Source organism: Diabrotica undecimpunctata, chromosome 10 (assembly GCF_040954645.1).
Source record: "Diabrotica undecimpunctata isolate CICGRU chromosome 10, icDiaUnde3, whole genome shotgun sequence".
Taxonomy (NCBI): domain Eukaryota; kingdom Metazoa; phylum Arthropoda; class Insecta; order Coleoptera; family Chrysomelidae; genus Diabrotica; species Diabrotica undecimpunctata.
In genome coordinates this window covers 7221403-8374835 of record NC_092812.1, presented here as the reverse complement: position 1 = coordinate 8374835, position 1153433 = coordinate 7221403, and the positions used below count along the sequence as shown (strand labels likewise).

Here is a 1153433-nt window from a genome sequence, read left to right as displayed (position 1 = left end):
AGGAAACTGATGACAAAAAACACATCAACTGTCGATGGGATCTTATAGACCCCGGGATTCGAGTAATTATCAAAAACAGTAAATTTGTAAGAGCGGAAAATCGGGTAACTGAGAAATACCTATACAGACAGACATAAGATAGCCTCAGTCCAATTATTCTGTTCAATTTGGTGTGAATAAGGTCATAAAATAAGTTCAAACAGCAAGAACGCGTTACAGAATGGGAAACAAAGACATTAAAATATGCTGCTATTGTGACGACGTATTACTTATAACGGAGGAAGAAGATAACCCACAAGATTGTTGCTATACCTATTGAGATAGCCACTCACGACTAACTTAGCAAGTTATTAACTTCAAACGTCTAGGAGATAACATTACCAGTAGCAGAAACCTCAAGGAGGAAGTCAAAGCGCAGACTAACCGAGCAGCAATCATATCTGGATACCTACGTATCTACGTGTTATTATCTAGAGAAAGAAACTCATGAGCATGGGTAGTAAAATAGGAACACATAAGACTTTCGTAAGACCAGTAATGACCTATGCAATCGAGACCAGAGCGAAAAAAGCTGCAATCAAGAAGCTCCTAGGACAACTGAAATGATATCGCTTAGATCCATTGCTGGTTACACTCTTAAGGGCCGAAAAAGGAATGAGTTTATTAGGAAACAATGTGGCGTCCAGGATAGGATATCGTAAGATGGACTAGGAAGAGACGCAGGGAGTGGAGAGACCACAGCAGTAGAATGGACGCTAAGAGACTGGAAAAAATTGTAAGATTTAAAAAACCCGATACATCGAGACCACCTGGGAGACTTTCAAAACGATAATAGGAGAGCTGGACATCGGAGTCCCAAGACATAGCCGACGGAGCTGAAGAATGAATAGGACTTAGCCCTAAATTAAGAAGAAGAAGAAGAGGATAAGTTTTACAAGGTAATAATTGCATTTTAAAACCAAATAGTAGGAAGTTTCGATCCTCAGATTCTGTCCTGTATCTATGACACTTCCCAATCCCAATATTTTTCTTTTTTAAGGTACGCCTATGCCTTTGAAATTAATAGAATCAATTAAATGGGAGAAGTTTAAAGTTAGATGGTATAAAATCAAAATAGTTTGGCATCAAGTATTAAATACGATGCATAATTTACTCTATTGACTGGAAACCGTGATTATTTCACAAAGTTCAGCACGGGCAATGTTTACTGGACTTATACTTCGTATGTGGGTCAATCAGAAGAAGCTTAAACTTATCCAAGTTTCGGTGTAGAACCAAAGAAACTATTATCAAGTAGAGAGTTTATGGATTAACTTGTCAAATTATTTTCCGAACAGAAAAGGATTGAGTAGCATTCGAGATTTTGGAGAGAAAAACCAATAAAATAAATATATACATCCAAAGTTATACAAGTTGTTTGCACAGTAGTTATAGTTATTAAAAATCCAAATCCTTCATAAAAATACGAAGTTTTCAAAAGTTAAGTTATCCTATTTTATCAGTGTTATGTTAATGTTACTGATACCCACAGAAATCTAATTTAATATAAAAAACTATAAAAATGTGTCGTCTTGGAAGAGTAAAAAACTTAAAATTATTAAAAACTTATTAAAAACTCAGAATAGAGGTGTAGAGTATAAATCAACACGGTTTTTCAAAATAGTTTAATTGTGTATAAGCTTTTATGTCTAACTTATTTTGTATTTCGCATTGAAATATTTATATATATATATATATATATATATATATATATATATATATATATATATATATATATATATATATATATATATATATATATATATATATATATATATATATATATATATATTGTAAAGACTACGACCGTCAATTTATAATTCTAAAGTATTCAACTAGTGAATTCAGAGGTTTAATCGGTCATTCAGGTTGGCAAATAAAAAAAGAAGTCAACTACTTCATAAGTTTATTGAAGACGTTTCGCTTTATATTTCTAAAGCTTCATCAGTTCTCTAAAATATAACAAATGACATTGAGTTTATAAGAAATACAGATATACTTAGTTCATAACTTACAACTCAATATGTAGTATGTTATCGATGTTATCATATCTACTGTACACTTTACTCCTTATTTGAAACTAACTTAAAACGCTCCTTTATTGAAATGTGTGAGATCCTCAAGAACTCATCGGCAATAAACAAAAGAACCGACATCGACAATTTGAGCCAGGTTTACCACTCTCTCATCTTACGAAATAAATGATACCAATTATTCTTCAGTTAAAAGTTGGCGTATTTTTTGTTCAAAATAATAACAAAAGTATCCCCTATTTCCAAGTTTCATTAAAACATAAATTAAAAATAATATATCAAATATTTCCGCCATATAAATTCCACCTGTCCAACTAATTATGCAATGTCCCCTGTAGAAGTTCATAATTGTCTCAAACCTTGGAATTTGGTGACACATGGCCCTTAAAAAAATTTTTCGGTATCGCGTCAAGTTGTTTGCTAGATTGCAATAAATCAGAACTTTGTTGGTCTTCAGCGGAGAACCATCTAAATGAAGCCAAATGTTCGTTTAAAATTTTTTAAATATTCATATCTACGAACATGAACATTATTTTCTGCAAAGTTTGTGTGTTTTTTGTTTTTGTTTTTTGTTTTTTCTTTTTTGGTTAAGTTAGTTTCAAATAAGGAGTAAAGTGTAAGTAGATATGATAACATCGATAACATACTACATATTGAGTTGTAAGTTATGAACTATATCTGTATTTCTTATAAACTCAATGTCATTTGTTATATTTTAGAGAACTGATGAAGCTTTAGAAATATAAAGCGAAACGTCTTCAATAAACTTATGAAGTAGTTGACTTCTTTTTTTATTTGCCAACCTGAATGACCGATTAAACCTCTGAATTCACTAGTTGAATACTTTAGAAATATATATATATATATATATATATATATATATATATATATATATATATATATATATATATATAATATATATATATATATATATATATATATATATATACTAAGTGACATAGAAATCCGAACACCCAGTTTAAATGATTTTATTTCAATAATATTTGGTGTAATTTATTTATCTTACTGAAAAAACAAGTGATAAAGTTTTTAGCCTTATCAGTTGGAGATTCCGGTTTGTATACCTTTTGATTTTAAATTCACTAACAATCTAAAAATGAATATTTCAGCCGCAGTAAAGATCCAAATTTGGCGGATTGTGGTTCTTGACATTCTTTACGATTGGTTACGATGCCTAGAGTACGGAGACCTGTACGATTTCGTCAACTTAGTGAGTTTGATAGGGGCCGTATAATGGGACTTCGGAAAGCTGGACTTTCTTTTCGGGAAGTTGCAGTTAGAGTGCAAAGAAGTATAGACACCGTGGTTAGGTGTTGTCAGGCATGGCTTCAAGAAGGCCGTACGCAAAGAGCAAGGGGCACTGGACGCCGCCGTAGAACAACAGACCGTGAAGATCGCCGCCTAAGATTATTGGCCTTAAGAGACCGTTTCTCCACTGCCAGCTCCATTGCAAATGAATGGTTTGCAGAACACGGAAGACCTATTGGCATGCGAAGTGTTTACCGACGAATGAGAAGTTTTGGCCTGTTTTCATACCGACCACACTGGGTCCTCCCTTTAACTCCAGAACACCGCCGTAATCGCCTTCAGTGGTGCAGAGAACGGTCACTCTGGAATCAGGAATGGAACAGTATTGTCTTTAGTGACGAGTCTCGATTTTGTTTAGGCATGCACGATGGTCGAGCGAGGGTTAGAAGGCGAAGTGGTGAAAGGAGGAATCCACAGTTTTTTGGTAAGATAGTTTCGAAACAAATTCAGATTTCTGCTTTAATCTGGAGCCTTCTAAAAATTGCAAGACATGACCAGACGATGATAAAGATGTTAAAGAAGACATGGGGAATCTAAAATTTGCATTCCACGACATGTCTATTCATCTAGGCAGAAATCCTAACGAATTTGTTTCTCGTACTCATACAGAGTAGATCCGAAGAAAATGAAAAAGACAGAAAAGATTTTATTTCACGTTCAAAGCGTCTATGTATCTATTGATACGTATTTCGCTTTAATAAAGCTCATCAGAATAGTTATTCATAGCCGTTCTTAACGTGAAAAATAAAATTCTCTGTCTTATTAGAAGTAACAATAACATGACTTCGTTATGGACGCAATAGCGACATCTGATAGAAAAATCGGTAAGATAGTTTCGAAACAAATTCAGATTTCTGCTTTAATCTGGAGCCTTCTAAAAATTGCAAGACATGACCAGACGATGATAAAGATGTTAAAGAAGACATGGGGAATCTAAAATTTGCATTCCACGACATGTCTATTCATCTAGGCAGAAATCCTAACGAATTTGTTTCTCGTACTCATACAGAGTAGATCCGAAGAAAATGAAAAAGACAGAAAAGATTTTATTTCACGTTCAAAGCGTCTATGTATCTATTGATACGTATTTCGCTTTAATAAAGCTCATCAGAATAGTTATTCATAGCCGTTCTTAACGTGAAAAATAAAATTCTCTGTCTTATTAGAAGTAACAATAACATGACTTCGTTATGGACGCAATAGCGACATCTGATAGAAAAATCGGTAAGATAGTTTCGAAACAAATTCAGATTTCTGCTTTAATCTGGAGCCTTCTAAAAATTGCAAGACATGACCAGACGATGATAAAGATGTTAAAGAAGACATGGGGAATCTAAAATTTGCATTCCACGACATGTCTATTCATCTAGGCAGAAATCCTAACGAATTTGTTTCTCGTACTCATACAGAGTAGATCCGAAGAAAATGAAAAAGACAGAAAAGATTTTATTTCACGTTCAAAGCGTCTATGTATCTATTGATACGTATTTCGCTTTAATAAAGCTCATCAGAATAGTTATTCATAACCGTTCTTAACGTGAAAAATAAAATTCTCTGTCTTATTAGAAGTAACAATAACATGACTTCGTTATGGACGCAATAGCGACATCTGATAGAAAAATCGGTAAGATAGTTTCGAAACAAATTCAGATTTCTGCTTTAATCTGGAGCCTTCTAAAAATTGCAAGACATGACCAGACGATGATAAAGATGTTAAAGAAGACATGGGGAATCTAAAATTTGCATTCCACGACATGTCTATTCATCTAGGCAGAAATCCTAACGAATTTGTTTCTCGTACTCATACAGAGTAGATCCGAAGAAAATGAAAAAGACAGAAAAGATTTTATTTCACGTTCAAAGCGTCTATGTATCTATTGATACGTATTTCGCTTTAATAAAGCTCATCAGAATAGTTATTCATAGCCGTTCTTAACGTGAAAAATAAAATTCTCTGTCTTATTAGAAGTAACAATAACATGACTTCGTTATGGACGCAATAGCGACATCTGATAGAAAAATCGGTAAGATAGTTTCGAAACAAATTCAGATTTCTGCTTTAATCTGGAGCCTTCTAAAAATTGCAAGACATGACCAGACGATGATAAAGATGTTAAAGAAGACATGGGGAATCTAAAATTTGCATTCCACGACATGTCTATTCATCTAGGCAGAAATCCTAACGAATTTGTTTCTCGTACTCATACAGAGTAGATCCGAAGAAAATGAAAAAGACAGAAAAGATTTTATTTCACGTTCAAAGCGTCTATGTATCTATTGATACGTATTTCGCTTTAATAAAGCTCATCAGAATAGTTATTCATAGCCGTTCTTAACGTGAAAAATAAAATTCTCTGTCTTATTAGAAGTAACAATAACATGACTTCGTTATGGACGCAATAGCGACATCTGATAGAAAAATCGGTAAGATAGTTTCGAAACAAATTCAGATTTCTGCTTTAATCTGGAGCCTTCTAAAAATTGCAAGACATGACCAGACGATGATAAAGATGTTAAAGAAGACATGGGGAATCTAAAATTTGCATTCCACGACATGTCTATTCATCTAGGCAGAAATCCTAACGAATTTGTTTCTCGTACTCATACAGAGTAGATCCGAAGAAAATGAAAAAGACAGAAAAGATTTTATTTCACGTTCAAAGCGTCTATGTATCTATTGATACGTATTTCGCTTTAATAAAGCTCATCAGAATAGTTATTCATAGCCGTTCTTAACGTGAAAAATAAAATTCTCTGTCTTATTAGAAGTAACAATAACATGACTTCGTTATGGACGCAATAGCGACATCTGATAGAAAAATCGGTAAGATAGTTTCGAAACAAATTCAGATTTCTGCTTTAATCTGGAGCCTTCTAAAAATTGCAAGACATGACCAGACGATGATAAAGATGTTAAAGAAGACATGGGGAATCTAAAATTTGCATTCCACGACATGTCTATTCATCTAGGCAGAAATCCTAACGAATTTGTTTCTCGTACTCATACAGAGTAGATCCGAAGAAAATGAAAAAGACAGAAAAGATTTTATTTCACGTTCAAAGCGTCTATGTATCTATTGATACGTATTTCGCTTTAATAAAGCTCATCAGAATAGTTATTCATAGCCGTTCTTAACGTGAAAAATAAAATTCTCTGTCTTATTAGAAGTAACAATAACATGACTTCGTTATGGACGCAATAGCGACATCTGATAGAAAAATCGGTAAGATAGTTTCGAAACAAATTAAAGCAGAAATCTGAATTTGTTTCGAAACTATCTTACCGATTTTTCTATCAGATGTCGCTATTGCGTCCATAACGAAGTCATGTTATTGTTACTTCTAATAAGACAGAGAATTTTATTTTTCACGTTAAGAACGGCTATGAATAACTATTCTGATGAGCTTTATTAAAGCGAAATACGTATCAATAGATACATAGACGCTTTGAACGTGAAATAAAATCTTTTCTGTCTTTTTCATTTTCTTCGGATCTACTCTGTATGAGTACGAGAAACAAATTCGTTAGGATTTCTGCCTAGATGAATAGACATGTCGTGGAATGCAAATTTTAGATTCCCCATGTCTTCTTTAACATCTTTATCATCGTCTGGTCATGTCTTGCAATTTTTAGAAGGCTCCAGATTAAAGCAGAAATCTGAATTTGTTTCGAAACTATCTTACCGATTTTTCTATCAGATGTCGCTATTGCGTCCATAACGAAGTCATGTTATTGTTACTTCTAATAAGACAGAGAATTTTATTTTTCACGTTAAGAACGGCTATGAATAACTATTCTGATGAGCTTTATTAAAGCGAAATACGTATCAATAGATACATAGACGCTTTGAACGTGAAATAAAATCTTTTCTGTCTTTTTCATTTTCTTCGGATCTACTCTGTATGAGTACGAGAAACAAATTCGTTAGGATTTCTGCCTAGATGAATAGACATGTCGTGGAATGCAAATTTTAGATTCCCCATGTCTTCTTTAACATCTTTATCATCGTCTGGTCATGTCTTGCAATTTTTAGAAGGCTCCAGATTAAAGCAGAAATCTGAATTTGTTTCGAAACTATCTTACCGATTTTTCTATCAGATGTCGCTATTGCGTCCATAACGAAGTCATGTTATTGTTACTTCTAATAAGACAGAGAATTTTATTTTTCACGTTAAGAACGGCTATGAATAACTATTCTGATGAGCTTTATTAAAGCGAAATACGTATCAATAGATACATAGACGCTTTGAACGTGAAATAAAATCTTTTCTGTCTTTTTCATTTTCTTCGGATCTACTCTGTATGAGTACGAGAAACAAATTCGTTAGGATTTCTGCCTAGATGAATAGACATGTCGTGGAATGCAAATTTTAGATTCCCCATGTCTTCTTTAACATCTTTATCATCGTCTGGTCATGTCTTGCAATTTTTAGAAGGCTCCAGATTAAAGCAGAAATCTGAATTTGTTTCGAAACTATCTTACCGATTTTTCTATCAGATGTCGCTATTGCGTCCATAACGAAGTCATGTTATTGTTACTTCTAATAAGACAGAGAATTTTATTTTTCACGTTAAGAACGGCTATGAATAACTATTCTGATGAGCTTTATTAAAGCGAAATACGTATCAATAGATACATAGACGCTTTGAACGTGAAATAAAATCTTTTCTGTCTTTTTCATTTTCTTCGGATCTACTCTGTATGAGTACGAGAAACAAATTCGTTAGGATTTCTGTCTAGATGAATAGACATGTCGTGGAATGCAAATTTTAGATTCCCCATGTCTTCTTTAACATCTTTATCATCGTCTGGTCATGTCTTGCAATTTTTAGAAGGCTCCAGATTAAAGCAGAAATCTGAATTTGTTTCGAAACTATCTTACCGATTTTTCTATCAGATGTCGCTATTGCGTCCATAACGAAGTCATGTTATTGTTACTTCTAATAAGACAGAGAATTTTATTTTTCACGTTAAGAACGGCTATGAATAACTATTCTGATGAGCTTTATTAAAGCGAAATACGTATCAATAGATACATAGACGCTTTGAACGTGAAATAAAATCTTTTCTGTCTTTTTCATCCACAGTTTTTTGTTGAAAGACATGTTCACCACACTGTTGGAGTTATGGTTTGGGGTGCTATAGCTTATGGTTCCAGGTCACCTTTAATCTTCATCAGAGGTAACATGAACGCGCAGCGTTATATCCAAGAAGTTCTAGAACCCCACCTTTTACCCTATCTTGACACCCTGGCAAATCCAACTTTCCAACAAGATAATGCCCGACCACATGTTACAAGAGTCACAATAGATTTCTTTCAACATAATGATGTCACATTGTTAGCATGGCCACCAAGATCTGCCGACTTATCCCCAATTGAGCACGTGTGGGATATGATGGGTAGGAGATTGTTCAATTTGCAACGTCCTCCTCAGACTCTACAAGCACTTCGAGAGGAGTTGGTGGTTGCCTGGAATGAGATACCACAAGAGGACATTGGCCACCTGATCAGAAGCATGCCTAATTTTAATAATTTACTTATTATTATTATTCATTAAGTACTTATACAAAATTTTGTTAAAATAAAATCATTTAAACGGGGTGTTCGGATTTCTATGTCACTTAGTATATATATATATATATATATATATATATATATATATATATATATATATATATATATAGGTAATACTCCACTAAATGGAAGATCCCTGTCCCATGCTAGTTTTATGTAATAAATGGATAAGTTTTTTTGTATCAATAACATTACAACGATATATGCTTGGTACGTCACAGCGTCTTTAGTAATTTAATAATGGAATATCTAAATAAATGAACCTAAAACACCTGAAAACACAGTCCCCTGGTACGTACCTTGTCCTGAATTACAAATATTGTTATAAATATTTATTTTTTTTGTCGGTAATAACTGAATACAAAATATCTATATACATAAAAAATGATAAGCATCGTTAGACATCACCGATATGTTTTGAAATAGAATTTTAAGCAAAATATCATGTGCACAGTCCTGCTGTCTTCAAATTATTTAAACAGTCCCCTGTTAAAATTTGAAAACCGCGTTGAAGTCAAATTTTGTTTTGGTACGGTACATTTAGATCGTGAAACGGAACGGAATCGGTGTGAAGTTCGTTCAGTTCTGGAGCGTCTGCTGGTGAACCCAGCGTCTCAGCAATTAGTGAAAAATTGGTAAGCTTTTTTTTACCATTTTAAGAGTTTTATTAAAGACTGTTTGGGAATTTGGGAAAGTATGTGGTATTTATTTTCATATTTTACCTTCAATATTTTTCTTTTACTGTATTATAATGTGATCTAATTCAATGGCATATTCTAACTTATTTGCTTTAAAATATATTGTTTCCGGTTATTTCATAAAATCTCGTAAAGTTGTTAAACTGGCTATCTCATTTATTATGTTTTAAGTATGGATATTTTGACTTTATTTGAAAAGCGACCTACAATAGGGTTGATTTATGAGATGCACTTGTCCATAAACTACTTAACAGTTAGAGGGTTCTTTCTGACCATCCCAATCTCAAGTCTCAAGACGAGACACACACTTCGACTTCATCACCGAAACAGCGAACAATAAACACGGGACGTCCTTCCTTCTGTGCCTCGGATGGCGTCGTGACGCACCGCGACCAATTCTTCTGCTTACTATGAATACATCAATATTTCAAAAGGTGAGTCTATATTCTTTATAAGACAACAGTATGAGTTAAGACCAGTTAATTCTCGTAATTTATTCACAGTTATAGTTCCGATTTTTCGCTAATTTATTTACAGTCAAAATATTGCATTTTTTCTTCATTACTATTTCTTAATTCAGTTAGCCAGCGACCTCGTAAGTTTGATTTGTTTAAAATAATTGATTATCTAGTACTTACGTAGCCACACCTGTTTCTTTAATCTGATGTTTACATTATTTTGTTTTATTAAGTATTCATGCAAAAATAACCCGCCATTTTACAGCACAGGGACTGTTATTTTTACATGAAGACTTATAAAACAACATTATTTAAACATATCAGGTAGCAGAAACAACTGTGGATAAAATACTAGATAATCAATTATTTTAAACAAATTTTCGTTCGTCAAACTCTGAAAATAGTTTTCTCTAACAGCTGACACGCGAGGGTTCACCAGTAGACGCAGTAGTAGCACTAAATAAAATAGTGGTTGCCCGCTTAGTCTCACAACAGATTTCTGATGTCAGTTTTGACCAAATCAGAAGTTAGCAGATCGAGATTTATGTCTAAAAGGACGATTATTTTATTATTTTCCTATATTTGTACCGGTTTTTGAGATAAGTTAATTTAAATCTTGCTCCTGAAGTACAACTTGGACACTGATTTTTTTTGTAAGGCATCGTATACTAATATTAATAGTCCAGTTTAGACAAAAAAAAAGGCGTAACCTTGCATGGCGATGTATCCCAAATTTTATTATTCTAACATTTAATGAGAGAGTCAATATTAGTGTAAATTTAAAATTGCGAGTGAATCCCACCGTAGCGATAGCCGCCATCTTGAACTTAAAGGAAAACGGTTTTTGCTTAATATTTCCGCCATTTCCAACTTTTCGACAAAAAGGGTACGGACTGAAATTGTTGCAAATACAATTTTGCAAATTTTTTCGTGCGGTCGATATTTTTCACGTTAAGGGGGATATAGTGGAAGAGGGGGAAGCAAAATTATTGAATTATTCCAGTAATTAATAACTTTACCACATGAATGTATTTTTTTTTGTTTATTTACGATTACCATCTACATAAATGACCAATAAGCCATTTTAATTTATCCTAGTGATGTGCGTTTACCTGACAAAAATGCACCTATGGATAATTTAGAAGATGAAGATGAAAGTGCGGGGCCAAGTACTCAGAAAATGAAGAATTTGTGTGTAGCTGAGAAAAATATGGTGTTAGATGTATTTGATGGACTTTCTAAAAAAATGACCAAATATGAAGCTGTTAAGCAAATGGCGGTTTTAACAAAAATTTCTTGTGCGACAGTCTACCGTTTAATAAAGACAGGTTCGAAAAGTAGAACAACAAGAAAGGATTTGGGAAGCTCTAAAAAAATTCAACCTCACCTCTTGGAACCTATTAGTGAGACAATATATAATATGTATGCAGCTAAAGTTATGCCTAACCTAAACATTATCATGCCAAAATTAAAAAAAAAAACATATTGTTGATGATTGTTCCACAAAGACTTTGGGAAAATTTTTGACCAAAAATGGTTTTAAATATAAAACTGTCAATAAGAGACAAACCATAATGGAATGTAGTCGCCTAATAAAATGGAGGAATGAATATATCAAAAAAATTTCACAATACCGCAGTGAGTGTCGAGAAATTTATTATCTGGACGAGACTTGGTTTGATTCTCACGAAACGATAAATAAAGCCTGGACAAACGGTACAAGAAAATGCCAAATAGATGTACCCCATTCTAGAGGCAAGCGAATTTGCATATTACATTGCGGAGGACAACATGGATGGGTGAACGATGCGTTATTGTTGAGTTCCAAAAGTATTAAAGACAGTTCTCTAGACTCTAGACTACCACCAAGACATCGAAGGGACGCTTTTTGAATCGTGGTTTGAGAATACTGTTACGATAGATGATGACGTGTCATATGACTCAAAACTGTAAACATATTTATTACTAATATCCTTTCTCATTCAAGTACTTTCCAGATGATATACCTGATCTGTCAGAAATGTCTAGTCCTCTACGGTAAAAGACCTGTTTGGCTCCACGACGATCGGAGAAGTTCTGGAAGGTCAAATGCCCCTTCGAGAATAACTGTATTTTATATATAAACACGAAAGTTTTTGAAGAACAGTTAGTTTTTGAGTCCGAAAATATAACTGTACGCGATAAATAAATATTGTGAAATAAATTAGTAATAAAGACTTTAATAAATTTGCAAGTATTATAAATAGAACCTTTAATAATAAATAAAACCAATAAATTAGACTTATAATAATATAACAATACATTATTTGCAAATTTAAAAGAAAATAGCGTGATTGTTATGAACAATGCATAATATCACTGCAAATGAATTAAAAAATTCCAACCAAGCAGAGTAGGAAGGATGAAATTCAAGAATTTTTAATAGCCGAAGACCTATATTTTGAGGATCATTACACCAAAGATCAACTAATCCAGGTTCTTCATACAAAAGTCGTAACTAAAGAACATATTGTAGATAAATTAGCCACTAACAATGGACATACGGTTTTAAGATTACCTCCATATTACTGTGTGTTGAATACCATAGAATTGCTATGGGCTCAGTTACAAAACCATGTCCGGAGGAACAACACATCTCCAAAAGATGCACAAAGTGTTGTCGAACTAACAAAAACAGAGTTCAAAAATATCAGTGCTCAAAACTGGCAAAATGCAATACAACATGTAAAGAAGATTGAAAAAGATTACATGAAAAATATCCCAGCCTTGAAGAAAATTATTATTAATTTGGCTGAGAGTGATATAGAAAACGATAATAACGATGAGTTGGAATAACTGTTAACTCTAACTGGAAGATCCGAAATGAATGTGACTTTCCGATACTGTAGACAGTGACACTGAAGAGAGAACTGATAGGCGACAATCCGAAGACGGTAATATGGGCGGTCTATGCATCTGAAGATGAAGAATTAGCAGAACAGCTAAAAGTTGCATACAGAGAGGAAGGAATGCCATTGGAACTAGCGAAAAAATATAAAACGGAAACTGTAGTTGTGTTGCGTTTTAAAATTTTTTTTTAACTACGAAATATGTATATGTTATATTTATATATTAAAAATTTCTAAAGACGCCCCTGTCGGTGGAATATTTTCGTTTTTCTGTTTGAAAAGGAATTTTAAAACGATCGATATTTTATGGCGTTTTAAGTTCAACGTTCCTAGAAAAAATATTGCAAGTCATGTATTCTATTTTTCTAAAAAGTAATAAAGCTGAAAATATTTCAAGGTTGTTACGAACTGGTTCCGGAGACGCGAGGGGAATTTATTTTGGTTGAATTTGTAAAATCTAACGCATAAGAAGTCAAGCAAGAGATTTCAAACGAGAAGGACGTTTGGCGGATTTTGAATCCAAAGCCACTTCTTTGTGTGTAATGTCTTAAGACCGGTTAAGGTGATAATATTCTTTGCATAATGGCAGTTTAGAACAGAGTAATCATCATAAGATTTGAGCAGTACACCGGAACTGAAGAAATTTTGGAAAGTGATTATATAGGATGTCCCACCAGCTTTGTTGTCGTTTGCCTGCTTGATCCAACCCCATCTACGTCAGATCTTCATTCCTGAGTATTGGAAATGGTTTCCTTCTTATTGAGTCTTCTTGTCCAGTTGAGAGTTTTGTCCTTGCAGCTCCAATCCCAGAGATAGTAGCAAGTTTCTCAAAGTTAAGTGGCAAAGTTTGTGAAATTCAGGTAACTTTTTAAGCGATTAAATATTAAAGTAAAGACAGACATTTTTTATTACAATTTAAAAATTGTAATATTTAACAATTTTAATTTGCCTGATATAGAAAAGATATTCCATATATAAGGTTAAATTTTAAGATATTTTCATAAACAAGGATATCCTTAATTTTTAATAATCTAATTTGGCCATATTAATAAATAACCTAGGAAACATTTGTAAGTTTTTGTAGTATCTCCAACCCCTGGAGTTTGTAAACGGACACATGTAAGTTTTTTTATTCTGTATTTTGCAACTATTTATATAGTATATTTTTTGTGCAATCTGTATTTTTGATAACTGTTTATTTGAGACAAAAATAAACGTTTGATTTGTTTCTCTGGTCCATTTTTTTGTTTTTATTTAGAAAAGTCTCCTAACCCTTGTATGTATTCTTGATTTTGGGGAAGAAGAAATTTTCTTTCTTTTTCCAGCAGGAAGTTTTCTTCGAAGCGGCGTCCGAATTAAAATATCTAGAGGGAACCTTGTCTGCCATATCTTGTTTCATTTTGTCCAGGAGATTTACGTAAGTAACCCCTTGATTTCATTTTTTTTTGTAACTGCCCAAATCCGAACCCTTGTCGTTCACTTATCCACGACCCCAGCTCTCCAACAACCCCGTGAGTGCCGTTCGCACAAGTAACGATTGTTTTGCTTGCCCTATCTTCGCCCCCATAGTTTCTGTCCCCAATTTTCTACCCCCATAATCTTACCCTGAGGTAGGCAAATATAATTCGTTACAGTTGCAACAATGAAACGCAACGTCAACACAGAAAAAGCTAAATTAATATTGGAAGCATGTAACTTCACAACCACGCACGAAGTAATGTCCAAATTTTTATCGATCGACGCGACAGAAGATAGCATACAAGGAAGAGTGTTAAATTATAGGACAAATTACGAAGCTAAGAGAGGACCTCACCAGTATAGGAGAGGATATCACAACAAATATGACAAGGAGAGAAGACCTACCTTTGAACAACAGAACGAAGCCAAGAGAAAGCAATGAAACTATACACACAGAGGGTATAGACAATACAGCAACCAGGCATATAGAGGAAACCAGAGAGGAAGACGTAACAGGAATGTATGGCTACTAGAATTAGAAGATAGCCAAGGTAAACCGGAAAATCCGCAGTTGGGGTTTTGAATGATTAAGATAACAGAAATACACAGCTAGAAGTGGAATATTACATTTACAACTTCGACTTAAACTTAACAAATTTCGTAGAAATGAAAACAGGAATCCTAGGACAGACAAATACATTTATCATAGACACAGGAGCCGATATTTCTATACTCAAATGTTCACAAGATTTTATGCAGGAACATGTGAAACCAAACACAAAGGCGAAAATAAAAGGAGTAACTAAAGGAGAATTGCAAACAATGAGAGAAATCGAAACAACACTAGAAGTAAAAGAACGTCGGTTTGAACATATATTTTAATTAGTAGAATCTAACTTTCCCATTCCAACGGACGGAATCATTGGAAAAGACTTCATTTCAAATTTTCAATGCATATTGGACTACGCTAATCTGAAAATGCACATTAAAGACGACGGAGACTGTTATGTTAGTACGAACATTTTAGATAACATAGATAATGACACGATAATAATACCGCCTAGATGCGAAATTTACAGAATAATAAAAAAATTTTAAACACTAAAGAACGACAGAGTAGTGGAACAACAGGAGATACTACCTAGAATATTCATAGCGAGAGCAATCATTTCAAGCAATAATCCGTACATCAAAACGTTGAATACAATCTATGAAACGGTAAAGATAGAGACAAACACAATCAGAACACTATACATTAAATTATTTAGCATATATAGACTGATCAATGACAGTAAAGATAGGAAGAAGGAATTACGGGAATCACTTAAGTTAGATATCCCATAATACACACGCGATAAATTGGTATCTTTATGTGAGGAATACTCAGATATATTCGCCCTAAGGCACGACATGCTAACATGTAACAACTTCTACGAACAAAAACTGAGAGTGAAAGACCAAACCCCAGTATACATCAAGAATTATAGGACACCGCATCCACAAGCAGAAGAGTTAAACCGACAAGTACAGAAATTGAGAGACCAAGGAATTGTAGAACCATCTACATCAGAATACAATTATAGCCCTGTAGTGCTCCTACCGAAAAAGGCTATAGATGGAAATAAAGCATGGAGATTATGCATAGATTTTAGACAACTAAACAAGAAAATAGTCACAGACAAATTCTCATTACCAAAAATAGACTCAATACTAGACCAACTAGGGAGAGCAAAATGGTTTTCAGTTATAGACCTAATGTCAGATTTTCACCAAATACCATTAGAAAAATCATCGATCGAGGAAATACACATCGTTTAGCACGGAGAACGGAGCATTTCAATTCACTAGATTACCTTTTAGATTAAACGTAAGCCCGAATAGCTTGTCAAGAATGATGTCAATAGCTTTTTCAGGTTTAACCCCGGACAAAGAATTTCTTTACATGGACGATATAGTAGTAATAGAAATATCAGAAAAACATCATTTAGATAACCTAAAAAAGACATTTGAGACATGTCGGAAGTTTAACCTAAAACTTAACCCAGGAAAATGTCAATTTTTTAGAAGAGAAGTCACATATTTAGGACATGATCTTGCTCAGGAAGGAGTATCACCAGATAAAGCCAAATATGCAACTGTATATTGAAATATTTAATCATGATTATGAATGTATGAATCAATATTGAAAACTGTAGAAAGAAAAGGTTCTGCCGACGCTCAAGCCGTTTTGTAATAACGTTCGGTTACACGTTATGTGTCCATAAATTATATCGATGAAAAATTTAAAAGATAAAAACACATTATAATTTGAATAGTCATGAAACTCACCGGATCTTAATCCGATTGAGAATTTGTTTATGATTGTAAAAGTTAAACTTCGTAAAATCGGTTGCACAAAAAAGCCAAGGAAGAACATATTTCCTATTAAAACAATTTAAATGTTTTCTCTTTTTTCATCGTCTATAACTAATAAATTCAAATAATTACTTGTGTTCACCTTAATTTGCACCATCTTGTATATGAATTAAAGTAATAATCCTACATTTCTTTAAATTTCGTGATTTAAGTATATATATATATATATATATATATATATATATATATATATATATATATGTATATATATATATATATATGTATATATATATATATATATATATATATATATATATATATATATATATATATATTGAAATGATATAGAATATAGGAGAAAGAAAAATAGTGATTAAAAATAATTTATAAGTTATATACTAGAGAATTTTATAAAAATGATTTATATGAGGGTATTCTTAAGAAATTAGCATATAATAAGTGTAAAAAGTTTTTTCTTAATAATTATAATATTGTAAATATAGTTAAGTGAGCCATGTGTATAGGCAACCAGATATACATACTCTGAAAGTGACATTTTAAATAATAATTACGAATATAAGTGGGGTTATAATAATATGTTAAGGAAAAGACAGTTAAGATTTTATTTCACGTATAGGGAGCTTGCGCATCCGTTTATACGTATTTCAGCCCAATAGGCATCATCAGAACGGCTTTCGCAAGCGCTCTGAACGTGAAATAATTCTTCTCTGTCTTAGGAAGCAACTATAACATGGCTTCGTATAGACGCAATGTAGCGACATCTGATAATAAAATCGTAGACTAATTTTCGAAACCAAATTCAAGAATTCCGCTTTAATCTGTGCCTTCTAAGAATTGCAAGGCAAAAACAGACGTTGATAAAGGTGTTAAGAGAGACATGGGGAATCTAAAAATTGCATTCCACAACATATCTCTTCAACTAAGCAAAATTCTTAGCGAATTGGTTTCTAGTACTCGTACAGAGTATATCGAAATAACAAGGAAAAGACAGTTAAGATTTTATTTCACGTATAGGGAGCTTGCGCATCCGTTTATACGTATTTCAGCCCAATAGGCATCATCAGAACGGCTTTCGCAAGCGCTCTGAACGTGAAATAATTCTTCTCTGTCTTAGGAAGCAACTATAACATGGCTTCGTAGAGACGCAATGTAGCGACATCTGATAATAAAATCGTAGACTAATTTTCGAAACCAAATTCAAGAATTCCGCTTTAATCTGTGCCTTCTAAGAATTGCAAGGCAAAAACAGACGTTGATAAAGGTGTTAAGAGAGACATGGGGAATCTAAAAATTGCATTCCACAACATATCTCTTCAACTAAGCAAAATTCTTAGCGAATTGGTTTCTAGTACTCGTACAGAGTATATCGAAATAACAAGGAAAAGACAGTTAAGATTTTATTTCACGTATAGGGAGCTTGCGCATCCGTTTATACGTATTTCAGCCCAATAGGCATCATCAGAACGGCTTTCGCAAGCGCTCTGAACGTGAAATAATTCTTCTCTGTCTTAGGAAGCAACTATAACATGGCTTCGTATAGACGCAATGTAGCGACATCTGATAATAAAATCGTAGACTAATTTTCGAAACCAAATTCAAGAATTCCGCTTTAATCTGTGCCTTCTAAGAATTGCAAGGCAAAAACAGACGTTGATAAAGGTGTTAAGAGAGACATGGGGAATCTAAAAATTGCATTCCACAACATATCTCTTCAACTAAGCAAAATTCTTAGCGAATTGGTTTCTAGTACTCGTACAGAGTATATCGAAATAACAAGGAAAAGACAGTTAAGATTTTATTTCACGTATAGGGAGCTTGCGCATCCGTTTATACGTATTTCAGCCCAATAGGCATCATCAGAACGGCTTTCGCAAGCGCTCTGAACGTGAAATAATTCTTCTCTGTCTTAGGAAGCAACTATAACATGGCTTCGTATAGACGCAATGTAGCGACATCTGATAATAAAATCGTAGACTAATTTTCGAAACCAAATTCAAGAATTCCGCTTTAATCTGTGCCTTCTAAGAATTGCAAGGCAAAAACAGACGTTGATAAAGGTGTTAAGAGAGACATGGGGAATCTAAAAATTGCATTCCACAACATATCTCTTCAACTAAGCAAAATTCTTAGCGAATTGGTTTCTAGTACTCGTACAGAGTATATCGAAATAACAAGGAAAAGACAGTTAAGATTTTATTTCACGTATAGGGAGCTTGCGCATCCGTTTATACGTATTTCAGCCCAATAGGCATCATCAGAACGGCTTTCGCAAGCGCTCTGAACGTGAAATAATTCTTCTCTGTCTTAGGAAGCAACTATAACATGGCTTCGTATAGACGCAATGTAGCGACATCTGATAATAAAATCGTAGACTAATTTTCGAAACCAAATTCAAGAATTCCGCTTTAATCTGTGCCTTCTAAGAATTGCAAGGCAAAAACAGACCTTGATAAAGGTGTTAAGAGAGACATGGGGAATCTAAAAATTGCATTCCACAACATATCTCTTCAACTAAGCAAAATTCTTAGCGAATTGGTTTCTAGTACTCGTACAGAGTATATCGAAATAACAAGGAAAAGACAGTTAAGATTTTATTTCACGTATAGGGAGCTTGCGCATCCGTTTATACGTATTTCAGCCCAATTTGGTTTCGAAAATTAGTCTACGATTTTATTATCAGATGTCGCTACATTGCGTCTATACGAAGCCATGTTATAGTTGCTTCCTAAGACAGAGAAGAATTATTTCACGTTCAGAGCGCTTGCGAAAGCCGTTCTGATGATGCCTATTGGGCTGAAATACGTATAAACGGATGCGCAAGCTCCCTATACGTGAAATAAAATCTTAACTGTCTTTTCCTTGTTATTTCGATATACTCTGTACGAGTACTAGAAACCAATTCGCTAAGAATTTTGCTTAGTTGAAGAGATATGTTGTGGAATGCAATTTTTAGATTCCCCATGTCTCTCTTAACACCTTTATCAACGTCTGTTTTTGCCTTGCAATTCTTAGAAGGCACAGATTAAAGCGGAATTCTTGAATTTGGTTTCGAAAATTAGTCAATAATATGTTAGTTTAAAATGTTTAGTTTACATATAGTTACTGAATTTAAGTTTATATTCTGATCTGAAAAGCCTAAATGTCGATAAAATTCTCGATAGAAGAGTAAGGAATTCTCTAGATCACCGAAGATAACCTGTTTGCGAAATAGATTATTCCAGAAAATTCAGATATGTAGGAAATGGAACAAATCGGATATGATTTCTTGCCAGATGGTTCTGGAACATTGAAAGGGTATAAATACTCGGTGATTTGGATTCAAGATGGCCAGTCAGTTAGTAAGAAAGTTAGTTACAGTTATAAAGTCAGTCGGTTCTATTTTCAAGATAGTTCAAGATAGAATACAGTCAATCAGTTGGTGAAATGTTCAATATAGTGAGTTCAATGAAGATTAAGAAACAGAATAAAGAAAATATTATTGAAGATTAAAAATTATGTTATGTATAAATGGTGATTGGATAATGGAAGGAAGTATTAATTGAAAATTAAAATTATATAATATATTCGGTGATTGGATATTGGTATATTGAAAAGAAGAATAAATATAAATGCTGTTAAGAAGAAAAATATTTTAAATTGGTGGAAGCTGATAATTGGAAAAAGTAATTTCACAAAAACAAGGATAACCGAAGCTGAGAACGAAGACATTGAGTTGTGATTAAAATCTTTATTTTGGAGAACATTTTCATTTAGGCATTCAGTGAAAGAAAGGTACAAAATTTTGTTAATATAATTTAGTTAGTATCATAAGAATTTCAATTTTAAAGATAGTTTGTTTAAAATTTACATTATCTATATAATTTAATTAGTTTCATAAGAATTTTAATTTAAAGATAATAAACTATATATATTATTAAAAACACTCATTGCTCATCATTCACAAATTATACATCATAACAATATATATATTTATTTGATTTATTTGTGCATGTTTGTTATTAGCTCTTTTTTAATGCTTAATAATAGTCTTATATGTATCGTTCAATATGTTTTTCAGACTTACCCCAGAAATAAGATAGAAACAAACACTACTTTATGTAATAAAGTGCGATAACCTTTCACATCAATTTATAGAAAATCTGGCGATTGATTTAAAATAACTGGAGTGTACGTACAAAGTACGATCGATGTATAGTTAGGACATTAAAGATTGCTGTCTTGTTATGAGTGTAGAGTTAGTCATACGTTATAGCCAAAACACTTAATATTTAAAACCGTCTGCCACAGAAAACTTATTTCCAAGAACAGAAGACCAGAATAAACATTTTTAAGTCGTATGTTAAGCGTAAGTTATGAGTGCCTTATAGATCGAGCGATGAATAATTAAAACAGGAAATTAATTTGGTTAATGACAACAGCGCTAAAGAAAACTTACTACCGGGTGTAGCAAAAGGAGCGGAACGGTCGAATCTTTCGCAAAATGTACATCGCATCGAAATACATAAAAAAAGTATTCAATATTTTTGTTAATCAACATGACCCTCCAGCTCCACTTTTGAATTTTTATGGAAACTCAAATATAGGCAGATACTTAACGGTTGAACTACCAACCACTTTTTATCAGGAGTCTCTGATAAATTTACAATTTTCAATACATTAAAACCTCTTATCCCCTACACCAGATAACAAACCGCGACCACATGTTGTTATTCTCAAAATGATACAATTAAAACCACATCAAATATATTAAATATTTTGAATTTCAATGAAAAACGCACCCATACATTAGGCCAATAAGTTTGATTCTTACTCGACACAACTGTATAGACGGGTTTGACAGTTAAAATGTGTAGTATAAGTTATTACAAAAAGACGCTCATCTAGGGATTCATCAATTTTTTGGTGGAAATACTTTTAAATAAACAATCAAAACGTCAAACTCATTATGTTGCGCATAACTTAAAAACTTAAGTATTTAAAAGGTTTGAAGTTAACAAACAATTTTTTCAGAAAAAAAGATAAAAAAAATGAGATAATGTTAGATTAAAATTGGATAATAAACAAAAAGGTTATTGCAAAATGAACAACAAAATCGCTGTTTTCAAATACTGTAAATAACTTTTTTATTATTTATTAAATTTTGTTTAAATGTACCTAAACTTGAGGGTCTTATCGTGTTTGAATTGTGTGCGAAAGATAAGTGAGATCGGTTAAATACTTTTTGCGAAATTTAATTTGTTTATAGAATTTTTTGGAAAATGAGTTAATTTTTAACGCTGGTCCAGATAATTTGACTGAATGCTCAATAATCTGGCGCTTATTTTCTTCTTTGCCAGTTTTTCCTATTTTTATAGCTTGTTTTACTTCATCGGGCGTTATTGTAGGTTCATCTGGAGGTATTTTACCTAGTTTAAAATTAAATATGTTAATAGTAAGCACTCTGCCTGATGAGAAAGGAAGGAGAATTTGGGGATTTCTAAAACAATATTGAAAATATTCTACGTGGATTGATTTACAAATAAAGAAGTTTTACGAATACTTTCAAAATAACCAGAACGAAACAATGAAGGCCAGGTAATGAGAGGGAAAAATACCAAATTCTGCAAATTATCATGTAGAGACAGACTCTACGCAAACAGAAATGTAGGATTGTAAACTGTATATTCTTAAACTTTGTGTCGCTTCGCAGATCTTTCCATATTGGCACCTAAACGATTTTTTGTAAATATCCAAATATTTTTTTCGTTTTAATCCAAAAGGTGTAGAGTACTAGCCTATTATCCAGTAAATGAGCAGTGTCCAGTCAAATTGAAAAATACATGTATATAATAGATATTTTAATATTTTACATATTCTTTCATTAACAGGGGTGAAACATAATAATGTCAATCTCCCTATATAAAACCCTTCCTTAGTCTCATTGTCTTTCGACTCAGGTATATCACAGACTATGTTCTTTTTTGTTATTCATCCATGCCCTTCTCATCTAATCTCATTTCTTGATGAGCTGTGGTGTATACTTTGTACTTAAGTAATGCCTGGGCAATCCTTTACATTTAGTCTCGTTGCAGTATGGTTCTGATACTCAAAGTTACTAATTTTAATCTTAATCTCGAATCAATATTAGCTTTAATCGTTGTTTATGACGATATTTAGTGATAGTTCTAAATCTTGTCTTGCAGACATAATGCCTGTGGGAATCTTCATTGATTGCGTTTATTCAACCCATAAAATGTCCAATTATTTAGTCAGGCCATCAGATTTTACATATGCGACCTTACTAGAACGAACCTCTTTACATTTATACAGTATGATGCAAATGTATGGAATAAATTCATTATTTCAGAAACGACTTTTCAAAAAAATCCTTAAACACGTCAATTTTAATTTTTAAATGGCCATCAACGGCTATATATTATGTGTTAGACATTACGTCATCATTGTCGGCATAATGACGTAATCGACGATTTTTTTAAATACAAACCGAGGTCACGCGACAGCTCATTTGAAAGGTCTCCTTATCGCCTCTGCAACGATATAATCAATTGAATATTTATTTCTACAGGGTTAACCGAAACTGTTGGTTTATTAATACAATTAACTTAAAATAAATGTTTACTTAAATACAATTAAATTACAACAAATGTTCAAATTGACTATCTTCAGCAATAATACAATGTAAAAAACGGGCAACAAATTCTTTCCTAACATTTTCGATGGCTTCAAGTGTTATTTGTGCAATTTCCGTTCTGATGCGCTCCTTTAACTCTTCTACATTATTCGGTCGATTTTGATACCCTCTGCTCTTTAAATATCCCCACAAATAAAAGTCTAACGGAGTGAAATCTGGAGACCTTGGTGGACATTCGATAAGCCCCCTTCTACCTATCCACCTACCTGGGAAAACGTTATTAAGGTAATTTCGTACCTCAACGCCGTAGTGTGGGGGAGCCCCGTCATGTTGGTACCACAAATTATTTCTATTTGAAAATAGCTGATTCAGCTGTGGCAACAGATAATCCTGAAGAAATTCTAGATAACGAGAAGCAGTTAAGTTTTCCTAAAAAAAATATGGCCATACAATTTGATTGTTTATAATGCCGTCCCAAACATTCACCTTCTCGGAATATTGTGTCCTATACTCTTCCATCCAATGTGGATTTTCACTTGCCCAGTATCGATATGTCTGCCGATTTTCGTGACCGTTCAGCATAAAAGACGCTTCATCAGAAAAAAGAACCTTTTGTATGAAACCCTGATCTCTGTTACATTTTTCCATAATGGTTTCGCAGAATTTAATTCTTCTATCAAAGTCATCTTCTAATAGCTCCTGGACCAGATGTACTTTGTATGGATGCCAATTCTCTTTTTTTAGCACTCTTACAACAGTTGATTGGTGGGTGCCAGTGCGACCTACCTAGAACTGGTATAGGGATTGTCTTGAAACGCCAGTACAACGTCCAGTTTCTTGGCTTCGGATATTGATTTTTTACCACTTCTGGGAAGATATAACAGGGCTCGTTTCTCTAAATTTTTTTTCAATTTTACTCACTGTTGATTGAGTAATTGAGTAATTAAAAACCATATTTTGTTTTATTGCCAGTGGCGTTCCTTAGTGTATTTTAGTTCAGTGAATGAATATTTATTGTAATTCCATGTTACTTGACAAAGTTCATAATTTTAGTGAACCCTTTAGAAATAAATATTCAAGTGATTACATCGCTGCAATGACGATAAGGAGACCTTTCAAATTAGCTGTGGCGTGCCCTCGGTTTGTATTTAAAAAAATCGTCGATTACGTCATTACGCCGAAACTGATGACGTAATGTCCAACACATATATGTCAATTGATGATCATTCAAAAATTAAAATTGACGTGTTTTAAGATTTTTTTTAAAAGTCGTCTGTTTCTGAAATAATGAATTTATTCCATAAATTTTCATCATACTGTATGTAGATGGATAACATCTATTATTATTTCTAAAGCTGTAGTAGAGTACGATCTTATTACGCCTGTGAGTTCGTGTCCCGGTTCAATCTTAGAACACATGCTAGACCCTGCCGCTCAACATATATCGTTGGAGGAAGACGAATGACTTCGTAATCCAATCATAATGATCACTAACCTTCGACTCAACAAGAACCAATAAAAACCTATATTGTAGAATTCGAGAAAATCATATACGCTTATTAAAATCACCAACAAAAAATCGCAAAAACTTGACAACATAACTAATATCAATTGGGATCACGCTTGGCCCTAAGCTCAGCCCAACACTATGTCCTGCACTACAGAAACTTCTTTTTTCTTTCCATCACGCAAAACCTGGTGCACACTAATAGCCTCAGGACTCAACACGATACATGTAAAATCGAATAAATAAAAGTAGCTTCTAATAACTTCTGCTTTGCTGCACTAGTCGATAAATAAAGTAGAAATCCTATATAATATTAATATAAATTATATAATTGATATAAAAATAGTTTCTCTAAAGACCGTACAGTGCAAAATTTACAATGTTTATTAAATACTTAGTACATACTCACAAATCTCTATAACATGGAAGTGACTGACATACCTGTAACAAAAATATATGTATCAATAGAAGTTTAGTAGCATTTTAGTAGACGTTTTACATAAAAGCAAAGCATTAAAAAAATTAACTAACATGACGAGAGCTTCTGTGCATACTCTTCAAAAACACACTACAAATTAAAAACTAAATTATAAAATAATACATTTGTTAAAAAACTTATACAGAAGTACAACACTTCACATTTGTATTTAGGTATAAAACATATTATATGATCACATGTTTTATACCTAAAAACAAATGTGAAGTGTTTTACTTCTGTATAAGTTTTTTAAACGATGGTATACAGCCAACTACCGGGATTTTCCCCTTAAATTTTTTTAAATAAACTTGTTAATTTTGTACAGGCTTACCCATGTGAGAATGCTATTATAAAATTAACAGTATTACCTAACATTTTATTCTATTTCCTTTTCTTTTTCCTTATAATAAACTTATCACTGTGTTTTCCATGTCTGTTCTATTTTTTTACTATATACATTTTGGCTATTGTAACAGGGGGCAGAAGAAGAGAATTAATACCAAGAAATAGAAAACACAACAGCACCATTGCTTGACCTGCCTGTCTCTGCTCCTATGCTTATGCAACCTTCATCGCATACTTTTGCATAGCAGCTAGAGCTGTTCTGTTTACTCTCTCTTAGTATTTATTCAACAACCAACAGAGTTTATCTTACTAAATAAGGGAAAAACCAAACACAAAAAACATTTGATTTCATTTGAACTTAGAATAACCCCTCTAATCTGTGTTCTTTTTATGTGACTTTTATATAGCTGATGTTTCTGTCATTGATAGTAGTAACTATATATACCAATTAAATTCTCAATGTCTTCTCCTTTGTTCAAGGTGTTGTGTTTAGTTTTAATTACACACATTTCTAAAAAACTTTTGTTATGATTTATTTCCCTTGCCAATATTTGTACTTCTTAACAGAGTTCTCTAGTTCTTACAGAAATATTAACAAATACATACAACACAAATAATGATTACTATATAAAAGATTCATTAGTTCCAACTCCTTTATCAACAATTTCAAACTTTCACCAAATCATGTGTTGGGTGAGTTTCGATGTTATCATTGTGTACTAACTTGTCGTTTCAGAAAATCAGGAATACTATAGAAAAGCAATGGACAAACATATCGTATAATACCTTGACCTTTCCAATGTCATATTAATAACGATTAAATTTAGATTTACACATCATAAGCCAGGAAATATTATAGTTTGGATACCACTAATTAACCACATATTTTAAATAGTTTCTGGAGATAAGATGTGGTTTAGCTATATATAACTAGTATCATAGGCACCAGCAAGCATAGTTTGTGGTTTCAGAAATAAACTTTAATTTTTTGGAATTATTAGTTAACGATACAATTACAGCGGTTACAAAAATAAAAATATTTGACAAAATATTTAATTTCAATTGAAATAGACGAATGGGGAGATCAAAGGAAAATCGCCTACTCACTATCGCTTAGGGCTCGGGTCAAAATAACTTCCACCCACCTAACAACTGTCCACCTCAAAAATCCTATGTTAATTTATGTTTAATACATTAAAGGTCTATGATTTCAATCATAACTATGTAACATTTAACTACAGAAACTATAAACGAAAAAATATATGGTTTATAAAACATCGAACCATTGCAAATGGTATTAGCAACCAGTAAAGGTATTAAATATGAAGTTTTGCCAGAAAGCTTTTATCTACAACGTTATTATGTGTAAACTATTAGGTCTACATAAATTCTAAAAGCACCAAATTTAAGAGAAAGGCTTACTTTTTCAAATTAAATCATTTAATTAATAAAAAATTATTGTTACATGTTGTAGAATAGGTTTACAAAACTATTGTAATTTTATGCTTATAAACATTTAAAATAACTTAAACGCATCAATATATAGGAAGTGATTTTTTTTATTAGAAATATGAGCATTTTTACATGAATTTAAAAAAAATTCAATATCCTACGACACGCTTAGAATCCGAATTAGCATTTCTTTATTTCTCGATTTTACTATGTCAAAAACTGAATTCATATTTTCAAAATAAAAGTCACAATGTCAACGAAAATTTATCTTTTTTTTTATTTTAGGGTACCTCTAAAAATTCAATTAGTTAATTTATGGATTGTTTATTTAACCTAGTAATTTGTTTAAACAATTTAAAATAAATATTTATTTTGCAAAATTTTACTTTTCTCTTATTATTAATAGTACAAAAGGTTATGAAAAGATAGATACGTAACTTAAATATTTATGTATTATATTTATAGATAATTTATCTATTAGAAATAAATTTGAATTTGAAAATCAAATCTATGCGTGTTAATTTTCTTGAATTATGCTTATAATTTTACAATTACTTTTCTTGGCTAAAAAACATTACAAATGTATTTAAACAAATTAATTGTTATAATCTTTGTATTAATGCAAATAAGTATGCAAAGTTTCTAACAAATAATTTGTATAAAATATATTTGTAATGTTAAGATAAAGGAATTGTAAAAATAATAAGCTTAATTCAAGAAAAATTAACAAGTATCACTTTGATTTTCACATCAAAAATTAATTTTCGTACAATTTATTGTTAAAATATATTATTTATAACTATAATACATAAATGTTTAATTTGCTTATGATTTCATAATATTTTCTACTAATAATAATAAGAGAATAGTAAAATTTTGCAAAATATTAACAGCAATTAATTAGCAATAAAATATGCCACCAAGATGGGCCCTGTACCCCTTTTCCTTGCCGAGATATTCTATAGCCTATGACTATGCTAGCTTTACCGTAAAGTTAGCATACCCACTAATTCTCGGAATCCGCTACAATAATTTTTTTTCCGTAATAAATTGTAGTGTTGGTCTGAATTCGGCCTTATAAAATGGATATGCCAACTTTACAGTCTTATTTCAGTAGCCAATGAAATAGTAAAATCGTTTCGCTTTAAACCCTTTATCTTTGGCACATCCTGTACGGTTCATTTTTAAAGGGATCGTTTTTAATTTCTTTTTGTCCAAACTTAAACTTGTAATGTTTCCAATGTCTTTTTTAATTGCTCATTGTTTATAAACAAAGTCCCGTTGACTTTCTGAAAAAAAGGGGGTTTTAAGGGTCGTAGGACATTATATTTCTTTTTGGAATCCGTGTAAAAATGCCAATATAACGAATACAAAAAAAAATAACTTCCTATGTGTTATTACGTCTGAGTTATTTTAATTATTTTTAAATTTAAAATCACAGTTGCTAAGAAGTTGCCTACATAGAAAATACAATTTTGTCCTATGTGTAAGTGCAGGGTTATTCAAAACCATGTCGTAAGCCGGATTGATTACTAAATCCGTAGACCAAGTACTTTGCCAAAATGTCCAGACCGAGATTAAAAATTTTGAGAAAAACTACGTTTTTAAAACTAGCGGACAGTTAATCTCCAGATCTAGTCCGTCGATTTTAATAAACCTTGATGCATTTTGTTTATTTTTTCTCTATGATAGTTTACCACAATTTGACAAAAAAATAATAATAAAATTTGACTGAAAAAGATCCCTTTTTGAATCATTTGTTCAAATGTCCGCCATTTTGTTTTCTTTTTAATTTGCAATTTTTCTGGTAAACTATTCACGTCAGGGTACTTCATTTTTTAAAACCCTTCTCGAATTTCATATTTCATATTTGCCGTTCCAGAGATTAATTGTCCGCCACAGAGCAGTAATTCTTTGAACGAATATTTTTTGGCGCCACCATTAATATACAGGAAAAATGAAAAAAAAATTTGTTATCCTCAAAAGTTGTATAACAATATAATAAAAGTTTGATTGTCATATATAATACATAGACACAAAAAAAAATTGTTGAAAATGTGTATTTTTTTTGCATTCTACACGGTAATAGCACCTTAACAAGATGTTTCGTCGTACTCTGTTTAGTTATCTATTTGACAGTCTGGGAAATTTAAAAGCTCTTCAAAATGTTCTTTCCATCGCTATATTATCTCTTTGTTATCTGTTGATATGTTTCTTAAAAGAACTCTCTTGTCTTTGCTTGTACTTTTCTTCTAGTTATTTAATCTTGTTTTCGTATTAATTCCAAAACTAATACTTAAATTAAAAATAACTCGAAACATTAGAAACTAAAATCAAATTCTTACCGAATTAAATGTTCAAACAAACCACCACCCTGTGCTAACCAGCTCTTTTCTTCCGTCTTACGATATTTCTGGTTGCACGTTTTTTTCTTGGTAAATATATTCACATACATTGAGGTTATCTAAATAACCACTTCATTTTTATGTCCTTTCATATATTAATTTGCTTTCTACATTCATCGTCAAACCGTTGCTTGTTGTTTACTCTTTTTCTTTTTCCTAGAGTTTTCAAGGCAGCATTCTTGATGTTTGTCGTAAGTTTGCCCCAGATGTCGCCCACGCTGTCAGTGCTATCAGAAGTTTCCTAAGGCTATGAATCTATTCTCCAGTTCTACTTGGTACTGCCTTTCTATAACAGCATTTTTTTTATATTATTTTTAAGTATGGTTTTTCTTTCGGTAGTAATTGTGGGATACATTTTTTTAGCCCTTTTTTGCTATAACCGAATACTGCCCATGTCTGCATCCGCTCCACAATAGCTTCTTACTTCTAATATGCTACTTTTGTGCCTACTATTAATAAGGGAATGGTCAATTTGATTTTTCGCGGTTCCATCAGGTGACCCTCCTCCTTTAACTGGTCTTAGGACCAGCATTGTGTGACTCTAGAACCACTAAACCCTGGCGAAGTTGTGAATTACATATGTTTAAATCTTAATTAAAACGTTTCTCTGTCTGTGTGTTGTTAAACTATTATTTTATATGTATTTTACAATTACCATTGTTTTGCGACTAGCCCAGTCTAGTTTTACAAAAATCATCGATTTCACGGCAAAATTTTTAGCACATATCTGAAGCTTTTAAGACATAGGTGGGGGTTACTATATGACGAATAGATGAAAAAGTACTCGTATTTTTACCTTGCGTTTTTTTTAAACAATAATAATTTATGGTCACAATTTGATTTTTGTCTTAAATTAAAATTGATAAATAATTTACGGAGATATTTGCAAAAAAAGCAGTTTTTTGCACTAGTTTCTAAATTTAATTAATTTTATTCATTAACAAAATAAAATGTTATTAATACATTTGAACATCGAGGAATTACCGTCTTTTAAATTTGTGCGAAATTACCCCCGATCGGTCAAATAGTTTAAAAGTTATTTAATTTATTTATTTCTGAGAATAAATATTTAAACTATTGTAGAGATAGTGCAAGCACTCCTGGCCACGGCGCAGTAGACGAAATTTGGTTTAGTCCCCACTTACATGCGAAACGCATTGTACTATGCACTGTATAAAATTCCACTTATAATAGAATCTTTCTGCCTTTACGTGAATTTGACTCCGCCTTCGCGCAGCTCCATGGTCAGGAGTGTTTGAACTATCTTTACTTGCTCTATTAATGATGCTAGACACATTTAGCAAATTTCATAGGATTCTTTAAGACTTAAACTATCTCAGAAGTTAAATGCATATTGCGTTTTCATCGATTTATTTTATTTATTTATCGTATGGCAATTACAACACATTTAGAACAAAATTACAAACACTAGTAATATAGGTATATGACAAACTTTAAATAGTTACAAACAAACATAAAGTGTATTGATATAATCAAATGACTCTAAAGTTGCAAACAGGAAGTCTTCAGGGCTACAATTGTAGGATCTTGAGGGACACTCTTCAATAATGTGATTGATGGTTTGGTTCTCCCCACAGTCACATTGAGGAGACGGGTTCTTTCCCCATTTATGTAGCATGTATGCACATCTGCCATGTCTGGTTAGGATCCTATTTAGAGTGGACCATGTTTTGCGTGAAAGATCAAAACCTGGTGGATTGTGAATAATGCAGGGCATGTTGTTTTGCCATGCGTTCCATTCTTGGGACCATGCATTCGTGATGTTGAACTCCTCATGTATCAATCTTGCCGTTTTCATTGGTGGTTTTTTAGAACGGAAACGGGTATTTTGTGCATCCTCGGTATCTTGGTGGATCGGCAGGTTTATATTGTTCATGATCTTTTTGTATTCACGTGTAAGTGCGTCAACTCGTCGTAAATGTGGAGGTGGGATGTGATTTAATACTGGAAGCCATTGTGTGGGAGTTGCTTTAATTGTACCAGCTATCATCCTCATAGTGCTGTGCAGCTGAGTGTCGAACTTTTTTACGTGTGGACTGTATAGCCAAACTGGAGCACAATATTCAGCGGTCGCGAAAACAAGGGCTAAGGCAGTAGAGCGGAGAGTGGAAGCCGATGCTTTCCAGGTGGTACCGCAGAGCTTCTGTATAATGTTATTTCTTGTACTCAACTTTGGACAGTTTTTTTTAAATGCTCTTTAAATGATAGCGTTCTGTCTAGTGTTACGCCCAGGTACTTCGATGTTTTGTTGTGGGTAAGTATGGTATTTTCAAACCGTATGTTGAGTTCCTTTTCAGCAAGTTTATTGTTCAGGTGAAAGCAACTAACTTCTGCCTTCTGCCGTCAGAACTTCTTCAGACGTTTCTAGTGTTCTGTATCGTGTAGTGACGGCCCAGTCATCGGCGTATCCGAACTTTCTTGATTGTGTTTCCGGAATATCTGCTAGGTATAAGCTAAATAGTAGTGGAGAGAGCACTGACCCTGTGGTAGGCCATTCTTAAGTTTCTGTGATGGGCTGATATCTGTGCCCATCACTACTTGAAACATTCGGTCGTTGAGCATGCTATCTATTAGGCGTGCTATTGGTTTACAGGGGATTTTAAGTCTTCTTTGGAAACCCGCTTCGATGTAGGTGGTGAGTGACATTACCTGGTCCGCGCAGCTTCGTTCTGGTCGAAAACCCGCTTGTTCGACTGCGATCACCTGGAACAGTTCTGGACTGATTCTATTATATATAAGCCTCTCTAATAGTTTGTAGATGGCAGAGAGAAGCGCAATTGGTCTGTAGTTTTGCAGGTTGTCGGCGGGTTTGCCTGGCTTTAGTATGGCTATTATCTTAGAGCGCTTTAGATCTTGTGGAATATTTCCAGTTTCCATGATGTCTGTGAAAAATCGAGCCAGCCAAACTTTTGTATACTTGCTACAATTTATTAGGAATTCAGGGTGAATATTATCAAATTCTGGTGCTTTTGCTGGCTTAACGTCTTTAAGAGCGTCTGATATGTCTTCGCTGGTGAAGGGGAGGGAATGCTCCGTTTTCATCGAAATTATTTACAAAATAAACGGGATTTTCCGAGATTTTGGAATCATTAATAATATAAGTAAAAAACATACCCCTTTTTCAAACGTTTATTTTGTGGATAATTTTTTAAGTACTATTTGGTAATAATTAATCTTTGGAATACCATTTGTAATTTAATTTTCCCAAAAATGCTTGTTCAAATAAAGGCCTAACTGAACTTTACATTGACTATATACTACATCTACTATATCCGTAGAAATAAGGGATTCCATGGCCTTCTTAAATGTTTTTTTTGTTTTTTCGATGGCCACATATTAAAACCTTAGCAATAATTTTTATAGTAAATTTTACTTAAGAAACTGCCTTTTTTATTATCTCTAGTAAATACTGTGTACTATAAATTGCTTAACAATACGCTTTTATTCTCATAGAAGGAAAATGGTGGTTGTCGGTTGTACACACTTTTAAATCAACATTCATTTTTCAAGCTCGTTTAATAGGGAAGTTGTTAGTTTGACAGTTTCACTTAAAATGTATGAATACAAAAGACCACTTAACGTCCAAAGCCTGTCTGCTTGATTATTTGTATAGAAACGATAGAAATTCATTATAATCCCCATTTTTATTTCGCATAGGTTATTGTCAACGCTGCTTCAATCAATAATGTAATTTGTTTGCTCAAGTCTGCAATTAAATATTCATTTCCTACATTAAATACATTTATTACTTTTCAATTTCTGTTTTCAACTTTTCCATTATAAGAAATAAGGTAAATTATCGCTGTTTATTTTTTAAATACCAAAATTATTGAACCTCATATTTATTTTGTTATTTATATCCCGACTCGAAAACGAAGGTTATTCATGTTACTCTAACATTTTAGCTTGTTGTGCTCAATGATTCAGTTGTGGTGCATTTGCAGGTGCTGCAATAGCCCAGGAAAGTAAGCAAAAAAGTACGATGTTCAAGATTTACCCAGCCAAGTTTCTACGTAGTACAAACCTCTAGACAAATGGCTATACTTTTCTTGCAGTGAATTTATTTATTTATGGATCCCATTTCAAAAATGGGATATAGTTATAAAAGTATTAGTATTATAAAGTACATATTATAAGATTGAATATTTTGAAAAATACTGTTAGAGTGAGATAAAATTTATAATCTGGTAACAATTAACGCCAAGTAATAGTACATAAGTGTAGAAAAGGTAGCACGCAGCTCTCCTATACGATCCCGGTAGAGGACAGGTTGCTATATGGCTTAATGATCCTGCCTTATGACAGTAGCTGACGACCCTCCTTCCTATTATGAGAGAGTTAGGTCTATATACCCTTTCCTGTCTTCTCCTAAATTATTCCCACCTACATCCTTGAGCACTGGCCAACCAGCTCAGAAAGCGTGGCATTTTACACATGCTAAAACCTCTAAATTTAAGATGTCGAATATCAATACGAAATTACACCAGATGAGTAGAGTTGGATGCTCAGAATCTCACCAATTGCTCAAAAAATTACTCATCAATTCTTCATATCATCATCATAGTCATTAACATCTTAACAGATTTGTTGTGGTTCATCATTGAACTGCAGCGGTTCGGATAGTTTGTTTAATGATATTTTTCCACTGGTCATGGTTATCTGTTACATGTACTCGCATGAATAGTAGAATATGAAAAAGACTAAAGAGTTGAAACTTGTCTCTTCTTGTTTGTTATAGTAATGTGATGATCACGCCATACGTGTGACTGCTCTTGCTAGTTATATGCGTCTTCGAATTTCTGGTTACTTACAATATAAGAACTATGTAGACCTAAGAATGTGAGGCAAGGTATGACACTTTCAACACCCATAAGAAGGTTAAAGAAATGATTTCAGGAAATCGTAACAAACTAATCGGGATATTAACAAATGCAGATGGTACCACTATAACTGAAACGCAAGACAAATTACGTAGATGGAAAGAATACATTGAACACTTATTTTATGACCAAAAAGTAGAACAATTAGAAGTTGACGGAGAAATCACGGGACCAGAAATAATGAAAGAGGAAGTTATTTATGCCATAAAATACACAAAAGGTAGAAAAGCTCCAGAACCCGATAATATACCAATTGAACTATTGAAGATAATTGATGAAGATAATATTGATGTCTTGGTAGACCTTTTTAACTCCATATACAAGACGGGACACATACCCAAAGAATGGCTTCTCTCAACTTTTTAACGATTCCAAAAATCACAAATGCTAAAGATTGCAATGACTATTGGACAATTGCATTAATGAGCCATACATTGAAAACCTTCCTTAAAATCATACATAACAGAATCCACATGAAATTAGAACAAGAAATAAGTGATTCACAGATGGGTTTTAGAAACGGTCTAGAAACTAGAGGAGCATTATTCGGAGTCAATGTTCTGACAACGATGTCTGGATATGAATCTGGACATATATGCTTGCATCATAGATTTTAAAAAAGCTTTTGACAGAGTTCAACATGAAAAGCTTTTAAGTATTCTTAAGACCAAAAACATAGATAGTCGAGATCTACAAATTATATCGAATCTGTATCAAAATCAGAAAGCAAGAATAAGAGTCGAAGGAGAACTGACAGAGGAAGTAAGTATACTTAGAGGAGTTCGACAAGGGTGCATACTTTGACCACTCTTATTCAACGTCTACAGTGAAGTGATATTTTAAGAAGCTTTATTGGATATTTTGGTAGGTATTTTGGTCAACGGAAATAGCATTAATAATATTAGATATGCGGACGATACGGTCATATTTACAAGTGACATGGAAGATCTACAGCACATAATACAATGCATGTGAAAGGTACGGACTGCAAATGAATCTCAAGAAAACGAAATCAATGATATTCTCCAAAAAACCACAAAATGTAGATAACCTGTTCATCAATAATCATCATCATTCAATCTTCGCTTATCCACTGCTGGACATAGATCTCCCTCATAATTTTCCATCTATTTCGATCTTGTGCCTCTTGCATCCAATTCCTATGACAACGTTTTAGATCGTCAGTCCAACGTGTTGGTGGACGACCTCTACTTCGGTAGGCATCATCTCTTGGTCTCCATTCCAGTATCCGCTTTGTCCATCTATTGTCTGTCATTCGAGCCACGTGACCTGCCCAGTTCCATTTTAGTGTTGCTACTCTCTCTACTGCATCAGCCACTCCTGTTCTTTGTCGTAGCTGGCGATTTGGGATCTTGTCTCGTAGAATCATCAATAATACAACGATCGAAAGAGTAACAACATATAAATATTTAGGAACGTGGTTAACCAAAGATGGAGATCAAACAAAAGAAATCAGATCCAGAATATAAATGGCAAGAAACACGTTCATAAGATTGAAGAACTTACTTTGCAACCGTAACGTTATTATAGAGATCCGCATAAGAATGCTACGTTGTTACGTTTTTTCTACTTTACTATACGGCATGGAAGCGTAGACAATAAAACAGTCTGAAATCAAAAAATTAAACTCCTTGAGATGTGGTACAACAGGAGAATTCACAGAATATCGTGGACTGAAAAATAACTAATATAGAGGTGTTACAAAGAATAAAGAAAGAATGTGAAGTCATAAAAACTGTTGAAATTAGAAAGATTCAATATCTGGGTCATATAATGAGGGGCGAAAGTACGTATTACTCAGGTTAATTCTGCAAGGGAAGATACAAGGGAAGAGAAACCCAGGACGACGCAAAATATCCTGGCTAAGAAATTTGAGAGAGTGGTTCGGTGGCAGCTCATTAGAATTATTCAGAAGCGCAGCCAATAAAATTAAAATAGCGATGATGATTTCCAACCTCCGATAGGAGAAGGAACCTGAAGAAGAAGGAACTAAGAACACCTTGATAAATTAGAACAAGCGCTGTCAAATATCAAATGGGATATACTTGGTCTGTGTGAAACTCACTTACTGAGAGAAATATATACAATCTTAAAAACGGTTAACGGGCTATACCAGAAAAACTCCGTAGAAAATGATCAATACAGTGGGTGCAGCGTTCTTTATAAACAAAAGAGCTCCCTATAAAGTAATACGGTTCTGTGCAGTCTCTCTTTTAACAGCAGATATAGCTAACAGATGATATAAACTAAGGTACACTCGAAGAGTGGTGGGTTTTTCGGTCAAAGTGGAGAAATAAAAGACAAAGAAGGTGGCTACTTCATCTATTTATTGAAGACGTTTCGCTTTCTGTTTAGAAAGCATCATCAGTTCATCTAAAAAGAACAATGTGAAAAAACCAAACGTCCAAAGAGAAGTTAAAACATGTGTGTTAGCTCAAAAAGACATGTAGCAGTCAGTGATATTAAATTTGTAAAAAAGCTTCCGATAATGGAACATTCAGAGATAAAGTTGTATAAACAATTAATTAAAACTAGGTACAGTTTACAAATTAAAAAACTTAGCACAGCAAAAGAACATGTGATAATAAAACATGTATATAAAAAATTTGTTATAAAAAACATTAAAATTGATGTGTAAAGAACTAGAAAGATCATGAGATGCGCTTCCAACAATGTATTATCAGTAGACTTCGGCAAATATGCAAATAAAAATGTAGAAAATATGCGCATAAATATGCACGTGTTTACCCGAAAATATGCAAATATTTTACAAAATATGCATACAAATAAATAAAAAAATCGTAAAATAGTAACAATTTTATTTAAAAAAAAAGTGTACATAACTAAATATTTCCTACTATTCATTAAGATTTACATTTATTTTAAGTAACTACATCATTTTTAAGTATGAATAAACTTATTTAGAATTATGGTAACAATAAATGACCAAGTGGTGTTCAAAATTTTCTAACAAAAACTTGTGGCTTTTGTCTGAGTACATATATTTATATATGGAAAAACTTCGTTCAACATCAACTGATGTAACGGGAGCATTTTTCAAACTAACCAAAACATTTGGTTCTAAATTAATTGTTTCCGAAATATTTCCAGCTAGAACACTGACTACTTCAGAAAGAATATGGTAACCTTTATTTTTTTCCATAGTAGCTTCAAATTTTTTTAAAATATCTTTTCCAATATTACCTCTAACGTTCCGACAACATGACGCAAATTCTTTTATTAATGCTGTACTTTCGAACAATGACAGTTTTGGTGATTCTAACTGAGTAATTGTTTTTTGAACAAAACTAAAATTTGATTTTATAAATAAAAGTTCTTGTTGAAGCAAGTTACTCTGAAAAGTTTGTTTAGAATCCAAAAGAGATTGGGAACTTTCATCTGTTAACGTATCAATTATGTTCTTTATTTTAACAAAATGATCTGCATAAAAATTAGCTGCTTCTAACCATGTTCCCCATCTCGTTAAAATAGGTTGTGGTGGAAGAGGAATGTTAGGTAGCATTTCTTTATAAAGTTGAATTCTTATAGGAGATTTAAGAAATACTTTTTTGACACTGGATATCATGGTATTTACAAGAGGAAACTTTTTTCGTATTTCCTCTGCAACTCTGTTTAATCCATGCGCTACACAAGTAACATGTATTAAATCTGGGAAAAATATTTTTAAATTTTGTCCTGCTTTCACCATATAAGGAGCAGCATCCGATAAAATAAGCAGTAATTTATTAGAAGGAATAGTTGTCGGAAGAAAAAAAGTTGCTAATGTTTCTTGTATAAAACGCGAAATTGTTAAAGCATTTGTTTTCTCAAGTTGCTGGCATGAAATAAGATGAGATTTTGGTAAGGTATCTTCTTTAAGAACACCAATCAATAAATGAGCAATATACTTTCCTGAGGAATCAGTGGTTTCGTCTACAGATATGTAAAAATAATTATCTGCAATTTCTTCCTTAATATTAATTAACACCGACGAGTATAGCCCGTTCACATTATTTCTTCTTAGAGACCGATCACTTGGAACATTAAGTTTGCAATATTTTTTTAGAAACGAACTAAAATTTACATTTGCTAATTTTGAAAGCGGTATGTTTGCAGACACTAATGCGCGACACAAGTCTTCATTAAAAGTTTCTTGCTTATCTAATTTTTTTGAAGTAGATTGGAAACATTTAGCCATTGAAGTTTGATGTTTTCCTCCTATTTTTCCTTTTTTTGCAATGTGTGAAGCTGTTCTCACATGTTGGTCTATCTGAAATTTCTTCTCACATGCTATCTATAAATAAAAATAAAAACCTTTATTTTAACCCAACCTTTAAAATATAAAAATATACAAGGTGTTTTTGGTTAATCAAATAACTGGTTTGGAAAAAAAAACACTCGCTAAGTGTTTTAAATGCAGTATTAATCCACAAATTAGTTTTTGTTACTAACCATTAGTACATCATATAACTTATTTTAAAATTCAACAAAAGTTTTTTTTTTTGTTAATTCAATTACAATAAAAATAATTGTGTTTTAGAATAGCTGACTTCATAAAAAAAAGTAAAGGTGAAAAAATTTTCTAAATACACACCATTGTATTGTACCATGGACAATTTTTTCTCACTAAAGGAAGCTATTTTTCATTTAAAAACAACCTACGAGTACTAAATTTCAAGTAAATACGTTTATTGGTTTTAAAGTTATTGTTGTTATTAACTAAAAGAATTTAATTTTTTTTTTAATTTTAACACCCTGTATCTCGAAAAGTAAATAAGTTTGACCCCTCATTAACTATATCGTTTTGTTCAATTTTTCGAGAAGTATCTACAGTCAAACGTTGTAAGTGTCATTTGGAAACACCCTGTATGTATGAAATATTAGATATTTAATAGAAAATATTAGATACTTACAATTTTGCCACAGACTGAACAGTAGATTTTTCCCATATCCATAGACAGCTGTTTATAAGGTTTAATCCAAGTTGAAGCACTGGTTGTTTAAGGCATTATAAAATCACAATCTTCCTTTTTGTTACGCACAACGAGTGTTTACGCTTTGAATATCAAAACAAAAATGATTTACAAATCTGAGCATCAAATTAGAAATGTTTAGGTACCTAATTCAATAAACTGGGAGATTTTGGAAAATCCCTAAATTAGGAACAAAACTATTAGCCGTTTACCTGCTGTTAAGATACAATAAATTGTAGATAGATTTGGGGATTAGATCATAAAATGCAAATGAGCGAACCCTTAGCGATTATCCAATAACTGAATGCCTCAGTGACCGAGACTTTCTAAGAATGTTGAGGGCTACTTAAATTGATCTTCTTTGAAATTGTAAATGTTTTGTACCTGTAGAGATTACGTACTTAGATCATGTCTTGATTAAAATGACTACAAAATTTTATACAAGAATTGAAATAAATTGGTATGTTTAAAAATTTTCAAATACAGTATAAAAATCTGAACTTTTATGCACTTTATGCAAACTTTTATACAAATATGCCAAAATATGAAATATTTGCATAAAATATGCACAATATGCAAAATATGCAATATGCATATTTGCCGAAGTCTAATTATCAGTAAAATTTAAATTTGACTTTAGGTAACATTATTAATTAGTTGAGATTAAAATATAATATTTAAAAGTAAAATGAAGTTACCAGTCTTTAGCTTAACACCCACGCCCCACGCTAACAACGTGAAAAGACAATGGCCTTGAGGTCAAAAAGTGACAGAACAGCAAGGCAAAATACTCTAAGCTCTAATGAAGTAGAGCGGTACATTTAAAGATTATGGTAAATTTGGGTGACAACTTGTCATTATAAGTCAAAAAGCCAAAAAATGAAAGGAAAACGTGGTTAAAAACACCATCTTCCCCCCAGTGATTGGTTCAAAACTCAAAAACAAAGCAAGCAAGGTCAACCCAAAATATCATTTATTATATCTATGTTGTGACTGGTTAGCCAGCCAACAGGTGAAGATTGATTCAACTTCCACAGTCCAAGGTTCATAGCATTTGGAGCTGTGAATGAAAAAGATTCTATGAATCAGTTTCAATTAAAAGATTTTATTAAACAAGTCAGCCAACAAAAACAATTATTTAATTAATAAAACTGTAAGTTAATAAATCTAAGTTAATTAAAGAAAGAGAAAAAAAATTTTATTTTATTTATTTATATTATTAGATATGAAAAATATGATCACAAACACCTTATGGGACAATTCAAAGTAAATAACATATTGAGCCTAATTATGTAGAATTAATGCATGATAAATTTGGCTCAAGTTACTAATGTCGGTTCTCTTATTAAGAGTATTTGGGTGTTTTAGTATTGAACACATTTCCAAAAACTGTCTTTTGACGAGATTGCGTTCAGTGCTAAGAATTTTAACTTCATTAAAGTTCACTTTGTGCTTAAAGTTAATAGCATGCTGGGCAAGAGCACAAGTATGCTTAGATAAGTTGATGTCACTGCGGTGTGTCGTAAGACGCCCTTTCAGTAATCTCCCCGTCTGACCGATGTAACATGAGTCACACTCAGCACAAGGTATATGATAGATTACATTAACTTGTTCCAGAAGGGACAAAGGTGTTTTAGTTTTAGAAAACAAATTCCTGACAGTCTTAGCATTCTTAACTGCAATTTTAACAGGTACGTTATTCTGTTTGTACAGTTTAACGAGCTTCTCAGTAATTTGAGGAAAATAAGGTAAAGATGAATAATGGGTAGTTGGAGTCCCAAGTACAGTATTAGGCAGAACAGTGTTATTAATGGAGTTATTTGATATTATTCTAAGTTGGTCACCATTGGGTATGTCATTTAAAGAGGAACCATAGCTTTGTAAGAAAAGGTATTTATTGATAAGGGAGGATGGATAGGAATTCTCAATTAGAATTTTTTTAAGTAATTGAAGGGATTCCCTTCGATTAACCGGATATGTCAGTCTATTTAGCCTGCAGCTTAAAGCTTTAATTAAGTTTAATTTATATTTAAATGGATGACAAGAGTGGTAGTTGAGAAACCTATTAGAGGCCATTGGTTTCCTGTACCAACTTGTAGTTAAGGTGTTATCTCCCATTCTAATGACACGCATGTCCAAGAAGGGAATACTATTTGTGGTTGGAGTCCTCTAGTTTAACAGTAAACTGTAACAGATGATAGGTACATCGATATCACCGACGAAGAACTCAGCGGACAAGAAAGTAACATTTTACGAAGATCTGACAACAGCAAGAAAACAATGAAAGCGTACTTCGGAATAGTTTTAGGAGATTTTAGAGCAAAAATTGGAACTACAGGGGTGAAATGTACCGTTCGCGTCATAAAAAACTGGTACAACTCTTATAACCGAAAATCGTGCTTTTCAAGTTGTGTAAGTTGAGCTTTTCACATTGTGTCATTCTAATTTCGAAGGCAGCGTTGCCAGTTCAACGAAAATATTATATCAAACCAGCTAAAAGCAGGGCTGTCCGACAGGTCGCAGGTTTTAGTATATTAAAAACTAAAACAATATCGAGCATTCTTGATCAGTCAGTCACATTTATATTTAAACATTTATTTAAACATACATCTTAAAAAATTCTATTAATTTTGAAATTTTCCATTATCTCAGTACCCATACATTGATCCGTGATTTATTATAATTTATGAAAATATTTCAATTCAAAAATAATGATAGATAATAAATCTAGACATGACTTTAAATTATTATGCTTAATTTCAAAAGTGTGATTGGTTTCTCGTAAAGTGTAACACAAAACTGTATTGAATTGAGGAATACAACAGTAAATAAAACCCACTGGAAAAATTTAAAATTTAATTTAAAATTAATAAAAAATGAATAATTTTTGCAGTGAATAATTTTTGTGAAATGTGGAATTTAAATATGTATATGTTTTACAATTTGAAAAGTTAATATTTTGTCATAACTCCATTATTATTAATCACTTATTGTAATCTTCTGGGAACTAAGTTTATTAAATTTAGTAACAAATTTTCATCTTCGGCCAAGCTTTCCCAGGTTTCTTCAATGCTGGTCCATAAATAATTCCTGTTTTGGGGAACTACATTTAATTTTTGTATTTCGTTGATCATAAGTCCCTATTGGATTAATAACGTTCTCTATTGGATTAATATCTGGACTTTTAGAGGGCCATGAAAGAGCTCCAATGCTATTTTCCATAAGGTAATCCCGTACACGGTGGGCTGTGTGGATGGAACAGTTGTCATGCTGGAAAATTAGATTATTTTTGAAGAAAATTTTCCTAACCGTTGGCAACATCACATTATCTAATATATGTAAAAAGGTTTCATTGAATCGTCCTTCGCGGAACCGTCCGGACTTATCACTTGATAAAATATAGTTTTCGTTAAACCTATTTCGAGGCGGTATATAAACAATAATATAGCCATCATAATGAGACTGGAATATTTTTTCATCAGTAAAAATTACACGGTCCCAAAAATTGACTGGATCATTTAAAACGTAATTTAAAGCAAATAGGAGTCTACTTTGTTTATGTTCCTCGCTAAATTTATATTTTCGGGCGGCTGCACAATTTTTTAAATCTGTTCTTCTAATTCTCCTTAATGCTGTAGTTATAGAAGCATTAAAGTTTGTATTAACTTTTGCTTGCCTTGCCGTATGAAAGGGATACGCTCTTAAATAATTAGTTAATGTTTCATCTTGTTGGGCTGTAGTAATAACTGGTCACCCACTCCCTCTCCTTCTATCCAAAGTCTGCTCGTTTTCCCATTTTTTTTAATGTTGTGGATTATGGTTTTGCTTCTATTTAACTCTTTAGCCAGTTGTCGAATCGACCAACCATCTTCTATTTTTGAAATTATTCTCGTTTTATCAAACTGACTTAACTGTCGTGGCATCTTTAAAAATTCACTTTGACAAACTTGTCAAATCTGACTGATGGCAAGCAATATTTTTTATGTTTAATTTTTATGTTTAATCATTCGGATATGTTCAGGAAGTTTTCACGCACTGATAACATCTGTAGATATTAAACCATCATTTTTCGGTTATAAGAGGATTTTTTAAGACAGACGATGATATCTTACTCTGCTTAATTTTATTCTCGTTATCATTTATACACAGTAAATCATTTAATTTTGAAAAAAATATGGATCTCAATGGGTAGGTAAATGTTTTTTGTTTACATTTTATACATAATAATGTAAAAAAGTAATAGTCTATTTATAGATAAAAACGGATTACAATTAGGGTGTAGATTCAACCTCCATAAGGAACATTACAGTGAGATATTGGATTATAATGTAATACTGTCACGTTTTTAAAAGCATTTTTCGCCCGGATATTTTATAGTTTATAATCTACGAAGGATAAAGTATAATGTTCGTTTTTCACATTTATCGTTTATGTAATAAATAATAAATTAATTTAGGTAGTTTGCCTGTTAATAAACTTATTGACATAACATACAGTCAACAGTTTGTGTGTTGTAAGTAATTGAAGTATAAAATTACAGTAGATGCATTCCAGTGTTCCCTGTGCCAATACTCTAACTTTAAATATCGTTCAACATTTTGGAGATTAACTCAATCCTCTCTCTGGTTATTAAATTTATTAGATACGGTTTTTTGTTGTTAATAATAAAAATAATACCTATCTAAAAACTTTATACATTTGTGAACGTTATTTTTTACGTTTTACGTTTTATTTAAATTTACTGAAATTCCGTTATCTGTGATGGCAACACGGCAACACATTGTGTCCAGTCTGAACACAGGTATACATTGGGAAAAAAAAAGTGTTCCAGTTTTATATGACGGGAAGTGTACAACTATTTAAGCAATGAAAACTTATTTTGCCTAAATAATTTCTTTACAAAATCTTAACAACGTAGCGGGACATAGGCTCACAAAGAAAAGAAAATTAAAAACGGAATAAAATACATACTTGCCAAAAGTATTCAAATATAGACGGAGAGTAGAACGAAAAAACTTATCAAACAAGAACCACGGACTCAAAACCAATCCGAAAACTAAAAACAGACAGACTAGAAGACTAAGATTATTAGAGATCCAATAGATATATTTAAACTACTCCAACAAAGACGAGCCAGAACAGATCCAACTTCGGACAGCTCTAAAAGTGTAAACAAAAACGCGAAAAAGAAATTAGGAACGAACATACAAAATATACTAACAATCTAATAAAAAATACAATACGAAATATGTGCAATATGAAAGTACTGAACGCAAAAAACTCGCTAGACCAATAAAAATAATAGAAATAAAACACGAGAAAAATGTCCATGGAAAAATTCTCCACCAAATTATACTCGGTAAAAACACAACAGCAACAACAACGTACTAAACGAAATATAATTAACACCGGTGTTCCGTCTCCTTATATTTTAATTAATTTTATTATAGTAGGATCGTTTTAGCCTGTCGCATAAGTAATAAAAGTGTCTGTTCAGATTTGCCTCAGGTAGTCAGGCGGTTCTCAAATTAAAAATGTACGGTTTTCATAATTTGATTTTTTTAATAAAATAACTTTGTATTATGTTTTATAATAATTGAATATCATAATGTAAATTGATAAACATTGAGTATGAAATATACAGGGGCATTCACGCAACATGTTGGTTAAAATTTTTCAAAGTTCTGGTCGTCACTGGTTTTTGCAAACTTGGAATAATGGGTTATGCAAAGAATTCTTCATTTTTTAAATATTTGCATTCTTCTAGCACTTCCTGTTGTACTGGAAGTCGCCATTAAGTTTCTTATTTTAAATAGAAACTGTGCTTTTTGTTATTTTTTTTAGAATCTACGTAAAATTCTGGATCGATTTTTATTGGGATACCATTCTCGAAAAAATAGCCGTTTTTGAGATATTTAAAGTTTTTGAAAAATTTTTCATATTACACATGCAACTTCAAAAATTAATATTGTGGTTAATAGTTAATTTTTATGTGTAATTTTTGACGTCCCTTTAATAAATTTATTTTTTCTATAATATCTTGAATGGATTAAAATGTTAGTTTTAATACATGTCTGTAGAAGTTCGACAATTGTAATTGATATCTTTAAATCTTTATCTTTAAATGGCTATGAAATTTACCGTTAGGTAAGAATTATTTTGTTTGTTTGAGAATACAGTACATTTAACTAACTTACACCTCTAAACGCTTAATAGAATTCGCACAAAACCTTTCGTTGTAGTAAAAGGCGCTTTAAACTGCACTGGAGTTCTCCATAATCTTTGTAATTATTTACTTTGTTTAGAATGTTTTTGCCTGTATCATCAGTTAGTTAATTTGTATAAAATGAGGAGCAAAAATTCGAATGGAATGTTAAATATTATTGTTTATTTGGCTAATAATGAATGTATAAATATAATGGCTAACCTGCTGTACAATTATTTTGTAAATAACATAATAGTGAACTTCTTTAAATTTATGTCAACCCCAGTAAAACGACTTTGATACCTTTCACAAGGAGACGTAAATACAATTTACAGGCTCCAACTATGAATGGCATCACATTAGACTATTCCAAGGAAGTAAAATATCTGGGGGTAACCCTAGATCAAAAACTCACCTGGAATAGTCATATTGAAAAAATTTTATCCAGAGCTTTGGTGACAAGTTGGACCTGCCGCAAGACGTTTGGAAAAACTTGGGGCCTACAACCGAAAATGACTCTCTGGTCATATAAAACAATAATTAGGCCCATGGTCACATACGCATCATTCGTATGGTGGCCAAAAACACAACAAACAACAGCTAACGCCAAGCTTCAAAAAGTGCAGCGGCTAGCTTGTCTGGGAATCACAGGGGCAATGGCAACATGTCCCACTGCAGCTCTAGAGGCGATGCTGAACCTTCCTCCCTTGCAGTTCTGCATAAGGAGGGAGGCAGTAACTAGCGCCTTAAAACTGCGACAGACACAAATAATGAAACCTGGAGACCTAGTTGGCCACCTAAAAAGAAATTCCATTGGATTCTAAGGACATGCCGACAGATGCTATGCCAGTCAAATTCGACTTTGAAACACCCTTTGAAGTGGTCATAAAAAACCACCAAATGGGTGAAGAAATTGAACCAAAAGTGGAAGAAGGTTCACTCGTATGGTATACGGATGGATCTAAGATAGATGAAAGGGCAGGAGTGGCAGTTACTGGGCCCAATTTCAGGCTATCTAAATCTATTGGAAACGCCCCAACTATCTTTCAGGCAGAAATACATGCTATAGACATAAGTGCCCAAGAATGTCTCAACCGAGACACCCGTAGGGCAAAAGTCCTTATTTTATCACACAGCCAAGCCGCCTTAAAGGCTCTAAAGTCATTTACATGTGAGTCGAAGTTGGTTTGGGACTGTAAACAATCTCTCAAGAAGCTGGCGAAACGCAACAATGTAACTGTGATGTGGGTGCCAGGTCACAAGGGAATTGCAGGAAATGAGGAAGCTGACAGCCTCGCAAAAGAAGGAGCTAATACCCCATTCCAGGGTCCGGAACCCTTCTGTGGACTATCGAAAAGCCACATCAGAGAGGAACTCCGTACCTGGGAACTCAATCAACTAAGATCATATTGGTCTAACACACCAGGACAAAGGCAAGCAAAAAGGCTCATAAAAGTGTCGCCTACTGCAACAAACCGCCTTCTCGAAATGAGTAAAAAAGATATCAAAATGGTCACTGGCCTTCTCACTGGTCACTGCCCTCTGATATATCATCTCAAGAAGATGGGCAAATCAGATAGTGAGAACTGTCGTTTCTGTCATAATGAAAAAAAAAATGGCAAAACATATACTATGCAACTGCGTAGCACTGTTCTGCAAAAGACTAAAATTCCTAGGAGAGGTCAGTCTGGCGTCCTCTGACATAGGAAATAAGTCACCTAGGAAGCTTATCAACTTCATCAGAAGTATTGGCATTCTAGAGTTTAACTAGATTAAGGTATGCACAAAAGATCTCTATAGGTCGAAGTGCGGTGAGGCCGCATGGCCTTAACGACCTCACATAATCTAATCTAATCTAAATCTAATCTTTAAATTTATAAATCATCATCATAGTCACTAAATTCACTACCAATCATTATGTAAATCTATAATCACTGGATTAATTTCACTAATTTTATTTTCCCGGATCCACCACTCTTCTATTCATTTTTCACATTTATTTACAGTTTTGGCCCATATTTCTGGAGTTGCAGTTTTAAGAGCTTCTTGCCACATTTCCCTAACTGCATCGTTACTGTATCCACTGCATCCAACGTGAGTATCATAATACGTTTTATATATACCCCAGATGTGTTCGATGGGATTAAACTAGCAGTGATACGGCGGTAACCGTAATACTTGATGTCTATAACTTGATACAATTTGGTCAACTATATAAACTGTTGGTTTCTCATTACGTTTCAAAATTTCAAGTAACTCTGATTTGAAGGCGTATTCCGGAAAATTTATATTATTTTTAACTAACCTTTTTTTTTGCTCGGTACGTTCTACGACTGTTGTTTCTCCAAAATCTCCGAATGGTAAGGTGCATTATCTAAAACTATAACTCACGGTTCACTCAGACTAGATAAGAGTTTCTCCTCAAGCCATTTAACAAACATATCTGCATTTATGTTTTCATTGTCATCAGCAGATTTCGATTTTGAAGAAAAAATCAAATCTGCGTTTTCTATAAAGCCTTCTTTCCCTCCTGCATGAAGAATTATGTGTCTTTTGCCTTCGCTATCTGTGTGTTTTATTAATTTTTTGCTGTCGTCTTGCCAAATTATTTTAATTCCACCCTTTGCAAATATCTATGTCTCATCTAAGTATACGAATGTTGCATTTTCAGATTTAAGTCTAGTATATTCTCTCAAAAATTTAATTTTTTTGTGAACAACACTACTCCTTTCGCATAGAAGTAACCTATTATGTTCTTTTTTGAATTTAAATCCTAAATCTTTCCGATCGTTCTCCGATTTCCGAAGTGGAAATTGAAACGTCAATAAACGTATTTTAACCTTTAATTGTGGCTTATTCCCATTTAAATATTAATTGATATGTTGATTGTTTTCACGCACTCGATACAAAATATTGCGAATTTCAAATTTTTCTCCATCAGGTAAGTAAGTCAATGCTCCTAGAATGTTTACGAGTTGTTTTCTTGTCTTCGTGATACTCAGTCACAGTAAGATCTTCTTGAGAATCTCTGACAGTCCTTATTACAGTTTTTAGCTTACTTTCACTTATCCTGAGTGTGTCACAAACGCGTTGATTTATACATAATAATGACTTTAAAGGTCCACCATTGTCTCTTTCCATGGTAAAGTATTTCTGCATATTTGCAATTAATTCATCAATATCCAACTTACGACTAGGCATGATGGTCACTTACTACACGATTGAATTACAATATACTGAGTTTAGATCAATATGACAGAAACTTTCTAACTGTTGTGCTTGAGAGGTAAAATATATTATAACCGCTTACAAAGATATTATACACATTAAGCAAATTAGCCTAATGATCATTAGGAATGTCGATTGTAATTTAATTATGTTTGATAAAAAGTTTATACATGGTTGGAAACCGTACATAAACAAATTAAAATGTTTCCCACATTTATTTTATTTTTAGTACAAGTATTTTCATTTGAAAATAAAAAGTTAAATCATGAATGTGTTGCTTGTGTAAGTCCATTTCAAAAGGTAAAAGAAATAATAAATTAGACTTACTCACAATCAATTTAATTTAACTATCAGACGACCGGTTTCGCTTTCTACAATATGCAAACCTGAAGATGCTTTGCATATTGTAGAAAGCGAAACCGGTCGTCTGATAGTTAAATTAAATTGATTGTGAGTAAGTCTAATTTATTATTTCTTTTATCTTATAAAAAGTTAAATATATTTACCAAAACCCTAACTTTAACCCGTAATCGCAGATGTCTCAAAAACGGTACACTTTAACAGACATATGGTCAATCTAACCACCACTATCTAAATTGACAAAATGTTCTAGTTTATTCCGAAGTATTTCTTAACAAAAGTTAAAAGTGATATTTTAGTATTTTTTATATCTACTTTGAATATAAATTATCCTTAACACGGTAGTATTTGTTTCAGAAAAAAATTATTAAACAAGTAGGTGAGAGAAATTTATAGGAATAAGAATGCTATTTATCAAAAAAAAATGTAACAAAATATACAAAACTATGAGCAACGGGTAAATGGCACATATATTTATTTTATACCTAAAATTTACCAAATGACAACAACAACATCAGTCAAGAAATACAAGCACGGATTCTTAGCGGTAATAAGTGCTTTTATGCATACAAAGACTTAATGAAAAGTAAGTTACTGAATCGTGAGTGTAAGCTGAGAATCTACAAAACAGTAATTAGACCAGAGGTCACATATGTATGTGAAACGTGGACCCTCTCAACCACTGATGAAAATCAACTGAGAATATTTGAGTGCAAAATACTAAGGAAGATATTTGGACCAACCCAATGCAGCGATAGTTCGTGGAGAATTAAAATGAACCACGAGCTGGATGAACTAATGCAGAGCGCAGATATTGTCAGATTTGTAAAATCACAAAGACTAAACTGGCTTGGTCACCTAGAAAGAATGCCAGATAATCGAGCTGTAAAAGTAGTCCAGAGATGGAAGCCCCAAGGAAACAGAACAAGAGGAAGGCCCCGTAAAAGATGGATAGACGACGTAGAGAGGGATCTTAAAACCATGAACATCAGGCAGTGGCGAAGGAAAGTATCCGACAGGGCAGAATGGAAGAACATTGTTAAGCAGGCCAAGACTCACAAAGGGTTGTAGCGCCATTAGAAGAAGAAGAAGACCTAAAATTTAGCAAAGTGTTAAAGATTATGGAGAACACAGGTGCAGTTTACCGTACCTTTTACTACAACCATTCTACAACGAAAGGTTTTCTGCGAATTCGGATAATCGTTTAGAGGTGTAAGTTGGTTGAATGTACTGTAAGTTCCGGCACTTTTGTTGCTTGAGTTTGGAGAAGGACATTCCTGAAATAGGTGTGCTGCCTTGGGAAATTACCCAAATTGAAAAGGTAAAATTATAGATGCTAAGACTGAATTTTAATAACCCTTCTATCGATATTTTTTATCCATTTTTGTAAGTTATAACATGTTTGACTCATTATCAAGACAAACGTGAGCACGCACACATCGCTATAGCAAACAATAAACATTTTATTTAACTCTTGTATATCATTTTAAATTAATAAAGTAATATTATTTCCAATTATATCTCACGGCAAACTAGTCGTGGGTCACAACTGAACTAATATATATATATATATATATATATATATATATATATATATATATATATATATGTATATATATATATATATATATATATATATATATATATATATATATATCAATTCTGGTTTAATCAGATATACATAAAATATTTAAAAAATAAAAATAATAAATGTCCGGGAGAGGATAAAATAACTGTAAAATGTTGAAAATTGGTGGCAGAAAATCAGAACAGGTATTAAATATTTTATTTAATAAAGTAATCGACGAAGGAAAGTTTCCTACAATTTCGACATCGAGAATTACCGACCTGTATAAATTACTTATACACCCTGTAACCAAAATAATAACCAACCGCTTAACGAATAAGCTTGACTTGACTAAAAACTTATCGAAAACGACGGATTCAAAAAACATTTTATACTCTGAAAAGAAAATAGAAAGGGAATTGATTCATTGATCCAACGATTTATTGTTAAGAACCGATTTTAAAACTGGCAACTGTTGGTAAATTATACAATTCCAGCGACGTGGTTATTTCGTTATTTTTTTAGAATTAAATTAAGTATTTTATTAAAAATTAATTCTATCGTTATGTCTTGTGCCTTCGTTATTCTGTGAATTTCGTAATAACCCGATCTTGGCTTCTATTATGGGAATATAGGTACATAACTTCCTACGATTAAAAGCATTTACCGGAATCAATTTCTTAAATCCACACATATTGAAAAATTATTGACGTTATCTAAAATCCGTTATCGACAGGGAAATATGTTCTTCGACGGTGAAAATCTTATTACCATCAAAATCATAATTAATATTTAAATGTGAATAAGCCACAATTAAAGATTAAAGTAAGTTTATTGACGTTTCAATTTCCACTTCGGAAATCGTTCTCTAAATACAAACATTAGTGTCTGTATTTTCACTAATGTTTGTCTTTTGAGAACGATTTCCGAAGTGGAAATTGAAACGTCAATAAACTTACATTAACCTTTAATTGTGTCTTATTCCCATTTAAATATTAATTACTTTAAAATGTCACAAGAAAATAGCTTCACAACAATATCAAAATCATACTTGCCCTTACCAGGAAATCTGCTAAAAAAACTAGAAATAACGCCAAGGATAAACATGCTTGGAATATCACTAAGATAAATAAATATTAATAAGAATAAATATCACTAACATCAGAAACGCCTAGATAAGGCTTAGAACGAAGATCAGGGATATCGAGGAGAAAATAACAAAAATGAAATGATGCTGGTTGGCAGATATGGTAATAACAGGTGGACATGAATCTGTTTTATTCGCGCTTCTGACTGATTTGTTTGCCCCTTGAGAGACGCGCAACTCAGTCGCGGCTCTGGTCTAACTACCTTTTGTCATACGACCTAATAACAGGTGGACAAGGAGAATACTAGACTAAAGACAAAGGGAGACGACAAGAAGCATGGGAAGACCTAAAAATGGTAGATGATATAAAGCAGTGGCAGTCAAACAGTAGATTCGATTCGCGCAACATAGAGAAAGATGGAAGCAATTGGAAAAGACCTACATCCAGGAGTGGATGGAAAATGGTTGACGAATATAGATAGAAAATAGTGCGGCTCCGATAAATTGGTGGAGATATCAAGCTCCTGAAACTCATTAGCCTTGCTTAGATGCCCTGATATAAATGAAGAATAAGCATAATAGATTGTATACACTGAAACTTCAAAAGAGATCCATCTGCCTCGTTTGGCGACTAGGAGCTACAGAGTTAATTTTAGCTAACAATGCAGGGCAATCTATTTGAAACTTAATTAATTTATTTAAAATTAAGTCTCGCTACAAACGACGATTTTTTAGGGTGGGAATATGTAACATCCAGGGCCTGCGTAGCGCAAGCGGTAGGATGCTTGCCTCGCACGCCGGTGGTCCGGAGTTCGAATCCTACCGCCGGCAAGAACAACTAGACATTTTTAAAAATGTCTATAGGCCCCAGGTCGACTCAGCCTGAATAAAATGAGTACCTTGGGTAAAACCAGGGGTAATAATAGGCGGTTGAAGCGTAGCACTGGCCATGTTACCTTCCTTGTATACCGTAGGCCCTAGATATAGCAGACTACCCTGCTATACTCCCAAAGCCGCGAAGCGGTATAAAACGGGAGACTATTATTATATTTAACATCCAAGTAATATAATCGAACAAATAGGTTATTAATTATGTATTTTAGAAAGAAGTACTTCTTTTCTGTAAAGAAATACCTATTCTTATACCCCCGTGAAAAAAAGTGATGTGTCAAAAAAGAGAAGTCGCGTGTGTTCCTGTTTTTTGCTTCGTTTTTTGAATATATTTTTGTAAACAAAAAGATTTTTCAATTTAAAAGGTGACATTTCGATAGTAAATTTAATTTTGAACAACTGTTCTGTAAATATATATACACGAAAAGTGAATAGAATTCACCTAAATGCATCCTAGTGCTTAGGCTGCATACTCTGAGCATGTTAAAAAATCCTTTCTAGCGCTTTTGAAAAAGTTTCACAGATTTATAGATAATAATCATTTTAATATGCTCATGGAAATTCAGCTTTGGTTATGATTTTTAAAGCAAGTATATAAGTATCGATTTTGTATTCTTATAATAAATAAATAATTATACTTGTGACGCTTTGCTGTATTAAGAGTACTACTATTCTGTAATGAAACCCGCATACCAGCAGGTATAACCCTGCAGCCTGGGTTGTGTGTTTCCTCTGCCCCATCCTTCCCGTAATCGTACGTCCACCTAGAGAGGTACTTTAGGCCTCTAATAATTTTTAAATCTAAAAAATTTACGGATTGATTTTATTCTGTTTCTACTGCAAAATTCAATATGACTATGGAGTGAATAGTACGATAATAATTGGTCAAGTGTCCTGTTAGTTCGGATATTAATTCACTCCATAGTCATATTGAATTTACAATAGAAACAGAATAGAATCAATAGTACATGTAATTTAAAAAGTGTGTACCTAAAAAACTTATGTAAAAAATAAGTACTTATTTGCCGAGAACTAACAAGATCATAAGATCACACTTCCAACAGTATGATATTAATTTATTTTATTTTAACTTTAGGTAACATTATTAAAAAGATTAAGAGTTTATTATAGTAATATTATAAAATGTGTAATGAAGTTACCACAAAAGCTTCCAATGCTTACAGTAGACCATTACGAACGAACCATTAAATGAAAGAAAAAGATGTTTAAGAACACCATCCTCCATTCAAGGAATGGCTCGGAGAAAAAGAACAAAGAAATGAGGTCAATCACTACATATCATATAAGTGTCTAAGTTATAACTGGCTAGCCAGTCACAGGTGCAGATTTAATTCAACTTCCAACAGTCCAAGGTTCATAACAATGTGGAACTGAGAAATTAATGAGAATTCTATGAATCAAATTAATCTAAAAATTTTATTAAACTATTTCATAAAAATTATTTTATATATTTATATATATATATATATATATATATATATATATATACATATATATATATATATATATATATATATATATATATATATATATATATAAACTTGATAATGAATCAATAAAATATTAGTTGAATATCAATCTTTATTAAGTGAAGTAAATTAAGAAAATGTACAATTTATGTAAACAAACACCCTAGGAGACAATTTTAAAGTAAAAAACTGTTAAGCCTAATTCTGCAATATTAATGCATGATAGATTTGGCCCAAGTTACTAATGTCAGTTCTCTTATTCAGAGCGTTAGAGTGTTTAAGTATTGAACACATTTCCAAAAACTGATTCTAGATTGATTCTAAACTGATTTCTAAAAAGATTCTATGAATCAGTTTCAATTAAAAGATTTTATTAAACAAGTCAGCCAACAAAAACAATTACTTAATTAATAAAATTGTAAGTTAATAAATCTAAGTTAATTAAAGAAAGAGAAAAAAAAATTATTTTATTTATTTATATTATTAGATATGAAAAATATGATCACAAACACCTTATGGGACAATTCAAAGTAAATAACATATTGAGCCTAATTATGTAGAATTAATGCATGATAAATTTGACTCAAGTTACTAATGTCGGTTCTCTTATTAAGAGTATTTGGGTGTTTTAGTATTGAACACATTTCCAAAAACTCTCGTCTTTTGACGAGATTCCGTTCAGTGCCAAGAATCTTAACTTCATTAAAGTCAACCCTGTGATTAGTGTTGATAGCATGTTGAGCAAGAGCACATGTATGCTTGGATAAGTTAATATCACTACGGTGTGTCGTAAGACGCCCTCGCAGTGATCTCCCTGTCTGACCGATGTAGCACGAGTCACACTCAGCACATTTTAACAGGTATATTATTATGTTTGTACAGTTTAATAAGTTTTTCTTATTAAACTGTATTTTTTATTTTCTTAAACTTTAGGGAAATACGGTAAAGAGGGGGTAGTTGGAGTCACAAGTACAGTAGTAGGCAGAACAGTGTTATTCATTGTATTATTTGATATTATTCGTTAGTCACCACTGGGTATGTCATTAAATGAGGAACCATAGCTTTGTATATAAAGGTATTTGTTAATGAGGGAAGATGGGTAGGAATTCTCAATCATCAATCAACATGTTTCTGAGTAGTCGAAGGGATTCCCTTCGATTAACCGAGTGTGTAAGGTTTAATTTGTATTTAAAAGGATGACAAGAGTGGTAGTTGAGAAACCTATTAGAGGCCATTGGTTTCCTATACCAACTGGTGGTTAAGGTGTTGTCTCCCATTCTAATGACACGCATGTCTAAGAAGGGAATACTATTGGTGATGGGGTCCTCAAGTTCAACAGTGAACTGTAAGTGAGGATCAAACTTATTGAACAAAGACAAGGTGGCCGGTATCTTGTCTGGAGGTAAGGCTAGTAATAGGTCATCAACATACCGCTTAATAAAAGGGATTTGGAAATCTAAAAGACCCAAACGGTCAGATACTAAATCATTCAGTACAAAATTAACTAGGATGGGAGAGATTGAGGAACCCATAGGTGTCCCAAATATTTGTAGATAATATTTATCATCAAAAACCAAAAAGTTGGTGTCAAATACTAATTGCAGCAGTTCTGCAATTATATACTACTAATTCTACATTTATATATATATATATATATATATATATATATATATATATATATATATATATAATGTTTTACAGAATTACTAATAATAGGTGTTGAAATAAATGTATTTTTTTACGACAGACGATATGATTCATTGTCGTACTTATTTAATATCGTCTGCAGAAATTCCAATACGTATTATAACAGGGATATTTTGGTGACGAATATTCAGCTATGCGATATCGTCAGACAAATGTTAAATATTATGTTTATAAGGCAATTTATATGCCACAATTAATTCGACTATTTTATTTTCACTCCGGAAAACGTTCAAAAAAATTATTTTAAAAAATGTGCGAAAAATATAACCTAAAAGTTGTTTTTGGTTATATTTTTCATCAAGTTTTTGGTTATATTTGTCGCACATTTTTTAAAATACAATCTTTTTGAAAACGATATCTTGAGTGGAAATCGAAACTTCAAAATGTAATTTTCATTAAAATCAATAATTATTGTGGCTTGGCTTAATCCCATATAAACATAATAATTAACTAAGACGTGTCACAAGAAAACATTATCAGAAACTTTTGATCACAAAAATCTCTTCAAACACTGACTGAATATTTTACTACTATGTATAAAAGAAAGAACAAAATTTTCAGTTTTGTGTGATTTTTATGTACTTTGTGGATACTCATTTAATCATGAATATACTGACCCTTTTATATTGGAAGATTTGCTTAGAAATGATATATAATTGTTCATCACAGAATTTAATTCGATGAAAGATTCAATGAAAAAACGAATACTTTAGTTAGAAAAATAAAAAGGGAACACTGGCAGAGCTTCTCAAAACAGATGGAACACGACTCCTACGGAACACAAAAAGAAATATGGAGAATGCTCAGAGGACAAAAAAAAAAGAGATGAACGAACTAATAAAAACGAAACACATTCAGAAGGAAACATGGGCAGACTACTTTCGATCCCTATTTGCTAAAGCTGACGATAATGAGGTGATGACAAACGAAGAAATAAATATTGAGGAGGAAGAAATAAAGGAAGCATTAAGAAAATTAAAAAATAGAAAATCACCAGGAGAGGACAGAATACCGAACAAACTCCTAAAGTACGGAGGACCAGTCTGACCAAACAACTATTAAAACGAATCCAAAAAATAATAGAACAAAACAGAATTCCCCAAGAATGGAGGTCCAGCATCCTAATACCTCTCTTCAAAAAGGGATACAAATCGGACCCGAAAAATTACAGAGGAATTAATTTATTAAACACGACACTAAAATTAACAACCAAAGTGATGTGATAACAAATAAACTGAATGAAATTATAACACTAACAGAAGAACAGCAAGGTTTTAGGTCGGGAAGATCATGCACCGACGCTATATTTATAATGAGGCAAGTGCAAGAGAAATCATTAGAATACAACAAACCGACATATCTATGTTTCGTGGACCTTAAGAAAGTATTTGACCGGGTCAAATTAAAAGACGTTATCCACTTACTGTACGCAAGAGAGATACCTCTAGGAATAATCAAAACGATCGAAAATATCTACCAAAACAACACAATAAAAGTAAAATTAGAAGAAGGACTAACCGACCCTATTGAAGCTGGCAATGGGTTAAGATAGGGAGAGTCTCTGAGTCCGCTACTGTTCAATCTGATTATGGATGAAATAATAAAAAAAGTAAGAACTAAAAAGGATACCAAATGGGAGAAAAACAACTTAAAATAATCTGCTATGCAGACGACGCAATACTACTCCCTTAAAGTGAAGATGATTTACAACGTATGCTGCTAAGCTAAGCAATTTAATATAACCGCCACAAAATTTAACATGTTAATTTCTGGTTAATTACTGGTTATTAATTAATGGTTACAACAGCAAATTTACTAAAATGTAAATTGGAGTTGGAAGGTCAGATAATAGAACAAGTGATGAAGTTTAAATATCTAGGCATCACATTATCTAGGTACGGAAAGCTCGAAACTGAAGTGAAAGATCAAGAGAATAGAGCAAACAGAGCCGCAGGCCACCTGAATGAAACAATATGAAGAAATAAAAATATCGGGAAAAAAATGAAGGGCAGAATTTATAACACTTAGAAAAATTGATGGTAAGACCCAATGGGACAGAGCTAGAAGTACAGATATACGACGTAGATGCAAGGTGGATAACATCAAGAACTGGGTAAGAAATAGAAGAGTAGAATAGAACGATCATATAAGCCGAATGACAACAAATAGAGTAGTAAAGACGACAAGAGAAGGTTCCCCAATAGGAAGACGATCAGTAGGAAGACCACGAAAACGATGGAACGACAACTTACTGGAGGCACATTGAAAAACAGACAGTCATGTCTAGATAAAAAGAAGAAGAAAGATTCAATGTTATTAAAATACGATTATTCCATATCAGTGTCTTTCAATATTTTTGAAAATGCCACCCGTTTTTTAGTAAAAAAATCTGGTGGGCCCCTGGAACTGTCACAATGCAGCGAGCAGGAGTGTGCACTGCGCTTTAGAAATAAATTTTTGAGTTTATACCTGTTCCTTGAATATGTTTTAAATAACACGTGCGTACCAAGTAGAATGGCATACATATTTCATAAGTGTTCATGATTAGGACGTCCTAGGACGTTCGAGAACAGTATTCTTGCGATCTATGAATATACCTAAAATTCGTAATATGAGCAAATCGCGTAACACTAGTTGTTTACTTTTACAACTATTTAGTTTAGTTTGTAAAGCAAAATTATACCTGTTTTGGGCTTTGAAATTTAAGACTGATTGATAAACTTTACGTTGGCGTTCGCCGTTGACCTTGGCGCTGGCTATCATATACTGCATTTATAAACTTTCGGTTGGCGTTGGCGTTAAAGATCACATCTAAATTTCTAACCTTAATCAATTTTTGATTGGGTATTATTAGTTTTTGTTGAAAATTAATACAATGGAAAATGAAAATGCTCGGCCTTTGTTAGGTGCAGTGGCACTTATACACGATACTTTGTATTCGAGCAGCATACACAACGTCGATACAAACGGAGGCCCATTAACCGGAACAGAAAGACAAGAGGTAATTTTAATTATTATAAAAATATAAAAAAACTGGGATACATAGCAGTTTTTTAAATATACCAGGATGCAAGTTCCAGTATTTGAAAAATTAATGCAAATGGTAACACCAAAAATAAATGTAAACTATCGCTCTGATGGAATTTCTAATATATAGGGAATATAAATTAAATTATCTAAACTATTTTATTTTACAAATACGTGGAGACACAAACATAAACAAATAATTTAGTTTGATTTGTTTAACAAACCTTGTCACTTTTTCCTTATCGCTATTGGCTGCGATGACAAAGATAGTTTTTTTTTATGTTCTATGATCGTGACTACAACCACAGAAGGGTTGGTGTATTATGTGTTACAACGACCAACGGCAAAAGATAAAGTTGGTTCATCTTGACCGGAACCGAACGCCAACGCCAACGGCGAACGATATTTATAAATATGCATACGAGTTTCCCATTTGACCATGTTGTAACGCGAACGCCAACGCCAACGTAAAGTTAATAAATCAGCCCTTAACAAAGAACCACTTCTATCCTTTAAAACGTGGTTCGTAGAAAATAAAAAATGAGTACACAAATCAGCTTTATCCCCGAATATTATAGGGAAAAATCTAAAAATAATGTAATTTTTCGTTTTCTTTTTTGGAAAATAAAAATTTAATAGTTTAATCGCAATACTGTCAATTAGACTGTTGCCAATCAAAAAACAAACGATTTGTTTTGTAAATCCTTATCGATGCATTTTTCGCAGAGAAAAATCGAAAAATCCGCTAAAATTTACCGTTTTTTTTTTTAATTCATAACTTGTTCCCTTTAATTAGAAAGCTAACTCTCTGGATAATACTATTCTCTAACAACGACCCAGACAATAATACAGAGAAAAGAAGTTATGAAAAAGAATGAAAGAAATATTGAAATCAGAAATTGAGGCGGCATTTAAAAAGCTAAAATTCAGAAAAAGAGAAGATGGAATAACAACTGAAACATTTAAAGAAATGGGAGAATTAGGGACAGAAGTAATGCTTAGAATTAGCAATGAGATCTGGAATACCGGAAAGTGGCAAAATGACTGGGGTAGACTCACGTTTATTCTCGTATATAAAAAAAGGTTCACCGAAAGATTGCAGTAATTACCGTACAGTAGCATTGATATCACACGCGGGAAAAGTACTTCTAACCATCATCAATGCAAGACTAAAATCAATTCTCTTACCACAAATTCCCCAAGAACAATGCGGATTCGTCCCAGGTAGAGGAACAAAGGAACATATTCTTAATATTCGTCAAATTATCGAAAAATTTTAAGAGTTTAACATAGAAACATATTTATGCTTTGTTAACTATTCCAAGGCCTTCGATGTCATAATATGGGATAAAATGTGGCATATACTTAAGAGAAATGGGTACGCCAGAACATCTAATCTATTTATTACACAAACTATATGTAAATAATACTGCTAATGTAAGACTTAATAATGTGGTTTCGAAAAACTTTAAATTAAAATCTGGATTTCGACAGAGATGCATAATATCCCTTAGTCTATTCAATATATATAGTGAACATAATATGCGTTAAGCTTTTGAGGAATGACAAGTTGGAGCAACGATAGGAGAAAGAAAAATCAAAAACGTACGTACTTTACGCTGATGACACCGTTATATTGGCGTCATCACCAGAAGAACTGGAACAAATTATGAATAGGCTAGACACGGTGAGTACGGAATATAGTTTGAAAATAAATATGCAGAAAACCAAAGTGATGATCATCGATCGAATCAGAAACAACCAGGCAGAGATAAGAATCATGGCAGGTTACGAAGTGGTCAGGCAATTTAATTACTTATGCTCCGTTATTACTAACAGTGGAGGATGCGAAGACGAGATCCGTCGACGCATCACAATGGCCAGATCGACAACAGCCAAACTCACAAAAATTTGGAAGAACATTGATATTTCTTATCGTCACCTATGCTTCAGAAACTTGGACAATAAAAAAAGCCGATTCAAAGCGTATAATGGCATTTGAAATGTGGGTCTACCGTAGAATGTTGCGAATACCATGGACCGCCCATCGCACAAAAAACGAAATTCTAGTAGAACTTAACATAAAAACTAGACTCATTACAACTCTCAACCAGAATATACTGAGATATTTTGGACATATAACTAGAAGAAGAGAAGGCATGGAGCGAATGATAGTTGAACGTAACGTAACGTGTAAAAGATCCAGAGGAAGATCTCCAGTACAATGGTCGGACCAAATAAAGGAGATGACTGGTTACTCATTCTCCGAAGCAAAACAACACGCACAGGAGAGAGTAATTGGACAGAAATAGTCAAACAAATTACTTGACGCCACTACATCCTTACGAAGGAGAAAAGATTGGGGAGGAGTTATTGTGGTTCTAATGAAAGTACAAAATCAATTAAATGAATTGACACAACTGTGAAATTTTGAGTAAATGATATACTTTCCACGCTTTAGTTTCATCAAATAAAGATTTGATCAATTTCATCATCAATAATATTATCAGTGGCGCAGCATGTAATAAAATGTAAAAGAATACATAAAATAATATTATCTGTCTAAAGTTATGCATCTGTTTCAAAAAATGGAAAAAGAAACTGTGTTATGGAAATTTGGTCCGATAATCTTTTTTTGGTGCAAATAGCCTCACTCTGGTCTATATCTCAATAGTTATGACTCACTCTGTATAGTTGATCCTCATAGTCGATTTATTAAACTTGTTTAAACTTAAGAAATTCTATTCTTTTGTATATATTTGTCAATTTGCAATAGTTTTTTGTCGAAGCTATTAAAGAATCAATTTCCAAAACTCCACAGTAAATTATACTAAAAGAAAACTTTTTCTATTTAAAGTTTCTGCCCTTTTTTATAAGTATCTCTTCTAAACTTATATCTTGATGGTTTCCTAACAAAGGGTGCAATCTAACCGATGTGATGTTTGGAATACATGGCCTAAAAACATGGAAGTTGAACGTAGAACAGTTATTTCATTAAAATGTAACCCTACAAGATTCAACAATGTTCAGAATATATATTACGGGACATAGAAAACTCAACATCCATTATAAGTTATTATATTTTTAAAATAATATTAAAAATAATTAATAAGTTAACCCTACACTGCTCAATGTATCATATATGAAACATACCGAGAATTTACATGTATAACAAAGTGAAATAATATTAAGTCCAAACAGCACTATGTAACATATTCGATATATACCATCATCATCATCATCAATGGCGCGACAACTCTTCGTGAGTCTTTGACGCGTTTATTATTGCCTTCCATGTTTGTCGGTCCTGTGCCAGTAATTAGCATTGTCGCACTCCCATTTTCTCTATCTTCTTTGACTGCATCTTTCCACGTTTTTCTAGGCCGCCCTACAGACCTTCTTCCCTCTGGCCTTTCCCAGAACACATTATTTATAAGGCGATTGTCTTTACTGCGTATCACATGCCCTGCCCATCTATTCGATATATACCACTAAATATCTATTCGATATATACCACTCTATTATATATACACATTTTGTAACCTGACAATATCGTCTAATATTTTATAAAACGCGCGAATTAGTAAGTTATCACTTAACCGTCGTGTTGACGATAACGCTGAGTTTAAAATTTTTTTATAGGTGATTATTAATGAAAATTATATATATATATTCGGTTTTTTTATAACGTCTTACGACGTTGTCCGACTCCCAAACGCCACTGTATTCTGTCTTGAGTTAGGTCTTCGTCCAGATTTCGAGCGCTAATCGCTTTCCTAACTCCCAGGTTCCAGCTCTGTGGTGGTCTTCCTCGTTTCCTCTTCTCTGGGGGTTGCCACATCATCGTTTTTTTAGGCAATCTTTCGTCCCCCATTCGGCTCACATGCCCATACCATATGAGCTGTTTTCTCTCAATATCCTCAACTATAGTGCCCTCTATACCCATTTGTTGTTTTATCACTTCATTCCGTATTCTGTCGGTTCTTGATATTCTCATCGATCTTCTGATGGCATCCATTTCTGTGGCTTCAACCTTTTTCTTATATTTTTCGGTTATTCTCCATGTCTCAGCTCCATAAAGTAGGCTAGTTTTAACCATTGTCTCATAGATGTTCCATTTTCTTTTCTTTGATATTTCTTTACTCCATAGAACTCCGTTCAAACATGCTATAGCTCTTCGTGCTTGTACAATTCGATGTTCTATTTCTCGTTCGTCTTTTCCACTACGGTCGAAGATGACGCCCAGGTATTTATATTCGTTGCATGGATTTATTTTTTGATTGTCATCGATATCGAGTTGATCTGCTTCAGCTCCAATTTTGAGGTATTTTGTCTTTTCTAAATTGATATTTAATCCCCATTTCTGGTATTCTTCAATTAGTTTTCTAAGCATGTATTCCATGTCATCTTTGTCATTTGAGATCACCACCTGATCATCTGCAAACTGTAAAGTATATATGTAATCCTGATCGTTCAATTGTATACCCATTCCTTTGACTTTCCTTTTCCATTGTTTCAGAGCTGCAGAGATATAAATCTTAAATAGAGTCGGAGAGATACAACATCCTTGTCTGAGACCCTTAGTAACTGCAAATTTTTCAGCTAAGAGGTTTCCGAATTTCATTTGGGAGTTTGAACCATAATATAGATCTTTGAGAGCACTAACCAATGTTTGATGTGCCCAGGACTTCCCATAGTTTATTTAGCGGGACTGTGTCATATGCCTTCTCAAGATCTACAAAAGTCATATGTAACTCTCTATAATTTGTTTAAGACAGAAGATGTTATCTGTACATGAACGACCTGCTCTAAATCCTCCTTTTTCTTCGTCTTCAGACGATTGATAATCTTCCTCTATCAGGTCCCGTAGTATTCGACCGTATAGTCAACTCATTGAGCTTGTGACCGATATCCCTCTATAGTTTTTACAATTTCTGCTGTCACCTTTTTTATATATTGGGGTCATATATGCTGTTTTCCATTCATCTGGTCTTGGATGTCCATTAATATATTCCTTAAATATCACCGTGATCATTCTGTGTAATTTCTCTGAGCCATTCTTTATTAATTCCGTAATTACTCCCTCTGGTCCACTTGCTTTTCCATTCTCCATCCCTGCTATAGCTTTTTGAACTATGTTGATATCTATGGTAATATGCTCTCCCAGAATTTCGATTCTTGATGAATTCATATCTTCTTTAAATTCGTCTCTGTTCTCATTTAATAGATGTTTGTAATAATGTGTCCAATCCTCGGGATTTATGGGATTTAGAATCACTTTGTCGTTAGTCGGCTTCTTAACAGAGTTTATAAACTTCCACGCCTCAGTGCATTGTCGTCCTCCAATATAAGATTCTATCTCTCTGCACCTTCTATCCCATATCTCATTTTTGGAGGTCATAATTATCTTTCTAGTTTTCTATGAAGATTGATCTCTGAAGTCCAGAAAGACAGTCAATCTAAAGGATGAAAACCTTAAGACAAATTTCCTGGCCCTCCAGGTTGGGGGTTGGATCATTGAGCTAGCTCCTTAATATCTAGAAAAAAACTACTGCTAAAAAACCCAAACCAAGCCTCGGAAATATAGACGGATCTAAACAAAGACGAAAACGGCTACGAAAAAGGACCATGATGATAGGTACATGGAATGTACAAGGAATAAGGGGTAAAACTGAAGAGATCATCAAAGAAGTAAAACAACTTGGCCTCAACATAGCGACCCTCACTGAAACAAAGAAGAAGGGCGTTGGATCAGTAATGATAGGAGACTACATACACCTGTATAGCGGCGTACCAAAGGAAGAAAGAGCTAAGAGAGGAGTATCCGTAATTATTAACAAAAAGTTTAAAAGGAAAATTACCAACTGGACTGCAATAGATGAAAATATCCTGCAAGTAAATATGACCCTACACCATAAAAAAACAACAATACTAGCAATCTATGCCCCCTCAGAGGGTGAGAATGCAACCACAAAAGACGAATTCTTTGCAAAATTAAACGAAGTTATTAATAGAGTTGGAAATAACCGAGAAATATTTTTATTAGGCGATTGTAATGGAAGAACAGGAAACAAGCGCCACAACAATGTAATTGTACCTTATGGAAAAGACGTCGTAAATGATAACGGAGAAAGACTTATCAATCTATGTGAAAGTAATAGACTCAAAATAACTAACGGATATTACTGTCACAAAAACATACACAAATATACATGGTTTCAACCAACAAGGAATCTTAAGTCTATAATAGATTACGTTATAGTTAAACAAAATTCACAAATACTCATTAGAGATATTAGAGCTATGAGAGGAGCAGTATGCGGATCAGATCACCACATGGACAGGGCAAAAATTGTTTTCCCATATAGATTAAAGGACAGTGTCTCATCAAGCCAAGACGAACAACTTTTAGAAAGAATTGATCTTCCTCAATACAATCTGTCCAGTTTAATTCATGAGAGCACCCGCACACTATATAAGACTCGAATGGACTCCAAACTTGACGAAACACTAACAAATACCAAATGCATATATGAGAACATAATATCAAGTGTTCATCAAACAGCACAGGAGGTCTTAGGAATCAAACAAAATAAAATTAGTAACAAGCTTTGGTGGAATGAAGACGTCGAAAATGCGGTAACAGAAAAGAAAAGATTATAACATAAGTGGTTGAATACAAAAGATGACGCAGACAAAGACCGATACAATGAAATGAAGAAGAAAACTAGAAAACTAAAAAAAAAATTAATGAAAATTGAATGTGCAAATTTGCGTTTTCTGGTTATTATACATCCACAAGTCATCCAGTATTAGTTTTATTCAGCATCTACTATTATTTTTAAATGTATGGTAAAAAATTTGTTTGTATCATTTATGATACATAATGTAATTTGGGTATTATTTTAGATGTCTAGCTGGTATATGAAGAGGCCTTTATCAGATAAAGAATTGCAAGTTATAGTCGACAATTGGGATGATAGTGAAGATGAATGTGATGTAAGTGATATTGAAGACTTGAATAATGATGTAGATTTAGAGAATATAGACATATCAAACATTCCAGTGGTATTTGAAGATGAGCTGAGTGGGCAGAACTGATAGATACAGTAGAAAATGAGCGAGGACGACCATCTACAAGTTCTATTGAACAGGATATACAATTGAAGAAAAAGAAAGGGCCAACAAGCTGTATTCTTCCAAAAGATATTCGAACAGATGCTGTAGGACATTGGCCAATCTACACTAGCGATCGAACCCAATGCAAAAAGCCAAATTGTAAAAAATTAACCTATGTTAAATGTGACAAATGTGGTTTGCACTTATGTTTTAATAAGGCTTCAAACTGTTTCTTTCAATTTCATCAATAAAAATATTATACTATAAAGGTACTTAAGTATTTTATTTCCTATATATAATTTTGTCCAAATGCAGTTTGTATCAAAATTGATACATTACCGAAAATATTCTGAAATTAAAAAAAAAATAACTTTAAATTTTTTTAAGTATTTTTTCCGACTTCTTTATAAAATAGCTATACATATAATTTTTTCAGTCTAAAATTAAAATTTGGACATTGTAGGGTTAAAATATTTTGTACAATTATAGAGGATAGCAAACCAAACAAACGATTAAAATTTCAATTTAGTTGAAACAATTTACATAGGAAAATTAATTAATAATGTGTTAATGCAACTCGGTGGGCAACATATTCTTGGATGCGCCTAGGCTCGCTTCAGATTAGGTGGTCAATATCCTCCTAGGGTATCTCGTTCCTTGCGAAGTGCTCCCAAAATTTGAGGAGGATGGTCTAAATTAAGAAGTCTCCGATCCATCATGTCCCATACGCGTTTAATTACCTCTCACGAAGATTCGAGGTGCGGTGTGCCCAAAAAACTGTGATTTAGTTTTTCACCACGTCATCTTCTGACATTGGCTCATCCATCATGGATCACTAAACATAATCGAGATTCATCACTAAAGACAACCTCAGTCCATTCCTGGTCCCAAACCAATCGTTCTCTGCGTCATTTGAGACAAGTTCGTCGATGTTTATGGGTGTGAGGTAGCACCTCTTATCTCATTGATTTGCAATATACCTGGTAGTGCAGACGCGGTCTCTTAGAGCCATCAACGTTAAGAAAAGGTCTTGACGATCTGTTGTTGTTCTTCGGTGCCACCCTGTGCCATAGATCTTTGTGTTCGCCGTTGCCCAATAACACAATATCTCGACCTCTGTAAACCCTATTCGCAATTTCCCGAAAATCCGGCTACTCTTAGGCCAACTGTCCACCGTCTATCAAACTCGCTAAATTGATAAAAATTTGAAAAAGAAAACCAAGAACCACACACCGCTAAATTTTGAGCGGTACTAAACTTAATTAAAATTTTTAGCAATTGGCAAATTTAGAAAAAAAAATTATAATTAAAAAACTAAAATATATATTTTGTATTTTGTGGTAAATATATTTTGAGTGTAAGTTACATCAAATTTAAATACCTTTACATCAAATTGGTGTATGTATGGTATACATATGTACCTACAAGGTTCTCTAGACTGCATGGCAAACAGAATAATGCAATATTGTTTTCACCCATTTAACAACATTAAAAAATTTGTGAAAACCTTGAATTTTCCATGTCTGTCGGTCCCTCCGTTTGTCCGTGAATATAACTCCGTTATTATAATAGATAGAATGACAAATGAGGTGTCGAATGAGAGCTTATAACCCAAATATGGTATTAAAGGTGAGATATTTAGGCGATTAGGTCTTGAGTAACGCTTTTACATATTAATTTTATAGTTCTCCCATTGACCGGGGGTTTAACGGAACTACTTGAATTATACCCCATTTATACACTGCTTTCAATTTTGGTTTTTTAATTTTTAGTATTTTAATTTCATAGTTAGATTTCTACAGTATTGATAGTGCCTGGTAGACCCATTTATTGTAGTCAACCACCCACTGTCTAATAGATTGTAGTCTATTTCTTGCATTCATACTTTACGTCCACTTCAGTTGTTCTCAAACTAACACCCTAATTATTATAGACAGGTTCAAGTGTGAGATCTGGATTATGCAATCTAGTTAAAATATTCTATATGTCATGTTAAAATATTCTATATGTCATATTTTATCAGTTGATTTCCTGTAGTAGTGTCAGTTGGACCTTTGGTCAATGCTTAGTTACATAGAATTTTGAAATGTGCAGATCACATCTACATGATTGTGACTGCCCATCCAAGCTGTCATATGTCACATGTCACCTTAACATTACCGTTAATACCGGGAGCCATTATCTCTCCTGTTGCCGACCAGAATGTAGCTTCCACTATTTTTTTAAATAATTTTGAACTGTTTGTCCTTGTTTAGTGTAGTGTTATGTACAATTTTATGCTTAATTTTATGTTTATGACATTCTGCGATTGTTGGATAGCCCAATATTGACGAAGTAAGTCTAAAACGTTAATCACAAAAAAAAAACTTTTATCATACATTCACTTCGAGTTTTTATCGAAGTTAATCAATTTCTTCATTTAAAAAACGTTTCTTGGCTTATTTCAGATGCCCCTGAAGATGCTCTAGGAAGTGAAAGTACTTGGGCAAGATTTAATTAATAAAACTGTGCTCGATATCTGCCTTTATTTTATCAAAGTTCATTTATTCGAGCATTCAACCTTATATCAATTTATTGACTATGGCAGTCTTGGTTGATACTTACAGAAGACTATCCTGCAAGAGAATGATTATATTCTTGAACATTTGGTTCGTTAGGCAGTGTATTTCAACCTTATATCAATTTAATATTTTGTGGAGAAATATATTTTGAAAATTGTGTCTTAAAATAAATATAAACCAGCTGTAACAAGAAATACAATTTAAAATTGTCTCTTTTAATGTTTCTTAAACTTCAATATAAAAGGTTTAAGCCGATACCCATATTTAGAAATTCCCAACTTTCACACACATAAGTTTGTAAAAATACATAAGTTTGTGGAACCAACACACATTACCTAGTATTAAAGTGGTTTTTACTACTACTACTACTTGTCGGTTTATAACGTTCTCCGCCGTTTTTCGACTTCCAATCGCCACTTAGTCTGGTTGTTCCATAGGTCTTCTTCTATGGCCCTCTCTCTCAGTTCTTTATTTATTCCTTCGCTCCAACTTTTTCTCGGTCTACCTCGTTTTCTCTTTCCTTCTGGTTGTCGTTTTAATATTTCTTTTGATATTCGTTGTTCATCCATTCTTTGTATGTGTCTGAAGCAGATAAGTTGTTTTGTTGTTAGGTCATCTGTGATTGTTCGTTTGATTCCCAGTATTTCTCTAATGCGTTCGTTGGTAATCCTTTCTCTTCTAGATCTTCCTGCGGTTCTTCTCCAAAAATTCATTTCCGTCGCTTTCAGCGTTGCCAGTGTTCTTTCTTTCAGTGGCCATACCTCACAGCTGTATAAAGTGATACTTTTTGCTATAGTCTCATATATCCTCTTTTTATTTTCTTTGCTGATGGATTGGTCCCATAAAAGCTGTTTAACATTGTAATGGCTTTTCTCCCTGACGTATTTCTCTCTCTTATGGCTCTGTCTAATGTTCCATCTTGTGAAATAGTGATACCTAGATATTTGTAGTCACAGCAGTGCTTTATCGTGGCGTTCTAGACCCCATACATCGTAATCTCCAATTAATTTTCGTGCCATATAGTTTAAATCGTCATAATCTTGAGCCATTACTACTTGATCGTCTGCAAAGTTGAGCGTATATACCATAGTGTTGGTGAGCGGTATCCCGATTGTCCTGCATTTTTGTTTCCATCTTTTTAAAGCACTTTCGAGGTATATTTTAAATAAAGTGGGGGACAGACACCCTTGCTTTAGTCCTTTTGATGTTATAAATCCTGTTGTTATTTGTGTCCCTGGTTTTATTTTTATTATTGGTTGGTTGTATAGCACTTTGACGGCTTTTATTAATTTTATATTAATATTCGTGCTTTCCATTGATTGCCACAGCTTCTTCAGTGGAACGTTGTCGTAGGCTTTCCGAGGTCGACGAACAACATGAATCTCTTGATTCAGTGCCATTTTTTTTTCTATTGTCTGATCCGGTTACAGCTATTCCTCGGTAATTTTCACAATTATTTTTATCACCCTTTTTATTTATAGTACTGAGGTATGCTATCTTCAATTCCGTAGGGATTTCGCTTGTTAATGCATTCTTGAAATAGTTGTCGAAGATATTCGTACAATTTGTTCGTTCCGTACTTAAACAATTCTCCGGGTATATCCCCTGGTCCGGGTGCTTTGTTCCTCTTCAGCTGTTTACATAAATTTTTAATTTCCTCTGTTGTTAATCTTATTGGCGAGCCGACTATTGAAATTCTATCTTGGTTTTGATTTCTATGTATTTGAAATTCGACTCTATTCTCTACCAAAAGTTCTTTGAAATAATCTTCCCAGTCTTCAGGTTTTATGCTCTGTATTACTTCTTTATTATTTTCTTTTCTCAATTTTTTTTAGAAAGTTTCCAGCTTTCTGTGCTTCTGGTTCCTCCTAGATAAGTATTTATTCGTTGACAGTTTCTTTCCCAAGACTCCTTCTTCTTAGAGATTTTCCTTCGTATTTCTGCTTGTTTTTCTTTATATTTTATTTTGTCTTGTAATGATTTGGATCTTAAATATTTTTGGTATAGTTTTACGTTTTATTTTTTCCTCTATTTCGTTATCCCACCAGTATGGTTTGTTGACCTTGGGTTTTATGTAGTATCTGATTGCTTCAAATGCTGCTTCGTGTAAACAGTTTTTTTTATATGTTCATATAACTGTTCGATATACTTAGGGGAGGGAATTTGTAGCTTCTCATCCAATCTATTTTTGAATAAGTCTTGGGTACTTTCTTCATCTAGGCTTCTGATGTATCTTCGTTCATGTATCTTTTCTGTCTTGTTTATGTCTATATGTGTTTCTCTCTGTTGTCTTCGGATTGGGAAGTGCATTTTTGAACGTAATAAATAGTGATCGCTACCGCATGTTGCGCTTCTCTGAACTCTTACATCTTGTACTCTCAGTCGGGTTTTTTGTTTTGTTACAATATAATTGATTATTATTTTATATTTCATGTTTCCTGAATCCATGTATAGCTGTATATCAGTTTATGTGGAAAGTATCCATTTAAGATTCTGAGTTGATTCTGGTTGCATAAATCTATGAATCTTTCACCATTGTTGTTCGTGGCATTTTCTTACTATTTTATCCGCATCTTTTCTTCCTACTCTACTGTTAATATCCCCCATTGATATTATTTCCCGCGATTGACTGATTTTCGATATTTCTTCGTGAAGTTGTTCAAAAAATGCGTCTTTTACGTTAGCTAGTACGTCGTTATTTATTGCGTATACGCCCATAATTGTTAGCTTATATCCGTGAAGACACATGTTTACTTTAATTAATCTTTAACTTATGGCTTCCCAGGTTGTTATGAACTTTCTTAGTCTTCTGTGAATCATTAAAGAAATTCTCTGTTGAGCTCTACATTATTTTGGTACTCCACTATAGAAATGGTGATATTTTCCTAGATTTTCAGAGCCGGTTCTATTCTTTTTTGTTTCGGTAATGACTGCTGTATCTATTTTTAGTTCTGTTAATTCGTGTAAGACTTCATTGAATTTTTTTGATATACCTTGAACGTTCTATGTACCAAAAAATCGTGTCCTTTTTCGAAGCTTATGTCGTCTTTGTTGTGCTGTCCTATTCCGAGGCGTGAGGGGAGTTAGCCTAATGCCTTAATCCCCAACCTGGAGGATCAGGGGTTTGGGTTCAGAGTCTCCCTCTCCTAGACGGATTGCGGGATCTACCGCTAGCGGGTTCCGTCCACCCTTTTTATTTTATACGAACCCTAAAATCGGGAGTCGCCACTTCCGCCATACACACCGTACCGAAGATATTCTTCTCCGCCGTGGATACCGTTGTGGTCTTCATCCGTGACCCTGGACAAGGGACCTTAAGCAGGTACTAGTTTCCCGGGTCAGGAAACCCCTGGAATCTGCGGAGGGCATAGATTGATTTACTTTCCCTGGTAGGACTGTCCAAAGGCGTTCCTACCCGCTAAAGTCGTGGTAATGGTTTTTATTGTTTCATTATTTTTCAGACTTAGTTTTACTATTTTAAAATGATTAATTCAGAATAAAAAATAAAGAAAAAATTTTAGTTGCCATATTAACAAAAATACATGTAAAAATATCTGTGAAATATATTTAAAAAGGAGTCTTAAAAAAACTACTACTACTATTAGTGTAGAAAAGTATGCCAAATACACTTTTGTCTGCATCCAGTAATCCTAAATTTGCTAAAAAACTAAATGTTGGTGTTACGGATTGTACCGTTAGTTACGAACGAACAGTCGATTCGATGTTATGAAGTGTGGCCGTTACGAAATGACGGCGTAATAAATAATTGTCCGTTACAATTTGTGTAGTTATGAACTGTCGCATTACGAGATGTCATGGAACCAGTCTATCAACTATCATGTCTTTTATATATTTAACTGGTACTACTTTGATATGTCTAATACCATGACACATAATAAAACCTTACAATACTGAAAGGCAGCCATAAACGAGTTCCTTGTCAGTATTTAAGGTTGTGATATAGGCGACGGTAAATTAGTCATATTTTATATTTGCCCACATTACAGCTTATTGTCTATTTATTAAATGGTTATTAAAAAAAAGCGTATAACGTGCGCCTCCATCTGCCGACTGGTTTTGAATGTATTTTCCCTTCTTCTTATTGTGTAGACATGAATCTGTCTATTTTTCAATACGCGTCCAGTAAGTTGTCATTGTATCGTTAAGTTGTCATTCCATCGTTTTCGTGGTCTTACCACTTATGGTCTTCCCATTGGGGTACCGTCTCTAGCCGTCATTCCTACTCTATTTGTTATCATACGGGTTATATAATCGTTACATTCTACTCTTCTTGTTCTTACCAAGTCCTTGATGTTCTCCACTTTCTGCTGTTTCTAGCATTCTTTTTATTCTCTCTATGTCGGGTGGTGTTTCTACCGTGTATATAGTAGAGTCTAGTAGAGTTAATTTATTAGTTATTAGTAATTTAAAAAAACTTTTCACACAAGGCATTCCCACACTTGTAACATTTGGTACTGTCAACGCCACTTAAGTTGGCGAGGCGCACAAACCCAAAATTGAAGTCCGCTTAGGGTGGATTAGGTGGTTGTCATCAGTCTCCTCCCAGTAGTCAGGTGCGTAACACAAAAGTGAAGTGCGGCTCTTATTTTTCAGATTTCTTATTATTTGGGATAGTTAAGTGTGTTTGTGGCAGTTTCTTTAAATGATGGCGTTAGAAAGTAATAGAAAGACTAATTCTGTTATTATTGGACACTCTCGTGAGATCATATATAATGTGTTATTATTTCAAAAATTTTAAGCTTGAAGCAGATACCTTGAAAACTGTGAAAGAAACAACAGCTAAAGCAACAGGTAAGTTTGTACAATAAATTAATTTTAATTCGCTATCAAATGAACTGAAAATAATCGAGAGTTTTTAACTTTGCCTTTATATTTTATTAGTCATATCTGCCTAATTCATTCTCTTTTAGTTGTATAACGTACTTTCGTGGTTGTATCATATGTCATTCTTCTTTTTGATGTGCCGTGCTCGATTATCGAGCGTTGGCTATCAAATTGGCTATAGTAATTTTGTTGGCGGCAGCTCGGAAAAGGAATGCAGAGGATCTGTTAAACCATTCTCTTAGGTTTCTAAGCCATGACGTTCTTCTTCGACCTGTCCACTCTTCTTCCGTCTACCTTGCCTTGTATTATTAAGTGGAGTATATTATATCTCTCTGGGTGTCGCATAACATGACCAACATATTCAAGTTTGCAACGGCATAGCTTTTTAAATAAACATATTTGCAAAAATTTGTGAAATTATAATTATTGTATGTACATCGGTCTTACTCTCGATAATTGAAAGACATTTTTTAACATACTTAAATTATTACACCTATTAGCACATAAATATATTGTGTACTGTCTTATGGTATGGCAGTAAATATAGACTTTTTTATACTTACATACTAGATAAAATGAATCACTATAGTTACTTTTACAGGAATTTCCATCAGAACAATCGAAAGGATAACCAGAGAGGCAAAATGTTCTTTGAAAAATACCGACAGAGTCCAATTTGCCAGTCCAGTCAAAAAACGAAGAATAAGAAGATCAATCATAGATTTGCCGGAATACCAAACAAGAGACATTCGCAGAATAATCTACGATTTTTATAAAACAGACAAATGTCGGGTTACGGTAAAAAAATTAAAACAAAAAATTGATAACGATTTGGATATCACAATTTCACAGACATCTCTAAGGCGACTTCTACGCAAAATGCAATTGCGTTGGAGGAGAACCGAAAACAACCGAAAATTCCTTATAGAAAAAAGTGAAATACGAGCTGTGAGTATAAAATATCTCAGGCAAATCAAACATTTTCATACTAAAAATAGGCCAATTGTGTATGTTGACGAGACTTACTTACACAGCGGTCATACTTTTTCGAAGAACTGGACTGACGAATCAACAAAGGGTTTATTTTCTATAATTTCTAAAGGTCAGCGACTAATAATAGTGCATGCCGGTGGAGACATGGGATTCATTAAGGATGGATTATTAATCTTCAAGTCAGGTACAAAATCAGGGGATTTCCACTCTGAAATAAATGCACATAATTATGGAAAGTGGTTACAAAAACGTTTAATACCTAATGTTCAATTTTTTCACATGCGAAAAATCATGTCATTTTTTCGCTGTATTACTAGCTACCATTCTACCACAATTTTACAATTATTTCCCGTTCTCCAACCCTTCCTACTCACATTTTAACCCCACTCCATTAGAAATACAGACAGTTGTAAGATAGCAAAGAAAGTCTCGCTCTCTTGCCTGTTGTCTCTCGATGATAACGGACATTCTCTTTTGACTACTGACTGTTGCTAGAAACAGTCGTCCTCTCTTTCGTCTGCTGAGTCCCACTAGGCAGACGTATAATCTCTCTATCGCTACCTATCGCTTGGTACAGACTTACCAAGCTTTTTTTCCACTCTAATTATCTCTCTCGCTTATAGTTACGCGAAAAATACCGCAAGTACTATTTTAAATCGTGTACAGACGCAAATGTGCTCTACATCGTGATCTAAGTGTTAATACGCGAAACACTTGTTCAGAAACCGGTAACCGGACAGTTTCCCCGTATGAAGAACAACCGCGACTGAAGCCTCTAAATACCGCGAGTGTGTGTATGTGCAGCAGAAGAATTGGTAAGACTTTGTATAAACTTTTTATTTGCTATAATCTGTATAACCTTTTACCACATATCCTAATTTATTTGAACCAGCCCTATGTAATACAGTCCTCATCAACTGAAATTATATTCATAATTTCACATATGTACACCCTTTTTGTACACCTAATTTACCTAACTCGGTACTAGTTTTTGATAACGCATCTTATCATAGTATTCAGTTAGAGCGGGCGCCTACATCAAACTAAGAAAAAAAATTAAATGATAGAATGGTTAATACAGAAAAATATTCCATTTATACCTACCGCTTTAAAACCAGAATTATATGAAACCATTAAATATCATAAACCCCGTCATGTAAAATACAAGTTCGACGAAATTTTACGCGAGCATGGCCATATTCCTTTGCGTTTACCTCCGTACCATCCTGACCTAAACCCGATTGAACTTATATGGGCTACAGTCAAAAATAATGTAAGCCAGAAAAAGGTTACATTTAAATTAGCTGACGTACAAGAACTGGCTGAGGAAGAGTTCAATAAAATTGATGCAAATGAGTGGAGAAAATGATGTGACCATATCATTAAGAAGGAAGATAAATACATGGACAGCGAGATAGTGGTTGATAACGCCATGGAAATAGCTCCTATTATTATAAATATTAACAGCGAATCTTCCAGTACAGAGTTTTCTTTTGATGATAAAGATGAAGAAAATTAACCATTAGAAAATTATTTTCAGTTACTATTTTTCTACACTTGATACTCGTTTTAGTGTTATAATCAAACCAAAATATTAAAATTAAATAATTACTGTGTTATATTTATTTATACAATACCCTCCATTTAATATGAAAGACAATATCAACGTAGTTTTATTTGTTAATTAAATTCAGTCATAATTATTATTGTGTTTGTATGTTAAATTAAAGAGATATTATAAACCAGTGGCTTCCTATTTAAATTGACTAAAAAAATAATAACAATTTCATCTTTCTAATGATATATTAAAGCTGACGAAAAAATATTACTACTTTTGTAATTGTGTAATAATTCTTTGAACTATACCGTTACGCCACTGAAACTACTTATCAGAAAGAGTAAACCAATAGGAGAATCATGGGGCGTAAACATAATCTATTTCTCAGTGACGTTCTGCGTAATCCGTCGCCAAGTTAACTGGCGTTTGCTGTAGTTGTCATTCGTTTCTTTGCTGTAGAGCATAAACTACAGTAAGTCCGTTTTCCTTCCCCTTGGAGACCTCGGCGGTCTTCAACAACATGCGTTAAATTCAAAAGCATGGAAAGGCTTCCTTTGAAACTTCTTGATAAAGTTGGTACTGTTTGGAGTCTTATTTGTTGCCAAGGCTTCGTTAATTGTTCATGAAGTTTCAGCATAAAATTTAATCTTGATAATGGCTCCTGTTTGTTTTTAGTTGCATTGTGATGGTATAATCTTTCCAGAAAAATGCATAGTTGAAAGTAGAAGAACTGTCTGATTTTGCTTAGGTTTATAAGATAATAAAGTCATGTTTTCATGCAAGCAATTAAGGAGGTATTTCTCCTTTATTTTTCCAGAGTGGTCCGACCATTGTCAAATTGTAAGAGGAAGATAATAATTTATTCGCAAAAGGGATGCTGGAAAACCCGTTGTCCATTGTCACATTACGTCTACTTCCATGTAAAGGTCTCGTCAGGCTTGTGACAAAATGTTCTGCTAAAGGAATGCCGTTGGTTACAGTAGATTTACCCAGATACGGTGTTGCATTTATTACATATTTCGTAGCCACATCGCAAACCATAAGTATTTTTATGCCGTATTTACTAGATTTGTTTGGCATATACATGCGAAATGGACACCTCCCACGAAATCCTAGGAGTTGTTCGTCGATTGTCACATATAAACTAGCTTTATAATTTTTGTCACAGTTTTCAATAAACAAGTTCAAAATTTTAGATATTGGAGCAAAACTACTTTCTTTTTTACGTTCTTCTCTTGTCAAGAAGTTATCAAATCGTAAAGAATTGATAAAAAGTTAAACCTTTCTTTATTCATCGTTGCTTTACATCTATGGCCACAATAAGTGCTATCAAACAAAACGTCAGCTGAGAGGTGATTATTTTTTTAAGCCGCAGATAAAAATAACAAACTTAACAGTGCTTTCAGTTCAGGCAATGTCGTTTCTAAAACAGTAGCTTTTTTGTCTGGTACTTCTCTCGTAACTCTGCAATTTTTTCGTTTGTACATAGCAAAACTTCGTCCAGAATCTGATCTGTAAAAAATAAATTAAAAACATCTATAGGTTCTATAGCATCTTTAGATAAGTTGGTTGGACCTGGACGGATATAAACAATATTTCTAGATGAGACTTTACGACCTCCATCATTTATTGGTAAATTACTCCACTTATAACCGTTTTTACCTACTAAAGACTGTTTATCCCATATTATAACAGACAATTTTTGTTCAATATGGTTATCAGTATATGTTGATTCTGATGACAGCTGCAGCGTAATTTTAATTCTTTTGCGAGAGCATGTATTTCTTGCTTCTTTGCGAGTTTCTGCTGGATTATCTTCTCAGGTGTTAGTTAGTTTTGTGAAGACATTTTCTTAGTCCTGTGTAGGATCATAGTCTCTATCTTCAATACTATCGTCGCTGTCAAATGGATTTTCTAACTCCTCTAGATCATCTTCTGTATCACTTAAATCACAAGTTATTTTTATTTATAATTTCCTCCAATTCTTTCTCAGTAAGAGGACGCTTTAGATTAACATTTGATTTTGAAGACATCTTATTTATACGTTAATAATAACAACACGTCACAATTACGTACAAAACTTTTTACGCGGATACTAACCACACGTATCTTTTACGTACAGAGTGTTATAACTACTACGGTCAAAGCCTAACCCAAACTAAAATCAAAGTAAATATTCATTTGTTTTATTGGCCATGAAGTGAGGATAGCATAGCCCACGCAGATAAGCATTTGCCACGTTTAGTTTTCTTTCAGTAGCTGTCAGATTAAAATCGGTACGTAAAATTTACGTACGTTAGTACTCTAGGGTTAATGTGTCTGGCCATCTCGCACCCTCAAGCAGCATATCTAAGTTAAAATCACCAGCCAGAAAAATGATTTGTCCTTGTCAACTAAATCACAAAGTATTTGGTCTAATTTGTTTATTACTGTGAGTCTTCTGTTCGGTAGATGGATAGGATTACAATCTTCTTATTAATTCGCACCTCTGCAGCGGAACACTCAAACACCGTTCTTTCTGATAAACTAGAAATATCTTCCCGGGCTTTTGCAATAAATGTGTCTTTGATGTATACCGCACTGCCACCATGCTCCTGTGAACTACTTCTACAATATGAAGAGAACAGTTTAAAATTCCGAACATTGTAGAAACGCAGTTGTTGTTCTGTTTTTCAGTGCTCAGTTAAAGAAAGAGCAAAGCATTCATCATGATCTTCTAGGATAAAGTTAATGGCATCAATACTACTTGTTTTAATTGATGACCACATATATTCCCCAATCTGCAAAGCTCAACTTTAAGTCGAACATCACTCCAGAGCCTCTGATCTACCCAAACATTTCAGTTAGAAACGTGTACATATTTCCTGGAATACCTGAATTAATGATGAAGTCATTTAGTTCAGTAAAAGCAACAATATTTCAATCCAAAGAATTGTTTTAATTGATTGCGTATTTAAGTGGATTACTAGTAATTTCTTTTGGTGTGTGCCGTAGACTGTCTTTTGACACTGGGGTGCCTCTGTACATTCTGAAAATGGTTAAAGATTACATTAAATGAGGTATTTTTAGTTCTGGAACAGTAATTTTAAATGAACTTTTGTACTTATCTGTCCTGGTTTTCATTTTTTCGCAGATAACGTTTTCATCCAGTTTTCTTGCTTTTAGATAGTTAGGTATTTCCTGAGATTCCGTTTGTGGATCGAAATTTGACAGGAAAATCGCCATATGTTTTGTGGCCACACGCAGAATGCGTCTAGCATTCTCATTGGTTCCCTGGAGTGGATCTGGTCGTTCAATAAGTGTTGAACAAGTTGTTTTGTCAAAACCTCGTTTTGTTGGGTTTTCCATTTATCATTTTTATCTTCAATCAGCTGATGGTTGATATCTTTAACAGGCGTCACGGGTGCAATTGAACTGCTTGATATTCTTGGTTTAGGTGGCAGCTCAGACAAATCAACAGAACAAAGTGGCTGTTCTGTGACTGCGTCAACTAACCTTGTAGTCTCTTTCACAGCATTTTGTTCTTTTAAAATGGATGGATATTGTTATTCTTAGTTTTTGCAGCATTTTTTACCTCCATGGAATTTTTTGGTAACTTTTTCTCTATGCATTCTATTTTTTCCCAAAGCAGCTTATTACTTTCCTCTAGGATTTGATTTTTACTTCTTAACTTAGAAATTAGTTTATTTAGCATATGAATGATCATATTTTCCATGTCATCCCCACTATTTAAGGTTATAATCACAACAAATCAACGCGTTTCATCTAAAATTTGAAGTTTTCCGGTCCAATCCCGTGCCGTGCATGATTTATGGAACGGTTTTCCACACTTTACACATATTATTGTGCTTACTTTCTTAGTTTTGCAACAAGTAAACTTGGTTTTTTCGCTCTCGCTGTCGCGATCATCCTTATCGGACGGCATCTTTTTATTGGTGATCTTTTTATTGGTGCTGTTGAATATTGAATATTCAACAGAATAGAAACCGTAAACTCTTTAATAAAGATAAGTCACGTCACTGGTATATGGTAATTACTTATCTATCACTATCAATTTGTCCTAATTGCTTCAAGTTTTTGTTTGAAAGGTAAAAATTAAGCCATAAACCTCTCATTGCAGTTATTGCAATTTACAAACAAACAAATTGTTTTTTCAAAAAAGAAAGATGATCTTCATATCATCAGTTGGCGCTACAGCCCTTCGTGAGCCTTGGCCTGCTTCAAAACATTCTTTCATCCTTCCCTATCGAGTGTCTGTCTTCTACAGCCCCTCACTCCAATCTCCCTCAGATCTTCCTGTACATCGTCCAGATATCTGAGTTTAGATCGCCCCCTTCTTCTTCTTCCGACCGGCCTGTTTAGCATAGTTATTTTAGTGGGATCACTCTCATCCATCCGCATAACGTGGACCACCCACCTTAGGCGGTTTATTTTGATGGTCTTCACAATATCTGCATCACCAAAAAGTCTATAGAGTTCAAAGTTATATCGCCTTCTCCACAGACCCTGTTCGTTTACTCCGCCATATATGGTCCTCAATACTTTTCTTTCAAAGACTCGCAGTAACTCTTCATCTCGGGTCGTCATTGCCCATGTTTCCGATCCGTATGTGAGCACTGGGCGTATTATTGTTTTATAAAGTTTGCACTTTGTTGCTATTGACATACTTCTCGCTCTTTGTTGAGGGCCCAGGCCAAAATAACAGCGGTTAGCTACGCATATTCTTTTTTTTATCTCGTTGGATGTGTTATTTTTCTAGTCTACCAGTGATCCTAAGTAGCAGAATTCTTCTACCATTTCTATCGTTTCGTGTTGCACCTCTAAGTTATTTTGTTGAATTCTTGATATGGCCGGCATATACTTAGTTTTCTGAATGTTAATCAGAAGTCCGATGTTTTCTGCGGCATTCTTGCGCAGTCCTCTGTTGGTTTTAAATGGTTTTGAAACATCCCCTTGTACGCGCACTTTACATTCGACTTTCATCATTGTCATTTTAATTAATTCTACCAATCCTTTTGGTATTCCTAATTCGATCATCGCCGAATATAATTGGGACCTGTCAATAGTATCGTACGCTGCCTTAAAGTCTACGAAGATGTAATGGCAGTCTATGTCGTACTCCGTCGTTTTTTCTAATATTTGTCTGATGGATGATATGTGATCAATGGTAGATTTATTTTTCAAGAAGCCTCTTTGGTAGGATCCTATTATATTGTCAGTATACCGTGCCAGTCGTTCGTTAAGTATCAGGGACACAATTTTATATGCTGTATTAAGAAGGGAAATCCCTCTAAAGTTGGAACATTCAAGAACGTTTCCTTTTTTGTGTATGGGGCATATAATTCCAGTATTCCAATCTTCTGGTAACGCGCGTTCTTGCCATACCTGTATTAGTAGTTTGTGAAGGAGGGTTACAAATGTTTGACCGCCACATTTAAATATTTATGCGGGTAGGTTGCCTGCTCCGGGTGACTTGTTTCTGGCTAGAGACTGAATTGCTTTGTTTATTTCTTCCAAAGTTGGTAGTTCAGTATCCTCCTGTTCTATTTCTATATCATATCTACCTTCAGCTCTACTTTCTCCATATACCTTGTACTAATTATGCAAATCTTGATATAACTTTATAAATTAATTGTTAATATTTACTTTTAAAACAACAGTTTTTTGGGAGCAATTGCTAATGACATCCTTCGAGGTTGATTGATTTTCTTCTGTTTTGTAAATTTTGCCTTTTATTACTTTCCCGATATTTTTAATTTTCCCCACTGTTTTATTCAGACAATCTGCGGCTCTGTTTACTCTAGTAGATAGATAGTGTTCCTTCTGGAGCGGAAGTGACGTCACACTTCGATCGTCAACCGTACGTATCCTCATGGGTCAAGGCCGCGCCCCCCTCGTGACGTAGGAACGTGCCTAGGGTCTCGAGGCCACGCCCCTCGACCAATGGTGACGTAGGAACGTACCTCGTGTCTCTAGACCACGCCCCTCGGCCAATGGTGGCGTAGGAACGTCCCCCCATGTCTTGCTGACCAATGGTGGACGTCCTCGTGACGTCGGAACGTGTCGTCGACCAATGGCAGCATAGCAGCGTCAGTGGTGGGAATAGCAGGCCAATGGTGGCATAGTAACGCCCTCCTCGTGACGTCGGAACGTGTCGTCGACCAATGACAGCATAGCAGCGTCAGTGGTGGGAATAGCAGGCCAATGGTGGCATAGTAACGCCCTCCTCGTGACGTCGGAACGTGTCGTCGACCAATGACAGCATAGCAGCGTCAGTGGTGGGAATAGCAGGCCAATGGTGGCATAGGAACGTCCCCCAATGTCTTGCTGGCCAATGGAGGACGTCCTCGTGACGTCGGAACGTGTCGTCGACCAATGACAGCATAGCAGCGTCAGTGGTGGGAATAGCAGGCCAATGGTGGCATAGTAACGCCCTCCTCGTGACGTCGGAACGTGTCGTCGACCAATGACAGCATAGCAGCGTCAGTGGTGGGAATAGCAGGCCAATGGTGGCATAGGAACGTCCCCCAATGTCTTGCTGACCAATGGTGGACGTCCTCGTGACGTCGGAACGTGTCGTTGACCAATGGCAGCATAGCAGCGTCAGTGGTGGGAAGAGCAACACCCCCAGCGACCAATGACAGCTTAAAATTTGAATAAACAACATAAAAATGGCGGTATAGCGATGAGGGACCAATGGTGACATAGTAACGCCCTCCTCGTGACGTTAGAAGGTTTTCCTCGACCAATGATGCCACAGAAACGTGTCCTCGACCAATGGTGGACATCCTCGTGACGTTGGAGGCCAATGGTGTGCATCAACGGCCAATGAGAAAGACGTGCATCGACTAATGGTGGAGTCGTACCACAATATTAACGAAAAGAGGCCCCCAGTCCCCCCCATTCCCCCGAAAAGACGCCCCCATTCCCCCCGAAAAGACGCCCCCCCAATAATAACGAAGCTACACGTCAACGTAACCAATGAGAACGATGTTCAATCGCTGGTCGGTGACTGCGTTCTATGAATTGACAAAGAGAAGAAGACGAATGACAGACAAAGAGAGCAATTTTTTCTCGTATTTTTTTGTAATTAAAACCTACAACCATTAGCGTAAAACTTCTAAATTTTTTCAATTTATATTTTACGAGTTACCTCGTATATATTTTATCGATTACCATAATAACAAAAATTCGTTTATTTTTCAATTTATACTTTACATGATCAGTTGAAATCTTTATAAAATAGATCTTGCTACTGAGAATAATGACATCATCGGATACGCCGGCTATTAAAAATTTCTCACGCGATCACGATATATAGCCGGAAAACACGTGCACATTCCAATTCCATTATTTAATGTGAGATAAAATATATTCGCATGGAGGCAGGAAACAGGTGCACATTCCGATCTATTTAATAATTAAGCCCGGCATGTGATGCATAAATGAATAGTCTTACGAAATATTGCGCAACATAGTTTTAGCGTGGGAGAGGCAGGTGTGGAGAGGTAAGAAGATATAATTAAACGTGTTCATGTTCACAGCGTTATTTCGTAAAACGTAGTCATTACAACGTGAACAGTGTGGAAGTAAGAGCCAAAAGTGAAATGATGCTGCTTAATACTTTGTATAATTTTGAGCATTTAAAAGTATTAGTTGGATTAAGTTCAGCTCGATCATTTGGGCCGGGTGTTAAATTAAGCAGCGAGAATAATGAGATATCGTTCGGTATATGTGATTGGATCCAATTCATCGATGAACTTAATCGTAAATATAATCAGTTTTTCCTGATGCCTCTGCAATGCTATTGGGAAGATGAACCTCCAGAATGTTGTGAATTGTTAGCAATTGAAACTCAAGCGACAGATCAACTTAAATGGCTCAATGTTAAGAAACTTGCAGGTGTTACTTTGCAGATATTTGAAAAAGATGTTAAAAATCTTATTGAAGGAAATGAAAAGTTAATTTTACCACGCATTCGTTTTCTCGAAGGACTAAGATTTTTAGATTACTATTGTAATGCGTTAAAAATTGCTACTTCATTCAAAAACGATTTACAACCAATAGACATTTTATATTCATTTTGTGAGGCTTCTTGTGATACTAGTATTGTAAGTTTAGCATTAAGGGAATATTTGTATTATTATAAGGAAGATACAATTAGTGAATTAAATAACAGTATTTTTGAATAAAGGATTAAAACATTTATTTCTATTTATTATACCAGGGTAGTGGGGGTGATTAAGAATATTATTTATATTGGCTTTTGGAGCGAAATACATTTATTTCATCGATGACTTCCATACGGTGTAGATTAGAAGAGTTGTACGAAAAAATACAAGTTAAAAGCCGATATACAGTGGTACGAAGATAGAACTGCAATTGAAAAACGATTTGCAGAGTTTAATTTGTCAGAAAGAAAGTTACCAAAAACAACACAATACCCGTTAAAAAGAATTCAACCGACAAGATGCCTCCACTAACAACCTCATTCATCATCCTTACAGCTATTGTTAACAATGTCCTTTATACAAACGTTCCAAACAACGTTAAGAACCAGGCGATATGTTTTAATGATGAAAAAACTGATTGTAATCGACCGAACTGGACTCTAATGGATCATGAAGTGGTGAATTATGGACAGCTTCCATTATTTTTCAAAGCGATACCAAAATCAGGAGGAGCATTCTATAAGATCAAGCTAATATCCCCAAATAACACCGAAAGTGATTCATATTGGTACAAAACTAATAATGATGACATCGATCAATATGGTTTATCGATTATACTCTTAAGTATTATATTCGTAATAAATGCCTTTATAGCGATTAATATCATTAAAAAATTTCTTGTAAATCGTAAATGCGAATCATCTTGCATTAAAATAAATATGTAAAACTGTTAAAATAAAACTAAAATAAAACTTTTAATCTTTTATTTAAAAAAATCCAATTTATATAGGTAATATTTTGTTACACAACCATTGACGGAGGTGATCCACATTTATCGAGGAGCAGGAAAATAGTCCAGTAGCGTGGCAGTTGTATTCATGTGGAGCAAAGCCTCCAGTGGAGTATGGAGAATCATCAAACTTGCAAACATCAATAATTATGGGACAGACGTCAAGCATATAACATTTGTATCTTAAAAATTCTGCTTGTTGTTCTCCGCGAACGTAGATGTAGTCAGCTGCATACAACAACTTAGATTCCAGTATTTTATTTATTTTTGAATATTTAACATCTCCATTAGAATACCGAAGACCATGCACGTTTTTCTCCAAGTACACAGCAGTCTTCTTATCTTGATTACTTAATGTAGCAAACGGTTGTGGAGGTTTAAATATATAATGGCAATGTTTAAAGCCAATTTCAATGCTGAGTTCTTTGGGAACAAACCACCCATCTACGGCGAATCCTTGAATGTCAACTAATGCGATCCTCATGATGGCTGATAGTATACTGAATTGGATATGATTGAATAAGTCAAGTTAAATGATATTTTTGATAACTTCAGTTAGAGGAAAGTATTCGAGTAGACTATCGTGGACAATTAAACAGTACGCTCGAGTGCCTGCAGGAAAACCTTCATCTGCTTCGATTTCCAACTTAATATCAACGGTTCCCGATCTAAATGACGTATCATCCTGTTTGGAGCAGTCGAAAGTAAACAAAGCATATTTTTTAAAAGCATTATAATCCAAGATTGGATGTTTTGTTGACGAATGAGTATAACTGGGAAAGAATTGGGTATAGTTGTAGTGAGCTATAGCATAATCATTTTTCGCAAAATCCAATTGCATTCTCTCGTTAGGCCAATATTCACCATTAATAACCACTCGTACGCTGGACACCTTAATGTTATCGAATAACGTTGGATTGGCGTGAATGTCATCTCGTTTAGAAGTTTGAAAAGCTACAATGACATAGCGTGGACGTTCAACAGCTAAAGTTGTCTTTACACTCCATATCTCACGTCGGGATCCAGCCGTAAGTGAAGGTAGTTCATTAAGTTCCCATTTACGGAAAGGTATGGTTATCGGCGTATTATTCTTAATCGGAGTCATTAGGTCAATTTTCACATCGTCATTCGGAAAGACATGTTTGACCTTCAGTTCCATGCTGGTAACAGTTAAAGACACTGTTGTTGTTGTTGTGGCATTAGGTTCTTCCACTAAAATACTGTCTCTATCATTACGTGCTCGAACAAATCGAAACACTTGACGACCATAGGTTAATTTATTGTAATCGTTGAAAATGTTGAAAATATGTTTTATCGGAATCAGTAAACTAAAGCTGTCTCCCGATAAATGTGGATTATTGGGATAGTTCCATCCTGCAGTACTGAGATACTTGGAATCGTCAGGAGTGTAACACAACAAACTGCGAATAGTGCTAACTACACCAGGATCTCGAACTATTTCCATGTCGTGTGAACTTTGGATGTATGTACATGTATCAAACAAGAAGGCTCCAGCATTCGGTGCAAGAGAAACAGTTCCAGTACCCACTTTCTTTATACTTCCTTTAATTTCCAAAAGTGTTTCGTGTATGGCAAAAAATGCATCTGATTGATTGATGATAAACTCGACAACGTCGCTATTATTAAATGACTTGATGTAAGGTGTATATGTACGAAATTCTTCTTTTCTAATAGTATCGTCGAACTGAGGTTTCTGGTACAGATCTAAAATAGGTGGTTGAGGTTCCTGAACCTGTCGTCGAATGTATTGACGTTTTGACATCTTTTAGCTGTAATCCAATGGAAACTAGAAAGGCTTTATTGACAGCAGACACGTCACGTCGCTTGTAAGATTTGCGTGAGACTAATGGATATTGATGCGTAGAGCTTTGTTTTATAATTAAACCCATCTATATCGTTTCCTTAAAATCCAAATGAAGTGTACTTTTCTCTCCTCTAAAGTTGACTGGTCTTAAATCTTGATCGAGTACGCTAACGGTGATGTTGGCAATTTCACGTATGCTATTGCTTACTGGTATGTATATAGGATTATGAGGACGTTCGTCAATAGAGAAATCAGGATCAACACTTATCGGAAAATGTAGAACGGTGTGCGTAGGTCTGTCCTCGTAAAAGGCTCCTTCGGTAATGTTGCATTCAAAAAGTAGGCTCGATACTTTTATAATGTTTACAGGTTGGTCCGAAGAATGCATTTTTCCTGGCACCAATATTCTGCTTGGTGAGAAACCCAATATTTTGCCGAGACTGTCATCTTTCTCGAAAGTAACAGCATGATCTTGACTAAAGATTTCACACTTGAGCGTATTGTTGTTGGGTCTTAAGATGAACTCATTATCTCGAATCGAATTACATTTATCGATTAATGCGTTATAAATATACGTTTCGATATCGGTAATTTCATAAGATCCAGACGGAATATCGATGCTACACAACTTTTTTCGATCATTTTTCTCGTAGTAGTAAAACTTTTCGCCATCGATGTTTGGAATCGAATTAAATGTATGAAATCCCAACACTGCTACATAATACTGTCGGTTAGGGTCAAGCACAAGAGGTACTTGAGGAGTAAACGAAAACTCGTTGGAAGTACTTGTCAAGGTCAACAATCGAGACATGACTGATACATTTGAATAGGTGTATGAAATTAAATAGCAAAATATGTTAAAATTTCCTTTATTTTTCTTATACTGTTACAAATTTTTCTCATAATATGACACTTTACAAAATACACATCTACTTTCCATATACATGCCGCAAACATCACTTCCATTCATGTCTATCATAGTCTTTCTTGCAGGGTAAATAATCTTCTAGTGCGCGACGAATATCTTGAGGTAGTTCATACCAAACAACGCTCGTTATATTTTTCATAAAAATGCAAATGGCACTTCTCAATATATCGTTAGATGGTTCCATTGTAGAGAAACTTTAAACAAAGACGTCCACAGTTAATTTGGTTATAACTTTGATATTGGTCGTTATTGTAGAAAATTCTTCCACCGTTCAAGTAGGATACTAGTTCTCGCGGTGGTTTCAAGCAACCATATGAATCAAAGTACTCTATATCGTTGTTTATCTTTCTGTAAGCTACCCAATGTGTACCGGGGTTTGTGGAAATGTCGAGATTAATAATAGCACATTCATGTTTACGAGGGCTACGTGGTAAATTATCTCGCATGAACACGCCGCGGAAATTTGAAATTTTAAGTAGTTTAACAAATCTATTTAAATCCACATTGGTTAAAGGCCTATTAGGTAGCTTCAGCGGAAGTTTTTTGTTTTTTTTTAAATATAATCCAAAGCCACCTTTAGCGTTTTTTCGCAGGTATAATCCTTTGCCTAGATGTTCCATTGCATTGTTGTGACGTCTATCTTCTAGTTTCTTTTGAGCATTCTTTGAATCGATAACAGTTTTCGCTATCGCGCTTGCGCCCCCAGCGAGGCTTCCGAGAGCTGATAGGCCTGCAAAGATTGGGATTAAAGGTAAAATCCCACCAGATTTTGGTTCAAATGGAATAATTCTTGGAACACGTACATTTTTCTTCCCACCTACATTCTTAACGGCTGTTCTAGCTGCTGCAAGTGCAAGTAGAGCGGATTTACGCAGATTTGATGACGGAGGAGCACGTTTCAATGTTTTGATAATTGGCTGTAACACATGTCGCTTAAATGAACCAACACCTTTACCACGTTTCATACCCATACCCAGTTTTCGTTTAGCTTTCATTGCTGTAGTAGTTAACCAGGCAGCGGTTTTTTCACCCAAAGATGCGTCTTTTGCTTTAACTCGTTCCCACGCTTTATTTTCCAACACCCAATCTGCTTTATGTCGATCTTTCAATGAATTACTTTGGGAATATGCGAGATCGTGATCTCTCGCAGCTCGATCTAACGGATTTATCCCCGGATCTCCACGAGCTAGACGTTTCTGTAATTTAGTTCCAGGTCCTAGATATTGGTAACCAGGAGCATGCAATTCAAACGGTAGACTATTGATCAGAGAATTCAACACTCCTTCACCTTGAACGATCAACATTGAAATGAATCGCTTTTTGCAAAATGTCTTTATATAACCATGTGTACAAAATACATCTCAATCACAAGATGAAGGTCATTCAACAAGACAAGACACTAGCAGTGGAAAACTTGGATTTTGTCGACAACATGACAAGAACCAGCAAACATGGTGCATTGCTACCACATTCATTTCGTGCTATCATATGTGGTCCAAGCGGATGTGGAAAAACTAATGTTATGTTGGCATTACTTTTTGACCTGAATGGCGCTAAATTCAAAAATGTTTACGTTTATTCAAAGTCGTTGTTTCAGCCCAAGTATCAATTTTTGAAGGAAGTGTTGGAGTCTGTGAAAGAAGTAGGTTATTTTCCATTTAAAGATAATGATGATGTTATAAGCCCAAGTAAAGCTAAACCAAACTCAATATTCATATTTGATGACGTATCAACGGATCCACAACAAACAATACGTGAATATTACTGTATGGGTAGACATAAAGACATTGATTGTGCATACTTATGTCAATCATACAGTCGAGCAGGCAAACAACTTTTACGTGATAATGCGAATCTTATTGTATTGTTTAAGCAAGATGAGCTCAATTTGAAACACGTCTTTGATGACCACGTATCACCTGATATGACATTTGAGCAATTTAAACAATTTTGTTCCGAATGTTGGAAGGACAAATACGGTACATTCGTCATTGTTAAGGATTTCGATATTTCTAACGGACGATATCGTAAAGGTTTCGACAAGTTTATAAAACTGTAGGTATGATCGAAAAACACGCATTGTATAACAATATGTCAGACAAAGAGGTAGCTGCGCGCACGCGTAAAGTTGCCGAACTAGCTCGTGTCATTCGCAAAAAGTATTTGGCATTAAAGTTAGGTAAAACAGAACAAGATGAGTCGCTAAATAAACTCTTTAAGCCCATAGCTAAACCTCTAACAGATATTGCGCAATCGTCAAAAACGTTGCATCATGCTATTAATAACAAGCTTAGACACGTTAAAAAAGAAGAGGTGAAAACGGAGGAAGAGATAAAAAAAGAAGCCAGAGATGACGATGTATTTTCCGATGCAGTATCAATCGATCAAGTTAACGAACATGACATGTTTGATCCTAATAATGTTTCGAAAGAGGCTATTGATGAATATATCGAGCAATATCCTCCAATGAGCCATAAGTATATAAAAGAATTTTGGATGAAAGATAATAAAATTGATAAAAACTACGGACCTATTTACAATGATGAAATTGGCTGGATGTTGGGTAAACGACGAATAAACTTTAACACAAACAAAGGTAGTATACAAGTCATCAGTGATGGTAGTGGGGAAGGAGGATGGGTGCCGGGAACGCCAGGTCTATACCAACTAATTTTCTATGATAACCCTGAAGATTATAATGATACAGATTTAAAGCACTATAAAAGTTTATTAAATAGTACAGAAGTTCATCTGGATTCCAAAGGTCGTCTTAAAGGTGCAACTGGGAAAAAATATCATCATATTATCAAACCGCTATTTAAACCTACCGATGAAACAACAAAGAAATCGCCACCGAAAACTCGATCTACTGCATTAAAGAGACAACCTTTCGAAGGTCTTGTTCGTTTAGCAAAAACGACTCATTCATCATCGATGACAACGTCTCCTCGAACATCGTTATCTTCACCATCTAGCTCCAAAGGGTCAGGGCTCGTCGATAATTCTCATTTGATCTACAACGATAATCCTATTGAATATGTATATTGGGATGATCCAAACGAACTATGCGACAGACTCAAATTGCTGGTTGCTTCCCAAGAAGCAGGAAACACATCCCACAATAACGAAATTGTTGCCATTATCAACGAATTACGTGAAGCAGATATTATATATTAATGTTTGGATTATTGGAACATCATTTCCAACATGAGTGTTGACAAGTTTGGTCGTCATCATTACCGTTCTAATGAACAAGTTGTTAAAAAGCTACGTGAAGGCTTAAAGCAATCCATTTTGGATTTACAAAACCAGATACATGAAGTACATAAAGACATTACACGAGATCCTCCTGTAGCAGGTAATCATCTTTCCAATAAGAAATATGTAAATGACAGCATTGTTCGTGCGAAAACTTTTCTAAGAAAAGAGATTAATTTGATACAAAAAAATAGAATTCAAAAAGATACTCAACTCGAACAAAAAATCTCAAACTCCATTAGTAAAATAGAAGTTAATTTAAGTAAAAAAGTTAACGAGTTGTCTGATGAGAATAAAATGACTGCTTCGAAAATATCTGATTTATCAAAACAAATGCATGAATTTAAAAATGATCTTGATATATTTAAACAAGAAATGACGAAGAATATTACAGATGCCGCCAACCAAAATGCACAAATTATGATGAAAACGTTGGAAATAGAAAAAAAGATTAAAACGGCGGATCTTAATTCACATGATTTAGATGAGCGTCTTACAGCCGGTTTCCGAAAGGCTGATCATTATCAAAATTAGGTAATCTACTGTTAACAGTCGATTAAATGCATTTTGAGTTGCAGAAACATCGATCAAACTTCAATCACATAACACACATTAACTAATCTAACAAGCAAATAATCGATGATTAACAGCCTGTCAGAAGTATTTTGGGTTTCCGAAACGCTAATTATCGTTTTATCTATGTCAAACTTCTGTCATACTAGCTTGTCAGGTAATCTGAGATTTTTGGACGATTAATCTTATAATCTTTGGTTATGTACCAATGGTTGTAAGTAAATAAAATAAAATCTTTGGTTACGTTGTAAGATACATAAACCTAAGGTGTTTTATAAAAAGCTGTTGTTTAGAAAGAACCCAAAAATATTGTTACAAAGGTTCATTTTAAGAATTAAAGATGATACATGACAAATTGGTAAACATTAACGAACGACACAAAATTATTAGTTAGTTAGGTTATGTTTGTTGATTTTCAGAATGCAGATTACACATAAACAGGAATGATGGTAAAGTGAAACAGCAACATTACTTTCTTAATTTAGAGCAAGATAAAGAACAATTCGTATAGAAATAATAAACGATTACAATCGATTCTACTGTTTCCATGTAAAATCGTATGTCAAATAATCTATAATCGGTGATCACGTAATTTTACCATAATTTTCGTTTCGGAAACCTGTCGCTTGTTAACAATTGATCAAATTTGATACTTGATTACATGATTGGAGATTTGAATAACGTTTCGGAAACCGGCCGTTAATGTAATGGAAGATTACCTCTTACATAATAAAGCCAACGGAACAACGAATTAGCGTTAGTTCAAAGAATCGAATCGTTGGAAGCTAGACATGGCATTTACCGAGGAGAAGATACAACTAGTTAACGAGCTACACAAGCCTGCACGAAAAACTTATCCTCGTCGACGAACAATCATTAAAGGACTAGACGATTTGTGGCAAATGGACCTTGCTGAGATGAGACCTTATGCCAGTCAAAATAAATCTTACAAGCTCATTCTTGTTGTAATTGATTGTTTTTCAAAGTTTGTGTGGACTCGACCATTAAAGACGAAAACAGGGGAGGAAATTACTCGAACATTTTCGGATATTCTCGCTCATACTCGACGATGTCCGAAAAATTTACAAACAGACCAAGGCACAGAATTTTTCAATTCCAAGTTTCAAAATCTCATGAAAAAGCATAGTATTAATCACTATAATACCTTTAGTGTTAAAAAAGCAGCCATATGTGAACGAGTTATTCGAACATTGAAGGAAAAACTTTACAAGTATTTCAGTCTTAATGGAACTTACAAATGGATTGATATCTTGCCTCAAATTACAAAAGAGTACAACAACACGAAACACAGCAAAATTCGACTTAGACCTATTGATGTTAATAAATCTAACGAAAATGAAATTTTACGAAAATATTATACTCACTTGAAAATTGCCGGTCCAAGAAAATTGAAAGTTGGTGACGTGGTTCGCATTAGTAAAAATAAACACATTTTCGATAAGGGATATAAACCGAATTGGACAACAGAACTGTTTAAAATTACTGAAATTAAAATAACGAATCCCACAACATACTTGATTGAAGATATGACTGGAGCGCCTATCAAAGGAGCATTCTACGAAGAAGAATTACAGAAAACAAAAAATAAAGACATATATTTAGTAGAGAAAGTACTGCGCAGACGTGGAAATAAGATGTATGTTCAATGGTTGGGATTCGATAGTAGCCATAATAGTTGGATTAACGTTAAAGATATCATTTAGGATCTACTTTTACATACACCGCGTAGATATACACTAAATGAGTGGGGGGTGACAGAAAGTATAAATTTCATAAATGCTGCAAGCTCATGCCCAGTTGTTCCTGCCAGTTCATCAATATGAGTTCTCAAGATAGTGGTTATACTTCATCAGACGATATGGTGGTAGCTGCTGATTCACCATCAGATGATATCGATTATGATGCTGAATTAGATAGAGTTTTGACGAAATTCGAAGAAGCAGCCAACAATGAACCATATTATTTACTAGAAGCATCCTTTCCTCTTGACAACTGTATAATCAAAGTTGGCTTTTCTCCAGCTCGTCATTTCTCATCAGCCATTATTTTGTGTCAGCACAACAAGAATGCAAGAATTAGTTTAAACACGTTCGAGTGGGATGATATAATCGGAGTTTTTAAGCAGAAGATTAGCGATTTCTTTAACAGCACCTCTCAAGATGATTACAATCCTATCGAGTTTCAGTGTGGAGACTATTGTAAAATTAAACAAATAGTGTATGATTCAACCAAGTTCCTTGTTATTGAAAAGCATGGTCTGGAATACTATCTAGATGAAAGTGATGTCAACCAAATCCTAGAAGTAAACAGCAGTCTGGTGTGTCATCGTGTATCGTTATTGGATAATTTACACTTTCATGCTTATTATAGAAATGTTATCGATTTGATACAATCAAACTTTTGCAGCAGAAGCAGTTTATATGGACCACTTGAAGCTTTAACTGCGTTTTGCGAAATTTCCACAGACACTTTGTTAAGTAATGCTTTAAGAGAATATTTATATTATTATAAAATTAAAGTTGTAAATGATTTTATGTAATAATCAAAATAAATGCTATTTATGCAAACATGTCTTTTTTATTTTCACGTTGAATGTCTCACAACGCTGGAAAAGATAAGCTGAGACTTAAAATTACAGGAAAACAATGTATATTTTTTAGAGTTTTTATTTTCTACTTATAATAATTACAAATGTTGATTTTCACTAAATTACAATTATCATTCTACATATTCATTTAACAAATAGCCAGTCCATTTTCGTGTGGAGATTGATAAAGCTATAAAAAAATTGGTTATGTTTTCATTTATTAATTTTTGTTTTTACTCAATCATTGTGGTTTCATAATGACCCCAAGGTAAAGTGTCATGAGAATTTTGTTGCAAGTAACGTTTATCGTCATACGGACTTAATGCAATTTTTTCTTGTGTTATTGTAAAAAGATCATGGGCGTAGGAACGAAACGTTGATTGGGAAACACTTTTAGTTGTAAATTCGTTTAAACACTTAACATAATCATCGAAAGTAATGTCATTTTTTACCGTTGAATATTTTACACCCTTAGATTTTTTTGTGACGCCTAAATTATTTGCAAGTCTTTCAATATTTGCATCATCCATATTATTCTTGTATTTATCCCACAATGCATTTCGATCCTCATCCGTCGTACTAATCTTAAACGAATACATTTTAGATCTAAGTCCGACAAAATGAGTCATAATGCGACCGTTTGCCTCATCTTTCATCATTCCGAGAACTTTTTTGTTGACTTAAGGTATTCCATAAATATTATTCTCAGAATAGTCTGATGTATCGAATTTGGATAAATTTGCTTTAATAACATCTCTGTAAACGTCATCACATTTTAATTCATAGATAAAACTATCAGTGTCCCCATACATTAGCTTACAATTTTCAACTCCCATATATGGCAGCATAAAGTTATAATGAAAATCGTACATACACACTTTGGATATATCTAAAATTGACATGCCGATGTACAATGGTTTGTTGAAAATGAGCTCTGTTTTGTTAAGTTCGATTGCCATTAAATTTTCATTAAACACAGTTCTATTATGAAATCTTGGACTAGCAATCAAATTTTTCGCTCCATATCTTCCATCCCATTTTGATACAAGTTTTACAATGCGATGTTTCCTAATGTTTTCCATCGTTTTACCAAATATGGCGTTGTTGGCTAACTTGTACAAGTCTTTTTCAAATGCTGTAGTTGCTGCAGTTCGCAATTTTGTATTAAGATCGATATATGGCTTAAGCCAAGCGCTCTGTTTGAATTTCAACACTTTATGGATTTTTGTTAGTTTGAGTCCTGCATTCAGAGCTTGTTTTAGATTGCGATAATGCAAAGTATACTCTTTTTTATGGTACAAGGTGGTCATAAGTTTTGGAAGCTTACTTCTTGGTGGCACACGATGTTCGCAACAAAACGGTTAATCTCGATGTAAGTCATGCAAGTGTTCTGGGTATTCCAAATCCACTTGTAGTATGTATCCTGTATCTCCATCGTCAGGAATAGACAAGACATCAATATTGGTATCGACCCACTCGAAACCCCCATATGGTAAGAATTGAGACATTGCCCAACCATACAAATTGTTGACATCTAAATATAGCACATATTTACTAGGCTTTGATGGATCATAATTATGCATGTATTTGTTATTTGCCTCAGAATACCGATTACTTACTTGACTTATACCACCTCGGATAGCTTTCTCAATAAACATGATTTTATCGATATCATTCAGCAGTTCAAGTTTACATCCAGTATATTTAAGCATTGCATCCCAAGAAAATCCAGGCATGGTATAGTACCATGCAGGATCAAGACTGTATGTACTTCGACATTTTTGTCGAAAATTTTCAAAAATGCAAGTCAGTAACATAATATCAGTTTTCATGTACAACATACTATATTCCAAAATATTTTTAATACCGAATGACTGCCAAACATTCTGAGCATGATGATACATATTTTTGGAGATGTGTTCACCCGATAATGAGCTGTAAAATTTATCAATTGATGGTAGTTGCGTTTCATTCAATTTATTGAAAGACTCAATATATTCGTATGGGAATATGCCTTTTCGTTTCAATAATTCCATTTGTTCGGGAGTGGTATTTGGAAATTCGCTAGCTAAATATCTTAAATCCTCAGGTTGCAATGTGGCAGCCAACTTGTCCAATGATGAATTTAAAAATCTCAGTGAATCAACGAACCTCAACTTAATACTGACCTCAGAATCGTATATTGTAAATGAAATATACTTTTCCTTATTTATTGGTAGTAAGCTGATACTACCATTTTTCGCAAGATCTCTAATCATCATATGCGAATCGTAACCGCTAAGATTATGAAAAAAAATTGGGACAACGAAAAGTTTTTTGAAATTTAAGTTACACACTTGGTGTGCGAGTCCTCGAAAATCTCCGGTAAAATGGTCATGATCACGAACAATTACATCCTTATCTGAAAACGTTTTTTCGCAAATGTGACAATTAGATGCATTAAAACTGGGTGTGACATTCATAGGTACAATATCTTTAATTTTTCCTTGCACAAATGCCGCCAACAACGTCATTTCCTTGGCAAACCACTCCATGCAATCTTCACCTGCGTAACTTCGGTAAAACGACAGAGATTCATCGTAAGAGCATTTTACGTAATAACCTGCACTAAAGGCTTTATGCTGCTGATACTTAATTGTTTTGCATTTTAATGGACTGTTTTTAACTTTGTTCAACATTGACTCAAAATCGGCATAGACTACAAAAGGAGTTGTTTGTTTATAAATATGATTTTTAAATTCAACATTCTGATATGATGGAAAAGAAACTTTACATTCATTAATTTTCTCACAGTATTTTGCATGATCATTTAATCTGTCAAAACTACTAAAATAATTCAAACACCTATCACATAAAAATTTTTTATTACGGTTCTTACTTAACTGCCTGGACATAAGTCGAGACATATCTTTAATCATGCAATAATGATACTTAATTTCTACAGATTCATCGTGAGCCATAGGTGCTTCGTAGTCATTCAATTTTGGAAAATATTTATCTTGTACAATCAATAAATTTACATGTTTAGTTAATTTGGTTTTGCATAGCCTTACCGGCGTTGTTACGTAAAATGTTCTCTCTTTAGCAACATTCATTTCTAACCCGTACACGTTTACAGAAATATTATTTAACTTTTCAAATTTTGAAATACCCTTTATAGTCATAGGTGTCTCTAGCCCATCGATATTTAAGACAGTCGCATAATGTGGATATGAAGATGTACGATCTGAACTGCATTTAGCTGGATAAATCGCTGAAACTATGCTCCAAAAAAAGCATGCTTCATCATCGTTTTTGATATTAATACATGCGTGCTTCTTTTGGATTTGTTCTGGTAGTCTAATGAACGACGAAGCTCCATTTCCCACTTCATATTTATTTATATTGACTTCTAAAGAAACTATTTTTTTCAAAGCCCACCCTGATCCCGTTTCTTCAAATTCCGATAGCTTAGACATTAATTTATCGACTATGTTTGTGTGAAACCATAAAACCAAGTCCGTTCCTGCGTCTATGGCTTCGTTTTTGGTATTAAAATATTTAAATTGGTTAATATCACCTCCTTGATTTAATTTTCTAATAAATTCTCCACATAATGTCATATTACATTTTATCATATTTAATTTTTTTAAAATGTTTTTAATTCGAATTCTAAATAACTTAAAACAATCCCCGAAAAATTGCATTAAATCTTTGTGTCCTAGATTAATAATTATACCTGTTCTGATTCTACTCTTGAATGCGGAATTTACATCTTCCCATTTAACCCGACGATGTTTAGTAATTCCACCACCCACGCGAAGACCGAAATTTTGAATTTCCGATTTAATTGTCTTTAAATGCCCCGCGTTTGTCTGTAGTTGCCGTAATTTAGCTAATTCCAAGTCCCCACACCAAATCGCTTTAGTAAACAAAGTCAAATGCCTTTTAATGTGATTTAACCAAATATTCGCTTCTCGCGGTGTATAATTTCGAAACAAAACATCACGCGCTTTAATTAAATGTTGTACAATGTCACTACTAAGATCACCAATGTTACTCATGATTAAGTAAAAAGCAATAAATCAATAAATGAAAAACTCACCAATATTTTCTTAATCCTCTAATTTTCTATTATTTCAAACGAGGCGGCTGGCTGCACCTTTCCAGTGGCAACGTTTGCTCGGAACACCAAGCTGTACTTTCCCTCGCTGAAATGTCCCAAATGCGGCCTGTAGAGTTCAACCACCCTTTGCGGCAAGAACGTCACCTCCTTTTCTAATTCAATAAGGATGGATTCCCCAAATTTCGTATCGACTTCTCTTGCCGCAATTATCTTCTGGGGTACTCCTACGGGTAGGCTGTTCAGCTTTCTAATTGTTTTGATTTTCTTCTCTGTAAGCAGAGAGGATGCATTAATCTTTTTTAGGTCCATCTGCAACAATATGTATTTTCTTAATTTAACAGTAACATATCTTTGACTAGCAATTTCTTAATTTAACAGCGAAATATCTTTGACTAGCAATATTATTTTACAAAAATTCTATCTATTATAATATGTATATTTTTTAATTTGACAATGAAATAGTTTTAACTAACAAAACTTTCATAGAAACAAAAAATTACAAATACCGCACTATTTACAAACATTTTTTTTTAGAACAGAGAATATAACCAAGTAATTTGAATAAAATGTTTAAATCAGAAAAATTATTAAGAATTGGAAATTAGTAAAGATAATGATGAATTCTAAATGATATAAAAAAGGTTAAGTATTATAAAACTTACTTTTGTATATATAATTGCCGGCACTTCACAAACACAGAACTTCTCCGAACGGTACTTTGTATAATTGCTGACGCTGCACAAAACACACAACTTGTCTGAAGGATGATCAGAATTGAACTGATGATATGTAGAGCATCTGCTCTTTATCTAACTGCCTCTCCCACGCTAAAACTATGTTGCGCAATATTTCGTAAGACTATTCATTTATGCATCACATGCCGGGCTTAATTATTAAATAGAACGGAATGTGCACCTGTTTCCTGCCTCCATGCGAATATATTTTATCTCACATTAAATGGAATTGGAATGTGCACGTGTTTTCCGGCTATATATCGTGATCGCGTGAGAAATTTTTAATAGCCGGCGTATCCGATGATGTTATTATTCTCAGTAGCAAGATCTATTTTATAAAGATTTCAACTGATCATGTAAAGTATAAATTGAAAAATAAACGAATTTTTGTTATTATGGTAATCGATAAAATATATACGAGGTAACTCGTAAAATATAAATTGAAAAAATTTAGAAGTTTTACGCTAATGGTTGTAGGTTTTAATTACAAAAAAATACGAGGAAAAATTGCTCTCTTTGTCTGTCATTCGTCTTCTTCTCTTTGTCAATTCATAGAACGCAGTCACCGACCAGCGATTGAACATCGTTCTCATTGGTTACGTTGACGTGTAGCTTCGTTATTATTGGGGGGGGCGTCTTTTCGGGGGGAATGGGGGGACTGGGGGCGTCTTGTCGGGGGAATGGGGGGGACTGGGGGCGTCTTTTCGTTAATATTGTGGTACGACTCCACCATTAGTCGATGCACGTCTTTCTCATTGGCCGTTGATGCACACCATTGGCCTCCAACGTCACGAGGATGTCCACCATTGGTCGAGGACACGTTTCTGTGGCATCATTGGTCGAGCAAAACGTTCTAACGTCACGAGGAGGGCGTTACTATGTCACCATTGGTCCCTCATCGCTATACCGCCATTTCTATGTTGTTTATTCAAATTTTAAGCTGTCATTGGTCGCTGGGGGTGTTGCTATTCCCACCACTGACGCTGCTATGCTGCCATTGGTCAACGACACGTTCCGAGGTCACGAGGACGTCCACCATTGGTCAGCAAGACATTGGGGGACGTTCCTATGCCACCATTGGCCTGCTATTCCCACCACTGACGCTGCTATGCTGTCATTGGTCGACGACACGTTCCGACGTCACGAGGACGTCCTCCATTGGCCAGCAAGACATTGGGGGACGTTCCTATGCTACCATTGGCCTGCTATTCCCACCACTGACGCTGCTATGCTGTCATTGGTCGACGACACGTTCCGACGTCACGAGGAGGGCGTTACTATGCCACCATTGGCCTGCTATTCCCACCACTGACGCTGCTATGCTGTCATTGGTCGACGACACGTTCCGACGTCACGAGGAGGGCGTTACTATGCCACCATTGGCCTGCTATTCCCACCACTGACGCTGCTATGCTGTCATTGGTCGAAGACACGTTCCGACGTCACGAGGAGGGCGTTACTATGTCACCATTGGTCCCTCATCGCTATACCGCCATTTCTATGATGTTTATTCAAATTCTGAGCTGTCATTGGTCGCTGGGGGTGTTGCTATTCCCACCACTGACGCTGCTATGCTGCCATTGGTCGACGACACGTTCCGACGTCACGAGGACGTCCACCATTGCTCAGCAAGACATGGGGGACGTTCCTACGCCAACATTGGCCGAGGGGCGTGGTCTAGAGACACGAGGTACGTTCCTACGTCACCATTGGTCGAGGGGCGTGGCCTCGAGACCCTAGACACGTTCCTACGTCACGAGGGGGGCGTGGCCTTGACCCATGAGGATACGTACGGTTGACGATCGACGTGTGACGTCACTTCCGCTCCAGAAGGAACACTATCTATCTACTTACTCTATTCACTTGATCTTTCACTTCTGTTTCAAGCATAACTAGTATAGTGTGATGCCCAAATATTTAAACTTCACCACTTGTTCTTATCATGCATTTTGTCTATTTTGTGAAAATTGACATTTTAAATTTGCTGGCAGTTATATTAAATTGGTGCAACTTACGTTGTAAATCCTATTTACTTTAAGAGATTAGTATTATGTCGTCTACAACGTCTTTTCGCGAAATAATAAAAAGGACTCAGAATAAGTCTCAGAAACAAGACAGCAGAGTAGAGTAGCAGAGGGCGCCGAACCACGCTCTATCCTTATCCTCCAACGACAGTATTGCTTGTCAAATTTAACGTGATACTTGGCCGATTTGAAATTAGGCTCCACCCACGATGCGCATTCGACCACAACACCATTCGTCCTATTATTTCTTGGCACTTCGAAGTGCAAGGTACTTGCATAGTCTGCGACAAAGTTTTTTTTATTTTACTTATGTTTAAAGTTACTGTGTGTTAAAGAAATATCGTATTACAACAGATTTGACTTTTTAAATAATTATTGTTAAGTATTTTAAATTATAAATATGGATTTTCATTCAAAATTAGAAGGCAAAGTCTTGTTTGGACAAACGAGGGAGGTAATAGCAAATATAATTATTTTTATGCAGAGAGAAGCGATGCAAAATCCGCATGTTAAAGATTTTAAAAAAGTTCAAGAGCGTGTTTCCTTAACAACGTAAGTAAGTATAGCCACTATAAAACGGATCTCTCGTGAAATGAAAAATATAGAAGAAGGTGCTTCTACATCATTTTCGACGCCTAACAAAAGAATGAGATCTGCCCCAAAATCCAACTTAAGCGATTTTGACAAAGGTTTACTTCGGCGTAAAATAATTAATTATACTATAATATAATTATAAATTATTATGTCACGGAAAAACGAGTTCCTACATTGCGACATATAACAAAAAAAAATTAATGAAGACAATATTTATACAGGGTCGCATGAAACTTTGAGAAAAGTGATGAGAGATATGGGAGTTCGATGGAAGAAAGCGAAGAATAACAGGAAAATCCTAATGGAAAAACCCAATATACAAGTGCTCCGGAGGAAGTTTCTCAGAAATATTAAACAATATAGGAAAGAAAATCGGCCCATAATTTACATGGATGAAACTTATATTCATTCCTCTCATACCCATGACAGATACTGGGGAGACAATACCACCCAACGGGGCTGGTATTATTGTAAAGAAATAAACAACAGATTAAAATATTTATGACTTACTAAAATGCTAAAATGCCGAAGATCCGAAGAATAAAATTATATGACTATAAAATAAAATATTACGACAACTCTAGTATAAAAATTAAGTAATAAATGTTTCGTCGGTATGTTCCAGGTACACGATTAACTACTGTTCTTTTATTCTTATACAGTTTGCTATAATGCAAATGTAAAGCTTTCATCTCTGCCAATATTCCTCTTATAAAATTACAGAACGAGACATGTATAGAAGTGCAAAAAAACTGCCTCTTCAACATGATTGAATGGTCAATATTAATGAGTCAAATAAAATATAATTATTAGAAGAATTTTTTTACCAAGTAACAAAAACAAAATATTTTGTATGTGGAGAAAAATTTCCGAAGGAAAAATTGAAACGTCAAAATAACATACAATATAGACATATCATAGAAGTTCCATTAATAAATAAGGTCACTCTCTGTAAACTTGTAGTATGGAGTGTACCAACCAGGCAAAGAGACCGAGCGCATTATGTATCTCTTTTCCTCCGAATGCGTTCTCACTTAATTTTCTACGCAAGTGGACAAATGTGTCAAGTATCACCTTAAATTTGACAAGCTGTACCTCGAGACTCTGTAGGGTAGGTAAAAGTTCTGATGAGTTAGATGTTAGACAATATCCGGAACAAATCGAGTGCTATAAATTTTGCATGAAATTAAACTTACCAGTTAATAATAAAGATGGACATACCTGCAACAAAAATAAAAATAAATACCTCTTCTATATTACACGAATACTCAAATAATGTTTTAAACGATTATAACTAAATATTTAAACAGAATATAAAAAACTACTCCGCAGAATGAAAGCATTATATCTCTAATAATTATAACCACAATTAAATAAAAAAAGATTATACATAAACAAAGTTATAAATTTTTTGTTATGCCTTTTGTTTCATATATCCCCCCAATATTTACATTTTTTTTTTCATTTTTAATTGAAACATTTTGTTTTTCGTTGTTTTCTTTAAAGAAGTTTTGAAAGGGTCTTTGTTCCGCCCATACTTCTAGATCCCTGAGAGGACAAATAGCGGATATAAAATTATCCTAAATATCTTCTCGTCATCCTCTGTCAAACAAAAAGTTTAATGTACAAGTTTTCAAAGCGCTTGAATAATAATAATGAGGTCCGTACATAAAAGGGAGTAATATTATGATTCATAAAATGGTTAATTCTTGCCTTTTTGTAGTCCTTAATTTTACCAGTAAAAACGATACGACTAGAAAATAATGCGAAACAAAATAAGCTAAAATTCGTTATTATCAAATATGTTGGGTATTTCAAAAATAAAGGGAAACTGGAGCCTGGTATAGGGTGTATAGACTGTCTAGTAATGTTCCCTAGGTATTAAACGAAGTACAAAGATAACAAGTACAATGAAATACCGCTAATCCTCCCAAACGTAGTTGGAATAAGTTTTAATCAATAAATAACTGAGCACATATATGTAATATACTTTTATTAAATAATATTTAGCAGAATATTCCTATCATAAGAAATAATAATAAATACACATATCCAAAATATCTAAAGGCCGTATGACACTATGCATTTTTTTGTATCATTTCTCATATCGTTTCTGATATAACCAAAAAATGGATAGTGTCATACAAGCGTATAGTTCTTATATCAGAAACGATACAAGAATGTGTGTCCGCTGCAGTTTCTTGTACAAGAAATGCGCCAATTTGTGCGAAAAAACGTAAAACTTCGTTAGACCAAGCAGACATCAGAGAAAAGTGCCCACCAACAATAATCAAGATTAGAACAGCAGTAGCCAAATTGAAAAACAATAAATCACAGGGATTGGATCAAATAGCTTCGGAACTACTGAAAGTAGGAGGAGATGTATTACTAAAAACAATACATAACCGCTTTAAAAGTTCGTGATTAATTTGAAGATTATTTTATATCTGCAAATAAGAGAGTAGAATTTCAAGGGCATGCCATTCAAACACATAATTTGTAAAAAAAACAAATAAATTATTACATACAACCAAATTATTTAATATTTCTGTTTTCCATTACAGCCTGTTGAACATCTTCAAAAATTGTGGTTTCCAATTTAGTTTTAAAGTTTTAATATTGGGACATTTTATTTCTTTCATTTTTGAACTACAGTATTTAAAAAAATAATCAGTAGCATCTGGCTTGGGGTCCTCAGGTACTGCAGTTCTATTTTTATGTGTCAAAATTTCGACCAATCATGTGCCGAATCACATACAATTTCCGGTAAAAGAACTTGAATAGTGTCATCCAGAGCACAAATGTACGTGCAAGAAACGATAGAAGAAAACATAAATAACTTTCTATATCAGAAATGATACAACAAAATGCATAGTGTCATATGGCCTCAAGGAACATCATTATTATTCCACTTATTTCAATACAAACTTAACTTTTTTGTTACTTAATACATACCATTCGACTTGAAAACTTCTCGACAAATCAAGGTATGTCATGTAAATTAATAATATGTCAATTACACTGCTTTATTATAGTTAGAGTGCCCGTCAGCAAAAAGTTTATGATAGATAAAACTCTCTCCAAACTTTGGGTATCGCTTCATTAGGCCGAGTCTGACACGATTTCCCTTTGCGACTTTTTTTGGTTCTGGGGCATTTTTCCTCTAATTTTCACCCGTCATTCAGGAAAATCGGAAAACAACTTCCGTCAGACAATATATTATAAAAAAAACTCAAAAATAGAATTGCCTGATGATAAATATAAAAATTATAAGAAAATCACAAAAATAAAATTCATCATCATAAGTGGCTCGACAATCCGTTGTGGATCTTGGCCTGCTCACAAAGAAGTCGCCACTCCTGTCGATTCCTGGCAACTTCCCTCCATCTTCTAACCCCTAGAATCTGTAGGTCTTCTTCCACATCATCAATCCATCTCATTCGTGGTCGTCATCTGCTTCTTGTGCCCTCTGGTTTTGAAAATCTCGTCGTGTTTAATCTCTTCGCGTATTCGTGATCTGACATCCTAGCAATATGTCCAGCCCATCTAAGTCTCTGTACTTTAACGAATTTCACAATATCCGGATCGGTGTATAACTGATACAGTTCAAAGTTGTATCTTCGACGCCATAGCCCATTTTCATTTACGGCCCCAAAAATCTTTCTAAGAATGAATGGCTCATATTTGTCGTTAGACAATTTTATTTTTCTTTCTTAGAAAAATAAAATTGTCTGACGACAAATATGAGCCATTCAATGCGTCTGACGACTCGAACATGTCGGAAAAACTACTTTGACGAAATTCATAGATAACTAGCTTTTTTTAGGAAACTTTCATTAACAGCTTTACTTTTAACAGCATTAACTTTTCATATTGTCTAACGGATATTGTTTTCCGATTTGCCTGCCTTACGGGTGAAAATTTTCGGAAAAATTTGAGGAAAAATGCCCCAAAATAAAAAAAAGTCGCAAAGCGAAATGATATCAGACTCGGCCTAATGAAGCGATACCCAAAGTTTGGGGAGAGTATTGTTACGATAAATTCTGACCCTAAACTGTAAATATTATGACTAACTCTTTTTTTTGTTGTAGTTATTCGAGAGTGCGACGATCTCTCATCGAAGACCGGAGACTGGTTTTTCTGGTCCCGTTTGGAAGTATCGAGTCGTGGAAATGACTCATCATAGGTCTTTCGGCAAAACAGCAGTCTATGTTCGATGTGTTTCGAGAAACAGCTGTTTTCATTCTCGAATAACGGGACTTTATATTTATAGAGGATTTTTCATTGAAGGAGTCAGTTAATTTTGAAGACCCGCGGCCGAGATTTTAATTGTTACGCTCGCCTTTAAATAAATTATGTATTTTTAGTGATAAATAAATTAATATAAGTTATCGTGCTTTTTAATAAATTAAAATAAGAACCTTTTAATAAAGACATTATAAATTGAATAAAGACAACAGTTAAATAAATATCATTTGAATGGTATCGGAAGTGAAATCAAAGTAAATTAGACTTATAGTAATCAATCATAACGTGTTGTTCCGAAGAGAATAAAATAAATTGTGAAAATGACTACGATTTATGAGCTGACAGTGACCAACTTAAGAAGACATCTTGAAGACAGAGAATTAGCTTCTACCGGAAAAAAGGCTGAGTTAGTCCAACGACTAAAGAACGCTTTGCTAGAAGAAGGACTAGATCCAGAGACTTATATATTTGAAGATGCTGTCCTCTCGTCGATTTCGAAAGTTTCTGGAGATGTAGCCAAAGTTTCTGGTGATGTAGCCAAAGTTTCCGGTGATATCGCATCATTAGAGAACAAAGTTTCTGGCGATATTTCGAAAGTTTCCGGCGACATCGCTTCTTTAGAAAGCAAAGTTTCTAACGAGATTTCTTCTCTGGAAAGCAAAGTTTCTGCTAACATCTCTAAAGTCACTTCTGAGATATCTGCTCTTGACGATAGAGTGTCTTCGTTAAAGAACCAAGTTGCTGCCGATATGTTGGCCTTCGAAGAAAAGATATGGAAAGAGATGGAAAGGAAGATGGAGGAAACAGGGACAGCAGAGAGAGGAAACAACCCGATTACAATAGAGACAAAAGAAGACGAGACGAAATGTAAGTTGGAAATACGGCCGAAATTTGAAGGAAGTGGAGGTTCTGTCCATGTGAAAGTCCCAACTTTCGACGGAAAATCGTCATGGAACAACTACATGAAACAGTTCGAATCAGCTGCAAGAGCGAATGGATGGTCTGAAAAAGAAAAGGCTGTAAACCTGACTATCGCTCTTCGAGGAGATGCCTTAGATGTGCTGCAGACCATAGCCGTAGAGGAGACGGATGATTTCGAACAACTGAAGAAGAGGTTAAATATGCGATATGGTCACGAACATTTCGAGCATGTATATCAGTCACAGCTTAAAAATCGAAGACAAAAGAAAGATGAGGCTCTTCAAGAATATGAGGTAGATATTGCCAGATTAGTACGATATGCTTATCCAACAGCTCCCGAAGACATGATGGAAAAGTTGGCCGTTCAAACGTTTATTGATGGTCTTCGTGATCATGAAATGCAGAGAACACTACGATTAGCTCGTCACAAGACGCTGGTTGATGTCTTATCCGCCGCCCTCGAATATGAGTCAGCTACGCAGGCCTCTGGCGGTTACAGTAAAGTTAGGACTGTAAAAGAGGAAGGAGATGAAGATAAACTTGACCAGCTCGTTAATATGATAAAAAGCATGACATACAAGAAAACGAAGACCATCAGATGCTGGAATTGTGGCGAAATAGGACACGTACGAAGTTCCTATAAGCACCCTAGGTACGACGCAAATCAAGAAACTCACCATCAGGAAAACTAGAACGAGTCAGCCTTAGGGGGGCAGCTTCGACCCAGAACTTTTCCAAAGCCCCTCTCATACTAATAGCTTCTTTGAAATGTCGTGAAGATAGTGTATATGTAGATGGAGAAATAAATGGTAAAAAACATACGTTGTTGGTGGATACAGGAGCGACCAGAACCATTATACGCCCAACAGTTATAAACAGCCGTAAGAAACTGTTACCAACGAGGTTGCGAATTCGGACCGCTACAGGTGAAAATGCCAACATTCATGGAGAAATCCAGGTACAATTGGGAATTGGAGCAGAAAAGTTTGTCCATACTGTTATAGTTGCTGATATCGAAGAGGATGTTATATTAGGAATGGACGTAATGAATATGCATGGATTCCAATTGGATTTTAAGAATAAGGTAATCAAAGTTGGCAACGAGGAGGTATTTCTCCATCCACATAATGACAACACTGTGCAAGCAGCCATTAAAGAAGATACAGTCGTGCCTGCGAGAAGCGAAACGATCATAATAGCGCGGCTACAGGGAATTGTGGACGAAGGGAGACCTGTTATGATGGAGCCTTGGAACCACGACGATGAGGTTGGCCGTGGAATCATAATTGGAAAGGAATTAGTGACTTCGGCTAAAGAAATTCCTGTGAGACTTATCAATGTCAACGACTACCCAGTGACCATAAAGAAAGAGACCAAAGTAGGAACTTGTGTACCTGTGACATCCATAATCCGTCAGGCGACAACATCTGATAATTCCAACGACAAATTCGACCAAATGGTTGCAGTTGCAGGACAGTCTCTGAATCAGATTGAGAAAAGGAAATTAAGGGAATTTCTTCGGCAGTATCGTGATATTTTCGTACCGAAAGGAGGAAAGACGGGAAGAACTACCGTTGTTAAGCATAAAATTGATACTGGTAATGCTAAGCCAATTCGTCAAACAGCTCGACGATTACCACAGGCGAAAAGAGAGGAAGCTGAAACGATTGTTCAGGAAATGAAGAAAGACGGGGTGATAGAACCTTCTACGAGCCCATGGGTCTCTCCGGTGGTCCTGGTTAAGAAGAAAGACGGAACGACGAGGTTCTGTGTGGATTACCGTTTGCTGAACAACGTTACCAAGAAAGATAGTTATCCTCTGCCTCGGATCGATGACACATTGGACACATTGGCTGGAAGTAAATTGTTTTCTACTTTGGATTTGAAGTCTGGATACTGGCAGGTAGAAATGGACCCAGTAGATAAAGAAAAGACAGCCTTCACTACAGGATCTGGATTGTGGCAATTCAACGTTATGCCATTTGGACTGTGTAATGCTCCTGCGACATTTGAGAGGCTTATGGAAAATGTGTTGAGAGGGTTATCTTGGAAAACATGCCTGGTTTATTTAGATGACATAATCGTCTTGGGGGAGACATTCGAAGATCATTTGAGGAATTTAGAAAACGTTTTTAATCGACTTAAAGCTGCCCAATTGATGCTAAACCCCAAGAAGTGCCAGCTATTTCAAGGTAAAGTCAATTATCTGGGTCATATAGTCAGTAAAGAAGGAGTGGCCGTGGATAAGGGAAAAATCGATTCTATTAAGGAATGGCCAAAACCAACTGACAAACATCAAGTGAGAAGTTTTCTTGGACTATGTACTTACTACCGGAGGTTTATTAAGAAGTTTGCAGATATCGCTAAGCCATTAACGCGACTTACAGAGGAAGCAAGAGAATACCGCTGGGATACAGACTGCCAAAATGCCTTTGAGACCTTAAAAAAACATCTAATAACAGCACCAATTTTAGGGTATCCACTGCCAGAAGGAGAGTTCATCTTAGATACAGATGCCAGTAATGTGGGAATTGGAGGAGTGCTGTCTCAGATTCAAGGAGGACAGGAACGAGTCCTCGGATATTTTAGTAAAGTTCTTTCAAAACCTGAGCGGAATTATTGCGTCACGAGAAGAGAACTTCTAGCAGTAGTTAAATCAGTAGAGCACTTCTATCAATACCTCTATGGCAGAAAGTTTCTAATCCGAACCGACCATGCCGCCCTTAAGTGGTTGATGCAGTTTAAGAATCCAGAGGGTCAGATAGCCAGGTGGATCGAACGACCCCAAGAATACGATTTTAAGATTGAGCACCGGGCCGGAGTAAGCCACAGAAACGCTGATTCTCTTTCCAGAAGGCCATGCCCAGCAGAGTGTTCCCACTGCAACAAAACGGAATCCAAGGAAGCAGCAGTGCTAAGAACGACGATTGTCAACGACGACTGGACGCCTACTAAGATAAGGGAAGAACCAGAGAGAGATCCAGTTATACAGAAAATCCGAAAATGGAAAGTAGAAAACTGTCGACCACCTTGGCAGGAAATATCAAACCTATGCTCAGTAGTTAAGACGTATTGGGCCCAGTGGGACTCATTTATCATCGAAGATGGCTTGCTCAAACGAGTCCTGGAAAATGATGACGGTTCAGAGAAGAGAAGACAGTTGGTGATCCCAAAAAGCAGAATAGCCGAAGTACTTCGTCAGTTACACGACAGTCCATCAGGAGGGCATTTTGGTGTAAAGAAAACCCTTCAGCGAATTCGGGAACGGTTTTATTGGATGAACAGTTCCGACGACGTAAAAGACTGGTGTAAGAAATGTACGATTTGGAGTGCCTTTGGAGATCCATAGTGACCAAGGCAGGAACTTCGAAAGTGATCTATTCCAAGGAATATGTAATAGACTAGGCATGAAGAAAACAAGAACTACCGCGTATCATCCGCAATCGGATGGTATGGTAGAACGAATGAATAGGACAGTTGGCAAGTATTTGACAAAGATGGTGTCCGATCATCAGCGAGACTGGGACCAATACCTTCCGTTCTTCACAATGGCCTACAGATCTGCTGTTAACGAATCAACGGGCCAGACACCAGCCAGAGTCCTATTCGGACGCGAAATGCGACTACTTTGTGATCTAGAGTTTGGGTGTCGACCTGGAGAAGATGTAGCAGGTGAAGATTATGTGATCGAATTACGAAGAAGAATGGACAATGTACATGAGTTGGTCCGTTCCCACCTTCAGATCGCTAGCGACCGAATAAAGAAACGGTACGATACACAAGCCGAAAAGGGTTGCTTTAAGAAGAACGACAAAGTCTGGCTGTATAATTCCAAGAAGCGAAAAGGTTGTTCTCCCAAATTGCAGCAGTTTTGGGAAGGTCCATACCTCATCTAAGAGAAAATCAACGATGTTATCTACCGAATAAGCAAGATTCCGAGGGGAAAGCCGATGATAGTACACCATAACCGGCTGGCGTCTTTCGAAGGTGACCACGACGTAGATGAAGAAGTGGAAGTAAACCAAGTCCAAGATGTGTCTGACTTCACGTTTGAGGAATTCATGGGTGCCTATGGAGGTACCGGTAAAGCAAGACATGGTGTTACCACTGAAGAAAAGCAAGATCTACTCGCGCTCCCCGATGACTACTTGCTGGCCCTTACCATCCCGGCCAGTATCAAAGACGCACCAGGGTTGGCATCCGTCTTTCGAAGGAAGATTATTGCAATCCGCATAGTCACTGGTGCGGAGAGAAAACCGTCCCTTGTCATTTTTATATGACTCGAAGTTGTAAAAGAGGGTCCAGTTGCCGATACCAGCATACCGTTCCGGTTCCAGTCCCGACAAGGTTCCAGGAGGAACCATCTTTTAAGAGGGGGGCAATGTTACGATAAATTCTGACCCTAAACTGTAAATATTATGACTAACTCTTTTTTTGTTGTAGTTATTCGAGAGTGCGACGATCTCTCATCGAGTACCGCAGACTGGTTTTTCTGGTCCCGTTTGGAAGTATCGAGTCGTGGAAATGACTCATCATAGGTCTTTCGGCAAAACAGCAGTCTATGTTCGATGTGTTTCGAGAAACAGCTGTTTTCATTCTCGAATAACGGGACTTTATATTTATAGAGGATTTTTCATTGAAGGAGTCAGTTAATTCTGAAGACCCGCGGCTGCGATTTTAATTGTTACGCTCGCCTTTAAATAAATTATGTATTTTTAGTGATAAATAAATTAATATAAGTTATCGTGCTTTTTAATAAATTAAAATAAGAACCTTTTAATAAAGACATTATAAATTGAATAAAGACAACAGTTAAATAAATATCATTTCAGTATCATCAACTTTTTGCCGACGACACTCTAATTATTAAGGCAACAGTGACACCACGTCAAATTCGTACGATAAATTTCTTCAAATTGTAAAGAAATTATGCTTCAAATTTTAAAGATACTCAGTATCTACTTTAAAATTTTACTAAAACAAGATTATTAAACCCAATGATAGTCATGAAGCGTTGGTATTTAAGACATGTTTAAATAGAAGTGGTGTGAATATGATTCAGGCTGATCTTTCACAAGTTGATGTTGCACGTCATGGTGACGTGTCTCGGAAAGTGATTTCGTGATTGTGGCGTCGAGATGAACAATTTGGTTATGTCGCTGAAAGACATGGAGGTCGTCAACGTGCAACTACTACTCGACAGGATCGGTTTGTGGTAGGATTAGCTCGTCGAAAGTCTATCTGAGTGTTTTTTACCAATATTCTTGACTATTTTCTCCGGGATTTGCTTTGAAGTGGATTTCCATTTCTTTTGATGATTCCTTATTAGCCACTTCTAAACCTTGTTTCTTGCAACATCTTTGGTGATGCGGTACCGATCTGAACCTGCAAAGGTTTCTTTCATTCCCATGCACCCCTTCTCTCCATGCTCGTTCATTCCCATGCACCCCTTCATGATCCGGTATCCATATTAAAGACACTGTGCTAGGTTACTGAGAAGATCTTTGTAGTTCCCCAACAGTTTTCATTTTGTGTGGTTTCTTTACGGCCAGAATAACCGCTTGGCTATCTGTATAAATGTTGATTCTCTTTGATTCGGGGTTTTCACTTAGGATTTCATTAATGCAGGCCATCAAAGCAAAAACTTCAGCCTGGAATACATTTTTATATTGACCTAGGCTGTAAGATTTGTTATAATTACATGTTTGCCCAAAGACTACTGATCCAGTAGCATGGAAATTTTTGGATCATCAGTGACCCATATTAATTTCCCATTAATGTTTGAGACTTTTTTTTCTCTAGACGACATAAAACCAATCTTCACTGAAGGAATAATCACAATTATTGTGTTTATCTCCTAAGTGAAGATTAGTTTCGTTGTCATCATATTTGAGTTCATCTGAAAGATAGATTGGAAATTAAGTACACTCCCTGTAGTATCCCGGTAACGCCGAAATATATAAATCCAGGGGGAAGACCAGTGATGGCCTCTAAAGATGCAGTTCATGTACTATTCAAGGCTCTTGTCATATTTAAAAGCGCTTGACTTTGTAGGGTGGTGAGTGAGGTTACACAAGAATCAAAAGCCGTTTTCTCCACCAAATTACTGAACCATACGTAAACTGTCGGTTGTATCAGTGGTGTGTAGAACCAACACTACTTTGGACTATTGCGGTTTCATGCCCCAGGTTTTACCTACAACTAGTCTGCAGTTCCAGCGGAGTCGCTTAGCCCCGTTGGTTATGTTGTCAATATTAGTATTCTTTCTAGTTCCCCCTAAATTTTTCATCCCATTAAGTCCAATAAGTTTCCTCTTATTAATAAAAACTACTAGTTTACTTTTGGAAGGGCTGGCAGATAGGTTCTCTTTCAGACACCAATTATCTAGGAAAAAAAGGGCATATTGCATCTTGCATCAATACACCCCCTTGAGGGCACCACTTAGTTTTCCTCAGGATTATAGCACCTTCATACGTATCTGTGGATATTATTTTGTTCTGAAGCATATGAATGATCCACTTGCATGTTTTGTTGTTAATTTTCTTGATAGAGGTATTATCAAATTCACCTTCGATGAAGATTAAGATGCACTCATATGACGGTACTGGCCTTTTTCAAGTTTTCTTGTATACTTGGCATTTAGTCTTTCTTGATGTCTAATCAGTTGCTTAATTAAACCATTATAGCTTTTATTGACGATGCATATTGGTTTTCTCAATTTCTCACCAACATTATTATCAAAGCTGGGGATCCTAATTAGTTAAGTTTTTTGAACTTTAAATGTTCCTCTTGTTCAGTCATATGTATTGTATTAATCATATTAATGTAATTTCATATAAGTATAACTTTTATCTTCTTTAAATATAAATATTTTAAAATAAAGTATGTCAAACATATTACAATATCCTGAAAAATGTGTTTTGTTTCATAACTACTATGAACTATAAGTTCACATACGAGGCTATTGCAAAAGTCCACACACGTGTTGTTTTTAATTTCATGGATTTATTATAAATAAGGGATATATGTTGCGTATTATTTTTCGACTGCTTGTCGAGAACAACTAACAAAAAGCATTGAATTTACACAACTCTTCTATGTTCTTTTTCTTCAAGGGCCATGTCACAGCGAACCTTGGCAATTATTATCGCAATATGTACTTTGCCAACAGCTTTTCTAAAGAAAGTCGTTGCGCAGACTCCATACCATTGCCTAAAATTCTTTAGCCAGGAAGTACACCTAAGTACTGGAGCTCATTTTTAATAAATGCTTAATTAAAGGCCAAACGATTCCAGACGATTGGAATTTGGCCCACATTAGCCCAATTTATAAAAAGGGAGACAGAAAAGAATGCGGAAATTATAGAGGCATTAGCGTAAATAGCTCGCTGGGAAGGTTATATGGTCGTATATTGAAACGAAGAATAGAAGAGGAGTATAAAGAAATTGAAGAACAAAGCGGCTTCAGAGCAGGAAGATCGTGCGTGGACAACACATTTACCCTTCAACAAGTAATTGAAAAACGAACAGCTCGAAACCTCCCTACGCATCTGATATTTATAGATCTGGAGAAGGCTTATGATACAGTTCCTTTAAAATTCTTATTTAGTGTCTTAACGAAAACGGACCTTAGTAAAACATATCTAAAAGCAATACTGAACATCTATAAATGTCCTCAAAGCAGTGTAAAAACAGGAAATACTTTCTCAAGGGTATTTAAAGTAACGAAAGGCTTGAGACAAGGATGTTGTCTTTCCCCCACCCTATTCAACATATATATCCAAGAAGCACTGCACCAGTGGAGACAAAAATGTGCGGGAATGGGGTTGAAGCTTAACAACCATTATCTGACAACGATGTTCTTTGCAGATGATCAAGTACTAATTGCAAGCTGTGAAGAAGATGCAGATTATATGCTTAGAAAGCTCAAAGATGAATACGAAAAATGGGGGATGATTATGAATATGTCTAAAACAGAATATATGCGAATAGGCAGTGAAGACGAAGACCCGGATTTGGAAATTAGACAAATGAAAAGGTGCTACGAATACAAATATTTGGGAAGTATTATCTGCAGTAAAGGAACAACGGAACGAGATATAGACTATAGAGTGCAACAAGGCAGAAGAGTGTTCAAATTCTGAATTCGATACTTTGGTCCAACAAAGCTACTATGAGAACTAAAATGACTATCTACAAAGTAATTGTAGAGCCCATTCTTACATATGGAGCAGAATGTTGGCAAATGACAGTAAAAGGAAAGAAAAAAGTTGACACGGTTGAAATGAACTACCTGAGAAGAGCTTGCCGTATATCAAGAGTAGAACGTATACCTAATTTTGAAATTAGAAGAAAAACAGATAGAGTACATACAACTTCTAAAAGAATAGAAACTAGACAGTTAATATGGTATGGACACGTACAGAGGATGGACGACAACAGATGGCCAAAAAGAGCTATGGAATACAATCCAAGTAATAGAAGTAAACGAGGAAGACGAGCCATTGATGAAGACACCTGGAGAGATAGAAAAAGATGGCGATCGAAATGCGGGAAGCGGCAGAAGCTGTAGGATCCCCGCTTATATATATATATATATATATATATATATATATATATATATATATATATATATATATATATATATATATATATATATATATATAATAACACTCCATATTTCTTATTCAATCTTAGAAGGACTTCTTAGTTACACACCATGTCTATCCATGATATTCTGAGCATCCTCAAGGCCAGACCACATCTCAAAGGCTAACAGTTTTTTTACAAATGGCGCTAGTAAGAGTCCAAGCTTCCACGCCATAATACAAAATGCTCCATACATAAAACTGCAGCACCCGAGTTCGTAGCGTCGTGCTGAAATCGCGATTTTAGAAAACTGGCTTTATTTTGATACATGATGCCCTGGCCTATTCGATTATTGCTCTAACCTCAACCAAGAAACTCCTAATCGTTAGGATTTGTAATTGTTTATTTTCTATCGTTTTACTTACATGCATGTATTTTGTTTTAGTTTTTTTGGTTTTCATATCACTGTATTGTGCAGCTCTTTCTACCTGATTAAATATCTTTATCATTTCTCTTCTTGTCCTGCAAGTAGTATTTTTTATATAATTTTGAAATAGTTGGTAACAAAGAGCTAGGTCTATAAGAGGTAACTTTGTGTGGCGGTTTGCCAGGTTCTAGAATCATAGTAATTTCTGCTGGTTTTCACATCATAAGAACATATTTTAACCTAAATGTAACACTAAATAGACGTGTAAGTTTAACTATTACTGTTCGTTTGAGACATTTTTTGCCATTGTTTTTTGTTTGAGACAGTACTGACATAATGAATAGACAATACTGTTCTCAGCTGTCAGCATTTTGGATGACTCATTTTTGATTCGTTGTATCTCTCGTTTTAATTGTTGGCTAGCGTTGCCAATCAGTTCTTTTATTGTTTAGTCCGAGAGGACTTTCTTTTTAAATTATCATATCATTCAACGTCAGAATAATGGGTGGATGATCTGAACTCATATCTCATGCATCTTCAATTTGTAGGTAATTCATAGAAATATTTTTTCTAGTTATAAAAAAGTCTTAAGTCTGGTATTTTATTAGGATCAGTTGGCCAATATGTTGGCTTCCCTTTGGATATAGTTTCACATTTTAATTATTTACACGCATTTAGCAATTCTCTTCCTTTAGTTGTTGTAAGTCGAGAGCCCTAGTGGATGTCCTTTAAGTTGAAATCACCTCCATTGATAAATCTCTGTCCTTGACTACTTCGAATGTCTACACACTGATTTTTCTTTAAAGCATATTTTGTGAAGGGGTGAATAATATGGTATGTTGCCCTAAATTTAATTTATGATTCATTAGTAAAGTGGTTCTCAGATATTAAGCATATATCCACTTTTTCTATGCTTAGAATTACTTGCAATTCATGTTGAATTCTAGGATTTTAAATTGCTTAGCCATTTCTCTGCTTTTGGATGACTCATTTGCCACCATATTCCAATTCATTGAGTCACTCATCCATCTTATTCAGTTTATCCGAGATAAGGTCCAGGGTTTGTTCAGTGGATTTTTGACTACTTAATTAAACCTAAACCTATGACCTCCCTTTGGTTTACTGAAGACTCTTGTACAAGGGCAATAACAAACGTCCTCTCAAGCGCTACCAGGAGGTTGCCTTGTAGTATTGAAGACGGAAGTGATCTGAACTACCCTCAGGCCTATCTTTCTTGGCTTGCAGATCTCTAAAGGTTAACCTATCAAGTCCCTAGTAAGCTTTGTAGTTCTTCTCATTCAGATTTTTGCAGTATTCTTCATCTATAGAAAAGGCAAGGAGCTGCCCCCTCCCCTACTCTATTTTTCTGCTTAACAGAGACCAGTTCTATGTTCTCAGCATCGGATTTAAATGCTGAAGGCGTAGCCTAATCATCTATTTATCTATGGATTTCGGCTCAGGGATAAAGACCAGGACCCTGGGTCTCACCGGGAGGTCCTTAAATTCAAACACTGTCAAACTGGCCCCCTCATAGCAGCCAAGAGTTCCAAGCACTTCAATCGTCTTCCTAAGAAAGTTCTTTGTGACCTCATTTGAGCAGGTCAAGGATAGCACTTCTGGGTTAAATGACAATCTTTAAAATTAAGGAACGCCGCCGCTACCTGAAGGACCACCATATAAAGTACTTTCAGCAGTTTGCTTTATACCAAGTCTGCCTATTCTTGACTTTATGTATAATCAGCTCTTGATGCACTTCGCCGCTTCGCTGTAGCTCACCCCTTTCGAGATGATTTTACGCTTCTTGGCTTCGTTCTTGTCACGTTTAGGAGTCAGAGCTGGATCTTTTATCCCCAACGATCCTGCTCTCCTCTTGCTTCTTAGGCACATCTTTCTTCTGAGGATGGCCATTCTTCCCCATACGAGTGCTATAAACATACTCCAGACCCCCAAAGAAACTGAAATTATTTTATTTTGTTTACCTAGCCATACTACTCAAGCCCTTCAACCACTGGATCGCAGTTTCTTTAAACCTTTTGAAATTTTTTATACAGCCGAAACAAGAAATTGGATAATATCACACTTGGAACGTAAAATGAACCAATTAGTTCCAGAAAAACTTATTGGAAATACGTGGTCTCGAGCAACATAGGCTTCAAATGCAATTTCAGGGTTTAGAGCTTGTGCTTTACCATTTTATTCCTTCTATAATTCCAGATAGCTTTTTTGCAATATCTGATGTTTCTCTGAGTAATCTAAGATTTTCAGAACGAGAACCAAATCATCAAAATAAGGTTATAGAACAGAACGTAGATGTACACAATGATACAATAGAGCTGGACAAAGATTTATTGAATGAATCCACTCTGGTTGTTGATGGGGATACATGTGACATGGTTCCCTGTAATATCGAAGTTGGTAATGAAATGAAAATCATACTTGAGGATGAACCAGGCCCTTCCCATGCACTGGTAACAGATCTATCAGATAAAATATTTTCTAATTTAAGCCCATCAATACTTTCATAACAGCGTCAATATTCATGAACCGGGAAAAATGTGCACCGATACCAATCATTCCGGTACCATTTTATAAGAGGGCAAAACAATCAGCTGCAAATTTGAACACAAATGAAAATATCGAAACAAGGGAAGCTAAGGTAAGTAAAGCTACAGTCGGAATATCATGCAAAAATAAACATCGATCAGCTGTGCCAACTAAAAATTTAAGACTCACAGGACGTAAGACTGGATACAATGAATTATGTGCAAGAAATGGCTACATGAAAATTGTACTATGTATGGCGATTATTGCAATCAATTAATGAGGACGAATAAAAAACTAAATAAAAAAAAACATCGACTGAACTGAAGAAATAACTTTTTTAAGATTAATTCATAATAGCAAATGAGAATTAATACTAGAGTGTAATGTGCCATTAGTAATTAGAAATAAAACTGATTGATTATAAATACATTTTGATTTATCCCTAAGGCAACTATCCCCATAGTGCTAATAGCTCGGTGCATCTAACCAATATAATAGGCATTTATACTCACAACTAGTACTTTTTTATTTGACATATTTTTTTAATATAAACAATAACTACACTTAATTACTCTGAATAATATAGTAACATAAAAAATATTGAATCGTTTGAGATATGTTAGTTTCGTAAAAATATCGTAGAGGGTTATAATAATCAATGAAGAGGACTTCAGAGATTCAACAAAAAGTGTGAGGTGTTGAGAGATATTGACAAAAATAAAAAAAATCAGTATTTATCCTCAGAAGGGGGAAACTCAGTACTGATAAAGCCGAAATAAAAAGTGAAAGTAGTGTGCACTGAAGAAAAATATCCTGCGTACAAAACTTGCGTGAACATAAAAAATATTGAATCGTTTGAGATATGTTAGTTTCGTAAAAATATCGTAGAGGGTTATAATAATCAATGAAGAGGACTTCAGAGATTCAACAAAAAGTGTGAGGTGTTGAGAGATATTGACAAAAATAAAAAAAATCAGTATTTATCCTCAGAAGGGGGAAACTCAGTACTGATAAAGCCGAAATAAAAAGTGAAAGTAGTGTACACTGAAGAAAAATATCCTGCGTACAAAACTTGCGTGAATGGTGGAGCTGTAGTGTAAATGATCTTTTTAGAACAGTAGTTAATAAAGGGCACTAGTTAAATAAGACTACCTATTATGATATCCAATCCGATAATTGTGGCTTCAGAAGAAGGTTTTAAAATGTAATCCATGTAAGTTTCTTATATATATATATATATATATATATATATATATATATATATATATATATATATATATATATATATGTAATATAAATAGAAACCTTTTTAATTCCGTGTAATTTAATAAAATATAAATAAATATCATTTGGTAGTCAATTTAATTATTATATAATCTAAATAATATGTCTAAAACAAAAACAATAATTGTATTTATATAAAATTATTTTAAAACGAGAATTATTATAAAAATTTAAACAGATGATTTAATGTTGTTATTAATCGGATGATATCTATGAGTTGTATTAAATTTTAACAATCGTTACGAATCTAATCTTTTAGCAACAAGACTTTCTTTTAACTTTTCAGGTAATGTCTTCATTTTGTTAGTTATTTTTCATGAAGTTTTTAATTTAAACCTGCTTAAAGTAAATTATGATGACTAGAAACGAATTGATCGAGAGTAGTCAATCGCTATTTTACACCTGTGGAAACCACTTATGAAATAAAATTGTTTGTGTCCTTATTATAGAAAATAATAAAAAACTCCTGGACACGTTAACTTTTTAAACATAAATTTCAATGTACAGGGTGATCCACGCAAGTCTGGCATAGTCCATAATCCTTATTTTTAATGAAACACCCTGTATATTTTTATATTTTTAAAAGATTCTTAACAACCTGATTTTAACGATCATGTAGGGTCTATAATGAATAATACAAGTTGAAATTTTGAAATTAATAATTTATCACGTGTTATGGTATTATTTTAAATTAGCTAAATACAGACAATACACTTTTACTCTAAGTGTCAGTATATTGGGGAAAATTTATGTTTAGTAACCGTGTTAACATTTTCTGTCATGAATAGGTAAAAACTGTCTAGATAGTCTGCTAATTAAACTAAATCGGTAAATAATGCGGATTGTTATCAATCAGTTGTTGGTGTGTTGAGATTTTTCATTAAAATAATAAATTCCTAATTAAAAGCTAATTTCTTGCAGAAATAAAAATAAAATATTTAACTGAGACCCACCGAATTGAGATTTTAATGATAATCGGTTACGGGGAGAAATGTAGAAGTCAAGTTGAAGTAGCAAACTTATTTAATTAGAGGTATCCTCTGTTGCATAATATTTCACAAGGTACTGTGTCTAGATGAGGTAAAAGTGAATATTTTGTTAAGTGTCGCAGAGAATCCAACGTCAAGTTCACCTCAAATTGCACGTCAAAATAATATGAGTCACACAACTGTCATAAGGTGTCTCCATGAAGAAAAACTTCATCCATGTAGATTGACTTTTGTGCAGGAGCTAATAGAAGACGATCCAGATCGTAGAATGGATTTCTGCGAAAGAATGATGGATAAAATAATTAACACAAATGAAATAGCTCTTGGCTCAATTCTTTTTTCTGATGAATCAACATTTACATTGAACGGAGAGGTAAACCGTTAAAACTGTAGATATTGGTCAGCGGAGAATCCTCATTGGATGCGTGAGACACACACTCAGTATCCTCAAAAGTTGAATGTTTGGGCAGGTATTATAGGAGATCATATTATTGGTCCTATATTTGTAGATGGTAATTTGACAGCGGAAAAATATTTAAGCATGCTAACAGACGATGTTCTTCCCAAGTTGGCTAACTTATATCCCAATCCAATAGATCCGACCCTACCGCATGAAACTATCTGGTTCCACCAGGACAGTGCAACACCCCGTTATGCTTTAATGGTGAGAAATTACTTGAATGAAATTTTCTTCAATAAATGGATTGGACGAAGGGGTACTATTGAGTGGCCAGCTAGGTCGCCAGATCTTAAGCCTTTGGATTTTTTTCTGTGGGGTTATCTCAAGAACAAAGTATATGCAACACAACCAACTAGCATTGAAGACCTCAAAGCAAGGATAACTACAGAAATACGGAATATTTCGCATAATAGTTCACATAATATAAAATTTTGTACCAAAGGCTTAGAATGAAAATTACATTCAGTAAATGATCAGGCAGTCAACCAGCGCGCAGCGGAGCGTTGTATACCACTGCAATCATTTGTGGTCCAAAATAATACGTATAATTGGTATGATCCTGAAAAATCAAATCGAGTTCACTGCATTAACATAATATTATTGTATGGAACTAAAATTTCTAGACTAATTAAAATTAACAGCTAAAGTTAAATGTTACATATGATAAACTAGCAAAATGATATAGATGGTATATATGAATAATACCAAAACGGCATTGAAACTACAAACTCACAAATAGGTTTGTTACTTTTATTAAACACGAACACTCTAGTCAAAAATGGACAGTTATACAGAGCTAAAGGAGGCCCTAGACTATCAAGCGGCTTGATCAAATGCTTGAGTAAATTGATTGTATTAAGCGTGATTGATAGTGTAGAAACCCGTTTGACGCTTGAAGCAAGCATTGACGGTAATTGAAGAAAGTTTGAATGACTCAAGCGAATGGTCAAGCAGCTTGATAGTCTAGGGCCTAGGGCAATTTTCATCAAGCATTTCGTCAGTCACTCGGTAGAAGTCATGGCGTCAATTCGCCAAACCGTGCTTCCCGAAACCTCAGAGCGGGAGTTCATTAGTTTGTTAACTGATTTATATCGCGATTGTTCGGAGTTATGGAAAGTGAAGAGCAAAGATTACTTTAAAATAAACAGAAAAAATGAGGTGCTTGTGAGTGAAAAAATTAATGTTCTCAGAAGAAACTTCAACAAGGAGTTCAAGACCATCGAGGGTAAAAAAGTGTCAGGGACGTCTACAGATGACATCCCTGAACCTTCGCTTTGGTATTACAATGACATATGTTTCATAAAAGACCAGTTGGAAATAGCACAGACCAAAACTTCTAAGGTAAGAATTTTATTTCACTTTTACAGTATTCTTAATTATTTTATATTACAAGTAATGTTATTACTTATTCATCTACGTTACACAAGGCACTTGTTTTGCCATGGAACAGACCCAGACGTGTTGAAAAATTCGCAGAACTCATCCCTTATTTTTTTCGCTTCCACTGTAGAATTGCCTTTGATTCTTTGAAGTTGTGCCATCTCTTGAATATCTTTCCTCCATGACCCAGGTTCCACAGCTCCAGTCAAGAAATCGTATCTGTCAATATCCTGTGGTTGCAAATACTTGGCTCTGTTTTTTGAGCACAGGTAGTTGTGCAAATGGCAACATGCCATTACGATTTTTCTAGCTTTCTGTGATTCAAATTTGATGGTATTTTGAACAATTTTGAATCTCTTTGTTAATATACCAAATACATTTTCAACTACTCTTCTGGCACGGGGGAGTCTATAGTTGAAAATCCTTTTCTCGTTCGTCAAAGCAGCTCTGTTGTAGGGCTTCATGAATTCAGGGAGAAGTTGGAAAGCTTCATCCCCAATGAAGACGTACGGGAATTTTTTATTAGGAGTGTCCGGTAACTCTCGAGGATCAGGCATGTTAAGCTGGTTCTCAGATAACTTGCGTCAAAATAATGTGTTCTTCAGCACACCACCATATGACACTCGGCCATTTGCTCCCACATGGACCATCAGAAAATTATAATTTGCGTCAACAACACCCATAAGCACAATGCTGAAAAAACGTTTGTAATTATAATAGTAGGATCCAAAATGGGAAGGTTTTTGGATCGATACGTGTTTGCCCTCAGCTCTCCCCACGCCGCTAGGGAAATTCCATTGTTCTTCGAATTCCTGTGCAACCCGTTTCCATCCATCCTGCGTTTTTAGAGCCTAAATCAGAAACAAAAAACGAAACTAGCATTAGTTAAAATTGCATAAATAGGTATTTACTTATTAAATTGTTGTTGTGCTGTTCGTTCACAGTATTTTACTTTTTATTACAGCAACCGATTCCTGATGAAGACTCGCAATCACAACTCGACTTGGAAAGTGTTGGGTCCCCTTCTGACGTACTTACACTCCCCGACTTCCAAACAAGCGATCCCTGCAACACGGGCAAAAAAAGGTTTAGATTTTCTATAGGATTTTCAGTTGGTTGGGCTTCAACTTCTTCCTGATAATATTTAGCAAATATAAATACATATAAAATACACTCGCGATCATAAAATCCGAGTCACCTTGAAAATCACCGATATTTCATGTTTAACGAGCTTTATCGTAAATAATAATAACACAAATACAAACTAATGCATGTTTCTGAGAATTGTTGCGGTTTCTTTGTAACAAAGAATTCCAATAGTGCCGATTTCGCGGTAAAGTGCACACTTCCCAAAATGAACGCTACCTGTAACTCCGCTTGTTTTAAATGTCTCGTTTGTACTTCGACTTTCTGTTCAAATGCAACGGACAAGCGTTTATTATTGCCACCATTAGTGTCTATTAGTGCCATTATTAGTGTTTATTTTTTGACAAAAAAGCCTTTGACTATTTGAAACGGCACAAATTGTTGCACTTGTGGAAGACGGTCACACTCAACGGCAAGTCGCAAGAACTGTTGACGTAAGCCTTTCTACGGTTCAACGAGTGCTTCAACGCTTTCAGGAGGCAAGTTTGCTAACCAGGCGACCTGGCTCTGGACGAAGAAGAACGACCAAGGCACTAGATGACCGTTTCCTTGTGTTTCAGGCTTTACGAAACCGGACCTCAACTGCGGTTATGCATCAAAATCGTCTAGAGGAAGTACGAAATCGCAATTTTAGTGTTGCAACAGTCAGAAGAGGACTATCTTCTCGGGTAATGGCTAGAGGACCGCCACTTTGCCGGGTGCCTCGAGTTGCACGACTAGCTTTTGCTCGACAATTGGGGAATTAACGATTGTAGCAAAGTGTTATTCTCAGATGAATCCCGTTTCTGCCTAACTGGATCCGATGGACGTGTAAGAGTTTGGAGGAGAACCCGTGAACGATTTTCACAAGCTTGCATTGCTCCAAGAATGCCACTTGGTGGAGGCTCGGTCATGGCTTGGGGAGGTATATCTTCCGACTTCCACACAGAATTACCCTTCATCGAAAATGGGTCCCTAACTGCACGAAGGTACATTACGGAGATTCCGGAAGAACATGTTATGCCCAACATGGCAGGGCTTGGAGAAAACGCCGTTTTTATGCAGGACAACGTGCGACCGCACGTTGCCAGGATCAGTATGTAATACTTGGACGAAGTTGGAATTACGACGGTACCCTGGCCAGCTAGGTCTCCGGACCTGAATCCCATCGAACATTTCTGGGACGATTTGAAAAAACGTATTCAAACCCATACACCTCCTTCTAACAACGCACAGGAGCTTAAGGATCTGTTAGTGAGAGAGTGGAATAACATACCACAACATGTAATCCGGAGAAAAATTGAGAGTATGCCCCGTCGTCTGCAAGAGGTTATTAGAGCAAGGGGAGGCAATACACGATATTGGTCATTGAAATTTCACTGATTTTGTACCACGTTCTGTATTTTCCATTTTTTTTTCGTATGTCTGTTTTAGCAACAATTTGATTTGTTTTCTGTTTTTTTCAATAAAACAATAAAAAACCATTTTTTTTCTTTCAAAACAAAACATTGATGACAAATAAAAAATACATTAGACAAAAAAAAGGTAATTACTGCACCAGAGGCAAAAATATTTAAGAAACTTGAAATTTTCAAGATGTAGTGTATATTAGGATCGCGAGTGTATATTAGGTTAGATATAATGTAGTTATAATATTTTTTGTCCAAGTTCCACAAACTGAAAACGACTGGATTGTTATAGCAAAGAATTTCGAAAAAGGAATTTTCCTCATTGTCTTGGCAGCCTAAATAGAAAACATATCGATATAATTCATCCAGCCAACAGTGAATCTTTTTTTTTAATTACAGGCGCAGACACAGTTTAGTTCTACTTGCCATAGCAGATGCAAATTATAAATTTATTTTATTCGATTTCGGTACAAATGGCAGATTGCCAGATGGGGATCCTTCAGAATACAGAATTTTTTAGAAGACTTCAGGGGAACCCGAAGAAAAAGAAAAACACGTAAAATCTTAATTACTGTAAATTCATGCAAGAATTAATTTTATAAAAAATTATTTTATTATGAATAGACCTTATATATACAAGATACGAGACAACGTCTATAGAGGCAACGATATTTAAGACTATTACCCCTAGTGTATACACTGTGTAGCCAAGCTCCTTGATAGTACGGGCCAGTTTTTAAAATTCTAAATTTTTCGTGACCCGCAAATAAATACGTAGGTACTATGCAAGAATTAATTTTATAAAAAATTATTTTATTATGAATAGACCTTATATATACAAGATACGAGACAACGTCTATAGAGGCAACGATATTTAAGACTATTACTCCTAGTGTATACACTGTGTAGCCAAGCTCCTTGATAGTACGGGCCAGTTTTTAAAATTCTAAATTTTTCGTGACCCGCAAATAAATACGTAGGTACTAAAGTATGCAAAAAAGATATTAATTTTTTTTTAGAAGTTATATCTTGTTACTTATTGAAGACAAATAAGTAAATAAAAGTACAAAATATATGTACTAAATATAAATAGTAAAAATTAAACAGACTTATTTTATTTCTTTTGATAATTATTTAAAATTTGGTGAATAATTGGTGACAGCACTTCTCAGTAATTCTTTCAGATACTGGTTAGTTAATACTGATCGGTGTTTGGATTTCACGAATTTTAAAGTGGAATAAAATTTAAAACATAATGACGGTATTAGATTTTTATTTCGATGCAGGACAACGGCAAGCCGCTTATACGTATTTCAACCTCTTTAGGTCTCATCAGAACGACATATGCTGGGGACAGGGATTCCTAGTGTTATTATTAGATGGCGTTGTAACGTCTGTAAATTATTTCAATAATTATTATCCTACGACGAGATAGATTTTGTTTCGATTCAGAGCAACAGCATATGTCGTTCTGATGAGACCTAAAGAGGTTGAAATACGTATAAGCGGCTTGCCGTTGCACTGCATCGAAATAAAAATCTAATACCGTCATTATGTTTCAGTTATTTACTCTGTTTGGAGTACCAGAAACTGAATTTACTACGAATGTTGACCATGATGAACGGCATCTGGAATGCATATTTAGATTCCCTTGCCGACTAATTCATCAATCTATGTGCTTTGCAAGGTTTAGAAAGCACAGTGGTAAAGATTTGAATTCAGTTTCGTCAAGTAGGAAATCGTAGGATTCCTAGTGTTGGACTAAAATTATTCACAAAGTACGTTGCTCCGTATATGGAAATAATTCGACGGGCTTTTTTAGTTCAGAATACTTCAATTCTGGTACAAATTTAGAAATTGACGTAGAGATTGATCTTCTTGCATCTCTAATAATTCTAATTCTCCAGATGTATTTCGGTCACAATTATATTGGGAATGTGTAATTGCCCTTGAATGATGTCAATTTCAAATGGATTCCGAAAAAAATCAAGAGACAATTTAAAATATTTTAAGTCTTGAAATGTATTTTGGAATTCCGTCGATACTCCTTCTTGGTTTTTTTATATACTCATTGAGCTTTACTTGTTTAACATTGGAACAATTTTTTTTAACTCCAAGAAAATGACAAAATATTTTATTTTCAATGTCCTTTGAAAAAGATATAATTTAGTTTGAAAACTAAATATACACTATAAGAGGTCAGATATTTTACCTGTCCCATGCAATTGTAAATTTAGTGTTTGTAAATGTTTCATGACATCGGTCAAAAACATTAAGTATTGTAACCATTCGTCATCGTTTAATTCTGAATAGGTTATTTCCCTTTCTTTTCGAAATGCAATTATCGGATCAAACAAATCTAAAAATCGATTTAATACGTTGTAGCTAGATATCCATCTAAATATGCAAAAGAAATTAATGTCATTTCTGTGTTCTTCGTCCTTTGATTCCGCAAGGAAATTTTTGAGATGTCGATGATTTTTTTGCATTGGTGTGAATGTAATTTATAATGTGTAACACTGTTCTCATAACATAACGATATTTTAAATATTTTATAACGAGATGTTCTCGGTGAATTATGCAATGAATTGATATACATTTGACAATCATCCCTTAAAAACCCAATAAGACCGACTTTTTTACCCGGACATTGCCGGAGCTTTATCAGTTGCAATGCTTACAAGTTCATTAAGAGGAACATTAAGTTTTCATTATGGAGCCTAATGCATTTTTAATATCGGCACCGCGGATTGACCTTTAAAGTGCCACTAAATCTAATAATTCTTCTTTAACAACGAAGTCAGGTAAGACAAAACGTATGAAAACTGTCGGAAAGTTGCCGATGAAGATTACTAAAAGAAAAAAAATTGGAAGATCTGTGATATCTGTTGATTCGTTAAGCGGCTAAGCTGAATATAATACAGTTCTTCAAATCATTTTTTAAATTATCTTCAAGATATTTATTAATTGCAGTTATGCGTCGTTCGGTTGAGGGAATGGTTTGAATGCAATAGTGCAGAACTATTTAGAGCGACACTCAACAGGGTCGGCATAGCGATGATGATTTCCAACTTTCGATATAAGATGGATCTTGAAGAAGAAGAAGTCGTTCGTTTGTGTCTTGAGATGAGGATTTTATTCCAAAATTTTAAGTACATCTTCCATACTCTCCCTCCCTATACGAGAAATATTCCAGGTAATAACAAAAATGGCTTCAGCCACATTATTAGCTTGATTGCCAAGGATCATAAAAATTGACTGTAGTTTATTTAAATTTGATTTTAAAGAAGCAAGTTTATCCGATTTTAATTTTGAATTTGGCGGATACCGATTAGAAAACTGAGGATGATTGGTTTCATAATGTCGACAGGTAAATTGCTAGCTTTATAATCTTTGACCGTATAATTACAAATAACACATACTGCTTTTCCGTTAATGTCAATAAAAAAAGAAAATTCTTCTCCCACTAATTATTAAAATTTCTATTTTCTTTCGTCAAATTTTCAAAGGCACAGGAAATACATAAAGAAATTTAGAAAATACAAGAAATTACAAGATATTATATTATCTTTTATCAAATAAAAAAAAACATCTTCAACACCCTTCAATTTACCAAATAGTTTATCTATTAACATTTAGTTAATAAAAATTAATAAAATTAATTTTTTTACAAATATATTTTTTTATATCTTAATTTATTTTTCTTTTTAAGAGGGTATCCTTATTTTATTAATCTTTTATTTTTTGTGAAAATTAGAACTTCAAATAAGAATAAATTTGTGTGCAATTAAAATAATACCAACACGTGTTCTTCTTCTTCAAGTGCCCTCCCCGCTACGGAGTCTGGCAATCATCATTGCTATTCGTATCTTTGAAGCTGTTGCTCTAAATAATTATTTAGATGTGCACTGGAACCAGTCTCTTAAATTGCGCAGCCAAGATATACGTCGTCTCCCCACGCTTCGTTTGCCCTGAATCTTTCCTTGGATAATTAACTGGAGCAATCGGTACTTTTTCCCTCTCATCACATGACCAAAATATTCCAACTTTCTTCTCTTGATGGTGATTAACAGCTCCCCTTCTTTTTTCATTCTTCGAAGAACTTCACTATTTGTTACTTTGTCTGTCCAAGGTATTTTCAAAATTCTTCTGTATATCCACATTTCGAAGGCCTCTAGTTTATCAATATTGTTCTTGTTTAAAGTCCAAGTCTCTACTCCGTACAGCAGTATCGAGAAGATGTAGCATCTAACCAATCTCATTTTCAGGTTTAAGTTAATGTCATGACTCCCCAGAATGTCCTTCATATTACCAAAAGCAGCTCGAGCCTTTCCAATTCTAGTTTTTATTTCTTCTGTGATGTCATTGTTGTTATTAACGCTTGTTCCCAAATATTTATATTTGTGCACCCGTTCGATTTCGTTATTGTGAATGTACAGGTTTGCATTCAATCTTTGTTCTTGTGAAATAATTATGCATTTCGTCTTCTTGACGTTCATTGTTAACCCTTTCTCTTCACTAGCTGTGACTACCTTGTTTAAAATGGCTTGCAGGTCTTCTACTGTCTCCGCCATTAAAACCGTATCATCTGCGTATCTAATATTATTAATTGGTTGGCCGTTAACTTTTATCCCAATCTCTTCTTCCTCCAATGCTTTCTTCATAATTTCTTCCGAATAGAGATTAAATAGCATTGGTGACAGCACACATCCTTGTCTAACTCCTTTTTTAATTTGAATTTCATTTGTTGTGCTATTTTCGATGAGTGCGACTGCTTTCTGATTATAATACAGAGTAGATATTATTCTTATATCGCGAGTGTCTAACTGTTTAGCTTCCAAGATCTCTAAAAGTTGGTCATGCTTGACGTTATCAAACGCCTTGTTGTAATCAATGAAACAAGCAAATACATCTTGATTCACATCCAAACACCTCTGTGTCAAGATGTTAAAGGCAAATAATGCTTCGCGAGTTCCATATCCCTCCCGGAATCCAAACTGACTTTCTCCGATATCTTCTTCCAATTTTCTGTAAATTATATTGTGAATTATTTTGAGGAATATTTTTAAGGTGTGGCTCATCAGACTGATCGTGCGATGATCACTGCACTGCTTAGCATTTGCCTTCTTGGGAAGAGGGACAAACGTTGATCTTAGCCATTCTTCAGGAATTATACTGTTTTCATAAATCTTGTTAAATAAATCTACTAACAAGTGGATTCGATCTTCGTCTATCAACTTAAGTATATCCGCTGGTAGCTCGTCTGGTCCTGGAGCTTTGCTATTCTTTGAAGACTTCACCGTTTGCATTACTTCTTCTTTGCTTATTTCTGGACCTGTCTCCTCTGGAAAATTATCACAAGGAGGCTGCCTTTGATCGTCAAACAGTTCTTCTATGTATGTCTGCCAATGTTTTAGTTTCTCCTCTGTTTCCATTAGCATGTTCCCTTGTTGGTCTATAAGTACTGTCTGCTTCCTGTTTCTATTGTTGATCATTTCTTAACTTTCTTGTGAAGATAGAACAAATCATATTTGGCCTGTTTATGTTCGTTCGCGCAGTTTTTTGTGTGTCATATTATTTCTTTGGACGGAAATGGAATTTGTTACAACGTCGCTCTTAGTCTTTTAAATTTGTTGTCAGTAATTACATGGACCGATAATTTTTTTAAAATATAAGTAATGACATAAAAATGAAAATGAACTATAGAGCGTTCTACGTTAAGAAAATAACATTGCGGAAATAGGGCCATGTATTTCTTATGAGCGATAAAAGCGCGGCGATGCCACGACGAACACAAGCACGATTCAGAGTTGTATTATTTGTATTTTCTTTTCCACAGACATGAATTAAAATTAATGTTTTTTAACGAAATTGACCAGAAGTTCCCATTCGAAACAAGAGATGAAAAGTAGGAAAAATGATTTTAATTAAATAAATAGTATTTACAAAAGATAATTTTATTTTATATTATTTGAATTATATTAACGACAGTTTATTTGTTTTTCGGTGAGAATACCATATGCCATGAATCATGGAAATCAGTAGAAAATAGTGCTTAGCTAAATCATGCATTTTGTCGGCTATTAAAGATAGGCAATTAAACGGACCGCTTTGTGCAGCGCGGTTGTCCAGCTATCCGTTGGAATGCATATATCTAATTACTAATTGCAACTTAAAATAATACGGTGTGCGTATGTCAGCCATTTTATGTCGTTCTCTGACTACATAATGATAATAAGACTTTGTGGTTCTTTAGTATTTATTCTGACTTTACAGTTAAATATTACCTAAGTGAAAATAGAAATTCAAAAATTAAGCCAAGGGAATATCTTGCACATCAGTGCAAAACAAATTGTTTTAAATGTATTTAATTATCATCTAAATTTAAGAAGTGGTGAAAGTGTTATGAACTCTGAACATTAAATATTTTAAGATCTAAAACTTTTATTTGAATCATTTTTCTCTAAAATGTATAAGAAAATTTTATAGACACAAAATGACTTTTTCACTTTTTATGATTGTTAAAAAAACAAAGCAGATTAGCTGTATGTCTTCACGGATTTGTCATCAGCTACCCCTCATACAACTTTTAGAACCTTCAAAATACCTGTATAAGATTTTTTCACCTTTTTTTATTTTTTGTTTCTTTACTGGTCTATATAGGAAATATAGGTTACTGGTATGCCCAAGAAATAGCAGACTACCTTGTTATTCTTGTTGCTCCAGGACTGTTAAAAATGAAACTATTATTATTACATATTAAATACGGCTCTGATTAGGATATGAAATACGAGATTAATTTAAATGATTGAATTTGTAATCTAATTAGTTCCCTATCAAAAACTAGATACCAGAGAATACATAATTATGTACATCATTAAAATTTAAATTTACAATTTCACACGTTGAAGTATTAATTATTGTATAGAATAATAATAATATTAAATATTTTCTATGCACAAATGTGAATTAAAACCAGGAACTAAAAATAGCTACCCGACCAGATTAAAACTAACATGTGTTATCCTCTTCTTCTTCGGGTAAAATCTTATTTGCCAAGGTTGGTTATCATCATGGATATTTTAACTAGAAATAGCCGATCTGAGTTGACCAGATCTGCATCCAAATTTCTAAACTATACGTCTTCTCTCGATACATCTTTTGTTACATTGATAGATTTTTTCTTTGATAGTTGTTTCTACTTCTTATTCTCATTCTTGTTAGCACCTCCCTATTAGTAACTCTGTCAACCCATGATATTGATGAACTGTCTCTCGCCATCTTTACTACTCTATTTGTTGTCATTCTGCTTTTATGATAGTTCCATTCTACTTTTCTCTTTCTTACCCAGTCCTTCATGTTCTCCACTTTGCATCTCCGATAATTTTATTTTAAAGGATTGACAACACTAGATGAAGATGGAGAAGTTAGGAGCAAACATGATGAAGGTATGTATAACATAGACAACATGTTAAAACAAGAAATAAACCACAGAAATTAAATAGATCCAGTTATGTTAGTATTAATGAAGAAGAAGTAAGAAATGTAGAACAGAGCACAAGTCAAGTAGAAGGTAGAGTAAGTAGAAATGTAAAGCCACTAAAATAGCTAGCAGATTATGAAACTCATATCGCTCTATATAAGAACAAGCACGAGCAGGCGTAAGTATACTTGTCCATAAACATTTAAAGACAACATAAATAACTGCCGTAATATCTCCGAAAGAATAATACATATGAACATCACAATGGACTACCAAAAATTAAATGCCAGATCTATCTATAGCTCCGAGGACTGCAAACCTAAGGAGGAACGAGAGGAATTCTACGAACAATTGCAAACCATACTGGATGAAATACCTTATGAAGAATCCTTAATTCTTATGAGTGACTTTAATGCACGAATCGGAAATGCAATAGTTCCAGGAGTAAAACAAACATTTAATGAAAACCACGTCAATGGCTAATCTCTGTGTTTTTAACGAACTGAGAATCAATAATACATTTTTCGACCATAAGCTCCAGTATAAATATACATTTGAAAACTTCAGGGGGCACAAATCTATGATTGATTTTATGGTCACGAATAGAAAAATCCAACCAAAGCAGATTATAGATATCCGAACTTTAAACTCAGCAGACGCAGGGAGTGAACACAAACTAGTACTAGCAAAAATAAGAATGAAAATAACACCAAAACATTTTCTACAGAAAATCACCAAGGAAAAATTCAATGTAGAATCACTGTGGAACTACTCTACAAGAGAAATGTACCAAAGGAGGCTAGCACAGAAGATACAGCTAAAACAAATAGACGACATTGAAGACATAAACGCGAGCTGGGAGAAAATTCAAAACAACATTGAAGAAGAAGCAATAGAAGCTCTAAGAAAACGCAAAGTCATACTGAACAAAAGAAACAACAACAATACACCATGGTTCAGAAAAGAAATAAAAGAGAAATTTAAAGAGAAACAAGAGGCCTACACGAAGTAGAAAATACAGAACAAGAACAAAAAATGAAAACTGGGAACAGTTTACAAAAAGGATGGAAAGCGACTTCTACGGTACACAAAAACAAATATGGAGATTCATAAGAAACCAACGAAAAGAAATGGCAGAATTGAAGGAATACAATAACATACCAGAAAACGAATGGGAAAGATACCTTACGGAACTGTTTAAAGGAAAGGGAATAATAATCAACACAATAACGTACCTGAATTAAAACACGAAATAGAAATCAGTTTTCGGGAAGTAGAGATAGCCATAAATTCACTCAAAAATAGAAAGTCACCTGGACCAGACGGAATAACCAACGAGCTTCTAAAACACGGAGAAAGTATAACCATAGAGATGACAAAACTTATACAAAAACTAATATTGCACTGTAAGATACCAGACGCATGGAGAAACAGCATAATGATACCAATGTTCAAAAAAGGAGATAAAGAAGATCCCAACAATTATAGAGGTATAAATGTCATGAGCACCGCACTTAAACTTACCACAAAAGTACTAACCAACAAAATCAATAAAGTAACAACTTTATCAGATGAACAACAATGATTCAGATCCGGACGATCCTGCGTAGACGCCATATTTGTACTAAGACAAGTCACAGAAAAGGCCATTGAGTACAATAAACCAGCATATCTTATGTTTTATAGAACTGGCAACGGCTTTCGATCGCATCCAAGTCGAAGACGTCTTATACCTACTGTATAAAAGAAACATACCAATCAATAGTATACAAACCATCGAAAATATCTACTTCCATAATCGAATACAGGCAAAGGTAAATGGAAAACTAACACAGTGTATACCAGTACAAAGCTGAGTCAGACAGGGTGATTCGTTAAGCCCACTTCTCTTTAATATAATAATGGACGAAATAATACAAGCAATAGTAAAGGTGATGGATTCATTTAAAAGCAGTATTGAGATGATTAATTTAAAAAGAGTATTGAGATGTTTAAAAATCTGAAAATGTGGGTTTGGAATATTGTAGTAACAATTAAACAGTAAATAGTAAGTGTTGTAGATTCTGATTGGGGAAGTGACCGAATTGATCGAAAATCAGTTACTGGGTAAATAATAAAATTATTCCGAAATGTAGTGACATGGGTAACTAATAAACAAAACTGTGTAACTTTGTCAACAACGGAAGCTGAACTAGTAGCTTTATGAGCTTGTGTTACAGAAAATTTATTTATAAGAAAATTATTAGTTGATTTAAATATTGATGTGAACCAAATAATAATTTTTGAAGATAACCAAGGGTGTTTAGCACTGGTTAAGTATCGGGGAAATAACAAGAGAGTGAAGCATATTGATTTAAAAGTATCGATTTGTTTGAATGAATTTGTTCTACTGAGTATGTAGAAAAGGGAATTTTAGATTTAAGGTACAGTGGAACCTCGATTATCCGTCTCTCTATTAACCGTCACCTCTGTTAACCGTCAGGGTTCATAGGTACATAAGTTATATTGACAACATAAGTAAAAATATAGTCATCAATTCATTTTGTTTAAGCATTGCGATAAGCCAAACGAAATTCGTTGAAATGTACACGTGAAGTTATGCCACCACCGCATTTTTTTATGTAAATAATTATTGTTCTTATTTAGGGCTCTGGATTAAATTTTAATTTAAATAGGTAATGATAAATGATACAGTGCTTTTAGAGTTTCATTTTTAGAATCGCAAGCCGAAAATAAAAACGCAGAGCACAGTAATTATTACAGTTCTTATCTGTGTGTCAACATAATTCAGTTTGATTCAAATTCGAACATTGATTGTGTCACTTAGTCGTATTGAGCAACAAGTATGATGTTCCGAGAACAACAATCAATGATTTGCTGAAAAGTATGTTTCGCAAATGGAATCATTGGATGGCCGGATGAAACATAGGCAATGAAAAAAAGCAACAAATGAATCACTTGACACGGCACAACACAACACTCTGTATTTGTGGTTCGTTCAAAAAAGAAGCGAAGGTGTTTCTTTGTCTGGACGAATTGTTACCGAAAAAGCGTTGTTTTTCAACATGAAATTGAATGGCGATCCTTCATTCAAAGGAAGCAGCGGTTGGAAAAGTTCAAAAATCGCCACGGTATACGGGAACTTAAAATTGAAGTTGAAAACATGGGCGCCGCAAGTATTGAACTGTGGATGCAAAGTACTGTGGATGCTTGGGCTGATGTTTCGGAAGTAACGCTAAAAAGAGCGTGGAATAAATTATGGCCTGAATCAACTTAAGATGAAAACGCCCCCGTGACAACCGAGCGTGATGCGGTAACAAATGAAGTTATGGCTGAATCAACTGTTTTGTTTTCGTTGCCTGAAGATGACATAAACGAATGGTTAATTTGTGATGAGGGCGCAAACGGCTATCGATTGCTGACAGATAATGAAATCGTTGAAATGGCAACAGAGGCGGACGAAACTGATTCAGAAGCTGACAAAGACTTTGATGGTGGCGACGTTGGTGATGCTATTGCAACTCACAAAGAATTGCGTAAAGAAGCTAGAGAAGCTGCATCGCACATACAACAATTCATTAAGTGATATTGGAAAGAAGAAGCAAATAAGGTAGATTTGCTAGATGTAGAAGACGTTGTAAAATGTGAAGTAACAATAAAACAAACAAAGATTTCGGAATATTTTAAATCACTTATATTGTCAAATAAAACATACAAATTAAATTTGAGAGTTATACTCTAAATTTTTTTTAATGTTCTGTTAACCGTCTTTTCGATTATCCGTCATACCCTTGGTCCGGTGCCCTGACGGATAATCGAGGTTCCACTGTATATCAATTCTAAAGAATGAGCTTATGGACTTACAAAAGGCTTATCTGTAATGGGTTTTTCTATATCTAAGAATTTTCTATGCTTGAAAGTTTTTTAACGAAGGAGGGTGCTGTAAATCGTTAAAAACCTCCTTGTTGCTTCCTGTTCTTTTTCCTTTACAAAAAAAGGAAGAAGAAAATGACAGATGATAGTTGTTGTGGTAAGATGAGTTTAAAATATGTAAATGTATTTTCTGTAATTCTAAATAATCCAATAAAATAAACTGACATTAAGAGAGGAGCTGGTTTTATTGAATATTCAAATTGATAATAAAAGAACATAAAATATTTTATTGGGTAGGTTATGTTCTGACAGTGGTTAAACATACGAAGAATGTGTTAACGTAAGTCAAGAATGAACCATAAAAAAAGATCTCTCTCGCTTAAAAGATGTTAAGATTTTTAGTAACTTTTTTGAGAACAAATCAAGCTCTTAAAAGTCACTCTTTTGTTTTTAAATGAAGCATAATATATAGTACTAAATTTAACTCATTTGATGTTTGCTATGAGTATATGTATTTAAAAATAACTCAACTGGTATAGATATTTTGTTAATAATTAATTTTTTGTGGCGTGCTTAAACTGCTCCAAATTGAAATATATTTTTACATCTCCAATAACAGTTAACGATTCCTTTCGCATTTCAGCTTTCATAAAAATCAGGTCATATCTTCTCAGCATGTATCACATAATTATTTTACGTCGTTACGATGTTGATAGCAAACATTGCATCCCATCTCCATACATTTTCATTAGAAAAGTTTTCTTGTAAAAAAATTAATGTTATGCTTCAGGAACTCGCGATTAAAGAAAGTACATGTCCTCTTCAAGCAAAACGTTTTACATCTTTAAGTACGTTTTATTATCTAATAAAATCATTCTACCGTTTATCATCTTTTATGACGGGAAATCCTCGGAAAATTGTACATTTCAGTTAATCTCATACATTTTATATACAAAACTGACGTGGTTTGATACTCTTTTTCCGTTTTTGGTACAATGATTCAGTTTTGTTCCCTACGATTTCGGTAAAACTCACTATTTTTGACCAACACAATCTGAATCAGAATCATAGACTAGGTCAATAGGAAAACGTCGAGCTATACTTCGCATTTGCAGTTACATTTTTATAGCCCGTCAATTTAATTATTTTAGAAAATACGATGAAATCAAACAGTAAAAACTCATGACTCTGTTGTTGTTTCAACAAAATTTAAAACCGGTGTGGCGAATGAGAAACACAATTTATTTGTAAAAGATAGAAACATGCTCTACAAAAATGATACCTTTCAATCATGTAATTTGCATTATAATGGTAAAGTTTTAATGTAGTAGACACTGTTGTACCTTGATCATGGTGTATACTGTATCCAGAAATTTAGTGTCTCATTATAAAAGTTATTTTAATAACAGCTGTAAAACTGAATAATCCCCTGTAAATACTCTATTGTTGTATAATTATCACAGCTATCCAAGCTGACAGGACCGGCATATAGCCAAGTCAACTGTAGGTTAGTACATATAATCAGATCAAATATCATTCAAGCGTAATGTCAAAAAACTCTTTTTATAAACATACAAATTTCCCATAATTATTGTATTCTTTTATTAATCATTATTTTAAGTCTCAGCGAAATAAAAGCGTCCAAAATTATGAAGATCTCAATTTAGTCAAATTGACTGGACCGGCCGTGGAAATTAATAAGTTTTGGGAAAACGGGTAATATCCCAAACAGCACATTAGAACTGACAAACCCGTATATACAGTTATAATGAGTAAACGTTTAACTTAATTGACCTACTAACAAATTACTTGGAATTTATATAACTTTCTACCTGTTATGTATCGTTAATTTTTTTTTAATTTGAAGAAAGTTGTACGATGACAAACTAACACTTAAAAGTCTGCTTTCGACGGAATTGGTTGTAAAGTCGTTTGAGTGTTCAGTTTGTGCAAAAAATTAGTTGAGTATTGTTATAAAAGTGTTTATTTTTTTAGAGTGTGTACACTTGCCGGTGAATCCACGTAGTCAAATTTACCTTTATTGTATGAAACAATGTGGCGTCCCTGGAGTCCAGAGGATAATAGGGCAATTTCGTCAGTTAATCAACCGGAAACAAATCGACATGCAGGTGATCTCATTAAGTATTAGAACCTGAATACCGCCAACGAATACATTTATCTACTGATGCAAAATAAATTATTGCTAATGTTTTTCAAATTCTTGTCGAAAAAAACATGGACAGTAACGAAGCCTTACATGAAACGGCAACTTTGACTAAAAAACCATTATCCACAGTCAGAAAAATTGTAAGTAATCCTATTATACCAAGAATAATAAGAAGGGATAACAGTATTTCTCAGAAGCTCGATCCTGCAGATGAAGATCTTATTCGTCGCAAAGTGTATGCCTTGTATGAAGAACAAATTGTACCCACACTAGATATATTAGTTGACAGGCTTCACGTCGACAACACTGAAATTAAGTGCGGTAGAACAACTGTTTGGAAGTGTTTGCAACGTATAGGATTTAAATACAAAAAAGTAGATAAAAGAGAGGTACTTATGGAATCCAATCGTTTACGGATATAGCGAATGGAATATTTAAACAAAATTAAACAGTATCGTCGAGAGAATCGACCTATTATTTATTTAGATGAAACGTGGTTTGATACTCACGATACGCCATCTAAAGGTTGGGTAGATAATAGTCAACCTTGTTCAACAAAAGCGCCTTCTAATAGAGGAAAAAGAATAACAATATTCCATGCTGGATCAGTCGATGGACGGGTTCCAAATGCCTTATCTCTATCAGCTAAAAACATCAGTGATTCATGTCTCGATTACCATGACAACACAACTTCAGATATATTTGAAGACTGGTTCAAAAATAAGTTAATACCCAACATACCCCCTAATAGTGTTGTAGTTATGGGCAATGCGACATATCATAGCAGGCAATTAAATAAAATTCCCAGTTCAAGCGATACGAAAATAACAATACAGAATTACTTGTATGACAAAGATATTTATTTTCACATGGATAATACTAAGAAGGATTTATTGGACATTTTAAAAAGTTTCGAATTGAAAAAAGAATACTTTTGTGATAATTATGCCGAAAATATGGGTCATACGATTTTAAGACTTCCACCATATTACTGTGTATTTAACCCAATCGAACATATGTGGCATCAACTTAAGTCAAGAGTTCGAAGAAATAATACTTCGCCACATTTAAATGCATCTGTCCTGCATTTAATTGAAAAGGAAGTACTCAAAATTGATGCGAATAGTTGGAAAAATGCAGTCTCACATATCATGAAAGCTGAGAATTCTTATTTTCCTACATATATACAGTGATAGTGACACAGATTTAACATAATATCTATGCGATGTAATATTATACTCGTTTTTGTGTGTGTGTGTGTGTGTGTGTGTGTGTGTGTGTGTGTGTGTGTGTGTGTGTGTGTGTGTGTGTGTGTGTGTGTGTGTGTGTGTGTGTGTGTGTGTGTGTGTGTGTGTGTGTGTGTGTGTGTGTGTGTGTGTGTGTGTGTGTGTGTGTGTGTGTGTGTGTGTGTGTGTGTGTGTGTGTGTGTGTGTGTGTGTGTGTGTGTGTGTGTGTGTGTGTGTGTGTGTGTGTGTGTGTGTGTGTGTGTGTGTGTGTGTGTGTGTGTGTGTGTGTGTGTGTGTGTGTGTGTGTGTGTGTGTGTGTGTGTGTGTGTGTGTGTGTGTGTGTGTGTGTGTGTGTGTGTGTGTGTGTGTGTGTGTGTGTGTGTGTGTGTGTGTGTGTGTGTGTGTGTGTGTGTGTGTGTGTGTGTGTGTGTGTGTGTGTGTGTGTGTGTGTGTGTGTGTGTGTGTGTGTGTGTGTGTGTGTGTGTGTGTGTGTGTGTGTGTGTGTGTGTGTGTGTGTGTGTGTGTGTGTGTGTGTGTGTGTGTGTGTGTGTGTGTGTGTGTGTGTGTGTGTGTGTGTGTGTGTGTGTGTGTGTGTGTGTGTGTGTGTGTGTGTGTGTGTGTGTGTGTGTGTGTGTGTGTGTGTGTGTGTGTGTGTGTGTGTGTGTGTGTGTGTGTGTGTGTGTGTGTGTGTGTGTGTGTGTGTGTGTGTGTGTGTGTGTGTGTGTGTGTGTGTGTGTGTGTGTGTGTGTGTGTGTGTGTGTGTGTGTGTGTGTGTGTGTGTGTGTGTGTGTGTGTGTGTGTGTGTGTGTGTGTGTGTGTGTGTGTGTGTGTGTGTGTGTGTGTGTGTGTGTGTGTGTGTGTGTGTGTGTGTGTGTGTGTGTGTGTGTGTGTGTGTGTGTGTGTGTGTGTGTGTGTGTGTGTGTGTGTGTGTGTGTGTGTGTGTGTGTGTGTGTGTGTGTGTGTGTGTGTGTGTGTGTGTGTGTGTGTGTGTGTGTGTGTGTGTGTGTGTGTGTGTGTGTGTGTGTGTGTGTGTGTGTGTGTGTGTGTGTGTGTGTGTGTGTGTGTGTGTGTGTGTGTGTGTGTGTGTGTGTGTGTGTGTGTGTGTGTGTGTGTGTGTGTGTGTGTGTGTGTGTGTGTGTGTGTGTGTGTGTGTGTGTGTGTGTGTGTGTGTGTGTGTGTGTGTGTGTGTGTGTGTGTGTGTGTGTGTGTGTGTGTGTGTGTGTGTGTGTGTGTGTGTGTGTGTGTGTGTGTGTGTGTGTGTGTGTGTGTGTGTGTGTGTGTGTGTGTGTGTGTGTGTGTGTGTGTGTGTGTGTGTGTGTGTGTGTGTGTGTGTGTGTGTGTGTGTGTGTGTGTGTGTGTGTGTGTGTGTGTGTGTGTTTTGTGTTTTATTGGCACTGGTTTTCACAACCAACTGGTCAGTCAATTTCATAATGATTTTTTTTAGACTATAACTTATCACTAACTCAGGGGAGTAATGTGTAGTATCTGTGTTAAGTAAATGTCTTGTTACTTTAGTAAAGTCGACGTCATTGTCTTTACAAAGAGACGCTAATTGTATCCGAACGTCTGCGGTCCCTCAGGTGAGTACCGATTTACTCGTTTTAAAAGGTTCATATTTATTCATGTTGACTTGTTATGTTTAATTTTTCCGTTTCATGTCTGAAAAAGTTGGCAAAAAATGATAAATTTCTTTATTAATAATATCACGAAAAAAAATTATTCTTCATTAAAGGTTGTGCATCACATAAAATTATTAATCAATAATCTTATAAAATATTAAGTGGTAAATAGGGAAAATCATAATTATTAATTAATACTGAAGAAGAAAGTGATTTTAAATTTAGATATACAAGAAAATGTTATTTTAAAATGTTTGTAGGTATTAAAAATTATGTCCAAGTTTAGATTCATGGCCTTCTCTAATAATTAAATAATACATTTAAAGTAAAAAGTAAGTAAAAAAATACTTTTGCATTTGTTGATTTTGTATATTGAATAAGTTATCAGTTTATGTATTTTTTCCCTTAGTTTCTTTCCCTTCTAGATATTTATTTAAATTAAATATGTAATGTAAATGACAAATAAAATATAAAATTCGTTAAGCCGGCCCTTTTTACTATTTACCTGAAGAGGCAAATCTCTTTATGGCGTCGACTTTATCAGCGGGATACTTTTAAATTCTGCGTAAGTCAGTTCGTATAATTGTGAATGAAGTTTACCTTGGATCACTCATTATTTTCTTGATAAGTGCTGCTACCTATGTGACAGAACTGTACTATGATAGAGTTTTACTTAATTGAGTTCAACCACACGGGAGATTTTGTGTTAACATGCTATTGTTTTCAAGTAAAATTCAAATTTAATTTTTTACGTTAAAAAGTAGTTTTGGTTTCATTTATTATTTTTTACAATCTGACGTTTGAATTTTGTGTTGCAAATCACATTCAGTATTTTTTGGTGAGTAATTCTTCTTGTGAGTAAACCAGCTAACTTTGTGAGTAATTTATACTGACATATTTCAGTTTTAAACATAACCTCTCATGTTGAGCAGGTTAAGTTTAGAAAATGACACTAACGTGTACCTTGGACCAAAACATCATTTATATCATTGATCAGAAGTACATCATGTTAGTATTATTTTGTTTATTGTTACAGGTCAATATGCCACGAAGCAAAAGTGAAAAAAAAAACAGAAATCCTATTCATCCCGAGTCAATGGAAAAAGCAGACGATGCTTCTAGACCTTCAGAGAATTTCTATTAAGCTCAAGAGCTCTTTTGGCTTTGTTGGATTTACCTCCTTCACATCTTATTGTAGAGCACGAAACTATGGACAGCCTATCGTTTTAACTTTTGTGGATACTGGTTGGGAATGACTGGTCGGAATGGCCATTGAGACAATTGGAGACAGGCCCACAATCTTAAGTAGTTTTTTTATTGTTAAATTTTTGGTTATCGGTTTCAAGGCTTACAATATAAGCCCCATCATCAGGCCACAGTATCTTTGTTCTAACAAAACCTATAAGTTAGATAGGGAACGTTTCTTTAGATATTCAGGACAGGTATGAATAAGGCTTCGCCAAATAAGTACCCGCGGATCAACGGAGAACATGACACAGGTCAGCAGCTGTGTCATTAGTGGCCCGTGGGTGAGGAATGCAATTCCTGACAGGTGCGGTACCACAAAGTCGCAGGCGAAAATCAAATACTGATTGAACCGGCTGTGATACTGCGAACACTCACCAACCCGTCCGGCAAGCGTGGTGTTTTAATGCCAAAACACATCATGTTGAAGTTGAAACAAAATGGGACGATACCGCAGGTGGGTAGAGCTAGCAGCTCAGAATCCCACACCGGAAAACCGGTCAGACTCACGGATTCTGGGGGAGGCACAACCTCAAAACGCGCCAAAATAGATACGAACAAACAAAAACAGTTACTACTAGCCACATACAACATCCAATCTATGACTAAAGATGAAAAGGTCTACGAATTAGAAGAACTATCAAAGATAAAGAGGGATATTGTAGGACTGTCAGAAGTGAAAAGAAGAGGAGAACAATGCATGCATCTAAACTCTGGAAATCGCTTATATTATACAGGAAAAATAGACGAAATATATGGTGGAGTAGGATTTCTTGTCAAAAAGTATCTCACACGATACATTTCTACATATAAAAGCGTTTCTGATAGAGTAGCTTATATTATAATAGATCTAAAATAATAAAACCAAGATCAAGATTATACAAGTGTATGCTCCCACAACAACACATCAGGAAGATGTAGTTAAAATGTTCTACGAAGATTTGATAACAGCATTAGAAGAAAATGATACAAAGTATACCATCATTATCGGAGATTTCAACGCAAAATTAGGTAAGAAAGAAGAAAATACTAAATCCAAAATAAGGATGTATGGTTATGGCACACGAAATGAAAGAGGAGAAAAATTATATAACTTCTTAGTACAACAAAATTTATATGCCATAAATACATACTTCAAGAAACCAGCAAACCGAAAATAGACGTGGATATCTCCCGATAAAAAGATGAAAAACGAGATCGATTACTTCTTGTGTGGGAACATAGACATTTTTAAAGATATAACTGCTCTCAATCGATTCATAACTGGCAGCGATCGTGGCCTTTTAATAGCAAGGATTCATATTAAATAGACGACGACCAGTAGAAACAGGCCATATAATTATTGTAATCAAATAGATCAAACTAAAATACGACAGAAGGGAAATGAGTACAGAGAAGTCTTAAGAAAAGAATTTTTACAACATTATCAACAAGAATACTCCGACATATTAATAAAGAAATGCAACGAAAGCTCTTGAAAGCAGGACTGACTGTTGCAAAGAAAACGAAAAATAAAGAAGACAGAATAAGTGATGGAACAAAACGGTTGATGGAAAAGAGACGCACATTTCAAAGCGAAGGAAAGCGAAACACCAATGGTTTCAAAGAATTGAATAAACAAATAAAGAAGGGAGTAAAGGAAGATATAAGGATCTATAATGAAAACAAGGTAGAAAAAATAATAAAAAAGAACCGAGGCCTGAAACGCTTAAGATCAAACTTAGGAAAGCCTATAATAATCTCATTGAAGGATAAAGGTTGACAAGAAATAAGAGAAAAGAACGAAATCCTAAAAGTTACTCAAACATTTAACCGTGATCTATATTCCTCAAACAAGAACCCAGATAACACTGCAAAGGAATATCTTAAGAGAAAGATAACGAATGTCAACTTAGAAATACTCCCTAACATAGAATCCTTCAAAATAAAACAAGCTATGGCACAACTAAAGAACAATAAGGCTCCGGGCCCAGGTGGAATACTTGTAGAAATGTTGAAGAAGCAAAGTGAAATTATTCTCGAAGAATTGAAATTTTTTTTTAACGAACGCCTTCACAGAGGAGAAGTCCCAGATGATTGGAATGAAAGTTTGGCAATACTTCTCATCAAAAAGGGAGACAGGGAGATCTGAAGAACTATAGGCCAATCTCCCTGCTGTCCCAAATGTAGAATCTGTTTATGAGAGTAATAACTAACAGGTTAACGTCGAAGCTCGATAGCTATCAACCGGTAGAGCAGGCAAGATTCCGAAAGGGTTACAGTACAGAACGCTAATAGAGAAAGCCAATGAATATCACTTGAACTTATACATTGGCTTCGTTGATTATGAAAAGGCATTCGGCTCCATAGAACTTTGGACAATGGAGAGAGCTATGAATAACTGCAGGATAGACTCCCAATACAGAATGCTCATACACAATATTTACAAGAAAGCTACAATGAAAATACAAATATGTAGATACGAAAACCAAAGCTACACCAATTAACAGGGTAGATAAAGAAATAAATGTTAATGGAAGAAAACTGAGTCATTTGAGATACGCTGATGACATTATAATATTCGCTACGAGTTTCGAAGAACTACAGACCATGATGACGCAACTATTTCAAGCTTCGGAAAAAGTAGGTCTTAAGATGAACTTGGAAAAAAAAAACAAAAATAATGGCAAATACACCGAACATTAGAGAAATAACGTTGAACGACATAAATTTAGAAACAGTAAGCGAATACATCTACCCGGGACAGATAATAAAAGTTAACAAAGAAAATCAAACTGCCGAAATTACGAGAAGAATAAGGTTAGCATGGGCAGGATTTGGAAAACTGAGTTGGATCTTGAAAAGCCTTAAAATAGAACAATATTTGAAAATCAGAATTTACGATCAGTGTATTGTTACGATAAATATCCTGGCCTAAAAATAACTGTAAAATATATGATGACTAATTCTAATATGTTTTAGATTTTACGAGAGGCTTCTATGTACCTGAACGACCTTCTAGAATAAGGTCGAACCGATGCGAGGGAAATCCAGTTTGCCTTTACCGTTTCGCCGTCGTCTACTCAAGAGGGTTTTAGACTTTTCGAGTCTAACGGTACTGAGTATATAACAGGACATTTTATTTGGAAGAAGTCAGTTAATAAAGAAGATTCGCGCCCGCGATAAATGTTACGTTCGCTTTTTAATAAATTATGTATCTTTAGTGATAAATAAATTAATATCAGTTATTGTGCTTTTTAATAAATTTAGATAAGAACCTTTTGATAAAGACATTATAAATTAAAGACATAACAATTAATAAATTCACAACAAGTGGTGTAAGAAGTGAGATCGAACATAAATTAGACTTATAATAATAATACAAGTGAATATAAAATAAATTGTGAAAATGGCTACGATTTATGAGCTCACAGTTACGGATTTAAGAAGGCATCTTGAAGATAGGGAATTAGCTTCTACCGGGAAAAAGGCTGATTTAGTCCAACGACTAAAGAACGCTTTAAAAGAAGAAGGTTTGGATCCGGAAACTTATATATTTGAAGACAAGCAGGATGCTGTCCTCTCGTCGATTTCGAAAGTTTCTGGTGATGTAGCCAAAGTTTCTGGTGACATCGCATCACTGGAGAACAAAGTTTCCTGCGACATCGCATCATTGGAGAACAAAGTATCCGGCGACATCGCCTCATTAGAAAACAAAGTTTCTAACGAGATTTCTTCTCTGGAAAGTAAAGTTTCTGCTAACATCTCTAAAGTCACTTCTGAGATGTCTGCCCTCGACGATAGAATGTCTTCGTTAAAAGACCAAGTTGCGGCCGATATGTTGGCCTTCGAAGAAAAGATATGGAAAGAGATGGAAAGGAAGATGGAGGAAACAGGGACAGCAGAGAGAGGTAACAATCCGATTACAGTGGAGATAAAAGAAGACGAGACGAAATGTAAGTTGGAGACACGGCCGAAATTTGAAGGAAGTGGAGGTTCTATTCATGTTAAAGTCCCAACTTTCGACGGAAAATCATCATGGAACAACTACATGAAACAGTTCGAATCAGCCGCAAGAGCGAATGGATGGTCTGAAAAAGAAAAGGCTGTAAACCTGACTATCGCTCTTCGAGGAGATGCCTTAGATGTGCTTCAGACCATAGCCGTAGAGGAGACCGATGATTTCGAACAACTGAAGAAGAGGTTAAATATGCGATATGACCACGAACATTTGGAGCATGTATATCAGTCACAGCTTAAAAATCGTAGACAGAAGAAAGATGAGGCTCTTCAAGAATATGAGGTAGATATTGCCAGATTAGTACGATATGCTTATCCAACAGCTCCCGAAGACATGATGAAAAAATTGGCCGTTCAAACGTTTATTGATGGTCTTCGTGATCATGAAATGCAGAGAACACTGCGATTAGCTCGTCACAAAACGCTGGTTGATGTCTTATCCGCCGCCCTCGAATACGAGTCAGCTACGCAGGCCTCTGGCGGGTACAGTAAAGTTAGAACTGTAAAAGAGGAAGGAGATGAAGATAAACTTGACCAGCTCGTTAATATGATAAAAAGCATGACATACAAGAAAACGAAGACCATCAGATGCTGGAATTGTGGCGAAATAGGACACGTACGAAGCTCCTGTAAGCACCCTAGGTACGACGCAAATCAAGAAACTCACCATCAGGAAAACTAGAACGGGTCAGCCTTAGGGGGGGCAGCTTCGACCCAGAACTTTTCCAAAGACCCTCTCATACTAATAGCTTCTTTGAAATGTCGTGAAGATAGTGTATATGTAGATGGAGACATAAATGGTAAAAAGCATACGTTGTTGGTGGATACCGGAGCGACCAGAACCATTATACGCCCGACAGTTATAAACAGCCGAAAGAAACTGTTACCAACGAGGTTGCGACTTCGGACCGCTACAGGTGAAAATGCTAACATTCATGGAGAAATCAAGGTACAATTGGGAATTGGAGCAGAAAAGTTCGTCCATACTGTTATAGTTGCTGACATCGAAGAGGATGTTATATTAGGAATGGACGTAATGAATATGCATGGATTCCAATTGGATTTTAAGAATAAGGTAATCAAAGTTGGCAACGAGGAGGTATTTCTCCATCCACATAATGACAACACTGTGCAAGCAGCCATTACAGAAGATACAGTCGTGCCTGCGAGAAACGAAACGATCATAGTAGCGCGGCTACAGGGATTTGTGGACGAAGGGAGACCTGTTATGATGGAGCCTTGGAACCACGACGATGAGGTTGGCCGTGGAATCATAATTGGAAAGGAATTGGTGACTTCGGCTAAGGAAATTCCTGTGAGACTTATCAATGTCAACGACTACCCAGTGACCATAAAGAAAGAGACAAAAGTAGGAACTTGTGTACCTGTGACATCCATAATCCGTCAGGCAACAACATCTGATAATTCCAACGACAAATTCGACCAAATGGTTGCAGTTGCAGGACAGTCTCTAAATCAGATGGAGAAAAGGAAATTAAGAGAATTTCTTCGGCAGTATCGTGATATTTTCGTACCGAAAGGAGGAAAGACGGGAAGAACTACCGTTGTTAAGCATAAAATTGATACTGGTAATGCTAAGCCAATTCGTCAAACAGCTCGACGATTACCACAGGCGAAAAGAGAGGAAGCTGAAACGATTGTTCAGGAAATGAAGAAAGACGGGGTGATAGAACCTTCTACGAGCCCATGGGTCTCTCCGGTGGTCCTGATTAAGAAGAAAGACGGAACGACGAGGTTCTGTGTGGATTACCGTTTGCTGAACAACGTTACCAAGAAAGATAGTTATCCTCTGCCTCGGATCGATGACACATTGGACACATTGGCTGGAAGTAAATTGTTTTCTACTTTAGATTTGAAGTCTGGATACTGGCAGGTAGAAATGGACCCAGTCGATAAAGAAAAGACAGCCTTCACCACAGGATCTGGATTGTGGCAATTCAACGTTATGCCATTTGGACTTTGTAATGCTCCTGCGACATTTGAGAGGCTTATGGAAAATGCGTTGAGAGGGTTATCTTGGAAAACATGCCTGGTTTATTTAGACGACATAATCGTCTTGGGGGAGACATTCGAAGATCATTTGAGGAATTTAGAAAACGTTTTTAATCGACTTAAAGCTGCCCAATTGATGCTAAACCCCAAGAAGTGCCAGCTATTTCAAGGTAAAGTCAATTATCTGGGTCATATAGTCAGTAAAGAAGGAGTGGCCGTGGATAAGGGAAAAATCGATTCCATTAAGGAATGGCCAAAACCAACTGACAAACATCAAGTGAGAAGTTTTCTTGGACTATGTACTTACTACCGGAGGTTTATTAAGAAGTTTGCAGATATCGCTAAGCCATTAACGCGACTTACAGAGGAAGCAAGAGAATACCGCTGGGATATAGACTGCCAAAATGCCTTTGAAACGTTGAAAAAGCATTTAATAACAGCACCAATTTTGGGGTATCCACTGCCAGAAGGAGAGTTCATCTTAGATACGGATGCAAGTAATGTGGGAATTGGAGGAGTGCTGTCTCAGATTCAAGGAGGACAGGAACGAGTACTCGGATATTTTAGTAAAGTTCTTTCAAAACCAGAGCGGAATTATTGCGTCACGAGAAGAGAACTTCTAGCAGTAGTTAAATCAGTAGAGCACTTCTATCAATACATCTATGGCAGAAAGTTTCTAATCCGAACCGACCATGCCGCCCTTAAGTGGTTGACGCAGTTTAAGAATCCAGAGGGTCAGATAGCCAGGTGGATCGAACGACTCCAAGAATACGATTTTAAGATTGAGCACCGGGCCGGAGTTAATAACAAAAGACATAACAAAAGACACTGCCCGTGACCAACCTACCTACCGAGATGTATGGGAAGCCTTACTTCAATTGAGAGAGCACGTACTAGAGTCCGACGTGCAAAAGTTAGACATGCCAAAGTTGGAGTGCCGCCAATTAGATTGGAGGGTTATCCGAAATATGGTGGAGGAGATCTTCAAAGACACCGAAGTCGAAGTGTTAGTCTGTTGCAATCCGCATAGTTACTGGTGCGGAGAGAAAACCGTCCCTTGTCATTTTTATACAACTGGAAGTTGTAAAAGAGGGTCCAGTTGCCGATACCAGTATACAGTTCCGGTTCCAGTCCCGACAAGGTTCCAGGAGGAGCCATCTTTTAAGAGGGGGGCAATGTTACGATAAATATCCTGGCCTAAAAATAACTGTAAAATATATGATGACTAATTCTAATATGATTTAGATTTTACGAGAGGCTTCTATGTACCTGAACGACCTTCCAGAATAAGGTCGAACCGATGCGAGGGAAATCCAGTTTGCCTTTACCGTTTCGCCGTCGTCTACTCAAGAGGGTTTTAGACTTTTCGAGTCTAACGGTACTGAGTATATAACAGGACATTTTATTTGGAAGAAGTCAGTTAATAAAGAAGATTCGCGCCCGCGATAAATGTTACGTTCGCTTTTTAATAAATTATGTATCTTTAGTGATAAATAAATTAATATCAGTTATTGTGCTTTTTAATAAATTTAGATAAGAACTTTTTGATAAAGACATTATAAATTAAAGACATAACAATTAATAAATTCACAACAGTATCCTCCCTATACTCACGTATGGTTCACAGACGTAGACACTCACCAAGTCTAATATGGATAAAATAGTAAAAGCACAAAGAGCGATGGAAAGATCAATGCTCGGGGTGAGACTTATAGACAAAAAAAAACAAACAAATGGATTAGAAGCAAAACCAAAGTAAAAGACGTAGGAGAACATGCTGCCAAATTAAAATGGAGCTTCGCAGGACACAATGCCTGACTAAAGGATAAAAGATGCAACCACGAAATACAACAATGGAGACCATGGTTAGGAAAGAGAAGCAGAGGAAAACCACAAATGAGATATGCTGATGACATTAAGAAGATCGGAGGACACAACTGGAAACAAGTGGCCAAAATAGAAAACACTGGATTGATTTGGGGGAGGCCAATGTCCAAAGTTGGATAACTTAAGGCTGAAGAAGAAGAAGAAGTCTCTATAAATATAATATTTCACTAGCTGTTATGATTCATTCGTAAATACAGTTTCATAGTTAATTTTAGAAAATCCAGAAATAGCATTGAATTTTTAAAAAAATTACTTAAAGGGGGGGGGGTCATGAGTTGTAATTACGACGTCGACATGAGGGAGGGTCTCGACTGTAAACGACGCTTTACGACGAAGGGAGGAGAATATTAAAAAGTCAACATTTTAACGTAGGCTATGGATGTTACCTTATCCTTGATTAAATTGTCGACAGGCAGTGCAAGTTTCAGCCACAGTAATACGCCCAGAATCATAAGGAGATGACTCCTCCCTGTCAACTGGTTGGATTATGGGCTGACCAAGAACCATTTCCATGGAGCTGCGTATAGAGGGTTTTGCAACCACTTTTAAAATGTTAATAAGACTTTATACAGCAGGAACACATAAATGCTTAACTGCATAAATGTTCAGCTTTGCAAGATTTTCATGAATTTCCGTCGCCTATTAGTCGATCTAAACCTTGGGTTGTGCTCCATATATAATATTATAACAAAGCAGCATCTACCATATTGTAAAAAATGCTAATGGCGAACGATTTGTTCTGCGTTTACTGTATACTCGATAACTGTTTTATCGTAGTAGCATTTGATATTGATTTGTTTTGCAATGTCCGTTTGCCCTACTTCTTCTCTCATATGCATTAATGACAACATGATTAATTTTTTTTGGCACATATGAACATACAGTTTCTTCTTTTGTAAATGAAAAATTATTTGAATGTATATTTGAATGTTTTCTTGTTCCTCGCATTTCACACTAACGTCAAATTCAATGACTTCAACTTATGAGCCAGTAGTAAAGAAATTGTCTGTTGTCACATTTTTTCCAGAAGGAAATTTTTTTCACATTTTTTCCATTTATAGGAAACAACTAACTATAAAACTGTACGCTCACCAACGTTCACTTTACAGTCATCGTCTGGTGGTTTCCCAGTGTAAACTTGTAGACCTTGTAAAGTATAAAAATTGGAAAAGACGCAAGCCCAAAAAGTTTTTATACCATATTTTGCAGGTTTCGAATGTATGCTCTATGTAAACTTTGTGTGCTCTAAAAGGAAACAATTGTTCTTCAACTTTTATACAATCATATGGCTAATTTTTTCCAAGTTTCTGCTTAGCTTTGTCCAAAACTCACGAATTGGAACTAGTTTATTTTTGTACTTTTGAATTAGTCTAGTATTGTAATTTTCAGTTTCTTTTTTGCCTTCTCGATTATATTCTCTTAGAATTATGTCATATATTTCATTAGACATGATATCTAAACTCATTACAAATTAATATTTTGCACTGTGTTAATTTTGTAAGTACCCGGGTACCTACTGCATCATTATAAGGTGGTTGTTTCAGTCACGTAATAATTAATAACCAAATTTAAAAAGACGTCACTTTTGTTATTGTTGTGATAGCGTGAGAAAACTATGTACCTATTATATCAAAAAACGCTCTAGGGTTGGAAATATCTAGATGCTAAAACCTTTAAAATGAAACTTCTTGAGTTAGAATTCCTCCACCAACAAATTTCAGCAGAAAAAGACCTTTCTCAAAAATTTTGATAAATTTTCTTAATAATGATTAAAGTCATACGAAACTTTTGTCACATTTCAGTTTTTATCCGTTTAACGAGTAAAATATACAGTTTGATGTTATTTTCTTTGCATGATTTCTTGCTCAGACTATCAAGAATTTTTGTAAACACAAACAAAATTGGTGTTTGGTGCGGAGTGAAATAAAAATGGGTCAAACAGAGAACAAAATTTACAATTCATAAAGAAAACAATATGACAATCATTCTGCTATTCAGGGTATACAATTTAATATCCTATAATCGATATTTAGTAAAATCTGATTCTGTAATTAGCATCTCAATTGCACTCGTATTAGTCATTATTACGTGATCCAGACATGTTAACTCAAATCAAAACAGTTTCTTGTTCCACTCAGTTTCTTAGAATATATATTTTGATTGTGCTATGGGCAACTGAGTTCTATGAACTGTGCATATGATGTTTGATATATACCAGAAGCATAAAACAGAATCTGATCATAAAACATATCCTTTTAGACGAATACTTAATGTGTTTATGAGTCATGTCTTGAGATGAATCTTAACAATTGTGTCAGAAGTTTATAAACAATATTTATAAGGTTCGAAGGAATAACGAGTTATTCGTAAGGAAAAAACAGAGAATCGTATGTATTAAATTTAGGGAAGCTGATATAGACACATCTCGAGTACAGATCTATTTTATAGATTTTAAAAACTGAAACGTCTATGAAACGTAGTGGAATCCTATTCAATAAATATTTAAAATAAAACTTTAAAACCAAGGAAAGGAGTAAAACCAATGTAAAACCTAACTTTCATATATTTAAAACATGTATTGAAAAAATTTCGAAGAAGGCGATCCATTTTCCATTATGTGGCCATGCGTAGCTCGGGTGTGCCCTATTCTTGAGAATTAGGACTTCGTCTTTTTTAGATAATTTTGTTTCTGGTTGTGTCCATTAAATTTGCCATTTAATGAAGACGAACTTTTTGAGACAGTTTTTAACATATTTCTAAAGTTTCACATCTATTTGGGGTCATTGAATCCGTGAGTGCCACTTTTGCTGCTTGATGATAGTCTCGTGGCTAATACCGGCAATGTGGATTGAGTGGCGTGAGAATTATATAATTCTGCGATATATATGTTGCATGTGGAGGACAGCACAGATCTTGCAATGCTGGTTTGTGCAGTGGTAACTGAACAGCTAACACCGTTGTCTTTGAAGGCATCCGTAGATAAAACGTTTTCGAACTTCTTTGAGTGAACCAACTTACGAAAGTTAATATTGTATTTATATGGGTATATACTACAGTACTGATTGTAATGATTGTAATTTACTCAAAATATGACCATTTGCCTACAAGATCGGGGCCAAGTAAGTCAACTGTCAAATTGGTTGCACAAAGCGCCGATTGATTAACATTTACAGATTAACAATTTCTTAATCTATAAAATTTTTTTAAAACGATTTCCGTATTGGAAATCGTGTCAAAAATAAATTAAATTGCAATTTTCATTACAATCAATTGTGGTTTAATCCCATATAAATAAAATATTTCCCATATAAACAACAGTTTCAGAACTTATTTAAACAACCGGTATGGGCCTAGGGTTACTTAAGATTTTAGGAAATTATACACTACAAGAAATTGGAACATACAAACAATGCAATCCAATTTCTACGACAAGGCCTGGACAAGATCATTCCCAAAGGCTTGAAGCTAATATCATCTTATTGAAGTAGAAGATTGGAAAAAATTCTACATAGAGTCACTTTAGTCATAATAAGAGAGAGAATATTATGATATCACCGGTTTAATTTGTCTTTAATAGAACAGGAAATATCAATAGGATACACAACAGGATACATAATTTTAAATTTTTATTTGAATAGAACAATATACAGCATACATATACAGTGTAGGTAAAAGTTTATGGCCGGTATAGTAGAATTTAACAGGATATCTAATACAGATATAAAATCATATTTTCAGCGAATAGACAAAGATAACAATCATATTTCCCCCTTGTCTCCTCTCCACATTCCTCATGCACGCCCATTAGTGAACGCCAGACGATTATTTCCGGTCCAGCTTATACGTAAGAAACAGCGGCAGGGTTGTATTATTACATATTTGAATTAATACATTGAATTGATTCAAAAAATTGGCGATCAGTGAGCGGTTATATTGCCATTAAAAACTGGATGATTATATTAAAAATGAAACACTAATTGGCACAAATCCTGGTACAAAATTTCTTAAATCCACGAGAAATTTACAGATTCGCATTTTTACTTGACGAAATTGTAACGTAATTTCCAATAAAACAAGATAATTTTGGCAACATCGCCATTCATCCGTTTTTTGCAATGGGAAACTGCATACAAGACAGGTCGAACGCTATGCTTTGTATTTCTTTTTGAAGGCAACCGCGTAAGTGTGAAGATAAAAATTTGATATACCGACATATAGCCGATATGTTTATACAACAGAAGAACGGATACAAATAATAAAATGGTACTTTGGGGGCAATTCAGTACAAGAAAATATTAATTTATTTATTATGGCTTTTGAAAATAGGCCAATATATATAGAAAAAGCTGTATTGGCCATTATTCATCAATTTGAAGAGTTTGGCTGTACTAATGGCAGCGGTAAAAAATGCTGCCCATCAGATCAACCTAGCGAAAAGAAAATTTCTCAATAACGAGAAATTGGAGAAATTCAAGTTTGTACATTGGATGAAGCGACGCCGTGTTCAAGTAAACAATTTGCCGATGAAGTTGATTTGAATGCAAAAACAGTGAGGAATATTTTGAAAAGAAACAACTACCATTGTTATAAAGTGCAGACAACTCTAGAAATATTTCCTGATAATCAATTTAAACGGATGAAATTTTGTGAAATTATGATGGAGAGATACTATGCAAATAATAATTTTTTGAAAAATATTTTGTTTACAGATCAATCCTCCTCCACAATTCACAAGCAACATAATCCATTAATTGTACGTTATTGGTCTTAGGAGAATAAGCATTTGAGTGTGTCTGTGCGTAGGCAGTATCCACACAAGTTGAATGTTTGGACTGGAATTTTGGGAGACCATATTATTGGTCCTTTTTTTCATTGAACGCAGTCAAATATCTCCAATTACTGCAAAAACAAATTATTCCTACACTTCAACGTCTTCAAATTAACTTCAACAAAATTTGGTTTCAACAAGACGGCTGTCCTCCACATAACGTAAAAGCCGTTAGGGACTATTTAGCGTTAATTTTTGCTGAACGTATCATTAGTACAGACGATACAATAAAATGGCCCCCTCGGTCACCCAACTTAGCTCCTCTAGATTTTTATTTTTCGAGGATGCTAAAAACGAAATTGTACAGGCATGAGCGAGCCACCAACTTGGAGGAACTGAAGAAAAAGATAATCCAACTTAGCCAAAACATATCGGCAGATGAACTCAACGCCATGAGAAATGCGTTGTATAATAGATTTGGTTACTGTTCGTTACAATTTGGTGGTCTGTTTGAACATTTAATTACCTAAGAATTTTATTTGGTTTAGAATTTCTAATTGTTTGGAATTATTTTTAATTTAAACAGTAGTGTTATTTTTTATTTGATTTCATTTTTACAGAACTAATTTTTCACACTTAAATAAATTTATAAGTGTTATAAATGTAGAACCTTTGATAATAAATAAAGACAATAAATTAGATTTAATAAAAATATTACAATATTAAAAAGGGAATAATCAAATGGCTATATAATAGAGCCCAAAACGCGTGCTCCAACGAAAATGCATTTCAGGAAGTCTAAAATCAAACCTAACAACACAAAAGAGATATCAATGCAAACATGGCTGGGACAATGACGACAGAGTACAATGGAAAAATGCATTAATAGTCATGAAAGAAAGAGAGCAAAAAGAGGAAAATCAAAAAAGCCGCTCTTATTTTGCTTAAATGAAGAAAAAGGTGTAGCAAACTCATCAACAGAATAGTTACCAATAGTGAAAGACGAAATCAGCAATAAGAATATACCAAGATTAATGAGTTAGTAGAATGTCAGAGACATGTCATCTACAATTAACTACATAAGCACAGAAAGATCGTAATTTGATATTAATCTGAGGGTACCACATCACTCTCAGAATTTTACTCAAAATATGGCTGTTTACCTATAAAATCAAGACCAAGTAAGTAACAGTCAAATTGCCAACTGATTAAAATTTACAGGTTAACATAACGTCTTAATTTCTTAATTTATAATTTCGATCAGGTAGCACTCCTCTACCTTCCGGCAGATGATATGCTTGTACAGGGCTTGGTTACCCTGCCTTATGCAAGCTGCTGACGTGCCTCGTTCCAATCATGAGGGAGTCCTTATACCCTTTCCTGTCTTTTCCCAAACTATCCCATGTACTCCCATACATCCCATCTCATCTGGTGGGTGCTCTTGGGCTCTTGGGTGCAGCCCTAAATCCCCCCAAACGTTTGAGTACGTTCAAATCAAATGAATTTTGTGGCATAATTAGTTTAACACATTATTTTTAAAACTTTTTTGCCTCTTATCACTTTTTCGAAAAACTAGTTTTTTCCTAGTTGGCCATAAAATTACAATTAGTTTCTACGGATACAATAATTACAAACAGTTCCGTCTATAATAGTCAATAATTTGAAGCTGTTATTTATTGTGTGAATAAGATTAATATTAAACATTTTGATATTACAATGGCCTACACATTTCATGAAATGACAGATAAGCATTTAACTTTGGGTAAGTTGGATCATTGGATTAAATTATGATTTCAATAAACTATCGGGAATATCGTAGGTGAATGTCAAGGAAATAGTGCAGCACCTGCAAGGCGTTATGCAGTAAAATACCCCAATTGAAATACACCCGATAGACGATTATTTCTGACCATTGTTCGTCGTTTACGGGAAACGGGTACATTCCAACCGCAAGTTGCTGGCAATAGTGGTCGTCCAATAATGGATGCAACTAATGAAGACATTTTAGAAATCAAAGAAAGAAATCCCTGGAAACAAGTACAAGGGTAATAGCTGCTCAACTAAATGTTCCTCCGTAAGGGTTTGGAGGCGTTTGAGGGATCAGCTGCTTAAACCCTATCACTTAACAACGGTTCAAGAGTTATTGGTTGAAGATTATCCTAAAAGGACTGGATTTTGCGATTGGTTGTTAATGATTAACACTCGAAATGTTAATTTTCCAAACCATCATAACGAGCAGATTTGGGCCGACGAAAATCCTCACACTAAAAAAACGACTCATCACCAAAGGACTTTCAAAGTTAATGTTTGGGCAGGAATTGTGGATAACAATCTAATAGGCGCAGTATTTCTCCCCAACAATTTAAATGGTGATAATTATTTGCAGTTTTTGGCAAACGATTTACAAGAGTATTTGGAAGAAGTGAATATTGCAATAAGGCAAAATATGTGTTTTCTACAAGATGGCGCTCCACCGTATTACAGTAATGAAGTCCGGGAATACCTGTGCAGACAGTATCCTGGTCGGTGGATTGGAAGGGGTCGTGACGAACCTATTTCTTGGCTACCCAAAAGTCCAGGTATTAACCCCAGGGACTTTTGCTTTTGGGGGTTTATGAAAGAGAAAGTGTATTCTGTAACAATAGAGGACGAACAACAATTGAGGGTTAGAATAATTGAAGCTGCAAATCAATTTCGTCAGAAAAATATGATTTTTCAGCTCATTTCAGTGTTAAACTAATGATGCCACAAAATTTATTTGATTTGAACGTACTCAAAAGTTTGGGGGGATTTAGGGCTGCACACCCTCTTAAAATTTTTCTGTGCGGTTAGATTTTATTGTTTCTTTTGTATGAAACATGCTTTCAGAACAAGAAAGTAACGTGTCCATTTTTATTACAAAATGTCAAGTAGTTTAGGAGATAATGCAAAAAAACAATTTTTATTATGTAACTTCAAAGGGCTGTAACTTTTTTTGTGTACTCTTTTGTACTAAGGTAAGTTGGATTCAATCAATTTATTTTTGTCCCCGGAATGCGTGATTTAATTTATGACATACCTTTTTGAAACACCTTGTATAATTAACATATTACAAGAAAAGTAATTGTAAAAATAATAAGGATAATTCAAGGAAAATTAACACTTATAGATTTGAGTTTTAAATAAAAAATTAGTTTTTTTGTAAAATTTACTTTTAAAAGATATTATTTATAACTATAATAAATACATAAATATTTAAGTGACCTCACTTTTTATAACCTTTATGTAGTACTAAGAGAAAAGTAAAATTTTGCAAAATAAATATTTATTTTAAATTGTATACACAAATTACTTGGTTCAATAAACAATTCACAAATTAACTAATTGTACTTTTATAATCTCTGCAACGAGGTACCCCAAATTAAAACAAAACATCAATTTTCGTTGATTAGAACCAGAGACATCGCGACTTTTATTTTAAATTTATAAATTCAGTTTTTAAAACATGAAAATAGATAAATAAAAAAAAGAACTCGGGTTTCAAGGGTTGTAGGACATTAAATTTGTTTTTCAAATTCGTGTAAAAATGTCGAAATTCCGAATAAAAAAAATTAACTTCCGATATATTGATGCGTCTAAATTATTTTACATGTTTATTAGCTGAAAATCACAGTTCTTTTGTAATCCTATTTAACAATACTTAACACAAATTGTTTAATCAATAAATGATTTAATTTGATAAAATAAGCCTTTCTCTTCAATTTGGTGCTTTTAGAATTTATGTAGACTTAATAGTTTACGTATAATAAGGTTGTAGATAAAAACTTTCTGAGATAAACAATTTCAATTTTGTAATTACTGTTAAGTGAAACTTCTTAAAATTTTTAAAGCTGAATACATTTGGTATTATCCCTATTATCACGCGAAATTAAAGTGTATTGTATATTTTTAGAAAAGTCATTAACAATTTTCAGGAAAACGACTTTTGAAGCTATTTTTGCAATAACTAAACAACAAATTAACAAAAATAACTTTACAAATACTGATTTTAATGGATTTTCTACACTTTTTCAGTAAAATTGTGTCAATTTTTTATATAATTTTCCGGTTTTCATCTTAAGTATTTAAAATGAAATAGGGACCTTACATATTTTTTGCACCGGCAAAAATAGTTTAGCCCATGTCTGAAGTTTAGCAAACTCTAAGAGCAATGAAGAATAGAAAGAGTCCTGGTCATTACGTGTGCTTGCATAAGTTCTCAAAATATTTGATCCCACGCATCTCTCAAAATTCCAACTGACTGGTTAAATGAATATTTGTAACAATTCCGAAAAAGGTATATCTCAAAGATTGTAGCGACTATTGACTTAATTATAAGTCTTATAAGCGATGCTCTTTGAAAGTTGTCTTCGATTCATACATGCTCGCGTATACTTAAAATGTGAAGAAAATAGCTGAGAAACAAAATTTGAAACAAAGTGTTGTGATCAACGCCAAGATGGTTTTGTATGTTTTGTGGATTCTCAGAAAACCTTCAATAACGTTAAACACAATATCCTACTAAGTATACTAAGGAATATACGCCAAAGACATCGGAATCATAAAAGAACTATATTTGAAGCAAGCTATAGAAATAAAAATCAATCGAGATCTACCATCCATAGATAACTTCAATGTATGTCTAGGAGTACATCACAGCTGCACATTGTCATTAGTACTTATTAACATACACATGAAATAGATATTCCATCTGACCTAGGAAGGAGAGAGTAGAGAAATTAAAATTAACGAATTAACAGTTTTAGAGGATTTTCTGCACATATTAGATAGGATTGACGCCATGGGTCAACATTTTGGACTGCCACAGTTTGAAGCCACAAGGCATAAAAAAGCTTTCATAGGTTAAAATGTTTCCACATATTGGGCAATACATCTGCGGTGTTCTGGGGTAGTGGTTATTCTACATGTTTCGTTCAGGGCAGTGGTCACTTTTTGGGCGTGTTTAGACCTAATCCATTATAGCAGACATATCCTTTAACAGATACGCAGGATTTGGCTATTGACTTTATTATAATTTGTTGTAAGTTTTTGTTAAATTCGTTATTTGTTTCCATGTGTCAAACCTCTGCATTTATTTTATAGTTTTTGCCCCTAGACCATTTATCATATTTTCAATAATCGTGGTCGGATTTCCTGTGATATTTAAGAATTAAAATGTAATTTATTTTGTATTAATGCTTGAAGTTTATGGGACATAAACCAATAAACAGTTCTTTTGGTAAGGTCAGCGCTTAAATAATTTCTATTCTACTAAAGACGTTAACGTTTAAGTTCCACTCTTAGTTACAACTCAAGCACTCTAACATTACGGATCTAGAACTAGAGAAGGAAGTGTTTGCAAAATAAAGTTTTAAACCTTCCCCTGAATAATTATAAATATCGGTTTTTCATACCTTTTCCATCCATTTGCGACATATTCTTGTTTACTCAATTGATCCGTGATATCCTTAGGACTGTTCTTTATATCCATCATTCAATGGCTTCAAGTGGTAAGGCATCTTCTGAAGATCTTTTTTCACCTTCGTTGACAGGTTTTTAAGACCTCCTGGAGATGATTTTTGTCGCTTTACGTTTTCACGATTTTCATCACGTATAAGGTTAAGCATAATTATTTGTACGCTTATAATCGCACGTTTAATTGGAATGAATCCTGAAACACTTTTCATTTTTAACACAACAAAAAGAATTTCACAGACGTTTGTTATTTACAGTAGCACGAATTAGAACGGTTTCTCAACGAAGAAACAATCTAAGCTGTTTTTAGAAAACTTAACAGAGTGATAATGAGATAATTACGGAGCACAGACAAGATGGAAACGAGAAATTAAAAATTTCTTACAACTACCATTCTTGTTACCATTAGTTTTATCTATCAAGAGCAAACTACCTTGAAAACCCCACCCACCTAGGTATTTTTGTAAATAAAGTCCCTGTTTTCACAGTATAATTTCAAATAATGACTTATATTTTCCCATTTGTCGATTTTAATCTTCTAATCCTGCAACTTTCACACCAAATGAGAATAATAGCAAGTTTATTGTTGTTCTGTTGATTTGTCTGAGCTGCCACCTAAACCAAGAATATCAAGCAGTTCAATTGCACCTGTGACTCCTGTTAAAGATATCAACCGTCAGCTGATTGACGATGAAAATGATAAATGGGAAACCCAAAAAAAAAGAGGTTTTTACAAAACAACTCGTCCAACACTTATTGAACGACCAGATCCACTCCAGGGAATCAATGAGAATGGCTGGAAGTATCAGAAGTATCAGTACCAAAAACGGAAGCTCAGGAAATACTTAACTATCTAAAAGAATGAAAACTGGATGAAAACGTTATCTGCGAAAAAATGAAAACCAGGACAGATAAGTACAAAAGTTCATTTAACATTACTGTTCCAGAACTAAAAATACCTCAGTTAATGCAGCAAGAATTATGGCCCAACGGTGTAATTTTTAAACATTTTCACAATGTACAGAGGCACCCCAGTGTCAAAAGACAGTCTACGGCACACACCAAAAGAAATTATCAGTAATCCACCTAAATACGCAATCAATTAAAACAAGTATTATTGCCATTAATTTTACCCTAGAAGATCATGATGAATGCTTTGCTCGTTGTTTAACTGAGCACTGGAAAACAGAAGAACAACTGCGAGACTACAATGTGCGGAATTTTAAACTGATCTCTTCATATTGTAGAAGCAGTTCACAGGAGCATGGTAGCAGTGCGGTATACGTTTATATCAAAGATACGTTTATTGCAAAAGCACGGGATGATATTTCTAGTTTATCTGAAAGAACGGTGTTTGAGTGTTCCGCTGCAGAGGTGCGAATTAATAAGAAGAAGATTGTAATCCTATCCATCTACCTAATAGAAGACCCACAAGTTTTTATAAACAAATTAGACCAAATACTTTGTGGTTTAGTTGACAAGGACTCCATCATTTTTCTGGCTGGTGATTTTAACTTAGATAGGCTGCTTAGATAGTGCGAGGTGGCCTGACATATTAAAAATGTTTTTAAGCTTCTTTGATATTCTTCCATCAAAGACTATACACGCATATAAGGTAACAAAAAATTCTGTATAGATAATATTTTTACAAATCTTGACATATTTGATTCTCTTGTATTCAATCCTCATACATCTGATCATACTGCTCAAAAGGTAAAATTTGAATTGAATAAATTTAAGTCAAATATAATAAAAAAACGAATATTTAGCAAGGAGAATAGACGTTTTTTTTAATACATGTTAGGTAATGTAGACTGGGTATCTGTTTTTGAGACATTAGAGGTAGATAATCAGTAGGATGCTTTTATGATGTATAGTTCAGAAAATTGTTATACAATGTTTTCCACTCAAAGAGACAAATACAGCAAATAAAAAAAATCACAAAAGTGCTTTATAGATGATGATATAAAACATTGTAAATCTAGGCTTGATGTTTTGTTTACACTGTCTACTAATAATGTTGATTATAAGATATTTACAGGAGAGAAAAACGCAAATACAATTCTTTACTCACTCAATCTCGAAAAAACAGAAGGGTAATTCCAAAAATCAAGGTAATTTCTGTTTGGAGGGTGACCCTCAGGTGCTCTCTAACGAAATTAATCAATTTATGGCAAATGCAGCGCCAGAAGCTGTAAAGAAAATAAAGCATGTAAAAAATTTTCAAATTAATATCGAACAAAATAATCATTGCATGTTTTTAACTCCCGTTTCACAGAAAGAAATAAGTCACATAATAAATAACTTAAAAAACAAGCATAGCTCTGGTTATGATGAAATATCAACCAACAAATAGTTCACAGCATGGTTTTTTTCGCAGGGAGATCTGTTGAGACAGCTATCTATGATTTTATATCAAAAATTTTAAAAAAACTAGAGGCAAAGATGAAAACACTAGGTAGCCTAGTACACTAGGTACACTTTCGATAGCCTAGATCATGTTCTTTTATTATTATTACATCTTTATGGAATACAGAGACCGGCATTAAAATGGATAAAATCATTTCTCACAGACAGGTCGCAAAAGGTATGCCTGGAGAAAAGGGGATGTAAGGTTTACTCTGAACCAATATATTTAAAATTAGGCATAGCACAGTTTCTGTGCTATGCCTAATTTTCTCTTTTTGGTCTATATAAACGAACTTCCAAATGCGTTGGTTAGTAGTTCTTCGAACCTTATAAATTTTGCTGATGACTCAAATGTGCTTTTCTGGGAAAAAACATTAGAAACACTCCTCCCAGTGGCAGAGCAAATTCTAAGCAAGGCTAAACAGTGGTTCAGTGGAAATCGGTTGTTGCTTAAACCAGCCAGTCACGAGAACAGTTTCCAGATACAATCAATTTTCTATTACAAAACACGGAACCTGCTAGATCAGTTAAATTTCTTGGTCTTCATATTGACCAGAATCTGAATTGGGGGAACAAATACAAAATACAACAAAAAAACTGAATATAGCCTGCTACTCACTAAGAGTGTTAAGGAGCTATCTAGACCAGGGGATTTTACTACCAGTATATTATGCAAACTTTTATTCTGTTATGCGATATGGAGTAATCTTCTGGGGTGCTGCAGTAGATAGCTCAACTGTCTTTATAGCCCAAAAAAAGGCAGTCCGGGTGATCTTAGGACTAAAGGCGGGAGAATCCTGTAGAGGCCGATTCAAATCACTCAATATATTCACTTTCTCAGCCATCTATATATTTGAATGTATTATGTTTCTTTTTAAAAATTTTATTTTGTTTTATCATCTGCTTTCCAATCATAAATATAATACAAGAAGCCTTAATTTGAATTTGTCACTTCACAGATTGTCTATAGCAGAGAGAAGTCCTTTGTATGTGTGTGTTAAATTTTATAATTGTCTACCATCTGACATTCAACAGGAAACACACTACAGAGCTTTTAAAAGAAAGGTTTTTTAACACCTAGTTAACATTGAGCCCTATACTGTGGCGGAGTGCTTGGCATATCCTTCTCCCTGATCAGCATATTTAATTTGTAATGTTAATATATTTTAATGTGTGATGTCAATATATATATATATATATATATATATATATATATATATATATATATATATATTAATCTGTGATTAATAATGTAACGTTATTTGCTCAATTATATTTAAAAATTTATGCAAATAAAAATTGACTCTACTTTACTCTACTCTATTATTCCTTATTCCTCGAATAGCTGTCAGTTATTTTACAAAAATGTAATTTAAAAAAAAATAATTATTTCGGGTACTGTCAAGTGATTTATGTTTAGTTTGGTTTAGCATTTCAGCATGAATACACTTATGCCTGAACAATGCTTCCAATTTGTGCAAATTTATTTTGAAAATCATGGTTCTGTTCGAAATACGTATCGCGCTCTACGTTCATTTTATGGTCAACATAATCGTCCATCAGAGCAATTAATTCGATTAACCATGGAACGTTTTTGCACCACGGTTACTTTAAATGATAAGACACATCCACATAGACATCGTACGTCGTACAGTGCGAACAGAAGAAGTTGTTGCTGATGTAGAGCGTAGCACCAACCACAGCATCGCCATCGTTTACATCAGTTGGATATGTCTCCATCCACTTTATGGAAGATTTTGAGGAAAGATCTTGGTTTGCGTGCTTACAAAATCCAACTCGTGCAAGAATTGAAGGTACACGATCACCTACCAAGGCGTAGATTCTGTGAATGGGCCCAAAACGAGATTGCCATTGATCCTGATTTTCATAAGCGAATTTTGTTTAGCAATGAAGTTTACTTTTCGTGGAATGGCTATGTCAACAAACAAAACTGATAATCCGCAAGTGTATGTTAAGACACCATCACAACCAGAAAAACTGGCTGTTTGGTGTGCTTTGTGGGTTGGTGGAATCATTGGTCCGTACTTCTTAAAAAATGATGTGGCCAGAACGTTACAGTCAATGGTGACCGCTATAGAGCCATGATTACTAACTTCTTTATTCTTCAATTGAACAAACATATTGTGCAGGAGCTCTGGTTTCAACAAGACGGCCAACATGTCACACAGCTTGGGCCACAATTGATTTATTGAAAGAAACGTTTGGTAACCGCATAGTTTTACGTTTCGGACCCGTGAATTGGCCTCCAAGATCGTGCGATTTAACACTGCCAGACTATTTTCTGAAACGATTGGCCACTTGGAGAAGAACATTCACCGCGTTATTGCCGATATACGGCCACAAATATTGGAAAAAGTAATAGAAAATTGGAACTCTAGATGAGACCACGTCAGAGCCAGCCGTGGCAGTCATATGCCAGAAATCATATTTAAATTATAATGCCAAAAGATTATCTTTTAAATAAAATCAATTTCATATTAATTTAAAAAATCATCTTTGTTTTATTCCATTTCAAAATTCTATACCTCTAAAAAACACCCATTACAATGAAATAACCAGTTTACTAGTTACTTCTTTAGTTATAGTCCATATTACTCTCAAAAAATTGATATAATATGCTGTAAGACTATAAACAACTTAAGAAATGGTCACTTTACAGTGATTTACTCTCTATCTCTCTCTTTGTCTCATACACACAATATGAAAAAGTTTAGAAATTTCGAAATCTAAAAATCCATTCCTCAATCTTAAAAACAATGTACCACTGTAACAAAACTTATGACATAAACATCCTTTAAACAAACAAAAAAATTATTGCTGTAGCCGTTTACGAGGTATGTTAGATTTACGGTAAGGTTAGCATAGCCATATCTCGGCAATGAATAAGGCTATAGAGCCAATCTTGGCGGCATTTGCGGCCGATTGCTGTTGATTGGTATATTAATCAATCGCCAAAAACTACCTCATCAACCCCTAGCTCAAAACACACCACCGGAAAAACCAAGATATCGGCCAAAAAGCGAACCGCAAGGAATTGATTGCTAATTTATTGCCGAAGTTTTACGCCAAGAAACAATTTATAGCTGCAACAGTTTCCGAGAAACAATGATTATGCTAACTTTACGGTAAAGCTAGCATAGCCATAGCTATATCTCGGCAATGAATAAGGCTGCAGAGCAATAAATTTTTTCGTTCCGTTTACCATAAAAACAACAACTTTATATTATAGTAATTAGTAATTAGGGTTTGCTAACCTATATGAAAACACTAATATATGACACCATGTTTTTAGAAAACAACAATATAATAAATAATGCATATTTGGAAAAATTAAACTTTAGTTGCTGTAGCTGTCTGATACGTTATTGTCAAGCTAAAATTGCTCATTTTTCCACTTACCATCCCAATACAAATATATCAGAACTCATTAGTTAGAGTCACTATAAAATAAAATAAACACAGAACGGTCTTCGAACAAATTATTTCAGATACTGAAAACAATTGCAAGTTCCTGGAAAAATCACAAACTTTTTGAAACAGTTTTATTAAAATTATTTTACCAAGTAAATCATTCAATAATTTGAAGCACTCACTGTACAATGTACGTCTGTTTGGTAAATATTACTGATTGCAGCAGCAAGCAATTTGGAAGCAAAATTTTAACTACACTTTTCCACTATCGCAGGACGAATGATCAGCTATTAACTGCCACCGGTTGCACTCTGCGTTTCTAGTTTTATTACCATCAGAGATCACGATTGCCGGTCTGCGCACGGTAAAGTGCGCGACTTTTCCCGCTTTTCAAAAGCACGCTGATTGTTGCACATATTATTGAGGTGGTCTCTATAAAATTATAGCTCTAATCATTGGCCTGGATAGTGGACTTGCCACTTAATTGGTCAGGATCAGCAATTACTTTTTTCATAAAATTTTAAAAAATATACTTTTTTAGGAATGAAATAGTTATTAACTTAAAACCAAAGTTTTTCAAAATTTGGCACATATGAAAACGACAATTCTCAAACACGATTCCACATTCCAATCTATTAATTACAACCGGTTAATATACGGCACTTCCAGTTAGTATTTTGGTCAGTAAGAATTCATTAATTCCCGATAATTCTGATTACTTTATATTATATATATATATATATATATATATATATATATATATATATATATATATATATATATATATATTTCTAAAGTATTCAACTAGTGAATTCAGAGGTTTAATCGGTCATTCAGGTTGGCAAATAAAAAAAGAAGTCAACTACTTCATAAGTTTATTGAAGACGTTGTTTCGCTTTATATTTATAAAGCTTCATCAGTTCTCTAAAATATAACAAATGACATTGAGTTTATAAGGAATACAGATGTTTATAGTTCATAACTTACAACTCAATATGTAGTATGTTATCGATGTTATCATATCTACTGTACACTTTACTCCTTATTTAAAACTAACTTAACCAAAAAAGAAAAAACAAAAAACAAAAACAAAAAACACACAAACTTTGCAGAAAATAATGTTCATATTCGTAGATATGAATATTTAAAAAATTTTTAAACGAACATTTGGCTTCATTTAGATGGTTCTCCACTGAAGACCAACAAAGTTCTGATTTATTGCAATTTAAGCAAACAACTTGACGCGATACCGAAAATTTTTTTAAGGGCCATTTTTTGAGACAATTATGAACTTCTACAGGGGACATTGCATAATTAGTTGGACAGGTGGAATTTGTATGGCGGAAATATTTGATATATTATTTTTAATTTATGTTTTAATGAAACTTGGAAATAGGGGATAATTTTGTTATTATTTTGAACGGAAAATACGCCAACTTTTAACTGAAGAATAATTGGTATCATTTATTTCGTAAGATGAGAGAGTGGTAAACCTGGCTCAAATTGTCGATGTCGGTTCTTTTGTTTATTGCCGATGAGTTCTTGAGGATCTCACACATTTCAATAAAGGAGCGTTTCTGATGGTTGTTTTGTTTCGCCAGTATTTTGGTATTTGTGAAATCAATGTGATGTTTAGTGGAAATGGCGTGTTGTGCAAGGGCACAAGAGGGTTTGGAAAGTCTGATGTCGCTTTTGTGTGAAGTTATACGCCCTAGAAGAGATCGACTAGTCTGGCCAATGTAGCAGGAGTTGCATTCTGAACAAGGTATCTGATAGACAACATTAGTGTGCTCTAACGAGCTTAGTGGAGTTTTAGACTTGGAGAATAACTTTCCAATGGTTTTAGTATTTTTTAGGGATATTTTGACGGGTAAGTTTTTGAATAGTTTAGTAAGCTTGTTCGTAATCTGTGGGAAATAGGGAAGAGAAGCATATTTTGTGGCTGGTTTTGGGGTTAACGGGGAAATGTTCGTCTGTATGCTATTGGATATGGAGGCTAGTATTGCACCGTTGGGTGCTTCCGAAATAGAATGACCGTAGCTTTTAGAGAAGAGATATCTGTTGATGATGGATATGGGGTAAGAGTTATCAATGAGAATAGATTTGAGTCAATCCAAAGATTCCCTCTTGTACCGCGTATGGGTCAACGTATGTACTCTAAAGCTAAGAGCTTGTACAAGGTTATGTTTGTATCTTATTGGGTGTGTAGAGTGGTAATTTAAGAACCGGTTGCTCGCCATGTCTTTCCTGTACCACGTAGTGCCCAATGTGTTACTATGTGTGCGTATGATTCGCATATCCAAAAACGGTATGCTGTTATCAACCTCCAATTCACAAGTAAATTGCAGGTGAGGATCAACGCTATTGAAGACTGATAAGGTGCTTAAAATCTTATCAGGTGGTGTTGCTAGGATCAAGTCGTCGACATAACGCTTTACAAAGGGAACCTGGAAATCTAACTTACTGATACTCTCATTGATAAGGTCATCGAGTACGAAATTAACTAGAATGGGGGAAATGGACGATCCCATGGGAGTTCCAAAGATTTGGCGATAATATTTGTCATTAAATATTAGATAATTGGTGTCAAACGTCAGTTTTAATAATTCCGAGAATATTTCCCATGATACTGGACTGTGTGGTTGGATTGCATTCCAATGGTTCCGGAGTGACGTGACGACGCTGGAGATTGGGAGGTTAGAAAACAGTGATACTACGTCGAAGCTTACTAAGACATATTCTCTTGGTAACTGATAATTATTGATGAATTCACTGAACTGGAAAGAGTCTACTATGTTAAAATCGTTCTTATAGTTGTATGCTTGTGAAAGAATGTCCGTTAGGAATTGGGCTACATTAATGTTAGGAGCGTTTATTGACGATAGTATAGGACGCATACTCAGTTGGGGCTTATGGATTTTAGGAAGACAATATATATATATATATATATATATATATATATATATATATATATATATTTGGAAGTTTTTTATCAAAACCAACAACATTTAACGCGGAGTCAAACCCTGAATACCATTGATATATATAATATATATATATATATATATATATATATATATATATATATATATATATATATATATATATATATGAAAATTACTGAGTTCTCGGGAAGAACCGCGTTGAGAATTTAAAACTCGACGTTTCGGCACCCATTTTGGAGCCATTATCAAGAGGGATACGGTTCGGTTCGAGTTCGGGGTCTCAATCTGCCTACTCCCCTCACTCGAGACGTACCAGTATCGTGTTCTATATTGCAAGAACTGTCTCTCGGCACTGAGGTCTCAATCTGCCTACTCCCCAGTGTCGAGTGACAACCGGTCTTACCCTGTGTGGCTGCTTTTATACTCGCTGTATGCGCGGGAACGGTATGCGCTGACGTGGTCTGAACTGACGTGGACTGAGCGGTGTGGGCGGGAGGTCGCTGAAGAAGGGGTCGCCATGTTGCCGGCAATCGTTTCGCGTCATCGCGCGTGTTCAAGCTGTGAGGCCGTTTTTCGATTTCGATAGCTTCACGAATGATTCTCGCTTTTAATGAGCGGATGGGAGCGATGGTTTTTGCTTTTTTGAAATCTATTTTGTGGCCTGTCTGAATATGATGTTGGGCTAGGGCTGAAGTGGTATCGCTAATATATATATATATATATATATATATATATATATATATATATATATATATATATACATATCTTCTATCTCTGGACATAGGCCTCTTCCATTTGCTTCCATTGATTTTACTCTTGGCAATTCTCATCCACTGCTTGTCCGCGACTTGTTTGATATTATCTGCCCACCTCTTCTGTGGTCTGCCTACTCCTCGCCTGTTCTCTCTTGGTCTCCAGTTTGTTAATCTCTGTGTCCATTTTTCGGGATTATCTCGGGCAACATGTCCGACCCAATGTCACTTGAGCCTTGCTATACGTTCTGCGACATCAGTAATCTTTGTTCTTACACGAATGTCGGTATTTCGAATCCTGTCTCTCAAACTATTCCCTAGCATGGCCCTCTCCATCGCTCCATTGGGTTGTACTGAGCTGCTCTAAGGTTTTCTTTGTAAAGGCCATGGTCTCCAGTCCATATGTAGTTACAGGCAAGATACTTTTGTCATAAACTCTACGTTTTAGACACATTGGTATCATCAACTAGACTCAATTGTTCCATGTTGTTGCCTGAATCCAAACTGATAATCCGGTATCAACTTTTAAATATCTTAGAGTATACTTTCAAATATCTTAGAGATAATGGGAAATTTTTATTTTTTTTTATTTTTATTTTATTTATCCGCATCAACCACTGGGGTTATTGGCGGTAGGTTTATGATACAAATAGAGAAAATAAGGTACATTTTAAAAGTCATGCCTTACAACAATTTATTATAGAGTTTACAGTAATTTAAAAAAGACAGAACTTCATTGAATTTTGTAACCAGTGCTTCTTTCAGGCAAGATTTTTTGAAGATACGTCTGGTTTGATGCTTTTAAGATTTGTGTTTGTTTGATTACACATTTCTTGCCAGATTTTTTTTACATGAGTCTTGAATAAAGTTTTAGTATCTGCTATTGGTATACCTGTTGTAGTCGGAATGTTCACATTGTTTATTGCTTCAAACGCTGTTTTGTCTGATAGCTCATTACCAGTTATTCCTACATGTGATGGGACCCACATAAATGATATAGTTTTCCCAGAAAATTGGAGCTGTTGCGTCTTTAATTAGGAATAGATTGATGTGTATAGGATAAACATGTTTAATGGCCTGTAAAAAACTTAATGAATCTGATATTAGTATTTGTTTTTCATTTGTGGTTTTACAATGATTTAGTGCGTCAAGCATTGCTTGGAACTCTGCGGTATAGATACTACAGCCGTCAGTTAATCTAGTGGCAGAAATTACGTTTTCTGATACAGTAACAGCTGCTACTCCGTTGCAATCTATGGAGGCATCAGTGAAGATCAATTTGTAAGTGGAATATTTGAGTAAATTTGCATGATACTGAAGCCTGACCTCAGCAGAAATGTGTGAATGCTTATCATGATTAAATAAGGAGAGGTCTACTATTGGTAAAGAAACTGTCCAGGGAGGTGTCTGGTATATTTTTATGGGTGCCAAGGTGATTTGATTGATATAATACGGTAGTATTTTAACTCGTTCGTAAAATGGTACTGTCTTGGTGGTGTAATTTGTGTATTATTCTAGTGATTCTTCCGATACTAAACTTGCGAGAAAGGTATGATCCTTTGTGCTTAGAATTTTTGAAGCGTAGCATAGTGATATATATTGTCTTCTGAGGTATAGTGGCATTTCTCCTGCTAGCACTTGAAGGCTTCTTATTGGAGTAGTTCTAAAGGCTCCAAAGATTAGTCGTAGAGATGCGGTTTGAATAACATCCAGTTTTTTTAGTTGATTTTTATTTGCTGTTTCATAACAAATGCATCCGTAGTCGAGTTTGCTTCTTATTAATGTCTGATATAAATTTAGAAGAATTTTAGTATCTGAATCCCATCTATGACTGGATAAAATTCGTAGTAAGTTTATTCTTTGTTGACAGGATTTGATCAAATTGTTGATATGTGAAGTCCATGTGAGTTGTGAGTCAAAATATTACACCCAAAAATTTGATTTCGCGAACTTGTTTCAGAGAATGACCATTTAGATACAAGTTTCAAGTTGTATTCTGCTCTTCTTTTGTCAAACATTATTACTTTAGTCTTCTCAGTTAAAAAAGTTAAACCAGTCTCTAAAGACCACATTTCTAAGCTGTTTAATGTTCTCTGTAAATTTTGCGTAGCTAATTCTATATTTTTACTTCTAACATATATTACTAGATCATCAGCAAAAAGATCAGCTTTTACGGGAAGCTTTATGTGGTTTGTTATATTATTTATTGCGACTAAGAATAATAGTGGACTTCAGGCCGATCCTTGAGGAATTTCATTATGGAGTGATTTCGATGTTGACATGAATCCATTCGTTTTTACTTGTATGGACCTGTTTTGAAGAATGTTTTTGGTGAAAGCGAGAAAGTTACCATATATTTTCCAGTTTTTCATAATTTTGAGGATATAATGCGTCCTTGTTGTGTCGAAAGCTTTTTTGATGTCGAAAAATATTGCGATCACTTTTTGTTGATTTGTAAATGCTTTATGAATTTCGGATTCTAGTGCAACAATGTTATCAGCTGTCGATCTGTCTGAACGGTATCCGCTTTGTATTGGAGTAAAAAGTTTTTTCTTTTCCAAGTGCCATTTCAGTCTTTTACTCAATATTCTCTCCATTGCTTTGCAAATGTTACTGGTGAGAGATATTGGACGATAGGAGGATGGTAAGTTTTTTGGCTTATTCATTTTTAAAAAAGGAATTATAATTGCTTGACGCCATATTGAAGGAAACGTTTTATTTGTGTAATTATTGTTAAAGATGTCTAACTAAAATTTTCTTTACTGTTTCAGGTAGTTTCTCAATAAATATTTTTGGAATATCATCAGGTCCTGAAGAAGTTCTTTTAGCATTGACCAGGCTTTCGTTTAACTCGTCTAGTGTAATCGGTATATTGAGAGGGCATAAAATATCTTCTATTTTGATTTGTGACAATTCGGTTTTTTCTTTGTGTTTTAAGAATGTGAAGTTGTAAGTTAGATCTTTATTTGGTTTCAGTATTAGAATAATTTGTGCCATTTTCCAATAAAACGAAAAATAGTACTAACACTAACTTTAGTATAGCGATAAATATGTACATAACCAACCAAAATCCTTCAGGTAAATTTTTGCATATTTTTCCAGCGTTTTTAATCTTGAGATTTTCAATTAAATCTTTAATTTCTTTTATTTTGATATTTTCTATAGGAGGTAACATTTGGAAAGGTGGATCTAAGTTTTCGTGAATAAATTCTTCTTGGATTGAGTCAGTTCTGGAGTGAGGTTGAAAAACTTGACTGAGATGATTAGCAACTGGTGGTTTATCGTTATCGGCCTTGGCCTAATCACCATCTTCCTTGCTAATCGAACCATCATGCTTAATCTGATGTTTAAGTATTTTACAGAGTTTCCAAATAGAGTAATTTGCGTCATCATTTGTGTAGTTCAACGGCCTCTCAAGCCATAGTGAGGAGATTAAGGCATTTATAAGATTTTTTTTTCATATTTTTTGAGGTGGGTGGGAAATCTTCGTAAGATACCAGGTCTTATGTCTGATATGTGGGATTCCCTCACCGCCGCTGAGATGGCTTTTCGAGCCCACCACATGTGACACGCTCAACCGCCATCTCAGCCGGGGCGAGAACCTACCCACTAAAACCCCTCCGCCCTCTCAACCACGCTTATGATCCGCGAGTGCAGTCCGGGATTCGCCCTGGTGGCGGCATATCTTCAGTACTACATCCACCTCACGTCTCGTTAAATATCGCTTCACCGCTGGACTTAACACAACAAACTTTTTTTTGTGACTACAACAGTCTTTCTTCAGTTTCCTTGGACTGGAACGTCTGTCTAACGAATGCATGGGTTCTTGCCCACGTGTCTTCATCCTCACACATCCTCGCAATCATATCACTCACGGAATTGAAACGAACATCATTCCTTCTCTCCAGTTCTAATCTATCTCTACTCCATCTTACACATTCCAACAGTGTATGTGACACTGTGTCGACCAAACCGCAGTAAGGGCATCTGTTTGTAGCCGCTTTCTTGAACCTGAAGAAGTATGAGCGGAAACACCCATGGCCCGTGAGAACCTGCGACAGGATATATATATATATATATATATATATATATATATATATATATATATATATATATATATATATATATATATATATGTATATATATATATTGATTTATAAGATTAAATAATCTTGATATCTTGATATCGTAATGGTCTCTAAAGCTCATATGACTAACAGGAGCCATTTTAGTATGCTAAATTTCTGCAAATATGTCATATTTGTAGTAAATCATTAGAAGTATCATAAAACATCATGAAATAAATAAAGTTGATCATTAAATTTTGACAGCATCGTTATGAGAAGGTTGAACATTTTATCCAAGTTCTTGGACCATTAATTCTAACTTGTTACTTGTTTCTGATTTAGTTTTTCATGTGTAGTATTTGTATAATAAATTCCTCAAAAAGGAAAGAAAATAAAGCTTAAAGATGGTTAACAATTGGGGATAGCACAGAAATGATTGACCTCCCCCCCCCCCCAGTGTTGAGATGTTAATAAGTAATATATGTAGATAATTCAGAATGCAATATAAGTTTAAATAAAACATTTGTTGAAAATAATGGTAAATCGGAGACCACTAATCAAAATGATACAAAAAAGATAAAAACCTTAGCATTATTTTTAAGAAATGGGACTTTGTTAATAAATTTGTTTCAAATATGGAGGTAAAAAATTTATGGATATGAACTTTTTATTCCAGCTAAAAGTAATTTGTAAGGGTGTAGTAAACAATGTTGATGCGAGTATTTCTAATGTTGAGTAAATTATTTTTTCGGGTATATCCTCAGTAAATATAAAGGTTTTGGAGGTAAGAAGATTAATAAAAAAGTCAAAATATGAAATCAAGTAAATACATAAATACGAAGACAGTTGCGTTTACCTTTTGAGGAAAAGAAATTCCAAGTGAGGTTCCTATATATAGAATTCCCTTTAGGGTAAAACCATATATGATTCCGGTGGTTCTATACTATCATTGTTTTCGTTTCGGTCATAAAAAAATCAATATAGAGGGGATGAAAAACGTAAAATGTCAACAGTAATTTTCTAGAGGGGATGAAAAACGTAAAATGTCAACAGTAATTTTCATGTAAGTACGTCGAAAGTGTCCGGAATATGATACGTTATGTCTTTAGATAATCTCTCTTATTACGTCTATATGGAAGTCACAGGTACACAGGTTCCTACTTTTGTATCTTTCTTGATGGTCACTGGGTAATCGTTGACATTCATAAGTCTTACAAGAATTTCTTTAGCAGAAGTATCCAATTCGTTTCCAATTATGATTCCTCGGCCAACCTCCTCGTCATGGTTGCAATGTTCCAACGTAACATGCGTTCTTCCAAAATTTCCTGCAACTTCGCTATAAGTTTGTTTCACACCTCGCAGGATCAACTATATCTTCTTTAATCGCGGCTTGCACAATGCTGTCATCATGTGGACGAAGAGATACCTCCTCGTTACCAACTTCGTTACAAATTCAATTGGAATTTATGCTACAAATTTATTACGTCCATTTCTAATATAACGTGCTCTTTGATGTCAGCAACTATGACAGTATGGACGAACTGGAATTTTTCATGGATATTGGCATTTTCACCTGTGGCTGTCCGCAGTCGCAACCTGGTTGGTAAAAGTTTCTTCTAGCTGTTTATAACTGTCGGGTGTATAATGATTCTGGTCACTCCAGTATCGAACAACAATGTATACACTATCTTAACGACATTTTAAAGAAGCTATTAGTATGTGAGGATATTTGAAAAAGTTCTGGGTTCCGAAGCTGCCACCCTAAAGGCGACATGACCTAGTTTTCCTACTGGTGAGTTTCTTGATTTGTTTTATACCTAGGGTACTTACATGAACTTCGAACGTGTCCCTTTTCCTCACAATTTCAGAACCTTATGGTCTTAGTTTCCTTGTATGTAATGATCTTTATAATATTAACAATCTGGTCAAGTTTTCTTCTTCTTTTACAGTCATAACTTTACTGTACCCGGCAGAGGCCTGCGTAGCTGATTCGTATTCTAGGGCGGCGAACAAAACATCGACCAGCGTCTTGTGACGAGCTATTTGCAGTGTTCTCTGCATTTCATTATCACGAAGACCATCAATAAATTTTTGAATAGCCAACTTTTCCATCATGTCTTCGGGAGCTGTTGGATAAGCCATCGTACTAACGTAGCAATATCTACCTCTTATTCTTAAAGAGCCTCATGCCGCTTTTGTTTTCGATTTTTAAACTGCGACTGGTAAACATGCTCCTAATGGTCGTGACCATATCGCATGTTTAGTATTTTGTTAACTTGCTCGAAATAATATGTTACGGCTATGGTCTAAAGCAAATCTAAGGCATCTCCTCTAAGAACGATAGTTTAGGTTTACAGTCTTTTCTATTTCAAACCATTCATTCGCTCTTGCAGCTGTTCATTAATTTTCCGTCGAAAGTTGGGACTTTAACACGAACAGAGCTTCCACTCAAACTTTGTTTTCTACAGATGTGCTATCACCAGAAACTTTGTTGTCCAACGATGAGAAACTTTGGGAATCGACGAGATGACGGGAGCATGCTTGTCCTCAATCACGTAAGTTTCCGGATCGAAACCTTCTTCTTGCAGGGCGTTCTTCAAACGTTAGACAAAATCGGCCTTTTTCCAAACAGAATTCAATGTTCTATCTTCCAATTTTTAAAAATTTTTGGAAAATTTATTTAAAATTTTCCAATTCTAACACCAAATATAACGTGATTTTACGTAATTTTATTTAGTTTTTATTATTTAATTTAACATTTTTTTCTAACACTATTTTCATTTATTTACACATAATTAATTTATTTATTACAAGTTTATATCACCCACCAACAGAGCGTGGTTATATCAGACTTATATCAAAATTCTCTATTTAAATACTACGGTCCCGTCTCGAGGTCTCGAGTCTCGAGTTTACCAGAAATTTCCAAGATCTTGTTTGTAGAACTTTTCGCGGAAGCCCCGGTAGCTGAGAAGTTTTGAGAAAAAGACGTAAAAGTAGGGAATGAGAGTCATTTTCCATAATGCAGATGATGACCAAACGCAAGGAAGACATTGAAAAAACCAAAATTGCAAATATTAGATGAGGCGTTTTGGGTTTGGTTTAACCAAGAAAGGAGAAAAGGGACACATTGTCAGGGCCGCTTATTCAGGAGAAAACAATCGCTTTCCATGCAAAAATAGGTGAGCAGAGTTCTTCAGTTGATACGTGTACTGCCTCAGAGGGGTGGCTACAACGGTGAAAAAGTCGACAGTTTTCTATTTCGGGTGAAAAACTTTCATCTGAGATTGGTGGGGTAAACGCGTTCATAGATAAGTTTAAACAATTTATCTTGGGAAATAATTTGCTTCCTCAGTAAGTTTATAACATGGACTAAACCGGCCTAAATTATAAAATGCTCCCTAATAAAACATTGACAACAAGAAAAGAACACATTTCGGGATCGAAAGAACGACTAACGATTGCTTTGTGTAGCAATGCAAGTGGAGATCACAAACTTCCCTTGTTTGTAATCGAGAAATAAAAAAAACCGAGAGTATTTAAAAATCTTAATACGATTTACTACAAAAGCCAGAAATCAGCCTAGATGGACTGTCGTCATTTTAAAGAGTGGTTCTAAAATAAATTCGTTCCGACTGTTTGTCAATTTTTAAAATCAAAAAACCTGCCGTTCTTACCGCCGAACGTGGCTCCACTAATTCGACCTATGGATCAAGGAGTAATTAAATGCATTAAAAAATATATCGGAGGAAATTCGTTGGATTCATTTTGGAATAAGAGGATACCGATCTGATACAGGCAATAAAAAAATTACGATCAAATATGTAATTTATACAGTAGCTGAAACACTGAAAAAATCGTGGCGCAAACTTTGGTCAACCATCATGAAACTGAGGACGACGTATTCTAAGACCTTACAACATTGGAAATTGCCAAGAACTTTTAAATTACAGATCCAGGGATAAAAACCATTGACGTTGAAGAATGGCTGGCAAATATTGACGAAAATTACCCTGATTGTGAGGAATTAAATGAAGAGGAAATAATATCTGTCGCTTCCACATCAGAACAAAATGTAGAAAATTAGGAGAAACCTGCAGAAAATCCAAAAATCACTCATGCTTCTGCAAAGGAAGCCTTCGAGGCCGCTTTAAGATACGTCGAAGTTCATGAAGATTGCATATCTAGAGATATTTTGTTGCTTAAAGGATGGCTTGATAAAGCAGCGAGAGTACGAGAAACCGGGTTACGGCAAAAAAAACCCAGTTTTTTAGAGATTAGTTTCTTTTTTATATACAATATGTAGTCATTTTTTTGAATGTTAATTACACTTTTTAATTTAGTAAAGACGATTTTTAGATATCTCCGTTTAATCCGTCCTTTTAGTCGTTTCCCAAGAGATAGGGCTGAAATTTTCAGACTCTTTGGGTATATATTTGATTCTTCTATTTGTTTCTACATATTTTATTATGTAATTTGATAAGCAATTCAGCTTGTAAAAGTTTATAGTCTGACCCGCAATCAGCTGTTGGTTTTGTCTTTATATTCACCACTGAACTGTTCCATCGTACGCTGAGAAGTGTATAATCTATTTGATTTTTGTATTTTTTCCTTGGTGAAGTTGAACTTGATAATCGTCGCGAGTGTTGTTTAAACATTGTGTTTATGATACTAAGTTCACTGTCGATGCCAAACTGTAGTAGTATTTCTCCTCTCTCATTAATTTCGCCTATTCCAAACCTACCAAATGTCCCTTTTAGCTGATTTTCTGAGGTTGCTTTACCTATTTTTGCATTCCAGTCGGCAAATACACTAGGTGCAAAATTAACCGGACACTCAGGTTTTTTTGTTTTTTTGTTGGTGTTTAGATCAAAACTTGTTAAATTTGTTTGAATTGTATTTTATGCCTTATTAGCTAATCCAAAAAATAATAGAACAAAACAGAATTCCTCAAGAATGGAGATCAAGCATCCTAATCAAGCAATCCTCTCTTCAAAAAGGGAGACAAATCGGACCCGGAAAATTACAAAGGAATTAATTTATTAAACACAACACTAAAATTAACAACCAAAGTGATAACAAATAAATTGAATCAAATTATAACACTAGCAGAAGAACAACAAGGTTTTAGGTCGGGAAGATCATGCACCGACGCTATATTTATAATGAGGCAAGTGCAAGAGAAATCATTAGAATACAACAAATCGGCATATCTACGTTTCGTGGACCTTACAAAGGCATTTGACCGGCTCAAATTAAAAGACGTTATCCACTTACTGTATACAAGAGAGATACCTCTAGGAATAATCAAAACGATCGAAAATATCTACCAAAACAACACAATAAAAGTAAAAGTAGAAGAAGAACTAACCGACCCTATTGAAGCTGGCAATGGGATAAGATAGGAGGATTCACCTCTATTGTTCAACCTGATTGCTGCAGCAATTTAATATAACCGCCAGAAAGTTTAACATGTTAATTTCCCCAAAAAAGACAAAATGCATGGTTACAACAGCAAATTTACTAAGATGTAAATTGGAGCTGGAAGGTCATATAATAGAACAAGTGAAATAAAAATATCGGGAAAGAAACGAAAGGCAGAATTTACAAAACAGTCATCAGATCAATAATCACATACGCGGCAGAAACAAGACCTGACACAGGGAGGACAAAAAGGATGTTAGAAACAGCAGAGATGAAAAATTGATGGTAAGACACTATGGGACAGAGCTAGAAGTACAGATATACGACGTAGATGCAAGGTGGAGAACAGCAAGAACTGGGTAAGAAATAGAAGAGTAGAATGGGACGATCGTATAAGTCGAATGACAATAAATAGAGTAGTAAAGACGGCAAGAGACGGTTCCCCAATAGGAACACGATCAGTAGGAAGACCACGAAAACGATAGAACGACAACTTACTGGAGCCACATTGAAAAACAGACAGAGTCATGACTATAAAAAGAAGAAGAAGAAGAAGAAGAGGCCTTATTAGCGATAACGTTTTTTCTTGTTTGAACCTATTTAGATGTTTTGTGCGAACAACATTTTTACCCATACGTTTTGTTTTTAATGTGAAATTGAAAGTTTATTGTGATACTGTACCTGATTATAAGTTCGGCTGTAGGTTTTTGTATTGTCTTCTGTTTAAAACTTGCATTAAAAAAAATTATGACACCAGAAGAAGTAGCACAAGCTGTTGTTTTACAGGGTGATGCATTCGTTACATCGCAAATGCTTTAGGAAAATCTCTAAAATTACAGTGTTTGATGCAATACAAAGATTTCGAGAAACAAAACAATACACCAGGAGGCCAGGTCAAGGTAGACGAAGAACCAGAAGTCAAGTTGACGATCGCTTTCTTAAGTTAAAAGCGTTACGCGATGGTACATTATCTTATTTGTTTAACGATTAAATCATGCCCATACAAACACAGTTTCCGTTTATACCGTTCGAAGACGCTTAAATGAATATGGATTAAGGTCCAGAATACCTGTCACGGGACCTCTATTAACAGCAGATCATCGGAGGCAAAGTTTACACTTCGCTCACGAACATCTTAATTGGGTTGTTGACGATTGGAGTGCAGTGCTTTTCACGGATGAATCAAGATTAAAAGATACTCATCAGATGGGCGGCCTATTATATGGAGAACAGCTGGTGAACGTTATCAGCAATGTTGTTTTACTCCGAGAGTTCAATTTAGTGGAGGTGTAATAATGGTGTGGGCAGGCATTTCCCTAGAGTCTCATACAGAGCTTGTTACAATTCAAGGGGGCAATTTGAACGCTCAACGGTATATTCAGCAATGTTTGGAAGATCATGTAGTGCCATTTGCCCCATTTGTTGGAGAAAACTTTCGTCTGATGCAAGATAATGCTCGTCCGCACATTGCAAGAATAACACGGGATTACTTGGATGAAGTTAGGATTCGTTTATTACCATGGTCCCCAAGGAGTGCAGACTTAAATCCAATATAGCATGCATAGAATGTTCTGGGGCGACGCATTCGACGTAACCATGGTGAGTTTGAAACCATGAATGATTTGGAGCAATCAGTTCGTGACGAATGGGAGCTCACGCAGACTTTGCTGCCTTAATCCGAAGTATGTCTGATCGAATGAGAGCCGTAATTAGGGCTCGTGAAGGAAATACACTCTACTAAATATCGTTTTCCATAAACAATGTTTATATTTAAAAAAAAAATAATTTTTGTTTCTTTGCAGATTTTCAATTTTTTTAATTGTTTATTGTTTTTTCTGTATAACATTCTTGAGTTGTAATAAATTTGACTTTTAAATTTTGTTTATTATTAAATACTCAATTGGGAAGATCTTAAACATTTTTTAAACGCCAATTTTTAGGAAGAATCTGAGTGTCCGGTTAATTTTGCACCCCAGTGTATTATGACTGGTTGCTGCCTGGGAATATTATAATTACTAGTAGTTAATAAAAAGTTATAAACACAATTTTATAATAGAAAAACAAAAAATAATAATTTGAGCGCTACTAGGTTAATCATTATCAATGGTATCTTCTTTTTGTAATAATTTGATGGTAATTAAATTGTTTCACGCATCTTTTTAATTTTAATTATACAGTGATCAGTTTAAACATCTCAACTTCCAATTGAAAAAGTACACCTATTTTATAATTTAAAATCTGCGCTACAACCGAATCAACAATACTCTTCTTATATTTTCCGATTCAGAGAGAATTTTATATTAGGGCTTCCTCTGCTTTCCAAATTATATGAACGCGAATGACAAAACTGTTTTATTTTTATTTGAGCGGTATCAATAGCCATAGAGATTTCTATTACAAATATCTTTTAACGAAACATATAGTAACTAGGTAACGTAGTCGTAACGAAAAATATATGTGGACAAAATTTTTAAGGCCGTGGAATTATGAATCTCAAACTGGTTTGCAATGGTTTGAGAACTTATTGTACGATTTTCAACTACTGCTGTTAATACATTGATTTTGTTTTGATTTTCTAAATTTCTTGATACCTCAGCAATATTGTTTGTACATGTACAATTAGGAGTAACCATCCCAGCATTTTCAGGTCAATCAGAGAAAATAATGTTATTAATCGAATGACATTTATGACTTTTATTAAATTTTGACAATCTTTACGAAACGAATCTTTGACAGACATTCTTTTAATTTTTTACTTTAATTTACATTTATTTAATGTATATATTTTGTTAGTTATTTTCATGCAGCTTTTAATTTAAGACTGCTTAGAGTAAATATATGACGACTAGAAACGAATTGATGAAGAGTAGTGAATCGATGTCAGGAACCGCTATTCTATGACGCTACCCCTGACGACGCCATCTTAGTGCGCTAGTTCCGTGACGCTCGCCTCAGCATTTTACTGTAGAGAGAAAAGAGTAAAAAAAGTATAGAAGATTGCCTACTGTTAATTCCTGTTAAAAAAAACTGCAAACAGCTTATGTAAATTAAAAATGGATTTAAAAACTCACCAGTTATAAAAGCGTAGAACATACCTGTAAAAAAAAATTCAAACAATAAAAAATGGTATTTTAAAGTCATCAAAAAAAAAAAGAATTGTTTATTATTGCATCAACTAATTACGCAGGAAGTTTCTTAGTGTGTAGGTAGGTAGTCCTTTGTAACAGATAATATCTAAGGTCTTATATGAACGTAAAAGCTCGGTAATGGCCAAAGTGATTACTCTTGAATCTAAACTTGCAAAATAAGATTTCTCAGAATAGGGAAAGGCTCTCGGGAAACCTGTAGACCCCAGAGAAGAACGTGTCCCCAAGTGACGAATAGTGGAATGCCCGACTCGATTTACCGGTGGGTAGGAGGGAAATACCAACTAGGTAATCGACCAAATGATTGCCGGTAATCCGGACTTTCACACCCACGGCTTTTAGGTGGATGAGTTAGTAAGTCGAAGGGCTCTCTTTTTTTAAAAAAAGAAGTTTTTAACGAGAATTTTATTTTAAAATTGTATACTTTATTAAACTAACAAATATATTTTAAATTACATTTTTTGATAGCTATACAGGGTGGGATCTCTGGGAACTGGATTATTGAAAAACTATGGTTAGTAAAATTTCGATAGGTAATAAATTTCGTGTGTTATATCCTATATCCAAGTTCAATTGTTTTTTTAATTATTGATATTTGAAAAGTGGCAATTTCCAAATTTTGGGCACTTGTGACATCAAAATGTTTTGACTTAGTGCAAAACGATTTACACATTCCTATTCCAACTTTTCATAACCTATACGAAAAGGTTTACAAGGGGAAAATTTTTGTGCAATACCCGAAAAGCTCGTACTCTGGACTGATAAATTTAAGATATTCATTTATACTAATGTCGCCCTCTACATCTAAGATGTCAGATTTGCTTTCGCTACCCTCCACCGCGTCTATAATCAATTGGTCTACGTTATCTTGCAGGCTGTACGCGGTCCACATCTCAGTTCCCGTTTTCTCAACGACATGAGTGACATAATTGCGAAAATTTTGGTTTGTTGCGCGTGCCAAAGTGTCGTCGATAAACTGGCGCACCTTTTCGTTTTTAAAAATGGTATTATGGGTAGCTACATATCACATAACTTGGTTGCACACCATGTCTGGTCGCCTACAGGACCGTACAAAGAGCTTTACGACGGAGTTCTATTACATTATATTATAATGCAAATTATAAAAAACGTAGGATTTAATTCGCAATGATACGGAGGAGGCCTTAAAATAGAAACATTATGTTGTTTAATATAATTCATCAAGATTATACCTACTGTATTGATCTTTAAAAGCACGCGCTGCTTCTAATACCTGTGATTACAAATAGCACTCCTCGAAAAAAAAATATATCTCTTCCCATTATCCATTCCTTGATTGCAGTTTTATTACAGAAATTCTCAGGGACTCTCTGTCTACGGGAGTGCTACGATTCATTGTTCATTAGAATGACATTTCTGAGACCATTATTTGGTAAATTTGGCATTAACGTCTCTTTAAACCACGAGTCAAAATATGCGCCATCCATTTCATCGTGCTAGTCTCCATCATTTGTGTGTGCCAGGAAATAAACCTCCTGAAAAACCTGCACGCAATAAGACATATTGTGGACCTCGTTTGGTAAATGCTTTTAAACCAGTACTTAAAAATTTGAGGAAAGCATCGCGACTGCTTTGTATAGCGGTAATGCACCATTCGTAATAACAGATTGGCGAACAGTAACCCACAATTCGTGAAAATATAAATAATGTTGCAATCATCCCTTCGCAAACGTCGTATAGTTCTCAAATAATTATGGCAAACAAATCCGATTTCTTTCAGAAGCCTGTATAAAGTAAAAATAGTATGGCGGCAAATTTTTCATAAAAAATTCACAATGAACTATTCTCCGTAGAGAACTTCTTATAACCTCGTCATATGTGGATTCTGTAGAATTGGTTTGACTCAATTGGTTTTTAGGTTTTTTGTTGGCGATTTTAAGGTTCCACTTTGTTCTTTTTCTGTTACGATATTGAAATTGCTTCTCTCGCTAACACCAGTTATCAACGAAGTACACCGTACAGCAGCATTCACATTCAGTTGTTCCGTATTTTGAAAAAAAAATTATTCACTACTACTCGTTTAGTGTATTCAATGATTCACCGGGTTTACATTTATGAGACTCCATGCTCTCTGCTCAAAGTCGGACTAAATACTGAAGTACCCACTTATATAATGAATTTTTTGACATCACTACATTTTGTACATATTTTCACAATTTTTGTCTGTGTTTATTCTTCATAAGAAAAGCATTGCCCTATCTTAGCCACCCTGCGTGAATTTGACTATAGTAAAACTATCATGCTTATGGCTTCAAAAGTAAAACACGATACGGCTCATGGATGTAGAAATACAAGATCCTGCAGGGAAGGAACATCAACTAGGCATACATAAATTAGGCCACGGGACCCAGGCCGTAATCAAGCGAAACCCTGTACAAAAAAACGACAACATAATGAAAAACAAGAAAACTATTAACCTCTGTACCTGGAACCTAAAGACCATGTATGAAGCAGGCTAAATCTGCAACGGCAATAAAGAAATGAACAGGCTCAGCATAGACATTATGGGCATTAGCCAAATTCGCTGGATGAACGCCGGTAAATGTATAATTAACGACCATCAAGTATATTACTCCGGCAACACACAAGGAGTACACATACATGGCATGGGAATTATTATGAGTAAACACATAAACAAGCATGTCACTATTTTAGCCCCAATATCCGACAGAATGCTACTAATCCAAATCGATTTAGTTCCAATAAAAACTAACATCATTCAAGGATACGCACACACGGCAAATAAAACGGACGAAGAAATAGAAGCGTTCTATTATGACTTAATTAACAGTGTGCGAAAAATAAAAAGAAACAAAATAACATTAGCCATAGGCGACTTTAATGCAAAAATTGGACAAATACGCGATAGAGACATAATCGGACCGTGGGATCTAGCAGAGAGAAATGAACACGGATACTGACTGAGCACCTTTGCAACTAAAGAGGAACTAAAAATTACCAACACCTACTTTAGATTACCACAGAGAAGACTGATCGAAGATTATCTGAAAAACAATATACCTGGATTAGAAACAAGCGATGCAGAAGAAGAGTTAAATAAACTAACAGATATCGGTAAAGAAATACTAGAGCAATACCAGCACCAAAGAGGAACAGAGAAGAAAAAAGCTTGAGTAAACAAGAGTATAGTAAAGATGATGAATTGAGCAAGAGAAGTCAAAAGACAGGAAATGTAAGATATCAGCAAATTGACAAAGAATGTACAGAAATCGAGACACTGCAAGCCAAAAATATCGGCAAATTTAATCGACGCTTCAGGGGAATCTATACTTCATTCAATATTAAGATAAACTCGAGACACGTGATCAATATGTGTGCTTCATTAATTATCAAAAGGTGTTCGATAGAATTAACCACGACGAGCTAATGAACATACTGGAATCAATTGGATTAGATAGTAAGGGCCTATGAATAATCAACAGTATACATTAAGAAGAATTTGCAATAATCAGATTGGGAGATCAATTGACAGAAGCAATAGCAATAAAGAGAGAAGTCGGACAGGAATGCGTAATTTCTCCAATACTCTATAACATATATGCAAACCACATAATAAACCTGGCACTAGCAGATCTAGACGAAGAAATACTGTTAAACGACTAAACAACATACGTTACGCAGAGGAACCGTCATCTTCGCAGATAGTCCAGAAGAACTGCAGTCACTTATAAGAATAGCAGAGAAAAGTGGAAGATTTGGTAGATTTTATTATTAAAAAGACTAAGTATATGGTCATCAGTAAATAGAAAATTACACCTGGATAACTGTTAGTCAACCAACACCCAATAGAACGGGTCACCAATTAAGGCTATCTGAGCAGAAATTTGAATAATCGATGGAAACACTCGACGGAGATAAAAGTAAGAATGGATAAGGCAAGGTATTCACCAAAATTTACTAGTCACGACCTACAACTCCCAAAAAAAAGGTGCGCTTGCTGAAATGTTATTTTTTCTCCGTTGTTCTGTACGGAGTAGGATCTTGGATTTTATCCGAGGCATCCATGAAGCGTCTTGAAGGATGTGAAATACTTTTTAGGATAGCACTGATGATGTAATATTAATTCCGAAAACGTTCTGTGATGTAGCGCGATAGGGTTATTATTAGTATACCTTTTACAAAAGAATTTTTTAAATAAAATTTTTATTTAAAAATAGTTCCACTAAAAAATTATGAATCCTTAGATGGGAGTATTTTTGTACTATGTCATATTACACATTTCAAGTGCCAAATCCGTCTATACAGTTGTGATGAAAAAGGCTTATTTTTTACTAACTTAATTGGTCTAAGAGGCAAGAAATGCCTAATCACCGTAATGATAAGGCAGAATAAGATATTTGATTGCTAGCCTAGGATACTGCATATGATTGTTTCATGATAATTTCTGAGTATTAGGCTCATTTATTCCAGTCGCAAGAACAGAGGTTTGCTATAGTTAGTAAATAATAATAATTCCACCAGCATTAAAATGATTTTAAATGCTAAAATATTTACCGTTTTTTCCTTTTAAACAGTGTGTACTTTCAAAACGCAAAATTTGCATTTCTTTAGCACGTTACATTTATCCGATGGTACAGTTCATTTTATCGAAACTAAAAATCTCGAAGCGCATTTTCATTCACCTAAAATTATAATTGAATCCATTAATTTTCAACCTGGCCGTATAGTATATACACCTATTGTTTCTTAATTGGATTTTGTTGGTCGTTTGTTATAAATCCTTCATATTTTAGTCCTTCAAAATGAATTACGGATAACGATAGACCATGAAAAACAAAACTTCGATGTTGAAGGGTCATATTTGCGTTCAAAAAATTTGGTAATTGTTTTCTATTAAACCCTGATCTGTGTATCTTGTTTAAGTTAACTATTTCGACTCACAATTTTTTGTTTCCATAGATAAAAATTATTTTTTGTAATACTACATCGGTAAAATCTGATAACATCCTCGAATTTTTTTTTTCAAAATTTGTCCACTAGTATAAGTATTATGAAAAAAATAATGTCTACAATTGTGGACATAAGTAGCCAATGAAATGCATTATGGTATTTATTAAAAAATGAAACTACCATAAAAATTTAAATAAAATGTAAATTAAGTAATTCACTTTCCTCTATACACTCCATTAATGCTATATCCACCAACCATCCTATCGTCCAAGATATTCATGACACATATCAGCTTCTTATAAACCAAAACACTCTGATAGTCACTCTGATATGGGTACCATCCCATGTTGGTATTAGTGGTAACGAAAAAGCTGATTGCCTTGCCAAAAAAGCCGCATCATCCACGGACACCATTATTAATATACAAATTTGCAACGATCTCAAAACTAGACTGAAAAAGCTTAATCTATCCACCTGGCAGATTCACTGGAATAAAGTTACTTCAGCGATGCATGAAATTAAACCCTCAGTGAACCTACTTACCTATCCCAGTTTATCACGAAAAAATATGGCAATCACACGGAGATTGCCTATAGGACATACCCGTTTAACTCATGGCTACCTGATGACATTATCTCCACAACCAAAATGTTAGCACTGCAATACGACTCTCCGAATCAGACATATACTTATCGAATGCCCTTTTTATTCCAAAATACGCCAACAGCTCGATATCAGTACTATCTTCAAAGGGGTCCTAAAGAGCACAGACCAAATCAACAAGGTTACCAAATTCCTTGAGAAAAGTCACCTGCTCAACAAAATATAAATGTTATGTTACATGTTTGTATTATTTTCTCTTTATGTTAAATGTAAACTACATTATTTTGTAATTTATATGATATTAATATTAATGACCATAGATTATGGTCATTAAAAAGTTATTAACAAATACATAAAAAATTTATTTTCTGCTTAAACTTGCAATAACTTTTTTGTTAATGTAATTTGTAACTTTGTACAATTTATCGTATAAATTATTTTTTATTTGTTGATCGGTGTCTTCGGTGAGTGCAAAAATATAAAGTTTATATTGTGTAACTATAAGAAAATAAATTAAAGAAACGGTTAAATTAAGATAGTCCTGTAGTTAATAAGTAACTATAGTTGTCTTATATTTAATAATTTTTCTAGAACCACGACTAGAATTTGTTTATCTCAGTTCAAAACGAAACTAATACGTGAAGAGAAAATAAATCTAAATTATCTGCGAATACCAGGTAAATACTTTATAAGCAAATACTGTTCTCAATCCTGAATTGTGAATACATTTGCAGATTTATAGTTGAAAGGAACAATAACCAACTTTTTTCGAAAAAAAGATTATAAAACATATTTTTAGGTATTATTACTCGCCAAGTAAATTACTTTTATTATTGGCAAATGAATTTCTCGATGAATGTTCCACTAAAGATAGTAACCGAATATAAATATAATATTCAGGCGTATTATTTCGATATCAAAACGGCATTGGTAATTCAAGGTATTTAAGATGTATAAAATGTGTTAATAAAGTTTTTTACTATTAGTATCGCTGTTATCGCATGACCTAATATCAGAGGAGACGTTGCTAGAGATGTGGAACGAAAAAAACAGATTGAAGAGCCTCGACATTCACAAATCTCACTGGACATCTGCTGCGGGAGGGATGGGGTAAGGAAAACACACAAACCAGACTACAGGGTTATACCTGGCATACAGACGCGTCGAGAACTGTTGTAATTGCAAGGGTCGGTTGTAGGAATCTACAGTACAATTCAACCATTTCTATTCCACTGGGAGAATATAGCTCCGTATTACAGGAAGAGATTTATGCAATATTGTATTGTGCGAAATTAACATACGGACTTTCGAACTTAAGCAGATCAATATTCTTCTTCTTAGGGTGCCTGTCCGTTCCGAACGTTGGCGATCATTCTGGCTATGATGACTTTGGTAGTTGCTATACGAAATAGCTGTGTTGAAGACTTTTTATGCTATGCTCCCAGGTTAGCAAGCCAGGATATTCTTCTTCGTCCTGGGGCCCTTTTTCCTTCAATTTTACTTTGCAAAATGCATTGAAGTAGCTCGTATCTGCCTTGATTTCTTATTATATGTCCCAAGTACTGCAGCTTACGGCCCTTCACGATGTTGACCAAATCCGCAGTTGTGTTTATCCTCCGAAGTACTTCTTCATTGGTGACTTTATCTGTCCATGGTATCTTCAGGATCCTTCTGTATAACCATAGCCCAAAAGCCTGAAGTTTTGATAGAGTTTCCGCCTTCAATGTCCACGTTTCTACTCCGTACAAAAGCACTGAGTACTCATAACATTTAAGATCAATATAACCAGAGATAATCAACCTGCTATGGAGGCTTTGAAGATAGACTCTAGGCTAGTTTGGGAACAAAAATCACCGCCCAACACAGACAAAAACCCTGGATCCGTACCCAGCATAAATCTCACTAGAAAAGAATACATGTATATTGAACGGGCGTGTGCTAATACGGCTAAAGTACAGCAGAAAACAAACAGGAATCAACTCAGATAACAGAGTTTTTTACTGGATATGAGCCAGTCAAGGGACACCTGCATACAATACGGGTTCAGACTCCAGACTGCAGCAGAGAACCTGAAACAGTCAACACTATGTTACATGACTACAAGGCACTACACAGCGGCAAGCACTTTTTGGAGACTCCCAAGTGATTCCAACAACATATCCACTAGGTTTCCAGAATTTTAGAATTGGTATCATGAATAAATGAAAGATGTACAATAAGCCAATTAGCTGCAGTACGACCGTTTTAAAAAGACGGCTTCCGAAGAAAAAAAAAACAAAGAACTATCAATACCTAGAATGCTGGGATAGACAGCAATAATACAAGTACTTTTACAGAAAACACCGAGATACTTGAAGTATCTCGGCAATTTGATCCGGAGCTAAAACATTAAGCTCAAGAACAAGATGGTGTTGACACCAGCAAAGTAAACATACTAAAGAAAGTTGTTACTAACCCGATTGCGTCTACAAGAAGCACCAGATGACTAAATTACAGAAAGAGTAAGCCTGTAATTTCCTCTTTAAAAAATAGTGCAGGTAGAAGTTACAAAACTGCTCTAATAGGGATTAACAGGCGTTGTGACGTCCCATGGACCGCTGCACTTGAGTTTGTGGTTAGTACGTCCTCTACTATTTTTCATTTAGATTTGCGCTTCCCAGTACCTTTAAGTCTGTTATCAACCTTAGGGTGGCCGCACACAGAAAGAGCAAAACTGTTTTAGTCAAAATCGTTTTTGACTAAACGAGTCTGATGCTGATGTTTCCATATAAATGAAATGAGCTGACGCACACTGATTAGTCGTGTGTCTAAAGCATGTTTAGGCTCATTTAGTTTCAGTCAGTCTGTTTGATGTCGATTACCGGATCGTCGTTTTGTGTCGAAACATTTCAATGTACGCAGGCGCAACGTGTTTTTGGAATTACTTTCTTGAAACCGCTCGAGTAGTCAACAAGAAGCACATGTGGAAACAGCGATATTTTGCTTGTGTATATTGTGTGTATCATGGAAGTGGACGCAGAAAAATTAATTGTACTGATTGAGGCCAGATTCTTTTCTCATTTATAGGATGCACCCAAAATTGTATTTTATTTTGCGTTTTTTCGTCCTGTAGGAGGAACCACTGCCAAAAAACTAGTGCAATTTCGTCGTTATCTGTCGACATCTTTAATAAAACTGATTGCAGTATGGTTTGTGTAAACATTTTGTTTCTCTTGAAAACAAAATGTTTCTTGTGGAAACAAAAACGTTTTCGTTTCAAACAAAAACGTTTTTGACTAAAACAGTTTTGCTCTTTCTGTGTGCGGCCACCCTTAGTGTGTAGTGATTCTGTTGCGTATAGTTTTCGAGTTACGCTGTGCTTGCGGTCCCCTGGACGTCACGACGGTGGGTATGTTACAAACTACAATTATATCGGATTTTCAATAAAATAATTTTTTTTATTTCTCGTAGTCAAAAACGTCAATGTATCCTGTTTCAAAACGAGTCCGATACGATGATTCTAATTTTGAAAAGAAAGTAATGGAAATATTTGATTCGGTTGACTCTGATGTGGAATTGTCTGATCAGGAGGATGCTGATTATATACTCAGTGACCGCGAAACCGAGTCAGAGGAATCTGCTGACAAAGAACCAATTGAAGTGGATATGATTCAAACTTCTGAAGAATCATCTTCTGATACTGAAAATGTTGAAGGCAGAAAAGAACCAAAATACTTTTATCGTCGAAAAGATTCAAATATTGGTAACTGCACCTAACAAAAGCTCATAATCTCATAAAAATACCAACTTCCACTTTTTTGCACTTTAGTAGCAACAAAAGTAGAGCCTATTGCTGCCTGGAAATCTATTTACTGCAGATATGACACAATAGCTTAAAAATGTCATATCGAAGTATTCAAATCCCTCAAGAACGGACCTCCCCAATGTCACAGTTGAAGAAATCAATTGCTAGGTTTACTGATTTATAAAGTTGTGTTTGATGTAACCTCCATGTTTAGAACAGATGGAACAGGACGAGATATTTTTTTAGACACTGTTTTTCTGCAAAAAGATTTTCCGCTCTTATCAACTGTTTAAGATTCGATGATCCAGTTGTTTGACAAGAACGGAAAAAATCTCGAATGTCAATCGGTCGTATCCTAGGGAAGAAAAATGTGCTATATGATGAAACTAATTCTGGTTCATCCGACAAACTAACACGAGAAAATCGAAAAACTTGCTCCATATGTCCACCAAAAAGAAGAGGAAAACTGCATACTTGTGTGTTCTTGCACAAGATTTGTATGTTTAGAGTGTTTTAGAGAATTTTTCCTAAAATGTGCGGAAAGTGAAGTGCAAAATGACTTGTAAATTACCTGTGCACGTCTTTTACTTTATTTAGTTGTTTTCTCATAAGTAGCATTTTTATGTTCATTTCTCATTCAATAGTCAGACATATGTATGAATTTCGACTAATTTTTCTTATTATTATTGATTTACATCAAGTAATCTCTACTTGTGTTTTTTTCATGACAACATTTTCAGAAAATATATTTTAACAAAAATTTTCAAAACAATTTTTTCTCCTAAAAATTTTTTGTATACAATGGTTAATTATATTTAACACGCGCAGCCAGCAGCAGATCAAAGCGTGCCCCGAACGCATCAACTAGTCCAATCTTGGCACAGGATTGGCTACTCGATTTGGGAATTTCAAATCCTCAAAGAAAGGCCTTAGAATTTGTCATAAAAGCCAGCGAACTCGCACGTCATTGTTTTAATAATGTAGTTTCCTTATCGTCGAGCCAAAATAAACGGTGGTTTCTAAAATTCATGTCTTCACTAGTATATTTTTCCTATTTACTAATAAGCAGTACAGTAGAGCAAACCCTAAAGCCGACGCAAATAATGTACTGCTCACTGGAAAAAAGAGCAAACTGAGGAAAAAGCTCTAGAGACTAGTAGAGGCTGCAGAAAAATATATCATCATCATTAATATCATCGCCAATACTTTGCGTCAACTGTTAGGCATAAGCCTATGCCTTGAACCGTTCTTAACGAGTTCTTAGTCCTCTATTCTATTTAGCAGTTCGTGGTATCCATTTCAACAGCTTGGCGATATGGCCTGCCCACTTTCATGTCAGCGTCGCTATGCGTCTTATGATATCAGGATCTCCAGCCCGTAGATGTCGTTCCTGGTTTCGTTTTCTCTCTCTCTCTCTCTCTCTCTCTCTCTCTCTCTCTCTCTAATAGTTATCCTTAACATTGACCTTGCCATCGGCCTTTGTGCCGTCATTTTGTTAGGCATGTGCGTAAAAGTTTCTGCTCTATATACAGGGTGTCCAGAAACTCTCCTGACAAACGAGGACCAGAGATTCCTCAGATAATTTTAGACAATTTAACCCAATTCACCTAGCCCGAAAATGCTTCCTAAGAGAGCTACAGCTGTTTGAAGATGGCGCCTTGTAATTAGTTTCAATACCTTCAGAACGCTTCTAGTTAGAAAAACGAAAACTTGTATGATTATTTTTCATCTAGAGTTGAGTCGATTCCATTAATTGCGAATTTCTAGTACCAGCCATAGGCGACCGTTTTGGGTAGGTCAACAGTTATTTTAACGCATAACTTTTTTTTTACTTTTAAGCATTTGTAATAGTAGATTATTAATTTTTCAGTTATTCTAGTACTAAAAGGTACTTACCTTAAATCGGTAGGATACACCGTTTTCTAGAAAAATCGATTTGAAAATTTTTCGTTTTTACGCCATGAAAGTTAAATTGCGAGGTACCTTAATTAATGTTATAAATTATCTTTTGTTTTAATGAATGTGGCATACAATTCGTAAAAAAAGTTTGAGAACAGAAGTAAAAAATCAAATTAAAACAAAATTGTATTTAAAGGGTTTTAAAAACAAACTATTCATTACGATGGAACGAAACTAATACAAAAGAACAAGTATCAAAAGTAGATAGTTACAAAAGATGCTTGATATTGATGACCATTAGTCCCAATGCATAAATTTTCCCTTTTGCTTAGACGCCGAATTCTTAGCTAAATGCACGATTTTGTATCGGAATGAAATAAACAAATGCTTATATAATATATACCCAAACACAATACTCCGACTAGGATTACTATATTAGGATAACCCATTTAAACGACTAGGCAATTCCACAGGTCCAAGTAGATAATCGTTAACTACCCCTATCCAAAAGTTTATGCTGATGCTTAAATTCTTGAACAACGTGGGGATTGTCACCAACGTACAAATAATATTGTGCATTATGCACTTTAAAAATTCCATTTTTGGTGAATGTAGCTTTGTCGCAAAACAAAATGTATCGGAATAAAATCTAACAAATTCTTCACGAGCAGGAAAATCTGCTTGTAGCAGTGCTCGTACCTTTGTAGAATGAAAAGGATATAAATTTTCGTTGTGAAAGATATTTCCTACGGAAGATTTTGAAATTGTGTGATACATGGTGGACAGCGAGTCACCTATAGTGCGTTGGCGAATTATCTTAAGGCCAGACGTCTGTCTTTTGCGGCATGCAAAAGATCACCATTGTGTTCCAGTTCTTTATGTTCCGTAGCCACGACATTTGTTTGCGACCTACTCCTCTCTTGCCTTCAATCTTTCCCTGGATGATTAGTTGAGGAATTGCGTATTTTTTTCCTCTCAGAATATGGCCGAGGTATCCAATTTTTCGTACCTTGATCAAGTTAATAATCTAATATCACAAATGCTTAAAAGGTAAAGACAAAAAAGTTATGAGTTAAAATAACCGTTGACCTACCCAAAACGGACGCCTATGATCGGTACTAAAAATTCACAATTGGTGAAATGGATTCAACTCTGAAGATAAATAATCGTACCAGTTTTCGTTTTTCCAAATAGAAGCGTTCTAGAGATATTTAAAAAAAAACTAATTACAAGGTGCATTGTTCAAAGAGCTCTAACTCCCTTAGGAAGCATTTTCGGACTAGATGAATTGCATTAAATCGTCTTAAAATTATCTGAGAAATCTCCGGTGTTCGTTTATCAGGAAAGTTTCTGGATACCTTGTATAAAAACCACAAGCATGCACTGATCGAATACCGTCCTCGTCAAACAGATGGGGATATCATCCTTAAACAGTTCCCTTAAGGCTCTATATGTGGCTCAAACCAGATTTATTCTTTTTGTCATCTCTCAATCTTGGTCGCATCTGTCGATTCTGATATTCATCGATCGATTCAGAACATAATTATGTTTACACAGTGGAAGCGTGATAAAAACCAACAACCAACAAAAGCTAGTAATAGAATGGAGAGACGGGAGAATGTTGAAAGTAGAACGAGTAAGTGTGCTTATCACGGAGAATGTGAAGAAACCAAAGATAGAGATGAAAGGATATTGATAGGGAATATTAAAGCAGGACTGTTAGAAAATTTAATGAGATCTAAACAGCTATCACGGAAGGCAAAAGTGTATATTTACAAGACGATATAAAAATAACAGTTTTTTACGAGTGGAGCATTGGTAATGACACAGGTACACTAACAAAAACTGGAAATTTGGGAGACAAAGATTTTAAGAGGCACATTTGGAGGGTAAATAGGAAAAAATAATTAAGAATTAAACTTTCTATTTACACTGCCAACCATTTAACAGGTAGTCAAAGATACGTGGCTATGATTATTGTGGTATCGAGAAGGAATGAGTGAGCAAAGGGTACTGAAATAAATGATGAAAACGGAATGCAAATAATGCAGGAAAAGGATAATCAAAGTAATTATGAATGTCCCTTCACCAACCTTATAAGTATTTTTTAAGAAACACAATAAACGTAAACAAAATCCTAGAATTACAATATTGCTTACTAGTTAACAAGTCTTTCGAATGTCTGTGTACACTATTGTCCATCCAGCGATCACTATCACGCAGTTGCCGGTTCCTGGTGGCCGGAGAGTCTTTTTAGAAACTATATAGATATGTCTTTATGCGCACGAAACACTATACACTTACCAGTTATATATTTACACCATTGACAACGCTGGCAAATTATTATCAAAAGTGGATTTGACTAGTAAATAATTTTATATGTTAGAATGGATTTATTCGATCAAATACTCCATTACGTTCTTTGTCAAAATAACCGTTTTGTTGTTGTACTTTTCTTTCAGTTAAAAAGAAACCAATACAACTAGTTTCAATGAAAAGGAAAACCTAAATTTTTCTCATTCTGTTTTCGATATACATTCCCATAATAATAGTGTGTCACTAAATCTGGACTTTTCTATAGGTGTCCATTCTGGTCAACACTTTTAAAAGCAAACGCTCCGTCCGGAGAGACGTTTTTATATGTATATCCTAAGTTGTACGGCTATTATTGATTTTCGGTATAATTACAATTTGAATGACTATTGTTGATTTTCAGATAAACCAATTTAAAATAGTATACACAAAAGTAAGTAAACTATAAGTTTTTAATCCAAATTGCAATAAGACGCCATTTTAATTCCATAACATGTTCAGATTTGGATCACAACACAATAACGGGGTATATTGTTACGATAAATATCATGGCCTAAAATAACTGTAAATATATTATGACTAGTTCTGTTTTTGTTGTAGAAATTTCGGCGAAGGATCTAGACCCAAATTATGATGAATCATCCGACTAGAGGTTTCCAGGTAGGCCGAATGAGACCGGTCTGAGCTTCTGGTTACTTCGATGGGAGATCGCCGCCGTTCTCGAATAACAGGATTTCATATATAATAACGGAACTTTAATTGAAGAGGGTCAGTTAATGAAGAAGATTCGCGCCCGCGATTTAAATGTTACGTTCGTCTATATAAATTATGTATTATTAGTTAAATAAATTGTTATAAATTATCGTGCTTTTTAATAAATTAAAATAAGAACATTAAATTAGAATTAACAACAATATAATGACCAAAATATAGTACATGTCAAAACTAAAAGAAAACTGAGGAGTATAGTTTATATATTATTCAGCAGTTTAACTGGTTTTCATTTTAAATATCTTTTACATACATATCAACGGTCGGCAATTTTTAACATTCGTAAACTATTCTAAGATAAAACGAAACCCAGAAAGTTTTCCAAGAAAAATTAAACGGAAATGAGCTCTTCCAAACAAAAAATTATATCAAAGTTAATTTCCGTTGTCAACTCTTCACTGGTTGGTAAGTCGATAAAGATTAAGAAAATTTTATAATCGTATTTTAATTTCAAAAATACAGAAAACACTGTAGGGCCAAATTCGATAAAAAATTGTTTTTAGTAAAAGATAGGAAGTTCAAAAAAGACGAATCGAATAAACTATTTTCGTAATAGTAAAGCATCCTTCAATTGCATTGCATCATCTTGCAATTGTGATTTTACGTTTTATCCCTTTATTATTTTGATTTTTCTGTATCTAGCTACTCTTTTGTTTCATCTAGTATATTTAACTTTCTTGTTCCATGACCTATTGTCCTTTATTTATAATTATCAGCAAAAAATGTCTTACCGAGGAATAAGATTTGAAAAATATATGTCCAAGAAGCTTGAATTATACGTCTTTATGGATCTAACTCCTCACTCATTTCTTTTGCACCAAACGATTAGGAATGTTCGGTGATTTTCGTGGAATGAAAGGTCATCTTCTGTTGGCGCTGGGCCGGCAGGGCAGCTGATTTGTTTTGACTTGTTAGTGGCTATCATTACTGCGTGGCGTGAAAAATGAGTAAAAACGAGTCAGATCCGTTTAGCGCTAGTGAGTCAGACTATGAACCTACAAGCTCTGATGAAAGTTGTTTTAATAGTGATGTCACAGGACCTTCAGCTAGGAGGAAGCATCCAAAGAAGAAACGTACCTCTAAAAAAAAACAACACATTGATCCTGTTGTCAAGATTGAGCCCACGAAAGAGCCCCCAGTTGTTCCTGTAACCAAAAATAGAAAAAGTGCCAACTCCACTCTCTGGAAAAGAAATATAAAAAAAGCTATTGCAGAAGAGAAAATGTATACGAACTGGAAAGGAAGTCAGAAGGGACCGAGATTAACTGGATCGAACTGAAACTGCAGGTACAAATGTTTACAGAATGTGGACGAAGAAACAAAAATAGTTGTCTTACAAAAGTTTAACAAAATAGGCGATATAGATTTGCAAAATACCTATTTGGGAGGGTTGATTTAAACTACTACTATTCAAAGAACTCGAAAAAAGTCTAATGAAAGGCAAGACCGCACTTGTTGCCACAAATACTTTATAAAGCTGGGTAAGCTATCCAAACGAGTTTGTAGACATGCTTTTGGTTCAATCCACGGCGTATCAAGGAAACGTGTACATCTCATCTCAATCCATAAAAAACACAATAGAACTAGTTAATAAAATACATTTTCAATTGCCTAACAACTCCAGATTAATTTCATTTGACGTAAAAAATCTTTTTCCTAGTATCCCTCCTACAGAAACTTTTTTTCCAGTAAAAAACCTTTTAGACCAAAATAGTACAAATCCAATGATTGCATCTGAAATTTTACATCTTCTTGAAGATTGTATCAACCAGAACTACTTTGAATTTAATAATCAAATATATACAAATAACAGTGCAGGACTTATAATGGGCAATCCTCTAAGCCCATTCCTATCAGATATTTTTATGGATCATCTAGAGACAAAGATTTCAAAACATCCCATATTCGAACAGTTTTTATATTGGTGGAGATACGTAAACGACGTACTAGTATGTTTCACAGGAACTAACAGGCAACTCGACCAATTTTTATCGTATATTAATTCACTTCATAATCATAATGAATTTACAATAGAAACAGAATAAAATCAATCCATAAATTTTTTTGATTTAAAAATTATCAGACTTAAAAACAAACATGACTTCTCCATATTTCATAAACCTACCCATACTGACACGACTATACACAATTCATCATCACATCCCACATAACATAAACTGGCAGCCTATCATAGTATGTTACATAGATTAACAGAAATTCCGATGTCAAAATACAATTTTGAGACAGAATTAAATATCATTAAGCAAATAGCAGTAAACAATGGATACAATGAACAAACAGTTAATAAAATGTTAAATCAAAAACTACACAAGAAAGCCCTGAAATTATTATTTCCACCACCAGAGAAAAAACCCAGTACCTTCTGCTTGATTACATATACAGGCAAAATATCAACAAAAATAGCCAAACACATAAAAAAGAAAGGAATAACACCAGCATTCAGAACAAATAACAACCTAGGCAAATATATTAAAAATAACAAGAGCCAAAATAAAAAACACTTACACAGTGGTGTGTACAAACTTAAATGTGGCGACTGTCCAAAAACTTACATCGGTCAAACTGTTAGAAATTTTAATAAACGAATAGCAAAACATAAAAGGTCTTTCAATAATAGAAAAACAGATTCTACATATGCACTTCACCTTCTAGATCATAATCATTCTTTTAATGACGAATTTAAAATTCTTTACATTCAAAATAAAGGCCTTAAGTTATCTTTGTTAGAATCTGTGGAAATCAACAAATTAAAAAAAACACAGATATAATTCTGAATGACCAACTTGAGACAAACAGACAAACGCACGCCAAAAATAGATCACTTGAGAAAGGCAATCAGCCGAAACAGCTGTAGTGATAATAGTTGCTGGAAATAGAGAAGGTGGTAATATGGACGCCGTCATTATATTATTAGTGCCGACCAGCTTACTGTCAGAAAGGGCATTGAAACTACTTTTCGGAATTTCATTGCAGGAAGGACTTCACTTGCTCACTTATCTTGTCGCCACTCCGAACTCTGTTACGAAATCAACTGGCCCATCGTTAGCAAGAGCTAAGGATTTTCCTGAGAACCAGTGAATGCATTTTATGGTTTGGTTGAATAAAAAACACAATTTTCCAGCAAAACGTATATGGAGCATCGATAAAACGGAGTTTAGTGTTGTCCAAACAAAAATTACGTTAACGTTACGTCTAACGTTAGTCCAAAGGTAAATGAAGATCAACCAAACTTTTATATCTCAGAAAAACATCCATTCACTTCAAAACAAATTAAAAAAGATGTTACTGTACTGTAGACTAGCGTGAAGATTCATATTAGGATTTCTGTATTTTTAAAATTTAAATAATAAATTTTCCCCACGTTGTCACCCCACGTGGGGCCAATGTGTAACGATAAGACTACCAAAGAGAATTGAAATAATATTATAAAATAATACCTCAATCAACCATGGGAGCTTATCGTTTATGCTTCGCCTAGCTCAGGGTCTCAAGTGTAAATCCGTCTTGTCTTAAACTATGAACTAAACAATTAAAATTCAGTTGGTGACAAATAAAACAATGAATTAACTAATCATATTTATTTAGCACAAAACAAAATAATGATACTTAGTTTGCACAAGCAAACAATGCCTATAGCTTTACCATAAAATGAAATGATACTTATGGCATCGATGGGTTGCTTGCTTCTGTATAGGATGTTGTTGCCTACAGATTATGTGGGTAGGTCTTAGGTGTTTGCCATTTGAGTGGTCTTGAAGACAGCTGCAGTCTTAGTTGGTTGGTTTTATATGTGGTTAATCCATCGTTTTATTTAATAAATTATTCCATAAACCCAAAGAGATTTCTGCAGACCATAAAATGAAGCTTATTTCATATTGCCTTCTTTAATAAATTTCAGCTACACACAAAAAAATAATCTAGTCTTATAAAGAATGAATTCGAGACCTTTTTTGAATTGGGGAGATAGGAAATAGGATCTTGTTGTGGCAAAATAGCTGATGTTATATTTTTACTCACATTAACGAAGTATTCATTTGGATTTTCAAGGTTTGGAAGAGAAAATGTTTGAGCTGTGTTAGTTTTATTTCGAAGATCGTTTATTATGGACCAAGTTTCCCTTGCAACATTTTTAGAGCTTCCCAGAGGATTCTGATAGTACATTTTTAGCTGTTTTAATAAGTTTTAGTAAGGTTCCTCTGTACTTGGAGATATATTCAGTGACAATGACATACATTGGTACTAAATTTTTTGATGTACAGTAGTGAACGCATATTCTTGGTTGATATGCGGATACCTTTGGTAGTCCAGGGTTTGTGATGTTTTGACTTAATTGTAATTAAAGGAAAAATTAAAGGAAATGCCTTATTGAAAATACAGACAAGCTTATCTAAAAAATCACTGACATATAGTCCACGTCCACAGAGGGAAAGTGCCACCCAGAAGTCAAGCACAAACTTTGGAATTTACGAAAGTTCTGAGCGGAAAAAATCCTACCTAAACGTTGGATGTAATGTAAAGTGACCAACAAGGAAAACTATTTTCTTATGAGCCGCCAATGATCGAATTCAAAACTTCCTAGAATTCATAGTAGCATCGGATGACTAATTTCATTTAATATTTGCCAGACTTATAAGCAATTGTGACAAAAAGTTTATAAAGCTTATAAGCAAGCTGTTTTACGTCTCACTGAACCAATTTTTAATACAAATCGTAATATTCCTGTTGACAGCTGGTAGTCTTCAAAAGAAATAATCGATATTTTGAGAAAAAAAAAACATTAATGTATGTGGGTAGCATAAAAACAAAAATAAGAGCGAAATACCGCCGCCTGTCTAACCTAATAAAAAAAGAGCCAAAGGATCCACACTTTATGGATTTAGGAAAGAATGATTTGCTACATTGGAAAAATTGGCAAAGCTATCGTTCTAGTTTCTTCAATGCATCACCAAAAATGCATTGATTTCCCATTCATTCCATTGACAACCAAAACATAGATGGATTGTTTGGACGGAAAATCTAAAAGCAGTTTAAGTCGTAGAACTCAAAGATCGCCCTTTAGTAAACTTTTTTCATCTTCTGGACATATCCATAATAAATTCGTACATCGTACACTAATGTTACAAAGATAATTTAAGAAATAAAAGAAAAAAGATTAGTGCAGGATCACATGAAAGGCCGTTGTTAATTAAAAATATTCCACGTGAGACACAGCTGACTATTAGACCATTGCCTGACACATCAGAAGAAGAAGCAAAAGTTCCCAATACAGACAGAAATGAAAAATTTGCTACTTATGTTCAAAACCGTTAAAAATTGATCCATCCATATACTGGACATAAGTATGCAACATGCAATTATAATTTTACTTGGACATTTTCTTAATGTTTTTCTATATTACCAATATGAAATTAAACATTTTTCGAAATATAGTAGTTTTTGGACTTTCTAAAGCGGTTACATTTTTTCTTATTTTCTGCAACATAATTCATTAACATCAGTTACTTACTTTTTTGGTTTATGCTTTCACAAAGTGTTTAGTTTACATCTTATTATAAAAACGTTTATAATAATTATTTTAGTTAAAACATTTTAGTTCCTTTACATTTGCCATTTTCTAATTTGTAAAAAGATAAGACTGTCAGTCTGGATTAGGTTTACCATTGGACCATTTACGTTACACATTCGTGGTAGACTCGTTAAGGGTTAAATGAAGAGGCAAAAGTATGTTAGAAAATTTTTGTAATAAGCCCAAATAATCAATTTCAGTGACACTGCCTTTGCAGAAAAATGCATGTCCTTGGTTCAGGACATTCGACCTTGTTCTACTTTACTTAATCAGTAGACCCATTTGTACCTTTCGGTGTTGGGCCGTTTACAATACAATTCATTAAATTACAATATTTGACAGTCTTCTGAGGTGTCCTAGCTCTTAACGAACTTTCTCCATTCCTTCCTATTGGATGCCATCTGTGTTGCTTCCTGCCAAGTCTTACCCTTACTCTGCAGTATCTGCGAGATGTCACTGTTCCATTCTTTAATGGGTCTTCCTCTTCTGTTCTTCCCTATTGGTTTGGCGTCCCACACTCTTTTTACTTGTCTATTATTGTCCATCCGGGTTAGATCTCCGAATCATGCCAATTTTTTCTCTTTGATTGACTAGAGTATCGGTTTGATTTTGAGTCTTTCTCTTATTTCTTCATTTCTGATTCTATCAGTTCTTTTAACTCCTATCGTTCTTCTGAGGTATTTCATCTCTGCTGCCTGAAATCTGCTCTGATGTCTTTTGTTTAATATCCAATTTTCTGCTCCATATGTCACTGTAGGTCTATATATTGTTTTGTATATTGTCATCTTGGTCTTTGTTGATATTTCTTTGTTATTAAGGAATCCTCTATTTAGTGCTTGGTATAGTTTTCCTGTGTTTTCCATTCTGTTGTTAAGATCATCCTCGATGTCTCCTTTGTTGTTGATTACTGTTCCTAAGTATTTGTATGAATTTGTCTGTGTTATGTTTTGTTGGTCTATCATTACTTCTATTTGATCTTCCGTCCCTTGTTTCCTTGATATTTTCATTATTTGTGTCTTCTCTTTGTTTACGTTTAAGTTGTATTTGCTTGCTTCTAGGTTCCATTTCTCTAAGTTGAATTTCAGTTTTTCTGCAGTTTCCGCAATTAATACTATGTCGTCTGCAAATATACACATCTCAGCATTTATCATTTGCATTCTATTCCAACCGATGCAGTATTTCTTGAATGTTTTCTTACATTCTTTCACTATCTCATCTATTACATTTATGAATAGTACTGGGCTGAGACTTCCCCCTTGTCTAACTCCTTGGGTTGTTTCAAATGGTTCTGACTGTATATTTAACATTCTTACTGTATTTGTTGTTTTCATGTATATACTCTTTGTTGCTTCTATCAGTTCTTCACTTACTTGTTTCTTCTTTAGGCTTTCCCATATATCTTTTCTTTTGACCGAGTCGAATGCTTTTTCCATGTCTATAAAGCTCAGATGTATTTCTTTATTTTTCTTTAATTCTTTTTCTATTACTTGTTGCATGGTGAATATATGGTCTTGTGTGTTGTGTCCTTTCCTGAATCCACTTTGTACATCCTCTAATTTATGTTCTATTTCTTTTCTAATTTTCCTTTCTATTATGGTTTCGTATACTTTTGCTGCTACACATAGTAGTGATATACCTCTATAGTTCCTACAGTCTCTTGTGTTTCCTTTCTTGTATATAGGTATAATTACTGCATTTGTCCATTCTCTGGGTATTACTTTTCTCTTCCATATTAGGTTATATATGTATAACAATTTTTCTTTTGCTTTTACTCCTATATATTTCATCATTTCTGGTGCTACTTCATCGCTTCCTGGTGCTTTTCCAATCTTTATCTTTCTTATTGCTTCTTCCAGTTCTTCTTTTTCTATAGTTTCTGGATTTTCCGTGTTTCTCATGGATACTCTCCTGTTGTGTTCCTTCTCCATTGTAATCGCTTGATTTCCATTCAGTATCAGCTGAAAATGTTCCCTCCATCTTTCCATTATTGTCTTATCGTCGTTTATTATTGTTCCTTCCTTGTTCATTATTTGTTTCAGTTTCGTTTCTTTGTGGCTTCTTAGGTTTTTCAGTGTTCTGTAAAATAATTTTACGTTTTCTGCGCTGTTTTCTTCCATTTTTTCCCCGAATTTTCCCAACTTTTCTTTTTCTCTTTCTTAACTATCTCTTTAACTTTTGTTCTTTGTCTCTTATAATTTTCATATTTTTGTTGTGTTTTGTCTTGGATGTATTCTTTCCATAATTTCTTCTTTTCTTTTATTTCTCTTTTCACTTCATCGTTCCACCAAGATGTTCGTTTCCCTTTGTTGTTATTTCTTGTGGTTCCACATATTGATTTAGCTGTTTTTATCATCGCATTTTTAAATTTTCCCCATTCTTCTTCTATTGTTTCTGTTATTTCATGTTCATTGTCCATCTCTTTCTCTAGTCCTTCTGAGTATCTTATTCTCGTTGTTTCTTCCCTTAGTTTATAAATTTTTATTATTTCTTTGTGTTTTCTGTTTATGTTCTCATTTCTTTTTATTTCTTTTCTTTTGCTTTTGAATGTGGTTTCTAGTAGATAGTGGTCACTACCAATTTCATAACTCCTTTTTACCCTTACGTCTCTTATCCAGTTCTTCTCTGTTTTTTGCACTATAGTATAGTATATAATTGATTGTTCGTCTCTTGATTTGACTTCTCTTGTGATCTTGTGTATCCTTTTATGTTGGAAGTGTGTGTTCATAATCACCAGGTTATTGTCTAGACAGAATTCGAGTAGTAATTTTCCATTTTTGTTTAGTTTGTCCTCCCCATAAGGTCCGATGACATTGTTCCATTTTTCTGTTTCTTTCCCCACTCTGCTGTTCATGTCTCCTGTGATCACAATTGTCTCTGTACAATCATTTATCACTTCTTGTAATTTGTCCCAGAATTCATTCTTTTCGTTTTTTGTTGCGTCTTCATCTGGTCCATAACATATCATTAGGTTTGTATTGGTTTCCTCTGTATCCATATCTATGTCTACTCTTAGTATACGTTCGTTGTAATGTATCCAATTTTTTATTTTGTTGATACTCTCCTTCTTTATCATGCACGCTACTCCTGCCTGAGCTCTCTTCGTTTCTTCCACTCCACTGTATATTAGTAACATTCCGTTTTCTAATATCGACCTTGTTCTAAATACATTTTAAACAAATTTGGGGTTTCAACTCACTTGCTTCGTATTTTAATGTGAGCAAAGCAAAATTATATGAATTTTGAACTCGTTATTAGATTAACGGTTATACTTTTTCTCGAATGCCTTTCAAAAGTTTCGTTTGTGGAACTGCGTCCTTCTTTAAACCGATATATACCGCATGCAATAATAGATCATAGGCCATTTTTTTCAGTTATTTGTTTTACATAGTAAATGTGGTTGATCTACCGGCTCGAATTGAATTGAACACTTTTCTCTTTATATTAATTGGTATATTTTCATTTAAAACGTCCTAATATTATTTATTATCGACAGTTCCATATTTGTTATGTGCCTATTTATAACGGGAAAATCTATTTCAACCACATCGCAAAAAAACCAAAGTGGTTGATTAAACTCACTGCAATTCACTGTCATGTGAATGTAAACCGATAATAAAATTACCCTCCGTGAACTTTAATGCACAGAACGGCCAAAACCAATGCAATAAAATTTTTAAAAAATAGTTGAGTGGTTGACTGACATATTCAACATGGCAATTGGGGATATAGTCTGTGAACGTATTTGTACCTATAAACTTATATTACTCATTAACCATATTGGTACACATCAAGAAATTAACAATAGTAATTGACCTGTTCGAATTATATTAATATTTTTTTCTTAATATACAGTGTGAGTCATCAGGAACTGTTCATACTCCTACTTCGTATGGAGGGCCCTATAGGGAATAGCAAATAACCATTAAAAACAATCTGCTCCCACTGTTTAATAATATACAGGGTGAGTTGTGAATTATGACTGAAATTTCTATTCGTCATAACTTTTGAACGGTTAATTCGACGCGTCTCATATTTTGGTTGAACGTTACACTACTACCACCAAATCAATTGATTTATTTAAACTAGAAAAAAATCAGGTCCAGCTTTAAAAAAATGGTTCGTTTTGTTCATAGCAAAAATTTCATCCTGTATACGGTTTTTGAAAACTAATAAGAGTTTTATAAATAAGACAAATAGGAAATTAAAATGAGACAGTTATTTTTTTCCACACGATTACTTATTTTTAATCAAAAAATCAAATTTGACTATGAATTAAAAGTTTGCTAAACTGAACCACAGATTTAAAAAATGTTACTTTTTTGCAAAAAATTATTTTTTTTTGAAAATCTATTTAATTTACCAGTATTTACATATTAAATAATATAACCCATTTGACAATTTCCAGAATTTCAGAAGGTACACATTGTTTTGAATAATATTAAAACATCGTCCTGTATATTTGTTTAGTAATTCATTGTTAGTAGCATTTTATTGAAGTCTCAAAATTCTATTTAATCTGTGGTTCAGTTTACCAAACTTTTAATAATTCATAGTCGAATTTGATTTTCTTAATCAAAAATTAAGTAACCGTGTGGGGGAAAAAATAAATATGCCATTTTAATTGTCTATTTGTCTAATCTATAAAATTCTTATTAGAGTTTTCAAAAACCGTATAGAGGGTGATTTTTTTTCTATGCACAAAACATACATTATTTTTTAAAACCGGACCTGATTTTTCCAGTTTAAATCAGGTCCGGTTTATGTATTAAATGTTAAATTAAATGTTTGTTCAAAAAATATTAATTTTTACAAGGAAAGTAAGGCTCCCCGCATACTATCAATTTTTAATCGTACAACTATTTAGTTGTTTGTCAAAACACTACTATATCAAATGGAGGCTCGCATACTATCGTCTAAATGGTTGCTCGACAGAATAGTCATAAAACCTCATCGATCGCCTTTTGACTGAAAAATCGCACAACTATCGATAAACAACTCAATTTCCATGGTATTAGATGGCCCCGCGCATAGACTCAACTAAACGGTTGTCTGACGTTCATTTGAGAGCATCTATGTACATAGATATACGAACAAGTCATTCATTTTGGGAAATATAGGTAGGTTTATTATTGTTTTAAGTTTAGTTTTTATATTTATCGAGAACTCGTGTATTCTGAATTTTATTTAGTTTATATATATTTATATATATATATATATATATATATATATATATATATATATATATATATATATATAAATATATATACTTATCTTATAGATATATAACATACCTATATAGATATATAATATATTCATTCGTAGGTATCTATTAACATGGCTGGAATAATTACAACCGACATTGAGTCATTTATTGACAGCGTAGAAAAGAGACCTGCACTATATCTGAAATCGTTGAAAGAGTATTCGGATGTTAATTACCGAAAAAAAAAAATGTGGGAGGAAGTGTGCTTGGAAAATGTATCTGGTTGGGTAGAACAGTATAAAGGACAAAAAACAAAAATTGGTAATTTCATATTTATTATCTAATATTAATTAACATTGTACAACATAACAGTTTTTTAAACCTTGTCGTATTGCCACGGGACAGACCCTTGTGGGGAAACAAAATAAGACGACAAGTACTGACGGACATTTAAACCCCCGATAACATTTCTTCCTCTATTATCATTATTGAGAGTTTCGACATTTTCTAATTTTGCGTAAAGAGTGTCTTCAAATTTAATTCCGTCTTTTATACGCACAAAATTGTGTAAAATACAGCACGCTTTTACTATAGCTACTGCAAAGTCTGTGTTTACATTTAGTGGTCTATGAAGTATGCGCCATTTATTTGCTAATATACCAAAAGTACACTCTACCATCCGGCGAGCTCTGGTATGTCTATAATTGTAAATAAGTTTGTCGTATGAAAGGTTTTTTTTTGCGTATGGTCGTAATAAATTATCAGTTAATCCAAAAGCATCATAACCGACAACAAAAAAGGAAATAGTTTTCCCGTCATTGTCGTTGGGAAATTTCCTTCCACAAGGTACGTTTAAGTTATTTCCCATAAAATTTTTACCCATTTTTGAGTTTTTAAAAACAGTTGAATCACGGGAGCTTCCATACGCACCAACATCTACATATACAAATTTGTAGTCTGCATCAGTCCAGGCCGTTAACACGCATGAAAAATATTTTTTGCAGTTAAAAAATAATGTGTTGCGGTTGTATTATCCGAATGTGTTTCCCATCAATAGCCCCTATTACATTAGGAAAATTAGTACGCTCATAAAATTGTTCTGCAATTGTGATCCAGTCTTCTTTAGACTTCTGGGGCATATAAATTGGCTGCAATATTTCCCACAGTACGTCACACGTGCTTCTTACTATTTGTCTAATGGTTGCAGCTCCTAACAGAAATTCGAATGATAGGGCATTGAAACTTGCACCGGTAGCCAGATATCTGAAAAAGCAAAATTTAATAATACATTTTAATTTATGTATGTTATAGGTGCAGAAGTTCAAAAGAAATGGCTAAATTTAAGAACATGCTTTACGAGAGAACTGAAAGCTCAATAAACTCAGTCAGGGCAAGCGGCAACCAAACGTCGAAAATATATTTACTTTGAGAAGTTACTATTTCTTAAATCCTCTTTGGCTCAGCGACCCACTGAAAGTAACATAAATGATGGTGCAGAAGATAACCCAAATATTACGGAATTAAATGAAACAGAAACACGTCGATTAGATAAGAAAACAATTAGTAGAAAAAGAACGGCAAATGCAAGTACAAGATTTCAACAATCTTTGTTGAATATCTTAAAGGAAGATGTAGATGAGGACAAAAATTTTGCACTTTCAATAGTTCCATCCTTACAGTCTTTAACAGACAACGAAAAACTCGAGGCAAAAATGCAAATTCTCCAAGTGTTTCAAACAATAAAAAATAAAAGAGTTAAGAGCTTACACGAAAATAGCTACTTTACACAACCTTCCGGATATTCGCACAATCAATTTTCTAACGTGCAGCGCCCATTTCAAGTATGAACTCCGAATTCAGAGGACAGCGTGCAAAGCTACTGGACGAATTACTCTGCTTCGCCGGAGAGTGATATTCTTGATTTGTAAAAATGTCAACAGTTATTAATAAAAAATTTGACACTGACTATTTGTTCTTACCTTAAAGTAACGCTTAACCTTTCTTCTGGTGCTATAGGGATCCTCCATGTTGTGACACGACGTTTTATAAGTGGAGCAATTAATAAAATAATTTCATTGAAGCTTGATTCGCTCATTCGATAAAACTGAAAAAACTTATCTGGGTAAGTCTTCAGATTGCAATGTAGCGTGTGAAATTTTCCATTTGTTAATCTGTCGCTTAATATGGGATGTACACAGAACTTTCTTTTCCTTTTTTCATTATCTTCCATGTACAGTAATGCACAAGCAAGTAGTTTTTTGTTATACGACATGATGACACACTGAAATCTCCAATACAACTATCAACTGTATGCGCACCCTACATAACTAAATAGTTTAGTCGAGAACAAATCGCAATACCCTCACGATTCGACTAAACTGTTTGGTCGTGAATAAATCGATATTATGCGGGAAGCCTTACAATTTCTTACATCGATGGCTCACTTTGCTAAACTTTCATAGTCAAATTTGATTATCTTAATTAAAAATTGAATAATCGTGTGGGGAAAAAATAAATATGCCATTCTAATTGCCGATTTGTATAATTTATAAAATACTTATTAGAGTTTTCAAAAACCGTATAAAGGGTGAAATTTTTTCTATGAACAAAATAAATTAATTTTTTAAAACCGGACCTGATTTTTTCCAGTTTGAACCATCAGATAAATAAAAGATGGGTATATAAAAAATGCAAGCAATAGAACAGGAAAACACATAGAAATACATTTTTTTTTATAAAACTATTAAAGAAAAAACCAATACAAAGGTACAATACAAAAATACAAAGGTAAAACAAACGGGATAAAAAATAAAGATGGAATAGTTATAATAGAGGACAATAAATACAGTAGGTGACCAAATTATTAGAGCCACCTCATAAAATTTTACTTTCTGTTTAAAAATGGTATGTAATTGAGCTATAAAACATAATTTTGTAATTAATTCTATTTTAATGTGATTTAGAATCTCATAAAGTTTACACATATTAAAAAAGAAACAAGTCATTAGATGAAAAGCCTTAAGCCTAATACTTGATAGTGTAAGCCTTTGCAGCAATGACTGCCTGACACCTTCTTGGCATACTTTCTATGCATTTCTGGCAATTTTGTGGAATTGTTCCACTTCTGTGCCATATTGCTATTAAGCGCTCGATCAATTTACGCTTTGTGGTTATAATTTCATTAGAAATTTCCTTCTTCATGAGCTTCCAAAGATTTTTTATTGGATTCAGATCTGGTGAGTTGCCAGGGCAGTTGTTTGGTTGTCGACAACAATTTTTGCCTCTCCTGGACATGGGAAAGCATTTTTATTTGCAGTCCTCTTAAGTACTGGACCTGCCCCATTGTTCCTTCGACACTGTAGAGTCTACCAGTTCATTGACTGCTTATGATAGACCAAACCATGATATTTAGGGGGTGCTTTACCGTCCTTAACAATACAATCAGTTTTATGTTTTTCCCTAGGTCTTCTCTTCACAAATTCAGCTCTATCTATGATTCGTCCGAAAAACATACCTGGAATATTATTATTATTTAAGAATCGTGGACAAATTGATAAACTGTAAACTACATAAAAGAAAAACAATGTTAAATAATGTTATTTAAATGATTTTAATCATCAATGGTCCAATCTTTGTGATTTTTAGCCCATTGAAGCCTGTTTTTCTTCATGGTCGGTGTGAGTAGCGGCTTTTTTGCAGGGCGATAGGTTGAAAACCCAAGATTCTTTATTCGCCGATGAGCTGTCATTAGTGAAATAGTGGTGCCAAACTCATGCATTATTTTCGTTAAAATCCTTCAAGGGTTTCTGTGTGCCAAGACAATATCTCGAATTTTTCTTTCAACTCGTGGTGTTATAATTTTTTTGAACCTTTAGAAATTGACGCTATTTTTCTGTTGGAGTGATTATTGTTCAATAATAAAGTTTTTTATTTCCGCTATTTTCATTGGTGAGATGTCGTTGGCTTTTCCCGTGATGTTCTAATACCACTGATGTAATAATCATGCAATGTTTGCTAAATTCACAAAAAATAGTATACGACTGTCAGCATATCACTAGAGAGCAATAGAAACTATTTATTATAGCTCTAAACACCAAGAATACAAAACAATATGCACACGAGTTGTAAGCTAGGCTGGACAGCACTGACAAACAATGGCATCTGAGTCACGTATTGCCACACCCGCTGTGTTGCTACCGTTGTCAGACTATTTATTGTACTTTCATAAAGTGTTACAAGGTAATTAAATGGAAACAAATACATTAATATATTATACAACTCAATTATATACCCATTTTGTTAAAAAAGATAAAATTTTACTTGGTGGCTCTAATAATTTGATCACCCACTGTATAAGCAGATATAGGCAGATCACTACAAAAAGTGATAAAGTTTCTCATTTCTTTTGTTACGATCTATAAGTGTGAGGCAGGGTTTTTAACACTGCTTTTCCTCAAAAATAAATATAAGAACAGTGTGGAAGTCGGACAGGACCTGCGGATAAAATTAACATATTTTCCTCCAAACGTGAAGTTTTTAGTTGAAATAACTGAATAATTGTAATTAATAAAGTATTTGATTTTTATTTTGTTTTATTACATTTTTGTTTGAGCTAATGATTCTTTATTAAAATATATAAAACTAAATAAATATTTCAATATGTTTTCTTGAACACTCACACCGGGGTATACAAAAAAATTAGTGGGTCACGAAAGATAAGCACAAAAAAACCTGGCCACGCGGAAAAATAAGTTTGGAAAACGCTGCCATAGGCTATTACAGTACACTCCCTCTATAACGAACACGATTATTACGAGTTTTCGCTTATAACGAGATACATTAGATGTCCAGTGAAATTTCTATTGCCTCTATAGCGAGGCAAATTTGGTTATAACGAGTCAAAATAAGGTCCAAAAACGTGTTTTTTTACGTTTTTGGCCCGGCCGTGGCTATAAATAAATACCTTTTTAAACGACCCCTCAATAAACTTAACTGCCGCCCGGAATAAACTTCTTTACAATGAATAAATATATCTGTTTCACATCTGTAGAAAATATGATAGATAGAATGATTCTGGACAATTTAAAGCAGTCAAAAATGACAGAGTTCTTAAAATTGCAGAAGCAATAGTTTATGTTATCCTTAAAAGTATGCTTTATACATTATGTAGTTGGAAAAAATTGCAAGTACAGATTTTTTGTTTTAACGTATATCATTGACAATAAAAGTAAACAACACTTTTTTGTTGTAATGTATTTCATTTGACAATAAAAGTAAATAACTTTTTTTCAAAAACGCCATTCAAACAATATTTATTAGCATCTTATATTGCTCCGAATGGCTTCACTATACGAAGTGAATGGTTTAGAAAACTACATATTTATATGTATTTAGAGTATTATTGTTGTCTGATATAACGAGATCGGCCTATAACGAGGTAATTAGTCTGCCATTGCAGTTCTCGTTATAGAGGGAGTCTACTGTAGTATACGTCTTAAAATAGAAAATAGGCCCCGGATTATTAAGATCCATTCAGTCAAATTATCTGGACCAGCCTCAGAATTTAGCTCATTTTTCAAAAAATCTTAAACAAATTAAACTTCACAAAAACTATTCAACCAATGTGGCCCGTATTTTGCACACAATTCAAACACGAAGACTTTCAAGTTAAGGTATATTTAAACAAATTTTAATAAATAATAAAAAAGTTCATTTTGCAATAACTTTTTTTTATCATTCGATTTTAATTATTTAGCATATCTTATTTATGTATCTTTTTTTTTTCTGAAAAAGTTTTTAAGTTATAAGCAAAATATAAACTCGCAAAGCCAATTCCTCAATAAATTTCCTATTACAACGATTAACAGAATTCAGTGTTCATAAATTGCACCCTGAACTCCATACAGCTCCCAGTCTAGAACTACCGACTGCATTTCCACCGATCAATCCCGATCTTGCCACTTAAACGCCATCGATTTTATAGGTAATTAAAACCATCCCATTTTTACGGGTGATAGATTCATTAGTCTCACGTACTCTTTAATAACTTAATAGACCTGGATTTTATAAACCAAAAACATCATTATTGTCTTTTTTCTAACAATAACAAAACAAAATATATCTTTTTTAAATCTATTCTATTTTAACCACTCAGTGTTATTAACAAGAAAAATACAAAAAAATAATATAAATACACAATTTATACAAAATATTAAGTACAGATAATTTACAATGCCATAATACAGAATAAATAACAATCAGAATGCCCACTCTCAGATGCCGCCTTTGAAGTCAGCACGCGATCGCCATATTTTAAACGGAAACATAGACTTGAATTGAGAAATTTGTCAGAAGTGTAATTTACATTTTTAGAGATTAATAATTTAGTACATTTGAAATAATTTAATCTATTCTTCAACTAAAAGTACGAATAAAATAGTGCATATTATGTCTATAGTTGCCTTAAATAAATTAAACCTGGTTAATTTTTCAATGCACACAAGATAAAATGTCACTGTACAGCACTGTCCGACTAAAACATGGCTGATTCCGTCTGCGCGAACGAGATGCGCGTACTTATTTTTTTAAGCAGAGTGGGCATTCTGATTGTTTATTATTTTGTGGCCATACGTCATATTAACTTTACTTTTATGTTTTGTACCGATTTCAAAAATGCTATTACGTTAGCTTTGAGGAATTTTAACATTTCTTTCAATGTGTTTGGAATAGCATAATACAGTTTATTAACGGCTTATCTTAAGTAGATAATTAGAATGTGTTTCATTGTTATTTTAGTATCACAAACAAAGCACATTGGCTTTTCTCTATTTAGCAGATATTCGTGGGTTGTCGCCGTGTGTCTTAATCTGAGGACTAATTAAATATGACCTAATCAAGTCATCATATCACTAAGTGTTTCACATATCACATTATTTGAACAACTATTCTTGCCCAAACAGTCACTCTAGGGGTATATTGCAAATCGCAATCGATTAAAAAAAATTCAACATTTTATTAAATTTGTTATTAAAACCGGTTTAAAAATAGCTGACTTTTTAGCTTATAAACATTTATAACTTTGACATTTTTTGTCATACGCTTATAAGGAAATGGAAAGGAAAATAGATAAGGAAAGAAATGACTCAATAAAAAGATGGCGAAAAAACACACTTTCCAAAAAAAACAGAACCCTCTATGACCAATAGGAAAACAAGATAACATTTTTTTCTTAAAATAAAATTTTCATTGTTTATTAACATTAAGAGCTGAAAATTGAACGGATTGTAATAAAAATTTAAATTTTATGATCCAACGTATAGATAACATAGAGTGAAGGAGTAAAACGTATAGCCCGTAAAGGGATGGTACTCGTCAAATACAGCCACGGAAAAGTGGAGGTATTAACTTCTTCTTATGGTGCCTATCCGTTACGGATGTTGGACACTAACATGGCTATTCTGACGTTGTTGACTGCTGCCCTGAAAAGTCCGGTAGTGGTTAAGTTAAACCATTTTCGCAGGTTATGCAGCCAGGGTATTCTTCTTCGTCCTGGACCTCCCTTTCCCATGCACTTTACCTTGAGGTATGGTCCGAAGTAGGTTGTATCGTTGTTCATTGCGCATTATAATATGGCTCAGGTATTCTAGTTTGCGACGTATTATGGTTATGACTAGTTCGCGCTCTTTATCCATTCTATGTAGTACTTCTTCGTTGGTAACTCTGTTTATCCAGGAAATCCTCAACATGCGCCTATAGCACCACATCTCAAATGCAGGGATTAACTACAAAACCATTATTTATACTTATTAGCTATTTACATTCGGAAATAAGAATAGCTTCATTAAATGCATTTATAATTAAATGAATTATTATTTGAAATAAAAAAACTATCAAATTAAATAAAAGAATTAAATATATTGTATTAATTAATAATTATTATATATTTATATAAAGAATATACACTTATCAATAAAATTTAGATATTTCTTACGAAATAATAATAAAATGCAATACTTTTTTTATCGAAAAATTTAATTAATTTATTTTTCCGGGATTTTCCGAGCAGTCAAAATATCATAATTATTATTATTTTGTTGAGCTACCCCAGTTTTAAATAAAACTAAATCTACGTTCTGTAGAAGCAAAAATATTGCAAATTTTGCTAGCACGCTTCAATTTGAAGTTCCATTAAAAAAAATGGAGCTCGGACAGTTCTGCCCTCCACTTCTCCGTGGCGATATTTTACGAGTACCATCACTTTAACAGGTTATAACTTTTTACTCCTTCACTGTATATGCCATAAATAAGTTGAATCAAAAAATGTAGATCTTCATTTAGAATCCGTTCAATTTTTAGCTCTTAATGTTAATAAATAATGGAAATTGGATTTACAAAAAAAATGATATGTTGGAAGGTTCTGTTTTTTTTGGAAAGTGTTGGAAAGTTTTTTAATAACAAATTTAATAAAATGTTGAAGTTTTTTTTAATATACCTTAAAAATGAAGCATTAAAGAATCGATTGCGATATACAGAATACTTCTAGAGTGACTGTTTAAACAAGTACAGTTGTTTATCCAGGATAAACAAATTGAATAACTTATACTATTGGTGGATCTGTTTGCAATTAAGCACACTTTAATACCTCATTAACTACCACAATTTTGAGTAGTTATATTACATGTCATTATGCAAAAAACACTGTTAAAATTTATAAATTACTGCAAAAATAAGAGTTTTTTGCAACTATCTTGGTCAATTGTTTATGTATGTTAATATGGAGAAACTCTCAAAATTAAAGACTGTTTATGATCTACAACTTTTATTTGAGCCATTTTTCTGTAGAACGTATAAGAAACGTTTTATAGGCAAAAAATATTTTTTCGCTTTTTAAGGTTGTTTAAAAAACGAAAGTAAAACCAGCTGTACGTCCTTGCGGATTTTTCATTACCTACCTCTCAGATACCTTTTAGAGTCTTCAAATATCTGTATTAGATTTTTTCATCCTTGACTGGAGTAGTACTGGTTATTGTGGATCTAGCTGGACTATCTTTTTACCGTGTATATGGTATAAAATTACAGATATGCTTTAATGTTGGATGGGATGGATAAATCTAAGAAATCACACAGCTAAGCCAATCAGATACTATAAGAGACCTCGGAGGTTTTTGTATCTAGAATAAAATGTAGGCCTAAAGTACGGCAAGTTCTTCTGTTGTAAAAATGTTTATCTTGAATGTTCATGCGAGGTCGCAAGACTTGCCCCTACATAATCTAAAGTTTTAGAGGAGTCCTTTTATATATGATGATAATTTTTATATTATATGAGGATATGAATAAATTAAGTTTCAAAATAGAATTACTTCAACCAATTTAAAATCAACCAAAGTAATTTTTATTTTTTTTATTGACAAGTAATTTGATGTCCTTATTATTACAAATGAATCGCCTGTGAAAATTGGAATACTATATTTATACAAAAGAGTATAACAGCTTCTTCTTGAGCTACTCTACTGCCTCCTAGATAGCTCTCTGCATTTTCACATTCTGGTTCCGTTTCTGTTGACACCATTCTTTTGGTTTCTCTATTAAGTGATGAATAATTTTTACTATCTTCTGGAGCTTTTGTTCTGAACCAAGTCATATATGCCTTTTTCTTTCGATTTGCTATTTCTTTTATCTCATTTGTGATCCAATCGGGATTTTCTTTTCTACTTTTGTCCAAATATCCTATAGCCTCTCTTGCTGCTTGGTGTATGCATTATTTCACTAACCGGTACTTCTCTTCTGCTGTTTCTACTTCATCTACAGTTCCAAGCTTTGCAACCAGTCTCATCTAGTGGGGAATTGTGTATATTTATCTCTTACGCTATCAATGTTATATTTTATTGCTTTAGGTTTGGATTCGCGCTATTTTCGTTCTCGGGTTGTGTTGTCTGGCCAGGCACCCCACATTCTGCAATACGTAAGGCCCTTGCGTCATTTATATTTAGTTTTGATTTTGAGGCTGGATTATTGTTTCTCATTGAGTTTTAAGTACGATATTATAGAATCTAATATTGACTGAGTTTGCACGCAACCTCGCGTAGGCATATTACCAAATTACCATAGTAGATGTCTGTAGGCGGTGGCATGGCGATGTGAAGTGGAAGACATGCGTTGCCCAGCTAAGTTCGAAACGACTATAGTCGAAATTCAATAGGATTGTCAGGTTATCGCTTAGAAATGATAGATCCTCGAGGGGTCCGAGATGAGAGACGCGTGTAGTTCAATGGTGGCGTGTATATTTTTAAAATAAGGAAAATAGTAGGAAACTTGCACATAAAAATAATTTTGCGTCAACGGTAAAATTGTTAATTTATGTTAAATATATTTTGTTAAAATGTTATGTAAAAATATTATATTCAAAATATTACGTCTTAACAATTAATTGTGTAAGCCAGATGTACACACAATATTTTCATTTATTTATATTATTTTTAGTTTAAGAAATATGTACATGTTTATTTTACAACATCTCAAATGCTAAATTATACTTAGTTACTTAAGCCGTCCTTTTGTACCTTACGGTGTCGAGGTGCTAAATTATATTATATTTTAAATCCAAAACTTTCTCCCTTATAATAGTAAAATGTCACGAATATACTTCTGGTTCGTAATAATTTGTAATAAACAAAACCTATCATTTATAAATATCTTAAATTCATAACAAACAAGAAAGAAAATAACTTAAAAATATAAACGAAACTTTCAGTAGTAAACGTAAGAATAACTAATAACTATTGTATCGCCTTGCATTTCCCCAATAGAATATCTTCCACTGCTTTTTATAAAATTTTCCACCGTTAAGACATCAAACTGTAGATGAATTTTCAGATTAACCTTTTTAAAAACCCTCGTTAGTCATAATATGCGTTTTAAACTAAACACGACGTAGCATTCAAATTGAGCAATTTCCAAGAACACAAATATAATACCTGGAAATTTCCAATTAAATACGATTAAAATGGAAATAATAGAATTCCCGAAACAACCTTGTTTTTTATTTTGAACTTTTATTTACAATCAATTTCTACATGAGAGTTTTAAGTAAATGTGAATGAATTTGTAAATAGGTAATAGTTTCGAAATAACTTAGTCGCTTTGTGATCGACTTTGAGATCGGTAGAATGTACAATATTTTTTTTTTAAATAAAATCCATATTAACATATAAATACCAACTTCTTTACAGAAAATAATAATTCTAGACTCAGCAACCTAATGTAAACTACAATTGTGAAAAAAAACTTGCCATAATAATAATAATATAGTTATTAGGTACATACCTACTTAGAAAATTATAACCAGGTAGGACGAAGGATCTAACAGGTAGTCTCCGAATGTAGCAACAAAAAATCTCTAGAACTGTACCTATTAGTTATTATTTCAAAGAAAATTTTTTATTCTGAATCACTTCCTGTTGTTAATTCACTATCACTACTGTCTTCTCCTGGAGTAATGATAATGGGCTCGATAAGAACATCAACACGCGTGTCTACGTCCCACATTTTATCTTCTTCTTTCTGTGTATGTTTAATGCATGTCTGCCAGTTGGAAGCGGTTATATTTTGTATGGCTTGGTCTAATAATAATTTGACATCTTTTAATTTAAAGGTTGTATTCTTTTGCGCTACCTCATTTTTTATTTGTGCCCATAATAGCTCGATGGGATTCAATTCAATTCATTTCGTCTACTGCAAATCTGATATATGAACTCTTATGTTCGCGCACTATATCAAGTAATTGAACCTTTATCATGGATTCATCAAAATCTATATTTTTACTTCTTAACCAATCTATTATATCTGCCTTTCGAGATGCAGAAGTCGGTATTTTTTCCATACGACGGCTGTGATAAGGTGCATTGTCCATTATAATTACCGAACCAGGATCTACAAGAGTCAGTATAGACGAAAACCACTTTTCAAACACATCCGAATTCATATCCTCATGATAATTGCCCGTTTTGATTGAGGTAAACACATTTAAACCATCTTGTAAAAAACCTGAATCACTTCCAATGTGCGTTATAATGATACGTCTTCCTTTGCCCGAGGGTGCTTTTAAGCCGGTTGAAAGTCCCTCAATGAAAGCCTGTCGCGCACTTTTAATATTCAAGTATTGCCATACTTTGGATTTCGTATGACCCTCATTCAACCACGTTTCGTCCGTATAATAAATTTTTTTACCAAGTCGTCTAAAACCACGAATTTTTTGCAAATATTTTCTTCGCCATATCACTAATTCGTCTCTCTCGATCAACAAACTTTTCCGATTTCTCTTCACATACCGAAAGTCCATTTCATGTAAAGTTCTTTGTAATAGTTTCATGGATATTTTATTTAAAGTATCATCTGCGTCTGCATTAACTTCTCGTTGAATAGCCTTTAACGTGGGCAGTTCGTTCCTAAAATAAAATCCATGAACTTTTCTTCGGATTATACTTTTCGTACTACCGTCCAATACAATTTTTGCACGTCCTTTATGGATTGGTTTTTGGATAGGTTTGTTACCTTGAATTATTCGGAAAACCGTACGAGCCGATACTTTCGTTAAATCTCCAGACAATGCCGCGACGTCCTCTATAAGCATATCTGGATACCTTCTACGCAATCCCTCATAAACCGATTTTATCATTTGCTTTTCTCTCACAGACAACCACTTTTTTTTTTTATTTTGTTTATTAACAGATGTACTGCACGTTGGTTTTGATGCCATGATGTTACCCGACGGTACGCTCATGAAATACTACCACCCACCTGATTTTAATGGTTATTTGTGGGTGAGTTTTCACAATGTTGCCGTATTGCATTAAGAATATTACTTTCGAAAAGAAATAACCGTGTCCGCCTGCCTCTCTATTGGCATTCAGGGTATACCTCAATGGCACGGATAAGCTGCAAGCGGTACTAAATAATAAATTTCGCAACAACGCGAGTGTACCTTCTCTAGTTCGGACTTCCAACAGATGTAACCATCAAAAATGATAATTGAGAAGTGGATTTGTGTGCTAATAAAGAAATAAATATATAGCCGCTTACCACCGAGTGTTAACGAACTACAAAATGTCTGCCCTGACAATCCTATTGAATTTATAGTATAGGGCGCTACCATTTTCGCTTCGTCTGTTTCCAAGGTCAATGTAGTTCAGACAGTCAGGTAGTCCCAAGTCACCTCGACGGCCGTGTATCTGTTGCTTTATTGGTACTGTTTTTTGATATTTTTTATATCGTTACAACGGCAAGTAAAAAGGGTAAAGTTGATTCAGAGTTTCGTGTTTTTAAGATCATTTGACTTGAAAATAATATTTCACACCTGTTAAAGATAAACATGTGTGCCTCATTTGCGATGAAGCTGTAGCCGTATTCAAGGAATTCAACTCCTCACCACACTAGTCCTGAGATTCCTAAGAGGAATATAGACCTTCTACGAAGTGTTTTCAGCGAACTCTATTTCTCGATAGTGCTTTGATTTGAAGCCAGGTGTTTCCTTCGTTCAGTATTGTCCTTTTCCCAGTTTTCTTAGGTCTGCCACTTTCCGTCGGCCTTGAGCATTCTGGAGGTCTGGGGGTCTACGGAATGTTGGTTTGGATCCATAAATTTTCATTCGGGATTCGATTAGGTCAAAATATACGAAGGATTTCGCGTAAAGCTCTATTGACGAAAACTTTTAATTGGTTTTAGTATGGGTGCTGATTTCTTGCAAGTTTCACAAACATATAGTTATTCACACAAATGTAATCACGACACTTAATGACAAAGCATAACAACGACACTTATGAAAGTCTGACCGAACACAAATGAAAACAAAAAGCAGGAGCTCTATGTAAAAGACTGTCAGGTCAGCAAAATATTTTTAAAAAACAATGCTGTTATCAAAAACTAGCTAATGTCAATTACGTTATAGCACACAATATTACAAAAACTAACAAAGCATTGACAGATGACCGTCAATTACAATGATTATCTTTTTTTGTTTAATTATCCTCATTCGCAAGAAACTAACATTAAACTCACTAAAAATTGCAATAACATAAATATAATGGCAATAAAAGTTTTATTAAAAAATCCTTTATAAAGGGTATATAATTAATTATGTATATACCTTTTATAAAGAATTTTTTAATAAAGCTTTTGTGATTCATGATATACAGCCAACTACAAAAATTTCATTTTTCTTGTGGACAATGACATTAGTTGTAGTGCAGCTATACTTTTTAAAACAAGTGTACTTTCCTAGATGCTGATATTCACTCTGTGTAATTAATTAGCTTTGGATGACCTGAGTCCCTTTGATAACGTTTCAATTAGAATGCACATTCATATCTTTATTGCGGTGCTGTAACGCTTTGTTAATTAAAGAAACGCTAACAAACTATGAATCAATCTTTAATGTTTTGATCATACCTCTTGAATATAATGTTTCATGTTTACGACCTCATACTAATAAAAATAATCATATTCTTAGAAACCGGGTGAATAATGTATGCTTTTTTGAAAGGAATAAATAGATTGCTGAATAACTATGAAACCCTCGTCAATATATATTATATATATATTATATATATATATATATATTATATATATATATATATATATATATATATATATATATATATATATATATATATATATATATATATATTGAAGAGTCAAATATCCTGAAGAAGCAAAATTTATTTGCTTCTTCAGGATATACTAAAATATGGTTACAATTATTTTATCAGTAAATAAAATGAAATTAAAATGAAAAAACATTCTATAAAACAAGCACAAAAACTTAGAACATGAGGTTAATCCATTAAATTTTGACCTAAACCTAGTGCTAAAATTAATACTATTACAGGATTAATATTAAACAGTCTTCCGAGTTAAACCGCGTCAATTATCATTGCGCCGAGCTTTCGACATCCTCTTCGATATCTTCTTCAGGGCTTCCGAGGTCTCGTCTCCCGGGTACCCAGCAACTACTATACTGATCATTATACTAACCAATTATACTAACTAATGCATTAAGGTGCTGGGAATAGAGAAGGGTTCATTTATACCGTCGATGGTGACGTGGTTTAAGTGGAGGTTGACATGGAGGTTTGCGTGGTGATTGGCGAAGGATTGACACGGAGGTTGGCGCAAACATTTCTAACAGTAAGATTTTGATTAACCTGATATGGCTTCTCAGATAATTCGTGGTTGAAAGAAGAGGATGGGGGCTATGGTTCCGGAGTTTTTAAAATCAATTTTGTGACCTGTATGAAGATGGTGTTGCTGTAAAAAAATTGTGGGTTATTCTCAATAACAACAGTTGCCACAAGAAAATATCTTCAGAACAATAGGTAAGTCTTATCTTAATACAAATTGCACAATGAGAAATTTGGCAGGGACAAATAAAATAACTGATCATATTTATTAAATATAAAGAAATTACATATAAATAAATCCTGTCTTCTGGATGAGAGGTTAAGTGTAGTCTTCCCATGTGTCGCTTCTGGAGAGGCTGAATGTATCCCCAGATGGAGCTAAGAGTAGGCATCACATGGAGACGTTGGCCCATCGTGGTCGCAGCTAGGATTGTAGCCTTGCTACGTCCCTTTAATGATCAGATGTGAACACCACGTGAGTAGTTGGGGTGTCCCACCATAAAGGGGGCAAGACAAGCCCAATATATAACAAAAAAAACAAGAAGTGGATTGAACAGTAAAATGGGTTTCTATTTTACTGTTCAATCCCTACTACAATTCCGTGGAATTGAATTTGACACTGACAAGCAGAATTATTAACACACAAATAATTTTATAATTATTCGGAACTAAGTGAAAGTTAGTATACAGGGTGCAAATACGGGGGCATATAAAGAATAAATACAAATTGCACTGAATAAATGAAAATTTAAATTGAAGAATAATGAGAAGAAGCTCTTTTTAGAAAAAAAAATAGAAAAACAAAACAGAAAGTTAACAAATGAATGAATTCAAAAGGAATTCTAATTAAATAATTATTTGAAAAAAAAAATAACAAACATGAGATGTTTATAACGTTACAATGCATCATCAAAATCACTTGAGTGATTTTGTTGACAAATCTAGGCACACTGAACGTTATTGGTGTGTAATCCAATTGGTACACTAACTTTCATTTATCACGTCCATTGTGGGTTACAAGAACTATATCATCAACAAAGCAAAGAATGGTTTTATTCCTTCATCAATATTACATTCTTTTTGCTGTTTTTCATTTTTTTTTAATCCATGATAAAATAATAAATAAAATAAGTAAATGCAATGAATTTTTCTATCTGCCTTATTACCGACTAACATGCGTGCAATATTCGCTTTCAACCAAAGAACACTTTCAAAGAGATTGATTGCCAATCTATACAATGACACAGGAGTCCTACGTATGTAAACTTTATGTGGTGTTGGAAGGGTATGATACAAATCACTGACGAGTAATTTCTCTTTATGTCGTTTAGTTTGCGGCTACCTCCGCGGCCAGTCATCCAGAAAAACACTACAACTATTCATGAATGGCTTTTGACAATATCTATAAAACGACAGGTAGAAATAATTTCAAATAACGGCCTAAAAGCCCGAAACCGCATGTATCATTACTAACTATGAATGCTGTTCATGAAAATCAGCCATCCACTCTGGCATTGAATACTGTCATTCGACAATTACCTTGGCAGATGTAGAATGTAACGTTTGTTAAATTTAAATTTTTAAATTTAAAATTTAAATTTAGAATTTAAATTTTTCAAAGGAAAATAAAATTCCTGTAGTTGGCTGATGCTAGGTATTGATATTGCCTGTAGATACTGATGCTTGCATACTTTAGATTTAAACACTTTCAAGTCCTTCCACAACTTCCTTCAACATACTGACACGAATAGAAGAATTTTACACAGAACTTTACAGAACACATCAACAAGATGATGAGATGAGACCAGCACGGAAATTAATAAAAAATGTTGGATCAGAAATAATGCCAAAAGTAACAATTTCAGAGGTAACTACAGCATTGGAAAATATGAAGAGAAATAAAGCTGCAGGAGAAGATAATATTACCACAGATATGATATTAGAAGGAGGTAAGGAACTAATTGCAATTGTAACTAAGCTTGTGGACAGTTGTTTACATCAGGGCAAAGTTCCTAAGAGCTGAATTACACAAGAAAGGTGATAGTCGAAAATTGGAAAACTACAGACCCATCAGCCTACTGTCACACCTGTTTAAAATACTCACCAAAGTCATAACTACTCGACTAACAAGGAAATTAGACGAATACCAACCATATGAACAGGCAGGTTTTAGAAAAGGCTATTCAACTTCCGATCACCTGTTAACCACAAAAATATTAATAGAAAAATGTAACGAATACAAGTTTCCAGTTTTCCTAGCATTTGTAGACTACGAAAAAGCTTTCGATACCATAGAACACACGGCCGTAATAAACGCAATGCAAAATTGTAGAATAGACAGCAGATATATTAACTTAATAAAAGAAACTATGAACCAAGCTACAGCTACATACTACCTAAATGAAAATGAACACACGAACCCTGTACCATTAAACAGGGGAGTCAAACAGGGAGATACTTTATCACCCAAACTGTTCACCTTAGTTTTGGAGGACGTTTTTAAAAACCTAAATTGGAAATATAAGGGAATAAACATCAATGGCCGCTACCTCAGTAATCTACGATTTGCAGATGACATAATCCTGATAGCTACTGACCTACAAGAAATGCAAACCATGCTTTTAGAACTACATACCGAATCTTCTAAAATAGGACTGAAAATGAATTTAAACAAAACAAAAGTCATGCACTCCGAAGACACCGTGACAATAATAAACGATAAAGTTATAGAAAAAGTTGAAGAATATATATACTTAGGACAAAAAATAATACTAAATAGGGACAGTCAAACTGAAGAAATAAAAAGAAGAAGAAAGTTAGCTTGGGCAGCATTCGGTAAACTGAACTATATACTCAGAAATCAACAAATTCAATTACATCTTAGATCTAAAGTTTTTGATGCATGCATTATTCCGATATTAACTTATGCGGCAGAAACATGGACAATCACAAAAAAGAATATGAATATACTTAGAGTCACTCAACACGCGATGGAAAGAGCAATGCTAGGTATATCACTTAAGGACAAGAAAACAAACACATGGATAAGACAGAAAACCAAAGTCACCGATGTGGTGCAAAAATCATTAAAGTTGAAATGGGAATACGCTGGACATGTAGCTAGGAGCGATCTAAACAAATGGCACAGATCAATTTTAACCTGGAGACCATACCAACACAAAAGACTCAGAGGCAGACCTCGTATGAGATGGACAGATGATCTAAAAAGGACTGCCGGGAAAAATTGGCTACACGTAGCGTACAATAAAAAACAATGGAAAGGAAGACTTAAAGAGGCTTATGTTCAGATGTGGACGTGAATGGCTAGACGAAGAAGTCCTTCCACACATACAATTGCTTTACAAGGTTAAACACAATTGTCAGGGTATATTACACTATAATCCCAGCATATTGATGTTTGCTACTGTTATAAGTAAATATCTTCGGCTTAATCCGCAAAATGCTTAACTCCACTTTTTTGCGAAATGTGACTTTTAACGTCATTTTATTGACAAAACGTCAACGCATTTGACGGAAAAATTCGTATCGGCTACAAATCAGTCGTTTTTAAATTATTCCCGTATTAGAAAACGTCGCAACTCCTTCACCGCCATTTCTGATCGGCAAATTGCGTATATCCATCAGTTCCAATAAGTGTTTCATGCGTGCACGTGGAGCTCCGAATTGTGTTTTTATTTGACAAACAAAATAATTATATTATAAATTGTTAATATTTGGTAAGTAATAGGTTTTCTTTTTATGTAGTAATCTATTTTCGTCAGTAAGATCAATTAAAAATACCTTAAAACGTTAATTTTTATCTAACAAGGAGATACGCATTTTTCTTATTAATTACCCCTAGCTATTTGTGTTGTGTCAGTTGGAGTTATGTATATTTCTTTTCTATTTTATTGTAGATTTTTTGTAATTATGGCAATGCGTATTGACAAAATGTTTCAAGCTTTGAAAAATAACGCTTTTAATGGACAAAGTATTTAAGAAAATGTATTAAATCAAACCTTACGTGAATCTTCCAGTTCTCAGAGTTACTTTAATGACATCAGCAATAGAAATTTGAATTTAGCCTCCTCAATCTAAAAGGCTGAAATAATTTTTATGGATGATGAAGGTGAGTTTTTCTAGTGATTCCTTATAAAACTGTTCTACCCATAAAAAATATTTAACGCAGCTTTATGAACTACTTATTTTATTCACTGAATTATTAAACATACTTTTTCATAAACTCCCAATCAATATGTGCTTTTTAAGTCAATTGAATAAAATAACAATTTTGTATTTTAGGAAAATCAGATAATAATGAAAACCATAATAATATACATGTATAGCATATAAAGCATTTGCCCAGCGAACTACCCATATGGGACTGAAAACCTCCAAATCGAAGAACCGTGCAATAAAAACAGCGCCGAATCTAGTAAAACTTTCGAAGAATCTGTGAACAAAGATCACAACTAAATAGCAATATTACCTAACGAAGGTACGAACATTATTACAATATTTATTTGGTAGCAGACATTTTTTTTTATTTATAGATAAGGTAGACTCCATCCGTGAGCAAATTGACAGCGAGGGTGAAAGTGACCCAGATTTTGAGCTGCAATTGGATAATCTTCAGAACTCTGATTCTTTTGATGAAAATTCATCAGCAAACGCAGTAAGTGAAGAGGCACAAGATGAAATTCCCCAAGGAAAGCGTAGCAGTAAATATTATGATGTCAATGAAAAAAATTGGTTAGAAAATAAAAACCGACAGAATAGGGAAAAAGGTGTAGCATATCTGGGAAAAAGACAAACGGTCAGTGGAAAATGGAAATATGATATTTTAAAAGAACCAAGATAATTCAAAGCAGGATGCAACTGTAAGTTGAGCCAAAATGAGAAATCCGCGTTGATGTGTAGAAAATTATTTGATGACGAAAGAAGAAATATTTTTGAAGCATTTTGGCAATATACTTGGGCTGAGAAAAAAATGTTTGTAAGGAATCATGTAATGATCCATGCAACTTCTAGAAAAAGAGGTTTACTTGACACGTCCAGAAGAGCATACTTAAATCAGTTTTTCTTAGGTTCTTCTAGATCGAGAGTATGCAAAGTTATGTTCCTCAATACTCTTGGTGTTAGAGAATGGGCAATAAGAAAATGGGCTAAGTTAAACTTAAATAATAGACAGGAAGCTTCAGTAGAAGTGAAAATTACCGTCTCCCGATCGGAGGTTGGATATCATCATCACTATCTTTACTCTATCTACTACTGCTCTGAAGAGTTCTATAGAACTGCATTTAAACCAGTCCCTTAAATTCTTCAAAATTACCGTCAATAAAAGTATAAAATCTCTGCATGCTTTCTTCGATTCTATTCCTAATATGGAGTCACATTACTGCAGAGCATCAACATCCAAACTTTATTTAGAACCTATGTGAAATTCTAAATCTCACTTATATCAAGTCTACAAAAACTAAATTGTAAAAACTACATTGTAAAACTAATAATACCAAGACTGTGTCAATTGCTACATTCCATAAAGAATTTGATAAAAAGCGGCTATTGTATAAGCCAAAGAAAGACCTCTGCGATACATGTGTCGCATTTGAGACGAAAAACTTGCCAGACGACATTTATCATCAACATATTAGGTTTAAAGAAGAGGCAAGAGCTGAAAAAGATAAAGATAAAGAATCCCAGAATAAGGTATTCACCATGGATCTACAGTCGGTTTTGCTTTGCCCAAAGTCTAATGTTTCATATCTCTACTACAAAACAAAACTGATTGTACATAATTTCACCATTTATGATATCAAGCGCCAAAAGGGTTATTGTTATCTCTGGAATGAGTCTGAAGGTAGTTTAACAAGCAATGAGTTTACAACAATAGTAATTAGTTTCCTAGCACGACATTTAGAACATCATTTTCCCTTGAAAGAAAACGACGAGATAATCGAAATTATCGGAGCGAAAATATTTGGGGCGATGGCTGCGGTTATCAGAACCGAAATGTGACATTGTCAAATGGTTTGCTTAATTTTGCTTTAGAGAAAGTTGTTTGTGTAGTACAAAAGTATTTACAAAAAGGCACACTCAGATGGAGGTTGACAGCATGCATTCTGTTATTAAGAGAAAAGACAATATTATACCATTCAGAACAAGATGCCTCAACTTCAGAAAAATAGACTAAAAATCAAATCAGAAAAATATGGACACCTGCAGCAATTAAACTTAAGTATGGAATCGGATTACCATGAGTTTTATGATAAATTGCCTCATGATTTAATTAATTAATTTAATTATACTTTATTACCAAATTTATTATAAGTTTGTTAGTTTGATTTAATTATTATTCATTTTATGAATTTTAATGATTAAAAACATTTTCATTAATTATTTCAATTATAGTTTTATTAACCTCTAACCTTTAAGACTATTACACGTATCTCCAACTTAGATACAATAAAGCACAAATTAAAATGAGTAACTTCTTTATTTTCAAATAAATGGCAGGTAAAACAAAAAATAGTAAATATATGTTTTTGTGTTTCCTGAAAGGTTTTCGAAAATGGAGTTACGCATTGTGCGGATTAAGCCGACGATATAAAACAAAAATTTTAAATTTCTTAACATATTCATATAACACGTTGGTGGCAGACGTTGGCACGTTAGTGTCACATTACATATACTATAAGTTACATTGACTGCTTTCATTGCATTCACTGCATTCAGACCCCACGACCCCCCAACTCAGAACCCATGTAGGTTATTTAAGAAGTACTCATATCATCACAACATATGTTTAAATAAAATGTCAGACATATTAAATTTTGTACCATCTAAAGGGTTTTTACCCAGGTATTTAGTGGCTTAACTCATGTGCTTCGAGTAAGCGCGGCTTCATACATACCCGGTCGCCGGTTACACGGCACCGTGTACACGGGTAAAGAGTGTACATATTAATCGATGCTTCCACATATACCGTGCTCGTTTAAACGGTAACCGGGAACCGTGATGTCGCTGGTCATACTATACCCACTATAAGCCCGGGTAACCCCGGACAAACGTTGACGTATACACGGCGATCGAGCACATAGGGGGATATCAAATTAAATGTGGGCGCGTTCATATCTATGCATTCTTTGCAAAAAAAAACATGTAATAGAGTACATGACTTCCTTGAAAGTAGGTTATTAGACTTTTTAGAAAGTAGAAGGAATTTTTGTTGTGATTAACATATGAAAAATGGCTGATGTGGAAATTGATACAGAGCATGTAATAAGTTTGGGTTTGAGTTGAGTTAAGAAATATACAAAGACAAAAATGAAACTAGAAGTGCTTGGCAAGAAATTTGTAGGGAACTGAAGAATAACTTCGAGGAGTTGGAATCTGATGACAAGACTAAGTTCGGTAAGTTTGTGTGGATATTTCTATATACTAATTTTATTAGGCTACTGTTTAATTGTTGATTATTGTTAATTTTGTTTATTATGGAGCGTCAATCACGTAATTTAACCCGAGATGAATGTTTTCAAGCAGTGATACTGTCGGAAAAAGGTTGGAGTTACCGAAGAATTGGTCGTCGGTTTAATGTGTCCCACACATCCGTCCACGGGTGTTAGAAAGATTCCTCGAAACAGGGGATCATACTCGCAGACCAGGGCAAGGACGAAACAGGGTAACTACCCCTATTCAAGATCGATTTTTAAGAATTTCTGCTCTTCGACAACGTTTTGTAACACATCGAAGTCTACAAATTCAGCTTCGAGACGTGCATGCTATACAAATTAGTACTGAAACTGTTCGCCAGCGACTTAGGAAATACAACTTGACACCTAGGATTGCCGCCCGAGGTCCTATATTAACTGCAGAGCATCGAGACTACATTTTGCCAGAGAACACGTTAATTGGTCAGAGGCTAACTGGGAAGGAGTGCTATTTACTGATAAATTCCAATTTTGTTTGTACAATAACGACAGACGTGTTCGTGTGTTGCGACGACCCAACGAACGATATGCTCAGTGTAACTTCTCACACACCACATTTTTTGGTGGAGGATCCGTTATAGTGTGGGGTGGTATTCCTTTGACCGCACGTACGGACCTAGTGGTCATACAAAATAGAACTGTTACAGCTGAAAGATAGATATTGGAGATCCTGGAGCAACATGTAGCACCATTCGCTCCTTATATCGGTGAAAATTTCTTACTAATGCAAGATAATGCCAGACCTCACGCTGCACAGATCGTCAGAAATTATCTAGAAGAGGTAGAAATTAACACTATGGAATGGCCAGCACATAGTCCGGATATAAATCCAATTGAAAATCTCTGGGATATCATTGGTAGGCGATTGAGAGCAACACCGATCCAACCAAACAACTTACAGGAAGTGGGAGAGAGGCTGATCCAGATTTGGAGAGAAGTAGACCAAAATGAAATACGGCAATTAATTTTAAGTATAGGCCAACGATGTGAGGCTGTTATACGTAGTAGTGGTGGAAACACTCGCTATTAAGACTTTTTCCATATTTTAGTTTACTTTTCTTATCATTATTTTTTTAGAATTTTCTGTTTTATTTTTCTTTTCTCCTGTACTTCAACATTTTCTGATGGTTAGACAAATTGTTATAATTACTAATAAAATGTAGAATAAATCTGGTGAAGTTTTATTTTTTATTCTTTGCCTGTTTACAAATAAAATTGATTTATTGAAGTGGTGCGTTAATTTCTTGGGGAAGTGTATAATAAATATTAATCCTTTACGTAGTGGACATTGTAAAACTCCTTGCTATCTCTACAAACTAGGTAAAACAGAAACACCGATATGTAAATGCAGAACCATTGGAACAGTGATCCATATCTACTTTGAATGTCCCATAAACAAACACAAAAATATGGATCTGTATTTAGAACTATTAAAAGCAGGAATAGAGGGTCCAATATCTTTACATAGTACTCTATATAAACCCTCTGGACAAAGTTATAAAAATAATTAATAAATTTATCAAATTCTTTCAAATAGATCTATAAAAACAAAGTTTTTTTACTTGTCAAAATTAGAAAAATAAAAACAAATTAAGAAAATACTAGAAATATCTTAACATATAAAAATTTACGTCCTTAAAATCCTTAATCCTAGCCGAAGGTAGCATTACCCATAAACCTAATGTGAGAATTGTTCTGAAGCTATTTTTTTGTGGCATTTTAAATTAATTACTATTTAAATGGGAATAAGCCACAATTAAAGGTTAAAATACGTTTATTAACGTTTCAATTTCCACTTCGGAAATCGTTCTCAAAATACAAACTAATATTTGTATTTTGAGAACGATTTCCGAAGTGGAAATTGAAACGTCAATAAACGTATTTTAACCTTTAATTGTGGCTTATTCCCATTTAAATAGTAATTAATCTAATGTGAGAATCTTTGGAAGCTACCCTCAAACGAGAAAAGTCTAATCTAACCTTAAATGTATGTAACACTTCCTCCCTCTCTATTACAGGAATAAGATAAACGAATGGAAAAGGTGATCATTCAGTATCACCCAGCTGTCAATTAGCAGTAAACAGAAATTTATCCCTGGTTGTGCATTGCCTAGAGCAAGACGAGCATAACTTTACATGTACTGGGTAAATGATTATACAATCGAAACTGAAAAAAAAACGAAGAAGAAGACAGCAAAATATTAATAAGCAAAATTATTATTTTAGTGAATATCAACCACAATTTCATTATAATCCAGTATTCTAATAAAAATTAATACGTGTTCTGCACTAACATGATAAATAAAAGGTTAGTAGAAACATATATATATATATATATATATATATATGTGGCTGAACACCCCTTTAGGGGTTACGCCGCTTACGCTCTCTAGATCTATGTTTTGAGGTAGATCAGTCCTCATGTTCCTTATTTAATTTTCTCAGTTATTTTTCTCCATTGTGTCCTATCTCTGGTTTTTCCTTTCCACTGTCGTATGCCCGCCTTGTTGAGATCATTTACAACTTCTTGTAACCATGTAGATCTTGGTCTTCCACGTCTTCTTTTGCCAGCTGGTGTCCATTCCAATATTGAGAATATCGTCGTAGTTGATCCTGATCTCCATACGTGTCCTAGCCATTTTGCTCTTTGTTGTTTTATTTTACACACTATATCTTCCTTAATTTCTTCCAGTAGCTCAAGGTTCGTTCTTTGTCTAAATTCATTTTCATTTATTTTTATTGGTCCCAGTATTGCTCTTAGTATTTTTCTTTCTTGTATTCTAAGGTTTTCCTCTTGTTTTTTTGTCATGCTGAGGGTTTCGGCTGCATACATCATCGTCGGTCGAATTATTGTTTTGTATACCTTCATTTTCGATTTCTTACTCAATAGTTTATTTTTTAGTAATTTCTTATTTGCATGGAAGGTCTTATTTGCTGTAATAATCCTTTCTTTGATTTCTGTTTCTCTTTCTCCATTGTTTGTTATTAATATTCCCAAGTACTTAAATTTTTCGACTTCTTCAAAAATGTATTCGCCTAGTCTAACCTTTTTGTTTTCGAAGTTTTTATCAAATCTCATTATTTTTGTTTTTTCTTGGTTTATTTTTAATCCCATTACTTTTCCTTCTGTTACCATTTCATTTAACATTTTTTCCATTGTTTTTCTATTTTTTGTTATTAGCACAATATCGTCAGCGTAGAAACATATAGATTTGTTTTATAAAAATATGTCTCAAATTAGTGTAGCTAATAACTCTACCGGCACCAACGGCATCGTTCCAATGGAACAACTCTCTAGCAGGTGTGTTTTCATAAAAACCTCCAAAAAAATTAGATTGCTTAAAATATTGAATGTATTTAAATTTACCGGTTACTGCACAATGATGGACAACACACTATAACAAAAATAAAAATAAATACCTTCGCTTGTATATAAATAAATCCAAATACGAGTACTCAAAGCATGCCCTAACCTAAATGATTAAATTCTGACAAAAACAAGTAAAATAGGATGAATTCCAACTAGCCTAAGGGAGATTTTGTTGAATTAAGATTTATCCCAACAACAGAAAATACCCGCAACATCTCGAACTCACAAATTTAAATAGCGTGTTCAAATTGTGTTCTCCTGCGGGTCACATATTCGCGGAAAAAACAAAAATGGCTGAAAAAATAAAGAAATCGAATAAAAACACAGATGGATATTTACAAAACTGCGGAAATGGCGATTAAAAGTATTCCTTAGAATAATTTTGCCAAATGATTTTAAGACTCTTAAAGAGTTTTAAGAATTAACTTATTTTAATAATCTTTATGTAATATTATTCCTGATACTTCGACTCAGCCATATAGCTGACAAGTTTTTTTAGTTTTATGAATCTTAATAACTAAAACCTCTTGTAGGGCACTTGGAGGGTTTTTTAAATTATTAACAATTTAAGGTCAAAAATGCACCCTTTTAAGCATCTTCGTTTACCAGTAAAATGTAAAGTATTTTAATCAAAATTTGAGGTAACCATCTGATAAAACACGTTTAAAGCTTTAAAATGGCGATTGATGAATTCTTCATTTCCAATAAATGTTAATAAACATTGTAAAAAATGAACCTACATTGATGTTGCGTAGAAAGTCGGGCCATGTTGTATTAAACATACCCTCAACATTTCAGGGTGATACATCGTTTAGTTTAAAAGTTATTTAAATTGTTTATCCCAAACAACTTTTTTTGCAATAATATAAGTCAGAAAAAAACTAACTGAATAATGATTATACGGGTACCATAAGTAAGAGGGAGAGTTATTCTATTAAAAGAATTAAAAAAAAAAGTGAAAAAAAAACATTGATTGCAAACGTATACACAAGTTTATACTTTTTGCTTATACACAGTTTGAATAAATGTTTTTCTATTGCTCGAGGAAAAATTTAGATCCCGGGACACTAATGGCAGATAGTGAAGAGATCCAGAGAGTTGACAGATTCACTTACCTCGGAACTACCCTCACAATGGGACTACGCTCAAGAGATTAGATCCAGAATTGAAATGGTACGGTCTACATATTTATCAAGTTGAGATCCTTGCTGTGCTGCAGTGACCTCAGTTTGGGAACCAAGATGCGGATAGTGAGGTGCTACATTCTTCCAGTCTTACTATATGGAGTTGAAACCTGGACACTGACGCAAGCTACTGAAAAGCGGATTGAAGCCGACGAGATGTGGATCATGTCAGCAACGTTGAGGTCCTACAGCGCATGACAAAAGAAAAAGAAGTGCTTAATTTAGTGAAACAACTTGAGTACATCTGCCACGTGATGCGAAACGAAGGAAAATAGAATTCTTCAACTCGTTATGCAGGGTAAATTTGGCAGAAGAGGACCGGGACCCCGTCGTATCTCGTGGTTGAAAAACCTCCGACAATGGTTTGGGATGATCTCCGCAGAGCTGTTTCGCAGAACAGTCAACAAAAACATGATAGCCTTGATGATCGCCAACATCCGGACCGTATAAGGCACTGAAGAAGAAGAAGAGGAAAAATTCTTTTTTCATACTTGATAAACATTTTTGCCTTTTTTGACATTGAAAAGCTCATTATTTCATAAGTTTAAAAAAAAGTTGTCCTACGATAGATAATTAGGGACGAGATTAGTCCTTTTTTAATTCATGGCTCGTTTCTTTTATAACAATAAATAAGAATCCTAACTAACGGCATTAGAAAGATCACTGACCAAAGTTTTCAGGTAAAATTTTTGAAAAACAATGCGTTTGAACGGAGTCGTCTACAAACAAAATGTGGAGCTCCAAAATTACAAGGTACATATTGTAAATTCAAGTGTAAATGATTTATTTCTATGTTTGTCCCATAGACAATATTTTTCAAACTTCTTACAATAAAACGTCAGTTCTTGTTCTTTGAAATGCCGTCTATTTGGTTTCTTAACTGTTATAAACAAACCAGCTATAAATTTAAACAAAGCATTGTTCTGAAGCTATTTTCTTGTGGCATGTTAAAGTAATTACTATTTAAATGGGAATAAGCCACAATTAAAGGTTAAAGTAAGTTTATTGACGTTTAGATTTCCACAGATTTGGGTAACCAGATCCTACTACATTCTGCCGATGAATTTGCGACACAATTGGTCTCATTTAGCATAATTAGAGCAGCTTCTTTGATTTTTCTCTTTTTACCATCCGTTTCTTTTAGGACTATACTTAAATCATTCCGTGAACCCTATGTTCATTATCCCATGCGTGTTTACATATTCGAGATCTATCAAATTCTCCATTTTTAATATAAGATTGATGTTTACTTATTCTAACATTTAATGGCCTTGATGTTTCATCTAAATAAAACTGATCGCATTCACAAGGTATTTTATAAATACAATTCTTTGTCCTTTCTTGTTCATTGTTAGGTTTGGTTTTACACAAAATAGATCTTATCCTATCCTTTTAAGTTTTTCTGATAATCCTTTTATGTATGGTATTGTTATTTTCCTCGTATTATTCCTTGTATATGCTGTAGGATCTCGTTCCAAGTTGTTCTGTTCTATTCGGTCGATTGTTGAAAATTTCTCATTTATAAAAGATAAAACATAATCATTTTTTAATAAAACAGATGTTAACATGTTTTTCCTCCAAGAACGAATTTTCGTTGGAACAAGTAATTTTGGCTTTATCGTATAAGAATTTAATGATTCCCTTTTTAATATCAATATTGCGATTTGATTTGAAATTTAAATATCTGTTTGTGTGTGTTGATTTTCTATACACCTGAGTCTCATATCCAGTATCGTTCTTAGAGATTAAAACATCCAGGAAAGGTAGTGTGTTATTATATTCCTTTTCCATGTTAAATGTTATTGTCTCTTCTTTATAGTTTATATTATTCAGGAATATGTCCAACAACTCTGATCCATGAGGCCATATTGAGAATAAATACATCATTTACATATCTCCACCATACTGTGGGTTTTAAATTTTCTTTAGAAATAATATTTGTTTCAAAATCTTCCATAAATATATCGGCTAATAATGGAGATAAACTAGAGCCCATTGCTAGACCAAAATTTTGTTTATAAAATTCATTATTTAGTTGAAAATATGTATTATCAGTACATAATGTTAATAACTCCATTATAGCTGATATGTTTAATCTTGCTCTAGTTAATGAGGTGTAATTAATCTTCTTTGATAACTTGTTAAACAATCTTTAAACTTGAATAAAGTTCTGTATATTCTGTTTTCCAAAGGCTTTGTTAGATCCTTTGTTAATTTTGTATAAGGTCCGTTTATTATTAGATCTTTAATTTTGTTTTCATATTGAATTTTATTCATTATCACAGTTGCATTTCCCTTGTCTGCTGGTAGGATGATTATGGAGTCGTCATTTTTTTAAAGTTCTTATAGCCTTTAGTTCCTCTTTGCTTATGTTTTGTTCAATTTTAATAAACTTTTCCAATTCAAGTTTACATAATACTCTGTATTCTTCCTTTTCGTGGGTTGGTACACATTGAGACATTTTCTCCACTGAGCTTATTATGTTTAATTTTGGAATAGATGGATGAGTAACAGCAAAGTTTAGACCCTTTGACAGTTTTAAACTCTCCTTTGCATTTAAATGTCTATTTGATAGCTTGACAACTGTCGCTAATATGTTTTTGTTTCTATTGAGTTTATCTAAAGTGTGTATACTCTTTTGTTCTAAATTTATGGATAATTGACATTCTGTTTTCCCACTGGAACTGACTTATTTTCAAAAGCAACAATAAAGAAATTTATAGTATTTTAAACACTCAATTACCAGTTCAATTTTTATTTCTTTAACAGTTTAAACCGTATAATACTTCCTTTGTTCCCTTAGCTCGATCATAACATGTCGCTTGTGATGGGAAATGTATATTTATTTTCACTGTCCATTAATAAGAAAGTAATATAATTGTATTTCTTTTGTTTCGAACTACAAAAGACGCGTTAAAATATTATCAACAAATCAGTATATTAAAGAACGATTACTACAAAAAATAAACCATCTAATATAATATATAGATATCCTAAGTATATTGCATTGCGGGAACAAAAAATGCAGCTAACAGAAAATGCATACAATTTTTAAAAAATCTGTAGTTTCTCAATTAGGACCAGTTAACCGAAAAGTTTTTTTAGTAATATTCTTTAAATTAAAACAGAACCAAGCTGCGCTGGATATATTTGCTAAAAGTGGTGATAAAAATTATTACTGGGTGTCTGGTCTGGTAACGACATGAAGGTGTTGAGTAAGCTTATGAAAAAGCTCATCGTACCTTTTTAAACAATTTGCACGTTCAGACAACAATACTTTCGATATTGTCCGTATCAGGTGGTAAATGAAACGCTAATTTCTACACTTTTAAGCGTGATAAGTGAAAAAATAAATGTCATTTGGAACACTCAGTTATACAAATTTCAATTAAAACCGAAACGAAAAATTTAAACGTACTTCAAACACATTTCTACCGGACAACTCTTTACAATTTTCGCTCAGGATCTTTTTTATCAGATATTTTATCACCAAAATTTCACAACTGAATTCATGAACTGTTTCGAAATGTAAATTCTTGTGACTATTGCATTTAGAACTTTCTCATTTCATCAAAAAAGTAATAAACATAAAAAAATGTACAATTTATCGGTTTCTAAATCACAAATACATTCTAGAGTGTATCGGAAATAGTGCCGAAGACTTTTAAAAATCTGATAGGGACCTAATTCAGATAATTATTATGGGAATGTATTGAAGTAATTACCATGTGACATGACTTATCTTTATTAAAGGGTTTTCCGATAAGGATGATCGCGACAGTGAGAGTGAAAAAACCAAGTTTACTTGTTGCAAAACTAAAAAAATAAGCACAATAATATGTATTAAATGTGGAAAAGCCTTCCATAAATCATGCACGGCACGGGATTGGGACGGAAAACTTCAAATTTTAGATGAAACGCGTGTGATTTGTTGTGATTCTAACATAACCTTAAATAGTGGGGATGACATGGAAAATACGATCATTCATCTGCTAAATGAACTAATTTGTGAGTTAAGAAGTAAAAATCAAATCCTAGAGGAAAATAATAAGCTGCTATGGGAAAAAATAGAAAGCATCAGAAAAGGTTACCAAAAAATTCTATGGAGGTAAAAAATGCTGCAAAAACTAAGAATAACAATAACAATCCATTAATTTTAAAAGAACAAAATGATGTGAAAGAGACTACAAGGTCAGTTGACGGATCAACGGTTTATTTACATGTTCATTAATTGTTTGTTTATGTGTTTTCTTTTCTTTTTTGTCTACACAGTTTATCAGCTATTTGTCTTTTTTTTTCAAATACCATTTTTATCTTTCTCTAGTTCGTCTAGTCAAATATATTCTATGTGTTTCATTTTATTCTTCAATTTCCGCGTTACAATCATCATCGGACCATTGGTCATCTTTATTTTCCTTAGGTCCTAGTATCGATTTTGCTGCAGTGAATGTGGTTATACTTAATAGGTTCCACTGGTCTTCTAGTGATCTCTCTTTATTTTCTTCATATTTAGTGAGTTTCCTCTTTCTTTCTTCTTCAACGTCGGCTGATCCTACATCTGAAGTGTACCTGAACTAGTAGGTTTTTTGAGCCGCAGCATGCACCTCATCTACTTTTAACATCCAGAATGCTTGTTCCTTATTGCTTTTATATCAATACGTGGTCTATTTGGTTCAAAACATTTCCTCCAGGGGATATCCAGGTGCCTTTGTGTATGTTTTTGTGGGAAAATATTGTAGAACTGATGCTCATGTTTTTACTAGCCGCAAAGTCAATACGATATTAGCCGTTTTCATTCATGTATCTATATAGGCTATGTCTCCCAATTGTTTCGATGTATTCTTCCTCCATCGTTGATAATTTTCTTCGGCCTAATTATGTGTTCTACTGACATATGCGACTAGCTTGTCATTACTATTCGATAAAGTCGCCCTTAAAGCAATTTCTGATGCATCCATTTTAAAAGAAACCTTTTTTCTCTGTTCTCTTCAGATAAATCTGGAATTTCCATCACCTTCTGGTTTGCCAGTGACGTTTTCAGGGGGTTGAATTTTTTTTGGAATCCTGCTATTCATTCAAATTTTACATTCTTCCTGGATAATTTATTTAATAGTGCAGCTACTTCTGCAAAATGGTTAATGTTTCCTATAAGAATTTGTAAATGCTACGGATTAGTATTCTTTGGCGTTGGGTACCGTTCCATTGTTATGATTTTTGGGGGTCTGGTGCTATTTCTTTACTTGAAATTTTGTGCCCTAAATATAGTAGTTTTTTCTTTGAGAGTTCACATTTATTCGGGTTCAATTTCAAATTTGCACTTCTCAGCCTTTATAGTACTCGTACTTTAACTAAGTTTTGTTCCAAACTATTTTCAAAAACAATTAAATCACCTAAGTATATTTTATGAGCATATTTTTACAGCTCAATCTAGACATTTGCTTTCGTGAGAGCTTATTCTTGAACCTGGAGAATACATACCCGACCGATTTCAAACCAGAATCTCCTACTTTACAAAAACTAAAACGATTGTTCTATTGAATCGTATGCTAACTTTGTGTCCTTTTGAATAAATGTTGTCTCTAATATACATCATCTTCCCACCACGACTTTTACTGCTAGTAACACATGATCTATCACACCCGAATTTATTAATACTTAGTTCTTATTATTATTCATCATCATCATCTTTGGCTCTACAAACCTGTGTGGGTCTTGGCCTGTTCAAGAATTAGTCTCCATTCCTCCCTATCTTTCGCCCTGGCTTTCCAATTTCTGACCCCTAGATTCCTCAAGTCACCTTCGACTTGAGTTTTAAATCTAGATCTTGGCCTACCTCTTTTCCTGGTTCCTACTGGCTCTTGATATAATATCTGTCTTTGGGGGTCTCCAGTGTCCATTCTTTCAAGGTGTCCTAGCCACCTTAGTCTATTAATTTTAATAGACCGGACGATGTTGCATTTTTCATAGCATTGATACAACTCAAAATTGTAGCGCCTGCGCCATATCCCGCTTTCTTGTACTCCTCCTCCGTATATGTGGTGCCTAAGTATTCTTCTTTCAAAGCGGCCTAACAGTTATTCGTCGCTTTTTACCATAGTCCATGTCTCTGACGCGTATGTCAGGACAGGTTTAATAAGAGTTTCATATATAAGTATTTTGGTTTTTCTGCTAATTATGTGTGATGTTAAGAGCTGCTTTAGTCCAAAGTAAGCTCTGTCCGCCAGGTATATTCTTCTCTTAATTTCGACTCTTACTAGATTGCTGTTTTTTAGTTGTGTTCCAAGATATATAAACTCCGAGACCCCTTCGAATGTGTGTGCTTCTGTCACCAGATCTTGTGGTGCCGCTTTTGTGTGCTGTTCGTGACCTTCATGTATTTTGTTTTGGATACGTTGACCTGCAGTCCCATTGTCTTCGCGGCATTTTCTAATGTTTCAAAAGCCTGTATCAGATCTCTTTTTGTCCGTGTTACTATGTTAATGTCATCTGCGTAGGCCAATATCTGTACACTTCTATTAATGATCGTACCTCTGGTTGTTATGCCCGATTTTTCTATGGCTCTTTCTAGCGCGATGTTAAACAATAGGCACGATAGACTGTCTCCCTGGCGTAATACAGTATGTGTTTGAAAAGACCTTCGACACTCTGTTTTGTACCTTGACTTTGCAATTAACTTTCGAAAGAGTTGCCTTTACCAATGTTATTAGATGCGACGGAATATCTAGTTCTGCCATGGCATTATAAAGTGCGCTTCTATCTACACTGTCATAAGCGCTTTTAAAATCTATGAAGATTATTATTTAAATAGACTCTCATTATTATTTAAATAGATCAAATAGTGCACGTACGTGGAATTTTGAAAGGAACTTTTTTTCTGTTTTGTATTAATACAATAAGTTTCTCAAACTAGAAAAATTATTTAGATATCCAATACTTCATTTTTAATTTGTGAGCCCCGGAATACATCAGCCATTTCGCATTACTTTTTGAAAATACAATCCCCTCCGGAAATTTCTTATTCACATTAGATTGTACCGTTAAGTCTCTAGTGAGAAATAGAAAATTTTCTTCCACATCAATTCGTAACTTAATTTAAATCCTAATATGATTAATTTTACTGCAAAACTGGAGGTATCTTCCATGTCACACCGTTCGTTCTATCTACACATAACTAAACACGATATATGAAATACAGATTAGTTTTCAGTTGGAAATTCTAATAAGCTTCACACTAAGGAGGTCTCGTAATTAGTTATATTTCCTTTATTTCTATTGTATGAGTTGCTGTTTTCCTTTTGATTCCATGCTGCTTTTAATTATTGTTTTCGCTATGCATTTTCTCCAAAATACCGACAAAATTTTATGAAGTTTTTTTATCTTATTTACTTTACTTTATCGTTATCGTTTAAGAAGATTATGCCGATTGGGAATTTATACATAAAATTTGGTTAGGGTAAGTTTATAATTTTTAAAGCAAAATACATTACATATTTATTTAATATAGCTTAAGTTCTATGGAAGACATATTTGCAGAGTAGGCTTTAGTGGCCGCTGTTTTATAACGGTAGATACATTGCTTTAGGGCTTTATAGGTCGTAGTCCAAAATAATTTCTTCCTAACGTTTTGTGTGCAACTGCAGGAGACATTATCAAAGGCAAGGCTACAGCAGACCTATTCGGAAAAAGATTTTGTATTTTGTAGTGTTGGGAGCCATTTCCTGTTTTGATGCAGACGATCTTCTTAGCGATTAAAATGAACGAAATATTCTCTCAGAACATCCGTGTTCTCAAATCAATAGACTGGCGGAACATAACAGTACCAGACTGGTATGTACATGGCAATAAAAGAATAGAGATGACTGAAAGAAAAGTATAAGCTACAAAATACTTCGGTTCAGAGCCATTGGGAGCCATTTCCTGTTTTGATGCAGACGATCTTCTTAGCGATTAAAATGAACGAAATTTTCTCTCAGAACATACGTGTTCTCAAATCAATAGACTGGCGGAACATAACAGTGCCAAACTGGTATGGGTGCCAGGACATCGGAGAATACATGGCAATAAAAGATTAGAGATGACTGAAAGAAATGTATAAGCTACAAAATACTTCGGTCCAGAGGCGGCCGTAGGAGTCTCAAAAAGCATCGTCCAGAAAAAAGCCTACTTTGTGAATTCTGTGGGTTTCAGCCGTGATTTTAAATTAGTGAAGCTTTATGAACCTTAACCCTAGGAAATGATTCATATTATTTGTAGGTTGATATTTTTTCTACAACCTACATCATACCGTTTATACTACGTACAATACGTTTACAACGGGCACTTTGTTATTTTTCAGATAATGTCAAACGAAAGAGGAAAGCTAACAGAAGGGGACCCACTTTATTATCTTGAGAGCCATGATACTTCCGATATTGTAGTTCTATCATATGATCATTAGTTGGATGAAATATCTAGAACGATACAAACAATAAGGAAGAGGATAAGCTTGAGCTCATCGATTGGGGAAATTTGAAGAATTATCAAATAAAGAAGAGCTTGAAAAAAGTGTATAAAGAGACAGATAACAATGATAAGATAGAAGAGCATCAACAAATTTTTGAGAAGACTACTTACATGTAATCAAAAATAAAGTAGATACGGGGGAAAATACACAATGCAAAATAAGAAATATTCAATAGCATCCAACTCGTTGAACAAGCGCAGTTGTGGACTTCTGTCAAGTTTATAGGCCACACAAATAAATACTGCTATATTTACCCTAACAGTCTTAGATCTACATTTTCCTAGAATCTGCATGTATTGGCATCGTATTATAGGGATCCCTTTAGCCAACTAAACGTTCTTTTTTTATTTATAAACAATATATAACCAATATATGATCGGTATTTGATTTTAAATACTAAAGGTGTAGAACGGCAAATTAATTGAACATTGTCAATTGAACATTTTGCATTTGTTTTGTTTTATTTACTGGTATATGCATATTGTTAAGAAATTAATCTTGTGTGCTGAACTAGCTATTTCATATTGTGTCGTGATTTGAACTTTTAAAAGAACTTTTTGCGTATATATAAACATTCAGTTTAGCGTATTTACTGTATAGTTTAATTGTATATTTTATTTTGCTATTAATTGATATGTGTAACTATTTATATTACTATTACTTATAATATTGTTTGGTTCGTTTACCTTTATATACAAGAGTTCATATACATAAAAATATTCTATTGCATTGACTTTGGTATTGCCTGTCGTATCATATTCTAGCATATTCCTGTTATGATTTTATCCGGATACAAGCGGTTTATGGGATGTATAGATATTCATCGTATCATATTTAGTTCCAAACAGCTGTGTTTTTACGTTAATTCATTCACCTTTCTTAACGCACTTGTCACGCGTATTTTAAATTGCAGATATAAAGGGTTAGTTTTAATTAAATGTATGTAATTTGTTTATTGATTTTACTTATTTTTAAATAGAATTTCATACGATCGTCTTGCTTATTATTTCTATGGGGATTTACATATCCAATGCGAAAGGGGGAAACCAGCGAGTTCTGGATTGAACAGAATATATTCTCTCCTCTCTCTGGTGACCTCAATTGTTATATTGAGGTCATCGTATGTGCATAACGCAACATTATTTGAAAATTAAATATATACGTGTTAATTTTTCTTGAGTTGTGCTTTTTATTTTTATAATTAGTTTTTTTGACTGAAAAACATTACAAATATATTTTAAAGAAATTAATTGTTATACTTTGTATAATTATAAATAAAAATAGTAGAATTAAGTATGTAAATTGTTATCTACATATATGTTAATTATATATACAGATTAATTCCATAATTTTTATTTATACTTCTACCAAGTTTAATTAATTAATTAAACAATTTGTGTAAAATATAATTGTTATGTTTTTGAGAAAAAGTAATTGTAAAAATAATAGGCATAATTCAAGAAAAATTAACACGTATAGATTTGATTTGTGTAAAATCTATTGTTAAAAGATATTATTTATAACTATAATACATAAATATTTAAGTTGCTTATTATTTCATAACCTTTTCCGCTTATAAGAATGAGAGAAAAATAAAATTTTGAAAAATAACTATTTATTTTTTGAATTGTTTAAACAAATTATTCGATTAAATAAACAACTCACAAATTAACTAAACGCAGTTTTATGATCTATGCCACAAGGTACCCCAAATTAAAAAAAAATATTATTAACCCTAGAACCACAAGGTGAAGTTGGTGGAACGATTTTCACAAGGTGGGGTTACCAGCAACTCGAAAATATTTTTCAAAATAAAAGACATTTTAATGTTTTTCAAAGTTATTTGTCAAAAAATTTACTAAATGATTTAATTTCTAATCAGAAAATGTATTGTTAGATAACAATAAGCAAAACTAATATACAGGGTGGGTCAAAATATAAAAGCACTTATATTTGACAAATACTTTTTAAGATGTCAAAAGTAAATTAAAAAACAAGTTAGGAATTGAATAGTTTATTCTTATATTATTTACAATCTTCACAAATACTAAATTAGTGTTCTGCACACATATTTTTTTCACAATAAACACAAATATGGCGGCCTTTTCTATCGTTACTTCTTGGATAATAATAACATCGACGATTTTGTTTCTGAGGATTTACAGTGGGTATTTTGGCTAAAGACGGAATTTCTGATAGCTTCGTTTCCAAATATTGTGTAGGTATTTCTCTTTTATTTTTTTTAAGCGTTCCAACCATTGTTCAATCCTCTTCTAATAAGTTTTTGGCTAATTCACACGACGAAAACCAGTTATCCATGGTGATATTGCTATTGGTACCCTGAATTTTCTCAATTAGCTTTAAAGCTTACTAGGTAGGAATTGAACCTTTCTGCGGATGCTCTTTACCAATATATGGTACAGCAGAACACTTATGGATTATTTTTCCATCGCACGTCATTACAAGTTTTAGACCCTACTTATCAGGCTTACTGGGAATGTATATTTTCAAAGGGCACCTGCCTCTAAAGCCCAGCAGTTACTCGTCTATTATTAGATGCTCTGATAGGTGCAAACTTATCTAAAGCCTTACGTTCTGTTCGAGTGGTTTTATCGTCGAAGCGTAAATACATTAAAAGAAATTCAAAACAGTTTTTGGATATAGTGCATCTACATAAATATGGGAACACCAAATTTTTCAGACCACATATCTATTACTGAAAGATGGGCATCTTTTAAAACTACAGCAAGGTGGGCTCAAAAATCGGAAATGCGCTGCAAACAAGACTAAATGTGAACGTACATGAAAACACAAATCACCAGTTACAAGTCATGTGAAATACTGAAGTTAGATCGTTAGATGAGCGATGAGCGGCTATCTTACAGGTTCATCAGAATTGCGCGCATGTCAAAAAAATTATTGCGGTGGGGTCACCGGTGACTCCACCTTGTAGTTCTAGGGTTAATTTTCATTGATTAGAACCGGATATATTCGACTTGTATAAATTTGAATTTATGAATTTAGTTTTTAACCCTTTATCTTTGGCGGATCATAAAAGGCTAATTTTTAAAGAAATCGTTTTAAATTTTTGTTTGATCAAACTTAAACTTTTAATCCTTTAAAGGGTTCTATTTGAATTGCTTATTGTTTATAAACAAAGAAGAATACTGAATAATGAGGAATATGTATAGTTGTCTCATTGACATAATAATATTATTATTATTTCAATATATGATTTTCTTTGAAATATCAGATTTTGGTAGAAAATAAAACAATATGAATGAGAAGTATAAATTTGAGACTAAAGCTATGGAGTTTAATATATCCCTTAAAAGAAACCTTATCACAACATCCTGTGTTAAATCACATTTTCATAATCCTGTTGTTCTCAATTTTTCGCTTCTTGCAAACGTGTAATATTCGCATTTTCCATGACTATAGCGGCAAAATTTACAGGAGATCCTCCAATATGAATCTTCTGAAAGAAAAATAATAACCACATTTATCCCTTGTATCCATAGGATCCTTTTCACGCTGGTCCCTGATCATGATATAGAAGTGCCAGGAAATTCCGCTGAATGTACAAGCTGTTTACTCTTTTGTAGTAAATGCAAATACAAAAATTGATTTTCGTGATATTGCCTGCGGTAAAAAGTTTACTTGGATAAGGCATTAACCGCGTCCCTATATAAAAAAATTTTGTTTAATATGAAAGAGAAAAAGTGAGATATTTGCGCTTGCTAAAAAAACATTTAAAATGTGTTATTGAATAAGAGTTCTGCTATAATTTGCATATATAAATAAGAATACTTACTTGACAGAAACCCTTCTGGGGGGGCAGAATTATATATATATATATATATATATATATATATATATATATATATATATATATATATATATCAAATATTATAATGCGTTGGAGCACAAATTAGTCAAAATTTTCACGTCTGAATCGGGATCAATAGAACGATATAACTGTTATTTCGGTATCTCTACCTCGTCAGCCGTTCGAGCTGATTCCGATTCAAAACGAAAAGTCCAACTAATGTCTCCAAAATCTTCTTTTTTTTTTTTTTTTTTTTTTTTTTAGTAAAATTTTTTGTCTTTACATGACAGAGAGATGTAAGGTCCAGTGACCAAATCATCACGACACAAATTGGCTTTTACCGGTAGGATGCGCACATACACTGATACGCGAGCACTAAAAGCGGCACTGATCACAATGGCTGGGTGCTGTTGAAGGCGTAACTCCCACTGCTGTAGGCTCTGTCAGGATAGGTGAGGTAGGTCCAAGGGGTCATGTCGCTTCAATCTCTTCGCTTGTTGGTTGTTGAGAAGATTGTGTGCCAGGGTATTAGGATGCACCCGCAACCTGTTGTGATATTGTTCAGAAGTTTTTTTGCACTCTTCAGAGACTGTTAGTACCTGAAGATCTCTATGTATTGCATCATTCTGGATATACCAAGGTGCATTAGCGATTGTTCTCAGAGTTTTGGATTGGAATCTTTGTATTATCATAATATTAGATTTGCTAGCTGAACCCCAGAGCTGTGAGCCATATGTCCAAATGGGTTTTATTATTGTATTGTATATCAGCAGCTTGTTGTCAATCGATAGGTGAGAGTTTTTTCCCAACATCCAGTAAAGTTTTCTGTATAAAATTCCCAATTGAAGCCTTTTCGTCCATATATGTTTGGTCCAAGTTAGACGTTTGTCAAGGTGAATACCTAAGTATTTTACGTCATGCTTTTGGGGCAAAGGATGTCCATTGAGGTTAACTTGTGGACATGTACCTCTTCTTAGAGTGAATGTAATTTGTGTAGATTTTGAGGGGTTTACTCTAATTCTCCAGAGTTTAAGCCATTCATTTGTTTTGTTCAGATGTAGTTGCAGTTTCTCTGATGCTATTATTGGGTTGCTATGAGAGGCCAAGAAAGCAGTATCATCTGCGAATGTTGCAAGCGTTAGGTTATTGCTTATTGGCAAGTCAGCCGTATATATCAGGTACAGAATCGGTCCGAGCACACTACCCTGAGGTACACCAGATAGGATGGGGTAGAGTTTTGTATAGGCTTCACTATATTTTACCAGATATCTCCTTTCTGTAAGGTATGATTGAAGCAGTTTAAAGTAAGGGTAAGGTAAATTTTTCTTTAATTTGTACAGAAGTCCTGTATGCCACACCTTGTCAAAAGCTTGAGAGGCGTCTAAAAAGGCTGCAGTACAATATTGCTTGTTCTCGAGACTACTTCTTATTGTTGTGTATAGTCTGTGAACTTGTTCTATTGTACCATGTTGGTTACGAAAACCGAATTGATGGTCAGGTATGAGACACTTTTCGTCCAATATTGGTTTGATTTTTCGTAGTAGAAGTTTTTCGAAGACCTTAGAGATGACTGGGAGTAGACTAATCGGTCGGTATGAGTTGACATCTTTTGGATCTTTACCAGGTTTTTGAATGAGTATAATCTGTGCCACTTTCCATTGCAGAGGGACGTAATGCAGACTAAGCATGGCATTGAAGATCATAGTGATTATTCTGTAACAGTCATTGGTTAGTTCCTGGAGGATCTTACCCGTTATGAGGTCAAATCCCGGAGCCTTATTGGGTTGTATCTCATTCTTTATTATCTGTTTTACTTCTTTAATATTAAACTTGGTGATAGGTAGATCCATTTGATATGGAGCCTCAAGAAAAGAATTAAATGGTTCTTCTTGTTCTAATGGCACTACTCTGTTAAATGGACTAAATACTGTAGAAAGATGTTCAGCGAATGTTTCAGATTTTTCTGTGTCTGTTCTTGCCCATTTACCTTTGACATTTTTTAGAGGAGGTATGGCGTCTTGTGGACCTTTTACCTTTCTCGTCGCCTTCCATAGAGAATAATTGGTGTCTTTGGACGGAGTCAAATTTTCTAAGTAAGTTTGGATCCCCCTGTTTTTCTCTTCTTTTAATAGATTTTTAAGTCTTCTGGTAATTCTGTTTAAATTTTGTTTGTCAATAGGAGCGTGTGTGTTTTGCCACTTTTTCCTAAGTTTTCTTTTCTCATCGATCAGGTTTTTTGCACTTTGCGAACAGTTTATGCTTTCCTTCCATGTTGTTTGTTCGGGAGTAGAAATCCAACCTGCCTTTTGTATGGAGGTAGTAAGTTGTTGTACCGCATTTTCAATTTGTAATTCTGTTTTAAGTGGCAAGTTCGTTGGTATTTGTTCTGCTAGTGCGCTTCGGAATATTTTCCAATTTGTTTGATTATTGGTTAGGACTGGAGGCTTATTTCTGAGTATGATTTTGGAGTCTAGGTCAATTAGAATGGGAGAATGATCTGAAGAGAGGTCCCAGCATGATTCTATTGCTAAATAGTTAAGAGAGATACCTTTAATCACACAGAAGTCTAAGAGATCTGGTGTTTTATTTGGATCTGTAGGCCAATAAGTTGGTTCTCCTGTAGATATGTGTTTTAGGTTGTTTCCTGTTATTGACTTCAGCAGTTGTCTACCCCTTGTTGTAATTACCCTAGAGCCCCAGTGATGATGTTTACAGTTAAAGTCTCCTCCTGCTATGAATTTGTGTCCAAGAGAACTGAAATAGGCGCTAAAGTTGTTTTCGTTGATTGGTTGACCAGGAGGACAGTAGACCGCAGATAAGGTAAGGTTGCCTAGCCAGTCTTCGATGACAATGCTAGTTGATTGCATGTACTTTTCACTGAGCTTATTTAACTCATGGTGTTTTATATTAGATTTGATAATGATAGCTGTGCCACCGTGTGCCTTGTCATTTGGATGTTTTGTGTAGTGGACAATGTATTTTGGAATTTTGATATAGTTTTTGTCTGTTAGATGAGCTTCTGATACAAGCATAACATCAATTTTCTTCTCGTCGAGGAAAATTTTTATTTCTTGGATGTGGTTCGTTAGGCCATTTGAGTTCCAGACGGCTATTTTAAGTCTGTGTTGCATTAGTGCATTTTGGAAATCATAGTCATAAGAAGATTAAGCATAGTGTCCATTCTCTCTACTAGTTTTGTCATCAGGTTTTCAAGGTTGGCAATTTCCGTTGAATGGTTTGAGCCGACATTAGTTTGTTGATTTGTGATTTCATCCGCTTGACTATTTCCTGAAGTTTTTTGGGCGTAAGAAACACCAGGGGTTACTCTTTGACTATTGGTTTCATGGGTGTCTGTTCTGTGGGTCTCTTGATTCTTTCTGAGTTTGGGGAATTTTTCTTTTTGTATTTGTTTGTATACGCTGCAGCCCTTATAGTTGGCCGGATGGTTTCCCATACAAAGTACACATTTTACGTTATTGCTGCGTTCTTTTCGTGGACAGTGTAAAGTAAGATGATTACTTGCACACTTTACGCATCTTGGAGGCATATGGCAGAATTTTTGTGTGTGACCGTAGCGTTGACATTTGGTACATTGGGGAACCTGACGTTTGGGATATGGTGGTTCGAAGGACACAATCATGTTCTGGAGTGCTCTCACATCATATATGTCTTTATTATTTGGCTTAGTTTTTAATTCTATATAAAAGAGCGGAAGCGCTATTTTGGATCCATTCTTATATATATTAGCTATGTTGGTTACTTCGTGTCCCATTAATCCTAGCTCATGTACTAAAGCGTCTTTATCTGCTGTCTGATGCATATTACGAAGCACAACTCGGAATGTTCTTTCTTCCTTTGTTTGATAGGTGTAATAATGTGTATTTTTCTCATTGAGTGCTTTGGTTATGTTTCGGTAATATTCAGAAGTTAAGGGCTGGATCTTTACTTGGTTGTTATAGAGACATTTGATGGAATATCCCAGAGGGGATATTGTTTCTAACAATTGTCGAAGAGGTTGTATATCACCTACATCTGAAACAAATATGGGTGGGGGTTGAATACTTTCTTTAACTGCGTCAGTTCTGGTTTGGTTGGTCTCATCAGGTACTTCATCTAAGCTAGCAAATCTATTAGACGTTGGTGTAGGTGCTTTGAGCCAGTAATCGCTCATTATTGTTTGTTTTAGTTGTTTATCACCTCCAGGGCTGTCATTTCTTGCTCGTTTGTGGGCTTGAACAGTTTTCCATTCTTGATCTTGGTTTTCTTGGCTATTTTGTGGATTTGCGATGTATATTTGTGACGGTAGATAAGAAGAAGAAGAAGCATGATTAGAAAGAAAAGAGTTACCTGGTTGTTCATGTTGATTCTCAGTTGACTCTGTCTCTTGGAGTACTATATTGGTTGAGCAATTTTCATTCCTTTGTTGTTCGCTAGACAAGGTTCTGTTGCTCGATGGTTGTTGCATGGTAGTTATTTGCAGATTAGCGATGTGTTTTTCTGAAGTTGAACTTCTCGGCGGAGATCTGCTCACTTTGTTTGAATTTAAGAACGGATTGTCTATGTCCATCCTGTATCACGATTAAATATTTTATACATCACGAACAATTATTTATGATACGCCTATGGCTTTTATTTGCCGGTATTTGGCGTTTGCAAATAGCACTTGTTTTATTTTGTTTGCGTTTTTAGAACACTGATAATTAATATTAGTAATTAACGATATAGTTTCCAATAAGAACTGGTTACTATAATAATAGATATTTTTGTACTAGAAAAACAAATTTATGCGACCGTCTCCAGCAAAGGTTGGAACGAGACCTTTGACCAAAATCTTCTCACTTGTACTACTGGTCATTACTTAATTGTCTGGATATTTAAATTAAACAGACGGTTTCATTGAGCTATGGTGTTTAAGAGACAGACCATAACAAAGACAAACGACACTACGTGGGCGAACTGTTAGGTTAAGCTGCGCGGTTGTCGAAAGGGCATTAAGATATAATATATAAGGTTCATAGAATACTTTGTGTGAGATGGAAGGTTTTATAGCATGAACCAAATAAAACTTTTTGTTTAAAATATGGGATTTCAAGAGGTTCTTATTTGTTGTGTATGATGAGGGCGATGTATCTGGCTCAAATTACCAATGTCAGTTCTTTTATTCAGGGCTGTTGGATGTTTTAGAATTTGGCATATTTCTAGGAGGGATCTCTTACGTTTGGTTAAAATGGCATGTTTTGCAAGGGCACAAGAGGGTTTAGAAATCCTAATGTCGCTCTTGTGGGACGTTAGTCTTGTGTACCTTGAAGAGAACGGCTGATCTGGCCAATATATCAGGAGTTGCACTCTGCACAGGGTATATGATAGACAATATTAGTGTTCTAAAGGGGCAATGGCGTTTTGGTTTTCGAAAACAACTACGAGTTCGGTAAGCATATTCGTGATTTGTGGGAAGTATGGAAGAAAAGCATATTTTGTGGCTAGTTCTGGGGTAAACGGGAAGTTGTTCATCTGCATGTTGTTAGAAATGGACGCTAAGTTTACATCATTGGGTGCTTCTGTAATAGAATGTCCATAGCTTTTAGAAAATAGATATTTATTGATTATAGAAATGGAACAGGTATAATACCTAAAGATGGCTCCTATAATACCTAAAGGAGATTAGCCTTCGCACCATAGCCGTAATAAGTCATGTCTTGAAATTGTTTTTAAAAGTAATTCACAACAGAATACATAAGTAATTAGACGAAGGCATAAGTAATACACAAATGGGATTTAGGAAAGGTCTGGGAACACGGGATGCACTGTTTGAAGTCAGTGTTTTTTCGCAAAGATCCCTAGATATGAATCAGGAAGTATATGCCTGTCATTGATTTTGAGAAGGCATTTGACAGAGTGCAGCATAATTGTCTTAAGAAATTTTGTTAATGACATAGCTAGTAGAGACATTAGAATTATATGTAACCTGTATAAAATCAAATAGCGAAAGTGAAAGTTGAAAATGAACCGACTGAGGATATTCAGATTCGCCGTGGGGTGCGCCAAGGGCGTATTTTATCACCATTGTTTAATTTTTACAGTAAAGCCACCTCAGAATTACCGTTGGCCGTAAGTCAACGAAAGCCTTATAACAAATGGTGAGTCACTTAATAACATAATATATGCTGACGATACCGTCCTTCTAGCGGGAACACTAGAAGAACTGCAACATCTTGCTTAACAACTAAATATACCTTGCAACGATTATGGACTAAAAATAAATTAAAAAAAAAAAACAATGTCATGGTATATACAAAACATCAAAATTAAGCTAGAACTAGATAATACAGAAATTGAGCAAATACCTTCGTACAAATACCTTGGAGCATGGATCACAGAAGATACTGATCATACAAAAAAGATACGATGCCGCATTGAAATTGCACTATCAACTACACAAAACAATGCGAAGTTTTAAGTATCATAATTACGTAATTTTAAACCAAAAGTTGGAATACTTGGGGCACATCTTGAGAGATGAAAAATAAGAACTATTAAGGAATATAATGCAGAGCAAAATCAAAGACAGAAGAAGCGTAGGAATACGTAAAATCGCGTGGCTACTCTATCTCCGTGAATGGTTTGGATGCAGTTCAATTGGACTATTCAGGCGCGTAACCAACAAAATTATAAATTGCCAGAATGATTTCCAACCTCCCATAGAAGCGGAACATGAAGAAGAAAAAATTAAATAGGAGTTATTAATGAGAATGGACTTGAATATCTCTGAAGCAAGCGTTTTACTGAAGGAAATCGACAAAAACGTTTATTTTTGGAGATGACACAAATTCAAAAAAACAAAAAAATGTATTTAAATCTGACTGGAAAATTAAGTCACATTTACTTGTACATATTATCCTTCCAAAAATAACAAAAACAGGCAATCAATACTCATGATAAGTAATGTGAGTCATCTAGCGAGTTCTTCGTATAATATACAGACTCAGCGAATGCTGTAAAAAGTGGCACAAACATTATTACCTTTGATTATGTTTATTGTTATGATATGCAGTTGCACGAAGTTCACGATGTTTTATAAAGTTGACTTTGTGTTTTTGTATATTTTTATATTTTATGTGACAAGCATATTTTGTTTTAAATTTTTAAGGGTCATTTACTTAATATTTTAGTAAAATGCCATTTAAGTGTCTTATTTGTGGTCGCGGAAGATCGAAAAGAGAAACATTATCACTTTTCAGGTAAGTCATTTTTGAAATGTAGGTATATTGTTTTTCAAAAATGTTCTCGCAGGTTCTGATAATGCCTATGTTCCATTTTCGTCCGACCACTCTGTAATTGGGTTGTATTGGATATTAAACAAATTTCAGGCAAAATAAAACCAAGCATTATAACTCAATGGGATTATTATAAACGTATCTATAAATACATAACTTAATAATCCAAGTAGTAGTGTTATAGAAAACCCTTTCGTATACATCTCCAGAAAGAGCAACGATCACATTCATTCCTTTCATTTAACGGAAACTAACCCATATAATTGAATTATGCCCTTTCAATAAATTATAATCACAGACATCCCCATGGCATTAGATATCAAATACGGACGCACATGTTATTTCAGATAGAACAAATATTTTTTATAAGTTCTGAAATTATTTTACGCTTTGTTTGGTAATCATTATCATAAATACACTCGGAGCAGTAAATGGTTCTTCTCGGACCTTCCTTTAAGTTGTCACGTACATTTTGGATTAACCTTTGTTTACTTGTATAAACTATTGTAAATTAGTTTACTCGACAATAAATAATCATTATCATAATTGTAATTACACATACGATAACTGTTTCACCTCCGTTTTTTTTTTCGAGATCGGAACTTCAAATTGAAACACGTAGGAAAAATTTACATTATCTCGGCTTCCATTGCAGCTAGAAGCCTCTTTTTTTTAATCTGGGGTAGCTCGTCGAAATATGAATAACTACATAGTTTTCATTGGCCGGGAAATATGGGAAACCTCGAAAAAATTGAGTCCATTTGAAATTCACCGTAAAAACCTACTTTTTTTTTAATTTGGATGGAATAGTCTGTCGCAGTATTAATAATGATGACATAATTATCTCAAAATTTGTGTAAATTTTACTTCTTAATGTTTATAAACAATTGAGATATGATTTTTTTAAAAATAGTCCCTAACTTCGTTCCTATTGGTCATAGAAGGTTTTTTTTGAATGTGAGTTTTTTACCAGCTATCCAATGGTTGTACCTACAAGTCTGTAGCTTGAAAAATATTGAAGTTATTAAAATTGTTTATAAGTAAAAAACATCCCTTTTTCAAACGTTTATTTTGTAAATAATTTCGATGAAAACGCAATATGCATTCAACTTCTGAGATAGTTTAAATCTTAAAGAATCCTATGAAATTTGCTAAATGTGTCTAGCATCATTAATAGAGCAAGTTCAATAGTTTAAATATTTAGCCTCAGGGATAAATCAATTAAATAACTTATAAAATATTTGAGCGATCGGGGGTAAATTTCGCACAAATTTAGAAGACGGTATTTCCTCGATGTTCAAATGTATTAATAACATTTTATTTTGTTAATAAGAAGATTAATAAAATTTATAAATTAGTGCAAAAATACTGTTTTTTTGCAAATATCTCCGTAAATTATTTATCAATTTTAATTTAAAAAACGGGAAAATAAAGATATTCTTGATATAAAAAAATGATATAAATATCATATGATGTTTATGTAAAATATAAGGGAAAAAGATCAAATTGTGACCATAAATTATTGTTTAAAAAAAATGTAAGGTAAAAATACGAGTACTTTTTCATCTATTCGTCATCTAGCAACCCCCACCTAAGTCTTAAAAGCATCAGATATCTGCGAAAAATTTTTAGACCTTTTTTTAACCAGACTGGGCTAAAGGTCTTTTATTAGGCATGTATTTGTCGTCCTTTTGTCTACTATATAGAAAACAGCTTTTAACTCTATATAATATTTAGATAGAGCTCTTCTCCTGTTTCTAATTTCCTTTTTATAATATTTTTATTTAATTACGTATACCTTGCCATTAGTTTTTTCCTTCTCTCCTATTTCATTTTCTATCTTTTTTTATTCCACTATTCTTACAGAATCACCAACATAATTGTTTTTCAAATTCCTTCCAATTATTTCGGAATATACCAAATTAGTCCTATATTCACTAATATATTAATGAAAATTCCTTATTTCTGTGTTAACTGATAATTATAATTACTGATCTGTTTAAATCACATGCACAACAGTAGCAATATTAGTCAATAGAAACCGGTACTTGATTAAAATGAAACTATTTTTTGAAAACTAACCGCATTTGAATTTAACACTAATTTTAATTATGAAATATATGCATATATCAACATATATTACTATCTCGTGTCCAAGTCTCCATTGTTGTTAATTAATAACGAATAATGACGAATTATTAATGACTAAATAATACATTTAATCAATCAGTTGCCTTAACAAGCTGAGTGGCAAATCAGAATACAATTACAAGAACATTATCAGGATAATACAGAAAAGTCAGATAAAATCCATCCGTTGGTTTCTCAGCATTATTAATGAATTATTTTTTTATTAATTACCAGTCTAATTTGACAACATGGTAGCGACAGTACCAGGAAGAGAGAAACAGAAACAAAACCAAAGGAAGAAACAACTTAGCGATTTAGACAATGAAGTAAAAAAAGAAAAAATAAGTAGTAGATATCAAAATGGAGAAGTCGATACCTATCATGGAGGAAAACATGACAGCTATGAGGAAGTAAATTGACAAATTACAAGAAACTATCGATGATCAAAGAAAACAAATTGCAATACTAAGCAAAGAAAATAGAAAAGTAATACAAAAGATACTGCTACTTAAAGGAAAAGAAAAAGAAGATGTTTCAGATGAAGAAAACACTGAAGGAGTAACTGAAAATAACGGAGAAAAGAGTGAATATGAATTCACAGTAGTATTGAAAAGGAACAAAAAGACGGAAAATCACCGATGAAACAATTGGATAGGAGAGCTCCAAAGGGAGAAAATTAATAAAAGGAGGAAGGAAAACTTTTCAATCCCAATTAGGATGAGGAAAAGACCAAAACCACTAACAGAAAAGGTCAAAAAGAGATTAAGAATACCTCCAAGAATTGAACTAAAAATTGAACTAAACACAGTCAATAGAGGCCAGGCAATTTTCGGCAATGAAACAAAAAATCGTAACTGAAAAAAAAATGACCAGAAATTCCATTTTTATACAGACCAAAAGCATAGAGGATTATTAGAAACAATTGTGCATGTTCTGACGGAAAGGGACATCGAAGCAATAAAGGTTGTAGCAGCTCTTAGTAAAACTACCAACTTGTGCTACATGTCAATACCAGTACAAGATATTAAAATAAGAGAACTGGAGCTCCTACAGTGCTTTAACTGCCAGCATTTTTACCACCACCAGAAGGCTGCTATTTAAACACAAGATGTGTAAAATGCGGTAACAGCGACAGGAGTGATGCATGGAAACTAGACAAATAAAAATCAAAGACAACGTGTACAAACGGCCAAGGTGAGGTACAACAAACAATCTAGGCATGAGCCGTAGAAGAGAGCAAGAAACCTCAGGTGGCTGCAACACCAACGAGGAAAAATGGACAACAATTCTCCATGGCACTACTAATGGGAGCACTACTCCAAACAAATGATGCAATTTCAGGACATGCTCACCAGGATGAATCAAATCCTGAATAGCCACATTTAACTAAACACATCGTGCTGGGATCAGGGATCACCTGCGGAAAGGATAAAAACAAATATTAACATCCGGGAAAAAATTCATGAACTGACTATGAGTTAGATGTCATAGCTATACAAGAAACCAAATTGACAGAAAACATAAAAATGAAAATTCCAGGACCTACACAAATGATTTCAGAATAAACTCAGGATGGAAGAATACAAACAATAGAAGTAATCGTAGTAAAAATAGAAACAGAAGGAAGAACGATCAAAATAGTACCAGCCTACGTGAGACCATAATCTTCTTCTTAGGGTGCCTGTCCGTTCCGAACGTTGGCGATGATTCTGGCTATGGTGACTTTGTTGGTTGCTAACTGTGTTAAGGTCTTTCTATACTATGCTCTCAGGTCATCAAGCCAGGATATTCCTCTTCATCCTGGGGCCATTTGTCCTTCAATTTTACCTTGCAAAATGCATTGAAGTAGCTCATATCTGTCTTGATTTTTCATTATATGTCCCAAGTACTGCAGCTTCACGATGTTGACCAAATCAGCAGTTGTGTTCATCTTCCGTAGTACTTGTTCATTGGTGACTTTGTCTGTCCACCGTATCTTCAGGATCCTTCTGTACAACCATAGCTGAAAAGCCTGAAGTTTTGATAGAGTTTCCGCAGACCGTCAAGTCAAGATGTTTAACATACAGATAGAATGGTTCAACCAGTGCTAATGGACAAAAGAATAACATCACACTACATGTCAACAGCACTATCACTAAGAGCAAGATATTAAAAAGCGCGCTAAGACCTCTTATTGGTTATAAATAACAAGTTAAGCCTGAAAACGAATTTAAGAATACCAAACAGCATTATCGTACTAGCCATAACATATGGATCAGTAGCTTGGGACCAAAGCTTTAAAACCAACAGGATGAAAATTCAAAGTACAAAATCATATTATAAGGGAATATTATAACCACATACGTATCCGAAAGGCTCGACTACAGAAAAACCAAATAGATAAGGATCCTAGATAAAATGAATAAAAAAGCGTACGGAATATTCAACGAACTAAGAAATCATCCGTATGAAAGTCTAAGGAACTTGATTAACTATGATGAAAACAGACCGACAAAGCACAGAGTACCAGACACCGACTAGTAGGTATCCACCCAAACAGTGAAAAGAGAAGCATGAAAAGGTCAAGTCACATAGTAGGAAACGAGAGTCAACGGGTTGGCATCGCACTGGACCTGACAAGTGAATTAGTTAGAATAGGCTAGTTAATAAAATAGGATAGATACTTAAGTTTGGGGGAAAATCTAAAAACACATATACGAGGCATTTGAGGGAACTATACACCTGGGAATGTATGTTACACCCCCTAGGAGAAGTACTACTACTTCACACCATTTAATAAACTTTTTTCTGAGTTTTAGGTTATTCAAAACAGGACAGACAGCACGTGTGCGTTGGCGAGATTGTGTCTTGTGTGCATGTGAGGGTGTGATTGTGGAGGTTGAGGGGTGGAGGATCGTGATATGGAGTGTCTGCTTTGGATGTGGACGGGGTAGGGTGATATTGCTCTGTGTGTGTGCTTTTTTGTGTTTTCTTTGGTGTAGCGAGTATTCTTGGTGTGGTTTTGTTTGTGTCTATGTATTCTGAGGGTTTTTGCTTGGATATGGATATGTGGCTATGGTCTGTGTTGGCTCGTAGGCCCTTCTCCCACTCTTTTAAGTTGGGAAGAGGGCCCGTTGTGTATAGGATGGCCTGGTTTTCGAATGCTTCCGTTTCCAGGTCGAAAGGGATATCTCCGAGGAGATTGTGGTTTTTGAGGGTTCTGAGAAGCTTTCTTTGACTAGAAAACTTCATGGGGATTAGTGTAATGTAGTATTTGTGTGTGTGTTTAGGGGTAGGGTGTGTTGGTTTGGGTGTGGTTGGTTTAGGTGGAGGTAAAGAAGATGGTGGTGGTATGGGCAAGGGTGGTAAGGGTGGAGGTGGGGTAGGGGGTGGAGATGGGGTAGAGGGTGGTAGGTATCCGGGATAAGCAGACATGAAGGCGCTACGGATATAATTTTTAAAGGCTTCAGGTGAGGGTGTTGATTGTTTGGTTTTTTTGTTTATGTTGTGGACTATTGGTGTGAGGTGTTCGCTGGCCGCCTCAGGATTTTGGTGGCAAATCTCTTCCAGAGCCTGCTTCCATTCTTTTGGCGACTTTGGTTCGTGTATATCTATGGTGACAGACAGACATCTTGAATCAGTGCACCATTCGGTGTCTGGTGTTGGTGGTTTAGGTGGGATTTGTTTTTGTGTTCTGGATCGTGTTCGTGGCAGTAGCATGATGTGTGTGTTTATGTGTATACGAGTTGTGTGGTGGGTGTGTTATATGTGTGTATGAGTTGATGTGTATGCGTATTTGTAGTATATAATGAGGTGAATAATAAATATGTGGAATGTGTATGAATTGTGTAAATTGTATATGTATAGAATATGTAGGTGTGGTGATTAATAAGTGTGTGGAATGTGTACGAATTTGTGTAAATTGTATATGTGTAGAATGTGTAGGTGCGGTGATTAATATGTATGTGGAATGTGTAGATGTGTGTAAATTGTGAGGTATGATCGAGTTTGGGTGCTTGTGTGTGTACGCGTTGACTTTACCTGTGATGAGTGTGCACTTGCGTATTGCGTATTTCGGTAGGGCTCTACGTCGATGAGCTCCAGCTCGGCACCAATGTCAATATTTCCTTGCCCCCTTATTTTGCAATAACCGGTTCTAGGAATTATCGAAGGGCGGGCGCCAAGCCCGTTCGGTTTTGATGCTAGATTGTCAGTTTTGGTACTGTCCTCCGGAGGCGTCCGGAGGCATCAAGGAATTTGGATATCGGTCAAAATACTTGGGAATTCCAAGGTTGGCCAAATCCAAATTTCTAATTGATTCGATGCAGGGAAATTCCACTTTCGCTACGTAAAACAAAGGATTTGTTTTACATAAAAGCAGGTAGATTTTCTCTCATCGATCAGTCGAGCTTGCCTCTTCTACTGTAGACCTAGTCGGTGCTATTATTGTTCCTACTAAGTTATTGTTTTATTTCTGATTTCTTATATACCATTTTTATTTTAGCATTATTGTATATTCAGACCTTTTCAGGTTAGAATATTACTTTGATCTATATTTGTTCATATACTGATTGTTTGATATTTTAATTGGTTATTTTGATTGTTTATTTTTCTTGTATTTTGTGTCTAAGTTGTTCTTCCGTAAGTTAAGAACAGTTAGAAATATTTATCTTGCTTTTTCTATTTTATATTTTGATTTGTACTTTGTCTCTTTCCGGTAAGTCAAAGAACTCGTAGAAATATTTCTCTGAATATTTGACTTGTTATTTTAATTGTTTGTCTAAGCCGTTCTTTTCCGGTAAGTCAAAGAACTCTTAAAAATATTTTCATAATCATTGTTGCCTTATTATTTCCGATATTTTATCTAAGATATTTTTCTTAAGTTAAGAAAATACTTAATACATTTGTTTCTTTCATTTTCTATTTTATGCTAAGTTGTTTCTTCCGTAAGTCAAGAAACACTTAGCAATATTTTCACATCTTTTCTATATTTGATTTTTCTTATTTTCTTTTATAAGTCGTTTCTTCCGTAAGTCAAGAAACACTTATAAATATTTGTGCATTTATTTTACTATATTTGATTCTCTTGTTTATTTTCTATTCTAAGTTGTTTCTTCCGTAAGTCAAGAAACACTTAGACATATTTCTATAATCTGTTTCATTTTTGCATTTCTCGTTTTATATTTTGAGTATTTTATTTTTCCACTCTAAGTCGTTTCTTCCGTAAGTTAAGAAACACTTGGAAATATTTCCATATTTTACTCTCACATTTACATATTTCATTTATCTATATTTCTGTCCTAAGTTGTTTCTTCTGTAAGTCAAGAAACACTTAGAAACATTTTTTTCTTTGCATTATATTTTTATACCATTTAATTTAATTGTTTACTAAGTTATTCCTTCCGTAAGTCAAGGAATACTTAGATCATTTTTACCTATCTGTTTTCCATTTTTGCTCTGTTACTTTGTAACTGTTCCTTGGAACCGTTACCTATAACAGATATTTGTCACTGGAACTGTTATTTATAACAGCGGTAGTATTTAACCTTTCTACCAGCGACAAACCAAAGATGGTGGATACCCGATCCAATTCCGGGGATAGGAAGAAGCCCGAAGAGCCGGCGATGGGTCCTACAGGCCCAAATGCCCCCTCTCGGCAACAGTACCTTACATGCACTATTATATACCTCCACGTGGCAATTTCGCATCTATTGTTTGTTTCTGGTGGCCCAAGCGTCCAGAACGCGTCTCGTCGGCACCGTGGATCCGTTCGCGGGTTCACTAGGATTTCGCGACCGTTGGCACACGCGATTGCCGTTTTTCGCGACTCGGACCTTTGTTGCTTGTTAAAAATATGTAGTTTTTCACTTTATTTAAATATTTATTAAAAAAAAAATTTACCTTTGAGTTAATATTTACCTTTGTTTTGAATAATTTATTAAGTTATTATGTAATTAAATATGTTCATTATTAGTTAAGTATTAAGTATTCAAATTTTATAGTTTTTGTTACATTTACTTGTACTAATACTTTGTATTACTTATACTTTCATGTATTCAATCAGTCAATGAGTCAATTCAAGTCATTTGTTGTCAACTTTCATCGAGATAGATTATTTCATACATCGACGACATTAGTTGGATTTAAATGTTGTGATTCAATTCGCACAAATTAACTGATGATAAATGTACAAAGAACCAAAGGATCGAATACACATAACTAAATAATAAATGTAGGAGAATTCTATTTGACAAATGACCGTATAAATGAAAAATTATTCAAATTGCTACAGATTTTTGGCGCCACCGAGAAATACAATTACAATATTGATGGTGATTGACACACATTCAATACAGTTAATTGTTTACTACGGTTCAACGTAGTGCTAAAACTGCTCGTCAAAAGTTAAGAATATTGCTAGTATCGAAGTGAAGTATTCATCGTAAAAAATGCTTATTTTCAGATCAAATTAAAGGTAACAAATGCAGATGTCTTTTTTATTAACAAAAAAAAATTTGAGTACATTTTTATGACAATAGTAATATTTGGCATATTACAATTCGTCTTGTGTATAGCGATAAGAAGAAGGAAGTTAATTGCTCTGGAGGTCAATATGGCCATTAATATTCCTATAAGTCCTAACCTGAACTTCACCGTGACTCATCAAATACACATCGAACACGAGTGATATCTTTTAAACAACCTGGAACTGAAAAAACGTAAATGTTTATGGCGCAGGCGTTAGAACTTTAAGTTATATAGCAGTTTTAGGGAACCTGACGTTGTAAAAATCGTTAAGGTTGCACACCTTAGATGAATAGGGAATGTAATCAGGCAAGAGAAAGACACAACAGAATAGTTTTTTACCGAAGAGGACTGATGAGACAACGAACCAGAGGAAGACCGATACTTAGATATCAAGACAACCTAGATAATGATTTAAAATCTCTTGGAGTTAAAGCATGGAGAAGAGTTGGCAGAGATAGGCGAATGGAGGATTTTCTGAAGAAGACTTTGGTTTATAACTAGCTGTGTTTCAGAAATTTCTGGTATATTTTTTTTCTGGAATGTTTTCAGTTAATTTTTAAAGCTTCCTGCAGCTGTTAAAATGCTTCTCTAACTGCAGATTCGCTTCTCCCTATAATGTCTATGCCACTTATCTACGCAAGAAATTAAATGCTCTTATTAAATATTGTGTTGTTGATGTTGATTCTAGAATTTTTGTTTTAGACTTTTTTAACAGTAGAACCACCGGAATGGAAACTGCGGAACATATATCCTACCCATTCACCCAGAAGCAAGAGTCCCGTATGATTCCATATCGACCATTCCTCATCATCCATCCTTAAGAGCAGTAGTTAGCAGGCAATACGATACTTAACTTGGTTGAAAGAACTATGACGCGCATAATAGCGTGTCAATATTCAGAGACCATCTCCAAAAAGTCTCGAACGATGCTCGCCAAACGTTTTACGGAGAAAGACTCGACTTTCAGTCCTCAGTCACGTCTTTTTTTTAATTAGAGCGAGACACGTTTATCTCTGGCTCTTGGTCATAAGACCTTTGTATCATACCCTGTTTTTTCATTAAATTTCAATAATTCCTGTGGGCTCAACGAAATCTAGCAGTTTCCTCATTGGTAGTTTTAGGATCTCCTCTGGTTCAATGCTCAGTTGACCAGTGAATTTCTCATGTCACATCACTTCCATATCACTAAACACATTGCAATGGCATAATATATATTACTGTACCATGGTTCATTACTGAATCATCATCATTTCATCTTACCTATATTGTATAGGTGTTTTCTTAAACGACAATGTGCAGTCACCGCTTTAATCTCTCGTTTATCGAGGTTCATCGAATTTTCCGAGAGTTTTTTTATTAATATTCTTAAGATGATTTTCTTGGTCTGAATTTGCCCTTGAGTGGTTCTCCATTTCTTTTGATGATTCTTTATTAGCCACTTAAAAACATCATTTCTTGCAGCATCTTTGGTGATGTTACACAATGGTTCTGGGCCTACAAATTTTTCTCTCGAGCCTTGTTTTGCCAACAAATCTGCACGTTCATTCCCATACACCCCTTCATGACCCGGCACCCATATTAAAGATACTTTGTTGTCTTTTGCCAAGCTGTTGAAGATCTTTGCAGTTCCTCATTAGTTTTGATTTTGTAAGTGGGTGTAAGTGACCATCTGTATAAATGTTGATTCTCTTTGCTTGGGTCCCCATTCAGGTTTTTATCAGTGCAGGCCATCAAAGTAAAAAATTCAGCCTGGACATAGTTGTATATTGGCCTAGGCTGTAAGATTTATTATAATTACATGTTTGACCAAAGACTCCTGATCCAGTACCAAGGATAGTTTTAGATCCACCAGCGACCTACTTGGGCATCTAATTAACAAATACTGTCTACTGGGAGACTGATACCACAAACACACTAAACAGTGTTGAAGCCGAGCTACCCTTCTAGGAGCAAGTGGTATATTTGGAGCTACTAATAGAAAACCCTCCTACACGCCTAAAAAGCTTTCTAAAAATAGCCATCATTGAAGCCACCATGACTTAGCCACCTTATCACCACACCCAATCCTGGAAGAGGCTACAAGAGCTCAAAGTCAGGATCACAACATACCACATTCCATCTAAGGAAGAGAAAATAACACAGTTAATTAATTATGAATTATATTACAAGGAACTTCCTTCTTCTTGTTGTAGTGCCTATCCTATTTTGGATGTTGGCGACCATCATGACAATCTGTATTTTGCAAACTGCTGCTCTGAAAAGATTTGTGGTTCTTGTGTTGAACCACGTACGTAGATTTTTCAGCCAGGAAATCCTTCGCATTCCTGGTCCTAGTTTTCCTTCTACTTTTCCTTGTAGAATTAATTGCAGCAACCAATATTTTTTTTGCTCATGATGTGACCGAGGTATTCGATTTTGGCTTGGAACTTCCTTGAATATACTGAAATATGATAAGATAAGAGAAAGAAGATATCTGTGTGTTGGTTATTTTAAATGTTGATTTTATTTGTAACTCACATGTCTGATTGTCTCTTGTGATTATGTCCCAACCCAAATATGTAAATTTGTAAGTGAGTAAATTTATTTTTGCCTGATCTTGATGTTGTCGCTGGGTACTAGGTTCGTCATCATTCTGGTTTTGCTTTCATTAATTTTTAATCCCAATTTTCCTGTTGCTGCAATCCTTCAAGAATTTCTTTATATTATTTTAAGTGATTCGCTATCAACACTATGCCAACTGCAAAGCGATATACATTTATTACATACTTATAAACATAGACCGTAAGTGGTATGGTCCATAACTAGAACAGAATTGATCGGTAGGAAATATATCATTTGGCCAAAATAGTCTTCGAAAACTTACAAGTCACTTCTTGATGGTAGTCTTTTGTAGAGTTTTAAGTAAATACTAACAAACCCTGATGAACGAATCCTGTATCTCCTTTAATATGACTGATAATCAAACGGCGACCTTTATCAGCTGTAAATTTATATCTAAAAAAAAAAAAGAATTTTTGACGAACAGCTAGACACAGCAAGAAAGTATATAAAATGTACAGGGTTTCTCATTATATTTTGACCCCACTTATTTTCCTTAATTTCGGGAATACAAAAAAAAGTTTCAAATAAAAGTTGTATTATTTTATCTGTACCGACCAACAGCGTAGCAACAGATCAAATTTTGTATACAGGGAGTGCCCAATAAAATGCATCTTCAATATTTTAAATGGGACACCCTGTATTTTTTTTATAGTTTTGAGTAGCCCTGCATTTCCTGATTACAAATATATAACATAGTGTAGCATTAGTTTTGTTCTATAATGGCGTATGGTACTACTATACTATACTAAGATAAGAAAAAAATATATTTAGAAAAAATATATTTAGAAAGTCAACAAAATTAATGACTTACAATACTACATTTAAGATTACAATAGATGCTCAAAGTGCCCTCCATTGTTATCAATGCACAAGTAATATCTTCGTCTCAAATTTTCTAATGCGTCAGATATTGTGTTATTATGACCATTTAAATTTTCAATTTTCGCGCGATCTTTTGCGTGATAGTGTTGATATTTGTATTTGAATCAAAATACACGTTTTCTTTTAAAGGCCCCCATAAAAAGCTATCAATGGTGTTTTTTTGATTAATTGATTTTGTGTATAATTTTGATTTAATAACTCATCTACTTCTGTAATGACTGTGTCCAAATATGATCCCCCAGTTAATTTATAATCATAAAACAATGGTCCAACTATTTTGTTTTGAAATATTCCGCACCACACATTTATTGATTTTCTTCCTGACTTTTATATGCTTAATTTTTCTTTTTCTATTATTTTTCTGTTCCCACGGATACTTCTTCTATTAAAAATGCCTGAACTTGAAAAATTTGATTCATCTGTCCATAAAATGTTATAACAATAATTAGGATCATTGTTTAAATTTTTGTCAGCATGTCTTGACAGAACTGTAAAGGCTTTCTCTCATGAACATCGGTAAGTTCTTGTACCGGTAATATTTTGTACGGCTTATAGTTGTGCTTTTTTAAAACTATCGTCGTACTCTAATGTCGTTTCTCCAATGCATTAGTAGCACTGTTTAGACTAGTTTCGGAATTTTCTAAAATAAAAATAATATTATGGATTTAATCTATTATTTAAGTATTTAATATTTACCTTCAATGTAAAGCAAAGTATTAAGATCTTCATCATCATTTCCTACGATAGTACGTTTCTTCCGTTCAAACATTTTTTCATTTATGACATTACGATAATTATATAAAAATGTATTTGCAGAAGGAGTCTATCGATCTGGATAAATCAGCCTATATTCTCTTCTTGACGCTTGCTTGTTTTTATTGTTTTTTACATAAATTGAGAATATATCTACTTTTTCATCTGCAGTTTAACCCATTTCGGTATGAGGACTGACAGTTTATAATAAATTAATAATTGTTTCATTTTGAAATATCAGTTGCATATGCATAGCCACCTATGGTTACCCTTTTGTAATACCATATGCCATTATAGAACAAAACTAATGCTACACAATGTTATATATTGGTAATCAGGAAATGCAGGGCTACTCAAAACTATAAAAAAAAACAGGGTGTCCCATTTGAAATATTGAAGATGCATTTTATTGGGCACTCCCTGTATACCAAATTTGGTCTGTTGCTACATTGTTGGTCGGTACAGATCAATCAAATAATACAACTTTTATTTGAAACTTTTTTTTGTATTCCCGAAATTAAGGAAAATAAGTGGGGGTCAAAATATAATGAGAAACCCGGTACCTTTGGAATGCTAAATAAATGGCGAATTTTTCATAGACCTTTGAATATTGCCGAACCTCTCGCTGAAGATATATTTATTGGGTACCTACTACTCAATTTTATATAAGAAATAAATGGATATAACTTTGATCATACATATGACAGTGAGTACATGAGATTCAGTAGATGAGGTAGAACACCCAAAGATTATAAAGTTCTTTAGACAGATGTCTATATGAACTTTAATCAAATGAAAGGCAGATATCGAGTACAGTTTATTTATTAAATCTTGCCCAAGTACTGTCGCTCCTAGAGCATCTTCAGGGGCATCTGAAATAAGCCTTCAAACGTTTTTTCAACTGCAGAAAATTAATTTACTTGAATAAAAAAACTCGAAGTTGATGGTTGATAAAAGTTTTTTATGTAATATAACGTTTTAGACTTACTTCGTCAAATTTGGCCTATCCAACAATCTATTGAGAATGTCATAAACATAATAATTATATATTTACACTACACAAGCACAAACAGTTTAAAATTTTAAAAACGGCAAAGCTACATATTGGTTGGCATCAGGAGAAAGAATGGAAATGTTAAGGTGACATGTGACATATGACAACTTGGATGGGCAGTCACAATCATGGTGATGTGATCTGCACATTTCAAAATTTTATGAAACTGAGCATTGACCAAAGGTCCAACTCACACTACTATAGGAAATCAACTGATGAAATATGAAATTATATAGATTACTTTAAGTAGATTGCATAATCCAGATCTCACACTCAAACCTATCTGTAATAATTAGGGTGTTAGTTTGAGGGCAACTGAAGTGGACGTAGAATATGAAGGCAAGAAATAGACTAAACAATCTATTAGATAGTGGGAGGTTGACTGCAATAAAAGGGTCCCAAGCACTATCAATACTGTAGAAAAGAAGAAATCGAACTATGAAATTGAAATACTAAGAATTAAAAATCAAAATTGAAAGCAGAGTGTATAAATGGGGTATAATCCAAATAGTTCAGTTAAACCCACAGTAAATGGGAGAACCATAAAATTAAAATGTCAAAGCATTACTCAAGACCAACTGACCCACAGTGGAAGATGTTGAAATATACAACTGTGGAGATGGTATATCTAAATTACGCAGAGATATGGAGAGTGTAATCAACGCCAAGTATCAATTGAACCTGAGCAAGCTAGTTTTGTAAATTATTGAAGAATAAAATAGTAATGTTAATCAAAATATGAAATTAATAAATTCTTAATGGGTATACTCAGTGCAATAAGTCTACACAGCCGAGCTGGGTCCCCGCGAGGTGAAGCTGCAATAAAGTTTTTAAAAATAGGTTTAAATTTAGTACAATTTAAATTAATTTTAGTATTAAGACAGTGAATTTGTTTCCCTTGCAATTTCCAAATCTTCCAATAAATCAAACTCCAAGTAGTTTTTCTTTCTACTAATGTCATGTAAAATAGATGAACCAGTATTGATGTTAAAATGGTGTTTACTGGATAATAAGTGTTGACCAAAACTTGAAGAGTTTGGTCTTTTCAAATGTTCTGAAGTTCTAGTAGATAACTTTCGAATGGTTCTGCCTACATAAGAGGCCTCACAATAATCACATTTTAATTTATAAATACCACTTTTGTAAAGTGAGTTCATCCTATCTTTGGTGTTGATTAAAAAGGAACCTAAAGTGTTGTGTGACTTAAAGGAAATTTTGATGTTTTCAATCGTAGAAGTAAAAAGTTTTGATATTTTATTCCAAATGTTGCTAATATAAGTAAAGGAGAAATACCTGATGTTATTTGAAGCATTGAAGCATTTGAAGCATAATCATCAACATATCTTGACCAAAAAACTATTTTGTTGTTATTGTTAACAAATGTCTGTTCTAAGCTGTCTAAGTGTGCGTTCATAACGAGGCGCCGACCCTCGATCGGACCATAGGATGGTATTATATTATCATCGCCACGTAAAATAAATGCATTATTTTAAATGCGAGCGTTCACTGTCAGTGCTATGCTCTAGGAGAGGATACCATGCGATGATCTCCGTAATGAACGCACCCTAAGAAAATATCAGCTAGAAAAGATGATAGTGGAGATAACATCGCTAAACCTGTTGGTTGTTTATAGATTTTTTGATTAAATTCTAAGAAGTCTTGATCAAGACAAAATTTAAGCATAGTTAAGATAGCATCTTTGTCTTTTGCTGATATGTTGCAATTGTTTAGAAGGTTGTGTACTAAAGGCAATGTTTCATCTCTTGGTACAGAAGTAAACAAATTGGAAACATCAAAACAAACTAAATAAAAACTCTCTTCTATTTTAATGCTATGTAAACGTTATATTAGATCTAAAGAATTTGTGATGGAGAATTTAGGTTTAAAATTAGTGATAGACTGAATTGTGTTGTAAATAAACTCTGATAATATAGAAACTGGATTGTTACAGAAACTTATAACAGGCCTTATGGGACAATTGTGTTTATGGATTTTAGGAAGTCCATATAACCAGGTGTTATAGGATTAGATACATGTCTAGATAGATGTCTATATGTCCAAAATATTTGAAAACTAAAAAAAAATGATTTAGAAAAAAGGTAAAACTTCTAGGCAAACAAGCATTTCCGAGTAAAATGTGCAGTGCACATGAATTATATCAAAAGGATTTACTGTAAATAACTTTCTTATAAATACTGTAAAAAGATTAAAAAGGATTTTTTTTACTTTAATTTAGAAATTACCTGTTTCATATTTTCATTACTAGAGCAATTTACTTTCGCACTTCTTATGCTGTAGTTATGCTGCCGTACAGAGGGTACCATTGGCTGTCGAGTCTAGCGATATTCCAGAACAGTTGCAAATTTGTCAAATATACTTTACTTTACTTTAAAATTATTGATTTATTAAAATTACTACAAAATTTGAGACAAGAAAATTTCAAATGTTTTCTAAATTTTTCGTCACTCGTTTATGACATCAACTGTGTTATCATTAATCTTAGACGGAGTAGAAACGTAGACATTTCAGAAAATATTTCTGGTGTGCCTACTCATTAGGATTTTACCTCTTGCTTTATAAACTACATACAGATTGCACGAAACTTAAAATGTTTAAAAAAACTCACCAATTGTAAAATTGTAGAACATACCTGTAACAAAAATGAAAATAGTAACAAATAGTGTTTTAAAATAATTAATAAACTAAGAATTAATTTGTAAATGAAAAAGAAATGCAGCCACTGGCCAGCTAAACTATTGTCTTCTTAATCTTAAGCTAAACTTGTCATCTGTGATGGTATGTGTAAAATTTTTTTTATTTTTAATATATTAATGTGGGAAAAAGGAGAAAAGTAGATAATTGTTGATAGCAAATTAATTAAAAAATTCCAGAAATTAACTGAATTATTATAAAATAATGAGGTTGGTAATTCTAGTACGAGACAGTTGAGTACCGGATATGGATTTGACTTCAGGTACTATTTAAACGGTGCAACAGTAATTTTTAATCTTATTTTGAGTTTGTAATGTACCATGACAAGATATAACGTCCACGCAGACAAGAATATTAGAGAGTCTGTTCAATAAATTTCTGTAACATAGTTACTTATGGTTACAAGTTTAATATCTCTATTCGACAACGTGAAATTTGTATTTAATCTTAAATCAAACTTATTATAAACTAAGGAAAACTCAAAGAAGGCTTCACTTAACAGAAAGTCTTATTTTGTTACCGGGGAGAAATCATTATTTGTAGAAAGTACCACCATGAGCCGAACGTGGACGATCATACGTAGCAATTGTGGTATATTTTTCTACAAAAAAAGACCCGTTGACTTCAAGCCAGTGCTGTGTATTGTCGTCTCCGGTGTAATTAATAAACGTATGAAAAACTGATTAGCAACTTGGTGCAAGTTTCCATGTTTATTAATTTGTCCAACTATTGCGCAATATGGTGTTATATTGCGTAGTTGGCCGGTACGCTCTTATTGTGGCATTATCTTGAAGAGACAATGCCATTGTGGTTTTATTAGGTGGTGGAAATAAAACACATTCTTTCTAAGAAGAAAAAAACTCAGCTTCAGAGTCTTAGAAAGAAACAGAGCCCTTCGAGCAAAGTGCTCTAGGGAGCTACCCTACACGGGTAAAACCATGTGTTGACACAGACTGACTTGAGATCCGAAAATGTCCCATATTTAAAGATAAATTAACTTTTATATGAAACTTTTTCATTTCTCAACCAATTAGATTTAATTATATGTTCCAGAAGGAAGGGCGATGAACATCGAAGTGCGTGATTGGTGGCACTTGATGACATCCCCCCTGCTTTGGAGACTCTGAGGCTGATAAAAAAAGATGATTTTATTAAAAAACTTAAGAAAACAATTTTTTTTTTACAAATCACATGTAGAAAAGAAAAAAAAAATGCATAAAATATATCAAATATAACATGAAATATATCAAAATGAATATGTCTATATTGTCAGATCTACTTACAAGTCCTCTAACACACACTACACTCGCGTAGCGCGCACTTACACTGCACAAAAGCACTCACAGGCGGTGGTCGGTGTTGTTGACATCATCTGCAGGTCCATCCTCGACGACGTGCTCTTCTACGGCGGCTTCGTCCTCTCTAGCTGTACATTTCCCATCTGCATGTCGCCGGTGTGTCGTAGGCGAGTTTGCCTGGGCCTCCGTGGTGCTCTGGACCACATAATGGTAGGGCAGGCAGTGACTGGCTACTGCGGAGACATCCATTGCATCAGGTACTTAGCATCAAGTAGGCTGGCTCGTCGGAGATGCGGCACATCGACGGTTTCAGGGCTGCAGAAGGTGGATATCGGCATGTTAGTTTGGTGTACTAACATCCGATGCTTCTCCCCGCTGTTTTCTTGAGTGGTTTTGATGCAGGCATCGTGTTGGAACTTTTTGCGATTTTCGATCGCAGAGCATGAGAACTCTAACATCTCGGAGTCGTGGTAGAGTTCGTTGAAGGTTGGGCGCCATGTCGTCTCCGGTGTAATTAATAAACGTATGAAAAACTGATTAGCAACTTGGTGCAAGTTTCCATGTTTATTAATTTGTCCAACTATTGCGCAATATGGTGTTATATTGCGTAGTTGGCCGGTACGCTCTTATTGTGGCATTATCTTGAAGAGACAATGCCATTGTGGTTTTATTAGGTGGTGGAAATAAAACACATTCTTTCTAAGAAGAAAAAAACTCAGCTTCAGAGTCTTAGAAAGAAACAGAGCCCTTCGAGCAAAGTGCTCTAGGGAGCTACCCTACACGGGTAAAACCATGTGTTGACACAGACTGACTTGAGATCCGAAAATGTCCCATATTTAAAGATAAATTAACTTTTATATGAAACTTTTTCATTTCTCAACCAATTAGATTTAATTATATGTTCCAGAAGGAAGGGCGATGAACATCGAAGTGCGTGATTGGTGGCACTTGATGACAGTATCCGCACCTATCGGTGAAATCCTAATTCCTCTAGAAAAAAAATCATCTGTTTTATATCTTATAGAACGAACATTAATCAGAACACTAGTTAGAGAACAATAATTTGATGTTTCTAGTCCCACAGAATACATTGTATTGTTTAAAAGTTTCGACTTGCAGAGACAACGGAATAGTAATTTCGATGACATTCTCTTGACTTTCATCATCATCATTTTGGCTTTACAACCCTGTGTGGGTCCTAGCCTCCCCAAGAATTTTTTTCCAGTCGTCCCTATCCATCGCGTTCCTCCGCCAAGCACGTATTTCCATTATTCTCATATCTTGATCTGTGTTATCTAGGAATCTTGTTCTGGGTCTTCCTCTTCTTATTTGACCAATAGGTCTATCAAGGAGCGTTTTTCTAGATGGGTCGGTTTGCTCCATCCGCATTACATGGCCTACCCACCTCAGACATCCTATCTTAATGTGTTTTACGATATCTGGTTCCTGGTATATTCTATAGAGTTCGAAGTTGTATCGTCTTCTCCAGACACCATTTTCATTTACCGCTCCATAGATTCGCCTTAGTATTTTTCTTTCGAAACATCCATGTTTTCATCGCTTTTTGTTAAAGTCCAGGTTTCTGAACCATATGTTAGGACTGGGCGTATTATTGTTTTGTAGAGTTTTACTTTTGTATTTCCTGATATAACTGTAGATTTAAAAAGGAGATTAAGCCCAAAATAGCATCTAGTAGCCGTGCAAATTCTGCGGTTTATCTCTGCGGTAGTGTCATTTTCAGTATTGACGAGCGTTCCCAGGTATACAAATTCGTTAACTGCTTCGATGACGTCGTTTTCTATAACAAATGGCCGTAGTATTTGTGGTTGCGTACCTATTTTCATGTATTTCGTTTTATTGGTGTTTATTATTAAACTTCCTTTAGTGCTACGTACGCCTCTCGTGCTGCGTTTTCCGTTCTCCCAACAGTATTGATATCATCAGCATATACTAGGATTTGCACAGATTTGTTATATATTGAACCGGTAGTTGTGATTTATGACGTACGTATTTCTTTTTCCAGAGCTAGATTGAATAGTATACAGGAGAGTGGGTCTCCCTGACGTAACCCGTTATTTGTTTTAAAAGGTTCAGAGAGTTCCCCCTGGATTCGTATTCTGCATTCAACTTTTTCAAGGGTTAGTTTGATTAGACTTACCAACTGATTTGGTACTCCTAGGTCTATCATTGCTCTAAACAATTCTCTTCTATTTACACAGTCGTAGGCTGCCTTGTAGTCTATAAATATGTTGTGCGTGTCTACACCGTATTCCAGTGTTTTCTCTAGAATTTGTCTCAGGGTTGAAATCTGATGAATTGTTGATTTACCACCTCTGAAACCAGCCTGGTATTGTCCTATTATTCGCTCTGCATATGGTGCCATACGATGGCATAGTATAATGGAGAATATTTTATACGCTGCATTTAGGAGCGTAATTCCTCGATGGTTAGAGCATTCAAAGATATCTTCCTTTTTGTGTATGGTGCAGACTATTCCAATATTCCAATCACTGGGAAGGGACTTCTGTATCCATATTTCTTTTATAAGCTGCTGTAGCGCTATTATGATATCGTGGCCACCTTCTTTATATTTGGGTGATTTGTTTCTGGCTAATTTGTTTACAGCGTCTTTAACTTCCAGGATCCTCCTCCCTCTCGTCTGCTCCGCTTACCTCACAGCTTTCGTCTTCCGGGTTTTCTTCTTCTTCCTCTATATTAAGTATCTGGTTAAAATATTCCGTCCATCGGTTTAATACGTCTGTTCTTGTTGTTAATAGATCGCCATTCAAACTTCAACATTGATTTGTGTTTGCCTTGAATTATTTTCTGTTGATGTTAACCTTCTTATAGAATGTTCTGAATTCTTTCTCTCTGTTGAGGTTTTCTATATATTGAAGTTCCTTTTTTAAGTGGTTTCGTTTCTTCATTCTGTGTATTTTCTTTCTTCTCTTCTCTTTGTCTGGTACTTCTCTATACTTGTTCTAGTTCGGCGGTAAGCATTTTTGCATAGGCTTCATTTTTTTTCTGTGTTGCGTCTTTGCATTCATCGTCAAACCAGTGATTTTTTCGGGTACAAGTTTCTGTTCCTATTTCATCTTGTGCTGCTGACTCAATATCTTCCTTTATCCTGTTCCAGTAGGAGTCTATATCTCTCTGGTCTTCTTCGCTTAGATTTTGATTCCTTAACTTATTGGTAATATTTTCCCAGTAATGTTTTGCAACAGTTGCATCTCTCAGCTTCTGTACATTCTATTTCTTTTTATCTCTTGACTTTTGCAGGTGAATAATTCTTTCCGAAGTGAGAAAGGAGCTAAAAGCACCAAGATCAGCTTCCACCTCAGTTGGACCAATTCCTTAGGCATCGTTAAATTCTAGAAAGATTGTAACTAAAGAAATGCAAATAATAAGAGGTGTACGCCAGGGCTGTATTTTATCTCCTCTACTGTTCAATGTCGAAAACTTCTGAATGATGTGGACAGAATAGGAAAAGCCTTTGGAATAACAATCAATATTGATAAAACAAAGATTATAATCATCAGTAGAAAACAACTAACCAGGACCAAAAGTAAACCTTTGGAAAGTTCAAATACCTTGAATACACTATAAATTACAAACTGTATAGTGATTAGAAATAAAAATAAAAACAGCGATGGTAACATTAGAAATTGTTCAATTCCAAAAGTAGTAATGACAGGGGAGACTCCTCAACGCATAGGACTCTGCATGATAAAATGTTATATACGGGGCTGAAACATGGACTCTCAAATTAACATCAATAAATCACTTAGAAGCAATCGAAATGTGGACAGTGAGTAAACTACTGCGTATCTCATCATATGATCATGTGACAAACTTTTTTGGGACATATAACAAGAGTTGATAAATATGCGATATTAAGTTTTATTTTAATGCGTAGGATAGAGGCAAGCAACATTCGTGGCTACGAGTTTAGTAAATTCTAAATGGCAGATGAACGTCGACACGCTGGAAGAGTATGAAACTTGAAGAAAAACAAATATGGATGAGCAAAAAAAAAACACGGGTAGAAAATAGTTTTAAATTCATGTATAAATCAATATTATAATATCGACCCCTGAATAGAATAACGTTGTAACTAACATTTTTGGCGATTTTGAGTTACACTGTTCTTCTTGGATAACTTTTTACGCTCTATCTGCCAACATGGTCGGTGTGGCTGTAACTGCACAAATAAGAAAGATTCCGAATGGAATAATACCGTAAATATAAAAAAAATTGAATTATTTGTAGAATAACAGAGTAACTACAGATACGACGTTGAACCAAATCAAATTTTCGTCGAAAAATACTATATCGTACCATAGTGTATCAAAATAATTCTCATATTTCAAAAACTACACCGTAACTGTTTTATTCGCCGCATTGGCTGCTAAGTTCCGATAATTATGCAGGTAGATACTACAGGTCATGTATCAATATTTCGCGGCATTATTGTGAGAATAGTAAGGGGAAATAGACAAGACAGATCTTGATTGTTTCCCGGTCACGGTGTTTAGTTTGCAGTTGAATAGTACACAGAAAAGTTAGTATTTTATAATTTTCTAAAAATAAATAACGATAACAAGGTTAGTTTTTAGAAGGTCCCGTAGAAGAACATAATGGTACTAAAGACGTGGAACTTGGACAAGCAAGTTGTTCTTCATTTGTAAATACAGGTTAATAATTTGTTCTTATAAAGTGGTTTAAGTTAGGTCTACATTAAATATTCTTTTTATTGTTCTGATCTTATTTTTAGGAGATAAACTAATAACTTTTAAAAAAACGTTAGAGAAACAAAATGAAATATTTGATGATTTTGAGCAAAGTGAAATTGAAGAAGCTTTTTCTCCCGACTTTTCGGAGTATATTCCTTCATCATCTGGTAAATTTATTGTGTTGTTAGTCATAAGTTTTTTAATTATTTTAATTATTTACAGAATCATCAAAAAGTTCTACTCTACATCAGAATCATTCCGGTTTGGGTGATTACCTCCGGCGGAACAATAATAAATCGACATCGCTATTTATAGTCAGTTCAATTTTAAACGACATATTAGGGCAAGTCGTAAGTATTAGCTTAAAAAGTATAAGAAGGGGACGAAAACCTAAAGCTAATAGAACGGAATGGAAAGATGTAATTCGTAAACAAAAAAAAAACAAAGGAGAACAATTTATAAATAAAAAAGGTAAAGTTGTAAAACAACGACAATTTAAAGGTGGTTGTATGGATAAATGTATCCGAAAGTGCCAAGAAAAACTAAATATTACAACAAGACAACAACTTTTTAAAGAGTTTTGGAAAATGGGAGATCACAACCTTCAGACCCAATATATTAGTCGTTTGGTTACTAGATACACAAGAACTCGTATTTTAAATACTACCATTGAATCTCGAAGAAAGTGGACATTTCAGTATAAATTGCCTATAAATGATAGCCACATTGTGGTATGTAAGAAATGTTTCTTGATACGTTTGATATAACCGATAGTTGGGTGATGACAATGTCTAAAAAGATGTCAGAGAGGGAAGTTGGTATAATTGTTGAAGATATGCGTGGAAAACACACCACTCGGCCACAACGAGTAGCAGAAGAAATAAAAAAAAAACTGTTCGAAAACACATATCGTCTATTCCAGCAGTAGAGTCACATTACCTTAGAAAAAAAAACAACAAAATTATATTTTGAAGAGAAACTAAATATTTCTAAACTTTTTGATTTGTATACGGAGTGAATGCAGAAAGAACATCCTATCTCGTCTACTGCAACATTAAGACAGTACCATGAGATATTCAACAGTGAATTTAACATCGAATTTTTTAAACCAAAAAAAGACCAGTGTGTCTTCTGTCATGTTTACCGAAATGCACGTGAAGACGAAAAAGCAGAGATGAATCTGAAGTACACTAACCATATTGCTAATAAGACTGTTGTAAGACAACTTAAGGAAAGGGATAAAGAGATCGCTAAAAATTCAATGGAAACTATAGTTGCTTGTTACGACTTGCAGAAAGTTCTTACCACACCTCAGTCTGAACTGTCAATGTTTTACTATAAACGAAAATTATGCATTTATAATTTCACAATATTTGACATAGGACGCAATGAAGGATTTTGCTACATGTGGGATGAAACCAGAGGAAGGAAGGGAGCTAAAGAAATAAGTAGCAGTGTTCATACTTTCATTGCAACTAATGTTTTAAAAGGATATAAAAATTTTATATTTTATAGTGATAATTGCGGAGGACAAAATAGAAACAGAATAATATTTGCGATGTATTCTTTTGCAGTTGAAAAATTTTCTATAAACATAACGCACAATTATTTTGAGGTAGGTCATTCCCAAAATGAGGGAGTTTTTATTCCCGAACAATGGATAAGCTTAGAAAGATGTGCAAAAACAACAGGTAAACCGTATTTGGTAACTGAACTGCACAAAGACAATATATTTGATTTTACAAAACTTATGACAACATTTCCAAATTGGTATATAAATGAAGAAAATGAAAAAATGGTCTGGAACATGGTGAAACACATAAATATTTCTGAAACAAATCCTGGCGAGGTGAATATTCAATATGATTTCATATCCGATAAAAAAATTAAGTTAAACTTGCTACAGAAACCTATCTCCAGGACAAAAAAGGTTAGCAACTTCTAGTAACGGTCTTTCTAATCTACATCTAGCATATTCATCTTATCTAGGGATAACAAAAGCAAAATATGATGATCTGCAGAGTTTATGTCGAAGGCAGTGCATTCCTGTCACTTACCACGATTATTTTAAAAATCTCCCAGTTGATTGCAAAAACATTAATCAAGACGATATGGAAGATTAGACATAAAATAAATATGTTAATTTTAAATTTAATTCGAATTTATATTTAGTTTGTAATAAAATTTGCATTTTAAAAACTATCTACTAACATTATTACTTAACCTACGAGTACAACGAGCAATAATTTGAAATTCATATTAACTTTTCCGATGAGAACATCGTAAGTGCAGTTACAAAATTATTCGATGAAACTATCTGTATCTGTAGAGTAGGGAGGGCGAGTTAAGTTTCACAGCACTCAGGCCACAATTGAACCATTGTGCATCCTCCCAGGGAGCTGTCACCCTTAGCTCATTGTCCATCCTGCCAATTCTAGGAAGGTGGACAAGTCACCAGGAGACATCTCTCTTATATGGGCAGGTGTTGGCCAGGACTCGCCGAACGCGTACTCTCGTATTAACGATAACTCTGGGCATTCACATAGGACATGCTCTACAGTTTCGTCTTCTCGTTCACACTTCCTACATAGAGGTGTGTCTGCTAGCCCCAGTGTATGGAGGTGTTTGCTTAGTTGACAATGACCAGTTAAAAAACCAACTGCCAAACGTAGGTTTTTCCTGGTCATTCCCAAATACTTCTTAGATGTTGACTCTTCAAGGTTACTTAGTGTTACCCTGGCAAGTTTACATCCTTTCCCTTCTTCCCATCTTTTTACGGTTTGCGCATGGGAGTGACATTTGACAATTTCCGCGATTGTTGTAGTTGACCAACCAAAAAGATCCCCAGGTCCTAAGAGTCTTAGGCCTGCCGCCTTCCTAGCTAATTGGTCAGCAATGCGGTTGCCTTTATTCCTATTGTGTCCTTTAACCCACCTCAGGATGATGGTATTACCATCCGAAGCTTGGGTTAGTGACTTGTGACACTCCATTACTAAACCTGATGTGACACGTGGTCTATTCAAGGTTAGTAGCGCTTGTCTGCTATCTGTGCAGATGATTATAGTTTTACCTGCTATACCTTTTTGGGTTATCTCTTTTGCGGCTATGGAGATACCAGTCAGTTCTGTCTGAACTACGCTGGCATTTTTGCCCATACCCCACTTTATTCTTAGGTTCAGTGATCTGGAGTATATCCCGCATCCTGAGCCTTCTTTCATTTTGGAGCCATCGGTGTATATGCAATAGGCATTTGCCACGTTTGTCTCCATATACTGTCCTGTTTCAATTTTGTAGGGTTTGTTGAAGACAAACTTTGGTTCAATTGAGTCGCAGCCTGCCTGTAGAAGTGGTAACGCATCCAACTCTTCTCGCCAGAAACGAGTTCTCAATTGTCCCATTCCTACATCAAGGTTTGCACCAGCTGAGCGCAGTCGAATCATTGTCACTAGCGCCACCTCTTTGACATATATATCTAGAGGCGTGATGCCAATGATCAACTCCATTGCAGCAGTTGGTGTTGTTTTCATGGCACCTGTTATATTTATGCAAGCCATCCGCTGAATATGGTTTAGTTTGTTAATAGCTGTTGCCTGTAGCACTTTTGGTACCCAAGCAATAGCTCCGTAAGTTAGCATTGGCCTAATGACAGCGGTGTAGACCCAGGCGATCACCCTGGGCGTGAGGCCCCAGGTGCGTCCGACCGTTCGTCGACACTGCTCATAGGCAATATATGCTCTTTTAGCTCTACCATCTAAGTGTGAGTTCCATGTTAACTTCTTGTCAAGGGTAATACCAAGGTACTTCACCTCGTCAGAAAAATTTAGACTGTATCGATGAAACTTTATATTTATATCAAAAACTGTAACTGCCACAGTTCAAAAACCTATTCTCTAATAAAAAAAAGTAGACCTTATTCTAAAAGAGGAGTTTAACATTTATATAACTACTTACTACTTACACTGAAAAAATGTCACATACATATAAAAAAAGAAATCAAAGAAATTGGTTCTTTTTTTATCATTTCTGAAGAATATCATAAATGCTGGTTACAACGTTATTCTTTGCAGGGGTCGATATGACTATGATGGTTAGGATGGCGACTAATATTCTATATAATCAAGCCAGGGAAATCGTTAGTCATTTGTCTAGCAGCATTATTTTGTTGTATATGACTACACCCTGTATAAAAAAAATTGATATAATATCAAGCATTAGCAAGTTAGTTATACACTCAGCTATTTTAAAATTATTGTGCACAATGTTATTTTAAACTACCCAAAATAAATATATTTTATTTGTCCCTATGCGTCCACATTTCGGTTTAAACCAATATACTTCAGGAGTTTTTCTGTATTTGTTATCTTACAGTTCATTAGGTAAAGAGCATCATGAGGGATTATTAACATTTTATTTTCCATGATAAAATGTTCCTCTGTTCGGTTAATCCTGGCAATAAATTTTAACTACCCACTTTAGCAGATAAATCAGTGTTATAAATGACTCTACGGGTGTAAAATCATCCTCAGGGGCGGCGTGTGTATTAAAAGATGCAAAAGAGCCACACAACCCGTATGCCTTAAGTGCTTATTCGCAAGGAGCGTTTTGTAACAAAGGAGGAAGAGGAACAGGACGGATAAATCGGCTTTCTGGGGAGTCCCATGGGGATGTGATAGTAATCGTGATTTGCTAACACATAGCATAGGATCTAAGACTCATTCAAAACGAATTTGACGTCCTAATGGGTCCCATGATCCAAGTATTAAGATCAAACCATGCTCTGAAATATACACACAAAGCTTATGGAAAAGTAGCTTACACAAGAAACAAGTAACTCTTTCTGCATTCTTATAGAATGTCCATTTGTTAATACCTCCCGGTCTATATACAGAGCACTGATGAGGAAGAAAACTAATGACGCGTCATGGAGGTCGATAACTGAAATGATTCAGCGCAGAGTTAAACCAGGGAGCTATCTGCCTAAGAGGAGTGCGTTCAAGTAAGTAATATCACCAAACTATGGAACATAGTTGTTTATGGAACAAAAAATATGGACGCACGAATTCGCAGACGGTATCATGATAGTTCCCTTTTATGTCTTGTCACTCCCTGGCATTGACAATTATTCAGGAGAATTTTTCTCGATCCTGCGCAAGTTTAAAAAGTTGGTCGACACTGCAGATACCTGTCCAGTTGCGATTGCTCTTCAGCTACTATGCTATTGGTTTCTACCAAATTCTCTTCCTCTTCTACCTTGCTCTTTATAATAGTTGTAAGATACGATATTCGTTACCTCGAATAATGTTACCTATATACTAGATAGGTCATTTTTCGACATTTTATTATTGTTAAGAGTTCCAGAATAGTACATCTCTAGGGCCGCCTCTAGCCAATTTATAGTGGCAACTTTTAAAGTCCAGAATTCAGTGCTGTACAAGAGCATTGACTATATGTATCATTTACCATCATCTGTCGTAGCTTTAGATTGATAACCAAACACCAGCTACCATACGATTTTTATAGCGTTCATTAAAGAGTTTAACTATAATCTGAATGTTGTCTTCATCCAGTATTTTGAAGAGTTCAATACGACATGGTCTTGACTGACCTCATTTGGATGTCGCCCGTGCAGCTTTACCATTTTAAGTGTGCATTTTTTCGTCCTTAATAAGATGGTTTATGCGCATTTCTGGTTCCCTTAGTTTGATCGGTGTTGTATCATCTACTGCACAAATCGCAGGATGTAGAGTAGATGTCTCAGCCTGCACCTGAATACTTTATTATTGCTTATATTATTATTATCGACACGGGTATGTTCCAGATTTAGCCATACGGCTCACATTCCCTCTAAGGAGAAAATTCACTCATCCCAGATACCTACGGTATCAAAAGGATTGAGCTCTGGGGGGACTCTTTCCGTGTTATCGAGCCCTAGGTGACTTGGTATGCTGCAGTATCTCCCAAAAATTTTCGTACACATCTGGACGTTGAGAGTAGTACAGCTTTTGTAGCTAGTTAAGATGTTCATTCAGACCTAGCTTTTTTGTTTTCTAGGAGGTTCTTTGGAATGACTCCAGTAGTAGAGAGAATAATAGGTATTGTCTGGGTACTTTCCATTCCTCACTGTCTTCGTATTTTAATTTCCAGATTCCCGTACTTGGCAATTTTTTCGTTCTGTTTAACACGAAGATTATTGTTGTTGGGTATCGCCACATCAATTAATGTTGTTTGTCTCTTTAGTTTATTAACTAGTATGAGATCAGGTCTATTATGTGCCACTGTTTGGTCTGTGAGCACAGTGCGGTCCCAGTATAGCTTGTAGTTGTCATTCTCAAGTATACTCTCAGGAACGTATTGATAATATGGAAGATGGTTTGTTTGAAGAAGTCCCAGTTTGATAACTATCTCTTGATGAATGATCTTTCCTGCTGAGTCGTGCCGTTCCTTATATTCAGTTGCGGCAAATGCAGGCAGCCCCCGGTAAGATGTTGGATGGTTTTCTGAGCTTGACATCCATATCGACATTTGTCATTTTGGACCTAAGGGTATTTGACGATATATTTCAGGTAATTTTTGGTTGGTATAACCTGATCCTGAATGGCCAGTAGTGAACCTTCTGTTTCAGGGAACATCTTTCCTGATTTCAGCCAATAGTTCGACGCTATATTGTCAACATGGTCTTGACTGACCTCATTTGGATGTCGCCCGTGCAGCTTTACCATTTTAAGTGTGCATTTTTTCGTCCTTAATAAGATGGTTTATGCGCATTTCTGGTTCCCTTAGTTTGATCGGTGTTGTATCATCTACTGCACAAATCGCAGGATGTAGAGTAGATGTCTCAGCCTGCACCTGAATACTTTATTATTGCTTATATTATTATTATCGACACGGGTAAGTTCCAGATTTAGCCATACGGCTCACATTCCCTCTAAGGAGAAAATTCACTCATCCCAGATACCTACGGTATCAAAAGGATTGAGCTCTGGGGGGACTCTTTCCGTGTTATCGAGCCCTAGGTGACTTGGTATGCTGCAGTATCTCCCAAAAATTTTCGTACACATCTGGACGTTGAGAGTAGTACAGCTTTTGTAGCTAGTTGAGATGTTCATTCAGACCTAGCTTTTTTGTTTTCTAGGAGGTTCTTTGGAATGACTCCAGTAGTAGAGAGAATAATAGGTATTGTCTGGGTACTTTCCATTCCCCACTGTCTTCAGTGGGGAATGTTGTTTGTCTCTTTAGTTTATTAACTAGTATGAGATCTGGTCTATTATGTGCCACTGTTTGGTCTGTGAGCACAGTGCGGTCCCAGTATAGTGTTACGATAAATATATACTGGGCTAAATATATGATGACTAACATTTCTGTTTTGTTGTAGAAATTTGGCGAAGGATCTAGGTTCAAATTATGGTGAATCCTCCAATCTAGATGCTTCTCGATCTTTCGATGTTGTTCTAGTATATCAGGATTTCGTATATAAATACGACATTTTTATATGGAGGGACAGTTAATACTCAAGACCCGCGCTCGCGAATTTGTACGTACGGATATAATAAATTATTGTCAGATAAGTTAATATAAATAAAGAAATAAATTAAATCCGTAAGTGTTATAAATATTGAACCTTTTAATAAATTCACAACAAATGGTGTCAGGTGTGGGGTACTTAGATAAATTGCGAAAATAAATTACAAGTGAATATAAAATAAATTGTGAAAATGGCTACGATTTATGAGCTGACAGTGACTAATTTAAGAAGACATCTTGAAGACAGAGAATTAGCTTCTACCGGAAAAAAGGCTGAGTTAGTCCAACGACTAAAGAACGCTTTGCTAGAAGAAGGACTAGATCCAGAGACTTATATATTTGAAGATGCTGTCCTCTCGTCGATTTCGAAAGTTTCTTCTGATGTAGCCAAAGTTTCCGGCGACATCGCATCATTAGAGAACAATGTTTCCGACGATATTTCGAAAGTGTCTTCTGATGTAGCCAAAGTTTCCGGCGACATCGCATCATTGGAGAACAAAGTATCCGGCGACATCGCTTCTTTAGAAAGCAAAGTTTCTAACGAGATTTCTTCTCTGGAAAGCAAAGTTTCTGCTAACATCTCTAAAGTCACTTCTGAAATATCTGCTCTTGACGATAGAGTGTCTTCGCTAAAAAACCAAGTTGCTGCCGATAAGTTGGCCTTCGAAGAAAAGATTAAAGAGATGGAAAGGAAGATGGAAGAAACAGGGACAGCAGAGAGAGGTAACAATCCGATTACAGTGGAGATAAAAGAAGACGAGACGAAATTTAAGTTGGAGACACGGCCGAAATTTGAAGGAAGTGGAGGTTCTATTCATGTTAAAGTCCCAACTTTCGACGGAAAATCATCATGGAACAACTACATGAAACAGTTCGAATCAGCCGCAAGAGCAAATGGATGGTCTGAAAAAGAAAAGGCTGTAAACCTGACTATCGCTCTTCGAGGAGATGCCTTAGATGTGCTTCAGACCATAGCCGTAGAGGAGACCGATGATTTCGAACAACTGAAGAAGAGATTAAATATGCGATATGGCCACGAACATTTGGAGCATGTATATCAGTCACAGCTTAAAAATCGTAGACAGAAGAAAGAGGAGGCTCTTCAAGAATATGAGGTAGATATTGCCAGATTAGTACGATATGCTTATCCAACAGCTCCCGAAGACATGATGGAAAAATTGGCCGTTCAAACGTTTATTGATGGTCTTCGTGATCATGAAATGCAGAGAACACTACGATTAGCTCGTCACAAGACGCTGGTTGATGTCTTATCCGCCGCCCTCGAATACGAGTCAGCTACGCAGGCCTCTGGCGGGTACAGTAAAGTTAGGACTGTAAAAGAGGAAGGAGATGAAGATAAACTTGACCAGCTCTTTAATTTGATAAAAAGCATGACATGCAAGAAAACGAAGACCATAAAATCAAGAAACTCACCATCGGAAAAACCAGAACGAGTCGGCTTTAGGGGAGCAGCTTCGACCCGGAACTTTTCCAAAGACCCTCTTATACTAATAGCTTCTTTGAAATGTCGTGAAGATAGTGTATATGTAGATGGAGAAATAAACGGTAAAAGACATACGTTGTTGGTGGATACCGGAGCGACCAGAACCATTATACGCCCGACAGTTATAAACAGCCGAAAGAAACTGTTACCAACGAGGTTACGACTTCGGACCGCTACAGGTGAAAATGCCAACATTCATGGAGAAATCCAGGTACAATTGGGAATTGGGGCAGAAAAGTTTGTCCATACAGTTATAGTTGCTGACATCGAAGAGGATGTTATATTAGGAATGGACGTAATGAATATGCATGGATTCCAATTGGATTTTAAGAATAAGGTAATCAAAGTTGGCAACGAGGAGGTATTTCTCCATCCACATAATGACAACACTGTGCAAGCAGCCATTACAGAAGATACAGTCGTGCCTGCGAGAAGCGAAACGATCATAGTAGCGCGACTACAGGGAATTGTAGACGAAGGGAGACCTGTTATGATGGAGCCTTGGAACCACGACGATGAGGTTGGCCGTGGAATCATAATTGGAAAGGAATTGGTGACTTCGGCTAAAGAAATTCCTGTGAGACTTATCAATGTCAACGACTACCCAGTGACCATAAAGAAAGAGACAAAAGTAGGAACTTGTGTACCTGTGACATCCATAATCCGTCAGGCGACAACATCTGATAATTCCAACGATAAATTCGACCAAATGGTTGCAGTTGCAGGACAGTCTCTAAATCAGATGGAGAAAAGGAAATTAAGGGAATTTCTTCGGCAGTATCGTGATATTTTCGTACCGAAAGGAGGAAAGACGGGAAGAACTACGGTTGTTAAGCATAAAATTGATACTGGTAATGCTAAGCCAATTCGTCAAACAGCTCGACGATTACCACAGGCGAAAAGAGAGGAAGCTGAAACGATTGTTCAGGAAATGAAGAAAGACGGGGTGATAGAACCTTCTACGAGCCCATGGGTCTCTCCGGTGGTCCTGGTTAAGAAGAAAGACGGAACGACGAGGTTCTGTGTGGATTACCGTTTGCTGAACAACGTTACCAAGAAGGATAGTTATCCTCTGCCTCGGATCGATGACACATTGGACACATTGGCTGGAAGTAAATTGTTTTCTACTTTGGATTTGAAGTCTGGATACTGGCAGGTAGAAATGGACCCAGTAGATAAAGAAAAGACAGCCTTCACCACAGGATCTGGATTGTGGCAATTCAACGTTATGCCATTTGGACTTTGTAATGCTCCTGCGACATTTGAGAGGCTTATGGAAAATGTGTTGAGAGGGTTATCTTGGAAAACATGCCTGGTTTATTTAGATGACATAATCGTCTTGGGGGAGACATTCGAAGATCATTTGAGGAATTTAGAAAACGTTTTTAATCGACTTAAAGCTGCCCAATTGATGCTAAACCCCAAGAAGTGCCAGCTATTTCAAGGTAAAGTCAATTATCTGGGTCATATAGTCAGTAAAGAAGGAGTGGCCGTGGATAAGGGAAAAATCGATTCCATTAAGGAATGGCCAAAACCAACTGACAAACATCAAGTGAGAAGTTTTCTTGGACTATGTACTTACTACCGGAGGTTTATTAAGAAGTTTGCAGATATCTCTAAGCCATTAACGCGACTTACAGAGGAATCAAGAGAATACCGCTGGGATATAGACTGCCAAAATGCCTTTGAAACGTTGAAAAAGCATTTAATAACAGCACCAATTTTGGGGTATCCACTGCCAGAAGGAGAGTTCATCTTAGATACGGATGCAAGTAATGTGGGAATTGGAGGAGTGCTGTCTCAGATTCAAGGAGGACAGGAACGAGTCCTCGGATATTTTAGTAAAGTTCTTTCAAAACCAGAACGGAATTATTGCGTCACGAGAAGAGAACTTCTGGCAGTAGTGAAATCAGTAGAGCACTTCTATCAATATCTCTATGGCAGAAAGTTTCTAATCCGAACCGACCATGCCGCCCTTAAGTGGTTGATGCAGTTTAAGAATCCAGAGGGTCAGATAGCCAGGTGGATCGAACGACTCCAAGAATACGATTTTAAGATTGAGCACCGGGCCGGAGTTAGCCACAGAAACGCTGATTCTCTTTCCAGAAGGCCATGCCCAGCAGAGTGTTCCCACTGCAACAAAACGGAATCCAAGGAAGCAGCAGTGCTAAGAACGACGATTGTCAACGACGACTGGACGCCTACTAAGATAAGGGAAGAACAAGAGAGAGATCCAGTTATACAGAAAATCCGAAAATGGAAAGAGGAAAACCGTCGACCACCTTGGCAGGAAATATCAAACCTATGCTCAGTAGTTAAGACGTATTGGGCCCAGTGGGACTCATTTATCATCGAAGATGGCTTGCTCAAACGAGTCCTGGAAAATGATGACGGTTCAGAGAAGAGAAGACAGTTGGTGATCCCAAAGAGCAGAATAGCCGAAGTACTTCGTCAGTTACACGACAGTCCATCGGGAGGGCATTTTGGGGTAAAGAAAACCCTTCAGCGAATTCGGGAACGGTTTTATTGGATGAACAGTTCCGACGACGTAAAAGACTGGTGTAAGAAATGTACTATTTGTGCTACGAGTAACGGGCCTCACCGAAAAAGGAGAGCTCCTATGAGACAATATAATGTTGGAAGCCCGTTTGAAAGAATAGCTTTGGACATCGCTGGGCCATTTCCAGAAAGTGAAAATGGAGGCAAGTACATGTTGGTAGTAATGGATTACTTTACTAAGTGGGTCGAGATTTACGCACTTCCAGACCAGAAGGCCGCCACCGTTGCAGATAAGTTGATCCAAGAATATATCAGCCGATTTGGAGTGCCTTTGGAGATCCATAGTGACCAAGGCAGGAACTTCGAAAGCGATCTATTCCAAGGAATATGTGATAGACTAGGCATGAAGAAAACAAGAACTACCGCGTATCATCCGCAATCGGATGGTATGGTAGAACGAATGAATAGGACAGTTGGCAAGTATTTGACAAAGATGGTGTCCGATCATCAGCGAGACTGGGACCAATACCTTCCGTTCTTCACAATGGCCTACAGATCTGCTGTTAACGAATCAACAGGCCAGACACCAGCCAAAGTCCTATTCGGACGCGAAATGCGACTACCTTGTGATCTCGAGTTTGGATGTAAACCTGGAGAAGATGTAGCAGGTGAAGATTACGTGATCGAATTACGAAGAAGAATGGACGATGTACATGAGTTGGTCCGTTCCCACCTTCAGATCGCTAGCGACAGAATGAAGAAACGGTACGATACACAAGCCGAAAAGGGTTGCTTTAAGAAGAACGACAAAGTATGGCTGTATAATCCCAAGAAGCGAAAAGGTTGTTCTCCCAAATTGCAGCAGTTTTGGGAAGGTCCATACCTCATTATGGAGAAGATCAACGATGTCATCTACCGAATAAGCAAGATTCCGAGGGGAAAGCCGATGATAGTACACCATAACCGGTTGGCATCTTTCGAAGGTGACCACGACGTAGATGAAGAAGTGGAAGTAAACCAAGTCCAAGATGTGTCTGACCTCACGTTTGAGGAATTCATGGGTGCCTATGGAGGTACCGGTAAAGCAAGACATGGTGTTACCACTGAAGAAAAGCAAGATCTACTCGCGCTCCCCGATGACTACTCGCTGGCCCTTACCATCCCGGCCAGTATCAAAGATGCACCAGGGTTGGCATCCGTCTTTCGAAGGAAGTTTGGTCGAGTTGCAGAACTTCAATGCCAAGTGCCAGCTCCCGGTAAAACCTTGAAACTCCAAGATGCATCACGTTACCTTTTCTACCTGGTAACAAAAGACACTGCCCGTGACCAACCTACCTACCGAGATGTATGGGAAGCCTTACTTCAATTGAGAGAGCACGTACTAGAGTCCGACGTGCAAAAGTTAGCCATGCCAAAGTTGGAGTGCCGCCAATTAGATTGGAGGGTTATCCGAAATATGGTGGAGGAGATCTTCAAAGACACCGAAGTCCAGGTGTTAGTCTGTTGCAATCCGCTAAGTACCTTGTGCGGAGAGAAAACCGTCCCTTGTCATTTTTATACAACTGGAAGTTGTAAAAGAGGGTCCAGTTGCCGATACCAGCATACAGTTCCGGTTCCAGTCCCGACAAGGTTCCAGGAGGAACCATCTTTTAAGAGGGGGGCAATGTTACGATAAATATATACTGGGCTAAATATATGATGACTAACATTTCTGTTTTGTTGTAGAAATTTGGCGAAGGATCTAGGTTCAAATTATGGTGAATCCTCCAATCTAGATGCTTCTCGATCTTTCGATGTTGTTCTAGTATATCAGGATTTCGTATATAAATACGACATTTTTATATGGAGGGACAGTTAATACTCAAGACCCGCGCTCGCGAATTTGTACGTACGGATATAATAAATTATTGTCAGATAAGTTAATATAAATAAGGAAATAAATTAAATCCGTAAGTGTTATAAATATTGAACCTTTTAATAAATTCACAACAATAGCTTGTAGTTGTCATTCTCAAGTATACTCTCAGGAACGTATTGATAATATGGAAGATGGTTTGTTGGAAGAAGTCCCAGTTTGATAGCTATCTCTTGATGAATGATCTTTCCTACTGAGTCGTGCCGTTCCTTATATTCAGTTGCAGCAAATGCAGGCAGCCCCCGGTAAGATGTTGGATGGTTTCCTAAGCTTGACATCCATATCGGCATTTATCATTTTGGACCTAAAGGTCTTTGACGATATATTTCAGATAATCTTTGGTTGGTATAACCTGATCCTGAATGGCCAGTAGTGAACCTTCTGTTTCAGGGAACATCTTTCCTGATGTCAGCCAATAGTTCGACGCTATATTGTCAACATTTTGCTTACAGTTTGATCGGTGTTGTATCATCTACTGCACAAATCGCGCGATGTAGAGTAGATGTCTCAGCTTGCACTTGAAAATAAGTTCTTAAATTAGTCATTTATTTTTCTAGTTGCTTATATAGACTTATATCCATAAGTCCTCGTCCTCCTAAATACCGCGGTAATGTCGTTCTTTCTACTGCACTTCGAGGATGGTCGTACTTTTCGCTGAAAATTTTCTATATCCGTTTTTGTTCACTTAACAATACCAAATGAGTAGCTAAGCGCGGAACATGCGTAGGTGTTTAGTGCCTTAAACAAATTTTTACTGTTAAGGTGTGAACGAAGCAGCTGTTTTACCCTTCGTATAAACTCAGTAGTTATCTCAGTTTTCATTTGCTTATGGTCAATCTTTCGCGCTTGCTTTATTCCGAGGTATTTATACATATCGTTTTCACCCATGGCCTCGATGTTCTGGCCGTTTTGCATATCGAATCCGCCGGGCTGAACCTTTCCTTTGGTTATCATTAGAGAAATATCATTAGAGATGAAATTTGAGAGAAATGTCAATATCATTAGAGAAATTTTCTACTGTTTTTAGCATCTGATTCAGGTGGCTTCGAGTGGAAGCTAATAGTTTTAAATCATCCGTATACAATAGATGATTAAGCTTTGCAACAATAGTAGTGTTATTTTTTATGCTAAAACCTGTGTCAGTTGAGTTCAGTATCTGGGATAGGGGGTTCGTCGCTAGACAAAACCACAGTGGGCTCAACGAATCTCCTTGAAATAGGCCCCGGTTGATTGCAATATTTTCAGTTTCGATATTGTTTTCACCAGGTATTTTGAGGTGAATTTTTGTCTTCCAATCTGACATTATATGTTTTAAAAAGGTCACTATATTATCATCGACTTTATATATTTTTAATATATTTATAAGCCATTCATGTGGCACTGAATCAAACGCTTTCTTGTAGTCGATGAAAGCAGTAAAGAGATTCCGTTTTTTGCTATATGCTTGGTTAGAAATGACACAGTCGATCATAAGTTGTTCTTTGCAGCCCATGGAACCCTTAGCGCATCCTTTCTGTTGAGGCTCTATGATATTGTTTAGAGCACAGTGTTGGTTGATACGCCGGGCTACACAGGATGTGACCAATTTATACAGAGTTGGAAGACAAGTAATTGGGCGGTACTTGGTTGGATCTTGGGTGTTATTTTAAAGTTGTTCCCTGGGTTAGGAAAGATGGTATTGGAAGCACTCATGAATAATCCAGAACTTTTTAAGCCAGAAGTTCTGAATGCCCTCTGGTCCAGGAGATTTCCGGTTATGAAGCTCTTTGATATTATTTGGGTATATACACGGGTAAGTTATTATTATTGTTATATAACAAATAATGGTAGAGGAGCGAGCTCCTATTATGCCCAAAATAACAAGGAAAAATATCACTATAAAACTAATACCAATTCCAAATACCAATACCAAAAATCGTAACTATCATACAAAAATTGTGAAACAATAAATAAATAATGCGGTCCTAAAATAATAGTCCTACTATTTATTTATCCTAAACAATATATAGATAATAAGTTATATGGTATTGTTTATTTAAATACAGTTTTCATCAATTTTACCACGACAAGAAGACGTTTTCTAACACAAAAAGATCTTTAAGAAATTGACAAGCTCTCAAATATTTGACAAGATCTAAAGATTAAGACAAAGAAGAATTTTATGCTGTTCCAGAGTCTGATTAGGTACCTAAGATTCTGGTAAAGTACCTAAGAATACTGATTAATGTGAGACTGTAAACAACATCACTACTTTCGACGAAAAAATTCAGATAACGAGTAAATTGCTGAAGATGAAAGAAGAAACAGATATGTACGAAATAATACCACTGTTTGGTTGTACTGTGGTTATTGTGTTACAATAAAGTACAATATATCTCACACTACTATATAAGTCATTCTACAACCTACATCAACTATTGGAACTCTAGGAGAACGAGTTGTTGAAACTCTGACCAAAACCATACGGTCACCAGATGTGTGACTATGTTTTAATAGATTTTTTACTAGGTTAAACTTGTTAAACACACTAAATTTTCCATTTCAAGAACCTATATGATCGATCAGGTAAAGGTAGCCAAATCTGATAATAAAAAAAAGTTCAAAAGGTAACATGGACTGTTTAGTTTCATCCGAACAAATCGTAGCAACTAATTGAAAGACACAAAGGAGAGGATGCTAATGTCCAATTAGCACAATGCCACTGTTGGAATTATTAACAGAAAGCTAAAAACTGGAGAAAAAGCTGAGTTCACTTGTCCAGAGGCAATTCATTTCTACAATAATTTTATGGGAGACCTCGCCGATCAACAAGTTAGCACATGATATGCACCGAAAATCTTCAAAATAGCGGAGAAAAGATTTTTATAAATGAGTTATTTACGGTATTATAAATTCTTGGATTATATTCAAGCATTTGCATAAAAGAAGTGTATAACAAAATAATAGGATATCTGGTGCCGCTAGTAGAAAAGCTAATTAAATTAGGAAGATTCAAATCGAATGCAAAAAACGAATAAGTGACTGTTCTGGAAGAATTTCGAAACGAATGCTTTAGATGTTCACAAAATAAATCAGAAACCCGAACTAGGACTATTTGTACAGCGTGTTAGTATGCCTCTATACAAAAATTGTTTTTTACCATATGCTTCATAAGAAGTAATGTTTTATTTGGTAACGTACCCTTTAATTTTGAATATACGCTTTTTCTTTACTGGTGGGATTTATTTATCCCACCATTTAACACTGATAAGACACATTTGGCCGATGTCCTTTCTAAGGATACAAGGACACGCAACAAGTGTTAAGTCTCCAGATGTCAACAAATACCAATGAAGTAATTTTAAACCATTTTATTTCGCTAGAATGAAATAAGTAACGAAAGGGTTAAGATCAGATGAAATATATGCTTCAGGGTAAGTAGAATCAGGATCTGCTCGTGATAATTACCACGTGCCTTCTAGAGTCTGATGAGTTTTGAAATAAAATACAAACTACATTCACAAAACAACCCCACATAGCAATGCAACTCCCGTGTTAGCAAGTGTGCAAAGTTTTCAGCGCCGTACTCGAGTTACAGTACAATGACCGCTACCATCCAGTGAATTCTACCACGTGGATTTCAACACGGGGCTACCGCTTGAACATTCTGGACTAAATTGCGACGTATCGAACAGCAAGATCAGCAATTATAAAATTATAAAAACACCATGTTACAATCAATATTTTCAGTCTGATTTAATTTATTGTTGTTGTTACTAAAATCTTTGTAAGTCGAAAATAAAAGTTTTAATTGTGAAGTTTAGTTTTTATTAGTGTTTTTTCCAAGAACATTCATAATTCCCGTCTGGAGGCTCAACTATAAATATTTTGTGGTAAACGTAAAATTTATGTCCTGAATATGTACCTATATTAATTTTAATGCAACGGAAAATTAATCTAGCCGTAAAATAACAAATAAAAATAATCTTGTATCATAACATATTATATACATTAATATATTGTACACGCACATGAAATTTTTCACTTATTTTATAACTATATTTATTTTTCATTACATTAAAATACCATAACTGTTAAACAAAATAAATAATAAAATGTACACGTTATGAAATTTTTATTTTTAGTAGATATTAAATATATTTATAAAACATTAAATTCTGTTATTGTACTATTGTCCGAAATAAATTTAGAATGGCTCCTCCTTCAACTATTTGTCTTCCAATTTCCACAGTATCTTGCGCTTTTATTAATTTGTCATTCTTAACCACGTTCGACCATTCACAAAAGTTATCCATTTGATGTTTAGAAAACGATGCAGACTGCTCGTAATATCAGTATAATCCGGAAAACATTCATTTATTTCTAGTCGCAAGATGTTTTCTTTCATTCTAGGATGAGAGCTGCTTCTTTGATTTTTCTCTTTTTCATGTCTGTTTCTTTCATGAGTATTGATGCATCTTTCTGTTGTACTCTGTGCTCGTTATCCCAGGCATGTCTGGATATCTGAGTCGTTGTTCTTGATGTACGTTTCATGCTCGTTTATCCTGACATTTAGTGGCCTTACGGTTTCTCCCACATAGAAATTGTGGCATACCTACACATGATATTTTAATGATGTAGCACTTCTTTGATCTTTCTTTTTTGTTGTCTGGTTTTGGACAGGATGGAGCTCAGCGTGTTGGTTGTTTTTGAATGTTGTTGTGATATTTACATATTTCTTACCGTTTTTTTTTACGGATTTTTTCGTTTCTCCCACGTGAAATATATGAAATTTGTCCAGCTTTTGTATCTTTGGGTTAAAATTTCCAATTTTTAATTCTTTGTTATTTACGTTTATGATCCTTGCAGGTAGCATACCGTTTATCGGCTTAGCTATTAATCCTGCTGTAAGAACTCCTTCGCAAAGTTCCTGTGGTGTTACGACGTATTCTCCTGTCTCTGCTCCTATATTAAAGTAATGTATCGTTTCGTATGTTTCGAATTGTACAGTTTTCCAATATGGTTTCTATATGTACATCTATTGTGGTTCCTTTTACTTGTAATTATAATTCTAAAGTTTTGTAGTTTATTGTTGCTCCATAATTTTCTAGAAAGTCAGATCCGATTATTCCGTCTACATTATGTGAAAAACTTATCATGGTTGCGAATTCATGTCGTACTGTAACGATTCCTTTTGATTATTGCAAGAGTTGCATGTTACCCCATAGTGCTCCAATCGTAATCGTACTCCCTGATATTCCATTAAGTTTGATTTGTTTTTGCATATTTATGCCTTCGCCATTTACTAAATATTCGTTAAAAATTACACTCACTGCTGCTTCGGTGTCTATTAATAGTCGTATATATTTTTCTGTTGATACAGAAACTATAGAAACCAACAGAGGTGTTAGACAGGGTTGCGTGTTGTCCCCATCGTTATTCAATCTGTACAGCGAAGCTATTTTTAAGCAAGCAATATCAGAGGAACAACATGGTATATCAATAAACGGAAAAAGTTTGAACAACGTAAGATTCGCAGACTACACCGCTGTTTTTGCAGACAGTCTAGAAACACTGCAACGCTTAGTAAATAGATTACATCAAGTCAGTATAAAATATGGACTACAAATGAACGTTAAGAAAACCAAGTGAATGATTATTTCTAAGCAACATACAGTAGGAAGATATCGATGGAAAACAAGTAGAAAGTAATTTGGGCCACATTACCAGAGGTGCGAAATATGAGATATTAAGGCTCATAATACAAGGTAAAATCAAGGGTAAAAGATCCATAGGAAGACAGAGAGAGAAAGAGAGAGAAGACAGAGAAGACAGAGAAGAAAGAGAATTTCCTGGCTAAGAAACCTAAGAGAGTGGTATAGTTGCAGCTCAGTAGATCTTTTCAGAGCAGCCGCCAATCCGATAGGAGAAGGAACTACAAGAAAATATTTTCCTTTGAAATATGCTGTTACATACTTTGCTATTTGCTTCGAAATAATTAGCTTCTATTCGTGGGGTCACGAAAAAAGTCAGCTTACCTTTCCTTCTTTTTTGTTGTCTTTGATGCGTCCATTGATTGTTACTTCTTCCTCTTGGTGCTCTCCAAGATCCTCTATTTCTTTGGAAATGGTTTTGGTTATAATACTGTTGTCTCCTATATTCGTTTGCTCCTCTGTTTCTGTCATCTCTATTTCCATCTCTTCTTCTATTGAACTTGTTTTTATATCCGTATGTAATGTTTTTCTTTCGTTCCCTATATGTCTTGTTCATATGACATTACATACTTAAAGTATCTGATCGCGCAAAAGCTTCTTGGTCCTTAGCAATAGTAATTGCCTCTGCTAAAGTGGTAACATCTTTTGCTTTTAGTATTGTCTTAATTTTTTCGACTTTCAGTCCATTTTTAAATATACTTATTGCTATTTTTTCATTTACCTTTGCCAACAAGGTATCTGTTCCTTTGTTTCCATCGGCTTGTGCAATTGTTAGCTTCGCCATAAATTCCTCCAAACTTCTCAATAGATCTATTCGCTTGTTTCGATGAGTTTATTTCGACTGATAAAACAGGTACCGATTCTTTTACTAACAATTTTTCCTTAATGTCTGATATAACTGAGGCATATGAACTTTTCAGTCGTAATTTCGCTGATTGTGTCAGTTTCGCTCTCAACACGTACTTTGTTAATTGTGGTTTTTCTAGGTCATCTAAAAATTCGTCGATCAATTCAATTGCATCCAAAAATGTCTTAATTGACTCTTCGGTGCTTCCTATATGTGGGATAAGGTTCCCTGCGATTTTGACGTCGAATTTTTTTCCAATTGTATCGCTTTTGTTGTCTTCCTCCCGTTTCTTTAATTCAAATTGTACTGCTTCAATTTTTCCCTTAATTTTTGTAATTATATTTTCGACAACTGTCTTCTTTCTCCACGTCTCATTCTAAATTGTATGCAGCATATATAGCTTTAAAACGTTCTGCGTAGTTCCTTAGTTTTCTGACCATTTATTGGTGGTTTCTGTCTTTTTTCATTGAAAAGCGGTGTGGTTTACATCATCCAAACGGGTCAGTTTACATAATATATAGTTTACATCATATTATACCGCATGAGTCATGTTTAAACATTATTATAAAATTACGAATGTATACCAACGTGTGTCATATTGACCCACTTTGAGTTGCACAAAAGTAAACATCTAAATTCAAACTATGTTATGAGTTACTAATTAATTTAAGGCTTTTGTTCCCCTGACGCTACACCTGCTTGTAAATATTTCTATATTGCTTGTGGTGTTTTGTTGTTTCCTTTCTTCAATCTTGTGAAATTCCTTGTTTATAAATGACAATAGGAAGTCGTTTTTTGTCGAAAAGTTGATTAGCAGGTTTTTTACTCAAATTCATTTTCATTCGAGCAGGTATTTCGGGATCTATCATATAATGATTTCATAATTCCTTTTTTGATGTTTATGTTGTGGTTTGAGCGGTAATTTAAATATCTATTGGCGTGGGTTGGTTTTCCGTAAACTTTGGTTTCATATCCTGTATCCCTTTGTGATTAACACATCCAGAAAAGGAAGTGAGTTTTTCCATAGTGAATTATTTTATTGACTCTTCTTAACTGTTAATGTCCATCATAAATTTATTCAATGCTTCTGCTTCGTGAGGCCAAATGGACAACACATCATCTACTAATCCTACCATACTGCGGGTTGTTGGTAGGAAAATATCTACTAATAATGGATGATAATGGATAATTACCTTTTTGATGTTTATGTTGTAGTTTAAGTGATAATTTAAATATCTGTTGGTGTGGGTTGGTTTTCTGTAAACTTTGGTTGCATATTCCGTGTGTTCTTTTGTACACATCCAGAAAAGGAAGTAAATTGTTGTTTTCTTTTTCAATAGTCTTCTTCAATTTGATTGATTATTCTTTATTTTTGATGTCCGTCAGAAATGTATCCAATGCTTTCGGTCCGTAAGGCCAAATGAAGAACACATCATCTACATATGTGGAAACTATACTGTGGGTTATTTGTACAAGTTTTGTTCGAAATCCTCCATAAATATATTTGCTAATAATGGAGATACGGATGAGCCCATGGCTAATCCGAAATTTTGTTTATAGAAATCATTAAGTATTAAGTTTTAAATAAGTGTTCTCAGTGCAAAGTGTTCCGTGATGGCTGACACATTCAGTTTCGATTCATTCCGCTTATGCGAATTGTATTCCTATGTGGGGTGGTGCTGTTACTAGGCATACAAAATGTTTTATATTTATTTGGCCAAAAATTTAATCAATGATGGCAGTAGTAGTTCCTGCGTAACTGATTGCTTCTTATGATCATTTGCCTCTTGGTTACCAAACTTTAGGCATTGTCGTTTAAAACATTATGCTTGGTATATTTTCCTGCGGTATTTTCATATATATCTTCTTTTCCTACTTTTGCATTTCAAATCTCCTATTACTGTTTTTATATTATATTTTGGTACTCTTTCACATTCCATTTTCAGCTGTTCATAGAGCATATCTTAACTTCCTTTTATTCTAATAGTACAGATTCTATCAGATATTGGTTGGAATCCAATTATTCTTTTCCCCCATCCTTTTGGTAACATTATGCCTGTTCCTAACATTCTGTTACTTCCTCCACTTTTGAAAAATACCATGTCTTCTATAGCCACTATTTCTGTCTCTATTTTTTTTATTGTGAGATATAGTTTTGGAATCATACATCGTCTACACGTACCGAGGCAGGAGAAACCGATGATATCAGAATCAAAAGTGGGGTTCGACAGAGATGTATACTATCAACCTCTGCAGTTCAACATATATTCTGAAAAAATCTTTCAAAAAGCAGTAGTGGATGTTGAAGCCGCAATTCGAATTAACAGAGAATATATCAATAACATCAGATACGCGGACAACATGGAGGTATCCGCTGACTGTTTTGAATTCCGCCAGGAGCTAATGAATAGGATCACAGAAATAAGTCAGAGATAAGGACTTCCACTCAACATTAAGAAAACACAATGTATCTCTAAGAAGGAACAACAATTTGGACGAATCGTTGTAAACAGTCAACAAATAGAAGTGTAAAAACATATACCTACTTTGGTACGAGCGTCAATGAAAATTGAGACCATTCCCTAGTAATCAATTTTAGGATAGAGAAAGCAAGATCTGCAAGCTCAAGCAAACAGTACTGACCTTGTAATTATTTTATTGTTTTAAAAAATACATATTATTGACACTACAACATGTTCTAAATGAGCTCCTCCTCTCTCAAGACAGACTTCATACCGATATTCCAGATTTCTCGTAATGTTATGGAATAAAGGTTGTCTCAAGTCCGAGAAGAAGGCTCTAACGGCATCCTTTAACTCATTGATGTTTTGTGGTGCCCTTTTAAAAGCAGCAGTTTTAGCCATGCCCCAAATGTATGCGTCTGGAGATGTTAAGTCTGGAGAATGTGCAGGATAGGGGAAGTCAGTAAATCGTGAAATGAATTTGTTTGGAAAATGTCCCTAAAGAAATTGACGAACTGCGACAGCAGTATGGCAAGTTACCCCATCCTGCTGGAAAAATTGGTCTCGAAATGCCAAATTACGTGCACGACAAAATTGACGTAGATCAGGAATAAAGCGTGTTCAAATTTGTATTGAATGTTACATTACACACTCTGTTGATTAAGTGTGACTTGTCTACCATTTTCTTCGATAAAGTATGGACCAATGATTCCGTGTCTCGAAACTGCACTTTTGCGCTATGTAAAGGAAGTTCTTTATCTTTATCTGATCTGGCAAACCCCAGAAATCGGTTTGTGCGACGATTTACATGGCCTTACAAATGAAAATGTGCTTCGTCTGAAAACCATACATTTTTCAAAAATTCAGGATTTTCATACTGTAATGCAAGAATTCTGGCACAATATTCCACTCTACCGTGATAATCCCTGGGATGTTATTGTTGATGTACCTAAATCACATACGAAAATGCACCCAACTCCTTCAGAATTCTTTGCAAGGAAGTTAGTTTTAAGCCAAGATGCAACACTGTTCTTATCTGGCTGGCTTTCGGATTTTCCAAGATTAGCTCAAAAACACGTTCATGGTTATCGTTGTTGTTAACTGTCCTGGGACGCCCTGAGTTTCCTTGTCGTTGGCACAATACATTACCCGTATTTCTAAACTTTTCAACAACCTTCAAAATTACAGCAAAACTTGGAGAACGTTTACTAAACAAAAAAAAAAGCTGTTAAACACAATAAAAACAGCAATTGAATCCCTCGGTAACATCATAAGGAACAGCGAAAGATATGCACTACAAGAAGAAGAGTTATAATATTAACTCTATATTTCTTCATTTTTAATTTTTCTTCCCACATAAGTTCTTACGTTCGGAGTTTTTTACTTCTCTTAGAATTATCTTAGCTCTTCTCTTAGGTAACTGATTTCAATCTAACTGGTTTCAGTTAGATATTATTTTTAATAGTTATTTTTCCAATTTATCATCTTTTCCTGTATATTAACAGGATTTACATTAGCTTTTTTCTTGTGTTCATTTTTGAACTTTTTTATAGTCTTCGTTCAAAAGAGTAGCTACATAAGCTTATTATCTATGGAAAAATTGAAAGAGCTTTCATATTATCGACTATCGAAAAAGCGTGGATAGTCTTAATGTGAATAATAGATGATATCGAACCGATAATGTATTTACATTAAAATCACTAAACGTTATTATAATGTACCTCAAAGGTAATGGATAACATGTAACAATTTTGTAATTTTCAATTAGAGCAGACTTTGACTTTTTGTCAGTTTAAGCAAGAAAAATTTGTTTCATCTATATGAGAAAATAGGAAAATAGACAAGGAAAATATTTACATATTTACATACAGGATAAATTGTCTAAACTTTTACATATTGTTGCTGGTAATCTCAGGTAATTGGTGTTCTTCTGTCTAATGACGTACCACGCATAGTGTGTTCCCTATTTAAAATGAAACGTTGTAGAACATGATGGGGGAGAATTAACAAATGACATATACGTATCGGTAAAATGTATCCATGTTGGAACAAATATCGACCTGCTTCAGCATTTTCACAAAATCAAATTTTAATTGTTGCTAAATATCAGGATGGGCTGTTTTTTGTGACCTTCCTACATAAAAAGTCATCATCATCATTATCAGCCTGTTTTAAGTCCACTGCAGGACATAGGCCTCCCCTGTTTGTATCCAGAGTGCACGGTCTTGTGCAATTCTCTCAAGTCTCAATTTTTCGTCATCTTTTGCAAATTATCTTACCATCGTGTAAATAATCTTCCTCTGTTTCGTTTTTCTATTCTTGGTCTCCATTTCGTTAACTTTGCTATTTTGCTATTGGTAATTTTGAAGAATTCGTTTTTGTTAGGGGGAATGTTGTAGGGGAGAATACTCTGATCGAATATGACTATCAGAAATTCGCTCTAACAGAAAAATTACTGTACTGCTGCATTTCTAGTTGTCTCTCAAGCATTCGACAAAGTTTGGCATGTTGGTCTTATCTCCAAAATTAAATCCACATTTCCTTATACCATAAGTTCACTTTTAAGATCCACCTGACAGATCGATTTTTTCAAGTCAAAAGAGGAGGGGAAATCACTAACCTGTCTCCAATATCTTCCAAAGTTCCGCAAGGAAGCATACTAGAACCCATCCTCTACTTAATATACAAATCGCATCTCCCAATCACGACCAATACAATAATCGCTACATATGCCGATGACATAGATATCATGACTTCAAATTCTACAGCAACTGAAGCATCGCAGATATTGCAAAAGGGAACTGGCTTACAACTGTGGCGAATCCAAGTCAACAGTTGAAAATCAACACAAATAAGGTTTATTTTAAAAAAAGGTGACGCGCCACCAGTTTTTATAAACAATATTCCACTACCAGTTAATACCTAGAAATTCATTTGGATAGCAAACTTAATTTGTGCATCCACATCTGGAAGAAACGCCTTCAACTCAGCTTCAGAAAAATGTATTGGTACATTGTAACCTAAGCAAACTATTTACTTAGGTATACAAGCAATCTAGGCCGTTCTGCTAGTTTCTGAGAGTTTGGGTGCGGTTCTTTCAAAAATCATATCGAAGCTGTTTGTATTCTTTATACCTTTATATAAAGTTTGTATATCTTTAAAATTAAAATGAAATGGGCGCCATCCTTAATAGTTTATTCTCGTAAGAAAACGAGCTCAAAGAAATAAAATGAAAAATTTAAACCAAACTATCCTTTAATTATTTTGTAACGAACAACAAGTTATTAAAAGATTGTACATTAAAAAGTTACGTCATCCCAGAAAAGAAATAAACAATTTTTGTTTGCGGTATTTAGTTACACATGAGAAGTGCTTATACGAAAATAAAAATTAAAATCGTATTGTAAGAAAACAAACATTTTATATCTTGACATTAGATTATGAATGAGAAATATAATATGAAAATAAAATTATTCTTTATCCCAAATTTCGAAATTCGCTCACATAAAAAATACATGTGTTTATTAGGCAGAATGTAAATATCTATTGTAATTAAAAGATCAATAATAAATCACTTCACTGTTATTTAGTTCATAGATAATCTTCACTGTTCAATAAAAAAAATATAAAATGGGTAAGTACAACCTGAATTAACCAAATGCTGGTGTGTCTTGAAGAAAAGATTTAATTTTTTTTTACCCTCTAGGTACTCGGCTGACAGAAACGTTGGATCTATCAAGCAGGAACATACTATCCACCATAAAAATATATAGGATTGTGCGACTAAGCAAACGGAATATTCTCCAAACGAATTGATGTTTTCAGAACACATAACATAAATCCATAGCTATTTAGATAACCTCGGGCCAATAAACCTATTTATAACTATTATAACTATATTATAACCATTAGGGCTCCCGGTAAGGGTCTAAAATAAATATTTATTTGAGAATATATAATAGAAAAGGAATTTTTTGGCTTACCTCGTCAAGAGATCACTCAAACAAAATTTTCGTCCTGGATCTTGAACGTTCAAAGAGTGAAAGAGGGAGGGAGATGAATTTCGCGGAGTTAACGAACGCTCTGTTTATGGCGCGACGGTCGAGATATTAGGAACTACAGTAGGGTCCTTGAGGTAATTTAAATGCACTCGGCGGATAGATAGCGTGCGCAACATTGATTTGAATATTTACTAGGAATCATGAATGTGTTGCTTGTGTGAGTGTTAATTCATTACAGTTTAATAGACTATTTTACCAATTTGTGGGTCTGCTTAAACATCTTATTCATTTTGAAAACCACAGACATGTAATATTGGCATAATTACTGTAATTTATATAATTTATATCATCTATCTTTATTTTATCTTTATCAGACAACACCCTAATATGGGTTTATTATTTTCAGCATTTAATTAAACTTTGTATCGTGACCTGAAGATGCTTTGCATATTGTAGAAAGCGAAATCGGTCGTCTGATTAGTTAAATTAAATTGATTGTGAGTAAGTCTAATTTATTATTTCTTTTACCTTTTTTATTTACTAGGAATTATAATAATAAATTTTTTGAAACTTTTGAAACGGTTACAATATGAGTCGAAAATCAAATCTTAGCCTGGAGAACAAACTTCTGATTTATAAATTTAATTTTAAAATTGATATGGCTATGTGTATCACGAATCTGGGGTACAGCAAGTAATACCAACATACAAAAATTTCAACGATTCCAATCGAAAGTACTGCGCCAGACCTACAATGTCGCTTGGTATATTACGACCCACATATTACACCACGGTCTACAGTTACCAACAATTAGCGAAGCAATATCTTCTGTAAACTCTACATACAGAACCAGATCTTGCCATCCAAATCTGTTGGCCACGGATCTGCTCAATATTTCACACGAAAGAAGATTAAAACGACCAGACCCTTTGGATCTCTAGTAAATCTAGAGAAACAGAGTGTAGTGTCATAGTGCGGTGAAATAACAATAACAGTGTTTTCTTAAACACAAGTCATTAATTTTATGTTGTATTACTGATGCTGGTCTTATTCAAATTCAACCGAACACGTTTTGAAAAATTTTGTAATCTTAAGATCTTGTAAGTTTTTAAAACTATGGTATACAGCCAACCACTGTGAATTTTCCCTTTATAAGACATTAATTTTATTTTCAAAAAGTGCAAAGTTGAAAATTTGGATGGATTAGACATTGTTTGGGAGAAGCACGATAGAAAATCTGTGCTTATCGAAAAAGAAAAAATAATTTTTTGGAATATGCGATATTTAAGAGAAATTCGAAAAAACTGGAAAAAGAAAGCACTTAATATTTTTTATCTGCACGAAACATGGATTCAAACAGAACGCCAATCATAACGCCAATCATGATTGAGAAATGATTAATTTAATGTACAATTAAATTAATTTAAGATCTTGTACAAAACACAATCAGAAGACAATTCATCAAATGGTGGGGTTGGATTTATCGTACACAAACGACATGTGGTGGGGTTGGATTTATCGTAAACAAACGACATGTACCAAACATATTAAAAATAGAAAGTGTAAGCTCGAGAGTTATCACTCTAATCTTAAAGTTGAATTCGAGATATAAATTAAAATTGATACAAGTGTATTCACCAACGACAAGCCACACAGATGAAGATATTGAAATGTTCTTTGAAGATATTAGAACAGCCCTGAAAAGTACTAAGACGTTTTATACTCTGATAACAGGAGATTTTAATGCTAAGTTGGGAAATAAAGAAGACCAAAGTGAAACCGCACTAGAAAACTACGGCTATGGAGAAAGAAATGAAAGAGGGACCATGCTTGTAGATTTTTTACACCAAGAAAATCTTTTTTCTATGAACTCATTCTTTCAAAAAAAGCCCCAACGAAATGGACGTGGAAAAGTCCAGACGGTTTCACAAAGAACGAAATAGATTTTATCATTGCTAATAAAAAAGAAATTGTACAAGATGTATCTGTTTTAAACAGATTTACAATTGGAAGCGATCACAGATTGATTCGAGCAAAAATTCTGTTCAATTTAAAGAATCAACGAACAAAAATGATAAAATCAGACAATCGTAAATGGACCCCGCCCGAAAATATAGATCACTTTCGTGACATCATTGACCATAACCTTCAACAAATCAACGACGAAACACAGGTCGAAGTTTTAAACGAAAGTATCGTAAAAGCTCTTAAAGAAGCGGAGAAGTTGTGCTGTCCTAAAATGAAGAAAAAACATGAGAAAATAAGTCTCAACACTAAAAATCTGATCGAAGAAAGAAGGAGGCTAAAGGACAGGTATAACACAAACTACGCAGAATTTAGTCAACTCAGTAAAACAATAAACAAAGAAATCCGAAAAGACATACGGCAACATAACATGAGAGAGGTGACAAGGGTGATAGAGAAAAATAGAAGTCTGAAAGTTCTAAGACACAACATGTCCACAGGAAAAAAGAACATACATAAATTAAGAACTAAACAAGACGACATTGTGACTGATAAGGAAGAAATAGTGAAAACAGTGGAAGACTTCTACAGACAACTCTATGAAACAAGTGAATACGATGAAAGACGCCCCTTACCAAAGATAGAGAATCAAGGCTCAGAATTAATGCCGAACATAACTGTTGACGAAATTAAAAATGCACTTCGGGTGATGAAGAACAATAAATCCCCAGGTGAAGACAGGGTAATGACCGAAAGACTAAAACTAGGAGGAAATAAGCTCTTACTGACACTTGCTAAACTGTTCAATAAATGTCTGTGCGAAGCAATAACACCGACGCAGTGGAACAACGCGGAAATCATCTTACTTCATAAGAAGGGAGATATCAGCGACCTTAGAAACTACCGCCCCATTAGCTTGTTGTCACAAGTATATAAGCTATTTACAAGAGTTATTACCAACAGGCTAGGAAGTAAGTTGGATTTCTATCAGCCAAGAGAGCAAGCAGGTTTTAGAGCAGGATATGGCACGAATGATCATTTACAAGTAATTAAGAACTTAATAGAAAAGAGTGTTGAATATAACAAGCCATTAGTCATGATATTTGTTGACTACGAAAAAGCTTTCGACACAATAAGTCATCAAAAGATGTTAAAAGCCTTAACAGAGTGCCGTATAGATCATCGCTATATAAACATGATAAAATACATCTATCAAAATGGGACAGCAAGTGTGAAACTGGCAGATAAAAAGACCAACGTATTTAAAATAAAACGGGGAGTGCGACAGGGAGACACAATTTCGCCAAAATTGTTTACAACATTATTAGAGCATATGTTTAAGAACGCAAATCTGAATGAAAAAGGAATTAATGTCAATGGAGAAATACTTAGTCATTTGAGGTTTGCTGACGATATTGTCCTTTTTGCTGACAGAATCGATGATGAAGTATCGCAACTGGAGAAACTATACCTAGCCTCCCTACAAGTAGGATTAAAAATCAATCATACAAAAATACAAATCATGACAAATCTTGTGTTAAGCGAAAAGATTTCAGTAAATGGCATGCATATTGAAGAAACCACCTCATATAAGTACTTAGGACATGAGATACGCATAGGAAGAGATAATCAAACGTGCGAACTAAGCCGCCGCATAGGACTGACTTGGGTGGCATTCGGCAAGCTAAGCTATGTTCTTAAATCAGAACTGCCTATGTGTCTTAAAAGAAAAGTCTTTAATCAGTGCGTGTTTCCAGTACTTACATATGGTGCAGAGACATTAACACTAACCAAGAAAGTAAGAAATAAAATTTGTGTTACCCAAAGAGCCATGGAACGATCGATGTTAGGCATTTCTCGTAGGGATCGGATCACGAACAAGGAAATAAGACGGAGAACAGGAGTGACAGATGCCATAGAAAGAATTATGACCCTTAAGTGGAACTGGGCGGGGCACATAGCTAGAATGTCGGATAACAGATGGACACAGCGAATAATACAGTGGAGATCGAGACAAGAAGCACATCGAAGTAGAGGTCGTCCACCAACAAGATGGTCTGATGACATAAACCGGATCGACAAAAATTGGATGCAAATAGCACAAAACAGAAATACATGGAAAAGACCGAGGGAGACCTATATCCAGCAGTGGATAGATCCGGGTTAAAGATGACTATGTACAAAACTGAAACAATAATGTTCTGCCATAAAAGCTGTGCTATCATGCATTTCCAAATCGAGTATAGTTGTGAACAAATACCTTGGATAAAATTAGTAACTTGCTTGATGAAACTTTTGTCTCAGCTGTTATCGAGCAGTGTATACATACTTTAAAAATATTTTTATTACTTTTCCTCTTTCCGTTATATCAAGTATATATATTTTTTGCGGCTTTTGCAAAGACCGTTAAGGATAAAGTCCACCCAAGACGAAAAAAATGTCGGTTACTTTGGTGTATATAGACTCATACAGAACATTACTGATGTCAGAAATAAAATAAAAAATATTGTTGAGAAAGCAATACACCGAAAAGGATTAATCTGATTTATGTGGCTATCTCTTGTGAGAGACGGTTTTAATCTTACATGGAGTATAAAGTTAAAGTACAAGCGAGACAAATGTACCAAAAGGCATCTGTATTTATAATAATTGAAACCGAACCGCCTTTTTATGTGGATATATTTAGGTCACACACAAATGTCGATATGACGATGAACGCTCTTTATTTGTTATAAAATTATAGAAATAACCTAATGGAATTGGAATGAAAATATTTTTGGGATTGCTTGGATATTTACAAAATCGGCCAATGTATAGCAAATATGTGACTCGTTTAATATTTATAAAAAAATCAAACAAGATGCCGGAATCTATAAACCTCGGAAATGTATGTCTGTCTGTAAAGTTAGCATATCCATTTTATAAGGCCGAATTCAGACCAACACCATCATTTATTGCTAATTTATTACGGAAAGAAAAAGTTAATTACTGTAGCCGTTTCCGAAAAAAAGTGGGTATGCTAGCTTTACTATAAATATAGCACAGCCATACCTATATCTCGGCAAAGAAAAGGGGTACAGGACCCATCTTGGCGGCATATTTTATTGCTAATTAATTGCTGTTGATTGGTATATTAACAAATCCCCCAAAAACTACATCATCATCCCATAGCTCAAAATACACCCCCGGAAAACCAAGATATCGGCCAAAAGGCGAACCGCAAGGAATTGATTGCTAATTTATTGCAGAAGTTTTACGTCAAGAAACAATTTATTGCTGCAACCGTTGCCGAGAAACAATGATTGGGCTAACTTAACGGTAAAGCTAGCATAGCCATCTCGGCAAGGAAAAGGGGCACAATGCTTTAACATAATTAACATAATACTTATTATTCATACATTGTGCATAATTATTGTATATACAGTGTGTCCGTAAAGTATGGAATAAATACGATATTTCCTAAATGAAAAGCCTCTTTAAAAAAATTTAAAACACGTCGATTTTTAAGTTTAAGGTTCTGCATTCTACAACAAAATTTCATTACAAAAGGTAATATACATTAAGGTGATGACGTCATCGGCTCTTTTTTAAATGTATCACCCTATATTTTATAACATTTTTAGATCGATAAAAATGAGATGATTCCAAAAAAGTATAATACTCGGGGTCTAATGGATATAATTTGAAAGATATTATAATACTTGCAATATATTATTGCAAAGTATTGCAAAGTAGATATTACAAAGTAATAAAACTTGAAAAATGGCACCCCTTTAGATGCATACTTGTACAGGAATTAAACGAGGATGATCCAGATAAAAGAATACAATTTTTCGAAACAATGATGGATAACTGCCACCGAAACCCTCTCTTGGTTCAAAATATTATTTTTTCTAATAAGGCTACATTCACATTAAATGGCGAGATCAACCGTCAGAATTGTAGATACTGGACAAAAGAAAAACCCAACTGGATGCGGGAACATCATACACAATACCGGCAAAAGGTAAACGTATGGGCTGGCATTGTAAGAAATAGAATCATCGGACCCTACTTTTTCAAAGGTAATTTAAACGAGCCAGCATAACTTCAGTTTTTAAGTGGGTATCTCGTACCTACTTTAGTTAATTTATTCCCCAGTACAATTAATCTTAGAGGTTTTGATAAAAGTTTATGGTTTCAACAGGATCTGCAGCAGCGCGGAAAAGCTGCACAGATGTTGTATTGAGCCAGATTCTGAGGTTATTTAACCAAGATGTTCTTCTTCTTCCCGGACCTCGTTTTCCAAATATTTTTCCTTATACGTATTTCGACCTTATTAGGTCTCCTTAAAGTGACGTATGCAGAAGCTCTGGATTGAAAATCAATCTCTGCTGTCATAAAAATAATTATATATAGACGTTATAATGCCATCTAATATCAATCATAGTAGAAATCCGAAGATTTTTTACTTGGCGAAACTAAAATGCAGATATTTGTCTGCTGTGCTTTCTACAATATACAAAGCAGACATATTGATAAATTAGCCGACAAGAGCTACAATTTGTACTCCACCACCTATCGATCCACCACGGCAAAAATCCTTGTTTTACAATTGTTTGCTTCCCACACTCTTTTCACTGGTACGGTATCGTTCCTCAGGAGTAAATGATTCCACCAACTCAGCTGTCTCTATTCTATACACTCCAACGTGGATTATATTTTCAGTTAGTTCCTTATTCTATCCATTTTGGTAATGCTAATTCCCATGATTCACCGCCAAAAGTCAGGAAATGTCTATAAACTGCTTTGAAAACTTTGATTTTTGTATTCCCTGATATTTCTTTTTTGTATATAAATTTTTTGTTCATTGTATCAGTTGTAGCGTTTTCTCTACTCTGCTATTGATTTCTGCTTCTAGAGATTCTGTCTCTTCCATTATTACTCCTAAGTATGTAAAAGTTTTACTCGTTCTATTTTTGTTTCTTCAATTTCTATATTAAGTTCTTCTCTTGTTTCTCCTATCTGCATAACGTTTGTTTTGTTAATATTTATCTTAATTTCGTTTTCAGTGGATACTTCTTTCCATATTTCTGAAGTTCGTTTTCAGATTTTGCAATAAGCATCAAATTGCAGATTTCTAAACCCTACATTCAGTTTTTTACTTCTTGTTGTGCATGTCTTAATAATTTAATCCATAAATATTATAAATAATGTTGGGCTAAGGGCTCCTCCCTGCCTTAAACCTGCATTTATTGTAAACGGTTCTGATGTCGTATCATTACTAATTACGGCATTGTAGTTCTCATTGTATATTTTTTGTATCATTCTTAATTAAGTTGTTGTCCATTCCTTTTTCTCTTGTCTATATGTCAATGTATATTTCTGCTCTCGCGGCTTCTGTTGCAAATGTTAACTCTTCCCAAAATTTACCTTTGCTTTGTGTGGCATTATCTTCTTTTGGTCCATATACTATTATTTTTATTACGGCTACAATAGTTATCATTTATTTTTATTTGTAATATTCTTTCCCATGATTTCTAATTTCTTTCACCATGCTTTCCAGAAGTACCTATATCTGTTTTCCAGTCTTTTATATAAATAAAGTTAATTAATGTAAAGCTTTATGATAAATTATATTTTTTTTTTATTTATATAAATATATAAAGATGATGGTTTTCCGACGGGTGAACACGCGACATATGCGCAAAATAGGGTAACTCCCCAAGTTCATTCCGCACACTTCAAATGCCTGATTTATTTATAGTTGATTTATTTACAGTAAAGGCGAGAAATCGTAGTCGATGACATTATCCATTAGGATTTTCCATTTAGAAAAGCTTATTTCATCCACTTTTCAAAAATGTGCTAGCTATGTGACATAAAATGAATACCTAATTAATTATAATTGAAAGAAATGTATTAATTTACAGAATTATATATATATATATATATATATATAGAGAGAGAGAGAGAGAGAGAGAAGGATTACGACCGTCAATCCAATATAAATTAAAGAACACTCTTAGTGGTGGGTTTTTCGGTCAAAGTGGATAAATAAAAGACAAAGAAGGTGGCTACTTCATCTATTTATTGAAGACGTTTCGCTTTCTAATCAGAAAGCATCATCAGTTCATCTAAAAAGAACAATATGAAAAACCAAACATCCATAGAAAAGTTATTATAAGTGTTTTACCATAAAAAGATATGTAGCACTCAAAGATATTAAACGTGTAAAGAAGCTTATGACAATGGACATTATAAGACTATGTTGTATAAACAATTAATTGGAACTGAATACAGTTTACACTTGAGTTAATTTGTAAACTGTATTCAGGATGGTGTATGTATCTCCTCCATTCAGTACGGATTAGAACCTGACCAGCATCGTGATTGGCATCTTATTTTCTATGTTAGATTTTCACTAAACTCTAACTGTCGTTCAAAATCATCTTCAGAATCTTGGTGAGTTTGGATTTTGTAAGTATGAAAGGTATTTTTATGCGAAATGGATTGCCGACAGTCTATTATTAATAATTGATATGCGTCATACGTTTGTAAACCCCTACACTGTCTACAAAAACTACTGAGTCGTCAGCATATCTAATGCTATTCAGATTCTTTCGTTGACTTCTTGTTCTTTCAGCGCTTATGTTCAGAGTATATGTTAAATAATGCGCCTTGTCTCACTCTATCTATCGAAATTGCCTCTTGTCATGTCCTACAGCTTTAGTATCTTTCATATTTCTTATACCATCCTTCGTAATCGTGTAATTTGTCTGTTACTTATTATTAAGTGGCATATTAGGTGGCAATATTTTATTGACACCAAGATTTAAGCCATACAGCTCTCACTCCCTCTCAGAAGAAAATTCACAAAACGATGGAGCTTTGGTGGGGCTCTCTCCACGTTATCGAGCCCTAGGTGACTTGGTACGTCGGATTATCTTCCAAAAATTTTCTTACGCATCTTGATGTTGAGAGTAGTATCACGTTCTGCATGGTCTTATATAGATGTTCATTAGGCTGTTTTATGTTCTCTAGGAGGTTCTTTGAAATGACTCCAGTAGTAGAGAGAATAAAAGGTCTAGATACGTCTAGATACTTTACTTTCTCCGTTGTCTGCTTATTTTTATTTCCAGATCTCTGTAATTGGCGACCTTTTAGTTGTATTTAACATGCATCTTATCTTTGTTACGTCTCGCCACATCAATTAGTGTTGTTTGTCTTGCTCTAGTTTATTAACTAGTATGAGATCAGGTGTATTATGTGCCTCTGGATGCGATCCCAGTACAACTTGTAGTTGTCGTTTTCAAGCATTCGGCCAGAGACGTATTGATAATAAGGGAGATGGTTGATTTTAAGTCCCAGTTTGTTGGCTAGTTCTTGGTGAAAAACCTTTCCTACGAGTCATAGCGTTTTTATCAGTTCCAACAAATGCCTGGCAGCCCCCGGTAAGATGTTGGATGTTTTCTTGGGCTTGACATATATATCGACATGTGTCGTTTTGAAACTAAGGGTCTTTGACAATATGCTCCTGGAGAGCAAATAGGAAACCCTTTGTTTAGGGAAACATCTTTAATGCTGCCAGCCAATAGTTCGACGCTGTATTGTCGACATGGTCTTGGCTGATCTCATTGGGATGTCGAACATGCAGGGGTTTACCCATTCATGTCCGCATTTTTTCTTGCTTAGAACGATGTTTTTCTTATTTTAATTGTGTTCATATCTCAGTATATATCAATTAATCTCTAAGACGGCAAATCTAAAATATAAAATTTAACAGTTTTAAAAAAAGAAGTACCCTTACGTGATAGTTTGCCAGAAAAATTGAAAATCCTTAAAAAAGAAACAAAATGGCGGACATTTCAAAAATGGTTCAAAGATTGAGCTTTTTTTTTGACTTTTTTCAGTCACAAAATTTTTATTATTTTTTTTGGGTCAAATTGTGGTAAACAAACTATCGTAGAGAAAACCAAAACAGACAAAATAAATGAAAGCTTATTAAAATCGACCGACTAGATCCGGTGATTAACTGATTTTTGAACAAAAAAAAATAATAATTTTTTTTCTATTTGAAAAAAGTCGAAAAAAAGGTCAATTTTTGAATAATTTTTTAATATGTCCGCCATTTTGTTTTGCTTTAAGAATTTTCAATTTTTGCCTCCTCGAATTTTATGTTTGAGATTAGCGGCTCCAGAGATTAACTGTCCGCCATGAAGCAGTAACTTTTGACGGCATCTTTAAAATAAAAGAACAATGAAAAAATAGAAAAAAAATTGTAATTCTTAAAAGTTGTATTATATAAAAAAAGTTTAATTGACATTTATATATATATATATATATATATATATATATATATATATATTATATATATATATATATTATATATATATATATATATATATATATATATATATATATATATATATATATATATATAAAGAAAAGGAGTACGACCGTCAATCCAATATAAACTAAGGTACACTCGAAGAGTGGTGGGTTTTTCGGTCAAAGTGGAGAAATAAAAGACAAAGACGATGGCTACTTCATCTATTTATTGAAGACGTTTCGCTTTCTGCTCAGAAAGCATCATCAGTTCATCTAAAAAGAACAATATGAAACCAAACATCCATAGAGAAGTTATAACCAAAGTGTGTTACCTTACAAAGACATGTAGCAGTCAGTGATGTAAAAAATATGAAAAAGCTTACAAAGCTGGACATTCAGAGTTAACGTTGTATATAACAATTAATTGAAACTAGGTAAAGTTTGCAATTTGACAAAAATTAGCACAGCAAAAGAACATGTGATAAAAATACATGTATATATAAAAAAATTTTTATAAAAACTTAGTAAAAAACATTAAGGTTTATTTTAAAGTGTAAAGAACTAGAAAGATCATTAGATTGCACTTCCAACAAATTTATTTAAAAATTATATTTTAATTTTAACTTTAGGTAACATTATAAGTTATTAAAGATTAATAGTAATAAAGAAAAAAATGAAGTTACCAGTCTTTAGCTTACTGAGGCTCGTTGGTAAATGAATTTAAAGGTTTGACATCCACGCACAACAACGTGAGTAGAAGTGGCCTTGAAGTCACAATGACATAAACAGCAAGGCAAGCTACCAACCTATATGTATTAAGGCGGTATATTCAAAGAATGTGATAAATTTGGTTGACAACTTGTCGTTAAAAAACCAAGCAGTGAAAGGAAAAGGTGGTTAAGATCACCATTTAACCCTACAATGATTGATCTGTCAACAAAGAACAAAGCAAGAGAAGTCAATCCAATATATCATATATTGTAATATTATGACGTCACTAGTTAGCCAGCTAACAGGTGAAGATTAATAAAAATGTTTACTTATGTCATTGTGACTTCAAGGCCACTTCTACTCACGTTGTTGTGCGTGGATGTCAAACCTTTAAATTCATTTACCAACGAGCCTCAGTAAGCTAAAGACTGGTAACTTCATTTTTTTCTTTATTACTATTAATCTTTAATAACTTATAATGTTACCTAAAGTTAAAATTAAAATATAATTTTTAAATAAATTTGTTGGAAGTGCAATCTAATGATCTTTCTAGTTCTTTACACTTTAAAATAAACCTTAATGTTTTTTACTAAGTTTTTATAAAAATTTTTTTATATATACATGTATTTTTATCACATGTTCTTTTGCTGTGCTAATTTTTGTCAAATTGCAAACTTTACCTAGTTTCAATTAATTGTTATATACAACGTTAACTCTGAATGTCCAGCTTTGTAAGCTTTTTCATATTTTTTACATCACTGACTGCTACATGTCTTTGTAAGGTAACACACTTTGGTTATAACTTCTCTATGGATGTTTGGTTTCATATTGTTCTTTTTAGATGAACTGATGATGCTTTCTGAGCAGAAAGCGAAACGTCTTCAATAAATAGATGAAGTAGCCATCGTCTTTGTCTTTTATTTCTCCACTTTGACCGAAAAACCCACCACTCTTCGAGTGTACCTTAGTTATATATATATATATATATATATATATATATATATATATATATATATATATATATATATTATTATTACGAATATCAAATTTTAAAGAAATTTGGATATGGAGGCATCTGTTTCTTTAGATTAAGGAATATGTAATTAATGTAGGTAAAGTGCAAAGGTGCAAAGTGTAATGCAGGTAAAGGACAAACAATGAGAAGTTTAAAAGTGTATAAAAACTTGTGCAAACAAACGGGACAATGAAAGGTCGTTTGTGTTTCCCTAATATTCGGTTACCAAGAACTATTTGTATATTTCGTTATTTAACTTATATTTAGAAAGTAAGGATTTGTATAATATAAAAATGAACTTCGGTTTTTCCAGGTAATGTAAATTGTGTAAAAATGAAAGCTATCTATTCAATTCAAAAAAACAATGAACGGTCGTTAGGGTTTTGTTGACAAAGGAATTTGATAGTGGATTCTAATAAAAGACAGTATGGTGAGTCAAGGAAAGTTTGACGAGAGAAAGAGATGATATGGTAAGATATTTTTGTTTTGAGTGATTTGATTGGTTCGAAAGAGGAAAGTGAAGTTAGTTTGGTTTTTTTAAGGCAAAGGAAAAAAAGGTGTGGACGTTGCGAGATAAAGTGGTGAATCGGGAAAGGAAGTTTGTGAAGTTGTTTGTGGCAGCAGAAAGCCGTGACAGAGTAAGAAGAGATATTCAAATCCACAATTTGTAAGTCTTTCTTTTAATATAAGAATTATTTGAGACGAGGCCGCATATGTTTTGGTACGAGAGTAAACGAGATCAGGAGGTATGGAGAAACAGCATAAGGAGAATCAACATAAAATTTAGTTTGTTTTATTGAAAACAAAAGATAGGCCCAGAGATTCGGAGCGAAGTTTGTTTTTGGATATAGAATTGACTAGACACAGTTTTTTACAAATTTATAGGACCGGAGAGAACATAAGGATCATATGATCTGTTGTTATTTATACTGATAATTATATGATATGATCTTGTTTTTTTTTGTAAATTTATTTTTCCGTGATATAATATATTGATAAAAGGTACATATGGTACTGTTTGTGTATATTTTTATTCCTTTTTGTCCTCATACTTGCAAATACAATATAATTGATACTGAGCCACGGAAGTAAGTTCTGAGATAAACAAAGTTATGTATAAGATACAAAAAAAAATGTTGAAAATATGTAATTTCAACATTGTATACGGTCTTAGTCCCTTTATCGGTATTGTCATCTGCTGCGTAAATTGCACGATGTAAATATCTCAGCCTACCTCTCAAAATAAGTTCTTAAATCGGCACCTTTTTCTCCAATTGTGCACCTATGTCCATAAGTCCGTTTCCTCCTAGATACCGCGGCCATATCGTTCTCTCTACTGCACTACGTGAATGACGTTTCTGTGCCTTTGAGAGAAGTGGTCTCACTTTCCGCTGAAGACTTTCTATATCCGTTTTAGACTCCTTTATAATACCAAATGAGTAGCTAAGCACTGAACATCCGTAATTATTTAATGCCTTAACATAAAAAAATAAAGTAATTTAGACTGTTAAGATATGAGGGAGTTAGCTGTTTTATTCTTTGTACGAACTCAGTTCAGTTCACTAGGTTCAGTTTTCATTGTGGGATGTTTTAGCCATCTTGCATATCGAAACCTCCAGGCTGAATCTTTCCCCTTACTATATTTAGAACACGGCACGTGTCTAATTGAAAGTGCATACTGATATCGTTCGAGAAAGTACCGATATTTTTTAGCACTGATGTGCAACTAGCACATTTCATGTGAAAGCCATTAATTTCAGATCATTCATATACAACAAAAAGCTTTGTCACAACAGTATTTTTATTTTTGATGCTAAAACATGAGACAGTGAACTTCAGTAGCTGAGATATTGGGTTCATCGCTAGACAGAATCACAATGGACTCTACGAGTCCCCTTGGAAACGGCCCGGTTAATTGGGATATCTTCAGTTTCGAGAATGTTTTCCCCAGGTATTTGAAGGTGAATTTTAGTCTTCCACTCTGTCATTATAATATGCTTTAAAAAGGTCACTATATTCTCATAGACTTTACTCATAGCCAATCATGCAGCACTGAATCAAAGGCCTTCTTGTAGCCAATGAAGGCAGTAAAGAGGTTCTTTTTTTGGTGTAGTTGTTATTACTACATTCAATAAAATAAAACACAAGCTATGTATTCCAAAACGAATAACAACACTATAAACGCTATAGGTATACAAGCTCAGAGCGGAATGAAGGAGACAGAAAGGGAAAGAGTGAATATCGCCGAGTTCTCGCAGTGAGAGAGAAAGGGAGGCAGTCAGAGGGAACGAAAGAATATTGTTGAGTAGCGAAAACAGTCAAGGAATTATAATTATCTAAAAGGTCATAAAAATTATTCCTTCTCAATAGTTATGACACAAATATTTTTCAAAATATGTATTTGTGTGTAGTTGTGTAGGGTTGACGGGTTTATGAGTAAACCCCAACATCTTGCGGTAAATACTAATAATACATGTTACTTTTAATCGTACGCCCCTGAAACTGTGATAAAGCTAATAGCGGATCTATGCATGATAAAAGTTATTGGCCCAATGTTCAGTCTCGGATATTCACAATTTCAGATAATAGATTTTTATTTCAATTCATTGAATCAATTAAAACACGAATATACCTGCATTTTACGGTATCTGGCTCACCGCTTCTGTATACTTGAGGATTTATGGAACAGAAAATCGTTTGTAATAATTAAATTATGCACATACCTAGTTTTAAAATGAAGTTATTGTACTACGTTTCGAGAATTAGCGACAGTGCATCGAAATAAACACAAGAAAGGGAGGGTATTAAAAACATAGTGTTATTTTGAAAATTTAAAGTGCTTACACATAATAAAAAAATAATAGAAAAAAATGTAATTATAGTCGGTTCACAATTTGTTGATAGCTCACTACAAGTTTAACCCTAATTAGAAAACTGAAATACAGAGAGGATAGGTAATACGATATAATAGTAAAAACCAACCTAAAACTGACGGTTTAAGACGTTTTCGACTAACCCACCTTATATCTGAAGGAATACAATACCTTATAATCCTATTACGGGGGTATTTTGAATGGTTAGAGATGAACGACCAGTGTCGTAGAGTATATGATTGAAACATTTATTTGAACTAAATAAATATATTTTTTAAATTGTACTTATGTAAATTGTATTTTTTAATAAAACTTTTAAGTTTTAAAATAACTTAAAGTTTCTTGCCATTTGTAAAAGATACATTTATTTAATTAGGGAAAAAGGCGCCAAATGTCGCCTGGCAAAATTTCCAATGTGTTTTAAATGTATCCATTATTTTCGAATCCGGAGAAAACTAATAAATATTTTTGAAAAATTTAAACGCAGAATGAAAGATTACATTATTACTCAGGGCAGAAAGTCCCTGAAAACTTCTACAATGTTTATTTTAATATGTTATGTAACAGGGGTGAAAATAAAAGAGAAAATATAGTATAATTTTTAATTGAAAATATTGCATGCAAAAGAAACTTTTTATTTATTCTAAAAAATATTTCATTCTGACTTTAAATTTTTCAAAAATGCTTTTTAGTTTTCTCAGGATTTGAAAAAAAATGGATACGTTTAAAACACATTGAAGATTTTGACAGGCGACATTTTGCGCCTTTCCCCTTTAATACCTTACGATTACAACTACTATTACTTACTTTATATAATTACCATTAGAAAACTATTCAAATTCAAAATAAATAGGATCAACTTCGGAATCCGAGTCGTCTTGAGGGTTAATAATTAGGTTAATAATCTCTACGGTCGCATCAATTATGTTATCAAGATCCCACATTTTTTTTTCTTCTTCTATTACATGTCTTACTGCATCTTTCCAGTTTTGTTTTGTAATATGTTATAAAGACTCGTATAACAATTCACGTACAGCTTGTATTTTATATGACGTATTTTTTCTAGCCACATAACTTTTCATTTGTGCCCAAATGAGTTCAATTGGATTTATTTCGCAGTGGTAGGGTGGAAGTCTAAAGACTGTGATGTTTCGCCTTTCCGCCATTTTGTCAACTACGTATTTCTTGAACTTAGATTTGTGTTGCCGGGCAATTTTTAAAAGTTCTGCTTTTACCATTCCATCTTCGTAAGGCAGATACTTAATCCGCAGCCAGTCAACAATATCCTGTTTCTTCCACGCATTCGTTAGAAGTCTTTCTACTAGTCGTGAATGATAAGGTGCATTATCTAATACTATAATTGAATTTGGTGGTATCATTTGCTCAAAATACTCTTCGAAAACATCAGCTGTCATCTCCTCGTGATAGTCTTTTGTGCTTTTGGAATGAAATTCCAACAAGCCATGCTTAACAAATCCTTTTTCACTGCCAATGTGAGAAATTATTAATCTACTGCCTTTACCAGAAGGTGGGGAGATACCAGTAGACCAACCTTCCATAAAGGCTTGCTTGGAGCTTAATATATTTTTATCTGACCAAATTTTTTTTAGAGTATGACCTTAGTTTACCCACGTGGTAGAAAATGGGCCTTTCTTCAGCCCGGAATTTTCGTATGGATCTTAGATAATTTCTTCTCCAACATCATCTTCTCCTCCCGGTCAATCAAAAGTGATTTTCGGTCTGATTTCTCCCACCGGAAATTTAATTCTTTTAAAACTTGCCACAATTTAGTTCGTCCGATATGAGGCAAATCCGGGACGTCTCTAACTTCTTGTAAAATTTTGTTTAGGTTTGGTATTTCTTTTTTAAACAAAAATCCATGAATTTTCCTTCGAATACCATTTTTGGCAAATTCATCAATTTCAATAGCCTTTTTCCCTCTCTTTAAGTGTTCGTTTGTGTTTGGGTTAGCTATACCGTGTTTTTTTCTTTCTGATAGGAACCTATATAAAGTTGACTCTCCTATGCCAGTCATGTTTTCACAACTTTCGACTATGTTGCGAACAGTGTTTGTGGGATTCTGAGAAACCAGAGCATCGTGAACATTCAGGACAATAGTCTTCTCTCTTGGTGAATAGACAGACTTACTGACTGTACGCAACAGTACCGGTGTAAAACTTGATGATGAAGCCATCACAAACAATCCAACAAAACGAGCACAAGAAATATTCGAGACGCTAATTACTGCCGTAGACGCGGAAACACCGACGAGCCGTAAATTACATGCGATCAAAAACGTACTAAACAAAAAAATTGTTTTCGTTCGTAATAACTTCACCCTTTCAAGTTAAGTTTCGAATATAATTATATTATTAAAAATCTGGGGAATTCCATCTTAATTATCTTGCAACGAATAGTACCTTCGGATATGAATTCCAGGTTTTCTAGTAAAGTGATTAAACGCGAAGATTAGTATTGAAATATCCAAAGAGATAAGGTATTCTTATTTACAAAATTGTTAATGGTTAAATTCTTATTTTTATTAATATAATATAATAACCAACATTAGTCGTGAAAGTTTTAATTGTTTTTTTGCTAAATATATTAGTATTAAAATATTATCAATATTATATATAACAGTATTAAAACATTATATTATTATTTAATGAATAAACACCTTAGGAACGCCTATGATTTACGACCGTTTTATGAGTTTGAGGCATATTTCGTGCTCTCAACAATTTGTGAACGAAGAATAGGGTAGACTAAGCAATAAAAATTCCTTTGGTTGAGATTTTATTATCCACATAACAATCTTACTGTTTACAATTTTTAATTTTGTTCAAAACATGAATTTTAAAAAATGCGAAAACAGATCGAATCGTTCTGGACACATTTATGACATATGCAGGAGAGTTATTAGTCAGGAATGTAATATAGAAACATCGGAGAAAATGGTAATTAAAATAAATAGGCCATGGAATCACATCAATTTACGACTCGGTAGTAGCAATAATTATAGTTTGAAATTGTCCATATAAAGGTTGATTAGGCCTATATTTTAACACAATTTTTTGGGAACATGAACTAAAAATTGGATTCAACACAGCAGTTATTAACTAATAAAGTCCTTTTACCCTATGACGGCCGATCTCTAATTAATATATGACCAGTGGGCCTCAAACAGTGAGGTGTTTATATGTAATTCCGATCGCTTGAAAAGTAAAAATATTTAATTTTATGTTCAGTAATTATATTGGATTTTACTGTATCAAAGGCAAATAAAATGAATATAATATGTATATACAGGGCGTGTTAAAAGAAGTAGGACGGAATATTTGGAATATTCTAAATTATTTGTCGACATCAAATATTCATCAAGGTCTCTATAAGTCTCTATTTTGCGTAGAGTGAAAATTATACGAATGATTTTGCATGCAGTAAAATTGGCAAATACTCGACCGAAGGTACTTTATCGTTTAACTAAAACACACCACAAAGTCCGAATTGAATTCCCGAAACACTTTTTTGTTACTTCTTTTTAGCAAACGATTTGTCCTATTCACTGTCTGATATTTCATTATCAGAGTCGTCACTATCTGAATTGTCTATCCGAATAATTAGAGGCCGGATCTCATCTATAACTCGCTCGGTTTGAAAAGAGACTGAACGATTATGTCTTCCGTATGTCTAATACAATTTTGCCATTGTTCTGCCTTTATTTGTTCTAGCGATTCTTTCCATAAACTAAGAACGCTAGCGTCATCTGTTGTTTTGGATGCATGTCTATCATAAAAATTTTTGGTTATATCAAAAACTAACTCAATTGCATTATAGTGGCAATGGTAGGGTGGAAGTCGAAGAACTTCATGGCCATATTTAAGAGCCATTTGGTCAGTAACAAATTTCTTTTGAATTTTGTGCTCTCTGTCAATCATAACTTTATTTCTTCTTTTGTCCAGCTGCTTGAAGCACATCTCTCTTCTACTCTTGAGTCGTATGATGCATTATCCAACACTATTATGGACGGTCGCTCCAATTTTTTTAACAAATTTTCTTCAAACCATTTTTCAAAAACATTTGCATCCATATTACCATGGTAATCACCTGTATTCTTTGTGGACGAAAAAATTTAACTAGCGTCAGGAATAAAACCCTCATCATTTCCAACACGAAGTATAATGTAGCGAAAATCCAAGTTTCATCCAAAAATACAACTTGCCTCGGACTATCAGACGTTTTATTGTTTTTCTTAAAAAATGCCACCGTTTTGAAACAACATTAGAAAGTTCACATAATACTTGTCTAGTTTTTGTCTTTTTATATCGAAAACCTAAATGTTTCAGCACTCTCCACAAACTTGTTAAACTAATATCACACAGTTGCTTGTCTTTTATTTTTTGTAACACAGCACTAATTATTACATGTTCTTTGGCTTTATAAATATTATATATAATATTTTTTAATTGCAAGTTTAATTGACTGGAGCAAATCTAAATTTTTTGCATGTCGACGATTTATCTTGATTACTTTATTTATTTCATCCTCACTCACGTTATTAATTCTTCGGAATGTCCTCTCTAAAGGCGCGTACAGACCTACAAACGCATGCGGTGAGCAGCCACGAATACACATACGTGTGCAAATGTGGACGGCGCTTTCGTAACCTCTCGCCGCATGCGTTGCTTCTCGCGAATGACTTGAGCACACATGCTGCGAGCCAGAGTGGTGTCGGTTTTTTCGCACACATCAAAGAAACATACGTGTGCGTTCGCGCTCAGTTTAGACGGATAGCGTGGGGATTTGTTGCATTTTCAAGACAAGTTCGGATTTATTGAGTTTTATTCATTTTAATGATTTATGTGTAAAATGGAGTGGTCAAATGAACAATCTATTAATTGCAATGTTTGCAATTAATAGATTTGTATGAATAAAACCCTATACTATGGGATCCACAAAATAAGTTTTATTATTCAAAAACAAAAAAAGAAGATGCATGTTAGTCGATTTCAAGCAATCTTGATAGAGTCAGCGGTTGTGAAGAGGAAAATGAGCAGAAATTGTCCAGTATTAGATTCTAACGCCAAATCTACTAGTAAATCTAACTTCATTTGTAGGGTTCTTCTTTTAAATAAATGCGTCGTCCACCATCGCCTATTTTTCCTTTGTTTTTTCTTTTTTAATGAAGTAATGACCACAAACGCGGCACTAACCATAAGCAGCTCCTCAGACATTTTTTCACGAATGGATGGAGCGCCTTGAGCACGCATACATATGCGGTGATTTCTAATTTCAACGAATGCTCTGAGCGCGAATGGTTTGAGTACGCACACATATGCGTGGCTTCTCACCGCATGCGTGTGCTAGTCTGTACGCGCCTTGAGATACCGTAAGCATCGCATGTACGTTTCTGAACTGCGATAACAGATGTCAATGGACCCATATTATTTTTTTCCAAATTAAAATAAATTTCGACTTTCAAAACTAAACGCCATTCTTCTGGAGATAACATTCTACGTTTCGACTGTATTTTATTTTCTTCCAAATTCACTACACTACTATAAAAAAAAATAGGTACATATATACAACTACTACACCTCAAAAAAGGACGGTTGTACAACAGACGAAACAATCGAACACAAAATATTTAAAAGTCAATGCTAAACAAGCATAAACACTGCATTGATTGTGATTGCAAAAACAAGCATAAACACTGCATTGATTGTGATTGCAAAAACCGTTCGCATGTTTTAAATAAGATTTTTGCTGATTATGTATTTTGCTAAATTATTAAATAACACCAATACAACCCACGACCATCAATTAATTTTTAACGATAAACAGAAGTATAACTTTGTATGACTTTTTATAAAAAATTTCATTTATTCATCACCAATTCACAACCTGGAAAAACCCAGAAAATGTTTCAAAAAGTGTTGTTTTGTTTGTTGCAGAGAAGAGTTAATTCATTTTGTAAGGACAATTATATTTTAAAACAAATTATTACTGAGACTATTAAGCGAAGACGGCCAAAAAACAAGGCACAAAGTGCTAGATCAAAATACTTAATCCGTAATAGTCAAAAATAGTGCCTGTATAAATATAAACAGTATTAAAAGCTTTGATCGATGTTTCATGATTTAGGGTTAAACATATAAGTCAACCCTTGCAAAGAAGGAAAACGTCATGGCATTCATAAACCGCCTAAAATGTAGTAAGGTACATTATTGCACCTACAGAACTGGTCAGGTATTTATGTTAAGTAGCTTAATATCAAAAAAATCTGAAGGATGTACAATTCAGAAACTGATCAAATTAAAATGATAAAAACGGAAAAATGATCAAATTAAAGCCACGCTGATGACAGAGAGAGACGAGTGCATAGATTAAAATATAAAGAATTCTACAAACTTATTAAAAAAGACAAGAAAAACCTGTTGATTGGCAAAAAAAAACCAACATCTGCCCAGTTGTAAGTGTTATTGGATCTTTTGTGTTGTTAAAGGACACTCCAAATCCAAGCTTACAAAAGAAAATCTATCTTGTTATGTTTGGACTGAAAATGAATTCGACAAACGTCTGAGATTTCCTCTTGCCTCTATGATTATTTAAACAGCCTTGACCTCGAACCCTAGAGCATTATCGGTCTTGTAAGTGATGATTGTGGTGGTCAAAATAAAAACTCTATTTCGACTACTGTGGTAGTCTATTTGTTCCACCACTGTGCGCCATCCAACATTGCACAGGACCACAAGAATACATTAAGATGATAAAGAAAGCTTCTCCAGTAAAACGCTTAGGAAATCAACGTTATCAATGGAAACTGGAAGGAGGCAGCAGACCAAAACATTAAAAAACCTTGTTCATGGAATTTTGTTATTGAATCGTGTAAATGATTGTTTTTTACTAAGAAGGAGGATGGGACACCAACAGAAGTAACTACTGTTTTGGTTCAGAGTGAAACCTTCTAGATAGTCAAAGTTTAATATCCACCACAAGATAAACAAATATTTTCAAAACTAAAAATGAAAAATATTTTACTACACCAAAATTACTTTATTTTTGCCTTCATCTCGCCTTCTAATATTATAAAAATACCAATTTATGTACTCTGCAAATTATGAATTGCTCAGTTTTATTAGAGTATCTTTCTTTATAATTGCAAATATAAATTTATTACTTAAACTGGATAAATTAAAGCATAAAACGTCAAGATACGAAACAAGTACTAAGCTTTTTGTGAATGTTGTATATTTAATATAAATTTAAAATTTGATAGCCAATCACAATATGCATACAGAGTCAAATATGAGTAATTGAATCGAAATGGAGCAAATAAATCCTTATACTTAGTCGTTAAATGTATCCGGCTGACCACTGGATCGTAAGTGACCAAACATTAAATTTTTGTGGCTGACAACTAGAATTTTTGTTTATTTTTCTAATTTGGCATACAAAAATTTACCCACTTCTTTAGTATGTATTACATATGTAAAAGTGAAATGAATTTCTTTTTTATTTCAACGAAACTTAGTCGAATCCAAATTATAATTAATTTATTTCATAATAATATTAATTTATTGAAGAATATATTTTTTAATGGCTTTGGACAGCTTGATCAGCCACTCTAGATAATAATGTTTGCAAATAATAATTTATTCAAACAAAATACAAACTAATTATTTTCTAAATAAAAATTGATACAGGCTCGTAAAGTCTTTAGATACTAACTGACTAACTACTTTAGCAATCACTTAATTGGGTCTTAAATTATTTTTAATTATATTTCTACTGTTATCTCATGTAATTAAAAAAAATGGGTAATAAATGTATTTAAAAAACAAATAACTTTGAAATTATAAATGCATTATTTTCTCCTCGGGTTCGTTCAAATACTGAGAAACTAGCTGTGTTCATATCTAGTATCGTGGAACGAAATGATCATTTAGATATAATTGAATTAAAGTTGTGTAGAGTGCCCTACATACACTTGATGCATATGTAATGGAATTAGCTGGATCAAAGATGTAATTTTGGAAAAACAAAATTCAATTATTTTGTAAGGCAGCTTTTCTCAAATTGGTAATGTAAAAACATTATTAAGTGCAATAAAATGGTGATTAAAAGTAGCAGACAGCAGCAAACAGAGCATTAAGTAAATACAAAAATAAAAATAGATTGTAAATAAAAAAATATACACGAAGTCGGCATTAAAATTCACAACATTGCTTTTTGTACGTTCTTTTCTTCTTATATTTTTTATGTAAAGCATCTGATGCATTTAACATGACCAAAATAGCTTATTGCTATAAAATATTTTTAATATTTTACTGTTTTTTTTTTATAAAAATGTGTTTAGATTCTCTATATTTATTATTATTGCTGGAATTTTCGGTAATTTTACAATTTCGAAAGGTCCAATGATACAATTTCAGGTAATTAATAATTGCTCCCGCAGCATTTAAGTCGATTATATATTAAACATTTAGAAGCGTTATTGAAACTAAGTAAGCCTTACAAAAAAATTTAATACAAGCAATGCGAAAGAATCAAGAAACGATTCGATTAATTCGATAATCAATTAGATTCGATGATCGATTTGATAGTCAATTCGATAATCGATTCGATAATCGATTCGATAATAGTTTCTATAATCGATTTGATAATTGATTCAATTCGATAATGGATTAGATTTGAAAATCGATTCGATAAGTTGCGATAATCGATTTGATACTCGATTCCATTCAATAATCGCTTCGATAATCAATTCGATTCGATAATCTGATTTAATTCGATAATCGATTTAATTCGATAATCGATTCGATTCGATAATCGATTCGATTCCATAATCGATTCGATTAGGTCCGATATTTGATTCGAATTGATAATCAATTCGATTTGATAATCGACTCCATTCGATAAACGATTCGATTCGATAATCGATTCAATTTGATCTGATAATCGATTAGATTCGATAATCGATTCTATCTTCTATTCAATACTCGATATGATTCAATAATTGATTCGATTCGATAATCGATTAGATTCGACTCAATAATCGATTCGATTATATTCATTTGATTCAATAATCGATTCGATTTGACTAGAAAATCGGTTAGATTCGATAATCGATTAGATTCGATAAACGATTAGATTTGATAATCCCTTCGATTTAATGTGATCAATTCGATAATCGATTCGATGTAATAATGGAGTCGATAATCGATTTCATAATCGATTCGATTTGTTAATCGATTCAAATATCGATTTGATTCGATAATCGCTTCGATTTGATTAGATAATCGATTCGATTCGTTTCTATAATCAATTCGATATGATTCGATAATCGATTCTATGCGATGATCGATTCAATAATTCTTAAGAAAGCGTTTCTGGCCATTTCTATCCTGTTTTTTATCTCTTGATCTGGATCAAGTGTATTGTTGATTAGGGAGACAAGGTATATGAATCTTTCTACCTGTTCTATAGGATGCCCGTTATTCGATATGTTTAGTGCAGGTGGGTTACTTTTCGAAATAATACTTTTGTTTTATTTTTATTGAATTTGATACTTTTCTTCTTCCTGTACGATTCTATCCAGCAGAGTTTGTAGATCTTGCTAGCTGCCAGCGATTAGTACCGTGTCGTCGGCATATCGTATATTGTTGATAATTTTTCCATTTACTTTGATACCTGCATATGCGCCATGAAAGTCATTTTTAAAAGTTTCCTCTGAATATAAATTTTCTAAGAAACAACAGAGGGGATAAAACGCATCCCTGTCTAACGCATCTTAAAATATTCATGACTTCGGTATCACCAGTCACTGTTCTAACAAATTCATCTTGATTCCGATACAGGTTTTGTATTATTCTGATGCCATTTGGATCCAGATCTTTTTTTCCTAAGCATTCCATCAATTTTTCGTGTTTTACTTTATCGAAAGCTTTTTCATGATCTATAAAACAAAGGTAGATGTCTTTTTGTTGATCTCTACACCCTTGCATTAATACTACGAAGCTTAATAGTTTTGTAGTAAAAAGTAGACATTTTTGTCAGGTACATATGCTTGTTCATGTTTTTTGTTCTGGTATCTTGAAATAAGTTCTATATGTACTTAAATGCACTATGTATCTGCTAAGTATACACGTTTTTGGAGCCAAAGAATGTCGAATACAGAAGTGGACAAATGAAATGGACGGTGAAGAAAAAAATTCCTGAACTTCAGATTTCAATTTAAACAAGCGGGTCAAAACTTTGCCACGAGAAAGCTACCTTACCCCTGTATTAAGTACTAAAGAGACGTGAAGACTTCCCAAGCCCTTATAAATTTTCCGGAATAGACCACAATTTGTAGCAAGTAACTTCATAATGGGACAATTCTTACAGCGTCGCTTCAAGTACGGGCTAACCCTGCAGGAATACCCTTACATGCCAATGCTTGCCTCGGAATACAGCATATATATTCTCGTTTATCGACTTTACTCTAGTCATAAGGCCAGAATATGTTCCAGTCCTTGATTTTGCACCATATGTGCATAAATCAAAGCAAAAAGATTAGTTTATCTTATTTATGTTTTTCAAATTAGTCATTGATCACATTACAAAGTGCTGCACCAGTTGTAAAGTTTCCAGTGGTTTTGCCAACAAAACATCTTGAATGGAATTCTTAAAAATATATAAATTATTCAACATAAATGAGCAATATTACACAGTTTGCTACATGCCAAATTAATTCAATTTTATTCTTTTTAAAAGTTCACTTTCAACATTGTTCGCCAAATCGGTAATTCTCCGTGACACTGTGCAGTTTGATAAGCGCACAAGGTCATTTTTTGTTGCCGCTTTTTCGCCAAGTATACACATTGTGTTGTCTTTAGCACAAAGTCCAATCAAATTTTCTGCCACTGTATGAGCTTTTCCAGATCTTACGATTCTGTAACTAATTTGACATAATGCTTCGAGAGCTTTTTACTATTTTCGTTGAAAGCCAACAGGAAAGAAGAAACTACACTTTTTACTACCTTCCAATTTCCTTTTAAAATAGTCTTGTTTATCCTTGTAATCAGTATGTCTTGTCTCAAAGTGTCGACAAAGAAGAGATAGTTTTAAACTAGGCCAAAATTGGCCAGGACTTTATTACAAATTATACAACGCGGCTTAGGTACTGGATCTTCACCGGTGAAATAAACAGCCATCTGCAAATAATCAGTGTCATATTTTCGTTTCTTTCCTTTTTTCACTGTTTTTACCTATTTTCTCATTACTGTTATTCTGGTGAGAATGCACCTCAATATAACTTTCAATATCAACGATCTGTGTTGGGCCCAATGACCCAAATCAGGGACTAGAGAGGAAACAGTAGCTGATTGCTTATCTAACTTTTCGTCAGACTTCACAAGACTGATAGTTTTTAACCAACTATCCATCTTATCTTAAATTTACAAAATATTATTGTATTTATTTAATTTCACATTTAATTTGATGGATTGTTGTAGCGGCAGCATTGCAAGATTGAAGACAAATTCTGCTTACCATACTTTTTTCGCGGACTCATAAAAGTTCATGAACCACCGTTTGGGAATCACTGCTCCAAGAAAAAGTATTTATCGGCCTTTTGTAATTTTGTTTTATAAAGAATAATTTTTATTTCAGTGTGCTGTAAACTGATAAAAGTGACTTAGGTACTTGAACCAGTAAGAGTTAAAACAAAAAGTATTTAAGTGATTCAATTAGGCACATTGATCTATTTTTAGTATTTTTGTTTTTACTGAGTGCTACAACCCGGGGTATAGTGTCAATAAAGAAGAGAGGTGACAGTGCGTCTCCTTGTTTTAGGCCACTTTTAATTTTAAACGATTCTGAAAGTTGGTTACCTATCCGTACTCTGGATCTACAGTCATTTACACATATTTTAAGGATCAGTTTTTTTGGAATCGAGAGTTCTGCCATTGCATTCAACATCTGATCCCATTTAATGGTGTCGTAGACATGACGGAAGTCTATGAAGATATTATGGATAGTTCTATTAAATTCTCATACTTTTTATGTGACCGCTTTAGAGTATATTTAAAAACTACTTTATTTTAAATACTCTATCAAAATGTCTAAAACTAAACAACCTGTATATGATTTAAGGAAACAAAGTTAACATGTTTAATCTGAATAATTCATAATTTTTCATTATTTTACATAATTTATTTTTTACATGGCAGAGCGAGTGGAGCTTTATATCAGACTGTAAGTATATGTCTTGTAAATGTAACGATATATATTACCGGAGTACATTTAGGCATGTCCATCACAATAAAACAAAAAAAGTACGTGTAAAACATCATTTTGGCGGAAAACTATCTCGTCGTTCCCGTGAGGATTGTAAATGGGGTCTGTAAATGGTGTGAGTGCAATAAAAATACTACAGACGAGAGCTTTTTAAATTGTTTATTTTCCAGAGGATTCTAAGCTTCTGTTTTTATATTCCTATTCGGATACACGATTAAGGTCCACAAGTGTTAAGAAGCAATGGTGCGTTTTAACTGCACTTTTGTCGCACAAGGTAGAATAATTGTTGATATGTTCAAATCCGAAGACCCTTCTGCTGATCATTTACTCTATACAATGGTGGAAATTCGGCACTTACAAACTAGAATGGTTTATTAATCAACAAATGGATCCAATGAAAACTCGTATCACTCTAGAAAAATGAACATTTTCCGCTTAATAATGCACGTGAACAAAGTACGAATTACTGCTAATAATACAGTGTGTACAAAAAGTATCGGAACTCGCTAGTCGCTAATAATTCGATTCAAAGAAGATTCAAAAAATAATTTTCAATATTTTTCCGGTTAATTAAATGATGAAAAGTCACTGAAAAACATACCCGGTGCACCATTAAATAAAATAAAGATATAAAGACAAAAAAGACATTCAAGTTATAATAGTGAAAAGACTTCCAGTTTAACAAAATTGTTTTTTCTATGAACAAAACGAATTAATTTTTTAAAACCGGACCTTGTTTTTTCTAGTTTGAATAAATCAGTTGATTGGGTGTTAGTAGTGTAATGTTTGAACAAAATATGAGACACATCGAGTTTCCATTCAAAAGTTATGATGAATATAAATTTCAATCAAAATTCACAACTTACCCTGTATATTACTAAACAATGAGAGCAGACACTTTTCAATGGTCATTTGTTATTCCCCGTAAGGGCCTCCATATGAGGAGTATGTAAAGTTCCTCATGACTCACGCTATATATATGTACATACAGTGTGTCCGTAAAGTATGGAATAAATTCGATATTTCCTAAATGAAAAGCCTTTTTAAAAAAATCTAAAACACGTCGATTTTTAAATTTAATGTTCTACATTTTACAATAAAATTTCATTATACAAGGTGATACACATTACAGTGATGACGTCATCGGCTCTTTTTTTAAATGTAACACCCTGTATTTTAAGACATTTTTAGATCGATAAAAATGAGCTGATTTCAAAAAAGTATAATACTCGGGTCTAATTTGAAAGATATGCGCTTAGAAAATAAATTATTTATTATCAATTTCAAAAAAGTAGCCTACTTCTAGTTTTTGGTAAACTGTAATTATTTTTAGTAACGTTCAATAACAATTAAGTAGTACAATAATTTTATTAATTCGTGAATGTTCTGTATTATTGCTTAGAATTAATTTTAAGTAGAAATGAATTTGAGTGTAAAGCAAATAATTGAAATAGTCATGATAATTGGGTATGGAGACAAATCGCGAACTCACATGGAAGTGTGTAATTTACTTAATGATAAATATCCAGAAATACCCAGTCAACAGTAAGTAAGATTGAAAAGAAATTTCGAGAAACTGGTACGGTTGAAAATGCACGCAAATCAGGTCGTCCCTCTGTAAATTATGTTACAACATTAGATGTTCTACTTGCTTTTGAAGAAGATGCGCACACTTCTGTTCGTAAGGTTAGTAGTGATCTCGATGTTTGCAAAACAACGGTACAAAAAGTACGTAAAAGTAAGTAAGATGCACAGTTGTACAGGAATTAAACGAGGATGATCCAGATAAAAGAATACGATTTTGCGAAATAATGATGGATAACAGCCACCGAAACCCTCTCTTGGTTCAAAATATTATTTTTTCTGCTGAGGCTACATTCAAATTGAATGGCGATGTCAACCGTCAGAATTGTAGATACAGGCCAAAAGAAAACTCCAGCTGGATGCGCGAACATCATATACAATACCCGCAAAAGGTAAACGTATGGGTTGGCATTGTAAGAAATAAAATCATTGGACCCTACTATTTCGAAGGTAATGTAAACGGGCCATCTTACCTTTCCCGTACCTATTTTAGTTAATTTATTCCCCAATACAATTATTCTTGGAGGTTTTGATAAAAGTTTATGGTTTCAACAGGATGGAGCGCCTCCACATTATGCTTTAGATGTTCGAAGGTACCTAAACGAAATTTTTCCGAACAGGTGGATTGGAAGACGTAGACATATTGAATGGCCAGCGAGGTCGCCAGACCTCAATGCTTTGGATTATTTTATGTGGGGTCATTTAAAGAATGTTGTTTATAAAACGAAACCTGCAAATATTGGAGACTTAAAAACAAGAATTCGTAAAGAAATAAACAATATTTCTCAAGAAAGCATAAACAAGATTCTACAAGAATTTTTACAACGGTTGGGTTACTGTCAAATACAACAAGGGCTACAATTCGAACATTTAAGATTAAGTCATGTATTAATTACTGGATTACTTTCAAGTTATTTATTATAATTTATTTATAACTTATTAATATTATAAATTAAAAAAAATTAATTTTCTAAGCGCATATCTTTCAAATTATATCTAGACCAGTCTGGTTAAAAAAAAAGGTGGAAAAATGTTTCGCAGATATCTGAAGCTTTTAAGACATAGGTGGGGGATACTAGATGATGAATAGTTCAAAAGATACTCCTAGTTTCACCTTGCGTTTTTTTAAGCAATAATTTATGGTCACAATTTGATTTTTTGTCTATAAATTTGTTCCCTTATATTTTAAATAAACAATATTTATGTTATTTTTGTATGTCAAGAATATCTTTATTTTCCCGTTTTTTTAATTAAAATTGATAAATAATTTACAGAGATATTTGCAAAAAAGCAGTTTTTTGCACTAATTTATAAATTTTATTAATTTTTTTATTAACAAAACAAAATGCTATTAATACATTTAAACATCAAGGAATTACCATCTTTTAGATTTGTGCGAAATTTCATATTTTATAAGTTATTTAATTTGTTTATCCCTGAGGCTAATTATTTAAACTATTGAGCTTGCCCTATGCATGATGCTAGACACATTCAGCAAATTTCATAGGATTCTTTAAGACTTAGACTATCTCAGCATATTGAGGTTTCATCGAAATTATTTACAAAATAAACGTTTGAAAAAGGGGTATGTTTTTTACTTATAAACAATTGTAATAACTTCTATATTTTTCAAGCTACAGACTTGTACGTACAACCATTGGATAGCTGGTAAAAAAGCTCACATTAAAAAATAAAAAATCTTCTATGACCAATAGGAACGAAGTTAGTGACTATTTTTAAAAAAATCATATCTCCATTGTTTATAAACATTAAGAAGAAAAATTTGCACAAATTTTGAATGAAAATCTAAACTTTATATTGAAACTTATAGCTATAAAATTTATCTAATTTTTCGAAACGACGGTACTTTCGAAAGATTGACATAGGAAAGTGGAGAGGATATCTGTTTCAGCTCCGTTTTTTTTTTCGGCATCGAAACTTCAAATTGCAACACGTAGGAAACATATACATTATCTTGGCTTCCTTTGCAGCTGCAAGCCTCTTTTTTTATTCTGGGGTAGCTCGTCGAAATATAAATAACTACATAGTTTTCACTGACGGAAAATATGGGAAAACTCGGAAAAATTGAGTCCATTTGAAATTCACCCTAAATACTTTCTTTTTTTTTATTTGCTCGAATAGTCTGTCGCAGTATTAATAATGATGACATAATTTTCACCCCCCATAAATCTCGGAAAATCCCGGAAAATCAACATATGTTTTTTCATTTTATATCAATGATATAATAATACTTATATATTTTATAAATTAAATTTCAGGTAATTTTTACACATTATATTATTATATTCCTTATATTAATTATAATTGTTTGTATTTTTATAATTAACAATATTGATTTTTATTCTATTTTTCTTACAAATATGATATACAATATTAATCTAATCTGCCTTACTGCTTTGATAAAATAAGTCGATTTTTTCATCACTTGCCTTATTAAATTTTACAATGTTTATTGAACTTTACTTTTTTTATTTTCTTTACATACATTGGTTTAAAAGTTAAAATTTGGATCATTTATTCGACTTCACTCACTGTTAGGTCTGAACCTTTTTGTTGCAGGTTGTTTGTCTTCACTTATTAACTCAGTCTTTCCATACATTAACATATTAATGGGCGATCTTAATGCCAAGGTGGGTCAAGGTAAGGTAGGAGAACAAGTAGGAAAATATGGGCTTGGAAACAGAAATGACAGAGGAGATCGATTGATTCAATTTTGCCAAAGTGAAGACTTCGTAATAACAAATACCTTTTTCAAATTACCTCCTCGACGGTTATATACATGGACATCTCCACAACATACCAAAGAAAAAATAGTGAGAAATCAAATAGACTATTTTATGATAGCAAGGAGGTATCATAATGCGGTTAAATGTACTAAGACGTACCCAGGAGCTGATATAGGCTCAGATCATAACCCGGCAGTTACTGTGATAGAGGCGAGACCAAAAAAGATTAGAAGACCACACAGAAAGGCACTAGATTTAAATAAACTTAGAAACAAAAATATACGACAAGAAACAGGAGAAGAAATAAATGAAAACCTCCGTTCAGTGCAGCAACAAATTAAGGATACAAACAACGTTAACCAAAAATTAAAGTACATAAATACAGCTATACAAACAGCAGGAAAGAAACAAAAACAACAACAAAGAGTAAGGGGTGGATGACACAAGATATACTAGACTTGATGGAACAAAGAAGAAAGATGAAAAATTACCCACACAAATACAAAGAAATAAATAAACACATAAAAAAGAGAATAAAAGAAGCCAAAGAGGAGTGGAAAAAAGAACAAGAAATGGAAACCTATGAGAAAAAGTACGATGCGTTCAATATGCACAAAAAAGTAAAAGAGATAACAGGAAGCATAAAGAAATGCCAAATAGGTAAATTTAAAGACAAAGATGGAAATCTTATTGTAGATCTAGAGAATAAAATAAAAATATGGACAGAATACCTGAATGAATTATTTGAAGACGATAGAAACAACTTAACTCAGATAATCAATGCAACTGGACCAGACATATTGAAAGAAGAAGTAGAATACGCAATAAGAAACGTTAAACGGAAAAGCAAATGGACCTGATGAAATTCCTACAGTACTGTTGAAGCTTTTGAATGATAAATCCGTAACCATAATATTAAATTTTGCAGCGAGGAGCTAAAACAGTTTCCCCTCCACTTTCCTATGTCGATCTTTCGAAAGTAACTTCGTTTCGAAAGGTTTTAAGTTTCGAAAAATTGGATGAATTTTATAGCTATAAAATTCAATATAAAGTTTAGATTTTCATTCAAAATTTGTGAAAATTTTACTTCCTAATGTTTATAAACAATGGAGTTATAATTAACAAAAAAATTGTCGCTAACTTCGATCCTATTGTTCATAGAAGATTTATTTTTTTTGTTAAATGTGAGAATTTTACCAGCTATCTAATAGTTGTACGTACAAGTCTGTAGCTTGAAAAATATAGAAGTTATTACAATTGTTTATAAGTAAAAAACATACCCCTTTTTCAAACGTTTATTTTGTAAATAATTTCAATGAAAACTCAATATTCATTTAACTTCTGAGATAGTCTAAGTCTTAAAGAATCCTATGAAATTTGCTGAATGTGTCTAGCATCATGCATAGGGCAAGCTCAATAGTTTAAATAATTAGCCTCAGGGATAAACAAATTAAATAACTTATAAAATATTTGACTGATCGGGGGGAAATTTCGCACAAATCTAAAAGATGGTAATTCCTTGATGTTTAAATTAATAGCATTTTGTTTTGTTAATAAAAAAATTAATAAAATTTATAAATTAGTGCAAAAAAACTGCTTTTTTGCAAATATCTCCGTAAATTATTTATCAATTTTAATTGAAAAAACGGGAAAATAAAGATATTCTTGATATAAAAAAAATGGTATAAATATTGTTTATTTAAATTATAAGGGAAAAAACTTATAGATAAAAAATCAAATTCTGACCATAAATTATTGTAGGGTTTTTCTTTGTCGTCTAGGGTTTAATAATTATAGGCCACGGGTCGATCCGAATTGAAACAAACACTTTATTGTTTAACTTGTAAATTACAGGAATGAATAATGCAACTAACGTAAACAATAACTACTTATAACTTAAAATAGGTCCGCGGCTTAATAGCAAAAATATTATCGTCTTTCGTCGTACGTCGTATAGAGATGAGATGCCGTCATATGCATATCAACTCTTCGTCTTGAGTGCTCTACTTACACTGTGTACTCGACCCCCCGTCGAGCTACCATCATACCGCGTTTTATGTTTTTTCAGCCATGGTACTTTCGGCTTTCGGCTCGCGGTTCGTGATAAATAAAAGTTATTGGTAACGGAAATAACGGAAATGGAGTTTATTTGATGACGAATGTAATCCTACACTCGGCCATCCTCTTCAGAATCCGACTCGGATTCGTCGCTTTCATTGTCGACCCACGGTTTAAGATACTCAGCACACGTTGATGTTCGCATTGGTCCCTCATGCTCACCAATCTTAACAACATCGTAACGATCGTTATCTTTAACCTTGACAATCTCGTATGGACCTAAGAACTTTATCTTGAGTTTAAGTCCTGGGCCGAACTGGGTTCTTTTTATTGCAACTAAATCTTTTTCCTTATAAATTTTTGCACGTTTTCTTCTAGAATTATACCCTTTTTTGTTTTCAGCTTGTACCTTACATATTTGTTCTTTACATCTTTCTCGAAGTTCTTTTCTTTCTTCATCATATATTTTAATCACCTCTTCCTCTATGAGTTCTCTGATTCGAATATCATCTTTATTTTTCATTTTTACGCCAACCAATACTTCGAAAGGTGTAGTACCTATACTTCGTTGATAGGTAGAGTTCAATGCATTTTGTACCCTGTCAACATTTTTATACCATTTCGTAGGTTCTTCTAAACTCAATTTGGTAAGAACAGGGATGATTGTTCTATTCACTCGTTCAACCTGACCGTTTCCTCGTGGTACTCCAGTTGTCACTAGAACATGTTGAATGTTTTCTTCTTGGCAATATCTTTCAAATTCCTCTGATCGAAATGCTGTACCTCGGTCGGTTATCATTCGAGAAGGGTTTCCAAATATTCTTCGTTGCTTTTCAAGACAACTTATAACTTCTTTCGTCGTTGTGGACTTCGTCGGGTAAAGCCAAACAAATTTGGTAAAATCGTCTATAATTACAAGTATATGCTGATAATTCTTACTTGTAGACTGCAATGGACCCAAATGATCCGCATGGTATGTGTGCAGTGGACCGTCTAGTTTTGGTATGGGGTTAAGTGTCCCTTCCTTTTTTCCTTCCTTTTTGCTTCCCAGTATACATGCTATACAGTTAGAAATAACATTTTTAACTTTTTCTTTTATCTTTGGTATATAAAAGTCTTTAGCTATTACTTCCTCAGTTTTTTTCTCAGAAAAATGTCCTACCTCGTGACTTCTTCTTATTATCTCAGTCTGCATATTTCTCGGTACAACTAATAGTTTTAATCCATTGACATACTTGTATAATATTTCGTGCTCTAAGTAAAAATCTTCATATGCTTCTGTCAAAAGTATTTGTTTTATCGCCTTAATGTGCTCATCTTTATCTTGAGCCACTTTAATTCGTTGTATTACACCATTTTCTTCTGTAACCGTTAAAACTTTTGGATACCGGCTAAGGGTATCCACGTGAGACATCTGAGCACCTTTTCTATGCTCAATTTCATACTGGTACTCCTCTAGCATCAGTGCCCATCGTGCAACTCTTGTTGTAAGGTCCTTCTTGTCCATAGTTCGCTTAAAGGCGTCACAATCTGTAACAATTTTGAATTTGTTCCCAAGTAAATATATTCTAAACTTCTTTACCGCTCTTATAATAGCGAGTACTTCTAGCTCGTAACTGGTGTACTTTTCTTCTGCAGGTGTGGTTTTTTTACTCATGTAATATATTGGGTGGAGCTTGGAATCGTCAATTGATCGCTGTAGTAAACATGCTCCATAACCATGCTGGCTGGCATCAGTATGAAGTTCCGTATAAGCACCTTGTCGATAAATGTGTAACACCGGCTCACTTATTAGTTTTTCCTTTAGCGTTTCAAAAGCCTTTTTTTGCTTATCTTCAAACCTAAATTCTTCATCTTTTCTTAGTAAGTCACTTAACGGTTTTGCAATGTTTGCATATCCGGCTATGAATTTTCGAAAATAACCTGTAAGCCCTAAGTAAGATTGAACTTGTTTCTGAGTTTTAGGTTCAGGAAATTTCTTTATTGCTATGACCTTCGCATCACCTGGTTGAATTTTTCCGTCTTCCACAATAAATCCTAAAAATTCTACCTTTTTCTGCAGCAATTGGCATTTCTTCTTTTTAATTTCCAGTCCATATTCTTGTGCTAATTTCAATACTAATTTTAATCTATATATCCCTTCTTCTATATCAGAGCTCAGAATGATAATATCATCCATATAATAAATTACGTATTTTTTAGCCGTCAATTCTCTAAAAATGTGAGCAATAAACCTCTGAAATACTGCTGGGCTGTTACATAGTCCAAATGGACACTTGAGGAATTCAAACTGTCCGCTGGGCGTCACAAACGATGTGTACTTAGTACTACTAAATTCTACGGGAACATGAAAAAATCCGTTCTTTAAATCAATAGTGCTAAAAATTTTTGCACCTTGTAAACAGTCAAGCACGTCTTCAACAAGGGGAAGTGGGAATCTGTCTCTTATTATGTTTTTATTTACTTTTCTATAATCGCAGCAAATTCTTGTCCGACCGTCCTTCTTCTTTACCAATACTATTGGGCTGGCAAAATCTGAACAACTAGGTTTAATTATACCTTCGTTTAACCATTCATTTATCTGACTGTCTACCTCTTCTTTTTCAGAAACAGATAATCGTCTGGGTCTTTCATAAATCGGTTCCTCGCTTTTAAGGACAATTTTCATTTCAATTTCTGTCGTCTTCGTTTTCTTTGGTTCATAACTTTCCATTAACTGTCTAACAATTTCTCTGTGTTTTTCGTCTTCAATGTGTGCTACTTTTACTTCATCTTCTTTATCTTTTTCGTCAAGCATAATGTGCATAATAAAGTTTTCGTTCGTCCTCTTATGCATTACTATCCCATCATCTCTTATACTAACATATGCTTGTTGTAAAATATTATTTCCAATTATTGCTTGAAAAGATGTCGCGGCTTTTGGGATAATATGAAATGTTAGATCAAACTTCTCTTCGTTAACGTCAGCTTGTGTAGAGAATGATCCTAATGTGTTAACTTTCGCATTTTGTCCTAAGCCTTTCAAAATTATGGTGTTGGGTGTTAAACAAATATCGTTAAAGAATGTATCGTAAACATCTTCTCTTATCGTACATATATCACTTCCTGTGTCAAATAAAGCTGTTAGTGTGATCTGATTAATTGTTAGCTTAACCGCTGTTTTTGGCTGAACCTCAATTACATTTAAAGCTGTGTTTTCTGTAGTAGCCTTCGTCGAATTTTTATTGGGACATTTACTTGAAACATGCCCATATTTGTTGCAACCAAAGCACTTCGTTCCCTTAAACTTATCTGGGCAATCCTTAGATTTATGACCTCTACTTCCACAATTAAAACAAGTAATGTTGTTTTCTCTTTTCACGTCGTTCTTCTCTCTTTTGTCCTTTCTAACGATGTCTTCGTTTTTCTTAAATCCTTCTTTATTTGCTCTAAAGACTTGAGCTTGTCCAGTAGCCTTCTTACCGCGTATCCTCTCATATAGTTTAATTTTCTCCTTAAACTCTGCAAAATTTTTTGCTCCATATAGCACTAGTTTATTGGATGATTCGTCTTGTATTCCATCAATTATGTATTGCATAACAACTTCTTGTTCTAAGTAAGCTCTATTAGCTATTTCTCTCATTTTAATCATGTATTCTTGTACAGTCTCATCAAATTTTTTTCGTCTCGCCATCAACATTTTATGTATCTGCGCACTATTTACCTGTTCTCCGAATTCTTCTATTAGACGTCTCTTCAATTCAGGCCAATTTCTGATGCCTTTTTCTGACTGTACAAACAATTTGGCGAGTCCTTTTAAACATTTTTTTGCATAGATTAATTTTTGTAGGTTGTTCCACCCTGTTATCTCAGCTACTTCTTCAAATTCGATAATCCACGTGCGAATAGGATATTCGTCTTTTCCATCAAATGATCTTATGCTGTCCTCCACGTCTCTAAAACTTAATGCAAATGATTCTTGTCGTCTTATACCAGTCGCTCCAGTATTCACGGATCTAACTTCAGCGTCATTTCTTGCGCTATAACTCCTTTGTCCAATTTCTTCATGTATGTAAATATCTTCGTCATCTCGCCTTTCTTCGAATTTTCGTCTCTCTTCGTCATTATTTCGTTCATATCTACGTCTTTCATCACATATTTGTCGTCCTTCGTCATAATTTCGCCCTTCGCGTCTTCGTCTATCCTCGTCGTTTCTTCTCTCACGTCTTCGTCTTTCTTTTTCTTCACGTCTTTCGTTTTCCGAACGTCTTTCATCGTCTTCCCGTCTTTCTTCTTCTAATCGTCGTTTTTCTTTTTCGCGTCTTTCATCGTCTTTCCGTCTTTCTTCTTCCAATCGTCGTTTTTCTTTTTCACGTCTTTCATCATCTTTCCGTCTTTCTTCTTCCAATTGTCTTTTTTCGTCCTTTCGTCTTTCGTCGTCTTCATCTATATCTGATACGTCATCCTCCTCTTCGTCGTCTTCAGTTTCGTCGTCGTTAATAAAGGTATTCAAAAAGGAACAAATACGGACAACCACGTCATGCTTTTCATTTTTATAATTTAAACCAAGAATTTGGCATACCGCAATTAAATCAGGAAGATCAAAATTTTCACTTACGTCTTGACATTTACTCAAAAATTGTTCGGAAGTGTCGTCAAGCCGAAATCCAGGAAAAGCACGCAAAGCTTTTCTAGTTTTTCGAGGTTCACCATCAGTGGTAAAACAAATATAATGTAAAATTTTAGCAACTCTCAATTTAGCATGAGTAATATTATAGCCAATATTACCGATAGAACCCAAAGTTGCCATAATAATAAAATATTTTTTTAAAAATATCCAACAATACCGAAAATATATGTAACTACATATAAACTATAAACATACAAAAAATGAAACCTTTTCAAAAATGATCATTGTCTTTTAATAACCATAATAACGCATATTTGTGCTATCAAACCTACATAAATTATCGTTTTCCTAATCTAAAACAGAAATATATCGTCGACAAAAAATAGGAGTAATAAAATTTTTATTATAATTGATTTCTATTTATTACGGAATTCACTCTTAAGACTCATAAACGTTTAAAAACCGGATACCATAAATGTTCAAATGTATCAAAATGTTTTTATTATAGTCACAAAATTAAATCTAGGTCAAATAAAAATAGTTCATTCATATAAGAAACACGTGCGTCTTTACTGAGAGTTCATCTACTATACTATTAATTCTGTTATATAAACAAATGCAAAACTTTCAAAACACAAATGTCATATAAATAACGTTATCTTCTTTGTCTTTATCTTATTTGCTTGGTAGAATGTTGAAAAATAACTCTTACCTTAGCAAATCATCTTTAATAGTTTTTTAATTTGTTACCATCTTTCGTCGGTTGAGACTTTATCCTCTTTGCTCCTGTTTCTCGTTCTTGGCACATCTACTTGAGTTGGTATTGGTAAACAAGGCGTTGTTGTGTCGTCAATCATATAATATCCTGTTCCTCTATCCTTTATCTGCTATCCGCTATCTGCTATCTGCTATCATTTATCGTTCATCGTTCATCGTTTATCGTTTATCGTTTATCGTTCATCGTTCATCGTTTATCGTTCATCTGCTATCTGCTATCCGCTATCGTTTATCGTTCATCCCGGACGAGCCCCCAAAATGTAGGGTTTTTCTTTGTCGTCTAGGGTTTAATAATTATAGGCCACGGGTCGATCCGAATTGAAACAAACACTTTATTGTTTAACTTGTAAATTACAGGAATGAATAATGCAACTAACGTAAACAATAACTACTTATAACTTAAAATAGGTCCGCGGCTTAATAGCAAAAATATTATCGTCTTTCGTCGTACGTCGTATAGAGATGAGATGCCGTCATATGCATATCAACTCTTCGTCTTGAGTGCTCTACTTACACTGTGTACTCGACCCCCCGTCGAGCTACCATCATACCGCGTTTTATGTTTTTTCAGCCATGGTACTTTCGGCTTTCGGCTCGCGGTTCGTGATAAATAAAAGTTATTGGTAACGGAAATAACGGAAATGGAGTTTATTTGATGACGAATGTAATCCTACATTATTGTTTAAAAAACACGCAATTTAAAAATAGGAGTATCTTTTTATCTATTCGTCATCTAGTAACCCCCACCTATGTCTTAAAAGCTTCAGATATCTGCGAAACATTTTGCCGTGAAATCGATGATTTTTGTATAACCAGACTGGGCTAATCCGTTAGACCCCCAGTATTATACTTTTTTGGAATCATCTTATTTGTATCGATCTAAAAATGTCCTAAAATACAGGGTGTTACATTAAAAAAATAGAGCCGATGACGTCATCACCTTGTATAATGAAATTTTATTGTAAAATGTAGAATATTAAATTTAAAAATCGACGTGTTTTAGATTTTTTTAAAAAGACTTTTCATTTAGGAAATATCGAATTTATTCCATACTTTACGGACACACTGTATATAGCTTCATAGCATCTATCAACTCTGTCTATTCTCTAGACTTACCCATCTTTCCTAACCTCATTACATTTCTTCATTTTTAAGTTTCTCGTGCTCATAGCTTTTCTGGATTTAGTTTCCCAGCTTGTGTTTGGTCTTCTTTGCACTTGTCTCTGTGGAGGTTTCTAATTTCACGTTGCTCTCGCTGTTCAAACCACTTCGGCTGTTGTTTTTCCTCGTTCTTTATAATTGATTTTTAGACCCCGATGATTTCTTTTATACGTTATTTTCTAACTGTGTCCCATTTGGATATTCTACATAATCTCTTACGCGATCTTCTCCAGTCACATGATCACCGTAGTTTTAGTAGCTAGGATATAATGTTTAATTTTTGGGTTTCTTTTACAATCTTTTAAATTTTGTTCCGATTCCTTGTACACTCTATATTTCACGGTTGATAATATAAACTTAATGATAATTATGAATGTAATAGGAAAAGTTTTGCATTAGCAAAAATTATGCTCATTTTCATAGTTTATTTTCTCGTAAACGAATCAAAGGATTTCGCTATTTTTTTTTATTGTTTTAGGCTTTTTCTTTGGTATTTGCACTATTGGGCAAATGTTTACTCAAACTTCTCTTTTGGGAATATAGCGGGTAGAAGAAAAAAAAATGTTGTTTTATGTTAGGTTTGGGACTCACTGTAGGGATGACATGGTAAATGGGTAAATAAAGGGTGGCTTTACATCGAAGTCATATGCTAGTCTCATGTTTTGTGAACATTTTTTTAATTTCCCAGATATCTTTAAAAACAAAGAAAAGAGTTTTACTCTTCACCATGTGTGTTTTAACTGAAACAAAAGATAACAACAGTAAACAAAACTTTAAAAACAGAAAGAAACAACGTAAACTAATATCGCGTGTTTTGCCCTCTCTTTGATTTAGATCTATGGAGTTTCAGGTATCAATAATCATAGTTTCTCTATCTTGCAGGGAAGCAGGAGGGGGCTGACGAAATCTTAATTGTCTACCGAAAATAAGTGTTCAGTAGGATTCATGTCGGGACTGTGAACGGGCTAATTTAATGTCTGAATATTTACCTCGCTTAAATATTTAGTAACGACATGCGATATACGAGGCTTTACGTTATCATGAAATTATTTTCTGTACAAGGTGCGAAAAGAATAGCATATTCAAAGAAGCAAAATTTCTGTAATTTACCTACCTTTCGGTCTTTAAAGAGCCTCCACGTACAGACACCAAATCCGTTCTTGCTGTCAAGGCAATTCCACCCCACATCATAGGGCCTCCATTAAACAATCTTCCTCTCTCTTATGTTGTTGCACTGTGCATACCGCTTACCTGATCGACGAATAATTCCTAAGCGTCGATCAGAAATATTAGAAGTAGAAGGGAACACGCGATATTAATTTACGTTGTGTTTCTTTCCGTTTTTTTTGTTAACTGTTGTTAGTTTGAATCGTTTTTTAATAATGTTTCAGTTACACACATGTTAAAGAATGAAGCCGTAATTTTCTTTGTTTTTAAAGATATCAGGTTAATTAAAAAAAAATGTTCACAAATCATGGGCCTACAACATGTTTTTGATGTAAACCCACCCTTGTACCTTGTCCTCCCTATAGGGTGTCTCAAACTTAACATAGGAAAAACAGTTTTTTTCTTCCACCCGGTATAAGCACAAAAGAGAAGTTTAAGTAAACCTTAGCCAACAGTGTAAATAACAAATAAAAAGTCTAAAATAATAAAAAAAAATAACGGAATCCGTTGATGAGCATAATTTTTGGTGATGCAAAACTTTTGTGATAAAATGTATTTTCGTCGCCTGATTAGTTTTATCAAATGATGAATTCAAAAATCAAATTCATTCAATATACGCTTATATTGATTTATAGTGATATGTAGTGTTTGATTAGATACGCCATGTACATTTTATTGCCTTTGCTTTTAAATTTGTTTATCAATTGTATGTTTGATACTGCATAGTCGATGCATTGATACATCAATTTAATACAGCTCTATTTAGTAATCGTTAATAAATTCAATATACATAGTTGAAACAGCAGCATATCAAGCGGATTTCAGGAAAATTTTAACACTAAAATAGTCGCTTCCATAATTTCTTTGAAATCAAAATTAAATAAAATGTGATTTCACCTATAAACCAATAAAATTCTTTTAGTCAGTAACTCGATAATGATTATAAATGTAATATGCAGGGTGCTTCATTGGGAAACGGAAACACTTAATTGGTGATTAGTGGTGACTGAGGTGGTTCTAGATATACCACATTTATTGGCTCTAACGGTTTTTATAGCAGAGTTTTATTGATTTTGCTCATTTTTTTTTTGAATCCATAACTTTAGAACCACCCCGTATATTTTTTTGATCAGTGGTACACATATGTCTCATTCATAACCCAAACAACCCACTTACTAATCACACGAAATATTCAGGTCCGGATTAACAAAAAAATTTAAAGTAATAGTGACCTCGAAACAACACCCTGTATATTGACATTTTCGAAATCCATTTGAATGTTTGAAAACAGTACAAAAACTATTGAAATTTTTAAGAACTCAGATTAACTTTTAATAATAAATTATTAAAGTTAAGGAATTACGAACTATAACAATAGCTCAAAATCTCGTCTATTTTGGTCTATATGTTACGAGCAATGTCCGAAATTGGACAATCCTAGCATTGTACAGAAAATCTTGTCCACTTCTAGCATTGTACCCCTTTACTGTACAATCTCCGAAATATATATAATCGTCGGACTTTGTATAAAAGAATTGCTGTACAATTTCTGAATTTCAATAAGTAGCCATGCGTCAAAGTTTGAGATAATATATCAGATATCGATTTTTACGATTATTCCCCATTTGTTATTAACGACAAACAAACATCAATTGAGGTTATAAATCCATAATTAATCAGCGTTTTTGACTCTTGGATTCGTAGAATTAAATTATTTTAAATTATCATACATATCTCTTGAAAATCTAAGATGTTTTACAAACATCTTCCCTATATTATAGTGATGTATCTATATCTTGAAGCTTTGAAATGTTTCACTAACAATATCTCTATTGTAGAACAATTTCTTCTTCGATTCGATTTTTCAATTTTTGATTTGGTGTGTCGCTTGTTAATAATAATCGATTCGAACCGATGAGCGTGTCGACAATTATTTTGATTATTTCTGACATTGTACAGTTTGGGGGTACAATGCTAGAAGTGGACAATAGTTTGTGTACAATGTTAGGATTGTCCAATTTCGGGCTTTGCTCGTAACATATACATTTCCTTGCTCGTTTTAAGATATTTCTAACCAATTTTCGAATTGCATTTATTTTGGATTGTTCTTTATTATCCTGACAACTCTTGTATTTATCTAATAAGTTGGTCAGAGTATTTTTATTTCGGAAGAATACACTTCGCCTCGGCCGATCCATGTATTACCAAAATTATTATTTAGAAAGTGTCTCAACTACGAGCCTGTAATGAGCCGATGCACCATCGTGCTAAAAGTACATACCAGCAATATTTACATTTTCGTAATGTATTAAAACTAGCAAAACTAGCAAATCTAAAAAGAAAAGAAAAAACTACACATAAAATACCTAAACACCAAAAAACAGGAAGACTTAGACCTATATAGAGCGAAAAACAGAGAGGTAAAGAAAAGAGTAACAAATGAAAAGAACGAACGATGGGAACAAGCATGCACAGAGATAGAACGACATATCGGAGGAACGAGAAATTCAGAATCATGGCGAATATTAAAAGCACTTCAACGAAATAAGACAGAGAAAACCCAGATCGGCAAAATTAGTGAAAACGAGTGGCAAGAATACTACGTAGAACTACTTACAGAAAACCGTCCCCAATTTCAGGAAGAGAATATAGAACATGCAGGAAATGGGGCATACGACCAGATAGAAATAAGCCTGGCAGAAGTTAAGAGAGCAATCAAGACATTGAAGAACAAAAAAGCCAAAGGACCCGGAGGAATACCAAACGAACTAATTAAAAACGGAACGGAAAAGTTATTCCGCATGCTACATAGAATGTTCGAAAGAGGACTAAATGGAGAAGAAATACCTGCGGAATGGACACAAGCATACATCACATCCATACATAAGAAAGGAAACAGGAAAAAATGTGAAAACTACAGAGGAATTAGTATAATATCGTCGGTAGGTAGACTTTACGGGAAAATTATTAAAGAAAAACTAGAAACTGAAATAATAGGAAAAATTGGAGAAGACCAAGCAGGGTTCACAGTAGGAAAATCATGCCTAGATCATACGTACACATTAGAACAACTGATAGAGAAGAAAATGGCAAAAGGTAGACCGGTCCATCTGGCCTTTGTTGATCTAAAGAAAGCATATGACTCAATACCTAGAGTCAAATTATGGGAAGCAATGAATGATCTCGGAATCCGACAAACACTAATAAAAGCAGTTAAAGCACTATACAAAGAAAACAAAGTAGCTATTAAATGTGGAAATAAAGCCTACAATCCATTTAAGACGACAAAAGGACTTCTACAAGGCTGTGCTACGTCCCCTACTCTGTTTAAAATATTCTTGGAAAAGACACTCAAACCATGGAGGAGAAAGTGCGAAGGAATGGGCATACCAGTAAGAGACGAATACCTATACACCTTAAGTTTTGCCGACGATCAAGTAGTCATCGCACAAGATGAAGAAGATCTCAGCTTTATGCTCAGAAAACTAGAAGAAGAATATAAAAACAACGGAATGGAAATAAACTTAGAGAAAACCGAATACCTAACAACAGAAAACAAGGATATGAGAAACCTAGAGATAGACGAGGGAAGACAAATAAATGGAACAGATAAATTCAAGTATTTAGGAACCATAATATCGAACCAGGGAACAACAGAAGAAGATATAAACAACAGACTGAGACAAACAAGAAACTGTATAAGACAACTAAACTCAGTGTTGTGGGATAAGAACATTACGATAAAGACAAAAAAGAGAATATATAACACCCTGACAAGAAGTATCCTGACATATGGGTCCGAAAACTGGACAATAAACAAGAGAAATAGAGGTAGAATAAGAGCAGTAGAAATGGAGTTCCTGAGGAGAAGCTGTAGACTTACAAAAAGAGACAGAATTGAAAACGCAGAGATTAAGCGGAGAATGGGAGTGCAATCAGACATAATCGACTATATAGAGGAGAAGAGACTATCCTGGTACGGCCACGTCAGAAGAGCGGACAGAGGACGCTGGATAAACAAAATCACAGAATGGAGCCCGATTGGAAGAAGAAAGAGAGGAAGACCCCGAAGGTCATTCAGAGATGAAATCGACGAGGCTATGGAGAAAAGAACCCTGCGAGATGGAGACTGGAATGACAGGGAAAATTGGAGAAAACGGTTGAGTGAAGGAAGACAGTGAAAACTGTGGAAATCCTTAGTAGTAGTAGTAGTATTAAAACTAGCAGCATATTTTCCAAAAATTCCAAGTGTGTACAGTTCACCTGTTAGTTGTGCAGGTAAAACGTAGGGTCCAGTTAATTTATTAGAGAGATATCGCAAAGACAAACGTTAACACCGTATCACGACGTAAATAGCGTATAACGGTCTATTTAAACACAGATATCAAGGGAGTTATCGCAAATGTTCTAAGGTGGGGTATGAGAGGACTTAATGTTAACGTAATAAACGTAACCAGATTTTAATGTTGAAGAATAGGAATACTGTAACTGTTTTTTATATTGTTTGAAAAATAGATTTGGAAATTGATGCAGCAATAATAGCTGGTGCCGATGACAATGAAATTGAAGATTTAATTCTTGTTAATTTGCTAGAAGGAAAAGGTATTGAGCAGGTTAATGTGCATTTTAATTTTAATGATTTAACCAACAATCAGTGCAAAGATTTCTTTAGATTTAGCTCACAATCAGTTTCCAAATTACCGTTATCGGACGATAGAAATTATGAACATGTACATAGTAGTTTCGTGACGGTTTCCGGACCATACAAAAATTTCGTGTTGGAACAAACCTATTTAGATTATCATTAGGTTATTAGTCAATTTGTTAAGAACTCCAAATGAAATATGAACTGCCAATAGGAATAAAGTAACAGATATTTAAAAAAGAAACACATTAGATAATAATATAAAATATCTGAATAACTGATATTTTAAGCGCAAAAAGTATAAAAAGTCAAAATAAGAGCTCACGTGTTTCTCAACACACAAATAATATGGTTCTTAACAAAAAAGATGATTCACAGCACCGACATTCAGTCACAGTTTTTAGTTTCTTAAATTTGTATTCTATGAATTATTTTTTGGTTTTATCCCAAATGTCAAATTATCGCTTAACGTTATTACCATCCCTTATTTCGACCCAAATAGCGGGAGCCCTCATCCGGTATTAACGTAACATTCACTATGCGTTTGCGTACATTGTCAAAATTGGGAATTCCGCTATTAGCGTACGATAAAAATGCACTTGCGATATCTCTCTATTATCGCACCATATATTAACGAAGAACTTATGCCGAGAATTGTCTGTCTACTAAGAAAGGGATTTTCTGATGCCCAGGTATGAAAATTTCTTGAATTGTAGACACCGTCCCGCGTAAATTGGATAAACAGGCATCTATTTAATATTCGAGGGTTCTGTAGGATCCATCTACTAAAATTTATTCTATGAATATTATTCCCATCCTCCAATATCTGTACTTATTGTATACGATAAGGACAGTCTTTGAGCTCAAAGGATTCCAACAACATGGAAAACGGTATTGAAGAAAAAGAGAAAAATAAATCAGGCAAAAAAACGAAGAGTATGACCCCTATACTGGCACAGGGCGAATCGCAAGAAGCGTTGCCAAAAACCGTTCGAGAGAAGCACGCCAAAATCGGCTATATACGTAACCGCTTCCACCAAGAGAGTAAGTGTACTTAAAGCACTAGCAAGAAGAGTGACTACCTGACTTGACAATGGCAAGTGCGACCTTGCCGAAACGTCGTCAAAACCTTAGACCATTACAACTTATACGCCTTGTACCGAATCGTTGAAGCAAACACATCCTGCGCAAGTGACGTCACAATATGGTAAGAACTCTAACGTTAGATTGGATTTTTCGAAAAGCCCTAATAAAATTTTAAAGACCTAATTTTAGATGAATTGTAATAAAACTGCGATATTTTGTAAAAGATATGGAAGATAAATCATTTAGCAAAGGAATTAATGAATATTTTTGAATTAAAGTAATTTTGTAAAAATAAATGTTTAATTTGAAAGTGTACCTACCTCTTCTTGTTGGATAATGAAAAATAAATTTAAAGGATAGAAATTTTACTGGTGGATGGAAGTTTCATTTTAGGGGAAAAAATTATGTATATAAATATATTTATTGGCCACAAAATAAAATGGATTTGTTAACTTACTTTTAAGTCTATTGACATTATTATTGAATTTCTTACCTTTATTGCAATAATGAAAATAAATTATCTTTATTAGATTTTTATATTATTTTCTTAAGATGTTCTAGTAAAGATTTTAAGGTATTAACTTTTTTAACAAGCCTTCTATTTTGTTGTTGCAACATTTTGATTTGTTTGTTTTTCTTTTGAAATAATTTGTTTACTAACACTTTATATTCCTGATCTCTGTTAGATGATTCTTGTTCAACAAAGTCACCAAGATAATGTCTTCGCTTTTTCATTGAAGGATCTTTCTAAGATAGTTTCCTCTAGAATTTCCACTGGGGTCTTTATGGTCGTAGATTCACTCGTTGTTATATTTATACTTTCACTTTTAGAGCCTGTTATTTTGTCTAAGACAGTTTCTTTTTTTATTGAAAATTTTCTAGTCTTAACTTGCTTGATTAAACGGTTTGGAAAATCGAAAATGCTGGGTACAGCATATTTTTTTAGTTGTTTTTTTGAACTCCATCAGCTAGTAATAAACGAATCAGCCGTGAAATGGTTGGAGCAAATTTTAGAATTATTTGATGGTTTAAAATTTTCACGGTGCATCACTATAATCCATTTTTTTGCAATGATGAATCTTTAGGAAGTCTAAAACAATTTATTTACTTTATCCTTCAGTTTTCAAAGTAATTATAATATAAAAATTATATAAGACTCTCATATGTGTCTATTTTAAACACTTTGGATGCTAAATTTCTGGTAGGTTTTCAAAGTTTAATTTATGAATTTTTTTTACCCATTAAATGATATATCTGTCTCCTTTTTGTGCCGCTGCGTACAATTAAATGCACTGAAAGATAATATGATAACTAAAAAAAAATGTATTGAAAAAGTTTTAAATTGGAACTTAACACTTATAAAAAGTTTGCAAATACCTATAAGCACTTCTAGTTTCTAACGTACTCTGCCATAAACTGACGTCAAGCATAGCTGCGCAAAGCAATCTATGTTTGCTTCACTCTTCGAAACGGGGGGTATAGCATACGGCGTGTCTATAAGCTTTAATGGTCCAAGGTCAAAACAATGGTTTTTTTCTCGAAGCCATAATTATTCAACGCGGAGTCAAACTCAGAAACAACAGAAAGAACATATAGCTCCCGTGGAAATATTGTATATATATATATATATATATATATATATATATATATATATATATATATATATATATATATATATATATATATATATATATATATATATAAATTTATATCATCATTATCATGGCATCTGCACTTTTAGTCGAGCGATTGCCGCTCTTTTCTGGGCTTTTCGTATTCATCTGTCGTGGGGACTCAGTCCATATTATCTTTGTTGGTTTTACAATTGGTTATGTGTGACTTGGCGTCACACCATTAAAATAAGAAAAACATCGTATCTAGGCCACATACTTCGGGAAGAAAGAAGAAATCTTGGCTGAAGGATATCAGAGATTGGACAAACCTCGGTGTTGAACAGATATTTCACGTTGCAAAATATAGGAAAGCGCTTAAAGAAGTGATCGTAACCTTCATTAGAACACGGCACAATAAGAAGAAGAAGACTTGGCGTCTTCTATAATCTTCCTGAATTCTTTCCTGTTTTTGAATGCGGCTTTTCAGTCTCTAACTACAACCTTCTTAAGTTACTATCTGGTTCTGTCATCTCATTTTGGTTCTTCCTCTTCGTCTACCTATTACTGGTCTCCATTTGGTGATTTTCTTGAAAACCGCTTTTGGATCTCTCCTCTTCAGATGACCCATCTATCTGAGTATTTTTGCCTTGATAAATACGACTACGTCTTCTTTTAAAAGTTCTCTGATTTTGTGGTTTATTAAAAACTCCTGGCACGTAACCTATTAAAATATTTAGATTTCTGCTACGGCATCAACATAAGGCAGAAGTTGAGACATCAATGTTATAATTGTACTTTTTGTATCGGCAACGCTTTTACCACGATTTTAAATAATGAGGTTGATAGTGATTCGCTTTGTCTTGTCTTACTTCAGTTGCTATTTCTATGAGTTTTGGAGAGGCCATCATCCGATAAGATTTCTACTGTCGATCTCTCCATTTTCATTTCCCATAGCTTGATAAGTTTCATCAGAATGTCTTAATTTTTCTTGTCTTCCATTAGGTCTTCTCTTATTAGACTGTCAAAAACTTGGTTAAAATATATGAAGAGAATGTGTAGGTCGATATCATGTTCATAACATTTCCCAATGGACTTTAATTATGTATATTGCGTTTATTGTTCACCTTCCCGCTCTAAATCTCTGCTGGTAAACTCATATTTACTTTCAATATATTTTGTGAGTCGTTGTCTGTTTAGTGAAGTTAGTATTTTGTAACAGATGTTTAACAATGTTAATTCTCTATAACTGAGCAGCGTGTTGGGTTGCCTTTCTTTAAAATAGAAACTATCCATTTTGTTTTCCATTTTTCGATCGTTCTTTCATCTTCCCAGATTTTTGTTACTAGTCAATTGATTTTTCTGTGCACCCCCTCTCCACCTTGCTTTGTTAGTTCATTTCGAAGAGTCTCGGTCTCTTATCCGACCCAGGGGGATCCGGGTCTTCAAAAAGATAGACAATGAAGTCTATTTTTAAAACGGTAGTTCCACCAGTAAAGATCCAAATGACCCGAGATCCAGAGGACTGACCAGGTTTTCTTAAATGATCCAGATCCGGGTTTTAAAAAAGATCCGTATTTCTCATGTCTACTAAAAATAATGGATCTGATATTAGTTTCTGTATGGACCCTTTAAGTATATCTAAATCAATATGTTAACCGAGAATTTTTTACAACTCCTACTTATAAATTTTTTTTGCTTATAGAAATATATATATATATATATATATATATATATATATATATATATACATATCCCTCTGTATAAAGATACAGTATTAAATATTAAAATTTACTAGCTTGTCCTTATTTATCTAGACGCATTATCTCTATCTAGCACTAATTTATGTTTGGTTGAGAGTTCCAAAAGTGGAAATATCTCCACCTAAACTCTAATTCGGGTATTTCCAGAATATAACTGATAAGGCAACCTATTTTATTTCATTTTTATTATCTTAATTGCTTTAATTAACGCAATAATGTAGGGATTGGGATACCGGCACTAGCAATGACCTACTTTCCTTTTTATAATTCCGGAACGTAGAAAACGAAGGGGTAGACAAGCTGGTAGATAAACATTTTACCTTGCGGATTTAAGACTGTTTGGTGAGGATAAAGACGCACCTGTTGAATATTTAACAGTCTTATAACCTGCAACTAATGTTTCACAAATAAAGTGAGAATATTTCTCTTTACCTGCATGTAAATACGGGTCCAAACAAAAAAGCGAATTATAAAATTCTGCTTGCTTCAACGTATTAAAATGTTAAAATATAAATTAAGTAAAATGTTGAGACCGTATTTTGGTATTTTTTTCTTATGAATTATAGTCCTAAAATATTCTTAAATTATTTCTAGTTTAAGAATAATTTAAATTTAAATAATTTAAATTTTTTATAGCTTATTATGATGTAAAAATGAAAAATATTACTAAAAACCACGAGAAACATAAGAGACAAAACGTATTTAATGAAATTGACCAAATATAGTGAAAAACACAAGCTATGATAAAACAATAAAATTAAATGGGACGAACAGGAGATTCGTAACCAAGAGGTAGTTGTCGACAAAGTCCTTAAATGAAATACATGATATCCAGAATCTGATAATACGCAATATTACGAGTTGCAAGGCCTAGTAAGCGAAATGGCACGTGTCGTACAAGAGTTCAATGGAACGAATCCACTTAGCAGACCACCGCTACTCAATCGTGTACACTAAATCCTACCCAATTTGCATCCTCGCATATGCCGATTTACTGTGCAGCAACAGCCATTACTAATATTATGAGCATTAAGATCAGAACACGACGGGGTATTAATATCCGAAGGACTGATAACAGAAGCATACTGAGAAAAATGACTGCGGAGGAAAACTGAATTATTCCGTACGAATATTGGACAAATTACAGAACACATTAATTTAAGGAGTGAGAAGTTGAAAAGTAATCAAAAGAACTAAAGAAAAAATGGTGAATATTCTAAGATAGTCACAACCCGATCCAGAACACAACACAGCTCAACAATGCCTTGCATCAAAATTGCGAGGGGTAACTCTATGAGGACCACGGCGGGAATGCCGCAGGACTGCGTCCTGGGTCAACTACTTTGGAATGTTTTGAACAACAAGATTTTGAACAACAAGACTTTGAAGGCCGACATGGGCACTGGTGTACAGGCAATAGCATATGCGGATGACCTAGTGGAGCACAACGAAACTGGTCAATCATGCATAGAGGGAACCGAGCCCCTCAACAAAGTGAAGAGGTGAATCCGAAGCAGGGATCTCATGCTGGCGGCCGAGAAAACTGAAGCTATGATCCTCGAGGGTCTGGGGGCGAGACCATATGAAGACTACAGGGGAAAAACGCTGTAAGTCAATTTTTAAAATTTTTGGAAAACGCGATTTTTAGATTCAAAACTTCATAATTCATAAATAAACATGCTAAAACACTATTGTATTGAGTATTTGACAACTCATATATACAGAGTATGATATTATAAAATTGAAATTGTCATGTACAGTAGGTAACAAGAGAAATTAAAAAAAAAACAACCAAAGGTCTGGAGGAAAAAGGCAAAAACGCTGTAATTGACAAAATAATATAATATGAATTCAACGAAAGAAAAAAATAAACAGAACTAGACTTGTTTAACTTAACTAAAGCTAAAAACATTAATATTATCTGTTAAATGAATCGATAACATTGTAAAATTCTTAAGATAAAAAATAAGTCAAATTTTTGTTAGCTGATCAAAATACATTCTTCCTTTTTCTGAACAAAATTTTTTTAAAACTTGGAGATCTTTGTATTTTGCCATTGGAATGGGCAGTGACTCAGTATAGGATCGAGAAGGAAAAACGAATTCTTTTCCAGTATACGGTGGTTCCCTACCAGTCACTTTTTTGTTAATGACAGCCGAAACCATTGTTCCATTGTAGGTGTCTCTGAAATAAATTAGTCTGGGATGTTGCTTTGAAATGCTTAATTCTCTTATTGGTCTAGTTTTAAAAGGTGCTTTTGTAACATACATAGGTGCAAGAAAAGTGTCCCAGCTACGCACCAAGTAGTTATCAACCACTTCTACTTTATAAGGCACAGGTTTTTGACGAGGCAATCGTAACACTGCTTCCCAATCTTCTGGGGTTTCTGCTGCACTTTTTTGATTAACGATACCAAAATCTTTATCCGTCTCCATGTAAGAGTGACCTCTTATAGGAAAGGTCACTGAAATAGAGTCAAATCTGTTTATTTTATGGACTAAATAATGTAGAAACCGGAATACCGTCCAATTTTTATTTTGGCCTCCACACGAATCACAGAAAATCACTAAGTTACGAACTTCAGGAGGAAGCTGGATTGTCATATAGTCATACAGAAATGAGCAAACTTCATTGGCACCCTTTCGAGCTACTGTCTCAGGGTACGAGTACATAACAACATCATTATCACTAAGTCGATGGATATTAAAGGAGTAGAAAGACAACTGCCTTTTATAATACACGTCGTTACTCGTAATATTAGGCATTGGAAGGTTTTTATTATAGTCCATTGCTATGACTTCATATTCTCTTGAGGTCCTTGCTCGTAGTTTAGCTTTTGTTTTTCGTTTGTAAAATGTCTGTGCTTTCAGCAAGTGAAGTTTCTGCCCTGTTTTAAGTTTATTAATTAATTTTTCATTTCTTTACATTCCCTTATTTTTATTTTGGAAGTATCACAAATGCTGCAAGTGTCGGTTCTGGGATACCCAAAGGCGATATTAAAGCGTGTGTTGAATGTTTTTCTATATACTTCATAGCACACTGCTCTATTGGGATGTTTCTCAAGGAACATTTTGTACATCTTTTTAATGTTAAGTTCCTCTGGAAGGTACTTCCTGCTAGATTTTTTTAGGCTGTAGTGACTCATGCGTCCTTTGAATGATTTTATGTGATTTAAAATTAACTGCATAGTTTCTTCAGACAATTTATTGGGTCTTGAGCCATGTTTACCTCTATTGTCCTTGGCGGTTGTACCATGTTTTAGGGCTTTTTGTACAGTTTGTAATCTTCTCGTGGATATGCCATGAAGAGGAACAAAAGCTTTTTGACAAACCTGAACGTCTTTTGCAGGTGATGTATGCCCCTCATCATTAGTTACCGCAAGGCGAATTCTGTAATAAAAAGAGCCATCTCTTACGTTGCAATTCTCTTCATCTTTTCTTGGCCTTCTTTGAGTTACAGGAAGTATGGATATTAGACCACCCAAATACATACTTTGCTCGTCCCAATTCAGCATAGAATTAAAATTACGAATAATTGTATTTCTTTGTTCAACCGTTATATTTTCAAAACACTGGTAACGTTTACAACGGCAGTCCTCGCCTGTTTCGTGAGTTTGCACTTTTAGCGCTTTAGCTACATCACGTATTCGCCCAAAACTTTTTCGTTTTATTGTAGTTTTTGACTGTAAAGCCTCTTCAATTTCGCTGTCCTCACTTTCCATATTAATAAACAATAGTTCAAACTTACCAAACGTTAAAAAACAAACTGTGATTATGATAATATTGATACTTAAATAAACAACTTGTATGAATGCTGAACACTGACTGTGATTTTCCGTTGTAAATTGTCCCTACGGACAGGCGCATTGAGCACTTAAATCTGACTTATAGCATTGTTGCCTAGTTTAACCTTGACTTGCAGCGCTCTTCCATTGTACAGCATTATTTTATTCGTTTGTAACGTTTGACTTATTGCACTTTTATTTTGTTTGATATTTGTGGATTGTACTACGTGTATCCAAGTATCGAAAAATGTATTCCTCAAGAAATCGATAAAAATTGACTTACAGCGTTTTTCCCCTGTAGTCTTCATATAGTTTTTTTCGTGCAGGGAGAAAGAGTCTTACCTGCCAAAAACTTGAAGAACTTTTAGTGAGTGAAATACGTGAAGGCAGAGGATAGGGCTTCGGTGCTGACAAGGATTATGCCCAACGTGGGAGGACCACGGACTGTCAAAAGGAGAATTTTAATGTAAGAGGTCCACTCTGCTGTACTCTACCCGGCACCGGTATAGTAACATGTGCTTAACATCAAGAAATATATGAACATGCTAAAGAAAGCACAACTAAGGGTAGCACGTGCATAGATAACGACATCAACGACGGCCATACAAGTGATTACGGGTGTGTTACCCATCCACCTGATGGTGAATGAAAAGGCGTAAACCTACGGAAAGGATGAAAGGTAAAATTAAGGAATGAGTATAGGATAGCTTGGACGAGAGTATTAATTCCAGATATCGCAGACTGCATGAAGTACGTTGACAGAGATTCTAGATACTTTTTCACCCAGTTCCTAACAGGACACGGCTCCTTCAGGGCCTACCTAGAGAGAATAGAGAAGGTTGCGGATGGAAACCGCACAGCCTGTGGAGTGGCTAACACGGCCGAGCCTTATGTATTTGAGGGCAGAAACGAATTACAAAGAAAGGTACGTAGGGTAAGCGGAAATACCATAATGCAGGTAGCAATGAGAGGAAAGACAGAATACAAGGAAATACTGGAGGCAGTACATCGAATTGCGAGTGAGAAAGAAAGAAATATTAAAGAGAAATATGCAACAAAGACGGGCTATTCGTGTGATGCACAAGTCTGGAGATAAACTACCGCATGACTAGTCGGGATAAAAGAGTGGACTTTAGTTGGTAGGCAGGGAGCTATGGGTGTATCTCTGAGCACGTCCTCACCACACGCAGTCCTCCTTTTGGAGGACTGCGTGTGGATGGACCCTTCCACCCTGAATTCAACGCACGTCAGGTCATCCTTAATGAGACACGGCCAGATACTTTCTTTAGGAGATTTACCACCTCCTTCCCATAAAAAAAGCTCAACAATAACTGGGCACTAAAACAAAGACTCTCCGTTTATTCAGGCGCCTAACGAGATATAAAGTTAGTAACAACCAGAAATGTGACAATACACGTTCTATAGGAAACTCAATTCCACTGTAAAAAATGAAAACAAATTGTACCCAAACCAAATTCATAAGTTTTGGCGAAATCAACTTTTCAAGCTAGCTACTCTTAACACCAATTCTGGATGGATTGAATATACGACCAACAACTCTCAACACTACAGTAATATTCCTACCCACACTTCACCAATGAAGAGGGCTCGACCATTATCAAAGAGCTTCAAAACTGGAAATCTCCGGGACAAGACGAAATTCAAAATTTCTGGCTAAAGTTTGGAAATATTTATCTAATATGAATATTAGCCATAAACTTATGAGAAACCTACAAATTATTTATAAAGCAAAAATATGAGATCAGAATCTCTTGCTGTTCATAATATTTATGGATAAAATAATTAAGAAAGTCAAGGCAGCAAGCAAAACCAATATATATATATATATATATATATATATATATATATATATATATATATATATATATATGTATGTATATATATATATATATATATATATATATATATATATATATATATAGGATATTATAATCCTGAACTAGCGTGTTTGCTGACGACGTGGTAATACTAGCGGATAGCGAAAGAATATTACCTCAACATACATAATATGAAATAATTTGTTAACGGCAAATGGAATGAAAATGAAGAAAATTAGATTAATTTAAGTATAATATCCAGAGAGGAACAAATAATATACATAAAGATAAATGGAACAGACATAGAAAAGTAAAATCATTTTAATATTTAGGAGTTTCAAAAGGAAACAATGTATTATGCAATGAATCAGATTCATTAATAAAAGGGAAATGTCTAAAAAGATCAAAATTAGCAATAAGATCAAAATACAGACCGATAATTAAATATGGTTGTGAATCATTGGTGTTAACTAATAAGATGCTGAAATGAACTATCTCAGAAGAATAATTGTAATGGGCATAGTGAATAACTTTGTCTGATAATACTGAAAGAGTCAGAAAAGTCTGTGAAGGGGATTAACATCGGTATAGACCAAGATATAAACTTATTAAACTGGAAAAATGTAGTTATGGGCGAGCGGTTTACCCCTCAAAAGACGCTTAGAAACAGAATATACCGACTAAAATTCTTTTTGCATTTCTAATGCACCAAACCTTTTTTATTTGATTCTATATATTTTTCCAAGATGAAATGTATTTTTTTTTAATTTTTACAAGTGGGCCGGCAATTGTTATTAACAAATAACTTATACAAAAAAGCAATTTCACCGAATTGCTTCGAAATTAATTTTTTTAGGTGTATCTCATCAAAATAAACACTTTTTCTCTCTTGATAATTTTTCGAAAAATGCTTCCTTTTCGAGTTATTTGCATTTTTTTTGTTGAAAAAATGCCTTAATTAGTGATTTTTGGGATTTTTTTTCTAAAAAACTACTAAATGAATTGCAATTCTACAAATAGCTTTATAATCTTTAAACCGTCGAGTACAAGTTAGAATATTTTGACAAGGATAATTTTTTCTATCTTGCTAAAAACGTGGACCCAAATATTTCGAATATGCCTTTCGAACAGTCTACCGCTAAGTGTGTACAGCGGTTGCGGTGATACAGGCGTGCGGCGCGTAGAAATATTTGTTTAAATTTAAAAAATTAATTCAATACAAATATTACGTACAATTTATTAAAAAAAAGATATTTCTAATTATTTTTATATAGACATATTATAATTAAAACAATTAAAATTGATTTTTTACAATGCTATAATAATGTAATTTTTCTTTTAATATACGTGGTGACTATATTATTGAATGTTTTATTACAGTGAAATACATTAAGCAATATATAATTAATTTTCATTGAAAAATATAATAAAATTAAAATATAATATTAATTATACATCGTTTTCATTGTCAATAATTTGAAAATTTTCGTCAACAGCAACAGGATTTCCATCTAATAAGCTGATTTCATTGTCTTCAATAGAGTCGTCTTTAACATTTTTACAATTCTCTGGTGTACATGCACATACTGCGCAGCATTCTAAATTATAGGAAATACAATTACAATTTTTCGTAGAACATTTTCAGGTACATGAGCAGAAATACTTTTGTAACATATCTAAACTAGTTTCGCCTTCAAAATAATTAAAATCGAAACAATTATTTTCCATTGTCCAACCATGGGTTAATGGATCAAGAGATGAAATAATATTGTTTTTTGCTTGAATCCATTCATTTATTTGCCACTTTGCTCTTAAGTAATGTTGTAGTAATGCTGGTTTCGAAGGTGGTAATTTTTCATTAGATGCATTTTTTTTAGCGCCTACAGCACCTCAACCGCTGTACACGCTTAGCGGGATACTCTCGAAAGGCATATTCGAAATATTTGGGTCCACGTTTTTAGCGAGATAGAAACCATTTTTCCTTGTCAAAATATTGTAACTTGTACTCGACGGTTTAAAGATTATAAAGCTATTTGTAAAATTGCAATTCATTTAGTAGTTTTTTGGAAAAAAAATCCCAAAAATCACTAATTAAGGCATTTTTTCAACAAAAAAATGCAAATAACTCGAAACGGAAGGATTTTTCGAAAAATTATCAAGAGAGAGAAAGTGTTTATTTTGATGAGATACACCTAAAAAATTGATTCCGAAACAATTCGGTGAAATCGCTTTTTTGTATAAGTTATTTGTTAATAACAATTGCCGGTCCACTTGTAAAAATTAAAAAAAAATACATTTCATCTTGGAAAAATATATAGAATCAAATAAAAAAGGTTTGGTGCATTAGAAATACAAAAAGAATTTTAGTCGGTTGATGCTCTGCTTATAGGGGTAAACCGCTCGCCTATTAGGGAAGTCGACCCAGCATTGGGATAAACACAAAGAGAATAATGATATGCAATACTACTCGCATAAAAAACTGTAAAAAAGAAATACCACAGGTTCACAGCTTTTGCATTCAGTATTATGAAACTTTATATAAATATCGACCAGTTGTATACTTATTGTTGGTGATAACGCGTTGGTGATAAGCAAAGGCATCTTTTTTTTCCTTAAATATAAATGTTTAAAAAACCAATATTTATCTTTGATTACAATTCGCACTAACTTATTAATAGACACTACGTGTTAACTCATCAATATTGATTTACTTTTAAAACAAATAATATGCAGGAAATAATTTAACAAAGAGCTAACGAATCCACCGCTGACGTAAAAATCAATACGATACTTGTTTTTGATGATATTTAATATGGGAAAGAAGGAAATCATTTGTTGCCACAAAACAGAACAGCTAAATAACAAAAACAAGACATTTGTCAAAGTTGATGAGTTATTAAATGTTATTAAAATGGGAACAAAATGTAAGAAAATAACGAGAACCTAATTTAGTATATAAGTGCTCCACTCTAAAACAAATAACATTACTGTAAATAGAACAGTAAACAATAACAAAATTTCAAATTGACATTCATCTGTAGCATATACATGTATTACAGATGATCACAAGTCGGTGCTAGTTTTAGCTTGTAGAGATGGAGCTCTGAACTGGGTAGGTTGGATAATCGAAAAGAAGACCGTATATAATGCAACATAACACATAAAACGTGAAATTCAGCGTATCAAAAATGAATCAATTGACTCAATGAATGAATGAGAGTAATGCCAGCAGTATAAATTATTCAATATGGAAAGCAATCAAGTCATTAAAAATTCCTATATACATAACCCACCCATTAGGAAAGAAGATCGAAGTTGGGCACGAGATAGTTTACAAAAAACAAACCAATTCGCAGAATTCCTAGAAAAGACTTTTCAGACCAACGATGGAGAAGAAACCCAAGACTAGACTAAAGACTAATCAAAAAAGGAAGAATATAGCTATTAGACTTACTTTCCCAAAATAAATTTCTGTCGAAATCAAAACAAGTCTAAGAAAGCCCCTGGATCTTATCACCGGAGAAACAACTTTCACGTAAAGCTGTTGTCAAATTGACCACTATTATAAATGTGTCATTCAAAATGAGATACGTACCCTCATAATAACACGGAGTCACTGGAGACCATGTGTAACTTGAAAGTGTTTTCCTCCTGAAATTATTTTATTTAAAATTCTAAAAAAATTTGAGTTTTCCTAATATGTTGTTTTCTATGTTTAGCTGGAGTATATTTTTTGTAGCTTGCATAATTTTGATTATATACCATTTTTTTCTCAAATAAAAGGCAGATATCGAGCACAGTTTTATATTATTAAATCTTGCCCAAGTACTTTCGCAATCAGAGCATCTTCAGAGGCATCTGAAATAAGTCAAGAAACGTTTTTTCAAGTGAAGGAAGATTAATTAACTTCGAAAAAAACTCGAAGTTGATGGTTGATAAAAAAGTTTATATATGTTTTAGACTTACTTCGTCAAAATGTAGGCTATCAAACACTTTGATGTGGATCCAACTATGGAGGCCAAAATAAGAGACATCTGACAGTCAAATTTTAGCTCTACATTGTCAGAAACACTAATATTCAAACAGTAGATCATCGCTTTTTTATAAGTGATCATTCTTATAACGAGTGTGGCCAAGACTTTGGTTTGATAGAGTTAGAAAAGAAAAGAACCAAAAAGGACCTGTATGTACCGCAACAATGAATGGAACTGTAGACCAAGTAGAAAGTTCATTACACTACAGGTGGAAAATGACGATTTTCTAGACTTTTAAATACTTACGCTATATTTCAAGAAGAGTATAAGTGAAATACAGAGCATGCAATGGTTATATTTTCAACAGGACAAACCTTTAACCCTGTTTTACAAGAAAACAGCTGGAGGTATCATAGAAGAGTTTATTGAGCTATCTACGACAAACACTCGAGCTGGCAAAAACTCTGCCCTTCTGCCAGATCTCTTGCCAGTACCGATTGTCAAAAGGCCTCTCATTATTCAAGTTAAATGTTCAAATCTTTAACAGTTGGTCAAATACGTAATATGAGTTTTTCATAAATCTGCGACATGATGATCAACAAGCTGGAGAACTAGCAAACTTAAAAGAAGCAGATGTCGAAAATAACGCTTTGGAGCACCATTATGACACTGACGTCGATGAATCATAAATCAATTATTTTTTAGTGTTATGGTGAAGAAAAAAATTGTACAAAAACATTATTATCTTTTTACATTTTTTACCTTTGTGTCGTATTTCTTAGAAGTAAAAGAGTACAAGTGCTACTTAGCAACCTAAAAATAGCTCCAAAATGAGTAAAGTCAATAAAATTATGATTTTTTGTTACAAATAATAATAATAATGCCTACAGTTACTTAACCCTTAACTGGAGACGTGCCGTCTGACAGACTTCAGCATAAAGAATTTTTAACACCCTGTACAAATAACTCCGCCCATCGGCACATCACTTCATATATTCTTTATATTATTCGTTGGTTGACTATTAGTGACCCGACTTAGGTAAAGAAATACGCATATTTGGAAAAGTTATAACCATGGTTGCCAGGTCTGGGGATTTATCCCGAATCTAGGGATATTTCAGTATAAAAGGGACAAAGGGATTTTTTGACATTTAGTGTAAAATCTAGGGATTTTTGACCGGCTCAAATATTTACCTACATAGGCCTATTATAATAACATTTTCTTTAATTCAGGTATAAAACCACTTCGTATTAACAGTATTAAATAGGCGATCTTACATTACAAATAATTAATTGACGATTTCTTAACGCAATACAACTATCAATTGCATAAATCCGGAGTAAACTACTTAAGGATTCTATTATCAGATGTCGCTAACTGTTCACGTTCTTGGAATCTTTATTTTATGCTACCAAATAGATTTCTGCCAAAAATAGATTCCTATATATTTTCAGAAAGGAGAAGCAAATTCTGGAGCAGGAATTAGGGGATTTACAAAAATCTTAGGTTTTATAAAATATATAATTAGGGGATTTACAGTAGGAATCGGGTGAATTACAGGATTCGTGGAAATATATAAATAAAATTCTAGGCTTCATCTTCTCATTTTTCTTTCAAGTTGTATTTTGTATTAATTAGACTAAGTGAATAATACATAATAATATATTTAATTGAATATTCAAAGCCATAAATAAGTAGATTATTCTGTTTTGATTGAATTTATTCAAATCATCGCTATTGTACCGTTTAAAAATTTAATGTTTTTGAAATAAAGTTATAAAACAACAATTATTTTATATATCTATGTTATTTTATTAGGCAACCATCAATACATACCATCATTTTACTAAGAACCTGGCAACCTCGCAAGAAGAACCGTATGACAAAATACCTTTGTGGCCGATGTAGAAAACCTGTGTGTCTTCAGTGTATGAAACCAATTTGTACCGATTGTATGTAACTTTTACAGTTGCTGGACATTTTTTTCAACATCAAAATAATTTCGCGAGTTAATTTTGTATATTTATTGATGTATATTTATTTTTTCACTGTAATGAAAAGTAAAAAATGTGACTGTCACGAACTGTAAATGAGTTATTTTTTTATACCCTGACAATATTTTGAGTTTCTTTACTGTGTTCAATTGCAAATACAAACAGCTTTTAGAGTACTATTAAATATATTAAAAAAGTTTGTAAGTTTAGTTCCTATCCCCTCTCCTACATTAGGGAGTCTACATCTAAATAAAATAGGGTCTCTCCAGTTAAGGGTTAATTGGAAAAGAAAAACTAGCATTAAAAAATCATTGCAATTACAGCGAAGGCTCAACTTTGAACGGCGTTTATTCAAAATTTACTTTTTGTTACTTATACCCCTTTACTTCTAGGGTCCTCATCTAATAAGCAACTTCAAAACCTAACAATAGGAGAGTAGAACATTAAACGTGTAAAAAACTTTATCTATTTGGGATCTCTAGTTACATTCGATATTAATGTTGGTGAGGAAATAAGGAGATGAATATTCATATCAGTCCATCATTGAAATATTATTTCAATGAGATTTTTAAATGGAAAGATAAGCGCGATGTCCTGATGCTTATCACCAAACATAAACTGAATTTTATTGATGTTCCAGGTAGTAGAGGTCAAAAAGAAGCCGGAAGGTATTGTGGCTTATAATAATGCAAAAAGTTTCATTGATATATCCGACCAATTGTCGTCTTATTCTACCTATATTAGACGAAGCATTAAATGATACAGGAAGGTGGCAGTTGAATTACTTACTGGAACAAGCATAGTAAATGCTCATTATTTATATAATAAGAATAAAACTGTACCAGAAAGAATAAGTATAACAGATTTCAAAGAAAAATTGTGTTTGAAACTACTTTCAAAAGGTAAACAAAGTTATACTTCCCACAACACACCGTCAGAACATAAACTTATTCAAGTAGGTAAAAAAAGTCGGTGCGTAATTTGTTACCAACGAAATAAAGATGACCATGGACGACAGTATGCAATAAATAAAACTAAGAAAGTTACCACTAAATGTCAAATCTGTGACCAAAAATTTCTCTGCTTAGAATGTTTTTTGATAAGCACAAAATTTTGCCAAAATATTCATTTGAGTATAATTTAAAATATGTGTTTTTATTTTATAGTGTATTATTGTATCTATTATTAATCACAATAAACACTTTTACATCAAAATTAATTAGCGTTTAAGTTATAAAAAATCTACTATAATTCAATTGCTAATAGAAAAATGACGAAGTATTTTTTTCCCAGGCTAAGATCATTTTTAATTTGCCCCAGGCCACGCTAAGTTAAATCCTATTAGAAATACACGTAAAGTGTACTCCTCTGGAATACACATGGCCAAAGGATCTTTACTGACTGTGTATATGTAAATAAACACGTGGTGGTTTGAACTCAGCCACTGTGTATATTCAGGTATACACATGGCAGTCAAAGTGTTAAAAAAAACTAATAAAAAAAACATCGGAAATTACAGCAGAAAGTGCTTTAAAAATATAAAACTGCTTACAAAATCATATGAAATCTATTTAATTTTTGCTGCTAAACCATTAAAAAATAAAAAAAATATTACAAAGACATAATTCATTAAAATTGCTAAAAGAAATCATGCACATCTACAGACTAACTAGAATTTTGTGCACAGGTACAATGTTGCCACATTAATAATTGCGTTATACGGAGTGAAAATGATAATTTACGTTAAGTAATAATTTGAACAAAAATTTTGAAATATTAGTATATAATAGTATATTTTGTTACTACTTGCGAAGACAAACTTTGCGAGCAAATGCTAGCGGTTTGTTTTTTTTGTAACCTCAGAGAAACCGGAAATTGAAATGAAGTAATCTTCTCAAAATCTTACCAAACCTAAGCCAATTTAATGAAAATTAATATAAACAAGTTATAAGTGATAAAAGACACAAATAAAAATCAAATATTTACCAGTTATACAAAGTAGTAGTGAATTACCAATTTTGCACAAACACACAACAATATTTTTTGAAATTCTGGCAACATTGGTTGAAAGTGACAAGCAAATCAAAATGGACGACATATTTGAAAAGTGGTAACACAACAAGAAGTTATTATGAAAATTATAGAAAAAATATGCATGGAATTACATATAGCGAATATTTAAATGCATTATAAGTAAGTAGGAAGTCATGTTATAATACATATTTCAAATTTAAGCTTAAAACGACAGTCTCCAGTACACATTTTATCAATTTCGTGATTTATTCCCTAAAAATAATTTAATAAATATAATTCCTTAAACTTGTTCAGCTGTGTTATTGAATCTTGATAGAATCATATAGTCTCTTACTTAGAACTAATAAATAATATTATATTTTAATACATAGATTATTTATATACTGTTCAAACACATGAAAATATTTAAAAAATAATATGTATCCAATAACTTAAAGTGTAAAAGGGCACAACTACATAAAAGGAACGCTATCATTGTGTCACTGTCATTTTGGCATTTTCAAATCCAAAAATTTAGTGGCTTGCCTTATTCCTTAATATTGTGCAAAACATTACATTTAAAGATTATTAACAAATTATAAATCACTTTAATAATTCATTGAATTATTATTATGGCTGAAAAGAAGAGTTTTCTACTCAAAGTAGTGGTAAGTAAGGCAAAATATCATTTTTTTAAATAATATATGTAAATATGACAGAATGGTTTTTATTTTGATTTACTAAAGTCTTTTGAAATTATTATGTCCACATTTCCATCCAGTTAAACAAAGTTGAGCACCACTTATGTAACATATTTTAGGATTCACTTGTTCCACCTCCATGGGAAGAATCCTCCCAAACATCAGATGCTGCTCCTCAATGTAGGGTATATCAAACAGCGAACATATTAAAAACTGCTTTGTTGACACGGCTTGGTTCTCTAGGAACTCAGGTTTGTTTTGCACAATTTATTAATAATTTTACATAGTATTTCATGGGATACCGTTTTTATTTATTTTTATTATGTCAATTTATACAACGAATCAACCCAAAAAGTTAAATTTGATAGTTTTGTTGATAAATATTTGTTTCACAAACCAAAAAAACAATATTGTTGGCATCAAGAAGTTGATGTTAATGTCTTAAGTATGTAAACAGAATAAAATAATAATACAATTACTACATGAAGAAGAACAAATTGTAAAAAATCCTTATTATTTAAAACGTTGGACATTTTTCAACATATCTGTCATCCTCAGCTATAAATTTAGGAGAAGGTAGGTAAATGGAGTATAATTAAAAGAAATTGGCTAGGTTGTCAGCGCCATAGGAGATAATTATTAAAAAGGACTCCAAAAGTCCAATCGCTCTCTTCTAGGTACCATTTTGGAGAGACAAATTCTTTTAATTATACTCCATTTACCTACCTTCTCTTAAACTCATAGCTGAGCATGACACAGATGTCGAAATGCGTCCAATATTTTAAATAATACAGATTTTTTACAATTTTATAGTCATGCTCTCTCAATATAAATTATTTACTGTGATAAATTTGACTATTGACTGCAGCCAATTGTGAAAAAAAAAGTTCAAACAATAAAAACTTCTGACAAGGATAGGTAAAGAGAAATAATGCCAAAGGCAAAGGTAGTACAATATTGATAAAAAGTGAACAATTGGCTGGAATTAAATAGATCTTAAGAGAGGGGAGATAGCAATCGTAAATGGCAGATGGAAATTATCTGCTTAATTTCATACTAGCAATTTTAGAATGGCTTCAATTCCTTTCAATATCTTATTCCTAGGGTAAAATGGTGTAATATTATGTCATATATTTTAGGACTCACTTATGCAGCCTACAGAGTCCAAATCAGAGACTGTGGTATCTACAAAATTCTCTACTCAAACTGAAACCATACATCCAGCAACAGAGGAAGGTTTTACCCAACCTAAAAAGCATCTGAAAGAATAAAGGCTGACTTAATTCTGGTGCAGATATTGTATTGAATGACACCAGCTGCCAAGAAAACCAGTCCATTATTGTTGATTGTTTAATTTATTTTTGTAAATGTTTATATTTTTGTTTGTTCATCCAAATTGTTTATTCAAGTATGTAATAAATGAATACTGATTTATTAGCTTATCTTAATGGAGAAATATATCCAAACAAAATGTGCATTCTAGAAGAGAGCCTTAACATAGGTCATTAGAGGTACTGTTACGGGTAAACTCCGAAGTTAGGTAAAACTAGTCTTACCCGGAATATTTTTCGTATTATCCAAATTGGCTGAATAATAGGCAAAGGAGATTGATAACTTTTTGTTTTATCCGAGTCATTTTAGATATATACAAAATGTCAAATGGATAAATCATTACATTTTAAGCTTTGGTATAAATAACGCTACTTATGTTTAAATTTTATTTGTTTTTTTTTGTTTATTGAGAATCTACTACAGAATTATTGTCCAAAAGATATAACTAAGCAGTGAAAACTTGATATAACTAACAACAATAAATCATATATTTTCAGACTACAACCTAAGTATTCACAAATATGTAGCTTTATCCACTATGCTTGGATAATAACTCTATCTGGGTAATTCAAGTATTACCGACATTCGCGTTTTAACTGTAACATATCATCATCATGGCATCTACACTTCTAGCTGAGTGATTCCCCTCCTCTTTGGACTCTTTCAATTCATTTGTCACAGGGAAGCTGTCCGCATTAACATTTTGGTTGTGTGACTTAGCATATTCTACAATATTTCTCCATTCTTTTCTTTCCTGTTTTTGCTTACAGTTTTCTAATCTACCATCTTATTAAGGTCCGCAATTATCTGGTTCTCCCATCTCGTCTACCTCGTGATCTGCCTGATACTGGTCTCCATTTAGTGATTTTCTTGATAAGTGTTTCTGGATTTATCCTTTCTAGATGTCCCACCCATCTAAGTCTCTATGTCTTCTCCTTTCAAAAGTACTCTTACTTCATGATTCATTAGTTCTCTAAATTATTACCTAAGTTTAGTGGGCCTGCTATTCTATTATATATAATGATTTTTTCTCTAAGATCCTCAATCTTTCTTTATCTTTCTGTGTCAGGCACATTACTTCAGCACCATATGTGATTACTGGCCTAATTGCTGCTCTGTAAATTTTCAGTTTAGTATTCTAAGCTTCTCATCTTTGAGGAAGTTGTTGTATGTCCAGTAAGTTCTGTTTCCTGCCAGAATTTTTTCATTTCATTCAATATTTAACCTTGTCACATTAACTGTACTTTTTTTTGGGCATCCGCCAAACCCGTGCGGGTTTTTCCTGGTTTTAGAATTAGTATTATTTCAGCGGTTTTGAAGAGTTTGGCCAGTAATTTGACTGTAGAATGGCATTGAAGATGAGAGTAAACAGTATGATTCCTTTATCTGGTAGTTCCTTTATCTTATTGGGTGTTATTTTGTTCAGCCCACGAGATTTTCTAATGTTTAAATATTGAGTTTCTTGTTGAACTTCGTTTTTAGTTAGTGTTCTGATTACCGGTATATTTGCTGGAATGTTATTTATGTCTCTTTCTTACTGTAGCCTTGGTTTCTAATTGGAGGTACCGGAGTTTTTGATCAGTTTCCACATTGAGTTGTCGTGCCAGTTAAGAATTGTTATGTAGTTTGTAAATGGCAGTTCCTCTATTAAGTTTGGATTTTAGTTGATTGCCTAGCCTGTTTAGTGAAGTTTTGTCTGCTGGGGCATGGGTTCAGTGCCATTTAGTTCTAGCTTTCCTTTTTTGAGCTACCAACTTTTTTATTTCAGCTGGGATGTATTGGACTTTTCTACCTGTATTGTTCGCAGGTGTGGCATTTTGTATGGCCTCTATGAGAGTGTTGTTTAAGGCTGTTAGGGTTTCATCCATCTCCCTTGTTGTTTTGAGGCTTATTTGTATACGGATATTTTCTTTTAATTTTCTACTGTATTTGTCATAGTTGGTTCTCCCAGTGTGCAGCCTTGGAATGGCCGCTTTGTAGACTATGAAGCTGCTAATGGTTGTTATAATTGAAGAGTGGCCAGATGAAAGGTCATAGCTCAGCATGACTTCCATGTAAGCAGGAGAGATGCCCTGAGTGATAAATAGATTCAGCAGATCAGGTGTTTTGTTTGGATCCGTTGGCCAGTGTGTGGGAGAGCCTGTTGACAAAGGCTGGTAGTTGTTTCATGTATAAGGCTTACTAGTTCTCTGCCTTTAGTTGTTGTGAGACGAGTTTACGAGTTGTGAGAATAATACATGTTTGCTGTTAAAGTCTCCCCTACAATGAATTTATGTCCTAGAATTTCAAAAAAAGTTTTTGAAATTTGAAATCTTATTTCTTTAAGTTGTATCATGGTGGACAGTAGACTGCTGCGACTGTTAGTTCGTAAGACCTCATACTAACTTTGATAACTGTAGCTGACAAGCAATTTTGAGCATACCTTGGTAGTTCTGCATGTTTAATGGTATTTTTTATTAGAACAGCCAATCCAGCGTGGGCTGTATTGTCTGGGTAGTTTGAGGAATAGGTTTTGTAGTGAGGTATTTTGAAGTAAGTTTGACTTGTGAAATGGCTTTCACTGATTAATAGAATATCAATTTCGTTGTGTAGTAGAAATAACTTAACCTCATTTTTGTGCTGTGGAAATCCATTGGCATTCCACTCTGCTATTTTAATGAAGCTATTGCATTTTTGATATAAGCCTTGTCAGCAAGTTTGGGACTGTGGTGTTTTGCTGTACTATTTGTTGGAACATATTTTTAAATTCCGTGATTGTTTTGGATAATGGACCGAGGTTAGAGGCATTGGTCACATTGTAGGTCTAGTTGTTGTATTGTTCGCATTTTGTTGAATATTCATATGATTGTTGGCTTGAATAAATTATGGTAGAATTGGCATACTTTGTAGTTGGCTGGATGGGCACCATCACATAAAGCACACCTGCCAGGGGTTTCCTTACTTTTTTTGCAGGTGTTTGTATTATGTTCTCCACCACATTTGACACACACACAAATGGTCTGTTGCAGTACGATGTTGAGTGACCATATTGCTGGCATCGCATGCATTGGGTGATGCCTTTTATTATTTTTGGAGGTTCCGCTTGTATGAGTACTGTTTTGAAGATTTGTCAATTTTTAAATGTTTTTGTTGTTATCTGCTGGTTCTAAATCGATGAAGAATATATTTAAATGTTGTTTCGTCATTTTACTTATGCAATTCATCACATTTCTAACTTTATGTCCTTTTTGGCTAATTCAGTTTTTATTTCACTGATGTCTGTCGTATGGTGTAGGTGGTTGATGACTATTCTGTAGGTACACTCTTCTTTAGGTTGGTAGGTGTGGTGTACTACATTTTTGTCCCTCGTGATTTTTATTATTTTCCTGTGGTGTATCACAATTTATCTTTACTGTGTTGTCTGCTAAGGATTTTGTGATGTATTATGTATTTTCTGCTATTAGATCTATTTGTTTTATCATTTCATCCTATTTAATTAAGTACTTCATAGAAGTATACTGGTGGTTTTGGTGTTTTATTTACATTTTCGTTAGTTTTATAGGCTTCTTCTTCCTTTTGGTCTGGAGATGTTAGAGAACTAAATTTGTTATTTATTACTGTCTCTGATGGTCTATTGGTTACCTTCACTTTTCTTCTTTTTAATGTTTTCTTGACTTCTTGCCTAGAATTTTCTTTATTTTGCTCGCTCTCATCAAATCCTGTGAATTCTTCATGGCTAGCTGCATACTGTGTGGGAATTGGTTGAGTTGCAATACACCGAGGTTGTATTGTCTGCTGTTTTCATATAATACTTCTTGGGTGTTACGCAAAGTGGGACAGCCTGTATAGTAAGTCCATTGTTTGTTATCATTGGTTGGTTATAATTAGTTCCTGGGCCATTAAAAGCAGATAATGACTTCATTTTTATTTGATAGTCAATTAGTTGACCACTTTTTATCATTACACTGATAAGCTAATTTCTTTTTTGTTTTGTGATTCACACTCCTGTATGCTAGGAAACCCAAGTTAATACTGGCAAATCATTTGATTGACTTCAAATGACAAAGTTTGCAGAAATTCGAAATATATTGAGAAACTGTTCTCTCTCCATTGAAAAAGTAAGGACCTTTAATGTAAGTTACTTGTGCTTATGATACACACATTTTTTAATTTACAGGCCCATTTAGAAGAAATGCAACTTCAGGGCAATAACAGAACAATTTAAAAAAAAACAGATGTGTTATTATTTTTTCCATCATACTTTAGCAAAATTCAAGGCATCTAATAAAATCTTTAAGCTCCTGAACTACTGTAGGTAAATACAGATACTACTTTGCCTTTTTCAGATTTCTAAGAACTATTGAATTATACTATTATCTAATACTGTGAAACCAATATCAGGATAATGTTGAAAATAGAATATAATATTTAGTTATTTTGTTTTTTGTTATCTTTCAGGAGGAATCTTCAAGTCAACTCTCCATTATGACATTTATTGTTGAATAAAGCACAAAGCTTTAGTTATATTCATGTTTTGTATCCGTAATCAATGAAATTAAGATTTAAAATTATTTGTTTTTCATTTTCAGTAAGTTTTATTTTAATAAAATAACTTATTGAATACTTGAAGTAATTCCAGTTTCAAATATTTGTACAAAAAAATGTGGCAACTGTTCCATAAAAGAGAAAATAAAAGCAAGAGTAATAGTTAAGAACAAGTGTTTCTTAACATTAACTATTAAGTATATAAAAAATTTATATCTATGGTTATAAAGCAGTAATAAAACCTGCGGTATTGTATGAGGCAGTAACTTGGACTATACAAGCAAGAACGTGAACAGTGACTGAGGATCAATCTGTTTAATGACAGATAGTTGGTCAGACGCGGGAACAGCATGGACTGTGAATTTTCGTACATATACATCTACAGAAAAGTTGTTCAAAATTAAATTTCCTATCGAAATGTCACCTTTTAAAGTCAAAAATAATTCATAATAGCCAAAAAACAAAGCAAAATGGGAAAACACGCGATTTTTTTTGTCCCATAACTTTTTCCCAAGAGGATATAGGTATAGGCATTGCTTTACAGAAAAAAAAATTATCCTTTCTTTTTAAAATGACGTTTGGTAAAAGTATTTAGGATTTACAGTATTTCAGATGCCATTTTTCAAAGTTTGCCACTCACACCATTTTTTTGGCCATTTTCTGTATTTTTTCTATGAAGCTTTTTTCTATGCCATTTTAGGTATATGCAGTGTTACATTTAATTGAAAGAAAAATCAATTATTTTTAAAATGCTTTATAGTAGAATGTTCTAGGACTAATTTTAAGCAGATACGGTTTTTCAAAGTTTTCTACTCTTAACAATTTTTTCAGCTTTTTTTTTTTTAATTTCTCATTACTTACAACTTTTTTTCTTGTACATTTTGTTATATGCATTACTAAATAAAAAAAGTCTATTTTCTGTACTTTAAAATAGTTATTGTAAAATATTCCATGATTCCATCTATGATTATAACCAAGATATGATTGTGATGCTTGCAATGATTTGTATATACCTAAATGTACAAGAAAAGATTACTCCAGTCGCAGTCCAGTCCAATCGAAATCAGACCTTGATATAACTAAAAATTACTCCTTGAAATCAAACATATGTGTTTACTATGTGAATAAAAATACAGAGTTTCCAGTAAGCTATGTTGTTGTTCCTGCTATGATATGGTAATGATTGCAGAGACTTGGTTGACTTCAGATTATTCTGAAGCTAAAGTAGGAGTTCCAGATTATGACATTTATAGATGTGATCGAGAAGTGGGGTTAAACAAAGGGTACATGGAGGTTGTGTATTAATCGCAGCTAAAAAGAGCCTTTCTACACAAAAAATCATAGTTCCTCTTGTTGACACTGACATAAATATCAGTCATACCTAACATTTAAAATAAAAACTCAAAATTTTGTTATTGGCATGGAATCTATTAATGTCACTCCAGTATATATTAAATTTTTGAGAAGTAACTTAAATCAAACAGCTATCAGTTTTGAACTTTTGTGTAGCAAGTATAAATTGGGAGGGACTGTTTCTCAATTATACAGTTGATAATATGGTAGTAATTTTTTATGATATAATTTAATCACTGATAGAACACTTTGTTCCACTAAAGAAATATAAAACTTCAACTTTCCCCTCTTGGTTCTCCACAGAGCTGCGTAAACTGTGTAAAAAACAGGCCCACAAACAATTTAAAATTAGTGGTCAGCAAGAGGATTATGAAAGTTTTGTGGCTTTAAGAAATCACTGGGAAATTTTAAGAGCAGACTGTCTGAGACGGTATTTAGATATGTAGGATACAAATTAACATTTCCGATAATCCAAAATCTTTTGGTCATACATTAAAAGCAAAAGAAATGGGTAGAATTTACCATCACCAATGGTCTATAATGACAGGGTTGGCTTAAATGTCAAGGACTCTGCCAATATGTTGGAGAAACAACCAAATACTTTGCCTTCTTTTAGTTATGACAGTTCAATTTCCTTAACATTTACACCAACTGAAGTCTATAAGGCTATTGTAAACTGTAAAAATCGATTATGTGCAGGGCCGGTGGTATCCCGAAAAAATCCTTATGTGCACTTACAAAACCAATTTTACTTATTTTTAACAGATCACTTGGTACTGGTAGCTTTCCCAGTTTCTGGAATAAAAGCTTTTTACCTGAATTTTAAATCAGGTGCAAGGAGTGACATATCAAACTATCGAGCTGTCTGTAATCAGTCAGAGCAGCCGAAATTGCTTGATTGTTTGGTTAGTAATAAATTGACATGGAGTTCTTATATTTGTTGACGATGTAAAACTGTTTAGAAAAATTCAATCCTGGACTGATGCTCTTCTATTAGAGGAAGATCTTAAATCGTTTTATGATTGGTGCAGTTTAAATAAAATAATGACATTTTTGAGGCAAAGAAAACCAATTAAATTTGTTTACTCTATAAATAACTTGTCATTTGCCTCTAAAAATGAAGTATTAGAATTGGGAATATGGTTAGACACCAAACTGTCATTCTCAAGTCACATCAATCAAGTAACGAACAGGGCGATGAAATTAGTGGGATTTACCCAACACACACCTGTAGACCTGTCTTTGTTAACATTTAGAAGACTTTATTGTGTTCTTGTTACGCCCATTCTAGAGTATGGATCAGTTGTATGGTCCCCATCACACAACTGTTACATTAAACAGATTGATCTTCAAATAATTTTTTGACGATAGCAGCTTTTAGGAGTGGATACAGGAGAGAGGAATAAGACTATCAGTGGGTAAGAGATGGTATTGATTTACCAACACTGGAGTCAAGGAGTACATTGTTAGATTTATGTTTCCTGCACAAAGTCATTAATGCTATTATAGATTGTCCTCAATTGTTATCACTCATTAGTCTCAAAGTACCTGGTAGAAACAACAGGCAATCGGAAATCTTTTCACTGCCATTTCACCACACTAATTATGGTATCAATGAAGATTGGTCCGGAGTGCTAATAGCCTGCCAAGACAAATAAATATATTTAACTCCAAAATTAGTTTATTTAAAAAACAACTGAAGAAACAACAAAAGGTATCCTATAAGTGATCTCTTTTAGATGTCAATACTAGTATACCCTTGAGAGCTGTATTAAAGTTAGTTATAGTTTATTATTATTAGTTTAGAATGGCGACCTATTAACAACAAGGGAAGACGTATTGAATAGATGGGTGGAATACTTTAACCAGGCACTTAATATAGAGGAAGAAGAAGAAAACCTGGAAGACGAAAGAGATGAGGTAAGGGGATCAGACGAGAGGGAAGAGGAACCACCAACGATTCTTGAAGTTAAAGATGCAGTTAAAAAACTAGCCAGAAACAAATCACCCGGAATAGATAATCACCTAGCTGAACTACATAAAGAAGGTGGCCATGACGCCACAATGGCATTACAGCAGCTTATAAAAGAAATATGGACACAGAAATCCCTCCCCAATGATTGGAATATTGGAATACTTTGTACCATACACAAAAAAGGAGATATCTTTAACCACAGAGGAATTATGCTTCTAAATGCAGAGTATAAAATAGTTTCCACAGTACTATGTCATGGTATGGCACCATATGCAGAACGGATAGTAGGAAAATACCAGGATGGTTTCAGAGGTCAATCGACAATTCATCAGATTGCAACCCTGAAACAAATTTTTTTAAAAACACTGGAATATGACATTGATACTCATTACATATTTTTAGACTACAAAGCAGCCTACGACTCTGTGAATAGAAAAGAATTGTTCAAAGCAATAAAAGAGCTAGGAATACCAAATCACTTGGTAAATTTAACAAAACTAATTCTTGAAAAAGTTGAATGTAGAGTATGAATTCAGGGGGAACTGTCTGAACCTTTTAAAACAAATAACGGGCTGCGCCAGGGAGACCCTCTATCCTGTATACTGTTCAATGTGGTTCTGGATAAAGTAATATGTATGTTACAAATCACAACCACTGGTTCAATATATAATAAATCAGTGCAAATCCTGGCCTATGCTGATGATATCAATATTGTTGTGAGAACAGAAAACGCTGTACGATAGGCGTATGTAGCATTAAAAGAATCAGCTACAAAAATGGGTTTAATAATAAACACCAACAAAACGAAGTATATGAAAACAAGTATGCAATCACAAATAATACGACCACTTGTTATAGAAAACGATGTCATCGAAGAAGTGAACGAATTTGTATACCTGGGAACACTCTGTAACACTGAAAATAATACTACTGCAGAGATAAACCGCAGACTTTGCAAGGCCAACAGATGCTATTTTGGACTCAATCTCCTCCTTAAATCCACAATTATATCGAGAAATACAAAAATAAAACTCTACAAACTAATAATACGCCCAGTCTTAACCTATGGTTCAGAGACCTGGACTCTAACAAAAAATAATGAAAACATGTTGGGATTTTTCGAAAGAAAAGTACTTAGGCGAATTTATGGAGCAGTGAATAACAATGGAGTGTGGAGTAGGTGATACAACTTCGAACTTTATAGAATATACCAGGAACCTAATATCGTAATAAAACATATTAAGATAGGACATCTGAGGTGGATAGGGCATGTAATGTGGATGGAACAAAATGACCCAGCTAGAAAAACGCTCCTTGATAGACCCATTGGTCCGAGAAGAAGAGCTAGAACAAGGTTTCTTGATAACATTGATAAATACATGAGAAATATGGGAATATGTGCTTGGCAGAGAAAGGTGATGGATAGTGACGGCTGGAGAGAAATTCTTGAGGAGGCTATGACCCATGTAGGGTTGTAAATCCAGAATGATGATGATGATGATAGTTTATTATTCTGAGATGATCGATATCTTAAAAAATTTATTGTTTTTAGGGTGTAGCTTTGTTAAAACTTTTGTAAATGGATTCCGTAAATAAATAAATTAATTAATAATTGACAGTTTCCAAATTTTGCCATAAAATCAATGAGATACTGCATAATTAATGTACAATTTGCACAATTATCTACAAAACTTATATAAATGAATTTTGGTTTAATAATTTCTTACACAAAGTTATCAATGATTTTATAGATTGCCCTCAACTCTTATCGCTTGTTAGTCTTAAAGTTCCTAGTAGAAGCAACAGACAATCAGAAATCTTTTCAGTGCCATTTCACCACACTAATTATGGTATCAATGAACCAACTACACGATTGGTCCGGAGTGCTAATAGCCTACCAAAACAAATGGATATTTTTGACTCCAAAATTAGTTTGTTTAAAAAACAACTAAAAAGTATCTTACAATAAGTTTGTTGTACATCTGTATTATTTTTATATGTTTGTATTATTCTGAGGTGTTTGTTATTTTAATAACTTATTGTTGTTACGGTGTAACTTTGTAAAACTTGTGATTGTTATTTTAATAATTTATTGTTTTTAAGATGTAACTTTGTAAAAATTGTAAGTAAATGGATGCCATATATAAATAAATAAATAAATAATTATGCAGCCCTTTATTACCAATATTTAATAAAATGTTTTGTACAAACAATTTTAGTCACTGATATATTTACTACACACTTAAAACTTATTATGGAAAAGAACATATAGAATTGAAGTGTGTAAGATGTTTAATTTCTAAGAAATCCCTATGAGAGTGAAGGGAACATCTATAAACTATGTCGTAGAGAAGAGGGAGAGGGGGAACTTTGCTTATTACGATAGTATACAACAGGAGAGTGGGGGGTAGCATGTGTAACCAAGTAATACCCACGACGGACCTATATATACAACATAAAAAGACTATTTATCAGTTTTGCCTATTTATGTAAAAATGTGAAATCATTCTTTGTTGGTGACGAATTTATCGTTTCCAATAGAGAATGAATAATTAGTCAGTCTGAAATAAATCTTTATTGAAAAAAGTTCTTGCTTTTAATTTTTAGTTTATAGTTCAGGTGTGGGATAATAATTCATGTGCTTTACATATCGCTTTGGCCGTTTATGTTATTGTTATTTCTTGCGGTGCGTATAATCTATGCAGATAATTTTTTGTCTGGGTGACTAATAAGTTTTCCGTTAAAAAAAATAAAAAAAAATACTGGAGAGTGTACAATAATTTAAGTGACAAGAAAGTGTTCTTTGTTTAGTTAAAATATAAGGTTTAAACTATAATAGATATATAAGTTATCTATTTATTTATTAATTTAAAAATAAGTTTTAAATTAACTAAATTATAGTTTAAATAAAAGGTTTAAGGCTATAACTTTAGAGAGTTATACATTATACACATTGTGCTGTTTAGATACACGGTCTGGACTTCTTTAGCTCTTGCTTATTTTGAACAATCACGACGCAGTAAGTTTTTTCTAATTTAAATATACGGTTTAAATTAATCAGGTTCTAGTTTAAATACAAGGTTCGACCTGTAAATTTGGAGACTATAAGTTATAAGTGTTTTTTGCTTAGTTTAAATATAAGGTTTAAGCTCTAACTTTAGACATTATACGGTTTAAATATACGGTTTAAACTATGACTTATAAGTCATAAATAGATCCAGAAGTAGGTCTAAAAGATCTTATTCGTCAAGCAGTAGTGATAGTTCTCGTGAGAGATATCGCAAGAGAAATACAATGCGAGAAACTGTGGAGAAATCCTATACACCCAAGAGAAAATCTGAATCTCAACACCGAAGACAAACTCGTGTGCGTTCCACAGTAAGATCTTTATCCTCTCGACGAGAAACGGAACGTCATGTACGAGATATGCCTGATACTACACGAAGAATAGCGAAATTAGAAGCAATGGTGGAAAAGCTTTCTAGAAAAAGTGATGTTGTTCAACGGAACACTCCTAGAGATACTGTTTGTAGCGATTGTATTCCAGAATTTTACCCCGACAATCCGAACTTGTCTGCTTCAAAATGGCTAGACAAAGTCGATCAACTTAGAGAGATAAACGGATGGGATGATGTCTCTACCATATTCCATATGCAGTCAAGATTCGTCGGAATGGCAAAGTCCTGGTACTATAGTCTTGCCGAGTACAACCACACATGAAATGGCTGGAAAAGACTTATTTTAAAATCCTTCCCGGATCATAACGATTACGCTGCTTTGCTGAGGAAAATGTTGGACAGAAAGAAACATAAAGGCGAGACAATGACAGTATATTACTTTGAAAAGATGGAGTTTCTGCGGAGTTGCCGTATTACAGGTAAAGTAGCTGTATCATGTCTCATTGATGGCTTGGATGAGAACGTAGTTCGAAATAGTGCACGTGCAGAACGGTACGAGTCTCCGGAGTCACTGTATCAAGAGTACTTGTCAGCAATAAGAGAAGATCCTCCGGTGTCTAGAAAAGAAACGTTCCAAAACGAGTTTGGAAAGACGACAAAGCCAAGCAAGACGACTGAAAGTGAGTACAAACCATATTTACCAGTAACTAAAAATAAATCACAAAACATTCCAATAATAATAAATCAATGTGTGTTCCAGAAATGAACATATCATTTTAAAATATAAAATAAAAATATAGTTCTTTACACTTTTCTTAGTGTAGAATAAGTAAAATATTCACTATATCAAGTTCGCTCGGGATACCCGACAGATTGGCACCACAGCCTCTTAAATAGTTTTCACACCTAAATACAAGAGGGGTAATCTACACTTTTACGCACCAAGTATTATTTTATTAGTTCGTTCTCACACGCCCTTGAGGCAAGTGCATTTTAAAAACACTCTCAATTCATATATAAAATATTTCTCTACGCCGAAATCGGGCATTTTTCTCATAAATACGATTTTCTCTTTTACGTGTGATAAAGAAAGAATTATTTGATACTGTATAGTCAGCTAGAGCCGTGTTGAGGCTTCTCTACTCTAAAAATAAGTTAATTATAAGTCGATAAACTAAAGGTGATTTTATTTCTCTGGAGTTATATTTGCTCACATTAACAATCCTTATCCTTCAACGGTCACTGAAGAACCAAACCTATGGAGATACATCCAGTCACAAGTCCTTTGAAGTAAGGCTTGGAATCAAAGGATTTCCAACCCTCGAATGTAGGGAACCAGTTACAAGGCCCCCACAATGTGCATGAATGAAAACAATTCTGCTAAGTATAATGCATGTTACTTTATTGATTGTGCGAAAATGTTGAATTTGGAGCTTAAACCTGTAAAAATAATGTTACGTGGTTACGGTGGTGGATGCGTTTTTGCAAACTTTGAGATTTGTATTGATTTACGTGTCGATTTAGCATTAGCTAGGGTTAGGACTTTAGTTGTCCCCGATGAGACCCAACAGCTACCTATTATAGTTGGACAGCCATTCATCAATAATGAAAACATCATTATGACAGTACACGGCGAACAAGTCAGACTTTTTAACAAACACAAAGCGGATTTACGGGCTGTTGCAGCCCTACCTTTTCGTAAAGTCACTTTATGGGCTAAAGAAACCACGGTTATACTTCCCCATCATTTAGATCATATCACACTACATAGTGATCAGCAGAGTGGCGACATTTTTGTTGACTTGCAGCATAGACAGTGGCCTTCCCAATTTCATGTCATTCCTCGTTGTATCCTAAATCTAGATGAAGACTCTGTTCTACCGATTTTCAATGGTTCAGACGAACCAGTGGAGTATTTACAAGGTGCCGTGGTCGCCAGAGGTTTCAATTGCCATGAAGTGCAAGATTTACCATATTTAGAGTGCTTAGCTACTTCTACTTCTATTATACGTAAATTGACATTTGAAGACGTCAATGTCAATGAAATGCTGAGTGCTGAATACACGGAACAATTACTGGATATTCTTAATCAATATCCCGAATGTTTTGCCAACAGCATTGAGCAACTGGGTAAAAGTACCACCACGAAAATGGCCATAAAATTAGCCGACGACGTTCCTATAACATACAGACCCTATCGACTCTCCTACTCAGAACGAGGAAAAGTACATGACGTAATACAAGAACTTTTAGACAATCACATTATCCGTGAATCTAATTCACCATACGCAAGCCCGATACTACTAGTAAAAAAGGAAAATGGAGAAGTGAGGTTAGCGGTTGAGACTACCGCTCATTAAATCGGAAAACAGTCAAGGACCGATATCCTCTACCTCGAATCGATGATCTTCTAGACCACCTCAAGGGTTGCTATTGGTTTACTAGTTTGGATCTGGCAGCAGGATACCATCAAATTGCAAAGAAGACTCGATTGCTAAGACAGCATTTATTACTCCCGACGGTCATTATGCGTATCTACACATGCCCTTTGGATTAGTCAATGCTCCAGCAGTTTTCCAAACGACAATGAACGAGATTCTAGGCTCATTTCGTTTTACTATTGCTCCTGCGTACTAACAAGAACAGAGAACACTGTAAGAGAGGCATATGTGGCATTAAAAGAATCAGCTACAAAAATGCAGTGAACAAATTTGTATACCTGGGAGCGCACTGAAAATAGCAAAATATCACTGAAAATAATACTACCGCAGAGATACACCACAGAATTTGCACGGCCAACAGATGCTATTTTGGGCTCAATATCCTCCTTAAATCCACAATTATATCGAGAAATACAATATAAAACTCTACAAAACAATAATATATGCCCAGTCCTAACATACAGTTCAGAGACATGGACTCTAACAAAAAGTAATGAAAACATGTTAGGATCTGTTAAAAGAAAAGTACTAAGGCGAATCTATGGAGCAGTGAATGACAATGGAGTGTGGAGATATCGTAAAACATATTAAGACAGGACATCTGAGGTGGATAGAGCATGTAATGCGGATGGAACAAAATGAACCAGCTAGAAAACGCTCCTTGATAGACCCATTGGTCAGGGTGGAGGAAGCTGATGGATAGGGACGACTGGAGAGAAATTCTTGAGGCTAGGACCCACGTAGGGTTGTAAAGCCAGAATGATGATGATGATGATTTATAATTTATTGGCTGATATGTCTAAATTGTTTGTTATATTATTAAAAATTTTAAACATAGTCAAAACAGATAATATTTAATATCAAAATTATATATCTCATAGCACATTACATTTCAATAAAATAAGTTCATTTTTGCTTGTGAATCAGTGAATGGTTGGGAAAAGAACAAAACTTTTAAAATTATTAATTTATATGTATGCTATATAATTACATTTAAAAAAAAATGTAATTTTACTTTTTCTTTCTTTAAAAAAAAAATGTAATTATCATTACAGCCAATTGTGGCTAAATTCCATAAAACTGTACCTTTATCAAACATGCCACAAATAAATAGCTTCAGAACTTATCCTCTTTAAAGTTTTGTTAATAAAATAAAACTTGTTCGCCCTTACTATTCCAACGTGTTTTTAAACTTATACTCAGTTTTCCAGAAACATGTTTTTGAGTTGCAATTTCGCTAAGACATGAGTGGAGACCTTGACAGTAAACAACAGTTTATGACAAAGGGGTGGAAGGGTATTAAAAAGTGCAATTTTTTACAGGATGAAGTTCACAATACAATAAATTTGAAATACAACATATTATGCCACAAATTAAAATTGAAAAAAGATATTAATGTTACAAACACAACACAGTGTTTGAATCAAGTATTGCACATAACATTTTTTCTATTATTAAGAATTCCACAAACTAATAAAGTTATTGGTTATTAACATTTTTTATACAAAATGTCAACATACTTCAAATCATAAATTATATATGGATCTCCTTTTTAAAGGTTTTTTCAAATGAAAACTTTCTGTATACCATAAACTAATATAAAGGCATGTACCGGGTTTCTCATTATATTTTCACCCCCCACTTATTTACCTTAATTTCGGGAATACAAAAAAAAGTTTCAAATAAAAGTTGTATTATTTTATCTGCATTATCTGCAATTATAAACAATTATTAATTTATTATAAACTGTCAGTCCTCATACTGAAATGGGTTATACTGCAGATGAAAAAGTAGATATATTCAAGAAGAGAATATAGGCTGATTTATTCAGATCGACAGACTCCTGCAAATATATTTTTATATAATTATCGTCATGTCATAAATAAAAAAATGTTTGAACGGAAGAAACATACTATCGTAGGAAATGATGATAAAGATCTTAATAGTTTGCTTTACTTTGAAGGTAAAAATTAAATACTTAAATAATAGATTAAATCCATAACATTTTTATTTTGGAAAATTCCGAAACTAGTCTAAACAATGCTACTAAAGCATTAGAGAAAAGCCGTGCGACGATACATAGAGTTTTAAAAAAGCACAACTATAAGCAGTACAAAATATTACCGGTACAAGAACTTACCAATGTTCCTAAGAGAAATCATTTACAGTTCTGTCAAGACTACAAATTTGAACAATGATCCTAATTATTTTTATAACATTTTATGGACAGATGAATCAAATTTTTCAACTTCAGGCATTTTTAATAGAAGAAATAGGTATTTGTGGGAACAGAAAAATATTAGAAAAAGAAAAATTAAGCAAACAAAAAAGTCAGGAAGAAAATCAATAAATGTGTGGTGCGGAATATTTCAGACAAAATAGTTGGATAGCTTTATGATTATAAATTAACTGGGGAATCATATTTGGACAGTCATTACAGAAGTGGATGAGTTATTAAATCAAAATTAAACACAAAATCAATTAAATAGTATGATATGGCAACAAGATGGAGCACCACCACATAATGTCGTAGCTGTTCAAAAACATTTAAATAAACAATTTAATGTGTGGATCGGCAATAAGGGTACCATTACATGGCCACCAAATAGTCCCAACTTAACACCATGTGATAGCTTTTTATGGGGGTTTCTAAAAGAAAAAGTGTATTTTGATTCAAATACAAATATTAACACTATCACAGCAAAAGTTCGTGCCGAAATTGAAAATTTAAATGGTCATAATAACACAATATCTGACACATTAGAAAATTTGAGACGAAGATATTACTTGTGCATTGATAACATTGGAGGACACTTTGAGCATCTATTGTAATCTTAAATGTAGTATTGTAAGTCATTAATTTTGTTGACTATCTAAATATATTTTTTCTAAATATATTTTTTTCTTATCTTAGTATAGTATAGTAGTACTATAAGCCATTATAGAACAAAACTAATGCTACACTATGTTATATATTTGTAATCAGGAAATGCAAGGCTACTCAAAACTATAAAAAAATACAGGGTGTCCCATTTGAAATATTGTGCATTTGAAGATGCATTTTATTGGGCACTCTCTCTGTATACAAAATATGGTTTGTTGCTACACTGTTGGTCAGTACAGATAAAAAAATACAACTTTTATTTGAAACTTTTTTTTGTATTCCAAAATTAAGGAAAATAAGTGGGGGGTCAAAATATAATGAGAAACCCTGTACATCATCACGCAAACATAGATTTGTTTTAATTGAAACTACTTGTTTAGATATTGGAGTAGAGTTGAAAAAATAAGTAATTTGGATATTTGGCTATTTCCATGATTTAGGGTGGCTGCAGCGAACCTACTTACTGTTTAATTATATTTCGAACAAAGATACAGCAAGAGCAATATTATAGCACTTATTGATATTATCAATTTGATTATTACTTAGCACACTGTTATTAACATATAACACTAAACCCAATTGACCCACATCTAAGAGTCACTTTCATGTTCTATGTGATTTAATAATTACCTGGCCAGGAGTGAACCAGCACCATTATTAATTCAAAGTAAAACATAAAAAAATTCTTTAAAAATATATTCTCTTCTTGTCATTCTTTCAGAGGTTAGTTTATCATCATAGCTATTTGTATCTTATCGACAGCTGCTCTGAAAAGATCTACTGAGCTGCAATTATATCATTCTTAAAGGTTTTTCACCCAGAAAGTCCTTCTTCAGAATATGCTTCTTTTACCCTTGATCTTTCCTTGCATGATAAGACACAGTACTTCATATTTACCTCCTCTGGTAATACAGTCTAAATAAACTAATATTACAACTTTAATAGTGCTTATGACTTCTTAATTCTTTTGTAGACAGCTCAGCACTTTAGCATTTTTAACTGGTTGAAACCACAGTATTTTTTCATTATTCACCTGTAGTTGGCCTTCATGTTCAGCTTTCCATTTCATATAAAAAAGTAGAGAATACATAATACCTTAGGGCCATCATCTGTAATTCAGCAGCATGGTCACATTTAGTGAATATCTTAATCATTTTTACAAATGTTTGCTTCTCAATTTCAATTAGTATCCCCATTTCTCTACTTTGTATTTTATCTAATTGTTCTCATTTATCCAGGTGCCTCGATATTTATATTTTTTAACCCTTTCTACTTGTTTTCCTTCAATTGCTAGACTCCTTAGTATATGTTCCTTTGTAATGATCATAAACTTGGTTTTCTCCATGTTCATTTCTAGTCTGTGGTGGATATTACATTGATTTGCTCTATTTACTAAGTGATGTAGTGAACCTATACTGTCAGCAAAAATAAAGGTGTCACCTGTGAATCTTGTTATTTTTATACATTATAATGGTTTATTGTTATACCATATTTCTAAAAATAAATGAGGAAGACATAGAGATCCTGATTAATATCTAAACACCTTTGTGTGAGCACATTAAAAAGATATAAATTGATGTCAATTTGAAGATACAGCAAGAATGCAGAATAGCATTACCAATAGAAGAACATACTTGCAGGTGTAAGGTGTTAGTCCAAAAAACTATATAAAATATATCAAAATAGTTCATATACAACAAAAAAAACAGAAATATGAAAAACCAGAAATAAAAAAGTGAAATATATTCAAGAATAAGCACAGAGAATGGATACAACTTATTTATAGTGTATTATGTGGAATCAAAAATAATAACACTAAATTAATGTGTTATAACCATAAAATATAGTGTATAGGAAATATTAGCAATAAAATTTCTCATACTACAAGACAAGAAACTAAGCAAAGTCACTTCAAAAGTGTTTTAAATAATCTATAAAAAATAAATTTAAAATCCAATCCAATTGTGAATTAGAAAGACTGAGAAAACTAAAAAAAAATGAAAGGAAATTAATAAAACTTTTAACATGTTTCTGTAAAATATCTATATTAAATTGCAAGGTTCTCTTTTGTGATCAGGTTCATTTTGTGATCACAAACATTTAGAATAAGCATATTAATAAAGATTAAAAATTATTGTTTTATTATATCTATTATTAATAGCATAAAAATATTTGGTACTATGTACAATGAAAATAAAAGTTTTTTCACAGTGGTTTTCTTTAGAAGTTAAGTTTCCTATTCAATCGATACAGTTCATCATTACAGATATGAAGATTTCACTGCACATTCTAATACAAAAGTATTAAACAGGTAAGAAATGGCTTGCTGTAAGTAAAGTATATTCAATTATCCAGTCATCAGAATTAGAAATATGGGTACAGCTACTGCTAATTGAATATAAATCAAATATACCTAAATAGATTAAAGGAAATGTTATATTTTAATCTTACACAGTGAAATTAAAGAAAAAACATTTGAGAAGATGTAACTAATTGATTTACATAGCAAGTAAGTTTTCAAATATAGGTGATGAAGATTATAAAAATTGTTAGAAAAAATAACAAGATATCCTTATACTCAGCAGAAATATTATGAAATTATTATCTACAGGAAGAATTTTAATGTATCAGTTTCACTTTAATGAAACAGCTAATGATGCAAATATAAAACATGAAAATATAAAATATCAAATAATATACAGCTCTTAACATTTAAATACCAACTTTTTCCTTTTAAAGACTTAAAGAGTATTTTAAAAAACTTTTCATTAAAAAAATGAAGAATTGCTTTGCTTTTAAAGAAATTTGTCTTAGTTCAAAAGTTCAGTAACTTTATCTCCCATATTACTAATTTTTGTTATTGTCCATGTTGTGTTTTAGATGCATAGGTTAAGGTAGGTCTCATTATAGCTTTTAGGATTCTTGATTTTGTCTGACATGAATATTATTATTAGGGTATCTTGGCAATTCTCAACTTAAACTCAGTTAATTCTTGACATTTATTATTGATCAATATATGTACTCATATACATACTTTTACTTTACTTTTTCTTTTACTTTTTCAAATTCTAAAAACATTTTGTAACTTCAAACTGGTAAGGGTTTTATTTTCACATTTAATTTTAAGTTTCATGAACTTGTTACTCAGTCAATTTATACTAGTTCTTCTGCATACTTCTTGAAATGATTTTTTTTCTTCAATTTTTATAAATTTTCTTGCCATTGAAAGCACATCAAAAGAGTAAAATTGTATTGGTAAATTGAATGTTATTGTTTCTTACAAACTTATATTACAAATAATAAATACTGATTTTAATCTGTAGTATTTATATTAAAAGACTGTTTAGTCAAAAATCCCTAAGAATCTATGAAGAGAAAAATACTTTTAAATGAATCACTTTGTTAATGTTTTTCATAATGAAAGATCCAAAATAAAAGTAAGAATTTTAAACAACAGTTGTTGAAATATATGTCCATTAGTATACTATTATGAGTATATTTATATATTTTTTCTTACCTTAAAATGATGAAAGAATGAAAATACACAAAGGTCATGCAGATCCATCATCCAAGTAGCAAAAAGTGTTTACTGCAAAACCATCAATAACAGTTTTGTCAGTTTGTGTGTTTGTGACAATACTTCACCTAATGATTTATTTATAAACAGAAACAATCAACTTTGAGTCAGCCGTTTTATAAACAAACACGCACGTTGTCTTCTTTGAACAACAACAAATGAAATCTACTCCATTTTGAAACCTTTGACAAATGTTACAAACATGATTTCTTTGTGTCTTGCCATCATCTGGAGTTTCCCGTCTAAAAACTTACACTTTATTTTTTAACTTTAGTCGGTCAGGTATTTAATTTCTTTTCAATATCCATTGGGAGTGTCTGTTCCCGAACAACTTAAATATTCCGAAATTTCATCGATGCAGCTATATTTTCACTGCTGATATGCCGACACTGAAGGCAAACTTAAACTGTTAGTTTTTTATTCTACCACCAGATGGAGCTATCTTCCAGCAGTCTCAATAATAAAAGGTTACTGACCCTTCTCGACAGTATTTTAAGAAGAGAGTGACAAGGAATTACTCGATCCTGTTTTCCAACCTTGTTATGTAGAGGGCACCTCAGAAGCTAAAGAAAAATCTTACAATTTTATATTACTCTATAAGTAAAAAAGAAAAATGCAAAGAATATATTTATGTGTAAAAAGTATATTATTTTATACATTGGGTTATACAGAAACGATTACGCTGTTTAAAGTTCACTGTATTCGTTTAACCCTAGATTACTGGACTAGTTTTGCTGAATGTAATTAGGGGACTATTAATAATTTTACTACTGCTTAATAAAAACTTCGCTTACCTAATTTAGTTTTAAAATATTTAAAAAAAACTATACGACATATTCCGTATTTTATAAAGACTACATTAACATCATTCCCACAATTAAAAATGATTTAAAAATGATACGCGTTTGAGATTGAGGCAATAGAAATAAGCTTTTCGTTTTTTGGTTTGTGGTGTATCATTTATACATTTATTGCTCCCATTAACGCATTCACTTCTCTCTAATAGTCTAGTATTAGCTACTTCACTCATCAGAGTTAGAGTGGTGATTGGTGGACTTCCACCTATTTCCTGTAAATTTCTCTTTCTGTAAATTTCATGATTTTGGACTGCCTGGGGCTAGTCTTTAGTAACTTTGCCTAAATCAGCATTAGAATGCAGTCTTCTGTTCCTTCCTTCCTTGTTTCTTCTATTCCTTTTAGGCGAATCGCCTTTGTGATTGCTTCGTAGCAGGTGTTGTCGAATGCTCTCTCGATATCGATAAATGCACCTAATATCACCTCTTGGTTTTTCAGAACGTACTCCACCCTCTGCACGAGATGATGCAGTACCGTTTCCAAGGAAAATCCTGCTCTATACTCTTACTGTCTTATGATAGTTTCCCTAAAACTTAAATCCTAAAAAAAGTTATGGTCTTCAATCCAGTATGCCGTCATGTGTCTAATAGTATCATTATCAAGTGAGGGTCCTTGGAAGAAACTTTTTGGAGCCCTGACCCCCTGACATTTCTGAAGTCTGTTCTATCTCCCCGCAACGCCTACTCCATGATTCTTTTTTTGCCTTTCTCAGTTCCTTATTGTATTTATTCAGAGCTTTACGATAATCAGCCCACTCACCTAATCTTTTGGCAAAATTAAATTTTTGTCTGGCTTCTGTGCTTTGACTTGTAAGGTTGTTATTCCTACAGACGAGTAGTGGCTGGATACTTCTCTGTGATCCCGGCAGGGGATATATTTACTTCAGGAATAGCACACCTGCCTATGCTAGCTCATGGATTTACATCCGCGGGGAAACAATGTCCAAACCTAAAGCAATCACATCTCCTCCCTTTTCTCCCTATACTTCCAAACCAATACGCACTAGACAATCGTGGCATTTTAATGGCTTAAAACCCCAAAAGTTATTTTTCATGAAACACGAAACTAGCGAACGGCCCTTAGTATTGACTTGTTTCAACGCCCCCAACCAAGGTAACAGTTGGAACATGATTGGAGCAGAGGTCATAAATGAGATAGATTATATCGTAACGAACAGAAAAAAAATCAATGATATAAAAGTACTCAACAATATATTATTATCCAGATTTAGCCATAGGGCTCACACTCCCTATAAGGGGAACATTCGCTCATCCCAGATACCTACGGTATCAAAAGGATTGAGCTCTGGTGGGACTCTGTCCATGTTATCGAGTCCTAGGTGACTTGGTACGTCAGTGTATCTCCCAAAAATTTTCGCACGCATCTGGACGTCGAAAGTAGTACAGCTTTCTGCATGATCTTATATAGATGTTCATTTAAACCCAGCTTTTTTATGTTTTCTAGGAGGTTTTTCGGGATGACTCCAGTGGTAGAAAGAATAATAGGTATCGTCTGGGTACTTTCCATTCTCCATTGTCTCCTTATTTGTATTTCCAGATCTCTGTACTTGGCGATCTTTTCGTTATACTTAACACGCAGATTATTGTTGTTAGGTATCGCCACTTCGATTAGTGTTGTTTGTCTTGTTAGTTTATTAACTAGCACGAGATCTGGTCTATTATGTGCTACAGTTTGGTCTGTGAGCAAAGTGCGATCCCAGTATAGCTTGTAGTTGTCATTCTCAAGTATACTCTCAGGAACGTATTAATAATATGGGAGATGGTTTGTTTGTAGAAGTTCCAGTTTAAAAGCTATCTCTTGATGGAGGATCTTTCCTACTGAGTCATGCCGTTTCTTATATTCAGTTGCAGCAAATGCCTGGCAGCCTCCGTAAGATGTTGGATAGTTTCTTGGGCTTGACATCCATATCGGCATTTGTCGTTTTGGACCTGAGGGTCTTTGACGATATATTTCAGGTAATTTTTGGTTGGTATAACCTGATCCTGAATGGCGAGTAATGAACCTTCTGTTTCAGGGAACATCTTTCCTGATGTCAGCCAATAGTTCGACGCTATATTGTCGACATAGTCTTGACTGACTTCATTCGGATGTCGCCCGTGCAGAGGTTTACCCATCCAGATGCGCATTTTTTCGTTCTTAGTAAGATGGTTTATGCGCATTTCTTGTTCCCTCAGTTTGATCGGTGTTGTGTCATCTACTGCACAAATCGAGCGATGAAGAGTAGATGTCTCCGCCTGCACCTGAAAATAAGTTCGTAAATTAGTAATCTGTTTTTCTAATTGCTCGCTTATATCAATAAGTCCTCGTCCTCCTAAATACCGCGGTAATTCTTTCTCCTGCAGTAAGTCGTTCTTTCTACTGCACTTCGAGGATGGTGTTTTTGTGCCTTTAAGAGTTGTTTTCGTACTTTTCGCTGAAGGGTTTCTATATCCGTTTTAGTCCACTTAATAATCCCAAATGAGTAGCTAAGCGCGGAAAATGCGTAGGTGTTTAATTCATTAAACAAGATTTTCATTTGTTGATGGTCAATTTTCCGCGCTTGCTTTACTCCTAGATATTTCTACATATCATTTTCGCCCATAGCCTCGATGTTTTGGCCATTTTGCATATCGAATCCTCCGGGCTGAACCTTTTCCTTGACTATATTTAGTACACGATCCCAGATTTAGCCATACGGCTCACACTCCCTCTAAGGGGAAAATTCACTCATCCTAGATACCTACGGTATCAAAAGGATTGAGCTCTGGTGGGACTCTTTCCGTGTTATCGAGCTCTAGGTGACTTGGTATGTTGGAGTATCTCCCAAAAATTTTCGTACACATCTGGACGTCGCGAGGAGTACAGCTTTCTGTATGGCCTTATAGAGATGTTCATGTAGACCCAGCTGTTTCACGTTCTCTAGGAAGTTTTTGGGAATAACATTAGTAGTAGATAGAATAATAGGTACTGTCTGGGAACTTTCCATTCTCCATTGTCTCTTGATTTGTATTTCTAGATCTCTGTACTTGGCGAGCTTTTCGTTGTATTTAACACGTAAATTATTGGTGTTGGGTATCTCCACATCAATAAGTGTTGTTTGCCTAGTAATTTTATTAACTAGTATGAGATCGGGTCTGTTATGGGCCACTGGTTGGCCTGTAAACACAGTGCGGTCCCAGTATAGCTTTTAGTTGTCATTTTCAAGCATTTTATCTATCTACTATTATTATTATTATTATTATTATTATATTACAAATAAGGGCAGAGGAGCGAGCTCCTATTATGCCCAAAAAGCAAAAAAAAACAAAAGTAAAAAATATCCTTATAAAGCTAATACCAATTATAAAGTTAAGTAAACATAAACAATTAAGTATATCATACAAAAATTGAATTGTGAGACAATAAATAAATAAATAATGCTGCCCGAGAAAAAAAACACAATGCTATCAATAAAATAAAGCGCTATCAAGTTTATTTTTAAAGATGTTAACACTACTTGCCGATATGGTGTCTTGATCCAAATTGTTCCAGATATTAAAGATTCTATTTGGCAAGAAGTTAACCTGGACCTTGCAGTAGTTTATTCCCTCTTTAATTTGTATCGATAGCCTCTTAATCTTTCGTCTTGATTCAAAGTGAATATGGTGTTTAGGTTCCCAAAATTTTGTTTTAAAATACGGAAGGACATAATTAGATCACCTCGAAGACATCGCTGCTCGAATGTCGTAAGATGAGCCATGGATAATCTATCTTCATAGTTAGGTCTTACCGGCCGTATGCCAGTCTTGTGGCTTTACGCTCATTATTTTCAAGTAGGATCTTATCGCGAATGAGATCAGGATTCCACACTGGTCCGGCAAACTCAAGAATAGGTCTAACGTATATTGAGTAAAGTTTACTAACAGAAGTTAGAGATATACGTGTAAAACATTTACGGATCAGAAACAGTTTCGAGTTTGCACGTTTACACACCGACACTATGTGATCAGACCAATTTAAGTCACTATTAATTCTCACTCCGAGATCATTGTGGGAGGTTACCGAGTTTAAGGGATGTCCATTAATAAAGTACGGCAGTGATGGGTTATTTTTGCCGATATGTAAAACAACGCATTTTCCAATGTTAAGCGGAAGTAACTATTCTGAGGACCATTTGAATATTGCGTCAAGATCTTGTTGAAGAACATGTTGGTTAATAGTTGGATTCACATATAATTTCGTGTCATCAGCGTAAATGGAAACCTTAGTGGATACGATGAGCGGAAGATCACTAGTGTAGACATAAAATAGTAGCGGTCCAAGTACCGATCCTTGTGGGACTCCACTCTTGAGTGGCTTTTCTAGTGAGTGGTCTTCCCCAACACGAACCCTGAAGTATCTGTCGGATAGAAAATCTTCAATCCAAATGTTCAACTTTCCGCGGATACCATAGTGATTTAGTGATCCAATTTAGCTAGTAATCGACGTTTTGGAACACAGTCAAAAGCTTTGGAGAAGTCTAAGTAGACTACATCGACAGGATTCCGATTGTTTAAAGATAATGACCAATCATTTACACAATGATTTTGTAACGATATTATATATTGCCTACCATAGGGTAAGATTATGGGGTATAAAATTGGGGACAGAAACTATGGGGGCGAAGATAGGGCAAGCAAAACAATCGTTACTGGTGCGAACGGCTCTCAGGGGTTAGCTGGAGAGCTGGGGTCGTGGATAAGTGAACGACAAGGGTTCGGATTTGGGCAGCTACAAAAAAATGAAATAAAGGGGTACTTACATAAATCTCCTGGACAAAATGAAACAAGATATGGCAGACAAGGTTACCTCTAGCTATTTTCATTCGGACGCCGCTTCGAAGAAAACTTCCTGCTGGAAAAAGAAAGAAAATTTCTTCTTCCCTAAAATCAAGAATACATACAAGGGTTAGGAGACTTTTCTAAATAAAAACCAAAAAACGGATCAGAGAAACAAATCAAACGTTTATTTTTGTCTCTAACAAACAGTTATCAAAAATACAGATTGCACAAGAAGCATACTAAATAACGTAATAACAAAATTAACAAAAACTTACGTGCTTATCTGTTTACAGAGGAGATTGCTACAAAAATCTTCGAAATGGTTCCTAGGTTATTTATTAATATGGCCAAATTAGATAATCAAATTAAAATTGTTTTTCAACAACAGCAGATTTAAGCCAAAATGTCATATGTCAACATAACGTTGTAAGACAGAATAAATTATGACATTTTGTTGGCCACGCCTCTAACACAATATAAAACTTCAAATATTACAAATTCTTTTAATGAAAGTAATTATCAATTATCAAAAATAATGTCTATTTAATTTGGAAAAATTAAAATGTTAACTGTTACCTTAATTCACAAACTTTGCCACTTAACTTTGAAAAAAAACTTGCTACTATATCTGGGATTGGAGCTGCAAGGACAAAACCCTCAACTGGAACAAAAAGGAAATCATTTCTATACTCAGGAGCGAAGATCTGACGTAGATGGGGTTGGATCAAGCAGGCAAACGACAACAATGCTGGTGGGACATCCTATATAATAATTTTCAAAATTTCATCAGTTCCGGTGTACTGCACAAATCTTACGATAATTACTCTGTTCTAAACTGCCATTATGCAAAGAGTATTATCACCTTTCACCGGTCTTAAGACATAACACAAAAAAAAATTGAATCGACTCCCGATTTAAAATCGCCCAAACATCTCTCTAGTCTGAAATCTCTTGCTTGACTCCCTTGCGTTAGATTTTACAAATTCAACCCAAATAAATTTCCCTTCACGTCTCCAGCCAGTTTGTGGCCTACGAACCTAAACAAACAAAATACCCCTCTCGACCTCGTTCTTACAACAAAATCTCTTGACAAACCGGGGATTTAGCCTTGAATCAAAACAACTATTTTAAATTTGTAGAAATAACACGTATTATATTGATTATTTTAACTTCGTAACTCGATTTTTAGTTTTAACCGGAATAATTTTTTACCTGACAATGTAACAGAGACAAACACATCTATATTTTGAAACAACTGAATACAAAACTTAAAACAGAACCTATACTATTATATAGATATTAAATATAAAACGCTACAAAGTAAGTTTGTGATCATTGAACGGCCTTTGATAAAGCCGTGCTGTTGGTGAGGGATGACATTATCTTGAAGAAGAAACTCAGACATAGCTTCCGAAATAATCGATTCCATGACCTTGCCGACAGTAGGAACCAGGCTGATTGGACGATAATTATTGCAATCAAGTTTATTTCCTTTCTTGAATATAGGAGTAACCGAAGCCAATTTCCAGGACGAGGGGAGAGGAACTTGATTAAAAGAAGCATTCATTATAAGAGATATAGGGATGACAACAGATTCTGCACATTGTTTGAGGAAAAAAGAGGTGAGTCCGTCTAATCCAGGTGATGAATTATTTCGTAGTTTCCTTAAATGATGTTTAATTTCATCCGGTGTGAAAGATATATTGTCAAGAGTTTTAGACAAACGTGGGCACATTATTTGAAGAATGGTATCGTTAGGTTCATTGGTAAAAACCTGAGAAAAGAATAACGATATTCGAAGATAAAAGATTTGTTATTCGAAGAACATAAAGACCCGTCAGCTTTTTGAAGTAACGGTATGGAGACTTTAGAAGATAAAGATGTACGAATGTACCGATAAACTTTTTTACTATTACCACTTGCAAAGATAGATTCTTCAAATTCTGTTCTTAACTTTAGCAAAGATTGTTTGTAAAGGGAACCAGTAAGTTTATATCTTCGCCAAAGCTTTCGCTTATGTCGAATTAAATGGGTAGCTGAGAGGTTAATCCAAGGTTTTAGTCGATTTCTGTATAGCTGCAGTTCGGTTGTATGATCAGAAATTTTTGTAATAGCAGTATGAAGAAAAGAGTCCCACATTGACGATGGATCAGAGTGATTAAGAAAAATAGATTGCCAGTTTAACTGGGATAAAACTGAATTTACATTAAAGAAATCAGTAGTGGCATACGTTACGAAATTATTTTTGCAAGGCGGTGTTAAACTAAATTGATGTGAGCAGTAATAATCGAGTGGTCAGAAAGACCCACAGGAGAGGACACTTCAAGTGTAGAAATTAGTTGATCGTCATTTGTGAAAAATAAGTCTAAAACTGAAGGATTATTGTTGGCTCTAAACCTTGTAGGTTCAGTTATCAGTTGTAATAAATTTGAGTTCATGACAAAGTTTTTAAACAAATTTTGGGAATTGATAGTATCAGTTTTGGAAATAATGGGCCAGATTATGTCTGGAAAATTGAAATCTCCAACAACAATAAGATTTTCAGGAGATGATAATTCCTCAAGTTTGTTAATAAGCATATTGTCCTGAGTAAGTACTGTATCCGGAGGTCGGTATATGCAAACTATATTAAATATGAAAGAGTTATTAGTAATAAGTAAGTGGATAATTTCTATACCGGGTACGTCTATTGTTTTATTACTGATGGAAAAAGTATTGGTAATTTCATTTGCTAAATAGATGCGTACTCCTCCCCCACGACGAGTACCTCTATCTCTACGAAATATAGTAAAATTATCAATGTTTACAATAGCATCGGGAATAGAAGAATTAAGCCACGTTTCTGTTAGGAGAATAATGTGAGGTTTTAAAAGTTGAACAGTACTTATAAATTCATTAAATTTGGACATAAGTGAGTTTAGATTCGTATACATAAGAAGCCAATCCGTAAATTTTGGTGCAGAAGAATTATGAACGAAATTTCATTATCTTTGGACAGCCATTCACATATTTAATCGTAAGGTCATTTTCTCCATTATTTTTACGAGTTTCAAGCTCAGTACGAAGTTCCTTTAAACGAAGTTGCTGCATTTGTCATCAATAACAGAATAAGTTTCAGTAGATTTGTTTTCCAAAAGTTTATTTTTGTTACGAAGAATTTTTCGAGTGTGGTGTTCACAACTCATTATCACTTTTATCATGCGGGGATAACGTTTATTTTGATCTGGTTTACCGACTCTATAAAGTGTAACAGGACTTTCTTGACATCCAATGACTTCTAGGGCTAAATTTATTTTATTCTTATCATGATCTTTTTTATTTTGTTCTTCTCCTGTAGGTTTAGGGACGCATCTAACCAAAAAATTTTTGGAACGAGATATGCGGTCAGCTGCTTCATTGACAATACTGTCGGTGAATTCTGTTGTAATAGAATCAAGTTGGTTTAATGTATTGCTGAATTCAAATAATTTAATATCAAAGTTTTCAATGTTCTTCTTAATGTCCGCTTTAAACTCGACTAGTAAACTCTTGATTTCAGTAATATTCCCAATGTTTGAACTACATGCATTGCAAAGTAGACATATCCCACGTACTTTTTGCCTCGTAACTCGATCATCGACCGACAGATCCGTACAAGCAATGTGTATTGGTTTCTTACAGCCATCACACTGGAGCTTTCTATCGGAGGTAGAAGTTGGCTTTGAACAATTAGCGCAAAACGATGTATTAGGCATAATTAACTTTGTGCTAGTTTTAGATATGAACTGTAGGTAATTATTGGATTGATAATAAACACCAAATTTAGCGTTATCACTTACTTGAATGTCTACAAACACAATCACAATAAATTATTTCTTTGGTTTTTTAAAAACACATTTAAAATCAATTAAATTTTAATTTGTCGGAGTGTAGCAAAATACGACCGCTTCAATCGAAGTCTGAAATTGGTATAAAATTGTCGATAGGAAGCGACCACAGATCAATCCGTTCAAAGATATGATTAAATGTTAAATTGGAAAGAACCAAGACCATCTTAAAAACATGCAACAAGAATGGATTCTCCAGAAAACAACGACCTATATGAAGATAAACCAACTAGACATATACAATACTTAGAAAACAAAATATAAAATATTGAACAAGCAAATAATGGCATAAGGAAGGCACTAAAAGAAACGGAAAGGGAGTGCTGCCCGACCATTGTGACCCACAAAGAAAAACTAAGACAAAATGCCAAAGAGTTAATAGGTAAAAAAGACAGCTGGTGAAAAAATAAGACACAACTACACAACAATGAAGACATTAAATAAATTTATTCGCCGATCAATCCGAATAGACTTCAGAGAAAACAATACAAGGGACATAATTAAGATAATTCGTAAACACCAAAGATTTTGAGGCGAAATACGAACAAAATACGCAACAAAATTATGTACAAAAGCAGAAACAAATATTACTACGGATAAAACCGAAATCCTCGAGGTTGACTTATAATTTTATTGCGAAATGTATGCGAGAACGAACGATAGGCAAGATCAGCCCTTTTTGAAAATCACAAAACCAGAGATCAGAATTAAAGTAAGAAATAACATCATACGAATTCAAAGCGATACTTTTAGAAATGAAAAATAACAAATCCCCTGGCGATAAAGGAGTAGTGATCTAGGCGATCAAACTAGGTGGAAATAAAATTATCCAGTCTTTGGTCAAAGTTTTTACCGAACGCATCTACCAAGGAAAAACCGCTTCTCAATGGAACCATGCAGTCATTGTTTTATTACACAAGAAAACAGATCTGAAAAAACTACCGCCTTATCAGTTTGCTATCACACATCTATAAACTTTTCACAAAAATTATCAAAAAAAAGACTGGAGGCTAAGTTAGATGTATATCAGCCTAAAAAACAAGCTGGATTTAGATCGGGATACAGCACTAACAAGCACTTACTAGTGATAAAGGACCTGATAGAGAAGTCTGCAGAATACAGCAAACCATAGGCACTGATATTCGTAAACTATGAGAAAGCATTCGATATCATAAGCTAGCGGAAAATGTTGAAAGCATTGACAAAATGACGAATAGGCCATCGCTACACTTCTTCTGATTGCGTCATCTCCTTTCGAAGGTTGGTGATCCAAATGGCAATTGTAGCTTTGGAAACTGCTGCACTAGTTCTGGTGTTTTCCTACTGATCTTTTGCCCTGTACTTTACCTTCCAATATGATTTGGAGTAATTCATATCTTTCACCTCTGTACACATTATCCAAGTATTGTATTTGCCTCTCGTTGCTATGAAGCGATAAATCACAAAACAATAAACAGTTCGATTTGTTCGACAATAACTAAGTTTAGTTCTTCAAATACGATACGAAGACCATGTATTTTCGCCGATAACTAAGTTCAGTTTTTCAAATACGACACGAAAACCATTAACTACATCTAGATTAAAAGGACCATGTTTTGATCCACGATTAGTTTACCGTGAGATATAGTTGCTATAAAATATTATTTTATCAAATTAATTAAAATAATATACGACAATTTTCATAGAACTACTAATTGTTTATTATACGTGTTTACACAGCTTAGTTTCGCTGGCTACTGACTACAAAAATACATTACAGCTACAAAAATTCATAACAGAAGTCCCTAGTGGAGGGTATGTCGTCAAACTGTGCATTATTTGGGTACGGATTATTCAAAACTCCAACTGCGGATTTTCTGATTTTCCCTGACTATGATTTTATTTCTAATAGCCGTACATTTCTGTTTTATCGTCCTCTTGAGTTTCCTCTATTTGCATGATTTTTGAATTGTCTGTGACCTTACTGTGTGTATTGACGTGGACTTATTTTGCTGAGTCCAAAGAAGGTCTTCTCTACCTGCCATATCCGTTATGATATTATCTTTTGTATTGGAATTTATGCTATATAGCATACTTGTATCAATACCATACCAATCTCGCAAGTTCTTCAACCATGAGGTTATTCTTCGTCCTGGACTGCGTTTGCCTGCTATTTTTGTAGCAACCTATATTTGGGACCTCTCATTACATGTTCGAAATACTCCAGCTTCCTCTTGATGCTTTTTATGATCTCAGTAGTCTTGCTGAGACGTTCTAGTATTGTGGAGTTTCGAATCTTCTCCGCCCAGGAATCTTTTAAAATTCTTTTATAGCACCACATTTCGAAAGCCTCAAGGTGATTTAGATTGATTTTATTCACAGTCCAGGACTCGACACCATAAAGTAAGACCGAGAACACGTAGCAGCGAAGTAGGCGGATCCTTAATGCCAACTTTAGGTCTCTGTTACATAACACCTTGGACATCCTTCTAAAAGCCGCTCTAGTCTGCTCTATCCTAGATCTAATTTCGCCGTGACTTTCTGCGTTACAATTTAATTGCTGTCCAAGGTAAACGATTTTATCAACTTGCTCAAGTTTGGTATTATTTACATATATAGACGGTTTTATATGCTGTTGTTTACTTATTACGAGTATTTTGGTTTTCCGTATGTTCAGATCCAGACCTGCCTCCCTACAACTCTCAACGACACTATCAAGTAGTGTTTGCAGATCGTCTTGACTAGAAGCTAGGAGTACCTACTGTATCGTCCGCATATTATTGATGACTTCACCGTTCACAAGTATTCCATCTTGTTTTTCAGAAAGTGCTATTCTGAAAATTCTTTCGGACTAAACGTTGGGGTGACAAGAGGCATCCCTGCCGTACTCCTCTTTTAATATTAAGAGCCTGTGATTCCACACCATCTACTAAAACTGATGTTGTTTGATTCCAATATAAATTTGCAATTATTCGAACATCTCTGCCGTCCAAGCCAATGTCTTTTAGAGCTTCAATCAATATAGAGTGCTTAACACGATCAAATGCCTTTTGGAAGTCAATAAAACAACAGTATATGTCTTCAGATATATCTCGACATCTTTGAGCAAGTACGTTCATTCCAAACAGTGCCTCTCTAGTTCCAAACCCGTTACGGAAAACAAACTGTGTGTCATCCAGGTATTCCTCGCATTTTTTTTAGATAAGATCATGTATTACCTTCAGAAAAATTTTGAACAAGTGGTTTAACAAACTGATGGTTCTATAATCAGCACAGGTTTTTGCTGTTGTCTTCTTAGGTAGAGCTATAAACAGTGAATTAGACCAACCATTAGGTAGTTGTCCGCTGGTATAAATGGTATTGAAAAATAAAGTTATATTCTCTAAAACATTGCTATTATTTATAAGCTTGTATATTTCAGTTGGAATTTCATCAAGACCAGTCGCTCTGCCATTGTATGGCTTTTATAACCCAAGAGCGTGTTATTAGGGGTCCGTCGCAGTTAGTAATATGGGAGGTGAACTACTCCTATCATCTTCGAATAGGTTCGTGACGTAATTTTCCCATTCATCAAGTTTGTCCTCTACTTCAAATATTACTTTACCATGTTCATCCTGTAGCAATGCAGTTTGTTTCTTATTGAAGATACCAGCCGCTTCTTTCACTTTTTTATACATGTTAAACGTGTCGTATCAGTTTTCAAGTTCTTCAATGTCATGACACTGTTTGGCTAGATGTTGACTCTTTGCTTCTCGTATTTTACGTCGAATTTCTTTTTGTATGCTGTTAGAAAGTGTTTCGTTGTTTTCACTAGTCGCCGTTGTTCCATCAAATCCAATATGTCATCTATCATCCAAGCCTGCTTTTTTAGCTTAGACCTGCCTTGTAAATTTCTCACAAAAATTTCTTTTACTGTTGTTACGATTTTATTTAAGCCCTCATCGACATTTTCACCAATATTTTCCCAAATAAAATTTTCGTTCAGTTGTCTTTGAACTGATCCTTAACTTTCTCGTCTTGTAATTGGGCTGAGCAACAATTTGGTTGAGAAAAAATAACTCATTGATCATATTGTAATGAACATAAGCATGTTATTGGTGTTTATTAAATAAAAAAAACTTGGATCGATGTCTATCTATATCAATATATTTCTTTCTGCAGATTATGTAGTTTAGGCAGATTGCTACTTTATTACCTTTTGTATTAGTTTCCAATTTACATCGTATGAGTTCTTTCTTCTATCGGAGGTTGGTTATCATCATAAGTATCAGTAATTTATTTGCAGCTGCTGCTCTGAAGGGATCTACTAAGCTAAAATTATACCATTTTTGAACGTTTCTCAGCCAGAAAATTCTTCTTCGGACAACGTTTCTCTAACCTTTGATCTTTCCTTGCATGACAAGTCCTAACATTTCATACTTCGCACTCTTAGTAATATTCTCCAGGTATTCCAGTTTTCCCACTTTAATTGTTTTGATGACTTCACGTTCTTTTTGTAATCGACTTTGCAGTTCGAAGTTAATAACACGTTGAATCGACGGTATTTTGAGAATTCGTCTATAGCACCACATCTTAAATGCTTCTTACGTCCTTATTCGTTATATCTTTAATATTCAGCTTTTCATCCCCATGTAATAAAGTGGATAAAACGTAACATTTCAAGGCTCTTATCCTCTTTTGAATCTTTTGCATCTTCACAAAAGCTTGCCTCGCAATTTGAATGCGTGTTCTTAATTCTCTACTTTGTTCATTGTTCTCATTAATCAAAGTTCGTATACATATATTTGTAGTAGCTAATCCTTTCTCCTGTTTTTCTTCGATGGCGAGCGTCTCTTGTATATATGTCGACAGTGGCGTAACAAACTCCGTCAGGACCCCCCCGCAAAATTACAAATGGGGCCCCCTTTAAAAAATTACTAAATGCGGCTTTTGTAACAAAAAGTTATAATTATATGTTAGTGTATTGATGCACTGTTTATAACAACTAACATTTTTCATATTTACTGGTATAGAATAAAATAGAACAAAAATTAATAAATGATTACATTATTACATAATATTATTCTACGAGATGAACAACTTTCTTCGTGCACTACTATCAACGAATATATCTACAATTTTATTAATATGTATCTGATGGGCAACCTTATTTTCGATACTTATAAGCGCTAGAGAAGATAACCGTGCTTCTGACATTGTACTACGAAGATATGATTTTATTAATTCTTTTGGGAATGGCCCTTTAGGTTTAGATGGCCCCTGCTGTAGTATTTGTTTTTTTATAGCAAAATCTGCAAAATCTTCTGTGTAAGTGTTATAATTTCCTTATCTTACCGTTTATATGTTGAGAGATTGTCCAATGATAACACAAATCATCAATAATTGATAAATAAGTGCGTACCAAATTGATGCAACTAAACCGTAAAATAACACAAATAACACAAAATGCAAACAACCAAACAATGTAAGGATATAATACTACTGCCGAATATCGTATCGAAATACTAAACGTAAACAGAAAACGCATTTCTAGATCTAGAAAAATATTGTTCTAAAATTTGCAAAATTGCAATTCAAATATTTCAATAGTCACGTACAAAGCATTATAGTTTATAGTCGTCATCATAAAAGGTCGGGACACTGGAAAGGATTAAGTTTATGTTTATGGGAGTAGCAGATATGAGATGATAGTTGCCGAAATGCCGAATATGCCTATTTAAATTTGCATTCTTAAATTTAAACTTACAGGTTTTATGTTAGTTAATGTTTTTATGTTTATGTTTTAAGATTTCCAGGTACTGCTTAAAAAACGTTGCGTCTGCATGCGTAAAATAATATAAAATAACACATTTTTAGATATATTAGACGATAAGATGAGGCCCCTGATATATTGGGGCCCTCCCGCAAGCTTCATGCCGCGGGGGCCTCTGTTACGCCTCTGTATGTCGATTTGTAATAATCATTAACTTGGTTTTCTTCACGATCATATCTAATCCGTGCTGAATACTACATTCTTTTGCTATGTTTGTCAAACATTGTAGTGTATCTAGCCTAGCTAAAATAACGGTGTCATCTGCAAAACTGATCTTGTTCAATATTTTTCCTTTTATTGCTATACCGTATACTTCCCCCAATAATGCTTCCTTAAATATAGATTCGCTTTAAAGGTTGAATAACAATGGAGACATTATACACCCCTGTCAAACTTCTCTTTTAATGTCTATGTTTTATTTTTCATAGTTGTCAATTTTGACGGTCGCTCTTTGATTAATATACAGATTAATTATGATACGTATGTCTCGTTTCTCTACAATTATTTTCTCTTGGTAGTTCTACAAGTTGTTGTTGATGTGCAACTCTATCGAATGTCTTCTGAAAATCAATGAAACAAACATACAGACCCTGATTTATATCTACACGTCATCAAGCACAATAGAATCGAAAATGCTTCTCTCGTTCCCATTCCTTTACTGAATCCGAACTGGGTATCATCTGTATCCTCTTCCAGTTTTTTGCTGTCTTCTTTGTATTATTTTTAGGAGGATTTTAAGTGTGTGGCTTATCTAAGATAATGTTCTGTGTTGTGAACATCCTGTTCCGTATTCTCTTTGGTAGTGTAACGAGGGTGGGCAAAATCCATTCTTGGGTGATTACACCTGTTATGCAGATTCTGTTGAACAGATTTAGGAGTATATGCAGGGTTTCATCATCAATGCATTTGATTAATTCAGCAGGTACCGCATCTAGGCGTAGTGCTTTCCCGTTCTTTGAATTCCTAATTGCTTGTTCTAATTCTGCCATTATATTATTCGGTCCTGCAATTTTTGTTGCTATAATCTGCCAAACAATTCCGTTATGTATTTTTCCATAATTTTAGTTTATCCTTGATCTGTGATGAGTTAACAGTCATCATCTTTGATTATTCCATGCACCCTTTTTAGTATTTGTTAATTCTTTTATTATTTTATGCATATTAAAACTATCATACTTTCCATTATCTTGTTAGGTTAGGTTAGGTTCAATATGAGTGGGCGCTTTAACACCCTTCCACTGGACCTAAAAGGTCTATCGTGGCTCATTCCTAGGTTAAAGTTGTCCCTTCACCCCAGCCTTTTTTTAACAAAGTCTATTATGATCGTAGGTGACACTTCTACAAAGTCGTAAGGCTAGAGTTAGTAATGCTCAAATGTATTGAGCCTTATCCTATGCAGCCCTGGGCAGTTGCATAGAACGTGTTCCACTGTCTCCTCATCAGCGTGACAGAATCTGCAATTTGAATCTTCTGCCAGTCCAATTTTATTCATGTGCCCCTTGAGCCAATAGTATCCTGGTATGAGACCTACGACAATGCGCAGATCACTCCTATCCATATATAGTAGATCTTTGGATCTGTTCTTCGAAGATTCATGTATAAAAGCCTTCGAGTGTTTAAGACCCACATGTTCATACCAGTGGTTACGTTTCATCCGTTCCACTCAGTCCGATAATGTGATTTTTGCTGTGCTTCTTACTATGCCTACGATAGGTTCTCGACCTATGAATGTTTCTTTGCCCCTCCCCTGGTAAGTAGTTTCGCTTTTTCGTTCCCTTCAATACCAATATGTCCAGATACCCAGAAAAAACTTACTTTGTTGTTTTTTCCGAAACGAATCAGATTCTGACGACAGTTCCAAACTAATTTGGAGTTAATTTCGATTCGATTTTAGTGCTTTTAATGCCAACTGCTATCAGAAATAATTTTTATAGATTTATCTCTGCAGTGCCTTGTGCTTAGTTCCTGTATGTTATAAAAACTCTGTACTATATATTATGTATGTTGTTACATCTGGAGCCTTTTTACTTAAGTTGGACAAAGTGTGGGAAATATATAACAAATTGACTTACATAGTTTATTTCTCCTAAGTTCACGATAATCACAGGTTCACTCTAACTAGAAGATGACATACTTATTTCATACTTTAAAAAAATTCTAATTATTTCTTATCAACTCAATTAACAAGGTTAGCTCATTTTCTTGTCTGTTCGACTTTACATAGAATTATTCAATGACTAAGCGTGATTAAAAAAGGTTACTAGCGTACAAAGTTTACGCAAGGTGGCAAGGTTGTGTTTACACTAGGAGACTTCTGATAGATGTTTTAAATAACATATTTGTCGTTTATGTAATATATTGTTATTGTTCTATTTATAATTTGACTTGATATTATGGTTAATAATTATTTAAGCGAGAATTATTAATTTAACGGATTTTAGTATTTTTAATATATCTCAATATCATTATACCACACCTATAGGCATATTTCTATAGTATAGATTCCACAAGATAGTAGAGTGATTACCTAGGCTTTCACTAGGGCTTAGCCTTGGTTTCCCTCAGTACACCCCAGCTCCAACTTCTTCATCGGTTTCAAAGCCGTCTATATACCAGCATTGATCTGCCATTATGAAATTCGTTTTATTCGACTCCCATTCGTCTCTTCCTGGAAAGAGCACGGTAAACGGCTTTTCGAAATTATATTAAGGTTGTATTGGGGCATAAAGGGGTAGAATGCGAATACATGGAGTTGATTCCAGTTTACTCCAACTAGCCTCTTCTACTCAAATCCGACTCTCACCTTCACGCTGGTGTCCCCTGTTAATCGAGCAACCCAGCTGGAGATCTGGTATCCAACCCGGGTGGAAAGTTGGGTCGAGAACTGACGAGAGCGGGTGAAATAGCCCTCCGAAAAGGGGGTTTGGCGTTGAGTTAACTACCCAACCCGGTAAAACCCATAGTTATGAAATCGAAAGTCAAAAATGCCGGACGGAAATCTTGACGACGACCTATGCAAACGAAATAAGGACCTGAATAATGGAGATAATGATCTTAATGTATTTACCTGGAACGTTCGCACACTTAACGAACCTGGAAACATCCACAAACTGTGTGACATATTAGCACAATATAATGCTGATATTATTGCAATATAAGAAGTACGATGGGCAGGCCATGGCATAATCCAAAAAGCAAACTACACTATATACTACAGTTGGCATAGAACCAGATATGAATTTGGGACAGCCTTTATTATAGTCAATAATAAAGTCAAGCACTTGGTTATAGATTTTAAGCCAATAAATCCACGAATGAGCTGCTTAAGGATTAGGGGTAAGTTTTTTAATATTAGTACATGCCCCAACAGAGGACAAGGAAGACGAAGAAAAAAAATTTCTATGATGAATTAGAAAGAACATATGACAATTGTCTCAGAAATGACATTAAAATAGTAATCGGTGATCTGAACGCAAAAATGGGAAGGGAAGAAATATATCTACCGCACATTGGTAAATATAGTCTCCATAATAATACTAATTCGAATGGACACCGAGCAGTCACCTTCGCAGCCTCAAAGAACATGATCGTAGGAAGCACATGTTTTCTACACAAAAAAAAACATATGGGGACTTGGACCTCGCCTGATGAATTAAAGAACAAACAAATTGATCATGTGATCATAGATGCTAGACACTTCTCCAACCTTATGGATGCCTGCACCCATCGAGGCGAAAATATTGATTCAGATCATTTTCTAGTTGGCACAAGAATTCGGGCTAGAATCTCAAATGCGAAGAAGGAGAGAAGTACCAAAACAAGGCGCCTTAATATTGAACTCCTCAAAAACCCGCAAACGGTAGAAAGGTTTCAAAACTATATCGAAACTAAATACATAACTAAGGAGAATCTAACAATTAGTGAACAATGGGAAATGTGTAAAAATTATATTAAACACGCAGCAAATAATATTCTAGGGCAGCAAAGACCACCACCACGCAATGAGTGGTTCGATGCTGAGTGCGAAGACATTGCAAGAAGAAAGAACAATGTATATAAACTGATGCAAATAAGAACCCGAGAAAAAGAACAAAAATATAAAGATCTCAGAAGAGAAGAGAAGTACATCCATCGGAGAAAAAAGCGAACTTATGAAAATAGAATATCGGAAGAACTTGAGGCATTAAAAAAAGAAAATCAAACAAGAAAATTCTATAAAAATCTAAATAAAGCAAGAAAAGAATTTAAACCAAGGATCGGACTATGTAAGGATAAGGAGGGGCATATACTCAATACAAAAGAAGAAGTATTGAAAAGGTGGGTGGAACACTATAAAGAACTACTTACTATTGTTACGATAATAAATATCATGGCCTACAAAACTGTAAATATACTCTGTTTTTGTTGTAGTCATTTCGGCGTTTGTTTACCAGAAGCATCTAGACCCAAATTATGATGAGTCATCCGACTCGAAGTTTCCAAGTAGGCCGAATAAAACCAGTCTGAGCTTCTGGTTACTTCGATGGGGAATCGCAGCTTCACCGTTATTCTCGAATAACAGGATTTTATATTTATAGAGGAATTTTGTTATGAAGAGAGTTAGTTAATTTTGAAGATTTGCGCCGCGATTTAATGGTAACGTTCGTCAAATAAATTGTACAGTAGTTTAATAAACTGATATAAATTACCGTGTGTTTTAATAAATTAAAATAAGAACAATATAATAAATTAGTAAAGAATTAATAAATAAAATAGAATAAATTAGAACTTATAATAATCATAACAGTGGTGTGCAGAAGTAGTGGGATATTTTAAATAAATTGCGAAAATGACTACGATTTATGAACTCACAGTGACGAATTTAAAAAGACATCTCGAGGATAGAGAATTAGCTTCTACCGGAAAAAAGGCTGAGTTAGTCCAAAGATTAAAAGACGCTTTGGAGGAAGAAGGTTTTAATCCAAAAACTTATATATTTAAAGATGCTGTCATCTCGTCGATTTCGAAACTAGAGAACAAAGTTTCTGGTGACATCGCATGATTAGAGAACAAAGTTTCTGGTGACATCGCATCATTGGAGAACAAAGTATCTGATGATATTTCGAAGGTATCTTCTGATGTAGCCAAAGTTTCTGGTGACATCGCATCATTAGAAGACAAAGTTTCTAACGAGATTTCTTCTCTGGAAAGCAAAGTTTCTGCTAACATCTCTTTGGAAATCTCTAAAGTCACTTCTGAGATGTCTGCCCTCGACGATAGAATATCGTCGTTAAAAAACCAAGTTGCTGCCGATATATTGGCCTTCGAAGAAAAGATATGGAAAGAGATGGAAAAGAAGCTGGAGGAAACAGGGACAGCAGAGAGAGGAAACAATCCAATTACAGCAGAGACAAAAGAAGACGAAATAAAATGTAAGTTGGAGACACGGCCGAAATTTGAAGGAAGTGGAGGTTCTGTTCATGTTAAAGTCCCAACTTTCGACGGAAAATCATCATGGAACAACTACATGAAACAGTTCGAACCAGCTGCAAGAGCGAATGGATGGTCTGAAAAAGAAAAGGCTGTAAACCTGACTATCGCTCTTCGAGGAGATGCCTTAGATGTGCTTCAGACCATAGCCGTAGAGGAGACCGATGATTTCGAACAACTCAAGAAGAGGTTAAATATGCGATATGGCCACGAACATTTGGAGCATGTATGTCAGTCACAGCTTAAAAATCGAAAACAAAAGAAAGATGAGGCTCTTCAAGAATATGAGGTAGATATTGCCAGATTAGTACGATATGCTTATCCAACAGCTCCCGAAGACATGATGGAAAAGTTGGCCGTTCAAACGTTTATTGATGGTCTTCGTGATCATGAAATGCAGAGAACACTACGATTAGCTCGTCACAAGACGCTGGTTGATGTCTTATCAGCCGCCCTCGAATACGAGTCAGCTACGCAGGCCTCTGGCGGATACAGTAAAGTTAGGACTGTAAAAGAGGAAGGAGATGAAGATAAACTTGACCAGCTCGTTAATATGATGAAAAGCATGACATATAAGAAAACGAAGACCATCAGATGCTGGAATTGTGGCGAAATAGGACACGTACGAAGCTCCTGTAAACACCCTAGGTACGACGCAAATCAAGAAACTTACCATCAGGAAAACTAGAACGGGTCGGCCTTAGGGGGGCAGCTTCGACCCAAAACTTTTCCAAAGACCCTCTCATACTAATAGCTTCATTGAAATGTGGTGAAGATAGTGTATATGTAGATGGAGAAATAAATGGTAAAAAGCATACGTTGTTGGTGGATACCGGAGCGACCAGAACCATTATACGCCCGACAGTTATAAACAGCCGTAAGAAACTGTTACCAACGAGGTTGCGACTTCGGACCGCTACAGGTGAAAATGCTAACATTCATGGAGAAATCCAGGTACAATTGGGAATTGGAGCAGAAAAGTTTGTGCATACTGTTATAGTTGCTGACATCGAAGAGGATGTTATATTAGGAATGGACGTAATGAATATGCATGGTTCCAATTGGATTTTAAGAATAAGGTAATCAAAGTTGGCAACGAGGAGGTATTTCTCCATCCACATAATGACAACACTATGCAAGCAGCCGTTAAAGAAGATACAGTCGTGCCTGCGAGAAGTGAAACAATCATAGTAGCGCGGCTACGGGGAATTGTTGACGAAGGGAGACCTGTTATGATGGAGCCTCGGAACCACGACGATGAGGTTGGCCGTGGAATCATAATTGGAAAGGAATTGGTGACTGCGGCTAAAGAAATTCCTGTGAGACTTATCAATGTCAATGACTACCCAGTAACCATCAAGAAAGAGACAAAAGTAGGAACTTGTGTACCTGTGACATCCATAATCCGTCAGACGACAACATCTGATAATTCCAACGACAAATTCGACCAAATGGTTGCAGTTGCTGGACAGTCTCTGAATCAGATTGAGAAAAGGAAATTAAGGAAATTTCTTCGGCAGTATCGTGATATTTTCGTACCGAAAGGAGGAAAGACGGGAAGAACTACCGTTGTTAAGCATAAAATTGATACTGGTAATGCTAAGCCAATTCGTCAAACAGCTCGACGATTACCACAGGCGAAAAGAGAGGAAGCTGAAACAATTGTTCATGAAATGAAGAAAGACGGGGTGATAGAACCTTCTACGAGCCCATGGGTCTCTCCGGTGGTCCTGGTTAAGAAGAAAGGCGGAACGACGAGGTTCTGTGTGGATTACCGTTTGCTGAACAACGTTACCAAGAAAGATAGTTATCCTCTGCCTCGGATCGACGATACATTGGACACATTGGCTGGAAGTAAGTTGTTTTCTACTTTGGATTTGAAGTCTGGATACTGGCAGGTAGAAATGGACCCAGTAGATAAAGAGAAGACAGCCTTCACCACAGGATCTGGGTTATGGCAATTCAACGTTATGCCATTTGGACTCTGTAATGCTCCTGCGACATTTGAGAGGCTTATGGAAAATGTGTTGAAAGGGTTATCTTGAAAAACATGCCTAGTTTATCTAGATGACATAATCGTCTTGGGGGAGACATTTGAAGATCATTTGAGGAATTTAGAAAACGTTTTTAATCGACTTAAAGCTGCCCAATTGATGCCAAACCCCAAGAAGTGCCAGCTATTTCAAGGTAAAGTCAATTATCTGGGTCATATAGTCAGTAAAGAAGGAGTGGCCGTGGATAAGGGAAAAATCGATTCCATTAAGGAATGGCCAAAACCAACTGACAAACACCAAGTGAGAAGTTTCCTTGGACTATGCACTTACTACCGAAGGTTTATTAAGAAGTTTGCAGATATCGCTAAGCCATTAACGTGACTTACGGAGGAAGCAAGAGATTACCGCTGGGATACAGACTGCCAAAATGCCTTTGAGACCTTGAAAAAGCATTTAATAACAGCACCAATTTTAGGGTATCCACTGCCAGAAGGAGAGTTCATCTTAGATACAGATGCAAGTAATGTGGGAATTGGAGGAGTGCTGTCTCAGATTCAAGGAGGACAGGAACGAGTCCTCGGATATTTTAGTAAAGTTCTTTCAAAACCTGAGCGGAATTATTGTGTCACGAGAAGAGAACTTCTAGCAGTAGTGAAATCAGTAGAGCACTTTTATCAATACCTTTACAGAAGAAAGTTTTTAATCCGAACCGACCATGCCGCCATTAAGTGGTTGATGCAGTTTAAGAATCCAGAGGGTCAGATAGCCAGGTGGATCGAACGACTCCAAGAATACGATTTTAAGATTGAGCACCGGACCGGAGTTAGCCACAGAAACGCTGATTCTCTTTCCAGAAGGCTATGCCCAGCTGAGTGTTCCCACTGCAACAAAACGGAATCCAAGGAAGCAGCAGTGCTAAGAACGACGATGGTCAACGACGACTGGACGCCTACTAAGATAAGGGAAGAACAAGTGAGAGATCCAGTTATACAGAAAATCCGAAAATGGAAAGAGGAAAACCGTCGATCACCTTGGCAAGAAATATCAAACCTATGCTCAGTAGTTAAGACGTATTGGACCCAGTGGGACTCATTTATCATGGAAGATGGCTTGCTTAAACGAGTCCTGGAAAATGATGACGGTTCAGAAAAGAGAAGACAGTTGGTGATCCCAAAGAGCAGAATAGCCGAAGTACTTCGTCAGTTACACGACAGTCCATCAGGAGGGCATTTTGGTGTAAAGAAGACCCTTCAGAGAATTCAGGAACGGTTTTATTGGATGAACAATTCCGACGATGTAAAAGACTGGTGTAAGAAATGTACTATTTGTGCTACGAGTAACGGGCCTTACCGAAAAAGGAGAGCTCCTATGAGACAATATAATGTTGGAAGCCCGTTTGATAGAATAGCTTTGGACATTGCAGGGCCATTTCCAGAAAGTGAAAATGGGGGCAAGTACATGTTGGTAGTAATGGATTACTTCACTAAGTGGGTCGAGATTTACGCGCTTCCAGACCAGAAGGCCGCCACCGTTGCAGATAAGTTGATCCAAGAATATATCAGCCGATTTGGAGTGCCTTTGGAGATCCATAGTGAAGGCAGGAATTTCGAAAGCGATCTATTCCAAGGAATATGTGATAGACTAGGCATGAATAAAACAAGAACTACCGCGTATCATCCGCAATCGGATGGTATGGTAGAACGAATGAATAGGACAGTTGGCAAGTATTTGACAAAGATGGTGTCCGATCATCAGCGAGACTGGGACCAATACCTTCCGTTCTTCACAATGGCCTACAGATCTGCTGTTAACGAATCAACAGGCCAGACACCAGCCAGAGTCCTATTCGGACGCGAAATGCGACTACCTTGTGATCTAGAGTTTGGGTGTCGACCTGGAGAAGATGTAGCAGGTGAAGATTATGTGATCAAATTACGAAGAAGAATGGACGATGTACATGAGTTGGTCCGTTCCCACCTTCAGATCGCTAGCGACCGAATGAAGAAACGGTACGATACACAAGCCGAAAAGGGTTGCTTTAAGAAGAACGACAAAGTCTGGCTATATAATCCCAAGAAGCGAAAAGGTTGTTCTCCCAAATTGCAGCAGTTTTGGGAAGGCCCATACTTAATTATGGAGAAGATCAACGATGTCATCTACCGAATAAGCAAGATTCCGAGGGGAAAGCCGATGATAGTACACCATAACCGGCTGGCGTCTTTCGAATGTGACCACGACGTAGATGAAGAAGTGGAAGTAAACCAAGTCCAAGATGTGTCTGACCTCACGTTTGAGGAATTCATGGGTGCCTATGGAGGTACCGGTAAAGCAAGACATGGTGTTACCACTGAAGAAAAGCAAGATCTACTCGCACTCCCCGATGACTACTCGCTGGCCCTTACCATCCCGGCCAGTATCAAAGACGCACCAGGGTTGGCATCCGTCTTTCGAAGGAAGTTTGGTCGAGTTGCAGAACTTCAATGCCAAGTGCCAACTCCCGGTAAAACCTTGAAACTCCAAGATGCATCACGTTACCTTTTCTACCTGGTAACAAAAGACACTGCCCGTGACCAACCTACCTACCGAGATGTATGGGAAACCTTACTTCAATTGAGAGAGCACGTATCAGAGTCCGACGTGCAAAAGTTCGCCATGTCAAAGTTGGAGTGCCGCCAATTAGATTGGAGAGTTATCCGAAATATGGTGGAGGAGATCTTTAAAGACACCGAAGTCCAGGTGTTAGTCTGTTGCAATCCGCATAGTTACTGGTGCGGAGAGAAAACCGTCGCTTGTCATTTTTATACAACTGGAAGTTGTAAAAGAGGGTCCAGTTGCCGATACCAGCATACCGTTCCAGTTCCAGTCCCGACAAGGTTCCAGGAGGAACCTTCTTTTAAGAGGGGGGCAATGTTACGATAATAAATATCATGGCCTACAAAACTGTAAATATATTATGACTAATTCTGTTTTTGTTGTAGTCATTTCGGCGTTTGTTTACCAGAAGCATCTAGACCCAAATTATGATGAGTCATCCGACTCGAAGTTTCCAAGTAGGCCGAATAAAACCAGTCTGAGCTTCTGGTTACTTCGATGGGGAATCGCCGCTTCACCGTTATTCTCGAATAACAGGATTTTATATTTATAGAGGAATTTTGTTATGAAGAGAGTTAGTTAATTTTGAAGATTCGCGCCGCGATTTAATTGTAACGTTCGTCAAATAAATTATAAAGTAGTTTAATAAACTGATATAAATTACCGTGTGTTTTAATAAATTAAAACAAGAAAAATATAATAAATTAGTAAAGAATAAATAAATAAAATATAATAAATTAGAACTTACAATAATCATAACACTATCGAAGTAGAAGATCCAAATCAACCACCCCCAGGAGCAAACAACAATACACCATTGGAGCCTCCATCAATTCAGGAAGTACGGGATGCAATAAAACACCTAAAAAATAATAAATCTCCAGGAAGTGATGGTATACCCGCGGAACTTATTAAATGTGGAGGTGCTACTCTAACTAATCATATATATAAAATCATACTGAGAGTCTGGAATAAGGAACAAATCCCAGAAGAGTGGTGTATTGGGATCGTTTACCCGCTACGCATCTTTGTGCTAAGGCAAATACTGGAAAAAACCCATTAATTCAATATCGACACATACCATCTTTTCGTAGATTTTAAATCGGCCTATGATAGTGTCCTAAGAAATAAATTGTATGAAGCCTTGGATGAATTCCACATCCCCGATAAACTGATAAGATTGGTTAAGGCTACAATGCGTAAAGTTGTTTGCAAAGTCGAAATACGGGGCGAACAATCACAATCATTTGAAACGCATGTTGGGCTGCGACAGGGAGATGCGCTGGCGTGTCTCCTTTTCAACATAGCTCTGAAAAATGCAGTCAGGGATGCCCAAATAGACAACAGAGGAAACATTTTTAATAAATCATCCCAAATCATCATCTGCATATGCAGATGATGTTGACCTAGTTGCCTGCACAACACGCAAGCTAGAAGAAATGTATACCACCTTGTCAAACGCCTCAAAAAATATGGTTCTGCAAGTACATGAGGAGAAAACTAAGATAATGGCATCAACACCCAACAATAGAGCCAAAAACATCGGCCACCAATTCACGGTTGATAACTCTACCTTTGAAGTGGTGGACAAATTCACATGCTTAGGCTTCCTGATCACCAAGGAAAACGTCATGACGGAAGAAATCATTCGAAGAATAATCCAAGCAAACAAATGCTATTTTGGACAGTAGACATATGAGAAGCAGAAACTTAAGCCAAAAAACAAAAATAACCATATACAAAACCCTTATGCAACCAGTGTTAACATATGAGTCGGAGACATGGACCATTTCCAAGGCAGATGAAAATCTCCTGCTTATATTTGAACGAAGGATCCTGAGAAGAATATTCCGTGGCATCTGTGAAAATGGTGTTTGGAGGTACAACTACGAGATATATCACAGATATAAACATATATTTGGTGGTAAAGACGTAGTATCCTTTATAAAAATAGCAAGACTAAGATGGACAAGACATCTGGCAAGATCACAGCAGAACAACCCTCCTAGAAGAATCCTTATGTCTCAACCTGTGGGAAGTAGAAGTAGGGGTAGGCCAAAACTCAGATGGAGGGATGGTGTAGATGAGGATGGTAGACAAATAGGCGCAGCAAACTGGCAACAGTTGGCAATGGATAGAACTGACTGGCGTAATAGACTTGGGAAGGTCGAGGCGCTTTTATAGAGCTGTAGCACCAATGATGATGATGATGATGATTAAGGTTGTATTGCATCCGGTATCATTTCCCGCTCTGACGATTTTTAATTATCTCTCCAGTTTTGATTCCGGTATCCTTTTGCCTTGCTTACTGGCATCTTGTTAACATTCTGTATGCTCTTACCTTCGGCTCTTTCTCCATCTATATCGAGGGAGATCAAGCATGACCTACATGAAAGCGGTTGGAGTAGTCGACATCACTCCTGTTATAATTAAGCAGGCTTGTAGTTAAACATTATTCAACATTTCTTTGGTATTCTTTTTTTGGCGTTTAGACCACCATAATAATGCGACACACGTAATCGTAGGACTGACTACAGTCATATGTAGTCAGTACATCTGTTTGGGTTTCAAACCCCATATTTTCCCAGTATCCTTCGACATATTTCCGACATGTCCAAAGGGAAAGCGTTGCTTTGTTGGTTATTCTTACCAAATGTTTACCTGTCTCTGGCCACTGAACGTCGATTATGCTCATTATATTTATTTTCATCCGCATCATTTCCTGGATCAGGTTGTCTATAAGGACGTTCTTATAAACTTTTAATGCAGTGGCTTCCTTTTACCTTCTGTATTTTTATTCCATTGACTATTTTCTAGTTCTTCTAGAAGCTTCGGGGCCAATTTCCAACCTCAGGATACAAGACTACCGTACCACTTACTAACTCATCCGCCCGAAGCCATTAGTTAGTAAGTGAGTAAGTAAGTAAGGGAGATTGCTTATACCGGCAATCACTCAAACTGAAAAAAATATTGCGTATACCGACAAAACTGCAGACCAATGCAGTTACCTGGTGTCTGGTATGTGGAGAGGTGTCTTCTGAGGAGGATCAAGAATCATTGATGCTCGATGTGGTCGTTCCGATAAGAGGTGTTAACTCTATAACACAATCCTACCCTATATCAGTTTTTTAAAAGTTCATAACAACAACAGGATGTTGTAGAAGTGGATAAAATTTTAAAATAGTATATTAGCAGGGAAGTCTCAAGACCTTTAAAATCCTGGAATAAGCTGGATAGGAAAGCGAAAAAATACATGGTGAGACAGTTGAACGAGATATGTTTATTAAGGGGATTAATATTGGTAAGTATACTTAACTACTATAAATCTAAACCTCAAGATAAAAAATTGGAGATGGAAAAATTGGAATGGATTCTTCAGAATCGGAGGAAGATTTGGCCTTGCTGGTTGTTTTAGCAGACAAGAAGGATCAAAGGTAAAATATCCAAATACATATTAAAATTAAAGATGGTCTAGTTATGTATTCACTTCTTCTTCTTAGAGTGCCATATCCCTACGGAACGTCGGCGACTACCATGCTTATAATATTGTTATACTGATCTCGGTCTTGCGCTACGTGTAGCAATTGGTCCGTTGTCAAACCTGTCCACTGCCGCAAATTTCTCAACCAAGAGAGTTTCTTCCGTCCTATCCATTTCTTTCCTTCGATTTTACCGTTGAGAATTAGCCGAAGGAACTCATATCTTGGTCCTCTGATTATATGTCCAAGATATTCTAGTTTACGCCTCTTAATAATATTTAATAGAGTTCGTTGATGTCCCATTCTTCGAAGAACTTCTTCGTTTCTGGTTCTACTAGTCCATGGAATTTTTAGTATCCTTCGATACAACCACATTTCAAACGCCTCGATTTCATGTATTCACTAGTTACCTGGAAATATTAATCCAAATTTCTGTTTTCATATTAATTAAATATATATAAGTTTTAATTTAATATTAGTATTTTTATGGAAAAAGAAAATTTTGGACCCATAAGATAAATTTGAAAAGACATCAAAAAGGAGAATTTCAATGCCACAACTTCGATCTGACGAAAATCGTTTTTATAAATACTTTAGAATGAAAATTGCTTGTTTTGATTAAATTTTAAACTTAATAAGGGAAGATATTTCTAAGCCTCAGCAATTTTCGTGAATCCATTTCAGCGGAAGCGAGAGTAGCCATTACTTTGAGTAAATCCAATTATCGTGCATTGTATTTTTATTTTTATATTTTTTGTATATATCACCATTATAAGGACTATACAATTGTAAATAGATGGTTGCTGAAGCCGTAAGTGATTGTTCGCAATTTGCACTAGTGGTATGTGGATTATGTTCAAGTGAAATGGTTTCTTGGTCTGGCGAAATAAGTGGACTTCCATAGAACTTCGAATAAGAGGTGTAACTATTGGAAGTTAATGGTCGAGAACTCTGGTCTTGTTGAATTATTTGCTGCTTCTCTTTATAGTGCATTACCCCTTGCTTTGCAAGTATTTTAGCAATTTATAGTTTGGTGTCAGCCCGAAGTTTTTCAGAAAATTGGTTTATAAAGCCTGCATATGATTGAAACAATAAATCTGTTGAATCTTTTTCTATTTTCAAAATAGCTAATAATAGAGTTAATATAGAGTTCTACAATCGGGGTGGTCACATCTGCAAAAGAAGCAGATTCTTTATTTTTTGTAAGCAACGGTACTTCAGAAAGGTCACCAATTGCACTGTCTTCATTACCCAAAACATCCACACTATCATATTTCACAGTTGCAGACCCTACTAGAGTCGCAGCTTCCGGTACATTTGAAGAGGTTTTAGCAAAAAGCAACAAAGGTTGAAACATTTTCCTACTTTCAGCCCATTGCCTTGTTTTATTTTGTGCAGCTTGTCCAGTCCTTGTTTTGATTACTTTTACGTATCGCACATAAGAATCACGTAAACTTCTCCACCTTCTCTTCAGTTCCTCACCTAAAAAATATATACGTAAAAGATTACAGCCTATTTATCTTCCCGAACCGACAACAGAACAGGTTAATAAAAACTCTCAATTAAAATACTTCTCTTATACTTTCATCTCTTATAGCAAAGCAACTTTCTTGGTTATGTAAAGGCTTATCTCAATCACAACATGGTTTTCATAGCAAAAAATCCACTGCAACAAATTTGGTTTGCTATCAATATGATATATTATCTCATATGGAAGATCGTAAACAGGTAGATGCAATATACACAGATTTTTCCAAAGCATTTGATCGTGTAGATCACCAAATACTTTTGGGCAAATTAATTAATATAGGCTTTCATGTCAGTTTTGTTGAATGGATTAAAAACTCTACATCTGGGAGAAGTCGAAGAGTCAAGATAGGTTGTCATCTGTTGGACAGTATCACAGTAACATCTGGAGTTCCTCAAGGAGGCCACACTTCTCCACTTCTTTTTAATATCTTCGTTAACGACATCACTTCCTGTTTCCTAAATAGCAAATGTCAAATGTTGGCAGATGACTTGAAATTTTGGAAAGTTATAGATAGTTTAAAAGATCAAGCCTTGTTACAAGATGACTTAGACAGAGTACAAAATTGGTGCAATCAGAACAAATTCCACTTAAATGTAAAAAAATGTTGTTTTATAAGGTTTTCTCGTAAAGTCAATAGAATTGGAACAAGCTATACTATTAATAATCAGCCACTGAATTATGTTTCTTCTATTCGGGGTTTGGGTGTTATTTTCGATGAGAAGCTTACTTTCTGTGACCACATAAACTCTATTTCAATAAAGGCATCTAAACTTCTTTGTTTCGTTACTAGGAAAGTATTTCTCCATTAATTCAACAAGATTAGTGTATTGTTGCTTAGTTAGAACTACATATTTTGGAATATTGTTCAGTTATTTGGTCACCCTATTTTCAGAACAATATTAATACCATAGAAAGAGTCCAGCATAAATTTTTGAGATATTGTGCTTACCACGTCCACACTACTATTGAAAATCATGATTATTTCCGTATCGAACAACAATTATCTTTACCCTCACTCAAGAACCGTTGTGATATATCAGGAGCTATATTTATATATAAGATCATACACGGATTTATTGATTGTCCAAACCTGTTAAGTCTAGAAGATCTTCACACCCTGTTGAATGCTGTAAACAACGAATGCACTGAAAAGGGCTTAACATTCAACGCAAAAAAAAACAAAATGGATGGTGGTCGGAAAAATTAATATCGAAGACTCAGTACTAAAATTAGATAACAAAATCCTGGAAAGGGTGGAACACTTTAGATATCTGGGTAGCTGGATTGACTGCAGGGTTGAAAGTGACGAGGAAATTTCGACCAGAATGGAACTCGCACGGAAAAACTTTATTAACTGGCGTTCTGTATTATGCAGTAGAAGTCTGTCGTTGACCACACGTCTAAGAGTATTGAAGTGCTACGTCTGGTCCACTTTGTTCTATGGATGTGAAACCTGGACAACAAAAATAAAAAATCTCAACAAATTAGAAGCGTTTGAGTTATGGTGTTACCGTCGCATGCTCAGAATCTCGTGGACAGCACACATATCTAACGAACGCGTGCTAGAGACCGTGCACAAAGAGCGAGAATTGATCAACATCATCAAAATGAGAAAGGTCCAATACTTCGGTCATATAATGAGAGGACCTAAATATCGCTTACTCCGGTTAATCATTCAGGGCAAAATCGAAGGAAAACGTTGGGTCGGAAGAAAACAACTGTCCTGGCTGCGTAACATTAGACAATGGACAGGTCGAACGGTCGAGGAACTGTTTCATCTAGATGCCGACCGAGAATCATTTCATCAGCTTGTCAATATGACGAAAACCAACGCTTGAATACAAGCACGGCACACAAAGAAGAAGAAACCTGTTAAGCCAGATTAACTTTACTGTTCCAAATCAAGCTCTACGGTACCACAATGTTTTCAATATCCCTTTATAATGAGATTCAAATTGCCACCATTTGATGAAAAGTCTTCTCGGTCCATATACCTTAGAAAATTTGAAGCTATTGCGACCAATCATTGGACAGAACAAAAAAGGTTGTTTCCTTGACTGCTGCTTTACGAGGTAATGGTGCGGATATCCTAAGATCGATTCCTAAGGGCCAAGAAAAATGTTAGCAGACCTTGTTCATTCGACTAGACAAACGTTAAGAAGATGCCCATCTACAACAAGTCTACAAAGCACAACTAAGAAGTAGAATTCAACGAGCAAGTGAAAATTTGCAAGAGTTTGAAGCAGATGTTGCCCGTATAGTGCGGTTGGCTTATCCGGAGGTACCAGACAACATTTTGGAAGAATATGCTGTAGATACCTTCGGACCATTACCTAATGGATTGAAAGAAAGTGAATTACAGAAACCATTACCACTAGCAAGACCGAAAGTTCTAGATGAAGCGCTTGCCAGTGCCTTGAAACATGAAACAGCTAGTCAAACTTCACGGAGCCACCCAGTCAGAACCATTGAAGAAGGATGCGAGCCCAGATGTTGGAATTGTGGTGACGTAGGCCACATTCACAGTAATTATAAGAAAATGATACAACAGTCGGAAAACGAGAACAAGTCGACACCACGGGGCAACTGTCGACCTCGAGGAATAAAGCCCCCAAGTCCTCCTGTGGAATTCATAGCTTGTACATCGAGGGTAGTATCAATAATAAATGTAGATTGTTTTTGTTAGATACAGGTGCAACAAGAACTACTGCAGGTCAAGAGGTGATATGAGGCCATTTTAAATTATCGCCTGCAACAGTGAGGCTTAGAACAGCAAATGGGGAGCTAATTAATACATATGGTGGGGCTATGTCAGTATCTATTGGCCAGACCACAGTGAAACACAGAGTCTTAATTGCAGAGATCTCCGACGAGTTCATATTGGGGATGGATTTACTATAATAAATAAAGTTCTCGAGATCAATGGTAAAGAGTTGCCGTTTCATGAAGGCAAAGAAGATGTAATCAGCTTAATAACTACTGGTGACGTAACAATACCCGGTCATAGTGAGAAAATTCTGATGCCCAGACTTGATGGTCACTACCGAGAGGGAAGTTTAAGGATGGTCGAAGATGTGTACAGTGTCGAGTTCCTAACGGCAAAAGCTTTGGTGAGAGTTAGAGATGTTGTTCCGGTAAGATTCATGAATTTAAAGAAAACTGCTATTAAGTTGAGTAAAGAACTTTGATCGGAGAGTGTGTTCCCGTGGCTTCGATTTATTCTATGAATACTAATGAGAAATCATCGAAATCTAACTATACAAAGGAGCTTGCTGAGATGGCGATTAAAACATGCCAAGATCTTGATAATCAACGAAAGGAAAAAGTAAAGTCTTTGCTGATATAATTTCAAGATGTTTTTGCCATTGATAAGAAGGATAAGCACAAAACAAACATAAGTAATTAATACCGGAGACGCTCAGCCAATCTGATAACAAACTAGACCAACAGGGGTAATTGAACTATCAAACAGTCCATGGACATCACTAGTAATTCTAGTAAAAAAGAAAGGTGATTAAACACGTTTTAATATTGACTACCGCCAGCTCAATGCGGTAACTAAGAAAGATAGTTATCCTTTGCCCAGAATAGACGATACATTGCATATTCTTTCCAGTTCTCGTTGGTTCTTCACACCCTATCTAAAAATTGGATATTGGTAAGTAGATATAGAGCCAGCTGATCGGAAAACCGCATTCTCGATAAGATCAGGACTTAGATATGCTGGCTACCATATTCGCTAACAATGCTTTATCGATGGTAGCTCTAAATAGGCTCAATGCATTTCAAACTATATTCTACTACGTATTACTCACAGGAATATTCTTAAAACGTGTCTCATCAGATTTATTGTTCGGTAATCACTGCATGTAGTTACACGGTGTTTCCTTGGTATTGTGACGAAAGTTGTCTAGTCAGTTGGTAATATCACCATGTCATAAATTATGTTGTCATTGTTATTTGCGAGTGTAACGTCACTTTTGGCTAAGTATGGACCTGTTATGGGAATCGTTCTATAGTTTCATCTTCACATAATTCTAGAACTCTGTCTCTATTTGTGTCTTTTAGACTTTAGGATAGTTCTTTCCGTTTTTTTGACAGGGATCTCTCAGATCAATCTCAGATTCTAGCTGATCCGGAGATTTTAATCACCCCTGTCCCATTTAATGAGCGCCCGAACCCATTGTGTGTACCTCGGGGTGTTGACTACAGGCTGTATGGTTCGTCCATCATGCCATTACATTCGATAATAATGTGCATGTTATTTCACAATGTAAAAACCCTTACACCCGAATTCCATGGCCTGACATATTTTTTCTGAAATGTCCAATTCTCATTTGCATACAGTAACGTTGGAATGACCATTTTATTATATATTTTTATCTTTATATCTTGGTTCAGTTATTGAAGCTAGCGCCTAGAAAAATCTGTTCTATTTGTTATTTTTAAGTCTAATGTTCCTTCATTGGTGATTATACCCACATTCTTCTTCACGTTCAATATCAGAATTATCCGACGTTGGCGATCTCCATTGCGAATGCTTCTCGATCTTCTACCACATGGAATAATTGTCATGCATTTGATATCATGAGTCCATTGACGAATGTTTTTTAACCAATAAATCTGTTTTCTTCCTACACCTCAATATTTAGGCCTTCTATTTTGAGTTTGAGGATCAGTTGTAGTATTCTATATCGATTTTCCCTCACTATATGTCCCAGATAAGACATTTTCCGGTGTTTTGTTGACCCTCCCTAGTAATTCCTCATTATTTTTTCTTGCTGTCTAATGTATCTTCAGCATCCGTCTATGAATCCAAATTTCCAGTACTTCAATTCTGTTCATACTTGATACTTTTAGTGTCCACACTTCTGCTCCATACAAAAGTAAAGACCGAATATAGCACTTAACCATTCTTTGTCTTATTTCTAAACTGAGATGATTATTGCAAAGAAATGCCTTTATTTTCATAAAAATATTATTTCTATGTCTGGATCTGGTTGGTCCGTTATGACAGTTCACAAATATGTAATTTTGTGAAGTTTTTCAACTTGGGCTCCATTTAATTTTTATCTGGATAGACGACTAAAGACTAAAAATTTAGTTTTATTTGAGTTTATTTTAATGCCCATTTTCTCCATATTTTGTGAATACGATCAAGCAGAATTTAGATACCTTCAATATTTTCTGACATAATTACTGTATAAATCCACGTATCTAATTACATTAAGTAGTACCCCGTTGATTTTGATTCCATATGGCTGTCTCTTAAGTGCCTTTTTCGACGGGTCCAAACGTTTTTTTTTTAAAAGAAATCATCTGCCAGTAAATGCATCTGTTTCGTTTTCGGTGCGCCACCCTGTATATTGTTTTCTATAGAGTCTAAGTTATATGAATTCCAATATAAACTGTCCACGACTACTTATATTAAATTTCTAATGTTGTATGCGTTGTTATTTGTAGATCCTTCTAATCCAAAAACTACTTGTTTTTCATTTAATATCTTTTTTATCTCTTCTGTTTGTCTCTTGATTAATATTTTCGTAAATATTTTAAAACATACCGATGACAAATATGTTGCTCTGTACTTGTCGCAGTCTATCTATTCACTTCTATTTTATATTGGCACTATAAGATTATTATGCCAGTCTTTACGTATTTGTTTTTTGATATATATATTTTTCATAGCAATTTTTCCTCTTCCCTTCGTATATCTACCACTTCGGGATCTATATTATCATCTTGCCGTTTTTTTATATTTGATAATAGTTACTTGTATTCTTATTTACCTATTTGCTCTAGTTGTTTTCTCGTAATGATATGTCTAATTTACATCATCTATTATTAAGTTTATTTCCATATAGCTATTTCTTCCACGTTTGTCTCGATTTGATTGGTTGTTACTGCTGTTATTTTTTGCGTTTCCCTCCCATAATGTGTCTAATTGTCGTTCAAAAGCTCCTACTATTGATTACATAGCTTTCCATGTCTCTTTTGTTTGCTCTTCTTACTTTGCTTTTATCAATCATATTGGTATATTTTATTTTTTGCCTAGCACTGTTTGATTGAATTTTTAGTGTCTTTTTCACTTCATTGTCCCGTAACCTTGTTCTTTTAAATTGTTTATTACATTCTTTGGTTCTAGATTCTTCTCTGGCTGTAATATTTAATAATACCTCTTTGAAGACATTCAGTCTTGGTTCCAATATCCAGGCTTCCTTTTGGTGTTTCAGTTGTAATAGCTTCTTGATGAAATTTATCGTCAATATTTTGTTTCAAAAATGTGTTTCCTATAAATAGGTCGCTTTTTTAACAGAATTCAAACAATTTGATATCACTTCTTTTTAATATTTCTTCTCTATGCGTCCCAATCCTCTGTTGATTTCCTTACATACTCTTAAAAATCTAATTTAATATTTAGGAGATTGGGGTTGGGTGTCCTCTCTCTTGTTTCTATTTTGTCTACTACACGGCTCTTCAGCATGCAGCTTATCAAAATGAAGTTTGTTTATACAGTGATGAGTGCCTTAAGAACCGGCAAAATAACGCAAAAGATAGAAAACATAACACGTTGTGAAATAAAAAGAGATGAAAGTAGTAGAGGTGGGAAATTATCGATAGAAACCTCTAATTTACATTAAATTACATTAGGACTATCGATAGTTTCCCACCTTTAGACGTTAGCTTATGAGCTAGTTGACTTCAGTCATAATATTACAAGTATGACGTCGAATATTTACATTTTTTAAATTTCGCATAAAGTAAAAACTGATTGAAGGCAATAAAGCAAATGTAAGTAAACAGTTTAATTAGTAGTAATTTGTAGTCTCAAATCATAGTTTATTATTGATCAATACTTTAATTTTTAATAAAAAAATACTCCTACTTAAACTGTTTTTACTTACATTACGTGATACGTATTACTATGACTGAAGTCAACAAGCTCATAAGCTAACGTCTAAAGGTGGGAAATTTTCAATAATTCTAATGTAATGTAAAGTAAATTATAGGTTAATATCGATAATTTCTCACCTCTACTACTTTCATCTCTTTTTATTTCACAACGTATTATGTTTTCTATCTTTTGCGTTATTTTGTCGGTTCTTAAGGCACTCATCCCTGTATATTTATATTCTAACCCACTTGCGATTGCCTCGAAAGATGTGTTGTTGAATTCTCCCTCCATATCGAGATATGCACCCAGCATTACCGCCTGGTTTCATAGAGCATACTTCACCGTTTATATGAGATGATGCAGTGCCGCTTTCGTAAAGAATCCTGCTCGATACACAGACTTCGTGGTTTCATGGCCGAGGGTATAAAAACTACCCTTATGAGCGTCCATGCTCTTGGTAAGTACTGTAGTCCTGAGCTAGCTATGTATAATTATAATTTGTTGCACAGGTCATTTCACTGTAAAAAGATGTAGTCTATTTTGAAAGACTTCTTTTGCCACACGCCAGTTTTCCCTAGCCGTAAGTTATGGACTCCAGTCCAGTGTACTATCATGTGCAGAGTTCATGGTATCAGTTTAGTTTCGGACTCAGGAAAGTGCAACCCGAAAAGTTATTTCAGAGTCTCTTCACAGTTCCGAGTATTTTCACCTCAATCCTTTTAGAGTGAAGGTATACTTATCGGAGGGTCTTTGTATTTCTACAATCTGTTCTATATCCTCGCAATACATTCTCCAGGATTCTTTTTTTGTCGTTCTCAGTTCCCTATTGTATTTATTTAGAGCTTTGCGATAATCTCTCTCCATCTTTTCTAGCAGTTGGAGCGATCTAAAGCGTATCCTATCTGAAAAATGTAAGGTTACTAATAAAACTCAAAACTAGTTATACATTTCTTTAATCTCAACACAAATAGTATAACATACACAAAGTGATATATGATGTAGAACATTGTTTGTAACACACTTTGAAGTTAAGATAACAGGATTTTATATTTTAAATAATTTCAGATATTTTCGTTACCAAAATTAAAAAATTCAATATCACTTATACGAATATTTACAAATTTGACATTAAAATACTCACTAAAAATTATTTATAGAAAATATAATCAATTTCTTATGTTGCTTATTCTGTTAAATGCTTATTCAATTCTATTAACATTGGATGGACGGATCCAACTTTTATTATGAATAGAGCCAATCAATGGGGAACCGTAGTGAACAAGTCATTAATATATAAATAATTGTGCGTTTCTTTATTCACTAAACAAATATAAACCCGTTTCAGTAATTTGATTTTTTCTACAGTCGAAATAATTTATAAGGCTACGATACTCAGTGAAAACCTACTTCCACTATATCGCTCTGAATAATTAACCGATTTCTTTCAAATTTTCACAGTCCATAAGAAATAGCTGAACCAATTTGACTTGTAAGTAAATAAAATATATAATACACACTTTTGAAAAAAAACAATGGTATTTTGGTTACAAATCAGCTATTTTGGAAATACCATTCGTACACTGTACTTTATAGAATCATGTAGCAACGGTGAATATTTTGTAAAAATAGTAAACAGTTCATATTATTATGTATTATTTATTTCTTGGTAGATTTTTAGCTATATCCATAGCAAATATTAAAAATGAAATTTGGAGACACATGGTATGTTATAGTAGCACCTGCTATGGTGATAGCAACTTTTTTATGATTTATAAAAGCGGGCATTTGGTGTTTCCTTTACCTTCCACTTCTTTACCATTTTTTAAATCCAAGCGTATAATCTATTGTGGTACAATAGATTCTTGACACACTGGTACTAAATTAAATCTAAGGCTTTTACTGCCAGTGAGAATTAATAAAACGTTTTCCAAATTTAGATCCTTTCTTTTTTTTGGCGACCCGCATGTGTCCCGAAAGAGGAAAGAAAACGGCTGTCCTGGCTGCATAACATTAGACAATGGACAGATCGAACGGTTGAGGATTTGTTTCATCTAGCTGCCGACTAAGAAACATCTCACCAGCTTGCTAATATGGCGATAGCCAACGCTTGAAAAGAAGCACGGCACACAAAGAAGAGAAGAATGTGTCTCGTGTATACAATGCACATAGTATAAAAAAAATATTTGTTCACATAAATCAGTATTTTTGGAAGATTTGGATTAATATTCGTACGCATAATTAGACATCTTCACCAGCGTCTCATGAGCCATGAAGAATTAACACTTACATAGTTTTTTGGTTACGGAGTCATGTACAAACGCCAATCAGTTAGAAAATGGTGGTTAAAATAATGGTTTGAAGAACTCGCAATCAGCATTTTAGATATTAATTTACATATCAAGCTATTTGGGCACTAATGGCGAGAGAGAAGATGAAGTTTTCAGAAATGGAAGAGCAATAAGATGTTTGGTTCAAAACTATCTATGGATCACATGTAATCAGTCGTAATAGAAAAAATCTGGAACACACAAGTCAAAACAATCTTTCTAAACTAGATATATAGCAAAACAATCTCTCTAAACTAGATATATAGGAAGACTAAAAACGAAGGTAATGGAAAAGCTAAACGTTTTTGCAGTTTTCTAATATTTATGTCAAATGCATAATCTTAACACTATCTAGACTTTTTATTTACCAAAAATCTCGATTTTGTATCTACTATTATCATTATAGTGAAAGTGAAACTCCGGTAAAAAAATTTAATTCTATTCAACCCAAACGAATGATCCCCTACCACTGAAAAGATTCCCCAAGCTATTAAAAAGCTTAAAAATAATAAATCACCAGAAATTGATCAAATTTGCAGAGAGCTCTACAAGAATGGTGCACTGTTTACACAGTGGGCTTGGAAAATGAACTCACAAATCTTTTATGAAGACAAAAATAAGTGCTCTATTAGAAATAGATATGTTTATTCGAAGATTAGTGCTAAAATCAAAATTTACAAGCACAGTAGAACTTCGATTAATCGTCACTCGGGAAAAAGGATACGACCGTTAAGCAAATAGACAGATTTTCGTATTTGGGTACGTCGACTCTTGAGTTACCGTGGCCAAAAATCTTTCTCTGCTCCTGAAGGAGCTACCTACAAGTTTGGGCGCCGGCGTGCACCTGCAACCCCCTGAGAGAAAGTACATAGCTATACATGTGTTCTATATTTTATTTTGGTAAATAATGTGGGTTTATGCACCTTCCTGAAAATAGACTGGCGGCTCTAGTGACCTACAAGAGTAACGAACCGTTGAGATGAAAAGACAGCTTAGTGCCGAAAGACTATTAGTTAATTAGGAAAATATAATCTATATAATAGTTACAAGAATATCATAATTTTGAAAATATTCTGTCACTTTCCTTTAAGCATGAGTTTTTAATGCAGCTATATTCCCTCTCTTGTGGAGCAGGAGCTTCTCTTAGATACTGTAAGATCAACGCCTTATCAAATCGTAAATTGCATCTTCAATAGATTTGTATGATTTCCAAAATTCATTCATAGATCTTTCTGTAATAAATGTTGTTCGGAAAACTAACCAATCACAAAAAATATTTGACAGGGAGAGCATTATTATTCAAATATTCGAATAAACGGGTTCTTTACGATTTTCCAAACACTAGGAGAGGTCTCTGGTTGCATATAGCATTGCACACACTTTGTTTTCAGGGAACCAACTGTTCCCTGAACTTGCCAATTACTGAACTGTTTGCACTGAATTTAACCCACTGTTATCACGCTGACGAGTGACATGGCGAAACTTAATGTAAGTTTTTCTTCATTTCAACGGCTTTCACTATTATTATGGGATATAGTCTTAGTCTGATATAAATTTTTATTTTATTTTGATTGATGGTTAATTGCAGTTCTAATGTAATATTTTTATTGTAACAACAAAGTCACAAGTGTTATATACAAAACTTACCAAAACCTTTGAGAATAAAAGATTCTGGCTTAAATAACACTGAAATTGAAATGCAATGTGCTGGTGGCTATTCCAAATGTTTTATAAATTTTCATTCGTTACTCATGATCTCCTATTGATCTTTACACTTTTTATTAAATAAAATAAAAGCAAGAAGTGACGCTACGAATTCTCTCAAAATATTTAAAGTGATTTAACGATTAGACGACACTGTATAACATTGACTAGAGGATGATAGGGCCACAATTGTATCGTAACGTAACGAAAATTAGACAATTATAAGCAGCTCTCGTTATAAACAAAACATTACAACGTTTTTACCGGTTTCGTGAAATATTATAGCATATAAACTAGCTGTAAGAGAACATTCAACATCTAAAAATTTTGATAAGAGTTTGAACATGCTGGATGCGACAATTTTCTGCAGAGATATATACAAAAAATGTCTAACCACTCACCTTTTTCTATATTCTTGAAAAGTATAATGAGAATTATAATTTTTAATTTATCCTAAATAGATTTGCCTATACTTCAATGCCATATGATCAAATACACGTATCATTACAACAGCAGAATTAAGAGGGGTGATGATACTTATCTAATACTCTTTTTAGAAAATTCGTTTTAATATAAAATTGAAATCCTGAAGCATGTCAGTAAATGTATCACAGGAGTAAGAGTGTAAGATAATATTTCATTTAAACTATTTGTGCAGCATTAATTAGTCATTTTGCCGGATACAATAAAGAACTAGGCTACTAAAAGAAGCATATGACCTGTATAGGTGTGTTGAATATATCAGTGTCAAACAAGCAAATATCTAGGAACTATTTTCGACAGGTTTTCAAAGAAAAAGTAATTCAAAATCAAATTTCTTTATTATTATTAGTTGGCTTTGCTCACCTGGATAAAATTTGAAAATATACTGCCGAGCATAAAATTAAGGTCACCCTGTAAATTGAATTTATTTTAGAAATTATTATTCCTTGTTGAATATTTTCGAATGTAACATAGTTTATGCATTGCACTGCTTGAAAAAAATTGTTGTTGCTGTTTAGATAAGCGTTTAAGATAAAAAGGGCAACTACAATTACAACTACATAACTACAATTGTGTAGTGGTGTCACTGTCAGTGTATTGAAAAGAGCACAATTTTTGTTGTGGCGGCGTTAGAAGATGGCCATGATCAGCGTGAAACTACAAAAAATGGTGGTATAACTCTCTCCAGTGTGCAGTGAGTACGACAATGGTACGAAGAGACCGGTCTGCTTACTTTTAGTCCTGGTATAGGCCGAAGCAGAATTACAACAGCTAGAGATGACCGCTTTGTCGTTTCTAGTTTTTGAGAAACCGATCGGTCACGCTAGTTTCCTTTCGAAATCATCTGCAAGCAGTGAGAAATACGAGGCAACTTCATGCTGCTAGTTTATCTTCTCGAACTAGAGTAACTGTACCGCCGCTTTCCGTGACCGAATGGCCAGATTGAATTTTGAACGAGATCACTTGTCTTGAACAATACAGGATTGGAGCCGTGTATTGTTTTCCGATGAATCGAGATTCTGTTTTGCGGGCTGAGACGAACGTATAAGAGTGTGGCGACGTCCAGGCGAGAGATATGTACAATGTATGTTTGATGGTCGCACGGAGTTAGTCTTTATCATTGAGTAATAGACCGATAGAAGATATGTTTTACCGTTTAAGGTGATTCTGGGAGACGAGGCAACATTTATGAATGATAATGCACAGCCCCACACTGCTCGGATAGTTAGTGAGTATCTTGATGAGGTTCAAATGACACGATTTGTTTGGCCTGCTCGCGGTCCAGATATCAATCCGATAGAACATGTTTGGGATGAGATGAAGAGACGTTTACGGAGTTATGTGCAGGCCCCAAGAAATTCAAGAGAGCTTCGCAACATACTAGTGCAGGAATGAAACAATCTTCCGTAGAATGTAATCCAAAATCTGATGGGAATAGTCTCTACTGCCAAAGGAGGGAATACTCGCTACTGAAGTTTTTAAAATTTCTTTGGTTTCAATAAAAAGCACATCAAATTAAAATTGTCAATTTTAATTTTCCTTTACAATATTTAGTATATCAAACGAAAATTGTTTATTTTCATTACTTTCAATTAACTTTGAAGAACAAAAATATTGTTTTCTTTAAGCAATCCGTTAGTAAACTATGTTACAATCGAAAATAGTTAAAAAATAATAATAGTTTCTATAATAAATTCAAATTACGGGGTGACCCTAATTTTATGCTTGGGAGTGTACATATAAATAAGGAGAAAGAAAAGTGTCAATTGAATTTGTTCACCAATGCGTGTGTGACTTAATAAAAAAAAAAGGGATTCACCTGTTTACTATATTCATACTCCAGGCAAACCATTGCCTATTGAAGAAGTCTCGGATATTAACAAAAAACTTTATAACTAAAAATCTGCAGGACCAGACGGAGTTCACAACTTCTGACTAAAGAAGAATTGCCGTGCTCACGAGTGCTTAGCAATATTGATTAATCATATTATATTTCAATAACCATCAATTCACATAATAATATTTCACAGGATTAGTCACATCCTGTGACATTCAGAGCATCTATCGGCATTGTGTACGAAACAATACCATACAGCCTTAACAAAAGAATGCGCTTCAATCATCTCTAGTCACGCGTATACCTAGACAAGGAATCTTTTCACAGCGGATGTTGATTACAAGACATGCTTTGATTCAGTGCCGCATGAATGGCTTACAATTATATTAAGACTATTTAAATTCGATAAAAATACTTTGGACCTTTTTAAAGATCAGATCTGTCAAGTAATGAGACTGGAGGACCAAAATTCATCTTCAAAAAATATCGATACAGAATATTCCGGGAACTTTGCCAAGGTATGCCTTTGTTTAGCAGTGAACCCATTATCTTAGCTACTAAATTTTTTGATATTAATTATATGCAACGCAATTAGTAGATATACACTATTTACAAATATTGAAAAAAGTTGCATCTGGATGGCGAAATCTCTCCATGGGTGGCTTCCCAATGAAAGCGAGGACAGAGGTATTCCCACTTCTTATTCAGGATAATGTAATTCCAACCAAAAACTACATTAAATATACCGTTAAAGATTCTCGAGGTGCTGTATCCTACCCAGGGGGCTATACAAAAGTCTGTCCCGGAGAGTATATTTGAAAATACCATCTACAAGATATAATGGGACCATGCTGTAGTTATAAACTAACCAGTAACACATAGAAGACCATATTTCATGATAGTGAACACACAAGTCTTATTGATGTAAAGATACCTAACAACAATCTGAGTACAAAGAATAAATACTAATATGGAGACAACGGAGAATGAAAAGTACCCAGACGATACCTATTAACCTCTCAAATACTGGACTCCTCCTAGTGCTAGGAAACAGCTGGGTCTCAGTGAATATATTTATAACACCATTGATGGTATCAACAAATTGTAACTGCATAAATGAAAATAGAAATTTTTGACGAATAAATTAAGAGGCCTACAAATAAACGCTAGTAAAGAAAAGCATTTATTAAAAATTTTTAATGCGTACAACATTATTAGCCCTTACTCACGTAATTCTGAAGTCATTAGGGGTTAATATCAACATTTATAACATTTTGAATAAGCATTTGGAAAAATGAGAAAAAAAGAACAAAACTGATTAATTTTGATCATTACTACTTATCTAATTTTTAATAAATAAATATACAAGAAATGTATGTGTTAATAGACAAACATATTTGCTCTACAATCCTATATTGAACATTATTTCTACTTGGTTTAGTTAAATATATCATACACTTATAACTTAGTTACTAAAATCAGCACATTTATTAATAGCATAAAAATTCCACTCGACATTGTTTGACTCTATTAGCACTGCGTTTAGATGTACGAGTATGATACGATAAAATGAGAGATTTTATCATCTATTTCAATACATTTTGTTAGAGTCGTAAAATGTCCGGCTTGGAATTTTTTATCAAAATCTATATAAAATCTATTTCAGAAATATCAGTCATATATGATAAAAGCAACTACAACTTTCATCACCTTAATACTATAATACTATTCCTGAAACAGAGCATTTAGGTCAATCTTCATTACTCCTTAAAATACAGATCTTTTGCATAAATTCAACATTAACTAATTTTCACGTTAACTACACCATTTTTATGCAATGCATGGGACGAATAAATTATTATGTTTGGAATTCTGCAGCAACTACTTGGAATGTCTAAAAGTATTCCTAAAAAAACAGTATTGAATTCACAATATTACCACATATTCTATCACCATAAAAAATCTATTATAAAATGGCAGTCAAAGCGTAGTCACTTATCAATAGAGCTTGGAAACTACGCAAAATGTATATTCAAAATAAATAAATGCATATTTTCAAAAATTGTACCATTTCACATTAGAAATTAACCAAAAAGATCGATTTCATGGAACTTGAACTTACATTTCAAAATAACGTTGCTATAAAATAGAGAAAAAGAATTGTAATATTTTATTGCCTTCAAATGAACAATAATTACCATTCTGGATTTTTCAAATGAAGTTTAAATTTTCTTTAAATATTTGTTTGTAAAATTTTTTTGGAGATATAAGAGCATTAAATATTGTAAAATCGATTAGCAGTTGCAATTCCAATCTCAAAATTTAAATATTTCTTTTTCAAACAGATTTCACTTTGAAACTTGGGAAGCATTTGTCCACCTTTACAGAAGCTATTATTAAATTTTAGCAAATTCCCATCTGTAAACACACGCACGTGTTAATATTCGCCCTCTTATTCGTCAAGAGGCTATTAAATATAATTTATTGCTTTACGCCAGACGGATTCTCATGGTACAGATCCAAACTTGCCAGTCTGTTTAAATTCAAATTGTAGCGTGTTGGTTTTTAAGTTAATATATTGTGTGTTATATGTTTATGTTATCGTTATTGTTAAGTTATTTACTGGTCGTGTTATTTTTTATAGTTTAGTTTAAGTGTGATTTAATGATTAAATTTCAAGAAATTCTTACACTAATAGTTTCAAAAGTAAATATTTTAAAAAATTATATGATACACCTTAGTGCGACCCTGTTTGGCTTTCACGTGCGTCTGTTGACAATTGGGAATATGTAAAATGAATGTAGTTTAAATTTGAATGACTCTGAAAATCAAAGTGATAAAGAGTCACCCAAATATGAGGGCAACTACGGTGCACAGATTCTAAACATGCCGGTGGGAGATGCTTTCTATGCGTTGTATTATAGTTGGTGTATGAAAGAAAAAGTTTTCGAATTAATGAAATAACAAATTTTATATTATTATTTGTTATTTCATTATTTTAAAAACTTTCTCTCATACATCGACTATAATACAGCGCATAGACGCCATCTCCCACCGGCACATTTAGAATCTGTGCACTGTCGCACTTCTCTTGTACACAAATGCAAGTTTTCACCTCATATCACGAGACTGAATTAGAAACTTACATTAAGAGCTGCTCGGACATTGATCAGCATATGAACATATACAAGTGCATATTTTCCAAGCTCTACTTATTAATAATCATAATATAGTGATATAATAAAATTGATCAATTTTCGTATATATATATTTTGATTGTCTATTTTAAAAATGGAAAACTGTTTTCAACCAATAGAGTTGACAATTCAGTATTGATATAATATAAATACAAGTAGACTAATTCAATGTTAATAAGTCATTAACGTACAACATCGTTCTATCTTTTCTCACACCAACTTTTACAACCAATTTTTTACTAAAACGTTGTATTTTAATATTCTTTCTTAACCTTTTTCTGTAGCATGTAGTGTATTCGTTTTTATAATTACTTATTTGATTAATGATTAACAACCTTTAGTGGCTTCACAGGGAGATGATTACTAGATTTACAGTAAAAAATAGCAAACATGAAAAACGCTTAGAGTAATTGTCTACATTAAGAGTGACCAGTCAGATTTAGCATCTCATCCTCAGGGTTTGGATCGTAAATGATCCAATAAAACGTACTCTTCTCACTATTGGTAGTAGACATTCAACGTACTTATGGAAGAAAGTCAACACAGCTATAACTGAAACTTGAATCTAATAAATCCACTTTCTTCGAATAATCTCTACGTTACAAGTTTCTTCCAATCTTTAATCCATCACGAATATCTATAACATACAAGCTTTTCGAGATAATAAGATTAGTTAAATCTTTACGATGTTTAAAACTCTTAAGTACGTTTATTTGTAGTACGTAAGCCACTTTATCGTACTATTCGTAATGTGTATTACTTGCATGCTTGATTGCTTTCCGCATTAGTACGAATTCTTCGTTTTTCTTGAACAAAATATACTTTTGTGTATCGATATTGTCACTGATATCTATGCACCTCAAGAAAGTTTGTATGGTTTACTTTAGTGCACCATAACGTTACTTACGCTTTATACTATCACTTAATAGTTGTTAGAGAATTGTTATTTTGGTCCCAAATTTGTAGTTTTGAAAGTGTTACAGCCTTAAAAACTCTCTACTTTTTGTTAATCTTTTATCAGAGTCTCTTTTCTGCACCAACTCCTCTTCCTTGATCGGAAGTTTTTACAGCATGTATAGAAAGTATAAACCTATTATATAGTAACAACCCCAATATATCTTCATCTAGCCAACATATTCCTTTTCTTTTGTATATTCATCTTAATTTTGTAGTTGAAAATATAATTAAGACGAATCTAGACCAATCAAATCCAAATAAATAACTTTTAATAACCAATTTACCTGCATACGGCGAAGGACCGTAATAAAGGGACATATAAAAAGGGTAATCACTCACGTTCTGTGGTCGTATTTCAAACGTTTGTAAGAATTTTATGCTGGGATCTTGTACTAGCAAGCTGTTGCAGTATATTCATTATCATAGCCTGCTCTCCTTTGTTTTACTCACAGAATACCGTATAGAAAACGACCCGTTCTTCTTTTTTTGGAAAGGAATATATGCAACCAGTATTTTTGGCCTAGTATCCGGTTTAATATAAAGAATAGAACAAAGGAAAAATAATCAAAACAATACAATCTGATTCATTATTATTAGCAAATTGAACGTCTTTGATGTAGATTTTAGTAATTAAAACAAATGGAATTAAGTCGCGATACTAAAGTGTTGAAGACAGATTAATAGGGGAGTTCCCCAGAGCTAAATCTTTTTATACCAAAGGTATAATAAAGGAATGAGTGAATTTTTCCCTTAGAAAAAATGAAAGACGTGTGGTTCAAATCTGGAAATTAATGAGGCATTAATACCAGTATTCCACAAGATTAGTCCAAATAATTCTTTAGAGGACTGATAATTTTTTTACCAGATACAATAATACCTAATTTTTGGGAGCTGTAGTCCACTGACTATCCATTCGATATGCATTTACTATATGCTAAAACTTACAACTAACTGAATCTTCGTCTAAAGATACTTATTGATTAACTGATAATGGCTTCAGTTCAGATTCAATGCTAATAATTATATGGTGGCGGTTTCTTATGGCGGTTTTCCACCAAACGGACAGTTGAGTTTATGTCTCATTTGTGTTTTTTAGAACTCTAAAACAAAACCAAAACTATTATTTCCCTTAAGCGGAATACATTTTGTTCGCAAAGTACAATTTTTTCTTCAATAACCAACTAACATGTTTAGAGATTTTTATTTTCTGTTGTTTTTAGTCGATACTAAATTCACTGAAAAAAAAAGGTTTATTTCTGTCGTGTATAAAACTCATTGCATTATAATCAAACCACTTGGGTGTAAAGTTCTGTCCTGCGCCAGATTTCTTCATTTTTTTATAGTTCCTTCTTTCACGTTGATATTGTGAAATTATGTTTTTAATTTTTCTTTAAATTTCTGTCCAGTTAGTGCCAAACAATTGGCAATTTATTTGTAGGAATCCATTTCTTTAATTCTATTTTTATAGTTGCCATCCTTTGGGTACTACAAATTTTTATGTTCCTGGGAGGCATCTATTAAGGTACATATTTCTTCAGTAGTCCGCTGCTTTTTGGAAACTTTGCCCCACCTACAGAAATGATCTATTAACTTTTACTTAATTCTTTTAATTCACAACTAATTTAGTAAAAAATTCGTATTCAGATTAGTAAGGTGGCAATAATAAACACAACTGACCGTTTCCACTAAACAGACTTGAGTTTCAAAACAAGCCGAAACCCTTTGATGTTATCGCTTCCGAGCGGGACTCGAAAAACAAAACTCAAACTGTTTCAAAACATGCCAGTCTTCAAAAAGATTGCGAAAAGTTGATGTTTTGTTTTATTCGACATGAGTTTGTGTATAGTTTTTGTTTTGTCCGTTTGGTGGAAAACCGCCATTATGCTCCACTCTGGTTGTAGAGTAGTAAAAATCACAAACAGTGCATACGTTTACTTAAAAGCATTAGTCAATATCACATTTTCATATTTCTCTGATAACAGAGCGCAGGACTTTTATTTTTGTAATATCCATTGCGACTGACATAATTCCGTGGAAATCGTTGTTGACCGAACATTCCGCCACGGATTCATTTTTCGGACAGTTTTCGGTTAGGCTCGCTTCAGCACAAAGTCCTAGGAAACCGCAGCTTAAATGTGTGATTATTGTTTTATATGCTACGACTTTATTTCATAGCGAAAAAGTGAATTTTAGACCTAATAATAGCCAATGGTGTTTCCTGAATTTAATTTCTAATTACATTTTTTTTGTTTTTATCTAGATAGTTATATTCTAACGTGGAATGGATATTAGTCCCAATTATTGTTTGGTGGACTATATCAGGAAAGTCAAAAAATGTTGTGATGAACACTTCTTTTTTATAGTAATCAACAATTGGTAGAAAATTTCTGTGAAATAACTGTACTAAATTTTTTATTTCTTTCATATTATCACCAGATATTAACTTTAACCAAGATACTCACTTTTTTCAGATCAAGTCGACCTGAGGCCTTTAGGAACACTGAAGGTTTTGCAGGTGCCAGGTATGGACCAGAAGTTATTATCTATTATATGTTTTTTGTCACGTGCAAATTGTGGTTTTGATTATTGAAAACAGAAATATTTAACAATATATACGGTTTAAAAGACTGACGTGTTGAACATTAAGTTAATATGTAGTCAGGATCTAGATAAGCAACAATATTGCGATCAATTTGGTTCGTTCAAAGATTCAGCTAGTTAAGCCATTTATTTTGAGATAATATTTAAATATATCGCTAAAGTTTTGATAGTTTATTCAAAAATAAGGTATTAGTTGAACACTGCATAAATTTAACCAAAATAAAAGAACTGTCCACTTGTATTTTAATAAATATTAAAGGTGATATTTTATTTTGAAAATAGACTGTTTTTTTAAGATCACTTAGAAATCCTTTACATTTCCTAGGGGCAACACTTAAGTAGAATGCATATCCTTTGGCAAGGATGCACATTAAATGTAAATTAACATTCAGTATCAATACACTCAATTTTAATATGCTTAATATTAAATGCATGAAAATATAATAAAAAAGAAGAAAGCACAACGATCGATATATCTCTTTACTATTGATTCAGTCTTCTATAGGTTGATATACGTACAACCTGATTAAATGACCAGACACATCTCATTTATGGATTAGACAAACAATCCGCATATCAGCACTATTAACAATCCGAAAATATCAAACTGGTAGTGACAATTTTAAAATGATGATGTGCTGGATTCGTATTTTTTAAATACTTAATTTCAAGTTTAGATTATTTCCAATTTAACTAATTTCTATTTATTAAAATTACTAGTAACTTGATTCAAATTTTGGCTCCTTGATTTGACAATACAGAATATATAGTAAAAGTTTAAAAAAGCGTTAATACCGATAAAATTACTACTAGTAAAAACGTGTGGCACCAAAATTTCAGAAATGGCAGGAGCATTGAGTTGTTTTGTCGGATATGTTTTAACACATTCTCTTTTCTTTCTTAATGTACCAGTTTTAATTTTGTGCTGTAAAGTTACGTACGGATTAAACAAAGTGGTTTATAATTCTGTTTGTAGGAGGTATTGGGACACTTGGTTGTATATCGCATGACATTTATTTTGACCTACTCTTTGATAGACACTAAACAACGTAATTGTTTAAGAATCTTTACCCAGTTGTCTCATGCGCTCATACGATGACCGTTGTTATGAAATCTTAAATCGAATCTACAACTACAAGAGAGCTTCGTTTACTATGTATCTTGCAGTATTTTATTCAACAATCGATAACTCATAAATTGTTATCGTTTGATTTTTAAACAGATATAGCGACTACCTGTAGTAACAAAAGTATTAATAAGGGATTTATTTGATTTAATTAACCTTCAGATACTAGACGAAAACTATATCGAAACTGAAAATATTCTAATGAACGGGGAACAGAATCATCTGTTGTACATGTATGATTTAAAATTATTGACTTCCATTAGAAACCACCTAGATCAGATGCTTAAAACTGCAGAGACTTTCTCAAATGATGATGTATTTCGGACTAGACACATGAACATGCCACTTAAATCTTGAGATAAACTGGTAGGGGCATTGGTTCTGCCAGAAACTCATGTTGGTGTGAAAGCGCCATAACTTCACTACAAGTTTACTAGATGGGAAGATCTTATCTAAACGCAATCGTGTTGACACGGTCCTTTGAGTGGGTGCGGGGTGAGTTCTTGGGTTACACCGGTCTTCGTATCGCGCCTGCCGTGCAAGAGCTTCCTGTCAACACCGGAAGCTTGCAACAGGTCTGCTTATAAGCCAGAAGATCGCGTGGTGCGTAAGATTCATAGTTGTTCCTGGAAAATGCAATGGTACAAAAGTACTCACAGCACACGGGTGTTTTAGGGTTCATAGGTTTGGAAAGACCGATACATATAAATGCCCATACCGCGAATACTCCGACACTGTTATCCCCACAACGCTAGAGTGTACTAGATGGACAGTGGAGAGAAACAGAATGTATAGAGAAATAGGTATGAACCCTGTAGAGAAATGATGGCGAAGATGACGGACTGTAAGGAGGGATGAAATAGTGTACAATTACATACGAGTAGTCATTAAGAATAAAACAGCAACCGGACCAATGGCAAGGGTCAGATGGTTTTAGTTGATAGCCAGGATAACAGAAAGGCATCCGTGTGCAGGACCTCCTTCTAGGGAGAAATGGCCTCGGATGTGCTCCTCTACTCTGATTCCAACACACGCTAACCATCACTAGGGATGGATCAACCTGGTACGGTTTTTAGAAAATTTCAGAAAAAAAAGGTTAGGTTAGCTTCAATATGAACTTGCTGCTTAACCACTCTTCCACTCGATCTAAGAGGTCTATTGTGGGTCATCTGGGATGAGTAAATTTCCATCTTATGGGAAAAAAGCCGTAAACATCTGGAGGGGTTTATAATACAAATACAGTAAAAGACAAAAAAAGACGAAAATATCGGGAGGGGTTTTAATATAAATACAGTAAAAGATCCAAATCGGGAGAATGTTCCTTGTTTTCGGTAACAAATAAAACGGATTTATGGTGTGGAGATTTAATGGCTTTGAAAGAGATATTTCAAAGTTATGACATCTACGTCGCTAAAACAGATCCAAGATTTAGTGGCGTGTCTTTCACAGAGTAGGTTAAATTTCGCTTGATGTCTACAGAAAGTGAGCCAATACTGACTTTGTTTAGTACGTCCGAACAAATACATTTGTATTTGTAAAGAGTTTGTAAAAACAAATATAATTCAAGCCACAGATTTACACACGAAGAAGAGTCTGAACACCAAGTTATGCCAACTAACGCCTAACATTAATATTCACGTAGGTGGCAATTTTGCGCCGATATACTTTCATCTTTTCAATATAGCGTCTTAGATGCTTTACAATTCTACGTAGAAAATTCTGTGTGCATATGACCAAAATCAAAAGCCAAGCGCTGTTTGTAAGTTAAGGTATATATTCATCATTATGAATATTTGTTTGTCATTTTACCTTCTGTTGGAGCCTTTGTAAACAATACCTTATCTTTTCCGTGCTGTTAATTTCGATTACCACCGACGCGAAAACAATTATTTTCTACATCAAGTATTATTAAGTGATTAACAGAAGACATACAGTATTCATGGGTGCCATGCCGAATCCAAGAAAAATATTACAACTATTGCACTCTAACTACTACAATTAGAATATGTGATTTTGGTTTACCTCTATCGGTGGGTAATCCTCGTAGATTATATAACTTAAACAGTATGACAATCACGTTTTAAGAATCGTTGTTGACGTTTGTTCATCTTATTTAGTTCATTCTTGTTAACAGTTTAGTTAATTTCCAACCATTTGCAAGTACTGACATTTGAATTTTATTTTTTTAATATATTCACTATTAATTGTCAGTCACATTGTTCTACGAAAGTACTTTGCGGATATAATCACCTGTATTAGTGATTAATATATGTCTTAGTTTTTTTATACTTATTATTTTACATTGTAAGATTGACTATTAAATACTTGTAGTTAAAAACAGTGAATAACAAAATCTGAAATAGTTATTGAGTATGGCACTTGATATAATATACAATACTTAATTTTCTCTATTCTTATATAGCTCTATCGATTTTAATGAGATCCGATAAATAATATTACATTTTGCTGAAGTTGGAAATATTAGCAAATTCCCAACTTCACGCAGGTATCACTAAGCCAAGTAGAGTGCATGACACACTGATATTGTCATGAAGCCAGACCTATACATCGACCAACAATTTTAGAGTAACTCAGATATTATCGAACATGGGCTTGAATATTGTCGAACTTTAAAACCGGATTCGGAGAAATGACCTAGTGTTCACCAGAATTACCTAGAATTTATTTCGTCGCTTTATAAAGATCGTTTATTATAATAAAGTGAGTAGTTTTTTTACCAATAGTTTGTAGGATCTTAACATTTGTATAGTGTATAGACTGGCTTCATAGATATGAACTCTATAAACAAAAAGATTAGGTATTGTATATTGTTTGCCTAGCAAACGAATTAAATATCTGGAATTTTCTCCATTTGCATTATTTTCATTTATTTTTATATTATGGAATGTCTGGAGTATCTTTAATGCCGAATAGTGCCTCGTCACTTTAGCTCGTCTGTAATGATCAATCTATTGTACGTGATTGTTATATGTTTCTCGTTACAGCTATGTTTCTGAATGCATTGAAAAAAATATTGCAGATTTCCCAAAAACTAAACAAACTGAAATTGTGGAACACGACGTTAGTTCTACACTTAGCTGCGACAAAATTTTAAGAGGCTAAAAACTGAAAAGCCTAGTATAAATTGGGAAACCTTTCTACACAAAATTACTACTAAGCTGTAACATAATCATAATTGTTCTGAGTTCATCCTCATATCGGGTTGTTTATCGATGCCTGTGCCATTTAAGCGGCACATGATAGGTTTAGTCTTAAGATAGTGAGCAACCGAAGTTTTGTATATATACATAAAACTTCATAATTTGTCGATTATACTAAATATTGTCGCTCTCCGTTTAGGTTATTATGTCTAAAATTAGGTATAAGGTCTAAACATGTATAGGTTCGTTAGAAAAATTTGTATATTCATTGTATGATGATATTACTGATTAAATCTTTTATATACAGAAATAGTATCACGATGTAATACCCTAATTAAAGATCGAGATGAAATATTGCAATGTTTAAGTCATCGACGACTTTAATATATCAAAAACAAGGGTACATTATACAAATATTTTTTAACAGCCTATACATTTTTAGTTCGATGTCATTTTCAAAATCGTGTATTATTTTGGTTCCTTTAAAGATTGACAAACGTTTGGTATTTAATCACTTATTTACATATTCTATGGAATGTCTAGATATATACTTAATATATAATAATCGTAAATCAATCTTGAAAGATTTAGGGATTAATTGAATATAAATGCTAAAATGTATCACAGAGGTTGTATGATAAAACTATTTTACAAAAAAAGTTGGCGAGTAAAAATGGTTTGCTTTAAAAATATTTTAGAAATACGCTATTTCAGTCTTGAGATGGCCTAAAGCATAGTTTTGTTTATACTTGTGTACACTTTGAACTAATATCTTTGTGCTAGATTTATTCTGTGCAGTTTCATTGCAAAAAAGCGTAGTCATTTCAATGAGGAGAGAAAAAGAAGTTAACGTTAAGCAAGATATGTGAACTTACGGTTTAGTGTTACTCATAGTAATCTCTACTAGATGGCGTTGAAACACTAAAAAACCAGAAAACAACAAGAGAAAAAACAAAAAGTACAATATAAAACGACAAATATATATATTTGTAAAAAGTTATTTTAATTTGAATGTAATATCTTGGCTGTTGTTCTCTATAGAGCTATCTCGTAAGTATCCCAAGATACGCTCCTCCTAACGACACTAGGGAGAAAAATGCAGTAACTGACTACAAAACAGTTCTTACAGTTGAATTCGTGGCCTATATAGGAAATTGTAAGCGGTCGATAGTACTGCATTTTGGTTGCATTGATGTGTTGGTAAAATCGTGCTTGGAGCTGATAGAAATGACCTTCAACAACAAACGCCAGGTAAAGATTTTTATTTACATAAATTTAAAAGCACTCCAAATTTTTTAAAAAACTATAAAAAAATATGGTATCTACTGCGATAAAAAATTCTGGAAATATAAGGTATATTTGCAGGTGCGTATGCAATCTCGAAAGTATAACATGCAAACATTCAGTTAGGGATTGCGTTTAAAAGAGAGAGGCCAAGATATTCGCATTCAAGAGACTGAAATGGTAAGATCAGTTTTGACACATTAGACACTTGAAGTAGAAGACTCAAAGCAGGAGATGATAGCGACAGACACCCGTTTTTACACCAATGATTGTTTTAAATGTTATTACTTGCGACTATGATCTGATGTTATAATTCTCTTATTTACAAATAAATTTTAAAGCGCCAGTGTTCCATTTGTGCTAATAACATTCAAAGACAAACCTTATACCTTTCAGTTCATTATGAAGGCCACCCAAAAGGCAGACGTCAATAATACTAAGAACATAAAAATAAATATCTTTTTATGGACAAATAGTAAAAATTATTTGAGAGGAACTTTTATTTTTACTATTTTGTTCTACTACTCTAATAAGATATTTGTTACATTAGCTAATAATTTTCAAAATATCACGAAATGAATAAACTTTTAATTATATCTAAAATCAATAAAAGCAAACTATTTAAACTCCCACAAATAAAATATAAATATGTGAGTATAAACAAAATAATTTTAAAATACATAAAACGTAGGTTGAATTATTCAATTTTTGAATAAATTAAAATTAACAACAAATAAATTAAATACACAATACACTCACATGCAGGTCAAATGAATAGTTCAACCAGAGTAAACCCCGAACCATGTAATTCGCTCCTATTACCATTTGGTAACTGCAACTGTGATTATCTTTAATATCCTTTACTGTTCAAAACGTCGATGGTAACAAGAGGGGTTTCTGCAAATTAAATAATATGTGTATAAATTAGAAGAGTTTGTACAAGTATCAATTTACAATAACACTGCAAAACCGCTTTATCAAATTATATAGATATTTACACATTTTTAAACATACTTTAACTCTAAATCTATATACACTTCTTCGTCATCAAATAAAGAGAATATATTGCTCATGTCATGAGGAAAGATCCAAGATGTAAAATGCTTCAATTTTTTCTATAAGGATCTATAAGGATATATGCACGAATCTCTTAGTATTAAATATGTTTAAATTATACGACTTAGCTGTCCCAAATAAGAATTTGGTTATTTTTATAAATCGGAGCAATGCATAAATTATATAACAAAACTACAAAGAGTGCAAAATAATCGACTCAAAAGCGATATTTGAGATTACACCTTCTGTTTCAATTTAAGAAGTATGAAAATAAAAAAAATGTAATGTGCAAGCAATAACTTTATTATTGAACTTACAAAAACTGCTATTGCATTATTTGGAAGACGCATTATAAAAACAATATGCAATACAGAGTTTCCTAAATATTCACCATCCGCCGTTAAACCTCCTCCACGTCCTCTTCCAGGGACGAAAATTAACTCGGTTTTCCCATCCATAGAACTGCTTGCCCAAAATATACAAGAACCGCCCTTATGACACAATTTCTCGTATACAAAATTGAGCAAATCGCTCTCCTGGCCTTCCATAGACTCGACGCCTCGTGTAGTTGCCATGTAGGCAGATCCTACATTCATCGGAGAATAATACCTGACTTCATTGATAGTCGTCCCAATCCAGATGTTCGCGAGCAAATTATAATCGCCTTTGCTTCTGCAGTTAGCTTGGAACCCGTATTTGCCCTTTTTGCTGTTAGGTTGGCTGCCTTGAGTCTCCTTCTGACTGTCCAAACGCTGGTAACCACACCTCGGACCTCTCTAAGCTCTTCTTTGAGTTTAGCACCACTCAAATGCCGATTTCTCAGGGATTTCGATACAAGAAATCGATCATCTCTCTCCGTTGTTATTCGTTTACGGCCTCCTCCTTGTCGACGGATATAATCAGCAGTATCTTGGTACCGAAGATACACTTAGGGCCCAGCAGACTGGTTTAAATTTAGTCGATTTGCCACGGCCCTTTGGCTCAGGCCTTCTCTCAATAATGCTACTGCTTGAGTTGCGTTGACGGATGTTGTATCTATTTGTAATGCAGTTGCGAACTTAAGTAACTGGTGTATTAGTGGGTTGCTATGGAAATTGATGCGTACGATGTTAAACGTAGGCGTTAAGTCGGTGCGTGTCGATTTCAATGAGTCAAATTCTGACTCCATCTCTACGTGTTGTATTATTTATTTTTCATGCGTCCTCCAATTCACCAAAAAACAAAATTTTTTAAAACTCAATAATGTGGTTAATGATTGTACACTAAATGAGGAGCAGACTTTCTATATGCATTTTGTCCATTTTTTCAAATTTTCAACCAAAGATGGCATCGCAAACTATATGTATATAGCCACCATTTTGTGTAACGAAAGACGTTCTAAATGCATTCTGTTGTCTGCAAATAAAATGAAAAAAATACCTTGGACTTTCTATGTGCTGTATGTCCATTGACGGTAGACGAACTAAACGAAGTTTGTCCGTGCGCTATCGACTAATTGCGATTTGTTTGTCGTTGGCGGTCGTTGTCGTTGTATAGTTTTGGCGTCTAGGCTGTTAAGTTTGTTTTATGTGCGTTTGTTTTTTCGATTTTCAACAAAACAATATAAAATAATGGATGTAGTTGTGACAGGAGATCATGTAGTTGGTGATACGGACCGCGGTAGCAGAAAAAGAAAAAGACATCTAACTTCTAAAGAGCGTAAAAGCAATGTTAGGTAAGCTTTAATGATTTATAGGTTACTTTTGTATTTGGGTATTGTTTACACAATATCATCTTAAGTTCTTATGTTGTTGTCGTTAATATTTTAATATCATTCTCTTTTCAAGGCATTCAAATCATTATCCTAATTTGGAACATTTTGTTGATTTTTCCTGTAATCACCCTAATCGAAAAGATTTTTGCTGTAATGATGTAACCGAAGACGATATTAGGACAATTAGAAGTATGTTTTATGAAACAATAAACAAAAATGTACAGGATAATCATTTGGGGCATTTTATGGATGTTGAAAAACCAGATAGAAGTAGGAACCGAAAAATAGAAAGAAAATCCCACAATTTCTTTATAAGATATCATGTAAGTTTTACTTACAATAAAATCTTATTTAGTATTAAAAGGTTTTGTTTAGATATTTTAAAAACATGGTGAAAAACACAATATGAAGGTAATATTCTTTATTTTAGGTTTGGAAGAATGGAAAAAAAATTTGCATTTGCCAGAAATTATTCTTATCCATATTTAGTGTCAGTCAGAGACGCGTAAATACTATTGCTCGAAAAATGCAATCTGGCAGTGGTATTGTTGAGAACCGTGGAGGGGACAAACGGTCTTTCAAAAATGTTAAAAAATTTGAAGCTGTTAAAAAATTTATAGCCAGTTTGAAAGGACATGAAAGTCATTACGGGCGTGCTAAATCTCGGCGCATTTATCTATCATCTGAAAATAATATTACTATTTTATGGAATCTGTACAATCAAAGTAATGCTGAGAATTTGAAAGTAAATTACAAGTATTTTAGTAGGATCTTTAATAGTCATTTTAATATTGCATTTGGAAGCCCTGCTACTGACGTATGTGGTTTTTGTGTCAGGACTCAAACTTCTATTAGCCTTTGTAAAGACAAAACTGAAATAGAGAAACTAAGAACTTCTCTACGTGTACATAAAATACGGGCCAAACAATTTTTTAAACTAATGAAGGAAAAACCGGAACACACTGTTTCCTACTGTTTTGACCTTCAGCAGGTTCAAGTCTTACCGAAAGTGCCCATTCAAGATGCATTTTACGCCCAGCAGTTGTCTTTTTATTGTTTTTGTGTAACCGACGTGGATATTAAAAAGCCAGTTTTCTACACCTGGATGGAACATCAAGCAAAAAGGGGATCTGCAGAAACAAGTTCTGCTCTACGTGATTTTCTTAATAAATCTGAATTTGGATCAGGTATAAAACAGTTAAGACTATTCGCAGATGGTTGTGCGGGGCAGAATAAAAATGCACACATGATGCATATGCTCATGCTATGGTTATACAGAGATGCCCCACAAAATATTAAATCTGTGGTACTTATTTTTCCGGTACGCGGACATTCATATTTGCCAGCGGACCGTATTTTCGGGCAAATCGAAAAAGTTACACGATCCTACAGTACAATAAAAACCCCTACACAATATTATGACATTTACTCCAAGAAGGGAGAAGTTAAACAACTTGGTAGAGACTGGACTGTTTATGATATAAAAACTGCGTTAACCTGTTTAAAAAAAATTGAAGGAATCAGTGCAGCCAAACGAATTATTATTAAGAGATCACAAAACAACAACAATATTTTGCTTAAGACCGAACTGTTCTACAGAAATGATGATCCATCCAAACAATTCCAAACATTATTGAAACGTGGAAAGAAGCTTTCTACTTTACACTTACCTGCTGTAGAACTCCAAAACGAAATTAAACCAAAAAAACTCCAGAGCCTCTCGAAACTATTAGTGGAACTGTCAGGGGTGAATTGGGTCAACGATCCTGAGCTAACATGGTTACAACCAATTCTTTCTGACACTGGTGAGCAAAATGACAATCAAGTTAACCTTGGTAAAACTGAGGATGATGACGTTATTGAAGGAGCTGAGTACTGTGATTGCAATGATGATGACCATGGGGACCTTTATGATATGTAAAATGCCTTAATTGTTCCATTCATTTTTAAACATTATTTTGTATTTAAAAATAAAATACTATTTTTATGAAGCTACTTGAGTTTTTTTACATCGTTACTACCAAAAGTCTGTCATATCGCTTGGTGTGGACAATCAAAATGCGTTTTGTTCAAGGATGACAATCTAAATGCAGTTTGTCCAACAGTTTTTTCAAGTTTTTTGGGATATTATCAATACTAGATTTTTAGCATATAGGTATAATATTTGAATGATTTTTCATCCATATTTTAGGTATATCAGTTTTTCGTTCAATTTCTTGCCAAACGCATAGCAGTTTTTCTCTATTTGCCAAAATTACAAAAAATGGACAAAATGCATATAGAAAGTCTGCTCCTCAAATATTTTTAAATTTAAACTTTTTAGATTGAAACAGGAGACGTACTTTCGCAAAATGATTTTAAGTCGATTATTTTGCACTCAAGTGTAGATTGTATATTGAATCAGAAAGAAGTAAAGTACCAGACTGACTAAAAACATATACGTGGAATACAAAATCATGGACAGAGATAAACAATATTAGTCAGCTTTATCACACTATCAGGGACGGAACATTAACATTACGAAAATCGAGGACGAGACAACTGTACAGCATGAGCAAAAAAGAAAAAATATCCGATTTTAATTTAGCATATCTCTTTTTTGTGTGTATCTTTTTTTCCAGAATTTTGTCTGTTCAGGTCAAATTTCTAAATAGACAAGTTTTTAAGTTATGAGCAAAATACCGAGGTTGATGTTTTGATTGTTTATTTCAAAATATTTCCACTAAGAAATTGATGAATCCCTAGATGAGAGTTGGCCTATATATATATATATATATATATATATATATATATATATATATATATATATCAATATAAGACAGTTGATAGTTTATGAATACCATAAGACTCATATGGTATTCATTGATCTTGGGAAAGCATATAAGAGTTCCGCGAGAAATTCTGTGGTGGGCATTCAATAAGAAAGGAGTCCCCCGGTGAATATGTAATGATTGTGTATATACATATTTGTGAATACAGATTGTGTATATGTGATATGTAAATACTCAAAAAATTTACTTTTGACATAAACATTATTTTATAAAATTTATATACATTATGTACAAATACACGCGTGTTTTGTATTGCTAATATGTGTATTATATTTTGCAGTGTTAATGTTGGTTAGACTATCTTGTATTTTAAACCTTGGAAGCATAAATGTAAAACGAACAAAACCATAAAATTAAAGCTAATATTTATACTGGACAGACATTATACACAGTTAGTACATTATAAATTTATTAAGTCAAGATTTAATTCTCCAGTGGATGTTCCTTGTACCTCCTAATACCTAAAAATAAGAGCAAAATTGAAAAAATGCGATGTTAGACACAGAGGTTCTACAAAGGTTTCTTAACAAAATTGTAAAACCAAATCACATGCTACATACAGTAGATTTTTAAGCAAACGGTTTTCATATCCAGTTCATCAATTGAAGTAACAAAATGCACCTAAAAAATTTAAGTAAAATGAATGCAAAATAACTGTTTAACAGACTTATTGAGTGGAAACACTGCATAAGGTTGAAACTATTTTCTTGTAATATTTCTGTTATCTAATATATTTAACAAGAATTAACCATAATTTTAATTGATAATACGTTAATCCACTTCGGAAATCACTCTCAAAATACAAATTAAACAAATGATTTTGTTTTGTTACTTAGTAATACAAAAATTCTAATAATTTGATTTTATCTGCTTCATTCATAATGACACTTTAGAAATATATGAGGCGTTCAGAACCATAGTGCATCATGTCCATAATACAGAAGTCAGAGATATTTAGGGCGATTGTTCGAACGCTAATCATAACTTGATTGTATTCAAATATTTAATTACTATTAAATACGTCACAGTAGCTGTCAAAATTATTAAAAATTGCTTATTATTATTATTGATTTGTAAATAAAAACATGAAATTAACATCAGCAAGAGTTTAATTATGGTTTATTTTAAATTAAAACGTAAAATAATAAAATTGAATAAACTAAATCAGTCAACATAACCTCAAAATGTGATGTATTTGATTACAATTAAGTTTTGATTAGCGTTCGAAAAATCGGCCCTTAGAGTTAAAGTTAACAAGCTCTCTATTACATAATACACCAACGTACCTAATCTAAGTGAAAACCTCTTATATAATATGTTGTTTAAATAATTAAAGTATATGTAATATTAAATAAATAACCTTTTTGGAAATAATTGGAGACATTTGAAAAATTGGACTTGATCCATTATTACTCTGAAATATTTGGTGGAAAAAAAATGGATTAAAAAACGAAGTATGACAAAACTGGAATTTTAGTTACAAAAAATAATAACAAATAAAAAACTTATTACAACAATGTTCAATAATACTCTCACAGCTTAAGTGGCATTAGTTTTAATCATCATAGACCAGTTCATGATCGTCTATGTCGTCTTCTTCACCCTGTTGCTGTATTCGTGAACGGGTTCCTGTGTTGATGCAGAGATTTTAAAATGGTAGTGTGTGACTGATAGCAGATATGGGAGGAGAGAGAGCATGTCCTTTTTCTTTGCTTCTGTCACAAGTGTGGAGTACAGATGACTTTGATTACCAATGAATTTTGAATCATTTATTTTGGCCATCGAGACAGTAAAAAATGGAAAATAATCCTTTAGCGTAGTTTTGTACTTCAAAACCCAAGGATCTTCTCCCTCGTACCTCATCCATCTCATTTCTAACCACTTCACAGTTCACCACTTTATTTACAAGCACATTTTCTATGTTCTTTGTCGACACAACGTCGCTCCTTTTTATGTTAGTTAATTCAAAAGGCACTGTCAATTTTAAAGTTTTTATTACATCAATCCAGTCGTCTGGCCCAAATATGTGAGAAGATTTTCTGGCAACCTTTTCAATAACCCCAAAATCTCGGTCGTTTGGCAAAAAGGAGTGGACAGATACAAGAAACTTGTGATCCATCGTTTTTATGTTTATGTAAGGATCCTGAACTAGATTTAGTAACGTGGCAGCCACTTTAAAATTTCTGTTTTGTCCTGTACATGAATCTGAATAGAGTTACGTGGTTATGATTTTTGGCATTTTTTTCAGATGCACGGTAAATATTAAAGATATTTCCTGAGATCCTCTACCACCATCTGTTTCGTCCCACACATACATAAAGTCGTTGTTTTTGTTGAAAGAATGAATTCCTAGGTTATAGACATACATATTTCTTTAGTAATATGCAATGGATGTAGACAATTTTGAGTATGGCAGTGCTGTTTGGAGGTCAAAAGTAGCAACATAGTGTTCATTTGATGCGTCATCACTGTCCGATTTTAGTACATCTCGAGCTTGTTTTGCTTTTGTTAGGTGAACATTTTTCTCAACAATAAGTGAATTGGATGTCTCAGGTTCAGCTGATGCAGCTATTTTTAAGGACAGTTGATCACATTTGGCGCACGTATCTTTCAATGGTATTTTAAAATGTTAATTAAACTTAGTTGTAAACGCATGATAGTATTGTTTTTTATTCTGAGGTACTTTGCCTTCGTTGTTGCATTTTTGTACATACAGATGTCGTCATTTGAATCCATTTTTAATCATAAACGATCACGATAAATACACTGAGCACAATCTGACTAGTCAACTGGACTTACGCCATATGTTTATTATTGCGGTAACTTTGGACGTGGTTTGTTATAGCACGGAAAAGATTTCTATTTGTAGAACATAGATACACCACTGTGGTTCTGAACGCCTCATATTAAACATTTTAAAACAGAGAACTTTAAACTGATGGTAAATAGTTTTAAGGAGCATCCTATGACGAATTTATTGGATGATTACATTAAATCAACTTCACAATACCTGGCAGAAAAAAATGATAGCATGTGACATCTTTCAAAAGACAACTACGCTCAAACATGACAGTAAAATTCTCTCCTTAAATATACATGTTTTATAAATGCAAACCATATGCTATCATTTTCTTCTGGCACATATCAAGTCAACGTTAACTTCACTTAATCAAAATGAACTATCCTCCAATTAAGTCGTCCCAGGAATGCACCTCACAAATACAATATCATTTTTAAAGTCTTCTATATTAAAAGGAAAACATAAATCATTAGATTATTTTTGTATTATCAAGTAACAAAGAAAAACTTTTAATATTAGTTACAAAAGTTAATTTGAAAGCGATTTTCAATTAAAATTGTGGGTACTTCTCATTAAATAAAGTAGATAACTATTTATCTTTGTCTGCACTGATATGTGACGAAGACAACTATTGATGCTAAAATTTTTTATTTTTAATGGAAACAACTTCTTTAAAGCTTTCCTAAGATTGTGGTTTAGAAATGGGAAAAGTGTTTTCCTAACTGCATGTTTAAGATTCTTGGCAATATACTAGTAGAAGAAGAGTGAGAAAAACTAGAGACGGTAACAATTACATGCCCAATAAGTAACAACAATTGAAAGATCTTTATGCAATAAAAACAAAAGTAAACAGAAATATATTAAGAAGGAATAAACATGCTATTAATGCAAATTTACGAAAACTGAATTAAATTCCCCTAGAACAGGTACAATAACATCTATCGAATATAGGATCGTTTATACGATCCATTACGAACAATATAATCAATAAAACCGTTTATTACTCTAATAACGAAACTCCAGGAATGGTCAAGCAATACAGCCACTAGACAGTTACACAGACTACTGTGGAGGACTTAAGGCGATGGAAATGAACTATTAAGACGATATTGCCAGCTCACCAGACTTGATAGGGTGAGAAACGAAGATATTAGGAGAGAAATGGAAATTGATTTAGACATAATAGAAAATTGAAACAAAAAGACTAAACTGGTGTGGACACCTGCTGCAGAGAATACCTGAAAATATATGGCCAAAAACTATAGAAAAATAGATTCCGCCCACTACAAGCAAACGAGGTAGACCAAGACGTCCTGAAGAGAAGATGTCACCAGAGATTTAAAAACTGAAGATTGCTTCGACAGAAAACGCTGGAAATTAGGATGCGAGAAACGGCGCCAGCTGTAGAAAACTTGCCTATTTTGCACTGTATAGTTTGAAATATATTATCGAAGGAAAACATAATAATGTGGATAAATGGAAAAAAACAGAATTTAACATAAAAACTTAATAAAGTTATTCTTATGTGATTGGAACACAGACATTAAAATTTGATGTAACAAAATAATTATTTCGTTCAATATGTAGCTTCATAAAGATATGGTAGGTGAACAGACAGGGATGATTGAATTATTAAAAAAATGACAAGGAAAAAAAGTTCGAAGGGCTATGAAAAGAATAATACTGCAAGATGTACAGTTATGCGAATTTTTAGTATATTTTCCAGAGAAAGTCTTTAGATCTATTGTTTAATAATAAAACTGCTGCAAAATTATAAATGTGACTCCAAATGTTAAATTTCTTTTAGTTATCTGTTAACGTCTTTGGATCCTAAACAATTTTTTTAAATAACTTTGAATAATAATTATCAAAACATTTAGGTCTCTAGTTTTACCCTTTTATTTATATACAGGGTGATTTGTTGTGAGTTCTAACTAGACGTTTTAGAGAAACTTGACGTAATTAATATCTGAAAATTTAGAATATGGGGTTTCTATTATTCTAAAATATTTAGAGTCTCCTACCACTTCCGGTTATACCGGAAGTTAAATAAAACTTTCTTATTTTAAATATAACCCCTGTATATTATTACGGATTTCGATAGAACAGTTGTTGAGAATTCTCTCTATATAAATACATTTTGTTTAGTATAAATATTTTTAATATAGTCTGTTTTAATGAAACTTTAACATTTTGTGAATATACTAATAGTTTATACAAGATGATCCAAAATGCGAACTTAAATTTTTTTCAACTTTCTTAAATGGATCACCCTATATATTATCACATTATTAGAAAAAACTTAAATTGTTCTTTAAGTTTTTTTAACTAGTTCCGATACCTTTTAACATTTATTGAGCTATTTAGCTTTTGAATTATAATTTTAATTACCATTGTATTGTGTGCCATGGAAATTTTATTTGACAGTTCTGTTCTCAAAAAAGTGTGTTTATCTACGTGTAATTTACGCGAATTAAAAACTGCCAACTAGAGTTTCCATGGCACGCTAGGCAATAGTAATCAAAATTATAATAGAAATATTTAAAGCTCATCTCAATAACCGTTAATTTTGTAGCATTTTTATATTCCTTGCTATATATTGAAATCCCCTCGTATATGTATTTCTATTTCCTTTCGTATATGTCAAAATACCGAAAAAGTATTTTCAATCCTTTTTGCGTCGCCGAGTTGATATAAGCACATTTTACAGTTTGTTTGTATTTCACGGACGCGTATTTCTTTTGATCGAAGCCGCTTAATATTTTGCGTTTCAAATAAATATTCCCGTTTAGTGTTTGTTTATACCAAGTTAAGCGAATGATTTTTAAGAATTTACTCACTCTCGGTAAGGTCGGGGGCTGTTAAAGGCGTATTTGGTTTTACTGGAGTCCAAATTTTTCGTCAAATTTGTAATGTTTTGTGTTTTTCGTCTTATGTTATGGAAGATTGGTAGTTTTGTGGCAGTTAATTGTGCAGTTTAAGGAGGTTTGAAATGTTGGCGATTGAGTACAGACGTGTGTAATTTAGTCTATAAAAACCGGCTAATTTGTTGAAAAAAGTGATTTATACTCAAAGTAATGTGTCACTTAAGATAAGAGTAATCACTGTTTTTTGTTGTATACCGTCTCTCATAGAAGATATTTGTAAAACGTCGTTTGCAACAAATTTAAAAAATACCCACATTGTTCCAGTCTTTTTTAAGACACAGATTTTCAAAGCTTGTGTCCAGGGCCCCAAATTTCAATCTCAAATTGTTGTCCTAAGAAGCCGTTACAAAATATTTTTCGTAGTATGGAGATGAATTTGTTCGTGTGGCAGAGAGTGTAGGTCTAGTTTCCACCCCCAGAAGTTTTAGTGCAATCCAGGTAACTTTTGTGTTTGATTTTTAAAGGGAAAATAAACATTTTTAATAATAATTTGCTTTCATAACAATTTAAAAAATAGTAATAATTAAAATTGTAGATGCTAGGGTGTGGTCTAGGTCTAGCTGTCATATTTTTTGTTTTGTTTTAAAATTCAATATTGACATCTGACAGCTAGTTTTATTTTTTTGACATTAATTTGTATTGGTTTTTTAAAGAAGGTTAACCTCTACGAATAATTTCACTTAAAGATCATTTTTTCATTTGTAATCATTTATTTCTGCTACAATTTATAGCCCAGTAACAATTGTAAGTTTTGTAGTATCTCCAACTTCTAAGAGTTTGTAAACGGATAGGTCTTAGTAAGTGTTTCTCTATGTTATTTTTTACTTTTTATCTTTGTAACTATTAATATAGTATTTTTGTACTATTTACTTTGTAACTGTTTTTGTGGTGAGACAGTAATAAATGTTTAATTTTTTCCCCTATACCATTTTGTTTATTTATTAAAATAAAAAAAGTTCCTAACCTCCCTTTTGTGTTTTTTAGGACGGAAGAACCTTTTCTTTCATCCATCAGGAAGTTTTCTCGAAGCGGCGTCCATTTTAAATAGCTAGAGGTCCTTCTTGTTGTTTTGTTTGCCCATTTGTTCAGGAGATTCATCCAATCCCATTGTTTCATTCACTTATCCACGACCCAGTTTCTCCAAATAAACCCTGAGCGCCGTTCGCAACAGTTTCGTTAATTTTGCTTGCTCTATCTCTAGCATAGTAATTTCTGTCCCCAATTTTCAACCCGCATAATAATACCCTATGTGGTAGGCAAAAAATATTCGTTACAATATATAAGGTGATTTAAGAAAGTTGAGACATTTTTAAGTTTGCGTTTTAAATCACTTTGTATATTAAATCATTTCATTAAGAAAGGGTCAAATCACATTTTCAGATTGTCAAATCGGACACTGTTTAAAAATAAAATTGCTCATATCTCGTAAAACACTCAGTATAAGGTAGCATAATCTTATATTGATCGAATTCTCAAGAGCTGTTCTATCGAAATTCGTAATAATACACTGGGCGTTATATTAAAAATAAGGAAGATTTAACCGGTATAACCGTAAGCGATCGTACACTCTAAAAAATAGTTTAGAATAATTGGGCATATCCAAAAACCCCATCTCCTAAATTGTCAGAGATTCATTACGTCAAGTTTATATAAAATGTCTAATTACCAAAGAATCACTCTATATATTGTGATTTCCCTATTAACTTTTTAGATTTTGTATCCAGTATGTATGGGGTTGAAATTATTTGTAATATTATTATTAAAAATCAAAATGAACGGTCAAAAGCTGTTTGAAACCTGTACTAACTTAATAAACATGTGAAAATTTAATAATAGCAGTCAGTGAGAACATGATTATGAATAATAGCAGATTCATTTTGATCTTCTTGTACGTTTTGAATAAAAGTAACATGTATAATGCTGTATTCGACAATATAAACCTTAACAAAAAGCGCAACAATCAACCCAAAAAGTAAATCCTCTGAGCATTAAAAATGTCACTATCGAGACACTGTATTAAACATTGTCACGTGTACCCAAAGTAGATTTTATTGCTAACATGAATAAGGATATTGTTACATAAAGAATACTAATAGCCTTTTAGACGAAATATTGAACATAAATAGTAAACTTTCACCTTCAGAGCCAAACTTGATAAAAAGTTTTCCGAGTTTGACAGTGTCTTTTAAGTGACTCTTTGGCTGCAATTACATGTAGCTCTTTTTTGTAAATAAAATACATAAAAAGAAATTAATGTACCTAAAAGCAAAGAGCAAAAATTAGGGAAATTCATGCACAGTAACTCAAGTATTCAATATACACAGAAACATGAATCCACAGAAGCCATTCTCACATAAAATTAACTTTTAGCTATTAGTCAGTTAACTCTTTACACAGTGACAGTTTATTTCGAGTATTTGATTTAATGTGCATAAATACCCCTTGATGAGTTATTGTCATTGGAATTCACCTTACTTTCTAACTGAAATTTTATTGGAGTTAAGCATAGTTCAGAAACTGAGAAAACGATTTATTAAAATATCAAATGATTTTTATAATTTATTTGAAAAATAACATTCGAATGTTCTATTAATGTTTTTGGCACCTAATAAAGGTGCGGTGGGCATGTGATGATTCTTTGAAAAGCGGAGAATGTGGGGAGTTCGACAATAAAGAAAACTCGAATATGACATGTCATTTTTCGAAAATGATGGTTTATATATTAGTGTATTGTCTTCTCTTCTCTCTAATACACGACAAGAGAAGTGCCGTTTATATTCGCTCACTTACACGATGAGCTGACGATTTAAGAAGACAAAATAAAAACTAGATGAGAGGGGTGCAATATAGACGGGGTTGGAAACACGAGAAAGGGGCCTATGTTCAGCAGTGGACTTTTGAGGCTGGATGATGATGACATCATTTCTTTATAGATTGTTAAAAAGGAGTGAAAGCATTATTCTCCTCTCTTTATTTATCCGTTTGAAAGTTGACCATAACGGTCTTAGAGATTGACTATACGAGGACAAGAACAGTTAGATTAGATTCAAATATCCCATTCAGATAGATCTTAACGGATCCAATTTTTTTCTACTAGTTATTTCAAATTAGTACATTAGAAATTAAATGATTTATTGGTTAACTCCGGTAGTGAAAGAGTAGTGTACAGATAATGCACCTTATTTTTTTAGTTGAGTCTAGTTTAGTTTTAGTCTATACAGTAGATAAAATCAGATACCACTAGTTGTTATACCTTGTATTCAATTTTTAGTAAAAAAAGTAATTATTTATAGTACATGTAAATTAATTCCCAATATAATTGAAGAATAATCATAAACAATTTGTATATCAAAATTTGTTAATGTAAATATGTAATAAAAAAACCACTTTCCAATCAATTGTAGCATATTTTATCTACTTTGGATACCGGTGAAAACAATAACGTTCTGTTGCAGACACAGAAACTTATACACTTAACATACACTGGAACATTACAAACTACACATTGATATACAAGAAAGATGGATGTCAAAAGCATTTTAAAGGACAGCAGAATCAGCTTCCATACCTTCTGGAGGTATTCGAATACAATCTCGAGATGTTGACGGAGCATTGATGTTACCATTGGCCAAGGAATATAAGTCGGGAGCAGCTTCAACTATTCCGGGTTCTGGTGGATTGCACAATGCTTGTACACACATGTGGAGTCTCATGTAATCATCACTCGATATCCAAATGCCAGGTCTCTTGTTGTGATATAGTTTGGCGTACATGTAAACATCAATCTTATTGTCGTAAATAAGATGTTTTTTCAATGTTGTCAATGCACAGAAAGTTGCAGCTTCAGTACCCCCAAACCTGAAAAAAATATTTACGTAAATCAGTTATTAAAATCAGTTAAACATGATTAACTAATCGAATAAAAGATACTTATTTGCAATGAGACTTTTTTTATATGTTCTAATTTACAATCTGCTCAATGGCCCAACAGAACGGAAAAAATACCCCCTATACTATTAAACTCAGTGCCCTCGACCATCCCTCGCACGATGTCATGCCGTTCCAATGACAACTCACCTTATTCTGCAAACATCAAAAACAACTCGTCTCTGTAACCAGCGAATATTCTACAAAATGTTTACAACCAACAATCTCCTTAGCTCCAATCTTGAACTCATTAGATCCCCGAACAAGCGGCAAAACTCTTCATACTCACTACTGCCAATATTCAAGCATAAAACTTAAATGATAAAAATCTCTGAGCTCTGCCGAACAGATAAAGACTCCCAGAAATTAGCTCCAATCTCCGAAGATATTTCTAATCCTGCCCAAATTAGGACATCCACATCTCAATCCTAATTTACTTCACATGCCGCTACAGGTCCCAAGTACCTCACAAATCCCGTCTACCGCTCAAGCCCCAACCACCCCGAAGCCCCTTCTTCAACCAATCTATACCAGAGAGACGTGTGAGACAGTGTCGGAGACCAAACCTGGGCCGCCCGGTTTGATAAGCTAGTACCATAGCCACTGAGCTAGGCCGTCACAGTCTTCCCCCGTCAACAGACTACTAATTTTAATACTTATCGCACTATCACTATTCTAGAATTCAAGATCAAAATCCGAAACACGATCGGGTAGAAAACAGTCTCCGTCGACCCCCTAGTGTAAACAAGGATCTCACACATGTAGCCAAATCGAGCCTAACCTCACAGAATCCATCTCTACCTACATAATTTGATAATTCACTTCATGTGAAATTGCTCATATCTCGTAAAACACTCGGTATAAGGTAGCATAATCTTATATTGACAGAATTCTCAAGAACTGTTTTATCGAAATCCTTAATAGTATACAAGGAGTTCTAATTAAAATAAGGAAGATTTAGCCAACTAGGTAGTAGACTCTAAAAAATATTTTAAAAAAATTGGGGATATTCAAAAAAATCCGAAACACTATCGGGGAGAAAACAGTCTCCGTCGAATCTCAAGTTTAAACAAGGATATACACATCGATATCGAGGCTAGGCCTCACAGAATTCAAATTTCCTTGGACAAAAGTCGTCCGCATAATAGTCAGATCTAGTAATGTCCCTACTAACTTTTTATGAATCTTCACAGGCTCGTAACAAAATTCGGCGAAGTAATACCCTTTAGTGGTATTATAAATCGAAAAACGCGGTCCTCGGATTGCGGTCGCCTGAAATACTGCTCGAGATGCTGTCATAGTGGATATACCAATACTGAATACCCCCACAGTCTCAATGTGTTCCAATTGCAGGCAACAACATAAATCTTGTGCCCCACGGCAAATAATCCAAGTGCCCCAACCGCCAGTAAAATCATCCTGCCTCTTCTCTCAGATACCAGTCCGCCTTTCCTAACCTAAGTTAGTTCCCAACAAACACAACCCGTCACCACGGCCAAAAAGTCCACATACGTACTCTCTTCGGACATAATTTGATAACTTTTTTTATGTTCTTGATTCTCTTTAACGTCTTCGCAGAAAAATAAATGATATCGATCGTCACTGTAACAATATTGTTCACAACATGTATGGCCACGCAATTTCTACGTCGGACTAAAACTTTGTCTACTATATATTCACACAAATCCGTTATTAAATTCTCGTTATATCCATCCCTAACCTGACACATACTTTGAGGTAAATTAGTGTCCCTAGCAAGTGCGTTGATCTAGCCAATCAACCATTAGAAACTCTGTCTAGCTAAGAAACGCGTAACGCGCCATTTGCTCGACTTACGAGCTGCAGGAGAAAGAGAGACAGAGAGAAAGTGTACTTAGCATTGGGCCTCGAATCGTCCTTAAAGTATCTTGCCCTCTAGAGGGCATCCACCTTTCATGTCTCTACCCAACGAATCCATTAATCTATTCGTACTCCGTCGTTAACACTCATTTGCGTGGAGGCACTCGCTAACACTCCTTAAGCACAGAATAAAAAACAATCAGAATGCCCACTCTCAGATGCCGCCTTTGAAGTTTGTCAGCACGCGATCGCCATATTTTAGACGGAAACATAGACTCGAATTGAGAAATTTGTGACAAGCTACGACAGGACTGTAATTTAAATTTCTAGAGATTAATAATCATAGTACATTTAAAATAATTTAATCTATTCTTCAACTAAAAGTACGAATAAAATAGTGCATATTATGTCTATAGTTGATGTAAATAAATTAAACCGGATTAATTATTCTATGCAAACCAGATAAAATGTCTCTGAACAGCACTGGTTCCGTTTAAAACGTGGCTGATTCCGTCTGCGCGTACTTCTTTTTTCAAGCAGAGTGGGAATTCTGATTGTTTATTATTCTGTGCCTTAAGAAAGAGTCGCATTTAGTTAATCAAAAGGACAAGGGGAGATTGGTTTCTGTGGTTCCCAATCTCATGAACTGTCATCTCATACCATCCCAATCTCATACCATCTCATACCTGTCCTACATGAGGAAAGAGCCACAGCTACCATTCCCGCGATTTTGTAACGAACAATCAAAAATTCTGAAAGAAATCATTGTTTTTATGATATATTTTTTTTGTGTATTTTTAAATTTGTGTTTTATTGAATTATTGATCCGATCTGTCTGTAATTCAAAGTTAATCAAACTACATATATACTAATAATATACCTTTTATAAGGGAATTTTTTTAAATAAATTTTTTTTTGTGATACATGGTATACAGCCAACTACAGGAATTAAGTTTTCTTGTGGATTCCGACAGAGCTAATTAAGGCAGCTTCTGGATAAATATTTGAAATACTAGCATTTACTTGCGGAAGCAAGCATTTATTTCATCGATTTATAAAAAAGACAGTAGGTGGGAGTATAGAAATTACCGATGTGTCAGTGTTTTGTGCTCGATTGGACGTCTATATGGAAGAATTATTAAAACTCGAATAGAAGATCATATGTCGGAAACCGAAGAGCAAAGTGGTTTTAGAGCTGGGCGTTCATGCATTGATAATATATTCGTTTTAAGACAGCTTATTGAAAAACAATCTAAAAGAAGAGACCCATCCACCTAACTTTCGTAGACCTTCAAAAGGCATATGACAGTGTACCACTCTTCCGACTGTAGCCTACATTGCAAAAACAGTGCATTAAAAACACAATTCTAAAAGCTGTGCGAAATCTATACACTGACGCGACCAGTTGTATAGATATGGGTGCAAAATTAACTTCACCTTTACAGTCTCAAAAGGACTAAGACAAGGGTGTGAAAAGGACTAGGACTTTGTTTAAAGTATACATAATACCACACCGGGATGGGAATACCAATAGCAGACACGACACTGTATACTCTTCTATTTGATGGCGATCACGTTATCATAGTAGCTGATCTGGACGACGCATCCTATATGGTGCAGGAATTACCCAACAGTTGGCTCAATATGGACTGGAAAGTAATCTAGGGAAAACAACTCAAGTTTGAGAATCGTGTGGTTAAAACTTGTCGGAATTTTAAATATTTAGGTGATACATTCTCTAATACAGGAACCTCTGATGTAGACGTTAATAATAAAATAGCCCAAACTAAGAAAGATATAAGGCAACTGAACTCCGTATTATGGAATAATAAAGTTTCTCTCTCTCTCTCTCTCTTGTCGTTTCCCCATTACTGAGGATCGTGATTTCTTCCAATATTCCTAACAATTTTTCTCCATTGGTCTCTATCTTCAATTGCTCTGAGAGCTTCGCAGAATGAGTTTCCAGCAGAATTCTTAATTTGGTCGGACCATCTAGTTGGTGATCGTCTCTCCGGAACGTTTCTAGAAACAATTAATCTGTCCGAACTACTATCGTCACCTCTGCGAACCACGTGACCGAAAAATTGCAGAATATGTTGCAGACACGTTGTGGACAGCCTTTTTTTAATTTCGAATTGGTTTAACATGGAAACGTTTGTCCTATGAGCTGTCCAAGGTATGTGCAGCATTCTTTTCCAGCATCACATCTCAAAGGCATCAATTTCTTAGCTCTCGCGTCCGCGAAGAGTCCAAGTTTCTGTCCCGTAAATAAATATTGAGAATACAAGGGCATTCACCAGTCTCATCTTGATATTTTGAGAGATAGATCTCTCTTTACAAACTTTAGTTACGCAACTAATCGCATTTTTTGCCATACCAATACGTTTTCGAACTTCTGCTTCACAGTTACCATCGCACATAGGGGTATTTGAACGATTTAGGCGGCCAAAAGTCGATTTTTCAAAACAATAAGTACGTCTACGAAAATATTTGCCTGAAGTACAATAACCTTCCGCGAATAGTACCCAAGCCCTTCCGACCTCTGACCTCCACTCACATTCGTGCACGGTCAGTCTGAATTAGATCTTGTCACCTCGTGTACGTGTATCGGTTCTCAGCGCTCCTATAAACGTTATTTACAAAGTGATATTTTACTTTATTAAGTTTGTGTAGAAAAAAATCATGGATTCTCAAACAAGAGGTTAGTAGCTTATAATATATATTAAAATCTATTTGATTTATTGGTTTAATAATTCACTTTTATCGCTCTGAAATTAAGTTGTTTTTGATCCAAATTTTCTCAAAAAAATTATTTGTGTAGTAGATATTTATTTCTATCGGAATAGATCGGGCAATTATTTTTGTTACTATGTATAATTCAATGTTATAACTATTAGAAATTTAAAAAATTGGTCACGGATAATCCCGGATAATTAAAAATTTTGTACTTTGAAAATTATAAGATAATGAGAGAATTAAGGACTTAAATTTTCCGAAAATATTCTTTATCTGTTTTTGGCTTAAACGAAATATTTGTTGGTTTTAGGTTCAGGGGGTACATCTGGAGTGAAGATTGTAACTAGAAAATACTTGTTCAATGGCATGAGAAAAGAAAATTTACCTAATTTAGAAGAAAAACTAAATTGTTTAAAAAATCAACTTTTGTCTAATGAAGACTACACTAATGACCAAATCGGAATACTGAAAAGCAATTTTGCGCATTTCAAGTCAGAAATGAAGAAAATATGGACGAAAGCCCATAATAGAGAAGATGTATTTCTTAAATATAACGATTCTTGGCTCGAGGGGACCTTTGCGATTCCTGTTACCGATAGTACGGCAAATCGGCCAGGGCGACCTCATAAAACTTTTGGAGATCTCAGTGAAAGAAGTAAACGAAGGAGAACACAAGATATTCGCTCCAACTTCGACGAAGATACTCTAGTGCATGCTGCTCAAGTCAAGTTACAGGAAAGGGGAAAGAGAGACGCTTCCAATGTACTCAAAGGAATTATATGTTCGCCAACTCGCGCATCAAAATATAAAAAGGCATACAATCGCACAAAGTCTTTGAGAGATAAAATTAATCCTTTGAGTATCCAGGAAGCCAGCCAAATGTTCATAGACGCAGACCTAACACGAGCACAATATGATATAATAAGAAGCACGAATAAAAACTTCTTTCCGTGCTACAGTCTGCTACAAAAAGAAAAAAAGAAATGCTATCCGCCACCTGAAGCTTGCACTGTAACTAGCACTAGTGCGGAAGCTAAATTGCAGCCTTTGATCAACCTAACCGTTAGACGATTATCGGAGTACCTAGAAGAGGTTTTACTATCGATAAAAGAGAAAGAACGCGAAACTCTAAAATTAATCTGCGAATGGGGCTGTGATGGGTCCCAGCAATCGCAGTACAAACAAAAGTTTGATAGTGATGAGGACAGTGATTCCAATATATTTCAAAGTTGCTTTGTTCCTTTGAAATTAGTATGTGGACAAAAAAATGAAAAAACTGTATGGGAAAACCCCACACCCTCTTCTCCTAGGTTTTGTCGGCCAATACGGTTTAGGTTTGTCAAAGAGACCAGTGATACCACTAAAGAAGAAATTGATTATATCAATAATTCTATTAACTCGCTTGTTGCAACCGATTTTGACTTATGTGACCAACAATTTAGAGTCAAATATGAATTCATAATGACAATGGTGGACGGAAAGGTCTGCAATGCTGCCACAGGAACTACATCGACAAGCCGATGTTATATTTGCGGTGCTACTTCAAAAGATTTCAATAACTTAGACAGAGCAAATTGTGTTCATGATGGGGCAATTCAATTCGGACTCTCTGTATTACATGCCAGAATAAGAGTATTTGAAAGTATTCTGCATTTGGCGTACAAATTGCCAGTGAAAAAATATAGGGCAAGAAAAACAGAAGCTGAAAAACAATTGGAAAAAGAAAGGAAAAAAGAAATCCAGGAGAGATTCCGCAAAGAAACTGGATTGCTTGTGGACATGCCAAAGGCGAATTTTGGCAATACAAATGACGGAAATACAAGCCGAAGATTTTTCGAGAATCCCCAAGTTGCTTCAGAAATTACAGGTATTAATTTCGAATTAATATACAGATTAAAAGTGATTTTGGAGACTATTTCAAGCGGCCACAAAATTGACCATGATAAATACGATAATTACGCAAAAGAAACTGCTCGTTTATATATAGATCTCTATCCATGGCACCCATGACGCCCACATTGCACAAAATACTCATGCATGGTGCAATAATTATAAAAAAATGCATTGTTGCCAATTGGGCAGCTCTCTGAAGAAGCCGCAGAAGCGCGCAACAAGCACTTCCGGTCTTATCGCCAAGATTTCGCACGGAAATTTTCAAGAGAAAGCTGCAACAGGGATATTTTCAATCGCCTACTTTTGAGTTCGGACCCTTTGATGAGTTGTAGGAGGCAAATAAAAAAAAGAAAGAAAAGTAGTTTCTTATCTGAAACATTACAAATGCTGCTACCTACTGATCCCAACCCAGCTGGATACTCTTCCGGAAACGAAGGAGAAAATGTGCCTTTAGATGGTCGTGAAAGTGGTACTAGTGATTCTGAGTGATTATTCTTCTTCAGTATATTTGCATCCGCTGCTGGACAAGGGCATTCCCATAAGTGTTTAATTACTATGTTATTAACAGCAATCATAACATATACTCTACGATAGTAAGTTTTATCGGATTAGGAATATTGTTAATATTTTGATTTCAAAATAACAACAAAAGTATTAAAATAAAGTATTTTTTGTTAATAAATTTTTTTTTTTAATAAAAACTATCCGTTCGGCTTAGTAACATTTTTTAAAATACAATACACTATAAAAATAATTTTGGCCGCCTAAATCGTTCAAATACTCCTATGTGCATCGTTAGTTATACTAGATCCGAGATAGACAAAACTGTCCACTATCTGGTATTCCTGTAACATGTTAGTCAGTTGAATAGTGTGGAATCCGTCAACCACCATTATTTTTGTCTTAGCTTTATTGATTTTCAGACCAACTTTGTTTACCATAGACCAAAACCGCGTATTTGACGCATTCTTTCGGATTCGGTTTACTGCATCAATGACAAATGGGAGAGTCATGCAATCTTAGATTCCAATTTTTAGCAACTAAATGTTGTCTCTGGATGACGCAGTGCAGAAAACGATCTTATGCCTATAATAATGCTTCATTAACAGGGAAAATTGAGTCGTCCAGCTCTTTAGAGAACTGGGTAGTTTGCAAATAAATACACAAGCATTTCATCAATACGTCTTTAAACTGTGTTGTTACTTAAAGAAATTGTTTTAATGTCAGATTTGTGTAGAACAGTTTTTAAAACCACTCCAATGGCTGGCAAAATTAACTGTTCTCCGATAGTATGCGATTTTCTGGATTTGTCATCAAGATATCCGGATCAACAAGATATTTTAAGACGCTCACAAACCATCATCTTTTTTTGTGCCGTCAAAGCGAAGATTTTGTCTAGCGTGAGTCTCTTCTGAAGTTTCTCTATAAGTTTTTAAAAATATTTCAAATCTTTATCTGTTTTATCAAGGTGTCATATTCTCAGATAATCTTATAGCTTAGATGGCTTCAAATTATTATATTATTATAATTATAAGCTTTGTGTTAGGAAAGTGTCATTAGTATTTTAATTTGTTTTTCTATTCAACATGTATTACAGCCAATGTACTCCAATCCTCATCATCCTTCTCAGTGTATTCTACCGATTCTGGTGCAGCCTCCCTTACATAGTCGTTCTTAATTTCTGCCCACGATTGAAAAAGTTTTGGATAAAGACAAGACAGTGACCTTGAATATTCCAGTTATGAAGTTGTCTCAAAATGTTGGACTCCCAAGCTTTATTAAATGCACATCTCTTGAAAAGAGATAGGACGGTTTAAGGAATTATTTTGAACTTTAAAAGGATGAATGGAGTTTTGTTTGGAGAATTCTTTGACTTTAAGAAAATTGGCTGTATACTGTTGATTCGATGAGTGGCCTTGATAGATTCTCCCAAAAATGTTTGCAATATCACTGCTAAACGATGTTATGAAATTATTATTTTCTTGTAAACCCGTGAAATTGTGTGAAGTACGTAAACCAGACATTTTTCAAACTTTGTTCCAGACATCAAAGAGAGGGGTATTTGGTAGCGGTGCCCTTGCGTTTAGCATTTTAAATTTAAATGGTCACTATCATATGTATAGGCTAGAGAACTGAGGCAATGAGCTAAATTTCGGTCGCAGACAGTTAAATCGATGCATTACATTACAATACTTGTGTCTGGCAGATGTGTGATCTGACTCCCATATTATAATGTAAGCATCAAGGTCGCCCAGAATTATACGAGGACGTGGCAGTTGCGCTAATAATATGCAAAGGCTATCAGAATTTATTTGTATGTCACCAGGAAGGTACACATTGCAAATAGACATTAACTGATAGTTGTGATTCTGACAGCGACAGCCTCCAAATCACTAACTATTGTAATTTGTACCGCCTCGATGGATTATTTTACTGGTATCGCTACACCACTTGCACGACTTGCATATGTGCGGTCTTTGCGAAAATAAGTGAAATGTTTAGAATTGTACGATTAGTCTTTAAGTTTGTCTCTTGTAAACAAATAATATTTGGAGAGTATACAGATAAAAGAAGCTGTAGTATAAGGAGACGACGGAAAAATTCATCAATGTTTCAATGAAGAATCGAGTTGAATCTTGTTAACAGATTCTGAGTTGGGGGATACTGAATGCATATTGATAGCTGCATTTAAAAGATGGAATAATCCAACCATATTACTTGTAAATTCTTTGACGACGTAAATAGTGTCGGGCGAGCCTTGGAGATTATCAATCATTAAGGACAATTGGTGATAATTTAAAACGAAAGGTGGTGTATGATTAATCAATAAAATTTTCAAGAGTTTTCCGTGTAGATGGATCGTTGGATGAGCGCGGTTTCTTTTAGTTATTTGGCACAAGGATTATCAGAGTTTTTACTTAGATGATGTGGCTTTATTACATTTGGAAGTACTGGAGCAAACTCATAAGTAGTGACAGAAGCCGAGCTTGAAGTTTTATTTGTAAGATTGGCTGAAATAGTTGTTTCAGAAAAATGTGGTAATGTATCAGCAATATTTTTCAATTCATTGCAAAGTACTTCATGAGGAATAGTTGGAGATGCAATTGAAAGTATAAGTCTCTTAGCTGGTGTTATAAGTCGACGTGCCTTTATAATATGATCTTGAACCTCGATTGAGTCGTTGGAATTCATAAAGTCCTCTAACAGTTGCTTACTAGATAGATATATGCAAATTCTATTATTTGATAGATCTATTACGCTTCCTAAAAGATAAGGTAATCCTGAAGACGACTTCCATCGATTGCGCCGAAAATTATAGCCTGATCTTTTTTTGGAAATTGCTGCTCGGCTAAATGTGTGGAATATGACTCAACGGTGGTAGATTGGTTTTGAATAGGGAATCGATTCATTATTTGACTCCATAGTTATGTTGAACAGTGGGCCCGCAATTCTCGTTGCTGACCTGTCCAGTTGCTGATAACAACGCCAAAGACACCTCAATATACCTCGTATCGATACGAAATTTTAAGATTATTTAAATTTTAAATCGACACAATAATTTTAAATTTGATTTGCGGCTTAATAATTATATATAGATGACTTACAGTTTATCAGCTAATTATTGCACCATAACTTAACTATACACTATTCTTAAATCCCACCGTAAAGTGCAAATTTTGTAGGACCGAAGAAAAACACTGTTTACTACTGTACCGCCAGGGACGGCCTCCCAAGAAAGTTATTGTTTGTTGGATTTGACGGGTATTCATCAAATTATAGTCTTTTGGATTGTGGGAAGGGAAGAAGTTATGTGAGCTGCATTGTAAATTTTAATGAAAATAAAACAATTGAAAATAAGAAGGAAATTATTAGTTTTAAATTTGAAATATTAGATGATAATGAAGAGAGAATTTGCTACGATATTCAAGAAAGTGGCAAGACAGTTCCGTGTAGTTCTCAAGAAACAGATCATGACGGTGAGGATTTTAATTGTAATCTTTTCTATTATGCCAAAGATGATAATATTAATGACCGACTTGTTAACTTTGATGTACAAACTGCATTCCTGTATGGTGACCTGGCAGCGTGCATATGAAGCAGCCAACTGGTTTTGAAAGTAAGAGGTCACAGAACTTACTGTGTAAGTTAAATACGAGCATATATAGATTTAAGCAATCACCAAGGTGCTACAACCAGAAGTTTGTATTTTTTCTTAATACATTTGACTTTGGACAATTAAAAAATGACCAATGTGTTTTTGTTGGTAATTTTGCGAATGCTAAAAAGTATTTAGCAACTTATGTTGATGGTCATGTCAAAATAAGACAGTGTTATTAATGAAGTTATAGAAACTGTAAAGCAAATGTTTAAAATAACTGTGAATTTAAATATTAAATTACTTTGTTGGACTTGAGATTGTACAAGATCCTAGTGCGGATACAATTGCTATTCATCAACAAAATTATATAAAAAAAACTTAGTAAATTTAATATGCTTAATGCTAATCTATTAAATATTCCTGCAGAGCCTAGCGTACCTTTGTCCAAGGAAATACTTTAAATAGTAATAAATCTTAAGCAGAACGAATTTTTAGATATATGAAATATACTGCTCATTATAAAGTTATGCACAGAAAACCTACACAAATCATTGCCAAGATATTTTTTAACAATTTGTTGAATACATTCAATTTGTCAATTTAAAGTATCTGTCTCTTAATTTGTGCAAGTTTTTGTTTGATTTAACTTGATTTAGCTATTGTATGTATATCATTTAATTACCTCTTCTAATTATTTGGAACCACATCTATAATACAGTCCTAAAACTCTTTGATATTATTTTAATAATTTTTCATATGTACATGCTTTAATTGCACAGGCACTTCTTGTCAAACTGTTTTAAAAGCACATGTTTTGTTAATATTCTCATGCTTATTGTTTAATAAACTTTAAATTTTAATAGATCATAAATCCTTACTTATTCCTTTCAGACGAAGACATTTTTCAGTATGTCCTACGTTAAAACGAGAACCGTAAACCACGCGAAATGTGAAGAAGTATATGTATGTACATATTTGTAAAATACCTACTAAGAATTATAACGCACAGGACAAATATTCGATGCCAGTGAATTACCGTATAGACTATAGAGTGTGGTATTCATCAAAAGTCGATACGGAAGAAAATCTAAATTGCAAAAAATCGAGACCGTGGTCGATGAGTCCGCGAATAACGAGAGATGACTGTATAGTAAAAGTTCATAGTAGTTTAGATTGCCTTTAGTCTGAGTGTATGTTGGTTTGAACAACTCCATAAGTGGACTCCGTGGGCTCAAGTTGGTCTTAATATGCATTTATACAAGAGTAGCTTATTTCAATAGAAAGTCTATATTTGCGTCCTATAAACCAGTTCATTATTTCATAATTCCATACTCACTAGATCACCACCAATGCAATATGTATGATGATGACAAACTAACGAGAAGAGTTCCTGACGGCATAGAAAAGCCATGTAAAAGATGGCATAGGACGGATGGTGTATATACGCATGCGATGGCGCAGGATGGTGTATATTGGAAGAAGAAACCAATTCATTCATCTTCCTAAGGTACAGTGAATGAAAATACATATAGATGCGAAAACCAAAGCTATACCAATCAACAGAGGAGTTCGCCGGGGAGATGTTATCTCACCAAAGCTATTCACACTTGGACTGGAAGACCTGTTCAAAGACATTAACTGGGCAGATAAAGGAATACATGTTCATGGAAAAAGACTGAGTCATTTGAGATACGCTGATGACATTGTAATATTCCCTACAAGTTTCGAAGAACTACAGACCATGATGACGTAACTATTTCAAGCTTCGGAAAAAGTAGGTCTTAGATGAACTTGAAAAAAAAAACAAAAATAATGACAAATACACCGAAAATTAGAGAAATAACGTTAAACGACATAAATTTAGAAACAGTAAGCGAATACATCTACCTGGGACAGATAATGAAAATTAACAAAGAAAATCAAACTGCCGAAATTACCAGAAGAATAAGGTTAGCGTGGACAGGATTCGGAAAACTGAGTTGGATCTTGAAAAACACTAAAATAGAACAATATTTGAAAACCAGAATTTACGATCAGTGTATCCTCCCTATACTCACGTATGGTTCACAGATGTGGACACTCACCAAGTCTAATATGGATAAAATAGTAAAAAGGCACAAAGAGCGATGGAAAGATAAATGCTCGGGGTGAGACTTGTAGACAAAAAACAAACAAACGGAATAAAAGCAAAACCAAAGTAAAAGACGCAGGACAACATGCTGCCAAATTAAAATGGAGCTTCGCAGGACACAATGCCCGACTGAAGGATAAAAGATGAAACCACGAAATACAACAATGGAGACCATGGTTAGGAAAGAGAAGCAGAGGAAGACCACAAATGAGATGGGCTGATGACATTAAGAAGATCGGAGGACACAACTGGAAGCAAGTGGCGCAAAATAGAAAACAATGGATTGATTTAGGGGAGGTCTCCAAAGTTGGATTACTTAAGGCTGAAAAGAAGAAGAAGATACCATTAACGTCTAGAATGCTAAAAAACTTCACTAAAAAACATTTTGAACAATTTTTTGTATTTCATCTATTATATATCGTAACCAAACTTGGTTCAAAAATTGACATTTTTTCGAGTTTTTTCAGTCACAAAAATTTTATTATTTTTTTTTTTGGTCAAATTGTGATAAACTATCATAGAGAAAACCAAAACAAACAAAACCGACAAGATCCGGAGGTTAACTGCCTGCCAATTTTAAAAACGTAGTTTTTCTCAAAATCTTTAATCTCCGGATGTAGTCAGTCTTTACCCCAATTTGACAGAAAAAAAATTTAATCAAAGGACCCCGGCACTTCTCTTATGTAAAAGTGGTTTCGGTTAAATTGGCTGATGAAAAGAGAGCTGGTTAAAGCTCTCTTTTCAGAGAGGTAGCTTTGGTTATGTTGATCAAAAGTTATCAGTGCGCCAAGACTCAAAGATCAATTGTTTTTGAGTTACAGAGGTTGAAAGTGTGTGTTTTTAGTTCTTTTGAAAAATACATATTTGTAAAATATACAGAATTTTAGAAAACAGGTGAAACTAACTTCAGGGACTGATTCTGCATGAAAAATAATGATATATATTTATAACTATATAAACGTGTGCCTGCAAAAGCTTCCTTGATACGGGGCGTTGAAATTTTTTTCTTACAAACTAACGATTTATTTATTGCCTTGAAACTGGTTGAGATATACAAATTAAATATGGTGTGTTTTAAGAGCTGGTTATTGCGCATTTTTTGACATACAATTAGAACTTTTATATTAATCGGCGCCTCATATGAAAAAAAGAAAAAGGATTTTTTGACAAAAATTAAATGAATGATTTTTTATTTGAAAAATCTCAACGGAGTACCATTTTTTCTTTAGCGAGTCAATGATGAATATGTAATTTCAAATTGTATGTAAAAAATGAGCAATAATCAACTTTTTAAACCCCTTTAAATTTCATTTATATCTCAACCAGTTCCAGAGCAATAAATAAATCGTTAGTTTCTAAAAAAATTTCAACACCCCGTATCTCGAAAAAGCATTTGCGGGCATAAGTTTATATAGCAACTATCAATATTTTCATGCAGAATCACTCCCTGACGTTCGTTGCACGTATTTACTAAAACTGTGTATATTCTACAAATACGTACTCGTATTATTCAAAAGGACTAAAAACCAACAATGTGACTGAAAAAAGTAAAAAAAAAGAGCAATTCTTGAACAATTTTTTGAAATTTCCCCATTTTGTTTTTTTTAAGAATATTAAATTTTTCTGGTAAACTATCACGTAAGAGCACTTCTTTTTTAAAACTCTTCTAGAATTTTATGTTTCAGATTTGCCGTTCCAGAGGTTAACTGTCCACTGTCCTCCGGAGGCGTGTCAGCCTTGAGCTGACAGCCGTGATTCGTATTCGAGAAGTTGAATGTTTTCTTCTGCATGTTTTCTTCCGTCTAGAAAGTATCCGGAATTTTATATTTTTCCTAATTTTAATAGATTTCCTTTTTGTAACATTTTAAGACAAAAATAATGAATCAAGTAGGTTGTGCCGATAGTAGGTTATGGACAAAATCGCATGACAACACTATCTGTCAAATATTGTTGTTTGTACACACACATAACATTTGTGAAATAATGTCGCAAGTAGAAAAAAGAAAAGTGGTGGTGGAATATTTGTATAGAAAGGGTGTCCGAAATGTTAAAAAATTAGTGCAATTGACTGAACTCGGAAAAAGTGCAGTGTATGAGACAATAAAGAGGATAAAAAATGGCATAGATGTAAGACATAGACCAGTTTCGAGTAGACAGGAAACAATTTAAATGCTTTAGTGGCTTTAGGACGACGTTTTCGTATGTTCAGATCCAAACCGTCTTCTATTCTAGAGCTATTCCTTCTTGTTTTTCAGAAAGGGCATTTCTGAAGATTCGTTAGGAGTACATTTTGAAAAGCAGGAGCGACAAGAGACATCCTTGCCGTACTCGTCTTTTAATATTAGGAGCCTTTGATTCCAAACCGTCTACTACAACTGTTGTTGATTCCAACTATGCTGATTTGCAATTATGCAAACGTCTCTGCCATCCAAGCCAATGTCTCTTAGAACTTCGATCAATATAGAGCGCTTAACACGATCAAATCCCTTTTTTAAGTCAATAAAACAACAGTTCTCCTCCTCAGTCCTAATCGCTCTTGGAATGTGGTGACACCATCAGGCCTTTACAGTTTTTTCACGATTTCCCTGCATACTTCCCTGTCCTGGGCTAGTTGTTCGGCTTCATGTAACCCTTAGTTAATCAATACTTTTGTTTGATCTACCCAACGGCGTGAAGATCTTCCCCTTGGTCTCTTTCCTTCAACTCTACCCTCGACTATCAGTTTTTCCATCGTACCTGTTCTTCTAGCAATGTGTCCAAAATACTGCAAATATCTCTGTTGTATTTGTTTAAGCAATCTATCCTTTACTTTAAGTTTAAAAATTAGTGCCCTTACCAGCCTTAGTTTTGTGTGTATTGTTATGCTAGAATTTTTCCAAATTGTTACCAGTTTCATCATAGCTGTTCTAGCAATAGTCAACCTTCTACGTATCTCTGTCACACTCTCCGTCATTTGTTATTAGGGACCCCAGGTATATGAAACTATTTACTACTTCAAACCCCCCAATTTCTTTAATGTGTTCTCGGAAGATTATTCCGAGCTCTGTCTACTATAATGATCTTTGTCTTACTCCTATTTAGCTTTAGTCCATATGTTTTGCTTTTCTCCTGCAGACATCTCATTATGTCTTCCATTTCTTCTTGATTTGCCGCGATTATTAAAGTGTCACCAGCATATCTCAAGTTACTGATTTTTTGACCTCCTACTGATATTCCATCCTTCCATTCGTCTAGTACCTTTCACATAATGTGTTCGTTGTAGATATTAAACAGAGTTGGCGAGATTATGCATCCCTGCCTGATACCTGCCTCTGTTCTGAAATGATCGGAATGGGTGTTGTTTATTTTTAATGTGCACTTACTATTTTCATATAGACTTCTAATTAGTTGAATTAAGTGGTGGGGTGTTCCCATTTCCGTTAGTATGGACCATAGCTGCTGCCATTTGACTTTATCGAAGGCCTTTGTGTAATCCACAAAGCACATAAGCTAGGAGTATTGAATTCACGAGTTTTTTCCATTAACTGTCTGACTCCATCTCCAGTCTCTTTTAAAACTTCTTCGGTGATCTGGTCTGCGCCAGATTTTCTATTTTTTAACATTTTGATTGTTTTTTCTAACTCTGACTTTAGAATGTTTGGTTCTCTCTCTGCAGTGAACTCGTCGTGATTTGCATTCTCGAGATCATCTGCATATAGACTTTGACAATATTTTCACCATACCTCCGCAACCCCTTTCTAGTCCTTTATAATATGTTGGTTTTGATCCATTATTGTTTGTGTGATTGGTTTAAATTCCCTGGATAGATATCGGACTTTGTTATATAGCTCATCTGATTCATACCGGTTTGAATGTCTCTCTAGTTCTTCGCATTCTTCATTTATATGTTTATTTTTATCATCCCTACATGCTCTTTTAATTTCTCTATTTAACCATGCTAATTCGTTTTTGTTGCTGTCGTTTTGATATATGAGAGATTTGATTCTCCTTCGCTCTTCGAAAAGTTGCAGCGTTCTATCTGTCATCCAGTGTTTTCTCTTTTTTTGATCTTTTTTTCGGTTCTGGTTCTTTCTACAGAGGTTTCTATGGCATTTCTGAAACCTTTCCACATTTCTTCTGGGTTGTCTTGTGTGTTCAACATACTAGTTTCCTTTAATGCATCTCTAAATGTTTTCGGATTTGAAATCTCCAGCCCGTTTTGATTTTGGTGTGGCAAAACAACAGTACATGTCTATAAATATATCACATCTTTGAGCAAGTACGTTCATCCCAAACAATGCCTCTCTCGTCCCAAATCCGGTACGGAAACAGGTTTGAAACGAAAAAAGAAGTCGAATAAGTTTCCTAAAATTGCATTACCAAAGGCCTCCTCCTAACAATAATTAACAAATCAGATGAATGTTTTAAATAAAAATAATAAAAAGTACAAAAAACAGACTATTATCATATATAGAAACTTCTTCCAATATCATGTTCTTAGTAGTTAAATCAGGTTTAAATAATATACTTCTCACAATTGTGAATACTTTTTCTGTTCAAACTCAGTCTATTATGTTGCAAAATCTAAAGAATACATAAAATAGTAGTAATACATACCGGTCGACAACAACGATTGGTCCATTTTGAACTCTCTGCATTTCTAATACAAATGTAGGTAAATGATACATCTCACTGATCTTAGGAACCTGATGAGGCCAATTCACGCAATGGAGCATTTTAATGGGTATTTCATAATCGTCCTGAACAGATTTCATCAAAAATTCTCGAATATAATAGTTAGAGGTGCTGTGTTCGTGGGTTAGTTGACAAATATACGTATCAGTTTCAATGACTTCATTTCCAACGGGCCAGAAAGCTTCATATTCAGAGTTATCGATGAAGCTAATGAAGACTATCAAATGTGCGTTATGATCCCAAACCATTTGCCAAAAATCGTATACGGTGTGCTTGAATGGATGCTGCGTGATGATGAATTCACGAAGGTTGTGAAAACCTTGCAACCAGCTGGCATTGATATAATCAGATCCATCTTCACCAGGCTTTGGAGTCAAATGGACTCGAGAACTTTCTACTGGAACAATTATTGCGCACCTGTTCTTTGGTTGATTCACCGGTTTGTTGGCAGAGACAAGGTGAAAGTCTTTAGGAACGAAGCTGGTAACTAGCTGCAATTAAAAATATATTTTAGTAATTTTATTAATAAAAAATTTTTCAAAAATTTTGATAAAAAGCAAATATGAATCGCTTATATGTATATTTAAAAAAATTGAGGATAAACAAACAGAAAAATAAAACCAACATAACAGAAAACATGGTATTAATTTTTGAGATGTAGGTCCACCCTAATTTCACCATCATTCTTGGTTTTGAGCTTCTTAACTTATTTATATGAGACAACCTTCCAAAGTACTTGTCGTCTTCCCTCTATATTGAGAGAATTGATAAATATATTCAAGGTCGCCACTCCAACCAGCGTATTTCCTATAATTCTTCTCAGTATTGTTATCTGCGCAATTTCCAATAGCCTTTGTGTTGTGACTGTCTCGGTTGTTTTATGATGCATACACCATTGTTGGTTTTATACTGGCTTTATAAATTTTTCATTTCATAACAGTCTTACATGTCAGATTTCGCCATAGAGTGATATTATTAAAGTCTATTTGCTTTTTGGGCTTGATCTCTCACTTCTCTCCACAGCTGGACAATGTAATCACAAGGTATTTTATTTCCATTACTTGTTCAATACTGACGCCATTATTTTCAAATTTACACCTGGTTGGTTTTTTACCGATTACTATTGTTTTGGTTTTCTGAGTTGCGCTCGTCACATTTTCAGCAATTTTTTTTTGTATTTTATTTATTATTTAAGACAATTAAACTTCTTTTATATTATTATACAACTTTTAAAGATTACAAAATGTTTATTTTCTGATAAAATGTGTTAGGCTTTCACGGCCATCGTCTAACTTGTTAAACTGTTTGTTCGGACTGTTAGGCCGTTGTCTTCTGAGATTAGTTCTCGACGTTTCGCCAACACTAGGGGTTGGCATCTTCTGGAGATGTTACTACTTCTCTTGTAAGCTGAAACTGACGCCGCGTTCACACACACACACACACATGTGATCAACCCTGCCCCTAAGGAACATGTGTATACCATTATAAAGTGGGATCCACATGTCCGAAGATCAAACCGGTCACACTTCGCTATTGAAGTGGTACCTATCTGACCCCCAGGCTTTTCCTCCACCCCTTCTCAACGTGTGACTTACGTGAGGAGGCTTATGATCTGAAAGTTACTTTGGTTGCTCTGGGTAATCCGACACCCTCTGTTTTTATTGACTGTGGTTAAGTCACCTAGCACACATATCGGCTTTTCTCCCTATTTACTTTACTGACTCTATAGAAATTACTCTAACTTGACATCGGGACTGGTGTCCCTAAAAGAAAAAGTGTGTGTTCCGAACAGAGAGCCACCAGAATGGGCTGATGACTCTGTCCGAAAAAAGTGTGTGCCCGTACACTCAGGCGCCGATTTGGCAAAATAAATTTTGTTCTCCTCGCCGGCTGATCATCCGAGTAGAGTCCGGCCACCGAGCCCATGTATGCCGCACATGACCTCGGAGCTCTGAATTCGCGATAGGATCAGCATTCGATCTGCTTTAGGGGCCTCTGCCTGACGGCTGGTATAAAAGGCCTGACGGACCTTTTATACTTTTTAATTGGGTTTTTTATATTTTTGTACGAAACAGCAGATGACATTCGGTGTTCTGTAGAAGGCATGGTTTTGTTTAGACAGTGAGCGATTTTTTTTTGTTTTTTTTGTCTTAAATACTACTACTAATCTAACTTATCTATGAAGTGTGCATTCCCAAGTGTATAATGCTCTCAGACACTCCGTGTATATGTTTTTTGGGTTTTAATTTTTTTACTACTTCTAAACTATTACTATGTGTGCGTGTGTTGGGGTGTGCATTTCCAGGTGTATATTGGTCTTATATACTATCGTTTTAGTCTCGCCAGACTGTGACCGAACTTCTGCAGCCATCCAAACTCATCCAACCAACCATCTCTTGATTGGCTGCAGCAGCTCTGTACCATTTTTTTCGAAGCCGCGTTGTACTACGGAGGTCATATTTATATTGTGTCATAACTGTGGGTAGTACTGTGATGTTTTATCCAGCATCTGCGTTTCTTCAAACAGTATCCGATGTTCTCCGCTTCCCAAAGCGTGTTCGGCAACTGCAAATTTGTCAATATATCCTAAACGACAATGGCTTTTATGTTCGTTTATCCTTGTGTTTGTGTGTCTTTTTGTGGTTCCCACATATACCATTTCACATTTGCATGGTATTCGGTATACTCCGGCCGTTGCTAACGGGTCGCGTTTGTCCTTCACCGATCTTAAACAGTCCTTGATTTTGACTATGATTCTTCTTCTTGCAGTACCGTCTCCTATCGGAGGTTGGCTACCATCACAGCAATCTTTACTTTGTTGGCTGCAGCTCTGAACAACTGTATTGAGCTGCACCCATACCACTCCCTTAAATTTCGCAACCAGGAAATCCTCCTACGTCCCACATTTCTCTTTCCCGAGATTTTTCCTTGGATTATGAGTCTAAGCAGAGAGTACTTTTCTCCTCTCATTATGTGACCCAGATATTCCAATTTTTTCGTTTGTATGGTTTTTATGACTTCGAATTCCTTCCCCATCTTCAGCAGAACATCTTGATTTGTTACTCTTTCTGTCCATGGTATTTTCCACATTCTCCTGTAACACCACATCTCGAATGCCTCAATGTTTTTGATGTTTATCTTTTTCAGTGTCCAGGCTTCCATGCCGTACAGCAGAACGGAGAAAACATAGCACCTTAACATTCTCGTTCTTAAGTTTATATTTATGTCTCGGCTGCATAGGAACTTTTTCATTTTGACAAACGATTGTCTCGCTATCTCTATTCGCCTCTTGATTTCTCTTGTCTGGTCATTAGCATCAGTGAAGCAAACCCCTAAATATTTGTAGGACGTAACTCTTTCAACTGGCTGATTATTTATGATTAAATTCACATTGGTGTATAGCTTCTTTGTTACAATCATGAATTTAGTCTTTTTGATGTTCAGTTTTAGACCATACTTATTGGTATGGGTGTTTATGTTTTCCATCAAAAACTGTAAATTTGCTAGGTTATCTGTTACTATTAGTATGATAGATATTGAATATGATACATTGGCTTTTTTAAGTATTTGTCCAATTCTGTCTGTTACCCCCGATATATAAGACAAGAACGCTTTGCCTATACATGCTGTTATGATTTATGTATTTTTTTTCTGGTAAAACCATTAGAGGTGAGCGCTTTTTCAATATGAAGAAGTTCACTTTGCAAATGCTTTGGTTCACAAATTCTCTTCGTCCTCTCCGCCAGAGTTTTGATGATACCTTGGTTTTGGCCTGGATGATGATTTGAGTTCCTGTTTATGTCTGTGATACACTTTATGCCCTAAGTAACCTTCCTTTCGATTTACTAATACATCTAGGAACGCTAGTTGATCTTTCTCTGTTTCTATCGTAAATTGAATATTTGGATGTAGTGTGTTTATATAACACAGGAAATCGTTAAGTTTTTCTACTCCGTGACCCCAAATCACAAAAGTTTCATCGACGTATCTAAACCATACCCTTGGCTTGTATGATGACTCCATTACCTTCTTCTCTAGATGCTCCATGAAAAGGTTGGCTACGACCGGGCTTTGTGTATTTTCGGTAAGCCATACAGGCGTGGTGGGACTGCTTCGCTGTTGCATATTCTTGGCTTTGTATCCTCTGGTATGGACAAAGATTTTATAAGTTTCTTGATTTTTCGTAGGGTGACTGCTGTGGGATCTTTTTTAAGTCTTCTATATACCGCAGGATCTAGAAGATTTTGTATTTTTGTTTTGTAGTCGGTTATCTTCATTACGACGGTGGCGTTTCCCTTGTCTGCTGGTAAAATTACAACATCTTTGTCCGCCTTTAACGATTTTATAGCACGAATTTCTTGGTGACTCAGATTATTTTTCGGTGTCTTAGCTTTATGCAAAATTCTCGCTCATTCTGTCCTTATTTCTTCAGCTTTTTCGATTGGTAAGTTGCGAATCGCAGACTCGATATTAGCGATGATATCTTCCTTGGGTATAACTTTAGGTGCAATCGCAAAATTTCCACCTTTGGCTGGCTATGATGTTTCGGCTGGACTTAAAACCACATCTTTCAGCTGGAGATAAAATCATTAAAAACATCTCCAGAAGATGCCAACCCCTAGTGTTGGTCTAGTACGCCCCCTCACGCCGAAACCAGTGGAGGGGAGGCGAGTAGGAAATATAAATATGAACTCCGTATTTATTGTACCTCTGCGTAATTTAGACATACCATCTCCACAGTTGTATATTTTAACATCTCTCACTGTTGGTCAGTTGGTCTTGAGTAATGCTTTGACATATTAATTTTATAGTTCTTCCATTGACTGTGGGTTTAACTGAACTACTTGGAGTATACCCCATTTATACTCTCTGCTTTCAATTTTGATTTTTAATTTTAGTAGTTTAATTTCATCGTTAGATTTCTTCTTTTCTACAGTATTGATAGTGCTTGGTAGACCCTTTTATTGTAGTCAACCACCCACTGTCTAATAGATTTTTTTAGTCTATTTCTTGCATTCATACTTTACGTCCACTTCAGATCTAGATCTAGATCAGATCATCTTCAGTGCCTTCTTTTGTAGTTGAAGCTACCACTAAAATTATAGCTGTGGCATAAATATGTGGTTTTACATTGTTCCAAATTGAAATTCTAAGGTGACTCTAGGTCGATGACATACATTTATGTATTACAAAATATGTAAATACAACATTTTACCTGAATATTTAATGAAAAAAGTCTGTAATTTTTGTTTGTCGCATTCCTTGAACTTCTGAAAAAAAAACATTTTTTCAATTGATGTGGAAACCATCGATAATAATTCTTTCACACTCTGGGAAGCTTCAGCAGTCTGAATAAATGCTCCTATGGTGGAACAAGCAGCATACGCTTGGGCAACAGTAGGGATTTTGCCGAAATCTTCCAATTTTTCATCAACCTCATCAGTACTTTGTTTGTTAGTAGTTTGGTGACTCAGTACGATGTCAATATCTGACAGTTCTTCGCTCGTACTTATTTCGTCATCCACTCGTACATAGTCATCTGCAGAGAAGTCAGAACTGAGAAGGGAAACGGCATCCTGTAAATGAGTGTGTGCAATATCGTTGTATACGATCCCTGATGGATGTAAGTCGTTAGTTAGGCCGGAAAAACGAAAACAGTTGATGATCGTTTCCTTCCGCACAGATTCCTATGCCTTTGATATCATTAGTATAGCGTCAAGAATACTGACTTCCGTATCGTCGTTATTCTCTCTATTTTTGATGATTTTGTACACCAATTCTTTCCGAAAGCATGCTTTAAGATTTCTTATAACTCCTTGGTCCATGGGCTGCAGTATGGACGTACAATTTGGAGGCAGAAAAACGAGTTTAATTTGTTTTAACCTGTCAACTGGGGGTAGGACTGACAGTTGTCGACAATTAAAATTATGTGTTTGTTTTGTCGTAAAAGTTCACTGTCCCATTTTATTAAAGTCTTTTAAAAAATAGCCGATGTCATCCAGGCTTTTTTTATTGAAATCGTAATCAACAGGGAGATTTTTCACGTTTTTAAAACAGCGTGGCATTTTACTTTTTCCTATCACCAAAAGCTTCCTTTTTATGGAACCGGACATGTTGGCTGCAACAAGAACTATAACTCGCTCTTTTGAAAGTTTACCACCGGAACATTTCTCCCCTTTAAACTTTAACGTGTGATCAGGTGTCAGTCTAAAAAATAACCCCATCTCGTCAGCATTAAAAATTTCATCATCGCTATAGCCGAACCTGAGTGTAGGCCACACATTTTCAACCCAGTCATTTGTAATTGATCTGTCAACAACTGCTGACTCACCTGCAATTTTTGGATGGACATGGACAATATTGTGGCGAGCTCGGAAACGTTGAACCCAGGAAGCATTACACTTCAAATCCTTCTTCAAAATCACAGCGAAAGCGTCAGCCTTTACCTGAAGCATCGGCCCACTCACGGGTACATTGTTTGCGCGTTGTTGTTTGAACCAATCGAGCAAAGCACTTTCAATGACACTGTGATTTGATGACCGAACGCGTTTTCCTTTTTCCCACTTATTAAATTGCATAATAATTTTCTCTCGCCGTTTTATCATTCCAGCAATTGTTGAGCGTGACGTTTTAAATTACCGGGCAATCGAACTCGCGGAATAACCGGAATCCGAAAAAAATATCCGAATAACCGAAAATTTTGTAATACAATGGACCCATCTTGGGAGGTCTAAATGTCTAAAGGACAAGTAATCAAGTGTAGATGCCTGCCCGGATGTACTATAACCATAAATAAATCATAAATCCTTACTTCTTATTTCGTGGTAGTAAATATCGGTAATACCTGTGAGAAATACAACACTACAATGTCCATTTTCATAACTTTACAGGATAGCACTTTTAAACTTGGAAACAATATTATATTGAACATTGTATCTACTGTCATTTACATCATGCGTTGGTTATAATTATTTATTTATTATACAGTGTGTAAAAATGTCATAATTGAAATTGTACGTTGTAACCAATATTTTAACTGCTAGTGTTCCAAGAAATAAGTTTGCTCTAACCGATTTGTTCATTATAAGCAATATAAATACGTTTTTTGTATGTCATTTTATGGGACCTACTATTTTGTTTGTTATATCCGATTGTACGTTATAGCCGGTGTCGTTGTGATTTTGACTGTACTTTCAATTATAATAGTACTAACGCCCAGTGATCTATTTATAGGATGGATCAAAATTAAAAAATGTAAAGACATAAAATTTCATGAATATTTCAATATTAAGAACAATATTACCGATAATTATGTATAAGTAAAATTTTGAAATTAAAAAAAAAAACAATGATTTGGGTTTTAATGAGTTAATGTAAATATTTACCTTGAACTGAGCATCAAGGGGTTTCCATAACTCATCTTTCTCTTCACAATTTACGTTCTGTAGGGCGGATACGTATCTAGGAAAGTTTTCCCTGCATATGTTGGTTTCACCGCATTCAATGGCTTCTACAAGTGCGTCATGGATAAAAATGTACTGTTCTTCTGTTTGAACTAGGAAATTCCGCTGTGCCCGAATATGCTTTAAGAATCCGTAGATATTTACTTCGCCTCTGGTTCTAATTTGGCGAAGCATAGCGTCCAGCACTATGTAAGTTCCGGTTCGACCAACTCCAGCACTGTTAACAATAAATTAGTTAATAATACTAAACGTACAAATATACAGGGTGTGCCAAACCTCGGGTCCGCTTTTGTTACAGCTAAACTATGGAGTATATAAAAAATGTTTATAACAAAACTGATGTATATCAAAGACTTCTGTAATTTAAAATTATTTTCGATTAGACAGAGCCAGTCAGAACAAACAAACCAAAGTTGTATTTTTTAAATGGAACACCCTGTATATTAAAATATATCAGGTATCAATATTTAATGGGCTATGGATTAGATTTCCAAGGTAATAAAAATGTAAGTGACATGTCAAAGTGTTTCTAGTGTAGTGTCATGATTTAAATAATATGTTTGAAATCTGGTCATACAACATACAGTATAATCACAATTTTCAAATACAAAATTTTCTCATTTCTTTTAAATGGAACACCCTGTATAATAGTATTGTTTTTTTAGAAAATATTACAACCGTTATTTTGGTATGAGGTTGTACATACAGCATGTTTCGTTTTGTAGATATTTTTTAAATCAAAATATCAAAGATTAAAAAAACGTACGCTATACGTTTATATACGTTTTTTTTTATAGTAAAAACTAGTTGAATTTAATAACTCATCATATTACAAATTAACAAGTTTAAAAAAAAAGAGAAAATTTTGTATTCGAAAATAGTAACTGCACTGTATATTGTAGCGCTAGATGTGAAAGATATTAAATTATTTAAAAATGACACTACACTAGAAAAACTTTGACATGTCATTTACATTTTTATTAACTTGGAAACCTAATCGACAGCCCATTAGTATTACAATTTTTCTCAATAAAACTGTAAATATTTCGAAAATTATTAACTTAAGACCTATAAAACCTTATACAAACTCTTCATGGCTCAAGGTTCTAAACCAAGGCTAAAATACAAAAAAATATATTCAAAAATTGTTTAATGTACAGGGTGTACCATTAAAACACATCTTTGGTTCATTCCGTTGCCATGACCGACCCTCTATAATCGAAAATAATTGTAAATTATGGAGATTTTTGATATGCATCACTTGTTATATAAACACTTTTTTATATACTCCATAGTTCTATGTATGTATGCATGCTTGTTTGTGTTAACATTCCATAATTTTATGGTTTTTAAGTTACCTGCAATGTACAATAATGGGTCCGCTATCAGGTGGATTTGCCGAAGAAGAGTTTTTAACAAAATTAATAACTGGCAATGGGTGGTCGGGAGTTCCATGATCTGGCCAGTTAGTGTAATGATATTGGTAGACAGTTTTTTCAGCTGAAATATCCCTCTTCTTATTCTTGAACTAGAAAAGGTAATTTTTAATATATTAAATTATTACGATACAATAAAACAAGAAAAATAAGAAGAAACATTCGAAAAGAAGATAAATATCTACATCTAGGAGTCTGTTCTCTTCCTCTGAAGGAACATTAATTTATAACAGGAAGATTAAAATCTCTACACCAGCTACCATGATACAAGGTTCAACTGACAGTATTCTCTTACAAATTTTGTATACAAGGCCCGGTGCCAATGGGAAAATAACTCTTGTTTACCCGGAAAAGCAACAGAGTCTCATCCTTTGGAGGTAAAGAAATTACTTCAGCTGGTAACTCTGAAGTCCGTTTGAAGAGGTTTACTCTCCGGACACTGGAACTCACTTAAGCATGGGTGTATGTTACCTGTAGTAAAATTTAATTAAAATATTAAACATCATATAATATTATCAACATCATGTACAATCTTTGGTAACACAATACATTTTAAAGGGTTTTTACCCAAATATTTTGGTGGCTCAGGCATGGTAACCTGTATTTTAACCTGATGATGGAACAGTTGTTCCGAAAACGTTCGTGTTTTTAATGTTGCCCTTTTAAGGGTTTTTATAAAATAAAATATACCCACATACAAAGATTAACCTCTTTTTGTGATACGTGGTATACAGCCAGCTGCAGGAATTATTTTCCTTGTGGATTAATTCTCTTTTTAGTGCTGGAACTTAAACATCATTTTGGTGTTGAATAAATATTCCATCTTATAAATTTTTTTAGTATTTTCTTCCATTTTTAAGTCCACAGGGGCAGGGTTTTTTTTGTAGTTCTTTGTAGTATATTCGTTATTTGTAGAACGATATCTCCTTGTCTCTCTATTTCATTTTTAAATGCTTGTATTTGCACTGTGGTATAAATGTGCCGAATCAATACTCTAAAGGATTTGTCGTGCTTCTTGCCATATGTATGATATTCGTTTTTTTTTCTCAGTGCTTTTAATATACTGTCGTATATTTCATTTGTTTGGGCTCTAACCTGACTTGGTCTTCATTCCATACTCTGATTAAATGTTTGTCTTTGGCTATAGTGTTTAATAGTGGGTTTAACTGTTGGATGTTTTTAACAATGGTAATAAATATCCGTGGGGTTTTTCTTCCTGTTTTTTGTTTCTTCGGTTTCTGCTTTTTCATTAATTAATACATTAAATTTATTTTCTGTTGGTGTTTTCAGCCAGCAGTTATCTATTTTTTTTAAGTTTAACTGTTTGCCATTCTTCATCATTTGTTTTAGATGTGCTTGGTGGGTGATATGCGGTAATGTACTTTGAACTGAATACTGGTGTTATTGACTGGTTCGATAGATTTTACATTGGTTGCAAGAAATTTGTATGAATTGTTGCAAAGCACGCGGATATTATTCTTATGGACCTGGGATCGAATCCCAGAACGAGAAACTTTTTTTTATTTTTTGTTACACCGTTTTACCTTTATATTATACTATGTCTATACTGCATAAAATGTAATTTAGATTCATATACAGGCCCATAAGAATGATAGTCACGTGTTTTACTACTCCATCACCAAATTTTGTTTCTATAGTAATTGCCAGAAGTTTGTATGAATTACGCAAACAATTTGATTATCACCATCTCTATCGATCTGGTTACAAAGTTTGTTTATTTACATGACGACACCGTCTGAATCTAGGGACACTTTTATAAGAATTAGGATATATTTGTTGGTATTATACTGGAGTCTAGACCCAAGACAGCTCGAGTACCTACACATTGTGATCCTGTTACCCAGGGCGTGAGAGACCCGAGGTAGCGGAACACGGCCGATTCAAACTGGGAAGTATGATCTTTTCCTGGGCGGCCACGTCACCAGTACTCGAGTGGAGCCAAAAGTGGTTTAAACTTAAAGGGTTCTCTGTCACATAACTGACCATAGAGAGGCAGGTATTGCAATGGTAGACGTAAAAAGACTCCTGCCCTCCAGGTTAAAGATTAGGTGTGGGGCTAACAACCTTGCTAGTGAAAACAACCACTTCTAACGAACATAAACGAATGAGCCTCGAAATCAGGGTGGATTTTTTGGCAATAGACCTGGTGACTTTTTAGAATTCGAAATTGAAAGCAACGAGTGAAATTAACTTTGGCTACATGAAATATACATGAATAAACAATCTAGTCAGATATATAAAGGCCAATAGACTCAGATGGGCAAGGCATGTGATACGCAGTAACGACAATCGCCCTATAAACAATGTGTTCTGGGAAAGGCCAGATGGAAGACGGTCTGTAGGGCGGCCTAGAAAAAGGTGGAAAGATGTAGTCAAAGAAGATCTAGAGAAAATGGGAGTGCGACAATGGGAATTACTGGCACAGGACCGACAAACATGGAAGGCAATAGTAAACGCGGCAAAGACTCACGAAGAGTTGTAGCGCCACTGATGATGATGATACATGAAATATTAGAACTATGCTCCAACCTGGCAAAATAATAACAGTTGCACATGGAATCCAAAACTGAAAATAAGAACAAGAATTACAAGCGGGATCTTTCTTTATTTTAAGTGGATCAGAAAATAAAATAGTACTAAAAGAAATAGAATTCATTACTTCCAGTAAAATGAGAAAGAATGTCTTAGGGTGACAAGATTGTGCAAAATTAAACACATCCATTATTTTCGGGCCTACTTCTGCTGAAGATTCAGGCGAAGCTGATAAAAGTGGCTGGAGCGTAGCTTGTATACAGAAATTATTGAAAATAGATGTCTTCTTGGACCACTTGCAGTGACTAACAGGCTGGTGATAAAAAGTAGGATGATGAATCAGATTGACCACGTCTTGGTGTCTAGAAGGAATTCTTGATTTGTAATGGACGTACAAACTTTACGTGTTCCAAACTGCTATTCACATCACTAAAGAGTAAATTTTAAGAGAAGCTAGTCGTGAATGATGTAAGAAAAATAAGTTGACTTTACAAAAGTTAAATGGTCCAGAATGTACATCGTAATATTAAGAACAACTGACTGAGAATTTGCAGGTGGGACTTGGTCGTGAATCAAGTTCTATTCCTGTTGGCGAAAGTTGGAAGAAGACAAAGACTATAATCGAAGTAATCATGCAGGAGTAAAAAATAAAAATCGGAATGGGGAATGGTTTGCTGATGAATACAAGGAAACCATAGACAAAATAAATGTTTTGTGACAAGAAATTATGCAGACAGATACAAGAAAAAACAGTGATAGGTACAAGGAAACAAGAGACTCATACAAAAAATATGTATAATCTTAATGAAGCTAGAAAGGTATGCAGTGCGGTAAAGAAGATGATTAACGTTTCAACTAAGGACACTGTTATACTAGCGCTAATGCCGTCGCGTTAGCGTCGGCCCAAACGGTCAATGGGACTACCTTCTTCTTCTTTTTATATAGACATGACTCTGTCTGTTTTTCAATGTGCCTCCAGTAAGTTGTCGTTCCATCGTTTTCGTGGTCTTCTTACTGATCGTCTTCCTATTGGGGAACCGTCTCTTGCCGTCTTTACTACTCTATTTGTTGTCATTCGGCTTATATGATCGTTCCATTCTACTCTTCTATTTCTTACCCAGTTCTTGATGTTCTTCACCTTGCATCTACGTCGTATATCTGTACTTCTAGGTCTGTCCCATAGTGTCTTACCATCAATTTTTCTAAGTGTTACAATGAGTTACACAGAGTAAATTGTACGAACGACATTGGAGTCGGCGAGGCCGCATTATCCCGGCGACAAGCGTGGCTAGTGCGGCCGATCGCCTTAGTAGGCGCAGTTTACGCGTTGCACATAGCGCGTATTAAGTTATACGTAGCGTTGTCAACGCGAACAAAGTGATCTCAACGCAAAGGCATTAGCGCTCCCTGAAGACTAATGTAAAGATAGGGAGGGGGGATTCTCGGGAAGAAAATAAGATTATTGTTACATGGGTTGAGTTCTCTAGGAACAACTGAACGTAGAAAGGCAATAAGCCTGTGATTGTGACAGCAGACAGGAGGTACAAGAAGTAAATCAAGTAAGCAAAAGATGCAGGAAGTGGAGGATTTGAGAGTGATGCAGTCAGTCGGGGAAGGGGGGGGGGAGATGTGACGTAGAGAAGATTGGAGAAGAACAGCGGAAGAAGCCAAACGAGAATAATGAATTAATGGGTCTCGAGTCTAGGACCTATGATTGTTATTAATGCTCAACAGAAAAAAATTTAAGGCCATATTATGTAGTATTTGTCATAGTCCTCTACAGACTAGTATATAGGGAGAAATATACAGGGTGAGTCATTAGGGACTGTACATGGAGGCCCCAATGGGGAATAACAAATAATCATTAAAAAGTGTCTGCTCCCATTGTTTAAGAATATACAGGGTGAGTTGTGAATTTTGACCGAAATTTCAATTCGTATAATTTTTAATTAAAGAAATTAAATTTGACTACGGAAGTTTAACGAGGTGAACCATACATGTAAAAATGTAAACTTTTCTTGCAAAATTAAATTTTTTTGAACAAAATTTTAATTTAACATTTAACAAACAAACCGGAGTTGTTTTTTTTTCAGTTTAAATAATAAAAAAAGGTCAGCTTTTAAAAAATTAGTTTATTTGGTTCATAGAAAAAAGTTCACCCTGTGTACGTGTTTTTAAAACTCTTATAAGAATTCTATAAATTAGACAAATAGGCAAATACAATGGCATATTTATTTTTTCCCAACAAGATTACTTAATTTTTAATTTAAAAAATCAAATTTGATCATTCATTGAAGGTTTGGCAAACTGAACCACAGATTGAATGCAGGTTATTTTACATGTTAATTCTATTTTTAAATAACCCAAAAATAAAGCTGATTAGTACTGTAGCCTTTCATTTTGAGAAAAATGAATACAATAATAATAAAATAATAAAATATAATTTTGAGGCTTTAATAAAACGACAAAAACGATGAATTACTACACAAATATTATACAGGATGATGTTTCATATTATTCAAAACAACTTGTACCTTCTGGAACCTGGCAAAAAGATTTTATTATTTAAAATGTAAAGCACGAGTTATAAAAGTATTAATACTTATAAATAAAATAGATTTTCAAAAAAAAATTTTTTGCAAGAAAAGTTACATTTTCTACATCGATGGTTCGCTTTGCTAAACTTTTAATTCATAGTCATATCGAATTTTTTAATTAAAAATTAAGTAATATGAGGAAAAATTGATTAGGTAGTGTAACGTTTGACCAAAATACGAGGCACATTGAACTTACTGTTGAATGAAAAGTTATGACGAATAGAAATTTTAGTCAAAATTCACAACTCACCCTGTATATTATTAAACAATGAGAGCAGATACTTTTAATGGTCATTTGTTATTTCCCATAGGAGCCTCATACGTGGTAGGAGTGTGTACAGTTCCTCATGACTCACCCTGTATGCATGATATTTTCTAATATATACTTTTATAAAAGTAAAGTTTGTTGATCGTTTATCTTGCCTTATTTTTTTGCATAACTATATTTTTAAATTATATAAGACCGATGATTTGAACTTTCTAGAAACAGATAGTCACAGATCTGATCTGAATGTGGGATAAAATAAATAAAAAACTTAAACTACTTTATTGTTGGTATTTTATGGATTTGGGTGATAGCTTAATCGTTGTTGATTAAAGCACTGAAAATGTACGTAAAACAATATTTTCTTATAATATATATACAAGGTGGTCCAGAATTATGTACATTAATTGCTAGAGCTCATAGTACGTCCAAAAATAAGGGTACTTCTTTATTTACACTTTTTTATAAAACTGAATAATAAGGGAGATACAACCCTTTAAAGGGGTAAATTGAAATTCTTATTTTTTCAAATATCTTCCAAACGGTTTTGAATACGGAGTTCATATTTTGGGAGTGATTATAAGACATTAGGATAATTAATTTCATGTCACCACCTACCACATCCTATATTAATACAGGGTAGTTTTGGAGGGTAAGTGGGGGTTATTGCGTCACATGTTTTTTAGTTTTTACATATTTTAAAAAAATATTTTAAAAATTGTTTCCTTAGACTTTTCTACGCAAAAAAGGTGCTCTTGTAATATTTCGATAGATATCACCGTTTTCGATTTATTTAAACTCGAAGGTATACATGTATTTTATTGTAATCGTTACATTTCTTAATATTCATCAAGTATGCTTTGGAATTGACACTTGTATTAGCAACAACACTTTAATCTCAAGTAGTCTATAAATTGTCAGTGACGTTTAATAACAATTAAATTATTTTATCTACACTTTTATTGTACTCGACAGTGAAAGTTGTTTAACACGTCTCTTTTGCTATATTTTTAAATTTGTTTGCCCGCAATATGGCACACTATTCAAATTCTGAGATGACAGACATACTTTTAGTATTAGGGGAATGTTCGGGAAATGCTGCTGCCGCTGTAAGACGCTACAGAGAAAAGTATCCGACCAGAAATATTCCCAATGCCAGGACTTTTGTAAGTACTGAACGACGACTGAGAGAAACCGGTTGTCTTCAAAGAAGGAATACAGATGGTGGTCGTCGTAGAGAAGCAAGAAATGTTCGCGTTGAACAGCAAATATTGGATGCTGTAATAAATGACCCCATAAGTACACGCAGGTTAGGATTAAGAACGAATATTTCCCATCAAAGTGTTTTAAGAGTTCTGCATGAAGAGCAATTACATCCTTACCACTATCGACAGGTGCAGGAATTGTTACCTGACGATATGACACTTAGAGTTGATTTTTGTGAAGTATTGCAAAATAAAGTTCAAACTGCACCAAATTTTTTAAGCAACATTCTGTTTACAGACGAGGCCACATTTACAAGACAAGGTATGTTCAATTCTAGAAATATGCACTTCTGGACTGAAGAAAATCCAAGGGCTACAATGGAAACTCACTTCCAACACACGTTCAAGATAAACGTCTGGGAAGCTACTTTAGGAAATAGTTTCATAGGATACCACATCTTTCCCGGAAATTTAAATGGTAACATGTATTACAATTTTCTAGACAATATTTTACATGATATTTTGGAAGATATTCCATTACAAATACAAAGAAACATGTTTTTCATGCATGATGGTGCTACACCACATTACACAAGAATTTGTAGAAGGTGGTTACATGAACATTTCCCTGATAGGTGGATAGGCCGGGGTGCGGATGCACCGATTCATTGGCCTGCTCGTAGTTGTGATCTTAATCCAATGGACTTTACAGTATGGAGTTATTTGAATTCAAAATGTATAACACTCCAATTAATACAGTAAATGAGTTAAGAGACAAAATTGAATAAGTATTTACCGATTTACAAAACGATCCAGTAACATTAAATGGATTAATGCGTTCGCTAAATAAAAGAATTAGATTATGTATTCAACAAAATGGAGGACATTTTGAACAGTTGTTGTGAAATATTATTTTCGCCATTAATTAAATGTTAAGTATTAATTAAGTTTTCCATTAATTTGTAATATTATTGCTAACACAAGTGTCAATTCCAAAGCATACTTGATGAATATTAAGAAATGTAACGATTACAATAAAATACATGTATACCTTCGAGTTTAAATAAATCGAAAACGGTGATATCTATCGAAATATTACAAGAGCACCTTTTTTGCGTAGAAAAGTCTAAGGAAACAATTTTTAAAATATTTTTTTAAAATATGTAAAAACTAAAAAACATGTGACGCAATAACCCCCACTTACCCTCCAAAACTACCCTGTATTAATATAGGATGTGGTAGGTGGTGACATGAAATTAATTATCCTAATATCTTATAATCACTCCCAAAATATGAACTCCGTATTTAAAACCGTTTGGAAGATACTTGAAAAAATAAGAATTTCAATTCACCCCTTTAACCTTTTCACTGCGGGAACCGGATATACACGTAAAATAATTTCGTGCCCGTACAACGGGAACCGGCTAAATACGCATACCCTTTTTCGGCATTCGCTGCGGAAACCGTATGAATCAGATACTGCTTACGTATTGTATGTTGCCTATAGAAAAGAGTTAAGCATGTTATATCAAAATTTACAATATATTTAAAAATTTTATGCTTCACTGCGGGAACCGTACAAATCCGCACCTTTTTACACAGGCACGCACCACAGGGATTTACTTGTAAAATCTTAGGATTCTCTTTCGCCGTATTTATGTACGATCGTTTTTAACAGCGTATTTTAATTTATTTTCTTTAAGAATTTAATTGTGTGAATTACAGCTGCTGATATACCTATTTGAAAAATATGAAAAAAAAAAAACTGTCGAATTATGAGTTTTAGTAAATACAATAGAATTGTTATCAAATTTCCCGGAATGGTTAACAGGTAAGAAATATTCAAATTGAAATAATTTTATTACCTATTGCATTAATTAGCTAATAGCAAAGACGGTTCGAGACAGCTTGTCATATTGTAGGGTATTGTTAAAAGATTTTTATTTACTACCTGAAATTTACGATATAAATATTTTAATATTATATAAGTTGGACCGAAATGAAAGACTTATTGTTGTCAAAACATATTTTTTTGGATTATTTCTATAATGTAAAGAATTTATAATTTACTTGACCATTTGAAAAACCTTTTAGGATAATAATATTTTATGAATATTCAAAGAAGACGTAAACTACAGACTTGATAATCTTAAGATTATTTCTTTTAAGCCATAAATGAATTCTGCATCTCTCCTCCGGGTTGCGTGCAGCGTCTATTTTTATTATGATCATAGTGTTATACACCATTCTGTACTAATAGTAGTGTATTTTTTTACAAAAATAAGTGGGTGATTCTTAAATTTAAATTTCTTATACATTATTGACTAATAAAAACAATTGCTGAGTGAAACGGCTCGTATACGCAAATATCTTAGCGAAAGTGAACTATATGAAATTTTAATGGAAAGTGACAGTGAGAATGAGTGTATTCTTGAAGAATCTGATGCAGAAAGTGATGAATCTGGAGAAGAAAATGATAATGAAGAGACTCTACCATCATCAACACAGGTTAGTGAAAATAGTGCTTTAACTTTGGAATCTACTTCTCTTCAACAAGCTAAACGTCGTAAACGTGAAAAGATTCCGTTATATAAATGGGAAAAGGGAGATCTACAACCAACAGTTCATAATTTTAACGACAATACATCATAGTGTTTGAATGAAAATTTTAAAAGTAGTCCAAGTGTTTTAAGTAGTTTCAAAACATTTTTTTCTTTGACTTTTATAAAAGCAATGGTTGTTGAAATTAACAATTTTACAAATTCGTTGTGGAACATAGTGATATTGAACAAAATTCTCGTGTCGCAACAAATTGGAAAGACACTGATGTGGATGAAGAGTATTGTTTTCTAGCTTTGTCGTTCCTTACATTGTCGTTGTTACGTTTTCAGATAACAATACCGTTGACAAAGAAGACTCCCTTTTTAAGCTGCGAATCGTTATACATCATTTAAAGACCGTTTTTCGTAGATTTCTGTATCCATTCAGAAACATTTGTATCGACGAAAGTTTGATGCTTTATAAGGGAAGGCTAGCATTTAAACAGTATATACCCTCTAAAAGGCACAGATTTGGAATTAAATTCCACGTTTTATGTAACTGCGAGACAGGCTACAATTTAGACTTTATCATTTATACTGGGTCTAATACTGACATTAAAATCTTTGATACAGACCTAAAAAAAAGACATAGCCTGTAATGTGCCTCTATGCATTACGCCATGTTTTAAAAAATACAATTGTATAACAAATTTTAAATTTTCCTTTTAATGTAGTCAAAACTTTTATTTATATTTTGCATTTGAATGTTTTGTGTACCATTTGTTTGTAGTTTTTTACCTTGTTGCTACAATTACTAATGATAAATAAAATAATGATAATTTTTCAGTATATTTAATTTTTTTTATTTTTCAAAAATCTAACAGCAACAAATTTATAGTTACTTGTTAGTTCTACTAAATTGTAAATACAGTCCTGAATAGACTGTATTGATACACTGCGCGAACCGTATTTATACGCCATAGTACTTCATCGACTGACTGCGGCAACCGTGTTGATCAGCACGGGCATGAAACAGCCGTACCAGAAACCATACTACTTTTATAACTAGCCGCAGTGAAAAGGTTAAAGGGTTGTATCTCCCTTATTATTCAGTTTTATAAAAAAAGGGTACATAAAGAAGTACCCTTATTTTTGGACGTACTATGAGCTCTAGAAATTAATGTACATAATTCTGGACCACCTTATATATATATATATATATATATATATATATATATATATATATATATATATATATATATATATATATATATATCTATATCAAAATAATCTAGGGGACAAAAACAAAACGCGAGATTACAGAAGGATTTCAAATAAATTGTTTCAAATATTTTTAATAAAAAGTTATAATCAACGGTCGCGAATAATATATAATAAATATTATGTCTTAGAATTATCCTAATAGCTCTTAAGAAAATTAAAAGGGAACTCCATAAGTCAAAAAATGGTAAAAAAAAACAAAACAAAAACTATTTTGTTGACCCTAACTTCCAACAAATTAGTATTTACGTTAAGTTAGTATAGTGTATGAGCTCCACGGTTGTTGATTACTGTCCTACATATATGTAAGGCAAACTCATGATCAGATGGTCAATATCTTGCTGCGGTATTTTGTTCCAGTCCATTAAAAGACCCCCAAACAGTTGCTGTCTTGTACTGAACACAACATTTTGTTGTAAAACGCCTTTGCCCAATATGTCCCATACATGCTCAATTGGGTTTAAATCTGGCGATTGCCCAGTATGAGAACACGCATTGTAGTGTCGTAATTGAAATTGGGGACCAGCTTGTTGTGCAAAGGGTACAACAATAGGTTCGGGAATAATATCGCGGTAGTCTGTTGCATTTAGGAACAGTTCCAGACAAACGAGATCGGTTCTTCCACCAAGAGTGATGCCACTCCATACCAATATACTGCCGCCTTACTGTCTATGAACCTTCTGCACGGTGGTCAATCGTTCAGCATTGCCAGATCAGATTGTGCAAATTCTTGTCCGTCTGGTATCTGGTGCAAATCCAAGAGTCATCTCTGAACAAAGTGGAGGCCTACTCACGGCTAACCCAATGCGTGTTCTTGTGCCCACTGAAGTCGATGAGTGCGTTTTCTTCTGGATAATACAGGCACTCTCACAGCTTTTCGAGCATTTAACCCTACTTTAGGGTAAAGACACACACAGCCGTTTTAACCGAAGCGTTTAACCCGAAGGTAGCTTCGTGTAAAGACAGACACAGCGTTTCTCACCGAAGCGTTTAACGAGTCGGTAGTGGTTTTAAACACGATTTGTGTAGAGTTCGATAGAGTTTTCAAGATGGACGATGTATTGTATTTGTCAGTATTCTACATGCGTTGAAAATTAAAAAAAAAAAAAAAAAACAACAAAAACGTAGAATGTGGATACATCCAATTATCAAAAAAAAAGGGAACAAAAAGGCCATTTTCATACGCTGTTTGCTGAAGTGCAACGAGACGATGAAAATTTTTTTAACTTTACTAGGATGTCGCGTGATATTTTTGATGAGTTGCTCGCAATTTGCCAAGAAGGGCTAACAAAGAGATATACACGTAGCAGAAAATCAAGAACACCAGAGGAAAATTGGTAATAACTATCCAGTAAGCAAATAACTTCTTAGCACTCTATCACTATATTCACTCTTCCTCATATCCCACAGTGCTGGTCGGTTTTTTACTTCTCCAGCCATTTCTAAAATTCAAAAATCGAGACAAAAACGCGCGGGTGTGTGTACAGAGCTACCAAAACACAATAAAAACCCAACGCGTCTCGTTTTTAAAACAGATGCGATTCCAGACATCTACCACCAACCGACTCTGTTTTAAAACCGCTTTGGAAAACGAGGCGGTCAGAACCGCTGTGTATGTTTTACACCATTATAATTCAATAGATGATGCATCGACTTGGACACCGATGCGTTTAACGCTTCGGTTAAAACCGATGTGTGTCTTTACACTTATGCAGTCTATTTCTAATGGTGTGGCCACTTACAAACACCTGATGGGTCTCTTCCAGCCTCATTTGTAATTGTGATGCACTTACAGTACGATCTCGCAAAGCCTGCAATCTAATAAAACGGTTTTCAATCTGATTGGTTATCCTTGTACGGCCTCTATAACGTTTATCAACTTCAACAATTTCTTGACACCTTAACCACAAACGACTAATGACACTTCTGTTCATGGATAGGACCTCAGCAACGTTAGTTTGACTTCTGCCAGCTTGAAGCATCCCGATAGCACACCATTGCGTTTCACGATTTAAATGATATCTTTTCATTATTGGCAATTGCAAAAAATACATAAAAATCCACATAGACACATCAAAAATCAAGTATTACTTATTACGTTATTACTTTTTATAATATTATAGACAAAAAACGCATATTGAAGTTTTGTTAAATTTTTTATAGCCATTCTTATCAGCATTACCGTCCAAGTTGACACAATGATCGACAAAACAGCAAAAAAGATTAAAAACATCAAGTTATTTTTGTATTTGCTGCTAACATTGATTTAAACCTATTAATATAGACGTCCCTTAGATTATGTTGATATAATTGGTTAAAACAGCCAGGTTAGTACATGCAATCCGACAAATAACACATCAAGAAAATAAACTTAATTGAAATGTGAACAGAGATCTACTTACATTTACTTTCATGTGGCGAATTGCAAGAGTTCTAACAGTGTATGTAGCCATAATATCTTCCTTAACCAATTTTACTTGAATTATTCCATAGGTTTCAGTACCTTCCTTTGGCCAGTACATATCACACTTTCTCTGGAAATACCAAAACAAGATAAATCAATAGAACAATGACCTGATAAGAATATGATAAAACTGTAAGATGGTCTAGGGATATTTTTATAAAATCATAAAGTTAACTAAATCAATTTTCGCGAATGTATAAATTATATTTTATTATAAAATGCTCATTCTGTATATTTCTATATATTTCTGTATTTTTCTCTATATTTCTGTATATTTCTATAGGTCAATTTATTTAGAGAAAAAAAAAACAAAATTTTTATAATTTAATAAACATCTTAAATATGTCTAGGTATAATAAAAAAATCTACTTACTCTTCCTCTTTCAACTAAGTTGGTAATCATCACAATTATGGTAACTCTCTGTTCCCATACCATTCTCCAAAAGCAGTCAAATGTTGACGGCAACGGACCTTGAGTTCCGATGTAAGCTCTGGCAACTAGAAAACCGTCAATGTAGTTGGCATTAATATAAGTGGAAACTTTTTCTCCTTTAATTGTCAGCAAATTAACACGGGAGTGATCGTCTAAAAAATATTGTTTTAGTATAAACATAATAAAAGGTTTACTACATCAACTACTTTATTATTATGTAGGATAACCATGCAACAACAAACTCATACACCAGTGTTAGATTTCCACACGGATCACATGCAAACGCTTCACAATATCGATTTGAATATAAAATGGTTGCGATCAATGTCTGCTCGTGCAATCTTGTGAGTGATGACGTAAGCAACAGAGAGTGTAATCGACCGAAATTCTCATAAACGCGCTAGTGTTACAATTAGGCTTTAGTCGTCTTTACCAAACAATGGAACCCTACCAAATTTATAACTAAAAAGAAATCGTTTTACTTACGAGTTCCAAAGCTAATACAATATAAAATACCAAAGAAATGGAAAACAGGTATTACATTTTTATTGTTAAACAAAACGAAAGGCAATTACCATCAAACTACAGAGGTAGTAATCTACCAGAGATTACACAAAAACCAGTCACAAGATTATTACTGCAAAACAACACTTTTACACTCTAATTCAATACCATGTAGATGACAGCATTTGAGATGGACGTAATGACATATTATTAACAACCACTGTCGATAACAGGCAACCTATCATATCTTGTGAGTGAATTTTGGAATAAAAATAAATATAGTTTCTAAAAAAAGTTACAAATAAAATAAGGCACAAGACTTTCGTTTGAGAAACGAGAGGAAGCTGAAAAAATTATTAGAGATATGAGCAACCAAGAGGCCATTGAACCATCTAATAGTCTGTTGACCTCACCTGTATTCCTAGTAAAGATGGTTCCACACGTTTTTATATTGAATACCGCCAGCTCAATGCGGTAACAAAAGAGATAATTAAATCTTGTCTCAGACATTGGATACTCTCTCCTGATCCCGTTGGTTCTCCCTACTCTACTCGGCCTACAAAGTAGATACTGGCAAGTAGGAATGGAGCCAGCTGATCCACGAAAAACCGTGGTATCGATAGAATCAGGTCTTAGACAATTTATTGCTTTTGGTCTATGTAATGCTCCCTCTACACTTTAGAGATTATTGGATACAGTTTTAAGAGGACTGACATGGCAGACATTGGTTAATTTGGATGACGTAATTGTGTTGGGACGATAAACGCCAGGAACGATAAAACTAAACCAAAAATAATCAAATATAATGTTGATAAATTAAAGTGTACTGAAGTCGAAAGAAACTTCCAAATATGCTTAGATCGTAAAATATCAGAACATCCCAGAAGTGAGGTATATCCCACTGAACTTAACACAAATTGGGAGTTTATGAAAACCACGCTCAAAGAGACCGCAGAGGAAGTGCTGGGTGAAGTACCCAAGGGACAGCGAAACAACTGGTTTGATGAGGAATGCCAACGAGTAACGAAAGAGAAAAACGACGCGTATCTGAAAATGATCAACAGAAGGACTAGGAGCAATGTTGAAGAATATCGAGTAAAGAGACGAGAGGAAAAACAAAAACACAAACAGAAAAAGCGGCAACAAATCAATAAAGGAATTCACAAACAGGAAAGGAATTAACGGAATTCTTTTAAACGAGAGAGTGGAAGTACTAGAAAGATGGCAGGAACATTTTAGTACGCTACTTAATGGAGAAAGTAGAGCTGAAGGTAGATATGATATAGAAATAGAACAGGAGGATACTGAACTACCAACTTTGGAAGAAATAAACAAAGCAATTCAGTCTCTAGCCAGAAACAAGTCACCCGGAGCAGACAACCTACCCGCAGAAATATTTAAATGTGGCGGTCAAACATTTGTAACCCTCCTTCACAAACTACTAATACAGGTATGGCAAGAACGCGCGTTACCAGAAGATTGGAATACTGGAATTATATGTCCCATACACAAAAAAGGAAACGTTCTTGAATGTTCCAATAGAGGGATTTCCCTTCTTAATACAGCATATAAAATTGTGTCCCTGATACTTAACGAACGACTGGCACGGTATACTGACAATATAATAGGATCCTACCAAAGAGGCTTCTTGAAAAATAAATCTACCATTGATTACATATCATCCATCAGACAAATATTAGAAAAAACGACGGAGTACGACATAGACTGCCATTACATCTTCGTAGACTTTAAGGCAGCGTACGATACTATTGACAGGCCCCAATTATATTCGGCGATGATCGAATTAGGAATACCAAAAGGATTGGTAGAATTAATTAAAATGACAATGATGAAAGTCGAATGTAAAGTGCGCGTACAAGGGGATGTTTCAAAACCATTTAAAACCAACAGAGGACTGCGCCAGGGAGATGCGCTATCATGCACGCTGTTCAACCTAGCGTTAGAAAAAGTTATGAGAGATTCGGAAATAAACTTAAAAGGTACGATATATACCCCTAGTATACAAATAATGGCATACGCTGATGATATCGTCATAATTGGAAGAACCCAAAATGAAGCAGTGGAGGCTTTCACACGTATCAAAAATGCCGCAGAAAACATCGGACTTCTGATTAACACCCAGAAAACTAAATATATGCCGGCCATATCAAGAATTCAACAAAATAACTTAGAGGTGCAACACGAAACGATAGAAATGGTAGAAGAATTCTGCTACTTAGGATCACTGGTAGACTACAAAAATAACACATCCAACGAGATAAAAAAAAGAATATGCGTGGCTAACCGCTGTTATTTTGGCCTGGGCTCTCAACTAAGAGCGAGAAGTATGTCAATAGCAACAAAGTGTAAACTTTATAAAACAATAATACGCCCAGTGCTCACATACGGATCGGAAACATGGGCAATGACGACCCGAGATGAAGAGTTACTGCGAGTCTTTGAAAGAAAAGTATTGAGGACCATATATGGCGGAGTAAACGAACAGGGTCTGTGGAGAAGGCGATATAACTTTGAACTCTATAGACTTTTTGGTGATGCAGATATTGTGAAGACCATCAAAATAAACCGCCTAAGGTGGGTGGGCCACGTTATGCGGATGGATGAGAGTCATCCCACTAAAATAACTATGCTAAACAGGCCGGTCGGAAGAAGAAGAAGGGGGCGACCTAAACTCAGATATCTGGACGATGTACAGGAAGATCTGAGGGAGATTGGAGTGAGGGGCTGGAGAAGACAGACACTCGATAGGGAAGGATGGAAGAATGTTTTGAAGCAGGCCAAGGCTCACGAAGGGCTGTAGCGCCAACTGATGATAATTGTGTTGGGAAGATCATTCCAAGAATCTAAGGGAAGTGTTCCAAAGATTACTAATTTAAAACTGAGTTCAAAGAAGTGTCACATGTTTCGTGGAGAAGTTAGATATTTAGGCCATATTGTATCAGTAATGGTGTAAGTAATGGCGTAGAAAATACTCAGAATATGGACAATAAACTCATACAAAACCAAATTTTTAGTCTTTAGTCGTAACCCACATTCAGACACAGAGCTTCAATTACATGGAGTCGTTGAAAAAGTTCACAAAATTACATATTTGGGAACTGCTATAACGGACCATGGTTCGGACATCTAACCCGGATGGACAATAATAGACAAGTTAAAAGAGTGTGGGACGCCAAACCAATAGGGAAGAACAGAAGAGGAAGGCCCATTAAAGAATGGAACAGTGACATCTCGCAGATACTACAGAGTAAGGGTAAGACTTGGCAGGAAGCAACACAGATGGCATCCAATAGGAAGGAATGGAGAAAGTTCGTTAAGAGCTAGGACACCTCAGAAGACTGTCAAATAGTATAATGTAATGAATTGTATTTTAAACGGCCCAATACCGAAAGGTACAAATGGGTCTACTGATTAAGTAAAGTAAATATAACGGACCAACTACATTCAGATAAATAAAACACAGAACAGCAATGACTAAAATTACTTTTATGAAAATGAAGACATTTTATTGCAATAATCATCTCAGTTTAGAATTAATACAAAGAATGATTAAGTTATTAACAAACGCCATCGAAGAGGACAGATAATATATATCGAATGATGAATGTCAATCAAACGTTTATCATTCAAAGAGTTTCTTTGAGTTCACCTAGTTCACTAAGCTACTCGAGACAAGAAGGAACATTTGTTTTGGATACGGATGTTAGCAAAACTGAGATAGGAATTATTCTTTCTCAGATTTAAGACGGACAAGAAAAAGTCATCGCTTATTTCAGAAAAATCTTATCAAAATCAGAAAGACATACGGCATTACCAGATGACAACTTCTAGTTGAGAAGGCTTGTAAATATTTTCATAAATACTTATATGGTCGAAAGTTTCTTCAAATTGATCATGCAGCCTGAAAACACGGTTAGTTGCCGACCAAGTTTTAACGACTTCATATCAAATTATTCAGATAGAAAAAAGACCAGATTCGGTGTGACGATAGAAGTACAACAAGATATGTCTAGCAAGACATGTCTCCATAGCTCATTGTGTCACTTAAGTCCTTAACATAAACAAGGGAATCTCCAAGGTGTCTAACAAAATGTTCAGACGATTGCATGAGTTGAAAAATCAGCAGCCTAAAGTGGGTAAAGTACTGCGTTTAGAACATGACCGGTTTGTGACCAAGAGCTCCTCTACCAGAAGAGTAACCTACGAGAACATATGGCGCACATTATACGCTTTGAGACAAATTGTGTGCTACCACAACATAAGAAAATTAGCTTTATCAAAGATATGCATTTGAAAGCCTAGATTGGAAAATCTTCAGAAACTTTTCAAGTCATTTTTCGAGAGACTGACGTACAAATTACCAAATGTGTGTACCCTTTAATGCAAAGGGATACTGCTCTACAGTGGATTGTTAGTTTTTTCTTGGCTTGTGGTCAGAAAGACCTGTCGCCTTCGCCACCGAGAAAAGATACCTGGAATTTCTGATCGGAACGGTCAGAGGTAAGAAAGGGGCAGTGTTATAAGCCCTGAGCTGAACTTCTTCGTGACCCAGCATAGTGTAGAATGCATGCGATATGTTTGGAATAATTTGGAACAGTAAAAAGCAGATTCGGAGAAACGAATAGAACTTACAAGAAGAAATTTAAAAGTCACCATAAAATGACCGGTTAATTTTGTGTAAAGGTTAGTTATTGGAATAGTTTTAAAAACATAACATTTGTGTTTAAATAAATCTGTGCAAATAATTCGAACCGTAAGTTTAATTTTCGTTATAGTATTTTTGTGATTATCTAAATATTTATCTTTTGTGATTACCGTAAAAACCTATGAATTGTCATTTTTTAATCGAAAAAGAAAAAGAAGTATAGCATCAGTGTAAAACGAATATTAGAAAAACGATCAACGAAATTTAATAAACTGGCTTTTGATATATCATGGACGTAACAAAATAATCCGACCACGTAAGGAAACCTGATATCTATAATATCGGAGGGACGTCTCCATCAATTAAATTTCAATGAAATAGACGATATACATAATTCAAAATCATTATGCTCTTTACCTTTAGTCATAACACAGTCGTGTTTCCTTATTATATGTTTTTATTTGTTTTTATCTAGGCTTATCCCCTTCACAGATATGTTTTACCATATCTTTTTTGGCCTTCCTGCCCTTTAGAATGTTGATCTTGATACCGGGCAAGTTTTCTAATTCGGTGATTCCATTTCACCTTTAAATGTGTCTCTTTTTGACATCGGCCGATAGGACACCTAGAGTTCCCCTAATGTATTGATTTTGAATTTTATTCTTTTTGTCAGTCCACTCCTAGAGCTAAACTTTCTTATGTTCTTATACCAACCCTAGACGCTTAACACTGAGTCCTGATACAACCTCACCCACACATAAAATTTATCAGTCTCTCACATACCTGTCCTAACAATTTTTAATATAATTTCTACTTTGGTGAACATCCCCTTCGTTTTTGTAGACAGATAATGAAAAGCTACTTTTCCAATCATCTTGCGTTTGTCACACTCTGATAATTCATAACAAATCTGCTGCTATCTATACTTCCTTCATGCACTATCCATACTTCTCTAAGGATGTCATTTGATCCAACTCCTATTGATGCAATTTGCTTTACATTAAATAAATCCTTGCTTCTTTTTCCTTCTTGCTTATGTTTGGGTATTTTACATACAGTGGTACCTCGATATACGAGCTCCCTAATATACGAGTGTTTTAAGATACGAGCGCGGAGCGAGCGATATTTTGCTTTGAGATGAGAGCAAGATTTGAGATACGAGGAATCGGTTTTTATTCAAATTCATACCTCTTATTTGACTACCTCTAATTTGCTTTGTAAATAAAAGGTAGTTTTACTGGTAATAGATCTTTACCAAAAATTCGGATTCTAATACTAACCATATTACACTCTCGATGTCGGTGTAATTTACACTGTGTAAATTTTTACAATAGACCTCAGTCTGTCTGCTTTGCTTGTTTCCCTCATTTTCGAAGTATTATTGATACGTTGGGTTCGCGTTTTGTGCTTTTTGTACATTACAATATAACATTTATTTTTACAAACATGGGTTCGAAGAAGAAGATGATGTGTATTGAACTAAAACGTGAAATTATTGAAAAACATGAGCAAGGTGTACGAGTAACTGAGTTGGCGAGGATGTACAGGCGTACCACATCAATGATATGTACTGTACTTAAACGGAAGGTTATGAATGGTATAATGCCAGCTAAGGGCGTTACAATAATTTCTAAGCTCCGGACTTCTCTCCATGACAAGATGGAGAAACTACTAATGGTGTGGGTGACAGAGAAGCAGCTTCAAGGAGGAACCTTAACACAAAGCATCATTATGTGAGAAGGCACGAGCGATTTACGAAGATTTACTTAAGCAGATCCCACACACTTCCACAAATGATGAATCGTAAGACTCGTTTAAAGCCAGTCGGGGCTGGTTTTACAACTTTAGAAAGAGCACCGGCATTCACTCCGTCGTCAGGCATGGTGAGGCAGCAAGTTCGGATGTGAAAGCAGCTGAGGTTTACATCCAAACGTTTCCCGAACTGATAGAAGCCAAAGGATACATCCACCAGCAAGTCTTCAACTGTGACGAGACAGGTCTTTTCTGGAAAAAGATATAGAGAAGAATAGCACTTACATTACGGCAGAGGAGAAGACGATGCCAGGTCACAAACCTATGAAAGATAGATAAACTCTACTACTTTGCGCCAATGAGAGTGAAGACTGTAAAATCAAACCTCTTCTAGTGTACCATTCAGAAAATCCCAGGGCCTTTAAGTCACATAAGATTTTAAAAGAAAAACTGCCAGTTATGTGGAGGGCAAATCTAAAGGCGTGGGCCACCAGGAAATTTTTTGTGGAGTGGATAAACTTGGTATTTGCCCCTTCTGTTAAAAAATATCTACTGCAAAACAACCTACCCATGCAAATCCTTCTTGTCCTCAGGAGTTGTATAGCAAGCACATTTTTCGGCGCTGCTTTGAGGTGACGGAGAACACAAACCTTACCCTTCGAGAGTTCTGGAAGGATCAATTTAACATAGTAATATGCCTAAGAATTTGAGCAGACCTGGCTAGGTGTTACAACAAGGACCTTAACCTCTGCATGAAAGAAGCTGTGGCCTGAGGCTGTAGATGAAAGAGCCTGCGAAGGACTGGAACCCGAAGTGTCAGTGGTAGATGAGATTGTTTCTCTTGGAAAATCCATGGGTCTGGAGGTGGATGAAAGAGATGTGAACGAACTTGTCGAGGAACAGTCTCAGGAGCTGACAACCGAGGAGTTAGACGAACTACATTTGCAGCAGCATACGGTGGTTCAACCAATATTTGGAGCTATAAACGACCAAGGGCAGTGGCGCAGAAGATATAATTTTGAATTGTATCAGCTCTTTGATGAGCCAGATGTCATAACGTTCATTAAAACACAGCGACTTAGATGGGCTGGACACATAATACGAATGCCAGAAAATACGATTCTAAAAAGCTAACCACAGGAACACCTGTAGGAAGAAGTAAAGGCCGACCGCGAATTAGGTGGTTAGATGGAGTTGAAACCGACTTACGGATATTAAAAATCAGAAGATGGCAACATGTTGCCAGAAACCGAACGGAATGGCGACGAATCTTAGAGCAGGCCAAGATCCACAGAGGATTGTCGAGTCAAAGATGATGATGATGATGACGACGGTGGTTCAACGAAAAATTAGTTTTGAAGAGGAGCCAGAATTGGAAGATGTTGTCTCTACAAGAGATATAAAGGAGATCCTGGGAATGTGGGAGAAAGTTGCAGAGTTCGTGGGTAAAAATCACCCCGAAAAAGTTACAACTGGTCGTGCATTGGTGTTGTTCAACGAAACTTGCCTAACATATTTCCGCAATATTCTGAAAGGGAGGAAGAAACAAACCTCCCTGGACAGTTTTTTAACGATCTGCAGATGAAAATGAGCAAAGTGTGACGAAAAAACACCACCACCAAAAAACAAGACCACTGACGAAAATTAGGCGCTCCCGTAAACACTTCACTTCTTCTTATGTTTTTAGAGAACATGTATGTATGTATTTTTTGTTACTTATAAATAAATGTTTCTTCTTTTAATTACATTTTTCTAATTTAAAAACACTTAAGAAAAACAACTAACGTGTTTTTTTGGAGACTGAAATGGATTAATGACATTTCAGTTAATTTTAATGGGGAAAATTGCTTTGACATACGAGCAATTTGACTTTGCTAAATTCTTATATCTTTATTGATATATAACTGACAAGAGTTAAAAAAATATACTTACATGCAATGATGTTAAGATATCTATTTTTTGGTTTGTTATCTGGATGTTGAGATTGTTCAGATGGGTTATCATCGTTATTAGTTTCGTTTTGAATAGTGTCGTATTCTTTGCTGAATCCGATGTCACCGTCGGCATGAAGTTCTTGTACATGTCGAGCAAAAAGAGTAACCGGGATAGGTCGACCAGGGGAATCGTTTACAGGTTCAGGGATGACATTCCAATCAAGTGATGCAGCAGTACGTTGTACATTATCTAAGTAGTAATATGGTGCACGAAAACATTTTCTAAAATCAAATATAGACATTTTAATTAAAATAAATTACATAATGTATACACGACAACAATCACAATGGCTTATCTACAACGGTTTTATCTGAAGTAGGGAGTGACGTAGGCCTGTCTACTCTTGAATATAACTGTGAAACATTATGAGATAGAGTAATCTAGATAACAGAAGAATATTTTTCATCATGTTTTTTTATTAAAATACCGAAACTTCATTTTCATAAAAATGCAGTAAGGGTTTTCATTGCTAGACACAAGCCGCTATAAATTTTTTCAATTTTTTATTCTGCTAATATGTAACAGGGTAATAGTAAACATGGTATTTAATTTTCTCCTATAATTTAATTTAAACTATAAACAGTACAAGTGAGTGATATGAAACATTGGACAGGGGCAAAAAGGTTATCAGATAAGCTAGTAAACGCTTAGCGGAATGCTGCCCGAATTCTAGGCGGTATTGTCAGATTAAAAAAAAACATCCCGAAAATAAAAAAGAACAATTTTGGTACGTGGATAAGTGAAGTTACCTTCGAGTGGTTGAAACGGAGGTGCCCATTTAATGCTGCCATGACAAAATGGACAGCGATTATTTGGTGATATTATATCTTATCACGGAAGATAACACAAGGAAAAGAGGAAGTGATTCGCAGGACGGGAAATGTAGCAGAAATAAACAAAATACATAGATCACCCGGAAATAATAGACAACTGGAAAAAATACTGGAGAGTTTAAATATGCTAACAACCGAAATAAGGGAACTGCGAGAAGAACAAAGCGAGTAAAACTGAAATAAAGGAACTCAGACAAGAAAATGAAAAGTTGAAACAGGAAAACAAAGAGACCAAACAAAAAATGGAAGATTTAAAAAAGAAAATAGATAGAATAGAAAAGGGCAAAATACGAAATAATATACTACAACAGGGAGTAGAAATAGATACAGAAGACCAAAATGTAATGAAAGAAAATGTAAAAGATTTCTTAATTAAAGGCCTATGGTAAATTGGAAGTAGTCTGCTTAATTGAGCTCCTAAACGCTACGGAAAAGAGACAATAATGAAACACGAAAGTAAACTAATAGAAATTAAGGGAAAACAAATATATATTAATGACATGACATTAATTAACGTGACAAAACTGAACGTGATATAGAAAAATCTGAATGAAGACCAAATAAGTTAAATCGGAAGGAAAAAATGTCAAGGTAGGATTCAAAAAATAAAAGATGAAGTATGGATATGGAATAAAGACCAGAAGTTAAAAAAACACAAAACCAAAGCACAAATCAAAACGATTAACAGAGGTCAATGAAACGAAATTATCACAGGCAATGGACAAAGCGATGATTTGGTAAAGTCAAAAAGAAAATTAAAACTAACTCAGGTACATGGAATGTATGAAGCGAGAAAACTTAAAGAATTAATTAGAGAAATAAAAAAATATGCAATAGACATAATAGGTTTACAAGAAACAAAACAATAAGATACAGAAATGGTAGAAATAGGGGATACATTTTTTAAAAGTAATGGGGAAGACAGATTTTTAGGAACAGGTTTTATGATACAGAAAATATAGAAAAGCAGAGTGATTTGACTTCAAGCCGATATCAGATAGAATGTGTACAATCAGGTTAAAAGTGGACCAACGAAACATAAGCATAATAGTTTTTATTTATATTTATTTGTCAAACTAAAGAAGCTATTTCTCATCTTCCTTCCGACCAAGCCACAGTGCCAGATAATATGTCGCCAGAAGTCTCCGTACCTCCAAACCCCCACCGTCAAATATCAGTCTTTCAGAAAGACGTGCCCTCAAAGAACTTTATAACAAACCTGACATTGTCATCCTTCCGGCCGACAAAGGTAATGCCACCGTCATTCTCAACTCTTCTAATTAATTCGACAAAATGTTCGAACTTCTCAATTCCACAGAATACAAACGCGTCCCCACCACCTATCTAGCAAAAAAACGACCAAATCCATTATAAATAAGTCTACTTTACCTCCAGAAGTTAAAAAAACTTCTTACATCCAGAGAAAAATTATTCCCGAATTCCAAGAATATACGGCCTGCCAAAATACATAAGCCCAATGTCCCCTTAAGACCAATCGTCTGGGGATCAATCAATCAATCAAAGAAAGCTGGAATATTTAGAACACATTACCAGAGGTGCGAAATATGAGATATTAAGGCTCATAATGCAAGGTAAAATCAAGGGTAAAAAATCCATAGGAAGACGAAGAATTTCCTGGTTGAGAAACCTAAGAGAGTGGTATAGTTACAGCTCAGTAGATCTTTTTAGAGCAGCCGCCAATAAGGTAAGGATAGCTGTGATGATAGCCAACCTCCGATAGGAGAAGGAACTACAAGCAGAAGAAGACCAAATATTTGCGCTAAAACAAATCCAGACTAGGTGCTACGAACATAAAAGAGTAGTGTAAGCATATGTTCTGTTCATATCGACTTTAAGCAGGCCTACGATATGATAAATAGACACCAGATGTACGAAACAGAGATGGGCCTACCAAGTAAAATCTTCAGGATGATAAAAATGACCATGAAAAACACAACAAACGAAACAGCACAGAACGGTCATAGATCAAATACTTTTGAAATAAAGAAAGGATTGCGACAAGGTGACCCACTATCAACGACTGTTTAATCTGATACTGGAAGGAATAATCAGAAACAGCAAAATAAATAGGCAGGAAACAATATTTAAAAATGGCCATCAGTGTATAGCATTCGCAGAAGATTTAACACTAATAACGACAAGTAAAAAAATAAATAAAAAGAAATGAACAATATCATAAGAGGCAAAAAAATTGGGGTTATAATAAATAAGGAAAAGACAAAATACATGACACTGGGATAAACAGATAAAGAAAAAGAAGATAATTTGACATTGGAAGTAGAAGGAGAAAGAAGAGTTTCAGAATTTACTTATCTGGGTGTAAAATTAGATGAAAAGCGACATGAGGAACGGGAGATAAAGGCAAGAATAGCATAAGGAAACAAAAAATATGGAGCATTACGCTTATTTATGAAATCTGAATTTACAAAAAAAACTTGAATTTACCAAACAGTTATCAGGCCAACAGTTCACATGCGAAACATGGGTGCTTTAATAAATCAGAAATATACCTTTTAGAAAGATGGGAGAGGAAAATACAAAGAGGCGGTGTGAATGTATATGGAAAATATATTTCTTCTTAATAACGCCCCAACTCATCGATGATGGACTGAAAAAGACCAGTACATAAAAAAATACTTTATCTAGCTGCTCATAAACGGGTAGACTTGCTTCAGCAGAAGCCCTTTAGTCATGATACAAAACAAGATTTGTAGACGTAGATTTACCCTGCCTAAATCCATGTTGCTCATTAATCAAGAGATTTCTGCAATACCAAGTGAAATATTTGTTTAGAATTAGTTCAAAAAGTTTAGGGATGGTAGATAATATTACAACAGACCTATTTAACAACTTTTGATATTGTCTCTGTCAGTTTTTAAATTCCGGAGTTATATTACTGTCACGCCACTTACTAGTGAAGGTGGGCAGTCTCAAAGATAAATAAAATAACTTTAAGTTTCATTTTGATTTTTTCATTTATTCACTGCAAATACGTAATAGTTCAGGAGGAATCTGTCGAAAAGCACACCATAATGGATATTTTCCATGGGAGTATATTTTTTTGCTGAAATCACTTCAAGATGTACTTTGTATCAATAATCACGATACGCGAGTTATAGTAAAATGACCGCTAGAATCCAGTATATTCGACCACGCGAATTCAATAAGAAGTTACCGCATATCAGCACCGAATATTCCCGAGCCTTGCAACATCAATAGAAGAAGAAGACCAGAGAGATATAGACTCCTACTGGAACAGGATAAAGGAAGATATTGAGTCAGCAGCACAAGATGAAATAGGAACAGAAACTTGTACCCGAAAAAATCACTGGTTTGACGATGAATGCAAAGACGCAACACAGAAAAAAATGAAGCCTATGCAAAAATGCTTACCCACCGAACTAGAACAAGTATAGAGAATTACCAGACAAAGAGAAGAGAAGAAAAGAAAATACACAGAATGAAGAAACGAAACCACCTAAAAAAGGAACTTCAATATATAGAAAACCTCAACAGAGAGAAAGAATTCAGAACATTCTATAAGAACGTTAACATCAACAGAAAATAATTCAAGGCCAAGAACACAAATCAATGTAGAAGCTTGAATGGCGATCTATTAACAACAAGAACAGACGTACTAAACTGATGGACGGAATATTTTAACCAGATACTTAATATAGAGGAAGAAGCAGAAAACCCGGAACACGAAAGCTGTGAGGTAAGCGGAGCAGACGAGAGGGTAGGAGGATCCACCAACGATCCTGGAAGTTAAAGACGCTGTAAACAAACTAGCCAGAAACAAATCACCTGGAATAGATAATCTCCCAGCGGAATTATATAAAGAAGGTGGCCACGATATCATAATAGTGCTACAGCAGCTTATAAAAGAAATATGGATACAGAAGTCCCTTCCCAGTGATTGGAATATTGGAATACTTTGCACCATACACAAAAAGGGAGATATCTTTGAATGCTCTAACCATCGAGGAATTACGCTCCTAAATGCAGCGTATAAAATATTTTCCAATATACTATGCCATCGTTTGGCACCATATGCAGAGCGAATAATAGGACAATACCAGGCTGGTTTCAGAGGTGGTAAGTCAACAATTCATCAGATTTCAACCCTGAGACAAATTCTAGAGAAAACACTGGAACATGGTGTAGACACGCACCACATATTTATAGACTACAAGGCAGCCTACGACTCTGTAAATATTAGAGAATTGTTTAAGGCGATGATAGACCTAGGAGTACCAAATCAGTTGGCAAGTCTAACCAAACTAACCCTTGAAAAAGTTGAATGTAGAGTACGAATTCAGGGGGAACTCTCTGAACCTTTTAAAACAAATAACGGGCTACGTCAGGGAGACCCACTCTCCTGTATACTATTCAATCTAGCTCTGGAAAAAGTAATACGTACGTCACAAATCACAACTACCGGTTCAATATATAACAAATCTGTGCAAATCCTAACATATGCTTGTCGCCAATGGCAAATTTCGGAATTCGCGATTGGTCAAATGGCAACAGTAATTGCAGCCAATCGTAATTCCCAAATTTGTTGCTCGACTTCGGAATTGTCATTGGTCAAAATGCAACGAAATTGCAGCCAATGGTAATTTCCGAAATTGAGCATTGGCTATCGTGCAAGTCCAATCAAAAAACGGTCAAAAAGACCGTTAATGACGGTTGGAACTTGACCTAGATTTTCATGAATAAATACAGGTGTACGATGGCCAACAAGCTAGATCTGGTCAGGATATGTCCGCAGATCCAGCCTCCTTGGCAAGTCGAGACCCTTTGGTTGATTAAGTTCCTAGAGACTCAAATAAAAAACGTCTTTTATTTTTACCTTATTACCTATTCTCTTACAGGAATTTTTGACAAAGTGTCAGAGCGAAACTTTGTCGGTTTGTACTAAACCGCCGCCATTTTTGTTTTATTTTTCAGGTCTTTTTAACTTAGTTAAATTTCTGATTTATTTCAGCATTTAATTCGTCGCTACTGACTTAGACGAATTATTGCTATTATTTTATATTTAACGTTGTATTTCTTTCAGGGACTTTAGTTCATGTAAGAAATTATTTTCTCTTTTAGGTTCGCTAAGTCTCTTGACGGGACTTAGCCGTTTGAACGAGAGTTGTATCCTTATAATACTTTTAACATTTCTTTTCTCTATACTTATTATTTGAACTTATAATATATTTTCCATATTTATTTTCGTATTTTGGACTCTGAAGAAATTCAGATCCAAAAATAATCTTTTCAGGTATTTATATAAAATAACTTATAATATTTTCGATACTTTTTCAGGATAAAAATAACTTGTGATTTTTTTTACTTTTTATAGGTCTCAGCGACTTTTTTTGAAAAGTTTTGATAATTTTTTTGTTTATAACTATTTTGTTTATGTACTTTTACCACATGTTTTGATTGATTCGTCCAAAAGTCACTATACCTGACGTCCCACACCTATTTTCAAGGTCCTGTCATTACTCCTTCATACTTGCGACTTTTGGACTTTTTTTCATAATTGAATTTTCATAATTTTTGAAATTTCATTTTATTTTTAAATTAGTCTTAGGTGTTTTAAATAATCAAATTCTATTACAGATTCTTAGATTAAGACTAATTTGCATAATTATCTTACAGATTCTTAATCTGAAGATAATTATTATTTTCTTACAGATTCTTAGTATAGTACTTTGCATATTGTTTTATTTTCTTTTAATAAACTTTAATTGCGTTTTAATAAGGCATTATTCCCTCTAGCTAGTGTCCATAGACAGTATCTATGGCCACTGACCGAGAAACCTATCCTCTCAGGTCCCAAACAGCTATGGAAAGAGCGATTGACCAGCCTTCCCTCAATCCCGAGGGTTCAGGTCAGCGACATGCTGATGATATCAATATTGTTGGGAGAACGGAAAACGCAGCACGAGAGGCGTACGTAGCACTAAAGGAAGCGGCTACAAAAATGGGTTTAATAATAAACACCAATAAAACGAAATACATGAAAATAGGTAGGCAACCACAAATACTACGCCCATTTGTTATAGAAAACGACGTCATCGAAGCAGTTAACGAATTTGTATACCTGGGAACGCTCGTCAATACTGAAAATGACACTACCGCAGAGATAAACCGCAGAATTTGCACGGCTAATAGATGCTATTTTGGGCTTAATCTCCTTTTTAAATCTACAGTTATATCAAGAAATACAAAAGTAAAACTCTACAAAACAATAAAACGCCCAGTCTTAACATATGGTTCAGAAACCTGGACTTTAACAAACAGCAATGAAAACATGTTAGGATGTTTCGAAAGAAAAATACTAAGGCGAATCTATGGAGCGGTAAATGAAAATGGTGTTTGGAGAAGACGATACAACTTCGAACTCTATAGAATATACCAGGAACCAGATATCGTAAAACACATTAAGATAGGACGTCTGAGGTGGGTAGGCCATGTAATGCAGATGGAGCAAACCGACCCAACTAGGAAAACGCTCCTTGATAGACCTATTGGTCAAAGAAGAAGACCCAGAACAAGATTCTTAGATAACATAGATCAAGATATGAGAAATATGGAAATACGTGCTTTGCGGAGGAAGCCGATGGATAGGGACGACTGGAAAAAATTCTTGGGGAGCTTAGGACCCACGCAGGGTTGTAAAGCCAAAATGATGATGATGATGCCTTGCAACATCACTTGCGACTTACTAAAATAGCAAATTCAGCAAGTGTAATGATTATAAATAAAGCATTGTAAAACCACTTTTTTTTAGTCTGATATTAATGTGATAATAATCTGTTATATTTGTATTTGAAGTTTGAATAATATATTTTGAGTTGTAACTAAAATCTATGTTAGTATAAATAAAAGTGTATTTTGAGTGTTCGTGCTTTTTAAAAAAGTATTTTTCAAAAGAACATTCATAATTGGCGCAGTCAGTAAGGAAGTGAAAATAATTTAAGAGTATCACCTATAAATACAGATAATTTTGAAAATATGGCAGTTCCACAATTTGACGTAAAAAATTTATGCATTCTTCCAAATTTTAACGAAATCCAAATGAACTACATGAATTTCTTAAAGTTTCGACATTATTTCTAAACCATTATTATGATAGACTTAATGCAGCTAATATACAAAATCAATTTTTGCTTCACGGTATTATAAGTAAATTAACAGGCAGAGCAAAAGAAGTAATATATGTATTTGGATGTGAAACTTGGGATGAAAGAAAAAACGCATTAATTCAAAATTTTGAAGATCAGAAAGATGAAAACTCGCCTACAAGGGACCTAGTAAATTTAAGACAAGGTTCAACGGAATCTATCATGCAATTTTACGAAAAAATAATGGGACTTTTAAGCTGTATTAACAACTACATAGAACTACATACTGTAAATGCTGATATAAAAAGAAGCAAACAAGATTTTTTCCGTCGACAAGCTCTCACAACATTTCTAGCAGGAATATCAGAACCAATGGGTTCGGTTATTAGAGCAATGAGACCAGGAAGTTTAGCAACAGCAATAAAATATGTGCAAGAAGAAAATAATGAACGATATCTTTAAAAAAATAAAATAACTCAATCCACAACATCAGGAAGAAACAAAAATCACCAAGAACATCGACAACAAAGACCAACTCATCAAATACCCATCCAAAAACCATTCTATCAACAGCCAAATTTTACATCTCCGCAATGGCAGCAACCGGTTAGGCAACTATACCCAGAGAACCAGTTCCACTCCGGCAGCCAAACTTCAACCAATTTGGACAAAATTCAAACCCTCCAGCATGCAGATCTCAGAACCAGTCAAATGTATGGGCACCCAAACCGGGACAATCACAGCAGCCTAGATCGACACCTACGAGTGGAATATCAGGTACCACAAACAAGGGCCGAAACTTCACACCAAACTACCGAGCACAGCCAAAGTTTACCGTCGAAGAATTATACAATATACAATGCCAAGCAGATAATGCCAACTACCAGGACTATGAACCTGATTATGAGAATTTGATGCTCACGACAATCACCAACCAGAGTACAAAGAAAACGTATATTTTCCAGAGGACCCAGGCGAAGTAGCCGAAACCTAATAGAACTACATTCATTTTCAGATAAAAAGGAGCTCCCCTATATTGAAATTTCTAAGCCTCCTTTACGACTTCGTATCGATACAGGATCCACAAAATCTTTTCTTAATCCAGAAATAGCTTCTTCATATTTTCCAAATTACATAAAACATGAACCTTTCGTTGTTACATCGATTTTTCAAAATTATTCACAAAAATATTGTGCCTAAATTCCTTCATTTCCAGAATTAAATTCTGACAACTAGATGAAATTTTATCTGTTTAAATTTCACAAAACTTTTGATGGCCTTATTGGCATCGACAATTTAAAACTCTGAAGCCCAATTAAATTTTCCTAAATCACTTCTAGTTACAAAAAATTATTACAATCCCTATTAAATATTATGAAACAAATAAAACACAATTTTATTCCATTCACTTGGAACCAAATTCCATTAGCCAAGTCAAAGTTTCAGTAAAAGAAAAAAAGGGAACTATCATTATTCCCAGACAAATTTTGCAAGGCGTCGTAGTAAGAAAATCTCTTACCAACGCCAAAAACCATCTTGCTTGGACCAAAATTGCCAACTTCACGTTAGAACCTATTCATCTTTCCTTACGAAACCACTTGATACTAAGGAAATATACATTGAAGATTTTCACATGTATTCCATGGAAACAACCTCCGGACCAGGAAACAGGCAAGATATCGACGATTTAATTAAAACCGAACATCTTAACCAAGAAGAAGAGGAACAAGTTCGCCGCCTATGCCGAAAATTCTGATATATTTTACCAGCCAGACAATCCTCTAAGCTTTACCAACGAAGTTAAACACCATATCAAAACCAAAGATGCAGAGCCAGTATATACGAAATCATACCGGTACCCATATGTACATAAGGAAGAAATAAAGAAACAAATATCTTCAATGTTAGATCAAGGCATCATTAGACCGAGTCAATCACCCATATGGATCGTGCCAAAAAAAAACAGATTCCTCTGGTAAAATAAAGTAGAGAATAGTGGTAGATTATAGGAAGGTCAACGAGAAAACAATAGAAGGACGATATAAGATTCCTCATATTACCGATATCCTCGACAAATTGGGACGATGTCAGTATTTTACTACCCTCGACTTAGCGAGTGGATTTCATCAAATTGAGATGGCTGAAGAAGACATTTCCAAAACAGCATTTAATGTGGAAAATGGACACTCCGAATATGTAAGAATGCCATTTGGACTTAAAAATGCTCCGTCTACGTTCCAACGCATGATGGACAATGTATTAAAAGGACTCCAAGGAGAGATCTGTCTTGTCTACATGGAGGACGTAATCGTGTATTCAACATTATTCAACATCACTGCAAGAACACATTGTAAATCTCAGAAAGGTATTTCAACGACTAAGAGAAGCCCGATTAAAAATCCAAGTCGATACATGTGAGTTCTTAAAAAAGGAAGTTAATTTTCTAGGACATGTAGACACACCAGAAGGAATAAAACCAAATCCAGCCAAAATAGAAGCGATCGAAAAATACTCAATTCCAAAAACAGCAAAGGAAATAAGAGGATTTCTTGGACTCCTTGAATATTACCGGAAGTTTACTCGCGATTTTGTAAAAATCACAAAACCTCTAACAAACTGCTTAAAAAAGGATGCTAACACTTCGAATTTATAGAGTGCTTTAACACATGCAAACAATTATTAATGAACGAGCCGTTATTGCAATACCCGGATTAGATGCCAGCAATTAAGCTATTGAAGCAGTACTTTCCCCAAGGACCAGTTGGCAGTGATAAACCGATTGCTTTCGCTTATAGATCATTGAATGAAACAGAAATCAACTACTCAACAATAGAAAAGGAAATGTTAGCAATAGTGTGGGCAACTAAGTATTTCCGACCCTACTTATTTAGAAGGAAATTTAAAATACTTTCAGATCACCGCCTCTTGCAATACCTATTTTCCTTAAAGAAACCGAACTCCAAATTAGTACCTTGGAGACTAAAATTCGAAGAATTTGACTACGAGGTAATTTACAAAAAAGACAAAGTCAACATCAGCGCAGATGCATTGTCTCGAATTGAAATACACACAAAAGAAATTAAGGACATTGATTCACAAATTAAGGAAGTTTTTGATGATTTAGGCAACACGGAAGATGATGGATGTTCCACATATAATAATCCAGATTAAGATCGAATAGTCAACGAGATTGTAATGGAAAAAGCAAATGAATTAATCCCAGAAAATATCTCAGACGATATGGCTGAAACAGAAGATCAAAACATAGACGAAGACGGAAATGAAACAAGACATACAGCAGTAGAAAATCCAGTTCTTGGCATAATTATTTCAGAAAAGCCACTTAATTGTTACAATAACCAAATTATTATCAAAACCGTCCACTACAGCCCACGACCTCCAGCAATTGCCCAAACTTTTCCTAATAAAAAGCGTTATCATATTCAACTATCGAAAGACCAGTTACAGGCCGATAGTATAAAATTTTTCAAGGAGCACCTTAACCCGAAAAAAGTATGCGATTTTATTTGAAGATGAAGAGGAAGTCTTTGCAAAAATTTGCGAAATTATCAAAAAAACGTTTAAAAATAACAACGCATATGACCTGGTAAAATGTAATCTTTTATTGGAAGATGTTAACTCCGAAGAAAAACAAAAGGAACTTATAAGGAACTATCATGAGGGAAAAACTAACCATAGAGGAATAGCTGAAACAGAAAACCAAATAAGAAAACGATGTTACTGGGCTAATATGAAGAAAGACATAGAAGATGTCATAAGCTTCTGCGATTATGCCAAGAAAATAAATATGACAGACTTCCTCCCAAGCCAAAATTTATGGTTACACCAACTCCTACTAAATCACTAGAAATAGTTCATATCGATTTATTTCAGGCCAATTGACAGAAGTTTCTAACAATAATAGATGCATTTTCGAAGTATGGACAAGCCTACCCAATAGATGGAGGAAATGCCATCAATGTACTCAACGCTCTATTAATTTTTGTAAAACACCGTGGACTCCCAACAATGATAGTAGCCGATAATGGTACAGAATTCAAAAATTAGGTAATACAAGAATTTATCGACTCACATAAAATCTCAATCCACTATACAACGCCAGAGAATGCGCAATCCAACGGGATGATTGAGAGATTTCATTCTACACTAATTGAACATCTTCGGATCCTAAGAAACACTAAAGCAAAGTTATCGATAAAAGAACAAATGGTATACGCTATAATTGGGTACAATAATTCCATACATTCAGCAACCAAGTTAAAACCTATTGATATCCTACGCAAAATATCCATTTGAGGTTGACATAGAGAAAATAATACTAAATAATTATGTACAAAATCATAGAGAAATAACTAAAGAACTATACAAGGAAGTTAACCAGCATATACATGAAAACAAAGAAAAAGTAATCGAAAAGAGAAACAAATCGAGACAAGTCCCCATTATGTATAAACCAAGCACAAAGATTTAAACCCGGAAAACAGTGACCAGAAACAGATAACTTCCGCGATATTCTGGAAAACATATAAAAGAAAATAACGAAGTGACTGTTAATACACCAAAAGCCACAGTTCATAAGAAAAATATAAAACATCAACCTAAGTCAAAAACTAATTCTGAACATTCCCCACAAAATTATCCTGACGATTGGAAAGTAATTGAAGACCAAGGACCTAAAAGACAACTCAGGAATAATTCTTCTCAAGCTGGAACAAGCAAAGATTTATATTAGTAATACACAACCAAGAAATAATAAGTAAGGAAAATAATATCAACAAGAATCTCAATAAATTCATTTTTGACATTAAATAATAATTTCAAGCAAGGAATATTCTGGACCAATTACATTAACAGGAGACTGGAGACAATTAACCCAAAATCGTGGAACAATAGACGTAACCTTTTTTGGAAAACTCTTTTATATATCTTTATTAAAATTATCTGGCTTATATATGTCACAGGTTCAAAATTCTAGCAACTAAACTACAGAAGAAGCCAATCCAAAAGTTTTGTTCATCCCTCACAAAACTTCTTCAGAGGATGGAGTAGTTATAGTACAATGACCGCTAGAATTCAGTATATTCGACCACGCGAATTCAATAAGAAAACCCTTTAAAAGTGACTTTGTCTCAGGACCATGTAACCGATGTAGAGCCATACGTTACCATGTTACCAATTCCAACGGTAACTTAAACATCCTAATTTATAATAACATATAATGTAACATATCTATAAATTAATAACATTTAAAGGGTTTTCACCCATATATTTTAGTGGCTCATAGCATGTATACTTTGTTACACTGATGATGGAATTTACATTCCGAAAACGTTCTGTAATGTATTTGTGATATAGCCCGTTTGGGTATTTTATTATATACCTTTTACTAAGGAGTTGAAATAAAAAATTTTGTGATACATGGTATACAGTGAGCTGCAGGCACTTAGTTTCCTAGTGGATATCACCTTTTTTTAGTCTGACATTAATGTGATAATAATCTGTTATATTTGTATTTGACGTTTGAATAATATATTTTGAGTTGTAACTAAAATCTATGCTAGTGTAAATAAAAGTTTATTTTGAGTGTTCGTGCTTTTTAAAAATGTGTTTTTCAAAAGAACATTCATAATTCGCGCTAGTCGCAAACTTATGCCTAATTTTTTATTTAAAAAAATTTGAAAATTTTTGCTTTTTGCACATATATTTTCGACTATACCTCCAGAGATATTGCTTCTACAAATAAATTATGTACTGTAAAAGAGTCATTTTTCAATGTTATATAATAATTGACTAGCCAGAAATTAAAAATTTAATGTTTATTGTAACCTTTAACTATGGGCTACGGTGTATTCAGTACACCAGTCGCACTATATGGGCCGCTATGTCTGATAAGCCATGCTTGCGCACGCACCCCTCTACCTAACCTATATCTGATGTGTCAGCTATAAGCTTCGACAGGTTGTAAATTGATTACTGCAGAGATAGACTGACGGTTGGAAAAATTCAAAAGAAGTTTTACCAGTGATGTATGTAGTACCCCAAGTACCAAGTTATGTAATTGCTTTTTCAACTCCTGAACATTGCCAAAATTATCAGCCAGATCCTATACAATGCTGGAAACATCCACAATCCTCAAAAATATAGAAATTTTTCTCAAAGAATTATCATTGGCATTGACAAGACTTTATCTTTCAGACAGGGCTGAAATACAGAGTTTACCTCTAGATTTAAAAATATTCTTGAAGAAATACAAAACCGTACAAGACGACCACGATGAAGAGCCACCAGCAAAAAAAAAACGGGGAACTGCCACTGTTGTGAAAGGTGAAAAAATAGAGTTACAAAATATTGTTGCAAATGTAATAGAATGATTTGTAAAGAGCATTCTGTTACAATTTGTGCAAATGTAAGTAGACACAAACGAGGAAGAAAACGAAAGTGAATACACTATTCTCAAATATGTCTCTTGTGAATGGATGTTTACTCCTTAGTTTTTATTTTTATATATTAGTTTTTAATGGTAGGCTAATATACAAGAATCTCAGGGTTATTTGTAGAGAATAAGAAGTGATTGAATTTTTGTTATTGCAATTGTTGCTAATCTTTATATTTTTGTTACGTACTATTTTTTACGTCAACACAATTTTTTAAATATGTACCTACATTTATTTTGTACAATTTATGTATTGAAAATACTTAGTTGTGGCTTTTATTTGCGTTTTTAGTCGTTGGTGTACAGAATACACAGCGCAAGTAGTTATGACTAATGGACAAGCGCCCATAGTTAAAGTTTAAAAAAATAACAATAATTGGGAAAAAAACTGCAAAAAATGGAGTTTTTCTTCAAAAAGTTACATAGCTCACAGTAGTCATATTCCGCCTAGAAAAACCTTATATTACGATTAAAACGTGTGCTTAATTTGGTTAGGTTCGGTTGAATAGTTTTTGCATAATAATTTTGCAATCCAAAATCCGCAAAAAAATGTGAATTCGCAAAATTATGCTGGGCCCAAAATAAGCACTATAAATATTCGAATACTTTTTATATATAAAGAATAGCTCAATCTTTCAAATGCACTTTGAAAAATTGCAATCGGTCAACTAGGAGAGCCTAGGAAATTTTTAAAATGATAAACGTTTTTTGGAATTTAAAATTAAATGGCCAGTAAAAAACTTCTGAAATTAATTAATTTTAAAATGCAAATTCTTTTAAAAAGTTATTCTTTATAAAAAGCTCTACATGGTCCAAAATCTAAGATGCATCCATTAGATATAAAATTTTATCAATATTATACGAGGTATGTTAAAAAAATACGAATTGCGCTCAAGAGTAAAGAAAGTTTGTTTAGCAGTAAATGGTTGACTTCAATTACTATCGACTATAAACATCCTGAGATAACCGATAATAGTATAAAAGGCCCGGTTTCAGGTAACAATGGTTTACCTGAGATACAAGGTCTTAACAATGGGCCAAGTCAGATAAATTTAATAATATTTACGACCGCACTAATTGAAGTCAACCATTTTCTGCTAAACAAACTTTACCTTTATATTTCACGATATTGAAAATTATTATTAAGAAAAGTTGTTTGGAATTAAAAAATATGTTTTTATGTGCAAATACATCTTTCTATGCAACTTTTTTCCAAATTACTGAGGTCCAACATAATTGTTATTTATTACAAATATGATAACTCTTTTGTTATTAATTTTACGGAAAAAAGTTATTCTTCATAAAAAGCTGTGCATGGTCTAAAACCTAAGATGCAATCATCAGATAATACATTTGTTCAATTTTATACGAGGTACGTCAAAAAACACGAATTTAGGGAATGAAAAAAAAAATTTAATTAGAAGGATGTAATTCAATATTAAAACATAGTTTTTAATTCTGAACAACTCTTCATAATAAAAATTTTCAATATTGTGAAACATACTTAAAGGTACTTTACTCTTGAGCAAAATTCATATTTTTTCACATACCTTGTATAAAATGGACGTTTTCGACCATGCAGAGCTTTTTTTGAAGAATAACTTTTTAAAAGAATTTGCATATTAAAATTAATTTATTTTAGCAGTTTTTTAATAAATATTAATTTATTAAATATGAAAATGTATTTTTCTTTGAAAATGACCAATTCCAAAAAAATGTTTATTAATTTTAAAAAATTCCCTAGGCTCTCCTAGTTGACCGATTCCAATTTTTTAAAGTGCGTTTGAAAGATTGACCATTTCTTTATATGTAAAAAATATTCGATTATTTATAGTACTTATTTTGGACCCAGCATAATTTTGCAAATTTTTCAATTTTTTGCGGACGCTAGATTGCAAAATTATTATGTAAAAACTATTAACCGGATATTAACTAGATTTAGCACCTTTCAGTCGTATTATAAAGTTTTTTAGGCGGAATATGAAGGTTGTAAAGTTATGTTTAAGGAGTCGAAAAAACTCCTTTTGTATTTTTGTATTTTTTTTTTAATTATTTCTATTTTTTAAACAATAAACATTCAATTTTCAATTTATAGCTAGCTAAAATGTTATGTAATATTAAAAAACGGAACTTTTAACTTGTGAGTATATTTTTAGGAGTAATATCTTATAAATCGCCGAGTTATAGGCGAAAATATGGGCGCAAAATGCAAAAATTTTTGATTTTTTCAGATTTTGAATAAAAAATTAAGCAAAAGGTTTGCGGCTGGCCCATATCGTGATTATCGATACTATGTATACCCTGAGGTTATTCCAGCAAAAAAATAGAGTCTTACGGAAAATGTCAAATTCAAAATAGATCTATAACTAATGTACCTATTATATGATCCATTTGATAAAGAAATAGGATGCTTACCTATAAATCAAAAATGCTAATCCAGCTACTATAAGTGCTGAAGATGCACAAAGAACTCCTGCAAGAATACCATATCCCAGTTCACTTGTAGCATCGGCTAAATAATCTGCAACCTTATCACAGTTCTTAGTTATTTCAATAGTATGTGGAAGAGACATTTCTCCCCTGATTAGTCTTTTTGTCAAGTTGCTCCTGGTGAGAGCTTGGATCTGAACACTGTAGAGGGCGTTTGCAGGCACTTTATGAGTAATCTAAAAATACATGGAATTAACAAAGTGAATTAATGAAACACCAATGCTTATAATGTATTTCAGAGTCGTATATTGTTAAAAAGTTGTATGGTAAACAAAATTTGAATTCAGTATTGGTTTAGATCAAAAAACAAAAAAGTGTATGACCAAAATAATGCAGAATTTTTACACCAATAGGTAAAATTATCAAGAAATAAGTGTCAAACAAATTTAATGCAACAATTATAGATAAATTTGTCTTCTCATTTTAACATACAAAATACAAAAAACAAGATTATTGACTATGAAAACAATATATTTTATAGAAGATTCATACAGAAAATATATCAAGTAGAATTAAAAGTGATATGACAATAATACTCAGAATTAAAACATTGTTATTCACTTTTAGTTCAGGCAAATAAACAAAAACTCTGTTTGTGAAACTGACCCCTCAATGCAAACGACTGTTGTTTTGAGTAGTATGGACCTCTATAACAAGGCCCTATATGTTTCCTGCAGTCGTTTTTTTGGACTTAATTAGTTATTACAGTAGACTCGCGATTATCAGAACCAATCGGTTTTACTTTTATAGTCGTACTTGTTTAATAACAACATCGACTAATAAAAAAGGGTCGATTGTTAATATCTCGATAAGAAGAGAAATGTGTGTAAGGTATGCTTTAGGTCAAGCTGATGTCGAGTCGGTATTCTCAGAAATTGGTCACCGCCTTATTTCCAGAAATTTCTGTGTCGTGTTTTGTCTACAACTTTCTGTTCCTTTCTATCTTAATCAGTGTGAATTGAACTACCGATTTGTTTGCTATCGTTCAGGTCGTCAAATTATTTGTTTGCTGTCGTTCAGATCGTCAAATTAAGTTACTGTACGGTAAAATGTTTCCTTTTATGTACTGTTTTGTGTATTTATTCGAGTTTATTAGTTTTGGTTTCATAATAAATTTTTCATAAGTTAATTTTTGTGAGTGTAAGAGAGCATCTTTCTGTGCAATATGAGTGGAAAGCGGAAGAGAGTAGTTGTATCTTTGGAAACAAAAGTGAATGCAATTAAGAGGTTGGACAAGGGTGAATCAATAAAGAAGGTTGCTTCAGATTTAGGTGTCGGTGAAGTAACTGTTGGAGATTGGAAGCGTAAGCGGAATGAAATCGAACAGTGGGTCAACCGAAGTGTGATTGGTGGTAGTGGATTGGCCCGGAAGACTATGAAGAAGCGTTTTTCTTGTGGTTTTCACAAATGAGAGGATTTAATTCAAAAGCTATTGAATTCCAGAAGTTTATGGATGAAAACAAAAACCGGTAGAGCAGGCTGGATTCCGAAAAGGAAGTACAGTACAGCGGATCATCTTCTTACAGTCAGAACTCTAATTATAATAAGAGAAAGCCAATGAATATCACTTGAACTTATATATTGGCTTCGTTGATTATGAAAAGGCATTCGACTCCATAGAACTTTGGGCAATAGAGAGAGCTATGAACAACTGCAGGATAGACTCCCGATAGAGAATGCTCATACACAATATTTACAAGAAAGCTACAATGAAAATACAAATTGATGCGAAAACCAAAGCTATACCAATCATCAGATAAGTTCGCCAGGGAGATGTTATTTCACCAAACCTATTCACTCTTGGACTTGAAGACGTGTTCAAAGACATTAACTGGGCAGATAAGGGAGTAAATGTTAATGGAAGAAAACTGAGTCATTTAAGATACGCTGATGACATTGTAATATTCGCTACAAGTTTCGAAGAAATACAGACCATAATGACGCAACTATTTCAAGCTTCGGAAAAAGTAGGCCTTAAGATGAACTTGGAAAAAACAAAAATAATGACAAATACACCGAACATTCCAGAAATAACATTGAACGACATATATTTAAAAACAGTAAGCGAATACATCTACCTGGGACAGATAATGAAAATTAACAAAGAAAATCAAACTGCCGAAATTACCAGAAAAATAAGGTTAGCGTGGGCAAGATTTGGAAAACTGAGTTGGATCTTGAAGAGCACTACAATAGAACAGTATTTGAAAACCAAAATTTACGATCAATGTATCCTCCCTATACTCACAGGTTCACAGACGTGGACACTCACCAAGTCCAATATGGATAAAATAGTAAAAGCACAAAGAGCGATGAAAAGATCAATGCTCGGGGTGAGACATAGACAAAAAAACAAACAAATGGATTAGAAGCAAAACGAAAGTAAAAGACGCAGGAGAACATGCTGCCAAATTAAAATGGAGCTTCGCAGGACACAATGCCCGACTGAAGGATAAGAGATGGAACCACGAAATACAACAGTTAAGGCCATGGATAGGAAAGAGAAGCAGAGGAAGACCACAAATGAGATGGGCTGATGGTATTAAGAAGATCGGAGGACACAACTGGAAGCAAGTGGCGGAAGATAGAAGACACTGGATTGATTTGGGGGAGGCCTATGTCCAAAGTTGGATTACTGAAGGCTGAAGAAGAAGAAGATCCTTAAAGATGGACTAACTTCAGACCAAATATTTAACTGTGATGAGACAGGCCTTATCTTTAAAATGATTCCATCGAAAACACTAGCTGCTAAAAATGAAGGAACTGCACAAGGTTACAAAAAAAGCAAAGAGAAAGTCAGAGTCATGATTTGCAACAATGCTTCTGGTTCATTAAAATTAAAACCTCTTTTAATTGGAAAATCCAGAAATCCAAGGGCATTAAAAAGTGTCCAAATAAATTGCTTACCTACAATCTATAGCAACCAACGCAACGCACGATCTCACCCAGATGCGAGTGAATTGATTAGTGGTGACATACGAGCTGTGTTCCTTCCACCCAATGTGACGTTTCTCATCCAACCCCTAGACCAAGGCGTTATAGACGCAATGAAGAGGAATTATCGGCGGAAGCTTCTTCAGGCACTGCTAACTAAGCTGGATGAAGGGCTGACTGTAATTGAGGCATTGAAGAAGATCACGGTTAAAGATGTTAATTGAGGCGTTGAAGAACAGCACGGTTAAAGATGTTTGCTATTGGATTGCATCGGCTTGGGACGACGTAAAAGTGTCCACTATTCAGAAGTCGTAGAACAAATTATTTAAGGTAGACAACAAAACACAAGACGTTCGAAATGAAACTGATGACTGTGAAGTTGATTCTATAGCCAACCTAGCCAATCAATTACCAGTAGAACAAACAATCGAAAACCAAGACATCATCGATTGAATGAATCTACATGAAGAAATTGAACTGATAGATGATGCAATTGCAAATCTAGTTCTAAACGTCACCCATGGAGAAGAAGATACAGATGATATAACTCAAAAGATTTCTCATTCCGATAGACTGAAGTCCCTTGAAGCAGCTCTCGCATACATCGAGCAACAAGAAGAATCAACACTATTAGACGTCCTCCATTTTCAACGTTGGCGCAACATCGCCGCCTCATAAAGAGGAATGAAGTTGAAACAGAAAGCAATCAAAGACTTTTTTAAACAGTAACATTTATAAGGTAATTTTTTTTATTTTTTATACTACTTTTATATTAGTTTTTAGTTATTAAAATAAACACATTAATCATTATTTACGTAGGTACACATTTTTCTATCAGTATAACCAATCTCAGTGTTAACCGAGTTTTTTCGGTATACGAGATAGTCACGGTCCCAATTACCTCGGATAATCGCGAATCTACTGTATCAAATTAAGTTAAAAAACGGCAAATTTTTGCTTTTTTCGTTTATCAGCAAAAAGTGAAGCATTTGAAACAAATTTAAGAGTTAAAAAATTTATATAAAAACCTTTAAAATGGCATTTTTAAATGTTTCTATCTTTATTTGTTGCTTTGAAAGTTGCACAATAAGTGAGAATTATAAATGTTAATCACTTTTTTAAAAATGAACTTAGACCCTTCATATTACATGGAATGTCACGACTTGTGATGCTTAAAATATGATTCAAAATTCCAAAGCCACCGGTCAAATCTGTAGACTAAAAGTTATTTGATTTCATATTACATGGAATGTTAATTGTGATTCAAAATTCCAAAGCCGTCGGTCAAATATGTAGATTAAAAGTTATTCGATTTGTTTGTTGCTTTCTGGACATACGATGACCTTTATGACATATAAAGCCATCAGAAAGGGAAAAGATTATATATGTTCAATCTAAAACTCGCTGGTTTCTCCCTTTTGAATTGGGTATGTACATATATTACCATAGAAAAATAATAGGGGAGTAGACTACATAAAACTCTATTGAGATAGACAGGTGAAATCAGAAGACGTAAATATACATACATTTAAATATACATACATTTAAATATACATAATAAAATATAAAGAGCTACAAATATAAATATTATGTGATACGAAAGTAAACGACCAAGAGGAAGACCACATATGAGATGGGTTGATGATATTAAAAGAATAGCCGGAACAAATTGGAAATATGTTGCTCAGGATAGAGACTGATGGAAGGAGTTGGGAGAGGCCTATGTCCAAACATGGACGACAGAAGGCTAAGAAGAAGAAGAAGAAGTGATACGAAACCGATACGACAACCAATATTGAAATGAGTTTTAACTATAATACAAAGAAATATAATGACGTTAAACAAAATGCAATCGAGAAGGAAATAATTATATTATACTATATGCAATTTAAATATAATATTTGTAAACACATGTTAATGACAATTAGCAACAAAAACTTAAATATACTATAATTAACTTATTTCGAAACGTATGCAGACAAGAAGTTTAACGCGACCCAATATTAAATAGTTCAGCACAACTATATCTAGCCAATTTACAAGTAACCCATACTTGTCATGGAACAGCAAACAATGCAAGTTGTATATAATGAAATATGTACTTTACCACCGAAATGCTACCATGTAGCGAAGTCCCTGTCTTCTTGCACTACCAAAGAACTCCAACATACGTCACTGTTGACTGAACAGTCTACTGGCTAGAACGACGGTCTCACTGAGCAGTCTACACCCACACTGGATATAACGACTGTAATTGACTGGTGGTGACTGAGTGCCTCGGCCATTGGGCCAAGAGTTGTTTTGTATAAGCTGACGTTAGGTGTGGGCGATAAATACTCAACGATCTGCACTTTACCAAAAGCCATTCATTTTTCTATCGTTCTTTCTTAACATAGAATGTACGAAAGAACAGTCTTTTGTCTGCAATAAAGTATTTAACAGCCGTTCATTGTTCTCTAGCGTCTGTGTTTTTTACGCGGAATCTTGGTTAAATATTCGGGGAGAATCGAAACTATCACAAAGTCTCTTAATAATTGAACAAGGTTTATCTAAAGTTGCGAAACTGCAAAATTGTTTACCCCAAATTAAATTTTTTGCAACAATATAAGTTTGCAACAATAATTAATTACAGTAATTCTACGGGTAGCTTACGAAAGAAGATTTATTCTATCAATATTATTAAAAAAAAACGAAGAAAAATAATTTTAATTATTGAAAAACAAATATTAGATGTTTTGCTTATAAACAATTAGAATAATTTTTTAACCATTGTCTGTAGGAAAATTATTTTTTTTTATATTTGGAAAGCTTGCATTTTTTCACCAATCTAAAAAGAGAAAAAGTTGTCATAGGTCAATTTGGGACGAAGTTGGCCCTTTTTTTAAATTCACAGTAGCTTTGTTTATAATAATTAAGAGATCTAATTAGCGTCATTTGAAACAACATACTTTAAAGTTTTAATGTGCCAAATTTGAAAAACATTGCCTTTCAACGGAATTGTCCACAAAGCTTGAACTGTAACTGTATCTCTGATTCGTGTTTATGGATATCGACCATTGTTTTTTAATTTATATCTACTTTTTGCGTACATGACGAATATGCGTTAATTAAATAAATAAATTGTTAAACAAACCATTAAATTTAAACAATTTTTTAATTTTTTTTAGTAACATTGAGGTAATTTTTATTGTGAAACAAATATTTATCATTAATTTATACTTATCCTATTCAATTATTTCTAAAAATATTATTGGTTTATGTATTGCTTTGGAAATTAAAAATTACAAATAAACTAGATTTTATTTCTTGCTAAACATGCTATTAGATGAATAAAAACCTGAAGTTACAAAATAATTTGCAGAAAACAAGAGTTAAACGCAATTGATTGGGATTGGAAATTCAACAAAGGAGAGTTAGCACCCATCCAATCAACAGACCTTCTTGTACCAGAGTTAGCTGCAAGAGATTGACCTGTTAATACTTAGAAATAAGGTAAAAACGTACCATTTCCAGGATATCGATGTACTAGTAATTCTTACTCAGTATGTTGCTTTATAATATAAAAAAATATAAACCGAACCATAAAATAGCTGAACTTTTTTTATAAGAAAACTGTCGATTCTGCAGGACGACATAATTCAGAGATATTTAACTCAGATAGCTTTAGTTGGATAGATAGATTTAGTTGGATTTTGTCATATCTTTACCCGTTGTGATACCACTTCAGCATTTCATTTTCAAAGTCAAAATAAATTTTAACGGCTTTGCCTGCCGATGTACTTAAAAAGTGTGTTAATCCTTTTTATGAATTACAAATAGATAAAGATGTTTTAGCTAAAAATTCAGTAAAAATATTAGCTTTTCGAATATGAAACAATAATTTTTCCACAGCGAATAGTGACAAAGTTATTCTAAATTGTTTATAAGCAAAAAATTGCAATGTTTTTGCAATTTTGGAAATGGCCATTTCACACTTCTTTTAATTTTTTTTTGACATAATAACCTTTTATCTTGCTTATGGTACCGCTAATATTATTGTAAAGTAATGTTTTTCTGACCTATGTTACTGCAAAAAAGTTGTTTGGGATAAACAAATTGAATAACTTTTAAACTATTTGAGGAATCAATCTGAAATTTTAACCTCATTTTTAGCACTATAACTACCAATTTTCCACGTAATACCAAAGAAGTAGGTTTATTTTTACAATAGTTATTACATTTATTATGGAATATAATAATTACATTTATTATTATTATATTATGGAAGCCATTATCTCCGAGGAGATGACCAAATTCCTTCTCCACGAACATGTTATTCCAACACAACATGTTATTCCAACACAACAACATGGATTTGTCTCTGGTCGCTCTACTCTAACCAATCTCTTACATTGTGTTAACGACTGGACGTCATCCTTTAACAGTTCGCAGCCGGTCGACGTTGTTTATCTAGATTTCTCTAAAGCCTTTGACCTTGTACCTAAGCGCAGACTTCTACATAAGCTAGAACATTTCGGAGTTCGCGGTACTTTACTTCGTTGGATAGATGATTTTCTGACAGATCGATATTACAAAGTTAGAGTTGGCGAATCTTTCTCACAGGACAGGTTAGTGGAAAGTGGAGTGCCTCAGGGTTCCGTCCTTGGACCTCTGCTGTTTACGGTTTACACCAGCGATGTTCCTTATTATGTCTCAAGTAAAATATCGTTCTACGCTGATGACACAAAAATATATGCCAATCCAATCACAAACCAGTTAACCCTCCAAATGGACTTGGACTCTATTTTAACTTGGTGTTCCTAGTGGTTACTACCCTTAAACGCGGAAAAATGTGTAGTGCTTCGAATTGGTAAAAATAACCCACTTCTGCCGTACTTTGTTAACGGACAGTCATTAGATTCTGTGTTTTCGTATAACGATCTTGACCAGCAGCCTAACTTGGTCCGACCATATTACCTCTATTTTTAAACGTGCGAACTCCAGACTGTATCTATTCGGAGGTGTTTTTCGAGAGTTTCAATGCAATCATTCTGTAAACTTTACACTCTGTACGTAAGACCCATACTTGAATACGCTGGACCAACGTGGTATCCTGATCTGGTTCGAGACAAGACTATGTTGGAAAACGTCCAAAGAAAAGCCACCCGAATTTTTTGGGACCGAGAAGACCTTCTTATGAAAAAAGACTTAGTATGGCTAACCTAACTTCTTTTGAACTTCGCCGACAACGTGGAGACTTAATTAAAACTTTTAAAATATTAAAATTCAACTTTGGAAATCTCGATGAAATGTTTATCATTAATCAAGATGAACGTCTCAGAGGTCATCAGTTCAAACTGAAGAAAGAAAATTTTTTCTACAAGATCAAGGCAGAACTTTTTACAAAATAGAGTTTTTGAGTGCTGGAATAACCTTAACGATAACATTGTCTCTGCTCCCTCTACCAACTCGTTCAAAAACAGACTGGACCGTTTTACATTATAGTTAAAATATTGTTTTTTACTAGTAGGTTATTAATAAAATTTCTTTGTTTTTGGGCATAATAGGGACTTAGTTCCTCTGCCCTCACTTATGTATAATAATAATAATAATAATTTATTAAAACTAAAAAATTCTTAGGTTTTTGCAGTTATCTAAGCTACAAATTATTATCAACATTTTTAAATCACCCCTTTAAATCTAGAGCGTATTTTGTCAAATAATTTCCTCCAAAATTATTCAAAATGCTTTACATTTTATCAGTAGATAACAGTTTTTAAAATTGTGCATTTTTGGCTTTAAACTGTTAATAATTTAAAAAGTTCACCGTACCAAATATAGGAAACATAGAGGTTTTGGTTATCTAAGTCCATAAAACTCAAAAAACTTGTTAGTAATCTGAAGGGACCAGACTCATGGGAATATCTTATTTCTTTGGTCTATGTGGGTATCAAAAGCTTGGACTTCATTGCAGTAATTTATGCGTCAAATGCAGTAAGGAGACGTGAGAAAAATGGGATGTAGTAGATAGTTTAGAAAAAAAGTTTAGAAAAAAATTGTTAAACAATGCAAGCTTCAAATATGAAAAAAATATTTTCCCCCAGGCAATGGTTAAAATGTTATTATAATTGTTTATAAGCAAAAAATCGACATGTTTTTGCAATATAATTTTGCAATATTTTAAATTATTTTTCGTCATTTTTTTTAATAATATTGATATACTAAGTCTACTTTCATAAGCTACTCGTAGAATTATTGTAAATTCATTATTTTCGACTTTATTGTTTCAAAAAAAATTTAATTTGGGATAATCATCATCATCATCACTAGCTCGACAACCCTTTTTGGGTCTTGGCCTGTTCCAGGATTCTTCTCCATTCTGATCTGTTTCATGGTTTTTTCCTCCAGTTTTTTATTTTTAAGGTTGTTATATCATTTTCTATTTCTTCTAAGTATCTCAGCTTCGGTCTTCCTCTTGTTCTTTTTCCTACTGGCATCTGTTTGAATATTTTGTTTGGTATTTCGCCTTCTTCCATTCTTTCTACATGTCCTATCCAACGCAGCCGTCCTATTTTAATGAATGTTATAATATCCGGATCCTGGTATATTTTGTATAGTTCAGAGTTGTATCTTCTTCGCCATATTCCGTTTTCTTTTGTGCCCTTATATATGTGTCTCAAGATTTTTCTTTCGAAGGTGGCTAACAACGTTTCCCCTCTTTTAGTGAGTGTCCAGGTTTCTGAGCCGTATGTGAGTACCGGTCTTATTAGAGTTTTATATATTTGGCATTTTGTTTTTCTTGCGACGTTATCTGATCTTAGTTGCCTAATTAAGTCATGGTAACATTTATTTGCAATAAATATTCGCCTCTTCACTTCCCCCGTAACGTTATTATCAGACATGACTAGGGATCCCAAGTATATAAAGTTTTTTACCCCCTCTATGTTGTATTCTCCTATTGTTATATTTTGTGGCTGCCTTATTTCTGCGTTTTTACTTACCTGCATATATTTTGTTTTGGTCTGATTGATTTTAAGACCACTATTTTGTGCAGTTCGTTCTATTTGGTTGTATGCCTCTATCATTTCTCTTCTTGATCTTGCGATTAGGTCAACATCATCTGCAAATGCTAGTATTTGCACGCTTTTATTAATGCTTGTTCCTCGTGTATTGACTGTTGTGTCCCTCAGTATTTTCTCGAGTACGATGTTGAACAAGATGCATGATAGAGCGTCTCCCTTTTTCACATCTATTGTTTCCGTTAATTCATTTTGTATCTCTGGATTCTACTTTCTAGTTTTAGAGATCCTTTTATCAGTTCTATTAGTTGTGTTGGTATATTAAATTCTTTCATTGCTTTTATTAAGGATTCTCGGTTTATATTGTCAAATGCGCTTTTAAAGTCTATGAAGAGATGATGTGTGTCGATGTTATATTCACTTGTTTATACGAGGATCTGTCGCAGAACAAATATCTGGTCTATTGTTAACTTCTGTCTACAGAAGCCATTTTGGTAATTGCCAACTATTTTTTCAGCGTGTGGTCTGTCTTTCATAAATGACGTTGGACATTATTTTGTATGCTGCATTCAGCAGCGTGATTCCACGGTAGTTTCCACATTCTAACTGATTTCCTTTTTTATGTAATGGTACAATAATACTGCTATTCCACTCCGCTGGTAGCTGTTTATTCGACCATATCTTTGTTATCAATTCATGTATTGTTTTTTGTAGTGCGTCTCCTCATTCCTTCAGTAACTCCGATGCTATTTGATCTGATCCCGGTGCTTTATTTTTCTTTAATTTGTCTACTGCTGCTCTAATCTCGGCTATTGTTGGTGGAGTCTTTTCTCTGTTGTCAGCTTGGGTCAGGGTTCGTCTCTCTCCGATCTCCTTCAAACTTTTCCATAAAATGTTCTGTCCATCTACTTAGTATCTCTTGCTGTTCTGTCAATATAGTACCTTCCTTATCTCTACACATTGTGGTTCTCAGTTTGAAGTCTTCTGCTTTTGTTTAGTCTCTGATAAAATTTTCTTGTCTCTGTTGATTTACTTAGTTCTTGTAGTTCTTGAAGTTCTCTGTTCATATATTCTCTCTTTTTTCTTCAGTGAGTTTTCTTTTCTTCTTTGCATAGTCGTTTATATTCTTCCTCTGCTTGTCGGGTTCTGTGCCCCTGTTGCATCAGTAAATATGCTGTTTTTTTTGTCTGTTATGATCTGACATTCTTCGTCAAACCAGTCATTCGTTCTTGTTCTTCTTTCTCTACCTTCTATGCCTAGTACTTCTTTAGCTGCCTCTTTTATGATGTCTCTGCATTCTTCCCACTCCTTATTTAGGTTTTCATGTGTTATTCTGTTTTCTAGTTTGTTGTTTATCTTTTCTTAATACTCTTTATTTTTGTTTGTTTCTTTGAGTCCTTCTACCTTGTATCGTTCATGTTTAGAGCCTCTTTCCTTTTTGATGTTTGAAATTCTAGCCCTTACCCTACTTTTGACCAGTTAGTGATCAGAATTCGCATTTGCCTTCTTCTGGTGCGGACGTTTATTATATTTGATTGGTGTATCGAGTCTACAATGACAATTAATTTGGGATAAACAAATAAAATAACTTTTAAACTACACATTTGACCGATGGCTTTGAAATTTTTGTTTCAAATGCTTCACTTTTTGCTGATTAGACGAAAAAAGCGAAAGCTGAGCGATATTTTTTACTTTAATTTGTTATTAACTAATTAATTCCAAAAAAAAAACGACTGCAGGAAACATATAGGTTCTTTCTATAGAGGAGTTAGTGTCACGAGAAAAATCTTATTTCCCTGGACTATTTAAATTATGGATATATTAAGAAAAAAGAGGCCCTATCCTGCCATACTTCTGTTTGAATATGGGAAAATGTTAAATATGGAAGCAAACCCAACATTGTAATAAATGTAAGGAGAATAAATGAATTATTAATAGTATATTGGTAATTATCTAGGTAAATCGCTTAAATAGTCTGAACCAAAAGGATACATCATTCTGAAATACAAGTATCTAATTAAATTCCGAAAAGCATGATGCTAACTTGAACATTGGATTTAAAACAAAATATATATACATGAAATGTATTTATCTCGTGTATATTTTAAAAATTACACACTGAGACAAATAAGTTGCATATATATACAGGATGTTTCATGACAAGCTTGCACTATCTATAAATCAGAAACTACTTACACGATATTTATGAAAATTGGTTTATGGAGATCACACATTATGACGAACTTAAATAAAATATTTTGACAGACATGCCGCTTCCGGTTATACCCAAAATGAATAACAACTTTGGTATTTTAAATAGAAACCCTTGTATGTTATTGCATTTTTAGATTTTGCTACAAATTCTAGATAAAATTTGTATGAGATACTACAGGTAAAAACTTTATTCGTTTTGAAATATTCATGTTTTTTCAATAAGTTTTCAAAATATAAAACATTAATAAATAAAATTTAGTAATGTTTTGTATTCTGAGAACGATTTCCGAAGTGGAAATCGAAACGTCAAAATAAACCTATTTTAAAGATGAATTGTGGCTTATTCCCAATAAATCTAGCAGTTGGACCTTGGTTTGGTAGGCGAGGACACTTCGTGTCCAATAGTTCTGTTACTAAAAGTGTATTTTAATTGAGTATTAACTGATCATTCATTAGAGGATTTACTGAATTAAGATTTAAATGAGCGAAAAAATAAAACATTTTTTAATTAAAAATAAGACATATGGTATTTTCCAAATAATATCGTTGAAAGCATATTTTGGTTATAATTGTTTGGAAGTAGTAGGAGTGAAAATAAAATAAGCTCTAGAAAACTGAATGATGACGAATGGCAAATAGTCCAAAATAAAAAAGGGGCGAGAAATAGTCAGTTTCAAATTTAAACAAACCAAAATAGATAACTACTGTTGAACATACCAACAGCAAATAAATTTAACATATTAATTAATGAAGAATCAGATAATGAAGAGGCAAAAAAAGAGAAAACCTGATCGATATTTATTGCCAGTGTTAAAAACATCCAACTATTAAACTCTATAGCCAAAGACAAACATTTAATCAGAGTATTAAATGAAGTGCAAGTCAAGGTACAGGCCCAAACAATTGAAATATACGACAGTATAGTAAAAGCACTTGATGAGAAAAAAACTGAATATCATAGATATCTCAAGACGCAAAACAAACCCTTATAACAGTGGATGTACAAGAAATTAAAAAAGAAATAGAGAGAAAAGAATTACAAAAAAACCACTACCAGTATATTTTGTGGACTTAACAATGCAAGAAAATAATAAGACATTTATAGATGGAATATTTACTCACCGCAAAAATTGATGTCGAAGCTCTAACACTATAAAGAGAGTTAGTACAATGTACTAGATGCCAAAGGTACAGTCACACAGAAATTTCTTCTATCATCAACACAGGTGTGTAAAGTGTGCACTAAATCACCCAATAGCAGAATGCTACTGTAGGACAATTCCAACATTTACAACGTTAAGAAAGAAAGAGTCACTGAATCAACTACAAAACCAACAGGTACCAGTCACTACCACAAATATATGCAATAAATGAATACCATTCTAAGCTTACTCACAACACTTGTCTCAAAAATGAACTAATGACTAATACACTAAAATTTGCACCATGGAATGCTAATGACAACACAAAACAAACATGAGTTTTATGCATTTATCGCATCATAAATTAGACATAATACTCACACTTAATGAAAAAACTTTCATAAAATTCCACAGCTATAAAATATATTACAAACCACATCCACATGGAACTTCACACTGTAGAACAGCAATTATTATATGAAACAGCATCAAACATTACCAGACAACCCAGTATCAAAAACACATATTCAAGCTACAAATGTAGTTATAGAAGATTGGACAGGACCTATAACTTTTTCAGTTATATATTGTCCAACAAAACATTCAATTAAACAACCAGAATTTAAAACCTTTTTTAATACACTTACACCTAGGTTTATTTGTGACAGAGACTACAATTCAAAACATTTAATGTTGGTTTCTAAACTTAATAATACCAAAGACTGTGAACTGCAAAAAGAAATACTAATACATAACCTAAACATAGTATCCTCAAGGGAGCTAACATACTGGCCTGCAGACACTGCAAAAATTCCAGATGTTCTCGATTTTGCTGTAGCGAAAGCAAAAATACTTTAAAAAAAGTTTTGTTTTGATTTATCCTCTGAGTCAGAGGATAAATCAAAAGAGGCTCTGACCATTCTTCAGTTATCATAAGTAAAAACATAACAATGGAAAAAAACTGCATATTAACACAAGGTAAATTGGAGTTATTTTAGATATCAAGTAAACAATCAAATCAAGTTACACATCCCACTAAAAACAGATAAAGAGATCAAACAGGCAATAGAGCATTTTAACACAGTTGTACAGGAAGCTGCATGGACCTCCACACCATTACTTACAAGCCTATATATGAATAAAAACTGTTCCAATACAATATATGAAAAGATAATAGAGAAAAGAAGACTCAGAAAACAATGGCAAATAACAAGATCACCTGAGTAAAACAGACTTCAATAAAACACAAAAAGAACTAAAAAAACTGATGTCAGAAAAAAATTCAACTTTTCAGAAATACTTATAAAAACTAGATGCAACCCAAGCCACTGACTAGTTGTTACGGAAGGCTAGAAGAACCTATTGACGACAGAACTATACAATCCCACCACTAAAAACCGAAACAGGAAAATAGGCAAAAAGTCCACTAGAAAACGCTAAAACATTTGTTATACATTTGGGTTCATAAAACAACATTCAACAAAACAACAGGTACATAGAGTTGTAGAGAAAATCAATGAAGACTATGAAAATAGAAGGTACTGCTAAGTGGAGCATAGAGCTTCAGTGAAAACACGCCATCAGGTTCTATTTTGCCCTAAGGCCTTCACCTCATTACAAGACTCTCCTTGGCCTTTTATCTTGTCCATGATGGATCTTCTCCAAGTTTGTACTGGGCGACCTCTTTTTCTTTTCCCTTGGGGATTCCACTCTAGGGCAGTCTTTGCGATACTGGAACTATTTTTTCGGAGTGTGTGACCGATCCAACCCCACTTTCTGGACTTAATTTCATTTTGTACCCTCTTTTGTTCGGTCAGGTGTAGCAGATCTTCGTTTCTGATAGTGTTAGGCCAGAATATACGAACAATTCTTCGTAAACATTTGTTAACAAAGACCTGCAGTTTGTCTGTGAGGGTGTTTGTCACTTTCCAGGTTTCACATCCGTAGAGTAGAACAGACATGACATTTGATCGGAATATTCGGATCTTTGTCCTTGTAGTATACTCGCCAGATCTCCAAACAGGGTTGAGCTTGCTGAAAGCTTGTGGGCTTTTCGTATCCTCATATGAATATCGTCTTCTGTACCTCCGTTTTCTGTTATGACACTTCCAAGATACGTAAAGTTTTCCACATTTTCAATCTGCATATTGTTGATAGTCAATAGCGTGTTGTTCCTTGCATTTATTCTCATGGACTTGGTTTTACTAATATTGATTTTCAAACCTATTTTATTGGCTTCAGTGAAAAGTGTTTCCAATTGATAAGCCAGATCTTGGAACCTTTGACCTAATAGGCAGATATCGTCCGCATATTCTAGATCGCTTAGGCGTGTGGTTAACGTCCATTGTATCCCTCTTGTGTCGGAGTCTAGTTTGGAGTGAACATAGTCTATAGCTATGTTAAAAAGAAACAGAGAAAGCACGCATTCCTGTCTAACTTCAGTAAGTACGTCGAATTCGTCACTGTTGATCCCATTGTGTGTCACGCTGCATTTCGCATCAGTATATAGTGACTTTATAATAGAAATTATTTTTTGCGGGATGTTTCTTAGCTCTAAAATTTTCCATACAGCAGAGTGAGACAAGCTATCAAAGGCACGTTCAAAATCAACAAAAATCATGTATAGGGGTGTGTTCCATTCAACCGATTGTCCCTTTATTAGTCTCATAGTATTAATGTGGTCTATGCAGGAGGATTCTGGTCTAAAGCCTGCTTGATTAGCTCGAAACTCAACCTTGTTTGTTATTCTTTTCAGTATGATGGTCGTGAAAATTTTATTTATGACAGTAAGCAAGGTTATTCCTCTCCAATTTTTGTACAGTGTGAGGTTGCCTTTTTTTGGAAGCTTGATTATATTACCTTTTTTCCAGCCCGCTGGAATGTGGTTTGTTTCCCACACCTCTCGGATTATGGGGAGCAAAAGTTCAGCAGTTAGATGCGGATCAGCTTTAAGTATTTCAGCAGCAATGTTACCGATATAATTTTAAAGCCCTATATCATAACAGAAACTTCTAGGTAAAGTATGAGAATGAATTCCCAAGCATACAACAAATTTCCTTTTGGGTTGCCCCAAGGAAGCATCCTAGGACCCATATTATACATTATATTCACTGTTGACCTACTGACAGATACAACTATCACCACAGCCACATTTGTGGATATATACCTTTCAAAAATCCCAAGATAGATATTTACTTATACATAAATAAAATATTTATCTACAAATCCACCCTGAAAAAATATACAGACAAACTTAAAGTGCATTCTAATGTGTCCACAAAAAGTTTAGTGAATAAACCACATACAGTTTGAAGTATAAAACAAAAACTTCTGTTAGAGTTAATTGATTAATACTAAATGTTTATGTATTATGTAAAAATAGGTGTCAAAGAGTCAATATTGAAGACTAAGTTTAAAAATCAGAATCCCTGAACTCCCTGCATCTCAGAATACTTTAATTGTCAGTCCTATTACTTATTAAGTCTATCTAAATATTTAGGTATTATTGATTTAATTTGGTACTTACTGCAGTATCCAAATGATCCGTTTTGGTAGGCATGTTAAGTTTGTCGTAGATAGCAGTTCCCAAATTTATGAACACATAATAAAAATCTATGGAATAGTAATAGCTTGAAGGTCTTTCCCAGTGTACAAAGAGAGTTTCATTTGCTTGGCAAGCTAACTTAAGTATTTTTGGAGCACTTGGTCCACCAATATCTGTAGTAGTTATTAAGACTTTAGAACGGCTGCCTTCAAATTTCTTTGTGAAAGCTCTCACATAAATCTGGTATTCAGTCAGTGGTTCTAAAAAAAAGTAAAATTTTTACGTAAAAAGATAAGATTATAAAAAAATCTATAACATACAATTACTAATGTTCTTAAACTTAAAGAATCCTTTAGTTTGTCTTATTCTAGTAATATTAGATGTACATTGTTAAATGAAATAAACATTATTATAAAACTAAACAAGTACATATAGGCTAAAAATTAATTTTCTGTATATCAGAGCTCATAACAAATGTATTTTTATATTCTTATTGCATTAATAATTTATGAAACATTGATGAGGAAATCTATTATTTTACTGGAATGAATCAGAATGTAGAACCAATGAAAAATCACAAAACGATTTGAATGAGTCATTCAAACTTTTCCTGATTGTTTAGAATAAATTTAATTTTTAATCAAGGAATATTCTAGTCAAATGAAGGGGACAACAACTAAAACAAACATAAAAAGTTAAGACAGAAAATTATTTTGTTAACCTTACAGGGCTTGAAAAGGATAGAAAATTTAGGTTTATGTTTGAATGTTATAGTATTAGCAATATCTATTTTAATGAAGCAATACATCTGTGATACGTTGAAAACAAATTCTGTTTATATGCTACTGTCTTAAGAAAGACTTCGGATCTGAATAACAATTACAATAAGCCTACAATAAATATTATGTTTATATAATATTTAATTATTATGTTAAGTCACAACTGATTGTAATGAAATGTTAAAATGATGTTTCAATTTCCACTGGTTTTCAAAAAAGATTACCTTTTTAAAAATTGACCTAAAAATATAACCAAAAAGTTGTTCAATCAATCAATTGTGGCTTAATCCCATATAAACATAATATTTAACTTGACTTGCCACAAGAAAACAGCTTCAGAAGTCTACTATATTACTAAGCTAATATTGCTTAATTGTACACTAAAACAAACTGTCAACAAAGCTAACTCTATCTAAAAATCATGTAAACTTACCTAGTTTAGTAAGATTATATCGAATATATGGCTCAGCAAAGGGTATTTGACCCTGCATGTAATTGGTACAGTTATGAAATACATAGTATAACCTATATCCTTCAATAATACCATTCCTTTTGTAAGGATTACACCATTGTAAATATAGACTGTTAGGAGTAATGTCCAAAACGGTTAAATTTTGAGGCCCTTCAGGTGCTGCAACAGTAACATTATTGAGTTTAGATGTGTTTGTATCTAAATCTTTGAATACACAATTATTTTTTAATTCCAATTCATAGTTTGATGTTGTCGGGTAATCCGTAGTAGATTCTTGAGTATTTATATTGCAAATAGAAAATACAATATAAACAAAGATAAAGCCCATCCCCATTACTACCATCACTGATACTGAACATTCACACCGGGATCGTTAATTTTTAGGACTCAATCATTTTACACTATATTTTATTGGCCGACACATTTTAAAATAGTATTTGTTTCGTATAGCTACAACCGCATATTAATTTATTAATTAAAACCGCACAGGAAACAAGAGCAATGTTTATTATGTAGAACACCACCCAACAATCCTTGATTGAACACATCAAAGTGGGCGGGGGAAGGAAAAGGGAGCCATGAGACAGGCACAATGTTGCCGAATTTACATCTTTTCAGAAGCATTGTCTATTGATCTAAAGTCATGACGTCATTGTAGAATCAGCTGTTTATTAGCACGGTCACTATTTTATAATAGCAGGGAGCTTTATTTAGGTTTTTATTAGTATTAGGATAGTATGTATTTTTCTTAGATCATGGCGCGCAGGTGAAAAATTATTGTCTTCGAGTTTTTGAGGATTGCGAAAAATAAAAAAAATGTGTTTATGTTCATTACTTAACATTTAATAATCTATTTTCTTTCTAGTGAATGGAATTAATAACACAATATTATATGCCAGTTAATTTTCTCATCCTATGATTGTAAAGTTGGCTTAAAAAGTTATACAGAAGATTATTAACTACAGAGGGTTTGAAGAAAGTAAAAAAAATGATCACGGAAATAAAATAGTTTTTCTTTACGATGAACAAATATGTGTTAAAAAATGCAAGTAAATATACAAAAATAGAGTATTTTATGAACACACAATAAGTACCTACTTAATTATTTTCAAAATAACTTTTTTTGTGTTCTTTGAGTGTATAACAGATGTTTGGAAAAGTATCAAGACTGATTTAAATATTTTATTTTTAATATTCAGAATCTGACCTTATTTAGTTTTAAATCTTTTATTCAATCATAGTATATTAGCTAAGTATAATATGGCTTTAGTTCATCCTTTAAATTCTCGAACTCAAATTGGCTGATTAATTATTGTCAAGTTCTGAGAATTCACTTGTCTGAAAACAACATGTTTTTGGGAAACATTTATCAACCCAAACACTTCAGAGTCCTTAAGGAAACGTACCCATTCTTTGTGTAGAAAATTTAAAATGCCACTTTAAGCTTAATTTACGGCTATTCACGGAGGTCCTAAGAACAGAAGAACCACCCCAATGGATTCGCGTACATACATATTTTGTTTCGTATGATCGGCCACTTTACAACGACCTCTCATCGTGCACAGAAGCAAGCAAACCAGCATCGGGTGTGCATCCCATTTTTACCCTCAGACCTTAGACTCCGAGCGAGGCCCAACCACAGACAAAAGGTAAGTGAATCTCATATAGAATTGACAATAAGATATTAAATCTGCCAATTGTTATTTGAATTGCATTTTATTTTACATATCTATTTACGAACATTTGCTATTTTTCGCTAATTTACTTACAAACAAATTATTTCATTGTTTCGTTATTATTATTTATCGATTATCATTTAACCAGCGACCATCGTTTTATACAAAACAACAGACTATTAAAGCACAATAAATAGGTAGGTACCCGAAATATATTGGGGTCTTCACGTGAGACATCATGAACCATGAACGACACAACAGTTTTTCTAATGGTAACCAATGAGTCAATCGAATATATACAGGGTGGTCCTTAAGTAATTCTACAAAAAAAAAACAGTAGATTCTACACTTTAAAATATTACGATTTCAGTCAACTTGCTTTAATAAAATGTTGATATTAAGAAAGATACACAGGGCGTTAAAGTTGAAATTTGGAGTCTCGTTCTAGTATTCGAACTGTAAGCACGCTATCAGTTATAGTAATTAGCGATAATCGATTTTTAATATTAACAAGTTTAATATAAGTCATAATTTTTACCTAATTAGTTAGATAGTTTTTCTAATCAAATAATTATGTATTGATAAAGTGAGTGTAATTTCCATATATCTTTTCAACTAAAGTAAGATATCCAATATTTAATTTTAAAGTAGGTAAGTAAATAAACAATCTACTAAAAAAATAAGAAATAAAAACAAAAGACAGGTTTCTTACTGTTTCAATATTTTCGTGCCTCATATCAGTCCGATCTGCTTCAAGGCAGGTCAGGCCTGAAGAAGTACATATATTTATTGGAAAATAATGGAACTAAAAAATTATTCTTCTATTATTACTGACCAACTATAACAGTCAACAACATAGTTGCTTAAGAGTTCTTAGCCAACCGAAATTCCCATCCAAAAATCTATAGTTTTCAACTCCCTAAATGGAATAATACTAGAGGAATATCTTACATCCATCGGAACGAAAATCAATCCAAAAAATATACTTTTCTCGTCTAGCATATCTAACAAAAAAAATATGTGTTTACCTATCCAGTAAGGTCGATGAATTCATAGACACTGATAATGGAATAATTAAAGTAAATTCAGAACAAATTCAAACTCGCAGATTTATTACTCCAAGCCAACGTTTATTATTATCTAATGTGTGCCCATCTATTCCACATCATTTTATAGAACAAGAAGTCGGCATATCTATGTTTCGTGGACCTTAAGAAGGCATTTGACCGGGTCAAATTAAAAGACGTTATCCACTTATTGTACGCAAGAGAGATACCTCTAGGAATAATTAAAACGATCGAAAATATCTACCAAAACAACACTATAAAAGTAAAAGTAGACAAACAACTAACCAACCCTATTGAAGCTGGCAATGGGATAAGACAGGGAGATTCACTGAGTCCTCTATTGTTCAACCTGATTATGGATGAAATAATAAAAAAAGTAAGAACTAAAAAAGGATACCAAATGGGAGAAAAACAACTTAAATTAATCTGTTATGCAGACGACGCAATACTACTCTCTCAAATTGAAGATGATTTACAACTTTTGCTGCACCAATTTAATATAAGCGCTAGAAAATTTAACATGTTAATTTCCCCAAAAAATACAAAATGCATGGTTACAACAGCAAATTCACTAAGATGTAAATTGGAGTGGAAGATCAAGTGAATAGAGCAAACAGAGCCGCAGGCTGCCGAAATGAAACAATATGGAGAAATAAAAATATCGTGAAAGAAACGAAAGGTAGAATTTACAAAACAGTCATCAGACCAATAATGATATACGCGGCAGAAACAAGACCTGACATAGAGAGGACAAAAAGGATGTAGATGCAAGAATACGACGTAGATGCAAGGTGGAGAAAATCAAGAACTGGGTAAGAAATAGAAGAGTAGAATGGAACGATCATATAAGCCGAATGACAACAAATAGAGTAGTAAAGACGGCAAGAGACGGTTCCCCAATAGGAAGACGATCAGTAGGAAGACCACGAAAACGATGGAACGACAACTTACTGGAGGCACATTGAAAAACAGACAGAGTCATGTCTATATAAAAAGAAGAAGAAGAAGAAGTCAGAGAACAAGGCTATAACTTAGTATTTCCTTTCAATTTCCTTAGAATTGGGTCAACCAACCTTGAGTATAAACTACAAACACATTCTTAGTTTTCGACGCTACATCTATATCTCACCTCCCAACAATACGGTCCTTGACTCTATCTCATGATAACATATCATATCATATTTTTGTGACTCATGAAAGCCAGCTGTGTTCAAAGTGTAATCAAATAGGCCATTTTTCAAAAATTGTTTAACTACAGTAGGTCAAGAGCCTGCTAACAATGCCAACATACCTACCACTCAAAATGAAATCCCTACCACGATAGCTCTACAAATAAATGACAAATCTTCACTTTCCCAACCTCTAACCCATAATATAGCACGAAATACACAATGTAATAATAATAATGTAGATACACAACTAACCACAGACATTTCTTCGCCTACCCCAGAAATAATGGAATCAGAAAATAGAGAAAGAAGAAAACCTAAACTATTAGGTACCGAAGAAGAATCGTGCTTGGCCAAAAGATAGGAACCAAAATCTAATGAAATATTACCGTTACTGGAACCAACTAGAAAAATATTCAAAAATGAATCGTTTAAACTCAGTTTTGCCCAAATCGTCGATTTCTTTAAAAATTTTAAAGGAAACAAAGATCCGTTAAGCTTAGTTAAAACATATACGGACAACGTTCATGATTTTTTAAAATTATTATCTAAAATTCACCCTTATTACACCGACCGAAGTATGAAAAACATTAGTACGAGAAAAAGACGTAGGATTATGAAGCAACTAAAAATGGACCCGGTAGCAATGAAGATATTTCGACAAGAAGAATCCGACTCCTCTTTCGACTCAGCGGAAAGTACATAAAAAGTAGAAGCAATGGCGTCCTTAATACAATGGAACGTAAATGGTTTCTACAGCCGCAGCCGCTTCGAAATGCTAAAGCATACTATCTGAAATGACCCCATTGATACTTTGTTTACAAAAGACCAATTTTAAAGATTCCAACCATGCCCTTAAGTTTCAAAAATACACAAACTTTTTCAAACACAGGCAAAACGCTGAGATAACTACTGGCGGGTTGCTATTTACGTCGATAAAAAGTATAAAGCCCAGCAATTACAAATCAACACACATAACTTTGAACTAGTAGCGATTACAGTAAACATGGAACCAACAATCAAAATTTGCAACATATATTTAGCTCCAGATCAAACTATAGACCAAGATTTTGAAACCTACTGCAACAAATTCGCAGCCCTCGTATTATTTTAGGCGATTTCAATTCACACAATCCTATATGAGGTTCAACTAAAACTAACTCTAGAGTCTAAATATCTAAATCTAAATATCTAAATGTCTAAAATCTAAATATGTTAAACGACGGTAGACCTACCAGGTTTAGCATTCAAACGGGTAGTCAGCCGGCTATTGATATACAGGGTGTTTCAAAAAGGTATGTCATAAATTAAATCACGCATTCCGGGGACAAAAATAAATTGATTGAATCCAACTTACCTTAGTACAAAAGTGTACACAAAAAAAGTTACAGCCCTTTGAAGTTACAAAATAAAAATTGTTGTTTTGCATTATCTCCTAAACTACTTGACATTTTGTAATAAAAATGGACACGTCACTTACTTGTTCTGAAAACATTTTTCATAAAAAAGAAACAACAAAATCTAAGCGCACAGAAAAATTTTAAGGGGGGTGTGCAGCCCTAAATCCCCCCAAACTTTTGTAAGTTCAAATCAAATGAATTTTGTGGCATCATTAGTTGTTAGTCCTCTATTGTTACAGAATACACTTTCTCTTTCATAAACCCCCAAAAGCAAAAGTCCATGGGTTAAGACCTGGACTTCTGGGTGGCCAAGAAATAGGTGCGTCACGACCCTTTCCAATCCACCGACCAGGATACTGCCTGCAAAAGGTATTCCCGGACTTCATTACTGTAATGCGGTGGAGCGTCATCTTGTAGAAACCACATATTTTGCCTTATTCCAATATTCACTTCTTCCAAATACCTACTCTTCTAAATCGTTTGCCAAGAACTGCAAATAATTATTACCATTTAAATTGTTGGGAAGAAATACTGGGCCTATTAGATTGTTATCCACAATTCATGCCCAAACATTAACTTTGAAAGTCCTTTGGTGATGAGTCGTTTTTTTGGCGTGAGGATTTTCGTCGGCCCAAATGTGCTCATTATGATGGTTTATTATTCCATTTCTACTGAAGTTAGCCTCATCGGTAAACAAAATACTTCTAATAAAATTAACATTTTGAGTGTTTTCCATTAACAACCAATCGCAAAATCCAATCCTTTTAGGATGATCTTCAACCAATAACTCTTGAACCGTTGTTAAGTGATAGGGTTTAAGCAGCTGATCCTTCAAACGCCTCCAAACCCTTACGTGAGGAACATTTAGTTAAGCAGCTATTAACCTTGTACTTGTTCCAGGAACTTCTTCAATGATTTCTAAAATGGCTTCATCAGTTGCATCCATTATTGGACGACCGCTATTGCTAGCAACTTACGGTTGGAATGTACCCGGTTCCCTTAAACGACGATCAATGGTCAGAAATAATCGTCTATCGGGTGTATTTCGATTGGGGTATTTTACTGCATAACGCCTTGCGGCTGATATTCACTATTTCCTTGACATTCACCTACGATATTCCCGATAGTTTATTGAAATCATAATTTAATCTGATCCAACTTACCCAAAGTTAAATGCATATCTGCCATTTCCTGAAATGTGTAGGCCATTGTCATATCAAAATGTTTAATATTAATCTTATTCACACAATAAATGATAGCTTCAAATTATTGACTATTATTGATGGAACTGTTTGTAATTATTGTATCCGTAGAAACTAATTGTAATTTTATGGCCAACTAGGAAAAATTAGTTTTTCGAAAAAGTGATAGGAGGCAAAAAAGTTTTAAAAATAATGTGTTAAACTAATGATGCCACAAAATTCATTTGATTTGAACGTACTCAAAAGTTTGGGGGGAGTTAGGGCTGCACAGCCCCCTTAAAATTTTTCTGTGCACTTAGATTTTGTTGTTTCTTTTGTATGAAAAATGCTTTCAGAACAAAAAAGTAACGTGTCAATTTTTATTACAAAATGTCAAGTAGTAGATAATGCAAAAAAAAACAATTTTTATTTTGTAACTTCAAAGGGCTGTAATTTTTTTTTGTGTACACTTTTGTACTAAAGTAAGTTGGATTCAATCAATTTATTTTTGTCCCCGGAACGCGTGATTTAATTTATAACATACCTTTTTGAAACATCCCGTATCGTTATGTGATCCAACGTTATCACCAACACTAGAGTGGGTCGTTATCCCGTACCTATACTGAAGTGACCACTACCCCATTAAAATTGCGTTTCCATAACAAAAAAAAAAAAATAACAACATTGCTACAACCCCATCGAAATGGAATATTAAAAACGTAAACTGGGAAAATTTTACAAAATACATACCAAATGAAATAAATAACACAAAAGATATTACTCTTAATGACATAGATAAAGACCTAGATACCTTCATATCGATAATCAACAAAGCAGCAGAAAGTCATATTGGAAAAACAAAAATACTAAAATATTATAAATCTTTATCATGGTGGTCCTCACAATGGAAAGAAGCCATAAAAACATATAAAAGAACCTTCAATAGGTATAAGCATCACAAAACTAATGACAGTATGGTAGAATACAAAAGATGTCGGGCAGAAGCTAGATATATTCTCAAAAAATGCAGGACAACATCATGACAAAAATTTGTTTCAAGTATAAATAGTTCTACCACAGCAAGTAAAGTGTGGCAAAATATAAGAACAAATCTGGAAAAAAATGTTGAAATAAAATACCTTTATTAAATGAAATTGCGGAGCTGTTCGCCAGCGAATTTAAATCAAGTTCAAGTAACGATAACTATTCACCGGACTTTAAGCTTAAGAAGAAAAGTACAGAAAAAACAAAGTACTACTCTCACGAGTATAACATACTTAATGTACCAATTACAATGCAAGAACTTTGAGAGCCCTAATGTCAACTAAAAATTCCGCTCAAGTCCAGACGGTATACCATTAATTTTTTTGTTAAACCTACCAGAAAGTGGAATGTTTGGCTGCTAAAATTATACAATTTTATTTGGACAAATCAGGTCTTTCAATCTGTATGGTCAGACAGCATTGTAATTCCTCTGCTGAAACCCAACCAAGACAGAACAAACATAAGCTCGTATCGTTTTATATCACCCATTAATATATCATGCATAGTTCTAGAAAAAATTTTAAACAAAAGAGTATTGTGGTACTTAGAACAAGAAAAAAAAAATTAATTCCTCAGCAAAGTGGCTTTTGTCGAAATATATCATGCGAAGACAACTTACTAGATTTAGAGTCAGAGATACACGAAGGTTTTGCAACTAATCCAGAGATCATTGAAGTATTCTTCGATATCCCGCCTAAAAACAAGATGCATGCTTTTCTCAAGAATACACCGACTCCAAAGAACACCATTACTAATTGTAATTTTATGGCCAACTAGGAAAAAACTAGTTTTTCGAAAAAATGATAAGAGGCAAAAAGTTTTAAAAATAATGTGTTAAACTAATGATGCCACAAAATTCATATGATTTGAACGTACTCAAAAGTTTGGGGGGATTTAGGGCTGCACACCTCCTTAAAATTTTTCTGTGCGCTTAGATCTTGTTGTTTCTTTTGTACGAACAATGTTTTCAGAATAAAAAAGTAACGTGTCCATCTTTATTTCAAAATGTCAAGTAGTTTAGGAGATAATGCAAAAAAACAATTTTTATTTTGTAACTTCAAAGGACTGTAACTTTTTTTGTGTACACTTTTGTACTAAGGTAAGTTGGATTCAATCAATTTATTTTTGTCCCCGGAAGGCGTGATTTAATTTATGACATACCTTTTTGAAACACCCTGTATCGTTATGTGATCCAACGTTATCCCCAACACTAGAGTGGGTCGTTATCCCGTACCTATACGAAAGTGACCACTACCCCATTAAAATTGCGTTGCCATAAAAAAAAAAAAATAACAACATTGCTACAACCCCATCGAAATGGAATATTAAAAACGTAAACTGGGAAAATTTTACAAAATACACACCAAATGAAATAATTAACACAAAAGATATTACTCTTAATGACATAGATAAAGACCTAGATACCTTCATATCGATAATCAACAAAGCAGCAGAAAGTCATATTGGAAAAACAAAAATACTAAAATATTATAAATCTTTATCATGGTGGTCCTCACAATGGAAAGAAGCCATAAAAACATATAAAAGAACCTTCAATAGGTATAAGCACCACAAAACTAATGACACTATGGTAGAATACAAAAGATGTCGGGCAGAAGCTAGATATATTCTCAAAAAATGCAGTACAACATCATGACAAAAATTTGTTTCAAGTATAAATAGTTCTACCACAGCAAGTAAAGTGTGGCAAAATATAAAAACAAATCTGGAAAAAAATGTTCAAATAAAATACCTTTATTAGCAAAAGATATAGCAAAATTATAAGCGACCGAAATGAAATTGCGGAGTTGTTCGCCAGCGAATTTGAATCAAATTCAAGTAACGATAACTATTCACCGGACTTTAAGCTTAAGAAAAAAGTACAGAAAAAACAAAGTTGTAGTACTACTCTTACGAGTATAACATACTTAATATACCAATTACAATGCAAGAACTTTGAGAGCCCTAATGTCAACTAAAAATTCCGCTCAAGTCCAGACGGTATACCATTAATCTTTTTTTTAAACCTACCAGAAAATGGAATGTTTGGCTGCTAGAATTATACAATTTTATTTGGACAAATCAGGTGTTTCAATCTGTATGGTCAGACAGCATTGTAATTCCTCTGCTGAAACCCAACCAAGACAGAACAAACATAGGCTCGTATCGTTTTATATCACCCATTAATATATCATGCATAGTTCTAGAAAAAATTATAAACAAAAGACTATAGTGGTACTTAGAACAAAAAAAAATTCCTCAGCAAAGTGGCTTTTGTCGAAATAGATCATGCGCAGACAATTTACTAGATTTAGAGTAAGAGATACACAAAGGTTTTGCAACTAATCAAGACATCATCGCAGTACTCTTCGATACCTCACCTAAAAACAAGCTTGCATGCTTTTCTCAAGAAGGCACCGACTCCAAAGAACACCAAAGAACTGTATGGCGAGCTGCTCATATTCTCAGACAAAATTAATTTCTTGGAATGGTATTCAACCAAACACTAACATGCAAACAACATATTTCAGAAATTAAAAAGTCTTGTCAAAATGGATCAAATGTAATGGAAACATTATCAAATAAAAAATGGGGAATCGACGAAACCACATTATTAAATATTTATAAGTCACTCGTTAGATCAAAAATATATTATGGGGCTATTGTGTATGCCTCTGCTAAAAACCATGTTACCAAGCAACTTAAAAGCATTCAAAACACAGCACTTCGCATTGACACAGGTGCATTTAGAACCACACCAGTTAAGAATCTCCAATACCTTAAAGGAGAACCATCTCTTACCCTACGAAGGAAGTATTTATGCTTCTTGTATGCATCTTCATTCTCCAGTATCAAATTACATCTAATGTTTCGAAATACATTTACGAAACTTATAAATAAAAAAAGTGAGTTCGATTCACCATACTATGAAAGAGTCTGAAGAAATTTAAAAGATCTGCAACTCCAAATTCCTGACCTCTTTCCTTCAAATGTAAAATGGTTCCTCCCTGGTTAATCATCATTCCTGAAATCAACACAACACTACTCCAATATCACAAATCAGAGACATCACCCAAGGTAATCCGACAGTCATTTTTAAACGAACTCGAGACTTGCTGGGAAAGTTTTTGCATTTATACTTCTTCTTCTTCAAGTTCCATCTTGAAGAACCATCCTTCATCCGCCATTATCACTGATTCTCTAAACTCGTTAATAACAACTGGTCAACTATACACTAAGAACCCTTGTAAGATTGTAAATATATTGGGATGTTAAAAAAAAATAAAAAAAAAATAAAAAAACAAAGATGGTCATGTAACACAACAAAATGCCTTGTGACAGCTGCTAAATGTCTTATTTGAAGCCAGTTTTGATGTTATCATTAGAAAACCCCGATCTTATTTAATGTATTACGAGAAATCGTTACATAGTTGGCTGATGTCGCGACTGCTTTTGACAACTAAAAATAAGTATTGTTTCGATTAATCAGTAACTTTTTTAATATCCAGTTTATTTTGGTTTATTAAAGAAAAACAGAAAATACCGAGGCATAATAATTTTTCTAATATCGATATGAGATATTATATGATTGCTATTTATTGTCAGCAATATTTTAACGGGCGAGCAGCGAAAAGGGAAAATTTAAGTATACAATGTATCAATTTTAAAACTTACAATGGGCTATATCTCACGAACAAAAGCTAATATCGAAAAATGCTTGAAACTGTTTCTAGGATAGTAAGGGGAAACTAAAATGACATAAAAGAGAACTCACCCCCATCAACCCCCTATTATTATATAGTATATAGTATATAGTATATAGTATTATTTCATTTATGTCTGTAATTCTGGCATTATCCTTTGTTAGAGCAACGATTTGCTTCTTCCCAATGATTAATGCTTTTCCTGTTTTCTTATCATTTTTTTTTCTGTTTTTGATTACATTTTATAATATATTGTAACCTCGGAAACCTTTTTTGGATGGTGCTAGAAAGGTCACCAATGGAGACACTGCGGACGGCAGCCAGATGATTGGTGGAGAGCGAGTCGTGGGTTCGAAACTAGCTTTTGAAACCAGGAATGGGTCCAACGGACGAAATAAGTAAATATACGATAAGAGCTATTGGAAAAGACACAGAAATGAACAAAAAGATAGATGGGTAAAATTACCAAAGATAAGATAAGATAGGGAACAGGGCGCCACTTAATTTTTTGGGGTTTAAGGAGAAAATTAAGAAACCTTAGAAAAGAAAAGAGATAAGGAAAGATATTTAGGCTCAGAGATCAAACCCAAGAAAAGATATCACAGTTAATTATTGAATAAATTTGGTCAACACTCTACATAAACAAAAAATAAATATATAAGGTATTACACTTACTTACCTACGAAACTTAATAAGCCTGATCTTTCTACTGGTCAAAGGTATAGTTATATTTAAAGGTAAAAAGCAAATATATCAGGGAACGTTGTTAGGATTCGTCAAATAAAATACATACATAAAACAATAACAATATATTAAACAACAACAAAATTACGACGCTGCTGAATGCAACCAAGTAATAAAAATACACCAACAACTATAAAATGGTGGTATACATATAAAAATAGGTAGAAATATAGTTAGAAAATATCTTTACAAAGATATAAGTATAACACAAGCATGCACAAATAAAGGTTTGGCGTATCTCGAGATATTACAGCAAAAAAAATGAATAAAAAATTATAACAAAAACCAAAGATAACAAAAATTAATAAAATCTAAATTTACAAAAAATACAAAAAAGTTACTGAAGTGAAAACATAAAAATTTAACCAAACCGCACTTGGTTAAGTCGATTATTTGGTTCGTAACAAAAAAAAGTCTAGAATGTTCTTTAATTGACTGCAAAATTCAGTAGCTACTCTCAACTACATTTGATGACATGTATGATCGTTGGATACGTCCAGATAATGGAAGATGATATGATGCTATACCATGTTACTTGCCCAGATAGGTGGAGATATTAAAATTATGTCACTTACAGTAATTCCTGGAGACTGCTGCTTTAATTCACTGAAGTTAATACTGTACTTGTATTAAACACTGAATTTATGACTATATTTAATCTAATATAGTGTAGGATGAAGAAACTCAAAATAACAAGTGTATACACACTTATAAAGAAAATGCACAGAGACGGTAAGGTAGCAGATACGATAATGTGAACTAAGCGTCTTAACTCGACGAATACCCACCGATAAGTTGTTTTCTCTACGAGTGCCTACCGAGAAGTGACTTGGTTCCTCTCAAATTTTTCCAAGCTACCCAAGAAAAGGTGAGGGTATCTTCCCCCCAAAAATGATAGGCCAGCTGTATGTATTTCTGAGAAGGTAAAAAGTTCTAATTAACATTGAACATAACGGTATACTTCTACCTACAAACGTGATGGAATATGAAATCCCGAGATTGGGTCTTTACAGAAAAATTACTATACGAGCCTTCGGAATATTTACAAATCTATCATAAAAGACCCGGATTAAGACGGAAAGGATTAAAAACCTTTCGGACGCAAGGAAATTCCAGGCATTCAATAAAATTTTGAAGACGGTAAACCGAACATAAGCGTATCATCACGGGGGTAAAAGGAATAAAAATAATTTTAAAATATTTTAATTATATAAAAAAATGTTACAATATTATATATATATATATATATATATATATATATATATATATATATATATATATATATATATATATATATATATATATATATATATATATATATATATATATTATTGTGATATTTAAGTCTTGGTGCGCCAAGCAATAATTAGCTAATTAATTTTTTTGATTAATTAAAATTATTTAAATGATATGATTATGACTCTATCACAATTTTTAATTCTTTTATCTCAGGGTTAAATTCGTGCTTCAATATCTATGCTATTACATGTGAAAGGTAAGGTCCAGAGAATACCGGAATAATAAAAAACACATATGATCTAACGCTATATATTGAAATAAAATAATGAAATAATTCACACTCAAAAGTTTTCAATAAACAAATCTCATATAATGATTCTCAAAAATTTTGTTCTACGTACGTGAACAATCAAAATTAATGGTACAAACAATATTAATTGAAATCTCAAAATTCCGAACTATTCTAACTCTCCTAATCAAAATATTTATATCCTTTCTAAATTAAGTGTAAAAATTGTGTTATCAATAAAAGAAAAAACTGCAGAAAACAAATTATCTCTCTCTGATGATGAGTGGTCCAAATCCTTGTTCCTTGTAGACTATATTATCTCCTCTCAACCGCTCCCTATGTAATCAGCAATCTTACACAGATTGTTGCAAGTATATCGTCCTTAATGATCTCCTTCAAAAGCACAAATCATTCAAATTATGATAGCCTTTCTCCTCTCGATAAACTGAATCTCTCGTTGGCCCGAGTGAAAAATGACTCTTGGAATATCTTCTCTTTACGATAAACTGAATCTCTCGTTGGCCTGAACAGTGACTCTTGGAATATAAGTAGAGAAATATGACTTACAATATTTTGCTGCTTCAGCCTCTGTCAGATACACTAACTCCACAAAAAACTCACTAACATTCAACACTACTGCTTGCTACATTTCAGGAACCGGCCAGAGAACAATCACTGTTCCTATTACAGACTTGGAAACCAACTGATCCTATCTTTTCTCTCTCCTCAATCTCGCTAAACTTTTTCCTACATACTTATCCAACCTTTTTCAATCTCCGCCAATCAAAACTCGTCACAATTCCCCCATTTTTTCATTTCGATAACAAACAAATTTTTACCTATAATTATAAAATTTCCTAAAACTTATTTACAAATAATATTTTCTATAATTCTTAAAACTAACAAAAACCACTTTCTAAAATCTCTTCTATTTGTCTCTAATCACTGCATTAATGTATTTTGGAAAACCCCGTTCAATTGTCTTTTTGTTTTCACTTAAAATTATGCGGGTCACTCGAGTATAACAAAGAAATAAATGCAAAGCTTACACTTTGTTTAGTACAGGAAATCCAAGGATTTAATAACTTTCCTTCTCCGAAATGTTTGTTGGATATTATCCTACTTATCTGAATTATTTTAATGTTTTTTTGAATTTTGAAATATTTTTAAACAAACCAATATTTTTCTCGATTTTACATATCATAACAAATCCCAGCCTATTGATCTGCCGAAAACTCTTTGTTAAATTTTAAAAATGACAAAAGTTTTCTAGGATCAAATTATTTCACTATGTTATTAAAATCTACTTATGATACTGACAAATGTCGTGAATGTTAAAATACCCCGTATATTGCCTGTCTTTATACGGGATTGGATATATTTTCGTTTTACATTTTTCCAAGTATTTTCCCTTAAAAGAAAGTTCATAATTTTTAACCACTTGATTTACTTTATTAACAAAATCTCCATGGTTTCCTAAAATCTTCTCTATTTCCTTCTCCATGTTTTTTCCACAATTTTATTTTTCTTTCATCCACCTTTTGTTCACATGTGTTCACTGTCCATAATACTTCTTCAAAAAATTCTGGATTCTCGTCCATCAATGCCATTTTTTCTTCTGTTTTCTTTTTATCCTCTAATTCCCTTTGGTATTCCGAGCACCATGTTTCTATTCCTTTCATTTCTCTGATGATACCTTCTTTTTCTTCCTGCTTCCATTCTGTTTTATCGTCGGTTGCCAACAATTCTTCTGTACCTTCTATTTCCTGTTTTTCTCTGGTCTCCATCTTATTTTCCTGCTTTCTTTTCGAACTCTTCTTCTTTTTCTTCCTTCTCTTTTTCTTTTCTGTTAGATCTTGTTCTTGTACTTTCGGTTTATCCTCTACGGTCATATCGATTTCTTTGCGTTTTTCCTGTGCATTGATCCTTCCAGAATTTGTTTTCCTATCTGTTTGCTTTTCTTCTCCTGTGTTGTCTGGTTCTGCTCTGATTTCCAGTTTATTTTCCGAAAAATTTATGGTGATATCTTTTTTCCTCAATTCATCAATTCCCGCTATCATATCATGATTTAAATCTTCAATCACCACACATTTCATAATATGGAATTTGTTTCCCACTCTTATCTGTACTCCCAAGCCTTCGTTTACTGTCGTCAAATTTTTATTGTTTGCACCCACTAAATCAACCCTAGGAATCTTATACACAAATCTGTCCAAATTTAATTCTTTTACTAGTTTTTTATTGATTAACGATATCTCCGATCCAGAATCAATCACAATTTTAATCGCTTTATGTTTTATAAATGCATCTAAAAATATTAGATTAGAATTAGAAATTTGTCTGTCGTTTCCTATTGCTACATGATTCATCTCCCTTCTATTTTGTTGTTGGAAGCTCTGGTTATTTCTATCGTCCCTTTGTTCGTTAGTATTCCTATTCGGAGGATTTTGTGCATCTCTATTCCTGTTGTGATTTTCATATGTTCTCTGTTGTGTGTCATTCCTGTTATCGTAATTTTGTTGTCTATTGTAATTATTGTAATTTCTCGGCCTATATTCGTTTGTTGATCTGGGATGTCGGTTTCTCTGGTCATAATTTGATGAATACCTTCTTTCCGGTCCATTATATTGGTCATGTTGTCTTCTATTTCTCATTTCTTTTCTTTTCGCTTCTTTTAATTGAAGGAATTGGCACAAACTATCAATATCTTTATAGTTTCTCAAAATCACGTGATCTTCCAACGTTTCCTCAAAATGTCTGCTGATCATTTCTACCAGCTGTTCGGTAGAATATTTGTATTCTAGATATTTTGAATTGTTATATATCTGCAAAGCATATCTTTCTTCAGATATTCCCATTTTTTCGTGATATTTTCCATTCTGTAGCTCTTGGTTGATTTCTCTCTGTTTATTTTTCCCCCAGAAATAGTTGAGAAATTTATTTTCAAAATCTGTCCAATTTTCAAACTCATCTTCCTTGCTTTCATACCATAACGCTGCTCCTTCTTTCAAATGGTTTCTAATTGTTTCTTTGCAATCGTCAAAATATCTAATATGTTGTAATTTGGTTTTCAAATTTTTAACAAACGGTACTGGGTGTGTTTTCCGAATATCCCCGCCAAATTGTATTTTCGACTCGCTTGTTCCATGGATGATAACTTCTTTTCTCTCTACCCCTCTTAGTTCAATTTCTGCCATTTGTTTTTCATTTTGCTTTAATCTTCTTTCTATTTCCTTCCTGTCTTCTTGTAGCGCCATTTCAAATTTTTCTTCTAACTGTTCTAATTCTTTTTTTTGTACAGTCTTAATATCTTTCATTTTAGTTTCTATTTCTTCTCTCTGCATCTCTAGTTTCCTCTCTGTTTCTTCTCTGACTTTTTCTAAACAGACTTTTACCTCATTTTCATATTTGTCAAAACGCTTTTCCATTTTTCTATCATTTTCTTCTAATTTTTGTTCTATTGCTAGCCTTGTTTCCCGTTGGTTTTCTTCCATTGTCTGTTTTGTTTCTTGTTGATTTCTATCAATTTTCTTTGATGTTTCATTTTGGTTTTTCTCTATTGTTTGTTTTGTTTCTTCCATTTTTTGTGACTGGAGTTGCATTAGTTGTAATATTTTATCTATTCCTGATAGTTCTTTTCTCTCCTCAACTATTGTCACATTTCCTTCATTATCCGATACTTCTTCCAAAATTGTTTCATCTTCTCTGTTATCCTCCTTCCTTTCCTGCATTTTACTTTGTCTCCTTGTGACAGACATGTTGTTACTTTTTGTTATTGTTTTTGTCCCCGCCAAATGTGAAATTTTACAACACTCTATATGTTTCAGAACACGACAATATTTCTCCCCAAATGTATTAAATTTTCACGACAAATATCAAATATGCAATCAGTAAAATTCAAATAATTCAAAATAAATATCAAATGTACGATTGGTAAACAAAATAAAATCAAATAATTCAATAGCAGTAAATATCCACTAACTACGATCAATCAATAAATCAAATTTATATTCCCTGGAAAAATTGTCAAAATACTTTCAAATTCAAATTCCCTCAATGTTATATGTTTTTATCTCTGGATTACCTGTACTTATTCCAGATCTCTTTCCCTTCCTTCAAATGTAAAGCTGCGATATTTTCAAGCCCCACGTTTTGGAAGCCAGTTATTGTGATATTTAAGTCTTGGTGCGCCAAGCAATAATTAGCTAATTAATTTTTTTGATTAATTAAAATTATTTAAATGATATGATTATGACTCTATCACAATTTTTAATTCTTTTATCTCAGGGTTAAATTCGTGCTTCAATATCTATGCTATTACATGTGAAAGGTAAGGTCCAGAGAATACCGGAATAATAAAAAACACATATGATCTAACGCTATATATTGAAATAAAATAATGAAATAATTCACACTCAAAAGTTTTCAATAAACAAATCTCATATAATGATTCTCAAAAATTTTGTTCTACGTACGTGAACAATCAAAATTAATGGTACAAACAATATTAATTGAAATCTCAAAATTCCGAACTATTCTAACTCTCCTAATCAAAATATTTATATCCTTTCTAAATTAAGTGTAAAAATTGTGTTATCAATAAAAGAAAAAACTGCAGAAAACAAATTATCTCTCTCTGATGATGAGTGGTCCAAATCCTTGTTCCTTGTAGACTATATTATCTCCTCTCAACCGCTCCCTATGTAATCAGCAATCTTACACAGATTGTTGCAAGTATATCGTCCTTAATGATCTCCTTCAAAAGCACAAATCATTCAAATTATGATAGCCTTTCTCCTCTCGATAAACTGAATCTCTCGTTGGCCCGAGTGAAAAATGACTCTTGGAATATCTTCTCTTTACGATAAACTGAATCTCTCGTTGGCCTGAACAGTGACTCTTGGAATATAAGTAGAGAAATATGACTTACAATATTTTGCTGCTTCAGCCTCTGTCAGATACACTAACTCCACAAAAAACTCACTAACATTCAACACTACTGCTTGCTACATTTCAGGAACCGGCCAGAGAACAATCACTGTTCCTATTACAGACTTGGAAACCAACTGATCCTATCTTTTCTCTCTCCTCAATCTCGCTAAACTTTTTCCTACATACTTATCCAACCTTTTTCAATCTCCGCCAATCAAAACTCGTCACAATTCCCCCATTTTTTCATTTCGATAACAAACAAATTTTTACCTATAATTATAAAATTTCCTAAAACTTATTTACAAATAATATTTTCTATAATTCTTAAAACTAACAAAAACCACTTTCTAAAATCTCTTCTATTTGTCTCTAATCACTGCATTAATGTATTTTGGAAAACCCCGTTCAATTGTCTTTTTGTTTTCACTTAAAATTATGCGGGTCACTCGAGTATAACAAAGAAATAAATGCAAAGCTTACACTTTGTTTAGTACAGGAAATCCAAGGATTTAATAACTTTCCTTCTCCGAAATGTTTGTTGGATATTATCCTACTTATCTGAATTATTTTAATGTTTTTTTGAATTTTGAAATATTTTTAAACAAACCAATATTTTTCTCGATTTTACATATCATAACAAATCCCCGCCTATTGATCTGCCGAAAACTCTTTGTTAAATTTTAAAAATGACAAAAGTTTTCTAGGATCAAATTATTTCACTATGTTATTAAAATCTACTTATGATACTGACAAATGTCGTGAATGTTAAAATACCCCGTATATTGCCTGTCTTTATACGGGATTGGATATATTTTCGTTTTACATTTTTCCAAGTATTTTCCCTTAAAAGAAAGTTCATAATTTTTAACCACTTGATTTACTTTATTAACAAAATCTCCATGGTTTCCTAAAATCTTCTCTATTTCCTTCTCCATGTTTTTTCCACAATTTTATTTTTCTTTCATCCACCTTTTGTTCACATGTGTTCACTGTCCATAATACTTCTTCAAAAAATTCTGGATTCTCGTCCATCAATGCCATTTTTTCTTCTGTTTTCTTTTTATCCTCTAATTCCCTTTGGTATTCCGAGCACCATGTTTCTATTCCTTTCATTTCTCTGATGATACCTTCTTTTTCTTCCTGCTTCCATTCTGTTTTATCGTCGGTTGCCAACAATTCTTCTGTACCTTCTATTTCCTGTTTTTCTCTGGTCTCCATCTTATTTTCCTGCTTTCTTTTCGAACTCTTCTTCTTTTTCTTCCTTCTCTTTTTCTTTTCTGTTAGATCTTGTTCTTGTACTTTCGGTTTATCCTCTACGGTCATATCGATTTCTATGCGTTTTTCCTGTGCATTGATCCTTCCAGAATTTGTTTTCCTATCTGTTTGCTTTTCTTCTCCTGTGTTGTCTGGTTCTGCTCTGATTTCCAGTTTATTTTCCGAAAAATTTATGGTGATATCTTTTTTCCTCAATTCATCAATTCCCGCTATCATATCATGATTTAAATCTTCAATCACCACACATTTCATAATATGGAATTTGTTTCCCACTCTTATCTGTACTCCCAAGCCTTCGTTTACTGTCGTCAAATTTTTATTGTTTGCACCCACTAAATCAACCCTAGGAATCTTATACACAAATCTGTCCAAATTTAATTCTTTTACTAGTTTTTTATTGATTAACGATATCTCCGATCCAGAATCAATCACAATTTTAATCGCTTTATGTTTTATAAATGCATCTAAAAATATTAGATTAGAATTAGAAATTTGTCTGTCGTTTCCTATTGCTACATGATTCATCTCCCTTCTATTTTGTTGTTGGAAGCTCTGGTTATTTCTATCGTCCCTTTGTTCGTTAGTATTCCTATTCGGAGGATTTTGTGCATCTCTATTCCTGTTGTGATTTTCATATGTTCTCTGTTGTGTGTCATTCCTGTTATCGTAATTTTGTTGTCTATTGTAATTATTGTAATTTCTCGGCCTATATTCGTTTGTTGATCTGGGATGTCGGTTTCTCTGGTCATAATTTGATGAATACCTTCTTTCCGGTCCATTATATTGGTCATGTTGTCTTCTATTTCTCATTTCTTTTCTTTTCGCTTCTTTTAATTGAAGGAATTGGCACAAACTATCAATATCTTTATAGTTTCTCAAAATCACGTGATCTTCCAACGTTTCCTCAAAATGTCTGCTGATCATTTCTACCAGCTGTTCGGTAGAATATTTGTATTCTAGATATTTTGAATTGTTATATATCTGCAAAGCATATCTTTCTTCAGATATTCCCATTTTTTCGTGATATTTTCCATTCTGTAGCTCTTGGTTGATTTCTCTCTGTTTATTTTTCCCCCAGAAATAGTTGAGAAATTTATTTTCAAAATCTGTCCAATTTTCAAACTCATCTTCCTTGCTTTCATACCATAACGCTGCTCCTTCTTTCAAATGGTTTCTAATTGTTTCTTTGCAATCGTCAAAATATCTAATATGTTGTAATTTGGTTTTCAAATTTTTAACAAACGGTACTGGGTGTGTTTTCCGAATATCCCCGCCAAATTGTATTTTCGACTCGCTTGTTCCATGGATGATAACTTCTTTTCTCTCTACCCCTCTTAGTTCAATTTCTGCCATTTGTTTTTCATTTTGCTTTAATCTTCTTTCTATTTCCTTCCTGTCTTCTTGTAGCGCCATTTCAAATTTTTCTTCTAACTGTTCTAATTCTTTTTTTTGTACAGTCTTAATATCTTTCATTTTAGTTTCTATTTCTTCTCTCTGCATCTCTAGTTTCCTCTCTGTTTCTTCTCTGACTTTTTCTAAACAGACTTTTATCTCATTTTCATATTTGTCAAAACGCTTTTCCATTTTTCTATCATTTTCTTCTAATTTTTGTTCTATTGCTAGCCTTGTTTCCCGTTGGTTTTCTTCCATTGTCTGTTTTGTTTCTTGTTGATTTCTATCAATTTTCTTTGATGTTTCATTTTGGTTTTTCTCTATTGTTTGTTTTGTTTCTTCCATTTTTTGTGACTGGAGTTGCATTAGTTGTAATATTTTATCTATTCCTGATAGTTCTTTTCTCTCCTCAACTAATCTTTTTTGGTCTCGCCTCTATCACAGTGTCTGCCGGATTATGATCTGAGCCTATATCAGCTCCTGGGTACGTTTTAGTACATTTAACAGCATTACCAGCATTACGATACCTCCTTGCTATCATAATGTAGTCTATTTGATTTCTCACTATTTTTTCTTTGGTATGTTGTGGAGATGTCCATGTATATAACCGTCGAGGAGGTAATTTGAAAAAGGTGTTTGTTATTACGAAGTCTTCGCTTTGGCAAAATTGAATCAATCGATCTCCTCTGTCATTTCTGTTTCCAAGTCCATAGTTTCCTACTTCTTCTCCTACCTTACCTTGACCCACCTTGGCATTAAGATCGCCCATTATTATGTTAATGTGTTGCTTTTTTATTGTTTTCAGCATTTCTTCTAAATCGTTGTAGAATTGTTCTATTTCTTGTCATCTTTATCTGCTGTTGGTGCATAGACTTGAATAAGATTTATTAAGTTATGTCTTTCTTTAATTTGTATTATTATTAAGCGCTCTGAATAAGGAGTACAGGTAATCAGAGAGTTTTTCCATTTATTTGAAATGATGATTCCAACTTCGTAACGATGGGTGTTGTTGTCGATTCCGGAGTAATAAAATACGCCATCATTTCGTGTTGAACATTTCCCAGATCCTGGCCATTGTGTATCGCTGATTCCTAAAACATCGATGTTTAGTCTATTCATTTCTTGTTCAACATTATCCAGTTTTCCTGCAGAGAACAAACTTTTAACATTCCACGTTGCAACTCTTAAAGTGTTGTTGGTTTCTGCGCTCTTGTACAAGGATTTCGCATGTTTACGACCAAGTGAGCCTTGTAGTCTTGTGTTTTTCTCACTCTGCCGGATCTTGGTATCCTGTTCCCATGATCAGTAGGGTTTCCAGTATTTTTGGTGTACACCATAATGACTTAACTAGGGGTACTCTATGAGTCGTTAATGCAGTGGTTCCCCGTTGCCTTCTGCATCCTTCCGCCGTTGACCATCCTTGGTTCATCCGCTTTCGAAACCAATTTCTCGATCTCAGGACAAAAGAGTGCCCTTCCACATATTAGCTCATCCGCCCGAAGCCGTTGGCCAGTAAATGGTGGGATCGCTTATACCGGCAATCATTCGGTGAATTACCTGTTGGTCCACGGGAGGTACTTTATTTACCTCCTACCCACCGGTAAACTGGGTCGGGCATTCCCCTATCGGCCACCTGGGGACGCGCTCTCTAGGAGTTACAGGTTCCCCCGAGAGAGGCTCCCCATGTAAAGTTAAGCAGTACTAAAGTAGATAAAAACATCATGCACATATTTGTCGAAGTTCTAGTTGAACATGACCTTAAAGAACCAGAAGGTCAGGATACTAAACCCTGACTGAAATGAATTTAGTAACTTATGTCGTTCTAAATACCAGTTTAGACGATTATTTATCATTTTTTCTAAGACTTTACATAATGAGCAAGTTAAAGAGATGGGTCGAAATGAACTGGGTAATGCTGAAAGGCAGTCATTCTATTTAATTGGAATCATAATGGATTTTCTCCATAGCCTGGGAAACCGTTGATATGTCCATAAAATATTGTATAGATCTAATAATTTTCTTAATGTATCTGAATGTAGTTTTTTAATAAATATTGAGGGGATATCATCTGGTCCGGCAGCAGAATTTTTTAGAGAACTAACAACATCATAGAGTTCGTTCAGAGTAAACGGTAGGTTAAGTGGATTAGGGTTCGATGAGGAGGACTGAGGAGGGAGCTGTTCGTCTCGTGTCAATAAATGGTTAATTCTGTTTTTGGATTTGTCTAAAAAATATTGTGCCAAGGTATCAGAGATTTTCTGGTCGTCTGTAATAATATTATTTTCATGGATAAGAGCGGGTATTTTATACGTTGTGTTGCGTCCATTAATTTGTTTTATTTTGTTCCATACTTGCGTTGGAGATGTGTCAGCGGTTATAGTACTGGAGAATTTAATCCAAGATTCTCGTTTACTTTCTTTTATTACTCGTTTAGAGTTGGCCTTTAGTCTCTTGAAATTAATTAAGTCCTTTTCTGATCGTGTTCTGCGATATTTGTTTAAGGCCTTTTTGCTGGCTTTAACTGCTAGCTTGCAAGATAGGTTCCACCATGGTACAGATTTTTGGGATGGATTAATGGAGCACTTTCCTATGTGTTCCTCTGCTGCTTGCAGTATACATCTATTAAATTCCTCAACATCAGTATCAGCATTGTTTTGATAAACAATTTCGTTAACTCGATCCTTAACAGATACGCTGAAAAGCTCCCAATTAGCTTTTGAGATATTCCATTTGCTCTTAACATAAGACGGTTTAGCTTCATTATTAGTGATGAAAATTGGGAAGTGGTTGCTATCATAGAGACTATCAAGTGTGTACCAGGTAAGAAGAGGAGCTGTTTTGGGATCACTAATGCTCAGGTCAATTGAAGAGAAGGAGCCAGACTGTATGTGAAAATACGTGCTACTTCCTGTGTTTAAAAGACTAACATCATGATTAATGATAATATCCTCAATAATCTTACCTCTACCAAACGTATTTCTGGATCCCCATATAACACTATGAGCATTAAAATCTCCAACAAGAATAAATGGAGCTGGAAGTTGGTTAATGAGATTTAAAAGTTCAGCACTGACAAGATTATAGTTAGGAGGAATGTAAACATTGCAAATGACAATTTTGTTAGGGCACCATGCAGTTACTGCTACAGCTTCCAGCGTTGTATTTAACAAAAATTCTCGGTGAAAGACATCATTTGAGATAAAAATGGAGGATCCACCGCTGGCCCTTAAATGCGTTGTCCTAATAAAATTATAGCTAGAATAGTTTCTAAGATACGGATTGTGTGTTGTGTTAAAGTTGGTCTCTTGTAAGCAGAGAAAATCAGGGACGTGATCTGAGATTAACTGTTGTAATCGTTCAAGACGGGGGAAAAACCCGTCACAATTCCACTGAATTAATGTGAATAAAATTACAGATTATTGTAAAGACTTTTGAGACTGTTGAGATGCGTCTGAGTTGCTGTCATCATCGCTTACGTCATAGGATATATCAATACTAGATACACTTTCGGCGTCATCAGGTTCCAGTTGGAGTTTAATTTTTTTATTTATGCGTGTTATACGATATTTAATTGCCCGTTCTTGGAGAGATGAGTACAGAAATTGTAAATTTAAGATCAAAGATTTAATATCGGTCGTGAATTTCAATGCTTCGGTGTAAGGATCGTTATTTCCAAAGGTGTTTTCAAGGAAAGCTATCAAATTATCTTGAGGAAGTATGAATGCTTCTGGTGATTTATTGTAGGCTTTTTTTATATCCTCTTTAGTTTGTTCAGTTAGTCCGGTTTCTATTGGTGGATTTGTCCTTCGTTTCTTTCTTTTTTGCTTAATGGTTTTATCCTGCTGTATATGGCTGGCAGGTGAAATGGGTGGAGGCATGCTAACAGTGTCATCTAGGGAACTGTTATCATTCGTGACCGTCGATACTTCTGAGCGACCTCGTTTAAGGGCTGGATTTAATGCGGTAGTTGTGTCCAGTTGTGCAGTATCTGTAATAGGGGTCGCGCTGGAGGTGTCTGTCGACTGTGTGTTATCTAGTAAAGGGGTTGTGTTCGTGGATAATTCGGGATTTGAATTGGGAGTTTGGGTTACATTAACAGTTGGAGGATTATGGCACTTAGAAGCAATGTGTCCTGGTTGTTTACAGATAAAACACTCCATTTTATCTGTAGATAAGAAGATTCTGTTGTCAATACCTTCAAAAGGTATTACAATTGACGTTTGTAATTCAAAATTATCTGTATTGGAAAAAACATATACTTGGCGTCTAAAGCTAAGGATGTAAGAGTGGGATATCATCACCTGGGATACCAGCTCTTAAAAAGGAAACCGGGGAGGCTAACTCAAGCCCAAGATTTTTGATGGCAGATTCTACTAAATCGTGCGGAACGGTTGGGGAAATATTTGATATGACAATTCTTTTTGTAGGGGAAACCAGTCTGCGAATATTTAGGGTAATGTTCCCTATCTGAATATTTGGATGGGATGTCAATAATTGTTCGACTAAATTGGAATTGGTAAGATAAATACATATCCTATTATGGGATATCCTAGAAGCAAAAGAAATTTGTTTGGGACCGATAATATCGCCTATAGCTCTAACATAGTCATGTAATTTAAGGTTTTGATCAGCATGTAATACTACCGCTTGGTTGTGTTTTGGAAACGAAGGTTTAACTATGAATGTTACTATGGATGCATACGAATTTGTTTGTCTAGAAGTTGCATTATCTGTAGTTTGAGACATATTTGAAGCTGAACTGTTTTGCACGTTACTGCCCATGTAGTCAGAAGCAGAAACAATATTATGAAATATTATTATTTGTTTAGTTTAGAGTGTTGTTGATATTTAAACATTTTGCCAGCACCACAGGTAGCCGGCTATCACTTTTCGATGTTTATGCTAGTCCATTAATATTGATGTTTCTAATTAATGTAAAAAGCAAAAAACTGGAATCTAATTATAGATCCGAATAAACTAAACAAATATAATTTAAAATGTTCAAATAAGTACGTTATAATTACTGTAATCACTCACTGGTAAACTCGTATTTCACTGCTATTAATAAACACAGCAGCAATCGTCGATGTTTACACGTCGAGGTACAATCAAAAACTCCTCATCTTCTTTAAATACCGCTTCACTGTAGACATTTAAGAGTAGTGGGAATAGCACGCAACCCTGTCAGACTTGTCTCTCAATTTTGATGTCTCGGGTGTTCTTGTTGCCCACTCCTACATTGACGGTTTGATTCGAATATAGATAAGATATAATTTTTATATCACGACTGTCAATATTTTTAAAAATATGTGCGTAAATTATGTATAAATACGACTTTATAGTATTTAAAAATTCGCCAAAAAGTTTTGTTGAAAGCTTATTGTATTTATTTATATATAAAATAATTATTATTTTAAAACAAACATGGTATTAATTAATTAAAAAACAAAGCTTAAACCTATTTGAATCTCTATTCCAATAATTTTTGATAAAACAATTTATAAATAGCAAATAGGGGCTAATAGAAACTGTTTACACAAACATTTTGAGATATAAATCTATTTAGTTGGAAATAGGGTTTAAACAATTGTTATAGCTACAAATTTTAATCGTATTATGGCCTAGTTATTGTTTGAAACCGAACTGTAAAATAACTACTCGCCGATCACAACGAAATCATTTTGGATTATTAGTCGATAGGTTTGTTACGGAGTTTATAATGATAATAATCATTATTCAATAAATTCAACAGAATACTTGCAATAAATACTTTTTACTAGTGACGTTCAAAGTTATTAACTATGAGGATTAATTTGTAAAATTTCAGTAGTATATCATGCATTGTTGTGACAATAAAAACAGAACCGTCATGTTAATTCTAAATGGGTCTGTATGTTTATTTTTCTAATTTTTTTTCCTGGTTTGGAATAGCAAACACTGGAAGACACAAAACTGAATGCAGTAGAAAAACATTCTTCTTTCTTTATATAAGCAATTTTTCTTGTTTATTGGCGGGTGGTTGCCTCTATGGAAGATTCTCACTCCATGGTAATTTGTTCCTTGCTATTTTATTGACTCTTGTGTCCGCCATTCTACTAATATGATTGTTCCATTTTTTTTCTATTTACTTGTTACTCTCGTTCACTCGTTCAATACCCTGTATATTACATTTTGTTTTAATCTCCTTACTCCTTATTCGGTCTCTTAGTGTGTTTCCTGTAATTCTTCTGAGTACTCTAATTTCTGCTGTTTCCAGCATTCTCTGTGTTTTGGCTGAGAAAATATGTGATGTAAAGAAAAGCAACAGTAAAAAGAAAATGACTGCATAGAAGACGGAGGAAATTAGGCGTTAAATGCAATTGAAGAAGGATACATGGAGAGAAAATATTTAAGTAACAGAAACAAACTACTTACAAACGACTTATCTATCCTGTAATGAGACGCTTTAACTCTGCTGAAGATACGGCTATGGGTGTCCAGAAAAAATGTTTCGAAGAAATAGAAAAGAAATTAAGAGAGTACCATGAAAATATGTAACTACCTAAAACCAACTCTTCAAAAACCCAAGGATGCGCTTATTACTTAAACAGCCAGCATGCTAGAAAAAAGTTGCACATGGGAAGGTGGGCTATTAGATCACTGCAACGAACCAAACTATATCGAGGTAAGAGTGGGTTGAGCTTTTACATTTAAAAGCCATCCAATTAAGGATCTTAGCCCTGGCTTTGTGTTTCTCCACCGCGAAGAACTCGGCGTCAGTTTAATCCGACTCTGCCCACATTTGCCAAGTGAATCACGCTATTAATTAAAATAACCGAAAAATATCTGCTTCTTTAAAACCAACTCCTTATATATCCCCGATTTAGCCATACTGCTCACACTCCCTCTAAGGGGAAAATTCACTCATCCCAGATACCTACGGTATCCCAAAAATTTTCGCAAAAAATTTTCTGCATGGCCTTATAGTGATGTTCATTTAGATCCAGCTGTTTTAAGTTCTCTAAAAGGTTTTTGGAAATAACACCAGTAGTAGATAGAATAATAGGTACTGTCTGGGTACTTTCCATTCTCCATTGTCTCCTGATTTGTATTTCTAGATCTCTGTACTTGGCGGTCTTTTCGTTGTATTTAACACGTAAATTATTGGTATTGGGTATCGCCACATCAATAAGTGTTATTTGCCTAGTAAGTTTATTAACTAGTATGAGATCCGTTCTATTATGCGCCACTGGTTGGTCTATAAGCACAGTGCGGTCCCAGTATAGCGTGTAGTTGTCATTTTCAAGCATTCTGTCTGGGATGTATTGATAATAAGGAAGATGGTCGGTGTGGAGAAGTCCCAGTTTGTCAGCTAGTTCTTGGTGGATATTCTTTCCTACTGAGTCATGGCGTTCTTTACAATCAGTACCGACAAATGCCTGGCAGCCACCGGTAAGATGTTGGATGATTTCTTGGGCTTGGCATCCATATCCACATTTGTCATTTTTTACTTGAGGATCTTTAACAATATATTTCAGGTAATTTTTTGTTGGAATAACCTAATCCTGAATGCCAAGTAGGAATCCCTCAGTCTCGGGAAACATCTGTCCTGATGTCAACCAATAGTTCGACGCTGTATTGTCGACATATTCTTGGCTGATCTCATTGAGATGTCGCCCATGCAGAGGTTTACTTATCCAGGTGCGCATTTTTTCTTGATGAGTCAGGTGGTTTATGCGCATTTTTTGTTCCCTTAGTTTAAGCGGCCTTGTATCATCTACTGCGCAATTTGCTCGATGTAAAGTAGATGTTTCAGCCTGTACCTGAAAATAAGTTCTTAAATTAACAATTTGTTTATGTAATTGCTCACTTATATCCATAAGTTCTCTTCCCCCTTGATACTGCGGTAAAGTTGTTCTCCCTACTGCACTGCCTGGATAATGTTTTTGCGCCTTTGTGAGAAGTGTTCTTACTTTCCGCTGAAGACCCTCTATATCCGTTTTTGTCCACTTTATAATACCAAATGAATAGCTCAGCGTGGAACAGGCGTACGTATTTAACGCCTTAAACAAATTTTTACCATTAAGATATGGCCGATTTAGTTGTCTTACTCTTCGCACGAACTCCGAAGTTAGTTTCAGTTTTCATTTGTTTATGGTCAATTTTCCGCGCTTGTTTTACTCCGAGATATTTGTACATATCATTTTGACCCATTGCCTTGGTGTTTTGGCTATCTTGCATATCGAAACCTCCGTGCTGAATCTTTCATCTGACTATATTTGTCTAGTCCAAAATGCATACTGATATCATTTGAGAAATTTTCTACAGTTTTTAGCATCTGATCTAGTTCGTTTCGAGTGGAAGCCTTTAATTTTAAATCATCCATATGCAACAGATGGTTTAACTTCGCCACAACAGTGTTGTTATTTTTTATGCTAAATCCTGAGTCAGTGGTTCAGCAGCTGAGATAGTGGGTTCATCGCTAGGCAGAACCAAAGTGTGAATAGGGATATCTTCAGTTTCGATATTGGTTTCACCAGGTATTTGAAGGTGAATTTTACTCTTCCACTCTGCCATTATATGCTTCAAGAAGGTCACGAGATTATCATCGACTTTATATATTTCGATAATAAGTTGTTCTTTGCAGGCCATGGAGCCCTTAGCGCATCCTTTCTGTTGAGGCTCTATGATATTTTTTACAGCACAGTGTTGGTAGATACGTCGGATCACACAGGATGTGGCCAATTAGTACAAAGTTGAAAGACAAGTAATTGGGCGGTACTTGGCTAGATCTTGGGTGTTATTTTGATCCTTTCATATTAGATAAGTGGTTTCCTGAGTAAAAAATGATGGTATTTCCTGTGAATTAGAAATAATATTATTAATAAATACTGTTAAAAGCTCATGAACACTCCAAAACTTCTTTAGCAAGAAGTTTTGAACTCCGTCTGGTCCAGGAGATATCCAATTATGAAGCTCTTTGATAATGTTCGAGACTTCTTCAGTGGTGAAAGGTTCATAAGGAATATTCCTGTAGTGTTGACAGTTGTTCGTCGTGTCTTTAATCCAACCAGCATTGTTGTTATTAGTAGCTGGGATAGAAAGTTTCCCCAAAACTCATGAATTTCTTCTTGACTTAGGTAGGATTTATTAGTATTATCCTTATTATTATATAAAGATATACCTTATAACAAGAATTGCCCCTTTTAACATCAAAAGAATCGTAGTTGCTGAAGAAGAAACAAGAAACTGACTCGCACTATCCTATGTCTGGACAAACAAGGCATCCAACGTGATTGAAATCTCGTTTGATAAGTTCCACGACTTCAATTAAAACCTGAAGTACTTTAAACAATAGATTAAAAAATAGACATACAAAACAATATGGTGGTCAGACAATTTTTACGAAAGCTGAAGAGGACGCCTTCACGTCTCATATTTGTAGCTTATCTTTATACGGATTTCCATTGGATTAGACAGATTTACGAAGTTTAGTGAACAATTATTTAGGTCGTGATGGTCGAATTATTAAGCAATTTAAAAATAATTTGCCAGGAAAAAATGGTTAAGTGTTTTCCTTAAACGAAATCCGTTGTAAACTCAACGTTTTGCAAGCAACATAAAAACTATCGAGAACAGAAATTACTGAAACCACTATAAGAGACTACTTTAACAAATTCCAGAATGAACTCGTCGATATCCCAGCTAACACAATTTAGAATTACGATGAAACAAGTTTAAGTGACGACCCCGGCAAAAAGAAAATTTTAACAAAACGTGGGACTAAATATCCTGAAAGAATGACGAATTTTAGTAAATCGGCAACATCAATAATGTTTTGTGGAAATGTGGCTGGAGAAGTGCTACCTTCATACGTCGTACCTATATAAATCCAATAAACTGTGGTCGACTTGGGTAGAAATTGGCCCAAATAGGGCACGGTACAACAGATCGAAAAGTGGATGGTTCGACACAACTTGTTTCGAAGACTGGTTCACTTCTCTTTTATTGCCAACATTGAAACACATTCCTGACATTAAAGTGTTAATTGGTGACAATTTATCGTCCCATATATCATTAAAAGTTTTACAGCTTTGTGAAGCAGAAAACATTAAATTCATGTGTCTTCCTGCCAATTCTATGCACCTAACACAGCCATTAGATGTCTCCTATTATTAACACCAAATGCACCTGATGCTGCGCAAGTATCTTCGAGAGTAAGTGACGCTGTTAAATGTTCTTGCAGAAAAAAGGGGATTACAGTCCACAGCTGATGGAGCTGTTGAAAGAAAAAGAAAAATAGAAGTTGCAGCAGGAAAAAGTATCTGTGCTGAAGATGTTAAAAGCCAACAAGATGCTGTAGTTGCAAAAAAAGCGGCTAAGAAGATGCCAGTAAAAGAAAATGGCACTACAAGAAAATCAAAAACCAAAATTGGAATGACAGTAAAACGTAACATTGGAAGGAAAACTGAACAGGCTAGCAATCAAGCCCATAATCAGATGTGTGAAACAGAGAAAGAAAATCTACAAAATGAGGTCCTCAGATACGTTAATAACAAAGTTGTACTTGGCAGTAGACTAGAATAAGAATTCTCTGGACAAGCGACCATTGCTGCAGCTGGCTCTAGTGAATTGCCTAAACATAAGATGACAAAAAAAAAAAAACAAAACGTTTCAATAAAATACAAGATTTTGGAAACACTGTAGATACTACTAAGTCTAATTCTGCATCTAATGAGAGCTATAGGAATAATGCAGATCTACAAGAGTTTTCCATTCGAGTTGGAGACTTCGTAATTGTATCTGAATACTTGGACAGCTTTCCAGGAAAATTCGATGGATTTGTAAGAGGTAGTAATAACTGTTACGGTTAAGTGCAAGTAATGGTACTGGGTGAAAGAAGTTCATGGCAATGGCTCGAAATCGCCGTAAGAAAATCCTACCACAGGAGGTAATATTGATTTCACAGAGCCATTGGAACTTGGTACGATATTTCTTTCCAGATTTAGAAAAAGCTTGTAAATCGTTTTATTGTTAATTTTTTGTTAAAACATTATGTTTTTTGTGAACTTAGGGCCCTATGTAGAGTTTCATGTTAGTTTTAGTTTTTTTTTCTGAAGTTTAAATAAATATTTTTTATAGCTAACAAAATGTTTGTTTCTGATTTATCTTGTAGGGTGACTTTAGCCCAAACAATAATAATCACAGAGAATAAATGTAAAATGTAGCTTGAGACAAAGTCATCCGACACAGCAGGTGACTTTGCATACCACATATTTATTTTTTTTTATAATAAAGTAAGCGTTTCTTTGTGTTTTAGAAACATACTTTTATATATTCAGAATACTGAAATCTACATTTAAACTTCGAAAGTGAGTCAAAGTCACCCGAAATTAAAGTATATTATGTAGGGTCTATTATGAATAATACAAGGTGAAATTTCGAAGTAATGTATAATTTTCGTCAAGACATTAAATACATAAAATTTTGAAATTAATAATTGATCACGCTTTAAATAATAGTATATTTTTTAAATGATCTAAATACAGACATCAAATTTTCTAAACTTCTTCTAAAATACTTCTAACAGTATCAATATATTGGGTTTTGTATTTAATTTCATGACGAAACATAGACATATTCCAAAATTTCACTTTGTATTATTCATATTATAGCTGCCATCAAACTCAACATATCTTTGGGGTAGGCTTTGTAGTTAGCAAAAGAGTTAATAACCTAATAATAGGTTTTGACGCTATAGATCATAGAATATGTGTTCTAAGAATACGTGGAACATTCTTTAACTATAGTCTTATAAACGCACATGCCCCAACTGAGGATAAAACAAACACAGAAAAAGAAGAATTCTATGAGAAACTAGAACAAACATATAGACAGTGTCCCAATAATGACGCTAAGTTAATTATCGGAGACATGAATGCCAAGGTAGGACAAGAGGAGATGTACAGACCAACCATAGGACCTTACAGCATACACAAAGAGTGTAATGATAATGGGACGAGACTTGTAAATCTCGCAGCATCTCTGAACATGACGATCAGTAGTACATAATTTCAACATAAACGTATACATAAAGTGACGTGGACATCGCCAGATCATCAGACCCAAAATCAGATAGACCACGTACTGATTGATTTAAGACATGGATCAGATATACTAGACTGCAGAAATTATAGAGGTGCAAATATTGACTCCGATCACTATCTCATAGCTGGACGTATCAGAGCACGTATATCAAACGCCAGAAACGATAAAACTAAACCAAAAATAATCAAATATAATGTTGATAAATTAAAGTGTACTGAAGTCGAAAGAAACTTCCAAATACGTAAAATATCAGAACATCCCAGAAGTGAGGTATATCCCACTGAACTTAACACAAATTGGGAGTTTATGAAAACCACGCTCAAAGAGACCGCAGAGGAAGTGCTGGGTGAAGTACCCAAGGGACAGCGAAACAACTGGTTTGATGAGGAATGCTAACGAGTAACGAAAGAGAAAAACGACGCGTATCTAAAAATGATCAACAGAAGGACTAGGAGCAATGTTGAAGAATATCGAGTAAAGAGACGAGAGGAAAAACAAAAACACGAACAGAAAAAGCGGCAACAAATCAATAAAGAGTTCGAAGAAATGGAAAACCTTAATAAAGAACACGAATACAGAAAATTTTACAAACAGGTTAACACAAAAAGAAAAGTTTTTAAGCCACAAGCGAACCAAGTCAAGGCCCTTAACGGAATTCTTTTAAACGAGAGAGTGGAAGTACTAGAAAGATGGCAGGAACATTTTAGTACGCTACTTAATGGAGAAAGTAGAGCTGAAGGTAGATATGATATAGAAATAGAACAGGAGGATACTGAACTACCAACTTTGGAAGAAATAAACAAAGCAATTCAGTCTCTAGCCAGAAACAAGTCACCCGGAGCAGACAACCTACCCGCAGAAATATTTAAATGTGGCGGTCAAACATTTGTAACCCTCCTTCACAAACTACTAATACAGGTATGGCAAGAACGCGCGTTACCAGAAGATTGGAATACTGGAATTACATGCCCCATACACAAAAAAGAAAACGTTCTTGAATGTTCCAACTTTAGAGGGTTTTCCCTTCTTAATACAGCATATAAAATTGTGTCCCTGATACTTAACTAACGACTGGCACGGTATACTGACAATATAATAGGATCCTACCAAAGAGGCTTCTTGAAAAATAAATCTACCATTGATCACATATCATCCATCAGACAAATATTAGAAAAAACGACGGAGTACGACATAGACTGCCATTACATCTTCGTAGACTGCGCCAGGGAGATGCGCTATCATGCACGCTGTTCAACCTAGCGTTAGAAAAAGTTATGAGAGATTCGGGAATAAACTTAAAAGGTACGATATATACCCGTAGTATACAAATAATGGCATACGCTGATGATATCGTCATAATTGGAAGAACCCAACATGAAGCAGTGGAGGCTTTCACACGTATCAAAAATGCCGCAGAAAACATCGGACTTCTGATTAACATCCAGAAAACTAAATATATGCCGGCCATATCAAGAATTCAACAAATAACTCAACAACGAGGGGCAACACGAAACGATAGAAATGGTAGAAGAATTCTGCTACTTAGGATCACTGGTAGACTACAAAAATAACACATCCAACGAGATAAAAAAGATGATTGATTGACGAGATGATGATTATTCATAATAGACCCTACATAAAATAGTTTGTTAAGATCAGATCGTTAAGAAGCTTCTAAAACATAAAAAATATACAGGGTGTTCGATTAAAAATAAAGATGATTGGACTATTCTAGACTAAAAAGGGTATATTTGAATTTAAAAATTGACGTGTCCCAGCGTATTTTATAATTTTTTAAAATAAGGACATAAACAATTTTAATGCATAAGTGGTTCGCACACTGTATAAGTTGAAAATTCCACCCCTTTATATTTATGCTATGGGCAACGCTTATGGGCTATACTAGGCTTAGATGAGACACCCTGTATATTTAAATTTATGTTTAAAAAGCGCATATTTATATATAAAAGTCGACGTGTCTCAGAGTTTTTTATAATTTTTTAAAACAAGGGCAGAAATCATTTTATTCCATCAGTGGTTTCCACACTATATATAACAGATCTGCCGAAGTCCCGGAAAACTAGTATATTAGTTCATGGAAAATGTACAATAACCCAACTGGCTGCACTATGACTAGTGTAGAACAAATTGCTCAGCAGAGCAAAACAGACAATAAAAGACCAAAGTTAGATAGTGGAACACGCTTAGACGAGTCATCTTTCTAAAAGATATTAATATTTATATGAATTAAGGGGAAACTTATGGAGAAATTTAATTAGAGAAGCCGCAACGCATAGGGATAAAGGCAAAGAGAATGATGATGACGGCAGATGAATATTTGCATGTAAAATAAACTAAAGACTAAAATTTAAAGTTTGTTGCGAAACTTTTTAAGCTTGTACTATATCATCAAGGTACACAAGAAACTAATTTATATTCCGATTGAACAGTTTCTTGTGAAATATAATCAAAAACGATTTTGTCACATTTTAAGGACAAAAATTTGCCGATCTATTGCTCAGGACATGTAACTTATCGCTTCAGAAACAGAAGATCGTCCTCTTGCATTCCGGAAAAGTGTATTTATGAGAGAGTTATTTATTACGCCAATCTATTTATTTTGGGTATAATAGGGAGGGTTCGAGGTAATGGAATAGTTAAAATTTACTGTGTGTTAAGTTGATTTATCTGCGATCGCTATTCTTACGGAGTTTCTGTTTTATATTTTGAAACTCATGAAACCTGAAAATACTTTTATTTTATTTGTTTCACTTTACCTTTTTCAAATAGATAGCACATTATTACATTAAGCGGAATGATCTGAGGTTCTATTTAATACAAAGCTTTTTCAAATAGATAGCACATTATTACAATAAGCGGAATTATCTGAGTTTGTATTTTTTAATACAAAGCCTTTTACACTAAGCGGAATGATCTGAGTTTGTATTTAATACAAAGCTTGTTTACTTGAAACCCATCTTTGGTCCAGAAAAAATTTATTATTTATTATTTATAAATATATCTAATAAGAATAGGAAAGAGCAAAAGAGCACACTGTACAAGAGTGGAGGAACCAAGAGATATTTTGGAGTGGGATTCATGGTGTCGGAGAAAGTAAACAAAGCAGTTGTAAATTTTTAACCAATATCAGACAGAATATGTTACTTGAGAGTAAGAGGAAAGTATAGGAAGATAAGTATAATTAATGTACATGCGTCCACTGAAGATAAAGACAAAATAGAGTTCTACGAAAAGCTAAACACCCTACTAGGGAATATACAGAAATACGATATAAAGATAAATCATTGGTGACATGAATGCGAAAGTCGGAAAAGAGGAAATATATACAAGAATAACAGGGGGGCGAAGTTTACATAAGGTATCAAATGAAAACGGGAAAAAGTTAATAGAATTTGCTACAGAGAACAAAATGAAGATAGCTAGCACAAAGTTTGATCACAAAGACATTCATATGGTAACATGGACTTCTCTCGATGGAAAAATAAAAAAATCAGATAAAACATGTCCTAATTGAAATTAAAAATGATAAGGCAATAATCGATTGCAGGAGTTACAGAGGGGCAGATACCAGCAGTGACCATACACTAATAATAGCAAAACTAAAACAAGAACTAACAATAATACCAAAACCTGTTAGAGATAGATTAAATTACCAATTAGAGCGCCTTTAAGAGAAGTAGGTTGTTAACAGGCTGGAGGAGAAATAAATAAAAAACTAGAGAATTCAGTCAAACATGATATAGAGGAAGAATGGCAGATCATATAGACAGAGATGTCGGACGCAGCGGAAAAGTGTATAGGAAAAGAGCATATAAAAAGACGGCAAGACTGATTTGATGAAAAATGTAGGAATGTTTTGGCAAGAAGAAACAGGGTAAAACTACAAATAAAAGAGATAAAGAAAATACCCGAAATGCGATCGAAAACTATGTGACAAGAAGAAGGGAAGTGAAAAGAATTTGCAGAAAAAAGAAAAGAGAGCAGCTATTATGGAAAAGCAATTGAAAAACATAGAAGAAGCCTACATAAACAAAGAGGTAAAGAATTTCTACCAAGAAGTTAAAAAATCCAGAGAAACTACAAAGAATTATCCACAGTATTGCAGAAACAAAGAAGCCTTACTTCTTGCGTGAAACAACAGAAAAATTAAACAGATGGGCGGAATATTTCGAAGATCTATTAAACACAGACCAACAAGAGGAACTCGAGGGAAATGAGAATTGGCAAGAAGATGAAGAAGGGACGTGCGAGGAACCGACTCTGAATGAAGTCAAAGAAATAATAAGAGACCTAAAAAATAACAAAAGTGCAGGAGAAAATGGTATCCCAGCTGAGATTTTTAAGGAAGGTGGCGAAATATTGAAGGAAAGGATATTTCACTTGACACTAACAATTTGGCAAAAGGAAGAAATGCCGAAACAATTGAATAGTGGAAAAAGGAGACAAAACGGAGTGCGAAAACTATAGAGATATAGCACTATTAGAAGTAGTCTATAAAATACCTGCAAAAATTATTAGGAAAAGATTAATAAAATATGATAACAAAGTGATTGGAGAATACCCGGGAGGTTTTAGATCATGAAGAACAACTACTGATCAAATAATTATGTTAAAATTAATACAAAATAATAGCTACGAACAAAACTTGGGATTACATATGCTATTTATCGATTTTAAACAAGTATATGACACCCTAAATCGAACGATGCTATATGAGGCCATGAGAACATTAGAAATATCAGAAAAACTTATAAAACTAGTAGGAATGACGCTTAGGAACACGATGAATAGGGTAACAATGGAAGGAAGCTTTTCAAGACAGTTTACAGTGAATAGATATTTAAAACAAGGGGATCCGCTATCAACGAATTTATGTAACCTAGTTTTAGAACAAATCGTAAGAAGATCAAATATAAAAAGCACAAATAGGACTATTTTCAATAGCAAGGAACAGTGCATAGCGTACGCGGATGATGTGGTGAGACTAGCGAGAACAAAAAAATATTTAGAAAAAGTTTTCCAGAAATTTGAAGAAGAAGCGAAAATATACGGATTAATAATAAACAAAACAAAAACGCAATATATGGAAATGAGAGGAGACATAACAAATAATAACAAATATATCAGCAGAGACTGTCTATAGTTTTGAAAAACTGTCAGAATTTAAATACCTAGGAATAACTATAACGAACACGGGAAAAGAAGAGAAAAAAATAGACAAAAGATTAATGAAGGGAAGCAGAGCGATAGGGTCACTAAATTCATAACTGAAAGCAAAAAATGTGTCAAGAACAGCTAAACTGCGAGTCTATGAGACAGTAATCAGACCCACAGTGATGTATGCCAGTGAAACGTGGTATATGAACCAGCAAGAAAAAAAGAAAGTAGAGATCTGGGAAACAAAGGTGCTCAGAAAAATCTTCGGGGGAATAAAGACGGCAGAGAATATTTGGAGAAGACGAACGAATAAAGAAATAATGAGGATGTATGGAAAACCAGCAATTACGGCAAAAACACGAGCTCAAAGAGCTAGACGGCTTAGTCACATTATACGAATGCCAGAGAATCGAAATGTTAAAACAATACTGAATGGGGGAGAAATGGGGAAAAAGAAGAGGACGTCCAAAGAAGAAGTGGTTGGAAGCAGTAAAGCAAGACTTGTCAGAAATAGATCGAAAAAAATGGAGGGAAATAACCAAGTTTTTAGAAGCCAGGGGTCTACAAGGCCTGTAGCGCTGTTATATATATATATATATATATATATATACATATATATATATATATCATATATATATATATATATATATATATATATATATATATATATATATATATATATATATATATATATATAAATGTGCACTCGTATGTGAATGGGATATTTTCGGTCAATTTGGAGATAAAAAAGACAAGAGTTGTGCTACTTTATCTATTTATTGAAGACGTTTCGCCACTGTTCAATGGGCATCATCAGTTCAGCTAAAATCATCATTCACTTACGAGTGCACATTTTTTTATATTATATTATATTATATTAAATTAAACGGTCATATTCCTTAAAGATATATATATATATATATATATATATATATATATACATATATATATATATATTTATATATATATATATATATATATATATATATACATATATATATATATATATATATATATATATATATATATATATATATATACCCTGTTTAAAGAATTCTTGTAGCTGTTGCAGGAAGAATTCTTTTACGACAGTTTATACTTCTTCGTCCAATTGAAAACTATTATCTTTTAACGCCTTTTTCAGTTGTCCAAAAATGAGAACATCGCAAATCGGGACTATAGGGTGGATGCTATGATATCCTCCACTTATTTTGTTGTAGATTTTTTTTCACTACTTTGGCAATATGAGACCGGGTACTGTCGTTCAGAAGAATGACTTAACTTGAGAGCTTCTCTGGATGTTTTTGTCCTATTGCTTGATGGATCTTGTTAAAAGTTTCATTATACAGGTTTAAGTTGATATTAATTTTAGGTTCTGTAAACTTTATGAGCAAGAATCCTTCATAATCAAAAAAAAATGTTAACATGACCTTGCCTGCAGAAGGTTAAACTTTAAACTTCTTTCATGGCGTAGAATTTGCGTGCCGCTAGTGCACGCAATAGCATATGTTCACAGATGTATTCACAATTCAAGATTTCCCACTAAAACCCTTACTGGTTCACTATCTGTAGATTAACTCCTTACGTCCACTAACTCAATTTGTAAAATTCTTCAACATCAATGCTTCAGTTTAGAAATCTCTGAACTCCAAAATAGCAAATCACTGTCAAATAAAAACATGGTCTCACTTAGCCCATTCATAGATCACTCTGGTTTTTTATGTGTCGGTGGACGCTTAAAAAATGCAGACATTCTAGAATATCAGAAACACCCTATCTTACTTCCCTCCAAATCACATGTAGTCACTCTATTGCTTTCACACGAACATACTAGACTTGGTCACGTTTAACCACAAGTTTTACTTTCCAACGTCATACAAAGATTTTGGCCCTTGAATGGCCTCAGGGAAATTAAGAAAATTATTCGAAATTTATCTACTTGCTTTAGATTTCGCGCACAACCTGTACAGCAAATCATGTCCGATTTACCAATGTAAAGAGTTTCGACCTCACGCTCCTTCCAAAATGTTGTGACTGACTATGGTGGACTACTTATGATAAAAACATCTCGCCTTCGTGAGACCCCTCTCACAAAATGATATATGGCACTCTATCTGTATGAGCACAAAAGCTGTCCCTATTAAGCTTGTATCCTTTTTCTTTAGTGACTCCTTTTTACTAGCACTAAAACGTTTTATTGCTCGTAGAGGGAACTCCTCTGTTATATTTAGCGACCACGGTACCAACTTTACTGGTGCTAATAACTGTCTTCGTGACTTGTATGACTTCCTCAAAAACTCTAAAATTCTACTTTAATTCAAAACTTTGCCTCAGCAAATCTAATAAAATGGAAGTGGATACCCCCTCATAGTCCTCATTGGGGAGGAATTTGGGAATCCGCCATAAAATCTACAAAATTAAATATTCGTCGAATATTAAGCAACGCCCACTTGACTTTTGAAGAATTAGCTACTGTACTAATTCAGATAGAGGCTATATTAAATTCCAGACCAATTTGCCCTCTATCTAGCGACCTCGCCGACTTAAAATGCCTGACACCGGGACATTTTCTTATAGGTACTGCACTCACTTCTTACCCTGAACAAGGAATCACTCACATACCTGAAAATAGACTGAACCTCTTTCAACACTGTACTCAGCTTTTGGAAGCACTTTTGGAAGAGATTTTTTTTGGAATATTTAAACAGATTACCGGGACAGCCAAGTGGTTTCAAATTAAAGAAAATTTAAAAATAGATGATCCTGTTCTCTTGAAGGAGGATGAGAGTGCCCTTTAGCGGTTTTTGGCCAGAATATTATATTGAATTAGAATATTAGATGGGTCAAAATCCTGTTATCAGATCCAATTTATGGAAGTTTTTAAACGTATCTAATACAAATTATAAGTGCGTTTCGATATATCCATAGTATGTGTGAATATGACTTCACCAACACAGACAAAACTAGGTATCAGCTGTTGTACTTCCTGTTGTTTTCGCTTGAATATGATATACCCTTAATTGTTGTCTGTTATGTTTTCTTTTATTACAGCACAATAGGGCACGGTAGAACAATAGTTAGAGAGAGTAACTTTATTAGTTATACTGTATCACATTATCAAATTTCATGTATCAAATTTTTTAATGACAATATAAATCTTAACTCATAACTCATAAAATATACCTACTTAATTTATCAAACTGTACCAAACTTTATGTATTAGTACGGATGTAAACATATTGCACAATAAAATTGCACAGTCCTGATAACTACACTAATCCATACCTTTAAAAGGACATACCCATAATAGTCTAGAGAATGTTTCTCTCCCGGTAAGTTACTTAGATGATAGAATTACCAGAATCACCGAAACTTAAACTTAGAATTGGAGGCGAGCTTGAATATTAAATTTACTCACCCCCTTCATCTGTCATTACTAGTACAGATGCGTTCGGCCCATATCCTTCGGGATTAAATACTTGTACGTTCACGTAATATTGGGTAAATGGATCAAGTTGGCTAATGCGATGGCTCTGTAACAAAAAATTACTAATTTAAGTACTTTATAAAAACAACAACATTTATTTTAGCAATTGAAACAATCCAAGAGACTAATTTTGTAAATTTTTTAATGGAATTTTATATTATTTGCAATAAATCTTTTTCGCATATACAGTATTGCCCAAAATAAACAGTACTGAAACTGAAACACGAATGTCTCTTTGTGCGCGCTGTCATATTCAAATTAACTAGTATAGACCTGTCAAGTAATCCTTAAACAATTAATTATTAAGGCCTAGTTGTTAAAAATGGTGTTAAGTACAGAGGAGAAAGTGTTTCTTGTGGAGCATTATTTTCGCTCATACGGAATCGGCCGACGTAATAGTGCAAGTCTGCAATACGCGTATGATCAATTCACACAACGGTTTAATAAACGTTCTCTAAGTAATGTTGAGATTTTTAAGGTTGTTGAAAATTTAAGTAAATTTTTGCATTACAGTATGAAAATCCTGAATTTTTGAAAAATGTCTGAAAATTTCAGACGAAACACATTTTCATTTGTCAGGCCATGTAAATCGATTTGTCGCACAAATCGATTTCTGGGCTTTGCCAGACCAGATGAAGTTCAAGAAGTTCCTTTACATAGCGCGTAAGTGAGTGTCTGGTGTGCAGTTTCGGGACACGGAATCATTGGTCCATACTTTATCGAAGAAAATGGTAGGCAAGTCAGACTTAATCAACAGAGGTACATACAAATTTTAACACGCTTTATTCCTGATCTACGTCAATTTCTTCAGGGACATTTTCCAAACAAATTCAGTTCACGATTTACTGACTTCCCCCATCCTGCACATTCTTCAGACTTAACATCTCCAGACGCATACATTTGGGACATGGCTAAATCTACCGTTTTTAAACGGGCACCACAAACCATCAATGAGTTAAAGGATGCCGTTAGAGCCTGCTTCGCGGACTTGAGACAACCTTTACTTCATAACATTACGAGAAATCTGGAATGTCGGTATGAAGTCTGTCTTGAGAGAGGAGGAGCTCATTTAGAACATGTTATAAAGTGTCAATAATATGTGTTTTTTAAAACAATAAAATAATTACAAGTTCAGTACTGTTTATTTTGGGCTATACTGTATTTCTTCAAAATAAATATCATTATCGAACATGTAATTTTGAATACTAACTTTAGTATCCTTGACACAAGGTGCTTTATTTAATTGTCTACTATGATAATTTGCATTTGTAATGAGCTGCCAGTTGCAAACAAAGAAAGTATAATAATTAGTGGAAATTTTCTGTTTCCTCTCCTAGTCACATACCATCTTTATTTCTGCAAAACATTTTTTTACAGGCAGCCGCATCAACCATATTTGGTTATTAGCGGATGAATTCAATGTAAACAATAATGATTACAAATAACAGGTAAATAACATACTTATATGTGGTTTAATATCTTGCAGTCTCTTAAAAATTTCACAATATTTTCACTGGTACACTCACTGAAAATATCTCTCATAACTGATGGAATTTTATTAGTCTATAGTCTTTCAGCAATATATTTGGGACACTCCGTTAATACGTGTTTCACTGTTAACGGCACGTCACAACTCGTACATTTTGGTTGAGGTTCCATCTTCATGAGATATTCATGTGTGAGTTTGCTGTGTCCTAATCGGAGTCTGGTTAATACAACCTGAAGGAAACGGCTCGGGACGTTGTTACTCCATCGTCCAAAATTTGGTTTAATTTCTTTTAACTTTGAGGATTTTTCTTCCCAACATTTAGTCCAATTACATATCAGCTTTTGCTTAAAGTACGGTTTGAGATCTTATGCTAATGGTTTTATTATCGGTCTGATATTTGGAGAATTTTCTATTTCTCGAGCATTTTTATCAGCTAGTTCATTTCCTTTAATGCCTATATGTGACGGTACCCACACGAAGACTAATGTTTTGTATTCCAGCTGCTCTATCTTGTTTTTAATTAATTTAGCAATTGGGTTGCAGGTGTTCATTTTTGACAGTATATGGAGGGAATTGATTGAGTCAGTAATAATAAGAAATTTATCTGGTTTGACTGTTTGTATGTGATTTAGAGCTTATAAATTGTTAATTGCTTATAAATATTTGTGGATTAGTATCAGATTTGTGAGATGATGATAGTTCTAAATTTAAAGTAGGCAAAGGTATTAACCAGGGAGGTGGCGTATTTACGTTTGCTGAATGTGTTGAGGGAAAGTTAAAAATTTCAATAGAGTTTAAAATGTTTTTGATCCTTAATTAAAATGGTAAATGTGTTCTTATATTGATATTTGATAACGATGACTGAGTAAGAAAAGGGTTGTCAGGTTGTAGTGATGATTGTTTTGAAGCGTAAGATAGACTAAGTAATTTCCGTCGTTCATGTAATGATGGCTCTCCAAGTTCCCACTCGAGGCTTGCAACAGGAGTTGTTCTATAAGCTCCAGAGATTATGCGTAATGCATTGTTGTGTATAATGTCTAAGATTTTTAAATTTGACTTCGACGCTGAAGCATATGCAATGCATCCGTAGTCCAATTTTGATCAGATTAGGCTTCTATACAACAGTAATAATGTATCTCCGTCAGCACCCCATTCTTTGTTGGCTAAACATTTAAGAAGATTTATACCATTTTGACATATCGCCAATTTTTTAATATGTGGTTTCCAACTTAAAGTTTCGTCGAATGTTACGCCTAAATATTTTATCTCTGTGCTTTGTTTCAAAAACTTTGTGCCGAATTTTAAGGCAGGTATGTTTGTTGTGAATAGGCTTTTTGGAAAAAATAATATATTGTGTCTTGTCAGCTGATTTTATTTAGTTCTTCTTGTAAAACTTTGACCACCGAGTTAATATTTTTTTCTTTGATAAACATTATCATATCATCAGTTTATAATCTAGCCTGTGCAGGTCTCTTGAGATTTTTTATAACATCATTTATTGCTATTAAAAAAAGTGTAGGGCTAATTACAGATCCTTGTGGTGTTCCATTGCCTTGAGACTTAATACTAGAAAGTTCTCCATTACTACGTACTGAAAATTTGCGTTCATTTAGAAAGTTATTCAAAAATGCCAACATGTTTCCTTGAAGTTCCCAAGTCTGCAGCTTTGTTAATATTCTGTGTCGCCATGCTAACTCAAATGCTTTGTAGATGTCAAAGTAAACAGCTATGCATTTCTGTTTGTAACAGAAGGCTTCATTAATTTGACTTTCTAAATGTAAAACAATGTCAATAGTAGATCTCAAAGGACGAAATCCAGCTTGTTCGGGTATAAGTAAATTGTGATGTTCCAAATGCCACATAAGTCTATTATTATTTATTATTTTCTCTAGCAGTTTGCAAGTAAAACATGTACGTGATATTGGCCTATATGATTCTGCTGCTGTAGCCGGTTTGCTAGGTTTTAGTATAGGGATGACAATAGCTTGTCTCCATAAATCAGGAAATTTTTGTTTACACCAGATTGTATTAAAAAGATTCAATAGGAAGTCTAAAGCTTCGTTAGGTAACTGTTTTAAGAATATTGCGGGTATGTCATCTGGACCTGGTGATGTGTCTTTTAACATTTGGATTATTTCTAATAGTTCTGTTTTATTAATTGGAGTATTTATATCATCGTTATTGGCTATAATTTCTATTGGATTTGCTTCTTCTTCTTCCTGATATCGTAAAAAAGTATTGCTGTAATTTTCGTTTGTAGATTCTTGTCTGTATGTTTCAGTTAATTCTTCTACAATTTTTTTGTTTTCATTAATTAGGTTTCCATTTCGTGCAAAACATTTTGCTTTTACTTTGTGACACTCCTGTCTTTTTACTCGTTGATAAAAAGTTATTATATTGAAGAATATATATTATTAAATTATTTATAATGGTTTTTTTCAGTAATTTTCTCTTCTTCTGCCTGCATTAGCTTAGCCTCCTCCTTTAGTTTTATAATGCTCTATGGAAATCATAGCGATGAGATTAAAATGAAAGAAAAAAGAAAAGCAAATTAATTATATGTCGTCAAATGTTATTTAATTCTGTTAATTTTATAGTAGCGCCCTCACAATGTATGCTTTGAGAAAGAGTTAAAAAACTCGAAAGCTTAACAAACCTTAAAGAGTTTTACTTAAGGGAGTTATACGTGCTTTCTGTGGTTTTCCGGGTTTGACTCCGCGTTGAATAATTTTGGTTCTGATAAAAACCATTATTTTGACGACGTTTCGGCAGGTTGCACTTTCCATTGTCAAGTCAGGTAGTGACGCTTCTTGCTGATGCTTGAAGTAGTAAACTGCTTAGTACCGAAAAGTACTATTACCATACTTAAAGTTTTATTTAACATTCCCTATGTCTAAATGTATTAGTTTTTGAGATATTTTCATTTTTCAAAACAAATTATGAATAAGGTGTCTAAATTTTTACAAATTTTAAGTAAGCCATGACTGAATTATCTCAAACTGACAGTTCAACATTACTAATTATTAATCCGGTAATCAAGATGTAACAAATAAACAAAAAAAAATTTAATTTATTAATAAATTTTACAAAAAAAAACACAAAAACGAAATACATTAATGGAAAAATTCAAAACTACCTGTAATAAAATATGTTTAATATTTAATTACATAAGGTGTTCACATAGGCCTCCTAAAACACTTATGCAGGCCTGAAAAGGGTTATTTAATGAGTCACTTGCATTACGAAGCATTTGTACACTAACACTTCGAAATACATTTCGTATTCTATTTTTCATCTTTCCCTTTTTGTTGGAGGTATTTTATAAACTTCATTCTTAACCTAACCCTAAAAAAAATGAGTCCATTTTATGAAATTCTGGTGAACTGAGTGGCCACTCTACTGGTCCATTTCTTCAAATCCATCTATCAGGCAACTGATCGTCAAGTTCACCTTGAATCAATGCAAAAACCACATTTGTTCACGTATACAAAGTTTAACGTCTTCCAATAATATAGGCAATTGATGTACTAAAATTCTAAATAGCATTTAGATTTTCTTAAAAATATATGGTCCCACGACATGGTTGCCAACCTCAATACCTCCTCATACGTTCAGCGACCATCTAGTTTCACTGTGTGTAACTATGTGGTAAGGATTAGTTGTGGCATAATAATGAAAGTTACAGTGGCGGATCCAGAAATTTTTGTCAGGGCGGGTCATGGGTCTTGAGGATGATTTTGATACAGGATTTAAATTTTTGCGCCTTTCAATGGCTGATCCCCAAAAATTTTTTTGGGGGGGGGATGGGGGTCATGGGTCTTGATTGTGATTTTGATATAGAATTTAGATTTTTGCACCTTTACTCATGTAAGGGAACCATTTTCTCAATAATTATTTTAAGCGATATATTAAACAACATTAAGGGATCTTAAACTTGAATACAAAAAAAATCATTTAAACTCACATACTCTATGACCGTAAAATCAAGTGTACAAGACTATTAAACCAAAGCAAAGTTATTAAAATATAAATACTGAAAAATCAAGGACTGTCAATTTAAACTAGTTATTTTAAAGACAATTAATTTAAACCTACCTATCCTATAGCTACAAAATCAAGAACAAACCAAGTATAAACACGTATAAACCAAAGTTAAGTAATTTAAATGCAATAAATCAATGTAAGTGTAAACATTAATGAATGTATTTAACATTCCTAATAAACTCTATCTTATCGTTGGATATCCGATATCAATTTGTAAAAACATTCATTTATTCCTTATTGCTATAAGGAGTGGAAACATAGACTCTCGGAATTACAAGTATGAGGCGTATAGAAGACTTTGAAATGTGTGTTTTTCAAAGAATGCTGAAGATTTCGTGGACAGAGCACGTGACCAATAACGAGGTGCTGAGAAGAATAAGGACTGAGAGGGAACTCCTAAATATTGTAAACAACAGAAAAACGAGTTATCTAGGACATATTTACAGAGAAGAAAAATATAACTTTCTACGACTCATAATGGAAGGGAAAGTAGAAGGAAAAAGAGGTCCAGAAAAAAAATGCTCCTGGCTGAAAAATGTAAGAGACTGGACAGGCATGGACACACATTCGATACTAAGAACAGCTAAAGATAGGGAGCAATTTGCTGTAGTTATTGCCACCCTTCCGTAATGAAGAAGAAACCTTAAGGATAAGTGTAAACAGCATTTTATTTAAATTTACTATTCAACAAAAAAAATAATATAATTATTTCTATATTTACAGAATAGAATAGTTATTTCTATAATTAGGCATATTAGGCTATAAGTGAGTGAAATATTTTTTTACTTGGTATTGAAATTTTTCTCACGAATTGTCAGCAACAGCCGGTAACGCTGTCAAATAAGCCAAATCTTTAGATGCTTAAGCGTAGAACTCTCTGTTGTTGCTGCACTGACTGGCAGTGTAACTAATATTTGCAGAAATATTCTGGTATTTCGATACATATGAATATCGCAGTTTTCTAATACTTCTAAAATAGAATCAGGAAGTTTTCCATTATTTTGCACGACTCTCTTCCACTTTTGAATCCACAGGGAAAACTCTGTGGACTATGTGTGTTCTACTGTGGAATATGCAGTAAGCAGTTGGTCCAATAATATCCTGGAAGGTAACAATTTTTTTTAATGTAACTTTATCTTCTGGTGTGTTATTAGTTTTAGGTAAAACAACTCGAAGATTAAATAGATTCATAACTTTTGGTGAAAGTCGTTCTTCTAAATCAGTTAAGGTATTGTCCAAAAGGGGTAAATAAATAGATCTTCGGAAACATTATTCGCAAGAGTTAGCAGATTGGTTTTGACGACAGGTTTGACGAGAAACTATACGAGGCATCTTCAATTCAATGTCTAGTTGTTCAGCTATTTGTTTACTTCATAGTAAAGTTTGCTAAAAATAGATTCAACATATGATCTTTTATTTTGAAGAATGCATTTAGTGTCCTCTATGGCCTCAGTAGCCTACTTAAAATCTAATTTTGGTGACTGAAGAAGACGACTAAGTGATACAGTTGTACCTAAAACATCACTAAGACAAACTACAGTTTCACAGTTTCACAAATACCTTGGACAGCAGCCCCAGTTCCTTTATTTGTGTTCATCAACGTATCAGACAGAGCTAATGCAACAACAATATTCACTTTGATATTTATTATAGATAAATTATAAAATGTAGCACAGTCTCAACAATTATAATACATATTCAAATTACAAACAACCAATTCGTAGACAAAACTGAAGATAAGAAATACCTAATAGAAAATAAAAATGTGCGCATTTCGTGCGAAAAGTCATGTCATGTACATTGAATGAGCAATAATGTGTGGACGTTAATTCTATCTCGTCGATAATCGAACGATTCTTTGGCACTCAAATGACAAATTGACAAAATTTGAAAATCGCGTTGAAAATTGTTGATTGTTTTAAAGAGCAATTTAAAAAGGCTTCCGTATAATTCTACACTTACCCCTAGAATAAATGAGTTTGAATCATTTCAACTCTTGACTTCCTGCTTATAGGGTTGATGGGTTTTAACTTATTTTTTTAGGATTATTTGATTGATATTTAATTTTGTTTTGGGGGTGGTAATGACCCCCGTGACCCCCCTTGGATCCACCACTGGAAAGTTATGCCTATTAACAGAACTGTTTTAAGAAACGTAGCTTCATTTCCAAATATTACATTATCGAAGAAATCTCTCTGTTGATTGATTTTATCTAAGGCTCATTCACAAAATACGATTCTCTTTTTTAAATCTTTCTGAATAAATTCTTGATGCAATTGAATACGGTAAGGGTGTATTCTGTTTTTTGCAAGAGTTCTTTGCACAAAGTAGTAAGTTTTCTTTAGAAATTCTATTTCTTTGGAAATACTCCGTATACTCGTGTGTGGATTTTTAGTAACTGCTAGCAACACATTCATTTCGTTTTCCTCTGACATAGTACATTTTGTTGGTTCGTGTTTTTCATATATAACTGAAAATTTAACCAGTGCGGTTAAATCGATCCTTCAATCTTTCAAAGCTTGCTGTTGTAGGTTGTCGCCTCTCAGGAAACCGTTCATGATACATTCTCACTGATAATAACGCATTTTTATTGCATTATCCCAATATCAAGATCATATCTACTATTTCATCAACAGAAAAATTCATCTTAACTATTTAGTAAGTTTATACATAAACGATTATGGTGAACTGTCAGTTTTAGACAATTCAGTCACGGCTTATTTAAAATTTGTAAAAATTTAGACAGGTAATTAATAATTTGCTTTGCAAAATGAAAATATCTCAAAAACTAATAAATTTAGACATAATTAATATTAAATAAAAAGTGATATTTAGTAATGGTATTTTCGATAGTGACATAAAATACAGGGTGTTCTATTTAAAATTATTGAGAAAATATTTTGCTTGCGTTTTGACTCGCACGCACAAGCGTTGACTGTATTCGATATAAACAAAATTAGCAATATCAATCATTTTTGAATATTTTAATATTCAATAAAAAAATGTGACAGCAATAAATAATTGTTATATTTTTTTTTTAATTATACAGGGAGTTGAACTTGTTACGATCTTTATTGAAAATTGACGAAAATTATCGAAACTTGAAGACTGAAGACAGACAAAGCACAGTGATTTGTCTGTCTTCATTGGTGAATAAATTTTACAGTATACATAACATCGATAATAAACTACATATTGAGTTAGAACTGATAAAGCTTTAGTAGAAATATATAGCGAAACGTCTTCGATTAAACCAATGAAGTAGCCGACTTTCTTTGTTTTATTTTGCCAACCTAAAAGACCGATTAAACCTCTGCATTCACTAGTTGAATACTTTTGAAATATATATATATATATATATATATATATATATATATATATATATATATATATGTATATAGGTATATATATATATATATATATATATATATATATATATATATATATATATATATATATATATATTGTTATGTTTCTTCTTTCCCAACCAAAGCAAAATAAATAAAAAAATCCATCGAAATAAAATTTTAAGATATCAATATAAACAAATTGTATATAGTAAATTAAGATCAGATTTAGTGTAGATAAGAATAGAAATTTGTTTGGCAAACGACCTTTTTCTGTTTCAAACAAAATTATCAAAAAACCTTTGTTTAGAATTAGAAGACATTTTACCTGTAAGTTAATCTTTTCATTGTTTGTATAATCGAGTATTAAATGAACATATTCTAATCTTTTGAAATATGTATAAATTGTGTATTGACAAAACCAATTTTAAAGTAAGCTATTTAGTTTTTCTCTGAAACCGAAATTAGGCTTTTCCAAAATCATGGTAAACACAATTTGAGCTTTTGATTGGACGGTCGTTTTTAAATGGGAATTTGTGAGCCGATCATGAGAACCGGAGAAGTCAGTTATAATTTGGTCATCAAAGGAAACAGTCGTTTGTCTCAAGATAGGGTGTGGTTCGTTAGTTGGAGACCGGCATTGTGAAAAGAATTGAATAGTTTTGCAGAAGGAGATAGCAAGGAGATTGAAAGAGGTCCTTGTATCTACCGTTGGCATTTTGTGAAGATTTGTGAAAGTAGTTTTACGGCATCAAGTTGACAAAAGGAGGTCCTTGTGTCATTAATAAGTAGTTGAGTTTTTGGAGCAGTGCATCAGGTGTTTTTGGTTAGTGCAGCAGGTTTGCAGAGACGTTAGGAAGGAGCCTAGGTGCCAAAAAGGAGAGATCACATCGTTGAGGAGACTGGATTTTTCTGGGTATGTTCCAACATACAACTAAATAAGAAAATAAGCTGTAAGTGTTTTGTACAATTGAATTTTATATCCGTGAAGGATCGGTTTGACATCATGGTCATTAGCATTCAAATTTAGGAACTGAGGTTTTGTTAGGCTAATCAAAAGTTTAAAGTTTTGTTGTTTGCTTGTTTCAAGTAAAGAAAAATTTAAGTAAAATTGGATTTCACTTAATATAAATGTATGTAGATTTAAAATATTATTATTATAAAAATTTGATTTATTTTCTTGTATGCTGATTGAGAAGATAACGACAGAATTTGATAATTGTTTTATTCGTTCATATAAAATGAAGAAACGTAAATTTTTGTAATATAATATTTTTTTTCTTATCCTTCTTCTCTATCTCGATAAAAGACAACTAGAAAATCTTTGAATCCATCGAACACAGGTAATATAAGGAGTTTATTTTACTTTTGATAACAAATAAGTTATTTTTTTTATTGGCTCAATAAACTAAGATTAAAGTCAAAATAAACAATCATAACATATATATATATATATATATATATATATATATATATATATATATATATATATATATATATATAAATATATATATAAATGTTTTAGATGGGTTAGAGTCAATAAACGAGCTATTGGATAACTATTTTTTATCTCGTGCTTTCAATTGTGTTTACAATTATTATCAAGAGCTGCTAAAAAATACAAAATATCTTACAAAGTTGAACTAATTTTTTGTTAACTCACCAAATAAAATTAGTTTTGTTAATAAAACTGCTGCTAACATATTTCAAAAAGAATTATTATAAAAATGTTCTTATCTAATAAATGTTTCTCTGAAATTTTAATATAATTTTAAAAAAGTTTCTTAACACAAAAACAATTGAATTTATAAATAAGTTAGAATAGCGACCAATTACAATTAAGCCTTAATGTCATAAATGCCAACTTAAAATTTTTATTCTTTACAATTATATTGCCAAAAATAACATTTTGTTTAAAAATTCTTTTTTGTTAATAAAAGAGAAGAAGATTTATTCACCATTGATAGATGTCTGAAAAAATGAAACAAATATATGGAAAATTAAATCAAAATGTGATAGTTTACTGGTTTCGTATAAACTACAAAGAAATAATATAATTATAAATTTTACTTAGATTTTGAATTTCTGATCTTTTGTTTAAATTATTATCACTTTTGCTAATACAAACCATTTTCAAAAAAGTCCTTTTGAATTTATTACTTTCACTACACAAAATTTTAATGTTATCAAAATCCATAATATGGTCTTTATCGATTAAATGCTCTGTCAAAGCACAATATGGTTTTTTAATTCTGCAATCACTTTTGTGAGAAATAATGCGATTTGAAAGATTTCTTCCGGTCTCACCAACATACTCAGCTTCACACTGAGTACAACTAATGCTGTATACTACATTTGTTTTATCTAATTTGTCTATAGGATACTTAGTTTTGGAATATAAAGATAAAATAGTTTTGATGTTCTTTGTTGCTATTTTTATATTGTCAATAACCTTTAGTGTTAGTATTAATTTAGGTGTTAATGATGATATAAAAGGTAGTGAATGATAATAGATGTTCTGATTGTTGGATACAATGATCTGAGATTTTGCAAAAAATAAAAAATGGTGTTAAGTAATTTATATTAACAATATTAGAAAAAAGCATCCTATGTAGCATATCTGGAGGATAATAGTTTTCAATTAAAATATTTTTAACAATTGAAGATCTTCTTGTAGATAATCTGGATGAGAAAGCTTTAAAACACGTTCTTTTAATCCTGTTATAAGGTTATATATTGTAACATTTTTTTTATAACTAGAATAGTAACTAATTATTATATATTATTTAAAGATTAATTTTAAAAACCTTTTGTAATTACCGCTGCCAGGCCAATGGCTGTATCCAAAAATCTCCCTTTTGCACCTCGCCGAAACGAATGAGAGGTCCGATATAGTCCTTTATTAGAATGTACGGTACTTTAGATTTTGTATCTTTATAGACCAAATTCTTCGATATCTTTCAGCTTTTTTTATTTCTTAAAAGAAATACCGAAACATGCAGATTACTTGATGGCTGCTTTGTTAGAAATTTAAGAGCAATCGTCATTTATTTGGGAACAAAGAACATTTAGGCCCCTTTTTTTATAGCGCTAGGAAGAGAGTAATAAAATTTGTTAAACTTCTTACAAATAGCTTTAATTTAAATAGAACCTTTCCCTCAATAAGGTACAGTTATTTGCCTTTTTGCTTCCCTTTTTAAAAAATACCTATATGTTTATGCGTTTACGCCGAAAATGAAAATAAGTCGGTTCTTGTTAAGAGGGAATTCTTTAAGTGGGGGATGAGTCTGTTCTAGGGGATCATTTGTCCAATTTGAAAAGAGAGGATCATTTTTCGTTACTTCTTAGTCTAAGAGATTAGACTGACTCGTCTAAGACTTTGGACGTACTCAAGTAGTTTGATCTAACACCAGAGTAGATTAAATATACATTATAAACTAACTTCAGTGTTTGATACTAAAGTTGAGTACAGTTTAAATTCAGTGCGATTTAAGAGGCAACCTCATCTAGACTTTTGCTTTAGTGGTCTTACTATTAATATTAGCTCCAATTATCTCCAAAGTAGAGTAATCTACTAGCTATTTTTGACAACATTTTCCTGATGGGTGGTTAAAGCTAACTACCGATGCAATAAATTTGTAACGATTCTTGAGAACCAAGTGCGGGTTGGTCCTTATTTTAATTTTTGGTAAAACTGATTTTTATAATCTTGTCTCTGTACTTCTGCAACTTTATTGTAAATTAATTTAGTATTATTTTGTACTTGCTATAAATTACTACTTTTAAAACCAATAATCTCGAGATAAGCCTAATACATTAAGGAGAGATATTTATATGAACTAGTATTTTGGATATTTTTTTAAAACATCAAGTTCTCCTTAATGTTATATTTTGTTTATATGTACATGTGTCTATGTCTATTATATTGAAAGATTTTGGATTTTTTTAAATGTTGCGGTAGATTTATTTGTATTTCTTGTTTTTGGAATTCATCCGTCTGGTGATTCAGTTATTGAATGTATTTTGTTTTGTTTACCTACTGAATTTTATTTATCTACTCCTAATAAGTTTCCTAATAATAGGGTATCTCTGAATATTTGCTAATAAAAATATTTAACTATCACGATATCTTCGACCAGGAGAAAGATCAGACTGTATATGCTTGTAGGTAAGTAGGTGGCCGAATTCCACCGAACATATTATTTATTATTTGTTTATGTAGTGTGTTGACCATCTTTATTTAATAATTAACTGTTAATATCTTTTCTTGTAGTTTGTCCCAGAACCTAATTATCTCTCCTTACCTCTTTGCATTTCTAAGGTTTCTTAATTTTCCCCTTGGTAACCCCAAAAAGTTAAGTGCCGCCCTTTTCTTATCTTCTCTTATCTTTGGTAATTTTACCTATCTGTCTTGTTATCTATTTCTCTGTCTTTTCTTATCAATCTTATCTTGTCTTATCTTTATTATTTCTTCTATTGGATCCATTCCTGGTTCCAAAAGCTAGTTTCGAACCCCCGTTTCGTAGTGTCTCCATTGGTGACCTTTCTAGCACCATCCAAAACAGGTTTCCGAGGTTTCAATATGTTTAAAAATTTAAAAATAACCTAAAAGCGCATTTTTAGAATATATAATATACCTTTTATAAAGATTTTCTAAATAAAAATATTTTTCATAGGTAAACACAATAAATCTTTTCTTATAAATTGTTTAATCTCACTTAAATAGTGTAGTCGTATGTATCTTAAACCATATTTTTCCATTAACAGTTTTCGATTATTTTCTGTTTTTCTTTCAACGGAATCACAGATTCCTAAGTTCCAAACTTCAACAATTCTCTTTTTGTTTACAGTGGGTACTTGTTTTTCAGTTATATAAAAATTAATATTAGAGGCCTAAGCATAATACAAAACTTGTATTGGGAGCAGAAAGCAGTCTTATGAGTCGATGGGAGATTAACGAACGAATGTTACATTCAAAAAGACTTCAGACAGGAATACATTCCATCCCTATCTAAGATTATTATGTACTCGGATATAATTTTCAAACAGGTTTTGCAAGATAAAGACTTTAAAGTGAAAATCAATGGTGAACTAGTTATTAATCTTAGATACGCTGACGACAGCGATTTATTTGATATGTATTGAATTATACAGCTTTATTGATAAAAGGAACTTTTATTCATATCAAAGAAAGCACATTGTTACTTAACCTAAAACTAGCCACCCCGACTCTCTTTGACATCAATCATATGTCAAAGAGAATGTCAAACAATCTTATGCGATAGTCTCCAGGGCCTTCAAGAGTTATTGGAATGCGTGAACACGACAGGAACAGAAATGGGCCTAAAAATGAATGTTTCGAAGACAAAATGTATGATATTTAGTCGCCAACCTCACGACAGTGCTTCCCTACAGATAGATCAACAAAAAATTGAGAAAGCAGACTAACTAGACCCAAGTAAAGAGATCAAATGCAGAATTGAAGCAGCTAGCACAACGTTTCTAAAAATGATATCATTCTTCTGTAGTCATAGCTTTCCCCTAACATTGGGCCAAGGAGTGATCACAATGCTATATTTGGTCAATGTTGTTACATGGCACCGAAACCTTGACTATGAAGGCTGATACCATCAATCGTATAGAGGCATTTGAGATGTGGTTGCATAGAAGAATCCTCTGAATACCCTGGACAGCGATTTAGGCCATCGAAGCTGCGCTAAATAAAGCAAATGCCCTTCGTGAGTTATTGAAAACTATTAAAATATCTAGGGTATCTATGTTCTCGGAGGAGACGATACAGAATCATTCAGCTTATCATAAAAGGTAAAATCATTTCAGCAGAGGAATTTGGAAGGAAGCAGATGTCACGGCTCAATAAAATTCGCAACTAGACAAAAGTACGCAGTACCGAAAAACTATTTAGATTAGCTAAAGACCTTGAACAACTCGCCAATGTAATTGCCAACGTTAAGGGGACCTTAGATGGCACCGAAAGAATAAGAAGAAAATTAATAATATGCCGACATAACACAGCTTGTTCAACTGTTTGTAATTCTGTTTTTGAAGATTTTTTCTGCTTGTTATATTTGGATGCTAGGTATACACAGAAACTCCTGAAAATGCAGTCAAAAAATGTAAGATAATTTGCTATTCTTTTTATTAGATTAGATTTTATTAACAATAGTATTTGAGATTACTTTATTTCAAAACGAATCTAAATAATTATACCCATACAAAATATCTACCATAAAAACGGATCAATAACAGAAATACTGACAATGCATGTCAAAATATTAACTGAAAAGGTCTTTGCCTTTTCTTTTTCTTACGTCTATTTAGATCACCTAGGATTTATCTATACGGATAATTTTACATACATCATGTTCTAATTAAATGGATATTTAGCAAAATCTTGCTGCTGTCCCAAAGGATATAATACGAGATTTGTATTTTGTTGAAAAGTTATTATCTTAATTGAGAAATTTAAGCAAAAACATAAAATTGCAGTTTTCTTTAAAATAGATTCCTTTATTTTATATAAAACTCTGCATCATTACCGCATGTGATAGCGAGAAAATTTGTGTAGAATTGGTTATACAGTTAGAATATACTATTTCACTCTTAGTATATCTACCAACGAGTAGGTGGCGCATTAAACACTGTTTGAGTTATAAAAATGGAAAAAACAGAAATTATATTAATATAATAATTATGACCTGATAATTTCTATATTTTGCGCCAAAAATGTTATAAACGCAATTTACCGAAATCCGTCCGTCGTGTTTAAAACAAAGCACGAATTTTACCGAAGTTTCAAGTGCTGGGGAGAATTTAAGAGAAGACGCTAGTAAGAAAACAGAGTGTTATAAATTGTGTGCCTTTTTGAGAAATTTGTTAAAAAGTAAAAAACACTATCTTTTATCATGTTTTAAAGGCTCTTAAGTATATTTATGTATATCTTCGTAGGTACAACTTTTTTTTGCGGAAAAATGTGTACAAATTGTCTAAATGTTCAACATTCTTATTTGCTCAGTTGTAGCCAAAGGCTCCAAGCATAGTGCACAGTATATACAATAAAATAGATATGTGCCATAAATATATTAGATTAACAATTAATATATACAGTGACTCACAGATTAAATGATGCAGTAGCTACTTTTAATAACACTAGCTTATGTCAGTGGCTAAATTATTAGAAAAAAATACATACTGAAATTAAATTAAGTAATACAAGTGTTTTAAAACAGTATAAGCTATTTTTTTGGGTTTTAAATATACTACTACTACTAAGGATTTCCACAGTTTTCACTGTCTTCCTTCACTTAACCGTTTTCTCCAATTTTCCCTGTCATTCCAGTCTCCATCTCGCAGGGTTCTTTTCTCCATAGCCTCGTCGATTTCATCTCTGAATGACCTTCGGGGTCTTCCTCTCTTTCTTCTTCCAATCGGGCTCCATTCTGTGATTTTGTTTATCCAGCGTCCTCTGTCTGCTCTTCTGACGTGGCCGTACCAGGATAGTCTCTTCTCCTCTATATAGTCGATTATGTCTGATTGCACTCCCATTCTCCGCTTAATCTCTGCGTTTTCAATTCTGTCTCTTTTTGTAAGTCTACAGCTTCTCCTCAGGAACTCCATTTCTACTGCTCTTATTCTACCTCTATTTCTCTTGTTTATTGTCCAGTTTTCGGACCCATATGTCAGGATACTTCTTGTCAGGGTATTATATATTCTCTTTTTTGTCTTTATCGTAATGTTCTTATCCCACAACACTGAGTTTAGTTGTCTTATACAGTTTCTTGTTTGTCTCAGTCTGTTGTTTATATCTTCTTCTGTTGTTCCCTGGTTCGATATTATGGTTCCTAAATACTTGAATTTATCTGTTCCATTTATTTGTCTTCCCTCGTCTATCTCTAGGTTTCTCATATCCTTGTTTTCTGTTGTTAGGTATTCGGTTTTCTCTAAGTTTATTTCCATTCCGTTGTTTTTATATTCTTCTTCTAGTTTTCTGAGCATAAAGCTGAGATCTTCTTCATCTTGTGCGATGACTACTTGATCGTCGGCAAAACTTAAGGTGTATACGTATTCGTCTCTTACTGGTATGCCCATTCCTTCGCACTTTCTCCTCCATGGTTTGAGTGTCTTTTCCAAGAATATTTTAAACAGAGTAGGGGACGTAGCACAGCCTTGTAGAAGTCCTTTTGTCGTCTTAAATGGATTGTAGGCTTTATTTCCACATTTAATAGCTACTTTGTTTTCTTTGTATAGTGCTTTAACTGCTTTTATTAGTGTTTGTCGGATTCCGAGATCATTCATTGCTTCCCATAATTTGACTCTAGGTATTGAGTCATATGCTTTCTTTAGATCAACAAAGGCTAGATGGACCGGTCTACCTTTTGCCATTTTCTTCTCTATCAGTTGTTCTAATGTGTACGTATGATCTAGGCATGATTTTCCTACTGTGAACCCTGCTTGGTCTTCTCCAATTTTTCCTATTATTTCAGTTTCTAGTTTTTCTTTAATAATTTTCCCGTAAAGTCTACCTACCGACGATATTATACTAATTCCTCTATAGTTTTCACATTTTTTCCTGTTTCCTTTCTTATGTATGGATGTGATGTATGCTTGTGTCCATTCCGCAGGTATTTCTTCTCCATTTAGTCCTCTTTCGAACATTCTATGTAGCATGCGGAATAAATTTTCCGTTCCGTTTTTAATTAGTTCGTTTGGTATTCCTCCGGGTCCTTTGGCTTTTTTGTTCTTCAATGTCTTGATTGCTCTCTTAACTTCTGCCAGGCTTATTTCTATCTGGTCGTATGCCCCATTTCCTGCATGTTCTATATTCTCTTCCTGAAATTGGGGACGGTTTTCTGTAAGTAGTTCTACGTAGTATTCTTGCCACTCGTTTTCACTAATTTTGCCGATCTGGGTTTTCTCTGTCTTATTTCGTTGAAGTGCTTTTAATATTCGCCATGATTCTGAATTTCTTGTTCCTCCGATACTTCGTTCTATCTCTGTGCATGCTTGTTCCCATCGTTCGTTCTTTTCATTTGTTACTCTTTTCTTTACCTCTCTGTTTTTCGCTCTATATAGGTCTAAGTCTTCCTGTTTTTTGGTGTTTAGGTATTTTATGTGTAGTTTTTTCTTTTTTTTTATGCATTTCAATGTGTCTTCCCTTAATTTGATATTCTGATGGGTGTTCCTTTGGTCGTCTTCTCCAAGAGCTTCTAAGGCCGCTGAAATCAGGCAGGTTTTTATGTGTTCATGCATTTCATCTAACGTGTCATATCTGAATTCTTCTAGTTTTTGGTCTAGTCTTCTTTTGTATAAATCTTTTATTGATTCTTCCTGCAATAGATGTAATTTGAGCCTCTTTTCGTTTATTGTCGTTCCCGTTGTAACAATCGATGTATGTTTTTGTTTTGTCCAGATATAGGGGAATTCCATCCATGCCACCACAAGTTTGTGATCTGTTCCACACTCTGCCCCTCTTTTCACTCTGGTGTCTTTCACTTTGATGGAGCTTTTGTGGTTCATGATAATGTAGTCAATAATGGATCTTAGTTTTCTTGTCTCTTGAGTCCATGTGTACTTATGTATATTTTTGTGTTTGTAGAATCCGTTCATAATTTTCAAATCATTTACTTCACATAGTTCTACCAATCTTTCTCCGTTGTCGTTAATTGTGTCTTCTCCAAATGGGCCAACTGTTCTGTCATTGTCTTTTCTTCCGACTCTTCCATTTAGATCCCCCACTATTATTATTTCTTGTTTAGGTTTTCTCTTATCCATTTGTTCTTGAAGTTGTTCGATAAATCGTTCTTTCTCATTGGCTGGACTGTCTTGCGTTGGACCGTATGTTGCTAGTATTATAATTTCTCTGCCATACATCTTGATTTTCAGTTTGGCAATTCTCTCGTTTATGGGTTCCCAATCGTCTATAGATTTTTCCCATTTCTTCTTTAGTAGAATTCCAACTCCAGCTTTTGCGCGGTCTTTCTTTTCTACTCCGCTCCAACAATGGATTAGTTCCCCTATTCTTTCCGTGCCGTTTCCTTTCTTTTTTGTTTCCGTTGTGACGAGGATATCGAGATTCATCTTTTCGAATTCTGATGTTACTTCACTGGCTTTTGTTCTCCAGCCCTGCACATTCCATGTGCCGATTCTTAGTTTTCTCCGTCTTTGTCTTCGGTTGAGTTTCGAAGCCGGGTTTGTTGAACTCAAAGCAGAAGTGCCCCCCCGTATCCGATGGGGCTCCCTCCTTCGGAGGTGTGGATTGCCACCCGGGGATTAATTTTAAAATTTTTCATTTCTGCCAATTGTTCGTTAGCCCTTGGATTTTTTTAAGTGTGCTAGGTTGCTAACGCCTAACGCCACAACCCCCTTTTGGAGGACCTATTGTTCAGCCGCCCACTCTGGGTCAGACGCTGTTTGCAGCCGCCCACTCTGGGTCAGACGCTACTGTTGTCAGTTTTGGTCCGCGTCGGGTATTTCATTTCCCCGATACCACCCATATCTGGGAGGCATTCCCCTATCCGCCACCTGGGGACGCGTCCGGTAGAGGATTGACAACCTCCTCCTCGGAGGTTTTAAATATACCATACTTAAATAACAATAAATATTTAATTATTTTATGTATGATTTTGATGTCACAGCTAAAATGACTTTAGCTGAACTTTAAAACAAGAAAATTAATAAAGAAAACTAACTCTACGCGTTGAAAAATGATTGCGAATATTTTGTAGGTCCTCCTTCATTATCAATTACAGCCTGCAGTCGTGTAGGCATTAATTAGACCAACTTTCTAGTGTACTCTAGGGAAATTGTGTCCCAGGCTTCAGTAATTTTTACTTTCAATTCATTTCTATTTAATATTGGGGCACTATTTACTTTATTCTTTAATCTCAACCACAAAGTTTCAATAACATTCAAATCTGGTGACTGGGCTGATGGTTTAATGCCATTTCGGCAATTATAAAGCAACCAAGTACGAACCCGATATAACGTGTATTTTGGGTCGTTGTCCTGATAATACCGGTAATTATTGTTATTAATACTTAATTTTTGAGCACTAGCGGCAAGATGCCGCCTTAGTATATCCAAGTATATGTATTGGTTTTATATTCCCTTCAACAAAATGTATGTTACCTACTCCTGCAGATGACACACACCCACACATCATCAATCTCCCTCCACCGTGCTTTACCGTAGCTTTCATATTTTTTAATTTTAGTTTTTCAGTCAACTTTCTCCACAGCGATATTTTTCCATCGGAACCAAGCAAGTTTATTTTGGTGTAATCAGCAAATATTACTAAATTATAAAAATTCAAATGTTTGTTAATATGCTCCCTAGCGAACACCAATCTAATACGCTTATTTCTTTGGCGTATTAGGGGTCTATTTCTAGTAGTTCGGCCATTTAGGTTATTCTTTCGTAATATCCTTCTAATTGTTGTTCTTCTTACGTTGTTTTCCAAACTGTCTTTTCACCTCATCTCGCAATTTTGGTGCACTTTTTGTACGATTATTTTAGTATTTTTCTGATAATCCGTCTTTCCCCACGTTCGGTAAAAATCTTGTTTGGAGCTAACCTTTATTTATTTTCAACTCTATTTTATTTTCATTTCGGTAACGTTCAATAATATGCTGAACTGTTAATAGACATTTATTTACCATTTTGGATATGTCTCTTTGGCTATATCCATTTCTATGGTGAGTAATAATTAAATTTTTTTCACTAATCGTAGTTCGCCGACCCATTGTTAAATAATTTTGTTATTTGCCGATTAAATACTTTGAAATGTCAAATTAAACATAAAAATAACTGTAATATAAATTTAATGCCACGCTAACTTCGCAAATTTCAGATTGACATTTTTTAGCTGTGACATCAAAAACATATGTAAAATAATTAATCATTTATTATTATTTAAGTATGGTATATTTGAAACCCAAAAAGACTAGTAATTTAATTCCAGTATGTAATTTTTTTTAGAATAAATATTGAACCGCCGACACAAGCTAGTTTTATTTAGTAGCGACAGCATCATTTAAGCTGTGAGCCACTGTACGTCTATGGCATGTGCTGTTGTTCCAACTTTGGCAAGCATAAGGAACAAATTTGTGTCTAAAGTACATTCGTTCAGCAAATTCCCAACTATAAACAAACGCACGTGTTGATATTCGCCCTCTCATTCGTCAAGAGGCTATTAAATATAATTTATTGCCCTAAGCCAGACGGATTCTCATTTTACAGGTCCAAACTTGTCAGTCTGTTTAAATCCAAATTTTAGCGTAGTGGTTTTTAAGTTAATATAGTGTGTGTTATATGTTATAGTCATTGTTAAGTTATTTACTGGTCGTGTTATTTTTTAAAGTTTAGTATTAAATTTTATAGTGTGCAGTGAACTTTTAGTATCCAAAAACAAAGTATTTGTTAATCAAAAGTAAAAATAGCTTGCGGTAATCACTTTAATAAAGGTAAGACAAACCAATATTTTATTTTATTGATGTTTCGAAAAGTTTTATTTCCTTTTTAGTCCATTTATTCACGGTTTTTGCTGTAAATATTAAAGAACCGCTTGGATTGACATGTAATTTGGCATATACATAGCTAACGGCAAAGAAAAAAAGTGATTATGTGCCGATATCTGCTTTTGTCATGGGGGTGAGTTTCACCCCTTCTCGGGTGTGAAAAAACATGCGTTCAAAATAAGTCCAGAATTAAACGAACTGACCAATTCCAAGCAACTATTATATTATTTTATACAGTTTTTGCACAAATTTAATACTTATCGAGTTATTTGTGAGTGAATATGATCATTTTCAATAAAAAAACACGTTTTTAGACGGTTTTCTGCAAATAGCTCAAAAAGTAAGTATTTTATCGAAAAACATATTCTTAGCAAAAATATAGCTTATAAAAAAGTTAAAAAAAAAATGATGTACTTATACCTATACGAAGTCTGTAGACTCAGTAAAAGCAGAGTTGTAGCTAATGAAAAGTAATTCAAATTTCAAATCAAATATTTCAACGAGAATGGGAATAGGCCATAATTAAAGGTTAAAGTACGTTTTTCAACGAGAAATATCAAAAAAATGAAGCACTTTTCGGAGAAAACTTGCTGTCGGGGAAAGTGCTTGATTTTTTATTATTTCACGTTGAAATATTCGATTTGGAATTTGACGAATAAGAACCTACTTTTCATTAGCTACAAATGTGCTTCTGGCTTTATACGTACATAATTTTTTCTGCGCTATTTTATAAGCTATATTTTTGCCAAGATTCTTTTTTCGATGAAATACTTACGTTTTGAGTTATTTGCAAAAACCAAAAAAACTTATCTAAAAACTGTCTAAAATGTCTAAAAACTGTCTGTCTAAAAACCTTTTTTTTTTGCTGTTGAAAAATGAACATATTCACTCGCAAATAACTCGAAAAGTATTGACTCTTTTGGAAACTATTGGAATATTTCTGGACTTGAAAAAGTATACAGAATGCAGTTTCATAACTTTACCGATATTTTCGATGATGCTGGTTTTATTACAATACATATTATTTTTCCCTAGGCTATTTTGACATTCTCTCAATCAACTAAATACATTAAGTTATTGAAGATAAATAGAATAACAAAAATGTCAAGCACTGATACAGCCGATGAACTCCTTGATATTGATTTAAGCCCCACTCCACCTAAAAAAAGACCAGTAAAGGGACATTTTGACGTTAAAACGTAGGAAATGATTATAAATGTATCTAAAATGGAAATGCAGGAGAACCCTACAATGTCGAAAAGTGCGATTTCTATTAGAGTAGAAGATAAAACAGGTACTGATATTGTTTTCCCATTATTTATTTTAGAGTGCGCATTTTCACTTTATTTAACAAATATTGTTACTTTTTTATCTATTGTAGGCGTGTGTAGCCGTAGTGTATGCAATGTGGTTCATAAATATGGAAATACGGGAACATGTTCGACACCGAAATCAGTTGAGCGTCGTAAAAGTATTGTTAACTCGCTGGATGAATTTGACAGAGAAGCAATAAGAAGAATAATCCATCAATTATTTTTTTGAAATGAAATACCCACAATAGACAAAGTTCTCAGGGTTGTTAATGAAGATCCGGTTTTGCCTAACTTCAATAGAACTACGTTTTTTAAATTATTGAAAGAAATAAATTTTAAATTGATATAAGGTTGAATGCTCGAATAAATGAACTTTGAAAAATTAAAGGCAAATATCTAGCACAATTTTAATAATCTAATCTTACCCAAGTACTTTCGCTTTCTACACCATCATCAGGGGCATTTTGTCAAATTTGGACTATCCAGCAAGCGCAGAATGTAATAAACATGAAATTAAACATATATTGTACATAACACTACACTAAAACAAGGACAAACAGTTTAAAATTATTTAAAAATTATTCTACGCTACATTCTTGTCGGCAACAGGTCTCTCTCCTATTGGGCTTGCTGGATAGCCCAAATTTGACAAAATGACCCTGATGATGCTGAAGAAAGCGAAAGTACTTGGGCAAGATTTGATTATTAAAATTGTGCTCGATATTTGCGTTTAATTTTTCAAAGTTTAAAAAAAATAAATTTTAAGTTTCAACGTCGTCAGCGAAACAGCATTTTGATGGACAGGGACGAAATTTTCGAATAAGACGAAAAAACGTCTTATAAACAAGCGTTTTAGATGGACTTTCTAAGGGGTTAAAAAATCCTGCAGGTAAATGTTTATGTGCTTTTTCACTTCAAGTAAATTATAAAATAATAAAATTTTCAGGAAATGGAAAAAGACTAATGTTCTGTCACATTCGCAGTACAGATGGGTTTGTTCCAGAAGGGCTGTGGGTATTTGAATAAAAAAAGTGGGGACTACCATGAAGAGATGGACAGGAAATCTTTCGAAAATTGGTTCAAAAATATACTGCCCCGATTAGAAGACAACTCCATCATCGTATTGACAACGCGTCTTATCATTCCAGAAAATTGGAAAAAATTCCAACTACTGCTTCTAGAAAAGCTGACATCCAAGCGTGGCTGAAATAAAAAAAATATAGGGTTTGAGGACTTCGGACTTCATTTTAAAAGTGCAACTGATGGAAATCGTTAAGAAACATAAGGGACAATATAATAAATATATCATTGATGAGATGGCAAAAAGCCAAAACAAAGTAATGTTAAGGCTGTCCCCATAACATTTTGAGCTCAATCCGATTGAGCTCATCTGTACATAAATAAAAAATTATGTAGCAGCCAAAAATACTACTTTTAAATTTGCAGATATGAAAAATATTTTCTATGATGCAATAAATAATATTAGTCCAACTACGTGGCAGAAATGTGTGCAACACGTTCAACAAAACGTCGAGTCCAAAATGTGGAAGTTAGACAATATAATAGACTACCACATCGAACCCATAATAATAAATCCAGACGAAGATATTAGCACATGTAGCTCCTCAGACTCTGAGTAATTTAAATGGTATGTTTTTGTGCTTTGATAAATGTTCACTTTGTTAGGTATCTCTCAGTTAATGAATATTTTATTTTAGCACATTTTGGTTCAATGGAATATTAAATTTTGATCACAATGATTAAATTTCAAGAAATTCTTACACTAATAGTTTCAAAAGTAAATATTCACGGTTTGGCTTTCACGTGCGTTTGTTTACAGATGGGAACTTGTAAAATGAATGTAGTTTATGCTGTGCTACTGGTATTGGCAGATTTGGTACCTACTACACGGGCTCGTGCAAAAGACTCTGAGAAGATCTACGTCAATTTTGGGTGCAGTGTTGTCGGTACTTAACAAAAAGTACAAAAGTTAAGACAAAAGAATAAATAAGCAAAAGTTGCTTCGTAATCTACGTGACTGATTTAATCAGTCTTCGTCGTCCCTCTTCAGAGTTGCGTTAAATAAAATTATGACAATATGACAACCAACGTTTAGTAATGGACATGGTATGGAAAGAAGAAAAAGGGCTAGTATCCGATCGGTTGAAGAGGACGAAATCCTTGCCACTGTCTTCAATTAAAAGGGACAATGCAGACAGATAGTGGAGATTACCTGTCAAGCAACAACAGGAAAAAAAGAATTACAATTCTCGTTTAGGAAATTCAAAAATAAGAACGTCGGAAAAACAGAAGACAAAACGAAGCTTTAAAAAATGTACAGGAAAATACTAATAGCCTGTTAAAAGAAATACTTCTCCAGATGAAACACGTGTGTATTGATAATAATGATTTTAGAAAACAAACGTGTATCTTAAAAAGAAAACTATGCTTTTGAAACGGAATTAAAAGAGACTAAGGAAATTCTAGCCCATCAAGCAAGTGGAATCCACAGTACAGTATTTTAAAAGAGATAACGAGAAAAATACCATAGTAACGGCACTTAAAATATAATCTAGAAATGAAAATGTACTGAAAAATACTGTTAAAAGTGTAAACAATCACATTCAGACAAATATAAAAATAAAAAATTCTGTAAAACTGGGTGAAACAACTTGTCTGGTAAAAATGAGCAGCTACGAGGAAAAAAGCAGAGTATGGAAAAAAAGCAAATTAGGATTTATTAAAGACGGTTTTTTCAAATTTTGTGATTTAGTTAATCACTTTTGGATAGAAAGTGATGGATTTCAAAACTCTACCAAACATTACTTGAAATAGCCGACAAACAAATTTAGAATTTCAAACAATTTTGAAACAGGTTTATTCATCAAGTGTCAGCAAAAAATTATTATCAAGCAACAGTAAAGATGACTCTTACTTTACTGAAAATAATTTGTCTAAAATACAAATATTTATTAAGCCTACAGTATTAAAAATACAGTTTTGGAATACAGTACAGGAAATAAAAATAACAGTTTATTTATATTTGTGATTAATATACTTCTATATATATGCTATGGTTCATTCCTTTGAATCGGTCGTGCTCTATTTAAGCACTGCGTGTATCGTCGGAGGTTAATGCAAAATTGAGATCCACATTAATGATAGAGGTGTTTAAACCTTGCGTACTTCATTCGTGTCAACTAACACTAACTTTGTTAACAACATCCTGTTAGTTGTAGCTTTATCAATTGTCACTCTAGTCCAGTCGTCAGAGGGTTGACCCCTAAAAATCTTACGAACAAGCTGAATTTTGCCGAGAATATTAATTTTAAGACCTTAAAAAGATTTTAAAAAGGTTACAACTTTTACCCTCGGGCTTCCCTCTAAAACCCCCTTTGTAGGGGGGTAAAATGCAAAAAAATCGATTTACCAAGAATCTGTACGACGTAGAACAAAATAGTTTAAATAAAAAGTATAGCTGAGATCATTTTAAACAAAACTGGTTATTTGCAGTGTTTGTCTAGAATGAACCGTTCTCTCAGAAATAACACTTAAAGCGACAGTTGACTTTGAATGTGTTACGCGCGCGAAATCAATGTTCCATAAAATTTGTATCAGCTCAACGGTAAAAATTCGATATCTTTTGATCCAAGTGTCCTATGGACAAAAATCAAGATGCGTTTTAAAGGTAAGAAGTGCAGCTTTCGTATGCAGTTTTTGTATTTTGTCGCAAGTAAACTTAGTTTTTATAAAAATATTAAATAAATAAACGTGGTGCGTGAGATCAATAACATTGACTAATTTCATTAAACAGTCGTCGATTCCATTAGCCAACAACAGAAAATAACAATAATTGCCAACAGCAAATCACAACAACAGCCACCAATAAATAATAACAATAACAAAACAGTAACAGTACATCCAAGATGGTACTAATAATCGTAACTCGAATATGTTTACGCGCTTCGAAGAACAAATAAAGACTAATTAAGGCCCTGGATGTATCAAGCTTTTAAACATATTCTGTACAAAAATTACTCATTATCATCATCAGTGGCGTTACAGCTCTTTATGAGCCAAACCCTTTTTCAGAACAATCCTCCATTCGCCCCTGTCTCTGGCAACTCTTCTCAATGCTCTAATTCCGATAGACTTCAAATCATTTTCTAGGTTGTCTTGGTACCTAAGTCTCGGTCTTCCTCTTCTTCGTTGTTCGATCGGCCCTCTTCGGTCAAAAACTTTTCTGACTATGGCATCTTCCTCTCGTCTGATTACATGACCTATCCATCTGAGGCGTGCTACCTTAATGAATTTTACAACATTAGGTTCTCCAAATCTTCTATACAACTCAAAATTGTAACACCTGCGCCACAAACCTTGTTCTTTTATGCCTCCATATATTCGTCTTAGTATTTTTCGCTCAAAACGTTTCAGCAATTCTTGGTCATTCTGTGTTAGTGTCCAAGTTTCTGAACCATATGTTAGCACTGGTCTTATTAGTGTTTTGTATACAGTCAGTTTAATTTTTCTAGGCATTTTTGAGGCCATCTGTCTTCTTAAGCCATAGTAACACTTATTGGCGAGCACTATTCTTCTTTTGATTTCTTCACTGACGTTGTTATCTTTGGTTAGCAGCGACCCTAAGTATATGAAGGTGTCAACACCTTCCAGTTCTAGGTCATCAATTATTATTCGTGTAGGTGTCGGGTTGCTTGACCTAGTGCAACACATATATTTGGTCTTTTGAACATTTATATTTAGTCCCATTCTGTGTGCAGATGCTCTTAACGACCGAAACAACGACAAAAATTACTCTAATTGCTTCTTAATTACTGAATAACTTAGAAGAAAGTATTTGCAGTTCATATCAATCAAAATTACAAATTCCTTATACATCATGGCAGTAATTAGCACCGCAGGGACATAAATAACATTTTAAATTTGGCAGTTAGTAGGAATTACCGGAATTATGTTAAACTTTGAAACAAATGTTTATTTAATGCACATTTGATTATACTACTGCTACTAATAAAAGATAAAAGTTAATAAGTTACTATTAGAAACAAATAATGTATAGTATTATGTAAAATTATTAGCAAACGATATTTGTAAATTACATAAAATTGTACGAGAGGACTTGCTGAGAACTCCTGGTTTATTCCGTTTATTTTGAAATATAGACAATAGAGAACGCCATCGCTTACTGCATAAAACTGGCAACGTCTTGGCGAAATTCCCATAAGGTTAGCATTGCATATCTTACCCTGTACAGACTAGTCACTTTGAGACAAAATATAGTTGTAAATTAAAATATTTCAATTTGAAAATTTATTTATAAAAAAATTGGTAACAAAGGAACCCTGCTGCAGGACTAACGTGGATAATTGGTAATTATACAGTTCAGTGTGTCCTAAAATCTCGTGGAGACAGGTAGTTTTTTACCTGAGAAATAGAGGTTAGTAGATTTTTTGTAGATTGGATCTAGTAGCTGTGTTTATTAAGATAAATATTGTTGAAATACTGTTACGAGTTAGTAAAAGCGCAGATTGTCAGTGGTTATTGCGACTATTTAGATTAGTTTTTCTATGAATTCATTATGTCTGATATGCTTTATAATTGTTATAGAAGTAATTTATTTAAATAGTTTGCTATGAGGCATAGTCTCGCGGTTAGATAGGGGCAAAGTCCCGCATGCCTAACTTTGCCCCATATTGCAATTTAAAGTCTGTTACGTATGTCACTGTATTTAATCGTTTTATTGTTTCTGTTTTAAAAACTATCAAAAAATCCAGTATGTAGCGTTGACGTAAGACACACTAGTTGAGACTAACGCGTTACTTGCAAGAGGCTACCCATAAGGCGCGCCGCTAAAGAAATAGGTTTTTACGAATTGACTCCGAAAGAGCGACTCAAAAAGAATGCCGCAATAAACTCGTCCGATTTCTAGCAACATTATTATCATATCACGAAGCAGAAATAGTACCTACGCCATTGTATTGATCTCGATAAGCGATTTTTCGGCCTTACGTTAAAACTTCTAAGATTTATTTTAACAAATATGATAAGGAAAACAATATTCCCCATAAGTTTTTCTCTGAGACAGAGCTAGCAGAAAGAGATTTTAGTAGTAATTTTATGAAAATAAATAAGGTATCTCTATGTGTTCCCCGAAAAGTGTTGCCATAATATTGGGATTAAACAAGGATCAACTATCTTAATATTTTGCTAATTTAGAGCTAAGTTAGATTTTTAATATGGACGAGACGTTATTTCAAACGATTCCAAATATTGTAGGTTCTACAAGAATAAGCGAGGTCGCCAAGACAGTGGCAGCGGAGCAAGGTCAAACAGTAACCATTGTGTGTGCAGTCAATCCTTTGAGAAATTTTGTGCCTCCTGTTTTCACTCAAGAAAAAGAGAAACAGGCTTTTAATTAAGGGTGGCCCATTAGGATGCGATGTGGCTGTTACCGATAAAGAATATGTGAATCCTACATTTATTAAGTGGCTAACATATTTTCTAAAATATACAAATCACGTAAAGAGAACCCAATTGCCAGTAATTAAAATTGCTGATTATAGATAATTATGTATCTCATACGAATATGGAGGAAAGAGAAGTATAGGGAGGCGTAGAATGTCATGGCTGCGCAACCTGAGAGAGTGGTACGGATGTACATCAAATGAACTTTTCAGAGCAGCCGTCACAAAAGTCCGAATAGCTATGATGATTGCCGACCTCCGCCGCGGAGATGGCACTTGAAGAAGATACGAATCTGAAGGTAATACATTTTTCAAAATTAAATAATATTGAGATGTTTACCTTGCCGCCCCACAGCAGTACAAAACCCAACCTCTAGATCGGTATACTTATCGACCTCTAAAGGTTTATTATGATGTAGCTATGGATTCCTAGAATATCTCTAATCCAGGCCGAATCGTTTAAAATATAAAAATATAATATTACCCAATCGTTTAAAATAGCGTTAGAAAAACCGAGCACACTTGAAAATACAGTTCAGGCCATTTGAGCTACTGAGATCTATCTCTTCGACAGAAATGCTTTGTCGGAGGTTGATTTTCCATTATCAAAGATTACAGATCAACCAACGGATAAAGAGCCACAAAGAAATATTGTTCCATAGTTAATATTTAATAGTGACAAAAATCAGCTATTAGATTACCCTTCATTTCAGAATATATTCTTCATGATTAACCGTCTACTTTAGGTTTAATGGCCCCCGTAGCAGATCACAATGTACTATAGAAGTTCCAACCTGAAATTACACTCTCTACGAGAGGAGATGATTTTCCTTCTCAAACTTAAATAGCAACCCCCAAATATATAATTCTCCTACCTAAAATAAAAATTAAAATAAAGCGTATTGGAAAAGGATTTAAATCACAATTGCTGACTTCAACACCTACTAAAGAGCGTTTGGAAAAGGAAAAAGTTAAAAAGGATAAATAACTAGCTGAAGAGACAATACGAACTTTCAAACGACAAAAGCCTATTAAATTCACGATAGTAGTTCTGAGTATGATTTTTTATCCCAGTAGGAGGTTCATGCCCAAGAGGAAAATATTGGTAAGTCACTGCAGGGCACTGAATCAATAATAATGCCAAATGACTATGCAGTCGTTAAGGTTTCAGGAAAAACAAAAAGTTATTTCCGTCATTACGTAGATAAGATTATTGCTGTCTATCTAGGAGATTATGATGAAGTATTTTGTAGGAGTTTAACAAATACTCACAAGTTCGTAGAAACAAATGAAGAATCTTTCATTGCTAATGAGGATACACTTTTAAAATTATCGAGGTACTAAAATAGGTACTATGTACTTTTTATGAAATATTTTTTTCTTTTTGTAAGACGTATATGTTATTATAGGTTATTAAAAGCGTTTGCATTAAATTATTTATGCATTTATGAACTTTTATCACGATAAGTGGAAAATATTTCATTTTAAGGGGCAAATTCCCAGAAATGCTTTTTTGAATAAATGTATAATTTTGTGGATAACTAATTGTCAAATATAGCATATACTTAGACAGAATATGGATAAGAAATTACTCAGATATTTTAATATTAATTTTAAAAAAATACTTTTTCCTTTTCTCACTACATTGATAATAGTAGAAATTGCTCATCTTTACCCCCACCTACCCTATATATATATATATATATATATATATATATATATATATATATATATATATATATATAAGAATAAGAAAAAAGAAGTACTTGTGACTCGTTTGGAACAAATATATAACTGTTTTGGATGGGTTGGAGTCAATAATAGGGCTATTGGTTAACTATTTTTTTATTCTCGAGCTTTCAATTGTGTTTACAATTATTATCAAGAGCTAAAAAAGACAAAATACTTACAAGGTTGAACTAAAAAGAAAAAACAATTTTTGTTAACTTACCAAATAAAAATTAGTTTGGTAAGTAAAAATGTAAGCAGTGATTTTTACTTACCAAACTAATTTTTATTTGGTAAGTTAACAAAAATTGTTTTTTCTTTTTAGTTCAACCTTGTAAGTATTTTGTCTTTTTTAGCTCTTGATAATAATTGTAAACACAATTGAAAGCTCGAGAATAAAAAAATAGTTAACCAATAGCCCTATTATTGACTCCAATCCATCCAAAACAGTTATATATATATATATATATATATATATATATATATATATATATATATATATATATATATATATATATATGTATATATATCTGAAGGAGGTGAACCACTGAATGGCATGCTGCATGTTTACCAGATTTGTCCCAATTGGACATTTTGTTGGGCTATGTTACAGTCAACGCCATAAACAAAACACACACATAATCAAAAAAAACTTATCGTAAGTATGTATATACGTTTGATAACCTAAATCTTTTACCCATTTTCTCAAAAACTCAGAAAATACGAAGTGCTGTTGAAAAGATAAATAAATAACCTTTAAATACCTTACCCTTATTATATACCACCTTACACATCAAATAAACAAAACGTCCTAGTGCATGGCATTTTCAATTTAATCCAGCAAAATGTTTCATATTTACTAAATTTAGGGAGGAAATATATTAGTCCAAGGAGAAGTAGCTTACAAAGCAGAAGTAGGTACAGCCCAAGGGGTTCTAAAAAAAGATTAACACACCTGCTAATATTAATCCAACAGTAATTCAACCTCGATTAGTGGCACCGAATCCTTTAAAATTAAAGGATGTCGATAATTTGTTAAAAAAAAAACATTACGGGAAAAACTGGAAGGAAGACGGAAGATTATGTTATTTTTAAAATATCATAAACTCATTAAATCTTCAAAATTCTGGGAGCAATACTACAAATGAAATGTGTCTTAGACAGTAGTGTAGAGTTTTTTATATAACTTGCAGAGAATACAGAATTTGTCAATTTACAACTGTCTTTAATTATATCCACATACATAACTTTATCATCCTTAAATAATAATAATTATTGTAATAGAATATTCCATGATTAGATTTAGACAATACTTGGTATCAAAAACAGCAATCTCCACTATGCTTGGTTTCATAACCGGAAATTTCCAAATTTGACTATCAAATTCAGAAATTTCCATACTATTTTCACGAATTTTTGATTTAATTTTAAACACGTTACAACTAACGAAAAACGTTACAGCAAATGCAATGTTATACCTGTCAAGAAATTTTTAATAACAGTAAGTGATAAGTTGGCAATAACAGATACAATCTATGTGAGAACGGGCCTACGACAGAGAGATGCCCTATCCTGTATTCTATTCAACATCACATTAGAGAAAATAATTAGAGAGTCAAAAGTCAACACCAGAGGAACAATAATAACAAAATGTGTACAAATATTGGCATTTGCAGATGATGTTGATATCATAGCTAGAAGCGAAAGATAGAAGCATTTAATGCGATAGAAAGTGCGGCACAAAACAGTGGCCATTAACGAAATAAAAACCAAATACATGAAGGCCAGCAAATCGACAGGCCAAAGAAACCTACAGAATCTGACAATAGGAGACTATAACATCGAAAACGTTAAAAATTGTACATATCTAAGTTCACTAGTTACCACAGATAACAATGTCAGTGAAGAAGTTAAGAGAACAATACATATCGCTAATAAAACATATACAAGACCCTGATAAAACTGGTCCTTGCATATGGATCAGAGACATGGATACAGTCGAAAAGCGATGAGAACCTATTAGGAACGTTTGAACGAAAAATCCTTAGACACATATATAAGAGGGTGAAAGAAAATAACATATGGCAAGATACAATTTTGAACTATATGATGGAATTATACTGGATCAAACGAATACCAGAGAAACAACCCCCCTTTCAGTAGCTGAAATACAAGAAGCAGTTACCAGACTGAAAAAAAAAACAAGTCACCTGGATTAGACAACATTAGCGCAGAATTAATAAAGGAAGGAGGAGACTCCCTATTGAATGCGATATAAGAACTAAAAGTGAACATATGGAATAATAAACAACTTCCACAAGACTGGAATACCGGAGTAATTACCCCACTACATAAAAAGGGAGATCAGCTTCAATGTAAAAACTACCGGGCAATAACGCTACTAACTGTGTCATATAAAATACTGTCAAATATTTTGTATGACCGATTGAGACCATATGCGGAAAAAATAGTTGGGGGATATCAATGTGGTTTTTACAGGCAGAAGTCCACAATAGATCAGATCTTCGTCTTGAGGCAAATCTTGAAAAAGACTAGAGAATTTAATATAGACACACATCATCTTTTCATTGATATTGAGAGTGCCTATGATAGCATCCATCGAGAATTTCTGATCCATGCACTGAAAGAGTTTAATATTCCAACTCAACTCATTGATATAGTAAAAGAAACACTTAAAGTATAAAGCAAAATTCGAATTCAAAACGTACTAACAGATACAATACATGTGAGAACGGGCCTACGACAGGGAGATACCCTATTCTGTATTCTATTCAACATCACGTTAGAGAAAATAATCAGAGAGTCAAAAGTCAACACCAGAGGAACAATAATAACAAACAGTGTACAAATATTGGCATTTGCAGATGGTGTTGATATCATAGCTAGAAGCGAAAGAGATATTATAGAAGCATTTAATGCGATAAAAAGAGCGGCACAAAACAGTGGCCTAAACATTAACGAAATAAAAACCAAATACATGAAGGCCAGCAAATCGACAGGCCAAAGAAACCTACAGAACCTGACAATAGGAGACTATAACATCGAAAGCGTGAAAAATTTTACATATCTAGGTTCACTAGTGACTGCAGACAACAATGTCTGTAAAGAAGTGAAGACAAAAATACATATCGCTAATAAAATATATAATGGACTAATTAAACATCTAATAATTAAAGATCTAACAACATCACAAGAGAAACCAAATGCAAAATATACAAGACCCTGATAAAACCGGTCCTTATATATGGATAAGAGACATGGACACTGTCGAAAAGCGATGAGAACCTATTAGGTACGTTTGAAACGAGAAATCCTTAGACACATATATAAGAAAATGACATATGACATATGAAGATATAATTTTCAACTATACACAGCATACAATGAACCCGAGGTCATAACATCAATAAAGATGGGACGCCTGCGCTGGATGGGCCATGTTGAACGGATGTTGGAGACTGAAACACCAAAACATATAATGAGGTAAACACCAGTCGGAAGAAGGTCAAAGGGAAGACCCAAACATAGATACATGGAACAAGTGGAACAAGATCTGAAAACACTTAAGATTACCAACTGGAAAAACAAAGCAAGTAACAGAACAGAATGGCGGAAAATCCTAGAACAAGCCAGGACCCAGAAAGGGTTGTCGAGGTACTGATGATGATGATGATGATAAGTTGGCAATATGATTTTTACCTCACTGTGGAAAATTTCATTGTAAGGAGATTACCGCCTTTGATAATAGACGATTCAAATATGCTCCCCTAAAAATTAAAATTGACGAGCATGAGCGTTTTTTTGTTTTTTGAATCAATAAGAACAACACCAGAGTGGAAAGTTTTTGGTGGCTTACCCTGTATGTACATGTAAAACATCGTATAATGTTGCGTAATTTAACGTCGCTATTTCTAGGCCACTAAATAAAGGGTTGACATGCTGAGAAGAACACCCACAGTTCCTTGTAGTTTAGTGCAAGTTTGCCAATCGGATGAATTTTTAGCGAATTTCGCAATAATTCGCAACAATTATTTTTTACAAACATATATTCTCATATAAATATTAAAAAACAAGTCTAGGAATATTTTCTCTGGAAACTAAAAATCTTATAGGATAGATTTTCGATTAATTTCCTGATTGATTTAGACGGTATATGACTCTGTAACAAAGCAAGGGGGTCGAGAAGACGTGAAATGTATAACGTATACGAGTATGTGTGCCTTCAGCTAAAGTATGCAAAAGCATGAACAATGGTTTTAGGGCTAAGAGGTCGTCTTCTTCTCTAAGCTATTGTTTAGAAACACCAATATGAATATTATTACAATATTCATGTAATATAACGCTCAAACAATATTCAAAACAATTCCGTAACATGTGCTTAAATAGGGTAAACTAGTTATATTGTTTAAGGGATAATTAGTCATTCTTTATAGTTCAGAGATGGGTTCAAAAATTATCTACGTTCAAGTTGACGTCTTTGTAAATTTTATTTCATTTTTATTGACGTCATAACCGGTTGTAAATTCATTTTTAGATGTTGGTAATGACTTAAAGATAATAAAAACTGTTACAGCTGATTTTATGAAAAAACATTATATGTATTAAAATTAAAACAGCTCACAAACTGAGACTCAATAGTTGCTGATAATGCAACTATAAAAGATAAAAATATAAAAGAGATGAAAAATGAACGCATATATATATATATATATATATATATATATATATATATATATATATATATATATATATATATATATATATATATATAGGGTGAGTCATGGGGAACTGTACATACTCCTATCTCGCACGGAGGCCCCGATAAGGAATAACAAATAATAAATCATTAAAGAGTGTCTGCTCCCACTGTTTAATAATATACAGGGCGGTTGTGAATTCAGACTGAAATTTCTATTCATCATACCTTTTAAACGGTAAACTCGATGTGTCTCATATTTTGATCAAACGTTGAACTACTACCACCTAATCAACTATTTCATTCAAATTCGAAACAAATCAGGTTTTTAAAAGTATTTCGTTTTGTTCATAGAAACAAAAATTCGCTCTATATACGGTGTATATGAATAAGTAGTAATATTACCACAGCTCGTGATATATATTTTAAGTAATACATACAACCCTTTTAGCCAAATTTCAGAATTTCAAAAGGTACAAGTTGTTTTGAATAATACTAAAAGATCGATCTGTAGAATATTTTTTGTTTAGTTCATCGGTAAAATCGGTCTAATAGCAAATGAAAAGAAAACCAAATATATGATCATTAACAGACTATAGACACAAGATATATAGGGAGATTAGGACAAAATGTAACAGTAGACCCATATAACTTGTGGAGCGTTTTAAATATCTCGTAGCGACAATCACTGCACATAACAATACCTATCAGAGAAGAGATTAAATGAAGATTTCAAGTAGCACAATAGGTTTAACATACATACTGAAACCTCTAGAACACTAATAAATTGAGCCTAACACGAACCTCAAAAATCAAGATATATAAAACAATGATTAGACCAGTGCTCATGTATGGGTGTGAGACGTGGAAGCTGACAAAAGCAAACTAAAAAACTCATTATATTTTTAGAGAAAAATCCTCGGAGAGATCTTCAGACTCTATCACGACCCGAACACTAAGCAAACACCGAGGAATACCGAAAACAAAATGCCGAGCATTTTGTTTTCGGTATTCCATACCAAATAGATGTATAACGCTAGCCACGTCGTCCAAGAAATTCAATCCCAACGCCTAAGATGGGCTGACAAAGCCCATAGACTCCCAAATAACCGCCTTGCCAAGTTAATCTGGGAGGAGATGCCGATAGGGAGAAGGCTAATAGGACGCCCAATACTGCGGTGGAGAGATAATATACGGTCAGTTTTAAGAACAATGGGTCTACCCACTGACCCAACTATCATGAACGGCCATGTGAGATGGAAGTAAATTGTGCAGTCAGCCAAGAACTACCCTGGGTTGTAGCGCTATGACAATAAGAAGATGAAGAAATGATAGCTTTCCTAGAACGATCCCAGTTAGTGATTTCTAACGGAATCCATTTTATAGACTTATTATATATAGCATTTTTCATATAAATATGCTTGCACGTCACAATTTATATAAAGTGACGTCACTTATATTTAAAATTTCCAGAACGTCAACCTTAGAGTTAAAATTTTCCTAACACGGCTAATAATTAGAAACCCATACGGAACTGCTCGATCTTTCATAGGCGTCAACATGGTATAATAATCAGAAAAATAAAATCATCATTATATTGGAAATTTGAGAATTATATTGATTAAATAACCAAAAACATTTGTTATTATTAGTAATATAAATTTTATGAAATAAGCCTTTAAGTCTAATATTCCACAAAATATTAATTTCAATTAAATAGATTAGACAATTGTACGCAACTGATACAGGAATATTTCAAATTTTATTGACAGTTCAGCGTGTGGCAAAAGTGTATAAAGTGTTGCCGCTCTTTTAGAGTTAAAATTTTGTTTATGTTTTTATTTCTTGCACAATTTGATCATAATAAAATATATATATATAAATAAATACATATTAAATTTAGATTAATAGTTTTAAAAACTAATTATTGTTGTGTATTGTGATTGTGCTATGCCAAAATAAATAAATAATCTGTAGAAAGCTGATAAGCTTTCATATAAGATAGATTATTTTGATCAAGAAATAATGACGGGACGTTTTTACTACTAAAGCCCTAAAAAAAGTAAGTTTAAAATTTAGAATATATAATTTTGTATTAAAATGTTTTCTAATGGATTTTAGTGTGTTGCAGTAGTCTTAAAACTAAGTGTAGTTACTGTTAATATAATAGTTTCACAAATAGTTGACATTTTAAAAATTCCTCACTTACTAACTATTCTGATGTTTTGGCAACGCTGTGGGGTTCTGACGTCGTACATCTTGAATGACGTGCAAGCATTTTTATATGAAAAATGCTATAGTGTATTTTTTTAAATACCTTTATTAAAGTTTCATCGAGAACTCGGCAAATGTGTAAACATAATTTTTACATGATATTGGCACTTAACCACGATAATTTCAAACGTTTTCCAGAAAAACTTGTTTAAACAGAGTTCATATTTTCAGAAAGAGATATCAAATATTATTTCACTTACGAAAAATGTATTTTGATTCATTCAATGCATTCTAACAGAACAGCATGCTTTAACTTTTTATGTTCATTGGGCCAGATAGATGACACAACAGATTTTTCTGAATCTCCTGGATTAAATGGATTAAAATTTGGACTTTGCAATGGACACAATATTCCTTCCAAATATTTTCCCATAAATACCGCAAATGGTCTTAAACATTTTACCTCTAGCAGTAAATGGTTTCGATTTATGGAATTCTGTTCTATAACGACGGGAATAAAGTCGATGTCGTACCTTAATATTATTATTTTACCTACTGTGTGATTAGTATAAAAACATAAAATCTTACATATTCCAAACAGTACCTCTAATTACGCCGTCTCCTTTCGAAGTTTGGCAATCCAAATAACAATTGTAGTTTGGAAAAAGGCAGCACGAGAGACTTCTGCAGATGAGCACTCAAGCCACCTCCTCAGATACTTTAACCATGCATTCCCGCGTCTTCCTACTAACTTTTTACAATGTATTTTATCGAAGTATCTCTTACGTTTCACTTCTTAATACTTGACTTAAGTGCTGAAATTTTCTTTATTTGATGGAGTTTACTATTAATTTTGGTTTACTCATGCACAGGAGAACTTCGTCGTTGGTGGTCTTTGGTATCCATGAAATTCGCAATATCCTCCTACCTATATATGAGTATACCTCGAAGGTCTCTATTCTTTTTTCTGTTTACTATTGACTTTCGCATCTGCGATTTTGTAAAACATATTCCCAAGCACGTGAATGTTTTCCACGCTTTTCTACGCTCAAAACTTTGCTATTAGGCTATTGATTATGTACTTTGGAAAGGGACTTGTTTCGTATGGTCAATGGACCCCAAATATAAAAAAATCGCACATTGTTACCATTTAAAGAGGTACGTTTTTGAGAAAGAGGTGAATTTGTACCTATGCACTAGGGTGCACTTGGGTGAATTCTATGCAGTTTTGTCACTTTTTATGTCACCTTTTAAAGTTAAAAATCGGTTAAAGTGCGGACCGGTGTATGAGTGTGTCTCATATTCAATCGAATTTATTTAGTTTTAAATCAGGTTTACGTTAATTTTAAGTTATTATTAGTTTAGCAAAGACCCACCTCTATAATATCCAGGGGATAACGACATGTTGAGTAATATTCACGTCGAAGATATTGTTTCTTCTGAAGTAAATGATTGTAATAATTCTCCAAATATTTTGAATTCCGATATATTGTTAATAATGGCAACAAAAACTTATAATAAAAACAATATAAACAAACAAGTCAGGTTTTAAATACTTCAAATCGATATAACGATACTGATATGGGACCATATTTTATTTTTGTCCAAAATACTGACTTAAATTTAGGTCGTCTTCATCCTATGAAACTAGGAGAAAAATTAAGTTCTCTCGCGGATTATGATAAAAATATAACTGAAATTGTTAGTGTTGGTAGGAATAGAATTAAAATCGAAGTAGACACATGACTGGTTGCAAATAGGCTGGTAGAAGAATCTTTTTTTGAAAAAAAAAAAATTAAATTGCATTTATACCTAAATTATTTAACAGAAAAAACAGATTTAGTTCGCGCTGTTGACACTACTATAAGTGAAAATAAACTCCTAAAATACTATAAAATCGAATGTAATGTTTAAAAAATTCCAAAGAATGACTAGATTAATACAAAAAGACGGTATATCGGAAAGAGTCCCAAGACAGATGATTAATGTTACTTTTGCGGGCAAATTAATTCCTCAGTTTATCTACATTAATAAAGTTAGATGCCCGGTCGAGGTATTTGTCAGTCCGGTCATGCAATGTTATGGTCATTCGGCTACTCAATGTAAATAAAAAAAGTGCAAAAAATGTGGGAATGAAGAAAATAAAGATTGTCCTGATAAATGTAATACTTTTTGCGTGCATTGTCAAAATAGTGGTCACGAGTCAATTTTCAGAGAATGTCCTGAATATCTTAAGCAGAGGAAAAAGAAAGATACTATGATTAACTGAAATATTTCGTTTCAGGAAGCTCAGTAAATAACTGATAATCCAGGTTATTCCAGCCTAGTTCAGAAGAATAGATTTGAACCGTTAATCAACTCTGACACGGAATTTCCCCCACTAAAATTTGATTCTACTCGTCAGTTCAATTCTGGTACAGTTCATAAAAATAACAATATTCCCAAACGCCATACAACTCCGGTAGTTAGCCCTCTCAAAAAAAGAAAAAAAAGCGACACTACTATTAATTTCCCTTCTATTCGTAGAGAGTTCCAGACTAGTTTCTGTGCTGGTCCTGTATTTCAATTCGGACAACCTGAACCCGTAGATGAATTTAGTAAATTTATCACTCCGCTTAGTATTACTCTTAAAAATTTTATTAAACAAAGCTTTCAAGATTTTGTTAATGCCTTTCCAAATATGGCTATTAATCTTGAAGTCAATGTCATTGAATTTAAGAACAAAGTTAAAGAAGTTGTTAATAACATTTTTATTTAAAATTCATGACTATTAAAATTATTCAGTGGAATATTCGATCACTTAACGCTAACTAATATTCTTTACATCAGTTACTTCTTGAAGAACATTTTGATATAGCAGTTTTATCGGAAACTTGGTCCAAACCCTTAGATAATGTTTGTTTTAATAATTTTAATATAGTAAGTAAAAGTAGAGCTAACGGGTATAGCGGAGTAGCTATACTTATATCAAATAATATCAATTAGGAACCTATTTCATTTGTTAAAAATTTCAATCAAAACTTGGAAGTTTGTGGCGTAAACGTTAGTATTGACAAGAAAAAGTATACAATTTTGAGTTCATACCGACCAGTAAAAGCAAAAGTATCAGTGCAAAATTATGTCAACTCTCAATGTATTATTTATGGGGATTTTAATGAGCACCACGGATTATGGGGATCAAATGAATGTTCTTCAGAGGGTAATATATTAGTGGAAGCCTTGGATTCTTTTCCTCATTTAATTATCGTAAACTATGGATCGACTACTAGGGCTACTCATCCAGGTTATGCCAAATCTGTTATAGATCTCACCATTTTATCTTCCAATTTATGCTCAACTTTTGACATTTTCCTATTCGAATGTCTACCAATAATATTAAAATAGAAAATACGAGGATTATATCTACAGTTAAATGGTTGATGGCTAATGCTAACTGGGAGTAATTCAGGCTTACCTTAGATGAAGCGTTCACATGGAAGCCAGTTATTAATAATACTAACGAGATGATTTTATTCTTATTAGATTCTATTGCAAATGCAGCGAACAAATCTTGCATACCAATTAAACAGTCAACTTAATCTGTAAAAGTTCCTCCGTGGTGGGACGAGAAGTGCCTAGCTGCTTCAATTTTAAGGAAAAATTCTTTTAAAAAGTTTAAATCTAATCTAACTCTTTTCAATTTTATTGAATATAAAAAAACGAGGCTATGTGTAAACGTACTTTTCGCTTAAAAGCTAAATCTAGCTGGGTACCGTATTGCTCTTCTCTTAATAGGCAAACTCCTTCATCACACATTTGGAAAGGGGTAAATAAAATTCAGTCTCAGAAAAAAAGTGCCATTAACGATGAATCAGCAGTTAAACAACTTTTATCAAAAATTGCTCCCGACTCTGTTCATCTACCAATAATTATACCAGATAACCATATCGATGCCCACTTTTTACTAACTTCTATCAATCACTCCGAGGGAACTTACAGCAAACATTAGAATTTCAAAAAATACATCTCCAGGTATGGACGGTATAAACTGCTGATGTTAACAAATCTTCCCGAAATTGCTATAGATTATCTATGCAAGATATTTAACAACATTTTACTAAAGGAGATAATTGTGATTTTCTTAAGCAATGTCTGGTCATTCCTATACCTAAAATAAACGATCGTACTTCTTTAAGACCTATTTCTCTGATATGTCTACGAAAAACACTTAAAACGGATCCTAAAAACTAGATTGGAATGATGGTGTCAAAAAGAAGGCATATTCCCGGTAGCTCAGTTAGGCTTTCGGAGAAATAAAGAAACCATCGACCGTCTGTTACAATTAACTACTGATATCCAATTGTCCTACTTAAGTAATAATTATTTAGCAGCACTTTTTCTAGATATTTCGGGAGCATATGATAATGTTATTTTAAACTTACTTTTCGAAAAACTAACACATGTAGAAGTTCCAACTAGATGTGCACAGTTATTGGTTAATCTATTTGTTAATAGACAAGTATTCATTCGGTGAACAAATTCTGTCTTTACACTTCTAAAAATTCTTATCAGGAATGTATTGATTCAACAAAACGAATTATGTACAGTGCAAAAGAATACTTTCTTAACCAAGGGTTGGAACTTACTTCGAATAAATCGGCTGTAATACAAAAACACTATACTTATCTCGGCGTTACACTTGATACAAAATTAACATGGTAAGAACATATTAATAACTGTTTAATTAAATGCGAAAAAAGCCTAAATGTATTAAAGGTAATTAACCGTCACCAATGGGGCGCTGATCCTAAGGTTAATCTAACGTTTTATAGGGCATATACTAGGTCAATTCTTGACTATGATTGCTTTTTATATGGGTCTGATACAAAAACTAGACTTAAAAAATTAGACCGAATCCAGTACAAAGCTCTACGTTTGGTTTTAGGTGCACCTAAATCTACACCTACTGAAAATCTATTAGCCGAATGTATGGAACCTCCATTACATTTAAAATGTCTTTTTTTAGCTGAAAAGTTTATCCTTGAATGTAAAGGTAATAACCAAACCTACCTATTGCATCAAACATCCGAGATATCTGTGTCTAACTTAGTTGATAAATGGTGGCATAACAAAAATTCTCCAACTTTAGCTATAGCATTTCCTAATGTTTCTTCCTATTTAGAAATCCCAGCTGAAACTAATTTATTCCAATCTAATTTCAATATTCTTTATTCCCAAACCAAAGTTGACTTCTCTACTTTTGATGATAACAACACCATTCAATTTCAGAAACATCTTGCCAAATTTGATAAGCCATATAGGATTTTCAGAGATGGGTCACAATCCATTTTGGGAGTTGGTTGTGCGGTATATATCCGAAATAATCAAGAACACATTATGTTTAAAATAAACTAACAATGCTCCATTTATTCCGCAGAACTGTTTGCAATATATCAAGCTCTGGAATGGTCTATTGAGAAAAACATGTCTGATCAACAAATAGTAATCCTGTCGGATTCAAAATCTGCGTTTTCTGTTTTAGATAATTCGCATAAGGATTTATAAAAAACAGTATTATCGTCAAAATTTTAGACAATCAACTAAAGCTACTTAAAAGAAATAATTCAGTCCCTTTCATTTGGGTAAAGGGACATGATGGTATCTGGCGTAACGCCAAAGCAGATTATTTTGCTAAAGAAGCGGCTTCAAAAGGATTAGAAATTAGTTGGCTCAATAGAAGTGATTTAGTCTCGCTGCGTAAACAAGAATTAAAAGAAAACTGGGAAATTGAATGGAATGCTTTCTGTAACAGAAGTAACAACCTTTATAGAAAAAATCACCATGTTTTACCTACTGCGCCTTTTGCTGCAAGAAGTCATCCCAATAGAAGAGTATATTCAATGTTTGTTAGAATCCTTGTTAATCATGCTACTGTGAATCTTTATAAATTTACTTTAAGTGAAACAGAACTTTACGATTGTAATGGTAACACTTACGATATCAATCATTCGATGTTCGGGTGCATATATAATGATGCTGCTATTAAGTATCTATTGGAAAATCTGATAAAAGAACAAATATCACTTCCTCTGTGTCAATATTCTATTTTATATATCTCTCGTCATAATATTAGGCTTAATGAAATTGTTTGAGAATATTTAAAAAGGACTAAAAGAAAAATTTATAATGAAATGTGTAATGTGAATGTATAAATCTAGGTTTGTTCCTTCTGTCTATTCTTATGTTATATACATACCTTCTAGCCGTTGCCTGTCTTGTGTTGTAATAAAGTCGCTATGAAAGGCACCTTAGCGTGAAAAGTATCCCTATATTATTTAATTCCTTGTTGGTTCTAAATATTCACTTTAAGTTGGTTAGGGCTTTGAATGTAACGAATGAAAGTATGGTTTCTTTTCAATCTACTGATTCTTGTGATACTGATGTTTACATTATATTTTTAATTTACCTCTATGCGAAGTACTATTTTGTTAACAAATGCAATAGGTCAATACATTATTAACAAATTCAAGTAGATAAATACATTATCGTGGCTGAATGGATCAAGTTATCCAAAGCCATTAAAAAAAAAAGTTAAAACTTTTTTTTTGACAAAAATTTAATCAAAAAATGAAATAAAAAACAGGAAGACTCGCGATTTTTATTTTTTCCGCATAACTTTTTTCCACAGGGGTATATGTATAGGCATTGCGTAACAGAAATAACATATTTTACACTTTTATTTTTCTTCTTCAAAATGATATTTAGTAGAAGTCTTTTGGATTCACAGTATCCGAGATATGTTCGCCACTCACACCATTTTTGGGCCATTTCCCCATTTTTTCGCAAAAATTGTTTATTTTCTACACAATTTTAGGTATTATATATACGATGGTACATTAAATAGAAAGAAAAAATAATTACCTTTAAAATAGTCTACAACTTTAGGTCTAATTTTAAGCAAGATGCGGTTTTTAACAATTTTTGTTATTTACGCTAAAAAAAGGACTAAAGGACTATACAAATCGTTGCTAGTATCAAAATTGGACGGACCATATCTTGGTTACCGTTAGTCCTAGAATATTTTACAATAGACTATTTTAAAGTACAGAAAATGAGGGTTCCTTTTTATTTTGGTAATGCATGTACCTAAATGTACAAGAAAAAAGTTCTAGGTAATAAGAAATTTAAAAAATAGTCGTAAAAACTAATGCAATAGCAAAAATCGTTAAAAGTAGGATATTTTAAAGAACCATATCTTGCTTAAAATTAGGCCTAGAATCTTTTACTATCGCCAATTTTAAAGATAATTAATTTTTCTTTCACTTTTCACTTTTTACTTTAAAAAAGTTATAGATACTGTAAATCCTAAACACTTTTATCAAACGTCATTTTGAAGAGAAAGGATAAAAGTTTTTTTGTATCCAGCAATGCCTATACCTATACCTCCGTGGAAAAAAGATATGGGACAAAAAAGAAAAATCGCGCGGGTTCCTATTTTTTTGCTTCGTTTTTTAAATATATTTTTGTCAAAAAAAATATTTTTAACTTTAAAGGGTGACATTTCAATAGGAAATTTAATTTTGAACAACTTTTCTTTATGTTTATAGGTACGAAAACTGCATTGAATTCACCCAAATGCACGCTAGTGCATAGGGAAAAATTCACCTCTTTCTCAAAAAGGCACCCGTTTAAATGGTAGCACTACTCGGTTTTTAATATGTGCGAGTCCATTGACCATATGAAATAATAAAACCACTTTAATGTTGTAGTTCCTTTTAACATTATCATTTTTGAACATAATCAATAGCCTATATAGCGGACTACGGAATTTATTATGTTTTGAAGCTCTCGTATGTTGTTCGCTATTAACACAGTGTCGTTTGCGTACCTCATGTTATTTATCGTAGTTAAGTTGATCTTTATTCCACCTTGGGTCTCGTCCAAGGCCTTCCGAGGAGTACAGATTAAATAGAAGTAGTGAAAGGACCCAGCCATGTCTTACTCCACGTCTAATCTGTATATCTTAAGATGATGTTTGTTTTATTTGGACTATTGCCGTTTGGAGGCACTGGAGTTCCATGATAACGCGTAAGTTTTGTTTCTCAATTCTGGTTGATCTAAAATTTCGATCATCTTTTCATGGTTAAGACAATCAAAGGCCTTTCGATAGATTTCTATTCTTCGTCTATAAAATATGCATATGCATCTAAATTCATGTCTCTACGTCTTTGTGTAAGTATGTTTAAGGAAAAAGAGCTTCTTGCGTTTCCAATTTATTGTAAAGAGACAAGACATAAAACTTATTATTAGGTAGTCATCACATTGTGAGGAAATAGGTTATTTCAGTATTGTTTTACCTAAGTCATTTCTTATTAAATAAAAATGTTTATATAAAGGGACAAATAATAGAACAAGTAACTTCCATAAAATATTTGGGAGCAAAATATCAACAGCCAATGTAATCCAAAAAAGAGATCCTATCATAAATGGAACAAGTAAGGAAAACACTCATGAACATGAAAATTTTTTTTGTAAGATCAGATCTTAGTTTAGAGCTTAAAATTCGAATGATCAGATGTTCAATTTTCTCTGTCTTGCTATATGACTGTGAAAGTTGGATAATGAACTCTGAAACCAAAAAAAAGAATAGATGCTTTTGAGATGTATAAATACAGATGGACGCTGAGAATACCATGGATACAAAAAGTTTCCACGTACTTCGGTGGAGTAAACCAAAAGAAAAACTGACCAAAGAAACAAAAATACAATAATTGCGTCATATGATCAGGGGTGAAATATATGAATTACTCCGAATCATATTGAAAGGTAAAGTATAGAGCAAAAGATCAGTAGGAAGACTCCAGAACTCGTAGCTAAAAGACCTGACGAGATGGTTTGGCCGCTTATCAGCAGAAATCTTTCGTGAAGCAGTTTCCAAAGCTACAATTACTATTTAAATCGAATAAGAAGAAAAAGATTGTTTTTGTTTCGTTCTGTACATGTCTGTCATTTATTTTATTTTTTGTGAACATTAAAAGTACCGTATCTTTGCTTAAGTTGTTTGATTGTTTGATATTTGGTAAAATCCAGTTACTTTAGCTCTTCTGCAAATTTTCCTAATGATTTTATTGAAGTTCTTGTATTCAGTTATGCTTTTTTGAACTTTCGCATCTCCTTCATTAGATCCATGATTTCTTGTGTTATCCATTTTTACTTTTTCTTTTTTTTTGGTAAATGCGATGTCTCCATTTTGGATATTAGTTATTTGTGTTTATAAAGCATTCTAATTTTTTTCAATGTTTTGATTTCGAACTGGATTCGCTATTATTTCTGTTCCTTTTTGGAACTTGAAACTTGTCTATTTCTTTATTTGGGGACTTTTTATGTGTCCAAAGTCTATTAGTTTTTTTCTCTCTCAGGACTCTCATGAGTCTAAGAACTTAATTGTGATCACATAAATGTGTACACCAGGGCACGTTTTATGAATTTTTTATAGGTCAAGTAAAATGAGATCAATTTGACTCCTGCCGAATCTTCTTCTTTTTCTGCAGGTGACTTACATGTATATCAACTTCTAAGATATTATTTAAAAAGGTGTTAACTATTAAAAGGTTGTTCTCTAGACAACATTTTATAACTCTATCTTCCTTAATGAGTTTTGTGATGAAACCGTATGGCCCTATGTTGTCTTCTCCAGCACCACTGCCAATTTTGGTATTGAAGTCTCCAATAATCACTGGTATCTCACTTGTCTTTGTCGATAGCATTATTTCGTCTATTTTATTACAAAACTCTTTAATTAAACAGTATGTTGACTTTTTATACAACTGTTATAACAAAAAATGTAAAAAATACAAATATTAAGGTACTTTGGTATCATTATGTTCACGAAACAATAAATTTTATTATTGGTGCTTTTGAAAATAACGCGATTTCATTGGAAAAAAACAGTCAATTTTTAATAAATTTGAGCAATTTTATTATACAAATAAAAACTGTAAAAAATGACATTAACCTTGTCGTAATAAAATTACGTAGTGAAAGAAAATGTGAGAAATACAGTTCTCTACACTTTGTGATGTAAAGTCGTGTAGAAATACGAAAATTGACGTGAAAGATAAAACTAACTGTACAGAATATTTTAACAAGAATTATATGAAATTTTTTCAACGTTTATACCATCTAAAAAATTCCTGCAGATCATTTTAAGCGAATATAATTCTGCGAAAATATTGGGAGAACTCATGAAAACAATAACTGTTTGAAAAACATTTTCATGATAATATTTACTAATAAATCCGTCGTCGCTATTCATACAAAACATAATCCATCCCTGGTGTATTGGTCTCAGAAAAATAAACTCATTCGCACTGCTGTATGAATGCAATATCAAAGAAATGAAACGTTTGGACTGAAATTCTCGGAAATCATACTTTTGTTCCGTTTTATTCAATTAAATTTGCATCACCTAATTCAATTTTAATATCCTATATATTCTACTGTGTATAACATACAGGAAATCTTTCAATGTGATTCTCCAGACTTCTTGTTCAGTAATCGTGTATTTCATAGCACGATGTTTCTTTGGTTTTTTAAAAACAAGCGACTAATTAGTTGGTAATAAGCCAGTGTTATAAATTATATTAAAGATTTCACGTAGTGATTTTACAAGAAGGTCGTCTTACAGTAAAGAATGAAACATGTAAGTTTTTCGCGGAATCAGTATCTTATCTCGAATTTCTAATAGATAAAAGGGCATAAAAGTCAAGATAAAATTAGCGCTATTGAGAAAATCCCAGAACCTACGAATGTGACATACTAAAATCGTTTTTGGGAAGTATAACCGATTCATTCCAAATCTCCTAAAATTGTTCATTGTTTATATAAACGTTTAAAACAAAATGTATTTTGGCACTAAAATAAAAAATGTCAATTAGCTTTTGATACTATTAAACAAATTTAGCAGATCTTGTATTAGTCCATTATAATCCAACTCTAGAATTAAATTTGAGGGTTGAAAGTTCAGATTATAGAATCAGAGCTGTTCTCTCGTATAGTTTTAAATATTGTGTGAAAAACCAATTGATTTTGCAAGTAGGACGCTAATGAGCAGTAATGATACCGAACAGGCAGATAAAGAAACAGCCGCTATAGTATAAATAATAAAACGTTTTATTTTTATATGGGGAGAAGTTTACTTTAATCATAGTTAAAAAGGCATTATTGTCAATTTTCGGCCCTAAAAATGAGATATTGGTTACGGCGGCCAATAGATCACAGCGACATGCAGTATTTTTTAAGTTGTTTTAATTTTAGTATAAAGTATGTGCCTACACAAAAAAGTAGCCGACTTTTTAAGTAGATTGCCTTCAAAAACGTCGATAAGGCTAGATTCTTCTAAATTTAACATAAAGGAAACTGTAAATTTAAATTATTTAGCAGAAAGCAAAGAAATCCCTACTAACGTGAGTGATATAAGAAATGAAACAGAATTAGATCCAATTTTGTCTCGTGTTACTAATGAAATTTCTGTTGTAGATTGCGTCTTATTGTGGGGACAAAGAGTAATTGCCCCTAATAAACTATGAAATAAATTACTGAGTGAATTACATTCAGCCCATTTTGGTATACTTACGATGAAATTATTAGCTAGGTCTTATATTTGGTGGCCATCAGTGAATGGAGAAATTGGAGATGTAATCAAGAATTCCGTCCCTTGACCAATGACCAGTGACCACTACTCCAAGGCGACATTACGTATTGGGCATATAGATTTGGCCGAAAAACCAAAAACTAATTTTCTTATAATTTTGGATGCTTTTTCTAAATGGGTGGAAGTTTATTCAATATCTTCAGTCACCTCAGTGGCTACGATTGCTCGTAGTGTTTTGTTCGTTATGGCTTACTGGAAGCACTTGCGGAACATACATTAATTACATCGTAGAAAAGAGGGAGGGGGACTTTGCTTATTACAATGGTATACGACAGGAGGGGGCATGAGTGCACATCGGACGTCGTTTGGTGCATTTAAATTTGTCACTACTATCTCTATAAATATAATTTTTTTCTAGCTTTTACCAGAGGGCAGCATTATTTATTACGTATTACACATTAGACACGCCTCTATTTAGAGGCGTCTAAATAGAGGCGTGAAACAGGGTGACACAATATTACCGAAACTTTTCAATCAGGCTCTGGAAGATATTTTTAAAAGATTAGAATGGAAAAAAAGGTATAAAAATTTGTGGACAATGCTTGAACCATCTAAGGTACGCTGATGACGTCGCATTGATAACCGATAACAAAGAAGAATTATTTGAAATAATGAAAGAACTGGAAGTAGAAGCTGGAAAGATAGGCCTTAATATGAATTACAGCAAGACCAAAATCATTACAAATACAGATGAATACATCATAATGAGGATCGGACAAGATGAAATAGAACAAGTTCAGGATTACATATATCTGGGTCAAACTATAAAACTTAACAAAGAAAACCAAAGAGCAGAGATAAAAAGAGGAGTTAGACTGGCATGGGCGGCATCTGGCAAACTAAGCTACATTCTTAAAAACAAAAAGATATCCACAGCATCTTAAGACCAAATGCAGTCACACTATTATCCTAATATGCTGATCAGCTTAAGTCACTAACTTCCTAATGTCCTAATCAGCTTAAGATGGAATACTGGTAGTTCTGTTATGACATTGTGAAGTCACACTCAACTTCTAATACGGTGATTGGCTTGGGTCACTAATTACCTTATATGGTCACGAGTTGTTCGGTGATGACACATAAACACAGCGGAACGAGAGATAATAATTTGGTGTGATTTAATGATGACCATTGTGAACGAGTTTGATTTAATTTAATAAAATAGCTATATTTACGTAAATACGTGTTTTAACTATTTTAATAGACGATACTATTTTAATAGACGATATCAGAAGTGTGTTAAAGAACCTACGGTAGAATTTAGTGAACTGTTTTTAATGATAAGTGATTTTTAATGTTAAGTGTCCAAAATGCCGAAAAGGAAAAAGTCCAAGCGAAATAGTAGTTCCAGTAGTGAAACCACAACTATTTCGTCCACCGATTCTTCGCCGAGAAGGGAGTCAAGGTATACGAAAACGAAAAGAATCAGTAAGTCAAAAAAAAGATCTAAACATTCAAAAATAAATAGAACCTATACGTCTTCGCCTTTGCCTTAAATTAAAGAAAATGCCACATAAATAAATTCACCATCTGCATCTTATAATTGTACGAATAGAAACATTGAATCCGTCAGTTTTATTCCTGAATTTGATCCACTAATTGGAGAAATAGATCGATGGATTGAAATAATAGAGCACAATGCTAAGACGTATAGTTGGTCTGATAACTACATTATATTTCAAGCGATTTCTAAGCTTAGAGGTACCGCTAAAACATGGTACGCTAGTTTTATTGAAAATGAAGTTGCATGGTCTCAATTGTCTTGGGCAGAATGGAGATCAGTGTTAGAAAATACTTTTCAAAGTACACGAAATACTTATGATCTTTTTATGGACGTAGCCCATCATAAACCAACAAAGGGTTCTTCATTATATGAATTTTATTTTGAACATTTAACAAAAATTAATAAACTTAAAGTAAATTTTTCCGACTCAGATAAGATTTCTTTAATAATTGGTGCTATTGGAGACGAACATATTAAATCTGCTATTGAAGTTGCTCAAATCAAAGATTTTAATTTATTGGCAGTTTATTTAAGAAATAAGCTTTATCACAAAAGTCCAGAAAAATTGCCTGATTTAACAAATCCAATTGTTTTTCCAAATCAAAATTTGTACATAATAACAAATTTGTTAATAACAAATTTAACAAGAATAAACCTTGTATGTGCTGTGGAATTCAGGGTCATTTAAAAAAAGATTGTCACCACAGAAATTAAATATGCAGGTTTTGTAAAAATTAAAGGTCATATTGAACAATACTGTTTTAAAAAGAACAAAGAATGTCAAGAGACAAAAGGAAATAAAACGAACAAAAATTTAGAAAAAAATAAAACTGTTAAACAAATACAGTTTGATTCTTCCGAAAATAAATTTAATAAAATTATTTTCTTAAATGAGCACAGCCATACTGCATTCATTGATTTTGGCAGCGATTGTTCGCTAATTTCAAAAGAATTGGCAGATAAGTTTAAATTAGAAATAAAATCATTAACTAAAGATGTAAAACTTTCTGGATTTTTGGGAAATTCTTTATCAGTTGAATATTATGTATTTGCTAAAATAAAAATCGATTTTGTAGAATTAAATATTATGTTGTATGTCATGGATAAAGATTGGGTTAATGACCTTCTAATAGGAAGAAATTTTACAGAAGATGTAAATATTATGTATTATATGATAGATAATAGTTTAACATTTAAATATAAGAAAGACTTAGATAAAGAAATAAGTACAGGAAATATATCTAAACACGAGAAAATGATGTTGGAAAATATTTTGCTAAATCACGAGGACTGTTTTTATACAAATTTGAAAGCTCTAAAAAAATCGCATTCTGTTGTTATGAGAATCGATATTACAAGTTCAGATGTAGTTAAGTTTCGTCCCTACAGAACACCTGCAGCTGACAAAGAAATTTTACAAAAAACAATACAAGAATTATTGGATGCAAATATTATTCGAAAGAGTAATTCATCGTTCGCAAGCCCTTCTTTTCTTATTGATAAAAAAAAAGATGTAAATTGGACATGGACATAACAAGAAACAAAAATTGTTAAAGAAATAAAGAAAGTTATAGTCTCAGAACCAATTTTAACAATATTTAATCCGAAACATGACATAATAGTTTACACGGATGCAAGTAGAGAAGGATTTGGAGGCATAATAACTCAAATTGTTGATGGTCGTGAAAAGTCAATTGCCTATTTTAGCAAGCAAACCACAAAAGAAGAAAAGAAATATTCTTTTGAACTAAAGCTTTTGGCTATTGTCAAAACCTTAGAAAGGTATAGATATTATTTAGCAGGAAGATCTTTTACTGTAATAACAGGCTGCAATTCCGTTAAAAATGCATTAGTAAAACAAACAATAATCCCAAGAATAGCAAAATGGGTTTTGTGTTTACAAGATTTTTGCTTCGAAATAAAACATAAATCAGGAGTACAACTACAACATGTAGATGCCTTAAGTAGGAACTTTAAAAGAACTGAAGCAGAGGAAAATCTTGAAATTAAAGTGATGCTCATCAAAGAAGACGACTATCTAAGAGAAGCACAGGATACAGATACGGAAATAAAAAAAATTAAAGATATTCTTTTGTCAGGAGATCAGGTAAATCATAAGGATACTTTCAAGAAATATGATTTAAGAGGAAACAAAGTTTATAAAATAACGGAATATGGTAGAAGATGGTATGTGCCTAAAAATTGGCAAATTGTCAAAATGAATCATGACGATATTGGACATTTTGCGTTGGATAAAACAATTGAAAGAATAAAAGAACGGTATTGGTTTCCACGAATGCGAAGATTTATTAAGAAATACATTTCGGCTTGTCTTGCCTGTTTATACCATAAACAACCGGGAGAAAAAAAGCCTGGCTATCTACATTCCATTCCAAAATATGCTAGACCGTTTCATACACTCCATGCCGATCATTTAGGGCCATTTGTGTTAACGAAATCACAAAATAAATACGTCTTGGTTTTGATTGATGCCTTTTCTAAATTTGTGTTTGTTGAAGCTGTCCCAGATACATCAAGTAAACATGTTATTCGTGCTTTAGAAGAAATTTTTAAAATATTTGGTAACACCAAACGAATGATATCAGATGCAGGATCAGCTTTTGTCTCAAAAGAATTTTTGAATTATATGACAGAGAGAGGAATTAGAGTGTTTACAACTGCAGTAGGAATGGCAAGAGGCAACGGCCAAGTAGAAAGGGCAAATAAAACATTACTGGATACCATGGCCACAATGGGTGCAAAGTTTGAGTCCGATATGTGGGATAAGAATTTAAAAAACATTTAACAAGGAATAAACGGAACAAAACACCGAATAACTAAATCTTCTCCCAGTGAAGTGTTTTTCGGGTACAAATTAAGAGTTGATGGAGACAAATACATAGATGATAATGATATGGACATTATTGGAGTAACGTCATTGAGAAAGGATGTAGCTAAACGATTAGAAGAAAACAGAATCAAACAGAATAACGAATTTAATAAAAAAAGATGCTCTCCAGTGAAATATGCTGTTGGTGACCTGGTATTGACAAAAGTTACAAGTTTTTCAGCAAACAATGAAAGTAAGAAGCTTTTAGAAAGTATAGAGGGCCATTCAGGATTGTTGAGGTTCTACCAAATGATAGATATCGTGTAAAAGAAGATGTACATTCATTAAGAACAAGGCGTCCTTATGAAGGAGTTGTTGGTGGAGAAAACATCAAGAGATTTAAGATTCAAAGATCTTAAAATTATTCAAGTTAGTTACATGATAGTGTAGTCATTTTGTAGAATGACATAAAGATATTCTATTGTTTAAAAGGAATTTGTTTGAATAGCTGGAACTAAAAAAAAAATATATTTTAATTGTCATTCTGAAAAATGACAACAAAGTGTTTCAATGATCTGAATGGATTTATTTGAGTAGTTCTGACTATTTGGGGCAAATTTATTTTATTCGTCATTCTGAAAAATTACAAATAAATGTTCTAATGTTCTGAATGGATTTTCAGTTCGTCATTCTGCAAAATGACAAATAAATGTTTTAATGTTCTGAATGGATTTTCAGTTCGTCATTCTGCAAAATGACAAATAAATGTTCTAATGTTCTGAATAGATTTTCAGTTCGTCATTCTGAAAAATGACAAATAAACGTTCTAAAGTTCTGAATGGATTTTCAGTTCGTCATTCTGCAAAATGACAAATAAATGTTCTAATGTTCTGAATGGATTTTCAGTTCGTCATTCTGAAAAATGACAAATAAACGTTCTAATGTTCTGAATGGATTTTCAGTTCGTCATTCTGCAAAATGACAAATAAATGTTTTAATGTTCTGAATGGATTTTCAGTTCGTCATTCTGAAAAATGACAAATAAACGTTCTAACGTTCTGAATGGATTTTCAGTTCGTCATTCTGCAAAATGACAAATAAATGTTCTAATGTTCTGAATGGATTTTCAGTTCGTCATTCTGAAAAATGACAAATAAATGTTCTAATGTTCTGAATGGATTTTCAGTTCGTCATTCTGAAAAATGACAAATAAACGTTCTAATGTTCTGAATGGATTTTCAGTTCGTCATTCTGCAAAATGACAAATAAATGTTCTAATGTTCTGAATGGATTTTCAGTTCGTCATTCTGAAAAATGACAAATAAATGTTTTAATGTTCTGAATGGATTTTCAGTTCGTCATTCTGCAAAATGACAAATAAATGTTCTAATGTTCTGAATGGATTTTCAGTTCGTCATTCTGAAAAATGACAAATAAATGTTCTAATGTTCTGAATGGATTTTCAGTTCGTCATTCTGAAAAATGACAAATAAATGTTATAGTGTTCTGAATGGATTTTCAGTTCGTCATTCGGAAAAATGACAAATAAATGTTTTAATGTTCTGAATGGATATTCAGTTCACCATTCTGCAAAATGACACCCAAATATTTTAATGTCTTGAATGAGTTTGTTTGAATAGCCGTAGCTATTCGAAACAAATTTATTCACATTGTCATTCTAAAAAATGACAGCCATATGTTTTAATGTTTAAAAATAAGCTTGTATGGATAGTTGTAGCTATCTGAAAGGAATTGATTTAGACTATGTCATTCTGCAGAATGATGGAGCCTTTCTATAAATTGACATTCTTAATAATAAAGAACATATTAATTTTTTTTAATAGGTGTTGTACGATCGAGGACGGTCGTGACGTCAGGATGGTCGAATGCAGTCACACTATTATCCTAATATGCTGATCAGCTTAAGTCACTAACTTCCTAATGTCCTAATCAGCTTAAGATGGAATACTGGTAGTTCTGTTATGAGATTGTGAAGTCACACTCAACTTCTAATACGGTGATTGGCTTGGGTCACTAATTACCTTATATGGTCACGAGTTGTTCGGTGATGACACATAAACACAGCGGAACGAGAGATAATAATTTGGTGTGATTTAATGATGACCATTGTGAACGAGTTTGATTTAATTTAATAAAATAGCTATATTTACGTAAATACGTGTTTTAACTATTTTAATAGACGATACTATTTTAATAGACGATACAAAGTATACAATCAATGCGTACTCATTGTTCTCACTTAAGGTTCCCAAACGTGGACATTTACAAAAGCAAACAAGGACAAAATCATAAAAACCCAAAGAGCAATGGAAAGACAAATTTTGCACATAAGACTAATGGATAAAAAGAGAAACGACTGGATAAGAAAGAAAACAAAAGTGAGGGATGTTAGACAAGAAGTTGCAAAATTGAAATAGAGATTTGCCGGACACAATATAAGACAAAAAGAAGACCGATGTCACAAAATTCTTATAAGTTGGAGACCGTGGGAATATAAACGAAGCAGAAGAAGGCCCCAAATGAGATGGGCAGATGATATCAAGCAGCACGTGAGAAGCACGACAGACAGAGAAGAATGGAAAAGGATTAGAGAGGCTTATGTCCAAAGATGGACCGAAGAAGGCTAATTAGGTAGATTAGACACATTAGACAATCATATAAAAATGTAGTTTCAATACTATATAATATATATTATATAATATACTAATACAACTGAAATTAACAATAATAAAAACAAAATGTTTACGAATATAAATATATCTTATCTCAGCTTTAAAAGCGGTCTATTACTTTTATCCTACACTTTTAATATGTTATTATAAAATACCTATAAATAACAGTAGTATAATAGTCTGGAAGTCGGTTTCTCTATGGGAAAGTCAGATCATGCAGTTATAATGGCTGACATCCAGTTCAATCAAATACTCTACCACTACATTTATTTTTTGGGGACTTAAATTGCGTTTTTCGATACCGCCCACAATATAATTTCTACAAATATCACCTTCCGTAAGGTTTATAAAAACAACCTTAAACCCTGGATAAATCGAACAGCAATAAAACAAATTAATCACAAACGACACCTATGGCGGAAATTTAAACACACCGGAATTCTCAGTGATTTCCAAAGCCACCGTAGATTTTAAATAACTTACAACCAGCTCTAAAACCTCTAAGACAAAATTTTGAAGCAAATGTTATTGAAAGTGGCAAAAAAGTCTACAAATACATACGTTCCTTCTTGACGTCTAAAGTTTCCATTCCTCTACTTCAAACATCCAACCAGACTATATGCTCCTCTGACAAAGGGTCTTCCGAAACACTCTCTTTAGCATTTTCACAGGTTTTAACTAAAGAATCGAATGATGGCTATTTATCGGCTATTAACTGTAATCATGTCGGCGCATCCTTACAGCAAGTTGATGTCACAGTGGATCATGTCAAACAATACTTAATTAAACTTCGCACAGCCGCTTCACCTGGGTTAGAAGGTTTAACACCAAAACTGTTAAATATATGCACAGTCATGCTTGCAATACCCTTCACGTTAATTATGCAAACTTCTTTTATCCAGAACTCCTTACCCCCTAGTTGCAAATTAGAACCCGTCACCCCTATTTTTTAAAAAGGCAATAAACTCGACCCCAACAATTATCGTCCGATTAGCTTGCTGCCAGTAGTTGGCAAAGTCATGGAAGCCATTATTTCCGAGGAGATGACCAAATTTCTTCTCCAGGAACATGTTATTCCAACACAACAACATGGATTTGTCTCTGGTCGCTCTACTCTTACCAATCTCCTACATTGTGTTAACGACTGGACGTCATCGCTTAACAGTTCGCAGCCGGTCGACGTTGTTTATCTAGATTTCTCTAAAGCCTTTGACCGTGTACCTAAGCGCAGACTTCTACACAAACTAGAACATTTCGAAGTTCGTGGTACTTCCCTTCGTTGGATAGATATTTTCCTGACAGATCGACATTACAAAGTTAGAGTTGGCGAATCTTTCTCTCAGACACAAAAATATATGCCAATCCAATTACAAATCAGCTTATCCTCCAAATGGACTTGGACTCTAATTTAACCTTGGTGTTATCGTAAACAGCAGCCTAACTTGGTTCGACCATATAACCTCTCTTTGTAAACGTGCGAATTCCAGACTGTATCTTATTCGAGAGGTGTTTTTCGAGAGTTTCAATTCACTCATTCTGTAGACTTTACACTCTTTACGTAAGACCCGTAAGACCGTAATACTTGGATACGCTGGACCAACGTGGTATCCTGATTTGGTTCGAGACAAGGCTTTGTTGAAAAACCTTTAAAGAAAAGCCATTCGAATTCCTTTGGGACCGAGAAGACCTTATGCAGAAAGACAGAACGGCTAACCTAGTTTCTTTTGAACTTCGCCGACAACGTGGAGACTTAAAATTACAACATTTAAAATATTAAAATTCAATTTTGGAAATCTCTATGAAATGTTTACCATAAATCAAGATGAACGCCTCAGAGGTCGTTAGTTTAAACTAAAAGAAGTAAACTTTTCTACAAGATCAAAACAGAACTTTCTACCAAATAGAGTTTTTGAGTGCTGGAATAACCTTAACGATAACATTGTCTCTGCTCCCTCTACCAACCGTTTTATATTATAGTTAAAATATTGTTTTTCTTTTAAACCAAAAATTGCAATTTTGTTATTTTTTTTTTGTCATTTTGTAATTTACTAGTAGGTTACTAATGAAATTTCTTTGTTTTTGGGCATAATAGGGATTTGTCCCTCTGTCCTTGTTTATGTATAATATATACATATATATATATATATATATATATATATATATATATATATATATATATATATATATATATATATATATATATATATATATATATATATATATTATTTTTATTATATTTGTACCCTGGAAATATTTTCATCCCATTTTGGTGGTATCCATATCAGTCTTTTTAATTGTCTCTTTGTTTTATGAATATTCAATTTCTATTTTTTTGGATTCAAATATTTAAAAATAGTGGTGCCCGTTTTTTGAAGTGTTATTATCTTTCTCGTTCTTTTTGTTGTTTTGTGTCCATCTTTCTTCTCACCACTATGAACGGCCCCACCCATAATCTACCACGACTGAGTAACAGTACCTTTTAGTCACATGGTATATCAGCGCTCTAAGTTTACTTCTTACTGTTGTGAATTTATTAAAAGGTTCAATATTTATAACACTTACGGATTTAATTTATTTCTTTATTTATATTAACTTATCTGACAATGATTTATTATATCCGTACGTACAAATTCGCGAGCGCGGGTCTTGAGTATTAACTAACTCTCCATATAAAAATGTTGTATTTATATACGAAATCCTGATATACTGGAATAGTCGAGAACATCAAGTTGGAGAATTCACCATAATTTGAATCTAGACTTCCACCGAAATTTCTACAATAAAACAGAATAATTAGTCATAAAAGTTAGGCCAGTATATTTATCGTAACATTGCCCCCCTCTTAAAAGATGGTTCCTCCTGGAACCTTGTCGGGACTGGAACCGGAACTGTATGCTGGTATCGGCAACTGGACCCTCTTTTACAACTTCCAGTTGTATAAAAATGACAAGGGACGGTTTTCTCTCCGCACCAGTAACTATGCGGATTGCAACAGACTAACACCTGGACTTCGGTGTCTTTAAAGATCTCCTCCACCATATTTCGGATAACCCTCCAATCTAATTGGCGGCACTCCAACTTTGGCATGGCTAACTTTTGCACGTCGGACTCTAGTACGTGCCCTCTCAATTGAAGTAAGGCTTCCCATACATCTCGGTAGGTAGGTTGGTCACGGGCAGTGTCTTTTGTTACCAGGTAGAAAAGGTAACGTGATGCATCTTGGAGTTTCAAGGTTTTACCGGGAGCTGGCACTTGGCATTGAAGTTCTGCAACTCGACCAAACTTCCTTCGAAAGACGGATGCCAACCCTGGTGCGTCTTTGATACTGGCCGGGATGGTAAGGGCCAGCGAGTAGTCATCGGGGAGCGCGAGTAGATCTTGCTTTTCTTCAGTGGTAACACCATGTCTCGCTTTACCGGTACCTCCATAGGCACCCATGAATTCCTCAAACGTGAGGTCAGACACATCTTGGACTTGGTTTACTTCCACTTCTTCATCTACGTCGTGGTCACCTTCGAAAGATGCCAACCGGTTATGGTGTACTATCATCGGCTTTCCCCTCGGAATCTTGCTTATTCGGTAGATGACATCGTTGATCTTCTCCATGATGAGGTATGGACCTTCCCAAAACTGCTGCAATTTGGGAGAACAACCTTTTCGCTTCTTGGGATTATACAGCCATACTTTGTCGTTCTTCTTAAAGCAACCCTTTTCGGCTTGTGTATCGTACCGTTTCTTCATTCGGTCGCTAGCGATCTGAAGGTGGGAACGGACCAACTCATGTACATCGTCCATTCTTCTTCGTAATTCGATCACATAATCTTCACCTGCTACATCTTCTCCAGGTCGACACCCAAATTCTAGATCACAAGGTAGTCGCATTTCGCGTCCGAATAGGACTCTGGCTGGTGTCTGGCCCGTTGATTCGTTAACAGCAGATCTGTAGGCCATTGTGAAGAACGGAAGGTATTGGTCCCAGTCTCGCTGATGATCGGACACCATCTTTGTCAAATACTTGCCAACTGTCCTATTCATTCGTTCTACCATACCATCCGATTGCGGATGATACGCGGTAGTTCTTGTTTTCTTCATGCCTAGTCTATCACATATTCCTTGGAATAGATCACTTTCGAAGTTCCTGCCTTGGTCACTATGGATCTCCAAAGGCACTCCAAATCGGCTGATATATTCTTGGATCAACTTATCTGCAACGGTGGCGGCCTTCTGGTCTGGAAGTGCGTAAATCTCGACCCACTTAGTGAAGTAATCCATTACTACCAACATGTACTTGCCCCCATTTTCACTTTCTGGAAATGGCCCTGCAATGTCCAAAGCTATTCTTTCAAATGGGCTTCCAACATTATATTGTCTCATAGGAGCTCTCCTTTTCCGGTGAGGCCCGTTACTCGTAGCACAAATAGTACATTTCTTACACCAGTCTTTTACGTCGTCGGAACTGTTCATCCAATAAAACCGTTCCCGAATTCGCTGAAGGGTTTTCCTTACACCAAAATGCCCTCCCGATGGACTGTCGTGTAACTGACGAAGTACTTCGGCTATTCTGCTCTTTGGAATCACCAACTGTCTTCTTTTCTCTGAACCGTCATCATTTTCCAGGACTCGTTTGAGCAAGCCATCTTCGATGATAAATGAGTCCCACTGGGCCCAATACGTCTTAACTACTGAGCATAGGTTTGATATTTCCTGCCAAGGTGGTCGACGGTTTTCCTCTTTCCATTTTCGGATTTTCTCTATAACTGGATCTCTCTCTTGTTCTTCCCTTATCTTAGTAGGCGTCCAGTCGTCGTTGACAATCGTCGTTCTTAGCACTGCTGCTTCCTTGGATTCCGTTTTGTTGCAGTGGGGACACTCTGCTGGGCATGGCCGTCTGGAAAGAGAATCAGCGTTTCTGTGGCTAACTCCGGCTCGGTGCTCAATCTTAAAATCGTATTCTTGGAGTCGTTCGATCCACCTGGCTATCTGACCCTCTGGATTCTTAAACTGCATCAACCACTTAAGGGCGGCATGGTCGGTTCGGATTAAAAACTTCCTTCCATAGAGGTATTGATAGAAGTGCTCTACTGATTTAACTACTGCTAGAAGTTCTCTTCTCGTGACGCAATAATTCCGCTCAGGTTTTGAAAGAACTTTACTAAAATATCCGAGGACTCGTTCCTGTCCTCCTTGAATCTGAGACAGCACTCCTCCAATTCCCACATTACTTGCATCCGTATCTAAGATGAACTCTCCTTCTGGCAGTGGATACCCCAAAATTGGTGCTGTTATTAAATGCTTTTTCAACGTTTCAAAGGCATTTTGGCAGTCTATATCCCAGCGGTATTCTCTTGCTTCCTCTGTAAGTCGCGTTAATGGCTTAGCGATATCTGCAAACTTCTTAATAAACCTCCGGTAGTAAGTACATAGTCCAAGAAAACTTCTCACTTGATGTTTGTCAGTTGGTTTTGGCCATTCCTTAATGGAATCGATTTTTCCCTTATCCACGGCCACTCCTTCTTTACTGACTATATGACCCAGATAATTGACTTTACCTTGAAATAGCTGGCACTTCTTGGGGTTTAACATCAATTGGGCAGCTTTAAGTCGATTAAAAACGTTTTCTAAATTCCTCAAATGATCTTCGAATGTCTCCCCCAAGACGATTATGTCATCTAAATAAACCAGGCATGTTTTCCAAGATAACCCTCTCAACACATTTTCCATAAGCCTCTCAAATGTCGCAGGAGCATTACAGAGTCCAAATGGCATAACGTTGAATTGCCACAATCCAGATCCTGTGGTGAAGGCTGTCTTTTCTTTATCTACTGGGTCCATTTCTACCTGCCAGTATCCAGACTTCAAATCTAAAGTAGAAAACAATTTACTTCCAGCCAATGTGTCCAATGTGTCATCGATCCGAGGCAGAGGATAACTATCTTTCTTGGTAACGTTGTTCAGCAAACGGTAATCCACACAGAACCTCGTCGTTCCGTCTTTCTTCTTAACCAGGACCACCGGAGAGACCCATGGGCTCGTAGAAGGTTCTATCACCCCGTCTTTCTTCATTTCCTGAACAATCGTTTCAGCTTCCTCTCTCTTCGCCTGTGGTAATCGTCGAGCTGTTTGACGAATTGGCTTAGCATTACCAGTATCAATTTTATGCTTAACAACGGTAGTTCTTCCCGTCTTTCCTCCTTTCGGTACGAAAATATCACGATACTGCCGCAGAAATTCCCTTAATTTCCTTTTCTCCATCTGATTTAGAGACTGTCCTGCAACTGCAACCATTTGGTCGAATTTGTCGTTGGAATTATCAGATGTTGTCGCCTGACGGATTATGGATGTCACAGGTACACAAGTTCCTACTTTTGTCTCTTTCTTTATGGTCACTGGGTAGTCGTTGACATTGATAAGTCTCACAGGAATTTCCTTAGCCGAAGTCACCAATTCCTTTCCAATTATGATTCCACGGCCAACCTCATCGTCGTGGTTCCAAGGCTCCATCATAACAGGTCTCCCTTCGTCTACAATTCCCTGTAGTCGCGCTACTATGATCGTTTCGCTTCTCGCAGGCACGACTGTATCTTCTGTAATGGCTGCTTGCACAGTGTTGTCATTATGTGGATGGAGAAATACCTCCTCGTTGCCAACTTTGATTACCTTATTCTTAAAATCCAATTGGAATCCATGCATATTCATTACGTCCATTCCTAATATAACATCCTCTTCGATGTCAGCAACTATAACAGTATGGACAAACTTTTCTGCCCCAATTCCCAATTGTACCTGGATTTCTCCATGAATGTTGGCATTTTCACCTGTAGCGGTCCGAAGTCGTAACCTCGTTGGTAACAGTTTCTTTCGGCTGTTTATAACTGTCGGGCGTATAATGGTTCTGGTCGCTCCGGTATCCACCAACAACGTATGCTTTTTACCATTTATGTCTCCATCTACATATACACTATCTTCACGACATTTCAAAGAAGCTATTAGTATAAGAGGGTCTTTGGAAGAGTTCCGGGTCGAAGCTGCCCCCCTAAGGTTGACTCGTTCTGGTTTTCCTGATGGTGAGTTTCTTGATTTTATGGTCTTCTTTTTCTTGCATGTCATGCTTTTCATCAAATTAAAGAGCTGGTCAAGTTTATCTTCATCTCCTTCCTCTTTTACAGTCCTAACTTTACTGTAACCGCCAGAGGCCTGCGTAGCTGACTCGTATTCGAGGGCGGCGGATAAAACATCAACCAGCGTCTTGTGACGAGCTAATCGTAGTGTTCTCTGCATTTCATGATCACGAAGACCATCAATAAACGTTTGAACGGCCAACTTTTCCATCATGTCTTCGGGAGCTGTTGGATAAGCATATCGTACTAATCTGGCAATATCTACCTCATATTCTTGAAGAGCCTCATCTTTCTTCTGTCTACGATTTTTAAGCTGTGACTGATATACATGCTCCAAATGTTCGTGGCCATATCGCATATTTAACCTCTTCTTCAGTTGTTCGAAATCATCGGTCTCCTCTACGGCTATGGTCTGAAGCACATCTAAGGCATCTCCTCGAAGAGCGATAGTCAGGTTTACAGCCTTTTCTTTTTCAGACCATCCATTTGCTCTTGCGGCTGATTCGAACTGTTTCATGTAGTTGTTCCATGATGATTTTCCGTCGAAAGTTGGGACTTTAACATGAATAGAACCTCCACTTCCTTCAAATTTCGGCCGTGTCTCCAACTTAAATTTCGTCTCGTCTTCTTTTATCTCCACTGTAATCGGATTGTTACCTCTCTCTGCTGTCCCTGTTTCTTCCATCTTCCTTTCCATCTCTTTAATCTTTTCTTCGAAGGCCGACATATCGGCAGCAACTTGGTTTTTTAGCGAAGACATTCTATCGTCGAGGGCAGACATCTCAGAAGTTATTTTAGAGATGTTAGCAGAAACTTTACTTTCCAGAGACGAAATCTCGTTAGAAACTTTGTTTTCTAATGATGCGATGTCACCAGAAACTTTCGAAATATCGCCAGAAACTTTGTTCTCCAATGATGCGATGTCGCCGGAAACTTTGGCTACATCAGAGGAAACTTTCGAAATCGACGAGAGGACAGCATCTTCAAATATATAAGTCTCTGGATCTAGTCCTTCTTCTAGCAAAGCGTTCTTTAGTCGTTGGACTAACTCAGCCTTTTTTCCGGTAGAAGCTAATTCTCTGTCTTCAAGATGTCTTCTTAAATTAGTCACTGTCAGCTCATAAATCGTAGCCATTTTCACAATTTATTTTATATTCACTTGTATTATTATTATAAGTCTAATTTATGTTCGATCCCACTTCTGACACCATTTGTTGTGAATTTATTAAAAGGTTCAATATTTATAACACTTACGGATTTAATTTATTTCTTTATTTATATTAACTTATCTGACAATGATTTATTATATCCGTACGTACAAATTCGCGAGCGCGGGTCTTGAGTATTAACTAACTCTCCATATAAAAATGTTGTATTTATATACGAAATCCTGATATACTGGAATAGTCGAGAACATCAAGTTGGAGAATTCACCATAATTTGAATCTAGACTTCCACCGAAATTTCTACAATAAAACAGAATAATTAGTCATAAAAGTTAGGCCAGTATATTTATCGTAACATTACTAAGTTCACTTGTATGGTACAAAAATAAATAAATTTCCCGTCAATACTCCTTCAGGGTGTCTTCAATTATCTTAGCTGATAATAGAATAAATGGATATTAGATTATTAGATAATAGAATAAATGGATTGAAACGTGGGTAAACGTTAGTGGAATATGCTCTTTGGTTGTAGTTGGATCAAGAATAAAGACGAGGAAAGCCATTAAGTGGACCAATCCTAAAAGAAAAGGCTAAGATCCTGCAGTCAAAGCTTCAACCAGAAGAGGCGTTCTCTACTAGTGAGTGATTTTTTTCCCCCGATGAAAAAAGAGACACGGATTAGATTTTATTGGAGTTTGTGGTGAGAAGCTGTCAGCAGACCCAACAGCAACCAGCAATTTTTCTGCAATTTTTTTAAAAATCATTATATTCTACTTAATGTGCAAATGTTTTGTTTTGCTAGATCCTTACAAATAATAAATGGGCATTTTTTAAATATCGGTTAGTTCGGCCACTTTTAAGTACAGCATAGGGTCCAGTCCCGAGGTGGCTGAACTTACGGGAGTCTACTGTATGGAGTTTTAAAGCACACTAAAAATTTGAAAACAATCAGAAAGTGACTTCTATTGACCACCAATCACCATGATTTTTTAAAAAAATTTTTAAACGAGTAGATTCTTCTGTGGAAGCAGTTAAAAAAATTACTCACAGTTTATAAAAATTTATTGGAGTATCCATGAAGTACAAAAGAATATAACAAAATAAAAGGGATAGTGAGAAACTGAAGCTATTTTTTTTTGTAGCATCTTAATATAATTTACTATTTTTATTTAAACAAAGCCACAATTTAACTTTAAAATAAGTGTATATTTGACGTTTTGATGTGTTATTAACTGTCAATGGTTGGTTCTGCGCCTACCATGTTTGTAATGGATAACGGGGAATCATGGTACGATTTCGTAGAAGGAGCCTGAGAAACGGTTACCACATCCATAGGAGGCAGCAGGCTTACAAATTACCCACTCCCGGCAAGGGAGGTAGTGACGAACAATTACGATAAGAGGCTCACCCGATGCCCCGTAATTGGAATGAGTATACTCTAAACCCTTTAATGAGGATCAATTGGAGGGCAATTCAGGTGCCGGAAGCAGCAGTAATTTCAGCACCAATAGCGTATATTAAAGTTGTTGTGGTTAAAAATCTCGTAGTTAAATCTTTGTCCTATGCCGCCGCCGGTTCACTGTACGCGGTGTTAACTTGCGTGTCGTGGGACGTCCTGCCGGTTATTTCCACATGGAAATAGAAACGTCTAAATAAACTTATTTTAAAGTACAATTGTGGGTTATTCCCAATAAAAATAGGAAATTAGTTTATGGATTTAAATTAAGACCAAACCTAAAAAAAATCACAAATAATATTGATTTACTTTACATGTATTAGGATTTCAAAAAAGGTTCATGTAAAACTTTGGGAGGGGGGAGGTCTAGCGCACTTGTTTAAAGTTTAGGATGGCACCTATTTTAAGAGTTTCTGTAGGCGCCTTTTTATGAGCCAGTCTGGCCCTGACCCTTTTATACTTTTGAACAGTACAATGAAATATTGTTCTTTGTGTTTAAACCATAGACATAATAATGTCTATGGTTTTATATAGAATGGTCACGCGCTTTTATACAGAATAACGTTTGCAAGCAATAAATATTAAATTGCTTTCTTTATTCATTATATTGCATACTTTTTGTGAAACAATTCTAAAAAAACGAATAGAAATAAAATATTGTATTTTATTTAGTTAGTACACCGCATTTATACTCAATAGAAGAAATGGCATCGAAATCAAAACAAAATAAATATCAATATCTATACGATGCAGTTAAGAAAGCATACCCCTATCAAAGTGGTGTTTTTTGTCAAAATAAGACTAATGAGTTGTGGAGTGAATTGAAAAAAAGTACACGGATATTAAGTAGTGAGCTACATAATCATACTCTTTTTTTTAAGACAAAGTCGCATCCATAATGGTTATTAGCGACGGATCTGTACAATTTTACAAGTATACGTTTACATGGTTACAAAAAAGATTTTTTTTACAAAATAGTGCTAAAAGTAAACAATTTTATACAAAAAAATTAAATCTTATGGAACACATCGATAGTGTATGAGCAGCGCTCTCATATTGGTGGGATACATTTTGAAAAAAGATGAGAGTGTGTGAGTCTAGTATGGCCTAATCGTAATCGGTTAACTACACTCTGTTCATGGCAATTTTTGTAAAAAGGTTTAATTCCTTTAACTGTATCTTTAATTTGTCGTAGTTTAGACGTTGATATTTGCCATTCGTTATGCCAGACTTCTAAGATTTTTGCCGTAATAGAAAGTTTTAAGTCTTCTGGACCGCACTTGACACTGCACTACGCGCACTGAAGTCTGCTTCTTCATTTCCGGGGATATCCACATGAGAAGGAATCCATATGAAGTAAACTGTTATTCCTTTTTCTTGACATGTGTGAAATTCTGATTTGATCATTTTTTCAATTGGGTGTTTAGGATATACTCGTTGAATTAAAGTAATCGAACTCAGAGAATCAGAAAGAATCCCTCCTTCGACGATATTGGTATCATTAATAAACTTAATCGCTCGATAAAGAGAGAATAATTCGGCTATGTATATGCTACAGTGGGAAGATAGTTGAAATAGATATTTACTTGAATTGATCACAAAAGCGGTACCAACTTCATTGCTAGATTTTGAAGCATCTGTAAATATTTTGGAGAAATTTTCATAAATTTGGAGTACGAGTATATTCGACAAAATAGTTTTTATTTCTGAGGGACGTATTTCCGACTTATTATATTTGCTCAAATATACATTACACTGTGGAATATTGATTGACCAAGGGATATGAGGATCGGCGATGTATGAATCGAATATGCCAGGAAAATCAAAGTTCTTACAATACGTTCTAATTCGTTCATAGTATGGTTTTCTTAGTTTATCATTACAATTAAAAAATTCTTTATATTTATCTGTGAAGGTGTTACTGTAAATAGTGCGATTTTTAGACCATTATTATGAATTGTATCTAGACTTTAAAATAGTCTTTCTGGCAGAAAAATAACCGATTCATCCATAATCGAGTTTAGACCTGATTTACGATTTGTATACTGATAATATTGTATTTTGGTCGGAACCCCATTTCCTGATGTTTTTAAAATATTTATTCCCTTATGGCAAGTTAATTGTAATTGCTTTATGTTCTCGCCATGTTAGTTTGTTGTCTAAATGCATCCCTAAAAATTTAATATGAGGATCTACTGTTATTGGTTTCCCGTATAACTTAAGATTTGACGCAGTACTTACATTTGCTGTTTTTGCAAAAACTATGACTCTTGTTTTTGTAGTATAAAATTCAAAGCCAGTATTCAGAGACCATGTTTCCAGTTTATTAATAAAGATTTGTAAACATTTTGTCATACTATCTATATTTTTTCCTTTTTGTAAATACTACTAAATCGTCAGCATAAATCCCTGCTGTTAAAGGGTTTTCTATGTTTTTCAAAATATCATTAATTGGTATTAGGAAGAGTGTTGGGCTAAGAACAGACCCTTGTGGCACTCCATTTGTTAAGCAGTGAGTTTTCGAGCACGAACTAGAAACTCTTACCCGAAAAGTACGATTGGTTAAAAAATTGTTGATGAACGATAAACAGTGTCCCCGGATATTTCACTCATACAACGTTTTTAGAATCCTGTGTTTCCTGGCAGTATTAAAGGAATTTTTATTTATTTTAAAGTCAAAAAATATTGCGGTACATTTTCTATTAGTTGCAAACGGTTCCATAATATCGGTTTCGAGTTCTAGTCCACTGCGGAGTACCACAAATCTTTTAAATTTTTTGCCAGACTTCCTTGGAGCTAGTTGTGCTATTTATTTCCGATACAAACTTCTGCCATGAATTCCTTTTAGCTTGCGTTATAGTAAGCTGTGCTTTTGCCTTTAATTCTTAAAATTATTTCTGTTTTACGGTGTCTTGTGCTTCTTATAATTATTAAAAGCAGATTTACTATTTTTTATGACCTCTTCGCATTGTTTTGACCACCACGGTTCTGGTGTACGTCCCTGTATTTGTTTTGTTTTACCAATGTACAATATAGCACCTTTTAAAATTATGTCATTGAGTGATTTAATCGTCTCGTCAATATCATTGGATATTTGGGCCCTAGATATGTGAATATCAATATATTGAGAAAATGAATCCCAATCTGCGTTGTTAGTTATCCAGTTTGGACTAAATTGTTGATGTTTCTGCACATGGTTGAGATTCGTAATAACTATGGGAAAGTAATCATTTCCATATGTAAAAGGCAATACTTCCCTGTCTAAACCTATGGTTAAGTTAGGATCACATAAAGAAAGATCTAAAACTGATGATTCACCTGTCGATATATTAAATCTAGTAGAGTTGTCATCATTTAAAAAGTTTAGATGAAAATCTGTAATAATTTTCTGTAATATTTAGCCATTTGTATTTTGTGAGCCCCAAATTGTATTATGGCTATTCAGGTTACCTAAAATTATTCGTGTTGTGGGTATCTGATCAAGAAGTTTGCGGAGGTCTTCGTAACTAACTTGTATGTTAGGGGGTAAGTAAATATTACAGATGTAGAATTTTCTATGTGGTTCTGAAATCTTTACCGCAATGGCTTCGAGATCTGTTATGAGTGGAAAGGCTTTATGGTCTATTGAATTTGTTACCAAGATTGCCACTCCTCCACTAGCGCGATTGGTGTTCGTTCTATCTTTTCGAAAACAGTTGAATTGTTTTGGTGAGTATATATTGGAAGGAGTGAGGTTAGTTTCTTGTAGGCATATTATTTCTGGGGAGTATTAATATTGAATGATTTGTAACATAGGTAGGCGACGGAATAGCCCATCAATATTCCATTGTAGTATAGAGTTAAAAATTATGCATCCAAAAAGGATAATTCACTGCCTGTAATTGTAATATCGTTACCTAGGTAGTGTTGCAATTTATTTTTAGACGAGTAAAACGATGTTTCGTAGTTTTTTAGGATATGTATAGATAAGATATGGTTAACAGATTTATTAGACCAAGAAAATCGGATATTCCTTGACAATTTCTATAGGTGATTGACTGCCTTGGATATTTTTAATTAGCCTCATGGGTTGATCATAGCTTAATAAAAGTGATGTGGAGTTTTCGTTCATAAATAATTTAAGAGAATCAGATGTTGGTGCTGTGTTCAAAGAAACAAATAACATTAACTTATTACCCGCGATAATTAATTATTGAAATTCTGATTAAATTAAATATTAAAAAAATCTATATTATCTATAAATGTGTCGGTCGGCACTGCCGACCCTTCCGACCCTGACCGGCCGCCACTGATTATTTCATCTTAAAATAATTCAGAAATGTATTTTAACCATACTTTTTACTGCTCTATGATACCTCATAATATTTTATTTTATTTTACACTTTTTCAAGAAATTGTGTTGTATTATATATTATGCCTCGTTATTGTATGAGTTTAGTTTTGTTAATTCTTATTTATGACTTTTTTCTTTGATCCCTAGGTTAGGTTAGGTTAGGTTATCGGGGGACCATACTCAACCTAGGGTTGAGTATGGTCTTCCGATTCACTCTTATTTTATTTGTCTTTTTATTGCAATTTGTTTCGTGAAACTTCTTTATAATTTATTGTTTTCATTTCCTTTTTTCACCAATACTTTACTCTTTATTCGGGGTTCATTTTAATTTCTCTTTTAGTGTATTAGTTATATCTTCTTTTGCGTTATTGTTTGATATTTTCCCTGTAAATAGAAATTTTTCGGTCTTTTAATTTTTTTCTTGTAGATGACTAGAATTATATATTTATATTTGCTACATAACTTGAATTCGAACTTGCTTTTTGCTGAAGAGTTTGCAAATCTTTTATGTGCGGTTCCGTATGTACATACAATCTTTATTTAATTTGATTATCTCAAAACGCTCGAATTGGATTCGAAATATAATTTTCGATATCACGTCATAAATGTATTAATTTGCTACCTGACCATAACTGAATGTGTGATTGTGAAATAATGCTGTACATTGAAAAGAATACTGTCACTATACGAGATTTATCATTTTTTAAGTATCGGCGCCATCTGTTTCCCCACGTCAAACTGCATAATCTAGCTCAAATCTAGCTGCAATATCTAGTCTCGCTAGGGAGCCTACTGTCTGCTATGAGGCGTTAGTGTCGGTTTACATTTCAGCCACATTGTCTTCTTCTTCTTTTTCTCGTACCACTACAACCCGGGGTGGGTTTTGGCTGACTGCACAACTTGCTTCCATCTTGAACGGTCGTCCATAATAGTTGGGTCAGTGGGTAGCCCCATTGTTCTTAGATCTGACCATATATTGTCTCTCCATCGCATTCGTGGACGTCATAAGGGCCTTTTTCCTGTGGGGGCTTCCTCCCATATTAGCTTGGCAAGGCGGTTATTAGGGAGTCTATGGACTCTTAGATGGGGAGTCTTAGATGTTGGGATTTAATCTCTTGGACTATATCGCTCGCTCTATACATCTGCTTGACCTCTGCATGTGTTCTTATTCGGTATTGGTTGCTATTAATGTCGTGATAAGGCCCAAAGATTCTTCTAAGGATTTTCCTCTCAAAACATCTAAGTTTTCTTTTAGTTTCTTTGGTCAGGGTCCACGTCTCACACCCATACATGAGCACCGGTCTAATCACCGTTTTATATATTCTAATTTTTTATGTTCGTGTTAGGCTTTTAGATTTAATAGTATTGTGGAGGCTGTACATACATCTGTTTTCTGCCTGAATTCTTCCTTTAATCTCTTCCGCGATATCGTTATCTGCAGTGATTGTTGCTCCGAGATATTTAAAACTCTCCACTTTTTCAAAGTTATATGGGTCTATTGTAACATTTTGACCTATTCTATCTCGTTTTTTTTGACTGTTGATGCACATGTATTTAGTTTTCTCTTCGTTTACCCTTAGACTAGTTTTCTTTGCCTCTACCTCCAATTTATTAAAAGTCTCCTTCACATTGGTGACTGTGTTTCCCACAATGTCAATGTCATCTGCATATGCTAGTAGTAATTTTGGTCCATTTACTGTCAGTAATTCTGTTTTAAGTTGTGCTGCTTTTACTACTTTCTCCAGGATGATATTAAAGAGGAGAGGTGACAGCGCATCTCCCAGTTTCAGGCGACTGCTTATTTCGAAAGATTCTGAGAGTTTGTTAATTATCCGTATTCTGGATCTACAGCTATTCACACATAACTTAACAAGCTGGATAAGTTTTTTTGGAACTGAAAGTTCTGCCATTGCATTCCACATCTGATCCCTTTTAATGCTGTTGTACACTTTCCGGAAATCTATGAAGAGATTATGGATAGTTCTATTGAATTCCCATCCTTTTTCAAGCAGCTGTCTTAGAGTAAAGATCTGATCTATGGTCGATCTATGTTTTCTGAAGCCGGCTTGGTATTCCCCCATGAAATTTTCTACAGACGGTGTCAGCCTACTTAATAGGATGTTTGCTAAGATTTTATATGCCGTATTAAGTAAGGAGATGCCTCTATAATTAGAGCACTTGGTTTTGTCTCCCTTTTTATGGATGGGTATTATTACACTTTCGTGCCATTTTGTTGGTATTTTCTCTTCTTTCCATATAAGTGTTATTAGTTTGTGTATTTGTCTATGTAAAGTCTCTCCTCCATACTTAAGGAATTCAGCCAGTATATTGTTAGAGCCTGGAGCTTTTCCGTTCTTCAAATTTTTAATTGCTTGCAATGTTTCATCTATTTTGGGTACTACCTACTCTACCGGTAGGTCCACCCCAAAATATATATATTTTCTCCATGTTCTTCCTCTTGATGTATCTTTAGTAAAGTTTTGAAATATTCTTGCCATGTTTGGAGCAGTTCTTTTTCAGTTATTATTAATTCGTCATTTTTTCTGAGTACAGACACGCATCTAGGTCTGAAGCCTTTCTTTTCGTTTGACACTGATTTGTAAAATGCTCGACTATATGATTGTTGCCTATACCTTTCCATTTCTTCATATTTCTATTGTTCGTACTTTCTTTTTTTCTCTCTAATTAATTTTCCTGTTTCTCGGCGTGAAGTTGCGTAGTTATCCTTACTTTCTACTGTTTCTTGTTGAAGCATAATGTTTCGCTTTATCTCTCTGTCGTGTAGTTTTTCTTGACATTCTCTATCAAACCATTTCCTTGTTCTCTTCTTGCTTTTTCCTATTATTAGTTCTGCTGACTCCATAATTGATTTTTCAATTTGTTGCCACAGCCTTTCGACGTCATTGCTCTGATCTATTGTATTAGGATGCTGTTTAATTTCTTGTTTGTAATTTTCTCGGATTTCCTCATTTTGAATTTTCTCGATGTTCCACTGTCCCAATGCTTCGTTGGCCTTAGGGTTCTCTGAAGATATTCTCAACCTGATTTTTGCTCTTACTAGGTGATGGTCTGTATCTCCATCTGCACCTCTGAGGCTTCTTACATCCAACACATTACTTCCATGTCTAGCATCGATAATTACGTGGTCAATTTGGTTCCGCGTGGAGTGGTCATTAGAGACCCAAGTCTGTTTATGAATGCTTTTATTTTGGAACATAGTAGACTTTACAAGCATATTGTTAGCTGATGCTAGCTCTACGAGCCTTTGTCCATTATCGTTTGAGATATTGTGGAGGCTGTGTTGTCCTATTGTTGGTCTTAGGTTAGGTTCTTTCCACAGATGATCTGCATGTCTTGTGTGGGGATTTTCTCAAGCGTTCTTTCGAGTTGTTCATAGAAGTAATCTTTAATATGATCGTCTTTATCTTCTGCCGGAGCATGTGCGGATATAATTGAGATATTGTACCATTTTCTTTTCAGTCTAATATAACAAAGTCTTTCACTAATGGGCGTGAAACTTATAATAATGTTCAGGTATTCTTCTCGTACTACGAAACCTGTGCCAAATTCGTGTTTTCCTGCCTGGTTTTCACTGTAGAAAATGACCGCCTTGTCTATTTTTATGTTTCCCGTGTCTAGCCACCTTAGTTCTTGTATTGCCGTAAAGTCCATTCCTACTTTTTCTAACTGTTTTATTGCATGTATAGATGCTCCCGTCCGGTACCAACTTCCAACATTCCATGTTCCAACATTCAAAGTCCTTTTCCATTGCGATTGCCGTTTTCCATATGTATCTATTTGATTTCGAGGAAAACTTGCAGTTTTCATAACAGACTGTTTTTTATAAGGGCAGGTTGTTGGCCTTCCGCTTAACCCTCCTCCTTTATCCGGGCTTGGGACCGGCAAGAAAGACTGTTAAGCTATTCGACCCACCCAACAGTCATTCCAGGCGGATTCAAAAGATCATTGCGTCGTTGTTTAACAGAAAACAGAATACTGACACTAGTCTCATTAGTTACCAGACAGCTCAGAGATGTGTTACAGTTTGTAAAGAGAAAAGTGACACTATATGTTTAAATACGTTATGAAATCACATAAATTGGTAAGTTTTGATTACATGTTAATACGAATAACGTCCCTTTTTGTATAGTGTAATTACATATTTATGTATTTCCTTTGAGATAAACATTACGTTTGTTATGGTAACTATGACATTTTTCTTTGAATGTCATTTTAGTTTTAGTTAACTTACGGATGTGTATTTACATTCATTCCAATAACGTCGCCTTTAGGTTAGTGTCAATATTACTTTAAAAACATTACGAAATTAATAAAAAAAGTTTTATTTAATTGGTTTCATGTCATTCGTAGGACAGTAGATCCTGTTAGTATTTTTATTCATAACAATATTTCCAATGATTAGTTCTTACACAATTTGGTTATGTTTATATATAGAAGTTATTATTGCAGACTAACATGCCGTTCAATAATTCTCGTCTGCAAAAAATTAAAAACCTCACCAACATATTGCTGGAGGATAGATCTAATTATGAAGAAGAAGGTACAAAACGTACACTTGAATGTTTAAATCAAGAAGAAAGCAAATCAAATTTTTTAAAAACTCAAAAGATCTCAGACCTAAATGAAATCAGTTTGAATCTTCAAGAATTAAAAAATATTGGTTATAAAAACCATGATGGTTTTTGTTTGTCTACTAAGAATGTCTTGATGGGCCCCTAGACGAGAAGCAAGTGACCCTGTAAGTTTCCTTGTCGTATATTCTTCTTATTCTCTATTCTATTAATTATCCGTTAGTTTTCTATTAGGGATAGGGTTGTGTATTTGTCTGATTGGAGAATCTATTGCAACTGGCTGAATGACTAATGTCTATGCCATTAAAAAAAAACCATGATCACTTAAATGAAAAAGTTATGAGTTAAAGTGTTACAATCTCCAAAGATAACCTATTGGAAAATACAAGTCCAAACATTCAGCATATTGATAATAGGCGGTATTGCTCATCTTCACGAAGCAGCCAACAATCTTCCAGAGATTTTTCACCAGTTTCTGATGCAGATTTCATATACTTCCGTCTTTGGGAAGTACTTTCAAACGTCAACGATCCAGCAGTATATTTTGTTCATCATATTCATCCTCGTCTTCGTCAAGTGATACATCAACATCTAGTTCTTCTTCTTCAAGTGCAAGCTGTTCAAGTTCAAACAACGATGTTAGAGTAGTAGATCAACATCCAACATTCAAATAGCATTCATGGTTGTTAAAAAGTACAAAATACTCATGTAATGAAAAAGAAAAAAAAAAGGCGAAAATAAAAAGAAAATTACGCACACTCTAAGAAACTTTGGCAGCAATATACATCTTCATCTTCAAAAATAGTTAATGCACGGCAAATGAGAAAACCTTGTGGACAAGAATGTCGCCTTAACTGTAATACCTATATTACATCAGAGTTGCACCAAAACATTTTGGAAATGGGGAGTTTAATTCGCCAAAGAGACTTTATTGCTGAAAGTTTAGTTCCGATAGTTCCTAAATATCAGTACAGAAAAATGAACAGTAATAAAAAACTGAAAAATGCATTTTACTTTGAAGTAAATGGAAAGAAACAAAGAGTATGCAAAATATTTTTTAAAAATACACTGGGTATTAATGACTGACCGATAAGGACAGTATTGGAACATAAAAATGTACATGGTATAGTACAACTGAACAACTGAACATAATCAACACTCATGTATTTCAGAACAATTATTAGTTGATGTTAAACACCATAATATAAATAGGATACCCAGAGTAGAAAGTCAGTACTTACGTAAACAAACCACAAAGGAATTTATAGATGGGTGTAAAACGCTCTCTGATTTGTACCAGGATTACAAGGAAGAGTGTATTAATAAAAATGTTCAGTACATCAAAATAAATAATTATAGGAACATTTTTAAGTCAGAATTTAATATAAGTTTCTTTGTACCCAAAAAAGATCAGTGCGAACCTTGCACATCCTATAAGAATGCAAAATCAACATATAAACAAAGTTTAGAAGAAATTATCAGGTACATCTCAAAGAATAAAATCAAACACGTACAGAAAAAAATACTGATAAAAAAATTACAGATAAGGGTTACATTGTGGATTGTTATGATCTACAGGCGGTTTTGCCGGTACCAAGGGGTGAAATTTCTGTCTACTATTACAAAAGTAAGTTAAATTATCTAAATTTTACCATTTCGGAACTAAGCAAAGATCATACTGAGTGCTATTTTTGGAATGAAGTAGAAGGACAAAGAGGCGTCAACAAAATTGGTACCTGTGTTTTTAAATACTTAAAGATTGAGAGGCAAATTAAACAAATTTTAAGGTATGTGCCTATCTATGTCCCAGATCAATATGTGACAGCAATTCGAAGTTCAAAGAAGAAGGGTAACCCATTTACAGTAAACGAAATGAGTCAGTCTGATTTTTATGATATACAATCGCTGGCACAATTTGCTTTTAGTAAAAATACACACGGAGAGAAGATAGCATTAACAGACATAAAAATAATGAAAGTTGTAAGAGTCGTAGACGACTCTGATAAAGTTCAGTTATTTTATAAGACGTCGTATTTACAGGATGATTTTAAAGAAATTAATTTGGAGTTGAATAAGATAACTTGCAAATCAAATCAAGGACAAGGTGCCCAACCACAACTGACACCTCTCTATCAAGTCAAACTAACTTTAGCTGAAAGAACAATATCAAATCACTAATAGACCAGAATCTAATATTTTGTTTCTAAGTGAATATAGCTTTGTAAATTTGTCATTTAATTTACAAAGTTAAGAAAATGTAGGATCTCATTTTATTTTTTGTTATGTTGATTTATGTACCGCAAAAGACTGAAGTACACTTATGTGTTAATTGTAATTATAACTATGCTTTTTTCTCTTTGTGTAGTATTAATTTACCCTTTAGTGCCAATAATTAATAAAAATGTTTAACCGCACGTAATATGGAACGCGTTATGCAACACTAGACCAAGCGCCATTTTCTCAAATTGTGGATTATGGCGCTTTCAGGTGGGAAATAGCATAAACTATCTACATAATTAATCCCATTAGTCTGTTAGTAATGGGTTATCAGATATATTTAAAAAGACCAAGTGCCTTTCTTCTCATTCTGGATTTTGAATTTTGCATAACTAGACCAAGTGACTAATTTTGTGTATTAGTTTTGCATCAGTAGATCAAGCGAATCTTGCGAGCGTTTTAATGAGTGTAAATCGAATATTTGGCAACATACGTACAATTTCAACGTTGTTGATAATAACTTGTTGAGGCGTTTAGGTTAAAAAGTAGTGTCAGTTATTGCTTAAATTTTTCTATAAAATAACCTGTAACAAACCAAACCCCTGACGCTACGCCTATGGAGCCTTCAACTTCTACAGGAGAAACTAGAAGTAACATTATTCCTCAGCAGGAACAAAAAGAAGAGGAAATAGCGATAAACAGTTGTGATAAAAAACTATTCGTTTATGGGAAGGCCAAAAGAAAAATACGTAAGTACTTAAATCAAAGTCGCGAATCAAAAAAAAAGTTATATTCAAAACAAGAGTTACTTCACACAGAGAAATGTATGTAAAGAATCAAAACAGTTCCGTATGTATTTTTGTAAGTGCAAGTGTTTGGACAAGATTTTTGTGGATAATGCCAAAAAAGAATTTGATAAGTTTTACAATGTTGAATCTCATGATGCTCAGAGAGCTACAATTTGTTCAAATATTTCCGAAGTCCCAATAATGCGTAAAAGAACAAAAACTAGTAACAAAAGAAATACTACAAGGATATACACAATATCCGCTGTGACAATGTGTAAACCTTTCTTTTTACAGACCTTGAGAATATCAAGTTGCAACGTTAATGCAACACTGAAAGATATGAAACGTCCAATGGGTGTTCAAAATGGTCGTGTTTAAAGTGGAGGTCATAATAAAATTAACGATAATCGTGTACAAAAAGTAATTGAGCACATAAAAAATTACCTAAGTACAAGTTACATTACAGAAGAGCTAACACAGAAAGAGAATACCTAACAGAAGAAACAACATTAAGTAAAATGTATGAATTATATATTGAAGAAGCAGACAATGATCCTGTTTTACTAAAAAATATTTTTAACACGATTTAATCTTCAAAGAAAAAAGTTTAAAAAAGATACTTGTTGTAGATGTGATTGTTTCGAATTAGTAATTAAAAATTGCGCAGATAACGAAAAATTAAGCAAGTTAAAGGAAGAAAAAAATGTGCACTTAAAAGAAGCTGAAAATGCACAATCTAGAAGAAAGCTAGATATGAAGATGAGCAACGATCAACCAGAAGTGGAAACCTTTTGTTTTGATTTAGAAAAAACTCTTCTTCCGAGAATTCCAACAAATATCGTATATTGTAAGCGTCAATTATGTATTTACAACCTTGGTATCTATAGCGGCAAGGATAACAAAGGTCATTGTTATGTTTGGATAGAAGGAGAAGCTAGACGGGGAGCCCAGAAAGTAGGCAGTTGTCTTAAGAAACACATTGAAGAAAATGTTACTTCGGCAAAACATGTAATTTTGGGGTCAAACTCTTGGGGCGGCCAAAACCGCAACATAAAAATAGTTTTGATTCTGAAAACGATTTTGGAAACTTATATAGTCATATCATAGTTTTTTACTCAATGATAGTGATTTTGGAGATATTGAACATGCTCTAAAATTTCAACAACGTTTATATACCGTTGATGATTACTAACTTTCTGTGCCTAAGCTTAACGACTTAAGACCTTTAATGCACCTAATACCAAATGATGCAAAACCTCTGTATGCAGAGTAAAACTCCGTTTTCAGTAACAATACAGTAGAAGATGACATTGACGGATTTGATGGAGACTTAGACTTTGAAATACAAGATGAGTAATGTTTATTTACTATTTTGATATTATTCAGAAAATTGTACCTACTGTTAACACTGAGTTCAAGTTTTTTTTTATATTTTTGATTAATTAATTTCTTAAGTAATATAAAATATTCAAAACAACGACTTTTATTGTCATACCCAAATAGAAAAAATAGCTTGTGTCCTACTAATCATTCATTAAAAGTGATATTTTAGTTACGCATCACTAGACCAAACGACCTCCATGTCGCTTGGTCTATTGATGTATACCGCAATTACACAATGTGGCGAAAATCGTAAGTCGACCAAAAGTCTTTTTATTTTTTTTCATTTTTCTTCAACATTAGCAAGTAACTATTTCGCACTCAGAAAAAACATAAAAATTGTCTTTAAATACAAAAAATAACGACTATTGTAACATATACTGAATTTTAATGAGTGAAAACTTTGAAGTCAAATATCTCAAAATCAATTTTTGGCGCTTGGTCTAGTGATGCATAACGCCGTCCATATGTATGTATTTATGGAATAGTGTAACTATACAGAATTTTTAAATAGTTACCAATTATAATTTTATTTTTTAATAAAAAACTTATATGTAGGTTATTCTGTGGGTAAAGTTTAGATAACTTTTTTGGTTAATTATGATTGTGAAACCGGTTTTGTTGATAGTGTAAATTATATTATTTTTGTAGACCTTTAATTTTCATCATTCCCTTTACTGCAAATGCAGTATTTTACTGTGCAATCTTTCATTCGAATTTATCTTAGAAATTAACTTGTATTTTAATAGTACACTGGTGCATTAACTTCTATACTTCAGCAGTGCTAAATTGCCGTTGGCTTCTCAGACATCCAATAGCCGCTCGTTTTTTTTGCAGAACATCTGAGACCTTACGAGCGTCTTACCACTTGCCAAACAACATTATATATTTTAGTGTAATTGCTCCCAGGGCACGAACCGTATCCTTAACCACGTATATAAGTCGTACGTTAACTGGTCCTTAAGGAATTATTGATTAGTTTTATAAGAAAATCCCATTTAATAGTTATATGATTACGTAAAGTGCGCTAAAATGTACAGTTTGAATCTAAAATAATATTTATTTAAGTCGTAACTTTTCAGAAGGTATTTTTATCAATCATTTATTACCTCTAATATGCCTGTGATGATTCTATGTATCTAATCAGTTTAACTGAGATTAAACTTTTAAAATTAGACAACTAACTATCTTTGATAACACATTAACCCATTAACGGCCAAGCAATGAAAAACAATCATTTTTCCTATTTTTTTATCGAATCTAGTTAAAACTGCCTCAACTAAGATATTTTTATGATTTTTTAACAAAAAAATTAACAATAAAATCTCAAAAATTAAGGGTGCGTGTACACACCCTTGGCCAATACTGTTATACATAAAACATAATTAAACTTGCGTGCATAGAAATCGGCCCACTGTAAACTTTTAACTTTAACTATATTTTTTTCAAGAAATATTCATCAGATCACAAAAACAAATATACTGTTTGAAAGACAATTTAATATGCTTTAATATGAGTATAAATTTATGAAAACTCATTTCGGCTTCCTATGTTTCACATAGTGAAATGAATTCATTAAGCAAATTAAGCATTTTTATTATTAATATAAATAGGGTTATTGACAATTTAAAACTTAACACTTAATTTTTTAATAATGGGTATGACCTCCTCTTGCCCTAATAACATCTCTTATACGATTAGGCATAGATCTAATCAAGTTTGCTATTGTTGCTTGTGGGATGTTAAGCCACTCTTCTTCTGCTGCAAGAATAAGCTCTGAGATCGAGTCTGGGGTATGAAGTCTAGCTCGAATTCTTCGTTTTAGCTCATCCCATAAATGTTCGATCGGATTTAGGTCAGGACTGTTTGCTGGCCAGTCTATAACCTGAAAACTGACTTCTGCAATGTAATCTTGCACGATTCTTGCGGTGTGTGCCCTTGCACTGTCATGCATAAAGATAAATTCGTCTCCAATGTAGTCGACGTAAGGTACCACATGAATTGCTAAAATCTCGATATATCTGGCAGCCGTTAAACCTCTTCTTCCGTGAACACGGTCGTCCCTACGAATGAACTCAAGATCGGTTCGTGCTCCTATAGAAATTGCATCCCAGATCATGCAGGAACCACCCCCATAAGCACTCCGCTCTTCAAAGCAGCATTCTGCAAATCTCTCTCCTGGTCTCCGGTACACTTTCCTTCTTCGGTTGCTACCATAGAGGTATATTTTGGTCTCATCTGAGAACAGAACAGATCCCCATTGTTCCAACGTCCAATTCCGATGATCCTGTGCAAAACGCAGGCGTGCTTGCCGATGAGCTGGAGTAAGTTTTGGACCAATCGCAGGTGTTTTAGGGGTCAGGTTATTTTCCCGCAGTCTTCGTCTCACTGTCCACTGACTAACAGCCACTCTTCGCACCTCACGGAGCTGTCGTTGCATTAAGGTGACGATTTCTTAATGTTGTTGACACAATAAAGCGGTCATCATGAGCGGTTGTAAATCGCCGTTGCCTGTTCCAGGTCGCCTATGAAAGGATCCAGTCTCCTCATAACGTTGGTACACTCTTCGAACCGCTGCGCGTGTCATATCCAATTGTCTAGCAACAGCTATTATTTTCGATTAGAGCAATAACTTGGGCGGGTTTTTGTGGTGTAGTATGCATTAAACTAACACACTTGAACACTGCTGAGATTATGAAAAACGAATAATATGCAAATTTCACTTGCAAAGGCAATACTTTTACAATTAGACAAATTGGTTATTTTCGTGACAATCACCACATAAACACGTTTCATTTGTTTACCGGTTACTACGCATGTAAACGATAAGCCTTCTTAATAAATTTATACTCACATTAAAGCATATTAAATTGTCTTTTAAACAGTATATTTGTTTTTGTGATCTGATGAATATTTCTTGAAAAAAATATAGTTAAAGTCAAAAGTTTACAGTGGGCCGATTTCTATGCACGCAAGTGTATTATTTTGTATGAAACGATTCGAAACATTCGGGATGGAGATGAATTTTACATTATTTTGCATAAATATATATTATGACTTTTGCATAACCTACATTTCTTTCGTGCACTTGTATCGTGCCTTCTAATCAAATGACCAATATTGTCAAATCTTACCTCGCCAGGCAAACTATCTTTGTAGGGACGTCCACAACCTGAGTGAGCAGTCACTTCTGTGTTCACTATTTCAGCACAACGTTCAAATTTCATAAGTGATACTGATAGAAGTGATCGAAATTCTAATTGTGACATTTTACTATCATTTGCAATATTGTAAATCTTCAAGCTATTTACGACTGTGCTATCATGGAGCAAATACATTTGGCATTCGCTTGGCTCCCAAAGCTTCTCTGTGGATAATACAATAGGTAAAAGTGCAATTTTCTGCAACTAGTTTTACTTTGTCAGTTACACCTTCGTATTTTCCTGTCATGGCTTGGGCACCATCCGAACAGAAACCAACGCATTGTTTCCAGTCTAGTCCAGTTTCCACAAAAAAATCATTGAATTTCTTGAATATTTCATCGGCAGTAGTTCGTTCCGTTAACGCTTCACAAAATAAGTACTCTTCTTTGATTTTGGTTTAAAATATATATCGCACATAAACCACAAGCTGAGTATACTTTGTTACATCTGTGCTCTCATCAAGTTGTATTGAAAAAAAATACTATTTTTTATCCGGTTTACCAATTTTTCTTTAACATTTAATGCCATTATTTCAGTCCTACGACGAACGGTATCATTGGATAATGGTATAATCTAAGCTGTTTACCTGAATTCTCCCCAAAAATACACGTTACCATATCTTGTGCGGCAGGCAGAACTAGTTCTTCACCGAAGGTATGTGCTTTTCCACACTTCGCAATTCTTAAACTCACAAGGAAGGATGCCTCTACTGCTTTTCGGTTGCTGCCGGTGAAATTCGACATAATTTTTTTTGTGCCTCTCATCTTCGTTAACTTCCGAATGAAGTAATGCTTAGGTTTATTTTCCAACACTGAATTTTTTGTATTGAAGTGGCGTTTTAATAGCGAAGGTTTCATACACTGGTTAGAAAGAATTTCCAAACAGATCACACATTGGGGCCTTGGATCGTCATTTATATTCGTAAATGTAAATCCTATATTAATGTATTCAGGATCATATTTCCTAAACGCCACTTTTAGTTTTTTGAAAGAACTCTTTTTGTCATCACCCTGTATAGGCTTCGACTCTGAAGTGGGGCTCGATGGACCGGGATTTTCAGATGTTCTGTTGTCTCGTTTAAGCCACTTATCCATTTTTTATATCCAAAAATTAGCACGGATCAGTAACAGCAAATTACTTTTTTCGACAAAACCAACCACAACGACTGACGGCCAACAATAAATAGGGCATTGTATAGAGAGATTAAAATCTGCTATTAATTTATTCCAGGGAGGTTTAGGTACTATTAATATTGGAGTTGTGGCTGCAAGAGCGATATTATTCAAATGTGGTGAAAGATACTGTGGCATATATTGAAGTTTAATATGAGAAGAAGAGTTTAAAAGGTCATTACTTAGTAATTTATATGCTGGATTTTCGGTATTAGCTGAGATTCGAGACAGTTATTTAAAAAGGAGTTGCCGGCCACATAGCCAGAGGGAAAGTTCATTAGCTTTTCTGTATAAACTCTCTGCTGATCTCGACCTGAAGGCTCCAAGGCAAATTCAAAGTGCAGTGTTGTACACAGAATTAAGAAGTTTTAAATCTGATGAGCTAGCTGACATGAAACTGCGGTAGTCTATTTAATAATAAATAAGACATCTATAAATCTGAAGCAGGGAGTCTTCGTCTGCACTCCAATAATGATTGAACAAAGTTTTTAATATGTTAAGGTAAAAAATTAAGAACATTTTGCGATTTTGGTTGTCATGTACATATAGCATTGTTTGTAGTGCAAAATTGTTTTTAATTGTCGATATCTCGCTACCAATGTAGCAACCTAGATCATAAGAATTTTTATTAATTCATAATCGGCGTCATTGATTAAATTAAAAAATGCATTTTTTAAACAATAACTAATTTTGTAGGAATATCGAAAATTGACTAAAAATACTTTTGCTATTTTTTTAAAAGTATATAAAACGTCTGAAGCATCACTACATACCAAATTGAATTTGCCCCAAACAATTTTTTTCGCAAATGTACCACTGTACTATATAAGGAAGGAAGGAAGTGGGGAATGATATTATATTTTTATACATATAACCTAAATATTTCATTGCAGGTAAATTCTTTTACCCGAGAGTATGTGTGTACCATGTCTACAGAGATTTGAAACAAAATTGAAAAGACTCAAAGGATTAACCCTTCGTTACACACCAATTTAAACCCTTAACAATAACCGAAATAAAGTAAATTAATTTTCTGCATGACTGATCTCCAAGCTGCCGAAAGGCTTTCATTTTTTGTTGTGATAAAAGTGGAGAGCTCACCAGTTTGCATCATTATAATTTTATACTTTAGAAACAAAGATCGAGCATCACTCAGTAAAACGTAGTTTAATAAAGACGACTTTTTAAATATTACGAGTACAGTGAGGGACAAGACCTATGCGAAATTTTAAAAACCGACGTACTGGTAATCCGGTATTGATACCTATTGTAACACAGACCCCCAGAGAGACATTTACAGAGTTGTACTAATCTGTCTCCAATATTCACATAAAATTATCGGAGAAAGTGTTGAATTTCGAATTATTAATTTGTGTACTTAAATGTTTTTACCAATTGATCGAATGCTAAGTTCGTTAATGAACACTTAATATTAATATAATATACAGTCAGGTCCTAAAGTAACGGATAAATGTAATTTCTACGTAATTATAAAGTAGATGAAAACTACTGAACGAGGTCGATTTTTACACACAAAAATATACATATATAATATACAAATCATCAGTAAATATCTATCACCGTCCTAATATAATCGCATTAACAAAAACACCAATATATATGGTATACTAGCCACTTCGGAAATTCACATTCATTTGGGATCTTCCAGTTAGAGTTAACAGTTATTCCAACTCATCGTCATTATCGTTCTCTTCATCACTCTCAGCCAAATTAAGAATAATTTTCTTCAAGGCTGGGACATTTTTTATGTAATCTTTTTCAATCTTGTTCTCATGTTCTATTGCATTTTCCCAGTTTTGAGCACTGATATTTTTAAACTCTGTTTTAGTTTACAACACTTTGGACATCTTTTGGAGATGTGTTGTTCCTTCGGACATGGTTTTTTAACTGAGCCCATAGCAATTCTATGGGATTCAACACATAGTAATATGAAGGTAATATTAAAACCATATGTACACTGTTAGTGGCTAATTTATCTACAATATGTTCTTTAGTTACGACTTTTGTATGAAGAACCTAGCTTAGTTGATCTTTGGTGTATGATCCTTAAAATATAGGTCTCCGGCTATTAAAAATTCTTAAATTTCATCCTTCCTACTGTGTTTGGTTGAAATTTGTTTAATGCATATGGAGTGATATGATGCATTGTCCATAACAATCACGCTATTTTCTTTTAAATTTGGGAGTAATGTATTCTCAAACCACGATTCACAAAGAATCCCTTCGATGTCTTGGTGGTAGTCTAGAGAACTGTCTTTAATACTTTTGGAACTCAACAATAACGCATCGTTCAACCATCCATGTTGTCCTCCACAATGTAATATGCAAATTCGCTTGCCTTTAGAATGGGGTACATCTATTTGACATTTTCTTATACCGTTTGTCCAGGCTGTATCTATCGTTTCGTGAGAATCAAACTAAGTCTCGTCCAGATAATAAATTTCTTTACACTCACTGCGGTATTGTGAAATTTTTTCGATATATTCATTCCTCCATTTTATTAGGCGGCTACTTTCCATTATAATTTGTCTCTTATTGACAGTTTTATATTTAAAACCATTTTTGGTCAAAAATCTTCCCAAAGTCTTTGTGGAACAATCATCAACAATATGTTTTTCCTTTAATTTTGCCATGATATTGTTTAGGTTAGGCATAACTTTAGCTGCATACATATTATATATTGTCTCACTAATAGGTTCCAAAAGGTGAGGTTGAATTTTTCTAGAGCTTCCCAAATCCTTTCTTGTTGTTCTACTTTTCGAACCTGTCTTTATTATATGGTACACTGTTGCACAAAAAATTTTTGTTGAAACCGCCGTTTGCTTAACAGCTTCATATTTGGTCATTTTTTTAGAAAGTCCATCAAATACATATAACACCATATTTTGCTCAGCTACACACAAATTCTTCCTTTGCTGAGTACTTGGCCCCGCACTTTCATCTTCATCTTTTAAATTATCTGTAGGTTTATTTTCGTCAGGTAAACGCACATCACTTTCCCATGCCGCCACATATTTTTCTTTGATAAATACTAAATATATCACAACACTTTTTTTCGACAAACTCTGGCTGAAAGAACCACAAGATATACTACTTAAGAATGACTAATTCCGTTATTTAAGTATTGTGACAATGATCCCACCCCATTTAATTATTCTACGAAAATGTACTTATTAAGTACTTAGCCACTACCGGAAATATAAAATTGTTTGTAAATTTGTATTTAGGTCAACCGCAGGAATTTCTCTTAATTATTTTTAAATGTTATAAACAAACACATCATATTTTTGGTAACATTTCACAAAAATAAAAAGCCGCGGTTAAGTTCTTTAAGAATCATTCAATTCGCACTGTAGGTGATACTTTGTTAACATATGAACAATTAGAATGTTATCTTATTGAAATAGAAGCAATATTAAATTCTCGTCCTATTTCTCTTATGTCATCTAACCCATATGGCCTTCTTCCCCTTACCCCTGGACATTTTTTAATTGGTGGTCCGATGACGAGCTATCCGGAGACTGACTTTTTGGATATGTCCTCATATAAATTATCAGCTTGGCAGCACGGCCAGCAACTGAATCAGCACTTCTGGAAACGATGGTATGAGGAATATCTTCATCAATTGATCAGCAGCAATAATGTTAATGCTACCGATAATGGAATAGTGGTCGATGCTTTGGTGTTCTTGAAAACAATTTGCCACGATTACAATGGGCAGTTATACGCATCACATCGGTGCATCCTGGAGAGGACAGCATTGTCAAAGTGGTAACTCTGAAAACCAAATTTGGAGAGTATAAACTCTGCGTGAAGAAGTTGTGTCCACTTCCGATCAGCTAGATTTTCGACGTCAACCGACAACTTCATTTTGAACTTCAGTAGTTCAAGGCGGGCGGTATGTTCCATCTCATTACAATTTAATTCATATTATTTTTCGATTTTATTTTATGTAGATACAGGTTCTAAGATAAAATCAATATATTGATATTAATTCAAAGTGCCTTCCACAAAACGGGAACAGTTCAATGATGAAAAATTATTCCAGCCAACATCAAAACTTGTAGACCACTATATAGACGAACACCCTGTATATGCTTGAGTCTCTCTTATCGACCAGGTCCTCTCCAATCTCTCACTTTCCTTGAAACAGGGTAGAGACAAAACCTTGCTACATCTGTGAATAAAACAGAACCACATTTTTGTAAGCCCCAATACATATGTTTTTAGGCCTACCTTAATCTGAGTCCATAATTTCATAACACACACAACATAAGAAACTTCCATGGACGTTTGGTGTAGAGCCCACCTTCCTGTATTCTATTTCTCAAAGTTTGGTCATAATAAATTCAGACTATCTTTAAAATTTAAAGCATCTTTGCTTTACAATTTGAAGCAATTGATTGTACAAATTTGAGACGCTGTCACTTATGGCTTACTAAAACAGTGAGATTGATAGATTAATTTTCATGGTATACCTTGATATGTAGAGAACAAGTTTACAAATCGATTGGTATATATTAACAAAAAAGTGTTTAGGTTTTTATTGAAAAAGGTGAAATAATAGTGAAAGAGATTACTCTTTCAAGAAATCTCTTTTAAGAAATTAAGAGCAAGTTGCACGAAATTTGACTGAAAGAACAACATAAACGATTTCTGGGAACAAATGAAAATGACAGTGATTATTACCCCTCTAAAAACCTTCTAAAAAGACAACAACTAGTTTAACACTAGTGGATCACAAAAAATTTGTATAATCTAATCCATCTAATATCCACAAAAAAAGAAAAATACAACGGAATACATAGGAAATTTCAAAAAATAATTAAAGCAGCAAAACAACTGTTTATAAACTGAGAAGTTGAAGCAACTAAGTTACAGTTTCTTTTTGCATAAGAAACTGAAAGAAACAACGGATAAAAGCAGAATTCACATGCCAAACATCTTGCGGAACTCTATTGGTATAATATTGAGTGATATTAAGGAGCGATGTACTGAGCGGGAAAATTATGTAATAGTATTATTTAAAAAGAAACAGAGAATATACTGTTACGATAAATTCTGACCCAAAACCGTAAATATATTTATTACTAATATTCTCATTCATTCACGTATTTTCTAGGTAATGCCTACCTGACACACGATGGGTCCCCCTCCGTTATAAAAACAACAATTCGAACTTGTTATTCGAACAACAAATAAATTGTTGTACAGTGGTTTAATAAATTGATATAAATTATCGTGTTTTAGTAAATTAAAATAAGAACAATAAATTAGAATTAATAAAAACATAACAATACCCAGAATAAACATTTAAAAGAGACAAAGACCCACCGATTATAAATTCAGAATTGCTAAGGGCCATATACTACCAAACACGAAGGAAGTCTACTGCTCCTGCTGGTATACCTACAAAATTGTTCAAATGATTATATAATGGAAGTTATGCGATTATCAGCAACTTCTTTGACGAATCGGTGGGTTTTTGATAAAACATCGAGAGCAAAAAAGCGCACATTTGTCAGAAGACTCCTTTTTATTCCACCAAAGTTTTTATCTAATACAATAAACTTTTTTAAACTATAATAAATGGTACATAAAAAACATTATAAATTTAACATTCTTTTATTAAATTAGGTAGCATTATGATATTTTGTCAGACTTTGTCTGTGTAAATTTTAGTAAAAGCTTGTCGCTTACGATGTAACGTATGGCAGTAACGTAACGGCAGCTTTTAAGTATTAGATCTATAAATGGTCATGAATAACGTAAGCATCTTAACAGAAAAAATATCATTGATAACAAAAATAGAGTAAACTGAAATTTAGCAGGTATTAATTATCTTTGCCACTGTTATATTTTTTATCAGTTTCTACGAATTTCAGTTTTATATACTCATCTGCTGTATCACAAAACGAATATTATGAGTTATATCAATTTTTAAATTTAATAAAGTGCTTTTGAGAACCATTTCCGGACTGGAATAAAGAAAAGCATTTCATTGTAGTTTGAAACTATATATTTATTATTTAGTAAATTCCACGTACCTATTTATATAAAAACACTTTCAGCATTCTCGTTTTACCGGTGTCTTAATAGTCCGGATAGTATGCGCGCACTGGCTAGGAAAAATATTCTCTTTTCATATTTTTGCACAATCTTACTTGAAATAGTCCCCTTATAACAAAGTGTATGTTGCACAGAGAAAGTAATAGTCAAAAATTATTTCTAAATTTTTTATTAAACAAATTTAATTTTTTGTCATTTTTTTGGTTAGGTAACTAGTTTATTCTGATTAAAAAATATCCTTAGTAAATTTTCTCTAAAATGCATCCTTTTCTAGTTATAAATAATTTAAGGTGTGAAAAAATTAATACTTTTAAGTTTTGCAATCGTCAAATTAAACCTAAAACTCTATTTTACAAGATCCTAAAGAGTTTTTAACTATAACTTATTGCAACCCATTGTTTTTTAATTGTTAGTTTCCAGCGACGCCGAGTTGCGTGACCGCTATATATACGTATATCTATGTATGAGCAAATATGTCATATGGTTGGTTTTATGGGTGTCATTGCCAATATGCTATGTTTATAAGTTTATCGTAGTTTATCCCTGGGACTTATTTATTTATAAAAATTTTTAGACAAATTATAAAAAATTTCTTTTTTCACTTTGTAGCCATGCTTTTTTTTTTTATTATATGGGTCATTATCGTATTATATAAGACGAAAGTTATTCTTGTGATTTTTTCGTAAATTGCTTTACTTTAAGTGTAAAATACAAATGTAAAGTGTAAAATATAAATAATAAACAGTTAAAAATGCCGAAAAAGCTAATATTAGCACAGATTAACAGACCACAGATACGAAAGCTACCCGATAAGACTGGTGCAGAATTTGGTAACCTAAGATAAATACATTATCTTGTATTGAACAGTTTCTTTCTAATCGCCGCTTCAAAGTATTAGTTAGCGGAAAAGCTTCCTCAACCTACGTTCAGGAAAATGGGGAACCCAAGGATCAGTTTTAAGTTTCACTTTATTTATAATAACTATTAATGATATTTGCAAGAATAGTCAAAACCCAGTGAAGTACAACTTATATGCTGACGATCTGATTTTATATTGCCGCAGTAAAGATACGTTCACAACTACAAACTTAATCCAAAAAGCAGTAAATGAACTAACTTCTTGGTCTATAAGCTTTGGTATTAATTTCTCTGCTGAAAAATCAAAAGTATTCAAATTTAGTCGAAGAACACGTAGAATATTATTACCTCAAATTACATTAAGTCTTCGCTGTGAAACAGGTGAACTTCCACTTACGCTTCAAAGGCCACAACTTCTTCTAACATACTTTGATAGAGTGTCTTCTAATCAAAACAACCATATATATATACATATATATATATATATTATATAAACTAATATACGAACCCTATAATTGTGAGCCCAATAATAAATACCAGATATTACCTCAAATTTTTCTTCCCCTTTCACGACCTGTTGAATTTTCAGTAACAGATACTCATATAATGTCATCAACTCCTCCATGGATTAATAACATACCAAAAATTAACCTTTCGCTTAATAATCATCACAAAAATGAAACCAACAGCCAAATTCTGGGGCAATCTTTCTTAGAGCTGGTCAACAAAAACACTGAGATTCTCTACACAGATACATCTAAAACTGAGACAGGTGTTGGATATTCTGTGACAACTTCAAATACTATCATTCAGAAGTTCTGCCTCCCACAATCCACGTCTATCCATACAGGAGAGCTGTACGCCATCCTACAAGCATCAAAAAGCTTATATAAAAAAACTAAAGCCAAGAATACTGCACTGCAATATGTACAGATTTGATGTCCTCCATCGACTCAATTAAAAATTAGTTCATGCCATACATGAAGCAACAAACTGTCTCACGTCTTCTGGAACAAACATAACATTAATCTGGATTCCTTCACACGTTGGCGTTTTAGGTAATGAGACTGCTGATACTGCTGCAAAAGAAGCAATTACAACCAAATCAGATATCAAATCTGTTCAACTAGCATCAGATCTAAAACTACTTTTTAGGTCCCAAATTAGTAAGTCCTGGCAAAACCAATGGAAGAATTCAACCTCGAAATTACATAACATACAACCTACCATAGATACCTTTCGGCTACCTAACTTAAGTAGAAGAGCAAAATTAATCATTCGCAGACTAAGAATTGGTCACACACGTCTGACACATGGACACCTGATGGCTTCGGAGAAATCACCTGTTTGTGAAAAGTATAACGAATTATTAACCTTTCAACATATTCTTACACAGTGCGTCAAATACGAGCAAGAACAAAAAAAATACTCTATACATAGCCTTACAAATGTGATCCTCAGTCAATTACAACTTATTCAGAATATATTTGATTTCCCTCGAGAAAAGAACTTGTTTTATAAAATTTAGTGTTTTCTTTTTTATTACTTTATTATTGCTTTTGTTGTAAATATACCTAATGTAATGTAAAATGTATAGTAACAAAATTGACCCAGTGTCAATAACCTTGTAGTTGAGACACAATAAACTAAAAAAAAAATATCAGTTATATTTTAGAATAAGCGTGCTGAAAAAATGAAAAAAACCGAGGTCTAGTGATTACTTTTTAAAGTAACAACTTCAAAACTATCTGATATTTTTTTCTTTTCTTAAATTCGCTGTCCAACCTATTAAAAAATGGCTTTAAAAACCCAAATATCACAGATTAACAGAACACACAGATGCGAACCAGTCGCGTCAACACTGGGTACTGAGTTTTGTACCCAGTTTTGCTACAACATAATTTTTTTTATATCCGTCTTTTTATAAATTCCTATTTTTGACTTTTTTTATATAACGTTCAACCCACATCTGTTTTTTAAGTTTGGATGCAGGATTTTTATTTAAATCATTTTAATTAATTTATTTTAATAATATTATTATATTTAGTTAATTATCCTTGCCATCAGCTATGTTCTTTCAAAAAAATTGTTTTTTTCTATGGCAAGGAAATTTAAAACGTATGCAGTTGCTAACACAAGGTTTCTCATTTAAGTTTTTTGGCCTATATAAATTTTTCTTGTTTCCCCCTTGTTGGGTATAACCCCTGAAACCTCATGGTGCACCACACATGCAATAACAACAGCAGCAGCATGGCATGGCATCCAACAACAACACTAACTACAATCCATCCAACCAACATCTGAAGCCTACTATCCAGTCAGTCACCTACAGGCAGGATTTGCTTGATCCGGTCCGGAGGTTGGCGATCCGGTAGGATTTACTTTGGTATTAAAATTTAATTTTTCGTTGTACAATAAATATGATTAGTTAATATCTGGATTTATTTGTCCCAGGCAAACTTATTTTGCTTATTTGTAATAAGATAAGACGTACTCACACAGAGACTGAGCTAGATGAAGCCTTAACAATTGGCTCCCAAAGAAAGTTGGAGTTCTATTGTTACAAATTGGCTCCCACTATTGTTACAATACCTCTGTATTTGAGGCAGCGATTTATGCAATCTTGCACTGTTGAAGAGTAATTAATATTAGAACTTTCGAACCAAACTGGATCCATATACTTTCAGAAATTCCAGCGGCTATGGGGCTCTTAGAAGCCCCAAGGTGAACTAAGGCTAGTATGTATATGTCGGAAAGAACTGGCGGAATATAATAGTGTCACACTGGTATGGGTGCCAGGTCATCGGGGAATATACAGCAATGAAAGAATTGATGAACACCCATAATTTTGTTTACCTCAGAACTTACTTCCGTGGCTCAGTATCAATTATGTTGTATTTGCAAGTATGAGGACAGAAAGGAATAAAAATATACACAAACAATACCATTTGTACCTTTTATCAATATATTAAATCATGGTAATTCAAATATACCAGCTGTATAAAAAATAGATTTACAAAAAAAAACAAGATCACATCATATAATTATCATTATAAATAACAACAGATTATATGATCCTAATGTTCTCTCCGGTCCTATAAATTTGTATAAAAAACTGTCTATTCAATTCTATATCCAAAACAAAACTTCGCTCTGAATCTCTTGACCTATCTTTTGTTTTCAATGAACCAAACTAAACTTTGTGTTAATTCTTCTTATGTTGTTTCTCAACACCTCCTGATCTCGTTTATTGTCGTACCAAAACATATGCGGCCTCGCCTCAAATAATTTTTATATTAAAAGAAAGACTTACAAATTGTGGATTTGAAGATCTCTTCTTACACTGTCACGGCTTTCTGCTGCCACAAACAACTTCACAAACTTTGTTTCACGATTCACCACTTTATCTCTCAACGTCCACACCTTTTTATCACAGGAAACAACCTTTTCTTTTGCAGTTCTATCTTGGAGTCCTTGGTTTTCCTTTGCCCAAAAAAACCAAACTAACTTCCCTTTCTTCTCACTTCTCCCATCTTTTTCTCGAACCAACCAAATCACTCAAAACAAAAATATCTTACCATCTTCTCTCTTTCTCTCGTCAAACTTTCCTTGACTCACCATACTGTCTTTTATTAGAATCCACTATCAAATTCCTTTGTCAACAAAACCCTAACGACCGTTCATTGTTTTTTGAATTGAATAGGTAGCTTTCATTTTTACACAATTTACATTACCTGGAAAAACCGAAGTTCGTTTTTATATTATACAAATCCCTACTTTCTAAATCTAAGTTAAATAACGAAATATACAAATAGTTCTTGGTAACCGAATATTAGGGAAACACAAACGACCTTTCATGGTCCCGTTTGTTTGCACAAGTTTTTATACACTTTTAAACTTTTCAATTGTTGACGCACTTTACCTATATTAATTACATATTCTTAATCTAAAGAAATAGATGCCTGCACATTTCAATTTCTTTAAAGATTAATAATATATATATATATATATATATATATATATATATATATATATATATATATAATGAACCAGAAGTATTTGCTGACAACGTAAGGAAGTAAACGTTAAATAGTGGGTTTGCAGCAATAAAAAATGAAACGTGTACTCTTTTAAATTTTTATTGCAAGCTTTCGGACATTGGTTATGTCCTTCATCAGGGAACTACAAATGTGATGAATAAATTGTTGGCGTTGGTATAATTAATTAAAAAATTCACTACTTACAAACTTAATGAGGTTGTATCAACGAAGATGTATTATAATGTTGATAAAATTTATCATAGTCTCTCATCTTTTTTAATATATAAAACCTATTTTTATGTTTAAAAATTTTAAAAATTACTGTACATCCAAAAATTACTAGATAAATGCAATAATAACACAAACAATAATTTATCAATTGACATTTAAAAGAATTTTGTCAGAATAATGTCACGTATTTATTTAGAATAATTAAGTGTTTTTGGATGTACAGTAATTTTTAAAATTTTTAAACATAAAAATAGGTTTTATATATTAAAAAAGATGAAAGACTATGATAAATTTTATCAACATTATAATACATCTTCGTTGATACAACCTCATTAAGTTTGTAAGTAGTGAATTTTTTAATTAATTATACCAACGCCAACAATTTATTCATCACATTTGTAGCTCCCTGATGAAGGACATAACCAATGTCCGAAAGCTTGGAATAAAAATTTAAAAGAGTACACGTTTCATTTTTTATTGCTGCAAACCCACTATTTAACGTTTACTTTCTTATATATATAATATATATATATATATATATATATATATATATATATATATATATATATATATGTTATGATGTATTATTTGTGAATGATGTTTTAATGAGCAATGAGTGTTTTTTAATAATATATGTATATATATATATATATATATATATATATATATATATATATATATATATATATATATATATATATAGGGTTTTTATCGCGGTTCTCAAAGAATTAGTTTGTAAGCACTTTTTTAAATTATCTTTATTATATCTATTATGAAACACACATATATATTTAACATAGCCAATGTAAATTTAAAATAAACTATCTTTAAATTGTAATTCTTATGAAACTAATTAAATTATAAAGACAATGTAAATTTTAAACAAACTATCTTTAAAATTGTAATTGTTATGACACTAACTAAATTATATTAACAAAATTTTGTACCTTTCTATCACTGAATGCCTAAATGAAACTGTTCTCCACTATATAGATTTTAATTACCACTCAATGTCTTCGTTCTCAGCTTCGGTTATCCTTGTTTTTGTGAAATTACTTTTTCCAATTATCAGCTTCCACCAATTTAAATTATTTTTCTTCTTAATAGCATTTATATTTATTCTTCTTTTAAATATACCAATATCCAATCACCAAATATATTATATAATTTTATTTTCAATTAATACTTTCTTGCATTATCCAATTACCATTTATACATAATATAATTTTTAATCTTTAATAATATTCTTCTAATATACTTTCCAATACTATCAAATTTTAATACTAAATCACTGATTATTGCATACTTTATACTTTCTTCCTAATTCTGATTGACTAATCTTGAAATTACTGAACAATTGACTTTACTAACTGTAACTAACTGTCTGTCTTCTTAATAACTAATTGTCTGACCATCTTTATACTGACTTCATCTTAACTCACTGACTGACTGGCCCCCGACTGAACATTTTGAATCCAAATCACCGAGTATTTATACCTTTTCAATGTTCCAGAACTATCTGGTAAGAAATCATATTCAAATTGTTCTATTTTCTAAATATATGAATTTTCTGGAATAGTCTATCTCGCAAACAGGGTTAACTCTCGTGTTCTAGAGAATTCTTTTCTTTTCTATCGAGAATTTTGTTGACATTTAGGCTTTTCAGATCAGAATATAAACTTATATGTAATTAAAACAACCTAAATTAATAAACTACACTACCTCAAATCCGTAACTATATGTAAACTTAACATTTTAAATAACAAATAACCCCACTTTATATTCGTAATTATTATTTAAATGTCTGTCACTTTCAGAGTATGTATATCTGGTTGCCTATGCACATGGCTCACTTAAATACATTTACAATATTATAATTATTAAAAAAAAAAACCCTTTACTGAGTTTACGAAACCATTATTACTACTAAAGTTTTTTGCACTTGACAAAATTTTATAAACAAATTGCGATATCATACCAATATCACAGAATAAGAAAGCAATGTTATTTGGTCTGTGCCAATATTTTATCATATTATGAATATTAGTTTATTATGTAACAATAAAACACTGAAAACTTTGTTTTCAAAACTTCCACAAATTTTTATTTTAAATTCTTATCACTACAGCTGTTTCGGCTGATTGCCTTTCTCAAGTAACGGTCGAATCCATCAATTAGTTTATTACGCTGTCTTCTTCTATTTAATAGTTTGATTCATCAAGATATGACTCTGTCTCTCAATGTTGTTTTGTAACAAATATTCATTTTCTTTCATTAATAACTGCGCGATTGCTTCTTCAGGTTTTATATAAAAAAGTCATTTGCCAAAATTAATAAATTATATTTTTTAAAGTTTTTGAGTAATCCATCAACCATGATGACATGAGATTTTAATTTTCTGAATATTGTCAGACAAAGGTGTGTTAAAATTGTTGGTTACACATTAATTAAATTTTGTGTGGTTAATACATAACACTGAACATTCCAACTTATAATTACTGCGAATTTGCGGGCCTCAAATAATCAATACATTCAGAATGTACATTTACTCTACTTTTTGGATGAATAAAAAATAAAGAAAAAATTATAACAAGAGAAAACTCTTTAAGATCTTTTCTAAACTATACGTACTACATTCTAACTATACTCAAAACTAAAAGTTTTGACACTCTGTCGATAGTGTAACATGAAAATAAAATTATTTAGTAACAGTAATATTTAATAGTTTTTAAGCTTAAACTGAGAGAGTTCCCGGGAGTTGGCTTTATACTATAATAGTTATAAAACTTTTATATTGAAGTGAAAACTTCTATTGAAATAGGTATAAATTTCATTAAAAATCAAAAAAGGATTCAGTAGGCAGCACTGCAGACTAGCGCGAAGCTTATATTAATCAACAAAATTGCTGTGTTTACTATTCTCTTTACAATTCATGATATTTTCAATCAAATTTCCTGTACAAAAAATTATGAAATATTTCAAAAAAAAAAGTTATGGTCAGTTTTGACATTTTGTATACCTAACGGCCATCCCCTCGTTAGGTACACAAATGGACTCTTTCGCTGTGACTGTAAAAATATGAAAATGTTTTACTAATAATCCTTTTTATGTTATTTTAATACAATAGTCGAACTGATAATTGCCAAAATCCAATATTTTTTTTATTTATGCATCAACCTCATAGGGTCATTTACGTTATACAATTTAAAGTTTTACAATTTATTTAGTACATTTATGGAATATAAGTATGATGTCAAATTTTTCATATCAGTTCCGTCACTTAATATTGTCTGTAAGGTATTTTGTAATTTATATTGAAATCTCTCCATGCAATATAAAGGACACTCCAGTAAAATTTGGCTAACACTGAGCACAACATCACATACGTAGCACTGTGGTTTTAATTCACTCTCCAGCAAATGTTTATTGGTGATGGCGGTGTGGCCTATTCTAGGACGAGATAGGATGGTTTGATGTATACGCTTATTTGGGGTTCATTTCCAAGGTAATATAGAATGTTTTACTTCTCGTAGTTTGGATATTGACTGATTCCACTTGGTCTGCCAATCATTGATTATTAAGTTCTTGATTATAGGTTTTATATCTAGATGTGGAATGCTTCTGATTTCTACAGCTTGCGGACTCAAGATTGCTGGAGAACTATATATAGAAAATGGACCACCCATCGCACAAATAACGAAATTCTAGCAGAACTTAACATAAAAACCAGACTCATCATAACTATCAACCAAAATATACTGGGATATTTTGGACATATAACTAGAAGAAGAGAAGACATGGAGCGAATGATAGTTGTAGGTAACTTCGCAGATAAAAGATCCAGAGGAAAATCTCCAGTACGATGGTCGGACCAAATAAAGGAGATGACTAGTTACTCATTCTCCGAATCAAAATAACACACACAGGAGAGGGTTAATTGGACAGAAATAGTCAAACAAAATACATGACGCCACTACATCCTTACTAAGGAGAAAAGATTGAGGAGGAATTATGAACTAAAGTAGTTAGTGTAAAGTAGTAAATGACGAAGTAAGTTGAGTAATCTATTATACATGAGATTTATATGAAAGAAGTTATTCACTTTTTTAAAACATAAAAACTGATAGTAACCTCTGGGATAATTTGAGAAATGTGTAGGGAATATAATAGATGTAACAATAATTGACTTGTAAGGGATGTTGTATGTATATTGGTGATCTGAGATTAATGGTATTAAGAGAAAATTAAGTTGCAAATATTTGGAATGTAAGAATGGGGTTTTATTTTTGTAAATAATGTTGAAGGGTCTTAAGATAAATCAATGTAGTTATCGAAAAGATTAAATAAAAATTGAGAATGGAGATATAGTCAATGCTATAAGGTTGTAATATAAATGGTAATATTAAAAATTTTAAAAAGTTATTTAAGAAAAGTTGTAGTAATGAAAATGGTACTTAAGCTTACTTAGCTCTAGGCTATCCTAAGTTAAACCCTCTGCCACTTTCAACTTGTTAAACTCTAGGAATTAGTATAAAATGAATTTTATTATCTCTATTCATCTTTTTAAATATCTCTAAATAGGCAAAACTATGTACAATATCGCATTATATTTTCGGATAAATCTAATATAGATTATAGATTATGATTAATAATTACGTAACTAACACTCATAACTACACATCACTCATCACATCCTCGGGGGCTGACATCAAGTCACCGATTGGTAAAATAAAATCGGGTTATAGAAGATACGAGGCAATGTAACTAAAAAATACGGTATAAGGCCAGTATAAAAACTGAAGGACCAATACATAAAACAGAGTGTAAACCACCATTTACAGGGGAACTGGCATACCATTATTCAAGAGGAGGATACAAAAAAAACTTGTAAAGTTCCATAGAATCTCACAAGACTTGCAAGAGAAAACCAGCAGAAATGAAAAAAAGTCCTGAATGACAAACCAAATTTTAAATACGCTGGACGAAAGGCGAAAGTTTAAAGAACAGGAAATAAAATTATTCTCCGTTCATAAATTGTTGAGAGCACGAAATGTGCCTCAAACTCATAAAACGGTCGTAAACCATAGGCGTTCCTGAGGTGTTTATTCATTAAATAATTATATAATATTTTTTAATACTGTTATATATATAATATTAATAATATTTTAATACTAATATATTTAGCAAAAAAGCAATTAAAACTTTCACGGCTAATGTTATGTAATTATATTATATTAATAAAAATATAAATTTAACCATTAACAATTTTGTAAATAAGAATACCTTATCTCTTTGGATATTTCAATACTAATCTTCGCGTTTAATCACTTTAGTAGAAAACCTGGAATTCATATCCGAAGGTACTAATGTACTTCGTTGCAAGATAATTAGGATGGAATTCCCCAGATTTTTAATAATATAATGGGTATGCTTTGGCCACGTGCCTCGTTTGTTCAGTTTATATTCGAAACTTAACTTAAAAGGGTGAAGTTATTACGAACGAAAACAATTTTTTTGTTTAGTACGTTTTTGATCGCATGTAATTTAAGGCTCGTCGGTGTGTCTGCGTCTACGGCAGTAATTAGCGTCTCGAATATTTCTTTTACGAATTATATGCAGTGCGTGAGTGATTTTTTATTCCATATACCTACGAACATATACGTACCTTTCGCTCGTGCTCATTTTGTTGGATTGTTTGTGATGGCTTCATCATCAACATCATTAAGTTTTACACCGGTACTGTTGCGTACAGTCAGTAAGTCTGTTTATTCACCAAGAGAGAAGACTATTGTCCTGAATGTTCACGATGCTCTGGTTTCTCAGAATCCCACAAACACTGTTCGCAACATAGTCGAAAGTGGCGTAGAAGAGTCAACTATATATAGGTTCCTATCAGAAAGAAAAAAACACGGTATAGCTAACCCAAACACAAACGAACACTTAAAGAGAGGGAAAAAGCCTATTGAAATTGATGAATTTGCCAAAAATGGTATTCGAAGGAAAACTCATGGATTTTTTTTCAAAAAAGAAATACCAAACCCAAACAAAATTTTACAAGAAGTTAGAGACGACCCGGATTTGCCTCATATCGGACGAACTAAATTGTAGCAAGTTTTAAAAGAATTAAAAATTTCCGGTGGGAGAAATCAGACCGAAAATCACTTTTGATTGACCGGGAGGAGATAATATGTTGGAGAAGAAATTATCTAAGATCCATACGAAAATTCCGGGCTGAAGGAAGGCCCATCTTTTACCAGGATGAAACGTGGGTAAACTCAGGTCATACTCTAAAAAAAATTTGGTCAGATAAAAATATATTAAGCTCCAGGCAAGCCTTTATGGAAGGTTGGTCTACTGGTATCTCCCCACCTTCTGGTAAAGGCAGTAGATTAATAATTTCTCACATTGGCAGTGAAAAAGGATTTGTTAAGCATGGTTTGTTGGAATTTCAGTCCAAAAGCACAAAAGACTATCACGAGGAGATGACAGCTGATGTTTTCGAAGAGTATTTTGAGCAGATGATTGAACACATACCACCAAATTCAATTATAGTATTAGATAATGAACCTTATCATTCATGACTAGTAGAAAGACTTCCAACGACTGCGTGGAAGAAACAGGATATTCTGGACTGGCTGCTGAATAAGTATCTGCCTTACGAAGATCGAATGGTAAAAGCAGAACTTCTATAAATTGCCCGGCAACACAAATCTAAGTTCGAGGAATACGTAGTTGACAAAATGGCGGAAAGGCGAAACATTACAGTCCTTAGACTTCCACCCTACCACTGCGAAATAAATCCAATTGAACTCATTTGGGCACAAATGAAAAGTTATGTGGCTAGAAAAAATACGTTATATAAAATACAAGCTGTACGTGAATTGTTATACAAGTTGCAGTAAGGCATGTAATAGAAGAAGAACAAAAAATGTGGGATCTTGATAACATAATTGATGCAACCGTAGAGACACAACCGCTAATTATTAACCCTCAAGATGCCTCGGATTCCGAAGTTGATCCTATTTATTTTGAATTTGAATAGTTTTCTAATCGTAATTATATAAGGTAAGTAATAATAGTTGTAATCGTAAGGTATTAAAGGGGAAAGACGCAAAATGTCGCTTGTCAAAATGTTCAATGTGTTTTAAATGTATCCATTTTCTTTTCAAATCCTGAGAAAACTAAACAGCATTTTTGAAAAATTCAAAGGCAGAATGAAATATTTTTTAGAATAAATAAAAAGTTTCTTTTGCATGCAATATTTTCAATTAAAAATTATACTATATTTTCTCTTTAATTTTCACCCCTGTTACATAACATATTAAAATAAACATTGTAGAAGTTTTCAGGAACTTTCTGTTCTGAGTAATAATGTAATCTTTCATTCTGCGTTTAAATTTTTCAAAAATATTTATTAGTTTTCTCCGGATTCGAAAATAATGGATACATTTAAAACACATTGGAAATTTTGCCAGGCGACATTTGGCGCCTTTTTCCTTAATTAAATAAATGTATCTTTTACAAATGGCAAGAAACTTTTTATTTTTGAATAAAATAAATAAGTTTTATTAAAAAATACAATTTACATAAGTACAATTTAAAAAATATATTTATTTAGTTCAAATAAATGTTTCAATCATATACTCTACGACACTGGTCGTTCGTCTCTAACCATTCAAAATACCCCCGTAATAGGATTATAAGGTATTGTATTTCTTCAGATATAAGGTGGGTTAGTCGAAAATGTCTTAAACCGTCAGTGTTAGGTTGGTTTTTACTATTATATGGTATCACCTATCCTCTCTGTATTTCAGTTTTCTAATTAGCGTTAAACTTGTAGTGAGCTATCAACAAATTGTGAACCGACTGTGAAGGATACACAATTAGACCAAAAAAAAACACAGCTGGAATAGCTCAGGACGAATGGCTTATACAAACCTAGAAGAGTTGAGTGTTTGACTGACAACCAAGGCAAACCACTATTAGATGTAGAAGAATGCCTAGACGCTGGGAAAATATATGAAGAAATTAATTTTTTGCAGATGTATGGCACAGAATGCCAAACAGTCCGATATAAGAAAGACCGAGGATGGTAAAACTGTATGGATAAATTCGGAATAAAATGACTAATAACTTTATTTAACAAATTCCATATAACTCCACCTTCTACTTGAATTAGACTTTTAAAGATTTGAAAATTTTTGAACGGAATATAGGATTTTTAATACATTAACTGAAATCCCCTGATTTGAAATCAACCAGTGTTTACATTTCAATCTAATGTCGCGTTGTTTTATAACTAATTCATTTGTTCCACTAGATTGCGTCTCCTTTGCGTTTGTAGTAAGGTATGTGGCACGCCGTCACAGTGTTGTACCTTCTACCGATTTTTCCTGGAAATCCGTTTGGGATATTTGTAATTCTGTATTTTTGTGCAGATTTGTACAACAATTTGGTGTGTTTATTATTTATTATTTGAATTGTTAAATTTATACTCTATTACATTTATTATTCCAAATATTATTTATAATTTTAAATTTATAAGGGTATATGTGATATACCGAAATCTACCGATTTTTGAAAAAGGTAATTTGCTACAGCTTCACGGAACATCACTGGCCGAGCAAACACATATGCTTCTCATTTTAATTCCATTATGTGAAATTAAAGTAGTGTTTCTAACCATGTATATACACACAAAAAAAAGTACAAATTTTAAAATTGTATTTTTAAGGCAACTTGTACCGTGACATTATTTATTTACTTGTGCCTATGAAGACTGGCCGATTCCGACACAATCAACTTAACAGGTTGACTGCCACATAAAAATGTTTAAAAAAGTCCATGGTGTCTAGTTGAAAAAAGTGCATCTGGCAACCAACTGAAATACTTCCAATACTAATATTTCACCAATTTCATTTATTAGTCCCAATTTTTGAAAAAATAGGTCAGCGGTCGAATACGACCGCCGGGGCGTAGGCGGCATACTTCGGTCGGGCGGTCGTTCTGTTCATGATGAGACTTGTCGAGTATTATTTTGTTGAGTGGTTGTTTTGACCAATATTTTATCAGTAGAGGTTTGATTGTTAGTAAGACAAGTAAGTTAATTGTGCTCGTGTTATTTTTAGAGTTAGATAATAGTAAAAACAATTATTATTTCTTGAAATAAAATGAGAAGTCGCGGTAAAATGATGGTTGGTATGGTTTTGGAAAGCAAGGTATTATATTTTCAGATGTAAATCATTGCATAGGATTACTGTTTGAAGTACGTACCTACACAATAACCAAGATAATATTCTGAAAAATACACGTTTATTTATTAGTAGAATAGCATAGAAATATGCTTTATTGTAATTGAAAGCTATATAGACAATATAGATATCGAAAGATTTATAGCAAAAGTTTACAAAGAGTCAGAAAATAACAATGGCTAATATCATTTACTAAAATCATACAAATGGTTGATATAAATCAAAAATAATAAAGTAAAACAAAACCAATTTATTGCAAAATTTAAATAAGTTACAAATAATTTACGTTTTTTTTTTGACAGTTTCACGGTTAAAAATTTTATTTTTTTTTCAGATGACGAACCTAATGATTTTTCCTTTGATTCTGACATAGACCTTCTGTTCTTACCGTCCAGCGATGAAGAAATTCTATATAGCTCCGATGGGTCAGAAGCGGAAGAAGAAATAAATTTGAAAAATAAACGTAGAAAGCTAAACACTTTTGTTAAAAAAAAGGGAAATTGGTAATGAGCCATGCTAAGTCACTTTCCAGCCTGGATAACATTCACAAAGAAATACACTCTTTGGGTGAAAATTCAAAAAATATTGTACAACTACAGCCTTTGGAATTGAACAGCGCTATTTCCTCGGAAGAATTAGATGACTTTTTTCAAGTTACAATCGATCAACAAAACCAACAAAACATATTATCATTTGAGCAAAATGAAGATCACCAAAGTCAGGAAAATTCTGCTGATGGATACGAACAACTCTCATGGAAAAAACCTATTGGCAATCACAAAATTTTCAACTATTCTGCGGAAACTGGATTACAGGCAAATTACGCTGCAGCTCTTATAAAAAAATTGTCCCCCTATAATTATTTTCGAATTTTCGTAGACGATGAAATTATAGATGAGATGGTTAATGAAACTAACTTGTATGCCACCCAGATTTTGTGCAATACTGATGATATCAGCAACGAATCTAGACTACATCGATGGGTTCCAACCACCAGAAAAGAATTGATACAATTTATTGGCCTTGTAGGTTATATGGGACTTGTGAGGCTGCCTTCTATTGACAAATACTGGAGCACTGACAATTTCTACAAAAATTGTATGGTTCCGAAAATTATGCCTAGAAACCGATTTCAGCTCCTTCTAAGAATGTGGCACTTATCCGATAATACCTCGTGTCCAGATGGTGACCGCCTGCACAAAGTTAAACCATTGCTAGATAAACTTATTAAAAACTTTCAAGCAGTTTATACACCAGGGCGTATATTCTGTATTGATGAGTCTGTTATTCATTTCCAAGGTCGGCTAGTAATGAAACAGTACATACCGCAAAAGACGCATAAGTATGGAGTTAAGCTTTTTAAGCTTTGTTGTGACAATGGCTATACGTGGAATATAAGAATTTATGCAGGTAAGTAGAAAAATGAAGGTAACGCTTCTGTACCAACAAATGTAGTGATTAACCTATCAGAAAACCTTTTGAATTCGGGACGTACGATAGCAGCCGATAACTACTATACAAGCCTAGAGTTAGCTAACATTTTACTTGACAAGGAAACTCACTATATTGGGACGCTAAGAGCAAATCGTCGTGGAAATCCAAAAGAAGTAATAAATAAACAATTGAAAAAAGGGGAAACGTTTGGGATGGAAAACGAAAGAGGCATCTGCGTTTTGAAGTGGAAAGATAAAAGAGATGTCTTACTACTATCTACTAAACACACTACCGAAACTCGAGCAATTCAGCGACGAAGTAGTGTTGTTCATAAACCTCAGGCTGTAATGGAATACAATGAGGCAAAGTCCTCAATTGACCAGTCAGACCAGATGGTAAGTTATAATTCACCTCTACGAAAGTCACTTAAATGGTACAGGAAGCTCGCTGTAGAATTTCTTCTTGGTACATCCCTCGTAAATTCTCACATTATTTTCAACCAACTAGCCGATAAAAAGAAGAAAATAACTGAATTTAGAGAGCATGTAATAAAGTCGTTCTTAAGTTATGAAGACAACATTGAGTCACAGAATGATTCCGAAAGGGAACAACAACAAATACGAACTACAAGGAGATCGATGCAAACTCATACTTTGGTGAAAAAAGAAGGACCATATGATAAAATAAAGAAATACTGTAAAGGTTATTATAAAGAGAAGATTCAGGGAAACATAACAAAAAATCAGGTCAAAAAAGTAGTAACTTACTGTGACACTTGTGAAGGTCAACCACACCTTTGTTTAGATTGTTTCAACAAACACCGATATAACAAATAACCGATAATTTTTAATTTCTTTTGTGTTTTTATTTAACTTTTGTATGTATTTCAGTTTGTAATGGATATTTTTTATAGTTTTATATTTTTTACTCGAAATAAAGATATGTCAAAATTTCGATATCATTTTAGTCTCCCCTATTCAGCCAAAATGAAAACTGATATGTATGTATGTACGACGACTGTATGCCACAATGGTCGAATACTGCAATAATTTCGCTTCTCTACAAGATCTCTAGCAAAACAGGAACTATATCACAGACCGTATCAAATCGGTCGTATACGACCGCCGTGGCATGCAGCACTTATTGAACTGTCGGTCGTATACGACCGCCTGGCAGTCAACCTAATTGAATTATTTGGGTGTATACAAAACTATCGAGAATTTTCGGATTTACCACGAGAAGAAACAGTCAAGGAAACGGCAAAATGAGAAATCAATATTTGTAGTGTTGACGAAACTAGTGATCCTTGCTTAAGCAAAATCATTGCTAAATAAGGTGACATGAATGATAGAACTGTCAGGAATATTTTGAAACGAAATGGTTACCGTTGTTTTAAAGTTTTAACTACTCAAGATTTATTAGCCCAGGACAATTTCAAACTCACGGCCTTTTGTGAACTCTTGATGGATAAACAAAATAAAAATGAATATTTAAAAAAAACTTTTGGTTTACCGATGAATCGACATTTTCATTACATCGAGAACATAATCCTTCCATCGTATGATGTTGGTCTCGGGCCTCGGCATAACAAACGCTTAAGTATTACAGTACACACAATTATTTAAACTGCTCTAGTCATGGTTGTGGTAGTCCAGTTTTAAGTATATCTTGGATCATTTCTTCTGCGCCTTGAGCTGGTACTGATAATCGCTGCAGCTTTTCATCAGGCAGGGATAGGAAAAAAATAACTAGATTTTGGAAAGATAAAGGGATAAGACATGTTTTCCCTTAATAAAAAATTGGGAGTAAAGCATGGTTCGGTGGGCAGGGTGGCTTCCCTGAAGTCGAGCTAGTCTCTACTGGGATCGTAGAAAACCGTTACCTGAGTGTTATATTTTTTCCATCCATCCATTTTTAGATATTATACTGTTCCTACGTTCTTCAGTTTCTTTAAAGCTCGAAGCCTTCTTAATTTGGCGTTACAGCTGTATTCTTAAGAATTTCAGGGGTGACTAATGTTTATACGTAGAATGAAGAAGGAATGCAAGATAATTCAGACAATTAACGAGCGTAAATTAGAATATCTGGGTTCTATTATAAGATCTAGGCAGATATATGGCTTTTTGAAACTAGTTTTGGTTTAATTTGGATTAAGAAAATGGTTTAACATGTCTACGACCGGATATTCCAAATACCTTTCAGCAAAGTAAGGATAGCCATGTTACCAATATCCAAAACGGATAGACACCGTAAGGAGAGTAAATCTTTCTATCCAAATGGATTTATTCAAAGAGTAGAACAGCATAAGATTGCACTAGTATAAATAAATCCACACCGGTTATTATGTACTTTACATACATTCAAAAAATTTTAAATTTAAATAAATTAAAATATTTTTTACGTTTGCCTTTACTTTACCTTTTTTCTTTCGTTGCTTTAAATTTAAATTACTTTGGATCACATACGAAAAGTTTTAAAATTTTGTTGTAGATTGTTATAGAAGTATACACTTTAATACCCGTAATATAACTGTATTAAAATGGAAAATATAGCCGGCAGCCACAATGCTGTTTGCTAAGAAGGAAAACCCAAGGTATTAACTAAATCGCATTTTGGAATAATATAAATGACTTCTGCAAAAACTCCACTCACGCATTTGCATATTTATTACATATACCATTGCTTTATAAAAGTTTGAATTTCATTGGGATATAAGAGCCGAATCAAAACGAGATTTCCCTATAATTCCAATAAAAATTCGACCAGGACGTTATTTCAATTTAGAATTCCCTCCAGATGAAAATATATTTGAATTATTGGTATAATATTTATTAAAGAGTCGATATCCCACATTAAACTAAAATTCTTGAATACAGTTTTACGATAACATTTATTTTTGATGGCTTGTAAAGCAGAAACTTCAAGCTGGAAAAAATCTTCAAAGGGCGTACATAATTATACAGAGGATCGAGTTTAATATTAGCCATAAATTGTGAATATTGTATTTATATAGGATTAAGCCACCGTTTATTGTAATAAAAATTGTTCTAGGGCTTCGAAAACTATTCTTTTATATATTCTGGTTTGTCATCAGTCAGGGCATGTGCTTTGATCAAACAGTAATTAAAGAATTTCCCTTAAATAAAATAAATAGCACATTTTTTGACTGTAGACTTAAAAGTCAATAATAAGGACTTTTGTTCTTTAATTTAAAATAAATCCCACTCCTATGTACTGACTTTCATTGCAGCTACTCTATAATTTCACTATTTGGGAGAGTGATTCATCGTTTAAACGCTGAATATCCTCAAATTTAAATGTACACATAGGCCCTCGAAAACTACCCGTTTTCTCAATTGCAATTTGCGTTTTCTCATAAGAAATTACACAATATATAAGTAGTATATTTATTTGTGCTTCTCTATAGAAAAATTGACCAGGAGTTGTCGTACAGTGTAGCCAATTCTTGTTGACAAGTAGTAATTATGGTCATACAAAACCGGTATTCTTCCACGCAGCGATTATTACCGTCATAAAAATACCAAAAAACATGATTTTTTCAATAGTAAAAATTAAGCACAAAATTGTAATTAAATAAATTTTTTTTATATGTTCCGTTTCGTTACATATTTAAATTTATAAAATAAAAATCGATATTTTAAAACAATATTTTTCAATCGTTTGGCAACTTTGGAATTAGCGACGGAACTCCGTTTCAATTCCGACCCACAGAAAGCCGTAAAACTAGTTTTTGTCGAGCAAGTGCCGATCAACAATAGTTCATTTACATTGGCGTTTCTGAGGGTAGTGCATGTGTTGAATTTTGTGAATATATTTTACGCGATAAGTTTGTGTTATTGATAAAACGTGTTATTGATAATACGAGTGTTATAGTTTGTCGTTTTATAGTAAATTTTTAGTTATATTCTGCGATTATTTGGTTTGAGTTTTATTGGAGTTAGACGAAAAACCGAGTTGTTCCAAGAGAAGACAGCAAAATTCTGATGTTGATTCCAAAAATGAAAAGCCGCAAAAGAGACGGAAAATGTTAACGTCCGAAGAAAAGGTAATGATACGAAACGTTTATGAAGGAATTGTCGGCAGAAAAATGGCATTAAATGTTAGCCAAGCGGTCGACATTTGTAGCAGTTTAACAAAAGTATCCGTTAGCTGTATTTATCGTGTACTTAAAAATACATCGGAAAATAAAAAGCAAGAAAAGGGTAAAACTAGAGGTAGGAAAAGCATTGTTTTCGATGACGAGACAAGGAATATTATACGTCGAAAAATTCATTTATTTTCGGAGTGAAATTCCAACACTGAAAAATATTTCTCAAGAGTTCGAAAACGATGATTTCTTAACCAAGATATCTCGTAGAGTCTTAATCAGGACCATGTGCGAAATGAACTTTCGATATGTAAAACTCAACAGAAAAAGTATGCTATTAGAAAAAAATAAAATTATTGTGCGGAGAAGAAAATAATTAGAAGAAATACGCAAAATTCGCAGCACTGGACGCAAAATATGTTATTTGGATGAAACCTGGATTAACGAAGGTCATACAGTTGGAAAAGTTTGGCAAGATTTAAATCAAAATCAGTCAAAAGTAAACGCGAAGCATTTATAGAAGGCTGGTCTACACGATTAAAAGCTCCATCAGGAAAGGGACGGCGTTTAATCATCACCCATATAGAAAGTGATACAGGGTTCCTTCATAATGGTTTTCTTCAATTTGAGTCGAAAAAACAGGTGATTATAAAAGAAATTGAAAGGGAGGATTCAAAAATGGCTTACAGAAAAGGGGATTGCATACGAAGAATCAATGCTCAAAATTTAACTACTTGACATTGCACAGTTAAGGAAAAGTGAATATCTTAAATATGCTGTAGATGAAACTGCAAAAGATTATGGTGCCAAAGTTCTACGTCTACCATCTTATAATTGCGACCTTAATCCCATTGAACTTATCTGGGCGCAAGTGAAAGGAGAAGTAGCACGCAATAACAAAACGTTCAAATTAAACGAAGTTAAGAAACTTTTAATTCAAGCAATTCTCCATGTAACTACAGAGAAATGGGCTAAATGTATAGGCCACATAATTAAAGAAGAACATCGTAATGTGGAAACTTGACACTCATATCGAAGTTTTACTAGAGCCAATTAAAATTACACCAGGTGGTGAAGATAATGACAGCGATAGCAGCACTACATCTTCAGATTTAGACAGCGAATAATATTTTCTAATAGTTTAATAAGAACATCAGCATAAAAAAACCAAAACAAAAAAAAAAGCGAGAAGAAAATAGTAAGTGTGTATAGTGTTTGTGTTCAAATAGAATAGTACAAAGTTTTGTTACATCAAACATTATTTTTATTTTGTTTTTACAGAATTTTATTTTGTTTTATAGGATTTTATTTTGTTTTGTTTCATACTGTGTTGTTCATTTTATTTAATAAGACAATATGGCTCTTGGCGAATACCCATTTAAAAAAAGTAACGCGCCACAAGACATACCTCTGGGGTGGTATGGAAACTGTCTTAAAATTTGTTTTAAAAAAATTTCATTGTGTAACTCTTTAAGGACGGGTTACGTCAATAGACGTTTTAGCGTAACTTCCGCGACAGCCGGGTGGTATCAGTAAGCTTTCTGCAAAATTACTTGTTTTTTATAGCTTTTTGTTTGTGGCATTCTATATTTTTAGGGAAAAGGTTGGAAATAAGCCACAATATATCTATTTACATGTTTAATACACTGACGTTTCGATCTCTATTCCGTTTTTAAAGATAGAAAAAAAAAGAAAATAAATAATATAAGATTATAAAAATATATAATAATAAACAAATAAAATAAATATAACTATCATTTATATCTTTGAAAGCGGTCTTTGGATATAGAGATCGAAACGTCGGTAAAAACTTGTAAATAAATATATTGTGGCCTAATTCGAACATTAATATTTGAAAAATAAAATATAATTAACGTTAAAATAAAAGTGAGTGTACGTCAATGGATTTTCATACCTCTTTCCGCATTTCTGCGCCTTTAAACGATGAATCACTCTCTCAAATAATGAAATTATACCATATAATATATGGACCGAGTTGCCTTCTCAAAAGTGCCGGTTAATGTTCAACGCATTTCCTGCAGTGCCAAAACATCTGCTGAGTACGTGTTCGCTATACAGATTGAACGAATTTAAAACGGAACATACGAAATCAACGTATTTCGGCTCAACTCCGCTCTAGGTGGTTGGCCAACAAAAGGTTGTCAAATAATTTATACTGCTGGATTCTGAATTCATTCAAGAACAAGTCAAAACTCCACCCAAATAGGTTGCCTAGAATCACTGAAAAAACTAGACTACACAAGCAGTTATTATGCTGTCAAACCACTTATCGCTTCCTTATAGTCCAAGAGATAGAGCCGAAATTTTGAACTGATCAGTAATATGACATTTCTCTATTGGAATATATTCATTGTAACTGGGTTAAAACTTTGCCTTACAGGCGGACGCCCCTCGTGGTACAGGGGGTGGCTATACAGGGATGAAGTTGTCATTTTTTTCGGAAAAATGAACGATCCATAATATGGCTGAAAATTTGCCCAGAGTAAGATCTTGGTATAACTAGACGAAATCCCAAAGGGCGGACGCGAGAGTGGATACATAAGGGGTGGCGGACAGGGGTGAAATTGCAATTTTTTGGGGAAAAATTAACGATAAGTAATATGTCCGCCATTTTCATGGCTCATTATTTAAATGAGCAAAAAAATAAATACAAAAAAATTTCCGTAAATGAAAATTTTCGTAATTTTTTGAGGTAAAATCTAATTTGTAGAATCCTTTCGATTTTCTGTAAGTTATACCATAATTTTTTTCCAAAAATTTTCAAACGATTTTTCCGATAAGAAAAAAAAATTAGAAAAACTTTTCTAAAACATTTGATAAAACTCTACGTCATCGTCTGAATCTTTTATAGAATATTTTGTAGTTTTAAAATGATATTATGATATTTTTTTTTTCAAACTAAAGTCATATTTACTTTACAAATTACATTTTTTTCTTAAATATAAATATTTTACGAATTAATTTTTAATTGAATAAATGTTTGATATTTGATATTTTATTAAATTAAAGTAATTTTATAATGATAACTATTAAATATTTTTGGTATAACAAATAGTAATTTTACTTATTTTTTATTACAATAAAAAGGTTTTTAAATTTATATTGCATAAATAATGGTTGTTCAGATACCTCAGATGCCAGAATCAGTTCGAGAAGTAGTGATTGAAAATGAAGCAGATAATGAATGTGATATTATTGAAAGTGAAAGTGACAAAGATGATGAATGTGATGACAATAATGAGAGTAAGAAAAATGACGAAAATTTAGAAAAACTTTAAAAATTTGAATTCAATAAAGGATTCAAAAATTGAAAAGTTTTCCGACTACTTATTGGACAACTACATTGGCGACCACGCAACATTTCCGTCGGAGATGTGGGCTGCGATGAGTGAGAGTTTACAATTAACAACTAATGCTTGTGAATCGTTCCACTCGCGTTTTAATGATAATTTTTACCATGCTCATCCAAATATTTTCCATTTTATTGATGTTTTAAAAAATTTTCAAACTGAAACTTACATTAAAATTAATAGTGTCTGTAATAGTGAAAGTAATAGACTTAAAGATCCAAAGAGTAGAAATAAAATTATGTTCGTTAGAAATAGGATACATGAGTATCAAACTAACTGTATCGATCGATTCCATTTCGTAAAATGTATGTCGTATTTATTTCAAAGTGACAAATAAACCTTATCAAGCTTAATCTCTAGAATTTTATTACCTGACTTTCCATTTACATTTCAATTACACCCAGCGTCCAAATCATGTATGCAGAAACAGGTAATTTTATTTTTCAGTGTCGAATATTAAATTTAGCGTCCAAATCATGCACGCCCCATTTGACCCCGTTTTATGGCTCTCTGTATCAACCCAGCTGTCCGCTCTTTTGGATTTAGAGTTTTTAGGGGCTAAATAATGAGCCATGAAAATGGCGGACATATTACTTATCGTTAATTTTTCCCCAAAAAATTGCAATTTCACCCCTGTCCGCCACCCCTTATGTATCCATTCTCGCGCCCGCCCTTTGGGATTTCGTCTAGTTATACCAAGATCTTACTCTGGGCAAATTTTCAGCCATATTATCGATCGTTAATTTTTCCGAAAAAAATTACAACTTCATCACTGTATAGCCACCCCCTGTACCATGAGGGGCGTCCGCCTGTAAGGCAAAGTCTTAACCCAGTTACAATGAATATATTCCAATAGAGAAATGTCATATTACTGATCAGTTCAAAATTTCGGCTCTATCTCTCCGACTATTAGGCAAGCTCCTCTTTCCTTTAAAGGAGACAGATAGTTGAACGATATTTTATACAATGTCTATCACCGGGTATGGATTTATTTTTGTCCAAGTTTTATATTGGTCCACTATTTGAAATACAGTTCAAACAGACATATATTAAATTGTATGTTCCGTTTTAAATTCGTTCAATCTGTATAGTAATGATGCGAGTACTCCAGCTCCTGGGTACAGAGTTCTGTTACTCCCTGTTCCTGATCTCAATTCCATTTTTCGTTTGCAGAGTCGTCGTCGTGAGTTCCGTCCAGCTAATAGTTCCTTAGGTTCCGTAATCTATGAATTTTTACAGAAAAATCTTATTGGCCTCTAGCCTAACTACCAATCTTTCATATTTAATAACCGAAAATTACGATTTTACTCCTCTATTAATTTTTTGTTTTGTTTGAATCTTTGGTTTTTTTTCTGTACAATTATCCATGATTTCGGTTTCATCAAGCTATTTAATTAGTCTCTAAATACTTTAACGTACTTTAACCTTTAATTGTGCTTATTTCTATTTCAATATTAATTACTTTAAAATGCCACAAGAAAACAGCTTCAGAACAATATAGTCTTTAAAGTTCTCGTTTCCAATCATTTTTAACACGTGCCAGTATAACAATGTTATTTGATACATTTCTAAATATATTTTGCACTACCTTGTCTTTACACAAACAACAAATTAGGAAACGATATTCTAATAATTTGCGTACTTATAAAGTAACGTCGATTTTCATATAAACTCTCTTTTAATCTTAAGAATTAAGTCCTTGGATAGAAACCCCATTAAAAATTTTAATTGGCAAAAGGGTGAAGTGATTCATTGTTTAAAAGGGATTTTGGGTTTCTTTGAAACTAGAGCTTATTTTTTCAGGCTAATTGCCTTTAAGGAATATTAATTTGGGGGTTAGGCTAATTAGGAACTTTTATTGACGTTTGCTGTTCTTATCTGCATTTTTTTAAGTACCGCAAAAGGAATAATACCCCAGAAGTTACAATATAAAGACGAGTGTGTAATACTTCTGATATTCGTTAAAAGCAACGAAATAAACAGGAAAGAAAAATTAACCGTAAAAATATTTCTCTTGAAATAAATAAAAATTGCGAATTATATAGATTTTTTTTTATCTTCAGATTTAAGCGTCTTAATTATGTGATCTTATTCCCACTCTATGGCGCACCCAGGGGGGGGGTTTGGGGGTTAAACCACCCCCCAGGGCATATAAAGTAAACAATATATAAAGAATAGTAGAAAAATGTAACTTGTCTTTCACACACAATACAAAAAATCTAAAACGCTGATTGAATAATTAAATTACCACTTTAAATATGTAGAACACAATAATTATTGTATAAATACGCAATAATTAATAATATTTTTCATTATATTTAGATATAGATACCTAATATTAGGCTTATAAAAAATTAGACATAACGAGTCTGTTGCGAGTAGCATGCGCCTACAGGACTGTATCTGCGGCGGTCTTGTGGACTATCACGGGTTGTGTTCCTCTGCATGTGTTAGAGCAGTAGAAAAGAAAAGAGACATCTCTATGGGAGAAGAAAGCATTTGACAACAGCTATAAAAAAAAGAAAGGCAAAGATCAATGGAAAAATGGCAAGAAGAGTGGAACAACAAGGAAGATGTTGCTCAGTGGACAAAGATGCTGATCCTGAGCCTAAGGGACTGGGTAGATTGTCTGTTTTAGGGCGTATCTTCATAGGTTCAGAAAGACAGATGCAGATAAATGCCTATACTGCGAATATTCCGACACTGTTACTCACACAATGCTGGAGTGTAATAGATGTACAGTGGAGAGAAATAGAATGTATAAAGAAATAGGTATGAACCCTGTGACTGTAAGAGATGATCGTAAAGATGACGGGAAATACGGAGGGATGGAATAGTGTTCACAATTACATCCAAGCAGTCATTAAAAAGAAAGAAGAAGAAGAGAAATACCAACCGGGCTAATGACAGAGATAAGATCTAATTACTATTTTGATGGGAATAAGTCGCAATTGAAGGTTAAAATAAGTTTATTGACGTTTGAATTTTTGATCTTTGATCTTGCACTGATAACTTGTTTATACTCCAACAATTAATATAAAAAAGAATAGCGGTTGGTACAGAAGTACATCTAGCCTTCATCGACCTAGAAAAGGCCTATAATACAGTTCCAAGACTTAAATTGTGGCAAGCTTAACAACAACTCGACATTAGTCCATACCTTATAGGAATAATCACAGAAGTATACAGGGATATCACTACTTACCTAAAAATCGGATATAGACTATCAGAGCCAATAAAAGAAACTAAAGGACTAAAACAAGGATGCAGTATGTCACCCTTACTGTTTAATTTATATATTGAGGCAGCCCTCCAAAATTGGAAAAACCACTGCCAGGGAATGGGAATCCCCATAGGAAATGACGTACTGTTCTCCCTAAACTTTGTGGATGACCAAGTCATCCTAGCTCAAGATTCTTATGATCTAGAATTTATGATAAAGTGTCTATAGAGAGAATAGTTAAAATGGGGGTTACAAGTCAGCATGAAGAAAACAGAATATTTACTTAATTATCAGTTCAGATGCAAGGTTTGAAGTGTTGATAGACGAGAACGTGGAAATCAAACAAGTGAAAAAATTTAAATATTTAGATCTACTCATTGCTAAGAACGGCTTGGGAGAAATCGAAATTAAACACGAAGTAATCAGGGACGTAAAATTGTAGGATGTCTGAACTCCTTATGGTGGGATCACCACATTTCCAAAAGGAACAAAAAAAGAAATGGCAAACAATGGTTGAATCAGTTCTTTGTTCTATGGCTCTGAAGTATGGACAATTAATGCAGACCTGAAGAGAAGATTGTTGACAGTTGAAATGGATTATTTGAGAAAAAGTGCTAGAATATCAAGGCAGGAAAGGAAGACTAACGAATCTATAGGAAATAACATGAATGCTACAGAAACGGTCATTGACAGAATAGAAAGAAGAGGTTCATAATGGTTTAGACATCAATTGAGAATGTCTGACAAACGTTGGCCCCAAAAATTTCACAAATCGAAACCCCCTGGAAGAAAAAAAAAGAGGTAGACCTCGACGCTCTTGAAATGAAGGAATTAGAAGAGCGATGGAATCGACAGGTTTGGAGGAGGAGCATGCCTTGCACCGGGAGGATTCCCGGAGGAGAACGGGAATACGGCGATAGTCGTCTTCAAAATGTATTGTATTTACAAGTTCGATTAATGTCAAACGTCAATAACCTTATTTTAACCTTCAATTTTGGCTTATTCCCATTAAAATAGTAATTACTTTAAAATGCCACAAGAAAATAGCTTCAGAACAATAGATAAGATCTAGATAAGAGAAGGGAGTGTTCCAAAAATGTCGTCAGCCTTACAGTGGCCATCCCACTTTCGGAGTACGGTACGTGCGACAGTCAACTGCGCATAAGTAAGAGAGGATGGTTTTAGTTGGTAGGCAGGATAATAGATACCTGAATCTTTGGAACTGCTATCTTTAGTACTTTAAATTAAACTAAAACCCAAATTGTAGGGACTCAACATGGAGGTAGCATAAAAAAATTTCAAAACCACCCCTAAGACAAATTCTGGGTGCGCCACTGTTCCCACTATCTCACCTATTACCTTTTAGAGCCTCGTTCTGTCTTATTTGCCAGCTTTTTAATTTTTTTCTGTTTCCTGATATTACTTCTATCTCGTTTCATGTTAAGAGACTTTCTTTTAGTTCCTATTCTATTGTTCTTTCCTATGTGTATTTAAATCTTCGTTTTCTTCATTTTCCTGGGACATTGTAATTTAGAACCTACATCATCATTTACTTTCCTAATTTTAATGACTAATTCCTTTTATTAGTTAACCTGCATGCAAAAAATAAGCGAAGGAGAGATAGAGCATGCTATCAAACAAACAAAGCGCTTGGAAGTGATGGAAATATAATAGAAATGTTGAAAGAAGGAAAAAAAGAAACGGTCCATTATCTAAAAACGTTTATTAATATATGTATGCTTACTTGAAGGAAATGTGTCTGAAAAACAGTGGAACACCGCTAACCAGTGGTGACCGGTCAGGGTCGGCAGTGCCGACCCACATCTTTATAGATATTACAGATTTTTTAATACTTAATTTAATCAGTATTTCGATAATTAATTGTGGCAAGTAATAAGTTATTGTCATTTGTTTCTGTGAAATAAAAAAATTATCTGTGAGATAATAAAGACTAAATTTTATTTATGGTTTTTAAAAGAATTCGTCTAATCTGAGCGTTAAGTGATCCCTGCGTAAGACAATGTTTAAATTATTGATCCGAATCCGAGACATCCACCCGCCTGTGTAAATTCTTAAAAAGAAACGTTTCGGGGTTTCGGCAAGCCGATTCCAAGCTTGATGATATACATGTAAAAATTAACGGAATATTAGTTGATGAGCAACCAAACATACATTTTTCTCCTTACATATTTAATTACCAAGTACGACAAATTTAAATTTGTCGATGCCTCATTTGGATTGCCCGCAAACTGTACCTTGCGAGCGCGGGATGAAATGTTATTTCGGGCTGGATAAGTACTTAAGAACTTATGTAGTGAAGTGCTATTGAGGGCTTTTCTTTCTGGGATTTATTTTTATTTTCTAAAGGAATACTGTGATACGTTACCACTGCCGTAAATAGTTAAAGGTTAAAGGGTTTTTTGATATATTAGAAGTTTTTTTAATTAAAGTGTAAAAAAATTCAGGTAAATTAACCTAAAAAATGCAAGCTATTGGAGAAACTGTAAGTATTGATAAATCTGATATTGTAAATTATATTTCGCAAAATGGGTTTTCATCTATTCCATACGAAGAACAAATTGTTATTAAAAATAAGGGGCGTCCTTTGCCTAAAATGTCCCGGCTTATAAATATTGGTGCGGGGGGTAAGAGAAGTAATAGATCATTTTCAGATAATTGGTACAGCAAGTATTCATGGCTTACCGGGAGAGAAATAGAAAACAAACTTTTCTGTTGGCCTTGCATTATATTTTCGACAAATAAGGGCAAACATCAAAATCCCGTTGTGTGAATCTGGTTACGATAATTTAAAGGAATTATTTAGGGCTTTACAGAAACATGACATTTCGAAAGATCATACATACAGCCATATTAAATTAGATTTATTTGGAAAACAAAATATCTATGTTTCATTAGATAATGCCCAACGTGAAAATGCTATTAAACATAGCGAAATTGTAAAAAATAATCACGCAGTTTTACGTCGCTTAATTGATATTGTAATTTTTTTAAGTTGTCAGGAATTATCATTTGGGGGACACGATGAATCGGAACATTCGTTAAATCAAGGTAATTATAGAGAACTAATAAAAATGTTAGATCTCCCTTATAATTTTCCATCTATTTCAATCTTATGAGGGAGATCTATGTCCAGCAGTGGATAAGCGAAGATTGAATGATGATGAATAAAAATGTTTAAGAACTACGATTTGGAATTTTCTAAATTACTTTTTGATTCGAAGACATTTAGCGGTGTATCTAAAACAATCCAGAATGAATTATTATAATCAATTAGTTACATTTTGAGTAAAGTTATTGAATCTGAGATTCAGGAAACCATTTGCTTTTCACTAGAAGTAGATAAAACTATCGATATATCATGTCATTCACAATTATCAATTGTTCGATACGCGTTACGTGGTAATATTTATGACAGGTTTTTAGGTTTTACAGACGTGAGTAAAAGCCATAAGGCAGAATATATTTTTGGTGTTTTAAAGGACAGATTAAAATTTTTTGATATCGAAAATAAATTGGTAGGGCAAACTTATGACGGCGCTGCCGTGATGTCTGGTGAATTGAATGGTCTTCATGCGAAAGTTAAAACTATAGCACCGCAAGCTTTATTTACCCACTGTCATGCGCATAGAATGGATTTAGTTTTGCAGGATACATGTAAAAAAATAAAGAATGTTGTCTTTTTTTGCCAGTTTAAGCGGATTTAGGCCTAAATCCGCTAAATCTTTAGTTCGCCTAAACGGACTAATGTTTTAGAACAGTTTGTTTCGAAAAAAATGCCAACAGTTTGTCAGACGCATGGAATTTTAGATTTCGGTTAGTTTTCCCTGTAGCAGATTTTCGTAAACAGCTTTTGGAAGTTTTTGATTTTATTCGTGATCGTGATCGATGCGTGAAGCAATCGGTTTGAAAATTTTATTAACTGATTACTCTTTTAACATACTTTTAAATATTTTTAAGAAAGTTTTTATCCAAACTGATTTGATATTCAATGTTGTTCAAAATCAGTTAACTGACATTATTCATTCCAAAGACAGAATAACAAAACTGGTGCAAAATCTCCAAAAAACTAATGCAAAAAGAGATTTTCGTAATGATAGTAATTTCCAGTATATACACAGTGACGTTTTGGACTCGCTTGATATTTCCGAACCCCCCAAAAAAGACAAAGGCAGATCACAGAAACAGATCTCGAGAAACGAGTATATTTTGAAATTTTGGATACTATTATTATGCAAATAGAGACTCGTTTTTCGAATGTTAAAGATTTGCAAATTTTTGACCTCTTTGACGATTCAAAATTTAAAAGTTATGCCAAAGAATTTCCAAGATATTTATTGGACAATTCAATTAAAAATATCCATCATTCTTTAATAAAATAAAATTAAAAAATGAATTAAAAGTTTTATATGCTGATCCAAATAGATATGAATAATTTTATATAGTGCAATTCATTACATCAAACTGTTACCGAAATTAATAAATTATTGTCATTAATTCTCTCATTACCACCAACTTCTGCCACAAATGAACGAGATTTCTCTTGTCCCAAAAGAATCAAAATGTATTGCTGAAACACCATGAAACAAGAGAGAATGTCAAGCTTATCTCAAATGTCAATAGAAAAAAAACTTTTAAAATCTCTCCAAAACTCTATTAAATTTTTTCGATGATGTTATAACCCATTTTGCTACTTCCAAACAACGCAGAATAGAGTTGATTTATAAACATGTTTAAGTTCTAAATTTATAGGAAAAAACAAAAAAAAAAAACAAAAAATCTCATATAATGATTGAAGTCTTTTTATTAGACGCTATACCTATCTGAGGAGACAAAAAAACCTTGCCGACCTTGTCTCTAACGCCACGACCCGCCACTGCCGCTAACACTATATTAATTCACAAAAACGGTAAAGTTTGTTTAGCAGTAAATGGTTGACCTCAATTAATACCGACTATAAAGATCCTGGGTTAACCAATAATAGTATAAAAGGCCCGGTTTCAGGTAAAATTTTAATATGTTTCCTGGTAAAATTTGTCAATCTTCATTTCTTAATGTTGATTTAATTGTGTAAAATCCAAACTCATTATAATTTTATTAATAGATAGGGCTTATATTGACGAAACTGTACTGATAATAGGGTTTTTCGAATTCGATGGTAGTTCGCGAAGGGTTTGCTAATCACTTTTTAAGTGGTTTTCAGGTATTTATATAATAATAAGTTTATGGAACTGAACACCAACCAGTATTTAAATACTAGTTCTTGAAAAATTTGTTTCGCTCCTTTTACACTCTAAGAATTTGGCAGTTTTGACGTTCGGTAGTTTTGACGAATGTTGAGAATTAATTTTCTTTTCACACAAGACGTCAATGCCGCCGTCTTTCAGTCTTCATCGAGTCGTTAACCTTATAACACTAAATATAATTTCATAAAATAAAAGGTATAATTTACATATGGAGCGAAATCAAATTAAAACGTTGTGGTTGCTCTATAGTCGAAGAAAAAGAAATAAGAGGGACTGAATTCATTGGGTCCATCCTACTAACGCAAAAATATACGATGTGGAGATGTCTGCCACACTATTTACAGATTTAAAGAAGGACGAAGTCAAATTCTTCAATTATTTCTGTGTTAGTTTCGTCATTTGACGAACTACATGGTCTGATGAAAGAAATAATTCAGCGTAAAGATACAAAAATGAGAAAATGTATTCAACCATTATGTTATATAATAAGCTGAGTTTAATTCGTACTACAATAAATAAAACAACAAAATGACCAATACGAAAGCAGATACATAACTATACTATACAACATAAATATACAACTCAGACATCATATTATGCACCTACTTCAAACTGCCACAAAAAGTAAATAAAAGTATTATACCATACCACCCAGTCAAGTACCTTCCTACGAATGAATATCGTGCGAAAGCATGCATTACGTCACGTGTGTTACCGGGTTCATAATCAAGGCACGGCACCGTATGTTGTAGTAGCAGTGGACGGCAGTAACACGGCGACTTTACCGAACGTCCAAAATGCCATGTTATGTGAAAGGTATAGTTTATTTCACGAAAAATGGTTGAGTGCTTAATGATTGCAATAAAACCCGACCGCAAGTACCTCAGCTTAGTCAACATTAGTTGAGCAGGTAGTATTGAGGTAAAATTGAAGCTGCTGTGGAGTGTCGTTACCTTGTTTGTATAATAAATTTCTGGTAATATAAAAACGATTAAAAAATTGTATAAAATTATAAAAACGATTAGAATACATTTTATTATGTATACAATGGTTGATCTTTTAATGACCACAATAAATTTTTTGATCATTAAGTATTTCCTGGAATAATTATACAGGTTCCCTCTATTCTGTATAATTTGTAAAAGTATATAAAACCCATGAGAAATTTTTAAATATACATTTTGTTTCATTTAGTTGAAAGTGTTACAAGTGTTACCAGTGTTATACCTATTTATACCTATAAAACAGCATTATGTGGCGTCCGTGGAAAAACATTGATGGTGCTTCTTCCAGTGTTCCAGCAAAGAAAAAGCATTTATCTGCTGACGCTGGAGAAATCGTAAAAACAATATATAGTTCATTACTTACACAAGGACTTACTGCTAATACTGCTGCCAGTGAAATATCTGATTTAACGAAAATACCTCTAACCACAGTGAAAAGAATTACATCAAATCCCATTAGGTCAAGAAGGAAGCGTAAGGATGTCGATTCTACTAAATGTATTGACGAAAGTGATAAGGACTTAATAAGACGAAAAATTTACACAATATACGAAGAGCAACGGATACCTACATTAGATGCTTTAAAACAACGGCTTACTAATGATGATACACAAATAAACTGTAGCCGCATTAGTCTTTGGAGGATTTTGTCTAAAATGGGCTTCAGATATAGTACAATTGACAAAAGGCAAGTGCTTATGGAGTCCCATCGTTTACAAAAGTGGCGTACTGAATATATAACTTCCATAAGAATGTACCGTACAGAAGATCGACCAATAATTTATCTGGACGAGACATGGTTTGACACTCATGAAACACCATCCAAAGGATGGTCCGATCCTTCCAACAGGTGTCAAACAAAAGCTCCATCAAACAAAAGGAAAAGAATAACAATTTTACATGCAGGATCAGAAAATGGTTGGGTCCCAAATGCCTTATGGCTTTCTGCAAAGAACATTAAAGACTCCTGCGTGGACTACCATGAGGACACAACGGCAGAGCTTTTTGAGCAATGGTTTAAGAATTGTCTTATACCTAACCTTCCTCAAAATAGTGTGATAGTAACGGACAATGCAAGTTACCACAGTCGTCAATTACATAAGTCTCCAAGTGCAAATAACACGAAAACTGAAATTCAAAACTACCTGTTAGAAAACAATATATATTTTGAAGAAAGTTATTTAAAAAATGAACTGTTAGAAGTGTTAAAATCATTTTCTATTAAAAAAGTATATGTTTGTGACGCATTGGCCGAGGACATGGGACATACAGTGTCACGGCTTCCGCCCTACTATTGTTTATTTAATCCCATAGAGCATATGTGGCACCAACTAAAGTCAAATGTTAGGTCACAAAATGTTTCTCCGACTTTAAGTGGTAGTGTAGTCGAATTAATAAGGAAATGTGTTGATGATATCTTCCCAGAAAGTTGGGAAAATTCAGTACGCCATGTAATGAACGTAGAAAATTCATATGTTACTTTGAATCACATAATTACACCAATTGTTATTAATCTTGAAGAGGATAGCGACAGCGAAACAGAATTAGGTATTTAGGAATTCATAAATATATTTTGGAAAGACCACAGTAAAAAGAATTACATCAAATCCCATAGAAACAAGAAAAAAAACATCCAGATTCCAGTTCCACCCAATGTATGGACGAAGCCGATAAGGACTTGATACATCGAAAAGTCTATACCATGTACGAAGAGCAACGCATACCTACATTAGGAGCTCTGAAGCAACGGCTCAATGTTGATGAAACCCAAATAAGCTGTAGACTCACCAGCTTATGAAAAATTTTGAAAAGTATGGGCTTTCGATATCGTATAATTGACAAAAGACAAGTAATTATGGAATCTCATAGATTACAAAACGGGCGTTATGAGTATATAACTTCGATAAGTAAATTTCGTTCTGAAAATCATCCGATAATTTACCTCGAGGAGACATGGTTTGACACACATTCAACGCGACCTAAAGGATTTGCCGATTCCTCCGGTAAATGTAAGACAAAATTCAGTCAAATAAAGGGAAAAGAATAACGATTTTACATGCTGGATCAGAAAATGGTTGGGTTCCAAATGCCCTGTGGCTTTCTGCAAAGAATATTAAAGACTCTTGCGTCGACTATCATATAGATACAACGGCAGAACTTTTTGAAGAATGGTTCAAAACTAATCTTATGCCAAACATTCCTCAGAATAGCGTGATAGTAATGGACAATGCAAGCTATCCCAGTGGCCAACTAAGTAAGGCTCCAATCTCGAATAATACTTACTTGGAAATTCAAAATTACATGGAGACGAATGATATGTATTTTGAAGAATGTTACACCAAACAATAGCTTTTAGAAGTTTTAAAGGCATTTTCTATAAAAAGAGTATATGTTTGTGATACATTGGAAGAGGAAATGGGACATACAGTGCTACGGCTTCCACCCTATTATTGTATGTTTAATTTCATAGAACATATGTGGCACGAACTGAAGTCTAACGTGAGGTCACAAAATATTTCTCCAACGTTAAGTACTACTTTTGTAATGTAAATAAGAAAATGTGTCAATGATATTCTTCCAAGTAGTTGAAGAAATTCAGTCCGACACGTAATAAGTAAAGAAAATTCATGTGTTTATGTATAATTGAACCGATCATAATTAATTTAGATGAGGATAGCGATAGCGAAACAGAACTATGTGTGGACTGATACTGTCATCAAATCTACAAATGTTACGATTAAAAAAAACGGTTAGTTTCAGAACCACAAATTATTATTAATGTTTGTTTTTCTATAATCTTAGCAATTAAAATAGATTTAATTTATTTTAAAACTCATATAAAAACATTAATTTCGGGTACATAAGGCAAAGCAATATATTTTACAATTAGATTAAAGAAACCACTGTTTCTTTAATCTAAGATTTTACATCCGTAAAATTTAATATAGGTACTCCTTTAATATAGGAGTACCGTCTAGTCAGTGTTAATATCACAATACGTTCTAACAGATTTTTCACACTCACTTTTTATTTGATATTTATCCTGTTTCATAAAATTTTACCTATATTCAATACGTATGAGTGACGAATTTGCTTATTTTGATGAAGTTGATTAAATTATTTCGCTGTTCTGCTTACATAATTTTCAATATCCAAAAATATGTAAATAATTTCAACGTATTCTGCTATAAAATATACCATTTCGAATGAATTTAAAAAATACTTATTTAATATTGCTGTTAAACACTACCAACAATAGTTGAAATAACTAAACTTTTTTTTTGGAAATTTGTTTGAATGGATTTTTTTACTTGACGGGAAAAATCTATTGTTAACACTATATATAACACTATGGCAAAACATAGGCGTTTTATTTAGTTGTTAAGCGGTGTAACAATTTTAATTAATTGTTACTTTTTCGCAAAAACAGAGTTAATACAGTCTAAAAATCATATACGAAATACATATCTAATGAAATGCTACACGTAGTATATAATTTTTATTTAAAATTAAGGGTTTCTGGTACTGAAAGGAAGGTGTTTGCCATATGAAAGATTTTTATAGGGTGACCACTTTAGAATAATCATCGACTTGTTTCAACACTTTCACAAAATTTTATGAATATTATCAAATATCAAGGAAGACCCCTTTGAGTAACTAACCCTGTATAATTAACTAGTAATTTTGCCCGGGGATTTAGTCAATTGCCATCTACAGTCACTCAGTAAATTTTTAAACTAATAAACTTCTTGCATGTAAACCAAGTAAATATAAAGTATGATTTGGTAGGCCTTCTGACCACACATCATGTTTTTTTAACGTCTCACGTCGTTTGATTTGATGTGTTGCAACTGAAAAAAATCAGCCGTTTTAGAACATAACACAGGACAACCACCAAATTGTATTTGAAGAAACATAGATGCTTAGTAATATACTACACTACTATTATATCCACGGTTATTCAGTTAGGCTATTAGAACTCCCAAACACCGGATTCATTTTAATTAAAGGAGAGCGTCTGCATCTAAACAGGATGTAATTGGATACTATTAAATATCAAACCTGTTCCTACACGCACCGAAAATTTCAATAACGATTCGTATCAACCGACAAATTCAGGGATATACACGATGGTTACAAAAAACAAAAATACTTTATTAAAATATTAGTGACCGATTGGAGAAACCAAAAATTGTGATTAGGATAATCTTTGCCATATTTGTAGACGAAATGTCAGAAAGACACAAATTCCAACCTAGAACTTCTATACCCCAAATATAATGTACCCTATATTTATTATTTACAGTTAAAATGCATTTTAAAATTTTCTTGAATAATTTTTTATGGAAAACATCCTTAAGTATTTAATTATAGTCCTTTTCCATCATATTGATAGCACATTATGTATGCAAATCCTCAACAGGTCAAAAAACCCTAGGCGTCACCCTATACTTGTTTTGAAATAAATAAAAAAAATTAATATTTTACGATGCCGTCAACAATTCATTATCTTTTAAAAAATCTTCTGTAAAATAAGTGTCCACTAATCTCACTATACCTTTTTTGTGCGTAAAAAACGTTGGTATATATGCCACACGATTATTGTTAATTATACACGGGTGATTAACGAGAGAATTCAATGTTTCACGAAATAAATTATGTAAACAGTAATTTAAAGGTGATTATTGTTTTCTATACAAGTTATCGCCTGACACAAAAAGAATACCTTCTTTGAACGATTACCTGGAATTACTGATAAGGCTTCACTAATGATAGTTTAAGTAGTTTTTATGCCACATTACAGCTTATGCCAATAATATAAATTAGAATTTGTTTGCATCTTTTATTTAGTTTGTAGATGTACATTGTTCAAGTCTTACCTACCTACGTTTTTGGTGTCGATATTTTGTTATTTGCATTTAAAAATGACGTCGACAACAGGTTTTATCGCGGTTAAGTGTAGTTTTAAAGGTGCCTTCAGTCTAAGAGAGAAAAATATAATATTAAATGTACACGATGCACTTGTACATCAACGCCCTTTAAGTAATGTTCGTGAAATCGTTAACATGTGTTCAAATATGACAGGGGTTGGAGAAGCAACAATTTATAGATTCCTAAAAGAAAGAAAAGGAGGAACTGTTTCATCTCCCAAGAAGAGTGGAGGGAGTAAACCCTTGGAAATTGAAGAAATACATAAAAACATGATAAGACGCAGCGTCCACTCATTTTTTTTTAACAAAGAATTTCCAACATTGGACAAAATCCAAACATTAATTAGAGAAAACGAAAAGTTACCAATCATAAGCAACAAGAAATTATGGGGACTATTGAGAGAGATGGGATTTCGTTGGCAAAAGAATAGAAGAAAATCTGTTTTAATTGAAAAAGATTACATTGAATGTTGGAGACTAAATTATCTAAGAACTATTAAAAAGTACCGAGAAGAAGGGAAAACAATTTTTTATTTGGACGAGACTTGGCTAAATGAAGGTCATACTGTACCATATCTATGGGTTGATACAAATGTGAAAAGTTCCCGTCAGGCATTCATCGAAGGTGTATCTACTGGAATAAACAATATTCCCGTTGGAAAAGGAAGCAAACTCATAATAACCTATATTGGAAACGAATACGGTTTTGTCAATGGTGGATTATTAAGGTTTGCCTCAAAATCAACCAAAGATTACCACGAGGAAATGACTGCTGACGTTTTTGAAGAATATTTTGAGCAAATGTTGGATTTAATTCCAAAAAATTCTGACATAGTCATGGATAATGCTAGTTACCATTCAAGACTAGCAGAAAAATTGCCAACAACGGCATGGAAAAAGGGAGAGATAATCGAATGGTTGGATAAACACGCAATTGAGTACAAGGAGAATTCGACAAAAAAGAAATTATTACCTATTGTAAGGCAACATAAAGCAGCTTATAAAAAATATATAATTGATGAAATGGCATTAAACCGTGATGTAATTATTTTACGTTTACCCCCATACCACTGTGATCTGAATCAGATAGAAAATATATGGTCTCAAGTAAAGGGTGAAGTCGGACGCAACAACAAAACTTTTAAATTAGAAGACTTACAACAATTATTAGAACATTCCTTATCAAAAGTAACTTCAGAAAATTGGAAAAATGCTGTTAGTCATGCTCACAAGGAAGAAAATAAAATGTGGAATTTGGATAATATGACTGATGCAATGCTGGAACCGGTAATAATTAACATTGGAGTTGAAGATTCCTTAGATTCTAAAGAAAGCAGTGAATCTGAAATGGAATTTGATTAAAATAATATTCATTTTTTTACAAATCGGCCCCTGCTACGGCCATAAATTATTTGATATATAACCAATAAAATAAACATCTTACATTTCTTGCAAATTCATTAGTACCTGTTAATCTCCATCACTCCGACACTGGCAACTTTATTTAGGGATTAGTAACCCTCAAAACTATTGTATTCTATTCTGCTTCAACCTTTATACCTGGTGGTCATACTCAATTTAAAATTGTTTTCCTATATACTTCTGTAAACTTGTTGACAAATATCTATTTTTCATTGAGTCACCCGTATCAACAGTTTAGGGATTTGCATACATAATGTGCTATCAATATGATGGAAATGGACTATAGCATATTCTTATGGACAAGAAGATATTTCTACAGTAAGATTTGAAAAACGTGTACTTACTGTAACTGCTGGATCTCGAACATAAATTTCTTTGCTCTCTCCTTTTCTTGTTCTAGGATGATATGTAATGCGATAGCCTAGAAATTCTCCGTACACTAAAGTTGCCTTTGGAGGGGCCCAGCTGAAGTAAATTGATGTTGAAGACTCGTTTTTAGCATTGATAATTGTTACGTATCCTGCAGGGGCTGAAAATAAAAAAAAACGGTTATGACATTTGTTCAAGAAATTTTCAAGAATATCGTGAGATTTATATAAGCAATAAAAAACTATTGAATATTGTTTTATTTTGAAAAAGTAGGTCTGACATAAATTTTCAAAGTTATAAAATCGTCATAAGGTAAATGGAAATAGCTGCTACAAAACCCTAAGCAGAAGTCTGTAAAAAACTACACAATCCCATTGAAAAGATGGATCAAAATGTCATGCTGTGTGATGAGATTAATTACCCTTAATTTTTATTTAAAATATTATAATATATAATCAAATGTGTTCTTAAATATTAATTACTAAATTGAACCGAGAGGATATTAACCTTCACAAGTAAATAAACACACGTCCAGCAACAATTACATAAGCACACGCGGCGATCGACCCGAGATAGCATTGCAAAAGACACGGTTATTTTAATAAATAATTATAATACAAGAAGTACCAAAAAGACAATTAATCACTTATTGTATTTGTTAGTATTATTATTGTTATGGATAAGTTTGTTTATCATCAGATACTATAAATGAATTAACATAATACTTTGTAAAATCCATCTTATTATTAAATCAATTGCTAAACTAAGGGGACTACAGCATCCCTGGTAGTACGTACAAAAATACAGCAGGAATAGAGAACAATTGACTAATTTCTGAAATGAAGAAAGAATACGAAGAAACTCAAAATCCATGGTTGCTGAGAATTTACGTGCTGTTGATAGCGTAATTAAATCTTTCTTAATTTATGTTGTGTTTTCCAATACTAATACTGTATGTGCCAAAATATATAGTATTGGTTTTCGCGCAGCTCGCATGCGCATACCTCTTCTTCGGCATGTTGTTGCATCACCATGATATATTGTTGTGTAAAGAACTGTGCTGTGTGATTCGATTTAACAGTGGGTCTCGCGACGGAGGAAAAAGTGTTCATGGTTTCATTATAAAAATCAAATACTTTAGTGGACTGCCAGATCCTGAACTATTTCTACGCAAAAAGGTTGCCTCTTCCACCAGGTGTAAAAGTGGGGGAAGTCACACATCACATACATTTCAGTGGAGAGCACAGCGCGATATCGGTAACGGTAGTCGATTGTAGCACAGTATATTGCTTTAAAAAGAATTCTTTTTAAAGCAATATGTCCTATTTAAACAATGGCAATATACTGTGGTTGTAGTCAGTAATCATTTAAAATCGATGGGGTATGGATTAACTTGGAATGCGCATATTTTTACGTATTATCTATTGGCTTTCGGGGGAAAAATTATTTGTAAAATTTGTTTACAAATAATTTTTCTTAATAAAATTGGTGTGTGATTTTTTTTGCGTAACAGCTTTGAAAATTAAAAATAAATTCGTAAAAAAGACAAAACATAATTATTCTAAAAGAAACTTAGAATATAAAATTCTAAAAACAACTAAAAATACGTATTTAGGCCAAAAATATGGAATTAAAGGCTTAAGTAATCCACATTCCACAAGAAAACTAAATTCCTGTAGCTGGCTGTATAGCATGTATCCCAAAAAAATATTTAAAAATTTCTTTATAAAAGGTATAATATTAAAACACCCTATCGGGATACATCACAGAACGTTTTTTGAATTAATATTTCATGATCAGTGCTATCCTATAAGTATAACCACTTTAGTAGACAAAGTGTCTACGAATTCATAGCAACTGATTGAAATGATAATAATGACATGTTAGGACGGAAGTCGAAACAAAGCAGTCAATGTAACTTGAGGTATTTGTCTGAATATGACAGTAGCCAGTAGTATTTAAAATTGAATTAAATCAATCAATTCAATACATCTAACTTTTCGATTAGTTCCCACCTTTTACTAGTATTTTAAACTTCACCTCTGACCCCTATACCTAATGTTCTTCATCCTCCTTTGCTACATAACTAAATTCAGATCAGACAATTCTACTCCCCCTCTATATACCATTCACAATCACACAATAATTCAATCCCTTCACATTCACATACCCAGATTATTTCATGGTCCATTTAAAGCCAAGCCATACATCTCAATCTCCTATTATCAATCATAACACTTTAATAACGTCTTGTTCAGTCAATTTTCCCTATCACAACAACAATAAAACACCACAAATCACAACTCTAACAAAATAGATTCACCTTATAGCCATCAGTGTTTTCATTCTGTTAACACACATTTAACAAAAATGTTTTAATCAACTCTTGCCATTTCCACATATTAGTTTTAACTTAGGTACCCATATTTTTTTTTTCAGGTTCCAAATGTAATATTTGAACATGTAGGGTCTTTTTACATAAGTTATAAGTTAAGTAATATACTAGCAGCATTTAAATTAACCAATCATTCTCACCACCTCCTACATCAATTCACATAGTTACACACATCAATCAATATTTCACTCGGTAAGAATACATATAATTCACAATATTACAGTAATCGCCACACTTTTAACACAAACGATTTGATTTTGTAGCAGTTCGAGGAAACTAGTGGTGTTGAGGTTGCTTTCAATAAAATGGAAACCTATTACATAATCACCCAAAATCTCCGACCAAACGTTAAGATTTTGTGGGTGTTGTGTACGCACAGGAATACTTAGAAGCTTATTTTCCTGAGACCAATATCAAACAATGGATGGATTGTGTTTTCTGTGAAGAGAAAATGTCGATCAATCTGTAAATAAAATATTGTTTTAAAAATTCTGATTATCATTTTGCTTTTCCATCATCTCACAGAATTCCATTCGTTTAATATTGTCCTCCAATCTCTCCAATACTTGGGTCATGTGCTGAGAGGCGAAAGATATGAATTACTTCAAGTTATACTGGAAGGAAAAGTACAGGGCAAAAGATCAGTAGGAAGACGCCAGAACTCGTGGCTGAAAGACCTGAGGAGATGGTTCGACCGCTCATCCGCAGAGATCTTTCGCGCAGCAGTTTCCAAAACTACAATTGCCATTTGGATCGCCAACCTTCGAAAGGAGACGGCGCAATGAGAAGAAGAAGAATATTGTCCTCGGGAAAAAGTTCTTGAGTTGAGTGGTTTACACTTTATAGCACCGATATCCATTTCTTTTTAAAATACCTCGAACAGTATTTTGGCTTAAGTTTGCTTCTTCAGCAATTTTCCTACTTGAACACAGTTCACTGGCATTAACAGCGGCACAAATAATAATTTCTTTAGGTAAAAAGAAATAAAATAAGACTTACTCACAATCAATTTAATTATACCACCAACCACCAGTTTCGCATACTACAATTTGTTATGCATTTTCAGGTCTAACGATACCTGGTAAATTAAATGATGATAAATTAAACTATGTTTTCCAAATCACTAATTAATAATTCTTGTACCGGCATCATTTAATTTACGAGGTACAGTAAGACGTGAGACCACGCGACGTTTGAAGTGAAACAGCCAAACTCAGCTTAACAAATAAAAATTTTAGTTACTTTTGGCTGGCCTTGCAAATGGATAGAGGTATTGAGCGATACCTTCTACATGTCTAACTTAACGTCGCTATAATTTATGGTGTTATTCTGTTCACTTTTTGATTGGTCGACTGATTGGTCTGGGGTGATCACGGAACACAAAATGGACAAATTCTGAGAGGTAGAAAACTGATTTGGGCTTGGGATTACTCTGGATGACAACAAACTGCAATCTTTAAAACTCGGCCACTCAATTCCTTCTTCAAACCATGTAGACCTCTCAAACGGTTGGAAACGCCGTCTTACAAATCCCTGAGATAGGGCACAGCACAAAAAATCGGTGATTAACTCAACAAAAACTGCCAAATAGCATTTTGAGCCAAAATTCACCTCTTAACTTAATAAAATTCTCCAAAATCTATCTATTCCAAATCTAAATCTCCTTTAGCTCTTATCTAACTCTCCTCTAACTGCACTAACAAAAAACGAATAACGAAAAACCATTACGAATTTAAAAAGAAAAATCCGGACTAAACAATCACTTGACTCCTACCGTGGTACATTGTAGAGTGACATCATTCGCCCAACCCGGTATAAACAAAGCATAAACGGAAATATTCCTGTTTATTTGATGCGCAAAATCTCTAATAGGCGGAATCAAGATCAAAAGAAATACCATCTGTGTTATATAAACAAAGTAAAAATGTTTATATTATCAATCTCAGCGACGCAAAAAGATTGAAAATATTTTTCGGTGTTTTAACATATACGAGGGGAAATCAAAATGCTACAATCTTACTTAATGAAGAAAAATATATAGCAAACTCGTCAGCACTGGTTGCCAATACTAAGAGAAGAAGTCAGCAACAAGAACATACCAAGACTAGCGGATTAATCCAAAAACAGAGATACGTCATCTATAATTATACACAATACATACGAATATACAACACACAATACATAAACATACAATACATAAAAACACAATACGTAAACAAATAATACATAGACACACAAAACAACCAGAATTTTTAAAATCACCCTTAAAATTGTCAAGTAAATCAACAGTCAATTTGAAAAACAATAATCCCCAAATAACTTTTGTTTATCTTATTAATTTAAAATACTTTTTTTGAAAACGATTTCCAGAGTGGGAATCCAATCGTCAAATAAACGTTATGAAATTTAATTTTTATTACAGTCAGCTGTGGCTCAATCAATAATAAACATAATATTTCATTTTCATTATCATCTCGATAACTAAATATTTTCCAGTACTTTATATTCTGGCGCATACTGCATATTCCACTGAAAATATATTTATTTTGGCACGCCTATGAATTTACTTCATGTACTTGATTTATTACTCTGCCTAATTATTGTAGAGACTTCATTGTACTTTAAGAATTATTGATTAAGTTCAATACACATTTAAAGCTCCTTCTGGGTAATAAAAAAACTCTAAGAGTTTTCTCCGAACTAATCTTAACATCTAAATATTTTTGTTTTATTGTACAAAATGTATTCGAGTAAAACAAATTATTCCTGTACTTGTAGTAAATTTAAATTTAAAAGTATTCAAAGTATAAAGTACTTATACATTTTTGTGTAGGTCCGTAAAAGAAAAAACTATAGTTTTATTTGTGATATTGACATAAGCAATTATATGTCCAAATTCTTTATGTACAATTTAAAATTAGAAAAGTTCGCTTTACTGAATTACAAAATAGGAACAACTCCAGTAACATGGGGCATTTGTTTTAGACATTTCTATTCGTATCCATTGTTCATTCAAATGTGAAAGCAATATATAGAATCTAATCAAATTGGACAACTTAAAACGTGAAGTTTTTATTAAATAGCCTCAGTTAAAAAAAAAGAAAAAACGATTTAAACCACTCTAAAAGTGGCAAAAATTTTAAGTATATTGGTTAATACTCAATTAGGTTGGGATTTAAATAAACAAATTAAAAAAGATATAAAATTCCAAAAACTTAATAGACAATAGAATAATAATCTGAAAAATTATAAAGTTAGAGGTGTAAAAGTCCACTAATTTTCAACTTAGTAATGAATAAAATAATAGAAAAATTTAAAAAAGCAGGATAATCATACAGTGTGACCCATTTAGATTGGAAACACCTCTATAAAATTTGAAGTTGTTAACCGATTTTAACCAATTTTTTTTTAAATATCATGTAATAAAAGGTCTATTGCGGGACAAAATATGAAATATTTAGTTAAATTTTCAGGGCAGTCTACGATACTTTTTCTTTGTCGAAAATGGAGAATTTGTATTAGTGATTTTTTTATTAAAAAAATTTCTACGCCACTGGATTAAGAGTGGCTTCAAATAGCTATGTCAAAAATTTCATTAAGATATATTTATTAATAACAAACTTATGACAAATTAAAATTTTAAAACTCACTAAGAAAAAAACACTCTGTATTAACAGAAACATGGAAACATACGTTTAGTTTAAATCCTAGTTGCCTCTACCAATCCACCATCTAATTGGATACATTTATCGTATCGTTTATGAATATTTCTAATTACATTTCTTAGTTGTTGGGGAGTAATTTCTGCACATGCCTGTCGAATTCTTGCACGAAGTCCGTTTACGTCTTTTGCACGGGTTTGGTAAACTTTTTGTTTGATAACTCCCCAGAGAAAGAAGTCTAAAATTGTGAGATCTGGAGATCTGGGTGCCAAATATATAAACGGACTACCCCGGCCTATCCAACGGTTCGGAAAATTTTCATTTGGCCATTATTTCACGGTTCTGGCGTAATGAACAGAACACCCATCTAACTGGATATACAAATTTAATCGTTCATTAATTGGGAGCTCATGAATAGCATCCCACAAGTCGGTGTTTAAAAATTCTAAAAAGTTCTGTGAGTTCAAGTTTTCTTCAAAAAAGAAAGGACCAATAACTCGCTCGTTCAGTATACCACACGAGACATTGATTTTTTGAGAATACTGGCTTTTACAGTTTATTACCCAATGGGGATTATCTGCTGTCCAATAGGGACAATTCTGTGATGATACTACTCCATTTGTAGTGAAAGTGGCTTCGTCGGTAAACACGTTTTTTAGAAAATTTATATCGTTTAAATATTCCCCTTGGGCCCATAAACAATATTCTAAACGTTTTGCTTCGTCGCTTTCTTGTAATGTGTGTAAGAATTTTGGTTTGAAAGGTTTATTATTTACCTTAAGACATCGCCGAATACTTTCTCGAGGCACATTCAAATATAAACTGGCATTCCTTAAACTGGCATTAGGGTTATTTCTGAAATGGTCCAAAATGATTTGATCATTTCCTCTTCTTCTTTGTAACGGGTTATTTTTTAAAATTAGTTTTGATACTGCACCATATTCATTAAATATTCTATTTATTTTGTTTACCGTACCGCAGCTAATATCAGGACGATCCACATGTCTGTCATTAAATATTGTACAAACTTCCCTGGCACTTCTATCGTTACCTCCCAAAAGACGTATAATTTCAATTTTTTTTCTCAAACTTAATCTTGCAGCCATGACACAAAATATTATTAAAAGAATTTAAAGTAAATATTGTTGCTGATATTATGCATAAATTTATGCTAGCACTGAAATTTGTATAACAAAAATAATGTCAAACAATAATATCGTTGTCATAGCAACTGAGATTTAAGTTGTAGCATGTAAAGTTAATAATAATGTAAGTGCGTTACTTGCATTAAATTTTTATGCTATTTTAAACATTTTTTTGTCTAGTAGTGGTTTATTATTAAAATTATTTGAAAAATAATTAGTTTTATGGTTATTTGTTGATACAGGGTGTTCTTTTTGACTCGTAGCTTAGTGAGTTTTAAAATTTTAAGTTGTCATAACTTCGTTAATAATAAATATATTTTAATGAAATTTTTGTCATAGCTATTTGAAGCCACTTTAAATCCAGTGGCAAAGAAATTTTTTTAATAAAAAAATCGTTAATACAAATTCTCCATTTTCGACGAAGAAAAAGTATCGTAGACTGCCCTGAAAATTTAACTAAATATTTCATATTTTTTCCCGCAATGAACCTTTTATTACATGACATTAAAAAAAAAATTTGGTTAAAATGGGTTAACAATTTTAAATTTTATAGAGGTGTTTCTAATCTAAATGGGTCACACTGTATGAGTACAAGCTGGACAAAAACGGAATATAAATGCTTTGTTATGTAGGCGGCGCAATCTAGACCTCATATATAACGAAAATTATCTAAAGTAAGTGATATAAAAATTCAAAATAGCGACTGAGACATACAATTTTGTTTTTAAAAAATGCTCCATTAGAAGCAATTGTGACTATCCTAAAAAATGCTGATAAAACATATATTTCTAAGAACACTGTTTTGGATGACCAACTTCTTCTTCATCCGCACACTACATTAGAATTACGAATTAAACGAATTATTAAATTAAAAACTAAAGAACAAAAAATCTCAAGACTTTGATGAAATCCCTGGGTTTTTACTAAAAGCGGTTGTTTCTTTTATAATATCACCATTAACATATTTAGTTAATTTATCATTTTCAAATGGTAACCTTCCAGATTATAAAAAACTGGAAAAGTGCTACCAATTCATAAAAAAGGTGACTATAAATCAGTGAATAATTACCGTCCAATAACAATTTCTCCGATATTTTTAAAAATCTTTGAATACAGCTATTTACAAAGACTTAATTCATTTTTACAGACAAATAATGTGATTGTTAGTAACCAACATGGTTTCCAGTCTAAAAAATCTACTCATACAGCAATTCATTCCTTTTATGATACTCTCACAAGTTAATTAGATGCAGAAGAGTAACAGGAGAGCATGAATCTAACTATCTCGATCTTAATATAGGTGTAACACAAGGCTCAATTTTAGGACCCATTATATTTCTTATTTACGTCAACGATGTTTTCTCGGTTAACTCAGATGGATACTTTACAATATTTGCGGATGATATGAATGCCGTAATTAATGGATCTGAAACCTCTTTAGAGCCGAAATGTAATCGTTTACTGTCGGATCTTTACATATGGTTCTGTAATAATAACCTATTATTGAATATCTAAAAACTCTTTTCATTCAGTTTCATAATAGGCAACGATGTGTTAACCCAATTAATTTGAATATAACTAGTAATGACATAGAAAACATTTCATCAGTAAAGTTCCTAGGACTTCATGTAAATGAATGCCTTAGTTGGAAAAAACATTGTGATGCACTTGCTGCAAAATTAAATTCAGTAACTTTTTTGTTTTAAAATTTTAACACGTTAATCCCCGGACCATCATGATATAAGTTTTCTGTCAGACCGGAACATTTTTTAATAATTTTGAAATAAAAATGTATAAAACTATTTATTTCTATTCTAAAATAAAAAAAATACATTTTTTTAAGTAATAAACAGCATATACCAACACGGTACACACGGTCTATTTATAGTTATTTTTGTAATTTGTTTTAATGTGGACCATGTGTGCCATATTGGCTCACACCAGGAAGATAATCAAATACCTTTTGGCATTCTTCATCGCTGATGTTCTTCCTTCACGGTTCGAAAAGTTCTTATAACATACTGAACACCTTCCCCTTTTCTCTTTCTCGTCCAACGTATGCAGAGTTGTTAAAGTGTTTTCAGAAGTTGTTTGTGGCATTAAAAAACAATCTGTTCGCGGAACTCAGTAATTGAGAGATGTTTGCCAGTAACAGATTTGTAGAGAACTAAGGAGTTCACAATTGCGATATTTGTTAGTAATTCCACAGCCATTTGTTAGTAATTCCACTGCACCAGTGGAGACAAAAATGTGCGGGAATGGGGTTGAAGCTTAACAACCATTATCTGACAACGCTGTTCTTTGCAGATGATCAAGTACTAATTGCAAGCTGTGAAGAAGATGCAGATTATATGCTTAGAAAGCTCAAAGATGAATACGAAAAATGGGGGATGAGTATGAATATGTCTAAAACGGAATATATGCGAATAGGCAATGAAGACGAAGACCCGGATTTGGAAATTAGACAAATGAAAAGGTGCTACGAATACAAATATTTGGGAAGTATTATCTGCAGTAAAGGAACAACGGAACGAGATATAGACTATAGAGTGCAACAAGGCAGGAAGAGTGTTCAAATTCTGAATTCGATACTTTGGTCCAACAAAGCTACTATGAGAACTAAAATGACTATCTACAAAGTAATTGTAGAGCCCATTCTTACATATGGAGCAGAATGTTGGCAAATGACAGTAAAAGGAAAGAAAAAAGTTGACACGGTTGAAATGGACTACCTAAGAAGAGCTTGCCGTATATCAAGAGTAGAACGTATACCTAATTCTGAAATTAGAAGAAAAACAGATAGAGTACATACAACTTCTGAAAGAATAGAAACTAGACAGTTAATATGGTATGGACACGTACAGAGGATGGACGAGAACAGATGGCCAAAAAGAGCTATGGAATACAATCCAAGTAATAGAAGAAAACGAGGAAGACCAGCCAAGTCTTGGATACAAGGTGTTATGGAAACCATGAAAGATAGAGCCATTGATGAAGACACCTGGAGAGATAGAAAAAGATGGCGATCGAAATGCGGGAAGCGGCAGAAGCTGTAGGATCCCCGCTTATATATATATATATATATATATATATATATATATATATATATATATTCCACAGCCAATTTACGATTTGATCCGACACATCGATAAAAGATTTTGCAGAATTATAGTCAAGAATGATCGATGGTTTGGGAAAAGGTCCACGTTTTGTTTGAACATCTATCATCAAAGGAATATCCTTGGTCGTTAAAAACAAAACGCCCCCTTTATCTGTCCATTTTCCGATAACAACTTTTGTATTACTCTGTAGATATTTCATGCCACTTCTTTTTAATTTTGCATCGACTACCGCTTTTGGATTATGTTTCCTATTGGCACGTAATGTTCCGACTAAATGGGTTTTCCTATTATTTAAATCATGGGCCAAGTCAACACTTATATAAAAATTATCAGTATATAAAGTTCTGCCTGTATCTAGAAACGGTTGCATAAGTTCCATCACCACTCTGGATGCTAACGACTTTTCATATGGTTGCATCTCTTTTCCACCGTACACTTTTACGGCGTACGTATATCCATCTGCGACGCAAAGTTAAAACAATTTGACTCCATATTTTGTGTCTTTTTCCAGGAATCTATTGCAAAATACTAAGTCTACCACAAAATGGCACCATAGTTTTGTCAATACATAACGATTCTCTAGGAGTATACATTTTTCTGAAACTTTTCATTTAGTATTTGTACAAGAGGAGAAATTTTGTAGAGTCTGTTTCCAGGTGGGCAGCTCTCATTATCTGAAATGTGAAATATGTTTAATATTATTTCAAATCGACGTCTACTTATTTCACACATTTTAGAAACTTCATTCTTGTAAAGTAAATTGTTACTCCAATAATCTCCGAGTTCGGGTTTTCTGTCTAGCCCCATCCAAATAATGAGAGCCAAAAATCGAAGCAATTCTTCTCTGTCAATTGGTCTCCAGTTACTCATAAGCGAATGTTTCGTTATTGATTTATTTACAATACCAGCGATTATTTTTTGTTCGGCGTATTTGTTAGTTTCAGTAACCAACAAATCTTGCACTTGACGGTCGATAAACAGTAGTTAGAAATCTATTGGTTTGTGGTCTGTAAGTTTTTCAATTTCTTTCTGATTTATTGCTAAAGTAAAGGATAGTTCGAACTTATTGAAATCATCTGGATTTGGCACACCGCTCTGTTATTTTATTTCTTGATACAAAGCAAAAAAAAGTAAATTACAAACAGAAATTGTACATTCCTAAATAACTTACCTATCCTTCTTGTGTCAGGCTTCTTTTGGTTAGAACTAGGACCTGCAGTAAATTCTTTGCAATTTTGTGTTTGTTTGCAAATTTTTTCACGAGACTCATATTCCCTACTGCATGAGTCTAAAGAACCATCAGTAATATTTTCATTGTACACTGGATCGGCATCGGAATCATAAAACGTACTTTCAGGCATACTGATATCACTAAAGTCACTGTCCTCAGCAATTCGGCGAAGTTCGTCTTCCGATAGTCCTTTTCGGAACATTATCTTCTTTTTTAGTTTCACTTTTTACCAAAAAATTGAAGAGAAATAGTCCTAGCCCCGTTAAACGTTCGAACCGATACTGACGGAACGACGGAAGTATGTTAAAAATTATAACCTAACCTGTTTGCGAACACGTGGTTTAACGGACCAACCACTGATTTTGTTTACCACAGACCGTTTATACAAATTTATACATAAGAAAGCACGGCAAATGCGATCCTCGACAAGCCACAGCTTTAGGAACAAGACACCTCGCTGTGGCCTGATAGGTACACACGGTCCCAGATAAAACTAGAGTATGTGCCAGTGTGGTACACATGGGGTTTAACGTGTTAAACAAGTTTTAAGGGAGAAACAATTAATTGTGCTGTATTATGCCCAGGCCAAATTTTGTCTAAGATACGGGATTTGTTTTTGTGGAACAAGTAGCCATATTAATGAAGTCTCTATTGCACAAAAAGGAATAATACGGTCTATTGCTGGTATCCCTCATAATACTAGTTGTAGACAATATTTTCAAACATTCAAAATACTACCCTTGGCTTGTCCATATATTCTGGAGACTTGTATACTTAATATTAATATATTTAATATTAACTTATTTAATAACCTCGATAATTTTAAATTATCCCCAATGGGCAAGTTCATAACTTAAATACTAGATATAAAGATTACATGCCCCAATATGCAGGGGAAATATATATTTTAGGTCTCCTAGTACAATGGGACAAAGACATTTTAATAGACTACCAATCCATATAAAATTGTGTAAGAGCATGACAATACACTTTTAGTAAAGCCAAAAGGATGGGAAAAATAATTAAAGACTACGGCTTTAATCCCGGAAAATAATGTATCACTGAAATACACAGACGTTAAAAGTGTCTACTACAAATTACTTTTTTTTGCATTTATATTAATTTTCTATTATTGTATGTATATATTCAAAATTAAATACATATTTTTGATAAACCAGTGTTATGTCACATTTTATTTGCGTATCTGTCAAGTCTATTTATCAGTAACAGATTCATAGTTCTGGGTTAATTGATACTATCGCTGCTTGGGAACATGAATAACTGCTAAAATCTCTGGTAATAGCCGTTTAAAGATATCCAAGGATCGTCTTTACAAAACGAGAGAGTGACCCGATTGGGATCTTTGAAATTTGCATTGATCTTGATAACACATCCATCTTCCAGTTGGAAGTAGGTCGACTATGCATCAAGGAAAACAATAACGACGTTTAATGAATTTTCATTGTGCAGTTCGGTATCTAATTTTTACTAAGAATAAAAGTTTATCTAGTAAATATATTAATGTCAATAATATTCTGTTAATTAATTTTATCAAATATATAAATTAGGACAAATTTAAAACAGATCAAAGTTAAAGATCCAGAGTATAATTGATGTTGGACATTCAGTTTCAGACTAAAAGAATAGAGAGAAATATTAGGGTTAGATTATTTTTAAATTTCTAGCAAAAGAATTCACAAACAACAATAAAAAGGAACAAACATTAAAAAATTATACATAATTATATAAAACATTTTTTTTTTATTGTTACATTGCTTGTTTACAATCTACTCTATACACATAGTAATAAGTAAATAGTCTGTAAGTAAATTAACGTGAGTTAGGTACAGCTTTTCAAATTTAAGGTGATACTTGACAAATTTGTCTACTTGCGTAGAAAATTAAGTGAGAACGCATTCGGAGGAAAAGAGATATATAATGCGCTCGGTCTCTTCGCCTCGTTGGTACACTCCATACTACAAGTTTACAGAGAGTGGCCTTATTTATTAATGGAACTTCTATGATATGTCTATATTGTATGTTATTTTGACGTTTTAATTTTTCCTTCGGAAATTTTTCTCAAAATACAAAATATTTTATTTTTGTTACTTGGTGAAAAAAATTCTTCTAATAATTATATTTTATTTGACTCATTAATATTGACCATTCAGTCATGTTTAAGCGGCAGTTTTTTCAAACACTTCTATAAATGTCTCGTTCTGTAATTTTATAAGAGGAATATTGGCAGAGATGAAAGCTTTACATTTGCGTTACAGTAAACTGTATAAGAATAAAAGAACAGTAGTTAATCTTATACCTGGAACATACCGACGAAACATTTATTACTTAATTTTTATACTAGAGTTGTCGTAATATTTTATATTATAGTCATTTGTTCTTCGGATCTTCGGCATTTTAGTAAGTCATAAATATTTTAATCTGTTGTTTATTTCTTTACAATAGAATAATAGAATAATATTTTGCACTTGGACATTGTGGTATGATGCATTGTCTATAATTAATACATTACGGGCTGGTATATTAAGAATAAGTTTTTCATGAATCATTTTTTATAATTATTATAGTTCATTTCGCTATGATAATCTCCAGACTTCGTACCAGTTTTAAATGTCAAACATGCGTTTTTTATGAACCCCATTTGGCCGCCGGCGTAAACAATAATCAGCCTTTCCCCTTTGGACACTGGCTTGTGCAAACCTTTGGTGGTATTGTCTCCCTAGTATCTGTCATGGGTATGAGAGGAATGAATCATTGAATTAAGTTTCATCCAAGTAAATTATGGACCGATTTTCTTCCCTTAATTTTTTAATATTTCTGAGAAACTTCCTCCGGAGCACTTGTATATCGGGTTTTTCCATTAGGATTTTCCTGTTATTCTTCGCTTTCTTCCATCGAAATCCCATATCTCTCATCACTTCAAGTTTCATGCGACCCTGTATAAATATTGTCTTCATTAATTTTTTTTGTTATATGTCGCAATGTAGGAACTCGTTTTTCCGTGACATAATAATTTATTATTATACGCCGAAGTAAACCTTTGTCAAAATCGCCCAAGTTGGATTTTGGGGCAGATCTCATTCTTTTGTTAGGCGTCGAAAGAACGCCTAGTGGCTATAGGCCACTCCTTTATAGTGGCTATACTTACTCCCGTTGCTAAGGAAGCACGCTCTTGAACTTTTTTAAAATCTTTAACATGCGGATTTTGCATCGCTTCTCTCTGCATAAAAATAATTACATTTGCTATTACCTCCCTCGTTTGTCCAGACAAGACTTTGCCTTCTAATTTTGAATGAAAATCCATGTTTATAATTTAAAATACTTAACAATAATTATTTAAAAAGTCAAATCTATTGTAATACGATATTTCTTCAACACACAGTAACTTTAAACATAAGTAAAATAAAAAAAAACTTTGTCGCAGAATATACAAGTACCTTGCACTTCGAAGGGCCAAGAAATAATAAGGACGAATTGTGTTGTGGTCGAATGCGCATCGTGGGTGGAGCCCAATTTCAAATCGGCCAAGTATCACGTTAAATTTGACAAGCAATAGCGTCCAGTAACGGTTCTCTAAGTATTATTGCGGTATGTCTTCTGGCCAAACCCTCTTCAATCTTCTTTCTTTATAAAGTGTGGAATTTAAATATATGTATTATAATTCGAACCTGCTGAAATAATAGTATTTTGACATTTCTCCATTATTAAAAAATTCTTCAAACATTTTGGACATTAACTCAACCGTCTTTCTCGTTATTAAATTTATTAGATACCGTTTTTTGTTGTTAATGATAAAAATAATATTTATCTAAACACATTTTTGAACGTTATTTTTTTTTATTTAGATTTAGTGAAATTCCGTTATCTGTGATGACAGCAATGAATTGTTTCCCGAACCATTGTGTCCAGTCTGAACCAGAGATATGTAAGAGAGGCTCTCTTACATATCTCTGGTCTGAACACTGGTTTACATTGGGAAAAAAAAAGTACCATTTTTATATGACGGGAAGTGTACAAGGGTACATAACACTATGTCCGGATGGTAAATGACGGTGCACACATATAGTAGAGGTAAACAACACCAAGTCCACATGGTGTTGTTTACCTCTGACTGGAAGTGGACTTGGTGTTTATTAAAAAGTCGGTAACTTGCCGTAAAATTGTCTCTGGACATGGTATGGTTTACCTATGTGTAGAGCCAGAAAAGTTATATTCAAAAGTGCAATAATCTAAATTTCGATAAAAATGGACATAGTGTCCTTTACCTCCGGGGTACACAAATATTCTAGTGGTATTCGAAGATAAGCTGATTGGGGCAGAACTGGAAGATACAGCCGAAAATGACAGAGAACAAATAAGGAAAATCGAAGATATAAGAAATGAATTAGAGGTAAACGTTAATAAGACCGAAGACGAATATATAAGCGAAGACTTAGATGAAATACTAACGAGATGCATTTATTTAAAGACAAATTTAAAAATATTTTGTGGAAAAAAAAAAATTTACTATTAACTGAAAATGTTTTAGCATTCAAAGGTGATTCTTCATTACCTGCATGTGTACAAAAATTTCATTAATAAAAATATTATATTATAAAGGTACTTAAGTATTTTATTTCCCATATATAATTTTGCCCAAATGCACTTTGTATCAAATTTGATACATTACCGAAAATGTCCGGAAATTAAAAAAAAAATAACTTTAAATTTTTTTAATTATTTTTTTCGGACTTCTTTATAAAATAGCTATACATATAATTTTTTCCTATCTAAAATTAAAAATTGAGCATTGTAGGGTTAAGATCTAGTTGTTTCCGTTTACTTTTATTGTGCGTTGTCCATGAAAGTTTTTATCCAGGTGCAATCCCAAGTATTTGACAACTGGTTTTATAGAAATGGGAGTATTATTATTATAAACTTGTGGACATGTAGATTTTCTTGTAAAAGTAATTTGTACTGATTTGCTAGCATTAACACTGATCTTCCATCGCTGAGCCAGTTTTGTAATTGATCTAAATGATTTTGTACTTTTTGTAAAGCTATATTAGGGTCGATATCCACTGCCAAGATTCCCGTGTCATCGGCAAATGTAGCTAAGTATGTATCATTGCTGGTTGGAATGTCTGCTGTAAATATCAGATATAGAAATGAGCTCAAAACGCTACCCTGAGGTACGCCAGGTACTCCATCGTCGAGTGACGTCATTCTACCAACTCGGTATAAACAAAACATAAACGGAAAAATTCTTGTTTATTTGATGTGCAAAATCTCTAATAGACGGAATCAATATCAAAAGAAATACCTATCTGTGTTACATAAACAAACTAAAAATGTTTATATTATCAATCTCAGCGATGCAAAAAGATTGAGAATATTTTTCGGTGTTTTAACATATATGAAAATCGAAATGCTACACGTTCATAAGGGATAAATACTGAGTATTGACCCTACGATGAGAGAATATGAAAAGTTTAAGAATATGTTCAGCGTCAAAATGGGAGTCATCTAATGCGAAGAATTTATAAGTTTCAAACCACCTCAACGTTTGTGATGGTTAAAGCAGTTAGATGAAGACGATGTATATTAATGTCTCAATATAGGAATATGTAAAGAAATTTCGCTATCAAATTAGTAGATTTGTTTTTATGCCGCTACAGGATAATAAATTAAACATATACACTAAAATCTCATTAACATTTTCTTGTTTCGTCGACTAAGTCACTACGTTAAATACTAATGTGCAAAGCTTAAACAAAATATTATAATCTGATTTTTAAATTGGTATGCATATTAATCAACAGTAACTATCATTAAGTAAGACATTCTCGTATAATGATGAGATCTTAGTGTGTTTGATTCAATAATTTTACCCTCGAGTGAACTGGTGAAACTAGAAATTCAGATTTTACGCTTGTAGGTTTAGCATAATGAAACCCAATTCTGTCTCAACTTTGGACAAGAGTTGTCAATGACTACAGTGTGGCAGCACAAAACAAGTAAGTTGCTCTGTCAGGAACACTGAATTGCTTTCTGGTACATTCGGGAGCAATGTATAAAAGTGGTTTACGAGTATTTGTTTCCCGTTGCCATTTAGTTTGTAATGCAAGAGGTAATCAAATAGGTACAATTTACTGAGTTAAACGGCTTGTAAAATAAAATAAGCAAAAACAAAATGGTTGAAAAAAGATTTTTCTTAAGTAATTTATATTATAATAATATAATATTAATAATAAAAGTTTTATTTTCTTAAGTACATATAAGAATTAAATATTCTCAACCTAATAATAAAGAAAAAAAAAATGCGTGTTCTGAATGACAGTGGTAAGAGTACATTAACAATCCGCAACAAATCCATCAAAAGGGAACAATTTATAAATTAATACACATAATCGTTCCTTTTATACCGCTAGCTGTCGAGAGTTGTTATATCTAGCTTTTAATCAATTATCTCTATTCTTTTTTATTCCTCTGGCAAATTATAGTGCTTCCTACTATGATTTGCTTCCATTTTGGCTATTTACGTCACTATATTTGTCATGTCACTATATAGGCTTTAACCGGACGTTCTCTTTTATTTTTCCATATTGGTTTTGCCTTCCATACTCTCTTTACTTTTCTATTACTGTTCATTTGGGATAAATGTCAAAACCAGGCAAATTGTTTTTCCTGTATTTTGTTTATCAAAGGTATAGTTTTGAGGTGTTTTTTTAACACGTCTGAGATACACCAATTCTGCCACTTTAATTCTACTTGTTTGTCTTTTGTTTCAGATCCAGTTTTTGTTCCGTGTGTCAACTTTGGTATATATATATATATATATATATATATATATATATATATATATATATATATATTCGGAAAGATTTCCGCGGTTAGTACAATTAAACCTAGAGGTAAGATTTATTATAAGCATTAATACGAAACTCGCCAGTCTTCCGGGTTGAACCGCGTTGATTTTCATTGCGCCTAGCTTTCGACATCCTTTCTGATTTCTTCTTCAGGGTTTCCGAGGTCTTAGTCTCCCGAACCACCAGACACTACTATACTGATCAATATTCACTTCACTACTACCACTGGGAACAGTAGACGGTTCATTTATACCGTCGATAGTGACGTGGCCTTGGTGGACGTTGGCGTGGGGGTTAGGGTGGGAATTGGCGCAACAGTTGGTGCAAACATATCCGACAGTGGGATTTTGATTCGAGGAAGGAGGGGCGATATTTTCTTTAAGAGAAAATGTAGAAGGCAACCGTATGGCTTCATTTCTTTTATTGAGACAATTTGGCCTTTTTTCAATTTCTATGGCTTCTCGGATAATTCTTGTTTTATAAAAGCGGATGGAGGCTATGGTTCTGGAGTTTTCAAAATAAATTTTGTGACCTGTATGAAGATGGTGTTGACCTAGAGCTGAAATTGACGGAATTGGATAAATCCTATTTTGGATTTACGATTTGTTTGGCCTATATAGGATCGGGGACAGTGTGCATAAGGAATTTCATAAACTCGATGTTGTTTATTTGAAATATTGCCTTTGATTGATCGGACCAGAGATGAAAATTTTTGTTGGGGGGTAAATATTGTTTTTATTTCTCTTGATTTAACGATTTTGTCAGTGACATCTTTGATATAAGGAAGAAAAGCTTTCGTATGATAAGGGTCTGAGTCTTTGGATTGAGATTGAGTGGGAGATTGATGTCTGAGGATGCTCCTATTGATGAGATTTTCGCGGTAACCGTTTTGAATAAGGGCTTGTTTTAAACAAGAGAGCTCAGCGGATCTACTTGCATCATAGCAAAGGCATATTGATCTGGAGATAAGGGTATTAATGACTAAATTAATTTGTGAAGGTGGATGATGAGAGTTGGCATGCAAGTAACGATTTATATGTGTGGGTTTTCGATTAACAAAGTAATGAAAACCTTGAGATTAGGTTTTTTTATGATAACGTCAAGAAATGGTAGAGATGGATCAGTTTTCATCTCCACCGTGAACTGGATACTAGAATGTATACCATTCAGATGGGTTTGAAAAGACACCAAAGCATCCCTGCCATGGGGCCAAATGACGAGTGTATCGTCAACATATCGTAAGCAACATGTGGGTTTGAGCATTGATGGCGATAGTGCCCAAGTCTCGAAGTCTTCCATAAAGATATTGGCAATTACTGAAGATAGAGGGGATCCCATTGGGGCACCATTTGTTTGTCTGTAGAATTGGTTTTGAAAGATGAAATATGTGTTGGACATACAATGTTTAATGAGAGATAAGTATACTGTATTTAGTTTTCAGAATGTTTAGAGTTTCATCTATAGGAATGTTTGTAAAGAGTGAAACAATATTAAAACTTACTAGAATGTCTGACGGTAATATAGGATATGGTTTAAGAAGTTCGATGAAATGAAAAGAGTTTTTGACGAAGGATGAAGCATTTTCGAAAGGTTGTAGGGTTTTGGACAAACACTTGGCCAATGGTTGTTTATGTGCCAACCAGTACAGCAGACGACATAAAAGTCAGGAGATTCTACGAAAAATTTGAAACAACAATTGCTAACATAAAGAGCTAATCTTAATATGCGGTAAATTTAACACAAAAGTTACTTCACTTACCAGGTAACACTTCACAGAATAAGGAGACCGCTTAATCGTGTGTTCTAGTACAAATAACTATTCTATTACGAATACTCGATTTAAAAATCTTGTACGCCGACTTTATACTCGTCGTGGAGGTAGATCTAGAAATTAAATTGACTACATTTTCACAAACAGTTAGATCATATAGAGTGGCGATATATGAATCAGATCATACTTTCATTGTGGCTAAAGTAAAGCTCAAACTTAAAGAGCCTAACAAAAGAAGAGAGATAACGAGGATATAACTAAGAAAATAGGACAACCTTCTCGAAGAAGTGCAAAAAAGTATGCCCTTCGTTTAGGGTACATCAAGAGATATGGGAAACTATTAAATATGGTGTAAACACCAATTAATTGCCCAAAGGTACATAATCCTGCGAAATAAAAACACTGGACAACAGATGAAATCCTTAAAATATATAAGAATAGAAGAAATCTTTGTCAAAGTGGTTTACATAGTGAAAGAGAAAAAGTTAGTTTAAGAGACCTTAACAAAGAAATTAAACGAAGATTCCATTCTGATAAACAACAATACTACTACAATATATATTCAAAGATATTGAAAGCCACGATCCAAACAATCAACCAAGAGAACGCCAATGCCAGTAACTTGTTTATTAAACCCCTGAAGAAATCGAAGAAAAACCTAATATATTCGAGAATAAAATAGGAATGGCGATCACCAAACTTAAGTATAACAAAGCACCAGGTCCAGATACGGTAACAGCAGAAATGCTCAAAGTCATAGAAGAAACGGGAATAAAATTAACCTCGCTGTAAGAAAATATGGCATTCCAAGCAATCTGCTGATGACTGGACAAAATATACAATAACTACAATATATAAAAAGGCAGATTCCATAAATGTGACAACTACAGAATATTTCTTATATCACATTCCAGCACATTAAAAAACAAGTGGCACAGAGAGCGATGGAGAGGTCAATGCTGAATATATCCCTCAGAGACAGAGTATTAAATACAATAATTAGGAAAAAAACTGGTGTTACTGACGCAGTTTAAAGGATTACAACATTGAAATGGAACTGGGCGGGGCATGTTGCCAGATTAAAAGATGGAAAGTGGACGAAGAAAATTCTGGAATGGAGACCTAGACACGATACTTATCGTAATCGAGGACTTCCTCCAATAAGATGGTCAGATGACATCAAGCGCATTCAGCACAACTGGATTCAGGGTGCTCAAGATAGAATGCATTGGAATTATTTACGGGAAGCCTATGTCCAGCAGTGGACTCAAAACGGCTGATGATGATGATTCCAGCAAAAATATTTCTACACAAAATCAATGAAGTACTAAAAACTTTCCTACAAAGAGAAATGCCCCCAGAGCAAACTGGCTTGCTTTATCAAAGATAGAGGTACTCGACAATATTTTCTGAACGTAAGACAAATAATAGAAAAATCTAAGAAATGTAATATTCCACTATTCATTTGTTTTATAGATTATTGCAAAGCATTTAAAAGGGTCCAGCTGGTACCAGCTATATATCTGGAAAACGTTCGTCTATCATAGGAACGTAGGAACTAAGAGGTAATGACATAATTTACTACTTGGGATATCAGATGAAAGTTAAAAAATTGTCATAATTCGATAAGAGATACTGCCAGTAACTCATTTGCCCTTAGCCAACAAACAGTAATAAATCATAGAAAACATATAATTTCAAGACATCCTATTTTAAAAAGTCAATATTTTATTATAAAGTTTCGTGTTGCGTTTATTGAAAATAATAACGCAATTTTCAAAGCTACAAACCAAATAAATATCGTTTTCAATTTACCTCACCTACACTCACGAAGTCATCATAAATGTTCGCCTTTTCAATCAACTTTGAATTATAAACATGATAAAGCTTTATGGTTTATTTTTACATTTTGATAAAGTGCAGTCAATTTCATTTTATTTTTCGTGTTATTTTAGAACAAAAGTTTCCAACAAACATAAAAGTTGGATATGTATGCTCAACAATTTTGTAGTAATCAAAGTCATACATATTATTTTCGAAGTTTATTAACTAAATTAGGAAGAACGTAACATGAATAAGATATATATATATATATATATATATATATATATATATATATATATATATATATATATATATATATATATATATATATATATATGTATATATATATATATATATATATATATATATATATATATATATATATATAATGTATTGTTTATGATATGCGAATTCGATGTAAGAAAACTACAAGTTGCTCTTATTTACCGGCTAGCTTTATGAAGATAAAAATAATGTTTTTTTTTTTTTTAAGTTGATTAATTTGTAATATTGATAAATTTAGAAATGCTTTTAATAAAATTTATTGAACGCCTGAAAATATAAAAAAAATTTGACAAACATTTATTCTACTCACCTTGTATTCTCTAAATCTCATAGGATACTGCTTTTTTTTATGCAAAATGAATCTTTTCTATTATTGATAAAAGAAAATTTCGTTTGTTTATCTAAAGTATAGAAAGAAACGTGCTGTATTTTGAATTTGAATTTTTACTTATTTTTCTTAGAACATGCAGATTCTTAACTCAAGCGAGTTCTGTGACCTGCAGTGCTTGATAAAGAAATACAAAATTATATAAAGCAAAAATCACCACACAAGAAGTTTTATTTTTAATGTACTGTGCAATTATTCACAAGTGATCAATTAAATATTACACAACGATATCTTGTATAATATATAAAAGAAAATTATTTAAGATTCTTCCAATAAATAAGCCAATACTTAACCGTTTAATACTAATATGAATGGATTTAGATTTATGACGTAATACAATATTGAAGTAAGTATATGAAATTAGTGTTTTGTGAAGTTGCAACAAGAAATACTTGATCTAATTTGTCAAAGTATTTATAACCTCACTTACTATCCCTTTAGAGCGAAAACAAAGGTCTACAATCCTTCAATTTTTAGTTTAATATCGATTAACTGTTTTGTTTAATGATTTTAGTAAGCAAAAGAAACGGCGAATTATATTTGGGTAATATTACAAAAGCGATAATAAAATTTTTGTGAACTTGGCTTCAAATTAATTTTTTTTTAACACAAAGATGATTTAGAATGATATAGGCTGTTTAAAAAGGTAAGGTTATTTCTAAAGAAATTTCAAAACTTGCGTTTAACTTTATTAAAGTTCACTTTCGTCTTTCAGATAATCCCTTCTCTGAAAATTTTATGGAAATCTTCAATAACAAAGATTGCATCTTTCAGTGACGTCTTCTAATGGATTAGGGCCGCAAAATTGTGATATAAAATAATGTTCTCTGTGCAAACTATCAGAATTATCTCTCCAATGGTTGAGAAATATTTTTATAAGTACCCAAAATGAATTTTAAATGATCTTCAGTCAAAAATAAACACCAAACGGTCTCTTTATTCAGCGAGAATTCAAATGAGTGGAACAACTCACCTTTCTGGTAACTGTTGACCTCTTTATGATGGCTGCTAACAATTCCCTTATCGGAAAATGTACTGTTAATCTGCAGGCTCTGCTGAGATTTGATCAGAAACGATGGTTTTCTTATCGGCAAGGTAATTTGAATATACTTTGTTATAATTCAGGACTTTTTCAAGGTTTTTAAATTACTTTTGAAAAATTGTGACTGCTGAAAAATCAAAAATTTTCTGGACTTTTCTCGTAACTATTGATTTTCTATCTTTTATTTTTCATTGCTTACCAGATCTCCAAGCATTTTGACAATGTTTTTAAAGATCTGACAGGATTTTTGTATATTTTTGACATTTATGATTAAAATAAAAAATATTTTAAATTTTCATAAAATAAATTGTTAAATCTTGAGAACTATATTGACTTTTGAAATGAATTGAAACAAATACTAGAGAATTTAAGCTTTCTTTTGACATATAATTTCTACAACAAATGATAATTTAAATATTAAAATTTTTACTAACAAATTTGACATACACCAATTTTAACATGAATTAGTTGCTTTTATTTTGCTTTTATTTAATTTTAAAGCTATCTGAAAGCACTTTTGATATTGAATCACTGAGAATTGTCTTCAGATTACCTGTCCATTAAAGATTATATCATTCTGAACTCTTATTTATGAGCTATATCCTATTTCACCTCCTAACACGTTTTATTTTCCGAGCTCTATCCATGTTAACTGTATGTTTACTAACAAATTGAAACTTCTTACTTTGTGAATAAATGACTTAAATATTTTATCTGTTTTAGGACTGTTGAAGATTCTATTGACTTGTATATATTAGAATTTGAATTATAATAAAAATGAAATTAATTAATAAATACAAATTTATGGTTTTTATTTCCACTCGATCCGAAGTGGTTTGATATTTGCTTTTTGTATCTTTATGTTGTGGCTATATTGGCTTATTCTGTAAGTCTCTCCTACATAAATAATATAATATATATAACGAACCATAACTTAAGTTTAAATCATAATCAATTTCATGATCAACAATTGTTTTTGGTTTAAATTTTTTTTTTTATATATATATATTTTTTTTTATAATTGAAAAGTGTTTATCAACCAACTATAACTCAGTGGCTATAATAACTCACGTATTAAAAGAATCTTATTTCTATTATGCTAAATTTGTTTATAATAAACCAACTGGTTTTAATTATAATAATACTAAAATTATTTTGAAAACATTAATTAAATCTGGTGATACAATATAGTCGTTATTGGTTTGTTACATGTCTGTGAATTCTGCTTATTTTTGCTTTTAGTTTCTTTCTTATTGTTGAATCTAGTTTCAACTATTAAATTAACAACAATAATACAATTGTTTAAGTTAAATATATATGTGGTATATTTAATATTGTCATTTTGTTTTATGTTCATACTATTCATATAAAAAAAAACTGTTTAGGAGCTTTAATTTCATAACAGTATATATATGTATATATACATATATATATATATATATATATATATATATATATATACAGTAAAACGTTCGTTAACCGAAATAATTGGGGGGGGGGGGGGGAGGCCGTTTCGGATAACAATAATTTCGGTTAAAAATAACATTGTTTTTTATAATAATCTTGATCAAAGTATTGGTATTAAAAAATACTATGAGTTGATTTCGTAATGTTTTCTAATAAGTAAATCCAAAATAAAGTAATAAAATTAAGAAAAATGAACAAGTTTAACATGCTTTTTTAAAAAAATCTGCTATTTTTTTGAGTTTTCGTTTGACAACGATGTTTCTCTCTCCCTCCATCGTTAGTTTGCAGAACGTCATGAGTTTGCCTCATTTGATTGTTCGACGAAACGTAAAGCAATCTGAAAAGGACAAAACTTTATGTAATAACAACAAAAATTAAGAATCTAGTCGTGTCCCTAACTAATTAGGCCTACTGTATAAAATTCTTTCGTCTAAAGCATTGAAAATCTCGTCGACGGTCTTGTGCTGCCTGTTGCCTCTTGGGTCATCATCTTCGGCATCTGATATTCTCAGGTTGTCTTGATAAAGAACCATATCAATGATGTCCTGGTCGATGAATTCTCGTTCTGAGTCATCAGCTGCTAACCAGTCACGTATCTCTTCTTAGTTAATTTCGTCATGTCCCGGCAAATTTTTAATGAAAGGTTTAATTTCTTCTGTCGTTTTCTTACAATTTTCTTCTTCAGGATCGTTAATCAAAATCTTATCAAAAAGTTTGTTCCAGCATTTTTCCAAAATTGAGGATTTGATCTTGGGCCACGACTCAGCTCACCAATAAAAATGTTTTATTGTTAAAGATTTGAGAATTTCGGGAACACTTTTGGATTAATTCGTCTCCTGTAATAACAGATGTCTTAAGAATGCTTCTCTATAATGTCTCTTGAATGTCTCTATGACTCCCTGGTCTAACGGCTGGATTAAGCTTGTGACATTCGGTGGCAAAAACCTGACAATTTTGACCATTTTGTAGATTTTGAAGGAGAGGACGCATTGCCAACAAGCAACAATGCTTTGATGATAAGGTTTTTTGATTTTAAAAAGGATTTTACAATTGAGACGAATTCATTTTCAAACCATTCTAAAAATAAAGTGGTTGACATCCATGAACTTTTTTGGCTTCTATACCTTAAAATGCCTTTTCGGAAGTATCTTTTAGAGCTCTTGGTTTTTGTGATTTCCCAACACACATAGACATCAATTGGTGAGTGAAATTAACGGAATTGTTTACGTTTTGCGACAAACATTTACTTTTTATTGACGAAATTATTGAAACTGTCAGCCGTTTCGTTTAAACGATGTTTCGGTTAAAAAGGTTTCGGTTAAGGGAGGTTTTACTGTATATATACAAGGTGGTCCAGAATTATGTACATTAATTTCTAGAGCTCATAGTACGTCCAAAAATAAGGGTACTTCTTTATGTACACTTTTTTATAAAACTGAATAATAAGGGAGATACAACCCTTTAAAGGGGTGAATTGAAATTCTTATTTTTTCAAATATCTTCCAAACGGTTTTGAATACGGAGTTCATATTTTGGGAGTGATTATAAGACATTAGGATAATTAATTTCATGTCACCACCTACCACATCCTATATTAATACAGGGTAGTTTTGGAAGGTAAGTGGGGGTTATTGCGTCACATGTTTTTTAATTTTTACATATTTTAAAAAAAATATTTTAAAAATTGTTTCCTTAGACTTTTCTACGCAAAAAAGGTACTTTTGTAATATTTCGATAGATATCACCGTTTTCGATTTATTTAAACTCGAAGGTATACATGTATTTTATTGTAATCGTTACATTTCTTAATATTCATCAAGTATGCTTTGGAATTGACACTTCTGTGTCATAAATTTAATTTAATTTAATTATTGGTTCTTTGAATAAAACAAAAAAAAACTTAAGAAAACTTAAAAACTTAAAGATTTAATTGATTGATACAGTTGTATATTTGTTGTATTATTGTTTATTTAATATTCAGCCATATCCCTAACTTATGCCTTGAAGTTTATATCCATATATATATATATATATATATATATATATATATATATATATATATATATATATATGTATATATTATAAACCTAGAGCTAAGATTAATACTATTACAGGAATTAATATTAAACTCAACGAGTTTTCGATATCCTCTTCGATGTTTTCTTCGGGGCTTTCGAGGTGTCAGTCTCTTGAGCCTTCAGACATTACTACACTGATCATTATCAATGCATTACTGGTGCTGGAAATAGAGGACGGGTCATTTATATCTCGATAGTGACGTGGCTTGGGCGGAGGTTGGCGTGGTGAGATTGACACGGGGGTTGGCGCGAAAATTTCTGACAGCAGGATTTTGACTGATTTGTGGAGCGGACGGTATTTTCTTTATGAGAGGTCTCCAAGTCGAAGGTAACCGTATGCCGTTTTCAAAATCAATTTTGTGAACTGTATGAAGATGTTTTTGACCTAGAGCTGAAATTAAGTCGAAACTGTGAACAGAAATTAAATGTTCATAAATTCTATTTTGAATTCTATGATTTGTTTGGCCTATACACTTGTGTAAATTTTATATTTAGTTTACTGTTTCAGGGCTAACAACATATGTTTAATAACAGTTTTGTATTATTTTATAGTGTTACATATAAAGCGAACGTATTACCCATTAAGTATTTTATTCATTTATTTCACAAACCTATAAAATTGTTGAACCGACAATACGTAAACACATAATACAGTGACTCGTAAGCGGCGAGATAATATTTTCTGTCTGTAGGTATCTCTTTCTAAACAAGGTATTGATAATATTGGTCAATTTTATAACACATTTATTTGGAAGGTACACTTGAAAATACCATAATGATTAAAAATACTATTATTGGATTACGACTGATGCAGAAGCAGCAGCACTCAATATGACAGTCGCTAGCACCTATTTTGAACACAAGAACATACACAAGGTAACCTGGACCTCTCCTGATGGAAGAACAACGAGTCAGATTTATCACATCTTAATAGATTTAAGGCATGGAACAGACGTAATAAACTGCACAAGTTATAGAGGCACAAACATGGACTCAGATCATTGCCTAGTGATCTCAACATTGAGAATAAGAATTTCAAACACCAGTATGGAATGTGTAAAAGCTTAGAGATGCGACAATTGCAGAACGGTACTCGGAAAACATCACTAACAGGCTAAGGAATCAAAATGTAAATGAAGAAGGCCAGACAGATATAGACTCCTACTGGACCAAAATAAAGAAAGGCAGTGAAGCAGCAGCGAAAAATGAAATAGGAACAGAAATTTGTGCCCGTAAAAATCATTGGTTTGACGGTGAATGCAAGAATGTAACTAAAGAAAAAAATAAAGCCTACAGAAAGATGCTTACCCGACGAACTAGGACAACTGTAGATAATTACCAGACAAAGAGAAGAGAAGAAAAGAGGATACACAAAAGAAAAAACGAAACCAACTTAATACGGAACTTAAATATATAGAAAACCTTAACAGAGAGCAAGAATTCAGAGCATTCTATAAGAAAGTTAACATCAACAGAAAAGAATTCAAGGCAACCACAAGACAATGCAGAAGTCAGAATGGCGACCTATTAACAACAAGTAAAGATGTATTGAGTAGATGGGTAGAATACTTTAACCAGGCACTTAATGTGGAGGAAGAAGAAGAAAACCTTGAAGACGAAAGATATGAGGTAAGGGGAGCAGATAAGAGGGAAGAGGAACCACCAACGATTCTTGAAGTTACAGATGCAGTTAAAAAACTAGCCAGAAAAAAATCACCCGAAATAGATAATCACCTAGCTGAACTACATAAAGAAGGTGGCCATGATACCATTAGGCATTACAGCAGCTTATAAAAGAAACATGGACACAGAAATCCCTCCTCAATGATTGTAATATTGGAATACTTTGCACCATACACAAAAAAGGAGATATCTATGAATGTCGAACCACAGAGGAATTACGCTTCTAAATGCCGCGTATAAAATATTTTCCACAGTACTATGTTACTGTATGGCACCATATGCAGAACGGATAGTAGGAAATTACCAAGCTGGTTTCAGGGGTGGTAAATCTACAATTCATCAGATTGCAACCCTCAAAGAAATTTTGGAAAAAACACTGGAATATGTCATTGATTCTTCTTCTTCTTGATGTGCCAATCCGTTACGAATGTTGGCGATCACCATGGCAATCTTTATCTTATCTGCAGCAGCGCGGAAAAGCTGCACAGATGTTGTATTGAACCAGATTCTGAGGTTCTTTAACCAAGATGTTCTTCTTCTTCCTGGACTTCGTTTTCCAAATATTTTTCCTTGCAGGATGGCTTGAAGGCTTGATACTTATCACATATTTATAGGCTACAAAGCAGCCCACGACTCTGTGAATAGAAGAGAAATGTTCAAAGTAATGCAAGAGCTAGGAATACCAAATCAGTTGGTATATTTAACAAAACTAACTCTTTAAAAAGTTGAATGTAGAGTACGAATTCAGGGGGAACTGTCTGAACCTTTTAAAACAAATAATGGGCTGCGCCAGGAAGACCCTCTCTCCTGTATACTGTTCAATCTGGCTCTGGAAAAAGTAATACGTATGTCACAAATCACAGCCACTGATTCAATATATAATAAATCAGTGCAAATACTGGCCTATGCTGATGATATCAATATTGTTAGGAGAACGGAAAACGCTGTACCAGAGGCGTATGTAGCATTAAAAGAATCAGCTAGAAAAATGGGTTTATTAATAAACACCAACAAAACGAATTATATGAAAACAGTATATGAAAAACGAAGTATATAAACCGCCGAATTTGCGCCGCCGACAGATTCTATTTTCGAAAGAAAAGCACTAAGGCGAAGCTATGGAGCAGTGAATGACAATGGAGTGTGGAGAAGACGATACATGACATAAGTGCGTGCCCTCCAATTAAAGAACTGGCAGGACCCTGGGCTACCTGGCCTTTCGGCATACGCCCGTTAGTGAAACCTCTGCCCCTACGAGTCCGACACCAAAGTGAAGGTGCCACGGGGCGCGTACCAAAGACGTCCCGTGGGTCCCCCCGTGGGGGTACCCCGTAGGGTTACCACGACACGTCTAGCACACGCAACCCGCGGGGGCTCCACCTTCCCCGTAGTACCTGTGTTGTGAGTACCTTGCCTACCCGTTACTCCCACACTACGGGCGGGTAGGTTCGGCAGGCGGAGGAATTTCCACCTCACACGTAGACAGGTCGCCGCCGAGGATCTCTCCTCTACCACTCTTGGATCTCCCGGTGGGTACGTGCCGGGGCACCTACACCGCTCCTGACCGCCGTCAGGCGCGGTGTGTCCACACCCCTCCTGACCAAGGTCAGGAGAGGTATTTACGGGCCCAGCTCGTTCAACCTCACCAGGCTCTTTTGGAATGGGAGTAGAGTGGTCCCACGAGTAGTCTCGTCTCGGATACTAGGAATGTAGACCGGTGACCGTGTCGCCGAAGCGACCGTGTGCGTTTCTACCAACCCGACACCTCGAACGACGGCTCTCCACCTCCCTATTCCTACCCATTAGTCGCCTCTTACGACTGGCAGGGCTTTCTGACCCCGGCCGTATTCTTATCTCCGCGAGCCGGACGGAGAGAAGACGATACAACTACGAACTTTATAGAATATACCAGGAACTTGATATCGTAAAACATATTAAGATAGGACGTCTGAGGTGGATGGGACATGTAATGCGGATGGAACAAAACGACCCAGCTAGAAAAACGCTCCTTGATAGACCCATTGGTCAGAGAAGAAGAGGAAGACCCAGAACAAGGTTCTTTGATACCATCGATGAAGACATGAGAAATATGGGAAAACGTGCTTGGCGGGGAAAGGCAATGGATAAAGACGACTGGAGGGAAATTCTTGAGGAGGCTAGGACCCACACAGGGTTGTAAAGCCAGAATGATGATGATGAATACTATTATTGACGTTTCGACTTCCAAATCGAAATCATTTTCAAATTAAAAAAGTTAAAAAAATAATATATCCCCTTTACTGTATGTGAATTAATATTAAGATATAATAATTATAAAAATACTAGTGTACTCTACAATACTAACGCAATAGTCAAATGGAAAAATGGAAAACAGTGAACAAAAATAGATTGAAATAGGATGAAACGTAGTCCATCTTTAATATTTACAGCTGATTTAAAAATATCCAACTTCAATACCAGTTATTAAATAACATAACCAACGAACAGCATGCAAAGTTTAATTAAAGAAGTTGAAGTGCAACCCGAAACCATATTGTGCAACATAAAAAGCTCTTGATCAAAATAATACAGAGTATCATGCATACAGTAAAAAAGCACAATAGACTCTTCAGAGCAGTATTGTGTTATGTTTACCCGTCAATGGATATACGTACAAGAACATCAAAAAGACAAAAAATAATGTACACTGTAATAGAGGTAACTGGGTATGATGAAACCGTTTCCAATAGGTTTTGTTGAGTTAATAAATGATAATTATAAAATGATTTAATGCTAAAAAGCAATTTAAAGTACATGAATAAACTTTGCATAGTTTTTCTCAATAATGCCTAAACAATAACATTTCTATCCTTTATACAACAATCATTTTTCCGTATTGGCGCACAAAAAGTGTGAAAGTTCAAATTATAATCTAATTCAAACATAAGTTTTTTCCCACATTTTGCGTTGTGTCAAAATAACAACTTTAATCTAGTTACTTTAACTAGTTAGATTAACTATTTACTGTAAAAGTCTATTGTTAAAAATTAATGATTGACTATTTAGTTTTGGCTATGTTTAAGAATAGTACAAAAAGTCAAAGCAGAATAGAAATACATATCAGCTCATCACGTCAGTTCATAAGATTAACTCAGGAATAATACGCATACTGTATTATTATTTGCTATTTAATCACTATTTAGTCATATTTATTGCTACTTATAGTGGGGTTTATTCGATATTTTTGTACAAATCTTCGCTATTTATACAGATCACGACATTGTTGTCAAAACAGGGATATTAATATTTGTGCTTTTGTGGAAGCTAGTGAAACCTGTAATAGTGTTCAAATTGCTAGAGCAGTTAACGTGAATGCTTGAACTGTCCAGCGAGTTCTCCTATTTTAAGATATAACCAACACAAGAACTGTTTCCGGAAGATAACTTTAGGCGGATGGAGTTTTGTGAATTTATGTCAGATAAACAGAATGAAAATATACACTTTTAAAAATATTTTATTTTCTGACGAATCTTTATTTTCATTACATAAAAAATACAATCCATCCGTTGCAAGGTATTATTCTCGGAAAAATAAGCACCTCAGTGTTGCAGTGCGAACGCAGCATCCGCAAAAGTTAAATGTTTGGACTGGGATGTTAGACGACCATACTGTCGGTCAATTTTTTATCGATGAAAACATAAACGGGCCCAAATATTTACAACTTTTACAGAATGAGATTTAGTTCGACGCCTTCCCGTTAATTTTCAGGAGGTTTATTTCCAACAGGATGGGCGTTCGGCTCACAACTCTAGAGCAACTATTGACTTCCTAAATCAAACGTATCCTGATCGACTGATAAGTACACGTCGTGCAATTAAATGGCCTTCTAGATTCTGTGACTTAGCGCCTAACGATTTATTTCTTGAGGTTTTCTTAAAGAAAACATTTATAGGCATCAGTTTGAAAGGGCCAAAAACCTAGTCGAATTAAGGACAAAAATACTTCATTTCTCTGCAAGCATTACACCAGCCCTACTCCAAAATATGAGGAGAAATCTGTTTGCTTACTGTTTAGCACAAGGAGGTGGAATATTTGAGCCCTTAATTCATTAATCTGCTTTCCTAATTTTTATTTTTTGTTAGGTACATTTTACGAAGTTTGTAGGTTCTTAATTAGGTAGTATTTTTTATGTTTAGGTTTGGAAGAATTTTATTGTTTTTTTTATTTAAAAGTACAAACGATTCTTATTCTGATTACCTACTTATTATTATATATTATTATTCTGACAATAAAGCATATTACTTATTTACTTACTTATTTATTTGTATTGCTATCAAGGCTAAAAAATAACCAAAAAAATTAGTTTTAGGGCATTATAATAAATACTTATACTCTAGAGATGGGATTGCAATAAATCTTAATTCCTATGGTCAACAAATCAATGTCATTATCTGTATTACAATATTAAATTGCCAAGTGTTTCTTTCTTCGATAAGAACTCATTACAGTATGTTATAAATTAGATCACATATTTTGGAGTCAAAAGAAGATTTACTGAACGTGACTTATATTAATACTAATTTTCATATAAAAAAGTTATATAGTCCTTTCAAGTTACCAAATGAAAGTGGATTTTTTTAAATCTCGTGAACTGTATGACGATATAAATTGGAAATGGACACCTAGCTTTGGTATTATATGATTTAAAAAGTAATTATTAAATCTGTGCATCTCGTAAAAGTGTTATAGGAGTAATGATCCACTAACTTCCCTCCCCATTTTTTGTGTACTCTACAATGAGAATATTTAACACATTCCATAGGTTGTGTGATATTAAACCGTAACTATTAATACTCATTTTGAAATTTATGATCATCAACTTGATTTGTGAATGAATTTAAAAATGAAACGTAATATTATACAGAAGTGCCTTCAAAAAAGTTACCCACAAATATTTTGTAGAACAATGTTTATCTAGTGTTGTATGTATCTATGAAAATCCTGAAGAACTGAAAATAATTTGTCTGTCTAGATTTAGCCGTACGGCCACACTCCCTCTAAGAGAAACATTCACTTATCTTAGATACCTACGGTATCAAAAGGATTGAGCCCTGGTGGGACACATTCTAGGTTTCTCTCATCACCTAGGGTTCTAGGTGACTTGGTATGCTAAGTAGCACCCAAAAATTTTCGTACACATCTGGACGTCGCGAGAAGTACAGCTTTCTGCATGGCCTTATAGACATATTTATTTAGACAGTTGTTTTATGTTCTCTAAGTGGTTTTTGGGAATAACACCAGTAGTAGAGAGAATAATAGGTACTGTCTGGGTACTTTCCATTCTCCATTGTCTCCTGATTTGTATTTCTAGATCTCTGTACTTGACGATCTTTTCGTTGTATTTAACACGCAAATTATTGTTGTTAGGTATCGCCACATCAATAAGTGTTGTTTGCCTAGTAAGTTTATTAATTAGTATGAGATCTGGTCTATTATGTGCCACTGGTTAATCTGTGAGCACAGTGCGGTCCCAGTATAGCTTGTAGTTGTCATTTTCAAGCATTCTGTCAGGGACGTATTGATAATAAGGAATATGGTCGGTTTGGAGAAGTCCCAGTTTGTCAGCTAGTTCTTGGTGGATAATATATCCTACTGGCGTTCTTTATAATCAGTACCGATAAACGCTTGGCAGCCCCGGTAAGATGTTACATGGTTTCTTAGGCTTGGCATCCATATCGGCATTTGTCATTTTGGACTTTAACAATATATTTCAAGTAATTTTTTGTTGGAATAACCTGATCCTGAATGGCAAGTAAAAAGCCCTTAGTCTCGCGAAACATCTTTCCTAATGTCAACCAATAGTTCGAGATCATCCTAGGCTCATCCTATTGAGATGTCGCCCATGCACAGGTTTACTCATCCAGGTGCGCATTTTTTCTTGCTTATTTAGGTGGTTTATGCGTATTTCCTGTTCCCTCAGTTTAAGCGGCGTTGTGTCATCTACTGCGCAAATTGCACGATGTAAAGTAGATGTCTCAACCTGCACCTGAAAATAAGTTCTTAAATTAGTAATTTGTTTATCCGATTGCTCACCTCTGCCATGAGTCCCATTCCACCTTGATATCGCGATAATGTTGTTCTCTCTACTGCACTGCGTGGATGGTGTTTTTGCGCCTTTGTGAAAAGTGTTCTTACTTTCCTCTAAAGACTCTTTATATCCGTTTTTAACTACTTTATAATACCAAATAAGTAGCTCAGAGCGGAACAAGCGTACGTATTTATTGCCTTAAACAAATTTTTACTATTAAGATATGACCGATTTAGTTGGCTTACTTTTCGTACGAACTCGAAAGTTAGTTCGATTTTCATTTGTTTGTGGTCGATTTTCCGCGCTTGCTTTACTCCGAGATATTTGTACATCGTTTTCACCCAGTGCCTTTATGTTTTGGCCATCTTGCATATCGAAACCTCCCGGCTGAACCTTTCCTCTGACTATATTTAGTATACGGCACTTGTCTAGTCTAAAATGTATACTGATGTCATTTGAGAAAATTGCTACAGTTTTTAGCATCTGATGTAGGTGGTTCCGAGTGGAAGCTATTCATTTCAAATCATCCATGTACAACAGATGATTAGCTTCGCCACAACAGTATTGTTATTTTTTATGCTAAAATCTGAGTCCGTAGAGTTCAGCAGCTGAGATAGTGGGTTCATCGCTAAACAGAACCAAAGTAAGTCCTCATGGAAAAGGTCCCAGTTAATTGTAATATCTTCATTTTCGATATTGGTTTCACCAGGTATTTGAACGTGAATTTTAGTCTTCCACTGTGCCATTATATGCTTCAAAAAGGTCACTAGATTATCATCGACTTTATATATTTTCAATACATTTATAAGCCATTCATGCGGCACTGAATCAAAGGACTTCTTGTAGTCAATGAAGGCAGTAAAAAGGTTCCTTTTTTTTGGTGTATGCCTGGTTAGAAATGACTGAGTCGATCATAAGTTGTTGTTCTTTGCAACCCATGGAGCCCTTAGCGTATCCTTTCTGTTGATGCTTTATGATATTGTTTAGAGCACAGTGTTGGTAGATACGATGGTTGGTAGATGGGTTACACAGGATGTGACTAATTTATACAAAGTTGGAAGACAAGTAATTGGACGGTACTTGGCTGGATCTTGAGTGTTATTTTAATCCTTTGGTATTAGATAAGTGGTTCCCTGTGTAAGAAATCAACACTCCAAAACTTCTTTAACCAGACGTTCTGAAGAGAACTCCGTCTAGTCCAAGAGATTTTTAGTTATGAAGCTCTTTGATAGTATTCGAGACTTCTTGAGTGGTGCAGGGTTCGTAAGGAATATTATTGTAATGTTGACAGTTATTCGTTGTGTCTTTAATCCATCCAGCATTGGTGTTATGAGCAGCTGGCGTTGAAAGTTGTTTTCTCCAGAATTCATGAATTTCTTCTTGGCTTGGGTATGATTTATTTTCATTTTCTATAGTAGAATTAAGTTTCTTACAAAACGCCTTCTCTGCATGCTCAAAAAGTATATTGTCGCATTTTCAGTTGTTGCTTACTTTGAATCTCCTTAGGCGGCTTGAATAAACGGACAGTTTTTGTTTTAATGTGTCTAGGCATTGTTGCGGTGTATTATTTTCTGGACCATGTTGTGAGTGTCGAGTGTTCAGCAAAATCTCTTCAGCTCTCCCGATGATTTTTCTGCTTCTTATTCCTCGCATGTATTCCGTTATTTATCCAATGTCCCTACGCAACAATTATATTTTCGCTAGCAGCCGTGTTTCCCAACTTGCAATTTTGCTATCATTGATAAACATTATTATTATTATTATTTAGTGGCTTCTGTATAGATAAGAAGTTTAAGAGGCAAATTTTGAATTTTAATATAAGGGAGCTCTATTTTGTCAGCATAGCAATGCAGTTCTACTACGTTTCTACTTTTACTTCTTCCTTTCTTCTTCCTTCTTCTTTTTCATATTCTTGGCTTTCTTGTTCGTGGTAAGAGTAGTCTCCCATTGCACATATCGCCATCGTAGTTGTTTTCCTCTTGTCCGATATTAAAAGGCTCTTTTATGTTGTTTAGGGGGATTTTTGTTGAAAGCCGAATGTTCTTTGAGATTAGGGTATATTAAAACTAATATACCCTATGCGTGTGGATATGCTCATAGGTGTTAGGTGAAATAATTTTAGATAAAACTGGTTTATGAAAATTGGGTTGACTAGCTCTAGAATTTTGTGCAAATGGAGTGATTGGTTGAAATCTAGAGGGTTAAAATGTTTCTCTTGGACTATTGGTAAATGGCTGTTATTGCAACAGCATTTGATTTGGCCTAAAGTACGGCTGTGAATATTGAGGCTTGGACAACTTAGGCTGGCATCGCGTAGGAGCGAGTGTATGAGTTGAATTTTTGTTTCTGAGTTTGTAAAGTGGCAAATAATTTATTAGGCGATGATAGGGACTAATTCTGATGTTAGGGAACAATGTGGTTTAGGTTTGTTGTTGAAAAATTATTTTTACTTCTTTATTTTCTGTGTGTCATTTAATGTAATTTTGTGATTTAAAATAGTATTTACAAAATACATGCCTTTTTCATAAAATTATTCCGAATTTTCGTTTTGGGCTTGACTACATTGACTAAATCTCTAGTTAATACATTTTTATTACGTTGATCTGCAAAATTTTGGACAAGAATTGATTTTATTGACGACCAGTCTTTACAGCTGTATACAGAAATAATCTGGCTTTTCCTTTGATTTTGTTCATAATTCCTCTGATAAGCATATGATTTTTAAAATCTTTGGGATTTGTATGATCCCAGAAATGCTTTTAAAACTATTTAAAAATAATATCAATAAAATTGTGAAGTTTATTTGAATTGCCATTGTACTCTGATGCGATAGAAAGGTATTTATTAATATTAAAAATGAGTACCATATTAAAATTATTTGAACTTGATGCGGGTGTAATAATAATAGAAGGTATTTTAAATTAATTTGTAGACTAAAGAATATAATTATTGTCGATTAAATGTAAATCTGGTTTGATATTTTTACTTAATTCTATGTTAGATTTAAAAATTGTCGAAAGAGAATCGCTTATTCTAAAGGAAGGTACTTGCGAAATGATATTAGAATTAGAAATAAGATACAATTTGCTTACAGATATATAACGATGCTTGTTGTACAGGTACAGGTATGGAAATCTCTGGTTAAACAGCTGTAGTTTTTCCTGGATGTTGGTTCGGTAGCAGGCAAACTTTGAAAACGACGACGATCTGCTGGAGACCCTCCCACTAATCACTAATCCAGTAAATCACCACTTAAGAGTTGTCACTACCGAAGGTACTTTTTAAAAAGGCCCTTTTAAAGGTGCAACTAACAGAGTAACAGCACTTTATTTATTTAAATAACAACTGACTTTAAAACAGAAATTTACAATATTTATAATATTGATGACGACCTGTCTGCGATTTGTATTGAAACGGCTGCAATCTGGATTATTGGACTGCAATACCGTTGATGTCCGGGGTTATTGTATCGTAATTCGTGTCCCAGATATTGTAACTTTCCCAATTTTAATACATAATGTCAAATAGTTTAGGACATGTTAGAAAAACTTGATTTTCATTATATAATTTAGAAGGACTACAACTCTTTGTGTGTTCGTGTTTGTACTAAGTTTGGGTCAAAAAATTGGTTTAATTTATATTTTGACCTTTTGGCACATCCTGTATTAGTTCTTTATTCTTACTAAACCTAAAGTTAATATATAGACAACAAAATAACTACCCGACTGAAATAGATATGGACAATCAAATAAACGACAAAAGGAAAATACATATTTAAATGTACGTAAAATGTTTATTGAAGACATTTCGAATTATATATAATTTAAAATTAATTTGTTTCTTAATTACCCATTGTTTTAGTTCTCTGAGTTCTTAATACAACCCGTCGAGTATTAAAGCGATTATGGCTTCTTAAAATGATTTTGAGATGACCCCTTGAAAGCAGTAAAGACTCATATAAACCGTCTTTTAGCTACCGCAGTTTCCATTTTGTGTTGCGATCTAACCCGCTCTGCCCTTTATTACCATGCCTATATTAACACGATGTGGAAAATAGTGGAAAATTTAAGCAGCCATATGGAGAATTTAAATGCAGATGTGTTTAATATGGTGTAGAAACATTTTTGCCAGGTTTAATAAATGCTTTTTAAAAGCGAACATGTTGCGTACCATAGTCGTCCCTAGAAACTTATATTGAGTGATTATTTATCAGTATCATTACTACTCAGCTCCATTTTTTGTGTTTCTCTATTTTTGTTTACTTGTAACCACTACCCAATACGATTATTTTATGTTCTATGTCCTTGATTGCTCATCATAAACCACTGCTGTACTCTTAATTTAGTCTGTTATTAACATTCACATTTTTTTTTAATTCGTTTTTTATTTCATCGTTTTTCAGCATTCTAAAATTAATTTTTGGATCTTTTATTCTAAATTAAATTGACTATTTTTACGACAGCAACTAATGGATTGTGGTCTGAGTTAACTTCTGCTCCAGGATAAGTTTTAACTGAGGTTGTGGAGTTTTTATATCTGCTGAGTACATATAAAATCTGATTTCTGACAATATGGTTTTCTGTATGTGAAGCAGACGTCCATGTAAGTACTGTTTTTTTAGGAAGCTAAAATCAAGTATTGGCAAATACCAAATTCTTTTAATGTCAGAATTCTATGAGCTTTTTTCTTTTCTCATTTCTAGTTTCTAATTCGAACTGTCCTACTACAGCTACTACTACTACATATTTTCAACTGTACCAGCTTCAATTTTTGCATTAAAGTCTCCTAAAATTTACTTAATGTTATAAACTTTGTTAACGTCAGTTTATTGTGCAATTCTGAATAAAACTTTTCGATCCTATCTTCGGTCTTATTAGATGTGAAAGCATTACTTGGATCATAAATATTACATTGTGCTTGAATTTTTACCATTATTATTCTTTCTGAGATTTGAACCACACCTAGCACTGCTTTTCTAATTGTGTTGCTTATGATGGACGCTGATGATAAGTTATCCTCCAGTGTAATACATATGGTGGCTATTTATTAGTATCTCTCCATTTTCTGACCACTGTACATTGCTAACACCAAGTATATCTATATTTAGCCTTTCTTTCTCTTTGATAACGTTATGTAGTTATTCAGGTTGATAGATACTTCTTATATTTCAGGTAGCTATTTTTATATGGGTGGTATGAGTATTTTTTTGCTTCTGTGTGTAAGGGTTTCGCATGTTGATGACCAAAGAGGCAAACGAAATATCTTTAAATCATGCATACCTAATATTGGGACTATTTATAACATATATGATAGAATCTTATTAGTTACAATTTGTGATTTTTAGCAGTTTAGCAATAAAGGTACTTTACTCCTTTATTATTTAGCGAAATTCATATTTTTTGACATAACTCGTATAAGATGGTTGCATCTTAGGTTTTAGACCATGCACAACTTTTTGTAAAAAATAACTTATTTTCGTATTCGTAAAATTAATAATAAAAAAGTTTCCCATGTAATGCCCCGACTTAATTGGAAACACTATATATATATATATATATATATATATATATATATATATATATATATATATATATATATATATATATATATTCTTTAGATTCTGTCTTACGAAAATTAATACTACAATTTTCTAATATTAGATTTTCTGACTATAAATACTATAATTTCAAAAAATTTAAATATTCATATTTGGCGCCATTTTGTACGTAACCATAATAACAATCAAGAGCTAGTTATCAACAACAAAAAATATAATAAACAGAAACGAGTGTCTTTCTGACATAAATCAAACATCAATATAATAATTAATGTCATAATGAATTTATACAAAATTAAATAAAATTAAAATATTGTACTTACATAACTGTATAATTTTAATAAGTTAAGTTTTAATGTTTTGTCAATTTAAAAATTTAATTGATTAACTTATGTTGTAAGTTTTTATACTAGTTTTATACAATGTTATTTAATTCTAATTTCATTGTATTTACTGATACCATATTTTAGCATATCCTGAAGAAGCAAATAAATTTTGCGAATGCTTGATTACAGAACAAAGAGTTTCACTTTCCTGCCCTATTAATGACTGCAACCTCAAAATAAAACTTTATTTTACATAACGTGTCAGTCAATAATACGTAACTACTTTATATATATATATATATATAGTGCTAAATGTCTTTAACTATTTAAACGATTTTATTATTAGCATTAATTTTGTTTTACTTGGTTTAAATTTAAAATTTATATTAGTTTCATTAAAATTTTGTAAAAATATCCTCAACACAATAACCAAAGTTCCCTAGAGTTTTCGTTGAGCGCTTTCTAGAACTTAGCCTCAAGTCCTCTCTTGCTGAATAACTCTAAAGCTGCATTTGCATTTTATTGCAGATTTGCTACCGCAAAGTGCGCCAAACTTAATTTGTTGCTTAATAAACAACCTTGGCTGAAAGAATTAACATACGTAGAAGAGACAACTTTTAAAATTAAAAATTAATCATGAGATTGAAATTGTAGTTCAATAGTAGAACAGTAGAACACTTTTTTTAAAATTACGAAGTTAAAACACAAAATGAGTGTTAATAGTTTTAATAAGGGGATAAAATACTGAAAATGAGTTGGAAAAATTATATATATATATATATATATATATATATATATATATATATATTGTTATGATGTATTGTTTGTTTGAATGATGAGCAATGAGTATTTTTTTTTATAATATAGGGTTTTTATCGCGGTTCTCAAAGAATTAGTTTGTAAGTACTTTTTTAAATTATCTTTATTATAACTATTATGAAACACACATATATATCTAACCTAGCCAATGTAAATTTAAAATAAACTATCTTTAAATTGATACTCTTATAAAACTAATTAAATTCTATAGACAATGTAAAATTTAAACAAACTATCTTCAAAATTGAAATTGTTATGACATTAACTAAATTATATTAACAAAATTTTGTACCTTTCTTTCACTGAATGCCTAAATGAACTGTTTTCCACTATATAGATTCTAATCACCACTGAATGTCTTCGTACTTCGGTTATCCTTGTTTTTGTGAAATTACTTTTTCCAATTATCAGCTTCTACCAATTTAAGATATATTTTTCTTCACCAGCATTTATAAACCACCAAGCAAACCAGCAAAACAGCATTTATATTTATTCTTCTTTTCAATATACCAATATCCAATTATTATAAGTTGGTTTATACTAATCTCCAATCATAATATAATTTTAATTTCTTACAATATTCTTCTAATATACTTTTTTAATCTTCAATAATTATTTGTGTATCATTATAAATGTGCATTAAAATATATGCATAATTTTTAATCTTCATTTAACTCACTATATTAAACAATTATTGGACTATTTGTAACTGATTGACTAATTGAATGGACTGGACGGACTTTCTTACTAAACTGCTTGACTGACTTACTAAAACTGTGAACAATTGACTTCACTAACTAAATGTGTCTATCTTCTACTAACTTTCATAATAAAACTGGCCATCTTGAATCCAAATCACGGTATTTATATCTTTTCAATCTTCCAGAACCATCTGGTAAGAAATCATGTTCGATTTAGTTCTATTTCTTCTATATGGATGTTCTCGAAAAAAGTATCTGTTCGATCTACCGACATAATCATTATTCCAGAATGTTCCAACATGAACAAAGGTCAAATTCTGCATTCTGGAGAATTCGTTAATGTTCTATTGATAATTTTGTTTACATTTAGGCTTTTCTGATCAGAATAAACATTTAAATCATTAAATATATATAAATTAAACATTTTAAACTAACATTATTATTATAACCCCACTTTAATTCCTAAAATGTCACTTGGAGAGTATGTATAGTGTGTTGCCTAGTCACATGGCTCACTTAAATATATCTACAAAATCATAACTACTAAAATACAACTTTTTACACTTATTATATGCTAATTTCTTAAAATGCCCTCACATAAATATATTTTTATAAAATTCTCTAGTATATAACTTATTTAAAATAATCAAATACTTTTTTATATCTAATATTATGTAGTATATAACTTATAAATTATTTTCTATAAACCTCAATCGTATCAATACCCCAAAATAATATTTAAAATAAATAATTTACTTATTATTTTTTTAAATATTAATTTTCTCATACCTTATTAAATTTAATAAATTAATAATTCAATTTTTTTTTATTTAAAATGTGTTAAATACATCCCTGTTCGCTGTCTATGTCAAACTGTCATGTCAAATAACGCAATGGAGACTATTATATGAGAAAATAAACATAATCATATATTATTGTGTTATGTTTATTTATAGACAAAACCTATGAATTATTTCCATTCAACAGGCTTTCATCCATATGAATTGGTAAGTTTTATACTTTATTATATTAGAAAGACATTTTTAGCAATTATAGTATCAATTTTGTGTCTAACCCCAAATTATGATTTTTAGGGTACACATTAATTTCCATATATACAAAATTCAACAAGTATGATGTCAAATTGATTCACAACAAAGAAATCTACCATCTATCTATGAAATGGATCTATCAGTAAGTTATTAGTGTTATTATATTTGTGTTAAAGGTATAGAAAACATTATTCAATCTCTTCATGATATTGAAAAATGTCGTTGATATGAAACATGCCTCTTAGTCTGTTCTCTGCATCTATTAACACATAACTATTTAGTCCATTCTGATTTTCAATTCTGTATGGACCTTCAAACATTGGTAGTAATTGGTAGTAAAAGTGATTAGTGGAACGGTTTTCTTTAACATTACTTTTTCTAAGTGAACGAATTAACACTAGGTCTCCTTTTTGAAATGTGATTGGTTTTTTTATATTTCGATTTTGTCTTCTGATATATTTTTCAGCTTTCCTCCTAATTCGGTTATTCACTTTCTGCATTACTTGTTCTAACATATCCTGATTATATTCACTAATCCACTTTCTGTTTCCTATATGGCCAAACATTACATATTCTGGTACTTCCTCTGTATTCAAATTATGTGTATTATTTAAAAAATATTCTACTTGTGGTATATGTTGCTGCCAAGTTTCATGTTGATTTTGGCACAGTATCCTTAAATATTTTATAACTTCTTTAATATATCTTTCTGCAGGATTTGCCTGAGGATGTCTAATACTTGTAAAATGAATGTTGATTCCCTTTTTCTCACAAAATGCCCGAAATTTTTGGTTGTTAAAATATGTAGCATTATCTATTATGCAATTTCTAAATGGTTCTATTTCTTCGAAAAATTGATTAATATGTAATTTTAATGTTTTAACATTTGTTCTGGAGCAGGGATATAGTTTAATAAATTTTGTATATAAATCAACTATCACTAGTATATGCTTTTTTCCTGTTGGACTGAGAACTAAATTTGAAATAAAATCCATGGAAACTGTATTTAGTTTTTCATATACAACATTAGATTTATATGTGTTCTGGTTTTTGAAATTCTTTTCTTTGTTTAGTTGACATATTGGGCATTGGGTAGTAATTTCTTTTGCTATACTTATGTCATTCTTTGCAAAATAATTGTCCCTAAATAGCATCCATAGCTTTCTTGAACCAATATGCATATAATTGTTATGTAAATTTTTCAATATTTTCTTTGCTAAAGTTCTAGTTATTACATATACTTCTATGCCATTTATTATTTTATAATAAACTCCATCTTTCTTAAGGACTTTTTGTTTTTCACTCAAATTGATCTGATCTCTTATAATTTCTTCTTTAGAATATAATCCAGTACTTTCTACTAATTGATTTAATCCAATTTTTATTGTTCGCTGCCCTTTTTGTGGTGTATTTTCTAACCTTGATAAAGCATCTGCCACTATATTGGATTTTCCAGAAATGTATTTGATTTCAAAGCAGTATTCACTAAGTATTAGACTCCACCGATGTATTCTACTGTTTCCATATTTGTTATTTAATATAGACGTTAAAGCTTGGTGATCTGTTTCTATTGTAAATTCATTACCCAACAAATAAAATCTTAATTTTGTGACACAGTGTATTATACTTGCTAGTTCTAATTCTGAAACCGAGTAACCCTTTTCATGTGGCTTTGTAATTCTTGAAATGAATTGTATTGGGTATTCGACCCCATCATGTATTTGTAATAATACCCCTGATAATCTCTCTATTGATGCATCTGTTCTTAATATGAATGGCTGTGTGTAGTCAGGATAGTATATTTTCAAATTTGACAGAAAAATGTTTTTAATCTCTTGGAATGCTAGTTCTCTTCTCTGATCCCATCTCCATTTTACACCTTTTCTCAGTAGTTCAAGTAATGGAATTTCTTTTATACTTAGATCTGGTATCATCCTTTTATAATAATTAATTATTCCAATGAATCCTCTTAAAGTTCTTAAATTGTGTGGTGTTTTATATTCCTGAATGACTTGTGTCCGTTCTGGATCCATTTCGATTCCCTTAGTATTAAGTTTATAACCTAAATATATTACTTCTTTTTGAAAAAATGTACATTTTTCTTGATTTATTTTTAGTCCAACTTTGTCTAATCTATTTATTATAATTTTTAGGTGTTTCTCATGATCTTCAGCCGTTTTAGAAAAAATTAATATATCATCAATGTAGTGAATTACAAAATGTTCATATTGATCCAAAATATCATGAAGACATCTACATAGAGCACTGCAAGATGATTGAAGTCCAAATGGTACTACTTTGAATTGATATACTACTCCATCTATCTGAAATCCTGTATACTGTCTACTTTTTCTTTCTAGTGGTATTAACCAAAAACTATGCTGTAAATCGATTTTAGTGAAAAATGACATTCCTGTAATTCTTCCTAGTATTCCATCTATACTCATTGGTGCTTCAAATTGCTTTTCAGTGATCTTGTTAATATTCCTTGCATCCAAACATAACCTGATTTTCCCTGATCTTTTACGTACTACTACTATTGGATTTATAAAACGTGTGTCTGCCTTCTCAATGATTCCATCTTCTAACATATTATTAATTGTTTTGTTTACTTCTTCTCTGTATTTATATGGTATTGGGTATGATTTTGTTTTAAAATCTTTTTCTTCTTTAACTTTTATACTATGGATATAATTTTGTGCAATTCTATTTTCTTTATTGACAAGTCCCTTGTGTTGCTGCAATATGGAAACGACTATTGATTTATATTCTTCAGGGCAATTTAAAACTTTCATCATATCTTCTTCTTTACAAATAACATTATTCTTCATTATGTACTCATTATTCCTTGCTTCCAATTTTACGCACTCCACCTCGTAGGCATCCATCTGCTTAAAATTTCCATTCCTTAAATATTCACTACAATAATTATTCTTTACATTCTCTTGGGACATTTCCCTATAATCAAAATACATTTCTTCTTCATAAACATCATTATTTTCTTCTAATAATATCCTATCAACTCTTATTCCTTCTTCCACCTCATCTTTCTGCATAAATTTAATTATTTGCCCTTCCAAAGTTACCATTTTTTCTTCAAAATCTATCTTTACTTTCTTCTTTTTCAATTCATCATTTCCCATTAATATATCAACACATAAATCCTTGACAATAAATCCTTGCATATTAATTTCTTTATTAAGAATATTAATTTTAAAATTGGCTAGTTTATCAATTTCACCCAACTTCTTATTATTTGCACCAACAATTTAAATTTTTGGAATCTTTATTATATCTGATAGTTTTAATGTATTAAAAATAAAATTCTCCGAGACTAAAGTACTTTCTGAACCAGTATCTATCATAATTTTAATCATTTTATTTTTGACCAAAGCATTTATATAAATTAAATTAATAGATTCAATAATTTTCTCTTCATCTAAAGAAATAAATTCAGAAGGTTTTTCATAATAGCAATGGCCTAACTTGTAATTCAGAAAGTTTACTGCACAAAATTTTGATTATTAGAATTGTCAGATGGTATCTGACCACTTGGATCTGATGTCCTATGTCTTTCCCTACTATGACTTCTACTCACATTTTCTTGCCTTGTACTATTTCGTTCCCTGTCTTCGCAGCTTCTATTCCTTCGAACACAATTTACCTGTCTGTTATAGTTAGGTCGCTCTGTATTTCTTCTATTGTTAAAATCTTGTCTATTATTATTAGTACTGTTATTAAAATGTTGTCTATTATAACTAGTATTGTTATTAAAATTCTGTCTATTTTGATTACTGTTATTATTATTAAAATTTTGTAAATTATCACCATACCTAGTGTTATTGTTATATGATAAGTTATTATTGTTTTTTCTGTTGTTATTATTACTGGTCATATTGCCTCTTTGTATTCTTTGAATAAAAACAAAAAGAGAAATCAAACGATTTCTACTTAGCGAAACCGAATTCGCTATATATCCGAATATATACCGAATACCGTCATTCTGTTCTTTGAATAAAATTAATAAAACTATCTATTGTTTGAATATTTTGTACAGTTACTGTTTGCACCACATCAGCATCAAAATGTCTAGATACATTTAAGACTGTTTCATCCTCTCTAAGTGGTGGTTCTAAATATTTTGCAACTGTTATCAGTTTCAATGCATAATCTACCATATTTGATTTTAACTTGTGATTATACTTTCCAAAATATAGAATTTCTCTAAACTTGGCTTGCTCTAGTTCACCCCAATAATAATTTAAAAATTTATTTTCAAATGTTTGAAAATTATCTAAATCATTTTCAATACTAGCAAACCAAGTTGCTGCATTGTCATTTAATGTCACTCTAATATAATCTTTAATATCATTAATATTATTAACTAATCTTAATTTATGTTTTAAACTGTTTATGTATACTCTAGGATGCAAATTTTTTATATTACCAGTGAATTTAATCCCAGTCTCATTTGTTAAATTTAAGTAAGGTCTCCCTATGTCTCTCATTTGTGAAATATCATCTATTCTCTGTTCCACATTTCTTATGTGATTACTATTTATCTGGATATTTTGTTGTATATCGTCTAATTTTTCTTCTGCGTTTCTCCTGTCTTCGTTAATTTTTACTTCTAAGTTACATTTCTGCAACTCTATTTTCTGTTCTATATCTATCTTATTATCTTGAATAATCCTCTTTACTTCTGTCCTCTCATTGTCTATCCTTTTCTTGTAGTCATTCCGTATACTTTTTATTTCATTTGCTACTTTTTTCTCTGCAGCTTCAAGTTTTTTCTCCATTTGTTTTTCCATTTGTTTTACAATTTTATTATTATTATCTTCTATTTTCTTTTCTAATTTTCTATGATTCTCTTCCAATTTCTGTTCCATTTTTTTCATGTCTTCTTTGACTTCTTTTGAATTCTGTTCCATTTTTTGTTCTATTTTTTTCATGTCTTCTTTGACTTCTTTTGAATTCTCTTCCATTTTTTTCGTATTCTCTTCTATTGTCTTGTTCATCTGCATCATTAATGACATCAAAGCTGCCATATTGACATTTTCCTCTCTTTCTGGATTCATTTCTGCAGTATCTTGTGGAACTTGAACTAAACTCTCCTCTTGTATAGGTTGTGTTTCTACTTCCACATCTTCTTCATTCTTTTTGCTTCTTGTACCTTTCTTTCCTTGAGACATTTTGAGACTTTACTTGTTCAAATATAATTAAAAATAAAATCTATAATTTTTCCTTTCTACTGATAATTAATTTAATTATATGAGAGCACTTATCTTCCCAAACTAATTCTTTTAAATAGAGAGCCACCGCGTTGGGTGCCAAATTGTTATGATGTATTGTTTGTTTGAATGATGAGCAATGAGTATTTTTTTTTATAATATAGGGTTTTTATCGCGGTTCTCAAAGAATTAGTTTGTAAGTACTTTTTTAAATTATCTTTATTATAACTATTATGAAACACACATATATATCTAACCTAGCCAATGTAAATTTAAAATAAACTATCTTTAAATTGATACTCTTATAAAACTAATTAAATTCTATAGACAATGTAAAAATTAAACAAACTATCTTCAAAATTGAAATTGTTATGACATTAACTAAATTATATTAACAAAATTTTGTACCTTTCTTTCACTGAATGCCTAAATGAACTGTTTTCCACTATATAGATTCTAATCACCACTGAATGTCTTCGTACTTCGGTTATCCTTGTTTTTGTGAAATTACTTTTTCCAATTATCAGCTTCTACCAATTTAAGATATATTTTTCTTCACCAGCATTTATAAACCACCAAGCAAACCACCAAAACAGCATTTATATTTATTCTTCTTTTCAATATACCAATATCCAATTATTATAAGTTGATTTATACTAATCTCCAATCATAATATAATTTTAATTTCTTACAATATTCTTCTAATATACTTTTTTAATCTTCAATAATTATTTGTGTATCATTATAAATGTGCATTAAAATATATGCATAATTTTTAATCTTCATTTAACTCACTATATTAAACAATTGGACTATTTGTAACTGATTGACTAATTGAATGGACTGGACGGACTTTCTCACTAAACTGCTTGACTGACTTACTAAAACTGTGAACAATTGACTTCACTAACTAAATGTGTCTATCTTCTACTAACTTTCATAATAAAACTGGCCATCTTGAATCCAAATCACGGTATTTATATCTTTTCAATCTTCCAGAACCATCTGGTAAGAAATCATGTTCGATTTAGTTCTATTTCTTCTATATGGATGTTCTCGAAAAAAGTATCTGTTCGATCTACCGACATAATCATTATTCCAGAATGTTCCAACATGAACAAAGGTCAAATTCTGCATTCTGGAGAATTCGTTAATGTTCTATTGATAATTTTGTTTACATTTAGGCTTTTCAGATCAGAATAAACATTTAAATCATTAAATATATATAAATTAAACATTTTAAACTAACATTATTATTATAACCCCACTTTAATTCCTAAAATGTCACTTGGAGAGTATGTATAGTGTGTTGCCTAGTCACATGGCTCACTTAAATATATCTACAAAATCATAACTACTAAAATACAACTTTTTACAATTATTATATGCTAATTTCTTAAAATGCCCTCACATAAATATATTTTTATAAAATTCTCTAGTATATAACTTATTTAAAATAATCAAATACTTTTTTATATCTAATATTATGTAGTATATAACTTATAAATTATTTTCTATAAACCCCAATCGTATCAATATATATATATATATATATATATATATATAATATATATATATATATATATATATATATATATATATATATATCTATATATATATATATAAATATATATATATATATATATATATATATATATATATATATATATATATATTTTGTTATGTTTCTTCTTTCCCAACCAAAGAAAAATAAATAAAAAAATCCATCGAAATAAAATTTCAAGATATCAATATAAACAAATTGTATATAGTAATTTAAAAAACCTTTGTTTAGAATTAGAAGACATTTTACCTGTAAGTTAATCTTTTCATTGTTTGTATAGTCGAGTATTAAATGACCATATTCTAATCTTTTTGAAATATGTATAAATTGTGTATTGACAAAACCAATTTTAAAGTAAGCTATTTAGTTTTTCTCTGAAACCGAAATTAGGTTTTTCCAAAATCATGGTAAACACAATTTGAGCTTTTGATTGGACGGTCGTTTTTAAATGGGAATTTGTGAGCCGATCATGAGACCAGAGAAGTTAGTTATATTTTGGTCATCGAAAGGAAACAGTCGTTTGTCTCAAGATAGGGTATGGTTCGTGAGTTTGGATACCGGCGTAACGAAAAGAAGTGAATATTTTGCAGAAGGAGATAACAAGTAGATTAAAAGAGGTCCTTGTATCTACCGTGGGCATTTTATAAAGTATATGTGAAAGTATTCTTACGGCATCAAGTTGACAAAAGGATGTCCTGGTGTCATAAATAAGTAGCTGAGTTTGGAGAAGTGAATCAGGTGTTTTTTGTGTAGTCTGCAGGAGGTTTGCAGAGACGTTAAGAAGGAGCCAAGGTGCCAAAGAGGAGAGATCACATCGTTGAGGAGACTGGACTTTTCTGGGTATGTTCCAACATACAACTCAAGAAGAAAATAAGCTGTAAGTGTTTGTACGATTGAATTTTATATCTGTGAAGGATCGGTTTGACATCATGGTCATTAGCATTCAAATTTAAGAACTGAGGTGTTGTTAGGCTAATCAAAAGTTTAAAGTTTTGTTGTTTTTGCTACAAGTAAAGAAAATTTTAAGTAAAATTGGTTTTCACGTAATATAAATGTATGTAGCTTTATAATCTTATTATTATAAAAATTTGATTTATTTTCTTGTATGCTGATTGATAAGATAACGACAGAATTTAATAATTGTTTTATTCGTTCATATAAAATAAAGAAACGTAAATCTTTGTAATATAATATATTTGTATTCTTATCCTTTCTTCTCTATCCCGATAAAAGACAACTAGAAAATCTTTTGAATCCATCGAACACAGGTAATATAAGGATTATTTTACTTTTGATAACAAATAAGTTATAATTCTTTTTTATTGGCTCAATAAACTAAGATTAAAGTCAAAATAAACAATCATAATAATATATATATATATATATATATATATATATATATATATATATATATATATATATAAATATATAAACTTTATTTTATATAAATATATATATATATATATATATATATACAAATATATATATATATATATATGTATATATAAATATAATATATATATATATATATATATATATATATATATATATATATGTATATATATAAATATATATATATATATATATATATATATATATATATATATATATATATATATATATATATTAATATAATCTGAAATTGTATATAAAGAAAAATGTATAGAGAAAAAGAAGAAGAAGACAAACAATTTGTAAAAATATGTTATAGTTACATTCTAGATCTACTACTATTATAGTGTTATACAGGCCAATAAGTCTGGCTTTATTCATGTTGAAAACCATAAAAAAATCTTAAATGAATATATCAAGGAAAAAATCTTAATAAAAATCCACTGCATCAGCGGCAATGTGCGTGTCTAACAAGGAAATTAGATGAAAGCTGCCTTCCACAATCTGATGTCAGAATTTAAAATATGTCGCCATAAACCTAAGGGCAACAAAGAGGTGTCCTCAAAAGGTGTAACGTCACCAATATTATGGAATATAGTCATTGATGACCCGATTCATTAGTAGCCAAGAAATCTGGTTCCAGGGTTTCGCAGACGATATATTTTAATAGTAACCAGTGGAAAATTATCGACTACTGTTGCGGATTAGACGCGATATGCGGTTCATTATATAGAGAATTTGTGTTTAAAAGAGAATCTCTCTGAGAACTCTTCCAAAACTAAACTAGTAGCCTTTACTAATAAGAGAAAGCTTACTGGACTGTAAGCTGAGATAAAGTGCGATGGAATTATTTGGGAAGAAACTAGAAATAATCAATGAGATTAAGTATCTAAAGGTAAACCTGGATTCCACACTCCACTGGAACACTAATATTTACAACCTAATTAACAGTTCCTCTGAAACTGCAGAGGAGTTTTAGATAAAGCCTTAAGCCTGAAACTAAAAGTAATATGTTGGTTATATACATCAGTGGTACGACCGATGGTTACATTGAGTTCAGTATTTTTGTGAAAAAGACCACTCTGCACTCTTGTCTGACCTCTCCCGCCACCCTATAAAGAAAAGCGCTTCTAAATATAATAGAGTCTTGAATAGTACAAGAATGGCATTGTTAGAGGTTATCATAGGTGTCACCCCGCTGGAATTATACATTTTGTTGGTAGCTCGTTTGACCATCCTGAGACTTAAAGCAAACAATACTTGGAGGCCGAATTATGTATTGAATAGTCACACAAATATACTCAGTAACATTAGAAGTGTTACACCAAGAAGGAATTATTTCTTGAACTTAATTTTTTGGGAACATGGTAGATTTACATCAAGAATGAAACGATAACGTTGTCAAGAATTTTTATTAACAAGTAATAAAAAAAAAATAAAAATTAATATCGTGTTTGGCGACCGGGTAGCTGAATACACTTCTGTACATGTCTTGGCATTGACAAAATGAGATGAATGTCTGCTTGTGGCACCTCGTTCCAAGCAACTTGAACTTCATGTATTAACTGTGCCAGAGTCTGTGGAGGATGGTGCAAAATGGTCAGTCTCCTTTCCATCATATCCCATACATGTTCGATAGGATTTAAATCCGGAGCACGTTGTCTTGCTTAAAAAGGAAGTCTCGACGGCCGTCGAGATAAGGCAGTAAAGTGGTTTGTAAGGTGTCATCAACATACCACGCAGCTGTCATATTGCCTCGAATAAACACGGCTACCAGAAGTGGTGATCGGCTACCATAGACAAAAGCCCCGCAAACCATTACTCCAACTGTCCTATGTACATGCCTTTTAACAGCAAACCCGATATCTCGTAACTCTCCACGGCGGCATATTACCATCCTACGATCATCATGCATTCCTAAACAGAATCGTGATTTATCGATGAATGCTAGATTACGCCATTCTGTCACCCAATGTTGTCGTTCTCTGCACCAATTCGAACGTTGCTGACAGTGGTCCGCAGTTAAAGGAAGCACAAGTCGTGGGCGGAATGAAACCAGTCCAAAGGCTCGAATGCGATGGTATAGTGTACGCATAATAACAGGTCTACCTACTTCTCCAAACCATTGGTCAGCAATTTGACGCGTAGTAGCAAAACGGTCTCGCAGAGCCAGTAATCTAAAGCGCCTATCTTGACGCTTCGTAGTACGCCTTGGTTGACCAGTTGGCATTCTTCGTATTCCTCTACCTTCGTTTGTCCACACACGACAGACACGCATAACCGATACGCGATACGACAAACCCATATCTCTATACGCAATAATTCTACCCCTGTCAAAATAACGTGGTGGTAATTTTGGTGTCTTCGAACCCGAGGCATTTTCTTACACTGAATATAATTAGACTGAGAAATAATAACTAAACATTTCTATACGAACCGGTTTTCACAAATCGGTCTCTTCAAAAAAAATTTAAAGATAAAACTTTATTTTTACAAAAAGTAGAAAATATAAAACATTGGTACTGTTATCATAGCATGTTTTAAATATAGTCATTCTGTTACCAAAAAATTAAGTTGAAGAAATTATTCCTTCTGGGTGTAACACTTCTAATGTCACTGAGTATACTATTGGGACTCTACTTGAGGAATCCATCTTTCAGATGAATTTAGATATGATTACACCAGAACTAATATTTACTGAGATGAATAACATAATTATAACAGCTAAAGAACAAAAAGTCCCAAACATTATAGGGGACTTAACGTAATTATAACAAATCTTACTGCTTAGGTCAATATAAAACTGCAACAAGCAGATTTGTTGGCAAAACAAGGTTCGAGAGAAACCTTTGTAGGTCCAGAACTATTGTCAGGAACAGATGCTACAAGAAACGAGGTTTAGAAGTAATTCAGAATGGTAAGTGGATATTGTCGTTTACGAACATACCTATACACAATAGGTAAGGTGAATGAACCATAAATCAGAAAATTCGAAATGGAAGAAGAGGAGACTGCCATACACATTCTATGCCATTGCAATGTGCTAAGTGATATGAGGCAGGAATTCACTGCTTAACTGAGAATTAAACCAGGAGAGATCCTAAAACTACTAATAATAAAACAGTTGACACTTGTTGTGGCCACAGGACTTATTGAAATTTAATGAGAAAAAAAAACTGAGTATGGTACAAAGATTTTATGACTAACAGCCAGAGACAAACGTGTCTAGCTTAAATTAAGAAGAAGATAATATTGACACATAGCATAAATAATAATAGATTATGAAGGAAACGTTTTAACCAGCTAACCCAACTTAACCTAACCTAACCTAACCCATACACATTATACACAACTAAATATTATAAAACAATTAAAATCAATAGATTTAGATTATTGGAACATGTCTTAACACATTAAATACCACTATGGACAAAAAAAAATCTGTTCGTGAGGCCAAATTTTTTTTCTCAATTTTTAAATGAAAATAGCCATAACTAACTTTTTGTGCTATTAAAAATTAAAAAAAAAAAATAAAAAACCTGCAATTTAACAAAAGAAAAAAAAAACAGAAATGGTGACACGTTGGTCTCAAGCGGCCTCTGAGTTTCAATTTTTGCTTTCGGACCATATGAGAATAATGTGTCACACCATGCTGATGTAATATGTATATTCACAGATTTCGACTCGCAAAGGTTTACGTCACGGCGCGAACGTTGTTTACAATATCGGATCGGTTCAGTTGTTGTTGAACTTTTGGTAAGTAAAGATGTCCATTTTTTAGAAAGAACAGCAACGTTTAGAACAGTTATTGCAAGAATGTTTTTCCGACGAAGAGGATGTGAACGATTTTGAACCCGACGTAACATCAGATGAATTTGAACCCGAATCAGAGAACGAGTCTGACTCTGATTCATTACAGTATCAGCCATGCAAGAAGAAGTGAACTTAGGTGCATCGACATCTAGTGAAATTATCCAATCAGTCAATAATCTACAACACAATATAGCAGATACTATTGAAGCTGTTATTTAACAAATGCAGGTTTTCTCATCAAGTGACGAAGAAGAGAACCAACAAGTTACTAATGGTACATATGTCTGGGAGCCAGTCAGTGGCAATTACCTGAAGAAATTTGATTTTGTGGCAAACGATAATGGTACTGGATTTCGAGAGGAATTGTATGAAACGATGTACAATAAAACTCCATACGATTTTTACAAATTGTTTGTAAATGAGGATATCATAAACTTAATGGTAATAGGAAAAATAATTTTTTTGGAGTTTTTAATTACTTTTCTACTTTTAGGTGACTGAAACTAATCGCTATGCATACCAATGCATTGAGAAAAATGATTATCCTAATTCTCGCTTAAAGTCCTGAAAACAAACAAACTCAGATAAAATCGAAAAAACTATTCGAAATTATTCTTTGGATGGGTTTATGTCCATTTCCTGAAGTGAGAAGCTATTGGTCTCGAGACAAAATATAAAGTAATTATAGCTGCAAAGGTATGCCTAGCAACAGGTTTCAACTTTTACTCAAGATGCTCCATTTCAGCAATAATGCAATTTTGTCAGACGACAGGTTGCAAAAACTGACGCCCCTATTAGAAAAATTAAGAATTACATTTCAGAGCTCCATTGTACCTTCAGAAAATATATGTATCGATGAAACGTTAGTTCCGTTTAGAGGACGAGTAAAGTAAGTTCCGTTTAAAGTTTTTACAGTATATCAAAAACAAACGCCATAAGTTTGGCATTAAGTTGTTCAAATTATGCCTTGAAAAGGGTTATACCTATAACAGCGCGATGTTGTGTGTCTAAGTACTAAGTACACGGCTGAGATGGTTCCAGTCAAGAAAGGAGGACAAGACATTTTGAAGCCAAAAATAGTTATAGAATATAAGAAATGTAAGGCATTTATTGATCTATCCGATCAAGTGAAAGCCTATAATACTTCCTTAAGGCGAAGCTTAAAATGGTACAGAAAGCTGGCGTTAAAACTCCTAACGGGAACGTGTTTTGCAAATGCTTATATTGCTCATCAAAAAATAGCCAATGTCAATATGTCAATTACTAAATTTAGAGAGGAAGTTGTAAAGGGACAATTGCGAGAAGGTGAAGATTTTACGCCAAATAATGAAGAGTCCGAGGAAGCCTCACATATACGGGAAGATGTTGGCCGAGCTAATAGAAGACGTTGCGTTATTTGTTTTGCGAATATCTCTGAACAATCGGGTTCCAAGGAGGCCTCCAGAAAAACCCCACAAAGTTCACTGAAGTGCTCTAATTGTAAAAAGCATCACTATATATCTTGTTTTTTTTTGTAGCGCATAACGCAACGAAAATATAAAATACCAAAGCACTTGTTCCCTTTATTTTAAGTTTTCATGTAAAGTAAAGTTTTATTTTTATGTACATGTACTTCTTTGTAGGTAAATAAATAAATTTAAATTATAGAAACCTTTAAAAATTACGATTGTTATTTAAAACACAAAAAAAGTCATATTGCTGTAGGGTGCCACAACGGTCTCGTATATAAAGGGCAAATATAGCAACTGGACCGTCAGGCCATACGTTTCAAGATCCCATTGATTTATATGAACACAACGAGACCAACGCTGCTTCATATAACAAAATGTTTCGACGCTGCATATGAGTTCACATTGATATCACACAGCAATTACGTTCCAGAAATGGACGAGACCACGTTGGTCTCATCTGGCACTCAACGTGTTAAGGATGAAAGTGGAACATAATGGCAAAGAAACTGTATCTCTATAAACACTGGTTTTTGAAAAAGTAATAAGATACTAAAAAGTATCAAAAACATTCCAAAAACGTTGTGACTCAGAATAATAATTTAAAATGTGACGTATACAAAAAGTTGGCGGAGGTACGTGTTTTAGGAAATCACACCTCCTATAAAACTTTTATGTGGTTTACAGATTTTGGTATTTCTTTTTTAAATAAAACAACACGTTTATTTTTATTATAAAATATACTAAGGCATGAATTAAGTGAAATTAATAAATTAGTCCTTATTTTTTAATAAATTAATAAATTAGTCCTTATTTTTTAATAAATTAATACTTTAGGTATAATCGATTAATTTTTGTCCCCAGAATATATGGTTTAATTCGTAACCTACCTTTTTATTACATCCCGATAGACTCGAAATGATAAAACCGCTCAAAACTCTTTAAAAATTTATAAAGAAAAATATTTCCAACACAATACGATTACCAAGCCCAGCTGCAAAAGGGAAGGTTTTAACAAAATGTTCCAATTTACTTGCTAGCTTTTATAATTTGATTCCCACTGTATAAAATATATGATATTTTACAAAAACTATCAATAATTTTTTTTCATTGAAAGAAATATAAATTTTGTATTTTAATTTGTCGTGTATTGTGAAACAAAATTATTATACAAATCATTGTTTTGCAGTACATCATTCTGGATGGTTACAGTTACAATATAGCTACAATTTGACAGTACAATTTATTTTTTGAAAGTATTTCCATTGCCATTTCCTTTCTCGTCATTTTTTATAACCTCAATGTTGTAAATAACACAATATTAAAATTTATGTAAGCCAAGATAATTTTCATTGTCTAAATAATTAAAATTATAGATTTGTGTCGTAATTAAACCCGTATTACAAGGGTTATTAAGAAAATTTCTATTAGATGTTCATATGTCAAAAAGATAACTAGAAATTTATCCCGTTAATTTTTATTGAATCTTTCAATTGATCTTTGATTAGGCTTGGTAGTTGTGTGTAGGTACTCCGGGAATTATGGACTATTTTGTAATTTGAGTACAAAATGGAACATGTCGCTAAAGGATTTCCTGGAAAATGATTAAATTTAACTTGAATCGACTCCCCAGAGAGCCATAAGTCCTTATCGTGTTATATCGTGCCCTTCGCACTCAGTTATGAGCGTTAATTCTGTAAGGTTAGCATGATCGAGTGGAAGCTAAGGGAGGCTCTACTCCGGGTATCGGGCACACCCAGATTTTGTTAGTCTTCCCCCGGCATGTTGAACTCTACCGAAAATAACTGTCTTAATTATATAGCTTTCCGTGGGGCAAGAATTGACCAGAAACAACCAAGCAGAGCAGATAAAGAATACAAACAATGCAGCCTCAGTCATCCAAACGATGGGATTAGAAAAAGGTCTAGGTTAAATTTAGGCGTTGGTTCAAAGGAGGCTCGAAGATTCAAAAGCCACAAACATAGAGATAAGGTATACACAAAAGATCTTTCAGGTCATAAGGTGGAAAAGTCTACGATGCCAAACGAGACCTTTATCTACAATCTAATACTTCAAATTGGGAAGCGTGGTCGCTTCTAAGAAAACTTCTAAGTGAAAAATCAGCGACACGACAAACTCATGACATCAGTCTCAATAATATCGCTTCACGGATAGGTGCTACTTCCAGAAGATGATACGATACAAATTTACCACTGCTATAAAAAAGAAACTTTTAAAAGCTGCCTGCCAATTGAGACGTGGTGCCTACCAAACCTCTTTAAAGAAACCAAAATCAAAGCTATCTTTATACCAAGAAAATCAGTAGATGAGTCAGAGAGACTGCCCCATTGCCTTACTTAGTTTAACCTGCAAGCTCATCGAATGACTGATTTTTAACAAAATTCGGCTGCATCTGAGATGGTCTAGAAAGATGGTTTAATCTATAAGTTTCTCAAAATAATACCCTGCAAAACAACCACTCGATTTCTAAATAATATACTGGACGGTAGAAAATTTCGTATAACGACGGGAAATAGGGCCCCTTCAGCGCTACGTATGCCCACCTCTTCTATTTAATGTGTGTATAAATTACATTCTTTCTCATCATCATTGGCTTTACAACCCTTGGTGGTTCTTGCTCCAAGATCAGGTTTTATTTCCTCCTATTCTTTGCCATGGTTTTCCAATTTTGTACCCTTAATAATCAAGTTTTCTTCTAACTGGTCCTTAAAGCATTCTCTAGGTCTGCTTACCCTTCTTACTTCATCTGTTCATTGATTATATGTGTGTTTTGGCTACTCCATCTCGTTTATTCTCTCTATGTAGAGTAGCTACCGCAGCCTGTTTATTTTGATGTACCTAGTAACATCAGGTTCAGTATAAAGATAGTACAGTCTAAAATCCTTCTTTATAAATATGTCTAAGGATTTAACGTTCAAAACAGCTTAAACGTTCTTCATCGCTTTTTGTCGTCGTAAATTTCTGACGGGTATGTGAGGATGGTTAGAGTTCTGTATATCAATATTTTCGTTCTGTTTGAGACTATGCTGTATTTCTAATTTGTACATTGCCTCCCATAGTTCTGACCTTGTTACAGAGTCATACGCCTGTCTTAGGTCCACAAATGTCAAATGTATATTTCTTTTTTTTTTGCTTATTTCTTTTCCAATAGTTGTTCCAGTGTGTATATGTGGTCTATCTTTTCTTGCAGTATCTTCCCATATAGTTTTACTATTGATGATATTACGCTTATTTCTTTGTAATTTTCGTATCGTTTTCCATCTCCTTTCTTAAATATAGATGTCATATATGCCTCCGTCCATTCCTTTGGTAGCTGTTCTCCATTTATGGCTTTCTGAGATATCCGTTTTATCATCCGGTGTAATTTTTTTGAGCCGTACTTTATAAGCTCAGGTGAGATGTCTCCAGGTCCCGGTGCTTTCGTATTTTTGATTGCTTTTATGGCCGTTCTCATTTCCCTATCTGGTATTTCTATTTCTTCTTGTGGGGATCTGCTTCGTCTTCGCTTGTTTTCTTTTCCAATGAATTGTGATCTTTGTTCTATTAACAGTTTCTTGTAATAGTCCCATTCTTTGTTCTGTATATTTCCCAATTTAATTTTTTCTTTTGAGTTTTGTTTCAATACTCTCAGTACTTTCCATGACTCCGAAGTTCTTGTACCTCCTATGTATGTTTGAATATTTAAGCAGGTTCCTTCTCATTCTTCATTCTTTTGTTGTGTTATATGTTTTTTGACTTCTCTATCTTTTTTTCTATATTCTTTATAAACTTCATCGTTGTTTGTAGTCAGCCATTTTCTGTACAGTTGCTTTTTTTCTTCAATTATTCTTTTTGTTGGTTCATTTATTTCATAATAGTGCTGTTTATTTGTTATATGTTTTTTCTTTACAGTGGCTTCGAATGCTGCTTGCTTTAACGCGCTTTTTTATGCACGTGTAATTCTTCGAAGTTGCCGTATCTGAATTCTATTAATTTTTAGTCTAGACGTTGTTTGTTTAGTTCTATTATTGATTGTTCTTGGAGTAGATCTATATTTTATTGTTTTTCTCTTATAGTGTTCAACGGTTCTTCTGTAGAGGGGGTCTTGTTATGTTTTCAATTAATGCCCATTTTTGCTGTCAGTAATGTATGGTCAGTTCCATATTCTGCACCTCTTCTGGCTCTCACATCTTTTATATTTATTGTGGTATCTTGTTTGACTATTACGTAGTATATTATCGATTTCAGCTTTCGTGTTTCTTGCGTTCATGTATATTTATGAATATTTTTATGCCTGAAGAATTCGTTGGTGATTTTTAGGTTGTTTAGTTTGCATAATTCAATCAGATGTTCTCCGTTATCGTTTCGTTCATTCTCTCAAAATCTCTCTACTACTTTATCGTTTTCTTTTCTTTCTGTTTTGCCATTATGGTCTCCTGTTATAATTATCTCCACATTCTTCTTGATTAGCCTATTTTGTGTTGAAGTTGTTCCGTGAAATTTTCTTTTTCTACTCTCGGAGAATCGGTTCTTGGTGCATATACTCAGCGTATCACTGTCTCTTTACCGTATATGTCTAGATGCATTTTGATTATCCTCTCGTTGATTGGCTCCCATGTTCTAACCATGTTCTTCCACTTATTTTTGATTAGTATTCCCGCTCTTGCCTTGGCTGTACATTCCTTGTTTACTCCGCTCCAGCAGTGGATATGTTCTTCTATTATTTCCGTTCCATTTCATGGTCTATGTGAATAATTGTCTGACAGTCAGGTGATATTAAGATAGAAACAATATCCACAAGATAAATAATTTTTTTTATATTTATGTTAACTTTATCAAGTTTGTTATCTTTTTATTAAGTGCTTACAGAAGAGCCCCCGTATTATTAAAATAAATTGCTATCTCCCGGACACCGCAGCTGAATTTCATTAGCTTTTAAAGAGCCTCTCGTGATTTTACAACAATAATTTTACCTTCACATAGGGGCGAAAGCATGTAGCTTTTCACTCCTACATACGCCCACAGTCAATTTATTAAACTGCCAGATTAATTTATTGGAGCCAATTCTGTTACAACGAACTCAATTAATGATACTGACAACTAATACATTGAAAGTGAATCCCGAAAAAGCAAAAATGAAACATTTACATTCTACCGCAAAGGTATTTATTAATTATATAAGTTAATTATTATTATGTATTTATCTTTTTGTTTGGTTGATATTCCACATAACTTTAAAGTTAGTACAATCTGTGTCAAAATTATATGTCATTTGACGTGTCATTCTTCCCCTGAATAAGTTTTTAGTCAGAAGCACATGTCTGATTTTAGTATTGCAATTAAAATTATGTTGTACTCGAATATTCCGCTTGTTAAATTATTTTGGTACAACTATTGGTTTATATGAGCAGAGGGCAAACATATTTATACCACGAGGCCTTTCAGGTCATAAACATGCAAAAACCTCGTCAAGGAATCCTAGAAGGAAGAAAATCTAATTTGAGAATATGCACATGGAATGTCAGAAGTCTATTTGCGGGTGGAAAACTTGAAAATTCAATATAAGAAATGAAGTTAAATCTACAAGGATCAGCGAAATGAGATGGTCAGAGCCAGAGACTTGTTAAGAGGACGGTAGTGCATTATACTAGTTCGGTAACAGCACAAAAAACCCACATCACAAAAATGGTGTAGCTATATTAGTAACGAATTGGAAACACGGTAACCAAAATGTAAACAAATATTTTATTTGTCGTCTGTAATAAACTCAATTTCTGAAAGTTGTAACGGGAAATAAATTATTGAAAATATCCAGTGAACAATATAAGACATTAAGTGAAGGAGAGTGCTAAGAAAAAAACTTTAAAATCGGTGAAATAACATCCGAAAACACCAAGGCCCTGTAAAAAGTAAGATCGCTATAATTGATAAGCCTAATTAACATCAAAGCATAGAAACGAAACTCTGATCTTTGAAATTGTGACGTTGCCGTTGTGAGTAGACTTTCGGGGTAGACACAGAAAAAAAAACAAAAACAAAATAAAAGAAAAGAAATGTATACATAACCCAATTCGACTAGCAACAAAGTAAGAGCAAGAAATATACGAGGAAACAATGGAAAGAGAACTAAAAAAGATACAAATAGAAGAGCAAACAGAGAACAAATGGAAAAACATAAAGCAAATAATGAACAAAGCAGCAAAGGAATGTAATAAAAAAGAAAATAGAAAGAGGAAAGACTGGTTCGACATAGAGTGCCAAAAAGAAATGAAACTAAGAAAAACATTAAGGATGTAAATGATCACGAAAGAAACAACAGAAACTAAGAATAGATATATGGAGCAAAGACAAAACGTAAAGAAGAGAAAACACATAGAAAATAAGCTAAGAGAAATAGAAGAGAATTACAGAAATAAAAAAATAAAAAACTTATATCAAGGTGCTAGAAATGAAAAAAAAAGGTTTCCAACAAAAACCCATATTCATTAAAAACAAAGCAGAAAATAATATAAGCGGAGAAGAAGAAATAGTCGAAAGATGGAAAGAGTATTTTGATGAATTACTAAATGGCAATAATAAGTCAAACCAAAGAGAATGTATGGACGCAGAAGCAAGAATTGAACACTTAGAAGACATAGAAGATAATTCACCCAACAAAGAACAAATCAAGGAAATCATAAAAAATCTAAAAAACAACAAATCCCCTGGAAGCGATAACATAACAGCAGAAATGATGAAATTGGTAGAAAACTGCTAAATAATTGGATATACAAGATCATAAAGGAGATATGGATAAAAGAACGAATACCAGAAGATTGGAAGGAAGCCATTATTTGCCCATTACACAAAAAAGGAGACAAAACAGAATGCAGTAATTACAAAGGAGTAGCGTTACTAAATACCGTATATAAAATCCTATCAAAATCCATAAAAGATAAGCTAGAAAAAGAAGTTGGAAATATAATAGGCTAATATCAGTGCGGATTTAGACGAGGGAGAAGCACAACGGACCAAGTATTCATAATCAGAGAATTACAAGCAGAAAGCTATGAACACAACTTACCACCGATAGCGTTATTCATCGACTTCCAGCAAGCATACGATAGAATAAAGAGGTAGGAATTAAAAGAGACCCTTGAGGAACTGGGAGTTAGCAGAAAGTTGCGTAACATGATACATCTTACTTTAGAGAATACAGAAAACAGAGTCAAAGTAAAAAATCATGCATCGGACAAATTTATAGTAAATAAAGAATTAAGGCAAGGCGATCCTTTGTCATCATTACTCTTCAATTTATGTCTAGAAAAAATAATGCGAGAAGCGAAAATCAATAGAGAAGGACTCCTATACCATCAAAGACACCAAGTTTTGGCATTTGCAGATATGTATGCAGAAAGATTTACATACCTAGGTGCAATAATATTACGTAAACCTAACATTAAAGAAGATATACAAGCTAGAATAATGGCAGGCAATAGAAGTGTACATGCTCTTAGTGGAATGTTGAAAAGCAAGTTTTTATCAAGAAAGGCAAAAATACAGTTATACAAAACAACTATACAACCAATAGTATGGAGAAAAATCAAATATCGAACCAGAGAAGATCTCAGTGCATAAAGGAAAGCGAAAATGAAGAAAGAACAAACTTTTCAAGCCATGGGCCTCTAAGACCTTTAGTGCTATTGTATCGTATATATATATATATATATATATATATATATATATATATATATATATATATATATATATATACATATATAACTGTTTTGGATGGGTTGGAGTCAATAATAGGGCTATTGGTTAACTATTTTTTTATTCTCGAGCTTTCAATTGTGTTTACAATTATTATAATTACTATAATTTTTCTAATATTGGTAATATAAATAATTTAACACCATTTTTTGCTCAATCTCAAAACATTGTATCTAACAATCAGAACATCTATTATCATTCACTACCTTTTATACCATCATTAACACCTAAATTAATACAAACACTAAAGGTTATTGACAATATAAAAATAGCAACAAAGAACATCAAAACTATTTCATCTTTATATTCTAAAACTAAATATCCTATAGACAAATTTGAAAAAACGAATTTAGTATACAGCATTAGTTGTACTCAGTGTGAGGCTGAATATGTTGGTGAGACCGGAAGAAATCTTTCAAATCGCATTATTTCTCACAAAAGTGATTGCAGAATTAAAAAACCATCTTGTGCTTTGGCAGAACATGTAATCGATAAAGACCATATTATGGATTTTGATAACATTAAAATTTTATGTAGTGAAAGTAATAAATTTAAAAGGACTTTTTTGGAAATGGTTTGTATTAGCAAGAATGATAAGAGTTTAAACAAAAGATCTGAAATTCAAAATTTACGCAAAATTTATAATTATATTCTTTCTTTATGATTTATATATAAAACTTGTAAAATGTCATATTTAATTCTCCATATATCTGTCACATTCTTTCAGACATCTGTCAACGGTGAATAAATCTTCTTCTTTTTGTTACTAAACAAAAAAGAATGTTTAAACGAAGTTTTACTTTTGGCAATATAATTGTCAAAAATAAAAATTTTATGTTGGCATTTATGACATTGAGGCTATTTGTAATTGGTTGCTATTTGAACTTATTTATAAATTCAATTATTCTTATATTAAAAAAATGTTTTCAAAATTATAAAAAATTTTTCAGAGAAACATTTATTAGATAAAAACATTTTTGTATTAAATATTTTGAAGATGTAAGCAGTGATTTTTACTTACCAAACTAATTTTTATTTGGTAAGTTAACAAAAATTGTTTTTTCTTTTTAGTTCAACCTTGTAAGTATTTTGTCTTTTTTAGCTCTTGATAATAATTGTAAACACAATTGAAAGCTCGAGAATAAAAAAATAGTTAACCAATAGCCCTATTATTGACTCCAACCCATCCAAAACAGTTATATATTTGTTCCAAACGAGTCAGAAGTACTTCTTTTTCTTATTCTTATATATACATATATATATATATATATATATATATATATATATATATATATATATATATATTGATTTATAGTATCAGCAATCGGTCAGGAAATAAAACTCTATTTGTTCAGTCTCAATATTTATATATATATATATATATATATATATATATATATATATATATATATATATGTATATATATATATATATATATATATATATATATATATATATATATATATATATATATATATATATATATATATATATATATATATATATATAGTCGGTTCGCTATATTTACGCGGGTTTCGGATTAAAAATTTTATTGTAAGTACCCAGTTTTAATTACCTGCTCTTTGGGGAAATATCAACTGGTCAAATGAGATGAAAAATAATCCATAACTTTAATATATAATAAGGAGAATTACTTCATTAATGGAGTCTAATGTGGCTAATATAAACCTAATAATAATTTTATATTACACTTCACACAGAAAATATGGTCTATGTATATTTGTTCCATGGAGAGAATTTCTAATGAAAAATAAAAAAATTTAAGTTGCCAACAAAAATGAAAATCAGTCATTATCATCAAAAATATCATAATCGTCATCACCATCACTGTCATCACCATTAATTGTTATTATGATTGGACTTATGTCGTTTATTTTATTTTCACGAGTCCACCAATCTTCTATTAGTTTCTCGCACTTGAATATACAGTTGCACCACACTTCTGGAGTTACAATTGAAAGTGCCTTTCGCCAAGTTTCCCGAACTGCGTCGTCGCTATAACCGTTAGGCTATAATATTGTTTTGCTATTCCCCATATATATTTGATGGGATTAAACTGGCAATGATACGGTGGCAGACGTAAAACTTGATCACCGTAACTTTCAATAATCTGATCCACAACAAAGGTTTTTGGTTTTGCGTGGATATTTGCCAAGCGTAATAATTCTGATTTTAAAATATGTTGTGTAAATGGTATATGTTCCTTTGTCAACCATTCTTTAATTTTATTAACAGTCCAAGAATTGGACTTTTGTTTAATACTTCAGAATGGTAAGGTGCATTGTCTAAAATAATTACGCTGGGCTCACTTAAACCTGGGAGAAGTTTTTCATGTAACCATTTTACAAACATTTCTGTGTTCATATTATCGTGATAGTCACTTGATTTTGATTTAGATGAAAATATTAAATCAGCACCTTCTATAAAACCCGATTTTAAAAATAAAAACTTATAAAAAACTCTTATAAAACCCTCCTGCATGTAAAATTATGTGTCGCTTCCCTTCTCCATCAGTATGTTTGGACTTTACGTTATCATCTTGCCATATTCTCTTGGTTGCACCCCTAGAAAATATCCATGTTTCGTTTAAATATATAAAATTTGCCCTTTCTTCTTTTAATTTAGAATATTTTCTTAGAAAGTTAATTCTTTTATGCACAACAGAACTTCTTTCACAAAGGGCTTTTCTGTTATCCCCCTTTTGAAATTTGAAACCTACAGGAAGGGGACTGGCTAAACAGGAAAACTTGGAGAAAACGGTTGAGTGAAGGAATACAGTGAAAACTGTGGAAATCCTTGTATATATATGAAATTTGAAACCCAAATTATGTATCACTTGCCATAGACTTGTTCTGCCAATTTCGTCATATTTTCTATCTTTTAATTCTGAGAGAATTGTATTTAAGGTCACATATTCCTTGTTGGCTCGCATTCGATAAATGGTATCACGAATTTCAAATTTTTTTCCATCTGGAATATCTTTCGTTTTCAATGATAGGCGAGTTTTTCGGTGATTTTTTTTCGGCCGTTCATTATTGCGATTTTGTAATACTCCTCTTAGTTTGGTTTCACTAATTCCTAGAGCATCACATACGCGTTGTTAAACAGACATTACCGATTTTAAAGGACCGCCATTTTCTTTTTCATCCAAAAAATACTTATGTACACTACAAATTAGACTATCTATATCTAACACACGTCTAGGCATTTTTAAATATTTCTACCAAACATACAATATCAACACTGGCAAAGAATCAATTCAACTGCAATATTGTAACAAATTTATACCTTCCCTAATGTTATTCTAATGTATTTTAAAATATGAACATTATTGCAGTTTTTACATAATTTTCTGGGAAGTCGTTTACTGCAACTGGTTATCAGTGAGTCATTAGCATAATTTTGTTAATCCGAAACCCGCGTAAATATAGCGAACCGACTATATATATATATATATATATATATATATATATATATATATATATATATATATATATATATATTAGTAACATCAGAACTGACTAAATATGTGACCAACTTGGTACCAGTCTCGGATAGAATAATATTACTCAACTATTACTTTTAAATAAATACTCAACCATTCAAAACTAATATACTTTAAATCTATGCCCCTGCTGCAGATAGGAAATATGACGATGAAGTCCAAAAGCTCTATGGTCAAATCCTAGATATCTTACAATCACGAGAGATCACGAGATCGACGAGATCAATTCAAGTAATAGTTTTTTAGAATAATTATCTTCATTTTCCAGCATATATTCCTGGATTCTAAGTTTGGTGTCATTAGAACATGAAACTTTATTCGGCCTATGACTGTACTAGCTGGCATTGTTCATCACAATTACAGTATTTGGTGTATATTTATCAATAACTTTGTTGAAAACCAGTTCAACCAGCTCAAATAATTCTGACGTGGTGTCATTATGATAGTCGACATGCGAGTGTCGCATTAAAGCATTAGGTATAAAACCATTTTTTTCCTGCATAGATTATTGTAATACGTTTTCCTTTATTTGATGAAGCTTTTGTTGTACAGCGACAAGAAGAATGTGCCCAACCACATTTTGGAACGTCAAGGGTGTCAAACCACGTCTGATCCAGATAAACAATTTCTTTTCAGAGGTGATCTCTCGCTTCCTTGTGGTAGACACTTATCGATAATAAATATTAATGACTCTCTTAGATCTCTGGTAGGACTTGACAATCCAATGTGTCAAGAACACTTGGGAACGTAGCTACCTCAAAAAATTTTAGTTTAGTAGATGCTCTTTCTTCATCTGTAGCAGGAAATTTATTGAACCTGTCTTTTAACCTCCCCAATGAAGTTGTTACATGTTTAATTACGTAAAAAATAAAATGTAATATTAAAGTTTTGTATTTAAACTTGCACATTATACTTGTTTGTAATAAACTCCAAATCATTTTTTATTTGTTCTACCACTTATAAAACTGCTGGTTTAGACATTCAAAACCTTTGAAAAAAATCCAAATTGTCCAAAGTTTCAAAATAATTTGGTCGATTCTTGATAACTTAAGGTCTTCCTTCTGTTTCTTCTTTAGAATCAGATAACGATTCGAACCGATTCAGGTTTTTTATTAACTGTAGTGCGTCCGTATTATGAATAGTAACAAAGCAACACTTATTAATATAAAATAATACAAAAATACAACTAAGTACAGAATAACAACACATAAATTAAGGTAAAAATCAAATTAGTGACCAACTTCACAAGTACATCCTTCAAAACCAACTATAATATCTAAAATATTTAGGGAGATCGCAAAACGTATCCTACGATAAGATAATGCTTAAGTGGTTTAGGCAATTCTTAGCGTATGGTGAAATCCGTTATAGAGTTAGGAAGTACCTAAGCCCACTTAGGTAATTTTTAAATGCCCAAAATGGATCGGCCACGTTATGCGGATGGATGAAAGATTTTCCTTAAAGAACCATGCTTAATTGGCCGGTCCAAAAAGGAAGAAAGGGGCGACCTAAACTAAGGTATCTGCATTATGTGCAGGACGATGTAAGGAAGATTAGAGTAAGAGAATAAAGAAGACAGACACTCAATAAAAAAGAATGGAAGAATGTTTTGAGGCAGGCCAGGGCTCATGAAGGGCTGTAGAGCCAACTGATGATGATGATTAAGACTTCTCTGTTAGCTCTATTTTCTTTATTCACATCACTGTAAATGTGTATGTACGCTCTTCTTTTTATTTCCTCTTTTCTTGGTTTCTATGAGGATACATCTATTAATTATTTTCCTTTCCTTTCTTTGAATACTTCTGCGTGTTTTGTCCCTGTCCCTATATATTCCCTGTAGCCAATATCATATTCCGTTTTCTTTGCATTAGTCGTCTTGGTTTTAATTCACCATTGTTCCAAGACTCTGTGTCGAAGATTTTTGTTCCATTTTTCTAAGTGACGAGTGGCTAACAACCTCAAATCTTCTCCTTTATCCGAGCTTGGGACCGGCATCAATAGTTACTGAACTACTCAATCCATTCAGCAATTTCCAAGGCAAAGTTTACGAAAAATATACCTTAGCTAATAATATCGAATAATTTGCAATTGGAATAAAAAGCTAATGAACGTAAATATATGATTTTATCAAGAATTAATTAATCATCTCATGGTTTTCAATGAGGTGATATTAATAATTCGTTCACCGTAAAACAATTTTTATTGTTAAGAGCATTAAAATCCAATTCATTATTCCTTTAAAAGCATCAATTATCCTAATTCGTTTTATTATACAATCAGGAAAATTAAATTGAAAAATCCCTTTCATACATTTTTACTACCAGTCATAAATTTTATGACGGTCACAATTATAAAAATGATTGAATTTGTTTTATGAAGTATTCACAAAATTTAAATTCGTTTTCACTTAAATTTCGAAATATTTCACTTTATAATCTTCGTGTACAGATAAAATGTTGCTTAATCGGTTCATCTAGTTTAGTACGTATAATATACATGCACTGTAAATTTGGATTATGTACAATAAAAATGTGGGGTTTTATCGGACAAATTAAAAAAGATATAAAACCTAGTATTTCATCATTGTAAAATACGTTAATATGAAGTTGTATGTAGAAAAAAACTACTATATTAAATATATGAGTAAACTAACATAAAATTTAATCGAAAATTAGTAGGTATCTAAATAATAATTACTTGCAAACATTCTGTTATTAGGAGCTTATTTACGAATTGTTCAGCTGTCATATTGCACCATTGTCCAATATTGCGTAGCCAAGATAGTTTTTTACGCCATATCCATATTTTGCCCTCCTCTTTTTACTGTATGAAAAGTCAAAGTAAATGATATTTGGGTCCTCTCAGTATGTGTCCAAAATACTCCGTTTTTCTTCTCTTTATGGAATTTAGTAGTTGATTTTCAGTGTGCATCATTCTGACATTACTCTCGTTGGACGTGTGCTAGATCCACGATATTCTTATGATCCGGCGGTAACCTTATTTTTGAAACTATTCGAATTTGTTCAGCAAAGTTCTTGCTTTTAGAGTCCATGCCTCGCAACTATAAAATAGGATTCACCAGATATACCACCTTAACCATTTTACGAAGATTTAGTAACATATTTCTATTTCACAGAACTGGTTTACATGTCGTAAATGTTTATTGTCTCCTCATCCGAGTGATAATTCAGTTACAAGAAAATAGAGAGATTAGAAAGCATTTTTGAGCTCTTCATTCAAAATAACTATACAGATATTTGTAAATAAACTCAAACCTTAACACTATACTAACTTAGAAAAACCAAGGTAAATTACGAGAGAAATGATCGATGATAGACCACATAAGTCAATTATGAATAAACTTATAATACGCCAACGAATAACAAAAGCACTTAGTGACATATTTCGTAGACTTTTGTAACTATATGTGGAATATTCTAATACAATATGGAATGTTAAAGAAAATTCAAGAAAAAATAAAGGAGAAGAGAAAAACTATATGGTAAAAAAATATGTCGTACAGAGATCTTCAAAACTATAAGGTCGCCAAAAAGGAATTAAGGCAGCAAAAGCGTATACGAATCTATAGAATCAACACCAGAGAGAATGAAAAAAAAAAAAAAAATATATATATAAAATAACCAAACGTAGAGCAGAGAAAGCAAAAGATTTTAATTAGTATAGATGTATTCGAAATCAAAATACTATGTATACCGTCGGTATTTCAACAGATTTTCATCCACGATTTCATCTGTTATGCCTTTAAGAGTACTGAAAAATGAAATAAAAAAAAATAAGATATGTGAAAATTGTTACGTTTTCTAGGGAAATATTCGTGAATATTGAATTTTCTTTTAAAAAGAAATCGCTTGTGCTGCGACGACTTTCTATCTTATGCCATTTTACCAATCTGTAGAGGGATACTGATTTTATTTTTAAATATTTTGGCATAAATGCTACTGGTGTCCTAAGGATGTTAATTATGAGCTAAACACTGTTAATAAGTCAATTTCCATGATTTTCTCCTTCACGCCACTTGAAAGTTTGTTAGTTTTCAACATAAGTAACCTAAAAAAAAGGTATAACAGCAGGTCATTAACACGAATAATTTTACCTTGAAAAAGTTGCAGAAATTCGATTTTCAGAAAAACGAACTCTGTTCAACTCTAAATTTCGTTTCCTTTTTGCTTTTCTCATATGACATCTTTAGTAGGTACACAAAAAAGCATAAGGGATAAAATAGTGGTTGAACTTCGTAATAAAATCCGTCTCACTTTTTTGATTCAGTATGGGTTAAATTGGAAAATAGAACAGCGTTGTCAATAGTTGCTTGCAGTAACTATGACTAATTACTTATACTCACTTCTGTCAGTTATAATTACTTCTGTTTGTGTTTATATTCTGTGTCAATGTAGTTATAGATTAGGTTATACTGAGGTTAGGTTATATATTGGGTTAGGAGGTTATATGGAGCTATATGAAGGTTATGTTATACAGGATGATTCATGAGGAACTGTACATACTCCTGCTTCGTATGGAAGCCCCTATCAGGAATAACGAATGACCATTAAAAAGTGTCTAATCCCATTGCTTATTATTATAGAGGGTAAGTTGTGAATTTTGTATGTTCGATGTCTCATATATTGCTTAAAAGTTACACTACTACCACTTAATCAACTGATTTATTCAAACTAGAAAGAAATCAAATCCGACTTTAAAAAATTAGTTTGTTTTGTTCATCACAAAAATTTCACCTTATATACGGTTTTTGCAAATAGACAATTAAAATACAATATTAATTTTTTCCTCACACAATTACTTAATTTTTAATTAGAAAAATTTAATTTGACTATGAATTAAAAGTTTAGTAAACTGTAAAAAGTGTAGCATCAATGTCAAAAATGTAACTCTTCCTGCAAAAATTAAATTTTTTTGAAACAAAAAAAGACGAAGAAAGAATTCAAGACACACAGTTTAAGTTTATGAAAGGCGAGAGATAAACTGTTCAGTCTACAAATGGTCTACATGTACTATTCCAAAGATGCAGAGATATAATTTTCACTATCTACACTGACTTTGTGGACTACCAAAAATCATTCGCCACAGTTCAACACCAAAAAATGATGAATGTTCTAAAAAAAGCCCAAATTAATGTTAAAAATTTGCGTATGATACAAAATTTATATTGAACCAATCAGCTATAATTGGAACAAATCTTGGAGATGAATCGACGTAAGCAATCCACATTCTGCTTTGCGTTAGACAGGGATGTATACTTTAATCTCTATTATTTATCTATATTCAGAGGAAATACTTAATGGAGCCTTGAACTAACTAAATTTATGATCATCAGCAAAAACAAAATTGGATAAGCCCAGCTGCTTATTAAGATTAAACCAATAGACCGAGTAAAACAGTTTACCTATCTTGGAACAATGATTGTTGGTAAACGAACAATATGATCACCCACAGAAGATAAACAGCAGCATAGAGAAGGCTAGGAGTGCATTCAACGATATGGTAAAACTCTTTAAAAGAGCCAACCCTAATCTGGATATCAAAGTAAGGTTCCTACTATGTTATATCTTCTCAATACTACACTATGGATTTGAATCCTGGACACTTACTGAAGCGGTGGAGAAAAAAATTGAAGCCTTCGTGAATGATGAAAGGAAGAAAAGTTATGTAGACGGTTCAAACGAGAAAGTTGAATGGCGCGGAATGGAAAGAAGAAGAATATCAAGGTTAAAAATCCGAGAAAATGGTTCCCCTCAACAAAAACTGAGCTATTTAAAACATTAGTCAATAAAATAATAACAGCCAGAATGATCGCTAATATTCGAAAAGAATAGGCACCAAAAGAAAAAAGGACATTGGGGCTCATTAATTGGAAACGAAATAGTAGATCGAAGGGCAAAAAAAATATCTAAGATATCAGAAATTATCAATCTAATATTAGGAGCATATGTTTGCGCTTACAACGAGGCTGCGACCCTCGCTCCGACCGTAGGATCGTACCATATTATCGATCGCCAGGTAAAATTACTGCATTATTTTAAATACGAGCGTTCACTATCACTGCTATGTTCTAGGCGAGGATACGATGCGATGTTATCCATTATGAACGTACCCTAAGAGATCCAGACGACATCCAGAAACCATTACTTTATTTTTAATGCATGTTTACCAAAAAGTTTTCTTCCTTTCAACTTTAACTATAATAACTCATTTACAATCTGGCTAAACTTCATGGTCTCTTCCCAGAGCATCTTCATAGTACTGCAATCTATGAGACTCACATCTGTTCGTGTAATAATGAATCTATCGAAGATGTAAATCATATATTGTTCGAATGTCTTATTCAAAGGGATCAGGCTGGAACCTATATGTAGAGTTAATTCATCTCAATATTAGTCTACTAGTTAAGATGAGCAATCTTAAGTTTATAGATAAAAATTTTAATATCTTTTTCACAAATTTCTGTGGCAAAAAGATTCTTGTCTAGTGCCATCTTTCTCTACACACACACGAACACACACACACACACACACACACACACACACACACACAACTTTACTTTCAGTTGTAACAAGATACAAGTTAACCGTGTTGTACTTATTTAACGTTATATCTATTATAGTTTGTAAATTACTTTAGAAAAACAAAATGTTCTTTTATATTACAATTTTTCCTGTTATAAAAAAGAATCTGGGCTCCAATAATTTTTAATTAAGTATGCGTTCACCCGGAAGATAAAACGTTTAAAAAGAGACGGGGAACCGGGCACATAGAAAAATGTAATAAGTATGCTAATATTCTCAACCAAAAATATTATTAAGCAAACTTTGTCTAATTACATACAATGACAACATTCGTTGAAATGTGGCTTTTATAGAATACTTGCAGTCTGGATTCCCGCGAGTATATCAATAATTAAAAGGGATTAAATAAGATCCGAATTCGGTAAATGTTATTGCCAAAGTCGACTCTGCAAGGGCGAACTGCGAATTCAAAATTTTCCGGATCCCGAGGATGAATTGTGGCGGTGTAATAAATAAAGAGTTCACGCACATGTGGAGTTCCCAACAAGGCGAGTTGTGAAACTCCAGTATGAAACCTGCCGGGAAATTTACTAGTTTCTCCACCGAATTTTCCTTTTAATGCTGACTCATAACAGGGTGGTTACTGGATATATTTACGATCAAAAATAGTCACACATTTTAATTTTAAGTCATGCTCCAAGTACTCAAAAATTACACTTTTATAAGATATGCTGTCTACGCTGTAATTTTTAATATACAGATAAAAGACAAAATACTAGATTAATCACACTAAAATAATACACCTCAAATAAAGAGCAGGCAAAATATGGTACTGCATAATGAAAAAAAGATATAAGGAGAAAGAGTGAACCAGATTAATAACTAATATTATAAGAGAAGAACCATTAAGCGTGTTTCAGAACAAATCGGCCGCAAAAATGATAGGCATGTAATAAATTTACACTAACCCGGGTGCGCAGTATTAAGATTCGAAAAGTGGGTAAAGCTTCATTCTTTATTAATTTACACAGCAGCTACATTCAAATAATTTACCGGCTGCTTATGTGCACTTGCCTGCAAAGGTAAAATAGTATATGTGAAAAAAGTGAGTTTTGAGATAAATGACTTTTTGTTGTCATCCAAAGCCATTAATTAAATAAAAAAAAAGACTTTTTGTTTTTTACCGTGCCGTTTTGTCATTTATAAAGTTAGATAAATGAAATTTGGAATGTAAGAAAAGTATGTTATTATAATAATTATAACAACAGATACGTGAAGTTTTTTTTTAAATGTGCTTGTAAAATGACATATACTGTTTTACCTTATTTTACTCTGGAATATTATATTTCTTACTACTAGAGAAAAACAGGGTAAATAATTCATAAACAGTTTTACTAGGGGAAAAACAGAAAATATATTTAATAAAACATCATTATGAATTAACATTACAGTTGATACTCATCAGCTAACAACAAAAAACGAAAAAATACATTGTCACCAACTTCGTCATATACCAAATATATTGTCAATAAGTTAAAACGAACTACATACCTTCATTAATTAAATCTACAGATGCGTCGTTTTCTGGAAGATCGACGCAAAACTGCTTCCTATTTGCAGACATTCTAGAGACTAGATCTGCTAAAATTTTTGCTTTCTTATTCACATATAATATACATACTTTATAATATTTGTTCGACTTTCCTCTTGAAGTTTTCTTTTAGAAAGTTCTTCGGTAACCTTAGATGAAAGCAATATTCGCTGTAAATGTCGATTCAAATTTCAGTAATCTTCATTGATAACAACTTTATCTTCAGCAGTGATCTTATCGCAGCCTTTCATTTTACAATTACAGGGTTGTCTTATTGAATGTTTAGTTTTGTTATTTGCCATTTGGGTCTCTAAAAATCTATGCCATTTTTTCTTTTGTTCCATTTCCTCCAAATTATTGTTCTCATTTACATCATACCCAATGATATCCAGGTAGTTATATTTGTTGGAATCCTGTTTAACTTCATTTAAAATATTTTTTTTGTTTGCATCATCTTGTTGATTTTGTTCATAAGTAAAGTTTGTCATGCCTTGAGCGTCTTTAAATTCTACAGTTCTATAGAAAATAACAGCAATTTCTGACGCTGTACTAATTTCTTGATCTTAATAGGCTCTCTTTTTATTTGCTGATTTTTATGTTCTATTTCTCTGCCTGGTCCAATTTCAGCACTTCCGGTTAAGGAAAATCTTTCCTGAAAATCGACTACTATTTTTTTCAAAATGTTCTTTTTTACCATTTTTGTTTGTTCATGCGTTTCCAGGACAGTTTTCAAACCATTCGTGTTTATTTTTTCAGGACATTCGAGTCTATTCTCGGTCTCGCTTTTCTTTTTTAGTTGTGCAGGGTGAATACTGTCTTCAATACTGTCAAAATTATTACCACTCTAAGTAGGGTTAAACTCTGGATCATTATCACAATCATCCATTTCGTCATCATATAAGAAAGAATACTCCGGAGGGACAGTATCTTTCGGATCTGAAAACGATGTTTATTTTTTAATAGAGATTATTAGCCCTCTTATCACCAAGCAGAGTGCAAAAAATATACAAGATCATTAATTAATTCTGACAAAAATTAAGTAGGAACGGCATAACTGAACAAATGTTAATTTGTATGGTATCATATCTGAAACCAGAAAAAAAAATCTTTTATTTTAGCCACAAATATACAGGGCATTGTATTAAAAATATATATACTTTTTATCACCTCTACAATAGAAATTTGAAAAAGAGAAAAATTTGCTCAGTTCTTTCCTGTATAATAAAAAATAAAAAAGTTACGAAAGGTTTTAGTTTATACGATGTCGCTCGGTAATCTGCAAAACTCTCTAAGGCTACTTGTTACTAGTAATATATACCACTTAACTATTAAAATTGTTTAACATTATGGAGTTTCACTTACATAACATTTACTGCTGATTGATTCATGCCGGCTATTTAGACATTCTCACTGTCTTCCAATTCCTGAAAGTAAAATAATTCAGACGGTTAAAGGATTTGATTACCATGGCTATCATACAGAACCGATTAAATAGAAGAAGTTATAAAAAAAGTAATAAAAGCAGTATTATTGTATTTTATACCTCTTTTGCATATAAGCAAAACATTATTCTAACTTCAAATTATAACAAATTAAAATATCTCTGTACTTACGGTGCATTTTGCTTTACTAGCATTTGATAATATTTTCAGGGTTCTAGACGACATATTGCACTAATATTTGACACTTAAAACACCATTTTAAAAATTTTTAATCACAGAGGTGTAATCACAGAAGTGTAACACCTACACCGGCAAACAAACACAAAATGTTGTTGACATGCAGTGCCAAAAGAGTATATAAAAGCCTTATCCGTATATACCGTTGGAGGAGGTAAAAATTCCTGTTGGTCATACTAGGGTAAAACAGTATATGAAATGTTATACTATTTCATCATTGTAATTCGGACGCAGTTTTTATAAAGTATTTTACGGTATAGCATCATAATCCTATTTTACCAGTAGTTTAAAAAAATAGATATATCATATATACCAGGGATAAGCAATATAAATGCTTATATATTTTTTTGCCATGGTAATTTATAGTTGTATTTTAAATCAAAGCAGAACAAATCGATTTATACTATTCTGCCTTTTGTAGAGTTTGCCGAATATACTGTTTTACCATAGAAAAGACGCAAATACACGTACGCATTTACTGTTTTACCTGTGTCATACTTTGAAAACTAAATAAGATAGAAATAATCTAAAAATTGCATAAGAGAGAGAGGAAAAATAACCCACTTTCGGCGGCAAATTCAAAAATCTATTTTTTTCACATATACTATTTTACCTTTGCAGGCAAGTGCAGTATTGTAACATTTTAGAATAAATATGGAAAATACACGAAAACGACAAGTTATAAATTATTAAACGCAAGAAGTAATTTATAACATTTTAAAATTTACAAAACTTGAAGCTGAACATGGACAATTGTTAATAGATTTAACGAAAGCACATGAGCGTGTTGTTGCAAAGAAAGGTATTTATGTAGGTACCACTGCATAATTATTATTTTTAACCAAATCTAATTTTAAGATTTAACCCTCTTAACTATAAAAATAATTGCTGGTAATAGTCGTCAAGTTGACTGGAGAAAGTATTTTCTCCTTCGCCAAAACAAACAAGGAAATCAAACATTCAAATGAATGCGTTTGATAAGAGTTTACTTCGTCGCACCATCATTAATTTTCAAATTATGAAGTAAATACCAACAATAGTTGCCGCTTCCATAAAAAATTTACTGAACAATGTGGTTATTCGGGAAGTATTGACACGTTAATAGAACCAATCATCGTATTTTAATGAAAAAGCACAACATAAAAAATTGCTACTAGATTATTTACTATTTACGATTTAGTACTAAATTATTCTTCTTCTAGTTCCTATCCGTTTCGGATGTTGGAAATCATATTGGCAATCATGACCTTGCTCGCTGCGGCTCGAAACAGCTCCGTTGAGGTTTTCTTAAACCATGTTCTTAAATTCCGCAGCCATGATATTCTCCTTCTACCGGGTCCTCGCTTACCTTTGACTTTACCTTGCAATATAGACTGCAGCAGGGAGTAACGGTGCTGATTTCTCATAACGTGTCCCAGATATTGCAATATTATGCGTTTGATCGTAAACACAATCTCTGGTTCCTTCTTCATTTTTTCTAGAACTTCCTTGTTCGTGATCCTTGCTGTCCATGATATTCTCAGCATTCTTCTATAAAGCCACATCTCAAATGCTTCAACTTTTTTAATAGTGGTGTATGTAAGCGTCCATGCCTCCGCCCCCTACAACAACACAGAGAAAACATAGCATCTCAAATGTCTCATTTTTGTATCTAGGGATTAGTTGTGACTTTTGAAGATGGCGCTCATTTTGTTAAACACCGTTCTTGCCTTTCCTATGCGGCACTTTATTTCCTGTACATTGCTCCTCTGTTCGTTTATAATAGGTCCCAGGTAGCAATACTGTTTTACTCGCTCTATCTGCGTCCCATTAATGTATAGATGAGCCCAATTTATATTCTCCTTGCTGATAATCATTTGTTTCGTTTTGTGTGTATTAATGTTTAGTCCGTACTGTTGACTGTACTCGTTTATTCTGTCCATTAGCCTCTGAAGTCCCTCTAAACTATCTGCTATCACCATGGTGTCGTCGGCATATTTAACATTGTTTACTCTTTCACCATTTAGAAGGATGCCTTCGTCTATTCCGTAAAGAGCGCCTCGTTAAAAATTTTCTCTGAATACATATTAAATATCAACGGCGATAGGATACATTCCTGTCTAACTACACTTAATATTTTAATGTGATCTGTTTCTTCTCCGTTAATTTTCATGTATGCGGTCTGATTCCAGTATAGTTCTGAAATTATTCTGAGGTCTTTGTCATTCAGGTCTGCTTCTTTTAAAATGTTTATCATCTTTTGATGTTGAACTCTGTCAAATGCCTTTTCATACTCGATCAAGCACGCGTATACGTCGCAGTTAACGTCCCTGCATCTTTGAATCAGTACTTGTACTCCGAAAAGTGCCACTCTGGTACCCACTGCGTTAAGGAAGCCGAACTGTCTGTCCGATATTTGTTCCTCGCACTTCTTATAAATTCTTCTATGGATGACTCTAAGAAACAGTTTCAACATGTGGCTCATTAGGCTGATTGTTCGATATTCTTCGCACTTTTTAGCCCCCTGTTTTTTAGGTATCGCTATGAATTCTGATTCTAGCCATTTATCAGGGATGATTCCTGTATTGTATATTTTATTGAAGATAGCCGTGATCCAATTTATTCCTTCTTCCTCCAAGAGTTTTAAAAACTCAGCTTCGATATTATCAGGCCCTACAGCTTTCCTGCTTTTCATCCGTTTTATTGCTTCTTCTACCTCGGATTTAAATATGTTCGGGCCCGTCATCCTCTCTGAAAATGGATGCCTATAATCCGTTCTTTGATCTTGAAAAAGTGTCTCCAAATATATTCTCCATTTGTCTTTCATCTCTTGGGTGTCAATGATTAATTTTCCATTGGTGTCTATGAGTTTCATTTGTGTTCGCATTTTAAAAGTACCCGTTATTTCTTTTACCTTTTTGTGTACATTAAAATTGTCATGCTTGGCTTGTAGTCTCTCTATTTCTTTACATTTCCCTACAGCTTCTTTTTCTTTAGCTTCTCTTATTTTTCTTCTGATGTAAGCCTGAATTTTTTTTATATTCATCTTTATTTCCTTTAATTAACCTTCTGCGTTCCATTAAGCGAAGGATTTCTGGAGTCATCCAAGATTTCTTCTTTGTTTCTTTGTTTGGTTTTAGCAGATCTTGTTTAGTTTTCTTAATTATTTCTTCGAATTGATTGATTTCTCGTTGGATGTTATTTTCTTCTTTTAGTTGTTTAACTTGGTTGTTAATATATTTCCCTACTTGCTTTTTAACTTCCGGATGTTGCAGGGCTGTCATGTCGTAGTTAGGTCTAGACTTTTCCTTTATTGTCTTCAGTCTCACATCCATGACTCCCACTAAAGGTATGTGGTCAGATTCAATGTCCGCTCCTGGATATGTTTTGACAGATTTAAAACTGTTTCTGAATCTTCTATTTACCAATATATAATCTATCTGGTTTCTAATTACGTTATGGGGTTTATCTGCTGGTGCCTTCCAAGTATACAATCTCCTCGGTGGTAGTTTATAAAATATGTTTAGAACCACTAGCTTGTTATCTTCTGCGAATATTTCTAGTCTGTCACCTCTTTCGTTTCTTTGTCCTAACCCAAAAGGTCCGATTAGAGACGTTTTCCGTTCGGCCCCAAGTTTTGTATTGAAATCCCTCATTATGATGCTGACTTCGTGTTTAGGTATTCGTTCTAATATATCCTCTATGCTTTGGTAGAGAGTCTCTACTTCCTCGTCGTCTTTACCTGCAGTGGGAGCGTATATTTGTATTATATTTACATTCACTGGATTGGCTCTTATTTGCAGTAGTATTACTCTGTTGGACACTGGGACAAAATTTAAAATACATCTACTAATTTTTCTCGTTATTATCACACCAACTCCATGCTCTAGTTTTCCATCTAGTGACCCTGAGTAGAATATTCTGTGATCTTTTTTGTCAATGCTTTCTGTTAATTTTCTGGAAATTACTAAATTATACCGAGCCGAAAACAGGATTGGAGAGGAGATTGGTGTAAGTAATTTACTGTCTCTGTGAGGCCTGACCTCTTTGATCTTCGGACATGAGAACACCTTACTCCGGGAATCTCATGTCCCCTGGAGCTGAGATTTACTTTGTTTGTTACATTTTCCATATCTTTTGTTGTGATCACTAATAAAATAGAAAATGAGGTAAAAAAGAAATAAATTAGACTTACTCACAATCAGTTTAATTTTACTACCTAAGACGACCGGTTTCGCTTTCTAAAATTTGCAAAGCATCTCCAGGTCAGTGGTACAAAGTAAATTAAATGATTCCGGAATCATTTAATTTAATTTAATTTACTTTGTACCACTGACCTGATGATGCTTTGCAAATTTTAGAAAGCGAAACCAGTCGTCTTAGGTAGTAAAATTAAACTGATTGTGAGTAAGTCTAATTTATTTCTTTTTTACCTCTTTTAAAATGGACTCACACAGTAACACATTCATGATTTTAAAATAGAAAATGCTTACTCCCGGAAACGCCTGGAAAAAAGGTCTACCGGCGCTACTATTTTATTAAAAGAATTTTAAAGGTATCCTATAATGTCACTAATTACCTCAAATAACTAATATCACCTTTAAGATAATAAAATACTATATAAAATCTTCAATAAAGTCTATGACACAGGCAATATTTCAAAAGATTGGCTAGTTTCAGAAGTTATTACGTTATCAAATAAACAGGGTGAGAAAAAGTGCGGAGAATATAGGTTAATAAGTCTAATGAGCCATACACTAAAACTTTTTCTTAAAATTATACATCGCAGAATATACATGCTATGCGAAGAGAGAATACAAGACACGCAGTTTGGATTCATGAAAGGTATAGGTACGAGAGATGCATTGTTTATTACACATTATTCCAAAGATGCAGGGATATGACTTGCGATATCTACACCTGCTTTGTGGACTACCAAAAAGCATTTGACACACAGATGATAAAGACCGGCGTATAATACAAAATTTATACTGAAACCAATCAGCTACAATAAGAACAAATCTGGGCGATAAACCGACGGAAGCTATCCAGATTCTGCGAGGCGTGAGACAAGGATGTATACTTTTACCTATACTATTCAACCTATATTCAGAGGAAATATTTAGTGAAGCCTTAGAAAATTGCGAACATGGAATCCTTTTAAACGGAGAACGCCTAAACAACATCCGCTGTGCAGATGACACCGTTATTTTTGCAGACAGTTTAAACAGTTTACAGCAACTAATAAACAAAGGTAATGAAGTAAGTGAAAGATTTGAACTACAAGTAAACATATCAAAAATTAAATTTATGTTCATCAGCAAAAATAAAATTAGAGACGTCCAACTGCTTATCAAGAATACACCAGTGGACCTAGTAAAATAGTTTACCTATCTTGGAACAATAGTAAACGAACAATGGGATCACTTACAAGAAGTAAAATGTAGTATGAAGAAGGCTAGAAGTGCATTCAACAACATGGTTGAATCCTAGACACTCACTGAAGCGATGGAGAAAAAAAACTTAAGGCCTTTGAGATGTGGCGATACAAAAAAATCCTAAGGATATCATAGACGGACAAGATAACCAACGAGAATACTACGAACAATGGGGAAAGAAAGAGAGGTGATGTATACCACTAAAAGGAAAAGGTTAGAATATCTAGCATATATAATGAGAAACGGCACTAAATACAGATTACTGAAAATAATCCTTAAAGGCAAAGTATTCGGAAAGAGAGGAATTGGGAGAAAAAGAATATCATGGTTAAAAAACCCGAGGAAATGGTTCTCCACAACAACAACTAATCTATTTAAAGCGTCACTTAATAAAATAATTATAGCCAGAATGATCGCCAATATTCGAAACGAATAGGCACCAAAAGAAGAAGAACCTTTAAGATGGAAGTGACTGAGTTCCAAAGAATGATTTTCCAATGCAGGTTACAACTTGTTTATAGGAAAATAACCGAATTAGCATAAATAAAATGTAGTAAATGTAGTATAATCCACGTAACTATTTGTATAACTGTTTCAAATATTTAAATCTACAAAAAATCATTTGTATATAGTTTTATTATTCTTCCAGTCAACTATTTAAAAGTAAATGTACTTTGTTAATTGAAAGTTAAAAATCCATAGAAAACAATAATGAGTAAACAGGAATTATATTCTCATTGTTAAACAAAAATAGTTATAATAACCTGTCGAGCAAGACTTGGCAACAATGTTCTGAAATTGCTAAATGCGTACATCTACGTCTTGTACTTTTCCTATTTCTCGATGTAGACTTATGGTCTCCATCACTGAGGCGTGCAAGTCTAGCTTAAACACTTAGGGTTACTCATTTGCAATTCAGGTTGTATTGAATTGTATTATATTTTATTTGCTCTGCTGTTCCTTCCAAAGTTTTTCATTGCTGTAATTTATTTGTATTTTTTTGAATTGAAACTGGAATCTAACGATAAGGGGGATTGTGATAAGAAAATACATTAGCGCCTGGGTACGCTTTTGTTGCTAGTATCGCGTTTTGTTAACGACATTTTATTCAGGCCCAATAAACTCTTATCCTTTTGTTACTTTCATATATAGTCTTTTGTAGAGTTTACAAAAGGCATTAATTACTACTAGGTTAAGCTCGTACCAGAAATCTATCACCATTGTCATAGAAAACGCTAAGTCTCCATGATTCTACTATGTACCTACATTTATCTGCCCATTTTACTGCCATACTACTACATATGTCGTAGGAAACATTATAGATGACACACAAAGGCAAATTAATAAAACAGCAACTCGACAAATTCTGACACATACAGTCAAAATATGACCAGAATCATAAACTAAAATAATTAAAAAAGTCTATAAAAATCATTTCCATATTCTGCTAATATGTATATACAAATCTGAAAATTAGCTAGACAGTTTCTTAAAGTTAAAAGTTCTCGTCACTCCTTTTTAAATTAATGGTAGAGGATTACGTTGCACATGTAGACGCTTTACCACCAGAAGGGTTTAGCATCCTCCGCTTCTAAGTCTACAAGTGTGAGGTAGTGCACTATTATCATCTCAGCCAAATTTGAAACACATAGAGCGCATACGGCAAACGTAAATACAAACTAGCGTTAATTATTCCGTTTCGCGGTTTAACTAAACTACATCTGCAAATGTGTGGTGCACCGTTCTCCAGCGTTAATCCGCAGAGAAAATCCCCGCCAATGTGCGATCCCAGTTCTACCTCCCTTCACTAGTCAACAGCCGAGCATGTTTTCCACCTGTCTACCCGAACCCATACTCGCTTGCACTTCTTGTGTTCCTGTATAAGAAAGGTTAAAATATAGTAGCCGGATACGACTCAACAACTTTCACATCTTTATTTCTAGTAAAAAACTATAAATATTTAATTAATAGGATCAAAAATAAAATCTCCAAATCTCAACAACATAATAAAAATATTACAGGAAATGAACAATATGGTTTTGAAAAGAAAAGTGTATTAACAACAATGTTTTCATTGTAAAACAAATCATCGAAAAGATTGCATAATATATAAATTTTGAAAAATAATTTTTTTTCATAATAATCTTTTTAAATTTATGAAAAAAGAGGATACCCAATACACCTAAAACTAAAACAAGGTTGTAGTATGTTCTTCAACGCAAGCTATTAAGATTGTCTTCTTCTTTCTAAAGCACTGCACTCAAACTAAGTTCCAATTCTATAGGTAAAATGGCACTTAAGACAATAATTACAAAAAAAACTTTCTCACACTGCTTATAATAACATATTTGTAATAAACCATTGGTATTTTATGTTACAATAAAATAAATTTTAAATTTATTTTAAGAGTACACATTTTCTTCTTGTAGAGCCTATTCGTTTCCAATGTTGGCGACCATCATCGTATTTTGCATACTGCTGCTCTGAAAAGATTTCTGGTTGTTTTGTTGAACCCCGTACTTTGATTTTTCAGCCAGAAAATCATTCGCCTTCCTGGTTCCCGTTTTACTTCTACTTTTACCTGTAGAATTAATTGCAGCAACCTCTTATCATGATGTGACAGAGGTGCATCTTTTAATTTCACTTAATTATTTTCTTCTTGTAGTTCCTTCTCCTATCGGAGGTTGGCTATCATCACAGCTATCCGTACCATATTGGCGGCTGCTCTAAAAAGATCTTCTGAGCTGCAACTATACCACCCTCTTAGGTTTCTTAGCCAGGAAATTCTTCGTCTTCCTACTTTTACCCTTGATTTTAACTTGCATTATGAACCTTAATATCTCATATTTCGCATCTCTGGTAATATGAACTCGCAATCCTTTTGTAGCCTTCTTAACACTTCTGCATTTGTAACTCGTTGGATCCATGGTATTTTCAAAATTCTTTTATAGCACCACATCTCAAATGATTCCAACTTCTTTATACTATCCATTTTTATTGTCCAGATTTTCATTCCATACAACAAAGTCGAGAACACGTAGGGCTCTTATCCTCAGCTCCAAAGGAAGGTCTCAAATAACAAACATTGTTTTCATTTTTATAAATACTTGTCTTGCAAATATAATAAAGCAAAGAACATCAATAGAAACAGACATACTAACATATATAGAACAAAAAAGACTAAAGTGTTATGGACATGTAAGAAGAGCTAGCGACAGCAGATGGATAAAAAGAATAACCGAATGGAGCCCTATAGGAAGGAGGAAAAGAGGACGACCCCGAAAATCCTATAGGAACGAAGTAGACGACGCCATGAGTAAGAGAGGACTAAACGATGGAGAATGGAACAACAGAGAGAGATGGAAACGGTTGAGCGAGGGAAGGCAGTGAATACTGTAGAATCCCTAAATATATATACTTGTCTTGCAATTTCAATGCGTGTCCTTATTTCTCTACCTTGGTCATTGTTTTCATTTACCCTGGTTTCGAGATATTTGTAGCTATTCACTCTTTCTACTTGTTTTCTCTCGATATCTAGCCTTCCTACTGTATGTTGCTTAGAAATAATCATGCACTTGGTTTTTTTAACGTTCATTTGTAGTCCATATTTTCTACTGACTTTATTAAGCGTTGCAGTGCTTCTAGACTATCTGCAAAAACAGCGGTGTCGTCTGCGAATCTTATGTTGTTCAAGATTTTTCCCATTATTGATATACCCTGTTGTTCCTCTGATATTGCTTCCTTAAAAATAGCTTCGCTGTACAGATTGAATAACAATGGGGACAGCACGCAACCCTGTCTAACACCTCTTTTGATTTCCATAGTTTCTGTATCGACATTTTCAATTCTAACCTTTGCTTTTTGATTCCAGTACAGATTGATAATAACCTGTATATCTCGACTATCCACATTCTTTTCTTTTAACAGTTTTACGAGTTTCTAATGTCGTACTCTATCAAAAGCCTTTTGATAATCTATAAAGCAGACATAGAGATACTGGTTCATATCTAGTCATCTTTGGGCGAGAACGTTAAAAGCCAACAGAGCCTCTCTTGTTCCTAGTCCTCCTCTGAATCCAAACTGGGTGTCATCTATATCTTCTATTTTTGTTTGTATAGTCTTTCATGTATTATTTTAAAAAATATCTTAAGTATGTGGCTTATTAAGAAAATTGTTCTGTACTGGGAGCATTCTGTCGCATGTATCGACTTTGGTAGTGCTACAAACGTGGACAGCAACCCATCTTAGGGTATTACTCCGTTATATATACTTTGTTGAACAGATCTAATAGTGTATGCAGTATTTCTTCGTCAATACAATGCATTAATTAATTTAAATATTACCAAAAAAATATTCTGTTAATATACAAAATTGGGACTCTTCTGGATTTGAATCCTGGTCTCTGGTACCCGAAGAAAGCATTATATCCCTATATATTATTTACTTAGTAATAGAAAATTATACTTTAGGTATATATAATAACTTTTATAATTGGATTATCTCGACAATATGTCGTCTCGTGGAAACAGTATGAAACAAACAGTAAAAATAAAAGAAAAAATGGATATTCAGAAGGCCGGTAAAAGTTCCCCTAAAAAGACATCACCAAAGGATTAGAAGAACAGATCCTGGAATCCCCTTAGGATAATATCGAGAGAAAAAGAAAGAGACTAAGTGGGGCGGCACGGAAGCCATTACAGTGGCGTATAAAATCAGAAACATCCTATGAGAAAGCTCTAGAAAAGGTACTACAAACAAGAAAACATCCGAATGAGAAACAGAAAGATACAGAAGCGCAGATAGTGCGCAGATAAACCGATCCCGTATTGAGGAGATGAATTACAAAGCTGCAACTAGCGAAATCAAGGTAGGTATATTTCACACTGAGTACCTAATACAGCTAATAGATAATGAGAATCTTAAGAGGCTGCAGAAAGCCATGCTACAAGCCGTCGAGGATCTACCCGCAGACGGGACAGAAGTTAAATTCTACGGCTGCTCACATCGGTCGGAATGACTACAAGTCATATGTATTGACAACACCTATGGCTAATTAAGACCAAATAATTGAGTTTACTGAAAGACTTAACCCATGCGATGGAGCAAAATTTAAGGCAATCAAAGGAACTGCCCAAAACTCTGAAATATATTACATACATACCTCAGTAATGTTTGTTGAAAAAATCTTTAACAGACTGAAGAAGATAATTTGAGGCCTGAGGACGCAAGACTGGAAAGTACTCCACTGCGAGAAATCTGGTCCAGGAAATAACTTGACTTTCTCAATAGACGATCCACCTATGAAGGCTTTGGAGTAATTAAACTTCAAGACTTTCTTCGGCTTTGGTGGGATTATCACCAGACCAAAGGATGCCAAGAGAAAGGAAACATCTTCTTCCTCTGGAAAATCAAAGCTAGAAAGTTTAAGCCGACCGGCCAAAGAGAAATGGTAAACATTTTCTTTCTTACAAGGCCAGTAACCGCGAAAACCAAAGGAGAGACAACTAAAAACTTTTTTAAGGGCAAATTACCTCCTAGAGACAAACGTAAAAGTAAAGCCAATAAAGATGGCTCTTCCAAAGGGAAAAGAACCTCCAAGCCGAAGCAATAAATACATTCATACAAGCGAATTTTCTACACGGCAAGGCTACTTCATATACCATTGGCAGAATATTCGCAAATCAAGCACAGATGTAGCACTAATCTAGGAGGCTTGGGTTGCTTAAGCAGTTACTTTAAGATTATTACTTAAATGGGACAAAACACATAGCGTGTGTTGTACTTAGGAAATATATTAACTTATCTTACTTTCAGGTTTCTGAACGGAAGATTGCAGCTTAATGCTGGTATATAGATGGCTCTAAAACCGACGAAGATTAGTGCTGAAGTATGCGGTGGAAAAGCAAGTTTAAGCCTTAGTAAAAGCCGAGGCAATAACTCTACTATCTTCAAGCAAAACTTTATGCTATAAAAATATGCCATCAGGAACTAATAAAGAAGAACTGCCGGGACAGATCTATAAAAATCATATGATACCCAAGCGGCATTAAAGACAATGGAATCATATCGGATTTACTCCAAGTTAGCTTGGAACTTAGTCTTCAGAATTTGAATCGAATCGGAAAAAGTAACAAAGTAAGTCTACTTTGGGTACCTGAACATATTGGTATTGAAGGAAACGAAAAAGCTGACTAATTTTCCAGGGGAGGGGCAAAAGAAACATTCATAAGGTCAGAACCTTTTCATGGAATAGCAGCTAAAGGAACAATATGGAACTGGGTGGGACGGATGAAACGTAACCACTGGTACGAATAAGTGGGTCTTGAACATCTGAAGGCTTTTATATATGACATTTATTAGTTCTCATGCAAATTCTATCAGGCTGATGACGAGACGGCGAAACACGTTCAGTGCAACTACCCAGAGTTAGATAGGATAAGGTTCAATGCTCAATACATTTGAACATTATAAACTCGAGCCCTACGACTTTATAGAAGTGTCACCTAAGGCCATAATAGACTTTGTTAAAAATGCTGGGCTAAAGGGACAACTTTAACCTAGGGATGAGCCACAATCGACCTCTTAAGTCGAGCGAAAAGGTGGTTAAGCGCTCTCTCATATTGAACCTAACCTAACTGTCATCTATAACATCCTTCCAGGGAATTCTGAGTATCCTTCTATATTACCACATTTCAAAAATCTTCAATTTCTTTGTGGATTTGAATGGTAAAAAATATAATTTTAGATAAATGAACTGATAAAACTACAAATATACAATCCACTAAAAATATAAACCAAGATATAAAAGAATGAATATCATAAGCCATGTCGTATTGTGACTATCGTCACATCTTTAAGACATACTTCGCCGTACGACCTTAAATTTTTTCTGTCATATCACTCTTATTACTTATAGATGGAATTATTAACAACTGTTAAAAGGAAGAAAGTGTCGTATCTGGGCCACAGGTTCCGTAATAATAAATACAGTCTACTATAGCATATAGTGGAAGGCAAGGTTAAAGGTAGAAAAAAGTAAAGGTAGCTTTGTGTAGAAAGTAAAAAGCTTGGCTGAGAAACTTAAGAGAATGGTTCCAAATACCAGAAGCTGAAAACATAATATATACGGCACAAAACAGAGAAACCTATCGTTTAACGGTCGCCAACCTTCGGTAGAAGATGGCACATAAAGAAGAAGAAGATTCATTGTCAACCTACAACAAAGTCTACAAAATCGCATGACCTTTGCAAGTAGTTTACTTGTTTTGGGTTTAGTTGATTATCATACCTCAGCTCCATAAGTCGCAATAATTTCTACGATGGTTTTATATATTTCAATTTTAGTTTTTAAAAATATTGGCGTCATCCATAGTATATTATTCGACATGTCATATGTCTTCCTTGAGACAGAGAGAGATCTAACTTGTGCCGTTTGCCACCTTTCAGGTATTATTGATTCCAACCAACATTGATTTATCAAGTGTAGCATTCTTGTTACCAAGTTACATATTTATTTGGTCTGCTTCTGTTGCTTTTCTATTTTTTGAAGTTGTGATTTTTGTATTGTTATATGGATAAAATATGTTCTACTAAGCCTTTTTCTATACCGCTGCTAGAGTTATGTCATAGATTTACTTCTATTGTTGTTCGTTAATGAGTTTTAAGTAAGTGGTATGTTTTTGTTCCATTCATTTGCTTTATCATTTTGTAATAAAAAGTTTGCTGATCGCTGATGTATTTGACTTGAAATTCTTCCTGCTTGGTTCAAAGTTTCTCTGTATCACTCGTTTACATCAGTCTTATTTTTCAAGGACGTAGGATATTCTCTTTTCTTTTCAATTACTGCATTTCACTAGTTGATTTAATTGCCGTAATCCTTAACTGCTTCTTATTTCTTTTCTTGTCTAGGGTCTCATAAGCTGCTTTTATAAATACACAGACAAACATTTCAGACGTAATTTAAGGAGTATATGATAAGAGATAAGTTTATATTTCAAAAAATGACGTAACTTCTTTATATATAAACCTGGAGTGTGTAGGTTCCACATTGCGTTGCCTATAGCGCGGTCGATATCACCCTAAATCGCGTTTATAAATCTTACAAGAGGCGTCAGTTGGCCCATTATTTTCCTATCTTACAAAAAAATACGTTTTTTTTGCGATGATTATTTTCTAAGTGGTTTTCTCATAACTTAGATTAATTCTATTTTAAATCAACGTAAAAATATGAACTTTGCTAATTTTGCGACCCCACTTTTTTAACTTTTTTTAATATTCGTCAATTTTTTGGTTTTCCTACAAAATCAATACGGGCTTAAAATTAATACCAATACTTTTTAAGAAACTAAATTTATGGTCTATCTATGCATAAATTTATCTCGCTTACTTTGATCTTTCTTCATTATTATAGTCATTCGAATAGTTAGGCAAATATTTCATGTGTTTACGTTTTAAGTTCAAGACAAGAAAGCGTACGCATAAGAATTCATTGAAAATTAGTTTTCCTAGACAAATATTATACTGTGAATAAAGTATTATACAGCTCTAGTATGTGAAATATATATATATATATATATATATATATATATATATATATATATATATATATATTAATATGATCCGAAATTGTGTATAGAGTAAACGAAGAAGAAGACAAACAATTTGTAAAATTATGTTATGGTTATATTCTAGAACGGTTTTAATTTTATAGTGTTTAGTTAATAGAGACTTTGCCAATTTTAGATTTATGTTTGAACTGGGACTTTCTAAATTATGAAAATCAATAGATTTAAGAATAGTTTGTAAATAATAGGTTGTATTGAAATATGATATCTACCTGCTGTTTTCAGGGATTCATTTCTGTTATCTCAGCGATCATTAACGGTGAAGGAGAAAGTAGAAAGTTATTGTCTTGTATGATTTGTACACAATTAAGAGAATTTAAAATTAGTTGAGTTTTAAGAATTTGGAGAGTTTTGGAATTTGTTTGAATGCAAAGAAAGAATATTTTGATTGGTTACAAGAAATTATGAAAGGGATAGACAGACGGAAATGAGATTGACAAAGGAAGGAGGATCATCTGCTGTTGGACTTAAAGCGACTGAACACAACATCGAAAGGAGTGTGCCGATAGCTTGTTTTTTTTTTTAAACCAATGAAAGAAAAATTATTGTGGCAAAAAGTAGTGTAAAGAAAGTATTGAAAGCTGTAGTTGCAGTATTTTTATCAGAGGAAGATTTCGTAAGAAAAGAGGGTGGATATCATCAGGTCCTGGACTCGAATTTTTAGCACTTAAACAAAATTCTAATTCTTGAAGACTTACTGGTTTGTTTATTGGATTGCCGCTCTCTTTGATTTGTATATTTGAAGACTCCGTTAGTTTTTTGTGCTCTAGAAAGGATAGGCTGTAATTAGAATCACCAGAATTAAGTTCGTATATATCTGCTGGTATTTCTGGAATATCTTCTTTGTTTGAATGCGTTTGGTTATTATGTGATAGAGTATCTATACCTCGAAAGTATTTTGTACCTTTTATTCTGCGGACTTTGTTCCATATGTTGCCTAAGGGAGTGGAAGGATTTATTGAAGAAACGTACTTTTTCCAACTTTCTCGTTTTGCTTTTTTGATTAATTGTCTGCTTTGAGCTCTGAGATTTTTAAACCTTAAAAGGTTTTCGATAGTTTGATGTTTCTTGGAAACGTTAAAAGCGTGTTTAGACAAAGTGAGTGCTTGTGCAATTTCGTTATTCCACCAAGGAATTGGCTGCCTTTGACTCAATTTTGTTTTTCCCACTGCGATTGTTGCTGCAGAAATAATAATGTTATTAAATATTTCAAGATTTTGGTTTGCGTAATTGGTGAAATTAGATTTTTTTGTTTGTTCTTCTATCAGTGTTCGATATAAATTCCAGTCAGCTGACTTTATTTTCCATGTCTGGTGAATTGAAAAAGTTGATTTATCATTAGTTTTTACGGTTATCGTGATAGGGAAATGATCACTATCATATAAATACCCCAATATGTCCCAGTATAATAAAGGAGCTAGCGACGGACTGCATAAAGAGAGATCTATGGCAGAAAATGTACCATTGTATGAATTGAACCTAGTAGATTTGCCAGTGTTTAATAAAACTAAATTTAAATTATCAATGAGATTATTTAGGAGATTGCCACATTTGTCGGTTTTGTTACTTCCCCAAGTACTGTTGTGACAGTTAAAATCGCGTAATATTATTTTTGGGTGTAAAATTTGGTTTGAAACATTGCTTAGTTCAGTTATGTCTAAATCAGTATTATGAGGTAAGTATACATTGCAAATATTGATTTTCATTTTGTGGGTGACTGACGCTGCAACTATTTCGAGATTTGCTTGTAGTTGTATTTCAGTTGACTGACTCTATGTCATCCCTTACAAAAATTGCTGTTCCGCCGCTTGAGTGATCTGCAACTCGGTTTCTTAGAAAAGGACCATAATTTTTTAATGTCACATTTTGGTGCTTGAAATGGGTCTCTTCTAGGTATATGACTAAAGGAAGATATTCGTGTATAAGAAGCCTAATGGATTCTATATGTGTAAAATAACCGTTGGGGTTCCACTGTAATATGAATGTGCTGGCCATTAACTCTTTATGTGCTAACTATTTATTGTTGAGAACTTGATTCTTAGTCAGTTTCGTCAGTAGAAGAAGGACTGTTGAGAACCAGTTTCTTCTTCAATCTGGTGATATTGTTTTTTAAAGTTTTATTTTGTATTTAAGAATATATAAAGTTTAAAATTTCTTTTATTTTTTGGCTTTTATTTGAATAATTTTTAACAATGTGTTCAGGATGTTTTGAGTGAAGGGAATTTGCCAGAAAATCACATATTTCATGAAAAGTAAGTGTAAAGGAAGGGTTTCAATTTTCAATTTTTTCTTTAATTCGATTTAGTATAATTGGAATATCTTCTTGGGTTTTAGGCTTTTTCTTAGGTTTTTGAGTATCGGGAGGAAGTAGGTCATTTTCAAGAATTTCAGGAGAGGATATTTGTCTTTTAGTTGCAGGAGTAATTTTAGTGGTTTTTCTATCGCTTTCAATTGCTAAGGAATTATCTTGGGATATTTTTGGTTGATTCAAAATTTGTAATTCATTGTTTGTTTGTGAGGAAGTGGTTTGGTCCTTTGTAGCTGATGCTTGATTTTGTATGGTATTGGGTTCTGGTTCCATTAATGTTTCGGTATCTTCTTGGTATTGGTTTCGTGGTTGATCTTGTAGCTGATTATATTTTTCATTGGTAGAGTTATTTATATTCACGTGGTGGTCAGTTTGCATTTGATTAATTGAGTTGCTTGATGATGATAAAGAAGGACAGTCAGAATCGCGATGTCCGACAATCTTGCATCTAGAGCAGTTTAAACCATCTATGGAAATGTATAGTCGATATGATGTATTGTCGAATGAGATTAGAAATGAGTCAGGAATTGATACATTTTCTAAAGGACTTATGAACATTTGCCTCCTAAAGCTGAGTACGTGGCTGTATTCTGAGTCTTGCATGCCTACTCGTAGAAACGTCATGTTGGAGGCGGATTTTATACCCATAGTTTTTAAGTGCTCTTCAATTATGCTATTAGTTATAGTAGGACATACATTAGATACGATGAGTCTCTGGGCAGGGGTTATAAGTCTTCTTACTTCAATCTGGTTACCATCAATATTTATATATTTGTGGGAGCTAAGAAATTGATCAACTACATATTTAGAGGAGAGGTAGATGCAGACGCGGTTGTTTGCTATTTTGAATGCCCAAACAACATTTTTGGGCTGTACTATTGATCCAACAGCTTTTACATATTCGAAAACTTTTATTCCTTGTATGGTTGAAACTATAATACCTTGGTCTTTTGAAGGATATTTGAAACTGTTTAATGCATTGGAGTAAGATATATGTGACGTAGTGGGTATATTTCGTGAGGTAGTAGCTGATTCCGGTTCATCCATCTTCCCGCTGAGAATTTACGTACATTGGCACAGAGGATCTGAAGCCGGACCTGGCCACTTAATAAAATTGAACAGCAGCCTAGCCTAATTACTTGTTAGAAGCAAGAACCAGCAAAAAGTTGTTATCGATAATCGATAAGTTGAATTGAAATCGATAAAATATTTTGCCTTTTAAACTTCTGATTTTAAGGTTATTAATAAGGCAGTTTTGTACTCACAGAATTCTACGATATTCAGTGCACAACTGTCACATTTAACTTTAAGTTGCAAACAGTATAAAAATTAGATTATATTTTTAATTTTAACTACCTACTAGTAATTAATAATTTGTCACAACCGATATAAAGCTGTATGATCTGCTAGATATTCTAAAATAATTATTTAAAATATTTTTAATAAATAAATTATTATTTTAAAATATTAGGTATTGTGAGATCTTCGTTTCTTTTCTTCTTAATATTGAATAATTTTGTTCAGTTCTCGGGCTATAGTCTCTTATATACCAAACAATGTAGTTGTTTCGTGTATTGATTTATATGAAACTTGTACGTATATTCATTTTCTTGAAAAACTAACCACTCAGCCAAATTGATTTAGTTTGAATAGCAGATAACCCTGTTTATTGATGTAAACATACTTACTTATATATTTCTTAATTGGAACTACAAGGCTCTGGGTAATCGCAATTTACAAGTTAACTACACAATAATTATTTTAATAGTTCATGTATGTAATTATTTTTATTTGATTACTCCACATGCGACGCCAGTCATTTCTTTTAACAATAAATTTAGTCTAGACACGAAGAATAAAATGTAAATAAATGACCCCAGCACTTTTCTTATGTAAAAATGGTTTCAGCCAAATTGGCTGAAACTTTGCAGAGAGCTTTGCAGTGAGATTTGGTCATGCCGATCAAAAGTTTTCATTGCCCCAAGACTCAGAAATCACAATTGTTTCTGAGTAACAGAGGGTCAAAATGTCGATTTTAGTTCATTTGAATAATACATATTTGTATATAATATATAGAATGTTAGTAAATAAGTGCAATAAACTTTAGGGAGTGATTCTGCATAAAAAAATGACAGTTTGCTATATAAACGTATTTATGCCCGCAATTGCTTCGTTTTCAGAGATATAGAGTGTCGAAATTTTTATTACAAACTGAAACGAGATATACAAATAAAATTTGGCGGGTTTTAAGAGGTAGTTATTGCGCATTTTTCTCATACAACTATAAATTTTATATTCATTATTGGTGCGCATATGTCTTAATATTTTTAAAGAACAAATTGGTACGTTACTGAGATATTTTAAATTAAAAATCGTTTTTAAATTCTTTGTTTACTTTGTGACAAAATTCTTTTTTCTTTTTTGTTTATATGAGCTGCCGTTTTTATACAAAAAAATAAAACCCCTTAACGCGTATTTTTAAATTCTTTAATACATTCTTAAAAACTATATAATACAATAACCAAAACAATATCAAAAAGTACCACTAACAAAATTTTAAATGGGCGCAAAGCTACAAAAAATGTTCAAAATAACCCCCCGAAACGTGACACAAGATTCAACTCTTAGCCTCATTGGTTGTCGCAGTTGTGCGAATATTCCTTGTGTATTTATTATTTACTTCTGTAAAAGAAGTTCAGTTAAATTAAATGAAACTTTGCAGATATGCAGATTTTGTCATGCTGATCAAAAGTTTTTATGCCTTAAGACTCAAAAATTTAAATCTATTTAAAAACTTAATGTTTCTCTGTCAAACAATGTTATTCTGATCTCTTATTAGTGTTTATTGAGATTTAGATAAAATATATTGAATGTGTTGGACGGTACGTTTCCAAATTCATGATTTTAAAAAATAAACTAAAAACATTAATTTAGAAGGTGTATATCTCAGAAACAATTAATTTTTGAGTCTTGGGACACAAAGAACTTTTGTTAGCATAAGCAAAGCTAAGTATCTGCAAAGTTTCAGTGAATTTAACTAAATCAATTTTACATAAGAAAATAAGAAATACACCAGGAATGCAACAAGTTCCTATCAAAAGTTCTCGTAGGCACTGTGTCTCAGGACTAGCAACCTCCAGTGGAGTCTTACGTTGTCATGTATCAATATATCAAAATCAAATAATGTAACTCAAATTTAATTTAATAACTAGATAGCACTGATGATGGAATATTAATTCCGAAAACGTTCTGTGATGTAGCCCGATAGGGTATTTTAATATATACCTTTTATAAAGGAATTTTTAAATACATTTTTTGTGATACATGTTATACAGCCAGCAACAGGAATTTAGTTTCCTTGTGAATACTTTTTGAATTATTAACGAGTGAAAATGTTCAGTTTTTAAAATAAAACCACGTTTTCAGACGGTTTTTCACAAATAACCCAAAAAGTAATTATTTATCGAAAAACATATTCCTAGAAAAAATTTACTTAGCTTATAAAAAACAAAAAAAAATGGTGTACTTATGAAGTATGTAGACCCAGTAGAGGCAGTTGTAGCTAATGAAAAGTAGGTTCTAATTTTACAAATTCCAAATCGAATATTTCAACGTGAAATAACTAAAATATGACTTTTCGGGGAAACTCATCAAAACTTTTTAAAAGTGTTTAAAAAATGCTTTATTTATGTTTTTCTAAAAAAGTTTCTAGCATCAAAACTATTTATGTATTGTTTATATGATCTGTAAGTTTACTCCGTTCAACGTGTTTATTTTTGAAAAAATTTGGTATTAAAGTAAAAGAAATTTTTTATAAATTTTGAAAAAATGCCTCATTTTAAATAACGAATAATTTGAGTACTGTATTTGCACCATTCGACCAAATCGGCGCGATTTGACAGCAGACCAACAGTCAGGCTGCCGCAGTACGACAGAGTTGGTTGGATCGTAAATTTGATCGTGTATATTGTGATAACGACAAAATCGTACGACTGCAAAAAATTATTTGCTGGTAAATTTCGAAAATGGCTTATAGCTAGAAGTTTTTAAGAGATTTCTATGATATTTATAAAAAACATGAGTGTCTTTGGAAAATAAAACCGACATCATCATGATAAAACCGCTAGAACAAAAGCTGTGAATATTTTGGTTGCTAAACTTTAAAAAGTGACAGCAGATACTAATGAAGAGTTGGTAAAAAAAGAAAATTAATAATTTGCAACATGTTAAAAAACCGAATTAAAATTATCTGGATATAATCGCAATTCTTCTAATAAATGTATGTGACAGTATGTGTGTCTTTTCAGCAACCAGTCTTTGCACCTACGTTTCTTGTATTTTTTTCGTTTATACAAACAGCAAGAGCCACTAAAATTATATCGCTATCTGACATGTTTTCCTATCTAATTTTCAACATTATTGTACTGCAATTGCATTTGACAAAATCGTACTCCGCCGTTGGAACGTGAGTGGCGGGCTTAAGTATACTCAAAATCCAAATTCCCACGCAAATAAGTGGATACCAGGTATTTAATGACTTTGTTTTAACCCTTAACTATTATAAATCAAAACTAATTACATAAGTATTATAAGTGGGTCTATAAGACTCATTTTGTTATATAAAGAAAACAAACAAATTTTTTTGATAATTTTTGTATTTATAAACTAAGATTACAAAATGCCATAAATGGTTTAAACACAAATTGAAGTTATTATTTGAATTTTTTCTATTCTTGAATAAACATTGTAAACACACAGGCATTTTACACTCTGCGCAAACATAGTTCGTTTTTCTGTTTTTTTTTGGCTGGACAAAGATGACATCTCTTTCTTTTTCGATTCTCATTGGCTAGAGGAGGCTCAGGAACACTTAAAAATTTAGTGCCAAGAATATCTGATGCAATAGCTCGAATCTGTCGGGGCATATTGAAGTTTGGAGTTATAATCTCTTCAGGTGTGTAATGTACAAGCTTTGGGCTAATTGTTTTAGGAATTTTTCCCGAGGGATATAATTTCCTTGTCTATAATACTGTGAAGAGTATTAGCGCGAATGGCACCTTTTAAACCAGGCAAAACTGTCACAATATTCTCTTTGAGAGCTTTTGTTCTTTTTGGAGGAATTTTCGACCATTTTGTTTTGTCTTTTTCGTAGTAGTAATTTCTTTGCTTTTTATCTTCCATTTCATCTTTATTTTTAGATTGTTCGGTTTCGTCACTAGAAATTTGAATCCGCTCTTCATCTGATGGATCCCAGTCGATATCACTGATCGAATCATGATCACTCAAAATTTCACGGTCGCTATTGCTTTGATCGGTGCTATCGGCCATTAGGATGATATTGACTTCTGCTTGTTTCTCCTCAGCACCCACTAAAACATTTGTTGAAGACCACGCCGATGTTGACGCAACATTTTCCAGATTATCAACCCAAAAATCCTCACTTTAAAATAAGGCATCAATATCTTCGACGGTAAGAGGTTTATTTCGAGCAATTTTAAACTGAAAGGAAGAAAATGCATATTATATTACTTTAAAAAACGACAAAAAACAATCTCAAATAAAATAAATTAGGATATACTAAATTAAACTGATATAAAATATAAAATTATGTTGTTTAATTGATATTCACTTACTTCATTAAAAGGTGATTTAATTCAATTACCCGTTTTAATTTACAATTATGCGATTTTTTTAAGTTGGGGTAGTTTTCATCACTAAAAATAAGGAGCAACCAAGCGCACGAGTTCTAAAGTGAAGTGAAGGGTAAGTCTAAATTTTCATGCAATTCCGTGGTGACATGGAAAATTACAGGATATCGCCGTATTTCACGTTCAGTCACTGACCTACAGCTAGAAATAAAATATAGGGATAAACATTTGCATCAAGTGTACCAAATGCAACTAAATTCTAGACAACAAGAGCTCGGTGAATATATAGGAGGTTACTTAAAGGTGATGAAGGTGTCACGTTGACGTTTCTTCGTTAAAAATTGAGTTTTATTTTACACGTTTTGATTTCGAATCCCACAACGTTTTTGAATAAACCCCACGTTAAGTGTGGGGTTACTGTGCTGGTTTTGTCATTTTCATTATTTTAATTAAAGGAAAAAAATTGAAAATTTTACCATTATAGCGTTTATAGTTTGGGTCTATAAATTGTCCAGGTCTTGATATATTATATATATTAATGATCACATAAATAAGCTCTTTCTGATATAATAAATTGTTTGCAAATGTGAATTCATTTTCAATATGTAAAAAATTAGGAAAAAAAGACTTACTCATAACTTAAAACGACCGGTTTCGAGCTCTACAATTTTAGTTCATTTTCAGTTCCCCGATAAAAGGTTACTTAAGCAAGGACGGCACAAGGAGAATAGTTTGATACTTTTTCTAATGTTTTGACTTTAAAGCTTTGTAGTCACAGAACAAATCGACGCCACAGGAAGACACAGGATTTCATAGCAGTTGCCTTCAATTTCATGACTCTGACTCCCAAACTCTTACAAGAACCTTTGCCGCTACAAATTTTTTATCATTCATGTCGATCATTCTGAGCCTGATTTTAAAAGTAGTAAATTAACAATTCATCACAATATAGCACATAGTTCAAAAAAATTATTGCAGATTATGGATCCAGGAAGTATCATCTGAACCTTTTAAAATATATCATGGGCTGCAGCAGGGAGATAATGTTTTGTATCTATTGTTCACTCTAGACCTGAAGAAAGTTACATGCACGTCACAAAATACAAGAACAGGATCAATTTATAGTAAATAAAGTATAAATTCTTAACTATGCTGATGATATTGTAGAAAGAACGGAAACAGTTTACGAGAGCCGTATGTGACCCTCAAAGTAGCAGCCACAAAAATTATAAACAAAATACATGCTAATAAGTACGTAAGTCAATACTATAACGAGTCATATGACCATTCGTTATAAAAGGATACACTATAGAAGCAGTTAATGGATTTGTATAACTGAAAGCAGATGGTTTACATTGTTATTAGCTCCAAACAAATTTCCATACTTTTATTTCTTGGTATTTACTTTCTTTATTATTATTATCCGGATTTAGCCATACGGCTCACACTCCCTCTAAGAGGAAAATTCATTCATACCAGATACCTACGGTATTAAAAGGATTGAGCTCTGGTGAGACTCTTTCCTTCTTATCGAGCCCTAGGTGACTTGGGGTGTACTAGAGCATCTCCCAAAAATTTTCGTACACATCTGGACGTCGTGAGGAGTACAGCTTTCTGCATGGCCTTTTAAAGATGTTCATTTAGACCCAGCTGTTTTATGTTCACTAGGAGGTTTTTGGGAATAACACCAGTAGTAGATAGAATAATAGGTACTGTCTGGGTACTTTCCATTCTCCATTTGTATTCTATCAGGACTCCTGATTTATATTTCTAGATCTCTATACTTGGCGATCTTTTCGTTGTATTTTACATGCAAATTATTGATGTTAGGTATCACCACATCAATAAGTGTTGTTTGCCTGGTAAGTTTATTAACTAGTATTAAATCCGGTCTATTATGTGTTACTGGTTGGTCTGTGAGTACAGTTTGGTCCCAGTATAGCTTGTAGTTGTTATTTTCAAGCATTCTGTCAGGGACATATTGATAATAAGGAAGATAGTCGGTTTGGAGAACTCCTAGTTTGTCACCTAGTTCTTCATGAATAATCTTTCCTACTGATGGATGGATCTTTCCTAGTAAGATGTTGGATAGTTTCTTGAGCTTGGCATCCATATCAGCATTTGTAATTTTGGACTTGAGGATGTTTAACAATATATTTCAGGTAATTTTTAGTTGGAATAACCTGATCCTGAATGGCAAGTAGAAAGCCCTCAGTCTCGGGAAACATTTTTTTTGCTTAGTCAGATGGTTTATGCGCATTTCTTGTTCCCTCAGTTTAAGCGCCATTGTATCATCTACTGCGCAAATTACTCGATGTAAGGTAGATGTCTCAGCCTGCACCTGAAAATAAGTTCTTAAATTGGCAACCTGTTTATCCAATTGCTCACCAATGTCCATAAGTCCTCTTCCCCCTTGATATAGGGGTAATGGGTAATGTTCTCTCTACTGCACTGCGTAGATGGTGTTTTTTCGCATTTGTGAGAAGAGTTTTTACTTTCCGCTGAAGACTCTCTATATCCGTTTTTGACCACTTTATAATAACAAATGAGTAGCTCAGCGCGAAACAGGCGTACGTATCTAATGCCCTAAACAAATTTTTACTATTAAGATATGACCGATTTAGTTGTCTTACTCGTCGTTCGAACTCGGAAGTTAGTTTGGTTTTCATTAGTTTATGGTAAATTTTTCGCGCTTGCTGTAGTACTCCGAGATATTTGTACATATTATTTTTACCCATTGCCTCGATATTTTGGCCATCTTGCATTTCAAAACCTCTGGGCTGAACCTTTTCTCTGACTATATTTAGTATACGGCACTTGTCTAGTCCAAAATCTTCTTCCTTATGTGCCGTCTTCTACCGAAGGTTAGCGACCATCAAACGATAGGTTTCTCTGTTTTGTGCCGCATGTATTTTAGTCCAAAATGCATACTAATATCATTTGAGAAAGTTTCTATAGTTTTTGCGTATGATCTAGGTGGTTTCGAGTGGAAGCCATTAATTTCAAATCATCCATATAACAGATGATTAAGCTTCGCTACAACAGTGTTGTTATTTTTGATGCTAAATCCCGAGTCAGTGAAGTTCAGCAGCTGAATAGTGGGTTCATCGCTAGGCAGAACCAAAGTGGATTCAACGAGTCCCCTTGGAAAAGGCCCCGGTTAATAGGAATATCTTCAGTTTCGATATTGGTTTCACCAGGTATTTAAAGGTGAATTTTAGTCTTTCACTCTGCCATTATATGCTTTAAAAAGGTCACGAGATTATCATCGACTTTAAATATTTTTAATATATCTATAAGCCATTCATGCGGCACTGAATCAAAAGCCTTCTTGTAGTCAATGAAGGCAGTAAAAAGGTTCCTTTTTGGTGTATGCTTGGTTAGAAATGACTGAGTCGATAATAAGTTGTTTTTGCAGCCCATGGAGCCCTTAACGCATCCTTTCTGTTAAAGATATATGATATTGTTCAGACCACAGTGTTGGTAGATACGCCGGGCCACACAGGATATGACCAATTTGTACAAAGTTGGAAGACAAGTAATTGGGCGGTACTTGGCTGGATCTTGGGTGTTATTTTGATCCTTCGGTATTAGATAAGTGGTTCCCTAAGTAAGAAATGATGGTATTTTCTGTGAATTGGAAATAATATTATTAATCAGTACTGCTAAAAGCTCATGAACACTCCAAAACTTCTTTAGCCAGAAGTTTTGAACTCCGTCTGGTCCAGGAGATTTTCAGTTATGAAGCTTTTTGATAATGTTTGAGACTTCTTCAGTGGTGAAAGGTTCATAAGGAATATTCCTATAGTGTTGACAGTTGTTCGTCGTGTCTTCAATCCATCTAGCATTGTTGTTATGAGTAGCTGGCGTCGAAAGTTGGTTACCCCAAAACTCATGAATTTCTTCTTGGCTTGGGTGGAATTTATTTACATTTTCTACAGTGGAATTCAGTTTCCTATAGAAAACCTTCTCTGCATTCTAAAAAAGTATATTGTCGCATTTACGGTTGTTATTAACTTTGTATCTCATTATTGTAATTATTATTGATTATTATTAAACTTTCCCCTTTAGGTTAAATGTTTCTTAAAAACTCTTCTGCTTGTATTATTATGGTTAATCACATAGCATTATTGTTTTGTTCTCAAGTTGTCGGGCTACTGGACTTTAGTTACAATTATTTTCCATTCTCTTATATGTCCTCTAATTTTCTCTAATATTCAACTTTTCATTTGTAAGTACCTGGACTTTCTCCAATATGCAATTTTCTTATTTTGTTATACTCTTTTATAAAACATCACTGATCTCGCATGCCTACGGTATCAAAAGAATTGAGATTTGGGGGAACTATTTCTATGTTATCGAGACCTAGGTGACCTGATATCTTATGTCTGAGTATCTCTTTTGTTTTGCAATTTTCAAGCTGTTCTGTGGCTATTTGATGTTGGTACAGATACTGAATAATTTTTAGATCTTGGTAACCCAAACCTTTTTTTCCAAAATATTCAATACGGTACTATAATTCAATATATAATTCAATACGGTACTTATATACTTGACACAGTCAAATGGGACAAAAACAACAAAAAAATAATCTGCTATGCAGACGATGCAATACTACTCTTTCAAAGTGAAGATGATTTACAACATATGTTGCACCAATTTAATATAAACGCCAGAAAACTTAACATGCTAATTTACCCAAAAAAGACAGAATGCATGGTTACAACAGCAAATTTACTAAGATGTAAATTTTAGCTGGAAGGTCAGGTAATAGAACAAGTGATGGAGTTTAAATATCTAGACATCACATTATCTAGCTACGGAAAGCTCGAAATTAAAGTGGAAGATCAAGTGAATAGAGCAAATAGAGCCGCAGGCTGCCTAAATGAAACAATAGGGAGAAACAAAAATATCGGGAAAGAATAGAATTTACAAAACAGTCATCAGACCAATAATAACATACGCGGCAGACACAAGACCTGACGCAGAGAGGACAAAAAGGATGTTAGAAACAGCAGAGATGAAAACAGTTAAAAAAATTGATGGTAAGACACTATGGGACAGAGCTAGAAGTACAGATATACAACGTAGATGCAAGGTGGAGAACATCAAGATTTGGGTAAGAAATAGAAGAGTAGAATGGAACGATCATAGAAGCCACCAAATAGACAACAAATAGAGTAGTAAAGACGGCAAGAGACGGTTCTCCAATAGAAAGACGATCAGTAGGAAGACCACGAAAACGATGGAACGACAACTTACTGGAGGCACATTGTAAAACAGACAGAGTCATGTCTATATAAAAAGAAGACGAAGAAGAAGTAACATAATTATCTTGCCAAAAACTGGTATAAAAATTATTACCTAGTGATCTGTTATATTATAGGATCTAGCATAATACTAACAGCATTATAACGGCCTAGATCGTCGTTTTTAGGTTGGTAAAAAGTATACTTATTTACTTGTACTTTTCAGTTGTTTCATCATCTTGTTTTACTTCTATTCACGATATTTATTTGCAGCCCACACATTTCATGATTTGTATTATGTATCTTTCCCGATATGTCAATTCTTTTAACGTTCCATGTTCCGACTTTCACTGGCTTTCCACAATCGGTTTTTGTTACTTCTGTTTTTGTCCTCATGAGTAATCTTAGCACAATTTAAGGTCTGCCACGAACTTAAGGTCTTTTCTTTTATTTCTTCTGCCAAAATTGTTTTTGAGAAATATAAAGTATTTATTTCTCCTTAATTTCCACACCGCTGTACAAGTGCCATTCTATGGACTCTCCTCTGCAGTTTGGTGTCTGATTCACGATCATAAAAGTTTTTACTTTTCGCATGCGGTTAGTTTTGAGTAACCGTCTGCCGCTATTCAATTTTTTTTTGCCATATCTGGCTACCTTCTGTATATGTTAGATCAGATTATGCTTAAGATTTTGATCTAATCTAATTATGTTATGTACAATCCAAGTTATAATTCTGGGTTACGAGAAATCTTGCCCACAAAAAGTTGCAATGTAGTGGTATTTTAAAAAAATATTAATATAATAAAAGGTCTCTTAAGTAAATAATTTTTTATTACTGCTCACTATAGTACAAATATATATTTAATGAGTACGTTGTATATGAAACAGCGGATTCGCGTGTTATAGTGATACTTTGATTTCCACGTTACCGTTGCCAGCTTAATTTAATAGAATTCGAATAGACTTAATTAAACGGGGAAGTTGCCGGTAACAACATTGATTCAAAATAGACGATATTAACCAACTCTCCCATAAATCACGTACGTTAAGAAAATTTACATTTGTAACGTTTTAATTAAACCTTAAAAAGAGGATACTCCCAGCCCCCTAACCTAACTATTACCGGTGTAAGTAATCCCCCACTTGTTGGCCAATAGCTACCGGTGAAATAACTGACACGTGGTAGGGCACTTCATTGCCATGCAGCTAAAAAATTTACTACGAAGGTGGAAGAGCTAAATTAGTCAACGGTATTGAGACATGGAAAGCCACAGGATGACTACAACATTAACGATCTGCATGAATATCCTTGGTAAAATTTATCATGAACCAACAAATTGATATTACACTTAGTGATCATGGAGCTCGAAATCAAGGATCCGGAAGGAGAGGGCGATCAGATTTACGCGAGGTATCTCAGATCGTCATTAACATAAATATCTGTCTAACAACTAAGAATAACTCTATAACCCAAAATAATAAAACACGGAGCTTGAGAAGTTTATACGATTTAGGCAAATGGGATAACGTTGTGTTCAGAATAAAGCTGCATATACTAATCAACATCAGGAAAATGTAGTACCAGAAATGGAACAATGTATTAGTCCGATAACAGCAACTCCAATCTTAGGCAGGGAATTGGCATTATAGTTGATAAGATTCTTTTAAAAAATGGTTTTTACTTTTGTTCCTTACTCTGATCTGTGTATATACAGTGTGAGAAAAAAAGCGGAACGGTCGAATATGTCGCAAAATTTACATCGGAAAAATAAACTGAAAAACAAATGATCAATATTTTTCAAAAATCTATCGAATACCATCAAACATAACCTCCCACTTCCACCCCAGGGTGGGGGTAGACAAGGATAAAGACACAATAAAATCCTATGAAAAAAATTAGCAATATCATAAAACCAACTAAAAGATATGATATAATTATCAAAATGGGTGATTTAAACGCTAGAGTGGGTCAAGAAGTAAAATATTGTGCGAAGCGATATGGATTATGTGGATCATATTAACGTAGCGACAGGTGGCTGAATTCTGTATCAATGAGAAACTCATGACTGCAAATACTTTGTTTAAACTTCCCAATATATGTTGTACATATTAAGGTCACCAGCTGACAATAGTAGCAAAAATGGTCACAAACCACATAAATAGGTACATTATACTGTCGTCAACACTAACTAGAGAAATTCTATAATAAAAATTTTATTATATGAAGGTCCATATAGGGTCAATACGGAAAATGGGGTAAATAGTTATGAATTAGCGCACATAGAGACAGGAAATATACGGGGTATTTTTAACATTCACGACATCTATCAATATCATGAATAGATTTTAATAACATAGTGAAATAATTTGATCCTAGAAAACTTTTGTCATTTTTAAAATTTAACAAAGAGTTTTCGGCAGATCAAATGGCGGGGATTTGTTATGATATGTAAAATCGAGAAAAATATTGGTTTGTTTAAAAATATTTCAAAGTTCAAAAACATTAAAATAATTCAGATAAGTAGGATAATATCCAACAAACATTTCCAAGAAGGAAAGTTATTAAATTCTTGGATTACCTGTACTAAACAAAATGTAAGCTTTGCGTGGGTTGTTTCTTTGTTATACTTGAGTGACCCGCATAATTTTAAGTGAAATCCAAAGACAATTGAACCACATTAATGCAGTGATTAGAGACAAATAGAAGAGATTTTAGAAAGAGGTTTTTGTTAGTTTTTAAGAATTATAGAAAATATTATTTGTAAATAAGTTTTAGGAAATTTTATAATTATAGGTAAAAATTTGTTTGTTATCGAAATGAAAAAATGGGGGAGTTGTGACGAGTTTTGATTGGCGGAGATTGAAAAAGGTGGGATAAGTATGTAGGAAAAAGTTTAGCGAGATTGAGGAGAGAGAAAAGATAATCAGTTGATTTTCCAAGTCTGTAAGAGGAACAGTGATTGTTCTTTGGTGGTTCCCAAGAAGTAGCAAGCAGTAGTGTTGAATGTTAGTGAGTTTTTGTGGAGTTAGTGTATCTGACAGAAGCTGAAGCAGCAAAATATTGTAAGTCATATTTTCCTACTTATATTCCAAGAGTCACTGTTCAGGCCAACGAGAGATTCAGTTTATCGTAAAGAGAAGATATTCCAAGAGTCATTTTTCACTCGGGCCAACGAGAGATTCAGTTTATCGAGAGGAGAAAGGCTATCATAATTTGAATGATTGTTGCTTTTGAAGGAGATCATTAAGGACGATATACTTGCAACAATCTGTTGTAAGATTGCTGATTACATAGGGAGCGGTTGAGAGGAGATAATACAGTCTACAAGGAACAAGGATTTGGACCACTCATCATCAGAGAGAGATATTTTTGTTTTCTGCAGTTTTTTTCTTTTATTGATAACACAATTTTTACACGTAATTTAGAAAGGATATAAATATTTTGATTAGGAGAGTTAGAATAGTTTGGGATTTTGAGTTTTCAATTAATATTGTTTGTACCATTAATTTTGATTGTTCACGTACGGAGAACAAAATTTTGAGAATCCTTATATGAGATTTGTTTATTGAAAACTTTTGAGTGTGAATTATTTCATTATTTTTATTTCAATATATAGTGTTAGATCATATGTGTTTTTTATTATTCCGGTATTCTCTGGACCTTACCTTTCACATGTAATAGCATAGATATTGAAGCACGAATTTAACCCTGAGATAAAAGAATTAAAAATTGTGATAGAGTCATAATCATATCATTTAAATAATTTTAATTAATCAAAAAAATTTAAAATTTAATTAGCTAATTATTGCTTGGCGCACCAAGACTTTAAATATCGCAATAACTGGCGCCCAACGTGGGGCTTGAAAATATCGCAGCTTTACATTTGAAGGAAGGGAAAGAGATCTGGAATAAGTACAGGTGATCCAGAGATAAAAACATATAACATTGAGGGAATTTGAATTTGAAAGTATTTTGACAATTTTTCCAGGGAATATAAATTTGATTTATTGATTGATCGTAGTTAGTGGATATTTACTGCTATTGAATTATTTGATTTTATTTTCTTTACCAATCGTACATTTGATATTTATTTTGAATTATTTGAATTTTACTGATTGCATATTTGATATTTGTCGTGAAAATTTAATACATTTGGGGAGAAATATTGTCGTGTTCTGAAACATATAGAGTGTTGTAAAATTTCACATTTGGCGGGGACAAAAAACAGTAACGAAAAGAAACAACATGTCGACCACAAGGAGTCAAAGCAAAATGCAAGAAAGGAAGGAGGATAACAGAGAAGAGGAAACAATTGTTGAAGAAGGATCGGATAATGAAGGAAATGTTACAATAGTTGAGGAGAAAAAAGAATTATCAGGAATAGAGAAAATATTACAACTAATGCAATTACAGACACAACAAATACAAGAGAATCAAAGGGAAACAAAACAAACAATGAATGAAACAGCAAAGAAAATTGATAGAAACCAACAAGAAACATCACTAAAAATGGATAGAAATCAACAAGAAACAAAACAAACAATGAGCAATATAGAGCAGCGTTTGGAAAACTATGAACAGGAAATTAAAGGATGTGTTGAGGGGATAAAGAAAGAACTGATACAACAAATAGAAGAGATTAATGAAATTAAAAGGAAAATGGGAGAACAAGAAAAGAAAGTAGAAAATAAGATGAAGGAAATTAAGATTGGCCAGAAAAAGGAATTAGAACAGTTAGAAGAAAAATTTGAAATGGCGCTACAAGAAGACAGGAAGGAAGTAGAAAGAAGATTAAAGCAAAATGAAAAACAAATGGCAGAAATTGAACTAAGAGGGGTAGAGAGAAAAGAAGTTATCATCCATGGAACAAGCGAGGCGAAAATACAATTTGGCGGGGATATTCAGAAAACACACCCAGTACCGTTTGTTAAGAATTTGAAAACCAAATTACAACATATTAGATATTTTGACGATTGCAAAGAAACAATTAGAAACCATTTGAAAGAAGGAGCAGCGTTATGGTATGAAAGCAAGGAAGATGAGTTTGAAAATTGGACAGATTTTGAAAATAAATTTCTCAACTATTTCTGGGGGAAAAATAAACAGAGAGAAATCAACCAAGAGCTACAGAATGGAAAATATCACGAAAAAATGGGAATATCTGAAGAAAGATATGCTTTGCAGATATATAACAATTCAAAATATCTAGAATACAAATATTCTACCGAACAGCTGGTAGAAATGATCAGCAGACATTTTGAGGAAACTTTGGAAGATCACGTGATTTTGAGAAACTATCAAGATATTGATAGTTTGTGCCAATTCCTTCAATTAAAAGAAGCGAAAAGAAAAGAAATGAGAAATAGAAGACAACATGACCAATATAATGGACCGGAAAGAAGGTATTCATCAAATTATGACCAGAGAAACCGACATCCCAGATCAACAAACGAATATAGGCCGAGAAATTACAATAATTACAATAGACAACAAAATTACGATAACCGGAATGATACACAAAATAGAACAAATGAAAATCACAACAGGAATAGAGATGCACAAAATCCTCCGAATAGGAATACGAACGAACAAAGGGACGATAGAAATAATCAGAGATTCCAACGACAAAACAGAAGAGAGATGAATCATGTGGCAATAGAAAAGGAGGAAGAAGAAGTATTCAATGAATCCAGACAGGATTTTCAATAAGGCATCCACTAAACAAAAGTAAAAAACTCTCCGGTATATTTTGTCACCCGAGAGAGTTTATACAGTTGGCGGGAAACGAAAAACAAAATTCTAATTCCAATCTAATTTTTTAGGTGCATTTATAAAACATAAAGCGATTAAAATTCTGATTGATTCTGGATCGGAAATTTCGTTAATCAATAAAAAACTAGTAAAAGAATTAAATATGGACAGATTTGTGTATAAGATTCCGAGGGTTGCTTTAGTGGGTGCAAATAATAAAAAATTGACGACAGTAAACGAAGGTTTAGGAGTACGGATCAGAGTGGGAGACCAATTCTATATTATGCAATGTGTGGTGATCGAAGATCTAAATCATGATATGATAGCGGGAATTGATGAATTGAGTGAAAAACATATCACCATCAATTTTTCGGAAAATCAACTGGAAATCAGAGCAGAACCAGACAACATAGAAGAAGAAAAGGAAACAGATAGGAGAAAATTTTCTGAAAGGATAAATGGACAAGAAAAACATAAAGAAATCAATATGACGGTAGAGGATAAATCGAAAGCTCAAGAAAAAAATCAATCCGAAGAGGAAAAGAGAATAAAAAAAAAGAAGAAGAGTTCGAAAAGAAAGCAGGAAAAAAAGGAAGTTATAAGCAGAAAAATGGAAGGAGCCGAAACATGGTGCTCGGAATACCAGATAGAAATTAAAGATAAAGAAAAAATAGAAGAAGAAATAACGGAAGAGGACAGAGAAGAAATGGCAATTATGGACGAGAATCCAGAATTTTGTGAAGAAGTAATACGGACAGTGAACACATGTGAACAAACTGAGGATGAAAGAAAAATAATATGTGGAGAAAACATGGAGAAGGAAATAGAGAAGATTTTAGAAAATTATGGAGATCTTATTAATGAAGAAAGCCGAGTGGCTAAAAATTATGAACATTCTTTTAAAGTTCAAAACTTAGAAAATTTTAAATCGAAAACTTATCCAATCCCGTATAAATACAGGCAAAGCGTCGGACAGAAAATTGAAAATATGATCAAAGACAAGGTGATCGAAAGATTTGACTCTCCATATATCAACCCGATAGTATGCGTAAAAAAATCAAATGGTGATTTGCGATTATGTTTAGATGCAAGAAACATTAATTCGCACACAATCGCACAATACGAAGCGCCTTTGAACATAGAAGCCATTTTTGGACGAATCACAGGATCACACATTTTCTCCATAATCGATTTGAAACACAGTTTTTGGTTAATACCTTTGGCAGAAAAGTGTCGAAATTATACCGCTTTTTCTATCGACGGAGTGGTGTACCGATTTAGGGTAGTACCATTTGGACTACAAAGTGCATGCGCTGCTTTGGTTCGCGCATTACACACAATTTTAAATAGGCATGGAGAATTTGTTGTACATTACATAGATGATTTATTAATTTTCTCACCGGATATAACAAGCCATCTACGACATATTCATACTGTTCTCGAAGAACTTGATCAAGCCGGATTAAAATTAAATATTCAAAAGTGTCAGTTTTTCCAAAAAGAGGTATTGTATTTAGGATTCAAATTAGACACAAAAGGGATTAGTCTTGCAGAAGATAGAATTGAAGTCATAAACAACTACCCTAGGCCAACCAATTTAAAAACTTTGCGGGGATTTTTAGGAATGGTAAACTATTTCAAAAAGCTGATACCAGACCTCAGTACAAAAGAAATACCGCTAATAGCATTACTTAAGAAAAATGTCAGATGGAAATGGGGAACGGAACAAGAAATCGCTTTCAAAAATTTAAAAGGAGCGTTTTCCACAGCTGTAAGAGTGCACCACCCAAGATATGAGCAACCTTTCATTCTCAGGACCGATGCTTCCATAAAAAAATTTGCAGGGGTGTTATCACAGATACAAGACGATATAGAGGTGCCAATATGTTTTGTTTCCCGTGTAACCAAAACGTATGAGAGAAAATACAGCGTTACTGAATTAGAGTTTGCCAGTGTGTTATTTTGTGTAAACAAATTACGTTTTTACCTACTTGGGGCAAGATTCACCATTGAAACGGACCATGCAGCGTTGATACACATAATGAAAAATAGGTTGGTAAATAATAGAATTCATAGGGGCATTCTTTTACTCCAAGAATATGATTTTGAATTTAAATATATCAAAGGAACGGACAATATTTTGGCTGATGCGTTGACGAGAGATGAACAATTCCGCAAAGAGGATCACAAAACTCTCCACGTAGGCATGAACATAATGAGAGAAGAAGCAGGCTTATTTTCTTTGGCTAAAATCAGGGAAAATCAGGAAGAATTGAATGAAAGAGAAAAGCAAAGGGCTGAACAAGAAAATAACCTATATTTTAAGAGGGTCGATGGTAAAGAACTCTATGTAATCACGGAGCAAATGGCAAAAGAAGTTTTTTTAAAGTTACACTGTGACAACGGACATATTGGAAGTAGAAAGGTGTGGCTTATGTTCAGGGAGAACTACATTTGTCGACAGGATTATACAATAGCCAAAGAGGTGACTCGAAATTGTGTGACATGCCAAAAGTGTAAAAGTAGGAACTTTAAAAATGAAAACGTCACAAAAAACGTCGTAGCTCGGAAGAAACTGGATATTGTTGCTATTGATATGTTGAGCGATTTGATACCAACAACTCAAAGGAATAAACACATATTAGCTATGGTGGATCTTTTCTCAAAATATGTTAAATTGTACGCATGCAGAACCACAAAAGGAATTGAAATACTTAGGAAGATAGACAATTTTATAGAAACGGTGGGAAGACCAGACAATATTTTATTGGACAATGCGACATATTTTAGGAACGAACGTTTTAAAAGGGAATTAAGAGAGAGGGGCATCGATAGAAAATTTATAAGCATCCGTCATCCACAGAGCAACCCATCGGAGCGTTTTATACAAGAAGTCACAAAATTTCTACGAATTGCCGCGAAAGAACATCATCGACATTGGGACAGAAAAGTGTTTGAGATCGAGACCTATTTGAATTGTGCTCCAAATACGGTTACCAAAGAGACGCCTTTATATATAATGAAAGGAACAATGCCTACAAGACCGTGGGAAGACACCGCCCCCAGACAATACGAAGAAGTGATCGAGTTGGTTCAAAGAAGATTGAGACGAAGTGGAGAGAAATATCTCCAAAGACAAGAGAGAACCCAAAGAAGAAGGCCGATCAAATTCCAGAAAGGAGATAAAGTCTTAGTGAAGGCACTGAGGGTGTCGAATTTACAAAATGGTATTTGTGCTAAATTGATGCCGATATTTGAAGGTCCATATAGGGTCAATACGGAAAATGGGGTAAATAGTTATGAATTAGCGCACATAGAGACAGGAAATATACGGGGTATTTTTAACATTCACGACATCTATCAATATCATGAATAGATTTTAATAACAGTGAAATAATTTGATCATAGAAAACTTTTGTCATTTTTAAAATTTAACAAAGAGTTTTCGGCAGATCAAATGGCGGGGATTTGTTATGATATGTAAAATCGAGAAAAATATTGGTTTGTTTAAAAATATTTCAAAGTTCAAAAACATTAAAATAATTCAGATAAGTAGGATAATATCCAACAAACATTTCCAAGAAGGAAAGTTATTAAATTCTTGGATTACCTGTACTAAACAAAATGTAAGCTTTGCGTGGGTTGTTTCTTTGTTATACTTGAGTGACCCGCATAATTTTAAGTGAAATCCAAAGACAATTGAACCACATTAATGCAGTGATTAGAGACAAATAGAAGAGATTTTAGAAAGAGGTTTTTGTTAGTTTTTAAGAATTATAGAAAATATTATTTGTAAATAAGTTTTAGGAAATTTTATAATTATAGGTAAAAATTTGTTTGTTATCGAAATGAAAAAATGGGGGAGTTGTGACGAGTTTTGATTGGCGGAGATTGAAAAAGGTGGGATAAGTATGTAGGAAAAAGTTTAGCGAGATTGAGGAGAGAGAAAAGATAATCAGTTGATTTTCCAAGTCTGTAAGAGGAACAGTGATTGTTCTTTGGTGGTTCCCAAGAAGTAGCAAGCAGTAGTGTTGAATGTTAGTGAGTTTTTGTGGAGTTAGTGTATCTGACAGAAGCTGAAGCAGCAAAATATTGTAAGTCATATTTTCCTACTTATATTCCAAGAGTCACTGTTCAGGCCAACGAGAGATTCAGTTTATCGTAAAGAGAAGATATTCCAAGAGTCATTTTTCACTCGGGCCAACGAGAGATTCAGTTTATCGAGAGGAGAAAGGCTATCATAATTTGAATGATTGTTGCTTTTGAAGGAGATCATTAAGGACGATATACTTGCAACAATCTGTTGTAAGATTGCTGATTACATAGGGAGCGGTTGAGAGGAGATAATACAGTCTACAAGGAACAAGGATTTGGACCACTCATCATCAGAGAGAGATATTTTTGTTTTCTGCAGTTTTTTCTTTTATTGATAACACAATTTTTACACGTAATTTAGAAAGGATATAAATATTTTGATTAGGAGAGTTAGAATAGTTTGGGATTTTGAGTTTTCAATTAATATTGTTTGTACCATTAATTTTGATTGTTCACGTACGGAGAACAAAATTTTGAGAATCCTTATATGAGATTTGTTTATTGAAAACTTTTGAGTGTGAATTATTTCATTATTTTTATTTCAATATATAGTGTTAGATCATATGTGTTTTTTATTATTCCGGTATTCTCTGGACCTTACCTTTCACATGTAATAGCATAGATATTGAAGCACGAATTTAACCCTGAGATAAAAGAATTAAAAATTGTGATAGAGTCATAATCATATCATTTAAATAATTTTAATTAATCAAAAAAATTTAAAATTTAATTAGCTAATTATTGCTTGGCGCACCAAGACTTTAAATATCGCAATAATATATATATATATATATATATATATATATATATATATATATATAATAGAGCTCTTTATTCTTTAGATAATTAATCCAGAAACTCTTACCCCTGAGCATACTAAAACTTACATAGTTAAATTAAAGGAGTAAACTATGATTTGCATATTATATTGCAGCTCTTGAGTCTCATACTCCGCTCAACTGATAATAGATTCAATTGTCGCAATTTCAAGTTATAGGATAAGGACCATGTGAACCATAGAGGGCAATAAATCAATTGCCAGTTTGTAACAAGACAACTACGAGTATTAATCTTGTTAAATTGAGGCTGATCCTTCACGAAAAATACAAGCATATCTCGGCTTCGAAGGAGAGAAGTATAATCCTGACAGAGGCGCACTAAGAATAAATGTAAATAACTACTTCATTTAGAGCAGAAAAACAAATAGAAAAAGGAAGACAAATTTTGAACTCTACGCCTCGATTATCTAAAATGAGAATCCGCACTTTGAAAATCAATAAAATTATATGTTAATAAAAAAAGTTTTTTTAATTGTTTCTTGGTAAAGTAAAGGTTTCTAAGTATTTTCAGATTTTAGTTGTTAATTCCTGCTTTGTATAGTATTCACATCATCTTGGCCATTACTCTCACATGCGTGTACATAAAAATTAACGTCTGTGCATCTCTGGAATAAGGCTTGTAGTAAAAACAAAGACTCTCTTGTACCAACACATTTATGAATTGCTGTTATGAATTGTCTTTCAGCATACGTACATCGTATGATTGTGGTTTCTTTTTCTGAATTCTTTTGAGTTCGACTCGGAAAGCTCCCACTTGTGAAACGTGGTCCGTCTTCAAATCTGCTCCCGGATATAAGTCATTTCTAATAATTTTCTCGAACCTATCTTGAGAGTATTTTTACGTGTACAGCTTTCAAGGTGGTAATTGGAAGAATATGTTGACCACAACTAGTTTTAATACTCCAGGTCCATGTATTCCGATTTACTGTGTCTTAACTCTAGCTCCAATATTGGTATTGAAATCTCCCATAGCGATGAGACCTTAATATCTTCTGATAAAACCCAATTGCTTTTTCCTCTTCTTTGTCTGTCATAAGAGCATAAATCTAGATAATGTTTATATTGATGGGGTTGCCTTGCCCTTATAGTAACATCACTCTTTATGTTATTGATGTAAAGTTAGCCAAGCATTTGGCAACCTTGGCCGATTTGATTACTCCGACTTCAAATTCACGTGATCCATCACTTTTTCCCGAATAGTATACCTTGTGATCTTCCACTTATCTTTTTTCAGAAACTGCTCATCTTATTTCTGCTATTCTAATGATTTCAATTTTTATTCTGTTCATCTCTTGCATTGCATCATGGATTTTATCTGCTTGGTATACGGTTTGACAGATCATTAAGAATACATAAGAATTTAATATTAAAATCCATCACCTATTCATCGACTTCAAGATCGCATGCGACAGTGTCAAAAAACGGTACTATACCAATCAATGCGTGAGTTTAGTATACCAGAAAAACTTGATTAACGAGAATGACAATTTTTAACTTAAAAGCTACGGTAAACCTCTTAAAAAGGCAGTTCAAGACACATGGATTAGAGACAGCGGTACTATTTGCAATAGATAGATACAAATCTTATCATGCGCTGGTGATATGTTTCGAAACAAGTCGGTTTAGTCATCAACGAAGACAAAAACAAGTACATGTTAGGTAGTTGGTACGCTAGAGCAAATGTGGAACTAGAAACAGTCTTCGGCAGTCATATATTTGAACGTGTTGACAGCTTCACATACCAAGAATCGCTAGTGATTACTATCAACAAAACAAGCGAAGAAACTAATAGTATGTTTTACAAAACTAACAGCCAACTTGATATTTTGTATATTTATTCACTCCATGGTCATATTGAGTTTAGAATAGAAACAGAACAAAATAAATCCCACACACACACACACACGCGAAGCGTTCAACCCAACCCCTAGTGACATGTGTATACCACTGCTAGTCAGTGGGATCCACATGTCCGAAGATCAAACCGGTCTTGCTCCAGAAGAGCTAATCATTCTGGATCGGTACCTATCTGACCCCCAGGTTTTTCCACCACCCCTTGGAGTGCCTGCCGTATATATAGTGTATAGATATGGAGATAACACCGCTCCCTGTCGCACATCTGCCTCCAGAGTTCCGACTTCGGACAGGGCAGGCTCTATTCGAACTCTGAATCTCCGGTTTGTCAGGTATGACGCAAGCAGACATGTCATTGCCTCACTATATCCATATTGATTCATTTTATAAAGCAGGCCTTCATGCCAGACTATGTCAAAGACCTTACTGATGTCTAGGAAGTCTGCAGCAGTATACATTCTGTCATTGTAACCTTTAGTGATGAATTCGGTTAGCCTAAGTACCTGTAGTTCGCAGGAGTGTCTGGATCTGAAGCCGAACTGCGATTCTGGAATCGTTCCGATTGCTTCTGTCTCTGTTTGCAGTCTCTTTAGAATTATTCTTTCGGCTATCTTACTTAGTGAAGATAAGAGACTAATTGGTCGATAATTCTGTGGAAAGCTCCCGTTTTTCCCCGGTTTTCCTATCATAATCACTTCTGCTTTTTTCCACCTGTCAGAAAAGTATCTTAGTCTTAGAATGTCTTTAACGATATTCGTAATGTACACTATGATTTCGTTGGGTACGTTTTTGATTGCCCTGTTTGTGATTTTATCTGGCCCAGCTGCTTTCTTTAGATTTAGTATTTTAATTATTTCTTTAATTTCTTCCGGACTTGTGTGTTCTAGGCCAATCATGCCTTTTCTTCTCCTTAAGCATCTGGCGCTTCTTTCTACTTCCTCCGTGAAGTCTAGGTCTTCAGCCGGGTAAAAGTTTTTCATGTTATTAGATTCTAGTGTATCTCGCATTACTTCTACTTTTTCTTGTTTAGTGTAAACCATTCCGTTTTCTCCGTGTAGAGGCGGTATGGGCTTTTTGTCTTTCCTGAGTATTTTTGATACTTTCCAGAATGCAGATTTATTATGGTTTAGTTCTTGGATATATTTGTCCCAATATTCACTTCTGTGCTCATTTAGCCTTCTTTTGACTTCTCTGTCTAGTTCATTAGCAATTCTTCTGTCTTCTTGATTCCTTGTCCTTTGTGCTCTTCTTCTTTTTCTATTCTTTTCTGTAATGAGATCTTTTAGCTTATCTGATATTTCTTAAAATCTTCCTTTTAGTGTTGTTTTTGTTTCCGTTTTTGAGCTGGCATCGATGGCATTTATTATTGTTTGTTCTAATCTTATTATACTTTCTTCGAGTTCTTCTATGTTGTTAATTGTTGGGATTGCCCCGATGTTTTTGCTCACTACTCTTCTGAAGTTAGGCCAGTTTGTTTTCTTTATTTGATGGGGCTGCAGTGGATTTAGTTCCACTGCGACTAGGGTCATGACGATTACGTTGTTTGTGGAATCGCCTTCATTTATTGATTTTACCTCGTATTGTTGCCTAGAGTCGTCTGCCATTCAGATTTGTCCGTCTGTCAAACCAGTTGGGCGACCTTGCGTTCAGATCGCCGATAATGATCGTGGGCTGGTCTGAATCTAATATTAGATCTAAGTCTTCACTTAGTACCGGCTCGTTCGGTCTTACGTACGCCGAAACTATTTTCAGCGTCTCGTTGGCCGCGACGATCCGGACTATTGTCGCCTCCATGGTGACCAGGCCATTAGGTGTAGGCACTAGATGGTGGTCTATTTGCCTTCTCACCATAATGGCCGTACCGCCTGAATTCGCTCTGTGCCTTCTCTATGGATGACATAGCCTGGAATTGTTGTCTTAATTCTTTCGACTAGTTTAGTCTCTTGTAAGGCTATGACATCTATAGCGAGTCTGTTGGTAAACTCGTCTAGTATGTTAATTTTTGAACGAAGCCCGCCCGAATTTCACGATCCGATCTGTAGTTCGTTCAACTGTTCTGGCATTACTCGGTTCTACATTTGCTCATCGCATCGAGGACATGTGTAATTTTCTCGAACATACCCGAGAAGTGGTCTGTAATTTCTTTCAGCTGATTATTCATGACAGCAATAAGCTTATCACTGTCTGTGGAGGCGCTTGCTTGTGTTACAGGGGCAGCTTTTGGTTTTCCGGCTGCTTTCGTGGCTGCGGCATAACTTACGTTATTCCGGGTGGTGGGTGTACTTGGTGCATCTCTATATTTAGGCGGTGGTGTTGCCTAGGTTTTCCTTTTGGGTGCTTTTGTGCACCCCCTGTAACTCGCTGTATGTGCCCCTTCGCAGTTGGCACATTTCGCTGCTGACTCTCTATCTCTCGGGCAGTCGGAAGATCTATGGTTGTTCCCACATTTAACGCAACGCGAGGCACAATGGCATGCACTTGACCCATGGAAGAAGTTCTGGCAATTGTAATATTGTAGAACATCTCTTTTTTTACCTCATTTCGTCTTCTATGGTTACACGTAGATAGCAGAGGTTTGTGATTTTACGGACTTTGTCTGTTTCTTCTTCAGGTACTGTCACTATGTATAGTGGCAGTACTTTTCTGTCTTTCTTTTTAGAAATAACAGATTCGATTTTGATTAAGCTTATGCCATTATCTTCCATTGCATCGGCTAATGCATTGAGATTAATATGAGTTTGAAGTCCTCTGATTATGAGCCTTTTTGTTTTCGGTACATCAATAGGGTATGCTATAAATTCTACCTTCGGTTTGTGTTCCTCTAGTATTTTAATCATTGCGAGATACCCCTCTCTGCTTTTCGTCTGTATGATTACAGATCGTTCGGACTTTGCAAATTTGTTATCTGAGACAACGGATCTCTCTTTGCGTAGTATGTTTTGGCTTTCTCCTATCGACTTTAGTGTGATTGCCGGTGGTTTCAGTGCTTTTGTTGTTGTCTCAGCGGGTACCACTGGTTCGTTGTTCGCTGTACTTGTACTTGGCATTTCTTTTTCTTTCTGGGCTCTTTTTTGTTAACGAGCTTTTATCTCGTCGTCCATTTTCTGCTCTTGTTGTTTTTCGACAATCGCACGTTGTTTCGTTGCAGCGCTCATAGTTTCTATGGGCGTTGCGGTTTCGACGGATTTAGCAGTGGTAGCTTTTTGTTTTCTTTGTTTTTTAGTTAATTCTTGCCAGTCTTCTTCCACTGGTTTGTTTTCAGGTTGTTCGACCTTCTTTGCTTTGTACCGGCTGACACTTTCAGGTTGTTCGACCTTTTTTTCAATGTGTCTACTGATACTTGCCTCGTGTGTGCGTTTCATGGGGACAGCTGCGTCTTCCTTCTTTTCAGTTAGTTGCACTATTCGTGCAACTAATTCTTTGTTTTCTCTGTCTTTTATTTTTATTTCGCTTCTTAATTCTTTTAATTGCTCCATTAGCGCCTCTATTTGCCTATTATGGTTTTCTTGCATCACATCCATTTTGTGGATGAGTTTCTGCATCTGTGCTGCCATATCTTCTTTTTGTTTCTTCTTTTCGGTCTTAGGGTTTCGCCCTGGACTGGAGCATGGTCTTTTCGACGGGGCTTTGTCCTCTCCGCGACGAGCATTGTAGACGGTATTTTTGTCGAAAATCATTCGTTTTATTTCAAAATCAGATGCCTGAGGGACAGAGCTATCCTGGGCCGACGATTTGGTTGACTAAGGGTCTTCCAAATCGTTATTAAGTGGTTCCTCGTCAGAGAATTGGTAAATTATCTCCGTGTCCATCTCAGACTCGTAAGAGATGGATGTTGATGGGGAGGCAGGGGGAATGGAGTCTGGAGCTGTATCTTCCGATACATACTCTGACTCGGCAGGAGGTGAATTTAGGTTTGGGATGTCAACAAAATGAGCTGAAAGCTCGGTGGATTCAGCGGAATCCGACGACATTTAAAAGCTGCTTATTTAAAAGATTAAAATAAATCCATAAATTTTTTTTAGATTTAAAAATTATCAGACTTGAGTCTGAAACATGAGTTCTTCGTATTTCATAAACCTACCCATATTGATACGACTATATAGTTGATTTCCTAATGTTTTCTAATTAGTAAATCCAAAATAAAGTAATAAAATTAAGGAAAATGAACAAGTTTAACATGCTTTTTTAAAGAAATCTGCTATTTTTTTTGCGTTTTCGTTTGACAACGATGTTTCTCTCTCCCTCCATCGTTAATTTGCAGAACGTCATGAGTTTGCCTCATTCGATTGTTCGACGAAACGTAAAGCAATCTGAAAAGGACAAAACTTTATGTAATGACAACAAAAATTAAGAATCTAGTCGTGTCCCTAACTAATTAGGCCTACTGTATAAAACTCTTTCCTCTAAAGCATTGAAAATCTCATCGACGGTCTTGTGCTACCTGTTGCCTCTTGGGTCGTCATCTTCGTCATCTGATATGCTCAGGTTGTCTTGATAAAGAACCATATCAATGATGTCCTGGTCGATGAATTCACGTTCTGAGTCATCAGCTGCTAACCAGTCACGTATCTCTTCTTAGTTAATTTCGTCATCTCCCGGCAAATTTTTAATGAAAGGTTTAATTTCTTCTGTCGTTTTCTTACCATTTTCTTCTTCAGGATCGACAATCAAAATCTTATCAAAAAGTTTTGTTCCAGCATTTTTCCAAAGTTGAAGATTTGATCTTGGCACACGACTCAGCTCACCAATAAAAATGTTTTATTGTTAAAGATTTGAGAATTTCGGGAACACTTTTGGATTAATTCGTCTCCTGTAATAACAGATATCTTAAGAATGCTTCTCTATAATGTCTCTTGAATGTCTCTATGACTCCCTGGTCTAACGGCTGGATTAAGCTTGTGACATTCGGTGGCAAAAATCTGACAATTGTCACCATTTTGTAGATTTTGAGAGTGAGGGCGCATTGTCAACAAGCAACAATGCTTTGATGAGAAGGTTTTTTTATTTTAAAAAGGATTTTACACTTGAGACGAATTCATTTTCAAACCATTTTAAAAATAAAGTGGTCGACATCCATGAACTTTTTTGGCTTCTATACCTTAAAATGTCTTTTCGGAAATATCTTTTAGAGCTCTTGGTTTTTGTCTACATATAGACATCAATTGGTGAGTGAAATTAACGGAATTGTTTACGTTTTGCGACAAACATTTACTTTTTATTGACGAAATTATTGAAACTGTCAGCCGTTTCGGTTAAACGATGTTTCGGTTAAAAAGGTTTCGGTTAAGGGAGGTTTTACCGTATTCATATTATTATATTCTTCAACCCATAGATATTTTCTTATTAATATCCTTTCTCGTTAATATCCTTTTTAGATTCCCAGCATTTCTACTACCTTTATACATTATTTTTAAAATTTCTTGGTTCTCTTAATTTCCATTTATTGGTGTTACTCCTAAGAAATCGAATTATCAAATAATTTCGGAATTAAAATCTTTAATTGGGCTATGTATTTTGAAGATTCATCCTAAATCAACATGATACTGACCTGATTGCGATATGCCAGATAAAACTAATATGCTCTCCCTGTAAATAGATATATGCCAGATTCAAGTAAAATTTCTTTTGGAACATGACGCGCGACGCGCCATTCCTCAACACGCAGTAAAAAAGAAATAAGATACCTTTATGATTACCAGAAAATTTTAAGTCCCTAGGTGGAACGGTCTTTACAAAAGAAGAAGTTGTCACGTTAGGTTGCCGCAGCAAAGTTTTATGTCTGATTATGCCGAAAAAGCCAAATTTTACAGGTGCTGTAGATTTTGCGTCCACGTCTTCCGCTTTTTCCGTAAGAGAACTCATAAAAACGTACGCGGAAACAACTAATTGAGGTCGATATTTCTCACTGTTCGAAATATTATCTATGCGATTAAAGAGATGGTTCAGCGTGGCCGTATATTTAATAAAATCATTACTAGTCTTACTACTTTTAAATGCGATCACGAGTGGCTCCAATTCAGCGAATTTTCCCTAATTACCTACTATACATACAGCTGTTCTATCTGTTTTACTATACCTACAGGTACTTCATGAATTCAAAGCTTATAGTTGAGTTCGCCTAATAGTTAAGCAAAGATGCGATTCAAGGCTTATTTTAACAAATACGAATACCACGGAATATACCACAGCCAAGGGAATTTATCTTTCTTATATTATACGAAGTTCAAAGAAAGACTAACTACAACAGGAATCTTAAAATCGATTATGTTTAAATATGAAATAAAGGCAGGTAGGTTTAAGTATTTTAAACTATATTATATGAGACGGGAAAATAGCACATAATTTGCTGCATAGATTTTTAAACGTAACAGAAGGTGGTAAGACTAAAAGTGAGATCGACTTTAGCATCAGGGACAAAAACACATCAATAAAGATTTTGCAGTCTTATATAAATTTTCAGTCGGCAGCGATTATAGAATGGCCCGAGAAACTGTAGAAATCAATATTAAGCAAGAAAGATTGAATATGATAAAAAATAAAAAATTTAAACCTCGTTTACGCTTAATTAATAAACTTGGCTTTAAAAAATATATTATAATATTGTGTTAAGCATTAAACTGTTTATTTAAATGTATTAGATAGGACATTAGCAAATAAAAGAACGAGAAAAGTATAAAAGTGAAAGAAGAAAACCAAAGCATAAAAGCATATCGAGGAGAAAAACCGAAAATGGCAAAAGGGAAATCTTCCAACTTAAAAACAAATATAATATAATATAATATAATATAATATAATATAATATAATATAATATAATATAATATAATATAATATAATATAATATAATATAATATAATATAATATAATATAATATAATATAATATAATATAATATAATATAATATAATATAATATAATATAATATAATATAATATAATATACAACGTTACCTGACAGACGCCTCGACAGGCAGCAGCCGGTTTAACAAAAATAAATTTCAGGACAAACACAACGAACAATACACTTAAATCAATATACAGTACCAGAATATTCTTGTATTCCTAGAAATCCAAAATTAATGATCGAAACATTAGGCTTTTACTGAAAGTATAAGAATAGGTTGCTGCATTGTGTAGGTTTGGATTTAGGTATTTAAAAGTTAAGTTTTAAAAGCCATTAATGGCTCTGAAACAATGGAACTTTATAAACCATTATTGTAATGTATTATAATGTAGCAGGTAAAGTAGTTGCAATATAACACAAAACAATTGTGAATAATTTATATTGAACTACCTACGGATACATTGTGAAGCTTATCTAAAATTATAATAAATTAACATAAACTAATGAAGTGGTTATGCCTGTGATTAATTGTTGCAACTAATTAATTTGTAATAATTAGTTATTAGAGCACATTTAGTTGAAGCTATATTACCTATTATAAATACCAATTTTAATTCACTATATTGGTATATTAGTCGAATTACAATGAAAACAGCTTAAATATGCAAACATGGGTTTAAATAATTAATAAATTGAAACTTCAGTGCAAGGCTAATAATATTACAGGAGTTTTGTGACTTTGATTGATTGAAATATAATTTCGTTACGAGTAATAAATTAAAAATAACCAAAACATTCTTTAGTCAGATTGGAGATATGTACGAACAACAAAGTCTGGAGTAAAGCATGCAACTAGGAAATTCTGGAACATGAATATATAGACCACCACATACATAATACGTGGTCTGATAAGTAACTCCCTTCGCCAATTGGAGTGTTTTGATCTCAAAAAAATATTATTTCTAAAAAGTTTAATCCTTTTTAGGCAAACGTGCCAAATTTTAGTACCATGCAGCTGTTAGTCTATTTTTGCTAGATGAATAAATTTGATGTGCTTGGAAAAATGAAGCATATGGAGAAAAACGATATTTTTTTTCTGACTAAACATTATTATTTTAAAAATAAAACGGCGAAGTGAGCAACCGAAAGCTGGATAATATTGAAATAGGTTCAGATTCGGTCGTTGCATATCCGGTCAAGGTAATTTTCGTTGCAAAAGCGGTCAATCCAAAATATTTTGGCAGGTAACGTTGCACTTGCAATCAGACATTTTACTTAAGAGCTAGAAATCTAAGAAGGTCGTAAATTAGTAACCACCCGAGTTATTAGCAGGTCTGATCCTACTATTGAAATATTTTAATCCGCTTATCTATATTTTGAACAATAGGTAATGAAAACAGTTTTGACTAAACCACAATAATCCCCTTATTACGGATTTTTGGAAAGTTTGTATTTGCCTAATTATAAAGGTTGGGGGGAGAATTACCAAAATCAAAACAAATAAACAAATGCATATTGTTTTTTATATTGTTAGATTGTAGGCAAGAGAGGAGTAGGTCGCAAACAAATGTCGTGGCTACGAAACATAAAGAACTGGACAGGCATAAATAACGCTGGCGATCTTTTGCATGCCGCAAAAGACAGACGTCTGGCCTTAAGATAATTCTCCAACGCACTATAGGTGCACGACACTATAAGAAGAGAAGAAGAGTTAGTTTGAGAGATTGTTTAGTGCAGTACGTAACAACTTTTAATAATAGAAAATTTTGAAATAATTGAAACCACCAAGGGAAAACCTTCTGCTCTTCACGCTGGATATCACTATCGAAAATATAGGAAGAATAAGGAAGATGTTGTAACTTGGGTATGTGTAAAAGAACGTTACCACAACTGTAAAGAGAGGATGAAGACACAACTGACGGAATTACTCGAAGTCAACCAACACACCTGTGTCCCCGATGAAGCTCTCTTAGAAGTAAAAAAGGCTACGTACATTTCAAAAAAGAGCTCGAGAAGAAGACACTCCAACCCCAGACATTTACAGGGAGGAGTTCGAAAAACTATTTACAAAAGGACTCGATTTTGTGAGTGAAATTCTTTTGTATGCCTCACGTAAGTCTACACTTTGTCGTTCAAGACATTTACAAACTGGTGTCGGATCAGAACCAGCGTCGTCTATTGAAATAGATATCCCACTGGAAATGTTGACATTAGAAGATGGTCAGAGTTTTTTGTGTTTTGACGACACTGAAGAAGGAGAAAGAATTTTATGTTTTTCGACTTCGAAAGCAAAGGAAACGTTAGCAACAAAAATAGATTTTTTTGTCGACGGTACATTTAAGAGCTCCTCCAAACAGTTTAAACAAATAAATACCATGCATGTTGATATGGGTAGCACTGACGACGAAACAAGAATTGTTCCTCTGTTGTATGCGCTTCTACACCAAACAAAAAATTGAAAATGTATAGAAGGCTGTTTACAATACTGACAAAAAACTAGGCAGATGGAAACCAACAACAGTGATGTTTGATTTTGAAGATGCTGTTATTTAAGCTCTCAAAACTGTTTTTCCAGATGTTAGACTGCATGGATGCAACTACCATTTTAATCAGTCGCTTTGGAGGAACATTCAGTCGATCGGACTGACAACACAATACATCAAAGACGATAACGTTCGACTTCATTTAAGAATGTGTTCTGTATTGGCATACTTACCGTTGGAGCAAATAGAAGACATCATCATCATCATGCAACCTCTTTTGTCCACTGCTGAACATAGGTCTCTCCCATTTTTCGCCACTCTTCACGGTTCTGTGCTTCTTGTTGCCATTTCTTGGATATTCGTCTAATGTCGGCCATCCAGCGTGTTGGTGGTCGTCCTCTGCTGCGTTTGTCTTCTCGTGGGTGCCAGTAAATTAGTTTTCTGGTCAATCTTGTGTCTTTCAGTCCCGCTATGTGACCTGCCCAATTCCATTTCAGCTTGGCTATACGTTCGACGACATCACTGATACCTGTTCTTTTCCTTAAGTCTTGATTTCTTATTTTGTCACGCCGAGAATTGATCTTTCCATGCGCCTTGTGCCACTCGCATTTTTAGTGCTATTGTTTTTGTGAGCGTGAGAGTTTCTGCTACGTATGTCATAAGAGGAAGAACGCATTGGTCAAATGTCTTCCGTTTCATAGCTATCGGGATGTTGCTCGTAAAGATGTCTCTTAGTGAACCATACGCCGCCCAAGCAAGTGTTATTCGTCGTTGAACTTCGCAGGTCTGGTTGTCCTTGCCTATTCTAATTTCATGACCAAGATATAAGTACTTTTCTGTTAATTCTACCACTTGGTTTTGGATGATTACCTAAATACCTCCCAAAATAGAAGACGGGTGGCTAATTATTCAATATGATTCTCCGGAAGATGAAAATTTGACAAAATTTTTTGATTACTTCGTTAACGAATGGCTAGAATGGCATGAATATGTGGAACTGCCATGGCCTCCGACACCGAACAAATAATGCCGGGGAAGGATGGAACTACCGGTTAAACAGAATGTTAAAGAAACCTTATCCAAACATATACATTCTCATAAAAAATTTAAGAAAAGAAGCAGAATATTTAGATTTTATATTAAAAAGAATGGATTTAAACCTAGAAAATAAGAAACGAAAGAAAATGTATATTCAACTGGATAATAGGATAAAGAGTGCAACAGAACTATTGCAGCGACCTTGTGATATAAAATCATTTTTGTTGTCCGTGGCAAATATTCAAAAATTTCACTAAAAAAAAAATTAAAATAAAAAATTGACAAAAAAAAGATAAAAAAACAGAAAAAATAGATAAAAAAAGCTAAAAAAAAAAACAAAAAAAAAAATTAAACATGCCTATGATTCATCATAGCCAGTCTTAAGTCTGGATAAAATGTGAATAATTTTTTTCAATGTTTGTACTTAACTAATACACATTCAATATAAAAAGACATAAAAGCATCTTAGGGAAGGAACTTCAATTTTTAAATTTATAATACTTTTTAACATTTGATACAAACAGTAAGGTAGCCAATTTGTATAGAAATAATCGACAATTCGTTAATATTTTATTTATGCAATTTACTATTTTAATGGGAAATAAGCCACAATGTATGTTAAACAGTAAATTTATTGACGTTTCGACTTCCAAATCGCATGCCGTTGTCAAAATACAAAATATTAATAAAAATAAAACAATTTTCGTTTATGTTGTTTGCTAAAAAATTCTTCTAATAATTAAATTTAATCTGACTCATTCATATTGACAATTCAGACATATATTATACATTTTAAAGTAGACAAGAATTGTTCCTGTGTTTTATGCGCTTCTACCAAACAAAAAAATGAAAACGTCTACAGTCGGTTCACAATTTGTTGATAGCTCACTACAAGTTTAACCCTAATTAGAAAACTGAAATACAGAGAGGATAGGTAATACGATATAATAGTAAAAACCAACCTAAAACTGACGGTTTAAGACGTTTTCGACTAACCCACCTTATATCTGAAGGAATACAATACCTTATAATCCTATTACGGGGGTATTTTGAATGGTTAGAGATGAACGACCAGTGTCGTAGAGTATATGATTGAAACATTTATTTGAACTAAATAAATATATTTTTTAAATTGTACTTATGTAAATTGTATTTTTTAATTATACTTATTTATTTTATTCAAAAATAAAAAGTTTCTTGCCATTTGTAAAAGATACATTTACTTAATTAAGGAAAAAGGCGCCAAATGTCGCCTGGCAAAATTTCCAATGTGTTTTAAATGTATCCATTATTTTCGAATCTGGAGAAAACTAATAAATATTTTTGAAAAATTTAAACGCAGAATGAAAGATTACATTATTACTCAGGGCAGAAAGTCCCTGAAAACTTCTACAATGTTTATTTTAATATGTTATGTAACAGGGGTGAAAATAAAAGACAAAATATAGTATAATTTTTAATTGAAAATATTGTATGCAAAAGAAACTTTTTATTTATTCTAAAAAATATTTCATTCTGCCTTTAAATTTTTCAAAAATGCTTTTTAGTTTTCTCAGGGTTTGAAAAAAAAATGGATACATTTAAAACACATTGAACATTTTGACAGGCGACATTTTGCGCCTTTCCCCTTTAATACCTTACGATTACAACTACTATTACTTACCTTATATAATTACGATTAGAAAACTATTCAAATTCAAAATAAATAGGATGAACTTCGGAATCCGAGTCGTCTTGAGGGTTAATAATTAGGTTAATAATCTCTACGGTCGCATCAATTATGTTATCAAGATCCCACATTTTTTGTTCTTCTTCTATTACATGTCATACTGCATCTTTCCAGTTTTGTTTTGTAATATGTTATAAAAACTCGTATAACAATTCACGTACAGCTTGTATTTTATATGACGTATTTTTTCTAGCCACATAACTTTTCATTTGTGCCCAAATGAGTTCAATTGGATTTATTTCGCAGTGGTAGGATGGAAGTCTAAAGACTGTGATGTTTCGCCTTTCCGCCATTTTGTCAACTACGTATTTCTTAAACTTAGATTTGTGTTGCCGGGCAATTTTTAAAAGTTCTGCTTTTACCATTTCATCTTTGTAAGGCAGATACTTATTCCGCAGCCAGTCAAGAATATCCTGTTTCTTCCATGCATTCGTTAGAAGTCTTTCTACTAGTCGTGCATGATAAGGTGCATTATCTAATACTATAATTGAATTTGGTGGTATGTGTTCAATCATTTGCTCAAAATACTCTTCGAAAACATCAGCTGTCATCTCCTCGTGATAGTCTTTTGTGCTTTTGGAATGAAATTCCAACAAACCATGCTGAACAAATCCTTTTTCACTACCAATGTGAGAAATTATTAATCTACTGCCTTTACCAGAAGGTGGAGAGATACCAGTAGACCAATTTTCCATAAAGGCTTGCCTGGAGCTTAATATATTTTTATCTGACCAAATTTTTTTTAGAGTATGACCTGAGTTTACCCATGTTTTATCCTGTTAGAAGATGGGCCTTTCTTCAGCTCGGAATTTTCATATGAATCTTAGATAATTTCTTCTCCAACATCATCTTCTCCTCCCGGTCAATCAAAAGTGATTTTCGGTCTGATTTCTCCCACCGGAAATTTAATTCTTTTAAAACTTGCCACAATTTAGTTCGTCCGATATGAGGCAAATCCGGGTCGTCTCTAACTTCTTGTAAAATTTTGTTTAGGTTTGGTATTTCTTTTTTGAACAAAAATCCATGAATTTTCCTTCGAATACCATTTTTGGCAAATTCATCAATTTTAATAGGCTTTTTTCCCTCTCTTTAAGTGTTCGTTTGTGTTTGGGTTAGCTAAACCGTGTTTTTTTCTTTCTGATAGGAACCTATATAAAGTTGACTCTCCTACGCCAGTCATGTTGGCACAACTTTCGACTATGTTGCGAACAGTGTTTGTGGGATTCTGAGAAACCAGAGCATCGTGAACATTCAGGACAATAGTCTTCTCTCTTGGTGAATAGACAGACTTACTGACTGTACGCAACAGTACCGGTGTAAAACTTGATGATGAAGCCATCACAAACAATCCAACAAAACGAGCACGAGCGAAAGGTACGTATATGTTCGTAGGTATATGGAATAAAAAATCACTCACGCACTGCATATAATTCGCAAAAGAAATATTCGAGACGCTAATTACTGCTGTAGACGCGGAAACACCGACGAGCCGTAAATTACATGCGATCAAAAACGTACTAAACAAAAAAATTGTTTTCGTTCGTAATAACTTCACCCTTTCAAGTTAAGTTTCGAATATAATTATATTATTAAAAATCCGGGGAATTCGATCTTAATTATCTTGCAACGAATAGTACCTTCGGATATGAATTCCAGGTTTTCTAGTAAAGTGATTAAACGCGAAGATTAGTATTGAAATATCCAAAGAGATAAGGTATTCTTATTTACAAAATTGTTAATGGTTAAATTCTTATTTTTATTAATATAATATAATAACCAACATTAGTCGTGAAAGTTTTAATTGTTTTTTTGCTAAATATATTAGTATTAAAATATTATCAATATTATTATATAACGGTATTAAAACATTATATTATTATTTAATGAATAAACACCTTAGGAACGCCTATGATTTACGACCGTTTTATGAGTTTGAGGCATATTTCGTGCTCTCAACAATTTGTGAACGAAGAATAGAAGGCTGTTTACAATACTTTTAAAAAAACTAGGCGGATGGAAACCAACAACAGTGATGCTTGATTTTGAAGATGCTGATATTCAAGTTCTCAAAACTGTTTTCCCAGATGTTAGACTGCATGGATGCAACTACTTTTTTAATCAGTCAATAAATTTAATTTTCAACATAAATTGTGGCTTATTTCCCATTAAAATAGTAAATTGCGTAAGATGCCACAAAGAAATAGCTTCAGAAAAATATTTTATTTATGTGACACTAAGGTTTATTAAATCAACTATCTTCATTTTTTTTAATTAGTGCACATAATCTCACTAAACTCTCAAAAGAAGCAGGTTTTTTTATATCAAAATACTTTTTGCCGTAATAAAATTATTAGTAAACATTTTCTCCTCTTATCATCGTCTGTGGTAAATATTATTTAAATCTTACAAACATTTGGTTATAAAATTATTCATGTGATAGTAGTAGAAAAAGGTAAAAATATTATTTGTTTATTAGGCAATGACCGCACATGCAACGATAAAATCAACATATTTTTGTATGACCGCAAATGCAACGGTAATAGCCGTGATCGCAAATGCAACGACAACGACCATATTATGGGAGTAACGGTTCTTTAAACTACACTGGCAAATTTTGGTTTGCCACACACTGAATGAGCCTTCGATGTAGTTATTCCGGAAGATGTGAAGAAGGTCAATGAAATGCTTTTAGCTGATTATAAAGTGACGGTGCGTGTTGCTGACCATTGACGAAAACTTGATCGTGTGACCACTTTTAGCAGTATTTGGACCTTATGAAGTACAATCCGTCGGTCTTTTAGCATCGATTAGTAACCGGGGTTGAAATCTGTGTATAATACTATACACCAGAGAGCACAATAAACGAACGACTGAAGACGGCAAAAGTGCTTCGAAGCGGCCAAGAGTCGAAAATATAATAACCACTGTATTTTTAAATTGCAAAGACATAATTTTCATTGACTATCTTGAAAAAGGTAAAACTATCAATAGCCAATATTATTGTGCATTATTTGACCAATTGAAGCAGGAACTCAGTGAGAAACTGCCCCATATGCAGAAGAGAAAAGTAATAATTTAGGAAATTTGGAAAAAATGACTAAATACACTAAAATATAAAACCAAAAAAAAACGAAAACTCGAAATTAATATCAACTAATAAACTCCTGGACAATATTAACGCACCACTCATATTTTTCTCAATAATCTTTATTTATTGATAATTTACTGTACGACAAGTTGCCTATAGACCTTGTTTGACAGTAACAGTTGTTATATAAGCTAATAATAGTCTTGTTTTAACAATAATTTGTATTAAACTTCGTTTTAGACTAAAAGTGAGTTAAACTTTTCATAAAAAGTGCAGATTAAAGCAAAGTGCTTGTGAGAAACAAGCTTTTTATTGTTATATTTTTCATCACATAAGTTCATTTGCATAAAAATCAAATAAAAAAATGAACTGCCAAAGAAATTTGTCAATGGAGGAGCAGTGCGAGCATCGAATCTCCTAGATGAAGGATATTCAATGCAATACGTTGCAGGTTTTTTAGGAAGACATCATTCCAGCATCAGTCGCAAAGTGAGGCGATATAATGAAACAGGGTCGTGCCATCGAAGACTAGGGCAAGGGCGAAAACGTTGCACTAATCAAATTGATGATCGTTTTTTGAGACAACGTGCTCTCAGAGATAGGAGAGTCACCAGCAATTTGCTAAAAAATGAAGTAGCAGATGTTCGAAATGTCGCGATATCGTCTTCAACAGTTAGAAAACGTTTACATGAAGCAGAATTAAGCAACAGGAAACCGGCCAAAAAACCCTTGTTTACCAGAGAACACAGGGTTCAGGGATTGAATGTTGCAAGATTGCATCAAAATTGAACCATCGATGATTGGAAACGAGTTCTTTTCTCCGATAAAACTAGAATAAGCCTAAAAGCTTCAGATGGTCGTGAGCGTGTCTGACGAAGGCGAGGAGAAAGGTTTGCCAGCTGCAATATCTCTCCTAAAGTATCTTTTAGTGGTGGCTCTAAAATGTTTTGAGTGGGAATTTGTTTTGAAGCTCGTACTGAGTTGGTCCCCATGCCCATTATTACTTAGACAACTTATTGTCGAACATGTAATGCCTTTTGCTCTGTTTCTTGGACCTAATTTTTTATTCATGTAAGACAACGCTCGTCCTCATGTGGCTAGACAAGTTATTGGCTACCTTAATGATGTTGATATTAAATTATTAGAGTGGCCACCTAACAGTCCGGACATAAATCCTATAAAGCATCTTTGGGACTATCTCAAAAAAAAAGATTCGAAGTCGTAGACCCCCTATTGCCAATCACAACCAACTCATTGAGGCCGTTATTGAAAAATGGGAGAATATTCCGCAAGCTTTTGTTGAAAATTTGATATCAAGCATGCCTCGATGCATAAATGCAGTCATACGAAGTAGAGGAGGGCCTACACGGTATTAGTGTTGCCCAGATGCATTTTATTGTGTTACTTTACTGATTTTTTTCTTTTTGCAATTTGGAGTTATGCTAGCTTATTTACGCATTTCCGGCAAAAACAAATTTTTAAAGAAACAATAAGGCAAATTAAGTTCATGATAAAGTCATGTTGGACTTATTTGTAGGTGTTTATTATTATTCAAATGTAACTTAGTTTTATTTTGTGTTCATATTGTAAATATTTAGATTAATTAAAGTGGTGCGTTAATTTTATCCAGGAGTTTATATATATACGAGAAATAAAGAATTTGAAAGTTTGCAAGGTAATCAAAGGTCTCGAAAGAAATACAAAAACAATTATGTTACGTATACAAATATACAAAATAAATATAAAGAGGGTATTATTGTAAAGAAATCATATGAAATCATATAAAAAAAAATGAGTACAATTTCCAGAAGAAACTAACATCACAGTATATTGAAGAAAATAGTATACCATAGAGTCGATTATCCAAAAAAATTGGGACCAATACTACCATAATTTTAAAAGTGGCATTTTAACTGATAAATTACGAAGTCTCCTTAGTAGGAAATGATAGGTTGTGCAGTTGTCTTCTTGCTTTCCAAGCCAAGCCATCGCTGTATACAGGGCTAAACAAACTTTTACATAACTTAAAGAGTTGATTGTTGTTTAACACAATCTTCATCATTATCACATAATTTTTATCTTATTTAGTATTTAAGAGTATAACAATTTCATTATATTTCAGTATTTAAAGAATCCTATGATTATCTCTTGACAGCAACTTGGTTTTCCTCTAATTTACCATTTTGTTTGTTTTTATATAAGCGATCCAACTACTCAACCTATTCATTGTGTAACACAAGTCAATACATTTTCAATACCCGTTGTATGTTCGACTATCTATTTCTAAAGTCACTCCGAAAATCATAGAATATTTACATGCTTTTTGAAATCACTCTCGCAGATTGAAAGTACCAAGCAACATATGTTGTCCATATGAAAGCTATTGTAACTCAAAAAAATTTTAGCATGGTTTCAATCGAACACTAGTGCTTAGATATTAGCATATTTATAGCAAAACGATATAATTGTAAAGTATGTTACGGGTTAAAGGAGTTAAGCAACTATAAACGGTTTTTATCATTAGATTATTACAATTCATTTTCTCTAACGTATCTATCTAAAGTATAAAATTAATAAAATATTAATTATTAATTAACTTTTCAAGTAGTCATATTTTACTCACAAGTACTGGTCTAATCAATTAGAAACATGAAACTTTTATAGTGTTTCTTTGATATTCGGTGATATCAAGTCCTATTTAAGACCAAAATTAAAGAAAATCAATCATGAAGTAAGCTTTAGGTATAAATTGCTACCTGTCGAGTGTCAATTTTTGGTCACTTTTAATTTGAACTTCATGAGGACCGTTCTATGTCCTATGAATCTTTTTGAGAATTATAGAAAATCAAAAATTATCCAGATAATTATTTAATAAATATTCAATTTGGTAGAATTATTTGTTATCTTTGTTGACAAGGATGTGTAATCTCTGGATATTTGGATTTTCTCGACCTTCTCTTCTTGGCCACATGCCACTGTTAGGGTAAGCCTTGTATTTTAATATAACATCCGATTCTGTGTATAAAGTAAAACCTTCAGTGATTATCTTTTAAATAAAATTTTTACCTCGTATACTTCTTGCATTCTGATGTGTCTATTTATTTCAGGCCTTTTTATTTACGTCTTTTAGAAATCCTGTTTCTCTCTTCCTCTTTCTCTCTCCCTGACACTCTTTATAAAATGTTACCAGTGAGGCTTTAAATACCATTGTAGAAACAAAGAAACTTAAAATAATATTGAAGAAAAATAAAGGTAAAAGAGAGAGTTGCTTCCCTGGATAACATTGTAAACATTACCTACAAAAACAACAAGTATAAGGTAGGATCCATTTAGTTTTTAATATTTTAAGCTTAAACTTAAAAATAACAGGTCAAAGCAGCCCACAAAGAAATTAGTGTTAGTTCTAGTATTATAATAATCTGTACTAAAGTCGAACAATTTTAAATTAAAGGTAATCAATCTAAAAATTGAACTAAGAGTTAACGGCAACGATGTTAAATGTCAGAAGTAAATTCTTACCGGGGTCAGTTTTGTTATGTATGCTTCACCCATGTAAATAAGTAAAAAAGTATGGTAGTCGCATAAAATTTGCCCCCGTCGCAATATAAATTGGTACGATTCACGAGCGTATAGTTCGGTGAAACATCGGTAAACTTATCAACATTTCGGTGGTCTATATATTTACGTTCTTAGAAAGAATAAGAATCAAAGAAATATGATATTTTAGTTTATTTCTTCCATATTCTATATGTGCAAAGGCGTGGTGTGTTCTATTTATTAAATATATTCCCAAGACTTTTGACTTTATTATTAACTTTAAAATAGTTTTAAGGTAAGAAAAGTAAATTTGAGGTAAGTTTATTCTTTTTATAGTATTAACCCATTAACGGCCAATACAATAAACAAAGAGAAATTTGACAATTAATTTATTAGATTCGATTAAAAACACGTAAATTAAGACAAATTTACAACCAAAAAGATTTTTTTCTCATTTTCAAGGAAAAACAGTAAAATTTTTAATAAAGAAACATATTGTATCTTAAATGTAAATTAAATTTGAAGGTGAAAATTTTCGAAACATTCGGGGATGCACCCACAATAAACACCTTTTACATAAATAAATAGTATTACTTTTGCACATCCGACATTCTTACACTATCGTCTCTTTTTGTAATGTGGCCAATATTGTCGAATCTGGTTTCATGTGGTCAAGTGAAGTTAGATTGACGTCCATGTACTAAGTTTGACACTGATGTAGCGGTTTCTTCACTATTCTCTTCTCTTCATGTTTGACTAAATGCAATGTTGGCTCATACTTTTTTTTATAATGTGCACTTCTTTATCCTCATCCTTCGACCAATACATATCAACTTATTGGCATATTATGCCAATAGTTTTTGTAAATCTATGTCAATAATTTCAAAATCGTGACATTTATTCTGTGATGCATAAATATTTGTAAAATAAAGAATGCTCTCAATTACTTGTTTATCAAAAAAGAGTGAAAAAACTTTAATATATAACTTGCCTCCATGGTTGGCTTTTATATTGTTATATTGTCTAAATATCAATCAGACTAATGTTGAATTATTACTGAGTACGAAGGAGTATCTGTTGTTACCCAACTTGGGACAAATTTAGATTTACTATTTTTGCCTGTTTTTTTTAGGCGTTTTATCTGTGGTTCAGAGGAATATTCGAATATCATAATCAAAATCAATCAATTCCCAATCACTTGTATTTCATATGTACCTGCAATATCAGATTTTATTGCTTCTTCACAAATAATATTATCATAAATGTCTTCTACATCGAAAACTTTATCTGATTCCGACAGTACATAAACCAAATCAAGTGAGTCAGCATTTTCACTATCTGAGTCTTTTTTTAAAAAGCTATTAACTCTTTAGTAGTTAGTGCCCTCTTCGTTTCATATTTCGAGAATTTACTGAAATAAAAAAAATGCACTACTATATACACGCAGTCACATGATAATAGTTTAGTCACAGAATAATAAACAATCAGAATGCCCACTCTGCCGTGCTGACTAACTTCAAAGGCGGCATCTGAGAGTAGGCGTTCTGATTGTTATTTATTCTGTGGTTTAGCTTACTTCGTTTTAATTTATATGGAATATAAAACAAATAAACACAAGGAAACTTCAAATCAAGTAAATATATATATATATATATATATATATATATTAATATATATATATATATATATATATATATATATATATATATATTGATATATATATATATATATATATATATATATATATATATATATATATTACTTGATTTGAAGTTTCCTTGTGTTTATTTGTTTTATATTCCATATAAATTATGTTATTATTATTATTTTTTCAAGCAGAGTGGGCATTCTGATTGTTTATTATTCTGTGACTAAACTATTATCATGTGACTGCGTGTATATAGTAGTGCATTTTTTTTATTTCAGTAAATTCTCGAAATATGAAACGAAGAGGGCACTAACTACTAAAGAGTTAATAGCTTTTTAAAAAAAGACTCAGATAGTGAAAATGCTGACTCACTTGATTTGGTTTATGTACTGTCGGAATCAGATAAAGTTTTCGATGTAGAAGACATTTATGATAATATTATTTGTGAAGAAGCAATAAAATCTGATATTGCAGGTACATATGAAATACAAGTGATTGGGAATTGATTGATTTTGATTATGATATTCGAATATTCCTCTGAACCACAGATAAAACGCCTAAAAAAAACAGGCAAAAATAGTAAATCTAAATTTGTCCCAAGTTGGGTAACAACAGATACTCCTTCGTACTCAGTAATAATTCAACATTAGTCTGATTGATATTTAGACAATATAACAATATAAAAGCCAACCATGGAGGCAAGTTATATATTAAAGTTTTTTCACTCTTTTTTGATAAACAAGTAATTGAGAGCATTCTTTATTTTACAAATATTTATGCATCACAGAATAAATGTCACGATTTTGAAATTATTGACATAGATTTACAAAAACTATTGGCATAATATGCCAATAAGTTGATATGTATTGGTCGAAGGATGAGGATAAAGAAGTGCACATTATAAAAAAAAGTATGAGCCAACATTGCATTTAGTCAAACATGAAGAGAAGAGAATAGTGAAGAAACCGCTACATCAGTGTCAAACTTAGTACATGGACGTCAATCTAACTTCACTTGACCACATGAAACCAGATTCGACAATATTGGCCACATTACAAAAAGAGACGATAGTGTAAGAATGTCGGATGTGCAAAAGTAATACTATTTATTTATGTAAAAGGTGTTTATTGTGGGTGCATCCCCGAATGTTTCGAAAATTTTCACCTTCAAATTTAATTTACATTTAAGATACAATATGTTTCTTTATTAAAAATTTTACTGTTTTTCCTTGAAAATGAGAAAAAAATCTTTTTGGTTGTAAATTTGTCTTAATTTACGTGTTTTTAATCGAATCTAATAAATTAATTGTCAAATTTCTCTTTGTTTATTGTATTGGCCGTTAATGGGTTAATACTATAAAAAGAATAAACTTACCTCAAATTTACTTTTCTTACCTTAAAACTATTTTAAAGTTAATAATAAAGTCAAAAGTCTTGGGAATATATTTAATAAATAGAACACACCACGCCTTTGCACATATAGAATATGGAAGAAATAAACTAAAATATCATATTTCTTTGATTCTTATTCTTTCTAAGAACGTAAATATATAGACCACCGAAATGTTGATAAGTTTACCGATGTTTCACCGAACTATACGCTCGTGAATCGTACCAATTTATATTGCGACGGGGGCAAATTTTATGCGACTACCATACTTTTTTACTTATTTACATGGGTGAAGCATACATAACAAAACTGACCCCGGTAAGAATTTACTTCTGACATTTAACATCGTTGCCGTTAACTCTTAGTTCAATTTTTAGATTGATTACCTTTAATTTAAAATTGTTCGACTTTAGTACAGATTATTATAATACTAGAACTAACACTAATTTCTTTGTGGGCTGCTTTGACCTGTTATTTTTAAGTTTAAGCTTAAAATATTAAAAACTAAATGGATCCTACCTTATACTTGTTGTTTTTGTAGGTAATGTTTACAATGTTATCCAGGGAAGCAACTCTCTCTTTTACCTTTATTTTTCTTCAATATTATTTTAAGTTTCTTTGTTTCTACAATGGTATTTAAAGCCTCACTGGTAACATTTTATAAAGAGTGTCAGGGAGAGAGAAAGAGGAAGAGAGAAACAGGATTTCTAAAAGACGTAAATAAAAAGGCCTGAAATAAATAGACACATCAGAATGCAAGAAGTATACGAGGTAAAAATTTTATTTAAAAGATAATCACTGAAGGTTTTACTTTATACACAGAATCGGATGTTATATTAAAATACAAGGCTTACCCTAACAGTGGCATGTGGCCAAGAAGAGAAGGTCGAGAAAATCCAAATATCCAGAGATTACACATCCTTGTCAACAAAGATAACAAATAATTCTACCAAATTGAATATTTATTAAATAATTATCTGGATAATTTTTGATTTTCTATAATTCTCAAAAAGATTCATAGGACATAGAACGGTCCTCATGAAGTTCAAATTAAAAGTGACCAAAAATTGACACTCGACAGGTAGCAATTTATACCTAAAGCTTACTTCATGATTGATTTTCTTTAATTTTGGTCTTAAATAGGACTTGATATCACCGAATATCAAAGAAACACTATAAAAGTTTCATGTTTCTAATTGATTAGACCAGTACTTGTGAGTAAAATATGACTACTTGAAAAGTTAATTAATAATTAATATTTTATTAATTTTATACTTTAGATAGATACGTTAGAGAAAATGAATTGTAATAATCTAATGATAAAAACCGTTTATAGTTGCTTAACTCCTTTAACCCGTAACATACTTTACAATTATATCGTTTTGCTATAAATATGCTAATATCTAAGCACTAGTGTTCGATTGAAACCATGCTAAAATTTTTTTGAGTTACAATAGCTTTCATATGGACAACATATGTTGCTTGGTACTTTCAATCTGCGAGAGTGATTTCAAAAAGCATGTAAATATTCTATGATTTTCGGAGTGACTTTAGAAATAGATAGTCGAACATACAACGGGTATTGAAAATGTATTGACATGTGTTACACAATGAATAGGTTGAGTAGTTGGATCGCTTATATAAAAACAAACAAAATGGTAAATTAGAGGAAAACCAAGTTGCTGTCAAGAGATAATCATAGGATTCTTTAAATACTGAAATATAATGAAATTGTTATACTCTTAAATACTAAATAAGATAAAAATTATGTGATAATGATGAAGATTGTGTTAAACAACAATCAACTCTTTAAGTTATGTAAAAGTTTGTTTAGCCCTGTATACAGCGATGGCTTGGCTTGGAAAGCAAGAAGACAACTGCACAACCTATCATTTCCTACTAAGGAGACTCTATGGTATACTATTTTCTTCAATATACTGTGATGTTAGTTTCTTCTGGAAATTGTACTCATTTTTTTTTATATGATTTCGTATGATTTCTTTACAATAATACCCTCTTTATATTTATTTTGTATATTTGTATACGTAACATAATTGTTTTTGTATTTCTTTCGAGACCTTTGATTACCTTGCAAACTTTCAAATTCTTTATTTCTCGTATATATATAAACTCCTGGATAAAATTAACGCACCACTTTAATTAATCTAAATATTTACAATATGAACACAAAATAAAACTAAGTTACATTTGAATAATAATAAACACCTACAAATAAGTCCAACATGACTTTATCATGAACTTAATTTGCCTTATTGTTTCTTTAAAAATTTGTTTTTGCCGGAAATGCGTAAATAAGCTAGCATAACTCCAAATTGCAAAAAGAAAAAAATCAGTAAAGTAACACAATAAAATGCATCTGGGCAACACTAATACCGTGTAGGCCCTCCTCTACTTCGTATGACTGCATTTATGCATCGAGGCATGCTTGATATCAAATTTTCAACAAAAGCTTGCGGAATATTCTCCCATTTTTCAATAACGGCCTCAATGAGTTGGTTGTGATTGGCAATAGGGGGTCTACGACTTCGAATCTTTTTTTTTTGAGATAGTCCCAAAGATGCTTTATAGGATTTATGTCCGGACTGTTAGGTGGCCACTCTAATAATTTAATATCAACATCATTAAGGTAGCCAATAACTTGTCTAGCCACATGAGGACGAGCGTTGTCTTACATGAATAAAAAATTAGGTCCAAGAAACAGAGCAAAAGGCATTACATGTTCGACAATAAGTTGTCTAAGTAATAATGGGCATGGGGACCAACTCAGTACGAGCTTCAAAACAAATTCCCACTACTTCGTTTTAATTTATATGGAATATAAAACAAATAAACACAAGGAAACTTCAAATCAAGTAAATATATATATATATATATATATATATATATATATATATATATATATATATATATATATATATCAATATATATATATATATATATATATATATATATATATATATATATATATATATATATATAACGTTTACGGCACATAGTAATTCTATAGATAGAGAATGAAGTGTAATGACGAGATCGTATGTTGAAATTTCACATTGTTTAGTCTAATGAAAAAATAAGTATTTTGCAAGGTTTTCTGTTTCCTTAAGTGCTTGTATTAGATACTCTCTAATAACAATAAAATTTTACTTTATTTTGTTAGATAACTATAAGATCCCTGTCAAAAGACACATAAATAATTTAATAATTATATCCGACTTAGATTAAATTTTTACGTAATTACTTATGTGTTTAAATAAATAATTAAAATTTTATTTTGGTACGCCTCTGCAAAATTGATAAGTGGAATATGATTTCGTTGCATTAAGTGCGATGTTGCCAATTTTTTACCTTCAATTAAAAATTGTTTTAGTATATTATTCTTTTTTTATTAATAGTCTGGTGTGCGCTGAAAAGAACGTTTTTGCAGGCATGTAATTTTTTTTTGTTTTTCTCTTTTTTTTTAAGCTAGAATAAATAGATTGTGTTTAATTTATTTTCTAAGAATAAATAGTTTTTGTTTCATCATATTGTTTTCTTGTTATTATTATTTTTTTTAAGTTAGGAAATAATTATTTATTTAGTACAAATATAAACAGAGAGAAAAGTAGTAACAAGGAATATTAAGAAATGGCCTCCGAACAGAATATTTAGTGGTATATTATCGTTTTGTTGGTAATTATTAGAAATAGCACACATATTATATGTGTATTCAGCGTTTTTAAATACTAATATGTCATAATGAGGAAAAAAAGGTAATTAATAGTATAAATATTAAACTACGTCAAAAAAACAAAGGAATTTACCTAGGGCAATGGAGCATGCAAGAACAACAAAACATTGAGAAATCACTTTAAAAATTAGATTTGTTTTAGTACAATTTAGGTCTCTGGATATAATAGTCAACTAGCTTCCGTGTTTATGTATCGTATAGAGTTCGCTTCGCACTGAATTTTAATATGTAGCTTGTATGACTTCATGTGAGTATACAGGTGCATACATACAGGCCTTTTTGTGTGTTCTACTCCGATTAGCGTCGTTTCTTTCTCTGTACAAGTAACATAAAAGCGAGCTGTTTTTACATCTCTGCGTCAAGTCATGATTAACTCAACCTCAACTGTTTTAAAAGTCTTTGGTAGATTTCAGTCGTTTTCGTAGTGTTTGAGCTCTGTACAGGGCACATCGCTCAACTGCGATTTATATATTTATTTGATTGTCTCTACATATGCTGCATATATATATATATATATATATATATATATATATATATATATATATATATATATATATATATATATATATATATATATATATATATGTGTGTGTGAGTGTGTGTGAGTGTATATATTCTAGTATATTCTCATTCCAGGTAATTTCAAGTTGTGCTTGTTTGTATTATGGTGAAGGTGGAAATCATATTGAGTTTTGAAAGGGTTCGGTCTTAGGGAAGTATTACGAGATCATTGTGTTTTAAAAATCTCTTCCACTTCTACAAATCTGTTTCTTTCAATAAATACTATAACATTGTCAGCGTGAATATAGTGCTTTTTATTACCTGGCATGGTCGTTTTTATATATGTTGAATTTTTTTATATATTTTCCCACATTTTTACTATGGTAAAACATGACTAAAAAACGTCTGACCGTAGCACAGAATGAACGACCGTAACAAGATGATAAGGGCTGAGTAATTATATAGTTTTTGTGTCAATATATTGTATCTTACCATGTGAAATAACAGTACAAGAAGTGGAAGATGCCATATGAAATCTAAAATATTAAATAGCGTGCGGACCACAAGGTATACCGAACGAATTACTAAAACACAGCCCACAAGTATTACGGAAATTACTAGCGTATGTTTTCAACATTTTCTATAAAGGACATGACTTACAACCGGAATGCACAAAAGCACATATTAACAACCTCTACAAAAAATGATTGTTCAAATTACAAGTGCCCAAATATCATAAATTCACTCTCAAGACTATGGAAAAATTAATAAAAAATAGAAGTGAAAAAGATTTGACAGATGTAGAAGAACAAAATGGCTTATGTGCAAGCAGATTCTATATAGACAGCATATTTTCTCTAAAGCAGGTGATTGAGAAAAAGTTAGCCCACAACTTTCAACTCATGTAGTCTTTATAGATCAGACAAGGGCATAGGATAGTGTACCACTTTCAATGCCCTGGGTAGCAATTGAAAAACAAGGAATAAACAAAAAATATTAAAGCAGTACATACAACAGCTTTACCAAAAATGATGGTAAAAATTAGAACTGGAAACAAATTAACCAAAGCTCTTCCTATTAGTAAGGGTCTAAAGCAAGGCTGCTGCATAACCGCACACTCTTCAAAATATACTAGAATGAGGCGCCCTTAGTATGGAGAAGCAAATGCTGTGATATGGACAATGGACATCCCAGTCGAAGGCGGGAGATTGTACACGATACACTTCTTTGACGATCAAGCCATTCTAGCTAAAGATGAGAGTGATATAAAATATATGCTTAGACAACCGAAAGAAGAGTACACCAAGTGGAGTCTTACAATTATTATACAAAAAACCGAGTACTTAGTTACAAAAAAACCAGCTATTTATATATATTATTTATATATATACAACAATATCTACAACCATTGAATGGGTCTTTTAGTGAGATAATCTCATGTTTAACTTGTGTGCTGTTATGTTAAATTGGTAAAGTGGGCGCTGTGGGTCATATTCATTTTCTGCAATGATTATTGCATTATTGGTTGCCCATTTTGTAGCCAATGTTGCTTTTTTATGCTTTCTATTATCGTGTATATATAAATAGATTCGGACTGAGGCTAACTCCCTGCCTGATCCCTGCGGATACGTTTATTTCTTGGCTCAATCCTAGTGCCGTTTTGATTCTTGTTTTAATGCAACTGTAAGTTTACTGATTACACTTTTGTGACAAGGAGATTTTTTTGGTATTTCCAACATGTTTCGGCATTTTATGCCGAAATAAATCAAAATTAAAAACAAAATGTGTTTATCTTTCACCACTTTTGAGTAGCAACAATTATATCTTGAAAATAGATAGATATGACAATGTGACATATCGATATTGGGTCGTGCCGCCACCATGTATATTGTCTGGGCAGCGACAAATATCTCAGGTTAAGACAAATTTAATCTTGTATATTTCTATTATATGCAAGATGTACATAGTTACAACACCATCCAAGAAATGAATAGACTTGACATTAGTATCCTTGGCATCAGTGAGATGAGGTGGCCTAATTCAGGAACGATGAAAATTGACAACAAGACAATATACTACTCAGGTAACAATTAAAGACAGCATTGGAATGGAGTTGGTATCATCGTAAGCGAAGGTATAGAAAAATGCATTAAAACCATGGTCTACCACTCGGATCGTATGCTACTTCTACAATTACATGGAAGTCCAATCGATATCAATATCATACAGGTATATGCTCCAACAACTGAGAAACCCGACACTGAAATTGAAGTGTTCTACGGAGACCTACAAGTACTAATGCAGCTTACAAAAAAGCATGAAATATCCATAATAATGGGAGACCTCAATGCAAAAGTAGGAAAAGGTAGATCTGAGAATAGCATTGGAGAACATGGATTAGGTCAGCGAAATGAAAGAGGCGATAGGCTGTTTCAATTTTGCCAAGAACAAAATATTACTATTATGAATACATGGTTCAAATTACCTGCGCGCAGACTATATACATTAAAATCGCCACAAGACAATGATAAAAATTGAGTCAGAAACCAAAAAGATTATATCATGATCAACCAGAGATACCGAAATAGCATACAAAGCGCAAAAACTTACCCCAGTGCAGATGTCCCTTCCGACCACACCTTGCTCGTCGCCAAATTTAAAAACCCGTTGAAAAGCATAGAAAGAAAGAAGAGAGAACAGAAATTAGACATGAGCTTACTCAAGGATATAGAAACGAGACAGAAGATATCACAAGAACTTAACCACGAATGTCGAGAACTTAAAAACAGACAAAAGGAATATGATGTACCAGAAGAAGCCGACGACTTAAACCAAATATGGAAAGAACTTAAGACTGTATTTCTAAAAGCTGAAGACCACCTTAAATACACGAATCAAAGAGGCAAGAAACCATGGATAGGTAACTAATGAAATATTAGAAATAATGAATGTGAGAAGACAACACAAGAACAAAGACTGGAATAAATATAACGAATTACAAAGACTAATAAGAAAAAAGATAGTGGAAGCAAAAGCACAGTGGCTTGCAGAAACTTGCGAAGAGATAGAAAACCTACAGAATAAACATGATGATAGACTTCTCCATAAGAAAATTAAAGAAATGTGTGGAATCAGAAACGCTAGGCAGTGTGGCACAATAACAAGCACGGATGATAGAGTCCTGACCACAATAGAAGAAATAAGCGTTGAATGGCAGACATACATACAAAATCTATTGTCAGACGATAGAACAATAAATATTGATAGACAAACCAACATCGAAAATAGCAACTTGCCCATCTTAACATCAGAAACACAATATGCCTTAAAAAATATGAAAACCGGAAAAGCCTTTGGACCTGACTACGTTCATAGTGAAATTACACAACTTTTGGAAGAAGACAATTTAGAACTATTATCCAGACTCTTCAATAGTATTCCAAGACTGGTACAATTCCACAAGATTGGTTAACGTCTACGTTTGTGCCTATACCCAAATCAAACTACGCAAAAAAATGTAACGACTTTCGATTAATAAGTCTCATGCGGCAAATGTCGCAAATGAATATCTTGTTCTCCCATTCTCAATAATACTGGTATACCAAAGTATATAAAAGATATCCACTTTTATATACTTTTATAAATTTTAGCACTGTATAAATATCAATTTTCTATTTGTACCGACAAGACCACCCCTGGAGTTCTATTCGAAAGAAAATGGGATCCTCAAGAGCTAAGGAGATAGAGCTCAACCAGTTGTTTACTCGAGTGTGGGGGCTGCGTTTAGTACAACTATTAATCATCGAATTCTTGCTTTCTTTTCCCCGATTTTGTTTAATAAGAGCCGCTGGTGGTTTCATTTCTTGTACTTTTGGAAAATAAGGAGGATGAAGAATGATATACAGCATGAGGATAAGAATATTATCGGAGTCACGAAATGTTTAAAAAAAATCAAATAAATCTATTGGTATAGTGGTATAAAAACAGCAGAAGTAAAACGTGTGATTGACAAGATAAAGGCAGGAAAATTTTCAGAAACAGACAAAATCGATATGGAAAAATGCCGAAATTAATTACCGAAAATAATCTTAAATCTTTAAAAATAATCTGTAATTATATATTTGACAAAATATATACCACCGATATTTAATCTCCTGTAGCATGATTGAAGTTGATATGCATTTCTACTCGTATACACAGGAAAAGTAAATTTAATAAATGCCCACAATTTACATGACAGTAGTCTACTGAGCAACGTATTAAAAACTTTACACCAACACACACATACATAACAACATATATATATATATATATATATATATATATATATATATATATATATATATATATATATATATATATAGTAAACTCTTAAATATTGGGGAAATCTGCAAGAAATACTCTAATGTGTATCAATTGTTTCGCCGAACGTTTTCGCCAAAGAGAATTAATTTGGCTTCTTCAGGGCTGAAAGAGAATAAATTATAATTAGCTACCATATATTATCTATTAAAACATTATGGATCTTACCGTAACTTAGAATTGTAGAGTTAGAATATTAAAAAACTTTGCTAGTAACATAGTGGTGTTTTTTGTTACTATGTGCAAAAAAAGTTTTTTATAAGGATTGAAATGTATGGTAGCTTCGAACTTGACACGTAAAGGCTTCGAAGCGTTCGAAGCTACCATACATTTCAATCCTTATAAAAAACTTTTTTTGCACATAGTAACAAAAAACACCACTATGTTACTAGCAAAGTTTTTTAATATTCTAACTCTACAATTCTAAGTTACGGTAAGATCCATAATGTTTTAATAGATAATATATGGTAGCTAATTATAAATTATTCTCTTTCAGCCCTGAAGAAGCCAAATTAATTCTCTTTGGCGAAAACGTTCGGCGAAACAATTGATACACATTAGAGTATTTCTTGCAGATTTCCCCAATATTTAAGAGTTTACTATATATATATATATATATATATATATATATATATATATATATATATATGATAAATTATATAATAAGCAAATGATAATGGTACCAGACTAATATCATTATGCGAACAAAATGAAATGAAAATTGCAAATGGATTTTTTCAACACAGAGACATACACAAATACACATGGACGCAAAATACGAGAGGGTTAAAATCAATCATATACTACACAATCATACGACAAAAGCCAAATATTATTGTACAATATGTAAGAGTATTGAGAGGAGCTACCTGTGAAAGCGATCATCACTTAATAAAAGCTAAGATCACATTTGGAGTAAATAAACCTAAAGAAGAAAAAGAAGGAAATGAAAGGGAGAAAGAAATACAGAAGAGGTATAACCTAATCAGCTTAGAACAAGAAAGCGCGAGAGAATTATACAGAAATAAATTAAATCAAAAGTTGGAAAATAAACAATTTAATAATAATGAAGAATATTACACTCACATAAAAAGGTGTCTCTAGGAGGCAGCAACAGAAGCCATTCGATAAAAAATCCAGAATCAAAGAAAACTTCCATATTGGGTTTACGAAGAAATAAGGAAGAAAAGAGACCAATATTAAAAATTCTTAAATACAAAGAACATAACGGATAAAATAATCTACAAGGAGTCTCAAGCTAAGGTACGAAAAATGATATTTCGGAATAAAAACAAAGTATGCCAACAAAAGTGTACCATGACAAATTCACATCTAGGAGGACGAAAAAGCACAGCAATTTGAAGAGTCTTAAAATCTTTACGACAAGATAAGAAGAGAGACTGGATGACTGGGATCAATATTTTGAGAAACTCCTAAGGGAAGATCGACCACAATTTAAAGACAGCAACGAAACACAAAATATAAATATTTTAACTTCGCCTATACGAATAACAACGAAAGAAGTGGAAGATGTATGTAGATCTCTAAACAATAACAAAGCACCGGATCCAGGTAACATCCCTGCAGAGTTAATTAAACACGGTAAAACGAAACTATATACAAGTTTAGCCAAACTGTTCCAAAACTGCATTAATGGAATGACAACCCCAGAGGAGTGGAAGACATCATTCATATCCACTATACACAAAAAAGGCAGAAGGGATGAATGTGATAATTACAGAGGCATTGCCGTGACAAACTCGATCTGTTGAATATACGGAAAAGTAATTAAAAACAGAATAAAAAGCAAATATACGACTTTGAAGCTAAGGAACAGGCAGGATTTAGGGCAGGTAGATCTAGTGTTGACCATTTGTTTTGCATTACACAGATTATCGAAAGGAAAATAGTCGATAGTCAGGAAGTACATTTATTGTATGTAGACCTACGAAAGGCTTATTATAGCTACCACATTATAAATTATGGGAAGCGTTAGAGAAAACAAACATAAGCATGAATTTAAAAAATGCGACGAAGGAACTGTACGCTAATGCTAACTCAAAGGTAAAGATTAGAAATAATCTGACAAGTGGATTCCAAATGAATAAAGGCCTTAAGCAGGGCTGCTGTCTCTCCCTAACATTATGTAAAATTTATCTATAACAACTTAAAATTAAAACTGTGGAAGCGCAAATGTAGAAATATGGGAATGCCGATTAACTACAATAGCATATACACTTTGTCGTTTGCAGATGATCAACTAGTGATAGCACAAGATTATGAAGGTATTGAGTATATGACTCGAAAATTAATCGAGGAGTATAAAAAATGGGAACTTTAAATCAATGTCCAAAAACCGAGTATATATGTATCGGCGGGAAACAACAGGACCTCATATTGGAAGATGGACAAATTATCAAACATTGCAACACATATAAATATTTAGGTATGATCATCACAAAAAAAGGTAAAGTAGACGACACAATTGAGGAGAAAAACAACCAAGCAAGAAAAGCAATTTCCGTTCTCAACAGTATCCTTTGGGATCGATCAATTTCTAATAATAACAAGCACAAGATACATAACACAATTATTAAAAGTATTACTCACAGTAGTGAAGTATGGCAAATAAAGGAAAGATACAAGAGAAAACTTGAGGCAACAGAAATGGATTCCTGGAGACGTTCAGCCGGAAAATCTAGACTAGAAAGAGTAACGAACAATAGAATAAGAGAAATTATGAAAGTAAAACATACAATAGTAGACGATATTGGTACCCAACAACTCAGATGGTACGGTCATGTACAGAGAATGTCTGAAGAACGTCTCGCAAAAACAGGTCTTAATGTGGACCCTTCACGGCAGAAAAAAAAAGAGGAAGACCCCGCCTTAGTTGGAGAGAAGGCATCAATAGAGAAATGAAAGACAGAGACATAGAACAAGACTTATGGATGAATCGAGAGGAGTGGCAACTGGGTATCGGAAGACGTAGGAGAACGTTTTAAACCGATCAATATATATATATATATATATATATATATATATATATATATATATATATATATATATATATATATATATATTGTTATGATATGTAAAATCGAGAAAAATATTGGTTTGTTTAAAAATATTTCAAAGTTCAAAAACATTAAAATAATTCAGATAAGTAGGATAATAACCAACAAACATTTCGAAGAAGGAAAGTTATTAAATTCTTGGATTACCTGTACTAAACAAAATGTAAGCTTTGCATAAATTATTTCTTTGTTATACTTGAGTGACCCGCATAATTTTAAGTGAAATCCAAAGACAATTGAACCACATTAATGCAGTGATTAGAGACAAATAGAAGAGATTTTAGAAAGAGGTTTTTGTTAGTTTTAAGAATTATAGAAAATATTATTTGTAAATAAGTTTTAGGAAATTTTATAATTATAGGTAAAAATTTGTTTGTTATCGAAATGAAAAAATGGGGGAATTGTGACGAGTTTTGATTGGCGGAGATTGAAAAAGGTGGGATAAGTATGTAGGAAAAAGTTTAGCGAGATTGAGGAGAGAGAAAAGATAATCAGTTGGTTTCCAAGTCTGTAAGACGAACAGTGATTGTTCTCTGGCTGTTCCCGAGATGTAGCAAGCAGTAGTGTTGAATGTTAGTGAGTTTTTGTGGAGTTAGTGTATCTGACAGAAGCTGAAGCAGCAAAATATTGTAAGTCATATTTTCCTACTTATATTCCAAGAGTCACTGTTCAGGCCAACGAGAGATTCAGTTTATCGTAAAGAGAAGATATTCCAAGAGTCAATTTTTCACTCGGGCCAACGAGAGATTCAGTTTATCGAGAGGAGAAAGGCTATCATAATTTGAATGATTGTTGCTTTTGAAGGAGATCATTAAGGACGATATACTTGCAACAATCTGTTGTAAGATTGCTGATTACATAGGGAGCGGTTGAGAGGAGATAATACAGTCTACAAGGAACAAGGATTTGGACCACTCATCATCAGAGAGAGATATTTTTGTTTTCTGCAGTTTTTTTCTTTTATTGATAACACAATTTTTACACGTAATTTAGAAAGGATATAAATATTTTGATTAGGAGAGTTAGAATAGTTTGGGATTTTGAGTTTTCAATTAATATTGTTTGTACCATTAATTTTGATTGTTCACGTACGGAGAACAAAATTTTGAGAATCCTTATATGAGATTTGTTTATTGAAAACTTTTGAGTGTGAATTATTTCATTATTTTTATTTCAATATATAGTGTTAGATCATATGTGTTTTTTATTATTCCGGTATTCTCTGGACCTTACCTTTCACATGTAATAGCATAGATATTGAAGCACGAATTTAACCCTGAGATAAAAGAATTAAAAATTGTGATAGAGTCATAATCATATCATTTAAATAATTTTAATTAATCAAAAAAATTAATTAGCTAATTATTGCTTGGCGCACCAAGACTTTAAATATCACAATAATATATATATATATATATATATATATATATATATATATATATATATATATATATATATATATATATATATATATATATATATATATATATATATATGCTTTCTGTGGATTTTCGGGTTTGACTCCGCGTTGAATAATTTTGGTTCGGAGAAAAACCATAACTTTGACGACGTTTCGACAAGATCGCACTTGCCGTTGTCAAGTCAGGTAGTGACGTTTCGTGCTGATGCTTGAAGTAGACTACTTCAAACAGTTTACTTTTTTCTATTCAAATTGTATAATCCTAATACATAGTTGTCTCTAGGTACAATCACTTACAAATAATGTTTAATACTATGAAGAAAATTCGAAACCTTATTTTAAATTTCACTATTCATTGTTCCGCAAAATCTATTGATAACTGCACTTGGAGTATACTCAATGATTATTTGTAACGTTAAGTTTTGTAAGGTATCATAAGGCATTTAGTATTAAGTTTATTATTTATTTATATTACTAGTTATTATAATTATGTAATTTAAGGGTCATCTGACATCATTATGTGACTAGTTCTAACTACTTATAGACTTACTAACCACATTTTCAATTATACAGTCAAAATTTTATCTTCTGATAAGTGGTTATACTTATTTATAGGTTTTTCACTGATGATGATCTGATAGGATCGAAAAAGTTCTGAAAATTTATAAATCCATTTTGGATCATTTTTAAATATTAATAAAAATTTCGTTCCATTTTACAAAAAGAAGTTTTTACTTCATTGTAAGTTTTTTTAAAAGAAGAAATAAATTGCTTAGAATCAATATAAACAAGTTAATGTACGTATATGACACGAGTATTGTAGCTGAATATATTGCGACTTACATAAAAATATTTCGTAAGGAAGGATCGTAAGGGAAGGCGATATACGAAAACTAAAAATAGATACTAAAAAAAGAAGAATGATTCATTAAAATTTCATCTTTGTACACAAGAAGCAAATAAAGTTCGTACCTAAGTTTCAGTGTCTTGACTGCTGGATAACAACTGAATTTGACTATAAGTTTGAAATTACCATAACTTCGATAAGAACAAATGTTAGGCCAGTTTTTCAATGAATATTTGAATGAATGTTAAATGTTCAAATGCTCAAATTTCAATGAATTTTCAGTGAATAGCATGAGATAACTGCAAGGCTTCAAAATGTGAGTATTCCGAAGAATGTTAAAAATCTAATCGACACACCGCAGAAAGAATTAAGTGAGCTACACAATACTTAAAAAGAATTAAGTGAGGTACACGGTATGTAAACCGTTAGATATTTTATTAAAGAACATTCAGAAAATAAGATGCAGTAAAAATAACTAGAAAACAAGGGTAGATGCCTAAAGCAATTCTTAAGCTCATAGATCAAAGTAGAGAAGTCAAAAATAAAGAGAAAGCGAATACAAGAGAATATACGCAATAATCAGATATAAATTACAATAAAAAATATATAATTGCATAGAAAATGTGTAATGAAATTAAAAATTATGAGAAGAAACATAATACGCTTTAACTGCATAAGAAATTAAACACTAGAAGACAAAAAGGGATACGAAGGGAACCACAGTACTACTGGCATAGCGTCGGGCGGTCACATTATAAGGCACTCTGAAAAATATGGATTTTTGCATCTCATCATACAGGAAAGATCCAAAATGAACGTAGTCCTAGTAAAAGAAGAACATCATTGCTTAAAAACTTAAGATAATGGTACGAAATATCTACGAAGCCATGATAGCGAATAAGGCAGCCAACTCTATATCCAACCATCATTAACGGTTTCGAAACTGTATTTTGAGGAAAACCGCTAACGAAATTTTAAGCATTATTAAAAAAATCAAACTAGGTTATTTAAAACGCATTTCCCTCTTCTCCAATATCTTCATCTTCTTCAAGTGCCATGTCCGCGGCGGAGATCAGCAATCATCATAGCTATTCGGACTTTTGAGACGGCTGTTCTGAAAAGTCCATTTAATGTACATCCGTATCACTCTCTCAGGTTGCGCAGCCATGACATGCTACGCCTCCCTATGCTTCTCTTTGCTTTGATCCTTCCCTGCATAATCATTTGGAGCAAGGTGTATTTCTCTCCAAGTGTAACATGTCCGAGATATTCCAATTTTCTTGTTTTAATTGTATTTAAAATTTCTATTTCTTTATTCATCCTTCTGAGAGCCTCTTTGTTTGTGACGTGTTCTATCCACGATATTTTCAGAATTCTTCTATACGCCCACAGCTTAAATAATTCCAGTCTTTTCATTGATGTCGCATTCAAGGTTCAAGATTCGATTCGATAAAACAAAGTCGAAAAAACATAGCACCTTGCCAACCTAACTTTTAGTTCCAATTTTAAATCCCCTGTACATAGCACTCTTTGTAATCATTTGTGGAGTTAATCATTGTCAACACTTTTTTTAGAATCTCTTCGGGGTAGGTATTAAAAAGAATTAGGGACGATACGCATCCCTGTCTCACTCCACGTCTAATTTCCATTTCTTCTGACAGCTGTTTGTTAACACGTACTTTTTCTCGCTGTTTATAGTATAAATTTGATATGATCCTGAGGTCGTTGTAGTCAATCTTTTTTGATTTCGGGGCGTTTATTAATTGTTCATGTCGTACTTTATCGAATGCTTTATTATAGTCAATAAAACATGCGTATATATCTTGATTGAAGTCCAGGCATCTTTGTATTATTATGTTAAGTGAAAAAAGAGCTTCACGCATTCCTAGGCCTTTGCGAAAACCAAATTGTGTATCATTAACGTCTATGTCCCGTTTGTGATATATTCGGTTATGGATGACTTTTAGTAGTATCTTTAGCACATGAGACATCATCTCCTATATAACTACAGCCTAAGTAGAGCATTTACCTTTTCCAAACGATACCTCTAACCTTTCCGGTCCCGCGCCAACCTTCCCCAAGTTCTCACGTCTAGCAAATTTTGCGCGTCCGCTGCTACTAGATCCTCCCACTTTTTCTGTGGCCTTCCGTCTGGTCTTGCGCCCTGTATTTTACTAACTAGGTAATTTTTTCGGCAATCTGTCGGCCTGCATTCTCACTACAAGTTTAACGAATTGTGAGATCAGTGCCTCTTTGAACACTTGGTAGAGTTCATGGTTGTACCTAGATCTACATACTCCGTTTTTGTTAATAGGTTCAAATTTATTCCTTAGAACTTTTCTTTCAAATACTTTCTTTTTGGATTTTGTGTCATCACCAATATCTTGCATCCATTACATTTTATTGGTCTGATAATAGTTATGTAGGCCTTGATTTTCAATCTCCGGTGTGTATTTTTGGGGCAGAACAAATGGGCAAGTGAAAAATAAGCTTTGTTTCCCTTTACTATTCTTTGCATTTCTGGTTCTTCTATTACATCCATGCTTACTGCAACTCCCAGATATGTGAAACTTCCTACTGTTTTAATATCGTCTTTTAATTCAACAGAGCGTCTGTTTTCCCTAGCTCTTACCTATGTTAGCTTTTTGCCTTTTGAGCATTGATTTTTAGTCCGGTTTCTTATGCCCCTATTTTTAATTGTGAATATATTTTTGCCGCCTCTTCCTAAAACACATTTACTGAGTAGAAGTATATGTCAGAATAATCATTTTATTATAATGGCCAACTAAGTGAATACAATTTTTACTATTGAAGTGACGAAAACTCGCATATTTTTTGAGAAAATCATACACAACCTTCAGAAAAAGTTAACAAATTGGCTGATATTCTCGAAAATGTGAGTGTTAGGCCTTTATTTTTCGATGAAAACTTAATAGGCGATCTTAGTATGCTTGAAAAGACCATTGAGCCTCTATTTCTAGTAGTTAGTACTACAGATAAAATCTACGTTTTTATTAAACAGTATCTTGTTTTCCCGTCTATTTTATTTTTTTTAATTTACTTAAATATTTCGAAAGCGCGAACATATTGAGTGATACGAATAAAAAATAGTAAGTGCTTCTACTATACGTCTATTTTTATAAGTTGTTTTATAAATACGTAATTTTAATTCAAACATTTTAAGCAGAATCATTTACTTGCTTTTTATCCATAAACAACATTGATTTAATTAACTCAGAAATCCAAGAATCAAATTAAGTTAAATGCAAAACATAAGAGTATGATAAACACTCACCCGCGCTTGTTTTGCCAACAGTCGATATTTCATTTGAAGTTTAATCTATAGAAAATAAAGACCCAAAGTATCTGCTCACAATTGAAGTAAAATATTCAAGCTAACTTACTCCTTGCTTTGCAATTGTACCAAAACTCACATTCTCACTCCAATGAAATACATAATACCAAAGACAGTCACATACCGTATCAAACGAGATCTCGGACTAGGAAAATCATTTTTAAGAATAAATAATGCAGTGGTTTTATTTATGCTTTTCTTTGGATTTATTATAAAACAACAAACCAAAAATATATAAAGCCATAAATAAAACAATAATATACATATATTTTGTTTAAACACTTGGCAAATAGGGAAATAATTATTGTACATTTTTTTGCTATTTATAAAGGATAAAATAAAAATAAAAAATAGTTGTGACCTTTTAAAAACTATGATTGACATTTGATTAAGGAGCAGACTAAACTGGCAAGCAAAAATTACGTCACCTTAAAATTGCGATGCTCTGTATCGGTACGTTTGCAAATTGTAAATCAGTTTAGTAATCGATGAGGAATAATTTGTTTGAAAAATTGTCATCTGTCGTATGTGTTACAATACCTGTCAGGTATTGTGACATATTTAAAATTTTCATATAGCGTGCGTTCGCTGTAATTCAAAATTTAAATCTAAAAATTCACATTAAGTTCCATGTTTTTCATTTTAGCTTTAATTTGTTTTCATTATAACTATTCATTGTATAGTGTACTGTCTATTTAAATCTTTTAATGTGGCGCACTAGTGTACAAATATTTACGTTATTATTCTACCAATACGAAGCACTTGTTACATGTAATCTCGCGTCTCGCCTTCAACATGAACCACTTGTATACACGTCTTATGGCAAACTATTATTAAAAACTGGTAACTAAAGTCCTTTTATCTTATGACGGCCGATATGCAATTAAGATATGATCAGTGGGCCTCAAACAGTGGGGCGTTGATATTTAATTCCGATCGACTGAAAAGTAAAAATATGTAATTTCCTGTATTTTATGTTTAGTAATAATATTGGATTTTACTGTATCAAAGGCAAATAAAATGAATATAATATGTATATACAGAGCGTGTTAAAAGAAGTGGGATGAAATATTTCGAATACTCGAAATTATTTGACGACATCAAATGTTCATTAAGGTCTCTATAAGTCTCTATTTTGCGTACAGTGAGAATTATACGAATCGTTTTGCATGTAGTAAAATTCGAAAATTCGAACATGTTGCTGGTATGTCCAAATCTGAATAAAATACATCCAAGACGTTACTTTCTGCAGACATTGTATTAAATATAAGCTTGAAACAAAGTGGCACTAAATCACTTCCGAGTTTTCAGCAAAACAAAAGGTTTAAACACGTGTAGTCCAGTAATTAATACCAAAGCTATTGAGAGTATGCAGTCCAGTAATTAGACCGAAGGTACTTTATTGTTTAGCTAAAACACACCACAAAGTCCAAATTGAATTCCCGAAACACTTTTTTGTCAATTCTTTTTAGCAAACGATTTGTCCTATTCACTATCCGATATTTAACTATCAGAGTCGTCACTATCTGAATTGTTTATCCGAATAATTAGAGGCTGGACCTCATCTACAACTCGCTCGGTTTGAAAAGACTGAACGATTATGTCTTCCGTATGTCTAATACAAGTTTGCCATTGTTCTGCCTTTATTTGTTATAGCGATTCTTTCCATAAACTAAGAATGTTAGCGTTATCTGTTGTTTTGGATGCATGTTTATCATAAAAATTTTTGGCTATACCCCAAACAAACTCAATTGCATTATAGTGGTAATGGTAGGGCTTAAGTCGAAGAAATTCATGACCATATTTAAGATTCATTTGGTTAGTTACAAATTTCTTTTGAATTTTGTGCTCTCCAGCCCTTTGAAGTAAATCGATTTTTAAAAATATGTTACTGTAATAAATTTTATTTTTTTTCAACCACAACTTTACTTCTTCTTTTGTCCAGCTGCTTGAAGGAAACCTCTCTTATACTCTTGAGTTGTAGGATGCATTATCCAACAATAATATGGATGGTCGCTCCAATTTTTTTAAAACATTTTCTTCACACCATTCTTCAAAAATATTTGCATCCAAATTTCGATGGTAATCACCTGTATTCTTTGTGGACGAAAAAGTTAAACTAGCGTCAGGTATAAAGCCCTTATCATTTCCAGCATGAATTATAATGTAGCGTTTACTATTACCGGAACGACTAGAAGAATAACATTTCATGGTATACAACTACTACACTCTAAAAAGGACGAGGTCTGTACAACAGATGAAACAATCGGATACAAATTATTTAACAGCCAACGCTAAACAAGCAAAAACATTGCATTGATTGTGATTGCAAAAACCGTTCGCATGTTTTAAATAAGATTTTGGCTGATTATGTATTTTGCTAAATTATTAAATAACACCAATACAGCCCACGACCATCAATTATATTTTAACGATAAACAGAAGTGTAATATGATGACAAGTTTGAATTTGATCTACTTTGTCGATAACAGTGTCGTTAACAGAAAGATATTTTTAAATAGCATGAATCATTTGTGAATGATTGTGTACGTTTAAGAAATACATTACTAAACAAATTTTTAAAGTTTGTATAAAGGAGATTGCAATTATTATGACACACGGTACTCCTTATTTTTTAAATAATATGTTCTTGTAAAGGCATAACTTTGATTATTGGGTAAACCTTCATTATACGATACGTTAGAAGAAATTAAAAAAAAATAACCTGTAATAAATTCACTGTTTAAATAAATATTCCGTACTATTGCAATAAAATATTAAAACCAATAAACGATAACTTGTTGAGCAATGCTGATTGAAACAACAGAGTAGTAAAATGTTATTCATAAAGGTAGTGTAAAATATATCGCCGTTTATCTGGTCCGATAGTAATATAGTTACCAGCATTTAATTGCAAAACGATTTTCTTAGGTCGAAAATATTTTACTTATTTTTTTAACAAGTGAATTTTGAACCAATGAAAGGTTTGGTTTAATATAATGCCGAAGACATAGCGCCCAGAAATAATTTTCACCCTGTAACGATGACGCCGTCATCTCTTATCAAGCAGTTAGCCCTCTCTCTGCCTGCCATACTCCCACCAATAACCTACCACTACCATCGGTGCGCGCTGGAGATTGAACACTAAACAAAATTATAAAACGCCGTAAATAATGACAAAGAACTAAGTTCTATCTGGTAAGATTTTCCCCGGGCCTCTGAGTACTGATTAGAGCATACAGTCCCTTCCAATACCTGAGATCGAGTATTTATTCCGTTACCACACTGGTCGAGTATTGATCGACTGCTTCCATTCCATACCTCGCCCAGTCCTATGCACACCTTTATTCTACCCATTCGGGTGCCACTAACATTTATATTCTGTGAGAATGTGAAAGAAAGTGATTGAGTAAAGCAACAATTGCTACAACTGATTCAAGAGAGCAATAAAGATGAGTTTGGTTTTTTTTGGAAGAGAATGATATTGAGATGCAAACAAATAATAAACATAGATCTGAAGGCAACGAGAATATAACAAGCAGCATAACTCATGAATTTGAATGGATTCTTCTTTGAAATGTAAAGTGGGTTAGTTGAACTAAGATACTATACGCTATACACATTTTTGAAATTTCTTATTAGTCAAAATGTGAAGAGTATCGTAAACGGATTGAGCCCCGAGAGAACTTGCACTCCTTTTACCATATGCTCATACATTGCTACGATAAAGTTCAAAACTCTTTAGAAGTGGATATTACAAAATTTTTAAATTATAGCTGCCAAGAGTTGACATGACATTAAGAAATTATTTTAGCAACCACGGAATTAGCATTCCGTTACGAGACTGCTAAATGAGCTATTTGAATTAAATAATTTTTTATAGAACAAAATATATATTTCGCAGAAAGTGAAAAATAAAATTATTCTTTTTCTATAAATGCCATATTCACTACGAAGGTAGGATATCAACTCAATGTTGCTACTCGAAACAGTTAAATAGAATTACAAGTGAATCATTTTAATAGGATTCTCAAGCCTTACATCATTTTCCACCCTATATTGCACTTGTCCTTTTCCTGAATGTTTCCCTGAATAATTAAATAAAAATTGGTATTTATTTCTACGTGTAATATGTTCCAGATAGTGTAGTTAGCAGAGAATTTAATATATGGATAGATGGAAAATGTAACATCAGTAACTTGATACAAACTTATTCCAGACAGAACACTGGAAAGTTGACTGGACGTAATACGAACTTCGTTTTGAGTTATATTTAAATAAATTACTTTATATAAATAATAAAAATAAATATTTCATGGAAGGTATTGAATATTTCGCTTCATGTTTAATTTTAATCAATAATTCCGTCTAAAAATCTCAACTTCCAGATTCACCCTGGTGGGAAAGTAATTGCGATAATATCGTTCTTCCAAGACAATAAGGTTTAAATACTTACAAATAAAACAACACTGGTATTTAAATTATATACAAGAATGTTTAAAAAACAAGGCATATAATGAACTGGGTTCACTTCTACACTTATCTGAAGGAAAGTACTCAGTCTAATGAAATATGACAATAGATAAAAATATGAAAAGAAATACTTCATCTAAGACAATTCTAGGTATGGATTAAGTTACATACAATATGATCTGAAATCTTTATCCAGTTAATGAATGAAAAAAGTTGCTATACCAATTATCAAACTACAGAAAAATTCTAACCTTGTAGAATTAGATTGATCTTTATTATATTCAAACAATTATAAAAACTTTCATTATGAAGAGCATTATGAAAACTTTTAAATAGATTATCAAGCATCGGCTAGAATTTCATTTGTCTAGCATTGGTTTTTTCTGGTTGAAACAATTTGTTTTCAAAATAAGTATTTTATTAACTTTAATTGAAGTAACTAATTATTTTAGTTCCTTGAAATACTCCCATTTAGTCCATTTTAACTTCGACGAATATGTTTCCCCATTTGATGACATTTTTGAGCTTACTTGTTGGCAAAATTTTAGATTATCTGGCTCGTTTATGTCCAGAAGTAAGAATTTAACGTTGTTTAATCACAAATTAAACGATTAATGTAATCTCATATTAATCTTAACTTCCTAGTTTTACTGTATCTAATTGTAATAGATATCTATAATATACTTTAATTACCAAGTTATTTACCTTCCGGTAGAATTTTATCAATTACTAAATTCTATTACAAAACTTCCTAGTTGAAATTACATTTAAGTGTCTATGTACAAAGGTGAGAATTACAAGGTACAAGGCAATGCACTTTTAATAAATTGATGTTTTATTTGTAAGATTATAAATTGGGATTGAACGCTTTTGAGCACGTTGTCTGAGTAAAATATTCACCTCATAAAGATCGTTAACTGATTGTTAGAAGTTGCGTAAAGGGCAATACTCATTTATATTAGCTACCAATAAAATATTTACTTTGCGACTTTAGGAGTTATTTTACATCGTCGATTGAGAAGTTAGACATAAGGACATTGGCAATTATATTCAAATTTATACAACGATTTTATACATTGGTCCTTCGATAAAACAACATCAAAATGGCGTTAAAAAGGATTAGACCTTCAAGACCAATGACTTTATTTGAAGTGTGGAAGAAATAAAATAAGCAAAGAAGTCCAGAAAGTACCGAAATTAGATAAGTAGGAGCCTTACAAGAGTCTTTATTTCAATTGCAGTTCCATTTGCAGTTCTAAGGAAGAACTATCATACACAGCCGTCTTAAGTCTCATCCAGTGAACACAATGTAACGTTCTGATAAAACTGTAAGTTTTTGAATAATTATTTTCATTAGAATAGTGCATTTTTTTGACAAATTAAAAGATTATTAAAGAAACACAAGCCCAATTATGAAGATCTCAGCACAGTGCTAGCTCAAATAGAGGTATGTATGAATTCCAGACCTTTATGTGTTGATACGGAAGACATAGAGAACAGAATTATACTAACCCTTGAAAACCAACTAACTGGAAAAAAAGTAATTTAAAAAAACAGAGTGGAAGATTTGAGTCCATATACGAATATGCCACAAAAATGGAGACAGTTAAAATAAGTAAATAGAGATTTTTGGTACAGTTGGAGACATGACTACAGTCACATATACAATAGCGATTGGATGAAACTTCACCGGTAAAGTGGCCACTAGCGAAGATAATAGAAACACATTCCAGAGCCGCAAGTTTTACAAGAGTCGTAAAATTTCAAAAGGCAAACGGAAAAATAACTACTCATCCTATACACAAATTATTACCAAGATGACCCAACTCAAGAAAGACAACTGGATCACGTAATATGTGGAAAAAAATTATTTTTTGTATACTATTTCTAGTATTTTTGAAACCATCAAAAACTAAGCAAAGAAGATTAGAAAGTACCGAAATTAGATAAGTTGGAGTCTTACAAGAGTGTTTTTTCCAATTGTAGTCCCATTTGCAGTTTTAAGGAAGAGACATCATTCACAGCGGTCTCAAGTCTCATCCAGTGATACACATGGTAACGTTCTGATAAACTTTGTTTAAAACACAAACTTAAAAATACTTTTTTAAATTTCTGCAGCTGGGCACATAACCTGTTTACGCTTTTCAATAATAATAACACTATTATTATATTTAATTAGAAAAGACATATTCTATTGTTTTACAAGTACAAGTGTACGGTGTACAGAGACCAGTGAAAAGTGACAAGTAAGTCATCAGATATCAATAAAAGAAAACATGTTGCCAACATACCGTCGCCTCAAAGCAACAGTAGGATATGTAAAAAAAAAGACTTTTGTGATATTCATGTCAAATGATTCGAAATAAACCCTTCTGTTAAGTGTAACACTAGGATAAATAAAAAATTATATACTTTTTTCATAATATTACATATCCTTGTGTAGCTTAATTCCTTTTAGCCCAAATGTTATAATGCAACACTAAGACAACATACATAATACCATTATATTTTGTCGTTTACCCATTTTGGTCATCAATATTAATGCAAAACTAAGTTATCTTACGCACATATCCTACTGTTGCCATCTACTTCTTACTGAGTTGCGATTATGTCTTTGTTTATACTATCCAGCTTGCGGTTACAATTTTATCTTCAGTAATCTTAAACAATAGTTCTATTACATTGATGTTAAAAGGTGTATGTTAAAGAGCAAAAATGAATAATTCGACCAATTTAAATTGTACAAATTATGGGTATCTAGAAGTCAGTATTTTGTGTATTTAGCGAACAAAAATAACACTGATTCTGAGTTGTTATCTGGAATTTATCAAGCACAGGAAAAAGGTAAGTTAAATTCATGATAAATTCCCCTTTAGAAATTTTGGGCTGATTTAATAAAATGCAATAAATTTATACTTTTACATGGATATAGAGGAAACCAATACAAACCTAATCATATGTTATGGACCAGATGAAGACGCAACAAAAAACGAAAAGAATGAATTCTGGGACAAATTACAAGAAGTGATAAATGATTGTACAGAGAAAATTGTGATCACAGGAGACATGAACAGTAGAGTGGGGAAAGAAACAGAAAAATGGAACAATGTCATCGGACCTTATGGGGAGGACAAACTAAACAAAAACGAAAAATTACTACTCGAATTCTGTCTAGACAATAACCTGGTGATTATGAACACACACTTCCAACATAAAAAGATACACAAGATCATAAGAGAAGTCAAATCAAGAGACGAACAATCAATTATAGACTATACTATAGTGCAAAAAACAGAGAAGAACTGGATAAGAGACGTAAGGGTAAAAAGAAGTTATGAAATTGGTAGTGACCACTATCTACTAGAAACCACATTCAAAAGAAAAAGAAAAGAAATAAAAAGAAATGAGAACATAAACAGAAAACACAAAGAAATAATAAAAATTTATAAACTAAGGGAAGAAACAACGAGAATAAGATACTCAGAAGGACTAGAGAAAGAGATGGATAATGAACATGAAATAACAGAAACAATAGAAGAAGAATGGGGAAAATTTAAAAATGCGATGATAAAAACAGCTAAATCAATATGTGGAACCACAAGAAATAACAACAGAGGAAAACGAACATCTTGGTGGAACGATGAAGTGAAAAGAGAAATAAAAGAAAAGAAGAAATTATGGAAAGAATACATCCAAGACAAAACACAACAAAAATATGAAAATTATAAGAGACAAAGAACAAAAGTTAAAGAGATAGTTAAGAAAGAGAAAAAGAAAAGTTGGGAAAAATTCGGGGAAAAAATGGAAGAAAACAGCACAGAAAACGTAAAATTATTTTACAAAACACTGAAAAACCTAAGAAGCAACAAAGAAACGAAACTGAAACAAATAATGAACAAGGAAGGAACAATAATAAATGACGAAAAGACAATAATGGAAAGATGGAGGGAACATTTTCAGCTGATACTGAATGGAAATCAAGCGAATACAATGAAGAAGGAAAGCCACAACAGGAGAGTATCCATGAGAAACACGGAAAATACAGAAACTATAGAAAAAGAAGAACTGGAAGAAGCAATAAGAAAGATAAAGATTGGAAAAGCACCAGGAAGCGATGAAGTAGCACCAGAAATGATGAAATATATAGGATTAAAAGCAAAAGAAAAATTGTTATACATATATAACCTAATATGGAAGAGAAAAGTAATACCCAGAGAATGGACAAATGCAGTAATTATACCTATATACAAGAAAGGAAACACAAGAGACTGTAGGAACTATAGAGGTATATCACTACTATGTGTAGCAGCAAAAGTATACGAAACCATATTAGAAAAGAAAATAAGAAAAGAAATAGAACATAAATTAGAGGATGTACAAAGTGGATTCAGGAAAGGACACAACACACAAGACCATATATTCACCATGCAACAAGTAATAGAAAAAGCCTTAAAGAAAAATAAAGAAATACATCTGAGCTTTATAGACATGGAAAAAGCATTCGACTCAGTCAAAAGAAAAGATATATGGGAAAGCCTAAAGAAGAAACAAGTAAGTGAAGAACTGATAGAAGCAACAAAGAGTATATACATGAAAACAACAAATACAGTAAGAATGTTAAATATACAGTCAGAACCATTTGAAACAACCCAAGGAGTTAGACAAGGGGGAAGTCTCAGCCCAGTACTATTCATAAATGTAATAGATGAGATAGTGAAAGAATGTAAGAAAACATTCAAGAAATACTGCATTGGTTGGAACAGAATGCAAATGATAAATGCTGAGGTGTGTATATTTGCAGACGACATAGTATTAATTGCGGAAACTGCAGAAAAACTGAAATACAACTTAGAGAAATGGAACCTAGAAACAAGCAAATACAACTTAAACGTAAACAAAGAGAAGACTCAAATAATGAAAATATCAAGGAAACAAGGGACGGAAGATCAAATAGAAGTAATGATAGACCAACAAAAAATAATACAGACAAATTCATACAAATACTTAGGAACAGTAATCAACAACAAAGGAGACATCGAGGATGATCTTAACAACAGAATGGAAAACACAGGAAAACTATTCCAAGCACTAAATAGAGGATTCCTTAATAACAAAGAAATATCAACAAAGACCAAGATGACAATATACAAAACAATATATAGACCTACAGTGGACATATGGAGCAGAAAATTGGATATTAAACAAAAGACATCAGAGCAGAATTCAGGCAGCAGAGATGAAATACCTCAGAAGAACGATAGGAGTAAAAAGAACTGATAGAATCAGAAATGAAGAAATAAGAGAAAGACTCAAAATCAAACCGATACTCGAGTCAATCAAAGAGAAAAAATTGGCATGGTTCGGACATCTAACCCGGATGGACAATAATAGACAAGTTAAAAGAGTGTGGGACGCCAAACCAATAGGGAAGAACAGAAGAGGAAGACCCATTAAAGAATGGAACAGTGACATCTCGCAGATACTACAGAGTAAGGGTAAGACTTGGCAGGAAGCAACACAGATGGCATCCAATAGGAAGGAATGGAGAAAGTTCGTTAAGAGCTAGGACACCTCAGAAGACCGTCAAATAGTATAATGTAATGAATTGTATTTTAAACGGCCCAACACCGAAAGGTACAAATGGGTCTACTGATTAAGTAAAGTTATACTTTTACAACTTTCAGTATCCGCTATTACCATTACTGATTCTGATGATTTTTTCATTTTATTTTGTTTATCTTGTCAAATTTTTAAATTTTTGGAAAATAAGTATGTTTATCTTATTATTTATGTAATAACATGTTTGAACAACAAAATTGGTTTGTTTTTTGTATTGAAATGTGTAAAATTTTAAACAAAACTTTAGTGCAATATAAGTTTTATAACAGAAATTTACGGATATCGTTAAAAAAGAGATTATCTTTGAGGGCAACAGTAGGACAACTAACTTTTTTTCCAATTATTTTTCACTTTTTTATTAATTAATATAAATTGTTATTTGATACATGTAAAGTTAGGTACTCAAACAAAATTCCACGTAAATCCATTCAAATATAAAAAAGTTATTAATTACTGAAGTTTCGTAAAATTTTCAAATGCGTTTTTCTCGAAACTACATTATTTTACATATCCTACTGTTGCTTTGAGGCGACGATACATATAATAATTATAGTACTCAATTGTACAGCAACAAATTACACTTTTAACTAAAAAATTTCACGTTTTGATTTAAACGCCAGAAATCGATTCAAAAAAGATTATTTAAGGATTTTGTTGAAAAGAGTGTATAATTGTATAACCGTTAAAGTTGTTGTAAGGTTATGTTTTTTCAAAAATTAAAGTTGACTCACTTAAACGCGGTGTTGTAGGCAGCAGTCATGTTTTGGCTAAAATGATATGAGGGTAAATTTTTTGCCCTAAGGAACTTTAAATTCTGATTATACTGTGTGTTTCTGTATTATTTGTATGTGATTTAAGCGTTTCAGTGTGTGTGTATGTGAGCTGTCGTCTATTGTGTGTTGCATATGTATTGTGTACAATTAAAGACAATGTGTCTCAGATTTTTTTAATCCGCTTTTGTTGGTATATTCTTATTGTAAAATTCTTTTTTTACTATTGGCAACCAAAGTCCATTGCTACACATTTTTCTTCATTGAGTAGGATAAGGACTGCTTCTTCGATTTTTTTTCATGACCATTGATGCATCAGAAGATATCTGGATAGCAAAATGCAAGGCCTAAGACTAAAAGAAAGATCAAGTAGAAGATGGGAGAGAGAAGTGGATGCGGATGCGCATAATTTGCTAAATGTCAGAACTTGGAGAGGACCGGCGCAGGACCGCGTATATTGGAGGCAGAAATTACAGGAAACCAATGCTTAATTTTTGCTGTAGTCCCATTGGAAAAAGAAGAATTCTTGTACTTATATTTAGTAATACTGGATCGAAATAGATGTAGATAAAGTTTGTTTAGCAGTAAATGGTTGACTTCAATTAGTACCGACTATAAACACCTTGGGTTAACCGATAATAGTATGAAAGGCCCGGTTTCAGGTAAAATTTAAATATGTTTCCTTGACGAAAATACCTTTGACCACAGTAAAAAGAATTACATCAAATCCCATAGAAACAAGAAAAAAACGTAAAGATTTCAGTTCCACCAAAAGTCTATACCATGTACAAAGAACAACGCATACCTACATTAAGAGCTTTGAAGCAACGGCTCAATGTTGACGAAATCCAAATAAGCTGTAGCCTCGCCAGCTTATGGAACATTTTGAAAAGTATGGGCTTTCGATATCGTATAATTGACAAAATACAAGTAGTTATGGAATCTCATAGATTACAAAAATTGCGTTATGAGTATATAACTTCGATAAGAAAATTCCGTTTTGAAAATCGTCCGATAATTTACCTCGACGAGACATGGTTTGACACACATTCAACGCGATTTAAAGGATTTGCTGATTCCTCCGGTAAATGTAAGACAAAAGCTCTGTCAAATAAAGGTAAAATAATAACGATTTTACATGCTGGATCAGAAAATAGTTGGGTTCCAAATGCCCTGTGGCTTTCTGCAAAGAATATTAAAGACTCCTGCGTCGACTACCATGAAGATACAACGGCAGAACTTTTTGAAGAATGGTTCAAAAATAATCTTATGCCAAACATTCCTCAGAATAGCGTGATAGTAATAAATAATGCAAGCTATCACAGTCGCCAACTAAATAAGGCTCCAAACTCAAATAATATTAAATTGGAAATTCAAAATTACATGAAGACGAATGATATGTATTTTGAGAAATGTTACACCAAACAAGAGCTTTGAGAAGTTTTAAAGGTATTTTCTATAAAAAAGTATATGTTTGTGATACATTGGTAGAGGAAATGGGACATACAGTGCTGGGGTTCCACCCTATTATTGTATGTTTAATCCCATAGAACATATGTGACACGAATTGAAGTCTAACGTGAGGTCACAAACTATTTCTTCAACGTTAAGTAGTACTATTGTAGAGTTAATAAGAAAATGTGTCAATGATATTCTTCCAAGCAGTTGGAGAAATTCAGCCCGATACGTAATAAGTAAAGAAAATTTATATGTCTACCTCGTTTGCTTATCGCTCCGGACCGGTCTTAACAATGGGCCAAGTCAGATAAATTTAATAATATTTACGACCACACTAACTGAAGTCAACCATTTTTGCTAAACAAACTTTACCTTCATATGTATTTGCGATGTTATTGGAACTGAGATAACTTTGGTTAATTAATTATTTACGTATTGCTTTATAAGAGACATGCAGTTTATATACACAATTCAAGCAGCATGTATATTTTGTAAAGAATGCGTGATTCCTTTATACTCTTATCCAACAGATTTAGCATATTAATAATACATGTATTAGTAAAACAAAACAGAAAAAAAAAATCAGAATTGTAGTTCCAATATTTTTATTTCTTGGTATTATGTTTCTTAAAAGGATAGATTAAATACCTCGTTTATTAAAAAATAACACACAGTGTATAAGATAGAGTATCTAAAAACCCAAGATATATATGTGTTGAAGTTTTGTATTTCAATAAATTCATGTTCTGCCATGATCGAGAGTGTATTTCAGTCATTGTATTTCTAAAAATAAAGAAATATATATGAAAAATCATCTTTTAGTATCAATTGGTTGCGCTCAATTTCCCTTTATATAAGAAAGTTTTTGGGTATCTTTTGTTCAGAAAAACCCAAGTTCAGCCATGATTCGAGCCATATTATATAGCACGCTCCATATATTTGAGTGTATTTCTTTTTATAACTACATCATTATATCTTAAAAAGCGGAAAAGTTTATTTAAATTAGGATTTAAATAAAATATGAGTAGAATATATGAGCATTTTTTATTTAACATGTTTATTGTCTAACACGCAGTAATAGCCGTATCGTAACGATTATTTTTTATTTTTAAAAAGCGTAAGTTCTTCGTTCTAAATATTTCATATAATCATTATTTTACAAAATAAATAAATTTATTCTATACTTAAAAAAAATTAAGGTACGTGTTGAATTACTAACAACGGGATGGATGTTAAACAACTTTTGTCATTCTATTCTATTCAATTCTAGACCACTATCCTAATTATTTGCAAGTCTTTACCGATGCCTCTAAAACTTCAAATGGTCACGCTGCTGCCTACTACTGTAAAGAAAATTCTTATAGCATATCGATACCAATTAACTGCAGTATACTAACAGGTGAGGCTACAGCTATTTTGGAAGCCCTAATCTTCTTCGAAAAGAGTAGAACGATGAAGTGCATTATCGTAACAGACTCATTAAATGCATTACTGAAACTGAAACAAATATATACCAACTACCCTATTATACAGAGAATAAAAAACGAACTAGAAAAATTTCGATCATTAGGAAAGGAAGCGGTTTTTATTTGGGTACCTTCACATACAGGTAGGTGTACAGGTGACATATCAGTACACCGATCTAAAAAACCTGGTTAAATAATAATTAATTAATACTTGGCAACAGTATTGGGAAAAATTAGGTACTAAATTAAATGTAATTTGCCCAAAAATAACTGATGTCCTGGAGACTCCTTTAAACAGAAGAAACCAAGTCATTATTAATCGTTTAAGAATTGGCCATACTACGTTAACACACAAATACCTAATAACAAAAGAACCACTACCTACCTGCTTCAGCTGCTCTAACCCACTGACTGTGAAAGTAAAACACATCAGTTCAGCGTCAGCCGCTGAACAATACGGACGTGCAGTAGAAGCGACACCTGAAGACCGCCGAGGAGCTGCAGCGTTGAGTCGAAGCCGGACTTATCAGTCTGTGCCGTGAATGTAAGCACGGCAGAGCGGAGACTTGCGTTAGCCGCGGCCGAGGCCACTAGAGGCAAAAGCCTATGCCGAGACAAAGCTGAACCGGGGAGATTTGTATTAATCGAATCTTCACGGAGGCCAAAATCAAGGCATAGGCAAGTGAAAAAGTAAACGGGCTTAGCCCGTCGGGATACTTCCTGTACTACGATTGGGATGACACTGTGAGGTGTAATATTATAGAAATTACACCTGGCAGACACGGCCCCAAGGTCAGGGAGGTAAGAAATTCAAGCGGATCCCACTCTAGTTCTGCCTAGAGCGTGAACTTCCGAGTAAAGGTACTGGGTGGCACCCAGAAGCCGTGCTGACAACGGGTCAGACGGTCAAAAAAATAAGCTTTCCTCCAAAGATTAGGACTTCCACCCCACGCGATTATGGATCGGTCACGATCCCCACCCTGACGAAAGGCCACTCCAAGCCCCAATGGTTATAGTTCGAGGTATAAACTCAACTATAATATCTATGATGCCCTCCTAGAAGACCAGGACACAAATTACGAGATCTTTGAAAATCTCCCCACCGAGGACATACACGAAGGGGACTTCAAACGCCCCAAGACCAAGAAAAAACGAACAAAAGGCCGCGCGGAGGGAAACCGCGAAAAAGAAATGTACTCCACTGACGACGACGTACCACTCGAAAAACGAGCCACTACAAAAAGGATGAGACAGAGGAGCAGTGAGGACGAAAAGTCCGCACTGGCAAAGATGAAGATGATATTGAAAGAAAAGGACGCCGAAATAGCAGCACTAAAACAGAAAATTGAAGAACTGCAGGATACGATAGTAATCTCGCAAAAAACAATAATTGGCCACATTGACTCAAAGTTCCAAGAACTTAGCAATGGAAAAGAAAATAAAAAAACCAAGAAGACAACAGAAACGGTCTCAAAAGAGAGCAGCAAAGAAGATACCTGGGAAACCCAAGCCAAAAAGGCGTCAAAACCGGAAAAGTCTACGGGAACAATCCCAAAGACAAAAATAACCGCAGAAAAGTCCACGGGAACAATCCCAAAGACAAAAACAACAATAGAAAATACAAAAAAGGGAAAACAAGCAGAAGAACCCAAAAACAGCAAGAAGAAGGCCGTGAAAGAAGACTTCCCTCCACTAGCGACCCCTAGTGCAACAGAACTAGAGTGTCATCAGGAAAGAGATGCGCGCGCTACACCACGCCCTCCGACTCCATGCCAAGCACAAGCAATGGAAACCGACGGAGAACAAACCACGAAACAAGATAAACCAACGTGGAAACCAAAGCCGCCTGTAATTAAATTACAGAGCGTCAGCCAGACAGGAGCAATACTAGACATTGCTCAGAAAAAGAAGGTGATAACGTCGAATAGACTATCGAGAAGTGGACGAGAAACGTTAATACAAGCGAAAAATCCAGAAGATTATAGGTCTATGGTAAAAATCATAGAGGAGTATAGTCAAAATACACCTATACAGTGGATTGCCTTCCCACTAGAGGAAGACATAAAACCAAGAATGGTTTTAAGAGGACTACCTCCAAACACAGACGTTACAGAAATGTTCAATACTCTCAAAGAAGAGTATGATATCGAATGTGAATCAATAAAGAATATGATTTCCAGAAAGAGTGATAAAAGAAATCTACCAATGTTTGTGCTGACACTGGAGAAGGAGGACGTGGAAAAAGCCAGGCGCATTACTAATCTGATGCATATGAAGGTTCACATCGAAGACCTCAGAAAAGCAACTGGGCCCACGCAGTGTTTCAACTGCCAGGGGTACCACCACGCGCAGAGAGCGTGTTTTAAGACACCTCGATGCGTACGATGCGGAGAAAATCACTCCACAAGAAACTGCCAAATGCCCCGAGAACAAAAGGCAAAATGTGCCAACTGCCAGGGTCAACACCCGGCAAACTTCAGAGGATGCCCCAGATGCCCAACCTGGGGAAGAAAACAACCACAGAGACAACAAGCCCCGCAAACAAGGCCGCAACAAACATCAAGCGGACCTTCCTACGCACAGGCAGCAAAAGCGCAAAATACCGAGAACACCATCTTGATCTCGAAACAACAGCAAGACGGCCTAGTGAACTCAGTTAAGGAACTGGTCACTAGAATTGTCCACGAGGCGATTGCAGATATAAAGCTAGCACTGAACTAGTGCAAGCAAACAGGGGATACTTGAGGATAGGCTCCTGGAACCCAGGAGGCATAAGGACCAACCAGAATATACTGGACGAACTGGTCAATAGATATGAAATGGACGTCGTGGCAATACAGGAAACAAAGCTCACGAACAACATCAACATCAAGTTTCCAGGCTACGACATATACAGGAACGACAACACAGCAAGATCAGGTGGCACAGCAATATTAGTGAAAAAAGGCATAGGTCACATCAGAATTCTAACACCACAACTAAATACTATGCAAGCAACAACAATAAGAGTACAAATGAGGCAAGGAGAAGTCAGAATTACCTCCGCCTACGTAAGACCACAAGACCTACTGATTGAAGACGACTTAAATATGTTCCTAAACAACGAACCCTCAATCATAATAGGAGACCTAAACGCAAGATCCCCAAACTGGAACGACAGAGCTACGAACAGAAACGGAAGACTACTAAACACATACATAGAAAATAATGACGACGTTATGGCAATGGGCCCCACAGACCCAACGCATTACCCAGGAAACGGACTTCCTACACACATAGACATTGTAGTAGCAAGAAACCTAGGACTACAAACAGAAATACAAACATTAAACGAAGGCACAACGGACCACAACCCCATCCTATTAGAACTAGGAACGTGGGAAGAAGAAAGTACAATCAAAAGAGTTAAAAAGAAAACAAAGTGGACAAACTTTAAAAGACTCGTGAGCACTGGAATTAACATAGTTCCAGTGATAGACAACCCACGAGAAATAGAAGACAGAGTCCTAGAGTTGGAAAACATCATCCAACAAGCACTCAGAAACAGCACTACAGAAGAGGAAGTAGAAATGCACACGGGAAGATTTAAGGATATACCACAAGCAATAAAAGACTTAATAAGGGAAAAGAACAGAGCAAAGCAGACAGCGAGAAGGACAAGGAACCAGGCAGACAAAAATAGAGCAAATAGGCTAAACAGAGAGGTCAAAACAGCACTACAACAACACCGTAGTGAAAGCTGGGAAAACCACATAAGAGACATGGAGGAGCAAGGACCAAATATGCAAAATATTTGGAGGCTCCAGAGAATACTGAGAAACGACAGAAAGCAAATCCCTCCATTACATGGAGAAAACGGAATAGTCTACACCACAGAGGAAAAAGCAGAAGTAATGAGGAGTACTCTCGAAAGAGAGTGTACATTAAATTACCACCCAGATGAGGACATCGACTTCATAGAAGAAGTCGAAAGACAAAGAGGAAGACCCGAAAACCCGAACGAAATCATCCCTCCTACATCACCGGAGGAGATAAACGAGCTAATTAAAAATAGCTCGCCGAAAAAAGCACCTGGTCCTGATCAAATAACGAACAGGGCTCTAAAATACTTACCAGCGAGAGCCATAGTATATCTAACAAATATTATCAACGCGATGCTAAGATTCAAGAAATTCCCAAACAGATGGAAAGAGGCTCATGTCATAATGTTACCAAAGCCCGGAAAAAACAGCACATTCCCGCAAAACTACAGGCCAATAAGCTTACTACCTGCAATCAGCAAGATTGTAGAGAGAATAATACTCGTCAGACTCCAAGCTGAAACAGACAGATTAGATATAATACCCGAAGCCCAATTCGGATTTAGATCAGAACACTCCAGTGAGCTACAAGTACTCAGATTAACAGAGTACATAGCAGCTGGATTTAATGACAAACAATTCACAGGAACTGTCTTCCTAGATGTAAGCAAAGCTTTCGACAGAGTCTGGCATAAAGGACTTATCTACAAAATGAGACGATACGGCTACAGCGGAGCAATGACAAGACTAATCTCTTCGTACTTAAGCAATCGTAGTTTCAGAGTCCGGATAGGACAAGTCCTATCCGAACTCGGGAACCCGGAGGCTGGAGTGCCACAGGGAGCGGTACTGTCACCTCTACTGTATACGATATACACAGCAGACATACCTAGAACACCAGGTACACTACTAAGCCTCTATGCCGACGACACAGCGATAGCGGCCAAACACAGAAATGTAGACATAGCGGTAAACAACTTACAAACAGCGCTAGATGACATAGAAGAATGGAGTTTAAAATGGAAAATCGCTATAAACTCCGAAAAGACACAGGCTGTACTTTTCAAAAAGAGGCACCAACAACCAGAAGAACAGGTAACTGTGCAAGACAATCCTATCGAGTGGAAAAGTGAAGCAAAATACCTCGGAGTAATCATGGACAAAGGCTTAACATTTAGCAAACATGTAGAAGCTACAGTACAAAAAGCCAACATGGCAAGAGCATCAATAAGAGGCCTAGCAGGAAGAAAAAGCAAACTTAGATTGAAAACAAAAATAAGATTAATAAATTGTATAATTCTTCCTATACTAACATATGCATCTCTCGCATGGGGACACATATGCAATACATCAAAAAAGAAAATACAAGCGGCACATAACAACAGCCTAAGAGAAGCAGTCAACGTACCGAGATACGTAGCAGAAAGATTTCTCTTTAGAGAACTACAACAAATCAGAGTGACCGACACAATGAAAGAAAAAGCTAGGACAAAGTTCGCGGAGATAGAGAACCACCCCAACCACATATTGCGAGAGATATTGAGGTATGACGCTTTCCACAGATGGAAGCACAAAAGACCCAAACAACAAATAGTAGAATAAAATCATAATACTAGAGAGAAAATCAACAATCACACCAGAGAGAAAACAAAACACCAGAGAGAAAACACTTCAAAAAACAACAACAACGCACAATGAAGATAGTTCGTAGCTCATAACCCTTGTGGACAATCGCAACGTACAGCGTGGACCCAGTAAATTTTATGTAGATAATTTATTATATAAATATGCACTAATTCTGATTTTATGTTTCAGGCATCCTACAAAAAAAATCCAAAAAACAACAAAAAAAAAAAAAAAAAAAACGGCTTCGGCCACCAAAAAAATCAAAAAACTACTAACAAAAACCGGCGCAAGCCACAAAAAAATATAACAAAAACCACTAAAAACTCGGGCATGTAGGGCCCAACCCCTTGAGCACCAAGTCGCCGAACTGAGCCTAGCTCAGAGCGGAGACTTGAGGCCCAAGTAAGCAATTTTAGTTCATTGAGATAACAGGAATATAGCGACAATGCGCTGTCCTGAGTTTTGAATTCGGTTAGGAAACCATGTTGGGGTTCTATTACCCAGGATCTCCACATGAAGAGCATTTGGCTGATAGTTGTGCCCCTATCGCGCATCAGAGTGCTATAGGGGGGAAAGGGATGGTCTGGAGCATTCGAGCGCGGTGGAGTGACTCCTGTTTTTACTCGAGTTAATACACCTCGCTCCAATGAATTGTTACACCCGAACGTAATTCTTAGGGGTGAACATTTCTCACAGGCTGGGTTTAATTAAATTGCTTGCTTGCTTGCTGAAACACATCCTGCTTGATTGTCGTCAATTCAAGGAAAAAAGAAGATCCCACGGATTCACAGATGATGATCTCAAGACAGTTCTCACCAAAAAAATTTCGACAGTGGTAAGCTATTTAAAAGACATCAACTTATTTAATTTTATTTCATGTAATATTTCATGTATTTGTTATATCCACTAAAAACCCTGCACGGTTGATGTGGTTTTGTGTTTAAATAAAAAAAAAAAAACTTTTGTCACTTAAGTTGTTTATACGTTGTAAAGCTTAAAAATTCTTTAATTTTTTAATTTTAATTTAATTTAGAAAGCTGGTCTAGAAAAATCACGTCGTCATTTCATATCAGACAAGAGTGCGAATAACAAGTGTTGTGTTTCTTCCGGTATATCAGGTATGTTTTTTTAATTTTCCATAAGTTTTTCGTAACAATTTTTAGTGTAAACGAATCACTAACGTCCTTTTCTCTTTGCTTGGTTACTGAAGAATAAAATACACATCTTTAAATATATAACAACTTTGTTTCTCTTTGCTAATATTCCTTATGGAGGAATTGTGTGTTACATCGCCTCGTAGGTGCACGTATAATAATAAATGCATTTCTGTTCATTTCCAGCCGATGTACTAATGGACCATCTAGTTAAATTAAGTTCGCTTCTCATTTTAATTTGTTTACAATCCCAACATCAATTATAATCATCATCATCAAAGTATATGCGTTCACTGCTGGACATAGGACTTCCTCAGCTCTTTCCATCTATCTTTGTCTTGTGCGACTTGCATCCAGTTATTGCTAACACGCCTCAGGTCCTCAGGCCATAGACCAGTAGACCCTGTTTTACTGTCAACATGTGTTTTCCTAAAAATCTAACAAGAACACATTGGAAAGCTCTTTTATAAGACCGATTTCAATAATTAAAATATGTATGAAGTGGACTTCATGAGGTATCGAAGACAGCAAGTAACGTTTCCAGCCCAATTAAATCAAGTCTCAGAAATCCCATTACCAATCACAAAATAAAAGTACAATGACTTAATTGCATTACTGACTTTTGTTCCGTCAGTTTGTCATGCGTTTTATCAAAATTTAACACATAGCGATGTAGCCACAAACGATTACCTACAAGAAGATGAAGATGATATGGAGCATCTTTAACAATTTTAAAACTTATTATATATATATATATATATATATATATATATATATATATATATATATATATATATATATATATATATAATAAACTAAGGTACACTCGAAGAGTGGTGGGTTTTTCGGTCAAGTGGAGAAATAAAAGACAAAGAAGGTGGCTACTTCATCTATTTATTGAAGACGTTTCGCTTTCTGCTCAGAAAGCATCATCAGTTCATCTAAAAAGAACAGTATGAAACCAAACATCCATAGAGAAGTTACAACAAAAGTGTGTTACCTTACAAAGACATGTAGCAGTCAATGATGAAAAAAAAATGAAAAAACTTACGAAACTGGACATTCAGAGTTAACGTTGTATAAAATAATTAATTGAAACTAGGTATAGTTTGCAATTTAACAAAATTAGCACAGCAAAAGAACATGTGATAAAAATACATGTATTAAAAAGTTATTATAAAAACTTAAGTAAAAAACATTAAGGTTTATTTTAAAGTGTAAAGAACTAAAAAGATCATACGAATGCACTTCCAACAAATTTATTTAATAAATTAGATATAGATATATATATATATATATATATATATATATATATATATATATATATATATATCTATATATATATATATATCTATATATATATATATATATATATATATATATACATATATATATATATATATATATATATATATATATATCTATATATATATATATATATCTATATATATATATATACATATATATATATATATATATATATATATATATATATATATATATATATATATATATATATATATATATATATATATATATATATATATATAAGCGAAGAGTCGATTCATATATAGAATTTTATGAAGCCCTGGATCGCATTAAAAAATCTAAATCAATTCAGAAAGGGAGTTCCATTGACTAACAATCACTGTTTTTTTCAATTTTTTTAACGTGTACATTCTTCTGTAGAATCAGTTCGAAAACTCCTCACACTTTTTAAAAATCTATTGGACTATCTAGGGAGTACAAAAAAATACCTTGGCTGGTATTAAAGTTAACTAATTTAAATTAAAGTTAAACTTAAAAAACATTAGGAAATAATATTGATTTACTTTACATGCATTAGGGTTTCAAAAAAGTTTGATTTAAAACGCTTAGAAGAGGGATCCTGACATTCCTGACGCTTTCCGTTTAGAATTAGGATTAGCACTTTTTTTAGCCAGTCCGGCTCTGTATATTAGTTTGTCCTGTATATATAAGGAGATTCCTGTTTTGTTTTAAAAGTATTTATTTTATGTTGTGTATGTTTATGTTAATATTTGTATGTTTTTTTTCTAAATACTGAAAGCAAACTATTTTGTTTTAAATAAATTTGAAATAAAAAGAAAATAGTAGACCTAAATGTGTCAGGACGAAAAAATTTTAATTGCATTTAACCTTAGAAACGTAATCTAGGGTTAAATGCAATATCCATAGCGAGCTCGAATTTCTATACTCGTGAATATAGCACTTGATATGCATAATACAATGATAATTCATAACATTTGGAATGTTATCATCATATTTACACAGGGCAACGAAGCCACTTTTATTACCGATCATTGCTGAAGCCCCATCAGCGGTTATTAATACACACTTGTAAATTGGAATATTTGTACGTGGTGCATCATTTTTAAATAAATCGAGAACATCCTGACCTCTTGTGCGTTTATGCATTAGAATAATAGTTGATAATTTTTCTGTGGTGTACGTTGTACGTTGATCGAAAACCAGTCGAATAAAAACACAAATTGTAGTGTGCCAATATATTCCGTAGGTTCGTCAAACTGTAGTTATTATACAGATAACGATATTGTTTTGTTGACCATAGGAATTAAGATTTATTGCAATCCCATCTCTAGAGTATATTTATTGTAATATTCTAAAACTAATTTTTTGGTTATTTTTTAGCCTTAATAGCAAAACAAATAAATAAGTAAGTAAATAAGTAATATACTTTATTGTCACTAAAAATTTTACAAATTTTATGAACAAAGCTTATAACAATAAGACAAGAAAGAAGAAAAAAAATCAGAATATGAATCGTTTGTACTTTTAAATAAAAAAAAAACAATAAAATTCTTCCAAACTTAAACATAAAAACTACTACCTCATTAAGAATCTACAAACTTTGTAAAATGTACCTAACAAAAAATAAAAATTAGGAAAGCAGATTAATGAATTAAGGGCTCAAATATTCCACCTCCTTGTGCTAAACAGTAACCAAATCTGTCATACAGATTTCTCCTCGTCTTTTGGAGTAGGACTGGTGTAATGCTTGCAGAGACATGAAGTATTTTTGCCCTTAATTCGACTAGGTTTGTGGCCCTTTCAAACTGATGTCTATAAATGTTTTCTTTGAGAAAACCCCAAACAAAGAAATCGTTAGGCGCTAAGTCACAGGATCTAACGGGCATTTAATTGTACCACGTGGACTTATCAGTCCATCAGGAAACGAAAATCAATTAATTGAGGAAGTCAATAGTTGCTCTAGAGTTGTGAGCCGAACACCCATCCTGTTGGAAATAAACCTCCTGAAAATTAACGGGAAGGCGTCGAACTGCGGTAATGATCTCATTCTGTAAATGTTGTAAATATTTGGGCCCGTTTAGGTTTCGACAGATAAAAAATGGACTGATAATATGGTCGCCTAACATCCCAGTCCAAACATTTAACTTTTGCGGATGCTGCGTTCGCACTGCAACACTGAGGTGCTTATTTTTCCGAGAATAATACCTTGCAATAGATGAATTGTGTTATTTATGTAATGAAAATAGAGATTCGTTAGAAAATTCATTCAATTTTCATTCTGTTTATCTAACATAAATTCACAAAACTCCATCCGCCTAAAGTTATCTTCCGGAAACAGTTCTTGTGTTGGTTGTATCTTAAAACAGTGATACCCATTCCTTTTGAGAACTCGCTGGACAGGTCGAGCATTCAGGTTAACTTCCCTAACAATTTGTACATCATTGCAGGGCTGCACGTGGTTCATTACCTTCAACACTTTTTACAACTGTTTACACATCCTGAAGTTTGAAAATGTTTAATGGTATTTTTAGCTGTTGTAACACTTGGTGAGGGTCTATTTTCAAAAGCAACAATAAATAAATCAATTAATTCCGTATCGAATGACCCTGAAAATACCATGTTACAAGTTGCACTTTTTCTTGGACGGTATACAACGTAATAGGCATTTTATTAATTATTTGTTAATTTTTTTAGAATTTCGTTTGAAATTTTTAATTTCAATGTGACAATTACGAGAATTCGTACCTACTGTGAAATGAATATAGAGGTGGAAACGTGTAACATGTCACAGCGATTGCCATTGTGTTGTATGCCCAATAAAACAATGTCGTGATCTATACAATGCATTTATTAATGTTTTCATGTAAAACATCTTTAAGAGTTTGGCTAATTGCTAATTTATTCTGTTCTACGCATATTTATATTTCGCGATAACGACATATTTGTGACGGATGCCATTATTTTCGATTTATTTTAAACATTTTAAAAATAAACTTTAGTTTTAATAAAACCCTCGTTCAGCATTTTCCCCATCTTGAAACAGTTCATTAAGTTTAATTACATTATCCGCAATTTTGAATAAGGTAATCGTAGAATTCTTCAAATTCGTCTTGTATTTGAAAAAACTATTTTCTTGCGCAGCTAATGTGGCCTTAAGTTGTTGCATTTTGGCCTTTCTCAAAGCAGCACCACATGGATAATGTTCATATTTTTTATGAATTCTTAGAAAATGGCTTTCAACGTTTGCTTTTCTAGACAAAACTGCTGTTGCATTGCAAATAAAACAGACACACCTATCTTTTATCACAATAAAGAAATAATTTTCCCATTTCCCATTCACTGTCATCGGTTTTTATTTTATTTCAGACCTACTTGATTTATTCATTCAAGAATAGTAAGGTTAGATACTAATATTATTTAAAACAATAATTAATACCTAACATACCGTCACGTACATACAAAATTAAAAACTTACATTGCAAGTAAATATAAGTGCTCAAACACAGAGTAACCAATGGACTGAAGTCAGGAGCTGCCATTTTTATGTCCTACATATGATTATGCATGCGTTGCGACTGCAATTAATTTAAGAATTTACAATCACATTTACGCATTAAAACAGTCATTTGCGCAGTCCATCAGTATAAATCAAACAGTACGGTTAAGTTACACATAAAGCCTATTATTGTAAGAATAATGATTTTCAAACATTTGAAAGCGAATTGTTCAACTTTAGCTTCGCCAGTTTTTTCAAAACCTTTGAGGTCGCGTGTTTGTCACCCTTGCTATTGGCTAATTTGATAACTACAGAGATTAACGGCTCTATAATAGCATAGTGAATTATTTTTCAGGGACAGCTCTTATATACTTCTTCCCTTGACCTCTATTGACGTGTAGTCTAAGAAACAGTAACAGTTCTTGGTATTTATTCAATATATCTACAAAAGGAATGACCTTCTGTACAAAAAATTAATAATGACGATATGATACTGCGGTACATAACAAAAGCATAGAGGCTAATAACGGTAGGTAGTTTTTATACCCAAATCTGGCAACACCTTACAAGACAAAGCTGAATCCCTGAGGTCGATAAGTCTAATGTACCTAATTCGCATTTAAGACTCTAGAATAATTGATCAATAGATATTGTTACGATAAATAATGACGTGTCATATGACTCAAAACATGAAACTACTATGAAACAATCATAGCAGCGCGACTACAGGGAATTGTAGACGAAGGGACACCTGTTATGATGGAGCCTTGGAACCACGACGATGAGGTTGGCCGTGGAATCATAATTGGAAAGGAATTGGTGACTTCGGCTAAAGAAATTCCTGTGAGACTTATCAATGTCAACGACTACCCAGTGACCATCAAGAAAGAGACAAAAGTAGGAACTTGTGTACCTGTGACATCCATAATCCGTCAGACGACAATATCTGATAATTCCAACGACAAATTCGACCAAATGGTTGCAGTTGCAGGACAGTCTCTAAATCAAATGGAAAAAAGGAAATTAAGGGAATTTCTTCGGCAGTATCGTGATATTTTCGTACCGAAAGGAGGAAAGACGGGAAGAACTACCGTTGTTAAGCATAAAATTAATACTGGTAATGCTAAGCCAATTACCACAGGCGAAAAGAGAGGAAGCTGAAACAATTGTTCAGGAAATGAAGAAAGACGGGGTGATAGAACCTTCTACGAGCCCATGGGTCTCTCCCGTGGTCCTGGTTAAGAGGAAAGACGGAACGACGAGGTTCTGTGTGGATTACCGTTTGCTGAACAACGTTACCAAGAAAGATAGTTATCCTCTGCCTCGGATCGACGATACATTGGACACATTGGCTGGAAGTAAATTGTTTTTTACTTTGGATTTAAAGTCTGGGTACTGGCAGGTAGAAATGGATCCAGTAGATAAAAAAAGACAGCCTTCACCACAGAATCTGGATTGTGGCTAGAGTCAAGCTCAATAGGGTCTTCTTTCCCCGCTAATTTTTCCAAGCCTGTTCCCTTGGCAGTGGTTTCGCTAGATAGTGGTTAGGGACAGTGGGAATCTCGTTAATCCATTCATGCGCGTCACTAATTAGATGACGAGACATTTGGCTATCAGAGTGGAGCCATACCTCTTTTAGTTTGTAGGCCGGGCGATGCCCGGTTGGGTGGCTACGTTCATCACGCAACCAAACCCCGTCATCCGAAAACCGACCTCATCCTGCTGGTCTGTTCCTCCCCGTTCCGATCCGGAAAGCAACAGACCAGCAGCGTATGGCCCTTTATGGCCGGATGTTTGGCCAGATTAAATCGAGCAAGCTGACCATCCCCCCCCCCATAGCAAAAACATCGCCAAACGCTTATCGCGGGCTTGCAAAAATTAGCCAAGCAGCCAATAGGGGCTGCCAATAAAAGTTTAAAAATAGTAAATTAAAAGTAGAAAAATGGACATCACAGACATAGAGGACGAAACAAAACATTTACGTTGTCATAGTAATAAAAACCTAACTAGACGAACGTAGGACCCACGATAGGAAGACGCCGATATGTAAATACTCGAAGCGAAAATGATCATAAGTTATTTATGTTAGGACTCTTAAGAGACTCATAGTTACTCCCGCCGTTTACCCACGCTTGCTTGAATTTCTTCACTTTGACATTCAGAGCACTGGGCAGAAATCACATTGTGTCAACACCCGCTGGGGCCATCGCAATGCTTTGTTTTAATTAGACAGTCGGATTCCTCTAGTCCGTGCCAGTTCTGAGCTGACCGTTGAATGGCGGCCGAAGAGGACATCCAAGCACCCGAAAGTAACTCTTTCGAGAGTCTCGCAGCAAGACGGTTCCGCGGGAGGCTAAGGCACGGGACCGAACTAGGATCCATGAAACCCAACTCGTAAGAATTAGGCTCACTTCACCTCGCCCAGGCCCGGCACGTCAGCTGTGACCCGCTTCCTCGCCAAGCTCGACACGCCCCGATCCTCAGAGCCAATCCTTATCCCGAAGTTACGGATCCAATTTGCCGACTTCCCTTTGGACTCTGTAATGCGCCTGCGACATTTGAGAGGCTTATGGAAAATGTGTTGAGAGGGTTATCTTGGAAAACATGCCTGGTTTATCTAGATGACATAATCGTCTTGGGGGAGACATTTGAAGATCATCTGAAGAGTTTAGAAAACGATTTTAATCGACTTAAAGCTGACCGATTGATGTTAAATTTACAGACTGGCGAAACATAATAGTCTCACACTGCTATAGGTTCCAGATTACTGGGAATACACGGCAATGAAAGAGTTTGCACTTGCCAGAAAAGCATCAGGTACACAATTTTTCGATCCAGAGCCGGCAGCGGAAGTTGCAAAGGTAACATAACTCATTGGGAACACATAAACCGTCAAACATATGGCAAAATATATATTGACAGACACGTGCTAATAGAGCTGAAGTACTGTAAAAAATAAGCAGGAATCGGCTCAAAGTCCTATCAGGCTTGCTTACTGGATATGCGCTAATCCAGGAATACCTGCACTATTTCATGAAGACTTAAGCTACATACTCTGTAGCAGATAATCTTTTTTTTTTTTATTGTATAATGGCTCTGGCATAGCCAATTAGCCAGACTATTTGTGGTAATTACAATTTTTGATTTTATTACCTAAGCCTATTTATAATATAAATTTACAGGAAGTAATATGTTGGTATACACATTCAATTTTTGACAGTCTTAATAATCTTAAACAGTCAACCATATCTTACATGACGGCGAACCATTAGATCGCAGGCGGCAAATACTTTGTGATTAAGAATACCAAGTGACTTCAAAAACATATGGTAACCATTCACTAGACCAGTACAAACTGGTACATTATTCAGGAATCAAGAAATAGGTATCATGAAGCAATGGAAGATGTACAATAAGCTAACTGGCTGAAGTGCGACCAGTTTACAACCATGAATAATAAAAAAGATAGTTCCTAGTAATATGACACATTATTGCATTTTTATAGCATGAACTGATGAAAAGATTATTAATTGATCTTTGCTCAGAAAGTTTTAATTGTTGGTTGTTCAGCAACGGTAGAGAAAGAGAGGGTTTGTTGATTTGGTATTATTGATGAACCCCTATAGTCAGAAGTGTCACCTCACAGCTTGCTGTTTTAAATAACGTGTGTTGTTTCTTCCAAAATTTTATTTCACTTTAAAATGAGAGAGTATGACTATGTCAACTTTAATAATTAGGACTTCTAAATATAAGTACATTTATTCACGGGTTTTTTAGAAACTGAACCAAACGAAATACATAAAATAAAGATTGTGATAAAGCTGGGAGTTTTCACTTCAACAAGCAATGCATATTTAATAAGAATACGACTGTATAATATTTTATTTATTTTATCTCTTTAACTTTTCGCAAAGGCGGCAAATTTTTAAAGTGTTTAAAATCTAAATAGAATTACAAAAGATTTGCTGATGAGTGAATTAGTGCTTGTTATTAGAATGAGACATATAAGTGCCCATAATGTTCATGCTATTATTTTTTTTTCAGAATGCTTAGTAGATGTTTATATTTTACGACAAATTGAAAAGATATATGTATATGTTCCTGTGTGATGTCTATTTAAAACATGACCACAATCCACAATGTTTCAACTTGATTCTAACGATAAGACTATTCTCCTTTTGTATCTTGCTCTCTTGAGGTCTAAATTTCAATATTATGAATGTTTTGAGGTTGTAACGACCTTTATGGTTGGTTGTTTCTACATAATGCATTGTCGAATACGTATACAAATATGCGGAATGGGTATATATTATTCAAATCGTCTTCATTACAGATACTGTCTTTTTGATTTATACAATCCTGATGCAACTAAGCTCCAAGGAGCTCTTGGGACTCAGATATATACCTTTCTTTTTTACGACCGACATTTAATATTTCTGTATAGTATTATTATGAGATAAACCTATTTTATTGCTCGTTTTCTTCGTCTGTTTCGCATTTGAAATTAAACGAGATATTAGTTAAAATTTGTAATATTACTAAACAGTATAATATGTTAATATCTATTTGATCAATATTTAAGAATACATAACAAATATTTTTTTTATTTCATAAAAACAAAGTCAGTTATTAGCGACATATGAGTACATAATTTTTAATATTACAATATGTTGTATACGAATTCTTTAATTTAATTAAATATATATATATATATATATATATATATATGTATATAAATATATATATATAGATATATATATATATATATATATATATATATATATATATATATATATATATATATATATATATATATATATATATATATATATATTATATATATACAGGGTGGTCCTTAAGTAATTGTACAAACAGAAATCGTAGACTCTGCACTTTAAAATATTACGATTTAAGCCAACTTGCTTTAATAAAATGTTGATATTAAGAAAGATACAGGGTGTTAAAGTGGAAATTTAAAATTTTATTTTTCGCTATAACTTTGACGTTTGTAAATATTTTTGGACAAAAATTTACAGTTGGATGCTTTTGAGTAGGATAAATTATAATTTTATACTTACTTTAATGTAAATAATAGAGGGCGCCACATATGCCACATGTGTGGCATAAATTTGCGAGTAACTTTTTTGCTCTTTAAGTCATCTCTATTTGTGTTAAAAAATATTAAAGATACATTATTTTTACAAAGAAAAGGTATACTTGTTAGTAACCTGAAAATTCAACCGTTTTCCAGATAAATGCATTTTATAAGTCAGCTGCACAATAATTCTTAGTTTGATATTTGTGCGGTAAAGCACTGAATACCTGTAGATAAGCATAATTCATAGTTTATTCTTATTAAAACAACTCAAAGATGATAATGTAACATCATAAAATGCTTTGTTGTGGGTGCTAAATGTCTTATTGCCGAAAAGATATTTTAACTTCTTCTTTAGGTGCCGTGTCCGTATTCAGACGTTGGACGTCATCATGTTTACAATTTCCCTTTGCTATTTCTTAAGTTTTTATAATGGCGTTGTATTACTATTTCTCTATTGTAAAATGCCAAAAACCCAAAAGATGTGGTTTATGCAAGATGGTACACCACTACATTCTAGAGAGAAGGCAGTTAGAACATACTTAAATACAACTTTTCTGAACGTTGGATTGGTCGTGGTAGTCATATTCCTTGGCAATGTAATGAGATATTGATATAATTATTTAATTCATAAAAAATCCGAAAAGAATACTTATTGTTCATTACGTAAATTGTTTACCCATTTTTATTAGGACAAATAAAAACTAGAGCACAGGTATTGAATAATACATATGTGTCCTGTTTCATAATACTTTTGCTACAGATCTAACCTGAAAGACTCAGCATTTTTACAAAGACATCATCGTTGTCTTAATAACCGATATTGTTTTAAATATAGTAAACACACAGGCAATTTAGTTCAGCATAATATTAGTTCGTTAGTAAATCATAATAGTCCATTTGTTCGAAATGTCCATTTGTTACTCGTAAGCTGTAACGTAATCATATAAATAAGTAATGTCATCGATAGGTTATTCCGTGTGTATATAAGTAACCAATGAACGAGATACATCACAGTTTAATACATTATTTAAATTCTGTGATAAATAAGATGTAGTTCCATAATATAGCATAGGATTTGGATATGTATCCAAAATAATATATTCATCCATTTTACATTATAGCCACCACGTAGCCCCGAATTTAATCCGCATGATTTTGGTGTATGGGGCGCATTAAAACAACGTGTCTATAAGAATCCCATAAACATTCTCAACCAACTATGGGAAGAAATAAATACTGCAGCAGTTTCATTAGAACCACTAAACGTAAATTGTTTGATGTAAAATCCTATTATTCTGTTATTTTGTCAAATCGTATTATTAATTATCCTGCTGATAATTTTGTTATTGTATTTAATATTTCGTTAACTATTAACTTTAGTTAAATGTATTTTATACCAAAATTTGTCTACTTTTGTCTATTTTTTCATCGTTGCCAGGAGTAATTGCCTTAGATCAGAATTATGCAGCTGATTTTTAAAATGCTCGAAAAATCTCGAAAACTGTTGAGTTTTGAAGTTATTAACAAGTATACCTTTTTTTTGTTAAAATAATGTATCTTTAATATTATTTATCCCAAATACAAGTAACTTAAAGAGCAAAAAAGTTAAGTGCAAATTTATACTACATATGTGGCATAAGTGGCGCCCTCTATCAGTTACATCAAAGGGTGCAAAGGGTGCCTCAGTTGTAAATTTTTATACATAAATGTTTATAAACATGAAAGTTATAGTGAAAAATAAAATTTTAATTTTGCACTTTAACACCCTGTATCTTTCTTAATATCAACATTTTATAAAAGCAATTTGGCTTAAATCGTATTATTTTAAAATGTAGAATCTACTGTTTCTTTTTGTACAATTACTTAAGGACCACCCTGTATATATATATATATATATATATATATATATATATATATATTCGCTTTTTATCGGTTTATCAGATTTAAAATTATTAGCTTTAATGATTAACATATTTTTATTTTGTTGTTGAAGTTAGTTCAATTTTATATGTTGTAAATTTTAGTGTTGTAGGTCAATTTTACTAGAATTTCACGTCAAGTTTTAATAAAAACAGAAGTATGAAAAATGTAAACTGTATTTCTGAAAAAAACTTTATTATCTAATACAGGGATCCTCACTAGGATTTCTTTGACAGCCTAATAGTTTGAATGAAATTTTCCTCAGGGCCGCAAGTACAAGCGGTGGTATGAAATAACTTTAAAACTATATGACTATAACATAAGTTTATTACAAGTTACGTAAAAACAATATAATTATAAATTATAAGGACTGTTTTGCTTGTAAAAAGTAGGAAAATGTCTTTTACTTGACTCCAGGAATGTCAAGTCCTGAATTTGTTAATTCTTTGAAGTCGACGGGCGAAATCTTTCACAGCTCTCTAGAATGGCATCTTTGTAGCAGGTTGGAAAGAAACTGAAATTCTCAAAATTTTTTTAACGTTCTCACTAGTTAGCCTAGATCTGTACTTGTTTTTTATGAACTTCAGCTTACTGAATGTAGATTGACAAACATATGTAGATGCAAAAATACACAACATTTTCTGAGCATAGTCAATTAAGTTAGGAAATTTGTCATTTTGAACTGTGTTCCCAAAACTTACAGTGAGCTTTTCCTTCTTTTTTTCTTCAAAAATACTTTTGAGCTCTGTATCATTCTTAAGATCAATTAACTCATTTTTCAAATCCCTAGCTTAGTATCCAAAAATAGAAAGATGAGCTACATTTGCTGTTGTTATTGCCCATAGATTTTCCACCAAGCGAAATGGTTCTTGGAACTTCCTGAAGTCACTAAACGTCACAGACATTTCATCCTTTAGGTCTGCTAACAGCTTCAGTAGGTGAGAAATCTCTTGACTTTCATCTGGATTTTCATCAAACAGTGCTTTAACGGAAGGAAAGCTGGAATATTCTTTATTTGACAAATTTTCAATATACATATGCAGATTCTGCTCCAGTGAAAATACAATACTCATCATTTTCGTTACAATGTTATTGTAGTCCCCTTGCAGTTTGGTCAATGTTTCATTCATATTGCTCATTGTATCAGTGAGAAACGCTACTTTAAGCCAGCAACTAAAATTATGAATATCAGGAAACTCTTTATCCTTTGTAGCCAAAAACAGAGTAATCTTATGTCGAATACTGAGGAAATGTTCCAAAACTTTACCCTTACTCAGCTATCTCACTTCTGTGTGGTAAAAAATGTCCCCATATTTATTGCGACATAAGTTCTTTCAAAAATTCTTGAAACTCTCTGTGGTTTAGTTTATTTTATCTTATGACATTCACAATCTTTACAAGTGTTTTCATAACACAGCTGAAATTTTCACCAAATTTAGCTGATAAGCTTTCTTGATGAATAATACTATGGAAACTCAATAAATTATCATTTCCCAAGTGTTTTTTCAACAGCTGAACAAACCCTATATTTCGCCCCAACATTGATGGGCAACCATCAGTACACACAGAAAAAACCTTTTTCAAATCAATGCTATGCTCGTTAAAAAATTTACTATTGTGTTCAAATAATCAATACCTCGAGTTTGTCCAGTCATAGGAATCATGCCCAAAAAATCTTCTTTAAGAACACAATCCTTCGATACATACTTTACGAACAATAGCACTTGACAAATTGCCGTTTTGTCAGTGGACGAGTCGAGCGCAAGACGAAAATATTTACTTTTCTTCAGTTCATCGGTTTTGCTGCTAAGTTCTGTGACCGTCTCATGCACGTTGAATCAGACAGCTGTAGTTTTGAAACTTCATCTAATATTTGTTCAATATTAGCAAATTGTGAGATATAATGCATAAATAGAAACATAATTATATTATAACTCGCAAATTATGTTTTACTGCCTTGCAGTCTGAGGGCCGCGAAAAATCGCTCCGAGGGCAGCATGCGGCCCACAGGCCGCGTAATGAGTATGGCTGATCTAATACTTATAATACAGAGAAATATCATGTTATGTGAAAGTTCAGTAGGTACGTGAATGTCTGTCGTACATCCCACATCACATTTGCGCAACCTTACCGCGGTCACTCGCCAAGTGCGAAATGAAGATAGTCATGACTTGGACGCGCATACGAAGGCTTTAATAGTTTAGTCTTAATAGCATAAAAAGGTTCTGAAACTGATTTCTTGTGGCATGTCTAATTTAACCCTCCAGTTCACGCGCGAAAATTGCCTATCTCCTTATACCTTCAGGGCATAGTATAAGGAACTGTTCTAATATGCTACCGTCACTGGATGTGTGTAGCTGTAAAAAATAGATTTGATTGTGTTTTATTACCAGTGTAATCCACGCGTGTACTTACGTAACCCTAAACTAAAAATTATATTTTGCATTCGGCGGTTAAGTAAGTTTTCTGCGTGAAAAAGAGTAACAAATATTTATTTTTTATTTGTTTTAGTTATCAGCAATATCCCGACCAAAAAAAGTAAGATTTGGCGACTCTAATTTTGAAAAAATGCTGATTGAAGGGAATAATGAAACAGAGAACGAACAGGGGTCAAATATAGATGGTAGTAACAACGACAGCTGCTCAGATGACTATAATGTTGAGCAATATGTATCTGATAATGTTCTAGAATAAGAATGTACCATATTTGAACAAGTATCAGAACAAGATTGTGATGAAGAGGTCCCCCAAGAGGAAGAAGATGAAGAAAAAATAATTTTAAAATACTATCTTGGCAAAGACAAAAAAACAAAGTGGAGTAACATGTGTTCTGCGCCTACTTCAAGAACTGGTGCAGCAAATATTGTTTTGAAGTTACCAGGATCTATAAGAGAAGCTAGAAACGCAAAAACAGTTTGAATGCTTCAAATGTATGCAAGATGATAATATCGTCAAAGAAATTACGCGTTGTAGCAACATCTATATTGAGAAGGTAAGAGCAAATTTCCAGCGCTACAGAGATGCTAAAACGACCGACGTTGAAGAGATTTGGGGACTTATTGGTATATTTTTTTTAGCAGATGTTCTAAAATCTGGAAGACTAAATGTTTTGCAAATGTGGGATAATAAGAAAGGTACTGGTGTTGAAGCTATTTACTTGACAATGTCTTTAAATCGTTTTTGATTTATACTGAGATGTTTGAGGTTTGACGACTTTAATTCTATACAACAAAGGAGAGAGCTGGATAAACTTGCTTCTATACGAAACATTTTTGGATTTTTTATTGAAAATTTTATAAAAAATTTTACACCTTCGGAATATTTAACAGTTGACGAGCAGTTACTTGCTTTTAGGGGAAAATGTCAATTTCGTCAATATATCCGCAGTAAACCATCCAAATATGGTATAAAAATATTTGCGTTAGTAGACAGCAAATATGCATTACCTATAAAATGGAGATTTACTGTAAAACACAACCAACTGGTCCTTTTGAAAGTGATTGGAGTAGCGCAGAGGTTGTTAAAAGAATGGTTAAACCCATAGAAGGAACGGGCAGAAATGTAACCATGGATAACTGGTTTACCAGTATACCTTTGGCCATGGACTTGCTTTAAAAACAAACAGAAAACAAGAACACATCCGAAATAATAACGGATTACAACAAAACAAAATTCGGTGTGGATCTGGTTGACCAGTTGAGTGCATAATATGATGTTCCCCGAAACTCTCGGCGTTGGCGACTCACCGTGTTCTTTTGTTTATGAAATATATCAGGAAATAATGCAGTTTACCTGTATAAGGCTAATAATGTCACTGCATCATTCCCAAGAAGCACTTTTCTTCATCAGGACATTTCGGTTGAGTTAATATAACCTATGATGTTAAGGCGACTAGACAACTCCGGAAATCTATATTAAAAAAGATATTTAAAACGATTTTTTAAAAAATTGTGCGAAAAGTACAACCAATAAGTTGTGAAGTCAGGTTATGTTTTTTGAAACTCACTGTTGACTTAATAATATTTATTCTCCTCGATCTTGTAGGCAAAAGTCTAAGGGTGATATTTTTACCTTGGGAATGTCAAATTCTAATTGATTTCTAGGTTTCATTGTTGTATTTGTTTGTATAATCTGTGTTTAACGTTGGTTATGTGTTTATGTATTGTGTCTAATTGTAGATAATGTCCGCGACTTCCTTTAATCCGATATTGTATATTGTTGGTATGTTTCTGTTGTTGACTACTTATTTTAGTATTGGCAACCAAAGACTATTACATTCTGCGGACGGGTTTGCACTTTTTTTTCATTAAGTAGGATGATGTCTACTTCTTTGATTTTTCTCTTTTTCATATATGTTTCTTTTATGATGACATGGTTATTGATGTATCTTTCCATTGCACTCTGTGCTCGTTACCCAGGTATATCTGTATATCTGAAATTTGTCGAAATCGCTGTTCTTGGTATATGTTTCATATTCGTTTGTCCTGACACTTGAAGTTTCTTGAAGTGTCTCCTAAATAGAACCTGTTGCATTCACAGAGTATTTTATAGATGTAGTTCTTTGTGTAGTATTATGTTTGGTTTTAGACATGATAGATCTCAGTGTGTTGGTTGTTTTTGAATGTTGTTGTCATGTGGTATTTATTTATTATCCTCTTTAGTTTTTCTGATAAGTCCTTTATATATGGTATTCTTATTATCTTTGAGTCCCTTCTTGTGAGTATGTCTACATTGCTTGTAGTATTTTGTTGCTTCCTGTCTTCAAATGTGTGATAGCAGGTTCTTTCTTTCTCATATACATTTTCTATGGAGCTGGTTTTTGTGGCTCTATGATATAATGATTTGAGAATTCATTTTTTGATGTTATGGTTTGAGCGATAACTTAAATATCTATTGGTGTTAGTTTGTTTTCTGTTAACCTTTTTTTACTGCGTCTTCTTTTCTGATTTACACATCCAGAAAAGGAAGTTAAATGTTGTTTTCTTGTTCCATGTTAAATTTAATTAACTCTTCTTTGTTGTTGATCAACATCAAAAAATGACTACCCATTGTCACTTATAAACAAAGAATTTCACAAGATTGAAGAAAGAAAACAATAACATACCATAAACAATGTAGAAACACTCACAAGGAGGTATTCAAAGATGACAACCATACCATAAGTAAAAGGCCTTTAGGCAATAAGTATATTATCATAACAACCTTCAAACAACTAACACATATATTTATCCTGTCCAAAATCAAATACTGATCACTAAAATATTGTGGAGCAGCAATGACAGAACAATTAACAACATTAATTAATAAAATTCTAAAACAAAATAAAATACCGGAAGCATGGAGAACGAGCGAACTAATTCTACTATTCAAAAAAGGAGATAAAAAACAGCCAGAAAACTACAGAGGTATAAGCTTATTAAAGACTACGCTAAAACTTACAGATAAGTTCTGTATAATAGAGAAGTTCTAAGTATTATAAAAACTATCAAAAACATCTACCAAAACAACAAAATGGAAGTCAGAATAGATGGACAACTTACAGAACCTATAGAAATAGGCAGCGGAATGAGACAAGGGGATTCATTGAGCACCATGCTCTTCAATTTGATCATGGATGAAATCATCAAAAGCGTTAACAAAGGAAAAGGACACCGAATGAAAAAAAAAAGAAATAAAAATACTCTGTTACGCAGAAAATACCTGGAAATTACACTGTCTAGCTATGGAGACCTGGACAAAGAAGTGAGAGATCAAGTACAAAACGCAAATAGACTGGCAGGATGCCTTAATAACACTATATGGTCAAACATACACATTAACACTGAGATAGTCAAAAATTTATAAAGCCGGTGTAAGACCATTATTAACATATGCCTCAGAAACAAGACCCGACGCAGCTACAACGCAAAGGCTACTAAAAACTGCAGAGATAAGAGTACTGAGAAGTGAAGACATTAGAAGAAAATGTAACTTATAGTGTATAAATTAATGGACACAAAATAGAAAAAAGAATGGAATAACCATATAAGTAGAATGGAGGAGACCCGTGTTGTGTCAAAATAGCAAGAGATAAGTCACCAATCGGCAGAAGAACTATCGGACGAATGTGCAAAAGATAGAGTGCCAACCTTCCATAGAGGTGTTAATACATCAAAGCATACATCAAGAGGAGAGACTTCGACAAGCCTCAGATATGCAAATATTCTTGGGAAAACAAGCACAGAGTACAGTGAAAAAGAAACATACATGAAAAAGAGAAAAATAAAAAAAACAGCTCTCACCTACTTAATGAAGAAAAATGTGTAGCAAATCCATTAGCAGAATGTAGCAGGCTTTGTTTGTCAATACTAAAAGAAGAAGTCAACAAGAAGAAAATACTAATAATAGCGGATTAAAGGAAGTCGCAGACATCATCTACAATTATACACAATATATATGCAACACACAATATACAAACACATATTATATCGGGAAAGAAACGAATGGCAGAATTTACAAAACAGTCATCAGACCAATAATGACATACGCGGCAGAAACAAGACCTGACACAGAGAGGACAAAAGGGATGTTAGAAACAGCAGAGATAAAAACACTTAGAAAAATTGATGGTAAGACACTATGGGACAGAGCTAGAAGTACAGACATACGACATAGATGCAAGGTGGAGAACATCAAAAACTGGGTAAGAAATAGAAGAAGAAGAAGAAGAAGATATTATACGTTAAACACACATTATACAAACAAATAAAACATACAAAACAAAATTTGATATTCCGGGGGAAAAACCAACAGAAGGCTATTGTTTACAAGATCGAGGCAAATTAGGTCAACAATCAGTTTTGAAAAACATAACCAACTTAAAAACTTGTTGGTTATTTATACGCTTCTCACAATTTTTTACTTATCTTTTTTAAAAATGATTTCCGGAGTGGAAGTAGAAACGTGTCAAACTTTATTAACAATGTAATTATCATTCCAATCAATTGTGGCTTAACCCCATATAAACATATTATTTGACTTTATAGTAGTTGCTACCTATCTTGAACAATTACGATATATTTTGATTTATTGTTACATCGGTATTTTACACATTGCATATGGGTTTATCTTTATGTCCTATGAGAAATTTATGAGTACGGTTCGTGTATTCCAAACGAAGTAGATTGATTTTAATTTGATCCTCTCTCTTGTTGGTTATTTGATGTCATGGTTTACCTTTAATAACGAAAATTTAGGGGTTTAATGCATAAACTAGTTAAGTCACCTGACGCAAAATATTCAGGAGATGTAAAACATATTTTTTTGGGTAAAATTTTATATTATAATCAATTTTATATTTTTTGTTATTTGGAAAGGCCTAATTACATTATTTATAGAAAGATTTAAACGGTTATGGCAAAAAATTAGGAAGTTGAGAACAATGAAATGGACTTAACTGGTTCATGTGAACTTTTTTTGTTTTTTAAGGAAAAAATAGAAATATTTATTAGAAAATGATAGTTAATATTAAGCAACTAAATGAAATAAATAAACACATGCTTTAATTAAGCTATTAACATACATTTTAAATAGTTTTATTCACTCGTCATCACTAAATTCTAAATTCTTATACAGGATATTTTGTTTCTACCGACAAAACGCTCTGATGGTAGTTTCGAATTTCCTCATATAAAAATTAATCAGACTGTGGTACATAATTCTTTGCTGAAGACAATATTATTAAATTTGATCTTTTTCAACTTTTTTCTTCGGCCACAGACACAACTAGGGATGGCGGTTTTTGACAAAACACCGGTTTTCGGTTATACCGGTTTTTTTTTGCTTACGGTTTAACCTGGCGGTTATAACCGGCCAAAAAAAACCGGTTTTTCCAAAAACCGGTTTTCGGTTTTTTTAATCCAATAGGTTACAAAGTTACATTTACAATGCACTTTAGTTTGCGATACTTCATTCGACTCGATATCAATATGATCAAAATTAGTACTATCGAAAGAACATCAATATTAATATAAATAAAACAAAATTTTTAATAAAACCATTTTATTCTATTAATTATTATATTTATTCATTATATTATTATTATTATATATTTATTGATTATTATTAAATATAATATAGCGTAAGATAAATATATACATATTGCAATAATATACAATAAAGTAAGTATAAGTAGAATGAAGTAATATTTTAAGTAAAAAAGTATAGCTTAGAAGGTTACAAATAGGTTATATCATATAAAATGGATTTAGCATTATGTTGGCCAGTATTTTTTATGAAGCCTGTTGAGAAAAACTCGTTCATATACATGTTGGTCGGTTAAGCGGTTTCTCTCATCTGACACAATATCATTCAATGATGTCAGCAGTCTCTCTGATGCCACCGAACTTCCGACCATCGACATGTATTTTTTAGCTATGAAAGCCAAGCCTGGTATACAGGTTCTGTTCTGCCCCCAGAATGAAAACGGATCACTTAATCTCGACAGCAAAGGCTGCTGCAGATATAGAGTCAGTTCATTTGGAAAAGAACTTTGAATCCGTGTGTCCTAGGAACTTGAACTGGAACCACTGTTCACCAACTCCAGATAGTGTGAAGACCAAAGAGGGTTTGATTTTAAACTCACTTTGGCTTCTTCATTCTGAAAGGAGCAGAAAGGAGAAAGTTTTCCGATTTCAGTAAGGTACGTCCTAACTTCCGAGCCTACATTGGATATGACTGTCTCAGCTATAGATGGATTCAGATATAGTTTTTTGAACCTCGGGTCCGTGATTCTAGCATGGCAAAGCAGGGGGTTTTGTAAAAGCTTAGTGCCCCTCTCTTGAAGGCTAGTTATAAGCTTTTGGCATAACTTTTGGACTCTACTAAGGTTTGGCTTGAGGTTTTTTAAAGATCTTTCGATAATAGACACAAGTGGCATAACAAGGCTAGCAGTAATGTACCAGGAACCCGAGATCTCCTTTGTGGCCCCATCGAAAGGCGATAAAATGGTAACAATTTCAGTGATTAATTTTATATCTGAACCAGAAATCATCCTTGGTGCTTTTTTAATGTAATAATTTTAATAATATATATTGGGACATTGGTGTGAATCTTTTAAGCATATGGTAGACAAAATTCCTTTTGGTTGGTACGGATTGTACCAAAAGCTTCATTTCACCATCTGTCTTGCCCTCCGTTTCCTGCTCCATCCCTAACCTTTCCATGAAGATATTGCTGTGCCTAACGAAAGTGACCTTGGCTTATATTTCTTTTATTAAATTTTTTAATGCTACACTGTTTATATCCTAGAAGGCCATCTGTGACAACTAAAATTAATATGTGTGCAAAACAATGTTATGTTTGCCCTCTCCAAGTAACTTCTTCACTGCAGCCAGCATGTTCGCTCCACCATCCGTGCAGGCGCCAACAACCCTAGCCAAAGGGATACCAAATTCATCGAGGACTTCATTCATGGTTTGGCAGATATAATTCCCGGTATGCCGTTCCCGAAGGCGTCGCATACTTATTCGTCTTATTTTCCAGATATATTGGATGTTTATTTTTTAGGTGCGGCATCATATTCGTTGTGACTCCTCCTGATTTTAATATTTTCAAACAAATAGAGCACTGTGCCTCATTTGTGCTACGCTTGGAAAATAAATTCCACACAAACGATTTCGACATGGCAAAAATGAAAAATTCGAAACTTGAAGATGATAAGAAAACGGCATTATTACTATGTTTATTTAGGCACTCCTAAAGTATAACTGGTCATCAATGCCGTCATGGAAATTACTTGATACTTTAATCGAAATGAAATTTGATTTGTGTGAATCCCAAAGATTTGTGAATTTCATTAGTCAGATGTAGAGAACAGTAAACCAAAATTATTATACTACTGCTGAATAGAGAGCGATGAAATAAGTCAGGTTCTATTGTCATTGAATATATTATAAGAGTAGAATATAATATGCAATTATTGTATTCAATTAATGATGCAAATTTAATTTACCATTTAAAAATATAATCCTCTAAAATACCCACCAATTTTCCTCTCCTCCCAAACCCAAAAAATTCCCAAACCATTTCAACTTATAAAAAATTTCCCATTCTCTTTCAAATGGGATTTAAAAAAAAATAATATTAACATAAATATTTTATTTAAAAATAAATTGGATAATGCAATTCATCTTTTATTTTTACTACCATCAAAAAAAATTATCATTTGTATTACTTTTAACACGTTTGTATATTTTTTGTATAATAGGTACATTTTAACTCATTTAATACTTCCTGTATGGGTGTGTCGTTTTAAAAACGTAGGGAAATCCTTGGAGATTCGTATTCGTAATCGGTAATTTGATATTCATAAATCAGAATATTATTTTTGGTAATCAGAAAAGGCCATTCTCCCACTTTCAATGTCAAGAGTCAAGTGTGAAAAATAGATGATGTACCAGATTGATTACTTCTTATGTAAATATTATGATAACAAATACCTTTTCAACGAAATATTTTAATAAAACTTAATTGTTTCTGGCTGATGTGAGTTTGCACTTTCAGTTTGCTTCTGTATTTATAAAATAAAATAAAATTTGAATTATTTTTGTTTGGAATAATTGCTTGAGAATAATAATTATGATTGGGATTCAAAATAATACCTAATCTAATTATAATCACCGTAAAAACCTAATAACCGGTTTTTAGTTTTAAAATAAAAAACCGGTTATAACCGGGACAAAAAAACAACCGATAAAACCGGTTATTGCGAAGTAAAAAAACCGGTTTTCGGTTAAAACCGGTAGGTTTTTCCCATCCCTAGACACAACTTCTGCAATAGACAAGATATGTGAAATGCCTGCGAAAATATGAAACTAAGCCATCTAAAAAATACCAGAATAAAAGAAGAAATGCGTTAACTGCTTGATGGAACACCTAGCTAATTATAGAGGATGTGAAGTGGCTAAAATTTTCCAAGTTAAAAGGGACAAAGTTAGCAGTCAAAAACCAATGGCTTAACTAAGGAAACCAATAAATATGAATCCTGTTATTTTCGAAGAAAGACAATTTTCTCAAGAAGTTCAAAGTAACAGTAGCAGTAAGAGTAACATTATTCACATTGTACATTACACAATTTTATGTTTATGACATTCTTTGATTGTTGAAATGAAAGTACTTGGGTAAGATTTAATTATTAAACTGTTCTCGATATCTGCCTTTTATTTGATCAAAGTTCATTTATTCGAACATTCAACCTTATATCAATTTAAAACTAATAATATGCTCAAAAGACATTAGAATAGCCACTATAGCCACTTGGAATGCCAATGATATCCTGCAACAAAAAAATGACAAAAATGGAAAGAAAAATAGAAACTATCCTAAATAATCTCAATTTAAATCTACTTAATGACGGCAGGAATACTCGATATAATGCAGCAGCAGGAGAGTTTTCAGCAATTAATTTGTCAATTTGCGAACCAAACTTGCAACCTAGTTTATCGGGGGACGCTTTACCTGATCTATATGGAGGTGATCACTTTCTCCTCTTAGTTAACAATATGTTATTTTGTACTGAAATAATGGCAAATCAATCACACACATCACCAAACGGTTCTTAAATAAAGCCAACTGGTCTTTGTTCTCAACATTGATTTCTTCATCAGCTATGGATCTTAGAGAAATATTAGACTCAGAACAAGATATTAACGAGAAAACATTCTTTTTCAACAAAGCCATCATTGATGCAAAGAATAAATCCATTGGAAAAACAGCTTTTCATCCAAAATATTCACCTGTACCGTGGTGGAACGATACGTGCAAATAGGTAATAAGAAAATCTAAATCGGTAAATTAAAATATCTTTTAATAGATATAAGCGATATAAAAACTACTTAAAATTATTTGAAATTTAAAATAATAAGAGCTTAATGTAGATTTATTATTAAAAAAAGCAAGCAAGAGTCAAAAGTTTGTTTCAAAAATCAATAGATCTACTCCAATTGGTCAAATCTAGAACATGATTAAAAGTGTATCTGGACAAAATTCAAATCACTCTATAAAGTACTTACTAAAAGACAATCAGACATTTACGTCTGAATACAATATATCTGAAATAATGGCAAATCAATATTGTACCGCTTCTAGTGATGAAAACTATTCAATAGAATTCTTAAATAAGAAACGATTAGAAGAAAATAAAGGAATACCATTAATCGATGACATTTCACCAATAAACAATCCTATAAGCTTTACTAAACTTATTAAAACTCTTCAGGTCGATTCAAACACATCAGTCACGTCTCGTCACAGTCCCGGCGCCGATCCGAACAATCCGTCATACAAAATATTCTTTATTAGAAATATGCCGCCGGCATTCACATTCATCAGTTGACGAACAGTTTCCCAGCAATCAGGTTTCGACACGTCTATCGCCCGGCCGATTTTATAATCTCAGCGACGAATTTTTTGGTTTTGCCGGGAACCTGACGCGCGGTACAAGTGAACAAAATAAAATTATTGACGAACAATTAATAGAATGTGTGAGAAAATATAATGTTTTATAGGATTTGTCGCATGCAAAATACATGGACATTAATTTTAAAAATAATATTTGGCAGGAATAATAATAATAATAATATTTGCTAATTCTTCATCCGAAAAACTTTCCATCTTTTCAACAGATTGGTCGCCGAAGACTGATGCATTTCGGGAGTGTGCGAATAGACGAACGAATAGTTCTGTGACCAGCCGGAATCGGTCCGGCGCCGGGACTGTGACGGGACTGATGTGTTTGAATCGACCTTTAACTTCGTTAGAAATACTAGTCCAGGACCAGATAACATACCTGTGCTTTTTCTACGGAACCTAACACTAGTAGGGCAATGACTATTATTGCAACTACAATTTTATACGGATCAATAAGGTATTCCCACATATGACACTCGTCAATCATAATTCCAATACACAAACCAGGTAAATCTAAATTTGAAGCAGAATCCTCTTGACCAATCTCTCTCACGAATACAATGTGTAAGTTGCTAGAAAATATCATTGACAATCAACTCATATGCTATATTTAACATAAACATCCTATTATACCCGAACAAAGTGGATTTAGGAAAAATAGATCAACATTAGATAACTTAATATAATTGTTATCAGAAAACCACGAAGCATTTATATGCAATCAATAATGTTTAGCCATATTCTTTGATGTAAAAAAGGCTTTTGATACAGTATGACGCTATGATATTTTAACTACACTCTACAATTGGAAGATTCACGCTAACATGTTTGCTTTTATTTCAAACTTTCTACGGTAACGATATTTTTTCCAAGTTCGAATCAATAACCATTTGTCTGAATCTAAATTACAGAAAAATGGAATTCCACAGAGCTCGAATCTAAGTGTAGCGCTATTTTTAATTGATATTAACAATGTTGTATTGTACTGTAATGGCACAATTAAAACTTTTTTGTACGCTGATGATCTGGTAATTCTAGAAAGAAATAAAAACATATTATCTGTTCATAACCGTATTGCTGCAGCTCTTAAGTCGATAGAATTGTGGTCTAACAATATTGAGCTCCAGTTTTCCACCACAAAAACAAAAGCTATACATTTTTCAGGAAAATCAAATCCACAAAAGCTTTCAAATCTATTTTTTTACAATTCTCCTATAGAATATACAAAAGAAATAAAATTCCTAGGGATGCAACTGGACTCAAAATTAAGTTGGATAAGTCATAGACTCACTAAGACTATCGTGCCAAGCTGCACTAAACATTATGAAATCTGTATCACATAAAAATTGGGGAGCATATACTCCAATTCTAATAAATTTATAGAGAGCTTTAATTGGATCAAAAGTTGACTACGGATGTGTTGTGTATAACTCCGCAAACCAAGCATTGCTCAAAACTTTGGATACTCTTCAGACTTCAGCCGTTAGACTTGCTCTTGGAGCATATTGCACGAGTCCTGTGGACAGTCTACTCTGTGAAGCTAAAGAGCCACCCTTAAACCTTATAAAAAAATACTTAATTCTATCGTATGTCTCGAATATAAAATCTAACCCAAAAATCCAGCTCTTCATCATGCTATTGCTAACAGATTCCAGGAGATCTATCAAAAGAGAAATAGGGGTCCTGTACCTTTCTATGAACGAGCTAATATATACTTTTTTGATTTTAATATTGAACTATTACCCATTTATCCTACCTGTGAAATAAATTTATGTTTTCCATGGGTTGTTCCCTTTCCGCTTTGTAACCTTAAACTTACAGCATATAACAAAAATAACGTGATATCCAATTTTTTTAAAACTCACTTTCTCGACGTTCTCACACAGTACAAAAATTACCATCTTATATAGACGGAAGCTTCTAAGACCGTAAATATCTCCTGAGATAAGTATTTTTATAGCAGAACTATTTACCATAGTTAAGGCCCAAACCTTTATTCTAGAAAAAAACTTCCCAAATCTCTTATAATATCTGATTCACTTAGTTGTCTGACATCAATTCCTCAGATTTATCCCTCTCAACTAACATTACAGCAGATTAAGTTAATTTTATACCGTATATACCAGTCACACGTTGGAATAGATGGTAACGAAAAGGCAGATAGTCTAGCTAGGTCCGCAGTAACCAGTACAGCCGCATCAGTGAAAAATCTAACGGTACATTTAGATTTAGAACCTTACTTAAAAGCAAAATTTAATGATGTTTGGCAAAACCAATGGAATAGAAACACCACTAAATTGATAGAACTAAAATCTTCCGTCCTTCCATGGAACTTCTGAGTTTCAAAGCGACAAAATCAAGTCCTAATAACACGTCTTAGATTAGAACACACTTCTACAACACATGAATACTTGTGTAAGAGAGAAGAGGAACCAGTGTGTTTTGTTTGTGAATGTAAAGTGACAGTGAAGCACATTTTGATTGACTGTCCAATATACTGAGTTGAAAGACTATATCACCACATTCCAAAAACATTAAAAGAACTTCTAGGAGAATCTAAATACGTAGCTGACTTGATAGAATTCTTAAAATCTATAAACTTTTTTAATAAAATTTAACACAATACATCAATAATTAAAATATATATTGTATACCTTATTATGTAATTGATATTCTGTTATGTCTATGTATGTCACAAAAATACAAAAGTTATCACTTTTGTATTTTTCTTATGCTAATAACCCTAAGTGGTTGAAGCAAAATAAATAAAAAAATTTTTTTTATTGTATTTCAAATAATATATTATAATATATTAGGATTAGGATAAAATCCTACGCTAAAACTGGAAATATTCAAGAGAGAGAGAGAGAGAGAGAGAGAGAGAGAGAGAGAGAGAGAGAGAGAGAGAGAGAGGAATTAAAAAAAACGGAAATAGTCATATTTAAATGTGGATATTGATATTGAGTTCATTTTCCATTTTATAGATACCAGCTTCAATAAAGCAGTTTATAATCCCCTAATAGTTGTACAAAAAAATATTATTTCTGAAATAAATATCTTTAAATTTTCATTTATTTATTTTTATACGTTTTCATTCACACAGTTTCATTTAGACAAACGTGATAAAAATAATTGTTTACTACATAGATGAGTCAATATTAATAAATTATTTCAACCCCTTTTTTACACATGGTTAAATGCTTGTTTATTTTAATAAATATTCAAGCCTATACAGCACTCGGTTATTACACGCACGCATGTATAAATAAAACAAATGATAAATAATAAACTCAAGCAAAGTTTTATTTCACAGCTAAAAAATTCTCTAATCAACCTATTAATTAATTCCAATGTTTTGTCCCTTTAGTTTTGCACAATATAATAATCAAATATATTAATTTATCAAAATAAAAATTACCTGTATGTGCCTAAATTTTTTTAAGATGCTCTCGATAACTCGAATATTTACTTATAAAATACTACCTATTAAACTGATTGTATTTCTTTTGTGTATTGTTGCCTGCTTTTTTGGTATAAGTGTTTTTAATAAACAAAAATAATTTACAATCAAGCCAGATCAAGCAGCGCAAGCTGTTGCTCTGCATAATGATGGGCGTTCCATTCGGTATATCGAAGAAATGCTTGTGCAATATCCGATGCTTTAACAAGATTTCGGAAAACTGGTTCGTATTTAAGAAGATCTGGACAGGGAACACCAAGGGTAACAAACGTCGTGGAAGATCGGTTTCGTAGATTACAAGAGCTTTGACTAGGAGACTGTAAGATGTTTATTGTACCATAGTTTCAGCTGACACACTACGTTAAGTTTTATTATTATATATATATATATATATATATATATATATATATATATATATATATATATATATATATATATATATATATATATATATATATATATATATATATATATATATGGATTGGTTTAAAACGTTCTCCTACGTCTTCCGATACTCAGTTGCTACTCCTCTCGATTCATCTATAAGTCTTCTTCTATGTCTCTGTCTTTCATTTCTCTATTGATGCCCTCACTCCAACTAAGGCGGGGTCTTCCTCTTTTTTTTTTCTACCGTGAGGGGGGTCCACATTAAGACTTGTTTTGGGAGACATTCTTTAGACATTTTCTGTACATGACAGTACCATCTGAGCTGTTGGGTACCAATATCGTCTACTATTATATGTTTTACTTTCATAATTTCTCTTATTTCGTTGTTCGTTAATCTTTCTAGTTTAGATTTTCCAGCTGAACGTCTCCAGAAATCCATTTCCGTTGCCTTAAGTTTTCTCTTGTATCTTTCCTTTATTTGCCATCCTTCACTACTGTAGGTAATTATACTTTTAATGATTGTGTTATATATCTTGTGCTTGTTATTATTAGAGATTGATTGATCCCAAAGGATACTATTGAGAAGGGAAATTGCTTTTTTTGCTTGGTTATTTTTCTCCTCAATTGTGTCGTCTTCGTTGCCTTCTTTTGTGATGATCATACCTAAATATTTATATGTGTTGCAATGTTTAATATCTTCTCCATCTTCCAATATGAGGTCCTGTTGTTTCCCGCTGATACACATATACTCGGTTTTTTGGATTTTGAATTTAAGTCCCCATTTTTTATACTCCTCGATTAATTTTCAAGTCATATAAATATCTTCATAATGTTGTGCTATTACTAGTTGATCATCTGCAAATGACAAAGTGTATATGCTATTGTTGTTAATCGGCATTCCCATATTCCTACATTTGCGCTTCCACAGTTTTAGAGCTTGTTTTAGATAAATTTTAAATAATGTCGGGGAGAGACAGCAGCCCTGCTTAAGGTCTTTATTCATTTGGAATCCACTTGACAGATTATTTCCAACCTTTACCTTTGAGTTAGCATTAGCGTACAGTTCCTTCGTCGCATTTATTAAATTCATGCTTATGTTTGTTTTCTCTAACGCTTCCCATAATTTATAATGTGGTATGCTATCATAAGCCTTTCGTAGGTCTACATACAATAAATGTAGTTCTTGATTAACGGCTATTTTCTTTTCAATATTCTGTGTAATGCAAAACAAATGGTCAACAGTAGATCTACCTGACCTAAATCCTGCCTGTTCCTCAGCCTATGTCTTTATATTCGCTTTCCATTTTGTTTTTAATTACTTTTCCGTATATTCTACTGATCGAGATTGTCACGGCAATGCCTCTGTAATTGTCACATTCATCCCTTCTGCCTTTTTTGTGTATAGTGGATATAAATGATGTCTTCCACTCCTCTGGGGTTGTCATTCCTTTAATGAAGTTTTGGAACAGTTTGGCTAAACTTTGGTATATAGTTTGGTTTTACCGTGTTTAATTAACTCTAATTAACTTAAGGGATTTTACCTGGACCCGGTGCTTTGTTATTTTTTAGAGATTCTAAATTAAATATACATCCTATAAATGGCAACACTGCGCGCCGTCGACTTTCTACGAACCTGCTTCGTTGACCCGTCGCCAAGAATTTGTCAGTACACAGTTGGTTGTTTAAAGCGGTAACAGCGTAGATCTTTAATTTATTTTTGTATACATCTTTATTCCCGCAGAAAAAAGTTGAAAGAATGAAATGGTTTTATGGTGGTAATTCTGGACAACAGTGTGTAGATTTATTTTCTATGTTTTCTTGAGAGGAGACCAATTACTTGCGTACAGTCAATTCATAATATTATTAAAAATTTTAAGAGCTGTTATTGCCCCAAACATTGCAGACAATGTCGCACTCAAGAACACAAATTTGTACAACAATCGAGGTAGATTCAACACGTTGCTAGAGAGTTAGATGTTAGCAATGTTACTGTAAGTAACACAGAAAGTATGGGAAAAGCACGGTTTCAATAATTTTTATTACTTGAAAACGTAGCAGCATTATCCAGACAACTACTTTCGAAGAATGCAGTTTTGTGAAACTCTATACCGAGGGCTAATGATGAACTAAATTTTATTAAAAACATTTTACTTACTGATTAATCTTCTGTTTTGTTAGTAGGGAGACACAATCCTTCCCTTACGAAGTATTGGGCGCAAAAAAAAAACCAGCACACAAGTGTTGTTAACCAAACTCAACGTCCTCAAAAATTTAACGTGTTGACTGACATTTTAGCAGACCACATAATAGGTACATTTTTATTAAGGGCAACTTAAATAGTAGAGTATACCTGGATTTGATACAGAATCATGTTTTTCCCGCTATTTTCAATCTTCCTGATGTAAATCTGGAGAATGTTTGGTTTTATCAAGACGGCTGTTTAGTTCTCAACGCTCGAATTATTAGGGAGTACTTAAAAAACACTTCCCGAATTGAGATATCAGTGAAACAGGCGATATTAAGTGACCTGTGTGATCTTCAAATCTTAAACCAATGTACTTCTTTTTTGGGGCATTTAAAAATCATCGTCTACGATCATCCTGAGACTAGAGCCCAAAATTTGGATAAATTAAAAAATCAAATAAGAGAAGTCTCCAATTGTTACAGTAGAAACTCTTTTATGTCTGCATAAGTTTTTATGACGGATTGGGATACTGTTCAGCTGAAAAAGGTTAAAATATTTAAATAATTTTAGTATATTTTTATAGTATATTTTTTGTTTTATCTTTTTAAAGAAATTCGCTTTTATTTTTAATTCAACCACAAAAAATTGTTCACATTACTAAAAACCAATACAAATGCACCGCTTTTATATATTCTAAGAAATAAACAGGGCATGCGTAATGAAAAAAAATATCGAATTCGAATTACGGAGATGTAAAATTCCATCCTTTATGTGCAACTAAATGATTTTCTGTCGTGGTGTCGGAGGAGATCGGAAATTACAATTACCTCGTATTAGGCAATGTTGCCGGTTTTAGTACTGTGCAATACCTAATCCAAAACTTAACGAACTGTATCATACGCAGAAGATTAAGCGAATAAAGTTACCATCTTATGTATCTGCTACATGTCCTTTATTGGTCGTAGCTCATCGAAGAAAATACGTAGAATGTTGCTTATTTTGTAGAGTACAGTTCGGTGGTGGGCGTATAATGATATTAGAGCAATTAACTTTAATGGTGATAGGTACATTAAGTAATGTCTGGAAGAACATGTGGTACCTTATATGCATTTTTTAGGTAAACATTTTCTCCCAATGCACATAAACAAGGATAATGCTCGGCCGCACTTAGCCAGCTTAATATTGGAATACTTGCGAGATGTTGGTATTTGGGTGTTAGCCAAGCCTCCTAGAAGTCCAGACCTTAACCTTACAGATTATTTATGGGAAAACTTGGGAAAAGTAGCTAGGCAAAATTATGGCGAGATTGAACCTATGTTAACGGTAGAACAGGCGCTGTTATTCGAGTGGGAACAAATAACGCAAAACGAGATTGCTGCTTTGATCTAGTCTATACCAAAAAGGATGAGAGCTGTTATTCGAGCTCGATGCGGAAGTCGTTTAATTTAATATTCATATTTAAGAATTAGTTTATGATATCGATTTGAAAAATATCCTTTTACGGAATAAAAAAATATATACGTTTTGCTTTGTTGTTAATTTAATCAATGTTTTAAAACTTGTGTTTTATTTTATGGTTTATTATTAAATATACAATAAAAAAAATTATTGGAATTTCAGTTTTTCTAATATTTTTAGATTTACTTAAAATGAAATAATTGTCCAATTAATTTTAAGGGGTAATGTAATTTACTAACTAACCTATTAAATTGGACAAACAATAATTTGAATTCAAAATACATTGTATTTAATGTATTGTTAAGGAAACAAAAGAGACAGTCGCACGGATTCTTTCAGAAAAGCTAAATAACATGGAGCAAACATATAATCCAGAAGAATCACTCCAGAATATATGTGAAACCTTTAACAAGATCAGTGAAGAACATCTAATAGAAATGACAGAGAAGAGGATTTATTTATCGTATGCCAATTACAACACATTTAGAACAAAATTACAAATACTAGTAATATAGGTATATGACAAACTTTAAATAGCTACAAACAAGCATCAAGTATATTAATATAATCAATTGACTCTGAAGTTGCAAACAGGAAGTCTTCAGGGCTACCATTGTAGGATATTGGGGGAGACTCTTCAATAATGTGGTTGATGGTTTGGTTCTCCTCACAGTCACATTGAGGAGACGGGTTCTTTCCCCATTTATGTAGCATGTATGAACATCTGCCATGTCTGGTTCGGATCCTATTTAGAGTGGACCATGTTTTGCGTGGAAGATCAAAATCTGGTGGCTTGTGGGCATGTTATTTTATCATGCGTTCCATTCTTGGGACCATGCATTCGTGATGTTGAGCTCCTCATGTATCATTCTTGCGGTTTTCATTGATGGATTTCTAGAACGAAGACGGGTATTTCGTACATCCTCGGTATCTTGGTGGATTGGCAGGTTTATATTGTTTATGATCTTTTTGTATTCACGTGTAAGTGCGTCAACTCGTCGTAAATGTGGAGGTGGGATGCGACTTAATACTGGAAGCCATTGGGTGGGAGTTGATTTAATTGTACCAGTTATCATCCTCATAGTGCTGTGCAGCTGAGTGTCGACCTTTTTTACGTGTGGATTGTGTAGCCAAACTGGAGCACAATATTCAGCGGTCGAGAAAACAAGGGCTAAGGCAGTAGAGCAGAGAGTGGAAGCCGATGCTTCCCAGGTGGTACCGCAGAGTTTCTGTATAATTTTATTTCTTGTACTCAACTTTTGGGCAGATTTTGTTAAATGCTCTTTAAATGATAGCGTTCTGTCTAGTGTTACGCCTAGGTACTTCGGTGTTTTGTTGTGGGTAAGTGTGGTATTTTCAAACCGTATGTTGAGTTCCTTTCTAGCAAGTTTATTGTTCAGTTGAAAGCAACTAACTTCTGTTTTGGATGCATTTGGTTAAAGTCGCCACTTGCGAAAATATTTGCCCAATATATAAGTCTGCCGTCACAACTTCTTCAGACGTTTCTAGTGTTTTGCATCGTGTAGTGAGGGCCCAATCATTGGCGTATCCGAACTTTCTTGATTGTGTTTCCGGCATATCTGCTAGGTATAAGCTAAATAATGGTGAAGAGAGCACTGACCCCTGTGGTAGGCCATTCTTAAGTTTTTTGGTGGGCCCATCTGTGCCCATTACTACTTGAAATATTCGGTCGTTGAGCATGCTATCTATTAGGCGTGCTCTTGGTTTATAGGGGATTGCACGGAGAATTTTGTATATAAGACCCTCTCTCCATACTGTATCTAAGCTGCCGAGAGATCAATAAATGCCGCTAAAGTTTTAAGTCTTTTTTGGAAACCCGCTTTGATGTAAAGGAAAAGTTGGATGACTGCCAATATACTGCAACTCATGGAAGAAAGAAGAAAATCGAAGAATAACAAAAGAGTATACAAAAATATTTTCGATATTGATTTCCTTAAAGCAGAGAGTTTATAACTAATGTATACTGTCAGTACTAACAAGATATGGTTCTAAAACATTAACATTGACTACAAAATCTGCCAGTAAATTAGAAATAACCCAAAGAGCAATAGAAAGAGCAATGATGGGCTAACAAGAAGAGATATGATACTAGACAGGATAGTCAGAGAGAGGACTTAAACAACAGACGTCGTAGAATATTGAATTTCCAAAGTGAACCAAAAGACTCATAGAATGGAGACCTAGAGAAAGAGAAAACAAGAGACATCGAGGAAGATCACCAACAAGATGGATAGACGACTTACGAAAAACAGCAGGAAATTAAATGCAGAAAGCACAGGATGGAGAAAAGTGGAAGAAGATCGAGAAGACCTATGTCCAACAGTATATGCAAGAGGTTAACAGATGATGCTGATGATGAAGTGCCACATAGACGAAGGTTTAAAATAAAAATTTTAAGCCTAAAGTCAATAAAGAGTTTATTTATAATTGTGTTTATTGTGTTTACAAAGTTGGTTTATTTACAATGAGACATATGATGAAAACTGTAACTTCGCTATCTTACACAAGATAGCGAAGTCCGGAGTTGACGGCAAACTATTCAATTGGATAAAATCCTTTCTCGGGGAAAGGTATCAGAGAGTCAAATTTCACAACCACTGTTCCAAATTCAGACTGCATAGACAAGGGCTGCCACAAGGAGCTGTCATCAGCTGTCAATTGTTCAACTTAATAATAAACGATGTGCTCGAAATGATTAGAAAGATACCTGTGAAACCTAAATAAAGTTTAGGGGGTAGTATATGGAGAAGGAGATGATAAATTAGAGAAGAACTAGCAAAGAAGTTATAATAAAAAGAATGGCTTAGCTCAAAAGAACACAGAGACACAAAACCTCAAGCACGAATTCGGGCTAGCCTCACTACACTAGAATTTGGCTTTGAGATAAGGGGAAAAGAGATCTTTTTATCCAAAAGAATACAATATAATAATGCACCGGAAAATCTGGAACTATAAAAGGGGTAAGATAAGAGAATATACGGAGATGCCTAGGAAAATACTGAAATGGGCGCCAGCTAATTTCTGAAGGAAATTAACGAAAAAAATAAATGAAGTTATGAACAACAAGGAATAAAGTACTATTGATTTAATACCCTGTAGTAATGTTTAAAAACCGAAAAGACACTATTGACCTTGTTCTGCTATATTATAACTGTAAGCAAGAACTGAAATAAAAGCAAAACTACTTGTAACAAATATATTTATAATATTAACAACTAACAAAACTCACCTATATCTATATATAGAAAATATAATTACAGTAGTGGGGCTACGGTATGCGAGGACCAAAAAGCCACGACAAAATGAAGGACCCCCACTACTGGGCCAAACAAAAAGGTGTATTAGTACACACCCGCTATTAAAACCCGCTATACAAAAATCATGAACCCCTTCCCTATCAATGAATCTAGTTTAATTAATTAATAACTATTTACCTAACTTTTTATAGCTGATACAAAAACTGTAATAAGTACTAACCTTGGTATATGCATATACAAAGTTGTAAATTACAAGAAAAACCTTAACCATGAGAAACTTGTTGTTAATGTCTGTCACAACACTACAGCTGTCCTGGTTAGGTCCCCTTAAGACTCGGACGGTCCTTGAGGCTCCGAAAAAAACGAATGACGAAGAACGCTGTGGTTCTGGAGACAATCGGTTCCTGGTTACCAATGGGTTGAAGTAGGTGTTTGGTTAAACTACTTCTAATATTAAACGTTATCCTAATCGGGTGAAATCTGGGTTTTAAATAATTATTTCAGTAGATTTGGAAGCCGGGTTTTAAATATTCATTTCTGCAGATTTGGAAGCCGGTTTTTTTCAATCAAGATTTTTATCATTTGTTCCAATTTCTCCCTTGATGTTCGGGGAAAACATTAAATCCAATCCCAGATTTTCTACCCGATTTTAAGACAAAAAAAAAATGCCGGTTAAGGCTTGGAGAAATACACCTCTCTGTGTGAGTTGTTGGCCAAAACTGACCTTCGCCGAGCACCTCTTGATCATTTTAGTTTGCGCATCGTCTCGTCTATTGCCCATAAACGTTTCATAAACGGGATTCTGAGGGGTTTTAGGATTTTAATAATAAATTATATTAATTAATTATATGTTAGCAGTTGTGACTGCTACATGCTCCCTCAACTCCAGAAAAAAAAAGAAAACTTTCCACTTACCAGAAGTTTCCTTTTTTTTATTGTCTAGGACAATCTAGCCTTAAAGACAAACCAGACGATGAATATGATGAAGCCGAAACGTTGTGGTGTCAACCACAAGGATTTTGAGCTTATCAGCCACACTGTTTACTCAGGAGATGGGATAAAAGTAATGACACTGACAGACGTACAGTAGACAGACAGCATGTGATCTATTTAATAATGCGTAATTTACCAAAAAAAAATTAAAATAATTTAATTTATTTAGACAAAGTATTAAGAAAAGTAAAAAAAAAACATATAACCCAATCACTTAGGTACTTTCTAAATATAATTCAATAACCTTATAGCAATATCAATCTCAATACCAATATATTCAATATAATTCAATTCAACCTTATATAGAGTAAATTAACCTTCAACAATACTTAAATTCTATATTTCCAAGTATTAGTAAAACTATAAATAAACTACACTACTGAGGTGTGTTAACAACCTCTAAAAGATACGACCAAGAACCATTCACAACACAAACTCAAACAAAGTCCTATCAAGTTTACCCAACGTTGGCACTAGAGCGAACAGATTCTATTAATCACTCAAGAGTTCAATGAGGGCTTAATTTATTAGGACTAGTTGAAACTATATTACTACAAAACTAAACATCTATATGATATGGTTCTGGATATCAGCAACATATTCGAAAATTCAAGGTAAAAGATAATTCAATACATCTACTTGCTTTAGCAGCGGTAGGGAAAACACACAATCGGTAAAGGCACTAGCAAGCCTAGATACTAGCAAGCCCACTATACTCATGGTATAGGGTATGTACAAAACTCACTTCTACCAGCTATACACTTGGTAGAAGGAAAGATAAAAGAGATCCTAACTGTAATACCCAAACTGTACTATTGACGTGGTCCAATTCTTTACTCACGACAAGAACAGTAAAGGACAGATTTTTAGGACTCCATAATCAAGATAAAGATAAGATATATATATATATATATATATATATATATATATATATATATATATATATATATATATATATATATATATATATATATATATATATATATATATATTCATAAGATATAGATAAGAAATAAACTTATCCAGGTAAAGGTAAAGATAACTAACTTAAGGTAAAGGTATGAGATAAACCAATTAAGGTAAAGGTACGAGATAAACTCAATTAAGGTAAAGATAAAGATACACTCAAGGTAAAGATAAACTCACATCTACCAATCCGTACGAATGGTAGGTAGACAGGTACAAACTTAAGATACTAAGACATGTTAAACTCAAATTCTTGAGAAGATAACAACATAGGAGATAACAAACCAAGTTAAACAGACTTACTTACTGCTGAATATCAGAACGATCCAATTCTAAATGACACATTCTAATTTCAACCTAAGAGACACTCAAGAAACAACTAATATGTATTGATATATTTCTGAGCCAAGTGAGGGCACACATCCAGAGTGATCAATCCTGAACCCACGCTAAAACACCGACACAGTAAGTGAATATGAATGCATAAGCTTTATGGCCATGGTCCAAAAAACCATACAACACTATTAAAGAAAATATTTGGAATGTTTTCCGCATTATCCCTGTAAATATCTATTCAACTCAGAACTCAAGATGGGGAAATTCCCATATATCCATCCTGTACTCCTATGATATGCAGTTGGACTTTTAAGAGAAAACAAACAACAAAATTAAAAAGTCCATAAACTAAGATAATAACCAACATTAAGATAAGATAAAAAAAAATAGAAGGCAAAATAGCACATCTTATTGTTTTGCCAGGTAAACAAAATAGATAAACCGATCTTAAATCTTAAACAACCAAACTGGTACAGCATTGATAAGGGACCAGTTAATCTTCATTTGAAGATGAAGAATCCAAATTATCTAACAAGTTATGTGGACCTACTGTCTTGTCCTCCAGTAAGTTTTTGACATGAAACCTTCCTAGTTTCCTGCCAGTGGAAGTTTCCTGCAACTCATAAATTAAAGGAGAAATGACCTTAATAACTGTGCAAGGTATGTACTTCTGACATAACTTGGCCGATTGAAAGTTCACTTTATCAGATTTGACAAAGTTTCTTTTCAACACAGAATCTCCAATTCTGAAGGATAACTCTCGCTTTCTCAAGTCATAATGGCATTTATTTCTAGCATAAGATGCTTTCAAACGTTTGCGAACATCCACATAAATATCAGGAAGATGCTGAATATCTTCTAAACGGTGTAATTTATCTGATATAGTGGGAAAGTTATTGGCATTTTCTGAAATTGTACCAAAATAATCACCAGAAAGAGGAACATGACGACCAAACATCAAATAAGATGGATGACATTTGGTTATTTCGTGAGAAGAAGTCCTGATAGCCTGTACTATAGAGTGGATATGAGTATCCCAAGCTCTTTGATCAGGAAAGGAATATGACCTTAAAGCAGTCACGATTGATTTATTAACTCTTTCGGTATAATTGACTTGTGGATGATAGTTCGCATTGTACCAGATCTTTTGGACATTATATTTAGACATGAGGTCGCGAAAAGCCTTAGCTGTGAACTGTGGTCCATTATCGCAAGACACGATCTGTGGAACACCATAAATTAAGAAAACCTCATTCTCAAGATACTTGATAATGGATGAAGTAGTTGTCTTAGACATAGTATGAACCAAAGGAAATTTTGTAAAATAATCAACAACTACTAAGGCATACTGAGAACCTTTATAAGACCTAGGATAAGGACCAATGAGATCTAAAGATATAAGTTGAAATGGAAAATCAATCCGTCGATAACTACCCATTAAACCTGGTTGGGGAAGATTTGTCGGTTTGCATGTAGCACAGATTTTGCATTTAGCGATATAGCTACGTACAGTTTGACGCATCTTCGGCCAGTAATAGAGTTCCGATATACGACGGAAAGTTTTGTAAAAACCAAAATGAGCTGCAGTAGGATGGTCATGAAAAGTGGCCAAAACCTCTGCTCTATTAGGAGTTGGAACGACTATCTTCCAATCCGACATTCCAGTAAGGGCATCCATGGAACTTAAGACATGTTTATACAAAACACCATGTTTAACTTTAAAATCAGGAAATTTACCTGGTACATTCTGTACATCATACAACATTTTTCGATACCAGTCATCTGGTTGCAAGGAAGATAAATCTAACAAATTAATATCGAACGTTCTAGAGAGTGCATCAGCGACAACTACACCTGCAGCTTTACGATGAATAATCTTATAATCATATTGTGCCAATTTTAAAATCCACCTAGCCAAACGAGGAGATGGGTTCTTCATATTCTGTAACCACACCAAACTACTATGGTCAGTTATGACCGTGAAAGAACGACCCTCAAGAAAATATCTGAAATGTTCAATACCAGTAATTATAGCTAACAACTCTTTTTCAGTTGTAGTATAATTTTTCTGTGCTTTATTTAATTTCTTGCTTGTATAAGCTATAGGGTGTTCTTCTCCATCTACCATTTGATAGAGTACACCTCCAGATGCAGTGTTAGAACAATCTGTCATCAGATAAAAAGGCTTAGTAAAATCTGGGGCTACCATAACAGGAGAATTTGTGAGAGCCTCCTTGATTTTAATGAAAGCTTCATTAGCCTCAGGAGTCCACACAATATTTTGTCCTTTTTTCCGATTTTGAAGTAAATCTGTGATAGGAGACAACAAGGTCGAATAAGACTTAACAAACTTCTTATAATAACCAACCATTCCTAACAATCGACGGACCCGAGTGGTATTTTTAGGCACAGGAAAATCCCGAATCGCTGACATCTTATCAGGATCAGTACGAAGACCCTGAGAATCTACAACATATCCTAAAAACTTAATAGAGTCACGATAAAAGCTGCTTTTATCCAAATTAATAGTCAAATTTGCGTCTTTTAAACGCTGAAACAACTGCTGCAATACAGAGATATGAGTTTCGAAATCAGAAGTAATGACAAGAATGTCATCAAGATAGTATTGACAAAATGGGTCTAAAGCAGGACCTATTACCAAATCCATTAATCTACACATAGTCTGAGGAGCAGACACAACACCAAAAGGCATTGTAGTGAAAGGATACAATCCTTTGCCATTTACTGCAAAGGCAGTAAGCTTTTTACTCTCCTCGCTGAGAGGAATCTGTAAAAACGCCTTCTTTAAGTCGATAGATGAAATAAATTTTGCATTCTGTAATTTACTTAGGATGATATCTATACGAGGTATTGGATAAGCATCTCTGTTCATAGTTATACCGTTAAGTTTACGTCCGTCAAAACAGACACGAAAAGTCCCATCTTTCTTTTTTGTCAGCCACAGAGGGCTACAAAAAGAAGAAGTACTGGGCTCAATAATACCTAACTTAAGCATTTCATCTACCTCCTTTACTAGACTTTCATGCCAGGCTTGAGGTAAAGGATATTGATATTGCCTGAAGGGCTTAGACGAATCAACATCAATAATAACAAAGAATGTAATCATTCTTTTACAAAAACTAACAGAAATCTCAGTAGTGAATTGACCTAAAATTGGTTGAACTTGACCATCAGCTGTAGTCACTTGCAAACTTTGATCTATTCCTATATTTACATTTGAATTCTGGAGAAATTCCAGACCTAGAGAACCTAAAATAGAGATATTAGAACCTGTGTCCAGTAAAGCTAAACAAGAATGTCCTAAGATAGATATTTCAAGATATGGACGATTATCCTTGTTTTTTCGAACTAACAATGAGTTTATATCTAAATCAACAAACGAAGACAAGAGATTACTTGAAGAAACTACAGAAGAATCACGGTGTGCATGCTCAACTAACGTTGTCCTCTCTTCGGTTGGTATTTGCCGTTCTGTGGTCTTTTGTCTTTCGGTAGAGCGTGAGATGTTTGGCTTGTGGAAGCTTGGGCATCCAGACTCGAGAAACTGGTTCCTTGGTTTTGAGGAGTTTGGACAGTGTTTGTATTCCCTGTATTTTGACGAGGAGTAGGAGCCAGGGCCAACCCACCCCTTCTGTCGTTTCCCGAACAGAATTCACACTCAAATTTACGGACACCTTGACGTCCACAACCATAACAGAACCGAATTCTAGGCTCAGGACATTCGTAATACCCATGTCCTGGCTGACAACAATTCCAACAGGTAAGCTTCGAATTAAAAGAAGAGACATTACCAGACCGAGAATAGTTAGGCCTACCAGAATAGGATGAGTCATTATTTCTGAAATTTCTACTATTACTAGACCGTGAATAATTGGGTCTATCAGAATAAGATGAGTCATTATTTCTGAAATTCTGATAAATAGGGACTCTAGACACGTTGTCAGAAGACCATGACAAAACTTCCTCTAACTTCTTACACTTTTCCGTTAAGTCAGCAATTGAAGAAATATCTATAAGTGCCAGAATGATACGATGGCCACAAATTTTTTCTAATGATCCTTATGATATGTGACTCAGACAAAGGAGTCTCCAACCGTTTACACAAACTAACAATCTCATTTACAAATATAGTTACCTTCTCCTGCGGAGCTTGTTTTCGAGACTTAATTTCATCAAGAAGATTGTCCTCATAGTTATATGGAAGAAAATCTGACCTAAGTTTGGCAACTAACTCTTGCCATGAAGCAAAACTACCTCGGTTATTGAGATACCAAGTGAAGGCTGAATCCTTAAATAAATCGGCAGCAGAAGAGTAACACTCTTCCTCGCTGTTACCACGCGCTATACGCAGACATTCTACCTTCTCTAAGAAACTAACAACATTTTCAGTATCTTGACCTGAAAAATGGACACCCCATTTATGAATAGGAGCAGACTTAACAAAGGGAAATGAATTTACTGAAACACTAGCATTATGAGGAGTAGAATGTGCCTGTGGAATCACTTTACAATCAAGTTCACCTTCCAGAATCAGAACCCTGAAATTAAGAGACCTCTTCACTTCCTCCTCTTCCTCTGTTGTAGCTTCTAACAGATGGACTGTAGCTGCAACATGACCTAAGCGAGAAGTATAGCGAGCATAGGCAGTATCACCAACAAAAGAACTAATTTTGACCACCAGATCTGCAAGAGTAACCTCTATTTCCGCAATCTCGTCCTTAAAATTAAGATGGGAAGCAGACAGAATAGCATAACTCCGATTTGCTGCAGCTTGCTTTAATGCACCACGCAACACTACCCTTTTCCTTTCCACTGTTGTCAAAGATGGATCGTTTAAGTGACGGACTCTCAACTCGTACTCTAATTCTGGACCTAACAGATGCTCTACCTTGAAAGCAGACATTTTATACAACTGGGAAATATACCAGAAAATATATGAGGGAAACTATGATAAAATAGGTAAAGTCTAACTTACTCTATGTTTCCAGGTTATTATTATAATTGAATTATTTTACCAGTAATGTTTGCTTGTTTATCCAGTCGTGAACTCAGATGCAAGGTACGGCTACAATCCCTGAGAAACCTAGAAATTTCAAAAAATGTTACTTCCAGACAGTGGTGAATTACTTTGGTGCTACTTCGGACTTTTATAGTGTTAAGATAGTTAAATTTAAAATATTTAAATAATTTTCAATTTTTAATATATACTTATGTTATTTATTATTAATCCAATATGGATATTTAGTTAATCAAAAAAAATAAAGCAATTTATTCAGTCTACCCACAATATAGCAAAACAAGGGTACTACGGGTATATTTAATAGATAATGTAGATAAACTAAATATTGAAATACAAAAACCAATGTTGCAGTTAGGAAACCAAGAGTTAAAGAACACGGCTGAAAATTAAAATACAACACCAAAGGTACACAACCAGAAATTAAAGTGGGAGAAAAAACACCAAAGATATAAAGCCAAAAGTACGTGGAAAAAAAAGAGGCCCCACGTTGGGCGCCAATTGAAACCTAAATAAAGTTTAGGGGGTGGTATATGGAGAAGGAGATGATAAATTAGAGAAGAACTAGCAAAGAAGTTATAATAAAAAGAATGGCTTAGCTCAAAAGAACACAGAGACACAAAACCTCAAGCACGAATTCGGGCTAGCCTCACTATACTAGAATTTGGCTTTGAGATAAGGGGAAAAGAGATCTTTTTATCCAAAAGAATACAATATAATAATGCACCGGAAAATCTGGAACTATAAAAGGGGTAAGATAAGAGAATATACGGAGATGCCTAGGAAAATACTGAAATGGGCGCCAGCTAATTTCTGAAGGAAATTAACGAAAAAAATAAATGAAGTTATGAACAACAAGGAATAAAGTACTATTGATTTAATACCCTGTAGTAATGTTTAAAAACCGAAAAGACACTATTGACCTTGTTCTGCTATATAATAACTGTAAGCAGGAACTGAAATAAAAGCAAAACTACTTGTAACAAATATATTTATAATATTAACAACTAACAAAACTCACCTATATCTATATATAGAAAATATAATTACAGTAGTGGGGCTACGGTATGCGAGGACCAAAAAGCCACGACAAAATGAAGGACCCCCACTACTGGGCCAAACAAAAAGGTGTATTAGTACACACCCGCTATTAAAACCCGCTATACAAAAATCATGAACCCCTTCCCTATCAATGAATCTAGTTTAATTAATTAATAACTATTTACCTAACTTTTTATAGCTGATACAAAAACTGTAATAAGTACTAACCTTGGTATATGCATATACAAAGTTGTAAATTACAAGAAAAACCTTAACCCTGAGAAACTTGTTGTTAATGTCTGTCACAACACTACAGCTGTCCTGGTTAGGTCCCCTTAAGACTCTGACGGTCCTTGAGGCTCCGAAAAAAACGAATGACGAAGAACGCTGTGGTTCTGGAGACAATCGGTTCCTGGTTACCAATGGGTTGAAGTAGGTGTTTGGTTAAACTACTTCTAATATTAAACGTTATCCTAATCGGGTGAAATCTGGGTTTTAAATAATTATTTCAGTAGATTTGGAAGCCGGGTTTTAAATATTCATTTCTGCAGATTTGGAAGCCGGTTTTTTTCAATCAAGATTTTTATCATTTGTTCCAATTTCTCCCTTGATGTTCGGGGAAAACATTAAATCCAATCCCAGATTTTCTACCCGATTTTAAGACAAAAAAAAATGCCGGTTAAGGCTTGGAGAAATACACCTCTCTGTGTGAGTTGTTGGCCAAAACTGACCTTCGCCGAGCACCTCTTGATCATTTTAGTTTGCGCATCGTCTCGTCTATTGCCCATAAACGTTTCATAAACGGGATTCTGAGGGGTTTTAGGATTTTAATAATAAATTATATTAATTAATTATATGTTAGCAGTTGTGACTGCTACACCTGGTGTGGAAGCCCTCCTGTATGCTGATGACCTCCTAATATGGGCATCAAGTAGCAGTCTGAGAGCGCTCGAGGGAGTAATGAACCAGGCTCTGAAAAATCTAGAAAAATGGGCGGATAAAAACTGCTTAACAGTCAGTACAACCAAAACCGTATATCAAGTACTTAGCGTTTCAACAAAACAGACTGCTGTCAAGCTGACGTATAAAGGAGTTGATCTGGAAACACAGGACGTAACAAAATACTTGGGGGTGTACATAGATAAGAAAATGACGTGGAAACCTCAAATCGACGACGTTGCAGAGAAAGCCACAAAGAGATGTCCACTGCTCAAACGTCTCACAGCTAGAAAGTGAGGCGCTACGCAAGATGTCCTGGTAGCAACATACAAAACCTATGTCCGGCCGATATAAGAATATGGGAGTGAAGCTACAATAACTGCGAGTACAAACACCACCTCCAAGCTTGAAGTCGCCCAGAATACTGCCCTTCGCGTCATCACCGGTGCTCCAAAATCAACACCGATTACATCAATGGAAGCCCAGACCGGTATTGAACCAATACAATGCCGCAGAGAGCAACACGCGTTAACCTTCTGGGAAAGGCAAAGACGAATACTTCCACAAAAATGGGACGAATACAGACAAGCAGCCTCACGTCTTAAAACACAAACCACTCCGCTTACAGTAGCAAACCAAATCATGGAAAAATACCACATTGTCCTGTCGGAAGCCGCACCCTTCCCAGCGCAAACCACACTGGCCCGCTGTCTACCAAACACAGAATTACTGCTTGAAAACCATAACGACCCGAAGCACTTATCGTCAGACATTGCCCTAAGGAAAGCCGCCCTAGAGACGATACACACCAAGTACCCAGCACATGAGTGGCTCCACATCTACTGCGATGGATCCTCGATGCCGGACTCGGGAAGAACAGGAGCAGGATATGTCTCAACGTTCTTCAAAGGCTCTTTAGCTGTGGGTGCCCCTCTCACCAACTACGACGGCGAAATTGCTGCCATACACGAAGCTGCAGAAAATCTTGAGAATTTCCAACACCCCCAAAAAGTTGCCTTCTTCATCGACTGCCAAGCCGCAATCCTCGCCCTGTCGACAAATCGATACACCGATGAAGGAAATGAAGCGGCGGATGAACTTGCAAAAGAAGGCACTACTCTTCCACAGCCCCCTAGCTTCCAATCGTACACATCAGCAAAGTCCACCATTAGAAGAGGAATCAAAGCGAAGATAAAAGAGCAGAAAATACAAGCCGGTACTGGAAAATCTTGGGCCCACCTAATAGAGTCATCAATCCCTCGAAACTTGCCGAGACCCATTAGTGTAGCCGTGTTCAGAACAACTACGGGGCATGACTACCTGGCCTCCCATCTACATCGCATCGGCGTCCGCGAAAATGACAACTGTCCACTATGTGATCAGCCCCAGATGGATGCTGCTCACCTTCCAGAGTGCCCAGCCCTGAAAACAGACCCATCCGAGGAGGATGAAGATCGCCTACGAGAAACGGCTCGTCTATACTGGTCAGCGCGCCGCCAAATGGCTAACATGCCAAGGGTGGGCGTTGGCTAGTAAGTAAGTAAGTAAGTATGAAAACTGTAACGGTGCAGGGACATAAACGTTCGAAAATACATGCAACAAAATCTAAATTTTCTGCATTACTGAGCCACGAACGTTGGTAGATATCCTGTATATTAGTCTCACTTTTTAAAAGTTTTATAAAATTTTATTATGTATGTATTTTAATGTACCTATTACATTTTCTAGAATTTTTTGATTAGCTAACAATACTGAAACGCCACAGTGTTTCAACTATATAATTAATTCACATTTATAGTGCATTTTAATTTACTTTATACTGTTAATCTGATTTATATTACTACAGCTCATAACTTTGATTTTTATAACTTTTCATACATGCTGTACTCATGTTTTATATCCTTTTTAATATCAATGGAGTAAAAATAGCTGTTTACATTCTACACGTAGTATATCGACATTTTATTTTCAAGCACAATAGAATCTGCAGACATTTTGCCCTTCGGGGTCCGTCTTTATACAATTTTCTCGGCGAAAATGTGAAATAAATATCAAATTGATATTTTACCGTAAGTTTTCTATGTGTATCGAGGGTTCCCTAGAAAAATTGACCACGTTCTTTTATCCTTACTTTTAAAGGTGTGATAACGGATGAAGGGTTGGACCTGTGGGAGTTAAAAAAGTCTTGAGATTGGTTATTGTTTAGTAAGAGAATGAGAGAATCTATTGATCCTTGTGTTCTATATATATATATATATATATATATATATATATATATATATATATATATATATATATATATATATATATATATATATATATATATATATTGTTGTGTTTCATTTTATCAATCAAAGATTGAATAAAAATTTTATTTTGTTATAGAACGCGGGCACATAAATTTGCAACGCCCTGTACATCGATGTAAATTGTTTAAGTTAGTTTTAAGCAGTGGGTTTATCCATAATGAGTTTTACCCTGAAGGACTGAAAAACATTAGTAAATACTTAAATGTGAATAGACAATTTGTTTCCCGTTATTTGTAGATATTATATTTTAAAAGCCTTTGGTTTTATTTCGCGGGAAAGGCCAAAGCCACCAGGTATTTATTGTATTTAGAAAGTATAAGATAAAACCGTTATCATTTTCAAAGAAAGTTGTTTAAAAGCGTTGCTTGGGTTTTTCTGATGTAAAATAAGAAGAGTTATATAGGAATTTTCTGATTGGTTAGCGAGTTAGGAATGGGGATGAAAGAGAATGAATGTTTTGAAAGTTTGCAGTAGAAAAGATTATTATGTGATGGGCATCCGAAAGAAGCAAGTGAAGTTTTGTGTAGTCAGTTAAGAAGCAAGTACCAGTGTTGTTAATAGTTAGAAGTGGGTGGCTGAAAGGTGGAACAAGAGATAGGTCAAAGTTGAGACGTCAAATACCTCCTTGATTCTATAAAGTCCAAGTGAGTAAGTCACAAGAACTATAACTATTAAAAATATTTGCGACACCAAGTAAAAAAAATACATGGGTCTCAGGAGATTGTTAGTACATGAAAGAAAGGAGAGAATTTTGGAGTTTGCTGAACGAGTACTGGTAAAAGAGGCCTGCTCGTGTTTTGGAGAAAGAGTTGCTGATATGCTGATAGTTTGATACTTAGAACGAAAAAGGCTTTGATTGGTAGCCTAACATAATCAACAATAGGGAGCTATTTTGGTCGAAAGGAGACATCGTCGTGTGTAAATTAAAAGGTCAGTCAATAATTTTTTGTGACAGAATTTTTGAATGTTTCCAATAAAGGACTCTATACCATCAAAAGATCAAAAATTATCGCTATTTTAAAATACCATAAATTTTATTAAAGGTTTTTTTGACGCCAAAGGATAATTATTAATATTGCTTAATAAATTTAAAAAGTTTCTTTTTACAATATTCAGAATTTTATATTTTTTTTGAGTACAAAAACATATGAACAAAGATTCCAATATTTCAAAATTTTCATAGGAAGTGTAATTATTTTACGAATATCCAAATTTCTTGTTTGTGTGGTTTTATCAATGTTAAAAAAGAAACAAACCGATAAATATTTGGTAAATTAAAATTATTTGATGTGGTACAATTTTCATTGGGACAGTTAAGCCCATGGAATTTATTTGAAAAATCTTCATATTATTTCTTTTGATAATAAAAGATATTTGTATTTGTTTATTTATGTTATTTCTATTTATTTCCTTTTCCTATTCTATCCCGATAAGGAACAACTAAGAGATACTGGAAGCCACGAGAAAAGATAAGTATAACCTAAGCTGATTTTTTTTTTTTTTTGTATAATAAAATGGCATCGTGAGATTATTTTTTTTATGTATGATTTTGCGACACTTTGATAATTAATTAAAGTAATTAAATAAATAAAAAGTTAATATAAAAGGAAGAGAAAGCAGATCATAGTAATATATATATATATATATATATATATATATATATATATATATATATATATATATATATTATATATATATATATATATATATAAATGTACGTGTGTGTATACTTTTAAAAATATCGGTGAAAACTATTTTTATGACATCAATGATGGAATAAAAGTTATTTCTTAAAAAAGATGTTTTTCGATCGAAATTTAGCCCCCTCTATTACTCCCAGACAGGTACTTTAGTACCATGTTTTTAATTCAGTTGTGAGTTTCTTTAATTATCTTTCAAGTCATACATCATACATATATCAAAGCTCTGTATATAAAAAAATAAAAAGTAAAAAATGTGAGATTGGGTATATACGAGGTTTGTGTAAAAATATACCAACTCGTTCATAACTTCACGTCGAAAAGTTCCAGTGCTCTCTGTGAGGAGCTCTTCACGCAATTGCCGTGACTATAACATAAATGCATCATTTATACTATAATATATTCCAATACAATGAAAATGATGGCATATCTAGGAAAACCACAAAATAAAGTTTCACCTTATAGACCTGTAAATTCTACCTATGTATTCTAATATTTCTAATTATTTCTCTAAGAAAAACACTTGAAGAAATGGAACTCATCCCAGTGAATCATTGTGGCTTTATAGAAACTATCTCAGTTATAGAAAAGGTTTATAGAGTAACAAATGTATTAGAGAAAGCATTGGAAGTAATAAAATATCTGTTCAGCATATTTATGAAAGTAGTACAGCTTTTGATAGAGTATGACATGAAAGCCTCATTTATAAATTTATAAATATGATGTGTACTCAGAACTAAAACAGATCAAGGCAGAATTGCCACAAGGTACTGGAATAGGACTTTACCTCTTATATACTAATGTCATTTGTGATCTGAAGTACGATATAATAGTGACCTATTAGAATAGATGACACACATGTACTTGTTGAAGATTCTGCTAAATACTTGAGATTACATTTAGATAAGAGACTTTGTTGGTCAGTCCATAAAAAGAAGTAGAAATTAAAACTAAATACGAAATTTAATAAATTCTGTTGGATGTTAGGAAGATTTTCTGAACTATCCCTCTATAATAAATTTTTTATCTATAAACTTGCAGTTTCAGAACAAAGTCCCAAATATCAGTTGTGATATTTCTTGGTACTTAAGAAAAAGTTTCATCTATCGAGACCTAAGATGAGATCATAACCATATATGTTAAAAGACATGAACAAGGTTTAAAAATAAACATATAACATTAAACATAAATATATAAAACTATCTTTTTCCGTTTATTTACAATTACAATCTGGTCATAAATGACCAATAAGCAATTTTATTCTATCTTAAGTTACTAGAGTTGCTTAAAACTAAGACGGTATTCTCTTAATCTAATCTAATGAATGACGCACTAATGTTAACATACATCACACGCACAAGCACCATAATCTGCTTTTTCATTGTCATTTAAACTAATTTGAATAGCTTTGTCCTCTTCAGTCTTCTAGATAGCCCTGGGTATTAACCCCTGGTTAGTATTGTCAAGGAGCCGGATTTTTTTAACATTCATATGACTATGGAGTCGTATTTCATGATTTTCACAGCCATCTTCTTGATAATTGTAGACATAGTTTCTATACCCAGGTCCTTATGGAGGTCATCTCGTACCAAAAAGCATTCACAATGTTTTTTAATACTTTATTCTAAAATTTATGGATTAATTCTATATTTCTGTTCTTGGCACCACCTCAGAGTTGGCTGCTATAAGTCCAAATAGGCCGTAATATTTGTTTATAAAGTATAAGCTTGTATATATATAGAGAAGACTTTCTTCTAAGCGCACAATATATTTTTTTGTATTTTATGCCAAGTTCTTCCATTTTTTATCGTAAGATGAACTTTCCAGCATAGTTAGACCTAGGTATTTTGCCGTATTTACATATGGTACTTCATCATCATCATCATCATTTTGGCTTTACAACCCTGTGTGGGTCCTAGCCTCCCCAAGAATTTTTCTCCAGTCGTCCCTATCCACCGCCTTCCTCCGCCAAGCACGTATTTCCATATTTCTCATGTCTTCATCGATGTTATCTAGGAATCTTGTTCTGGGTCTTCTTCTTCTTCTTTGACCAATAGGTCTATCAAGGAGCGTTTTTCTAGCTGGGTCGATTTGCTCTATCCGCATTACATGGCCTACCCACCTCAGACGTCCTATCTTTATGTGTTTTACGATATCTGGTTCCTGGTATATCCTATCGAGTTCGAAGTTGTATCGTCTTCTCCAGACACCATTTTCATTTACCGCTCCATAGATGCGCCTTAGTATTTTTCGTTCGAAACATCCTAACATGTTCTCATTGCTTTTTGTTAAAGTCCAGGTTTCTGAACCATATGTTAGGACTGGGCGTATTATTGTTTTGTAGAGTTTTACTTTTGTATTTCTTGATATAACTGTAGATTTAAAAAGGAGATTAAGCCCAAAATAGCATCTATTAGCCGTGCAAATTCTGCGGTTTATCTCTGCGGTAGTGTCATTTTCAGTATTGACGAGCGTTCCCAGGTATACAAATTCGTTAACTGCTTCGATGACGTCATTTTCTATAACAAGTGGCCGTAGTGTTTGTGGTTGCGTACCTATTTTCATGTATTTTGTCATATGGTACTTCTTTATTATTAATTTGTAGTTGGTATATTTTGTATCTTTTTATCGGTAAAGTTAATGTCTACAGATTTATTTTCGTTCAGCTTAATTTTATATTTTTTGGTCTAGGATGTATTTTATTAACTACTGTTTGTAGTTTGTTTATTGCCTCTTCTATAGTGTCATCTATCACTAAAATGGTAGTATCGATATGTTACATTATGTGACAATTTGTAAATACTTATTATTTATGTGGGTAGAACAACGAGAACCCTGGCCCAAAGAATCAAAGAACATCTCAATAACACAGAAAAATCAAACTTTGGACATCACATTAAATTTAATAGTCATTTCTTTTCTCCTACCAATAACAGTAAAATTTTACATAACATCCCAAATAAAATTTTTTTACTTGTAAACCTTTTAGAAGATCTTGAGATATCCAAAGAAATCAAACTGAATCCTGATTGTTGCTTACACACACAAACCAATCTTAATTGCAACTATAAACCTCTTTTTAAATTATTGTGGGAGACTTTAGAGGAAGAAAAGTGAACTCGTGCAATCTTAAAAACTTTATTCTACTTTTTAAATTTCATTACTAATTTATGACAATTATTTGTAATCAATTATTTGACAAGTTATTCTTTATTGAAACAAGAAAAATTTCCTATTTTTATTTAAAATTCTTACAATTCCAATCCAGAGATACAATTTTTTAAAAACATTCACGTATTATACCTAAAATCTAGTTTCTTCTTTATATTTAAATAATTTGTTTTAGGGATAATTTGTCAATTGAACCGACTTTGAGCTTCAGTCAATTTTCCACATATTATTAATTATAATGCTATAGAAAGCAATATTTAAAAAATTTAATTTTGAAGAGTCTTCGATACGTGTCTTTCATTATGAATTTTAATTCAGCAATTTTTCGATAATTTAAAAATTCTAATTTTCTAATGACATATGTCAATTGTTATCTTTGAAGAATCATTTAAAAGGCTGGCATTTGATTTTGCTTATTCTATCTGCTGCTTCAACTACAATAAATGGTCGGGTTCTGGCACCCATACCATAACCAAATTTTTTAATGTGTTTTTTGTGGAGTCCAGTGTACAGTCCATTTTGTGTTTTTTCACTGACAAAAAAAAACAAATAAAATAGAAGCAGCATTTTTCTATAATTTTCTTACCATGTAATAGTAGGAGATTTTAATATTTGACGTAAGTAAATTATTTTTAAATTAAAATTAGTTATTTACATCATTGTTCTATTGTAGCATAGCTCTGAAAATGGCTTTGTAAGCCGAAAGTTTGAAAGCCGATGAATTTTATGATCCATCCGAAAGTAAAACTGACACAGATGTAACAGCAGATGATGTCACTAATATACACTCGGTCGCTAATATACCAACACGACAACAGCCGCAATCAATGTCGAATACAGACCAAAATATTATTACAGATCAAGAACAATAAAAACCAAAAAAGCTTAAAGGTCAAGTTAACCGAAATGAGTGGAAGATATTAAAAATGCCAAGTTAAGATTAAAAGAGAAGTCTTATATTAGATTGGAAAAACAAAAAAATGGAAAATATAAGCAAACTAAAATTAAGGAATCTAGATCCCTAGGGTCAAGATATAATGGGCGTCCTCAGCCGAAAAAAAGTAAAGGAGGTTCAAAACAAGATTTCAAATGTAATACGATTAGTGAGGATGATCGAAAGTCAATACATTCGTAGTTTTGGAATCTGTCATCTTGGAAGGCTAAAAAAGTTTACGTCACTGGGTCTGTATTGCAGGCACATCCAAAATACAGAAGAAAAACGACTACTACTTGACGAAAAAACACCGGATTTTCTTTTTACTTGACTGTAAAAGAAAATGGAGACGATGTGAAGAAACGTTTTTGCCGAAATATGTTTATCAACACAGTAAGCGTTGGTGAAAAGATTGTGCACTCTCGGATTTTATCAGATCAACCCAGTACAAGCCAGAAAAACGGAGAACAGAAAGAAGAAGGTGAACATGAAAATCAGGCACCACGACAAAGACCAAATAGAGTTAACAATAATATAGAAGAATTTCTAAATTTGTTGCCTAATGTAGAAAGCCATTATTGTCGAGCGTCTTCCACTAAACATTACTTTGAGCCCTTGTGGTCTAGTCTGCGAGAGATGTACCGCTTTAATAAAGAGGATTGTCAAACACAAAACAAAACTGCATCGTCCTGGAAAACCTTTTATATTACTTTTAAAAACCATGAAAATAGATCTTTATACTCCAAAAAGGATCAATGTAATACATACACACAGTATACGAAAGGAACGTGCGATGAATAAACATTTCAGAAACACCAGCCAAAGAAGCAATTAGCAAGAGAAGAGAAAACAAGAGACAAGGAACAATTCAACAATAATGCTAACACTGAAACCTTTACGCTAGATTTACAGGCTGTAGCTTTTAGCTTAAGACTAAATGCAAGTGCAAATTACTACAAGACTAAGTTAAAAAATGAGACTTTCCTTAACTTAAGTACTAAAGATGCCGTCTGCTACGTTTAGCACGAAGCTGTGGCAGGGATCGAAAGTGATGTATTTGCATCAATTTACACAGACTTTTTAACAAAAGTGATAGAAAAACGACACCCAAAAAAATTACGATTTGGAGTGATGGATACGGTTACCAGAATCGTAATACCAAGCTTTCTAATGCACTTCTTGAATTAAGCATTAAAACAAAAGTAATTATTGAACAAAATTATTGGAAGTTGGACACACCTTCATGGAGGTAGACTCTATTCATTCTAGTATTGAAAAAAAATTGCGCAATCGTAGAGAGGTCTATAGACCAGCAGACCACATTGCAATAATTCAATCCGCGAAACAAAGACCGAATCCCTATGAAACAATTTATTGTAGTAATGATGATTTTTATTCATTTGAACCAGTATATTACAAAACTATTCGCCCTGGCAACAAAGCCGGCGATCCCTGTGTTAACGATGTGATTGGTTTTCAGTATACCCCTAATGGCATTATTCGTTACAAACTGTGCTTCCAAGACGAATGAGCTGATTTACCTGTAAGATCAAAGCGCCTGGAGTCAATACCAAACCATCTCAAACTGTACACAGGGCCAATTCTAATCGAAGCGTCGAAATATGCACACTTAAATTAATTCCACAAGATTATCGTCAATTCTACGATACATTACCTCACAAATAAATTTGTTCTTCGCTCTTGTATAATAAATAAAAACTGGAATGACTACACGATTTTATTTCCGTACTTCTATTCTGAAATTAATTTCACTTATGTCATCCAAATGGTTTGATTTTAAGTCGCAATATATCCTATGTCAACATTCCTCAAAAACTGAAAAGTCAACAACCACTTTTATAATCTATTATAAATTCATACTCAATTTCAAAACAAAATTCATTGTCATAAAACATATTTAACCAATTATTCGTTATTATTAAACATATTTAACTATGTAATTAAAAAACCAAAAATAAGTTTTTAGTCCTTCCTGTAATTGCACCTAATTGACATTCAACCTATTGCATGTGCCACGACGATATGCTCTTGATGAAGTAGTAAAAGAACGTGGAGTAGAAGTGTTCCGATTACCACCTTATCATTACTTTTTTGTCGATTTCTACTCATGTAAATTGTTTTACATGTATTTTTAACAAAGTATTTTTCTCATTTTCTTTTAAATTTATAATACTCATCATTATTTTATTAAAATGTTTATTGAATCTAACATTCAAAATAATTAGTTTTTATGGCAGAATTAATAGCTTTTTTAGTAAAAACATTGTTGTATTCAAAAATGAAAACAAATTATATGTAATCAAGCTAAGCGTGATCGATTGCACAATATTTTACTGAATTGTTTAACAGTCGTATATGTTACGTTGTTTGATGATATCTGCGGTTATAATTAATCAAAACACAACTTTAATACGGACATTGCAATCAAAACCTATCAATACAAATCAGCTGCAGAACTGGTTTATATTAGGTTTTTAATATATTTTTGCGAATAAACCTCAAAGTTTAAAATATAATTTCTATTTTTTGACAGAATAGTTTCGATATTTAAATGAGAATCCATTTTTTAAAACGTTTGTTGTTTAGTATTCATACTTCAACATTTGTAATGTCAATTTTAAGCTATAACGTTTTCGCAACGCCAGGAGGTAATAAAATTGTAGACTGTTTCAGGTAATGGTGCCTATATTATTATTAAAAGGTACATAAACTGGACATTTAAAAATATTTGTTTCGAATAGGTAATGGTATTATTTCGATATTAACTTTAGATGTTTTTCCAGTTGTTTTTGTAAATCTATAAAAGTGACTACTATACTTGCATTAAAATTAAACTAAAATCTAAAGATTCGGCTGCGGAAGGCTAATAACCTATCTATCTTAACCCTACGTTAGGCGCGTGGATATTACTTACTCGGTAAGGCGCGTGGGCTACTATGGTAGCCCAATTCATATTGGAATTAGACGATAATATGAAAATAATATAAAATAAACACTGAAAACTTCTAACAATTTAAATAATGTATTCCAATTCATTTATGCGTATAATTTTGCACCAAGGTACACAAATTGCATAAAAACCTTGTTTTCTGTATTAAAAAAAAAACGTACATAAAAACATTATATGCAACATGCATTAGGTAGTAATCTTAGGACAAAATCAAAACACAAAGATTCATTTTACGCTAAAAATTTTTAATGGAAAATAGCCTAAATTTGTAGCATGCACTCTACACAGATCTCCCTCAAATCTTCTTTGCAGGCATATCTTTCATATTTTTCACATTGTTGTCGAGTTAATCTATCACGTTTTCGATCACAAAATATACATCGTCTACTGTATTTTGACTTGTCTGAGGGGGCGCTATTGTCACATCTGTAATTCCTAACAGAACACGGGAGCGCCGACGAAGTTCCGAAGAGAATCTTAGATCTAAATTCAATTAGGGGCCTAATTAATTCCCATGCCAGTTTTTCTATAAAATAGGACCTTGCAACCTTTTTGTTTAAATTGTTATATATATATATATATATATATATATATATATATATATATATATATATCTAAAGAATGTATTGCTGTTATATTCTAGAGGTCACAAAAAATTATCATTGGATATCGACGAGTGTTTCTCGACATATTATATTTTTCACACAATTCGTCTAATCGGTCAACAGCAAATTTTTTCCGACTATACATTGTAATTCTTTCAGGTTTTTTAGCGTCTCCTGTTTCATTATTTTGTCACAGATTTGTTTTTTTTTGACAATATGATCCATACTCCTTGAAAATTTTAAAACCACAAATACTACTTTTCCTGTTTTTCGTAATGTTATTTATCCTATTTTCTTAAAAAAAAACCAAATTTTATGGTAATTGAGAAATCACCTAATATAAAAAATGCTTACGAGGTTAGGCGCACGGGCTATAATCGTAGCCCAGACGTAAAAATTCACTAATATCTTTGAAACGCACGTGCGTATCCAATAAATTCTCAACAAGTATTGATTATCGATGTCTAACAAGCAGCTATACAGAACAACAACAATGCAACCAAATATTTGCGCCAGTGGCAACAATTTAAAATGCGCTGGGCTACGTATGTAGCCCCCGCGCCTAACGTAGGGTTAAATTTCATTTTATTACTGAAACTTTGGTAGAAACAAACCGGACGGATCAATTGTTGACGACCTTGGCATCACCGAAAACACGGACACGATTTGATGTCAATAGTTGACAAGGTTACGAACAGGACATTGTTTGGCGTCAGATCATCTATTTAAAACTAACTGTATTGATTCCCCTTTTTGTGAGTGTGGGCAAATAGGAAGTATAATACACATCTTGCTGGAGTGTCCTATCAAAAAGACACTACTATTTGATTTATATCAAAAACTTATTAAAGATGGATGCCCAACGCTCATTTCAGTACAAAATATTTTCCACAATATCAATGCTAAAACCTTGAAAACGATTGGTAAGTTTATCAATATTTTCCAAATTAAAATGTAAGTAAAATATAAATAAATACCAAACCTAACCTATACTTTAACCACTGATGTCCTGTCCAAGATGCCAAATTCCAGATATACCTTACATTCATAGCTTAATAGATGGAACAAGAAAAATCTGTATCATTAATGACATATAGAATTATTTTAGAATATCCATTATACATTGTCCAAAATAGTTGAAGGGAATATGGTTATTTCCAGAATCTCTGTGAGAAGAATTCCCTTTTATAATTGAAATGAAAATATATACATGAGCTGGCCACTTACCTAAGAGGTGGAGGCCATAAAACGAAAGAAGAAGAAGAAAAAGAACCGGTTTTTCCGGCTATTTGTTTTTCAGGTCCAGGTTATAACCGTTTTAAGCAAAGTAATAAGCGGCAAAAAACCGGATAAGTTACCTCCACATTAAATTTAGACTCAGAAGTCAGGAAGTACCTTGCGCAAATTGGAAAACTTTCTCCTTCCTGCTCTTTCTGGGCTAAAGAGGCCAAAGTGGGTTCAAAATAAAACCGTCTTTGGTCTTCACACGACCTGGAGTTGGTGAATAGTGGTTCCAGTTTAGGTTCCCTGGAAACACAGAGTCAAAGTTCTTTTCCAATCAATCAGTTTAATCTGACAGCAGAGCAGAACTTGTATGCCAGGTTTGGCTTTTACAGCCAAAAAATTCATGTCGTTGGTCGGAAGTTCGGTGGCATTAGGGAGACTGGTGTCATCGTTAAATGATATTGTGTCAGATAAGCCGCTTAACCGACCAACATATATATTAACGAATTTTCCTCAATAGGCTTTATAAAAAATACTGGTCAACATAATGCCAAATCTATTTTAGATAATGCAATCTAGTTGTAACCTTGTAACCTATTTTATTTACTTTTTTTACTTAAATTATTACTTACTTATTTTTTACTTTGACTTATTATATTTTATTTATGCTATATTCCGTATAATATGATATTATATTTCAATATACATATTATATTAGGCTATATTTTATGTAATAATAAATAAATGTAATCAGTAAAATAAAACTGTTTAACTAAACATTTTTTGTTTATTATTTTTTTATGTTTTTATATCGATTGATTATCTTTGTGTAGATATATTCCAAAAGTATCGACATCGATAATATTTTTATCGATTCGAATGGAGTATCGCAAACTCAAGTGCAATGTAAATGTAACATTGTAACCTATTGGGTATTGGTTATTGATTAAAAAAACTGAACACCGGTTTTTGTAATAACCGTCAGGTTAAACTGTAAGTAAAAAAAATCGGTATAACCGAAAATCGGTGTTTTCCTAACAACCGTATTCTCTAGTGTGGAAGGTAAAGCAAAATTTTGTTTAGACGAAACTTGGATGAATGTGAGTTATACAGTGTGTAAATGTAGCTGGACGCAGAGGTTCAATCTTCACGAGACAGACGTTTTTGGAAGGATTATCTACAGGAATAAAGGTTCCTTCCGGTAAAGGACGACGCGTAAAAACTGGGAGACTACCATCTTCTTCTTCCTATGCCGTCCTCACTAACGGAGGTTGGCGACCACATTTTTAAAAGCTTCTTTGTCTTTTGCAACGTGGAATAATTCGTCTACAGTCATGTTTGTCCAGTCTCGAATATTTCGCATCCATGACTTCCTCTTTCTACCTACTCCCTTTTTGCCACCGACTTTACCCTGCATGATGACCTGCAGAAGTGTCCAAAGTATGCAGTCTTGCGTACTTTTATTGTTCTCAACAATTTTTTGTCTCGACCCATCCTTCTCAGCACTTCCTCATTGGTGACTCTGGCAGTTCATGGAATTCTCAACATTCTCCGGTATATCCAAAGTTCAAAGGCTTCAAGCTTCTTAACTATTTGCGTTTTTAATGTCCATGTTTCTACCCCGTACAATAGTTGCGACCAGACGTACCATTCAACAAACCTCAGTCTCAGCGCAGTATTCAGATTTTTGTCACAGAACAATTGCTTACCATTTCTATTCGTACCCCGATCTCTTGGTCTGGATCTAAGTCTGTGTTGATGTAAGCTCCCAGATATTTATATTTTGTCACTCTCTCTATTTGCTGTCCACCAAGAGTTAGTTGTTCATTATTTATTGGACTCCTTGACACTATCATAAATTTGGTCTTATCTGTGTTGATGTCAAGTCCCATTTGAATGCATTCACTACTAAATATATAGGTGTGAGACTACCATGAACATATTAATAAAAATATTTTTGGAGAATATTTTCAGAAGATGATAGAACTGCTACCAAAAGGTTTGTATTATTAAGTGGCTAACAGGCAGATTTGTTTAAAATTAAATGTCTCTAGTGCGTTATGCAGTGGATGAACTTCCAAAAATACATGATATTATTGGTGTGCATCTTTCTCACTACCAGTGTCAACTAAACCCTATGAAACTGATATGGGCAGAAGTTGAAAGATTTATAGCTCGACATAATACAAAATTTAAATTAAAAGATGTATAAGTATTTTTAGAAATTTCTCCATTACAGGTGACCAAGGGAAATTAGCAAAAGGTGATTGAACATGTGTTAAAAGAACAAGAAGACATGTGAAATTTTGATAAAATCTTTAGTTAGGTTAGGTTTTCAATCTGCATTATATGTTTGAATTGTTTTAGTGTAAAATTTGTGATTTTTTTTATAAAATTACAGGTGTAAAATATATTGGATGTGTAAAATATATTGGATTGTTTACTGTAAAAGCATTTTTTTTTAATATTTAAGGTTAAACCTCAAACATATACGTATTTTTATAAATAAAACCAGTTTTTTGTTCTGATTAGTAATTTTAACAAAAAAGGTTATAATTTTAAGAACTCTTCAACCATTTTTACTGTATAAAGCATTATGTTATATTTTTATAACGATATATTGCGAAACTTATAGCTATTTTCAGTTATTTTCAGTTTAAGTTTTTTACATTGTAGCCAACAAATATTTTTTTATATTCAAAATATAAAATAAGTGTGTGATAAATCAATTTTTCTTCAGATTTTTAGGGTTTAAAAATGTTAATAAAAAAGTTTGTAATTCATACGAACAACTCAATGTATAATAGTAAGGGGCATCTATTGTTATATTTCCTCAATACCGGTGGGCACTCAGTGGGTTACTCAGTACCGTAAAAGTCTTAAACTCACAACATTTTTAGCGGAAGACTATATTAAAATATATATTTTGTTTGAGCGGCCCCCGTATGTAAATTTCCTTAAAACTTTGATTTATTACTCCGTTCCAATTGCGAAAAGATTACAGTTTTGAAATACATACTTTGTTCTATGTTGTTACAGACACTTTAGATATTATTACAGACACTGTATACAGTATAATGAAGATGCAATAAGACAGTATAATGAATACTGTCTGATCTGCGTATCGAATATAACAAATAGGATAAACGTTTATCTTTATTCCAGTTCTTTCATTCTGAATGTTCCCCTTAATTAGTTCTTATGAATAAGCATTGACCATTGCCTTTCCAACGTGATATTTCCTATCATCTCTTTTTATTTTAAAAAATTTATACCAAGTGATTCCATAAGGCATTTATATCCAGTTGGGGTTAAAGAAGTACTATTTTACTATGATCAGACAATATTTTGTTACTGGTGACAAGTAATAATCTGATGAATTATTTCGTTTCCAACGTGAAAGCTGTATAAATAAAAAAAGGTAAAAAGAAATAAGAATAAGACTTACTCACAATTAAATTATTTTACCACCAACGACTGGTTTCGCATATTATAATTTGCTATGCATCTTCAGGTCAACGCTACATAGTAAACTAAATGCTAAAAATATAATAACCCATATTAGGGTGCTGTCGTATTATGCCAACATTATATGTGTGTGATTATTAAATATGAATTAAATTAATGAAATTAATTAAATAAAAAACAATTAAGTGAAAAATGATTTATTAACATTGAAATTAAATAAATATTACTAACATGCCAATACGAGGATTAATAGTAAATGTTTGAGAAAACATAGTTTAAAAAACCCGTTATTGTAAAATGGTGACAGGTGATCATTGGTTTTACTGCAACTATTTAACGAATAAAGGGGAAAAGATATTAACAACTATGAGAAAGCTTTTGGCAAAGTTAAAAATAATATTCTCATGGAATGTCTAAAGAGAAAAGGACTCGTTAAAAATGACATTAATATAGTGAGAAATCTCTATTGGAACCAACAGGCTGTAGTAACATTAGATGGAAATAGCACGGATGCGCAACAGATAAGTGGAGAAGTGAGACAGGGCTGTGTACTTTCACCAATAGTATTTAAAATATATTCCGAAGAGGTATTTACGCAAGTACTTGAAAACTGTACAGAACGGATCAAGATAAATGGTAAAAATATAAACAACATCCGTTATGATACGACACAGTCATTATCGCTGAAAGTGTGACAGACCTGCAGACGTTACTAAACACAATTTGTGATATTGGGGAACAGTTTGGTTTAACAATAAACATAAAGAAAACAAAAACCATGGTTATCAGTAAGAGGGCAAAGTCATTACAAGGATCCAGATGAAAAATGAAGATGTTGAGCAAGTAGACAAAATACTTAGGAGTCTGGATTACGAAAGATCTAAATCCGAAATTCGCTCAAGAATAGAGCAGTCAAGAGCAGCCTTCTTGAAGATGAGGAAATTTCTAAGTAACCAAAGACTCAATCTGCAAATCCGATATCGGATGGTAAAATGTTATATCCACTCTTCTTTATGGTGTCGAAGCCTGGACTTTCAATGTTGACTTAATGAGAAAACTGGAAGCTTTTGAGATGTGGCTTTTTAGGAGAATTTTGAAGATATCATGGACCGAACATATTACGAACGAAATGGTCTTGCACAGAATGGAAAGAGACATAGACCCGCTATTCTGAAGAACAATTAACCCCATTGCTATAAAACCAAGACATTACGATCGTCAAACTTTAGCCAGGATACGAATTGCGTAAAATGCCTAAAAAATACACATCTATCCTGAACTACGGTATTCAAATCGATAGACTGAACCATCACGAAGAACTTCTCCATAATGCCAACCCATAAGGCCCTCTCCAAATATTGCAACATGTGCTGCAGAAATGGACATTCCATAAATGAATGTAGACAACGTGCATTCATTTGCTCAAACTCTGTGGTCAAATCCACAAAGCTAGTGCCTGCCCCACACCTACAAGCCCAAAATGCACAAATTTCAGCGCTCACCAGCCTGCATATTCAAACTGCTGCCTCAAGAGGCACGAAATCTCACAAAATCTAGAACAGGTCCAACCCCTAACAGGTCCCTCCATATGAACTTACCACCAATATTAAAAATATCATTGCCTTAAACATAATTATCCTTCTCAACATCTCCAAAATCTGAGGAAGTGGTTCGGGCTCACATCGGTCGAACTATTCAGAAGCGCCGCAAACAAGATCAGAATTGCCATGTTAATAGCCAACGTTCGCAGCGGACAGGACACTTGAAGAAGAAGAAGAACATCATTCAGGAGAAGAAAGACTTAATAACTTGATAACAAACAACGTTGACGAAAAAATTTTTGGCCATATATGCATCCTGTTTCGTCAAAATAATGAGATGTCAATGAACTTCCATCCCAATTACTAAACGCCCCCGTTTTATGAATTTCACTATCGGAGCAATCAACAAGAGGATGAAGAATTATATAAGGGACATGTTAACACCAAATAATACAATTTACTCTACCCCTTTTAGTAATGTGAACATTGACAGCAGAAGTCAATGGATAATCCAAAATATCTGATCTCTGCCTCCCTTTATGGGGAACCCGGAAATACCACCCACAGTAGGAAATCTTTTACCTCAAGTAAAAACAAAAATTAATTACAAAATCAAATAACAATCCACTGTTTTTACATTAATTTGATAACAAACGTAAATACCCTACAATATTATTAAGTATAAATTCAATGTTTATCATTTTTTTATAAAATATATTACTTTTATAAATAGGGCAGTACCGTTTGAAACTAATTGTATTTTCAGAGCAATTTCTGAACTGAATATAATAATATGAAGGTCATAAATAAAACAATTTTAATTATAATTGTGGTGTATTCCCAAAAAATATAAACATCCCTTTTAATTTTTAATCTATAGGTTTTTATTGTGGAGATAGACAACAAATTTCAAATAATCCGAACAAACACGTAATTACTTTATGTAATCAATTTTATGACCTATTAATAAGTGTCATTTTTCACATTTAGACACAAATAACGATTTTGTTGTTTATACTAACTAAATCATGACAAGCAAGCTTTATTTTTCAATTACGGGAATATTTTTGTTTCAAAAACTGAACATAAATTCCATGTTTCAATTTTAGTTTTTATTTGAAAACGAGATTTCAATCGGTATAAAAGTATAAAAATGATTTAAAGCATAATTGGTGTACGCGTTTTTGGTTAGAGTTTTATAATGGCTTTGCAAATTATTAATTGAATAAAGTTAAAAACTGTTTAAAATGCGGATATTTGAGATATTGACATCAATCTTTGGTTGAGTTTTAATATAGCTTAAAAATCATCTGCATAACATTCGAAATTGCATGCAAAACGAAATCTTAAGCTTCTGTCTAAACTTTATTTAGTATTGAGAGAAAGCAATATATTATTGTAAAGTGGTCATTGGTTAGGCGTACCTATTTATAGGTGTACAATTTAACCCTGCTGTCCTGTTAGGGTATATTTGACCAAAAAAAAATTATTTCTTATTTTGCAAATTATTACGAGGCGTAATAATTAATTACTAATTAAGTAATTAAATTGTTACCTATGGCAAGTTCGGGTAAACCGTTAAAAGTTACCTGTGTACGTATGTTTTGTTGGCAGTATTTTATATATTTTTTAACAGTTTGTCAATCAGGTAGGTCTATAAATAGAAACAAGTTTCTGCAAGCTAGAACTTGTAAAAAATGTGTAGTGTAGCTGGACGATGGCATTTAGAAGAGCATGTCACGTAGAAGGAAGTGGGGGTGATAGACAAGTGGTAGGCTGGTAGGACTCTGATGTTTCAAGAGCATTCATTTAAATTTCAAATTTCAGTCTATGTTTGTGTTAGAGTACACTCAATTTTGGGAGCAAACCTTTAAAATGTTGTGTTGGCAACAATGACAGCAAGTTCCTGTCTTCAGTAACAACTGTCATGTGTCATAGGATAATAATAAAAAGGTATGGCGCCTTTTTATGTCTGTAACATTACGCCTAATATAAAATAAAATTAATCCTTAACACATTTTCCAAATATTATTTAAAGAACCTAACAGTTTGCATGTTGATAATGCAGTCGCATCAAAGAACGCTAACCGAAGATGCGCTTCGCGAGCTCGCGAACGTGTCAGAGAGTGATGAGTGCATATCAGAAACAGGAAACAATACAAGTAGTGAGAGTGAGGAAGAAAGTAGTGATGACTCTGCTGTTTTCTTATCAATGCGATCGATTTTCCACGGCCATTGTTATAAATAATGCTCCAGGAGTTACAAGGTACGCATGTGCACGAATTTTTGATATCAAAAATTCATTTGACGCACTCTTTTCTGACATAGTTGCAAACCAAATTATAAATATGAGCAACATAGAAGGACAGCGTGTTTTTGGAACCAACTGGACAGACTTGGATAAAATTGGTTTTCAAGCATACATTGGTTTTTTATTGTTAGCTGGAGTTTTTAAGTCCCATGGCGAATCAACTAAAAGTTTGTAGAATGAAGAAACGGGTCGTAGTGTATTTCGAGCAACACTGTACGTGGAAGTATTTACAAAAATTTCGCAAGTAATTCGTTTTGATAACAAGACTACTAGACAGGATAGTAGACGTACTGATAAACTTGCTGCAATACGTGAAATTTGGGAAAAATGGGTAGAAAATCTACCAAAATTTTTTAACCCCGATGAAAATGTTACAGTCGACGAGCAATCAGTTGCCTTTAGAGGCCGCTGTCCCTTCAAACAGTACATTCCAAGCAAATCAGCGCGATATGGCACAAAAATTTGGGTTTTATGTGACAGTAAAAGTTCGTATGCTCTAAAATTGCAGGTCTATACAGGAAAGGAAGCAGGTGCCGCGCCGGAACGGAGTAAGGGAATGCGTATGGTGTGCGACTTGTGTAGTGATTTAAAAGTCCACAATATTACGTGTGACAACTTTTTTACATCAAACAATTTAGGACAATTTCTTCTAAAAAGAAAAAAATACAATTCTGGGGACTGTAAGAAAAAATAAGCAAGAGCTTGCAGCACAAATTGCGTATAAAGAATTTTATAGTTAGTCTTTTTACTTCAAGATATCACTGTTGTTAACTATATTCATAAAAAGAATAAAAATGTTATCAAATCTGTAAAATAGTTTCGAAACACAATTCAGATTTCTGCCTTAATCTGAGCCTTCTAAAAATTGCAAGGCAACGCAGACGTTGATAAAGATGTTAATAGAGACATGAGGAATCTAAAATTTGCATTCCACAACATGTCTCCTCAACTAAGCAGAAATCATTAGCGAATTGGTTTCTTGTACTCATACAGAGTAGATCCGAATAAAATGAAAAATACAGCCAATATTTGATTTCACGTACAAAGCGTCTATGTATCTGTTGATACGTATTTCGCTTTAATAAAGCTCATCAGAACAGCTATTCATAGGCGTTCTCAACGTGAAAAATAAATCTTTCCTGTCTTTAAGAAGCAACAATAAAATGGCTTCGAAACGGACGCAATAGCGACATCTGATATTAAATCCGTAAAATAGTTTCGAAACACAATTCAGATTTCTGCCTTAATCTGAGCCTTCTAAAAATTGCAAGGCAAAGCAGACGTTGATAAAGATGTTAATAGAGACATGGGGTCAAAAATGTTATTCTTATGAGTACTTTGCATCATGATAAGGCTAGTAGTGACAGAAGTGATAAAAAGTCCCAAATTATTTTAGATTACAAGTCCAGTAAGGGAGCATTGGATACTCTAGATCAGCTTCTTAGTACATATACATGTAAGAGAAAGACAAATCGCTGGCCTATGATTGTTTTTTATAATATGCTGTACATTTCTGTTTAAAACGCGTTCGTTTTATGGACATCAATAAATCTCCAACGGAACACCAACAAACTTACGAAACGGCGAATTTTTCTTGGGGAATTTGGAAAAACACTGGTAAATCCATTTATCATTTCCAGGAAAAATTTATCAAGAACTAAAGACTCACAAGAACTGGTAAAAAGAACACGAACAGAAGCGAGTAGCGAAGATGGAAATTCTAGTGAACCGTCTATGGACAATCCAACTCCGCCTGCTAAACGAGTACTCTGTAAATTTTGCTCTAAAAACGATAACAAGACTAATGTTTTATGTTGTATATGTCACAAACATATTTGTTAAACTCATTCTTTTTATTACTGTCTTAGTTGTAAACTAAATTAAATTTTGTAGGTATTTGTTCTTAGGCTTTTCTGGGAAAGAAAAAAAATTCCTTTTATTTTTGTTAATGAGGTTTAATTTACATTAGCAACGTAATTTTTATTTAATTACCTATAACTTTTTTTTTTAATAAAGTTTTGTTTAGCGCCATTAGCTTATTTTATTTCGATTAAGGACCGTAAACCATAGTTGGGTCATATTGACCCGAACAGTACATTTGCATAGTTGACTCGAACGGTACATCAGGGTTAATATATTAGTTGTTTAACACGAATGTGCACAATAAATGGAATACAAAATATAACTAAACTATTTCATTATAAAAGAACCGAAATAATGTATGTTTTTATACAAAAAATGGTAATAGTTTCTGCGAAATAACAAAAACATAGTCTAAAATATTTCAAGAATAAGAAAGAGTAATAAATTATCTATTAAAAATGATAAAAATATAAAAACCATTAAATGGAAACCTATTATGCTAAGTTATCATTCAAGCTGGTAAATAATGGTAGCTAAACGCACGTGGAAAGGCAAAAGGACATTATGAAATGTTGAACATTGATAATTTTAACATCTTTAAGTCATCTTTCACTAAAAAAAAAATAATTTAAAAGAAACCGAATAGACCCTAAGACCCTAAAACATTTGGATGACATTTTAAAAAATGGATAATGACCCATTCATGGAAACTGAAATAGTATCCAGAATGATTAAGGTTGCCATGAAGCATATCCAGAAGGGAAAGACTCACACCCCTCATTACAATGTTTTGTCATATGGAAAAAAAGTACCAACCATTCAAGGATCTATCACCATCAATATCGTCTGTATCACAAACCGATATAACATACGTATGGTAAAAATATGGGTCGTTTTAAGCTATGGTAGGCATTCTATCCTATCAGCCAATCACGCCATCTCGGGGGCCTCGTCTTAATGGTATGGAGAGTCAGAATATGTCGGTTTTTACATATTTTCATGGTAACACACAGTTTTTTTAACTTAACTCGTTCAGTACCATAGTGTTTTGTATGTTTTTTTTTACGTTCAGGCCGGGCGATATATTCCAGATAGGAAAAAAGTTTCATTCTTTGGGCCAAGTTGCGCAGAGGTAGACATCCACGGATAATGAAGTCTTATGAAAGAAATTTTAAAATTTACGTAACCCATATTTAGAAATTCGTGGAAATGTGTCTTAGGCTACGGATTAACACAACTCAGAAATTTAGTTATTGGGGAAAATGAGGATGCAGAAATACTACACCCTGATAGTAATGGTATCAGTGAAGATGTCGAAATATCCTCTGATTCTGAAGATGTCGAAATTCCATCTGTGTGCCAAAATATTGACGGCAATAAATGGAAACCACTCCAATGTAGATAGCCAGTTCTTCCGAACTGGCTATCTACGAAAATTTTTCCGAACTAATGATTGGCCAGGAACCTTGTACGTTCTATTCTGCATTGGTTGATGATAATATATTGCAGTATATTGTTGAGCAAACTAACCTATACGCCACACAAAATACTATTAAAGAAAACGATGTTATGTCTCAGGCAAGAGTACATAATTGGTATATGGTAGATATCTTCGAGATAAAGCGTTTTCTTGGATTGATTAATTATATGGGCATAGTTGGTCTATCGAAATTATCAGATTATTGGAGCAGAAAACCAATGTTTCAAAACGAATGCGCTCCTACAGTAATGTCCAGAAACAGGCTTGAGCTATTTTTAAGGATGGTTCACTTTGCAGATAATGAGGACAACCCTCAAAATAACAGACTCCACTAAGTTCAGTGTTTGGTCTATAAGGTAGTCCATAATTTTCCAATAGCACTCGAACCTTGTAAAACAGTATGTGTTAATGAATCACTATTACCATTTCGAGGCCGGGTTATTATGTGCCAATACCTGAAGGAAAAACGCCACAAATATGGCATCAAAATATTCCAACTTTGTTGCAATAGAGGCTATACTTATAATATAGAGATTTACGCTGGAAAGAATATTGATCAAAACCGAACCACCCCATCTAGAATAGTGATGAAACTAACCGAGCCATTATTGGATTCCGAAGGAACCATGACCACAGATAATTGGTTTACTAGGCTTTAATTAGCAGAACAGTTGTTGAATAGACAAACACATCTAATTGGCACCTTAAGAAAAAATCCCAAAGGAACCCCGTGCGAACTAACAAACAAAATGCTGAAGCCCGGAGAGTATACTTCAAGAGAAAATATAAGGGAATCACTGTACTAAGAGACAAGCGCTATGTCCTGATGCTCTCTACAAAGCACTCAGATTCTCAAATTGAAGTTGGAAATCGTCGTGGACCAACAAAGAAAAAACCTGAAATGATATTTGCCTACAACCAAGAAAAATCTTCCGTTAATCAGTCAGATCAAATGACATCATACCAATCACCACTTAGAAAGACCATTAAGTGGTATAGAAAATTGGCGTTTGAGATCTTGCTGATTACTGCTATGGTAAATGCATGGCTGATGTTCAAATAAATCGAGCATGTTGATACAGATATCCTCGAATTTCGAAAATCTGTTGCATATGCATTATGCAATTCAAGGCCTCCTTTGCCAGTTGAAGTCTCTACGCCAAGCAGAAATCGTCGTTTACTTCATGAAATATCTGAAAAAGAGGTAAAGAAACGAAAACTGGAAAAAAACGCTGGAAAAAAGACTGGAAAGTAGCAAGGAATTTAAAAATGATTTCGAACTTACTGCAAAGGATGTAAAGGAGAGCCCCATCTATACATTGAGAGTTTCAACAAAAAACATCGCTATGGTATGGAGTGATATCTTACAAATTTAGGATTTTTATTCTTTTTCATAATTTTTCACGTTTTTCCATAATAAAAACTGCCATTTATGTGTGTATATTAGTGTACTCTTTTATTTGTTATTTCTTAGTCGTTAAATCAGTACGCAAAAAACTGGCTGTGTGCAACGTTTCTTCCAAGCCGGCTCGGTTACTTTACATGATCAATACCATTAGTTGTCAAGAATCTGGCATGTGGGACACAAAAAACTGACTCGGTCAGATTGACCGAGCTGGCGTGGACATGAAAAACATTTCTCGGTCATATTGACCGATCCGGCAGTGAACGAGTTAAGGTTAATGGTTTATATTATATTAGCCAAGCAACCATGGTGGCTCTTATAGCCCCTAAGTTGGACTCTAGGCTAATGTGGGAATACTGGCATGAATTTGACAAGAGTTTCAGGTTATTGGGAAATATATGACAAAGAAAGTGTTGTTGCACTTGCTAGAAGAGTACACTTAATAATACACACCATAGATAAATGCAGATTTACCAGGTTGGGGCCAAACGCCCTGGTCAGTGTTGCCGCATTTAACACCTACATATAAAACCTTAATGCCAAGTTGTTTAAAACCAGTTATATCACCTCCGAATAAACGGATTATCTGAATTTTTATCACATTACTTCATATAAAATTTCAAAACAGCTTTTAACTACTTAACTTAAAATTATGGAAATAAAATTTAAAATCAGCTTCATATTACCACTCTATTATATAATACTCGACAGTACATAAGCGTTATACGAGTAAATTAAAGTCCAGTAAAACTGCCTTTTCCTCAAATTATTCAAAAGCGTTTGTATAACGGATAGGAAGTGGGAAGTATCTTCTGGCGTTCTCGCCTGTTAAAAATACAATAAAAAGAGACCGTGGCTCTATATCAACCCAATTATATCGTTCATTATAAGGCAACTACAACTTAAAAAAATAACACAATTTAATTGTACTGGAACGAAAATAATTTTAGAGATATAATATATTCATCTAAACGTAAATAATTACATAACTTAATTTAAAGTGTATCTCAAGTAAAATAACCCCATTGATGCAATAAATTAATTAAATATACGATGGGTTTTACTTAAAAAAAAATAATAGCGACCTATGCATTTCTAAATAAAGGATGGACCTTACTACACACTAAACAGTCATAAGAAAATGAAAGAGGGGCAGGTAGTACAAAATAAAAAAGTGTATGGGAAAGTCATTTTGTATGGTAGATATAGCATATTTTGCTTATTTGATATTAGACTTTCGTCTACGTTTTTACAGTGAGTTGTTTTCGATTTATGCGTTATTATTGTGAAATCTTTAATGTATAACCTTCTATCTCCTATGTTCATTCCTCTATTCATATTTTTAGTATTTTTCAGCTAGTTTTCAAATTATGCTCTCTCTTTGAGTTATGTATTCTCTTTTATTCCCTTAATTTCACTCGATATCCTTCCACCTATGTACTTATTCTGTATACTCGTTTAATGCATACCTTAATTTTGGCTTTAGTAATTTACTTTAATTCCTTGTCAAACCAACGATTTAGTTGTACTTACTCGTCTCCATATGTTATTTCATTCTTTTATGATGCTCAATTTTGTTACTACGTTTTCTTGAAATCCCTCCAAGGTATTTGCATTATAAAGGATATATTCTGTATTAAACTTTTCTTTCTATCACCTCTTTCTATTTGTATTCATTATCAACAACAGCTATTCCATTCATCTTCGTCTGTTAGCCTCCCTTAGGTGTGTCCATTCAAATATGTTTGTTATTTTTTGCATGCATTAGTAACAAGTAATTCGTTTGATGTCATCAATCCACGTGGTTTGAGGTCTGCCTTTACTTCTGTTGTTTGCTCTTGGTTGTAATTGAATTCGCTTCGTCCAACGGTTGTCTTCCATTCTTCCTATGTGAGTTCCTGAGCTTAATGTTGCGCATTCTTCATTCCATAGGTCACTGAGTCACTTGGATCTTATTTGTCAACTATGTTTTTTGTTAAAAGCTCATATTTTAGTTCCTTATATCAATACCGGCAATATGTACTGATCGAAAATTTTTGTCGAAAATTTTTTGTACTGATCGAAAATTTTTTACTTACTAAAAAAAGTATTTAGTAAGTTTGATTTAAATACTATTTGTAATTTTCCGAATACTGCCCTCGGGTAGCGGATAGAAACTCCTCCGAATGGTCCTATTAGGGAAAATGAATCAATTTTGGCCCTCCGCAGATTCCATTTGTTTCCTGAAACGGGAAACTGGTACTTGCTTAGGGTCCCTTATCCAGGGTCACGGATGAAGTCCACAATGACAGCTATGACAGGAAAAAATTCCTTCGGTACGGTGTGGATGGCGGAAGTGGCAATCCCTCGATTTTAGGGATTATATAGAATCACTATATGCGATGAAAGGCAGCAGCGATCATCAGTACCAGCTCAAGGCGCAGAGGAAATAATCCTGGATCGGCTTGAAACTGGACTATCACAAGCATTACTGGAGCAGTTTAAATGATTGTGATACTGAGATGGGTAAGGCAACGGGAAACCACCCCATTATAATTCCCTAGTTCCATTATAATGTACTATCATATGATAAGAAAAGGTATACTGATCATGGTCCTCGGACACCAAGATCCGGCAGGAGAAGACAAGCACACAGAGCTTCCCAGGCCGTTATCCAGCAAAATCCCTGTGTTAATGGAAAAGAAATAAGAATAAAATCAGGTATCAGAATAGGCACATGAAATGTGAGAAGTCTCTACGAGCCCGGTAAGATACAAAATACCATACGTGAGATGATAAGGCTCAATATACCAGTTCTTGTAATAAGCGAAATGCGGTGGCCGGGGACTCATAGATGTAAATGTAGCATAGACGACCACGATGTATTCCATTCTGGAGAAGAAGGCACTAACCACCAGAATGGTGTCGCATATATTGTACATAAAGAAGTCTCTTGCTGTATTAAATCTGTAAGTTACATTTCGGACAGAGTCATCGTGATGCAAATAAACTCAAAACCAGTATATATAAATCTGGTCCAAGGTTATGCGCCCACAGCCAGCAGTGGTGAAGATGACATAGAGAATTTTTATGATGATATAAAGAAGGTAATGAGTCAGCTGAAAAACAAAGACATTACAATAATAATGGAGGACTTCAATACCAAAGCAGGAAAAGGTAGACCAAAAAACATTGTAGGAGACCGTTTTAGAGAATTCTGCCTAGAGAACAATCTATGTGTGACAAATACATTCTACAAACTACCCAAGCGTCGTTTATATACTTGGAAGTCATCCGCAGATACTAAAGAGAAGATCATAAGAATGTGATGGGTAGCTCTTTCGGGGCGACAGACTCAGTAAAACACAGGTTTGAAATAAAAATAAATCTATTAATTTAGTATATATACAATAAATAAGAATAAAAAAGGAATTCTACGTTGTATACTTATAAAATAAAAATAAAATGAATTCTACGTCCCCGTCTGGGTCCCGCGATGAATGAGTTCTCCGGCGAACGTCTATAAAAGAAAAGAAACTAATTATTGCTAATAAAGAAATGAAATAGTAGACCCACGGTAATGTTCAATACACAATACCGATGGGTTCCGCTTGGCTAAGGACAGAGTACGATCCTCAATACGGAAATCTCTCTGTCCAGGTTAGCTCTGTACAGATCCACGGTAATGTCCAATACATAATACCGTTGGGTTCCGCTTGGTTAAGGACAGAGTATGATCCTCAATACGGAAATCTCTGTGTCCGGGTAGGCTTGCAGGTTCACTACACCGGCGAGTCAGGGAGCCTAGAGCGCTAGCTACAAGGCTGTCGAATTTTACTGTTCACACGCCTTAAATAGCCATTCCGAATCCCACTTTGCCGTCACGTTGTAGAAGTGAATGCGCAAATATTGACACTCCCACGGTTCGAACTGTTAAACGATCAGAACATCGTTACAAGAAATCAGATCGATTATATAACAATTACCTAAAGGTACTGAAATTCAATCAAAATAACTAAAACAGTACCTGAAGCCGATGTCCCCTCAGATCATAATTTATTAATCAGTTACATAAAACTCAAACTTAAAAAATTAAAACGTCAACAACCGACTAACCGAATAAACACTGATTGTATTCGAAAGAATAGTCATGAAATTACACACTAGATAGAAAAGAAGTTCGAAAAATCGAAAGAAACACATAACGTCGAAGAGCACTGGAATCGTGTTAAAACCATTATGCAAGAAACAACTAAAAAGTATAAAACTATTAATAAGCGCAAACTACAATGGATTACTGATGAAATATTGGGACTAATGAAAAGCAGTCGAAAACAAAAAAATAAAAACACTGAACCTTTATTTGATTGTGGTAGGAATATTATTACCGATAGGTACACTAGTTTACTTCTGGTAGAACAACTTCTAAATAAACAAACGCGTCTGATTGGTACATTCGAAAAACAACTGAAGAGGTAATCCAAAAAAGTGGTTGAAAAAAAAATTGGAGAATTTTTTATAAATGAAAATAGAAAAGGAATTACAGTGATTTCATGAATATATATATATATATATATATATATATATATATATATATATATATATATATATATATATATATATATATATATATTAGAACAAGATATTCGCATGAAACTGCTTAAGTTAAAAACCGACGACTAGTTAACAGACTGTTTAAGGTATATATGAATGATGCACGGAATAACGTTAGAAAACTGAACAACGGCTTACCTCATGACTCAGTAACTTCATTATTATTTAACTTTTATTCAGCAGACATACGTGAATACACAACATACACGAAGTACCTACTTTAAAGCTGGCACTTACGCCCTAACACAAGCAAAACTGAAACATGTCTATTTTACCCGTCGCGTCGACTTGCGGAAGATACTTTCCTATACTACTCAATGTAACTCTAAATTACACAGCTATCAAATATAAGCAGCATATAAGAAACGCAGCCAATAAAGTGAGAACAAGGAACTATATAATAACATAACTTGCTGGAACAACTTGGGGTGCTTCTGAGTTTATACTTCGGACGTCTGCAACAGCTTTAGTTTTTTAGTGGCAGAATATTGCACCAGAGGATCAGTATGGCCAAATAGAGCTTATACCAATAAAATCGACGTTCAACTTAATCAAATCATGAGAATAATCACCGGAGCAATAAAATCAACCCCAGTGAGATAGCTCCCTACTTTGAGTTATATTGCTCCACCACATCTACTCCGTACAGTAGCATTAGCCAGAGAGTACCAGAAAATTGAAGCCAACGTACAATGATCAATCCATCACAAAATCACCACACATCACTGAGATCTAGAAATCCTCCAATTAGAACTCAAATCCGAAAAATTGGTGATACTTATGATATACATCGGCAATGGTCAACAAGATGGGTGCCAATATATATATATATATATATATATATATATATATTTATTTTGATATTAAAATCCATACGCTAAATAAATAAATGGTGCTAGAGTCCTTAATTGATCTTCTCAAGCTTTCTGCGCCATTCTGCTGTGACCCTGGTTGGATTTTTCATTTAGCAACAACGATCTACTTAGCATCCTGTGTTACCACGTCTATCTACCTCAGCGTTGGTCTACCCTGTCTTCTCATTCCCACCGGTTGCCCTGTTAGAATTTTTTCATCATGTTCGATTCCGGGACCCGGGCTACATGTCCTGCACATTTCAGACGGTTTCGCTTTATTATAGTGGTAATATCTCTTTCACCAAATTTATATTTGTAGATATTCTGTAGCTCAAATTGTATCTATGCCCTCATATTTCGTACTCACAGACAGCTTTGAATATCAAGCGTAGTACCTTTCTTTGAAAAATCGATATAGAGGATTCATCTGCTTTGGTTAGGGTTCATACACATGATCCATATGTGAAAACAAGGACTATTAGTGTTTGATACACTTTTATATGAGTTTTTTGAGACAGACATTTGGTAGCTAAGTACTTTCTAAAGGTCATGATAACACCTATTTGCACTTATGATTCGCCTGATTCGCCATTGAGCATTGAGCCTTTTTTTCAAATAATAAGGATAACAAGTACAATGCTGCCATTTTCCTCCTCCTAATTATATTTTGCGTAGTGTTTATTCGATACATTTTTTGGTTAAGCGATGTACACGATCATGAAAACAAACCATAACTGAAGTTGGACCGCTAGGTGGATGACAAGTCGGAGCGTAAGTGGAGACGAATATCCAACTAGTAGTCCTACTAAGTGGGACCGCAAGTCGGAACGTGAATGCCCAGCTTTAGAAAGAAATAATTCCTACTGCGATCTAAAAATCAAGGTATATCAATTTCGTGTACTTTGTCTAGTACTTAAATAACTGTTTTTACGCTTTGTTACTTTTTCTTTATTTCAAATTGTTTTAGACCAATTTAAAGGGATCAGCTGAACCTTAGTTCTTCGCCCTGTATTGCCGTCTTTTTTTATTTCTATTGTATTATGTTAGTTTTAGTCGACTTAGACAGTATATTTACTTCTGTATATTCACTAAAATGTATATTTATAATTCTTAGATTGTTCGTAGATAAAAATTCACATAAATATTGGAGTGATCGTTATATAAATAATGACGATTATGGTCCAACTGGCGACGAGGGATTATATATAACCAGGATTTAAAAAAAAAAACATTAAAAGTGCTGGCTTTTTAGGTAGGTAGTAGTCGCTGACTGAGCTAAGCTACACTAGTAGCACATTGCAGGGTTCTTTACAGCTCTCACCATTCGTAAAAACAATGAGAAATTGTTACGATTGATAGGGTCACTCTCCGGAAAACAGGGAAAACCGCTACATGATAACCAGTGCCGTAGTAACCCAACAGTGTTTAAAGCTATCATTTTACTAAATGGTAGTTTTAATTACTGATATCAATTGTTAGAAAGTACTGATATCATAGTTTTTATAATTGTAATTGTGAACGATATCGCGTTTCTTATTAGGTACCCTCTAGATGTTAAAATAACTAAGCTGAAAAATATTTGTATATTTTAATTTAAATATTGTTAAAACAATTTGACCAACTCATAAAAAGAGCATACGTTTAACTTACGACTAGTACTCCTACTCCTTGCTTCTATGACTGCCTAGTAATTTCTTTTGAAATTTTTTTTTCTTATTCTTGCATAGTGTTATCAACCTTACATTTGTATTAATTCTCTTTAAATAATTATTTTATTCTCATACTCCGTTTGATAATGGTTAATAGCACGGAGCAAGGACTAGGACTAAAAAGTACAACATTATTTAAATTTCTTTTTACAAAACTGTTTTGTCTCAAATGTTGCAGTCATTTTAATAAACCATAAATGTGGTACCAACATAATTATTCATGTATAAAATATTACTAGTTGGTCAGATAGCCAAGCGGATGAATCATATCCAATTCACTGTGAATAATCTATCGGATCGGTGCGATGGTTCAAACCCTGACAAGTAAACAAAAAGGCTAACGTTGTAGTTAAAATCTGTATGGATCTGCCATTTAGATTCTAATACTCTGGTGCATTGGATCGACCTATGAATGAGCAGTAAGGCAAGAGATGGGAGCTTGCGGCTCGTTGTTATTCATTCCATATTTAATACTCCATGGGTGTTATCCCTATTATATATATATATATATATATATATATATATATATATATATATATATATATATATATATATATATATATATATATATATATATATATATATTCCCTATTATATTATCTGATCTGCCATTTAGATTCTAATACTCTGGTGTATTGGATCGACCTATGAATGAGCAGTAAGGCAAGAGATGGGAGCTTGCGGCTCGTTGTTATTCATTCCATATTTAATACTGCATGTGTGTTATCCCTATTATATTTTTATATATATATATTGTGACGATTAGGGTTTATAGAAAATAATTTATAAGTTATATACTACATAATATTAGATATTTGGTTGTTTTAAATAAGTTATATACTAGAGAATTTAATAAAAATATATTTATGTGAGGGCATTTTTAATAAATTAGCATATAATAATTAAAAAGTTGTATTTTAATATTGTAAATATATATAAGTGAGCCATGTGCTTAGGCAACCAAAAATACTCTCGGAGATTGACAGATATTTATACTCTGAAGTGACGTTTAAGAATATTTACGAATATAAGTGGGTTATAATAATATATTGTTTGAAATGTGTATTTTATTAAATTAGAATGTTAAGTTACTAATTTAATTATATATTCTGATCTGAAAAGCCTAAATGTAAACAAAATTATTAATAGAAAAGAATGGAATTCTCTGGATCTCCGGAGATGGCCATGTTTGCGAGATGGTTTGTTCCAGAAAATTCAGACATGTATATAATAGAACAAATTGGAACATGATATCTTACGAGATAGTTCTAGAATGTCCAAAAGATATAAATACCCGTGATTTGGATTCAAGATGGCAGTTTATGGCAGTTTATGGCAGTTTATGGCAGTTTTTAAGTTTTTTTAGTCAGAAGTCAAGCAGTTTATTATGAAAGTTAGTTAGAGTCAGTGAATCAAGTACAAATAGTCCAATAGTTTAATATAGTGAGTTAAATGAAGATTAAAAATTATGCATATAATTTAATGCACATTTATAATTATACACAAATAATTATTGAAGATAAAAAAAGGTATATTGGAAGAAATTAAATTATATTATGGTTGGAGATTAGTATAAATCAACTTATAATAATTGGATATTGGTATATTGAAAAGAAGAATAAATATAAATGCTGTTTGCTGGTTTGGTTGGTGGTGTATAGATGCTGGTGAAGAAAAATATATCTTAAATTGGTAGAAGCTGATAATTGAAAAAAGTAATTTCACAAAAAACAAGGATAACTGAAGTACGAAGACATTCAGTGGTGATTAGAATCTATATACTTAGTGGAAAATAGTTCATTTAGGCATTCAGTGAAAGAAAGGTACAAAATTTTGTTAATATAATTTAGTTAGTGTCATAACAATTTCAATTTTGAAGATAGTTTGTTTAAATTTTAGATTGTCTATAGAATTTAATTAGTTTTATAAGAATATCAGTTTAAAGATAGTTTATTTTAAATTTACATTGACTAGGTTAAATATATATGTGTGTTTCATAATAGTTATAATAAAGATAATTTAAAAAAGTACTTACAAGCTAATTCTTTGAGAACCGCGATAAAAACCCTATATATTATATTATTAAAAATACTCATTGCTCATCATTCAAACAAAAAAACAAATCATAACAATTTGGCACCCAACGCGGTGGCTCTCTATTTAAAAGAATTAGTTTGGGAAGATAAGTGCTCTCATATAATTAAATTAATTATCAGTAGAAAGAAAAAATTATAGATTTTATTTTTAATTATATTTGAACAAGTAAAGTCTCAAAATGTCTCAAGGAAAGAAAGGTACAAGAAGCAAAAAGAATGAAGAAGATGTGGAAGTAGAAACACAACCTATACAAGAGGAGAGTTTAGTTCAAGCTCCACAAGATACTGCAGAAATGAATCCAGAAAGAGAGGAAAATGTCAATATGGCAGCTTTGATGTCATTATTGATGCAGATGAACAAGACAATGGAAGAGAATACGAAAAAAATAGAACACAAAATGGAACAGAATTCACAAGAAGTCAAAGAAGACATGAAAAAAATGGAACAGAAAATGGAAGAGAATTCAAAAGAAATCAAAGAAGACATAAAAAAATTGGAAGAGAATTCAAAAGAAGTCAAAGAAGACATAAAAAAAATGGAACAGAAATTGGAAGAGAATTATAGAAAATTAGAAAAGAAAATAGAAGATAATAATAATAAAATTGTAAAACAAATGGATAAAAAACTTGAAGCTGCAGAGAAAAAAGTTGCAAATGAAATAAAAAGTATACGGAATGACTACAAGAAAAGGATAGACAATGAGAGGACAGAAGTAAAAAGGATTATTCAAGATAATAAGATAGATATAGAACAGAAAATAGAGTTACAGAAATGTAACTTAGAAGTAAAAATTAACGAAGACAGGAGAAACACAGAAGAAAAATTAGACGATATACAACAAAATATCCAAATAAATAGTAATCAAATAAGAAATGTGGAACAGAGAATAGATGATATTTCACAAATGAGAGACATAGGGAGACCTTACTTAAATTTAACAAATGAGACTGGGATTAAATTCTCTGGTAATATAAAAAATTTGCATCCTAGAGTATACATAAATAGTTTAAAACATAAATTAAGATTTGTGAATAATATTAATGATATTAAAGATTATATTAGAGTGACATTAAATGACAATGCAGCAACTTGGTTTGCTAGTATTGAAAATGATTTAGATAACTTTCAAACATTTGAAAATAAATTTTTAAATTATTATTGGGGTGAATTAGAGCAAGCAAAGTTTAGAGAAATTCTATATTTTGGAAAGTATAATCAAAATTTAAAATCAAATATGGTAGATTATGCATTGAAATTGATAACAGTTGCAAAATATTTAGAACCACCACTTAGAGAGGATGAAACAGTCTTAAATGTATCTAGACATTTTGATGCTGATGTTGTGCAAACCGTAACTGTACAAAATATTCAAACAATAGATAGTTTTATTAATTTTATTCAAAGAATACAAAGAGGCAATATGACAAGTAATAATAACAACAGAAAAAACAATAATAACTTTCAACAATATAGACAATCATATAACAATAACACTAGGTATGGTGATAATTTACAAAATTTTAATAATACTAACAGTAATCCAAATAGACAGAACTTTAATAATAATACTAGTTATAATAGACAAAATTTTAATAATAATACTAATTATAATAGACAACATTTTAATAACAGTACTAATAATAATAGACAAGATTTTAACAATAGAAGAAATACAGAGCGACCTAACTATAACAGACAGGTAAATTGTGTTCGAAGGAATAGGAGCTGCGAAGACAGGGAACGAAATCGTACAAGGCAAGAAAATGTGAGTAGAAGTCATAGTAGGGAAAGACATAGTACATCAGATCCAAGTGGTCAGATACAATCTGACAATTCTAATAATCAAAATTTTGTGCAGTAAACTTTCTGAATTACAAGTTAGGCCATTGCTATTATGAAAAACCTTCTGAATTTATTTCTTTAGATGAAGATAAAATTATTGACTCTATTAATTTAATTTATATAAATGCTTTGGCCAAAAATAAAATGATTAAAATTATGATAGATACTGGTTCAGAAAGTACTTTAGTCTCGGAGAATTTTATTTTTAATACATTAAAACTATCAGATATAATAAAGATTCCAAAAATTAAAATTATTGGTGCAAATAATAAGAAGTTGGGTGAAATTGATAAACTAGCCAATTTTAAAATTAATATTCTTAATAAAGAAATTAATATGCAAGGATTTATTGTCAAGGATTTATGTGTTGATATATTAATGGGAAATGATGAATTGGAAAAGAGGAAAGTAAAGATAGATTTTGAAGAAAAAATGGTAACTTTGGAAGGGCAAATTATTAAATTTATGCAGAAAGATGAGGTGGAAGAAGGAATAAGAGTTGATAGGATATTATTAAAAGAAAATAATGATGTTTATGAAGAAGAAATGTATTTTGATGATAGGGAAATGTCCCAAAAGAATGTAAAGAATAATTATTGTAGTGAATATTTAAGGAATGGAAGTTTTAAGCAGATGGATGCCTACGAGGCGGAGTGCGTAAAATTGGAAGCAAGGAATAATGAGTACATAATGAAGAATAATGTTATTTGTAAAGAAGAAGATATGATGAAAGTTTTAAATTGCCCTGAAGAATATAAATCAATAGTCATTTCCATATTGCAGCAACACAAGGGACTTGTCAATAAAGAAAATAGAATTGCACAGAATTATATCCATAGTATAAGAGTTAAGGAGGAAAAAGATTTTAAAACAAAATCATACCCAATACCATATAAATACAGAGAAGAAGTAAACAAAACAATTAATAATATGTTAGAAGATGTGATCATTGAGAAGGCAGACACACGTTTTATTAACCCCATAGTAGTAGTACGAAAAAGATCAGGTGAAATCAGGTTATGTTTGGATGCAAGGAATATTAACAAGATTACTGAAAAGCAATTTGAAGCACCAATGAGTATAGATGGAATATTAGGAAGAATTACAGGAATGTCATTTTTCACTAAAATTGATTTACAGCATAGCTTTTGGTTAATACCTCTAGAAAGAAAAAGTAGACAGTATACAGGATTTCAGATAGATGGAGTAGTATATCAATTCAAAGTAGTACCATTTGGACTTCAATCATCTTGCAGTGCTCTATGTAGATGTCTTCATGATATTTTGGATCAATATGAACATTTTGTATTTCACTACATTGATGATATATTAATTTTTTCTAAAACGGCTGAAGATCATGAGAAACACCTAAAAATTATAATAAATAGATTAGACAAAGTTGGACTAAAAATAAATCAAGAAAAATGTACATTTTTTCAAAAAGAAGTCATATATCTAGGTTATAAACTTAACACTAAGGGAATCGAAATGGATCCAGAACGGACACAAGTCATTCAGGAATATAAAACACCACACAATTTAAGAACTTTAAGAGGATTTATTGGAATAATTAATTATTATAAAAGGATGATACCAGATCTAAGTATAAAAGAAATTCCATTACTTGAACTACTGAGAAAAGGTGTAAAATGGAGATGGGATCAGAGAAGAGAACTAGCATTCCAAGAAATTAAAAACATTTTTCTGTCAAATTTGAAAATATACTATCCTGACTATACACAGCCATTCATATTAAGAACAGATGCATCAATAGAGAGATTATCAGGGGTATTATTACAAATACATGATGGGGTCGAATACCCAATACAATTCATTTCAAGAATCACAAAGCCACATGAAAAGGGTTACTCAGTTTCAGAATTAGAACTAGCAAGTATAATACACTGTGTCACAAAATTAAGATTTTATTTGTTGGGTAATGAATTTACAATAGAAACAGATCACCAAGCTTTAACGTCTATATTAAATAACAAATATGGAAACAGTAGAATACATCGGTGGAGTCTAATACTTAGTGAATACTGCTTTGAAATCAAATACATTTCTGGAAAATCCAATATAGTGGCAGATGCTTTATCAAGGTTAGAAAATACACCACAAAAAGGGCAGCGAACAATAAAAATTGGATTAAATCAATTAGTAGAAAGTACTGGATTATATTCTAAAGAAGAAATTATAAGAGATCAGATCAATTTGAGTGAAAAACAAAAAGTCCTTAGGAAAGATGGAGTATATTATAAAATAATAAATGGCATAGAAGTATATGTAATAATTAGAACTTTAGCAAAGAAAATATTGAAAAATTTACATAACGATTATATGCATATTGGTTCAAGAAAGCTATGGATGCTATTTAGGGACAATTATTTTGCAAAGAATGACATAAGTATAGCAAAAGAAATTAATACCCAATGCCCAATATGTCAACTAAACAAAGAAAAGAATTTCAAAAACCAGAACACATATAAATCTAATGTTGTATATGAAAAACTAAATACAGTTTCCATGGATTTTATTTCAAATTTAGTTCTCAGTCCAACAGGAAAAAAGCATATACTAGTGATAGTTGATTTATATACAAAATTTATTAAACTATATCCCTGCTCTAGAACAAATGTTAAAACATTAAAATTATATATTAATCAATTTTTCGAAGAAATAGGACCATTTAGAAATTGCATAATAGATAATGCTACATATTTTAACAACCAAAAATTTCGGACATTTTGTGAGAAAAAGGGAATCAACATTCATTTTACAAGTATCAGACATCCTCAGGCAAATCCTGCAGAAAGATATATTAAAGAAGTTATAAAATATTTAAGGATACTGTGCCAAAATCAACACGAAACTTGGCAGCAACATATACCACAAGTAGAGTATTTTTTAAATAATACACATAATTTGAATACAGAGGAAGTACCAGAATATTTAATGTTTGGCCATATAGGAAACAGAAAGTGGATTAGTGAATATAATCAGGATATGTTAGAACAAGTAATGCAGAAAGTGAATAACCGAATTAGGAGGAAAGCTGAAAAATATATCAGAAGACAAAATCGAAATATAAAAAAACCAATCACATTTCAAAAAGGAGACCTAGTGTTAATTCGTTCACTTAGAAAAAGTAATGTTAAAGAAAACCGTTGTAAGAAATTACAACCAATGTTTGAAGGTCCATATACAATTGAAAATCAGAATGGACTAAATAGTTATGTGTTAATAGATGCAGAGAACAGACTAAGAGGCATATTTCATATCAACGACATTTTTCAATATCATGAAGAGATTGAATAATGATTTCTATACCTTTAACACAAATATAATGACATTAATAACTTACTGATGTGTCCATTTTGTTCAATAGACTTGATTTGTTAAATGGTAGATGGTAGATTTCATTATTTTGAATCAATTTGACATCGTACTTGTTGAATTTTGTATATATATGGAAATTAATTTGTACCCTAAAAATCATAATTTGGGGTTAGACACAAAATTCGATACTATAATTGCTATAAAAATGTCTTTCTAATATAATAAAGTGGAAAAACTTACCAATTTATATTGATGAAAGTTATTTTGAATGGAAATAATTCCTAGATTTTGTCTATAAACAAACAGAACACCATATCGATTATATTTTAATTAAGGTTATATTTTATTCTCTGATATCGCATCCATTACTCCATTTGACATGACAGTTTGACCATAGAATAGCCGAACTGTGCTCCGTTGTTCTCTGTTTTGACATAGACAGCGAACAGGGATGTATTTAACACATTTTAAATAAAAAAAAAAATTGATTTATTAAATTTAATAAGGTATGAGAAAATTAATATTTAAAAAAATAATAAGTAAATTATTTATTTTAAATATTATTTTGGGGTATTGTGACGATTAGGGTTTATAGAAAATAATTTATAAGTTATATACTACATAATATTAGATATTTGGTTGTTTTAAATAAGTTATATACTAGAGAATTTAATAAAAATATATTTATGTGAGGGCATTTTTAATAAATTAGCATATAATAATTAAAAAGTTGTATTTTAATATTGTAAATATATATAAGTGAGCCATGTGCTTAGGCAACCAAAAATACTCTCGGAGATTGACAGATATTTATACTCTGAAGTGACGTTTAAGAATATTTACGAATATAAGTGGGTTATAATAATATATTGTTTGAAATGTGTATTTTATTAAATTAGAATGTTAAGTTACTAATTTAATTATATATTCTGATCTGAAAAGCCTAAATGTAAACAAAATTATTAATAGAAAAGAATGGAATTCTCTGGATCTCCGGAGATGGCCATGTTTGCGAGATGGTTTGTTCCAGAAAATTCAGACATGTATATAATAGAACAAATTGGAACATGATATCTTACGAGATAGTTCTAGAATGTCCAAAAGATATAAATACCCGTGATTTGGATTCAAGATGGCAGTTTATGGCAGTTTATGGCAGTTTATGGCAGTTTTTAAGTTTTTTTAGTCAGAAGTCAAGCAGTTTATTATGAAAGTTAGTTAGAGTCAGTGAATCAAGTACAAATAGTCCAATAGTTTAATATAGTGAGTTAAATGAAGATTAAAAATTATGCATATAATTTAATGCACATTTATAATTATACACAAATAATTATTGAAGATAAAAAAAGGTATATTGGAAGAAATTAAATTATATTATGGTTGGAGATTAGTATAAATCAACTTATAATAATTGGATATTGGTATATTGAAAAGAAGAATAAATATAAATGCTGTTTGCTGGTTTGGTTGGTGGTGTATAGATGCTGGTGAAGAAAAATATATCTTAAATTGGTAGAAGCTGATAATTGAAAAAAGTAATTTCACAAAAAACAAGGATAACTGAAGTACGAAGACATTCAGTGGTGATTAGAATCTATATACTTAGTGGAAAATAGTTCATTTAGGCATTCAGTGAAAGAAAGGTACAAAATTTTGTTAATATAATTTAGTTAGTGTCATAACAATTTCAATTTTGAAGATAGTTTGTTTAAATTTTAGATTGTCTATAGAATTTAATTAGTTTTATAAGAATATCAGTTTAAAGATAGTTTATTTTAAATTTACATTGACTAGGTTAAATATATATGTGTGTTTCATAATAGTTATAATAAAGATAATTTAAAAAAGTACTTACAAGCTAATTCTTTGAGAACCGCGATAAAAACCCTATATATTATATTATTAAAAATACTCATTGCTCATCATTCAAACAAAAAAACACATCATAACAATATATATATATATATATATATATATATATATATATTCCCTATTATATTATATATATATATATATATATATATATATATATATATATATATATATATATATATATCTATATATATATATATATATATATATATATATATATATATATATATATATATATATATATATATATACAGTATACTCCCTCTATAACGAACACGGTTATTACGAGGTTTCGCCTATAACGAGATACATTAGATGTCCCGTGAAATTTCTATTGAACTATAACCGTCTATAGCGAGGCAATTTGGCAAAACTGTTTCACATCTTTAGAAAATATATGATAGAATAATACTGGACCATTTAAAGCAGTTAAAAATAACAGAGTTCTTAAAATTGCAGAAGCAATAGTTTATGTTATCCTTGAAAATACGATTTATACATTATGTAGTTGGAAAAAAATATAAGTACAGCTTTTTTGTTTTAACGTATATCATTGATAATAAAAGTAAACAACTCTTTTATGTTTTAATATATTTCATTGACAATAAAATTAAATGACTTTTTTTCAAAAACGCCATTCAAACAATATTTATTAGCATCTTATATTGCTCCGAATGGCTTCACTATAGGAAGTTAATGGTTTAGAAAACTACAGATTCATGCATTCAAACTACATATGTATGCACAGTATTATGATTGTCTGATATAGCGAGATCGGCTTATAACGAGGTAATTAGTCTGTCATTTCAGTTCTCGTTATAGAGGGAGTCTACTGTATATATATATATATATATATATATATATATATATATATATATATATATATATATATCTACGGCATAAAGTGGACTCTGCCCATGTTAAAATTCAGGTTTAAGTGAGCTCCGTGGTCAAGTCGACACCGATATACGGAGCTCACTTGACCATTCCATAATATTGGCTCTGTCGATTCGTCAACATGTATAGTTTCATAATTTTTTAAAATTTTGTGGAGCCCTTAAGTACCCCTGTATCATGAATGTATATTGCTTAGTTCACGTGTATATCTTATAGGGGTCGTTCAGATCTTTTTCATTGTATATTGGAACCATAGGTATATCGGTTTAAGTAAGCTCTGATAGTTTGGCAACTCTGCCATTAAGCTGTATACTTCTCGCGTATAGTCTGAACGGTTTATATGGACTCCTTATTTTTGTTATCATTCAAACGCATTACATTGTGTAACAGATGAATACTATTAACTACCTGTTTTTGGTAGGTACGTGCTTTTCTAAAAATAGCTTTATAGATACAAAAGGATTTTGTTACCAAATTGGATTTTTTTCACATGCGGAAATTTCCTAATGTATTTTGTTAACGTGAGTATGTCTTCATACGTTTTATTTAAGAATTCGATAGATAAGAACTTCTTTTATTTTATCCATTGCTTTATGATATCGTTTATACAGATTTTTATTATTTTATTTCTTGTTTTATCTGTGTACTACAACTAATTCTGGATAGAAAGTTATCTCAAAATAAATATTGAAGTGCTAAAATAAATATTTTTGTGTAAAAATGGATAGTAGTGCACAAAAAAAAGAAGAATGCTTAATTTATCTAACAACAATTATACCACTTCACCCATATTACATACTTACACCCATATTACATACTGAATGTTTTATCTCCTATTTAGGGGTAATATGTAGTCAATATAAGTGTAGTTAGTGTCAAATTTGCAATGATCAATATAAGTAATAGCTTACTGACTGTACTTTACATGTTTAGTTCAAATAAATAAACCTTGTCCCTTCAAAAAAGAGCGATTGGAATGGCAAAATCAACTAAGAAAGTGTAATGAATCTTGTATCACCCCAGATTCACACAGGTTAACTGGTGTTTGAAGGCAAGAGTCCTCATTGCAGATTTAAGGAAGATAACTACCATAAGGAAGTTCCTTTCGAGGGTTGAGATGGCGAGAAGCAGCTTATTTTTTTTTGTATGTCTTGCAGATGTGTTGGTCTAGCTAGTTTTTCCTCGATTCTAGTCATAAAATGGGTTGTTATTCGTGGAGTGGATGTTACGAATCTAAACTTTGTTTCTTTTGTTCTATAGCTACTTATCTTCGGATATTATGTGGATTGATAACTACGATATTGTAGAGCTTATGTATGGATGTGAGTCTTAATATCCGCTGAATTTGGCTGACTAATTTATAGCTAAATCTACGTGTTAAGTATGTATTGATATCACCAATACAAGCAAGGTGTATTCGGCAGCAGAAGCATAGAGTTCAAGCGTCTACGTTTTAAGAGTGGAAAGATGTGCTTCCCATTTTTAGCTGACAAGTTCGCGAAGAATATTATTTTTCTGGTTCTAGTTTTCCATTTAGTTTTAAACAAAGTTCTGTGAATTACAAAGTGTGTTTAAGGATTTCATGACACTATTAGTTCAGGTATATGTTCAAATTTGTGAATGCGTCTCTGTTAGGGACATTGAAGGAGCCCGCCTGACTTTTTCCAGGGTTTGGCTTAAAATTAATTTATAATCTATTTTTATTGTGTTTAAGATATGATATTTAGATTTTTCTCCACTTCAGCAACAAAATTTTTTTGGTTGTGCAACAATAGATGTATCGTCTACAAAATAAAAGTCCTAGTATTTACTGGTATGGGTTGTGTAAATATTATACAGTGTAGGTGCCATTACGGTACCCCAAAGGAGACCGTTCTACTACGTTCTCCATCTTCATCTTCTATTCTTATCATTGAGTGATACGGAAAATTTTCTGTTGTGTAGGCATACGCGGATAATACAAGTGAGTTTATTACCTAAGGGGATATCACATAGATTTTGGAGAAATGTGCTTTAATTTAAGGTGTCGTAAGCAGAATTTAGATTGACAAATACCACTCCTCATGTCTGATATTTTTTATATGCGTCTTCGCTGTGTTGGGCAAGATTTAGTATGTGTAACGAACATGATCTCTTCTGTCATATATAGCCACTTTTATCTTTAAATTGAAGTTTTTCTTCTAATATCGGTTTATATTAAGGATCATATGCAGAAGTATTTTGTATAGCTGAAAAAATAAATAGATATATTGGCCGATAGCTTTTGTAGTCGTTGGGGTTTTTGTCAGGTTTAAGCAAGGCCACAACTTTGTCTTTGCTTTGCTTATCTACACACTTTGTATATTAGCCATTGTTGTATTTTTTTGTCCAAATTTTATAATTAGTTTTGTGCTTATATCCTCAGTCAGGAGCCGTAATATTGTTCATAATATACTTGGATAGTGGATCCAAACTCAACATCGTTGAAAGGTTTCCTCAGCTGACTTGTTTGTCCTCTCTCATTTTATGTTTTTCTTTGCCGGCATTTATTATGTTTATTTCGTTATTTTAAGCGATCAGCTTAATACCAAATACCCTAGGTTTAGCCCTCTATTTGCTTCCTGCAGTAGAAATACGTCACATTTGTGTTAAGCGCATATGTCTGATAAGCTTAAGTAAAGTAGAGTGTCTTTATCTGTAGATATGTCCTTAATATTTATAGACATAATTAGAATCTGTTTTCTAGACTACCAAAAGGCATTTGATTGTGTGAAGTGGGAAGTTCTCTGGACAGTTCTTCATGAGATGGGAGTTCCAGATCATTTGGCAATATTAATTAAAAACTTATACGAAGATAACTCAGTTAAAATAAGAATTGAAAACCAGCAATCTGATACCTTCAAAACCAGCAGAGGTGTACGACAAGGGTGCATACTATCTCCAGACCTGTTCAATTTATATGGAGAATACATAATGAGGAACGCACTCGATGGATGGAGAGGCGGCATCTCCATTGCAGGAAAAAAGATCTCAAACTTAAGATTCGCAGACGATACAACACTGATAGCAACATCTGAAGAGGAGATGTCGAGACTGATAAAGAGAGTAGAAACCGAAAGCAACAAGTGTGGACTCAAGATTAATAATCAGAAAACAAAAATCATGATTGTGGACCACGCGAATATCCTCCAAACAACAGGCGCCCTAAATCAATTCGAGAAAGTAGACGAGTTCACGTATCTAGGATCTTCCTTAAGCAATGCAGCCTCCTCCCATACGGAAATTCGCAGAAGAATAGGGATGGCCAAGAACGCGATGAGTCGACCTTTGGAAGGACCGCTCTTTATCCAAAAAACTCAAAATGAGACTGGTACGGACACTCGTTTTTTCAATCTTCAGTTACGGTGCCGAAACATGGACAGTAAAATCAGAGGATAGGAAAAGGATTGACGCATTCGAAATGTGGTGCTGGAGACGAATGCTACGCGTCTCGTGGACGGAGCACAGATCCAATCAGTCGATTCTCTAAGAGCTAAACATTCAGACCAGACTCTCCTCTCAGCGTCTTGCAAATGTTTTAAAGTTTTTTGGCCACATTGCGAGAAGAGACAATGACAACTTAGAAAGACTAATTGTGTGCGGAAACGTAGAAGGACGTAGAGGCCGAGGACGCTCACCTATCCGATGGTCAGATCAAGTACAGAAAGCCACTGGAGAGACGTTTTCCGAGTCCATGAGAGCAGCCCAAAATCGCAAGAGATGGAGAGAATTGACAGCCCGCATTGTAGGAAATCACGATCCTCAGCAATGAGGAAACGACAAGAGAGAGAGAGAGAATTAGAATAGTTGGTCCTAAAAAGGACCGAATTGACAAAAATCATATTGAACGGGTGATTGAAGAAATAACCGATTTAACAATTATTCATTACCCAGAGTACGCTCGATTGCGGTGGTCTTATTGTTACTTCAAATTTCGTGAAGGCTTCCACGATGAACTTCATAAAATGACTAATCTTTTACTTTTCAATAAAAATTTAAATTTTACATACTGTTACTTTTAGACGATCTTTCGAGTCAGATTTGTTTAGTAATAACTGTACTTAATATATAGTCTCTTTGTGAAAAGTAAATGAGCTTGTAATATCGGTTTACAACTCATATATGGATAATAAGGAAATAAACAGGTTAAAATGTGACAACAAACTGCTATATAACAGTACGAGACAATATTCATAAGCTATCAGCTGTAAAAGTCATTGCCTTTTTTCCTGTCGTATCATATTTTAGCATATCATATTTTGAGTGAAATTGATCCTAAATTCGTCTAATAATATTAAGTTTTTAAAACAGCTGTGTTTTTATGCTCATTCGTTCACCTTTTGTAAAGCAGTCTGTGTAAATATAAGGGATTTATATAATCTTTTTATTTCGTACTCTTTTCGTTTCATAATTATAGTTTTCTTGCTTTTATTTTCTATGGTAATACATATACATACCCAATTCAAAAGGGTGAAAATCAGCGAGTTCTAAATTGAACATAAACATTATTCTCTCTTTCTCCCTATACCTTATATAAAGATCATCGCCATCGTATAGTCCGAACGCAACAAGATTCTATTGCCTTTTCTTGTTTTTTTCTTCTCCTCATTCCTATTGAAAATAAAGCCACGTAAATTCCGTTTATAAAAGTTATGTCAATATTTCTGAAATGCCTTTCCTAGGATAATTATTTAAGCCTAGTTCGTTTGATTACATGTAATTGATTTGATAGTCCACAACAGATAAGTATTGATTGTAGGTAGGATAGCAGGTGTTGATAAATATGATGGGTCGATAGATAGTCCCGTTATTCCTAAATCTGACCGTATGTTACCTCCCCCTTCATTTGTGGAAGTCCTAAGGGCATTTTTTCTCTTGGGGCATCCTCCGAATTTAACTTGGCAATGCAGTTATTATAGAGTCTTTGGATAAAGCCAGCGCAACTTTAGCATTGAGATTTAGTTTCATGTACGACGTTGCTATCTTTATATATGTGTTTTACCTTGGAATTAGTTCTGTTCGGTATTGGTTAGTACTCGGACCTCTGTAAGTCGGAAAATACCTCTGCTGGCTTTTCCAGCAATCCTTGTCTAATTAATACGTTCTCGTCACGTATCCACACATTAGCACTGGTTTGATTACTATTTTATATATCCTGATTTTAGAGATTCGAATTACACTTCTGGATTTAAATTGCCAAACTTAAATGGAGTTTCACGGGTCAGACTGCTAGACAAAAAGACCAACGTTGGAATACTACAATACAACATTGGAGACCTTACGAAAGTAAACGAACAAGAGGAAGACCACAGATGAGATGGGTTGATGATATTAAAAGAATAGCCGGAACAAATTGGAAATATGTTACTCAGGATAGAGACCGATGGAAGGAGTTGGGAGAGGCCTATGTCCAAACGTGGACGACACAAGGCTAAGAAGAAGAAGAAGATGCTTTTTAGCAAGTTGGTACTGGCTCTTACTTCTAAATTGACAGATCAGCTGTTTAACTGCCTGTACTGAACTTTCTTCTTCATTTTGCAAATATATATATGAAAACTAATAAAACTCTGGCATACCGTTGATTAAAATATTGGATACCCTATACTATTGAATCAACGGAAATACTAAGATCACACGGGGAGAATATTATGGGTTATTTCTGGTTTCGTCATAATTTACACTGAAATTACTAACAAGAGAGTGCTCTCACTTCCACATGTTCAAATTGATATATAGTACCAACATATGCTAGTTATATACCATCAGTACTAATAAAATGGAAACTATCAAATTATTGTCAATTTATTTGAATAATCAAAACAATCGAAAATATATACCAAGAAATATATGCGAAGATAACGAAAAAAATACACTATTTTTTGCCCTCTATGTATTTTCTGCACTAGAAATACGTCACATTTGTGCTAAGCGCATATGTCTGATAAGGTTAAGTAAAGTAAAGTGTCTTTATCTCTAGATATGCCCTTAATATTTATAGACATTATTAGAATAATTGATCCTAAAAAGGACCGATTTGACAAAAACCATATTGACCGGGTGATTCTGATTAGCATTAATTAATTATTCATTACCCAGGGTACAACTGATTACGGTGGTCTTATTTGTACTCAAATTTTCGTAAAGGCTTTTCTTTTGAACTCCATAAGAAATGGCTAATTAACTTTTCATTAAAAATAATTTTACACACTGTTACTTTTCGATGATATTTCGAATCAGATTTGTATAGTAATAAGTATAGTTAATATGGAGTCTCTTTGTGAAAAGTAAATGAGTTTGTAATATCGGTCACAACTCATATATGAATGATAAGGACATAAACGGTTAAAATAAGTTCACGGAATTTTAACTAAATATATCGGCGCCATTGTATAGGAGATGGAATTATCCCAGAGATTAAAGGTTAAATGTATATTCCAGGTTCTATCTACGTATTTTCATTACTAAAAAAGTATATTTAAAATAAAGGCCATAAGATATATTTAGATTCTATGGAAATTAGAATCTATAGAAATTAGCAAATTAAAAAATACAGACATAATTATTCCGAATGACAAAATTGAGACAAACAGTTGCCTCAAGTATTGTTTATATTGTAAAGGTTATCGTCATAGTATAGTCAGAACGCAACAAGGTTCTATTGGCTTTTCTGCTTTTTGTCTCCTCATTCCTATTGAAAACTTAGCCACGTAAATAACGTTTTAAAAATATGTATCAATATTTCTGTAGTGCCTTTCCTAAGATAACTTTTTTTAAGCCTACTTCGTTTGACTACATGTAATGGATTTGATAGTTCCCAACAGATAAGTATTGATTGTAGGTTGGATAGCAGTTGGTTGTACAGGCATGTGTTGATAAATATGATGGGTCGGTAGGTAGTCCCATTATTCCTAAATCTGACCATATGTTACCTCCCCTGTTGATTCGTGGACGTCCTAAGGGCATTTTTTCTCTCGGGGCATTCTCCCAGTTTAACTTGGCAATGCAGTTATTAGAAAGCCTTTGGATGTAGCCAGCGTAACTTTGGCGTTGAGATTTAGTCTCTTGTATGACGTTGCTATCTTTATATATCTGTTAGACCTTGGCATTAGTTCCGGTTCGGTATTGGTTAGTATTCGGACCTTTGTAAGTTGGAAAATAATTCTGATGGCTTTTCTAGTAATCCTGATCTAATTAATACCTAAGTTTTACTTACATTGTTTTGTCAGCGTTCTCGTCACATTTTCAGTCAATAGCACTGGTTTAATCACTGTTTTATATATCCTGATTTTAGGGATTTGTATTAGACTTCTGGATTTAAAAGTGTTATGTGGGTTATATTTACATAAGTTAGCTACCTGAATATTCCATTTTATTTCTTATGTGACAGCGTTATCTACGATACCTAAAACGCTGCAATCTTTCAAAATTATATGGGTTTATTGTTACGTTATGCCCTACTCTACGTCCTCACTCTTCTATGTTAAAGAAATTTATTTAGTTTTCTCATTACTTACTATCAGACCGTTTTTTGCTGCTAATAGCATTATTTTATAGCATTCTAATATTTAATCTATGAATTAAATCCGGATAGCAAATAGATATTTTTCACTTTCTCGGAGAAATAATATTCTAACATACAAAATCCTATTAAATTGCCAAAACCTTTCTTGCATATTATATTTACTTATGAGGGACAGCAGCAATATCAGTACCATAATAAGGCGTATAGTCCTGAACTGGCTAATCGTTGGATAATTGGAAGCATGAGTGTAGCAGTTATAATGTTTTCGGGACTGCTACCTGGTATCGGGGAGCAGAGATATCAGTACCAAGTTAGTGCATATAGGAATTGTTGCTTGAACTTTATTATTATTAAACAGCACTATATTTCCTAGTAAAATCCTCATGACTTTACAGTAAGACAAATTTTCGAACGTTGGTTATGGAAACATCATGTACATACCACCAGATTCCCTAGATCGACATTCAGCAAAATTCTTTTAATAATGATGCGGGAGTAAAAATATAAATATCTGGGAGCTTACATCAACAAAGAATTAGATTCAGACTAAGAAATCAGGGTACGAATAGAAATGGCAAGGGCAGCGTTCTTAAAATTCAAGCAATTGTTCTGTGACAAAAATCTTAATACTGCGCTGAGACTGAGGTTTGTTGAATATTACGTCTGGTCTCAACTATTGTACGGAGTAGAAATATGGACGGTAAAAGCGCAAATAGTTAGGAAGCTTCAAGCCTTTGAATTTTAGATATACCGGAGAATGTTGAGAATTCCATGGACTGCCAGGGTCACCAATGAGGAAGTGCTGAGAAGGATGGGTCGAGACAAAAAATTGTTGAGAACAATAAAAGTACGCAGGACTGCATACCTGGAACACATACTAAGGAATATAAAGTCTTCTGCACACCATCATGCAGGGTAGAGTCGATGGCAAAAAGGGAATAGGTAGAAAGAGGAAGTCATGGCTGCGAAATATTAGTGACTGGACAAAGATGACTGTAGACGAATTATTCCACGTTGCAAAAGACAGAGATACTTTTAGAAATGTGGTCGCCAACCTCCGTTAATGGGGACGGCATAGGAAGAAAAATAATGATACGCTAAACAAAAAAAAAACAGAGATGAAGATAGGCGCCAAGAAACTCTGTGTTATAAAACAGTTGAATAAAATACAGATTCTCGATTCAAATATTCAAAAATTTAATGAACAGCTTACTAAAAGAGAAATAACGTCTATTTAAAATGCAATTCATTAATGGCTCAAGGTACAAAGCAGTCCTAGCATCTGCTAATGATATTGATCTTATAAGAAACTCTCTCCGCAAACGACATCTTCAACAAAGTGAAGAGAGCACGAAAAATGTTTTACTTAAAATCAACAAAATAAAAACCAAATACAAGCGAATCAACAGAAGAAAGCAATTCAATACAGAGCATAATTCACTTAAGACCTATTTTAATACATGAATGCGAATCATGGACAATGACTAAAACAAATAAGGAAGAACTCCGAATATTTGAAAGAAAAATAATAAGAAAACTTTTTTAACCTCATTATCATATTGCTACAAATCCATATAGAATAAGAACACATACTAAATAAAGAAAGCTCTTATAAATATATTGTTTAGGAAAATAAATCGCTTAAGGTAGATCGGACACATGCATAGACGCCAAGATGTCAAACTTGGTTAAAAAACGTAAACTAATTTTTGAAACCAAATTCAGTATTTTGCTTTAATCTGTGCCTTCTAAGAATTGCAAGGAAAAACAGACGTTGATAAAACTGTTATTAGAGACATGGGGAATCTAAAAATTGCATTCCACAACATATCTCCTCAAGTAAGCAAAAATCCTTAACGAATTGGTTTCTAGTACTCGTACAGAGTATATCGGAATAAAAGGAAAAAGACAGTTAAGCAAGAAGAAAAGTGCAAGCATTTACGTTTTAAGGGTGAAAGGATGTGCGCCCCATTTTTAGCTGACAAGCTTGCGGAGCATACTATTTCTGGTCCTTAGTTTGCCTTTTAGTTTTAAACAAGATTCTGTGATTGACAACGTGCGATATAAACTATCTACAAGGTATTTATAGGAAATTCAGAGTTCAAGGATTTCATCACACTATTGGATGTTCAGTTTTGTGAAAGCGCCTGTGTTGGGAAAATTGAAGGAGTGTTCCTAAGATTTTCGGGGTTTGGCTTAAAATTAAATCGTAGTTCATTTTTATTATATTTAAGGCATCTATTAGATTTTTCTCCACTCCAGCAACAAAAGTTTTTGGTTGTGCAATGTATGGTCTACATGAAAATCCTAGTATCTACTGGTATCTGTTGATCATTTGTGTAAATGTAATACAGTGTAGGTGCCATTACGCTACCCCAAGCGAGACCGTTTGTCTGCGTTCTCCATATTACCATTGAATGATACGAAAAATCTTCTGTTCTGTAGATATACGCGAATAAAACGATGTTTACAGTTTGTCATACAGTTTTTGGAGAAATGTCCTCTAATTTAATGTGTCGTAGGCGGCATTTAGATTGACAAATACCACCCCTGATACCTGATATCTTTCGTACCCGTTGTTGCTTTTTGCAACAACGGGTACGTTATTACGTACGTTATAAGTATTACGAGTAAAAATAAATAAGCAAGAAAAATATAAGTGAACCATATTTAAAATAAGTGACAGAAAAAAGAATATTATATATACATTTACTTCTAAATTAAAAATAAAATACTCGTATGCCTGATCACGAAAGATACAAAATTTACAAGCGACAAAGTATTTTTTAAAACAACCGAACATATTATATGTAATAATTGTAATAGATATGTTGGCTATAATCAAATTACCATAAAGTCACCGAAATATTTTATCTGAGTAATGACTCACTACTGATTGCTACGTTACGTTATACGATACATTTATAGTTAAAGCGAAATTAGGTGTTATGCCTACTTATTATTTTAGTATCTGTTACAAGTTACATACTAAAGTATTATAGTAAGATATTGAATTTCCTACATTTAAAAATTGAAATATTGAAATTAGACAGTAAAAAATTATAATTTTAAGATTGATTTACAAATTATTATAATTTAAATTTTACTACTTTATGAAACAAATATTGTACATCATAAAACGTAGCAATCGAAACATCGGAACGTACATTTATATAATAAATTTTTCAGTGTCAATGTATTAAAAAAATACTAATACATAAAAATTGCCTTTTCCAAGCTTATAACAGACACTAACTTAAGTTTAAAAATAATTAAAGCAAGTAATATAAATTACCACCATTATATATTTAACTACATTAACCAAGTATTTGTGAAATTTCGGGATGAATAAATTTATTGATATTTAAATAAATTTCAAGTTCCAAAACGTACCTGCTGTAAAATTTAAAAATCTACGACTAATCAAATTATTGGCAACATCGGAGGAGTTTAGTTGTGTACGGGGAAGAATACATACGGATCCCAAAAGTGTTTTACCCTATTACGGAGTTCATTTAATCCTACGTGTTGGTCGGAGTCTACATAAAGCGCTACCCAGATAATAATATACACGGTGTATATTCTCCTGGAGTTAGTATAATACCGTTTTAGTACGGGGCCCACATTAACCGCTAGATCTATATATATATATATATATATATATATATATATAGTAAACTCTTAAATATTGGGGAAATCTGCAAGAAAGACTCTAATGAGTATCAATTGTTTCGCCGAACGTTTTCGCCAAAGAGAATTAATTTGGCTTCTTCAGGGCTGAAAGAGAATAAATTATAATTAGCTACCATATATTATCTATTAAAAACATTATTGATCTTACCGTAACTTAGAATTGTAGAGTTAGAATAATAAAAAACTTAGCTACTAACAACATAGTGGTGTTTTTTGTTACTATGTGCAAAAAAAGTTTTTTTTAACGTTGGAAATGTATGGTAGCTTTGAACTTAAAACGCAAAGGTTTACCCAAGGTTAATCGAAAAAAACCCAATGTAACTACATTTAAAAGGAGGTAATTCTTTGAATTGTCGGCAATAACTAAATTTTTGATTGTTAGAAAGTTTAAATGTTTGGTTCTGTTTTACCAGAACGCATGTGCTGACAATTCAAGTAGTTCTTTTGAATCTTTATGTCGTTAAGGTTAATTGGTAAAACCAAATGAAGTTCAATCCCAGTATAGGGAAATATTATTTTAGATTTTCTTTTTTAATTATATTATATTATTCGTGCATTATTATAATAATATCTTATTGAGATGTATCTAAGCAAAGCAAGGGAATGTTATCTTTTTTAGTTAATGAAAATTAATTATTAAAGTAGGTAAGTTGTTAATGGATATATCAGTCAAGTTAGTTATCTGTGATGTTGTATTGTTCTTGATCCAAGAACACTATAAGACCTATAGGACCAAGAACAATACAACATCACAGATAACTAACTTGACTGATATATCCATTAACAAAACAAAACTTTTTTTGCACATAGCAACAAAAAACACCACTATGTTGTTACTAGCTAAGTTTTTTAACATTCTAAGTCTGCAATTCTAAGTTACGGTAAGATCAATAATGTTTTTAATAGATAATATTATATGGTAGCTAATTATATTATAATTTATTCTCTTTCAGCCTTGAAGAAGCCAAATTAATTCTCTTTGGCAAAAACGTTCAGCGAAACAATTGATACTCATTTCAAGTCTTTCTTGCAGATTTTCCCAATATTTAAGAGTTTACTATTTAACTTATTTGCAAAGATTAAATTTATTTATATATATATATATATATATATATATATATATATATATATATATATATATATCTTTATATTTTTATTACCTTGTCATTCATTTTCCGATATTACGGTCCTTGTAGGGCATGCAAATTGGCCGAATCCTCTTTTGAGTGTCAAGTAGTTACTCTCCGGCACATTCTGCTAGCCAGCCTTAATTTATTTATTTTTTTTTTGGTACATTGGCGCTCTGTTGTAATTTGTTACATTATCTCAAATACTTTTATTACATTACACATACACATTTTTGTTACATTGGCGTCCAACGCGCCCATTCATACCTTTGTTACAAGTACTGTTACAAGATTATACAACGAAACGATATATTTATATCAAAAACTGTAACTGACGCAGTTAAAAAACTATCCTCCAATCAAAAATAGTAGGCCTTATTCTAAACGAGGAGTTCAACTTGTTAAACATTTATATAAATACTTACGAAAAACATGTCACATGCATATAAAAAGGTTAATCAAAGAAATTTGTAACTTCTTGAAGAATATCTTAAATGCTGGTTACAATGTTATTCTTTGCAGAGGTCGACATAAAACTTGATGGCTAGTCGCAGTATGAATATAAAGTAAATGCCATGATTTGTAACAATATTATATAATAAATATAATATTATCACAATTGGGAGATCATTTCAAATTTCATTATTATCATATTTATTTAATTTCATTATTGGGTTTATATGATTTCGGTGACAACTATCTGTGTTAAACTGAAGTTATATAGAATATCCATATATTTAGTAATCGTAAAATGTTAAAACATTTATACATTAATAATTAAATTAAACATAATGGTATAATATCAGAGATATATTGATGTATCGATTATTAGGACACAGATTTTATTACAGTGAAGTAAGTTTTGTACACTAAAAATTATGTCACTGTAATTTGAAATTTTGTTTAATATATCGACGCCCGCAAATAAGAACATCATAACTCAATTTTTTGCAAAAATGTGTTAAGATCGTTTTGCTATATAAAAATGCATGCTTGTTCAGGTAAAGTAAAAATTACCAACTTTTTTGAAAGAAAATTCATTTTTTTGAAAAAAGTTGTTATGTCGTATCTTATTCTCGTGATAAAATAACCCTAATATTATCGTAACTTCATTTACTTTTTTACCGCAATACATACAAAGCAAATAATTTTGTCGTATCTAGAGTTACACTCTATCGTCGTTACTAGGAGTCTTCTACACAATCCTCTCCTACTGAGACTGAAACTACAGTACAAAAATCAGCTCTAGAAACGTCTAGAAAAATCATTACCTTTCATCAAATAAGCATACTCCGACAAGCTGCAACACACCCAATGAGACTCAAATGGATACCTTAGATCAAGACACATCCTTATCCCATCACCCTAAACGAAACCTATCTGAAATAATATCCTCCTCAATAAGAGATAACGAAAATGCCTTCGCTGAACCGAAGCCACGAAGCAAAAAACCGAAAACTCAACAAAAAACAACAGAAACCTAGTAGAAGATCTTACCAAATGCACCAGTCAATTATTCAAAAAAAATTCCAACAATGAATACTTAACAGAGGAAGAACTTTTGACTTCTTTGAAAATACGCATGGTTCTTCAGATCCTCTCAGAACTTACTCGTAGGATATCGAAGGATTGATAGACTTTCTAAAGAAAATACATCCTATGTTAAGTCCAAGATATCTTAAATCCCGTTGTTCTAGAATTAAAAACAAAATTACAGAACAAATTTTAAGTAATACTTCTACCGACGATCCTAGCGATTCCTCTCCGGAGACTTATTAATTAAACTATGTTTAATTCTAAGATCTTAAAATTCTTATAAATAATCTTATAAATAAATTTCATCCATCTATCATATGTTTGCAAGAAACACATTTCAAAGGAAATTCGTGTCACAATCTTAAAAACTTTATGTCCAGACTACGATTAGGACACACCAAGATCACATATGATTTTCTACTACAGAAGTAACCCAAACCTTTGTGTTACGCGTATGATAGTGATCTAACAGTACATCACTTATTAGTGGAGTGTCCGTTATACGCATTTGAAAGACAATATGAACAGTTACCTACAACAATAAAAGACATTCTAAGTGAACATAGTGACCGCAATCGTACCATACTTTTTTTTGTTTCCTCAGGACTAACTAAGAAAATCTAATTGTATTCTTTATTTTTTTTATATTTATGTTATCTGTAAAATCCACCATTGCTAATAACCCTTGTGGTTGAAGCAGTTTTAAATAAAAAAACTTCTATAGATACATTTAAGAATTTTGTTAGGTTTAAGATTTGATCCAAGCTTCTTCCAATGATATCACTGAAATTCTAGATTCTAAAGTTGTTAGTTTCGTATTTTTATTTCATATTGCAAGATTTTTATAATGCTTCAGTACTTTTAAAAATACTTAAAATATACCACATTCAGTCAAATGAGGTTTCACTTTGAATTACTTTGTTTATGAATTTAATTTCATTACTGACAAATAACTCGAAAAACCGAAATCAAAATGAATATTTTTTGTTTTAGTATAAAATAAGCGATCAGAAAAGTTTGAATGTACCAAACGGCTTTTAACAAATAAATGTGTCGAAAACACGGAGCTTGTTCCAAGTTATCCGATCGAGTTAAAGCCTCCTTGTCACAAAACACTTTTGAAGTGATCCTTTTGACAGAGTCAACTAATTCTACTAAATGTTAGAGTTTCTAAGCCATATCTCGATAAGGAGTCGACACTAAAACTTCGGCTGGCTCTCAGGTAGAGACACACGTTCGCCTTGATTACTATCCGCTTAGTTTCCATCAACTTGATTAAACGTAGTTAATAGAGGAAACTTTTTTAATTTAACGGCTTCAATAAAAAAGATTGTCTACAATCTATTTATTAGAAAAGGAAGACTAGACCTGTTAAATTAGTTCACCATAAATATCTTTACTATCACATCTATATTTTTGATATACATACATATCATGTCGCAAATAATTATTTTCAATTTAATAGTCTTTTAACTAATGTTTAATTGACACATATTGATGTTTTTTATTTAGCGAGTTTTTTGAATTTATACAAATATATTTAAATATAACATAACTCGACTTTTAATAAAATTTATTGTTTTTATTATAATTTATTGAATTTTATTTTAATTTAATTTACTTTTTACTGGGAATGAGCCATTAAAAATAGTAAATTGTATTAAATTAAATATCGATAAAAAAAGGTCAATTTCGACTAATTAGTGAGTTTTTCAAACCTACTCTGTGTTATAAAGGGCGATGTGAGGAACAACTCCTTAGTCTGCGAAAGAGCAATTTTTGCTTGTTATATTTATGAGCATATAATATATGCAATAGGAAAGAGAACAAACACACTGTAGGACAAAAGTTTGTCCTACAGTGTGTCCGTAAAGTATGGAATAAATTCGATATTTCCTAAACCAAAAGTGGTATACTAAACGAACGAATTATTGGTCCTATTTTCTTTGAGGAAAACATGAACTGAAAATACTTTTTAGAATTTTTAAACACAGACTTGAGAGCGATTCGTGAGCTTCCCCTTGTTTTTTTATTTTACTCCAATCAGTACAGCAATCCTCCCACATAGACTTTAAAGAGGTTACTTTAGTGAGTAAGCTCTTTATTTTTCATCTTAAGATCACTTATTCTCCCCATATTTTCCCATAAATCCCATTCTTTTATTATGATCTTTGCCCACTCTGGCGTTCCAATTACCCATTATTATAATTATTGCTTCGTATTTTTTTCTAGCTTCATCTAAATTATTTTGTAATCTGTTGTAAATTTCTATTACTTTGTCTTCTGATGGTTCCTTCTACCAGGCTGTATATTGGTACTATATAAAAATTTTTTACTAATTTTATTCTTTCTTCTTCTTCTTCGGCTTTTCCCATTATGAGTTCGCCGTTTTCGTCCTCCACAGCACTCTATTCTCCCAGTCACCTTGTAGCAGGTCTTCCTCTCCGTCTTCTTCCCGGCGGGTCCCAGTTTAATATTCTTTTCGGTCACTTATGCTCTGGCATTCTTTGTACATGCCCGTACCACTGCAGGGCTCTGTTTTCCAACTTTTTTGTAATTGAGCATTTTACTTTCTGCTCTGTTTAGCATTCTGTTCCATATATCCTCCGTTCTTATTCTATCCGCTCTTGTGATTTGTAGACATCTTCTCATAAAGTCCAGTTCAACTGTTCTTAGTTTATTTCGTATTGTTGTTGTCATTGGCCATACTTCCGCTCCATATAGGGTAATATTCATCACTATGCTTTGAAAGATCCTCTATTTGTTTTCTTTGGTTAGAGTGTTGTTCCATATCACTCCATGAAGTGCTCTTGTGGCTTGTTTTCCCCGTGCTATTTTTATTTCTATATCTTTCATACAAGTACCATCTCGGCTAATCATTGACCCTAAATACTTAAAAGCCTTACAACTCTTAATAGTCTCTTCTTCTAAACTTAAGTTTAAATCTGCAACCTCGGGTCCAATACATAAGTATTCGGTCTTGCACATATTTATCTTGAGTCCCCAACGTTCACATTCTTCCTTTAATTTTCTTATCATATATTCCATATCCTCCCTGTCTTGTGCAAAAATGACTTGATCATCTGCGAAAAGTAGTGAATGTAATATATTCTCTTGTACTGGTATGCCCATTGTTCCGCATTTCATATACCATCTTTTCAAATCCTGATCTATATCTATGTTAAAAAGTGTAGGTGAGAGACCACATCCCTGTTTGAGGCCTTTTGTTGCGGTGATTGTTTTTGTTATTTCATTACCTAACTTTATTTGCACTTGTGTTTCTTTATACAGTCTTTGTGTTATATTCACCCATTTCTCTCTAACGCGCATTCTTCTCATTGCTTCCCATAGTTGTTTCCTGGGCACGCTATCGTATGCTTTCTCTAAGTCGATAAAGGTCATATGTGTTTCAATGTTTTTTTCTTTGTTCTTTTCAATCACCTGTCTCATAATGAATATATTATCTAAACATGATCTGGCTTTTCGGAATCCGGCTTGTTCTTCGCTATAATGGTCCATGTGTTGTTCTAGTTTTTCTTTTATAACTGATGAAAAAATTCTTGCTATTGAAGGCATTACACTGATCTTTCTGTAGTTATTTGGTGACCTTTTGTCACCTTTTTTGAAAATGGAGGACATGTATGATAAATTCCACTCATCGGAAATCTTCTCTCCTGCTTCGATTTTATTGAACAACATTTGTATAAAGGATACTATCCTTGCGCCTCCATATTTCAGCAGTTTCATTTTTATGTTCCCTGGTCCTGGTGCTTTATTGTTTTTGGATTTCTTTAGTGCTTTATTTATATCTTCCTTTGTGATTTCTGCTTCCTCAGTTATTATTGTCACAGGGTCGTATCAGATATACTCCGGCCTATTCTCGTGCAATAATTTTGTGTAATGCTTTGTGCACTCTTTTGATGTAATTATCTGTATGGTATTTTTACTTCGTTTATTACTTCTGATGTTTTTTATTTATTTTTCATGCTTCCGTTGATCTGTTATTCCCTATCATGTTGTTTATGTCTCTGCACATTCTCTTCCAGTATTCGTTTTTCTCGAGCTTTATTCTTTGTTTAACTTGTTGTCTGAGGGTAACATATTCTCCCCGTGTTCCTGGGGTTCTGTCGTTTAGCCATTTATGAAATGCACTTTTTTTTTCTTTTACTCATTTCTTCTAAGTCGTCGCTGTATTTCTCCAAATATGTATTCTTATGTTGTTCAATACCCAGCACTTCGTTTGCGGCTTTGTTTATTTTTTCCTTTAGGTGTTGGGGCATTTCTGTTGGGGCCCATTCTTCGTTCATCTGAAGCATATTCTGATATAGTGTTCGAGTACTAAATTGTTGTAGAAGTTCTACTTTATACCTCGTATTTGCGATATTTTGCATCTCCTCATCTTTCTGGATATTGTCTTTTTGTCGTCTTCCCGTGTATATGAATTTTCCTAGCAATAATCGGTGGTTACTTGCAGATTCTGCTTGTCTGTATACTCTTACATCTTGTATTATTGTTTTGCTGGCTTTTCTTACTATTATTAAATCAATAATTGATCTTTGGTTTCTACTAGGTTCTTCCCATGTGTATCTATGTATGTTTTTATGCTGAAATCTTGTGTTGGTTATGGCTAAATCGTATTCTCGACATATTTTTCGATTAGCCGACTTCTGTTCTTCTATCCTAATTTTACTCCCATCGTAATTATTCTTGAATTAACTGTTTTTTACTTTTCCTACTTTTTCTTTTAGGCTTTCACTCCCCACTCATTCTGTCGCTCTATTTTTTGAAGTTACTCTTAGGTAATATAAAGTAGGTTTATTTGTTATTTGTCAGCTTCCTTTTTTCTTCTTCTTTGTTTCACTTATTACTCATATAATATAATATTTTCACTTATATAAATACCTAATACTTATTTTTACCTTATTTTTTTTTCATCTGCTCTGTCAGCTTAATCTCTTTTCTTAACAGCAATATTATATTCCATATTTATATTCCTATTTCTTCTTCTATTATTTGTTTAACTTTTATCAGGGCAAGGTGGTTCCAACGGGGCCGAGACGCCAATTCTTTTATCATTAACTGATAAAAAATTTTTATTGAATTTTATGTATCACCGAATTTGTTAAGAAGTATGTCTCCTTCAACATAGTCATGAGCTATTCAAAATATTCATTAGCATTTTTGAAATTATCGCGTTGAAAGAATTTTGTCATGTAAAGAGGCAACACGGACCCATCGGGCCCTATTTTTATTTATATCTAAAGTCTAAATCTTTATTTCAGAAGTTAATCTGGCAGTCTGGTAATGTTTTTGTTGATTATTCAAACGACTTTTATGATTCCGGAAATCCAATAATAAAGTTTAAACGTGTAACAAACAATGTAAACATCTCTTTGGTGTGAACATTAAAGAGATGCTTACAATAGGGGTAATATCTATTCTAAATAAATTTTAAAAACTTATAATCATTGTTGGAATGCAATAATATTTTTAGGTAGGTACCTATACATATTTTGAAATAAATAATGCCTCTGCTATCCCTCGTTTGATATCGATATTAGTGTCGACAACTAAGCTCCTAAAATTATATTAAATAACAGTGACAGTAGATAGTGCGAATCAAATGTCCCGAAAACCATTATCAGCTGCAAAACTGCGTGATATTGCTGAATAATTTATGGAATTCCGATGATGAAGGATCTTCTGAAGTAGGTGGCATTGAAAGTGACTTTGAAATTGAAGATCATCCTTCGGAAGCAAGTGAAGAGGATGATCAGCAAGTAGTATTGAGTGGTAATGAAGAAGAATGTGTAGCAACGAGTTCCCAGATTTCAGAGTGTGTAATTTTTTAAACTAAGGATGGAATTAACTGGAAGAGTCAACCACAACCGACAGGACGTATGCGATCCTGCGACATAATAAAACGCAAAGTGTGCAAAGTAATGTTAGCCCCTGGTCAAAGTGTAGATGATCCTGTTAATTCCTTTTGTTTGTTTGTGGACGAAAAATTGTGAACGAAATAGTGAAGTGTACAAATAAAGAAACCGAAAAAGTCCTGAGGATAGAGAACTGGAAATATTGCGACTCTACAGAGCTATATGCGTTTATTGGACTACTACTAACTGCAGGGTACCTGAGTGCCCTGGTGCCTATCCATAATCTAGATATACTTTGGAGTAAGTTTTATGGACTTACTATATTTAAAGCGACCATATGGATAAAACGATTCAAAAATTTGCTAAGATTTGTTCAATATGATGATAAGGATACGAGGTATGAACGAAGTAGGAACGACAAATTAGTAGTAATACGCGATGTGTGGAATCATGTCAACTAAAACTTTCAGAAATGCTATTTACCAGGGAAACACATAGATGAGCCACTTGTTCCGTATCGAGGTAGGTGTCCTTTTAGGCAGTATATTCCTCAAAACCAGATAAGTGTGGCTTGAAAATATGGTTGGTTCGTGACTTAAAAACATATTACCCTTTAGGTGGAATACCATATACAGGAAAAACGGAAATACAGTAGCCAAAGGTCTTGCATCTCAAGATGTAAAGCAACTCGTTGAGCCTTATTATAATTCCAAGAGAAATGTGACTTGCGACAACTATTTCACTGATCTTGCTCTTGTACATGAATTACTGGTAAATTCACTAACTCTTGTGGGCACAGTAAAAAAAAATAAGAGATTTGTTCCTCGGGAATTTCTACCAAACAAGAACCGTTTAGAGAAATCTTCAATTTTTGGATTCACTCCAAAAGCATCTCTTGTTTCTTACGTTCCGAAAAAATCAAGAAGTGTCCTAATCCTGTCTAACATGCATCACGATGCTTACTGTGCAGATGATGTTGACGAAAAAACCAGATATGATACTCTATTATAATAGTACCAAATGTGGTGTCGATACGCTAGACCAAATGGTTCATAAATATATGTGAAACAGACGAACTAACCGTTGGCCTTTTGCATTTTTATGAATATTTTACACGTGGCTGGGGACTGCTATTCTAGTTGGGAATAAGCTAATCTTGTGGCTTAGTCCCAACTAAAATAGTAAATTGATATAACAAAGTCTTAATTTGTAAAAGTAAAATAATAATATTCTTCTGACTTATGCGTTTTATTCATTTTGTAAAGATTGCTTTTGTCGGTACTTTATACATGAGCTACTAATTACCATAATCTTGTCTCAGACAAGTTTTCACACAATAATGAAAGGCAACAACACCGTAATCATCTTCCAGGGTATGCGTAAACATCAACCCCTCTTTTCAAATAAAATGGCCTGGTAGATTTACAAAAGTTTTTATTTATTTATTAATTAAGTCCTTATTTGGCTCCAAATGTTTATTACTTGTGATTAAATATTTTTTCTTGCATTTCATTATTTTGTGCAAATCCATCAGGTAGATCGCACCCTCGAGGTAGACCGCATAATATAGTAGAACTTTTTTTTTAGTCTAGACAATTTAAATTTAACTTTAATTAAAAAATAAAAAAGAATATTAGAAATATATGGGTAAATATGAATAGTACATTCAAGAACAGTGGTGGGCCCAACAGACCCGAGTTACCCGGTTACGTAAGTAAAATGTGTTGCCCGGATAAGGGTTAATATTAAAATCGCTAACAGAACTTTCTTATTTTTTACCAAGAAAAAGTATCGTATTATGCCCTGGAAATTTACATAAATATTTTAAATTATGTCCCAAAGTGTTATTAGATGACATTCAAAGAAAAAATTGGTTAAAATCGTGGTGATTAAAATTAACCAAAAAACTACACTGGATACTGAGTGGGGCATGTATGTTCCCTAGTTGTCTCGAAAAGGTTAATAAAAATGTTTTAAATTCTGATAATGTTGTTTTTTAGTGTTCTTCTTCTTCAAGTGCCCTGTCCGTTGCGAACGTTGGCTATTAACATGGCAATTCTGATCTTATTTGCGGCGCTTCTGAATAGTTCGACCGATGTGAGCCCGAACCACTTCCTCAGATTTTGGAGCCACGAGTGTCTTACTCGCTTACTGTCTATTTTTCCCTGGACAATCAATTGCAGTAGACGGTACTTATCGTGTCTCAATATGTGGCCTAGATATTCAAGCTTTCTTTGTTTAATTGTATTCACGATTTCTTTCTCCTTTCCGATTCTTTGGATTACCTCTGTGTTGGTGACATGTTGGGTCCAGGATATACGAAGAATGCGTCGGTACACCCACATTTCGAATGCTTCTAGTTTTCTCGTGAGCGTCTCCGTCAGCGTCCAGGCCTCTACACCATACAGTAAGATCGGAAAAATGTAGCATTTAACTAGACGTAGTTTTAGGGGAAGAGACAAATCCCTGCTTATGAGGAGCTTTTTCATATTGCTAAATGCTGCTCTAGCTCGTTCTATTCTCCCCTTAATTTCTGTGGCCTGTTCCCATTTTGCATTTACGTTGGTGCCAAGGTACACATAAGATTCTACATGGTCAATTAGTATGTTACTTACCCGTAACTGTCGAGCAGGCTGTTGCTTCCTGCTTATTAGCATCCACTTTGTCTTCTTGAAGTTGAGGCTCAGGCCGTATTCCTCACTAACTGAATAAACTCTTTCCATTACCTGCTGTAATTCGTCTATGGTACTGGCAAGGATCACCGTGTCGTCGGCATATCTTATATTGTTCGTTAACTCGCCGTTTATTTTTATGCCCTCACTTGCATTTTCTATACATTTATTAAATATTTCTTCGGAATAAATATTGAATAGGAGTGGGGATAATATACAACCCTGACGGACACCTCTTTTGATCTGCACACTTTTAGTGAGTTCGTTGCCAATTTTTGCTCTTGCTGTTTGACCCCAGTATAGGTTTGCCACAATTCGACTGTCCTTGTCGTCAATACCTGTCTTTCGCAGATTATCTATCAATTGTTCATGATTGACATTGTCAAATGCTTTTCTAAAATCCACAAAGCACAAATACACGTCCTTATCAACGTCTCTACACCGCTGTATAAGCACCTGGAGAGCGAAAATTGCTTCTCTAGTTCCAAGTGCTTTCCGAAAGCCAAACTGCGATCTATCAATATTTGACTCACATTTATCATATATTCTTCTATGAATGATCTTAGTGAACGCTTTAGTGACATGATTAATCAAGCTTATAAGCCGGTAGTCATCAAAGATCTGGGCATTTGGTTTCTTCGGGATTGTAATAAATGTTGACTGCAGCCAGTTCTCTGGGATTTTACCGCTATTATATATGCTGTTAAAAAGTTCAACTAGATTATCAAGGAACTGTTTGTCTGATTTACATAGGGTCTTTAATATTTCGCAGGGTACATTGTCCGGACCTGCTGACTTATTGTTTTTTAGTGCTGCAATGGCATCTTCTATCTCCGATTTAAGGATTGAAGGTCCTTTTTCTCCTTCTCCATATAGGTGATCATCAGTCCTGTCAGATGCAAATAATTTTTCTATGTATGATTTCCATGTTTCTAAGATCGATGATGGCTCCGAGATAAGATTGCCATCTTTTATGCTGTTGGGTGACTTATTGAATTTCCTCTTGTTTGTCATTGATTTTATTTTTTTGTGCATATTGTAACTGTCGTATTTTCGTTCGTATTGTTCTATTTCCCTGCATTCGTTGGAAAACCATTTTTCTTTGGCTTCTCGAATTTTCGTTCTTATGATTTTGTGGATCTGCTGGTATTTTTCTTCATTTTTATTCTTGAATTTACGTCTTTCATCCATCATATCCATTATCTCATCAGACATCCATTCTTTCTTCTTCCGTCTGTCACGCTTTAATAGAGTCGCGCATGTTGTTTGGATTGCTTCCCTCGATTTATTCCATCTCTCTATTATATCCGACGTGTTCTGGTTAATGTCGTTTATTTTCTTTCCTAGTTGTTCTCGTACTTTTATTTCGGTTTTTGGGTTAGTGAGTTTCTTAATATCAATTATGTTTAAATTAGATCTTTTCTCGAGCCGTTTTACTCTCATGACCATTCTGCATACCAACAGATTGTGGTCCGTAGGAACATCGGCACCTGGATACGTTTTTAATGATTTTATCATGTTTTTATATCTTGTTGGTACTGCTATATAATCTATCTGATTCCTTATGATGTTGTCAGGTGAGTCAGGATTTCCATGTGTAAAGTCGACGTTTGGGGAGCTTGAAGAGTGTATTACTTAATAGCAGGTTAGGAGAGAGTGTTGTACCTCGGACCGGGTTGTACCTCGGGTCAGTTGACTTTCTTTCTTACCCACTGCAGATTTCTCTTCGATTTGGTTGAATTAGTGGTTTAATAATATCAGCGGTAGATGGCATCTAAATACACTTATCAAAAAATTGCAGCGTGATGACTTGCAGAGCGTTTTGTGTTTTGTTTGATCGTAAGTAAATTATTTACCTATTTGTTATCTGTTAAAATCCGCTTCAAATGTAAATATATATATTTTATTATTATCTGTAATGGACAATATATATTTACGCTTATAATCATGAATGTATTTTTTGTCTAAACGCATAACCTAATATTAGAAAACAAAAAACAGCTGAAATTGTTACGTTGTGTACCTTGGGTCACCGGTAGGTCGTGTACCTTGGACCGGACCAAGGTACAATCTTATTGCGAATTAACATTATTTTGACTTTTATTTAAATTAATTGGTGTGTCTGTTACCAAAAAAACCTTTTATTATTGTTTCAGATAGTCATTTTAAAATGTCGAGAAGTAAAGTGGGTATCAAAAGACCACATTTAAATGCCCAGGATTTAACTGCAGCCACAAAATAAATGCATAAGTGGTGAATTATCAATTAGGGAAGCAGCAAAGTGCTATAACATATCAAAAACCACGCTGATCAGGCACGTAAAATCCTTCAGGCAGTCGGGGGCTTCAAATTTTCTTATGTTGCTGCCAATAATGTAAAACAAGTTTTTAATAAAGAAGAGGAAGCTGAGTTAAAAATATATCTTCTCACTGCTGCACGCCTCCACTATGGTTTGACGAAAATGGAAGTTCGTACTTTAGCATACCAGTATGCAACTGCAAATAACAAGTCTTATCCGCCTTCTTGGGACCAAAAAAAGATAGCTGGCAAGGAATGGCTGAGGCAGTTTCTTAGAAGACATGAAGATTTATCACTTCGTAAACCAGAACCTACAAGTTTGGCCAGATCAACATCCTTCAATAAAACAAATATATCTTCCTTTTTTAAGAACTACAAAGAAGCTTTGTCTCGTGGAGATTTTTCCCCAGAAAAAATTTGGAATTGTGACGAGACAGGGTTAACGACTGTCCATGTACCACCAAAAATTGTAGGACCTAAGGGAATAAAACAATTAGGTCAAATGACAAGTAGAGAGCGAGGTCAAAATGTAACCTTGATAGCCTCAATAAATGCAATCGGAAATCATATTCCGCCAATGATGATATTTCCGAGGGTTAATTTTAAGCCTCATATGCTAAAAGGTTGTCCAGTTGGAACTATAGGAGGTGCAAATTCGTCCGGCTGGTCAAACGAAATATTGTTTTTGGAATACCTACAACACTTTAAAAATCATGTGAAACCAACAGTTGAAAATCCAGTTATATTACTTTTGGATAATCACGATAGCCACGTGAATGTAAGTGTCATTAATTTCTGTAAGAAGAATGGAATTCTACCGATAACGTTTCATCCCCACACCAGCCACAAAATGCAACCGCTCGATCGAACAGTTTTTGGACCAATGAAAACTTACTATAATACCGCCTGTAGTGAGTGGATGATTATGCACCCTGGACAACCTATTACGATTTACGATATAGCCGAACTTGCAGGTAAGGCATTTCCAAAAGCATTTACTACATCTAATATCCAGAAGGGATTTGAGGTGAGCGGTCTCTATCCCGTCAATGAAAACATTTTTGAAGATAATGAGTTTCTGTCTTCGTATGTAACTGATCGTCCTTTAAACCAGCTTACTGACAGTCGCGAGCAAGTCAATGTTGAACAGGACGGGGAAAAAACTAAAACTACAGTTAATGAAATGGAAGTCTCTACTCCTTCTACCTCAAATATTCGTCAAGCAGGAACTTCAGGAAGTTCTATTACACCTGAAATGTTGCGACCCTATCCAAAGGCACCTGTTCGCAAAAAGAAGTTAGGAAGAGCAAGAGGAAAGTCACGAATACTTACCGATACTCCAGAGAAAGATGAAACAGCTACGCTTAAAAAGGGAAAGACGGTACCATTTGAGAAAGTGCAGGCAGTTACAAAGCAAATAGCGACAGAAGATATACAAAATGTGCCAAAGAGAGCTGCTAAGTATGATAGTGAATCAAGTTCAAGTGATGGAGGTACATTTGAGGACTTGGTAACTAGAGAAGAAGAATTATTAAATGACCAAAAAATATATGACTTATCTGAAAATAACGAGATTAAAAAAGGAGACTTTGTTTTAGTGAAAGTGGCAGGGAAGAAATCTTTTGTTTATTATGTTGCCGAGATACTGAACAGTGGAATTAAGAATGAACTTAGATATTTACGTAGAATTCTAGATTCCAATAAGTTTATAAAAGACTCAACCGAGACTTATGATTTTTTACGCAATGATATTGTACGTAAACTTCCACAACCGCACAAAATAAGCGGAACTGCACGTCACGATGCGCACCTGAAATTTAATGTTAAATTTAGCGGATATAATGTCAAATAAGTTTTTATTTACTAAATTAATCATTAGTTAATCATAATGTTCTGATTATTTTGAGATATTCAATAAAACATTTCAAGATTTGTTCTATTTTTTTTTATAACTGACCCAAGGTACAATCTAATGCTGGTCCAAGGTACAATATATGCTGGTCCAAGGTACATTACCAGTTTGTACCTTGGGTCAACATGCAAGGGCCTGCTAAAATATTTTTTTTAACTAACTACTAAGCTTAAAATGTGTCAATAAAAAGAAAGCATGTAGCCAAATAGACAAAGTAACTAATACATTGGATAAACTTTGCAAATATATAATTTTAGGATTTAGAAAAAAATAAAAACTAAAAATTGACCCAAGGTACAACACTCTCCCCTATATTCCTGGCAGAAGCATATAGTATTGGTACAGTAATATAACAAGAAACACTTAATAACTATTTATGGACATTTCAACTACGTTTTTGTAAAATTGCTATGATATTTTTATTTTATTTTGGGGTATTAATACAAAAGCAAATAAAAATTACGTTTATTTATTATAACCATAAATTTTTTAATAAAATTTATAATAAAAACGTTACAAACTGCAATAATGTTACGGCATAAAATTTTGTTATTCTATAATTGGAAAAGTGAAAATCGAATACTAACATATGAGTAATTTTTAATCAGTTTTACGTGGAAAATAAACTCATAGAATTTATGGGATTACTGAATAGGACCAAACTAGTTGATTTAGCGCAGTGTTGTGATAGATTTAAAGTAGAGCATTGTCCGCGAGTGAATATGGAGAGCTTAATACTCCCATAGAACACATCATGTTGTAAACCAAAAATGTAAAACTTTTATTATATTATTTATTTAATCAATATACCCAGTGATAACGCCTTTCGGTGTTGGCTATTTATATTATATCTCATTACATAATTTGTAATATTTGTACAATACTTATTTAACTTTAACACATATTTTATGGTTATTTAAACAATAATTTATGGTCACAATTTGATTTTTTGTCTAGTTTTTTCCTTTATATTTTACCTAAACAATATTTATATCGTTTTTTTATATCAAGAGTATCTTTACTTTCCCGTTTTTAAAATTAAAATTAATAATTTACGGAGATATTTGCAAAAAAAAACAGTTTTTTTACACTAATTAATAAATTTAATTAATTTTTTTTATTAACAAAATAAAATATTATAAATAAATTTCAACATCGGGGAATTATCGTTTTTTATTTGTGCGAAATTTCCCCCCGATCGGTCAAATAGTTTAAAAGTTATTTAATTTGTTTATCCCTGGGGCTAAATATTTAAACTATTAAACTTGCACTATTAATGATGCTAGACACATTTTGCAAATTTCATAGGATTCTTTAAGACTTAAACTATCTCATAAGTTAAAAGCATATTGCGTTTTCATCGAAATTATTTAAAAAATAAACGTTTGAAAAAAGGGGTATGTTTTTTACTTATAAACAATTGTAATACCTTTTATATTTTTTAAGCTACAGACTTTTACGTACAACCATTGGATAGCTGGCAAAAAAGTTACATTGAAAAAAACCTTCTATGACCAATAGGAACGAAAGCACTATTATAACATCATATCTTTATTGTTTATAAACATTAGGAAGTAAAATTTGCACAAATTTTGAACGAAAATCAAAACTTTATATTCAGATTTAAAGCTATAAAATTCATCAAATTTTTCGAAACTTACAGCCCTTCTAAACGAAGGTACTTTCGAAAGATCGACATAGGAAAGTGAAGGGAATAACTGTTTCAGCTCTGTATTTTTTTTGAGATCAGAACTTCAAATTAAAACACGTAGCAAAAATTTACATTATCTCGGCTTCCATTGCAGCTAGAAGCCTCTTTTTTTAATCTGGGGTAGCTCGTCGAAATATATGAATAACCATATACTTTTCACTGGTCGGAAATTAATACTGCGACAGACTATTTCAGCCAAATTAAAGAAAAAAGTATGTTCTTACGGTGAATTTCAAATAGAATCAATTTTTTTCCCATATTTTCCGGCCAGTGAAACCTATGTAGTTGTTCATATTTCGACGAGCTACCCCAGATTAAAAAAAGAGGCTTCTAACTGCAATGGAAGCCGAGATAATGTAAATGTTTTATACGTGTTTTAATTTGAAGTTTCGATCTCGAAAAAAATACGGAGCTGAAACAGTTATCCCCTCCACTTTCCTATGTCGATCATTCGAAAGTACATTCGTTTCGAAGAGCTTTAAGTTTCGAAAAATTGAATGAATTTGATAGCTATAAGTTTCAATATAAAGTTTAGATTTTCATTCAAAATGTGTGCAAATTTTACTTCTTAATGTTTATAAACAATGGAGATATGATTTTTAAAAAAATAGTCCCTAACTTCGTTCCTATTGGTCATAGAAGGTTTTTTTTAAATGTGATTTATTTTACCAGCTATCCAATGGTTTTACGTACAAGTTAGTAGCTTGAAAAATATAGAAGTTATTACAAATTGTTTATAAGTAAAAAACGTACCCCTTTTTCAAACGTTTATTTTGTAAATAATTTTGATGAAAATATACATTTAACTTCTGAGATAGTTTGAGTCCTAAAGAATCCTATGAAATTTGCAAAATGTGTCTAGCATCAATAATAGAGTAAGTTCAATAGTTTAAATATTTAGCCTCAGGGATAAACAAATTAAATACCTTTTAAACTATTTGACCGACCGGGGGGAAATTTTGCACAAATTTACAAGACGGTAATTTCCAGATGTTCAAATGTATTAAGAATATTTTATTTTGTTAATAAAAAATTAATAAAATTTATGTATTAGTGAAAAAAAGATTGCTTTTTTGCAAATATATCCGTAAATTATTTATCAATTTTAATTAAAAAAAAACGAAAAAATAAATATGTTCTTGACACAAAAAATGATATAAATATTGTTTATGTAAAGTATAAAGGAAAAAACTAATATACAAAAAATCAAATTGTGACCATAAATTCTTGTTTGAAAAAAAAAAAACGCAAGGTTAAAATACGAGTACTTTTTCATTTATTCGTCATCTAGTAACGCCCACCTTTATAAAATGTAATAAACTAACCAAACACCTGTTAGTACTTTGAGTTTATTGATTAAATAAATAATATCTTTGTACTTTTGTTTGTCTAATTTCTCAAACTTAAAACTTAAAACTTAATATATCAACTATCATTCACTGTTTCTGATATTTTTTGCTTTAAAATAGCCATTATTTGCACTTTGGTTAAACCTGTTATAAAGTTTTTATAATAATTGTTAATATTATCTATTGTATATATTATTTTGGTCTGTATAGTTTTCGGATTCTCATCAATTGTAACGGAATTTAATTAAGCATCTAGAAATCAGTTAAATCCTTTTAATAATATTAATCATTGCTCATTGCTCAATGCGAATGTTTGCTTATGACATTGAAAATATCGGTGTAACTAGAAAACGCTTACCGAGACGCTGACCTAGTGAAATTTGCAATGTAATCAAAAGCTTATTTAATATTATGTACAAATTATATTAGTAAAACATAAATGAATAAAACAAACGCACTTGAGTTAAATACCTGAAAAATAACGGGGGTAGATCATTGAGAATAAAGAATTAGGAGTTAACAGTCAACTGGGTACTCTCTCTATTATTGTACTTAGAGAACCAATAAATTAATTATGAGTATCCAGTGAGTTCGAGTTAATTAACCATTCCACTATATGGAACTCCTGATGGATTGCTAATAAACATTATATTATGATTATCAAACATTATTATATGGCGATCCTGCCAGGACTTATATATTATATATATATATATATATATATATATATATATATATATATATATATTTTTTTTTTTTTTTGTCAAACGTTTTCTTAAAAGGTGTTATATATTAAAATACATTTTTATTATAAAATTACTTAAGTGCGGTTTTATTGCTACTCAATAATAAAATTTACTACTCTTTTCCAACTTTATTGCATTCTGTTTTTAATCAAGATAAACGTATATTAAAATTAATTTTAATGTTTTGGCATCTTTCCAAACCTTAATAACGGGATGTATCATTGGCACATTAAGTAACTTTATATTGGATAATAAAAATTGTAAACGAGGTTTAAGACAGTTGTAAAAATGGTGTTAGGTTTTACAATAAGTTTAATAGTTGCAACAAGATGTGTCAGGAAGGATAGTCATGGAACTGTGATAAATACTGAAAATCTTGTGATACTCAATTTGTTTTTTTATTTATCCATACCCTTACTCCAATCTCCTTTAAATCCATCTACACATCGTCCAGAGTTTAGGTCGCCTCCAAAAAATGGTGCTGTGCTGACATCTAACCTTAAAAAAATGCCTTTCTTGCCCAATCACATTGAAAGAACTAAAAGTGCAAAGAACGTCGTTTTTTCTCTAAAATGCGTCTTATTGCCCTTCGATCTGCTTCGGTTATTTGGCTTTTTCCCCCATTTCTAGGTTAGTGATGACCAAACCTGACGTTTTTATATCTTTTAACTATATTTCTTAGACTATACCGTGACAACATATTCGCGATTTTTGCATTGGATTTTTCATAATTAAAAAATCTAATGATGATTGAACAAATGTTTTCATCGATGACTTTATCTGCACCTATTTTAAAACTAACACACTACAATAGGCTTTATAATACCACAAATTACATGTAACAATAATTGACAATTGTTTTGATTTCATTTTTACACAGCTAACTCAGGTTTTAATAGAATTATGAAAAATCAACGTATGTTGATGTAAGCGAATGAAAAGCCATCCAAGTTATGAGTCTTATTTTAAAATATGACTCCCAAAAGTTGGCTGTAACAACATGAGCTTAGTACCACTTGTTGAATTGTTTTTTAATTCAGAGATTCCTAATAAACTTTCTATCCATTGACTTAGTCTATCCGTTGAATTAACTGAAGTTTAATTATTTTCTTCTTTTATATGTTCATGCAGGTACTTAGCCAAAGAACTTCCTCTGTACTACACTGGTCATCACTGAGTTGGATACCAGTACTCGCTTTTAACAATGCATGATGTCATGGAGTTCCACAAACCCTTTTCCCAAAGAAAAAAGAAAGATGGTTTAATTTTGAAATACTGTCGGGCTGAAAAGCCAGATCATCGTGTCTAGATAATATATTCATCATGAAACAGATAAAAGAACAAAGAGTTATTGCAAATATTGAAAAAAATATTTCTTCCTGCCGAAAAAGTGTTTGGGATAATAACGAAAACATATAAAAAATAGGTAAAAAGAAATAAAATAAGACTTACTTACAATCAATTTTGTGAGAGATGATAACAAATGAAATAGGAATAAGGTATTAGTGATTGTTTGTTAAATGAAAGTGATGTTTTATGTTATTTTCATGAATTATTAATTCCAGAAATTAACTGAAATAATTTAGTTAATTTCTGGAATTTCTTGATTAATTTGCTATTAACAATTTATCTACTTTTTGCTAGTTTCCACATTAATATATTAGAACTAAAATAAAAATTTTACACATACCATTACAAATAGCTCATTCACGCCGACAATAAGTTTTTTCACTAAAATTTTGTATATTTATTACATATTTGGATTAACATTTTGTTACCAAATACTCACTTAAGTTTGTTTTGTAATTCTGACTCTTTAAGTTTCTTATATAACAAATTATTTCAATTATTTTGATTATCACATTTAAATTTAATTCATTTGATTATTGTTAAAAGTATACCAATATGATACATACTAGCTTACAATTTTCCATTTAAATGTTTAATTACTATTTCAGTAATATCTATTTGCTTCAAAAACTAGTTAACTTTAGTCACAATACTAAGAAATAGAAGAAGAACTGTCATACTTTAACCTACATTAACTTGTCAAATTTACCTCTTAAAAGTATGGTAGGCAACAAAAAAACTCAATTGTTATCAGTTCCTTTCCTACAAAGTGATGTAGTGTCAATAAGTGCCCCTTTTAAATTTAATGTCTGTTTTGTCCTTTTAATTGTGTTCTGTTTGTCCCTAAGTGTTACTAATTGTTTTAGTTTTAATAATTTTAACATATCTGACATCACAATTTTCTGCCAAAACAGAAATCAAATTCACTTTATAAAAAAAATTTGATAATTACAAGTTAAAGAAATTGCACATCCAGACAATTGTACATCTAATTTCATTCATTATCATATAACTGTTCTTTTATTAAAAAAATTTTAATAAATTAACACACATTTCTAAAATATATCTTTTAAATAAATATAAATAACTTTTAATAATTTTAATAATATAAAACATCACTTTCATTTTACAAACAATCGCATAATACCTTATTCCTATTTCATTTGTTAACATTTCTCCCCTCAAGAAACTTCCCCGCTAGTTATCTAACAGTTACAATAAAAACAGAAGATCACTCATCAGCAATACAGGATAGTTTGAACTATGTTTCCCGAACCATTAACTAATAATAATTCTTGTACCGGCATGTAAGTAGTATTTTGTTTTTTACTAATTTATTACAATTCAATAGATTATCTCATACTAATTTGTGGATTTTTACTTTGTCTGCTTAATCAAATTTTATTCATATTAATAAACACAGACATGTAATATTGGCATAATTAATGTAATTTTTTATCTTTATCTTTATAAGACAGCACCCCAATATAGGCTTTTTATAATTTCAGCATTTAATTTACTTTGTACCGTTTGGCCTGAAGATGCTTTGCAAAGTGTAGAAAGCGAAACTGGTCGTTTTGGTAGTAAAATTAAATTGATTGTAAGTCTTATTTTATTTCTTTTTTAAATATTTTATTATTTTCAAGAAATATGGGACGTTTAAGTCGATTGGAAGGAACTGGATACCGTTTGAACGTTTTGAATGGAAACAAGAAGCAAAAAGTTTTATGAAAACAGCGTCTCAACTTCATTTCAAAATTTCCACCTGCCCACAATAGTTTTTCGAAAAACTAAATTGAGGAACATAGTTCTGAAAATAGAAATAGTTTCCACTGGTGCAGAGAGAAAAAAATTTGAAAGGCCAACTGCAATATTGGATAGATCAACTCAAAAGAAATTTCTATTGTTGTCACCCTAAAAGAAGAAAAGGTTAAGGCCCTAGCACAGATTAACAAAACACACAGATGCGAAACAGTCGCGTCAACCCTGAGTACCGAGTTTGGGTAAACTCCACACACTCTTAGTTACCCAAAGGAGATTTGAGTTAGTACAAATACTCAAGCTTCTTATCAGTTCTTGAATAACCACACTGTAAATAATGTTGTAATGATTGACAAACTTATTGTTAAAAGTATTTCTACAGAGAGGTTTATTTATTTAGCCTCTTATTAAGGCTATAGATGTGATAGAGTTAACTGTGAGTGCTAGAGCTAAGTATATTTTGGTAGTTGAAAGGTGGTTCGCCGGATTCACTCAGTATACTTTCGTTGGAACTTAAGTTTTTTAACAATGTTTTTGAAGCAGATGCGTATGATATAGATCCATAATCTAAGTTAGATATAATTATTATTTTATAAATGTTCAACAAAGTTTCCTGATTTGATCCCCAGTTGCGATTTGACAAGATTTTCATTACATTTAGTCTTTTATGACACAATAAAACCGTGTGTTTTATTTGTTCTTGTCACGGTAGTTGTTGATCACACAGTATACCTAGAAACTTTGCTGTTGGTTTAGATGAGAGGGTGGTATTACATAATTTTAAGGTGAAATTCGTTAATGAAACTTTTTGGAGAAAAATATCCCTGATGTCTTAACTACTAAAAATTTGATTCTCGTATTCAGAGACAACTGTTCTAATTGGTTCCGAAAATACTGTGCATTTGTCATTCATGTGTTGTTGTTTTCTTTTATTAACAACAAGGTCATCAGAAAAAAAAAGTCGAGCCTTTCGAGGTTTGATAATATTCTTTATGATTGTTTATACCACTAAGAATAATGTAGGGCTGAAGACTAAACCTTGTGTAGTTCCATTTTCTTTAATTTTATTCTCTGTGTAAGTATTAGGTACTTTGATGCAACAAGACCGATGAAAAAAGAGGCAATTGCTACGAACATTACATTATGTATTTCGTTTAGACTACTAAATTCCCAACAAGTGTTAGATGCTCTTTTTAAATATAAAAATATTGATTTTTGTCAAACAAGCTTGTCTAAAATCATTTTGTTGTAGATTTAAGCGATTTGATAATTCGAATGTCCACATTGGTCTGAGATTTACCATTTTTATTATTAATTTGTCCATAGAATATGTTAGGGTGGTGGGTCTATATCAGACAGGTTCTAGATTTGATTTTTGAGGCTTTAAAAGGGATAATATAATAGCTTTAGATCAAATTGATGAAAATGTATCATTTGGAAAAATTTAAAAAAATTGTTGAAAAAGAAAATAACCTCTCCTTTTCAATATTTACTTCAATAAAATATTAAAAAATTGTATGGAAAATACAACTAACAGCATAAAAATAAACAGGTAGTTAACAAACAACATAAGATATGCCGTTGACACGGTAATCCTTGCCAGTAGCAAATGAGAACAATCAATGGAATGAGTAAATGAAATCAATGACGACAATGGCCAGAGCCTCAATTTCAAGAAGACAAAATAGATGATGATAAGTAAAAAGCAACAACCTCCTCGGCAACTACGGATAAACAACATACTCGTTGACCATGTGGAATCTTATGTATACCTGGGCACCAATGTTAATGCAAAATGGAAACAGTTCACAGAGCTTAAGGCGAGAATAGAACGAGCTTTAGCAGCATTTAATAATATGAAGAAGCTCTTCATAAGCAAGGATTTGTTTCTTCCTCTAAAGCTACGACTAATTAAATGGTACATTTTATCATCTTACTAGATGGTGCAAAGGCCTAGACGCCTAGACGCTGAGGCGAGACGCTCATAAAAAACTAAAAGCATTCGAAATGTGGATGTACTGACGCATTCTTTAATATCCTGCGCCAAACATGTCACCAACACAAAGGTAATCCACAGAATTTGAAGTCTAAAGAAATCGTGAGCACAATTAAACAAAATAAACTTGAACATCTAGGCCACTAGGCCAATTTATTGAGACACGATAAGTACCGCCTACTTCAATTGATTGCCCAGGAAGCATAGACACCAGGCGGGACAAGGAAGAAGAAAACAGTTGTAGCTCTAAATTCTGCGGAACTGGTTTCCTGCACACATCAGTTGAACTATTCAGAAGTACCGTCAGCAATATCAGAATTGGCATGTTAATAGTAAACGTTCGCAGCGGACAAGCCCCCTGAAGAAGAAATACTGCCAATAATCGCCAAGTAACGAAATGTTTTTTTTTTAAATATTACTGGTATGTCGTCTAAATCCGTACCAGTTTTTTTCTCGAATAGAGAACTATTAAGTTCTTCAGTAGTGAAAGGTAGATTTAATGGATCGTTTAGATTATCATTTTTAAAGAGATCAGTAGTTTCTTATTTTATTTTCAAGGAATGTATAATTGTACTTAATATTTCTTAAAAACTTTTCTTAACATTTTTATATTCACATGTATTAGCGTTTTGACTGTAAGAAGTTGATATGCTGTACTGTAACCCTTTCGGAATCCTGCTTGCTCTACCGGTTGATAGCTATCGAGCTTCGACGTTAACCTGTTAGTTATTACTCTCATGAACAGTTTGTACATTTGGGACAACAGGGAGATTGGCCATTAATTCTTCAGATCTCCCATGTCTATTTTTTTGAAGAGAAGTATTGCCAAACTGTCATCCCAATCATCTGGGACTTCTCCTGTGTGAAGACATTCTTTGAAAAATCTTTTCAATTCTTTGAGAATAATTTCACTCCCCTTTCAACATTTCAACAAGTATTCCATCTGGACCTGGAGCCTTATTATAAGTATTATAACTAGTTAAAACTATTTAGTTGTGCCATATCTTGTTTTATTTCGAAGGATTCTATGTTAGGGCGTATTTCTAAGTTGACATTCGTTATCTTTCTCTTAAGATCTTTCTTTGCAGTGTTATCTGGGTTCTTGTTTGGGAAATATAAATCACGGTAAAATGTTTGAATAAATTTTAGGATTTCGTTCTTTTCTCTTATTTCTTTGCCATCTTTATCCTTCAATGAGCTTATTATAGGCTTTCATAAGTTTGATCTTAAGCGTCTCAGGCCTCGGTTCTTTTCTATTATTTTTTCTACCTTGTTTTCATTGTAGATTCTTAAATCTTCCTTTACTCCCTTCTTTATTTGTTTATTTAATTCTTTGAAATCATCGGTGTTTCGCCTTCCTTCGCTTAAAAATGTGCGTCTCTTTTCCATCAACCATTTGGTTCCATCACTTATTCTGTCTTCTTTATTTTTCGTTTTCTTTGCATCTTTGCAACAGTCATTCCTGCTTTCAAAAGCTTTCGTTGCATTTCTTTATTAATTGTGTTCATGTCGGAATATTCTTGTTGATAATGATAATGTTGATCTATCTGATTACAATAATTATGTGGGATATTTCTACTGGGTTTCGTCTATTTAACAAGAATCCTTGCTCTTAAAAGACGATGACCGCTGCCAGTTGTGAATCGATTTAGAGCAGTTATATCTTCACAAATGTCTTTTTTGTTCCCACACAAGAAGTAATCGATCTCGTTTTTCGTCTTTTTATGGGGAGATATCCACGTCAATTTCTGGTTCCAGCTGACGTGGACCTAGTTCTGTTGACGTCCAGCTTATAATGTAATACAACTAACATTTTGCATAGGATGGCTAACTGAGAAGTGAATAATCATATTAGGCTTTTTGAATAAAATCCTTTATAAAAAGGTATATAAAAAACCCAGTTGGGCTATGTTGCATTGACAAAACGTTTTCGGAATAAATATTCCATCATCAGTGTCAAGTTAATACATGGATGTAGCCACTAAATATGTGGGTAAAAACCCTTTAAAAATAATTAAATAAGATTTGATCTACATTATGTCTAATTTACATTTAAGATGTTAAAGTTACCGTTGGATAGGTAACAGGGCGACATATGACTCTACATTAGTTGCGAGTCCTGAGACGGTATGTCTACGAGGACTTTGTCAAAGCAACTCTTTGTTGCTTTGTAGTATTTGCTATCATCTAGGAGTTGCTGGCTCAGGTTAATATATTGCTCTCTCATCATAAGGACTGTGGCATTACCTTTATCACTAGTTAATACCATTAGGTCAGGGTGTTTTTTTTAGAAAAGTGGACGCTTGTTCAAAAATAAGATCAAAATCGGTTTTGGCGTTGGAAGGTTTATGCGAGAAGTTAGTGAGAATGTTATTGGCAGATGATCTTAATTCAAGAAGGTCATTGGTTTCAGACTGAGATAGTATGTTTTCTATGTCAGCTACGAAATTACATACGGAGTAGTCCTTGATTGAGGGTTGTAATCCGAACTTTGGTCCGAGAGAAAGAAGTTTAAGGACGTTGTTGGGTATTTGGATGTCTGTGAGATTTTTTATCCATTTCTCGTGAAATGGTAAGCGATTGAACGGAGTGGTCCCAAGCTTGTTTAATTTGTTTTGGAGATGAGATAGAGATTTCTGTAGAAAGAAGTTATATTTTTTGATTAGGGAAGATTCATATTGATCCAAAATGGCGGAGGGAAGAAGATGTTCAAGTTGGATGAATATGTTTGACATTTGTCGATGAATGAATGCTATATCGGAATGTACGGACGAAATATGGAAGTTCAATAATCGTGCTCTCACCTGCATGTTGATGAAATCAGCTCTTCTTATCAATTTATTAGACAGGGAACCCATCGTAGACTGCATAAGGTGGTCGGTGCGATCACTAATAAAGCGTGGGTATTTCTTTGTCTTCCTGCATTGGATTAAAAAAGTCTTTTTTGCTTCGGTTCTCGCTAACTTCTCATTCAGTTTGCTCCATCTCTTCAGTAGTATCGTACAGTTTAGGCCATAGTTTCGTCTGATGGTCACGAAGAATCCCTCTGTATATGTAGACATAGTAAAAAATACGACCGTTGATTAAATTTGGAATATATTCAATGGTTGAATAGCAGAGGTTTTATCGGTCAATAATTGGCAAATAAAAGACGTCAACTACTTTATTGCTTTATTTGAATACGTTTCGTTTTATTTTTAAAAGCATCATCAGTTCACTACAAATAAAAAAGATTTTAGAATATAAGTAAACAAACCAACAGGGTTCATACTTACGAAAACAATTTGTAGGGTTTTTTTAAAGATGTTATAAAAACTCTACGATAACTTAACATTAAAGATTAAAAACTAAACGGGAGAAACGAAACAAAAAATACAAGTAAAACTGTAAGAACATTAGTTCATTAAATTTTAACCGATGGCTTCATTTGAACGTTGGTTTAAGCTCTTTCGAGGGTCAAACCACACTAATCTTTTCGATTGTTTTGGATCGGCTCGTCATAATTTTCACATGTGGCTTGTTATCGTCCATGTGTTTCTTTGGAATGCATGGTGCAGATTACGATTCTTAAGGGAAGTATCAAGCGGAACAGGGACGGACCTTTTTTTGTTTAAAAAGGATTCATTAATTCCTTTTTCTTTAAAAAACAAACAAACAAAAAAAAAGAAAAAAAGAAGAAATTTGGAAAGAAAAATAGGATTGAAGTTACTGTCTTGTAAGGGTTTTATTTATTTTGTATGATGAGGGAATGATATATCTGACTCAAGTTGTCGATGTCGGTTCTCTTATTAAATAATATTTATTTAATATCTTATTTAGTATATAATAATATTCTTTATTATATAATAATAATATTTATTAAATAATCTCTTATTTAATAAGAGAACCGACATCGACAACTTGAGCCAGATATACCATTCCCTCATCATACAAAATAAATAAAACCCTTACAAGACAGTTACTTCAATCCTATTTTTCTTTCCAAATTTCTTCTTTTTTCTTTTTTTTTTGTTTGTTTTTTAAAGAAAAAGGAATTAATGAATCCTTTTTAAACAAAAAAAGGTCCGTCCCTGTTCCGCTTGATACTTCCCTTAAGAATCGTAATCTGCACCATGCATTCCAAAGAAACACATGGACGATAACAAGCCACATGTGAAAATTATGACGAGCCGATCCAAAACAATCGAAAAGATTAGTGTGGTTTGACCCTCGAAAGAGCTTAAACCAACGTTCAAATGAAGCCATCGGTTAAAATTAAATGAACTAATGTTCTTACAGTTTTACTTGTATTTTTTGTTTCGTTTCTCCCGTTTAGTTTTTAATCTTTAATGTTAAGTTATCGTAGACATTTTATAACATCTTTAAAAAAACCATACAAATTGTTTTTGTAAGTATGAACCCTGTTGTTTTGTTTACTTATATTCTAAAATCTTTTTTATTTGTAGTGAACTGATGATGCTTTTAAAAATAAAAGCGAAACGTATTCAAATAAAGCAATAAAGTAGTTGACGTCTTTTATTTGCCTATTATTGACCGATAAAACCTCTGCTATTCAACCATTGAATATATTCCACATACATACATATATATATATATATATATATATATATATATATATATATATATATATAATATATATATATATATATATATATATATATATATATATATATATATATATATATATGTCTTGTCTTATATTGCAAAACTAAGCATTCAAATAAATCCATCTAAAAATAAAATGATATATTTATTATCAGAGGAACGCATTTTTACTTTGTGTGAAAAAATGGGACCTGTCCTTTCCGAAATAGCAATATATATATATATATATATATATATATATATATATATATATATATATATATATATATATATATATATATATATATATATATATATGTCTTGTCTTATATTACAAACTAGTAACTAAGCGTTCAAATAAATCCATCTAAAAATAAAATGATATATTTATTATCAGAGGAACGCATTTTTACTTTGTGTGAAAAAATGGGGCCTGTCCTTTCCGAAATAGCAACTCTACGCAACATTTCCCCACTCAATATAGCAAATCTTGCCCTGCAATAATTTTATTTTAAATAAAATAACACAAAGCTACACTGTTATCAGCGGTAAGTCTTTATATCACGTCCTTTCTTAGAAACATATGTAAAATTCATCATAAAGTACCATAAAAATAAAATATTAAACCAAGGAGTAGAAACCTATTTCTGAGATAAGGGAAAGATTGTTGGCTATATGTTAGGAGTTTGTTTTAATATCACATAAAAATGTTTTATGTTACCGGGTAAACCTATAATTTTATGAGAGAAAATAAAATTGCCTTGAAATAAATTCTTCGTAATATAATAAATACCTTTTTCTTGACACTCATTGGCGACCACCAAGAACATTTGTATTTTTTTCTTTCTCAAAAATATATTCGGCGCTTAGTGTGAATAACAATTTCGGATTATCTACTCAAGCCTTGTAGGCCTAGGATTTAAATGTTTTTGAATTTTTGTCACTGCTTTAAAGTTATATAATTTTTAACGTTAAGTATTGTTCGGAAGCTATTTCCAAGTGGCATTTTAATATTATTTATTATATTTAATGAGAATTAACTACAATTTTAGTTAAAAATACGTTTATGTTGACGTTTTCGTTTCCAGTTCAAAAATTGTTCTTAAAGTATGTGGAAATCCAAACGTTAAAACAAATATATTTTTAACTGAAAATATACCTAATTCTTAACAAAGATAGTAAATAATTTTAACGCTTAGTTTCTCTAAATCTACCTTCACTGTTGCCAGCTATTATGTTTTGGGATGCTATACTCTCGCTATCTTTTCACTCATTGCCACCAGATGGTTACTACCAAGCTTTTATCATATATAGTAGGACAGAGGCCTATTTAATAAAAGGAGGAATTAAGAGGGATTAAGCTTAAAGGGTACATATATAAAACTGGTAAATGAAGTAAAGCATCTTGAGCTAATATTGAACTATTAAGCATATTGAGCAGATTAAGCGAATAACCAAGAGATCGTTAACTACTTACGAAAAAAATGTGTTTTAAAACCAGATGTACTATATTAGATTTATAACATGATGGTAAAACCAACAATATAATATATGCATCAGTTGTATGGTGGCCAAAGGTACATAAAAAACTGCCCTAATCTACACATTAGGGATACCGAGTGAATAATGACTTCTGAGCACATAGTACCCAGACAGGCGTAAAGTACCTTTATAGGTAGAAACATAAAAAATACTACCTAATTAAGAACCTACAAACTTCGTAAAATGTACCTAACAAAAAATAAAAATTAGGAAAGCAGATTAATGAATTAAGGGCTCAAATATTCCACCTCCTTGTACTAAATAGTAACCAAATCTGTCATACAGGTTTCTCCTTATATTTTGGAGTAGGACTGGTGGAATGCTTGCAGAGAAATAAAGTATTTTTGCCCTTAATTCGACTAGGTTTAGGACCCTTTCAAACTGATGCCTATAAATGTTTTCTTTGAGAAAACCCCAAAAAAAGAAATCGTTAGGCGCTAAGTCACAGCATCTAGCGGGTCATTTAATCGTACCACGTGTACTTATCAGTCGATCAGGAAACGTTTGATTGAGGAAGTCAATAGTTGCTCTAGAGTTGTGAGCCGAACACCCATCGTGTTGGAAATAAACCTCCTGAAAATTAACGGAAAATCGTCGAACTGCCGGAATGATATCATTCTGTAACAGTTGTAAATATTTGGGCCAGTTTAGGTTTTTATCGATAAAAAATGGACCGACAAAATGGTCGCCTAACATCCCAGTCCAAACATTTAACTTTTGTTGATGGATTGTGTTTTTTATGTAATGAAAATGAAGATTTGTCAGAAAATAAAATATTTATATAAAAAATTATATGAAATATAAAATATTTATTATATAAAATATAATATAATAAAATATAGAGGTGGAAACGTGTAACATGTCACAGCGATTGCCATTGTGTTGTATGGTCAATAAAACAATGTCGTGATCTGTATAGCTGTAGTAAAAATATAGTACTGCGAACAGAAATACAATCACTGTTAGACGAAGAAGCTAAACACAACTACATACTCCTAGAACAACATACAAAAAGAAGAAGACTACCTACGTTTAGAAAAAAAGCCCAAGAATTTGAAAATACAATAAAAGAAGCACTAGCATACTTCACAATAGAATAAGAACATAATTTTATTAAAAAAAGCCAAGAAATAAAAGAGCTACTAAGTCAAATACAGATCAAAAAAGAGTCGAGGAAACAAGAAACTAAGAAGACAGAAACGGAGCAAATCGACGAAACAAAAATACCAGAGCAATTGATCTCAGGCGTGGAAAAATCATTTTAAAAAATAAAAGAACAAGGCATAAATATGCAGGCCATATAAAAGCTCGAATGAAGTTTGTGAAAGGAAAGGAAATCACTTCCCCTACTACATGGATAGAATGGTATAGTCTATATAATAGAAGACAAAGCTAATATAAGAAGAAATCTAGAAAAATACTATACACTAAACTACTGTTAACTAAAAGACATTGACTTTATCAAAAAAGTTAAAGAATCTTAAAAAGAAATGCCCTAGAAACAAAAAAAAACTTTTCATGAGAGATTATTGAACTAATCAGGAAGGGCTTCCTAAGAAAAGCTCTAGGCCAGACGAAATTATGAACAGGAATTTGAAATATCTTTCTATGATTCAGGCTTTTCTATAATCGATAAAAAGAAGCTCATGTCATATTAATACATATATCAGGGCAAAACATTACATTTTTCCAAATAACAGGCTAAGTAGCTAACTTTCAGCAATTTATAAGATAGCACAAAGAATGCCTTTGACAGATCTCACCTACTCTGTCCCTGGAAATATAGATCTTCTTCTTGCCAGTGACATATATAGCGAGTTGTTATCAGATGGATTGATACGTTTAGGTAAAGGACTCCCTGTTCTTCAGAACACACACTTAAGTACATTATGTTTGGTGCTTTACCTCCTTCCGCACTTCATAAAGGAATTTATCGCTCACAGTTGTCCCCTACACAGTCCAATTAATGTCTCTTTATTTGTCCAGTCCACATCTGAGGAAGATAAGCTCGATGATATAATTCGATAATTCTTCGAAGTCGAAATCGAAGAAGTGACCCCCTCTGCTAAGGCCACCTCCACTGAGGATCTGGCTGAACAACTATTCTTTGAAACAACTCAAATTTTACCTTCTGGTCTATTTCAGGTAAAGCTTTCTCTCATTTCTCAAACAGCACATTCTAGGCAATTCTAGACAATTGGTGCTTACAATATGGCTAGGAAAAGGTTTATTAGTTTAGAAAATAAACTCTTGAAACATGAAAATTTATACTCTCAATATAAAGCATTCATCAATGAATATGTTTCTCTTGGACATGCCGAAAAGGTTCCTCTTTCCAGTGTTCCAGTGGCTATTCTCTTAATGACATCCTGGTAAAAAGAAAAACTCTTCAACCTGATCTTTTCGACATTCAACTTCGGTTTAGATTCTATACCTGTCTTTAGCTCCGAGATATAAAAAATATATAGGCAGGTGCAAATTCATCCTGATCACACATTCCTGCAGAATATACTATGGCGGGATTCCCCAGAACAGGACATCGAATATCTTGAGCTTCAAACCATAACTTACGGAACAAAAAGCGCAAGCTTTCAAAGTACCCGTGTTTGATGAAATAAGCTAAAACTTATCAAAACAACTACTCATTGGTCTCCGATGCTCTATTAACAGGCTGCTATGTAGATGACATTCTATATGGGGCCAATGACACGCAAACTCTCCTAAAGGCTCATAATAAGATAACTGACCTACTCAAGAAGGCACGCATTTCTCTTCATACATGCTGCTCTAACTCAAAAATGTTTTTGAAAAATGTTTCTACTCTCTCTACATACTCTGCTTATGATATTTCATCAGAGAATGCTTCTAACAAGGTTTTAGGTCTCTGTTGGAACCCCAGTACTGATACATCTTCAATTTCTGTATCTCAATTGTCAACAAAGGATAATTACACAAAAAGGGAAGTACTCTCTGTTATCGCTCAAAGTTTTGATCCACAAGGGCTCATTAATCCCGTAACTGTTCTTGCTAAAATTATTATGCAAAAAATTTGAATTTCTAAAATTAGTTGGACTGATTCCTTGGATTCAAAGATTTTAAATGAATGGCTGAAATGTATAACTGATCTCTCTACTCTCAAGGACATAAGCATACTCAGATGTAAAATGAAAAAGACAGTCAAGATTTCATTTCACGTACAAAGCGTCTATGTATCTGTTTATACGTATTTCGCTTTAATAAAGCTCATCAGAACAGCTATTCATAGGCGTTCTCAACGTGAAAAATAAATCTTTCCTGTCTTTAAGAAGCAACAATAAAATGGCTACGAAACGGACGCAATAGCGACATCTGATATTAAATCCGTGAAATAGTTTCGAAACAGAATTCAGATATCTGCCTTAATCTGAGCCTTCTAAAAATTGCAAGGCATAGCAGACGTTGATAAAGATGTTAATAGAGACATGGGGAATCTAAAATTTGCATTCCACGACATGTCTCCTTAACTAAGCAGAAATCATTAGCGAATTGGTTTCTTGTACTCATACAAAGTAGATCCGAATAAAATGAAAAAGATAGTCAAAATTTTATTTCACGTACAAAGCGTCTATGTATCTGTTTATACGTATTTCGCTTTAATAAAGCTCATCAGAACAGCTATTCATAGGCGTTATCAACGTGAAAAATAAATCTTTTCTGTCTTTAAGAAGCAACAATAAAATGGCTTCGAAACGGACGCAATAGCGACATCTGATATTAAATCCGTAAAAAAGTTTCGAAACACAATTCAGATATCTGCCTTAATCTGAGCCTTCTAAAAATTGCAAGGCATAGCAGACGTTGATAAAGATGTTAATAGAGACATGGGGAATCTAAAATTTGCATTCCACGACATGTCTCCTCAACTAAGCAGAAGTCATTAGCGAATTGGTTTCTTGTACTCATACAGAGTAGATCCGAATAAAATGAAAAAGACAGTCAAGATTTCATTTCACGTACAAAGCGTCTATGTATCTGTTTATACGTATTTCGCTTTAATAAAGCTCATCAGAACAGCTATTCATAGGCGTTCTCAACGTGAAAAATAAATCTTTTCTGTCTTTAAGAAGCAACAATAAAATGGCTTCGAAACGGACGCAATAGCGACATCTGATATTAAATCCGTAAAATAGTTTCGAAACACAATTCAGATATCTGCCTTAATCTGAGTCTTCTAAAAATTGCAAGGCATAGCAGACGTTGATAAAGATGTTAATAGAGACATGGGGAATCTAAAATTTGCATTCCACGACATGTCTCCTTAACTAAGCAGAAATCATTAGCGAATTGGTTTCTTGTACTCATACAGAGTAGATCCGAATAAAATGAAAAAGACAGGCAAGATTTCATTTCACGTACAAAGCGTCTATGTATCTGTTTATACGTATTTCGTTTTAATAAAGCTAATCAGAACAGCTATTCATAGGCGTTCTCAATGTGAAAAATAAATATTTCCTGTCTTTAAGAAGCAACAATAAAATAGCTTCGAAACGGACGCAATAGCGACATCTGATATGAAATCCGTAAAATAGTTTCGAAACACAATTCAGATATCTGCCTTAATTTGAGCCTTCTAAAAATTGCAAGGCATAGCAGACGTTGATAAAGATGTTAATAGAGACATGGGGAATCTAAAATTTGCATTCCACGACATGTCTCCTTAACTAAGCAGAAATCATTAGCGAATTGGTTTCTTGTACTCATACAGAGTAGATCCGAATAAAATGAAAAAGACAGTCAAGATTTCATTTCACGTACAAAGCGTCTATGTATCTGTTTATACGTATTTCGCTTTAATAAAGCTCATCAGAACAGCTATTCATAGGCGTTCTCAACGTGAAAAATAAATCTTTTCTGTCTTTTAGAAGCAACAATAAAATGGCTTCGAAACGGACGCAATAGCGACATCTGATATTAAATCCGTAAAATAGTTTCGAAACACAATTCAGATATCTGCCTTAATTTGAGCCTTCTAAAAATTGCAAGGCATAGCAGACGTTGATAAAGATGTTAATAGAGACATGGGGAATCTAAAATTTGCATTCCACGACATGTCTCCTCAACTAAGCAGAAATCATTAGCGAATTGGTTTCTTGTACTCATACAGAGTAGATCCGAATAAAATGAAAAAGACAGTCAAGATTTCATTTCACGTACAAAGCGTCTATGTATCTGTTTATACGTATTTCGTTTTAATAAAGCTAATCAGAACAGCTATTCATAGGCGTTCTCAATGTGAAAAATAAATATTTCCTGTCTTTAAGAAGCAACAATAAAATAGCTTCGAAACGGACGCAATAGCGACATCTGATATTAAATCCGTAAAATAGTTTCGAAACAAAATTCAGATATCTGCATTAATTTGAGCCTTCTAAAAATTGCAAGGCATAGCAGACGTTGATAAAGATGTTAATAGAGACATGGGGAATCTAAAATTTGCATTCCACGACATGTCTCGTTAACTAAGCAGAAATCATTAGCGAATTGGTTTCTTGTACTCATACAGAGTAGATCCGAATAAAATGAAAAAGACAGTCAAGATTTCATTTCACGTACAAAGCGTCTATGTATCTGTTTATACGTATTTCGCTTTAATAAAGCTCATCAGAACAGCTATTCATAGGCGTTCTCAACGTGAAAAATAAATCTTTTCTGTCTTTAAGAAGCAACAATAAAATGGCCTCGAAACGGACGCAATAGCGACATGTGATATTAAATCCGTAAAATAGTTTCGAAACACAATTCAGATATCTGCCTTAATCTGAGCCTTCTAAAAATTGCAAGGCATAGCAGACGTTGATAAAGATGTTAATAGAGACATGGGGAATCTAAAATTTGCATTCCACGACATGTCTCCTCAACTAAGCAGAAATCATTAGCGAATTGGTTTCTTGTACTCATACAGAGTAGATCCGAATAAAATGAAAAAGACAGTCAAGATTTCATTTCACGTACAAAGCGTCTATGTATCTGTTTATACGTATTTCGTTTTAATAAAGCTAATCAGAACAGCTATTCATAGGCGTTCTCAATGTGAAAAATAAATATTTCCTGTCTTTAAGAAGCAACAATAAAATAGCTTCGAAACGGACGCAATAGCGACATCTGATATTAAATCCGTAAAATAGTTTCGAAACAAAATTCAGATATCTGCATTAATTTGAGCCTTCTAAAAATTGCAAGGCATAGCAGACATTGATAAAGATGTTAATAGAGACATGGGGAATCTAAAATTTGCATTCCACGACATGTCTCGTTAACTAAGCAGAAATCATTAGCGAATTGGTTTCTTGTACTCATACAGAGTAGATCCGAATAAAATGAAAAAGACAGTCAAGATTTCATTTCACGTACAAAGCGTCTATGTATCTGTTTATACGTATTTCGCTTTAATAAAGCTCATCAGAACAGCTATTCATAGGCGTTCTCAACGTGAAAAATAAATCTTTTCTGTCTTTAAGAAGCAACAATAAAATGGCCTCGAAACGGACGCAATAGCGACATGTGATATTAAATCCGTAAAATAGTTTCGAAACACAATTCAGATATCTGCCTTAATCTGAGCCTTCTAAAAATTGCAAGGCATAGCAGACGTTGATAAAGATGTTAATTATTAACATCTTTATCAACGGGGCTAGCAAGCTCACCACAAAGGTGGTTGATGTCATAAAGGATAAATTGCCCTCTATTACCTCTATAAACATGATTTTGAGATAGTTTTGGCATGGCTTAGATCACATCACTCCAGATGGAATCAATTTGTAGCCAATAGGGTAGCTCAAATTTAAGAAAATTGTTCTCACTATCATTGGAGACACGTAGAGTCTAAAGACAACCCTGTTGACATCCTCTTCAGAGGAACGATGCCCTTGAACATATTTAACTCCACTCTGTTGTTTCACGGTCCTCAGTTTTTGCAAAAAATTGACCTAAATTTGTCTGAATATAGTCCTAAGTTTAATTCTAATAAATTACCTAAAGAAATAAGTTATTAAGTTCCTAATTCTTCACACTCGAAGTGCTATATTTGATTTTTTCGCCATGCTTTTTGAAAGGTTCTTCAGTTTTATAAAATATGTAAGAACTATGGTTTATGTACTCAGATTTGCTAATAACGCAAAATCTGGCACTCACAACTTTCCGGCTCACTTGAAGTATCTGAACTTCAAAATGCTGAAACGAAAATTATAAAATTATTGCAAAACTCATGTTTTTCCTCAGAAATTGCTGATCTCAAAGGCAATAAGATTATTTTTAACAAGTCTCTTTTACAATTTGCTCCTTTTCTTGACAAAAATGAAATGCTTCGTGTAGGTGGACGTCTTAGGTATTTCGAAGTTACCTTTGATCAAAAATATCCTCTCCTCCTCCCCTCGAAAAATCATGTTGTTCGTCTAATTCTCAAAAGAGAACATCTTAAGCTCCATCATGCAGGCCCTTAGAACACTCTCTCTCCATTGCGCCTTAGATATTGGTCCTTGAATGGTCTACGGGAGATTAAGAGGATAGTCCACGAATGTCATGATTGTTTCAAGTTCAATGCCAAACCCTTAGCACAAATCATGTCTAATTTACCTAAGAAACGCTTATGCTCCGCTCAAGTTTTTACTCATGTAGGTTTGGATTTTGGCGGCCTCTTTCTAATAAAGGCCTCTAGACTTCGTAAAAGTCCCTTGATAAAGTCATACATAGCTCTGTTTATCTGTATGTCCACACGTGCGGTTCATATAGAGTTAGTCAGTGGGCTTACAACAGAAGCTTTCTTCTTACTCTCAAGCGCTTCATCAGTCGAAGAGGTCTCCCACAGACTATATTCTCTGATAGTGCGACCAATGGGTAGCAGTATGCTGTAAAAACATCCTATTTAAAATATTGTAATCGTAATATAGTTATTTTATCAACTTCTCAGCGCTCATATCGTCAGCTCTCATGTTAATGCGTTTGCGGCCCTCTCCTTCATAATCTCTCTCCACCCCGCGTTATATAACTTAGGACAGTGCGAATTTGCCTCTCGGCAAGTAAAGACCGGAGTGTGATCCCGAAAAGTGCCTGAGTCACAGATGCGCTAAATGTGAACTCTCTGTTACTGCCTCCTAGCACTGTAAAGCTACTGATATTTGTATAACTCTTTTTAGGATTATTAGACTTACGATAATTATCAATGTAGAATCAGCCCTTAAGTTTACTATAAATAAATTGAAGGAAAAATACGTCTTAGGTGTTTTATTGCTTCAGTGGTCCTTAATAAATATTTTAAAACAATTAGGTGTTCAACTACACCTCTCTAAAATGTGGAAAGTTTGGTAATAAATTTATCCTCTCCACCACTATGTATTAATATACCTATATGTGGCTAGATTCAACTACTTTTAAGATGTTTTACTGATAATTTCGGTCCGACAGGACCGAAAACGTTTTAAAAAATTTTTAATCCTGTTAGATATTTTTTTTCCACCCGCAGATTTTCCCTTTTAATTTTTATTAGAAATAATTTCCGAAGTTCAATTTAGATATAGGGCCTAACACAACAAATAGACAAATAAAGTATGATAAAGGATACATAAAAGCTGCTTCCCTGGATATAATTACAGCTTTATATAAAGTATGGTATAAAGTACTAATATTCCAAACCAATGACTATGTATACAGTACAGCCATCATGTGACTGACTTCCTCGCATCTAACTGGCCTAAAGTTCTGGGTTATGTTAAAAATCCGCAGGTAGGCAAACCGCAGGGAACAGTTTTGTCACCACTACTGTGCTATATATATATATATATATATATATATATATATATATATATATATATATATATATATATATATATATATATATATATACAGTAGCCGTTTCAACAACACCCATAACTTTATTTAACCTTTATGCGGATGGCACATCCATAGTGGCTAAATATTACAAAACAACAACTACTTGGTATGGTATAAATAATGGCTAGCACTACAGCTCTATACGACTATAGAAGACCTAATTACTACCTAGTTCCTTAACGAATCATATGCTTTCTTAGAAATCTACGTTTTTTGAACTATAAAATAGATTTAGAGTATATTATATATTTTAAATAGCAATACTAAAAGATCTTCGAAGCCAAGCGTTAAAAACGTCTTCGAATAGGTATTCGAACCCAAAATAAACCTAATTCCTAAATGGATAATGAGCTTCGTTAAAAGTCTACGTTTTTTCAACTAAAAATAAACGTATAGTATATAAAAAAAGGATCTTTCAAGTGGCAATATGGAAACGGCTTCAAAGCCAAATGACTTACTTCTTTACAATCCAAACTTTTGTGTTTTTTGTCAAGTTTTTCTTTCTTTATTTTTAACCTTAATTCATTAAGCTTGATACATTCTCCCTGAAAAATGTTATTTGTTTTGTAGTAGCTAGGGAGGCGTTCATAAAAGGGCGATATAAGATAAGCGAGATATCGTTAACGATATGCGATACACCATACGAACAAATAGATACTTAAAATATAAATAGAGAAGATAAAAAAAGGTTCACTTCCGCGCGATTGTACAACAAATCGCTATTGATATATCTTTATTTGCTGGTTGTCCTTGCGATTAGTTTCACACGAAATTTCCAGCTGTTAACACAACGCATGACGGGAAAAGGAAAAGACAATTATGTGATTATTTTCATTAATTTAGTGAAAGCTTGTCAGTGCATCTGGACTATTCCCTTATTTCTTACTGTAAGCAGATGTGACGCACACTGCATGAAAGGAAACTACATCAGAAATAAAAGATACACGTAAATGTATTGTGTATTTATTTCTTTAATATTTATGAGGTGAAACAAACCAGTAATTATTGTAATGAATTTAAATATTTATATACATATTTAAAGAATTAATCGCACCTACTACCTACTAAATGACTGAATCTTGTAAACCCACTCATTTCTACTGTATAGGGATTAAACCAGCTGGGTTTAAAAAGTATTCACCTACTTATATCGTAAGCGGCTTGCTCTATTCAAATTATTATATTCAATAAACGTACTGTTCTCTGGCAATGCTGGTACTCCAGAACAGTTATTGAAGGGATGTGGAACATAAGGTTGTCCTTCTCGTCTGCGTATAAAATTATGAAGTACGCAATAATATTCTGCACAGCATTTCTTCTGTTAGTATAAATTGGCCGATAAACATACGAAATTTTGACATTAGCATTCACAAACCAGATTTGACACATTTGCTACCTCTTGAAAGTCGAAAATTGAATATTCTTTGTGCATCATTTAATACTCATTTTGAAAAAGGAATGTTATGTTATGTTGGAGAGGGAATGCTTCATCGGCGTCAAAGTCGAATGGAAAAGGATTGTCATTTGCCTCGCCTGGTAAAGTAGTTGCTTTTGGTATTTTCAATTTCGTATTCTGCACCATCACTATTTTATCTATAGTCTCTCACATCCATTGCAGTGAACATTCTATCTGCGTCAGATAAAGCCATTAGAACAATTGAAAAGAACCCTTGCTGAAATATTTTCCGTCAACCGAACCAATGCAGTTAGGTAAATTTCATAACTTATCTTGGTAAAGCTATATACTGTGGTTATAAGTGGGACCATATAGCAGCACAAACCGAATTAACAATGTAACTGATAGATGTTTAACCTCTGTAAAATTGCAAGGAAAGATCTGGAAAACTACTTCCAGTAACTAGATACATGAAAAAACAAACGATAAATTAGTTGGAAGTTGTAAATATTTAGGTTAGTACAGGTGATTTTAACATGTAATTTATTTTAAATTGTGTTTCAGAAAAAAATTGTCGAAAGTGATGGAAGAATATCAGAACAGAATATGTGCGCTCACTAAAACCATCAAAGTATGGAGCTAGCCAAAATTCAAAAAGAAAAGTTATTATTTGTCATAACATTTAGCTTTTCTGTAACCATAATTAAAAGAAAGAGAAACCTCCAGAAATCTTACTCACGTTCAAGATACTGCAGTAGAGGAGTCCGATATTAATCAAAATGATCGAAGTGAGACAATTATTGAAGAGGAAATACCCAATAATGCTTCTTCCGAGCAATTAATAGAAAAACCCGCTCACAAAAACTAAAGTCAAACACATTAAAAACAAAAGGGAATAGACCAAGTCGACGATGCTTTTATAGAATTACTAAAACCTAAAAAAGTTGATAATAAAACTGACCAAGATAACGAACAGCATTTCCTTGTTTCTCTTTTACCTGATCTGAAGAACTTAAGTTTACGTCGTAACTTATCCCGATGCTAACATATCGTTAGACCATGTTTCTATTATTGGTAAATTTAGGTTTAGATTAAAAAAGGTTACAAAATATAATAGTAACAAAATATGTGATATGAGAAGACTAAAAGATTAAGAAACAAAAGAGACAGACGCACGGATTCTTTTAGAAGATCTAAGTAACATGAAGTAAACATATAATCCAGAAGAATCACATACAAAATGTATGATGATCTCTAAGAAAGAACAGCAAATTGAAAGAATCAGTATGAATGGTCAACCAATAAAAAGAGTAAAACATGCACCTACCTTAGTACGAACGTCAATGACAATTGGGACCATTCCCAATTCCCATAGAAATCAAATATAGGATCGAGAAGAGCTGGATTTCAACAAATGGCTAAGTTATTCAAATGGCATGATTTATCAGTACCCATAAAAATCAGGTTACTATAATGTTATATATTTCCTATACTGTTGTACGGAGTTGAGTCGTGGACTCTTACAGAAGCTACCTGCAAGAAAATTGAGGCGTTCGAAATGTGGCTTTATCGTCAAATCCTGAAGATATCATATACTGACACCACGTTACTAACTAGAACGTTTTATTAAGAATTCAAAAAGGAAAAGAGTCGTTAACCACAAAAAACAGCCAAATTTGAATACCTCGGTCACATCATGAGAAACAGCGAAAGTTATGAGTTGCTGAAATTATATGTTACAAAATACAGATTGCCATGATGGTGTCAACTTTTGAACCGGATACGCACTATAAGAAGAAGAGGTCGTAAGAAGACTTTCAAAATACAAACATTCAGTCCTATTCTGTAACTACAAATCGAATATAAATATGTCAAATCAAATAGAGGTCAGCAATTCGGATCGGAATTTGTAGAAATTATTATTCTGCAACTCATCTTGACCTCTAATATCGAAACGTTGGGCAGAAATTGATGTCGACTAGACAAGCTCTGTCGAGATCAAGTTTCGACATCGAAATTGGTCTTGACGCTGGCGCCTTGGTATCATTATTGTTTTGACATTTGTTAAATAAATTAGCAGTTGATTATATTTTTGTAGCTGCTTAATTTTTTAGTCAGTGGTGTTAATTTTTGTCGTATACAATGGATTTCCAAATATATATATGGATATCATTCTTAATTTTTGAGGAACTAAACCCAAGGTATTCAGTGAAATAGTTAACTCGTGCCACAATTTATCAATTATATTATTAGCTCCTAACGGTTTGGTTTTGCCGTGCAATATTATTTTATGTTCACAGATAAAGTCTAATATATGTAATTTAAGTGCTCAGCAGATGTTTTTTTTTCTTTGGTGTTCCGCTTGCGATTTTGTATTCGTTCTTGTGTTGAATTTTTCAAACTTAACTAAAACAAACCAAAACTACTTGACACCAAGCTCTAAATATAATTAAATATCTCTTCTTGTTTGATAAATTCTTCGAGCCGCACTAGCCTTTCCATTAACTTAACGTCACAGAACACTTAGTTCACTTTTTAGTGCAGGGTTGCCACCACCTTATGAGTGCGTCAAATAGAAGTTGGCGTTTTCGATTTACACTGATTACGATGTGAGTTACAGAAAGCCAATCCAAACACGAAAATGACGCGATAGGTATCCAACATTCCGATTTTGGATAATTATGATTCGACTTGGTCATTTCTATTCGATTTGTGAAAAGTTAAGGAATAGATCAGAATATCTCTCTTACATAAGTCACTAATGGAAGATGAAAGAGAGAATATGAAATCAAGCATTTTAGTTGCTTCTAGCCCTTCTGTATGGAGTTTGTCATCCCATCATGATACCCTACAAACTCAGTCTCACATGCATAATATTACAGCAACTTCGTAATTCAATTTGATTACCTCGGTGCCAGAAGAAAGTGGAACTGAGTGGTACAATTTTTAAAAAACTATAAAAATAAAACTGTTTCAATAATTAAAATTAAAAAAAAAACGTCTTCATTTTACTTACATTGATGATTATATTCATATCTACTTACCTTATACTAATCAGGAGTTTCTCATCTGGAGAAATAGCCTTCCTGAAGTATATATCTTTTTTTCAAGTGTTCAATATTAAAAGCACCTAAGATGATACTATTATAAGCACCTAAGAATCATTTATATTATCATTTGGTATATGATTCTCCAAAGCCTTATATATGTAATTTTCAAAATCGATCCACTTAGCAGAATTTATGTTCAATTTTTGCAAGAAATATATTAGGCGAGGCTGAGCTGAGAGATTCTGAATGGTAATAGAGTGATGATCGCTACCATAAGTATACTCGAGAATAGTCCAAGAGAGACGTGGAGCTAGAGCTGTATCACACAAACTTAAATCTATCACGAAGGATTCTCCAGTACAGATGTTAAGTCTTGTAGGTGACTCGTCATTTAGTAAATTTAATTGAATATCCTGCATTACCTGTTCTAGAAGTTTTCTTTTGTGATCAGTACGCTTAGAACCCCAAATAAAGTTATGACCATCAAAATCACCTACTATGATTCGAGGAGAGGGTATCTATTCGATAAGCGTTTTTAAATCTGCATATGTAGCTGACAAACCAGATGAAAGGTAAGTGTTACATATAAAAATTGAATATTATTATTTATATAAGGTTGGAAGTCGATATACAAATCCATCTATATTTCATTGCGATAGTTTAGTGAATTGTATTATATATGGAAATAAATTTACGAGCTAACCTGATATGACTCGTCCTCGAATTCAGAGATGTTGTTACCGAAATCTCAGAGAATTTTCTTTTTAAGGAGGTGATATAATGTTTGGTTGATCTATCTTTTAATTCTGGTTCGTCTTTAGGTAGCATATGGACTAATCCCAGTAGGCCAGAAGTAAATTCTTGAACTATTTTAGACGAATCTTGCACGGCGATAACTTTGCTTAAAAGTAGATTCAGTTGATCAAAATTTGAGAACAAAAGTGGGTGAATAATTTTGGATAAAATTTGTGGCAGGCTCAAGGTTATATGATTTAATAACAACAAGAAAACTACTTTGTTCAAAGTGATCCAAAAAATTCAAAAAAAATTGTCCGGACGGAAAAAATTGATTGTTAAAATTTAAGGTAAGTGCGCCAATATTGCCATGCTCCTAATATTGCCACTCCCCATTAATTTATTAATGTGTCCCTTGAATCACAGATGGTCATGTACTCTAAAAACGTTATAGGTGGAACCAGTTAGTATTGGTGTTCACGGCAAAGCAGCGTGTATTTCGTGCGATTTGTTTATAAAAACGTGGGAAAACTGTAATGATTGTTATAATCTAGCTAATACCGACTCTAGAAGGGTAAGAACGTTATCAGGTCGGTACATTCAAGTACTTTATTAATCCATATTGTGTGTAATTAATATAAAAGAGAATAAAACATAAATCGCCATTTTTGTTCCGCAGTAGTAATGATCCTAATATTGCCACATGAGATAGTTCCTAATATTACCATGACAATATTTGGAACCTGACATGAAAATTTACTTTTTATTAATAAAAACTTTCTTTTCAACAGAATGCCAAATAGAAAGAGAGCCCTGTGGTCTGAGGCGAATGTCGTTGCAACTTTAGAAGCAATAAGAGCGGAAGCAGTATAAGCCAAGCTTCATTACGATATGAAATACCTCTAACAACACTTGGACTACATTATCGCAGCCAAAATTCGATATTCGAATTTTGGCTGCGATAATGTAGTCATAATTCGTTAAACGACTTGGAAGGAAAAGTGTTTTAAGTTTTGAACAAGAAAGAGACCTAGTTCGCAGAATTCATAAACTAGCAGAGGTGGGCATGCCAATAACTAGTAAAATAGTAAGAAGAAATTATTCTTCGCAAGACATCCAGATGTGGCTAGAAGGAAGGCTCAGCAAATGAATCCAGCAAGAGCACAGAAAATGAATCCATTTATTGTAAAGGAATATTTTAAGAAATTGGAGGAAGTATTCATTAAATTGAAATTGTTTGATAAACCTGGAAATAACAATATGGACGAGAAAAATTGCCGTCTAACGATCCATAAACAGCAAACCGTATTGGCCAAGAAAGGTGCTAAACGTATCCACTTGACAGCGCCTGAACACGGTGAAAATGTTAGTATTGTGGGTTGTGGAAATGCCCTGGGGCAAGCCATCCCACCGTTCATTCTTGTCAAAGGGAGGAGATTGAAGCCTGAATGGAATGATCATCTACCACCAGGATCAACTGTAATGATGATACAGAAAGGGAGCATGACAAATGAGGCGTTTATTTCATGGCTAGGACATTTTGCAAAGTATAAGAATACAGGACCCAGACTCCTGATATTCGATGGTGCAAAATTGCATCTGGACATAAGTATTGTTGAAGCTGCAGAAAATTATGGTGTTACTTTATTTTGTCTTCCAAGTAACACTACGCATGAACTGCAGTTTTCAAAAGTTATGAGTCTTTTTGGGATCAGGAGGTTTTCAATTTTTTGATAACTCAACCTGGGAAAAATTCAACTAAAATGCGATTTGGTGAAATATTTAGTAAAGTTTGGTTAAAAGCGATGACACCAGCTAACATTATCTCTGGGTTCAAAACAACTAGAATATTTCCTCTTAACCCAGACATCATACCTGAATCGACATTTGCACCCAGTCTTATAACGCATATCGAAGAAAATGTGTTAGAACCACTAGACGTCGACGATAACAACGTAAATAAGCCATCAACTACTACAGTTGATAAAAACGGTCCCTGCACAAGTGGAATAAGTAATAAAAAAAAATCAACAAAACGTCTTCGTTTATATAGCGAGTCGTCTCATTCTGAATCAGATTTCAGTGTTCGTAATAGTACATCTGATGATATAAACAGCGAAGATGAAAATATGGTACCATTCACTCCCGAAAAAGTTCCAGAACCAGACACTTCTTTTAAAGGTATGGGCTTACTAATTTCGCCCCTAATCAAGATAACTGCTACGTAGTGAAAACCAGCAATTAATAGCAAAGCTCAAGAAGTTACGAAGGATTTATTTTCACCATCGATAGAAAAACCACCCAAAGGTAAAAGTAACAAAGAACCTTCCAAACAACAAGAAAAATCAAAAGACAAAAACAAAGGACAGGAAGAAAAGAAAATAAACAAACATCAAAAAGAACAAGACAATCTAAAAAGAAAATAAAGAAGAGAAAATAAACAAGAGTTTAAAATGTAGTGAATCATGGTTCTGTCATGTATGTCATGAAGGTCGCCAGGCTGACATGAGATTATGTCTTGCATGTGGCCAATACGTACATGAAGAGTGTGTGGGTCTTACTAAACATGATAAGGATAAATTCATATGCCCCAATTGTTCTCAAAAATAGTAAATGTCTCGCATTAGTATTTTAACTGTTAAGGTTCAATATTATTGTAGCGTTATAACTGCTACATTGCCTGCTTTCTTTCTTATGTTAATATATTTCGTTAATTCTATTCTCCAATTTCCATATCTTCTGTCATAATTCATATTCTTCTATATCCTCCATTGTATCTCTTATTTTTCTATATATTTTCTCAGATATAGATTGTATCAGAATTATGTCGTTACTTAATTGATTCATTATTCTCTTTTCATTTTTACTGGTATTTGGTATAAAAACCAGTTGGCGTCCAAATCTATCTTCTTTATATATATATTTCAGTATCTACCTTTCCTATTTTCTTAATAATCATCATTTTTATCTTTTACTCAAGTTTCTAAAGAATGAATTTTATTTTCATCTCTATTTCTGTTACTTTGGAACGAGAGGTGCCATCTTTATTCTCTGTTTAGTTTAATGCTAGTGACAAAGACTCCTTTTTGTTGACATTTCCCCCTTCCCGTTCGATACAAAAGTCGATATAATTGCTTTTATTTCTAAAAATGTCGATTTTCTTGATGACTTCTGTAAAAGTATAATAACCAATTGTTGTGTCGTCTCCTGAATTAGGAGGTAAGAGTATAATATATTTTATCAGTTTCCTGATTCTACCTGTTGTATAAAAATCTTTTATAATTTTAACTTTGAAAATTCTCATTATTTATGATTATCGTATGTAAGTAGGTACATATTTTGTGGATATTTCTTATCTTTTTTATTTTATATAAAAAAACTAGCGATAAGAAATATATAGTTTCTTTAATATAGTATGTAAAAGTTTTACGAATATTTTTACAGTTTTAAATATTAAATTTAAATCCTTAATAATATCTTTTGATTTTAATAATAATTAACTTTTGACAAACTACCATTTCTGTATAGAAATGTTTCTAAATTCTAAATTATCTAGCTTTGCAATAAATATATCTTGTCATTTTTACCGAATCCGCTTTTTAATTAATATTAGAATATTTCAGTTGTAAAAAGTAATTACCATTTGCTTTAAATATTATATATCCTTACTTTTATTTATTTGCTTTTGATAAATACAAAAATAAGAATTGTTTCTCGACTTGCTTGGGTGAATAATGATAAAATTTTGTTAAATTTGATTGGTCACCTATTCATCCCCCAAGCAAGGTCTCTCATTTTGGTTTCACCATTTTCTGAAGCAAGGTGTGTTTTTCTTCATTTTAGTCAACCTCCGGGATACATTTCTCAGGTGCGGGTCAAATTATATTAACATCCAGAAGACCAACCGGCCTGAGAATGGCACTATCATTCCGATAGGAGAGTTGACTCCAGGGCAAGAAAATCCACAACTAACAACATGGCTTGCTAACAACCATAGCAGAAAAGACCAGGATAAAACCTAGGATTTGGTGACAAGCATTTTTCCTTACTATAATGTAACACTGTAGCAAGAAGTCGAATAATTTTTATTTAAATTCAATATATTATTTAAAGATGTATTTTTCTGCCCTTTTTGTTTAATATTTTAATAAACATGTGTTAATTTAACTGTGTATTGTTTCTTCTTTTTACTTGTTTGCGTGTGTTGCTCCAGAGTAGGCCATATTCACGTCCTGAGTGAGCTAGCCAGGGAGTGTTTCGTATAACGTCTAATGTAGCAATTTTGCAATTGATACATTAGGGGTTATGACGTTAAAAATTGGTCCCAACGGGAAACGATTTGTCGCTCCAACGTTGTTAGTGATGTTAGTCAGGTTGTAGCAGCAAACTAAGGTTGGCGGTTACAAGTTGACAACAGCAGCTCAATGTTGGGATGTTACAAATTGAGCCTCGAAGGGTTACAAATTGGCACCCAATGAATGTTCGTTGGAACGTCACAAATTGGTGCGCAACGTTACAAATTGGCGCCCAACGTAATATACTCTGAGTAATGCATATATTCTTGTATTTAGTTGAAACAATACTTTTATATTTTCTTGCTATTATTATCTTTAACATTTTTCTTCCTATTTTGAGTAGTAAATTTATTAAATTTCAGTAAAAATATCTATTTTCTATCTTACTTACTTTTTTATACTTATTTTTTTTATCTAATTTTTACTGATAGTTTTTTTTTGATCACCAACCTTTTTTGTCTGCTGGTTATCATTAACCTTGACAAGTTCATGTGTTGTTGGGTAGTGTTAAAACTTAATTAAATATAAAATAGTAGTTTTATATTATTTTCGTAAATTTAATTATCTTTATCTTTAAAGTTGATTTGGTTACTTGTTGGTTTACATAAATTATTGTTTTTTAAATAATCTTACAAAATGGCTACCATCAACCCTAAGCATTTGAAAACTGATGAGTTAACCTATGAGTTAATTATTAGAGATCTTGAGGTTCCTTCTACTGTCGATGAGAAAAGAAAAGTCCTTAGTGGAATTTTGTCTCAGGAAGCATCAGACAGAAGCTTCTCTGAAACAGTTGTCCCTCTTGAATTTGAGCAAGACCATAATCAGGTCTTGGCTACTCTTGCTGATTTATCTAGTATCATCGATGAATTTTCAGGTAGTAAGTCTGATTATAGGTACAAATGTATTTGTTCTCGTTTAGCTCATTTGTCTGGCCGTGTATCTCATCTGAAGACTACTTCTTCAACGCAGGAAACAGACAAAAGACAGTTACGGAGTAAATTATTGTCAATTGAGGGTGTGCTTGTGGAAAAACTTAATCTTCCTTCAGAATCTACTCCAGTTAGGGTAGAACGACATACTGCATCTTCAATAGTGAAGTCTGTGCCTATTTATAAATGGGGAATTCAAAAGTTTTCCGGCAAACAGCCTTTGATTCCTTTTCTTGAACAAATTGAGACGCTTAAAATCTCCAGGAATTGTTCTAATGATGACCTGTTTCTTTCTGCAGGAGATCTGTTTGATGGCAATGCTTTCACTTGGTGGCATAATCATCTTCTTAAAAAGACATTTCAGTCATGGTCTGACTTAGTTGCCGCATTAAAGGAAACTTATCTTCCGGCAGATTATGAGAGGAATTTGTGGGAACAAATTCGTTCTACAAGGCAATCTGTTCGAAAACCTGTATCTACATTTATCTCTAATTTTGAAGCTCTTTTCTTCCATTTACCTTTTGTCGTTTCAGAGAAAGATAAAGTATCTGAAATTAGACGTGGTCTTTTGCCAGACTACATCAAAGCTTTGGCTTTGCACGATATAGACACTGTATCTGATCTTACCTCTTACTGTAAAAGAATTGAGTCTCCGTTATCTATACCCCACTTTAATAATAATAATAAGAAATTTTCATATGAAACAAATTCACTTGATGAAATTTGTTGGAATTGCAACAAACGAGGTCATGTGTATCCTCAGTGCAGGTACCAGAAAAATAAATTTTGTTATGGTTGCGGTTTTAAGAACGTTATTAAGGCACATTGCCCCAAATGTTCAAAAAACGAAGCGCGAGGTTGTTTGATAGTGGACAGGAATCAACCTCATTGCAGTCAAATGTCTGCATCAAACCTAAAAGGGAAGAACAAACCAGAAAAAAATTTGAAGAAAACTTTAAACAAAGGACAAGCAGAGTAACATTTCAACTACCACCTATTATTAAAACGCGAGCTGAAACTTCTAATTCTAATTGTGATTTTAATCCTCCAGCCTTATTTCTTCTTAAGAAGCTGAATTTGCATCTTCACTATGATGTTTCAGTACAGCTAACTACTGCTGATGGTAATGTCCAAAGTACCTTAGGTTATGTGTTTTTACCTGTTACCTTATCTGGTAGCACACAAAAGTTAAAAGTTTTAGTGGTTCCTTCTATCTCACATAAAATGATTTTAGGTATGGATTTTATGAAATTGTTTAGAATTTCTTTGGATTTCACAAATTTTTCGTATAGTACAGCTAAACTGTCAACTTGTGTTGTTAATACTATAGTAAGTTCAGAGAATTTATCCACCCATCAGCTTTCACAACTACATTCGGTAGTCAAACTGTTTAAGGAAATAGGCCCAACAGATTCTATTGGTAGAACCCACTTGTATACTCACCATATAGACACTGGTGATGCGAAACCAATTAGGCAAAGACAATATCCTCTTTCGCCTGCTATGCAGAAAATTCTCAACCAAGGAGTTGATGAGATGCTTAAGTTAAAAGTCATCGAACCATTAACAACCAGTACACCTTGGTTGTCTCCTTTGTGGTTGGTTCCGAAGAAAGATAGTTCCTATAGAGTTTGTTTTGATGGTCGGAAACTTAATTCGATAACAGTTCCTGATAGTTACCCCATGCCTTTATTAGATTCAATCATATCTAAAGTAAGAGATGCTAAATTTATTTTGTCAATCGATTTAAAACAAGCTTTTTATCAAATACCTTTGGATGATCAATCCAAATTAAAGACTGCATTTACAGTTCAAAATAGAGGTTTGTTCTGTTTTAATGTATTACCTTTTGGCTTAAATAATAGTGCACAAGCTATGTGCAGAGTTATGGATTCAGTTATAGGTCCTTTACTGGAGCCTTATGTTTTCTATTATCTTGATGATATTATTGTTGTTACTCCTGACTTTGATTGTCATATCAAAATTCTTAAAATGTTGTTTAAGAGACTTAAATATGCAAATCTTACAGTCAATTTTGAAAAGTGTCAGTTTTGTAGACCCTCTCTTAAATTTCTTGGTTTTGTTGTAGATCAACAAGTGTTAAGAACTGACCCAGCTAAAGTAGAAGCTATTTTGGAATATCCAGTTCCAAAAACTACTACTCAAATTCGTAGACTTATCGGATTGATAGGTTATTACCGTCGATTTTTGAATAATTTTGCATCCATTTGTACTCCCATTTCTGATTTACTCAAGGGTAAAAAGAAAGGACAGTCTATTGTTTGGACTCCAGAAGCTAACTTAGCTTTCAGTCAGATTAAACAGGCACTAACATCTGCTCCTGTTCTTGCTAGTCCAGACTTTGACAAGCATTTTTATTTTGCTTGTGATGCAAGTGACACTGGTGTTGGGAGTGTATTATTTCAAAAAGAAGATGGTTTAGAGCATCCTATAGCTTTCTTTAGTAAAACTATCTCTAAAGCTCAACGTAAGTACACTACTACTGAGAAAGAACTGCTGGCTGTTTTATTATCTATTGAAAAGTTTAGGTGTTATATTGAAGGAAGTGAAAACTTCACTGTGATTACTGATCACTCATCCTTACAGTGGTTATATTCCATGAAAAACCCTTCTCCTAGAATTGCCAGATAGATAATGAAACTATCCTGTCACAAGTTCACTGTCATTCACCGTAGTGGTTCTTTAAATGTTGTGGCTGATTCCCTTTCTAGAATACCTGAACAAAATCCTGAGATTTCTCTTTTAGATTTTTCTAATCTTAAAACAGATACTTGGTATGATAATATGGTACAAAAAGTACAAAATATTCCAGATCAATTTCCTGCTTTTAAAGTTAATGGTAATGTTCTTTATAAGCATATCTTTTCAAGGAATAAGTTTTCAGATCCTTCCGCAGAATGGAAAATTTTCGTTCCGTCTCCTCACAGAAAAGATATTTTGAAACTATTTCATGATGATCCTACAGCTGCTCACCTAGGAGTATATAAAACGCTCTCTAGAATCACGGAATTGTATTACTGGCCTAGAATGAGACTTTATATCGCAAACTATATCAGTAAGTGCAAAATCTGTGCTGCTAGTAAACCAGGAAATGTACCTCCTGCTGGTTTAATGGGAAAGTACAGAGATATTAATTTTCCATTTCAGTTTTTATCTGCTGACTTATTAGGTCCTTATCCTAGATCTAAAAATGGAAATTGTTTTCTTTTAGTTGTTGTCGACTGGTTCACGAAATTTATTTTTGTCCATCCAATGGCAAATGCTACCTCTACAGCTATTGTTAAATTTATTGAAAATCAAGTTTTTCTTATCTTTGGGGTACCACACATTTTCGCAGTTGATAATGGGAAACAGTTCGTTTCCAATGATTTCAAAAATTTAATGAATAAATATAAAGTACAAAAAATTTAGTATAATGCGAGATATTTTCCTCAAATAAATCCTACTGAGAGAGTTAACAAAACTATCGTAACAGCTATTCGTTCTTTTATACATGATAATCATAAAGATTGGGACAAAGAAATCTTTAAGATTGCCCAGGCTATTCGCCTAGCCAAACACGAAGTTACACAATTTAGTCCTTCGTTTCTAACTTTTGCCAGAAATATCCCTTTGGACGGTTCCTTCTTTGGTGCAATAGAAGACAAAGCAAGCAATTTCATTAATATTAATAACAAGCTATTCGACCCAAGACCACTAGAAAATATGTCTTCTATTTTCAAAGAAGTGCAAAAGAGAATACGTCACTCTTATGCGACGAATTCTAGCAGGTATAACCTTCGTCGACGTGATGTCAAATATCACGTTGGTGATAAAGTCTGGAAGAAAAATTTTGTCCTATCAAAAGCTGTCGATGATTTCTCTGCAAAACTAGCGCCAAAATTTGTCCCCTGTATTGTCAATAAAGTTTTGTCTAAATTAGTCTACAATTTAAAGGATCTAGATGGAAATGATCTTGGAAATTTTCATGTCAGGGATATCAAATTAGATGTCACTGATTCTAGTGACGATGAAAATCAGTAATGCATATTAAAAATATATCTTTTGAGTAAAACTTGCAGTTGTACTATTATATCTTACCTTTAAGTGTAATTTAAACTTACATATATCTTGTATTGCATATATTTTAAATTATTTTCTTATCTCTTTTGTTAAGCTTATACATATTTTTATTACCTGCGTTAACAAATATCTTCGTTATTTATGGACTTTTCAATAAAATATTTAGTTATGAGAACCTTTGCTAGAAAATTTATCTACTACCTTTCACAAGTTTGATTGTTATTTACTTATCTTTATCTTCGTTTAATAACACATTATCTCTTACCTTTGCAAGTTAGCTACTTGTATTACCTTTATGGTGTTATTAAAACTATTGCGGTAATAACTTATGTCTAATTTTCATACGTAGTGCAAGTGTCTTGTTTTTCCGTTGAGTGGGTTCAAATATGAGATTTGTTCGGACAAGCACATAAAAATTGCCTAGGATGATTTATCTTCTCGGGACTTGAGGTCACTGCAGGAAAACTATTAACAAGGGCGTTAATATTTTCCATTTACCCATTAGGGGTGTTGCGTTAGGCGTAATTCTTTATCTTTTGGAGTGAAAGTAATCTTAAGCATATATCTTCTTTTATAGAAACCTCTGGTGTAAGATTATGAAGCTTTGAAGTTTTTGATTGCATTTGAATTGTCTTTAACATTTTAAATACATACGTCTATATTTGTGCAGTTCTAGTTCTATTTCTTTTGTGTAGATCCCTGGATAGTGTTTAGTGTTATAGCAATTTTATATGATATTATCACAACTTATCTTATCTTTGCTTTGTATTTTCCTTTATCATAAGTAAGCCAAATTTTAAGCAGTATCTTTAATGTCTTTTGTGTAGAACTTTGACTTACTAGGTATTGTGAAGAATATACTTATCTTTATCTGACAATCAAAATTACTTGTGTTACTTAATTATCTTGATATTTACCTACCTTTAATTTTTGATACTATTTGGTACAAAAATTACTTTATCTTATACTAGTTTAATGTCAATTTGCTGTTTTATTGACTTGCCTTAGTCCATAAATATGCATATGCAATATGCCGAGAATTCATTCTCATTATCTTCTTATCTTTAATAAACAATGTAATTGTTTCCAGACCATACTGTCTATTGAAGTTTAGTCATAATAAGTTTCTCTGATTTAGTTCACAATGATTGCCCTCATCAATGCATAACTACAATGAATTTTCTTTTCCTTGAGTGTTATATTTTAATGAAATTTTTTTATTGCATTTACAAGGTAGATTTAACCTTATGCATACTACTATTTAGAAATCTGGTGTAGGGTTGTGTCTCTTTGAAATGACAATCGAAAGGTTTTGTTTTTTATACCCTCTTGTATAACTTTGCTCTGTACAATTTTTCTGTATAGATTATGCGAAAATGGTTGCATTTCGATTTAATTTGAGTTTCTTACCACTCCCTAACACGTGTTTCTGGGTCTTCCCGTCATCAGAGAGAGCTTGTAAGGAAACTCAAACTAAACCAAAACGCACCGACTACGTGTTAGGGAGTGGTAAGAAACTCAAATTAAATCGAAATGCAACCATTTTCGCATATTTATCGTCCTTACTCGACGCAATGAGTACAAGAAAGATGGTAATTTATATGGGTAAATTGTTGATGCATAGTGGAATATAAATATTCCCAGCATCGCTCTTAATGGCTTGATTAAGCGTGAGTATACAATTTACTTTAATTGCTATCGACAAATTTAACTTCTTCTGTATAGATTACTTTATTATTCTAACAGGTGCATAACGTTTGGATTTAAATCAAAGTATATTTATGACTAATTTTTCTTCTTCAGTTCAACTGAGTATAATTTTGTGCAGTTTTCTTTTCATCTTGTGTAAATTTTATACCTAATAGATGTCTAGATTGGTCTTACTAAATTTTTACTTATTTCTTTTATATTTTGATGTTTACCTTATCTTTCTTAACTGCTTATAATGTTCTACTCATACTATCTCATGCAATATATGCAACTAAAATCTAGATTAGTATTATGATAACTAATATTTGGATTTATATACCTACTGCATTACTGATGATTATGATATCTTATCTTTTATAACTTAATGATTATATGCATATCTAGTGATATTGCTAATATCATAATTACCTTGGTTTAAAATTAGCTTCCCTTAAGAACTAACATTCTTGAAAGAATGTCTTTCTAACGATGTTTATCTCCATGAGTGATAGATACATCGTCCCCATATTAGTTGTTTTTGTATGATATTTATGTAATTACATATATATGGGACCGAACTGTGATGGAGATGTACATTTATACCACTGGATCTTCCTTTAATGGTAAGGTTGTCTTTAGGGTATGGCGTCGGGGGGTTCATAGTACACAGGACTGTCGTCTCTGAGGAGCGCTTTCAAGGTTTAACCATGGATTATGAGCTACTGCGTTCATACCAACATGATTTCAATCGGCCCAGTGTATAATCGATGTACAGTACCAAAGATTGCGGATAACCCTTAACGTAGCTTTTCTCCCTCTTGGTCTACGGCCAATTTTAGTGTGACGAATACTATAATTCGTTGGGATAAAATATTTCCCTGAGTATTAACTCTAAAGCCCTGTTACATGCTGCTACAATGTATAGCACATAAATATTTGCCTCATAATTTTAGTGTGACGAATACTATAATTCGTTGGGATAAAATATTTCCCTGAGTATTAACTCTAAAGCCTTGTAAGGAATTGCTATAAGGTATAGCATAGGATTCTTTACCTTACAATTTTAGTGTGACGAATACTATAATTCGTTGGGGATGAAATAATACCCAGAGTGCTCACTCTAAAGTCATTTAGTGTATATAGTATTACAATACTGTAATACATAGTTTATAATTATGTAGTTAAAATTTTAGTTTAACGGATACTATAATTCGTTGGGTGATAGTCATTTATTTTTTTTGACTAAGGTTAATATAAGTATATTAATTTTTATATCTTATCACAAGTTAACCATTTTCACTTTATTTTGTTTAAATAATAGTACCTAAACTTACAAGTTATTATACCTATATCTAGGTATCTAGATAACTTTATTATTTGGTAAAGATTACCTTTATTATTATGTTGATGATCATAACATATAATGAGTTTAGTGATGAGAAAAATTTCTCAAGGTACTTTCGAAATTTTTCTACTGGGTGGTGGAAGTGTGTAGCGTTATAACTGCTACATTGCCTGCTTTCTTTCTTATGTTAATATATTTCGTTAATTCTATTCTCCAATTTCCATATCTTCTGTCATAATTCATATTCTTCTATATCCTCCATTGTATCTCTTATTTTTCTATATATTTTCTCAGATATAGATTGTATCAGAATTATGTAGTTACTTAATTGATTCATTATTTTTTTTTCATTTTTACTGGTATTTGGTATAAAAACCAGTTGGCGTCCAAATCTATCTTCTTATATATATATATATATATATATATATATATATATATATATATATATATATATATATATATATATATATATATATATATATATATATATATATATATATATATATTTCAGTATCTACCTTTCCTATTTTCTTAATAATCATCATTTTTATCTTTTACTCAAGTTTCTAAAGAATGAATTTTATTTTCATCTCTATTTCTGTTACTTTGGAACGAGAGGTGCCATCTTTATTCTCTGTTTAGTTTAATGCTAGTGACAAAGACTCCTTTTTGTTGACATTTCCCCCTTCCCGTTCGATACAAAAGTCGATATAATTGCTTTTATTTCTAAAAATGTCGATTTTCTTGATGACTTCTGTAAAAGTATAATAACCAATTGTTGTGTCGTCTCCTGAATTAGGAGGTAAGAGTATAATATATTTTATCGGTTTCCTGATTCTACCTGTTGTATAAAAATCTTTTATAATTTTAACTTTGAAAATTCTCATTATTTATGATTATCGTATGTAAGTAGGTACATATTTTGTGGATATTTCTTATCTTTTTTATTTTATATAAAAAAACTAGCGATAAGAAATATATAGTTTCTTTAATATAGTATGTAAAAGTTTTACGAATATTTTTACAGTTTTAAATATTAAATTTAAATCCTTAATAATATCTTTTGATTTTAATAATAATTAACTTTTGACAAACTACCATTTCTGTATAGAAATGTTTCTAAATTCTAAATTATCTAGCTTTGCAATAAATATATCTTGTCATTTTTACCGAATCCGCTTTTTAATTAATATTAGAATATTTCAGTTGTAAAAAGTAATTACCATTTGCTTTAAATATTATATATCCTTACTTTTATTTATTTGCTTTTGATAAATACAAAAATAAGAATTGTTTCTCGACTTGCTTGGGTGAATAATGATAAAATTTTGTTAAATTTGATTGGTCACCTATTCATCCCCCAAGCAAGGTCTCTCATTTTGGTTTCACCATTTTCTGAAGCAAGGTGTGTTTTTCTTCATTTTAGTCAACCTCCGGGATACATTTCTCAGGTGCGGGTCAAATTATATTAACATCCAGAAGACCAACCGGCCTGAGAATGGCACTATCATTCCGATAGGAGAGTTGACTCCAGGGCAAGAAAATCCACAACTAACAACATGGCTTGCTAACAACCATAGCAGAAAAGACCAGGATAAAACCTAGGATTTGGTGACAAGCATTTTTCCTTACTATAATGTAACACTGTAGCAAGAAGTCGAATAATTTTTATTTAAATTCAATATATTATTTAAAGATGTATTTTTCTGCCCTTTTTGTTTAATATTTTAATAAACATGTGTTAATTTAACTGTGTATTGTTTCTTCTTTTTACTTGTTTGCGTGTGTTGCTCCAGAGTAGGCCATATTCACGTCCTGAGTGAGCTAGCCAGGGAGTGTTTCGTATAACGTCTAATGTAGCAATTTTGCAATTGATACATTAGGGGTTATGACGTTAAAAATTGGTCCCAACGGGAAACGATTTGTCGCTCCAACGTTGTTAGTGATGTTAGTCAGGTTGTAGCAGCAAACTAAGGTTGGCGGTTACAAGTTGACAACAGCAGCTCAACGTTGGGATGTTACAAATTGAGCCTCGAAGGGTTACAAATTGGCACCCAATGAATGTTCGTTGGAACGTCACAAATTGGTGCGCAACGTTACATTATTACTTATTTTTATTAACAAAATACCCGTTTCTTTTATTGCCAGTAGTATGGCAATATTAAGGATATAGGTTCCAAATATTGCCAGTTGGCAATTGTTAAAAAAAAAGAAGAATATACATTTTTTTGATTGCTTTATTTCTATAATTGTTTAGAAATTAGACTATAAACATGTTTGTTACTTTTTTAATAAATTTACAGGTTATTTCAAATAAATTTGTATTTAATAAAAAATAATAAGTCTTAGCATGGCAATATTTAGCTCACTTACATTTAAAAAAAATTGTTTAAAAAAGTTTGAACTTTTCTGATGATCTCTTGAACCTTATTCTGGGGTATCTCGTGAAAGTGATTATGGAAGAAAATCTCGTAGAAATATTTTTCCAAACGAACCCGAGCTTTTCGCCTTTTTTATTATTGATGGCTGTTAAATTACAAATCAACCAAAAAGTGGTTTATCACGTTATATTAATCAAACCTAATATTATGTGGTAACTTAGTGGTATTTCATATAATTGTTACTAAACTATTTATAACTAAACTGTTTATTAACAGTTTAATTACTGCAGTAATAATTACTGCGTAAAATTTGCAAATTTATTGAAACCAAAATAAACACGCCTTTCGGTTGCTCATTCAGGGCCGAACTTTGAAGAATGGTGTTAATCATATCGATGTGACTAGAGGCAACAACACAAACAATTTTTCTGAATCATCAATATGAATATTTATATTGTGGAGCAGCAATGACAGAACAATTAACAACATTAATTGATAAAATTTTAAAACACAATAAAATACCTAATTCTACTATTCAAAAAAGAAGATAAAAAAAGCCAGAAAGCTACAGAGGTATGAACTTGTTAAATACTACGCTAAAACTTACAACTACAACTTTACAAGTGCCAATAAATCAGAGGATAAGTCTAGCAGATGAACAATAGGGATTTCGTAGTGGAAGATAGTGTACAGATGCAATATTCGTTATAAAGAAAAGTGTTGAGAAATCACTAGAGTATAATAGACCAGCATTTCTGTGTCTGACTGACTTATATTGTCTGAGCTAAATACTGTAAGCATCTATGTGCAGTGAAAATAAAGTTCAGACTTATGCTTAAAACTTCTCTAACTTTAACCAACGTAGATTGCCAACAGTTTGCAAAATAGGTCGTAGCAGATGAGTTTACTTGACAATTTTTTGAAGATATCACTAAGAATATTACAAACGAGAACACTAGTCAAGCGGAATGCATTACTTCTGATATTATGGCTACGAACGACAATGTGATCTTAGATGTATTTAAACTTCCAATTTATAAAAACTCTAACAGAACGACAAATTTTTAACTTTTCGTTGGAGAAGGTATGATATAAAGCTATATATCTACGATTAACAAAATTAAATCCAAATTTTGAAGAATCTCCAACATTCTACAACAAGACGCCAACTTAGCTAACCCCAACATACTTACAAAATTTACATCTAATTTTTCGCAAGTAAGGGCCGGTTCTACAATTAAAGTATATACCTAGTATAAGCTATACTTCTTCTTCTCGTGCCACTCCTAGTGGAGATTAGAAATCATCATGGCCACTGCGACTTTGTTAGCAGCGCGCCTAAAAAGTTCAATCGAACTACACCCGAACCATTCACGTAGATTACGAAGCCACGATATTTTTCTTCTTCCCACACTTCTTTTGCCCTTAATTTTGCCCTGCATGATATTTCTTAAAAGTTCGTACTTTTCACTTTTCATAAGCTATACGCAGTATAATAATAAAAAATTGTGTTCTACAAGTTTAGAATAAGTTTGTTCTCAGTATAAACTAACAGATAACTTATCCATGTGAGCTCGGGCGAATATACTAGAGATAAAGTTATTCTCGCCTTCTACTGGTCGGCAGTGTATGTCATATCCCTTGACAGATTGATGAGCGAATAAGGTTATAGGTGATATTATTTCTATTATTTGTTGCTTTTAATTAATTTTTAATTTTAAATAATATTTTCGATAATGAATCCAGCAGATTTAAATGTTTTTGATTCCGATGAGGACGAAAGGGAAGCAGTAGTATATCGACAACCGAAATTGTTCAAAGTTCGCTAAGTTTCAAGGAAAGAAATGAGAGTTGGAAAGGTGTGAATTAAAAAAAATTAATTTTTAGGCCAAATTACTTTTTGGAATTTGACGAATTAGAATTTTTCAAACGCTTCCGGCTACAAAAGAAAACATGTGCCACACTACTAAATTTGATTGAAAATAACATTAAATCGTTAACAGATCGCAATCAAGCTATTCGACCAGAAACAAAATTGCTTCTTACCCTGCATTTTTATGCTACAGGTAACTTTTTACTCACATGTGGAGACTTTGCTGGAGTAAGCAAAACCTCTGCATGTGTTATTGTTACTCAGGTCACTGAGGCTATTGCATCTTTACGAAAAAGATTCATAAAATTTCCAGTAACAGACATGGAACGTTTAGAAGTAAAAGAAGGTTTTTATGCCATTGCCAGATTCCCTCATGTTATTGGTACTATTGACTGCACCCATGTTCGTATTATGTCTTCAGGTGGAAATAAAGCAGATAGATACAGAAATCGGAAGGGATATTTCTCATGGAATGTACAAACAATTTGTGATGCAAATTTAAAGATAATGGATGTTGTTGCACGGTGGCCTGGTTCGTCCCATGATCAGATAATGTATAATAATAGTAGAATAAGAGGAAGATTGGAGAATGGAGAATTTGGAACGAGTGTTATTTTAGGGGACAGTGGGAATGCTAATAATAATGTTTTAATCACTCCCTTCTAGAGCAACCTATTACTTCTGCTGAAACACTTTTCAATGAATCACATATACGAACAAGAAATTGTGTGGAAAGATCGTATGGGGTGTGGAAACGTAGGTTTCCACACCAAAAGTAGTGATAATACATACCTACCAGTTCTATTGGATTTACATTTGAGTCATCAATCTCACAATCATCAAATTCTTTATAAATTTGAATATTGATAATTTTAAGTGTTTCCTCGGGAATAACATTTTCCTTTTGAACAATAATTTCTGTATCTATAAAAAATATGTTCGTATAGTTCTACATTTAATATTTGTATCTACAAGATAAAAAATAATGTAACATATTTTGCATACCAAAATCAGAATCAAACTGTGATATTGTTCCTGTTGCCCCAACGCCAATTATAGCTAATATGCGATTACTAGCATTGTTAAGCCCAAAATCTCTTTTTGGTCCACCACCTATTTTATATAATTGTTGCTTATAATCTGCATATTCCTTTTTTTATTGATTTCTTTAAGGAGTCCCATTTGCTTCTTAACATTTTGGCAGTTCTACTTGTCCCACAAATAGAATTAAATTGCATTTCTATTTTTCTCCACTCTGCTTCTTTCCCGTTGTTTGTTACGGTATCCGTTTTCTTACATTCTAGAATCATCATCATAAGTGGCTCGATAATCCGTTGTGGATGTTGGCCTGCTCACAAAGAAGTCGCCACTCCTGTCGATTCCTTTCAACTTCCCTCCCTCTCTTGTTCCCTCTGGTTTTGAAAATGTTAATCTCTTCGTGTATTTGTGATCTAACATCCTAGCAATGTGTCCAGCCCATCTAAGTCTCTGCAGTTTAACGAATTTCACAATATCTGGATCGGTGTATAACTGATATAGTTCAAAGATTCTAGAATGTAATAATAAATAAATTTGAATATTCAAAAACAGAATTTTATAATTTACTTACCTACAATTTCTTTAAATTTTTCCACTAAACTCACCAATACATCAATTTCATTTGCGATAAAGTTGTTGCAACGCTTTTTTTCCATTTTAATTTAGAATTTTCAAAAAAGGTGACAAAGGTCACCAAATAACTACAGAGGGATCAGTGTAATGCCTTTAATAGCAAGAATCTTTTCATCAGTTATAAAAGAAAAACTAGAACAACACATGGACCAATATATCGAAGAACAAGCCGGATTCCGAAAAGCCAGATCATGTTTAGATAATATATTCATTATGAGACAGGTGATTGAAAAGAACAAAGAAAAAAACATTGAAACACATATGACCTTTATCGACTTAGAGAAAGCATACGATAGCGTGCCCAGGAAACAACTATGGGAAGCAATGAGAAGAATGCAAAGACTGTATAAAGAAACACAAGTGCAAATAAAGTTAGGTAATGAAATAACAAAAACAATCACAGCAACAAAAGGCCTCAAACAGGGATGTGGTCTCTCACCTAAACTTTTTAACATATATATAGATCAGGCTTTGAAAAGATGGTATAGAAAATGCGGAACAATGGGCATACCAGTACAAGAGAATATATTACATTCACTACTTTTCGCAGATGATCAAGTCATTTTTGCACAAGGCAGGGAGGATATGGAATATATGATAAGGAAATTAAAGGAAGAATATGAACTTTGGGGACTTATGTATACTTATGTATTGGACCCGAGGTTGCAGATTTGAACTTAAGTTTAGAAGAAGAGACTATTGAGAGTTGTAAGGCTTTTAAGTATTTAGGGTCAATGATTAGCCGAGATGGTACTTGTATGAAAGATAAGGAAATGAAAATAGCACGGGGAAAACAAGCCACAAGAGCACTTCATGGAGTGATATGGAACAAAACTCTAACCAAAGAAAACAAAAAGAGGATCTTTCAAAACATAGTGATGAATATTACCCTATATGGAGCGGAAGTATGGCCAATGACAACAGCAATACGAAATAAAATAAGAACAGTTGAACTGGACTTTATGAGAAGATGTCTACAAATCACAAGAGCGGATAGAATAAGAATGGAGGAAATATGGAACAAAATGGAAGTAAAATGCTCAATTACAAAAAAGTTGGAAAACAGAGCCCTGCAGTGGTACGGGCATGTACAAAGAATGCCAGAGCATAGGTGGCCAAAAAGAATATTAAACTGGGACCTGCCGGGAAGAAGACGGAGAGGAAGACCTGCTACAAGATGGAAAACATACGTCGGAAATGCTATGATAGATAGAGACCTCAGAGAAGGTGACTGGGAGAATAGAGTGCTGTGGAGGACGAAAACGGCGAACTCATAATGGGAAAAGCCGAAGAAAGAAGAAGAAGAAGAATTTAGAATTTTAATAGAAGAATGAGAACAAAATGATTAACAAAATAAAGCCAAACAATTATAACAGTAAATTATATTTTAGGTAGATATTTTAGGTAGATATAATTGTCAGGAAAACTAGCGACTCTGTCATTCATTAGAACTACAAGGCTATTTACTCCCGATATGTATACTGTCGTCGCTCAAACATTGTAGAACGCGCAATCAGTTATACTTCGAATAACTCGAGGTATAAGTTAAACCAAGAATAACTATACTGTATTTTATACCTACATTGTAGAACCGGCCCTAAAAAGATTAATATAAGATTTTGAAAAATTCGTGTGCAGCCTACATCGACCGCTCGACGCAAAGAAATGCTTACCTTGTAGTGGAAGAATTTAATGGGTCAGATCTACAAAAGCAGAATCCCCCAAAAAGGAAAACACAATATTTCCGTAAACATTAAAAACAATGAACTTGTTGCAAAAAAACATTAGAAGAATTATTATAATGTATGTTTGTAAAATAAATGTATTTGTGTTTTGTACTACTCCAAAATTCAAAAATGTTTACACCATTACTTATAAATCGACTCTTTACTATCAATATCTCTTATATACCAATTTTATGCAAAATAAATATTTACATCAAAAAATTATCACTCGCTGGATCTGTGAAAACGAAACATAATTTCGTAATACCAAAGTTTCCATACTTTTTCTTTATAAATTTACAAAAAACTCAAAGTAGTAACAAAATATCCTGTCTTAAAAAAACTATTATGATAGGTATCAATTTTCTACCAATGCACAATATTACTTTAGAGTTCGATTAAAAATATATGCTAGTTTTAGCTGAATAATTTGTAATTCTGCAGATAACAGTTTTTTGTGATAAACAGTGGAAACATAATAAAAAAAAAAAATACAATTTAACTCATATTTGTGATAATTTTATGTGCGAAGTTCTTTTACAAACCAGTGCGCATTTCAAAATTAAATCTCTTGAAATACACACGTGTTTGAAAACAAATATTATGCTGCGTCGTTTTAGTCTCTGTTTTAAAACTACGCTGTCGTGAAATAAACACGGAAACGTAAATACGCTGCCCGGATATGAACGCCGCCTAAACGTAATCCATCCCAGTAAAAGATAAAAACAAAAGAATATCCCGATAAAAATAATCATCGATTTTAAAAGTTAAAAACATAAAACCTATATACTCCATCTCTTTTTCGCTAATATTTGTAATAGCAACAACATATTTTTCTATTTTTTTCTCAATTATATACTTGGACTAATTTAGTTCTTGGAGAAACATAAAACTTTCATTATAATAGAAACCAAACTTTGTGTTTAACTTCTTTTTCGTTAGTAAGTTTTCTGACAGTTTTTCTTTAGTATATTACAAGTTAGAAGTAAAATATATACCTACCCCAAGTTAAAAACTCTGAAAATAAAGTAGCTTTATAATTTTGAATGAATAAAGATTTTGAAATCTTAGGCTTAGTAGATAGATTCGCTCTCGTTACGGTAAAAGCCAGGGTGATATATTAAAACTTACATATAAATTATACACAATATTTTCAAAAAGCTGTTTTAAGACTCTTTTTCATATAAAATACGGTATTCAAAACTTTTAAAAGAAAATCTTATTTATAGATCGATTTCCTTAGGTTTTAAATATATCATTTCAGTTACCTATTTATAATATAATAGATACAAGAAATACAAATATGATTTTTATTAATATTTATATTATATTACCACTTTTTATAATATAATTTTTTAAATGGACTAAGGTACAATATACCACGTTTAAAGCCGTCCAAAAATAAAATTATTTTGAATGGTAAATTACCTTTTAAAAATTTTTGTTTCATCTGTGCATAAGGTGATAGTGCTACACTAGTGCTCATCAATATAGACTGACGTGAGTACTTGAAATAACATTAATATAAACAATATTATCATAAACATAACCTGCAAAATACAAAAAGATAAAACAAGTTTGAGCCTGGATATTACTTTTAATAACACTACCTCAACAAACATGAATCAAATACAAAGCTTATCTTCAAACTTATATTCCAATGTAGTAAATTCTTTTAAACTCCCAACAAAAGAACAAGCTATTGTCCTGTCTAGTATGGAAGATACCAAAATTCACGTCTACATCAGAGCAATAGGATCACTAGTAGGACCCCGTAATGTCATTTTCGCATCAAGAATTTCTAACAACCGAATTTGTATTTATCTTGCCTCAGAAAGCATGGGCTTACTGCTCCACTCCTTCTTCTTCTTCAGGTTCCTTCTGCTATCGGAGGTTGGAAATCATCATCGCTATTTTACTTTTATTGGCCGCGCTTCTGAATAGTTCTAATGAGCTGCAACCGAACCACTCTCTCAAATTTCTTAGCCAGGATATTTTGCGTCGTCCTGGGTTTCTCTTTCCTTGTATCTTTCCTTGCATAATCAACCTAAGTAATACGTACTTCTCGCCCCTCATTATATGACCCAGATATTGAATCTTTCTAATTTTAACAGTTTTTATGACTTCAAATTCTTTCTTTATTCTTTGTAACACCTCTATATTAGTTACTTATTCAGTCCACGATATTCTGTGGATTCTCCTGTAGCACCACATCTCAAAGGAGTTAAATTTTTTGATTTTAGACTGTTTTATTGTCCACGCTTTCATGTCGTATAGTAAAGTAGAAAAAACGTAACAACGTACCATTCTTGTGCGAATCTCTAGATTAAGGTTACGGTTGCAAAGTAAGTTCTTCAATTTTATGAACGTGTTTCTTGCCATTTCTATTCTAGATCTGATTTCTTTTGTTTGATCTCCATCTTCGGTTAGCCACGTTCCTAAATATTTATTTGTTGTTATGCTTTCGATCGTTGTATTATTGATGATCAGGTTATCTACATTTTGTTGTTGTTTTTTTGAGAATATCATTGATTTCGTTTTCTTTGTATACATGTTGTATTATGTACTGTAGATCTTCGATGTCACTTGCAAATATGACCGTATCGTCCGCATATCTAATATTATTAATGCTATTTCCGTTGACCAAAATACCTTTCACAATATCCAATAAAGCTTCTTGAAATATCACTTCACTATAGACGTTGAATAAGAGTGGTGAAAGTATGCACCCTTGTCGAACTCCTCTAAGTATACTTACCTCCTCTGCCAGTTCTTCTTCGACTCTTATTCTTGCTTTCTGATTTTGATACGGATTCGATATAATTTGTAGATCTCTACTATCTATGTTTTTGGTCTTAAGAATACTTAAAAGCTTTTCATGTTGAACTCTGTCAAAAGCATTTTTAAAATCTATAAAGCAAGCATATATGTCCTGATTCAAATCAGACATCGTTGTGTCACAACATTGACTCCGAATAATGCTTCTCTAGTTCCTAGACCCTTTCTAAAACCTATCTGTGAATCACTTATTTCTTGTTCTAATTTCATGTGGATTTTGTTATGTATGATTTTAACGAAGGTTTTCAATGTGTGGCTCATTAATGCAATTGTCCGATAGTCATTGCAATCTTTAGTATTTGTGATTTTTGGAATCGTTACAATAGTTGAGAGAAGCCATTCTTTGGGTATGTGTCCCGTCTTGTATATGGAGTTAAAAAGGTCTACCAAGACATTAATATTATCTTCATCAATTATTTTCAATAGTTCAATTGGTATATTATCGGGTCCTGGAGCTTTTCTACCTTTTGTGTATTTTATGGCATAAAAAACTTCCTCTTTCATTATTTCTGGTCCCGTGATTTCTCCGTCAACTTCTAATTGTTCTACTTTTTGGTCATAAAATAGGCGTTCAATGTATATTTTCTATCTACGTAATTTGCTTTGCATTTCAGTTATAGTGGTACCATCTGCATTTGTTAATATCCCGATTGGTTTGTTATGATTTCCTGAAATCATTTCTTTAACCTTCTTATGGGTGTTGAAAGTGTCATACCTTGCCTCACATTCCTCAATTTCTTGACATTTAATGGACATCCATGTTTCCTTAGCTTGTTTTGTTTTCTGTTGTATTTGTTTATTAAATTTCTGATATTTAATTTTATTTTTGTTTTTATGTATTCTTTTTTCGTCCATATTTTCGAGAATTTCTTGTGTCATCCATTCTTGTTTGGCAGCTTTTGTAAATGTTAATGTTTTCCGCCCCACGGTCTCTATTGTGTTCTTTATATTCTTCCATTTTGTTTCAATATCTGTAGTGTTCTTATTTTGTTGTTTTATTTCTTGGATACTCTGATTTATTTTATTTCTAGTTTATTGGTATGTATTTGGTTCTCTTAGTTTATCAATGTATATTTGTGGTCTAGATCTTTTCAATAATGGTTTTCTCAATCTTACATTCATATTTGCTACTACTGGGTTGTGGTTCAAGTTTACATCTGCCCCAGGGTAAGTCTTTACTACAGTAATATAGTTCTTGTACCTGTTTATTATCAAGATGTAATCTATCTGATTTCTTATAATTCTATCTTTGTTGTCTCCAGGAGCTTTCCATGTGTAGAGCCGGCGATTTGGTAATTTAAACATTGTATTCATAACTACCAGTTCTTCTGTTTGGCACATCTGAATGATTCTTTCACCACGCTCATTTTGCTCTCCCAATCCATATATTCCAACACAACTCTTTACTCCTACAAGATTGTAAACATAAAAGAGTCACAAAAAGAAATAAAAAGATTGATCACTCTAGACGATAGTCTCATAGTTAGTATCTAATCTACAATTCCTAACAACACTATAGAAGCAGAACTACAAAAGATGGGATTCATTGCTCTGTCTAAGATAACTATCTTTACAATAGGTATGCCTGAAACAGAATACAACCATGTCCTCAGTTTTAGAAGACACATATTTATCACTCCCCTAGAAAATATGTCTATCCCCGATTCTTTTAATATATCACATGACAACACCCTATATCATCTGTACCTTTTTATAGATAAATACAATTGCTTAAATTGTAAAACTGTTGGTCACAAAGAAGCAGAATGTCCTTAGATAAATGATCTCACCCTATTAAACCCTCTCCAGCACCAATCCAACCTGGAACAACAGTTCAGGAATCTAATAAGCAAACAAATTTAACAATGGAAACCGACTCTATTCTAGTAACACCTATAACCAACACTACCCAAAACCCTTTTCCCAATACATCATCAGTCTCAGATAATTTTACCAAAAATCTAGCACAGAAAACATCTACACCTTCTATAAACATCACGAAAAAAAAATCAAGTTAAAAAACAAATATCGTCCTTTCTAGACATAATTAAAAACAATGCTCAAACTAACACACAACTTTTTATGCCTCCTACTCTAAACAAACCCAAGAAAAAAATCCAAAAAATCAGATAAAATTTCCCGCGAAGAACTCACTCTTTCTCTGGAATTAATAAAGTATAAAATAGAGAACAGATTTATTCTAAATTATAATGAGATTTGCGATTTACTAGAAAACACATTACATGCCCAACATCCTAAATTAATCTCCAAAAATTATTCCAATGAACATACAGAACTAATAGATATTCTTAACTTCGTCCACTTTTATATCCATAATTCAAAACTAAAAATCAACATCAGCCGTTTAAAGAAGAAACGAAACCCCAATAAAACATTTTCAATTAAAGAGTCCGATTAACCGCAATCCCCATCTGAAATCTAATGCCAGATTCTTTTATTGTGCCTTGGAACCTTAATGGGTTTTACACTCATATTGAACAATTAAAACTTTTAGTAAATGAACTATCTCCTAAAATACTTTGTCTTCAAGAAACCCATTTTAAAAATACCAATATAAATCTTCGAAATTACCAATTTTTTCTAAAAAATAGAAACGCACACCAAGCCAGTGGCGAAGTAGCTGTCTTCACTTGAACAGATATACAAGCTAAACCAATTGCATTAATTACTAGTCTTAAAACAGTAGCTGTAACAGTTACTTACCAAAAACATATTAACATTTGCAATATATATCTGCCTCATCCCAATGATCTCGATTTACAAGAATTTAGAAATCTTATAGATAAAATTCCAAACCCAAAAATAATTTTCGGTGATATGAATTGCCATCATCCGGCATGGGGAAGTCATAAAACTGACAAAGTCGGTAACTTAATGAAGCACTTCATTGATTCCTCAAATTTAATACTACGTAGTATCTTACAACGGCTCATTTTTCGCTATAGATTTAACATTATGTAGCCAATTATTATCAACTTATCTCTCATGGAATACTTTAGAATCACTACATGACAGTGATAATTTTCTCATTCATGTAGCACTTAATAAATCTCAATCTCCTAAATTCCCAATATATCAAACTTGGAAATTAAAGAATGCAAACTGGAACTCCTATCAGATCGACATCCAAAAGAAAATTAAAAATTTTCAATTAAGCAGTGACATATACTCTGACAATAGGTCCTTAAATAATATTATAATAGAAGCTGCCTTAACTAATATCGGTAACACTAAACTCTGTAAAAGATAATCAGTGCCTTGGTGGACTAACGAAATCGCACTAGCTCTGTCTATAACAAAACTTGCGTTTAATAAACTTAAAAAGCATAAAACTAAAGAAAATTTACTTAATTTTAAAAAACTCGGAGCAAGATTAAGATATCTCATAAAAAAAAAGCAAAAGAAATACATGGGAAAATTAGGTCTCTTCTATAAATTCATCGACCCCTTCAGCTGTCATTTAGTCTAAAATTCATAAACTCCAAAGTTCTAACTCTTTTAGACAAATCAACACCTTAACTCTTGGTCAAACACTAATTACTTGTAACAAAGTCATTGCAGAAACATTTTTGCTGATGTTTACCAACAAAATTCTAGCAATAATGATATACCTCAGGCAATGTTAATGCACAAGGAAACTATAGAATCCTCTATTATCGCCATAAACGATATTAATGATCCTTTAAACATCGCCATAACTCTTCATGAATTGGAATTTGCTATTTCTGATTTAAAAAACGCCTCGATTGGACCAGACGACATACCTCCGTATATCGATACGATCATACAGTAGTTTACAAGTTCTAGCTAACGAGCCACCTCTAAATATAAGGCGACAACAATTATCACTAAACTACATTACCAAAATTTCAATTCAAAAATAACATCCTCTTTTCTTTAAAATTTTCCACCCTGGTATCCTCCCTTTTAAAAGACAACAAACTGTATTCCTTAAATAGAAAGAATAAAAGTGACAAATTTTAACGTGGATTAACTTAGTCTATTACTATATATAAATGCAATCTCTTCTCTATGAACAACTCACCTACTAACCATTGACTTAACACTAAGAAAGTATCCCAAATCATATACAAACTTCTCGATAATTAAACATCTTTTTGCAGAAATCATATCCCGTTACCCCAACTACTTACAAATCTTTACCGACGCCTCTAAAACCCCAAATGGACATGCTGCTGCTTACCATTCTAATGAAGAAAACTCATACAGCATACACTTACCTACAAATTGTAGCATACTCACAGGCGAGACCACAGCTATATTAAAAGCCTTAACTTTTTTCAAAACGAATAACACGATGAAGTGTGTCATCATTACAGATTCACTTAATGCGATAATTAAAGCAAATTTATACGAAAAATCCCATTATGCAATCCCATCGCACACTAGTATCTGGGGAAATGAAAAAGCAGATTAACTAGCAACTACAAGCCGTATCAACTTAGAAGATACTACAAAAATTACAAAATATCCTTATCGTGACATGAAACATCTGATTAAAGTTCATTGCAATAACATTTGGCAAAATTACTGGGAAAATTCAGCAACCAAATTAAACACAATATGCTCAAAGGTGAACAGCTCTTTGAATAACCCCACAAGTAGACGAGATCAAGTAATTATTATACACCGTTTAAAAATAGGTCATACTGCTGTCACACACAAATTTTTAATAAGTAAAGATCCACTACCCATTTGCAATAACTGCTTCACTTCATTGATAGTGAAACACTTCTTGCTTGACGCCCATGTTTTCAAAATCAAAGAAGAGTGCATGGAATTTCAGACGACCTCAAATCCATCCTGCCGGATAAAAATTTAAATATATTAAATTATTTAAGATTAAAATTGTATTATACTATTTAATGTATATAATCGTATTAAAACTATTGTGTTTGTCATCCTACTAATAACCCTGCGTGGTTGATATGGTATAGTATAAGTGTTTTTAAATAAAAAATTTTTTTTAAATAAATTCATTCGTTAGAAATACAATAACTAAAAACATTATTTTTCGTTGGAATAGCAAGAAACATGTCCAACGAACGATGTCGGACTTGTAGTGGAACGGATGAAAAGTAGTCACTGGTACGAACAAATGGGTCTTAAACATTCGAAGGCTTTTATACAGGGTGTGATAAAAGAAGCGGGACAGTCGAATATTTCGCGAACTAAAGTTCGGATCGAAAAACTGAAAAACACGTGTTTAATATTTTTTCAAAATCTATCGAATGACACCAAACACGACACCCAGGTATATCCCTCAGAGCGAGAAGGGGAGCAACTTTGGAATCTTAAATAGAAAACTATATTTTTTATTTCAGATTATAATTTTACCTGAAAAAGTAAACAAGAATTATGAAATTTTTTTTTGATTCACGATAGATGGTTATGTATTAACATAAAAACAAATACAGATTAAAAGTCCGCAAACTAATTTTTATGGTAATAAATACAGTTTTTTTTTAAGAGTGTTTTTTAGAATTTTAATCTGCAATAAAAAATGGGATTCCTCTTGTATAGAAGTGGAGATGTCGGGTCATATTGGGTGCCATTTCATAGATCTTTAAAAAATATTAAACACATGTTTTTAGGTTTTTCATCTGGAAGTGTATGTCTCGAGATATTAAACTGTCTTCATAATTTTTCTAGAATCTCACGATAAATCGTTTTTTTTTCGCCATCCATCAACAATTCGAAAAAAATATATTTTATAAAGCTACTTATTTTTTCATGGGGAATTTAAATCTGTAATAAAAAAATGAAAGTTTTTATTTAAGATTTTAACGTTGCCTCCTTTTCTGTCTGCTTTGTAGAATGTGGCTTGGGTGGGGGTTGTGATTAGTGTTATTCGATACATTTTTGAAAAACATTGAGCACGTGTTTTGCAGTTTTTCGATCCTATATTTAATTTGCGAAATATTAGAGCCTTCTGCTTTTTTTATCACACCATATTATATGAACACTGTCGCCTCAAGGAGTACAAGACCGAACTGACAGAAAGTGGGAATTGCAGAATTTGTCAGTCTGAAGAAGAGACCAGAACAGAATTGGATTGGATAAGGCTTAATATATTTGAGCATTATCAACTCGAGCCCTAAGACTTCGTAGAAGTGTCACCAAGGACCGTAAGTGACTTTGTTATAACGGCAAGGCTAAAAGGACAACTTTAATCTAGAGATAAGCCACAACAGACTTCTTAGTTTGAGTGAAAGAATGGTTAAGCATCCATTCATATTGAACCTAAATTGACCTAACTTATACACAATGCATTACTAACATCTAACAACTTTTTCGTTGATAGATAGAGAATAGCTAAGAATAACAGGCTCATTCGCCATTTGGTCTACGGAAGGGAGGGATAGTTGTGTATGGTTTCTTAAGCTTTTTAGTCGCCTTTCATAACGTCTGCTCATTAGCTGTAAGGTTTGTAATGTAATGTTCGAAGGTTTCCTTGTTTGCGGCTTTGATGGCTACTCCAAGTTGCCTACGTAGTCTATTGAATATATGTTTTCATCTAGGTTTTTTCTAGATCTTTGCTAGGTTTTTCTCGCACGACGTTTTTTCAGCAATGAGTGGGCGAATGCGCAGGGGAACATTTGTGGTATGTGTTGGTTTGCGTTCAGTTCGTGGTGTAGATTGCTATGCCGCTTTCTGCACAAGTGTGGTAAAGTATTGAGCTGCTGTATCTGTCATATATAGATTTGATTAGCAGATTAAGATTGGTGCTTTAATCTAGGAAGGATTGAAAATCTGCCCAGTTGGTGTTCTTTAACGTGAGTCGAGGAGGTGGTGGGTTGTTTATACCTCTGGTACCCAGGCTCATAATAACCGGTGGATGATTTGATGAGAGATTATAGCTAAATTCTATTAGACAGTTGTTTCTGGGCACTTCTTTGCTTATGTAGTAGTCCAGTAGATCTGAAAGTTTTCTGGGGTCACTCGGCAGAACGTAGCGATTCCGTTGGTGTAGCAATCATAGTTGTTGTTGTCGGTCACTGCTTTTAGAAGATTACGACCTTTCTTTCGTTGAGAGTATTGAGCCCCAGTGTATGCGTTTCGCATTCCAGTGTCCTCCGGCTACGAATTTGCTGCCAAGTAATTGGAAGAAGGCTTTGTATTCATCCGTGAAGATTGCTTGACGAGGTGGGTTATACATTGCAGATATGTTAAAGTGCCATGGCGTTGCATTTTTGAACGATTGCAGCTTGAATTTTTTGGCATATTTCGGCAATACATGATGTGATATACAGCTGCGGATGAGTGCCGCCGAGCCACCATGAGCTATACCATCGGGATGAGGTGTGTTGTATGCTGTATAGAGCGAAATATTGAACGTAGTTGGATCGGTAAAGTGGGTTTCTAAAATAAGCAGAATATCAATTTTTTTCAGGTTTAAGATAATAATTAATTCCGTCTTATGGTTTAGCAGGCCATTAGCGTTCCATGTGGCAACTCTAAGTATGTTTAAGAATTTCTTTGGTTAATGACTTGTGTTAGTAAGTTTAATACCATACTATTTTGACTCATGAGTTGCGAGAACATGTTTTTGAACTCGTTTAGGAATGTTAATAGTTATAGTTTTAGGTTCTGAATCGTGGTGGGTTTAATGTGCTGTTACGTTTGCATATGTTCTTTGATGGTTTTGTAGAGTGGTGTTTAGCTGATTTGTCTCAGTACTTACTTGTGGGCTGTTAAATGTTGTTCTTTGAGAATGTTGGTTTCCTCTTATCTGTCTATGTTTGTTTTCTACTAGTTCCCTGTAGACTACACAACCCTTATAGTTAGCAGGTTGATTTTGTTTGCATAGTGCACATTTAGCTGGAGTGCTTCTAGGCTTTTAACTATCTTTTATATTATGTTGTCCTCCACATTTAACGCAGTAATGCGGTTTAGTGCAATATGTTTTACTATGGCCGTAAGCTTGACATCGCACTTATATTGGATGATTGAGTTTCTCTTATTTGGTGCCTCGACTGCTATTTTGGTGTGATATAAGAATTCTAGGTTGAATATATATTTGTTGTTACTGTTGGGTTCAAGGTCTATGAAAAATAAAGATAAGGGTTCCTTTGTTTGTCTGTGTCGAATGTTGCGAACTTTATGGCCGGCTTTTTCTAGTTCCTTTGTTATATCTGTTTTGGGTATAGAGTGATGGATATGTCTTATTACCACTCTATAGGCACGTTTTTCCTTAATTTGGTAGGTGAATGATTTCTTATTCTCGTAAATGTCTTATTAGTTTACGGTATGTATTTATTGTATATGTTGTAATCTTGACAGTGTCGTTTGGCAGAGTTCTGATATAGTATCTTTCTTCCTTCATAATTTGTGCAAAGTTATCTACCATATCTTTAAAGTTCTTGACGTCATATACGAATATTGGAGGTGGTTTTGGTGTTTTTGTTGTTTTTCTGTTTCAATCTGTTCAGAGCTCTCGGCGTTTGATAATGCACTGTATCGATTATTTTGTATTTTTGTTAGTGGTGAGCTTGGAGAATCGGGATCGTTATTTTGTTTTGAAAATTTACGTTTTTTGACTACTTGCCATCAGTTTTTATTTTGGGTTTCTTGATCATCGTCTTCGCTAGACTCTATATCTGAGTTTTCTGAATGTGTAATTGCAAGTTTTAGCTTTGTGTTTGAGGTCTGCTTTACAGTAGATAGGCTGCTTGTGTTGTAGTAAATTATTGGGGTTGTGGTGGAACTTGTTGTGGTTATGGTGGAAGAGACAATTTGGAGAGTTTGGTGCATGTTTGGATGTGTATTCTAGTGGCGAATATTGTTGAGAAGTTGGGTATATATTCATGAATATTTGTTAATAGTGAACCTGCTGTTACCTGCAATTTCTGCTTATACTACAATAAACACTGATTGTTTGTGTTCCGTGTGTGTGAATTGTTCATTGTAGAAAACAGAATTTGGTACGCCACTGCCACTTTACTGTTTATTTTAATAACTAGATTTTAATTGTTCTTATCGGTGGTCAAGTTTTGCTATCGCACTCGGCGGAATACGTCCTTACTCTACGATATTCAAGTGAACACTAAATAAAGATATATTTTTTATTATTAAGATGGCAAGAAAAACAGATAAAAATGATTTATAAATAAATTAGCTTATTTCACTCAGTATAACAAACTATTTTGGCAATATTTTGGTTTTCTTAATTCCTGCTGAAACAAGATAGAAGCATTATTTGACTCTTAGGGGTTTTAAACGTAATGTAAATTTGACTAATATTTCTCCATGAGTAATACCCATATCAAGAGCAAAGCTGGTGCAGTGGTATATCACTGCACTGTAGTGCTCTGCACTGAGTTTTATGTACTACTGAGCAGTGTACTCGGGAAGTGATCTAAAATTAAATCCAATTTCTAATTTTATTAAAATTAGCAGAACAAACAAACAAAAATTATTTAGTATTTTAATTCATATGTCTGGAGAATTTAATCAAATCTTTCAAATTATGAATTAGATTTTTATTATCTCTTTAGGTTCTTATTTGAGTTCAAAAATAAACTTGTCATTAGCTAGTGTTCAATAATAAACAGAAGTAAAAGGAAAATAAATAACATTCAAATTTTGTTCAATACAATTAAATATAATGGTAAAATCCTTTAAAAAATAATTATTACACGTATAAACAAATCACTGCGCAGCCCAAATTCAGTAAGTTTTAACAAATAACAGACACTACTTTATTGAAAATTAATATTAGAAAACCTTACAAATTAATTTTAATAATAATTTTGTTTCAAACTTTATGCCTCTGCAATATTTTTTAAAACACACGATTAACTTTCAATTCTGAAATGTCCGTAATATTCGTTCTTAAAAAACGCTGTAGCTAAACACCTTCCTTTTGTCTGCTTACACGGAATCTAGATCAAACATTCTAATGATCTCTTTTGGCTGCCTTGTCTATGATTCTCCCGATGAATAATACCTGGTTTGTAATTACAATAAATACTGCAAAAACTTAAACTGCAACTTCTCCCAATCAGCATTCATGAACCAGAACAACTATCACTCTTTAACTCTTATTTTTAATTCAAATTCATAAATACAGAGAAAGTGGAAGAGAAATTGTTTATCTGGATGGGACGTGGTTCAATACCCATGACGTTCCAAAATGTGGTTAGGCAGATTCTTCTTGTCGCTGTACAACAAAAGCTTCATCAAATAAAGGAAAACGTATTAAAATAATCAATACAGGAAAAAAAGTTTATGGTTTTATACCTAATGCTTTATCCTTATCATGCAAAAACATTAAGGACTGCCGTGTCGACTATCATGATGAGACTACATCGGAATTATTTGAGAACTGGTTTTAAACGAAGTTATTGCCAAATATAGCAACAAACAGTGTAATTGTAATGGACAATGCCAGCTACCACAGTCGTAGGCCGAATAAAATTCCATGTTTTAATGACACCAAACTTGGAATCCAGGAATATATGCTGGAAAATGATATTCTGATTTTCCATTAGAAAACAATATTATTGCGACAGTTTGGCGGAAGAAATGGGTCATACAGTATTAAGACTTCCTGCTCACTATTGCATGTTAAATCCTATTGAACACATGTGGCCTGAGCTAAAAGCATCGGTAAGGAGAAGTAATGTTTCGCTTGCCCTAAATTCATCTGTGGTTAGTCTAATTGAATTAGAAATTGAGAAAATAATCAATGTCAGCTGGAAAAATACAGATAGGTTGCCAAAGAAACAACGATCTAGATAACGACAGTGATAGTGAAACTGACTTGTCCATGTATTTTTTTTAAATGTAAGTACTTTTTGAATTGTATTTATAAATGGTTAATTTTCTATGTACTTATACGTAATTTATGTAAATATTTTTAAATTCAGTTGATAACTACATAAAACCAGCTTTTAGACACCTCAATTTTGAAAATAATTTTCTAAAATATTTTTGCCTGTTCTTTTTGTACTCTATTTAGAAATAATAAAGTTTTGTACATATGTGAATGTAGTGTATGTAAATATTTTTACAACTATTATAACTTTCGTAGACAATGATAAAGACCGGCTTTTAAACACACCTAAGAATCGAATAAGTATTGAAAATCAAAAATAAAAGTTCGATGTTCTTCCTTTTAAGGCCAGCAACAGATAAAACTTTTTCTCGGCTTCCAAATTCATCAGACCTCCAAATTTTTCCTTCGACCCTCATTTCTTCAACACCCATTTCTTCAGCACTTCAAACAAATACCCGAATTCTCATAATTGATCCAAACTTTTTCATTTCTGTGTTCGATAAACAAAAGAACAATGGACCTTTATAATTAGCTTTCTACCAAATTCTCCAGATGTTTTAAAACCCGATCCGAAAGACAAAAGGCACCGTTAATCGCTTATACTTCGTTTATTCAAACTGTGAAGAAAACAGGTAAAAGATTTTTTCTAGAAATTTTGATAACGAAACAAATTTAATTATTTTACATATTTCAAACTAATATTCTAAATGACGCTCAATTAATGAAAACTTAAATCATGTGACCGGACAAACTGATTTTAATATTGAATGTTTCCTCCACGTGCTCAAATTATTGTCTGAATGCTTCTTGGTATACCTAAAATCAAATAAGAAATGTCCTGTTCAGGAATAACTTCCCATTCCTCTAAAAGGGCTTCTTATAACCGATTTAATGTTAAAGGGACAGGAACATGACTTCGTATCCTTCGCCCAAGATTGTACCAAACATGTTGGATTGGGTTTGCATCTGGACTCAATGCTGGTCAATCCATTACAGGAATGTTTATTTTATTTAAAAACTGTTGAGTGATTCTCGCACTGTGAGGCTTGGCATTATCATGCATCGGAACAAAGTCATTTCCAACAAAACCAGCATAAGGCACAACAAAATCTTAAAGAATTTCATCAATATACCTGGCAGCTGTTACTGAGCCTCTCGGAACGATGTACAATTTTGATCGTTTCTCTAGAGAAATTCTGGCTCATACAATAATTGAGCCCCATTGATAGCCTAACCTAGAACTAAAGGTACATTCTGCAGAACGCTGATGTGGTCTTCGCCATACCCTCTCACGGCCCTCTGGAGACCGCAAGGTATTTATTTGTATATATTATTATTACTTATTTGTTTATTTAATCAATACATTATAAGGTAAATAAATAAATTTTAATTGGCGGTAATTAGTTTTACTATAAATCAAACAAATGGTGATGGCCCAAAAGCTATTTTGTAAATAGTAATCCTTCCATTTGTAAATACAAATCTATAGACGATTATACAATTTTAAAAATACAAACATTATACCTTTGATTTATAGTTTGACGGTGTTTTCTCTTGCATGTGTTAGTTGTGAATAATTGTTAGTTTACAGTTGCTTCCAGTAAAAAAAAATATTTGCTAAATTTACAAGAGTTAAACTGGGATTAGTGAACCGAGTATACATACTATTTTGATTTTATTATCATTCTGCTGTTTGTTATTTTATATATAACAGTATGCAAATTTAAAATAGGTTTTGTGCATTATTAACACTATTACTTCAGTCTATTTTCAGTTGTAATTTTTAGGTTACGTTTATTGTCATAAAATTCTATAAAATTTTAGAATAAAATAAAAAAAAAGTGAGTTTTACTTAATTGATTTTTATATTTTCTCCGGAAGAACAGCGTTGAGAATTTGAAACTTGACTTTTGAGCACCCATTTTGAAGCCATCTTATATACTAAAACGCTAAGCCCTTTTCTTGTCCACCACTTTACTCAAAAACCATATTAGATAATTAAAATATTTTTTCGGAATATTATTAGTATTACGTATGAGATTGTCAAGATATACTTTTGGTACAAAAATCCACTTCCGGTTTTGAGATGACCGGAAGTTAAAATTTACTTTAAGTTTTAGACCCCACAATGTATATATGGATCGAAAGGTCTCGTCGAGACGAATCTAAATATGTACTTCCGGTTGCGATCCGACACCGGAAGTGACCCGAGACGCGCATAAAACGTCAAGATAGAGCAAATCTGGCACCGGATTTGTGATCAGCATGCAAAAAAACTGCTAAATGATATTCATGTCGACATTTGATGAACTAAAAATTGCATTCCGGTTTTGAGGTCGACTTCCGGTTTCGTTTTTATTAGTCAAATCAATAGAGAATTCAAGGTAGAGTTCAAAAATGTAAGTTCACGAAATTATTAATTTAAAATTAATTCATGAAACGATGGATCGTTAGACTCCGCCCCTCTTAAATATCAGCAAAACTTACATCAAAACTCGATCTCGAGTTGGTCCGCTAGTTATCAAGAAAGATATGGTTCCTTTCGAGTTCGTGGTCTTATTCTGCCTACTTTTCTCACTAGTGACGTACCAGTATCTTGTTCTCTTTCGTTTTGTTTTATTCTGTACAGAACAAGATACTTGTACGTCACGAGTGAGGGGAGTAGGCAGATTGAAACCCTGAACTCAAAAGAAACCATATGCCTTTTAATAATGGCTCCAAAATGTGTGCCGAAACGTCGAATTTCAAATACTCAACGCGATTCTTCCCAAGTAATTTTCATTTACTTGACCTTGGATACTACTTGATACTTGGATGATATATATATATATATATATATATATATATATATATATATATATATATATATATATATATCTATATATATATATATATATATATATATATATATATATCTATATATATATATATATTTATATAAATTCTTCACATATTAAACATTAATAAAAAAAATAGCACACATCTGTTTTTTTGGTTATAGAAAAAACTTACCTTCTCGGAGAGTAACCATGTAATAGGATGATTTACTTGGTAGACTTATCCCCATGTCATTCACGGCTTGCAGATTAAAAGTGTATACAGTGTATGGTCTCAGATCGGTCAGTAGGTAATTAGTTGCATTATCGCCTGTATTAAATTCACATTCTTCCCAGTCATCTTCTTCGGTTCTGAAACAATTAATAAAATTTGTTAATTTCGTAGGGCTAGAATGGAGCCATTAATATATATAGCAACTGATGACTGCAACTTATTATTTTAACCCTTAAGTGGTATTGTGGGGTCCAGTAGACCCCAGGACAAATAATATGCCTTGTAGTTTTGCTGCTAATTAATAGATGGCATTGTGACTTTATGTAATCTTCTATTACTAGTATTTCTACGGTTTGATATGCAACACGTGTTAAAATAAACTCTAATTTAGAGAAACAGTAAGATAAAATCTCAAAAGACCCCAATGTAGCCTACTGTACCGTTAATGCAAGTATTGCACTTAAATTTTTTTTTGATATATTTTATGACTAATAAGCAAATTATTATTTTGAATAAGCAAATAATAGTTGAATCGTGAATTTTCAGGTTAGGACATTTACTTATTTTAGGATGCTTTCATCGAAGGCGTTAACTGATGATGGATTGCTCGCTATAGTAGAAAGTCCAGAATTTTATAACTCGGACATAGACAGTAATGGAAATACAGACGAATTTATACCTGTGACCACGACACTTAGTCGGCAGCATCGTTGGAAAGTGACAATTCAGAAGATGAAGCTGAAGATCGACCGTCAAAAAATGATGATGAACGGGAGTGTATGTATTCAGCTGGTAAATATTATTTTGGTAGGTAAGAAAAACGTTAGGTTGTATTTGGTCGAAAGAATTATCTAAACTAACTCGTACAAGAGCTTACAACATAGTTCTTTTATTACCTGGTACAGAAAATAAGGCAAAAAATATTGATCCATCTTATATATTCTTATCATGGCAATAATTTGTCACAAACGAATTTACAAACAATTTTAATGCATACCAACAATAAAATAGAAATTTTGAGACTTCAGTATAAATCTCATCAACCAACGTTTACCAAATCCATGGATATGATCGAACAAAGAACTTTTATTGGATTACTGTAATCTTACCATAGATGAGATTCTTGTTCCTTTTCGCAGTAAATGCAGTTTTCGAATGTACATGTCCAGCGTACAAAATATGGTTTAAAATATTACGCTTATGCGATTCCAGAACTTTCTTTTAATATAATGAGTTTGTATACACAGGCAGACAGAACATTATCAATTCCAACGTAAACTGTTTCAAAATTTGACAGTTTTAAAAACTAATTGAAGTTACAAATATAATCATTACTATTACTAGCGATAATTGGTTTATGCCCGTAGAACTGTGTTTTGTACTGAAAGCGAAAAGTTTGACAGTTGTAGGGTCTTTAAGGCAAAATAAGCTTCAAATTCCTCCAGAATGTAAGGAAAATAGAAAACGAGTAGTTTCCTTTTCCATTTTTGGACATAATGAAAATATAACTATTTGTTCTCATATTCCAAAGAGAAACCGGGCTGTAGTATTCCTCTTCTGCGTTGGGGAGGGTGATGCCCAATATTGGGGGACCCAAATTTGAAAGGAGGAGGATCGTACATGGTGTTGTACAGTCGATCGTCCTCTGGACGATCACTGGATGTGTTCCGTTGCATGTTTTGGCGGTAGAAAGAAAAGAGCTCTATGAGAGAAGAGGATTTAACCTTACTATGGCCGAGAGAAGACAGGAAAGAAAAAGGTTAATTGAAAGATGGCAAGAAGAATGGAACAACATGGAGGATGTGACACAGTGGACGAAAATGCTGATCCCGAACAGAAGAGATTGGGTGGACTGTGGTCACCACAGCTCACCAACAGCTCACAGGAAACGGGTGTTTTAGGGTCTACCTCTCTAGGTTCGGAAAGGATGACACAGATAAATCCCTATACTGTGGACACTCGGACACTGTGACACGTACGATGTTAGATTACAACAGATGGATAGTAGAACAGAACAGAATGGAAAGAGAGTGCAGTCAGTGCAGTAATCAAGAAAAAAGAAGAGGAAGAAAGACAGCTACACTAACGGCAAAAGTAAGAGGGAATGATGCTAAGCTAGAAAAGTGAGTCAGACTGTAAGAGTCAAAATGCGTAAGTCAGACTGTGGGGAAGGGGGAAATGTCTGTCTGAGAGTGATGTTGTACTAGGAGCAGAGGGTCTCCCAAGCGCTACCTGGAACGAGTCAGGGATTTCCTTGCTGATGAATAGAGTGTGGATGTGGATGAATGGAAAATGACCGAATGAAGGTAGTGCTTTGGAAGTGATGCGGCCATTCCGCTTCCGGATCGCTGAATGACAGAGGAGGGTCTAGTTTAGCAGGTACGCGGTCGGCGTAGACTCGGCGACGAGAGGGCATTTTAAGGTACCTCGGGAACTATCGCCGGGAGTACGAAGATCGAATCTTGCACTAAAGTCAGTCAGGTTTCGTCTTGGAGTGAGATATCTTTTGAAAATTCCAGACCCCTCTCTATAAAGATAAAAAAAAATATTGCTCTCCACGATGCATCAAGATCAGAAAATTAATGAGATCACTAATAAACCTAATATTATTATTGACTATTATGCCCATAAAGCAGGTGTAGATGCACTAGATCTACTCAACATTGTGCTTATTATACAGTTTTATGAACAACACGTCGTTGGCCAATAGCAATTTTGAACACAATTCTAAATATAATAAGCATTAATGATGTGATATGATAATACTTTACTTCAATAAAAAAGTCGATTACGTAGTCAATAAAGCACGGAAAAATATTTAAAAATACCTTGGAATGGCCAAGTTTAGTAAAACAACTATTGAGAGCCGTTATATTAGACCACTTAGTAGTGAATTAAGAGATATAATAATAAAACTCGGTGGTACTCCACTTCATGTACCCTCTTTTGAACCTAAACCGGTCAGAAAATTAAGATGCCACCTTTTTCCAAGACAAGCTGACAAAAACACTAACCGAGTGTATGAAAAATACCGAAACTACATATGCACTATTCACAGAAATACAGTTTGCTATGTTTCTAAACAATTCTATACTATGTAGTTATAAATATGTTTTGTAGTCTTTAATAAAATGTTTGATTAAAAGTTGCAACATCCATTTTTTTAAATATTTTTAATATTTAAAAAAATGTAAATAAATAAATTTAAATATAAGTAAACTTAATACTATCACATTCTTTGTCCCTTTTTTCTAAATGCACTAGATGGCGCATAGTATTTTCTCTACAATATCTATAAACGCAGACAGATTTTTAGAGAATATAAAGCAATTATTGTTTAACTTGTGTCTGCACCAAAGTCAAATACCTACAAGATGGCATGGTGCATTTACCATTTTATTACACAAAAAGGGCGATGCAATAGACCTCTAGATTTACTAACTCATAAGTCCATAAGTCTGGGTGGACCTACCGCTATAAGTTACTCATAAGATTTTTACCAACTTAGAGAACAGGTAGGTTTTAGGAAAATTTTTAGCTCTAACGACCACCTCCAAGACATAAAAGATTATAGAAAAATTAATTTCGCAAAGCATTCGATACGACAGAAATAAACAGCGTAATAAGTGCGTTGGAGGAAAGTCGTATAGATTATCGGTACTCCAAACCAATCGCGAACATATACAGTAATGCAACCATGACCGTACATAAGGCTACACAAAGATACAAAATGTATAAAAATCAAAAGAGGAATCAGACAAGGTGATACGTTATCTCCCAAACCCTTTACGATAGTTTTGGGACATGCTTTTAAATAATTGTAATGAGACGACAAAGAAATCAATGTCGAGGGCAACATGCTCTTCCGCCTATGATTTGCGGATGACATAGTTCTGATAACGGATAATGTGTTAGATGCCATCTCTAAGGAAATTTTGGAAAGACTCAATATATGACAAATCTAGTACTAAGAGAAAATCCAAAACTCCAATGCAACGAAATAGCATTAGTTGACAAATATAAATACTGAGGTCATTAAAATTGCCAGAAATAATCAAAGCACTTAATTGCAAAGAAGAATCAGTTTAGCATTAGGGCATATAGAGCTCTATCGGATATATTCAAGAGCAACATGCCAATTTATTTAAACATTGAGACGTTCGATCAATTTGTGCTTTCAGTCATGACTTACAGCACCAAAATACTTTACTTAAACCAGGCTATAGCAACCAAATTCAGAGTAGCTTAAAGAAGAATACGGTCATTACATGGACTGACTCAGAAACAGGGTTAGAAATATAAAAATAAGAAAAAGGATATGCGTCACAGATATCATAGAGCGCATAGCATGGCTGAAGTGAAACTGGGCAGGCAATGTGGCCAGAGTGAATAACGGGCAGTGGATCTAAAAAATTACAGTGTGGAGACCACGAGCAGGCAGAAGAAGCAGAAGTAGACTATCTACACGATGGACAGATGACGTCAAAAGAATAACTGGGAATTGGCTGCAGGAAGTTTACAACCAACACAACTGGAAAAAATTAAAGCAGGTCAATGTTGAACTTTTAACGTAGAAGGCTGGCTGATGATAATTCATAAATGCCTGTGGTGTAAAATTAATTTGTTACTTAATAATAATTACTTAAATAATCTTATAAAATAATAAATGTTTAAGTGTTTAAATAATATGTTTTCTTTAAGGTAAAATTCCTTTTTTTTTAACCGTAGTGAAACATTTCTGCTTACATTTTAATTCTAAATATTCCTACAATATACAATTAACTATAACAAAAATCTCTGGACCAGAAATACTAAAAAGTTTTCTAGTATATATCATGTACCATGGGAAAATGTAATTGTTGCCGCAGTGAGCGTGTTAACTAGTCTTAGAATTTTAGAGCGCAGTTATTTTGAGTTGAATGTTTTTATGTTTTTTAATGCATTTATTTGTGGAGAACCATCGTAAGGCTAATAAAAAATACGTACTTCTTTCGTTTCCAAAGAAGCTCTAAAGAAGCTTATCGATTAAAAAGGAAAACCGCATATTACTTTAATATTGTCTCAATCCCTTTTTTAGGGATTACTTTTAAAACATTTCGCTTTTATCTCCTCAGCATTACTTTTTCTTCATGCTTATCTAAACTTATTCACTTAGGATTTTTTATCTTGAGATCATTATTCCCACTGCTGCTTGTCTATCTCTGTTTAAATTTCAAAGTAAATTATTAAATTAGCATTTTCCTAAATATGGAAGTTTTAGTTTAAAAACTTTGAGCGTGGCAATATAGAAAATAGACGAAACAAAGCAATTACGTTTATCGAAAGAGAATCGTCTGGTTAAAACAAAAAGGAAAGGGACAAATTGTTCCGCCTATTCCTTCCCCAAAAACGAACAGAAGCGAAGAGACCAATAAAAATACGCATTTCTTACATTCATTGAGAAGGGCCAAAGTATTTAAATGGTCCTTTGTTATTAAGGGTAAGCTTTTCTTTTTAAGGTCCTCAGAGATGTGCGATAAAACTTGTTTTTAACACGCAATAAAATAAAGGAAAGCATCAGCACATACTTAAGCCTAATTCAAGGGTGTCAATACAAAAAAAAAAATCATTATGGAAGAATTGTTGGATTGTGAGTTTTAGATTATTGAAGGTTGTTATTACTAAAACCATATTCACCATATTTACTAAATACTAAAGGCACTAAAGCTCAAAATACATATAACATAACTAAGTCATACCATGCGGTTTTATTGCTGGATATGCTCTAAGACTCAGACAATAATAAGAAGGTAATCTTGTAAGATTTTATTGAATCTGTAAAATATTAAATAAAATATAATTTACCGCATGCTATGTATATATTAACTCATTGTTTGTTAACGTTTATAAATAGTTTAAACTAGTGTGTTTTGGATTCTCGTTTCCTTCAACATAAGACGAGAATTAAAACTTCTATATTGGTTGATTACAAAAGACTCAGTTAATTGATCTTCGTCGAAGTAAGGTAAAGTTCGATGCTAAAAAAATATTGTAGACTGCGAGTTACGTAATTTTATTTTAAGCACCGTTAATTTTACAAACTTCTTCTTCTTCTTCCTACTTTATAAATAGGCTTAATGCCTGTTTTACTTCGGTTTTTAACCTTAATTGACGTTGTCTGACCATCTTTTTCTCGGTCGTCCCAATGATCTTTTTTCATTTGGCGATTTGCCACTGGCTCTATACCACATCTCGCTCGTATTTCCTCACTTCTTACCCTGTCTCTTAGAGTTTGGTTTGTTATTTTTCCTAAGACTTTCATTTCTGTTGTTTCCAGTAGTCTTTGTGTTTTCGCCGTATCTGCTCTTGTTTCTGCTGTGTACGTCAATATCGGTCTTATTGTTGATTTATATATCCTGGTTTTCGTTTCCGTTGTTAGGTATTTGTTTCTCCAGATTGTGTTGTTGAGACATCCTGCTGCTCTGTTTGCCATGTTCACTTGTTTTTGTACTTCTTCTTCCACTTTTTCGTAGCTTGACAGTTTTATTCCCAAGTATTCAGTTTCCATCACTTGTTCTATTATTTTGTTATTTACGACTAGTTTACATCGTCTCGGTTCCGCTGATATCACTATCGTTTTAGTTTTCTCTGTTGAGATCTCAATGTTGTATATGAGCGCCGTCTCTTCGAATTCTTTAATTAATTTTTGTAGAACATCTTCATTTTTGGCTGTTATTATGGCGTCGTCGGCGAAGCATATTATCCTTATTTCCTTTTCTCCCATTCTATATCCTCTTCTTTTTTTAACTTTCTTTATGATTTCATCCATTATCAGATTAAATATTAATGGGCTCAGCAAATCTCCTTGTCTAATGCCAGTTTCATATTTGATAGGTTGCGATAGTTTTCCTTTACATCTCACCATAGCTTTGTTATCTTTATATATATATTCTCAATGGTTTTTACTAAATCCAGTGATATTCCCTTTTCATATAATAAATGTATCGCGTCTCGAATTCTCACTCTATCAAACGCTTTCTTTAAATATATCAGACACATATATGCTGGTTTGTTGTATTCCAGCGACTTTTCTTTTATTTGTCTTATTACAAAAACTGCATCCGTGCATGATCTTCCTGTCCGAAATCCTTGCTGTTCCTCTTGCAGAGATATTAGTTCGTTTATTTTTGTCGCTATTATTATTGTTGTCAATTTGAGTGTTGTAGTTAATAGATTTATTGCTCGATAATTATTGGGGTCTTTCTTATTTCCTTTTTTAAAGCACATCACCATGATCGCTCTCCTCCATTCATCTGGTATTCTGTTCGTGGTGATTATTTTCTTAATAAGAAGTTGTAGTTGTTGTACAAGGTGATCACCTCCATATTTTAAGAGTTCATTTGGTATTTGATCTTCTCCTGGTGACTTTCTGTTTTTTAATTTGTTTATTCCTTCTTTCCCATCGTTTTGGGAGATTTCGGCCTTTTCCTTAGTTATTATATTTGGCGGTTCTGGTAAAGGTTCTTCGTTTTGTTTTTTAAACATTTCTGTCAGGAAGGCCACCCATGTATCCTCTTGTATGTGTTCTATTTTAACTAGTTCTTTCATTTCGCTTCTTTGTTGTGTTATGAAGTGCCATACTTGTTTCTGTTGTCCATAGAAATCCATCTCTAGTCCTTTTGTGAATCTTTCCCAGTAATCTGTTTTTGTTTTTTTTACCAATTGATAAGTTTCAGTTCTTATTCTTTTATTATAATTTTACAAACTAATGTATTAAAATGTTTTTTGAAAACTGAATTTAAATAATACTTTGCTATGTCAATGAGTATTTAATTGTATGTACGATAACTAAGTTGAGATATAATACTATTAACAGAGACCTGCAATATGATTGCTTTAACTGACAAAGACGAGATAATATTCGTAAAGTGCGTCGATCGATGTTCTCATCATGTCTGAAAACGAATTTTTTTAAATAATTTTAGGCAGGCAGATCTTTTTATGGCTCTACAGTTTTTTTAACTTCAAAAAACAATAAAATATTTTCGACCGCCTATTAAAAAATCCTTTTAGTGACAGTAATAGGTTCATAATCAGGCAGGTGTGTAGAAAAGGTTCACATTATTATTTATACCGATGACCTACATTTATTGACGCCTAGAGTTAGCGCTTCAGATATTGTGTAAATAATATATACCAAAGAGACTGACATATTTAGTGGTAATAAAAATTATTGAAGACTTTTAACAAAACTCGAATTTTTTGTCAATAAAGTCATTATTAATATTAAGAAATATGTTACCAGACTGTAACACTGGTTTGATGGTGGACAACAGTTAAAGAATACAGTAAATGTAAAAAACTTATTACCATGGTCAAATATAAAAGAACAGTTTAAATTTTTTTATTGTAGGTTACGCATCTGATCACAGATATATTGTAGACTATCAACTAAATTAATTTTAAGCAGATATGATATTGTCATATCCTTTGTCGACTCTATTTTAGAAAACCAAGGTTTTTCAGTAATGTGGTTTTTTATTGCTGTATACTGGTTGTCGTTATTTATGTTGTTATAAATTTAATTTTCTTCGCATTCTTTCTTATTCTCTTTTTTTGGACATTTAGACAAACAGTTGAGTTGAAAAGAAAAATTAATATCCAAGTTTCTTTATCTAATATTGTTTCAGTGACAAATGTCAAATCTGAATAAACAGCTTTATCATCTTCCATAGTTAAACCAGGCAGAATTAGAACTAGCAAAATTTTAAAATCACCCATATTCGATGCTCAAACAGCATGGGGAATTTATCGTTTCGAAGCTGCATCTAAGGCAAATGGCTGGATTAAGAAAATGTCAGCTTCCTTGGTAGTGTCGCTTCGAGGACAGGCAGCAACTATCGTTCAATTTATTTTCCAAACTGCACCCAGTTATATCTCTATTGTTCAAGCTTTAGAGATAAGATATGGGCAGCAGCATCTAAAGCAGGTTTTCCAAAGTCAGCTAAAAAATCAATATCAAAAGCATAATGAAAATCAGATGGCACCATCTGTAAATACCTTTATACTAATTTTCTGGAACAAATTAGTATACAGGTATTCTTAAATGGACTAAGAAATGTTGAATTATAACAAGCTCTTTGGTTACAGCATCTCCAAATGCTAAATGGAGCACCAATCTTACACTAGGAGTATAAAGGGGGGAAAAATCACTACAACAAATAATCAACAACCTATTTTATACTAGATGTTAAGCATACTGCAGAACCTTCAAAAAAAATTTCAAAATAAAAACAAGATATTTTGATTGAGAAAGAATTGGGCATTTGCATAATAATTGTAGAAGCCAATCCCGGTCAAAGACAGGAGAACCAAATAATTAGGTCAGGAGGTTGCTCAGAGCGACATTTAAAAGCCCTTTACATATTCCTACTAGAAATACTAGTAGATATATGTCTTCAAGAAATCGATTTCCTGCAAGTGACCACAAAAGTGAAAAAGATACTCTGGAATCTAAAGTTTCAAATTTGAAAAAGCAACTAGCGATTAGTAAAAATGAAAGAGATAAGTTAAGAGAAAAGGTGTCAATTTTGCAGAATAAACAATTACAATAATTCCAAGATGGTTTGAATGAATTATAGGTTAAAAGCTAGTATCAGCTTGATACTAGCTTCGGATAACCACAGTTATACAGGAAGAAGATAATAATTAGACTTCCCAAAAAAACCTTAAAAAGAGTCGAAAAAAGATAATGACTTAAATGTCATACGAGAGTTATAAAAGGCTTAAAAATAGAGTAATACCTTTTGGGCAGGAAACAAACGAAATACAGTGGAACTATACAGCAGTACTGTACTCAATGGGAATATCTTCCAATGGTCCAATTATATCGAAATTGGGAAAGTTCTGATAAAGTACGTACAGTTCGACAAGTGGTACTGCGAAAACCACACATTAAAAGTGTGTTAAAAGAACTTCATAGCAGCCTTTCTGGAGGACATTTTGGAGTCAAAAGAACACTGGCCAGAGTCCGAGACTTTACTGAATCAATTGTCGCCGACATGTTAAAGATTGGTGTAAGAAACAAAGATTTATATAACGGTATAAAGGGCTCTAAAAGTCATGGTAAAATGGCACAATATCTCGACTCCTGTTGATCGTAGAAATTTTATTTTATTTTAAATTGTAGGTCTTCTGCTAAACCATAAGCAGAAAGTAATTACTTTCTTAAACCTGAAAAAACTTGATACTCTGCTTATTTCAGAAACCCACTTTACCGATCTAACAACGTTCAATATTCCGCTCTATACCACATACAGCACACCTTATTCCGATGCTACAGCTCATGATGGCTCGGCGGTAATTATCCGCAGTTGCATATCACATCATATATTGCCGAAATATGCAACAAAAAAAAAATACAAGCAGCAATCGTTTAAGTAAATGCAACGCCATGGCACTTTAACATGCAATGCATAGCCCACCTCGTCACACTATCTCCACAGATGAATACAAAGCCTTTTTCCAATTACTTAGCAGCAAATTCGTAGCCGGGGAGACTGGAATGCGAAACACACACACACACTGAGGCTCAAGACTCACAACATCAAAAGGTCGTAATCTTCTAAAAGCAATAACCGACAACAACTATGATTGCCCTACCAACGGAATCCCTACGTACTGGTCGAGTGACCCCAGAAAACTTTCAGATCTACGGACTACTACATAAACAAAGAAGTGTCCAGAAACAACTGTCTAATATAATTCAGCTATGATCTCTCACCGGATCATACACCGGTTATTATGAGCCTGAGTATCACAGTTATAAACAACCTACCACCTCCTCGACTCACATCCAAAAACACAAACTGGGCAGATTTTCATTACTACCTAGAAGAAAACACCAATCTTAATCTGCGGATCAAATCTATGCATGACATAGATACAGCAGATCAATACTTCATCACACTTGTGCAAAAAGCGGCATGGCACTCGACACCATGAACTGAATGCAAACCAACATATGTTCCCCTGCACATTCGCCAACTCATTGCTGAAAAACGTCGTGCGAGGAGGACCTGGCAAAGATCTAGAAATAACATAGATCTACATATATTTAATAGACTACGTCGGCAACTTGGAGTAGCCATCAAAGCCGCAAACAAGGAAACCTTCGAGCATTACAATACAAACCGTACAGCAAATGACGTTATGGAAGGCGACTAAAAAGCTTAAGAAACCACATAAAACTATCCCTCCCATCCGTAAACCAAATGGCGAATGAGCCTGTTCTAACAAACGTATTTCAAACAGAGTTAGCAGACCCTGATAAAGAAGGGGAAGAACTAATTAGCGCAGCATGTCAAATGTCTCTCTCAATGAAAAGTTTTACTCCTATAGAAGTCAAGAAAGAGATAAACAAACTTAACACATGACCTCGCAAGACCAATACTTTGCTAACAGTTAGATTTAACCGCATGTTAAGCTTATCATATTTTCCAAAAATATGGAAATTTGCTGAAGTCATTATGATCCTCAAGCCAGGAAAAGAGCCCAAAAAAAGTTTTTGAAAGATTGCTGCTACAAAGGATATATGCAAATTATAAATTCCTAACAAGACTTTCAAAACATCAATTTGGTTTTCGGGAAAATCACTCCACTACCCAACAAGTCCATCGAATGATAAATGAAATATCAAAAAGTGTTGAAGAAAAGAAATACTGCAACGCTGTATTTCTAGACATCTTAAAAGCGTTTAACAAAGTCTGGCACAGAGGTCTGCTTTACAAAGTAAAAATAGCACCATCCAGTAACTATTTCCTCCTACTTAAATCCTACATATTAAATAGATATTTCTCTGTAAAATACAAAGACCAACAATCCCATCTCTGTCCTATCAAGTCCGGAGTCCCGCGGGGTAGTGTTTTAGGGCCGCTGCTTTTCTTACTCTACACAGCCGATATACCAAAGACTAATAATACTACATTCGCTTCCTTTGGTGACGACGTAGCAATACTAGCTGTAAATGAAGATCCCATACAAGCCTCACAAAACCTGCAACATCATCTGAACATACTCAGTGATTGGTATACGAAATGGAGAACAAAAGTAAATAAAACAAAATCAACTCAAATAACATTTACCAACCATCACAATATATACCCACCTGTAAGAATAGAAAATGTAAGAGTACCAACAGTAATAGACGATTGATACCTTGGCCTCCATCTTGACCAACTTCTTACTTGGAAGAAACATATCCAGACCACAAGAAGGCAGCCTGACTTAAAAGTCCGGCAAATGTATTGGCTCCTTGGACGTAAATCAAAACATTTAAAACAAAATTCTTCTATACAAAGCAATACTCAAACCTGTCTGGTTCTACGGACTATACCTATGGGGCTGTGCAAAGCCAACGTCACTGAATATTGTCCAAAGATTCCAGTATAAAGTGTTAAGATCGATTGCATCATGGTACGTAAGTAATCAAACATTTCACTACGACTTAAAGATTCCTTTCATCAGAGAAGAAATCGATCGAGCCACGGAGTCACAAAATGAACATACTATTAACCATGAAAATGAGTTAGTAAGGGAATTATTCAACAATGGTCCAGCCACAAGAATACTAAATATAACCTGGCCCCAAGACCTACTTCAAAACTAAACCAAAACAGAATAAGGTGAGACATCATTGGATGTCTCTCCTTCACGCCCAAAACCTATAACACATTTACTTAATACTCTGTAGTGATGTAGATTGTAAATAAACATAATTATAAAAAAATTGTAGCCCTTGAAGCCAGCAATTATAATCTGTAAGTTGCAAACAGTTAGAAATAAAAGTCTTTAGAAGAAAATGCGTCTTGGATTAGGTATCTGCAATGTTTTTTTCAAAATATTATAGTCTTTTACTTTTTTCATTTTAAGATAAAACAATTCGTCATATCTTACAAATCAGATCTAAGCAACAAATGAACCGATTTGGTTTTAAAAACTATCATTTTGTCAGGGATTGAATATTACCTAATACAGAAATTATTATAAAGCATTTTTACAGAAAATATGGCTATTGTTATTTTCAAGTACCGCTTTTCAACTTTTAACGCAAATTATGTAATATGAATTGATCGAAGTTAAACTTATAAAAGCTTAATCTAAAGCTTATCCAATTTACTTTTATGAGTTTATGGCTCAATTTTATAAAGTTACGAATATTAGGCTTCACAACAATCTGAATCAGAATGTGTATATTTTACCCCTTCAAAGTTTCATAAATAAATAATAACCAAAATTTGTCTGTTGCAGGGACTTGACGATTGTTTCTGATATTGCCATTTATAACAAAGTAGATTTCAAAAATGTAATAATTAGTTCATGAAATCAAGTTTTTACCTACAGCCTTACCTAATGAGACTTCTCCTTGAGAATAACCATTTACTGTTCTTATAATGATCTTCGAGAATCAAAATAATATTCCTTTTGTTTTAAAGTTCACTAATGCTCCAGAATATTACCAATCCCTTCATATTTCTTCTTAATATTAATACCAGTGTCACTTGTATCTAACTATTCACATAGTTCATGGTGCATTATTCAAGCGAATTGAATATAGGCCGTTAAATCATCCATGACGTTTAACGGTATATTCGCAATAACTCGACAGATATTTCATTTATACGAGTTAAAGCGATTAAATATCAAAGCTAGACTAGACTGTAGTCTCTGTTAAAATACGTTATGGAGTTACTCTTCCTATATATTGCAGGGAGTTTATCAACATGTAAGTTTATCACTGGCATACCTGTCTAACCGTAGTCGATCGGCATAAGAGCTTTTACTTGCTATCTAGTAGATAGATGGCATGTTTTATTTTCTTAACTAGTTGAAGTTTTGATGTAATGGATTTTGGCTATTTCTTATCCACTAAGTATATTTTGATGTTCGAATAATACTTTTAGACTTTTAATTTGGAATAGTGTACAATAGAAATTTATACAAATGTTTATTGGCATACATAAATCTACCATTTTAACCAATTTTAAAAAGATAGAAATCGATAAATGGGATTTAGATGGAGTGCTTCATTTTTATTATACTCAAACGTTTCCAAAGACGTCACTACTTTTACAATCATCGGAAATTATTGGATCTCGAACGGTTGCTTAAGATTTTAATTTTGTTTTTATGCTTTTTTAGTTATTTGTTAGTTTTACTTATTTCCTTGACTGATAACCTCAATTGCAGTGAAATTTTTGTCTCACCCACCAAATACATATATATACCGGAGGTAAAGGACACTATGTCCATTTTTATCGAAATTTAGATTATTGCACTTTTGAATATAACTTTTCTGGCTATACACATAGGTAAACCATACTATGTCCAGAGACAATTTTACGACAAGTTACCGACTTTTTAATAAACACCAAGTCCACTTCCAGTCAGAGGTAAACAACACCATGTGGACTTGGTGTTGTTTACCTCTACTATATGTGTGCACCGTCATTTACCATCCGGACATAGTGTTATGTACCCTTGTACACTTCCCGTCATATAAAAATGGTACACTTTTTTTTCCCAATGTAAACCAGTGTTCAGACCAGAGATATATAAGAGAGCCTCTCTTACATATCTCTGGTTCAGACTGGAGACAATGGTTGGTGAAACAATTTATTGTTGCCATCACAGATAACGGAATTGCACTAACTCCAAATAAAAAAAATAACGTTTAAAAATGTGTTTAGATAAATATTATTTTTATTATTAACAACAAAAATTAGTATCTTATAAATTTAATAACCAGAGAGACGGTTGAGTTAATGTCCAAAATGTTTGAAGAATTTTTTAATAGAGATATGACAAAATACTATTATTTCAGCAGTTTCGAATTATAATACATATATTTAAATTCCATACTTACACTTTAAAAGTTATTCATTTTGTATTAATTTCAAATTAAATTTTTAATTTTTCCAGTGTTTTATTTATTCTAGTATGCCACAACCCAATACAGTTTTGTGCTACACTTTACGAGAAACGAATGACAGCTCTCGATTTGAAATTAAACATAATAATTTAAAGTCATGTCTAAATTTTTTATTTTTTAACATTATTTTTGAATTAAAATATTTTCATGAATTATGATAAAACACGATTCAAGTCCTTCTTTTAGCTGGTTTGATGTAATATATTCGTTATAAGAAAGAAGTGGACTAAAATGATAATTTGATAAGTGGTAAAAGCTCAGAATCGGACGACAATGATATGAGACGTATAAGTAAACCAGCGAAAACAAAGGTAAAAGAAAAAGCTAATATTACTCCTACGATTAGTGGGGCAATAAAAAAAAATCTTCTTCAGGACGATTTATCCCTAAGCAGTGATGCAGGCAATTTCAATGAACATAATGAAGTTATTTTAGAAGAGAAAAGTGTTAAAAGAAAGGTACAAAATATAACTAAGTCCAAACAAAAAGGTAAAAAACGTGTAGTAAATGAACAAAATTGGGCCTGTAATGTTCGCAAACGAAAAATAGCTGGTGAGAAAGAGTATCTCAGTAAAAGAGGCAAAGACATGCCTGCAAAAATGTTAAAGCCTCCTTGCATGTGTCGCATGAAATGCTCTGAAAGATTGCCAGAATACGAAAGACAAAAAATTTTCAACTCATACTGGACTGAGACAAACGTTTCAGATCTTAAAAAGCAATTTATCTTCTCATGTATCGACATCCAACCTACTCTTCAATTAAGAAAAAAAGATCTAAATTCTACCAAATCTAAAAATAATAGGTACACTACACTACCATTTTACAGTGAACAATCAGCTGTTGAAGGTGTGCAAGGTTATGTTTTTAAACACACTTTGTATATCTAATTTAGTAGTAGTAAATATGTTGAAAAAAATTGAGCCAGGAGGTTTAATAAAACTTGATCAAAGAGGTAGACACACGCCAACCAATAAAACTCCTACCGAAACCATAAATAGTATACATCAACATATTAAATCATTCCCAAAATACGAGAGTCATTATTCCAGAGAAAGGAGTAAGAGAGATTATCTGGGCACAGAACTTTGCACAGAACAAAGAGAATTAATTTGGCTTCTTCAGGGCTGAAAGAGAAGAAATTATAATTAGCTACCATATATTATCCATTTAAAAAAAAACACTGGAAATCTTACCGTAACTTAGAATTGTAGAGTTAGGATGTTAAAAAAAAAACTTTGCTAGTAACATAGTGGTTATTTGTTACTATGTGAAAAAAGTTACTGTTGGAAATGTATGGTAGCTTTGAACTTGAAACGTAAAGGTGTACCCAAGGCTAACCGAAAAAACCTAATGCAACTACATTTTAAAGGAATTAATTCTTTGAGTTGTTGGCAATAACTAAATTTTTAATTGTTGGAAAGTTCACATCTGAGGTTTTGTTTTACCAGAAGGCATGCGCTGATATGTCAAAGTAGTTCGTATGATTCTTTATAATGTCGTTAAGGTTCATTGGTGTAACAAAATGAAGTTAGTTCCCAGTTTAGGGTAATATTATTATTTTAAATTTTTCTTAATTAAAATTTTTTATATTATATTGTTCATGTATTATTATTATAATATCTTCTTGAGATGTATCTAAGAAAAGCAAGAGAATGTTATCTTTTTTAATTAATGAAAATTATTATTTAAGTAGTTCTCTGTGATTTTGTATTGTTCTTGGTATCGGATTTAAGTAAGAACTGGTATATATCGCTTAGATCCTTAATGTCAGTCTTAACAGAGCTCGGTGGATAATTAAGCCCGGTGGCATAATCAATGATTGTGAATAACAAATAAGTAAAAGTCCCAAAATTTTAAAACAAAGTTTTTTATTCTAATTATTTCAACAAATTAAAATAAAAAAATCTTAAATATCTAGTTTATATGATGTTTATAAAAACATTGTTTTGGATTTAGTGCTACATTATATTTATTGCAGCAAAAATTACATTTTTTGTGCAAGCAGCACAACGAGTTTCAGTGTCCTTATAGACAATAAGGTGTTCCATCCGATCGTATCTTGAGTGACTATGCAAATAGCAAAAGGTTTGCTGGGTTCTTTTTTTGGTTGTATTTTTAAAAGATTCAAGAATCCCTACTGTAATTGTGCGACGATGCTGTAAATGATCCATTTTACCACCACTAATTCTATGGAGTTGCCAGGCATTTTGTTCTGCTAGATCCATTATGTGGCTTATTATGGGAAAATACCATTTCTTGCCACGGATGTCTACTCTGTTGTAGCTGATATTTTCATCTGCCCGATCGACACCATCCATGTTTTCATTATACTGTTTTATAATATTAGGTTGATCAACAAGCACCTTCTTTTTTTCTTTTTGAGAATACCGTTGTAGTTGCTTTCTGGAATATATCTGATTGTGATTAGATATTATAGAAACAGGGGGCCTGCGTAGCACAAGCGGTAGGATGCTTGACTCGCAAGCCGGTGGTCCGGGGTTCGAATCCCACCGCCGGCAAGAACATCTAGACATTTTAAAAATGTCTATAGGCCCCAGGTCGACTCAGCCTGAATAAAAATGAGTACCTTGGGTAAAACCAGGGGTAATAATAGACGGTTGAAGCGTAGCACTGGCCATGTTACCTTCCTTGTATACCGTAGGCCCTAGATATAGCAGACTACCCTGCTATACTCCCAAAGCCGCGACAGCGGTATAAAACGGGAGATTATTATTATTATTATAGAAACAACATTATTGTCATTCCATTTGTAAACTACTATTTCACTTTCCTCTGCCGTGCAGTAGTCAAACGAACCCCTTTCTTTCTTTTTCAGTGTGTCTGAACCCTCAATATCACAATCTTTACCTAGGCGATTTTCTCTTATTGTACCTGTTCCTTTACATCCCCTTGATGTAAGTTCTTCCAAAAGCAGCGGCGTGCTAAAATAATTGTCAAAATATATATCATAGGGTAATTTGGAAGCATTGACTTTTAGGGCATCAACAAATTGTAATACAACACTAGGTCCCAAACCAAGAAGTTTATATTTATCTTGAATAGTGGATGAAGATCCCTCATATGGATTAAACCACTCAACTTAACCTAGCCTAGTAGTACCCATCCAAAACGTATATCCCCATCTGCTAGGTTTACCACGGATAAACTGATTGGATCCATAATACAAAACCATTGACTGATCCAAGCTGTGGTGCTAAATCGAGAAATTTTTGATTCATTAAATCAATCAGTGATCGAACCTTTAAAAATTTGTCCTGTGTATCCAATTTTGCATTGTCACAGCAATGAATATTCTTTATGATAAATCTGAAACGGTTTTTAGACATTGCATTAACTAAAAGGTCGTAAATATAATCAGGGGTTTTTCCCAGTACATATCTCGCCTAGGCACACTCATATATCCACTATATATTAAAATTCCAATAAAACATTTAATTTCGTTTGTTGTAATATCGCCTTCATGGTTATGTAAATTAGCGTACATACTTGAAAATTCAACAAGCATCTGAATAACTGTATCATCAAAAAATAGAAAAAAAGTATATACCGGGGAAATGATGTTTTTTGGACCTTATATTATATTCCAACTTGAAATTTTGCTATGTATTTCTCACTTGGTCCATCCATAGTTTTTGCGGCGTTTGCTCTTCTGTTCTTTCACCTTTGCTGTAGAAGCTACCTGTTTTTTAGACTTTGATGTATTCTTTTTAGAGTGCGGCAAAGGGATGTCGTCTTCATCTTCATTTATATCGGATTTGGTATGAGATTTTGGATCATTTATGACTATATCTGCCTCTACTCGTAGTTGATTTCCTGGCAAGTTACTTATTTCCATAGCATCTTCAACTATGTCGTCAGGAAGTTCATTATCTGACAGATTTTCTATCTCGTCCATTAACTTACTTAACGTCAAAGGTTTTGTCCAGTACGTAAAAAAATATTCTTACTTATTATAGCGAAAAACGCCATCGTTCTTTATAAAGAACACCAAACTTTGATAGCCAATATACAAAAATAATAATAGTTTTTCTATGATATAACTTTTTACATATAATATTAAAGACATTTTAAATACATACATAAAACATCTTTACAATTAAGGGATGTAAACAATATATTTTACTCATCTTCTATCAGTCATGTTTGGAAACTATAAACAGTCTTTCAGGTAACCTCAAAAATTCTGCAAAAAAACTCCAGACTTATACAACAATTGTTAATTTTTTAATAAAATGGCTTCTTGTTGCACGAAAGAGCACGTCATCTCTTAATAACTAGCAAAATAATTAAATTACAGGCATCTTTGTAGCGAGGTCTTTTAAAAGGACGGTGGCCTTAAATGTGTTATGATGGAGGAACTCGCAGACAGCTTGCAATACGTCTACCTAAAAACGAATATGACAGAAACAGAAACAATGACAAACACAAATGACCGCAGATGGACAACTAAAAATGGCAGATAGAACAAGTCCATGAATATATCTACCTAGGCCAAATTATGAAACTTGACGAAAAGAACTCAAACTCAATTCCAATACAACATTGGAAAAAACAAAGGTAGACGACCAAGGGGAAGACCAAAGATGAGATGGGTAGATGGCATAAAAAGAGTAGCCAGAAAAAATTGGAAGTATGTTGCTCATGATAGAGATCGATGGAGTGAGTTGAAAGAGGTCCATATCCAAAAAAAGACGTCACAAGGCTAGGAATAAGAAAAATAATTTAAATAAAGCTTAGTCCCGGTTTGGTATCTTAATATTTTTAATTTTTTGCAAAATTAACGAAATTCATTTTTCAATGGCTCTATAGTAAAGTATTGTGTTCTTGGATTAACTCTCTGGACTAGTTTCTGTAGGCTAGTTCTTTGTCACTTATATCTGTAATTAAGTCGTAGGAATGGGAGTATTGTTCCAGAAGGTCGGAGAGAATAAATGGCAAAGTTTAGACAAGAACCCATTTTTTTACGGTATATTACTGACACCATGCTGAGGAGTACGGGTGCAGATCGCATTGTATTTTAGGGTTGTAATTAGAGACGAATCAAACGAAGAACAAACGATCAAACATATTACAGAAATAGTGCAAAATGTCGTCAAAAGAATAAATTAGAACCAAGAGGTACTGACCACCATCAAATCTTGAAATTTAAAATTCTTCGGACATATTCTGCGAAATGAATCCAGATATGCTCTCCTTCAAGCCATCCTGCAAGGAAAAATATTTGACAAACGAAGTCCAGGAAGAAGAAGAACATCTTGGTTAAAGAACCTTAGAATTTGATTCAATACAACATCTGTGCACCTTTTTCGCGCTACTGCAGATAAGATAAAGATTGCCATAATGATCGCCAATATTCGTAACGGATAGGCACATCAAGAAGAAGAAGATAAAGGCGAGAGTAGCATCCCAAACTGGGTATCTACAAAATAGCATCTGGACCTTATGTTAGAGACGGTAGCAACAGATACTGAGCTGAGTTTAAATCAACAATGAGTCATTATAAAAAATAAAATATGGACCAACATGGCTAGTTAATACCGAATTGTGTGTGTGTGTGTGTGTGTGTGTGTGTGTGTGTGTGTGTGTGTGTGTGTGTGTGTGTGTGTGTGTGTGTGTGTGTGTGTGTGTGTGTGTGTGTGAGAGAGAGAGAGAGATGGCATTAGACAAAAAATCTTTTTGCCACAGAAAATTGTTATAAGGATGTTTAAATTTTTATTTTAGAATCGTTTATAAACTTGATTAGAATATTATATATAGATTTGTCAGAATAAGATAACAGATTGCTGATGTTAACTGGTAGGCTAATATTGAGATCAATTAAATCTAGATATAGGCTTCGAGTTTGTTCCCTATGATTAGGACAATCGAAAAATAAGTGGTTCAAATCTCCGACAGATTTACCATCACAAGGACAGAAAGGAGTTTCATAGATTCCAATCCTATGCAGATGCTCTGGAAAGAGGCCATGGTTAAGTTTTAACCGGGTTATTAACGAAGAATGTACTTTATTATAGTTAAAATTAAAATGGGGAATATTTTTTGGTAAGCATGGATGAATAGAAAAGTAATGGTTTCTTGAAGTCTTCTGAACCTCTTTATATTTTGACATCCATCTTTCCCTGCCAATACTCCTGATAATAGAAAAAAGATCTTTAAAGTAGTAAAAATTTGTAATTTCTGATATCTCAGATGTATTTTTTGCCATACCATCCACTAATTCGTTTCCAATTACTCCATTATGTCCTTTAACCCAGAGTAAAGTAACTGTTTTTTTTGTGAATTTTAGATCATGTAATAATTTTTTGATATCAAGTATAATGGAGTTTTGAAAACTATCCAATGGATGGCTACGAATAGCTTGTAATACTGCCTGAGAATCTGATACTATTACGATGTTCTCACAATAATTAGTGACACACCAAGTTAGTGCTTTCTGTATAGCAGCAGCCTCGGCTGTAAAAATAGAACAACATTCAGGAATTCGATATTTCTCAACATAATTGCTGTTTGAAACAAAAAAAGCGAAACCAGTACTTTCAACAGTTTTTGAACCATCTGTATAAATTATTGTTAAATCTTTCCCTAATTTGCTTAGTATGGATTTGAATATCATATTAGTTAAAATTGGCAAGTCTGAATAAGAGGGCATTATAATGGTTGGTTTGTCTATCAGAACTTCAAAGTCTTGTATGTAAAAAGGAAATTTTGGGAGCTGTAATATATAAGATTGAAATGAATTCGTATCGATAAAAGATTCTGCAAGCGGAGGAGAATTTTTTATTCTCCAATAAGAATTTGTTAAATTTTCTGTCAAAAGTAAACCTATTTTGTGAACCATAGTTGTATTAAACGATCTGTATGTTATTAGATGTTTGTTGGCTAACATTTGCCTACGTATGTGTAAAGGTGGTTCCTGGGCTTCTGCTAGAACTGCTTGGTTTGGTGAGGACATCATAGCTCCTAGACAAATTTTTATTGATTTAAATTGTATTCTGTCAAGAGTTAATAGATTTGTTTTGCATGTTGAGCCGTAAAGAACACAACCGTAATCCAGAATGGATCGTATGTAGGATCTATAAAACATTAAAGAGATATTTTGATCTGCACCCAATCTTTTTTTAGAAACGAAACGCAGAAGGTTAATTCCACGCTCGCACTTTTGTTTTACGTACTTTATATGGCTGGACCACAAGAGTTTTTTATCTAGGATCATGCCTAGATACTTATACTCTTCTGCTAAGGGGAAATTATAATCACCTATCTGGCATTTGCCTGTGACTTTTTGTCTACGTCTAGTGAAACATACAATCGAAGATTTTTCTTGTGATATACTAAAACCCATTTGTTTCACCCACTTATCTAAGATACTAAAGCTAAGTTTTAGATTCAACATACAATCTTCATAGGATTTATGGCTGGTATATAAACATATATCGTCTGCGTATTGAATTATTTTGCATTTTTCATCCATCAAACCATGCAGATCTGCAGTATAAACATTAAATAATAAAGGACTTAGAATTGAGCCTTGTGGGAGACCGTTATATAATATTCTTGGGCCGTGTAATACATTTCTATGGTCCTGTAAGTATATTTTTCTATTCACATACAAATTTATTATATTTACAGATAATCTTTTATCAATACCACACCCCACCATTTTTGAATATAATATATCCAAATCAACCACGTCATATGCACCCTTTAAATCTAGAAACAAACATAACATAAATTCGTTTTTTGAAAAACAGAGTTGAATACCCGTAACTAAATGTATGAGAGCATCAATGGTACCTCGACCTCTACGAAATCCATACTGTGAGTAGGGAAAAACTGAACTACTTTCAATAAAATGTTCTAATCTAAATTTTATAAGCCTTTCAAAGGATTTTGCCACACATGATAATAGAGAAATGGGTCTATAAGATGATGGAAGTTCTGGATTTAAGTTAAATTTGAGTAAAGGGCATATGATTATATTTTTTAAAGTATCGCAATATTCTTGTTTCAACCACCAACTATTAAAGATTTGTAAGAGAACATCTTTGGCATTTGACGGCAATTTGTCCAATATCTTATAAGTAAAACCGTCCAAACCGGGGGCTGTATTTCTGCTTTTTTTAGTGCGAAATCAAGTTCTGAAGGAGTAAAAGGTTTTGACATGGAATCTACACTAGTATTAAAACGAAAAAATTCTTTAATCCTACCAACATTACCAGAGGCAGATGAAGGTGCAAGTTGGTCTAACATCTGTTTAATGAGATTTTCAGAAAGTTGAGGTTTTTTGTTGTACTGATAGTTATTGGAAATTGATCTGACGGTTGACCATATTTTTGAAAGAGGTGTGCTTTTGTTTAGACTATTTAAAAAATGTATCCAACTACTTTTTTTCTTTGTTTTAAATAATCGTCTGGTTTGGGCTGCTATATTTTTATAGTTTATGTAATTATTATGGTTACTTTGGGTTCGATACGCTTTCAATGCTTCTGATCGTTTTTTTATTATGAATGTACATTCCTCATCCCACCAATAAGGCCTTAGAATTGAGGGAGTAAAAGGTTTTTTTATGGGCATAGATTTGGAAGCAGCTAGAGAGATAGTCTAAAAGAGTAGTCTTCTCCTCGTTAGAAAGATTATTAGATGATAAAAATGTGGATAATTGTTTGTCTAAATCTGTCTGAAATAGCTTCCAGTCGAAGAAATTTCTGTCTGAAATCCAAGAAGTAGGATTAATTTTAAGCTCTATTTTAATAGGAAAATGATCGGATCCCAATGTGTCATTTAGAGAAACTAATTCGAAAAAATCCATGCTTTCGACTAATATTCTACCATTACGGTCATCCGGGATCGGACCCCACATGTAATGGTGGGCATTAAAATCACCACAAAAAACTGTTTTATTATAATCGAATTGTTCAAATAAATATATCCAATCAGTCTTTTCTACTCTGATGTCAGATGGTTTATATATAGACACAAAAGATATATTAATTTTGTTAAGTAAGACTGCACACACTTCTATTCCGGTATTAAAATTATAGTTAATGTTAACTATTTGATAATCAATGCCCTTTAGTATGAAAATGCCTACACCGCCATAGCCACTTTCACGGCATTTTGAAACAAAATTATACCCTTTTAATTTAAAGTCTATTTGGTTTTTCAACCAAATTTCGGATAAAATTATAATATCTACATGAGAATTATTAATATAATTTATGAGATTATCCCTATTACTTACTAACGATCTACAATTCCATTGTAAAATATTTAAGGAAGATTGAGTAAGTTGAGTAAGCTGGAAATTAATAATACGAGTGAATGCTTTCATTGTCACTAGTCGCTAAATTATCCGTTTCTGTGTTATTACCTGTTTCTTCTAAATTATTAGAAATGAGTTTTCTTAATTCATTTTCTAAATTGCATATAGGTTGAGATTGATTATTGGTATACATAAGTTGATTAATATGAGATGTAACAAGTAATATAAGTTTCTCTTTATAGTCAATAAATTCGTCCCTGTAGGGATTGGGTATTATAGGATTAGATTTAGGGGTAGGTCTTTTGCTAGAAGTTGACGCAGAGGTATGGGGTAAAATTGGTGGAGAAGTTGCTTTACGTTTATTATTTGTAGATGTGTGAATAGTTTTCCTTACCGGTTTATTTAATGTGAAATTAGGGACATTGTTAGACGAGGTAGGTAAACTGGGAAAATTTGAAGTGTTATTTAGAATAGAAAATCTATTATTAGTTATTATTTTTGCGTAACTTGGATTGTTATGTAATTGTTCTGCTTCTCTGAATGTTATATTTTCTGATGCCATTATTGCTTTGATTTTCTTCTGTTTTTCGTATATTGGACATTTTCTAGACAACGAGGTGTGATCGTTGGTTTTACAATATATGCAATGATTATTTTCATTACAAGTTTCTACAGTATGGGTGGTGTCTGTACATTTTTTACATCTACTGTCCTTAGATTTACATTGTTTTGAGGAGTGACCATATCTGAGACATTTATAGCATTGCACTACCGGGTGCATGTATGGATCTACTGAAAAATTGCATAAATTAATTATTATGTTTTGTGGAACCTCGTTGCCCAAAAATTCTACAATTATCATTTGTCTTGGTACTAATTGAGTTGTGCCATCGTTGTTCGTTACTTTTCGTTGCATCCTTTAAACATTTACCACTTGTCTCTCGGATATTATCGCATCCTTTAAATAATTCTCCGAAAAGAAAGTATCAACCATACGGACTATGACCTTTCTATGTGTATAAAATTTTGGAATATAAGCTATAAGATCATTTTTATTTATTAAATCATGATTAATTATTTTATTTGCTATAGAATAAGTTTTAAAAATGACTTTTACCCTATTAATGCCAACTGTTTTTATATCAAGTACATCATTTTTAATGGACGAATCATTTAATAAAAAATGTCCTACCTTCATTGGAAATAACCTACCGATATTTTTATTATTGTGTTCAATATATACAAAGAATGGGGCCTTATCGCTGGGTTTATACCGGTTTTCAAAATCAATTAAAGTATTTACAGACCTGTTATCATCAATATTAGTTTTTTCAGACGTGTTTACGGAATGTAATTCATCGGGCGGTCTATGTCCTCCAATAGCATCTTCTTCCATACTTAGATTTTTTGGAATACCAAATTATGGGCCTAATTTGCACTAAACAGATTCACAAAATAACACAATAGCGATCACTATCAAACTCGCACCGACAGCAATATCAAAACAAACCGCTCTCTACGGCTATCGACTCGGAATGTAATACCGAGTTCTTTCCAATACTGTGATATACAGCAACAAAAAGCTGTTGAACGTAAAGGGTTTAACCTATATACACAAAGTTGAGATGCCGATACCATAAAGACTATACCTCACATGACCATTTAAACCAACGACGCCGACGTTTAACATTACAGTTGGCCTGGCACATGACAGGACAATCTAAGTAGAGTACAAAAGTGGAGAACTAGACCAACGAAAAAGAAATGGATATGCAGGAGACAAAGCAGTAGAGAAGTTTATGTGAATTCTGTGTCCAAGAGTGAATACATATGGCACGAAAAATAAAAGAAGATACCATTTTTTTCTTATTTTTCTTCGTAATTTTTTTGTTTATTTCTACTTTTTTGTTTATCACAAATCAACAACAAAGTTTATATCTGAAAGTTAATATGTATATGTAAGAACGCATATTACTAAATTCGACCAACTAAACTGCATATAAGGTGCCATTTCACTTCTACACCTATCTTAACTTCTAGTCATTATGAGAGGCAATAATTAAAGTTTACGTAATTAAAGCTCCCCTATTAAGATTCTAATTGATCTACTAAAGACATGCGGACCTGAATAGGATTTCTAACCCAAAAGTTTGTTACATATTTACTCACAGATGTGTTAGAAACTTTCTGGTACGTATAGTTAATGGATAATAATTTTTTCAAGTAATTTATAATGTTAGTTTTATGGTTACACAAAGTTAACAGTTTTGTATGTAACTAAGTTGTAGAAATATAGAGCCATAGAAAATGTCTTAATCGATATAGGCCATGGAATCACATAAATATACGAGTCGGAAATAGCCAAATCATCATAGTATGACGTGGAATTTAAGGTTTGACGTTTTCAATTTAGAGTTCGATTAAGCCAAACATGTTTAAAACATATTTTTGGGAACATAACGAAAAACAGTATTCAATATAGTAATTAACGAATATTAATATAATATCAGTATATTAATAATAACAGATAACTTCAACTAAAAATTACCTGAAATATATTGTTAAAGATCCTTAAGTCCAAAATGACAAATGCTGATATGGATGCTAAGACAAAATGCTTAAAAATGACTACAAATTATACTGGAACCGCCCTGTGCTCACAGACGGATCTTATACTATTTAATAGACTTACTAGACATACAACACTTATTGATGTGGCGATACTAACACCAATAATTCACGTGTCAAATACAACGACAAGATCGCCAAATACGAAGATCTTGAAATACAAATCAGGAAACAAATGAGAATAGAAAGTACCTAGACAATACCTATTATTCTATCTACCACTGGTGTTATTCCCAAAAACCTTATAGAGAACATAATTAAAACAGCTGGGTCTAAACGAATATCTCTATAAGGTCATGCAGAAAGCGGTACTCCTCGCGATGTCCAGATGTGTAAGAAAATTTTTGGGTGATACTTTAGCATACCAGGTCACCTAGAACGCTAGGTGATGAGAGAAATCTAGAATGAGTCACACCAGAGCTCAATTATTTTGATATTGTAGGTATCTAAGATGATAAATCTAGTCAGACAAATTATTTTCAGTTTTTCAGGATTTTCATGGATACATAAAACACTGGATAAACATTGTTCTACAGTAACAGTAGTGTAGAGTTGAATAGTCAATACCAAAAATATTGGTGGGTAGCTTTTTTGAAGGCACTCCTGTATAATATTACGTTTCGTTTTTAAATCCGTTCACAAATCAAGTTGATGACGATAAATTCTAAAATAAATATTACTAGTTATGGTTTAATATCACATAACCACAGAGACGATTCAGCTATTATTCAGGAATCATTCAACATGGCGGACGGAGTGAATATGCCGTCACTTCTCTCTCAAATAGATGAGGAAACATTTGAAGATAAAACATTTAAATGTTGTACTACTAAGCCAAATAAAACGATAGTATGTGTGGTGTATGGAAAAAGTTATCATATTTTCTGTACCATTAAAAGCAAGTTAAAATGTTCTAAAATATATGACACGCGTATGGTGTGTTGTGAAAAACTATCTGATGTTACTGAACCCATGAATCTATTGCAGTTAGAAAATGAAAAGGTACTTATTGGAAGAAAAAGAAGATAAGTATAAGTTACTGTTAAATAATAATGAACTTTTAAAATCTAATAACTATTTGCTGCAAGAAAAAGTCGATTTATTGAAGACGGAGTTAAAAAACTATCACACCAAAGATAAAAATAAAATACCAATTAAACTTAATGACCCAAACAATTAAAAACATTAAAAATAAATATAAACAACCAGAACAAGCAGATATCGACAATTTTGTATACAAAACAAATCACTTGTCAACAAACACACCTAACCTACAGGAGGAAAGTGAATATCAAAATAATAAAATGGATGAAATAATTAATCTCGCTTTGCCTATGGGACAGGACTCTAAATTTCCCGATGCCCAACAATATGTGCAGGATTTGAGTGATTTCACAGCAATGGATTATAAGAAAAGAGAAAGAAATAGAGTTATGAAGAAGAATATTGGACAAAATGAGGAGTCTGGTGATTTTGGTACCGAGCGTAAAGTTTGGTTATACCTTCGGTATGTTATTGTAAAGGAACTTCCGACTAAAGAAAACCGTAATAAGTCTTTTATGGTTGGGATTAGCAAAAAATACAAAGATCAAATCTACAAACTATCTACGTGGCCCAAAGGAATCGGTTTTAAACGTTTAGACTTCAAAAAATTCTACCAACGCAACAATAAGGATTTTTGAAGGCCTTCCCAGATAAGAAAGGTTTTAGTCTCTCCCAACCAGGACCAAATAGAATCTTTGACAATACAGGGCACAAAAACAACATAAATAATATTGCAAGTATGGTAGGTGGTAAACTGGATACCAGTATATCTAAATCTAATATCGTTAATCAATTTTCTATTATTTTATACAACATATGTTCTGTATGCAATGAAGTTAAGGAACTGGAAGTATTTCTTAGCAAAATGATTGGCTAGATCTTATGCTTTTCACTGAGCACTGGGATTGGCTAGATCTTATGCTTTTCACTGAGCACTGGTTGTATCCTCTGGAAATACTTTGTATTAACAATTACTCCATAATATCCAAATTTTGCAGATCTGAAAGCATCCAAGGAAGCACATTAATTTTTTTTACCAACCAAAACACCAAAATTGTGGTACCACGTTTCTCAATTTAATTCAAAATATCGTATGGAGACGCATTGTACAGATTCTAATATATCCGTAATAATGTTAAAAAATGTTAAGTATTTAAAAGATCAAATTCACATAATATTAATTTAAGCACTTCAAAATGCACACATAAATGAAATTTATGCCAAGCTTGGAGATCAATTATTCACTGCTTGTTCACTTGCCATATACCATAATTTTACAGGAAATGTTTATAATCCTGCTTTTTTTCTAAAGGTAAAAAAGTCCTTTCAGTATTTTAAACCAAAATAAAAAGAGCCTTTATTCAACTCGTACGAAGGGAACATACAGCTTTAACAGCATTAAATGAGGTGGTTCAAATTATTAAAGAGTATGTATATAGAGGACAATATGAAGTATTTAAAAAAGGTATAAATAAAAAAATTCAAATGAAAAAGTACTAAAAACACAATATTTAGCTGCAATGTATGGTGTAATGCACAGATGGGGTTTCCAACGGAAAAATTGCAAAAAATTATGGATGGGCAATAATTGATGACAAATATGATTTATCTAATGAAAATTAATTTTTGTTTATGTAAAAACCGAAATTTTTGCACGTATGTTAAAATAAATAATAAAGTTCTGTATTTACATTTTAAGAAATATGTTAAATATTGTGTTTATATTGGATTAAGTGACAAATGATTGTAATGATAATTACATTTTTAAGTACAAAAATTTGACGTTTCGATTTATACTCCGCAAATCGTTCTTAACACCTTGGCTATCATAATGGTATGTAAAAAAATGATCCCTCTGGCCATTATGTTTTTTGTGCACAATTCGATATAAATCATAAATACGTTTAAGTTTTGGTCATATTATTCAGTAAACCGTACGTTTTTTTGCATATTTTGAACAGAAGTCACATGTGCTACTCGCAGCCATAAAACAAAGATGTAGTTGTAATGGCCGCGTGAAGCCAATGCGGCTGCTTATTGTTTTAACGATACAATGTCGAATAATCATACACGTAAACGAAATGGGAGGGATAACTGTATACCATGGTACAATGAACACAAGGTATGATACATAATGTTCCAAAATAGGTTCGCTTCGCGCATGACGTAGTCAAGAACGCTTCTTCGCGCAACATTTGAATGTAGTTGTATAGGAAAGACTTTTAATTTTAAGTTTTTGTATATAATTTGGCTAATTTAATTATAGTAATTATAAAGAGATAATAAAATTTTAAAATTATTTTCAAATATACAAGGTATTCCCACTTCTTAATTTGTTAATGATCACTTTGTAATGCAGGTACACAAAAATTGTACATATATACTGAACTAAACACAAAATCAAAATAAATAATGATAAAAGTCAACTTTATTTAGATCGGATGAGATAGCTGGCCAACGAATATGAGTGTAGTGAGGTCACACAATATTGCACAATGCTTTAAATGATATCTTTTTAATTTTCACATCACATATAAAATTATCTTGGTATTGTTTAATAATGATAATATGTAAGCACTACGACCCTAGTAGGCCCATGGCTGATGTACTATTCTTTGTCAGTCCCTTTTCTTTCCGAGTTGGTTACGTTAAGTCTTCTCATATCTTCTTTAACTTTGTTGCTCCATCTTGATCTCGGTCTTCCTCTTCGCTTTTTGCCTGCCAATGCACTAGGTATTCTGGGAATTCTAGATGGAATCATTCTCTGCACATGGCCCAACCATCTAAGTCTGTGAGCCTTAATTACCGCTAATATATTGCCACCAGATTTTACGCTCCCAAACTAATAAAAGTATCACTATTGCCCTTATTATGGTCTTATATGTCCTTAGTTTTGCTCTTCGAGATATATTTTTGCTTCTTAACAACTTATTGAGAGCATATACAGCGCGGTTGCCAGACGGTTCTGCATTTCTTCCTCACAGTTAGGTTCTATGAAGTATATACAATTTTATGGAAAAAGCTTACAAAAAGTCAGATAATAACAATAATTAAAATTTACTGAAATTATAAAAATCGCCAATATCACAAAATAAAAGATAATAAAATAAACAATTAATTGCAAAATTTAAATACAATGCAAATTGCATAATAAAACATTACGAACTAATAAGTTGAAGTTCCTGCGTATGATACCCAAATATGTATAAAAATACTTAAGTTACTTGTACATAAAGGTACTGTAATTTCTTAGTTATTCGTTAAGAAACTCTTCTACTGAATATGGTCTTTCAGATGATAGCATCATTTTCAGAATGATCACTTGTATATGACGAATTCTTACTACCAGGTGAAGGATATGATTTATTTGCAATTGGAACAAAGCTCACCTAACTTTAAAATATTATCACAGGCTCTTTTAGGAGTTAGATTTGAATCTGTTAACATCTTCTGTATCATAGAAATACTCAAACTCTTTTTATGCATATCACAAGAGTCATGTTCTACAATACTATCTTCAGAAGATTCAATTAATGAAACTGGATCTCTTGTTGTATTCATTGTGTTCATTATATCATGGGTTCGAGCGTTCTTCACTACGTCACCCGCCTGGGTCAGCTGTCAAATATCTGCGCAATATCATACCTTGTGTTCATTGTACCATGACTGTATACTTCGATAGTTGCAATGAATCTGTCAGTAGTAAATATATGCTTATCAGTGCAATTTCGTTTGTTTACTGTATCCTCTCTGATGAAGATGAGCAGGAAATATTTGAAGATAATTGTTCTTCTGATGAATATATTCCCGATAGCAGTGGTCAATCATCAGACGAAGAAATTTCTACAAAAAACGTCTAAAAGTGGACACCTCAGAACCTCTAAATTTGGACAGAAATGAATTAGAAATCGAAGACGAGAATGTGGGGGACACATTGATGGAAACAGTTGAATATGTAATACACAATTAATACTACAGATAGTGAAAATGATGGTAGCGAACAAAATAAAAATAAGGGGCCTGATGGAGACCTGGTTTGGAATATTGTGACAGGTCGAAATTTGAAACAGTTTGTTTTTACAGAGCCAACGTACGGTTTTGTTTGATATTCAGTTATATGGGATTTATTGCAACAAAACCTTATATGATTTTTACACTTTATTCTTCTCGAATGAAATTATAAATTTAATGGTCATTGAAACTAATATAGATATGCTTCCCAATGTAAAGAGAAGAAAAACTCACCAAAAGCAAGAATTCAAAATTGGCATAATACAGATGCAGGTGAGATAAAAAAATTTATTGTTATTCTCTTTTGGATGGGTTCTTCCACACTGGAGTCTCATTGGTCTCAAAACACATTAGTATCGACTAGACTATAGACCCTTTTAAAGGGCGTTCAAATTTCAAACAATTTATTAAAAATAAGAGTTCGGCATTAAAGTGTATAAACTTTGTGTTGAAAAGGGTTATACCTACAACTTAACAGTTTATTGTGGACAAGACAAATTGAAGGTCAGTCGTCTTCTGAAAATATAGTTCTTACAATGGCAATAGATTTATTGAACAAAGGACGCACTATTTATATCGACAATTACTTACAAAAGTATTTCTTTAGCTCATTCATTATTAGAAAAAGAAACTCATCTGTTGGGAACACTGACAGCTAATCGAAAATTTAATCCAAAAGATATTATACAAAAGCGACTCAAAAAGATTAGACAGTAGCTGCTGAAAGTAATACTGGAATAGTAATTCAAAAATGGAACGACAAACGTGATGTTTTGACATTGAACACAAAACATACTTCAGAGCTTCTACAAGTTACCTCTGGGCGCAAGCAAACGGAAAAACCCTCCACTGTTGTTGATTATAATAATCATAAAGCTTTTATTGACCTATCTGATCAGATGAAAGCTTATGCTACTTCTCTAAGACGAGGCGGGAAGTGGTATAGGAAATTAGCTGTCGAAATTCTTATTTGAACATCATTAGTCAATGCTTTTATACTACATCAGCAGATTCCGAATGACAAGATGACCATTACTAGATTTAAGGAACTGGTCACGTTGGAATTACTTCAAATACAAAATACGGAGCATTATCGTCGTAATGAACCTCCATTCACAAAATTTAGATACAATATTTGTCAAAAAAGTTATTGCTTATCTTGTTTCTTTGCAGTTCATCAGTGTACTAAATAAATGTATTTTTTTTTGCTTAAATTTATTGTATTTTTAATATTAATATTCTTTTTTATTTTTGTAGTACAATTCTTGTACTAAGAAGCAACTTGTAACTGGAGCAGGAATATACAAAGAATGGGATGGAAATAAACCTAAAGAAAACTGAATACCTAACAACGGAGAATACAGAAATAAAACAGCTGGAAATAGACGAAGGTAAACAAATCAAAGGAACAGACAAGTATAAGTATTTAGGTTTCATAATATCAAACAAAGGAACAACGGAGGAAGAGATAAAAAATAGACTAGGACAAACAAGAGACTGCATACGAAAATTGAACCCGGTACTATGGGATAAGAACATCAGCATGAAAACAAAGAAAAAAATATATAATACCATGACAAGAAGTATCCTCACTTATGGGTGTGAAAATTGGACAATAAATAAGAAAACCAAAAACAAAATAAGAGCAACAGAGATGGAATTCCTAAGGAGAAGCTGCAGAGTAACAAGAAGAGACAGAATAAATAACATGGAGATTAAGAGGAGAATGGGAATGAACTTCGACATAATAGACTACATCGAACAGAAGAGATTAACATGGTACGGACATGTCAGAAGAGCAGACCAAAATCGGTGGATAAATAGAATAACAGAGTGGAGCCCGATAGGAAGAAGAAAGAGAGGCAGACCCCGAAGATCTTTCAGAGATGAGGTGGACGAAGCAATGAGTAGAGGAAAACTTCAGGAAGGGGACTGGCTAAACAGGAAAAATTGGAGAAAACGGTTGAGTGAAGGAATACAGTGAAAACTGTGGAAATCCTTGTATATATATATAGTACAATTCTTAATAAATAAATAACAAAATGTGTGTTTCTTTGCATAAGTTTTATTTCTATAAATAATAATATGCCTAACAAAGCTGTTTTATTTATATATTGTTTTACACCCATGTAAAGCCACATGTTACTTTCAATTATAGAGGCCAAATGAATTTTCTTGTTCTTACAACCATTTTACACATGTTCCATAAGCATTTTATGGCGTTGAATAGCATAAAATATGCGGCTTTACACAGCAGTAACGTATGCGCCTGTCCGAGACATGACGGCCAGAAAGTCAAATTTTCTGTGATGCCGCAATGGCATCTCATGGCAGCGAAGGTGTTAGCATCAAAGCCGAAATTTGTGTGTAAATATATGTGTCCACTTTATGTTGTGTTACAAATAGAAAAAGAAAAAAGACAATTATTATTGTATTGTACCTTTATCCTATACGTGGGTGGTTTATAATCAATGCCTATCTTCTTCTTCTGGTTCCTATCCGTTTCGGATGTTGGAAATCATATTGGCAATCATGACCTTGCTCGCTGCAGCTCGAAACAGCTCCGTTGAGGTTTTCTTAAACCATGTTCTTAAATTCCGCAGCCATGATATTCTCCTTCGACCGGGTCCCCGCTTACCTTTGACTTTACCTTGCAATATAGACTACAACAGGAAGTGACGGTGCTGATTTCTCATAACGTGTCCCAGATATTACAATTTTATGCGTTTGATCGTAAACACAATCTCTGGTTCCTTCTTCATTTTTTCTAGAACTTCCTTGTTCGTGATCCTTGCTGTCCATGATATTCTCAGCATTCTTCTATAAAGCCACATCTCAAATGCTTCAAGTTTTTTAATAGTGGTGTCTGTAAGCGTCCATGCCTCCGCCCCGTACAACAACACAGAGAAAACATAGCATCTCAATGCCTATAGTTAGTAATAAAAAAATGGTCTTGTGGTATTGACAACTTTTAAACGTAGGATCAGAATAACGTACTACTCAATTTGTAGGACAATGCTTGTGTTAAATTATATAAATATTAAATAATCTACAGAAAAAAATGAGGTGATTAGTATAGTAATTGTTTTTCATGACCTCGTTAATGATACACGTTGACTATTTGATAAAACTTTGAATTTGATAAAAAATTATCTTAATAGTTATAAAAAAAACTGTTAGCAACAATTTTTGAGAATTGTTGAGAATTTGAGAATATATTAGCTACCAGAAACAAAAATTGTTGCAAGAACAAATGTTGGGCGTCCCGTCCAACTGAACCTACTCGCGAAAGCAAAAATGAAGCTACTAACGAAAACTTAGTTTGTTAGTAATAAATGATGAAAATTGGCCTGGGATCCCCGACTAATAATAGAGCAAACTCTTCTACTTTTGACTTTTGTTGAGGCATATTTTGAGATTGTGTTAAATTTATTTCATTATGCTGTGGACTATTCCGATATTTTTCATGTATAGGTAAATACGTTATTTCGGAGTATCTAAACTAGATTTTTGTTGCTGGCAGCGTCCTTAAGACTCTGCATTAGATGTAATGTTGTTATATCTATAAAGTTTAACTTTCAAGTGTAAACTTAAAAAATATAGTATATAATGATATAGAACTCAAAAATATTGAATAACACAGTAGATAAATATTTAAAAACCAAGAGACTCACTTGAAGTTAATGGAAATTTATCTTCTATCGTCGTCGTTTCAAGTGAACAGATAAAATACAATTAAATCGGGATTTAATTTTTAATTGCACTTTTTAGTAAAGTAAATTTAGCCCAAAATATCTTCATCATCAGTTCCGATTTAAAAAAGAACTACCTTTACTCGAACCTTCTCCTAAATTCACTAATATGTGTAGTTAAAATTACATATCTCTTAATAATCTCAAACCCTTGGAGGTCATAAGTAGGAGCTTGCATTTAGAGGAGCTATAAGATCATAGGAATTTATATAATGACTGGGGTTAGACTAGAAGCTTCACTGGGAAATTGCCCCGGTTATATTTGAAATATAATTTCTTAGCGAATATCAACATTCTCAGATTCTCTTGTGTGTATAAGTTAGAAAATCTACCAACCTTAGCCATAGCACTGCGAATATTTTATTTTAAATGTAATATGAGTAAGGATTAGACGCTGTGGATTTTAGCTGAATTATTATATTTTGTCTAAATTTCCCTATTTTGTTATAGTCTAAATAACCCGGTGGATTAGATACATGTACCTGGACGAGTAAACATCGTTTTTGTCGTTCTAGTAATTTACAGTATTTATATGTAAATAGCTTTTAAATTTGTTTTGCGATTTATACTTGTTCCAGACAATAACAAAGTGCAATGTTATATACGTGTACTTTCGCGGGTGCATAGAATCGCTAAACTTGCATAAACAATATTTCATTAAGTGCATATAACCTCACAAGAAAATAACAATAATTTTGGACAATCCACTAGTTGTTCCAGATCTAGGCAACTTCCATCACTATGGTGTATAATAAGTTACCGCCTTCTGACACTCAACAATGAATACAAACAAAATGCAAGAAGCTGTCTTTGACTACGAGGATGCTTCAAATCCGACAATATCTACAAACCAAATTGTAACCAACACAAACCCATCCACCAACAGTAACATATCTTACACGGCTGCAGTAAAATCAGCACCTAGACCAACGTTCCCAAAAAAGGATCAAGCCGTGGTTCTTCATGCCCAGAATAGTTTAAAGCTATACGATTATTTACATGCAATCGGAAGTATAATTGGGGCCAACAACATTTGCTTCGCATCCAAGATATCATCTCAAGACATTCCGTAATAGGCTAAAACCTCTGAAATGCAACCGCCTTATATCCCCAATGAATTAACTAAAAAAAAATCCAAGAAGAAGAAGCGAAAAACGGATGATACCAGCATCTCCGATATTACTAAACTTGACATTACCGAATATTACAACAAAACTTCACAAAACAATAAATACTCTTCTTCTGACCCCTACCATGAAGAACTTAAGTTTACAAACGACATCAATATACTCCTTACCAATTGAATTTCTATCTACCGGCACCTTTCTCAAAAAACAATAAAAAACAGGTTTACACTATTAATGAAAAAAATCAGACAGCAAAATAATCTGCAGAAAATAACGATATATTAACATTACCATGTCTTTCACAAACAGATCCCAGTGACAATGAATTTACTTACTCTGATATTTCCCTACCTCCCAAAACTCTTTAAAATAATTTTATCGATACATTTCTATTTTTTTAAATTTTGAGCTGTCTTTTCTTCTTTCTGAATCATATTTCTACAATACAGCAATAAGAATAACACTGGGAGCTCATCATACTAGCCCAATTGAAAGTTTATATTGTGAATCAGGTGAACCGTCCCTTCAACTAAGAAGCAACTACCTCAGCCTTGTGTATGCTGCTAAATTGTCAGCCAATCCACATATACCGACATTTAAAAACACGTTTGCTGACAGATTCACTTCGACATTTAACACCTCACAAAGATTAAGTCCCCCGTTTTATATCCGGATCCAAAAATTACAAAATAGTTTAAACATACATTTTCCTGAGATATACAATGTAACTAACCTTAATCATCAACCTTCTTGGAGAATACAGCTGCCTATTTGTGATACAAGTCTTACTATCAATAACAAATATGACACACCACGTAGTATATTTAAAAAGAAAGCAGCAGAGAAATTAAACTGCTCTCATAACTGCCTCATTTTTACAGACGCGTCTAAATCTGACAAGGGGGTAGGGGCTTCTTTTACAACTTTACACCAAGACTACTCCTTCTCACTTTCCCTACGATCAACCATATTTTCCGCAGAACTTCTTGCCATTTTGCAAGCAATAACATTTGTAAATAATAAAAACATATAAAACCCTTTAATAATAACTGACTCTTTAAGTGCTCTCAGCTCTATGAAACAGTTATACACAAACCATCCCATTCTATTGCTTATAAAGTCAGAACTAATGAGATGTCAAGAAAATGACCGATTTGTTAAATTCCTTTGGGTTCCGTCACACTGTGGTATAACTGGAAACGAAAAAGCTGATCAGTTGGCCAGGGAAGCAGCAGAGAATCCACAATCAACATTATTCACTAAATGCGTTTATAGCGACCTGAAGCAATATTTTAGAAACAAAATAAGCGAGGAATGGCAACTACACTGGAACAATTCAGAGACATCCATGAAAAACATTAAGCAAGAGGTAGCTGTATACAAACTCCCATTCAAGCGACGAGACCAAGTATGCATCTCTAGATTACGTATAGGCCATAAGAAGTTAACACACGATTACCTTCTAAGTAAAGAACAAATTCCCTTGTGCTACAGTTGTGATTGTGTAACTTCAGTGGACCATGTGCTAGTGGACTGCCCTTTGTACACCCTAGAACGACTTCAAGCTGGATTACCCACTTCATCCAAAGAGTGCTTAAACGGCTTCAATAATGACAAAACTATAAACTTTTTACAAAATGCAAGACTTCTTCACAAAATATAGTGTAACATATTAACATTTATGTAATTTATTGTACCATGGTAATAACCCCTAGTGGTTGAAGCAATTTTGTAAATAAAAAAAAAATCATATTTCTCTTTAATAGAATTGAATTGTGATGGGTTTTACGCCCTTCTAGAACGCATCCAACAACTCATCCAAGAGATCGCTCCAGATATTCTTTGTCTACAAGAAACAAATTTGAAGGAAACCCAAAATCAGCACCTTAAAAATTACATAGGCTATCATCAGATTACATCCACACCCCTACGCACAAGTGGTGGTACTTCTATTTTTGTATCGTCAGATAATATATATTTCGAAACATTTAACATCACTTATAATTTAGAGGTAGTGGCTGTTTCACTCTAGTGTCCTCATAAAATCACTATTTGCAATATACTCGTATATTTACCGCCTAATAAGAGGGTAAATCATACAGAAATTTCTAAATTAATAGCAGAATTCCCATGCCCATTCATTCTCGTAGAAGATTTTAATGCTCACAACACAATGTGGGGATCTAACAGCACATTTGGCAGAGGAAAAATTATAGAAAACATAATTAGCAATGGAGATATATTTCTACTCAATAGTAGTTGTAGCACCCACTTCAATATATCTTCAGCAACTTTCTCAAATATCCATCTCAGCTTTTGTGATCCAAAACAAGGTCCATCTGTAACATGATGTCCATTATATAGTCTGTTCGATAGTGATCATTTCCCTATACTAATCTCAGACAATAAACCCAAATCATACAATCCAGTAAGTAAATTGCGTATTACACAAGCAGACTGGATAAATTTCAGTCTAAGCCTCCGAGACCAAGTCAAGTTGATCAGTTTACCAATTGCCTAATTAACTCCGATCAAAAATATATAGGAAACTATTCTGTTAAACCTACACGAAAATTAGTTTATTGGTGGAATGACTCCTGTGCTGTAGTAGTTCGTTTATGTAAGAAAGCCCTGAATAAATATAGATGAATAATAACTAATAAAAATCTTATCAAGTTTAAATTAGCGAAAGCTAAATCAAAACGTATCATGAAGGAAAGCAAAAAGACTTCATGGAACCTTTACATGAATTCTATTTCTTCCGACACACCTCCAAACCAAGTTTGGAATAAAATTAAACATATAAAAGGTCAAAGCACCGCCTACAAAACCCCCGCCTTAATTCATGACAACTGAATAGTGACTCAAAGTCACAGTATCGTCAAGATTTTTGCGCATCACTTTTAATCCAAAACGCTAAACTAAACCAAGTGGTAAAACTAAGGATATTTCCAACCCAATAAACCTGCCCTTTTCTAAACAAGAGTTGGCTCTAGCCCTATCCACTACAAAAAACTCAGTTGCTGGCTCCGATAACATCCCCTCAATTTTCCTCAAATATCTCCATGAAGAAACTATAAATAAATTGCTTCAGTTGTACAACCTAATCTGGTCCAGACAAAAATTTCCTTCCAAATGGAGGGAATCCATTATATTTCCTATCAACAAAACAGCTCCCTTCCCAACTCTCCAAACTCGTTTAGGCCAATCTACCTAATATGTACCATTTGCAAATTATTGGAAAAAATGATCAACAAGCGATTATTCTGGTATCTAGAAAAAAACAATATCCTTAACACTGGTCAATCAGGTTTTAGACCAAATATAAGTACCACTGATAATTCAGTCATCCTATAAACAAATATAGCAAATGATATGGCCCCAAGCAAGACGTAATCGCAGTAATTTTTAATACAGAAAGTGCTTTCGATACAACATGTAAGTCGGTTATCCTTAAAAAACTGGTAGAAAGACTTTTTACAGACTACTTAATTGTTTGACTTAAATGACTTAAGATGTCGAGACACGTTAATTTGAAATAAAAAAAAATAACTCAGTATATCACTTAAGTTTCAGTTACATTTTATAACATTTTCCCACGAGATCAATTCGTACGACTATCTTATCTATTCTCTCTTAAAGTTATGTCCGACAGCACCTACTGTATTACCGTAATAAAAAGCTTATCAAAAATACTTACGAAACCGGAACTGATTTCCGAACCAAAAAGTGTGTTTAATTTCAGCTCCGATATATTTGCAATTTTATCCTAGTATTTTTTTCATAGTAAATCAACAAAATTGAAATACCTGTTTATTAAAGTAAGTGTTATAAGAAGACATAAAACGTGAGTAAAAGAACATTAATTAGATTGAATTATTATATTTATTTTGGAAACCGATCTAAATAAAATCATCATATCAACTCAATGCAGGACTGGTTTTTTATCAATAACAATTAAAATCAGAGTTGTACTTGGATATGAGTATAATTATAATAAAGTATTTAAGTAAAATTAAACGACGAATTTATCATCAATGGAAATCCCTACCACTTCTCAAAAAAGCAATTCAATGTACTCTTCTGTTGCATCTCCAAAAACCAGTCCACATTTCCACTAAAAGAACAAGCCATCATCATCAGTATCTATTGCAAGTAGGACTACTCGTTCAACCAAAAAATTATATTTATTTGTTAAGAATTTTTAATAACCGAGTATGCATTTATCTTTCTACTAAAGCTGTAGTTGATGACTTTCTCAATAAAATAGGATCCATAAAAATAAATAATGAAGTACTTCTAGCACATAGACTAACTACCCTATCAAAACGACTTCTCTAATCTAATGTTAGTCCAACAATCCCACATAATGTATATTATGTATGAATATATAGGTGTGTGTATATGTGTGTATATATGTATTTGTGTGTACGTAGGTGTGCATATGTGTGTGTACGTATGTATATGTACATATGTATGTACTACACTTGTTAACTATACTTACTGTTATCTAGTATTCCTATACCTTATTGTTACCTAGTATATCTATACATTCCATATACTTTCCCTTTGGTTCCTTACAGCTCTTAGGTAACGTAGGTACAATCGGCAAGGCCATGTCTCTATTTTACATACATTTTCTTCTGGTTCCTTACTGATCCTAGTTAAGACCCGGCTATAAAGATTTGTTTTTCATTATCAAATCAGGCAGCGCAATTCACCCCTAAGTTTCTTTCACTAACTGAACACGTACGGGGGTGCCTTGACTAAGAATGGGTGGTTTTAGATAGTATGGTGTTTAGCACATTTCCACCCTCATCAAAAAAAAATTAGACTAAGAGGAATACGACTTCGAGATATAATACATAACAGGAAAAAATAACTATGCAGACAATATCTATAAAGTATCGATAAACCAACCAAAAGACTTGTACATAGATAACACTTACATTCTAACAATAACCAGAGCTCAACCAAAGAAAAAAGTCAAAAAGACAGAGCATAAAAAGATATGATATAAAAGAAAAATATATTACAGCCTGAAACCCACAAAAACTCAGTAAAGAAGGTATTAAATAATTTGGAGGCACATAGACTACCAATTTTGTCCTTTGGAACAAACCGGTCCCCATCAAGACTGCACATTCAGATCAAAAAAAAAACTGAGTGCAGCAAGAGTATGGCCACAGGCTTTATTCACTTTGATTTAGGTCAAATGTTGACACATATTTATCACCTGGCAATAGAGAAGCTGGTAAAGTTAAATTATACGCAAATGATAATATTTTTAAATTGTGCACAATTAATAAATTTACGAAGGAAATAAAATAGTGAAAAATGTAGAAATATATCATAATAAATGTAGAAGCTAGAAATAAATAGGAAGTCAATCCGTCGCTGCTAAGAACCTTAGCCCTGACCTTATGTTATTTTATGTTACTCTGCTGTAGAATCTCCTTGCCTACTCTGCAAGATATCTGCACACACCAAACAAGTAAATGCAGCATTAAACTAGATCTACAGAATGATTACGGGGCATCCCCAGGCCAATTCCAATAGATAATCGTCAATATTTGGCCCCTCCGTGCATTAGAAATATCAACTGCAGCTATCATCGAAAGAAATAAGATATAAACTAATGAAGCCTAATGAAACACATAAAAACCTGCATGAAGATAGCAGCCCTAGAAGCTCTTGGAGAAGTGGACCAAAAATACACCCACCAAACTACGAAATTAACCGAAGATACACTAACATGCATAAAAGAGAAAAAAGAACTCCATATAAAATATCTGAACACAAAAAACTATGAGAACTTGGAACTATACAGGAAAAAAAATAAAGAAGTGAAAAGTGGCAAATGAAAAAAATGAAAGATGGGAAAAAACATGCACAGAGATAGAACAGCACATAGGAGAAACGAGAAATTCAGAGTCATGGCGCATCTTAAAGTCGCTCCAAATAAATAAGACAGAGAAAATTAAGATCGGTCAAATCAAACAAAACGAATGGCAAGAATACTATAAAAAATTGCTAACCGAAGACCGCCCCGAATTCAAAGAATCAGAAATAGACGGAATAGAAATCTATACACATGACGAAATCGAATTAAGCCTAGCTGAGGTAAAAAGAACGATCAAAACTCTAAAGAACAAAAAAGCAGAAGGTCCCGGCGGAATACCAAATGAATTGATAAAAAACGGATCGGAAAACTTATTCCGTATGATACATAAAATGTTTGAGAGAGCACTGAATGGAGAAGACTTACCGGCAGAATGGACCCAAGCATATATGACATATCAATATACAAGAAAGGAAATAGAAAAAACTGCGAAAACTATCGGGGAATCAGCATTATATCGTCTATAGGCAGACTGTATGGAAAGACCGTAAAGGAAAAATTAGAAATATATATATACAAGATAAAATCGGAGAAGACCAGGCAGGTTTCACAGCGGGGAAAGCATGCTTAGATCACATTTACACGGTCAAACAACTAATAGAAAAAAGAATGGCCAAAAATAGATCCGTCCATCTGGCTTTTGTTGATCTTAAGCAGGTATATGACTCAATACCTAAAACCAAGCTATGGGAAGTAATGGAAGACATCGAAGTTCCACAAAGATTAATAAACGCGGTAAAAGCACTCTACAAGAATAACGAAGTAGCTATCAAAACGGGCAATAGAATATGCAGTCCATTTAAAACGACAAAGGGACTACTAGAGGGTTGCTCCACATCCCCCACCCTGTTCAAAATATTCCTGGAAAAAACCCTGAAACCATGGAAAAGAAAGTGCGAAAGAATGGGTATACCAGTAAGGAACGAATATCTATATACGTTAAGTTTTGCCGACGACCAAATAGTGATCGCACAAGACGAGGATGACCTCAGTGTTATGATGAGAAAATTGAAGCAGGAATATACAAAGAATGGGATGGAAATAAACCTAAAGAAAACTGAATACCTAACAACGGAGAATACAGAAATAAAACAGCTGGAAATAGACGAAGGTAAACAAATCAAAGGAACAGACAAGTATAAGTATTTAAGCTTCATAATATCAAACAAAGGAACAACGGAGGAAGATATAAAAAATAGACTAGGACAAACAAGAGACTGCATACAAAAATTGAACCCGGTACTATGGGATAAGAACATCAGCATGAAAACAAAGAAAAAAAAATATAATACCATGACAAGAAATATCCTCACTTATGGGTGTGAAAGTTAAACAATAAATAAGAAAACCAAAAACAAAATAAGAGCAACAGAGATGGAATTCCTAAGGAGAAGCTGCAGAATAACAAGAAGAGATATAATAAATAACATGGAGATTAAGAGGAGAATGGGAATGAACTCCGACATATTAGACTACATCGAACAGAAAAGGTTAACCTGGTACGGACATGTCAGAAGAGCAGACCAAAATCGGTGGATAAATAGAATAACAGAGTGGATCCCGATAGGAAGAAGAAAGAGAAACAGACCCCAAAGACCTTTCAGAGATGAAGTGGACGAAGCAATGAGTAGAAGAAACCTACAGGAAGGGGACTGGCTAAACAGGAAAAATTGGAGAAAACGGTTGAGTGAAGGAATACAGTGAAAACTGTGGAAATCCTTGTATTTATATACTCATGAAGCACGTCTACTATACGGTCATCAGCCACCAAGAAAAAACATTTATACAGCTGCTCATAAAGTCCGGCGAGCTGTATATCTCCTGATGGCGAAGGAAAATGCCATTAAAGTCGCCCAGTTTTGATTAGATAAAGTTTAATGTTTAAATTCTTAGGTTTTATTACATAAATATTGATAGAGTTTTTTATGTTTGGGCTTCTCTTATTTTAGATGTATGTAAATTAATTTTTAATTGACGTAATGACTCTTTTGACACAATAACCAAAAAAAAACCATAGAGAGAAATTTCTTTATATTTCCCAATGTTTATAATATTTTAAATCTATGGATCTATAAATGGATCACTGAGCTGGTCGTTAAAAAGTACACTTTTAAATTATCGTTACTGTTACCTGGAAATGCAGTAATCCTCTTAATATTTCCAATATTACCATACCGTTCAATTAAAAGGCCATTCTAAACGTATTTATTGGATTTGAACCCTCTCAACTGGAATGCATTTTCTGAATTTTGATGAGCAGATTTGAAATTAAATTATTGAAATAAGATTAATATGATAAATAAAAAGGCACTATTTATTTCAATGCCACAAATTAAGTCCGTATAAATGGAACGAGTACTAAAATGTTGATCCAGTTGATTGAAAATTTTTATCGATGTCCGTTCAATTCCAATTCCGATTTCGATTTATACACACTTTTTAATCACATATTGAAAACGTGGAATTGCAGACATGAGTAGTCATCACCTTTGCGCATTGCTACATTGCTAATAAAAAATTAATACCCACTACGGCCAGTGCATACGCTGTTTTCATATGGCCTTTAATTTGTTTGTTTCTAACTCTGTTAAACGGATTGATTGGATTTGAATCCGGTTAGAATAAATATAAAATCGCAAAGTTGTTAACTGACAATGCAGTCAGCATAATATCAAAATTAATAATTTACAAAACAGTAGTCAACATACTGTGTAAATAATAGATATTAATGACATATTTGTTGGATATCAACATCAATGTTGATGACTAACGCAGATAGGGACCGAGTGATTGCCGGTATAAGCAGTCCCCTGATTAGAAACCAACGGCTTCGGGCAGATGAGTCGGTAGGTATTAGGACAATATTTTGTCCTGGAGCTAAGAAATCGACTCCAAAAGCGGAAGAACTAATAAATAAATTCAACAGCAGAATAATGCAAAAAGCCAGGGGAAACCACTGCATTAAAGGTTAATCCCTAGAATGTCCCAACAGAACATCCCTAGTCATTCATCATGGAAAATATGCAAAAAAGTCGAACCTTTACTGATCATGGAATCCGAAAACCAACATCCGACAGGGAAGAAAAATATCATGTAAAAGACGAGGCCTTCCAGGTCGATAGCAAGCAAAATCCTCGTTTAGATAATAAAATTCCACCTTTAAGAATACACAAATGTAGACCAACAGGACTTGCACCATTGAATGTAAGAAGCTTATACGAGCCAGGAAAATAAGACAATTTAACACAAGAAATGACCAGAATAGAAATAAATATACTAGGAATAAGTGACGTACAATGGCCAGACACCGGCAAACTCATAACCAAAAACGGCATAATGTATTATGCTTCAACTCTTCACCGAGAATCAAGCAAGCAGTCAAAATCAACAGGCTTTAAACAATTCTTGGGTTTATAAGAAAAAAGAAAAAAACTAAATATCATTATTCAACAAATGAAAATCAAAACAGATATACTACAAAATAAAATACAAGAAAAACAGTCTCTTCACTAAAGAAAAGTAAATTCGAAGACACTCAAAATACACGTAAGCCACCAACAGTGATTATAATCAAATTGGAACAATATGACACTTTAGGGAAATCCCTAGCCGGTAAGCAAACATCTTTTCAATCTAGCATGTTAAAACAGGTGAATAGTGTTAAGCAGGTGAAAACAATAATTACTAAAATCTAAAAATAAAACGTTACGTTATACAAATCTACAGTGGAACTCTTTGAAAGATAAGCAAAATAGGCATCTTAAAGTGGTTACGAGAAAATTGCATCAATCTTGCCAAGGAGAAGTTATATCGTAAAATCTACAAAACAATGCAGACACAATAGAAAACGTAACCCAATTGTTAAAAGGAAGGGATAAATTACCGTTGTCAATTTTTGCACTTACGTTTTTAATAAACAGAAAACTACTAAATACGTATATGAAATATTTTACATGAAATTGACCATAAAAGCTTTTAGAAAACCAAAATGGATTCCACAATATAAATGATGTCAAGAGTATAGTTTATTTTACGAAAAATGGAGTCTTTAATGATTGCAATAAAACCCGACTGCAAGTAGTACCCCAGCTTAGTCAACATTAGTTGAGCAGGTAAGTATTCAAGTAAAATTGAAGCTACTGTGGAGTGTCGTTATCTTGTTTGTATAATAAATTCCTGGTAATATAAAAACGATTAAAAAATCGTATAAAATTATAAAAACGATTAGAATACATTTTATTTCATAAAGTTGTAAACATTTTAACAGTGAGTTTCACTATCAATGGTTAATATTTTAATGACCACAATAAATTTGTTGATCGTTAAGTATTTCCTGGAATAACTATACAGGTTCCCTCTATTCTGTATAATTTGTAAAAGTATATAAAATCGATGAGAAATTTTTAAATATACATTTTGTTTCATTTAGTTGAAAGTGTTACCAGTGTTATACCTATTTATACCTATAAAACAGCATTATGTGGCGTCCGTGGAAAAACATTGATGGTGCTTCTACCAGTGTTCCAGCAAAGAAAAAGCATTTATCTGCTGAAGCTAGAGAAATCGTAAAAACAATATATAGTTCTTTACTTACAAGAGGACTTACTGCTAATACTGCTGCCAGTGAAATATCCGATTTAACGAAAATACCTCTAACCACAGTGAAAAGAATTACATCAAATCCCATTAAGTCAAATAGGAAGCGTAAGGATGCCGGTTCTACCAAATGTATTGACGAAAGTGATAAGGACTTAATAAGACGAACAATTTACACAATGTACGAAGAGCAACGGATACCTACATTAGATGCTTTAAAACAACGGCTTACTAATAATGATACACAAATAAACTGTAGCCGCATTAGTCTTTGGAGGATTTTGTCTAAAATGGGCTTCAGATATCGTACAATTGACAAAAGGCAAGTGCTTATGGAGTCCCATCGTTTAAAAAAGTGGCGTACTGAATATATAACTTCCATAAGAAAGTACCGTACAGAAGATCGACCAATAATTTATCTGGACGAGACATGGTTTGACACTCATCAACACCATCCAAAGCATGGTCCGATTCTTCCAACAGGTGTCAAACAAAAGCTCCATCAAACAAAGGGAAAAGAATAACAATTTTACATGCAGGATCAGAAAATGGTTGGGTCCCAAATGCCTTATGGCTTTCTGCAAAAAACATTAAAGACTCCTGCGTGGACTACCATGAGGATACAACGGCAGAGCTTTTGAGCAATGGTTTAAGAATTGTCTTAATATAATATAATATAATACCTAACCTTCCTCAAAATAGTGTGATAGTAATGGAAAATGCAAGTTACCACAGTCGTCAATTACATAAGTCTCCAAGTGCAAATAACACGAAAATTGAAATTCAAAACTACCTGTTAGAAAACGATATATATTTTGAAGAAAGTTATTTAAAAAATGAACTGTTAGAAGTATTAAAATCATTTTCTATTAAAAAAGTATATGTTTGTGACGCATTGGCCGAGGACAAGGGACATACAGTGTTACGGCTTCCGCCCTACTATTGTTTATTTAATCCCATAAAGCATATGTGGCACCAACTAAAGTCAAATGTTAGGTCACAAAATGTTTCTCCGACTTTAAGTGCTAGTGTAGTCGAATTAATAAGGAAATGTGTTGATGACATCTCCCCAGAAAGTTGGAAAAATTCAGTACGCCATGTAATGAACGTAGAAAATTCATATGTTACTTTGAATCACATAATTAAACCAATTGTTATTAATCTTGAAGAGGATAGCGACAGCGAAACAGAATTAGGTATTTAGGAATTCATAAATATATTTTGGTTATTTTGGGTATTTTTTTTGTAAATATTAACTTGTATATATTTTTCTATATTTTTTTTTTCAATTCATCTATTTTTTGTACATTATGTATTCGTTTGTATGTATATACTGTAAATAGAACTATTATTACTGTACATTTTTAACGATATCCGATTAGGAAGAGCAAAAACTTCACTCCAGTTTTTTGCTGACAGTCCTAAGCCTGTAAAAAGTGTGAAGGAAAGTACCTTTCTGAATTTAGATCCATCTACTACAATTATTCACGTAGAACAAAAAAACTACTTTCTTCATATTAAAAATTGTTCAATTATCAAGTATATTCACTTGAACAACCTGAAAATACCATATTATTTAATAAATTTTTATAATCGTGTATTACACAACTACCAATGAAATATATTAAATAACAAACTTTCTGAAGTGCGACCGTGTGTACTTCGGTAGTTTATTGAGAGACTATTGTATACACAATAGGATCAACTCAGGTAACCATTAAGCACTCAACTATTTTTCGTGAAACAAACTATACATACATGTATAAATGTATCATTAAATATCGAAAAAAGATTGCGGAAGGCGAAGAAAGAAAGAAACTATAAACTTTAACTTTAAATTTAAATAAAAAGAAAACAGTCAGAAAGTTATGGTTCCCAATCCCACTAAGTGGACCACGATTACCTTTTTCGGGAAATTCCAGATTAAAAATTAGTATGGGTAGTCATAAATCAATAGAATATTTTAATTTATTTTTTAATGATAAGTCTTACGAATTAATTGTCAATAACTAAAACGAAATCTATATTTAGAGAAGCATTAGACGAGGTCAAAGTTAAAATTAAGATGATGCTGATGATACCGTACTAATAGCAAGCAACGCACAACAACTACAAAATATACAAAAAAATACCAACGCAATCAATGACAAAAACGATACACAAAACCTAAGTAAAATATATTTCAATCTGATTCAAATAATAATAATATATAACACCATAAAAAACCCTTAAAGTTATAACATATCTCCACTTTACCTTTTTCGAAAACACCAACAATACGCCCATATAAAAATAATTATATACTAATGACAGTTAACCATGAGATATCAGATATCAATTTTATTTCAGTTAATTGATTAATGACAGTGTCTCGTTTTACGTTTTAAGTTCTTTACATATTTTAAAATAACTTCCTGTTCCTAATCTTGTACATTTTAGAATCTTGACAAAGACAAGGGTTTCCTGCCTAAACGTTGATTACAATGGACAATAACACCTAGTTCCAAATTTAATATTACTCATTGAACCTAAACCCAAGAAATACTATTAAACGCTTTAAGAAACTCATAAAACTATGATATATATATATATATATATATATATATATATATATATATATATATATATATATACATATATATATATATATATATATATATTTATATATATATATATATATATATATATATATATATATATATATATATATATATATATATATTGTTATGATGTGTTGTTTGTTTGAATGATGAGCAATTAGTATTTTTAATAATATAATATATAGGGTTTTTATCGCGGTTCTCAAAGAATTAGCTTGTAAGTACTTTTTTAAATTATCTTTATTATAACTATTATGAAACACACATATATATTTAACCTAGCCAATGTAAATTTAAAATAAACTATCTTTAAATTGATGTTCTTATAAAACTAATTAAATTCTATAGACAATGTTAAATTTAAACAAACTATCTTCAAAATTGAAATTGTTATAACACTAACTAAATTATATTAACAAAATTTTGTACCTTTCTTTCACTGAATGCCTAAATGAACTGTTTTCCACTATATAGATTCTAATCATCACTGAATGTCTTCGTACTTCGGTTATCCTTGTTTTTGTGAAATTACTTTTTCCAATTATCAGCTTCTACCAATTTAAGATATAGTTTTCTTCACCAGCATTTATACACCACCAAGCAAACCAGCAAACACCATTTATATTTATTCTTCTTTTCAATATACCTATATCCAATTATTATAAGTTGATTTATACTAATCTCCAATCATAATATAATTTTAATTCCTTCCAATGTCCATCCAATATTCTTCTAATATACTTTTATAATCTTCAATAATTATTTGTGTATAATTATAAATGTGCATTAAATATATGCATAATTTTTAATCTTCATTTAACTCACTATATTAAGCAATTTGACTATTTGTAACTGATTCACTGACTCCAACTAACTTTCATATTTCTTACTAAACTTTTCTGACTGACTTCTTGAAAATTCTGAACAATTTACTTCACTAACTAAATGTGTCTACTAACTTTCATAATAAACTGGCCTGACTTCTGACTAAAAACTCCATCTTGAATCCAAATCACGGGTATTTATATCTTTTTGGATATTCTAGAATCATCTGGTAAGAAATCATGTTCGATTTCGTTCTATTTCTTCGATATGGATGTTCTCGAAAAAATATCTGTTCCATCCACCGACATAATCATTATTCCAGAATGTTCGACCGTAAACAATGGTCACACTCTGCACTCTGGAGAATTCGTTAATGTTCCATTGATAATTTTGTTGACATTTAGGCTTTTCAGATCAGAATAAACATTCAAATTAGTAACTAACACTCTAATTTAATAAAATACACAATTCAAACAATATATTATTATAACCCCACTTTATATTCCCAATTATTTCCTAAAATGTCACTTGGAGAGTAAGTATATCTGTCTATTACTCACTGTATAGTTGGTTGCCTATGCACATGGCTCACTTAAATATATTTACAACATTAAAATACAACTTTTTACAATTATTATATGCTAATTTATTAAAAATGCCCTCACATAAATATATTTTTTTTTAAATTCTCTAGTATATAACTTCTTAAAATAATCAAATACTTTTTTATATCTAATATTATGTAGTATATAACTTATAAATTATTTTCTATAAACTCCAATCGTCACAATACCCCAAAATAATATTTAAAATAAATAATTTACTTATTATTTTTTTAAATATTAATTTTCTCATACCTTATTAAATTTAATAAATCAAATTTTTTTTTTTTTTATTTAAAATGTGTTAAATACATCCCTGTTCGCTGTCTATGTCAAAGCAGAGAACAACGGAGCACAGTTCGGCTATTCTATGGTCAAACTGTCATGTCAAATGGAGCAATGGATGCGATATCAGAGAATAAAATATAACCTTAATTAAAAATATAATCGATATGGTGTTCTGTTTATTTATAGACAAAATCTAGGAATTATTTCCATTCAAAATAACTTTCATCAATATAAATTGGTAAGTTTTTTCACTTTATTATATTAGAAAGACATTTTTATAGCAATTATAGTATCAATTTTGTGTCTAACCCCAAATTATGATTTTTAGGGTACAAATTAATTTCCATATATACAAAATTCAACAAGTATGATGTCAAATTAATTCAAAATAATGAAATCTACCATCTACCATTTAACAAATCAAGTCTATTGAATAAAATGGATATATCAGTAAGTTATTGGTGTTATTATATTTGTGTTAAAGGTATAGAAAATATTATTCAATATCTTCATGATATTGAAAAATGTCGTTGATATGAAATATGCCTCTTAGTCTGTTCTCTGCATCTATTAACACATAACTATTTAGTCCATTCTGATTTTCAATTGTATATGGACCTTCAAACATTGGTTGTAATTTCTAACAACGGTTTTCTCTAACATTACTTTTTCTAAGTGAACGAATTAACACTAGGTCTCCTTTTTGAAATGTGATTGGTTTTTTTATATTTCGATTTTGTCTTCTGATATATTTTTCAGCTTTCCTCCTAATTCGGTTATTCACTTTCTGCATTACTTGTTCTAACATATCCTGATTATATTCACTAATCCACTTTCTGTTTCCTATATGGCCAAACATTAAATATTCTGGTACTTCCTCTGTATTCAAATTATGTGTATTATTTAAAAAATATTCTACTTGTGGTATATGTTGCTGCCAAGTTTCATGTTGATTTTGGCACAGTATCCTTAAATATTTTATAACTTCTTTAATATATCTTTCTGCAGGATTTGCCTGAGGATGTCTGATACTTGTAAAATGAATGTTGATTCCCTTTTTCTCACAAAATGTCCGAAATTTTTGGTTGTTAAAATATGTAGCATTATCTATTATGCAATTTCTAAATGGTCCTATTTCTTCGAAAAATTGATTAATATATAATTTTAATGTTTTAACATTTGTTCTGGAGCAGAGATATAGTTTAATAAATTTTGTATATAAATCAACTATCACTAGTATATGCTTTTTTCCTGTTGGACTGAGAACTAAATTTGAAATAAAATCCAGGAAACTGTATTTAGTTTTTCATATACAACATTAGATTTATATGTGTTCTGGTTTTTGAAATTCTTTTCTTTGTTTAGCTGACATATTGGGCATTGGGTAGTAATTTCTTTTGCTATACTTATGTCATTCTTTGCAAAATAATTGTCCCTAAATAGCATCCATAGCTTTCTTGAACCAATATGCATATAATTGTTATGTAAATTTTTCAATATTTTCTTTGCTAAAGTTCTAGTTATTACATATACTTCTATGCCATTTATTATTTTATAATATACCCCATCTTTCCTAAGGACTTTTTGTTTTTCACTCAAATTGATCTGATCTCTTATAATTTCTTCTTTAGAATATAATCCAGTACTTTCTACTAATTGATTTAATCCAATTTTTATTGTTCGCTGCCCTTTTTGTGATGTATTTTCTAACCTTGATAAAGCAAAAGCATCTGCCACTATATTGGATTTTCCAGAAATGTATTTGATTTCAAAGCAGTATTCACTAAGTATTAGACTCCACCGATGTATTCTACTGTTTCCATATTTGTTATTTAATATAGACGTTAAAGCTTGGTGATCTGTTTCTATTGTAAATTCATTACCCAACAAATAAAATCTTAATTTTGTGACACAGTGTATTATACTTGCTAGTTCTTATTCTGAAACTGAGTAACCCTTTTCATGTGGCTTTGTGATTCTTGAAATGAATTGTATTGGGTATTCGACCCCATCATGTATTTGTAATAATACCCCTGATAATCTCTCTATGGATGCATCTGTTCTTAATATGAATGGCTGTGTGTAGTCAGGATAATATATTTTTAAATTTGACAGAAAAATGTTTTTAATTTCTTGGAATGCTAGTTCTCTTCTCTGATCCCATCTCCATTTTACACCTTTTCTCAGTAGTTCAAGTAATGGAATTTCTTTTATACTTAGATCTGGTATCATCCTTTTATAATAATTAATTATTCCAATAAATCCTCTTAAAGTTCTTAAATTGTGTGGTGTTTTATATTCCTGAATGACTTGTGTCCGTTCTGGATCCATTTCGAATCCCTTAGTATTAAGTTTATAACCTAAATATATTACTTCTTTTTGAAAAAATGTACATTTTTCTTGATTTATTTTTAGTCCAACTTTGTCTAATCTATTTATTATAATTTTTAGGTGTTTCTCATGATCTTCAGCCGTTTTAGAAAAAATTAATATATCATCAATGTAGTGAATTACAAAATGTTCATATTGATCCAAAATATCATGAAGACATCTACATAGAGCACTGCAAGATGATTGAAGTCCAAATGGTACTACTTTGAATTGATATACTACTCCATCTATCTGAAATCCTGTATACTGTCTACTTTTTCTTTCTAGAGGTATTAACCAGAAACTATGCTGTAAATCGATTTTAGTGCAAAATGACATTCCTGTAATTCTTCCTAATATTCCATCTATACTCATTGGTGCTTCAAATTGCTTTTCAGTAATCTTGTTAATATTCCTTGCATCCAAACATAACCTGATTTCACCTGATCTTTTTCGTACTACTACTATGGGGTTAATAAAACGTGTGTCTGCCTTCTCAATGATCCCATCTTCTAACATATTATTAATTGTTTTGTTTACTTCTTCTCTGTATTTATATGGTATTGGGTGTGATTTTGTTTTAAAATCTTTTTCTTCTTTAACTTTTATACTATGGATATAATTTTGTGCAATTCTATTTTCTTTATTGACAAGTCCCTTGTGTTGCTGCAATATGGAAATGACTATTGATTTATATTCTTCAGGACAATTTAAAACTTTCATCATATCTTCTTCTTTACAAATAACATTATTCTTCATTATGTACTCATTATTCCTTGCTTCCAATTTTACGCACTCCGCCTCGTAGGCATCCATCTGCTTAAAATTTCCATTCCTTAAATATTCACTACAATTATTCTTTACATTCTTTTGGGACATTTCCCTATCATCAAAATACATTTCTTCTTCATAAACATGATTATTTTTTTTAATAATATCCTATCAACTCTTATTCCTTCTTCTACCTCATCTTTCTGCATAAATTTAATTATTTGCCCTTCCAAAGTTACCATTTTTTCTTCAAAATCTATCTTTACTTTCTTCTTTTCCAATTCATCATTTCCCATTAATATATCAACACATAAATCCTTGACAATAAATCCTTGCATATTAATTTCTTTATTAAGAATATTAATTTTAAAATTGGCTAGTTTATCAATTTCACCCAACTTCTTATTATTTGCACCAACAATTTTAATTTTTGGAATCTTTATTATATCTGATAGTTTTAATGTATTAAAAATAAAATTCTCCGAGACTAAAGTACTTTCTGAACCAGTATCTATCATAATTTTAATCATTTTATTTTTGGCCAAAGCATTTATATAAATTAAATTAATAGATTCAATAATTTTATCTTCATCTAGAGAAATAAATTCAGAAGGTTTTTCATAATAGCAATGGCCTAACTTGTAATTCAGAAAGTTTACTGAACAAAATTTTGATTATTAGAATTGTCAGATTGTATCTGACCACTTGGATCTGATGTCCTATGTCTTTCCCTACTATGACTTCTACTCACATTTTCTTGCCTTGTACTATTTCGTTCCCTGTCTTCGCAGCTCCTATTCCTTCGAACACAATTTATCTGTCTGTTATAATTAGGTCGTTCTGTATTTCTTCTATTGTTAAAATCTTGTCTATTATTATTAGTACTGTTATTAAAATGTTGTCTATTATAACTAGTATTGTTATTACAATTCTGTCTATTTTGATTACTGTTATTATTATTAAAATTTTGTAAACTATCACCATACCTAGTGTTATTGTTATATGATTGTCTATATTGTTGATTATCATTTTTATTATATTGAAAGTTATTATTGTTTTTTTTGTTGTTGTTATTACTTGTCATATTACCTCTTTGTATTCTTTGAATAAAATTAATAAAACTATCTATTGTTTGAATATTTTGTACAGTTACTGTTTGCACAACATCTGCATCAAAATGTCTAGATATATTTAAGACTGTTTCATCCTCTCTAAGTGGTGGTTCTAAATATTTTGCAACTGTTATCAGTTTTAATGCATAATCTACCATATTTGATTTTAAATTGTGATTATACTTTCCAAAATATAGAATTTCTCTAAACTTGGCTTGCTCTAATTCACCCCAATAATAATTTAAAAATTTATTTTCAAATGTTTGAAAATTATCTAAATCATTCTCAATACTAGCAAACCAAGTTGCTGCATTGTCATTTAATGTCATTCTAATATAATCTTTAATATCATTAATATTATTCACAAATCTTAATTTATGTTTTAAACTATTTATGTATACTCTAGGATGCAAATTTTTTATATTACCAGAGAATTTAATCCCAGTCTCATTTGTTAAATTTAAGTAAGGTCTTCCTATGTCTCTCATTTGTGAAATATCATCTATTCTCTGTTCCACATTTCTTATTTGATTATTATTTATTTGGATATTTTGTTGTATATCATCTAATTTTTCTTCTGTGTTTCTCCTGTCTTCGTTAATTTTTACTTCTAAGTTACATTTCTGTAACTCTATTTTCTGTTCTATATCTATCTTATTATCTTGAATAATCCTCTTTACTTCTGTCCTCTCATTTTCTATCCTTTTCTTGTAGTCATTCCGTATAAGTTTTATTTCATTTGCTACTTTTTTCTCTGCAGCTTCAAGTTTTTTATCCATTTGTTTTTCTATTTGTTTTACAATTTTATTATTATTATCTTCTATTTTCTTTTCTAATTTTCTATAATTCTCTTCTAATTTCTGTTCCATTTTTTTCATGTCTTCTTTGACTTCTTTTGAATTCTCTTCCAATTTTTTTATGTCTTCTTTGATTTCTTTTGAATTCTCTTCCATTTTTTTTGTATTCTCTTCCATTGTCTTGTTCATCTGCATCATTAATGACATCAAAGCTGCCATATTGACATTTTCCTCTCTTTCTGGATTCATTTCTGCAGTATCTTGTGGAACTTGAACTAAACTCTCCTCTTGTATAGGTTGTGTTTCTACTTCCACATCTTCTTCATTCTTTTTGCTTCTTGTACCTTTCTTTCCTTGAGACATTTTGAGACTTTACTTGTTCAAATATAATTAAAAATAAAATCTATAATTTTTGCTTTCTAATGAAAATTAATTTAATTATGTGAGAGCACTTATCTTCCCAAACTAATTCTTTTAAATAGAGAGCCACCGCGTTGGGTGCCAAATTGTTATGATGTGTTGTTTGTTTGAATGATGAGCAATGAGTATTTTTAATAATATAATATATAGGGTTTTTATCGCGGTTCTCAAAGAATTAGCTTGTAAGTACTTTCTTAAATTATCTTTATTATAACTATTATGAAACACACATATATATTTAACCTAGCCAACGTAAATTTAAAATAAACTATCTTTAAATTGATGTTCTTATAAAACTAATTAAATTCTATAGACAATGTTAAATTTAAACAAACTATCTTCAAAATTGAAATTGTTATAACACTAACTAAATTATATTAACAAAATTTTGTACCTTTCTTTCACTGAATGCCTAAATGAACTGTTTTCCACTATATAGATTCTAATCATCACTGAATGTCTTCGTACTTCGGTTATCCTTGTTTTTGTGAAATTACTTTTTCCAATTATCAGCTTCTACCAATTTAAGATATAGTTTTCTTCACCAGCATTTATACACCACCAAGCAAACCAGCAAACACCATTTATATTTATTCTTCTTTTCAATATACCTATATCCAATTATTATAAGTTGATTTATACTAATCTCCAATCATAATATAATTTTAATTCCTTCCAATGTCCATCCAATATTCTTCTAATATACTTTTATAATCTTCAATAATTATTTGTGTATAATTATAAATGTGCATCAAATATATGCATAATTTTTAATCTTCATTTAACTCACTATATTAAGCAATTTGACTATTTGTAACTGATTCACTGACTCCAACTAACTTTCATATTTCTTACTAAACTTTTCTGACTGACTTCTTGAAAATTCTGAACAATTTACTTCACTAACTAAATGTGTCTACTAACTTTCATAATAAACTGGCCTGACTTCTGACTAAAAACTCCATCTTGAATCCAAATCACGGGTATTTATATCTTTTTGGATATTCTAGAATCATCTGGTAAGAAATCATGTTCGATTTCGTTCTATTTCTTCGATATGGATGTTCTCGAAAAAATATCTGTTCCATCCACCGACATAATCATTATTCCAGAATGTTCGACCGTAAACAATGGTCACACTCTGCACTCTGGAGAATTCGTTAATGTTCCATTGATAATTTTGTTGACATTTAGGCTTTTCAGATCAGAATAAACATTCAAATTAGTAACTAACACTCTAATTTAATAAAATACACAATTCAAACAATATATTATTATATCCCCACTGTATATTCCCAATTATTTCCTAAAATGTCACTTGGAGAGTAAGTATATCTGTCTATCACTCACTGTACAGTTGGTTGCCTATGCACATGGCTCACTTAAATATATTTACAACATTAAAATACAACTTTTTACAATTATTATATGCTAATTTATTAAAAATGCCCTCACATAAATATATATTTTTTTAAATTCTCTAGTATATAACTTCTTAAAATAATCAAATACTTTTTTATATCTAATATTATGTAGTATATAACTTATAAATTATTTTCTATAAACCCCAATCGTCACAATATATATATATATATATATATATATATATATATATATATATATATATTTGTCGATATTTGTAGTCGATAGAAAATTTTAAACATAAATATATAATAAAATAAAACAAAAGCATAAGTTTAACTCTGCCTCTATTTTATCCACGTTCAGAAATTTATTATAAATACGCTTAAATTGACAACCTAAGTTTTTATGTTTCTTAATCTAAAGTGCTCATCTAAGTATAATCTTATCTAATATGCATAAACCTTAGCGAATCTGTTTAAGTTTCGTAAACAACAATTACGAAATTAAAACGTCCTATAGCGAATGCAAATGAAGTTGTTAGTCTTGCGTACTACATGAAGTAGAGTGGAACAAAAAGTTTCAGACGATGACAATTAGTGGTTATGTTTCAAATAATAATAAATCAATCCAATTTTTTATGTTTTATAAACTTTTAGTGCTTCTGTTTACGTTAGGGGAAAGTGGGGTAAAGTGGAATAGCTGAGATTTGAAATTAAATAAATTTTATAATTTTTGAAATAAAATTGTGTAAACATATATTATTATAGTAGCGTTTAAGAGCATTATGTCGAAATATAAATTAAATCAAGGCAGTTCATTTTTTTGTTATGCGTAGGTTTGTTAGGAATTGTCTTTTTTCCACTTTGCCCCGCACGGTTGGGTAAAGTGAAATAGTCGTTGGGGTAATGTGAGCTACAGCTTACATTACCCCCTCCCCACATTATATATAAAAAGTGTTTATAATGAAAATGTAATTAAAAAAATAACACAAGAAGTACCTATTCTAGTATTGGTTACAAATGATAATTTAAAAATAATAAAAACAATTATGAAAATTTAATTATTCAATGGCGAAGTGAAGAAAAATTGATGAGAACTCCTACAATTTCACTTTTGAAAATAACACTTTCGTCAGATATATCTGGAAACACAAATGAGTCCTGGTGGTTATTATGGTTTCTCAGGTAATCATATGCTTTTCTCAGGTATTATATGCTTCTTCTTCGTAAATGTTCTTTAAATTCTTTAATTTTTTTAACAGATTTCATAACTGTTCCTCTTCTTATCTCAGTTAAAGTTACCACAACAAAATCGTCTTTTTTAATACCCATTCTTCTGTGTAAAGTAAATTCCGTTTCTTTTCGACGGGGTAACTGTTTACTTTTATAATTTTCTTAGCTCAAATTTCGTTTTAACATTACTCTTCGGATTAGGTTGTTCGAAACTCTGCTTTAGGTCTAGCAAATACGAGGAAGATGATATAATAGCAGTTTTACCATGCCTAAGTTTACAACCTTTTTTTGTCAGGTATTGCTTTTGATAATAATAGAATATCACTTGGAAATCTTAATTCTTTATAGAAGATGTATAAATGTATAAATGTAGTATTTTCAATAACATTGACAGACGACCGCGGCAAAATGGTCGATAAGCACGATAAGGTCGATGGTCGTAAAGTCCTACCAGAGATCTAAGAGAGTCATTAATATTTATTATCGATACGTGTCTACCGCAAGGCAGCGGGGGATCGCCTCTGCACAATATCGTACTTTTATTTTCGATTTGAATTACTTATTCGATTGTTAGGTGTGTTTAAAAGCCGGTCTTTATTATTGTCTACTTTATAATAGTTGCAAAAATATTTACATACACTACATTCACATATTCATAAAACTTTATTATTTCTAAATAGAAAACAAAAGGAACAGAAACAAAAATATTTTAGAAAATGATTTTTAAAATTGAGGTTTGTCTAAAAGCTGGTTTTATACCGTTTCAAGTGAATTTAAAAATATTTACATAAATAACGTGTACGTAGAAAGTTTACAATTTATAAATACAATTCAAAAAGTACTTACATTAAAAAAAAATAGATGGACAAGTTAGTTTCACTATCACTGTCGTTATCTAGATCTATAATAATTGTTTCTTTGAGCAACCTATCTGTATTTATATAAGATCTTTCCATGATCTTCAACTTTCGATCCTCGTAGAATTGTGAATATTCTGACAGTCTTCGGTAAGTTATTAATGTAATCTGTGTGGAAGTCTCAAATAGTTTCTATTTCGGATATATCTATAATTACTCAGTTTAAGACATTTCTTGCTTTATTAGCAAGTTAGTCAACTTCGCATACCTAGGCAATTGACTCAGCCCAAAGTTGTATCATCTTGCTCCCTCCACGGGTTTTGTGACGCTAGCCAGAAGGCCTACCGCGGTTGCATCTATTTAGGAGCGATCTACAATGATGGCTCTAAATCGTCTAAATTGATTACTGCCCTAGTCTACCTACTGATCTAGAGTAAACCCACTAAAAACTAAATTAACTGTACCCAAACTAGAGCTGTGTGCAATGGAGCTTTTGTCTACATTAGCTCGTAGAATCGTTCAAATCCTTTGCATTTCTATTCAGTTGGATAAAAAGATCCACTTGTGATTTTTCTCCTTTTGTTGCTCGTCGTGTGTCAACTATACACGGAAATAATAAGGAGTTTGCTTGAAGACATGTCAAATCACATTTAAACCCGGCCGATTTACTTTCTCGCGGAATATTTTCTTCAGACACCTGGCCTTTCTGGATAGACAGTCCTCAATTCTTAATTGAACAAACATATTTTGACTCCTTAGATTCTTTCAAGCTTATTGACGATTTGCCTAAAAGTAAAATAGTCAATCTTGCTATAGTCAAATCAGACTATATTTGGGAGAATGTATTTTTCCGCTTTTTCAACTTTAATACATACACTGCAGCGAGTTTTAGCTCAAATATTTCAATTTACAATGTTAATTAGGAAAAAATCTAATAATCAACGACACTTATCTGTTGAAAATTTCATAATTGCCCATGATTTTGTAATTAAACAAATTCAGCAGAACCACTTTGCCAAAGAAATACATTGTTTAAAGACAAACTCTCCCATTGTAAATAAGCAACTGCTCCCTTTAAATTATTTTTATAGACAGTGGCGGCCTACTTAGAGTGAGTGGCCGTCTGCAATTTTCTACTTTACCTTTTACTCAAAAAATTCCCTTATTGTTACCTCAAAATGATCACGTTTTTAATTTATTAGTTATACGTGAGTATCATCGTCTAGATCATAGCGGCGCTCAAAGTGTATTAGGCAATTTACGTCTTCAATACTGGCCGCTAAACGGCACTAGTCTTGTCAAAAAATAAATAAAATCTTGTGTAACCTTTTTTAGGTTTAATGCACAATTCGCATCCCAAATAATGGCCCAATTACCACTGGACCAAGTACAAGAATCTCGTCAATTTGCCAAAGTCGACATAGATTTTGCTAAACCTATTATAATTAAGGCTTCCAGGTTAAAGAAAGCCTCCACCCAAAAGGCTTATATTGCTATATTTATATATATGGTAACAAAAGCGATTCATATTGAATTAGCGATCTTTCTACAGAAGCTTTTATTGCTACTCTGAAACGGTTTATTAGTCGTAAAAGTAACCCTCATACAATATATTTAGACAACGGGTCCAATTTTATAGGTTCTCGTAATTAGTTACGAGAACTTACCTCTTTTCTTAAATCCTCTGAGAAAATGGACAAAATTCAATATTTTATATCTGCTTCGGAAATTGCTTGAAAGTTTATTCCACCCCGTTCGCTGCACTGGGGCGGATTATGGAGCTCTCCACTGCTCTCAATCAAATTGAAGCTATGTTGAATAGCAGACCATTAAACCCAGTGTCTAATGACCCTAACGATCTGACTTCGCTGACTCCAGGTCATTTTTTGATCGGAGGTCCCTTGGCGGCTTATCCTGATCGTGATATCTCATCTATCCCAGAGAATAGGTTAACCTTCTGGAGTTGCTGTACCAAAATAAAAGACGAATTCTGGAAAAGATGGAGCACCAATTTCAACATAGACCTAAGTGGTGTAAATCATCTAATAACCTTCAACTTAATCAGCTTGTATTAGCGAGAGCTAAAGACCGTCCACCTATGAATTGGTCTCTAGCCAGAATCGTTGAATTAATAGCTGGCAAGGATGGAAAAGTCCGGGCCGCTTGCGTAAAAACGCAGGATGGCTTGTATACTTGTCCTTTCATCAAACTGGTTCCTCTTCCTTGTGAGAATTATAGTTATGTTGAGTAGAGTGAGAGTGTTGAGATGTATGAGAATATGTTAGTTAGTTCATTTTAGTTTGTGTATCCTTTCCTTGTTGTTTTTTTCCTCGATTCTAATAGATCTTCTAATAGATCTTTTATTTTCCTAACCCCCCCAGTATGTAAAAATTTACCATAAATCTGTACATTGTAAAAACTTCTTATTTTTATTTATATATTCACCATATTTCTAAACTTGGACTAGTCCCTCAAAACCAGTCCTTTCTGGCCCTGAATGATTAACAACGAAAGACAAACAACAAGTTCCTCAAAAATATTACAGTCGTCAAGCAACCTTCTTAAGGAAGGGTCCGACAAGCAAGAGCTTGCGACCAGTCAGTTCATTTCTTAATATACACTTTTTCTCTATTACCTAGTTTTCGAACCAGCAAAGTTTGCTACGACGAACTCCTTATTCGTACATACCCAACGACGACTTTCCAACCAGATTCAATATGACTACAGAAATATCTTCCATCATTGATCTCTCTATCTCCGAACCATAGTAGTGACCACTTCCAAACCTTATAAAACATACCGTTAATTTAAATCCAAAGATAATAACAACTCAAAAGTAAAAACTAAAAATGTCAAATTGCAAAGGCAAAGTGTTGAATTACAATTTGCGGGAGCATGTCTAACACCCAAGAAACAAGTAGAGTACCTAGTAGTGACATTGCACCACAATGGAAAATGGCGGAAACACGTGCGGTTGGTGGTCCGGAAGGCTGCGAATAGCGCGGCTACGTTGGGAAAGGTGATGCCTAACATAAAGGGGCCCAAATCCGAAAGCAGAAGGATTTTACACGGTGTTGTACAGTCGATCGTCCTCTACGCGGCACTAGTCTGAAGCGAGGCGGTGAGATAACTGCCTATAGGAGGCTCATGATACAAGTGGATAGAACAAGTCTGTTGCGAGTGGCATGCGCCTACAGGACTGTGTCTGCGGCAGTATTGTGGACTATCACTAAATGTGTTCCGTTGCATGTTTTGGCGGTGGAAAGAAAAGAGTTCTATGAGAGAAGAGGCTCAAACCTTACTGTGGCCGAGAGTAGACAGGAAAGGAAAAGGTCAACTAAAAGAACGCAAAAAGAATGAGACAGAACGGAGGATATGGCACAGTGGGCGAAAATGCTGATCTCGAACATATGGGATTGGGTGGACTGTGGCCACAGGTGACTGGATTATTTCCTAACGCAGGTGCTCACAGGACACGAGTGTTTTAGGGCCTACCTCTCTAGGTTTGGAAAGGCTGACACAGATGAATGCCTATACTGTGGATACTCGGACACTGTGACACATACGAGGTTAGATTTCAGCAGATGGATAGTAGAAAGGAACAAAATGGAGAGAGAGACAGGTGTGAATTTTTTACAGTGAGAGAAATGATTGAAAATAAATCAGGTTGGACCAACATACACAACTATATCCGTGCAGTGATCAAGAAAAAAAAAAAAGAAATAAAGACAGCTAGACCAACGGAAAAGGTAAGAGTGAAAGATGCTGAAGGTCAGACTGTGAGGAAGGAGGAAATGCTCGCCTGGGAATGATGCCGTACTAGAAGCGATGAGGGTCTTCTACGCGCTACCTGAAACGAGACAGGGAGCCTCCCTGCTGATGAATGGAGTGTGGATGTAGATGAATGGAGAATGAATGAATGAAGGTGGTGCTTCGGAAGTGATGCCGGCCATAGAGTGGCCATTCCGCTTCGAGACGAGACGAGAGGGCATTTTAAAGTACCTCGGGAACTATCGCCAGGAGTACGAAAAACGAATCCTGCACAAAGATTAGTCAGGCGGCGTCCTGGACTGAGATGTCTTTTGAAGATTCCAGACCCCCCCTCTAAAAAGTTGTTTCATGAACATTTGTTTAAAAAAAAGAAGAACGCCCAATTTGTAATAAGTGCGGTTTACCCCTTATAGTACAACAACACTAACGATAACCTAGTTTTAATTTTAAAAGACTTAAATTTGCTAAGCAAAGTGTAATTAACTGTTACCGTTCCGCTAATAATCTTATTAGGTTAAAGCGGGTTTTTTTGTAAATAAAAAAAGATATATTTCTATAAACCATTTTCCTATTTTTCTTATAGCTCAGAATACATTGAAGATATTACTTTTCCAAATGCTCTAAATTTCTATACGTTAATCTCTTTGAAAAGGAAATAAACATATTTCTTAGGTATATACCAAGTTTTGATACGAATGCATTAAGTAACCGAAAAAGTTATGTTAAAAATTAAAAGCTCTATGTAAAACTTTATGAAAATTTAAAGTAATATTCCTAATACCCAAGAGAAAATGCCATTGCAATCTACAAACCAATATAAAGCAATCCATTTATTTTACTCAAGAAATTATTCACATACATGAACGTTCTAGTAAAAATATTGTGTTACATATCTCCCCCTTGGTCTCTTTTTCTTTTTTGAATTTCCAATACGTTTTACTGCGAATTGCCAAAAGGGAGAAGGCTTCTGAAAAGGAAAAATGTCATTAGCGAAAATGAAACATGTTAATCTTTTGGAAGGGCTATAGAATTTCTTTTGGGTAATAAATACTGACACTTTCAACTAAAATCTTCGAAAAAATATGCAGAACAGGAAATGGCGTGTCACTGAAAACCTCTTCCTCTGTTTATATTCAATGAAAGGGATTTTTAAATAAATGTTTATACTCACATAAAAGGAATTTCAGGTACACATCGAAATAAAAGTACTATATACAGTTATTTTTAGATAGTGCACAGAAGTTACGGTATATCACTATATTTGAATACTGTAGACACTTGAAAGCGTATTCTATAATTTAAATTTTAAAAAATATATTTTTCAACATTTTAAAAAAATTGATAATTAATTCACTACAATATTGTAGGTATATACCAAAAATTCTTTCTCAAATACAGTATTTTAACGTGTACATTTGTCGAATTCGTTCCGTACGTTTATAAAAGATTAGAACTCCAAGAAATTAATATATAATAGGCCTGGATATTACGAAGTACAAATTGTTTATAAATGAAATAGAACTGCTCACTGGTTAAGTATCCAGATCACTCAAAATGGAAGGTACATCAGACGATTTTTTTTTAATTAAAACAATCGCATCTACCAGATGGTCACTAGCGACAACCTAGGAAGTTACAATTACACAATATTAAGTTTATATGAGATGATTGATAGGAAACAGAAAGAAAATAATATAATTCTTTTTAATGTCAATGATTTATCTATAATTAATCAATTAAGGGATTTCATTTATCGTTAGTGGTATCCGATGACCGGTTTCACCGTTATTAACCCTTAAGTACCATGGCGGGGTCAAAATTGACCCCCCGCGTTTTTAATGCCAAGTTTCGCTACCGAAACATAAATTGAGCATTACGCGCTTTCTGCTAATCTTCGACCGGTAGGTGATTTATCGATCTACGAAAATTCCGTTAGTTTATCTGTTACTACTGCAGAGTTAGGCACGCATAGGGTCAATTTTGACCAGCTTATGGTATAAGTGTTTCTAGTGCAATTAACGAGTAATTTGAAATGGCGGGGTGTAGTCGCAATAAACGTCCTCTGACACAGAAAGAACTTGAAGAGAAGGGACAAAAAATTATGGACAATGGACTAGATAGTGACAGTGAGTTTTTAGACCAGGGTAGTGAACACAGTGATCACGAAACAGACAGTGAAGAGGAATGGGACGATGATGACGAAAAAAATTGGCAAATTAATAATTCCGAAACTGGTAGTGACTATTCGGGTGAAGAAAGTGATATAGCTGACTCAAGGGATGTGTTTTATGGCAAAAATAGGTACAAGTGGTCTAAAACTTCTCCCACCTTTTCTCGTACACGTAAGCATAATTTAATTAGTCATTTACCTGGTGTTATTGGAAAAGCTCAAGCTAGTATGCCAGAGAAACCAGTTGATGCTTGGGAATGTATTATTAGCCACGATATATTGCAAGAAATTCTTAAGAGAACCAATGAACGAATAACTAATATGGCTTCTAAATACAATTTACACAATTTATCGTGTCAATATACCAATCATCTTGACATAATTGAATTAAAGGCCTTGTTAGGCTTATTATATTTAGCTGGGGTATTTAAATCCAATAATGAAGATTTAAGGTTTTTATTTGCTACGAATGGTACTGGCCGTGATATATTTCGAGCAACCATGTCACTAAACCGATTTTATTTTATGCTTGGAAGCCTTTGTTTTGACGACCCAGCTACTAGACAAGAACGTATTGCGCACGGAGATAAACTGGCAGCTATATCCAATATTTTTAATGTTTTTAATTAATTGCCAGTCCAATTATAGCTGTGGTGAATATCTCACAATAGATGAAATGCTTATTGCATTTAGAGGAAGGTGCCAATTCAGGATGTATCTCAAAAATAAGCCAGACAAATACGGTCTGAAAATGCAGTGTTTAGTAGACTCTAAGACACATTATTTGCTAAATGGTTATATATATACTGGAAAAGATACACGCAGAGCAAATCCAAAAAAGTTATTCATCCCCACTCTAGATGTTTTGACACTTATTCCACCAATTTCTGGTACCAATTGAAACATAACAGCAGATAATTGGTTTTCGTGCATTGAGCTCATAAAAGAATTGAGAAGCCATAAAATTTCATATGTTGGAACTCTAAAAAGAAATAAAAGAGAGGTTCCTGCTGAATTTCAACCCCAAAAAAACAGGCCACCTAATTCTGCCTTATTTGGTTTTACAGGAAGCGAGAGCCTTGTATCTTTTGTTCCTAAGAAAAATCGTGCAGTATTGTTAGTGTCAACTATGCATCATTCCAATACAATGGTTAATAAAAAGCCAGAGATTATAAATTTTTACGAGACAAAAGGTAGGGTGGATTCATTGGATAAGAAATGTGCATGCTATAAAACTGGCAGAAGAACTCGTAGATGGCCTCAAGTAATATGGTTTCGCATTTTGGACATTGCAGGATTAAATGCTAACGTAATTTTTAATGGAGTTCAGCAAAATCAAATAATAGAAAGAAGATTGTTTCTAACCACTTTAGGTCAAGAACTTATTAGGGCCAATTTAACTCGTAGAGCTCAGCAAACTTGTTTACCGAAAGAAATTCGTAGTGCCATTTTTATAAAGTTTCCGGACTTCAGGAACCAATGCCTGCCGCAAATCCAGAGCCACAACGACGAAAAAAGAGGGGAAGGTGTAAAATATATCTATATTCCAAAAACCAAAAGAAAGAAAGCTCATCGTGCGATAAATGTCGAGATTTTATTTGCAAAAATCATTCCCGCATACAGACGTTATGCATAAGCTGTGTTGAAAATTAAGGTAAAATCATGCTTGTCATTTTTGAGATACGAAATCTAAATCGATTTTTTTTTTTATTTTAGGTAGGAGCTATGATACCTAGATTTTACCATTGGATATAAAAAAACTGCACATTGTTATTATTTTTCTTATAATTCGAGAAAGTGCATAGCTATGTTAATTTGACTGAATACAAAAGTTTTTTTTTAAATAAAGTTATATCTAATTAAACCGAATAACCCAAGGGAAAAAATGCATCCGAATACTGAATTCATTACTGTGGTCTAATAAAATAAAGATGCATACCAAACTTCGCGTATACAGAGCAATTGTAGAACCAATTACTACATATGGTGCCGAATGTTGGACGATGACAAAGAATGAACGAGATAAAGTAGACGTTGTGGAAATGGATTATCTTAGAAGGTCATGTCGAGTATCGAGAATGGAAAGAATCAGGAATGAGGAAATACGAAACCGTGCAGGAATTAGAGATACTCTTTCAGATAGAATACAAGGAAGGCAATTACAATGGTATGGTCACGTGATGAGAATGGAGGAGGAGCGGTGGCCAAAGAAAGCCTTAATGTATGTTCCGCCAGAAAGAAGGAAAAGGGGACGACCACCAAATTCCTGGAGAAGAGAAATTACAAAAACAATGCAATCTAGAGGCTTAGAAGAGGGAGATTGGAGAGATAGGAAAAGATGGAGGCTGAAATGCGGGAAGCGGCAATCGCCGTAGGACCCCCGTTATATGATGATGATATATATCTAATTAACCAAATTCGTTTATTTTTATATAAATGTAAAAGTAGTTGTAAACAAAATAATTTAAAATAAAACAATTTAAAAAAAGAATATTTTTTGATACAAAAAACAATGGGGGGTCAAATTTGACCCTGCCATGGTACAATTGTTACTATTTTTGGCCATGGTAGTTAAGGGTTAAGCTATCGCAACGAAAATAATTAACAAGTGAGTTATTTTATTTTATTTACTAATTAAAATGGATCTATGATATTCCATCCAACCACACAAGATGAGGCGTATTTAGCGCAAGCCAATCAAACGCTTTTTTAAGCGAATTGTCCGAGGTCACAAAATAAACAGGCCCTATTAAATGACTCGAAAGTTGCCGATAATCACAAGGTTAAACTATTACTACTACTGTTACTATTACTGTTCGTTGCAAGATATTCCGGATTTAATCTTCTAGGTATAGTTGTATACAGTGTCGGACTTATACACTGATCCATTTTATCAAAATTACGGCAATCCCAAGAAGTAAAAGAAAAATGCATATAAGTAAGACTTTGATATTTGTGTTAGGTCAAAATAGTTATTCAAAGAACTTAATAGATTATTTAAAAGCTATCGATGTGTTCCATAGGATTTAACTTTTTTTTTGTATAGTGTTACTGATTTTTTTTTAGTACTATTGTATAGGAAAAAAAATCTTTTTTGTAACCATGTAATATAACTATTCTTGTAAAATTGTACAGATCCGTCGCTAATATCCATTAGGTGGATGCGACTTTGTCTTTAAATAAAAAAATTAAAATATATATTTAACATAGTGAAAAAATAAAATAATTTTAAACTTAACTATCGTCTTCATTTAAATCGGTATCACTGTCATCGCTATCGTTTAAATCTATAACTACTCCATTTATAATGTTTTGGAAGTATTTTTCTTTTAATTTTTTGACATGCTCTATATATTTTTTCCAATTATCTGCTGTAATATTATTACATTCGGTCTTAATTAAATCTAAAACAGTCGAAAATGATTTAGGAGAATATTATTTTTCCTCACTTTTTAATTGAGACAACAATTCTATTGGATTCAGTATACAATAGTAAGGAGGTAATCTTAATAATGTATGGCCATAATTCTCAGCTAACCTGTCTATAACATAATTTTTTTCACATTTTACTAATTTTAATAGTTCCATAAGTTGTTTTTTTTGTGTCAAAATCCATAAAATATATTTCTTGTTTTGATTAAAATTCTTGAATGTCCGCTTTCGTTGAATTAGTGTTTGGAATTTTACTCTTTAGTCTACAATGATACGGAGCTTTATCCAAAATAATAAAGCTATTTTTTTATTTAGGTCCTAATTGCTGCTTAAACCACTTACACTTTTAGAAGAGAGTAATAAAGCATCTTCTACCCATCCTGATTCTCCCCCACAATCTAAAATACAAATTATCTTTTCTTTAAAGGGAGGAACATTGGTGACGCAATTTTTACTACCATCGGTCCAACATTTTTTAACTATATCGTGGGTGTCGAACCAAGTTTCATCCAACCAATACAAGTTGTTCCCTTCACTCCTAAAAGACCTTAGACTCTCCAAATAATCAAATCTCCACTTTATTAAACGGCTGGATTTCATAACTGCCTGCCGTTTATTCACTGTTTTAAACATAAAACCATTAGATTTTAAAAACCTCCAAAAAGTAGTTATACGACACTTGGGGATTATTTCTTTGTTTCTTAATTCACTCAAAAGTTTATTTCAAGTTGGTAAGTTATTCACTGAATACATATGATATATTGTTTGCCGTATAGCTGATAAATGAACATTCGGTAATACTCGATGCGCACCAGAATACTTTCTTTTTTCGCAACACTGGACCGTCTTTAATAAGTTAGTACAGAATGGATCGTGGCACTTTGTGTCAAAAAACCGTCTTTTTGATCGCTTCTGATATAACCATCGTCGAAAGAAAACCTAAGAAAAAATATGTAATTTTACTTTTTACTTTTCCTGCTCGGAATTCTGCATTTTTTATGAATTAATTAATCGGTAAATATGATTAACCTTCCTAATACCGGGTGGGACGAATTCCCGCGCCAGGTCTAACATTTTTATTAATATCTGTAATTAAGTTTAATCAATCGCTTTGACGGTTTTGGACATTGGTAGTTGATGTATTAAGAGCACTTGAAAGTGCTATTGAGATGAAGTGTAAAAAGAATAAATTTTGTAATGTACTGTTCATGTAGAACTAGTAGTTTTTTGTGATACATGGTATACAGCCAGCTACAGGAACTTCGTTTCCTTGTGGAATTTTCTTATTGTTATTAGATTATAGATTGTAAATATATTGGGATGTTAAATAAAAAAAAAGACAAAGTTTTTCCTTCTGGATGAAAGAATCTGCATAAAAAAAATAATAAGATAAATTTCGCGAAACATTCGACCGTCCCGCTTCTTTTGGCACATCCGGTATCCATTTTACCGAATTTTCCCGAATCCCTTTCCCCATATCACTTTTAATACTGAATGAGAGTTCGCCTTTAGTTTTTCATTAGGTATCTGTTACTGTTTTGCTGCAATATAATATCCGGACATACAGACTGACCGCACAAAAGGGAAAGATCAATTTTTTTTATTTTAATCTCGATACACATAGAATGGAGTATTATTCTGATTTCAAATTTGTTTAAATCATTTTTAGTTAAATTATTTTACTGCTTGGTAGAACTTTTTCTTTAAAAATAACAAAATGTTATTGCTAATTATTTTCAATTATAATATTCATATTATAATATTTTAGTTAACAATCATCAAAGTCCATTAACAGTATCTCAATAAACTAACAGCCCTTACAAACCCAACTACATTTAGATCCATTAGGGAAAAAAAGATAATCAGCTAGAACGATAGAAACGTTACAGAATCAAAATCTAATCGATCACTCAATTTGTTGAAGTGACCATAACCTAAATAAAGTAATCGATTTGGTGCGGAAATGGCCAGAGGAAATCTTCAATATACTCAGATCATTGTTAATTCATGTGTTGTTTTCTTTTTCGCTATACTTTGAGTTTATCTACATGATAGGGTGGCCACTTCTGAAGCTTTTACTCTTAAGCACATATGTTTTTGTTTTGTTTTGTTTGCGAGGGATAATTGCTATTCTCAATGGTTAAATCGTTAAATCTGAACAATCTATTAATTTTAGATTCAGTTTAAATTGGATTTTTTTAAAGATTTTAAATATATTATAATGTAATTTAATTTAAGATATACATATTTTTTTGTTTTGACGTTTCAGTTTTCAATCTCGATGTCATTTTAAAAAATAAAATCACAACAATTACATTAATATGTTAAATATTATTCATATTTATTAGCCGTCTTGATCATTTGGTATACTCTGCCTCGATATTAGAGAAATTGACCATGTACTTAACTTCTAAAAATAAAAAGGTTGAAAGATTTTATTATTGAGAAATGAAATTGTGACGCATAACTGTCAATACGACGTTACTACTCCCTACGAACCGTTCACTACTGAACAAGTTTTAAATACTATCACAGAGCTTCATATCTGAAAATCTCTTGGACCAATGGAGTTCAAAACTTAACCTTAGAAGAGCCTTAACAGAAAGGATACGCTAAAGATTTTTATGAGCTACAAAGAACAACTTATCATCGACCCTGTCATTTCTAACCAAGCGTATACTAAAAAAGGGAACCCCTTTACTGCTTTCATCGACTACAAGAAAGCGTTTGATTCAGTATCAAATGAATGGCCTATAGATATATAAAAAAATTATAAAGTCGATGGTAACATAGTGATCTTTTTAAAATATATAATGTCCGACTGAACGACAAAATTTCGCCTTCAAATACCTGATGAAAACAATATCAAAACCGAAAATATTCCAATCAAACCTTTGAGACCTCTATAGTTCTGTCTAATGATGAACCCCTACCTAAGCACTGAGCTCAACTGATACAGATTTTAGCGTCAAAAATAACACTACTGTAGTGGCGGAGCTTAATCATCTATTATATATGGATGATTTGAAACCATCCGCTTCTACTCGATTCCAACTGGATCAGATGCTACAAACTATAAAAAATGTCTCTAATGATAATATTAGTATGCACTTCGGTTTTGACAAATGTCGTGTCCTAAATATAGTGAGAGTCCGACGACTTAGATATGCCAAGTAGCCAGAACCTCGAAAATAATGGTGAAAGGGTAAAAGAGCTGTTTTGTTCACACCTTAACAGCACAAATTTTTTTAAGGCACTAAACACCTACACATGTTCCGCGTTTATCTACTCATATGGTATTAAGTGGACAACAACGTATATCGAAAATCTTCAGCGAAAAGTACGATCACACCCTACAAAAGCACAAAAACACCATACTCGAAGTGCAGTAGAAAGAACGGCATTACTGCGGTATTTAGGAGAACGAGGACTTATGAATATAAGTAGGCAATAAGAAACGAATGTTATTAAGTTAAGAACTTATTTTCAGATACAGGGTAAGACATTTACTCTACAGCGCAATTTGTACAGTAAATGACACAGCGTCGATCAAACTCAGGGAACCACAAATGCGCAGAAACCATCTTTCTAAGGACAAAAAAATGCGCACCTGTATGAGCGAACCTCTGCACGGGCGACATTCTAAAGAAGTCAGACAACAATATGTTGACAATATAGCGTCGCAATATATATACCAACTGTTGGTTGGTATTAGCTCGTATATTGGATATAAGATGTTTCCTGAAATAGAAGGTTCATTACTTGCCATTCAGAATCAGTTGACACCGCTAACAATTACCTAAAGTATATATTTAAAGACCCTCAAGTCCAAAACGACAAATGCCGATGTCTTTGTCAAGCCCAAGAAACCGCATAACTCAGCGGGAAAAATATTTCATCAATAGATAGCTATGAAACTGGGACTTCTCCAAACAAACAATCTCCCAAATTATCAATATGTTCCAGATAATATGCTTGAGAATGACAATTTCAAGCTATACTGGGACCGCATTGTGCTCATGGACCAAACAGCAGCACACAATAGACTAGATCTTGTACTAGTTAATAAACTAACGAGACAAACAACACTTATCCCCGTGGCGATACTGAACAAAAATAATATGCGTGTTAAATATAACGAAAATATCATCAAGTACAAAGATCTAGAAATTTAAATAACAAGACAATGGAGAATGGAAAATACTTAGACAATACCTATTATTATTTCTTTTACTGGAATTATTCCGAAGAACCTCCTAGAAAACATAAAAAAGCTGGGTTTTAATGAGCATATTTATAAAACCGTGCAGAAAGCGGTACTACTCTTAACGTCCAGATGTGTACAAAAATTTTTGGGAGATACTTAAGCATACCAAGTCACCTAGGAGTCAATAACAAGGAAAGCGTCCCACCAGAGCTCAAACTTTTTGATACCTTAGGTGTCAGAATATCATATGTACATCATATAACTAACAACGCAGTAATGCAACGTTTACAAAAAGAACCTGAAGTCTTGAAATTTGTTAAAGAAAGAAAGTTAGCATACTTCGGACATATAGTGAGGAATGAAAAAAAAAATACAGAATCCTACTATTGATATTAGAAGGGAAAATAGAAGGAAATATAGGACAAGGACGCCGTCGAATATCTTGGCTTAAGAATTTGAGACAGTGGACAGGTATGACCACCACAGATCTATTTCGAACAGCTGCTAATAAAATATGATGGGCTAATATGGTAGCCAACATCCATAGAGGATAGGCACTAGCAGAAGAAGAAGGTGTCTGGGATGAGTGAATTTTCCCCTTAGAGGGAGTGTGAGCCGTATTGCTAACTCTGAATATCAATAATAATAAGCTGTGGGAGTTTTTTGTCAGTTCTTCTATCAGGCACGTCCTATCTGTGAATGGAGGATGTCCTCTGGGTATTCTTTAAATGAAACATTCATAACCAAGAGCTAACTGAAGATCAAATCCGTAATAGAAACCCTAATGAGCAGATCCTTAACATTTCTTGGACACTTGCCAAACCTATGAAGCTATTCAGTGACGCGGCTATTGTTAAAGAGTGTTTTCTGGAAGCAAAAAATGGCAGTATAATTTTGTAAGAATTATTATTTAAGAATTTCGACAAATATAAAAAATGGATTTACAATAGAATGAAATTGATTTACAGTAATAAATGTAGAGTTTGGTACTGAACGAGAATATTTATTCATAGAAGTATTTATCTAAATATTAAGGATAGATTCGTGAACATGAATAAAATGTCGAAACAAATGCATTCAGACGTTTTTGTCCGATGGATCTAAGCCGCTTTGTATTTAAAATCAGCTGCTTAGGTCGTCCGAACACATCCAATAGCTTTAAAATTCTGTCTGTTTTCTTGAGTTCGTTTCATACCACTAACGAGGTGGCCTATTTGCCTGGTTTATTGCTAAATAGCCGGTCCTCGGAAATGTCGTAAGTTTACGAAACGGACCCCCAGTGAACATAAGTGCTCTGACCCATTTTATATAACTCACTATGATATGGTAAGTTAGTTCTTAGTTAGTAATTTAAATTATAGGAAAATAATATAAAAATATGTAATCCAAAAAAGGGACCCTCTATAAAACATAAAGGGATGAGTGAAATAATTTTCAAATAAATCAAATAAATATTCTATTCCAATTAACTTATCTTTAACGAAGAGGTAGTAAAACTGTACAAGGGATTATCGGATTATCCTGTTATCTAAGAAGCCAATGGGTACCATAATATGTAAATTAGTATTGGAAGGGTTTTAATCTGTCTCTTTGTCAAGGGATGTCCGTTGTAGAGAACTTATTGTTAGTATTAGGTTGCTTAAACTTTATTTGGTAGTGCGAGAGAGAGTTATAGACTGCAATTATATATACAAACTACTTACAAAACATTTTAGTTTTAATAAGTTTCTATAAACATTTACATTGCAATTGGACCCAGCTCTATTTTTGCCTTTCTAATCCTGTTACAATATAAATTAGTTTCTCAGTTTATTTTTATTGGTAGATATAGACGTGTTTTTGGGCCAGATGATTGTTTAGTTATTATTTATTTATAAATTTGTATTCCAAGTTAATAATAACTGGTTAAAGGTTTTTTTTTTGTAAAAAGTCAAAATTATAATCTGTTTAGTCTGTCATGGTATCACGTCAATATATCTAAAATGAAAACATTTCTAGGTTTGCTTTTTCATGCGGGGACTACCAGATTAAACCGAATGAATGACTAATGGAAAAAATTCTCTGTTCAAACTATCGTGCTTTCAACCTTTATGAGCGGCAATTGATTCTGTGAATCTTGCAGTTTGATGACACAACAGAAGAAATTCGAACTTAATTGGCAAAAATTATGCTATTAATAATTTGATGTAATAATATAATGATACAAACATATTTTCTCAATAGAGAACTCTCTATGGACAAATCGATGGTTTAGTGGAGAAGTAGTTTAAAATTTCGCCAACATATTAAAGAAAAAAGACACAAATTCTGCATTCAACTTTATGGTTTATGTAACCGAATGGAAACCAAAATATTGGTTTATGCTGGTTTAGCAGATCCTGCATTATACGGGGTAAACCATACAAGAAAAGTTGTTTAACTTATTTTGCAAATAAATCGGTCAATGGCCATACTCTGTTTATAAATAATTTTTACAATAGTGTAAAGCTTGATGAGGAGTTGTTACTTATCCTAATTACAAGAATACCTATAAATTAACTTGGATTCACCTAATGAAACCATCACAAATCCAATTGACCATGTTATAATCGACAGAATCACTTTACAAACCTATTGGACGTCAGACGTTACAGGGGCGCAAATATGAAAATTAAAGAGCAAATACATTGGTTTTAACAGTTTTAAAAATATATGAGAAAATACTTGAAAAAAGAATACGAGCTGCAGTAGATCCTTAGTTAATGGAACCAAAACGTAGTTTTTTTAAAAAGGATGAAGTTCTCAGTATATTATAATGGTAAAATAAGTGATTAAAAATATGTGACCAAAAGCTTTGGAAGAAATCTAAGCAGAAACAAAATCAAAACACCAATACAAAAAAATTTCTATACAAATAACCCTAAATAAAATTAATAATTTGTCTGATATTGATGGATGATTTTGTTACATAAATAATAAGTTCTTCAACATCGTCCTGACTAGTATCTGCTATTCTTATTTTATTTTCTATTTCTTTCACATGTGTTATGTAGTTTTGCCAATTTTGCACTGTGGCGTTGCTATACCTACTTTTAATTAAAATCCACTAGGAAACTAAGTTCCTGTAGCTGGCTGTATACCATGTATCACAAAAAAATTTTATTTCAAATTTTTAGTAAAAGGTATAAATAAAATACCCAAACGGGCTATATCACAAATACAGAACGTTTTCAGAATGTAAATTCCATCATCAGTGTAACAAAGTCTACATGCTATGAGCCACTAAAATATATGGGTGAAAACCCTTGAAATGTTATAAATTTAATTACTATTTAACTGGGAATAAGCCACAATTAAAGGTTAAATACGTTTATTGACGTTTCAATTTCCACTTCGGAAATCGTTCTCGATTTCCGAAGTGGAAATTGAAACGTCAATAAACGTATTTAACCTTTAATTGTGGCTTATTCCCAGTTAAATAGTAATTAATTTAAAATGCCACAAGAAAATAGCTTCAGAACAATGTTATAAATTTACAAATATGTTACATTATATGTTATTAAAAATTAGGATGTTTAAGTTACCGTTGGAATTGGTAACATGGCAACGTATGGCTCTACATCGGTTACTTGGTCCTGAGACAAAGTGTCTTCGAGGACCTGTTGATAACAACTCTTCCTTCTTGTTTAATGTCCATGTCACACTGGCATATGTTACTGTGGGTCGAATTACTGTTTTATATATTCTTTACTAAGTTTACCTTGTCTAGAAACGTATTTTGAGTTCCGTAAGGCTCTTAAACTACCTAATTTTTTATTCTCTTTTGCTATTCTGGCTTCGAGCTCCCATTTCCATTTTCCATTTTCATCAAAAACTACACCCAGGTATTCAAATTTGTCCACCCTTTTAAAACTATATCTTTTACCACTTACAGACCTCACACTAAAGTCTTCTTTTTTTCATTCTGTCCCTCCCATGAGCATATATTTGGTTTTATCTTCATCTAGTTCCAATCCGAATTTCTGTGCTTCTTTAATGACTTTCTTCACAACTCTTCTTAATTTTTTCTCGGGTTTTGCTGGGATCGTTAGATCGTCAGCAAATGCCAAGCACTGATGCTCATTTTTCATGATCGTTTCTTCCACATTCATGCTGCATTTTCTGATTACAGTTTCTAACACTAAATTGAATAATGTAGTGGATAAAGGATCTCCCTGTCTCAAGCTTTTTGCAACCGTAAATTGATCTGATATGTAACCGTGCCAAGCAATTTCACACGTAGAGTTATTTAGTGTCATTTTAACTACCCGGATCAGTTTCTTTGGTATACCCAAATGTTCCATTGCTCGATACATTTTGACTCTATCGACTCAATCATATGCTTGTCTAAAATCCATAAACAAAACAAGCAGGGGAACTTTACCTTCATAACAAGTCGTTTGTATCTCCTTTAATGAGAAGATTTGGTCTACAGTAGATCTGTCCTTTCTAAAGCCAGCCTGATACTCATGTAGGATTCTTTCCGTATAGCAATTTAGTTTATTTCTCAATATTCTTGCCAAGATTTTGTATACCGCGTCTAGTAACGCTATACCTCTATAATAGTTGTCACACTTCAGTTTGTCTCCTTTTTTATGCAGAGGGCATATACGGGCCTCATACCACTCCGATGGCATTATTTCCTTTTCCCATACTTGCACTAGTAGCTGATAAATTTTTCTTTGTAGTTGTTTTCCAAAAACTTGATCGTTTCTATGCATATGTCATTTTTACCAGGACTTCTGTTATTTTTCATTTCTTGCATTGCTGCCACCACCTCCTCCTCTGTAGGCTGCCTTTCAACTATCGCATCTTCTCCAACCGTCCAGTTGTCTACGTCTCCACCTCATCATTTAATAATTCTTCAAAATGTTTTTTCCATTCCGTTATTATTTCTGCCGGATCGCTAATTAAATTTTCGTCTTTACCCTTCATATAACTACAGTGGCATTGGTAACCTTTTTCCATCTTTTTAACTTCTTGATAGAACTACCTCACCTCTTTGTTTTTAAACTTCTCTTTTAATTTCAACTCATTGTGGTATCTCTTTTTCCTTCTACACAGAGCTTTCAATCTTCCTCGAATTTTTCTATATTCTTGTTTTTTACACTGTCTATTATTATCTGCTAATATTTGTTGTCTGATCTTCTTCTTTTCCTTTGCTATCGCCTGACACTCTTCGTCAAACCAATCTTTGTTTGTAGTTCTCTTGGAGTCGCACTTAACTATTTTCTTGCTAGCTTCTCCTACGGAAGATTTAATTTGTTCCCAGGCTTGATCTGTCTGTAGATTTTGGTCACATTATTGTAGAATTTTATTTATTTCTTCTTCATATTTATTTTTTTTAGTACGGTTTTTAGGCGGTAGTTTTAGTTTCGAGAAAAAAATATAAGTTATCCTTAAAATTTGAAGTCCATATTATTGCATTAGACTCCTATTTACTAACACCTGAAAACGGCTCTCCATCAATATAAACTATCTAAGAACTTCAAGAAACCACGCTAGCAGCTTCTGCAGAACAACATTATTCAAAATCGTCACACATCGACGGGGAAAGAAATGTTTGCAAAAGATGTATGCAATTTTTGCAATGTTGCAATACCACTATATAAATTGGATAGCAAGGTGTGTCAAAATTTTTAGAAAACATATTGTAAAATTGAAAATAAGTCTGTACAGGTACCAAGTTCTTCAACTCTTCGCAAGAAATATGTGAGGGTATCTTACAAAGACGTTATTAGGTATTAAAAGGTATTAAAAGGTATTAAAAGCCGGGTAAGAAATGCATATCTGTGGATATCTGTCGACGAGACTACTGACGCCAAGGGTCGGCAAATCGGGAATTTAATTATTGGAGTTTTAAACAGTCCAGCTGATGACTCCAATAAGTCGTATTTAATCAGCTTAAAATGTATAGAAAAAATCAACTATGCAACAATTGCTCGATTTGTTAATGAATCTTTGACAAATTTCTTTTTACCGAATCAAGTACCTTCTGAAAAAATTTTGCTACTAGTTAGTGATGCCGCTTCCTACATGATTAAAGCTGTTACTAGTCTTAAGATTTTTTTCCGAACTGGATTCAATGTACATGCTTAGCGCATGGTTTAAACAGGGTGGCAGAGAAAGTTAGACCCGAGTTTCTAAATGTAAACACTTTAATCAACGATGTAAAGAAAGTATTTTTAAAAGCACCATTGTGAGTAGAAGTATATAGGGAGATGCTTCCCGATATCCCTTTGCCACCAGAACCAGTGTTGACTAGATGGGGGACGGGGTTGAATATTGCCATATTTCTTGCAAATAATTATATTGATTTCATAAATGTTATATTAAATTTTAATCCTTCTTGTTGTATTGCTGTTCAGAAATGTCAAAATATTTTTAGTGAGAATTCTGTTCAGAATGAACTGTCCTATATAAAAGCAAATTTTGACATAATTGTAAACTCTATTACAAAACTAGAGAGTCAAAAATTATCTTTAAATGATAGTATTTGCATTGTTGA

At 33.4% G+C, this 1153433-nt stretch overlaps 4 protein-coding genes and 2 long non-coding RNA genes across 10 annotated transcripts in view; 3 read left to right on the top strand and 3 right to left on the bottom strand.

Annotated features, from left to right (window-relative positions):
* Positions 1-390755, bottom strand: part of PlexB (plexin B) — a 560952-nt gene extending 170197 nt beyond the window's left edge. The window contains exons 1-2 of one of the 3 annotated variants that reach the window (XM_072546629.1): positions 166795-167081; positions 103014-103038 (exon numbers count right to left, since the gene is read on the bottom strand). The gene's annotated coding sequence lies outside the window, so the exon portion shown is untranslated. Of the gene's footprint in view, positions 1-103013; positions 103039-166794; positions 167082-390277 lie in introns of those variants that run through there. The other 2 variants (XM_072546628.1, XM_072546632.1) reach the window with 2 other exon arrangements.
* Positions 168915-169703, bottom strand: LOC140451609 (uncharacterized). The gene has a single exon (XM_072545456.1). The coding sequence runs from the start codon at positions 169701-169703 to the stop codon at positions 168915-168917; it is 789 nt and encodes a 262-aa protein (XP_072401557.1).
* LOC140452502 (uncharacterized) lies at positions 368210-370287 on the top strand. Its single transcript, XR_011952197.1, has 3 exons — positions 368210-368332; positions 368973-369104; positions 369993-370287. It is a non-coding gene; the product is annotated as an uncharacterized lncRNA (long non-coding RNA).
* Positions 372787-380092, top strand: LOC140452497 (uncharacterized). The gene is made up of 3 exons (XR_011952196.1): positions 372787-374282; positions 374342-374479; positions 379789-380092. It is a non-coding gene; the product is annotated as an uncharacterized lncRNA (long non-coding RNA).
* Positions 390756-428551: 37796 nt separating the features above from the next.
* On the bottom strand, positions 428552-1072884 carry Ptp99A (Protein tyrosine phosphatase 99A). Of its 3 annotated transcripts, none has more exons than XM_072546068.1 (14): positions 1072739-1072884; positions 716557-716741; positions 586906-587020; positions 545072-545269; positions 543842-544119; positions 526953-527203; positions 510043-510326; positions 501129-501253; positions 500694-500825; positions 487773-487942; positions 486337-486631; positions 478874-479442; positions 461221-461510; positions 428552-447182 (listed from the first exon to the last, which is right to left on the bottom strand). In XM_072546068.1, exons 1-14 carry the CDS (start codon positions 1072791-1072793, stop codon positions 447136-447138), a joined length of 2994 nt encoding a protein of 997 aa, XP_072402169.1. In that variant the 5' UTR covers positions 1072794-1072884; the 3' UTR covers positions 428552-447135. The 3 variants fall into 3 exon arrangements, with proteins under 3 accessions (XP_072402169.1, XP_072402168.1, XP_072402170.1); XM_072546067.1 differs by having other exon boundaries at positions 501129-501340; positions 1072739-1072883; XM_072546069.1 differs by lacking the exons at positions 716557-716741; positions 1072739-1072884 and adding an exon at positions 681247-681396 and having other exon boundaries at positions 501129-501340.
* On the top strand, positions 447198-461214 carry LOC140452040 (uncharacterized). Its single transcript, XM_072546070.1, has 3 exons — positions 447198-449055; positions 449168-449417; positions 449525-461214. Exons 1-3 carry the CDS (start codon positions 448952-448954, stop codon positions 451013-451015), a joined length of 1845 nt encoding a protein of 614 aa, XP_072402171.1. The 5' UTR covers positions 447198-448951; the 3' UTR covers positions 451016-461214.
* Positions 1072885-1153433: the final 80549 nt, after the last annotated feature.

Excerpts from the sequence above, each read along its gene's own strand:
- Ptp99A (XM_072546067.1), bottom strand. The coding sequence starts at position 1,072,793 with ATGGGGATAAGTCTACCAAGTAAATCATCCTATTACATGGTTACTCTC. Across the intron at positions 587,021-716,556 it reads TTCGAGATCCAGCAGTTACA|AGCCATCGCATTAGCCAACT; the intron begins GTAAGTACACGT and ends TTTTTGTTACAG. Across the intron at positions 510,327-526,952 it reads TTAGCATTTTTGATTTATAG|AAAATGTTTTCGTGCACCAT; the intron begins GTAAGCATCCTA and ends ATTTGATTTTAG.
- LOC140452040 (XM_072546070.1), top strand. The coding sequence starts at position 448,952 with ATGGATGTAGTTGTGACAGGAGATCATGTAGTTGGTGATACGGACCGC. Across the intron at positions 449,056-449,167 it reads GAGCGTAAAAGCAATGTTAG|GCATTCAAATCATTATCCTA; the intron begins GTAAGCTTTAAT and ends TCTCTTTTCAAG. Across the intron at positions 449,418-449,524 it reads ATTTCTTTATAAGATATCAT|GTTTGGAAGAATGGAAAAAA; the intron begins GTAAGTTTTACT and ends TCTTTATTTTAG.
- LOC140451609 (XM_072545456.1), bottom strand. The coding sequence starts at position 169,703 with ATGCGTCCTATACTATCGTCAATAAACGCTCCTAACATTAATGTAGCC.